General features: G+C 36.7%; 3 protein-coding genes, 6 long non-coding RNA genes, 1 other non-coding gene and 1 pseudogene across 27 annotated transcripts; 5 read left to right on the forward strand and 6 right to left on the reverse strand.

The window, feature by feature from the left end:
- Positions 1–66,473: 66,473 nt before the first annotated feature.
- Positions 66,474–459,433, forward strand: BMPR1B (bone morphogenetic protein receptor type 1B). Of its 16 annotated transcripts, none has more exons than XM_077882931.1 (13): positions 66,474–66,594; positions 300,795–300,893; positions 332,060–332,115; positions 415,165–415,324; positions 422,184–422,286; positions 422,812–422,914; positions 432,935–433,031; positions 434,077–434,215; positions 438,140–438,332; positions 439,120–439,417; positions 449,979–450,154; positions 453,784–453,914; positions 455,463–459,433. In XM_077882931.1, the coding sequence occupies exons 4-13, from the start codon at positions 415,182–415,184 to the stop codon at positions 455,586–455,588; spliced, it is 1,509 nt and encodes a 502-aa protein (XP_077739057.1). In that variant the 5' UTR covers positions 66,474–66,594; positions 300,795–300,893; positions 332,060–332,115; positions 415,165–415,181; the 3' UTR covers positions 455,589–459,433. The 16 variants fall into 16 exon arrangements, with proteins under 16 accessions (XP_077739057.1, XP_077739045.1, XP_077739048.1 ...); XM_077882922.1 differs by lacking the exon at positions 66,474–66,594 and adding an exon at positions 300,503–300,638; XM_077882928.1 differs by lacking the exon at positions 66,474–66,594 and adding an exon at positions 300,503–300,638 and having other exon boundaries at positions 422,189–422,286.
- LOC144304369 (uncharacterized) lies at positions 218,003–242,990 on the reverse strand. The gene is made up of 4 exons (XR_013371263.1): positions 242,743–242,990; positions 219,470–219,513; positions 218,617–218,716; positions 218,003–218,086 (listed from the first exon to the last, which is right to left on the reverse strand). It is a non-coding gene; the product is annotated as an uncharacterized LOC144304369 (long non-coding RNA).
- Positions 278,813–282,083, reverse strand: LOC144304153 (uncharacterized). The gene is made up of 3 exons (XR_013371108.1): positions 281,827–282,083; positions 280,136–280,599; positions 278,813–279,778 (listed from the first exon to the last, which is right to left on the reverse strand). It is a non-coding gene; the product is annotated as an uncharacterized LOC144304153 (long non-coding RNA).
- LOC144304370 (uncharacterized) lies at positions 312,825–333,535 on the reverse strand. Its single transcript, XR_013371264.1, has 3 exons — positions 333,454–333,535; positions 323,787–323,856; positions 312,825–313,073 (listed from the first exon to the last, which is right to left on the reverse strand). It is a non-coding gene; the product is annotated as an uncharacterized LOC144304370 (long non-coding RNA).
- A 3,223-nt stretch (positions 459,434–462,656) lies between the features above and the next one.
- On the reverse strand, positions 462,657–814,104 carry UNC5C (unc-5 netrin receptor C). 3 transcript variants are annotated; one of them, XM_077882934.1, is made up of 17 exons: positions 813,589–814,104; positions 614,071–614,292; positions 586,581–586,724; positions 565,555–565,658; positions 536,742–536,922; positions 532,944–533,111; positions 530,198–530,362; positions 513,122–513,178; positions 510,935–511,126; positions 509,897–510,241; positions 506,965–507,052; positions 497,344–497,512; positions 494,055–494,288; positions 479,044–479,193; positions 476,515–476,679; positions 470,141–470,319; positions 462,657–469,341 (listed from the first exon to the last, which is right to left on the reverse strand). In XM_077882934.1, the coding sequence occupies exons 1-17, from the start codon at positions 813,710–813,712 to the stop codon at positions 469,176–469,178; spliced, it is 2,853 nt and encodes a 950-aa protein (XP_077739060.1). In that variant the 5' UTR covers positions 813,713–814,104; the 3' UTR covers positions 462,657–469,175. The 3 variants fall into 3 exon arrangements, with proteins under 3 accessions (XP_077739060.1, XP_077739061.1, XP_077739062.1); XM_077882935.1 differs by lacking the exon at positions 513,122–513,178; XM_077882936.1 differs by lacking the exons at positions 565,555–565,658; positions 586,581–586,724; positions 614,071–614,292; positions 813,589–814,104 and adding an exon at positions 541,627–541,766.
- On the forward strand, positions 573,962–619,256 carry LOC144304372 (uncharacterized). Its single transcript, XR_013371265.1, has 8 exons — positions 573,962–574,073; positions 583,918–584,070; positions 590,242–590,465; positions 591,527–592,735; positions 594,826–594,884; positions 595,001–597,645; positions 617,502–617,606; positions 618,386–619,256. It is a non-coding gene; the product is annotated as an uncharacterized LOC144304372 (long non-coding RNA).
- Positions 625,174–625,318, reverse strand: LOC144304405 (U4 spliceosomal RNA). Its single transcript, XR_013371319.1, has one exon. It is a non-coding gene; the product is annotated as a U4 spliceosomal RNA (small nuclear RNA).
- Positions 659,550–660,459, forward strand: LOC144304158 (nuclear transport factor 2 pseudogene; annotated as a pseudogene).
- On the forward strand, positions 674,514–676,133 carry LOC144304275 (uncharacterized). The gene is made up of 3 exons (XR_013371197.1): positions 674,514–674,595; positions 675,737–675,778; positions 676,074–676,133. It is a non-coding gene; the product is annotated as an uncharacterized LOC144304275 (long non-coding RNA).
- Positions 814,105–846,799: 32,695 nt separating the features above from the next.
- On the reverse strand, positions 846,800–860,480 carry LOC144304373 (uncharacterized). The gene is made up of 4 exons (XR_013371266.1): positions 860,413–860,480; positions 855,718–855,959; positions 854,911–855,034; positions 846,800–847,551 (listed from the first exon to the last, which is right to left on the reverse strand). It is a non-coding gene; the product is annotated as an uncharacterized LOC144304373 (long non-coding RNA).
- A 154,846-nt stretch (positions 860,481–1,015,326) lies between these two features.
- Positions 1,015,327–1,022,517, forward strand: PDHA2 (pyruvate dehydrogenase E1 subunit alpha 2). Its single transcript, XM_077882334.1, is given in 9 exon segments — positions 1,015,327–1,015,338; positions 1,021,445–1,021,585; positions 1,021,587–1,021,731; positions 1,021,734–1,021,773; positions 1,021,775–1,021,857; positions 1,021,860–1,021,904; positions 1,021,907–1,022,032; positions 1,022,035–1,022,408; positions 1,022,410–1,022,517. Coding segments are annotated over 9 exon segments (1,074 nt in total).
- The last annotated feature ends 130,916 nt before the right edge of the window (positions 1,022,518–1,153,433 follow it).

Below are 1,153,433 nucleotides of genomic sequence, written 5' to 3' on the forward strand. Positions count from 1 at the left end.
GGCCCGGGGCCCCAGAGGCCAGGAGGCCTGGAAGCCCGGAGACCCAAAGACCTGGGGGCTAGGAGGCCCGGAGACCAAAGACCCGGAGACCTGGAGGCCTGGAGGCCAGGAGGCCAGGAGGCCAGGAGACCCGGAGGCCAGGAGGTCCAGAGACCCAAAGACCCGGAGGCCCAGAGGCCAGGAGGCCAGGAGACCTGGAGACCCAGAGACCCGGAGACGGGGAGGCCAGGAGGCCCGGAGGCCTGGAGACCCACCAGCCTGAACCTGCCTCACAGAGGCATGTGCTGAAGACCCCAGTTTCCGACGCAGTTAACCCCAGTGGATGCCCACGGACGCGCTGGTGGAGGGAAGGTGAAGGGAACCTGGAGCACGCCGGGGGGCCGCGGGACCCAGATGCAGGCTGGGGAGACCTCAGGGGCGGCCAGCGCTGCGCGGGCCCAGGAGGAAGAGGGGGCGACCGGGAGGGAAGTGGGGCGCAGATCTGGACCACGAGGGACCTTGTGGACAGCGGCGTCGAGGATTCTAGACGTTATCCTGGGGCGAAGGGAAACCACGGGCCGGCTTGAGGCAGAACCGCCCTCTCTCAGGCTTCCTTTCAGAAACCTTGTCCTCTAAAAGAACGAGCCTGTGTTCATGCAGTCGTGTTTTCGTGATTTTTGAATCTGCTTTTGCTTCGCAGTCACATTGTGTAAGATCTTGCCTGGCTTTTAAGAATTTCAAACCATCCTCAAAAACATGTTCTAACCTTCCACCAAAGTTTCAGTGTCTATATCCATTCATAGCCCCACGATGACTGAAGCAGCTATTATCAGAGATACCCATCGACCACTGAAAACTAGGGCTTTGGTAGAGGGATGCCCAACATCCTAAGTTTGGGAGGACCCAACAACTGGGGTCTTCACAATCCACAATATCTTGACACCTCTTTACATCTCATATTTTAGGGTTCATACCAAATTACACTGGACTCTGTGGATTCAATCAACACTTGCTAAGTATATGTGTTTCTAGGCATTGAATCAGGTTCCAAATTAAGAGCCAATAGTCCTTTTGGGACATTGTGTTAGTTTCCTACTTCAGCTATAACAAAGGATCACAAACTGAGGGGTTCAAAATGATGTGATTTCATTATCTTTCGGTTTTGGATACCAGAAGTTACTATACTGGGACTTATAATAAAAAAACACAGAATTGTTCTTCAAATGTTTCTAGGCGTAGAGCTCTTGGAATTTCCTGAGGAGAGGAACAGAAGTGTCTTTTGTCATGCCCCTAAAGATGAGGGGTGGCTGCCAGGGGGATTAACCAAGTGATTGGAGGGTTGGACATTTCAGTCCTGTCCTTACCCCAAACTCTGAGGAGCGGGGAGGGGCTGGAGAATGAGTTCAGTGACCAATAGCCAATGATTCGATCAATTATCCCTCTGTAATGAAGCCTTCATAAAACCCCACCAAGGATGGGATTTAGAGGGCTTCTGGGTTGGTGCATATGTGAAGATTTGGGGAGAGCGTTATGCCCAGAATATGGAAGCTCCTCCTTCTTTCCCCATACCTTACTCTACCCATATCTTCCAGCTGGCTGTTCCTGGATTGTCTGAGGTAGATCCTTTTATTAAAAGCCTTGTAACCCAGTAAGTAAACTTTTTCTGAGTTCTGTGCACCTCTCTAGTAAAGAAACTGAACTCAAGGAGGGAGATCATTGGAATCTCTGATATGTAGCCAAGAAATCAGAAGCACACATGACATCCTGGACTTGCAATTGGCATTGTGAAATAGGTAAGGGGGCTGGCTTTGTAGGATTATGGAACCTTTAGCCTGTGGAACTTGTCACTATCTCCAGGTCAGAATTGAGTTCAATGGTAGGGGACTCAGCTGGTATTGAATTGCTTAGCGGTGTGGAAAACACACGCGTGCATACAGATGCCAGAATTTAAATTGGTACCACAATTATAGAAGTCCAAATGGATCTTGGCTAAAAGCAAGGGTTTAGCAGAGTCGTATTATACTTTGGAAGCTCTAGGGAAGCATTTCCTTCCTGCCTTTTGCAGCTTCTGGAGGCTGCAAGCTTCCTTGGCTCTTGGCCCCTGCCAACAATCAAATCACTGTGACCTCACTTCCATCCATGCACCCCTCACTCTGCTGCCTCCCGTCTCTTGTGCATAGGGGTCATTGTGATTACACTGGGTCCACCTTCCTAACCTAGGATAATCTCTCTATCTCAAGATCCTCATTTTAATCACACCTTCAAAGCCTCCCGTAGATACCACCTGAGGATTAGGATGTAGATATCTTTAGGGGCCATCATCTGCCTATCTCAGCTGCCAGATGGTGTTTCTACTCATTTAGTTTGGAAAAAATGGTACAGGTTTTGGACACAAAGCAGACCTAATTCCAGTTCATATCTGCCACTTACTAGAACTACAGCCTTTGGAAGGTTACTTAACGTCTCACCCTCAGTTTCCTCATCTGCCAAATGGAAAAGCTATAACCTTCCTGCATAGTCATGACCTCTGTAGGCAACGGCCCATATCACCACGTGCACTGGGTAACACAGCAATGGTGGCTGTGCTCGCCACGAACTCTTCCCCTTGAGCAGCTGTCCCTCACAGCACACCATTTTCTTTGAATTGGCGGGATTTTCAGAGGTCTACCATGGTGCATCACTATTTTCTTAAAGGTTTCTGTTAACCTGAAATCGCATAGTTTTCACAAAAGGAAGTTATAAAATGCTTAATGAAAGTAAATTCATAATTAGTAAGTGAGAGCATACACATTTTCAAAAACATTTTTTAATTGCTACAGAATTTTATTTAACTTGGGGACTGGGTGTACCCTTGGAAATACTTAAAAAGTATGTTGCTCCAATTTCAATGAGTTCAAGGATCTCATCAGCCTTGGGTGCTTGGGGTTTTTAGTGGAATCTACTTTCCTCTCTCCTTGAGCCTTGGCAGAAATTGCTTCGGGACCCTTACTAGTAGTCATCATGATATATTTAGGGCTAGCATTGTAAATTAGACCGCATACACCTTATTCTCCTCTCTAAAACTAAATTCCCATAGAATAAGACTCATTTCCTGCTGCTTTTTTCCCAACTGACTTTTGAATAATCAATTTCCCATAAATTCAAAATGAGATGCCAATTTGCCATAAAAATTTTAAAAAGATCCTTCACAGCCGCCTGAACTTGCCGTAGGGCTAGGTTCTATTATATCCTTTCATTTCCTTTCTCCTCCTTATTGAGAGGTAGTCTGCCTCCCGTAGCAAGAGCTCTGCTTACTGACGACTGGCACTGAGTGTCTCAACACACTTAGGTCTGTGTGCCTCTTTTGAAAAACCTGAATAGGAAAAAAATCTGAAAATGATAAATGCAATTTACCCTTACCTTAACCCCTCAGCATACATGCTCATAGTCTCTGTCTGTCTCCCTGTCCGTCTGTCTGTCTCTCTCTCTCTCTCTCACACACACACACACATTCACAGGAATGTATGAAGAATTCCTTGCAGCCCAGTGCAGAAGTGAACTGCCAGGACAAAAGGATTAATGCCTTTGAGGCCATTCATTCCTAGAAGCTCGGAGCTTTGGACAAGCTTACACACCTTTGCCATAAGAACTACAATGGAGTAATGAAGCTATTGCTAACAACCATGGCCAGAAATTTACATCCAATGATTGTTGGTCATTCATTCATTCACTGAACTCAATAGGTATCAAGTTCAATAGATATTGTTAAATGACCAGAGTTTTCACCCATGAGAAGTAAATGTTAAACACTATGATCACACAATAATGTAGCTTATGAATTTGACAGAATAGATGGTTCCTGAAATATGATGAGAGTTAGATTTTCACACTTAAGTTGTTAATGCCCTATAGGATTTAATCATTTTAATTCTCCTTGCAGTAAATCTTTGTGTATAACCACTATGTTCTAAAACAATAATTGGAGTATTGACACAAGGATACACAAAGAGATTGATGGAAACAAATAGAAGGTCTAGATTCAAATCCAAGAACATATGAAACTTTGATCTATATCAAAGTGGCTTAGCTGATCAGCTGGAGAAAACCATCGTTTCAATACATGGTTGCCTATAGAAGGGGAAAATTGGATTTATACTTCATACACAAAAATTTATTTCAAGTGTATAAAGATGGAAATGTGAAAAGTAAACCTTCAAAAGCACTAGAATAAAATATAGGATGATTTTTTTTTTTAATTTCGCTAAGGTAGCAAAGAGTTTTAAAATATCACACAAAAGAAAATATTGATAAATTTTTTTCATTAAAATATGAAACCTAGGAAAAAATATAAGAACTATGTTGGTCAAAGACCATTTAAAAAAAAATAAAAAGATAAGCCACAGTCTGAGTGAAGATGTTTGCAAAGCTTACGTCAACAAATCAATCAGAAAAAAAAATATATTTTATACAGAGTAGGTATGTAATAGAAAAGCAACATGCATATGATACTATAAAAACACAATTTTAGGGGCTAAATATTTTTAAAAGAGGTTATGGGTGTTAAAGGCCTACATAAATTGACTTATATATGAATAAAGTGAGAAATAAATCTTGGTCCACTGCACATGAAATAAGAAGATTTTAAAATTGTGGTTATGAGAAGCATTTTATAATAGAGATTTAATTCAAATTTATTACATAGAAAAAATCACAAATTAATTCTAATGGTTGCTACTACCTGCTACTTGTTTTGTCTACATAAGCTTCAATTATTTCTATTGACTCAAGGCTCCCTCATCTTTTCCTTCCTGTTGATTTCTTTCTTTCTTTCTTTCTTTCTTTCTTTCTTTCTTTCTTTCTTTCTTTCTTTCTTTCTTCTTTCTTTCTTTCTTCCTTCCTTCCTTCCTTCCTTCCTTCCTTCCTTCCTTCCTTCCTTCCTTCCTTTCTTTCTTTCTTTCTTTCTTTCTTTCTTTCTTTCTTTCTTCTTTCTTTCTTTCTCTATATATGTTTTATTTATTCATTCACAAGAGACAGAGAGAGAGAGAGAGAGAGACAGAGACACAAGCAGAGGTAGAAGCAGGCTCCATGCAGGGAGCCTAATGTGGGACTCGATCCCAGGACTCCAGGATCATGCCCTGGGCCAAAGGCAGGTGCTAAACTGCTGACCCACTCGGGGATCCCCTGTTGATTTCTGAATATAAGATTGAACAAAGCTGATTTAGGGTTCTCAAAATCACAATTTTACCATTAAGCACTATAATAGCTGTTTTTAATCACTTTCTATGTGCTTAGCTTTGTGCTAAGAATTTCATATGGATGATCCTTTTTATTTCTTACAAACCTATGAGATAGGTACTGGTTTTAACAACCCTACTTTACTGATGGAAAAACCAAACCCAGAAACTATGAAATTTGCTTGCAATTAAACATCTAGTAAGTCTTATTTTTTAAACAAGTTTAGTCTAGAAAATATCAACTCCCATCATTGCATTCTCTGACATCTTGAAATGAAGGAAGTACGAATAGCTAACTGTTGCCTTCCCCATAAGTTTGTTGGCTTGATTTGACTTATCCTCCTTGCAAAACTGCTGATGGGCCTTGAGACACATTGAATTTCTGATTTTAAAAAAATTAAGAAAAATTTGTAAAAGTCATGCTTTCTAATTTCAGATGACTAATTACTAATAATTAACAGATGAGCTCTCTCAGAAAATTCATGTTTCAGAATACTCAAGTTGACTGCAAAAAAGAGCAAAGGATAATGGCTTACCCTACTCTTCCCTGATATCCTCCCATGGGTGATCAAATTGACTCTTTTAACACTGGGCATTTTAAAGAGGAAGAGAGGCTCATTTAATGAGAGGAAGAAGAAAGAAGTTCCAAGTACCTTCCATCCTCCACGTAATCTCCCCTGAACGGAGGCTCAGCTCACATACCCCAAGTTGTGGCATGTATTCCTAAATTATCGAGTTTAGTTCCTACTGGTTGAAAAAGTAATCACGGCCTTAAGGCCTGCCTGTCCTCCCTTTGACTCAATGCCCTCTGTTTCACAGAAGCCTCACTCTGCCCCGGGGATCCCCCGAAACTTCCCACTATCCAGCCACCCACAGGACTGACATACAGGGTATTCCCAATCTTTGATCCTGAGCTACCATCAACATCCACTCAGATCAGTTGGTGCCCGTGAGTTGTTAAATATATGGTTAGCACCCTTGCCTCTCCCATCCTTGATCTTATATCCCCTACATTTGGTGATTGATTCAAAGGAGTAAACTGCAGGTTTGAATTAGGAATTAATGACTATATAAATAAATATATGTGCAGAGTTCTCATATATTGCTACTGTAAAATCACCAAGGTTTCCTTTATCATTAATGTTCCCGTTCCCCATTGTTCGATCTCCATTTACTAACGCAATTCACAGTGGCTTCCTTTTCATTTCCCTATTTCTTCCTATGACCCACTCAGAAGCAGGATCTTTATTACTAGCTCAACTGATTTACTTGGAAAGACACAATTTGCTAATGTACACAAAGTTATATCTCTGTACTATACCCAGACAATAATTCTTTCACGACTTTTGTAAGATGATCATAGACCGTGTTGTTAGGGAAATTCCTTAGTTCCCCATCCTCATCTCTTATGGTGTAATCATTTTTTAAAAAATAAGACATCTCCACAGTAAAACATCTCTAACCAAAGGAGTGGCATTCTAGGATGACGGGCTACCTGGTATAGACAAAACTACTGATTGAAGGTTTCAATAGGCTCCAATGGCCCCCAGTTTCACAAGTGAATGAAAATGCTCACTCACTGTGATACTTAACTTTATGTGTCAGTTAGGCTAGGCTATGGTGCCCTGTTTGACAAAAAAATAGTCCACATATTTCTGTGAAGGTATTTATTAGATGTGATTAACAGTTACATCAGTTGACTTTGTCTTCATGTTATAGACAGACCTCATCCAATCAATTGAAGGCCATAAAAGAAAATCCTGGGGTCTCCTGTTGAGGAAGGATTTCTACCTCTAGCCGACCTTCTGACTTGAGTCTGCATCAGCAATAGCCAGAGTTTCCAGCCTACTAGGCTGCCTTGTAGATTTGAGACTTGCCAGCCCCCCCAAAATTGTGTGAGCCAGTTCCTTGAAATACATCTCTCTCTCTCCCTCTTATATGTCCTACTAGTTCTATTTTTCTGGAGAACCCTGATGACTAATAAACTTATCCACAGCGAAATTTTTTATTAGAGATAGGTTTGCTTTTTAAAAAGTAATGTCCATTTTGTGAAGTGTGAGGAATAGAATTTCAAGAATATCAAGCAGATTTCAGTTCTTATGATGTAAGATGACTTTTCCCTGTCTCAGATGGCCAGGACTAAACCTATTCAGCAGCACGAAAAAGCTTAAGTTTGGGGGACAGCCCACCAACATTGTATACTGAGAACTCTCTTCAAGTAGCAAGAAACTTTGCTGTATATGTTTTTGGTAGTCATTGAGTGGACCCAATCCCTCCCTCCTCATTGGCTCCCAGATAAAAATCACCTCAGGATATTGGTTTCAAGACTTCTAGGTTTCAGTCCCCAAATACTCCTGGGGCCATTGGTAAAGCATTCTGCTTAAGCTCATTTAATGATTAAGCTTCTTTCCTGGACTTAGTGGATCTGAGAGTGGTAGATGGAGGCCAACCACTTACACTGAAGTGTATTTCTGTCACTTCCCTTCTCATGTTCACATTACTGTGCTTCGTCAATACCCAAGTCAAGACAACCCAGTCTATGAACATAGACTACCTCTCCATTTATTTAGGCTCTTTAAAAGCCTTTCCATAAGGTTTTATAGATTTTCAGATAAAGTCCTTATATAGATTGTATTATATATACATTTCCATAACTCTTTAAAATTACATTTTCTTACCTTTTTTTTTTTTTTTTTTTTGCTAGTGAAAAAGAACAAGATGATTAGAGTGTTATTCTTTTTCTGTTGCAATAGTTTGTGTAAGGTAGGGTGATTTCTTTATTAAATGTTTGGTAGGTATTTCTGGTTAATCCATCTCCACCTAGAGGTTTAACTATTTTTCATATTTTTTTGCAAAAATTTTTGATGATTTGATTTCTTAGCATTATAGAATATTTTAGGTAGCTTATTTTCTCCTGAGTAAATTTTGTGGGTTACATTTTTCCATAAATGCATTCATTTCATATATATTTTTAGGTTATTGGCATACAGTTGTTTTTAGTATCCTTTAATTTGTTTTTGCAGCCTATGTGGTAATATTTCATTTTCATTTATCATAGTTTATAAATTGCATCCTCTCTCACTTCTATTGATCAAAACCTCATCAGAGGTATGTCAATATCAATTTTTAAAGAACAAATTTTTGTCTTTGTTGCATCTATTGTATACTTTTCTATTTCATTGATTTTTGCTTTTGTTTTTGTCTCTGTGGCTCCTTTTGGATTTACATAACTTTGTTTTCTAACTTCTGGAGATGTGTATTTATCTCATTAATTTTTAGCTCTTATTTTTTGTAATACATATATATTGGAAAAAAATATATACATATATATTTGAAGCTCCATATTTCCTTGTTTTTTTTTGGGGGGGGTCTTGTTTTTGATCTATCTGTGTCTAACTTCAAAATTTCAAAGTGTTTTAATGATTTTGCCATTCAAGATACCTTCTTTTCCTTGTGAATTTGGTTTTGTGTTTTGTTTTGTTTTGTTTTTTAGATTCCAGATATAAGTGAGGTCATGGTCGTATGGTATTTATCTTTCTCCCCCTGACTTAATTCACTTAGTATAATGCCCTCAAGATCTGTTCATGTGGTCACAAGTAAGAGTTTCCTTCCATACACACACACACCCATATGTACACACACACATATCTCCATTCATTTATCAGTGGACACTTAGGTTGTTTCCATGTCTTGGCTATTGTAAGTAATAATGCAATAAACATGGGGATGCAGGTATCTTTTCAAGTTAGTATTTTTGTTGCTTTTAGATACATAACCAGAAGTGGGATTGCTAGCTCATGTGGTAGTTTTATTTTTAATTTTTTAAAGGAATCTCCATAAAGCTTTTCATATAGGCTGCACTATTTTACATTTCCACATTCCACAAGGTTCCCTTTTCACCACATCCTTGTCACTGTTTTATCTCTTTGGTGATAACCATACTAACAGGTATGAGATGATAGCTCATTGTGGTTTTTGAGTTGCATATCCTTGATGATTAGTGATGTTGAACACCTTCTCATGTACCCATTAGCCATCTATATTTCTTCTTTGGAAACATGTCTACTCCATTTCTCTGCCCATTTTTAAATTGGATTTTTCTGCTATTGAATTATGAGTTCTTTATATATTTTGGGTATTAACTCCTTATCAGATATGCAAATACTTCTTCAATTTTGTATGTTCCCTTTTCATTATGTTGATGGTTTCTTTGTCCATACAGCAGTTTTTTTCGTTTGATACGGTCCCACTTTCTTGTTCTACTTTTGTTGCCTTTGCTTCTGGTGTCACCTAAAAAAAATCATTGCCAAGACTAATGTCAAAGAGTTTATTCCTATGCTTTCTTCTGAAAGTTTTGTAGTGTCAAGTCTTATGCTCAGGTTTTTAACACATTTTGAGTTGATTTTTGTGTATCATGTAACATAGTGGTTCAGGTCCAGTTTCATTCTTTTGCGTGTAGCTATTCAGTTTTTCCAACACCATTTATTGAAGACATTGTCCTTTTTCCATTGAATTCTTGGTTCTTTTACTGTAAATTGATTGACTGTATATGCATGGGTTTACTTCTGTGTTTTCTATCCTGTTCCACTGATCTGTGTGTCTGTTTTCTGCCAATACTATATTGTTTGAATTACTATTGTTTTGTAATATAATTTGAAACCAGGAAGCATGATACTTCCTGTTCATCTCAAGATTGCTTTGGCTATTTGGGGTCTTTTGCAGTCCTCTTCAAATTTTAGGATTGTTCTCTTTCTGTAAAAAATGCCAGTGGAATTTTGATAGGGATTGCATTGAATCTGTAGATTGCTTTGGGCTGTATGGATCTTTTAACAGTACTCTTCCAATCCATGAGTATGGAATATCTTTCCATCTGTGTCATCTTGAATTTCTTTTATCAATGTCTTATAGTTTTCACCGTACAGATCTTTTACTTCTTTGGTTAAACTTATTCCTGGGTATTCTTTTTTTTTTTTTTAGAAAAGATGCTTTTTTTTATTTTAATTTTTATTTATTTATGATAGTCACAGAGAGAGAGAGACAGAGACACAGGCAGAGGGAGAAGCAGGCTCCATGCACTGGGAGCCTGATGTGGGATTCGATCCCGGGTCTCCAGGATCACGCCCTGGGCCAAAGGCAGACGCCAAACCGCTGTGCCACCCAGGGATCCCTATTTCTGGGTATTCTTAATGCAGTTGTGAATGCAATTAATTTCTCTTTCTGCTTGTTTGTTATCAGTATAAAGAAATGCAACTGATTTTTATGTAATGGTTTTTATATCCTGCAACTTTACTGAATTCATTTATTCTAACAGGTTTTCGGTGGAGTCCTTAGGGTTTTCTGTATATATTTGATATATATATATATCAAATAGAGACAGTTTTGCTTCTTCCTTTCTGATTTGGATGCTTTTATTTATATGTCTAAATGCTCTAGTTAGGACTTCAAACACTTTGTTGAATAAAAGTAGCAAGGGTGGGCATCCTCATTTTGACCCTGATCTTAGAGGAAAAGCTGAAAGCTTTTCAGCATTGAGTATGATATTAGCTATGGGCTTTCAAGATACTTCCTAATTTGATTTATTCTTTGACTCTTGAAGACATTTTCTTTAGGGGAATCCCTGGGTGGCTCAGCGGCTTAGCGCCTGCCTTCGACCCAGGACATGATCCTGGAGTCCTGGGATCGAGTCCCGCATCGGGCTCCCCACATGGAACCTGTTTCTCCCTCTGCCTGTGTCTCTGCCTCTCTCTCTCTCACTCTCTCTCTCTCTCTCTCTCTCTCTCTGTCTCTCCTCAATAAATAAGAATTCTACTTCTAAATGATTTATTTTCAAACATTGTAGAATTTAATTATCTTTGTGCTATTTATTTCTAGCTTAATTGCTAGAATTTATGGTTTGAGAACATACCCTATATGATTTCAATTCATTAAAATTTGTTGAGACTTGTCTTATGGCCAAGATATACTTAGCATTTGTAAATGTGCCATGTATCCTTGAAAAAGATATACATTCTACAAGTTCTTAATATATACATCTATCTGACCTCCACCAGGTCAAATTTGTTAATCAGGTTGCATAATCTCTCTTAATCTTCAATTTTTGATCATTTATTCTGTCAAATTACTCATAAAACTGTCATTTTGACTTTATTTTTCCTTTTAATTCTGTCATTTTGCTTTATGTGTTTTGAAGCTATGAGGTATCCATAAATTAAAACTACTCTATTTTCCCAGTGAGTTAAATATTTTGTCTTTATTAAATTATTGTCTCTATTTCTAATAATGCTTCTTCCTTTTTTTTTTCTTCTTTTTTTCTTTTTTCTTAATGCATTGTACAGTTACATCATCCTGGGAACACTGCAAATATAGAGCCACCTTAATTCCCTATACAATCCAGGTGGTGTGAACTTGGACTGCAAATCCAGACAATGGCTGGTTTACCTGTGGTTCAACTTTATTCCAAAGATGTGGCCCATTCGTACCCTAGCTTGTTGTGGGGAGGATTTCCTATGAACAATTCTCTATTCTGTGTGGACTCAGGTCTCCCTTCGTCTGGTAAGGCCATTAAAGAAACATTGGTAGATGGGAAACTCTTAAAGGAAGAGGCATTACCCATATACCCAAAACTATATAGAGGTCGAAGTGCTATTTAACTTGTGAATTTTATTTGGAAGTAGTTGGAAGAATAGCAGACGAAAACAAAGAATACGGTGCTGTTTCCTAACTATAGCTACACAATCTTTTAATACAAATATTTTGTGTTGCTAGCATGTGGTGAGCTCAGGATTCAAATTCAGACAACCTGACTCCAGAGCTTATATAAGTTGGGTAGATACAAAGGAAAGTTAATTGAAGTAATTGAAGCAAGGCTTCTCCCTCCTGCCGGTAGGTCATGGCTATATTTCTACATAGCATGTGCCCATTCTGAGAATGCTGGTTAGAAAATCAAGATTCTACATCTGTCCTAACAATAAAGCTCTCCTTAATTGAATTCTCTTTTTTGAAATTCAAGTCTGATTAAAACAACTCACAAATATTAGAGAAATCTTTCATATTGTCAGTAAACATTTGAACAAATGACATGTTCTTTTTAACATTACATAAGCGTATCACAAATTAACATTTTGATTCACAAAGTACAATCATATTCCATATAACATGCTATATTTGAAAGTGATTTCATTTTCTTTGCCTCACTAAGAACACAATATGTGTTCCCTTTCTAACTTTGTCTAAAGCAAATAAACTTTGCATCGTATTCTTAGGTTTATATTTTCTTAGGCTTCTGTTAAGGAAGATTTTTCCTAATTCTTAATTTTTTCCTGAATTAAAACATCCTATCTTCAACCTTCATCTTCTTGCAACTATTATTTTGCTTATGGTGCACAATAGTAAAAGTAGGTATAATGTTTAGAATACTAAATACATTTATTTTCTCATCTATAAGCCATTTTTACAATTTTTCAGTAAGTTTGTCCTTTAGAATTTTCCCATTTAATTTTGGGAACTTCGGTACTATTGACTCCTGATCTAATGCTTACAAGAGAATATTTAATAGGTTGATGGCAGTTTTATTGCCCCTTAAACATTTAATAGGCTTGCCGCATAATTTCTCAATTTCTTATTTGTTTACTTTTTTACATTTTTGGTATAAAATTGAAAACTTATGGTATTGAATTTTATGACATTGGCACAATTCTTCCTGCACGTTGTAGCTTATACTTCCACTATACTCTTATGTCTAGGGGCTAAAATATGAACTTAACAGTGCAAAACAGCCTTGATCCATAAAGTTTTTTTTTTTTTTTGATCCATAAAGTTTATATTTAGATCACTATTACAAATTAAACTTTTTTTTATTAAATTAATAAGATCATAGATTCCTTTTATTTGTCAAATATATTGTCAGATATATATTACAAATACATTGGCAAAATCTGAAACTACATTTTATTGTAATTTTTTAAAGTTCAGCATCAGTTTGATCAACTTTGTTTTACTTGCCTAAGTATGTTCTAATGGAAATGGCACCAGGATGGAAGTCAGGAAATTCAAATTCTAGTCATAACACTGCCGTTCGTTTAGTTGCTCTGTGATCCTGAGCCTCAGTTTGGACGAGGTCGGAGATTTCCAAATTTTTTAAGGCTAACAGTCTAATCAAAATCTTACAAAATGAAAATCAGAACACCATCTGGAAAAGAGTGGAATACATTATTTTTATTTAGTTAACTCACAATTCTAGAATACATAGTTTTCTTGAATCCTTATGAAACTGGAGAAAGATTTTTTTTCAATCATTTGAGATAATTAGTTTGCTTCTCATGGGTATTTAATTTACAAGCACAAAAACTATAAGCTTAGGAAGTAACTTTAACTTTCGAAGATAGACTGATGAAACCTTTCTATAACTCTGGGTAATACTATATTAACAGTTTAGTAAACGTTTTTAAAGAGGCAATGTTCAAATGTTCATACTTTAAATGAGAATAATCCTGAGTGGTGATACTGGAAAAAAGCTTTTAATCTGGTTTCTACAATTTACATAAAGTGAGAAAACACAAGTATTTTCTTAAATTCCATACATGAGAAAGTTCATTAGTGTCTCTTCTTTTGTCCTTTGGGAAATGCTCTGGAGCAACCTAACTGCATATCACAGTTGACTTCAGACAAACCATTTCATGCCTAAGTCCAAACCTACTGTTAAGAGACAGAATGACATTCTGGGATGTTACATGTGAATGTCCACTTTATCTTTCTGTTCTCATTCTCTGAACTTTAGTTGTGAACAGCACTCACTCATGTCACCGGGTATTTCCTTTTTGGCACACTAGCCCTAGCCTCAACCCTTGCCCCTGCAGCCACTCCCAGCAGGAAGTCCACAGCTCCCTCAACCCCAGGGCAAGTTGCCTGGGAGATCTATTCAGGATTTTACTACTAAGCCTCTGTACTCACCTCTCTTGTTCTCAATTTTGTAGCAAAACTTCTGAGGTTTTGGTGTCTACTCCGTTGCATTGGACGTTTCAGGCCTACTTTTGTTCCTTGCTTTGTTTTGAGCAATGCTCTGTAGATCCAACCCTTGGCTCAGGCTCCACTTGCCCAGGCCTCCTGACCACTATCTTGCCCTTGATCTGACCCTGCAGAAGCAGCTCCATACCTGCCCTGGCAGCTCCCTACCCAGGAAGGGAGTCCCCATGGAAGTCCAGTGTCCCACTGAATCACACCACTTATAGTTATGGCATTTTTTTAATTGAATGAGTTCTCTTTTTTTGGCATATTTTTTTGTTGGAGTTTGATTTGCCAGCATATATAATATAATACCCAGTGCTCATCCCGTCACCCCATCCCTCTGCCTACCTCCCCTCCACCACCCCTTGTTCATTTCCCAGAGTTAGGAGTCTCTCATGTTCTGTCTCCCTCTCTGATTTTTCCCACTCAGTTCCCCTCCTTTCCCCTATAATCCCTTTCACTATTTCTTATATTCCCCGAATGAGTGAAACCATATAATGACTGTCCTTCTCTGATTGACTTACATCACTCAGCATAATACCCAAAGATATAGATGCAGTGAAATGATGGGACACCTACACCCCGATGTTTATAGCAGCAATGTCCACAATAGCCAAACTGTGGAAGGAGCCTCGGTGTCCATCGAAAGATGAATGGATAAAGAAGATGTGGTCTGTGTATACAATGGAATATTACTCAGCCGTTAGAAACAATGAATGCCCACCTTTTGCTTCAAAGTTGAATTCTAAATGAAATGAATTCTAAATGAAAAGCAGTTTATATTTTCAAGTCCTTTTATACTGGTTTAGGCTAGAATTCTCTTAGTCTAAAGAAGAATGGAAGAATCCCGCTCAAGATTATTTCCTTTTTTTCCCTGCTGGTGTCCAAGTCCACTAAGATGCTGTAAAAGCTTGCTTTACCATAACCATTTGATACAAGTCCTCTTCAGATGAATCTGACCAATGCTTGGATAATAGTTTGGGACATGATTTTATGTATATACTGAACTAATTAGTGCTTAATATTTTTATTATTGATGCCTTCATTCTTACAATTGTAAGTTAGGAAGGGTCTTTGACTTCTGTAGGTGGGCAAATATCTGAACATATCAGAATAACTATTTCTTAATTTATTCTTTCATTGTTGAATGAAACACTCATGAAGCATTTATGCTTTATAAGATCCCATTAGAGGAAAGTTTGTAATCTAATGAACAGCTCAAAATAATACAAGTTCATACAAATATATTTCTTCTTTTGTATTCATTAAATATGTATTCATTCTCATGTGGTTATCATGCATGCTTCTATTTATATTCTTGTAGTAAGGACAAAATCCTTTTTAAATATACTGTTTTTACTAAATTGTGAAAGACGTTTTATGGTCTAATTCCACATAAAAGCTTCAATTCTGACACTGTAAAATATGGTATTATTCCTAAAATCCTAAACATTCTTGCCTGTGAGCTGAAAATTAAGAATCAGGATCCAGTCAAGTCCTTTCAATTGCTTTTGGAACAGGTGCTGGGGCAAAGCTGTGAAAACAGAAAGCTGAACGCCAAGAATTCCCATGGCCTTCAAGAGTGGAACAGACAAAACCAAAGGGTGGTCCAATGTTCATTGCCAAATGACATAGCTCGCTCTAATCACTGTATATTTTGAAAGCAAATGCGCTGGAATAACGAAACTTTTTTTCCTTTATTTTTACATTTTGAAAAATAGGAACTATGACAGTTGTGAACATTTTCTGTGTTGGAAAGAGCAATGACTGGGAGGGCTCTGAAGCTACGCTTTCTTGTCCGGAATGCCAAAGAAAGGCACAGGTCCCTGTTTCTCATAGTCCTGAGGCTCCTGGGCCTCAGTAGCCTGAGAGTCCTTGCAGCCAGGAGTATTTCTGGGAGAACCTGGAAGGGCGTCTTGCTGTGCTCCCACACAGCGCTCTCCCATGTCTGTATCATATAGGTCACATGGGTGTGGCCCCTCAGGTGCCCCAACCCTGTGGACAGCCCCCCACTCCCAGCCCTGGCCCCAGGTGCTAATAGAGCCCTCCAAGTCTCAATGCGACAGGGGCTCAGTGCTTGGGAACTTCCAGGCTTTATTTGCTTCTCTGACCTGTCAGCACCTTTCGGACTCCATTTCTTTATTTGAACACAGGGTAAATCACAGAGCCAGGTAAATGTATATAAATGTACTTTTAAAAGTAGAAATTGAGGTATGAAGGTATTTTAATTTGTGAACTGCCGGTTGATGAGATGTGCTTAGAAGTTTGAGGGAGGGTTAGGAGAAAGAGGAGGGGAGTCTCATGAGCACAGGACCGGTATTAAAGAAAGCTAAGAGAGGGTAAGACTAAAACAAAAGAGAAAATAAAGGGGAAGAAAGGTAGACAAGAAGTCAGAAATGTGAGGTGAGCTCCAGTGCCATCTTTCTACATGTTGTCTGGGTACAAACAACAAAACTAGGGTAAGGGAAGGCAATAGCAGTGAGGGGCTAGGAGTGTGAGGCTGGGAGCGAGGGGTGAGGATCTGTAAGGGCTGCGCAGACAGCAGACATGTTAGGAAGTCCTAAAACAGGAGTCTATCTTTTTGCTTCCCCTTGCATGGACAGGTATTTAATCGGGTCTACTGGTTTTATAATGCTTGAAGTCTTAGATTTAAAAAAAAAATACACCTCTGACAATCTTGAAAAAATCATTTATTGAAAAGACAATGAACAGCCAACAAACATCTAAGGAAAAACTGAAGGCTCAGGTCTTGTTGCAAGAAGGACTGGAGAGACGCTTCAGGGCACCAATAGAGGCGACCCTGTAGGACACTGGCCCTGCGCAGGCTCTTCTTCCTTCCATTTTAGAATACATGGAAAAGAAGAAATAGACCAGAGATCTTACTTGCAGGAATTTCATTATTACTTTTAACTTTTTATTTTGAAATAATTTAGACTTACAGGAAAGTTATTCAATTAGTATAGTCAGTTTCTATCTACCCTTCACTCTGCTTCCCCCATGTGAGCATCTGCTGTAACCAGGGTGCAGTTTCCAAGAGCAAGAAACTGTCATGAGTACAATATTATAAACCAAACTGCAGACCTTCTCTGGGTTTCACAAGTTTTCCCCTTAATGTGCTTTATTTCTCCCCCACATTGCACACACTGTCATGTTTCCTCCGGCTCCGCCACTCGGCCACGTTTTTTTCAGTCCTTTCTGGTCTTTTGTGACCATGACACTTTTGAAGAATAATGGTCAACTATTTTGTAGAATGCCTCCCAATTTTCTAGGATGAGCTTGAAGTTATGCTCTGCTGGCAAGTCATGTCGTGCCTTGTGGGTGCATCGCGTCAGTTTATGTAACATCAGCGCATCTTCTTACTGGTGATGTTGACTTTGCTCATTTGGTTAATGTGGCGTCGGCCAGGCTTCTCCATTATAAAGTTAGAGTTTTTCTCCTGGTTATTAAAAACCTATCTTGTGAGGAGATACTTTCAGACAAGGCAAATATGCTGTTTTTCATTGCGTGTTTGCTCACTAAATTGGATATCCATCGACGTTTCTTGCTTTAAAACAATGTTTGCCTATGCTGATTTTCTATTTGTCTCCTTCCTTCTCCATTTACTAAGAAGTCCATAATTTCTTAATCAATACTTGGACCTGGAGAGTGATATTCAGGAAAATATTTTTACTAAAAACAACTTGGTAACGGAAATCCAGGCTGAATTACTGAGGCTTCCTACAGTTAATTGCTCCCAATTAGTGTCTAATCTACTAATTTACTGAACGCCTCCAACTGCTTTAGCCTTATGAGATTTCATTTAAAAAATCATATAGAAGCTGGAAAAATTACAAAACTATTTTGTGACAATTAAAAGACTTACAGAGCCAGTGTAATTTGGTAAATGAGATAAAAACCACAGAATTAGAAAACTGTTATAACTGAAGGAATCCTGATTAAATCAGATGATGCTTGTTTAAATAGCTAAGTGTTCAGAATGGTTGACATGGTGTTGGCAAAAAAATTTTAAATAAAAGAAATGGGTCCCTTTAATAAACCAGAGAGTGCCAAACGTAGGATTGTTGCAGAAAGGATTGGCTCCTTAAGAAATCATTTGCCACCATTTTGATAAAAGCACAAAGTGCACAGAGGCTCTGAGCTCTAGCCTCTAAGTGAGGAACAGCCCTGGGGGAGAAAAATTAAGAGCCTAGAGTAACCAGGAGGTGTTAAGGAGGCAATAAAACCTTTTCCTCTGCATGGCAGCCAGCAACTAGCTGAAAGAGAAGGTGCCAGGGGCCATGAAAAGGCCCAATAACTTGAACCTGTGGCATTATTTCAGATCACAAAGTTTAGTTGGTATAACTGATAAACACTGTACTTAAAATGAAGAAAATATTCCTGATTTATAGGGTCATGGGGAAAACGAAATAAAAGAAAGCATACTTCGTGATGGCTGGTATCCAGTAAACAGTGAATCAATAGTATTCATTTTCACAACAAACATCCATTGAGTTTTCATGGAGTTTTACACTTCACCATTTTGGGCCTTAGTTTTTTATACTCATAAAAGCAATTACACTAATGACTTCTGAAGTGCCTTTTAACCGAAATGCTATGACTGCATTGCTACAGGCGGGGAATTTAAAACACAAAACTGCACACTGAATTTTTATAAAGCCTGGCCCGGCTGCCTTCACTTACTTACTAAATACTGGCTATGTAACAGGCACTACGCTAAAGGCTAGAAATTTGGGAAGTGGGGTCGGGTAAGATTTTATTTTTAAGCAAATCTCTACACACAATGTGGGGCTCGAACTCACAACCCTGAGATCAAGAGTCACACGCTCCAGTGACTGAGCCAGCCAGGAACCCCAAGCCTAGAAGTTTTTAAGAAACCAAATATATAGCACTCGTTCCTGGGCTTACTTCAGCCTTATATTCTATTTTGACAGATGACCAGGTAAACAAACGATTAATATGTAATATGGTGGAGTAGGGGGAAAGAGGGGTAGTTCTCTATGCATAGTAAAGGCTGCCCTCAGAGAAGTGAAGATACGAGACCTGGCCCAAGAAGAGTGAGAAGAAACCTACCTAGCAGAGAATAGCACATAGCAGGTAGAAGAGTTGGTTTGAACAAAGGCTTGGAAGCATGCATGTACGTGGTGATTTAGGAATGAGCATTATACTTTAGTGTGTGGAGAGGAAAGTGGTTGAAAATGAGTCAAGTAAAGTTGAAACAAGACTAGAGTTTGACCTTTGTAGGCAACAAGAAGCCATTGAATATTTGTAAGTAAAATAGTCACATGATAGATCAAAGTTTTACAAAATATTTGTTACCTAGGTAGAAAATTAAAATGAAATTAATGGGGAATGACCAGAGGTTGAGAAAACAGTCTAAAAGACACTCAAATGATTTAGGTAAGAAGCGATGATTTCAACTAGAGCAAGAGCCATAGGAATAGAGGGATTCTATAAATATTCTGGAACTACGGTAGCCTCTAGGGTTTCACATCTATAATATGGCTATCAAAGTATTTATACTAACCTCCTTGCTGGAAAGCACTACAAAATGCTTATGCACGTGTATAATGTTTCTTTAAGCATAGACATGCTGAAAAAATGGTAAGGAAATATCAGGCCAAAATCCACCTAAAAGACAGTAAGCAGAAAGGTAAGCAGAGCTGTTATGCTGAAGCTCGCTTAATTTATCAAGGCTCTGTGCAGTTGCGAAGGGCAGAAGACGCAGCCCTTCTAAGGTAAAGCCAGGCCGTCAAACAAATAAATTCCGAATATTCCTGGGATCTCAAAAGGTCATGCCGTGTGTGTAAGGATGTACGAGTAAAGTAATAACAAGCTCATTCTGCTCCTTCCATTCCTCCAGCCTCAGGAGATTGTGAGACTTGCCTAGAAAGTTATTGAGCAAAGCAGGATATAGGGGAAAAACAATAAAGCGATCCCTGAGAAGCTGCGACCACAAGCCTTGTTCTAAAAGAATTTTATAGGCAAAATCCACACCTTATGGGAGGTCCCCAAAAGTTCAAGCCTTGATTTTAACCTGAAGCATTCCAGGACTGGTACTACCCCTGTAGACCTGCAGGAGTACATGCTGGCTCCCTATAGAGCACCTTCACCTACAGCCCACGCCTCACAGATTTCCCACATTGAATTTTTCAAGGAAAAAAAGTAGTTCACAGTCAAAGAAAATCAAGTACACAGGAAACAAGGTACCATGGGCAGAAACCCGAAACAACAGGCCACAGAAACAGACTTATACACATTTGAAATGTTCATTTGAGATTCCTATTTAGTATAAATTTTTACGTATAAATTTATGTTTAAAACAAGTTCTATCTGTGAAAAAGACAAACTTGAAAATGCCTGCACAGAACAAAAACTGTTTTTTAAATATCTTCGCAGTTTTTTAAATGAACCAAACAGAGCTAAACAAATTATAACCAAAACTAAAAACTCAGTAGACAGTTGTAACTGCAAGCACAGTTGAGGTCATAATTAGCAAAGTAGAGGTGAAGGAGGGCCCTGGGAAGAAGCAGAATTTGCTCAGATCCAGGACAAGGGTATTTCAGGCAGAGGGGTTGGACTAGAAGAGCAACCTGAGGAGGGAAGAAGCTTTCGTGTTAGAGGACAGAAAGAAGGCCCAGGCACTGGAGCATAGTAAAGGGGAGGAAGCAAGTGGTAGAAGCCCAAGGAGGAAGAGGCAAATGCATAAAGACTTTGTGTGTCCAGCGGGCCTCCTGCTCTATGGAGAGGGATATTATAAACAACGCGATGGAAACCACTGGAGAAGAGATTTTAAGACAGAGTCTGAATTGCATTTTAAGAATGGCATTCTGACTATATTTGTGGGTAGATTGGATTATAAGGGGATGATAGAGGAAACAGGAAGACCATTTAGAATTCTATTGCAATTCTATTCTCTCCAGGAGAGAGGAGGGCAGTACTGATTAAAGTAGAAGGTAAATATTTGAATATGTAGTTGATGGCAGAGAAGTGGGAGACACTTCTCTATAGGAGTCTCATATTTCTGCATGTCTTGCAGAAAGAGTCACTGGTGCTTTTTGTTTGGAGCTACCTTTTCTAAACTATATTCCTCTATATAGGGAAAAATCTTGGAGAACAGAGATAGTGTCTTCCTCTGGAGCAAAGGACAGGCATGCTTATAATAAGCCATTATAGGAGATTTCTTCTTCTGGAAAGCAACCCACCATGTATGCAAGTGTTATCTGGGCCTCGTTGCAGGGCTCTATAGGAACTGCAGCTTGGTATAAGAAAATACTAATATTGGGACACCTGGGTGGCTCAGTGGTTGAGCATTTGCCTTTGGCTTTGGTTGTCAGCCCGGGGTCCTGGGATTGAGTCCCACATTGGGCTCCCGGCAGGGAGTTTGCTTCTCCCCCTGCTATGTCTCTGCCTCTCTCTCTCTGTGTCTCTCATGAATAAATAAATAAAGTATTTTTTTTAAAAAGGAAAGAATATGCTAATATTCCAGCTATAGTTATTGAGTAATAAACTCCTCGGTCTTTAACACAAAATTCTCATGTCTTTTGCCGGCATCCATGACGCTGAGGCAGGCTAACTAGGTAGCTTGCAAGTAGAGCAAAGTATTAGACCCTTCACAGTTTCTGGCAAGAGGTTTAGACCTACCGATGAACTATGAAGTGGACAGGACTCCAATAAGAAGTTGAGATCTTGCAAGAGGTGAATTCCCAGTAACCAAGAACTCGAGACAGGGTATTCTTGGAAGTTTATATAAGACATGGCTAGCCATAAGGAGAAATCAGACCCTGCTCAGGGGTATAAGGACGAAATTTTATCCTAGGGAAGATGACTGAGAAGATTAAGATAGGACTTCAGTACTAGGAATGTGCTGAAATATTACATAGGGTATCAGGTGTTACTTAAAGAAGGATCATGAGAAAACCCCAGTTACATAGACTAAAGCAGGCAGGGGAAGGAAAACCCACACAAGGAAACCCAGACCTAGAAATAAATGTAGGAATATGTGATGCTGAACTATTACAGTAAAACACTAGACAAAGAGGTTAACATATTTTTTTGTAATTTGATTTGGCAAAACCTAAAAGTGGAGAGCCAAAGGAACCCAATTGGCACGCTAAGGGCAGAAAGTGGCCTGGAGCTCTGGAAGAGGGACACTGGCCCTGCTTCGGGTAAAAAAGGGAAGCACCTCAATATTTAGCTTCATCAGAGGGGAAGGAAGAATATGGCTAGTGTTGTTTAAGTATTTACTACCTGCTTCAAATCCGCGTTGATATTAGAATTAAGGGTGTGAAATGGGCATATCATTTGGGGGAGGGCTAAGGAAGCCAGGGGTGTTGGAGGTCACACAAGAGTCAGAAAAGTCCTGCTTTGGTGATTCCATTCTGTTAGGTAAATGCCTTCACATTTCTTAGCATTGCATTCCACACATCTCCCGAATTCGCTTCTCATTTCTACCTTTCATGTGTTGTAAATGCTTGATAGATACAAAGACCACGTCCTAAGCCCTTTTGGACTGTTTCTAAGACCTCTTTCCCTTATAAAACCATATTTGTTGGTTTTGTTAGGCATCTTTCAACAAGAAGTAACAGAATACCCAACTAGCTGTGGCTTAAATAGTAAATACATTTGATTATTTCACACAACAGGAAAAGTGAAGGTAGGCAGTTACAGTTTTCATGACAAGGTGACTATATCCCCAAACACCCGGGTTCTTTCTCCCTTCCTATCCTACCACCTTTTTGTCATGGCAACAATTTGTCTGTCCCTGTTCTTCATCCAGCTCAAAGCAGGATGAGAGTGTGGCAGTTGAAGGCCTTTGCCTTATAAGGCTCAGTCTTTTCACCTGAGAAGAAAACCAGATTTCTAGAAGCAGTGAGCTATCTCTAACATCCCTTTGACTAGAACTGGGTCCATCCAATTTGCCAAAACTGGGCCACATGCCTACCCCAGACCACTCAGTAAGAAAAGGAAAGGGATTGCCATTACCATAACTGACCTAGGCCAACATGTCTCTAACGTCACTGCACATTGAAATCACCCTGGGAGGCTTATATACTGATTCCTAAGTCTCCCTTCCAGAGATTCTGATGAAATTGTTCTGGAGTATGGCCTGTCATCAGATTTAAGTTTCCCAGGTGATAGGAAATGTGTAGCTGAGGTTGACAACTATTACCTAAAGCACCAGTCATGATCTCTTAAGAAAGGGCCTAAATTCATGAGGTTGGGGGATCCCAGCTGCCAAATGAATGAAACTGGGGTAAGAAAATGGCTGCTGGTGGCCTCAGATTCACTTTTTTTTTTCCAACCTAGCCAACCCAATGAAAGAAAAGTTTTATTTGCCAATATTTCCAGGAAAAGTCCCAAACTAGGTCCCATGGACCTGTCTTTGGGTCTGTGACATCTTTGAACCAATCATTATGGCCAAAGGGATAGAAAACACTAATGGACCAATCTTGGGTAATATGCAGGAAAGGAAACACCAGTGGAACCAAGTAGACTGCAAGTGGAAAAGGGAAAGAGATTATTTCCTACAGGAATATAAAGCTGCTATTATTTAAAACGCAGAGAGGAAAACAAACTAGAGATGTACTAGTCCTCAATACATATTTATTGAATGAATGAAAAAAAGAATATCAATTCCTCTTGTCTACTCCTCAGTGAGAAGAGGGAATAATTTGTATACATCACTCATTCCATAAGAGTTCCACTCTTCACTGGAGCTCTATTCATTCTTGGGACACGTATCTTTCAAATATAATTTAGCTTCTCTTCATGTGTTAGCTGATTATTTCTAGTCCCAAGCAATGTACTTTCTCCCACTAAACAGATAACGAGGTCAGCTGTAGGTCGAAGGTACATACATTTAGTAGCATATACAATTAAATATTTTTGCCCAAGTTCACTTGTGACTGTGCCATGACTGTTCAATCATGACTGCGCCAATTGTGCGTCTACAGTTGTCAAGTATTTAGTATCAAAGAATAGCATATTAGGTTTTGGTAAGCAAAAGTACTTTTACCTGAAAGTTATTTCAAACTAAACCAAAGTATGACTTTATTGCTGACAGTTTTTTAAAAAACCAAGTAGGTCCTGTGGTGGCTTATCATTCTGCTTTTTTAGTCCCTTTGAGCATTAGCATAGCATGGAGTTCCAGCCTCCGCAAGTGCCATAGGAAAATCAGAGGACATATGATGAATAGTTAGAAAGAAAGAAATGTTAGGAGCCCAGAAGTGATTCACTCAATCTGTGTCTCGACTCTGACTCTCCACTGAAGGATGAACCATTAGCTTCAGGGGAATTGCTCTGCCTGCTGAGTTGTTTCAAGGGTTTTCCAAAGGATATTAACCATTTTCTTTTTTAAAAAAGATTGTATTTATTTATTCATGAGAGACACAGAGAGAGAGAGGCAGAGACAGAGGCAGAGGGAGAAGCGGGCTCCGTGCAGGGAGCCCAATGCGGGGACTTGACCCAGGACCTGGGGATCATGACCTGAGTTGAAGGCAGATGCTCAACAGCTGAGCCACCCTGGTGCCCTATTAACCATTTTCATAGCAGCAGCTTACATGAGGGGGGCAATGAGACGTGTCTTAAGAATCCCCAGGGAGAACAGAGAAGAAAATTTGGTCTTCTCAAACAGCGCTTGTGTGACTCTCAACCCAAGCCAGAGTAGGGAGAGAGAAATGATGAGCTTTGTGTTTTTGTTTGCTGGTTGTTTTTTCGTGCCTGATTTTAGTTTAATAGAACGTGTTCTTGCTCGTTTGCATTGGTCAATTAACTCAGAGAAAACGGCAAACGAATCGAGGGTTTCATTGTCTTGTTTCATTCCCAATACCTTGAAAGGAAGGATTCCCTAGGGTCAAAGTTTCAGTACTTTCCAGGGGTATTTGTGGGAGCCATGGAGATGTGACAGGTGGTAGGAGAAGCAGGCAATCATGTGGGGATGGTTAAACAACAATATGTAAAAGCACAGGGATTGAATTAGGTCTTCAGTCCCTGACATTCTAAAATATAAGCAGTTAATTCCAACCAAGTACATCTTACGCATAATCCTTTGACTTTATGTGTACGTGTGAGAACTTCATTCTTACATATGGTACTTTTATTTTTTATTGGAAATTTAATAAAGATAAAAGTGCACAAGGATATATTGTTTCACATTTTTACCACTGAGGATTAACAAATCTTCACAAATTTCCTTCTTTTTTTCATTCCGATTTTTCTTCCTTCATTTTCGTCACTCTTTCGTTTTTAAAAGAAATGATTCAAAAGTCATGATAAAGAGCTCAAATGGTACAGAAAAGTACAAAAGTGAAAGTGAGAAATCCAAACCCCATCCCAGAAACACCTATCACCAACATTAGGGGAGTATCAGTTGCAATATCTTCCTACCCATGCGGATATATACAAGTCCCTTAATAAAACTGGAATCATACGGAAGATGCTGTTTTTTAACATAACAGCATTTTATTTTACTTGAATGTGAAGAAAAAAAGAAAAGCTGAAGTGGAAGAGAATGAACTGTTCAATACACACACACCTCAGGAGATCCTATTTTCTAAACTATGCTAACTCTGAAAAGTAACTTGCAAATAACTTTTTAAAGGTTGACATGGTCATGATTTTTTCAGACTTTTTAAATAGTAGGAACTGATCCTTGGTTATGAAAGATGGAACATAAGCATCCCATAGGACCTCTTTTTCTCTCCTTCACATTCTGATTTTTGTTGTGTATTATTTTTATATTGCCTGGATTTATAATATTAATATGCCTATTTTTTAACACCTATTTTTATATATTCTATGTTTACATGTACCTAGTACTATACTTTCTTATCATAACTTTCTTATTTCTATATTCTCTGTTTTGAATCAACTCTTACAAGGCTGATTCCATTGTCAAGTACTTTTTTTTCAGGAGGGCGCATATGGCTGTATGCTTAAGTTCGTGTCTCTACCTTCGAGAATCCTGCCCCCTGCATTTGTATTTGAACATCTTGACCGGCTGTAATAATTATGTCACGCTTTTCTCTTCCTCAGAACTTGCCAAGCGTTGCTTTGTTGACTTGTAACATTTAACTTTGCTGTAAATTAGACTGAGTCTAGACTGATTTTTCTGAGAAGATTTGTGTGTTGGGGTGGGGAGGGGGGGTGAGGCTGGTTTGTAACCTGAAGCTCCATAACTTAACTGGGGTGTGGATCGGGCTAAAGATTTCTGTATCAGACTTTCCTGAAGTACAGTCTGTCTCTGGCAAATATCTTTTCCCCCCCTTTATTTTGGAGAAATTTTCTTGTATTATATTACCATTGAATAGATGTTCTATTCTTTTCCTGGGGCCTGCTTCAGAGACCTGAATCATCCTTATTTGGAAACTGTCTTCATTTCCCTAAGATATTAAATCTGTTTCATTTTAGCTGCTGTTTCTTTTCATCTCACTTTGTTATGTAATCCCATCCTTAAGCTCTTTTTTTATTACTGTTCTGATATTCTTATTAAGGTAGACAATGCAAAGTGCTTGGGAGGAATCTGCTGTGTTTTGGGGTGGTGTGTGTGTATGTGTGTGTGCTTGAATCTTGTGTTTTGAATTTCTTTCTGGGGCACCTAGCTGGCTCAGTTGGAAAAGCGTGCAACTCTTGATCTTGTGTCATGAGTTTGAGCCCCATGTTGGGTGCAGAGAGTACTTAAATAAACTTAAAAAAGAAATGCTATGTGAATATTTTTTTCTGGCTGAGTGGTTTTGTTTTGTTTTTTTTCCTTTTGGGTGGTTTGTTCCTTTCCTTTTCCTTCATTGTGGTGTTGTTTTGGTTTTTTTTCTTCCCTTTTCACTTTTGCATGTTGCAGAGTTACTGTGCTGTTTCTTTTTGTATTGTTCATGCCTCAGTGTGCTCTATTCTATTTGCTCTGATAATGCATGAGTAACTTCCTACCTATTTCCACAGTATCCGAGGACGTTTTTTTTTCACATCCCATCTAAGCTTGAGGTTCTATATGTTCTCATCCTTTTCTACTGTACCCAAAAGGGAGGGTGGAGAGGAGAGAAGTGTGGGGGCTCTGTTAGATGACCCGAGGTCCTGAAATTTTATTACATCTTCTATACAAAGAATTCACTCCAACTCATCAGGACTCAATACCATTCACATTGAAGAGTACTTCTGCACTTTAAATTGTTTTCGGTTTCGTTCCTCCTTTTCAGCCTTTTTCCACTTTTCCACTGTCCCTTAGTCAGGAGAGGAATTAGAGAACAAAACCAACTCAATTTCCTTTCTTCCATATTTGGAAGTTTTTGCAAGAATTCTCAGATTTTTGTGAACCTACCATCATGATTTCTGGAAAGCTGCGGGCTGGATTCTGAGCCAAGCTATATCCTTTATCATTGCTTCATTCCAAAATCAGCTGTTTCTTGTTGCAATAGATTATGCCTCTTCCCTTATTTGGTGGTTTGATGAATTTTTCTTTTTGTTGACTTTTTACATTTCTCTTAAACTACAAAGGCAGATGGAGTATGAACTCCTGAACCACACTGCCTGGCTTCAAGTCTCTGCCACTTGCTTGCTCTGAGACTTGGGGTCAGATGTTTGCTTTAGTGTGTTAGTTTCCCAGACTGTCAAGTACCTTTCTGAAATGGTTGTGATTCAGTTTAATCAGTTAATATTGTAGTCAAGCTTGTAGAACAGTTTCTGGCTTATGGCAAATGTGTAATGAATGTCAGATAATCTTTTTATTTGTATTATGGCTAACTTTGTTGAGTACTCAAGCAGTGGGAAATTCTTTTCAATGTACCACCTTAGACCAGAAGTTTCTGATTCTATTCTTTGGGTCAATACTTCTGACTTCTTAAATCTCTGATACAGGGATGCCTGGGTGGCTCAGTGGTTGAGTGTCTGCCTTTGGCTCAGGTTGTGATCCTGGGGTCCCGGGATCGAGTCCTATATCAGACTCCCCACAGGGAGCCTATTTCTCCCTCTGCCTACATCTCTGCCTCTCTGTCTTTCATGAATAAATAAATAAAATCTTTTTTTTAAAAATCCCTGATACACATGTAGCTTGACTGAATTACTCAATGAGGTTACTCAGAGATCATACCAATTGGTCCAGATTTTTTTATCTATAAACTCAAATCTTATAAATATGCCCATTTTTTCTCTTTATCTTGGCCTTTTCTTAAAAACTTTGTCAAATTTCAGGAGTGAAGAAATCTATGACTTTTGGAGTTTATTAAACACTTAACAATATCTGAGGTGTGATGGGCACCAATCAATGTTTGGTGAATAAAGATATGTAAGAATTGCTCCACAGTGGGGTGTTTTATGCTCTTTTAAGTGTCATCTGAGACTCCTTGCCATTTTTTATGTATTGTGCATAATGAAAAGAACCAGTTTAACTAGTCATCTAGACATCATCTTTCATTGTTGCATAAGTTAACATGATATATTTAAAAATATTTATTTTGGCTCTATATTTCAAAATACCTGACCTCTGCCAATGGTTCCTAAATAGTAGGCCCTGCAAATGTGCCACAAACCATTTATACATAGGCAGTAATATCGATTTCTCCTAGCAGCTGGGCCAAGTCTTAGAAGCTAAAACAACCTGCTCTCTGGCCTTCACTGATTAGCACAGCAAGAATGAACATTTTCTGTATATGCCATGATATTGAATAATTTAGGAAGAATGAATCTATGCGAAGAGGTAAATTATGGTGAAGAGTAGGACCCCCTAAATGGGCCCATGCACCATCATCCTAGAAGACAAATGATGGGTTTCAAAAGGTCCACAAAGCCCCTAAAACTATGTGCCAAGTTTGTGAGTATTTGAGGCAAGGCTCTATAATGTCTACAAAAGCCTCAAAAACAGTGTTTTCTAAAGTGCAATTTCAGATTAGGAATCATCCTAAAAGGGTGTTATTAACACTATGGGTTCCCAGGACACATCTTCCTGAATATTAAATTGTTTATTTTTTAAAAGATTTTATTTATTTATTCATGAGAGACACAGAGAAAGGCAGAGACACGGGCAGAGGGAGAAGCAGGCTCCATACAGGGAGCCCGATGTGGGACTTGATCCTGGGACTCCAAGATCACACCCTGAGTTGAAGGCAGACACTCAACACTGAGCCACCCAGGCACCCCTGAATGTTAAATTCTTTAAAATGACCAAAGTAAAATCCTTTCCTTGTGTACAAAATATTTGAGTTTTTTTCTGTACATATGTTAATTATTTCTAAGGTAAGCTTAGAGGCAGTGCTTGTAGCAAAATTGGGAAGAATTTATGGTTAGTATTTGACAGTAATCTCTGAATATATTGATAATATAAAGACCTGACCAGAAGTTAATAAGATCTTATGCTTCACTGGTAAGTTTAAGTGAGGAAAGAAGATATAAATTTCCTTTTGTTCTTCACAAATTATATCACACATAGGGTGTGTTCCCTCTCAGAAACTTTGAATGAAAGTTATAGAAAGCTAATTTCATATCATACAAAGAATAATTTTCTCTCAAAGCTGCTTAATGATGGAACTGGTCATTTTGGAGAAGGGTAATTTTGCATCTCGCTGGAGGGGTTGAACATGAGGAGCAGATTCACTTCTAGGAAGACTGTAAAGGAGATCCAAATATCAGAAGTATTAGGATTCCACTGCTGCAATAATTTAACTTGCCCTTCCACCCTGATTGTTTTAAATGTCTTTATTTGATAAAAGTAACACCAGCTTATTGCAGAAAATTTGAAAAATATAGGCCAGCAGGGGAAAGAAAAGGATAAAACAACTTTAGTTCTATGCTACTCGTAGACTATGCTACTAGCATTTTATTTGAGTCTTCCAGACTTTTTTATAGACATATAAATATATAGAATTGTTTTACAAAATATAATTGTGCTGTGACTAATAGTCTATAAATTACCTTCTCATTTCATGTTAATAAAAATATCCAATGTTAGTAAATCTTACTTAGAATGTAATTTTAATGTCTCTTATTTCTTTTTTAAAAATATTTTATTTATTTATTCATGAGAGACACAGAGAGAGAGAGAGAGAGAGAGAGAGAGGCAGAGGAAGAAGCAGGCTCCATGCAGGGAGCCTGACGTGGGACTCGATCCCAGGTCTCCAGGATCACGCCCTGGGCCAAAGGCAGGCGCTAAACTGCTGAGCCACCCAGGGATCCCCAATGTCTCTTATTTCATCTTATGAGTAGTCCTATGATAATAGTCTAATCATTCTCTGATAGTAAATGTTTAAATTTTTTCATACTCATTATTACAGACTATATTGCTCTACATGTCCATGTAATTGAAGTTTTGTATATATCTGTATTGTCTATTGCTGCATTAACAAATTACTCCACACTTAATGGCTTTTAACAACAATAAATACTAATTAATCCTCATATTTTCTATAGGTCAAGGAATTAGAGGTATAGCTGGATGGTTTTGGCTGAAGATCTCACTTAGGTTGTAGTCAAGATGTCAGCCAGAGCTGTAGTAATGTGAAGTCTTTTATTATTATTAGTAGTAGTAGTAGTAATAGTAGTAGTATATGATACAGTATTAACTATAGTCACTACACTGTACATCAGAATTTATTCATCTTATAACTGAATTTTGTACTCTTTGACAAACATCTCCCTGTTTCCCCCACATTTCTAACCCCTGGTAACCACCATTCTAGTCTGTTTTTCTGAGTTTGGCTTTTTAGATTCCCCATATAAGTGTGATCATATGGTATTTGTCTTTCTCTGTTTGACCTCACTTAGCATAAGGCCTTAAAGTTCTCTCCATGCTGTCACACACGGCAAAATGTCTATCTTTCTCATAGTTAAATAATATTCCATTGTGTATGCATATGCTTTTTCTTTTTTTCAATTTTTTTAATTTATTTTTTTATTTGTTTTTATATTTTTAGCATATTCTTTTTCTTTACTCATTCATCCATCGATGGACATTGAAGTTGCTTCCATCTTGCTATTGTGAACTATGCTGCAACAAACATGGAAGGGCAGATATCTCTTTGTGATCCTTTGGATATGTATCCAGAAGTGGGATTGCTGGATCATATGGTAGCTCTATTTTTTTTTTAAAGATTTTATTTATTTATTCATGAGAGACACACACAGAGAGAGGGGCAGAGACATGGTCAGAGGGAGAAGCAGGCTCCATGCAGGGAGCCTGATGTGGGACTAGATCCTGGATCTCCAGGATCATGCCCTGGGCCAAAGGCAGGGCTAAACCGCCAAGCCACCCTGGCTGCCCTGGTAGCTCTATTTTTAACTTCTTGTCTTCCATAGCAGTTGCACCTATGGTGAGTTACATTCTCATCAACAGTGCACAAGCACTGCCTTTTTTTTTTTTTCCATTTATTTTTTTAACTTAAAAAAAATTATTTAAGTAATTTCTGTACCCAACATGGGGCTTGAACTCACAACACCAAGATCAAGAGTCACAACGCATACCTTTTCTCTACATCGTCACCAACACTTACTCCTCGTCTTTTTTTTTTTTTAAGATTTTTATTTATTTATTCATGAGACACACACACACACACAGAGAGAGAGAGAGAGAGAGAGAGAGAGGCAGAGACACAGGCAGAGAGAGAAGCAAGCCCCGCGCAGGGAGCCTGGTGTGGGAATCAATCCCAGGTCTCCAGGATCAGGCCCTGGGCCGAAGGCGGCGCTAAACCGCTGAGCCACCTGGGCTGCCCACTCATCTTTCGATGATAGCCATTTTAATAGGTGTGAGGTGGTATCTCATCATGGTTTTGATTTGCATTTCCCTAATGATCAGTAATGTTGAACACCTTTTTATGTAGCTGTTGGCCATTTATTTGTCTTCTTTAGAAGAATGTCTATTCAGATCCTCTGCCCTTTTTAAAATTAGATTGTTTGGTCTTTGCTATTGAGTTGTATGAATTCTTGATATGTTTTGGATATTAGCAGATACACGCCTGGAAAATATTTCCTGGCACTGGGAGGTTATTTTGTTGACTATTTACTTTGTGCAGAAGCTTTTCAGTTTAATATAGTCCCATTTGCTTCTTTTCTCTTTGTTGTCTTTGCTTTTGGTGATCAATCCAAAATAATCATCACCAAGACTGATGTCAAGAGCCTACACCCATGCTTTCCTCTAGGTTTATGGTTTCAGTTCTTATGTTAAACCCTTTAACCCAAGTTGAATTGACTGTTGTGTGTGGTGTCAGATAGGGGCCCAGTTACCTTTTTTTTTTTTTTTTTGCATGTGGCTGTCTAGTTTTCCCAACACCATTTATTGAAGAGTCACAATTTATTGTTAGAGGCTGAAGGCTTGACTTCAACGGCTTACTCTCATGGATGGCAAGTTTCAGTGTTGGAATTTGGCCATAGACCTCAGCTCCTCCTCATGCGGCCCCCTCTAAAGGCTTGAGTGTTCTTACAACATGACAGCTGCTTCCACCCAAGAGCGAGCCAGACAGAAGCTGTTCTTATGGTTTAGTCTTAGAATTCATATAGCAGTTCTTCTGCCACCTTGTTTGTTAAGAAGTGAGTCCTCACTAAATCTGGTTCACCTTTGAGGTGAGGAATTAGGTTCCATCCTTTGAAGGGAGGAGTGTTAAAAGTTTCTGTGGACACATTTGAAAAACCACCACAACTGACCTTAAAATAAATTCTTAAAGATAAGACTTGAAGGATCAAGGGATTTGGAACGTGTTCAGGCTTATATATATTCCTGATTTTCCGTTTAGGTACTTTACACTAATTTTACTCTCTCCAGCAGTATATGTGATTTTTATTTTCCTGAGCCCTATAAAACACCGAGCGTTTTCTACAAAGCAGGGCCACTGTTTTTTCAAAGGTTGCCTTTGTCAGAACTAGAAAAAGATGGCCCCATCTCTGAGAGGCACAGAACCCTTCCAATGTAACATGGCTGCTGGATTTCAGTTCAGCCTTGCCTCCAGGGCTGGGTGCACTTGCACAAGCCACAACCTGCACAATCACACTCCCTGGCCCTGTTGAGAGGGCTGGTTGTGTTTTGTTTTGTTCCCTGAACTAAACCGTAAATTTATCTTTTTCTTCTCATGAAAGCAGACCTGGTTTTTCTTCTCATTTGAACCATGAAAGAATGGCCCTGTCTAACTTTCAGTTTAAATTGCTTATGTATACCTGAGAATTAGAAACTTTACTTCCTCAGCTTTTCTGTACATGTTGTATTACATTGGGCTGGGTTTCTCATCCCTGCTTGTGTGTCTGTGACCATGCTCCTACATAAGGATAGGACTCTGTCACCATCTTATAACAAAACTGTCTGTAGAAGTGATTTTTCAGTTTGCTATGATGCAGGCAAGATTGTAAAATGCTAACCTGGAAAGTTAAGTATGTGCTTATAAGCATCAATTGCCCTTGACCATAATGACAGTTTCTGCCCCCCTCTCCCACCTCTGACCATTTTCATTCCCTGTAAGGGCAGATGTGATAAACCAAAAAACTGGCTATGAATCCTACACCTACTACAAGTTGCTGTTTGGATCCTGGCACTTACCTTTCATAAAACATAAAAGTATATTTATGTCAGTTTCCATGAAAATACATAGCCTATTTACATGTTTTCTACTAAAAATATTCATACTGTTTTTTATGCTGCCTAAATCAGGTCATAATTATCAGCCACAGTGATGTAACCCCTCTGTTCTTGTACAACATCAAGCATCGATTTCTCAGTTTTTTGCTGTTACTTTCAATTACCACTCATTTCTTGTCCGGTTAAGATTGCAAATTTTACCAGTTCATTAACTGGTAAAAGAAAGATTTTAAAGTTAGAGTTTTGGGAACGTTAATATAAATGTAGATGATACTGTTAAACAGTTTGATTGTTTTAAGTAATCTGATCACAATTGCTTTTTGTATTAAACTGACCATCCAGTATAATCATAAAGAGTAAAACTGTTTATGTGGTTCATATAGTTGAAGCCAGAAACATGGTTGCTGTTTTTCACCTCCAATATTTGGGCACAATATTATGATATTCATTTCTTCATTAAATCTATGTTGGTAGTAGGTGTTAAGAAACAAGAAGAGCTCAAATATACTGCCATGGGAATCATGGAAAACACAATTGAAATATTACTTAAAATGTAATTGCTTTTCCATCAGAAAATTTAAAATTGAGGGTTCACTCTTCCAGGTGTCAAATAAGCATTGAATTTTTTTTTTTAAAGGTGGCAGTGCCACTAATATATCAAAATATATTCTTCACATTAAGCCAAAAAAAAAATGACTTCCACTATCTCAAAAGTATACCAGCCCACTCATTAAAAATATATGGTTACCTCAAATAGATATATGAAGTCATTTTCATGAAGGTGAATAAGTTCTAATATGACTAAAACAGGAAGCCTACTAATGGTTAGAATCCATTCCGAAATAGTCCCATTTGATCATTAGATCAAGAGAATCTGTTTTAATTTTAGTGAAAATCTCAATTCTCATGATCATCTTTATTACTTTGTAAGAAATATTTTTGCGTCTAAAATGTCCCTGTCCTCAGTCGTACACCTGGACTTTACATCAGTTGAGAGAATGTGTGAGAAAAAGCTTTAAGTGGGCCAAGAGTTCTGCTTAAATCAATTTCTGGTAAAGTGCTTTCTCATTTATCACCTCTGAAAGGACATTTAACAAAGGCCCTCTGATGTAACTTTTGTCAGAGGACCAGGTAAACTGCTGCTTAAACATTAGCTTAGTCAAGAGACTGAGACTTGGGGAGGGAGGGGCAATTTTCAAACTTTAATCTATACGAGGAAATTCATTTATTTTGTTAAGTAGTGAGCTGCTTTTCCTTAAATAAAAATCTGTCACATAGAGCTTAACAGTTTCATGTCCAGGGTGAGAACCATGGTGTGAAGCAAGAACCAAGGGATTAAGATATTTAAAGGTTAAAAAAAAAATAGATGGGTGGATCACTGGAAATATCCTTTCCGATGCAAGAGGATGAAAGGTTTTATGTGTACTGTGAACCTGGAATATTTGGATCTTGTCGGGGATAGTTGACTTTGCTGGCAGAGTTTCCCGGGGTTTTTTTCTTCTTGTTTTTATGTTGTATTGATGTGTAGCACTGAGGTTGGACATCAAACCAAAGTGGAGATTTTACATATGTGGACAGTAAATGATTTCTATGAGGCATTTTCACAGGTTTAGTTATATTCATGCAAGTGATCAAAGTCCATGGGCAAAATAAGAACAGTTAAGTGGAGATGATGCTTTTTAAAATGATCTCGATATTTAGGGGGAGAGTTATTTTGAGGGCAAAATGTATCTTAATTAGTTCCTCCATTCTCAATACCACCTTTCTGGCAGTGACTTGTGGGTAGACCAAATTAGGGGTAGTCAATAAATTGGAACACAAAAGGAAGGATCATTCCTCCACAAAACCTGGCCACACGACCAATGTTTATGGGAACTTTTTTTTTTTTAATACCACTCGGAATTTGGGAGGAAAGAGAAAATATTTTCTGTTTTATCACTTACGCTGGATGTAGTCAGGAAAAAAGAGAGCACCCATGGGGATTGTAGTATTCCTGTTTAAATTAAAACTAGAGCAAGAAAAACCTGAATGTATATTTCTGTGTGTGATCAGTCCCCTCAACCCTTCAGAAGTGGCTGTTTTACAGAATGAGGGGAGCACAGGATGGGATGCCACGTAGAGGGAATTGAGGATTGCAGACAAAGTTCCAGGGTGAACCACATTGACTTTGTCTCACCTGGTGGTCTCTGGAAAGGAACATCTTATTTGAGCCAAAAAGTAAGTCTGTCATGTTCTCTACTCCAGCCCCCTTCTTGATTTCTGCCCATTGGAAACTGCTTGAGAGGCTCAAAATGGCAATGCTAATAATTACGCTAAGCTCCAGCCTACCCATCTTCTGAACAGGGCTGCCCGTGGGTCCCTCCCTGTAGGACCCTAAAGGTGAGGCCCAGCACAGCCTGATGGAGCACCGTTTCCGTAACTCCAATGTAAATGGCACTTGCTGGAACTGTGCTACAAGGTGCCTTTGCTTACACATCCCTTGGATATGAAAAAAAGAATGGTTCTGTGTTCCCTGGAGTCCATGATGTGCCCACAGCAAGTGTGCTCATGCTCTTTGTCCCTGTGCTCTGACTCCCTTGGACACCTGACCACTGAAAGGGCACGGCTTGCATCCTGTCCCTTCTGAAAACAGCTTCAGCTTCTGCCTACAGCCTCTCTGTGCACAAGGCCCATTCAAGGGCAGTGGGACTGAGGCATCATGAGGGTAGATCCCTGACCCCTTTCCTTGTTCTAACGCCATGTGCCCATAAAAAACCTTCACACAACTCTGAAGGCCCCTAACACATCAATTTATTAGGCAAGCTTGCAATGCTCAATTTCTTTCTTTTTTTTTTTAAGATTTCATTTATTATCTACTCATGAGAGACACAGAAAGAGAGACAGATACATAAAGGGAGAAGCAGGCTCCCTGCAGAGAGCCCATTGGGGGACTCAGTCCCGGGACCTGGGGATCACAACCTGAGCTAAAGGCAGCCACTCAACTGCTGAGCCACCCAGGCAGCATCCCTCATGTTCAATTTCTTATTTGAGACCAAGCTTGGACCCTTGCATTTAAAAAAAAAAAAAAAAAAAAGAATAAGTGACTAGATTTTGGTCTCTCTCTCTCTCTCTGTATGTGTGTGTGTGTGTATATATATATATATATATATATATATATATATATATATATAATCCTGTATCTATATATATATATATCAGGGTAGGTAGTATCTATATCTATATCTATCTATATATATATATATATAGAGAGAGAGAGAGAGAGAAGAGAGAGATCTATATCTATATATCTCAATTTAGTTATTAAACTTGGTGTGGTGTAAGAAGAATAAAGCCTATCTGTAGTTAGTTGCTGTAGTGGAGTTTGAACCTGAGTTCTCTCATTAATGTCTGTTGGAAAGATAATTATTCCTGTGTTTTCTATTTATTTAACCATCTCTGTATGATTGAATGGAAGAAGTTTTGAGTTTGCTATAGAATCCTAACAATTTTCTAACAAATAAGCCATTAAATGGACAATAGGAGACAACCACACATACTCTCTAGAGGAATTTTGGTAATTTCAGTGTTCTGTTTGGTTTGCTTTAAATGATGGATACCTACTGGTCTTTAGGGCATCTTTAGCATAAGTAATTCACCTCTCATTTTTAAACAAAACTTTGATTACCTCTAGGCCACAGGGAGAATTTTGTGGGGTTTTTGTTTTGTTGTTTAAGATTTTATTTTATTTATTTTTGTTAAAGTTTTTATTTATTTATTCATGAGAGACACAGAAAGAGAGACAGAGAGAGAGGCAGAGAGAGAAGCAGGCTCCATGCAGGGAGCCCAATGTGGGACTTGATCCTGGGTCTCCTGGACCAGGCCACAGGCCAAAGGCAGCACTAAACCACTGAGCCACCCAGGCTGCCCAAGATTTTATTTTTAAGTAATCTCTATGCCCAACACGGGACTCGAGTTTACAATCCTGACATCAAGAGTTGCAAGCTGCAGGGACTGAGCCAGCCAGGCGCCCCTGCGGTGTTTTTATTGGAGAGCGAATTAACAATTCAAAACACTCTTTTTCCAGGGGCTCCCTGACGGGAAGGAAGGACCAGAGCTTGTCGCCAGAATGCAGTGATCTATATGCACACAGGTATCCAGCCTGAGGTCTTGCATCCAGGAAGTCAGTGGAAGCAGGTTATGGAGGATATGAAGTATTTTGCTCTCTCATGTAGTCTCTCTTGTGAGCATAGTGGTTCTAACCAGTCTACCATTTCTTTAACGTCTCCCAGCTTACTGTGGAATACACTGAGTTGATTGAAAGCTTTTGATAGGTACTATTACTGAGAAGTCTAAACTCCTTAACCTGTTAACAAGGCCCCTAATAATATGACTTCAGCCTACCATTCCACTGTTTGTTTGAACCTCTTGGGCTGGATAGTCTATGGCTTGGCCAACATTGAGCTTAATGTTGTTGCTCACGTACATCAAACAGCACACTTCTGTGACATCGTGTCTGCCATTCCTTCTGTCTAGAACCATCTGCTTTCTCTTCTCCGTGTAAGATAATCTCATTAATCCTTAATAACTGGCAGTCTTTAGGGCTGTTTATGGATGATCCCTTTCTTCTGCTTTCAGGCACTTGGAGGATTGTTCTCCCTCCATCCTAGCTTAGAAATGAGGTCACATGACTTGCTTTTTCCAAAATGTGTGAGCCCATGTGCTGTGTATTGCACAAGAAATTCCATGGAAGAGATATTGAGAGGAATGAGCATTCTGGTGTTCCCTCCCCTGTTGCATATACCAGAAAAGCATGTATTAAGATGCAGTCTCTCATCTGATCACGGAGAGGCTGTGCTGAGCAGCAGTTCCCAGCTAACCGGAACTAGATAGCTAATGCAAGTAGGATAGTAACCTTTGTGTCTGTGTGGAATCAACAGAAATTTGGGGGGGAGTTAGTTTGTTACCATGGCTTAACTTCACCTACCCTGATAAACTAACATTTGAACTGGGTTCAATTCTTGTGTCTAGAACCTATTCTACACATCTCCTGCAAAGGCACATTAATCATAACTCCCCTGGTGCTTCCACAATGCTTTGCACATAACTTGGTTATTACATTTGCCACACTGCAGGTGGCTTTGTTTATGTGACAGTCATACTTTGAACACCCCAAGGGAAACACCATATCTTCATCTCGATTATTATCTTCTCTTGCTTTCCACCTTTTCCCATTTTCTAGCATACTGCTTGGCATATGGTTGATACTTAATGAGTATTTTTAAATGAGAAAAAGGATGGCAGGAAACCCACTTGCCTCTTATGATTAAAAGAGGGTCTTGAGTTTTTTTTTCTTTTAATAGCATTCAGAGAAAATAAACTCATCAAGTTATCAGCCCATGCATTTTTGTTGTTGTTCATTTAAAGTCAACAATAAGGGTGCCTCGGTGGCTTAGTTGGTTGAGCATCTGCCTTTGGCTCTGGCCATGATCCTGGTGTCCTGAAACTGAACCCTACACCAGGCTTCCTGCTCCACAGGGAGCCTGCTTCTCCTTCTCCCTCTGCTGCTCCCTCTGCTTTTGCTCTCTTGCTCCTTCTGTCAAATAAATGAATGAAATCTTAAAAAAAAAAAAAAAAGATAAAGTCAACAACATATTAAATTTAAATGTCTATTTTGTCCAAAAATAATTACAAAGTGTGAAATCAATCATTTTATTAATAATTTTTAAAGATCAGTACCAAACTCTGCATCTGATATAATCAAGTTATTTCTTACTTTACTCACATTAAGTTAATCATCAATATTATGATTGCATATGAATATTTCATTCAGCAAATATTTATTGACTGTCTAAACCAACTGGGGAACATAGAGATAAATAAAACACAATCCCTATCACCAACAATCTTAAAGCTTAATTGAACAGAGGTGTAAACAGGTAATTAAAATACAGTGCAATGCAGGCCATGATTGAGTTACACACAGGGCATTATATATAAACACAAAAGCATTAGTTCAGCATGAGGAATATAAATCAAGGGCAGCTCAGGTGGCTCAGCAGTTTAGTGCCGCTTTCAGTCTAGGGCCTGATCCTGGAGACCCAGGATAGAGTCCCACGTCAGGCTCCCTGCATGGAGCCTGCTTCTCCCTCTGCCTGTGTCTCTGCCTCTCTCTCTCTCTCTCTCTCTCTGTGTGTGTGTCTTTCATGAATAAATAAATAAAATCATTAAAAAAAAAAGAATATAAATCAGGAGAATGACATGTCTCATGCACATCCCAGGTACTTCACTCTGGTTGTAAGATGGCTATTTTATGTATGATGAGGGCCTGATCTTGTGCAATGGTCATAGAATAGAAAGGAGGTAAAATCGGAAGGTCTTAGTGATTGGATTGTTGGTAAGGAAGGGAAGAAACGGAGATGAGACCCATATGCTAGTTTGTTGATTGGATATATATGATAGTGCCTCTGATTAAGACCATAGAAAAAGCAATACATTTAGATAAGAATTAACAGAATGATTTGGATGTGTTGACTTTGAGACATAAGGAAGATATTCAGGAGTCTATAGAGATGTAGGTGGGATATCCTGTGTCTATAGCCTGCAGAAGTTTGAAGATATGAGCCTGAGTTTAAGAGATATCTATGCTGGAGATACAGATTTGAAGTTGTCAGCATGTAAAGAGTGGTAGAGGAAATTGGAGAAACTCAAACATACAACAGATGCATGGTTCTCATCAAAGGAGAAGGCAGATACTGCCTCAAAGGGGAATATTTTTAGTCATTATAATAATTGGAAATCCTGTTGGCATGTAGTGTCCTACAATGAAAGGAGAGTTCTACACAATATATAGCTATATTATTATGCATGACTTTTGACTATCCTGCTGGACACTGATGCATCTAGAAGCTTGTTCTAGGTCCAGAAACGGACTCCATTTTAAACAGAAGATTTTTTTATGGTTTCAATATGCATTGACCTTTTCCCCCCAGAAATAGAACTACCTGATAAATAATTGCGCTGTCTTACACTTGGGACTTTACCAAGAGTTGTTTACCATTTTAGAAACTCATACAGTTGATGACAACATCATTCATGATATTTGAATCACACAACTAGTATCAATCTATTGTAGTCATCACATCGGTAGTTAGAAACAGGGATTCAAGAATCTAATTACTGAACTATGTCTTAGTATAGTTGAATCAAAATATTTACATAGTGAAATATTTACTAACTTATTAAAAATTACTCTCTTCTTATATTACAACATTTTACTGAATATTTTGAACACATGTGTTGTGAATATACATTAGCAATTAATCTAACTTCAGGTTCCTAAATGGAGCATCGGATAATGTATGTTATAAGAATGGGCACTAGGGCTAAGAGAGTTGACAAGCTATCTCTAAATTTCAAAAAAGCCAACAAAGTACCATGCTTCTTTCTCAGTGGCAGCAGATATGAGATACGACAATTTGTCCTTTATTCATTAGTGGATTTCTCTGGATGCTGTAAAAAAAAAATGTCCCTGATGTTGCAGACTCCCAAACCTTCACTGGGATCATCTCCCATTCTCTGTAGCACGTGTATCATGCATGGCAGAGGCTTCTGTATCATCTTTAATGAAGGTTAGGAGTGCAGCAGAATCTGAGGGTTCAAAGTTCTTGAGTTCACCGACTGAGATGTTTCTATCCCAAGTCTCAGGGCTTTCCCTAACAGGGTGCTAAAATCAAGCTGCTTGTCACACTTGAGGATACAGCTTCTGGACTTCACTCTCTAAGTCTAAAGCCTGATCCTCATCTTTTTCTGCCCTCCAGCTGGAGGAGCTCAATCTTTTCACATGCTGTCATGGATGGTCTCTAATTCATATATTTGTTTATTTGTAAGATTTATTTATTTAAAAGAGAGAGAGTAGGGGGTTGTGCAGGGGCAGAGGGAGAGGGAGCAAGAGTCTTAAGCAGACTTCACCCTGAGTTTGGAGCCTGGTAGGGCTCAATCCCACGACCCTGAGATCATGACCTGAGTTGAAACCAAGAGTCCAATGCTTAACTGACTGAGCCACCCAGGCTCAGTAACTCATACTTTTATTTTTTATGTATTTAGTTTTTTTAGATTTATTTATTTATTTATTTATTTATTTATTTATTTATTCATGAGAGACACAGAGAGAGAGAGAGAGAGAGAGAGAGAGGCAGAGGCACAGGCTGAGGGAGAAGCAGGCTCCGTGCAGGGAGCCTGACGTGGGACTCGATACAGAGACTCCAGGATGAGGCCCTGGGCTGAAGGTGGCACTAAACCGCTGAGCCACCCCGGGTGCCCTAACTCATACTTTTAAATTGGTGACCAACCACCATAGTCTTCCTTGTTTTCCTAATGCATTGATAATACCCTAGCATAGCCATCTAATTCCATGATCTTGGGCAGCCCCGGTGGCTCAGAGGTTTAGCACCACCTTCAGCCCAGGGCCTCATCCTGGAGACCCAGGATCGAGTCCCACATCAGGTTCCCTGTGTGGAACCTGCTTCGCCCTCTGCCTGTGTCTCTGACTCTCTCTTGCTCTCTCTGTGTCTCTCATGAATAAATAAATAAATAAATAAATAAATAAATAAATAATCTTAAAAATTAATAATTCCATTATCCTTATAATCACTACCAACTACATACTTTGCAAATGCCGTAGATAACATTCCCTTCAGCCAACATCCTGCACTGTTCATGACACTGTTGAACAATTGCATTGCTACGCTATGCTTGGGGCTTTTGTATCCCACCTCTGGAATCATCCAGATATAGTGGAGGAAGCACGAGTTTTGAAGTCACACCTGTCTTCAAATTATGGTCTGAAATTTGCTAGCTGTGGGCCCCTAGACATGATATTTATTTATTTTTTTTAAAAATTTTTTTAAATTTTTATTTATTTATGATTGTCACAGAGAGAGAGAGAGAGGCGCAGAGACACAGGCAGAGGGAGAAGCAGGCTCCATGCACCGGGAGCCCGACGTGGGATTCGATCCCGGGTCTCCAGGATCGCGCCCTGGGCCAAAGGCAGGCGCCAAACCGCTGCGCCACCCAGGGATCCCTAGACATGATATTTAAACTTATATTTTAGCATTTTTATTGGTAAAATAGGCTAAGAATACTTTTAATGGCATTATCATAAAGATTGATGAATAGTTTATTGAGTTTTTACTATGTATTAGGTAGTCTTCTCAGTGATTCACATGTACCAACTCATTTACATGTACTAACCCTGTGAGGGAGGGATTATTACTAGCTATTTCACATAGAACAAAATGGAAATGCAAAGATGTTCAATACCTTGGCCCAGACTTTAAAGCCAATAAATTGGGGATTTGAACCCCACACAGTTGTCCCCACAACATTGGCCTTTAACTATTATTCTGGATTGCTTTGATTTCTTTAAGTAAAATATTTTATTAAAAGAACTTAGATATGGGGTGCTTGGATGGCTCAGCTGATTGGGCATCTGCCTTCGGCTCAGGTTATCATCTTGGGGTTCTGGGATGGAGCCCCACATCAGGCTTCCTGCTCAGTGGGGAGTCTGTATCTCCCTTTCCCTCCAACCCCCCTTCCACTTGTGCACTCTCGCTCTCCCTCTCTCTCAAATAAATAAATAAATCTTTAAAAATAATAAAAGAACTCAAGGATGTAGAGTGCCTACCACAAAGTAGGCATTCAATAAGTGCTAATTTCTTCTAGTTTCTTCTTGGCTGGATTTCTGGAATTGTCTTGTCTAGATTGGTCTTTGGACCCCATTCTCAAAGGCTTCATATAATATGTCATCATGAGCACTTGAGACCAGAGCCCATGTGTTTTATTCATGCACTGTATTCCCAAATTGTACTCATACTGTAACATAGATGTTCAAAAACATTTATTAAAAAATGAAAGAATAAATGACCATAACATGATTGTGATAATGGCAACACTACTATACATATTTGTCCAAAACTTACTGTATTATATATTTAAATAGGTAAATTTTATTGTATGTGAATTCTTCAATAAAGCTGTTTAAAAAATAGTTTCACCTTTTAGAGAAATGAAAAAGAAGCTCCCTATATTTAATCCCAATGGCATGCTGAGAGGACTTTTCTATCACTAGGAGGGGATTCTGGTAGTACAATTAGGTCCTCCATTGCAGAAAGATTAAGTTTCTGGTTCAACCAAGATAATATAACAACTTGGGTTTAGTGTTTCTTTAATTGACATATTGTTTCCTCTCTGTTGCTTCTGTTATTTTGAGAATACTTTGAGTAAATTTTAATATTAATTTTAAACATGATTTACAAAGTTTTCTAGGAAATTGAACTCCAATAGCACTTTTATATGGTCCACATCCACAAAGCACAATGGACAGGATACAGCAGAGTGTTTTATAATCCAAAGTAATCATACGCGGCAAACCCAATCGGGCATGTTCACACAGGAAGAAGTTCTGCATTAATGATATGAAGTCTGGAATACTCCTTTAGATAATACTCTTATTATCTTTTATTTTCTGAAGGTTGGGGACTGATTTCAATAAGTAAATGCGTATATTTATTTTCTTAAGTCGTCAAACCCTAAATGTTAATTTTATGTTATAGCTACAGATAATATCACTTAAAATCATGTCATTTGGTTTGGAAATACAAAAAGACCTATAGTTAAAATAATCAACTATGGGAATAAATTTTGAAAGTTTTGAATATGCAAGAGCACCTTAACTTGGTTTTCTAGAGTACTAATTCCTCTTGGTGTTTGAAATCTTGCTAATAATAAGATAAAACACTTTATTGGCTTTTTCCAGAAATTTATAGTAATAAGATTTTAGATATAACTCTGCTAAAATAATGTAGGCCAATAAATGATGTATCATGTACCAAATTATTGGTTTATTGGAATTGATTCTCAAGTTTGTTTTTAAGCAACAGAACTAAATACCTTGCATCTTTTTTTTTTTTTTTTTTTTTTTAGATTTTATTTATTTATTCATGAGAGACACAGAGAGAGAGAGGCAGAGACACAGGCAGAGGGAGAAGCAGGCTCCATGCAGGGAGCCCAATGTGGGACTCGATCCCAGGACCCCGGGATCACACCCCAGGCCGAAGGCGGTGCTAAACTGCTGAGCCACCCAGGCTGCCCGAATCTTTGTTTTTTTAGCCCTATTAGAGTGGCTAGCAATCAGTGAATGCCTGCACACTGACTGCAGGTGAACAAAATATGCTGTTCAGTGTTATATCAAGGCTAGCCATTAGGCCTGTTGAAGGCCACAAAGACAATTCTTCCAAATGAAGGTGAGAGTTATAGCCGGAAGAAGCTTTACAAATTTGCCTACCGAGTACAGGTAATAGAAAACGAGACTGAGGTCCAGAAAGGTTGTAGTGATTTGTTCAAAGTTATCTGGAAGAACCAGATCTGGAATTTAGAACTCCTACATTCTACTGCATTTCTCCTTCTAATACGTAGTACAGGTCCCATGGATTTTGAAGTCATCAGGTGAGCATTCACCTGTTCAACTGTGAGCACATACTTAATGCACTCCTATTGTGGAGTACAATTTTAAGAGTGTTGAGAACTCCTAAAAGCATTGAGAATAAAATAGTGAATGGTAAGTGTACCCTACTCTCATGAAACTTCGAGCAGGGGTCAATATAAATATGTAAACAGATCAATTATTAAATTTTACTTTATTATAAAATTATTATAGGAAATATTTTTGTCACCCATTCATTTAATTACTGTACATTCCAGGGACGATGCTAATATTCATATGCCTTGTTTAGTCTTCCCCAAACTCTCTAAGTACTATTATACCCACTTTTTTGTTTTATTTCAAGTTTTTATTTAAATTCTACTTAACATGTAGTGTAGATTAGTTTCAGGGATAGAATTTAGTGATTCATCACTTACATATAACAACCAGTGCTCATCCCAACAAGTCCCCTCCTTAATGCCTATCCCTCATCTAGCCCATCCCCTACCCATGTCCCTCCAGCAACCCTCAGTTTGTTCTACAGTTAAGAGTCTGGGGGGATCCCTGGGTGGCTCAGCGGTTCAGCACCTGCCTTCGGCCCAGGGCGTGATCCTGGAGACCCTGGATCGAGTCCCACTTTGGGCTCCCTGCATGGAGCCTGCTTCTCCATCTGCCTGTGTCTCTGCCTCTCTCTCTCTCTCTCTCTCTCTCTCATGAATAAATAAATAAAATATTTTAATAAAAGAAATGAATGGGTGACGGGCACTGAGGGGGGCACTTGACGGGATGAGCACTGGGTGTTATTCTGTATGTTGGTAAATTGAACACCAATAAAAAATAAATTTATTATAAAAAAAAGAGTCTGTTTTATGGTTTACTTCCTTCTCATTTCTAAAAATTGTTTCCTTTCCCCTATGTTCATCTATTTTGTTTCCTAAATTCCATATATGAGTGAAATCCTATGGTACTTGTCTTTCTCTGACTGATTCATGTTGCTTAGCATAATACACTCTGGTTCCATCCATGTCCTTGCAAATGGCAAGATTTTTAAGGGAGGGGCAGGAAGCTTCCTGAGGATGGGTAAATGGCCCAGGTCCTTCAGTGTCCTACCCAGAAGGTCCAAGCCTCAGGTCAGCATAAAGCACCTGAGTAGAGAAGAGGGCTGGTGGTCTCTGCCTCCAGTGTGAATATGCACTGAAGCCACCAATTGTCCTGTGCCTTCAATCCCGAGAGCCTGTGCTTCTGTCCTTTCTCCAGAGCAAATATGACCATTTTGGTTTACAGTGTAGTTTTTTGTTTGTTTTTGCAACGTAAGGAAAGAGCAGTTACCTATATAAGCGGTGGAGGGGAAGGAAACCCAGAGTGAGCCGACTCCCCCCAGGCTTCCTTGAGGCTGCAGCCCCTGGCCCACTACCCTAGATCACAGGGATTGTGGCCACTGCAGGTAAACATTGGGTGGGGCTCATTTTTTATTGCTTTCATAATTGCTTTCATAAAATCAAGCTTTCATAGATGTACAGGTTTACTTATGGATTCTTTCATTATGTTCCACGGGTCAGTTGGTCTACCCTTGCCTCAGTACGAGACAATAAAAGTTATTGTGACTCTATTAATATTACCTGGTGGACGAACCCCCATGCCCTGCTCCATTCTTCCACTTGTTCTTTTTTGTAGCAACATGGCCTTTTTCTAATTTATTCATATAAATTTAGAAATGGTATGTAAATTCCACATAACCTATAATATTTTAAGTTTTGATTAGATTTGTGTTTAATCTATAGGTCAGCTTGGGAGAAATTAACATCTTTATGATAACTGAAGCAATCCATGGTCATGGTATAATTTTAAAATCTTTTTTTTGGAAACTTTATAGTATATTTTGTAAAAATTTTCAAAGATTCATTTCTAGGTACTTTATTTCCCTGATGGTACTGTAACTGGCTTCTTTAAAAAATTACATTTCTGTTTGTTGCTGGCATATAGAAATATAATTGGCTTTTTTATATTTGCTTCGTATCCACCAGCCTCACTAGTTGAAAACTTCTAATAACTGATCTGAAGATTCTTTTGCAATTTTTAAATGTAGGTAATCATAGCATCTATGAATAACCACGTTTTTCTTTCTTTCCAACTCATTCTTTTTTTTTTTCTTTTCTTTTCTATTGCTTTATTCTGCTGGCTTGGACCTCTTAGAAGTATGCAAAAAAGTTTTGAATTTTAAAAATTAAAAATTTTTACCTCTCATGTAAATATCTAAAATTTAAAGTGTGATTACATGAAATCATTGAACTGTGATTTCTGATTTCTGAATCTGATTTCAGAATTATCCTATTAATTTGGCGGTCCCTATCTAAAGAGAATATGGTAAATAAAATTAGACATAGCTCAAAAACCACGTAAAGTCTCTTATGTTTTGCAAATTCAGAAAAGGTTGACATAATTTAAAATTCACTTCTAATAAAACTCATTTGACTAAAATATGTCTTTAATGTATTTTTAAAAATTAATATGCTCCTTGATTTGTCCTGTCCTTCCCTACTTCTGAGATTTTTCAATTCTGCTTCTGTTTTGTTCATCATTGACTTCTCCAGACTCTAGATGTATCTGGCACATAATAAACCTCTAAAAAATATTCATTAAATGGATAAAGTAGTGTATGCAAGAAGTCATTTTTGAGGCTGATAATTAGATGTTTGGCTTTGTGGCCTACATGAATGCCGTAGATGTATCCTACTACTTATATCTGTACAACTCAGATGAAGTCTCTGGGCCAACAGTTACCACCACCATCTTGGAGCTCATTAGAAATGCAGAATCTCCAGTTGCCTGGGTGGCTCAGTAGTTGAGCATCTGCCTTTCGCTCAGGTGGTGATCCAGGATCCTGGGATAGAGTCCCATATGGGGTGCCCACAGGGAGCCTGCTTCTCCCTCCGCCTATGTCTCTGCCTCTCTCTGTGTCTCTCATGAATAAATAAATAAAATCTTAAAAATACAAAAAAGGAAATGCGGAATCTCAAGAACTCAGAACTATTGAATTTGCATTTTAACAATACTCCTCAGATGGTATGTGTGCACATTTGTGTGGGAAGCCTTGCTCTCTGTGATGCCTATGGAGTTGCCTGACTTAGGATCTTTTCAAGAGTTTAAGGCTTTTTAGGCTGTACCCAATTGTAAAAGGCTTGGAAATCCTGCTGCATCCAGTCGCTCTGCACCCAATCTGTCATATAGGCTTAATGTCCTGGAAGTTAGGTAAAAGCTTTTGTTTCCCTGCTTAAAGGGCAAGGATTTTCTTTAGGAGCACTGTCAGTCCAGGATGTAGATGATCCTTTTAGAGAGGCCTGAAAACATTCCCTTCCTTTTTTCACCAAGGAAATGCTGGGGATATTTAGCAGACAGTGTGTTCAAACTCATCATGGTCTGGTTGATACCAATTCTTTGAAGTGAATTAATATTTGCATTAAGTGGTAAAATGTTGGCAATCTTTTCTGTGTGCTTGAAAATAATGTATATAGTATGTTTGTTGAGTGCAAAGTTCCATATATGCTCCGATCATACTTTCAAGTGGTCACACATTCCAGGAACAGTGAGGAGAAAAGTAAAAAGAGGGTTTCTCCAAACTTAGCTGCTTTTTTGAGGTCTCGCTAGCCTCACACAACACTTGCACTTATATCTCAGTGGCCAGGAATTAATCACATCTTACAGGAAGCTGGAAGATACAGGATTTGTCTGGGTGGTAGTATGCCCACTTAGGAATTGGAATTTTTATTTCTGAGGAAGAAAGAGGGATTAGACACTAATCAAGGCAACTAGTATGCTTGTTAAATGTAGTGCAGAAATTCCTCCCCTTGTTAACATGACGTTTATATCTCTATTACTTGCTAGCTAAAACTCGGCTCTTCAGGTAGACACTGGTTGTCCAACAATCTTCTCATGTAAATGCTGCTTTCTCTTCCAAGTGCCACCCACTGAGGTAGTGGAGGTATGACCTGAGTTGCTCTCATTTCCCAAATCTATTTCAAGACTACTCATTCATTAATTCTCCCTTTTATTCTAAGAGCTTTTTGACCACTTGAGCCATACACTGTTTAGCCACATCATACTTCCTCCCTGTCACTGTCAACTGCCAGTTTCTTAATCCCCTTGCTTTCTCCATTGAAAATTTGAATTTCTGAATCTTCCTCTCCACTCCCATCCTGAGCATCAAACCTTTTGACTTAGTGTTTACAACAAACAGTGTTTTTCACAGTGTGATCCCGAGTTTCTGTATTTCTCAGAGACAACTTTTCCAGGCAGTCCATGAAGTCAAAATTACTTTTGTAATACTTCTAAAGAAGTTACTTTCCCTTTTCACTATCATTCACTCACAAGTATGCAGTAGAGCTTTCCATAGGCTACATGATGTGTGATATTTCAACAGATTGAATGTAGAAGCAGATGAGACTCCAGCTGTTTCCTATTAGGACAGAGATTAGAGATTTATAAAAAGTAAATGATGGCACTTTAAAAAAAGATTTATTTATTTTTTTGAGAGAGAAATTGGGGGGGTGGGGGCAGAGAGAAAGAATCTCAAGCAGATTCCCTGCTGAACTCGATCCCATGACCCTGAGATCACGACCTGAGCCAGAACCAAGAGTCTGATTGCACCCAGGTGCCGCAATGATAGCACTTTAATTTCTAATTTTTTTTGTTTTAGAAAAATTATTTTTTCACAAGAATATGTTCTTTATGTTAATATGTAATGGTTTATTATTTGGAAATGAATTAATATACATATTTTGAATTAAAATCTCTAGTTTAAATTTCTTACCCATAAATACATGAACAAAATCTATTTAGGAACCTCAGAGTTTACGAGTGTAAAGGTTTCCTGAGACCAAAAGGCTTCAGAAATGCTGAGGGAGACAAAAACAAGAATCCAATATCTCAGCCTCTAGCTCTTTGCCTTTATGGAAAGCACATCTCCCTGTAGGTATAATGGATGAACAAAAGGCAACAATTCATGTCTGAACTCCATGTTAAACTGTCTATCATTAGCAACTTCCTTGTTTGTTTTATGCATATATATAAGTATATTATATTAATTATATTAATTATATTAAATATATATTATATATATAAAAATTTTAAAAATTTAGGGGTGCCTGCCTGTGTGGCTCAGTTGGTTAAGCATCTGACTTGGTTTCAGCTCAGGTCATGATTTCGAAGTTGTAGGATTGAGCCCCATGTCAGGCTCTGTGCTCAGTGGGAATCTACTTCAAATTCTCTCTCCCTCTCCCTCTCCTCCATGCTCTCTCTCTCTTTCTCAAATAAATAGATAAAATATTTAAAAAAACAATTAAAGTACAGGTGATACACAACATACCTTAGTTTCAGATGTATGACATAGTAATTCAGCAACTCTATATGTTATGCTATGCACGCCACAAATGTAGTTATTAAGGTACAGTACAGGCAATATAGTCAAAGGTATTGCAATAGCCTTGTATGGTGACAGATGGTAGCAACTCCTTCTTAATATTTCCAATTAGATATGTCATGGGCCCTTTAGGCTTATCATGTCAAAGCAAAATCTCATCACTTTCTCATCAAACAAGTTCTTCCTCCACTTTTACCATTTCAAAAAATGGTATCATGATTCACCCAATGTCTTAAGCTGGAAACATGAAAGTAATCCCTCATGACTTTCTTTCCTCTGTTCCCATATTAATAATTTACCAAGTTTCATAATTTGATAGATTGGTCATATATCTTGTTTTTTGGTGTTCACCTTTTTTCAGCTTGAAATTTTTATTTTAAATTAATTTATTTTTGATATATACTGTTGTGTAAGTTTAAGGTATATAGCAGGTTGATTGATTTATATATTGTGATGTGACTGCCCTTGTAGCATTAGCTAACAACTCATGTCACATAATTAGCATTTTTTTGTGGTGGGAATAATTAAGATCTAGTCTCTTAGCAGTTTGATGTTTATAATACAATATTGTTATCTATAATCACTGTGGGATACATGAGATCTTTAGGACTCTACTAGTTGCAAGTTTATACCCTATCTCTCCTGTTCCCTTCCCCCATCTCATTCCCTGGTAACCACCACCATTTTACTGTTTTCATGGATTTAGCTTTTTTAGATTCCACATATAAGTGATATTATACAGCAGAAATCTTACCATTTGTGACAACATGAATGGGGTTTGGTGATATTATGCTGGTAAATAAGCCAGAGAAAGACATTTCTAGTTTCTTAGTGGCTTTGGAATCTGTCCACTGACCTCCAATCCCAGTGTCACTACCTTAATTAAGACCACTAACATCTCAAACTCAGATTACTGTATAAGACCTCCAAGTGTCTCTTTGCAACCTTCAAATCTGTATTATAAATCTCACTCCAATTGAATGTTCTGAAACAAGTGTGGTCATGTCACTTCCTCATCAAAAATCTTTTACTGACTTTCGACTTACCTCAAAGGAAAGTATAAACTCCTTAAGATAACTATCATTTAGTGAGCATACGTTATTTCCTCAAGACAATTCCATAAAGCATATACTATTATACTGATATCATCCTTTTTAAAGATAAACTGAGGTGTGGAGAGGTTATATAACATGCCCAATGTATTAGGGAAACAGAGCCACTGTGAGTTACTAGATAAGGGATTTATTATGAGTATATATATGTGTGTGTGTGTGTGTGTGTGTGTGTGTATACAGTATTATATTTGAAAGGAAGATCATAAAGGAGAAACTGGGAGATCAGAGGAATCACTGGCTAGTCCATAAGAAAAGCCAAGCACATCTAGCTACCCAGGTGGGACTATAAGGGTGGCTGGCAGGTAAGTTTGTGGGAGGTACTATCCCTGTAAGTTTGTAGTCAAGCCATCTGGTGATGGTCCTAGGGCTGCTTTTGGTCAGAGGAAGCAAAGTTGAGGTGGAGAGGAGCTGGATGTGAACAAAGGAGAGTGAAGACAAGCTGATTCCCTCCAGGCACCTGTGGGTCTTTCCATCACTTTCCACCAAGGTGAACTTCAGAGAGTATGGATGCTGCTTTACTTCCACTGACTACACCTTATACAATTTCCTTATCTGGCTAATGCTAATAGAACAATCCAGGGAAAGAGAATATGAAATATGATTCTCAAGTTAACCAAGTTGCTACTAGAATGATTCAGCACACCTAAGACACAGCTTGTGAGTGCCCAAACTGGGATTTGAACCAAAGCAGACTGCCTCAGATTCTGTAAGAGCCAACTTTACAACCAACCTTCACGATTTGGTTTCTGATTACTTTGCTTACCTCTGCTTTCTCAGATATCTGTGCTGCACCCCCTACCTCAGCCATCCTGAACTCCCTCTAGTGCTCTGGCTCTGAGATGATCTTTCTGACATTCATACACGTGCACCAGAACGCTCAGCCTTTCCTTGCTCTTTGTCTGGCTAAGTGTTGTTTACCTTTTGGGTCTCAGCTAAGCTGTCACTGCCTCCAGAATGACTTCCTTATCCTCTAAATGCTGGTTTAAGTACTCCCTGTGTGATAGGATCTGATGTTTGATGCTATCTTAGAACTCAACACACACCCTCTATCAGGGCAGAAGCCTGTCTGTCTTGCTCACTGCTGTATAACTAACACCTAAGACAGTGGCTAATAAATCATAAATAACTGCAATGTTTAGTAACTTGTGCTGAATTAATGAGGCCAAAAATAATTGGGAAAAGCTGAACATTTAGATAATCAATTGAATATGTTCTTCACCTGGTAAATCAGGTGGACAAAGACCTTGTGAGAATTAACTTACTAACTTATTAAGAAATGAATGTTCTTCAGCTTCAGTTCATTAGGCATATTAATCACTCTTCTCTGTTCATCTTTTCAGGCATAGTTACTAAAGTAAATTTGTACCATGAAATTCTAGGTTATTCCTTTTGGTGTAAGTGACACCACAGTAAAAATGCAACTTCTTCAAAAGATTAAGAGGGGAAGCCAATAATAAAGGATGGGAATAAATTATCATTATTAGGGAATGAGGAAAACACTCTGACTTCCCTTAAAAATTTTTGCCGATTATCCTATTGGGCTTGACTATTGGCGGAGCTGCCTTTAACAGTTTTGCTTGCTCATGAGTTCTGATAAAGTCCAGGCAATGAAGTAATTATGGTGCTCATTCAGAAGGAGGCTGCATTCCAGATGTAGTGCATAGCAAGGTAGAGTTACTAATGTGTTTTCTATGAAAATACACTGGTTTCAATAGGAAAACCAAAGTGAAATAATATGCTGTACATTAAAGTGAATCCTAAATCTTATAAATCCCTTGGAGAAAAAAAAACATGGAGGAGGAAATTACATGAACTAGAATATGATCTAGGAAAAGATATGTAACGTATACTTAACGGGTGTATTGGCATGCCATAGGTGAGGGATATGAACTTTTTTTTAAATATAAAAAAAATCAATAATATCAACCACCTAAGGTAAACATGAGGAGATAATCCTTTGAGTTAATGGAGAAAGTTGTAAATGATTCGCATGTCATGAAGGTTTACTGATTTTAGCAGAACTGTTAGTTAATACATGCAACTAAAAGTGTTAATTAGTAAATTAACAAACCAGGATTCTGTTGACATTCCTTTATGATGAATAATTATTTGTTAGTACAAGATTTTCTTTCATCATGAGTGTCAACACATTCATGTATTGGTTGAGCCTGGATGAAAGACAAGATGTTTATAATATGCAAACAATTGTGGAAGTTCAAATGCAGAACTTTTTGTTTAAACAAATGATTATGGCTAAAGTAGGAGTGTAAACAGGGCCATAATTCATGACACATCAGTTCTTTTTCCTGCTGCAGTCATGAGTTTTTCACCTTCACAGTAACACCCATATGACTACAATGAAATAGGCCATGTCTAAAGGATTTGGTAAGACCTTGCTTTACAAGAAAACAAAAACAGGTAAGATGCTACAAAAGTCTTGGAATTGCTGTTTAATGAATTCCCTCTATTTATAGAGCCACATTGCTAAGCTATGGGGACGTCAGCTTTCTGAATCTCCTTTCACTTCCAAATCTGTTATATTTTTATTGACATATTCTAGTTCTACATGACATGATCACTCAGACAGAGGACCTAAATAATATTCTGGGAATTAATTTTAAAGAAATGGAAATCTGGACATCAGGCTGTTCCAACTGCTACAGTTAGATAGAAATGAATGCTGCTTTTTAACAACATAGCAGAATTTAGGAATCTTCAATTCAGAACTCAATTCACTCATGGGTGAACCGAGATTAAAGCCTTTAAACTGTTATTTATTAATTGGGAAGTAAAGTGATAATAGAATGGCTGGGAATGCTAAGGTACATCTCCTTTTGGGGTAGCAGGTGGTAAAGCTTGTAGGTACTTAGATTGCTAACCTTGGCAGCTCCCCATGAGCACCACACACATACACTATTCTATCACACTCCTAACAGGATGTCATCCTGGAAAGTGAAGGTCATTAAAATAACAGCAATAGCCACAAAAACAATATCTTGGTTGATACCTTGGACATTTATATATTAATTTTATGTATGTTATACGCTTACGAGTTTTCACAAGTTCTGTGCTCTAAACACAAAATTGTTAGATGGCTAAATGTAAAAATACAATTGTCAGTGATTTTGAAATTGAGTAGCAAATACAGTGACAATTCATGTGAAATATTCTGTTGAATGATTTGAAAATCATTCAAAGCCCTCACAGTCATTAACTTTTTGGTCAGTTGTCTCAATTGCTTTCTCCTCAAAAGAGTGATGGGGGTGACTGGGTGGCTCAATTGGTTGGGCATCTGCCTTCAACTCAGGTCATGGTCCTGCAGTCTTGGGATTGAGCCCCACATTGAACCCCGTATCAGTCTCCCTGCTCAGTGGGGAGTCTGCTTCTACCTCTCCTCCCTTCTCATGGCCTCTCTCGCTATCTCTTTCTTTCTCGCTCAAATAAATAAATAAAATCTTTAAAAAAAAAAGGAGTACAGTGATGTGGGCAGCATAAGGCAGCAACTTTATGATCAAATGTTCAAATGCAAAAGTTGTCTTTCTCCAAGTAGATTTCTCGCTGCCAAGAGAATATTCTTCATGTTGAATCAGTGTCCTTTGGCTTGCTAGCATGATTCAAAATACTGCCTCTGGTTTCTGTATAATGTACGCAGTAGACTATAGTCACCAATGTACCAGGCTTCTTAGCTTTGAAACCTCTCTCTCTTAACAGAGCTGAAACTTGGAATCTGAAGAATGATCTGCCCCTATTTCAGGACTCATGTAAGAGTATCAACATGATTTAATTTCATTAATTCCTTAATTCTGACATCTATCTATTTCTAATACATATAGGTCAGAAAAACATAGTATGAATCAAAATGGGATAAGAATCACATGATATAACTATTCATTAAACAGGTATTAATGTCAATTAATATGCTATAGAATGTGCTGAATGCTGGGGAAACAAAAAGGTGAATATGTAGTTTCAACCTAAAGAGGTTTTGCAGCAAGTAGAAGAGAAAGATTAAATAAAAGCTTAAAAGTCAATATAATTTCAATGCTTTAAGGGGCAGCCTGGGTGGCTCAGCGTTTTGGTGCCTGCCTTTGACCCAGGGAATGATCCTGGAGACCTGGGATCGGGTCCTGCGTCCAGCTCCCTGCACGGAGCCTGCTTCTCCCTCTGCCTGTGTCTCTGCCTCTCTCTCTGTGTCTCTCATGAATAAATAAGCAAGATCTTTTTTTAAAAAAATAATTACAAAGCTTTAAAACCTTCAATAGAAGAAAAAGGAGGGATGCCTGGGTGGCTCAGTTGTTCAGCGTCTGCCTTCGGCCCAGGTCGTGATCCCGGGGTTCTTGGATCCAGTCCCACACTGGGCTCCCTGCATGGAGCCTGCTTCTTCCTCTGCCTATTTCCTCACTCCTTGTTAATTCTGGAATTTCAGTCAAGCATAAAAATTTTATCTTTAACAGCAAGTGATTTTGAAAGTCCTCTGTGGTATCCTCTGTGAGTGATAGCTTTGTCATCAACATTTCAGTCTGTGGCATTATGTACATAGATAGTCACAACGAAATAACTTTAAGGCAGTGAAACAAATGGTACAGTATCTTTAATCATTATCTGTTTCTCGTTTTCTTTCACAAAAGAACAACTGTCTAAGGTAAGTTCATGGTTCAAGAAAGATCTATTACTAACAGTGGAAAGAACAAAATGATAAATTTGGTTAGAAGTACATAAGTTAATTCATGCATTCGCTTACACTTTTAACTGTAGGTAACATATGGTAGTATTCGGAAGATCTAGGAGGATGTTCTGATCAAGAATGTGAGCTGATATCCTGAGCTTAAGTGTCTACTCCATCATGTATTAGCTCTGTACTTTAGCAAGTTAATTTCTCAAATTTTGAGAAATCTTAATTTCTGAAAACCTCATATTTTTCATCTGTAAAATGATGATATTAATAGCATCCATGATTAAATTAGGCAACAAAGTAAATGCTCTGGTACCTGGTACATAATAAGCAATGAACAATTAGCAGCCATGAATTCTAGCATTTTATTGTTCTTACTTCAGTTCTCCCTAAATTTTATTAATTTGATCTATAATAGGAATGTGTGTGAGAAGAATCAATTAGTCCTTATTTTGCTTTATTAGTACTTGGTGGGTGAAACAGTAATGCTATAAAATAGAAATACAGAGTCACATTACGTTATTCATTCATTCCTCTAGGTTTATCAAATCCTTAGTAAGTGCCAGGTGACAGATTTTGTGTTTTTTGTCCTCAAGAAGCTTTCCTTTTTTTTTCTTTTTTTTAAGATTTTATTTATTTGTTTGTTTATTTATTTATTTATTTATTTATTTATTTATTTATGAGAGACACACAGAGAGAGGCAGAGACCTAGGCAGAGGGAGAAGCTGGCTCCTTGCAGGGAGACAATGTGGGACTCAATCCCAGGACCCTGGGATCACATGCCCAGAGCAGAAGGCAGAGGCTCAACCACTGAGCTACTCAGGTGCTCCTGTCCTCATGCTTTCATTTGCATCAGAAAACATCTTGAAATACTCTGTATTCAGATATGGATGCCCTGAAAATCTGACCAGTAATCTTAACAGTATACAATTGATGATCCTTTTCTACTGTTTAGACATGATAGCTGTTATAAATTGGATGTTTTTGTCTATTCCTTTCCCCCAAATTCAGACATTGAAATCCTAACCCCACAAGTGATAGTATCAAACATTTGGGCCTTTCCCAGATAATTCGGTCATGAATGGGATCAGCACCCTCATAAGGGGATGAAGTAATCAGAGGTTGCTTTTTCTGCCACCTGAGGAAAGAGTGAGCAGCCAGTCACCTGCAATCTAAAAGAGGGTGGTCACCAGAACTGGATCATGCTGGCACCCTGATCTCTGACTCCTAGCCTCTAGAATACAAGAAATAAATGTATTGCTTAAGCTACCCAGGCTATGCTATTTTTGTTAGAATAGCCTGCATGGATTAAGACAGTAGCCTTTTGAATTCCTGGCCAATTATGGAGCAATTTTACCTCTGAGACAGTGACTCCCATGCCTGATTGCACTTCTATCCTCGGGGCCCTCCCTAACCCATACCCAACAGAAATTACTATTCAGGTTGGTCTGGCCATTTTGTGCTAGGCTCTTGCTTGCCCTGACCTTATAGTAAATAAACTCGTGTGGCTTTTCCCTTCATTAAAAATTTTTCTTCTGTTTTTTTCTTTCTTTCTTATTATATATTTTAAACAAAACCCCATGTCTCCTACTACTTATATGTCGTATAGGAAGGATGTTAATTGTTGTTTCAAGAGACCTTTTTTGAATGGTTTATACAGTTGGGAATTTAGAGATGGTTCTAACTTAATTGTGAAGTTTTATACTTCTATCCTCCAACAGCAAAGATATATAGAGCACCTATTATGTGCTGGGGACTGTGTTATGTGTTAAGAATATAAAAATCATAAAATAGAGTGGCAATGCGGAAGTGTGGGAGGGAGTGACTAATATGCCTGGAGAAATGAAATATTTTATGAAAGAAAAGACATTTGACTAGGGCCTAGAAGATCAATGTTAGATGATGAAGGGATACTGGTCAGGGGGCCAGATGGCATACCAGCTAGGAGAAATTGTCAGGATGTTTGGCAAGCAGTCTGTTAGTCTGGAGTGTTTGGCAGATTGGCTGGAAAGGGATGTTGAAGCCAGATTATCGTGGGCCCCTAAGGTCCCACTGGGATGCATGGATTTATTTTGTAGGCAAATGAGAGCCTTAAAACTTTTAGGCAGATGAGTTATAATTAGATCTTCAGCATTTCATTTATTTTGACTTAACTATATAAATATCCAGCTCCATTTAATGAATAGGGTTACTTAACAAAAATCACAAATCTGATTTGTTAAACAATTCTGCTGGCAGCAGGAAAAAAATATATTTTCGAATGTAATTTCCTTAAATTTCCTCCTTGATATTTTGCTTCCTCATTCCCGCTTTTTGTTTGTTTGTTTGTTTGTTTGTTTGTTTTTTGTTACTTGGAGGACTTGTTTTCTCTTTTGGTTCTTTCCTCCTTAGACTTTAATTCTGTCCTTTCCTTTCCATTAATAGTAGTGTAAAATTTGCAAGATTTGTTGAATATTGCCAAGGAGTTCTGTGGCTTTCTCCTCCAGTATGCCTCAGAGATCATCAATTGGTATTTTGTACTATGGAAATTTATATAGCTTTCAATGTTCTAGTATGAATATTTTCTCTAGGCTTCAATACATACAATATTTTTATAATTAGAAACATCAACAAGGAATTCCTAAAATGTCTTTTTAGTTATAGTCAAAATTATTTCTAGCATGAACAGTGTCAAATCTTTATGGTTTACATAAGGCACAGTCTCTGAATTCATGGAACAGAAGTTACACTCCTTTTCTTCACTAGTTTAAAACAATTCTATAACTTAAGAACAGATGATGGGAAGAATAGGCTTTTAATAAGAGTCAAACCCATTTTTTCCCCAAATAGTTTAATTGAAGACTTGTTCTTCATGTGTTTTTGCTCTTTTAACTTTTCTGTTCCTTTTTCTAGTACAGAAAGAAATAGTTGCCATATATTTCTTCCCGAGGCCCACACTGTAAATATACTGAGGCAGGAAAACACAGAGAAGTTCCAAGGTTGGCAAATCATTTTAGAAGGAAAAAGTCATCAGGAACAAGAAACTCCAAAGAAACAGATGTAAGACTTGCTTTTTATAAGTTGTGTTGCAAAATTTTTTCCTAATTTTCCAGTTTTAGAAAATATGTAGGTGTATGGATCAGGACAGTTCAGAAAAAAAACGATGTGTGGACCTCAGAAATTTAGAAAAAATTTTAAATATTGAAGTGAAATGACATTGCCGTCAAATTCGATTTCAAAGGGATTAATTTATGTTACAACCTGGATAATTTGGCGGCATATAAATAGATAGATATTAATATCTGCTTAATATCTGGTTTTATTAAGAAAACTGGAACAATGTTGATGACACAAGAAAGCAAAAATCATTTTAGCATTTTTACTTCAGATTTATTTCATGGCTTGTTCCTGTTTCAGTTGAGGAATTCTGTTTTTCTTGAACTTTCGTATTGAACAAAATTAGTTTGTTATTGAACTAGAATCTGTGTTAGTTTTCCCTGTATACAGGGAAAGTTGTATTTATATAACTATTTATAGTCACAGTTGCTTTATATAAAATAGAGAACATTAGAAATAGAGTAGAAGTTTTAGGTTAAGAGTTTGGGAGTAATTTGATGTGTATTTTAGTTGTGAGATTATGACTGACATGTTATGGACCAGACTGAATTGCTAGACATATATTCATATTTGTTTATTAAATATATTTAATTATATATTAATATTTATGTTTAAATAAATTATATTAATGTTGATATTTCTGTTACTATTTTGAATTATTCACATTAGCTATGTTGAATGTAGATTCAGGAAGCAGATAGGGTAGAGATTTCTGGTCTGCCCTCCCACCCACTTGTAGGAATACCTTCCATAATAGTCAATCATTACCTCTGATTGAATATTTGTGATGGAAATCTCACGACTTTATGATCAATCCACTATATGACATGAAAAAATACGATTTTAAGCTAAACTCACTCATTTCTATCTAATAAAAGTGGTTGTATTTAAAAGAAAAAGTGGGTTGGGCAGAGTAATAAAAGACAGAAAAGTGATCTTTAGGAAGTTCACAACTTGGCAGAGGGCCTAGCCAAGGGTTTTAAATGCTGACCAGAGAGGGAAAGTTTAAAAGCCATGAACCCTATTGCTTCCCATGTACCTGGCATCACCAGATTTCCCCCAGCTGCCACCTTTCCAAGGAGCTCAGGAAACCACATAACAAAATAGAAAGGACTCAAGTATTCTGCCTTTTCATACTTTCTAGGATTAGGCTCAAATATTAGATTCAAAATCTTTTTTTTTTTTTTTAAAGATTTACTTATTTTAGGGAGACGAGAAGGGCAGAGGAAGAGGGAGAGAGAGAATCCTGAAGCAGGCTATACCCCAGGACCCTGAGATCATGACCTGAGCTGAAATCAAGAGTCAGCTTCTTCACTGACTTGGCTGCCCAGGCATCTATAGATTCAAAATATTAAGGTATTTTTCTCTAGTATCTGTTTGTTGGGTACTGAAAAATATTCTTACTACTACAGAGTAGTTCAGTACACTGGAAAAGGCTGAGGTCTATAGCCATACTGCCTAAGTTCATATCCTGCTGCTTCTACTTTGGTGCATGGCCTTGAAGATTTTAGCTAACTTCTCTGTTCTTCAGTCCTCATCCATAAAATGGGAAGAAAGTAGTACCTACTTTATTATGAGACCTCAGTATGTTAATATGTTCGAGGTACTTAGTAGTGTGCCTAGCACAAGGTGATTGATTGTTCAATATGGCTTTTATTATAGAAGCTACATATTTCACCAATACTTATATATTCTTATATTAACAAGTGAAGATTTAAATATTCCAATTGTTGAGAGATTTAATCTCTTTTTTTTGTGTGTATGCAGTCAATACATTAGCAGCGGGTCAAAAGACAGCCACAGCTATATGAATTGCGGAGAAAGAAAGATTGCTTGCTTCTGCTGAAATATTTCTTTAATCTGATTCCCCAAATACCTAAAAAATGAGACATTTTATTCTGTATTTAGAGAAAAGTGATTTAAAAGCACATGCCCTGGAATGCTACTTAACATAGTATACATTGATTTATGATAATATATTAATGGTTGTCAGATCCTTTATAGTTTTTTTTTTTTTTTAAGATTTTATTTATTTATTCATGAGAGACAGAGAGAGAGAGAGGGGCAGAGACACAGGCAGAGGGAGAAGCAGGCTCCATGCAGGGAGCCTGACGCAGGACTCGATCCCCAGTCTCCAGGATCATACCCTGGGCCAAAGGCCGTGCTAAGCTGCTGAGCCACATGGGCTGCCCAGATCCTTTATAGTTTTGAAAGAGGGGAGATGGAAAAGGGAACAATGTGAGAGCTAGGATACCAATGAAGAGGAAACAGTTGGAGAAGGGAAGCTGAAAGCACAGAAGCAAGCTCGCTGTGTTATTTTGTTTCTCAGGTCTGTTCTATTTAGCTGCATGTAAGTTCCCCAACTAGTTTGAATCCAGCAGAGCTGGGCAAATGTCTTCCTTAATGGGAGATAAGCCTGTGAATTCTTTGTGAGTCCTTGGCCTTTGCTGCCCTGGTGTTCTCTCCTCTCAGGAGAGAGTACCTGGAACTTTTACATGATTTACTTTTACAATTAGATGAAAAAAGAAAGTGTTTTTGTTCAAATTTGTCATTCTGTGAAACTGAAAACCCCTCTCCTCTTCCCCCATCCCATGGTCTCTCTTGCCTTTAAAAGCACCATCATCCTGGGCTGCGAATCAGCTTCTACTGACTGTCTGAACTGTCTTTTAAGTCAGCTATTGATCTTGGTAGCTATGTCACTATCTTGGTTCATATCTTCATTCTTTTTAATTTTTTTAAAAGGTATTATGTACTTGACAGAGGAAGAGGGAGGGAAAAGTAGATTCCCCACTGAGCAGGGATCCCAATGCAGGGCTGGATCCCAGGACTCAATCCCAGGACTCAATCCCAGGACTCAGATCATGACCTGAGCTGAAGACAGATGTTTAACCAACTGAGCCACCCAGCCACACCAGATCTTCACTTTTTGCATAACCGATTCCTAACTGGTTTCGTGCTTTCATTTCTCCCTCTCTAAGGTACCTGTAAACAATCTTCTGAAACTTCCATTCCAGTACTTAACTCTTTATTTTAAAAATCTCAAATGCGGGATCCCTGGTGGCGCAGCGGTTTGGCGCCTGCCTTTGGCCCAGGGCGTGATCCTGGAGACCCGGGATCGAATCCCACATCGGGCTCCCGGTGCATGGAGCCTGCTTCTCCCTCTGCCTGTGTCTCTGCCCCTCTCTCTCTCTCTCTGTAACTATCATAAATAAATAAAAAAAAAATTTAAAAAAAATCTCAAATGCTTCCCTGTCACCTAAAGAGGAAATATCTATTTCATTAACATTTCTGACTAAGGTCATTCTTGAACCCTTCTTAGTCTGAGAATCATCTGTTGTGCCTTCTCACAACTTGGGTAGCAGCACTGAGCTACCAGCTGTTCTCTAAATGCACTATTCTTTTTTTCATACTGTTGTTTCCTCTGCTTAAAATTCTTATTCTTTTTCCAATTGTCCTTTAATCTTTACAGATCTTTCAGGACCCTGACCACTCTGTGCAGTTTTTCCTGACATTCCCAGGTGGGATAGTTGCTTTTCCTGTGCTCTAGTAGTGTGTTCACGTATTGATTACCATGCTTCTCACTATATATATATATATATATATATATATATATATATATATATATATATGCGTGTGTGTGTGTTTCTTCTGAGAGTTTCAAGAAGGAACAGACAGGATCTAAATCTCAAACATCAGTGTGTGGCATGCCATAGGTATTCAGTAATGTTGGTTGCTGGAATGGCTTGTACCTCATATTCCCCATCCCTGACTATTTAAACACTACCTTCTAAGACCCACTTCAGTTTCCTTGATGGCACTCTCTCTGATTCTCTCACCCAGAGTGTTTTTTCTTAAATGAAAAACTAGAAATTTCTTTATTTCTGTTGATTTGGCATTGTTTTCATATCTTATAATTTAAAAAGTCTTTTTCAGGTCAACTGAAATGGAATTTGTGTCTTCACTATCCAGAGATGCTTGTATTCCCCAGATCACTGTCTTATGTCCAGTAGATGCTTAGAATTATTTGCTGAATAGAGTTAAGCCAAGGAAAGCCAATTCTGAGCACAGCTTCTGAAAAGATACATATGACCTGAACACTGTTTGCTCCCATAATGTTTGATTTATTTCACTCCCATTTGTGAGGACAGAAATTTTTTTTTTAAGATTTTATTTATTTATTCATGAGAGACAGAGAGAGAGAAGCAGAGACACAGGTAGAAGGAGAAGCAGGCTCCATGCAGGGAGCCCAATGTGGGACTCGATCCCGGGTCTCCACGATCACGCCCTGGGCCAAAGGCAGGCGCCAAACCACTGAGCCACCCAGGGATCCCCAAAGAGGACAGAAATTCTAAGAGAAAAAAATACCTTTGCCAAATAAAAGTCATCAGTAATTCACACAGTACAGGAGATTGATTAAATCAAATTGGTTTTCTGCTTAAATGTAGTTAATATCAGCATGGAGATGATAGGAAATAAGACAGAGAGGACCAGGAATAAAGGAATTTAGGGGCAGAGAGAACTTGAGGTGAGGAGGTTTCTACCTGGAGATTCTTGGGTACTAGGATGGTACTTGGAGGGACTAGGTTATGAAGGTTGGGTACAGAAGGCAAAATGATGCCAATGACAAATGCTGCCTGTTTTGAATATTTTCTAGTGTTAAACAGAACTTTCTTCTTCCAGTCTGGCACCAGGCCACCAGAAATCAGTTCAGTCACGGTAATATTATGGTTCAGGCACATTATGGGGCAAACACACTTTCTTGGGGATCCTAATATTTCTTTGGGGGAAGTGTGCCCACATTTCACAAGCACATCAACAAGTGCCTGGAGGGCCACCTGTTCTTCAGTGGGAGCTTTGCAACATAAATTTATACACAATTGAATTATTGATGAATTCAGAGGATTATATTTAATGTTTAACATGAAAAAAAAAGTAATGGGAATAATTTTAGAAAAGGGAGGAGTTGAAAGAAAAAGGGTGGCCAAGAATTAAATCAGGAATAGAGGCAGAGATGAAGAACATTGGAAAAAACCTAGGTCAGAGTGCAATTGCATTAAGTCATTTAAATCACACCTTCGGTGATTAGGGAGGAGTTATCAGTTTATTTAGAAAATGGATTAAAAAAAACAGTAATGAATTCTGAGAATAGGCAGCTGAAAGGCATCGGGAGGTTAAAAAAAAAAAAATCACAAGATATCCCCCTGGGAGATAGAGTTGGCAAAACAGCTGATTTTAAAAAGTTTTAACTCTTCTTTCCAAGTCTCCTGAAAGACTGCAGACTAGCTTAATTTATATTTACTTCCTTAGAAAATATTTCAACGCTGCAAATTTTAGCAAGGAGACCACAAAGAGGTTACATACTTTTCCAGAATAAACACTACTAATTGTAAAATTTCATCAAATATGAACGGAAGGCTTGCTTTATTTTTTCCAAAGGATTTACATTTATTATCTATCTATCTATCTATCTATCTATCTATCTATCTATCTATCTATCTATCTATTTAACCAGTTGCAAAACATTCGAGGAAAGGAACGGTTTCCTCTTCCGAGGAGATCCAGCTGTATGTTTCAGAGTTTCTAACCCCCCACCCAGACCAGCAGACACGCAGCCTGATGTGCATGTGTATCTTCTTCTTCCTCCTCCTTCTTCTTTTTTTTTTTTTTTTTTTTTTTTTTTTTTTTTTTTTTTTTTTACGAGGTGCGTCAGCATTTTATCAACTTCTCAGAAGTGGCAATGGCCCTGAGAGGTTCCGATCTACGGCCCCAGATTATCCTTGGGAGCTCGGCTCCCCACGTCCAGTAACTCCACGAATCCTCGGTCCTCTAACCTACCCCCCTTTTTTCTTGAGACTTGCCGCGTGCCCCGAGCAAGGGGGGGGCGGCCGCGGAAGGGCAGGGCGCGGGGTGGTGCGGGGCGCGCGGTGGTGTGGACGCGCGGGGCGGTGCGGGGCGGTGCGGGGTGCGGTGCGGGAGCGCGGAGTGGTGCGGGGCGCGCGGGGCGGTGCGGGGCGCGGGGTGATGTGGGCGCGCGGGGTGGTGCGGAGCGCGGTGCGGGTTGGTGCGCGGTGCGGGGCGGTGCGGGGCGCGGGGTGATGCGGGCGCACGGGGCGGTGCGGGGCGTGGGGGGTGGTGCGGGGCGCGCGGGGCGGTGCGGGGCGGTGCGGGGCGCGGGGTGATGCGGGCGCGCGGGGTGGTGCGGGGCGCGGTGCGGGTTGGTGCGGGCGGTGCGGGGCGCGGGGTGATGCAGGCGCGCGGGGTGGTGCGGGGCGCGGGGTGGTGCGGGGCGCGGGGGGTGATGCGGGCGCGCGGGGTGGTGCGGGGCGCGGGGGGCGGTGCGGGTCGCGCGGGGCGGTGCGGGGCGCGGGGTGATGCGGGGCGCGCGGGGCGGTGCGGGGCGCGGGGGGTGGTGCGGGGCGCGGGGTGGTGCGGGGCGCGGGGGGTGATGCGGGCGCGCGGGGTGGTGCGGGGCGCAGTGCGGGTTGGTGCGGGGCGCGGGGTGGTGCGGGGTGCGCGGTGGTGCGGGGCGCGCGGGGCGGTGCGGGGTGATGCGAGGCGCGCAGGGTGGTGCGGGGCGGTGCGGGGTGATGCGAGGCGCGCAGGGTGGTGCGGGGTGCGCGGTGGTGCGGGGCGCGCGGGGTGGTGCGGGGCGCGCGGGGTGGTGCGGGGTGCGCGGTGGTGCGGGGCGCGCGGGGTGGTGCGGAGCTCGGGCGCCGTCCAGGGCCGCGGAGGCGTGAAGCGCGGGCCCCGGGTCCGCTCCCCCGGGCCGCGCAGCTGGGGCGGCTCCAAGTGCGTCGCGGACTGTAATCCCTCCGCTAAGTACTTGGCTCTCAGTCTCCAATCACTAGTGGGAGCTGGAGAGGGCAAGTGAAAAAAAAAAAAAATCCAGAGGCAGCCGAGGAGCGAGGGAAAAAAAAAAAAAAAAAAAAGTCCCGCGGCGGCGGCGGCGGCGGCGGGGGCAGAGCGGCAGAGCGGCCGCGGCTGCCAGAGGTGGACGGTGCGGCCCGGCGCGGGGCGCGGAGTCGGCGCGGGGCCTGCGCGGGGCGCCCGGCGGAGCTGCGGGGACGGCGGCGCTCGGGACGCCGGGCCCGGAGCTCGGCGGCGGGTAAGGCGCGGGCGGGCGCGCGGGGCTCGGCGAGCGGGAGGCAGCGGAGCCGGCGGCGGTGCCCCGGGGCGGCTGCGGGGAGCGGGGAGCGGGGGGCGGGGGGCGGGGAGCGGGGGCTCCCGGGCTTTGTGCGCGAGGCGCGCGCGGCCGGAGCCGAGACCTCGTGCGGGGCGGCCGGCGGCTGCGGGCGGCACACGTGCTCGGGGCTCGGGCGGGACGCGCGCCGCGGCGGGGGCACCGGCGCCCCGAGGGATGCGGCGGGCGGGGGCGGGGGCGGGGGGACCCGCGGGCGCAGCCACCTGCCTCGGCAACCTCCGGGGACTCCGCGTGGCGGCGGGGAGAGCGCGCGGCGGGCGGCCCGGGGCTCGCACTTGGCCCCGCGTCGCCGCTGCTGCCCCTGCTAGTCTCCAGTGGCTTCGCCTCGACCTCCCCCGGTCTCCGTCTCCCGCTCCCCGTCCCCGTCCCGGTCCCCGTCGCCGTCCCCGTCTCCGTCTCCGTCCCCGTCCCGGTCCCCGTTTCCTCCACTTTCGCGGACTCTCACTTGCAGGCTCTGAGCGGCGCGGCTCCCTGTGTCTCCCTTTCTTCGCCCCCGCTCGCTCGCAGCGTGCATCAGTCGGCCCGTGGCCGTGTCTGTCGGGGCTCCGTCTTTCTGTCTGTCCCTTGCGGTGTTGAGGGTCTCAGGCCCGGAGAGGACCCTCCGAAGCCGCCCCCCTGCGGTGTCCTGCCCTTTCGAGCCGGACCACTCCCGCTGGCTTCTGGGTCCTTCGTGTTTGTTCTTCACGGAGCGAGAACTGCGTGGTTTCCTTGAGTTATTAGGAATTGCTCTTTTCTTAGTCACCTTTCCACCAAGGTGAGGTCAGTGACTGAGCAGCCCTAGAGGTGCCAGTGAAAGAAAACAGAAGAAGAGAGCTGCCTAATGGCCTCCAACACAGAAGGAGAACGAACCCAAACACCTAAACGTATCTGCAGTGAAGCAGAACCACCTGAGAAATGTTTCTGAATTGTGGAAACAAACACAAAAGCCTCCAATAATGAGAGGAGTCAGCTGCGAAGTATTTGAAAATAACTCAAAAGAGCATTTATGGAAATTTCTTGCTGCTCTAAACTGATGCCAACGAATATCTGTGTTTCTTACTGTATATTTTTAGGATCCTAGGGACAACTCGCCTAATTATAGTCTTGAGAAAATTATGAGAAATGTCCTTTGTCAACCGGGACATTTGTTTTTAAGAAAATATTCGGTCTTTGTACTCTTATGCCTCTTTACACTCCAGTGATCAAGAAGAATTATTTTTAACTGCAAAGAAAATAGGAAAGGATTTGTCAGTGATTTTAAAACATGAGACATTCCAGAGATCAATAATTTCTTTGGAAAACTTTCACTATAAGGACGTTTTGAAGGATATTACATCTTAGTGAAATATGCAAGTTATTACACACTTAGATCATTGTGTGATGCAAAAGAAGTTTGTGTTCTGTAAGCAAATCATAGTAGTGATGGTTTTTTTTTTTTTATGGGAAACATAGCTGGGAAATTAATTGCTCTGATTTTCACTGTTTTCTTTAGTCATGCATAATGTACCTTTGTTTTTAGCAAAACATGGCCTGGGGCTACAAAACTTGATACAGTGTGTTATTTGTCCAATCTCAAATACCATTTAGAAAACCACCTTTTCCTCTTGGTCACGAGATAGAAGTTGATATGATCTCATTACTCATGTGCTAGGGTCTCCTGATGAATTTTAATGGCACTGATTTGGGATTTTAAATCAAAATGTTAGCTTTTGGTGAGTTAAAATCCTGATTTATGTCACGTTAGTGAATCATCACTATTTATAGGGGCTTTGCCACCTTGTCTGCCAGGTGCTGCACAGTATTTAGCCCGGGCAGAGTTGTCTGAATTCTCTGTTAGATAATTGTCCCTGAGTGACGTGCTGCCTCTACTCATGACGTGTTCATATATGTCCCTCAGAATGTTCCAGTCATTAAATAATATTTATTAAGAGGAAATTGACTTAATTTTTTCCTCATAAACTTTGAAAAGTGTGTGAGATGGCCTGATAAAATATTTTTATTACAGTAAATGTTGATTTTATTATTGAAATGTGTAAGGTAATTTAGAATGTGATATCTTTTGGCATATATAGGACCCTCCAGTATTCAGCTCAGATTTATCATCCAAATCTAAAGTTCACTGTCACTCACTCCAACCTGGCAACGCGTTTCCTCCTTTTCACATGCCCCCTGGTTTCTGCTTCTCCGGCTTCCGTGCACACCTCTCTCTGTTTACCTCTCTGCTCTCTGGTTACTTGCTTGGCTTTCCCCACTGGGCTGTCTTTTCATTGAGGTAAGGTAGTGTCCCATTTCTTTCTTTCTCTGCCATTCCAGTTGCCCAGTGCAGTACTCTAGGATAGATAGTCAAAAAATTCTTGAGGGATGATTTGTCTGTAACTTGTGCTGCTGATTCTCTGTAGGTATAGTAGCTCAAGGGAAATACTACAGTGTAGTGTAAGAGAGCACGGACTGAGGGATGAAAGGGGCTTAGAGGGCATCTCCTCACACACATCCATATTAAAGATGCAGAGGATGAGGCCTAGACCATTTGAAAACCTTGTTCAGCAGTAGACAATGAGGCCACAGTCCTTTCCCCTGGACTCCTGCTTGCCTTCTTTTACTAGAAGTGGAGAAATCTATTAAGAGGAGCTAACAATTACTATCTAAACTCTGAAGATTTCTTCTCACGCTGACCCATAAAGTCATGCCTGAAACTTCCCATTTTGCAATAACTGGGAATCATTGGTTACACGTAGTCATGGGGCTCATGTTTGTCTTTTAGAGCACTGATTTCTAAGTGCATGTACACTAAGCATTGTTTGGCCGGGGGCTGTGTCATCTTGGGCAGCCTTTTTATTTCTACCTGAAAAGATTCAAATTCTCTGGATTAAATTTTCTCCTCTATAAATTTTTGTACATGTGTTGAATGGCGGGGGGGGGGGGCGGCACGGAAGAGGGGGGTGTGGAGGGAAAGAAGAAAGGAAGTTTGGACCAGATTAGGGGCGCTTTTTGAAGTTTTTCTTCAGAGACCACTGGTTTAACTCCCAGAACAACTGCATATTCATCTGTTTTACATATCAGACTTCCCTGTGAGCTTTTGTTTGAAAAAAGGATAACATGGTTTAGAAAAAAGTCTTCAAGACCACTTTTCCAATCTCCCTTGCAGTGACCACTTTTGCAATCTCCCTTGTTGAACTTCATAATCAAGATAATTTCTAGCTTTTAAATCCAGCTATCTGGAGGATGGTTGAGAAAGTTATTAGGATAGAAGCAGAAGCTGATTTTGCCTGAGAGATAACTAATTTCAGATTTTCATGTGCTAAATTTGATGTGATTGGCAGAAATTGAAGTAGCAGTGTTGGAATGCATAGAGGCACGTAGAATTCACAGGAAGGAGGGGACAGGGCTAGAAATAATGCATTTATTTATTTATTTATTTTTAAAGATTTTTAATTTATTTATTAGGAACAGAGAGAAAGAAACAGGCAGAGGGAGAAGCAGGCTCCATGCAGGGAGCCTGACGTGGGTCTCGATCCTGGGTCTCCAGTATCACGCCCTGGGCGGAAGGCGGCGCTAAACCCTAAGCCACCGGGGCTGCCCGAAATAATGCCTTTAAAAGACATTTCACTCTTAATAATTAAAATTGAAGAAAACTAAAACTTATCAAAGTCTGGAGGAGAAATGAAGTTTTGGGAGCGGGCAAGAGGGAAATTTTGTTACTTCTGAGTATTAAGTTCCTCTGTACTATTAAGATTTTTAAAAAGGGTATTATGTAACATACATCAGGCAGTAATCTGTTTTCATGATTTTCAGAGCATCTACTTTACTTGCCAGTGATCTGATGAATGAATTACATTCATTTTACTTAAATGTTTGAGTGCCTACTCTCTGCTTGGCATTATTATATACCTTAGGGACTCTGTATCATAAGAGACACAAGGTTCTTGCTATCCTAGAATTTGCATTCTAGACAGTGAAAGCAACTATGAACAAGCACATGAGTAAGATCATTTCCAGTAGTGAAGACTGACATTAGGAAAATACGACACGGTAGCGTGACAGCAAGTGGCTGGGGCTACTCTTCAAATGGGATGGTTGAAGAAGGTCTCTCTGAGGATGTCCCTGAATATCAAGAAAGCCGGCCCAGTGAAAATCTGAGAGCTCTTCCTGGCAGAGGGAACATCACAGCTATCTTCTAAAGCAGCAGCAAGTTGGGGACACGCTGATGATTGGATTCAGGCAAGTAGAGGAAATGGTAAGAATGAGGTCAGAGAGATAGCCAGGCCCATGGAATGAAGTATACATTTTATTCAGAGCATCTTATTAAACCACCTTGGAAGATTTTATACAGAGAAGTCAACAAATATGACTTAGCATGTCTGGAGTGTGAGCAAAAATGTCTGAAGTAAGATGATGAGGGAGACCATGAGAAGGATCTAGCTGATAGTTTGGTGGTTTGGCTAAGGGTGGAACCCAGAGAAATTGATCATTGTTCTTATTACTAAATAAGAGTCCCTGAGTTGAATCATTACCCGCCCTGCTCCGCATTAATCGACATTGCAGCAATCCACTGGCTCAGTAGTTGCTTTTCCTTTTACATTACAGACCTCAGTACTTCAGTTCTCCGGATGTCACCTTCTTACCTCCTCCAAATACCTCCTGGGCTACAAGCCTCTCCACTCGGGAGCTGCAACGTATCCTGAGAAGTGCCGAAGTGCCGTGGCAAGGTTCTTTAGGGTTCAGGGTGATCTTTGGACTACCCAGGGATGCTTGATGCTCTGAGCTAACATCACTTCATTTTATATACAATTTGCCTTCTGGTTACAAAAGAAAGGAAGCAAGTCAGAATTCCTCTACAAAGGTTTCAGTGGCATTTTTCTCTACCCTTCATCTTTGAAAATGACATGCTTTTTTAAGAATTTCATTGTGAAGTCTGCCTTGGTAGTTGTGGATCTCACCCATCCTTGTATCCCAATCCTTTGCAGAGAGCGAGTATCTAGCAGGCTTTCGTAAATATTTGTGGAATGCGGTTGCATGCAGCCTCGTAGAGGACCTATAGTTTTGGTTCAGCTGACTTTATTTCTCTTGTCTTGCAGCAAGTATGTGACTACATGTGCCTTCAGGTTTAGAAGATAGTAGCAAGTTTGGAAATGATTTTTACTGAAGGCTCTGTTTCTTTATTGGCTAAAGGGAGAAAGATACAATCCCGTCTATCTCTTCAGAACCTTTCTTGCCTGGCTGTCTTGAGATAAACATTTTAGTCATTTTTATAGCAGTTATAGAGACATGGACTTAAACAAGTACAGACACATCTGTCACTAGTTAATTTGTTGATTTATGACTCTAAAACGATTCCAAGGAAGTCTGTAATGATGGTGCCTTTGTCTAAATTAATATCTTGTTAGAAATCAGTGAGTTTTCTCTAACGAATATATTTTACTACCATCTATAAAAGATAGTAAATTCTCAGTTCTTCTGGGAATAAGCTACTATTCTGTGGTCCAATAAACGTTGAGCCAGAATAGTGCACATACTGGGGAATTATCCCCAAATCCTTCCTCTTTTACTGAATGTAGTGTTCTACTCAAGTGGGGTTGCAGACAGCTTGGCATCACCTTGCTTTTAACCTATCTAGCAGTTCTTTTCACTGTTTTACTCCTTTTCAATTAGTCAGGAGTCCCTTCTGTATCTGGGCGTCTTTTCTTCCTGTCTAACTTCATTTTGTTAAAACTTCCTGCATGATTCCCATTGCCTTCTATGTCACAAGTGTTCTGTTTGCCCCTCCAGATCCACTCTCAGCCCTTCTACCTTAGGCTCTCCCAGACAATACCTGGGTGAACTGCTTTGGTTTCCAGATGGCTTATGTCATTGGGGAGCCCCAGCAGGAGATTAAGGGGAGGGTGGGGAAGAGGGTATTAATTCTCTTGGCTTCTTCCCTGTTAGATCAACTTGGGCTGCCTGTGGCCCTGCGCTGAAAGGCACAGCTTCTCATTAGGTAGGCTTCCTTCCATCGTTCTGTCCTTCCAGTAATCTCTGGAAAAGCCCCTTTGCTTTTACTACTCTGATTTACTGCACTACCTTTCGAGGTTCTTTTACACTCCTGTCTATACCTTATTAAATTGTTTGCTTCTAAATGAATCGTCTTCAACTTATCAGAAGTTGTAACAGTTAAGGTCTCATTTTCTGTTGATTCAGCTTCTGAAAGCCTTGGCCATCCTTACCACTGTTGGACTTCTGCTTTTCACCCCAACTTTTATGCTTCTATTCTTGCCATGGTGGCATAGAAAACCTAAGATGTTATAAATAATTCTGTCAACAGATTTATTGGTTTAAACGCTTAAATTGACTGTCTTCTGTATACCTCCTATATATGTAATTTGATTGTTTAATTCACTCTTTTATTCATTCATTAATGCAGTGTATATTTACAGAGTCAGTATTTGGGGCCAGGCACTGTGCAAGGCATTGTGGCTACCCAAGGGCAGATGTTTATCCTTATTTGGGATGAAGATTGGAGGGGGCAGGAAATAAAAAACTAAACAATATTTACAAGTCAAGTTGGTGATTAGGATAAATAGGGCATAGTGGGAGAGAGTAATAGGAAGGATTCTCATTTGCTTGAGATCACAAGCACCTGAAAAGGGTGTTTCTAAGTGGCTTTTGTTGACCTGCATCTGTTATCCAGGCTCTTTATGTGGGAATTTTCAAAGCTTTTCCTAATGACACAAATAATAAATCTTGGTAGAAGTAGAAATTGCAGGTAAGCCTACAGTTGCCTTATGCCATTACCTAAAAGTAATATTTTAATATACATATATGTGCCCCTTAAGAATTTTCTTATGTATCTTTATGTATTTTTAAAATCTCTTTTTTTTTAAGATTTTATTTATTCATGAGAGATAGAAACAGAGAGAGAGAGAGAGTCAGAGACACAGGCAGAGGGAGAAGCAGGCTCCATGCAGGGAGCCCGATGCAGGACTCGATCCCGGGACTCTAGGATCACTCCCTGGGTTGAAGGCAGGTGCCAAACCGCTGAGCCACTCAAGGATCCCCCTGTATTTTTAAATGAAAGTAAGGTCATATAGATTGTTATTTGCATTTTTCACTTAACCATACAGCACCATTTTATATCAGTCTATTCATTTTATTTTTTTACAGATGTTATCTATTTATTCATGAGAGACACAAAGAGACAGGCAGAGACATAGGCAGAGGGAGAAGCAGGCTTCCTGTGGGGAGCCCGATGTGGGACTCGATCCCAGGACCGAGGAATCATGACCTGAGCCAAAGGCAGACGCTTAACCACTGAGCCACCCAGGTGTCCCAGTCTTTTCATCTTAAAACTAGAACATTTAATGTATATAACCTGATCATTAATGATCACTCTTATATTTATTAGGATTTTTAAAAAGTTAGATAGGCATGAAGAAAATGAACATGGCCAGTAATGCTGCCATATAAATAAACTTTGGAAATTATGAGTCTCTTGGAAGTTGAGAGTATAGAAATGACTTAAGTCGTGTGGATTTTTATTTCATCAAAACTCTTTTGAATTATATCTGATAAAACTAAATGACAACAGAGAGGAAAAAATTAAACTTCTTTTGTTTAACGATTATTTTATAGAGGTTTTTAGGCCTAACAGTGGTTTGTTAGTGAATGTCAGGTGTGTAACCCAAGAAGGATCCCCTGGGCATCAGCAAAGCCAACTGGTTAACTGTGGGGACTCTGAGGTTGACTGGTTTTGAATCTTGGCTCTGTCGCTTATTAGTTGTATGAACTAGCATTCCTCAGAACATACTTTGGGAAAAATTGATATAAATAATTGATGAAACATTTTACCAGTCTATTGTCTTCTGAAAGAAAGGGACCAATCTTGTCAGAATTTTTCCCTATAGGTGTCACACCTATTCTAGAGAAGGAACTGAGTTCTTGGGGTTTTTCTCTTCCCTTTGTTTCTTTTTAAAAGTAAAATGAGTATTTTTCTTATCCAGAGAAAGACTTTTTGCCAGCCCCTCTGGGGCTTATTGAGCTCAAAGTTTATGGTGTACAATATTTTCTAGAAAGCTACTTACTCTTATTTTTTTCTAGTAGTAAAGAATGTGTATTCGTGGATGTGAACTTGGGGAATACAGGAAACTGTAACAAAATAAAAATCACTCACTCTTCTACTACCCAGAAATAGTGGTTATCAATGGCCACTATTTCGGGTCTTTTCTTTCTATTACAAAATTGGGAGCATAATATAAGATTTTTTTTGTCTTGCCTTTCTTGTTTTCACTAGACTTTATTTACTTAATATTCTTAATCCAAGAAGTGTAGTGATTTCTGGCTTTCAGATGAGTGGTAATCTACATTTCAAAAGAGCTTCCTTTCTTCCTCCCCAAATTCTGTGGCCAGAGACAATATGAAAATAAAATAGTGTATCTAGAATGAGTTTCTCTCTCATTCGGAAATTGGAACCACCTGGTAAGCAGTTGGCAAGCCTTTTTAAAAGACCTGGAGTAGGTGACCTCAGGTTGCTTCATTTTTATGAGTCATTCCAGTGTTGTAGCCAGCAGCCAGATGGACGCAGAAGAATTCATGACCAGGCTGCTCTGGAGGCATTACTTACTCATCCTGAGTGACTGTGAGTGAAGTTATATAATCCTGAGATTACTAGGAAATGTTATCCAGGGAAACCCGAGTTATCCAAAATAGGTTTAGCTATGTAATTTTTAAATGATAAATCTGTTTCCTTCATTGCATGTTGGAGGTAGGGCTCTAATAATATACTAATACGGAGGACAAGCAGTGTCCCTCAGTGTTTTATCTTATAATTTTGAGTGGGAAATATATTGTATTTATATGATAGTATGTGAAGACTTGAGCACCTCTAAGTTTTAATCCTAAGTGATGGATTTATGCTGTAGTGCTTGAAATATATATGCTTAAGAAGTCCTTTTTCATTCAGAAAACTTTTCAACAATTTTGAATCCTCATCTCACTCAAGATTAAATCAGTCACTCTTTAAAACACTTATCTTTAATATCTTTAGCAAATGAAAATATTTAAACTCTTTTTTTAAAGAGGAAAACCATGCTACACTGTTTAATTGAATTAAATTAGCTTTTCATGGAAATTTACCTAGGAGCTGTTTCTGGAACCAATTTGGAAAATGATCTTTGTATTCTGTGGCATTTATGTCTGATTATGTTTTTCTTAGTAATTCTCAGTGGACCTGATTCACTCCTTGCTTCAGTCATCAAACCCTTGTGATTTTTGTAGGCAAATTAGGCATTTCCTACCCCATAATTATGCATATTTATAGAATAATGTATACTTCTTTAAATACAGATGGTGTAAGAAATTATTAATTCCATGACTTAAACTTATTTAAATTTTATCATTTTAGTATCCTATAGAGTATGTTAAGGCTAAGATAAGTCATATATAAATTAACTTCTGAAAAACATTTTGTAGAATTAAGTTTTGGCCCCTTCATCAATAAAAGCAGGTGCTGTTGTTTGTGAAAATGGCGGATGATCCAAAATTTCTTAAAAAAATATGTCATCTTGGGTCTCCTGGGTGGCTCAGTGGTTGAGCGTCTCCCTTTGGCTCGGGTCCTGAGGTTGAGGCCCACATCGGGCTTCCTGTATGGAGCCTGCTTCTCCCTCTATGTCTCTGCCTCTCTTCTTTGTGTCTCTCATGAATAAATAAATCTTTAAAAATATACTTATATTGCCTTGAAACCTACATTTCAGTCATATCAAAGATTTTGTGCACTACATTTTCTATATTCTCTTACTTTGTAAACTGTTGTTTTTGAAAGCTATGAAGAAATTGAAAACTGCTTAGAAAAATTCAAGTTTTCAAGTTTTTGTAAAATCTATTCTCGTGATCAATAGCATGGGAACATATTTTATATGCTTTGGTACAAGAACTATAACTTAATGCCTTTATTTCTTGTTACTTCATGTCTAAAGATATTCATATTTCTTGTTACTTCAGTTTAAAGATATCCAAAACATATTTAGCTTTTAAAAAAACTTCGCTCTGTCTGCCACAATCTGGATGTTAGAATTGCAGCTGTTTTGGGAATACATGAATGCTCATTTGTGTTCTTTTTACTCTCCACGCTTTTGTCTCTCTCTCTCCCCTTCATTTTTTCTGTCACTTTTGCACTTGATTTGAAAACATCATTTCTTTTGGATACTTTTTCTGGACCAGAGGGGTTAAAACATTGTCATTTCTAGGATTCTGAACTTGTAGAGTATTTCTAAGGTTCTTACTAGCTTTATATCTTTTGATTGATTGGAGTTTTGACTAAGTTAGCATAATTGAAATGATGATTTGATATTCTGTAGACATAATCTCAAAAAATACTTTAATAATATCATAGACTGATCATAACAGCAAGATAAATTTTTCTTTTGTTATGAAATCACTTAACTATAATTCCACTGAATATTTTTATGAAATGTCCTTGTTTTAAACAATTAAGCAATGCATTCTTATAGCTAAAACTAAAAATGGCCTAGGCGCCTGGGTGGCTCAGTCAGTTAAGCATCTCACTTTGGCTGAAGTTGTGATCTTGGGGTCCTGGGATAGAGCCCCCAAGTCAGCTCAGTGGGGAGTCTGCTTTTCCCTCTCTCCACTTGTGCTCACTCACTCTCTTTCAAATAAATAAATCTTAAAAATATTTTTAAAATGGCATGGACTTATATAAAATATATTGTAGATATTACTTGGATCTAGGCAATTTTTATTCCTTTATACAGTCTCTTTGGTATTCAAAACTCAATAATTGCATTTTATAGATTTTCTCCGAGTACTTTGTAGCTCCTATTTTATTTGAAATTTCATGTATTTATAATTGTGGTTTGAAAGCTATTATTATATATTAAATCTTTTTCCTGTAACTCTTCTAGTATGCAACTTGAATTATCATGAGGTTGTAACTTCCTTTTTCGGCTCATCTCTCTTAAACCTGGAAGGTGTAATGCAATTTAACAATAATATTTTATAACTGTAGTTTGTGAATAGCGTCTTTATTACAAATGGAATTATTAAATATTTATGCAATATGAATGAACTTGATGCTGTACATGTCAAAAGAGAATCAAACCTTGCTCTAAGGGGAAAGGATGTTTAAAATTAGAGATGCTACACTATCAAAAAATAAATGCAGAGCACAAATAGACTGCATATGGGAAAGACACAATGAAAAGCTGATGAGAATCTTAAGTGCCAAGGTGATTCAGTCTATTATTTTTTCTTTAGGCAATGCCATCAGGGGATGTGTTTAGGGAAGGCTGGGGTTGGTGTTCTGTGCTTTCAGGTTTAAGAGTCAGTCTTCTATTCTCCAAATACCTTACTTTTTCTCTATAAACTGCTCTTTTTTTGAAACGGATTAGAATTTTTTAGTTTAACTTCTTGGATTTATATTTTATTTCCCAACCAGATTGTGAATTCTTCTTGATGTATAGCAGCAGTTCTTTAGCTCTGTTTTGGCCTTGTTGATACTTCCCGTCATTGTATGGAGCCCATGAGTCTTGACATCTGTAATGTTTCCTTGTGGACTTCACCTTTTTAGGCTGACAGGATGTTCATCTTTCTTGTTTTTCTTAACAGGACTCTCTGGTCAACTTGATCATCGATTTTTATTTGCTTGGATTTTCCTTAGCTTCTGAATATGGTTTTTCTTTTTTTGGTGAAATTAGAGTTGTAATTTCTTCACGCAGCAACAGATATTTTTGGAGCACTAGGCTGTTTTAGACTGGAACTGCATGTAGTATTTCAAGTAAAGGTGAACTGTGGTTTTAAATAGGTTGAAAACTGTGTTTTTTGTTCTTGAGAAATGTTGGTGCCATTGTTAGGTTTGTTGGGATGTGGGAACACATTAATGTAGTGACTTTTAAGCTCCTTTCTATGATATCTAAGGCCCATTATCCTGAGAAGTACAGTCTGTTACTTCCTTCTCTACATGCATACCCCTATAGTTTTCCACTTTGACTCTTATTTGATGTTTTTCCCCTAGTAACTCATAAAGTTTTGGACATCTTATGGGTTATCCCATTGACTTGGCATTTCACGTACTGGAAAAAGGATCTTTTGCAGACCTGGAAAATTTAATCTACATTTCATCTTCTACATCACTTATAAAGATGTTAAATAAGACCATGTCCAGCACCTTCCCTATTTATAGTTTTCCTGCCAAAGCAGTGCCATTTTTTTTTTTTCACTGTCTTCATTTCCCCAGCAAGAAGTTCATGTAATCCTCTGGTGACACTTTTCTTTTTAATAACTTTTGTGGTAGTACCTCATCAAGGGGCTTTAAAAAAATAGATGGATTATATACACTGGTTTTTCCCTTGAGGGTCCACCCATCTTTTAATTTGCTGAGACTTGATTAGTCCTGAAAAAATTCAAAGCTAGTGCCACCCCCCATTGTTTGCTAAATTCTTCAGTGCTTTAGCATATGTAAACCTCACAATTTGAAAGACAGTGGATAAGATATAAGAGGTGAAACTTAGTATTAATGTGGGTGGTTGAAATGCAATTATATGTAAGCAAGCAAAAAAAGAGGTTACTGTGTTTATTTCTTCTGTTCCAGAGATAGTAGTGATTATCATCTCCATTTAGCAGGTGAAGGAATTTAAGGCACAGTAAAAAGTTCAGCAGGTGGTAGGACTTAATCTAGACTACTCTGTATCTCACCTGCGACTGTCTGATTCTAAATCCTTGCTTCAATGTTGAAGGCTTGTTAGAACCAGACGTTGTATTAGTTACTGATAATACAAAATGACTGGCACTCAGCTCTGGTGGCCTGAGTGAAACTCCTGAGGGAAGGAAGAAGCCTATGCATAACACTGTATGAGACAGTGATTACATGTGGAAGGTGCTGTGCGAGCATAGAGAAAGGTTGACTGTTAAAGAGTTTTCAAGATAGAGACATGTCTTCAGAGACTGATAAAGACAAAATATTGAAAAACATTTCGAATCCTAAATGGTATGATGTCTTTCCCCCCTTCCATATGGAACATTTCTATACGAAGAGAACTGACACTTTTTCAGAGCAAAGTTACTACCTCTTTAGTAACATTGATTTGATCCACATGTTCGTGTGGGGGGTGGGGAGGGGGGTGGGGAGGGAGGGCAAAGGAAATGGATAGAGGGTATTCAACATGGGTTAAATGTAATGACATATTTTAGTGATTTTGGGAAATCCAATACCTCAAATAATTTGCTAAGGATATAGAGGTACAAATGATGAAAAATCATTTAAAAATTATCAATTTATCTGAAATGATGTAATTAAATTTAAAACCTTATTTTGAAGGAGGCACCATAATGTATACCTAATAGTAAACTGGACTGTGGGGTTTGGCAAAAGTTCAGTTGTTGGGAGGGACCAGAAGGTATATACTAAAAACACAATAAAAACCTTCAAGGAGAGTTTGATATCGAAACTTGTGTAAATCCTTTCTTAAAATATTGAAATGGACTCTAGATCATCTTCTGTAAAGAGATACCACCTATATTTTCTCTTCCCTATTTTGATTTGTCAGCGTGTGGTAGAGTGAAACAAAATTCCTGCAGTGGTTCTCCAGGCTGGTGGTTCTCCACACTGGTTTGCAACCTGCCTAAGTGGATGTTATCTGTCAGCCAGTCACTTTGCTTTATATCTTCATGCACATCTTTTCTAGAAAGAATTATAAAACTTTCTTTGTTTGAAGCACAATACAGTATGTTTTGCTAGCAAAAATCCAATGGGGTATTTTGGCTATGGCCATGGAGTTTAGCTGAGGCAGTTTTTTTTTTTTTTTTTTTTTTTTTAAAGATTTTATTTATCTACTCATGAGAGACAGAGAGAGAAAGGCAGAGACACAGGCAGGGGAGAAGCAGGCTCCATGCAGGGAGCCCAATGTGGGATTCCTCCCGGGTCTCCAGGATCACGCCCTGGGCCAAAGGCAGGTGCTAAACCACTGAGCCACCCGGGCTGCCCTGAGGCATCTTTAGTGTCCAAAATAACCAGATTAAACATGTATTTTATGTGAAGCCAAAGTGCTATGAGGAGAGCAAAATCTAAAATCGATTTAGGCATTATAAGGAAAACAGTAAATTTAAAAATTTTAATATTACAAATACCAAATATGTCTTAACCCATTTTTCTAGTCCAGTGATCACCATTTGATTTTTCAAAGGAGTTTGGAGTATAAATATTACAAAACCATACTAAGCTATAGTATAATTTGTAACAAATAGAAAGCTTCCTTAGTGACTCCTTATATTCCAAAATACAATTTTCCCATTATGGAAAATTATATTTATGTTGAACATAAATAATCAGATATTTGCTTCACTAATGACTCAGATTATTTTAAAATCATGTTACTGGGTTTAACGACGCGACCTCTGTTCTGTGACCTTGTGTATTTCTGGAGGCTTGTTATGCATGTCAAGGGTATTTCCTTTTATTTGTTTTAATTTTACCTGCCATTTAAATCATTGAATGACCCTTTATAATTTTATTATGAAACCATATAATAAGGAAGGACTAGTTGATTATTTTTTCCTTTAACTTTCATAATCTCATATAATTCCAGTCTTCTTTGTGTTCTCATTTCTCAGGTCAAATAATTCTTGTTTCTCAATTTCTCATCACAGTAATGGATGAGATAGGCTAATATGTTTCAGTGCATTTATTGTTCTCATTTTAGCATTTTACATCTGTTCTCTCTTTCAGGGGAGGAAAGCAAGTAGTATGTTGAAAAGAGCACACGATTGGGAGGCAGGAAAGGCCATAATTAGTTTTGGAACCTTAGACTGATCACTTAAATAAAAGATTGGTCAAGCTCTGGAAGGTCTTCTGGCTCTGAAATGCTGTGATTCTATAACCCAAATGGGCAAATCTTATCATAGTTAATAATTGTAGTATGGCATTAGTCTCTTTAGATAAGGCACCGTAACTTGTATGTTTGTCTTTTTTTTTTTTTTCCCTTCTCAGGGGGTTTTTGGAATTTCAGGGAAAAAAGAGAATGTTCACAAATTAAGTCCCTTCCAAACATTATCACCTTTGAGATTTTATAGTTCTTTCCATGAGAGACTGGTTGATATTTAAAAATCATATATTTATACTGTGCACCATTTTACATGCTTCTATAAATCCTTTCCTTGGAGTTGCAAATAATTTTGACAACTAGGCGGTAATACTGCTGCAATCACTACTATACTGTTTTTTTTTTTTTTTTTTTTTAAATATTTTCTATGGGATGCCTGGGTGGCCCAGCGGCTAAGCACCTGCCTTTGGCCCAGGGCATGATCCTGGAGTCCCGGATCGAGTCCCCCACATCAGGTTCTCTGCATGGAGCCTGCTTCTCCCTCTGCCTGTTTCTGCCTCTCTCTCTCACTCTGTGTGTCTCTCATGAATAAATAAATAAAATCTTAAAAAAAAAAAAAAAGGTTGGATTCAGTTTCCTGCTTGGCTGTATTGGATCGTAAGGGCTAGTTTTACTAGAGATAAAATATGCAGAGCCTGCTAGCAATAGAAGTTAGTTTTTGGAACTGCAACTTTTCACTAATCAATGAGATGATTCCTGTGCTTTATTGGTTATCTTTGTTTCTGTGACTACCTGTCCTAAGTATTGTCTTTTAAAATGATTTTTAATGTAAATGTTGAAACTGAGCTACATTGAGATGTACAGTTTATGCTGATTCTATGAGAAGTTACTGCCCATTCTATTCCCAAAATATTCTTTTTTCATGCTGTTTTAGGATTGATTTAATGTTCAGATTCCTTTAGAACATTCAGGCAACTTGATATTATACTGTTTCAAGTTGGTTAGTACTTTCCCTTTAAGAACTATATTTTCATCAGCAGTCAACTTTATTATTTTTATATATGCCAAGGTTTCAGTGATATTTTCTAGATTATCCATAGCAAATTTTTAATCCCAGCATGCTTCTGTGTAACCTTTCCCTATACTATGCCAGCATGTATTGTAAGAATCTATACAAACAAGTGTATTACACTTATTCAGTTGTAAAATAAATTTGAGAGAACAAATAATCAGAGACTCTAAAAATTCATTCTGGAGCATTTGTTAATATAAAGCAGGAAGCTTCCACTGAAAACTGTAGAGTTGATTGTTTTCATGAAGTATTTGTTCTTATGAGAAAGGAAACAAGGAAAAAACTGAAATTCTTAAATGCTGTTTTCCATAGTAAATGAATTACGGTTCCTGATACTAAAATTTTGGAATCAGAAATGAGAATGAATATGCAACAGAGGAAGGCAAATCCCCTTTATATGGACTATATGGACTCTTTTTTTTTTTTTAAGAAGTTGGTTTGAAAAATATCTGATTACCTATATGCCCAACATGGATCACTTCATCTATCAATTTCTCATACTGATGTTATTCTTGTGCTTTCCTTTACTTTTGAAACCTAATTCATAGTTAATTTTAGAAAATAATTCTATTAATCCCATTCAACTGGACTCATTTTTTTCCATCTTTCTGCTTGCACCCTCTTCCTTTCATTTGCACCCTGCACTGTATCTGTTGGTAATAACTAATTCCCTGAATTGTTAATGTGATGAGCATCCTCCCCATTTTTACTGTACTGACTGCCAAAAACTGTGTTCTGTTCCTCTTTTCCCCTCATATTTCATAATATGGAATATAACACCCCAAAGTCTCATGGTTAGTGTCAATCGATTTCTCTATTTTTTATGATTCTAATCTTTATTTCTTTGTGATTGTGGAAAATACCACATTGGGAATATGTGAAAACCTTAGGATTAAAAAAATGTCATTTGTTGTATTTGTTTTAAAAATACATACTGGGACATGAAATAGGAAAAAAAAATTCTCTATTTTGATTGAAGCTAGTGTAGATGTTCTATGCTGAATTTTGGTGGTAGATCTCTGGGTTTGTATCCTAGCTCTCTCACTCAATGTCCTCTTCCGTAAAATGGGGATAGTAGGGGCACCTACTAAATAAGGATGTTGTGGGAAGTAAATGAAGTACCTGGAGCTGTACCTGGCATACAATAATTGTTCAGTAAGTGTTCATTCTTCTCCTATATTTTAGGGGCCTTTTAAGTGGCATTGGCACTCAGGCTTACTTTGTGAGATTTTTATTTATATGAGATTTTTCCACCAAAATAGAATGAAGAAATTTTACAGAGTTAATTGATCAGTATTTAAGAGAAAGCTTTCTTAAGGAGTGTTTCCAAATGCAAAATTTTTTAGGTCACAGATATTCATATTAAAATACAAGTGTCTAGCTAGAAACAAAAAGCTCTTAGAAACAAAGTTATTTCCTTCCTTTTTTATTCAATTTGGGATTCTTCCATTTCTATTTCAAATGCTTGCTTCTAAAAAAAAGTTTACGTAATAAAATAAGAGGATAAATTCTATGTTTTTATTAATTTGAATGATATTTTCCCTTGGATGAATTATGAAAAGTCTGGTTAAGTTTAGCATTAGTGGAGCTTGAAGAGATGTTAATATTAAGCAAGTGTTTAGTTGCATGACATGATCAGTTTACACTGATCCAGAACCTTAATTAAAGTTTTATTAAACTGTGTAAACCATGATCCAGTTTGGATTTGAAAGTAGATAGACATCTGTTTCAAATATTATTACTACAGTTAGAAATTAATAGCCTTTTTCTCTGAAAGTCTGCATGTTTCCTTTTTGAAACTTTTGTTTCTGTCTTCTCACTATTCCCTCTATAAACATTTTTTTGAGATGTTAAGGTTATTTTAAAAATCACATTCATAGTCTTTTTAGTATCTATACTAAAGAAAAGCAGGAAAGTGTTTGGAAGTATTTTATTGAAGAACAATAAAACAAGAGTCCTCTTTGTTTTTTGTTAAAAACAAATTTCTATGGTGATGCATTAGAAGCATTTAACATAGCTTTCTTGATATAGGACCTTTGTGCTCTTCTCCCTCCCTCTCTTGCTTTTGTTCTTTATGAAGTGAGAGCTCGTTCTAGCTGAATTTTGGTATCATTTTGCTCACTTAACTAGTAAGTATGAAGTGCCCTCATTTTCATTTTTTTCTTTCTTTGCTTCAGTGAGAAAATTCTTTAGCAGACACATATTTCAGCTAATTGTATATATGTTTTACCCTCAGTTCTGGAAAGAAATCTTGAAATCATATTTCACTCAGACAACATTTAATGTTATTTAAAGAAAGAACATCAGAATTTAATTTTCTATCAAACCATGTTCACTAAAATGGAAGGAAACAAAGCTTGTGATATCCCAAAGTTCAGAATTCATTCATTTACTATATTGCTGTGTCTTGGTTCTGCAAGAACTGATTATTATATGAATGCATGTTTGACAGAAACTTTGTAAAATATAGGAAGAGGTCAAAAAGGAACCTGTACTATTTGGAGTTCAGTTTTTACCATCTTAATATATTTTCTTTGATCTTTCTCATAGGTTTTTACATTAAAAAAACTGAGATTCCATCTTAACTTTATTTTTGCTTGCAATTATGCTATGGATATTTTCTCATGTTTTTAAATATTCTCCCAAATATTTTAATGACTAGAAAATATTCATTTATTTACTTCTAATTTTTCATCATAAATAATGCTACAATGCACATCTTTATGAATAGATATTTGAATATATGAATGCTTTTATTTTATATGTAATACCAAATTGCTTTCCAGTGAAGCTATTCTAATTTATAATCTTACCATCAGGATATTTATTTTACTCATACTTCTAGATATGTTAATGAATATTTTAATTATATCTCTGAAATCTCCACAAGTCTCAGAAAAAGTTAGGGGTCACCTGCGTGACTCAGTTGGTTAAGTGTCTGCCTCCAGCTTGGGTCATGATCTTGGAGTCCTGGGATGAAGTCCTACATCAGGCTCCCTGCTCAGTGGAGAGTCTGCTTCTTTCTCTCCCTCTCTGACCTTCTTCACTGATTTTGCTCTCTCTCTGTCTCAAATAAATAAATAAATGAAATCTTAAAAAAAAAAAAAAAAAAAAACAGGAAAGAAAAGAAAAAGTCAAAACAAAATGTGAAAGACCCAAACAGTAAAGTAGTTTTGGATATGTGCAAACAAGTTGTTTTTATTTTATTTATTTTATTTTATTTTTAAAAATATTTTATTTATTTATTTATTCATGAGAATACACAGAGAGGAGAGAGACAGAGAGAGAGAGAAAGAGAGAGAGAGAGAGAGGCAGAGACACAGGCAGAGGGAGAAGCAGGCTCCATGCAGGGAGCCTGACGTGGGACTCAATCCTGGGTCTCCAGGATCACGCCCTGGGCTGTAGGCGCCGCTAAACTGCTGAGCCACCCGGGCTGCCCAGGTTGTTTTTATTAAAAAAAAAAAAAAAGCACAGGTTTTTACTATGTATTGATACTGACCATTACTTTGGATACATAAGTTCAAAAAATTTATTTAAATCCAAATTAATTCCACTTATTTTTGTAATCATGTTTGAGTGCTAATTTGTAACTATAGGAATGACTTTAAGGAAAAAGCTATTAGTTCACACACAAAGTCAAAGGCAGTGGTTACCTCGGGAAAAAAATCTAATCCAAATTCTTATTTGATATACAAAATAAAATTTGAGGTTGTCTTGTGCTTTGTGGAAATACTTTCATGTTACATATTACAGTGGAGCTGTGGAAACTAAGTTGTCTGAATCCTGCTCTTTTCTTGCTTTAAAAAAAATGTTTGTTTTTAAATGAAACATTTCTTCTATATTAAAGAGCATAAACATTTATGTACATTTTAAGGAACATGACTGAATGCTTTTACATCTACTAGTCAGCTTTTGAGGGAGAGTAGTATCAATATCTTTTTAGCCTCCTTGAAATTATGACAAGAATGGAATGTTCTCCTCAATGACATTTTGTTCCTTTCCTTTCCATCTGAGTATACACTAACTTGAACTTTGTCTTTATTATTCATTTGTTTGTCAAAAAATAATTTTACCATATGCACTTGTATTTTTGAACACTGTATTTTTGAGCTTTATAATGATATTCTATAATTAGCATCCTATGTTTTTACTTTTCCTCTCTCAAATTTATGTTTCTAAGATATATCCTTGTTGTCTGAAGCTGCATTTCACTTATTTTTATTATGTTGTATTTTTCTGTTCATGAGTAGACCACAGTTTAGTTTCTCATTTACTTCTGAATGGTTGTTTCTAGATTTTTGCTATTATAAGGAATGATGTTATGAGTTTCTTGTGTTGTCTCTTGGTACACAGCTACAAGGTACTTGGTAATTGCTTGGTCACAGAAAAGGTGCATTTCAAATTTATGAGGTTGTGTCATATTGTTTTCCAAAGTAGGTGATACTCCCACCAGGAGCTTGTGCTATTGTGCCACCTCCTAATCAATGCTTGATACTGTTAATTTATTAAATGTTTATTAATATCCTTGTTTAACACAGTATCTTATTGGGATCATAATTTATATTTTGTTAATTGATAATGATGAGCATATTTTCATGCATTTTTTTGTCCGTTTGTTCCCTCCTTCCCACCCAACTGCCAGCCCTGTGACTTGCCTGTTGATGGCTTTTGCTGATTATCTGTTAACGTGGCTTGCGGTTTTCTTAGTGATTTGTACTGATTTTGTTGTTACTGTTTATTGTGAATACTAATACTTTAATCAATTAAATGAATTGCAAACATCTTCTGACTTGTAATTTGTTTTATCTTTGTATGGTAGCTTTTAATGACAGTTTTCAGTTTTAATGTGGTCAGCATAATCAGTTTTTTCCTGTATGGTTTCTATTTTTTTTTAGTCTTTTGTTTAAATCACCTTTGCCCACCCCAAGGTCATAATGATATTCTTTTACATCCTTAATTCATCTTCATTTGAATTTTGTTTGTGAGGTGTGAGTCCAATAAAATTTTATTTTCATGTGTTTAAACTATTACACATTCCAGAGTGGTTATCCATTTATGTCAGTTCTGTTATGTATACATCTAGAAGTGTATATATATGTGTGTGTGTGTGTGTGTGTATATATATATATAGTGTATATACATGAATATATATACACACAGAAGTGTATATAGTGTGTATATATATATATAAATATATATACATATATATTCATATTGTTATTTTCACTTTCTTGATGGTATCCTTGGGTGCAGAAGTCTTTTACTTTTTGATGATGTCCAATTTAACAATTTTTTTCTTTTGTTGTTTGTACTTTTTGGTGTCCTAGTAAGAGACTACTGCTTTATCCATCATCATAAGTATTTTACACCTATGTTTTCTTATTAGAGTTTGCACCTTCGTATTTGAAAGATAGTTTTGAAGGTTATAAGGTTCATGGTTTACATTTTTTTAAGAGCACATGACTGTTATCATTCCAGTGACTTTTGGCCTCCATTGTTTTTAATGAAAAGTTAATCTTACTGCAGTTTTCTTGTGTATGCTGGGTCATTCTTATTTATCTGCTTTCAAAATAGTCTTTGTCTTTAATTATTTTTACTATGATGTATCTGGGTGTAGACTTCCTTATGTGTATTTCACTTGGAATATGAGTCTTTTGATTATTGTTTTTAATTAGTTTAAGTGTTTTTCATCAAATTTGGTAAATTTTCAGTCAGCCTTTTTTTTTTTTTTTTAATTCCCTTTCTCTTTCCTCTCTTTTTGGAAGTCCTGTTATACATGGACTCAGTAGTGGCTAAATGGTGTCCCATATTTCTCTAAAGCTCTACTTATTTTTCATTTTAGACCTGTTTTTCAGGTTGTGTAAACCTTGCTGATCTTTTAGTTTGCTTACTCTTTCTTTGCCAGTTCAAGTCTGTTAAGCTCCTCTATTAAGTTTTCTGTAATAATTACTTATCTTCAGGACTTCCACTAAAAAAGTACTTTCACTTTATGGTACATTTATTCATCCCTGTTTGATAAGACACCGTTCTCATGCTGACCTTCTTTAAGTGTGATTTCTGTTAGTCTTTTGAGTATACTTATAATGGCTATTTTGAAAGTTTTATTTGCTAAATTATTATTTGTTAAATCTGACATCTGGACCCTCTTACAGTTTCTGGTGCCTACTTTTTTCCCCTATGTATGGGTCACTTTCCTGTTTCTTTGTATGCCCTATTTTTTTTTTTTTTTAATAACTGGACATTTTTGGTAATATATTGTAGCAACTTTAAAATCAGGTTCCTGTCTTCCCTTGGCACTTGTTTTTGTTGTCCTTTGATTATTTTTCTAGTGACTTGACAATTTTAATGATTTCCCCCTGTAATGTGAAGTCTCTGCTATCTATCCTCAGAAGGTGCAGCCTTAAGCATCATCCCTGCCATCCTGGGATTACAGTGGGTTTGGCAGGTCTTTCTTTACTGCTTCTTTCTTAGATTAATTTGTTTGCATCTGTTATTACACCTAGCTGTTAGGCTCTACTAATTATTTGATTGATTGATAATTCTGTTGTTTGTAATAGTGCTCTGAGCATAAATTTCTTCACAGCTTGATGTAATAAATTTCAGACTATTTTTTAGCTTTTTAGGGGTAGTTTTTGAGGACAGTGTTTGAGGTTTGTTCTGATTCTAGGAGGGCTTTTAGCTCTCTCTCTGGTTCTCTTTGGTAAACTAGTTGGCCAACAGCTTGACTTATATATCTCATGGAACTACCAGCCTCCTTTCAATTGCTTACCACCAAAATCTCTTTTGTTTTAAAAGGTCCTTAGGCTTGAACTTCCATACACTCTGTGGTTTTAGCTGAAGTTAGTCTGGTAAGAGTTTTGAAGCCCTGTTCTTCTGGACTCCTCCCCCTGGACAAAGTCTCTGAGCTACTGATCTGGAGTACAGGAGGGGACAGTGGCTCACTTTTCTTGGTGTGGCATCACTATTTTGCAAGCACGGTAATGGGTTTAGGTGATAACTCTTATTCTTCTCATCTTGTCTCTCCTGGTATGGAACCTTTGCACTGTGAGTGAGTTGGGGTGAGGGCCTTCAGAGCCCCAACATTCTTTGCCTGCCATGCTTAGTATAGAGCCCTCACCCTGTGGGTGAGGGCTGGTGGAGGAAAGAAGCACCAAGTTCTTACCTACTTTCACCATGGGAAGGGGAAATTTTCCCCTATTTTCATGGCCACATCCATATGGAGAGGAGCTTTCCTTGCAATGAGCTGGGGGTGGGGACAGAGGAGGTAAATTGTGGCTCAGGTGACATCGATTCTCAGTGTTCTTACCAAAACTTACTATGTTTTCTTTTACTTTTTAAAATATTTTATTCACTCATGAGAGACATACAGAGAGGCAGACATATAGGCAGAGGGAGAAGCAGGCTACCTGGGAAGAGCCTGATGTGGGACTCAGTCCCAGATCCTGGGATCACTCCCTGATCTGAAGGCAAATGCTCAACCACTGAGCCGCCCAGGTGTCCCTTTACTATGTTTTCTTGAATGAATGTTTCCTGATTTCCATTATTCCCTTTTGACAACTTCTGGAGACTTTAAATGGTTTTTAAAATTTAAAAATTTTAAAGTAATTTTCACTGGTTATAATTGTTTGACAGGGGAGTAGGTCTGCAGAGCTCCTTATGCTACTGTTATGGAAGTGGATTATTGTGACATCAGGTTTGTTTGTTTGTTTATTTATATTATTTTTAAAGATTTTGTTTATTTATTTAAATACCTTATTTATTCATGAGACAGAGAGAGCGCGCGCGCAAGTGAGGCAGAGACACAGGCAGAGGGAGAAGCAGGCTCCGTGTAGGGAGCCCAGCGTGGAACCCAATCCCGTGACTCTAGGATCACCCCCTGGGCCGAAGGCAGGTGCCAAACTGCTGAGCCACCCAGGGATCCCAAGATTTTATTTATTCATGAGAGATACAGAGAAAGAGAGAGGCAGAGACACAGGCAGAGGGAGAAGTAGGCTCCATGCAGGGAGCCTGACATGGGACTGGATCCCGGGTCTCTAGGATCACTCCCTGGGCTGAAGGCGGCGCTAAACTGCTGAGCCACCTGGGCTGCTCCCCCCCCCCCCCTTTTTAAAAAAGATTTTATTAGTTTTTATTTTTTTAATTTTCTATTGTCCATGAAAAATTTAGGTATCAAAGGTATACTAGCCTAATTGAGATGGATAATGTAACTTATTTCTGTGTTCTTGATCTTATTGGTATGGACTAAATATATCCCCCTGAAATTCCTATGTTGAAACCTCACCCCGTGGTGTGATGCTATTAGTAGAGTGAGGCCTTTGGGAGGTGATTAGGGTTAGATGAGGATGTGAGGGAAGAGCCCTTGTGAATGGGATTAGTGCCCTTAGAAACCTCATAAGAGAGCTTACTTCCTCTCTCTCTGCCATGTGAGACTATAATGAGGTTGATAGTTTATAGCCTGAAAGAGGACTTTTAACCAGAACTTGAGAGTGCTGGACTTCCAGCCTCCAGCACTGTGAGAGATAAATTTCTGTTGTTATTAAACCCCCCAGTCTATGGTACTTTGTTATACTAGTCTGAACAAAGATACTTGCATAAGATTAGAATCTTATGTTTCTTAAAAGTTTTATAGAACTGTATGAATCATCTGAACCTGTGAGATTAGTTTTAAACTACTGGTTATATTTGTAGTAGGAGTTTTTAGGTCTTCTATTTCACTTTGAGTCAGTTTTTCAAATTTATAGTTTTTTTTTCAGGAGTTTTCTGTTTTGTCTAAATTTTATTTTATATTATTATTATTATTACTTATTTATTCAGAGAGAGAGAGAGAGAGAGAGATCGAGCACAAGTGAGGGGGCATCAGCAAAGGGAGAAGCAGACTCTCCCCTGAGCAGGGAGCCCAATGTGGGGCTGGATCCCAGGACCCTTAGATCATGACCTGAGCGGAAGGCAGATACTTAACTGACTAAGCCACCCAAGTTACCCCAGTTTTGTCTAAATTTTAACGTATATTGGCATAAACCTTGTGCAGGCATACCTCAGAGATATTACAGGTTCTTTTCCAGACCATTGCAATAAAGCAGATATCATAGTAAAGCAAATCAGATGAAGTTTTTGGTTTCCCTGTGCACATAAATATCTATTTTCACTATACTGTGGCCTTTTAAGTGTAAAAGAGCCGTAAGTCTAAAAAATCAGTGCATATACCTTAATTAAAATATGTTGTTACTAACCACTGTCTGAGTTTTCAGTCATAATTATTGATCACAGAGCACTGTAACAAATATAATGAGAAAGTTTGAAATATTGTGAGATTTACCAGAATGTGACACAGACATGAAGTGAGCACATGTTGGAAAAATGACACTGATACATTTGCTTGATGCAGGTTTGCCACAAACCTTGATTATAAAAAAATGCACTGGGGACGCCTGGGTGACTCAGCGGTTGAGCACCTGCCTTTGGCCCAGGGTAATCCTGGAGTTCTGATTGAGTCCCACATCGGGCTCCCTGCATGGAGCCTGCTTCTCTCTCTCTCTCTCTCTCTCTCTCTCTCTTTCTCGTCTCTCGTGAATAAATAAATAAAATCTTAAAAAAAATAAGTATCGATTAATACATGGAACTGTTGAATCACTATATTATAAAAACAAATGCAGTGTCTTTGAAGCCCAATAAAGCAAGGTATGCCTGTGTTGGCTTTAGTCTCTTTCCTCAGATTCATGTGGTTCCACGAACACCTCAGACCTCAGCTGGCTTCCCTTCTTTGTTTTTAGAGTGATCACAGTAGCAGCTCATGTTATTCCCATGACTGTAAAGCTTGGGATATTTTCATCATAACCTCATCCGTGATGCCATAGGTCATCCTAGCCTCCTCTTCTGTGCCTTGGTGTAGACTCCATAAGATTTCTGGGGTGGGAGCCACAGGAAATCCAAGGCAAAGTCTAGGTGTACAGAGCTGCAGGCTTCCCCAGCAGCTGGTTAGGAAAGGGCAGATAACACAGGCTCGACACACAGGGGAATTATCATGCAGTGTAACAGACACTGACCAGTGAGTGATGGGAGAGAGGAAGAAAGTGGGAGGTAAAATACTTCCATTTGGCCTTTGGAGATATTTGAAGTGACATTCAGCCAACTGTGATTTCTTATATAGCTTTGGTCAGTTGGTTGACATATCACTTTATAGTCATTTTCCCTCGTGTCCTGTCTCATTTCTTCTTTACCCTCATTCTTCCTTTCCTCTACTCAAAAAATCATGGCGTGTACGCTTTGTCTTAAAATCTGATTTCTAGGGAACAGAAATAGAAGTAGGTTGTTGGAAGGGGGTTTACAGTTTGGTGGCTTACCTTTGGAAGGCTGTAAGGACTGCCGGTTGTGCGGGAGCTGACAAAGACCCCAGCAGACAGTGGCATCACAGGGACTACAGTTTTCAGCTATGACTGTATGGTGTGAAGAGTGTGCAAAAGGAAAAATATGTGGCTGCTGCATTTGACAGCCAGACATAGATAACTATAGGGATTTTGATGTTTTGGCAGCATTAGAGCCCTTGGAAAAGAAAATGATAGCCCCAGGACACTTGAAGTGAATTTAATGCATACTGTGAAAGCCAGAGGGCCTTTACAATCGGCTTAAGAGACTTCTTTAGGTTTTTTTTAAAGATTTTATTTATTCATGAGAGACACACAGAGAGAGGTAGAGACATAGGCAGGGGGAGAAGCAGGCTCAGGCTCCCTGTGGCAGAGCCCAATGTGGGACTTGATCCCTGGATCCCGGGATCACAACTTGAGCAAAGGCAGACACTCAGCCACTGAGGCACCCAGGCTTCCCTAAGAGACTCATTTCTATATGCATAGAGAATATTGTGTTGAAAACCAGGCTCAGGATATAATTATAAGGGTGGCAGGGCTACTAAGTAAGATAAATTTATAATGTTGATAAGTTACCTATGTCAAACTCAGGACTTTAGATAGAGACTAAGTAGGACTCTGATAGACCAGGGACAGAGACATTGGGTGGATGTGCTGATAGTATCAAATCCTCAAAGTTTTCCATATTTCTTAGGGGGAAATATCCCTCCCTTTGTTGGAGTCTGTGCAGTGACCTTACCTGAAGTTAATGCTTCATAAATCGATGCCTTTGCTTCTCAAAGATCTGTCTAGACTACTCTTCATTACTTCCAGGTTAGTCCGAGTAGGGTCTCAGCACAACTGTGGGATTATGATCCCTATTCCAAGAAAGAATATACTGTATGTCAAAATAATCACAAAATAGTGTGTACTTTCAGGGATCATGTGAACATTTGTGGGAGTAGGTCTTGAGGATGTTAAATGATGGCAGGACATGGAATATAAGGCACTATTGGGTGAAAATTCATTATTCTATGGGCACTTAACTGTGACATGGGAGTAAGTGTTCCCAACTAGGACCTGTGGAAATGTCAGAATTTCCTTGGCATGTGATTGAAGAAGGGGTTAGAAGTCTTAGTGTGCAGGAATTTTAGTAAAGATTTGCTTTGTAAAACTTAGGAACTCACCGTTTATATTCTCTAGGACAGTCCCTTCACCAAGGCAGCAAGGGATGCATCGTTCAACTTTCTACTGATTGCTTAATCTGCTCTAAGTAGAGTTACAAACTGAACTCTTGAAATGGCACTGTCCAGACAGCCATTGGTGGCAGATGGATTATCAAGGACACCTTCAAAATCGGAAAAAGTAGCACATTGTTCTTCACAGAATTTATTTATACACACACATGCATACCAGATAGAGGTTTTTTATTTCGCTGCCTGCAGAGACTTGCCAATATCATCACCATCTGAGTGTTCAATCCACTGACTAAGTGCCTGTTAAATCAGCATGATATCCCTTCCTACATTTCTTTGGGCAAAGAGACCTATTTTATACTTGAGCCCAGGTTCACAGGATTCATTGATCTTACCATGTTCTCTAACACCCAAAAGCTTCTGGATAGAAGGATGGAATGGCCTGTGGAATGGAGGAAGGCAGTAACTTGTGGACAGCTCTGGGGTAGGATATACTGTATACGGTGCTGATTTGATAGTGCTGAGTTGGTAACAGAGAAAATAATCTGCAAACGAAGGAATGGAAATTAGATTTTCCTTTTACTATCAGTCACAATGACCTACCTGCAGACTTTATGTCTTCTGTACCTACAGTTTGGGGCTCTGCTGGATAATAGGTTTTGATTCCTGGAGGACGGAATGAGGAACGCTTTTGCTAGAGGACACAATAAGAATTTCATTGACTGGAAGCTGAGACTACCACCTGTTAACTTTGGGCTTATGACAGTGTACTCGTGGGCATAAGAAGAATTATCGGCTAGACTGGTCAACTTTGAACACAAAGGGATATTAAAATTACTACTACATAGTTGGTACAGGGAGGGAACCCTAAGCCTAGGGAATACTCTGGATGATCATTTGGTGTTACCATGCCCTGTGGTAACTGTAAATGGACAAGTTAAACAGCCTCAGCCTCAAAAAGCAAGGCACTATAGGCCCAAGCACCTTGGGAATAAATGTGTGGGTCACCCAGACTACTCTGAGCACTGGTCAGGGGTGAAGAGAAACTAAAATGGGAGGTGGAGGAGGGATGATAAATATAACCTTACAAAACCAGCTGCAAATGGCATAGACTATAACCTTGTTTATTAAGAACTCTTCTTCTGTGATTGCAAGTCACTACATGAAGAATTGGACTTGTGTGTCTTCTGTTGAAGGAGAGGTAATGACAGCCCTCTTCTCATATGAGATCTGCTGTATCTTAAGAGTACAAGTCACCTGAGTGACAGAAGGGGGTCAGGATTGTACTAAGTCCAATTTACGTGCCTTCCACGTCTTCTGGGTCCCACCTGTTCATGTGTCAGCAGCTTGCTCTTCCCCTTCTGCAGAGCAGTCCCAAGATCTCTCCTGTCATAACCGTGGTGGCCTGCCTCTGCCTTTCTCATTTCCGTCTCAGCCACCTCTGAGAAGACGGGCCTGATTATGCCCTCCTCCATCACTCCCAATGGGGCAAGAGTGCTGAGGTGCCACCTGACTGCAGAGGCTGTGACTGCCAGGGAAACTGTTCAGAGGGGCCAGGAAGCACATTCTGGAAGTGAGATCACACCCTGCGGGGGGTGGAGGACATAAATGGCCCCAAAGAAAGATGGGAGGTAGGAAGGAACCAAACAATTGCTCATCTTTCTTTCCTTCAGCAGATGGTTCTAAGATGCAGTGGTCCCATCAGCCTTTCTATGTTGGGAAGGATGAATATGAATTCAACAGGTAACAGGCGGGAGGAGAAATCCTTGCTGTTCGAAATAGAGGACGGCAGTCTGTGTGGCATTATTAAGATGGGAAAAGGCATCCGTGACTAAGGAACTGAAATTGGGCTTTAATCTGAAGCCAAGAAATTCCATCATGAGTCAAGTATCTAAATCTCATTGTGCTTGTCATGTGGTATCTCTGTTAGAGGTATTGTTTGCTTTTCAGTCTTGGCTACATTAGAGAGTTGAATTTTTCTAACTAAACATGACTTTAATTGAGATGTTAATGTAAAAATATAACTTTAGATAGTTATATACAAATTTTGAAGCAGAATTGGTTAAGAAAGTATATCTAAGGATACACAACTATCTACGAGTGGATTTTTTTTTTAACCATTCATAAAGTCACTTTTTTTTTAACCATTTCGAAAATTACTGTCTCAAAGCAGTAGGATTGTTCACAGAGTCACAAAAATGGGAGAGTATGGTAACTAATTTCTGATGGAAAGATAAATAGGAATTTTACTGAAACATTAAAAAAAAGACCAGGGTGCCTGGGTGGCTCAGTGGTTGAGCATCACCTTTGGCTCAGGGTGTGATCCTGGGGTCCTGGGATCGAGTCCCATAACAGCTCCTCACAGCAAGCCTACTTCTCTTTCTGCGTATGTCTCTGCCTCTCTCTGTGTCTCTCATGAATAAATAAACAAAATCTTTTAAAAAAATGTTAAAAAAACCAATTTGGATCTTGAGTAACATTTAAAAGAAGAAAAAAAGCTATGGTACATCTAAGTTTACTAAAACAGTTGTGGAGTTAGATGACAATAAGAACTCTAAGATGTATTAGCCTCAGATTTCTTTTAAAGATTTTATTTATTTATTTGACAGAGCAAGAGAATGCGCACAAGTAGGGGGAGTGGCAGACAGAGGGAGAGGGAGAAGCAGGTTCAGGGAGCCTGATGTGGGACTCAATCCCAGGGTCCTGGGACCATGACCTGAGCTGAAGGTGGATGCTTCACCACTTAACCACCACCCAGGTGCCCTAGCCTCAGGTTTTCTATTTAAATTTTTTGTTTAGTGATTCATGTTGCACTCATGGAACTGGTGATATTACTTCACATTTTTGAAGATGGGCAGTAAATTGTCAGGCTAAGTTTACATGAGTTCTTAAACATGTGATCTTCTGCACACATGACATGTAGTTAGTAGTACTTAGGTGAAGTCATGTTGGTAAGAGTAGGTTGGATCCTATTCTATTGAATAGTAAGTTTGCTAAAATTGGAGATTTATGACTGATATTTGTGGCATCATTGTTGTGTTTCTGAATACACTGGACAACTAGAATCAATATATGTTGAAGAAATCCATTTTCTGAGCTTTCTGATTATATACAAATAGGAAATAATTCAAGCCTTTGAGAAGGGTTTTAAATGTTTTAGGTTGAGTAAAGATCAGGACTGAATGGAATAAGGGATGTTATTTAAACACATCTCTTGATTGCTCTTTAACCTCATTAAAGATAGACTTTAAGGTGATAGAAATTTTCCCAGAAGAGTGTATTCTTTCTGTGCTTTTAGTTCTGATGTTGTCCATGTGTCATTATTGGTGAGTTTCTAGTGATTTAGTAGTTACAATAATTATTTTCCTATACTTCTTAAAATTGTGATGTGTACCCTAAGAAGTAATTATAAAATACAACCTCCAAAGTTATTTTTGCTTTTCATTGATCTTTAACCTGTAATTGTGGTAAGATTTTATAAGATTTACCTATTTATTAAATATTAAATGTAATATAGAATTATATAAATAGTTTGGTCTTAGTTGGAGTACTTAAGAGTTCAAGAGATACATATGTAAGAAATACAACTTAGTTGAAACCATTATTTCTCTACTTCTAGAATGTTTACTTTAAAAGTGCCAAGGGAAAATTTTCAGAAATGTATATATTCCTGAAGTATCTATTCTGTAACCTGAAGTGCTGTGATTGTGTTATACAGAAGAAATGACACAACAGTATTAAATATGAATTCATTCCCAAATATGCTGGGAATAACTGAGACAAAAATCGTGACTGAGTTTTTGGGCTTGGTGACTAATGGTGAAGTGAAGTCACATCAGTCTGGAGCGGACTGTGCAGTATTTCCCAAATTTGCTTAGTATCAACTCTTTCCTGGGTGGGGGAAGGAGGGCTTGTGTACTTTAAAACACGTTTTCAGGTCCTTTCTGAAGATATTCTAATTGAGTTGGGATGAGTTCTGCAAATTTGTATTTTTAACCAGCACCCTAAATGGTCTTTTATTATTGAGCAGGTTTGGCAAACACTCACAAGTGTTACAGAGTTAGGCTCGCAAATAGTGTCTGTTGACAGCAGTTGGCACACAAAGAGCAGTACTTCTGCTGTTTGAGGACTGTTTGCCATGTTAGTGGATAAATTTCTAATACTGGTGGTGAGAAATAACTCTAGCCATATGATTGCATCGTTCCTTCATCAGAATAGCTGGTATTTATTGTTTAAGATAGGGCAGACATTGTTTATCACATACAGCATTTGTGATGAATTGCTATGTCTTAACTAATTTGAGCTCATTTCAGAGATGAAGAAATCAAGACTGACAGCTGTGACTTAACTAGGGCCCAGTTGAGTGGGTAGGGGAGTACAATTTAAACCCTGAGGGGGATCCCTGGGTGGCGCAGCGGTTTGGCGCCTGCCTTTGGCCCAGGGCGCGATCCTGGAGACCCGGGATCGAATCCCACGTCGGGCTCCTGGTGCATGAAGCCTGCTTCTCCCTCTGCCTACGTCTCTGCCTCTCTCTCTCTCTCTCTCTCTCTCTCTCTGTGTGACTATCATAAATAAATAAAAATTAAAAAAAAAACAAAAAACCCTGGTAGTCCATTGCCAAAATTAGTATTCTTAACCAACGTCTAGGTATGTTGTATGCTTCAGTTCCCTCTTCCTTTGATAAAAATTCACAATTCCAAGATCCTCAACTCCAGCATCCCTGTAATAAGAAAGCAATTCTGGTAAGAATCACTGTTGGCTATTGGGAATTTTGTAAGGGGACTATTGCCATTCCCAGTGAACTAGGTCCCACAGCTATCAAGAAATACTTTTAGTATATAGACAGATGCAAGTAGCCTGACATGGTGCTAGAGTATCCCCTATTCTTGGTTATAAGTCTCCAAATAACAGCTGAGAGTTGCACATAAAACCACCACATCACCACCACCCCCAAAAAGAATCCAGTGTCCAGCCTCCCACATACACATTTTCTTGAAGTCAGGCAGCAGAGTCCTTCACATGTGTTTTTACTTACTGACAGACCTTTGGCAGGTTTAGGTGCCTCAGTCGTAAGTGATAACTTTTGCAGTGACATCTGCCTGTCAGAGAGTGGAGAGTGGAGAGTTTAATCTGGGTGCTGATAATCTGAGGTGTTGACTCGGGGGGAGGGTGAGAGCTGCAGAGTTTAGATTACTCTTGGAGTCCTCATAAGGATAATGACTAAAGGTTTCTCTTCTCCCCCTCCTACTCACTCTTCTTGTTTTAAAGAGGCATACTGTATAAACTTGTGGAATCACTGTGTTGTACACTTGAAACTAATGTAATGTGTGTGTCGAGGATACTAAAAAACAAAACAAAACAAAAAACTGATTGATTCACCTTAGTTATGAGAATCCGTTCACTCATGTAGCTCTTCCAGAAAGAAGCATCAAGAGAGGAAGAGAGAAGATAGGCTGTATCCTCAGTAAGATATTTGGCTATTGTGAATCACTGTGGTTTTCATCTAAAGTTTCCATCAAGTATCACAGGCATGTTTTAGTGTAGTTTCTCAGACCACTCCTGTAAAGCTTTTTTTCCAGTCCAGTTTGAAACAAAAGAAAAGCAATGGCTAGCACTCATAATACACTTCTAGAATGTAATATTTCAGTGCAGCCTCCCCTTCATTCATACTGAGTGAGAACTTGTTCTTCGCTGTTCTCTTCATGGCTGCAGAGATCTTATCTTTGAGGTGCCATGCTGAATAGAATTGACAGTGACTACATTGAATAGTATATATGACCAACTGTTTGTCTCCAAGGGGAGACGACTTTGGGGTATTCCTTCAGACTTTTTAGACAGAGGGGAAATTGAAAGCCAAATAAAAAAAAAAGAATTTTGTGTTATTTAAAATGACTGTGTGTTTTTAAATGCATGATTTATTTTCCTCTGCTTTATTGAGTCCATTTGATTCAATGGGTGTCGACTTTTCTAAGTGGAATTAAATTAGAATACTGTAATATTTGTCCTTGGAATAGGTATTTCTGTTCAGGTAGAATGTGAGGATGACCTCAACTTTCTCTTGTCATTTGCCTTTTTGTTGTTTTCAGTAAAAGGTGTTTTTACATTGCTGTGTCTGCAGAAAGAAATTCCAGACTATTTTCAGCATCTTGTTGGCTACATTAAGTCAGGAATTGCTCTTTTACCCTGGTTTACACATTTATAATCACAGATACCATTTGTGTAGGAAGAGCTTTGGGATCCAGGTGTGAGGTTTTTTTTTTTTTTAAGATTTTTAAAATTTATTCATGACAGACATACAGAAAGAGAGAGAGAGAGAGAGAGGCAGGGACACAGAGGAGGGAGAAGCAGGCTCCATGCAGGGAGCCCTATGTGGGACTTGATCCTGGATCAGGCCCTGGGCTGAAGTGGCGCTAAACCACCCAGGCTGCCCCACAGATGTGAGGTTTTATAGGAGTTTAGAGTTTATGTTTGAAGAGTATGTGGAAGATGACTTATTGTATGCCATATCAGGGATTAGGGAATAGCCTGAGTATAAAAGTTTAAGGATTGTTTAGGCATTTTCTTATAGTGGGAAACAAAATTATTTTAAGGTCTTCTAGTTTTATTATTTTCTTTGGTCAGCAAATGGCCTTTTATTTTTTAACTTTTTTTTAAAGATTTCATTTATTTATTCATGAGAGACACACAGAGAGAGAGGCAGAGATATAGGCAGAGGGAGAAGCAGGCTCCCTGTGGGGAGCCTGATGCAGGACTCAATCCCAGGATTGTAGGATCACCACTTGAGCCAAAGGCAGATGCTCAACCACTGTGCCACCCAGCCACCGAGCAAATGTCCTTTTAGTAAAACAAGACCAGAACTATTAAGCATGGAATAGGAATCCCACACTTTTCCTTTTTTTTTTTTTTATTAAGATTTTTTATTTATTTATGATAGTCACACAGAGAGAGCGAGAGAGAGAGGCAGAGACACAGGCAGAGGGAGAAGCAGGCTCCATGCACCGGGAGCCCGACGTGGGATTCGATCCCGGGTCTCCAGGATCGCGCCCTGGGCCAAAGGCAGGCACTAAACCGCTGCGCCACCCAGGGATCCCAGAATCCCACACTTTTCTAGAATATATGCAAGTAGCTGTGAAGGAGGCCAGCATGCTTGGATTGTGGGGCTTGCCCCTGCTCTGTGTTACCTGTGTGACCGCAGGCCAGTTCTCAGCTCTAAAGTGGAACTCTCATATCATGGACACTGTTTTCTAATTGAGCTGTTTGAGGTTCAGCAGAAGCTGCCTTTTTCAAGTATAAAGCAATCACCTAAAATTAATTGGTAGTATTTACTACTGTTTTGTCTTTTGATATATCAAAGTATATTTGATATCTCAAGTCTGTATCCTTGAGGAACTTCTAATTTGTATGAATAGCATTTTATAGAAAACAAATATTTATAGTGTAAAATAGGACATAACCAAATGCAGTTCTTCTTTAGCAGTTTCTATGTTTTATAAGGAGATCAGGAGAAGGAAAGATACATGTAGGTAGATTAGTCAGAAGAGGCTTGCAGGAGAAGAGGAGGTTTGAGCTGGTTGTCTAAGTGTGGATAGGGTAGAGAGTGGTCCATGGTACCAGGAAGGGATGAAGTAGGCAAGCTGATCAACTTGATTTCATTCAAGTGCCATGGTATTGAAAGTTGTCTGCCTTCATATGTCATCTAGAGTCCTACATAGTGGATCCCTATGGCATCTCAGGGACTCACTTTACTACTTTGCACATAACAGTTCGTTTGCGTGGAATTCTTTCTCCCATATCCTTCACTCCCCAATCCAGTGTCCTATATCTCCTGACTGATGAAGTATCATTATCCTGGTGCCCCTGCTGCTCAGTTAAACCTGCTCTCTTCTGCCTTTCCACAGTGCCTTCCAGAGGACTTCATTGCTTATGACCCTTAGCATTAGCTACTGTTAGATATGGTGTCATGTGGCTTAAATGTATCATTTCATTTTGTCATTATAACAGCTTCATAAGTTAGGTAGAACTATTATTATTCCTATTTTATAAATAATCATACAAGTCCTTGAGACTCTGGAAATTCAAATAATTTGTCCAAGGATCTCAAGCTAACAAATACTGGGTCTTAAATCAAGCCTATGTACCTTTTCTTCCCACTGATGGAGAATTGGGGGATAATTTTTTTTTTTTTAAGCAGGCCAAAGTGTGGAGCTCAACACAGGGCTTGAACTCATAACCCTGAAATCAAGACTTGAGCTGAGATCAAGAGTCGGACAGCTTAACTGACTGAGCCACCCAGGTGCCCCTATAAGATAATTTTTAAATTCTTGATTGTAAGGGTGCCTGGGTGGCTCAGTTGGTTAAGTGTCTGCCTTTTGCTCAGGTCATGATCCTGGGATCTAGCTGGCTTCAGGTTCCCTGATCAGTAGGAAATCTGCTTCTTCCTCTCCCTCTACCCCTCACACCACTTGTTTGCACTCTTTCTTTCAAATGAATAAAATCTTAAAAAAAAAAATTCTTGATTTTAAGAAGTTTTTGCATATAAATATAGAGAAAAAATGAGCCAAAATAGTTTGGATACTTATATATTTTTTTCCATTCTGGATTTTGCTTATAAAATGGACTTTATGATTAAAAGAGATACATGATACATTGAGATGATTGAGAGTTAATTACAACCGACTTGAGTTTTCAAGTGTTTTCTCTTTTCACTGCATGAAATTTTATACTTTTTAAGTCCAAAGAACTCTTTATTCTGGTTATAGGATTCCATTAGTTCATGTTTTACAAATGAATTAATATATACCTATACTAAGGCAGATAGATTGTTTAAAAGTGATTCTGTTTATTTCTAGCTGGGAGGAATATGTTCCCTGGGGGCATGGGACATTTTGTATATGGTTGTGGCATAGTACTTGCCTACTATAATTGTACTGAGAGACAGGTGCTGTGGACATTGCTTTTACTGGCTGTTTGACTTTTTGCTTTTTCAGATCTTTAGTTCTGGCTGAACCTCCAGTATTTGTGTTGAGGTTTGTCTGGCTTAGGGCTATGACAGAAGGACTGTTCCCCTTGGCAGTAGAGCTTGTGAGAGGCTTGGGGGGCTCCAGGAGTTAGGTGAGCCATGTCTCTCTGGGAAACTCTTCAGTATTATGTTTTTTTGTTTGTTTGTTTGTTTTTGAGATCTTTGTCATCCCAGGAGTTCAGGCATCTAACCTAGAATTATCCTTGTCCAAGGAGGTCAGTGAAAAGAGAGTTGAGTGAGGTAAAAATAAAGACTTTGTGGTAAATGTAGAATTTGAGCTGAACTTTGAGGGATGGTAGGAGTTAATTAGATGTGTTGCACAGAACACATAAACACTTAGAACTGACACCATATTGAGGGTCTTAGGGCGAGTTTTGACAGGTTTAGATTCCTCTAATGTTCATGGTATCATAAAATTCACTTCTTTTTTATTTTTAAAGATATATTTATTTTTGGGGATGCCTGGGTGGCTCCGTGGTTAAGTGCCTGCCTTTGGCCCAGGGTGTGATCCTGGAGTCCTAGGATTGAGTCTCCATATTGGGCCTCCTGCATGGAGCCTGCTTCTCTCTCTGCCTGTGTCTCTGCCTCTCCTGCCTCTCTCTTTCTGTGTCTCTCATGAATAAAATAAAAATCTTAAAAAAATAAAGATATATTAATTTTAGAGAAAGAGAGAGCTGGAAGAGGGGCAAATGGAGGGGGAGAGACAGAGAATCTTAAGCAGACTGTATGCTGAGCATGTAGCCCAGTGTGGGGCTCAATCTCACCACCCTGAGATCACGACCTGAGCTGAAATCAAGAGTTGGACACTTAACCAACTGATCTACCTAGGTGTCCCCCAAAATTTACTTCTGTTGCAACTTGGTTGTATGGAGAAATAAGTACTTTTTGTAAGATTGATCTGGATTGTCTAGTTTGGCTCATATACTCATTGCTTAAGAGGGGCAAAAACTATTAAGATAATCTAGATTAAAAGTAGTTTGAGTCTATAATTTGAAGTCTCCTTGGGTAATAGTACTTCTCTTCAGGAAACATTGCTCATCTTTCAGATCTTTCACCACTTTTCCAAGATGGTAGAGATCTTTGAGATGTATAGGTGGCAGAGCAGAGTTCTTGACCTTGTATCCATTGTCCACTGCCTTTATCTCTGGGGCAACATCTCTGCTTCCCTACTTGCTTAATGTCCTAAGGCCTCTGATGCTCATGATTATAACTGATAACTCGTGGTCCATTTCTTTTTCTTTTTCTTTTTTTTTTCTTTTTCTTTTTCTTTTTCTTTTCTTTTTCTCTTTTCCTTTTTCTTTTTCCTTTTCTTTTTTTCCTTTTCCTTTTCCTTTTCCTTTTTTTAAACTGAGTAGTCCCTGGCTAACTCCAGACTTCTGCTGGGCTCTTGCTGGACCATGAAACTTTTGGAGGTCTGAATGTGACATCCATTTGGTCATGTCCTGAGAAGTCCACCCTGTAGACCTTTTTCCAGAAATACCTCAGTTTATGGCAGTGATCTCCATCTGAGAAGGTTCTTACCCAGATTCTTAGCTAGCCTGATCCTGGTCTGCCCCACACAATAATTTAGTGCATTCAGGAAAGCTAAACCTCTATGACTCCCTTGCCTGCCTGTAAACTGTAGTATACTTTGAAATGGCTCCACCCCAGGTGGAGTATCCCATGACTCTCACTCAAATGAAGAAATGAGCTTGTGATCAGAGTGGGCTTGATGTTTGTTGGAAGTGGTAAAAAGTGACTCAGAATATTGACCCAGATTTGGTCTTAAACCTTAAAACAGATTTTCCAAAGTGTATACCCTGGGGTTGGTTAATAACATATTTAAAATGATTCCTTCCAAAAGGGATGAATGGCTAACAGGATAATGGCCATTTGGAGAGTTATAATAAATATTAGCTTATTTTTTTCTTTTTTAAAGATTTTACTTATTCATGAGAGAGAGAGAGAGAGAGAGAGAGAGAGAGAGGCAGAGACACAGGCAGAGGGAGAAGCAGGCTCCATTCAGGGAGCCTGACGTGGGACTCGATCCCGGGACTCCAGGATCACATCCTGGGCTGAAGGCAGGGACTAAACCGCTGAGCCACCCAGGGATCCCCCAAATACTAGCTTATTAAAGGTTCTGAAAAGTCCTGCATAAAAAATACCTTAAAGTAAAGGGGAGAGTATGCTTATCGTGATGAGCACTGAATAATGTATAGAATTGTTGAATCTCGCTGTATTGTACACCAAAGGTAACATAAAACTGCATAATAATTATACTAGAATTAAAGGTATCTTAAATTTTAACCATGAGGTGTAAACAATGTTAAATACCTACCAGTGGAAAACACTGTTTTCTTAGTGGAAAACAGTTTTAGCCATTGCTGACCTAAATATAGGGCGGGATTGTAGTCATGCTGGTTAGAGCCTAAAACTGAAGAGAAATCAGAGATTCAAATGGCTGTTCATATAACTTGCTTTGTAATGGCTTTTTTTTTTTTTTTTTGCCAAGGACCATTACTGGGAGAGCTGCTAATAATCAAGGTATTTTTCAAGGTAAAGATATAGTTTCAATCTGTTCATCTAGTATTTACTTTGAACTGAACTCCAGGTAGAAATCATTTTCTTTGGAGCTTTTTTAAAATTATTATTAAAGATTTTATTTGTTTATTCATGAGAGGCACAGAGAGAGAGAGAGGCAGAAACACAGGCAGAGGGAGAAGCAGACTCCATGCAGGGAGCCGGATGTGGGACTCGATCCCAGGTCTCCAGGATCACACCCTGGGTTGAAGGCCGCACTAAACCGCTGAGCCACCTGGGCTGCCCTGAAGCTTTTTTTAAGTAAAGTGATTTATATGATGTGGTAACTATTTTGTAAACACATATGCCTAAGCAGTGAGTCTTTTGTTAGATTCAATTAGTTTTCTCTTATGATTTTCTCTTATGATTCTCTATGATTATGAGACTGTTTCACTTGGCTGTAGGGAAACATTCACTTGGGATCTTGTCTGCATTAGTTTTCTGCAAAGAGCATAATATTAATATTTATGTTTACAAAGTCCTGTAATTCATGATAGAAATATCCATGATATACACTTGGCTGAATATACCAACTAATAGTATTTTTAAGCATTTTCTGTAATCTGCAAAATGGAGAAATCAACATGTGTCTGTTAAGAATAGATTGACTTAGAATTATAGAATTAAAGGCACACAGAGCGCCGGTCTCCCCGGGCCCGGGGGCGCTGGGCCGCCACCGCCCGCAGGTCGGGCGAAAAAAAAAAAATAAAGGCACACAGAATTTTGGAGCTGCAAGACACTAAGCCAGTTTCTCTGTGTACTATATATTGAGGTAGAAAAGTGATGCTCCAAGGAACCTTAAGATTCCTAGTGAGCACTAAAATATATTATCTTTGTTGGTAAGCTGAATGATAATTTAACATTTAGGTAACTTTATTTTCAGATAAAATATTACACTTAAAGAATTGGATTACTTTTAGGGTCTTAAAACCAAATACACATTATGGTTGTTAAATCTCCCATTGTCTTTTGTATTTTATTTACTGCAAGTAAGTATATTTGCAGAAATTTATAAATATGTGAAGGAATAGACTTGAATTTTAATTTATTTTGAAAATGAGACTGTTTTGATCATAAACGAAAGATGTAACTCTTACAGAAGATTTGTATTCCTCAATTGGAATGGTTTGTATTCATGAGCCACAGTGGAATGAATTTATAATGTAGTTTTAAATTAGATTTAAGCTGTTGTTGGATTTTAAATAGAGAAGTCACAGATTAATTATATTGTTCTGATGGGGGTAGGAGAATTATTATGGGGAGTAGTGTGAAAAGTGGGAAAGCAATGAGGAGGTACGTGGAGATTCTGGCAAAACCTGGCTTTTAACCTAAAATGTCCTGGCAATGAATAAATCTCTTATATTTTGTCCTAAATTTTTATTCTTTATTTTGAAATTTCCATATCCTAACACATAGTAGCAGCTGAGAAGTTATATATAGAATGAATGAAAAAAGTGAATGAATAAAAATAGAACTAGAAAATTATAGCCAATAATAGTGTAATAGATTTTCCATATAATTAAGACACTCAGTTTCCTTACAATACATTTATCTGATCTATTCATTATATATGAATGGATTATATTCATTATTATAATTATATATGTTGGAATCCATTATAAGTCAACAAATATTTTCCCAAGCAACACATTTTTTCATGTTTATAACCTTTTAAAATATTTAAAAAAAATTTTACTTCCAGTATAGTTAACATACAGTGTTGCATCAGTTTCAGGTGTATGATATAGTGATTTTGCAATTCTATACATTCCTCAGTGCTCATCACGATAAATGTACTCTTAAACCCCTCCATTTATTTCACCCATGCCCGTACACGCCTCCTCTCTGGTAACCATCAGTTTAGTCTCTATAGAGTCTGTTTTTCTTGGTTTGTCTCTGTTCTCCTTTGTTTGTTTGATTTCTTAAACTCCACATATGAGTGAAATCATATGGTATGTGTCTTTCTCTGACTGACTTACATCATTTAGCATTATACCCCCTAGATCCAAATGCATTTTCTTGCCTCCTTTGTCAAAGATTAATTGACCACATAATCATGGGTTTATTTCTGGGCTCTCCTGTTCAGTTGACTTATTTGTCTGTTTTTGTGCCAGTATCATACTGTTTTAATAATTATAGCTTTGTAATATATCTTGATATCTGGGATTATAATACCTGCAGTTTCATTTTTCCTTTCTAGGATTGCTCTGGCTATTCAGGGTCTTTTGTGGTTCCATACAAATTTTAGGATTATTTGTTCTAGTTCTGTGAAAACTGCTGTTGATATTTTGACAGGGATTGCATTAAATCAGTAGATTGCTTTGGGCAGTATGGGTGTTTTAACAACATTTGTTCTTCCAAGCCATTAGCATGTAATATCTTTTCATTCATTTGTTCATCTTCAATTTCTTTCATCAGTGTTTTATGGTCTTCAGAGTATAGGCCTTTTACCTCCTTGGTTAAGTTTATTCCTAGGTATTTTGTTATTTTTGGTGCAATTGTAAATGAGATATTTTTTCTTAATTTCTCTTTTAGCTGCTTCATTATTAGCATTTAGAAATGGAACTGATTTCTGTATACTGATTTTATATCCTGCAACCTTACTGAATTCATTTATCAGTTCTAGTAGTTTTTTTGGTGAAGTCCTTACGATTTTCTCTATATTGTATTATGTCATCTTTAAATAGTGAAAATTTTACTTCTTGCTCCAATTCAGATGCCTTTTATTTCTTTTTCTTGCCTGATTGCTGTGACTAGGACTTCTATTTTTTTTTTAATTTCTGTAAAAATTTATAGTCAATGAAGGGTAACATCAGGATCTGAATCTAGATATCTCTGGCTCCATGTTTCATTCACTTAACTACTATATCACCAAGATTTGAAAATAAAGTATGCCTGAATTAAGATCTATATTATCTCTTATGGAAAGTAGTAAATGCAATGTTCAAAGTGACCAGCAAATGCCTTTCTTTTTTTTTTTATAAATTTATTTTTTATTGGTGTTCAGTTTGCCAACATATAGAATAACACCCAGTGCTCATCCCATCAAGTGCCTCCCTCAGTGCCCCGTCACCCAGTCACCCCCACCCCCTGCCCACCTCACCTTATACCACCCCTAGTTCATTTCCCAGAGTTAGGAGTCTCTCATGTTCTGTCTCCCTTTCTGATATTTCCCACTTTATTCCCTTTCACTACTTTTTATATTTCCCAAATGAATGAGACCATATAATGTTTGTCCTTCTCCAATTGACTTATTTCACTCAGCATAATACCCTCCAGTTCCATCCATATTGAAGCAAATGGTGGGTATTTGTCGTTTCTAATGGCTGAGTAATATTCCATTGTATACATAAACCACATCTTCTTTATCCATTCATCTTTCGATGGACACCGAGGCTCCTTCCAGTTTGTCTATTGTGGACATTGCTGCTAGAAACATCGGGGTGCAGGTGTCCCGGCGTTTCATTGCATCTGTATCTTTGGGGTAAATCCCCAGCAGTGCAATTGCTGGGTTGTAGGGCAGATATATTTTTAACTCTGAGGAACCTCCACCCAGTTTTCCAGAGTGGCTGCACCAGTTCACATTCCCACCAACAGTGCAGGAGGGTTCCCCTTTCTCCACATCCTCTCCAACATTTGTGGTTTCCTGCCTTGTTAATTTTCTCCATTCTCACTGGTGTGAGGTGGTATCTCATTGTGGTTTTGATTTGTATTTCCCTGATGGCCAGTGATGTGGAGCATTTTCTCATGGGCATGTTGGCCATGTCTATGTCTTCCTCTGTGAGATTTCTCTTCATGTCTTTTGCCCATTTCATGATTGGATAGTTTGTTTCTTTGGTGTTGAGTTTAATAAGTTCTTTATAGATCTTGGAAACTAGCCCTTTATCTGATATGTCATTTGCAAATATCTTCTCCCATTCTGTAGGTTGTCTTTGAGTTTTGTTGACTGTATCCTTTGCTGTGCAAAAGCTTCTTATCTTGATGAAGTCAAGATGAACTATCAATAGTTCAAGTCAATGAACTATCAATAGTTCATTTTTGCTTTTGTTTCTCTTGCCTTCATGGATGTATCTTGCAAGAAGTTACTGTGGCCAAGTTCAAAAAGCATACACTAAGATAAACTCAAAATGGATGAAAGATCTAAATGTGAGACAAGATTCCATCAAAATCGTAGAGGAGAACACAGGCAACACCCTTTTTGGACTAGGATTTCTACTACCATGTTGAGTAAGAGTGGTGAGAGTGGACAGTCTTGTTCCTGATTTTAGGTGAAAAGCTCTGTTTTTCACCATTGAGTACAATGTTAGCTATGGGTTTTTCATTTATGGCCTTTATTATATTGAGGTATGTTCCCTCTTAACCTCCTTTATTGAGGATTTTTATCATGAATGGTTGTTATACTTTGTCATATGCTTTTTCTTTGTCTATTGAAATGATCATGAGTTTTTTTATCCTTTCTCTTGTTGATGTGATATATCATGTTGATTGTTCTACAAATATTCAACCATCCCTGCATCCCAGGAATAAATCCACTTGATCGTGGTGAATGATTTTTTAAAAAATATATTGTTAGGTTCAGTTTGCTGGTATTTTTTTTGGAGGATTTTTTGCATCTGTATTCATTATAGATACTTGCCTGCTGTTTCCTTTTTCTTAGAATCATTTCCTGGTTTTAATATCAAGGTAATGCTAGCCTCATACAGTGAATTTCTAAGCTTTCCTTCCTTTTCTGTTTCTCCGAGCAATACATTTTTTGAGGTGACTTTTAAGTGCAGTTCAATTTAGCTTTATTCAAGAAAACCAATCTCATATAAATGAAATATTCTTCTTCTTGTGGCAAGTTGATCTTAAGAGAATATATGTAAAACCCAAACTCAGGCTAAGTTATGGCATTTTTAACAATATTCAGTGAATTCAGTCAGTGTTGACAGTGAGTTTGTATAAGTCAGATCCAGATTTAACATTTTTCTTCCTCATAACTGAGAGGCTGAACAGAATTATTTGGTTCATTCATTTGCTTTGACTCTAGTCTCCATTGTTTGTAGCAAACTATTAGCTGTTGGACTTTAAACTAGTTATGTAAGCTTATAGAGATTTTGTTTATTTATATAATGTTATATCCTGCTGGTATATAATCTTTTGCTCAGCCAGTCCAATACTGTTAGATAATTACTTTAGTTGCAACTTTTTCTTAGTGGTAATGTTGACATGAGCTGTTTTGGCATATGACTTCTTATATGGTCATGATTTTGCTTTAGACTAGTTACTAAAGGTAGAATTTTAATAATCCAAAGAAATATATACATTATAAGGTTCTAGAGAGAGATTTCCAAAATTACTCTCTGAAAGGCTTGTGCTTATTTTTGTTGACACTGGCACTGTGTGAGAGCTCCAGTTTGACTCCACCATTTAAGATTGACCTTATGGGGTACCTGGGTGGCTCAGTGGTTGAGCATCTGCCTTTGGCTTGATCCCGGGGTCCTGGGATAAAGTCCTGCATTGGGCTTCCTGCAGGGAGCCTACTTCTCCCCCTGCCTATGTCTCTGCCTCTCTCTCTTTCTCTTATGAGTAAGTAAAATCTTAAAAAAATTACCTGTATTTTCAAAAGTTTTGCTAATTTGATAATTTTTAAAACCTAAAAGTTTTATATTTCTTTGATTAATATTTTGATACTTTGATTATGAATGCATTTGACCACTGACTTTTTTTTGTTCATTTTACTTTTTATACATCTGAATCGCATTTTAGAGTAGCAGTACTCTACAGGCTCATGAGAAAAGTTTAATAAACGTTTGTTGCTTGAATATTGTATATAGGTAGAACATTATATAAAACTATCCCTGCTAAACACTTTCCGGTTTCCCCTCTACAACATTATAATTTTAAAAAACTACACACGTTTGCATGTAATGAGGTTACTATTACTCTGAGAAATGTGTAGCCCGTCAGTTCTTTCATAATGTATAAGCCTCAGATGATATCACTTTCAAGTCTATAAGGATCATGCTAACTGTTAAGTCAGAGTGCAGACAGCAAATACCTAGTACAGCTGTTTTCTTCTCTAGTACTAAATATTCTTGAGTGATTCCTTCCATTCACATATTTCCTCTCCCTTTTGTGTACATACTGTGTAGTTCCTCCCTGCTACTTGTAGGAAAGGGAAATAATATTTTTCATGAATAATTTTATCCTTCTCTCTCTAAAATAAATTTGTATTACTTTTCAGAAATCTGGCCACAAATCTGAAGGACTCAAGAATACCAGTGGAAATGAGTTTTTACATAAAGCTAAATAGCCATCTGGTCATTGCCAATATCCAAGATTTGAGGCAAAAGTACAGAAAGAGAGGGAGAGGGGCACTTGGGTGGCTCAGTTAATTAAGTGTCTGCCTTCTATCCAGGTCATGATCCAAAGGGTCTTGGGATCAAGTCACATGTTGGGCTCCTTGCTCACCAGGGAGCCTGCTTCTCCCTCTCCCTCTGCCCTTCCCTCCACCCCTCATGTACCTGTGCATGCTCTCTTCTCTCTCTCTCTTCCCCCTTCTCCCTCCTTCTCTCTCTTAAATAAAAATCTTTAAAAAAAAGAGACTCAGGTAGCAGTTGTTTATTTTGCTATAGAGTTTGAGCTTTTTAAAAAAATATTTTATTTATTAGCATGAGTGGAGGAGAGAGGGGGGGAGGGAGAGAGAGAAACAGACTCCCCGCTGAGCATGGGGCTCCATCTCAGGACCCTGAAATCGTGAACTGAGCTGAAAGCAGAGGCTTAACCAGCTGAGCCATCCAGGCACCCCTAGAACATGAATTTTTGAAGTATGTGTGTCAATCTATCTCTCGGTTATTTTGCAGTTGTCTAAAACCACAGAGGAACAGGTGAATTTATAGTTTTTTTGACCCCCAAACAGTTTGGCAATGGACTAAGATCCACATAGCAGTCTTTTCTAACTTCTGTGCTTTAAAATAAAACTCAAGGAATAAGGAGAGAGAATTATGTAGGCTCTTGCTATCTATTGATTCTCAAGAAATCTAGCTTTTTGAGCCATGTTGCCTTGTGGTTCTACATGTTGGCATTTATTTGCTTCCAAGCCAAAGTACTTTTACTGTTTTGTGTTAAAGAACTGTTACAATTTGTTCAACGGTTGTTGGGCATATATTGTCTTTAATGAGTACCATATTAACTTGATTATACTCAGAATGCTAAGCAATACATGGAAATTTGAAAAACATGTTAACTTACAATACTATATATATATGTATATAGCCAAATATTGCCAGTAGTTGAATAAGTCATTTTGTTACTGTCTCTTGGAGTGGTGTCCTCCACTGATTCCTGAATCCTAGTTCCAGGATTAGAAAATCAGTGCAAGAGGAGAAGGTATAAATTTGGTGTGTGAATGGGAACTAGCAGTAAATTTTGTCGTTTGTTGTCCCAAGGTCAGGAATATAGCAAGATTGGGATGTAAACCTACATCAAACATTTCATCACAGAGACAAAACAAATACAATTTGATACATATTTTATATGGGATGTAGAGCCAAATTAAAAAGGCTATTCTCAAAATATGTATAATATACTTCATACCTAAATCTCTTCTATGAAGATAAGACCCAAACCGTGTTTCTTGAAGCTGTTGATTACAGGTAAAGCCAGAAAAGAAATATACCAAGTATGTAATCTTACTGGGTGCATTGTGTCCTTTTTACCCTTGTGTGTTGTGAGTGGCTACCTGAGTGCCAGTCACATAGTAGGGTAGTTAATTCATGCTAATTGAATGAGTTTGGCATGATTCTTTTAAAGTAGAGATCACATTATACATATATTAATATATAAAATTATATTAAATTTATAAATTGTATATAAATTATGTTTTATATATTTATATACTTTACATACTTATATATAAAGCAGGGATCAAATGTCTCATGTATAATATGTAATTTATATATGTGAAATCCTTTTAGAGTGGACAAAATAGTATTGAGACTATTGGAAAGATTGTGGTTACAAGGAAAAATCAGATGTTTATATGATTCTCTATGAAATGAGAAAAAGCATAATAAAGATGAGTGGGTACATTAAAGTTCTCAAATTGTTAATTTTCAGACTCAATGAGTATATTTAAATAATGCTAACTCCTGCATAACAAGGATATCTCAAAATGTTAGTGCTTAGCCATTAGAAGACATGTAAGTTGTTCTTGCTTACATAAGTCCAAAACAGGTTTTCTGACCAATGGCTGCCTCTTTGGTTAGTGTTTCAAGGACCCATGCTAATTTCATTTATGACTCCATCATTTTCCATGTATGGCTTCCATAGTGCCTCCGTGTACCAAGCCAACAGAAGGGGAAGATCAGGGAAATTATTGCACATGGAGGATCTCATGGGTGAGGCCCAGAATTGCTGCACATACTTTTGTTTACATCCCATTGGTTAGAAGCCATGGATAGGTCCTCACCTAATTGCACAGGATGAGGAATACTCTAGCTAGATCATGTTAGATTACAGATAATTACCTGCAACCCTGTGTTCTTAAATCACTGTTTTTGAAATTTGTGAATAAAATGACTCCAATATGATTACTGTACTCCATTCCAGGCTGATTAAGAGAATTGATAGCTTTTTAAAAAATCAAGCTTTTACTGAATGTTGGAGTATAAAATTCCTAAATTCAAGAACTGCTAAGCTTCGATACCCTGGTCATGACAACTTTCTTCAGTGCCAAGGAGGGAACCTTTGAATCCAAATATTTTTTCTGTGTTAAAGGCCCACCCACAATAACATTCATTTGCAGAAGGAAATGATTTATTGCTCCCTCTGAATGAGTGCCAAAAAAAGTTTTTGACTGAAACATGGTGCCAGTGTTTCCATATAAACACAATTTTACCATATTCAGAGATGTGGAAATTTATTTTTTTCATAGAATTTTATGGGCTTTGAGATGTAAAGGGTCCTCATAGAGTCCTTGTGCAATTTGAAATCTTGAAAATATTTAATTTTTAAAATTCAAAATTTATGTTGTAGAAATGATGGAAACAGTATCTAAAGGACATTTAAAGTTTTTTTTCTTCCAGGTTATGTGTTCATAACCACAGTATTTGCTTGCTGGAAGATATTGTTTTGTATTTTCATTCATTAAACATTTATTGGGCACCAACTGTGTGCTGGTGAAGGACATAACACTTAGTCCTTAGTCTTGAGAATTTAAAGTCAGGGGAGAGAAGCTCTTAATCTATGAACTTTCATAGATAATCTAGTCTATTGTAGGGGAAATATTGAAAGAGGAAGAAATTAATATTTTTGAGGTGAGTTTGGAAAGTTTTCATAGAGAAGGTATCCTCTTGGCTTTGGATAATCAATTGGTATTTGCTTGGGATAGAAAGGAGGTAGAGCATTCAATACAAAGAACAGCAAGGGCAAATTGATGAAAGTTTTGAAAATTCATGACATAATTAGGACCCTAAAATTACTTCTGAATGTTATAAATGAGGCAATTTGGAGAGGGCTTGTGGGGTGTGTGACTTTCCCAATAAGTTGGGCTGGTATTAGAGATCATAATGAGGTTTTTGCTTTTTTTCTGTGGTATTTGGTTGGTATTTTAATTTGGGCAATAATACAATCAGATCTCTATTTTAGAAAGATAATATAATCAGATCTCTGTTATTTTGGGCAATAATATAATCAGATCCTTATTAGCTCTGCAAATGATGTGTTAATGTTAAAAAGACCAGAGGCAATGGAGGGAGGATGAGGGCAGTCATTGGGAGTGGAGAGCCCAACATGGTGAGATAGAATTGCCGAAAGCTTATCAACTTTTAGTTTCTGTAAGTGGGTTTTGATTGGTCATAAGAAATTGAAAAGGTAATGATAAGTAAAAATGAGTAGCATATTTAACCCAAACTTTAATAAACATTTGAAATCTATTTTATAGACTTTGCATCATATATGACATCCAGGGAAACAGAAGTATACAAGATGTTGAAGACGACCTTTATTACTTCTTCCTGGGATAAAATCTGATCATTTACTCTAAGACTTCCTCCCTTGCTTCATCTCACATAAGGATTTTAACCATTGTTCTAATTTTATTAACTTATTTGTTAATTACATAAATATTTAGGGAGCACCTGCATATGCTCAGAGATAATCTCGGTTGTGAAGATAAATTATAAAACTCCTACCTGCATAGGGCTTAACATTCTCTTAAGGGAGACAGATAATAGACCCAATAAACAAGAAAATCTGTACAATGGCATGTGATCATAATAGCTATCAAGAAAAATAAAACAGGGAAAGGGACCTGGTTATAGGTGAAGGGTCTCTTATTTACCCATAGTGGTCAAGGAGGGCCTCTCCGAGAAGGTAATGTGAGGAAACAACCTATCTGGATTCCTAGGGGAAGGACTTCCAAGTAGAGGGAGCAGCTGCTGCCAAGACTGAGCTAATAACCTAACCAACCAGGCCTACATGTGGAAAACACTGGGCATGGCAGTGTGGCTGGAGGAGTTTGACAAGGGAAGGAGATGAAGTCTGAGAGGGAGGTGGAGGCCACATCCCTGGAAACTTGTAGGTTCTCAGTGGGATTTTGGCATTTTCTCTGAATTAAACAGGATAGAGACTTTTTTTTTTTTTCGGATAGAGACTTTTTGAGTCGAGATGTGACATCATCTGCTTCTAAGTTTTAAAGGGATAGGACATAGGCTGTTGTGCTCACAGTAGACTGTAATGGGCCAAGGTGAGAGCCAGTGAGGAGCTATCTCGACAGTGCAGTTAAAAGAGAAAGCAATGGCTTAGACTGGGAATAGCAGAGCAGGGGATGAGAAGTCACATTTGGAGCATGCATGCTGGCAGATTACATATGTGGGATGAGGGAGAGGAGTCCAGGGAGACACCAGGATTTCTGGCCTTTACAACTGGAAGAATGGAGTTTGCATGATGTCAAGATGAGGTAAGCGAGAATGTGGGGTGGAAATATTAGAAGTTTAGTTTTGGAGATCTTTTAAGTTACTGTGTCTATCTATAATACGTGTAGGTGGAAATGCCAAGAAGGAACAGTTGGAAGTCTGATGTTCAGGATAGAAATATGGCTAGAATATGTTGTGGTTATATCTGCAGAAAAAATGGAGTCAAATTATTTATTTATTTGTTTTTAAAGATTTTATTTATTTATTCATGAGAGACACAGAGAAAGAGAGAGGCAGAGACACAGGCAGAGGGAGAAGCAGGCTCCACGCAGGGAGCCCGATATGGGACTTGATCCTGGAACTCCAGGATCACGCCCTGAGCCAAAGGCAGATGCCTAACCACTGAGCCACCCAGGTGTCCCAATAGAGTTCAATTTAAAACTGGTTGTAAATAACTCAAATATCATCCATTCATAAATATTTAAAAAGATTATAGCATTCAAAAATGACATGAAAAAATAGATTGTTTTTATAAAAATGTATTTTCTCAGTGACCTTTTTCTATTTTATTCGTATTATCTTAAAATTATTTTTGTCACAGATTTTCACTTTTATAAACCCAGAATTTGGTAAAGGAGAACCTAACAGATGGTTTATCTTTAATTTAGGTTCTGCAAGTAAGCTTTCCGAAATCCACAGCTTGCTACTGCCATACATAAACATTATGCTTACTAATTGTTTACCCATGTCCTTATTCTGCTTTCCAGTAATAAGAGTTTTTGACAGGATCGCCTAGTGAGTGCCAAAGAGCAGAATTGCTTAGTTGTTAAGAGTGTGGGATCTGGAACACATTTTGGCTCTATGGTTTATTAGCTGGCTGAACTTAGGCAAATTACTTGTTATCCCTTTGCCTTGTTTTCCTTATTAGTAAACTAGAGAGAATATAAGTAAAGGATTATTGTGAAGATTAAAGATGTTAATACATAGAAAATCCTTAGTGTGGGGCATATAGTAAGTACCTTAATGTTAGCTGTTAGTATCTACATTAATTAAATGATTACTATATGTCAAAATCTATACTGAGAATTTTCCATGTATTGTATAATTTTAAACTATATTTTCTGCACAGAGTATATTTACTGAACAAAATAATAGCATTAATGGGAAGATAAATTTTGAAAAATTCATAATTACTCTATCACCTCAAATTAATGAGGTCTCTTCATTTCTGTTTTACTTCATTTCAGGTTTGTCACCTTGCATACTTACCATATCCTTTTGTCAGTTTTATGTGTTGTAATATATGGTCAAAATGATACATTAAAAAAATGATACATATGGGGCAGCTGGTGGCTCAGCGGTTTAGCGCTGCCTTGGGCCCAGAGCGTGATCCTGGAGACCTGGGATCGAGTCCCACATCAGGCTCCCTGCATGGAGCCTTCTTCTCCCTCTGCCTGTGTCTCTGCCTCACTCTCTCTCTCTCTCTGTGTCTGTCATGAATAAATAAATAAAATCTTTTTAAAAAATGATACATTTGGATGTAACAAAATTACTTGGTTATATTTCTGTTGGTGGGTATTTGGACTATTATAAATACTGCTATTAAATAATTTGAATTTTGCACATTTTCCAGTAAATAGTTCTCCTTTATTTGACTTATTTCACTTAATTTTATGTGTTTCCTGAAGTTATATTCCTAAAAATGAAATTACTAGGAAAAGGAACATATGCTTTCTTGCTCTAGAAACATGTTGCTAAATTTCTTTCAAAACTGCATCATATCGTATTAATGATGCAGAGTCAGGATTGCTATTATTTTTTATTTTGCAAATTTTGTGGTTATTGGTAATATTTGCAAAGAAGGTTTGGCAATATTATTTTTCATTTTGCTAATTTGAGGGGGCATTGTGATAAAGAACATGGGTGCTGCAATTAGGCTGTGATTTGTAGGTTCAAATCCCAGAATCACACCTGACTAGATATGTGAACTTGAGAAAGTTACTTATCTATTCTAAGCATCGATTTACTGGTCTGTAAAGTGTGAATAATGCCTGCTTAATGTGCTTATTACAAAGAATAAGTTAGATGATACGTGGAAAAAGAGCATTTTATAAGGCTGTTAATATTACATCGAATTTTCTTCTTGTAGTACTTTTGACCACTGGCATGAACAGTTTAACAGTTTTAATGTTTGTTTGCATTTGTGTGTGTGTGTGTGTGTGTGTGTGTGTGTGTGTGCATGTGTGTATTGTCTTTTCAGAGGCCTTGGCCTGTCTTATCCTAAACCATTAGTATGCTTTTCATAGAACATAGTATATATTTTGACATTTTGTTGGTTCTTCTGGCATTGTATAATTTCTTTGGGGTATTGGTTTTCCTTTCTTTTACTTATATTTTATTTAAAAAGTAAATGTGTCATTGCAACTTCTTCTCTTATATCTGATAAGTAGTTCTAGTTGATGATAGATAGTATTTGTATAATTTGAACTGTTGAATATAGCTCTTCCTTCTGTTAGGAATTTGATATAAAATTAATACTCCTAAATTTCTGGCCGTTATCCTTTGCCTTCCCATTGTTTTTCCGTACCCAAGCTATTTTTTATGGAAATAAGATGATACGAAATGCCTCTCAATAAAAATCTAGCTCTTGCTTTGCAATACAGTCTGTCTTGTACAAAGTGAATTTTGTGGACGTTACAGTCCTGTAACTTAGAAGGCCCTGTTATCAAGGAAAACAAAGTGGTTCAGACTTACTCCATTCTTAAAGTCTTTAGTTGGAAAAGAGAAGTGTGAGTAATTTTCTTTCTCCGTGCGTGTCTGTGTAAAGATAGCAATTTCACACCCCTAAAGCCTTTTGTGAATTCCTGGCTGATTTGGAAGACAACAGTGTAATTCTGAGAAGAATGTACCACAAAATCCCTGGAAAATGTGTTTTCAGGTATTGAACTTTTCAGATATCATGTGTCACTTTTCTTTCACAGTTTCAGAAATTTCCTCTTTCCATTCTTTGATTTGTTCAGATTCTGGCTCCACTGTGTTTTCAGTTTGTGACCTTTGAGATATTAACTTCAAGGCCTCAATTTCTGTTCCTGGTCTGCAAAATGAGAATACTAATGTGTTCCTTGTAGGCAGGGCTGATAGTCATAAACTTTTTTTGCATTCAGCTGGTGTTCATTCTGATTGATCAGTGCCTAATTGGTTGATATTATTTGCAAAATGTCTCCACTTTCTAGGGTTACCATGAGGATGAGAGATTTTGTCTGTTGTATGCTCCAGGCACAGGAGGATGGTGATGGGAGATAGATACCCCTCAAGAGAAAGTATCAGGATCATATAGAAAAGTTCTCTAATGGATCCACCCCTTTCCCTCTTCCAATCACTTCCATGGGGGAGCTTCTCATACTAATGGGATGTGTTATATGCCCCAAATACATGAAGATGGAAAAGACTAGAAGCCATAATTCTGTAGGTGGCTTTTTAACTCTTCTCAGGATCACCTGAGAAACTTTGAAAATTAAGTCAGAAACTGAAGTGGGTCCCAAGGATTAGCTTTTTCAAAAGCCCTGCTGATGATTCTATTGTTAACCTGGGTTTGAGGAAAAATACTCCGGATTATTTTTCTGTAATAAAAGCAGTACTGCTCTTTGTATTCTCACTCTTTCTATTTATTAGGACTATTTTTAATAAAGATTTTATTTATTCATTTGACAGAGAGGGAGAGTGAGCACAAGCAGTTGGAGCAGAAGAGGAAGTAGGCTCTCCACTGAGCAGGAGCCCGATGTGGGGCTCAATCCAGGGACTTTGGGGACTCCAGGTTCATGACCTGAGCTGAAGGCAGTTGCTTAACTGGCTGAGACCCAGACACCCCTTATTAGGACTTTTATATACATATTCCTGTGGTCAGTACATTATAGTACCTTTGTCTTTTGTTTTTATTTATAGTCTTAATATTTTAGGTTAGCTTTCTAGGTCTCATTTATTCAACAAATAATAATATCTAATATTTACATACCTAAACTATGCCAGGCACAACTGTAAGTACCTTATATATTTAACTTATCTAATTCCCATGGCAACTACATAGGATAGGTACTGTTATCACCCCCATTTTACACATGAAGATCTGGATACACAAAGATGCTAAATATTTTTCCCAGTGTTTTACAGCTAGTTAGAGGGAGAACTGGATTTCACTGAACAAGTTAAGCTTTTAGCTTTCAGGTATAGTGTCTCTGTAGTTGAACACTTGCTATCCACCAGAGACATTCTATGTTCTCAGTACTAAGATTAAAGTAGTGAACAGAACAGATAGAAATCCTGTTCCTGGTGGAACATACAATCTAGTGGAAATTTAAGTGTGTTACTGATTTTAGTCAAGATTTTGTTTTAGCAAATTCTTTACCATTAAGCTGTTTCCCTCATCTTAAGTAGTTACTGATAATTGTATAGTTTTTGAAATAATTGAAATATGTAGTTGCAATACATGTAGCACAATTGAAAATATATGGTATCCTTACTTCAGGAAATGTTTTATTAATCTTGACTGATTTTTGAGGGGGGGGAATGAGTAAGTGGACATTTATAAAAAATAAAAACCCATACCCATTCTCTAGTCTTTAAGTCTGTTTAATTTTTTTCTAGTTTTCTCTTATAGAGTTAGCCTTGGGCTAGGGGGTAAAAATTTATACTTTGAACTTGCTGAGTTATCTCAGAGTAAGAGGCCTTAATGTATTTTTGCCTCTTTTTTCCCTCACGAGAGAATCTCAAGTATCCAGACTTTATCAACACTCATTCACCTTACAACTTCTCATGGTGGCATCTCATTCTCTCCAAGCCCTGTTAAATGGAGCAAGTGGCTGAAGAATGAAGTTAAGTTGAGCTAAAATATTATTGAATGGTAATGGTTTCAGGAGCTACCCATTTTTGATACCAGTTGCATTTTAGCAGGAGTTTCCATGTGAGCCACATAGAAGGAACAGTGTGGGAATCTCTGGCACTGGCACCGCCAAGGGAAGTATTTTTAGCCCTGGGGCCCTTTCATCACCCCCTCCAGTCATGCCACTTAAACAGCTGCTTATCCTGTGTGTGTGTAAACAAGTTCTCCCTCCTCCCCAAGGACCTAGACTTGAGACCCTTATTCGGTCCTTCACAAATATAGCTTTAGTTGTGACCTTTTATTCCAATCTGGATGCTCTTGAGATTTTCAAGTACATGCTGACAGAGATTTTATGGGAATATGTAAGTATCTGCTTCATGGTGAGAAACAAACCTTTTAACAAGGAGCTCACTCGGTACTGTTCCTATGGACACAGTTGGTAGTACCTTCACAGTGGAACAGAGTTCACCTGATGAAATTGTGTCTTTTGAAAGGTCGTCCTGAAAACATTTTATTCAGTTGCAGTTAGAAGAGGGCTTTTCTGCCAAAAGGAACAATTCCTGAAACAGTCTGTCATTCTGAGTTTTTATTCTCTCCTCCTCTTTCTCCTTAGCCCCATCCAGTTTGCCTCATGATTAGTGAGTAGCTAGACAAGTCTAAATTGCCTGGATTTCTTACCAGTCTTTACTACAGGAAAGACATCCTGTTCAGTATAGTTTTCCAGTACCTTCCACTGTGCAATCCATCAATACCTCACCTGTGGAGAGGTAAGGGAAGCAGGAAGGGAGTTTCCTGGGGTGGTAGACCTTGACTGTGGGGAATAGGAATTTTAACTCAGATGGTCCGATTCCAAAGTTTACAGTTCAACTTTATCAAAAAATCAAACTTCTATGACTCAACAATTCTGTACGTAACTCATTGTTCATTGTGATAGGTGTACTCTTAATCCCCTTCACCTATTTTACCCATCCCCTCCATCCACCTCCCTTCTGGTAACCATCTGTTTGTTCTCTATAGTTAAGAGCCCACTTTTTTGGTTTGTCCTCTTTTTGTCCTTTGTTCATTTGTTTTGGTTCTTAAATTACACATATTAATGATAGCATGGAGTATTTGTCTTTTTCTGACTTATTTCACTTAGAATTATGCCCCCTAGATCATATGTTGTTGCTAATGGCAATATTTCATTCTTTTCTATGGCCGAGTAATATTCCAGTGGTGTGTGTGTGTGTGTGTGTGTACACACATACACATCTTTATCTACCAAAAAATCAATTATTAAATGAAATAACCGCCACTGGATTATATACCATTCACAAAACCCTTTGTTTTTTGGGGGGAGCTTGATAGAGCTCATGACCTATGAATGACGACCAATTGATGTAACCTGATTGCTTTCTTTTTTTCTTTTTTTTTTTTTTTTTGATTGCTTTCTTTCCAGTGGAACTAAGCTCCTCAGGGGCAGGGAGAATGCTTTGTTTATTTTTCTCAAGACTCTGGAGACTATGCCATGAACAAATGTTTTAAATTGATACCTTATGATTAAAGTTTTTCTTGGGTGCCCTGGGTGGCTCAGTGGTTTGGCGCTGCCTTCGGCCCAGGGCATGATCCTGGAGACCCTGGATTGAGTCCCATGTAGGGCTCCCTGTATGGAGCCTGCTTCTCCCTCTGCCTGTGTCTGTGTCTCTTCTCTGCCTCTCTCTCTGTCTTAAATAAATAAATAAATAAATAAATAAATAAATAAATAAATAAATAAATAAATTTTTCTTACAAAGATACAGTAATGATTTGCATCCACCATAGAAGCCTTTTCCCTCAGTACTTGGACTGAGATCTAAAACTTTGGGAAGGATAGTAACTCACTCTTACGGAGCAATGGTACATAAGATTATTAACTCAGGTTGTAAAATAATAACAGAGTCACAAATCTAGTATATGTATTTTCAATTATTTTTTCTTTTCTTTTTTTTTTTTGTATTTTCAATTCTTACAGATGTTGATAAAATCACAGAGATACCTAAGTTATAGTCAGAAACTTTATAAACTAAAAGAGTTACATTTGAACAGGTTTGGAAAAGGAACCTGATTAATTCACTTTCAGCACTAACTTCAACCAAATAACATATGCTGCTAAAATTGGAGTTTTTAAAAAATGTGGTATTCACAAATAATTAGAATAATGGATTCTAAGAGAGATCATTAGAGTTCTTGACTGATTTTTTAACTCTTACCAGCTGTGACAGGGCAAGCCATTGCTATTCCTCAGATTTTGCCTAGAAGCTTTAAAAGAATCTGTTTATAAACTGGAACCAATACTTAAGTGTTACTGGATTAACACTTCAGAATTTCATGTTTACACATATATTTCACAACTCTCTTTAATATGCTTTAAAGCTGTCTGAGACTTATTTATGTGTTACACAGCTATAGTGGGTTCCATAATCTATAGCTACTTTCTTTTGAAATTAAATTTATTGCCATAGAAAATTGTGGCGAAAATAAAGCCAAAAGGTGTTGCAACCTACTAATTGAAAACATGTATTCTGTAACTAGTAAGCATTAGTAAGCACTTAAGAGGTAAGTCTTATTTAGCTTTTTTGAAGTTTAATAAAGGAAGATTTAAAAATATTAATAGCAATGTTTTCTCAGAATAATTCTAGCGAGAATATATACATATATATGACATAGTTTTTTTTTTTAAACTTAAAACAAATCTAAGCTCTAATCCCAAACAGAATTGATGGAAGAGTTGAGATTTGGCTGAAGATAATGTGAGAAGGGATTCCTTCCTGTAAGGATCTTAAAACAATAAAAATTAATAAGAATTCAGTAAATAGCAGCATACATAGCTGTTGGATGTCAAATATATAAAAAGTTTGAGTACTTGCTATTTGCTAGGCATTGTGCTAGGGTAGGCGTTTTGGATATAGGAATGAACAGGATATATGTGCTAAATTGTATGGATTTAATTATAAGTGTAATAAGGACAAGGCTCATAAATGTTTTCTTCTTATGGCCTGGGTGGAACTGTGTATCAGCAGCTAGTTAAAAAAAATAAAACAATTATAACTTGGTTGTTTTTGGCAGATTCATGTTGCATGCATCTGTTCAGGTGGTAGATAAGTGAATCTTCAACCCCCTGCCTCCCTCTTTCCAGTGATATTCCTTTCATTTTGCTGGTACAAAGCTCTGTGGTAGCACCTCTTTTATTGTGTGGTGATTGCGTATCTGTCTAAATTTTTACTGGACTGTGAGCTCCTGGAAAGCAGAGACCACTTTTATGTTTCCAGTCTACAGCTTCCCAGCACATTGAGCCTCTTTAACTGTGGTTGGATAGATGGGTAAATAAATAAGTTGGAAGGAAAGGAGGAAAGGGGAGAAGAGAGAGGAAAGAATAAGGAAGGAAACAGAAAGGGTAGAAGAGAATAAGAGGAAGTATAAGAATAGGAAATGGCTGGCTACTTCTCTCCCCTGCCCTCTTCAGATGAGACTAGCTGTGACTTTCTATCCCTGGGGCTGAGAGGACGGCATGATGGTAAGTAGCATTGGAGCTTGTTTTGGGCTGAGGTGAGTCTCAGACTTCTAGAAACATCACCTGCAATAGGTTTGTACCTAGATGACTAGTTTGAGTGCATTTGAGCAATGCAGTTGGGGGACCTGTTTGCCTTTACTTTGAATCTCCTGAACAGCAGCGTTGTCTCATCAGCTCCTGAGCCAGTGTGAAGGGATACTAATGCTTTTTTAGTGTAATGCTCTTCAGACCTGTATTCCTCCCTCAATGCTATGACGACTTCCCTGTCAGCTCCAGCTTTGAATGGTGATTGCATTTGAATGGGAAAGGATATTCTTAAAATGTGTGCTTTAGATAAAATTATATTTTTGCCTTCTAGTTCAAAGCATTTATGTCATAAAAAATTGTTCTCAAGTTAATTTTTGGTGTCAATGTTTGGCAAACATTTCCACCTGCAGCCACTGTTTATGCCATGCCACAGGCTTTCCTGTTAACCAGGTATTATTTGAAATCCTTCCTTCAAATATTTTGAAGTCATTTGTTATAGAGATTGTGGTGCCCTTTCTCACTCAACTCACATCCTAAATTCACCTCACTGAAGAGCAATATAAAATCTTAAAGAATTCTGGGACAAACTACTTTTCAAAATTTGGTTAGAACTAGAATGGAGTGGTCAAAGGGAAGGAGTCTTTTGCAGCCCAGGGGCTGGTGGGAGAATTGACATAATGGAAAATCAACTTTGGTTCCCTTCACGTCCCTGCTTCTCTCCTGATGGGCTGCTGGGTTCTGGGGTGGATGTGTGTGAGCTATAGGGAAAAGCTGGGGGCAGAGCTCTTTTTAGAACTATGCTTCGGAGAGCCAGTGGCTGGAAAGTGATTCTTAGAGGCAACAAGTAGAGGAGAAAGAAATAGTGATCACAAATTATGAAGAAAAAAATAAGACCTGAGTTTACATACTGAGAGCCCTTTACTACACAGCTCCGCCTCTCTTCACGGCAAAGTACTGGCCCTGCGTTGGTTTCTCACGATTGGTTTCTGCCACAGATTTGGAACAGAGAAAAGGTTAGATGTGCATATCTGAACAGGCTACAGAGTAGTGTACCCTGGTGTCCTTTTAGTTTTTAAAGTCTCATTTGCTGTTTAAATTTCTTTCAGAATTCTAGTGACATGAAATCAAATGTATAATTGAGCTATGAACCTAAGGATTTAATAGTTTAAACCATTTTTGTTTGGATTTTGATGCATTGATTTCACACATAATTAGCCTGATCCTTACCAGCACTTTCCCATGTATATATATTCAGGAGGAAGCTGAGGAAACCTTCCTCACTATAGTTTTTTCCTTCTTCTGAACTCCTCAGTTAGATTACTCCCTTCTTTGTAGTAGAGAGTAGCACTTACTTTTTATTTGCATTGTTAAAATTCTTTCTAGTTTTTGTTTTCTACAAAATTTTAGTTATTGAATATTGTAGATGTGAGTCCTTGACTCAGCTTAACTAATTTAAATTGGCATTTAATTGCATTGGTTTATCAGTTAGAATAATGTTGCATATCAACAAAATTTGATTTAAACTGACTTGAAAAAGAAAGGAATTTATAATAATCTCTCTCCTTCCTTCCCTCTCTCTCTCTTTTACCAACAAAAATGAGTTTATTTAGGAATTACAGGGAATTACAATCCAGGATAAGCAGGCTATGGCAAAATCCTAGGCAAGTCTCGAGTTCATGATCTCTGAAGTGGATGGATGTCCAGGTAGGATGGTGTCAGAGCTGAGTGATTCATATGGGAGGCTCAGTTACATCATCGCAGAGTTTTGTGGTGTTCATCTGTAGTCTCTGACGTTCTCTGTTGGCTTCATTCTCTGGCTGGTAGTACCTCACACAGCTTTAGATATAAGAAGTTTCCAGAAGAATAGATACTATCTTATGTTTCCTTCCTAGTATGGAGGAAACCTTTCCCAGAAGTCCCACAGTAGACTTGCCCTGTCTTCTCATTGTCAGGAATTAGGCCACTCGCCTATTCCTAAACCTTTATGGACAAGGGAAATGGATGATGACTGGTTTAGATTTATTCGTGTTGAAATCAGAGTGGCTACTATAATAGCTAAGTTTCTACTGTCTGTGTGCAAATGTCACAGTGCTTTGCCAAATATAGAAGCACTGGATTTCATTGCATATGAATGAAAATAGTTTTATGAGAAAAGAAAAACAAATGTCATAAAAACGTATTACATTTGTAGAGAATTAAAAAAAATACCACAACAAGGGGATTTTTTCTTGTTTTCTAAACTTTGAAGCCAGGCATGTGATAACATTTTTATTTGTTTCAGGCCTTTGCATTAAGGATATTATTTTTTCCCGTGTCATTAGTTACTGGGACAGGATTTAAAAGGATATTTTTGTTTATGTAAAAACAAGTTTTAAAAATAGCCACATGAAGAAATTGAAATAAAAAAAGAAAAAGAAAAAAATGAAATCATATTTTATTTCTTCTTTGCTAAATGAACTGTCAGAATGAACTCAATGTAGAACTTAGGTTTTGGAAGGTACATTGTGAAGCATAAATGAAATGTTAGTTAAATACTTACGGACTAACTAGAAGTCTTGCATTAGCTTTTTGGCTGCAGTCTACTGGTGGTAGAGTTTATAGCTTGGGAGGAATGTTAAGGTTAAACGAGGGTTGAAGGGATATTGCAGATGTTATTTCTCTGTCAAGTGCAGTCATTTGCACACCTGCAACACTGGGGTCTTCTTTCAACATGCATAAAAAGCTCACTAGGGGCCAGACTGCTTCCAGATTTACTTCCTGCCTACTTTGTTCTTTCCCACTGTGCTTTTCTGCTGTGTCCTTGTTCTCATTTGTTTGAACTGTTTTTGGAGGAAAAGTTGCTCTTATGGATTTCAGGTTTTCTTGTTATATAAAAATTATGGAATTATTGAGATTCCTATTAAAATATTTTTTTTCTTTTTCCATTTAGTTACTGTTACCATTAGTAAGGTGATTATAAAGGGAACCTAGTAAATGTATTCTTTGGGGGAATTGCCAATGAAGGAGGAACATCTGGAAAGTTCTGTACAATAATAAAAATGGAAACAGATGCATAATTGCTACCCTGACTTCTGTCAGAAGTCTCAGTTATTAGTAATTTAGGAAAAATTTTATTCTGCCTACCCACAAGGAAAGGTAAATATATACTCATAATATTGTTGAAACTGAGATGAATAGTTTTATTTAGTCTTAGAGATTTCAGTGAGAAATCTTATATTTCCAAGAGTAACAATTTTACTTATAAAATAGAGAAATTAAAATATAGTAACTTTGTTATGACTTGCCAAACAGATGTAAATTCTTTAACTAAAATAGTTTATGTGATTAAAAACGTGGTGTATTACTGTTTTGAAAATGATATAATTATAAAAATAAGCCCCAAATACTGAATTCTAAAGAAATCTCTGAGTTTTTTAGGAAGTAATTTTTCTAATATGAAATATGATCTAATTTGGCTCATTCAATGAATACTGTTCCTCAGGTGGCATTCTGTGTAATGGGTGTTCTCTTTAGCCCATCTCTAATCTGCTGTGTTTTCTCTGATTGAACTCATGGGTACTTGAGTAGCAAAAATACCTTCTTTTGTAGGGAAAGGGTTTTTAAGTGGTAGATCCTCTGTCCTTGATATTAGACATTATGATTATGATATATAAGATTTAGATTGCCCTTTGGAAATATAAAATGATCCTTTTATTTATTTATTTTTAAAGATTTTATTTATTTGAGAGAGAGAGCAGGAGCAGGAGGGAGGGGCTGAGGGAGAGGGAGAAGCAGACTCCCCGCTGAGCAGGGAGCCGACACCAGGCTCAATGCCAGGACCCTGGAATCAGGACCTGAGCTGAAAGCAGAAGATTAACCAAGAGAGCCACCCAGGTGCCCCAGTCCAATGGTTATGTCTAATGTAACTATAGTACAATATCAAGACCAGGAATGAGACATACAGTATATGTGTATAATTCTGTCATTTATATCACATGTGTAGACTGATGTACCACCACTGCAAGATGCAGAGCTATTCCATCACCACAGAGTTGTCCCTCCGGTTACTCCTTCATAGCCATATCTCCCCACCCCCCATCCCACCCCCCCAACCAGTAGTCTGCAATTTGGTCTTTCAAAACTGACTGCAAGTTTATTTTTTTCATTGCTGCATAGTAATCTGTGTGTGCATTATAGCTTTCATTTTTGTCTGTATATTCAACATTTATATAAACTTTCATATTTATCTTTGTGCAATTTTCAGAAAACTCAACATGATTTTGAGATTCATCCATTTTGATCATTGCTGCTCTTATAGCCTATAGTGATATTTTTAAACATTCAACTTGAGAATTCTTTAAAAATTTTATGTATTTATTTGAGACAGAGAAGGAGAGAGCAGGAGCAAGGGGAGGGGCAGAGGGAGAGGGAGAAGCAGGACCCTGGGATCATGACTTGAGCCAAAGGCAGACACTTAATTGAGCCACCCAGGTGCCCCATAAATGATTCTTTTAAATTAAAGTTTGTATAAAGGATTAAACTTTTTAAAACATATTATTTGTTTCTGTGCTGTTTTCAAATGACTGCCTCTTGGTCGCTGACAAGTTCGGTAAATACATGTGGAGCACCTCCAGAGTGCCAGGCACTGGGTTAGATACCATAGCTGACAAAAACCTTTTTCCTTATGGAGTTTACATTCTTTAAATCCTTGTAAATATTCACCAAGACCTTAATTTGGAATTGACTCTTTTCTGTCTTTATATTACCCTAGTAATTCCTTTTTCCAGTTCTCATGGTAGCTGGCAGTGCTTAGCTTCTAATAGAGCAGTCAGTATTTGGATGTATCTGTACTGTAAGGTGAAATATTTTTTTTTAAAGATTTTATTTATTTATTCATGAGAGACGAAGGCAGAGACATAGGCAGGGGGAATAGCAGGCTTCCCATGGATAGAGCCTGATGCGGGACTTGATCCCAGGACCCAGGGATCACGACCTGAGCCCAAGGCAGATGCTCAACCACTGGAGCCACCAAGGTGCCCAAGGTGAAAGATTTTAAATATGTATTTCACATGCAATTTTTGTGATTAAGAGGAGAAAGAGAAAAGTTGCTGGATAAAATGAACAGGGTGAGCATGAAAGTTACAGCAAGGTGGTGCAGTGTATGAGAGATGACTGGAACATTAGTCAAAAGACATGTCATCACTGAGTTCCATGAATTGGTGACTCACTTTGCTGCTCCTTTTCTCAGTAAGCCAACGGGGTAACAGAGTTAAATGCCTGCCGTATCAGCCTCACTCAAGGTGTTTATGAACACCAGATAAGATTGTGTGTGAGAGAATATTTTGACCTGAACAAACTTAGGTTCTTTTATTCCATTGTTATAAGCATTTCATTATTGTTTCATTAGCATTAGCATTTCATTATTGTTCAGATGTGAACAAATAAGGTGGATTTGTGGCTTTCAGTAATTAAAATTCCAAATGACACTAAATTATGCATTATTTTTAATTAATTGGATTATGGTTGGGGCATTGTGTGATCTTGGGTTTTACTTTACACCAAGAACTACAAAAGTAGCACCACAAGAAATGGTGTATATGGTTGGGTGAACTGTGCCTTATCTGAGGATGAGAAGGTGTTTTATTTGGACAGAAATCATACATGGTAAGTTGGATTATTTCCAAGGACAGAATTGTTTTCTGCTAAAATACATTTTAAGGAAACAGTTCTAAAGAGTCAAGTGTAGACTTTTCAGAGTGTATTCTACAGAGCATGGTAAGTTGTTAATGATCACTCTTTGATTAAGATTCCAGGGTTAAATAATTTTTTTTTGATAAACAATGCAAAGCTTAATTTACTGCAGATCGTTTCAGAGCTTTTATTTTTTATTCAGTTTTTTGTTTTTTAAAAATATTTTATTTATTTATTCATGAGAGACACAGAGAGGGAGGCAGAGACATAGAGGGAGAAGCAGGCTCCTCGCAAGGAGCCTGATGCGGGACTTGATCCCCGGACCGGGATCACACCCTGAGCCAAAGGCAGATGCTCAACCACTGAGCCACCCAGGCCATTTCAGAGTTTTTAATATGCTAATGTTTATAATGAAATCTTAAGAGGCATAAAGAATATGTAACATTTTCCAAAGGTATTTGAGAATGAATATTTTCCCTTCAGGAAGCATCTCTTAACAGCACACTAGGGCATTAGACCTTGTGTGATCCCAAGACCAGCAGTATCACCATCACCTGGGCCCCATCCCAAACCTGTGGAATTAGATTCTCTCAAGTTGGGGCCCAGCAGCCTGTAGTTTAACAAAACCTCCAGGTGATTTTGATGCAAGTTAGAACCACTGAACTGGGTTCCTGGAACATACTTTGGAAAATGGAGGCTAATGAACTTAAAATACTTACACTTTTAAAAGAAAGTTGCTGTTCTTTTCTGAGTTGTGACATTTAGGTCTCAAGTTTTCATGCAGGGGTGTGTGTGTGAGAAAGAGAGAGAGAGAGAGAGAGAGAGAGAAAGAGAAAGAGAAATCATCAAAATAAAAAGAAAGGAAATGCATTCTTGCCAGTAGAATAGGTGTGGTAAATGTAAAAGGTGTTGAAAGTTTATGATTCAGGATTTAGTAAAAGTGGAGTTGGATTAGCTTTAGATTATGTATCTGACTTTATATACCACACCCTGACTACTTTCGATTTTTATTTCTGTAAGTTGAAGGCAGTGCATACTTGCACATGGTGGGTTAGAAAGTGGAATTCCTCAGGATTTTGATTTTCATAAGGAACTATGCTTTTATTTTTTTTAAAGTATCCTATCTCTCCGAATTTATTCCAGCAGGTCATTTTATTCTTTATGATTTCCTTATGATTCTGATCTTAGCAAATTTTCACTAATTATGGGTTGCATAATAGGGGTTTGGTAGGCACTGTGCTAAGTGCTGGACATACGTAGGTAAATACAGTGCTGGTCATCATAGAGTTTATAACATGGGAAGGAAGAGGCAATGAAATAGATATTGCCTAAAGGAGTGAAGTGCTCTGGTAAAGAAGTCCAAGATGCTAAGGAAAAGGAGGAGCACATATTCTAGACTTTGGGAATTAGGGAAAGGTTTTCAGAGGAAATGTAGAATAAACTATTGTGATGTGATCCATGTAGTTTGTTATATTGCATGGTGATTAATTTGGAAAATAGTATAGGAATATTCTATTACAGTTCTAAATTTGGGAAGGAGAAATAGTACTCAGTTTGGAAGCATCTCTTTAAGTTGTGGGCAGTTCATCACATAGTATAAAATTCATGCATCTATCTTTTGTTTGTTGAATTGTAGAAAATACAAAGACCATAATTGTCCAAGTTAAATTAAGAATGTGATGTTGGAGCTATCCAAGCCTGTTCTGATAAGTAGTATGTCTAGGCTATTGTAACAAAATATTTCTGTTAAACAAATCTTGCATATTTTTGAGTTATGGTACATTTCTTTAGAAACAAATAATAAGTTATATATTTGGACATCTTTAACAGGGAGAATTCTAAATTTAGGGAAAATAATATTATAAATATTTATGACTTAAAACCTTTTTCAGAAATGTTAATGTGTAAAACCATGAGTGACTCTAGAATTCTACCCATATATCTGTTTACATTTACATGCTTCAATGTATCTTGTATTTGTGAATATAAGTTATGTCTCTTTTGATGAAGAAACTAGTCATACCATGTCATAAAATCTAGACTTAATTTTAAAATTCTAATTTTTAAAATATTTTTGAGTCACTAGTTTTCATTAATTGCCTATTAATTATCAGCATCTTAGGTAAGATTTGATTTTATGTAGTTTATAATTTTAGATTCCTCCTCCCTTTCCTTTTTTTGAGAGCGAGAGAGAGAGAGAGAGCACTTGGGTGGAGGGGGCATGGGCATGGAGGCACATGCATGCGTGGGTGGAGGGTGGAGGGGCAGAGGTAGAAGAATCTTAAGCAGACTTCATGCCCAGCACAGAGCCCAGTGTGGGGCTTGATCTCCTGACCCTGAGTTCATGACCTGAACTGAAATCAGTAGTCAGATGCTTGAGAGACTGAGCCACCAGGCACCCTTCCCTTTCCTTTTCAGAACTGTTTCAGGTACTGTTATTTCTGAGACCTCCTTTTGGAAAATTTACCTCTATATAGATATTGCCATAATATATGAAATAGTAGAGGTAGATGTTAATAATGGTAATTTAAGTATATATAACTCTTTTCTTTGGACTTACTGGCTGAAGGAAAATGATTATCTACTCCAGGCACTATTATTCCAGTTAAGTAGAATCTCTAAGGGTTGATAGAGGAAGGTTTATTTGCACCATGGAGCAGATGATTTATTTTTTTTATCAGGTTGGTCTCAAAAATAAACGAAGTATAAAAGTCATACTGTGTGGGTCAGATTCTACTGTGCACTTACACTGAGCCCATCACTTAACTTTCCTGTGTATTACAGAGGTTCCTCTTTAAATGTGGGTGTAAGTAGTGCCTGCTTCATATAGTTGTTATGAGGATTAAAAAAGCTAATTAATATGAAGTACTTAGAATAGTCCCTGGCATGTAGTAGATGATTAGTAAATATTAGTATTTATCATGTTTCACTTGAGCTTCAGTAACATTTCATTATTCTCAGGGTATAGAAAATATCCTTAACAAGGCCCATAAAACAGCCCTGTTATCTTTCCACTATCTATTCTCCATGCTTTTTTTTCCCCCTGAATCTTCCAAGCTCCTTACCATCTTTGGGGTATTTTGTACCTGCTTGTTCTCTTTCCTATAATGCTCTCTTCTTCACCTTCCTTTGGGCAACTGATTGTTTACTCATGCTTCAGATTTGAGCTCAAAAGGCACATCCTCCATACCCCAAACTACATGCTGCCCCCCGCCCCCCACCCTCATTATTAGCTGTGTTCCACACAGAATTTTACAGTTTATAATGATACAATTGAGTTTTGTTGTCTTTCCACTCCATAGCATGCTATAGATCCAGAACTATTTCTTGGTGCATAGGCGCAGGAAAAAATATTTGTGGAGTGTGTTTGTGTGAGGGAGTGAGTGAATTATGAATGAATAAATTGCCCTACTTACACTTGGGAACTATGCATACTTGGGTATTATAAACACACGTACCACATAATCCTGATACATGAGATTAGACATTTTTCATTTTCTTGAAAGTTGAGAAGGTCAATGCTTCACTGTATGCAAGTGCACTTGAGAACTACCTCTACAGAGTATAATATTTGGTGGTATTGATTAAATGAAAAACATTTTTTGATATTTCCAAATTGTGCAAAACACAGTAGAAGTATTAGACATGAAATATGCTAATCATAGTTTGAACATCACCAGTCATTTCCCATTATACTCGGGAATTAATTTTTTTATTTTTTTAAATATTTTATTTATTTATCCATGAGAGACAGAGAGAAAGAGAGAGAGAGAGGCAGAGACACAGGCAGAGGGAGAGGCAGGCTTCATGCAGGGAGCCCGATGTGGGACTCGATCCCCAGTCTCCAGGATCATACCCTGGGCCAAAGACGGCGCTAAACCACTGAGCCACCTGGGCTGCCCCATATACCTGGGAACTTAAATATCACCAGTTTGAACAACTCTCCTAGGCTGCTGTGGGACTGCAGGAAGCACTGTTGGGTCCCAGGGTGTGCGTCTACAGCTGATCACCCTGAGGCAGTTGCCTGCAGGAAGTCATTGAGAATCAGAAGCAGTTGGACACCAAGGCCCCTGCATGAGTCTTGCAAGTACAGATTTGTTTTAGAGGACAGTTCAGTTCCATTATGTTGTATTCATGATCTATATGGATGTTCCTTTTCTCCTGTCTGGTTTTTCCTTATACTTATCCTACTGTCTCCCTACTCTCAATATATATATATATTTTTTTTTTCTTTTTCTTGCCTTCATGCAACTTTGCACACTTGAGAACTTTTCTTTTTTCTTCCCTTTACCTCTTTGAAAAGCTAAGGGAGGTTTTTTTCCCCCTTTGAGACTCTTAAGATTTTTGTGTGACTCTCTGAAGACCTCTACAACTCTGACTTTGGCAGTGAAAACCTGATCAAAATTAAACCCATTTAAAGACATTAAACTTCTGTTTCACCTGGAGATTAAGGTTTAGTGTAGAACATGAAATTCTATAGTGTAGAACCTTATGAACCAGAACCAATAAAATGGCTCACCAGAATGGGTGTGTTTTATACTTTCCGGATCACTGATTATCCATTACAGAACATTCAGCATCAGCAGCACACATTAGCAACCCTTCTATGTCTTACCCAGAAAGGGAAGTGGCAGTGCTTACTATAGATATTTTGATAATAAAAAGAGCTCATCTCCACCTCCCACCCCGATTGAAACCAACAGGTCTTAAGAAGGAAGCTGTCATTAAAATCACAGAGGATTCTGTGCCATTTGTTAGCTTTTCTTTTATTTGAAAATATCCTTCAAAGTTAGGGAATAGCTTTTTCTCACCTGGATGAGGTGTTACCTATCTGACAACCATTCACTCTTTGTAGTTTCTACGCCTGTTTTGGAAGACATGTAGGTTTTATTGATTGTCTGAGTCCTGTTTGATTATGTAGACAGTTGTAAAGATTTTTCTATAGTGTTTTAATGTTCCGTAGAACAGTGGGGGTTATCTTTACAGCAGTTTTTAAAGATGTATGACATGCTTTGTGATACTTCTTTTGGCAGCAGTATGCACACAAGATGTTCAACTACAGAGTTAGTCCCTATGCATGCTAACACTTTGCCTGAAATTATTTTCTGAAGGAAATGACTCTAAAAAGTGGAATAATCTAGTAATATTAACAAGTTTTCAGAATTGCAATAAATTTGATCAGTTAGCAAAATATTTTACGTTGTTGTGATAATGTCTTTGGTGATAAGCAAATGTAGTCAGAAAGATCCAATAATATTATTTTAGATGCCAATTTACATTGAAAATATTTAAATGTTTTGTAAAACCCTATTTAAAGGTTTTATCTCCTAATACTTACTAATTGTTATTAAAAAGCGAGATTACCAACCACTTAAAAGCTATTATGTTTCCTATTGTTGGTAATTAATTGGGTAATAATTAGAACAGCTATAAATGAAATCATTTTTGGTAATTTTTTTTTTGGTATACATTTTTTCTTTTTAAAGATTTTATTTATTCATGAGAGACACAGAGAGAGAGGCAGAGACACAGGCAGAGGGAGAAGCAGGCCCTCTGCAGGGAGCCCGATGCAGGATTTGATCCCAGGACCCCGGGATCACGTCCTGAGCCAAAGGCAGACGTTCAACTGCTAAGCCACCCAGGTGTCCCAGAAACTTTGTTTTAAAAGAATTTTTAATTTACTGGATTTTTAGGTTTTTTAGTTACATGGTACAAAACTGAAAGCTGTGAAAGTAAGCTTTTCCTTGTTCCTGCCTCCCATCCACTCATATGTCCTTCCCAGAGACAGTTGCTGTGACCAGATTCTTGTTATTCATCCAGAGAGTGCGTGTATGTGTATGTATGTATAATATATATGTATATGCATACACATATGATACATAGCAGTATATATAGCATATAATATACAACATATATGTCTTTTAAATACAGATTAGAGTAGCTATACACACTGGTCTGTATCTTGCCTTCAATTGACAAAAGTATCAGGCATTCCAGATTAACACATAGAGAGCTGCATCATTCCTTTAAATGCTACATACCGTTCTTTTAAATGCACTGTGTGGATAGAAAGTGTTAGGTTTTTCCAGTCATTTGTTATTTATAAACATGTGTGCCTAGAACTGCAAGAACATTCCCTAGACCATAGAGAGTTTGTGCAGCACAGAGTTCGTGCCGATTTCCTTGCCCACCACAGTGTATGTGTGTCTGTTTCCTTAGCTGCTACTGGTGGGTGACTGCATTACCAAACTCTTAAACTTGTGTGAAGCTGGTAAAGAAAAAGTTCTATCTCTTTGACGTTTTACTTTGCACTTTTCTTACGAAAGTTCAGTATATTTTCATATACTTAAAAAGTACTTAGGTTTGATTTTTTGTGAAAGCTTCATTTTGTGTTGACTAGTTTCATTAGTTGTTGGTATTTGTTCTTGTTTATTGTTTAGGAGTTTATTATATTCAAGGGAAAAATAGCCCTTTATGGGGATTTGGAAATACTTATTCAGTTTGTATTTCAACTTGATATATGAGGGTTTTTTTAAGCATTTTTTTTAATGTTAGAAGAAGGTAATTCTTCCTAGAAGAAATATTTACCAAGAAGCATACCTAACATTTTTTTTTGCCATTTACTCTGTGCCAAGCACTTTTTAAAACCTTTTAATTTGTTTTCATAAATTCATTTAATCCTCAAAAAATAAAAATAAAAACCATAAGGAGTTGAGTACCCAAATTCTCTCCAGCTAAGTTGAACTTAGATAGTCTGATTCCAAGGCCTTCTTTCTTAACTACTGTACTGCCTAAAACTGTTTTTCTTAAAAAGTGAAAATGTAATGTTTCTGATAATTTTTTAAACAATCCTAATTCACAAAATTTTTTCTTCCTGAAGTGGGACACTGATACTTAGCAGGTGTCCATTTTAATTACCTTTTTTTACAAACAGAAATACTGATTTAATAGTCACTTCAAGGTAAAATGGACAATTATTTGTTCTTGTGGTTAGAAAAGCATTTTATACTAATATATATATATGTGTGTCTGTGTATATGTGTGTGTGTGTATATATATATATATATATATATATATATATATATATATTTAAAGATTTTATTTATTTATTCATGAGAGACAGAGAGAAGCAGAGGGATAAGCAGACTCCATGTAGGGAGCCCAATGTGGGACTTGATCCTGGGACTCCAGGATCACACCCTGGGCTGAAGAAGGTGCCCAACCACTGAGCCACCCAGGCATCCCAAGATTTATATATTTGATGAAAGAAATATTAGGCATGGAAAATGGATATCTGAAAAGGTGGTATTTATAAAGAGTACATTTTGATTTATCTTTTCCATCTGAAAAAAATTAGAATACTTATTTACTGTGATTGGGTTTTAGGTGAAGTCTGATAGACTAACAGGAATATTCAACACAGAGATGTGGAATCATGTTCTTATGAGGTTCCCAACTTCAGAGAGATGAGCAAAAGGCCAGAGGCTATTCAAATACCTTAGGTCTCTATTACTCTTTTCTGGATAAGTCTGTTACTGACCAAGACCCTCTGTGAAAAGTTGATTGTTTTCTGTCTTAAATGTAAAAAAAACTTTTTTTTTTTTTAAAGGCACTGCTTTTTTACATGCTTGAACTTAAGAAATTTTGCTGTCTTAAGAACAACAAACTTTGCTATAGTCAAATTTTACGCATCTGCAATAGAAATTAGTTAAGTTGTATGGTGAGTCACAGAGGCAGGTAGGAAAAGGCTTGGTGGATGAAGTGGTATCTGTATTAAATTTTGAAAGAGAAGGAAGCAGCATTACACAAATAGTAAGTTACACACAGAATTGGTGCATTAAGTGTCTGAGGGACTACTCTGGGATTTAGTGTGGTCAAAGGGAAGAGAAAACTCAGGAGTTGATATTGATTACCTCTGGGACAATGTTGTGAGGTAGAAACACAGTGTGGGTCATGTATATGATTCAAAACTATTAGTGGAACATTACAAAAGGTAAAAAAAGGTAAAAATATCAAAATCAAAACAAAAAAACACAGGCAAAGTTTATCTTATGCAAAGCAGAAAAATCGGATGGGCTTTGGAGCAGAGGTGATGTGATGGGGTTTTATTTATTTATTTTCAATTTGTGAAGGAAGAGACTTAAAAATGCTTTAAGCTGTAAGAAAAGATTTAGAAGAATAAAATAATTCAAAATATAGGCGACTAACTGAGAAAGGATATGTAGATAGATTGGTCTTGATTGGTGAAAAGGAGAACATTTCCTCTGAAACTAGGAGGAGGAGGAGTGGAGGGCAGATAAAGACTTGTGTCTTATTGGAAGTTTGGAAGCGTAGGAAAATTAACAATGCATTTTCAAGTATAGTTTTTCAGGAAGAAAAAGGAAACTTTAAAATATATTCATTTGTATACAATCTGGATATCTATTCACTTTTCCCCTTTTATTTTTATTTTTTTAAATAAATTAATTTTTAAAAAAGATTTTATTTATTTATTCATGAGAGACACATAGAGAGGCAGAGACATAGGCAGAGGCAGACGCAGGCACTCTGCAAGGAGCCTGATACGGGTCTCGATCCCAGGACCCCCAGACACCAGGATCACACCCTAAGCTGAAGGCAGACGCTCAACCACTGGGCCACCCAGGTGTCCCAACTTTTTTCCCCTTTCATAATAACATTTTTCATACTGAAGAAGTGGCCTAGAATTCTGATATTCATAGTATATAGATGCCAAAGAAAGCAGTGCAACTTTATTTAAAATTTGTTGGGGTGATTTGGGACTGACAATGCCATAGACAGGGTCTCAGAAGTTTAAGCTAATTCGTAAAGAAAAGGATGGACACAGATTGCTGGGAATTGTTAATGTCAAGCACAGAGGAGTAGTGAGGGAGACGAGAAAGAATCCTATGTGGGATGAGAAAGAGGCACTGACTTGAGTGATAGAAAAGATCAATGGGTAATAAAATCTCTGCTTTTCTGCTTTGTCAATGTTTTTTCAACTTTTTCACAAAAATGTTACATGTTATATAGAAAATGCATCTTAGACTCTCTTAAACAGTGGAAGAAATGTCCTGGCTCACAAAATAAAAAAAAAAAAAATTCAGGGACATCAACTTCAGACAAGGTTTGATCCAGAGGCCCAGGATGTCCTCGTGATCCCACTCTGTTTCCTAAGATACTCTGGACTCTGCCCTGCTCCACATTTGTACCATAGGCAGGTGGGATGTCCTCATTGCTTCACATCTTCATGCCATGTTGTCCAGAGCAACAGCTATATGCATTCATATAGCATTTTCACTCCTGAAAGTCTGGTGAGAATGCTAAGACTCACTCTGATTAGACTGCAAATAGATTGCACATTCCATCTCTGGTCCCAAGATTACATGTATCCCCATTGGAAATTAGGGCTTCTTGGGAAGTAGGAAAACAGACTGATGATACAATCTTGAGTTTCCATAGCACCAATGGGAAGGGAGAGTTAACACATACCCCTGGGGCCTTGGACAAGTAGCCTGAAGCACAACTTTTAATGTCTCTTGTTTTATGTTGAATATTAATTATAATTTTATATTGCTTTCCATAATATGCTTTAGCATAAATCAAAATTCTCTTAAAATCCTTGAGTAAAAGGAATGATTCAAAGCTATTGTTTAACCTGTGTCCAAACATCCCTTGGTACCAGTAGGTACTTGTAAAGGATTCTTACATAATCCTAATTCAACACTCTTTAATGTAAACGCACATTTTATGTGTCAAGAGAACACTAAAAGATATTAAATACTGTATTCTCTATGTATTTTAAGCCAGGAAGGCGTCGTCCATTTTAAGGGTAAGTTTTCCACAATTCTTTTTTATGTACAACTGCATATATCCACTGGAATTAACTACTACTTGGATATTAATAACAATAGTAAAAATATTTGAGGATACATATTTTAAAAACATGCTTTGTATCCTGGGTCATTAAACTTAGTCTGTGAATGTGTTTAGTAGCTGTAATTGTGCTGCAGGACATTTTAAAAACCAGAATTGAACTCTTCACCCCAGTTTTCTCTGAGGTAATTATAGGATGAAAAATAACTAAGAAAAAAATCTATTTATCTTCATTAATGAAAGTGTCTCACAGTACCGTTCAATACCTTTTAAATTTAATGATATTTTCATTTTACACATGCACACACAACACACGCTTATCTGTTTTTAGTTACCCGTTTACTCTGATATCCAGATCTCCTACGAGACTTGGAGAATAAAGAGTAACTCTTAATTATTTTCAAGCAGGTCTTACTATGGAATGACACTTACTATGTGCCAGCCACTGTTTTAATGTTTAAGATACAATCATTTAATATTTCTATCAACCCCAAGGAAGTCAAATTCTAGTGTGATTAAATAATTTGCCCAGAGTTATCCATGCACTAGTGAAGAGTCAAGCAGGAGAACCCAGGCAGCCAGACTCTAGGGGCCCATGATCTTACCTCTAAAGTGTTAAGTTCTGGTTTTTCTATTAATTAAAAAGGAAACCTTTGCCAGGTAAATCTAGGGAAGTTTATTATGAAAGCAGTTTGTGGTGATACCATTCAGAGTATTTTCTAGTTTGAAAGTGAAGCCAATCCTGTGTTTGAGTTCTGGCATCAGAGCAGGCTGTTTCCTGGAAGCTCACATCTGTGCTGTACCTTTTGAAGTCATGCTTCACTGGGTCTTTGATGTGTTTCTTCTGTGCAGGTTGCTTTCAGGTGTCTAACTTCAAATGAATCGTAATGGTGCCATTTTTTTTTTTTTTTACCAATAAAAATAGAACCAGGATTCTTTTATTGTTGGTTATATTATACTGGATTGTTAGATAAGTTTATTTTAACTAATCAGAATATTGAATTATAAGTTTCATTTTTTGTTGTTGTTTTATGTGTCCATTCAGTGATAAATTAGAAACTTTTTTTTTTATAAATTTTTATTTATTTATGATAGTCTCACAGAGAGAGAGAGAGGCAGAGACACAGGCAGAGGGAGAAGCAGGCTCCATGCACCGGGAGCCCGACGTGGGATTTGATCCCGGGTCTTCCAGGATCGCGCCCTGGGCCAAAGGCAGGCGCCAAACCGCTGCGCCACCCAGGGATCCCGATAAATTAGAAACTTTTAAAATACGTTTTTGGAAACACCAGCTGCTATTCAAAAGAAGTCTGGTGAATAAATTTCAGTTTTGTTTTGGTAAGCAACTGGGTGGAAATTGCTCTTTGAGCCTCACTGAGATGCATAAAGCTACCTTCACCTTCTTTATTTTGGGTACTCACCTCATGCTTCTGTCAGTTCCATAATGCATTTCCAGTCATGTTGAATAGTGGAGAATGAGCTGGGATTGTAACCCTAAGACCAGAAACTTTGAAGAAATATTAAATATAAACTACATTTTTATTTTGAATCACCAATATGGTTTGAGTAATCATAAATTATTTGAATAAGTATTTGCATAATTTTATCATGGATTGTTTACTTTCACTCATCCTCCATTGTGGCTTTTTCTTACTTTTTCTTGCCACTCCACCCCAACCCAGCCTCCTGTTATGGTTATAGGAAACAGAAGCTAATCTTATGGAAAATAGGTTTATTGGGAGAATTCAGAGTGGCTTAAAGAAAGAATTTAACAACGGAGCTTTAGAATTGAAGCCAATTGCCAGTTGACCTGTGTCTAGACATTCTTCAAGGGGATGAGTTCTTTCTGGTCACATTCCCTGTTCAAGATTACAGTGTCTAGGAGAAAGTGTGGGAGGACCCAAGTTAGTTCCCCACTTGACCCCATTTCTGGGCCGAAGGGATGGGGTATACTGTGTAGAGGAGCTTGCCACAAAAGACTATGGAGATGAGATGTTGGCCAGTCTCCCTCTTTCTGTCCCCTCTGTCTCTCTCTCTCTGGATTCCCTGCACACTGCCAGACATAGGCAGTCTAATTTGATACAGGTTTTGCTCTGGGGAAGAAGGATGTGCTGAAAAAAGAAAGGAGTAATGGCTCTGGATTCCAAATCAATTTCATATTGATCGCTGGATAATTCTTAGTGAGACATGTTTTTCACTAATCAGGAGTGCAAATTGATAAGATTAATGTATGTGGCTGAGATAATAGTGGGCCAGAATTTAAAAGGCATGTATTTCCACCTATGTCCCTCTTCAGGGAAAATCAAGAGAGGAAAAAGAGGAAGAATTAGATTAGTAATTGTACTGTTCTTCTGGTTTAGCTTCTTGCAAGACTTCTCTGCTGTCACCAGTTAAAATATAGCAAAATAGAATGTTAACACTAAGGGACAAGAGAAAGAAAATTATTGCAGAATTTTGATAATTAGAATTTTGTAAAATCATATATCAGAGTAACATGTTTTTAGAGGAATTAAAATTATATAATTTAAGGAGTAGATGAGTAGAAAGTTATGAGGGAATATTTTTTCTAGGATTATATATATATATATATTTTTAAAATTCTTCCCTGAGTAGTTATATGGATTAACTGATACAGTTTATGTCTCCTGCCCTACTTAGTGCCTGGCACATGATAGTATAAGACAGATTTTGGTTCTGTTCCTTTCCTTTTAATTCGTGTATAGATTATCAAATCTTGGAGGACAGAGAATTGCTTCACTTAACTTTCTATCCTGTCCAATATTTGGCAGTAATTAAATACCTTGTGAATACTTACTAAGTACTTGTTTATCGATTTTTTATTGAAATATAATTAACATACAGTGTTATATTAGTTTCAGGTGTACAATATAATGATTCAGTAATTATGTACATTATTCAGTGCTCATCACTATAAGTCTACTCTTAATCCCGTCTATTTTACCCTCCACCACCCACCTCCCCTCTCACAACCACCAGTTTGCTTTCTGTATTTAAGAGTCTGTTTTTCTCTTTGCCTCTTTTTTCCTTTGTTTGCCCATTTACTTTGTTTCTTAAATCCTGTATATGAATGGAATAATATGGTATTTGTCTTTCTTTGACTGACTTACTTAACTTAGCATTATACTTTCTAGTTCTAATCCATTTTGTTGCAAATGAGATCTCATGTTTTTTATGGTTCATTAATATTTCATGTGTATTTACCACATCTTTATTCATATTACCACATTCATCTAATTGAGGGACCCTTGAGTAGCATGCTTCTGTATCTTGGCTGTTTAATATATTTAAATTTATATTTTTTTAATAATCTCAATTCAGTGTCAGAAAGTTGTTGAGTTTAAGGTGGTTCAGAGTAAATTGTCAGATTAGGAAAGGTGAGACTGAAAATAAATAGGAAATTCTTATTTTAAGAGAGGCCATTCCAAGACTTAGGGAGACTCCTATTTGTTTCAATCACAGTCTAAAGTTTATACTTTATATTCTCTATTTAAACTTTATAAAACCAATTTTTATTTAAAATTCTTCTTAGGTATAAGCAAAATGTTGGGATCTAGTCCATCTACATGAAATTGTAAGAAGAAATACTAGGTGAGTGCTTTATTATCTGGACTTAATGGAGGATCAGGATATAGGTAAAGAATTTGGAAGAATTATTTCCCTCTAGAATCTATGTTTAATCTTTGTTATTTTATGAAATATATAAGAAAGTATCTTGCAAATTCAGGGAAAGTAAGAATAAAAATATCAGTTTAATATAGTTGAGGTAAAAATATATATATAGTTGAAGTATTTGGTAAATAAATACAGTTCTAGTCTCTCTGTCCAAACAAATTCAGCTAGGAATTCAAAAAAAAGCAAAGCTAAATTTCAGTCAAATTCTTTCATTGAGTCTACGAAAGCCATTTTAAGAGGGAAATTAAGATTAATTGAACTGTATATAACAGTTCTTCATAATTAATCCCCCAAAGTACCCAATGGGGACATTTTTCAGTAATGGAAGTATTAAAAAGGGGGAAAATGTTATTTTAAGGAAATAATCACCACGGTGATTTTCATATATTGAGTGAGGTACATTTCATTTTTTACTGAGGGAAGAAGATCCTGACAGAGTGAAGAACAAGTGCAGATAACTCAAGGCAGCAATGTGACCAATGTGCTTGAACACCGGTGAGGAAGCCAGGGAGCCTGGAGTGGAATGATCCAAGGGGAGGATCCTGAGAGGGCATTCAGAGAGGTAACAGATCATGTTCAGACTTGTAGGCATTCTTAAGGACTTTAGCTTGTATTTTTAGTGATATGGAAAGTCATTGGAATGTTTTAATCAAATAAGTAACATGAGCTGTCATTGGCTTTAAAAAGATCCTTCTGGCTGCTGCATTGAGAGTAATGTTAGGACAAAAGATGGGAAAAGAGAGAGACTCATGGAATCTACTGCAGCAATCCCAGGTGAGCCAGGGTGGCAGGGGTGGAGCTGATGAGAAGTAAATTCAGAATTTACTATGTAAGGAAGAACTAAAAGAATTTGAAAAGAATTTGAACTGTACATGGGAGATAAATGGAGAGATGTCAAGAACAAGTGCAAAGACTTTCCCAGATTGAGGAATAAAATTCCTTTTATGGGGCTGAAGGAGACTGAAATGTGCAAGTGTGGGTAAAATCAGAAGTTCGTTTTTGGGCTTATTGAGATATCAATTAAAATGGATATGTGAGGTGGGAGTTCAGGGAAAAGGCCTGATTGGAGATCGAAATTTCGAATTTCGTTAGCATGTAGATACTGCCTAAAACCACTAGACTGAAGGAGACATTTAGAAATTAAGTACAGATAGAAAAGAATCTTAAAGACTGATCCTAGAGCACTCTGATGTTTAGAAGTTGAGGAGATGAAGAGGAACCAGCAAAGGGGGATGGGAAGGAATGAGGTAGAAGAGCATTCAGGAAATCTTGTGTATCCAGGCAGCCATGTGATGAAAATATTTCAAGGAGAAGGAACTGATAACCTTATTAAATCTTATTTAAAGTTCAGCAACAGGGGAGGGGGATGGTCAACTGTTGACCTTGATGAAGCAGGCTGGAGTTGATGGAAAGCCTGAAGGGTTGCAATTGCAGGTGGCAAGTGTAGACAGTTCTCTTGAGGGAAAAATGAGCTGAGAAATAGGAGCTGAGGTATTTGGAGTAGGAAATGAGGCCAAGAGAAGTTTTTGTTTTTGATTTTTTTTTTTTAATGAAAGCAATTCAAGCATGGGAATGATCTTGTGGAGAGATACAAAGTGGGGGACAAGATGGGGTGGGATGGGGAACTGCTGTAGTGCTGTTGCTGAGTTAGCCAGACAAGATAGGATCCGGTGCGGAGATGGAACTGTAGGGTGGGGGAGAGGGGTCTTACACAGGTGCCAGTTAGGAGGAAGGGCAGAATGTATGGGCACAGGTGGAGGTGGGCAATTTGGTGTGGCAAGATAAAGTCAGAGGGGTTTTTTGAGTGTGTGTTTTTTACTTTTATATATTTAGTTATTTAGTTTCTCGCTGGTGAAAGGAAGGGCTGGAGGGAGAACGAGAAGCAAAGTAGAAGGTCTTTGGTCAGTGGATTTTTACAACAGCTGTTGCCTGTCCTGGGGTATATTGTGTTTGTTCTCTTTCTGTTTGTCCCAGCCTTTCAGTCAAAACCTATAGCACATAAAGACTGGCTGCTGGCTCGCTGCTTCTCCTTCCTCTTGGTTCTTGTTGCCCTTCCTTCAGTCTCCCACAGCACCATGAACACGAGGGCTCTTGTGTGCAGCCAAGTTGGATCAAAGAGTTGAGGCAGTGGAGGGAGATGACAACATAATCCTTCCTGCTTTTATTTTTTCCCTCATGCTTCAGAGTGTTTGTTCTTTGTTTCTTGTGCCATGGATCCCTTTAGCAGACCAGGGAAGTCTATGGACAGCCTCCTCAAGATTATTTTTAAATTAAAAAAAAAAAAGCCTGTAGTATTACAGAAGATAGCTTTAAAAATATAACACACTTGTAATATAATATGTGAATCTTTATTGTGCATTAAATGAACTCCAGTGGCTGGTCATCTGACTTCCTTAATTTCAAAGTAGATAGTAATGTAAACAGTATTTTGAGAGATCTGTTAATAGCAGAGATATGATATAAAAATGCTGAGATTTCTGCTAGTGACAAGATTACTGGTATTGGCACTATGATTTGTTGCCTACCTTTATCCTGAAAGGAAATGCTAAATTTCCTTTTGCCTAAGGTATATAAACACAGAGATGAAATCTTTTCCCCCATCCAAGTTTGATCCTGCATTCTGTGTATGCGCCCTTTGCAGGCCTGTGGTCTTCAGGTTAATCACCCCTGGCTCAGAGGACATAATGCTCTTCTTCTGTTCAAGGCTGAACCCACCATCAAGGATCCATTAAGGATCTAGCTCTCTCCAAACAGATATCCCGGATTGCTTTTGCATCCTGATCTCTTTTTCTATTCATGTTTTTTTTTTTTTTCCCTTTTTCCCTTGGAATGTACTTTCCTGTATCTTTCATTTCCCATATGGGCAATAAATAGCCTTACTTCCTGGGGTGGGGCCAGCCCAGTGACTGGCATATGCTCTTTAAATGTTAACTGCTTGTGGAAGGTATTAACTAAATATTTATTAAATAAATAAAAAGATACTTCTGTTTCTAATAGAAATTCACAAACTTTGTATTAGCAAGTATTACAACAGTCTTCCTGCTGGTAAAAGGATGATCCTCATAGGACTAATGAACATCATGCAAGCCCCTTTGGTAAATGGAGTAGAGTAAGTAACTTCATCTGGCAGTCTGTGGAAAAGTTAACATCCTCATACACAGATATGCTAGATTTCCATATTTTTATAATTTTGACAAGGACAGTTCAGATTGACTCTTGGTCAAAACCAGTTCATTAGTCTCCATGAAAGTCTGATAAGGGAGATTATTTATTTATTCATTTTAAAGATTTTATTTATTCATGAGAGACACAATGAAAGGCAGAGACATTGGCAGAGGGACTCAATTTTGGGACCCCGGGATCACTACCTGTGCCAAAGGCAGATGTTCAACCACTGAGCCATCCAGGTGCCCCCTTATAAAGAAGATAATTTAAAATTATTTATAACTTGCTGAACTTGAGGATTTATAAATATGGTTAACCTAACTTTAAGTTGCATGTTTAAAAATATAATTCTGGTTTGAATTTGTATTAAACTTATGTGGACACAAGGTATTTTATTTATTTTTTATTTTTTAAAAGATCTATTTATTTGAGAGAGAGAGAGGACGAGTGAGCACAGGGGGGCAGAGGGGAGGGGCAGAGGGAGAAGAAGACTCCTTATTGAGCAGGGAGCCCACTCCCAATCCTAGGACCCCAGGATCATGACCTGAACTAAAGGCAGATGCTTAACCGATTGAACTACCCAGGTGTTCCATATGGGGTATTTTAGATTAAAAGGATAGAATTCAGTGACAATAGAATTTAGTTTTGGGGAAGTATTCAATATTAGTATTAAAACATGTTTTTATACTTAATATGAATTTATTGAACATGTTGTTTTTACTTAATATGAATTTACTTTTATTCTATCATAATTAACTAAATTAATTGATTTTCCTCATGCAGTAACTAATATTCTCTGAGTGCATACCTCTAATTTATGACTATTCATCATATTTTATCTTATGTTCTTTTATTTTATTTTTTTAAAGATTATATTTATATATTTATCCATGAGAGACACACACACACACACACACACACACACAGAGAGAGGCAGAGACACAGGCAGAGGGAGAAGCAGGCTTCATGCAGGGAGCCTGACGTGGGACTTGATCCCGGGTCTCCAGGATCATACCCTGGGCTGAAGGTGGCGCTAAACCACTCAGCCACCCGGGCTGCCCCTTTTATTTTCTTTTAATTGATTAGTCATTACCTGAATTTTTATATGTGTATTTAAACAAACATAAATGAGTCAATTGAAGTAATGTAAAACAGTCACATTAGTGCTTGGCATATAATCACTGTACAATAAAATAAGGAGCCACAAATATACATGTGCACAAACATTTATTTTCTCCAACTAGATTATAAACTTTGTGTTAACTTTGTGAACATGCGATCTTGTTTGTTTTGTACATCTTCTTCTCTCCAGGGCCTAGCACAGTGTCTGGCCCATAGTAGGTTGTCAATAAATATTCGTTGCACAATATAAGCCCATAAAGGGCATAAAGGGCAGTGGGTCATAGAGGTTGGGGACAGAGATGGAGAAAGTAGAGATTATTTCAGGAACTTGTGCAAAGAGTGAACACATTTCCCCTTCTTACCTATCATATTCAGTGAAATTAGCATTTCTTACAAATACAAAAGAGTATGGTTATTGCAGAGGAAGAAGTGTGGGGAGGTACAGTGTTCAGCCCAGACACATTGGCATGGCATGGTTCTTTTTGGCCATCTTCTATTCTTACTGAATGTATATAGGCCATATTGGTTGGGCAGCATTTTGAATATCCTCTGTGGTCATCAGTGAATATTTGGAAAAAAGTTATTCAGTTAAGCTATATAGACAAAAATATTTGTGTACACACAAATATATATATATATATATATATAAACCTTATTATGTGTAGTTTTAAGCAGTGGTAGAAATTTTAGCATATGTTCAATATAAAAACCATTTATATGTTAAAGAGCTTACATGAATTAGTAAGGTATGTCTTAATATTACTAAAAATAAGATACCTTAACATTTAAGATACTGCTTTTTCTAGTTCCAAATGGCAGTACATGCCAAATGGCAGTACATTGGTTTTATGATGTTTATGGGGTTGCCAGTTTAGTTGGTGATTAAAATATTTTACAGGGCCCTGAAAATCAGTAGTATTTCTTCTTGTAATGACAAGCAACCACATTAAAATTATCACATTCCACGTACCTTATTTTTTGATCATTGTTGTATTTGTCCTCCTTAAAAAAAAAAAAAGGGGGCAGAGCAGCTACTACACTATATAAAGGTAATTTTATACTTGCCAATTGATCTTCCCTTGGGGGCTACTGTAGTTTTTATAAATAGCTTGCTGACTTCGAAGAAACATAGTTCTGTTCTTAGGAACTCATCTGGAAAGGGCATTTCTTTGGGGATATGGAGACCATGTGTGGAATTTCAGCTACAGGGAAAATTCTCAGATTTAGACAAAGAAATATTGGGTGGTTTAAAATTGAGAGTCCATTTGTGAAAAATTGGTTTGCTTTTAATAGTCATATTTTGTTTTTAGAACTTAATATATTGCAGACTCATGGTCCCTAGTCTGGGGTTTTCAGACTCCTAGGGACCTGCAAATACAGATTGGTACTGCTGGTCATATTATCCTGGTCAAAAGTACTGATTTAAAGTAGTATACATTGATTTATTAAAAATGAGCAAGTGTTGTTTATTACTTAAAGGCAATTTGTTTAGTTTACTGAATTTTTCATAATGCGAAGTTCATGGAATAAAAGTAACAGAAAGTTCCCTTAGGAGAGATTCATGTCAATTTGAAGCCTGACCTATACAACTGTCATTTATGTAAGATTGTTAACTCCAGAGGTTTTTATTGATTGAATTAAGAAATTCAGTTGTAAATCTAAGAAATCAAATTATTTAACTGGATTTTACTTTAGTGAATATCAAAGTTTGGTGAACTACTTTTTATCCCACATTAAAGGATGATGAAAGATGCGAGTGGTTTTATGATATTTCTGTGATGACAATATTTGTGGGGCTGTGTGTCTTGTATATGATACCATCCTTAATGCAATGGATGTGTAATAGTGAATCCATATTTTTTAAAGTAACTTTTATTGTACTTGTATTAAGAGACACCCCAAATAAGCTTTGTTGTTTTCAGTGACAGTGTTACTTTTTATTTTTTTCCTTTCCACCCCAAACCACCACATTGGGTGGGGAGGTAAGGGGGGTCATGATTAGATCAGCGGCACATGCCACCATCAGACTTCACTCTGAATGTATATCATGCTCCACCCCTAATTTTTAAAAATTATTGTAAGAGCTCTAAAGCTGTTGCCTAAAGACTAAATTTTGTGTAAACTCATTATAAAACATTTTAAAACTTTAAAACATGAATAATTATGAAATTGTTGCCACAGTTTATGGTACAAATTAATTTTTAAAAAGCTTTGCTGGGCAGCCCCGGTGGCCCAGCAGTTTAGCGCCACTTTCGGTCCGGGGTATGATCCTGGAGACCTGGGATCGAGTCCCATGTCAGGCTGCCTGCATGGAGCCGGCTTCTCCCTCTGCTTGTGTCTCTGCCTCTCTCTCTCTGTGCCTCTCATGAATAAATAAATAAAATCTTAAAAAGATTTGCTTATCACATTATTAAATGGCTTAAGTATGCTGATAGATTCTCATTGTGGTGATTTACAGTCCTTTTCTTCAGGATGATGTTTAAAATAGCTAACCTACATTCTTCTTACTGCAGGTTCAAGTTAGTCTTTGCTATTCAATGTACAGTTGAAGCAAAGTAACTCTTTGAGTTACTTGCACTTCCTCTGGGCTGTCTTCCTATGTTTGAGGACATCTGTGAAAGTGTTCCTTCTAGTGCTCTCTTCTCTTCCTTGAAACCCCAGGCTGCCTCTTCTATAACAATCATTTATCCTGAAATGATTAAAAAACATTGTTATAGTCTACTGTAATCTTCTTGTAATAAAAAGGAGAAATTATATGAAAATGTGTTTTTTTTACAAAAGTCTTTAACAGGTACATTTTCAAAAATAACATGAATTTCAATATGGAAATACTTGGCGTGATTGGACCAGGAATAATGGAATACTTAGATTCTTGTACGTACGTGTGGCATCACTAGGAAGACACAGCTACAAATACAACTATAGGTTAAAAGAATTTGTATTACAGACTCAAAAATAAGTGGTCTTGAGATTGTGGGAGCTACTTTTCTTATTATGTTGAGTTATTTTTGACAAAGCTCTGAGCAAAACAAATCCCTTCACTTGATCTAGTTGTGTTCTTGAAAAATTTAGTGCACATTAAAATGTTTCCTTAAATACTGTGTGTTTATGTAAAATGGTATAAGGTTCTAGACTCAGAAAATTATGTTTTTCACTCTCATGAGTCTCTAGTCATTCAGAAGATATGAGAGACCGAAGGAAATTCTTTTTTGGGACTCTTATTTGAGTTGCAGTAAATGTAGCAAGCTTCTCAGCCCATGAACAGCAGTTAATACTCTGTAGTCATTGTACAAGCCAAAAATGTGATCACTTACTATTTTTTTTTAAAGGCCAGTCCTAAGTGATTTTCTTGACAACCTTTGCTCTAGGCTAAGCTTTTAAATTTGGAGCCTGTTTTCTGAAGCATCAGTAGTTTTTTGTATTTTTTTTTGTTTTTTTTTATTGTTTTTGTCCTCAGTTGTCTATCTAATTTTTCTTATACTTTAATGTAATTCATAAGTACAAGCGATTCATACTTGTTTCCCAGAATCTACCTAAGGTGTCTTGAATGGTGCAAGCTAAAGTAATCTAGATGTGAAAATAAATCTAATAAGCAAGTTACTAGTTGCTAGCAAAATCATTGTGGGTGACTACCAAAGACATCCTTTCATCTTCTGTAAGTGGAATCCCACTTCATGTAAAGATTGTTTTATTTTAGAATACGTGGGGGGCAATCATACCAAACATTTGTAGAGCACTTATCTAAACAGTGATGTTGCTTGCCTTACCTTTAATTTTTAGGTCAGCTAACCGTCTGATGAACCAGGCATTATTAATATCTTTATTTTACAACAGAGAAATGAGAGCAGTAGGGAGGTTAATTACCTTGCTCAGGGTAACACAACTATTAAGTAGAGCCTGGATTTTATCTCAGGTTTCTTTGACTTTATAGTAATTACTCTTCAGTTTCAGTGGTGTTCATGTGAATCTTTTCAAAGGTGGATCATCACTGTTAAAATGTGTCTACCATAGATGTTCAGAGAAGCTCGCTCTCCTTCTTTCTTTTCTAATAACATGTTTATCTGCAATTCCTCTTATTTTCCATTCTTTTGCATTAGCTACATGTATGCGATATAAAAGAACTATACACAGAAATTCTACTTCATGTTATTTAAGCATCAACATGGCAGTGGGAAATTGATGGGGCCAAGTACTTCAAACTTGCCAGTATCATGATGTTCATCAGTAGTTAAGCAAGTGAGCTTAGTTAGCCTGTGTGGTCTAGAGTGACAGAAAATAGGAAAACACTGCCATGTATTTAACAAAACTATATGAATAATAAAACCTGGAAAGCATAGGATAATGTTTATTTTTTTGTTAACCACTTTCAACTTCAAATAGTGGGGAAAGTCTGCTTTTTATTCTGGTGCCGTTACCAGTGAAGAAAAGGAGTTAGCATTTCTGCCCTGGTGATATTTGTGACTTCTAGGTAAACAGCGCCTTCTACTCTCCTGTATGCTGTTCTTTTCAGTGTTAATACATTTATTTAAAATAAAGTTACATTAATGGATCAAATGAGTTCTTGTAATTGACAGTGAAATAATCAGATTATAATTTATATTTAAAATTTAGAGAGGCTTCTCATTAAAAATAACATTTGGTTGCTGTTGCTGACAGCCTCTTCCAATTTTCTGCTAAGAGATTAATGAAGACCTAGAAAGAAAATCAAAGTAATGGGGAAAAAAGAGACTGATACTCAATTGCTAGAAATTTTGATACATTTCTTCCATTTACAAGGAACTGGACTAGGAAAAACAGGATTATCTGATGAAACAACTCAGTTATAAAGTAGGAAATGTAGCTTGCTTCTTTTGTAACATCATTTGTTTGCTCAGACACCAATGATCTTGAAACAAGGAAATGGGACAGCTCTCCATCTGCTGCAGCAGTACTGTTTTTCTGAGGAAGCTTTAGTATTACCACCACTTATGCCTCCATTCTCTTAGTGTTTCTGTTTGTCCAGCAGCTTTAAGAACATGGAGAACAGCAAGGGCATTAAAGATGAGGATAGTTGGAGCCACAGACCATTGCATCCTAAAAGGAAGATATCTCCCCAGGTAGAGTGCTCAAAGTGGGAATGGAGAACCGAATGGTAGGCATTTTAGACTTCTGGTGATTCTTTTTCAGGCCATCAGTATGTGAGGGCAAGGGTCCTTTGACATCTAGAAAGCAAGCTTTAAGTTAATGCCTGACCGCCTGAGAATCGGATTTTAACTCTTCATATCTATCTACAATCCTGCTACAGCGCTGAAAAGGGATTTTTTTATAACCATTCAAGAACGCAGTGAGTCAGGTCAAGCCTTCTGTTGGATGGTGGACACCATCACCATCATAGGAAGAGGCAACAGCAAACCTGAACAACTTCTGACTTGTTAACTAAGACAGTGCTTCAGGGTAAGGGGCTAGCATCCTGAAGATGCAAGAGAAAAGTACAATTTGGAGAGTATTTACAAAAACTAGAAGAACATTTAGAAAAATTTAACATAGCATATGGTTGAAGGTAGGATATTGGTGAACCTGCAGTGGAGAGCTGCAAGGAGAGAACTAACTCATTCATGTTTCTCTAAAGGTAAGGGGGGACAATTGCAGGAAACAGTAAAACCATGAAAGTGGGATTCAAGTCTTAGTGTAGGCAAGAAGGAAGAATTAATGATTTGAAAAACTGAATCAGTGATGAGAAGAACTTGAGAAACTTATATTTCAGAGAAAGATTAAGAAGTAAAAACAGTGAGATAAAAGATAATAAATATGGAGAGACAGAACTGAAGTCCAGGCTAGGAGAGAGATTAATACAAATGGCTGGTAAAAATATGAAAAAAAAATCATCCTTACTATTTTGCAAAGAAATGAAAGTAAAAATGAGTTTTCACTTAGGTCAATCAAATTAACAAATATTTGTTTTCAAATTAACAAATATTAAACCAGTGAAAACACCCTTTTGATACAAGCTCAGTGAAAAAGTGCTGTTTGAAATATATAGTCATTTAGTAATTTTTAGTAAAATTCTAGTAAACTATGAGATACTTAAATGTGGTGATAATTTATAGCCCTAAAATCATAGTTTTGAAACTATTAATGGTATGGAAATGTCCTGCTAGTATAACGTAGTTTCACTGTTTCCCAAACTGGAAGCTAATATATGAAAAAGGAAGATATATTTAGTGGGAGATAAGTTTGGGAAGCTGCTTGCTCCCCAAGTTTATGATGACTTGCTTCCCAAGTCTTTTATTATGAATTAAGTCATAATGAATGTTAGCACCTCAGCTCTGAGAAAGCTACAGTGGACATTTGTTCACTTTGCTTAAACCGTTTTTTTTTTTTTCTTTTTTTTTTTTGCTTAAACCGTTTTATACCATTTTAAATACCACAGAACATTGTTTTTAGTGGAATAGATATTAACATTATATTAATATCTTTTAGAATAATGTTATTTAAATACTAGTTTGGGAAACAATGTGTTAAAAGAAAAAAATTATACAAAATCAAACTAAATACACCAAATAATTTAAAATTATCTGAATAGGGGAATTGTTTTGTATTACCTGTAACTCCTAAATTTTTCTTTTCTCTCTCTCTCTCTCTCTCTTTTTTAAATATTTTATTTATTTGTTCGTGAGAGACACAGGGAGAGAGGCAAAGACACAGGCAGAGGGAGAAGTAGGCTCCATGCAGGGAGCCCGATGTGGGATTCGATCCCGGGACTCCAGTATCATGCCCTGAGCCAAAGGCAGACACTTAACTGCTGAGCCACCCAGGCATCCCTCTTAAATTTTTCTTCAACAGGAATTTCTTTGATAAGAATGCAGTACTTTTTAAAATAAGACTGTACAACAAATGTATTTAAAAAGAGATATTTGAATAACTGGCTATAAAATTTAAGTCATTAGAGGATATGACATAGAATCGTCCTCATGGAATTCATGTCATGATTATTTGCTGTTATAGAGTTTTAGATTACGCATTTGTTTTTAAATGTGTAGGGAGATATTTTGACCAAATATTTAATCATACACAGTTTGTTCCTCCTTAATTGTGAATGAGTTCCAGTAGACCAAAAATTAAGAGTTATCCTGAATCAAAATAGAGTGAAAATAGTTTTTTGTTCCTTTATTTTGTTTTAATCAAAGAACTGAATACAACCCTTATCTTACTTGTTATTAACCCCAGTCATATGAAAAATGGGATAGGGAGCTTAGTCACTGTGATGTTTGAGAGTATGCATGTGTGTAAGCCTGTATGCATGCACACACGTGTACGTGTGTCTAATCTTCCTCATTTTCTTCATTTTTAATACATCAAAGTGAAAGACACTGTAATCCTATCTCTTCAGAATCTTTCCTCCACCTCTTCTAAATCAACTTAAACTCTTCTAATTATTCACAGATGAGATTAAGTCCAAAAGAATTTTTGTTCATGTTATTGTTCTCTTCTTGTTTTTCTTTTAGAGATGACTACCTTTCTTTTTGCAGCTATGTTAATAGATAAGCATGCCCACATAGTTTGCTATTGCCATAATCATATTATTTTATTAATGCAAGAATTTTAGACTAACAGAGGCAAATCTGGAAGTGATTTAGATCATGGCCTTTTTGAAGAATTTGAATTGTGCCCCCATCAGACTGTCTAGGCCAAGTTACATTGGGAGGTGTGAGAAGTAAGCATCAAGAGGCTATACTTTGTTGGAATGGGTAGTGTTCACTGTGAATTTGAAAGAAATGCATATTTTAGTTAATTTTTTTTAAAGAGCTTTTAGTTTTCTCAGTTATTCAAGTTCATTTTTTTTTTTTTTTTTTGTGATTTAAACTGAAGACTACAGGATGCAATATTAACACCTGTCCCACAAGGGATGCTTTTATACGGAAGAGTCCATAAAACAGTCTTATTTTATGTACTGTAGTGTGCATAAGGGCACTCCCACATTAATTTGCTAGGTAAGACATGATTTCAGAATAACTTGCACACATTTATTTTTAGAACATTCAAAGATAGAAAGTACTGGAATCCTCATATGGTCAACTCCTGCATTCTTGATTTGGTGAACACTTTGATCAGTGTAGTGTGGCAGTTTTGCAGCCAAATCTCAAACCAGGTGGCATAAAGATGATGAACCTTAAAACAACTGGGTTCAGTGATGAGATTTTTTAAGAGTTAATATGCAGTAATAACTCAATACTAATACTTGAGAAACTTGTGAAAATAACAAAACATTTTCCAGTTATTTTGGCCCAGTCTGTGAGCAAATTAATTACTTAATTGTATATAAATAACTAAAGAGTGTTGTGGTTAGGATTTCAAATGTAAATCATTTCCATTTTATCATGAAAAATCCTTCTCTTCCTAGGTCTCCAGGAGCTCAGTTAATGATTTGTATTGTGACTAGGGTCTTTTTGGGGATTTTCATCTGTAACTAATTAGAACTTAATTTTTTGATTTGAAATTCCACCTCCTTGGTTAAACTTCCTAATTGGAATAAGAGAAGCATATTTTTCTGCCCCTATTCTCCTTTCACAAATGATTTCCTACAGCTTCCTAAACTGTGTGGAGGTACTTCTGATGAAGGGAGAAATTGAAGGTTAAAAGAGTTTAATTAATGAGGCTGTTATTTTATTTTGTATTCAGATTTTTTTCACTAAGGAGAAATCTTTGTTTTCTTTTGAGTAGGGTTGAAATAAAATCAGGTCTGAGAATTAGCTGATATATGCTACAAACTTGAAGAGCAACAATTGTGTATTTAAAAACAGAGATCCAAAAATATTAAGGTGATGAGCAAATGTTATTTCCAATATAGTTATCAGATGTTATAGAATGAGATGGACATAATTTCAGGGCAGCTCTTGAAGGCAAGAGCTTATTTATTTTTTTAATTCCTAGGTCTTAAATAGGAGGTTCACATAATAGGGTTTTTTTTAATACCAAGAAAATTTAAAAACAGGTACAAGTATTCAGTAGATGAATTGAATTTGTAACTATTGGTCTCTGAGGTCAGGCATATTCCTTTTTTTTTGTTTAAAGAAGTTATCTGCTACTTATGGATACTATTTTCTTCTCTCTTTTCTTTCTTTCTTTTTTTTTTTTTTCCAGTTTTCGTAGTAGTTTGTACTTCTTCCTGTTAAGCATTGAGATGATAGCAAATTCAGTTTTATGATAGTTTCAAACCAACTTTGGAGTTTGACAGACCTCGGATTCCATGATTCTAGGCATTTCTGCTGTCAGTCCATCCTATGAGAGTTTTTGGACCAAATCTACCTAAAAGTCCAGTTTCATATTTTTGTCTTTTTCATAGCTCCCATTCCATTTCATTCCATTCTGTTTTTTATTCCTTCACATACATGTATATGTTTTTCACTTCCGGCTTGAGACTTAGAGGTATTATGGCATAGTGATTATGGGAAAGGGTGCTACAAATAAACTGGATTCAAATCTCAATTCTATTCCTTACTAGCTGGATGATCTAGGGTAAGTTATTTAATCCCTCTGTGTCTCAGTTTCCTGATATATAAAATCAAGATAAGAATATAATTTACCTCTCAGAGCTGTTAGAAGATTAAATGTGCTAATATATATCAAATGCTTAGAATGATGTGTAGTGCAGAACTAAATTCTTGGTCAATTTTTGAAGGCTGATTTGAAACTTGATATTCTTTCATCTCAAAGTATTTTCTTTTTTTTTTCTTTTTTTTTTTTAAAGATTTTATTTATTTATTCATGATAGTTACACAGAGAGAGACAGAGAGGCAGAGACACAGGCAGAGGGAGAAGCAGGCTCCATGCACCGGGAGCCCGACGTGGGATTCGATCCTGGGTCTCCAGGATCGCGCCCCGGGGCAAAGGCAGGCGCCAAACCACTGCGCCACCCAGGGATCCCTCAAAGTATTTTCTAAGCCAATTTGGTGTTTGTATTTTGTTTGTATTTCACTTTAACCAAGGTTGAACCTTTCCTTTGATATGCCTCAACTATGCCCTATGAAGTTCTAGAACACTGTCCACACAGCTACCTGAGTTCCATCTATCTGGGAGGGTCCATGTCAAGCCTCCTATTTTTTATTACCAAAGTAAAGCCATGTGCCAGAACTCAACAAAACGCATATCACCAACCTAGATTACAGACTTTGTGAATATAGACAAATAGTTTTTTTTTATATTCTATAAATATTCTTGATTACACCACTGAGCATAAAAGTTATCCAGTGAACCCATGCTGATTGTAAAATTGTGGTTAATCTATTTTCTGAGAAATTTAGAAATGATATGCATCAATATGAGTGAACAGATTTACAGTTTCATTTGTGTATTAGGAATAATCAGAGGTTGTTTCACATTGTGTATTCACTGAATGTATTGTTTGGATAAAACAAGGTTATCGTAAACCGAGTGGCATCCAGGTAGGTAAATAGTTTGTATTTACTGCACATTAGACTTTGGTTGTGAGGAAACTATATGTAGTAGTAGCTAACTATACAGTGGTTAGTTACTATCTGTAATGCTTATGTACCACATAGTGCCTGTCTATCAGTACTTAATCTTGTCTGAAAATCCTTAAAAAAAATAAAATGACTTAGAAAATTATAAATTTTGGAACCATTTTTTTTTTTAACGTAAGATTTTAGTGTAGAGTTCTGTGTTCAGTAGAAATAGTACTTTTAGATAGTTTACCAATCTCTGGCTCTGGAGGATATTGTTTGGCAGTGGTCACCATGAGAAGTCAATTGGGACAGTGAAGTACACTGTTCTTGGGAATATGGAATGGTGAATAACAATATTAGGATTTTCTTTTCCACTAAAATTCTCTCTGAGATCTTCAGGCTATTCAAAGTGAAAGGTGAAGAAAATAATAGTACTCAGTATTTATTTTGCAGTTGCTATTTGGTTTCTAATTTAGGTTATGTATTTTCCTTTAATGTTTCATTTTGACATAATATATTTTAACATGGACTTTTCTTGTGGATAAACATTTTATGATATAATTTTTCTCAAGTTCTAGGAGACAATGTGGCTGTGTTTTATTTACTTGAATCATTTGTGATGAGAACCAGACTCAAACTTATTTCAGAAATATTGTTATACAACTGAAAGAGGCAGATATCTTTTTGAAACATTTATATATTTCAGAGTTGCTCCATAGTGCATTCCTGAAACCATATCTAAGTAATCATACAACATCTTCTAATGTTGGTAGGTATTTTATACTTGCCCATTGGAAATTATATTTCATTAAATAACTACGCAATAATGTGTGGTTGTTAGGCAGTATGAGATTCAGTAAATGGGTAGTTAGCACATAGTAACAAGGTTAATGGTAATGGAAGATGGTTTCAAATATACATGAAGAATTGTATATTTAAATTGTTCCTTTAATTATTGTAGATTTTAGTCAATATCCTATTGGTATTTATAAAATAAAGTAAAAAAGATAGTTGGTGAGATTATGTTCTCAGTTCTCAACATTTTAAGTGGGCAGAATTCAAGGAATATGTGTTGCAATAGCAATACTGCAAAGGAACAGTTGTCTGTGACTCCAGTGACTACTATTGTAATTACTGGAATCCAGTTTTCAGAAGATTCTCTGAATGGATTTCAACCTCTCCCGTTTTGCATATCCTGTAAGCAGTGCCAGGTGAGAGGATGTCAGAATAAAAATCAGAGTTAAGAAATCCAATTATTAAAAAAAAAAATCAACATCAAGGTACCATTTAGAGGTGTGGGGAGGAATAGAAGTAGAAGGAGAATTGGGAGATCATTTGTGTGTTAGGGTGACCTGAATCCTATAGGAGGAAGTACTATTTTTAAACCATGTAGTTTTGTTTTGTATTTATTTCTTTTCTTTTTTCTTAGGGAGAGAGAGAGAGAGAGAGAGAGAGAGAGAGGTGAAGGGGGGAGGGCAGAGAGAGAGAGAGAGAGAATCTTAAGCACACTGGGTATGGAGCCCAATGTGGGGCTTAATCTCATGACCCTGAGATGGTGACCTGAGCTGAAAGCAAGAGTGTGGTGCTTAACCAACTGAGCCATCCAGGTACCCCTGTTTTGTATATTCTTTAGAAATGGGTCCTTTAATAAGAATTAAGACTTATTAAAGGACTAAATTGCATTAAACAGGTAATTTCTTAGAATTTTTTATCTTTAAAATTTTTAAAAAGTCAAAAAAAAATTTGTGGGGGGGAGAGGGAGAAGGAGGGAGAGAGAGAGAGAGAGAGAGAGAGAGAGAGAGAGAATTAAGCCCAGTGTGGAGCCTGACATGGAGCTCGATCTTACAACCGCTGAGATGATGACCTGAGCCAAAATCAAGAGTCAGGCACTTAACTGAGTTTCCCAGGCTACTCTCTAGAATTTCTTCACAGTAGATGAGGGACTTATATTATCATTGCATTTGACAAAAGGGGTACAAGCTCAAGGTGCTTTTTTTTGTTTTAGAAATATTAGGACAGATCTTAAATGTCAACGAAAAGTCAAACTTGCCTGATTGCCTTTTAATGAAATTTATTTAAATCATACTTAAAATTGTAAATAAGATCAACATTCAAGAAATCAACTTACTGCCTTTTTCTAATTATGTAATTTTACATGATACATGAGAAAGTGTTTTTAATAGTTTGGTGGTATATCGAGGTTTGTTTTATAATTTACAAATGGCACACTTCAGTACAACATGGAATTTTAAGAATTTTCAGATTTTGTGAGTATATATGAGATCAGTTCAGAAAAATGTAGATTTTTATCTATTAAAACTAGTAGAAACATGTAGCATATAGTTCACAACAGGAATCTGCTCATGCTGTTTCTTAAAATCTTCCAGTGGCTTCCATTGCCTTGAGATGAAGTCCAGTATCTTTATCACAGAAGCCTCATCTTCTTCTTTGGGTTGCCGAGCTTCTGTTTGTTCGTAGTCTACTTCCACTCCCATTCCTGATAAGGATTATGTCACCGTTCATCTACTCATGCTCTCTGCATCAGCATATCCTTATAGCTTTTCAGAGGCTGACCATCCCCTGTTCTCTAATTGAGAGAATACATGTCATGAGAGTTCTCCACCATTTTCTGCCTCATACCAGCATCTACCTATATTCTCATATATTCATACTGCCTTCCCTCCTAAGTATAAGCCTCCTCTCTATACTGAAATAATGCTCTTGTTCAGTCACTTTCTATCTCCTTTCACTCTCCCCTTCCCTCTTTCTCTGTTAACTCCTTTTTTATAAACTCTTTTCCCTTAGCAAAACCCTTCTTTGAACCATTGTCAGCCTCTAACTCCTACTCTAACTCTCCTGAAAAGAACCTGTGTGTGTTCCTGACCACCCATTCATTGTTTATTTCACTGTCTGAAGCTGGAATTGCTTTTGCCAAATCACTAATGACTACTGATGTGCCAAATTCCCCTAGACACTTGTTTTAGGCCCTGGCATATTCCTTGTATCCAATGAAACTGACACTTTTCACTAATATTATCTTCTCCTCATCTTATTTATTTATATGGCTTCCCCTTTGCTAAGCTTTTACTGGCTCTTCCATATGCTTTGTAAATAAGTGTTCTCTGAGGTTCTGAGAAAGCACTTTATCTCTCCAGCATGATTTACTCTTTGGAGAGAAGCCCCATTCACCAGCGTGACTCAAAATATAGAGCAGGTCTCTCACCTTAAGTCTTGACCTTCATTAAAAGGCTTCAGTCTTCTGGGAAATGAACAAGGGATAGTGGAAGGGGAAGTGGGTGGGGGTTGGGGTGACTGGGTGATGGGCACTGAGGGGGGCACTTGGTGGGATGACCACGGAGTAATATGCTATATGTTGGCAAATTGAACTCCAATAAAAAAATTTTTTAAAGAAGGCTTCAATCTTTCTATGTATTCCATATTACCTCAAACTCAATATGCCTGATTTTGAACTCATGATTGGTCCCATAAAATTTAGCCCTTTAATGTTATTTATTACCTATAAGTGACATTCCTATACATGACATCAGTAGATACACAAACACTGAAAGCAGGAATCTATGAACAAATTTTTAATCCTTGCTGCCTGTAGTATCTTAATCTTGAGTCTTTGTCTTTTCTTTATTCTTCCATCTTATGATCTTGGTTAAATACCATCTCAGTTTTCACCTAGAACAGTCTTTATTTAGTCACACTGCCTGCTTCTTAGGTTTTGGTTATCTATGTTTTGTTATTTTTTTCGTCTGTTTTTAATTTTTTTTAACTTAAAACTTTTTTAGTGTTCTGATGCATGAATTTTTTTTTTGTTGTTTTGGAGCAAATTGAAAATACTTGTTTGTGAACCCTTCAGAAAACAGAATTTTTCATAACTTTCAAAAAGTGATCAACACATTGCTCACTACATGTTTATGGTTTAGGTATAATTATTGTGTTTTTGAAGATTAGTTGTAGCTGCACATTGAGATCATAATTTAACAGGATTATGATCTAACAGGATCATATTTCCTTTGAAGGAACCAAGAATCCTTTGTTTTCAGTGTTGAAGGATAAGCATGACTTTAACAGTCGTATCAGAGAGAAAAGCCATTCTAGGCAGAAGGAAGACAAAAAACCCCCAGTGCTTAATGCCATGAAAAGAAGCAGGGTAAAAATATTCTTGGAACATGAGAATAGTGTTTGAATTTATGGGAATGCACCTGACTTATTTTTAATCAGAAGTATTGGATCAGAAGATGGGTATTTATGTTCAACTAGTGACTTTATAATTTATTTAGGCAAATATTTCATCTTAGGGATTCCCAATTTGGTAGACTGGACATGATGGATTGAACGCTGCACTTTAGTTTCTTCTATAATTTCTAATTTCTTGTTAGCACTGCTTATTTACGTAATAGTAGGAGTTTCCACGGAGTAATTATTTGAAAGTTAAATGTTAGGGCACTTTGAGAACAGATGCAAAGACTATATCTTAATTTCCTTAAAACCCCCTTTAAATTAAATTTAAAAAGCTGTGATTTGTCTAAGTTAATTTCTTACCATCTTAACACACATACACAAAGTTGCGATGATAATTTGTGAATTTCATTTTTTTCCTGTAATGTAAAAGATAAAACCTATATGGCTTTTCTTTTAAAGTCTAGATTCATTATTCATATATTGTATGAAAACAATTTTACACTTTTTTTCTTCAAATCTTTTTCCTTTATATAACCAAGCACCAGAAGAAAGTCAAACTTTTCCTGTGATGCTAAAATTTCTTCCAGATCACATGTTGAAGTACCCTTTCCTTTTTTCTTTGAGGCCTTTCTTAAATGATCAAATGTAGACTTTTAAGTATATATGGCCAGCTCTTTAATCTGAACTACTTTGTCTAAATTTATGCTATTCAGATAGCATGTATCTTCAGTGTTCAGCTTTGCATCTGGGCTATGCTTTAACCAGGTAGTATCTATTTTTCTTATTTTTTTAGTTTTGACTGAAATTAGAGGTGTGTTCCATCTGTATTGTGTGGGTTCAAAAGACCTGTTTGAATTCAAAATACTCACTTTTACTCATTATAAAATAAAATGTGACTGCATTCCTAAGTACAAAAACTTTTTCTAACTGGTGACACTTTAACTTGTTATTTTCCTTGACATCATATAAGCACTTCTTTTAAAAGTTAAGTTTTTATAAAATGGTAAATGTTTTATATATGCTTGGCCTTTATTTTTTCTAAAGATTCAAAGCTGAATGAATGGTTGTAAAGAACAGTGGTACCTCATTCCTCTTTGAGTTCTGGTCAATATTTGTGTAATGCATAACTCATATGTTTGAACAAATTATCAGTAGCACTTTCAAGTGATACTCAGCAAGCCTTAAGTGATATTCAGCAAGCCTTATGGATGATAGAGCTGACAATATGCATTTGTGTTAAAAGAGTTACCTTACTTATAGAAGCTGCAGAGAAATTTAGATTTTAAGGAAAGGAAATTTATCTTCTTGTCCTTCACAGCCTTTTAAAATTCTATTTTTATAAACTATGACCAGTCTTAACTAAGTTTTTCTTTTAAACCTTTGGATAAAAATTCATGTTATGTGGGTTCCTTTGTGAACTTAGTGCCGTATTTGGGCTTGTTTTTGTGATTTTCTTCTACTAAACTTGGAACGCAGTCTTGAAGAATAGGTTTTTGGCTCTCAAGGGCCATCATAGTCACACACTAGTTCTTAATCACTGTGTCTGTGTAGTGTCTTGTTGATGTAGCTCTCAGTGTATTGACTTCCTTTTCTGTTTCCAGCCAAGATTTTTGAAATGTTTCAACCAAACAAAAAAACTACAATTTTACCACTTGTGATAGAGAACATCTTTACTTGGTTATGCTATTTGCTGTGTGATGATTATAGAATTACTGTTATAATAGAAACTGTCAGCTTTAAGTTCTGTGCATGTTTTGGATTAATAGCATCCTTAGGTTTTTTTTTTTTTTTTTCTTCTCATCTAGTCCTCTGGTTTGTTTTGTTATACCTTAGAGAATGGAGAATTGGGAAGAAAAAGAAATGATGTAATGTTTCATCATTTAATTAAACTTTCTGGAGTATGTGAGAGTAAATTTAACTTTTTGTTGCAATGAGACTTCTGCATTATCTTTGCATTTGATATTGTTCCGGCAAAAATTATCCACACAGTGAGTTGATAATTGCTCCAACATAACTGAAAGTCTTGCTTTGGATTCTGACTTTACTCTGGGAGGTTTTTCTCTAAAACTGAGATGATACAAAGAAGATTAACATGACTTAGTTTGGGATTTCCCATGTCAGCACTGGATGATGTCTTGTGGTAGGCTCCTGAAGAACAATTATGGACAGTGGAAATAGCCTCACATGAGGGGATAAATAACCACCTTTCTCAAGTAGACTCTGGTTTACAAGGACACTTATCTGTAAATAATGATGGTTGTGTGTGTGTGTGTGTATGTATGTGACAGGTGTATGTCATGTGCTGCATGTGCATTATCTTATTTAACTATTATAGTACATGTGAGCTAGGCATTATTATACTCATTTAGCAAGCGAGGATACCAAGGGTTGGAGAAGTTTAGCAGCTTTCCCAAGATCATACAGCCAGTAAATACAGAGCTGGCATTCATCCCCAGGGTCTGTTTGACTCTAAGACTTGGCTTGTCACTGCTCTCCATTGTGTTCCATGTAAAGTACCTTGTGCTTATTGTGAAGATTAAGTAAGCTAATGTGTATATCTTTGTAAAGCTATTATTCTTGATGTAGTAAAATATGGATATATTTGGGACTTGGAACTGTTAATCCTTTTTTGCTATTTTAAGGATTGATATTTACTTCATAATTTTATATATAAATATTTTCATCTTCAAGATTATTTTGTCTATGTCCTGTTTGATTTATGAAGTGTCTATGTATATACTTCATATAAATTTCATGTATATATACTTCATATAAATATTTGTATATGTACACTTCATATTGATATATATATGTATATACTTCATATAAATATTCATATATAGATAGATACACTTCTAAAAGAGAAGCGAATCTATGATGTTTTCCCCTCTGTACTCCATGGATTATTTTTGTTCTGAAAAGTAAATGAATAGCCTTAGCTCAAAATCTTCCTTTTAATATTTTCTGGACTTTAGGATTTAATAATTTATTGCATTATTCAATTATGATTTCATGCTGGAGAATAGGATCTTTAACTTTCCACTGTTGAAAAAAAATCATACAAGGTAAACATATTGACTGCTTCAGTAAAGATATTGAATAGTAAAAAATAAACAACTTAGTTTACTATAAACACAAGCTGTTTTGAGTGTTGGCATTACTGAAATACTATAAGGCCTTCTTTAGTTTTGTATGCATTGCTGAAATACTCTAAGGTTTGATTCTGGAATGCTTGAAAAACTTTAAGTTGCAAGAAGAAAACCAATGAGTACTTACTCATGTTGTAACATTTTTCTGTAATTTCCCTCAATTTTGGGGGTTGTCCTCTGGTACCTTTTATTCAGGTTAGGGATAGATTTTAAGTACTCTTGATTCCAAGTAATTTGTTTAATTGTCTTAATGCTATCTTTATAATGACTTTAAGCTGTGGCATTCTGTGAGCGAGTGCCCAGGGGCTGGATAATTGACATTCAGGCAGTGAGGTCTGCTTTCTCTTACTGGCCTCTTGGCAGCCTCTGTGACCTCACAAGGGCGCTTAAAAAAAATCTTCTAACCTTCAGTAGCTTTGAAGACAAAGCTCTAGATTACAGTTTGGGAATTCAAAAATGATAATTTAAGTAAAACTAAATGTAAATATTTGTAGACAGAGCCTTCAGGTTTAAACTGTAAATATCTTCTAAAAGTATAATTTTTTTCAAAATTATTTTTTAAACCTAGACTCAGTATAGTATGAAAAGTCCCTATCAGTATCATGTATTTAGGAATGGTTAAAAATATTTGTTTGAAATATAAATTTTGAAATTCTGTTTTTTTATTAAAGTAGAAGTATGTGAAATTATTTGCCTTTCTTTTCAAATGAGAATAGAAATTTCTCCTTTGTCTTTCATAATTAGTATGATTTTATGAATCTACTGCTTTTTTATATTTAGGATTTGTTTTTTATTTATAGTTTCAAGTGTTTTGTATAACCTCATGTAAATACTCAGCAATAAATGATCATCATTTGTTGCCCAGTTATTTATATATGCCTCTGTGAGCATAAAACTGAACTTTGGATGGAAGTTATAAGAGAATTCTTCCTAAAATGTTTGGGGTGAAAAAATTGTATCGATATAATTCAAAGGTAATAATTTATAGCACTCATAATTCAAAGGACTCAGAAATGTAAGTCCATACTAGCTTTGAAAGGTTTTCTAGGATATGTCTTCATTTATGGGAATGAATATCTCAAATGATTGGTTACCTATGGGGTCCAGGTATGCATATACTATATCTAGAAAGAATCTATCTGAATTTTATTTGCCTTAAGCCAGACTTATCTGGTGAGCATCGAGCAATCTTGTAAGTTGTTCCTTGATGACATTCTCTCACCTCTGCTCTGTCTGGCCAGAGCTTTGTTTTTCTGTCCCCTCAGAGACTCTACTCTCCCTTGAGTACTGACCACCTTATCAGACGGTCCTCAGTCTACTTTTCTAGTTTCATCTGGGCCACTCTTACTTGCCTTTTCACGTGAATTTTTGCTATTCTCCTCCAAATACCTTTGAATAGGTTGGGTCTTCTACCTGGACTTTCCTTTCTTCTCCTTTTCTGAAACTTAACCTTACTCTAAGACTATGAATTCTGACTTCATATCCTGATACATGTCACTTACTGCATATGCCTTGTTGCCTTAAAAAATTATGATAAAAAACACAACATAAAATTTACCATTGTAGCCATTTTAGGTGTATAGTTCAGTAGTGTTAAGTTTATGTACATTTTTATGGATCAGGTTGTCACAACTTTGTCATCTTTGCACAACTGACAATGTGCTTATTAAATAATTCTCATCTCTACTCCATCCAGTAACTGGTAACTACCATTCAAGTGTATGAATCTGACTACTTTAGATACCTCATATAAGTGGAATCATTCAAGATTTGTCTTTTTTTAAAAGATTTTATTTATTTGAGAGAGAGCACACATGGGTATGAATGGGGGAGGGGCAAAGGGAGAGGGTGCAGCAGACTCCCCACTGAACAGGGAGCCTGACTTGGGGCTTGATCCCAGGACCCCAAGATCATGACCTGAGCCAAAGGCAGACACTTAACCAACTGAGCCTCTCAGGTACTCCAGGATTTGTCTTTTTGTGACTGGCTAATGTTACTTTGTATAATATCTTCAAAGTTTTTCTATTTTGGAGCATGTGATAGCATTTCGTTCTTTTTTAAGGTTGAAAAATATTCCGTTGTAGGCACATACTGCATTTTGTTTATCCCTTCATTTGTCTGTGGGCATTTGGTTGGCTCTCACCTCATGGCTATTGTGGAAAATGCTGCTATGAACATGGGTGTGCAGATATTTCTTTGAGATCCTGCTCTCAATTCTTTTAATATATACCCAAAAGTGGGATTGCTGGATCATATATGGTAAGTCTATTTTTAATATTTTGAGAAACTGCCGTACTATTTTTCTATAGTGGTTGTACCATTTTATATTTCTACCAGCATTATACAGGTGTTAAAATGTCTTCACATCCTAACATTTATTGTCTGTTTTTTTTTAATTGAGGTATAACTGATATATTGCATTGTATTTGTTTCAGGTGTACAACATGATTTGATATTTGTATACATTGTGAAATGATCACAGTAAATCTGGTTACCTTCCATTGCCATACAAAGTGACAGAATTTTTTTTTCTTCTTTTTTGGGTGGTGTCCTTGTCCGGTTTTAGTACTAGGGTAATGCTAGTCTTATAACATGAGTTTGGAAGCATTCCTTCCTCTTCTTTTTAGGGGAAGAGTTTGAGAAAGATAGGTTTTAAATCTTTGAATGTTTGTTAGAATTCACCAGTGAATTGTCTGGTCCTGGACTTTTGTATGTTGAGAGGTTGGGAGGTTTTTGATTACTGGTTCAGTCTCCTTACTATTCTCTATACATTTAGTTCCACTCTGATCTTTGTGATTTCTTTCTGTTTACTAACTTTTGACTTCATTTGGTCTTTTTCTAGTTCCTTGGGTAGAAAGTTAGATTGTTTATTTGAGATGTTTGTTTCTTTTTTTTTTAATTTTTTTATTTATTTATGATAGTCACACACAGAGAGAGGCAGAGACATAGGCAGAGGGAGAAGCAGGCTCCATGCTCCAGGAGCCCAACATGGGATTCGATCCCGGGTCTCCAGGATCACGCCCTGGGCCAAAGGCAGGCGCCAAACCGCTGCGCCACCGAGGGATCCCAAGATGTTTGTTTCTTGATATAAGCTTGTATTGCTATTAACTTCCTTCTCAGAAATGTTTTTGCTGTCTCCCATATATTTTGGTATATTTTCATTTTCATCTGTCTCAATGTATTTTTTAATTCCTTCTTTGATTTCTTTGTTGACTCTGGTTGTTCAGTAGTATGTTGTTTAATTGCCACATATTTGTGATTTTTCATTTTTCTTCTTGTAATTGATTTCTAGTTTCACAGCACTGTGGTTGGAAAAGATGCTTGGTATAATTTCAGTCTTCTTAAATTTATTAAGACTCGTTTTGTTGCCTAATGTAATCTGTCTTGGAGACTATTCCATGTACACTTGAGAAGAATATGTATTCTATTGCTTTTGGTTGGAATGTTCTGTATGTATAAAGTTCATCTGGTCTGTTGTGTTGTTTAAGGCCAATGTTTCCTTATTAATTTTCTGTCTAGAGGATTTATTCAATGATTTAAGTGGGTGTTTACTCCTTACTTTTGTTGTTTACCTGTCAGTTTTTTCCTTTAGGTATGTTAATATTTGCTTTATATATTTAGGTACTCCTATGTTGGGTGAATAAATGTTTACAAATGTTATATTCTCTTAAGGGATTAACCCCTTTATCATTAACTAATGCTCTTTGTCTTTCATTATACTCTTTATCTTAAAGTCTGTTTTGTCTGACGTAAGGTATCCCAGCTTTCTTTTGATTTCCATTTGCATGAAGCATTATTTTTCAGTCATTTTGCTTTTAATCTATGTGTGTCCTTACCTCTGAAATGAGTCTTTTATAGGCAGCATATAGATGGTTTTGAAAAATTTAAAAAGAATTTTAATTTAAATTCAGTTCATTAACATATAATCTATTATTGGTTTCAAGAGGTGGAGGTCAGTGATTCATCAATCTTACAAAACACTTTGTGCTCATTGTATCATGTGCCCTCCTTAATGTCTATCACTCAGTTACTTCATTCCCTTACCTCTCTCCCCTCCAGCAACCCTCAGTTTGTTTCCTATGATTAAGAGTTTCTTATGGTTTGTCTCCCTCTTTGATTTTGTCTTGATTTATTTTTTTCCTCTCTTCCCCTATGATCCTGTTTTGTTTCTTAAATTCCACAAATGAATGAGATCATAATTGTCTTTCTCTGATTGACTTAGTTCGCATAGCATAATACCCTCTAGTTCATTCACATTGTTGCAAATGGCAAGATTTCATTTTTTGACGGCTGAGTAGTATTCCATTGTGTGTGTGTATCTATCTATCTATCTATCTATCATCTATCTATCACATCTTTATCTGTCCATGTCAATGGACATCTGGGCACTTACCATAGTTTAGCAGCAATGTCCACAATAGCCATAAGCAATGGGGTGCAGGTGCCCCTTCAGATCACTACATTTATCTTTGGGGTAAATTCCCAGTAGTGCAATTGCTGTGTCATAGGGTAGCTCTATTTTCAACTTTTTGGGGAACCTCCATACTGTTCTCCAGAGTGACTGCACCAGCTTGCATTCCCACCAACAGTGTAAGAGGGTTCCCGTTTCTCCTCACCCTCACCAACATCTGTCATTTCCTGTCTTATTAATTTTAGCCATTCTGACTGGGGTTAGGTGGTATCTCATGGTGGTTTTTATTTGTATTTCCCTGATGCTGAGTGATGTTGAGCATTTTTTCATGTGTCTGTTGGCCAATTGTATGTCTTCCTTGGAGAAATATCTGTTCATGTCTTCTGCCCATTTCTTGATTGGATTATTTGTTCTTTGGGTGTTGAATTGGATAAATTCTTTATAGATTATAGATACTAGCCCTTTATCTGATATATCATTTGCAAATATCTTCTCCCATTCTGTCGGTTGTCTTTTGGTTTTATTGACTGTTTCCTTTGCTGTGCAAAAGCTTTTTATCTTGATGAAGTCCTTGTAGTTCATTTTTGCCTTGGTTTCCCTTGCCTTTGGAGACATGGCTAGCCAGAAGTTGCTGTGGCCATGATCAGATTGCTACCTATGTTCTGCTCTAGGATATTGATGGATTCTTGTCTCACATTTAGGTCTTTCATACATGTTGAGTCTATTTTTGTGTATGGTGTAAGGAAGTGGTCCAGTTTCATTCTTCTGTATGTGACTGTCCAATTTTCCCAACACCGTTTGTTGAAGAGACTGTCCTTTTTCCATTGGATATTTTTTCCTGCTTTGTCGAAGATTACTTGACCATAGAGTTGAGAGTCTATTTCTGGGTTTTCTCTTCTGTCCCATTGATCTTTGTGTCTGTTTTTGTGCCAGTACCATACTGTCTTGATGATTACAGCTTTGTAATATAGCTTGAAGTCCAGAATTGTGATGCCAGCAGCTTTGATTTTCTTAGATGGGTCTTTTTTTTTTTAATTTTATTTTAATCCATTCAGCCACTGAATGGGCTAAGAATTTAGTCCATTTACATTTAATGTGATTATTGATAGGTATGCACTTATTGCTATTTGTTAAAAGTTTTCTGGTTGTTTTGTAGTTTCTGTTCCTTTCTTCTCTTGCTCTCTTCCTTTGTGGTTTAGTGACTTTCTTTAGTGTTATGTTTAGATCCCTTTCTCCTTGTCTTTTATACTATCTACTTTAAGTTTTTGCATAGTGGTTACCATGAGGCTTACATATAATAGCTATTTATATAGCTGTCTATTTTAAGTTGATAGCAACTTATGTTTGAATGCACTCTAAAACTGCATTTTTACTCCCACTCCACCACATTTTATGTTTTTGATGTCATATTTTACATTTTTTGATTTTGTATATTCCTTAACTGACCTTTGAAATTATAATTATTCTTACTACTTTCATCTTTAAACCTTCATGCTGGCTTTATAAGTGATTAGTCTACCTATATCATATATTTACCTTTACTAGTGAGGTTTGTACTTTCATATGTTTTCTTGTTACTAATTAGTGTCCTTTTTTCCAGCTTAAATAAATCCCTATAACACTTTTTGTAAGGCTAGTTTAGTGGGATGAGCTTTATCTTTTCTTCTTTTGGAAAACACTTTATCTCTCCTTTAAATCTGAATGATAACTTTATCAGGTAGAGAATTTTTGTTCGGAAATTTTTTCCTTTTGGTACTTTGAACATACCATGCCACTTTCTTCTGGCCAGTAAAGTTTCTGATAAAAAATCTTCTAGTAGTCTTATCAGGCTTCCCTTATATATAACAGGTTTTTCTCTTGTGGCTTTTAGAATTCTTTCTGTAACCTTTGACATTTTAATTATATTGTGTCTTGGACCCCTATAATGCAAATGTTATTCTATTTAATTTTGTTCCATAGGTCCCTTAGGATAGCTTCACTTTCTAATTCTTTTTCTTTTTCTTGCTCTGTCTTGGTGAGTTCTACTGCCTTGTCTTCTAGATCACTGATCCTTTTCTCTGCTTCATCCAGTCTGCTGTGTAATGCCTGTAGTGTGTTTTATTTCAGTTACTGTATTCTTTAGCTCCTTGATTTTGGTCTGATATTTCCTTATACTTTCTATTGCTTAAAATTCTCACATTCATCTATTCTCTCCACGCCTCTTGCCCCGTTTGGTGAGCATCTTTTATGATCATTAGTCTGAACTTCTAATTGGGCAGCTTACTTATGTCTGTTTTGTTAAGGTTTTCTTCTAAGGTTTTATCTTGTTCTTTTGTTTGGAACATATTTCTCTGTTTCCTCATTTTGCTTGACCCTCTGTGTTTGCTTTTATGTATTAAGTGAAATTCTCCCTTTCTTGAAAGAGTTGCCTTGTATAGAAGATGAATGTTATCATTTCACCTTGCCCTAACTTTAGATGGTGGTTATTTATTCTTCATAGGTTCCAATTGTTGAGGGTGTGCCAAGACCTGCCAGTTTTCCAAAGGGCAGGGTCTCAATCAGCACCTACTTGTAGGTCGATTAGAAACCAGACCCTTAGGCAGCAGCTTTTAAAGTGTGCAAATACATATAGTCTTATGGGGCCACCATTATGAACCCTGCTATCTTCCAGAACAGGTGATCTGGAAGTGTCTCCTGAGCAACAGCTGGAAATGTCAGGGCTCCGGATGAGTGTATAAGCTCCTTTCTCCCAGAAAGTGTTTAAGCTGCTTTCTGGGAGATACTGATGAGGTATAGTGAGACCAAGGGAGAATGCAGATTGTGTCCCTTGGCCTACTTTCCCTGAGAATGTCTTCACAGTCTATAAATGAATGGCAAAACTGAGGCCTGCCTCTCAGGCTGAAGTTCCAGGACAAGTAAATAGTCCTTTTTCACAGATAGACTGGGGATATGTTTCAGCTGGCATCTGTGCACTGCCCTGGGGTGATAGCTTGTGAAGAATTGTCTCTGTGATTGTTACTGTCCCAGGGAACCCAGGAACACAAGCCCTCCTGGCCACTAGGGCCAGGTAATCAAGGACTGTCCCCTATATGGACTGTGTGTGCCTGCTGGCTTTAGCAAGGCAGAGGAAGAACACTAGGTGGAAATGTACCTGCTAGTTTAACAGGGCAATGAAAGAGTACAGGGACTATTTGTGCCTCCCAGCACTAACAAGGTAGAGGGAGAGAGCAAAAATGGCACCCACCAGTGCCTCCATCTTTACAGAGATGCCCAAGAGGCCTGTTCCCCTTTGGAAGATACTTTAAGATTAGCAAATGATCGTCCTGCAGCTATGATCTAGGTGACTTTTAAACTGCCGCTTTTATGCTGGGGCCCAGGTTAAGTGAGTCTTTTTGTGAGCCCTGTGAGAGCAGTATCTCAGTTCACTACAGCCTTCTGGACAAAAGCCTCCGTGTTGGTTTTCAAAGAGAGACATTTTGGGGGCTGGAGTCCCCAGTGAAGTCTCAAGGGGTGGGATGCCTGATGTGGAGCACAAACACCTTGCTCCTTGGGGAGAAGCTCTGAATATGTGATATTCTTCCTACTTGTGGGTTGCTATGCTGCTGTTGGGGTTTTTGGTGAGACTATATATCTGCTTCTCCTAGCTTTCTCCGTGTGACCCTTTTATTATTTGTTTTGAAGGAGCTGTTCAGCTATTTTTAGGTCTTTTTCAGAGGGAATTTTTCCATATAGAGCTATATTAGTGTGTCTACAGGAAGCGGTGAGTTCAGGATCTTCCTGTGCCTCCACCTTGGGACACTCCCCACTTTAATAGCAGCGACCCTAATGGGTATGAGGTGATCTATCATTGTAATTTCAACTTGCATTTCCCTAATGACTAGTGATGTTGAACATCTTTTCATTTGCTTGTGGCCTTTTTTATTATCTTGGGAGAAATATCTATTCAAGTCTTTTATCCATCTTTTAATTGGGTTTTTTTTTTTCATTGTTGATGTGTAGGAGGGCTTTTTAAAAATATTCTGAATATTAAACTCTTACCAAATAAATAATCTGCAAATATCTTTTCCTTTTTCACTGTGCCTTTATGCTCTGTTGATTGTGTTGTATCCTGTGCAAAGTATGTTTAGGTTTAGTATGGTTCCATTTGTTTTTGTGTGTTTTTGCTGCCTGTGCTTTTGGTATCATATCAACAAATTCATTGCCAAATCCACTGTCATGAAGCTTTACCCCTGTATTTTCTTTGAGCAATTTTGGTTTAAATCTTACTTTTAAGTCTTTAATCCATTTTGAGTTAATTTTTGTGTAAAGTGGAAGTTCCACTTCATCCTTTCCCATGCAGATGTCCTGTTTCCCCAGCTGAAGAGATTGACATTTTTTTTTTTTTATTGAATAGCATTGGATCCTTTGTCAAAGATCCTTTGACCACATATCTGAAGGTTTATTTCTCAGCTCATTATTCCGTTCTATTAGTTGATATGTCTTTTTTGCCTATAAAACACTAAAAAAAAAAGATTTTCTATATTCATGAGAGACACACACACACAGAGAGGCAGAGACATAGGCAGAGAGAGAAGCAGGCTCTATGTGGGGAGCCTGACATGGGACTTGATTCCAGGACCCCAGGACCACGACTGGAGCCAAAGGCAGATGCTTAACCACTGAGCCACCCAAGTATACCCCCGTTAAAAAAAACAAAACAAAACAAAACAAAAAAACAACTGTAGCTTTGTAATATGTTTTGAAATCAGGAAGTGTGAGACTGAATTTTTTTTTTTTTCTTTTTCAGGATTGTTTTGGCTGTGTTACTGTCTTTTAAAAATCTATACTGGGCAAAGCTTATTGATGTTTGTGTCTCCTGGACTTAATTGCAAATATCTGGTGCACAATATTAATTTAGAAAATACTTGTCGAATAAGTACCAGGTGCTAACGAAAAGCGCCACTGGAGCTCCTGGAAAATGCTAGTTGAATTACTGCTGTAAGCCACTTTTGCACTGAATTTGTTTGAGTTGGTCTCTTAAAGTGACAAGCAAATACAGTTGACCCTTGAAAAATGTGGTGTTTAGGGATGCTGACCTTCTGCACAGTTGAAAATCTATATAATTATTAATTCTCCAAAAACTTAACTATTCATAGCCTACTGTTGACTGAGGAGTTTCACTGATAGTCTATTAACACATATTTTGTGTTTTATATTTATTACATACTGTCTTCTTATGATAAGCTAGGGGAAAAATGTTAAGAAAATCTTTGGGAAGAAAAAGTACATTTGTAATATTATACTGTATTTGACAAAAAAAAAATCCACATATAAGTGAACCCATACAATTCAAACTTGTTTGTTCAAAGATCAAGTGTATCCATTATCGAGATATTCTGGGATAGTTGATCCTACACAGTCTATATTCTATCTGTGTTGGAATTAAAGGAAAATAGCTGAATAATTAAAAGGAATTTTCATTACCAAATAAGCAAGTGAAGAAAACTGGGTTTCAACTATGTCAGAAAACTTGTCATAATAAAAATACATGCAATTAGAGATTTTTCTCTAAGAATATAAATAAAGATTCCTTAAAGAGGATAAAACATACTCTGGTATGGTATGAGTTAAGATGCCTAAATTAGTTTAACACAGGCTTTTCTTTGGTGAATTAAAAGAAAATAGTGATCTAGATTCTAAAAAATAAGAACATAGCATAATTTTAAGGCCTTTCTTAATAAAAGATGTGCTCTCAACATTAATGAAAACCCTGCTGAATGAAAGGAAATATGAATATTTAGTAGGTTTTTGCTGTCTATGAATTCAGTTCTTTAAGCAAGGAGAATGTTGCATATTTTAAATCATTTTAACATAAATAGATAAGTTAATGAATGAATAACTGTTCAACTTTCTTCAGATTGCTTACCTATCGTGCTCCTTGTCATTAGTTGTCAAACCCAGATCATCAGTGTTGTAAAATGATTTCAAATTCCTGAAATTAAGATTGGTTCTTGTTAAACATATTCTTATGATATGGTCATAGATATTGCTGTAGAAATTCTCTGGAGACCTGATTATTTTTCTTCTAGTGTCTGTCAGTGGGTTGTAAGCAATTCTGTCCCTAGAGAGTCAAGACAGATTATCATTTGGGACTAAGGCATGTAGTTTCTCTGAAGACAATGCTGATGGTGAGAGCTGTCACTCTGGCAGATTACCCAAATTAAAAGGTTTTCTGGGCTCAAGCATGCAGTCCTCAGTCTAACAGTTTTATCAGTGCTGCTGTCCTTTTGATTTACTGTCACAAACCGAACTTTTACCTCCATGCTTTGATGAGTTTAGGTTTATAGGAAAATGACTGGAAGAGACTGGGGGCCCTGATCAAAGCCATGTTCTCTTACTCCCCTCAATTTTAGGTAAGGTTATATTAGTTTCTCACAAAGTTCATTTTTTCCTGGATTCTCTTTTGAGGGAGAAGGAGAAAAAAAGATAGCATCTTATGGTTTAGATATTTTGTACTTGATTTTAAGGCTTTCACAAATTAGATATACTATTTGTGTTCTTTGACAGTCATGAGGGACCCACTCTTTAGAAAAAGAGATATAGGAGGATACAAAAGAAAGGAAATAATAAATATTTTACTTTTTGGAAGTTGTAATATTGGATGATCTATTCTAAATTGAAATTAATTAATTAATTAATTTTTGATTTTATTTATTTATTCATGAGATAGAGAGAGAGAGAGAGAGACAAGCAGAGGAAGAAGCAGGCTCCACACAGGGAGCCTGACGCAGGACCTGATCTGGGGTCTCCAGGATCACGCCCTGGGCTGAAGGTGGTGCTAAACCACTGAGCCACCTGGGCTGCCCTAAATTGAAATTTAGACAGTAGGCACTCAGTATTTATTTGTTCAATGAACAGTATATGTTTAATGTAAATTAGACCTTGAAGATGATCTAATCTACTTTATTAATCACTCTGAGGTTAACATTTATCATAGAGTATCAGGCATTTTTGAAACACCCTAACTTTTTACAGGTGAGGGGGTTGAAGCACAGAGGGAAGTTCAATAACAGGATAAAACATGTTTATCAATTCATCTGCTACCAGTTCCTTTTCAAATTTCCTGTGTACAAAGTGTATGTTTCTAGGTGAATTAGTCTCATGTAAGCATTTCAGGCAAGACTGCCTACTATATTTAAGTGTTTCAGTTTGATATTCTTTCTAGTCATGTGACTTATGTGGATTGTGCCATTAATTAATGCTTTTTGTATGTGATTTGAATGCTCTTAAAATTGCAATAACTTTAAAACATAGAGTTAGTAAAAAGTAAGTCAACTAATTTCATATTTCAAATTTCAGACTATTAAAATATTCTATTTTATGAATCCAAATCTGGGTCTCTTGATTTTGGCTTAAATGTAATTATATTCTAATAAAATTCTATGGGACCTTTCTATAAGAAATGGATTTTATTTTGCTTCGGGATTATAGGAATCTTATTACACTAATTCTGGCAGTCAAGGCACTTTGTCAACTTCATTTATATATTAATGTGTTTGTTTGTCTAATGTTATCTGATAACATTAGAATGGAAAATATTGTTTTATTTTTGACCTTCTTTGATCACTCAGGCGTTATGCTTCTAGTCATCTTTCTTGTTCTGTGTCTCTCTTGTTTACATGTGTTAGCTGAAAAAAATGTATTTCATACCTGATTAAGGTCTAATTGTAGTTTATACAAATTTTACTAGAATAGTATATTGGTGATGTAAATACTCACAAAGGGCTATGAAAATCTGATTATTTTTCTTTGTTTTTTAGAAAAGAAACCTGGTTAGAAAAATATTAGACGTGAAAATCTAGTTTATATATTTACTCTGAAAAATCTGTGGCTATTTTTTTTTCATAAAATTTTTGCTTTAAATAATATCCTCAGACTACAAGCCTACTTAGAGTTAATATTTGCTTCTTTTTGAAAAAATATCAAATTTTGTATATTGCCTGTAATTCTATTATATAGAATATTGTATTTTCTCATGTTTATAAGCTAAGAACTCCAAAGTTAGGGTTTTGAGATGCTGTATACACTTTTTTTCCCCCAATTATGTTATGTGTTATCATTGGCTCTGCATTTGAATTGGTAAAAGATTACTCGCATTTTTTTCACTTTTCTCAAGCCAATAGGTTAAAACAAAGAGCAACTCAGTTTTTCTCCCTTTGTTGACAGGGTGGAATTCAACTAACTCTTTCTTAGATGTGAAAGGAAGGGAAGGTCATTTCATGCTTCATTAATAAAAGTAAGGTCATAGTAATTATTAAAGAGTTTGGGATGTTTGTTAGGGATCATTTTTGCTTTCTGACATTCTGACTTTGTGGTATGCTGAAGTCAGCAGGAAGATAATATATTTTATACCATGAATGGAACATACAATTGTTCCTTTAATTATCAGTAAAACACATAAGATAAGGAAAGTGGTATAAATCAACATGACAAAGTAGATGTGGATTTGTTGTATAATGAGAAAGTAACCTGTCCCTTTCATTTGAAATGTTGGCTTACACGCTTTGTCTTTTCATCAAACATTCACACCTTGGGTAATAACCTTTCCTCAAATATGGCTGATACTATCATGATAACATTTTTCAGGTTAATACAAACTACATTACAAAATTATGCTGTTTTCCAGCAAATCCAATCCATTATACTTTTGGACTTGATAGTTCTAGTTGGCTTCACTCATTTGAGAGGACAAATGTGAAACAGGTGGTGTGGACTTCACAGGCCTCACCTCTGAGTAGATTGCCATAGACCTTGGTGACTGTTTACTTGGAAACTTCTTTTTTTTTTTTAATTTTTTTTTAAATTTTTTAATTTATGATAGAGAGAGAGAGAGAGAGAGAGAGAGAGGCAGAGACACAGGCAGAGGGAGAAGCAGGCTCCATGCACCGGGAGCCCGATGTGGGACTCGATCCCGGGTCTCCAGGACCGCGCCAAAGGCAGGCGCCAAACCTCTGCGCCACCCAGGGATCCCCCTTGGAAACTCTTCTAAATTAGTTTGTCCCTGCATGTAGCTACTTCATAAAGTGTGCTACAGTGTTCAGGCACTGTTACAAATGCTCCCGTACATTCAGTATATGCTTTACAGTAATTCTTTGAGGACTATTTTGTTAATATTCCCATTTTATAGATGATAAAACTGATCAGTGGAAGGTTAAGAAAGCTGTCCAAGATTATATGGCTAGTAGATAGTAGAACTGGTATTAAATCCTGACCCTGTGATCTTTACTACTATACTATACTGAAGACCTATAACACTATCTGAACAATTATTGTATAGCAGACCCTAGGTTATCACACTTCAACTCACAGCTCTAGCTACAAAATCATATTGGTGGCCAGATCCTGCCTTTATGTAAAAATTTATATTTCATAAATATCTCATAATTCTTGGCAACCTTTTCAGTCAAAAGCAAATATATAAAGATTATTTCCATGGGAATACGAGTGTAATGACTCTCCTCCAATTTAGTGTCTACAGTTCTATTCATATTTGTAAAGATCTAAGTTGTTGTAGTAAAAGGTAAAGATAATATTCAGTGAGAATATAATTATCACCTTTTGATTAATGACTGATCACATGTCTTTGTTTTCTTTTAAAAAATTGGAAAATATTTGCATCATTACTTCATGTTTCCTAGAATATTTGCTCAGGTTACAAGATTAGTGGCAAATTCTATGAGGGGAAATCACTGCGTATTTCTTTGAAAGTGAAATATTTAGGAACATGAATTAAATAGTTGTTGGAGTGATAACATTCATTTTCACAACATGACTGATTATAGAGTTAGGAAATATTGGTCAGAAAATCTTCTGAGTGGAGAATATAGGAGGCCAAAGAGATCTGAAAACCTGCACATAGGGCTTTGTCATTTTCAAGAGTGTTTTACATTATACTTCTATTTAAAGGTTCAAGGATGCCAGGAATTGTTTGTTATGTTTTTATAGTTTTCTATAAAATGATACTCTACCAAAGGTATACTCCCTTCTTTCTGTTCTTTCTATAACCAAAGGACATCCACCTGGTTTCACTAACTGAATGATAGACCTAGTACAGGGAGGAAATAGGCCTCCAAAATCTTTCACACCACTCACCAACTACACCTATGGTGAAGAAACACTTCTCCAATGTGAGACAAAGTGTTAGATGAAGAAAAAGAACAGTTAAATGTGAATTAACAACTCTTATGGATCTAGATGTCAGAGAATTTACTAGTCAATGTAAAAAAGTGCTTAATTTGTTCTTTTTAGTTAGAGAATAAGTGATATCTTAATGCAACTTGGAAAGAGGATAAGAATTTTTCACCAGGTACCAGAGAGAGATTGAGCCAGTTTATTTTCCATAAGAAGAAAATAAGAAAAAGTTAGATCAGAAAGAGTTGATTGTTCTGGGTGAACACCGCAGGATAAACTGGTTCATAATAACAATGGAAAGATGTTCTGTATTTTTCTTATATTTTTTTAAATAACGAATTGTTGATATAATAAAAGTTAAACTTCTTAATGTGTTTGATGTTATCAAAATTTTTAATTATTTAAATCATTACTAAATATCTCAGTAAAGTTTTCAGAAAGCTACTTATTTCATATTTATATGATTATGTTGCTTGAAAATTATCATTTAAAAAATAATAACAATTGTAAGTATGAATGTAGAAATAATGCAGTTGAGAAGTATTGTTATCACTTGTTTTTTGGGCTATCAATACAACTTCAGTTCCCTTGGTTAAATTTTCAACATGGTTAAGTCTAAGGGCATACATAATTGCCCTTGTACTTCACACCCTATATTGACGTGGGTATCTGGAGTCATGGGAGTTTCCTCATGGGGAGAGAGAGAGTGGGGAAGGAAGTCAGAAACCAGTCTCCATCTGGTGGCTGTCTCTTTCCAAAGGATAGTATCAGGGGCCTCGGGCAGGACCTCACAAATCTGCAGTACCAGAGTGAAGTGTTTGGAAAAGATTTCATCCATTTTTTGATTTGTGGTCACAATTGTTGATGGATTCAGATTTCAAACCCAAAGGAGAGGGGTCTTTTACCAGAGCGTGGGATGAGATCAGCTGAACTAGTCAGATGGACCAGCTTCAAGGTTAGCATTTCTTGTTAGTCAGTGAACCAGAATAAATTAGAAAAGCAGGCAGAAAGAACCACAGCCTGTGAAGGAGGTCCTCGTAATTCTAGCAGGGAAGGTGCCTATAGGCATCTTGCCCTAGAAATAAAATATAGAATTAATCTAGATCTAACACCACAGTAGGGAAGGTTTCTAACCATGTCTAGCTCTGTAAAAATATGCCAGAACAGTGAGAATGGCTTAGCCTGTGAATTGAAGTTACTATTATTTTTTAAGATTTTATTTATTTATTTGAGAGAGAGAGAGAGAAACAGAGAGAACATGAATGGTGGGGAGGTTGCAGAGTGAGAGGGAGAAGCCAACTTCCTGCTGAACAGGGAGCCCAATGACACAGGGGTCCATCTCAGGACCCTGAGATCATGAGCTGAGCTGAAGGCAGATGCTTAACCAACTCAGGCACTCCTATAAATTGAAGTTTTAACTACATTCATAAAAATGGTGAGATCAACAAAAGTAGAAACTGAACTGTAGATATATTTCCAGAGATACCAACTATCTGACCTATTGAATTTCATATATTTTCTGAAAATATAATGTTTAATTGGACAATTAAAACAATTTTATTAAAGAAAAACAATCCATGCTTATTGTAGAGTTAGCAGAAGGTAAAAAGAATTCTGCTACCTCACTGTTAGCATTTTTATATTCCTCCTGCTCCTTTCTGTATTTCAGATGGAATCATATTGCCTTTATTTGAATGGCCTTCTAAAACACCATTTTAATGGCTATATAATCTTTCTGTGGTATTATTTCAGATTATGTCTCTACAAAATATTCCTGACAATAAAATAAGTAGATCAAGAAATGGGATCATTCTTTTTAGGGTTCTTGAAATATATCACAAAATATTCTCCCAGAATACTGTATGATTTATATTTGTTTTAAATGAGGTGTATGAGAGGACGGCTTTCACAGAGTATTAGGATTATGAAAATCTTTGCTAATTAGAGGGAAATTTGTATTTCATTGTTCTAATGTAATATTCCTTGATCCCTTCTGGGGTTCTACTTTTTTTTTTTACTTCCAATATATTTATTAGACATTTATATTTTATCTTTTGTGAGTTTTCTATTCACATGTTTGCATATTTAAAAAAAATTTTGGGACACCTGGGTGGCTCAGCAGTTGAGTGTCCGCCTTCCGCCCAGGGCATGATCCTGGAGATCCAGGATCGAGTTCCATGTCGGGCTCCCTGCATGGAGCCTGCTTCTCCCTCTGCCTGTGTCTCTGCCTCTCTCTGTCTCTCTCTGTGTCTCTTGAATAATAAATAAAATCTTTAAAATATATATTAAATTTTTTTTGAATTATTTATTTATTTATTTATTATTTTTTTAAGAGAGGGAGAGAGAGTAGGGGCACATAAAGGGAGAGAGAGAATCTTAGGCAGGATCCCATGCTGTTGAAGTATGTGTATTTTTCATTTACTCAAAAATAGAATTTTTCTAGAAGGAAAACTCTTTAAAATAGATGAACTCTATCAATGATGAGTTCTCATTGAATAGCTGGCAGAATTTCAGAGGCTACTTTTTAAATCTTGGTTATCTCTATATAGGCATACCTGGTTTTATTGCATTTTGTAGGTATTACGTTTTTACAAATTGAGGGTTTGTGGCAATCCTGTGTGGAGCAAGTCAGTCAGTGGCATTTTTCCAATAGCATTTTCTCACTTTGTGTCTAGGTCATATTTTGGTAATTCTTAAAATATTTTCGACATTTTCACTATTTGCTATGGTGATCTGTGATTGGTGATCTTTGTTGTTACTATTGTCATTGTATTGGGATGCCATGAGCTACATCCATTTAAGATTGTGAACTTAATTCTATATATGTCATGTGTGTTCTCTCTATCCCATCCCTCAGCCATTTCCTATCTCTCGCCCTCCTCTTGGGTCTTCCTATTCCCTGAGACACAGCAACATACAAATTAGGCCAATTAATAACCCTACAAAGGCTTCTAAGTGTTTGAGTGAAAGGAAGAGTCACATGTCTCTCACTTGAAATCAAAAGCAAAATGATTAAGCTTAGTGAGGAAGGCATTTCAAAGACCAAGATAGGCTGAAAAAACTAAGCGTCCTGCCTCAAAGTTAGTCAAGTTGTGAATGCAAAGATAAAGTGCTTGGAAGAAATTAAAAATGCTACTCCAGTGAACACACAAATAGAAAGCAAAACAGCCTTATTGCTGACATATGGAGAAAGTTTTGGTGGGTTGAATAGAAGGTAAAACCAGCCCCAACATTCCCTTAAAAACTAAGGCCTAATCCAGGGCAGCATCCTAACTTCCCTCAATTCTCTGAAGACTGGGAGAGGTCAGGAAGAAATGAAAAGTTGGAAACTTGGAAGCTAACAGGTTGGTTTATGAGGCTTAAGGAAAGGAGTCATTTCCGTAACATCAGAGTACAAGGTGAAGCAGCAAGTGCTGATGTAGAAGCTTCAGCAAGTTATCTTGAAGATCTAGCTGAGATAATTCATGATGGTGGCTACACTTAATAGATTTTCTGTTAAAAAAAACAGCTTTCTATTGGGAGAAGGTACCATATAGGACTTTCATAGATAGAGAGAAGTCAGTGCCTGGCTTCAAAGCTTCATAGGACATGCTGACCCTTGTTAAGGACTAATGCAGCTGATGACTTCAAGTTGAAGCCATTGTGCATTTACCATTCTGAAAATTTTAGGGCCCTTCAGAATTCTATTTAATCTACTCTACCTGTGCTCTAGAAATGGAACAACAAAGCCCAATGATGGCACATGTGTTTACAACATAGTTTACTGAATATTTTAAGCCTACTGAGACCTATTGCTCAGAAAAAAGATTCCTTTCAAAATATTACTGCTCATTGATAATCTAACTAACTGGTTGTTCAAGAGCTCTGATGGAAGTGTACAATTAGATGAATATAATTTTCATATCTCCTAGCACAATCTCCATTCTGCAACCCATGGATCAAGGAAGGAGTCATTTTGACTTTCAAGTCTTAGTATTTAAGAAGTGCATCTGATAAGGCTATAGCTGTCATAGGTAGTGATTCCTTTGATAGATCTGAGCAAAGCCCAGAGCTTTATCTGGAAGAGATTTACCCTTCTAGGTGTCATTATGAAATTTCATGATTCATGAGAAGAGGTAAAACTATCAACACTAAGAGGAGTTTGGAAAAAGCTTATTGTAACCCTCATGAATGATTCGGGGGTGGGGCGAGAGGTTCAATACATGAGTGAAAAAAGGAACTACAGATGCCGTAGAAATAGCAAGAGAACTAGGATTAGAAATGGGACCTGAAGATGTGACTGAATTGCTGCAGTCTCATGACAGACTCGAATAGATGAAAAGTTGCTTTTTATGGTTGAGAACAGAAAGTAGTTTTCTTGAGATAGAACCTAGTCCTGGTAAAGATGCCATGAAGATTGTTGAAAGATAACAAAGGATTTACTGTATTACATAAATGTAATTGATAAAGCAACATCAGGGTTTGAGAGGATTGATCACAATTTTGAAAGAAATTCTGTGGGTAAAATGCTGTCAATAGCATTACATGCTACAGCGAAATTGTTCATGAAAGGAAGGGTCATTCGATGCACCACACTTTGTTGTCATCTTATCTTAAGAAACTTCCATAGTCACCCCAGCCTTCAGCAACCACCACTCTAATTAGTCAGCTTCTATCAACAACATCAAGGCAAGACCCTCTACCTTGCAAAAAGATTACAATTCACTGAAAGCTCAGATGATGGCTGACATTTTTTAGCAATAAAATATTTTGACTAAGATGTACATTTTTTAGAAATAATGCTGTTGCACACTTGATTACATTATTGTGTAAACATAGCTTTTTTATAGTCTATGAAAACAATACATTCATTTGACTTGCTTTAATGCGGTGGTCTGGAATGGAATCTGCAAAATCTCTGCCTGTAAATTCAAGATAGAATAGCTAATTTGCCCTCAGTATAATGAATCAAAATGATACTTCAATGAAGGTAGAAAACCACCTTTTTTTCTTTCAGAGGCTTGTGGGTGAAAAAGATGCAACACCTGAATTTGGCAATGAAAGCAGTTGGGTTCCAGTTGTACTCTTAGGCAAATATTTTCATCTCTCTCAGCCTCTTTCTCTTTAGCAGTAAAATAAGGCCATTGTTTTCACCTCAGCAATGGCTAAGATCCCTTCCAGCTCTAAAAATAATCTTTATAAAATAGACTGACATACCCTGGAGTAGTTTGTAAGGGCAATGAAAGACTCTGAAGGGTAAGAAAGTGTCTCAGCTTTGCCTGTGCATCTGACCAAATTTGTGAGGCTCTGAAAAATTCTGTTCCCTTCCCTAAAAGGTTATAGTTCAATACTCTGGATATTGCAGACTCAGGACTGTATATTTTTAAGAAGTTGTCATATGAAGCCATTGGATAGTCAGTTTTGAAACTACTGGCATGAGAAAGGGTCTTGTATTCCTGTCTCTTACTGTTCTTTCTCTGTGAAGGATTGAGGAGGAGGATATCCTTCCATGGATTGTTTAATTTTTTAAAATATTTTTGTTATAGAGGAAATTTTCTTAATAGCATGCAGAGGGAAGTATGATAGTCTTTTGTGTCTTTTCTATTCCAGGAAGCAAGAACTATTCTATCATCAGATACATGCTTTCATATGAGAACACATATAGCTCTGCCTTATCTTGGAAGTAAGAAACATTATTGTCTTCATCAGAGTTTGAGGGTAGAGAATAAGAGTTGAGATATAAGAGTTAGCTGGAGCTTTGCCATGTTGCCTTTCCCCTTTGTTGTTGTTTGTCACAGTTTGCTTTCTACATGTTAGTTTGTACACACTTAGCATACGTTATTTCATTTCATGTCAATAACTCTTTAAAGAAGGGGAGATATTTTAATATATTATTTTTACAGATGGTGAAGATCGGAATCAGAGACTTTATTTACCTGGTCCAGGATAACTTTGCAAGAATCAGTATAAATTTGAATTTAGGTCATTTTGACTCAGAGTACTTTTAAAACATACAATGTCTATGGTTTTCAGATCTCAAGCATCATGGGTTAGAAGTAAAATGAACTGTTTTTTGTAAGGCACTCTTATCAGATAAAATTATAAGAATTCATAGTTTTAAAATGTCATCATTTTTGCTCTGATTTGATTGGCAGTGCAGATTGAATGGATAGCTCCTCACCTTCAGATTTGCTTACAGGTGGAATCAGAACTGACACCAGGCAAAATTATGAGACACAGTGTCCTCTTTCTTTTTTTTCTTTGAACTATTTGCCCTCCCTCCCATCCCTCCTTCCTCCCTCTATTCCTCCTCCCCTCTTTCTCTCTTTCTCTTCCCCCTCTTCCGTCCTCTTGTTCCTCTTTTCTCCTCTTAGCCTTCCTCTTCCCTCCTTTCTCCTTCTCTTCTTCTAGGTCCTTTGGGTTTTTTGTCAGCACCCAGGTCTCAGTACAGGATTCTGTCTACTGCTCTGCCCTTCCAGGAAATGTCTCATAGAGACATTGAAAAACTTAGAAAAAGGACTTAGAAAAGTAACTGAGTTCTAGTTTATCTCTCTCACCGAAGAAGAAGGCAACTATGTCAGCTGTATTCCAGTCCAGAGCCCACTCTTTTATAAGGTAATTGTGAATCTGAGGTAGCTTTTTGGGAGATAGTGTCTATGAATTCTGAAACTATATACCAAATTTGTCTGTATCTTTTCTGGTCCATAACTTCATCAGAGTCTCCAAGGAGTCTGCGCTCAAAACAAGACAGAACAAAGTATTTGCATTCCATCAGGTTGACATTCTGGATATTCTTATCTCATATCTTCTATCTCTGCTACTAATCAAATATTACTGTGATTACTCATTCCCCAAGGGTTTCTTATTCATACATGCTCATTTATTTGTTTACACCCTTCCTCTATTTTCACAAAGTATTTGGGATTGTTCATGTAAAACATCAACATATTAATAACTTAATTTGATTTTTATCCAAGGGAAATGCATTTCCTAATGTAATATACATAATATATTCCTTAATTCACCTCATAAGCATTTCACTTAATATATTTAAAAATGGTTTCCAGATGTAGGATTCTTCATTCAAGTCAGTATATATATATGAAATACAGAAAATTTAAGGTATAGAATATAGAATGCCTGTTCACGCTGTATTTATTTTATTTCTAAATTGCTTTTGGTTCATTGTCATGATTGTGCCAAGTTTTAATTTGTTACTATTTTTCTAATCCAGAGGTTAAAAACTTGAATACCTTGAAGGTTGATGGGAGTTGGGGGTAAGACAATAGGGATTAGAAAGAACAATGGCAAAATCAAAAGTAATGGCCCTGCTATTGTATTTACATTCACGTTGTAGGTAAAAAACACTGATAAACACATATAGGCAAGGACAGATGTATGTGTTCCCTGTTCTACTCTCTTTGTAGGAATAACTGTGTGTCAATAAATTGGATACTTTTGCATTTAAACTATGGTGGGAGAAAGCAAGTGATTTTTTAGTCATAATTGAGAAGCATGTGTTTTTTGATCCAGATCTCTTTTCTTCATTGAGCCGAGAGTTCCATAAATGGATGGACTGTTGAATCCCCAGAATCTATAAGGATATTTGTCATATGGTAGGTGTGTTGTAGGTAGGTAGTGTTGAAAACACATTCAGCAGTTTCACCTTATAATGTTTCGCCATATAATTATTCCTCAAGTTTGTGCACTGCTGGCCTTTATACCCAGACCTAGGGTACTGTCTTTCCTAAACCAATGCAATAATTTAAACCTAAAAGATTTTTTCTGATTCTAGTCTTGTCCATGTCTGTCTACTGGTCACAATGAAGCCAGAGTGATCCTTCAAGGATTCAAAACTAGTGATCTAACTCTCCCAATTGAAAGCCTTTAGTAGATTTCCAGTGCGGTTGAGTAGTCTTAACTAGCTATTTACCATGCTCACTTCATATGAAAAACTGACCTCAAAACAGGTAAGAATTGTGTCCAATCCAGGAGGTCACAGAAATTTTATATAACCTTAGTCAGGTGTAACAGAATTTTTAGACACTAATAATTTCTTATGAAATATCAACCTCAAACTTAAGTTTTATATGTACAGATCGTGGCTTGTCAATGGCAAAAACGGTTCCGATTCTTCTCTTTTCCTTGATTTTATGTCCTCTACAATGTGACTTTACAGTTCTTCCTGTGAAGAAGGTAGAATCTTTCCCTACCTCATGAACCTGGGCTGGTCTTGTGATTTGCCTTAGATAATAGAATGTGGCAGAAGTATGGGTGTTCCAGTTCTCAGACTAAGCCTCAAGAGCCCTTGCTTGCTTCTGTTCTCTTTTGGAACCCTGCCACCAAGAGAGCAGGACCTCACCTGGTGGTAGATGAGCAGGCATGTGGAACACAGCCAGATTGTTAAATTTGAGGTCAATCATTCTAGACCAGACATCAGTCAGCTGACCCTGAAACATGTAAGAGAGCCCTGAGAGGAGACAAGCAGAGCCACCTAACCAACCTGTCCATGATGACACATGCTTGAGTGAGTCTAGTAGAGACTTGAAGAACCTCCCAGCAGACCTATAGACTCATGAGCGATAATTAATGTTTGGGGCCACTGAGTTTTAGGGTAGTTTGTTTTTGTAGTGATAACTATACACAGAGATATCAGTGCCTTTTCTATCCAGTGACTGAAAAGAAGACTCAATAAAAAGAAATAAATTGAAAACATTGCATTGTTTTTAAAGAAAATCATTATTGATGTTTAGAAGAATCTGACAAGCACATCTACCTGTTCTCAAGAATTTGCATAAAATGGTGGAATTTGAGCATTTTTCTATTCTGTTTTTTTATTTTAACCATAAGAAGGGAATACAGAGTATCTTTGTTTTTTAACTGGAGCTGTTGGCGCTAACAAATTTATTACCAGAGAAGAAACTTGTATAGAGAAATATGCCAAAATGTCTGTTCTAAAGTTTTTGAAGGAAATGTTAAATTTATATAGAAAAGGAATACTTACTTCCACTTCTGACACTATGGCAGGATAAAAACTTTGGAAAATCAGGATTTTTAAAATATATAGAAAGCACAAACTAACATTAGGTATAATTTTTAAATGTGTTGCTGAGCTGGCAAGATACAAAGGGAAATCTTGAGAGGCCAAAAAAAAAGAAAACATGAATCCAGAAACATAATAGAGCTCTGTATCTGACAGCCCTGGTGACCCAACTCTGGAAGAAGAAATAACACTTTAAGATGAAAAAGCATTACTACAGATAAAACAGGGACACTACATTTATGTAAAAGAGTCAAATATTCTGAAAGATACAGTAATTCCTAAGTTGTGTGTACCTAAATGGATGGCTTAATTTTTTTAAGACTGAAGTTAACTGAGCAGCAGGTAGAAGTTGACAGATGCCACTATTCAGAAAGAGATTTGAATGTCATACTCTTAGTTATTGATTGACCAAAGCAAGTCCCAAATCAGTGAGCCTATAAGAGTATAAGAGAGTGGATCCACACAAATACTACATTTAAATATAATGGTGCTTGGGGCGCTTGGGTGGCTTAATCAGTAAAGCATCTGGCTCTCGATATCAGCTTAGGTCTTGAACTTAGGATCCTGAGTCCATGTCCCACATGAGGCTCCATCCTGGGCATGGAGCCTACTTAAGAAAAAATATGGGGATCCCTGGGTGGCGCAGCGGTTTAGCGCCTGCCTTTGGCCCAGGGCGTGATCCTGGAGACCCGGGATCGAATCCCACGTCAGGCTCCCGGTGCATGGAGCCTGCTTCTCCCTCTGCCTGTGTCTCTGCCTCTCTCTCTCTCTGTGTGACTATCATAAATAAATAAATAAATAAAATTAAAAAAAAAAACTTAAAAAAAATCTATTAAAAAAAAAGAAAAAATATGTAATGGATGTATGCCATATACAGCACAACAAAGTTGTTGAATCCATATTCTTTTCAAAGTCATTGAAAATGTTTTGAAAATGACCATCGACCTTCCAGGTAGCCAAGCACAAGGGAGGGTAGTGTGGTAAAATAGCCTGCCCAAATTTCCTCCCCAAATGATTTAAATTCACAACTATTCAATCTCTTTGCAGAAGTATACCTTCAATATTACTTGAAGGCAGCGGATGCTGAGATTGTAAAGTAACTATGAGCCTGACAGCCCTGCACACTGCTGTTCCTCTTCTGTCGTGCTCATGCTGCAGGCTTGCAGTGTACAAATGGAGACTGAGTAAAATAGCAGGGAGGAAGAAAGGTGTTGGTTTGGACCATGAGGAATAGTTAGAGAGACCATCGCCACAGAGATTAAATAGAGCCCAAATTAAAGAACACTAAAAAAGAAATTGGGCAGATCAGAGGAAGACTGCAGGAAAATGATTTTAGAATATTATTTAAAGGCCACATCAATAGTTTGATGGGACAGGCTTCCAAATGCATAGCTTCTCAGGGAGGAAAAAGTAAACAGAAAAGAAGCGTCCTTTGGTGGGGTACCTGGGTGGCCCAATTGGTTAAGCATCTGACTCTTGATTTTGACTCAGGTCATGATCTCAGGGTCATGAGATTGAGCCCCACATTGGGCTCTATGCTTGGTATAGAGCCTGCTTGATATTCTCTTTCTCCCTCTACCACTGCCCCTCCCTCTTCTCTCCCTAAAAAAAAAAAGAAAAGAAAAAAAAAAAGAAAAAAAGAATCCTTTGGCAATTAGTTGGTGATGGAGAAAAGAAAGTAAAAGGGTAAATTTGGGGTTCGAGAAAACAAAATTCACAGTCTTGGAGGATTCAGCACTTTCCCCCATCACCAAGTCAAGTAAATAAATAACTAAGCAAAACACCTCAAGTACCTGAACTTTGCCAGACTGACAGAAAAGAGCACCAGAAAATATTCCAGTATCAGAAAGTGAACAAAAGGAAAATAAAATCTATACAGATCTATTGAAGAAGTCAGGAAACTTTCACATAAATCAATAATAAAATCAGGTAGACTACTACCCCTGTTCTGAAAAACAATCAGGAAGCAGAAAAAACAGTCTACCTTGCAAACAGAATTAAATGTATTTAGCAAGTATTTAAGTATATGAAAGCCTACCTTTAATCAGAAATTTAAGAACTATAAACAGAAATGGAAAAAAAAACAAAGAAAAATGAAAAATAGTGTATGTATTAAACTTAGGAAATAAATGGAAGAAGATGACAAAGTTATGTCAAAAATAAAGATAAATTGCAAGGTACCCAAGGGAAAATGGACTCAAGTGAAAGTTAATAAGAGGCATCAGAGCAACACAGGGAAAAATGTCAAGAGAATACAAATGACAAAGCAGCAAAGTGGATCAGAGAGGACGTAGTGAAAGTGGAAGACAGGCAATGAAAGAAAATTATTTGCATTGTCGGCTCAAGAAGAAAAACAAAAAATGTACAGAACCAATATTTAAAACTGTAATCCAGGAAAACCTCCCAGAAATAGAAAATGACCTGAATTTTTGCACATTAAAAATATGTTACATGGGAAAATTAACGCTGGACAATCTGTTCTGAAACTTAGTTTCAAAGATGAGGATAGAATTCTCAGGGCCAGTAGGCAAAAATAACAAGTCTACAAAGGCAAAATAATTAGGCTGGCATCAGACTTTTTGAAACCAACATATGAAGAAAACAAGGCCGCCATGGAACAGTTTTTATTGTGATAGTAAACTAACTGAAAGCGTTAATCAAGAATTTTATAGCCAAACCATCCTTCAAATTTCAAGGCTTTAGAAAAGCAGTGGGGAGTTTTGTATGCATTTGCTCTTTCTGAGGAATCTACTGGAGGATGAACTGTATTCACTCAAGGGATGATTAGGAAAGCTTGAGCAAGAGGACTGAGTGATTATTTTAAAATAAGTATACTTGTAAGACTTAAACAGAGGTAAGGTGAGATATCACAGCTAAAAAAGATTAGAAGAAAGGAAAAGAGGATGCTAGGAAAAGCTCTTTTTCTTGTGGACAATAGGTGATATTAAAGGATAGTGAAAAAACCCTGCCTATCATTAACAGGGTAAACAAAAAACAAAACTTAAGGACATTCATATTGTATAAGTGCAGAGGTAACCAGCATAACAAAAATATAGTGCTTCATAAATACTATCCCCAAATATTTTAAAATAAAAGAGCAAGCAACATATATGATGAAATATATAATTACCTAAGATTATAATAGAATCGAGACCAAATATATCAGCCACAGCGATAGATGTGAGTGGGGTTAACTCAGTTAAAAAAAAAAAAAAAGACTTTCATTTTGGCATCTTAAAACTCAACAATATACTATTTTATTAGAGAAACACCTAAAACACCTAAAACAAAGTGATTTCAAAAGGCCAAAAATAAAGAGTGGACAAAAGTACATCAAGAATAGAGGCATAGAAAGAGAGCAGGTCTCTTGATAACAAATGAAGCAGAATTCAAGACTCACTGTATATTAGGTATCACAAAGAACACTTTTCAGTGCTAACAGCCACAATCCACAACAAAGTATTTTCCAAATAAACCAGCAATAGCCTTTATGAAACAAAACCTACAAAAGATGCAGGAAGACAGAATCTCTTGCTCATAGGTGACTTCAATATACTCCACTCAGCAAGAGACAGATAAAGTAGACAAAAGATTACTTAGTAGAAGATAGAAGATCTAAACAACATGATCAGTGTGAGACTCATGGAGGTGTATACACACACGCACGCACACACACACATCTATAACATATAAACCGTACACACTGACAGTAGAGATGACACATTCTTTTCAGGTGCCTGTCACACATTCATAAAAATTGTTCACCTATCAGATAACATCAGGTGCTTTCATAAAATAGAAATATGGCAAATAGCATTTCCTGTTCACTATGCATTAAAACTAGAATTTCCTAACAAAACCAAAAACACATTAAGCTTTGAAGAAAATGGAAATGTTCAGTTTGCGGAGAGAAGGCCAAGTATGTATGCATAAGGTTTGTAGATTGATGGTGGGGCAGGGGGTGAATCTTCATGGCTGTTTGAGGAGAGAGTGTAGTTGGGTTAAAAAAGAAAACTATTACATTAGAAGGAATAAAAATTTTATTTTACCAGTCCTAATGTTACATTCAACAAACTGAATTTCTATTTTTCCAACTATGTGCCAAACACTGGATGTTTGGAGGTGAAACTCTTCCTTGAAGAAACTCCCAATGGAGGTGGGTAATTATGATCATTATTACAGTGGCAGAACTGAAGTACTCTGGGAAAATGATTGCCATCTAAATTAATATTTTTACAGTTTTTTGCTTGTAAGGAGCTGGGTGTTCATAGCAGGAAGGAAGCCCTCCAGACCCTGTGCTGTTTTTCTTCTAGTTCTTGTGGCTTGGGTGATGCAAATCCTGTTTTACAGACTGTACAGTAAACATTCAGCACAATTAAAACCCACCTAATGAGTTTCATTGGTCCTGTTTTTGTAGTTTATAATTCTTTATTATATTATTATTTATACTTTATAATAATCCTTTAAATAAAGGAGAGATTGGAACCTAACTTCATAAAGTTGGGTGAAGACCTTCACCTGAGCATATCTTTTCTAGATGCTTTCTACATTGGGATCCCTTCTTTGATTCATTTTGGGTGGTCAGTTAAGTCCTGTTTTTGTCGATCAAGAGTAACTTCCACTTCTTTTAATTACATGAATAAGACTTGTTTATTTTAGATCACTTAGAAAGTATAGGAGACAAAAAGAAGAAAATAAATATTTCCATTAATTCTATCACCCAGATGAGCCCTTTTCATACTTTGGTCTATATATTCTTCTTGTTCTTTCTCTTCTTCCCATCTTGCCAGCCCGCCTTAGCTCCTTTCTTGCCTGCTCCTCTTTCATTTGCACTCTGTATATGTGTATAATTAAAAATATTTTGGGGCACCTGAGTGACTCAGTGGTTGAGTGTCTGCCTTTGGCTCGGGGTGTGATCCCGGGGTTTTGGGATCGAGTTCCGCCTGCATCCCAGTGAGGAGCCTGCTTCTCCCTCTGCCTGTGTCTCTGCCTCTCTCTCTCTCTCTGTGTGTGTCTCTCATGAATAAATAAATAAAATATTTTTAAAAAATTATGTATGTCACTACTTTTCTTTGGCAAAATGTGATGGCGATGCCAGAAGTGATATAAATTGTGGTTGGGAGGATTGAGGAAAGGCCTTCTTGGAAATGTGGTTTCTGAGCTGGGCCACGTGAAAGCATTTTTGACAGGCAAAAATGGGGAAGAAGGTGATGCCAGGTAAAGTTCTCTTACTAAAGGCCCAGGAGCAGGAAAACATAGGCTTTATTTGGCTGATGCAAGTAGTTGTGACTATATGATTGTTCGTTGTGGTAACAGCATTAAGTAACAGTAATGATGTTACATGCTTTTTTATGGACCAGCACTGTTCTAAGCATCTTGTAAACATTTAATTTTCCACATTACGTGCAGTAGGTGCTATTATTAATCATGTTACAGATGAAGAAACTAAAACATAGATTAGTGGTGAGTGGTACCAAAACTGTGAGGAAGCTGGGATCAAGACTGAGGAGGGCTGACTATAAGTTTGTGTCCCTAAGTACCGTGAGAGTGACCCAGTATTTCCAGGCTAGTCCCAATTTCAAATGTTTTGTTGTAAGTTTATTTATGTGAGGTTGAATTGTCCTATTGGGTTTTATTTTTAGAAAAGCTATTTATGACAGATCTTTAAGGAAACCACTGACTCCAATGTTTTTGACACTGAAAACTCAACATTTTACTAGTATTAAAACATTTTAAATTTTATCATACACAGTACAAAATTGAAATAGGATTAGTTTTTAAAACGTACAGGCTTCAGGAGCCTTATTTTTCTTATTTCAAGTGTATATTGGCACCTCAGTGAATGAGAAAAATTTATAATGAAGGCCTTTTATTATGTCAGTACCAGAAGTACTTGCGTAGGATCCAAGGGAGACCTCCCTTCTAATGAATTTTTATTGTAAATAGTACAATGCTAATGTTTTTGATGTGTTATCCCAAAGGGAACTTAACAGAGTTTTAATAAGGATATTTTATCCCTTGCCTTCCTGTATTTTTTTTAAGATTTTATTTATTCATGAGAGACACAGAGAGAGAGAGAGAGAGAGAGAGGGAGGCAGAGACTTAGACAGAGGGAGAAGCAGGCTTCCTATGGGGAGCCTAACGTAGGACTCGATCCCAGGACTGAGATCACGACCTGAGTCAGAACTCAACCACTGAGTCACCCAGGCACTCTTCCTTCCTATATTTTTATCTTAATTTGACTGTGGTTAGATTTTTTAAAATGATGTATCATTATATATCTAGAATTTATCAAGTATCCTTTTAAAAAACATTTTATTTATTATTTGAGAGAGTGAGGGAGAAGGAGGGCATCTTAAGCAGATTCCAAGCTGAGTGGAGAACCTGACGTGGGGCTCAGTCTCATAACCCCGAGATCATGACCTGAGCCAAAGTCGAGAGACTGATGCTTAACCAACTGATCTACTCAGATGCTCCAGGAATTGATCAGATATCTTATATGTGATAGACATTTTCTGATCCAAACATGTCTAAGCCTTAAGACAATTCTTCATTATCTCCATTTCCCGGATGAAGAAACTGAGACTCTGATTAGTAAGATGAAAACACTGATTTCAGTTATGACTGAAGTTCAGGTTCGTGCAGCTCCATAGCCTGTCATACATGTTCTGCTCTGCAGCGAGAGAGTTCTGGTTCTTTCTGTGCAAAAGTGGTTATTGAGAAACAAGAGGCTTTACTCTGTTCTGAAAGGAACATTGTTGGACGGTCCTGCACCTCTTCCGCTGGTTTTTTCAGTGCTGCTACTGTCCTTCAGAGAGCTTTCCCATACAGAATAACCATAATTTGCCATAGCCTTTGGGTTCCAAAATGGGAAACCCGAGTAGGAGCCACAGTCTTCCTGTAAGCAACAGATGGTTACTGTTTAAATGAGGGTAAACTCTGGATCTCATCTGTGAAGTGATTTTAGTTTTTTTGTGGGGTGGGTGGGTTTAGAGGGTTAGTCAAGGGAACAAGCTGGTAACAGGATTGAGGAGGAGGAGGAGGAGGAGGAAGTAAACAAACCAAATTTGTCTGTAGCCTTTTCACTCTTAGATGCTCTTTAATCACAGTCTTGTGGCAGGTTGTATTTTTCTGCCCCCTCCTCCACCCCGAGCAGACGGGGAGGAATGAAGGGAGGACATGGCAGGCTGTTGAAATCTGTAGTGTGTTGGCATCCAGCAAGTGAGTTTTGCTGTGGGGTAAGTCCTGTGGCTTGTTTTCTGCCTTCGTGAATAGAGCCTTTCCATCTTTGCCAAGCCTGCAGTTAATGCAGTCAAGGGATTTATTATGAAATGTACTAAATCTTGGCATGGAGCTAATTGCATATAACAAGAAGCGTGCTAGAGGCTTGGACCTGAGAAGTGACACATGCAAAAAGCATTCTCTTTCTGATGCTGCTGAAAGAGGTTTTGTGTAGGGGAATGTCTGCATGTCTGCGCTTATTGCTAATGAGGTAACCCCTCACCCAAAGCATATTTCTGAGTTACTTGTTAAAATAAATGCAGAGTTCTCTCTTTCTCTCTTTCTCTCTGTATGAACAATTAGCAGTTGAAGAATGAATATTTATTAACCCCAACTCCGCTTCTGAAACTCTTAGTATATCATAAAAAGCACATCTATGGCAGTTTAGATTTCCTAATTATGACCCAGAATAATTCTTAGGAAAAGGTATAAAAGGCAACCAGAGAAGCTGTAATAGCTCTGTCTGCCATAACAAGATATCATAGAGTTGGTGGCTTAAACAACAGAAATTTCTTTTCTCCTAGTTCTGGAGATTGGAAGTCTGAGATCAGGGTGTCAGCATGGTTAATCTCTTGAGAGCTTTCTTTCTAGCCTGCAAATGGCTGATTTTTTACTATATCCTAATTTTGGTGGTTGAGGTGGGCAGCAAGCACGGAAGATGGAAGGAAAGGGGGTGAGAGAATTCTCTGGTGCCTCTTCTTATGAGTATGAATCCTATCATAAGGGCCCGGCCCCTTGCTTATCTTATGACCTCATCTATACATAATTATCTACCCAAAGCTCTGTCTCCAAATACTATCACATGAGGGTTAGGGGTTATATATGAGTATATATATATGAGTAAATATATGAGTTTGGGGGAGGGGGCATATTTCAGTCCATGGCAAAAGTGTTTAAAGGAAAAGACAAATATTGTATCTTTTTAAGCCCAGTGTAGTTCTTTAAAGCTTTACTTATTTTAAATTCAGTTTAAAAGTAATACTTGAATACTTGAGAAGTAAAAATTGTCTATTTTCTAATCCTTTTCTATTTTCATGAAGTTTTGTTGTATGGATTTTCTTTTTATTGGGATATTTATATTTCTCACAACACCCTAGTATATGCATTGTGTGTAGTGGGTGCTTAATAATTGGCACATTAAAAAGTTAAATACTTTTAGCATTTTCCCATGGCACATACCCCTCATATCTTAATTTTCTGGAATGTGCAAAGATAAACCAGTAAAAGCTGGGTATACATGTAAATATACAAAGAAAAACCAACAAAACCATTGCATCCTCTTTTGAATATTATGAAAAACATTTTCTGCCGATAATTTTCTTCCCTTTTGGTAACAGAAACTAGTTAACAAGATACATTTAGAAAATAAATGTTAGGTTTTATTCATATCTTCCTAGACTATAGTAATTTTTGTGTGCATGGAAAGCTAAGACCCTGATACTTAAAAAGTAAAAGAAGAGAGAATGATTGTAAAGGCTTCTGTCACATGGCTACACTAATCTTTTAGGTAGTAGTGGTTTTTGAAGTGGCAGTAATCCCAAGTTTAAAACAAAACAGTAGTGGCCACACATTTCAGGCCTGGCGCAGCAAAAAGGAAGTGTTGGAATGAAAGTGTTTGTACCATGTAGGGGGGAAAAGGTAACATTCAAAAATAGAACAGCAAAGAGATCATTTGTATGATCCTTATAACACTGCAAATTCATTAATATCTAGGGCTTACCAGATCAGTTTGAATTTTTATCAAGTGCCAGGAGTTGGCATTGATCAGGGTGATAAAAACCTGATGATTTACAGAGAGGGAATGGTTTGTTTGCTTGTTCATTCATTCATTCAACATTGATTTACTGAGGTTCTCCTGTGTTTGAGGCACCATGCCAAGTACTGTGACAGAGGATAGACAAATCATGGATAGCTTTTACCCTTGAGTACTTAATTTTGTATTTACTTAACTAATATGAAATTGAGTCCCTCCTACATATATAGTACTGTCCTGCCTCTTGGGACTGGAAAAACACACATCATTAAGAATGGTCCTTTTCAAAAAAGCTTGTGTCTCATCTAGGGAAATACACATAAACACATAATTGCTCTTAGTTATTAAGTTTAATAACTTGAGGTTTGGAGCCAGGTCTAAATAGAGGTTAACATTCAAGAGGAACATATGGCTTTCTGAACCATTCACTAAGTCTGGTATGTGTTGTCCCAGTAGTTCAAGAACTTGCTGCCCATAGGTGGTCTGAGAAACAGCAGACATGTGTCTACCTGAGAGAGATTACCAGAAACGCAGACTCTCAGGCTCTACCCCAGACATGCTGAATCTGAATTTACATTTTTTTTTAAAGATTTTATTTTTTGATTTGAGACAGAAAGAGAGAGCAAAGCTAGGGAAGGGGCAAAGAGAGAGGGAGAAGCAGACTCTTTGCTGAGCAGGGAGCCCCATGTGACACTCGATCCCAGGATCCTGGGGATCCATGGGACCCCAGGACAATGACCTGAGCCAAAGGCAGACACCTAGTCTACTTAGTCACCTAGGTACCCCTGAGCTTACATTTTTAATAAGCTGTCTACATGACTCATTCACCTATTGAAGTTTGAGAATCTTCAGTACACAGTTTGGCTCATATTCATAATTATGTGAGATGAAATTTTATCTAATCTCAAAACTGAGTGCCTTGATTTGCCTGTGCATTTTTTTGAACAAGCGTTTATTGAACACAAGGGTTTACTGAATGTATACCAGGTACTGCACTGGGAGCTGAGGACGAAAAAAGAAAGTAATTTTTAACCACAGTTAATAGTTAAATAAATTATATGACCTATTAAAGAAGTAATTATATAAGTAGAGAGCAAGGAAACCTTAGATAAGACATGATGTCTGAATTGGATCTTAAAAGATACGCAAGAATGTGTTCAAGAGGGATCCTTGGCAAGCATTATATGTTCTCATTCATTTGGGGAATATAAATAATAGTGAAAGGGAATATAAGGGAAGGGAGAAGAAATGTGTGGGAAATATCAGAAAGGGAGACAGAACGTAAAGACTCCTAACTCTGGGAAACGAACTAGGGGTGGTAGAAGGGGAGGAGGGCGGGGGGTGGGAGTGAATGGGTGACGGGCACTGGGTGTTATTCTGTATGTTAGTAAATTGAACACCAATAAAAAATAAATTAAAAAAAAAAAAAAAAAGAGGGATCCTTGGGTGGCGCAGTGGTTTAGTGCCTGCCTTTGCCCCGGGGTGCGATCCTGGAGACCAGGTATCGAATCCCACGTCGGGCTCCCGGTGCATGGAGCCTGCTTCTCCCTCTGCCTATGTCTCTGCCTCTCTCTCTCTCTGTGTGACTATCATAAATAAATAAAAATTATAAAATAACTTAAATCTTTAAAAAAAAAAAGAATGTGTTCAAGAGGAGAGAGAGATTCTTCTCTCAGATTTCATTTATCTGTTGACTTTGAATAGGTGAATTACTAGAGATAGGTTTTTGAAAGTCTTTAAAAAATTTTAGGTAAACTTATAAGTCCAGGTTTGTGTATTTTGGTGTGTTTTGTCAATGGGATGAGTGTACAAAGTTTCTTAAGGAGATGTGATATAATGAGTCTTGGAGTTCAGTGTGAGTAATTTTATATTCTGAGCCTCAGTTTTTAAATCTGCGAAGTGGGAATACCAGTTCTGCAAGATTTTGGTGAAGGTTACAACACAAAAAAATTAGCACTGTGGAGTCTGATACATTGTAAGTATTAATCATGATAAAAACAGTTTATTTTTTTCTTGACATGTTATTTATGTTATCAAAAGGAAAATACAATAGTGTGATGTGTTCAAAATAAAAACATCCTCTATAAGAAGTAATCATCTTTTTTTATCATCTAAGACAGGAAAAGATTAAGAAGTGAGAAGGTAATGAGTCATAATGTCCAAAAACCGAAAAAAATATTTTCACCTTCTCAAAAAGGACACTTGCAAACTTCACATTCTTTGGCTTTGAACTCTGTGCTTTGGTGTTTATAATCAATCCCAGCACAGACTTTCTCTGTCTATAGTGCTGGGCCATTTCAGTCCTTAATAAGCTTTACTCTGATGCTTTTAAAATATTTGAATAGTAAATTTGTGTGAAGTGTACTCTTCACCACGTTGTGTATGGGCTTCTCACGAAGAAATACATGCATATGTTCTTAGAGAAAATATGACTTCTTTTCTTCTTTTTTTTTTTTTTTTATTTCACAAATTTGGGAAACACATTTAAGAACCAAGCTAATAAAGAGCAGCTGAGACTTTCTCACATACACAGAAATTGAAATTGGCTTTCTCTAATTGGTGAGAAAGAGTTGTTCTTTATTTAGTGCTCACGAACTGGGTTCACTTACTGTTCTTTAGCTGGAGTCTCACATGACTTCAGGCAAAATTTCTTGGTGCCTTTCCATTCCTATAAAATGGCCATCTGAGAACCACCAGTGGAAGGCAAAATGTAAATGGAAGGTATTAATCTGAAGACAGGCGAGGTGGGGGAGAGAGCCTATTGCTGTGTGGCATAGTCAAGAATGGATAAGAACGTAAAGTGGGCTGAGGTACAACATTTGAGTCTCTCAGTGAAATGTGCTACTCAAGGTAAACAGTCCATTTTTGTTGTCTTTGGCAGTTCTTGAGAACCTTGTCATGTTAATGTAGTTATTGAAATTGAATTTGGAAATTGTACTGTTACTCTCATATTTCACTTTAAAACAGTGCTGCTAACTCCCACCTTGAAAGGGCTCACATATATCTCATAAGCAGAGCACTGCTAATATTTTAGTAACCCCACAAGAAGGATAGTGAAATGAAATACTGTAAAAGCACAACTGACCTGCATTTTCTTTCCCCAGCTTGCTTGCAATGAGATGCCTAATGTAAAAATAACCCACTACCGAGTTCTCTTTACAAATGTGCAAATGGCACTCATTGTGTGTCAGAGATCACCCTGGGTCTCTGTGACCTTGGCAACATTTCAGGGATTACATTTTCACATGGATCAACTGTTTTTGAATAGTTTCTCCAATGTATTGGCACAGACCAGCTTTTTTTAAACAGTAAGCATTTATACCCCTTTTCCTACCTCACCAAACATAGCCAGTATGGCCTTTACAGAAGAGAGAGGAGGAGAGAGAAACTTTAACATTTATGTAGAAATTTCCACATAGTCTCAGGGCAATGTTGTGATACCTGATTTTGGTTTACGTTTGTTCCTTTTTTTAATTTAAAGGATTGGCTCCTTAAGAATTTCTTTTTGAGAATAGCTTATATCGCTTATTGCCCCCCAAGAGAACAGTCTAAGAGATATTTATAAAACAAGGCGTGTATTTTCCTTGACATATCTTTTTATCATTTTTCTAATAGGAAGGAGTTGTTGTTTTGACTTTTGGTTATTTGAAATTATTCGAAGAAGGCAAACTTGTCCTATTTCTTTAAACTGGGAAATCTGAGGCACTGACTACTGAAAGAGGCTGCTAGGTCTTGCTTTTTTTTGTACTTACACATCTTAGCATACTTCTTCAAATGGCTGTTTAAAAAAGTGAGTCTTTTGATCATTAGTAGATCTTAAAAATTTTGTTAAATCCATTATAAAACTGATTTCACAAACTCTTGGTTCTCTAAGGATTAGGCAGAACAGTTATTTTCTCAGTGCCACAATATAGAAGAATAATAATTAAAAATGGTTAATATTGATGACCTAAGTCCTTTAAGATTTGGACAGATTTGGTAGTATCATGTCCAGTTTTTCATGTAAACAAGCATCACAAAATTCTTTTCTTCTCTTGGTTTTACAGTTGTATAGCTGGTCCAAAGTTGAAATGTGTTTGTTCTTGAAAGAAAAATATCCCTCATAGCTTAGATTAATGGTGCTTCAAGACATGTTTATTCAAAGATGGCAGCAAAGAGGTGAGTAGGCTAAATGCTCTACATTAGAGATCATTGTGTCATACACAACAGATGTAGCCAGTGGACTGTTTATGTAGCTGCTTTCAATTTTTCTTTGATTTATAATCTATGAGAAAATTAAAATGCATGTCTCTTTTTTTTTTAACAAGAATAGTGAGATTTTAGAGAAACATTGTTAATTCTAAAAATCAATTTGTGAAGAAGGTTTAGCCTGGTGTATTTCAGCTTTGATTTTAGATTATATATTCAGGTTCTTTCAAGAGGTGTTGCATCAGGCAGCTGGACCAAGCAAGGGAAATTATCTTCAGTTTGGTATCTTAGAGGCAATCCTTTGGTTAAATCTGAACATAGGGCACTTCAAAGTAATCATTAAAAATTATCCTGGTATTTATGAGGTATATGACTTTTGTCTTTCCTGAAGAGTATCAAAAATATCATTTATATATATACACACACACACACACACACACACACATTTAAGTTTTAAATAAAGCAATCAGAATTTCCCCTAAACTTTTATATTTCTTTTGTGTTCAGTTACTAAAAATCATCATTTGAACATTCTAAAATAGGTAAAAGTAACATCATATACTTTACTTAATGCTAAAATGTAAGGTTTCTGTAGAGTTTCTCAAGAGTGCTTCTGGTTGGCATTTGAGTAGAATTCCAATGGTCACCTAAATGTATTTTTCAGCGCGTGTTTTGTGACCACTCTTACTAGTATGAGTTTTTACATGTAACTAGCAATCTTTTAAGAAGGTTAACAGTAAAGATGTTCTGCTTCTAGAGATTTTTTATTTAATGATGTAGTCCTGGTTAAAAGCTCTTTGGAGATTTGTAAAAAATGTATCTTACACTAAAAGATGAAAACAAATAATACCTATCTTTAGAGCTTTGAAAAAAATGTTTATCCTCTTGTTATATTGAAGTTGATCTAACTTTTCAAATTAGTGACATGTATATCTGTGCATGTATATACGGCACATGAGTGTAATATTCTTGACCGTGAAATCTAGACTTGATAAACAAAACATCTGTTCCAGTACAGAAAGAGAAAAGTTTGGGAATGTAGTTTTTTTAATTGACATTTGATAGTTGGTTTTATGTAATTAATTGATCTTTTGATGCTCTGAGTTTTCTGTATCTAAAAGTTCAAAATTAGCTCTAATTTGAGCATGATTTATTTATTTTTTACCAATTAATTATGATTATCATTTCTTTATATTCTACCGTTAGGAATTTATTAAGCTCAAAACTACTTTAAAAAAAGCCTCTGTAGAGGGTATTTATGAATATAAAATGCCTATGAATTGATTCTACCATCTAAATGAGAGTATAAAGATTTTGAAAAAAACCCCATAAGTATGTAACTATAATACACTTTCTGGCATACTTAGGTTATGTTGTTTTCATAGTTTTGCAGGAGTTATTTTTTCATTTGTTCAATAAGTGAAATTATAGCTATAAACAAATACTTGGCAAAAAATGTTGACTTTTAGAATATGAGAATATATTATGAAATGGTTAAGCACCAAAGCTAAGACATTATTGTATGGGGATGTTTGGACCAGAAAATTAATATCAACTATATACTGAATCAAAAATAACTGAAATGAAGAGATGGCACTGATTTGAACAATCAGGTAACTCTTGTGTATTTTTTTGTGTGTAGTAGGCAATATTTATAAAAGTCTGATTTGTTTATACTTTGGCTTACTCATGAATCTGAAAAGGTAATAGGGGAACCTGAGATATTTTATCTGATAAGATTTCCATAGTTAAGTATCAGCTAGTCAGAACAGGTTTTGAGGCCTCAACTTGTTTTTTTAAAGCTTTCTGGTAAGAAGAACTGTCCACTCCCCACAGCTAAGCCTGCCTCTGCTGCTGCACCATCATGGAGTTGGGGATTCAGCCCAGTGTGAAAGGGCATGACGTGCCTGTTGTCCCAGCTCTTCCTGCTTATGTAGGACGACCTTGAGTGGACTTAAAAACTTGTGCTTCCAGTGTAAATAAGTGATAGTAATATCTTTTCCAGCATGACTCACAGAGATTCAGAGTCATTGTAGATGATGTGATACATTTGAAGGCGTTTGGGAGTTTTGGCTGGTAAAATATTATTCTTATGTCTTCTAAACATTCAGAAAACTGGAACATTTGTACCTGCCAACTATCCCTTTTTCAGCATCCCCACCTTCAAAGTGTCTTGTGTGTTTTAGTAAAAATCGAAAGAAGGAAAAAAGTCAGCTATAATCCTGTATATTCTTTCTGGTCTTTTTTTCTATGCATTTTAAGTAGGAAAAGGAATAAAGTGCATACTGTTTTGTATGTTGCTTTATACATGTATTATTATATGTTTTTTTTTCAAATTCTTTTTGATTGTTATTTTGGATGGATGTACACGATATTCAGCTAAAGTGTTACGTTGTGGTTTATATAACTCTTCTTCTATATTTGGATATTTATTTATTTATTTATTTATTTATTTATTTATTTATATTTTAAAGATTTTATTTATTCATGAGAGACAGAGAGAAGCAGACACATCGGCAGAGGGAGAAGCAGGCTTCCTGCGGCGAGCCTGATGCAAGGCTCAATCCCAGGACTGGGATCACAGCCTGAGCCAAAGGCAGATGCTTAGCTACTGAGCCATACAGGTGCCCCTACATTTGGATATTTGGATTACTTCTAATTTTTTACATTATGGAGAAATGCTATAAGGAATATCTTATCTATAAAATTTTATCTGATTTTGGTATGTGTTCTTAATTCTCATTCTTAGCAGCGCAGTTCTTGAATCTAGGGGTAAGACTACTTTAACATTTCTCATAATTACTGAGAAATTTTTTTTTGGAAGACTTTAAATATAGATTAAAGTTGCCTCCCTGGACTAGGCTTCCTCTTGGGTTACACACTTGAAAACATTCGTTCTTTTTTAGGTCTAGTTCTTTCAAACCCCTTTCTAGATTCTTCCTAAGCACAGTTGAAGAGAATCTCTCATTTTCCCCAAGTGGTGGAGGACCCCTTATCCCTGTTTTATTAATTAATTTATTTTTTTTACTTTTTTATTTTATTAATTTAAGTAGAAAATTCAATATATTACCCTAATATGATAGCAAATGTAGTTTTTTTTTTAAAGATTTAATTTATTTATTCATTATAGTCACACAGAGAGAGACAGAGAGGCAGAGACACAGGTAGAGGGAGAAGCAGGCTCCATGCAGAGAGCCTGACGTGGGATTCGATTCCGGGTCTCCAGGATCGCGCCCCGGGACAAAGGCAGGCGCCAAACCACTGCGCCACCCAGGGATCCCGCAAATTTAGTTGTATAGGTTCCTGAGACTGCTGTAGTAAATTACCACTTAAAACAAGAAATTTATTTTCTCAAAGTTCTGGAGACCAGACATCCAAAATCAGTATCCTAAGTTGAAATCAAGGTATCAAGCAGGGCCACATTTCCTCCAGATGTTCTAGGAGAGAATCTTTTATTTGCTCTTCCATCTTCCAGTGTCTGCCAGCATTCCTTGATTTGTGGCTGCAGCACTCTGATCTCTGCTTCCATGGTCACATTACCTCCTCTTTTTCTGTATGTGTGAAGTCTCCCTCTCCCTCTGTCTTATAATGACTCTTGTGATGGCATTTAGGGTCTACCTGGCTAATCTGGGATAATCTCCCTGTCGCAAGATCCTTAATATAATCATATCTGCAAAGATCTTACCATGTAAGGTAACAATCACAGGTTCTGGGTAATAGGACCTGATACTTTGTGGGGGGTGGGAAGAAGGCACTATTTAGGCCTCTATGGTAATTTGTTACTAAGATAGGTAAGGTATTTCGAGTAATTATTAAGGCTTTTCTTTAAGTCTTATATATTGTTTAGAGCAAAGCATCTGATACCACTGGAAATGACATAGTTGAATATGAAGTGTGAATATGAATGTAATGTCGTGAAGAGCTCTAGTAGTGTTCTATCTTAGTATTATGTGACCTATGAGGAAAGGTGGTATATTTATATTTATTGGGATAAAACAAAAGACCTGATATTTTATGACTGAGATTCAGCACACTTTTTATTTGAAATGGGAGATTTCCTAATAAAAATTTATGAAAAATTGGAAAAGTTTATTATTGCCACCATCAAAGTTAATACAGGTATTAAAACTTTTCCTTTTGAAATCGGAATTTTTGTATTGGAATTAAATTGGGTGGTTTTTTTTGTTTTTTTGTTTTTTTTTTCCCCATCAGTACCTTTGACATCAACTAAATTTTTCTGTTTATGGTACAGTTAAAGTTTCAGGTATATATTTTTGATGATCCATAGCAGGCACAGAGCTTGTTATTCAAATTGCTACTGTACAGTTCCAGAAAATAGCAGGTTGTCACTTCTAGACTCCAAGTATGTGAGAGAAGCTCAGGGAGAGTGGGAGAAAAGGCAAGGGTGAGAAATAACCTGCCAGTTCTAATCTTTAGAACCTTTGCATAAACAAGATTGGAATGAAAACAGTGTTTTTTTTTTTTTTAATTTGGAAACCTGTAACATATCCAATCATAACATTCCATGCTGAGTGCATGTACACTTTTAGAAAGACACCACACTGTAATGTACTAGGTCCCCAAATCTGCTTCAGTACTGGCTTTGTGTATAACTTAAACTTCAGACGTCAATAGGCTAGATGGTGTATTTTTATATTGCATCCAGTAAAATGGAAAGAAAAGGTAAAATAGCCAGCAAAATATAGTCAGCATAGCAATAGTAAGTTTTAAGAACATTCTACATGTTGATCAGAATGTTGGGTCCTATATTTGTAGTACAGAATCATAAAAGCACAATTTAAGTTTTCATATATATATACAGAGATATTTAGATATTTTCAGTGCTTGGTATCAGCTAAATATAATGAATATGTGCTAAAAATGAGGGCAGAGTTCTGAGAAAAAAAAAGTTTACAACAAAAAAAGCAATCTAAAATAAGCTCAACATCCTTAACCTGATTATTTTGTTCAAGAATGCAACTAGCAATAGTTGAGATAGCAAAGAAGCTATTTGTAATATTTGAATAGTGGAAGTATTAACTGATAAGTTGATTGCTTCCTAGGAGATAGAAACAATTTTATTATATTGTTATGGTAAATTTTGGAATCAGGTTTAAAAAAGAGAGTGAATGCTTCTAGGCAATTCAAAACATGCTCCTGGTCCACATCTCTGGAATCTGAAAGATAATTTAGAAAGAAAGAAAGAAACAAAAAAACAAAACACAACAACAATGAAACAGAATACCTAAAGTGGCCTTAAAAATATGTTCTAAGACTGTCACCACGCCTCCACTCACCCACCCCTTGATCCTATCCTGCACACTTCCACATGAAAAGAAGAATGAAATCTTACAACACCAAGGGGCTCAGAGCTTGGAAATCCTTGGGCTGAAGGCCAGTTAGGTATACTTTGCTATCAGTGTCTTTGTGGAGTGGTCAGGCTCATTATAGCTTAAAACTCACAGGAATATTCTCTTCTTCCTAGATGCATTGGGCATAGAAAAGATCCAGTGTTTTTTAAATTGAGTGTGTGGCAGTTATGACATCAATTTAATGGGTCTCAAGTAAACAATAGTTAACTCAAGTTAAAATAGAAAATATCAATGCTTCACATGTAAGGATAAGCATTTTTTTTTTTTTTGGGATAAGCAGTTTTGTGGATTTTGTATTTGTATTCTGCAACATAATGCATAGGTCTTCTAATAAACTGTTCTTGGATCTCTCTCATTTGTGGGGATGGAGTGTGTAATAAACCATCAGACTTTTGTGTTCAGATATTGGGAAGGGTAGAGCCTGGATGGCAGCTTATTACTTCTCACAGATAAATAGAATGGGAGCAGATACAAAATCTTCTGAAGGTGGTACACTGTAGTTGACACGAGTAGGAGATTTTCTTTGTATTCTTGACCAGTTTCTTCTGAAATTATGGACTCAGTCAACTCAGAAAGTTGTCTATAATCTAGGAAGTAGAATTTAAAACAGCAATGGAATGGCACTTTATACTGTCAAATTGACAAAAAATAGTATCTGATATTTCTAACATTGGCCTGAGTGTGGCAAGAGAAGAATTATTTTCTATTACGTTGGAAAACAATTTGACATATCTTAGTAAAGTTGAAGATGTGTGTATCCTCTGACCCAGCACTTGCATGACTATGGCCTACTCTGGAGGAAAGAGCTTTCCTGCCTGCGCACAAGAACATTTGTGCCAGGGTGTTCATTGTACCATTCAGATGAACAGATAGATTGATTGATATAGGTAGACTTTGGTCTCGATCTAGCTATATACATACATATAATATAGATGATATATGATCTCTGCTTTATTTGGTTCAGTTTTAACAATGGAATGGTTAAGAGGGTAACCTGAAATTCTTTGTTTTTTTTTTTTTTCTCAATCCACTCTCTGCAAACTGTATGTGCATGCACATGAGTGTGTAAAGAAAACAACCTGAGCACTCCCTTGTTGAGGAACAAATAACTGAGATTTATTTATACTGTATATACTTTATAGCAACTGGAATGAATGAGTTAGATCTTCCTGTACCAATGGGATACATCCAACAAAAAATGCAGGCAAGCAAGCAGGCGAGCTAGCTGAGCTGGCCCATAGAGAAAATAGAAGAAAAGCAAACTACAAAGAATTTGTATAGTTAAATGCTATTAAACTTTGACCCACAAAATACAATAGTTATCTATTATATCCAGGCATCCATACCTATTAAAATAAAAAACCTTAATGGGGGATCCCTGGGTGGCTCAGCGGTTTGGCGCCTGCCTTTGGCCCAGGCGCGATCCTGGGGTCCCGGGATCAAGTCCCGCGTTGGGCTCCCGGCATGGAGCCTGCTTCTCCCTCTCCTGTATCTCTGCCGCTCTTTCTCTCTATGTCTATCATAAATAAATAAATAAATAAATCTTAAAAAAAAAAAACCTAAATGGAAAGACTACTCTGAAGATTATCTGTGGAGAGAAAAGGGTGGTGGTGGTACTTAGGGGGTGTTTTAGCTATTATCTATATATAACATTCTATTTCTGGAAAAAAAAGATTCTTCTGAAGCAAAAAGTACAGAATGTTAATATTTGATAAATGTGGCTAGTAAGCACATGAATGTTATACATTTTCTCAACTTTTCTCTTTGAAATTTTAACTTAAAATGTCTATCTTATCTTTAAAAAGTAGAATCCTTTAATCTTTGAGTTGTAGATTAATTTGTTGGAATTTTTTATCTCTTTGAATACATTCACTTGTAATTTAACATATTGAAGAAAATGTAAACTGTTTATATCTCAGTGGTCTCATTTGGTGATCTTTGCTCTCCTAGGCTTCATTTCAGTGAAGAAATGGTTAAGAGCAATGAAAATGCTTTGGTTTTCTGTTCTCGTTTATTCTCAAATCAGTCTTTTCAAATTGTTTAATACAATCTCTGCCTTTCTCGTATGTTCACTATTACGGAAGCTCTGAGAGGGCTGGGATTTTGATATTTGGCTCTCAGGCATCTAGAGTTTAATGTCTGGCACACAGTAGGGTTCGGTAATAATTGGTGCATGAATGAATAAAAGGATAAATAATCTCTGGGTGTGTGAATGCTTTTTCACTGCCTGTTAGTTTATGCATGTGACATGACTGGTGAAAATTATATGCCAAGTGAATTTACTGTAAAAGACATTGTGAGATACTTCTATACTAATTTTTCTTTACTTGCCTCCTAGAACTTAGTCGTTTCTTTCTCAGGGTCAACGTGTCAGCTACCCTTCTGTGAAAGATAAGAACCAAATTACTCCCACCCTTACTCCTTTATTATACCTTTTACCCCTTTTTTATGTACCTCTTTAATATCTTTATTTCTTTTTTATGCCTTTCTGATTAAATCTCAGTTAAGCTTAGTATCCATCTGGACACAGTAGGATGTTTGTTTATACTTGTATCTCTAATGTGTCATATGATTTCCACTTTCTGTGTATTTCCTGTTCTTGCTCTTCTATTATCATGTTTTGAATAGTCTCAACAATGTGTACTGCCTTATTTTAATTTGAAAAAATTAAAATGACATATTATTTCCATAGAAAATTATATTCCTATAAAGTTGTAGATTGCTCACTCTTTTTTTAAACGTAGTTTATTTAAAATGTACCTGGGATCCAGTGTTTTTAAAAGAATTCAGTTTGAATTTTATGAAACAAATGCTTATTTAGTGTTACGGGTTGAGTTGTATCCCCCCAAATTCTTATTTTCAAGCACTCACTCCTAGTCCTCAGAATGTGATTATTTTTGGAGATAAGGTCTTTAAAGTGATGTTTAAGTTAAAATAGTCATAAGGGTGATGCTTAATTCAATATGACTATCCTTCTAAGAAGAGATTAAGACACGTATAGAAGGAATACCACGTGAAGACACAGGGAAAAGACATCCATCTGCAAGCCAAGGAGAGAGACCTTGGAAGAAATCAGCTTTGGGGGGGCTCAGCGGTTTAGTGCCACCTTCGGCTCAGGGCGTGATCCTGGAGGTCCGAGATTGAGTCCTGCATCGGGCTCCCTGCATGGAGCCTGCTTCTCCCTCTGCCTATGCCTCTGTTTCTCTCTCTCTCTTTGTCTCTCATAAGTAAATAAATAAAATCTTTAAAAAAAAAAAAGAAATCAGCTTTGGGGCTCCTGGATGGCTCAGTCCTTAAGCGTTAAGTGTCCGCCTTGGGCTCAGTTCATGATCTCAGAGTCCTGGGATTAAACCCCATGTCAGGCTCCCTGCTCTGATGGGGAGCCTACTTCTCCCTTTCCCTCTGTCCCTCCCCCCTGCTTGTTCCTGACCCTCTTTATGTCCAATAAATAAAATCATTAAAAAAATACAGTCATTAAAAAAAAAGGAGAAATTAACTCTGCCAACACCTTGATTTTGGGCTTGGAGCATTTAGATTGTGAGAGAATAAATTTCTGTTGTTGAAGCTACCCAGTCTGTAGGGTTTGTTACGGCAGAAAACTTGAAAAATAATACACTTGGTAAAATGCAGAAATACATGAACATTTACCTTTTATTTCGTAAACCTAAACTTTAATACATAAAACCTGCCTTATGTATCTTAGGCAAATATGGAATCCTATATTAAGGAAGTTAAAGAATGTCATATTTGTATTCTGTACAATACTTTGTTTACATAGTTCTTTATACTTTAAATAAATGTCATACAGCATCTCATTAGATAGTAATCTGATATTAGTGACCTGCTTTAAAATATATTTCAGTGCATGGCAATATTTCAGTATATATGTGGCCATATCACTTAGAATACGCTGTTCAATTATAATTAGTGCCTATAATAGTGACTTTGCATGACTAGTACCTTTCAGGCACTTTGCCTCCTCAGATTTCATGTTAATTTTATTCCCATATTCTAGGAAGTGGTAAACAATGTATATTAACAATGTAGCAAACAGGAATGCAGGCTATCAAATTAGCTCAGATTTCTCATTCCTTGCTTCAGTTAACTGGTAAATAATATTCACTGCACCGGGTTTGTAGTAAGTAGTTATGCTGGTTTCAGCTTAGCCACCCTAAGTGTTTTGTGAATTGCTAGTGAGAGAAATCAGAGATTATAAAATTTTGATCAGTGGTGAGCATTCCTTTACTTCTAAAATGGAAGATGTGATCATCATTACTTTCTCTGTTAGCAGGCATGGAGGTCAGTTCATGATTTTTAAGATAGATTATGAAACTTCAATATGAAAAAGATTGGTTGTGAACCTGGTCACTTTAGCATTGGTTTGATTTTACTATACAACGTGGCAAATAACAAGAAAAGCCAGCTCAGATTATTATATTGCTCTGTTACTTGTTTTTCCTTCATCATCCTTCAGAATTCTCTGTGTCTGCTTCAAATGCCACAAGAAAATATTTTATCTTGTATAAAATAGTCTACCCTCAGCTTGGGGCACATTTTTTTTTTTTTTAATAACTCTGAGCTTGGAAGTCTTGGAATCTTTAATCCCTATTTTCAGAAGACACCATAAGATTTATTTTCAATAAGTAATTTTAAAATAGACTTCTTCACTTACCTGGTATAGTATTTGTGAATTCCTTTACAAACATTTTTCAAAGATGGGACATTTTTTCCTTTGGTTTAAGATGGTCATGATGGTTAGTGTCACGGATTTCTTGCCTAACCTAGTATCATGAGTTAATTTAAATCAATTTTCTCATATTTACTCATTAAATAGCAAGTTATGCTTTATTTTTCATTGGACAGCTTTAGATAGACATAGCAAATTTCCCACTTTTAATCCTATTTGGAATACACAGACTTTATATCATTTAGCATTACTTCTGTATTCAGGCCACTAGATTACTAATGCAGAACAGTTAATAGTTTAAAAACTTGAGTTCTTAAAATAAGTTTAAAGCTTAAAGGCAACTCTGAATAACTACAGGTATTGTTTATATCAATTTATCAGTGAAAATTAACTATATTTTCTCTTGACTTGGATTTTATGAAAAGCAGGTCTCTTCTAGCTAATCAGATCTTATATTTACATAGCCTTCCTTCAATATTCCACTTTTAATTACCTCCATTATATATGTACCCAAAAGGTAGTTGGTGTGATCCTGTTGCACATTCTGTCTTCCTTTGCATTCCTGGCGGCTGAGATGCCAAGGGCTCCCTGCACAACATGCCTACATATGCTTGGCTGCTACAGCTTATTACCTGTGGGCCAAATTTATCACAGTCTGGCATGGGCATGTGGGCAGGACAGTAATGTCTCTCTGATTTTCTTTGTGTTTGTTTACATTCCTGTCATGATGAAAAATTTGGATTTTTTTATATTTACTAAGAGAATGATGATATGTTTTACAATTTAAGTAGTAGAGTTTAATTTTTTTCTCTATCCATCACTGTTTTTTCATTTATGTTATTTCCCTTTGGGAAAGCAGTAAGCTACAAAGGAATACTTAATGTATGGTAAAATTAACAAAGTAATTTTGGTGATTTCAGCTAAGTATTTCACAGTTCAGATTTGTTTTTGACAAGGAAACTTAGTTTCTGCTCAGCCAAGATTTTTCTGTTCTGAATAGTGTTTGGATGTAATTCACTTTATCTCCAGTGACCATACTTTTTCCTGGCAGCTAAAGCTGAGTAACCCTTCAGGTTGATATTTTCTTCCTGTAGATATTTTGATAAATCAATCAGTTTTGAGTCAAGTCTAGTTGATTTGGGAACCCACATGGGTAAATGCCTTGAAAATGCCTCTGGGGACCAAAGTAAAACTGAAACTTTTTTTTCCTTTGGTTTTGCTTGATATTTGTTATTTTTGTTATGTCAAAAAAAAAAAAAAAAAACAGTTCAAACACCACTGTATTTCAGACCAGGCATTTGCGTTTTATATGGGCAAAAATCACATAAAATACTCACACTAGAGGGGCAACAGCCAAAAGCAAAAACATTTCATGACTCACAATTAGTATTCCTGACTGTTCATCCAAGAAAGACACATCTTTTCATTTTACATCTCCCTGGTCTGGATCTATTAATGTTGAATTCAACACTTGAGGACAATCATATATCTTTTATTTTCAGTTTTTAGAGAATAGCTCACATTTTGGCCTCTTCATACAACCAAGATCTTGTGTTGTGATTTAGTCAATTTATGGGTTTTACAGAACAACTTTTGAATTCTAATCTCTGCCAGGATTATCCCAGCTGTAAGCAAGTAGATATCTGAGTGTTTTACCTGTTGTCACCTATGAGTACCTCTTGGCATAATGTTCACATCATAGCCCTTACTTTCCAATCAGTATCTCTGGGGTGTGTGATAGAATTAATCACATAGGGAGGTTTTTCAGAATGCACATTCCTGTGTCCTTCCCTAGATGCCTTGCTTTGGAATGTTGGAGGTGGTAGCTGGGCATGTGCCATCTGGAAAACCTCTCAGTGTATTGTGATATATTCCCATGGTGTAGAGACTTTCCTATGCCATGTGACTATACTGGAAACGCTGAGTGTGTGCCACTGGCAGTACTCCAGGGAAACCTCACCTGACAACCTTGAACCAGAGACAAGAAGATATTTTTAGTAAAAATTGCATCTTCTAGACTGAATCAGATTTGATAGTATATTGGAATCCCCAAATTTTGTAAGGGTAAATCTAACATACTACTTAGTGTGGCTTGTATTTTATTTTATTTTTTATTTTTACTTATTTATTTTTTAAGATTTTATTTATTTATTCATGAGACACAGAGAGAGAGAGAGAGGCAGAGACATAGGCAGAGGGAGAAGCAGGCTCCATGCGGGGAGCCCAATGTGGGACTCGATCCTGGGTCTCCAGGATCACACCCCGGGCTGATGGCAGCACTAAACCGTTAAGCCACCGGGGCTGCGCATGGCTTGTATTTTAAACACTACATTTGAATTTGGCTTTTTGGTCACTTTTTAACTCATGCAACAGCATTATTTCAATCTTCTTCTTAAAATATTATTATCTTCTGTTCTCTGATGCTCTTCCCTCACTGTTATCTTTCTGCTATCAGCATCTTAGGCTCTCTTGCTTGCCTTCTCATCCTAAAACTCTATAATATTTGTTCAGATCAACCTCCTTTTTTTCCACCCTACACCATTATCTATAATGATCTCAGCCTTTCTCAAGGCTCTTTGTACCATCTGTTATGGCAATGATCCCCAAATTTTATCTTCAGCTTTAATTTTATTGTAAGTAGTAATTCGTTTCAATAGTTCAGTCTTGAGTGAAGGATAGGCTGGCTGATGGCTATCTGCAGATGAAGACAGGACTTTTCATCACATTCAGTGGTGCCTTATTAATGCATTCATGTCAGATATTTTCTCTAAAAGAATTATGAAAAACCCATATTTGTTTTATCAATTTCTCCATGTTTACAGTTCTCATCTTCTCGTAATTTTATTCTATTGGTTTTCTAGGACTGCTTCTAAGAAATTACCACTACATTGGTAGCTTAAACAGCAAAATGGACTTTCTCATAGTTCTGGACACTGGAAGTCTGAAATCAAGATGCTGGTAGGGCCATGCTCCTTCTGAAGGCCTAGGAAAAGAATCCTTCATTGTCTTTTCCTAGCTTCTGGCAGTCCTTGGCATTCTTTGGTTTGTAGTGGCTGCACTCCAGTCTCTGCTTCCACCTACATGTGGCCTTTTTCTCTTGACTCTCTCTGTGTCCTCTCTTCCTCTTATAAAGATACACACTGCTGGATTTAGGCCCATGTTATCCACTGTGCCCTCATTTAATTATTTCTGCAAAAGACTGTATTTCTAATGTTCTGAGTGGACATGAAGTTTTGGGAAAAAATTTGGACACTAACCCACTCACTGTAGGCTTATCCATACCAAATATCCAACACAAGAGGCAGCTGTCACATAGAGCTGAGGGCAAAATCTAGAAAATGACTGCCAGACTCTGCCACTTAAGTGTGTGTGGCTTTGAGCAAGGTACTCACTTGCTCTGTGCTCAGCTTCTTCATGGATGAGATAATAGTGCTTGCCTCATGAAACTGTTGTAAAGATTAAAATATTTAACATATGGAAGGTGTCCAGAATAACAACTAACACGTTTGAGCAATAACTGCATCAAGTCTTCCTGTGTTAATAGGCCTTGAAGGTGCTTCCCAGAAAACTTACTCTGAGCTTCACTCCTCCTTCTCCCTCCTCATCTTACATAGTATTTAGTTGTTTCTCCTTCTCACTGTAATGGTTTGTGAGGTGTTGCAAGAGGGAGACAATAGAGCAGACAGCCTTCGCACGCCTTCAGGGTCAGTGGTGGCTCAGCCCATTCGGAAGGCCCTGCACGGCTGAATGGCTAGAGATTGAGGGGCCCGTTGTGTCTCCAGGTGCCTGTGGTTGCAGGGGATCCCTGGAATGTTAATTAATTTTCATATTTCCCCTTAAGTTGTTTCTGTAGCTGGAACAAAGCATTTCTGAGCTGGGTCCCAAAGAGGCATTCTCATTCACTAACACCTTCTCATAGGAAACCATACTTGAGGCTTTCTTGTCAGTTTTAAGAGCCTATAAAAGGCATTGTAGGTTCACAAAGCTTGTTTAAAATCTACTTTTAAGCAGGTTTGGTGACATATTCACACTAAAGATTCTGGGGTTACTCTAGACCTTGTGCCTTAAAGGCAGAGATAGGTTTATAGCAACCAAGAGACTCTGATATAAGGGAAGGTACTCTCATCTTTCCTCTTGAGAACCTTCTGGCCTCAATAGAAGTGATTTCACTTCAAAACATGCTTTATTTCATATTATTCTCTGCAGTACTTTTTCTGTAAAATTATTTTTTTTTAATATTTAGTTATTCATGAGACAGAGAGAGAGGCAGAGACATAGGCAGAGGGAGAAGCAGGCTCCCTGTGGGGAGCTTGAAGAGGGACTTGATCCCAGGATCCTGGTGTCACGACCTGAGCCAAAGGAGGATGCTCAATCTCTGAGCCACCCAGGTGTCCCTTTTCTCTAAAACTAAACATACCAGGTATCTCAGGTGGTAGCAGTGCCCTGAGCTTACATTGGGACTCCAGGTACATTGGGACTCTGAAGTAAATTCAAGTCCTTTGAACTCTTTTCTGCCATTAGAGACCAGTGGCAAAAAAGGACACATAATCATGCCAAGTAATTTATATATGTAAACATGAGTACTCAACATAATTTGTAAATGTATGTAGTTTAGATGTAATTGCTAATTTCTACTGAAATTAGAGAATTTAAAATTTTAAATAATTTAGCTATAAAATTTACTGATGAAGAAAACTTATTAAACTGACTCATCTAGTACTTACAACAATCATGTATGCTGTTCCCTGCTTTTTACCTCATTGACTTGTTTTTGGATATGTGATACATACTAATTTATTCAAAACAGACTAGTTTCTTTGTATAGTGGAATGAGCTGAGAAAAGCATTCATTCATTCATCAGTGTTTATTTAGAGTGCAAATTTCACTGACTTGGTGCCCGCCTCTGAGATTCAAATTTTTCCTTAGTGAATCTAGAAGAGAGAATTGATATATAAACCATTAAATTACAATATAGTGTGAAAAGGACAAGAGATGGCAATGATTAACTCTATCTAGGAATGAGGGTGGGGAGAAGTTTGCCAAGAGGAGGTTACACCTGAGCTGTGTTTTGAAACATGAAGCTTATTGGCTAATATGAACAAAGAATGTGCCATTCTTTGTAAAATCTCATGGTGTGTTTAAGAACTATAGGCAATTTGTTTTTGCCAGATTTTACAATGTATGGTTCAGTTTCTAGTAGCTGTGGTCTTTGGTGTAGTTTGTAGAAATGCAGAAAATTTTATTGACCTCATGATATTTACCAAAGCATTTGTAGAGATAATACAATATTAAATTATTTAATACTTGCACAAGTGAATGTAGATTAAGCCTGATAACTGATATCCCAATATGAGAGATTTGAAAGGTACTAGGTAATACTATAGTCATAGCATTTTCATCCTCCCTTTAGTCCTCCCTGTATATCTACATAATAACATATTACCATGAAATGGTGGCTTACCATAACAGTAACTCTTGATCTTGAGCAGTGGTAGGAGGGTATGTCCACATGGAGGGGTTTATTTGCCAAGATCAGTCTGGTTTTTGTAATAGATGAATCTCTAAAGACAAATGGATTAACACTCTAGATATTTATTTCTTGCCTAAATACAGAATGAGTTTTTGACTGGTAATAAGGTAGTGGGTGGGAGGTTAGGCAGGAGGGAGTGCGCTTGGCTCCTTATAGTTGCTCGGGGATCTAGGCCAACAGATGCTTAAACCTTTTCAGCATGTGGCTTCCAAAATTGCATTGGGGGTTCTCCAGCCAAATGCCATATAGGAGAAGTGAGAATGTTGAGGAACTCTATCAGATTTTAATTTACCTGGGACGTCTGGGTGGCTCAGTGGTTGAGCACCTGCCTTTGGCTCACGGCGTGGTCCCCAGGTCTGAGATCAGGTCCCGCATCAGGCTCCCTGCATGGAGCCTGCTTCCCCCTCTGCCTATGTCTCTGCCTCTTTCTTTCTGTGTCTCTCATGAATAAATAAAATCTTAAAAAAAAGATTTTAATTTACCTAAGCCCAGAAGTGACATATATGTCACTCTGCTTATGTTCCCTTAATGAGAATCAGGCATAGGGCCCTGCCAAAATGCCACAGGAGTAAGGGGAATGTGGTCACCTGCTGGACCACTGCTTCTTGACAACTCAGTGCTATTGAAGATAACGACACATCTTTGGTAGATGACTAGAGGTCTCCACAGCGAGGATGTATTAAAATTTCTAAGGAGAGTAAAAGGGTTTGAGAAAAATTTCTAGCTTGAGAATGCCCTGCAGGTGATTCTGGGATGTCCTATAAAAGCATTTTTCTTTTCTTACCTTATTCCAGTATCAGCCAGACATATTCCAATGCACATAAGGATCTGAAATTTAGGGAGGTAAAGTCTTAGAATTGAATGTTAAGTTTTGATCTAGTATTTCATGCACATCATTCTGATTTAGTACATGCTTTATTTTTCATTATGTACATGCTTTAGTTATTTACTTTTTTTCCAGCCAATTTTCAAAGCCAGTTTTCCTTAAAATTGTTCAGAATTTTTGTAAGTCTTGGAAAAAAATACTTTTAAATGCATTCAAGAATATATATGGCTTTTGGGAGAGGTGCAAATCCTTGGGTTCATGAGGATTTGATTTAATTTTTTTTTACTTGAACATAATTTTAGTTACAGCTAGTAAAGATCCCATTAGGTAATAATTTCCAATGTATTATATAGCTCATAAGCAGAGATTGTGCTTTCTATCTCCATTTCAACAACAGATGCTGTGACCTACATTATTAAGTTATAAACTTACTTATCTCAGAGGCAGTAATGATTCTTTTAAGATTACTAACAACAGCAGTAACAAAAAACTCTTGGAATGAGATGCAGAATTTCTGTCACTGCCAATAATTTTTTATTTTGAAAAAGTCATTTCCTTTTGTTAACCCTTATGAGAATTGGGACTACAGCAGTCAATGAGATTCATAGTAGGACAGGTTTGAATCACAAATTTCCAGTACTCTTAGAATCGTATGTAAACTTTGCTTTCTTAAGAGGTTATGTTAGAGTGGTAAAGAGATGTGCCAAATAATAGGTGGTGTTTAGAAGGTAATTTCTGGTCACCATTCTGTTGTCTTATGTTCATTCTCACTAATTAGTTCATTCCGTGTGTGTGTGTGTGTGTGTGTGTGTGTGTGTGAGAGAGAGAGAGAGAGAGAGAGAGAGATAGAGAACCGGAAACTATGTTTCAGGTTCTGTGATAGGTGGTAGATGGTGGGTACAAAATGCTCTCATGGAGTTTATGTTTTAGTGTAGCACTTTTCAATAGAATTTTTTTGTGATTTTGGAAGCATATATCTTTATTGTTCAGTGTGGTAGCCACTGGGCACATGTGGCTACTGAATATTTGAAATGCAGCTAGTGTAACTGAGGAACTGAATCCTTAATTTTACTTAATTACAATTAGGTTTATATAGCTGCATGTGCTGGCTACTGGCTGTCTTATTGGACAGTGCAAATTTAGTGGAAGATATATATTATTCAAATAATCACACCACAAAATGTAAAATTGCAGTACTAATAAGTGGTATGAAGGAGACATGTATGATGCTTTCAGAGATGTGGAGGTTTATTTGATTTATAGAGGTGGGTCATTAAAGGGTTGAGTTTGAGTGATAGAGATGGAGAGAAGCAGACAAATTTGAAGGATGAGTAGGGTATGAAATGGACAGGATCTGGTGATTGGAAAAATGGGAGGAAGGTAGGTAGTTTCAAAATGATTTCTAGATTTCTTGCTTATACAACAACTGAAGATATGGAACTTATTCATTAAGAGAGAGAGTGCTGAAAAAGGGCCAGATTTGTGGGTGAAGCAAATGAGCTTGGTTTTATAATATTGGGTTGAATATATAGGCTTGAAACACAGAATTTTCATTTGGGTCGGATTGTATATACTTGGTAATTGAAACTATGAGCTTGATGATAGATAAGTAAGCATTCAGGGAAGAAGGATGATGAATTCTGAGAGAATTGAAGAGTTTATGAACTCGAGGTTCCAATGAACTAAGAATTGTCTTCCTGGATACTGTTGAATAGTAAGTAGGCTTGGAGGAGAGAAGTTGATGGTTTCTTTAAGATGTTTGAATAAGTGATTCTTGAGAAAAACATTTGGAATTGATGATAATATTCAAGATCTGCCAGTAGAAATACATTTGGGGAATATAAACAATAGTGAAAGGGAATAAAGAGAAAAGGAGAAAAAATGAGTGGGAAATATCAGAAAGGGAGACAGAACATGAGAGATTCCTATCTCTGGGAAATGAACCTAGGGGTGGTAGAAAGGGAGGTGGGCAGGGGGTGGGGGTGACTGGGTGACGGGCACTGAGGGGGGCACTTGATGGGATGAGCACTGGGTGTTATTCTATATGTTGGCAAATTGAACACCAATAAAAAATAAATTTATATATAAAAAAAAAGAAATGGATGATCCAAACAAGAGGTGGTGGTCATGGGGAATAAGGGAAAAAGAGACCATACAGATTAAAGTGAAAACATATTTAATCCCATTTTGACTAAAAAGCTGTCTAAAAAACTTATTAGAATTGTAAGGTGTTAACATGTACCTCATAATGTACATATATTTAAGTAGTAATACATTACACTATAGGAAATGCATTTGTTATGGCACATAATAGAGCTAATGATTATATAATATCTCTTAGGGAAGTTTTGATAATTTAAATTGGAAAGTTTGCTGTTGAAGGTGACTTCAGAATGATTAGAGATAATTTACTCCAAATTTAAAAAATTTATGTGACCTCCTTAATATTAGCAGGTACCGATAATAAAAAGCCTTTAATTTGCATTTGTAGCTTTGAAGGTATTATTGTATATTAAGTCACCTGTCCATGCTTTGAAATCTTTAAAACTGAGTATTTGGATCATCCATCTTTCATTGGCATTGACTGTTTTTAGCTGCCCTTTCCTTTTTCCCTTCCATTTTATAATTAATTAAAACCACAACCTGGAAAGAACATGAATTATTTGAATTCTACTTTGGAAAAAAACCACTGAAGTTTTAATACCTTCAGGGAAATTGATAGTTATCAAAACCATTTTGAATCACTATTTCTGAACCAATTCTCACCTCTTCCCCCCCCCCCCCCCATCCTTGCAAAAAATACACTGAACTTGATCTTTCTAGTTTGGACTAAGTTGTAAAATATAACTAAAATTATTTTTTAAATAATTTGAGTATAATTTTACAGATTGACAAATGTTAGATCTTCTCTTGACTCTAAATAAATATTTTTGAAATCAAGGCACATTTAATTAACATTATAAACATTAGTATAAAGAAATGATGTAAATGAAAGTATAAAGGAAAATACCAACTTTCAGTTATAACCTTATTTGATTATTTCTGTTACTTCATAGTTGCCACTTGTTTGTATATATGCACATTTTATCATCTTATCAACTCCATAAATAATAACAAAAGGATTTTTTCCATTAAAATTATTGTTTTTTTAAAGGTTTTATTTATTCATAAGAGACACACAGAGAGAGGCAGAGACATAGGGAGAGGGAGAAGCAGACTCCCTGTAGGAGGCCTGAAATGGGACTCGATCTCAGCACCCCAGGATCACGACCTGAGCCAAAGGCAGATGCTCAACCAGTGAGCCACCCAGGCGTCCCTCAATTAAAATTATTCTAGAATGAAAGATACTCTTCTTTAGTTTTTCTCAGATTTGTGTTAGGAAATTCTGTTAAAATTGTATAAATATATATATCTCATAGTGTTTTAGTAAGAAAGCAAATGCTTTATTCTTATGTGTAGGCTCATCTTAAATGGTGGATGTAGCAAGGGGATAGTTTTATTCAGTATTATTCATAAGAAATGCAACTTGTATCTTTAACATATTTAAACTTGACATGAGCTTACTCTTTGAGGAGTATCTGGCTATTAAGAATATGTCCTTGCCAGTTAGTAGTATTTTAGCTTCTTCTGGATTAGGCCACTTCTGGTTGACTTATTCTTTTTGGTGTAAAATACTCAATATTTTATTTTCTCTTAACCTTTCCCTTGTTACTCAGTAAATGGCATCTCTACCTGTCACGCAGGATTTACTTCTGTGACAATGATTCCATTCAGTATTCTCTCCTTTGTTGTGAGTTCTCTGCTATTGGGAGCCTGATTTGATTTAAATCTATACATATGTCTGTTGAGGGGTGGCAGGTCTTCTGGGTAGACATGTAGGTATGTACCACTAAAGCAATTCAGGAAATGAATTCTTAATTTTTTTGAATTCTTAATTTTATCTCCTGTTTACTTTTAGTTTTGTAAAGCAGCCCTTTATCCTCATCGTAGGCCTCTGCCAGCCTACCGACTCTCTCAGCTGGATGGTGTACCTCTCTTTAGGATCTGTGGGAAGTTCTGAATCCCTGCAAGCCATGCCCAACCCATGGATACCCAGAAGCACTGTCTTAGGTATATGTAACTAGCACCACCCTCTTCGAAGCTGCATAAATATTTCCACGTCTTGTAGAGTATGGAGTTGAACTGAGCATCGGTCTTCTCCTAGGGCAATTACTTTCACACTGTGATGCTACGAAATATAAGAAATGAATTTAAAACTGGTACATCACGATAGCAAAAGTTTCACAAACCAGCACTTACACTTGCTACTTGAGACATAACTTACTCTTTTCTAAATTATTCTAATAAATTTTTAAAAATGCTACTTGTAACGTGGCTAATGGATTTGTGACCTACGAATAGGTGTTCATCTGGTGTTTAATAAAACATTTTGGAGGCCTGCAGCCTTCTTCAGGTTATGTATGAGATGTGAGTCTCTAGGGAAGATTGCCGTATAACTAACTGGATGTTTTAATTGACATTTCTTTACTTACCCATTACCAGCACCCCCACCCAAAGGCTTAGGCCAGATAGTCTGATTTTTGTGAGAATCACTTAAATATGATCTTCTTACTCTTCATCCATCTTTCCTTCCCATACTCTCCTGTGGCCAAAAGGGACAGCCTCCTTCCTTCTGTATGCTGGGGATGTCCCATGTATCATATGCTGAGCCATTTCTGTATTTTGATTAAATCCTATGATTCTGTCATCCAGCCCTTGATATGGGAATGGAGATTAACAGTGTACAAATAGCTTACTTTAATTTTCTAAAAATGTGACCCCCAAGACCATGATTAGGATCATGTTATTATCCTAGGAGATACTTTGAGTCATTTTTTTTCTCCCGTGGAAAAAGTTGGTGAATAAAAGTGGGGACAGTACTGTTATTTTGTTGTCATATTCTTTATTCTTTGGAAGTAATTGTCTTTGAATTGTTTATGAATATTAATGATTCTTTAAACTCTGTACTGGATTATTGTGACACTGGTGGAAAAAGTATGTTCTTGCAAATTTTCACTGTTCTTGAGTTCAGAATTTCTGGAAGATTCTTCAGACACAATTTTATGTGAGTTTTAAAAACAGATGTGATAGACTTATGTATCCTCTAACTGAAAGTTTGTACCTCCTGACTCCCTTGTCCCACACCCATTTCCTTGCCTCTGGCAATCACCAATATATTTTCTGCATCTGTTAGTTTGGATATTATAAGTCTGGGATACAATGTACAGCATAGTGACTATATTTAATGATATTTTACATTTGATAGTTGATGAGAGAATAGATATATTTTTTAAGATTTTTATTATTTATTCATGATAGACATAGAAAGAGAGAGGCAGAGACACAGGCAGAGAGAGAAGCAGGCTCCATGCAGGGAGCTCGATGCGAGACTCGATCCTGGACTGCGCCCTGAGCCAAAGGCAGGTGCTAAACCACTGAGCCACCCAGGGATCCCCGAGAGAATAGATCTTAAAAGTTCTTATGAGAAGAAAGAAGTTTGTAACAATCTGGTGGTTGATGATAGACATTTTGCAATATATACATATATTAAATCATGTTGTATATCTAAAGCTAATACACTGTATGTCAGTTATATCTCCATTAAAAATAGAATCATAAAACAAAACAAAAATTGGATGTGGTGTTTGCAAATGACATATCAAATAAAGGACCAATATCCAAGATTTATAAAGAACTTATCAAACTCAACACCCAAAGAACAAACAATCCAATCAAGAAATGGGCAGAAGACATGAACATACATTCCTCCAAAGGAGACCCACACATGGCCAACAAGCACATGAAAAAGTGCTCCACATCAGTTGTCATCAGGGAAATACAAATCAAAATCACAATAAGATACAACTTTATATTAGTGAGAATGGCTAAAATCAAGACAAGAAACTACAAATGTTAGCAAGGATATGGAGAAAGGGAAACCCTTTTGCACGGTTGTTGAGAATGCAAGCTGGACAGCCACTCTGGAAAACAGGGTGGAGGTTCCTCAAGAAGTTAAAAATCAAACTACCCTATGACCCAGGAATTGCACTACTTGGATATTTAACCCAAAGATACAGATGTAGTGAAACGACAGGACACCTGCACCCCAATGTTCATAGCAGCAATGTTCACAGTAGCCAAACTGTGGAAGGAGCCATGATGTCCTTCGACAGATGAATGGATAAAGAAGATGTGGCATGTATACACAACGGAATACTACTCAGCCATTAGAAAGGCTGAATACCATTTACATGGATGTGGATGGAACTGAAGGTATTATGCTGAGTGAAATAAGTCAATCAGAGAAAGACAATTATCATTCTTTCATATATAGAATATAAGAATTACGGGCAGCCCCGGTGGTGTAGCGGTTTAGCGCCGCCTGCAGCCCGGGGTGTGATCCTGGAGACCCAGGATCGAGTCCCACATCGGGCTTCCTGCGGGGAGCCTGCTTCTCCCTCTGCCTGTGTCTCTGCCTCTCTCTTCGCTCTCTCTGAATGAATAAATAAATAAATCTTAAAAAAAAAAAAAAAGAATTAGTGAAAGGCACCATAAGGAAAAGGGGGGAACTGAGTGGGGAAAAATTAGGAAGACAAACCATAAGTGACTCCTGACTCTGAAAAACAAACAAAGGGTTGCAGAAGAGGAGGTGGGTGGGGGGTTGGGGTAACTGGGTGACAGGCAATAAGGAGGTCATGTGATGTGATGAGCACTGGGTGCTATATGTTGGCAAATTGAATTTAAATTTAAAAAATTGGACATGGGTACAGTGAAGAAAGAGGAAAAAAGCTGTTAGTTGTGTTTTCTATATTAGTTAAAAGGCATTCTGACAAATTCTTCTAAATGTAACAATAAACTCCTTTTTCTAAAGAGTAGTTTCAACTTCTTTTATAAATGTAAAATATGACCTAGAGTTTTAAAGGTTTTTTTTATTGCTTTTTGATTATTTTTATTGAAATACTTATTGTCTCTTGTTAAATAACTACATTAATTATATAGCTAGGGCCTAGCTTCTCAACCGTTTCCAGAAGAAGCCCCCAGTTTCCATTAAAGAGTTTTATGGAGGCTCCCCACATGTCAAATTTCACAGAGCTGGCTGCATTGGCTTTTTATGAAGGACTTGGATGCAATGCCAAGGCCTCCCACTAATTGTTTTATGGGCTCAGTGTGGGATTTGCATCCCTGACTGAGGAAGCCCCATGTTAAAGGACTGTGGGAGTGAGGAGTTGTCAAACATACCCAGAAAGAGCAGTAAAAAAAAATTCTGGTTAACTGTACTGTTGTTGCCAAGGAGCATAAGCAGAACACAAAACATGCCAAATGCTGACTGATTTTAAACAGTGACCCCTATTTCAGAGAATACTCACTTCATTACATTTTTGGGAGAAAAACAAATCACAAATAGCTCCATAATTAATTTGAGTGCCCATTTCCGTTTGACACTAGTAAATTAGTGTTTTCCAAGAGTGAAAATAAAACAACCAACTTTTATGTGTTCTTTGAGAGGAGATAACTTATCATGGTTATCTGTGAACATTTAGTTTTGGAGTAATGTGTTCAGACTTATGTGCTTTAATATCTTTTTTCCTCTAGAGGGGTTAAGTAATTGTGTTTTACCCCTGTTAACCATTAATTTGCATATATCTACACCAAAAAAAGTTACTTCTAAATTTTAAAGAATTGTAGTGGCAGAACTGAAACTCTTACTTCTTCACCAGGCCCTGACATTGTTTTTCTTAGTCTCAAGCAATCTGCTTGGCATTCTGAACCTGTCTTTCCTCTAGAGGATGAAACAAGATATTTTTGAAGTACAGTATGACCTCAGAGAGTGCTGTTAGCTTGTTTAATGTTGACATGTGAACAGAATTATTAGAGCCACACTTCAATAGGCCTAGAGTAGAAATACAGTATTGTGTAGGAAGATAAGTATTACCTGTCTCCTTGCTGGTTGATAGTGTTAAAACTAAATGATATATTGAGATTTTTATGAATTTTGAAATATCTTTTGGAAGTTGGTGAAGGAAAAAAATAGGTAGAGCTCATTTTTAGTAACCAAAATATACTCATCTTAAAAAAAGAGATTCTTGTATTTCAAATAAATAATCTTGGATTAGGAATTCTTTATGATTTATATTCTTTATTGTTTATAAAGAATTGTAAGCATGTTTCTTATATGTATCTCTAACATAGATACTTCTTGTGTGCATGTGTTGGTGTGTGATATTTATATGCTCTTCTGTCTTACTATTAATATAGTAGCACTGTGTAATATATAGAGCAAACCACAAGTAAAACATTATGTATATTAAGAGCAAAATTCACTTCTGCAAAATACAAAAAATAATTTCAGTAGTCTGTCGATAGTCTTATTTTAATACAACTGTTATTTTTGTTTTTTCAAAGTTGGTGATAAGATTGCAAATCTAAAGCAGAGTGGAATCTTAATGGTAATTTCCTCATCATTGTGACTCCAAGACATTATCTCAACTTTACTACCTGATTATCTTTCCATGTAAAATAATCTGTCAGCCCACTATTACTTTGTGAAAAATTATTCCTTAAAACCAGATTTTGTCTCTGGATGGCTCCTTGGTATGTCTTTTTAATTTAATTATTTATTTATTTATTTATTTATTTATTTGGTAGTCTTTATTTTGAATAAGAATCAACTTAATACTAATGATCTATAAAACCAACCTCACTATTATAAATGTTAAGCTATGCTTGCAACTTCCTCTCATAAGCTCAAAGTTGTCATTTGTTATTTAGACACCAAATTATGCACTCGTTTAGCCATTGCCAGCATTTCTTCTTTAGGTTGTACTAAAAATTTCCCTTTATTTTGAGTTCTGAAGGGCCAATTGCATAGAGTACTTGTCACTGCTTCTGTGGTGCCATTGGATCCTTTCATTCCAATGGAGCTCACATCAAAAGTGCTGTTTCATTAACTGCTTTTCCAGTGTGCATCTCAACTACTTATAACCATGCAAGATATCCCTGTGTATAAATCCATTTTACACAACTTTTCCTCATCAGACACTTTAGTTATAATTATTCTGTTGATTATCCTTCTCTGCGTTTATTAGGTATGTGTTGGTAAAAATTTAAAATGAAAAACAAAAAACACAAATTTGCCTACTCAGTATTAGAATACATAATAGTGTTCTGAGTTATTTTAAACTAATACTTGTATTTAGCACATATTTAATATTTTCTCCATTTCAAGTGTACTTCATAGTTTTTATCTGAATCTTTTAGCATTTGCATTGTTATTCCTATTTGCAGATGAGAATATTAGGTCTTAGAAGAGTTAAGAAATTATCCCATTATACTAGCAATGAAATTGAATTAATAATTAAAAATAACTTCCAACAAATAAAAGCTCAGGACAGATGGCTTCACAGGTTAATTCTGCCAAACATTTAAAAAAAGTTAATACATTTTTTTTTTTTCAAACTATTCCAAAAAAGAGAAGATGAAGGAAAGCTTCCAAATTTATTCTGTAAGGGCAGCATTACCTTCATTCTAAACCCAGATAAAAATGCTAGGAAAAAATGTATAACTATAAGCCAGTATCTCTGTTGACAATAGATGTAAAAATCCTCAACAAAATATTAGCAAACCAAATTCAATAATATATTAAAAAATCATTGGCCACAGGAAGTCAGATTTATTCTGGGGGTGAAAGCGTGGTTCAGTATTGGCAAATCAAATAACATGATGCATACCATTGACAAAAAAAGGGTAAGAAACATATGATCATCTCAATAGATGCAGAAAAACCATTTGACAAAGTATAAATCCATTCATGTTAAAAAAAAATCTCAACAAAGTAGATTTAGAGGGAGCATACTTCAACAAAATAAAGGCTATATATGAAAAACCCATAGCTAATATAATGGTGAAAAACTGAAGTCCTAACCCCAGTATTCGGACAAGAAAAAGAAGTAAAAGACATCCAGATTGGTAAAGAAGAAATAAAACATTCACTATGTGCAGATGACATAATTCTATATATAGAAAACTCTTAGGACTCTACTAAAAATCTATTAGAACTTATAAATGAATTCAATAATCTCACAGGATACAAAGTTAATATACAGAAATTTGTGCAATTCTGTACACTAACAAGTCGCAGAAAGAGAAATTAGGAAAATAATTCCATTTACAGGTGTACCAAAGATAATAAAATGCCTAGGAGTAAATTTAACCAAGGAGGTAGGTGAAAGACCTGTATCTGAAACTCTAAATCATTGATGAAAGAAATTGGAGATGACACTAACATGGAAAGATATTCCATGCTAATGAATTGGAAGAACCAATATTGTCAAAAATGACCATACTTTCTAAGGTAATCTGCAGATTTGATGCAATCCCTATCAAAATACCAACAACATTTTTTGCAGAACTGAAACAAATAATCCTAAAATTTGTATGGAACCACAAAAGACTGAATAGCTAAAGCATTCTTGAGAAAGAAGAACAAAGCTGGATGTGTCACAATCCCAGATTTCAGGATATACTCCAAATGTGTAGTAATCAAAACATTATGGCACTGGTACGAAAATAGTACCATAAATCAGTGGAACATAATAGCTCAGAAATAAACTTACTCATATATGGTTAGTAGTCTATGACGAGGTAAGAATACACAATGGAAAAAAGTCTCTTCAACAAATTGGATTGGGAAAACCAGACAGCTACATGCAAAATAATGAAACTGGGCCACTTTCTTATACAATATACAAAAATAAAGCCAAAATGGATTAAGGGCCTAAATGTGAGACCCAAAATCATAAGATTCCTAGAAGAAAACATAGGCAATAATTTCGTTGGCATTGGGCATAGAAACATTTTTCTAGACTTGTCTCCTCAGGCAAGGGAGACAAGGAAAATTTGGCTATTGGAACTATACCAAGATAAAAAACTTTTGCACAACAAAAAAAGCCATCAGCAAATCCAAAAGGCAACTTACTAAATGGAAGAAGATATTTTCAAATGATATATTTGACAAAGGGTTAACCAATATGTATAAAGAACCTATACAAGTCAACAATGAAAAAAATCTGTATAAAAAATGGGAAGAGGACCTGAAAAGACATTTTTTCAAAGAAGACCTACAAATGACCAACAGACACATGAAAAGATGCTCAGCATTATTAATCATCAGGGAAATGCAAACCAAAATCACAATGAAATATCTCCTTCTACTTATGAGAATGGCTAACAACAACAACAAAGACAAGAAATAACAAGTGTTGGCAAGGATATGAAGAAAAAGGAATCCTCACGCACTCTTGATGGGAATGCAAATTGGTGCAGCCACTGTGGAAAAAAGTATGATGATTCCTTAGAATATTAAAAATAGAAATACCATAGGATCCAATAATTCCACTACTGGGTATTTACCCAAAGAAAATGAAAACACTAATTCGAAAAGATATATTCCCTCTCTGTTTACTACAACATTATTTACCTAGCCAAGATGTCGAAGCAACCCAAGTGTCCATTCATAGGTGAATGGGTAAAGAAGATCTGGTAGTTATATACAATGGACTATTACTCAGCCACAAAAAAAGAATGAGACCCTGTCATTTGTAACAACGTGGATGGACCTAGAAGGTATAATGCTAAGTGAAATAAGTCAGCTTGAGAAAGATAGATATCATATTATTTCACTCATATGGAATTTAAGAAACAAAACAAAAAAGACATACATAAACTTTTAAGTATAGAGAACAAACTGGTGGTTGCCAAAAGGAAGGTGGGTAAGGGGATGAGTGAAGTAAATAAGATTATACTTACCTTGATGAATACTGAGTAATGTATAGAATTATTAAATCTTTATATTGTACACCTGAAACTAATATAACACTGTATATTAATTATACTTCAATTAGTAATTGGCTAGTATTGAAAAAATAAAATAATATCAAGGGAACTATTTTTTTTAAGATTTTATTTATTTATTCATGAGAGACAGGAGAGGCAGAGACATAGAGGAAGAAGCAAGCTCCCTGTGGGGAGCTTCATGCAGGACTTGATCCCAGGACCCCAGGATAATGACTTGAGCCAAAGGCAGATGCCCAACCACTGAGCAATCCAGGTGCCCCTGAAAGAACTATTTTGTAGTTACATAGCAAGTAAGCAGAATTGGGATATGAATACAGTAGGTTTACATACTCTGAATTTTTATGTTTATGAAAGGAAGTATTGAACCAGGAGGGATTGTTTAGACATTCCAATTCACCTTTTGGTAATTGGCAACTACTAATAGTAGTTGTACAGTAATTGTTGAATGGATTCCAAAGCCCTCAATTCAAGTCCTGGCATTTCCATGGGTTACTGACAAATAATTGAAACTTCTTGGACTTAGGTTTTCAAATAGAAAAATAATTTTGGGGTTCCTGGGTTGCTCAATTTGTGGTGTCAAACTTGTGATTTTGGCTCAGGTTGTGATCTTGGGGTGGTGAGATCTAGCCCTATGTTTGGGCTCCATGCTTGGTAGGGAGCCTGTTTGAGATTCTCTCCTCTCCCTCTGCCAAAACCCATGCCCACACTCACTCTCAAATCTTTAAAAAAAATAAAAGAAAAAGAATCAATTTAGGTGTTGGAAAAACTGGATGTCTATATGTGGAAGAATGAAATTGGATCCTTATCTTACACCATACTCAAAAACCAATTCAAGATGGATTAAAGACTTAAAACCCTGAAACTTTGAAACTCCTAGAAGAAAACATAGAGGAAATCTTCATAGGATTAATCTTGACAGTGATTTCATGGATGTGATACCAAATGCATAGGCAGCCAAAAAACAAAAATAAATAAGTGAGTCTACATCAAACTGAAAGCTTTCTGCCCAGCCAGGGAAACAGCAGAGGTAAAAGGTAATTTATAGGATGGGAAAAAATATGTGTAAGCTATATATCTGGTAAGAGTTAATCTCCAGTGTATAAAAATGTCTGCAGCTCAATATTAAAAAGCCTAGTAACCCAATAAAAAAATGAGTTAAGGAGGATCACTGGGTGGCTCAGCAGTTTAGCGCCTGCCTTCCGCCCAGGGCATGGTCCTGGAGTCCTGGAGTCCTGGGATCAAGTCCCACATTGGGCTCCCTGCATGGAGCCTGCTTCTCCCTCTGCCTGTGTCTCTGCCTCTCTCTCTCTCTCTCTGTGTCTCTCATGAGTAAATAAATAAAATCTTAAAAAAAAAAAACGAACTAAGGACTTGAATTGACATTTCTCTAAAGAAGACATACAGATGGCCCAACAGGTATATGAAAAAATGCTCAATGTTATTAGTCATCAGGGAAATGCAAATCGAAGCCACAGTGAGTTGTCATTTTAAACCTGTCAGGATGAATATTATATATAATATATAATATATATTATATATAATATAAAGACAATGATGATGACGACAGTGTTGGCAAAGATGTGGAAAAATTGGAAGCTTTGCATACTGTTGGTGGGAATGCAAAACCCTGCAGCTGCTATGGAAAACCATATGGAATCTTCTCAAAAATTAAAAATAGAACTACCACATGATCCAGCATCTGACCTCTGAATTGAAGCGAGGATCTCAAAGAGATAATTAGCACTCTCATGTTCATTGCAGCAGTACTTGTAATTACCAAGATGTGGGAACAACCCAAATATCTATCAATAGGTGAAAAGATAAAGAAAATGTGGCTTATACATACAATGGAATACTATTCAGCCCTAAAAAGCAAGGCAGTTCTGCAGCATGTGACACCATAGATGAACCCTGAGGACATTATACTAAGTGAAATAAGCCACTCACAAAAAGTTGAATACTGCATGATTCCACTTACATGGGATATCTGAAATAGCCAAATTCATAGAATGAAAGAATGGAATGGTGGCTTCCAGGGCTTGAGTAAAGGGCAGTGGGGAGTTACCAATCATCAGGCATAAAGTTTCAGTTAAACAAGGTGAATAAGCCATAGAGATCTGCTGTACAACATTGTGCCTGTAGGCAGCAATACGGTAGTGTATACTTAAAATTTAAGAGGGTAGGTCTTACGTTAACTGTTTTTACCACAATAACCTGCATTTAAAAAGAAAAAGAGAGGGCACCTGGGTGGCTCAGTGGTTGAATGTCTGCCTTTGGCTCAGGTCCTGATTCTGGAGTCCTGGGGTCAAGTCCTTCATTAGGCTCCCTGCAGGGAGACTGCTTCTCCCTTTGCCTATATCTCTGCCTCTCTCTCTGTGTCTCTCATGAAAAGTAAATAAAATCTTAAAAAAAAATATGAACAAGAGTGTAACACATTTAGGTTGACTATTGTTTCAGATCCAGAGTTGTTTGTTCAAATGAAGTCTTTTTCCAGAAGCTATTTTTATAGATTAGATAAAATCAGACATGTTCTTCTTAGAGATGTAACATGGGAAGAGGGTGGCTATAAAACTTCCTTGGCTCATGAGGCACCTGGGGTCTTGGTTGGTTGAGCCCCCAGACTCTTGATCTCAGGTCAGATCTTGATCTCAGGGTCGTGAGTTCAAGCCCTGCATTGGGCTCCACACTGGAGTTTGGAGCCTGCGTTAAAAAAAAACACAAAAACTCCCTTTGCTCTATTTGTGCCTGCCCTGGGCAGTTTGAAATGCACTAGACTAGATGATCTTTCAACTCAAAGATAATTTGGGTTCTGAATTTCTTTTTAAATGATTTTATTTATTTATGAGAGAGCACAAGCAGGTGCACAAGCACACGTGCACAGGATTGGCAGTGGGGGAGGGGCAAAGGGAGAGGGACAAACAGACCCCCCCCCCCCCCCACTGAGCAGAAAGCCCAATGCCACTGCAGGGGGCTGGATTCCAGGACCCCAAGATCATGATATGAGTGGAAGTTAGATGCTTAACTGACTTGAGCCATCCTTAGGCTCTAAATCTCCTTGACCATGATCTTCTAAAAGGTCTGGTTCACACTTTGGGTCTTGAGAAAATAGTATGGAGCTAAAAAACATGAGGAATAAACTACTCACAAGGGTGCTGCCATTAACACTCAGTTGTTTCCATATAATGTAGGATCCACTTTAAGGATATTACTTCTTCACTAGCATATATCATTCGGGGGACTCTCATTTTTGGAAGAAATTTCTCTTCCTTCTGAAAATGATTTTCCTTTTCTACTCTGCACTTAGGCTTTTAGAACACTTGACATATCTGCATTACTCCTATTTGGAATGGTAGGTAGTTAATTGTTACTTCTGGGATAAGCAAGGAAAGTTGGATTATAAAATTCCAGAAATCACCCTATCATCTGAACTATATCAATTAATAATGTATAATGACTTCTTGTTCTTGTAATTCTAGGCAAAAATTCCTGTACTCATAAATTGGAGAAAAGTAATAATTTCTTTGTTTTACATATTGCTTCTCAACATGATGAAATTTGGATGAGGCGGGGGGAAGTCTAAGAGCCTATTGGGGGATCTGTGCCTCTACCACCTTTATTTGGAATAGGGGCACTTTGTGGCATTTTGCTTCTTTTTATGGTAAATATATTTTTGTTTTGCATACCATGATTTCTTGGAACACGGACTATAAAACAGGGCAGAGGCAAAAGTCTGAGATACAGAATCAGAATGTGTCTCAGACTTGGTTGGTGGGGTGGAGTATTTGGCTTCATTTGCCACTTCTGACAGCGGGTGGTTTCCTTCTGAGTATCTGTGAATTTCCAGGGAAGCTAACTCCACTTCCTGTATGTAGCTCCAATCAAGACAATCAGTGTATTTCATCCTTCTGGCTGTAGTGCTATGTACCGGTTGGGCATGTGACCTAAGCCAATTTAATCGAAGTGAATCACAGAGCTGTGGGCGAGCAGTTTTGAACAACTGTGCTTTCTTTCTTGGTGATCTTGAGCAAGGGGAATATTTAGCCTCAATAATTGTGCCCCTTGTTTTGGAATAATGAGTTAAAATGGTGGCATGGAGAAATGGGTCTTTGGTTATTTTATTGAACCACTGGATCAAGCCTGACTTGAAGATTTTACTACTTCTTAACTTTTCAGTTATGGGAGCAGGTCTCCTTCCTGTGTAAGTTAGTTTGAATAAGCCATTGCCAGTGAATGAGTTTTGCCTGGTCAAAACCTTTGGTACTTTTACTTGGACCTTCCTAATTTAGTTTACTTTCCTAGAACTAAAATCTCCTGCCTGCTTACACCTTAGTTTCCTAACCTATAAAATGAAGAGTTACATCAGATGATAGAGTATCTGTTGGATAACTTTTTCTGCTTCCAGGAATGTAACTCATGTCTTATATCAGAAATTTGTTGACCCCCTTCTTCCTACTTAGCAAGATTTATCCTGCTACCATCCAGACTTTAGGAATGTGGATCTTCTAATACTATACATAGAACAGCATAAATGGCATGTATTTAGTCAGTTTCATAGTTGGATAACCTCTTTCCTTTTTCACCGCAGAAACATTTTTTTTTTTTTTTTTTTTTACAGATGGTAGGTTTTGGGAGAGAGATGGAATAAGACTGATGAAGACTGATTATTTTCTTACCAATTTTCCCATTAAAACCTATAAGAAATAACACATGAGTACAGGGAAGCTAATATATTGATGATGCCAAAGATAAGTAGTCTGTCACAATATAAACCAGTTAATTTTGTTGTTTTTAAAATAACATATTGGCTTCTTAACCTTAGCCAGCTATCGACTGTCAGTAGTTAAAATAATTATTTGAGAACAGTTTCACAGGTCAGTTCAAATCTTTGACTTAGTGTCAGAAAAACAACTTCGAGCAGATGCCTTAAAGATATGCTATGTCCATATCAAATTCACATGTAAGGACAAACACAGAAGTGCTTTAAAACATGGACTTGGTACTGGGAAGATTTTAATGGGAGTTTGGATGTTCATAAGGTCTTTAACCATCTATTCAAGAAAATAAGCTAAAGAACCAAGTAGATTTTGCAAGCTGAATGGGTGCTGATGGTAGGTGGTTATAGGTATGGTGGTGGTGAGAAATAACTTTTACTGGATTGCGCCAAACAGTGACAGGCAGCAGTCAGGGCTTTATAAGAATTCAGTGAATGGTAATTTGCAGCAATCCAATTTCATGTAGCAAAGATTACCTGCAAAGCACAAATTTCTCTCTTTTCTTTTCTTTTCTTTTCTTTTCTTTTCTTTTCTTTTCTTTCTTTCTTTCTTTCTTTCTTTCTTTCTTTCTTTCTTTCTTTCTTTCTTTTTCTTCTTTTCTTTTCTTTTCTTCTTTTCTTTCTTTTCTTTTTCTTTTTTTTACAACAGCTTTGATATGTGTGACTCAATGATGAATGACTTTGTGAAATACTATTTATAAAAAAATAAGTGTGCTCCCCTAGATTGCATTGCAGGACATTTAATGCTTTTTTTTTTTTCTTTCCTTGAACAGATGTTTTACAGATTTTGCAAATTTTTCTGTCAAACTCTTCTTGGTCTTCTCTGTAAAGAAAAATTACATGATTACATTTAGGTCTTACTATATTGCTCTAATTTTTCTGTTATGCATGCTAGTGAGACTTTAGCAATAAGTTTTTCTGCATTCTGAAGTATTAAATACAAGATATTTAAATTTTATAATTTTTATTTAAGGCCAACCATAATATTAGCCTAGAGGAGTTTACCCTGGAGTTCAGATGCATCTGCCATTTTGAATGGATGCTCTGGGGACCTGTCTTATTTTGTTTCTCTCAAGAACACCTTGTTAAATTTGGTGATCATGTCCAAAGTCAGCAATGCATGCTGAGTTTCATGAGTTATTTGGCTATACCTTGGGTTGCATTTTTTTTTAAAGCAGTCACTATTTTCATTGAATCTTATAGTGTTATATTGATTTATAGTTTGTGTGTGTATGTGTGTGTGTTGTGGCTACATTTGCTTTTTGCAGTTAAAGAATAGTTTAAAATAGTACCTTTCAGTGGTGTTCATAAGGTGAAAATCTAGTAGATAAAATTCAGAAAACAGATGACCTCAAATTAACTTATGTGTTGGCTTTGAAAAAATGTTTAATTTAAAGCATTTCATTTTATTTTCAAACTTAAAAGGGTAATTTTCCCTGTGGTAGAATAATAGGAGTTATTTTTAAAAAGAAATTTCCTGTCTCAAAGTTGGTCTAATATTTACTTTCTTTGCTTGAAAGTTATTTGCATGTAATCCATTCACTTAAAGTTCTTAAGTTTCACTGACAGTAACTGGTAAACTTGGATGATCAGCACCCAATCAACCCGAGTCACAGGCTTCATACATAGAAAAAGGACAGTAAGAGCTCCAGTGGACAGACTGATTTATTCATTTCTTGTGGGTCACTAATGAATTAATTTGTCTTCAGATCTTCATTAATGCATTAATATTCATGATTAAATTCAGCAAATACTATCAATGTTATTATGATAGATCATTAGGTGCCTCTAACTGAGAAAAAATTGTGGAACATTTCTTGTTTCTCAGGGCACCAGTGGTTTACTAATGATGTAACACAGAAACAAAAATAAATAATATTCAAGATGTATTTATAAACTGTGCAAGATACAGGCTTTCAGTGAGGGCTGGTGGAATGGCTGGGTCAGAGGTGGATGGGAAAAAATAAAATAATTATAAAGGATTTGATGTTTGAGATTATTTTTGAAGCAACAGGCAGCCTTTTTGGTGCGAGGAGATGGGTGCATTATTGAGTTGGCAGAAATGGCATGAGTAAAGACAGGGAGGTAAGATGATAGGAAATGGAGAAGCGAAGTTTCAGAATAGTAAGCCTTAAACAGGTTGCGTGTGAAGAAAACTGCCCTTTAATGGGTCCTAAATGCCAGTGGTTAGAATTCTACTTAGAAGGAAGTGGAATGCATCTGGGTGTTGTGCATATAGTAAAGGACTGAGCTACATTGTGCCAGAAGTAATGGAAAGAAAGACACAAGTTGCTGGCACGCTGACTACGTGGAATCCATTGTATTTGGCAACCATTTATATAACCAGGATGAGGGAGACTGGCATTAAGGATGACTCCAAAGTCTTGAGGCTGTGTGTCTCTGGAATATTGATTATTTTATTAACAGAAATTGAGAAGTCAGAAGAGGGAGCTATTTGTGGAGAGAAAATACAGGAATTGGATGAGAGGGGCTTCAGGTGTACATTGTTTCCATGGCCTGAGGAGGAAAATGTCTCATCTGATGATTAAACGTGGTATATGTGTAGATGTATTTGCAAGTCATTCATTATAATTGGTATGTAAAGTTCTTTACTGAGTTTCTTAGATTTAGAGTCAATATGCAAAAACCTGTATTATGCAAGATGGGAGACCAATTACATTTTAATCTTGGTAAACTAAAAACAGTTCAAAGAGTTGAGATCACAATGTAATTTCTGATTGATTCTTCTGAGACAATAGTGGGTGGTTCTACCTCTTGTGTTGTCATGCAAATGGAGTGAAAGGCCTGAACTGTTTTCCAGAAGTTTCCCTCCTCTCCCCACAAGGACAGAGGAAAATATTGTCCGGCTAGATGCTGTGTAAATAAACAACTGCCTACCTTTTTTGCCTTAGATGTTAAAACATGTTTAGGAAGATGTATAAAAATAGCTCTTCACTTTTGCTTTTTGTTCTTTGGTTCATACCAGATATTTTACCCGCTTATGTCTTTTTAAACATATTTATGTACCAGTGTTCTTTTCAAATGATAATATGCAATTCTGTAATTTTTATAAGCCGCTAGAATTAGTGAAAATATTTAATATTTTAATATTTAATATTTTAATATTTAAAAATATTAATATTTAATGGGTGATACAAAGACAGAACTCATAAGTTTTTCCTGTGCCACAATTAATAATATTAATAATTATTTAATAATAATCAATTATTGAACAATAAGTCACACAAAATCTGTGGCATGATCTAGTCTGATATTGTATTTGTATTTTATAAGGTTTATATTTGATGTATTTTCTAAATATTTTAGATAGGTATAAAGATTTTATTTATTCCCTTTAGATTCATTAAAAAAACAAAATGATTTGTGACACAACTCAATGAATGATTTTTATAACATACACACTTAAAACCAACCAAAGCCAGTTCTGCCTAATAATTTCAGCTTCCTTCGACTGAGGACCATGAAACTCGGCTAACATAATGGTTTAACAGATTCCTAAATGCTTTACTACAGTGAGTGTCCCAGAGTACTTACCTTACTTCTCATGGAGGTTTCAGTTGTAGTCAAAGCCATCATTAAACATTTATTTAGTATTTCTTTGGCATATTTAGTACTGTGGCATATTTAAAAACTTGGACAGGATGACATGCAGTAGACAAAAGTAAATTAGGAACAGTTGGAATGTTTAATATGTGCTGGGAGCTCTGTTAGAACTATTTTCTCAGTATCACATCATGTTTGCTCCTCAATAACTTCTGTATCACTTTGTTATCATCTCACTACTGAAACTGGTCTTGCAGAGGTCATGAATTAGCTCGTTTGCACAAAATCTACTTGCCTCTTTTTAGTACTTTTGCTGTCTCTCAGGATCATTTGACAGGTGGGTGTTCCCTTCTCAGAACTGTTCTTTTCACTCTCCCAACCAACTTCTTTCCTCCTGTGCTGCTGCTTTGCAGTTTCTTCTGCAGGTTTCTCTACTTTCTCTGTCTCCCCTGTGGATGCTCTGAGGAGTTGAGTCTGAGGCATCCTTCTCTGGCTGTCTCCTGGATCATTGTATCCAGTTCATGACTTCATTGACAAGTACTGAAATACTGATGGTTGTCATAGCTAGTATCCCCCCCAACAGGGGATACTCCTCACAGGTACCAGGTCTCTCTTCACACCCTCTTGTGTGATTTCTGCACATTTCCACTTGGAATGTAAACAGAAGCTCTAAGTTTGACACGCCCCAGGTCCTAAACAAAACACATCTTTCCTTCCCTACCAGATTTGCATCTCTTTCTGTGTTCTCTATATTAGTAAACTTCACAATTATTCTCCATTGCCAGAACTAGAAACTGAGGAATTGTCCATGATTTATCTTGACTGCTATCTGTTTTCTCAACTCAGTTTTTAAATCCTGCCAGTGCTTTCTCCTTAATACTTCTCCAGCATGTTCACCATTCTTTTTTTCTTTAAAGATTTTATTTATTTACTTGAGAGAGAGAGAGGGAGCAGGGAGGAGTAGAGGGAGAGGCAGAGAATCGCAAGCAGATTCTGCGCTGAGTACAGGTCCATCCCAGGACCCTGAAATCATAATCTGAGCCAAAATCAGGAGTCGGGAGCTTGACCAACTGAGCTTCCCAGGAGCTCCAAGTATGTTCACCGTTCTTTATTTTGATTACTACAGCCTTAGTTTAGGACCTGAATCACTGTAAGATCTCTTAACTGGTCTCTCTGCAACTGGTTTTGCTCCTTCTATTCCAGGCTCTGTTTATAGTCAAAGTGACTTTTTCAAAATTCATTTTTTAAATGGTTCCTCAGAATAAAGTACAAAATCCTTAGTATGGTATATGAGACTCTTGAATATATGGTACTGCTTAAATCCTCAGATCTTATATTTCATCATATGTTTTGTGATGAATTCCCAGTGGTCTTTAAAACCTAGCTGAAGCTTCCATAGAATGCAGCTCTGCCCTTTGCTCTGTTCTTCTAGGTGAGCCCTGTTACTTCTTTGTGTTCCTTGGCCCACTGCATTGAACTCCAAGGCAATGCATTGCAATAATTTGTTTTCTCATTCTTTGTTATTTTACTTTAAATATTTATGGATAAGGAGCTGTGATATTTTTCCATATATACTTTTAAGGTTACTCCTAAGTATTTAGCATCTAGCTAGCATACAGTGGGAATGCTGAAGTAATTAATGAGTAACCAAACCAAGATCAATAAAACCTACATTCTACTCTCAAGTGGGTCACTGTTTGGTGAGAAGATTTACAAGTACCAATAATTTTAAAAAGCCATCAACAAACAATAACAATATGGTATAGTATGAGCTATTAAAATTCATGTTTTCAAGTAGGAAGTGATTAAATGGTAGTATCTCAAGGGACTGTCTCTTGAGGATATATAATAGAATTACAGAGAAGTTTTCATGGCATTTAATTGTGTTTCTTTGAAATGAAGTCTTACTGTAACACTTAAGGCACTCAGAGTACTTTAAAAAACATTTTTATTGACTCTTTAAAACTTTACCCTGTCTTTTGTTTTGTCAGTTTTATGAGGACTCAACAAAAGTGAGGCAGGATGTATTAAATTTCTGGACATCTATTTGGCTAGCAAGGAGGCATAAGGATCATTGCATATATTTTTCTTTCCCTTCCGAAAGTACTGCAGTTTCTATTATCTAATAGGATTTCACATGAATTCTGGCCCCTGCTTTATGCTTCCTAATTAATTCACTAATTACCAGAAATATAATGATTTTTTCTCTAAAACAATTTAAGAGGATTTAATATGTTTTTTAATAACTCGGGCCTATTACTTTTATGAACACTCAGATTTTAAAAGCCATTGTGACATAATTTTCCTTATAATAATGGAGCAAAATATTGTTGAAAAAAATTAGTGATGCTTCTGACTTTGAATGTTAAAAATGACTGCATATCAGAGACTTTTATATTGCTTGGAAGAGTCAACACTATGAATATTAACTCTGTGATTACAAGGGCAGGTTCTATTTAATTTGTGTTCGAATCATGTTTCTTGGGGTTCTAGGATACTGAAGGTTGTCTAAAGAGCTCTATGGGGAAGCTGAGGAGTAGCTGGATAGGCTGTTGGGGAAGCTCTGCAGCCCTTTCTTGCATCTTCCACACTTCTCTCACATCAGCTGCTTTCATCTGTTAACTGTTGGAGTATTTTTGAAAGGATATCATTTAAGGGGGAAGGTATTTCTTTTTTTTTTAAGATTTTATTTATTTATTCATGAGAGACACAGAGAGAGAGAGAGAGGCAGAGACACAGGGAGAGGGAAAAGCAGGCTCCGCAGGGAGCCTGATGCAGGACTTGATCCCGGGACTCCAGGATCATGTCCTGAGCCAAAGGCAGATACTCAACCACTGAACCACCCAGGCATCCCAAGGGGGAAGATCTTTCTAAACTACCTTGAAAACCATTGGTTCATTTGAAGCAGATATTCAAGGAAGTCATCTTGTTGACGAGAAAACCCACGAAAATAGAAAATGTATGACATTTCTTTCAATAACTGCTCTTTCCATGGGTTACTTACGGTGACATCCTCAAAGGCATTGGGGGAGGGCTGTACATATAAAAGTGCTGGACAAGCAGAGTGTTCTCTCTCATCTGTTTTCCATCAAAGACTTCCAGTTACCACATGGTATTTCCATTGTGTGGTCATTAGAACCTGTGAATTGGGGCCTGACTTGGGCTGGGGGGAGGGTGAGGTGGAAATTTGGGGGATGGTGGGAAACAGAATTGTAATGCTTCTTAAGAGCAGGGAAAAGGTTGCTGATTTTGCCAGTGTCATGGTGTTCGCATCATAATGCTAAGTACTTTCATGCCAGGAAACTGAAGGATCAGGTCAGAGTTTTATAGATTTTGGCCAAAGTCTGTTCCAAGGGAAAAGTAAATGTTTAAAGGTGTTGACCGTTGACCTAACTTACTCTTTCATTCTTTTGGTCCCTATTTCTCTCCCCTGCCCCAAATAGGGTTATCCTAGGTGCGAAATCCAGGTCACTACCATAGTAACCACACAAACAGAGTACAAAGGAGTGCTATTTGCTTGATTTTGTGGTAGTGGAAGGAAAACTGCCCATGAAGATACTTATAGGTGGCATAGACAATGGTACAAAAACATGTCTGTAAGAGATGGATTGGAATGGACTTTGCCCATAAAACAATGTGTGTCATAAAGAAGCAGAACCTAGGGAGTAACTGCATCTTTTTAAACGCTTTAAAAAGTTGGCAGTGTTGATTCAAAATGCTGTTTTAAAAACTTTCAAAATGACATTTTTGGGGGAAACTGTAACTGTCAATTTGAAGGATGGGATTCTTTTCAGCAGAGCTTATAAAAATATCCATTGCCATATGTGAAGCAGGTTAGGGCAGTTTATCATAAATAGATGAGTTTGTCAAATGCATACATACACACCCTGTTTTTGGCCTCAGAGGAGAAATTCCAGGGCCATCAATAAAGAAATATGGTGTATTTTCACAACACGTTCTGTAGATTAGTAGACATTTTATTAATACTCGTATTAGAAGAAAACAGTTTAAAAACAGATTAAATAGATCTAGGGCAAAAAGAGTTTTGTAGGTTATCATGATTTGCTGGAGTTGGTTAGGGTTGGGGGGGTCGGTCTTAGCAACTGGCTGATGGGAGCATCACTCACAAGGGTCTGACTCCTCCTTTCTTCTGCTGGTCATTATACAAGGAGCATTACCTCCAATAGTGAAAACCTCATTTGGCTCAAACTATTATAGTAGCTACAAAAAGCTTAATTTCTAGCTACAAAAGCTTAATTTCTAGTTGGAAAAGCAGTATGTGTTCACAATTATTTTTTTTAAAGATTTTGTTTATTTATTCATGAGAGACACAGAGCAAATCAGAGACATAGGCAGAGGAAGAAGTAGGCTCTCCATGGGGAGCCTGATGCGAGACTTGATCCCAGGACCTGGGGATCACGACCTGAGCTGAAGACAGATGCTCAACCACTGAGCCACCCAGGCATCCCATAATGGTGTTTAGTTCTTTAATCCAAAAATAACCTCTGTGGACACTTTGGTGTATATCTTTTCTTTTTTTTTTTTTGTATGATAGACAAATTTATATAAAAAATGTGTTTATGATATATTTTTATATAATGCATACACACATATAAATTGTAATCAAACTATTCAATAGTTTTATAACTGCATTTTTATTTCATCCATTTAACAATTCTTCATTGTGTGCCTGACAAAATCTAGGAATTTTCTATCCTGTTATATATGCCTTGAAAGCGTGACATTTAATGATGTAATATTCCATTACATCATAACTTATTTAACTATCTCCTTATTGGACGTTTATGTTGTTGCCATTTTTTGCTATTATAATTAATATTAAATTGTTAGCTTTTTACCTATGTTTCTTTCTCCTTTTTTTAAAGATTTTATTTCTTTATGAGAGACATAGAGAGGCAGAGACATAGGCAGAGAGAGAAGCAGGTTCTGTGCAGGAAGCCCAATGTGGGACTTGGATCCCAGGACTCCAGAATCAAATCCTGAGCCGAAGGCAGATGTTCAACTACTGAGCCACCTAGGCATCCCTACCTCTCTATTTATTTTCTTTTTCGGTGTATCTGATTATTTACTGAAGAAAAAGTCCAAGAAACATAATTGTATTTTAATATTCCTCAATTTAGGGGTGCATAGGTGGCTTAGTTGGTTAGGTCATGGGATCGAGTCCCACTTATCCCTCCCTCTCTGCCTCTGCCCTTCCCCTTGCTCATATTCTCTTCTATCTCAAATAAATAAATAAAATCTTTTTAAAAAATTCCTCAATTCAGTGGCACTGTGTTTGGGGGAAAATAGTGATGAACTTAAGTTTGTATAGAGCCCAAACAATAGGATATTCAGGAGAACCCGTAAGACATAGTCACTGTGATTGCCTTTTCATGAATCTGGCATTCTGGGTGAATTTTAAATGGCCTAGACTTTAATGTCACTTCAGTGTAGGTATATCAAGGTTCTAACCTCGTGCAGTTGCCAATGTGTAGGACACATTGTTATGACAGATAATATCGTTGTAAACTAAGTTATTCATTTCTCATTACTGTTCTTAGAGATATCTGAGACAAGCTCAACACCTGATACATATGCCTAAAACAGCTTTCAGAGCCTCAGATCTTACACATTTCTGGGTCATTGATGCTATAAAAACATTCCACTGTGCCATGACCCTACTGAACAAAAGAAAAAGAAAAATTTCAGAGAAAAGGAAATTCCTACACAGTACATAGGGATTCTGTTGGTCTGTTCAAAATCCATGATGAATGGATTTTGCTTTTACCGAATTTAAAACTCCATATGATATGTGACCCTTTTAAATGCACCTTGCAGTAGCTAATGGTTATGAGGTAAAGAAAACCGTAGTTTTCCTTCTTTTCTCACCCCCTCCTTTTCCATATGTGTGCCCATGCACACGCGTGGTTCTGTGTGTTTTCAAATATGGGATTTGGCTCATTTAAATCATTTGTAGCATCCACACGTATTTATTCGTGTTTAATCTTCCCGTGAAATGCTCTGGAGATTCGTCATATGAAATCATTGGTTTCTCTTTAGTGCTAAGTCATAGCAAATTATCATCTTTGTAGGTTGATTTTGTAGAGTGTTAAATGCTATTTAAGTTTCCCTAGATATGAAGCCATTTATTTTTCTCCTAATCACTTAAAATAGCAAGAACTAATCAACTAGAGTTTTTCTCCTTTTTATGAATACACCAATCTACTCCTGACTCACGTGCATGTTTCTGCCTTTAGGTCAGTGGGAACTTTTCCCAGCGTGTTTTCTTTTTCCCTTTCATTCCTAATTTCTCTCAGGAACAAATGGCCGCATAGTTAGGCATTAGAAACTTGTTGGTGAAGGTGCTAACCTAAACATTAGTGCCAGGATCCGACGGAGACTTAATAGACTAATTAATTTGTCTCCTGCACCCCTGACCTGGGAATTATGCACAATGGGCTATACTTATGGAATCACGAGTCTGGATCCAAAGTAGAGAAAATGCAAGTTTTGTGTGCTTTATACGTCAACATGCAATTAGTACAGGGTTCTTTTAGAAAATACATTTTGAAAATGGAACATTATTCTATTTATTGCATGTTTTGCAAATAGGATATTGCAAGATTCTGCATACCTTTTTGTTCAGTTTTTTTCTTTCACATTTTATAGTAGTACTAAACAAAACCTCACAATTATTTGATCCAAATATGCTGCTGACCTTCAGAGGAGCCCGATTATATATAGAAGACCATAGTTTCTGTATCATCTATTCTAATGTAGTATGTTCTCATAACAACCACAGTGACTCTTAGAAGAAAATATGAACTTGAAGCTTGAATGACATTTTAAGGGGTGTTTGCATTATGAATTCCTGACTATGGTAGTCATTCCCCTTTCAGTAAGAAGATTAGTTTTATTTCCTGTTATATTTCTTTTCATGCTTCTCCTTCATTTTAAGGACAATTTAAATATATTTCAAGAGCAGTTAACATTTGACTATCAGTGAATTCATGGCACTGGATGGAAGCTGAATTGAGTCAGTTCATATTTGCTCGTCAGGGTATGGGTTATGCATCTCTCTGGATCTTGTGAGCTCACAGAGGTACCAAATAAACTCTTTCCTGTTAGGATTGTATTTAGAACAGAGTTTTAATATTTTGGCAGTTTGTGGCTTTGAAAGCATTCACCGGACCACCAAATGTCAGTTGAGCACATGGCAGGCGGTCTTCTGGGCACTGCTGATGAATTGGTGAATGAGACTGAGGACTTCTGGCTTTGCTGAGGCTTCTAGTCCAGTAGCAGAAGTTATACACAAGGCAAACACAAACGATAATAAGGAGACAAGGCTCCTTGTTATGCACACAGTAGAACAGGGTGAGAGGATAGAGAACCAGTGGAATGCGTGTGAGATGCAATATTAGCCAGAGTATTTAGAGAATGGCCTTCAGGGAGGCTGTCTTAACAGCTGAGCACTAAATGGTGAGATGGCAGCCTGTGGGTAGATGCTGTTCTCATTCACTTATTGGCAGTCATTACCCTGAAGGGGAATGCAAGATTTCTTACTCTTCTCAGTATAGGCATAATGTGTGGACACAGCAGATCCTCAGAGGATATTACCAGGATGAACAAAATAAATGGATATTGGCATATGATTTAAGAGGAAAATGCATTCCCCTTCTAAGGCTATGTTGCTTCTAGTAGTGGAGTGAAAGATTTAGGTTTTATGTGCTTTTTTCTGTTGTTAAAATGTAATGTGAGCCTCACGTTGCATTTTTTTTTCTTGTATATATTTATTCTTTTATTTTACAAATACCAAAGTGGTCAAGTGAGTGAATGTATCTGAAGTGGATAAATCAAATCCACTTGTCTAAATCATCAAAAGCATTGTATGCTACAAATATCAGCAGCATATTTATCTGATTGGTATTCTAAAGCAAGTCAGATTTGCCATGATAGTATAACTCATAGAAATTAAATCATTGATATTAAGGGAAAAAGCCATGAAATTATTTTGTGTGTCAAGTTACATTGAGGCAATTCACCATATGTCTAACCAGGTCACATAAAGGTTAGTTGAAGTGTTAAAGCAGTAATTTGAATTCCTGGAGGGGGTGGAGGGGGCAGTGCTAGGAAGGCATGAAGTCAAATGGCATAGAGGCCAAATAGAAAGAACTGAATGCAGACTTTATTTAATTCCTTCAAGTGAATTTTATTTGTACCCATTTTCAAAAGAAAACCCGATGAACAGGTATGTTTACAGCCCCTTCACTTTGACAGGTTGGGGGTGGGCAGGGGAGATGGAATTCTGTTATCTCTGAACACATAGTGTTTGAAAGACATTCCAAGATCAGTAGGTAGATAAACATGGTTTCCAGTTTAGGTTTTAAAATATTAATCATGACCTGTTTCTTCTTGTTTATACATTGAGAACTGCAGTTTTAAAGATAGAAGAAATATTTAATTTATTCCTGAACTAAGAATGGATTTGACTTTCAGTAAAGATTCATATTAAGTGAGTGTTGATGTCACTCAGTCCTGTTGTTGGTCTTTGTCTCTTCTCATTCAGTTTGTTTTCATCTATACCTATGCTTTCAATTGTCATGATTCCACTGTCTACATCCCTTAGCTCATATCCTCATCATTCCCCAGTTACAGTCTAAAATAGCTTCCTAACATCTGTCCATTTTTTTTCTGCTTTCCAGGCTATCATTTCATTAGTGGAAGGGATATCCGATCCTACCATTCTCTCTTCAATATCCCCCAATACCTCCAGGATTATGTCCTGTGGCTTATTGGGCCCTTCAGACGTCATCAAGTTCTTGCCTGCCATCCAGATTTGTCACCAGTCACTACCCTTTCTCCCCCCACACTTATGGCCTATGACTTTTCTATAGCTCCTCAGTTCATCTACTTGCTCATTCATTTAGTAATCCATTCCTTTGTACTTGCCATTCCCTCATTCGTGAATGCCATTCCTACTTCTTCTCTTGTTTGATAGGCAAATTTGTGTCTATCTTTGTGATTCTATTTAAAGGAAGTACTTCTTTTTCTGTGATACTTTCCCTGGCAGAGTTAGGTACTTCCTTTCTGTTCTTCCATAATGCTTCGACTGCATCTCTGGTTTGAGTCTCAGTTTACACCTAAAATGTTATTATGACTCTCTTGTAATGCTCTGTAAACCTATCATACACAGGTAATGTCTTCTGTTTTCCTGTTATCCCCAGCCCTCAGCACATTAACTGGTAGAAATTAAATTGTCATGAATAAGTTGATACCTGTTCAGTGTTTTAGCACTATGCTATTTATAGTAGGAAACAATTATAAAAATATGCTTAGTTCCTGTCCTCAGGTTGTAGTTTTATTTGGTGGACAAAGACTTAATAAATACATTAAAGAATTAGGGAACACAAGATAAAGCATAGTATACAAATGAATTACTTACATTTTTAAAGTTTCATATTTACATTTACACATACACACATACAAATCATGGGTGGGCAAAGGGCAAAATGGAGTTTAAGTTACAAGGTAGGCTTCGTGAACCAGATGAATTTCACAGGGCAGTGAGTGAGCTAAGGCTTGAAATGACACCATGGTCTGAGGCATGAGCAGTGTTGTGGCTATTGGATTGGTGAGTCCTACTCCTGTCCATGTTTTGCCTTTTTTTTTTTTTTAAGAAGTGTTTAATTTATATAGGTTTAGTATAAAGGCAGATGATAATTTTTGTTTATAAAGGGCCAAATATCAAATAGAAATGAGAACAAGGAATGAAAGCTGAGATGGATACTGGGTATGTGTTAGAAAGAGACAAATCCATACACAGTGACATCTACACTGAATAATTAAATCTTAAGTACAGATGCCCTTGTATAAAGTGAGATGATTGATGGTTAGAAGAATCTTACTATGAGAGTAAGAGAAGACCTCTCTTTGGCCTTGAAACAGTAGCTGTAAACAGTATGTATTGGGATCAAAGATAGCATGGCTAATATACCATTCACCCTCATGAGGGAAATGAAAAGAAAATCAGAAATAAAAACAAAACCAAACAAACCCAGATTCATTAGCTTTCAGATCAACAATAAGAAAAGATTTAGGGGATCCCCGGGTGTTTCAGTGATTTAGTGCCTGTCTTCGGCCCCGGGTGTGATCCTGGAGTCCCGGGATCGAGTCCCACGTCGGGCTCCCTGTATGGAGCCTGCTTCTCCCTCTGCCTTTGCTTTTCTCTCTCTCAATCTCTCTCTCGAATAAATAAATAAAATCTTTTTTTAAAAAAAAGAAAAGATTTAAATTGAATTGGGCAGTACCATTTGATAGAAGAGAAAAAGCAGTGGGAATGTGCAGAAGCATTTAATTGGTATGTCGACAGAGGCCGAGATCCATAGCTAAAATATGCAGCTCTATATTTCTCCCTTGCATATCAGTTCCCTACGTTCACTGAAGATAATTCTGACCTCTTCTAGGATAGGTGAGGCAGAAAGAGAACGTAGGGAACTAATAGTCATGTCAGTCCCCTCAGGTCTTGAGATCCCGAGCTGGTTAGCTTTTCTGAACTTTCCATAGTCATTTTATGTGTGTTCTACAGATGATGTCCAGAGTTTTTAGCTGTAATAGCAGGAGACATAGGAAGAAATACTTATATTCCATCTTGGTCCAAAATCACTTAGCTTTTTAAAAGTCCCTATCGGGTCCTTAGAATTTACGCTTGGAGCATGGGGAGTTGATAGCTTTTCAAATTCAGGGAGATAATAGCTTCAAAATACTGTAGATTCTGAGACACCAAAGAAAATAATAGTAATAGTCACTACATTTTTCATGTACCAAACCCTCTTTAAAAGGATGTTATAATTTCAGCAGTACTCAGTTTCTGTGACAACCCTCTGTAGAAAGAAACCAGTGCAAAGAAAGGTTAGTGAGCTTTGCCCAAGACCCCAGACACCTGATTCTATAATCCGAACCTTCAGTCACTCACTGTGTCCCTTCTGCCACTTGACAAATACAATGTTTTTTAGGGCTTTGACATTGCACATTGGGAATCAGCAACTTTTCAGCATTTCAAGGAAAGGAAATTGGTGATGGATCTGAATGTTTGAAGTGATAGATCCTTAAGAGAATTCAGTATGTGAGCCAAAAAGAGCTACAACTAGAAATCTAAATTTTTCCCACATTGGTTTTTTTGTTTGTTTGTTTGTTTTTTACTCTAGAATTAATTTTACAGCTTCTGTAATTACAGAGTAACCCAACACCAGGGTAATAACTAAACTCTTCTAAATCTAATAGTTCTTGACATTATGGTGGTCTGTGATGTTATTAGGTTGTCATGAAAACTTAAAAACTATAATTTGAAAGTGGGCTTCAGTGCCCATTGTACTTGCATATTTGGAAATTTTCCTAGACTAAATGCAGTATGAGTTTGTGTTTGATTTTGTCAAGTTTATAAAATTCATAAACCTTGTTACTTAAAGTCAGGTCCAAAGCAAACCAGCAACTAAAATTTGATATGTAGTTGTAGTTTTCTTATTTTCTCTTAATTCCTTGATAGAAATAATTATGTAGAAGTGGCATATCACTAACACAATTTGGTAATATGTAGGAAAAAAATATCATTTGTTATTTTAGAGATTTTAGGTTAGTGATTATATTTTCTGATTTTCATAGTTTGATGTAACTTTTTCCAAATATTACCTAGCAAAATGTCTTGTTTTGGTTTGACACATTTTAAAGCCAAAGCCATTTTAGGATATCTTTGCCTTAGTTGAAGGAAGCCAACAATCATGAAAGTACCTGGCGAATTTCAACAGTATCTGAGTCAGTCAGTAGGGTCAGTGCTTTAACTTGAATTATTTGTTTTGAATCAGATACTATTACAAATTAATCTAATACTAACCACCCTCCCTTTTTTTTTTGGTCTAGGAACTAGGCCAACAATACTAATACATTTGGGTGTTATGATGATGATGTAAAAATCAAACATTTATGAAATAACAAGACAAGAATTGTTCGAGATACAATAAGACACTGGGTCTGGTTAATTTTTCCAATCTGATTTTTTATAAGTTCAGACTTTTGCAATATTGCTTATGGGATTTTTAACTTGTCCTAGTCCCTGAGGATAAAGAATGCTATAGTGTTGCTAGTGCTTTAACTTCTTAGACTTTTTTTTTTTAAGATCTTATTTATTCATGAGAGAGAGAGAGAGAGAGAGAGAGATTGAGAGGCAGAGACACAGGCAGAGGGAGAAGCAGGCTCCATGCAGGGAGCCCGACATGGGACTCAATCCCAGGTCTCCAGGATCATGCCCTGGGCTGAGGGCAGCGCTAAACCGCTGAGCCACTGGGCTGCCCCACTTTCTACATTTTAATTGTAAAACTTGCACTGTGGTTTCCCTATAGGTTATAAAAGAAAAAAAAAGGGGGGGGGGCTGGTTACTTACTTTGAGTAATACTTGGTAGTTTACAATAGTGAAGCCAAAATTATTATTTTTTGGTAGATATTTTCCAATTTTAATTATATAAAATCTATTTAGACATTTAAAAAGATGAAATAGTAAAAGTTAGCAGGTGGTGTGGGCAACATAAAAAGAAAAGAGCAGCATTTCATAGGACTTCTCACATTATCTGTGAGATTGTTGAATTGATAATGATTCATTTTGAGGGCATATTCAGTGGGTTGCTCTGCATTTTCAAGAAGAAAAATAAAAAGCTAATCTAGTTCTAGTCTGTTGCCTTTTCATTAAAGTGTATCAGTAAACTTAAAATTGTTGATGTGGAAAAGTCTGCAGTGAAAGTTATATGAATAGTCCCTTGCCTCTGTTGTTGTGTGTTCAAACATCACTCATCCATTTTCAACAGCTGTGCCCAGAACGTTTCAAAAGATTTAGAATCTATTTCCACCCTTACCTCGTTTTGTGGCTATTTACTGTAAGAGGGGTTCTCCGATTACATAGGTCCTAGGCACAGGCAGAAGACCAGAAGACAGAAAGGTGAGTCTAATTAGAGATCTATCTGCATGTGGTCATCGCTTCAGAAGAAGCAAGAAGTGGGAGGACTGGGATTGTTTTGTGTGTAGCACTGATGCTGATAAATGGATTTTTCTTTCAGTCTTGTATATTTTGGCATGTGTATTTACGTTGTGGCAAGAAAATTTAAAAGACATCAGAATATTTTTTATTTTCACAGCTGTATGAAGATACAGTGTAAGAGCTTGAATGCTCAGAAATTTAAGAGCTTTGTGGTCTTATTCAAGGGAGGAAAAGATCTCTAGACTTTGCCTGTTCATTGAAGAAGTAAAAAATATGTAAGGTCTTTCCTAGCTGTAAAATTATCTGGCTAATGATCATAAATGACTAATTGGGAATGTGTAGGACATTTCATGAATATACCACACTTGTACCAAGATATTAACAAACTTAGAACTTCTGCATATTTATGTGCCTCATGCTACTGAGATTAAACTATTTTTTGTTTACTTATTATCAATCTACCAAATAAATAAATCTCAATAGGCAGCAAATTAAACAGAGCCATTTCCCATACTGATAAGTAGGGTTTGCCTTCAGCTATAAATAATTCTGGTTGAAATATCTCATTTTCAAACTCTGGTTATATGTAACTGATACTATGTTTAAATGTCATCGTATAGCTGATATCAGATTTAACTATTGCTGTCACTCTGTGGTGTACCATGATTGGACTGAATTCTAGCTTCAGAGCACAATTTTAAATATAGGCAGGTATTAAGAAATGTTGCCTTAAAGTTGCAGGCATAGGATACAGTATATCCTTGCAGATAGAACCATCATCTTTATAATATTGAGAACATATTTGCATTCTGTGGGCAAGATAGGACAGGTCACAAGCTACAGAAATATTTTTGTTTGCATTGACATGGTACTGTATGATAGAGTTGCCATGATCGAAGGTCTTGCAGTGTCCTCAGTCATCAAACCGTCTACTCCTAAATTCTGACTTTTCCCTTCTATAAGAAAATTTAAACAACCAGATATCTACATCCCAAAGATTTTCCCAGTAGATGCAGCCCGGCATGGTGGTGAGAAAAGCTGATCCTGGAGCCAGTCAGCCTGGATGTGAATTCTTGTTCTTCATACACTTCCTGTGTGACATTGGCTGAATTACTTGTCTGTTGTTTGTCCATGTCTTCACCTCTAAGTGAAGATAGTAAGAGTACTTACTACATAGGTTTGTTTAAAGGTTAGATGAATTAATATGTGGATGGCGCTTAGGACAGGGCCCTGCACTGAGCAAAGATGGCATAGCCGTCATCCTTGGACCTTGGTTCTCCCGTATCTGATGACTGCAGGTTGAGAGATGCTACTGGACAGTCGAGCTTTTGTCATATTTTCCCCGGGCTCTCATTTTAAAGTGAAGGAACCTGAAACTGAGTCCTATTAAATGACCAGTTCAAGATGAAACAACTGCTGAATGGCAGATTTGGGACTAGAATTTAGGTCTTTTTCAGGGTCCTGCATCTGCTCTGCTTTCTTCTGAAGAGTATTCAAATGGGGAACCTGGGTGGCTCAGTCAGTTACTTGTCTGCCTTTGGCTCAGGTTGTGATCTCAGGGTCTTAGGATCAAGCCCCTGTGTTGGGCTCTCTGCTCAATGAAGAGTCTGCGTCTCTCTCTCCCTCTCCCCTTCCCCCCACTCATACTCTCCCCCTCCCTCTCAAAGAAATAAATCTTTTCTTAAAAAAAAGAGTATCCAAATAATTTTAATAGTTGCAATTTACATATATGATGTTCAGAATTTCTCTTTCATTTGGAATTTCACTGAGATAGTTAAAATCCTGCAAATGTATGGAGTAGAAACTTTAATAATCATGTATTTCTTTTTTTTCTTAAAGATTTTATTTATTTATTTATTTATTTATTTATTTATTTATTTATTTAAAGATTTTTATTCTTGAGAGACAGAGAGAGAGAGGCAGAGACACAGGCAGAGGGAGGAGCAGACTCCTCCACGCAGGAAGTCCGATATGGGACTCGATCCCGGGATTCCAGGATCACACCCGAGGCTGAAGGCAGGCGCTAAACCGCTGAGCCACCCGGGCTGCCCTGATTTTATTTATTCATTTAATATTGAGAGAGAGAGAGTGAGCAGACGGAGAAGGACAAGCAGACTCTACACTAAGCAGGAAGCTGGATCTGGGGCTTAATCCTAGGACCTTGAGATCATGACTTAAGCCGAAAACAAGAGTCACATGCTTAAACGACTGAACCACCCAGGTGCCCCAGTATTCTTACATTTCTAAAATCTCCTTAAAATTTTTTGGGAAATTCTTGGGAAATAGTTTGTATGTTTTGTTATACAAGATCACCAGAATAAGGAAACCAGACTCCTATTGCATATCTGCATACATGTGAAACACCCTAATGTTCTGTGCCCTAACAAGTGATAGCAATTTCTTAATAAGCTCTGAAAATTAGTAAGGCATTATTGCTTTACATTTTTCTGGAGACCAGGATTCAATCCATCATGCTTTCTATGCCAGGGTGTATGATAACTGAAGAGAAATTGTGAAATTTGCTTAGATGACCTCATATGGTTTCCTTCAAGGGCCTTATGATTAATATCACCAGTTTTGCAAAGCCTTGTGGTTCACAGTGGAGTATCGGACAGTGAGATGGTGATGTTTGTACTTTTTGGGTAGTCACAGGGGTAAGTGATGTTTCCTGAAAGCAGAAGTAAATTACCTACCCTCAGTGATTATTTTGTCTTAATGAACTTTTTGCCTTATTGTACTACTACCATAATGTTTATGGTGCAACCTGTGTACCTGCATTGACTGGACAGATTGAATGGCTTGGCTGTCTGGACACGTAATAGATTCCAGCCTTTTTCCGTGACATCATTATTATAACAGGCTTCTTTGAGAATATGAACAGCAGCTGTGCAGTTTTGTGAGTTTTACATTATGAACCATAACAGCCTTTTCAGCTCTGTACAAGTGATAGGGCAGCTCGATGCTTAACAAATGAAGCCAAACTCTGAGCTGTGAAACTGTTAACAGATCTAGTAATGACATGGGCCCCATGTATGGAACATTTCATAACACAACAGGGGAAAACTGAGGTGACTGTCATTTAGCACATTGGCTAAAATATTTTTCTTTACTTCTTGTTCAATATAACTTCACAGACTCAGTACGGAATTGAAACTTGTGTCAGTAGATGTAGCATATTTTCAGTTCAATTTATTTTGAAACTTTATCAGATTTTCTGTCACATAAGCATTCTATCTTCCAGTCTTTAAATAGAAAAGTAAGGATTCTTGGTCCTTGAAGATCAAAAATAAAAATTCTTATTCTTATCTAATGGTAAGAATCTAATGTTAATATGATGGGGAAAATATCTCTGATTAAACATCTGTGGATTTTTTATGTGTAGGAAAATAGATATATCTATTTCTAATCTGCAAAATAATAAAGCAAAAATAAATCATTTTAGCAGAGAAGTTTACTTAAAACCTACCTGAAAAATTTTTTACATTCTATACCTTGTCAGACTTTTTCTTTGGTAATAATTTATTATTGTGATTTGTAGGGACAAAGTACATGCCTTCCATGTGTCTGTTTTCTGTAGTTAAAAAAAAAAAAGCAGCTTTGAAATAATGTCTTTTCCTGGGATATTGAAAATTCTACAGAGTATTTTTAGTAAAAGAGATATAAATTCCTGAGATGGAAACATTTTTAGGAGAATGTACTTTATAATTCTCTATTTAATTATAAATCTAGATTCAGAGTAACAGTGTCTCACAAATATACATATGCAATCCTTGCTGAACATAGTATTGCCATGGAATATTAGTGAGTATATTATTGAGTTTTGGCTTAAACTAGAGCAACAAACTTTAAGTTCGTTTATTGTTGCTGTTGTCACTACTTTTTTTCTTTTGAGTGAGGATTAGTTGCTTCTTGTCTAGCAATGTAAGAACATATAAATGTTTCCTTTTCTTTTTTTTTAGATTCCTAGTGAAAAAAAAAAGAATATTGTGGCTTTTAAAAATATCAAATCTTGAATCTGTCAGGAAATATTAATTCTAAGCTTCTATCAGTTTTGCCATTGTTTTTGTATCTCACTTAGTTTAAAGTGAAGGTTTTTATGGGTGAGGCATCTCATACATAGTGAAAAAAATGGTTGTGGGGAAAGCTCCTATAATATGGTTTGTTACAGAAGGTACTGGAGCAAATTTGAAATAAGCTACATGTAACTTATTTTTCAGTGGCAAGAATTGAACCTATGGTATGTATTATTAAGAATAGCCTAAAATTATGGATTATGGATGATTTATAAATTAACAGGTTTACTTCATTCACTAAATTACTTTATCTAGCCCACGTAAAAAAGCCAACATTAAATAAATAGGTTTTTCCCTTTCAAGCGCTAATTTTGAAATTGAAACTCATAGTTTATATCCCAATATTCAAAAGGGCAAATTTAGGGGAAAGACCTGAGTTATTACAGAAAAGAAGTGGGGTCATAATTCTTATGATTAACTTTAGATTGAGGACTGTCACTCAGAGATGAGAGATTTAATGCTATGTATATTGAGTAAGTCCAGAAAGAAATTCCAAACACAGCCATTTTGTGAACTCCTTAAATAAGTGATATACTTCAGTTAAAAATTTTAGCTATAACTGATAGATTGGCTTAACACTGCTTACACACTTATCTTGTAGTGAAGGTAGCTTTAACAAATTAGGCAAGAAAACAATTTGCTAGTGCAAGATTGCTTAGAAGTACTGATATAGAATAAGCCCATCTTAAAAAAACGGTCACGGTTCTTCCCAGATGCCTGCTACTTTGAGCTGATTAGGGACTATCCTTCATGTATTAGTATTTTCCCTTTGACATTGTAAAGTCCTTGAGGGCTAGAGCATTTCTTTACTTGTAGCTCTCTATGATTGGGAGCAGAGTGGGTGTGTTTAATATAAAAGTGTTAACTGAAGGAATGCACTTGCTAGACAATCAAGGTTTTGAAGTCAGATTACATACCTTTGTGTGATAGGACCAACTGGACAAGTAGCCAAAGGTGGTATAGTAAAACTTAATTTTCTGGCCTGTATTGGCTCTTTTAACACTAGTCCTCCTTCTTCCTTCTCCTTCCTTCCTTCTTCCTCCCCCCCCCCCTTTTTTTCTGAAATATTTTATTTATTTGTTCATGAGAGACACACACAAAGAGAGGCAGAGACATGGCAGAGGGAGAAGCAGGCTCCATGCAGGGAGCCCGATGTGGGACTCGATCCCTGGACTCCAAGATCATGCCTTGAGCCAAAGGCAGACACCCAACCGCTGAGCCACCCGGGCATCTCTCTCTCTCTCTCTCTCTCTTTCTCTCTCTCTCTCTCTCTCTCTTTTTTCTTTTCTTTTCTTTTTCTTTTCTTTTCTTTTCTTTTCTTTCTTTTCTTTTCTTTCTTTTCCCTCCCTCCCTCCCTCCCTCCCTCCCTCCCTCCCTCCCTCCCTCTCTCTCTCTCTCTCTCTCTCTCTTTCTTTCTTTCTTTCTTTCTTTCTTTCTTTCTTTCTCTTTTTTTTTTTTAAGATCTACTTATTTATTTGAGGGACAGCAAGAGAGCGAGTGTGGGCAGGGAAGGGGTGGGGTGCGGGAAGGAGAATTCTCAAGCAGACTCCCTGCTGAATGTGGAGCCTGCTGTGGGGCTCAATCATCCCAGAACCCTGAGATCACGACCTGAGCTGAAATCAAGAGTTGATTGCTCAACTGATTGAGCTACCCAGGCACCCCAGCACCAATCCTTGCAATTTCATTCTGTTCCTAGAAAGAGGCCTCCTCCAACCTGCTTCTCTCTAGCTATTCATGGCCTTTTCCTGAAACATACTCTTCACAGGCTTTGCTTTATTCTTCTAATACTTAAAATTCAGATTATACTACTGCAGCTATTACTACTACTCATTACTACGGCTAGCACTTATTACTAAATCCTGCACATGTGCAGATTCTTTAAGTCTCACAGTCCTATGAGATAGGCATTTTGCATGTAGGAACAAGTAACAAGTCTAGTGACGCACACCAGATGGGGTAGAGACAGGATGTTCACCCAGGGCTTTCTGCTCCCAGCCTCTTGCTGCTCATGGTTTGTTTCCCTCACCAAATCAGGGACTTGCACTTCTTCCACTGTAGCTCTATACCTTCAGTTCAGACCCTCCTATACTGCCTCAGTCCACATAAAGAACTAGTTTCCACAGTAACAGCACCAGCATCACTCTTAAAGGTCCTTGAGAACGTGCATGTTGTACAGCATGAAGGAGACTGAAATGAGGAGTGTGGAAGTGAGGCCAGAGCAATGCTAGAGTGCAAGGGGACATTCACCATTCCCTCAGTCTCTGACCAAATGTTCTCAGATTTCCAAGTCAAGTATTGTATTTACACACAAAACCAGTTTTTCTGCCTGAAACTAAAAGAGGGAGTAGGGCTTTTGAGGTATTCAGTCCTTCTCACTTAGAAGGTAAAAGCAAAAAGGAAAAGAACGAGGAGCGTGAAGAGATGTGGCTCTGTAGTTCCTTTCCTTGAGAAGCTCCCATCCTTTATTTTAAGAGTTCAAAGGTCCGTATAGCCCGAGTTCTTTCTTAGCTAACTCTGTGGCATTGGGAAACTTGTAGAACTTTCTGAGCTTAAATTACATCATTTGTAAATTGGAGATTTACAGAATCCAGGCTGCACAACAGAATCTCCTGGGTCTCCCCCCGCCCCCCCGCCTTCTTTCTTTTCTTCCTTCTGCATGTGTCTGGTTTTCAGCCCAGCTTTGCTAACTCAAGCCCCTGTCCAGGCTTGTGTAGAGATAGGGAATGAGATGAGTGGGGAGGTCATGCAGTACACCTTGCTAAGGATGCAGGCATCGCTTTGTAGCCAGTAGGGATGCAGTAAAAATTGTCCAGCAGTTTATTAGTGTTCTCTGACAACAGTGAACGAACATAGGCAAAAGGTATGCCATCAAACAGGTAATTAAACCTGTCTTTATTTTCTTAAGATTAAGTGTACTTGTAAATAAATTGTATTCTGAAAAGAATGAAAGCTGAAGTCCCACAAGAGACTAGCCTTTCTTTTCAAGGATGGATTTATATTTCTCATTTGTCTGCAAATGAAAATTCATTCGTTCAGGAATGTGAATTGTGTGCCAGGTACAAATTATGCTACTTCCTCAGAGAAAATAATTTAATTTTACTGAGGTGCTGCCTCTATGTAGGATAACTGTAATAGGTTATTTTGAATAAGGCAAAGAAGGCTAGTTACTTTAGGATCTTTTAATCGACAGAAAAGAAGTATGCACTAATTATCTGTCTCTCATTTTTACATTCCTGATATATTGGCATTTAAAAAGAACTGTAATGCTTCTAAAAATCAAAATTATACTAACATTTTAAAAGAGAAACATTTGGTTTCATTATCAAGTGCAGAAGAATGTGCCACAGACTGCTTAATATCACTTTTGCAGTTTTTTGGTCTAGTCTCCCAGTTCCTGCTGTGTGTGAATATTTGGAACAGGTTGCATTTCTTTTCCAGAAATCTTATTATGGGGAACAAACAAGTCTCATTTAGACTGTGGTTTTAGTGTTTGCCATTACATTCCTTTCCTCATTGCTAAAATATTAGTTGGGATTCCCATTATGGAACATATTTTTACAGTAAGGTAGAGGCATCTGAAGCTAGTTCAGCTTTTACTAGCAGGTGATAGAAAAGAGTGCCTGCTGTAGACTTTCAGTTAATTGCATTTTATAAGAACCAGAGATCACTGGGGTAAACCTACTCAGATTTGTGACATTTTTACTGAATTGATGGGTACTTACATGTTTGAGATCGGATGGTTTAGTGGAAAGAAAAACTGTTTTGGATTTGTAATCATGTCTCCAGCCTTACAAATTGCCAGACCTGGGATCCCTGGGTGGCACAGTGGTTTAGCGCCTGCCTTTGGCCCAGGGCGCGATCCTGGAGACCCGGGATCGAATCCCACGTCGGGCTCCTGGTGCATGGAGCCTGGTTCTCCCTCTGCCTATGTGTCTGCCTCTCTCTCTCTCTCTCTCTCTGTGTGTGACTATCATAAATAAATAAACAAATTAATTAGTTAATTAATTCATTACCAGACCTTCCCCTTAACAATTTCCTTAAGTAAAATTCTTAACCAAGACTCAATTTTTTCATCTACAAAATGGATGTATTAATTCCTATCTGATGGAGTTACAGAGGAGAAAGTGACTTCTGACAAATAAATATCAGATTTAATACTGAGTCTTAATGTTACTTTCCCCCTCAAAGTTTCCAGCCTATATAGAGGAGCGTTTGAATAAGCAAGTGTATCTGTCACATGTGCTTATTATGAAGCCAAAAAGTTCTTGTAGGTTTTGTTTATTATGACTATTTTTAAAGAGCAGTTTTAGGTTCACAGTGAAATTGAAGGAAAAATACAGAGTTTTCCTATATACACCTGCTCCCACACATGTATAGCAAGCACCTGCATTATCAGCACCACCAACAGAGTGGTATGTTTGTTATAGTTGATGAATCTACACTGACACATTGTAATTGCCAAAGTCCATAGTTCACATGAGAGTTTATTCTTGGTGTTGTACATTCTATGGGTTTGGGACAAATATATAATGGCACATAATTATCATTACGGTATCGTAATACATATGATATTACATCCTTGTAATAGTCTATTGGTAGGCTTAGCTCTTTGAAATAGTGTTCTATATGCTCTGCTTATCAGTAACATTCGGTGGCTTTTTCTGCCTTCCAGAGCATGGAGATTAGTTGGGAAATGAAGTAAGATGAACCAAATGCCTTCATCCTTTCTCTTTATTTTTTCTCATATCAAATCAAACTGCTTTATTCCTTGCATCTCAGAACAAATCTTGTTTATTACTGTATCTTGACTTTGCTGATTCCATGCCCAAGTGAAAAGAGACTATGTCTCATATTTTGACTGTACAGACTGTGCAGTTTGGACTCAGTTACTAAACTTTCTACCTATACAGTGCAGATCACATGGCTGCCACATATGGCTTCTCAGACTGTCTGCTGCACAACTCCAGGTACTCTGTTCATATGGTTACAATATGTAGATTGTATGTCTTCCTTTACAGGATTATTATGAGAATTACATGATCTCCTAAGAAAGTGTAGTTTAACATAATGATAAAGAGTATGGACTTGACAGCCCAAGTTCCTGGAATTGTAACTCAGCCCTTCCACTTCTTAGCTATATGATCTTGCACAAATCATTCAAATTTTACCAAGTCTTACATTCCTTATCATTAAAACAGAAATAACAGTGTTGGCCTCATAGGGATATTTGAAAATCAAACGTGTCAATATTTATAAGACACTTAGAATAGTTCCCAGCATGTGCTGAACGCCCAATCTGTGTTAGCTATGTTTCTTATTGTATGAAAGTTATTTACTGTGGTGTTGATACTCTTTGGTGGTTTTTAATCATTATGTAAGGCTTATTCTTCACACTTGTGGTCTTTTTCCATTAGGACTTTCCTAACTTCCTTTATCCTTATTCTTCCTTAGAATTTCATACAGAAGAAATTACATTAGGTATGATTTAGCTTGGAACTTTTGCTGCTTGATAGTGTGCATATTGCTCTTTCCAATCTAAGTGGAAGATACCTGAGGGCCAGGACCCTGACCTGTGTGTTTAAGGTGTTTTCAGCTTTTCTGCCATGCCTGTGACTGGTGTCAGCTGAAGGTCATCTGTTGTCCATCCTCTTCTCAGAAGTAAGTTGCTCTCCTCAGAGCTTGTGGCTTGAGAAGAAAGACAGAAGAACTGGTGTACTCATCATGTCCTCTTTGTTATAGCAGATGAACATACACAACAGTGAACAGTGGAAAATGTAATTAAATTTTAGGGTGTATGGTCAGACTAACAGAAGGCAGCAGGAGTGGAGAAGAGAGCCATGTCGGTAAGGGCTAGGTTAGGGAGAAGAGGCTTTCCGTGGGTGTAGCATCATTGGGGTTGTCCATGAGTCTGTAAAGCTGGACTGGGCCCTCAGACAATGCTGATAATATTAATGCTTATGGTAATATAAAGAGCTTCAGTTAATATTAATCCTAAGAGCAACCACTAACACAGCACGCTATGCTGGGCATTGCTCTTCAAGGTGTTTTACGTGTGTTAGTTACCACATTTAATTCTTAGAGTCAGTCTGTAAGGCAGGAGCTACTCTTATCCCCATGTTAAAAATAAGGAATTTGATGTTGCCAGTAGATTTTATTTAATTGTGATCAAGGTTACAACTTTTTACTTTACTTCACAGTCAATGAAAGCCTTTACAATTCCTCAAGATCCAATATTTTGCAATTACATTCCATCATATTTTCTTTAATTCTGCCTTATAATCTTTCTTTTTAAATAAAAGTTACTTTTACGATAGTCCCCTCCTCATAAAGACAAAATTATCAACAACAACATAAACAGATAAAAGGCTTTCATGTTTTGGAATGTGGGGTAGCTTATTTTATAATTTTATAGCTACTTCTATAATTTAGGTCAGGACATTAGATTTTAATAGTTTCTTATTTGTCTAATTAAAAACAACTGGTAAAGATCATCATCTCCAGTGAAAAAAAGAACAGAGTATTGACTTTGCAAAATATTTATGGTAGTGGAGTTCTGGATTTAATTTTTAGCTACTTGGGTGCCAGTAACAGACTAGAATTTGTTTCTTAGCAACTTTGATAGACTTACTGTGCTCTTGTCAAACTTTATAACATAAATGGTAGATCATTGGCAAATCTCATCAGTAGTTTTTTGGCAACCCTTTGAGGGAAATAGACTTCGATTTTTATTCTGTTGTTTAAAGGAAAAAATATTTAAATTAATTTTTTCACTCATCAAAGAAACTCTCTTTCAATTTGATTTGTTTGTAGCTACCTCTTTTTCTAATACAGTGTAGGCTGTATTCCTTGTGACATCAAAGAAAATCACTTGGTTTCTAATATAAATACAAATTATTTAAAAGGTGGATAAAGATGAACAGACTTGACTGTGTCAAGTCTTTAAAATTGTGGATTACTGTGTTGATGCACATAGCATTCAGTGATTACTATTGGTTTATTCATTTGCCAAGTTAATAGATAAATAATCAGTAGGGCAAGTGTTGTTGAGTCCTCTAATTGGGGCCATATTTCATGTGGATATTTACCTATCCTTCTTTCTTCTCGTTCACAGATCTTGCTGTGGATTAGTGTTAACAATCTTGTGTTTGAGCATGGCTGTGAAACTTGATGCCTCACCTAGGCGGCCTGCCTTCTATGGCGGTATATGAGGTGTGATTAAAAAGTGTGAGACTGGTTTCCACTTTATGGACACACTGTGCACATGGAATCGGCCTCTGTTGGTTTTTTTTCCCCCTTTTGCAATGTGTGTGTGGGAAAACCCATATAGGAATTCTTTTTGGCTCTTCCTATCTGTCTTTTTTTTTCTACAGGATGTTTGAAATGAACTCTAGTACTGTCCTGCTAAGCTTAAGCTTCCTGTTTCATTTGTTCTCCCTTCCCCCCATTGTTTGCACTGAAACTTTATATGAGAAATATCTTTGGTTGGCCTACCTTTCCTATATTTCTGTAGCTCATCGCAGAGATGATTCATGAAGATCTTGTGATCATTTTTTACTCAAGTCTAGGAGGTGATCTATAACTTCAATTAGTGAATTAATCAACTCTAATTTCAGAGGCATAGGTGTGAAAAACATACCTATAGTGACGGTAAAATGTTAACTATTGTAAGACTTTTTTTCAAGTATGTTAAAATGCAAAGAAAAAAAAAAAGGCTGGTTTCTGCATCATTAAATATTGGATCCTGGCTACTGTGGGTTATCACTCACATTTGATATGAAGTAATAAGTATATCATGGACGGAGCTAAGATCTGTGTGCCAGAATCCATTCTTTGAGCACTTCTGAAAACAGCTCTTTTAAATAGGCCATTATTAATTATGGAACTCAACTATTAACATGTGTTCTTAAGATATGTATGAAAGAAAAAGAAAAAGAAAAGAAAAAAAGCTTTTGACTTCACAGTCCAATTCATTATCCATCAGCGTTCTACAGAAAAAGTAGTACTAGAAGTAAGAATGTTATCTTTGGATCATTCACACATGGTCAGTAAAACATGGTGTTTAATATCACGAGCCTTGGAGGAAAGTAGGCCTAGGCTCAAGTTTGTGCTAGGGTCTACTTTGAGACTTTGAGCAAATTACTTCATTTCTTTCAGTTTTGTCAGATAATAACCACACTTTCCACATAAAGCTGTGCTGATGATTAAATTATTAATATAAGGAAGACACTTTACACCATGTCTGGGCGTATGGAAGATATATTAGTTTGCTAGGGCTGCCATAACAACATAACACAGACTGGGTGGGTTAAAAACAGAAATTGATTTTCTCACAGCTTTGGAGGCTGAAAATCCAAGATCAAGGTGTGGCAGGGAGAGGTTTATGTGAGGTCTCTTTCCCAGGCTTGCAAATGGCCACCCTTGTGCTTCTGCTTCACATGGTCATCCCTTCATGGGCGTGCATCCTTGATGTCTGTCTCTGACTGTGTGCTAACATCTTTTGTAAGAACAGCAGTCATATTGGATTAGAGACCACCCTAACAGCATTCTTTTAACTTAGTTACCTCTTTAAAGGCCCTATCTCTAAAAATAGTTACATTCTGAGGTCCTTAGGGCTTCGATATACTAACTTGTGGGCGAATGCAATTCATACTATAACAGCAGGTCCACATGTTAATTGTTATTCAGAAATGTTTATTGCTTATATAAGGATTCTCAGGTGGTATGTGGTGTCAAAATGAGCAATGCTAGTATAGTGAAATAAGAGGACGTGGCTTAGGTTGGCATGGTTAGGATAGGTCACATGAGAACATTAGAGTTTTAACTGGACGGTGAGGATGGTAGTACGAGTTTAAGCAGAGTCAGGTGTTATAATGTTTAAAATATTGAGTTTGGAATGAACTTGGTTCATTGTGGTTGGAAAAATCAGAGAAAGCTGATTTTGCAGGAAAAAAGCTTCACATTGGAAGTCATGAGAGGTTAAGTGCCTATAAGATAAGGAGAGAACAGATTTTAGAGTTGCTTGAAAACAAGACTGTGATTTTTTAACTCATATTAAATAGTATTGAACTGGAGAGTGACATGAAAAAATCTTAGGACGGTCATAAACAATTTTTTACTCTACAAGTTTCTGTATATTTTTAATGTGAAAAGTAAGCATATATTCACATATTACTCATGTACTTAAAATAAATACCTTTACAAAAAGCATTTAAAACAATCTTGTAAGCAGTCCATGATAGTGGTTAGGCAGGTAGCCTTCTCATAAGTCATGGGGAGCATCCTGAAACAATGTGTTCGAGTGCTTCTCCCTTGCCCAGTCCCTGTGAGAACAATGTGAAGTACTAGGACCCTTCTCAGAACAATCCGGTTGGACTCATGGTAATCCCTGAGAGAGTCGATAAGCGTTTTACAGAAACTCGTGAAAGTTGAATATTGCTTTGGATTATTAAAATATTTCTTACATCTCACATTTCTTTTAAATATTTTTACCATTATTATTGTCTGAGCCACATTGGCTATCTTTATAAGGATAGCATTCTTTCTTGAAATGTAATATAAAATTTCATTACAAAATATGTAGTTGGGTTCCATTTCATAAAGTTAATTTAGTTCACAGAGCTTTGGAAATACTTTGGCTAGTGAAGTTTTTGATCTTTGATTAAAATGTCAGGTAATAAAAATATTGAGTTGAGATATATCTGAAGTAAAATCTAGGGTAGAGAGTATGACTTTATTTGCAACTTGGAAAGTTTTGTGCATTATTTATCATTTTTGAAATCCCCTTAAGAGTGAAAAATAGGAGCTCGTGGGTGGCTCAGTCAGCTGAGCATATGACTCTTGACAGGGTTGTTAGATGGAGCCTGCATCAGGCTCCGTGCACAGTGGGAAGTCTGCTTGAGATTCCCCCTCTCCCTCTGCCCCTTCTGTTTGCTCTTGTGTGCATACACATGCCCTCTCTCTGTAAAATTTTTTTAAAAGAGTAAAAAATAAAAATGTCAATATGCAGATTATGTAAAAATTAATTTTCAAAGATTTAAATGTTAACTGAATTTTCTGTATGTTTTCAGTGTTGAAGTAGAAGCTTAGCAGCTTTTGAATTATTGTTTAAATTGAGAGTGTCAGCACATGTTGATTTGGATGATCCTAAGGACCGAGCCCTCTGAGCTTGTTAGAATTATCTGGGTTGCTGAATTTTTATCTCTTTTGCTAATATTAAGGGCCAGAAATGAATATTTTTTGTTTTGTTTTATGATGGCAGTTTGAGTCATGAATCATCTTTTAAGGAAAGCTAAGTTATATCTAAATGAAAGGAAATATTATATTTACATTAGCAGCTCTAAGTGAAATATCTCATGATAGCTATAGTATTGACTCTTACCTTAAACATAACTTATAAATCTCCTGTATATTAGATTCTGTAAGGGATCTTTATTTTTGGACATTGTTTTTCCTACTCTTCACGTCAATGAACCATTTTCAGGGACAAACCAGAGTTAAGTGGGATCAGTCTCTTATATATGCAAGTGTTTTCAGAATAGGTGAGTAGGTTCTAATGTTAGAACATAACAAGAGAAAACTATTTGGCATTCTAAGGCAAATTAGGTCTAAGGGTCTGCTTTAATTTTAAAAACAAAGCTGTACTGTTTCTATCCAGAAAACCAAATATCTTGGAGTTTAACATGGAAAATGTTTATAGTGTTGTATAGTTTTATTACTTCAGACAGAAGGAAAACAGTTTATTGAGTAGCTTTCAGCCAATAAGAAATTTTATACAGGCCAACAATCAAGAGGTGAACAAAAAATACTTTCTGGCTTAGGGAGAATGAATGAAAAGGACTTAAGATATTTAGCCATTCATTTCGAAACAAGTGTGATCTCTTTTGGCTTTTAGATGATAGTGCAGAGCTAGCCAAGTAGAAAGGTTTTGTGAGTTACAGAATTGTCCTTAAAGTGAAGGGCCATGCCCTCTTTTACTCCTCTTCCCTGTTTGCTGGAATGGACATTTGGTGGCTGGAACTCTAGCAGATATCTTGAATCACATGTGGAGGATGGTAAAAAAAAATGGTATAGAAGGTGACCAGGTCTTTTAGAATTGTGAAATTGCCATACCAAACCTGTTTGTTACCTGGATATCTTCTGTACAACAGAGAAATACACTTCTGTCATATTTTTTAAAAGATTTTATTTATTGATTGATGAGAGACACACACAGAGAGGCAGAGACACAGGCAGAGGGAGAAGCAGGCTCCCCATGGGGAGCAAGACTTGATCCCAGGACCCTGGGATCACGACCTGGGCCAAAGGCAGATGCTCAACCACTGAGTCACCCAGGTGCCTCTATACTTCTGTCTTATTTAAGGGACTATTATTTTAAGTTTTCTGTCTCTCATGGGTGAACATACTCAGGACTGATACACTGTCCCCAATTGTATCCTGGAGTCAGTAAACTATGGTCTATAGGCCAGATTGAGCCTACTACCTGTTACATAAGTAAAGTTTCATTGGAACATAGATATCCCCATTTATTTACATATTGTTAATGATAGGTGGTGGCTGCTCTCCTACTACAGTGACAGAGCTGGGTAGCCGTGTTAGAGACCATGTCGCCCACAAAGCCTAAGATATTTATGATCCAACCCTTTATAGGAAAAAGTTACTGATCTCTTATCTAGGCTATTAATCACTTGGCTGCATTTGTTTTCCTGTGCGAGCGTCTCTTTTATTTTTCCTTTTTACTGTATTTGTGTGGGTCCTTTATCAGGCTGTGCATTTGCACTTTATACCTGAACTACTTTAGCTGTCTTACTGTAAGCTTCCTTAAATCATTTGTAAGGTAATCACTTAACCATCGAATCCAATACACTAGCTTTCTTTTTTTTTTTTTTTTTTTTTATGATAGTCACATAGAGGAGAGAGAGAGAGAGAGAGAGAGAGGCAGAGACATAGGCAGAGGGAGAAGCAGGCTCCATGCACCGGGAGCCTGACGTGGGATTCGATCCCGGGTCTCCAGGATCGCGCCCTGGGCCAAAGGCAGGCGCCAAACCGCTGCGCCACCCAGGGATCCCTACACTAGCTTTCTTAAACATAGTTCGCATTATGTCACTCCTCTGATCAAAAACTTTCAGTGACTTCCTATTTCCTATAGCATCAGGTCATAATATTTTTGTGGGTCTTTTATGGTTCTTTATATTCTTGCCCTACGGTAGCATGCCAACATTATTTCCTATTCATTTATTAATTATTTTCACATAACTTTTAAAATGCCAACATGTGCTAGGAAACCAAAGACAAATCCACAGTTCTAGCTATCTTTTTTTTTTTTTTTTTTTTTTTTTTTTTAGTTCTAGCTATCTTTTGCTTGTAAAATAGTAGTACCTTCTGACTGTTTTTTGCCACTAGTCTTCACCATTCTGGTCTTTCTTCCACATTGCTTTCTGGGTGAGTTTTCTGATCATGTCACACTCCTGATTACAACTTCCATTGACTCCACATTACCTCTGTGGCAGGCTATGCAGGTTAAATCTCAATTTGTAACATGGTGTACAAGGGCCTGGTCTGATTTGGCACCTGCATATATGTGTAACTCCATTTCTTCTTTGAGACAGCCACCTTTTACTTTATCTTTGAGGGCTTGCCATTTTTTAATTTCTTCGCAGTTTTGGATTCCTTTTGCACATACAGTGTCTCTGTCTGAAATATTCTTTTTTCCTCCCCCTTTACTGCAATACCGTGTCCTTATTAGCACTTCCTAGATGAAGCATGAGTCCCACCTTCATTGTGAGGTGTCCCTGCCCCCTCCTGCTGAGTTCATCATTGCCTTTACTGTGATACCATTGAACTCTATGTGTGCTTATTATTGACCACTCATATTTGCAGGAGTTGCTGGTTCACACTGTCACCTCTACTCTATTAGACAGCGAATCCCTAGACTGAGGTTTCCTGGTCATATGTTCTTGAATCTTATAACTTTCTCTCATGCCAGTTATCGTAGTTGTGTTCTGTATTCGTTTTTGTTATTTGATTAATGTCCTAGTTCACCACCACCTGACCCCAGGCCAGACTTGCAGTTCTTTGCTTCCCATTGAATTTCTCAACGTATAGCTAAGTACCTGGCACGCAACATACAATCAGTATTTGATTGTTGAGTAAGTAAATTAATTTGTTGAGAGCAAAGGCTTTTTTTTTTCTTTTATGTTTGTGCTGTGTCATGTAGCATAGAACTAGGCAGTGTCAACTAATCACTAATGAAGCTTTGAAGAGTGAATTTTTTTTTTTAACACAGAAAGGTTCTTTTCTTCACATAAATCTTATCAGAAGTCCAATATATAAAAGAAATAAAAGCAGACCTGCCATGTCTGAATACCCCTCCTTTCATTCCCCACCGGGCTCTTGAAACTTCCCAGAATCCCTGGGCGCAGCCTTACTGTTAGACAATGGATGGGAAAGCACTGTTAGGGTGGAAATAGCATCTGCCATCCTGGCAAGTAAGCAGTGTTTTTCCTCAGGCCCTGACTGTAGCTGTGGGACTGGGCAAACCATTTTCTTTGAAATGAGAGTTTTGTCCTAGTGTTCTTCCAGCTATATAAGTATATTTGAGAATTTCAGGTTTTTCTAGTCCTTGGTTCTCAAATATATGTTTGCTGGTTAGAGTATTCTTGCCTCTGCCTTCCCAAATGCTAAATTTATCTCAAGACCATGCAACTTCCATCTCCTCTCAGAAGTCTTCAGCTACTTGTTTGCCTTTTTGCACCTTCCACATTCACTGTCCACAGCGTAGAAACTAGAACTAACACAGAGTTTTCCCAATACAGAGTTTCTATGCAAGAGTATATTTTAGCAAATAGACTGGCCAATTATCCGTTTTTCTTATCTTAAACAACCTAATATTTTCAAAATATCAAGGCACATTTTTTTAAGTTATTTACCTTCCGACATTGTATGCATTTCATTGAAACACTGAGTAGTGTGTTTTCATTGATCAGTCACTTCAATTAGCTTTACCTGCTTAATTGCCAAGACCTTAACTTATATTTCTGTGTACCTCCTATCATTTACTATCTACTCTTTCATTGACTGATCATTGAAAAAAGAAACACCTGCTTAGTCATTCAAGTTAGGAGAAAATGTGCTTTACGTTTATTTGGTGAGAATATAACTTAAATGAAATTATATTTACTTACAGGAGGAGGAGAATCCATTAAAGTCCTCTCTATCCATTTCTTATTAGATAACAGAACAAAACAGAATATCTGCTTTTGCAATCAGATCTGAATCACCTTAAAGCCTATTTGACTTTAGACTGCTATTTTTAAATAGGGAATGCCTACCTTCTCAGGGTTGTTATGAAGACTGATTGAACTACTATATGTCAAAAGCCTATGCATAGTAGGCACTCCACCAAGATGAACTCTTTATGGTGTTTCTCATCACTGGAGAAATCAGAGATGAGCTAGCTCTCTGTGGCCAAAGAAAGTCTTGGTGTTCAAAGAGAGTCCATGCAAATCCATTTATTTTCTGGCCTGGGTTATTATGTAAGACGTTTTAAGTTGAGGTTACAAGATATTTTTTGTTTTTTTCTTCAGGCTAATTTTCTCCTAGTTTAAAAATACTGAAAGAAACTGGATAAAATAAGGAGAATTAGTAACTTTGATTAAACCTGTGTAAATTTTGTGGGATTGATTTTTTTTTCCTTCTGAATTTATTTGGTGGTACACTGAAGAAATGCTCTTCTTGGTGAATATGTTTCAAAGAAAATATGCTTTGATTTAGACTGAAACAGTTAATTGTGTGTTTGTGTTATGTTTACATATATGCAGAGGAGCATTGATACGATAAACACATCTTTAGGCACTCAGCACTTCTGAAGGTATTTAAAGCAACAACCTGGTGTTCCAACAAGGGAACATTTGTGGAATTGGAAAAGACAAAGAAACATTGGAAAGCAAGTTCACTGGCACACAGGGAAAGCATTAGGCAGCCAACACTCAGAGAGAATGGAACCAGGACCACACAGTTATAGAAAAAAGATTTTGAATCTCTCAACACAAAGTCTTGGCTTTGGACTCCCTAAGTTTAAATATTGACATTTGAAATGGGATGAAAGTTGATATATGCCATGTTGGAATATCTTTCTCACCACATGTTAAGTGGCAATAACACAACCTTGTTGGATAACTAGTACTGTGTTGTTTCTGATTTACAGCCATGGTAATTTTTCTTGTTATAGGCATACATTGCATGAGAACACATGTTAAAGCTAAAATTAGCTTCAAACTTACCTAAGTAAAAGTGAATTCTTCTCATATAACCAACTAATAAATATTTAGATTTCAAAATGGTGTTTAAATATATAGACTTAATTACCTTTCTCAGAGAAATTATCAAAAGAATAAAAAAATAAGCACAGAAACAAAAATAGCATCAGGAGTAATTACAATGAGTGATAGTTCAGTTTTAGAGGAAAATGTAACACTTAAACGCCCATGAAGGAAGCATAGTGTAAAAGTTTTGCTATAAGAAAAACAGGCATGTGTCTGCTATTCAAAGGACAAAGAATATGCTATAAAGAAAAAATAAAACTTTAGAATTGGTCATAGTTTTTTTTTTTTTCAATGAGCAATCCATTATACAGTGAATATTCTTTAAGCTGTGAACTCTTTTTACTGAGCTATATGGAAAATCTCCTAGTAACTGGGTAATTCCAGCACCTTTACTTGACTCGGTATATATGGCATAAATGTTCTCAAGAGAGTTTGACTTAATTGTCATGCCCTAGAATCTTTTTTGCATTTTATTAGCTTTAAAGTACACATAAGAGTCAAAGACTTAAGTTTGTTGCCTAAATTCATATTATATACAATCATTGGAAAGTATTTTATATGGTAGGTTTTATATTAGAAAGTTTTCATGAAGACAATTTAGCTGTATCCTAAGTGATGGTGTGAGGGTGATAAAGAACAGATTCTGGAAGTTCCATGAAGAAAATGAGGGCCCTTGGAAATATGTTAGTTTGTAATTGAAACATTTATTTTACCTTGGGAGGTGTCATAGAGAGGCAGAAAAACCAAGTAGGTGAAATATTCTTATACAATACTGATAAGTAGGAAGGAGATAGGAATCTGTGACAAAATATCTCAAAGTTGAGATGTATTCAAGTTTTGTAAGTTGACAGAAAAATAAAACTATGGAATTAAGGGATAATTTCCCCTGATATTTTTGACTAAGAGCAAATATTCTTAGGCCTTTCGTCCACTCTTCAACTCTGTTACGTAGACATATAAACACCTTTAACATCTATCTTACGCACAGTAATTAATGGTATTTGAACTGAAAAAGCTGCATAGGCCCAGAACCATTCAGAAAGTAGTAGGGACTGTTAAAAATTCAACCTTATTGTTACAGATTATGTCTATCAATCACATTTACTGGAAAGTGACTTTCTGTAACTGCATTCCATTTTCTTATTTTTGTTATAGAACAGATAACTTTCATTTTTAAGTGTTTTTATCTATGTCAAAGAGATTTTTTAAACTGATAAAATAGTAAGAACATTCAAAATTCTCATTGTAGTACTACTGTAAGAGCTCAAAATAATTCAGATCCAGAAATTTGTTATAGAACATGAGCCATCACACATAATGCAAGAATGACCATATTCTTTGTCATACTTTGGGAAGAGTGTCTCCTCTCCAAAAGGTAGTGATAATAAAATTTTAGTAGTTTAATTAATTTTCCCACTAGCTATGCCAGTATAAGCTATGCTTGTTACTTTATATTCAAGGAGACTGTTTCTTTTTCTTTTTGGACTTTCCTAGCTTTTCTCTAGGCATCATTACTTAGTAATATTTGTATGGTTTATTATGCTTTATTTGTTTAGAAATGAAGAGGTAGATAGAGACCAAAGTGATTACAAACCTTGTTAGTAATGGTGGCTCCACCTGTCTCACATCTCCCTCACTTCCCATGGCAAGATCTCTGCACCTCCAATGAGGAGGAATATTATAATGCTAAGCTCTGAAAAAAAAAATGCTAAGCTCTGGGACACAGTAATTAATTAAAAAAAAATAAGATCAGGTTTTAAAAAGCTGGGTTTTTTTGGATGAAAAAGTAGAAATATTGTATTGAGTTCTGGGCAAAATACATTTATTTAGAAACTAGATATCCTACTTTATCAAATAGAAGAATGTCACTGAGAAAATTTGAACTGCCTGTTTAGACACTGAAATGCTAGTATGGGGGAATATTTGAGGGGCGGCAGCCTGAATTATATTCTTTTAGTTTTAGCATTAATGCTAAAGTTTTATGCTAACACTTGAAGGCAGCTTTTCTTGTTGGGCAGGTGGCAGGCCTGCAGCTTGTGTACCTCTGGTGTTTGAGGTGCCCCCAGGCCCCCGCCTGTGTGAAGTCAGTGAAAAAAAAATTGAAAGATTTTATTAATTTATTTGAGAGAGAGAGAGAGAGAGAGAGAAAGAACATGAGCAGGGGGTGGAAGTGTGAGTGAGCATTAGAGGGAGAGGGACAAACAGGCTCCTTACTAAGCAGGGAGCCCTATGTGGAGCTCAATCCCAGGACCCTGGCATCATGACCTGAACTGAAGGCAGACGCTCAATTGACTAAGCCACCCAGCCTCCCCTGTCTGTGAGAATTTAACATCTCTCCTGATTAGTGAGTTTTACCTCTGGCACATTCTATTCTTGTCCCTTTGTTTTATATTCCCAACTAGTTAGGTCTTCGCTGAATTCTTGGGGTCCATCTCTTTCCTGTACCCTGAAACTGGGGTTTCTGCTGCCAGGTTTCCCACATGTTCTACCTTTTTCCCAGCTTTACTGTATGACTTGCTTGTGGATTATCCAGCAGTTGTTCTGGGCAGTCATGTTTCATCTGGCCCTCCCAGGTGTCCTTCACTGGTTATCTTTCATCAGTCCCTGCGACTGTGTTCTGACCCTGAGAAGCTTGATTAGAAGGCCACAATTCCCAGGCTACTGTTCATTCTGTTCAAAGCCTAAAGGCCTTTGTTTTAACATTGGGTGATATTCTCAGAAAACTCCTAACCCATCATAAAGCCTATTTTCTTTTTTTTTTTAATATTTTGGCCTAACAAAGTCCTGATTATTTTTAAAACATCCTATTTGCATTTGGTAGCCTATGTTGTTGCTGGAATAATAGGATCAACAGAGCAGAAATCTTCCTTTTCTGTTTTAGTTTTCTCCTTAGTACTTACTACTAATGTATGATATATTTCACTTTTGTATCTTTATTATTTGTTTTCCCCACCAGAATATAAGCACCATATGGGCAGGGAATTTTGTCTGCTTTGTCCTCTCTGTATCTTCAGATCTTATAATAGTGTTTGGTACCCAATATATACTCAATAAATATTCATAGATTAAAATTCTGACTTTGTCAAATAATTGTCTTTAAGTTTAGAATTCTGTCAAGGAGTTCGTGGTCACTGTGTTTTGATTGCTTTGTGGTTCCTTACACGTAAAAAGAATATGATACCTTCATGAGTTTTTAAATATTTATTATACTTTTAAATGTTTCAATATTTACTTAAGAATTAAAATTACAGATTAACTTTTTAGTTACTTGCATGTCAGGATTATATTTTTGTTGTATATGTAGGTTTATTTTTTTATAGTCCTTTAAATTCAGGTGGGTTTTGTTGTTGTTTTCTTGTTGTTGAGCTTGTAAACCCATTGAAATAAACCATCCTTATCAAGTTATCCAAAGACACACTGTCTTAACACATTTTACAGTTGTGCAATTTGGGCTATCTCATAGTGTCATTCCACAGTGCTTGCTATACAACGTGATGGTGTGGCACATCATGTAAATGATGTTCTATATTTATGAAACACTGTAGTTAGGTTTTGACGTTTTGGTAGTTTTTGAGAATCATTGCTAGAGTAATTTGTTCCCATTTGAACCACAAAGGCTGAAAAACCTTCATAAGAACACTTCATAGTCTTCCTTCATATGCTTCATACAACTCAGTTTCCCTAACAGGATAACATTTAGGAGGGGCTTTGCTATTACTCATTATTGAACTAGAGGGAGTGATTAATCACCCCATGGTGATTTCAACATGGTACTTTTGACATCATTTGTAACAGAAATCTATCCATTTGCAGTTGGACAGTTAGAACCAGCTCAATTGCAGAGATTCAGAGTTTTAGAACTTAACAGGTGAGGTTGCTGAGCGAGTTGGTTCTCTGAGAGCTTCTGGATTATGGGGCCCTGATGCTGAGAGTATAGACAGATTTGAACATCAATTCAGGTGTTTCCTGAGGTGTGACCTGCCCTGTATGGTATGTTTTGCATCTTTTGAATAAAAGTAAGGTGCTGTCCGGAGGCCTAGTCAAGTTTTTGATAACATAATAGAATTGTATGTTAAATAAGTATTTGTGAGAATATAGGTATATCCCATAGTAGGGAGGCAAGGGACTTGAAAAAGTTGTCAGAGAAAATATGTAGAGTTGTCAGGTTTTGGAGAAACTATTTGGTGTCTCTGATTGACTTTGTGGAAAGTCACCAAACTTCTCTGAGCCTTAGTTTGAGTATTTGCAAGGTTAGAGAACTGGGCCATGGAATATGATAAATAAAAAGAACCATTTTCCTTTTGGGAATGAATGTGTTTTATTTAGAAAGTTTGTTTGAGGGCAGCCCTGGTGGCGCAGCGGTTTAGCGCCGCCTGCAGCCCAGGGCGTGATCCTGGAGACCCTGGATCGAGTCCCACGTCAGGCTCTCTGCATGGAGCCTGCTTCTCCCTCTGCCTCTCTCTCTCTCTCTCTCTGTCTCTATGAATAAATAAATAAAGTCTTTAAAAAAAAAGAATGTTTGATTTAAGTAAAAAAAAAATGAGTGTCAGTTGGTTAGACTAGAGTGATCACATAGGTGTTTAAATTCAACATGAATTAGTCACTACTAAAATCTAAATCTTACCAAGGTAGTTTATTATTCTACTTGTCAATTTAAGGGAAAACAATTTAGCCCTGTCCTCTGTCACCTAAGTCCGTTAACTGCAGTGTTAAGTTTCATATGACAATTAAAACATGATGGATAAGCATGTACTATTCTAATTTAATTCAGAGATGCCTCAATGGCAGGCAACAGTTTCATATCTATTTTGTTTCTTGGTCTAATTGAGTGTGGCACCACAAAGGTCAGATTTCATTACTGTTTCTCTCTTGTTGCTTATGTATCAACAGACTTATTACTTTCAATATTTAATGTTACAGAATATTCTGGATTGTTTAATCCAACAAAGTCCAAGTTTTAAAAGCATCTAATAACTTTTTATGTAAATTCTAATAATGAGGCTAACATAAATTTTATTAGCAATAAAATATAACCTAATTAAAAGCACTTGCTGCCATAAAATTGTAAGCCAGGACACAATTAATCTCTTCTAAAACCCTATAATTTTAAACTATTATAGGTAGGTTTTGCACCTAAGATAGTTCATGTGCTAGACAAAGTTCTATAAATAAAAGAAACAGAATATAATCTTATCTTCGAATATAAAGACATAGTAGAAAAAGCCAAATCCTGGAGTCAGACATAGGCAGATTTCAATTCTACTTATAAGTGCATTTGGATTTGTAACTTTACATTATTTAGTTTTACCATTTAGAAAATGGAGATCATGCTGACCTTGAAGTATTTAAATATTAGAAGTAGTATAGTAAGAGCATTTTCACAGAACCAGGTCATAGTAGCTGCTAAATAAATATCAATGTCATAATAATGGCTGATAGCCACTGCACTTTGATGATTATTCAGAATTTGCTTACTCAATTCAAAATTCAGTCTTTGAATGTGCGACACTTATGATAGACTTCTAAAAATTCCTAACCAAAAAGCATTTAAGATTGACATTTTAAACTGCAGCCATACATCCAAATTGCTCTCTAGAATGTTTATATTAATTCATATTTACAATCAGCAGTTTGATTTTCTCTCCACACCCTTGCAAGTATTGAGTTTTATCAGAACTCACACTGATTTACTTAGCTGGAAATTCTCACTGTTGTTTTAAGTTACATTTGTTTCATCCCTAGTGAAGTTAAATTATTTTCATGGCTGTGGTTTTTTTCTAGGAGTTCTGTCTACATGATTTTGCCTATTACTGTTTTCCTTAACAAGTTGTATGTGTTCTAAGTATATTAGGGCTATTAGAGCTGAATTCATTATATATATATATTTAAATACTGTCTTAACCTAAATATTTATCCTTCATTTTATTTACTAAGAAATTTTAGCATGCAATTTCTATAGAAGGATCATTTCAGATATCTTTTTTCCACTTTGAATCTTTTTTCAACAGCCTTTATCGACATTAGTCCTTTTTAGATGATTTTTCAGGGCTCCCCATTTTCTGATCATGCCATCCCTCATCTCTTTTTCAATTCTGATCTCAAATCCTGATGTGATCAGATAGACCTACCCACTATCTGCAACTGCAGATTCCATTTATGTTCCTATCATGATATCCTCACTGTGTCTTAGGTGGTGGTGTTGTTTTGCATATCTTCTGTGAAGCTTAAGCAAGGCTCTGTATCTAATACTATATCATAGTTTAGTGCTTGGTTATTTTATTTTACTTTTATTTTTTTATTTTTTAAAGATTTTATTTATTCATGAGAGACACAGAAGGAGAGGCAGAGACATAGACAGAGGGAGAAGCAGGCTCCCCGCAGGGAGCCCGATGCAGGATTCCATCCTAGGATCCCAGGATCATGCCCTGAGCCAAAGGCAGACACTCACCACTGAGACACCCAGGTGCCCATGGTTATTTTATTTTATAATTTTTGGGATTTTTGCTAATTAGATCAGTCTCCTCAGCTGCATTAAATCTTGCTTCAGAATAGGATTCATGGTTTATACTTTTGTGTGTCTCAAAATCTCTTAGCATAGGCAGGGAACACACTAAGCACTTAGTAAGCACCTGTTAATTTATTTAACTGCAGACAGTCGCCTCCTTCTTCCACATCATGCTTCCCCAAACACACATTTATTTTTACCTATTGACAGAGCAGCTAAGAGAAATGAACTACAAAAGATTTGGAACAGATGTTTTAGAGTTTGATGCATTCTGTTTTCTTAGTTGTGTGCTCTGATTCAAAAAGATCCCATAAAACATCAAAAAAGATGTTTCACTAACTCTGAAAAACCAGTAGAATGCACAGCGAGGAAGCTTCAAGATTGTTATTTAAGGTGTCCTAGAGGGTGTTGGGGCAGCTGTAGGCTCTAAGGTCTCCTCGGCATGTGGGCTTTGGCAGAGAGCCAGGTGAGTTAGGAGTCACATGTATCCCCTGGCCAACATTGAAAATAGGTCCCAGAATATTGGTTTGTTGTGAAGAAGTGCAGAGCTAACTCTGTCCAAGAAATATCCTCTAGGCTTCTCTGAGATTCAGGTCCTTTTTGGAGACTTGGGTAGTTTGGTGACTGAATCTGAGCATTTTTTAATTTGCTTTTATTTAATACCTCGAGGTTATAATCTGACCTCTTTTTGGTTTTGTTTAATGATTTCACCTAAAGACTATGTTTTTTTAAAAAAAATTGTTTTTCTTTGTAAAGTTTGATCAGAATATCTATTCCTTCAGTAATAATTCATACTTTTCATTATTATTACCTCTCGTTGTATGATCATTTCCATCCACCGTAGCTTCAAACTACAACTATTATCTCATGTTTTTTATAGATCAGCAATTTGTATAAGGTGTGGTTCTTTACTTCTGACTCAGGTCCTCTTATGCAGTTGCAGTCAGAAAATGACTGGGGTTGGGATGGTGGGCAGCTGAAGCAACTGAGAGCCAGTCCAGCATGTCTTTCTTCTCATGTAATCTTAGGGCTTGTCCATGAGGTCCATCTAAATAGGCAAATTCAGGCTTCACGTTATGGTAGCTTCAAGGCAGTTACTTTGCTGTCACGATAGCTGAATGCTTTAAGAGCAAATGGTAAAGAGAACAAACTGATGGTTACCAGAAGGAAGCAAAGGGAAGTGAGGGGATGGGCAAAATGGGTGAAGGGGAATGGGAGGTACAGACTTCCAGTTATGGAATGAATAAGTCATGGGGATGAAAGGCATGGCATAGGGGACATAGCCAGTGGTATCGTAACAGCATTGTATGGTGGTAGATGATTGCTACCTTGTGGTGAACATAGCATAATATATAAACTTATAGAACCACTATGTTGTATACCTGAAGCCAGTGTAACACTTGTGTCAATTATACTTCAATATAAAAATAGATTTTTAAAAAAGAGTATTAGAGTGAGCAGTGTGAGAGCTCCATTACCTTTCATGCCCCAGTCACTAAGTCATGTAGCTTCACGTATGCTGTAGTCAAAAATTCAAAGTGAAAGCATGTGAATCCCATGCTTGCTGGCGGGAATGTCAGTTACATTATGAGAAGAACATGGTGGGATGGGAGATGTTATTGTGGTTATTTTTGGAGAATAATCTGCCTCTCTCCATCCTTTGACCACAACAGTTACAGCTCTCAGACTTGTAAAATAGGCTTATTCTTGCCCTTAAAGCCCTTGAGTCTCATTTCATTCCTGCATTAGCTTGAAGTCCAGGTTCTTGTCTTCTTAGTCAAGTCCAGGTACAGATGAGGCTCCTTAGGTAAGATTTCTTGAATATTGAAAACACATGAATCAGAGGTCCTTCTGAAAAGCTTTGAACTAAAAAGTTACCTGTCCTTCACTCACCCAACATTGAATGGTGTGACAAAGCACAGGAAAATTCTATAGATCCTTCCTGTTCAGAAAAGGAGACATGAGAGGCTATTACAAAACAAATCTGAAACCTACATTGTCCTACCACCATTTGCTTAATTAGGGCTCAGTCTGTTCCCTGGGAATTGTTCTTTGTGACCCTTGGCTCCTGCCACTGTATTCTTATTTCTATCTTTTGAATCATCATTCTCCAACCCCTCCCCCGCCCCGAATAGAAACCCAAACCCATGTCCTATATTTATAGCTGACAAGTTTTCTCAGCCTTCTTTGTGTGCTTGCAAGTTTGGGAGTCCAAAGGCCACCTTTTATTTTGAATTGTCTTTGTTTCCTTTTAGTTCAAGATCATGAAATTTTTAAGAATCTTTAGATCTTCTTATGTATCAATTTATAATCCACCTTTTTAGCAAAAGCCGCACTCACAAAATTTAAGGGATAATCCTTCCTTTTATTAGAGGTTCTCTGTGAGTTTGCAGTAGGATAAACACCCTAGTGATTCCTTGTGTCCTGTTGTTCATCAGGGAAAGTTGGCTGCACGTGCTCGGAAGATCCACTTTACTATTCCTGGGGTGTTAATGAAGAATACTTCTAATCACACACTTACCCCTTTTATGTGGACCAGATCTTCCTGACTACACCTGCATTCTGTCTTTCCCTGAGGCTTGCTCTTATTTTGACTCCTATGCTTTCTGAAGCAATCAGGAATGAAAAATAGCTTTCTTTTCAAACCCAGCAAATCCTATCTCTTTCTAGTCCCTCTAAATTTTGCTGAAAACTGAACAGTTTATTTTTTAAGCCCCCTTTCTCTGAGTACATTTCATTGTAAGTAGCAAAAGGAAAGCAGATGCTCCTTTCAGTATTCTGTTTGGAAATCTCCTTAGCTAGATCTTTGGAAATCGTTAGATTTTCTGTTTTGCACATCATGGTGGGCAATAGTATTCCTAAAAGTTCTGTAGCTATATAACAAGAGTGTCCTTTTCTCTGTCTTCCCCAAACAAAACCCTTATTTCTCTGGAGCTGTCACAAACCAACTCTTGTAGGCCCATTGGTCTTCCACTGACAGTCTCCTTCAGGCATCCCATCCTTGGTCAGGTCCAAAGACCAATACTCTATGTTTGGGCTTATTTAATTTTTTATTATACCACTAAACTTCTGCTATCAAAGTGTGTTCCAGTTATCTGCGGTTTTCTAACAAATAACTGTATAACTTGGTGACTTAGAATGGCAAAAACAATGGTGTTACATTTCTTACCTGGTATCTGTGGGTCAGGATCTGGGGCAGAGCTCACCTAGGTGGTTCTGGCACAGAGTCTCTCATAGATTTTCGGTCAGATGGTGTCTGGAGCTGGAAAGGTGGGAGGCTGATGCAGCCAGGAGCTGTCCAGGCTTCTCCCTCTTAATGTGGTCTTGAGGCCCCTCTGTTTCACCACATGGGATAAATTTGGGCTTTTTTACAGCATCGTGTCCTCTGCATGGTCAGACTGCTCATGTGGCTGCCAAAGACTTCAAGAATGCAGGTTCTTATGAGTAAGGTGGGAATTGAGTCATTTTATCCCCTGACCTTGAAGCACATAGTGTTACTTGCACCATAGTCATAAGCTTAACCAGATTTAAGAGAAAAGAATTTCGACTTCACCTGTCAGAGGGATATAAGAAGAGCATTTGTAGTGGGAGATATTGCTGTGGCCATTTTGGGACAATAAAATCTACCATGCTTCTTTGTAGCCAGTCTTTCTGGGTTAATTCTAAAGTCATAAAATAAAGATATACGTGTTGTTAGGGATGTCATAAGACATTTTATGTGTAAAAAAAAAAAAAAGAAAAACCACTTGAATTTAAAACATCCTTGATTTTAATCTTCCAATTTTACTATTTAAACTAATTCAGTGAATTTCTAATTATAGCATTTAATGGGATTCTAAATTTGATGTTTTTCTCTTGGCTAAGCCAAAATTATGGTTGTGGGTGGTACATGTTTTAAGTTATATCAAGTTCTCAGACACGCCGAATTTATGAATGGTAATAGTTTTAACTGGCCAGATATTGAAACCTTGTGTTTTTGTAAGGAAGGAGGAAAAAATGTTCTATAAAAATGAAGAGAAATCCCATCTCTTCCTAAGATCTAGCTCGGCATAAGTACTGACAGATTTTCCCAGTGATTCTTAAAATTAATCTTTTAAAATATCAAGAACCATATGGTTGGACTTCATGACTGTGAGAAGCGAAGTCTTCATTAAAGGTGACGAATGCACAGCTGCCAGCATCTCCTGTCTTCTTGGCCACAGCTGCTTGGTTTGTCCTTTGTCACTACGTAAGTGAACCATGTGTGCTTTGGAGAAATTTTGACTCTTTTGGATATTTTGTCTGCATAGGCTGGACCCTGCTCACTGCATCTTACTACTTCGGCTTCTCCTCAGCTTTCAGCAGTAACACTGTCTGGCTAGTTTTTGTGGGAGAGCCCTCAGGCACGCAGCAGCCCATGGAAGCCAGTGATCAGAAAGCTGCTGCCTGTGTGAAACACGACTGTATCTTCACAGGGCTGTCAAGGACCAGGCTCCATTCAGACCTCTTAAAAGGGTCAAAGGTGATATAAAATGAATGGAAAATACCAGAATGAATCATCACAGTTCATTGCAATTATTGTACCGAAGAGAACACATCACTTTGTAGCAATCAGTCTGGCCCACTGCCTATGAAAATTCATCCATCCCAACATTGAAGGCAGTGTTACTTAGTGAATTATTAACCATAGTTTGAAAAATCTTTTAAAATATATGCAAAGTGTGACTATAAGTTCAAACACAGGATTGCTTATTCCATGTCCTAGTCATAATTGTGTCTCAACAGGTTACCCTCAGGGAAATTTCTCTGCAGTCCAGCATGATTTCCAGCAAGCAGCCGAGTGAAATTAGCAGTAGGTTTTGTTCATTTAATTACAACCTGATTTTTAAGACTATTGAATTGTCTTTGAAACGAAGGAAGTTAGATCATTAAGCAATGGTAAACCTATAAAAGTAACAATGACAAAATAATTTGAAAACTGGAACATAAAGCAACATAAGTAACATGAGGTGAGTAGAAAATTGGAATGTCAGATTTTGATAAAAATATTTCAGATGATTTCAGTTTACTACATTTAGTGTCTTAATTGTACTATGAAAGGTACTAACAGTTTATTTAGTGTGTTTATTCATGAAAATTGAACTTGTCATTCACTTTATGTAGGAATTAAAATGTCATATTTACTTGTTCTTTATGCCCTTGCTCTGCTTCTCTCTGGAATGGATCTCTCTATACCTCTTATCCTAGATTACCTGTTAAGATATAATTCCACTACCACCTTTCCTCCTCAGTGACTGAGTTACTTATATCTCTTTATCACTTATGCATAGAGTAATGTGTTTGCATTGCTTTTATTAGTATATATTACAGCTTTTGCCTGCGTGCTACTTGGAGGGAGGAGTTGTGTCTTATTTACTTCTTATGTTATCCGTGCCTGGCATATTGTGAATATTCAAAATTGTTTACTGAAGGAACAAGTAATTGAGTGGATTTATGGTCCTATTTTATTTTTCATTTGAGTTTGCAGTCTTTAATAATTGAATCCTCTTTCTCACTGATCCACCCTTCTTGTTTGGAACATAATGACACCTCTTATTTCACATTTTCACCTGTTTTTCACTTCTCCTTATTTGACCAGGGAGGGAGAGAATGGTGGTCAGGGCTTGGAAGTGGTCATGAGTATTGTGGACGATCATACCAGCACCACGCTGCTTTAATGTTTTATCTTCAACCTTGGAGGGTTGATAAGTCTTCATTATTAATTCATTAATTAGATATTTATTGACCACCACAAAGAAATGTTTTGTGAATATGCAGAAATGCATAAAATACAGCTCCTGATTTTCAATTATGGTATTGTCTACTATAAAAAAAACAGGTATGGTGATATAAGTTGGGATTGCTGGGGGTTTTCATAAAAGTACAGAAAGAATGCAAAGGCTCTTTTGAGACAGAAAGATTTCTCCTTGGCTGCCTTTATCAGGTAGAGCTGTCTGAAGAAAAGTTTGAGTAGAAGTTGTCATACCTTTTAACTTACATGCTGTGGATTCCATGACAAAAAGAATGCAGAAAATTTGTCTACTACCCTGGAATTTTTTTAGAGAAAAATTGGAGGTAGTATATTTATATATACAATTTTTTTTTTACTTATGCAATTTTGATAAAATTTTGTTTTGGGTAGGTAAAGTAAAGGAATATCCTAAATTTATCTTATATGAAGTGGTTGAATTTTTAAGTAAAATTCCTTTAGGTAGTTAGCCTGTATTATGTTAATTGAAGCTGGAGGAAATGCTGAATCACTGGAAGTCTTAGGACTGTTGCACCACATGATAGTTCAAGCAGTTGTTAGTTGATTGGTTTGCTTCCCTGGAATGTGATGAGGACTTGATTACTTTTGCTTTTCTTATAATTTAATTTAGGCTATTTAGTTTATGCACAGTTATTAGCTGTTAAAGAATAAGAATTTAACCCGATACTAAGAGTTTGGGAAATAAAAAAAATTACTACCATTAGGAGCTTTGTTTTCTACTAAGTGCAGTCCAGCAAAAGGTATTCTGGTGTGTTTATTTGAACAATATAAATGCTGTCTGTACCTGATAAATGTTAGAGCCTCAGGTTGCAGGAGTGCTAGTAAATCAACCCCATTTCTCCTCAAAAATTATTTCCTAGTGCAGCTCTGGAAGGTGAACTCTTACAGAATTGCATGCCACAAAATGATGTACCATTTACAGCAGATTGGATCAAGTATTCATGTGACTCACATTAGAGGAATCCCATGGTCAGTGTTACAGATAATCAAAAAGAATGATGTAAGCAAAATTCAGATACTGTCTCAAATGTTTGTGTGTTTGTTTTCCTTTCAAGAGATAAAAAGTTATTCACAAAATACAAGAAAATGTATTCTAGTATTTACAAGAGGGTACATAAATACATTAGGCATTTCCAAAATAACTAATTTTCACCTAAATTTAATTTTTAAAGGGAAGCATTTCAATACTTGTTTATTTTTTCTGTTTTTTTTTTAAAAAAAGAAATTGTATTTATTTATTGCAGAGAGAGAGAATAAACAGGGTGAAGGAACATAGGGAGAGGGAGAAGCAGACTCCCTGCTGAGTAGAGGCTGGAAGACATGCGGCTCAATCCCAGGCTTTTGGGATCATGACCTGAACCCAAGGCAGAGGCTTAATCAACTGAGCTACCTAGGCGCCCCCATTTTTGGTTGTTTGTAAGAAGAATTTGCTTTAGAAATTAACATATATCTAAAGTGTATTGCTTTTTTTAAGCAAGTATCTAGATTGAAATTAAACAATTTGAGTACGTGATAGAAATTTCAGATGAAATTTTAATGTTTCGATGGCTGTTTATGTAATTGGACTAAAATTTAAATTCCTCAGGGCCTAAATTAGTGCTTCTTAATCTGGGCTGCATATCAGAATCACATGGAGGATTTTAAGGCATACCTACTTCGGCTCCCACTCCAGTGATTCTAGTTTAATGGGTCTGGGATATGGCAGTGTATCTGGATTTTTAAAAGCATCCCAGGTAATTCCAGTGTGCAGCACATTTTAAGAATCACTAGTCTAAAACACCACATCATTCATTCACTGTCTAATTATTTGGCTTTTATGTGTATCTCCTTTCCTTTTTATTTTTTCGTCAGTTGAATCCCAATGATTCTTTTTACTTAAGGAACTTTTTATTAGCAGTTCCTTCTGCTTGGAATACTTTTCCTTCAGATCTTTACAGGGCTGTCTCCTTCTCATCATTCAGGCCTCAGCTTAAAGGATTCTGCTTCAGGCAAGACTTTTCTTAATCCTCTTGTCTAAAGCATTCTTTTTTCCCAGTATTATCATATTATTCTATTTTACTTTTATAATTGCTTTTTTTTTTTTTTTCTGAGATGATACTGTATTCCTTTGTTAGATTTTTTTTCCCCCTCCACTACAATATAAAGTCTATGAGGGCATGTCTGGCATACCTGCTTCACCATCATATTCCTAGCACTTAAAACCAAACCTGCCATATAGCAATTGCTTAATAAATATTTCTTTAATAAATGACTAAAAATGTTGATAGAGAAATTATTGTGGGAATATACAAAATTATATATATTTTTTCCTCTCTTAAAAAGCCTCTCAAAACATGGAATCACATTTAAAAAATTAGAATAAAGCCATAGGATGAAATAAGTTGAAAATGTTAACAGGCAGAGAAGAACTAAGCGTAGCAATGTGGCACTTCTAGTACCGAGGGCTTAAGAGTGGAGGTATTAATATGGGAGTAGTTACCACCATTTGAGCCCTCACTCCATGGCCATACATTGGGTCTTACCATCATTCCAAATGCCATTTTTTAAAAAAAATCTTCCTTTATTTTCTGGTTAACCTATTTTGAGAACTCAGATATCACTTCTTCCTCCAAAGGCCTTCCCTGAGCTCAGTCTTTAGGCAGAGTTACCTTTTCTGTGCTCAGTTTGTTTGTATTACAGTCATTTCCATTTATTAACAGTCTTGTCTCCCTTACCATCATCTAGTCTCCCAGGGATGGTGTCTGTGGTGCCAATCCCATAACAGGTACTCAGCAACTCTTCTGAATGAAAGCATAAATAAATATGAAATGTTGCACAAGAACCATTAGAACTGCTAATTAAAATTATAAAATGGATTGGTCAGGAATATAAGTAAGTCAAAGTAGTCTTTAATAGAATAAAGCAATAAATAAGGTATTCTAAAGCCAACTGGGGGGTGTGATGTTATGCACACTTAGGATATTAAGAAAACATTGTTGGTGCCAATAAGTCTGAGCACTGGCTTCCAACTGATATGTGGCTTGTCATCTGAACAAGGTTTTCATCACTCACTTGGGACTTTTTATACATTATTTACCATTTTCGATAAACTTCTTTTCAACAGCTGCTATTCGGATGGATGCATTTTCTGGTAACACCTGATACACATTTTAAAACACGCTTTTAATTGGTATTGATTGCCAGTAAACCCAATGATAACTTTCATCAGTGTACTTTGACCTTTGTTGTTCTGCCCAAAAGAAAATGCAGCAATCTTTGCGCATATGAATATTTCAGATTCTCTATCTAGAGGCCCTGGTACTTCCATGAGTCCTGCTGTCATAATTTTAGTACTTAAATACTAAAGATATCGCTCTTTCAGGTAGTATCCTGTTCAGATCTCTACAGCACTGCTATTCATAGTTTTACTTGAGAGCAAGATTAGCAGATCTTTGGAAAGGACAGTCATGCAGTTGAAGTGAACATATTTTCATTGATGTGGAATTGTGTATTGCCTCATTTTCTGTCACAAAGGTGATAAAAAAGAGAAAGGGGAGTGAATACCCAGGACAGAAATGATGATTAGGTCCCCCCAACTCATCCTGGAATGCATAGTGTATCACTCCTTTACTGCCAGCAGCCTGGGAACTGGTGTGTACTTTTCCCTTGTATTGTTAGCACTCAGAAGTTGAAACCAAGAAATTTGTCCTATTTCTGCGAAGGAGATAGCAAGCAAGGAGAGCAGGGAATCTTAATACTAGAGTCAGTGCATGCAAAGGAATTTTCCTTTTAATTCAAATCTGTGTTCCCATGTAGCTAGATCCAGTACTGTACTGGTGCTATTGCTACTCCATAGACATTTAGAGAATGTCACTGCACGAAAAGACACAGAAGTGAGGAAGTGCAACCCATAGCATTCCCAGTGAGCATATGGTCTGATGTGTTAGGAGAATGTAATAGGGGATTTGTGTTGTGGGCAAAGGAGAAATGAAACCAAAAGGGTAAGGTCAGGTCGAGATGGCAGAGAGGACCATAGTAGTCCGTGCTGAGAAGTTCAAATCCTCTGTTGTTGGCAAGAGTGGGTGTTGACTTTTTCTTTGTAGTAGCAGTGCAGAGGGTTGGTAGAAGAGAAATAAGAGTGGTGACCGGAGCCCAGCTTTCAGTATTTGAGGTTATATAAAAGTTAAATCTGAATTTTGGTAGGAACAGACAGAAGGGCAAAGAGGGGACAGATGAGAGAGATTTCAAAGACAGGTTCTTGAGTTTTAGTAACTAAATTGCAATTGGGGGAGAGCAGAAGTGAAACTGGGATTTTTTATTTTGGATGACTAAGTAATGGTACTCTCATAACCGAAGTACTGGTTGTATGTGTATGCACGTGCATGCCATTATCAACAAAAATATTTATGCCCCAAACTGGAAGGCTTCAATGTTTCCTCTAGGAATTAATATTTTTTCCACAAGAAAATAATTTCTACTAAGATATGGTCCCTCTGGTATAATTGAAAGATATAGTACTAAGGGCCAAGGATTTAATGTGAAAAGACCTGAATTCAGTTTCTGTCTACATTTCTTTCAAGCTTTGACTGGTTGGGCTCTTCCTTTACATACTTTGCACTTAGCTTCCTTATATGTAAAGTGGGTATACCTTCTTACTGGATCATCCTAATGAACAAATGAGATGGCATATGAAAACACTTACTAGAGATCTGAAGTGCTATATAAAAGTGAGTTGTTAAATTTGTACTTACCATTAAGAGATTGACAGTAAGAGAGGTTTTTACTTCATCAGCATGGATCCCTTGATCCTGAGGATATGTTTTGACATTCCTGTACTTTCCTTGATGCTCTCTGCTGGGTTCCTTAAGCATCAAGTATGAGTGGTAGTTTGTATATGCTTTTCTAAGCACAAATATTTTGCAAAACAGAACAAAAATCTAAGCAGGTTGATGACTAAATTGACGTACTGTTAGTTAACATTATTTCATCTTTTTATTGGATGATGAAAAAAGTATAAAGATATTCTTAATTCTTATATTTCCTACTTTTACCACCCACTTATCCTTAGCATGGTTCCAGCTCTAGTCTTAGTCAGCATAGGTGAAATACTTGGAATGAAGCAAATCAGAGGAAGGGGAAAAATCACCTCAAAGTGTACTCTTTTGTAGTTTTTACTGACTCCAAAATAGTCTAATGAAACTAATGCTGACGAAAACTAGAAAGATTGCTTTAGTCCATCTCAAAGTATGATTTAATTCTCTCTTAGAAATGTATATGACAATATGCAGATTGACCAAAATTCAGAAGTTAAATGTAAGATTTTTTTTTTCATTTTTAGTCTTTCTTTCCCCCTGCTTTACTCCTTAGTTATTTTTGATACCACATTTCAAGGAAATTTCAGGTCCTGTCAGGCAGTACAGCCAATAGAAGCAGCCACGTTTTATATGTGACTCAAACTAGAGTAGTGGATATCTCATTCATCTCTTGTTTAATTAGTTTGCTTTATTGTTTTCTTTCTACATTCTCTTACTCTTTTTTTTGTGTGTGAAATATATTTTGGTTAGAAAAAAATATGGTCTTAAAATGAGTAGTTATATTCCTTAGTTTCAAAATTTATATCCTTCATATGAAAGCAGATTCATCATAGAGCAATAAAATAAACCAGTGTTGTTTTTCTTTTCCTTTATGGATGATCAGACTTAATGTGCATGCCTATTTTCAGTTCCTGTTAAATTTAATCATTTAGTGATATCTTTATGAGCTACTGCTATACGATTAATGAATAGCAAAGAAAGTCAACTTAATAGTGCTAGAGAAGTAGTTTCCTCTCCCATTGACTTGGCTTTTTCTGACTCCTTCCTGGCTGGTATTTTTCCCTTTCTGTCCTATGGGATATATGGCATTAGCTTATTTTAGGGGACACCCATCGTTCTTGACTCAGCTGACTGAGATCCCTCTGGTGTGGGTGATTTCAGGACCACCTTAATGACCCCTCCTTCCCTGGAGAGGACACTTAGTACTTTCCTGAGATTCCATTTCCACTGTCCAACAAAATATATTGTAATTTTTTTCCAGTAAGAAGTGTTCCATTACATTAATATCGCATTGATGATTATGGTATTTGTATGAATGAAGAGATCATCTACATCTTTATGGTGAAAAATAATTGTTCAAATGTGGGATAATCTGTCATTTGGATAATAGAACAATTTAGAGATTAATACAATTAAAAATTCTCATCATCATGAAGATTGTTACTGACACATAGGCTTAATTTAGTTTCTGTTTTGGAGTGATAGAAAAATTTGAATTAGTGTGTATTAATTCTTCAAGAAAAATATGTTAAAGATATGATTTTAAGAACTTTACACTATTTAAAAGTAGAATGATTGAAATTATATTACAAATATTATGTTAAAAAACACTTCTGAGATTGTCCTTATAAGACTATATATGTAGTTTGAAGAGAAAAACAAATACTCATACATATCTATGAACTCAGCAATTATTAAGAAGCATGAAACAGCATTAGTATGGTTTTGATATATGTCCAGTTAACAACAATGCTGGCATAAAAATAGGTTGATCTCTCTGATGCTTTTCAACTTTTTATTATTACCTTATTTTATTAAATATAATTGAATTTTATTATTAATCCTAGTTATATGTGTTCTAAGCACTGTGGGTCTCAAAATGATTTCTTTTTATAAATGATAAAATGTTTTAGGGATCCCTGGGTGGCGCAGCGGTTTGGCGCCTGCCTTTGGCCCAGGGCACGATCCTGGAGACCCGGGATCAGATCCCACGTCGGGCTCTCGGTGCATGGAGCCTGCTTCTCCCTCTGCTTGTGTCTCTGCCTCTCTCTCTCTCTTTCTCTCTTTGTGTGTGACTATCATAAATAAAAATAAAATAAAATAAAATAAAATGTTTTAGTTTATTTTGGTGTTAGTTGGTATAATATCAGATGAAAGCTAAAGAGGACATGCTTTCTCCGCTATGGTTTTTTGTTCAGTATTCTTTTCAGTTTATATACAACATTGTTCTAGTTGAACAAATGAACTATTTATTAATTGTGCGTCAATACTTCTCAAAACTAATAATGGATAAATACTTAAATTGGCAGCAGTAAAAGTTAGTAGATTTGTATATGACTTTCCTGTTGGGTTGAGGGGGCCTAAAGTATTTATTACTTGGAAACAAAGAATCTTAGCGTTCAAGGTAAGTGACTTTGTATGTGATAGGACTCATAGTAAGCCTGTAAAGGAGGAAACAGTCCACTATTAGCTACTAACTAGGCACATTGTAGAGTCATTCACCTTTCTTCTCAGTCATTTACATTGAAAGACCCATATTCCCTCAGGTCTTTTTGAAAAATGTCTAGGAACTGGGATTACTAATATTTTCCTTATAGCCATTTGTCCTTGAGTATCTCATTCTTTATGATGTTGGATAAATTTGTAGTATTCATATCTGATTATGTTTATCAACACAACTATTTTTTAAATTTATTTATTTATTCATGAGAGACACAGAGAGAGAGAGAGGCAGAGACACAGGCAGAGGAAGATGCAGGCTTCTCACAGAGAGCCCAATGCAGGACTCGATCCCAGGACCCCAGGATCATGCCCTGAGCCGAAGACAGATTTTCAGCCACTGAGTCACCCAGGCATCCTCTCAGTGCAAACTTTTAAGTCATTGGCTACTTAATCATTTTTTTTTTTTTTTTTACTTTTTTCACCTTTGTCTTCAAAGAAGCATTAAATTAAAGCATTAATATTATTGGATTATAAGCCCAGTTTCCTAATATTGATCTGTTGGAGTACTTTATTATTGCTAAACTAAAGATATTAATGTAGGTATTTGTCATAATAACAGAGGATTAGCACATCTTCTTTGTAATTGCATTTGTAAAAAAGTTTCTTTTTTGTATACTAAAAATTCTATTGGACTGGATAGGAATTTAAATTAAGTTAGTTTGAAAACTGAAAGGATATACCAATCAAGTATTTCTAATTACTAATCCTTCATTTGTTTATTAGCTTATACATTTACTTCTCTAACAAGTGAGTTGTTATGCCTATGCCAGATCCAGCTTTGCTGCGCTCTTGAAAATACGTTTTAAGCTTTACTTGGTCCTAGTGTTTTCTGAAATTATACTTACTGGAAGTGAAGAGTAAATAGCCAAAAGGCCAATAAGCACATGAAAAGATGCTCAGCATTAGTAGTCTTTAGGGAAATACAAATTAAAACCACAATGAGATTCTGCTTTATATTTACAAGTATTAATATAATAAAAAAGGCAGATAATTACAGGTGTTCATAAGGATGCAGAATAATTGGAACCTCATACATTGCTGGTGGGGATAAAAAATGATACAGCCACTTTGGAAAATAGTTTGACAGTTCTTTAAAATGTTAGACATGAAATTACAATATTACTTAGCAATCTCACTTCTAGATATTCATCTGAGAGTAATGAAAACACATGTTCATGCAAAAGTGTATGCATGAAAGTTCATAGTATTATTCATAATAACTCATAAGTGGAAACAATGCAAATGTTCACCGACTGATGAATGGGTAAATAAAATGTGGTGTGTCTCTACAGTGAAATATTCAGTCACACAAAGAGAATGAAGTTATTTATATCCAATAGAACAGGTACTAATCTTACTTTATTTTTATTTATTTTTTAATTTTTTAAGTAGGCTCCACACCCAGCACAAAGTCCCACAAGTACTAATTTTAAACTCATTTTATTGATGAGGAAACTAAGGTTGTATATAACTTACAGCGTAACTTGAGAAAGATAAAAACTCAAGTCAGCTTGACTTCAGAACACTCAACTTTTACACTGTAATGAATCATCATTTGTTTATGTTCAGTCATTACCCTCTTGTTTCTTTACCTTTTCTTCATGGTCAGAGTTTTGAAAGAGAGCTTCTATTCCATGTCTCAATTCACTTGCTGGCCTCCCACCTCCAGTGGAAACAGCTCAGCCACCAGTGCTCTCTATTTTCTTTCTAATGCCTGTTTTGCCGAAGTATAATTCATATACCATAAAATTCACCCTTTTAAAATGTATTGTTCAGAGATCTTTAGTATCCAAGTGCTTTCTAAATGATGTATATAACGGGCTCTTTTCAGTCCCTTTCATATTTGATCTTCCATGGCATTTGACATTGTCAACCCCTCCTTCCTACTACTACATCCTCACTCACCCTTATTCTCATTTACTCATTGTTTGTTTATATTCATCATTGTTTTACAAACTTCATGGGTTTCTCTTCCTTGACCCACCTTTTATTTATTTTTATTTTTTATTTTTTTAAAGATTGTATTTATTCATGAAAGACCCAGAGAGAGAGGCAGAGATATAGGCAGAGGGAGAAGCAGGCTCCCTGTGGGGAGCTCAGTGCAGGACTTCATCCTTGGACCTGGGGATCATGCCTTGAGCTGAAGGCACTCAACCCAGGCCTTCCCCTTGACCCACCTTTTAAATGTTGGTTTGGGGTTCTTACTATTTTTTTTACTTCAGGAACAATGTATGTTGATATATGGCTCACAGACTGTGTTTCGGTTATTTATACAGTACATTTATTGTGGATTTATTATGTATGAGACTCATTTTATGCACATGAAATCTGGGTTGTCACTGATTGAACCTCAATTCTAATGGAAGAGATAAGCAATAATAAAAAATAAAGAAGGAAGTTTGCAATTTTAAATAGTATGAGGATGGTCGGCTTCACTGAGAAGTTGCCATTTGAACAGCAGCTTGAAGGAGGTGAACCAGTTAGCCATGAAGCTGTCTGCAAGAAGAACATACTAGAGTGGGAACAGCAAATAGGAGGATACCAGGGGCAAACTTGTCAAGCACATTTAAGGAGATCAAGTGGGTACAGCCGTGAAAATGAAGGAGACTGTAGTTGATGTCAGAGAGAGAATGAAGAGCAGATCAGATCGGGTTTTATGAATCATTGTAAGAACTTGGGCTTCAGGGACCTCTGGGTGGCTCAGTCTGTTAAGTGTCTGTCTTTGGCTCAGATCATGAACTCAGGGTCCTGGAATCAAGCCCCACATTGGGCTCCCTGCTCAGCAGGGAGTCTGTTTCTCCCTATCTCTCTGGCTCTTGTGTGCACACATGTTCTCTCTCTCTCTCTCTCAAATAAATAAATAAATTCTTAAAAAAAGTAAAAAAAGAACTTGGGCTTTTACTCTCTTTTGAGTAGAAGATAAATATTATCTGTAGGCTCCACAGCCAGCGTAGAGCCCAGTGCAGGGCTTCAACTCATGACCCTAAGATCAAGACAGGAGCTGAGATTAAGAGCCGGACATCCAACCAATTGAACCACCCACTCACCCCTATTATCTGATATTTTTAAATGACTGCTTTGGCTTCTGTGTTGAGAACAGGCTAATGGTAAAAGTTTAAAGCAGGAAAACAAGACTAGAAGGCTATTGAATTGATACTGTTTTCATCTCTCCTGTATTATAGATTAGTATATTAAGTGCTTACTGACCATGTTCACTTGGCTGTACCACAGTTCATCATGTTCAAAGACTAAATGAATCTTTACTTCCCAGCTTCCTTTTCCAGTTGTTCTTTCTTTCTATAATCTCTTAGCAAAGATCCATCTACCCAAGGGAGGAGCCACCCTTGACTCGTTTAAGGCTTGACTTTTTTTTAGAGTGGTGTAAGGTTTAAAGCAAAATGGAAAGAACAGAGATATTCCATATATCCTCTACCTCCATGCATGTATAACCTTGTCCACTATCAATGGTCCCTTGTTATAGTTAATGAGCTTACATTGATATATTGTAATTACCAGAGTCCATAGTTTATAGATCAGTCTTGGTGTTAAGACATTCTGGTGGCTTGAACATGTGTATAATTACATGTATCCACCATTATAAAAACATAGAGTATTTTTTCTGCCTGAAAAATTCTTTGTGCTCCACTTTTTCATCCCTCCACCACACCTCCTGCCCCAACACATACAGATCTTTTTTACTATCTCCATATTTTGGCCCTTTCCAGAATGTCATATAGGTAGAAATATATAGCATGTAGCCTTTTCAGATTAGCTTCTTTCACTTAGTTATGTGCATTTAAGGTTAGTAGCTCATTTCTTTTTAGCACTGAATCAATCATGTTCCCTTATCTGGATGTACTACAGTTTCTATCTACTCAACTTGTTTTTTTCCAAGTTTTGGCAATTATGAATAAAGCTCCAAAAACATCCTGTGAAGATTTTTGTGCTTACATACGTTTTTCAACTCCTATGGATAAATACCAAGGAGTAGGCTTGCTAGGTCTTATGGTAAGAATATGTTTAGCTTCATAAGAAACCACAAAACCCTCTTCCAAAGTAACTGTACCATTTTACATTCTCACCAGCAGTGGATGAAAGTTTCTTTTGTTTTACATCCTTATTAACATTTGGTGTTGTCAGTGTTCCAGATTTTGGGCATTCTAATAGATGTATAGCGACATCTCACTGTTTTAATTTGCATTTTCCTGTTGACATATGATGTGGAGCACCTTTTTCATATGCTTGTTTGCAATCTATGTATCTTCTTCAGTGAGATATCTATTTAGGTCTTTGGCCCATTTTATTTTTATTTATTTTTTATTTATTTATTTTTTATTTATTTTTTTTTCTTTGGCCCATTTTAAAATTAGGTTTATTTTCTTACTGGTGAATTGTAGGAGTTCTTGTAAATTTTGATTAACAGTCCTTTATTAGATGTGTCTTTTACAAATATTTTCTCCTAGCCAATGGCTTATCTTCTCATTCTCTTGAAATTGTCTTCTGCAGAGTTTTTAGTTTTAACAGAGTCTAGTTTGTCAAGTGTTTTTTTCATGGATTATACCTTTGGTGTTATATCTGTAAGTTACTGCCATACCCAAGGTAATCTAGATTTTCTCCTATGTTACTTTTCATGGGTTTTATAATTTGTATCTACATTTAGGTCTGAGTTAACTTTTGTGATGAGTATACGGTCTTTGGGTCTTTGTTTTGATTCTTTTTTTGCGTATGGATGTGCAATTGTTCTAGCACCATTTGCTGAAAAGACTATCTTTGCTGTATTATGTATATTGCCTTTGTCCTCCTGTCAAAGATGAGTAGATTATATTTCTGTGAGTCTGTTTCTGGGTTGCTATTTTCTTCCAATGATCTGTTTGTTCTTTCTCCAACATCACATTGTCTTGATTGTTGTAGTTTTCTAGTAAGTCTTGATATCAGGTAGTGTCAGCCCTCCTACTTTGTTCTCCTTCAATGTCAGTGTTGACTATTCTGGGTTTTTTTGCCTCTCTGTATAAACTTTAGTATCAGATTGTCCATATCCACAAAATAACGTCCTGACTGGAATTGCACTGAATCCTTAGATAAAGTTGGGAAGAACGGACACTTTGTCAATATTGACTCTTTGTACATTTGATTCTTCATGTGTTCCTTACCCTTCAGTGAAATTAAAGATAAAACCCTTTAAGTTCTTCTTAATAACACATAACAATTATTTTAATTTTGTTCACTGATTTCACAGATCACTTTATTAATTTCCTCTTTTTGCTACCCTTTAATACTCAATATTCTAGCAGTTCCTGGGGAGAAGTACAGCATAGATTATTTCATTCCTTTCTGACTTTCTGAAGGCACTGCTTAGGCTACTCCCTTGCCTGACTTGGGCAGCCTCTACCCAGTCTTATTTAGTGATGGATAGGAAGCCAGTGTGTGCTACTGTAGTCCAGTCAGATTTGAGCTGAATCCCAGATCTGTTAGTTAGATGACTTCAGACAATCCTCCTGAAAGCCCCATTTTCTTTTTCTTAAAAAAAGGTGAAAGCATACCCATCTTTTTCTGTTGTTTTTAGTGTTAAAGTTAATATTTTTAAAGCCCCTAATAGATGGTAATTGCTCAATAAATAATAATAATACTTTCTCGAGAACACATGCTTTCAGGAAGACAAGGGAAGAGATTTGCCTGGTCCTTAGTTTTTATTAGGGCTTTGTCTTTGTGTTGTACAGTTTTATGGGTTTTGCCAAATCCATAACAATAGATGCATGGCATCTACTGTTACATATCATACAGAGTAGTGCTTTGAAATCACCTATGCTTCATCTACTCATCTCCCACCCCACCCCAAACTTCTGGTGACCACTGATCTTTTATTTTTTTATTTTATTTAATTAGTTTTTTTTTTTTACCACTGATCTTTTAATTATCTATATAGTTTTTGCCTTGTCCAGCTGTCATATAATTGGAATCACACAGTATATTGCTTTTTCAGACTGGTTTCTTTCACTTAGTATTTGAATGGATGCTTTTAATGGAGTCGTTGTCCAGATTTTCAACTTCTACATAAACTCTTTATTAATATTAATCTGGCTAAGAGCAATGGTTTATTCATAACAATCTTCCTCTCACTTTACGAAAGAAAGGCACACTTTTATCTATCCCAAATCTTACTATGGGACGTTGCCCCGGGGTCATAGAAGACTTAACAATTTAAAAATTTCAACTAATGCCTTAAATTTTTGTTGCGGAGAAATATGATAAAGAATTATAAAATATTTTACATAGAAATTATATGAGGACGTGAGATTGCAATAAAGGTCAAGAAAATAAAAGAGTAATGTAGAATTTTCAGCTGTTAGAGAGTTTATTGGGGACCTGGGTGGCTCAGTCAGTTAAGCATCTGACTCTTAATTTGAGCTTAGGTCATGATCTCAGGGTTATGAGACTGAGCCCCAGGTTGTGCTCTGCACTCTGTGGGAGTCAACTTGAGATTCTCTTTCCCTCTGCCCCTCTATACTCTCAATCTCAAAAAAAATAAGTTTCTTAATTTATTACTTAAACAGATAATAGTTGGGACCCCTGGGTGGCTCAGTGGTTGAGCATCTGCCTTCAGCTCAGGGTGTGATCCCGGGATCCTGGGATCAAGTTCCCCATGAGGCTCCCCACCGCTTCTCCCTCTGCCTATGTCTCTGTCTCTCTCTCTCTGTGTCTCTCATGAATAAATAAAATCTTTAAAAATAATAGTTTTATTAAATTACTATAGACTTAGATTCCATTGAATATTCTTATAAGTTTCACTTTAAAATGTCTGTATTTCAATAGGGTAGAAATTAAATTCTCTACACATACCTAGTTTACCACAAATGAAAAATTATCCATGTTAACTTGCTAATGTGTGAGTGGTTCCATAATTTAAAAGCCTCTTAAGTGTCTGTAAGCAAAAAATAGTTGAAGACTGCTAGCATGATGTATAAAACCCATGTTTTTTAAACCTGGTATATAAAACCTTTCATCACTTTTATCCTTCTAGTCCTTTAAAAAAAAAAAAAAGTAACCATTTCCTGCTGCACATTGTATGCTCCAGCAAGAAAACTCCTTGAAGTTCTGTATCATGCCTTTTTCTGCCTCTTGGACTTTACTGTGTTATTCTTTCCAGTCTTTGACTCACTGCCTCAAACCCTTGCTATAATATGCAGAAGTCTTGATTGAGGAATTCCCCATGGAACCCCTACTTCATATTGGATGCGATGCCTATGCTCCAGTACTCCTTACCTCTCTCTACTAGTCTTCGTCATCCCACAAACAGTTTGGTCATTAGCTTGTTTTTCTCTGCTATTGGACTGTAAGGTCTCTGAGAGTAGGAACTATGCTTTATCTTTGCCTCCTCAGCAGTTAGCTGAATACCTCTCCTGGGAATAAGTTAACTTATTGGGCAAATATTAATTATTGAATGAAACAAAGTGGATTTCAATTGCTAGAGATTTATGGGATGCCTGGGTGGCTCAGTGGTTGATCGTCTGCCTTTGGCTCCTGGTGTGATCCTGGGGTCCTGTGACTGAATCCTACATCAGGCTCCCCAGAGGGAGCCTGTTTTTCCCTCTGCCTATGTCTCTACCTTCCTGTGTCTCTCATGAATAAATGAATAAAATCTTTCAAAAAATTGTTAGAAAGTTAATTCTTGTGCATAACTTTTTTTTGGGAGTCAAACTGTAAAGGGCTACTTTTGTTTTATGCTATTTTTCTGGCTGTAACGTTTGCCCTTACTGATAAGGCTTTCAGTAAAATTTTACATGAAGATAGGATTTTGAATGTAAAAATGAGTTTAATAATCACTCTTGTAGTAGAAGGAGAGCAGATTGTGAGCAATAAGGCAAAGACTCTAGGTTTGACTCTACTGGAAACTTGCCATGTGACCATGGATAAGTTAAGTTAGCAGGGGGGGAGGGGAGGGTGTCGGTTTTCTTATCTGTAAAATGAGTAAGTGACCAGATTATTTCTAAGGTTTTCTTTACTCTTGATTTACTATCAAGAAACAAACTTTCAGTAAGACAAACATACAATTATTCTAGCAAGAAGAATAGAAAATACGGACTTGATTTATTTTCTAATCATTCCTACTGTGGAATTATGTGTGCTATATGTAGATAATGCTGACCTTGTTCATATCACCTGCAGGCTATATAGCATCATGGCTTAGATTTTATCCTTAATCTAAAAAAATAGAGTAAAATAATTCAATTGGTTATGATTGAAAATTTAGAAGTAGTTAATATGTTGAGTCATATAATTTTCAGATTATATTTTAGCCTCTTTCACCAAATATATAATTTGATTTGATTAATACACTTTTCAGTGCATTTCTGACATTCTGGAAATGAAGGTACCTGTGTTGAAACATTTCTTTGTAACCAATTACCCAGTTACTACAGCCTCATTCCGTGAGAAGCAATATTTAAAACAATTATAAAAATGCTTGCCTCTGTGTTTGGTCATTCATAAGATGTAGTAATTCGGTTTTATAAAGCTTGATTGAATGACATTTAGGTATAGCTTATATGAAGGGCTTGAAGTGATGTTGTTTGGCCAAAACAAAGCCAAATGTTTCCTGTCTTGTCTTTCACTTCACCCAGCCACCCCCTCCCCCTTTTCTTCACCTGCTTGAGAAAAAAAACGGTTTCTTCAGACAAACCTCATAATTGCCCTTCTGTGCCTGATTTGGGCCTCAGGAAAGGCCCATAGCATCTGTAAAGCTGGCAGCAAAATGGTATTTCCAGGCAGGCACAGGGTTGCTGGGTAGCGAGCCAATCCACAGCTTTGTCTGAGCAGCTGAGAACTTCGCCGGAGTCTTACCAGGGTGTTCAGTAACACAGACCTATGCCATGAGCAAGTAAAGCACTGAGCAAGTGTCAGGTCAATATTTATAGACCACTACGTAGCTGCCTCGCAGAGAGAGAAAGCGGGAGAGAGACACGCACGCAGAGGGCAAGGGAAGGCGGACTACAGTGTGCAGTGGGGAGAACGTTCGTTTCCAACATTTATTCTTAAAAAATCCTTCTTCACTGTCAGGTTCACACTTCTGCTGAATCATAACCATTCGCCGCTGAGCTATGACAAGAGAGGAAACAAAAAGTTAGAGGAGCGGAGCACGCATGCCGTAGTGAGAAGGTAAGTAAGCAGCCAGCTCGGTCTCCTGGCTCTTGCTCTTCCTCGTCAACTCCTCTCCCTGTTGGCTGCTCTGCGTGCGGCAGTGAGCAAAGGGCTGTGCGGCACGTTACAGCTAACCAGGAGGGGCTGCCTGCTGCTTCAGACTGTTCTGGGTGGCACTGCGATTTTGTGGACTGCCCTGAAGGATGTTGTGCCCGTCCAGATCATGCTGAAATACGTGCAGGGTGGAAAAGGTGCTCCCCCACTGATCTCATGTGTCCTCTCAGCAAGTTTCTGTTTCTTGGTTCTGTCAAACTTGAAGTCTTCTGATTGGTAAATTCTGTTTGCTTTCGTATCAGCATTAAGACAGGACTGTATTTGTGAGTTTATAGCAGTCAGTGGTCCAGAAATGGAATAAGGGAAAAATTCAGATGTACGTGTGACGATGCAGTAGCCTTGTCAGTGCGTAAGCTGGGAATGTGCACAGCACGGGGTCTTGTTCAAAGCAAGCCCACGTCGTTTTGACAGTGCATGAAAGTGGATCAAGGACCAGCTTTGGGAACGGAGAGAACAGAGTGATGAGAAGCCAGAACAGTCTCTTGAATCCAAGATGCACATCAGCGTTGAGGAGAATTTATCTGTTCAAGCAACTTGCTAGTTGGTTCTGTACAGAAAGCAATTCCCTACTAATGTCAGTGAATTAACATGTCCTGCTTCATGGTCCGTAGTTTGTTTTCGTTTCGTCACCTTCAGCACTTGGACACCTTTCTCTGTGGGTTCACAGTGCTGTGGGATGTTAATTTATTTGCTATTGTTAGGTATATTTCAGATTAATGTTAAAAGCAGTGGTGCTAAAAAAAAAAAAAAAACAGTGGTGCTGAAGGGGACAGAAATAGTTTTCTATTATTTTCTGATTTTGAACACCCACGCAATTTATAAACTAAGGTGGTTTCTGTCCACTGCACATGGCACGGAAGGTAAATATGTTGCTTTGCTGGAAGTATGGCAGTAAGTAGGTGAAGCTTATCTACTGACAGTGAAAGCTTCCCTGTTGCTGTTTTTTAAATTACAGGACCATAAGCATTAGCATGATACTTAAAATTTTTACGTTGAGTTATAGGTGCTGATTATAGCTCCGAAGGGTTTCTGTATTACAGATTTAAGTTAAAAACAAAGATAATACTAAATTGTCTTGCAGAGCTTGAACTGTAGGCCTAAAGAGATACAAGGAAGAGCTGATACTCTGGCACAGATTTTGTGTTAGGGCTAATATTCAGGAACCAGCTCATTTTAAGATAGAATAAACCACATCCAAAATGGCAGGTGGAGTAGGTCTAAATGTAGAGTAATTATATTAAGATGAGGCCAGTCATTCTAGAATATCACTTTTATTGAATCCTGTATAATTTCCAAATAATGCAAGATGTTTCAAAATTAGTTCTGTTAATTCAGAAATACTTTGAGGGTAATCTCACGTAAATTTAGACTATATTTTGATGTTCATATAATGCTTATTTTAGCCTCTGAATCAAGCTTTGTTTTGTCCTTTTTTAAGTTCTACCTCCCAGTTTCTTAATGGGTTTGATTTAGATTTTGGACAACAATATGTTTATTCTGAAAATGCAGCCATGATTGATCTAGACTGGATATTTCTCAGTTAAATTTTCTTTGCTACTGCCTTTGGGTAATATCTTATCAAGATTATAATTTCAGTTCTTTATTCAATATCTTTTATTCACTTTATGTGTTGCATAAACACATGATAGTACTTTCTTACACTTTTTTTTTTTTTACTGGTTTTATTTTTATTCCTTTTGGTATCTTTTTTCTGAAGTACCCTGTGGAAACTTGGGGCAGAAAGCAGACCAAATAAAATTAGTACAATAAAAAGAAACTAAAGAAAGTTGATCCCTTTAACCAAGAAAACAAAGGGAAAATTGGGAGATTGGTTGACAGTGTCTAACATGGAATGTATTTTGGTTGAAGGCTGGTTGAGCATTTTAAGACTTGAGATTACGTCTCAGTATTACTCAATATTATCTTTGGCTTTCAAGTCAATCCTGATAGTGGTTATTTATCACATTTGTAAACAACATTTTATATAAAGGCATATTATAAAGAAAGAACGTAAGACTTTTTGTATCATGTGTTAACTGTCTGTTGAAGTAAGATGAATGAATTTAGCTTGAAATTCTAATATTAACCTCCTATACTACCAATCCATCTACTATATTACCCTTAGGTGGGTCAGTCTCCCACCCTCGTGAACTCTCTTTGCTTTCCTGCTAAAACTCTCTCATCCCTGGCTCTCTGTTGCTCATAGATAAAGGTCAGTCTTTTTGGCACAGTGAGTATCTTCTTGATCGAGCTGCTACTTTTGTTCTGTGTTGCTCTTCTGCTCTTCCTTCTGGGTTGTTTTCTACACCTCTCTTGCTTACTCATGAGAATATTCCCCTTCCCTCTGTTTCACGCTCCAGAAATATTGAACATCCTGTATTTCTCAAAACAATCTGTGCAGTTTTACTCCTTTCTGTAGTTATTTATGTTGCTTCTATTCTGAAAACTTTCCTGATCTTTGCCTTTTAGCCTCAGTGAAGGCATCCCTTCTAGGCACCCTGCTGGTCCACTGTCAGGTTCTCTGGTTTGGCCTCCTGCATCGACCTCTGTCACAGCACTTCCCAAAGTCTTATATAATATTTTTGCTTCTTTTTTCCATGTGAAATTGTAAGCTACTGTAGCCAGGTTTTAAAATTCATTCTTTGATGTTCCTCCAAGATCCAGCATTCAATAGATAACAGAAGAACTTGAACTAAAGAAATGCTTTATTGTATTTATTTGAAACCCACTTTTCTTTATAGAATTTTTATCTTCATACATTTCAGAACTTTGATTAATTGCATTGAAGGAAAGCCCCTTAAATAAATGGTAAAGGCTTTTGAAAGAATAGCAATACTTTAAAAAGTTATTTTGTTTCTCTGACTACCACCAATCACAGTAGCGTGCGTATAGGTGTTTATCCCTGCAGGCAGATAGCTGTTGAACCCATAAAGTTATATATGAATAATAAAGTTCAAAATTTTATTGGTTAGCACATACGAATTCAGGATATACAGCTCAAAATTGTTTAATTTGATGAAATCTATTGACAAAGTCAGCTAGTTGCTGCTCTCACATGGACTCCTCTGATAAATTAAATGATGCCCCAGCAAACTGAAGAGTGTTACGCTTTTCAAAAGGCCCAGAGAGAATATTTGGAGAGTCTGGGTCCATCTTCATGTATCCTAGAAAATTGTAGAGTGGAATGGCTCCCAATGTGACTGATGAAGGTATACTTCCTAATTTTATCTTCTGTTATAGAGATAGAGATTTAAGGAAATAATAGAAAATCATGGCTTAAAAATTTTCAAAACCGGAGGGCAGTATTCCATTTAAGTCAGAAGAATTAGCTCCTCAAAATAGAAATGTTGAAAGAAAAGGATGTCAATGTTTAAAAAAGTAGTTGAGAAATGACAGCAGTTTCTTTTACTTTTGATACTCAACAAAAATAAAATTTATTTTGTCCTTACGTTTTATTTCCCTACCATACACGGAATACTTCTTTGTGCATGAAATGTTTTGTATATCAGAAATAAATGTAAAGCTTTATGCACAACAGAGCAATTTACAACTTTTCTTATTTTGATTTTTACTTCTTAGTATATTCAACTAGCAGTTTGAAATCTTATAAACCTCTCCCCACTCTCTTGTTTGTTTAACCTTGGATTGTATCTATCGTAGGAATGAAAATAAGTTTGATATTTTCATTGGAACATTTGAAAGACTTTTAATTGTTTGAAATGAACCATAATTCAATCTGGAACTTCTCTTCAGATATATGTTGCCCACATACCTATCCTATAGTCAAATAGGTATGGGAGAAGATAATTCAAGGATTATGGTTATAAATTATATGTCTCACTGGTATATCAGATAATCACAGTATTGTAAAACTGAAAGGGTAGGGCTGTGTATGTGTTTGTTTTTTGTTTTTTTGGTCATGGACACCAAAATGTACTTAGTTCCCATCAGCCAGTAATGAGAGAAACCCAAGCTTGCCTCAGTATTAAAAGATTATGGCAAAACAAGGGTGCCTGGGTGGCTCAGTTGGTTAAGCATCTGCCTTCAGCTCAGGTCATGATCCCAGGGTCCTGGGATTGAGTCCTGCATCTGGCTCCCTGCCCTGCAGGGAGTCGGCTTCTCCCTTTGCCCCTCCCCCCCATTCTCTCATGCTTGCTTGCTCTCAAGCAAATACATAAAAATCTTTAAAAAAAAATAAAGATTGTGGCAAAACAAGCCAATAGAAGCAAAAAATATCCGCACCCCATTAAAGATATTGAACAAGTTTGTGGTTGGAGTGAGGTGTAAAAGATTTTGCCAGTATATTAGTGTCTTATTTTATTATTATTAGCAGATTTTTCTATAGATATGTGTAGCATAGAATTCATAGTTTTCCAGTCAGTTTTATTATAGCTATACATGGCATGGAATTCATAGAACATGAGAGCAGAAGAATAAATTCATCGTGGGAGTTGAACCTTATTCTCCTTTATCTATTTCATTTTATAGATTTGGGTGAATGTGGTACAAAGAAGCAGTGTAACTTGTCAAACATCAGCTTTTAAAGTGTCTAGTTAAGATTTTGATTAAAAAGAAAAAAAGAAATGTGCAATTGTAAGGCCAGTATTTTATCACTGTGGCTCTTCCAGTCTGCTTGTAATTGCTCTATTTTATTCTGTATATTATATCTAAAGCCTAAGTTGTCATATCTCTGTATTTTGTATTATATTAGACTCCTTTGCATTGTTGTATAAGTTCTGAAAGTTTAAGCTAATAATTATTGGTGGGATATAGTACTATTCCATATGGAAATATATATATATATATATATCCATAGCTTTTATATGTGTGTGGGGGCATTTTATAATTATTATTATTTTTAAAGATCTTATTTATTTGAGAGACAGATAGGGCATGAACAGGGTGAAGGGGCAGAGGGAGAGGGAGAAGCAGACTCCTCACTGTGCAGAGAGCCCAACTTGGGGTTCAATCCCAGGACCCTGGGACCTGACCTGGGCTGAAGGCAGATGCTTAACCAACTGAGCCACCTGGGTGCCCCATATTTTAAATGATAGATATCCTTTCTAGCTTTCCTGATTTTCCCCATTGTCTGTACCACCAGATTTAAGCCCCATAATTACTCTCCTTTTCAGTACAACATAGCGGATGATCCTGAAAGAAAAGACAGAAACTTCAAAAACTAATTTTTATACTTTGATTATATCTGAAGGATTCTAATAGGAAATATATGGTTATATTTTTTTAACTTTGTTTTTAAGTTATTTATTCTAAATTACAGTTGGGAAAGTCTTGATTAAAACAAAATAACTTGGGATGGCTGGGTGGCTCAGTCGGTTAAGTGTCTGACTCTTGATTTTGGCTCAGTTTTTGATCTCCAGATCCTGAGATCCAGTCCCACTTAAGACTTCAGATTCTCACTCTCCCTGTCCCTTTATCCCTCTCCCTCCCTAACAAACAAACAAAACAAATAAACAAACTCCCAAAGAACCAGATGTGATTTTCCACATTATATTGACTTTTATCTAGAGCTCTTTAAAAAATATAAACAGAGACACCTGAGTGGCTCAGTGATTGAGTGTCTGCCTTTGGCTTAGGTCGTGATCCCGGGTTCCTGGGATCCAGTCTCACATCGAGCTCCCTGCAAGGAGCCTGCCTCTCTCTCTGCCTATATCTCTGCCTCTCTGTGTCTCTCATGAATAAATAAATAAAATATTTTTTAAAATAAATAAAAACCATAAACTATAAAGGGCAGGGTGGGGCAAGCAAGCTGTTTTGTTTGCACCATCTTTCAGTAATATTTTACTCCTCTATTCCTGTCCTCTGCACTTCCAAAGAAATCAGGGCTTATTGCATCCTTCCAGTCTTATTCATATTAAGGTCTCTGGAAAAAATCACTTTATACTTAACATTGTAAGAGCTCTTGAGCAAATAGTTGAAGGTTGTTCCAATCCTCAGTATATGATTTCTCTTTTCACTTCCTTCATAGCAAAAAGAAGTGACCATCTCTACCCACCACCCCAATCTGAAAAAAGTCTGATTACCCTTTGATGAACATTTCCCAGTAGATGCTTTGTATTTCAAATATATATTACGTGTCTTTTCAAACTCTTGCCTGCTATAAGAGATTTATGACTTTTAAATCTTTTCTAAAATGAAAAAATGATATTTAAATTTTTACTTCTAATTACTAGTGAACTTGAATCTGAAGGAATTATTCATTATTAACATCTTATTCTTTATCATTGCTCTATTTATATACTTATTTTTTTTCAGAGGCTGTATTTCTCTTATTGGTTTAGAAGAGTTCTTTTAAAAAAAGAGAATCTTGATTCCTTAAAGTTCTATTAGTCATAACTGTTTTCATAAGCTTTTGTTACTTTTTGATTTTCTTTTATATGTTTTGAAATCTCTTTATTAAATCTAATCAATATTTTCTCCATCTTTTTTGAAACTTAAAAAAGTCTTTCCAGAAATAGGAAAAATATTTTTCTAGATTTTATGGTCTAATTTATTTAACTGTTAATGCTATTATTCACAAGGAATTTAATAAATGAGTATTTCAGATTTTTGGTTGAATCATTATTCCCCTTTCCTACTTTTTTTTTTTTTAAGATTTTATTTATTTATTCATGAGAGACACAGAAGGAGAAAGAGGCAGAGGCAGGCTCCATGCAGGGAGACACAGGCAGAGGGAGAAGACATACAGGCAGAGGGAGAAGCAGGCTCCATGCAGGGAACCTAACGCGGGACTCGATCCTGGGTCTCCAGGATCACACCCTGGGCCGAAGGTGGCACTAAACCCCTGGGCCACTGGGGCTGCCCCCTTTCCCACTTTTTATGAAGTCACCTTAATCTTGTGTTTTTGTGGTACAAATTTAAATCTTTATATTACCTCTTAATTTATATTGCATTTGAAATTTTATCTCCATGGAACAAAAGTTCATGTTTTTTAAAAACATTTTCTTTGAGTATAGTTGACATTATTTAATATTTAATATTTAAATATTTAACATTTAAATTTAATATTGTTACATTAGTTTCAGGTGTATAGAGTGATTCAGATTCTCTATGCTTTATGCTATACTCATCAGAAATGTAGCTACCATATGTCACCATACAACACTATTACATTATCATTGACTGTGTTCCCTATGCTGTGCCTTTTATCTTTTATTCCCGTGATTTATTCACTCCATAACAGGAAGCCTATATCTATACTCCACTCTCCTTCATCCATTTTGCCCGTCCCTCAATCCCCTTCCCTCTAGTAGCCACCAGTTTGTCCTCTGTATTTATAGGTCTGATTCTGCTTTTTGTTTTATTCATTTTGTTTTTTAAATTCCACATATGAATGAAATCATACGTTTTTGTCTTTCTCAGTCTGAGGAAGTATTCTAAATATTCAATTAGCATAATATGCTAAGTACTCACTTAGTATTATACTCTATAGATCCATCCGTATTATTGCAAATGATAAGATTTCATTCTTTTTATGGCTAATATTCCATTGTATGTATATACATGTACATATGTATATACATACATACGTACACACACACACACCACCTCTTCTTTACCCATTCATATATTGATGAACATTCAGCAGCTTTCATAATTTAGCTATTTTAAATAATGCTGCAATAAACATAGGGGTGCATATATCTTTCCAAATTACTGTTTTTGCATTCTTTGGGTAACTTTTCAATAATGGAATTACTGGATCATATAGTAATTCTGTTTTTAATTTTTTGAGTAACTCTCATACTTCCATAGTGCCTCCACCAGTTTTCATTCCCACCAACAATACACATGGGTTCCTTTTTCTCTACATTCTTGCCAACACTGGTTATTTCTTGTCTTTCTGATTTTAGCCATTCTGACAGATGTAAAGTTGTGTCTCATTGTGGTTTTGATTTACATTTCCCTGATGAGTGATGTTGAGCATGTCTCCACATGTCTGTTGGTCATCTGTATGTCTTCTTTGGAGAAATATCTGTTCTTCTGCCCATTTTTAATTGGATTATATATATATATATTTTGGTGTTGAGTTCTTTATATATTTTGGGTACTAACCCTTTATATCCTATTTTAAATAATGCTGCAGTAAATATATGGAAATATATATCTTTTCAAATTAGTGTTTTTGTTTTCTTTGGGTAAATACCTAGTATTGGAATTACTGGATCATAGGTATGTCTATTTTAAATTTTTTGAAGAGCCTTCATACTGTCTTCCACAGTGGCTGCACCAATTTACATGCCCGCCAAAACTGCATGAGGATTCCTTTTGTTAAATGTGATTTAAGCATTGGAACATGTTAGAATATTGTAGATTTAACTCCCTGCAATTATTGTAGACAAGAGGCTTTAAGTGTATTTCTTATATTAAAAAAGACCTAATAATAATATGATTCTGTGTGAGAAATTGCGCATTAATAATAGTTCCCATTTACCAAGGGTTTCTAGATATATATCTGGCATTCTACCAAGAAATTTAACTAAAACAATTTCATTTAATCCTTTTAACATACCTTTGGATGACTTCTTTTGATTACTTCTTTAGCATAAAGAAACTGAGACCCCAAAATGTAATGTAGCTTGATAAACCTCACCTAGCTAATAAGTGATAGGGTCATGATAAACTCAGCTCTGGCCAGAATTTATCTTTTAAGAAAGCATTATCAAATAGAGAAATTATGCTTCTTTGCCATGAGTGGTAATATAGGTGAGTCTGTAAGGGTCAGGTACCAAGAACCTTCCCACCTTGTATCCATTTGTGGAAAAATGAGCCCAGGAACAGTGATTTTCAAAGTATAGAGACAAGTCAATAAAAGCAGTGATATAAAAACCTTTTATTATTTGGGATTAGCATTGAAGATACCAAAATCATAGAATGGACAGAAATAATCTTATATTTTCAACTCAGTTCAGAAGCAGCTAAAAAAGCCTTTTGACTTCTTCACATTCTAGTACTCCAATTGGTTTTATCATTTTCTTCCATTGCAAGCCAGTTTATACTTCAACTCTCTGCCCTATGCATAAGACGTAGCATCATTCCCTCCCTCACATACCTGGTTTTGACCTTAGCAGGCAAATTGACAAGGAGTTGTCGATTCAGCAGAAAGTGACTGTTCCATTGAGGTCTTGTTTCTTAAACTGTAAGTTTCATTGATGAGAGAAATGAGTCTTCCTACCCGGCATCTTTTGCTATCATCTCTATTTTAAGTTACTCTGGTAAGAGACTTATAGCTGTTGCTTGGTAAATACCAAAAACTTTGGTATTTAAAGCAGGAAAGCAAATTCTAGATATTTTGACATCATTAGAACTTAATACTTGTACACTAAATTGTTACCTGGAATGATATAAAAAAGGATAGCTTAATTTGCTATGGATGGACAGACATCATAAAATCGGTTCGTGTTTGTATATGTATGTGTCTGTCAATCCATATATAATAGTTTATTTATTTTTTTCCATATATAATAGTTTATACAAAGACATCATTTACAATGTGAATTATTTGTTATACATTTGGCCACTGTGAAGTAACTTGTTTTGTTTTCCTCTTTAAGTCAAGGCAAACCATTTGCCCAAAGATAATATAGCATTTTTTTTCTCACCTTGGGTCACCCTGCCCTTTGTTGGTACATTGGTATGTCTGTGGTTAAGATTTACACTAAAGTTCATTGGGGTTTTGTTTTATAGCCCTGTCTGGGAACACTCAAAAGTAAACTAACTTTTTAGTTAATAAGCAGATTGTTATTGTGTTATTGCTTGGAAAAATATTATTATTTTTTTTGCTTGGAAAATTATGCATGAGTTAGTATCTGTGTTAATGAATTGTCTTAAAAATTTTAAATTGGTCATTCATAGCATCCCTCCTTTTTTCAGTCTTTTGTTTTCTGCTTTACTATAAAGATGATTAGAACTGCACATTCTAGCTGGGACATAATTCCATATATAATTTCATACATTTTAAGTCACCAGGTAAATATTTACTCTTCTTTTATGTAAAATTGACTTCACTGACAGTCACTCTTTTTCATTTCTTTCTATAGTAATTTCAACTTAATCAGTAAATTAATATACATTATTCACAGTGGTAGTTTAACTTACTAACCTTGAAATTTATTTGTGTTTATTGTCAGAGGCCTGTTGGCAAATCAAACTTGACAATAATAGAGAAGGAAAGCATGGTGACCTAGGACATACTGTTCTACTGAAGTGATCTACAGTTCTTTGAATGTGTCGATTTTTTTGTTTATTTGTTTTAAATTAGCCAACATACAATGCATATAGTCTTGGGTTACTTATTAATACTCTACATGTAATCTTGTAAAATTATTATTGGTACAAATAGACAATTATTTAGAATGATTTTTTTTCTTGTGCTGTTATAGTCTAAAGCAGACTGGTACAGTTCCCAAAGCACAATGTGAGCTTAAAATATGTCTGCTGAAACTATGTGTTCTGAAATAAGGAAGCTGTATTGTCATTTTGAAGCTGTTCTTACACTGCATGGTTCCCCTAATAGAAAAGAAATGTGATATTTATATTAACCTGATTCCAGTTTCTTAATAGTCTGAACTGCATATGATTTGCCCAGAGGTTGAGAATTGATTTTTAAAATTTTGGTTAGATTTTAATGAGATGTTTTCGGTGATAAATATGTTTTATTAACTATATATTATCAGTGTTATGTATTAATGGTTTTAAAGACAGAGGGCATATTTCAGATCAAACATTGGTTCACAGACCCGTAAGGCACGCAGAACACATATATGGCCAATTGTCCTTTGTGCTTTATCTCATACTTACTGTAAGGTTTCTCATTTCTACATGTAGGGCAGTTCAAAAAATAGGCTTACCTGGGATGACCTGGTGGCCAGCACAGAATTACCATCCAGCCAGGATTCAAGCAGACTCTCAGTCCTCTCTTTATTTTCCTCCTTGTCTACCCCCTTCCACTTCACTCCTTATTACCATCTTCCTGCTCCTGCTCTCTCATCTTCTGCCTCCCCTTCCTGCATTTCCTGGTTATTTTTTTTTATCATGTTCATAAATGTCTGTTGCATCTCAACCAGTTATCTATCATACCAAGTTATTCCTGATTTTTTTAACTTCAATATTTTCTTTATATGTGGTCTTCCATCTATTACTTAATTATGTCAGGAAAGTCTTTTGTGCGACTTGAAGAAAAGCTTTCCGATTTTAACAAATATTAATTACTGGGAAGTAAGAGAAACTTGTATCATAAAGTGCAGTTACTATGTTTTAAAATTTCTGTGAAGTCATTTTTTTCTCTCATAATTAATGATAACTTGGTCAGCATTGTATGTTGGATATTTGTAATCTGATAACAATCATTTTTAACCTTTATAATAACTCTGTGAGATGGTTTTTTATCATTCCTACTTTAAAGAGGAGGAAATGGAAATTTAGGGAGGTTAAATAATCATGCCTAAGATCACACAGTTTGAAAAGTAGATGTGTGATTGAAACCAGCTCTTTCTGAGCCTAAAAATTTTATAGCATAGTGTATGACTTTCTTTTAAAATAAGTACTTTCAGTTTTCTACTCCTACAAATTTCTGAAAGTTTGAGAAGTAGCACACCAGTGATAGCTGCTCCCCAATGTAACAGCAGCCCAGACCACAGAGCACAGCAATGCCATTCCCTATGAAGAAGACAAGGCTCTGTTAATATTTACAAACCAAAGAGTAAATCTTAATTTTAGTTTATCATTCTTATCTCATTTAGTTTTTTACTTTCATAACTTTATCAAAATTTCTTTATGTGAAGACATAACAAAACAAATACATAGAAAAGTATCTTCTTCCAAATAAGTCCAGGTGATACTCTGAAGTGTTTCTGAGGCAGGTTAAGTCTTCATCTGTAATCTATACACTCTTTGATTTCAGTTAGACTGTAACAGACTTTGTCATTAGTTATAAATCACACTGGGATGGCATGAAGTTTTAGATCACACTCATAAAAACAGTTTTCATATTGTTTGGAGATGAGTTGCTTGTAGATTAACTTCTTACCTTTGTCTTGCTCTGCTTTTCAGGAACTTTATTAGATACTATGTGAAGAAGGAAAATGGCATTTAAACAAATTTCATTTAATCTACTTAAAGATCTTGTTTTTTTTAAAGGAAATATGGAATACATGAAAACTATGGATAAAATTGATGTTTAGAATTATCTGTTGATTTTTTTCCCTAACAATCCTAGCCCCATATTTGTAAGATAATTTAAAGTTATTATAGATTTTAACTGTTGTTTGTAAAATATTATACATTTTAAAAACATTTCTACACTCAGTGTTTCTTTTAACCCTTTGCTCTGAAGCAAGGATATGCATTTTATGAATGGAGAGATTAATAAGAGAGGGTGGGATGAAGATCCCAGACTGAAAAGCCAAATATTTTGACCAGATCAGAGTAATTTTTAAACTTGATTAGTTTATAACATATGAAAATGTAAAGAAATAAATATATAATAATGTGATAACTCATCCAAGATACTAGCAGAAATAATGAATAGCAGGTGCAAGTCATTTAAGGAAAAAAAATATGAGAGTGTTACTATTGAGAAAATGTTATGAGTTTAATTTAGTTGTTTCTGAGACTGAGAAAAGAATTTAATATGATTTTAGTGGCAGAACACCTGTAGTGAGCTTGTGGAATTAGGTGGGAGTCTAGTTGAGAACCACTGAATTATCACAAAAAAATTCTTAATCAGTATATAGGGTAATAGTAATATTTTCCTAAAGGTTTTCATAAGCTGTGTTGGTATGTCAATAAAGAGTTTATAAGGAACACAGGCCAGTTTAAATAAACTACTGAATGTTGTCTCACACTATATGGGGTAAAGTGATGACAGCATGACTATGGAGAGTTATGTAAACTATGAAACAGTCATAAAAATTTGAATGGAGTGAATTTATCAAATTGGTTTTCTTTTCCCTGAGCTCTCGTTCTTTTATTTCTTCTCTTTCTCATCTGTAATGATATACTGTAGGCTTCGGCTTCTTAATGTATCCATCCATTGCAAACTCCACCAGCCTATGGGTCCTTTCTCCTTTTGAGTCCCAGTGAGCTGTGAATTCACACTGCCAACATAATTTGTGATAAGCTATCCATATGGAAAATTAAAAAGATCCCTAGTCCCCTCATACTAAAAACAAACAAATTCCATGTGGAAGAAAGACTCAACTATGAAAAATAATACTTTAAAATACTTAGAAAATAATATATTTATTATTTTAGGATAAGACAGTTCTTTCTTCAACTAGGTATAAACAGAGAAAACCATTAAAAAAGATTAATAAATTCAACAACATTAAAACAAAAAAAGTTGTGTTAATCCAAGGATACTATAAAGGTAAGAAAGGCTGAAAATTGGTTTAGTGTATAGAACATATTAAAGATCCTATGAATCAAGAAGAGAAGTAAACTCAGCCAGTATAAACATGAGCAGGAATTAAAAGGAAAATCCAAATAGTCAATAAATGTGAAAACTTGTTGAGCCTCATTAATAATTAGAGAAATGTAAATTAAAACTAGAGTAATACACTGTTGTATACCCACTGTGTTGTTAAAAATATGTCTGAAATATACCAAATGTTGGTGTGGATATGAAGCAGCAGGAATTCTCATACACAGTTAATGGGAATGTAAATTGCTACAATAAATTGGTAAGTTGGAATTGAACCAAGAATACTCTTGCTCAACCGTTCCAGCCCTAGAAGCATATCCTATAGAAAGTCTTGCTTGTATGCCTCAGCAAATAGGTACAAGATTTTGTATTGTAGCCTTATATGTAATAGCAATACAAACAAATAGCATTATAGCAAAAACATAGAAACAAAATCTGGAAACAACTGAAAGAATTCAGAATGAGTAATTTAGGAAATAGATGTATACAGTGGAATTACCATAATAATGAAAATGAACGTATCTCAGCTACTTGTATAAATCCCCAAATCATAATGTTGAATGAAGAAAGCAAGTCACAGAAAGCCACAATGAACATGATTCCAATCACACAAACTTTGATTAGGAGCAAAACTAGAATATTTCTGTGGAATCATTATCTAAGTGATCAAACTATAAGGAAAACCAAAGAGAAAGATTAAAACAGAATTGAGGGTGTTGATTTGACCTAGTAGGAAGAAGGGAGTTGGGTTCAGGGGGAAGCCTAGGGAGCCTGGTTATATAAGTGAATGATCATTAAAAATATTAAAAGTATCATTATTGACAATTATATATATTATTATTTTTCATTTCATGTGCTATACCTTCTATCCCTGTGACTTATTCATTCCTTAAGTGGGAGCCTGTATTTCCCACTCCCCTTCAGCTATTTGTCCCTTTCCTTCCCTTCCCTCTGGCAACTGTCAGTTCTCTGTATTTATAGATCAATTTCTGTTTGTTTAGATCACACATTTAAGTGAAATCATATTGTATTTGTCTTTCTATGACTTATTTTACTCAATTAAAATAGTACCTCTAATTTCACACATATTGTCACAAATGGCAAATTCTTTTTCTTGTTTATGGCTGAATAATATTCCATCGCATATATAAGCCACATTTTCTTTATCCATTCACCTATCTATGGATATTTGGGTTGTTTTCATATCTTGGTTATCGTAAACAATGCTGTAATAAACATAGGAATGCATGTATATTTTTGAATTAGTGTTTTCATTTTCTTTGGTTTAAGTACCCAGTAGTGGAATTACTGGATTCTGTGGTAGTTTGGTCTTTCATTTTTTGAGGAAACTCCATACCTTCTTCTACAGAGGCTGCACCAGTTTGCATTCCCACCAACAGTGCACATGGGTTCCTTTTTCTCTTGCCAGCACTGGTTATTTCTTGTTTTTCTGACTTTGGCTATCCTCACAGGTAGAAGGCAATGCCTCATTGTGGTTTTGATTTGAATTTCTCTGATGATGAGTGATGTTGAGCAACTCTTCATGTGTGTTTTAGCCATCTGCACATCTTCTTTGGAAAAAATGTTGATTCAGGTCCTCTGCCCATTTTTTAATCTGATTGTTTGGGGTATGTGTGTCTATATGTATGTATATTAGCATTAAGTTGTTCAAGTTCTGTTTTTTTTTTTTTACAAGTTCTTTATATGTTTTGAATATTAACCCATTATCAGGTATATTGTTTGCAAATATCTTCTCCCATTCAGTAGGTTGCCTTCTTGTTTTGTTTGTTTCTTTCACTGAGCAAAAGCTTTTTATTTTGGAATAGTCCCAGTGGTTTATTTTTGCTTTTGTCTACCTTGCCTGAGGAGACATATCACTGACAGGACTTTGAATCCCCCTCTCAGGTTTCTTTTTTCCTATAAGTATTACTGGAATTCCTCAGGGGTTCCCACATTTGTTTACACACAGAACAGGCTGCCTCTAAGTCAACACTCTGGCGTTCTCCATGGCTGCCTTTTCTAAATCAAGGCTCCAGTACCACCACCATATTCACAGTCCTCCCGCTGCCTGCTGACGTAGGCTCCCTCAGTTGGGAGGTGATGCTACTATGTATCATTGTGTTCTAGATATTTTTGCCACCACTGTTGATAAAGGAGATCCATCCCCAGCTACTGGTATGTTTTCCTCTCCAGACTGATTGCTTGTTTTAGACACACCAATCCACTTTAATGCTTGCACCGTCACTGTGTACTACACTCTTCTGCAAATTGAGAAGAGGAATAGCTGCTTTCCTGTTCTTAATTATTAATTGCTCTTGTTCTGAGGACCTACAGCATTTTCACATAGGCCCTAAGCTGTTACAGGTCTTAAGGAATCATGTTTTCTGGTTTACTTCTATTCTTGTGGTATACACATGCCACTGGGGTAGATGGATTACTGAGGGTTGCATTCACAGGGATCAAGTTATAACCAGAAGCATTATTCTCCTCTGAATCTTTGGTCTTATTGCCAAGTCTAACTCCCCACCTCATTCTTTCCCTACCAACACATTCTCAGAGGTCCCAAAAATTTCCTTTAAGAATTCTGCAGTTCTGTTGTAGCTTCAGCACTGAGAGCAGTTGATCAATCAGTTATTCTCCATCTCTTCCTCTCCCCACTCTCCTTCTCTCTCTCATACACAGATATACTACAGCTCTAGATTCTCAGACATTCAGATAGGCTTACATATAACAGGACTCTTACTGTGGATTAGGTTTGCATTATTTCTGAGGTGGTTCTTGAAGCCCCAGACAAATCTGTGGTTTACTCTATAGCTGGAGAGAATTGGTGGCCCTAACATATGTATAGCCACTTGTGTCAGCATCCAAATTCTGGATCTTAATAAGAACTATAAGAAAGAAGCAGCAAGGAAAAGTATACTGTATACATTATTGCATTTAAATTTCATTAAAATGAATGAGGTAGTTTTTATCTCCATTGTATGGATGATTAAATGGTGACCTTGATTATATAAATAACCAAAATACAAGTAGATGATGAAAAGTGGAGTTCTGTTGCAAAATAGGGTCACCTAATTTGAAAGCCTATGCTCTTAATCACTAAATTAGATGCAGTGTTTCTTAACACAAATAAACTTCACTACCTTTTTTATAATGTGATTTCAGAAACTTTTAGCAGCTTTTTATTCTGAATATATCACCGAACTGTTTGTTAATTTTTTTTCTGTAAGAATATAATAATTTCTTTGAAAATGATGGCTTTGTGATATCATTAATTTTAATGGGAAATGTATAATTTGATGATACTCTGTTGAATTTAGTGATACTATATACTTAAGAATCCATCCTCTAAAAATTGGATATCCTGTCTACTAAACTGGAATCCTTAGAGGCTATAGTTATTTCCCTGACCAGTAAAGTCTCTTTAGTTAGCATTTGATTACTTTGTCATTAAGAAGAACGTTAAGATTTCATGAAATATTATGATTAAGTGTAATATTTTAATACCTTCTCCCCCTGAATTGTACATGGTAAATGCTTCTGGATAATAACTAGTTTTATTTTTAAGCTTAGATTATTTTGTAGAATAATTTGGGAAAGAATGAGAGTGTTCAAAATTCAACAAGAAGAAACATGAATCTTTATTGTCACATTGTAATAGAAAAATGAAATCACATTAATGTTTATCCACAGTAGAAAAGATAAATAAGTATATACATAAATAGCTGAATAGTTATATAGTTAAATGAATGCATTTAAATAAATTCGAGCTGTGTTTATCAACATGGATTAATCGTTAAAACATTGAACACAGCAAGTAAGTTAGTGATGGATACATGAGTTTATAATATTTATAGATGTGTAGGGGCATCTGGGTGGCTCAGTCAGTTAAGTGTCCAGCTCTTGATTTTGGCTCAAATCATGATCTCAGGATCATGAAATAGAGCCTTGCACTAGGCTTTGTACTCAGTGTGGAGTCTTCTGGAGATTTTCTCTGTCCCTCTCCCCCTACCCTGGTCACGTTCACACTCACACACATACTCTCTCTCTCTCTCTCTCTCTCAAATATATAAATAAAATGTTAAAAAGAAAATGTGTAAACATTCTACAAAATGGTATAAGTGATTTATGGGAACACACACATCAAAATACGACTGACAATGATAAAGAGCACAATCAAGGTAGTGATTATCTGTAAAAGGAGGAGGAGGGTGTATGAGATTGGGATTGATGCACAGGAGTTGTATCTGTAATGTATCCTTCCTTAATTGTGATGATATCTTTGTGGTGCTAATTATAAGATCTCTATCCTTTTGGCATTACTAAAAAGCCTGAGCAAAAAAAATTTTGACATTGGGATAGCGTGTAAAAATCAATATGCTCCTCAAATAAATAACTTCATTTTCTTATTTTGTAAAAAAATAATAATAATAAAAAGCTGAAAGAAGGAAGACAAAAAATTCTTTCTTTTTTAAACATTTTATTTATTTGTTCATGAGAAATATAGAGGGAGAAGCAGAGGCATAGACAGAGGGAGTAGCAGGCTCCCTGCAGGGAGCCTGATGCTGGACTTGATCCCAGGACCCTGGGATCACAACCAGAGCCAAAGGCAGACGCTCAACCACTGAGCCACCCAGGTGCCCCTTCCCTTTCTATTACACTCCATTATGTTGCTGCACACTCACAAATGGCTTCTTAAATGTCATGTTTTCTCAGTTCCCTGAAGCCAACCTCACTGTATTATTAGCTTTTTGGAGAAGGAGAAATTCTACTGTATTTAAAAAAAAATATATATATATATATATGCATTACAATGATATTTGTGCACTTTAAGATTCTAGTATGTGTAATGCATTAATGTTACATATGTGTATGAATATAAATTGAGAAAGAATAAATGTTCTTTTCCCAAACTATTGCTGGAGCAGTTGCTACCTACTCAATAAAACTTGAATTTGCAACAAACCTTCATACTTCAGTGGAACCAGGCACATTTTTCTTAGTCTACATTAAGCTAGGATGGGTTTATAAAAAAGTGACTTGTCAGCCACTGCACTATTTGATTGAAAACTGTCTAGGTTGCTGTATTACCAACATATGTATTTCGTTATGTGTCAGATTTTTCCTCTGTGACCTGATTACTTGAATACCCCCAAACAATCCAGCTTTTGTATGAGAACATAATGTTGTACCTGCAGTTTCAGCTGCATTTTCTTTCATTCTAAGGTGAATATTCTTTCACATATTACTATTTATCTTATAATGCATATTCATATGTTTAATGCAGTAGAATCTTTTTTTCTAAAAGAAGGCGTATAGTATATTGAAGTTGACTTCATGGAAATAAAAAAATATGATATTTAAGAAGCATTTGTGGAGTATGTGACAGGTTCAAGCATCAGTTTCAAAATAATCTCATTCTCTACTTTGATAATCTATCTGAGGGAGGCTTAGTAGTTTGCTGAGAGCTGAAGAGGATAGGCTCTGACGTTAGAGAGCCTGAGCTCTGAGCCTGCCTTCACCTCCAAGGAACTATATGAACTTTTAACAAATTTGTTAACCTTCTGGCCTTTAATTTCATCATTTGTAAAATGGGATTTTTCACTTAAGAGGAGTCGCTCTGTCAGTGTGGAGAATGGCTAAACAGGAGCTGGGAAACTAGGGAAACTAGGCACAGCCCTCATGTACTCAGGCAGATGGAGACCTAATAAACTGAAGACAGAGGCAAAGGGCTGGAAGATAGGGAAACAAATTTTAAAACTTAAAAAATGTAAGTCAAACAGTTTGAGAGCCAGAGAGAAGGAATCCTGATGGATATTTTCATGTCTGGCTTGGCCAATTGGATGGACACTGGTACAGTTGTTAAGATAGAAATATAGGAAGAGCCCACTTTAGAGGAGGGATGGCTACTTTATATTTACATCTCCACGTGTAAGTGTAGCTATATCCGACCGAGAATACTATACTCATTGTCTTTCCTGCTGCTGTTAACTCTGTAGCTGTCGCTCTGTGGCTGTCACTACTGAATACTGTTGACATATGTTCCAGGGGTTGGCTGTTCATTGGTGTGTTTTCTGCTCCTGCTGGATAGATCCTTGCTTTCCTTGAAGTGGTATACTTTCTGTTCCATCCTTCGTATCCAATATATTAGAACCAGTTCTCTCAAATAACTAACTCCATTGTCTAGGACCTGATTATGATTATTTTCCCCTTTCTTTTTACTGTCTTGGTATCCTTTGCTCTCAGAATCATCTCAGTTTATGTATTTAAAAAAAAATCCAATAATGTGGAATTTCAAAGAGAATGGATTTGGGAGTCTCAGTTTCATGGAAACTATGTGGTCCATATGAAGATCTGTCCTGGGGGCACTTGGGTGGGTCAGTGGTTGAACATCTGCCTTTGGCTCAGAGCATGATCCCGGGGTTTTGGGATCCGAGTCCTACATCAGGCTCTCTGCAGGGAACCTGCTTCTCCCTCAGCCTATGTCTCTGCCTGTCTCTCTGTGTCTCTCATGAATAAATAAATAAAATATTAAAAAAAAGATGTTTGGCTTTTTTCTTAGACCAGCTCTAATCTACAGAGAATTGGAATAATCTTCATTAGGCAACCAAGAGTTCTATAACACTTAATTCAGAGCAATATTATATCCTTATCTTATGTCTTATAGTAAGAAAACCACTCAAATGTTCTTTAATAACTAATGAAGATTTGTTTCAGGTAAGTTTTGGTGTCCACATAGATCAAAGATGTGTTAGGCTTATAACGTACTATGTGATCAAGTACTAGAATCACCCTTATCAAGCATCAGAGTGTACTATATATGTTTAATTTCTCAAATTCTGGATATATGCTTTCCATATTTTAGGAATTACATTTGGATGCAAGTAACAGAAACTAGAAATAATGAAGTTCAGAAATGGGCAGTCTAGGGAGGGTATGGCCATTCCATAGACATCAGGGATCTAGTCTCTTTCTAATTTTCTGCCCCACTAACCTAGCATGTGACTTCATCTTCAAAGACACATTAGTGGCTTTTAGTAGCTATTGTTCTAGCTGTCATGTCCAATTTCGAGGCTGCAGGTGAAAGGTGGAGGTGAGAGACATCATATGAACAAATCTCCTAGTCAGGTCAGGTACTTTCTTGTAAGAAGCAATTCAAGCTGTCTCATCTCTGGTTATATCTCATGGCTAGCTTTTCATCAAATGACCACACCATGGTCATTTAGCTACATATATTGCTGCCCTGAGAAACCAGGATTGTGTTGCCATGGAATAAGGGAAGAATGGGTAATGGGTGAGGAGTAGCCTTCTTTGCCTTATATATTATACTTAAGATGGTAGAAGTATTTCATAAATAAGTAGAATAATAGACAGTGCTCTTTGGTCAAAAATTTTAGGTGCAAGTGCCCCATTCAGAAATGTCCCTGATAGAAACCTTTAATGTTTGAAAATGAAAAAAAATTATATTTTGTTATTCATAACACATTAAGTTAAAACGGATGGCTCCATGAAGAAATTTGAGTGATTATTCCCAGGAATATGTTAGACAATTGAAGAACTTAAGGGGTGAACTAAAGAAGTCTGTTTCTGGATATACAGATCTATCTAGAACCTTAGGTCTATCATAGGAAAAATATATGTTTTAAGCAAAAAAAAGACTAAGACAGTAATTTGACTAAGGTCACAAGTGAATAAACTGTGAATTATTTCAATAATTTACAATGTTATAAAAAATTGGTTCTTGATATATTTGATTCATTCCTTGTTGTAAGCATAACTACTTGGCCCAGCCTTTAGATACTTTGATATGACTGTACCTATGCTGCTTCTAATTAATATTGATTTTGAATTAATATAAGCATGGAAAAGTTATTTTTGGTGCTTTTCCAGCTGTGTAAATATCCTTATTGCATAAACAGACTAAATTTAATCACAGAATTTACTATGCTGGCAGGATTTACAACTTCATTGTGGACCCAATGTCTTAAACATCTGTCCTTCATTTACTATATCTTAAATGTAAACTTTTATAACACAGGCCAAATTTTAAGTATTTACACAAAGACACCCTAATATAATAGTACTTGGAAGAAGAAGGAACAAAATTTCTGAGAAATGAGTTTAAAAAGTAGCACAGTTTGGGTTACTCATGAAGTCTCTCTCCCATAAAAACAAATAGGAACCTCCCAGAAATAAGAAAGCATTTTTAAAAGATCTTATTTATGTATTTATTTGAGACAGATAGTGAGAGAGAGCAAGAGTGGGGAGGAGAGGGAGAAGCAGGCTCCCCATGGGCAGGGAGCCCAATGTCGGGTTCAATGCCAGGACCCTGGGTCATGACCTGAGATGAAACCAGACACTTAACTGACTGAGCCACTGAGGCACCCCACGAAAGCATTTTTAAAAGAGCTTCTGGAAGATTAAACTGTATAATAAGATTGAAAATGTTGAAATCATTTTTTTTTTTAAGGAAGAGAGTTGTTTTTAAAAGTGTCTTTGTCTTTATGTAACATTTTCATTAAATAACTAGTTCTTACTGACAAAAATATTGTGTGGCCTTTAAGGTGGATTGGGAGGATGTACAAAATAGAGAAACAGATTTAGTAAATATGACTTTCAAAAGTTATTTTTCCCACCAGACAATGACTCTATATCTGTCCAATTTGATTATGTAAAAGTTGTAGTATTTTATTTTTATAGTTAATTCTTTAGTTTGGGCCCTGCAAGGCTAGTTCCTCGTGTATTTCCTCCAACTGATTTAATTTCAGATAAAATTATTTTTATCTGATTTTCCTTTGAGAAACTACGGATATTTGCTTCCTTGGCTGACTTACAGGTACGGGTGAGTACTAAAGGACCCACATGAATAAGCCTTACATGTGAGAGCCCACCCCATGCAGAGATGCCTCCCAGGCTAGTATTTGTGTTCTGGAAAAGGTTGACTTGCATGGGAAAACAGGTATTGAGACTGCTGTGCTTGTCGGGATTTACATATTTCTTCCCCTTATATACATTGGAGCAAACAATGTTATGAAAGATAAAGAAAATTAGTAAATTTCTGTAACAATATTATTGATACATGAGGATAAAAGAAAATTGTAAAGAAATGATGAATTAGAAAAATATTGTGTGAAGTATTTGACCTACATGGTATATAGTTGTTTCTTTTACCTGTTATTTTATTTACAAAATTAGCATTGTATTGTGCTGTTTATATATTTGCTTTAGGTATGTATGCATTATCTTTCTTGATGAGATTATAGTTTTTCTCTGGAAACTACTATTTCTCTTTTGGGATGTCCTGTAGCATCTAGAGTCATGTTAGACACTTATAAACCTAAAAGAAAGATCTTTACCTGGATTTGGGTGGCAAGTTTGATTAGTAGTGATACTTCATACAGTGTTTTGAGGATTATGAGGCTGTATCTGTGTAGAAAAAAATATAGTGATAAATTAGGTCAGGGACTCTGTTTTATATATTGCTTAGAGTGGTACTTGACAGGTTGTAAGTACTAAATAAATATTTGTTCAATGAATGAGTAAATCACTCTGCTATAGTTGAGAGATCAAGTACGATGGCAGTGTATTTTGCTATTTGCTATTCCGTTACTAAATTAACTTTAAAATCCCTTTTAATTTTAGAATCTGTGATTAGTATAAATATTTGTAAATTCAGCAAATATTGTATTGGCATCCTAATTCAAAAGCTGAACTATCTTATAATTGTAGGATCTACCCAAGAAATGTAGAGTCAAGCCTGTTAAAAATAAGTAACTTAATAAAGACAGGGTTCAATTACCATGATTTAAGAAACAATGAAAAAAAAAAACTTTGATTTAATTTCAGTTTTTTAGAGTTGAAAGTTCATTAACCAGGCTGTGGAAAAAGGCTTGGGAATGATTAAATCCTGTTTTATAGAGGGTAAGGTCATACTGGACCATTTATCATTATGACATCAAAATTCTAAAATGGACTTTATGCTTCTTTAATCTCAATCTTTTATACATAAAGTAAATTCCTGGAAAATAAGTGATTAGAATTTTAGATTTTTTTTTTTTTTTTTTTTGCTACCAGGGTTAATTAATACTCAGATCGCTTGATTTCATATTGATGCCTCTTTGAAATGTTAGTATGTCCCAATGAGGTTTTCCCTGAAATACTAGTTTGGGGAAATACTCTGCCAAGAACAAATGGTTCTGTACCCCATGTAGTGTCCTCCGAAAGAGCATGAAGTGGGAGGTGAGGTGGGGGCGAGAGGATGTTGATTTGTTCTAGTGGGCTTCTTAATACTTGAGTAGGGGCAGCCAGAATAGTGGCCCTCAAATAATAGTGCAAGGACCCCTGGGAGATCTCTTAGAAACTTTTAGGACATTTTCACATACATAACTATTTTGATACATTTTAAGACATTATTTGTCGTTTCCGCTGGGCTGACTTACTTTTTTATTTGCTCTAGTGGTTCAAAAGTAATGGTAGGAAAACTGTGCTAGTACCTTAGCACCAACCAGGATAGTGGCAACAGGCATACTAGTCACCATTGTGTTCTTCATTGTCACACACTTGAAGAAGAAAAGTGAATATTTAACTTAAAAATGCCCTTTATAAAATAGTAAAAATTACCCATTTATTAAATCTCTCAACCCTTAAGTACAAGCTTTTTTAATATTCTGTGTGAGGAAATGGAAGTGTGCTTCATCCTTGTGTTGCACACTGAAAGGCAGTGGTTTCACTCAAGGAATTGATGCTAAACCAGTTTCTTTTTAATGGACATTCATCTTTAATTGAAAAAGTGACTGACAAAATAAGACAATTTAGACAAACTATGACAATTTGGTGGATACATTTTTGAAAATGAAGTGGGCCTATTAAGGAAAATAATTGACAGTATTTGTGCTGGTGATAAAATATGAGCTTTTAAGTAAAAATTCAAATAAAAATTTAAATTTTGGAGAATTTGTAATTGCTGCCATGAGGCTTGAGAGTATCCAAATATTTAAAAGCTTTTTTGATGATATTGGCATGAATATTAGCAGATGTAACTTTTTATGTCATCATCTAAGGAAATGTGTTAATATTTGCAAATTCTGTATGAGTCCAAGAACTGATATTTATATTTTCCAAATGATTAATGCATGATGTTATACAATTATGTATGGATAAAAGATCTATTCAAAGTACAAGGTAGTAGAGTGTACTTTAGTGTAACAGAATATAAATATTTCATTGTTATGGTTCAGATTCTACTTTACAACTAAATTTTAAGATACTACCTCATATTGAGTTTTGGTGTAGTACTAACGGAGGCTAATAACCACATTATCTGAAAAGGCTAGTAAAGTATTTCCCCCTTTTTCATTTCCTCTCTGTGGGAGAGAGGATTGTCTTCACATACTTCAATCAAAACAATGTATGACAACATATTAAATCCAGAGGTAGAGTTAAGAATCTTACTATCTTGTAAGCCAGATACTTCTCACTAAATTATTTTTATTTGAAGACACATGATTACTTTTTATGAAAGCTATGCTTATGTTTATAGTGACATATAGTAGATTTATTAATATTATTTTAAAATGAATTAATATTTTATAAGCTTCATTTTCAATTTTTAATAAGGTAAAAAAACAACAAAGCAGACAGAAAAAAAATAAATGTTCCTTAGGTCCTTAATACTTTTTGAGAAGGTAAAGGAATCCTGAGAACAAAATGTTTAATGCCACTTCTCTCAACTCTAGGTTAGAATAGGTGCCTCTCTGCCTAACTTTAGAGTGTTATCCCTTAACATATTAACATTTTCTCAATAGAATTGTTGTCATTTCATTTTTTCACTTACTGATACAGTCAACAAATAATTATTGTGTCCGTTCTGTTTAAATTAACCTAATACGCTGTTAACTAATTGCTCTTGGCCACCTTTTGGGCCTAGGACTCTACAGTCTGATTCTTTGGGAAAAGAGTTCTAGGGTCACAATTACACAGAGTGTGATCTAAAAGGAGGGGTTGTGAGGTCCAGAGAGGCCTATCCTGTTGTCCTGTTGGTACTATGGATTCCTTCTAGTGTGTGGGGCATGCAGCCAAAAAGACTAGAGCTGGTACCATTTCTTTTTTATTTATTTTTATTTATTATTATTATTATTATTATTATTTTTTTTTTGCTGGTATGTTTCAAGTACAGTCCTCAAGACAGTAATGTTGGTTTGTCCATAACTAAGGGTAATGGTGGTGTGGGCCATATAATGTTTGTGTTAGAACTTCCAGATGTGTGTCTTAAAACTGCAAATTTTTAGACTGCATCCCAGACCTAATGAATAGAGAGCAGTATGGTGCACAGGTAGGTGTTAGCGGTGTTGCCAGTCACAGGTAATTTTTTTTTAACGATTTATTTATTTATGATAGACATAGAGAGAGAGAAAGGCAGAGACACAGGAGGAGGGAGAGGCAGGCTCCATGCCGGGAGCCCGATGTGGGACTCGATCCCGGGACTCCAGGATTGCGCCCTGGGCCAAAGGCAGGCGCTAAACTGCTGAGCCACCCAGAGATTCCCCACAGGTAATGTTTTGAAGGTGTTTTGGGGGCAGACATTTGAGTTTCTGCTTAGCATCAATATTTCATTGTGGCTATTTTTTAAAAAAAAAAAAACTTTCTGTAAACATTTGATCTAATTTAATTCTCTCAGCAAGTCTTGGAGGTTGATATTCCCATGTTTCAGAATATATTCTGTGAGTGCCTGAGTGGCTCAGTGGTTGAGTGCCTGCCTTGGGCCAGGTTGTGGTCCTGGGCTTCTGGGATCAAGTCCTGTGTGGGCCTCCCTGTGGGGAGCCTGCTTCTCCCTTTGCTGGTGTCTCTGCCTCTCTCTCTTTGTGTCTCATAAATAAATGAAATGAATAAATAGAAATCTAAAAAAAAAGTCGCAAAAATATCAGAATGTATTCTGTAATTTGAGTCTTGAAATGGTCAGGTTTCAAAGTTTTATTCATCAGTATTTGCAAATAGTATTCTTAAAGATTAGATGTACTTATGTCTACATCAAAGGGAAAAATATTGTGGTGAAATGGATGAGCAAATATAGAAGGCTTCTATGAGGAGAAATCTTTTCTAAATTTTGAAGAAAATCCTATCTTTTCAATAAAATGAATTTATATTAAAACAAATTTTATTCTACAAGTTAAACTGGAATACTCAATGATGAAGTATAAAATAGTTATTAAAATGCGTGTTAGTAACTTTACATGCAGCAATGTAATAATGTTTGCAGTTTAGTTTTGATAATTTGCATTTGCATGCTTTTCTCAAAAATAATTTTAGATTTCTAGAATAATAATACTGTCTACAGAGAAGTTACAGATCAAGATGGGAATTGTATAGAAACACCTATATTGTTTTTGGAAAGTATTGTCTAAAAAGAGTGAATGGTTAAATTTAAAAGTTACTAATAATTGTTCCATAAAACCAATAATGAAGTCATTTACTCTACTCACTTAAAAAAAAAAAATGTGGTCTCAGACCTGTAAAGTGCTATTTAGTAGCAGGGATGGGAGGGTGGTGCTAGTTACTGCTAACCATACAGTACTCTAGTTGTTTCCCACAGTTAGCATTAACTACCACAGATTTGTAATTTATAATGTGAAAGTATTTTAGTCACTGGGATTACCTGGATTATTGAGTATTTTGCATCTCTATGAAATACTGAATGGCCACTTGTTCATGGAATCAGATGAACTTTTTGGGCAGCTGCCTTGGGAATTATTTCATACAACTGAAATGTCTTCCTAATGACACTGTTGTTTTCTTTTAAAAAGAAATAGCCTAGGATTCAATTTTGGCTTGCATAGACAAATCAACATAGTATGGTTAAGAAACGGGGCACGAACTGGAAGAGTTAATCTTTAAATTCAGCTTGAGCTGTGTTTACTGATCCTTTTCTGCTTCTTGTTAATTGGCACCTCAAACTCCATACTAATTAATGGGAGAGCAAGGGGCAGGTGGCGCCGTTTTATTTTGATAATCCTTGTCAGCAATGTCTGTGTAATCTTTTTGTTTAATTATAATGAATGTGCATTTGGGGTGCATGAACTTTCAACAGTTTTTTCACTGAAAGTTCACTGGTCAAGGACAGTTTTGCAACTGTTTCAGACAGTTTGAGACACTACTACATAATACATACAAAGACAGTTTTAGTTAGCATTTTAGTTGTTAATTCACACCGATGGAAGTCACTAATAGAGGTGCTATGTGCCTCTTTAAAACTAGACAGGTATAACTCTATCCAGAGAAATTTAAAAAATCTGCGCTTCTTTTAATTGTGTTTGGAGTAAGGGTAAAAATTTTTGTTTAAATAAGGACATTTAATGTTAAGAGTACTTAATGGATGAAAATATTAGAGTAATGTTTTCTCTGGAAAGAAGAGCCTAGGCAGGAAGTCAAAATAAATGGACCTGATTTACTTAAGAATTTGCAAGTTTTAGCTGTGAAATGACTAGATAAATGATTCTGTTGGAAAGTAGGTACCTATTAGAAAATGTGTATTTTGCTCATTTCCATTTTAAAAAGACTGTTTTTACTGTTTTTGCTTTCAAGTGTAAGATGGGTTTAGGTAAAATAAATTCAGGATGGTTTTGAAATTTGGGGACAAGTCTTAAAATTGTGTTCCAAGCAACGTATTACTTATTTGGGGGAAGTGGGAGAAAAGGAGGAGGAAGAAGTCAGAAAACACCTCCTTGGCTGTTAATACCTTGAAACTTAGTGGAAAGGAAATAACACCCAATTTATACGAACTCCAATGTAAACAAACAGGAGCTATGATAGGAAATAGCACTAGGGCCAATTTATAAGACTTGGTCCATGTTCATTTTTCAGATAAAACTTCCTGTACTTACTCCTTGCCATTTTGGGCTAGACCAAAACCAAAATAAATTTTCCTCAAACAGTGTAAGGAAACATTTTAATTGGGTGATATTTTCGGAAAATCAGAAATAGTTATTTCCACTATTGGTACCTTGATAAAATTTAATATGTTATTTAAAAATGTAAATTTTTATGAACTTGGATGTTAATTATATACCTATAGTTTAATAATAATGTTTTGATTATAATATTTCTGTACCTAAGCAGAGAATCCTGACAATTTAAATTTACAATTAAAATGAAAACCCAAATCTGTGGTCCTCACTTAAATCTGTGGTTCTCAACCTCGAGGAAGGGGACATATAGCAATGTCCACTGATGTATTTGATCTTTACCCTTGGGAGGAGGTGCTACTGGCATCTAAGTGAGAGGACATGAATGGATGCTGGTAAACATGCTAAAATGCACAGAGCAGTCCCATACAAAAAGAATTATTTGGCCCAAAGTGGGCCAAATATTGCTGGAAAGTGAGAAACTTGCCCTACCTATGTGATGCCTTCTGCTGGTAAAATATAATAATGGTAAATACTGATTTATTTATAATCACTGGATTGTAAAAATACTGGGAACTTCCTGAAGAAACACTAGAATTAAAGAACGATCATATGTCAGTATGTAAGTCATGGGGTATATGGGATTAACAAATATGTAACACATTTCTAATTTTATTTTGTTCTTTCCCTTTCAAATAATAAATTATTTCTATTTGAAATAATAAGAATTTGAGCAGCCTGGGTGGCTCGGCGGTTTAAGCGCCTGCCTTTGGCCCAGGGCATGATCCTGGAGTCCCGGGATTGAGTCCCACATCGGCTCCCTACATGGGCCCTGCTTCCTCTGCATGTGTCTCTGCCTCTCTGTGTGTGTGTCTATCATGAATAAATAAATAAAATCTTAAAAAAGACAAAAAAATAATAATTATTAGAATACTAAGTGATTCACTAAGTAAGAATACTAAATGATTCACTATGAGAGGGGATGGTTAATAAACTAAATGGCTAATGAAAATGTAATCATTTTGCAATACGTACATATATAAAAGTGTTATGTTGTACACCTTAAACTAATACAACATTATGTTGATTTTATCTCAGTAAAACAGAGGACAAAAGTGACTCATGGGGGAATAGTCTGAAATATCAGGAGACAGAGCAGTTACAAATTCTTTGTAGGTTTTTCTCTCAGTATTCACAATATATATTCAAAATAGAAGAAAGTGCAGTACTTACTTGACCTGAGAAGAATGCTTTGTGGGCTGTTCAGGTAATAGTTGCCATATTGCATGCTGTTGTGCTTATGAAGCCTATGACTCCCTTCATGTGGAATAGCTATTTGTTAGAAATTCTTTTTTTTTTGTTGTTTTTTGTTTTTAGAAATTCTTGAAAAGATTTTACCTAGCAGCTAAATTCAGGCCTCAGTTCATCTAATTTGAAAAGCTTTTCCTCATCTTTTCTTCCTATGTGATTTTTGTTACCCACGATCAGTAGAAAAAAATTTCAAACCAGGCACTTATTATAAAAATAATAACTTGATTCCAAATTAAATAGTTTAAGTTTCATCTGCTCATTATTTTTATTTTATGAGATTAATACAACTAAGTGTTTGCTGAGTAGTATATACCAAATGCCCATTCTTGGTTCTGCAATTCTTCATTTGTCTACCAAAAGTTGTTCTCAGTTCTTGTCGACTTCCTTATAGGACAGATATACTATGTAAAAATTTAAAGTTATATAATATCTTTTTAAAAAGATTTTTAAAAATTTATTCATGAGACACACAGAGAGGCAGAGACATAGGCAGAGGGAGAAGCAGGCTCCATACAGGGAGCCCGACGTGGGACTCGATCCTGGGTCTCCAGGATCACTTTCTGAGCTGAAGGCAGATATGCTTAACCACTAAGCCACCCAGGTGTCCCAAGTTATATAATATATATGCTGGATATCTAAATGATGGAGCATAAAAATGTTTCTGAAACCACCACAGTACCTAAGAAATTTAGCATTAAACATTGTTAGTGCTGTTTGAATAGTGGCTGAAATAGACATGTTTGCATTTTGAATTGGTCTTTTCTCAGATATTATTGGTAAATCATGTTATTTTGAAAGAGCTTGGTGGAAAATATGTATATCAGAAGTCAGAAAGATTTCAGTTAACATATATATCCCCCCAAAATAGCCTTCTAAATAAATGAAAAATAACTTGTTTGAAACACACTTCAGTAATTTTTTTTCTTTCTTTTTTTAATGTCTTATTCCCTGGGAGAGAAGAAATGGGACAGGCACTGAGACCCACAGTGCTGTAAGGAACTTGCTGGATGGCAGGAGGCTTTGTCCACAGAAACATGAAGGCTCATTCAGCTCCGTCACTGCAGTATATTTTATAAGGAAATCTGTGTCTAAAAATAGATGCTGAATATAACTTCTCTTGGAGCCCAGGGCCATATGGTTGTTAAAGGGCCACTTTGTTTTATTGGAAAGAAAATATGAAAACTCCCCATTTGGAGGCAAGTCTAAGTAGTGGCTGTTAGAAAATGTCTTTTTGTGCACTGTTATTAGTAGGTAAATGTTTCAAAACAGATGTATTTTCTAAGCACATTGATTAAGAAACTACCTCAATCGGCATTTCTCATATTTTATCATGGTGTACTTCTTTTTTTTTTTTCTGAATGATAGAAGCAATTATATATCATCATTGACCAACTTGTTTTTGTTCCTATGAATTTTGACAGATGTTTAATATTTGAAACAAAATATGAAATCGAAGAAAATTGTACTGAAGTTCCAGGTGAGCTTTGCTATTTATTCTTTAGAAAGTCACATGATGTGCCTTGTCCAGAGTTTATGTTCTATTCTGTGACAAGAAAACATATTTATTTCTGTGATGTTTATAAGCACATGTACCTACACAGTCCATTTATTTATTTTTTTTAAAAAATATTTTATATTACTTATATATAGAGAGGGAATGTGTGAGCAGGGAGAGGGAGAGAGAGTATTTCAGGCAGACTCCAGGCTGAGTGTGGAGCTTGATCTCAACACCCTGAGATGGACACTACTCTGTTAGCTGGTCATAGTCTGAGGTTATAATTGAGGAAAACGTCAAAGCTTTCTTTACTTCCACGAGCACAGTATATCTTTATAGTAAAATTGCCACTAACTTTATTCTCCTTAATGTGAGAGTATTTCCTATTTCCAACAAAAAGCCCATAGGGCTCAAAATAAATGAAACCTAACATGTTTCCAGTTTAAGCAGACACACACACACACACACACACACACACACACAAAATTTCCTCCGTACTCTCTTCTCTTTCCTCTGCTTTCTCCTAGACAGCACATGCCTGCCAGCAAAACTTCTAATATGGTAAAATGTTTTAAATTTATATGTTCTTTCCAACTCTTATGTCAGAGACTCTTGAACTTACTTCAGATCTAGAGGCAATGATGGCAAGCCTTCAACACTTACTTCTTTTAAAATGTGTTTATATGCATTTGTGTAATACATTTTCGGGTTCCCTGGCTTTGAAACATATGCCACAAATGAAACAGACCTCTCACACAAGATGTATTTTAATATATGCATGTTTATACACATTAATGAGAAGTATATTTACAACAGGTTCTAATGTAAGGACTTTCATTTTGTGCAATGTCTTACAAGGTTACAAGCTTTCACATATGATATATCGTTTATTCAGTGTGACGATATTGTGAGGCATAGGGGGATTTCCATTTTATAGCAAGAACTGATGCTAAGCAGAATTAATTGGAGTAGAGCCGGAATCTGTGATCCTTAGTTCAAGGCACTTTCCCTCAGACCATACTAAAAATTCTATTTTAAAACCCAGCAAGATGACACTTCTTATTAATAGTACTGTTGAATTGAGAATTGCTGAATCTGCCTATAATTTCGCCCCTGAGACCAGCACTCTTAGCTACTTGAATAATCATGATTTTAGTAGCTAATATTTTCGAGTCTGTATTTGCATACTGCATATTCTTTGTGTAATTAAGGAGTAATAATTTATCTGATCTTGCTTTTGGAAAACATTGTCTCTGTTGATGAGAGATTGTTGATCTTGACAAGAAAAGATATTTCATACATTTCAGATGAAACTTTTACCTGCCGGGTGAATGTCTCAGCCTTTCACGGTTTTCCCCTGCTCTCTAGGGTCCTACTGACTATCTCCTCCTTCCCAGGTCAGATAATCCAACTTATTCATTCCATAAATATCAATTGTGCCAGATGTGTTCTAGGCATAGTTATATAAATGCTTTGGACATTGCAGGTGAACATGACAAAATACTTGCTTTCAAAGTGCTGACATTCAAAAGGAGATAGACAACAGATATATCAATTACATAAACAAAGATTATCAAACCAGATAGAGATGAATGATCCGAAGAAAATAAAATGAGTTAGAAGAGTTGGGAATTACTTTTCTTAGAATGCTCATGGAATGGAAATCTAAATACTGGGAATAAGGAACAAGTAGAATGATCATGAAAGGAAATCAGTGGTGTGTTTGAGGGATAGACAGAAAACTAGTATTCAGGGCACATTTTGGAAAAGGGGGAAAGTGCTAGGCAGTGAGGTCAAAGAAGAGCAGAGGCCAAATTATGTAGGCCACAGTAGTGAGTGTGGTTTTGTTTATAATTGAAGATTTTAATCAGGGAAGTAATAATGTGATTTATAATCACATGTGTAGTACCCATCTAGGGGATGCCACTTTGGTTGCCCATTAGAGAACTCAGTTTGCTGCAGGACATAGGAGAATCAATGAATTAAAGAGAAAACTGCTCCACAATTTTCTACAAGAAACGTAATAGCAATTTGGTCTAGAGTTTTTGCAGTGGTAGTGTGAAAGTGGTTCAATATGGGATCTATTTTAGATATAGCACTTTCAGGTCTTGTTATAATGAATTGGATGTGAGACCTGAGAGAAAAAGGAAGAAAGGCTTAATTATTTGTGAACTGAAAATATTTTTTTGTAAAGAGTGGAAATGGTTAATGGCTTGTCTGGCTGGCTTGCTTTCATTCATTGATTCATTTGTTCACTTTTGTGGAAATGTGAATTATTTTGATACACTCAGCATTTTGCACATGAATTGGTTCCAGAAGTTGTTTCTTCAGTCAGTTCAAATATACTTAATCAGAAGGTGAGGAGGAGGTTAATGGGATGAATTTCAGAGTGGTTTTTTTTTTTTTTTTAATTTCAAAGTGATGTTCAGAAACACTATCTTCATTTGGAATAATTTTTTGCATATCTGTTGTAGAACTGTAATCAAAGTCTCAGGTCACTGGAATGGTTTTTTAATATCTTTGTTTACCGTGGTTTATCAAGAGAAAGTAAACATGGTTCAAATATGTGCTATGAATTTGAAAGACTTAATATAGTCTTAACCTATGTTAAGATAGCAGATATAATTGTTAAACATTTGTTTAGTTTTCATTAAAACTAGCATGGATTTATGATTGCATTTCTATGTGCCTTCTATAGTCATGTATGATACACCTTAGCTCATTTTATAGAACATAACTACATATTGCATGGAGGTTAATATGTGAACCTTTTAATTCATAACACTTTTGTCACATATATAATCTATTTGATTCTGTAATCTTAATCAGGAATTCAGACCTAAATTATAATATTAGGAACAGTCCTAGTATTACAGAAAGGTATAGAACACAATTGTGAAGCTATACCTTTATATAAAGTGATAAAATTAACTTAGTGTCCATACTGACTTTGTACACTTTCAGCATCATTTCTTACCATTTCTTATTCCATATTTTATATCTTATGTTCTCAGTTCTGTTATTAGTGTTTTTCATTTTCCTGGCAAAATTTTCCTTTACTGTTCATGTGATTTTTAGATAACAGTAGGAGTTTTTCCCATAATGTCTGTATTATTTTAGAGAAAAATGGTAATTATCTGGATTATTCTGAATCTTGTTTGTCTAAAATCTGGTAAAGTGTGCTATAGTTGTATATATAAAAGTGTACTTTTTAAAAAAATACAGAAGTCAGATTTTTCTTAACTAAATTTTTAGAACTGTCCATAGTCCAGGTTATTGCTTCTTTCTCTGTGGCCAATTAAAAAAAGAAGAGTTCTCTTTTAGGGTCAGAAGATTAGCTTGTTTTGTTTATAAAACATGATAGAAAGAAATACTTATTTCTAAGACTAGAAAAACCTATCTTCCAATTGGCTTTTTTTTTTTTTACATTTTACTTTATTAAGAAATCAAATAAAAAATAAAGTGAGAAGTAGAAATACTAATTGATTCATGAATTAATTTATTAGAATCCAAAGTGCTAAATCACTAATCTGAAGTTATCTGACTGAAACACGGAGGTGAAGAAAACAAAATTTCTCATAACCAAATCCTACCTGCTCTTTCCTCAGTATGTGATTCTGAAGGGGGAAACCCAGCTTGCTTTATTATTCATATTTCCTTTTGAACTGGATGATAAATGCTGAACCATCATGGCAAGCCTATTCTGAAGATGTCCAGAGTAACAATAAACCCTTTGTGATGAAAATAGCACAGTGTAGCTATTTGCCAAACTAAAAATCATGAACTTACTTATGATCTATATTCCAGGGTGTTGCACATCAGCAGTTGTCAGTTTTATGTATTGGGGGAAACAGGAGTTAAAATAATTGTCGTAAGTAGAATATACATATTTGCACTTTGTTTTGTACTTTAATCCCCAGACCACTCAGATAATTAAATTGGTAATGAGATGCTTGCTTTTATGCGCATTTACACGTATATTGTCTGATAGGTTCTATACTTTTTATTAGGGGTGCTAATAATTAATGATCATTTATCTGTGTATTACTTTTTACCTGACGGTACTTTCTACTGTGTCAAAGATTGTCCTACGGAAATAAACTTTGCACCGTTGGAGAACCACCAGAGTAAAGGAAGGCACACTGTTATTCAAATGAACTAATTTAAGATCATTTCTTCAGCACAGAGGCAACAGGAAGGCAGGACCAGAAGCATCTACCCCAGGAGGTTATATATAGGATGATTGGAGACATTCCCAAAGACAATGAGGCACTAGCGTTTGTTTAAGAGAAAGGCTATTTCACTCTGAGAGCTCATGCTGGAATTAACTGGTGTCATTTTGAAGGAGGGTTTTGCTAATTGGCATCTCCCAATTGTATATAATGCCAACACCTTTTCTATTAATTATTTGCCATAAACATAGCTCAGTGAAGCAAAACTCCCTGCAAACTATAAAGATTTAAGAGGAACTGTTGCAATTTAATTCGTTTCCAAAAGCCCTATGTGAACTGTAACAGTTGGTTGGTATTATTTGTATAATGTTTTGTCATTTGATGTTGGAAGCATTATGTTCATGTATTGTGGTGATGGCCTGCTGAGTAATTGCAAGGTTCATTATACTACCAAGACTGTCAAGGGGCATTTATGGATATTCATGTGCAGTGAACCCTTGAACTTGAACTGGTCATTCTTGTCTCCCATGGCTGGAATTGTGTTTACTCCAAATGGCAGGAGAAACTTTAATTATGAAACCGTAAAAGAGGCAAAATTACCTAAGTTTTAAAATGCTAAATGGACTATTAAAAAATGTACCTGCAGTTTTTCCCCCTCTACTGTAAGAATGTTATCTGCACTCTCAAGGAAACTCATCATAATTCTAAGTTTTAAGAATTTTTAAATTTTTTTGGTGGTTTGGTAGTAAATCTGTGCTTCTAAAATTATGTGTTTTTATGTAAAAAGATACTAGATATCCATTATTTCTACTTTAGGAAATCCATTGATAGACCAAATATTAATTAAAAAATGAACATATTCATTCATATGAAGTTAAAAATGTTCAAGCATTGTGCATTGATTTGAAAACTGTTGAATATATGAAGTAAATTTAAGAAGCAAACTTCAGGAAGTAGGCAGATACCTATTTATGAATATGTAACTATGAGTTAGTGTTAAAGTATTTATCACAATAATTGTAATGATCTCTTTATGAGTATCCTTCCCCTAGACTTTAATGTTCTTGAGAATAGAAGCGTTTTCTTAAAATATCCTGTCTCATAGTGCTCAGTGCATTGTGCTTGTTCAGTGAGATTTTGTTGAACTGAATTGAAGAGAGCTGAGGCAAAGATGGCATATTAGACAGGGTTGTAATTTGAAATAGAGAGTTATGACTGGAGCATAGAGTACTTGGAGATTGGTGGCAAGAAATGAAATTAGAAAAAAGAGAAGATGCTTCTGTTCCCAAGTGCTTGGGTTGTACACAGAAAATACTATACAGCAGTTACAGGATTTTAAGCAGCTAATCACATGACAGCCATGCAGAGGATGGGAATAGGGTAGAAATAAGAAACAAACTCTGGTTCCCCCACACTGGGATATAGTATCCTTGAAGCCTGGGTTGGACAAAGATTTTGTTTGTTTTAAAGCAAAACAAAATTCTTACATGAAATTTTAATTGTGAGAAAATACAACATAACTATTTCAATCATTTTAAAGTGCTACAGTTCAGTAGTTTTAAGTACATTCACATTGTTGGCCAACCAATCTCTAGAACTCCTTATGTTTGCAAAGTTGACATTTTTAGTCTGCTGAGACAGCTGTCACAATACAATAGACTGAGTGGTTTAAACAATGGTCATTTATTTCTCAGAGTTCATGAGACCAGAAAGTCCAAGATCCAGGTGCCAGAAGATTTGGTTTCTGGTGAGGGCCCTCTTTCTAACTGGTAGACAGCTTGCCTTCTTGTGTCCTTGCATGGCAGAGGAGAAAGAGAACATAAGAGCTACCCCAGGTCTCTCTTCCTCTTCTTTTAAGGACAATAATCCCATTATGGAGGCCACACTTTTATGACCTCATGACCTCATCTAAAACTAAGTATCTTTGGGAGTTAATGGCTCCAACACAGGAATGTCATAACAATATTTATCTTTTTGTTACTGTCTTATTTCACTTAGCATAATGTCTTTAAGATTCAACCATGTTGGACAGCCCACGTGGCTCAGTGGTTTAGCGCCGCCTTCAGCCCAGGGCCTGATCCTGGAGACCTGGGATCAAGTCCCATGTTGGGCTCCCTGCATGGAGCCTGCTTCTCCCTCTGCCTGTGTCTCTGCCCCCACTCCACCCCCTCTCTGTGTATCTCATGAATAAATTAATAAAATCTTTTAAAAAAAAGATTCATCCATTTTTAGTATTTATCAGAATTTCCTTTTTTAATGCTGAATAATATTTCATTGTATGTTACCACATTTTGTTTATCCATTCATCTGTTGAAGAATATTTGAGTTGCTTTCAGCTTTTGGTTATTGTGAATAATGTTGCTATGCACATGAATGTGTGTGTGTGTGTGTGTGTGTGTGTGTGTGTGTATATATATATATATAAATGTTTTTTCAAAACCCTGCTCTCAATTCATTTGAATATATACTAGGAAATAGAATTGCTGGATTATTTAGTTACTCTGTTTTTAATTTTTTGAGGAGCTTTCCTATTGTTTTTCATAGCAGCTGTATCATTTTACATTCCCACCAATGGTACATACAGATTTCTGTTTCTCCACAACCTTGCCAATACTTATTTTGATAATAGCCATTCTCTTGGGTGTGAGATGGTATCTCATTGTTGTTTTGATTTGCATTTTCCTAGAGATAAGTGATTTTGAGCATCTTTTCATGTGCTTATTGGTCTTTTATATATATCTTCTTGGAAAAAATGTCTGTTCACATCCTTTGTCTATTTCTTAATTGGGTTGCCTCTTATTTTTGTAGTTGTTGAGTTGAAGTCATTCTTTATATATTCTGGATAATCCCTTATTAGATATATGATTTGCATATTTTCTACCATTTCATAGATTGAAATGTTATTGATTGAGTCCTTTGAACAGAGGTTTTAACTTTTGATGTAGTCCAGTTTATCTCCTTTTTATAAAATTTCTGTGCTTTTGATATCATATCCAAGAAATTATTACAAAATGCAATGACATGAAGCTTTTCCCGAAAGTTTTTTTTGTTTGTTTGTTTTGTTTTATTTTGTTTTTGGTAAGAGTTTCATAGTTTTAATTCATTTCAACTGTTACATTTAGGTTTTTGATCCATTTTGAGTTAACATCCATTGTGTATGTTGTAAGGTAAGAGTCATTTTGTGTGTGTGTGTGTGTGTGTGTGTGTGTATTTTATTTTTTGTTTTTGCATGTGAATATCCAGTTTTCCCAACACCATTTGTTGAAAAGACTATCTTTTTTCCATTGAATGGTCTTGGCAACCTTGTTGGTGTTTTGTGTGCACTGCTGGAGCAAAGAAAAAAGGGAGGCCTTTAGTGCATAAAAATGAGGGAATGACCTACAAAAATCCTGGAGAAACTTTTTAAAAGATTTTATTTATTTATTAGAGCATGCACAAGAGAGAGCATAAGTAGGGGGAAGAGGCAGAGGGTACAGGAGAAACAGACTTCCCGCTGAGCAGAGAGCCCGATGGGGGGCTCTATCCCAATATCCCAAGATCATGACATGAGCCAAAGGCAGATGCTTAACTGACTGAGCCACCCATGCATCCCTTGCAGAATCTTCTAAATAAATGAGTCATGGAGGCCATTCTAGGAATAGAGTGGTGGAACCTTGTTAGATTAAGAGTACAAAAGGAGGAATTTAGAGTAGCTCCCTCAGCCAGAAAGAACACACATACAATGTTTTGTTTGTTTTTGAAAAGTATCTGAAACAGACAAGGAGGCAAATGTTAAAAGCATGGACAAAGATAAATGACAGGCACTTCACCCCCAGGAAATAAAACATGTAGTGAAGAAGACAGCATGCATAAATAATTATAATACAGAGTAAAGGGATAAATGTATTAGAAGTAATACTGATAAAATGCTGTGGACATTTAGAGGAGAAAACAGTTACTTCTTCAGAGAGGACCAGTTGGGTCTTGCTGGATATAGTCATCCAAATTTCTCCTTTGAAAGCAACAGAAACCAACCATGATTAATTTACACAGAAAACACAGTTATTAAGAGGGTATTTGCTAGTTCATAGACTCTCCAGGAGGATATGGGAACCAGGTCTGGAAGAGACACAGCCTAAAATAATACTTAGAATTCCACCTCAAAATTTATCTTGTAATAAGGGTTACATTGTTACCATTGTCACCACATCTGATTGTAGACACTTACTTAAACTGTTCCCATCAGCCCTAGATATGAATGTTGCCACTAGAACGGCTGAAAGGGTGACTGACTTGTTTTAGCTTCCGTTTTGTAGAATTCTGCCTCAAGTGGAAAATGGTAATCTACAGGTGGCTGCAAAATATTGCAATATTCACAGATCTGAGAAAGGTAAAATTTGCACTGCTGTAGGAGAATTGTAATATTTAGACAAGCAATGGCAATTGGAAATATGGGGTAGAGATTCAGAAAAAGATTTAGCCTGGTAGTCAGTGATATTAGCTAAGGCCCTGACATTATAAGGGGACATGTTTGAAGAAGAGATCATTGGGAAAGAATTCTGATCATCTATATTCGTGTAACACAAGAGGAAGAAACTTGGATGGATAGGCCTTTATCATGAAAACTAGAGGAAAAACTTCTGATGAGTGTCTAGTAAATTGTGTTTGTTCAGTTTCCTTCTAACTGAATGAAGCTTTTAAGAAGGGAAGTGGTTGCAGTGCTCAGCGTTGCTTAGGAATACAATGAGTGAAGACATAGAAAAATTCTTTGCATTTGTTGACCTTTGAAAGAAGAATTTCATTAGAATGCTGGGGGTAGAATTCAGAGAACAGAGATTTACAAGGAAAACATAATTGGAATGGAATTACAATAATTGGTGGCATCAAGGTCAGTTACTTTAGGAAAAGAAAGATAGGACTTGTCAAAGGAACTACTTTACAAAAAAAGATTTATTGAGCACCTACTACATAGTAAGTGTTTGAAGTGCTTGGAGTACATAAGTGAACAGAATGGACAGAGATCAGTGTCCTTGGGATCTTTATGTTCCAGAGGAGTGTGAGAGGTATCAGATAGTTAACAATAAACATAGCAAATAAGTACATTATATAGTGATTAGAAGGTGATAAATGCTGTGGGGGAAAAAAAGGTAAAGCAAAGTAAGAAAATTGATTGGGTTTGTTGATCTTTGCAAGAAGAATCTCAGAATGGTGGGAAATAGAGGTCTAGTAGGGTCAGGTAGGGATTTGGGTGCTTGTACTGGTATATTTACCTAGCAGCCTAGCAGCAGGCGAGGCTTCACTGAGCTGAGATTTGAGGAAGTCTTGAAGAAAATGCTGGAGGAAGCTAAGTAGATATCTAAGGGAAGAATGTTTAGGCAGAGGAACAGGAGCTACAAAGCTCTGGCAGGAACATGTATGGTGTGTTTGACGAACAGGATGAGGAACCGAGAGAACAGTAGGAAAACAACCCAATGAGATCATTGGAAGCTAGCTCTAAAATAGGACCTTGTAAACTACCATAAGGAATTAGAGAGACATGGTAAAGCATGTACTCTAGGATTGATAGCTCTTTGATATTTTCTGTAGATTACTGGCATGAGGTAATCTACAGCTTCTTATACAATTCAGAAAAACTTCAAGCTTACTTTGCATAGGCTGTTTCTATTTAAACAACTTCAGAAAGAGATAATGTCAAAACCCAGACAAAGGGATGATGCCCTATAACTAATATAAAGTAAGGCGGGATTCTTTATTGAAGGAAAAGAAGGTAAACTATGATGAATAATTTTATAGGGTTTTTTTTTTTTTTTTGGCCTAAATTCCTAGAGTGAACTAAACATTTGTTGTCAATTTCTGATGATATACATATCATTTTAATAAAAAAGATTGAAAATCTTTTTTAAACAAGTGTTTCTAAAAGAGTGCTTCTTCTGAACTTCCTTTTCTTTTCTTTTTTTTTTTTTTTTTTACACATCCTTTAATAAAGGTGCTAATGAGATGTATTGAGGACTTTGAAGTGCTTCCACTGTAAACTTTCTCAGGAGACCTCAGGGTAGAAATTATGGTGACTATTTAAATCCAATTGATCATCTTAATGGGCTTTAAATCATCTTGATAAATATAAGTTTTGTAATTTCGGTTAAGGTTGAATTTGAATGTTTCGTTTGGCATAATCCTTAAGATAACTCACTGCTTGCTTAAATTTTTCACTTTTCAGGTGGGTATTTGGTAGTAATAGACGTAACCACAAAGAGGGATGACTATAAGAATAGATCTATACAGCAAGATGATCAGATAAAAGAATGCCAAAGTAACTAAGGCTTATATATTAGACTAGAAGAGTATTACAGTTTCATAATTGTGTATTAATACATCACTGGTTTTATCTAATATGATCACTACAGCTCATCTTCTTTACTTCCATAGTTTAAGCATCTTCTGTCGTGCCAGTCACATTCAGTATCCTCTGATTTAGCTCATGTAAGGCTCTAGTTAAAGCATCAAAAGAAAAGGTTTCAGTAAGAATAAAGTCTGATTTCGGGATCCCTGGGTGGCGCAGCGGTTTGTCCCTGCCTTTGGCCCAGGGCGCGATCCTGGAGACCCGGGATCGAATCCCACATCGGGCTCCCAGTGCATGGAGCCTGCTTCTCCCTCTGCCTGTGTCTCTGATTAAGTAAAGTCCATACATGGAGTTTCATTTTTTATTTATTTTTGCAAACTAGTTGTTTGAATGTTAAAACCAATCCTTTGTCTTGTGAAAACCCTGCATGTGTAGAGTCTACTAGAAAAGTCCTTTGTGAGATTATCAAAAACTGTTGCTTCTCATAAAAAAATTTAAAACATTAAGCAGCTGTGCTTTATATCTGGAGACAGGTGAAGGAAGATAAGGGAAATATATACACACACACACACATATATAAACACAGTATGTTTTAGGCATCTTTTTGGTATCAACCATCTGTCATTAAGAAAGTATTTCAAAATACACAATTGACTTCTGGCCGGTAGAAGAAAGGAAAAGGTCTAACATCTCATGAATCTGAACTGAAAATCACGGGATTATTTTTTATTTAATTAAAAATACTTTGCAAGCGCATAGAGTTTAGATATCACTTTAAATAAAAAATTGGCTTTCCGTAATCTCTGTGTTTCTTCTAGCATCAATTTTTTTAAAAAACTACTAAGAGCTAAGTCTACTCAGAAATCATATACTGGCAGCATTATTATTGAGGTTCTCTAATGGAAAAGCTAGAATACACTAAATCAAAACAAAACTTCTCTGTTATGAATGCCTTTTCTTCTATTTTACAAAACTTTTTCTTGGGACACACGGTTGAATGTCTGCCTTGAGCTCAGGGTGTGATCCTGGAGACCTGGGATCGAGTCCCACATCGGGCTCCCTGCAAAGAGTCTGCTTCCCCCTCTGCCTGTGTTTCTGCCTCTCTGTGTGTCTGTCATGAATAAATAAATAAAATCTTTAAACAAAACAAAACTTTTTCTTGTTTGATTCCTCCTGTATATAGTTACGATATTCTCCAAAGAGTGTGAAATGCATTTTTAAAAATTTAAATTCAATTAGCCAACTATATAGTACATGATTAGTTTCAGACATAGGGTTCTGTGATTCATCGGTGCATATAACACCCAGTGCTCATCACATCGGGTGCCCTCCTTAATGCCGGTCACCCTGTTACCGCATCTCCCACCTACCTCCCCTCCAGCAACCCTCAGTTTGTTTCCTATGGAAATAAGAGTCTCTTATGGTTTGTCTCCCTCTCTGATTTCTTCCCATTCAGTTTTCCTTGCCTTCCTCTATGAGCCTCTAAACTGTTTCTTATAACCACATATGAGACTGTGTGATAATTTTCTTTCTCTGATTGACTTAGGAAAATGGATTTTCTAAGAGCTGTCTTCATATGGTTTGCCCACTTAAGCATAGGCTATTCAAGTGTTTAAATAGGAACTATACTTTAACTCCTTTTATATTTCTTTTATGTGTATACTAATGCGCACCTTCCTTATTTCTAAAGTATACTCAGATGGAGTTATAAGGAAACATGTGAGAAAAATAAAATTTTATTGATATTATAATTTGCTTAAAATTTATTTTTCAATTTACCTATTAATATCATTTCAAGTTGGATTTGGGTGAATTTAGTACATGAATTTAGTACAATTGACTCTAGGATAAAGTAAGAATAATGGTAATCCTCTTCAAGAAATTAATTTTGATATAAAACTGTGTTCAGGTTTTTATAATGGCTAGCATGAAATTCAAATAGGTACTAGAGGTTTTGATTTTCTGCTCAGGGATGCTTTAGCACTAGTTTGATAAAGAAGAAAACATCCTTTAACTACCTTTGAAATAGAGCTTTAGGTGAGTCAGGTTAGTAGCTTCAGTGGTTCATGATTTTCATAGTGTGTAACTTTAATTCTGAGGAGTTCCGGGCCCAATATAATACAAGAAGGGTATATCTGTCGTTATTTAAATGAACAACAAAAACCCCTTTCTTTTTTAAATATTTCTTTATTCATGAGAGACACACAGAAGAGGCAGAGACATAGGCAGAGCGAGAAGCAGGCTCCCTGCGGGGAACCCGATACGGGACTGGATCCCTGGACCCAGGATCATGCCCTGAGCTGAAGGCACATGCTCAACTGCTGAGCCACCCAGGTGTCCCCCAAAACCCCTTTCTCATGTAGTTGCTTGCAAGTGGGGCAAAGTAGATCTTTTCCAACTGCCTTCTCACAGTGTATAGAAAACATCTTTAGTGAAAACAGACTCATCTGATGAGGGGAGGACCACATCACGTGGTTCTGGTGACTTTGCTTATCCACTTTTTCTGAGGCTGCAGAGTTGCCACCCTGTAACTCCTAAGGCACAGGCCTGCTCATGGAAAATAAAACCTCCTTCCCTAATTCCAAGGCATCTCACTCACCCTTAGTTGCTTGGCTTGTAAAATATGCTCGATAATATATGCATTGAAGGGCTGCTGGGTGAGTTAAAAAGAATATCTGCAAGATGCTAATCTAAATTAATGATAATATACCTCTTTTACTTATGATTATCATTGTTCCTAACAAATGCTCTAAAGGAGAAGTCCATCTCTCATTGGATCTGAAACCACTGACCTATGAGTACATTGCTGTGGCTTCCAGAGTGTCTGGTGTCCCCTCCTCTGAATCAATAGGTTTAGAACTCAAGCTATCTGACCCCTCTTCTGCTCCAACCTTCAGAATTTCTAGCTGTTATGTTCCTTGAACAAATTTCATCAGCCCCCAGAGTCTCTGAGGCCTCCATCTACTAAGTGAACTATTTCTGCCCTAGTTATTTCTTGCAGAGCAAAACCATGGGTCCCTGACTAGTGAAGTGTTGGTGTGTCTCATCCTATCAAGCCTTAACCAGTTCCAGACCTTGTTGCTTCAGGCACATGCAGTATTTCCATCTGTAAACAGGAGTGATATCACTGACCATACAGGTAGGTAGTGAGGATAAATGAGGTAATATATATTAGGTACATTGCATAGTACCTAACAAAGAGTAAAAACTCGCCAAGTGTAGGGATCATCATTATCATCATTTTATATTCTTATCTAGAAATAATTCTGTTAGTCTTCCTTGAGTCCTTGCTTGCCAACCCCTGCTAAGACATTTTTTTTCTCCCGTTCAGGTTTAGTTTCTGGTCTGAGATAATCGTATTGATCAGGTGATGGATTACTCTATAGTGATTAATGTAAAGAATAATCTCACATTTTATGTACCACCTGGCTCCATATTACCAAATACGGTACAAGTCCGATCTTATTAGCCTTTAGTTGAATAATACTGAAACCAGATAATACACTGGATAGAATTCTGTCTGTATGGGGTTTAGGAGTCGTGGAGTGGTCTGGAGGTTTGTGTTATTTTGTTTTTATTTTAATTGTAGAACTTACAGATTCGCTGAGTTAATTTTCATTGGTAGTTTAATCATGCAAATTGCTTTTAGTTCTCTTCCCATTCTTTAATGTTCATTGCTTTTTGTATCTAGTCTTCTTAGTTTGTATCCAGGCTGTGCATAGCCTGGTTATATTCATGGTCTGACATGAGCTTTTAAAAAGAACTCTGCAATTATTAAGTGAATGATATTGTCATAGATTTTAAGGTATCATCCTATTATAGAATTCCATGAAGCATTTTGCTTTGATGGGTTTGGTTGTGCTGATGATCAAATCATACTCTCTGAGTACACAGTGTTACAGTGTTTTAGGAGAATACAGTTTGGGACACATTTGTTATTTTTCAAAAGCCATCTGAAATCCCATTAATGAGTTGTGGGGAGTAGCACTGGTAAAAGACCAACATTGAAAGCCTGTATCAGAAGATATTGTCATGTCTATCACACAATATTAAGGCTCCAGCCTGTTAATAATGACAATATTTGTATTAGGTGGAAAATGGTTTGTGTTATTAGTGCTTAAATTATATTGAGGTGTGTTCAGAGTATTTCATAACAAGTGTGTTTCCTTTACTATTTTTATAAATGCCTCAAAAAAAGGTACCTTTTATGTATGGCTGCTCTAAAAAATTTATAATTTTAGTTTTTGAGACATATCCTTAATGAACATGATTTCAAAAATAAAAAAGAAAAAATAGCAATCAGCTAAGCGCCATCATGACCTGGTTGGTTTATCGTAAAAGTCTTGACATTTTAAAGCTGGAGCTGTCCCTTTATATTTGTGTGTGAATTTTTTTGTTGCTAGTGGTAACTATAGAGAATTTTTTTTCCAACAGCACCCTTTAAATAACAATGGTCTCCCCAAATATGCTGTGGCATAGCTTTAAACTTTATTAAGTCTGTCTCAGACTCCCCTTCCTCTCCCTGAGTAAATGGAAGAAAAGTTTGGCAGGCTTCATGCTGTGCACTTGATTGATGTCCAGAACATCTGAAGGACTTTTGTGTCCTGCCTACTCTCTGTGAGTGCATAATGTGTGAATACTTAAAGCAGGTCAGCCCTTATCACATGTAATCTAGGCCTGAAAGCAGATCAACAGTGACAGTCATATCCCGTAAGTAAGAACACAAATCATCCTCTACATGCTTTCGACAAGTTGTGGGATATTCTTTTTCTCTCTTTTTACCCCTTCCCACTCACGGGGAACCTTGGCAGAGCAATGAAAGCAGAGAGGAGACGTGCTCAGAATAATGTGTCACTTGTTGGAGGGAGGAAGGGATTGTTTATTTGTAATGATGTGCTGCTCTTTCACTGTGCAGCTGAAGGGAGCTTCGGGTTGTTAATGACCAGTGATGTGGAAGGCTGCAAATGAGACTGGGGTGGGAAGGTGGGAGGCAGCCTGAAAGCCGCCGAAGTTGTGGTCTTTGCAAACTCCAGAGTCAGGAGAAACATTTTTGTACACGCGAGTTCTATTGTTCGTGTTTTCCCCCATAATGGAGTAACTTTTTATGTCATTGTTTAAGCGTATAGCTGAAAATCAGAGTCAGAGGGTGGATTAGCCAGTGCAACTCGGAGTGCACTTTTCTCAATTTGGTACAACTAGTATGAAAGTTTAAAACAAATATTTTAGGGCAAAACTCAATAGAATGGTAGGGACCATACTATAGCTTGCAAAAGGAAGGAGGGAGTAACTGTTGTCTCTGTGTGCCTGTGTGTTTGAACGGAAGTTTAATTAACTGTTGCTCCAAACAGTCTTAGCAGGGATATTGAAACCATAAAGAAAATAACACTCGCTTTGATGATTGTTCTCATCAAAAATTATAAGGATATTGTTAGATATCTTAGATAGGGAGGACTGTCCTTACCATCATAGCATTGAAAACTTTACTGGTTTCTTTTGAAATGTAATCAGCTGGAGAAGTTGCTGTAGTCCATTCATATAATGGAAGATCAGCTGTGCAGATACCTCCTCGAGAAATGAAGGCAGGGCTTCCCACAGAATCCCATTATGAGACATGAGGTCTTTCCCACCTTCTCCCCTCTACTTTTCCAGCCTGATGTCTCTGTTCTCCAGGCACAGCCAGGTTCCCACGTTCTCAGCAAACACCGTTCTTTGGCTTACTCGTGAGTCTCTGTGTTCTCTGTTCTTTTGCTTAGGATCCCTTTGCCCTCCTTTCACCCAGTGAATTCCTGCTTATCTTTGAAGACCTAGTTGCCATGCCTCTCCCCTGCAGGTCCAGCCGCCACCCGCAGTCAGAAGACATCTCTGTCCACTGTACTTTCTGTGTTCCTGCCGTTCTCCAGGCAGTGGCTGTCCTGCATTGTCATTATTGAATTGTATATTTGTCCTCAGCTAACAGAATCAGTTGTGTTCTGAAGGCAGAGACTGTCTCTTAAGAAATGTTCTCCTATCCCATTTACTAGATACAGTTTCCCCAATTCAGCTTAGAAACTTCGCATATACGTACAATGAATAGATTTGGGGAGTTTCTATGTGAAAATAAGTTCTCAAATTGAAATAGTTGAAACAGTAATGTCTTATACCCCTGCTTCAATTAGATGAATATTCAGTGAATTAAATAAAAGTAAACTGGTTAAAAATTTCCCTTTACAGGTGTAATTTGAATTTTTGAAACCCTATTTAACATAAGACACATTTTACACTTCGTTTTCCTGACCACATGTGATAGGAACAATTTGATAAATGTTACATTAAAGAGCGTTATTGTTAACAAGGGAATTTTTTTTTTTAACAAGGAAATTTTTTGTCAGGGGGTGGGGAGTGATTAGTGGGAGATTTTTGGAAATTGACCATTTTCTGATATCTGCCTATGCTCTGGGCACCATATTCAGTAATTAATACTCAATTACTTGTCTAATCTATATAACAGTCTTAGGTAGTGATCAAGTGTAGAACAAAGTCTACACCATTTGTCCGAAGTTGTACAGATAGCGCAGCTTGGCTCTCTCTTTCATGGCATAGGCTCCATAAATCTAGAATGAGTGGGTCTGTTGAAGAATTCTAGTTGACAGGTAGCAGTGCACATCCTACTCATATGGGCAGTACTAGCTGTAGTCCTCCTCTTCTCTTTCCTTGCCCTTTTCTCATGTGTGTATTTTCAAATTTGTCACCTTTCTGTTAATATTCTCTTAGAGCTTTCTTTGAAGCCTCCGTAGGTGTGTACTCTATGGTGAGTGGGTTCAGTCATATGCAAAGCCAGATTGTTTTGCTAAGCCAGATTTCTGATCTACATTATGAGAGTTTTGTTACATCTTTTGAGCCTCATTGTCTAGAACTTAAATGCATTTTATAGAGCATCTCTTTCGTGGTTGGCACCCAGCATATATTAAACAATAAAAGGCAAAGTAGAGGGAATTCATAGGAATACATTTTGAATTTCTTAGTATTATAAATGAAAGAAATCCGTATTAACCAATAAATTTGACTAAGTAGGCACCTCCCCCATCATGCTCCTAATTTTCGCTTCTCCTTATCTAGTTAGAAGTTCAGGTTCAGAGACTCATCCTATATGCTGAAATTCTAGATTTTTTTTTTAATTTATCGAGCCAGTCAGTGTTCAGAAGCCTTTAGTTATTTATGTAATATACAGTCTAAACTCTGTAATCTATGTTCTGAGTCCTGCACAGTCTGGTTCCACTCTGTCTAGGTTTCTCTCCAGCCATTTACTAATAGGAGCTGTCTGCTCCAGTCAGATTTTTCTTCTCATGCTATTACACAAATGAAATATTTAATCCTTCCTCTAATCCCTGCTCGTATAATTTCTTCCTTTCCATCTCCTCGATTGCTGTATAAATTCAATTCTTATTTCAGTGTCCAGCTCTCCCTTCAGTTTTTGGCTCAGTCTAATCCATCCCTTACTGTGATTTTCCGTCTTTATTCCATTTGAGGACACTTCATCTTAAAACGTTACATTTTTCACAGTTCTCTGTTATAGATAACTGCTTTTTCTGTGGCATGGTAAATGTCTTGAGTACATTTATTTCAGAGAGCCCATAGTATAAAATTAGAAATGGTTGCTGATATGAATTGCTTTGAACTGAATTAGGATTCTAGGGAGAGAGCACCAGCTCTCTCTTTGGGCTTTGAGCCATTTATGGATGCTCATATTGGGGAAATGCGAGCTGTGGGAGCTGTCCCACATTTCAGCCATTCACTCCTCCCAAAGCTCAAGGCTGGGTTCCAAATTGGCAGTGGAACCATGTTGTGATGTGGCTCTGAGCCGAATATAGAAGGTTTGAACAAGAGATTCAGTTGCTTGATTTTTTTTTTTGTCGTCTTTTCCCACATATGACCCTTGCTCCTGATCACTATTGTTCATTTTAATACGCCTCAGTCTCCCTTCTTAGCTCAAAGGGATGTGGATAAATGATACTGAAGTGATACCACCCCCGACTTACAGTTTTCTGACAAGTTGTATGGCTTCTGTGAAATGCAAAATGTTTGTTTCTTAAGTTTGAATATATTCCAGAATTTCATACATGGTTAAAAAATACTGCATTTCTTTTACATTTTATTTCATGAAAATGTGAATTGAGGGTATTGGGTTGATAGTATAGTATTTGTAAATTCACAAAAAAGTAAATTGTTGGTATTCCTAACTAGAGAGTAGATTTGAATGGCACCTAGTAGGGCAGTGCTGGGAGGTGCTGGTGTTTGTAGAGGGGTGGGGGTCTCTCAAAAATGAGATGATGGCAGAGATTTTTTTCCAAGAAAAGAATTCTTAAAATATCAAGTAAATGCATTCTGATGGTATCTGAGATATAAGCATTGAAATAGGTCTCTGTTTTCATAAACATAAATCCTTTATCATGACTGATGGACTTAATAACTACTTCTGTTTGTATCTATGGTGGCATTGTAGTTTCTATACATACTGTCAATTCATTTATATTTCTTGCTGTTCTTTTAGTATTGACATTTCCCAGAGTCAAAGAAAACAAATAGCCCTCAAAAAAGTTCTTTAGTCTTGAAAAAAGGTCACTCAATATCATTGAAAGTGGAATCTTACAAGCTTTTTCATGGTTTATGTTGAGGCACAATTACAGTTAGAATCTTAAAACATCGGGCAGCCCGGGTGGCTCAGCGGTTTAGCGCCACCTTCAGCCCAGGGCCTGATCCTGGAGACCTGGGATCGAGTCCCTCGAGGGGCTCCCTGCATAGAGCCTGCTTCTCCCTCTGCCTGTGTCTCTGCCTCTGTGTGTGTGTGTGTGTGTGTGTGTCTCATGAATAAATAAATAAAATCTTTAGAAAAAAAAATAAAATGTTTAAAAAAAGTCTTAAAACATTTAATAACTTACGTTAATGAGATGGTTGGGCTCACGGTACTTTTTCTACATAAGAAATTTCAAACCATAGTCATTTAAGATGAGTTGATTAATGAGTAGCTTAACTGAAATACTTCAACTTGAAAGTTTCATTAAAGATCCTCTTTACACAAGACCCCTTTTTCCTGTCCGTGTACTTGGTTCAAAGGCATTTGCTCCATTATCTAAATGGTGATGTGAGCAAGGTGTCATAACGAGACACTTCAATGCATCGCAACATTTCGAGCATTTTATCAAAGAAAACATTTTTATTTTGCTTCTTTCTACAATCTCAAACAATCGTTCTTAGCAAGAGAAGGAAAAAAAAAAAAAGGCCTTGACAAAAGAAATAAGCTGTTTCATGACAGCGATGTACAGATGCCTGTGGCTTTGCGGTCCTTTCAGAGCTGCCGGAGAGATCTGGGGGGGCTCTGGGGGGGCCGGGGCAGAGCGAATCCTCCCGCAGGTACTGGCCCTTGTGTGGGCAGCTGGGTCAGGCTCCTTTCTTAAGAAAATACTCCAGCGCAGGGTCCTCACCGCCCTTTGTTGTCCTCCCCACGAGGTGATCCGCTGAAGGCTCTGTGGTGACAGAACCAGTTTGTAACAGGCTTGTCTTTCGCGGTGCTGTCTCAGGCTCGCTGGCAGGCTTGCCGGAAGCTCGGACAGGAGTGGCAGCAGAGGAGTCCCCGTGAAAGGAGAGGCCAGAAACAGGCGGGTCACATTTACTGCTCTCCTGCGCAATGGGTTGGCTGGAAGAACTACACTGGCAGCTTCACATTTCCTTGCTCATTCTTCTGTCTATGCACACGAGGGGTAAGAAGATCAGTGCCCCCTGGTACCGTGCTGACAGGGGCCTGCGTTAATGTCAGCTCTTGTGGCTTTTATCACAGAAGGGAGAGTTCAGGGCAGAAGTGCAGTGGCTAAACATTTCCAGTCCCCCTCCTCCAACTGCTCTGTCATTTTACTACTTTTTCAATTTGGTCAAAAGCTTTCTAGTTAGTATATGAGGATAATTTGAAAGGAATTCAAAGTTTCTGTTTTCTCTAGTAATTAAGAATTAAATCCAATCTGGTTTGGAGCTGTGAATATGAAGTTGGTTGTCACCATACTGAGACAGTTTTGTATGTGAAGAATTTACGAGAATCATTCTAATAAACTTTGTTTTGATCATTTGTATTTGAATACTGCTAGGTTTTTATAGGTTAGCTAATTAACTTTGAAGTTCGTTGCAACTTTTATGCAGATGCCTTGAGTAAACCTCTAGCTTTGCAATAGCAATAATTATAAATTGTGAATATGTCAGATGTTTATCCACATTTGAAAACGGGAGCCGGCTTAGTGATCATTTTGTCCAGAATGATTCCTGTATCAAGTTGACGAAAGGATGGCAGTTTTCAAAAGTTACTTAAAACTTTTAAATAAAAGAGTGATCGTAAAAGCAGGTAAACTAGTTCAAAATAGAGGAAAGATAACATAGTGAAACAACTTAGGAAGTGACTCTTAGTGATTTGCAATGAGGGAGCTGTTTGTTGGGAATAAGGAGAAAGCGGCTATATAAAATTAAACCGAGTGACAAAGGGAATATGTATGAGATGGAAATGCATTTATAGTTCAGCTTCATCTCCTTGAGAATGCATTTTATAGAACTAGTTTGGCAATACTATTTATTTGGGAAGTGTATGTTGTCAATTGGCATGTACTTTTGATTGGCATTTATAGGACTCATATTTTCATAATCCATATATTCCATGGCACTATTAAAATATTTTATATATATATAAAAATATATTTTATATATATATATATATATATATATATATATAAATATATTGTGTCTTGACTCTATGAAAAAAAAAAAGCTTTTAATTGCTGGCATGGATAAGGGTAGCCAAAAGGAGTTTTATGTGCTGCTGTGAAGGAACAATAGGTAATTCATTTACTTGATTTGCTAATTTATTTTCCAAAAATTTTTATAATGATATGATACCTTCTAGAAGAGAATAGAAAAGCCTCAGGGAAACTGTTTCTTAAGAATGTTCTGGGAAGCTCAAAGAATGATACGTGTGAGGTGAAATTCTTATTCCTCTCTTCATACTACTATTTCTTGATTGCCTGAAGCTAATTTTTCACTGTCTTTTCGGATTTTCCTTGAAAAATATGAATACCTGAATCTATTATTTGGTTTATGTCAATAAAAAGCAGAGGCCATATGTTTCACACCAAATTTTTGAATCATAGATGGTTGGCTTAGAGTATACCTTAGAGTCTACCTTTGAGTAGTAGAACTGTCTCACTTTTCTGGAGAGAAGGTTGAAGTCCAGGGATATTCCTTGCCTACCTCTAGGTAACATAGTCTTTTAAATTATCTGTCCAGGGCTCTTTCGTGTGTGTGTGTGTGTGTGTGTTTCTTTCTACTGATTTATTCTATAGCAACATGGTTCAGAGTATTAAATCTGGACACGGGACGCCTGGGTGCTTAGCGATTGAGCATCTGCCTTCAGCTCAGGGCATGATCCTGGGGTCCTCAGATCAAGTCCCACATTAGGCTCCCCAGAGGGAGCCTGCTTCTCCCTCTGCCTGTGTCTCTGCCTCTCTCTCTCTTTGTGCCTCCCATGAATAAATAAAATCTAAAAAAAAAAAAAAATCTGGACACAAAACATCTGTATTTGCATCTTAGCTCTACCACTTTTTAGATGTAGATTCAAATGAGGTACCTTATTAGAACCTTGATTTTCTCACCTGTAAAATAGGGATAATAATAATACTTACCATAGGGTCGATTTGGTTACTAAATGGGTAAGTACACGTAAAGCACTTAGAACAGTGTCTGTAATACATAGTATTTCCTGAGCATTTGTTTTTATTTATATTATTATTGATAGTTTATGCAGGAATGGGGGACATCCAAGCTGGAAATGTACATTGAGGCATGATTTTAAAAGAATCTGATAACACCTTCATGTGATTAACATACTAAATCCCAATGTATATTCCCAGCTTTGTCACAAATGAACTTTTAAATTTTTTTAAAAGTATTTTCTCTACCTGTAACAGTTTCACAAAAAATAAGCCTTATGATTTTTATGATTTTGCCCCAATGAAGACAAAGTGCTACAGACAGGGACTATTAGTTTCATCAAGACTAAGCAACTTTGACTATCAAGGTTATTATTCATTGATAATTTGTAATGCTTTATGATCATTAATTCTGCATGCACTTCAGTGAGAATGATGATCACAAACAAAATACAGAAAAATGAAGAGGTCCAAATTCTTAAGTGAATGGCAAAGCCACGAGTATTTATTCTGAGACCTTAAATCCTTCTTAAAAATAAATATATTTCAAATTTATTTTTAAGATTTTTTATTTATTTATTAATGGGAGACACAGAGAAGAGAGAGGGGGCAGAGACACAGGCAGAGGGAGAAGCAGGCTCCATGCAGGGAGCCCGATGTGGGACTCGATCCCAGGTCTCCAGGATCACGCCCTGGGCTGAAGGCAGGCACTAAACCGCTAAGCCACCCAGGGATCCCCAGTAAATATATTTCAAAATGACACCTTGAGACATTTGGAGAACCTGAGCATCTGGCAAATAAAAATATTTTGTTAATTAAACATATGGAAACCTAAAAGTTTTATATGGAAGGAATGTGTACAACACTCCAGTTCTACCATAAATGGGACAAAGCTCTGTAGAGTCACAGTAAGTGGAAAGGAGAATTCTTCTTACTTGGAACAGAATAGCTAGGGTGGCCTGTGCTGGGTGACTCACCAGCCTAAATCTTATCATTGCTTAAATCTTATCTTGAATGTTTTACTTGAGGAGACACAGGCTTAAGAAAAAGAGAGACAAGGTAGTCTTGGTAGAAGATTTGAATTTTGTGTTTTTTATATCGGCACATTGTTACTGTTTCAGAAATGTTTTTTTAAGAGTTGGAATCATGAAATGTAGAATTGCCTTTTTCTGAAAGTGAAAATATGACCTGTAGTGGTGAAAATCTGCAGTATTCAATTCTTGAAATGTTTCATTTTGAGGATTGAGCTATTTATGCTACCCTGCCCCTTTATTTTCAAAACATAGTAGAAAATCTCAGGCAGTCATAGTGAAGTAGTGCAATATGTAAACAGTATTAAAGTATCATTTTGATCACCACTGTTCTTCTTAAGTTCTGCCAAACGAATTTAGTGAGGTTATAAACGTGATCAGCTGACAGACCTAAAAACTAAAGGACTCTTTGTGTTTATTGTTCTAACACATTGGTGGCAACAGTGAGCCTTTTCTGACATGGATGGGCCTCATGTTCTGGCATTTAAAAGGGTGAGATTTTTATTTAGCTTCCTGTTAAGTATATATGTGAACATTTCTACAGTCCCCTTGCCCGCCCAGTAAAATCATAGTAATAGATTATTACACCAATCAGATTAAAATAAAAATTGGCAGCCAACTTTTTGTCTTTAGGAGCAATTCTAAGTCTTAATGAATTATAGAAAAAAAAAAAAAGGTGAGATAGGAAATAGTAATCGGCTGTTTTAGGATACAAGAAAATCCCCAAACCTAATGAACAAAAACAAGTCCCAGTCTTCATGGCTCCTACAGTTTTATAGAACCCAGATTTTACATTCTGCTCTTCATTGCCAGGTCATATTCCGTAGGTTTCCTACTATAATATTTGTGTTTGATCATGTTGGCACTAATTTAAAATTTTAAAAAAATCTATGTTATTAAATATTTTAACTAAAATAAGGCAAATAAGGAATATAGTAACAGGAGGATAACAGGCATGGGCTGCAAATGTGTGGTTTCAAAATTAGAATGGTAATTTTGCTATAGGGCATCAATTTTTGGTAATATTTTTAAGTGAAAAATGATCCTTGTTACCATATGGCAAAATACAGTGAAAATCTGAACTGTTAGACCAACACAGCTGTTAAATGCATAAATGTGGTTCTGTGTTTAAAATGTTTTCTACTACAGCTATTATGTGGCACTTCCAACAATTAATCTCAGGCTATTAATCGGCAGTAACTGCAAGTTGTGGTGAACATCACAGATGTAAGAAATTTGATCTCTGTGGTAATTTACCTGGGAGGAAAGTGACTGAACTATAGTTCTCAACTTAAATTCTTCAGAGTATATTGGATAATAGACATTCACACAACTGTTGAGAGCAAACTCAAATCATTTGGCTTTACCCTTGCTGTGGGAAGTTATATTCCATAATGGTGGCAACCGTATATGTAGGCTGTGTGTTTGTGTGTATCTGTGCATACATAATTTTTAATTTTGAAATTACAAATATGTGAAGGCTTCTGGAAGAATAATAGTATTAGATCAGAGTAATTCAAATTAGGGTGTTTTTGTTTTGTCTTTTTTTGGGGGGGGGCTCTGGAAACCAATTGAATCTGAAATGACAGTTTTTTCCAAACTAACATTTTACAGATCTTTTATTGACTTAGAACTGCCAGGAACAAATTATGAGTATGTTTTTTGTCCCCTAATTTTTTAAGGATTTTCTCCATGTCCTGTATGAATTCTAAAATAAGGTATGTTAACTGATTAAGATAATTTTCCTATAATTTATTGACAATATACTTTGTCTTTTTTAAGGATTTTCTCCATGTCCTGTATGAATTCTAAAATAATCATAATAATAATTAAATAATAATAATAATTTAATAATTAATACTTCTAAAATAATCATACAGGACATGGAGAAAATCCTTTAAAAAGACAAAGTATATTGTCAATAAATTATAAGAAAATTATCTTAATCAGTTAAATTGCCTGTCGAGCTTTCTTTTGCGACATTTTAGGTTCAGATGACTCTTAGAGTCTTGATTATTATACTTTTTTCTGCCTGTAAAGTAGTTACTTTCTGGATTTTGTTTTTGTGAAAATGTTAATATTAAAGTCTCTAATGATGATTTTGTGACTGTGTACTCAGAATAACCTTGTTTTTAGACCCCACCATTTTTCTTTTAACATTGGAGAGGCTGTGGCTTTTGGATTAACTGATTTCTCTCTGCTTGATATCATCTCTCACATTCCTTAAGTAATTAATTAACTTTTCATATAAACCACATTATTAGTATTGATAGTTTGGTCATAAAGAATGAAACCTTAAGTAGAGAAAGAAGTTGAGTAGAGATACAGAGAAAAGCTGAAGAAAACATAGGCCTCATGTGACCCAGAGGCCAGGGAGGTCTGAACTTCTACTCCCGCTGTGTCTGTGAGGGGCCTCATGGACATTCCCTTCTTCATTCCTCTATGTGAGTCTCTTTCCTTTTTTCTGTTTAGAATTCTTTAATGGAGACTTCTTGCATTTAGGGTGAAATCCAGAACTTTAAGTTTCTGGTAAGGCATGGTTCAAGAGGACCCAAGCTCCTAACTCATCTCCTTAGTACATTGACCATCAGCCCCAAGGATGAAAGCACTGTCTCAAATCATCCAAACTTTTTATCTCCTTGGGTGTTTCACATACACTGTTTGGAGAGTTTGAGAAGTTCTTTGCTTCTCTACTCTGCTTATCTGTTTGCTTAAATGTCATTAAGTTTTCCTTAACAATCCAAATTAAACGAGAGCCCCTTGATATAATCCCTCATTGTGAGTTTTATTTTTCTTTTATAGTACGTATCATTATACATGTCACTCTCCTGCTTAAAGTTCTGCTTCTTAGAGGAAAAAGCTATGCCCATTTTATTTTATTGCTTGGCATATAGAGAAGACTACCTCCCTAGCCATACTCATTAGTCTGCATTCCCTGTTATTTCAAGACCTTTTTTGCTTAGCTCTATAGATTTAATTGATAAATGTTTTGCTGTCTCTTATTTTGAATTTTTTTGGAGAGAGAATTTGATTGGCTGCTGACCCTTACAGTAGTCCTATGAAACCCAGCTGGGATGTGTGTCATCACGCAATACCAACATGGCCACTCAACAACAGACACTGTGGGCAGGAGAAGTGTTTCTGGAAGAAGTTTTAGATCAGATTGACAATAAAAAAGCATCTAATATAGCTGCTATTTTCATTTGTAATAGTGACATGAATATTTCTCATATTCTTTTGTTTACAAATGAATTTCTCTTGGCTACTAAGTGAGTTTTTAGCTGTATGTTTAGAAAAATTATAAAAAACACTTTAATAGTTTTATATGAACTTTGATATCCAGGAAGTGTTACTACCAAAAGTAATGGTAATATTTCTGTAGTTTCTATAGAATTATTTTAGCAGTTAATGAAATGGTGTGAAAATTATTTTTTGCTTTATAAAAAAATAATGTGGAAGATTCAAGATAGCGAGGTGGTGGCAAAAATAATATGTAAAACAAGTAGTGTAATCACATGGAAAGTTTGTTCTGTCAGATTGTTACATATTATTTTTACTCATTTATTGAAAAGGTAGCTGTAAACTTTGTCTCGCAAAGAACCTCTTGTAAATTTTGCATTATGATCCCTAAACAGACCACAAGTTTTATGCCAGCAGTATACATTGTACATTTGTTCAGATTCTGGGAATTTAATGTCTGAAACTATGCTTTTGAGCCTTTCTGGAGTCTAGAGGAAAATTGATGTACACATCTAATTCATGAGGTTTTTCAAACGTCACAAGTACATGCAGAAGACTGGCTTCAGTTCATAGTTTTTTGGTTTATAATATACTATAGTACCTAATGTCCCGTATTCACCTTGGTATCTTCACAATTTTAATGGGAGGTTTACATAAAAGGGAACAGTGACTTACATCACTTTTGCATCATCTGTGGAACTTCTGTGGTATGGGAAATGCACTGATAAGATATCAGCCAAGTGTGAAGCAATTTAACATAACAAGAAATCTTACATTTTCTTTCTGGCCTTTTATGTTTTCCTTCAAATATAAGCTATGCCAAGGCCAGTAGCAGTGGAGCCTCAGAAAATCTGAGGCCAGGTTTGTTTTGCAAACTCTGCATGAAATTATCCTTCTGTTGCTGTGTTTATAGAAATATTCATGACCAAACTATGTCTTTACTAAAGCAGTTAGCTTTATTTTGAGTTTTCTCTAAAGGACAACGAAGACAATATTTTTCTCACATATGAAAAAATAGTAACGTGCCAATTATAACTGCCTATCATTTTAATGATTATGTACTTTCTTATGAGGCTAAATCCCAACCAAATGTTTGTCTTGGCTAGAGTTGAGATGCGCCATTGAGTATTGTTTTCACATTCCATTACAAAGTCTTTTTATGTTTCTATTAAAAAAAAAAAAAAAGGTCAGTGTCGTAAAAGTAATATACTGTATTTACTCATGAACCATTAGCTCATTTGAGTGAGGGAATGTGCAGCAGCTCATTGGGGGAATATTTGAGTGACTCTCCGAGTTTAATGTGGGCTCTGAAGCTATAGAGACCTGTGTAGTGATCTGGAAACAACAATGACAGAGCGTTCCAGGTGACATGGTAACAGAAGAAGGGTGGAGGCCACTTAATTGAAGCTGCTAAATAAATTGCCTTTTTACCTCCATGTATATACATAGCCACACACACATGTTTCTTATATGGATGTTTTCACAGGATTATTACAGTTTATTGCAATCAGAGATTTCACTAAATATTTCCTACTTAATTTCCCAAGTCCTGAGTTGAAAGCATGTCCAAATTGGGGAGTGGGTCTCAAGGAAAAGAAAGGATGCTCATGCTCACTCATGTGTTTTCACAGATATGTAGCATTCTCTCAGTGGGCATTTCTGGAGATTGTGTTTGGCATGGATTTTATGAATATATTCTAACGATTTATCCATAACATGCATTTTAGTAGCTATTATGAATATTATTAATCTCCCCTACTTAACCTCTTGCATTGAAAAATATAACTTTCTTTTTTTGCTTCATAGACCTAATGACAAACATCTTGCAAATTAGATTTTCATATATTTCATCTCTTTCTTATGCTCAATTTAATCTATCAAAGCCACACATTGTAGAAGACATCTGGTATTGAGCTTAAGCAGCTGGGTTTCATTTGTAAAGGTTTTGAGCAAATTTTGGTGCTTGCCAACAATAATATAGCAGTTGCCCAGTGTGTTTTCTTTGTGGCAGCTTGGTGCAGTGGGGTAGAAGAGACCTGAATTCAGGATCAGGTGCTATTCAACCTCTTTCTGGATTTCCGAATGCAGGTGTTTGGGTGAGCACTGGCTGAAGGCTTGTTAAGGAGGAATCAACCAGTGAGCAACATGCAGTCATCATTTGAGAAGCAAGGAGTCTGCAGTTTTCCTCACAGCATGGTTCACTGTATTAGGAAATACAGAATCCCTAAGTCATTTTTAAACGCAGTTCCCTATACCCCATCCCAAATCTACTAAGCCAGCTATTTCAGAACTTAACCCAGAAAGCTGCAATTGATTAAGCTACCCCAAGGGGTTTGATACACACTGGATTGGAGTTAATAGATTTTAGTTCATTCTTTACCTGCACATAGAACCTCTAAAGTCCCTTTTCTGACCAAAAGAAGAATCTGTTTTATTAACATGATTTTAAAAAGAATGGTCAGAATCTGTTTCAAAAGTGGCTTAACCACTATCCAGTTTCGATGTTTTTCATGAAATATTATATTACTGACATTGTTTAATAAGCAGGTGTTCTAGCATTATTAAAATTTTGCTCCTAATGATGAAGAAGGGATAGTAAGTCTTCACTTAGAATGATCCAAGTATGAACTGAAGGGTTTCTGGGAGAGTGAAACAGAAATGAGAATCCCAAATTTCCTATTTCTTTCTCAGATACATTAATTAACTTCTGTCTCCAAAAGAGTCACTGGACACCTACCTGATAGGTTCCTGGAAATCCTTTTAAAGTTTGGCTCTGTTAATTATCCCCAGAAAGCTCACCCTGTTGTTGTTTGGATGCTCCTGAGCCCTGTACCCATCTCGAACTAAATTCAACCTGTTATCTCCAGTGAAAATAGTTTATCTTCATGGCCATATAGTGGTTTGGAGACTATGCTGAACATAAACTAAGTCATAAGTCTCTTCTTTGCTTCTGCTGAAAAAGTTCCATACCAGAATTCTTAAAACCATAGTTTTTAGTATTCTTCTTTTGCTGGTTCTTAGTTCAGAATTGAGTTTTCCCGACAGACACTTTTGAGTTCCAGGGCAATATGGAAACAGCCAGGGAATGTGTGGTCGATGTGAGAATTGCCTCTTTTGGAAGCTAATAGGTAGTGACGGTCTGTTGTTAAAATGTCATTAACTGGAAATGTACTTTTTTACCTTATCTTGCTTTGGAAATTAGCACTCAAGATAGACACTTTAGAGAGCTCCTGCCTTCTCTCAGGGACTTGATTTAAAATAAACACACACACACACACACACACACACACACACTCCCGCTTAATGTTAGGCAAGCAGCACCCCAGCAAATACAACATTGAAAGAAGGTAAGAGAAGGGGTGATCTAAACGCTGCAGATTGTCTCATTCCATGATCCATGTCATGCATGGGCTACATCTGCAGCTTTTTAAAGTTTCTGGAGGAAGCTCAGCAATGCAGCTGTCTCTAATGTACTGTGAACCTTGAAAAGGAATTTCCTTTCAAGTAAGAACGGAAGTAGTTTGTGTGTGGGATGGTGGAGCTGAAGGTTTCCTTTAACAGAAAATAAAGTGCCATTATATAAACAAATATCTGCATAACCTAAAGTAAACCCGGCAGAAATATATGATACAGGCACCTACATTTTAAAAAGGCCTAGTTAATTTTAACAATCTCCTTGTGTTTTCTCATTTTCACAAATGAGGGCAGTGAGGCACACAGTTGTGAGATTACTTATCTTTTTCTAGAGGCAGAACCAGAATTTGGGATTCCAGGTGTAGTTCTTGTTCTTTTGGGAATGATGTTTAAATTTGATTTAGGATTGCTATTCAGGCTGAATGTTTAGAAAGTTGAAACAAAGTCTTTGCCCCATGAACATTTTATTTAAGAAACAGATTCTAAAAACAGACACCACTGCCATCATGAATAAATATTTCAGTGTATGTATAAAATTCAGAACTGATAACCTCCGCTTTGGTTTTCTTATTTACTCCAAGACATACTAGTATGTAAAAAGTACTCTATTTTCAGCCACAGTTAGGCTGTCCTAATTTACCGTTTATGGAACTGCAAATTATACAGTTGTGTGCCACAGACCTTACCATCTGAGGTGAGAAGAAGACAAAGTTAGGAATGTATTTGAGTTGTTTTAGAAAAAAAAAAAAATTGCATCCTGCATTGAAAAATGGAGCATCCCTTTCATTTTCCTTTTCCCAAGATTTCCTGCAAATGTTAAGCTAGAGATTACTTGTAAAATATCCTGAGTAGCTATTAGTGCAAACAAGAAATGTGATCTGCAGCTTTACACCTTGAGAGTGAGTGCTAACACCTCTACAGATTTATTTCTTAATACTAAAATTACAAGGTTATATTGTTCCTTTCCATTGTAGGATGTCATTTGTACAGGGATCCTTTAGATTTACACATTTGGTTTTATGTTTTTGGGCAGTTGTAGAATGTTTTAGAGTAATTGATGAACTGTCTTTACCAGGTAAAATTTCTGTATTGTTTATCCTAAATTTTCTACCTCTCCATTGATTATTCCTTCAATATCATGAATCCAGACTGCGTTTTTGTTTTGTTTTGTTTTTTGCAAATGGAATGAGAATATTTGGTCATTTGTCCTGTGGCTTTGTTTTGATTCTTGTATTTGCTTCTTAAGGGGTTTTAAAGATCTACTGAGGATTTCCTATCACCCATTTGTACTTTCAAGATACTTGAGCAAAATTACGTTCCAAAAGTTCTATAATGTTTGTCCTTAGTCTAAATTCTTTGTTTCTTATTCCTGTGGTTTTCAATGAATATTACCTTATTATATACAAAATAATCAGAAGTGTTTAGGGGTAAAGACAGTGGCATTCTTACCGTTATCTTAAATGCTAATAATCTAATAGACAATCACGTACTTCATTTGTGATTTTATTTTATTTATTTTTTTAAAAAATTTTTATTTATTCATGAGACAGACAGACACACACACACACACACACACAGAAAGAGAGAGAGAGAGAGGCACAGAGACACAGGCAGAGGGAGAAGCAGGCTCCATGCAGGGAGCCTGACATGGAACTCGATTCCGGGTCTCCAGGTTTAGGCCCTGGGCTGAAGGCGGCGCTAAACCGCTGAGCCACCCAGGCTGCCCTATTTGTGATTTTATGATACACAAATCCAAGAATACAGATGTCAGCATTCTTATCGTTTAATTTGTGAATGTCTGCATTTGTAGATGTTAAACACAGAACAAAGTAGAAGGAATTCTTGCTCTTCTAGATATGAAAACTTGCTATGGTTCTACAGTTTTAGGGCTATAGTAATTAAGATAGTGTGGTATGGCCTAGGGTCCACATAGCTGATGCAACATAACAGAGAGTCACGCATCTAAGGAAACGACGTATGTCAAAAGGCACATGGGAGGTCAATGGACAAAGATGGGGTATATGAAAACCTTAGCTCATACCACATATAAAAGTCAGCCCCAATAAATCAGAAAGCTCAATGTAAAATTCAAAAATGGAAAATGTGTAAAAGAAAATATTAGCTGTTCCACGTGTTGTTTGAAACACTTCACATATATTAACTCATTTGAGACACGTGAGACGTGCTTGCATTATCCCGTCCTATAAAGAAGGAAGCAGATTCAGACAAGTGAAATGCCTTGTTTCAGTCTACAAAGTTCATTCGTGGTAGAGTTCTGATTCAAATCAAGACAGCCTGGTTCTTGTGTCCATTCCATTTGCAACTATATAAAACAGCATCTCTTAGAGGAAAATATTTGTGTAATCTAAAGATAAAAAAGATTCTAAAAACATAGAACATAAAGAAAATATTTTAGAATTTCTTAGTAAAATTAGTTCAACAAAGTAAATCAACAAGCAGAAGGACATCTCACACACTGGGAAAGTGTATTGCGAGACATGTAACTGAGAAATACTGTCAGTTTTATGTAAAAAATCTTAAAAATGAGAAGAATACAAAAAAAAATTGGCAGAAGATATAAACAAGTCATCCACAAAGAAGATGGAAACATACATAGAGAAAGGAGCTCAAAGAATAGAGAAATGCAAGTTAAAATAACATGAACTAGCAGGTTACAGTCAACTGGCAAAATAATTGACAGTCTGAGATTATCAGTGTTCGGCAAGAATGTGAAGAAATGAGAACCTTCATCATTATTAATTGGAGCATACTTTCTATCATATTGAAGAATGAAATATCATTGATTGATCTAGATAGTAGTTCCATAGAAATATTCATACGATTAAGCAGTAGTTTAAGATGTGACAGCAAAAGCATAAGCAACAATAAAAAATAATAAAATTGATATCATCAATTAAAAAATTGTGCTTCAAAGTACATGATCCAAAAAGTAAAAAAAAAAAAAAAAGAGCCCATGGAATGGCAGAATACATTTGTGGATCATGGATCTGATAATAGACTTGAGTCCAGATTATGTGAAGAACTCTTACAAATTAATAGGAAAAAGATAATTAGCTCCACTTAAAAATGGGCAAAGATCTGGACAGATGTTTCTTCAAAGAATATATACAAGTAATCAATAATCACATGAAAAGAAGCTAAATATCACTAGCTATCAGAGAAATTCAAGCCCAAACCACATAGGATACTACTTCCATTCAGGTGAGTGTAATCCAAAAGATAATAACAGGTGTTGAATATGTGGAGAAATTAGAGCCCTCACAGACTACTTCTGGGATGTGAAATGGTGTAGCCACTTTAGAAAACAGTCTGGCACCTCCTCAAAATGTTAAATATTTAGTGGCCCTGTGACCCAGAAATTAACACTCCTACGTGTCTCTCCTAAATGAAATGAGAACCTAGTGTCCACAAAGAACTCATATGCAGGTGTTCATAACGGCATCGTTGATAATGGCCAAAAAATCAGAACAGCCCAACTGTCCATAAGCTGATGAATGGATAGAGAGAATGGTATTTATCTGCAGAATAGAATATTACTCACAATAAAAACAAATGAAGAACTGATGTATGCTGTAACATGAATAAACTTTGAAAACATTATGCCAAATGAAAGAAGCCAGAAGCAAAGGTCATATATTGTATTTTTCCATTTATATTTAAAGTCCAGAATATGTAAGATAGAAGGCCCATTGGTAGCCATGAATTACCTGGAGTGGGGGGCTGGGGATTAGAATGGGGAGTGATTGCTAATGGGCATGGTGCTTATTTAGTCAGTAAGAAAAATGTTCTAAAATTAGATTATGATATGGTTGTACAATTTTGCACAGAGACTAAAAAGCATTGAATTGAACATGTTACATGGGTGAATTTTTTGGTAGGTGGATTATATTTCTAAAAAAGCTCCTCAAATACTCATAGGAGTGATAAGGAGCAAAATTAGGAGAGCAGGGCCTAAGAGAGAAGGGGCTGGTACTCATTTGGCTTTCTTCTATCATATTTTATTCCTTAGTGATAAAAAAAAATCTGTCAGGATTTTATGAAAGTTAGTTGTAATAACCCAGTATTCTCTAACTTTTTTTGTATGTTTGTGGAATTTTGTATAATGGAAGAGATAATCAGAATCAAAATTGAGTACATATCCACTCTACCCTCGTTTAGCTAGAAAGCATAATGGGTTTTCCCTTTTCCCTAATAATGAAAAGACTTTGGCTCCAGAAAATACTCTCTACAAATGAAATGTTGAATTAGGGCTCCTATACTGACTGTTGTTTGCTTTTCCTGGCATCAATTATAATATATTATCTCTAAAATCTGAATTTTAGTGAGGCAGCTTTGTCATTTTATTAGTTGGCTTATGAGAAAAATTCTTTGTGATTAAGAGGTACCATTCGTTCTGGTTGAATCAGATCATTTTTCCTTTGCTAAAAATGTAGCAGAGTAGCCCACCTGCAACCCTGCTTGCTCAATTAAGGGGAAAAGTTATCTTCTTGGGACAGCTGCTGTTCATAATTCTGAGTCTGGGCCTTGTGGGAATCTATTCGTTTGCTTATGAACCTTTATCATGAACTTTCCCTATGAGATTAAAAGATTGTCTTGGGGGAAAGAGAGCATGCCTGTAGTCCAGGAGGCCTCATGCCTGAATCAGAGGTGACCATTACTTTTCTACTTGTTAATGTAGCAGAAATTCCTTTCCTGTCATGGGGTTAGAGTGGTTGGGAAATTGCCCACACTGACAAGCCCTTCTCAGATAGGAGGAACTCATAGTCATAACAAAAACATTTTCCCAGAATATTGTTTCATGCTTCTCCCACTCAGGGCCATGACCATCATTAGGGCGGGGAAAAAGACCTCAGGACCTTGAGGTTTGTACATCAGAGTGTTAATAACAAGTGATGTTAGAGCTAGTTCAGGGTAAGTTGGACTATAGTTGGGGCAGCATTCAAACACAGTTGAAATACAGTTGCCCTGTAGAGTGCAGGTTAAGGAAAAGTTCTTTCTTCTTTAGAGCCCATAAATGTAAGGGCGATTGGAATAGTTTAAACAAAATCAAAGGGTGAGAAGTTTGTGTGGGGAAGGGGAAATTAGCCCACCAAAACCAAATTGTGACTGGGTAGTGGTTTTCACATTCTGGTCCCTGCTTTAGCATTACGTGGGAACCTATTGGAAATGTAAATTTTGGGGTCCTACCCTGGATATACTGAATCATAAAGCTCAGGGGATGGATCCAGAAATCTGTGTTTCCACAAGCTTTCCAGGTTGTGTGGCTAAAGTTTGAGAACCACTGGACTAAATTGTGTTGCTTTTCAATGCCAGGTAGGTAAACTTGAACTTTCTTCCACCTGCAGTAGAGACTCCTGGATGATTGGTGAGCAGAGTTACGGAAGGGTGAGCGTTTTAGTTAGGTGGTACAGTCTTTTACCTTACTTTTCTAGTAAAGGGATTTTAGTTTAGGAAAGTATAAAAATGCCACACTGTTTGGTGATCTCTCATTTAATCCACATATTTCAAGGGTATATTGGTTTCTACTTTCTTATACCTTAATATGAAGGTTGTTTAATGACTTAATAGAACTTGGAAGTTTCAGACAAGTGATTTTTATTCACTGAGAATCACAGAATGATGCTCTCTCTTGTATGCCAGTATCTTCCCTAAACTTAGAACATTCTGCGGATCTAATAGGACCTAGGGTACTCTTAAATCCCGAAGATATTATCCAAATAATTTCAGAAAATGGCTGAGGGCATTCCCTGGGTCACTTTACTGTGTAATTCTTTCCCAAGTATGTTTTGCATTTTAAGTGTTTTCATTTTTTCTCTTAATCTCGTTATGTATCAGTAACACATGATGTGTTGGCATCTTCTGGAATAACACATTTGTTCCAAGTGAGAAGGACTAGGTTTAGAAAATCTAGTCGGCCAAGAAGTTTACCCATCAGAAACCTATATTGAATCTAAAACTAATGTGCTCACATTTTCCATCAGAATTAAAATGGAGTGAAGCCAAGAAGGTACTATGAGAAGTTTGCTGGTCTCTACCCATTGTTTGAATAGCATTAACTAAATATATCATTTAGTCCTGTAGATAATAGACACGTTGAAAAAGAACTTTTACCTGTATGTCTGACATGGGGCCAACCACATAAAATCAGATTATACCTCTCCTCCTTAAGAGTCATTAAGATTTAAGATTGTCTAGAAGAAGTTTCTTTTACTTTCAGATGGTATTAGGTTTAAATGGAAAATTGGTATTAAAATGCAATAGGCATTTTTACTCTTTAGCAACTTAATCCTAAAATATATCCTAGAACATATTCGACTTAGGTCTTGTCTAGGAGTTAGCTAACTGGGAAAAAGCAGTAGCCTTTTTGATATGAATCAGAAAAACTGATTTTAATTGTTGACCTGCTACTAAATATGATGTGACTTTGGACATAACTTTCATTATTGTTTCAGAGGATGAGGTGGTATATTAAAATATTGAAATAGTTAATACGGAAAGATGGTTTGAGGCATGGATATTATATCTTTATTTTTTATTTTATTTTATTTTTCTTAAGATTATTTATTTATTTATTTATTTATTTATTCATTCATTCATTCATAGAGACAGAGAGAGAGAGAGGCAGAGACACAGGCAGAGGGAGAAGCAGGCATCATACAGAGAGCCCAACGTGGGACTCTATCCAGGATCTCCAGGATCATGCCCTGGGCTGCAGGTGGTGCTAAACCGCTGCGCCACCGGGGCTGCCCAGATATTATATCTTTAAAATGAACATATAATGACTTGGAGAAGCCATTAACTTATTTCTCATATGTCATACTCAGTACATTGCACACTCAGTATCTTCCAGTGTTGTCATGTGCTCTGTGAGCTCATGGATATGTTCTCTGGTCACATTCTGGAGGGGAGACAGACAAATTCAGAGAATACTTTGGGAACAGATAGATGACTGAAAGGAGGTAGCAACTGAGTCGGCAACTAAAGGTTAATAAGGAGTAATCTGGTTAAGGAAAGGCAGTAAGCACCTTCCAGACAGAGAGACCCAAGATGACCCAAATCCCAGAGACAGAAGGAGGACATGGCGCAGCTGGAGGACAGCCGAGTTTAGTGTTGAGTGCAGAGTTGGAGGTGAGGGGCAGTGAGTGGCTACTTTGAAATTGTAAGCAGGGGACAGAAGATGAGGGTGTGTGTGGACAGACTAAGAAGCACGTACTTCTTCCAGTGTACATCTGTGACTGGTTTTGAAGGAGGAAGTCACATCATCACATGTCCCATTGTCTTCCCTTTCAGTCAATGGCAGTTCCATCCTTATGGTCAATTAACACAAGACCTTTGGTATTGTCCTTAGCTTTCCTTTATCTCTCACATGAAACATGCAGTCCATGTGACAGTTATTTTAATAACATCTGTGTTGTGCACCCCCTGGACCGCTTGAGAATCCTCTTGGGACTACCCCTCATCCTGCTCCAGTTGCAGCAGCCAGTTCCACGAAGGCATTGCCCTGCTCTCTCAAGGTGGATCTGGATACTGTCTTACGTCTCAGCCTCTTGCCTTGCAGCCTCTTTGATATAGCATGTGAGACAGTGGTAGCAGCCATTCTGCACAACTGGCAAGGACGGGGCAGATAGCTGCCATGGGGGGGCCAGAGTGACCAATGAAGGGATAGGAGTTGAGAGAGAAGCACTTCTTTGTTCCCCAGGATGGATACAGTGAAACTCATGTCAGAATACTCTTTGAGGGGGTGAACTACATGACTCATCCTCAAACTGCCGTTTGTTTGTTTGTTTTTTTCCTTCCCTGTTTCATAGTCCAGGTCATGTATGCCTGCTTCCTGGGATGACATTCCCAAATAAATACTTCTGTGAACACAGTTGTCTGAGGCTTTACTTTTCCTGGGAAACTAAGGTGGTAACGGTACCGTCAGAATCTGTCTTCAGTCAGACCACTGTCCAATCACCTCCACTATACCAGCCATCAAACCACAATCAGTACTTGTCTTAATCAATACAGCCATTTTCTAACTGGCTTGCTACTTCTATTTTTTCCCTTTGTGGTCTGTTCTTGGGACAGCAGGTAGAGTAAGAGTTTCCCCCAACAAGAAGTCTTCCTCTCAGATCTGCCCTCATTTCCTCTCTGGCCTCACTTGCCACTAGTGTTCTCAGTGCTGGATAAGCTGGCACCTGTTGTTCCTCAAGGACTCGGGGTGCACTCCTACCTCTGGGCTCTTGCTTGCTCTTTCCTCTGTTTGGAGCACTCTTGCACCATAGCTCACTCTCTGTACCTTTCCCTTCTCAAAAATTACTTCTGCAGTGACGAAATGCTGACCATCCACTTAAAAATAACAACGCACTCCCAGCATATTCTGCCCCTTTTCCCTGCCTTATTTCTCTCCGTAGCACCTAGCACAATTGATATGCTTTCAGGTTTGTTTTGCTTACTCTCTCTTTTCCTCTGGTAACTATAAGTTTTGTTGGGGCAGGGGATTGTATTGGTTTCTTTCTACTGCTCCATCCTTGGGCCTACCACAGAACCTCGATACAACTACTGTGTTAAGTGAATGAATGCATATTTTAGAAAATGTAATTTTGGGGGCACCTGGGCGGATCAGTCAGTTAAGCATCTACCTTTGGCTCAGATCATGATCCCAGAGTCCTGGGATGGAGTCTTACTTCAGGCTTCCTGCTCAGCGGGGAGTCTGTTTTTCCCTCTGTCTTCCACTTGTGTTCTCTCTTTCTCTCTCTCTCTCTCTGTTAAACAAATAAAAATCTTTAAAAAATAAAATTCTGGCTGTAAAGATGGTTGAAGGAAAGTAGGATAGGGAACAGAGATGAGGAGCTTATTGCAGACAGCCAGGTAAGAAATGATGAGGGCCATGTTTGTCTTCTTTTAACAGTATCAGTGGAGAGTTAAGGAAATATTACAGAAAAATTAGAAGAGTAAAATGACTGTGTTGTTGATGGATTGGGTTTGGTGGATAAGAGAGAGGGAAGCCTCAAGGCAGAGTCTTGGGTTTTTGGTTTTAGCAGTTGGAAGGATGGTGATTCTATTCATCAGAGAGATGCTGAAGGGGGAGCAGATAGGGTGATAGTGTAAGAGGCTTCAGGAAGGAGGAAGGAGAACTTCAGATTTAAGTACATTGAGTTTGGTGTATCAGCAAGACTGCTTTGCATGAAATGATAGAGACCCAGGAGTCTGGTGACTGCAGACTAAAGCTCAGCAAAGGAGACTTGGGGTAACTAGAGCTTAGTAAGAGAGTTGTACCTTGAGGTAGTGACCTCACAAAAATCAAACATGGAAAAAATCATATATTACTGTGTTCCCATATGAGCAGAGGAGTTCTTAACTGTTGTCACGATGTTTTTTCTTGACTATTTTGGAAAAAATTAGAGAAAACCTTGGAAAAAGAGAGGAAAAAACCCTCTTTGATTCATTTTTGTTGGCACATTTCAAAAGAAGGAAAAAGGCATTTATCTTAGGATGAAGTGTCTGAGTACCTCTGGAGTACAAAGAATTTACCTTTAGCTTGTCCTGGCCAGCCTCAAACTCTGTATTTTACTTTCACAGCCATCTTCTTTTATTGCAAACATGTTGAAGTACTTTTTTCCCCCTTTATTCACCGGAAATGAGTAAGTTCTTTAGTAAAACATCCAGAATACATGTAATAAAAAAATGTCTAGTTGTTTCAAGTAAGATTTCTGGTATATGTTTGTCTATTTAGTAATATAAATTTTAAGTGGGTATACTCTTCACCGACATTTTTCACGTATTTTGAAGCTTAGAGTTTTGCCAATAGTTTTTATACCTCTGGTGATTTTTGTTACCTTATTTAGTAGAGAGTTGAGTGTTTTGAACTCATCTTCAACCTAGAAGTTTATTAAACAATTTGATTTCCCAATGGGCCAACACTGTTGGAAAAGATTACTATATAGAAACCTCTAGGCCAGTAGATGATAAGAGATGGGAAAGATACTGCCCACGGAAATTTATAGAAATGAAAACAAAATCATGTTGTCTGATCTGTGATCATCCCATAGTTGGTGAATGCACCTCAGCTTTGGATGAAATCTTGTTATTTGAATTTAATCCTTGCTATTTAATCTCATGTTGACACTTTGCATTACACTGATAAGATGTTAATGATCTCATAGTCTTAGCTTGCATTGGATACTCACCAGAGTATCCAATTGGATACTCACAGAGACATTAGGGGTTCCCCTGCCTGAGTTGCTGTCATTGAGCATGGATTCTGAATGCATACATGAGCTCTAAACTATGTTGCTGACAGTGAGATTATAATTCTTCATTAGCTGGAAGAAATTGTGAGAACCACAATTTGAGGACCTAAGATTACTTCATATTTAATTAAAAGAACCTTCTATATTTACTTAAAAGAAGCCTGGGTATTTAAAGAATCGTTGAAAACTAATAATAACTGTATTAGGGCTCTCTATAGACATAGGACCAAGTCCCAAGATGTGTACTTGGCAAGCTGGAGACCCAGTAGAGCCAGTGGTGTAGTTCCCATCTAAAGGCTGGGCAGGCTTGAGATCTGGAAAGAGCTGATGTTTCACTTTGAGTTTGCATGCAGGAAAAACCTGTCTCAGCCCAAAGACAGGAAGAATTCTTTTTTGTTGGGGGTGGGGGGGAGTCAATTCCTTTGTCCTATTTAGGTCTTCAACTAATTGGGTGAGGCCCATTCCCATAAGAGAGGGCAATCTGCTTCATACAGTCTGTCAATGTAAATGTTAAGCTTATCCCAAAACACCCTCATGGAAATACTAGTATAATGTTTGACCAAATATCTGGGCACTCTGTGACCCTGTCAAGTTGGCACATAAAATTAAGCATCACAATAATTTTATTTTTAAAAGATTTTACTTATTTATTCATGAGAGACACAGGGAGAGAGGCAGAGACACAGGCAGAGGGAGAAACAGGCTTCCTGTGGGGAACCCGATGCAGGACTCAATCCCAGGACCCCCAGGATCACTCCCTGAGCTGAAGGCAGACACTCACCCATTAAGCCACCCAGGCATCCCAACCATCGCAATAATTTATTTTAAATCTATTCAAATTCATTTTATAAATAAGCATTTTAAGCATAGCTTTGTGGATTCAGCATAAGGTAAGAAGTTTTGAGTATCTAAAATAGAATATAGGAGGCAGATGATCCTTAATAAGACCAAAAAAAAAGTATTATAAAATCAAAAAAAAAAAAAAGTTTTTTCAGTGTTTACATTCTTCACCAAGACATTTTTCATGTATATTGAAGCAAACTGCATGGGACTAAAATTAAGTTTCTTATTCTGAACTTTGAATTATTAGACATTAAGAAAAGCATATACTTGCTTTTTCTCTTTTATTCCTTTTTTTTATCTGTTTATATCACAATATGTATTCATCATTAAGGTGGTAGTATAATCATAAAGTAATGAACCAATATAAACTTAATCTATTAAAAGCAATCATCTGGTAGATGTCACAAAAATATTCTCTCTTGTTTGCTTCTGAGTTGCATTGTTATATTTTTCTATTATAATTGTGAGCTGTTTTGTGCTGTTTCTGAATTCAGGCACTATAATATGTTTCTGTTTCCTGGACATGGAAGGTTAACAAAGTTTTGATTTTATTTTTTTATTTGAAAAGGCATGAGCATCCTTATAAACAAAATTATTTAGCCACAGAGTGTAGCTTATTAGATAGATTCTTACAGGCAGGTAAGGACTCTTTCCTACCTGCACCAAATCCTACCCAGATTTCAGGGAGTTAGAAATACAAGGCAATTGGGAAACCATTTTAAGATTTGATAAGTGTATTTGTATTATTTTGACATTGTAGGGTCAAGTACAAAACAAAAATCTGATTTTTTTTAATTAAAAACTTAAAAAAACATTTAAATAATTAAGTAATTCTGAATTTGGCTTATATTGGATATTATAAGAACTATGGAATCCATTAAATAAACATTCTAATTTTCTCAATATTGTTTTATTTTCTCCAAATGTGACTCTTGTGTCTCTTATTTATGGTTGTAAGATAATGACAAAGTCATGCCTTTCATAATACATAGACAACATGGAGAGACCTTTCCAGAAAGCTATGTGTATCTCTCCTGGTTGAGGACATAAAAATACTAACAGAAAAGGGGAAAAATTGTTGCTGTACCTCTGGAAATAGCAGACATATTTTTTCTTCTTTTTATAGGTACTTTTTTAGCCTGCTTCAGTGAATCAGATGTGGTGGGTTTTGGAGAGATTTGTTCTCTGTGAGTTAATATTTGACTTGCCAAGCTGTTTGTATTTCCCAAGCTGACCTTGGGAACTCTGGCATTGCCATGATACCTGGTGGTCATCTCCCTGCTTTGGCACCAATGAAGTATTTGAGGCTGTGGCTTTATCAGGAGGAATCTGTGGATAATATCCCTGATTACTGTGTAGGATTGATGTAAAATACAACATTTCAGCAAATGCTTTCTTTGAAGACTCACATCCAATGTGAAAATCTCCTTTTTTTTTTTTTTTTTTTTTTTTAATGAAGAAGGTTTGTGGCACTTTCATAATAGCTGGGCCTGCCCTGTTGATTTAGATCAAAATCATTTCCTCCCATCATCATAGCCATTTTACTGTTCAGTGGTGCAGAAGGCAGCGTGAAGAGTTGGTGAAATGTTTTGGATCATTCAGAAGTGGATGAATGATAAAAATGGAAATATCTCCAACAGAGGTGAAGCCCTGGAGAACCTCTTATAAAAGCAAAAATAAAAGTATTTCTACACTAAGAATTTTTTTTTTAAGTTTTCTAATGATGTGAACTATTTGGATAAACATCTAATAAAAAACCGAATGTTTACAGTTCCACTTACTCTTTCTGCATGCACATTCCACTTTGGAGTCTTAACTGTTTTTTCTTTTAGCTTTTAGGAAAAGGAAACACAACTTCTCTTGATGTTTAATGAATATTTATGAGGTCCTTTGACAATCAAGGACTCATTAATATTCACTTTAGAAGAAAAGAGTTAAAAACATTTTTAAGGCCAAAGCAGAATGTGGTGGCAATGAGAAACTCCCATCTCTCATTGTTGTGAACTGTCAAGTCAGAAACAGTCTGCAAAGGAGCTCAGATTAAAAAAAAGAAAAAAAGATTCTAGGTAGTAGTTTGAAAATAATAGACTTCCTTGATTTTTTGCACATTGACTTTTGTATTGACTGTTGTCTTGGTGAGTGATTTTTGGCTTGTTTTTTCTGAAGATACTTGGAAACTCTGCTTTTATATGTCACATAATGTGTAGAACAGGTTCTGGAGTCAGACTTTGCGTGTTTAAATTTCAGTTTCAACTCTTGTTAACTTTATGACCTCGAGCAAGTTTTCAGTGCCTCAGTTTCTGCATAGTAATTTGGGGGTGGGGGTGGGGCGGGAAATGGTGCTGCAGGACTCATTAGCTTGTTAGACAAAGCACCTGAGTCAATGCATGAAAAACACTTAGAATGGTGCCTGGCACAGCGGTTTTCTTGGACTTGAGAAATCTTTCCTTTCAATTTACACTTCTTTGGCCCTTGTTTTAGGGCCTTTGGAAAGGTCTTTGTTTCCCTCTGGCTGAGGTGTGGTACAAAGGAATAGTTAGTGAATGAATCCTCATGTCTGATGGGTAGAGTAGTATTTTAGCTTTCTTTTTTACTTCAAGTTTTCTCCATTCTTTATTCCCAGCACCCCAACGCTCTATGTTGGGCCACGTCCAACATAGCTTCCACTTATCTTGGACCGCAGCTATTCTCCTGGTCCCGATATGACCCACAGAGTATAAGAATGCCTAAATAATGGGTTGCCTGGGCGGCTCAGCAGCTGAGTGCCTGCCTTCAGCCCAGGGCATGATCCTAGGGTCCTGGGGTCCACGGGATCAAGTCCCATGTCGGGCTCCCTGCATGGAGCCTGCTTCTCCCTCTGCCTGTGTCTCTGCCTTTCTCTCTCTCTCTCTCTGTCTCTCATTAATATATAAATAAAATCTTAAAAAAAAATGTCTAAATATATATTCACTCACTTTCAAAAGTGCAGTCTTTCTTGAATGAGAAATCCCTCAATTTAACAAGGTTTTTGAAGCGAGAGCTGTCAGGCAATTTTTGCTGTTACTCCATATAAATCATTGTTATTTGGTAATATAGAAATAAGGAAATATATGGTCATGAAATCAAATAGTGGCCGCGAAAGTTACCTGCCTGCTCATCATGATTTTATATATGAAATAGAAGTATGTGTTGAGATGAGCAGAGAAGTATTAAAGAATCAATCCACCTATTTCTCTTTCTGTGAGGCTTAACACTTGCAGATGTAAGCACTGACCTGGAAGCCAAACCCTGGTACTTCTACTGATAAACATATTCCTCTAAAGAACATCTCACTTATTCTTAAGTAATTTACCATCCTACTTTGCTTACTATAGGTCATAAGATTAAATTTGTCTTTGTGAACTGCTGAGTTGCTGCTAGTTATCTCAAAACTTATCTTTAAGTCAAGCCTCATAAATTTAATAATAATTAGTCATAGTTACCACTGGAATTTTTACTGCTTTTCACCATCTGCTTTTCTCAGTATATGCAGTGTGTTAGATTTATTTCACAGTAATTGAGTAAACTTTCACTTCTAATAATTACTTTCTGTGGAAAAGCGATTGATATATTTATGATTTTTGAGAAGATGATGGTAATCTTCTATGATTTATTCTTCAGTTTTTTAGATGCATCATAGGGAGGCTTTATTTCCACTTGTTATATGTGCACAATACAGTATTAGTAATGACCTTGATATTGGATTATAATCCTTTTACCATTTAATAACTGTTGTGTATTTGGGTATTTCCTCCTAGTTTTGATTGTTCTTAAATTTGTCTTTTTAATTCTTAACCATCCAGTCCTCATTTTGGAGTGCAAATTCTAGCTTAGAGAGCACAATTAATTATTTCTATATTTTCCAAGGAGACACTCAGTACTCAGTACTGATGAGTCTGCTGCTTGCTGTATGCCATAATAAGGCTCTTGTCTCCTGGCTCAGCATATTCTGTAGGTTGCTTCTCTGATCCAGCCACTCTCACAACCCCAATGTCCATTTGCTTTCTAGTTGTCGACACTAGGACCTAAGGGGTCAGTGTTGTTAAATTTTCTAATGCAAAGAGAGAAAGAAGAAGAGACACAGATGTTGAACTATGAATGTCTTGTAACTGTAAAGTAAGCTTAATTGTTTTGTGCAAATAGCAGAATGTTTGGAAGCATTCAGAAAGGTTTCCTAAGTTGTGTACAGAAAGGGAAATGTTCAGTGAATGGGCTTATCTCTTCCCAAGAGTCTTACCCTTAATTTATTACCCTCATTTCATTTTATATGTAGTAAAACTTCAGGATGAACTGATGCTTTGCATGGAGAGATGAGCTTCTTTCATGTTCTGCAGGAATCCATTCTGACTTTATTAGCCATGTACTCTAGAAAGGTCTTATAGTTAGCTTGTCTTTTAGTCCATTATTATAATGGTTATATTTGCTCATATAAGCTACTTAGAAAAGTTAGAAAGTAAGATAGTTTTTTTAAAAATGCAATTTTTTACTTACAAAATGTGTTTCAAAGATTTGTGAAAACTAAGATCAGAGTTGGATAAAAAATGAGCCAGTTAGCATCACATAATGAAATTCTTGGTCACAAGTTTCAGCCGATAGTAATATAGAAATTGTTCATACTTAAATGGGACAAATTCTGCTTAAGGAACTGTTGTAACCATTTTATATATATGAATGAACAAATACTGTTATTATCCTCATTTTACAAATGAGGAAATGGAGATTCTTGGGGATAAATTGTCTGAGGTCACACAATCATTTAAATTAATAGTCATTTGAGTGACTTATAAGTAAATTATACTACTTGTTGGTGATAGTTGATAGGCCCAGAGTATATGTGCAACTATTATCCTAGATAGAATAAAATATATAACATGGTGAATCTCCATGGAAACATCAGAAAAATGTGTATATATTCCTGATTGGGTAATGTAATATAGATGGTGAAGGCAAATGACATTGTTACAGGCAGAAAGAATATTATGAGCTAAGGCTTGGGAATATGAAAAACATGGTGAACATGGTTAGAGTAAGATATGGACAGAGAGTAGACCATGAGAGGAGCTAAGGCTGGGAAGATAGGTTGGGTCAATTCATGAAGAACCTTGAATGCCTTCCTAACAACTTTAGAACTATTAGAGCTTTTGCTTACTTTGTTTTAGCTTTTTGGTTTTGCAAATTCGTGCATGTGTGTTGTTATTTTTAGAAGGCAGAAGCGGTGCCAATAATGGATTATAGAAGTGGGAGAGAGATCAGAGAGTACTAAGGTAGTACTGATTAGAGACAGATATAAAGGAGATAGAAAGGAGGGGCTCCAGCCAATAGCTCCTACTTTGCCATAAGGGAGCATGGCAGACTTAGAAAAACCTGTTCTTGCTGCTGGGGGAAAAAAATCAAAGCAATTCATACCTGCTGGTGGTGATGAGAAGTAATCCGCCTCCTCCTCCTCCTCTTCCTCATTATTATTGTTGTTGTTGTTAGTTGTTGTAATTTTTATTAAGTGATTTGGATAAAGCAGTTATGTGGAGTAGTGAAAATCTCAGCTCAGCCTTAAGACCTTAATTCTGAGCCTCAGTCATGTAAAATGGGAATAATTGTACCTGCCTTGCTGGGCTCTGATAAGAATTACATGAAAACAGGTGAAAGCTCTTGGAACACTATTTCACTTTTAGTAAGTACTCAGTAAATAGAAGTTGTATTTCTTTCATTTGTCAGTTATTTCAACCATTATTTATTTGTGTGAAGCTTACAAAGCACGTGATGATAGCCTTTGTAGCCAGAGAAGGGTTAATTGACAAGCCATTTTCTACAATTTTTAGACGTCTTCATGCATTTTAAAGTGAGTGTCCATATTACATATATATTCTTTTAACTCTTTTCCTACTAAAAGACAGGAAATTAGAGTCCAGTGAAGTTATATAACTGGCTTTACATGATTATATATCAATGGAAGAATTGAGGTAAATGATTAAAAATAGGCCCATTTTAAAACTTCATTAACACTTTATGTGGATATTATAGAATGCTTGTGTGTATAATTTCTGGATCTAATACACACATATATGTTCATGTAAGTATCTTGCAAAGTTTAAGATGTTATGAGGGTATAGGATATTGCTGGAAAGTAGTAGCTAATATTTCCTAGCAGTTAGTGATAACATGTAAAGTGGATTGAATACAGCATACAAGGCATGCTATTTTAAAGATACATTTATGGAAAGTGCTTTGAAGGTAAAGTTGATATGACATATTAAACAACCCAAAATATGAATAAATAATATTGGTCTAATTTGCATGATACATAGTGTTCTGTAGTGTCGTTTCCTTGAACAGTGCCACATTTATTTATCAGTACCAGCAGGAGCCATGATAATGAAATTTCCACATGTCTTTTCTTCTAAATAGTGAAATTATTTCATAAAACAAATTACAAAGTGGCTAAAATTGACCAAAAATTGGCAATATGAATTAGTAGAAGTAGTTATTACCAGTGATGAATACCAGTAGCTCTATCATACTCTAGAAAACTAGATTTGTGTATGTATATTTCTTAACTAATGTTTAAATTGGTGGATTCTGGTAGTGGCTTCATACCTTATGTAGTTAGAGAAAGGTGTATACTTCTCTGTGTTACAAACCTCACAATCTTTACACAAGTTTGAAGCCTGAATTTCTGTAAAATGAAGTGAACTAACATTTATTTTGGGGGCATTTACTCTGTCTCACTCCCTGGGCCTTTTGTGCTAAGTGCTTTATGTAGTACTTCACTTAATCTTAGCATCAGCCATGTGAGAAGTAGACATTATTATGCCTCTTTTCAAGATGGAAAAATGGAGGTCTAGAGAAACTAATGTATTTGCCCAAAGGCATACAGCTAATTAGTCAAGCTGGGCATTGTCTCCAGCCATGTGCTCTCTTCTGTAAATGCTGTCTGGATTACATTGAAATTAGAGACATTGTTCAGAACCTTCCTCTCAAGTCCATGTTCCAGTGTTACACTCATTAACCTAAAATATAATGTAGTTGAATTGGCCCACTCAATATCTGTGTTTGAGTTGAAAATTTTATGGCTAGGGAACAAAAGGAATGTCAGAAAAACTCAGCTGAATTTTTGCATTTTTAAAAAACATTTATTTATTTATTCATGAGAGACACAGAGAGAGAGGCAAAGACACGGGCTGAGGGAGAAGCAGACTCCCCAGAGGGAGCCTGATGCAGGACCCTGTCCCAGACCCCAGGATAAAGACCCGAGCCGAAGGCAGGCACCCAACTGCTGAGCCACCCAGGTGTCCCTGCATTTTGTTTTAAATTTTATTTTTTTAAAGATTTTATTTATGTATTTCTTTGAGAGAGAGAGTGGGCATGAGCTGGGGGGTGTGGAGGGGTGGCTCAGAGGGAGAAGCAGACTCCCGGATGAGCAAGGAGCCCAGTGCAGGGCTCTATCCCAGGACTGCAGAATCTTGACTTGAGCCGAAGGCAGCCACTTAACTGACTGAGTCACCCAGGCACCTCTGTTTTCAATTTTAGAAAGGGGAGATTTTACCAAATAACAATCACGATAGAACACACACACACCTGAGATAACATCATTAGTAGAAATATGTGTGAGATAATCGTGTTTATATATTCTCTCATATTAGATGACCCTTGAAACTTCTGTGATACAGTATTTGTTTTACACACCTAATTAACAGAATTTATTGCATGCCTGCGAGGAGCCTCACGCTATACTAGCTGGTGAGGATGTTGTGGTTAACCAATGAGATATAACTTATTCTTGTGCAATTTATATTCTGGATGAAATATTCTAAATATTTCACCTGTGTGTGAAATAATAGCACATATAAGACATCATATTGGAAAGATACTTTTGGAGTTTTTCCATATAATATTTGTAGGTAGGGGGAAAAAGCTCTGCTAAGCTATTTCTTCTTTAAGACCTTTATATGATATAATATCTCTGACTTTTCTTAATTCAGAATTGGCTTTTTCTGCAGCATGAAGGAAAAACTGATCGTGTTTGGAGATCAAGACTTAAACTAAGTTAAAATCAAGGCATAAACGTAGTGAAAGTTAGAAAATGTGTTTCCTTCTAGTCAACCTTTCAGTGTTTGCATATGAAAAAGAAAAAAAAAAACCTACACAGCAGAAACAGAAAAGACTGCCTGGGATAGCTGAGAACCAAAAATCAAAGCAAACAAACAAAAATCAACCAAGACTAATTAGTGCCACATTTGGAAAATGCTTTTTCTCTTTTTAATTACTTTTCTGAGAACATGAACCTTCTGTATCTGTTTGTTTTACTCCGATTCTAATGAATTGTTTCTTCTGAAGAGTTTGTCAACATTTCATAACTGGCAGCATTTAAGTGGCACTAGGTCAATTAAGGTTCTGTACTTTAATTGTGCCATTTAGAGACCAATTAAAAGCATTAAAGCATACATTTGCATTAATAATTGCTTTCACAGGTATTTGATATACATAATACTTTTGTGAGCAACCTAGTGTCCATGTGAAAAGCTCTCTAGATCTCAAAAGGATTCAGTGATTACATGTTCTAATTTTTTCTTTTAAAAATCATCTTATCGGGGATCCCTGGGTGGCGCAGCGGTTTGGCGCCTGCCTTTGGCCCAGGGCGCGATCCTGGAGACCTGGGATCGAATCCCACGTCGGGCTCCTGGTGCATGGAGCCTGCTTCTCCCTCTGCCTGTGTCTCTGCCTCTCTCTCTCTCTCTCTCTCTCTCTGTGACTATCAGAAATAAATAAAAATTAAAAAAAATAAAAATCATCTTATACCACCATCCTTAAAATCTCCTAATTTATCTTTATCTCCTAATCTCCTAATTTACATATATATGTCATCCAGTACTATGTATATATATATAGTTGGTCATTCAGTACAGCTGTTCTCGAAGTATGATTTGCAAGCATAACAATATGTGTATACATTATAATAATATATTTTCAATATATTATATATATTGAAATATATATATTTCAATATAATATATTACAAAAGAAATAGTGAATAGAACTGCTGGTAGAATCTAAGCATAAATCAACACAAGGCACCGGACTATATTCTTATATTCTTCATTGCCAAGTACTCATCGTAAAAATGAGCCCCCAAACCATCCAGCCAATGAAACACCAAGCCAGCCAACCAAATAAACAGCCACTCAGCCAACCAAACACCAAAGAAAGAAAGCTAGCTTCATCTAATATCCTGAATGAAGTAGTAAAAATTATTAATTTTATTAAGTTCCAACCTTTGAGTAAATGTCTTTTTAATATTCGGTGTGACAAAATGAGGCATATATAATGAAATTCTTCAGCATATTGAAGATTAATGATTACTTTGAGACTTTTTTCACGAAACAATTTTTTACTGGGAAGGACAAACTATGATTATTTAGATGTATTTGCAGACCTGTTCTCAGAAATGAATTAAATGAGTCTTATGTTAATTCAAGGAAAACAAATGACAGTATTTATTCCTAACAATAAAACTCAAACTTTCAAAGAAAAATTAGGATCTTGGAAAGCTTGCATCTACAGAACTGATCTCCCTAGCTGGGTGAATCAAGATTTTTTCATCAGTCAGTGCCCATGTTTCATATTCATGTATGTGTAAAAAATCCATTCAAAGTATGCAAATATATGAGTTAAATTCCATTATATATCTATCTCTCTATATATCTACTACACATAGCTGCTAATGAAAACAAAAACAAATGAGAAAGACAGAAGGTTATGGTAAGGCCATAACCTATAACTACCGGCTGATATTCATTGCTTCTGTTGGTAACAAAATTACCAATATATTTTTTTCAGGCCAAGGAACTCAGTACATGTTAGCAATTTAGCTGGAGTGATTTAAAAAGGATGAAAGAGGGGAGACTTAGTACCATGTTCAAGCAAAAAGAACTGGAGGTGTTTGGACCAGGAAAGTGCTTATGACAGTCAAGGTCAGATAACCCATCTTCACCAAGCAGACGGATAAGATTTCAGGATAACACTCATGTTTTTGGTAATTTTTAAAGAGGAAGATATAGTACTATACTGTGCGTGCTGATGCTTCCTCTCTTCACCTACAACCAACCCAAAGATACCTTATGGAGAATGGAATTGAGGTTTGGTACCATCACTCTTGTTATGTTTATTCCTTTCTGCCTTTCTTCATAATTTGTTCCCATTTTATTATTACTAAGTAGAATTTAAAACAAGCTTAATCAATGGAGTTATTAGTATTCTGTGTCAGCATAAAATTCAGCCTTTACTTAAATACAGTTTATGTAAATAGTAAGCTCAAGGAAATGAAAGTTATTTCCAGAATACTCTGTTAGTTTTAATTTTGGAAATTCATGACTGCTGTTCAGTTTTGGCTGTTTATCCTGTTGTTGCCTCCCTTTCCCTAATATGGCATAGTCTCCTTTTAGTCTACTCAAATCCCTTTCTCTGTAGACTCAGGAATACAGACTAGACTCACAAGCATAAATAAATTTTATGTATGTAATATTCCCTCAATATGTAAATGTAAGTGTCAACCTTAAAATCTGCCCGAAATTAGGTGGGTAAAATCAGGAATATCCATATTTACATACAAATCCAGTATGTAAAGATCTATGTACTCAGTTGTGAATGGTTTCCTGTGTGGATAGCCAGGCAGGCTTGGATTTATTTTTATTCCTCATATCCATGACTAGTTATGACCTTGGGCAATGGGAGGTCATATGTCCTTTTCCCAGATTCTTTATCAGGCAAGGATAGAGTTGGAAATAGGTAGAGGTATAACATGTTTGCATATTTTGGCCACCAGAGCAACCAACCAGAGCTTCTTGCTGCACATGATTCTTTTCTTTAGAAATACCTGTTATCATTCTCTTGCTCATCCAGGGAATGCAGTCATGGGAAAAGTAGTCACTGTGTGGCACTGCTATACTATGGTATTGACTCAGGGTCATTTGCTTCACACTAAATTTCTAACCTAGACAAGTGTGCTTTGGCTGAGTCTTTTCTAGAGATCTAATTCATTCATCGGTATTCCTCACACAAACATGTCCAGAGAACCTGTGTTTACTATTTAAGCCTTATTGGTAAATCATCACTGTGCTGTTTTTTTAAACAAACCAGTTTGGACATTCTGGAGACTTCCAAGTCTGTAGCATAGCTAAGGTTATAGAAATCATGATTCTTAACACCTGTGTGGAGTCTAATTATCCTGTTACACTTGAGACTTGTCCTAGTATAAGAGTTGGTGCTTGGTTACATGTTTTGTATATAAGTTACTACGTTTTGATATAAAGGCACACGATAAACATGTCAAGTTTTCCTTTCGAGGTTTTTTTTTTCCCCCTTTCTTTACAGTATACTCATTTTTCTTTTTGTCCTGAGACCTTTCTTCAGCTGGATTGATCTCAGCTGGGAAATCTACTCTTTGCTCATAACCTGGAAAGGAACGTATGAAGGCAAACCATTTTCCATGAGAGACTATGGTTCTGGCCGTGCACCTGGGTGTGTGAGAAGAGATGAGGTCCAGCAAATAGTGGGGTAGCTCCCCTGATGAGACAAGCAAGGATGAAAGCTCATAAGCATTGAGGGGGACTTGTTGAGTGGAGGGGGTGAAACAGGGACATTTCACACCTGGTGTTTCCTATCTTTCCGGTGGGCATGGGAAAGAAGAAAGGAGACGTCTGGGTCTTTAAGAATATTGAACTTTTTGAAAAGCCATTGGGGGTTGGGAGACAAAAAATGAGAAAGGAAATCAGAAAAGGATCTCAGGTCAAAAAGCATATCCTGCACATATACGCAGTAAACAGAGCCCTGCTCCTGTTGCCCCGTGCATTATGGAATATCACTGGTGAAGGCCTCTGTGTTTGCTGCTCCTAAGAGAGTAAAGCTGAGAAACTTGACATAGATAGATATGAAAGATGTAAATAAATCTCTAAGCCGCTACCCATGCTACAGCCGAAGGTGAGTGCCACGGTGCACCCTGCAGAGCAAGATCTCTTGTTCAGGGCGGGAGCCTTTAGGCACTTGGTGGTAGGCTGAGAAGAAGAAGAAAGAAAAAAAATGTTTTAAATGTTTTGGGTTTTTGATCCTTAGCTGAGGGGGTTATTCAGTAGTGAGACATGTTTGAGGTTTGGAAAATACTAGGAACGTTTGGCAGGAAGAGACCGGTTTGGGGGCAATAATTTGTACTTGTGGTCCTCACTATGGATGTGTGTGTGTGTGTGTGTGTGTCTGTGTGTGTGTGTGTGAGAGAGAGAGAGAGAGAGAGAGAGAAAGAGAGAGATGAGGAAGGGTTATATAAATACTAAATCTTTTGAATGTTAATATGATTGACAGTGAATTATTAAAATCGAAATTGATGTGATTATTCTGAAGCATTAATAAATGTAATCAGAAATCTGTGACTATTGGATCATTTTACAGGTAGGCAGAATTTTTCCAGTCTTGACTGGAACCTAGTCATTTAATGGCGAGAATATTCTTCTGATCACTTCTTTTTTTAAAATTAAGAATGTGTCATGCTTAAGTTCCTGTTTGTGTTTAAGAGAGGTTTTGAATGACTAGGCACATGATTTTTTTTAGCAAAAGCACTGGTAGTTTCAGATGTGAAATACCACTGCCATCTTTCTGTTTCAGGCTTGTTACAGCCACAGTGAAAGTATAGCATGGTTTTCCCAAGGCCCAGTGGCCACCCATGTGAGCTAGTTATTCTTAAGCATTTGTCACTGATATCCTAAAATTTATGTTTTTTGCAGGTTGTCATAGTTTTCATGATACGACAAAAACTTATGTGTGTTGATGTTGAATATTTTATTGTCACTGAACCCGTTGTATTGTGAGTGAAAATAGAACAGAAGAAGTGACATTGGAGAAAAGATTAAAGGTTTCCTAAGAGGTGGTGGAAAGTTTGCTGTTGCTAGCAGAGATGCTTTTGAACAATACTGCTAAGGAATAGATCTAATGAGATTTGGGATGTTTTTTAAAATTAGTCAGCATTAGTGTAATCTTCCTTCAAGGAGCGTTGGTAATGCCCACAAGAATGTGTTGGTGGAGGGATCAGATTCCAGGCTAACCTTCAGTGGCTTTCAGTAGTTGACATAACACACACCTGTGTGTTCTCTTCCCTGACCTCAGAATTGTTTTGAAAAGCTTCTGACATCTGGGAGTGTGAAAAAGAGCAGATTTTGATTTGTTTTCTGACAAGTAGGAAAAATAAGTTCTAAATGCAGTCTTTTACCTGTGTAGTGTACGGTACTTGGAGTAAGGGCCTTGATTTATCTTCAGTCCTGGTCAGCTTAGAATCCAGGGTTCCATGATAGAGAAATGTTTTTCTTGAAGCATTTCAACATGCTGGAGGTAGAAATGTGTATATATATTTACGTAAAGATGTAAATAAATGAAAAATAGCACTGAGGTTGTGTTTCTTTTTCTCAGGAAGAGTCATTTAGAAATTACCTCTCCAAATAGTTAAATTGTTTGTGAGTAGGAATAGTGCTGACAAAGAAAACTGACTCGTTCATCTTTACCTTTTTTATAGTGATAGGTAAAGCTCTCCTTGATAAACATACATTTGCTCAATTTTTACCATGAATGCTGTCACTTAAGGGAAAATCTCTATTGAGTATCAGTAAATTTACTTTGAACTTGAACCACACTGCAGTAACTGTTAACTGAATCAATTGGCCTTTTTAAATATATGATATATATATTTTTATATTTATAGTATAAAATCAAATGGGATCCTAGATTGATTCTTATTAAATTCACAGAGTTTTCTTCTCAAAATTAAGCTTCACTTGGTTTGGCCTCAGCAGCTTATTTCTTGCAATCTATTTAATTGAGTAGCTTCTGCTGTTTATCCTAAAATGCAGATAAATGGCTTTCAGCACACTGTTTATAGTTTAATAGTTCCTGAAGTGAGTCAACATTATCTGCTAGCGTCTACATGTCATAACTAATGATCTTTCTGCTTAGACTTTCTTGCTAGTGAGGAGACACCAAACTCAACAAAGGCTAGAGACTCGCACAGTTGGGGGTGGGGGTGGGTGGATTGTTTGGGATGGCGCCTATTGGAAGAGGCTTTCTTTCCCCCTTATTGGTATGAAATTGGAAGAGCAGTGTTACCTTTACCACAATTTTAGCGTGTACGAAAGCTGTGACAAAGTGCTGTATTCCAAAGGCTGGGGTGAAACTATTGTAGGAAGTAGCTGTTAGAGGGATTTGTTTTTTTTTTTTTTTTTTTCAGATCCTCTATCTAACTAATAATTAGCACAAGTTTAATACTTTTCCGGTCAGGCTATTTCATTTGATGATAGAGAATAGGAGTCACCAGCGCTTTTTCATATTACTATCAAGTAGCTACTGTGATTTTAGTGATGAAAGCAAATATTTTTTGTCAGGGAAGATGGAAAGTAAATAAATAACCTTAATTGTTAAGTAATCATTTATTGTAAGTAGGGTCTATTCATTCTGAAAGATCGCCATGCTCTTTCCTTAGGGAAAAGACAAAACAAAACAATGAACCAGTATAAGACTTTGTGCCTAGTGAGGATCCACAGGCCTGATGACCATAATTGTTAGAGTTGAAAAGTTTTACCAATCTCGAACTCATTGAATAATAAGAAGTCTTGCCTCCTCGACTGAATTATTTTCTGTGTTTTCAGATGAAGAATAGGACATTCTGTTGGTAAACACAGAGACTAGTTTCTTAATAGTTGAAATACCAACTCTTACATTTTGGTAAAATGTTTTGGTTGATCTCATATACTCTTTGTGAATGTGGGCAACTTTCTAACTAAACTATCTAATTAAGAGAGCCACTGTTCTTTGCTCCTACCATACTAGTTTCACTAGTCTTGGGGAGCATTTTGGTAATTTAAATAGAACATGAGAAGTACAGATTTCTTACCTTCTTATACTGACTCTAAACTTTAAGATCATATACCCAACTTGTCAAAGTATTTCAGTGCAGAGATGTAACACACACGGATACATCTCCCTTATGTTGATGTGATTTAAAATACAGAAACATCTGAAGGAAGGGTTTATGAGAGGTAATTATTTTTCATGTAGCATCCTTGGATTCACGTTGTTTATTCTTTTTTTGGTTGTTTGTGTGCCATGAGACTCCGTACTGATAACTATTTGAAGGAGGAGGAAGGAAACATTTTGGCCTTAGAATATAATGTGTGGGTATGTACATTTTTAGCATAAATGAGGAGATACAAATTGGGTAAAGAAATACAAAGGAAGAAAATTTAAAGATAAGGTCAGTTAGGCTTTTCAAAGTCTGGGCCACTGAGTCTACTAGGCTTTATACAATTAAAAATCAAAAATAATAAAATCGCTTTTAGAGAATGTTTTGAAAACTGAAGCCATTTGTTTATCAAAAGAGGGACAGCTTGAGCAGTATCAGGCCAGAATGTTCCGATGTGTGCCATACTCAGATTTAAGATAACACAATCATTATAATAACATAGCCTCAGTTCAAATCTTTCCTCAGTGTTTCTGCCCAAAAGTCAACAAGATTGTCCTTTGGCAACCTCATTCCTATAAATCAAAGCAGAGCAGATGGTGGTTCAAAATCTCAGCGTTATTTTAATGGCCAATTAAGTATAATTTTAGAAGAAAAAAATTTTTCATCTTAAAATATCAAAAGTCTGTATGTTCCTAGTCATGTACATACCCAGGACCAAATTCAAACATCTTGTTTTATTTCGGATGCACAAACTGAATTATGGGAATAGTTAGGAGAAGGTTAATATGACATGTTATGGCATAACTCCTCAATTTTGGTCCTTCAGCTGGCCTCAGAGTGTTACTTGGACCTCTAAAGGCACTGTTATCTCTAACCCCAAATTCTGAATCTAAATTATATGACTTGTCAAATTCTGATTAGAGAGGATGTTTTTATGGACACAGGAATTTTTTTTTATTCTATTGTTCCTAACTCCATATATCATATGGAATTTTTCTAATATTTTTTTGTAAACTGCTGGGCTTAGTAGGTAATTAGTATGTCTCAATGGAAAAAATAAAATATTAAACATTTTCTTTAATGTATGTACTTAAATTTTATTTACATTTTGAAATGGATATATTTTCTTCATCTCTTTTTTGTGTTTATACATGAATTTTTTGTTTTTATTTTTTAACCATCTGCTATTAAAAAGGATATCTGTTTTCTTTGGTAAGGTTTTAGATTATTTATTTAAAATGGCACAGATACTAGCCTGGGGGCCAGATGGTTTTGTGTTTATATAGAGTGTAAAAGGAAACGGAGTCCAGGCCTTGGTGTGAGTGAATGGTCAGCAGCCCTTTTATGACTAAAGAATGAGAACAACAACTGAAAGTATTCTATTCCACCGTCCGCTCCTAGATTTTACAGCTCCTGAGCATAGTGGCCATTTTTTCTTCATCTCTGTGAAATCACTGTGCCATGTAGACACCCTTGTGAATGATACATATGTCTTAAATAATTTGGACTTGCTAGTAATTTTATGCTGGGTAAAATAAATATTTTATGCTGGCTTAGCCATACATGACAAATAGGTTAGTTATGTCTCAAATACAGATTTTATATAAAAAATTTCAGTAAGTCAAATGATATGGTGAATTTAATAAAAAAGAAACAATTAATGGCAATCATTGGGTTTTTAGTTTTCCCAACATTTTGAGAGGTTCCAAATTATAAGAGGAGTTTGACTTTGAGGTTTGGTAAATGTCTTTAGAGAAAGATTTCAAAATGTTTATGTGGCCAATCAGTTTGTGAAGTTTTGCTTATTTTAAAATAAACTTAAGAATTGCACCTTAAAAAAAAGAATTGCACATTTAAGTCCCATTCTGAATGTCAGAAGAGTAACATCAAAAATAGATTTCTAGATATTTAAATATCCTATTTTTTCTGCTTGCTTATAATCAGAGGCAGCTTCTAGCCATCTGGAAATGATATATAATACACTGTGGTCAGTGACTTTTTTTCTTTTCTTTCTTTTTATTTATTTTTTTGATTCTAAGGTTTCCTTTCTCTTTTACCTTTCCACTGTCATATGCCATGTATCCTGAACATAGCTCAATGCCTGACTGGAATAATCTCTCTTGCCAGCTTATAATCAAAGGGAGGACTGAAAAAACAGCTGAGCTGTATTAGGCAACCACAGTCTGGACTGCATTTCTTAACTGCTGAATAACACATCACAGGTGCAGGATTAGTGCTGCCTATGGTGCTGGTCTTTTTAGTGGAAACCCCTAGCAATTCTGTTCCTCCTCATGTCTCATCCTAGAGAACCTGGCAACGATCTATCAAGCGTACAGAAATCAAAAGTGAGTAATGGGAGAAGCTTTATATCTTAGAGTCTGTTTTTGCCCTCCAGAAAGTGTCTGCAGGACCAGTTAAGCCAATTCTGGCACACACAAAAAAAATGATAGAACTTAATCTTTCTTGGCGTAGAGGATGGAATAGAGTAGTTCAGGAGGTTCAAAAATTTTATGCACAAAAATCACATGTCAGGAAAATACAATTTAGCTTAGCTGCCCCAGGAGTGTATGATTTAGGTTACTTTTGAACCACTAAAACTTTTACATACATTTTGTGCTGTGTCTGTTGGAGTGGGTGTGTGTGTTTACCCTTACACGTTTTCCAGCACTGGCGTGGTTAGAATCAGTGTGGCTGTGTGAAGTCCTTGTGCTGTAATTTAATTGTTCATAGTTTTTGACATCAGGAATTCTTCTGCTCTGACACGTAACTCTAAATTTGTAGGTTGTAAAAGTCAAGGTTGCTTTCTTCCAGATGGAGTTTTTAAAAAGTGCAAAAATATGCTAAAAGTATTAATTATTCAGCTAAATATTAGCACAGATGAATGTTTTGAAAATATAGTTCCTGAGTCACTTACTTTTGATCAAGGAGGTCATAGATTACTTTTACAAGGTAAAGTATATACTCAGAAATGAAGACCAGTGTATTTTAGTAATTCTTGTCAGTTTTGATATCGATCTTAGAGGACGTTGTTATGAAGCATAACATAAATGTAAGCAAAGCAATGTATATAGTACTGAAGTTTTTGAACAGTTGTTTCTTTACAGTTTTACTCTTAAAACTATGAGGGCTTTTTAGTGTTCAGATTTTTAGTACATTTTGTTGTTGGTTACCATGACTCCATATTGTTCCACCTGAGATAAATCTTTAAAGTTATTGGTGATGACAGTAGTTGATAATAGTGTATTCTAAGTTAAGATTTAAAAAGAATATGTATGGTCTATACGTTTTATGCCTCACTCAAATATTTAAACATTTGAAATAGTGATGTATTTGTAGGTCAATATGTATCTTCACTCAGGTGTCCTTTAACGAGGATCCAATTCGAGGTTACAGAAAGGATTAGAAGCAAAGAGATTCTAAATGCTTTCCAGGTTTCTCCTTTGGGGAAAAAGAAGAGGATGAACATTGTGATGTGGTTTTTGCTCTGTCTGCCTTCATGGTCACTTTTCTCCTTTACGGGTAGGAGTCTGTTCAAAGTAGTTTTACACATCGAGCTGTCTTGGAGTGCAAGTTTTGGTGTGGTGGCAAGTTAAGCATCTACTGTGATTAGCCTCAGAATTCTGTGAAGCAGAGCATTGGTAGGATTCACTGAATAAAACCATAACTCCTGGTGTGGAAATCTGCCAAGTCCAAGTTGATTCTCTTCCCTGAATGTCACAGGGACTGTGATTCAGTTTCTTTGCCAACAATATGTATTTAAACAGAGATAAAGTAAAGAGATACTTTTAATTCTTAAACTATCCTATCACCTCTGATGTTATTTTATTGATAGAGTTTTTTTTGATGTTAGATTATTTTTAAACGTAGTCGTTACTTATCTAGTTCATTACTTCTTATATTGATACTTTAATTAAGATACCTTTAACCATGTTGTATTTTTGAGTATTTTCAAAGGTTTTTAATTTATTTGAATATTTTGTTTGCATTTCTCTAAATTCAAAAGCATATTAAGAGCCGAGGGAAAAGCCGGCTGCTGCTTTACCTTTAAAGAGTATACATGTGGGGGCACCTGGGTGGTTCAGTGGTTGAGCGTCTGCCTTTGGCTCAGGTCTGGATCTGGGGGTCCTGGGATCCAGTCCCACATCAGGCTCCCTGCCGTGAGCCTGCTTCTCCCTTTGCCTATGTCTCTGCCTCTCTCACTTTGTGTCTTTCATGAATAAATAAATGAAATCTAAAAAAAAAAAATAGTATACATGTGATGTCCAAAGAACTATATTCAGTCATAATCACTTACTGTATTTCCTCAGGCTCGTAACTCTACCTTAGTTACATACAAAACAAATAAATGTAAATGTATATGTTGTCTGTTCACATTTATGTAATATTTCATCCTTTCATGATTTGCTCCAGTCATAATCTAGCATCCCATAAAGTAAAAATACTTGAATGATTGAAGCTTTCACTTTTTATCCAGATGTTTTGGGATCTCTTGGCAGGGTTTTTATGACGTAAAATGTTGAAAACATGATTATCCTATAGGGTCTGAGTGATGTGGTAATGTGGATGTGTGAGTGTGGTGAAAAGAGAAACAATTGCCAGTAAATGTTTCCATAAATATTTTTCCATAAAAGCCTTAGTTTCTGTAGAGAGCCAACACATCTCTAACATTTTTAAACTAATGTGTTTTCTTTAACCTGCTCAATAGTGTCAACAATAAACCACTGAAATGAAAATCTGCCAGTATCCCAGGTTTTTTGTGCTTATGTTTTCTGTTAAAGATAGTGGTTCATTACTGCCACCCATAGTAATCTTCCCTCCTGTGCACTCCTACCTAGGACTGACTTATATTTGACAATTATATGTGGCATCATGACATCTATTTGATTGTTTTCATATAGTGCTTTTTGGTGTTCCATATGTAGTTGATTTGTCTCACTATGTTCCACGTGTAGTTGATTTGTCTCACAAGCAAGATTGTTATTTTATTGGGGGCACTTCCAGTGCTCTGGACCATTGTGTTATTTGGATGGAATTGACTTAATGATTATTTGCTAAATAAAATAATGCACAACAAGAAAAAAAAAATAGTTAACAGTGTATTAGTTGGCCTTGCACAAACTTGCAATGTTTCTTGAAAACCCCAAGCTCTGTATTTTATAGACTTTTTGCTCACAATGATGAATCTAGAAAGAAAGAGAAACTAAAAGTAAGTAAAATGAAGCAAAAGAAAGGGGAATCGAAGAGGAACGGAGTGAGGATGAAAGGATGGGGAGAGAAGAAACAGAAAAATAGAAAATGTAGGAGATGAAGGAGTAAGGGAAAGGAATGAAAAAAATTGAGGTAGTGAAAGAAAAATCACAAAAATTGAATAGTAAGCTTAAGCAGCACAGCAAATAACAGTGATTAGCAAGTATCACTCTTTCTACTTGCAAGGAACCATGGCAGGTCTTTGCTTGGAGTAATATTTCCTTCAGGTCTCACATCAAATCAGTGAGTGCTGCCACTCCCTGCATCTTGTGTAGGGAAGGTGAAGTGATTTGCAGAGGACACAGAGCAGGGGAAAACTGAGCTGAGGCTTGAACGATTTTGACTGCTTTTTCCTGTATCTTGGTCAAGTCTGAGTCCGCTGCTTGTTGACCATACCTGATACTGATTTCTCATCTGACATTTCATCCCCCTCCATAGCATGGCCAGGAACTTACCACAGAATCTTAACCTCTGTCCCTCTCTCATCTGACTTCTGAGACTCTTGAAGGAGAAAGATTCATGAGGTTCAAGAGACAGTCTACTCTTCCTCTAAATAATGTGATTTCACTTTGGCATTTTGAATCTGAATTTTATTTGTATTTTGTTACTTTTTAAGAATTTAGGCAAATATCCCAACTTTTTATTAATGATTGGGTTCCATTTTGTTCATATATATTTTTTCTAAGTTATTGTTGTAGACAACGTAGAAAATTTATCTGAAAATGGTTTGTATAACAAAAGAGGGTTGGTTAGGCAATGAAAATTGAGGTTGGATCTTTGAACTCAATAAACTTATTAAACAGAAATTAAATGACTGAACTGAGTTAAAAAATTCAAGGTTTAAATAAAAATTAGTTATCTATTTAAACACATTATTTAGGATCACCAGAAGTTATTTTAAAGATTAATATTGTTTTAAAGCTCTGATTCAAATTTCATACCTATGTATCATAAACTTTTAACCAATGTATTTGAACCAGTTGTGTTTGAGAAAGGGAATGGGCATTGATTCACATTATTTATTATCATAACAACACGGATAGGAATAGGATAGATCATTGCCAAAGCACTGCTCACCAGTTCAGTACTTCCAAATGTTTTCTTCATTAATCTTTTTATCCAAGGTATTTAAAGTACTAACTTGGGTGATAGGAATCTCAAATTTTTTTCTTGCTCCTGCCTACCCTCTGCTGAAGATGGAGTAAAACAGTGATGACTTTTAAAATTTTGTTAATTTTTGAGATATTCAGAGAGCTAAAACAAAAGTAAAAAAGAAAATGAGGAAAGGAGAAAGATTACTAGTAGATCCTGTGGCACAAATTAATATGTCAATTTTCAAGGAATTTTGGGGAGTCAAATCCAATTCTCTGTGTTACAATTTAAGTTTCCTTGATTATCTCTAGTGTTTATAAAGACTGTGTTTTAATGTGACATTGGATTTTGATATTCTCTTCACTATGACATATGAAACAGTATTTTATATCACAAACTTGAAATGTTTTATTTAGGGTATTTTTGAAGTGGTAAGAATACTACTGAGAAAAAAATTAAATAGACCTAAAATACACACAGGATATAATGGATGAATATGGAAGTTAAAATTTATCTGTTGGGGAGTTGTACTATTGTAAATTCTTTTTGTTTTTTTTTTTACATTTACTTTTGTATTAGGTTTTCTGATTTTTTATAAAAATCTTATTTTGTTTTTTGGTAAAAATCATGAGGAAGAATACACAATAATATAAAACAATATGGAAATATTTTTAAATGATTGAATATTAAGCATATACTTCAAAAAATGAGTTATATATGGTGATTATACCAAGCTACCAGCTAATAATTGTCCACTGATTCCAAATAAGGACTTAAAAAAAAAAAAAACTCTTTATAACACTGCTTCATTTCCTAAATTATGCAAGAAGAGATATCATTGAAAACATGGATATAACTATATGCAAACATATGAAATAGGTGAAAACATGTATATAACTATAACCTATATCCAAATAAAGATATTCAAAATATTCAAGAAAAATGACTTCCTATTTAAATTTGGTAATTGAATGGAAGTCACATACTATTGCATAATGATCATTAGATTATTTCATGAAGTTTGATTAATTTACCTGAAAATCTATAAATCTGTCTTCTTAGATCTGAAAATTGTAAGGAATATAAATACAATTTTGTTGTGAATTTTTTAAATGATAAATTTATTTTTTATTGGTGTTCAATTTGCCAACATACAGAATAACACCCAGTGCTCATCCCATCAAGTGCCCCCCTCAGTGCCCATCACCCATTCACCCCCACCCTCCGCCCTCCTCCCCTTCCACCACCCCTAGTTCATTTCCCAGAGTTAGGAGTCTTTATGTTCTGTCTCCCTTTCTGATATTTCCTACCCATTTCTTCTTCCTTCCCTTATATTCCCTTTCACTATTATTTATATTCCCCCAAATGAATGAGAACATATAATGTTTGTCCTTCTCTGATTGACTTATTTCACTCAGCATAATACCCTCCAGTTCCATCCACGTTGAAGCAAATGGTGGGTATTTGTCGTTTCTAATGGCTGAAGAATATTCCATTGTATACATAAACCACATCTTCTTTATCCATTCATCTTTCTTTTTTTTTTTTTTAGATTTTTTTTAATTATTTATATATTTATTCATGAGAGACAGAGAGAGAGAGAGAGAGAGGCAGAGACACAGGCAGAGGCAGAAGCAGGCCCCATGCAGGGAGCCCGATGTGGGACTCGATCCTGGGTCTCCAGGATCAGGCCCTGGGCTGAAGGCGGTGCTAAACCGCTGAGCCACCTGGGCTGCCCCTCCATTCATCTTTCGATGGACACCGAGGCTCCTTCCACAGTTTGGCTATTGTAGACATTGCTGCTATAAACATCGGGTGCAGGTGTCCCGGCGTTTCATTGCATCTGTATTTTTGGGGTAAATCCCCAGCAGTGCAATTGCTGGGTCATAGGGCAGGTCTATTTTTAACTCTTTGAGGAACCTCCACACAGTTTTCCAGAGTGGCTGCACCAGTTCACATTCCCACCAACAGCGTAAGAGGGTTCCCTTTTCTCCGCATCCTCTCCAACATTTGTGGTTTCCTGCCTTGTTAATGTTCCCCATTCTCACTGGTGTGAGGTGGTATCTCATTGTGGTTTTGATTTGTATTTCCTTGATGGCCAGTGATGCGGAGCATTTTCTCATGCGTGTGTTGGCCATGTCTATGTCTTCCTCTCTGAGATTTCTCTTCATGTCTTTTGCCCATTTCATGACTGGATTGTTTGTTTCTTTGCTGTTGAGTTTAATAAGTTCTTTATAGATCTTGGAAACTAGTCCTTTATCTGATATGTCATTTGCAAATATCTTCTCCCACTCTGTAGGTTGTCTTTTAGTTTTGTTGACTGTATCCTTTGCTGTGCAAAAGCTTCTTATCTTGATGAAGTCCCAATAGTTCATTTTTGCTTTGTTTCTTTTGCCTTCGTGGATGTATCTTGCAAGAAGTTACTGTGGCTGAGTTCAAAAAGGGTGTTGCCTGTGTTCTCCTCTAGGATTTTGATGGAATCTTGTCTCACATTTAGATCTTTCATCCATTTTGAGTTTATCTTTGTGTATGGTGCAAGAGAGTGGTCTAGTTTCATTCTTCTGCACATGGATGTCCAGTTTTCCCAGCACCATTTATTGAAGAGACTGTCTTTCTTCCAGTGGAGAGTCTTTCTTCCTTTATCGAATATTAGTTGACCATAAAGTTCAGGGTCCACTTCTGGATTCTCTGTTCTGTTCCATTGATCTATGTGTCTGTTTTTGTGCCAGTACCACACTGTCTTGATGACCACAGCTTTGTAGTACAACCTGAAATCTGGCATTGTGATGCCCCCAGCTATGGTTTTCTTTTTTAAAATTCCCCTGGCTATTCGGGGTCTTTTCTGATTCCACACAAATCTTAAAATAATTTGTTCCAACTCTCTGAAGAAAGACCACAGTATTTTGATAGGGATTGCATTAACCGTGTAAATTGCCCTGGGTAACATTGACATTTTCACAATATTAATTCTGCCAATCCATGAGCATGGAATATTTTTCCATCTCTTTGTGTCTTCCTCAATTTCTTTCAGAAGTGTTCTATAATTTTTAGGGTGTAGATCCTTTACCTCTTTGGTTAGGTTTATTCCTAGGTATCTTATGCTTTGGGGTGCAATTGTAAATGGGATTGACTCCTTAATTTCTCTTTCTTCAGTCTCATTGTTAGTGTATAGAAATGCCACTGATTTCTGGGCATTGATTTTGTATCCTGCCACTCTGCCAAATTGCTGTATGAGTTCTAGCAATCTTGGGGTGGAGGCTTTTGGGTTTTCTATGTAGAGTATCATGTCATCGGCGAAGAGGGAGAGTTTGACTTCTTCTTTGCCAATTTGAATGCCCTTAATGTCTTTTTGTTACCTGATTGCTGAGGCTAGGACTTCCAGCACTATGTTGAATAGCAGTGGTGAGAGTGGACATCCCTGTCTTGTTCCTGATCTTAGGGGAAAGGCTCTCAGTGCTTGCTTCCCCATTGAGAATGATAGTTGCTGTGGGCTTTTCGTAGATGGCTTTTAAGATGTCAAGGAAAGTTCCCTCTATCCCTACACTCTGAAGAGTTTTGATCAGGAATGGATGCTGTATTTTGTCAAATGCTTTCTCTGCATCTAATGAGAGGTTCATATGGTTATTGGTTTTTCTCTTGCTGATATGATGAATCACATTGATTGTTTTATGAGTGTTGAACCAGCCTTGTGTCCCGGGAATAAATCCTACTTGGTCATGGTGAATAATTTTCTTAATGTACTGTTGGATCCTATTGGCTAGTATCTTGTTGAGAATTTTTGCATCCATGTTCATCAGGGATATTGGTCTATAATTCTCCTTTTTGGTGGGGTCTTTGTCTGGTTTTGGAATTAAGGTGATGCTGGCCTCATAGAACAAATTTGGAAGTACTCCATCTCTTTCTATCTTTCCAAACAGCTTTAGTAGAATAGGTATGGTTTCTTCTTTAAACGTTTGATAGAATTCCCCAGGGAAGCCATCTGGCCTTGGACTTTTGTGTATTAGGAGGTTTTTGATGACTGCTTCAATTTCCTCCCTGGTTATTGGCCTGTTCAGGTTTTCTATTTCTTCCTGTTCCAGTTTTGGTAGTTTGTGGCTTTCCAGGAATGCATCCATTTCTTCTAGATTGCCTAATTTATTGGCGTATAGCTGTTCATAATGTGTTTTTAAAATCGTTTGTATTTCCTTGGTGTTGGTAGTAATCTCTCCTTTCTCATTCATGATTGTATTAATTTGAGTCTTCTCTCTCTTCTTTATAATAAGGCTGGCTAATGGTTTATCTATCTTATTAATTCTTCCAAAGAACCAACTCCTGGTTTTGTTGATCTGTTCCACAGTTCTTCTGGTCTCGATTTCGTTGAGTTCTGCTCAAATCTTTATTAACTCCCTTCTTCTGCTGGGTGTAGGATCTATTTGCTGTTTTTTCTCTAGCTCCTTTATGTGTTAGGTTAGCTTTTGTATTTGAGTTCTTTCCAGTTTTTGCATGGATGCTTGTATTGCGATGTATTTCCCCCGCAGGACTGCTTTTGCTGCATCCCAAAGATTTTGAACGGTTGTATCTTCATTCTCATTAGTTTCCATGAATCTTTTTAATTCTTCCTTAATTTCCTGGTTGACCCTTTCATCTTTTAGCAGGATGGTCCTTAACCTCCACGTGTTTGAGGTCCTTCCAAACTTCTGGTTGTGATTTAGTTCTAATTTCAAGGCATTATGGTCTGAGAATATGCAGGGGACGATCCCAATCTTTTGGTCTCGGTTCAGACCCGATTTGTGACCCAGTATGTGGTCTATTCTGGAGAAAGTTCCATGTGCACTTGAGAAGAATGTGTATTCAGTTGAGTTTGGATGTAAAGTTCTGTAGATATCTGTGAAATCCATCTGGTCCAGTGTATCATTTAAAGCTATCGTTTCTTTGGAGATGTTGTGTTTAGAAGACCTATCGAGTGTAGAAAGCGCTAGATTGAAGTCACCAAGTATAAGTGTATTATTATCTAAGTATGCCTTAACTTTGGTTATTAATTAATTCATATATTTGGCAGCTCCACATTCGGGGCATATATATTGAGGATTGTTAAGTCCTCTTATTGGATAGATCCTTTAAGTATGAGATAGTGTCCCTCTTTATCTCTCACTACAGTCTTCGGGGTAAATTTTACTTTATCTGATATTGGAATGGCTACCCCTGCTTTTTTTTGAGGACCATTTGAATGGTAAATGGTTCTCCAACCTTTTATTTTCAGGCTGTAGGTGTCCTTATGTCTAAAATGAGTCTCTTGTAGGCAACAAATAGATGGGTCCTGCTTTTTTATCCAGTCTAAAACCCTGCGCCTTTTCATGGGGTCATTAAGCCCGTTTACATTCAGAGTTACTATTGAAAGATATGAGTTTAGCGTCATCATGATATCTATTCAGTCCCTGTTTTTGTGGATTGTTCCACTGGACTTCTTCTTAAAGGGGAATTTTAAGAGTCCCCCTTACAATTTCTTGCAGAGCTGGTTTGGAGGTCACATATTCTTTCAGTTCCTGCCTGTCTTGGAAGCTCTTTATCTCTCCTTCCATTTTGAATGAGAGCCTTGCTGGATAAAGTATTCTTGGTTGCATGTTCTTCTCATTTAGGACCCTGAATATATCCTGCCAGCCCTTTCTGGCCTGCCAGGTCTCTGTGGAGAGGTCTGCCATTACCCTAATACTCCTCCCCATAAAAGTTAGGGATTTCTTGTCTCTTGCTGCTTTAAGGAGCTTCTCTTTATCTTTGGAATTTGCAAGCTTCACTATTAAATGTCGAGGTGTTGAATGGTTTTTACTGATTTTAGGGGGGGATCTCTCTATCTCCTGGATCTGAATGCCTGCTTCCCTTCCCAGATTAGGAAAGTTTTCAGCTATGATTTGTTCAAATATTTATTCTGGCCCTCTGTCCCTTTCAGCGCCCTTGGGAGCCCCAATTAAATGTAGGTTTTTCTTCCTCAGGCTGTCATTTATTTCACTTAATCTATCTTCATGGTCTTTTAATTGTTTATCTCTTTTTTCCTCAGTTTCCCTCTTTGCCATCAACTTGTCTTCTATGTCACTCACTCGTTCTTCCACCTTGTTAACCTTCATCGGTAGGATTTATAGTTTGGATTGCATCTCATTCAATTGATTTTTAATTTCTGCCTGATTGGATCTAAATTCTGTAGTCATGAAGTCTCTTGAGTCCTTAATGCTTTTTTCTAGAGCCACCAGTAGCTGTATAATAGTGCTTCTGAATTGGCTTTCTGACATTGACTTGTAATCCAGATTTTGTAACTCTGTGGGAGAGAGGACTGTTTCTGATTCTTTCTTTTGAGGTGAGGTTTTCCTTCTAGTCATTTTGCTCAGTGCAGAGTGGCCAAAAACAAGTTGTATTGGGAAAAGGAGAAAAAGAGATGAGAGAAAGAAGGAAAGAAAAGAGAAAAAGAAAAAAAGGAAGAAAAAAGAGAAAAAAAAAGAGAAGAAAAAGAGAGAAAGAAAGAAAAAGAAAGAAAGAAAGAAAGAAAGAAAGAAAGAAAGAAAGAAAAAAAGAAAGAAAGAAAGAAAAAAAAGGGGGTGGGGGAAGCAAACAGAAATCAAAAAGAAAAAATAAAACACGGGGGAGTATCTTCTGATTGTGTATACAGTAAGTCCCTTGACTTCCCCTGGAACTTGTCCGTCTCTCTGGTCTTCTGGGGGAGGGGCCTGTTGTGCTGATTTCCAGGTGTTAGCACTTGGGGGAGCTGCTCTGCCCCTGCCTGGTGCAGGGCTCAGTGGGGGTTGTTTACCCCGTGAGGCCCCAGGAAACAACCACAGTGGCCGAGGCCAGCTCTGGAGCCCTGGAGTCAGCCCCCGCAGTAGCTCCAGAGCTCTCCGTCTGCAGGGCCTGGAGGCTCCGGGGCGGGGCCGCTGATCTGCTCAGCTCGGGGCAGGAGCGTCCTCGCTGTCCTGGGCCCTCCCGGCCTCTGCCTGTCCCGGAGGGAGGCCGGATCCTGGGCTGTGTCCCAGCGCCCTGTGCTCCGGGGCCTGCGCTGTTGGATTAGCGCTCCTGCCCCACAGCCCCCTCCGCGGAGCCGCTCAGAGCCCCCCCGAGCTCCTCCTGCCCCGCAGCCCCCTCCGCGGAGCCGCCCCCGAGCCCCCCGAGCTGCTTCCGCCCCGCAGCCCCCTCCGCGGAGCCGCCCCCGAGCCCCCCGAGCTGCTCCAGGTCCCGCCGTGCGCGCTGCAGCCCTTAGGGAGCTCGGCGCACTCTCCCGGGGGCAGGTGTCTGTTAGTGTCCCCGGGAGCCCGAGGGCATCCCCGCCCTCCTGGGTCCTGCTCCACCTCCCCGCGAGCCCCTCTCCGCCCGGGAAGGTTGGTGCAGCTCCTGCTCCTCCGGGACGGGGCTCTCCTGTCCTGGGGACCCTCGCCCTGGCCTCAGCCCGGCTCCTCGCGGGGCCCCTCCCCCTTGGAGGCCTTTGTTTCTTTATTTCTTTTTTCCCGTCTTCCTACCTTGATAGAGGCGCGAATTCTTCTCACTGTAGCATTCCAGCTGTTCTCTCTTTATTTTTTTTTAAATTTTTATTTATTATTTATGATAGTCACAGAGAGAGAGAGAGAGAGGCGCAGAGACACAGGCAGAGGGAGAAGCAGGCTCCATGCACCGGGAGCCCGATGTGGGATTCGATCCCGGGTCTCCAGGATCACGCCCTGGGCCAAAGGCAGGCGCCAAACCGCTGCGCCACCCAGGGATCCCTGTTCTCTCTTTAAATCTCAGGCCGAATTCATAGATTTTCAGGATGAGTTGAAGGTTATATGCGCCTATATGCGCCTGTGAGCCTTTGCCCTCCTCCCCTTTCCTAAACTCCAGCAGCAGCTTTTCAGATGGGAAAGGATACTCTCCATATTCAACGTGGTCCCACAACTTTTTTGGTGAGGCGACCTTGTTGTGATTTTTTAAGAACACACAAACGTGCAAAAATATATCTTGAAGTCATCTTGTGGTTCATTTGCTCCCTAAAAATCTTATGGTCCTCTGAAAGAAATGAATTTGAATTTTATGTTGGCCTCCACAGCCCTATTTTTTTATTATCTTGGTAATTTCAATAGTTAACTACTTCAGTTAACTATAATGTAACCAGCTGTGTCAAGCAGACAGCATTTGAAGTGTTTGGATTCACACTGTTAAGCTAAATATTGGTATTAGAGAGACAGAACAAGGAAAGGGGAGAGTAGGAGGGAGGAAGGAAAGTGAAAAATGGAATGATCTTCCAAAGAGTGATTTATTTAGTGAAGTATTCTAAGAAATTTTTTGAAGTGAGGCTTTTCCCATTTTTCCCCTTACATTTTTCTGTGAGGTTTATTTATAATTCTGTTACTAAATATTAAAAAAACCATATTTGGCTGGAAGCTATTGGTAAGAAATAATTACTTTTGTTGAAATTTCATTCAACTTAAGCAGAAGCCATTAACTATTTAGCTTTCCTTAGTAGAAAAAAGTTTTTACAGATTTAACCTGTTGGTTTAGAAAATATGACATACTAAGTTATACTTAATGTTTCTTTAATGGCTAGTTATCTTTCAATTGCTTTCAATGATGATCTTTTACATAAAATTTAATGCAAATTGAGTAAAGAGGATCTGATTAATAAAGATCTTACATTATTTGAATGAACTGACTAATCAAACTTTATTGTATCTTGATGTCTGCCTTTTTTCCATTTCAAATGGAGGGAAATATAATAAATATAAAGAAATGTAAAAAATACAATTTGATAATTATCTTAATCAGACATCTAATATTTGGGATAAATCTCCATGATTGCTATTATGTTGTTTATCTGGATGTTCACATTTATCATAAATATATATCTTTGGGGGATCTCTGGGTGGCTCAATGGTTTGATGCCTGCCTTTGGCCCAGGGCGCGATCCTGGAGTCCCGGGATGGAGTCCCACATCGGGCTCCTGGTATGGAGCCTGCTTCTCCCTCTGCCTGTATCTCTGCCTCTCTCTCTCTCTCTCTCTCTCTCCCTCTCTCTCTCTATCATGAATAAATAAATAAAATCTCTCTATATATATCTTTGTCTTTTCTTCTAATTCTTATTTCAGCATCATATTCTGGCTAAATTCATGTTTCTATAAAATCATTATTCTTTGTTTATTTATGTAATTATACTTTTTATGCCTTACTTGGATGTGTTCTGTTTTGTTTTTGTTCCAAAATGCCTGGCTTATGTTTGTGAGGCTGGATTGATTTTGCACAAATCGAATATGGTTTTATATGAAAGTTACTTTTTAAAAATAAATCCCTTTTCATAATTGTAACAGTAGATATAACGGTCCAATTTCTGATTGTCCCTTTTTCTCATATGGGAACTAGCTATTAAGAAGATCTTAATCAGTGATTAAAAACCTCCCAACCAACGGAAGTCCATGACTAGATGTCTTCACTGGTGAATTCTACCAAACAATCAAAGAAGAGTTAATACCAATTCTTCTCAATCTCTTCCAAAAAACAGAAGGGAGGGAACACATTCAAACTCATTTTATGAGGCCAGTAGTACCCTGATACTAAACTCAAGCAAGGATACCACAAGAAAAGAAAATTATGAGCCAATATCCCTAATGAACACAGATGCAAAAACCCTTAGCAAAATATTTGCAAACTGAATGCAGCAATACATTAAAAGGATCATTCACCATGATCAAATGGAATTTATTCCAGGGATACAAGGATGACTCAGTATCAACAAATTAATCAATGCGATACACCACATTAATAAAAGGAAGAATAAAAATCAAATGACCAAATAAATAGATACAGAAAAAGCACTTTAAAAATCAACATCAAAAAATAAATAAAAATCAACATCCATTTATGGTAAAACAAAACAAAACAAAAAACTCTTGATAAAGAAGGTATAAAGGGAACTCACCTCAAAATAATAAAAACCATATGTGAGAAGCCCACAGCTAACATTATATTTAGTACTGAAAAGCTGATAGCTTTTCTCCTAAGATCAGGAATAAGACAAGGATGTCCACTCTCACCGCTTTCATTCAACATAGTATTGGAAATCCTAGCCAGAGCAATTAGTTAAGAAAAAGAAATAAAAGAGATTCAAATTGAAAAGGAATAAGTAAAGATGTCACAGTTTACAGATGACATTATATAGAGAACACTAAGAACTCAACCAAAAAACATTAGAACAGTAAAGTTGCAGGATATAAAATCAATTTGTAAAAACCTGTTGCATTTCTGTACACTAGTAATGAAATATCAAAAAGAAAAATTAAAAAAAAATAGTCTCATTTACAAGTTCATCAAAAAAACAAAATACCTAGGAATAAATTTAACCAAAGAGATGAAAGATCTGTACACTAAAAACTAAAAGACACTGGATGAAAGAATTGGCACAAATAAATGGAAAAATATTTCATGCTCACAGGTTGGAGGAATTAATATTGTTAAAATGTGCATACTACCCCCAAAGCAATCTACAGATTCAGTGCAATCCCCATCAAAATTCTAGTAGCATATTTCATAGAAATATAGAACATACATTTCTAAAATTTTTATGGAACCACAAAAGACACCAATTTCTCAATTTTGAGAAAGAAGAACAAGCTGGAGGCATCATGCTCCCTGATTTCAAACTACAGTTGACCGTTTAACAATGTGAGGCTTAGGGGTGCTGATTACCCATGCAGTCTAAAGTTTGTTTATGACTTTTTACTCTCCCTAAACTAATAGCCTATTGTTGACTGAAAGCCTTACTGATAACATAAACAGTTGATAAATCCATGTTTGTATGTTATATGTATTACATACTGTATTCTTACAATAAAGTAAGTTAGAGAAAAGAAAATTTTTAAAAAATCACAAGGGGGTCCCCTGAGTGGCTCAGTTGGTTAAGTATCTGCTTTCAGCTCAGGTCATGATCCCAAGAGCTGAGGATCTAGCCCTGCACAGGCTCCCTGCTCTGCTCTGTGGGGAGCCTGCTTCCCCCTCTTCCTCTGCCTGCTGCTCCTGCTGCTTGTGCTCTCTCTCTTCGTCAAATAAATAAACCTTAAAAAAAAAAACATAAAGAAGAGAAATTACACTTATAGTACTGTACTATAGTTATCAAAAAACCTACCTATAAAATCTGCATAGTTCACACCAGTGTTGTTCAAGGGTCAGGTATCTATTACAAAACTATAGTAATCAAAACAGTATGGTATTGGCATAAAAACAGGCACATAGATCAATAGAACCGAGAACCTCAAAATAAACCCATGTATACATGGTCAGTGAACTTATGACAAAGGAACCGAGAATATACAAGTAGGAAAGGACAGTTTCTTCAATTAATGGTGTTGGGACAAATGGACCACTGTCTTACACAATACACGAAAATTAACTCAAAATGGATTCAAACCTTGATCTTAAGACCTGTAACCATAAAACTCCTAGAAGAAAACATAGGCATTGGCTCCCTGATTTTAGTCTTGGTGATAATTTTTTTTTAAAAAAATCAAAGGCAATTAAAAGCAAAGGCAATTAAAGCAAAAGATAAGTTGGACTATATCAAACTGAAAAGCTTCTGCACACAAAAGGAAATCACTGACAAAACAAAAAAGGCAACCTGCTAAGTGGAAGAAAATACTTGCAAATCATGTATCTGATAAAGGATTAATATCCAGAATATATAAAGAACTCATACAACTCAATGTAAAAACAAAATTTAATTAAAAAATGGGTGGAGGCTCTGAATTGATACTTCTCCAAAGAAGACATATAGATGCCAAACAGGTATATGAAAAGATTCTCAACATTATTAATCATCAGGGAGATGCAACTCAAAATGATATTTTACATCACACCTGTTAGAATGGTTGTTATCAAAGAAATAAACAATGTATAAATGCTGGCAAAGATGTGGGGAGAAGGCAACCCCTGTGTCCTATTGTTGAGAATCTGAGTTGGTACAACTACTATGGAAAACAATATGGAGTTTCCTCAAAAAATTTACAAAAAGAACTACCATATGATCCAGCAATTTCACTTCTGGATATTACCCAAAGAAAATGAAAATACTTAACTTGAAAATATATATGCACCCCTATCTTCATTGGTGCACTATTTACAATAACCAAAATATGGAAACAACCTAAGTGTCCACATAGTTCACACCAGTGTTGTTCAAGGGTCAGCTATCTATTACAAAACTATAGTAATCAAGATTTCCTTCTTTCTATGACTGAATAATATTTCAGTGCATATGTATATATCACATTTATATACCACAGTGATATATACATATGCACTGAAATATTATTCAGCCGTAAAAAGAAGGAAGTTTTGCCATTTGTGGCAGCACTGATGGACCTTGAGGCCATTATGTTAAGAGAAATAAGACAAAGAAAGAAAAATACCAGACTATCTCACTTATATGTGGAAGCTTACAAAACAATACAAAACAAAAAAGTCAAGCTCATTGATAAAACAGATTGGTGGTTGCTAGAGGTAGAGGGTGGGGTGGGTGAAATGAGTGAAGGGAGTCAAAGGTACGAACTTCCACTTATAGAATAAATAAATCATGGGAATTTAATGTGCAACTTAGCAACCGTATAATACTGTAGTACAGTTAATATGTATTACAGTTAATAATGCCATATTGCGTATTTGAAAATTGCCGAGAGATCTTAAAGATTCTCATCATAAGAAACGGAACAACATATGGTGATGGATGTTAATTAGACTTATTGTGAAGATCTTTTGCAATATATACACATATAAAATCATCACATTATATACCTGGAACTTAGACAATTCTGAATGTCAGTTATACCTCAATAAGAAAATGATCTTTGAATTTTACTTTTTAACAGTGTGCTTAGATTTTTAAGGTGAGTCTAATAAGGTTTAATCATTCTGCTGCTGCTACTTCTCTTCCCTCTTGTCTTCTATTAACCTCCAAATTATCACTCAATTATTTTACCTCGTGATTGGAAATATTAATTGTGTGATAATGAATTTCATTTCGCAAGGAGTTAAACACTTATAGATTAATTGACTGCTGAGTAGCAATCGCACACTTTTACATAAATTACTCTCTTGATTTGATTATTTTGGCAAAAGCAAGTGAAGAACTCCTCACTTGTCTCATTTGCATTTAACCATTCATTTATTTAATAATGCTAATTAAAGAAATCATTTTATCATCTCACCACTTTTACCTGTTCAGGTTACATTGTATGAATACAACCTTATGTGCTTATTCAGGATTTTATCTGTTAATTCACTTTATAGTAATGGTATCTCTATTATGAGCTAGCAATATTTTTTCCTCCTTTTTTTTGTTCTTGAGGAATGGTTTTCTGGTAAAGTGACATAAATTCTCACTGTGTGTTAGTGTTAAGTATTTTAGAAAGATTATGCAGCACCATTTCATCTTTACAATTTTTATAGAAAGTATGTTATTTTTAAAGATTTTATTTATTTATTTGAGAGAGAGATAGAGATAGTGACAGAGATAGAGCACAAGCCAGGAGAGGGAGAAGCAGGCTCCCTGCTGAGCTGGGAACCTGATGTAAGGCTCCATCCCAGGACCCTGATCATGACCTGAGCTGAAGGCCAGTGCTTAATCAACTGAATCACCCAGCTGCCCCAAAAGTATGGTTTTTAACAGATTTGTCCAGGTTTGAGAGCCAGGAGTTTACTATAAAACTTGCTTGGAGCTAATAGACTCAGGTATCTTTCCATACTAATAGCTGAAGTAGTTACTTAGAACAATAGATCGTTGATAACTTGCAATATAGACTGAGGAATATGTGCACATAAGCATATAAAAATGATAGACCGTAGTGGATTTAGTGTTACTACCAAGCCAGTGTTTACTGGTTCAGTGGTATATCTCATACTGAAGATTATCTAAGGAAGTTTCTTCTTCCTTGCTGGATTTTCATTCTTCTTCCTTGCTGGAGTTTCTTCTTCCTTGCTGGTTTTTCCTTGTTCGCTGATGTTCTTTATTCTACATCAGGATATGAGACCAATTAATTTGCTTTGTTGAACTGAGAAGCAATTGGCAGATGAATTTAAATTGCTCCATCTACTATTCATTGATCCATGCTGATGTGAAAACACAAATCATGGTCCTTTTGAATGCAAGCTATGAGAAATTTTGTGATGCAAAATATGGAAATTTCATGATGCAAAATTCAATAGTCCTTACAGAGATAATTAAATTTTCCACAAGAATTAGGACCTTCATACATTTTGTCAATATCCATATGGATGTGAATTCTTCATTTTTATCACATATGCAGTCTACAGTGGACTTATCATCTGAGATATATTATTTCCAAATCTGCTAATTTTTGTTTTAATATAAAGAGGCTGGCTTATTTTTCCTTAAAGCATCTTCCCACCCTCTCCTGTTTAGTAATGAGTACATTACTGTTTAGTAATGAATACATTGTTCCTTTTTAGGATTTGGCATTTTTCTCCATATCTCTGAACAGATAATTGTTTGGCTACCTCTTGATTGTTCAATTTTAGGCATGACCTTTGACTTTCCACTTTTGAAGCTTTACTACTCTCTCTCCTACTATATATATATATAGAGAGAGAGAGAGAGAGAGAGATATGTTTCCTTAGATTCCTTTGTTTCCATCACAAATTAATTTCCAAACTGTCAATCAGTTTAAATTTAAAATACTCCGAGTTATTGTATTAATTTAAAAATTTCAGACCTTTGTCTCCCAGAATTTTTTGACTTGTTGTTCAGTCAGGCCTGGCTATTCCTTCAGTCCAGTCATAGTTACCATCTTACTATCCACTCTCAGTATCTTGAGAGTGCTTCACCTTTCTCTTGGGTTGGATTTCCCATAGAAGAAACCCATTTTTTCTTTCTTATTTACACTTTCATTTGGGCAGAGCATCTCTGCCAGTAACTTCCTGAGAATGTTATTGTATGAGGTAAAATTTTGAGACCTTACGGATCTTCAGTTTTTTTTTTTTCATATCCTCATATTTGATTTATAATTTGCACAGGTATTGATTTCTGGACTTGAAACACTTTTCCCTCAGAATTTTGAAGACATTACTCTATTTTATTCTAATTTCCAGTTTTGTTGTAGAAAATTCAATACTACACTTAATTTTAATCTTTTATTTTTATCTTTATATATTTAAATATATGATATATAAGATCTCCCTTTGTCTCTAATGTTGTAAAATTTCACAACATACTTTGGTGTAGGTCTATTTGTAAACTCTGGATCCTTTCAAACTAGAAAATTATGATTTTCAATTATGGGGATTGTACACTATTTATTTATTTGATGATTTTCTCCCCTGTATTTTCTCAAGTCTCTCTAGAGATATTATTGTTCAGGTTTTAAAATTTCCTAGATTGACACTCTAATTTACTGAACTCTTCCACCCCTGTGTTTTGGCCTACACTGTGGGAGATTTCCAAATGTTTATCTCAGCTCACCTGTTGAGTTGTTTATTCATGCAATCATATTTTTAGAGTTCCTTATTTGTTATTCCCTTTTTGTAGAAACGTGTTCTTATTTTATGGGTGTATTTTTTTGAGAAAAATGACAGTATAATTCATACTTTTTTAAAGTTTTTTTTTTTTTTTTCCATTGTATGTTTCTCCCAAATGGCTTTCTTTTGTCTGTTGGTTTTATTCTCAATATTTGATGTTTGAGGCTTTCCTCATATATCTCATGACCCTGAATTAGTGGCTTGGGCACAAGAGAATGGATTGCTATCAAAGCTGATTGGAAGCTTGTTGGGTAGATCTTGTCACCAATGGACCTTACTATAAGATAATATTGCAGGGCTGTTTCACTGAGAAACTTCCAATATCCCTGTCTTTAGGTATTTTGTTTGTTCTTGACCTAGTCAAATTCCTGAGTATTATGGAAGAGATAAGCCAGGCTGCATCGAGTTTTGGAAGCCATGTAGAGGGAGAGGACAGGAGTCAACAGCCAGTGTAAATGATCACTGAATGTTTGCAGTAAGGAGGTACCCTCGCCCTCCCCTGTGCTTAGTTTTCTACAGTCCCTCACTTTGATGGTAAAACAGGAAAATAAGGAAGGCATCTCTGTGATATGCATAACAGATTTACTCTTCCAGTCTTATGTGGGGGGTGTGGGGGTAGGGAGGGTGGAGGTGATGTTACCAGCCTTTGGGAACGGGAGAGGGCAGCTGAACTCTACTTCTAAAAGCAACTTGTGGGAGGACTCTGGGGTCTTTTGGGAGTTAAGTTGTAAAATTATTTGGTTTCTTGGCTTTTCCCTAACTTTGGCTTATGAATCAGTATCTTTGGCTTTGTTAAATTAGTTACAGCTTTCCTTCTGCTTACCAGGTTTTTATTGCTCTTTTGTATTATAGGTTCGTTTTCTTAGCCTTTCCCCTGTTATTAGAGTAGGATTCATAATTAAAATACTTTGTAATCTACTCTTTCCAACAAGATACATATTTTAATATTTTTCGTGCCAATAAGTATACTTCCACATCAACATTTTAATGACTACATAGGAATCTCTTTTTAGAGATCTGATTTATCCCCTGTTGTAAACGTGAGTTGTTATAAGCAGGATTGCAAAGAGCCCCCTTCTACCTAAAATTTGTGTCAGTCTTTCAATAAATTTAAAATGTGAGAAAATTATGAATCTTTTATTAAAATGTTTTCTTTTATTCCTGATAGTATGAAGATGTTTCCTTTTCTTTCTTTTTTTTTTTTTTCCTTTTCTAATATAGACCTTTCAGTATAAACATTCCAGTGTAAAATTTCCCCCCCAGATGGGAAATCCTATGTATGTTTCGTTCATACTACATACTGAGGCTGGACTAGAAACAGGAAAGGCACCCAATACATATTTTCTAATGAGACATATGCATTATAAATGAATTTTAATTATTTTATTTTAAAACTTCAAAGAGAAGGGGTCTCCTATGAAGGAAGCAGGATGTAATAAGTTTAAAATATTTTATTTTCATAATTTTTTAGTTATTTTGAGGTTACTCAGGTCATAAAGTTAGTAGGAATGAGAACTAAATTTAAAAAGAAGGAAGCCAGCATGGCAGGGCAATGTATAGGCTTGCCAACACCCACCACACCTAGATAGCAAGCAGGGCTGAGGCATGTATGCTGGTGAACTTGTAACAAATGACTTTAAATATAAGATACCAACATATAATGCATTTATTTTGGAATTTAAGGATAAACCTCCTATTATATAGAGATGATTTACATCTATTGCGATGAATTATGTGGTTGGATTAAATAAATATTATTTGCTTAATCTAGTCCTGGGTTTCTTAAAGTGGAGTCTGCACATGATCTGTCTCAGAATCACATGGAATCTTGAATATTCACTTTCCTTGGCTCGCCTAAGACCTATGGAATCAGAATCACTGTGAGTGGCCCGGGATTCTGCATATAACCAACTCTGCATATGCACATTACAATCTACCTGTCTTCTCTAGACTAAAATAGAAGAAACTGTTTGAGAAAGTCAAGTACACGTATAATATAAATTTGAAAAATCTAATGAATTTAGAATTAGTGATTAGGGAAATTCTGGTAAATTGATTTATTATATTTTATTGCTTTCTCATTCAATTATTACTCTCTAAGAATTCAACTAATTAGCTTACCATACAGAAAGTCAGGAAAAAATATAACTTTTTTTAAACTTCTCATTCTCTGATATGACCAGTGGCTAGAGGCATTAATTTGTGGTTTAAGAAATTAACACATGCAGACTTGTATACAACTGTTGAGTATTTTGCATCTCTGGCTTAGAATTTCAACTTTTTAACCCAACATATTTTAGATAATATTTTCTTTAAAATTGGTTTTAATTACAGACAAGCTCGATGTGTTGTGAAAATTTAAATCAAACATTGCTCGGATTAACAATTTATGCAAGAACATAGCAGTATGTGAGCTCTTGCCACAAAGCCTGAAACATAATAGGTATCAGTGAATGCATATCCTTGTCTCTCTAGCATCATTACTTTCCAAAAGTGGTGGTAAAGAGGGAAAATATTAAAACCATCTCAGTGATAGGGTCACCCTATAGGAATGAAATGTCTTACTATTTAAAAAGTAAAAATATTAGATCTTTCCAATAATATTAGGTAGCATATATACCAAGTATTACTCGTAACATGTAAATCCTAGCTGTTGACATGAGGAAAGGTGCTTATAATTATCTCCACTTTAATAGTAAGTGAAGCACAATGAGATTATTTATAAAGTTATCCAGGATCAACTAAGTGGTAAATAGTAAAGCCTAATTTTGAACTCAGAAAATCTGTCTTTAGAGATCACATCTACTATGATGTCTCCCATCAAAGATGTAGAACTATCACTACTATAATAGGAAGGCACTTTGCATGTAAAAGCTGATGAGGAATATGTATCATTTGATATATCTTAGTGATAACTAAGTTTTCATCTTCCTATTAAGTTTTGCATGTTAAATATTTCTAATAATTTATTTAAAAATACATGATACAGCTTCTTTGCAAGTGTTCTGGTTTGCCACCAGAACACAGGTGTGAAAACTACCACTTAACCTAAACCAAAATGGGAAAGGAAAAGACTCACATCAACATCGTCGTCATTGGACACATAGATATGGGCAAGTCTACCACTACTGGCCATCTGACCTACAAATGTGGTGGGGTCTACAAAAGAACTATCGAAACATTTGAGAAGGAGGCTGCTAAGATGGGAAAAGGCTCCTTCAAGTATGCCTGGGTCTTGGATGAACTGAAAGCTGAACGTGAACGTGGTATCACCATTGATATCTCCCTGTGGAAATTTGAGACCAGCAAGTATTACGTGCCCCAGGACACAGAGACTTTATCAAAAACATGATTACAGGCACATCTCAGGCTGACTGTGCTGTCCTGATTGTTGCTGCTGGTGTTGGTAAATTTGAAGTGGGTATCTCCAAGAATGGGCAGACCCATGAGCATGCCCTTCTGGCTTATGCACTGGGTATAAAACAACTAATTGTTGGTGTTAACAAAATGGATTCCACTGAACCACCCTACAGCCAGAAGAGATACGAGGAAATCGTTAAGGAAGTCAGCACCTACATTAAGAAAATTGGCTACAACCCCGACACAGTAGCATTTGTGCCAATTTCTGGTTAGAATGGTGACAACGTGCTGGAGCCAAGAGCTAACGTGCCTTGGTTCAAGGGATGAAAAGTCACCCGTAAAGATGGGAATGCCTGTGGAACCACACTGCTTGAAGCTCTGGATCGCAGTCTGCCACCAACTTGTCCAACTGATAAGCCCTTGTGTCTGTCTTTCCAGGACGTCTACAAAATTGGTGGTATTGGTACTGTCCCAGTGGGTCGAGTGGAGACTGATGTTCTTAAGCCTGGCATGGTGGTCACCTCTGCTCCGGTCAGTGTTACAACTGAAGTCTGTTGAAATGCACATGAGTGAGGCTCTTCCTGGAGACAATGTGGGCTTCAGTGTCTAGAAGTATCTGTCAAAGATGTTCGTCGTGGCAATATGGCTGGTGACAGCAAAAATGACACACTAATGGAAGCAGCTGGCTTCACGGCTCAGGTGATTATCCTGAACCATCCAGGCCAGGTCAGTGCTGATATGCACCTGTGCTGGATTGTTACACAGCTCACATTGCTTGCAAGTTTGCTGAGCTGAAGGAGAAGATAGATCGTCATTCTGGAAAAAAGCTGGAAGATGGTCCCAAGTTCTTGAAATCTGGGGATGCTGCCATTGTTGATATGGTTCCTGGCAAACCTATGTGTGTTGCGAGCTTCTCTGACTATCCTCCTCTGGGACGTTTTGCTGTTGGTGACAGGAGACAGACGGTTACTGTGGGCGTCATCAAAGCAGTGGACAAGAAGGCAGCTGGAGCTGGCAAAGTCACCAAGTCTGCCCAGAAAGCTCAGAAGGCTAAATGAATATTATCCCCAATACCTGCCACCTCAGTCTTAATCAGTAATGGAAGAATGGTCTCAGAACTGTTGTGTCAATTGGCCATTTAAGTTTAATAGTAAAAGACTGGTTAATGATAACAATGCATTGTAAAACCTGCAGAAGGAAAGGAGAATGTTTTGTGGACCTTTTGTGTGTGTGTGTGTGTGTGTGTGTGTGCATGTGTGGCAGTTTTAAGTTACTAGTTTTTGAAATCAGTACTTTTTAATGGAAACAACTTGACCAAAAATCTGTCACAGAATTTTGAGACCCATTAAAACGAAAGTTTTTTAAGTAAAGAGACTGGTAGGAAGAAAGCCCTAGGACCCAAACAATCTGGATTTAAATGCTAGCTTCATGATTTATTAGATCACTTAAACTTTGAGTCTTAATTTTCTCATCTGCAAATAGGAATGATATTTACTCATACCATTACCATACAGAGTAGAGATGATCTATGTACTAGTGCTCATTGAACTCATTGCACTGAGTCAAATACAACTATTATAATTTAATGTATAGGTTGTTACCCTGAAATGGTTATGAGAATTTCTCTATTTTATGTGAGACATATATTATATGATTATAATAATTATATAAGTATAATTTCTAATATCAAAATCATTAAAATATCTGTTTTATGTTTAAATCTTTAAGTATCATAAATACTTAATATTTTGTTTAATCTCCTCATTCTTTGGATAGAAGACTTTGGCTGGACTCTCCCACAGATCCTTAAACTCTTACTTTTCTTCTTTTCAGCAAACTTACTTGATAACATGCTTTTGCGAAGTTCAGGAAAATTAAATGTGGGCACCAAGAAAGAGGATGGTGAGAGTACAGTCCCCACCCCTCGTCCAAAGATCTTGCGTTGCAAATGCCACCACCATTGTCCAGAAGACTCAGTCAACAACATTTGCAGGTTGGTCATAAATGTTTTAACAAAAGGTTTTAACCTAGGTTTAACAAAAAGTCATACTTTTTTGACTACAAAATTGTAGGCTGATGTTACCCAAGAACACATTTTGAGGAATAGTGCCTAACTCCTTAACTCTCAGAGCTGTACCTGTGCTTAGAAAAATATTAAATTGCATTTTGGCCTGAAATGGCATTCTGAGATTCTTCTTCCTTTCTGCAAATATATCACATATGCACATCAACATAGAACACAGGTTCCGAGGGATCCCTGGGTGGCGCAGCGGTTTGGCGCCTGCTTTTGGCCCAGGGCGCGATCCTGGAGACCCGGGATCGAGTCCCACGTCGGGCTCCCGGCGCATGGAGCCTGCTTCTCCCTCTGCCTGTGTCTCTGCCTCTCTCTCTCTCTCTCTGTGACTATCATAAATAAATAAAAATTAAAAAAATATATAAAAAAAAAAAAAAAAAAAAAAAAGAACACAGGTTCCGAGCTTGGGACAAGTGTCAAGGACAAAACTATTTTTTTTTTTCCCTAAAAGACCCTATCCCCAAAATAAATTCAACAGCAGAGGGTGTCAAATGTGTGAGGATTTTTATTAGTTTTAACCATTCATCCTGTCATTGGTGGTCAATATTTTAGAAAGAACACCTGAGTTGTTAGGAATATTCATTGACTCTGGGAAGCAGTGTAGTGATAGAGCTTATGTGAGCCCACCAGATGGTAGGAGAGACATTGTCAGAGTACTAGAGAATAAACTCCTTAGTGAATAATCATATTTGTATCAAAACTTTATTTGGAACTGGACTATTTACCTCTTTCTTTCTAATGCATCTTAATGCAGCTACATCCATTTTGCTAGGCACTCTAGCCTATATTTACACTCCTCATGAAACAGTGGCTAAAGAGGCATAGCCTAATAAGGCCAGTGTGCCCAGGGAGACATAGCAGAGTAACCAGACAAGTGCAGATCTCAAGAGTTAAGATGTCAGAAAAGCAGTATGTCTTTCAAGAAATAGGCCCAAATGGGAACATGGGCTGCTAGGTTTGAAGTCCATGCAGAATATCTGAGCAATAATTTAGGGCCTATTTACCCAGGAAGGAGCATAAAGCTGAGCTGAATGCTTTTTTTTTTTCTTCTTCCTGAGAAAGAAGGCATATCCTGTGATATGTAGCTCAAGAAATATATATTAACTGAACGATAGGGGGGAATGTTAGGTATATTCATAAATACATATCTCCTTTTTTTTTAAACATCAAAGGATTTTTAAAAAAATTTTTTTTAATTTTTATTTATTTATGATAGTCACAGAGAGAGAGAGAGAGGCAGAGACATAGGCAGAGGGAGAAGCAGGCTCCATGCACCGGGAGCCCGACGTGGGATTCGGTCCCAGGTCTCCAGGATCGTGCCCTGGGCCAAAGGCCTGCGCCAAACCGCTGCACCACCCAGGGATCCCTACATATCTCCTTTAATCAGCAAAACAACTGAGCATGGTAGGGCATGCTTATTTCTTATCATTAGACATAAGGAATTTAGGGCCCAGGGAAGTCCAGTAACTTGGCTCTTATATGGAGAACAAAGTTGGGATCACGGAGTCTTGTGCCATGGTAAAATGATTCCAGAGCTCAGATGGTATTTACTGGGAAATACCACCTGTTTGTAGTAAATGGTAAAAGTATCAGGAAAATGTCAAAGTTTTCTGAAAAATATAAAATTATCAGGAAGAAACATATTAGGTGGATATTTTACTATTTTGCCTGAGTCTGTAGTAATTAAGAATAAATCTGTGTGTGTCATTGGAGCTATAGTTCTGGTGATCACATGTGAAAACTTTGCAAAATTATCCCAACTTTAAATATTCTGTCCTATTTTCCTTATAGGACATTGGAGTGTCCTAAGTTGATTTGGAAGAAAGTGTTCAGACAGGGTTAACTGCAGGACAGATTCTTTGCGTGGGAAGGAGAAGTTTGGCATATTCAAAGAAGACTGGTTTTCCTAAAGTGCAGGGAGCAGGTGGAGGTGTGGCTATAGTTGAGCCTGGAGCTAGGAAAGATTATACATGGCCTGGCCGGCTTTATTAAGAATGTTCGTCTTATTTCTGGAAGCATTGGGAGGCCAGTGACGGGGATTTGTTTAAGCAGGAGTAGCAGTGGTATTAATGTGGATTTAGGAAAGACAGTTCATGTAAGAGAACATGATCTTGGACTAGGGTGGTGCTGGTGCAAGAGGGAAGTGAATGTGTTGGGGAATTATTTAGAAGGAAAGTTTTATTTTGATGAACTGGCTTCACAAATTGCTTGATGTACATTTAGATGCACAGTATAGGCTTTTAATGAAAGAAGACAGAGAGAAGTAATTAAGTTCCAATCTGGACATACTGAGTTTAAGGTTTTTTTTTTTTTTTTTAAGATTTTATTTATTTATTCATGAGAGACACAGAGACAGAGAGGCAGAGACGCAGGCAGAGGGAGAAGTAGACTCCATGCAGGGAGCTGGACATGGGACTGGATCCAGGATCTCCAGGATCACACCCTGGGCTGAAGGTGGCACTAAACCGCTGAGCCACCCCGGCTGCCCAAGTTTAAGGTTTTTGACCCCCCACAAATGGAGATACCAAAGAGTAGGCCATGGGATATGGATTTGCAGCTGAGATGAGTTTGGGGGAAGAGTCTAGAGTGAGCAGAAGATGAGTCAGTTTTTGCTGTGAAATAAATGGTGTCAAAATCACAGTGACTTACAGCTAAAGACATTCATATTTTCATTCCTAGGCCTGCAAATGGGCTGCAGCTGTGCTGGGCCCTGCTGGATTGGGTGGGCTTGGCATTGGACTGTTTGCTTGAGTTTAGGCCTGTTCCACATGTTTGTCAACCCTTCTTAGAGTAGAAGCTATCCAGGGCTTCTCACTTGACTGTGAGGGAGCAGCATCTTAAAACTTGTATTTGTGGGATGTCCCCTAACATTCCATTTTCCAAATCAAGTGATTTGGTACCAAGTCAAGCTCAACTTCAGAGAGAAGCCATGGCTAGAGTGGTGCATGAAAAATTGAGTATAGTAATAAAATAATCCAATAGACCAGAGTAGGACTGAGCCTTGAGACATTTAATGCTTGGGTCAAGGAGGCTCTTCCCAGAAGATCCAGAATGAACATAGAACAGTGAGTATGGTATCATTGAAACCAAGTTTACAGAGGGAGGAAGTAAGGTCAGCTGTGTTAGAAGCTGTTAGAGGTCAAGTAGGGTAAGAACCAAAACACAGCAGTCAGATTTATTGACCTTGATAACTGTAGTTAAGAAATATTTATTCCAAAGTCCTTAATTCTTGACCATCAGCCAACCCTTGAAATGGCTCTCAAAGGAGCGAATATTCACTCTTGAGTAAAATGAACATCTTTTTTGCTAACAAGATGTTAACTCCAGTTGAGTCTCCTAGGAGCTGAGGTCAGTTGCGTGAATCACAGGGGCTACTTTGTTCCTGGGCCTAAGACCTAGAATAAATTCAGTCCTCCATTACTATAAGCCCATGATCTACTTTTTGACTTCCAAAAATCAGTACCTGTCATGCTGTCTCTGGTGAAACACATACACACACCCCCAACACCCAATCAGCTGCACTGATACTTTTCTAAAGCACGATAAAAATGAATTACTAGAGAATAGATTTAAAAATACTTGCAAATTGCATACTTATTTTTTTTCTATTTTTCTATTATAGAGATTCAGCAGAGCTAAATTTATTGTTCTACAAGTTTCCATTTCTGTATTAATTCCTCACAGACCAGTAGGGAGCAGTTTGCTGACCTGCAGAGGAACACACTTGGAATGATGTTGCATTCAGTCTCTTGCACCCCTAGGTAGAACAGTTCTGAAGACCAGGGTATGCTTTGTTGAGGCTTAGATAAGGGCTCGTCTGGGCTGTGTGGCCTGAGGTCTCATAATAGGTAGTGCTTAGCCAATCTGAGTTGGCCAGTCTCTGGTTCATTACCACTCTCATATTCCTGGACAGAATAGTCTAAAAAAGTGGCCGGAATCAGGACTTAAAAGAGATTCTCAAATCCCACCTGATAATTCAGAAAACATGTATTAGAGTGTTTTTAAGCTTTTCATAAGTAGCGTTGATCACATCACTAGTCAACACTAAGGCCAGACTCAGTCTTGGCCTTGATTCCTATCAGGTGCAGGTATGTCTGCTTCCAAAACCCATGCCGTTTCCCGTGCCTCGTGGCATACATGTTAGAGAATGTAGTGAAAATATGCTGAATAAACTATTAGAAACTTTTTTAATATCCACAACTCAAAGGAAGGGGTGAAGCCATTATTTTATCTCTCTCAAGGTAATATATATCTTCTAAATATCTTTCTAGCTGTTACTTTACATTGTGAATCCTTCCCATTCCAATTTCAGATTTATTCCTAGGACCTTAGACTATCACTGCATACCTGAACGCTGCAAAATCTCCTGTAATGACTCTTCATGTGACTTTCACCATGCCATGTGTTTTGTGAAGCTTATAAATTATTTTTGTTTTGTTGGGGTGCCAGGGTGGCTCAGTTGGTTAAGCTTCTGCCTTTGCCTCAGGTCATGATCCCGGGGTCCTGGGACACCCCCTCCACCCCTCCAGGAGAGCCAGCTTCTCCTTCTCCCTTTGCCCCTCCCCCTTGCTCATGCTCGCTCTCTTTCTCCCTCTCTCTCTCTCATGTATAAATAAAATCCTTAAAAAATAGTATTTTGCTTTGTTGCAGATAATATGCACTTGAAATGATTCTCTAACCTTTCTGCTTGTCCTCCAGCTACATATTTGATTTCTGTCTGAATTGATGACTTATGGGACATTGACTTTTCTCCAGGGCTTCTCTCCTCCTGCATACCCTCTTTGTATTTTTAGCTCTACCCTCTTTGCAGACAAGGGAGTGTTTTTTTAAGGCTTGAATTTACTCTCCCTGATTTCTTTATATTTCCCAGGACATTGTCAGAAACACTTGCCAACAGCTTAACCAGCTTTTCTTATTCTCTTTTTTGATCCTTATGAGTGTCTTTCCATACATTCAGATTTTGAGTAAGAGGAACTCATAAATAAGGAGAAATTAATCTTTTTAGAGTTAACATACTGTATCACTTTTTCTAGCCCCATGAATTCCTAATGTCAGAAAATCAAGGTGACTTTCTTTCTGATAATTCCTGAATTTTACTTTTGATGAGACATAGAAGTTATACATATATATGTTCTAAATGGGAAGGAAAGGAATTTTAAAAAATCACATGGGTATTGTTTGCTCATATTGTTTAAATTTCTAAGGGACAGCTTTTTTATTTATTGCCTTCAGTGTTTACGTGCTTTAGATTTCCACAGCAATTTCCGTAAATTGGCTAAAAAGCCCCAAAGAATTCAGAGCAAGGGCTGTTCAGAGGCAGTCTTTCTTCCATGACAATATTCATGCATTTGACCTTAGTCTATCAAAGAGATTTATCATTGGCCCTTCCTAGTCATTCATTAATATATTTGAACGTTGCTGGTGTAGTTCTTATAAACTGAGGTATTTTGGATCACTTGAGGTTATAAACTGAGTAAACCATTCTAAGGGTGTTGGTGATAACTGGAGGGCTAATGTGTGGTAGAATGGTGCTGCCATTGATACAGAGAGACAAACCCACAAATCATGGCTAATGCCATGCTCAGAGCTTTCTTCCCCTGACCTTTTAGGGCTACGTTGCCATATCTGTCTTGGATGCTGAGCAAGCATGTGTATGAGAAGATGATGGAGATACGATTTAGTACTTTATTTCTTAGCACTTGCAGTAGTGGTTGGTGACTTATTAGGAATCTGCTGGCATTCATCACCCTAACTTGTGAAGACAGTAAAGACTGTTTATAAATAGTTCAGTATGTCAGAGTTCTTGTTTTCCAGCTTTGGCCCCAGGCGAGGATAGTGCAAAGCGTGGGGATGAATAAAGCAATAGGTCCTAGACTCAAGGCCTAATTATCTTACTGTTTGTTATGCCACCATATACATATTTATTAGACCCCCTAACTTTAGTTTCCTCATTTGGAAAATAGAAATAATATCACTTTCTTTTCATTGTTGTTGAGAGGGTTAAATGAGATCAAATAAGTAAATTTTTTAAATCTGGAAAACCATATGGAAATTTAGAGTTTTGTTTCTTTGCTTTCCATGATCTTGTTAAAACCCCCTTTTTCTGTTGTTCATCCTCACCCCACCCCCAGTGTAAGCCCTGGCTTCTTACCAAAGCTTGATGTTTCCATATGACAGACCAGCCCCAAAGCAGAGGGACCAAAGATAGAACATTAGCTCACTTATTCTGTGCTGATCCAGGCTCCTACCTGTCTTTCTTTTGGTCTGTCAGTAAGAGGTTTATTTCATTTGGAGCAAATAGAACCAGCATAAATGTTTACCTGGATGGGGTCAAACCCCTGCCGGGCCTCTTATTTGCTGTAAGGCCCTTGAAAAATTGCTCAGAGTTCTCTAAACCTCATTTGAAGATGAGAATAATACTGTCTTCCTCACAGAGTCATTTTTCTGGATTTGGGGAGGTGATGCCTACGGAGGACCAAAGCAAGTGTTTAGTCATTGGTATATATGGTTATTAATGGCATATGTTATATGGAAACTTTGGCTTCTTCTTTCTCAACAAGTTTCTAGACTGAGAAGATATTACCAAATATTTTATAGTCTACATCAAATTTCATAAAAGGATGTTTTGGAATGCTCTTAGCAGATTGTAACCTGTAAAGATCATCAACTTTCTCCTTGTATGTAATAAAACAAATGGTAAACATGTTCCTTTCCTCGTAGACACACACACACACACACACACACACACACACACTTACTTTGCCTGTTTGGTCTTTAGCACAGATGGATATTGTTTCACAATGATTGAAGAAGATGATTCTGGGATGCCTGTGGTCACTTCTGGATGTCTAGGACTAGAAGGCTCAGATTTTCAGTGCCGGGTAAGGAAGAGAACTTGATTCTACTTTGTAACCTTTCATTACTAGCTCTCAAGCAGTCAGGTTTCAAGTTAGATAAAACAATTGCTTTTCTTCACTAGCCTATTTTTAGTAAGTTGGAGAATGATTCGAAAATTCTCTTAGTGGGCCAACTCTGCCTTCAGTTCAAAATCAACTATTTTTCTATTTGCTGTTAACTTCTTGATTAGTGACTCACTAGATGATCTTGCTCAGATTCCAGTTAAATTAATTGCATTAATCCAAGCCTTACTCCTCAGTTTATAATTATGTTTCCTGGTTATTAAAATGTAATAGTGGTTTTGTTGAACTGCAAAAGCTGCAGTAAGATAATACATGGACATTGAAGAGACATTTCCTAATAGAAGGTGGTATTTTCAGGATGTTTGAGGAAAATTATCAGAATTTTAAGTGAGTTCTATACATAGAGTTAGATCTCTGAAAAGTTTTAGATTATGTGACTTTGAAATTTAGGGGAATCTGCTAATATCAGTTTGGGTTTAACTTTAGGATACCCCCATTCCTCATCAAAGAAGATCAATTGAGTGCTGCACAGAACGGAATGAATGTAATAAAGATCTACACCCTACATTGCCTCCACTGAAAAATAGAGGTAAGGAGAGGGAAGCTTGGGGGCTGGAAGCATTTTAGGCACAAAGAAAATAAAAACTAGAATTGCTCTGTGTTTTCTAAATGAATGTACCTGTATCATTTTCCACTGCTGGGGCAGGGGACCGAGGCAAAGTGACATGATTCAAAGACATGGGCAAATAAGTAGTTCTTGGAAAAGTAGTCATCTGTGGCTTCATGCTTGAGAATCTTATTTCTTTAACTTCTCCCCTCTTCTCTGTAAAAACTAGAGGTCCTAGAGCTTTGTAGTAGGCTTCAGGAGCAGAGAGGAGGGAGACAGTGTCTTATGCTTGCCTCTAAGTGTCACTCAGAAGTTGTACTTCACTCAAAAAATGCCATTCGGCTAACATGCATTTAAAAAAAAAAAAAAAAAAGGACTGAGTTGGATTATTTGCCAGATGCATTTCCTTTTGTCTGGGCTAGAGCAACTGCATTTTAGTCAAATCATATATCAATATACTGATAGAAGGAGGAAGATCTCTAGAGAATTTAATTTCAAAACTTATGCATTTAAGTGTTGCTCACTGAAAAAGACAAGTATTGCAACCTGAAAGACTTTTTGTTAAACACCGCTCCCATGTTTCCTTTCTTCTCCTTGGCTCTCTCCAAGAGATAAATGACTAGAATTGTCACAGAGTCCTGAGGCCTAAGTCTTATATAAGTGGTTTACAATGATTTCTCATGATTGATTTTACTTCTTGAGAAAATCCTCCTAACAAGGTATCTCTTGGTTTTGATGATAATATGTTATAGTACTTGTTTCTGCTGAAGCCTATAAAGCATTAAAGGATTGATTCATAATAATTCACATAAAACATTCAGTTTTTTAAATATATTGCCAGTCAGCATAGTAGGTGTTAGGGATACAGAAATAGATGCAGAAAATTCCTGCTCTCAAGACATGTACACTGGGATGTGAGAAATATGTAAATAATTAAATTATATTCAGTCAGGAATAAGTTAGGGACACCTGGGTGGCTCAGTCGGTTGAGTATCTGCCTTTGGCTTGGGTCATGATCCCAGGGTCCTGGGATTGAGCCCTGCATCAGGCTCCCCTCTCAGCAGGGAGTCTGCTTCTTTCTCTCTCCCTGCTTGTGCGGTCTCTCTTTCTATCTCTCTGTCAAATAAATAAATAAAATCTTTAAAAGAAAGGAGTATCTTAGTAGAGTTAGATTGTAAAATACAGTAAGGACATAAATGGGTGAGTGGTTTACTCTGCCTGGGGTGGGAGATGTCAAAAAAGCTTCATAGAAGTGACACTTGAACAAGACTTTAAGAATGAACAGGAGTTCCCTAAGGGGGTAAGACAGGAATACAAATTTTTAAAAATTATAATGGCTGGCATAAGCCAAGCATTATGTTCAGTGTCACATTAGTTAACCCATTTGAGTCCTGCAACAATCCTAAGAGGTACTTAGAATTATTTCTTGTTTAAAGATGAAGAATTGCAGCACAGGGCAACTACTTAATTCTCTCAGAGTTGCACAGTCTCTTAGTAGCAGTGACTAAACAGAGGCAGTAGTAAATGTGAGAGGTTTAGTAAATGCTTGAGAAGCATTTGCAAAATATAGGTGTAGCAAACAGCATGGCTGGTTGGAGAAAATCTCATAATTGTTGTCTAAAACTTCATTATTTAAAGTAGGTCTGTAGATCAGCTCATTAGTATCACTTGGAACTCATTATAAATTTGGAATCTCAGGGTGCCTGGCTGCTTCAGTTAGTTAGGTGTCTGGCTCTGCATTTTGGTCAGGTCATGATCTCAGGGTTTGAGATGGAGCCTGGTATGGGACTCTGTGCTGAGAGTGGAGCCTGCTTGAGATCCTCCCCCTTCCTTCCCCTCTGTCCTTGCCCCTCAACTCACACTCAAATAAGTGAAATGAATGAATGAATGAATTAATTAATTAATTAATTAATTAATTAATTTAATTAATGTGGAATCTCTGGCCCCACTCCCAGACTACTAAACTTACTTTTAAAGACTATTCCTCAGTGATTTGTATGCACATTAAAGTTTGGGTAATACTTTTGGTAGAAAAAAGACAGTATCTATATGTGGATATAGGTAGTGGCCCTTGTGTCTCACCGTGTGAGTTTGATAACACCTTGTTAGAGAAGTGTGCTGGTGTCAAACTGCTGTAAAGTTGTAAACGTTTACTTTCTGGTTTTGTGGGTATTTCCTTGTGAACCAGTTGCAGAAAGTTGGCGGTCTGTTGACACTATTTTGAATAGCACTAGTATAGGGGCTTATGTATTGGGAATGGGGGAGGGAGGAGGGTGAGAAATGACTGGAAACGAAAACAGAAGTGCTAGATTTTAGGATCTCTTCCCTCGAGGAGAAAAGGTTGTTCACATGAAAATGAAGGTGCTGTGTCCTAGAAGTTGCAGTAAGGTTTAGGAAAGTTCTGACTCTTCCTTTTGCAGAAAGGGCTGCAGTGTGAGTATTGTCCTGTAGATGGAGCCAGACTCTAGTTAGCACTATAGTGCTAGTGAGGCAGATAAGGGAATGTTCTCTGAGGAGGTTGAGAAAGTAGGGACTTTTAAAAATAGTAGAATAAGTCTCTAGAGAACTGAGTGAAAGGATTTTGAATAGAAAGGCAGCAGCATAATCCTTGTTTTAGAGCAGTATGGGAAGGAGGATGCAGGAATGGCTGGTACATAATACTGAAAATTATACAAGATAGTAGACTTGGGTGGAATTTAGTGGCATTAAAGTTTACTGCTTTGAACTTTGAAAATCCCATGTAGGACCTAGGTGAGTTCTTTGTATATTCCACCTCACCCTTCCGATGCAGTCATTTTGGGGTCCAATAAAAGTCACTGCTGGCTGCAGTCTGAGAGTACTGGCATTTTATAACATAGCTCTACCATAAAGCTGTGACCTTTTCTTTTTCTTTTTTTCTTCCCCTTTAACCTTCACCAGATACACTGAGATGACCAGTGGTTTAAAAAAAGAATGGGATGGGACAAAGTTCTGGGTGGACGCATCCCCTGGGTCCTGCAGACTCATTTCTTAATGGGAAGGGGCATGGTTGGAGGGACCCTCTAAAATTGAGAGCCGAGGCTGATTGGCCAAAGACCATGGAAATCATCTTCATACTTGTAATATTTGCTAATGAGAATGGGGTGCTTATTTACTATGGCTCTTTTCTGAGTACTTAACATATGCAAATTTACTGAATCTTCATAACCTGATAAGGAAGGCATTGTGATTACTATCCCCATTCACAGATAGGGAAGCTGAGGAACAGTGAGTTAAGTACTGTGTGAAGGTTACCCTTACTAAAGTATGTAGTAGAGAGAGGAAATGGGCCAATGGTGTCATCTTATGGCATCTTCTGCAGAGAGCTCTGAATAACATTCTCAAAAAAAAAAAAAAAATTTTTTTCACCTATGTAAGAGTTAGGAAATTCTAAATAATGGTTATAGCACCCAGTAATCAATAAGCAGAATTACCTTAAAGCCTTCTGTTTATTATATTTGATTTGCTTTATTTAATTTGTTAAATTAGCATTTTTTTTATTCTTAGAATATGGTATTAGAGAGTTACTACCTCACTCCTGTGTGCTGGCACGTGCTGGCTCATTCTTCCTCTCCCTTACTTCTAAATTAATATTTACTAAGTCCCACTTGTCTTCAAATTTTAGCTGCATCAGAATTCACCTGGAGGGCTTGTGAAAATACAGATTACTGGCCCAACCCAGAGTTTGATTCAGTATATCTGAGTGGACCCCAGTAATTTGCATTTCCAGGAGTTCCCAGGTGTTGCTAATACTGTTGGTACAGAAACCACACTTCGAGACTCCTTTTACTAGACCTTGCCTAGTAGATTATTATGTATTGTTACAGCAGATTTGTTATAAATCTGTATGTTAGATTATGAGAAAGCAGAGATTATGTAGAGACTCTGTTATCAAAAGACTAAAAGGCCGAGATATCCAAATCACCATTTTTGTTGTTGCTGTTGCTTATATAATTGCTCTTCCAAAAAAGTTAAATGATGAACCTTATCTCAAAACATCGGTATTACTAGGTGCTACATAATAAGTAGGTGAGGTTTCATTATTAGAGATTAGAGAAGTACTGAGGGTAGGGGTAAAAGCCTACAAATAAACTGTCCTTATTAAAAGCAAACAAAATCCTTTCTACTAATCTGGAGTTTTCTCAGACTCTTTTTTTTTTTTTTTAAATTTAGGTACATTTAGCAGGAAATTAGGGATACACAGTCACATGCAACAAGTATTTATCAGCATTTATTTATGTCCTTGAAATTTTATTTGTCATCTTTTGTGTTGAAAAAGATGAAGGGTGGCCAGAATACAGTTTAACTTCTTTTATGAATACTGGTCTTTTGCTTATTCCCTTTCAGCACCAGAAATGCAGAACACCCTAGGATAACATTCTTCCTCTTGAAGGAGAAAATCAGGAGAGCTATTAGATCAAATGCAGCACTTTCACATAAACAGTAAAATATGATCTGGGAAGCCCTGTAACATTGCAGCTGGTGCTAAGAGTAGGAAGCGATGTCTGTTTTGTTGGAGAGGCTTATCTGGTGAGGTAGCAGTGCCTTGGAGTCTGGCTCCCTGCCTGCAGGATTGGAGATCAGGGCACCAGAGCGTTGGAGGAATAATGTATATCTGGACTCTCAGCATCAGATGGTTTCACCAAGATACTGTGAGTAAAATGCTCTCCTCAAATTGTGTGTAGGCAGGAGAAATTGATGAGATTCCCCTCTCCCTTCCAATTACTTGTTATGGTTACTTATTTTTGTTTAATTTTTTTTAAAATGAGCACTTAAAGAAGTGACTGGTGTTGAGATGAACAGAAGCTGTTGCTTTAGTCTCTAGTTTTAAAATCAAATTTATAGGATTTTTTGAAATAGATATGTTTATGTGTTAAAATAAATGTATCAGAAGCAGCATTCTGTTTTGAAATATGGTAATCTCAATGTAGTTTAAGTCAAATTTTATAGTACAGAATTTCCAAAGTTAAATTTTATCTTATTCTCCTACTCAGTTAAGAAATATATCTGGAGCAGTTTATAGATTTGCTTTAAAATGCTATTCCTGGGCAGCCCTGGTGGCTCAGTGGTTTAGCGCCGCCTTCAGCCCAGGGTGTGATCCTGGAGACCCGGGATCGAATCCCGTGTCGGGCTCCCTGCATGGAGCCTGCTTCTCCCTCTGCCTGTGTCTCTGCCTCTCTCTCTCTCTCTCTGTGTGTCTCTCATGAATAAATAAATAAAATCTTAAAAACAAAAAAAAGAAACCATTGGTGATTCTTCCTTGTTTCTAAGAGTGAACCAGGCTTCCCTGGAGGGTTCTCTGTTCTACTTCCTTGAGCAGTTGGAGTGACAGCGCAGGTAAAAATCTGCTGCCCTGGGGAGAACTGTGTGCTCTGTTCTTTTCCTGATAGGAATCTGGAAGTGTTCGCTTTCCAAGAGTGGCAGTGACTTGAATGTTTACATTGTTAATGTTCTGAGCACAGGTAATGGCAGATTAAAACATGACCAGCATGACCAACAGAAACAAAAGGTTTATTGATAAGGATCACCTATTCATAACAGAAGACAGCAGGCAGTAGATGAGGCTGCAGGGAATAGGGCTATTGGGGCAAAGAAAAGGAAAATAGGAGGTAATGCTAGCCTTAGGGAAAAAAAAAGTGCTTGATGGTTAAGGAAAGAATCCCTTAGATCCTTTCTAGTCTCATTGCTCTCATAAATCATAAATCTAATAAGATGGGAAATATAGATATATAAATTCAGAATATATTCTGCACTTAAATGGAAAGTAAAAGACAGTGAGGCTGAGAGTTTTAGTACAATTAATCACTTGAATGAAAAAGTTTGGGGCATCTGGGGGGCTCAGTTGGTTAAGCACCTGCCATTGGCTCGGTTCATAATCTCAGGTCCTGGGATGGAGTCCTGCATCACGCTCCCTGCTCAGTGGGGAATTTGCTTCTCCCTCTCTCTCTGCCCCTCCCTCTGCTCATGCGCGCTCTCTCTCTCTCTCTCTCTCTTTCACTTTCACTCTCTCTCAAATAAAAAAAAAATCTTAAAAAAAGTGTTCTGCATGCAAATTCTGATAATACATTGTACTTAAGTAGTTAGTTCTTCTAGTTTTAATTGAGTATCCAGCATTCTCTTCATTTTTTTGCAGACTAGGCTTTTTACTTTGTTATCCTTAACATTGGAAACACATTTTATACTAAATTTCCAGCAACAGTATTTGTACACCTGCATAGGTATAAACATAGTGAATTATGCTCTCACTGGCAGAGGTATTGTGCTCACCTGGGGTTTATTACATATAGCCTGATGGAGGGAAATTTTGCTCAACAAATCATTATGTAAAAATCTTGGCCTCTTTAATTTTAAGAGTTTACAAATTATTTTCAAGATTTCCTAAGCAATACTTTTCAGACAATGCATGTACTACATTATATGATTTCTGTGGGTATTAAAGCCTGAATAGTTTTTGGACCTGTCCTGTAGTGTGTGAGGTTCCTGAACTTTTTATCTGGACCATTGGCAACATTTCTCAAGTTGTTAACATAAAATTGTTTTTTGGGGAGCCTGGCTGGCTCAGTCGGTTAAGCATCTGCCTTTGGCTTAGGTCATGATCCCAGGGTCTCTGGTAGCAAGCCTGCTTCTCCTTCTCCCTCTGCCTGCCACTCATCCTGCTTGTACTTTCTCTCTCCCTCTTTGTCAAATCAGTTAATAAAATCTTAAAAAAAAAAAAAAAAAAACCCAAACAGCTGCTTTTCTTCAGTGGTCTCTTATTTAGTCTTTTCAGATGCAGACTACTTCCATTAATATTTTGCAAGTAATATAATTCATAAATAGTTATACATATGTTTTAGGCTGATGAGCAAATTATCACATTAATCATAACAGAATTTGGACAAGAAATTAATATAAAGATCTGTGGATTTTAATTTATAACAAAAAATCCAAATATTTCTAAGTTAGATATTCTTTCAGTTTATGTGTTCATGTTAATTTCCTCATTTCAATAATTTTATTACCATTTGTGAAACAGTCTTTGTTCTTAGGAAGTGCATTGTGAAGTGTTTATGGGTAAGGACATTATGTCTGTAACTTCAAATGATCTACAAATTGTACATTTAAATAAATAGAAATAGGAATGCAAATATATATACATGTATATATATAGGTTTTTTTTTAAGATTTAATTTATTTGTTCATGAGAGACACAGAGAGAGAGAGAGAGAGGCACAGACACAGGCAGAGGGAGAAGCAGGCTCCATGCAGGGAGCCCGATGCGGGACTCAATCCCGGGTCTCCAGGATCACACCCTGGGCTGAAGGCGGCGCTAAACCGCTGAGCCACCTGGGCTGCCATATATATACATATACATATACATATACATATACATATACATATACATATACTCACACGCGCGCGTGCATATATACATGTGTATATGTATGTGTGTGTATGTATATATATACACACATGCACGTGCGTGCACGCACACATATGTATGGACAGACATACAGACACCCATACTGAGAGAGCAAGATAATTATAAAGCAAATATGGTAAAATTTTAAAAATTTTAAAAATGTGAGATCTCTGTGAAGGGCACATTAGATTTCTTTATTCCGACAGGTTTTCTGTAAGACTGAAATTATTTGACAATAATTAAAACATATGCTTACATTGATGGTGAAATTGTAATCTTTTTTTTTAAGTTTTTTTTTAATTTTTATTTATTTACGATAGTCACAGAGAGAGAGAGAGAGAGAGAGAGAGGCAGAGACATAGGCAAAGGGAGAAGCAGGCTCCATGCACCGGGAGCCTGATGTGGGATTCAATCCCGGGTCTCCAGGATCGCGCCCTGAGCCAAAGGCAGGCGCTAAACCGCTGCGCCACCCAGGAATCCCTGTCGTAATCTTTTTTAAAGGATATTTTGACAAAATGTATGAAAAGCCTTAAAATATATATTTTTTGACCTAATAGTTCTAGGAATCTAGATTAAGGAAATAATCATTGACGTATGCAGTGATGTATGTGCAAGAATGTTCACAGAATTTTATATTTCGGCAAAGATATGTTATAGAAAAATCTTTACGGTCTTCCAAATAAGATTATCAGAAGATTAACTTTCTAATTAGGATGTGTCTGTATATACTATGTGGTCTTTAAAACTCACATTGTGGGAAAACAATTTATTGTTTTGGAAAATATTCACGATATCATCAATGAAAGTAATCTAGTTATAAAGCAACAGTGTTTTTTTTCCAAGGTTTTTATTGAGGTAAAATATACATAACCTAAAATTTACCATCTTAGCCACTTTTAAGTGTCTCGTCCAGTCATATTAAATATGTTGATAATGTTGTATAACCATCACCCTCATCTATCTCCATAGCTCTGTTCATCTTTCAAGACTGTAACTCTATATCCATTAAACATTAATTTCCCACATCTCCTGGCAACCATCATTCTACTTTTTGTCTTTATGATTTTGACTAAGTATATCATAGACATGGAATCATACACAATATTTGTCTTTTTATTCCTGGATTTATTCACTTGGTATAATGTTCTCAGATTCATCATGTTGTAGCATATGTCAGAATTTCCTTCCTTTTTAAGGTTGAATGGTATTCCATGTATGCATGTATGTACCACAAAGTGCTTACCCATTCATCTTTCAATGGTTAGTTGGGATTCCTTTGTTTTAGCCTTTGTGAATAGTATATGGCCATCTTGTGAAATACTTTGCTCATAAACTTTTTTCCCTATTTATTGAAATGATACTGCAAAGGCATATGTTAAAATGTTAGTAGTAATTTTCCCAAGAAGCGAGATGGTGGCAATTTTATTTATTTCATTACTTGGTGATTTTTAGTTTTTATTCATAGAATATATAATACTTTTGAGTGAAAAAAATGTTACATTGAGTAGGATACGGCCCCCAGCCAAAATGTCTAGGTAGCCATACAGTTAAAAGTGTACAGCCCAGTTGGAAAACTTGTTCATAGTAACCAAAGTCATAAATTACAATAATACCTTTAAAAATTAAATAACAGTAATCACTTTCTCAAGGGTATATGGTGCCCATAATAAGAACACTGCTAATTCTGTTACTACATAAGTGCACCTGGTTTTAGGTCAGTTTTCTCAAAATGTTTCAGAGAGTCCTTACATATAAATCACCTGGGATGATTGTAAAAAATAAAATACTTGGAATAAAAATCTCTGAGGCTGAATTCAGCAAATATGCATTTGTATAAAGCTTTCCAGATTACTTTTATTTATATGAGGTTTGAGAAATCACACTGTAAGTAAATCTGATTTGTCAAGAACTGGAGTTAAAACAACATGAATAATATTTAATAATTTGTTTTATAAGAGGATCACACAATAATTCTTTGAGTAGAACATACCCATTCTTTTAAAATATGCAATTTTTGGATGGAAAAGTTAGCTATGTGGTTCTAAAAGGCATCTTTGTTTAAAGTGGTACACATCCATATATTCTGTATTTGACAACATTTGAGGAATCCTCTTCTTTTGTATCCATCATAAGATGACTGTGTGTTTTATGTACAAAAATATAGATTAGTTTTTATCCAAACTCATGATATGGAACACTTCAGAAACCACATGAGAAAAACCCTGTAAACCCAGCTGGATCTGAAATAAAGAGGAATTACCTCCTTATGTTTTCAGGGCATTGATCCATTTACATTTGTTCACACTCTGTAGTTTCATTCTGTATCAAGCCTGTGCCTTCCGGAGAGGAAGAAATGAGTGCCTAGATGAATTATGATTTACACTAGTTGAACTTACGTAGTTTTAATTATGTGTATATATTTACTGTGCAATATACAGTATTGCTCTTATCTGTGGGCAGATTAAAAGGACCCGGGGCATCTTGCATATGGGGCTTGGCCAACACTTTTAGGAAAGAGTTGCTTCCTAACTTTTAAGTGAAAATATCCTCCATATTATGGCTCCTTTTCTTTTTAATTTCAGATTTTGTTGACGGACCTATACATCACAAGGCCTTACTTATATCTGTAACTGTCTGTAGTTTGCTATTGGTCCTTATTATTTTATTCTGTTACTTCAGGTAAGTTTCCAACATGTAGATGTAGAATTTTGAGTTTAAAGTATCATCGTCATACTGTTCCACCTGTTGACGTTTTTCACCATAGCTTTCTTTGACTTCTTTAAATCTTAGATTTCCCTGATAGTATCAGTTACTATTGATAAATATTTGTTTCAATGAAACTGTTAATAGATAGCTATCTCATTTCTGCTTCAGACATCAAAGTCACCCAGGTAAATTTTCACCCTTAGGGAATTTAGGGTAATTAGGGAATTTGGGAACCAGTTGTTACTCAAGATTTGATTCTGAGTGAAGAAATGGCCATGTTGAACAAAGAGTCACTCTAGTAATCCTTTATTTCCTAAGCTAACAATTCCCCTAATATGAAAAATTTTAAACATAATTTGTAGGTTAGTTATTCAGATAAAATAAGCTTAGCTCTTGAAGTTAAGTGACAAATTATTTTCGTTCACGGAAGAACTTATTTTTTACTCTGTGAAATATCAAGGACATTTAAATTTTTATCTTTTGCCTTTTGTAACACTCATTTATGATACTGTTCTGCAAATAGGAATTGATTCAAGTAAACTCATTTCTAATTGGAGGCATAATAATTGACAAAACGTTTCTTAAGTTTAAATTTATTTAATTTATCTGCATTATTGCTGTATGCCTTACTTGAGATGGGAGAGTTGGCTGTTATAATCTTTTGTAAACCCCAGATTTTCATCTTTAATTAGGAACTTTAAAGGGGAAAATTTTAGGAAAGGGGTATTGAATCTATATAGAAGTATTCTTGGAACCCTGCTGGGAGATAGGCAACTAAAGGGAGAAGAGGAATTTTAGATGGTTGAGACCAAGTAAAAACACGTAGTTTACTTAAAAAATAGGTTAGCAAAATAATTATGATTTGTATTTTCGAAATCATAACTAAGGGTAATAAATACTAAAAATTTATCTTCTTTTATGCTAAAATGAAATCTGCTGTGAATACTTTTATCTGCAGTGTTTTACGCCAATTGTTGCAACTCAGTATCTTAAATTATCTTCCTCTGTGCATCTTTAGGTATAAAAGACAAGAAAGCCGACCTCGGTACAGCATTGGGTTAGAACAGGACGAAACATACATTCCTCCTGGAGAATCCCTGAGAGACTTAATTGAGCAGTCTCAAAGCTCAGGAAGTGGATCAGGCCTCCCTCTGCTGGTACGAGAAGAGCATATCTTGAATTTAAAGGAAATGCCTTCTGAGAAATGTCAATAACTACAGGGTTTCATTTTACTGAAACAGATAGGGTAGCGGACAGAGAGAAGCTCTACATAGTCAGTTAGACATCAGATCTTAGATGCAGGACTTCCTGATAACATTTTGACATATTGGGGGTAAGGTGATTGTTTTTTAATGTAAGTATATGGTTACAATCCAGACCCTTAGACATTCTGATAAGGAGCAGATTAGAAAATATTAAACATGGGACCATCTTCCCTCTGTTTTCAGTAAGGATAGCATTACTGAACTTTGGCCTGGCTTTTGAAGGCAAAAGTATTACAACCAATTGGGATCTGAGTATTTCTACAGGGGAAGAAGACTGCATTTCAGCTGGAGGGCTTATATTTCAGGGCAAAGTTCTGGCTTTTCCATTCCTGAGAGGTTTAATTTTCTGATGACCAACCCTGCCAACATTGAAGAAAACATATAATGCATCCAAGGCTCTTGTTTTAATGAAAAAAACATTTGATTCCTTTATAGACCATATAAAAAGATTGTTGGGATGGAAAATAACAATTTTAATAAGAAATATTTTCCTAACAAACTCTTAGGATTGATTTTCTTAATCTTTATTGTCTGGTTCTGACTTTGGATATCATATTTACTTATTGTTTGGGGGATATTTTATTTTATTGAGAGCCAGTGAGCATGAACAGAACAGAGGGAGAGACAGAGGGAGAGGGAGAAGCCGACTTCCCACTGAACAGGGAGCCTGATGCCAGGCTCAGTCCCAGGATCCAGGGATCATGACTTGAGACGAAGGCAGATGCTTAACTGACTGAGCCAACCAGGCGCCCTAGTGATCTTTTATTTTAGTACTATAAGTGTGTGTTTGTTTTTAAATCTCAAGTCAAAAATTGTAAGTTTTTTGAGATATGAAAGCTATATATCTATATAACGTATAAAAGTATATATTTAAATGTATACAACTTGAAGAGTTTGGGGGATTAGTATATATCCATGAAACCATAATCACAATTTATGGCATAGGTATATCTATAACCTCCAAAAGTTTCCTCCTGCCCTCTTTATTTATTTTTTGTTATTTTTAAATTTCATGTGTAAGAACACATAAGATACAATCTTCTCAGTCCAATTTTAAGAATATAGTACACTGCTGTTCATTGTAAGCACTGTCCTGTGCAGTAGATCTCTAGGACTTATTCATCTTGCATAACTGAAACATTGTTCTCTCTGATTAATACGTCCTTTCCAGGTGATAGGCTGGACAGAAAACAAGTAGTGAGGTGGTCATTATAAGCAAACGGATACTAGTTAGGATGTAGATTTTTTTAATGTAAAGTTTTTATTATCAAATTTTTTATTCTTAAAATGTAATGTGTAGCAGGTATAGTTCTCATATTTAAAAATCTGTATTATATATATTTTTTTAAAAAGGAAAGTACAAATATTAAAATCTCTTTTAGTATTAAAGAATCAGATGTTTATGCTCTCGGAACTGAAACCTATTTGTTTGCCAGTGTTTTCTCCTTAGATGTTGTAATAAATCTCGAAACAAAAATACACTCTAAATTTCTGAATATAATTTAGTGACACTTTTTATCTTTGAGATAAGTTCCTATCCTTTCAAGCATTGCCAGTTCCATTAATACATTCATTAAATTATAAGAAGATATATTATCGTTAGAAAAGAAGTGAACACAAAAGTGTTTATGTTAGGAAATGTTCCATAGATTTACATAAGCAATGCTTTATAACATATGTAAATTAAATATAAAATTTCTGTAATATGTGTGGGAAGTTTCCTCTCAAGTCAGTAAGTTAAGTACTAGGAGATTTGGCTCTCCACTGCTTAGTGTTTCTGATGCTTCTGTCCCCCCATTTGGACATGGAAATATACTGACCATTGCTTTGTATGCTCAGTATATTTTGTTTGACTCCTAAATTGTTCCTTATTTCCTTCAGACTGAGTGGCTTAATTGCATGTCAGCAATGCTTTGATTTTTCAATCCTTCTTTTAGAAAATAACATTAAAAAAGAAAAGATTTTATCTTTTACGAAAAAGCTTTCTGTCTGATATTGGTGCTGTTAATGGTTCTGGCAATGGTGAGCATTACCTCTTGAATTAATAAAATCATCCATTATGCAAACATGGAATCCACCCTAGCTGGTAGACCTCTGTGGTAGGCATAATAATGGCCCTCCAAAATACCGTAATCCCCAGAATCTGCTATTTTACATGGCAAAAGGGACCTAAGGGTTGCTGATCAGCTCACCTTGGTATGAAATTATTGGGGGTTATCTGGGTGGACTTGGTGTAATTAATTAGATGGTCCTTACAAGTGTAAAAACAGAAAGACTTCAACTTTATTTGATGCAAAGTGTATGTCTATGAGGAGGACATTCCAGTTTTCCAATCAGAACTCTTGTTCTATGCTAGGTTCTTTATATGTGCCTCCCAAATGATGTCAGTTGTCATCAATATTTAGCCATTTCAGTCATGCAGTCCTTCAGATTTTTTAGTGTGAGTGCAGATGAGCTGCAGATCAAAACCCATAGGCCACACCTCCCCTATTTTCTCTCCCTTTGTTCTGCTGCTCTCTCTCTCATTCTTCAGAGCGCTCTTCCAGCTGAACTTTCTCTCCAGATCCAATCTGCTGTTTTTCCACTACCTGTCCATTGTACATTTTTGACTGTGACAAGTACCTGTTCCACTACATAGTGTAATTTTCAACAATTTCTTGCCGCTTTTTTCTTTTCATTGTATCTTCTATTTCTTTACACATTTCATATAATGTCTCTTGTCATTCTCTGACAATTCTGGCATCTGTAATCTGAAGGGGTTCAATCTACTCAGGTTGTCTTTCTTAGCTCTCATTTATAAAGGCTGTTTCCTTTTGGTTTAAGGGATTTATTCTGTGGGATCTTCCTTGCCTCTCTGCCTTCCTGCTGCCCCTCCGTTTCCTGCCTGCCCCTTCCCTCCTTGCCTTGGAGAATTTTCCTGTATTTCTTTTTGAGGCCAATCATTCATTACAGTTTTTTCTTTCTTGTATTTTACCATGATCAAGTTGTGTGGCGGCAAGAGTTCCTCCAAATCTAGGTGCTGGCTGCAATGGTGGAATGAAAAGTATTCTGCAAATGATTTTCTCAGGAGAGGATTTGTACTTGTTTTTGCTGGGAGCCATGGTGTGCTACCAACCTTGGGCAAATTTAGTGTCTTTCAGTGGTCCCAGCTTCATGCTGAAGCCTACGTTCGGTTCTTAACTTTTAAAGAGGTCAAGGTTTAGATTCCGGATCCCAGCGCTGGTGTTCATCCTCACCAGAGGACAGCCTGGCTTTTGTGTGTGCCTAATGCTTACTGTTCCCTGCTCTGGTCCCAGCTCTTCTCTCCCTTCCTCTCCCCGCCCTCCTCCCTCCATCCTCCCCTTCGGACTTGGAGACTTCCTTTATTTCTTTGCCTGTCCAGCAATGCACTACGATTTGGTTTCATTGTATTTTATCCACAATCAAGTATACAGTGGATGAGTCCCATCGGAGTGGCCAGTATTCCATTGCAGTGGTGGAAGTGAAAAGTATTCTCTTCTGCCAATTACTGTGAACCCCTTCAGGGTTCTTTTTTTTTTTTTTTCCTTTGTGAAAATGATAATAGGTAGAACGAAATATTCAGTGTGGAAGCAATAATTCAGACCTTCAGAACCCACAATCAGTCTCCAATCCATTTAAAAGGGACAGCATAAATGAATAGCCAAACGCCAATAACTTGTCTATATAAAGAAAAACTATCAGCTAAATTTATTTTGCATGCAGTAACTGGTTCTTCTCTGGAGGAAGAAAAAAAAAAAGATTAAACAAATCTGTAGTGCTGTGAATACACTAACCGTGTGTTTTGGGATTTAACAGGTCCAAAGGACTATAGCTAAGCAGATTCAGATGGTGAAACAGATTGGAAAAGGTCGCTATGGGGAAGTTTGGATGGGGAAGTGGCGTGGCGAAAAGGTAGCTGTGAAAGTGTTCTTCACCACAGAGGAAGCCAGCTGGTTCCGAGAGACAGAAATATATCAGACAGTGTTGATGAGGCATGAAAACATTCTGGGTGAGTCGGTATGGCAGTGTTCAGGGTTCCCTCGCACTCCCCTCATTTCTGTTCACATCTGCCTATTAACTCATCTGTCTGGACCTGTTATGAAATATATAGACGTTTTCTCCTTGGCCAGAGCCCAGGAACGTCACAGGTTTCTAATGGGAGGCCTCACAGGAGGAATGACTAGCACTTCTGTGAATGAGTAGTGGGCTGGAAATGGAATACTCTCAAAACATTTTTTTTTCTTCAGGGACAGGAAATGCAAATGTTTAACACCAGCATTTCTTATGGTTTCTTAGGGATTTGAAGGAGCACACGTTTAAATGTTGTGAAAAGTTCTAGAAGTTTTATCTGCAGGGTTTATATATATTCCGAGTGTATATATTGAGAATTGAGTTTTTAAAAAATTTTCTCAAGTTAGCAGTGATGTAGCTGGATCATTCAAGTGGAAACAGCCTGTGCCCCGACTCAAGACCCTGCTTTTTAACAGTGTCTTATGTGTAACTACAATGCCCTGAGCTATTTACCGTTACTTTAAAAATAACTTACATATCAACTACTAACTAGAGAGGGATCATGTTTTCAGGTACAGACTCTTAATGTTTCTCTACCTCTACTGTTTTTATTGCCTCTGATTGGTTTTAATAATTTAATGCCGTCATAGGCATAATCATAAAGCTGAGTGGAATGGTAAACAAAGATACCTATGGCAAAGAATGATATTTGGGAATATGAATTATTCTTGATAGTATTCCGAGCATACCTGGCTTCAAACCTTTTTGTCTTTTCTTCCTTTTAGGGTTCATTGCTGCAGATATCAAAGGGACAGGGTCATGGACCCAGTTGTACCTAATCACAGACTATCATGAAAATGGTTCCCTCTATGATTATCTGAAGTCCACCACCCTAGATACAAAATCGATGCTGAAGTTAGCCTATTCTTCTGTCAGTGGCTTATGTCATTTACACACAGAAATCTTTAGCACCCAAGGCAAACCAGCAATTGCCCACCGAGATCTGAAAAGTAAGAACATCCTGGTGAAGAAAAATGGAACTTGTTGTATAGCTGACCTGGGCCTGGCTGTTAAATTTATTAGGTTAGTATCAAAATGAATAAATATACTTTTTATGATCCTTTTCTGTCACTTTTTATAGATTGTACATTCTGGGATACAGCGCTTTTAGGGTATTTAGGAGAGGAGGAGTTTTATTAATTTTGGTATTTCTTGGGAGGGAAAAAGAAGGAACATTTATTTGAAGAAACATGTATTTGTGTCCTGTTATCTCTCTGCTCATTGGTGACCTGGCTTCCAGATGGAGTTTGCATTAGGTTTGCCTCGAGTCTGGGATGATTTGGTCAGCAGTCTGCATAGCATTTGTTAAGTAGGAACAAGTCTTAGCAAAGATCTACATGTTATGTAGTGATAAAGACCATGCTTTTTTATATGATGTAAAAAAAAGATAATTTGCATACATATTCTGTGAGAAAGGTTAGAAACTAACAAACAGAACATACTCGGCGTTCAGCACTACTATACTGTGACTTACACAGTGAATATAACACCTGGTTACTTACACTAGCACGTGTCACAAGACAGTGGTTTCTGCCACAGGCGGAGGAGGAATGCCCAGTAGGTGGGACTCTATTTTGCCCACCTTCCCTCTAATCAGAGCGGCCCTGTTTTATCTTGCAGATGACTTAATTAGAAGAAATGATTCCTTTGCTTTGAAGACAAAACAAAATGAGTTTGCTATTACTGGAGTAGAGGGATTGTCATATAACTACCTTTTAAAAAACTCAGTCTAGGCTTAGCCTTTATTAAGTTGTTGGATCCTCTTGTGGATTCCCCCCCCGCCACCCTACCCCCCAAAGAAGACTTGATAGAATGTAGAGAACAGCACAAAGGAAAAGCCATGGAGATGATTAAACGTTTGGGAAACAAAACTCATGAGAAAGAACTAACAGTTTGATAATTTTACCCAGAAGTGAAGACGGAGGTGTGATTTAATAATAGGTCCCAAATATAGGAAGGTATCCACCAATTAGAAGATGGTAAATTTAGATGTTCTCATCTTTAAAATCAAATGCTTTGGACTGTAGATTTGAGTTAGAAATAAGAACCTCCTGCCAATAAGATGAATAAATCCTTTCTCTCTTCTGAATTCTGCAACCTTTTCCAAGTCTCCTCTACAAAAAAAAAGAAAAAAAAACATTCCCATGATGCTTCTCAAATTATCAGCCTCTCTTGTATCTTCCCCTGTGAAATTTCTTGAGAGTTAGGAAGAGTAATCCTCTTTCACAATGGATCACGTAATTCATAATTATCTTGTGATGTTGTGTCTTCTGCTCCCTTCTCTCCTGAGCTTCTTTTTTGAGGGATACCATTGGTCTTTGTCACCAGAAGCCTTTCTTATTGTCATTCTACTGCCCACAGGGCACAGGCCTTTCTTCCTGCTGTTTCCTTGATGTCCCTTTATTCCAGGTTCACTTTCTTTCTCTGTGGGTTCTGTTCTCTGTGTACCTCTCACATATTTCCCCACTGCTGGATTTCCTGCTGTGTCTGCTTTTTCTTTCTAGTTCCCAGTTTTGGTCCATCCATTCTAAAATGTGAGGAGCCTGACATTTCTTTTGTTCCTTCAGTTTTTGGTTTGCTCAGTTGAATGAATTCTGTCTCTGTGATAGTGACATTCCCATTTGAACTGGGTCCAGCTTGAGTCTTCTACTGTTTTCCTAGATTCTGGAGTAAAGCATTTTGTATATACTTACTTGCTTTTATATTTATATATATATATATATATTTAATTTTTATTTATTTATGATAGTCACACACACACACACAGAGAGAGAGAGAGAGAGAGGCAGAGACACAGGCAGAGGGAGAAGCAGGCTCCATGCACCAGGAGCCCGACGTGGGATTCGATCCCGGGTCTCTAGGATCGCGCCCTGGGCCAAAAGCAGGCGCCAAACCACTGCGCCACCCAGGGATCCCTTACTTGCTCTTTTATATTTACTTCCTCTTTGTCTTTCTTAATTTTTTTTTCTACATGCTGCTGCCAGATTTATCTTCTTGAAACATTACTTTTGGATAGCATAATAATTTCATAGTTTCCTGTGGCTTTGGGTTCAAATGTAGTTTATATTCTAAACATTTTATACTTTCTCACACCTTGAGGTCATTTTTAAAGATTTTATTTATTTATTAGAGAGAGAGCGCGCGGGCGAACACATGAGCAAGGGGGAGGGGTAGAAGGAGAGGGAGAAGCAGACTCCCTGCTAAGCAGGGAGCCCAACGCCAGGCTCCATCTCAGAACCCTGGGATCATGACCTGAGCCAAAGGCAGATGCTTAACCAATTGAGCCACCCAGGCGCCCCTCTTGAGGTGTTTTTAACATGCTTTTAACTTTACCTGAACACCCAGCAGCTCTTCTGTTGAGGTAATTACTGCTTATCTCCACAGATTATTCCTTTGGAATACCTCTTACTGTCCCCTTCCAAGTCTGACTTTCAGTTAGCCTTCAGCCCTCCCATGTGACCTGGTGCGTACCGTCATGACACATTTTTCACACTCTCATGCAGTAATCAGTGACTACTTACTTATCTGTTATTCCTAATTAAGACTGAGCTTCCATGAAGGTAGATACCATGTTTTTGTTTTTGCAAATTTACATCCCTCATGCCTTTCCTTGGTGCCCATTACTTAGGTGTTGCTCCAAAATTTTGTGTAATGGACAGATGAATGATTCTCTGTGAACTACAGGATGAAAAAAAAAAAGCATTTTTTTCTTAGCTCCAGAGGTCCCACACACTCTGGATTAAATCCACCTTCCCGGTCTTATATCCTGTAAGCCCTCCAACTTGTATGCTTTCTTTCACAAAACCTGTGAAAGTAGTACCTGTGTTTTCTCCATATGTACTCCTTGTTTGCTACCATCTTGTATTTGATCGCACAGTCTCTAGTTTGGAATGCCCTTGCTTTCCCATGTACCCTATTCTAGTCTCAAAGCTGCCTTTAAGTTCCTTAGCCCATCCCCCAGCTAGGAATAATACCATCTTCTCTGGTAGAGATTTCCTGGCCCTTATCTGCCTGATATAGGTATTTAGTGCAAGCCTCCTCCTGCCTCCTCATCATTGGGCATCCTGAGAGCAGGATCCATTCCAGATTAATTAATGTATTTCCCATTTGACATGACATAGCAAATGATCCATTATAGGTATTTCAACATTGTTTCAAATCAATACATCTTGGCAGTATCAAAGTAATTGAGAACTTCTTCTCTATAGACTTTAAAAAAATAAGAAAGTCAGTGTTGTATTCCTGAAACTCAGCTCTGCTTAATATAAGGAGAATGAACTAAACAACCTCTCAGATTTCATGCAAACCCTGATTCTAGCAAGTGGAGGGGAATTTTTAAGGGATAACTCAAAGATCTATTTGGAATATATTGACTCATTCATCAAGAGAGGAAAGCTTGAGGATACTGGTTCGGATATGAAACCGTGGCTGGTGGAGGCACAAATCTCAAATGGCTAAAGAGTAGCTGTGGGGCCACTTAGTATTCTGGGCCTCATTTCCTTCCATTAAATGGAGGTTGCCTTTGATAATTTCAGAGGCCTTTTTCACATTTTATTTTCTGTGTTTCAAAGGAACTTTGCTCTTCTCAATATTTGAGCCTGACTTTTAAACCTTGCTTTTTATGTTTCTTTGGTTTTCACTCTTTTCCCGATTTTCCTATTTGGGGGCATGTGCACTCACAGAGATAGTTAGAGATCATATTACAAGTGGGGTCAGAACTAACCCAGTGTGGAGTTCTCAGACTTCATAAGTGGACTTCCTGTGAGAATTGAATCTCTACCATGGTCTCTACACGGTAAGTGTTCTCTCAGGCTTTTAAGTAATTTCTGGGAGGTTCCCAGGGAAGTTGAGAGCCACAGAGAGAGTGGACTACACTTCAGAGATTTTCTCCTCATATGATTTTTTTTTTATCCTGTATTCATTTTTTCATACACTCTCTCAAAAGTGATGTAAGTGCTAGTGTATTTCCTGCCCATCAGAGATTTAATCCAGGTGATGTCGCGGCAGACAGCACCATAACCCCAAATCTCTTTCAGGAGGAGAAAACAGTGACACGTGAAATGCCTTAAAGGAAAACTTACAGATCTTTTCACTTTTTACTTTGGAAAATCAAGCAACTTCTCTGGTTCTTGAGCATCAGAATCATATATTTTCTTAGGGGGAATGAAGCTGTGGTTTAGGGCTTCTAAGGTATTACATTTTAAGTAGAGAAATGACAACGGACACTGATCTGTAGCCCAGATCTCCCAGCTGATGATTGTCAGTTGTCCAGATGCAGAGGCCGTAGGGTGGCGCAGCCCAGAGGGCACCACGTTTCCCCAGCGGCTTTCTCAGACCCTTCCCACTAGCCCTGCTGCCCATGGGTGTACTTAATGGTATTTTTTAAAATAGCAATATGTCTAAAGCTCACTATGACTCTGAGAAGTAAGCGAATTAGTGACAGGGTCAGCTACCTTCAGTCAGGATTTCTGCAGCCAAATGCACCTTCTTTAGTTGGAGGGGTCTGTTTCTCAGAAATCAGAGAAGCATCGAGTCCTTCGGAAAGTGCATCAGAGAACGCTCCCCAGTGGTCAGCATCTGACTGGGCCCAGTCAAGCGCAGCAGATCAGCCCCACAGCTACTTAGCAGCTGCTCCGGGAAACGCCGGGGCATGTGGCAGCCCCTTCTCCTGGAGGCTCTCGTCCCCCCAGGAGGAGGTTCAGTGGTCTCTGGGAGGTGTCACGCGGAGTTGATGCCAGAGATCAGTTGCGAGCTTGGAGCAAGCCAGGGGCAAACCAGTGGCAAACCAGTGGCTTCCTTCTCCTGTCTTCTGTCCCCCTCCCTTCTTTCATTGTTCTTTAAAATTCTGTTCTTGGGTAGCCCCGGTGGCTCAGTGGTTTAGCGCCGCCTTCAGCCCAGGGCCTGATCCTGGAGACCTGGGATCGAGTCCCACGTCAGGCTCCCTGCATGGGGCCTGCTTCTCCCTCTGCCTGTGTCTCTGCCTCTCTCTCTCTCTCTCTCTCTCTGTGTCATAAATAAAATAAAAATAAATCTTAAAAAAAATAAAATTCCGTTGTTTTTTTTTTTTTTTAAAAGCTCTTTAGATTATTAAAGGTGACCGATGTTTGCTTCTCCTCCTTCTCTATTACCTTTTTCTCTCCCTTCTTCTGCTCTCCCCCTCCGGCTCTGTCCGAGCCGCTCACCGCCACGGAGGCCACCACGGAGGCCACCACGCGACACGCGAGCTCCGGGGCTCCGCGTGGCCGCCCGCTGCAGGGAGCTCCCGGGGCCTCCGCTCCCCGCTGCTGGGACGGTGGGCAGGCGCCGTGCTGAGCCCCGGGCTTCTTCCTTTACCTCGTACTTCGGGAAAGAATCCCTGCTATGCCGTAGTAGTTCCGAGGTTTAGGTAGCGTGAGCAAATGTAGCTCCAAACAGAGTCAAGGCAAGTGTAGTCTGTTTTTAAAAATGCGCTTTATTCTACTCGGCCACCAAGATAAAAGTCCTCTGCGCCGCCTCTCCTGCTCTGGCCCAGCTCTGGAGCCTCTGTGGCTCCTGCCCGAGGCTCTGCCTCCAGCCTTTCCGTATTCCAAGAGCTCGTGGTCCCTCTGTTGGCCACACCTTACCTCCTGAGATGCACAGCGCCCCTCGGCCCCGGGGCCAGGCCCCGGGGGACACTGCAGGGAGCCCCCCCGGAGTGTCTCTGGACAGTAGGGCCAATGAAGATGCTCACCGCGGGCCCAGGGTCTGAGCCGCATCAGGGATGAAACTGCTCTCCCAGCAGGTCCTGATCCTTCAGTTTTGTATCGGTTCATTTCCTTCTCCCCTTCTCTTCTCCGGCTGTCATTGTCTCACGCGTGACATCTGTCTTCTTCGCTGCCCCCCGCCCCCCGCCCGCCTAAAGCAGTCGCCTTGAGGCCTCTCACTCACTTTGTGTTCCTGTTTGATGAGAAGAGCCACTAACGTGGGTGGCGTGTATCCACTTGAAGGCCCTTTGTCCATTGCTGTAGATCTCATGCCACCCTGCTGGCATTTTCTGTATCATCCCATTGTCATCCGAGTGACTTGGGTCAGAAATACGAGGTTTGTTTGCATGTCTCCTTATGTAATCATCGCTGAGGGCACTCTGCATTTTGAGATTCAAATAAAATTACTTTATCACCCCTAATCCTACTTAATACAGTAGGGAACTCAGTGTCACTGACTGCATATCAGGGAATCCTAAGGAGCTGTTTTCCTCTCTGCTTCACGTCTTCAATATATGATGTACCTCTTCCCACGTGGTATAGTTGTTGATTCTTTTCTTCCCCAAACACCGTTAACACAAGGTTGAAGAGAGCTTTACTCAGGTAGATGTAGTCATAAAATTCATGCTACCAGCACATTTTCCTGATTTTTGTTTCCTGCAGGAGCTTAACATCTTGTCATGGCCCTAGGCCAGAAGGGAAAACCCTTTTTTTTTTTCCCCAATTGACTTGTCCCTTTACCCCCAATCTCCCAAATTACTGCTTTTTTTTTAACTCAGAAAATTATAGGTATTTTTATTTAATCCTGTCCCAGCCCACTGTCCCTAAAGTTTATAAAGAAAAATACCCATTAATGTAAGAATCTAAAACATTTTTTTTTCCCTGGGGAGGAATTTGACTGACATCCCTTAATTTAGTTTATGTTGTTCAAATTATATATTTATGTTTTTCTAATTCTACTGATGTCTTTATCACACTCACATTACTCACAGTAACTCACAGAACTCTCATTGACAGGGACAAAAGCCGTATCAGATCTAGTGGAAGTATTAATTATATAAGTATAAGTAGGTAAAAATACTACCCCTGGAATTTGCTAAATCCAGTTTTTCAGTCTTGAGCCCTTTGCATCCAATATTTCCAACCCTTATCCAAGGGAGGGAAGGAGAGAGAGATGTTTTCTCTATGGTCAGTGTGCCACCCATGTTTTTGATGTAGTGTTTTCAGTTCTCCTTGGTAGAAACCAATCTTCTCTATACTTTTGTCCACTTTCTTTAGATGTCTCTTGCTCTTAGAGCCTTAGGCCACCAATCTATCCCTTAGCCTTTGAAATGTGCATTTTTCTTGTTCCTGTTCCTGCTGGGTTCTTCTGTATAATAATATTTTTAATTAAAATATATTATATATACATAAAAGTATAAAAAATAATAAGGCACTCATGTAACAGTTATAATGTGAGCAAAGTTAACAATTTGCTTTATTTTTATCTGGTCTTTTTGTTGTTGTTGAAGAAATATGATGTTGAGGATAGCCTTTTGCCTTCTCCTCCCTATTTTATTCCCCTTTATCCCTCCCAGAAGTAACCAGCATCCTGAAGTTGATATTTATCTTTGCTCTATGTGATTTTATGGTTTGATTGCATGTTTGTGTAGCCACTGCAGCAGAGAGGGTTATTTTGTGCATTTGGAGTTCATTTTCTGACTCTGCCCTCCTTGTGCAATCTTGGTCTTATAAACCTTGTTTCTTACTCTCTGGTCCCTTCATGGAAAAGAAAGCAAGGGAAAGCTGAAGGCGCCCTGACCTTTCCTGCTTCCTTCTTCCTCCTTGACCCTTTCCTTTGGTGACTTTATACCCTATTCTTACATGCTCTGCACCATCGGGCTCTACTTACAGCCTCTTTTTTCTTCCTTTATTCTCGGTGCCCCAGTGTTCAATATCTCCGGCTTCTATTTTTGCTCTTGGAGATTAACAGGCTCAGTTTTTCTCTGCCCTAATTTGGAAACAGGTAAGATAATGTTACTGAAAACCTGAGAGAGAAATGCAGTTTAATTACTTTCCAGTATAGAAACACTCCTGAGAGAAGAGGAGATGGAATGAGCTATATGTCTTGGAGAATCTGACCCTTTCTAGTATCAGATATGAATCACTTATAATTAGCATTTGTCATCTAAATGTAGTGCTGAAGGCATTTGCCATTAGGGTAATAGCAATCTTTTACACAATCAATTTGCTTAACAAAATTCTATTTAACCTCTTAGATACTGGCAATATCTCATTTTATGGTCTGTATGCAACAGAGATTTTTGTATTTCTCCTCCACACATTCATAGCAAAGTTTGCTGTAAACAGATCTTTTCTTTCTTTCACATAAAGTATTTTATTTACTTACCATGTGAGATGGATTGGGATGGCACTCCTCAGGCCTGTAACGAATGATCATAGCAGATATTCAGGGCTCAAGGAGTTTACACTTTTGGTGGGAAGACATATTTATTCAGATCCTCTGGGGTGAGGATATTTATTCACATACTACTAGGGAAACACTGAGGGTAAGGAGAGGAAGGTAGAGGAGGGATAGCGGTACCAAACTTCCATGGCCTATATAAGGAACTACTTTGGGGGAATGTGATAGACCAACTAAATTCTTGATTGTATGTTTGTCCAGTGTTTGAGGGAATGAGAGTTTAGAGATGAATTCTATCTAGTTTGGCCATCACAAATCTGAATTTTGTCTTCAGGTAACAATTACATTTCTGTTTCCAACAGATGTTTCCATGTCACACATTTTATTAGCCCTACCTGACCTTCTAAATCCAAATAAAGCACAAACGAGCTAAGAATAAGAATGGGACAGAATCACCTAAAATCTTTATCAGGTGTGATCAGAGTATATCTTTGGCCTAAATACACTCTTTAGGGCGCATGCTGATACTATTCTTGGTTTCCTTTCCCAGTCCATGTTCTGGAATATAACTTAGGTCCTCTACCAGTTTCTTTCCATTTGCAAGCCCCATGTTTGTTTCTTGGCATGGAACCCAGAATTCTCTACCCAGGCCTGCCATTGTCTTTTTCTAATGCTTCAGTTGTAAATAATAACACATGAAATACCTTACTCTGTGCTCACAGAAGAAGTGTCATTATAATGAAAAGTGGAATTTTTGTGGCATCTTTTAAACCTGATAGTTTCCATTTTATCATTAAGCTGCCTCTTGGCTCACTTTCTTCCCTTATCATTTCCTATTTAGGTATGCAAATGACATTTTTCTATTGTATTGTACTGGTAAATACTACGAATTCACATTTTTCTAGAAAATGAGCCTCTCAGAGCCCAGAACATTAGGCCTACATTTACAGATTAAGGCTTATTTATCAATTTATTTTCATTTTTAAAAATTTATACTTTCAAGTTTTAGTAAAAAATAAATAAATAAATAAATAAATAAATAAATAAATAAATAAATAAAACAGACTTCTTCAGAGTAGTTGGTCCTGGAGGATCCTGAGGGGCCTAATAAGAATACTGGTGTCCCGTCTGTTTCTAGATTGAGGGTTTTAGCTGCAAATGAATTTAAAATGGTTCTAAGAATGAAGCGTTCGATCTTTTAGTAAATGTTAGCAGTTTGAAGATCTGCAGAGAGACAGCTTGCCATCCTTTAAATTTTCCCAAGTGACACTACATCTCTTATGCTTCAGAAACTAGAAATTGAGGCAATAAGATCAAACACAGAGATTCTGTTCAAAAGCCAGTAGTGTTTAGGAAAGTTTGGTATTGTCTGTGACACAGCCTGATAAATGTGCTATCTGATATATTTTCCCTTCTTCGTGGAGGGGAAATAACATGTAAATGCTTGAGAGTCCAGGGAGTGTGATGCAAAGAAAAAACATTCTTAGGAATCAGGAGCTAGCGAGGTTCTTCCATAGTTCCCCACAAACTTTGGTTAATAATGACTTTTTGTCCCTTTTCTGTTTGATAGTTTCTTCATCAAAACTGGGACTTACTGCTCTTTGTAGTACCACTAGCTTCTCTTGTGGTAATTCTAGTGAAACCTCCAATAGAGGCTCCACGTTGTGCTGGCAGCAATTTTACACACAGCATCTTGTTTAATTGTCAACCTATTAAGCGACAGTAGCTCCACTACATCAGCATCTCTGGGCAGATCTCTGGTTGCAGCTGCCTGTGCAGAGGCATGGCTCCCCAGGGGCCACACTGCACATTGAGGCCCTCCCGTCACGGACATTCTCCCAGGAGATGGGGAATAATAAATGGATCATGTTCTGAAACTTTCATGTAGCTGCTGGGATTATTTTCAGTTATTCCCTTTGTCCTCTTATTAAATAATACATGTTATGTGGTGGATGAAATGGTGCTCAGAGAAAGCTTTGTTATAGATCCTACTTATTGAAATAAAACATTTTCCTCTCTTTGTTGGCCCTCTTTTCCCCCATTGTTTGAACTTGCTCATACATCAAAAAAACCCTGCAACACTTGATTTAAAAAATACCATCTTAAACAAACCACCTTGGCATGTCCTCATGCCAGTTTTAAGAGCCAAGCTATTGAAATGTGAAGGGGAAGAAGGTGTTTCATAGACATTTAATAGGTACCTAGCAATGATTTAGAGTTTACGATTGATCCAGTGTCAATGCAGCCTTGTATGTTGCAGAGTCCCTTTGCCCTCTTCCCTGGGTTTTTACCCGTGCATACGTAATGTAACTGTTGGCAAGAGATATTTTGCAGGGAAATGTTATTCCCTGAAAAGATATCCCTTCCTCCCTTTACCTAAAACCCTGGCTCGGAAATCACTTCGATTTGTCGTGTGTTGAACCTTTTCATTGCCTATAGTGCTTTGCTTTTTCCTCAGTGATACAAATGAAGTTGACATACCACCCAACACCCGAGTTGGCACCAAACGCTATATGCCTCCGGAAGTGTTGGATGAGAGCTTAAACAGAAATCACTTTCAGTCTTACATTATGGCCGACATGTATAGTTTTGGACTCATCCTCTGGGAGGTCGCTAGGAGATGTGTATCCGGAGGTAAGTAACCATGATATTGTGGGATCTACTACAGATCCTTGCTTCCTGATCAGAAATCAGTGTCCACAACATCAGATTTTCTTTTATTTTCTACCTTATTTCTGTTGATGCAATCACAGTCCTCCCAGGAAACAGTATTTAACAACTTAGAATTATCTTTGCTTCCTTCTGGCTGCTTCTCACCAACCTGCTGGGCCCTATCCCCAGCTCTGATGCCCCACTCACTGTGGCTTCCTCTCTGCAGATTAAGATAGAGCCAGAATTGTGGGGTGAGATACCCATTCTTTACCCTCTGCTCCACTTGACTTTCTGTATTTCTTCTTCACAAGTAGTTTGAAACATCAGGTGTTTTTTTTTTTTTTTCAAAAGGAAATGAAAGCATCAAGAATATTACCACTGGTCATGATAATTTTCTTGCAAACAAGGATTTCCTAGTAAGACTACATCAGAAGATATTAAATATTCAGAGGCATTATTATTGCTCATAGTATTTGTTTACTGCTGCATCATCTGTCTTTAAATAGATGCCAACAGTTTTTAGGTGAGAAGCTGAATCTTAGGCCTTCAGCGTCAAGTACTCTGTTTATGGTTATGCTCATGGCAGTGCTTGGCTAGAACCCACACTGCTGCTGCTGCTGCTGTTTATCATGGCCAGTTTAAACTCACTTTTGTGAAATATTGAGCTTGCCCAAGGTTCTGAAAGCTTAGCGACTGCATTCTTGGACCTGCCATTTATTATCCATGAACCTCTGACAAGTTACTCAGCTTTGTTCTAATTCTTAAGGAGGTGGATTAAAGAGAATTAAAACTTCCTGGTACATAAATAGCATTCAGTATATCTTAGCTCTTACTTAAAATTTTCATTGTGGTTGGTAGAGGCTTAACTTATATTTAGATTCATACTTATATAGGGAGGAGAGACAGTTAATCAACAGGAATTTATACTCAGATCATGCTGCAATGACACAATGCCTTCTAATCACTTGGGGAACTCTGAGCCTATTCTAAGCTTAATTTAAAATAGAACACATTTCCTCTAAAGTGAGAGAACTCCAAAAGGAAAGTTAACATGAGAAATGTTTCCTAACCAGATAGCGAATAAATCTTCCATCATCTATGAAGAAGAAAAGAGCTAACCAAGATATAAATTAACTAATTGTGCCTTGTTTCATGTTTTGTCAAGAGGGAATGAGCCTAGTTTTGAATAATATGCTCACTTACACTCATGATAAGTGTATAGCAGTTGAAGGAGTAGTGGAGTGCAAGATTACTTTTCTGATTATGTTTTCCTGAACACCTAAAGCAAATAGGGCCACAAGATACCTATATTTGGAAAGCCTGCAGGTCAGAATACAGGAGAAATGATTCTTCACTCAAAAACAAGCCAACCTCAGACACACACACACACACACACACACACACAGACAGGATTTGAGAGGTACTAAGGTGTTGCCTTATCTCCTTATGAGATTGGTATGTGTTTGTCAGAGATGTTAGAGTCCCAGCTCTGCCCCATACCAACTGTATGGCCTTGGACAAGTGAGTGAATCCCTCAGAACCAGGTTTTCTCATCTGGATAACATGGATAATAATGCTGTCTCAGAAACATGTTTATAAGAATTTAGTAAGATAAGTTGTACAGTACACTTACCGCCTTGCCTGGTATGTACCAGGCTCCTAACAAGCAAGTGTGGTTTCTCTTTCCAGAAAGGCAAAACACACAAAATTCTATTCTCCAACATATTCCTTTATGAAGATGTTGGAAGTTTTGGGCTTGTCTTTCTAGTCTAGGTACTTTTGGATGAAGTAGTTACATCTGGATGTAGATCTTCTAAACTTTGAGGGAAAAAAAAAAAAAAAGGATTCCTGAGGTTTCAGACAACAATTAAATGGCAGCCACTATGGGAATTTTGATAACTTAATGCATAATAAGGAGAAAGAAGTAAGGTCTATAGTTTAGTGATAGATTTTGATTAATTCAGAACTTTATGTGATTGGCTCTGTGTCTGTTGTAATGTATACACCCACCCCACCATGATATATCAATTTAGCCAGGTAATGGCACCAACAGTAGGCACTGAGGAAAATATGAGAGGAATAAATTAGACATGGTCCTTGCTCTCCAGGTGTCTCCAGAGCTGTTGTCTTGAGAATTAGAAAGGGAGGAAGAACTCAAATGAAGTGAGCATCCCCCATGGGTTAGGCCCTGTGCCTTTAGTATCTCCTATAGAATCGGTACACAATGGAAGGAACTATTAACATAGATACATATAATTATGCCCTGTGGTCTCATGAGAGACAGAACAATGGTGAGTGGGAATGGTCTGAAGAAACTTTTCAGCCTTCTGGTCCTTTATATATGGGATTGAGTTTGCAAGAAAGGGTGTAATATAGACTCCAGATTTTGTCAGAGTAAACCCCAGCGAATTTAATGATGTGCTGGATAAAATCTGCCAACTTGGTAGTATCATCTTGTTCAGATAAGAAGCAATAACATTTCTATAATAGATGATTTTGGATAGGGAAGAAAGGTGCTCCAGAGAGATTGTTCAGAGTGGCATTCTATTAGGACAGATGCTGCTTATAATTATTGTGAGGAGTAAATCAGATAGGGTTGCAAAGAAGATCTAAGCAGGCTACTTTTCCAAAGGACAAAAGGAATAAGGTAGAATAGATACTAGGGAAAATGAGATGGAGTTTGTCATGATAAGGGCCATTTTCCTAAGATGACATAGACTTGTATCTCAACCTTTCTTTCAACAATACCTATTTTTTTGGGGTGGGGGGGATGCCTGTGTGGCTTAGCTGTTGAGCGTCTGCCTTCGGCTCAGGGTGTGACCTGGGGTCCCGGGATCGAGTCCCACATTGGGCACCCTGCATGGAACCTGCTTCTCCCTCTGCCTGTGTCTCTGCCTCTCTGTGTCTCTCATGATTAAATAAATAAAATCTTTTTTTAAAAAAAAAAACTAGTTTTTCTAATAATAATGTATTATTTGTAGAAAGTTTGGTGAAATACAGAAAATTTAATGAAGAAAATGGTAAAAGTCAGACAGCTCTTGCACCTAAAAAAATCATAGTTAATATTTTTAGGTGTGTAAAATTTTAAAAATTTTAAATGTGGAAAGATGCATTCTTATGATTAAGCAGGAAAAAATATAAATCTCACATTTTGTTCAAGTAGGATACACTGCCAAATTTATTATGAGATTCATAATCTCATATTGCAGTAATAGAAACAGTCACATATTATGCAGTATGAGTTTGGGATGTGTCTGCCAAATTTGCATTGAGATTTAATGTAGATTTTTTTTTAAAATTTGGCATACAACACGTTTTATAAAATTGGAAATAAATTTGAGATACTTGTTTTACTTAGCTTTGGGAAATTAGAAAAAAGGTTTGAAAACCTATAATAATATGTTTCATCAGGTTTTCTATTTATATTTTTAATTAGATTAAGTGACATTTGGGCATATTTTTTTTTCAAGACTTTATTTTGCAGTTTCCTAGCCTGAGCTTGAGTACTGATAGAACTTTTCTTTGAGAATAGTTTGTGTATTAGACTTTTATTTCCACCTCACAGAAAATATCGATAGTAATAATAATTTAAAAACAACCCCTATTTTCAGGTATAGTCGAAGAATACCAGCTTCCCTATCATGACCTAGTGCCCAGTGATCCTTCTTATGAGGACATGAGAGAGATCGTTTGCATCAAAAAGCTACGTCCCTCGTTCCCCAACCGATGGAGTAGTGATGAGGTAAGCTTTGACCTAACCATGTGGCTATGGCCAATTTCTAAACAGACTTTATGCTCTTTGCCAAGATTCCAGATATTCATTACAGTAATCCTCCTCCTTTGTTTTGATGGTGGTGGTAATGGAGCTTCCCTGCAGTCGTTGATATGATGCTAAGTGTAATATGTTAATTTGTCTCTTCCTTTTTTCCAATTTGAGTTTGCTACTTCTAAAGTATATTGGGTGGGTTACCACTTAGCCTGTACAATAGGTAACACTGTTTCATTTATTTGTGATGTCCTGACGTTTGCATAAAGGATATTATTTCTCTGTGTGTGTCTTTAAAGCATCGTGAATTTTCTCCATGACAGAGCAGCATCCAACATTCTCTCATTTCGATGAGAGAAAAGATAGGCATCTGCAGAATCCAGTTTTCTTTACATAGAAGGGAGAGAGGTATAGTTGAGCTGCCTGACTGTGCCATGGATCTTTGTGAATAGGGATGATGGGATGTGCTTTGAAGAAATCCATATTCAGCCTGGCTCTAAGGGTACAGAGGTGAAACCTAAACTGAAAAGGGGCTGTTCAGAAGGAAGAAATGAGTTGGGGCGGGGGGCTTACCTTTCTTGTCTCATCTCCACCTCCGCATCCTGCCCGTCCATCCTCCAAGCTTGCAAACTCACCAAGTCCTGGAGGGCTCTGGCACGCTGGGACATTCAGAGATGAATTTGAAGCGTCCCAGGATAAAAAACAAACCCCCCAAAACCCACCTCATCAAACATGTGCCAGAGCCAATGCAAACAAGTGGAAAGAGCACCGTTGATAAGCTAATTCTTTAATGTTAAATGCATTTAAAAATAACCTTTGGTTCATTGGTTTTGTGTCTCGTTAACTGAAATGCTAAATAATGCATATGTTTTTCCAATGAGCTATGCAGAAAACTTTGTGAGATGCTGGAATTATATTATTTTGAAGGTGGTTATGGGCATTGGTATTACTCAGAATCCCTTCACTGAGGATTTCTAATGAAGTGAAATTGTGCTCTTCCACAGGAAGACCAATAATTGATGTAGCACAGGAGAACACAGGAGAAAGTTTTAGCGAGGCTGTGCACAGGTCATTAATCTTGTTAAATGGTACCGTGCGATGCTATTATTGTAGAAGACAGCTGTGATTTAGGAATAACCATGTTTGTTTGAATAGTATGGAATTAGATAAAAGATTTAAGCTTATCAAATGTTATAAACAATGTAGGAGTGTGGAGTGGAATACAGACTCCCTGGGTATTTTTGTATTTGTTTAATACCGACTTCAAAGACACTCTTCTGCAATCAGCAAAAGCCACCTGCTTGCTACTGTCATAAGGAAGACATGAAAATCTGTTTTAGTCATTTAGGATTTGCATTAAAAAAGAATTTTTATGGAATTTTATCTGCATGGTTTTAGGAGTCTCTTTTAAAAATATATTCGAACTTCAGAGATCCCATGCTAGCAAGCCATGTATCTCCAGCAGCAACCGTGTAGATAATCCATTTCTCTAGTGTAACTCTGTTTTCCATTCCCTTCCCACAGTGTCTGAGGCAGATGGGAAAACTCATGATGGAATGCTGGGCTCACAATCCTGCATCAAGACTGACAGCCCTGCGTGTTAAGAAAACACTAGCCAAGATGTCCGAGTCCCAGGACATTAAACTCTAATGTGAGGGGAAGAAACACGCATCTCTGGAGAAAGCCAGTAGATACTCTCCTGTTTGTGGGAAGAGCAAAAGATGTTCCAGAAGCATCCACAGTATAAGCCTTGAATACCATCCTGCTTCCTAGTGGGTTCAGCCTCACCTCTCAGGGAGCAGCCTGGACAAAGAGAAGTTTCCAGAGACACGTTCTCATCGTGTCTGTCTGTAGGAGGGAGGAAACGCTTGGGTAACTTGTTCGTGATACATGATGCATGTTGCTTTCTAAGAAAGCCCTGTATTTTGGGATTGCCTTTTTTTTTTTTTTCCAAAAGATACTTTAATTTTGCCAAAATAGAACAAATAATGTAGATGTTTTAAGGTTTATACTATTATAGTTTAAATGATGACAACAAAAGTTCTTTCCAGAAATTCTGCTGGAAGGTAAATTTTAAAATATCTTTTTCCATTAGTAAAATTTTGTTGCACTCTGCAAACCAAAAGACAGTCTGTGAAGTTGGAGCACACAGAGTGGAACTCATCTGAGAGTCTCCCCGCTTCTGCCTCCCCAGACCACTTTGGCCAGCCCTGCATTTAGGGGCCGCCACAGCAATGTGAATGCACCTGGGTACAAATACCACCTGTCTGGGATCACATTTTGGGATTCCTTCAGGTAACCTTTTGTAGCTTCAGACGATATGGAACAAATGAAGGTTTTATGTGACTCTGTTAGAAGTAGTAAGTGTCGATGGTATTCTTCAGAACCACTTTGTGTTTCTGATTCTTTTAAGGCATTTCTGTCATGGTGAAATTCTTTCCTTTTCATTAAACACAGACAAAGGTGTTTTTATGTGCGGAGAATTGACCCATGCATGTTTTTGATCTCTCAAATGAAAGGATCAATAGTAAATAAAATTGCCATCAGTTGTGTTGAAAACAAGGCCCTTTAAAATAGAGATCATTTGCTCCTGTGTCGTAAGAAAAATGGCAGTAGGATAGAGGATGAGGTTAGGGGTGCAAATGGCCTGTTTCTTATATATGCAGAAGAGCCAGTCTCAGAAGCACTGAGGAGAAGGTATGCATACCTTATTTTGTATAGATAAGGACAGTTTCTTTTGGTAATTGTCTGTCTCTTTTGTGTCTGAGTGAAGAGGAGAGAAAGCATGCCAGGTTAATTTAACTAAATTTTAATTTGAAAATATAAGTATAACCTCCAGGTGGGACAGCAGAAGGAGCTAGTGGAGGCCACAAAATCTTATGGCTGCTGTGATTTATTATTCTAAAATAGATATGGATGGAGCATGTACATCTTAAATGATAATTTCACATCTTAGAGGAGTGCTGACTCAATTTAGTTTATTCTCGTGATGTTCAGTTCACTTTTTAATTTATTTATTTTTTTCTTCTCTGTGGCACTTGTGCAAAACATCTCCTCACCTACCCAATTCTGTGGGGTTTTAACTTTGAGAAACGTGAGTCAAATCATTGACAGAGCCAATATTCCTTAGCAACAGGAACATAAAGCTCAAGACTGTGCACACCCCTCTCAACTGTATTCATTATATTTCCTTACTTTATTTCTTCTGTTTCTTAGTAATTCTGTAGTGTTTAGGAAGAATTGGGAAGTACTTCTCCTTGGTCTTTTTAAAAACGACGTTCCTTCCAGAATACTCCAGGGGGCGGTGTTTTATAACACATTTTCACCACTTGGTGCCTGAAGGATGAAGGGGTTTTGAAAATATGACAGCTGAAAAATGAGAAAATATTCTCCTTACTTCTGAAGGAGGCTTGCAGCTGGTGGCTTGTTCATCCTGAAAACATCTTAGAGCACAGAGTGGCTGTGAGCTGTGTGCACGGTTTGGGAGAACAGAAGGAGAACCGATGTTGTCCATTCTAAGCATTTACTTCCTAGTGCTTCATAGCTGTATTTTTTGTTTGTAACAAGGAAAGATTTTTCTCAACCCTTGAAAAAGGAACAAAATACCTGTTTTTCAAAGATCAAAAACAGCTGTTTTCAAATATACCTGTAATCAGAACACTGCAGATTTTTCTTAACCCTTGAAAAGGAACAAAATTTCTGTTTTTCAAAGATCAAAAACAGGTGTTTCCAAATATACACGTAATCAAATCACCTGAAAAGCAGTGTAAACAAACGTTCATTTCCCTTGTGTCCAATGGTATTCTCTGTGATAGCTTAGCAGGGAATATGTGTGTAGAACTACGTGTGATAATCACCTGAGCCATGGACAGAAGTTTCAGTGCCTCTAATTAGATAATCTACAAACAAATAAGTAAACATAGACACCAGTTAAGTGGGAACGTGTTTGTGTTCCTTGGTTTTCCCTAAATTTAAGAGAGGTTGGGCTTGCTTACCACTTTGATAAAAATTTGTGTTCTTTTTAGTAAATTTTTATGTAGAGATAACTTCAAATCAGAATATCTTGTGGGGAGGTGATGATTTGAAAATAAACTAGAGTTTTAGAGAGGTGTTGGTTCCAATGAAGGAAGAATGGGAAGAAATTAAAATAGTGTCCAAATTTCTTCTATATTTTTAGTTGTTTTGGAAAAAATCTATAGCTTACTTTCTAATTCTCAATCTGATTTACCATGAACATTTAAAAATAATTCTTGAGATATTAAAAAAGATCCACCTAGTTATTAGTCTTTCAATGAGGTAGAAATTTATTTATGAGTAGAGTTTTCTCTGTATTTTACCCAAATCCTCCTTACATAAGGAATACTAAACTGCTTTTAAAAGATACGACCTACTCACTTCCAAATAATCCTTGTCGGTTTTTAAATTTTTAGTAGCTCAGAAGTGAATTTTAATTTTTTGTTTTGTCTTTCAATAGGATAAGGGGGAACCTGGAAGTTAATGTAGTCAATGGCTTCCTTTCAGGACTATTTCCAAGACTTAAGATTTTCTCCTAATCACTCCCTCCCGTTCAAGGGAATCCGAGAATATCAGTCGTCAGCTAATATAAGTTGTGTCTGCTAAGATGTTCAGGTCTATAGTTTATGTATGTGTGTATATATTATATAAGTATATATGTATATATAAATATTATGTTCAGTTTGGGGTCTGGCACAACTCCATTATGTGGATTAGAGATAAACTATTATGGATGATAAAGTACTAAATGAAACATAATATTTATTTATGAAAGTGTGTAGTTGGTTAAGTCACAAGTGACAGTGCTATGAACCTTGTGTATGAGGAGACAGGCCTCTGACCTCCCACACAGCACCGTTCAGAGGTCACTCGTGACCGTTCTTTTTATTCTTAAAACATAAAGCTTCTTAGAAAACATGCCGAGATTTTATTTACAGGGAACCCTTCGACACATTTCGATTGTTGTGTGGTCAGGTATAGGAAATACTCAATAATGACAGAATTTCATGCTCCTAAGAGTCATGCATATTCATTCAAAGTGACGGTGCTTTATGTTGTTGGTCTGTTCTGGTTCTTCTGTTTGTGAGCGGAAAGGCACTGAAAGGAGCCTAATTTTTAAACTTGAATAGTCCTGGAGTTGTATCTCCATAGAAAACCCAGTCACATAGCAGTGGGAATGAAAGAAGTGGTATCAGAAGTGATTTAATTTAGCAATTATGATTCCTCTTGTAAAACAAAACAAAAAACAATGCCATATTTTTTTGGAGAAAAATTGGCAATATATAAGGGGTTTTGTTGTCTTGTCTGTTTCAAAAGAAGATTCATTTGTGTTCTTTTGGGGAACCAGTGCCTTATTGAATTTGTATATACTGTAATTATTCAGGACTAGGGAACAAACAATTGTATTTGTTACAAATTGTATATGGCTTTGTTTTAACATTCCCCGAAATAAAACGGTTTCTTTCTCCCCCTGGAAAGAACATGTCTGTTATCTTATAGTAGCGCCTTTCTCCCCGTCATTGAAAATTTCCCATTTGTAACCAGCAGGAAGGCAGCCATGAAAGGGAGCGGTACAGGTAAGTTTGTATGTTTGGTGGTGGGAGAGCAAGAGAAATAGCCTGGTGGCTTCTCATTTCGCTGTAGTTAGGAGGCACAGCTGTCTTGAGAGTGAGAGGAAAGGCAGGGAAGTCAGTGGTCTGAGAGAAGGGACACAGAGGGTTGTGGGTGGTGCCGAGGGCCTGGTTCGCTGATGAGACCAACTGTGTGGCCAAGAGTATGGCCTGTGTGGAGCCCGTGTGGAGCCTCTCTCATCCCCTCAGTTGTGTGACAGTAGGCCAATGTACGCCTCTCAAAGACTCCATTTATGTCCCTAGATGGTGAGAATAATGTCAACATCTGAGGCATGGAGCGCCTCTGAAGACAAAATAATCCATGCATCCCGCATGAAGTCAGCACTCCGCTGCTCCTAAAGATTAGCTCTTAGTACAAAGTCATAGGGCCACCTTTCTGTCAGCTCCCAAAATGTAGGCATCAAGACCGCCCCAGATGGATTCATTCAGGGTTGAGGGTTTTCAGGCCTGTGCAGCAATGGATCACGCAAAACACGGCTCACCATCATCTGGGAGATGGCCGACGTAGCCCAGAGTCGGGTAGGGATTGAAGTGGAGGCAGCTGGTGGGTTGAAAGAAACCGGGTCTAAGCACAAAGAGCCCTGCTGGGGTTGACTGAGAAGGGGGCTGTAGCCCACATCACGCTTTGGGGGTGGGGGTGGAGCAGGGAGGCTCAGGACAGGCGGGAGGGTGTGATCCCAGGAGGGAGGATTTCGGTAATGGATGAGATTATCCGTAATGGAAGAGGAACACAGAAGTCAGGGCTGGGGATCCATCTTTGTGGATCCTGGAGGTCCCAAGGAGGGTGGGATCCTAAAGAAAGGAACATGGCACGGCCAAGTTCTCTAGGGCTGCGGGGGAAATGGGGCAGTCTGTGAGGGCAGAGTAGAGACTGGGGCCCAGCAGGCCTGATGGGCCAAAACGCAAAGCAGTGGGTTCCATGCAAGGCCAGCGGTCTGTAAGCAGCAGGACGGTAGGAGAAAGACCCCGACTCTCCTCCCAGCTGTGAAGTGTGTGGGTACGGAGGACTGAGGCTATGCTGTTGCCCTGGAAACGGTGTCAAGAGAAAGCCCTCTGCCAAGGGTGAGGGGAAGTGTTAGGTGATCTCTTCATGGAGTGTGAATCTTGGAAGGCAGGGTAAAAAGTTAAGTTGCGAGGAGATCTGTTGGAGACTGGATCAGGAAAGAGGAAACCCAGAATTGTTTGGGCACAGAGAGCCTAGAAAGGCTTGCATCTTAGTTCCCGGGGACTCAGGAGTTGTCATGTGATTGGCTGTGTTTAGCCAGTTGCGCTTGTGCCAAGATAACTCAACCCAGCACTGGGATTCAGATCAACTTGGCTCACATTCCATGGTTTTCACTTTCTCACTTCTGTGGAAGTACACAGTCTGAGCACCATTTTCTCCCCTGAAACGGGATAAAAATACCCATCACATAGGGCTCTTAGGGGGAACAAATGAGACGAGTATGTGAAGGCCCCACTCCAAGCACGCTGCAGGTGCCCCTAAATATTGCTTTTCCCTACTGATAATAGTTCAACAGGGTATAAAGCTAGCGATGGTTGGAAGAAGTCACACTTTGCTGCAAGCACACTTCTTCTACCCTCCCTACGCCCCAGTTCTGTACGCTGTGGGCGTTCATAGGACTTCAAGGCAGATGGATAATACATCCCAGCTGAGGAGAACAGTCTTCTCTTGACACAGGTCATTTTCTAAGGTTTTTATTTTTTTTTCTAGTCACAACAGCGACATACAGATGACCCCATTCTCAGAAGGACTTTTGTTTCTGGAAAGTCATATCTACTCTAGGTTCTCATAATAATTCAGCTGCAGAGACCTCTGGGACTGAGGAACATTCTCTGCCTGGTGCCCCTATGATGGCAGAGAAGGCCCCACACAGCAGGAGGCCAGGCCTCAGAGCTCCCTAGTGACCCTGACCCAGGTAGGGTCTCAGTGCCCGCACTGACCTGTTTGGAAACTCTTCTAGGTTTGACTTTCCCAACAGAGATCCCAGCTACCAAAGCTCCAAAGTAGGGGTCAGTGGGTAGTAGGGGGGAGTCTGTGCCACCCCGTGCTCTTTATGAAGTACTGTTTGGTTCTTCAATTATATTTTCATCTTTTTTGATGAAGTTGAATTCTCTAGCCACAGGATCTGGTTTACGTATTGTCACCATTTCCCTAGGACTGACAAACATTTGTGACCCTCACTTTAAGTCCGTCTGGAGTCACCTTCTCCCAGCCCTCAGGAGGGGGCGGTTTCTCAGCGTTGATATGATTGCCACCCACTCCTGTGGTCACACCTGAGCAGGGGTGGGCAGGTTGCGGTCCATCCAAGGGCACTTCTCCAAGTAGTTGTCTCACTGAGGGAAGGGCCACCTTAAATTCTGCTTGGGTTTTGCAGTCCCTCTCCGCTGCACACTCAGGGCCTTCTGCTTGCTCAACCTCCAGGAGTGACCAGGGGTCCTGTGCCAAGCTGAGCATGTGTGTGGTGGCATTTGCTATAGCTCTGGGCCTGCAGGGTTACTGGGCTCACCTTTCATTTCCTCCCTATCAGTGCAGTGCTTTGCAAACTTCATTTAAAAGCCAATCTCTCAGGGGGAGGGCCTCATATTCTTTTTATCCACAAGCTCCCAGGGGCCTTCTGATGCAGCTGTTCCGAGACTCTGGTTCTCCCCACTGACTGCTCATCACTATCACCTGGGGGCATTAAATGCTCGTAACAACCACACCCTGGATCTAGAAAATCAGAATCTCTGGGCCTGGGAGTCAGGCACTAATAGTTTCTAAGGCTACTTCCAGTGTGCAAAGAGGCTTGAGAAGCTCCCATTCTAGACTCCGGTCCCTAGGGGAGGTTGTGATTTCCAGCCTTGCAGAATCCAAGAGCTTTTTTTGCGCTACTGAAGAGACACAGGGTGACTCTTCACACAGAGGAGTGTTGGTATAAAGAAACAGGAGGGGGGCCCAGGTGGCTCAGTTGGTTAGGTGTCCAACTCTATCTCAGCTGAGGTCTTGATTTCAGGGTTGCGAGTTCAAGCCCCGAGTTGGGCTCCACACTGGGCATAGAAAAGAGAGAAACAAAGGAGGCAACACTCTCTGTTGCTTATAAATATAATTTATTACCTGTTTAAAAATTCTTTCTTACATTTTGTACATGTTGGCTGACAGAATAAATGCAGGCAATTTACAAACCGAGGGACTGCAGGAAAAAATGGGGAGAGGCAGCAGGGAGAGAGAAGAGGCACACCCAGAGCTAGCATCCCTCACCTCCACCACACAGCGGCATGGCGGATGGGATGCCCGGAGAGCACTCCTCCGCCAGGAAATTTCTTGAAAAGGAATTGCATAGAAGATACAGCAAGAGGGAACTCCACAACAAAAGAAGTGTTCCGTATCTGAAAAGCCAAAGTTGTGTTGTCGTGTTTCAAAAAAGAAAAAAAGTGACAAAGCACAAAATCTCAATCTGACATTTCTGCAGTTGAACTGTTCCAAAGGGAACAGCAGGTGGATGACACAGGCTCTTCGACACCGACGCCTGGGGATCTCTCTCTGGCAAACATTACCTTGTCTTCTTGAGAAGGAGCAAAGAGGAAGGTCACCAACTTGCTACAGCTCAACATTAAACTCGGTGGACACATCCAACACTGACATCCAACACACACACACACGCACACACACACACAGTGATGATATTCCCTGCAATTGGGCTGAAATGCATTCTGTCTAGGGGGCAAGGGCTCCACCACCAATGGCAGGTCTAGGGAAGAGCGAAGGGGAGAATGCAAATCACTCACTCAACTTGTTCTGACTGCCATCCTCTTTTCACCCTAGGCCAGGAGGGGTACACATTTGAACTCATACCCCTATGATGGCATCACGTGAGACTTTAAGAATACAAAAAGGCAAAGGCATTTTCCACTGGCTTTTGATTTCTTGCTTTTTAAAGCTGTTCTAAGACAGGTTTGTTTTAACATGTAGAAGATAGCTCAGGTTGTGATTCCTGGATGTGGCCTCACCATACTGCTGAGGTTCACAGGTCAAGGGCTCATGGACTCCTAGGCTACTGCTCAGCGATCACCTGCCTACGGTTCACATTCTGCACTCCAGAAATGAGGGTTCCCCCCCTCCAGGTCAGTGCCATCAAGTTCAACAGCAGCTCTGATAGTGTCAATTCCAATAGATCTTTGGAATTGAAGGATGGCACATAGAATTTGAAGATATTTATAAGGGACCCCGAAGTCTCATGGTCTTCAGCAACTTATAGTTTCGCCGAGGCACAAATCTGAAATGGCAAGTGAAGAGGCTGGTATACAGCAGCAAACTCTTTGGCTGGTGGGCAGCTGACTGTATTTTGGGGCAGCTTCCTTGTTTAGTTCTCAATGACTGGTTGGCCACAGCTCTTGTGATGTTGTGCAGAGATTCCCAATTTGTGATTCTGGAAGAACTCTTCAATACCCGAGAGTCTCAGAACACAGCCAGCTGGGAAACGGCCTCTTAGGGTTGCATGGTTCTGGTCCCTTGTAGAGTTCCTGTTGGTTTGTACTGGTGATGCCTCCCTCAACCACTCTAAAATAGGTCTAGGGGCATATATTACATTTGGTTGAGTGGAGATCATTAATATCCCACCAAAAATTGATACAGGGAGGAGACAAGCCTACTAGAAAAGTGGGGAACCGTGAACTCTTTTGAAGACAGATTTTTTTTTTTTTTTTTTTTTTTTTTTTTTTTTTTTTTTTTTTAGAGGCTGGATTTCTGACAATGGGAGTGATCACAGGGCCAATTACTCTGATGGGTCGGGAAGTAAATTGTCAGTCCTAGCTCGCAGGGAAAATGTATCCAGTGACCTACAATGTCATCTACCTGCTTTTCAAAAATAGCAGGTTTCAGGCATGAATTCTGGAAATACCTATGACTCCATTTGGCTAACTTGACCTGTAGGGTCACAGGTCTACATTAACATTGGTTGCAATGTATTTATTCCCCTTATGCCTTATTCCATAAAAAAAAAAAAAATCATTACAGATGCAAGGGAAATCTTTCAAAGTGATAATTACAGCCAGAGATTATACAAATAGGTTTCTTAGGGTAGAGAAACAGCACTTCATTGCACAGAGGCAAAGATCTAAGGATTTTAGTCAACATTAGCTCAGTAAGGTTAAAAAAAAAAAAAACTCACAAAAACAAAAACCCAGAGTGTAATAGTTGGTCCCATGAGGCACTCGGAAGGTAAAAAAAGTTTTATTACCTTGAGATAATTAATAATAAAAATATTTGCCTTATCGGATCTATAAAATCTAATGCTCATTGACCACTATCATCTTTACAAATAATTGGCTTTTAGCAACAATATTCTGAATCACAAAAGCTCGTCTATTCTCAAAGAAGATGGATAAAACCTAGTTTCATTTCAGCTGTTTGCATGGTCATCCTTTCCCTCATTGGCCTTGGACTTGCACTGAGGTCTCTGTGTGAAACGGGTAACTTGTCCAGAGCAACTGCTCAGCAAAAGCTAAAGCTCACATTCAACTTGAAGACTGAAAATTCAACATGTAAACTTTTTCTACTTTCTTTACACTCGTTTTGCAGGTCCTTACATAGTTTTTATTTGCTTGGCCCCATGGGGACAGACCTTATACTGGCAAAGGCTTGTGAATTCTGGGAAGTTAGTGATCACCTTTACTGGCTCCCTTCCTCACACGCTGCTGACAAAAATGGACCAAAAGCATAGCTGCTGTGGCCCTGACAGTGATACGCATGGGGATACATAAGATGAGAGCCTTGTTTGCTCCTCTCCAGAAGTAAAATGGATTCCACCATCTGAATGCTTACTTTGAAGGTATCTAACTTATAGGAGAAATAGCTTTAAAAAAAATCACAAAATGTCTAATTTCAAGAGTGTCCTAAACTCAGACTCCATGACTTCTTCCTAAAGAATGGCTCTACTGTTTGAAAGTTGAGAGAGTAAAATCTCTAAAATAATTGCATACATGAAAATGGGCAATGGTCATACAGTTTAATATTGGATACCTGACCCAAAATGTTGCCCTGCCTTGGAAGAGCTTATATTGATCATGTGAGGATGGGGATTTTTCCTTTTAGTGGAGGTGAGTATCCAGGTTCGTGTCCACACAGTTTGTGAAAAGGCTGTTAGCTGTTATATGTTTGTCATCACCGTGAGTCCAGTCACCAATTCTGAATCTAATGTCTATTCCTTCCAGATCACTCTAAGGAAAACTGAGTGAATGTGGTGAGAAGAAAATGAAAATATGATGAAACCTCTGCCCTTAGACAGGCAAACTCAGAAGAAAGGAAGCTTCTTTCTAGTCCTGGATTAGTAATTACAATTCTTGCTTCCTTAGATACAGTTCTCTCACTTGCATCTATAAAACATTTCAAAGTGAATGCTGTCTTACATTTCCAAAAATAAATATTAGAGAACTAAAAGTAAGAAGACTGAAAACATATAGAGCCCAATCAAAAATGTAAATGTTCAAAATGACAACTCTTCAGAAAGTGTTTTATACAGATACTTATGTATTTCTATCATTTCTATTACCAAAAACCAACTTGAGACCTATTGTGTGTGAAGGAGTTGATAACATACTCGCCTCAGTGTAATTTTGCTATGGGTAATTTAAGTAAAAAATTGTGACAATAAGAAAATGTATATTTGAGGTGAAAATTTACCCACATCTATCTGTCATAAAGTCCTGTTGACTCTTTAGCTATTAATTCCCTTTGTTAAACAACTTTTAGTAAATTGTTAAACTCAGGGTAGATTTTGTTGGGCACCACTAGATGGCACCATGCACAAGTGATAGGTGGTTTTCCACTCCCCCACCCTCCCCTCCCATCCAAATGAAGTAAGCATGTCCTTCCCCATAAGCTATATAGAAGCCCTAGGAATCAAAGGTGGGACATGTCACAAAGAATGATGAAGTGGCTCTCTGTGAAATGAACTGTTGGGTCTGGACCTTCTAAGTTTGAGAGCAATCTAACAGCTATTATTTTCCTCCAAAGGAGAAGGAAATCAGAATTCGTAGTGAAAATTATTTGACATAAAGGATGTGTTGTATGTAAGGGAGTTGCCATTCACCTGATGGGGAGCATAACAGGTTCCATGACAGATGAGTACCTCACTTATAAGGAATTAACCACTCTTCCCTTTTCACCAGGCATGGAAGTTCCTTTGAGCATCCTTCAGATTTCTAATTCTTGATTTCCATAGATGACAGCTCCCAAACCAGTAATGATAAGCAATCTTGAGAAATTATTTCAAACTGAAGTAATGAACAAGCGCTCTCTTTCCTCCTCCTCCTCTTAAAAATATCTATTTAAAAATCTTTTTATGTAGAATACAGTGTTACTATCTTTTGGTCAAATATGCATCGGTACAAACATCATCACCAAATTGTTTATTACTGCAATCTCTTCCTTTAACATTAGTGTAACATATATTTATGGTGCAGGCGTGGCCTGAGAGAGAGAGGTTATGGAATATACGCCTAATAGAGAAGATAAGGAACAAAAGGGGTGACAGAAGAGGCTCCATACCAAAGTATCAGTAGTTCCTCAATGATGAAGATGGAGGAGTCTTGGGAAAATCAAGAAGTCACCAAAACAGAAGAGAAAACATATGTGTAAAGAAGGAAAAAATATAAAATGATTTCTAATTCAACTGCGGTCAGCAACCTGTAACCCTCCAGCTCAAAAGTCAACCACAGCCATGTTTTGAAGGTTCTGATTCATCCACATGGGTGCTTGTTGTTCAGTTGTGGTTTGGCTACTGGGCTACCCTTTATTTATAAAATAATAAAGGCTACCCTTTATTTCTCACTTGCTGAATGATTTAAGTCCCCAGGTTAAAACAAAGAGCCGGTGACAGTTCTAAGGAAATGCTGTAGTTTACACAAAGTAGTCTTTGGACTACTTCCTAGTTAATTTTTTTTTTTTTGATTTAAAAAAGTTTGATTAAGACAATAACAGAACATAATTTGCCATCAGTCAGGAAGGCAAGTGGTTCCAAGAGAAAAAAGAAAATGAACATAAAGGGATGCTGTCTCTTGACAAGCAGCACAAAGACAAGGCTTGAAAGCCTGACAAACAGGTTACAGGTTAGAATCGTCCTCTTTCAAGCTGAGACTGTTTAGAAGGCTATTGTAGCCTGGGCAAGAGACTAGTGGACTCTTTAAATGATCCAGATCAGAGTCCGTGGTGGTCCTCGGATTGATGAATGAGACTGGAGACATCACAGTAGAAGTCCAGCATTTTAGGACCCAGAGAATACCCACTACCTCCACCCCCTCTATTTGACACGTGAGAGAACTGAGGTTCAGGGAGGCTAGAGAACTTTCCCGGGGTAACACACCTAGACAATAACAAACCCAGAGTGAGAACTGGTTTTCCAGTTGCCAGTTCAGAGGCTGTTCCTCTGAGCACACTGCCCCAGGGGGAGTCAGTGTGCGGTCACAGAACACCAATATTAATAATAGTTTGTGAACTTTAGTAGAGAACGCTTCCCACAACAAGACTTGGAGGAAAAAGACCTTGCCAGAGCCAGCTTAAAGAAGAGACTGACAAAGCCAGCAAGCATTGACTTCGTTTCTGGGGCAGAGGAATACAAGAAAGAGAGAAGGTCAAGGAAGCAAAGCCTGTTTCATTAAATTGGTGACCACACCCACCTGATTATGTCAGAAGGTGAGGAAGGTCTAGTCAATATCTAAATACTAACAGCACTGCTAAGAAAAACAGAATTTAAAAGAAAATCCTTTTACTAGAATACTTGTAAATACTCATCAATAATAATAATAATGATAATAACGATACCTTAATAAAAAAAAAAACTTCAAATTGCATCTTATAAACACACATGTGGTGAAGAAATGCTTGTTTGTGTGGCTGAACATGAATCACTGTCTTCCCTGCAATGCTACAGCTTTATTCCCAGAGGGTGCCCATCGCACCCTCAACGAGTAAGGAATCTTCCTTCTTTCTCCTTTAGGCTTAGATTCTCCACTTCCCTGATACAAACAGTAACACTGGTTCTACAAGTTCTAGAAACAGAACACCGATGGGAGGATTATCTGAGACACTTGATGCACACAATTTGTAGCAAAAGTCTGTGATTTCTCAGTAAATTACTAATCTGAAATAGACACAACAAACCGTCCACAGCTTCAACTTCAAATGATTTAAACAAAAATAGAACGAGCCATGGACAGTGTCTGCATCCCTGTCCAATTTGATGTAAACAACGTTTGTAGAAATTGGGTTTGTTAAGAAAGTTTATCCATATACCTGGATAGCAATAAAAAGCGTTTCCTAGGAAACTGTAAGATCCTGTACCACACAGCATACAGCCCAACTAAGAGGAAAATTAGGTTGATTTCTAAATTCAAGGTACAAATTTACACAATTGTTCTTAACTCCTGTGATGATGTCCGAGTGTAGTGGGCATGTGTGTCACCAGTTGGGTCTGCTTTCTCTCTCCTGCTTGCAGTCTTGCCTGTGAAACTCATCGGTCTAGGTCTACTCTGGATTTCCTTCTCAATGGCCATGCCCTGGTCGGCCACAGACCCCCTGTGCATTCCCATCTTGCGTTTCCAGTCCCAGCATGGGTCAATACTGCCCTTCTGCTGCTAAAGACACTACTGTTTCGTGTCTTCCCATTTCTTCCAGGACAGCCGCCAGCACGCTCAAGTTTCCATCTGGGAAGTTCTGTGCTTCCCAGAGATCCAGGATTACACCAGTTGGACTGGATTTGGTGGCAAAGTAATTCAAGTACCTGTAATTGGGAACGGGAAAGTGTGCTGAGTGGTGAGATTTACAGATCTGTTTTCTCTGCAGTTTGTACTAAACCCTTCTGTGTCTCCATTTGTCTTTTTAAAGTATCTGGTCCCCCAGGAGAAGCTGTGGTTTACAGTGAGCCGTCCTAAAGAACTAGCACACACTTAATTAGATCAGCCCCGGACAGGAGATGCGATGCTTAACTTTGTTAACCTCAACTCTGAGTAAGATAATTTAAGAGATGAGATGTCTATGGGTCATATCCTAAACAGGAAGTCAAGACACTTATGTTTTCTTTCCAGCTCAGGCTCTGATCATCTTTGACAGGTCATGCCATGTCCTGTGCTCGGTAGTGATGGCAAGAGTCCACAAAGAGGAGGCTCTTGAGCTGTCCTTATAACTCGGTATCAATGCGGTGATTAGCATGTTAATTAACCATCCAGCATCAGGTCTTGCTGGGCAGGAGATGAGGAAAGACAATTACTCTAAGTGAATGGATATATAATTTAGGGGGATTTAGCCCATCAGCTTTGCAAAGTGGATCACAAAAGTCGATCGATACTTACCTTGTGAGATAAGCCCAGAATATCTATTCTCAACAATGTGTTTGCAAGACCAGGGTGCAAGATCCAAAAAAAAAGAAGCTTCATACAGGTTTGCAGAATGAAAAGTAAGTGGATGGATAGGAAAACCAAACCAAACTAAACCAAACACGAATGCTGCCCTAAATCTAACAGTTACCAGCCTCGGAGCTGTATGTCTAATGGAAACCAGTCCTGAAGCCTGGCCATACCCACCTGTCCAGGTTCAGCTTATGGGCCAGCATCCTCCAGTCGTGACCTCTCGTCTGTGGAGCGTCCAGGCTGCTACAGAGCTTCTGCCGGATAGGGGGAGGGATGCTAAAAGCACCGGGTCCCGTCATGGTGGTGATGGTGCTCGCTGGGTCCAACAGAGGCAGGTCGATGCCAGTAGGTTCCTGTAGTTCAGGCATAGAAACAACACAGCATTATTTCCAAAGACAAAAGCCATCTCTATTGAACCATACAATGCCTTGCTTTGAGCAATAAGAAGAAAATGAGTGCTATTCCTCTTGGTAAGAAGGCCTTCGCCCAGGCCGAAAGTGGTGACCTGGTTGAGAAGAAAAAGTGCGTTCTGTGCTGAGTTTGCATAGCCTTGGATGGACAGGTTTCGCTATGGACCGGGTGAGGCGGAAGCTCTGGTGTGATACGGTAACAGCTTTTCTCTCATCCTTTTCAGGATGAAAGAGGAGAGAGGACTATCAATACTCCTAAAGGTTTAGATTTCGAGAGGGGAGAAATGTTCAAAAGGGCAGTTCTTTGAGAATGAACAGATCTGAGATTAGAGAAGGCTGGAAGTTCAGAGTTTCTAGAAACTGTCTGACCCAGAGGGGAATGCCCTGGGCAAATGCCCAAGTAAATTCTCTCTCTAACCTCTGCAGAAGAAGAGTCAGTTCTGCTTTTGTTGAATCAGATGGAACACAGCTCTCCTCCAAATGGTATCAAATTAAGACTAATTTTTTTAAAGAAAATGATGAACACAGTAGATTGCCTTAGGGCAAGCGCTAATGGCATCCTCCGATTGCTGTACACCCTTATTTTTGTTAAATCTAATTTTAGGAGAGAAAACCATAAATTGGCTCTTAAAATAGTTTCAGCTCATAAAACAGCACAAATGCAAAATCTGAATTTCATCTGCAGGAGAACCTCTAATCATTTTCTGATCACTTCTGCCGGTTGGAAAAGCAAAAGCAAATGTTGTCTGGGAACTCTTAAAGCAATAAAAGAAAATCTACTTTATCTACTTTAAATGTCATCTTCCCTCCTCCCCTCTCTCTCTCGTTCTCTTTCAAAGCAGGTAACTCTTTGGTATACATAAGTAGTTGCTGCAGGATAAACTAGCCACATACATTTTGAATCATCATGAAGTCTCTGGTGTCGTGCAGAGGGCTGAGCTCAGGGGGGGTCAGTGCCACCACTGCCCAGAGCCCCCCAAATCTGGTTGCTCCTGTGCCGTAGGCATCACCGCTGTCTGTGTCCCCAGCATGCTCTGTATCCTGGGGCCAGCTGCCAACTCTCACTGCTAGGCCTGTGCAATCCCACCGCATAGGGGCCATCAGGACTTGGAGGGCACATTAGAGCAAAACAAATTCTTTGCCATAATACACACGGTGGTGTTGGCTGTCATCACGGTATCTGGCCTCAAAACCCCCAAACTGGCAAACTGAGACTCTGAGGATCCCATTTGCTCCTCTGTGTTAGCTCCAGCACATACCAGGTAAAGGACTGGTGGGAATGAAACACATTAGTAGTAAACGGGAGTTGGAGTCCCTGAATGGGGAAGCGGCCTACAGATCTTTCCCCAAACCTGGCGGAGCTCCTTCCAAAGGACCCTGAGAAGAGAGGGCTTCTGACCTCACAGGCACAGGGCTTAAACTAAAGGGACCAGAAGAGTGACCTGGGGGCAGGTGGTGGTGTTTATCAACGGATTTATGTTGGGGATTTCTGAACCAAAGCCCTTCAGCACTTGTATTAGGGGGGAAAAAGTATGCAAGGGGTTGAGTAGGTGGCGGTGAGGAGAAATCACATGGTATTTCCACAACTTAGTGCCATCACCCAGGCTGAGATGCTTCTTCCTGTGTGGACAGTAAAAACAGGGCCTAGAAGGAAAGCCACCATATCCCCAAATGTGACCATCCCTTGCTGGCAAGGAAGGTTGAGTTTGCACTTTGAGGGTTCTGTTTTGTGTAGCTGTGACTTTGTTCCCCAGAGACTCTTCTTGTTCGTGACCACAACATCTCCTTATGGCTTACCTGTGGTCTCAGTCTGTCAGACGAATTCTTCCTGAAGTGCCACACTGATGTTTCTCCTTCTCTCTCTCCCTCTCTCTCATTAAGAACCGTTAAATGCTCCTCCGACCACACAGAGTCCTCACTTTTACTCAGGCATGAGGGATATCTGCACCGCCTGCCTCATCGGCTGGTGGGAGGCTCCAGAGGTGATGCCTGTGTAGTACGGAGCCAGGCCTGATGTAGAGGGGCGGCTCCCTCCTCCCCCCACTGCTTGGCAATCAGATCCATCCCTTCCTCGGGTTGCCTGCACAGGACTCAAACTCGTCTCAGACTGTTCCAAGCGCCTTTTATTTAAGGCCATACCTCTGATTGTTCTTTTTCCCTTAATCTCTCTTGGGCAAACCCTTCAAAGTCTGGACCAAAGACGTGTCCTCATGCCTCCCCTGAGCAAAGCCACCCAAAGCCACCAACCTGGGACCTCTGGCAGCACTTTTCCCGGCCCACACATTCTGCCCTAGGCACGCTGGCCTTACTTATATGCTACTTCTTTTGATTCCTATGATTTCTTGAAGATTAAAGTATTGTTGTCATCCTCAGAATTCCTATGATATCAGCCCAGTGCCCTGCACAGAGAAGCTCCTCAATTCATATTTGTTGAAATGAGAGAAAATATTTTTCCTGCTATAGAAAGAGTCTGAAGCCGTCTCCTGACAGAAGCCCAGCGGTGTGTTGAGCTTCTTTCCAAGTAAATGTGACTAATAATATGGCTCTTTTCACTGTCAAATCCTGAAATGAAGGCAGGCATGCCACTCGGGAAGGTCTGCCACATATTCACGTTGCCGTCCTTTTCCTAGTGAGTTAAAACCTTCACCACTTTCACGTGACCCTCCGAGGCCCGAGTCACCAGCCTTGGCTACTGGGCCTATTTATTTCTCTGTGGATGAAATAGGCCCAAGAGGGCATAATTTCTTGTCTCTCTTATCAGACGGCCAACAACAGGCTTAGAGGTAAAAGAAAAATAGACATTTCCATTTCATCTAACAATTTCAGTTGCTATTCCTTCTGCCTTCACTTCCAGGTAGGAGTAGGGTTTACTCTCACAGAACACTTATTGCAATAATCGTTTACAATACCGGTACCATCTGTCTCTGATGCCATGATTCCCTCAGTTAAACATATGATTTTTCAACATTAGCCAAACAGCTGCTGTGGGCGACAGCACACGTTTTCGGCGCCCTGTGGGAGAACCAACTTTCCGCTCCCGTAGCCTGACTCTTCTTCTGGAAGTCACCGCCAAAGAGCTAGATTTTCCTAACGGTTGTTTAAACAGGTAACAGAAAACTGAAGAGTAAGTAGATGGGGTGAGTACAGCAGAGTGGTGTTACCTTGCACATTTTAAATATTCTTCTTCATGCACAAAATGTGTACAGAACGCGGTCGTAAGGTCTAGCAAATGTGGGAAACTATAATCATGACTATTATCCGGGAATCTATTCATAAAGCAGAGGACTCAGACTGCCTCCCAAAGTTCCACCTTTTCCTGGGTTCAAAGCTGTGAACTGAGGCAAGGTGTGATGAACCAAACCGGGAAGATAAGCTGCCTTCTTTACTCTGGGAACTAGTATTTATTCATTTACTTATTGAGATTTATTTTTCACTCCTTTATTTTTTCTAGTGGCTGACTGAGGTTTTATGATTTTGATAGAAAGGGAATCTAAAGTTTGATGACAGATGCCACAGATGGTCCAGGCAGAGTTTACTCAAGAACTCCGGAATCCTAACGGCATCAATGGAGCAGTACTGACCACCAGCAGCTGAGCATGTGCCAGGAGCCAAGTTCTGTTCAGGGCACCTACTAACATTCACTCGTCCGTCTCTCATGACACACCCCAGGGTTCATTTTACCCATGAGGAACCTGAGGCGGGAGGGGTGAGGTGATAGTTCATGTCCCAGTGGAACTGTCCATTTGGGAATTTCCTACCATGGGTCTCTGTGTAGAGCTGAAACTAAGTAGAAGGCCTGAAGAGACTTTAAATTTCCTCCTCTTCTCTACACTGATTTTTCCCTGGATGTTGATGGGTAATTTCCCTGTTACTATTCCCCGCATATCCCTCTTTAAAAAAAATAAAGAAAAGTAAAACCTTTCATTATTTACATTTGGGCATGCATTCGGGCCCCTACTTTTACTCCTTCAGACATTTTCATTCGTAGACTCCTTCTCTGTGAGACTAAAGGCTTTGTCTCTTGTTAAGCAGTCTCTGGCCAGAGCACCCAGCGAGGAACAACTGGCCAACCCCTGACATCCCCGCGGTCTATGTCAAGCACAGCCTGGTCTCCCTGGGCGGCAACAGGTCCTTCTTGACTGGAGGGGCCAAGGGCCACGGCTTTATAAATGACTGCTGGTGAGTGCCTTGAGTGGTGGGCAATTGGGGAGGGGGCAGTGCATTCCTGGCAAGTCAGCTCATTCTCATTCTCGGAAGACAGCACTTTGGAACTGCAACCCCAGCCCACCTGCCAGCTAGCCCTGTGACCCTAGGAAGGAGGCCTGTGCAGGAGAAAGAAACCACAAATGGCCTCTTTTCTCTGTCTGGTTATGCTTTATCAGTCACAATATACCCCTACCCGGAGCTTTTGATGGGGATCCAGGTCTCAGAGCTCTCCAGAATCAATTGTTCAGAGCTGAGCCTTGCCCCTCTACGTCAGTACCCAGCCCCACATGTCCCCAGTTCCCCTCTGTGGGCTGCACGCACCCGCATTCAGATGCTAACCACAGCGGTGGGGCTCAGTGACCCAGAAGTAAAAGCAGCAGAGTGCCCCCTAATCCCCAAAGTCATCTGACTCCAGCCATTTCTGCCCTTCCCTCAGCGACATGTGTTCCTCTGCCACAGACGCACCAGAGGCTGGCCTCTCTGCCACCAAGTTGCAAAAGAACTCATCTTTCCTCTACGTTGGCACAAGGACGAAAGTCCTTCAGTTGTGATGGCACTTTGCAAAACTGTCTGGGCTCTGCGATGGGCGGGGGGTGGGGGGGAGGCCCTGGCTGGGGGCGGGGGCTGGGGCTGGGGCTGGGGCTGGGGCCTGGGTGTTAACCGGGGACCGGACAGCTCCCTTTCACTCGGGCCTCGCCTCACCCAGCTTTCATCACACAGCGAACGGTCGGTCACACTGAACAGAAAGCAGGCATCAAAGGAGCAGCCGTCCTCGCCCCCCTCCAAAATCCCGCAGCCTTTGTTGTCACTGGAGCTGGGGGGTTATTGAACTTTGCAGACCTGCTGGGCTTGGAGAGTGAAAACACCCTCCGGAGCCAGCAGGGGTGGTGCCGTGCGCCTGGGAGACAGGGCCTGCGCCTGGGGCCTGAGGCCGGCGGTTGCCATGGCGCCCTGACACCGAGATCCTGCCTTATGAATGTCACCGGGGTCTGTGACTAAAGTTGTTTAGGAGGCGAAAGTCTCATGGAACCGCAGCAGGACGTGGTGGCCGTGGCTGGGCTGGGCTGGGCTGGGCGGCTGTGGGAAAGAGGGCTGGGCCCGGAGCCCTGTGCTGGGGGACACGTGGGGCGCAGCCACACGGGGCGGGGGGCATCTCACTCGTCACCCTGGTGTCACCGTGGTGAGACCGCGAGGGGGAAGTCGCCTTCGAACTCATCGACTGTCCTGCCGTAGTTTTGAAATAGGACAGTCCTGGGCTCTGGTGGCGCAGCCAGTGGCTGGAGCTGGGCTCGGCCAGGCCCCGGGAAGCGCTGCCTTCTGACCATTTGGCTCCCTTCCCTTTGTTCCTCCCTGTGGAGGGGCTCCCCTGTTCCCAAGGAGGACTGGGGGGGGGGACCGGGCACCCCGAGGCTGCTCGGGGCGAGCCACGCCGCGTACGCGCCACTTACAGTCTACCTGACGCCTGAAGTTCGGGTCTGCTGTAAAAAGTTACAACGTGACCTTAGATTCATGTCATAAAATACAAAAGACTTACTCTTCAAAAAGGATTTCCTATTATATTCTTCTATATAGCCAGCTCCCTGAATTCACTAAAAATATTATCCTATTAATAAATAGGACCCATCTAAGCGTTTCAGGACTTCCTACATGGCCTCTGCTGAGACACCTTTACCCTCCCCGCCCCCTCCCACCCCTTCCCAAGGTCAGTCTCTCTCCTGGTTTCTTTTTTCTTTTCTTTTTTAAAAGATTTGATTTATTTATTGAGAGACACAGAGTCACAGGCAGAGTTGGAGAAGCAGGCTCCGTGCAGGGAGCCCAACGTGGGACTCGATCCCGGGTCTCCAGGGTCACGCCCCCGACCGAGGGCGGTGCCAAACCGCCAAGCCACCGGGGCTGCCCTCTCTCCTGGTTTCCGAGGCAGGAGCTTCTTACCTCTGACACGGTGCAGTGTAGCTGGAAGATCTGCCCTTCTCCTTCCACCTGTCGCACGCAGAGTTTGCAAACCAGCTCCACTGTGTTCAGGCTAAATCTTTCCAGGGTGAACGTGCAGTGGAGGTTTCTCTGCGACCCACTCCAGATATGATAAAAAGGAATTTCCTAGAGGATATAACAATGTAAACCACAATGAAGGACTAACGCTGAAAACAACTCTCAGATACCACACTGCCAAGTACTTTTCTTAGGAGTACTTTTCTTAGTATTATTCTATTAATACTCATGACAGCCTAGCATGGGGACATCCCAACCTACTTTTTGAGAAAGCCAAGGCCTGCCTGGAGAGGTTATAAACCACCACCACCACCACCCCCACCACCACCCCAAATCTCACAGCTAGTAAGTGGTGGAGCTGAGATATGAACCCAGGGAGTCAGCCTCCGGTGTCTCTATAGCTAACCAGTCTGCCACTTCTCTATCGTTTACAACAGAAGCCATTGTATGCGATTTTTCAAAAGTTTAGCAAATTCCCAAAATAAAACCTACACACTCCAGTCATTGCTCATTAAAAGGAATCCCTGCCGTGGTGTTCTGGAGAAAAGCAAAAGTCTAAAGGGTAAAGCACTGATCCAGCTCCCTTTCATGCCTGTACGCTCCCTTTGCACAGGACAGGGGAAAGCCAAAACCCACTGCAAGCGGGTAACCGTGGGCCCGATTAGCTGCCGCAGAAAATCCTTGGCCTAAAAAGCACCAAGCCTCTAATGAGCCCATCCCAGAATCTTGTTTCCATAAAGTAAAGTAAAGGAAAAAAAAGAGGAAGGAAGGAAGGAAGGGAGGAAGGGAGGGAGGGAGGGAGGGAGGGAGGGAGGGAGGGAGAAAGAAAGAAGAAAGAAAGAAAGAAAGAAAGAAAGAAAGAAAGAAAGAAAGAAAGAAAGAAAGAAAGAAAGAAAGAAAGAAAGAAAAAGAAAGAAAGAAGAAAGAAAGAAAGAAAGAAAGAAAGAAAGAAAGAAAGAAAGAAAGAAAAAAGAAAGGAAGGAAGGAAGAAAGAAAAAGAAAGAAAAGAAAGGAAGAAAGAAGAAAGAAAGAAAGAGAAAAGAAAGGAAGAAAGAAAGAAAAGAAAGAAAGGAAGAAAGAAAGAAAGAAAGAAAGAAAGAAAGAAAGAAAGAAAGAAAGAAAGAAAGAAAGAAAGAAAGAGAAACTACTATCGTAGTTAAGAACAGAGGCGGCTCTGGAGCTGAATTCAGTACAAATGAGAACATCCTTCCCTCGCTTATGTGGTGCTGTGGGGTAAGTTAACCTTCCCAGGCCTCACTTTCCTTATCTGTGAAAAAGTAAGCAAAAGAGCACCTAATCATGACCTGCTGGGGTTAATCAAACCCGATGAGATAAATCAAAGTGCACGGGTATCTGGCAGATGGTAACAATTCAGCCAGGCGTGGCTTGAACTAATATCAGATTATCATTGTTATCAAAATAGTATTTTCCTTTATGATTGCACAAAGGATACTGTTCATAAAAGGGTAAGATTTGTGGGGTTTTGTGGTGATTGCAAAATAAGGGAGAGAAGAAAGCAAAGGAAGAGATTTAATAGCAAAGTCAAAAGCCTGATCCCTCTACCAAGTGCTGAGTTATACAGAAGAGTCTGGTAGGCACCCCCTTGTGAAAGCTCCAGGGTGTTAGTTAGCAAGCTAAGAAATTTGTTTCCTACAATTTATGTGTAAGTACTAGACATACAAGACTAAGAATGAGCTGGAAAAAAATCCTCCTTCACTCTTAGTAATGTTCACTGACTTATACCAGGAAGTCACAACCAGTGGAGCTGCAGTGCTGGGTATAGGATCGGATTTGCATGCAGGTAGAGAGGGCTATGAAGCTTATCTAAGTGTGGACTGCATCTCTTGGGACTGGGTACAAGGTTGGAGATCCTATCCCACAGCCTCCTGGGAGGTCAGGCTCAGAGAGGTTGGGGGTCAGGGTGACAACCCCTGGAAACACCTCTGCTTTTCCCATGTGTCCATGCAGTGATACTTTGGAGCAGTGTTTTTATGCTGTTATCTAATAAAATCCTGATCAAATTTTATTTTTAGGTACTATTTCAATGTCCAAACTGGTGTTCCTTCCAAGTTTTCAATGTAAAGATACCTTCCTAGCAAGGCTGAGGTCTAATTTGTGTCACATGTGGGGTAACGCCGTTCTTCTGTTTTTCCTTATGAAAACATTTTTGAGGTTGTTTTTCTTTTATCAATTCAGTGTTAGCATTTATTCTGAAAATGAAATGGACTCGGAGGTCCTTTTACTAAAAATTAAAAAATAACAGTGCAATTATTTGAAGGAGAATTAAGAAAAAAAATACTATCAAATATTCTAGAGTATTTTTCAGAAATCCTAAATAGCTCTACACCATTTTGGAGAAACAAGTACTGATCCAGAATTAATTTCAAGGAAAGGAATATCTTATGTCTAAATAATTTTAGATTTCTTTTTTGGAACTGTCTCCAACCCTTTGGTTCAGCTTGGGAACCTTACCTGATACTTTGCCAGCAATTTACTTTTCCAGAGGGAATGGGTGATATCATGAATCGACAAGCGCAAGTTGTGGGTGCTGCCTTTAAAATGAAGAGCCTTAGGTTCTTCTAGGAGCTGTCCTCCCATCTGTCTCTCAAGCTGCAATACTTCCTACAATGACATGCCCAAAGTCAAAAGTAAATTACTGAATCGTATTACTTCCTCTGGCTGGCTTTCTCATCAAATGAGTACGTTTCCTCACCATACCTCCCCCATACCACAACTAACTCGTGCAGACTCCCACTTCTGCAGCCTGGAGACCCTCCAACTGAAGGGTCTGCCAGTTTGTGCGTGACTCAATCCTCCTGACCGTTAACTCTCTTTCAGCAATCTACATCATAAGTTCTGAGGCAAATTCATACAGTCTGCATTTCCCCATGGGTAAGTGGAAGATTTAATCAAATCCTGGAAAATAACAATCAGGACCTCAAACAAGAAGAAATCCAAATGAAAGGAAAAAACAGGTAGAAATATAAACAATTAAAGTAAGTAGATTTTCAATGAACTTTTAGGGAAAAGGGCAAATCACCAGAAAACAAATCCATGTCTTGGACTTGGCAAAACCAGCCAACAAGTGAAGATTTGGAATGCATTTGGGGCATTTTTTCAACTTTTTGTAGTTTCTTTACCTACAGAAAGAATATGATTTTTGCATAAAATTATTCATTGTACAATTTTCCTAATTATCAAACACTAAAGTAAAATATACTCATTACATATCCCATTAGAGGAAAATCTACTGATGCAGATTAGGAGGGTTCATCAGCTCCAAATACTGAACTAAACAATTACTCAGATTAAATCTGGAAGAGAAGACTTCATTTCTCAAGAACTGTGGCTGATTAAAAATTGTGCTATGTAACTTTACTTATACTATAAAGATGTAACACGAAGACAAATTTTAAGTATACTTTCATTTCTCAAACAAGCTAATGGAAGTTAACGAAGCATTTCCAAGTATAGCCCCAATTATCCAAACAGCAGCAAACCATAAGTTATCAATGAACAAAACATGTGGATCTTCCTTTATTATCAGAACCATCCCTAGGCACTTTGCTCCTGTTATGCTTTAAAAGTTTTAGCGACACACATATGTAGGCAATCTGTGGCCGACCAGTCCCACTGCCTGCCTCCCTTCCTTCCTTCCTTCCTTCCTTCCTTCCTTCCTTCCTTCCTTCCTTCCTTCCCTCCTTCTTTCTGTTTTGAGGGTTCAGGAAAATAATGGATTTGATTAAAACAAAGGCAGAACACAATCTTCTTCTTTGGTGACATTTCAGTTGGAAGCATGGGGTTCCATAAAACAGGCACCCATCCAGGTCATTCCTGTACTAGGCTCCTACTGGAGTACCACGCGCAGATGGATCACAGTGGAGAACTGTGAGTATGGGAACCAGATTGCTGTCTACCCAGAAATACATCCGCTTTGCATTTGTTGAATGAATTCTAACCCACGCACATGTAGCCCAGTAAGTGCAGAGCTTACCAACATCATTGATTAGATGTAAACAGCTCATTTCGAGCTACTTCTTAGTGGTTCTTAGCATCCATCATATTTAAGTCAGGCTACTATTATGAATAATGAAGCTGCTGAAAGGTCCTATAAGGTGTAGGAGATATTAGCATGATGTGGAATATGGTCTCAGACACGGATTCCTCTAATTAGTGTTTAATGGACGAGATGAGGTAACAGCGCATTGGTGGAGAGACGGGCATGGTCCAGCTGCTTCAGAATATTTACATGGAGAGGATGCAACCTTGCTGGCTGATGAGTAGCTATTACTTGTGACAGGAGTCTGAACAGTCAGCCGATTCCCAACCAGTCAGTCAGCTACCAGGACACATATGTTGTTCCCTGGCTCTGCTGTGCCTACAGCTCAGCAGGCTCTGAGGGTCCCCAATAAGCCATACAGACCTACCCAACCCAGAGTTGCACATGTTCCTCGTGGAACACTTCACACTCCGTTCCTCGACAAGAATCTAGCCATGTGGAAATGAAGACGAATAAGAAAAGTGAGGGTTAATTGCAGTTTCTTCTGCTTCAGCAGCAAGGCATAATGAGCTTATGTTGATCATGTTCGGTGTCTAGTTAGCATAATAGAGAAAGCTGATGTTCCCAGTGAACCTGGCACCTGACAAATTCTAAAGCTAAAATGATGTTTGTTTATAAGCCATTAGAAGAAAAGAAACATAATTAGAAATCTTTGAGATTACAGTCATGCCAATCAATCAGTTCTAGCTTCTTTCCAGTACACCCTAATTACCTCATCAAGACGTCTAAAGAGCAATCGATAGTAATTATCTGATTACTATAGATCTTCATTATGTCCAAATTATCTCCCTGGGATGTCTAAAAGAAGATGCATTGTATTCTGGGAGGAAATTGTACCCAACAATATATAATCCACACCCCATTCCTACAATCAACATAGATTGCTAGAGGATATGGAGAACATTATCAGTTTTCTTGGCAGGGAGGACCAGTGAAAAAAACCTGAACTGCCTATTGGCCATGACCTTGAAGTCAAGAAATCTAATACCACATTTGAATGCAAAGTCTGGGTTGGAGTCAGCCCAAGAATAAGCCTCTGTCCTTGGTTTCTTAGGCATTGACCTCAAAAGGCATGATTGAGAGTTCTCACTGGTGGAGAATGATGGCTCTGGCGTGAGCCTTTTTTTTTTTTTTTTTTTTGAGAGAAAGTACAGAGTAAAATGCCATTTTATTTTATGTTATTTTACCTTTAAAGATTAAAGATTTGTTTATTTGATAGCAGGGGGCTGGTTAGAAAAGAGCAGAAGGAGAGAGAGAGAGAATCCCAAGCAGACTCCCCGCTGAGCCTGGAGCTGAGGTGGGGCTTGATCTCCATACCCTTGAGATCATGATCTGAGCTGAAACCAAGGTCAGACACTTAACCGACTGAGCCACCCAGGTGCCCCAGTAAAATGTCATTTTAAAAATAATAGAGCCAGAGAACACATCTCCATTTCCTTTTTTTTTTTTTTTAAGATTTTATTTATTTATTCATCAGAGACATAGAGAGAGAGAGAGAGAGAGGCAGAGACACAGGCAGAGGGAGAAGCAGGCTCCACGCAGGGAGCCCGATGTGGGACTTGATCCCGGGTCTCTGGAATCTGGCTCTGGGCTGAAGGCGGTGCTAAACCACTGAGCCACAAGGGCTGCCCCACATCTCCATATTCTTAAGCTATTTTTCCAGCAACGGGAATGATAAAAAAAAAATTTCTACACTAAGCTGGGGGAACCTAATTTTTTGTCCCCTTTGATTAGACATGAACCCTGGTGATAGAGAAACTGTCCATCAGCATGGACCCATGCTTAAAGAAGAGGTCCCTCTGGGGTGCCTGGGTGGTTCAGTCAGTTAAGTGACTGTTTTGGGCTCAGGTTGTGATCTTGGAATCCTGGGACGGAGCCCCTCATTGGGCTCCCTGCTCAGCTGGGAGTCTGCTTCTCCCTCTGCTGCTGTCCCTACCCCTGCTTGTGCTCTCTCATTTGCTCTTGCTCACTTTCTCTCTCAAATAAACAAATAAGACTTTTTTTTTTTTTTTTTTTTTTAAGCAGAGGTCCCTCTCCAAGCATACTGCATATGCCTATTGGTAAGAAAATTGAGCATGAATTCTATGCTTCTTTATAAATGATATACCAATATCAACACATCAGTAAGCTACTGTATTACATTATAAAGTACACATAAGGTTAAAAGTATGAGCTAAGATGAATCAACACAGAAGTATTATTATCTTTTTTGTCCCCAAAGTTCACTGAGTCTGGGCCGTGTGAGGGCCATTTTGGAGACCACTGGCTTTGGCAGGTGTCCTTTCACTGCTACTTCTGGGAGAAATCAGCCCTGGAATAAATGATTTGGTAAGAAGAACCCTAACCAAACTCAAATGTAATGCTCTCCCTGAGAAGTAGCAACTGATATCACATTCAGGATGTTCAACTTCAAGGAGACAGGACAAAATAAAGACAATGACCAAAGCACAAATTAAAAATATTAAAGTGAATTAAAGATATTGGAATCAATCAAGAAAGCAAATCCTGGAAACTGAAATCATCTAAAACTACAGGAGTCAGAGATGACTTGACACATAGAGCTTATCCCATACACAGGTTTGAACTTCATGTGTCTTCTTACACACTGATTTTTTTTCTGACAACTACAGGACACTACCACAAATGATTTTTTCTCTTCCTTAAAATTTTCTTAATAACATTTTCTTTTCTCTAGCTTATTTATGGATAGCATACAGTGCATAATGCATATAACATACAAAATGTGTTAATCAGCTATTTAATGCCATTGGTAAGACTTCTGGTCAACAGTAGGCTATTGGTAGTTAAGTTTTTGGGAAGTCAAAAGTTATATGCAGATTTTCAACTGTGTGCAGGGGTTGGTGCCCATAACTCCCATATTGTTCAAGGGTCACCTATATAAATTTTACGTCAGAAGAGAGAAGAAGCCAGCCCATTTGATACACTGGTCAGGCTTGTGTTCCATATTGCTATGTTTTTAACTGTTATAACTTCAGATATGTTACAGCAGATCCTACTGAAAAATATGCTGTAACTTATATTTCAAAAAGCTTGATTTTCTGAATTCCTTCTGCATGAAATCATTTTATTATACATAGGATACACAGAAGGAAGAGGACATAAAAATAACAAATGTATGAATCAATAAGATATAGCTTTACAGTTAAATGCTTTCCTCTCCTTAATCTTCCTGAGAGTATTCATTCAACATCAGTAAAACATCCATGCCCTGCGGAACCATGTCAGGCTCTGGGGCACACAGACGAGTCCCCAAACCCGCTGCACAGCACTCAAGGAGGGGAGATCACCATGTAAACACATAACCCCAAAACTGTGCTCAGCTCTCACCCAGCTTTCAGACACCTGCTTTTGGACCACACAGTTAGGATATTTCATGCACCTTAAGACAGAATAAGAACAAACGTTTTTTTAAGGTCAAAAGATGTAGTCAGACTTCAGAAAAGATAAGGTGACCTTGGAAAGAAATGCCACAATAGGAATTAGGATCGTGGAGGCTCTTTGTTCTCAGAAACAGAAACACCACCTTCCTTTGCAAAGGTTGTCCTCTCTCTCGGTGGCACTCCCACCTAGGGCCTTGTTTTGGTTCTAGGTGACTCTCCCTTTGGCTTTAATGAGCTTGCTCTGCTTCAACGAGAAGGGGTCACTTTCGGCCTTCCTTTGTCACTCCTATCTCCACCCTGCAACTTAACGTTGGGAAGACCCTCTCAGGAGTCACTTATTGGCAGAGGTATCCCTAGCTCCCCTTTCTGTGGCAACACACCCAAGATCCCAGGGGTAAAGTCCCCAGGAGCAGGCCCTGCGCGTGTGAGTCTAGGGCCCGGCGGGGTCTGAGCGATCCTCAGATGGCTGCTTGCCCTGCTCGCTGGCTGCCCAGCACAGGTTCTCGGGTGGCCCTGAGTGAGGGCTCTATTGATTTGGGAGGCCTGAGAGGGATCGCTCGAAAGGCAGGGACAAGAGATTCCACAGTAGAAACAAGCGGCTTTCACAATAACCAATTAAACCAAGACATTATCCATGCCCAGCCATTAGTGTGGGCCACTTAAGAGCCACAATAAATCTTAGCTGTTTTAAAGGCCTGTGCATACGTACACAGGGAGTCCCTCTGGCCTGTACCCAGAACTCTCCCAGGCTCTTAGCCCAGAGGATCAGCTGTCATCAAGGCGTCACAGGACAAGGCAAGAGGGAGGAGCCTTACAGCTCCCACACTCTGGTTTTCCTCACCCCAGAATTTTTCATGCTGCTTTATTGCTGGGGTTGACCGCATCTGCCTCCAGGCCACGTGTCAGTCTCATAGCTAGTGCGCGGGGGAGCCCCAGGCAACACAGCTGCACGCACTGAGCCACTTGAAGCGCAAGTTTACGGATGTGAGACGTCTCTGCCTGGGGGGCGCTTTGTGCCAGGAACTGTGTGAGGTGCTGGGGCCCTGGCTCTGTTCTCCGGGCCCTGAGCTCACCCTACTCCTGCTCCAGAACCGGTTTCCTCTCTTACTGAGGCTCTGAACCGTATGGCCTCCTTTGCTGGAGGCACGTGTTTTCGCTTCCCCTTCCTCCAGAAGCCGTCATCCTGCTTGTGGGTTATCTAGCCTTTAGCCTTCCCTCGGCCCCACACCCCACTCTCTCCTTTTCCTCACTGCCCTCTTAGCACTTCTTTTTTTCTTAATAGAAATCTTATCAGCTGGAGAAAGGAGGAAACAAATGGTTAAACTTGAATCTCATATAATGCATTAAAATTTCTTCTGGAAGAGAAGGCTGGAAGGAGGTTAAATCAAGGCTTTGTTTTATGTTGTCTGGCTTCATTCTCTGTATTGTGTGGATGTGATCTGTCTGCGCACTCTCTCTTCTTGATGGAAATGGAAAGGCCTGATTGGGCTATACTCAGCTGCCTAGGGGCCTAGGGCCGGCCCTGGGATCCCAAGCAGGTGGGCCTCGCACTCCGGAGGTTTTCCACCCAGGGACAGATGGGCAGGGAGGCACCCCGCTCCATGCTCTGTTCCCAGTGTTGGACCAAGCACCGGAGACTGAGTTGGGCAGCTCAGGCCCCGTGCCCCACCTTTTCCACACTTCCATCATCTGGGCCAGGGGTCTCAAGGCCACATTCAGCCTCCACTTGGGCCTCACAAACACCAACCCTCAAGGGTGTCTTGGTTTTAAAAAAAATCACATCTCCATTCAGATTTTATAGAACCTTGTCTTGCTCCTGTTAATTCTTTAAGTCTGTGTTGAGACCTGCCCTTGTCATGGGGAATGAGAAATTTCTCTTTTCGCCACGGAGGCCTTCTGTCGCTCTCACAGCTGTGGGCCTGCATGCCTCCCAAACAGAGGCCACAGAGAGTGGCTGTCCTTCTCTGCTGGTCCCTGCCAGCGCTTCAGCCAAGCTGCTCTCCGTTCCACTGCGCTGATTCCTCCTCTGGCCTGTGGCCTCTGGCTGCAGGGCCCGGGGGTGGGGGGGTGCACATCCAACTGTGGGCCACCTCTCCCACCTGCTCGGGTCACCGCCGCTGGCTTTGCTACCTCTTCCTCCTGAGCTCACACCGGGGTGCTGTGCTCTCCCCCCTGAGTGTGCCTGCCATGCCTCGTCCTCACGATAACACGGCCGGACTCTGGTGACCATGTGCAAACACTCCCCGTCAAGTCACTTCATTTCCAGGGCTCTGCCTGCTGCTCCCACAGCTGCCACTGCCACAGATGCTCGGTCAGAGCTGCCACGTCTAGCCTGCCCAGTCAGGGCACTCTGTGACACTTTTAAAGCAAAATGCCAAAGGGTGGCATTTGAAGAAGTGGCAGTGTCACTTGTCCACCTCTGGGCATATTTCTAAGGAGAAGATGATCCCTCACATCTTTGGAATTAGAAATAGGACATTTTAGTTTGTTCTAAAACTTCTGAAATTATCTTTTATTTCTTTTTGTCACTGAATATGCCATTTTAAAATTTCCACATTAGTTTCTATTTTTGCCATAAGAATTCACCTTGAGCTTAATGACTTTATACAACACAAATTTATTACCTTGAGGTTGTGTAGATCAAAAGTGTGACCTCAGTCCCACTGAGCTAAAGTCAAGGTGTTCTTAGGGCTGCCTTCCTTTTTGGAGAATTTGCTTTTTTGTCTTTTCCAAAACCTTCCAGAGGCTGACATTCTGGGACTCAGAGTCCCTTTCCTCCATCTTCAAAATCACAATGGTACATCTTTCTGGTCTCTCCTCCATGGCTATGGCTCCCTGGGACTATAGATAGCTAAGACAAATTCTTCACTTTCAAGCACCATGTAATTAGATTAGATCCACCCAGAAAATCCAGGATAATCTCTTCATGTCAAGGTCCATACGCCTCATCATATTTGCAAAGTCCCTTCTGTCATGTGAGGTAACACATTTACAGGTTCTGAACATTTTGTAAAGAGAGATCTTTGGGGGCCTCTATACTGTGTACCAGCACTTTTATTTTTTCCTCTCTTTTCTTTCTCTCTCTCAAAAAAAATAAATTCAACAAGGCAGGTCATTTCCAAAATACAGGGTAGGGCAGGGCCAAGTCTCATGAGAGGATAATAAAGATTCAGTAAATCTAGACTCACCAAAAAGATCCGTGTCCCTAAATGGCTGACCAACTAGCCTGCCTACAGTCCTGAAACCCACCTCACAAATTAGAGTACAATTAGATTTAATATCATCATTGAGGCATTACCTTCACAATGCCGTTATATCTAAATGCCCATCTAGGGATAATGAACATCATCAAGCCCCTGTTTAGTGCTAGGAAATGTAATAACTTTGATCTCCTTGAATCTTCTCAGTGTCCCTGATGTAGATCAAGTGACTGTTAGTCAAAGAGGTCAAGTTCAATGACCAGAGCCACAAACCTGAGGAGCTGCAGGACCAATTGAGTTAGCCAGCCTAACTCTAGTTCCCCTACCACACCACACCACACTTCCTTCCATACACGCAGCAGAATGATAAGAAAAACACATTTGCATCCTTTTATGCATTTTTTGGTGTCATTTAATACTTGTGTTACATGTACACATAGATTAACTTAACTGAAGAGACCAGCGTCCTGAAAGTATAAAACATGGGTCAAGCTAGCTTTGAGGTTGTTTGAGGGAACTGAAAGAAAACCTAAGGCTAACGGGGCCAGTTTAAAAGAGGGCCAGCCTTCATAAGCCCAGAAGAGGCAGGCTTGAAGTGCTCTGGGTTCTGCAGGGTCACAGCTGCCATGGAGGGGGGCGTCAGAAGGCCAGTGGAAGGCATCAGGTGGCACGATGAAAACAAAAGCTTCTCCAGGCTACCTCTGCCTGTCTACAGCTGCAGCCAAGAGGCTGAGTATCACACAACTCTCGAGTAGACCTCCCACTTCCTCTCATTTTCAGCATTTCTTTCATTTTCTCTTATTTTCCACATAATCTGATCTTTCACGGAGTTTCTATACTAGACCGCAGCCTGAATTAGGGTATGTGAAAGCTGAAGAAATCCAAAGAACACTCTGCTCCATGCCAAATGACTACATGAAGAGAGCCAGCTTATGTTAATTTACATATTCAGTTCATATCGCATATACATTTGTCAGAAATTCAATAAACATCACATGCTGCCCATAATGTATGCAAATAACTCTTCTTTTAGGTTATGCATCTCAGGGTTTACTATAAACCTCTTTATTACAAAAGGAAAAATCTCAGAAATTGTACCCTCAGGATAGTGGGACAGAGATGCCTTATTTCCATGTTGATGTATGTTTCTCTCTGAGTGTTTTAAAACTTACCCAAATATAATCTTGCTCTCTATTCATTTCTGGTCTTTTTATAGGAAGACTTAAATCTTTGCAAATAATGAGAGGGAAACGCCAATATTATCACTTTAATCACCCAAAGAGGAGGGAAACAGAGACACTGTGATCATTGACGGACCTAAATCTTTATGACAGAACCTCGCTATGTGAGCACAGGATTGCTTCTAAAGGGTTTTTTGTAATTCTTCCATCTTTATTCCTCCACATGAGCTCACCCTGCATATCGCTCCCACTGGTCTCTCGAGCACATGCACATGCACGGGAGAAAAACCCACCCCAAAGGTGGCTGAGAACCTCTTATCTCCTAGCAGCCTTGGCTTTTATATTGGCACTCACCTCTGGCATTCTAATTCTCAGCAATGCTTCCAAATTGTGAAACACAGCTTTTAAGTTTCAGGGACCGTTTTCGCCTGCAGGCTTAACAAAACCGAGGGAAGGTGTCACCAGGGCTGCTGCCCTCAAAGAGCTGGGTGCGGAGATGAAAGGATGCATCAGTGCCTCCTTGACACCAACTCATGTGGTGGTCTCCTTTTTTTTTTCCTCCCCATCCATATGGACAGTATAAGCACATAAGATAAAAAGCAGGAATTAATATTCTCAATATGTTCACTTCCAGACACTGGGCCAGATTTTTCTAGTTAGCTCTCCATGTTGTGTAGTTCTGAAACTCTGAGGAGGAGCACTCCGCTGGGCTCCCTCTCTGCCCCAGTCTAACATTCTGGGAGGGTTTCTGTAATTCCAAAGGAATCCTCAGGACGCAGTGGTAACTATAAGAAAATATCAAGCCTGAGGAGACCCACTTTGGGTCACCAATTGCTGCACTGGAGATGGAGGGGGTAGATGACTGAGCTGGATTCAAGTGCAAACAAGGAAGCAGAGCTCCTTTTCATCAGAGCCCAGGCCAGATGAGGAGAGGCTGAAATAAAAGGTTCAAAGAGTAAAGGACAGGCTCTACGGGAGTGTCCTCTGAGTGGTGCAGTAGGAGTCAGGTCATTGCAAAGCATGAAGGGGCTGCTGTGTAGTCAGGGACCTGGAAGAAGCCTCTGTGAGATCTGAGGAGAGCCAAGAAGGGATCAAAAGGAGTGCAGAGAAACAGGGGAGGCACAGCTCAGGGCAGCCACCTGGGGAGTAGGATACACTCAAGCAGAAATTTATGGTTGAGTGTGTGTGGGTGGCTCAGTGGTTGAGCGTCTGCTTTTGGCTCAGGTCATGATCCTGGGGTCCCGGGATTGAGTCCCGTATGCCTGCTTCTCCTCCCTCTGCCTGTGTCTCTGCCTCTCTCTGTGTCTCTCATAAATAAATAAAAAATATATTTTAAAAAAAATTATGGTTGTCAGAGCAACACCACAATCTGGAAGTAAAACCAGAGGGCTTGTTCAGTGCCAGTCATCTTCAGCTGTGGAAATTAGAGAAACCCTCAGCAGCTCCAGCTGGCAAGAGATTTAGACTGCAAGTGAGTTCCCTGGAGATTTGGGGGAGCGCAGAGGAGGGTTCGTGGACCAGGACACCAGAGAAGATTGAAGGAGGTCTTCCTTAAGATCCAACCGTGGCCTGCCTTTGTGTGTGAGATGGAAGGTCAGATGTGGTCAGAAATCAGGAGCTTCTGAGGTAGGGATCTTGGCAGGTGGAGATGCTAATGAGGGTGAAATCCAGAGCAAGTTTACCCTGGCAGATAGATGATGGGGGATGATGTGAAGGTCACCAGAATAACTTTGGGCAAAGAACTGTAATGAGCGTTGTCTTTGAATTTGAAAGGATGATAGGAATAAGAGGAGTGGAAAGAAAGACCATGAGGCAGGTACTGCTAGGCTAGGGGTAGGTACTAGGAGATTCTGGGCTCTGGATCTGAAATAGATAGTGAATAACAGAATATCAGAATAAGAACAGCGGTAGAAAAAGCCAGCCCTCCAAGAAAACAATGCCCTGGAAGCAGTCAGAGGTATGAGAAGTACTGGAACTCATCCTCTCAGCCTTATGCTCACTTAGAGGGAGGGTGGTATTCCCCGCAGGGATTCTGAGGGATGCCGTGTCACATGGAAGATCCAGTTGCAGTTAATGTGAGCTGTGAAGGAGGCGGAGAGAGTAGTTCAAGGATTAGGAAAGTTTGTCCTCGGTAAGATGAAAGTTCCAAAAAAATCAGTGAAAGTGTTTAGGATAACAGTATTTTTTTTTAAAGATTTTATTTATTTATTCATGAGAGACACAGAGAGAGGCAGAGACATAGGCAGAGGGAGAAGCAGGCTCCCTGCAGGGAGCCCGATGCGGGACTTGATCCCAGGACCCCGGGATCACATCCTGAGCCAAAGGCAGAGCCTCAACTGCTAAGCCACCCAGGCGTCCCTGGATAACAGTTCTTAATTTTCTTTTATTCTGCACAACAGAATAACCTAGGGAATGGTAAAAGAAAAACCCGTGGCCCAATGTCTGAAAGTGAACATATCGAGAATATTCCTGCTTTTTATCATAACCAATATCCACACCAATTAGATCAGAACCGTTGGGTTGGGACTGCAGAGTAAGTCTTTGTTAAAGCTCCCCAACTGACTCCCACGTGCATGGGATGGAGAACTGCTAACCTGGGAAGAGTGTGCGCAGGGAGCTGGTGGGCCTGCAGGAGGAAGAGGTGTTTGGAGGGGAGGATTTATGGACGATGATGGGAAGCAGAGAGATGGCAGAGAGACTGGTGGGGAGCGCTGGAAGGCGGGTGCCAGAGGCAGAATTCAGGTAAAGGGCCTGTCTGCAAAGCAGCCCCAAGGTTCTGATTCAAGCGTGGGTGTTAGGCAGCGTCGCTGGGACTGAACTAATTGTCTCTTCAGTGTGTTGGATAGACCATTTACCTATAACTAGGATTTTGGTATTTCTACATTATTAAAAGGCCATGAGGTGCAAGAAAGCCTTATCCATTATTCATATTTGTTTCAAGCTAAGTGCTGGATCCCCAGATGCTGAGAATTTATAAATGTCTATTTGGGAAATCACTGACCGTGATTCAAACTGCTCTTGGGTTGTTTCTGCTGCTCAAATCTGTTTGTCGATCTTTCCCAGCGTTGACCATTTGCATTTCCTCTCACTAATTAAAAAAATTAAAATTATTTTAATGAATTATTACCGTTTTGGGCAGATTTGTGTGTTTCTGGTGGGAAGAAAGATCAAGTGTGCCCAAGTATAAGAACTATCTGTGTGAATATAAAATACATGTATCAAACATTTTAAATATGATGTAGATCTTCCATAGTATGCTTTTTACAATGATTTTTCTTGGAACGGTTAAAAGATTTGCCTTAATCAGATCCCATGGCTCCACTACAAATACGGTTTTCCCTATGCAGAAATTAAGCCTAGGATGATTTCTTTTCTGACAGTGCCTTAGAAGTAGCACATCTGCAAGGAATATAAAAGAAATAACCATAAGCTTTACACTTACAGCTGTGTGTTCACATCATTTATTCAACATCAGAAACTCTTACAAGGTCAACCATCAAAAATATATCCTGTGTCTCATCCCCTCCATGGACTTAACCTGAGACACTCTGTTTTCATGACCTAGAACTACTTTCTGGATGGAAACTCCAGAAGGAAATACTTTGATATGTAGAAAAAAATTCTTCCCTTGGCTACCCTGACACATTTTCCTTCCGCTTCTCTTCCTCCTCTGGGTGCTCTTCCTTCTATAGCTCCTGACTGCCCTTCCTCAACCCCTGCAATGGCAGGGCACCTCTAGGTCTCTATGTTCTAGGGTGCGGCTCTTCCAGCAACCCACATTACCAGTGGAGTCTAGACTGCAGCCAGTTCCCAGGCGTGAAGCCTGCTTTCTCTACTCAATAGTTTGTGACCTAGAAAAAATTACCTAATTTTTCTGTGCCCTAAACTGAACATCTCAAAAGTGGAATTAATGGTATTTTACAGGGTTGCTGTAAGGATTAAATGAGCTAATAAACATTTCGAATCATGCTCAGCACATAGGAAGTTCTCACTAATGCTTTTTTCTTTTCTTTTTTTTTAAAGATTTATTTATTTATTCCCGAGAGATATAGAGAGAAAGGCAGAGACACAGGCAGAGGGAGAAGCAGGCTCTCCGCAGATAGCCCGATGTGGGACTCGGTCCCAGAACCTGGGATCACGTCCTGGGCCGAAGGCAGACGCTCAACTGCTGAACCACCCAGGTGTCCCTATGCTTGTTATTTTTGACAACGTTGCTTATCTTATCCCTCTGCTCTCCCTTGATATTGTCCCTGATCACAAGGGTGACAAATATCAGTATTATATAATTGGTTCCTGAGTCTCGACTTTAGGATCTGCTCTTTTCCGGAAAGCGACACCCATATTTCTAACTATCCCTGGGACATCTTTGTCCTGATGTCTAAGTCATACCTCTACTTTGATGTTCCAAAAGCAAAGTCACCACAAAGCTATCTGCCCTCTAAGTGTTACTGTTATTTAGAGGCACACTTGCTCTTCTGCTCCACCCATCCAGTGTTGGCCACCAGGTCCCATGGGAGTTATACTACAGGACCTTCCGCACCTCATTCCCTTCTCACTTCTCCACCATCAGCCCAGATCTTTCCTTGATTCTTCACGCTTCTCTTCTTGACTCTATCTTTCCACTGATGTCAGACTAATATGTCCAATGGATATTTCTAATCATGTTTTGGGTTGGTTTAAATTTCTCCACTGGCTTTCCAGTAACTCAAGAACCTGAATCTCAACTCCTCTCTCTGGCAGTTGAGGTCCATCACAATAAAACTCTTATATATCTTTCTAGGGTTTCGGAAATAATATGCTTGTGTGGAGTCTGTACTGTTCCCTCTGTGTTTCTTCACGCTGTTCACTTCACCTAGAAATTCTGTATTTTTTCCCATTATGCTGGTCAAACTCTACCTTTCATTTGGACTAATTTCAAATGTTAGCTCCTTTTCAGATGTCCTCAAAATAATATTATGCCCCCCACACTGAACTCCCTCCCACAGAACTTTCCATTAATTGATGGCGTTTATCGGACTCTGACTTCTCTCTTATTCCTTGGCATATTTCTTTTATTCCTCCTTCTAGATCATAACGTCTTCAAAGGCACTTACTATATCTTTTAAAGCTTCAAATGGGATAAAATGAATCACAATAATAGCACCAGGAATTAAGCTCATTTATTCTGCAAAGCAGCAGCCTGTTGTCAAATGCTAACCCTCTTCCTCACAGTCCTCGTAAAAAGAATGGGAAAGCATATAAATGAAGTGGCACACAAGAGGGACATACAGCGTGAGCAATTACGCCAATTCCTTTTATAGGAAGCACACAGCTGAGATAAACATGGAAGCAGATTATTTACCATCCACATCTCGTTGCCAAGTTCTTCCACTTCTTCTAAATTTTTCATTAAAGGAAATCAAGGAAGGTAAACAAAAGTAGCCCTTGGGAGGAATCAGCACAACGGAAACAACTCATTTATCAGCATGGCCTCAGAGAAATGTCTAATTTTTTTTTTTTAACTGCCTCTTTTGGGGCCAGACACTGGGTCATGCATTTGGGTGCACAAACATACACATCTTCTCTGGGTGTGCACCGCCACGCCAAATCTTGGCTTCGGTGTGCAAAGGTCAAGCAGGAGATGTGGACAGGAGCTGCTTACCTTCAGGGCATCCTGGGTGTCATCCAGACAGTAGACTCGAACACTGTACTCCAGAGAGGAGCAGCAAAGTGGCCCGAAGATGGCCAGCTTCAGGCGCTTTGCAGCAGCTTTGGTGGTGGACTGCCCAACCAGGGCATAGGTACTGAGGTTCTCTGTGAGGAGGTGGCAAGCCTCTGCGTCCAGCTGAATGTAGCAGGGGGTGGTGAAGTTTTCCTCCCCAACCACTACCACATCCTGAAAGACAAGAAGGAAGAGGCGGTGGTTGAGTCACTGTGGATTTTGTTGGCCGCCATGATGGGGGCCAGGTAGATGGAGCAGGACCTCTTCTGCTAAATGTTGATCATCCTTTTTTCTCTTTCTTTCTTTCTTTCTTTCTTTCTTTCTTTCTTTCTTTCTTTCTTTCTTTTTGTTTCTTTCTCTTTCTTCTTTCTTTTTTTTCTTCTTTCTTTCTTTTTTTCCCTTCCTCAGGCTTTATTTTACCTCTATTTCCATTCTTAATCATTCTCTCCCTTACTTCCCCTTGCCTTCATACTGCTAATATTTGTTTTTAGATGTCCTCTAGCACTTTTTTGATCTAGGAATCTACATTACTGGAATCGACATAAAATTCCACAAGAAATTCATGAATTATCCTCTTAATTTCAGTGTACCTGAGCTTATTACCCATTTATTCGAATTTAATGTTTTAATCTCTAAGTTTCTGATTGGATTTAAGAGTACTATTTTATTTCAATGTCATTAGAGAGTAGTAAGTTTTTCCTTAAAAATGTAGGGGTTTGAAAAGACTTAGAGAAATTAAGGATTTATGCAATACCATTCTACTGTGCTCCTCCAAACTCACCTGCCAATGACTTTCCAAAGCAATACATTGCTTTTTCTCAATATTCTGGGCTGCTGGACTCTACAGAAAGTACAATATGACAAACTCGATGCCTCTAAGATACTCTTCTCTGGTTAAACAGCCTAACCTTCCAACTTTTGAAGATACTTAGCAAGAAATAAAAATAAATGGGAGTGATGAATATTTTTAAAATGGTTACTAACTCAACTAAGTTTTGAATTATCTGAATGACTCAGGCCACAGAAGAAAGTCATATGAAAGACCAATTGTAGGACCCATAAACCAAGGATCAAAATTCCACATGCCTCTCCGGGTATCCAGGTAATAAGAATGTGTGAAGCAGGTAGGGCAGAAGACAATAGGGCATGGGGGAGACTGGGGTGAAGTGGAAACACAAACTTGTTTAAAGAGCTCAGTCTCCCCTGTGCTCTGCCCATCGCAGCCATGCAGAAATGCTGGTCCTTGTATTTTTCAAGAGAAGCTGGAAGTTCAAATTTTTTATGTGAAATTTGCCAACTTTTAATTAATCCAAATTTAAAAGCAAACTCCACGTGGTAGAAATAAAATACATGTGTGGGCCTGACTCTGCCTCCACATTAGGCTGCTTATACTCTCTACAGAGGCAGGAACTACATCTGCTTTGATTCCCACCATAGCTCAGTGGGCCTGGTTCATGGTGAGCAAATGGCTATTTGTAAAAAAAAAAAAAAAAAAAAAAAAAAAGAATGAATGTGTCATCATAAATTGAGTCTCTGGGACTGAACAAACATATGAAAGAAAGTGCCACTTGGGTGGTTGTTAATTAGGTAGGCCTTGTGACATCATCTGAGCGATAGTATGAGGGGGGGTTTAACGCCATCCACGAAATCATTTCTTCAACTGTGCCTGTACTATCAAGAGAGAAAGAAACTCAATACCTTCAGGTTTATTTTAGCCCCAAAGGCACCTGAAAAGAAGTGCTTTTTTTTTTTCTCTTTTTCTCCAGCAGGGTGATGACAAGCCTCAAAAATCCCATGAAGCATGTTACAGAAAGCCTCCAGTAAGACATAGTTGAGAACAGAGATGCACCATGTCCCTGCCACAGGTGTAAGTATATTCTTAAGCACTGCCCTCTTCTACTTTTCTCATCTCTTTATTTCATTTTATTGTTGTTTGTTAGTGTTATTATTACTGAAGTCCAGAAATAGGGCATTAGGGAATTAAGCAGAGTTTTGTGGAAACAATTTAGAATCACTCTGAGATTAAGATTTTGGGACTTTTTTGAGATAAATCATCTCAAGCTTAAATGGACTGGAAGTCATAACTAGTTAAGTCTGGTCATAACTCAACATAAAGTATACACCTAGACTTCAGTCCTGGACTTTTGGTGCTCTGGCAAGGAGTGATCCCCACATGTGGCCATCCTTCCTGTCCTTAGGAAGGAAATTACAGTAAACCCAGGGATACCCTTCTAACTCTCATACTCCTCTTTCTTGTAATATTAAATAATTGAATCTTCTTGTATATTTTTTCCTCAAAATTTCTTTCCTAAAAGAAAAATAACTATAAGTAATTACAAAGTTGATAATATATGGATTAGATACTTTATAATGATTACACAAAAATACAGAAGTAGCTTTCAAAACTATTTTAGTCTATATAATTTATATATAAATTATATGTGTCTATAATTTAGACATTTTTGATAGACATATTCCTGAAATATGCTTTTTGAGAATATTCTAAAATGTAATGTTTAATTTGGCTTTTTCCTACTTACACAATAGATAACTGTCTTTTCAAGGGATGACAATGAAAATACACAAGCTGTTCTTTTAGTTACTAGGTAAAACTTACATGGTAAATCTAACAAACAAATTCATTTCTACATAACTTCCAGTGCTAACTGCAGAGTTCTGATGTAGAGAATGAGATCTGTTTGAGGCACTATCCTTAAGTTATGATGGCAACAGCCACAGAGAGCTAAGACATCAAAGGTGTTCTTCATTCTAGTGGAGCTTAGGAGATGCACCCTTTCTGTTTTCCCAAGTACAGTTCAGAAGAACTATACGTGTCTACAATGCCTACCATTTTCTAACCCAGGTGCAATGTTTCTCTCCCTGCAAATTAAAAAAAAAAAATAGATAGAAGTTTCCCATCCTAAGACACAGTATGTATGTTCCAAATGGGGCTTGTGTAAGACTCTCAAATGTTCTTTCCCTAGGAGTTGGCTAATGCTTGACCATCATTCTCACTGTGCCTACCCATCAGTAGATAAATCACTCAGAAACTAGTCTCTCTCCCTCCCTCCTCTCTTCTCATCACTCTCTCCTTCTCTCTTTCTCCTTTTGAGTGCAAGCTAAAATTCCATGCATGTTCTGCTTTCAAAATAAAAGCCTTCCCATAATTATTCCAGTTTATCTGCATGAATTGCTCTTATGTTCTGTCTTTATCCCAAGGGAAGCTCACCTCCCACTGTCCCTGTGCTGCTTGGTTCTTGAGCTGTATCTTCCAGTCTTCGGTATTGGGATCTGCGCAGTGATGCATAGTGAGGATGACCGGGCGAGTCAGCAGGGCTCCTGGAGGTCCACAACTCACCACAGGAGTCAAGAGTGTCTGAGTGTCTTCCATGGGTGGCCTAGGAGAAGAGCAGAGATTGGCATCAGTGACATTTCCATAGCATCCATTTACTATGTTCTCATTGTGATTTTAGATCTGAAGTTGTACAAATTGTTTCTTCCTGGGAGTTTTTTTGTGTGTGTGTGTGTGGTTTTTTTGTTTGTTTGTTTTGTTTTGTTTTGTTTTTGTTATTTGGGGTTGGGGAGTGGAGAGGCAGAATTAAATGGGAAGACATGTCCTTTATACCAAGACTTTATTTAATTTTCAAGACTGGAGAGATTTATAACAGTGAATCACCAGTACCTCTTTGATCCCCTTCTCCCAGATACAGGTCTACGTTTGGTAATTTCCTCTGAATTCACGAACCAATACTTTTAGGATGGAACAAGAAGGAACAGAGTCCTTATGAGGTTACATACCATATTTTCTGATAATACTTGGCCTTGTTCTCACAGAGTTTCAAATATTTTTTATTTTTATTTTTTTTAGGACCTGACTTGAGAAATACTTCAAAAAAATCACTTCAGAGTAAAGACACCCTAGAGCTAAACTTCTTCCAAATGACTTTCAGGAATAATTCAGGCTAGTGGAGGAGATTCATTCTTTCAAGTATGACCAGACAGACTATAGAACTATGTTCTATAGTTCTAGAATTCAAAATGGAATCTCCCTACTTGTATGCTTCATATGCAGGATCTGGGTGGAAAGAATCTCAAAAATCTAAATTCTTTATTTCCATAATTTTTTAAATTGTCTTAAGACCTTCTCTAATAAGACTGTAATCAACGAACAAAAGGAAAAATTAACCCAAGGTATCAGTTGATATGTAAGCAATAGTCCCAAAGTATTGAGTGGATTGCCCAAAATTGTACAACAAGTGCCAGTCCTGGGACTAAAGCCAATGCCTTCTCAACAACAATACTCAAAACTACTCTGTCAGAACATTGTGGCTAAGAAATCAAGAACTCAGAGTTTCAAAGGAGGCAGGGCTTTGGGGTTCAACAAACACCACCATCCCTCCAAAGTAGAGACCTCTCTACAATATGCTACATATGAATAGTGCTTTAGACACATCCAAATTGTACTCCACTACTACTGAGGGTCCCCTCATCTAGTATCAATTTGAATTTACAAAACGTTCTTAGGGTAAACACAATCTGTCTTCCTGTCACTTCTCTCCACGTATCTTTGGCCTGCTTTCTCCCCACTTTGCCATGAGAGTCTTTCAAATGTTTAGTGATTGTTATGATGCCTCTAAAGTCTTATTTCAGACTAAATATCCTCAGTTTTTGAACTTCAACTAGAAAAGCATGGTTTCCAGGTCTCTCCCTATATTTGTATCTTCGCTCTCATACATATGTCTGTTAGTGTTCCAATGTTTTCACTGAAGTGAGGCATCTGGAGATGAATATTATAGTCAAATAGGCAGCATAGCAGGACTACTATTTTCCTTCCTTGGAATATGTCGATGAATCAATGCTTTACAAAATTGTTGCCTTAGATTATTTTCAGTCAAGTATTTATAAATATTATTGCACACTTGAGTTACACAGGAAGATGGAGATGATACGGTTAAGCGTCTCCTTTATAAAATGAGGCACTGAAGCCCCAAGAAGGCTAAGTAATTTGTTAAGGCTAACCACTCTGTGTATTCCTAACATGAAAGGCTCTTAAGCTAAATCTCTATAGTTTTGTGGTTGCAGTGATGGCTTTTGAACCTATGTCCAGAAATTTATATTTAGCTATTTAATTTCACCTTAACAGTTTCAGAGAAAATTTCAGGTCATCTATTTCTTATTGATGTCTTTCCTCCAAATATTGGCCAACTCTTCCGGTCTTTTATCCTCCATAAATCTGATATGCCTGCCATTTATATTCTGGTTCCAATCATAGATAACACTATAGTATAAGAATAGAGCAAAGACCTTTTCAAAGATACTACTTGAAACCTCTCTCTAGCCTCACATCAAATTAGAATTTATTGGTTTAGCCAAATATAAAATATAAAATATACATTGTTACATTGTCCAGTTCATATCTTTCCATTTCATTCACACAGGTATTACAATAGACATATCAAATTCCTTTATAATTGTGATGGCCACTTGAAAAGGATTTTCCTCTAGGATTTTTTTAATCTATGGTTAATACATTAAATACTAAATAATTTAGAAGTTAGCTTATAGCTATGGCTTACCCTAATTTAACACTCAGTGAAGATGGCAGCTGTTTTTATATATATGTGTGTGTGTGTATATATATATATATATATATATCATAAATATTTGTGATATACATGTGATATACACACACACACACAGTGTTGGAAGACAATTCTCCATGGATCTTTCATGTTTCTGCTTGTCTTTTCAAGACACTTGTAGAGCAATCACCTTGGAAGATAAAGATACTGCTTATCTTTGGAGCAAATTGTAAACATGTCTACTTCCCATTATAAAAATACAGGTTCTCTAAGCTCAGAGGTCCTTCCTGGAATGCAACCACTGAGTGTGTAGATGTCATCTGACCCCTTCTGCATCGCCCTTTGAAACTGGGGTTTTAGGAATTGACACTAAAACGAGAAAACTCTTGATAGTGCTATTGCTGTGAGTAAAAAACTGTTCCGTCTCTTGTGTCATCTATCAGCATCCACAAAACTGTGGCAACCACAGTAAGGTCACATCTTAGTCCTTAGCTCTTGACAATTACTATCCTTCATTCTAAGAATTCAATTAAATTTTGACATATTTTCTCCTTAATAAAACTTGGTTATCACTGCTTCCTCTCCTTCGAAAATTTCACCAAGATCTTACCAACCTAGGGCTTTTCTTTCTTCCTATTCGGAAAATAAAAGTTTTTATCTCCTTTTAGTCTTGACTGTTTTCCATCCTCAATGAGTAACAACAAAGTTTTATTAAATCCAAAGTTATCAAAGTACTTGGAAAGGTACTTTGGGAAATAATAAGGTTGTTGGCAGCTTGAGAAGTCTTTACCATCCCCTTTATCCCTTCGTTTTCATTTCCTCTTAATCCAGTTTTTCTTCCTTCCCTCCACTCTGAAATTCATTCTCTTAGTACATGATTAAGTTTTGGTTTCATTGTGGTGTAGTCAATATTATACTATCTGTTCTAAGCAGTAGCCTTCTTCTTGCTATTTCTACTTTTCCTACCATGGGGCAGGGGGAGCAAAAAGCAGTGGCTACATTTTCGTGAGCACTACTCTTACCTTTTAGTTACAAGTGTACTTTGATAAGTGAGCATTAAACTTTTAAGGAAGGAGATTTAAGTGGAATCCATTTCAAGTGGTCCTTGCAATATAGTTGGAGATTGGAAACATCTGTCTCTCATTCTGCTGTTAACAGCCGGCGCTTGAGGCAGAAAGAGGAGGGGTTCTTCTCACCACTGAGTTGGAACAGAAAGGAGAAGCCTCCCTGCTGGGTTGGGGAGCTGTCAGACCTGTACTCTCCAAGCACACCCCTGGCATGCAATATTGATGGGCACCATTTTTGGAGGAGGGATAGTGAGAGAAGGAAGGGGCAGTAGGTGTCAAAAGAATTTATTAACCCAGTGAGGTGCAAGAATGTAATGAATAGGGGAAGTGGTGAAGTGGAATTCGTAATGGGGAATGAAAAACAAAGGAGAAATAATGATAAGAATCTTTTTGTTTGCAAGATGAAAGAAGGAGTGTTGAAATCAGAAACATGTCTAAGCATATCTGGAAGGCATGACTTAGGGAAGATCAAGATTTAACCATGTAAAACCAAAGGTCAGAGCATTTAGTTCCACATCTCCTTTCTTTACATGAACAAGGGACATGAAAATATACAGGACAAAACTAGCAGAAAATACGTATAAATAAATCTGACTCATGTTTTTGCAGAGGGCTCCACTCCTGTAGGACTCACGTGTTACCTGAGATATTTCAGCAAACATTCTCTAAATATTAACTGCAGATGACATGGAAATGAACACAAAGCAAAAATTAGCTGCAGAAGCAGCAATTAAGTAGAAGGTTGGTAATGAACAATAAAGTTTTCACGGCTTTTCAAAGTCCAGTGAGGATAATATGGTAAATGCTGGATGGATTCTGAAGCCTCCGGGACAAAGTCCCTCAGAGAGGAGTTTGAGTTTCCTGTCAGAGAGATTTTCTCATCCTTTGCCTGCTGTTGTCAGTGAGGATAACTTCTACACAGAAGTGCCTAATTTACAAAACTTTCACAAAAGCAATTGCATTTGCTGCTCACGGCACACCTGTAAGGGAGTTAGGGTAAGTCTTTATATTACTTCTTTTTCCAGGAGAGGAAACTGAAATCTAGAGATATTAACACACTTGCCTACAGCCTCAAAACTAGTAACAGGCAAAGCTAGATTTCAAGCACAAATGATTTGGTTTCTCTGACACAGCCGTGTATTTTGGTTTGCTTATCTGGGTTTAGGACCTTGAGACTTTGGGGGGGTCTATTTGCTAGAGCAAGCTTAAAATTACTTCTTGAAGAGCATATGTCTCCAGCCACCTCTGTGTGGAGACAAGATGCCTTCTATTAACATACATGTCTTTTGTCAGGTCCCTCAGGATGACAATCCCACCCGAGGCTCAGCTGCCTTTTGAAGCACACGGTTTCACATATAACTGGCAACTTGAAATATTTGCACTCTAGGTATCTGACAGGGAATATCTAACTCACTTGCTATCAAAAGCTCAATTGAGCAAAAAAAAATATTTATGGAAGCAAGTCACTCTGAAGGGCGTGCCACCATTGCCCTAGACAAGCTGGAATCTATCCCTGGATTAGGCCAGAACAGTTAAGTATTGTCCTTGACTGAATTGCTGAATCGTTGTGGAATTATTTTACTGAATTTATATCATCTACTTACATTGAGGGACACTAACAGAAGGAGCCCTATGAAAACTCATTGCTGTGTTTATTTTAAGGATGTTGTTCACTGTATTAACAAGAAATGTTTCTTTATGTAGAACGAAAGGAGAAATAATTGAACTTCTTTTGGGCATATTTTTCCTCATAGACACATGGATTTTGTAACTTAACCACGCTTCTTAAAAGCTTTGGAATAGCAAATTCATACCTATTACCAAGGAATATACTGGGAATTATACCAAATGTTTTACACTTTAATTGCCCACCTAACTTGGTTATCTTTTCAAAATTTATTTTTTCTTATTTTTTTCATCCACTTATTTATAATTTTTAACTCCCATTATAGAGACTATGTTTTCATAAATCACCTTGAATCATTTCTTTATAAGTAGGATTGCAGTGTATGAACACTGTGGACAACAGTGAGAGAATAAGATATAAATATACCTGGACTCCACTCTCTTCCCCCTATCTGTAGCTGTTTTACAGCTGTAGGTTGAAATAATGACTTGAAGACTCAAAAGGGGAATATCAGTGAGTTTCACTGGGAAATAATAATGTCAACTACTATTTTACCCAGTTCCAAAAATGTGTTAAGATAAATTAAAACTTTCTGCTATATGATTATTTACATAAGAGAATTTTGGTCCACTATCCTAACATACTGTTTTATTATTTATATTCAGTACCTTTATACAATAGTTTCCATTGCCTCACCACTAACTCACACCTTGAACCCTTCTTAACTGGGATTGTATCCTCTGAAAAAAACCCTAGAGGCCACCAATGTCCTTCAGTTGACAAATCCAATGATTTTTTTTTGTGTTATTCTCTTTGTTTACATATTAATTTTAATAAGACCCATGTCAACCACTTCACCATCTTGAAACTCTCTTTACCTTTGATTTTTTTTCTCTATTATAGTTACAATCATTCATTCTTTCATTCAAAAATAATTCATTGAGGAGCTGCTCAGTATTAAGCACCATGCCAGATGCAAACTCTATTTATCTGCCTCATCTTTATGTGTTCTATTCAGCTTGGTTCATCACACCCAAACCTTAAATAGGAATATTTCCCAAAGCTCTTTTTCTTGTTCTCTTCTTTCTGCCTCTGCATTTTTTTCCCCTCACAGGATCCGCTCACTGGTGACTCTCCAACTGCATGGCCATCATGGATCCCATATCCTTACCCACACACACCGCCCACATCTAGATTACAATTTGTCCTTCCCCCTTGAACCAGCTGCATTCACAATTTTCCCAGTGCCCAATGCTTGGTTCCTACATGTACACATTGTGTTTTGTTACTCTTCTGCAACACTTCTAACTGGTGGTGAAATCTTTTTTTTTTTTTTTCTCCTGAAATATATTTCACTTTTCATCCTCTGGACTCAGGCCTGGTTTCCTCCCCTCTCTTCTCACATCTAGTTTATTGCTGCAGCCCAACCAAGCAGCCAACCTCTGAGGAGTCTTCTTGTTCCCTCCACCAACTCATCCAGCCTACCTTCTTCACCAGTTCAATCTTTAAAATGCACTGCTATTTTTGTATTACTCGGCCCCTCACAGACATTTCATGGCTCCCCACGGTTTACCAAAAGAGTTCTATTTACCTTTATATTTGGAATGTCTAAGTTGATTTTTCTGGCCTTTTGAGAAAACTGCTAAGCAGGGACAGAATACAAAGAAAGGGAAAATTAACATTAACATTCAGATTCTTCTTCAATAAGAAATGACAAAGAGCAAAATTTCAGTCTGAGTCAGACTCATTTTTTTAAACTGCTACTGAAAACAAGGCAAAAAGGTCCACATTAGTGCCATTAATCAGGGAAATTGTATCCATAGGGACAACAGAGGCTTTGCGGCCTCTCCTGAGATCTGTAAAGCAGGAGAGGTAGAAATCATGAGCAAGGCCTTGCAGCTTTGCTCCCTTGTCAGAGACAGCTTGTCCCATCTCTGCAGCTCATTTAGGCTGCTCATCTGCCATCCAGGGCTTTCTCAGAGCACGTTCAGTAACGATAAGGCCCCCTTGTCACATCTACTCTGCCACATATAATTAAGTTCACTCCTCCCTTTAGACAGTTCACATCAGCAGATGACCAGCTGGATGCCATCCAGCTGGAAAAACACCCAGTTTGGGATGCAATAAAGGGAATCGGAGAGAAAGAAAATGGAGTAGAAGGATCAAAACTGTCCTCTAAATGACATGAAGTAACATTTGTATCTTCTGATGTCTTCGCCATGTCTTCTTTGGAAGTTCTATCTCGGATCATGTGAGGATAGAAAGAGTCCTCAGTGAGCAGCAGAAAGAAACTGTGTTCAAGAATGCACTAGAGTAAGAAGCAGAGGCTAAAAAAAAAAGCAGAGGCTCAGTGTGCCTTGGCGCTATCTACCAAGGAGGAATGGCTCATGAGGGAGCAGCAGAGGAGCTTCACGGCAAGACCACCTGGCTGTGAATTTGGCCTCCCCTCAGTTGTTGTTAACTGTGAAGAGTCAGCTATGTGACTTGTTCTCCCCGCCCCAGCACTAGTTTTTGGATCTTTAAATTGGGACTCATCATGACTCACGGAGTTGTAGTGAAGAATATATAAAATTAAAAGGGTGAATAAATGGTACTATGCCTTCTATTATTAATACATCCTAAAACACGATCCTGTCATTGTGTTTTTATAAGAAAAACACATCTAGCTCACAGCAGAAAATAAGCGAGGAGAGGAATTTCTCATTATTTGACACAGATATCTTCTTGTGTTTGGTCCTTGTTTCGTGGCCTCTTGTGCATATTTTCTTTTGAGATCTTGGGGTTTCCCTAGCTTCAGTTTTATAAACGGAACTTCTCTGATGCCCAGAGTTCAACAGAGTAATTCCCCTTGAACCTAACTTCAGGTGGGGGCGTGGTGGGGGATGATGAGAAGTGGTTTAGAATTTCCTTTTCTTTAGAGTCAAAGGCAGAGGAAACTCAAAGCGAGAGTGTCCAGCTTTATCAATTTTTTGTTTCCTCTTTCTTTCCTCTAAAATGCACAGTTATTCTGGCCAGGGTACTGGCTATGCCATGGGAAGGAAGAGCATCACACTTTGCAGCCCCAGCAGGCCCCTGAAGCTGCCCCTTAAGGTGTGATGGTGGTGATCGGCTGGACATTAAGAGACACAACACCTCCTCACTTCTCAGCATAAAGCGCAAGCCAATACTCATTTCTGATTAAGCAAAAGGTCCATGTTGGCCAAGGCCTTGAGAGAGGGACATACTTGGCTAAGCTTGCCTTTGGATAAGAAGAAGAAGAAGATAGCATATACAGGGATCTTTGAGTTTGCTGATCTTATTTCTCCTGCTGCAAAGAAGGGCACGCTGAGGGCCTGTGAATGTTACTTTGCACTGAGAATGGAAAAAATGAATATTTGATGTGAGTAAACATGAGTCTTTTAGTAATTTTCTGTTGCTCAAATTCAAGGCATGGATAATGCTCAAGGAACTCTGGTTTTCTTAGCCAGGCTAAGTCTGTGTAGGTGGAAGTACACCACCTGAGGGGGGAAAAAAAGTTCTAGGTCCTCCAGATAATAAATGCCAATATCTCCACCTGAGAGCATGATAAAAGAGCTTTTCGCCTTTTGAAGAACAAGACTAAAAATGGATGTTTTTCTGAGGATGAGAGAGGGAAGACAGAAAGTATAATGCATTATAATGATAACCTAGTTCGACATTTGTCACTCACGCTTTGTATTTGGAGCTCAGGGCTGAAGAGCCGATGCCTTTCCCCTTGGGAAAAACAATGATAATTACACGTAAGGATCTTCATTTCAACAATGTCTTTTATTTTAAGATCTCAGTGTACTTCAGAAGCATTAATCAGTCAGGCCTTTAAAGCACTATTTAATACACACGTTTATGTGGGAACTAACCAAGAGAGACCGTTGTTAGACATGGTAGAGGCCAGACTGAAAAACGAAATTTAGGACTTCTAAACTCCTCTTGTTATTCTTACTTAAAATCACTTCATCTTTATGATTATGACACACTTAAAACAAAGCCGCAAGATTCAATCTAGTTTTAATCAATCCTAGATCCACATAGAGAGGTTTGATATGGAATTTATAAGGGCTAAATGTAAGATGGGAAGTTGATAACACGCTAAGGGGAGTCACCAAAAGAAGAAGCTGTGAGAATCAAGTGCTAGGCTGACATGGGGAAGGCAGGTCAGAGGTTAAGGAGTTGGCTAATCTCTGTGACCTTTGACCCTATAATAGGAACGGGCTGGATTCCTGAGCCAGGCCACATGAAGCTGACATCTCGGTGTCTATATGCACGTATTTCTCTAGATCTATGGATCACAACCCTGGCCAGTTTTCCAGCTGTAATGGCCACATGTCCACTTGAGAAAAGATCTCTGGCCCTTGGCCCATACTCAAGATCTGCCAAAGTGTCTGAAGCTTCAAAGATAAAGAGAAGCTGACCTTTTATAGGTCTAGGAGGGGAAAAAAAGGTATGCTGGAAGCAGGGCACTCAAGACAAAAATATGTTGGGTTTATTCTTTCTATTGCACAATTCTCCTCCAGGTCAGACATTGATAAAGTCAAGCGCACCAGAAAAAGCATATTTACCTCATATTTTCTTTCCTGTGTACAGTCACATACATTTCGTAGACTCTCCCTTGGGGAATGGCCCCAGCGGGAATCAGCAAGCTTACTCCTGAATAGCAAAAGAGAAAAGCAGTCACATAAGACCTATGAATCAAAAGAAAACTTCACAGAATGCCTTTGAAGCACGTGAAAGGGAATGAGGAGATTTTGTGGCCATGTAGCCACAAGCCTGCTTTTTCTCTAAAGACATGTAAATATTCAGAGCGGCCCTGCTCTCCTTCCTTATCGGCCTTATTTTTTACCACAGCTTTCTCTGAACTGTTATGGAATTACTCAAAGGAATGATGTAATTTTTTAAACTCTCGTTTTATTTAAGGAACAGACAGATGGTTCCACTGTTGTTTTCCTTGTAAAATGAGGGAAAAACCAATAACTGCTCTTAAAATTTCAAACAGCTGTAATGATGCATCATTTCTAATTTAAGAAAAAAAAATCCCCACAAAATTCAAAGTCAGAGAAAATGCTAACCTCCACGATATCAAAAAACCATTTATTTTTTTTATTTTCTGAATATCTGGTTAGCATCAGTGTTTTTCCGTAACAGAGTAATAATTGGTGAAGAGCTTCTTTCATCGTACATAACTCTAGAAAATGAACAGACAACTGCTAGCTTTTAGTCATAGCAGAACAAGCAGGTTTTTACATAGCTGCTAACTGATACCATGTTGTAGGACTAGGGGATCAAGCTTTGTCCTAAATTATCTGGGCCTAGAACAGGGCTTCCCAATTGGAGCTTGTATCAGAATCCCCTGCAGGGTTTGCTAAAACACAGATCATGGGAGTTTCTGACTCAGGGGCCCACAAAATTTGTACTGCTAGTGGTCGCCAGCGGACACCAGTGGTGGTGGTCTGTGGACCCCCTCTAAGAAGTGACTTGCAACACAGCAGCATTGTCTCCAAGAATAATGCAAAGTGGGTGGCAACTTGAAGACACTTGCCTCCATGATTTTATCCCAATAAATGTGGTTTATCTTCAGCTCGATAAAAATTTATGGAGCTCCACTGTGAGTACAGTGTTTGGCAGAACTGTGAATGCCAAGAAGTAAGATAATGTTCCTGTCTTTGAGTAGCTTATAACTTAATTAGCAAGGAAATGGAATATGACAAATGAGCACAGGGCAATAAGGAAACTTGCCCGACTGTGTTGGAAAGTCTCAAGAATAAAGAATGGAGAGTTAAGGAGGAATAGTTACTCAAAGGCCTTTGTGTAGCTGGTTGCAAATAGTGAATCATGGCCTTGAGAAGAAAAGTAACATAAGAGCCGTGGTGCCGTGGGAAGCGGAATGTCACCCTCGGGTACAGAATGGTTTGCTGAGGCACAGAGTGAAGCAGGAAGGCCACACATGAGCCTACCAACTCTTGGTAGTTTTATGTTTTCTAATGGGAACAATAAAATGTACCTTTTTGTTATAGGAATGAAATAAAATTATGAATGTCAAGTAAGAGTAAGGCCTGACACAGATTAGGTAACTTCTTATAAAACACTGTGTGTAAATCACTATGCCTCGTACATAGAAACTGTTTAATACATGCTACCTCCCTCCTTTCCACTTCAGAAAGCTTTATAATAATTCATATGTGAAAAAGTGACAGGTGTAGAAATGGGAGGCAGAGGTAAAATCCAGTGAATCTCATGAAAAAAAAAAAAAAAAAAGCCCTGTCTTGAGGATAATATCGTGTTTAAGCAGTAAATGCCCCATAGAGTATATTTTGATCTATTCATTTGATAGACTTTAAAAATAGATTTTAAGTCATGGTTTTAAAGAGCATACAATAGCATGAGAATTAAAGAGAAAAAGGTGAAAAAAAAGCATATATAATGTATGATTTCAGCTATGTAAAATGTAGAGATAAAAAGAAAAATGATACTCCATGAAGGATTTTAATTCATTAAATATACTTTTAAAGGGATGGTGTGACAAACTGGCAAGGCATTGAAATGGGGGTCTGAATAAGAGAAAGAATCAAAGACAAGTTCATATTCAGATCTGCAGACCCATTGGTTCTGTATATTACGCGGCTGTATGGCTATTTATACATTATCTCATTTTCTTATGCTACATGAGGACTTTAGGTCAATCGAATTGTTTCTTATTGCTGTATTTGCAAAATACTCAGTCTTGTCCAAAAGAGCTAAGGTAGATTCACAGAGGAATCCATTAACCCTCTTACAACCAATAGGGGCAAACTCATTAGTGATTAGTGAATATCAAACTTTAATCAAACATTATCAGTTACTAACTTAAACTCACCACGTAAGACCTTTATGAGACTTACCTTTTCGAAGCAGATAACTAAATGACAAGCTGAAAATTCAATTATATTACAAATATATACTAGACATAATATGGCTGGGATTCCAGACAGATGTATCAGAAGTGGGACTCAGTACCTTACAAATACCTTGAGGTTGAAGACTGTGTCATAAAGAGTTAAGTTAATAAATGAAGATTTGATGTCTACCATAGTGTCCTCTGATCTAAAAATTAGCATTCTGAAGTATTGCTTCCTACAGTAAATTGGAAGTGAACCAACTAATATGTTTTCTAATTAATTTGTCCTTTTAAAGTCTGATGACAACAGTGAGCACTTCTGGCTGGCTGTTGCCTTCTGAAGCTCTATTAAAAAGAAGGTCAATGACAGTTCTAAATTACACCTTGGCAGAAAGTTGTGAGTATAATATTTCTAGAGGAAGCGCTTTCAGAGTCAGTTGGAGAAAGATGAATGGTTTCGCTGATTTTGTCTGAAGTAATGCTGATTTACATCAAAAATGGATTTGGGTTAGATTAGGCTACAACTAACTTTTCAGGCCTAATGAAAACCAACAAATAAAAAAGATTTGTGTACCAAAATACGTTTTCATGATCCAGAGATTTAAGCCTCTAGGAATTACCTGAATTAGGAACAATAAGGTGACCCCCGAGAGAGTTGAATGTGCCAAATGCGGTACAGGATGGGTCAGTCTGCCTTGCGAGACTCTGATTCTTCACATGCAGGGCCTCGTTTTCTAACAAGGATTGGGTCATCTGAGGAGACAGCTTTGATGCAAATTCAGAGAGGTCATCCTGGGGGGTGACTGCACCCGAGGTGTTATATACTTTGATTTTCAGGTTGGGCAGTGGATCCAGAATCGGAGAGTTAGTCATTGGGATTTTGTCTGAGACATCATGCAAAGCATACACCGGTCCTCTGTACATGGCTGCAGCCGATGTGAGGTCTGGCGGTACCACCAGGAGATCTAAGTGAGAAAGAGAAAGGAAGGCCATTTGCATTCTCCATTTGGGCAATCGATTAGTCAGGCTCCCCCTGATGCTTTTGGAGCCAAAAACAAATGAACTCAGTGAATATTAGAAATGTATAGACTTTAAGATCCTGTTGAAAACAGGGCAATTAGATTTCTGTGACCCATTGTATTACTGGCTACCAAAAAGACAAGTCCATTCTATATTTTGCTTTGTAGTCTACTCATTGTCCCTAAGGTATTTAGCTATTTCAAGAAACTGGATTCAAAGATAGTCATTCCCACTCAGTGACTTAGGGAATAGTTTCCCTTGTCTATACTGGATTTGAGTCATCGATCTATATACCACTATATTCATATTAATGCAAACTGTCTTGTCAAAAGGCAAAAAGAAAAAAAAGAAGAAAAATTCATTTGACCAATCTGTGTACACTTCTAAAGTGAAAATTTAAAAGTATGACACAGAAACCAGTTAAGAAAAAAAAAAAAAAGATTTGTGCACCTTGCCACTTCTAGTTTGTTATATGAATGAAATAAACAGAATAATGAATAAAATAGACCCGAATCTGTGTCTTCATGGAGCTTATGTTCCAGCTGAGCTACATGACCTGAATGTCACTGATTTTGACACCACACAGGGATGTTGCTGACATGCATAAATCACAGGTGTGAAGAGCAATGTGAACTGACCTTGTCTTGCTGCCTTGATGTTCACAGGCTGAAAGCCTCCATTGAGTGCCGAAGAATCAATAATATCAGACTCAAAGTCGCGATGATTCTTGCGATACACAAACAGGGCCACAACTACAGAAATGGCCAGGCAAACTATCACAGCTATCACAATTCCAACATACAGAGCAACATCATCTGAGTCGGGAGCAGCTGGGGAGGACAAGGAAACATTGGACCAACTGCTTAGAGAAATTTCCCACAGTACACATCCATATCACTGTAATTTTTTCAGACATTTATTGCCTCTTTTTATAGGTTAATTTCAAATCTATTTCAAACGCTATATAAAACAACTGTGGCCTTTCAGTGGAAAATTATCTCTGATTTCTTTTCCTTTCTCACTCTGCATCTATTCACCCACTAATCTATCTTAAATTGGGCAGCATAACAGATCATTTATTAGAAGGCATAAAAAAGAAACTAGAACTGAAATCATCACAACCCACAGGGGAAAAAAAAGTTCATTACTAACTTCAGGTGAAAAAGTTTGGAAGGCTGCTTTGAATTCACTGATAGTTCTCTAAAAACAAACATAAATACTCTGTTAGAAATATCTGGCATGTTCTGAATCTGTATATTTATTGAACCAGAATATTTTCCTAAGTCATTTCAAGTCATAAAATTACTTTCCATAGCACTCTTCTTGCTTTACCCTAAATCAAGGAAGGGGTGGGTGGGAATGGTATACCTAAGTAAGCAAAACAAATATCAGAAGCAAACATGTTGGATTTGAAAGGTGTGCTTTCAGAAGGCTCAGATCTGGGAAGCAGAGGTCAATGCCGATAACTCCAGGCTTTTGATACAGATTCAGTATTACCTCGGAGAACCGTGAGTGTCTCACGGTCCCTGGTTAGAGATTTACATTTGAGCTCCTCGTTATGGAGTCAAATATGTCCATACGGTGCACTGGGTAAGATAAAGGCCTGGTTCAGTGATCAGAAAGGTCACACTACCCCAGAAGGTAATTAAGCATTTGACCAACACAGTGTGCAGTCAGCTGGAGGTCTGTTTCTGGTTAAGGCGAGAGGAAAATTCTTGTAAATGTTGCATGTTGCCTTGGTGGCAGAGAGCATGCTTCGATCCAACTGCAAAAGGTGACAGAAGTTGATAATTGAAACAAAACGAACGAAATGAAACCTTTCCAGAACTCCATAGACACCTGGAAGTCCCTGTTTTTTTGGTATTTTGTGACCCACAAACATTTTCAGCAAAGTTAACTGAAGCTTTTCCACTCACTGTGAAAGAGGTGATTAAACTGGTATTTCAGCCTTTTTATGCTCTATTCTACAGACACATGCATTTGGGGGAAAAGGAATTTTGAGGTATATAAGTCCCCGGCCTCCTAAAAGTTAAGGAGCTATGCCTCTTTCCTAAGACTCATGGCCACATAGGGAAATGACTCATCATTTAGATCGCCAGTGGTTCACCCAAACTCTTGGGTCATGGTTTCTTTGACACATTGACAGGATAAAGGATTTTCCTATCGGAAATCGCCCCCTTTCTTTCGGCATTTTGTGTTTAAATGCACTGTACGTGAGGGAATTTTTTTTTTTTTTTTTGACTATTACCTTTCCCAGAGTTTCCAGAATATCAGCTTCCCATCAACCAAGTCTGACAGCTCTTTTCAGACTATCAGTGACAGCCCAAACACTCTAGGTTTTGTGAGCACTGTTTCCTGAGTGCCGACTGCACTTTGTGGCCTGGTAGTATTTGAGACCCTGAGGCAGCATTCTGAACCCCAGTCAGACTATTAGCCCTAAATCCTTAAGGTTTTACTTTCCCAGGCTATAATTACCCAATCTTCCTGTTTCCTAACTCAACAGGCCTGCATTTTCTCAGCCCTTTACTTTTTAGCATTTGAACCCAGCCCTTGATTAGATCAGCATATTTCATGATATGGTTTGTCAGCTATTGGGACTGAAGCTCTGAATGGCAGACTGATAGATTTTAAAGCTGGCAGAGGCTTAAAATGACCCTCCTTTCTTCTCCTCAGCAGCGAAAATCTAATTTGTTTTTCATGTTAGAATATATTAGGCGCCTATTTCCTGTGTGCACATCTGTGATCCAAAGAAAGGTAAGCTTGAATTGGGGGGCAGTAACGTTAAATGATTATACAGCAACATAAAAACCAAACATCAAACTTACAAGAAAATCCATATTCATTCTGGGTTCTCTGTTCAGTTGAAATAGGATAAAGGAAACCTTGAAAAGAACAAAAAATGAAACAAAAATGGGAACAAAATCAAATTAATGAGGGAAACAAAATAAGAAGCATGAGAAATGGTTTAATTAAAAGAAAAGGAAAAGAAACCTGTGGTTCTTTAAAATTCTGGTTCAGTACAGAATTATGATTTCGCATCTCCTGTCTGCTCTGGAGCCTCACCAAGAATTAATAAGTAGGCAGATTGAATTTCAGAGCAAAACTGGTCTCGAGTCACTAACTTTGGAGTGCTTAAAGTCTTTCTTTTATTGAGCATAAACTCTAATGGATCTAATTTATTTCAGACATCAAGGGTCATTAGCATAAGGAAAATCTTTTTTCCTTATCCCTGCCATATGCTTTAATTCCCAGGACATATTCAGCAAGGCTCTAAGCAGTTTTTTTCTTTTTTATTTAATCATAACAGCTTGCTCTTGGTCTAATAGAACTAAAGAAGACCTGTCATCATTGGTCAAAGGTTAAATACCCACTTACTGAGCAGAGCAGAGACCACCCTTCCTCCCTGCATCTCAAATCCACGTTTTGGATTTTTGGTTGTTACTTGTCCCTCCATTTAATAGGAATCCAATAGGTTTTGCCCAGGGACTGAGCAGTTTGTCAATGCAATGGAAACTGGATGCTTTTTATTTGAAATCATTCAAAAATCAATAGGGCCTAGAGGTTATAAGGTTGTTTATTTTGGGGCTTCAGAGGAACAGTGTGAAATGAGAAAAATAAAAACCTCATCTCAACAATAAATGCAGAGATAACACTAGTAGTTTTCTTTCTTTTTAATATATTGCAAGGTAGGAAATACGATGGGGATGATGATGATGATGATGATGATGATGATGATGATGATAAAAATAACATCAAGAAGAAGACTGGGAGAAGACATTTAACAACATGGAATACAAATTTTTTGAAAAGAAAAATCCATAGAAAATTTAAAAGTGTAACTTCTAATTAGCATCCCCAGTTTTCTACTATTTAATATTCTGCAACATACAAATTGATCCAATGATACAGTACCATTTGGATTAATCACATTAAGATGAATAAAAAGCATATGAATTAAACTTTCCTAGTAATACACAAGGGCAAAAAAATGTAGAGAATCTGCAAGAATTACAATCAATTGGTTCAAAATTAAAGGTCCGTAATGCTCTAATACTGAAGGTAACTCCAAATCGTGCCTCAGGTAGATCTTCTGTAGTTTGCAGAACATTCAGTTCTTACAAGCTATTTACCTATTTTTGGGAACTAATTCTGGAGAAACATGCAGTGCTACCTTAATGAAAGAGAGGTTTGCTGTAGCACAGACAAGTTTGCTCTGAATTAATTTTTAATGCTTTATTTTAGAGCAATGATTGCAACCTCCTACTCAGTTTTATAAATATTATATTCCTTATTCCAGTTGTCTAAGTCCATGTATTAGGTTTGATTTTCATTTTTAAACACTTCTGTCTGGTAATAACCTTTTTCCATTTGTATTCTGTGAACTCAATAAAAGGACATCTGGGACATATAAAGGCACGGGAAGAAAGGTTATTTATTTTCAAACCCAAAGATGTAAAATCATACAAGTTCACTGCTAGCAGAGAAGATGAGGTAGCTGATGTCGCCACTCTGCTAGGGAAGCTGTTAAATAGAAGGATGTCAAAAGATTCATTTCTTGGGGCACCTGAGTGACTCAGTGGTTGAGCCTCTGCCTTTGGCTCAGGGAGTGATCCCGGGGTCCTGGGATCGAGTCCCACATCAGGCTCCCCATGGGGAGCCTTCTTCTCCTCTGCCTCTCTCTCTGTGTCTCTCATGAATAAATAAAATCTTAAAAAAAGATTCATTGCTTGCAGGTTAGAAAGCCTGGAAACCAGTGTAAAATAGGATATTTGGGGATGGTCTGATGTTTACTCTGAGGATTTTTGATAAGAATCAGCATGGGCCTGCTTGAGTAAGCAAAAGAGTTATGTCTTACAGAGGGAGAAGACGCCCTCCAGAGAGATACAACATGGTCAGAAATTCTTCCCTGCCAGGCACTTCTGGGCATGCCTTGGCTTTTAACTCTGTTTCCCAACAGAATCCTTGTTCTTGACAGGCAGACCAAGGAATAGTGAAAAGGAACATTATAATTTGAATTTTAATCTCAACTTTCCAATATCTATGTAGATCTGCATAACTCAATAAATATTTTGGTGAGTGATGGTATTCATCTGAGACTTCTGTTTCATTCTAGGCAAGAACTGGAATTCATTCACTCATTCACTCATTCTTCTAACAAATATTCCTAAGCCCTATTATATACTGGGTTCTATTCCAGGTATGGGGTATGAAGACAAAAAAGATGGGAAAACCCCCTGCTTTTGCTCTAGTTGAACAGAAAATAAACAAGTAAACATAGTAAATAAGATCATCCAGATGTTGAAAAATTTCTTTTGAAGAATAGAACAGAAGAATGCAATGTGATGGGAGATAAAGGGATGACCAACTTAGGAAATCAGGGAGGAATTTTCTTTTGAAATAGGATCTGAGGGGCACCCGGTGGCTCAGTCGGTTAAGTGTGGGACTCTTGATTTTGGCTCAGGGGCTGATCTCAGGGTCATAAGCTCAAGCCCTGTGTCCAACTCGGAGTTCTGCCCCTCCCCTTGTTCTCTCTCTGTCTCTCTCTCTAAAATAAATAAATAAGCCTTTAAAAAATGGGATTTGAAGGCACCTGGATGGCTCAGTGGTTCAGTGTCTGCTATCAGCTCAGGCTGTGATCCTGGGGTCCTGGGGTTGAGTCTGCATTGGGCTCCCTGTAGGGAGCCTGCTTCTCCCTCTGCCTATATCTCTGCCTCTCTCGGTGTCTCTCATGAATAAATAAATAAAATCTTTAAAGAAAAAAAAAAAAGAGATTTGAGCTGGAGCTTGAACAATGAGAAAAAGTCAGCCAAACTGAGATCAGGAGGGAACAATGGTCCACAAGAAGGGCAGTAAATGCAGAAGCCAGGACAAAAATGGAGTGGTGGGAAGGAGGTGAGTAAAAGGAAGAGGAAGGAGGCTGGCTCTGAGGAGTGAGGAACAGCCAGATGCAGGCCTGGTGGGCCATGATGGAGCATTCTGATTTTATCCTAAATGAAAGAAAAATCCTGTGATCAAATGTAATTTTGAAAAGATTGCTTCTTTTTTTTTTTTTTTCTCCACAGTGGAGAGCAAAGGGAACAGAGTGACAGGGTTTTTATGGATGGTTTCTATGACACATGGCTTGGGAGATGTCTATCAAAAGGTGTATGAATATAGTTGATGAAGTGCTTGCATTTGAGGTTGTTCTAAAATAAAAGAAATATTTTTTAGAAAACGAAAGTCTCACTATTATTCCTCATAGCCAATGAGGACCAATCCAGCCAAACTGTTATTTCCCTACATGGGGAAATTTAAAACAGACTGAGTATTAAGTATACTTCACTAATGGTTCAACACCCTAATTTACTCTGTTATGGAAACACTGATAAAGAGTTTTGGAAGGCAACTCTATAAAACTTTTTCCATCCTTTTCAAAACACTTCTGCAGCTACAGAACTAAAACATCACTTAGGAGGCTGGGAATCAGAAAAGAAGGGGATTACTGTTCCATCCCCTAAATGAGGGGAACACAGAATCACTTTTTAGAGTTCGTTTTTACGCTCCTCCATCTGATCCATCTCTCACAGAACCACAGGGGACATTTTCTTCAGCTAATGAGGTGACCCTGCTGAGAGCCGTCCTAGCAATAATGAAAAATAACATCTCCGGCCGAACACAGTGCAAAATAATTGTTTTTCTGTGTCCCAATCAACAGCCCAGCTTATAAGTTAGGGATTTCAGTTAACTTTCTTACTACTCGAAAGGAAGGCCATCAAAAAAAGGCACCAGGGCTGTTGGGAAGGCAGTGAAACTGAGCTTTCCGTTCTTCAGTTTGAATCCTAGCCCTGCTGCTTTCTTAACTGTGAGAGCTTGGTCAAACTGCTTCACTTTTCTACATATCAGTGTTCTAATCTGTGTAAGGGAACATAAGTCTTCACTCCCATAGAGTTGTGGAAAGGATAAGTGAGATTTGTAAAGGGCTGGTACACTGCACTGCAAGCAATCGATGAATGACAACTCTATCAATATCATTATGATGCACATTGTGAGCACGCTGAGACTCTCTTCTTAAGAGATTTTATTTGTAGAGTCAAGTCAGACCATTATTTAATGAGTGACCTTAGGAAATTTGTTTGAATTTCAGGTTCCTTAGTTATTACAGAGACAAAGAGCCCAGTTTTTCTGAGAAACCATGATCAATGCACTCTTTTTAAAATACTGTATACTCTTTCACGCTTTCCTCTGGAAGAGTTTATGGCCTTTGTGGCTTCTGGCAACAACATAGTGGCATGCTTCAGAATCAACTTGCCAGGGCCAGAGTGCAACTTGATGCTAAAACAGTTTCACAACCAGAGGTGGTGTCACTTCTAAAGGGGGAATTTGGAATTGGGGCAGGGGAGGTGTTTTTGGGTTGTCATAATGATTAGGGAGTTGTTTGTGGTACTTAGTGAGGGCCAAAGATACTGAATGTACTGCAATGGCAAGAACAATCTAATGGAAGGACTGTCTGGAACAAAACGTACCTCCATGGGTAACAACTTCCAAAATCATCTCTCTTGGACTGCTCCTGGACTGCTAGAAGGAGCAAAGGCACAGGGCTCATGGAAAGATGCAAGACTTGCCCCTTGGTCGTGGGAACCTCAATAAATGCATTTAAGGGAAGCCAGTTCCAGAGAAAGCAGTGCTTCTGCTATGGGAAATGCTCATGCTCTATGACCCCCTTTTGTAATTTTTAAGAGTAAATGTAATTTTAAAGAACATGTATTTTTTCAGGGGCTCCTGGGTGGCTCAGTCAGTTAAGTGTCTGCCTTCAGCTCAGGTCATGAACCGGGGGTCCTGGGATCGAGCCACTGGCTGAGCCCCACATTGGGTTCCCAACTCAATGGGGAGCCTGCTTCTCCCTCTCCCCGCCTGCTTTTGCTCTCTCTCTCTCTCTTGCAATCTCTTTCTCTCTCTCTCTCAAATAAATAAATAAAATCATTTTAAGAAAAGAATAAAGAACATTTATTTTTCGGGATCCCTGGGTGGCACAGCGGTTTAGCGCCTGCCTTTGGCCCAGGGCGCGATCCTGGAGACCCAGGATCGAATCCCACATCGGGCTCCTGGTGCATGGAGCCTGCTTCTCCCTCTGCCTGTGTCTCTGCCTCTCTCTCTGTGTGTGTGACTATCATAAATAAATAAAAATTAAAAAAAAATAAAGCTTAAAAAAAAAAAGAACATTTATTTTTCAATGGAGAGATTTTCCTGATCTGGGAGAAAAGGGATTGGAGGAAATCTGATTGTGGAGAGCAACTTTAACCAAAGACCTAAAGTGTTTGAAAACTGAAGCAAGAATAGGGTGTCTTAAAGACTTAGTGAAATGCTCCTTATGCTAGAAAACATCTCACAATTGCTCAAAGCGTCATTTTTTAGAGGCTACCTAATCCAATCTTTTTCACATGAGGAAACTGAGTCCCAAAGGTGAGAAGTGACGTTTTGAAATAACCCAAAGTGTTGAGATTAAAATTTGGTTTCTGCCCTCATATCAATTAAGACAACAGTGTACGAGTTTTGCATTGTCCAACTCGGGGTGGCCCCATTCACAGCTGTGTGGGCTGTGGATATGGATTGTTAATATAACAATTTTCCAGTTGATGGTGGTAAAGTGACTAGGGGAAGGAGTGTCTTTTTTCTAATTTTGCAAGGTCATCCTCTAGACTGGAGGTGGGGTTGCCCATATTTTTCAGCTGACGTTCCACTATCATAAAAGATGAGAGCCCACACCCATGTATCTTAAAAAGGAAAGCAAACTCACCTTGGTTTTATACTGTAGCAACATCAAGTTATCCTTAAGTACATGGCTCATAATTGTGCAATAACATGCCTACACATAGTCTATTTGGTGGGCTTATATTTGGGAAATCTCAGAAACAAAGCCAGAAACTATACATAAGTCTTCATGTCTCCAGTAAACAGCAATGGCTTTGATTTTTCTAGTCTTGTAAAAAATTTTCTTTTCATATGGAATAGATAATAGACAATAGCCAAAATGATCATCATGAACTTAGAATTAGTTGTTTTAAGAAAGAGAATACAAATTGCTTTTGTGCAATAAGTAATATTTTAAAAGAAAAAATTATCCAGCAACTACGTTAGTGTGAGAAATGCCAAAAACTGAGCATCACCGGACAGGTTTAAATTCCTCAAAATCAAGTCTATGCCCTTCCTAACTTACAAACTCCTGGGAGTTAAAACAGATCATTGATTAGAATTTCCTATTCTAACTCTTTTCTGTTTGCAGACTAAGGAGTCAGAGCATAGAATTGCAAAGGGACTTGCCTAACATCATCAAGCCAGTGAACCAGCAAGGCAAGGGTCAGAACCCAGTTCTCTGGCTACAGACTCAACAATATATGTAGGTACTGTGTAGGCATTAATTAGCAAATTTAAATGAGGAGAGACAAGGATATAGTAGAAAAGGGCTTGATATGTTCATGGCTTAATTTGCAATTCAGTTATTGAATGAGTTAATGCTAATTAAGCTATAAAACACCTCTTCATTGCAAACGCGATCATTGATATTCATGAGAAGGCTAAAATAAGAGAGATTTTCATGCTTAAAGGAAACAACTTCCAAACAGCATCTTTTGTTTCAAGTATGGGGCAAGCAAAGAGGTACACTGAACTCGGGTTTCTACTCTGATGTAACTGGAGAACCGTGCTGGAATGATGTAGTTGTTCGTGGATGATAATCCCACTATATTTGGTGCAATAATTACACTAAATAAATATCCAAAGGAGAAACATCATTCCTTCAAAAAAGACACCAATGGGGGGAAAATGGAATAGACACCCATAATTGCAGGGACACTACACATCAGAAGAAAATCATATTTTAGAGCAATAAAAGCTGACAACCACTTGCTTCCAGCATCCAAGACACCGCATGGAGACTAACTACACCACGAGCCAGATTTGGGTTCTTAATGTTGGCTCCTGTGCTAACTTGTGGGCTGTTTTGATTCTATGCCTCTATTTCCTTCTTTGCAAGATAATTTTTATTAGACAATTAGCAAATATTCAATTTATAAGGTTATTTTTGGTGTATTTTGAGTTTAGTTATATTTAAACAAGTCATTTTGCTTTAGGTAGGCCAGTGGATCACAGTAGATTAGAATCAAAAGCAACTTATGCTGGGGCTTAAGGTTGGTACAGGAGATGGAAAGTGAATAAAATTAAAAATTAATTCTGACATTTCTTTAAGTTAAAACATATATGATACAGTAATTTTTTTAATGGATCAATAATTTTTATGCCTTTCAAAGTTTGAGAACCCCCGAGGCAGATTTAAGAAACACCTACAAGGAAACTTTAGATGTACATATCTGGGAATTAAAACAGTCTTCAGATTTAGACAAATATCTAGACGGAAAGGAGATGGGTGGAGTTTTATAAGGTGTTCCTGCTTGCATTCAGGGTTTACTCAATATATTACAATACAGAGCTGCTTCTATGACCTTAATACATGTATATAGATTTTATGATACCATGAGGATTAAATAAATTAGAAGATTAATTTGTATCTTATATGGGGGCTAGTACGTAAGTCATAAATATGATATAACTCAATTATAGTTTATAAGAACATTAAGTGTGTTCTATAAAAGTGCAAGTTTTCAAATCATCAAGTTTCTGGTTAGTTTTAGCATATTTATGGCATCTGAAGTATACCAAACCACTTCCTTAGATCTGTCTTTATTTTGATGATCCTAGCATTAGAAAAATCCCCATTCCCTATGGATTTTCCCCTCTCTTTGACCTGGATGCTTGATCTTTCTTTTTGCCAGTGGCTTTACAGACTGCTAAAATATATGATTTTTCTCACATTTCTTCAATGCAAATGTTCTTATTAAAAATCTCAAGGACCATTCAAAATAAACATGTCCAGATTTTGTTTTTTTCCTTTAAGGCTGGTTCTTATCTAGCAAGCCCATCAGGACTGCACTAATGATGTCAAAGGTCAGGTCTGTCAAAGACACTCATGGTCATTTATTATAATTTACCACTCTTCTGAGGGTTTATTTATTGACAGGGGCTTAAGGAATTCCAAATAAATGAATACATAAATCCTAGGACATGACAACAAAAATTGAAAAGAACATTTGCTTATCACTGATGTCAGTTACCTAAATTGCCACCGTACTACCCCCCCCCCCCCCAGCCTCACAGGACAGTGGGCCTCCCTTCAAGAAACTCATCCACAGCCCTGTTTCTGTGGTAACAACCACACCCTTCTGAAAACGAACAGCAGGATGTAAAAGCCTTATCTTGTGACTCACAGTAGATGAAGAAACGTCTAAAATTCCACCCAACAGTTGAGTAAAATCAAACCTGCAATCGGCTGCCCAAGTGTTTCTAATGCAATAGGCTCTATCCTCATCAATGCTCCTGAAGAATAATAAACTATCCAATTCAAAGGCAATGATGTTATAATTCATGGTGGTGAAGATATCTGACAGAAGAAGTAAAATGAGGAAGAGTCTGGAAGCAGAAGCTGATTTGTAGTATAACATTACCCTATCTGCTGGATTTTTAGGCAAAAGGAATACTTAAGCAAAAGCCCTGGCCCGGCACCGACGTGACCTTGGAAGAACCTAGGCTTTGCTGTGGTTGTCAAAGCTGGCACCCTTCTGGATTTCCCTGGAGTTTCCTTTCTGTCCTAGAAGCTGAAGACCTTGCACTTGTCCTCTCACACTGATTTGTTTGGGGCACCATAGGTGTTCAGCAGGTTTCCGTGGGCTAAACTTTCTAACCACATCCCTGCTTTCAAAAACAGGAAAATGTCTTACCAGAAGGGAAAAAGGCTAAAGCAAACCGCACTTACTATACCGGAGATGCAGAGCACTGTGTAGGGCAGCCAGTCCGCGTTCAGAATATTTATTTGCCAGCTGGGACTCCACGCATATCAAGGATGATACAAACACAGCTATGACATCAGCCTCTTCCAAACTGTAGATAAAAGCACTCACTGTCTGACACTCACAATTACGCTTTCCTATCAAATTGCTGTGTTGACAAGAATCTCACTGGAAACTGACTGGCACCTTCTCAAATGCCTACCACGGCAGCTATAAACACATCATTCTCAAGTCAAGAAGAGACTACTTGTAAGGTAAATTATTTCCCCACATTAAATGCACCTAGGATTCCAGGGGTCCTGGTATGCAGTGTGTCCACACCACAATTTACACAGAGTTGTGCCACTTCCTCTGTATGTGAGAATTAATGGAAGAGCTATGTGACGTGCAAATTTTTTAATGTGAGGAGAGTGCTAAATTTGCAGACTGCATAACATTTTAATTTCCCAAAGTCAGGAAGTTCACTGATGCAGACACAATTCCAGGCAGTTCTTATTTGTAAATTGTTATTTTTAATTTGTCTACTGTGGCATAAACCATCTTCAGCAAGAAGTAATTCTAAATTCAGATTTGAACTGTAACATATCCCTGTGTGGGACTCTAATCTTCGAATAGGATTAAACACTAAAGTGCACAGCAATAGCTGCAGTCATGTAATAATCTGAGTATACTCATAAATACATATAAAACACCACTTTTGGGCCAGGCTGCATATGTAGTTTTGGATTGCTGTTTTCTAGAAGAAGAGCTCAGTATGGATTAAGCCAACCACAGCAAAATAGATCTTACCAGAAATTCATCACAGAGATGATAAAAGTTAAAAGGTTTAGGTCTTGGTAATATTGTATTTCAACATAAAAAGTAAACATAGTTATTGGCTTAGCATTTTTGGAGGTTTTCAAGTGCTTTTTTCTTTGTCTATATCTCTCTCTGTGTCCATTGTTCTCTCAATAACTCCCCCGCCCCCACCCCCGGCTTCTCTCTCTCTCTATGCCTGGAACCATTTTATGGAAATCCAATTTCAAAACTGTATTGTAGAAACAAGGACTGCTTTTATATAATTTTAGAAACGATATAAAGAAGCCTAAATGGTCAGACAGCATAATGCATAATGGATCTTCCAATACTGCCTTCTGAATAATATACACTATTCTGTAGTATTATTAAGTAAAAATGAGGAAATCTGTTAAATTTCTCATATTAGGCATGTGTTTTTAGTTATGTTCGATAGTGAAAAACACTCCAAGTCGTGTACCCTTTCTTGTTCGATGCAATCTATACCATTTAGCATACCTAAAGTCTCCAGTTCTTTAATTTATTTTTTAAAATTAACAATGTGCTCATAAACTAAAAAGGTCCAACTTCTTTCTGGGACAAAAATTGACTCTGATGTCTTCCTTAATAATACATTCTAGTGAATTTTTTGAAGTTCTTAATTTGAATGTAGGGTCTCCAATGTAGGAACTACTTTTTCAGGCCAATGAGTGTATATCCAATGTAACATATACATGATATATGTTATACTTCAGTATCAACTAATGTGTATGGATGGCCTAAAAAATTTAGTGGAGCTTCTGAAATTGCTTAAAGACCATGACCTTGTTTCACAAATGAAATTACACAGTATCACATAATGAATCCAATTCATCAAACAGTTTAAGAATAAGCATGCTTGCAAGGACAGAGTGATATGTATATAATAGGCAACTGGGAAATAATGCAAAACTATAACTCAGTTCCAAATCCCCATGTCTTCGAAATCCTCTTATATCTACCCTTGACTTACTGGCTGTAAGCAACTCTTTCCACCCAGGGTTTTATGCAACTAGGGTTTTTGCAAATGTTTTATGCAAATACTATTTTGGTAATCGAATTTGAATCAAATCTAATTTGAATCAATGGGACCAATTTTCCAGGACAAGTCAGTGTTATTGCTATATCTCAAATCCCAAGATTCTTGTTTCCAGGATCATACAGTTGTTCTAGCCAATCTTCAACATTTTTTTTTTTAGAAAGTCATTTACAATTATAAGCATAATGAAAAGCCAAGTATAAAGAACATGGTGAATAAAAAGCATACTGAAAAAGAAAGAAATTACTTGCAAACTTCCTAGCCAAAAATAAATGCATACATTTTATTCATCTTTCTCCTAAGATTACTTTTACATAGTTGTGACTAAATGTATGTGTAAACCCATATTCTGATTTTCCTTTTTTTTTTTAATTTTTTTTTTAATTTTTATTTATTTATGATAGTCACAGAGAGAGAGAGAGAGAGGCAGAGACACAGGCAGAGGGAGAAGCAGGCTCCATGCACCGGGAGCCCGACGTGGGATTCGATCCCGGGTCTCCAGGATCGCGCCCTGGGCCAAAGGCAGGCGCTAAACCACTGCGCCACCCAGGGATCCCTATATTCTGATTTTCCATGTTAAACCATCATAAACATTTTAGTGGCTATATGATATTCCACCTTATGTAACTGCCATATTGTTACTTAACCACTGCTCTAATGCTGGACTTTCAGGTTTTTCATTTTTTATAATAAATTACAAAGAATGTAGAGCATATTTGGCATATATCTTCTCAGGCATTTATATTAATTTCTTAAAATTTATTCATTCGAGTAGGATTACTGGACCAAAGGGAATAAACAATTTTAAAGCCCTTAACTTAGATTGTCAAATTGCTTCCCCAATCAATCATAAAAATTTGTATTCCCATTAGCAAAATACGAGACACTTCACTTTGCACATTTGCTAACATTTAGCATTATTATGACTTTAAAATATCCAATAATCTTGTAAGAAACCCTTGAAGACTTTCGATTAAAATTTCATTTGGCCCTGGGGAAACATACATATTTTCAAAGGTGTCTTAAACACAAAACTGAGAGTGTGGCAAATGACTTAGAAAAGTTTTGATTAATTCCTCAATAGAAAATTGAATATTCTTAGACTATAGAGTCTAAGAAAAACAAAAACCTAAATTAAAACTACGAGTATGATTGGTTTAATCTCAGATATGTGTTACTTAGGCATAATGGGAGATGAAACTGAATTAATAATGTCCTAATTAGATAGTCAATGCTATTAACTGGACATTTTGAAATAAAGTTTGAAGTATACTTTAAGTTCTACTTCTTAGCCTTCAATCTTTCTCTATAATTATGGATTTAAGTATGTCTCTTCTAAAGAGTATAAAATGGGATTTTCTACTACAATTTTGAACTCCTTTAACAGGTAAATTTAACTGATTTACATTATTACTCCCCACATATGATGATCCATGGTATATGCCATCTTAAGAATTGTTTTCATTTATCATGGGTTTTTGTTGTTTCTTTTCTGCCCTTAAAAATCTTACTCTGAATTTATACAACCATCTTTTATGTGTGTAGTCAGTCTTAATATTTTAATTGGTAAACTTGCCTCAAGAGAATTTAATGCAAATAGTGTTATTTATTTTTTTTTACTGAACACTATGCATAAATTAGAAAATTTTAACTCAGAACACACTTTCCCATATGCTGTGAAGGTCATCTATAATTTAGTTCCATCTTATTTTCATTTCATTTTATGCCTCTTCATTGGCCTCTCTCTCTTTTTTTAAGAATCAATTTTTATTTTATATTTTTAGTAGTTTACTCTGTAAGAGTTTGAATTGTAAGCCCTATTTTTGATTGTCTGACAATCTTTTAAATTTTGCTCTCTTGGGATCCCTGGGTGGCGCAGCGGTTTGGCGCCTGCCTTTGGCCCAGGGCGCGATCCTGGAGACCCGGGATCGAATCCCACATCGGGCTCTCGGTGCATGGAGCCTGCTTCTCCCTCTGCCTATGTCTCTGTCTCTCTCTCTCTGTGACTATCATAAATAAATAAAAATTAAAAAAAAATCTCTTTAAAAAAATAAATAAATTTTGCTCTCTTGAGCAAATCTGTATTTTCTCATTCTATTCTACATTATGCTTTAACCTCCCTCTTACATAATCACTTACTTCATCTTTCTTTCCTGTGTTCTGAGAAGTTTTATGGGATCTACATTCCAGGTTACTAATTTTCCCTTCAGCTTTATCCAAAGTTGTCTCTGATTTGATTTTTAACCTCCCACTGAGTTTTAACTTTTAATTGTTTACCTTCCTAGGCATTCCATTTGATTTCTCTCCAAATCTGTCTGTCCTTTTTATAATAGTCTATTCTTGCATTTGTGCTTATATGCATTTTATAGTTTGTCTTTTTACTTTTATTTACTGTATAGTCCCACTCAGATTGCTGAATCCATGTTATGTGAGTGCTAACTAACCCACTTACTGTGCTGTGCACTCTCTCTTGCAGTAGACTGTTCCCTTGGGTGATGTGAGATATTGTAATCTCATTTCCAGGAGTCGGAAATTTTTGTCATAGATCAATGAACTTAGGTTGTGGAAAGAACTCAGGAGAATGGCTTATTGTTTGCTTCTTTTGGTACCCTTGAAGTTTCACCAATTAGGTTAATTACATATATTTTTGTTTTTTTATTTCATTAGTACTATATCTTAGATTCCATAGCAGATCTGGGTGTAGGACTGTGGTTTTATTATAGATTTTATTTAAGTGAAGATTTCATTTTGATTTTCTCTGCCATGAATCTTCCTGTGGCTTCCCTGGGTCGGTGAACAAAAATGTTCTAGTTGTTTTTCACAGCGGGAGCAGCAATTTATGAGATCCAGCTTTATTTACAGCTCTAGATTTTAACTCTTGGCCTCAGGCTTTGCAAATTCTGGGTCTCTGCCTCTGTGCCAAAACAAAAACTCTAACTTCCAATCCCCAGGAGCTACATCATGGCCAATACTCCTCTGGATTAGTCTGGTATCCTTTCTAGTTTTGAGTCCATACTTTATCTTCAGGATTTGAGGATTTCTCTATCTTTCCTTCAAACTTGACTCGTTTTCTCTCTCTCTCAGACACACACACACACACACACACACACATATATATATATACACACTCCATATATGTGTGTATATGTCTTTTAAGTTTTAATATCTTACCCAATATTTCTACCTGTTTTGAGTCAGAATTATTTGTATTGAGGGAGGTGTTAAGGAAGAAATGTGCCTGAATACGACTGCTTTGGACACATTACTTGAATAAGCCTTGACAGTAATATCTTCTACATATTTCATACTGTATTGCTCTTAAGTATCAATTTGCCTTTTAAAATCTACAGCACTACATTATTTAGATTTCTGAATTTGACTGACCTGAATTTCTCCTACCTGGCAATATGTCTACATTTATATCACAATCATTTGTATAAAATTTCAACTATGAATACAATTTCAGGGATATTGTATACTTGGTTCAATGGTAACTAGCTTTGTTTTGGGATAAACATTGCAATATTAATGAAAGACTATTAATGCATCAAAGACACTAATTCTCCTAAAGTAAATAAATGTTAAATGATAATCCCTAATTGTCAATTGCAACTTTCTGGTTATTTACTAACTCCATTCCATTTCTTAATATAGACCACATCCATCTTGCAAAGTTGGGTACTTTCACTATTAGAAGGCCTTTGTTTTCCAAAATAAGGACGAAGAGTGGTACTATTTCTTTGTAAAACTTTGGTGCAATGCTATGCAAGAAAGACCCAGCTTACTGGTGAGTAGAAACTGTAACTTTCACTGTAAAATACTATAATTACACAGTGCACCACTATCTATCTCTGTGGTTTTTATCACTGAGGAAATCAATAGTACAGGTCACAATTTTCTGTTGCATGAGAGTAGACCTAGGAGGGCAGATGAAAGAGTTCACTGACTTAGTATGGGATCTTATGATAGTAAATCAGAATTGTAAAAGGAAATAGCTTTTGAACTAACTGGTTTTAATCCAAACACTCAAATGTTGCAGTCTAACAAGAGACTTTTTTTTTAAAGATTTTTTTTTTAAGATTTTTAAATTTATTTATTCATAGAGACACAGAGAGAGAGAGAGAGGCAGAGACACAGGCAGAGGGAGAAGCAGGCACCATGCAGAGAGCCTGACGTGGGACTCGATCCAGGGTCTCCAGGATCACACCCTAGGCTGCAGGCGGCGCTAAACCGCCGCACCACCAGGGCTGCCCTAACAAGAGACTTAATAAAAAAATAAACAGAAAAAAAACAACAAAACTCTCTGTTGTAGCCTTGTACCCCTTCCCGATTTATACAACTACTTCGTGACATCATTACTGGCAAATATCCAATCATAAGAAAAATTCTATTAGTGACATAAGAAACAAACTAGATGCTAAGGGGATGCTATGTCATGGAAGTCTTAATTTGAGTATTTCATGTTTGTATTTGACAAATGTCTTAATTTAGTATATGTCATTTTGTGTGACCAATTAAAGGCCCTAAGTTCCATCTTGCAGCATTGTAGTTCTTGTTAAATAGGTTGCTTTGGGAACTTTAAAATATGCACAATAGAAGCAGGAGGTTTTAAATTACCCAAAGTTGAAATACAGTATTGAGAGAGGGAGAAAGAGAGAGAGATGAGGGGCGGGGGGGGGGGGGGGGGGGGGTTGGGGGGGGAGAGAGAGAGAGAGAGAGAGAGAGACTTCAAATATTGCTACCTTTTGACCACATGAATCAATTTGGTCACCACTAAAAGAAGAATATTAAATTATAAAAACATTTAAAAAATAATAACTTGGTGCATGCTATGTTTTTATTTTAATCCTCAACCCAAACTCATGCCTACGGGAACAAATCCTGTATCTCTGGATTAATGGTTAGGAAAACAGCTATATTCTTTTCATTCTTGCATTTCTAATACAAACTTGGTGAGATACACAGTAGCAGTCTGAAAATCATAACCAGAAGCTGTGCTTTACACTCAGCAGCAGTCAGTTCTCAAAGAATGCAACATACTGTGGACAGAAAAATAAGAAGCCTGTTGGATTTTTATTCTGTCAGCAAGTATAATTACTTATTTTTATTTTAAGGAAGGTTTCTTTTTAAAGGTCCTTATGTGTATAGACACTGGAAGGTAAACAGAATTTCATAAATGTGGTGAAAGTAAAATATTTTATTTTTAGGTGACAAATATAAATAATTCTACACAAATATATGTAGTTGCTTGTGTTCTGCAAGCAATTCGTAATATGTTATAATAAATGGCAACATCTGGCCACTATTAGTGAAGATCCAAAGATAGCACATTGTTTGATCCATTCATATGAATAGGTGTGATATCAGAATAATTTTTACTACCTTAATCCATGGTCACATAAGGTGGTAAATTTTGTATACTTAAGGACTCCTCAATTAAAGGGGTAAAAGTTTGCGAGTATGGAAATCAAACTACCATCTCATTAAGAAAAGCTAAGAAAAAAAGTCATGAAAAATGGGGAATATTTAGCCTATACTTCCATTATATTCCTGAGCCAATCTTCTACACCCACTTTTAAAATTTTTGTTTAAAAAATAAAATAAAATAAAATAAAATTTTTGTTTTATTAACATCATTTCCTTTAAACAAACATTAACACAAATCTAGCATTTTCAAGGGTTTGTGGAGGTGCTCCCGTTAAGCATTTGCTATAAATTGGTCAATCTTCTGCAGGACCATTTCCTGTTCCTTATATGTATCTTACATTCATGGACATTGGTTCAGTAATGGCCACAAATTAAGAATAAATAGCCTACTTTTCGAAGTCATATGATTCTACTATGAGTTGAGGGTGCCCTTTTATGCAATCTAATAAAACTAAGTAATGATTCCCTGGTCTGGAAAGAGTGACAGTTTCCCCATGGATATGACTAAATCACTCTTTGCTTATGAGAAAGCAATACTGCATATGTCATTTGTTAACTGGGCAGTTATTATTCTTTCTGATTCCTGGGAGATTAGTTCTTTCAATTCTGAGACAGAGCTATTACACTGGCATATTACTACATTTTTAATTGTTGTTCAGAATTCTTTATCTCTAATATTTCCATGAAATTCAAATGGTTAAACCTTAGGCCTCGCACCTATTTTTTGTTTGCCCAAATTGACTTACTCTGCATGCAAAGCCCATCAGTGCAGTTCTTGGATTGCAAGACGAGGCCATCACAGTCCTTGCCTCCATTCTTGGGGGCGGGCGCCGTGCACTCCCTCCTGCGCCAGTGTGTGCACTCGGTCCCACAGGTAGACCACTTGCTCCATGAAGTCCACCTGCCATCCACTGCCACACACACACACATACACACAAAAACCAGCATAAGGTCAGAGGGAGAAACAGCTACTTGATGGGAGAAGGGAGTAGAGATCAAGTATACATAAAACAAAACAGAAAACAGAAGAAAATGCCTCATCAAGGAGTACTGCAGTCATAACCCTGCAGGAAGTGAGTGTGCTCTATGTACATCATCAAGGCTCCATGAACTTTTCTTAGTGGGTGTATGTGACTGTTTCCTTACTGACTAGTGACTGCCAAGGAATCACTCAAAGGGAGACAGAGAAACCAAAGTTGTCCACCAGGAGCTGGTGAGGACCAGGAGGCACATAAAGTAGATCACAATGATGCCCTTTTTTTCTGTTACAAAGGGAAGCTTTTGGATTTTGCATTGAAAATTAGGGGACCTCTTTATGGATCCAAGATTTCTTTATGCGTTAAGTGTTATGTGGACAGCGCAAGTAAACCTATGTGGTGATATGGAGAAGAGGTTGGTACAATGGGGAAGAAATCTGTCTATCCACTCACTGATGCATGCATGCATGCATGCATCCATCCATCCATCCATATCTATCATTTATCTATCTGTCTATCCATCCATTCATTCATCTATTCATCCATGTCTTAAATACTTTTTATTTTATTTTTTTACTCAAGCTGCTTGATTCTGTTGAGACCTTTTGCAATGCTTTGTTGAAATGACTGTATTATTTTTCATTGTTATTTGATAATCCTATTCCATTATTTGATTATATATATTTTTATTTTTATTTTACAAATAATATTTACGCAGATTCCTAATTTTTTGCTGTGATTCAGTCATTTAGAATTGACTTACTTTCTTACTAAGTTTTGTTGCTGGCTTGTCAGTAATCTCAATGATACTGAACTGATATATGTACAATATATATTAAAAACACACAAGCTAAAAAAAATACATTAAATCTCACTTAAGTCATGCTTAAAATGCATCCTCTAAAAATTCTTACATAAATAGGACAAGAATATTAAAAAAGTAGTTAAGTAAAAAAAAATGTCCTGAAATACATGATTAATTATGATTATCTAGAATTCAATATAAAACAATGCCAAACATCATTTATTGAACATCTAATATACATAATATTTTACACTTCCATATTCATAGAAATTATATCAATTTTAGTAGTCTACATAGTTGGGAAATCTATATGATTTCATATTCAAATTATTGTGTAAATATATTAGGTATAATATGTATGGAGATATAAACATGCCCATATGAAAAAAATGATGACAGTATTAATATTTCAATCATTTAGAGTTGGCTATTGAAACAACTCCCAGCTATTTGGAGAAAAGACATTTACTTTGACCTAGATCATCCCAACATGCACACACACACACACATGCGTGCACACACACACACACGTGTGTGCACAGACACACACACTTCTATTTCAACTCAAAATGCTCAATGTATTTTTAATTGTGGAAGTCAACACTTAGATAAAATATAGGAGAGTACAGGGTAAAATACTGAACTTCCAAATCTAGGTAAGTGTCAAAATTTATTACATAAAATCTCTCAAAGGATTCAGTGTGGGATACTGTTTCGATATTTGAAAATGGACACTTGGCAATATAAAATATAGATTGTATTTTTCTCTTCCAGCTCATTCCTACACCCTTCTCTGAGAAAATGTGTATTAGAGGATGAATAAGACAAAACAAAGGCTAAATAAAAGAAAGTAAGGAGGCTGAAATCATAAAAAAATAAAATACAAATGAATGCATAATGAAATTGACAACATAACAGCTACCCCAATGGAATGCACTAAATATATGGATTATTTCAAAATAATTTTAGCTTAACTTTTTAATATATTATATAGTTAAGCATTTTAGTTGGTTTTAGTTTTAGTTTTGGCAAATATTACCTTTAATTTGCCTAGGGTAAGAGCTAGTGACAATATGAGACAGCACGAAAAGATGCTCAGCGGCAGGAGGATGCAATCTCGCTATAGGTACCACTGCAAATAACTCACAAAAATATGTGTCCAACATGTACAGATAATAAAGGGCTGATTGTATTGTCATTTCAAAATCCATTAGGCCATGTGTCACAAAGCTTTGCCTTCCTTTTAATTCTTTACAAATGTTTTATTTGCCCTCACCCAGAAACTGACACCAAATAACAAATATAAGTCTAAAACATTTTCTAAGTTTTAATTCCAATAATTTCCATGACTCTCTGAAGATCAAGGGTTGTTATTCCTAAAATGTGTGGCTTTCCATGCTGCCTAAATCTCTTGAATTATAGAATTTATAATCTTGGCTCCAGCAGTTTTGTTGACTAATAGATAGGGATTATGTTCGAAGTGTTTAATCTCCCGTTTTACTCTATTGTGCATGTTTGGGTAATAAAGTTAAGTACTGTTTGATGCGGGGTAATACTTGACTTCTCAGCAATGTAAGCATTGAATGGTATGATGGATAATAATAATGTTTATCATACATTCAGGTCAAGAATAAGGCTTTTTTTAAATCCTCTAAAATGTACTCCTAGAATGGGAGGACACATTTGGAACGAGAACACTGTTTTTTTTACCTGGGCATAAGGTGGTACAGGTTATTTTCTGCACACTCTGGCCTTCACAGAAGGCACCACCATTGAGTGGTGCTGGGTTGGTGCAGGTCCTTGTGCGTTTCTGATACCCTCGTCCACAGCGGCTATTACACACAGACCACTCTGTCCAGGTGGACCAGCCACCATTGACTGGAAGGAGGTAAATATAAAATGTGGATTAAATGTGTGTTCATGCACACACAGACACACAAACCATACACAACACATAAAGAAAAACTCACCTGCTAAATAACCATCAAAAAAATCTAAAATTTCAAAGCCTGAAGAGAGCTAGGGCATCATTTCATTCCAAATATTATTAAAGAGCAGAAGAATCTAAGCATAGAGATAAATAAAATGAATTACCCAGATTTACTCACCTACTCAGAAAAGTAAATAGAACTGTGTTCTATTTCTCTTGGTTAGTGTTCTTTAAAAATATATATATTCCCCTTACCTAGTCAAGCTCCAAAAATTGTTTTTGACAGCTTATCTCAAATAATAAATGTTTACATCATTATGCCAAGACTGCAGGTGGATCTGAAGCATGAGAACTGAATGAAATCATGTAGCTTTTTCATAATAGCAGATGACCAATTAGTTTTCTTTAGCACATGTAAACTTCACAACCTTTTAAGGACTTTTAGTCAGTTTCATTAACTAATCCAGTGAACCTGGTTAAAAAATAAGGTCTTAATATTGCTAGATTTTAAACTAATTGAGCAGCTATTTGACTAAATTGGCAAGTTGTTTCTGTGATTGAATGGACATTCATGCTGTATGTAAAGGCTAGCTATGGTGTTTGATGGAGAGTTCAGTATAGGTATGATCATAAAATCTACATTCTAACACCATGTTCACTATTTACCTCTGGACATCTCCCTCTAGAAAATACTCTGATATATTTTAGTACTTAAATAATGTGAGTTTAGATTAAATTATTGTTAATGAAGCACTTTCTAACAAAAATTATTTGCTGGTAGTTAAAACCTGACACAACTAAAATAAGTGTCTGTCTCTTGATCATAAATGGGAGTGCTAGACATTCAGGCAGCACCTTATAGGGGAAGTGTTTATATGGTGTACTTCATACAGCTGACATCTCCTCTTCTAGAAACTCATGCAATGGGAAATCATCGTTAATGTGTTATACATATAGACACAGACAAGACATTGCAGAGTTATTTTCTGTAAAAAAGATATACAATTGTAAACAACTGTAATATTCAACAATAGGAAAGTGGTAAAGTAAATGCATGTTCATATGATTGACATGTAGGCAGCCATTAAAAACGGTGCTACAGAAGTCTATTTTTTATTTTTAAAAATTTTTTAAAGATTTTATTTATTTATTTATGAGACACACAGAGAGAGAGAGAGAGAGAGAGAGGCAGAGACACAGGCAGAGGGAGAAGCAGGCTTCATGCAGGGACTCAATCCCGGAACTCCAGGATCAGGCCCTGGGCCGAAGGCAGGCACCAACCGCTGAGCCACCCAGGGATTTCCCTACAGAAGTCTATTTAATAATATATGAGTATTTCAACATTACATTTTAAGTAAAAAATATATTTATACCCCTTATTTTAAAATCTTATCTGTGCATAGAAAATGCCAGTCTTATGTATATCAATCTTTTTGAAAGCTATTTCTGGATGACAAGATGACAGGATTATGGACATCTTCTTCTTTGACCTTTTCTGTGTTTCCAAAATTTTCTATACCAGATACATTTTTGCAATCTAAAAACGATACTAACAAAAATAAATATACACAACAGACTTAAAAATGAAATATTCATTAGATGTATATGTTTTGCTGTGGACTTCTGCTGAGCCTCATCTCTGAGTCTTGGACATCTTACTTTATGGGGCCATGAAAAGGACAGCTGGTTGATAGGTTGAGTTTCAGTTAGTGTTCCAAAGAGCAACTTAACCTGCTCAGCTTTACAAAACCAAATGTCACAAAAAAAACAAAACAAACAAACAAAAAAAAACACCAAAAAAACACCCAAATGTCATGGAATTGTCAGTATAAACTGCTTACTAGCACACTGACAAGCCAATATTTGGGATTACAGTACACGTGTACTGCTCTGGTAGATTTTAACAAGAAATGAATAAACACAAACTTCTAAAGAAAAAAAAGGAATGTGAAAGTCCTAGACTTACTTTCTCATTCGACAGAGGAGACACGGGATCCTAGCATGCAGTCAAGTGACCAACTGAAGGTCAATTGGTGGTAGAACCAGTCCTAGAGCAAAGACTCCTGTCCACTAGTCCAATGCTGTTTTTTGAACTCAAAATGCTGAAGTTCCTTGTGTTTGATTCTTTCAAAAAACAATGTTCAGCTTCTATTTATAGATATTGAAAGCATTCTATCCATTAGGAAAAGAGATTTGCATGTATAGAGGCTGTCATTAGTTACCTATGATTCCTATGGGCTGTGCTGTGCTGTTTCTTTTCTGCACTTCAAATGCTGTTAATCAAGTCCTTCAGCCAGTTTAGAAAGACAAAAAGAGGGATCATTTCATTGTGGCTGAAGAGAGGCAACTGCTTACAATTTAACAGAGCCATTATCCTGATGAGGAAATTAAGCCTCAGAGTATTCAGAGGATTAAAATATAGTATGTACCTGTCTTGTAATGAAAATGAGAGATTTAAAGCGTCACAATATTCAGCCTTTGGAACATCTTGGCGGCTCCTGTTTCTCATAACTCCTTAGGGCATGAGGAACACCACCAGATCTGCAGGAAGTCCCACGAGCCAGATACTTGCCCGTGGCTGCCCCTCCTTCACAGAGTCGCCCCAAGGCCCCAAGGCCCCAAGGCCCCTGGAATGTCCTTTAACACTAACACAGCTGTGAAAAGCTTCCTTAAGTTCTAAGTGGGTGGTGTGACACGGGCATATCATTTAAGGGGTGGCAGACCTTCAAAATACTTCCCAGGGTTGTTGGGTTACCTCTGACACGATAAGTCATCAAGAATATGAGGACCTCCTCAATGTCCACCACTGTGAGAAATACATCCATAGAGTGGGCTCAGTCGGTAACGGAGCTTACCGCACCGCCTGGGAAATGAAACTACCTGTAGAATGAAACCTGTCGAATGAATGGAAGACACCTGAGCACGAGAGCGTGCAGAGAAATAAAAGCATCACGCGCTACTGCCAATGTGAGTGTGGAATTGCTGAGTATTTCTGGAGAAAGGCTAGGCCCAGTCAGAGATGAGCTGGGCTATAGGCCAGAGAGAGGAAGGGATGCTTCCAGAAGAAATCATTCTGTTGGACCTTGCCACACGGTTAGGATGAGGACCACGGCGATAGCAGGGCTTGCAGTCACTCGAAGTACCCCTGATGGAGCGTGTGAGCAAATTCTAGGAAGTCAGCGTTGCTCTGATGTGTTCGGGGAACAGGTCAGCTCCAGTTTTCCTGAGTGAGTAGGAGCAGGCTACCTCGGCATCACCATCATCCACTGCTCTGGATGGGTGGTCCAGGGTACGCAGAGGAGAGGAGGGCTTGGAGAGGCAGCACGTCGGCCGGCTCCGGTGCAGGCCTCAGGCCGATTTCCTTCATCTTCCCGTAAGAGGACTGGCCAAGGGCTAGGAACGTCCAAGTCTCGTCTTTCTAGGAGTATCAGGGAAGCAGGTAAACCTCCCTGTCGAAGCCAGAAGTTGGGAGAGAGGGGCGATGGGGACCAAAAAGGGGCCTCTCCTGGCTATTTTAAATTAAAATGAGAAACAGTAATTTGACATGAACTAGATTGAGACCCGGACAGCTCACTCACCGTAGACTATGACGGTTGCAGTCGTGCTTTTCCTCTTGGCAACGATGTTTTTGGCAACACAAGTATAGTTTGCGGTGTCTGAGAGGCGGGCCTGCTTTATGATGAGGTTATGATCAATAGTGATATAAAAATTCCGATCTTCAACAGGATCAATTATGTCTTCATTTTTCAACCATTCCACCTAAAGGTGCACAAGAGAAATGGATAAATCCCCAGTACGGGTCCCTCCAAGGCTGTCTGTCCTAACTTGGGTTTCGTAATCCGTATAACATCGTTTCACGCTCTGATCTTGGGCAAACCTGGAGGAAGTAACTTTCTGAGGTCATGGTAAGTATCACTCACCTGCCAAACATGCTGATTTGTGTCTGTACTCCATTATTCTCGAATGTCAATGAACCAATTGGGAAATACAGTGTTCAAATTGTTTTCACTTCGCCCTGCGGGCAGGAACGGGGAACGCGCGCTGCCAAGTTCAGAACCCAATCAAAAATAATAGGCTAAGCATTTCAAACTGAACTCGAACCTTTTGCTGTTGGATTTGTTTACTCTTGGCAACTTACTGCTTTTCACAAAAGAATGTAAGGACTATTAAAAAAGCTCAAAAGGCATCTTAGACATCATGTAGCTCTAATAAACCAACATTTGGATGATTTATGTGTAACCTTGCTGAAACATATGGATTAAATTTCCCCCCAAATGCACTTATGTTAAAATGTAGCAAACACATATTTGGAGATGCATTTAAGCCAAAATACTTGACGAAAAAAAGGTTTTCTACCAACGTTCAATATAATCCAAATAGCATATACATCATATTCAAAGCTCTCTTTCTGTGTATCACTAGCATCAAATCTGTGACTCGTGGTTTGCTTCTGAGGAACCTGAGCTAAGACGTGACTGTTCAAAACTACTGAACCATTTTTTCCATGCAAATAACATCAATTTAGCGACAGCAATGTTATCCTAAGAGATTGAAAGGAGGGAGATATATCTGTATAAACTGTCTTTATGGATGGTAAACTATTTCTTAGTCTATAAATTGCTGCTGCTCCTTTTTTTCCTAGGCACTGGTTTTCCCATAAAGCAAAACAACATTGATATTTGCCTCACTTAAACTTTTCTTTTGCAGTGATGGGATAATGGATACAAGTAATCTTTAGCACTAGAGAGTCAATAGTGTTGCCATTTTCAAAATCTTAAGGAGTTTCTCAGGCACCACAAGAGGGCTGGAAATTAATCTCTAAATCTTGTCAGTGGGTTTGACGTTGTACTGCTCTAAATTACATCCAACATAGGGACTCTAAAATAATGCTCCTCTAATCCTTAGAAGAGAGGCCAGAATTTAAAGGGAAAAACAAAAACCAACAACAATCCTGAAATAAACGTATGAGGATGTAGATAAGAGCAAGTATTTGTAGTGATATAAATTTTGAAATGGCAAAACATTCCTGGTATTTACACTATGGTAGTGAGAAACAGAATGGAATCTACCTAAGACAGTGCAGTTTTAAAACGTGCATTTTGTTTCCAAATACAGACAACACCTTCAGTCAGGGCCATGCCGGGATATACCTGATCAGATGGTCATAATCTATTGAACTAGATTTTCTTAAAACTTGGCCATATGTGTATGGTAGTATGATCTCACTAGAAGGGCAAGAGGGAAGGTAGCAAAATTCATACTGCTACAAACTATATTAATAATCATTAAATATCTTCGATGATAATTGAAAGCAGACATTGATTTTCAAAAATATTTTATTTATTTATTAATGAGAGACATAAGAGAGAGAGAGGCAGAGACATAGGCAGAGAGAGAAGCAGGTTCCCTGTGAGGAACATGGTGTGGGACTCAATCCCAGGACCCTGGGAACACACCCTGAGACTAAGGCAGATGCTCAGCCACTGAGCCAACCCAAGGGTCCCCAGGCATCAATTTTTAAATCTAATCTTTACCTGGGCATATCTATGCCATTCTCAAGAAAGCTTTCCACTTATAGCAAGAACTGTTGGGCTCCCCCGAGTTGGTCTTGGATTTACTGTGTGCGTGTGTGTGTGTGTGTGTGTGTGCGCGTGTGCGCATGTGCATACTCTTATTGCTGTTCTTTCAAGGACCCATAATTGTTACTCTTTCTTTGAAATATGGGTCTCAGACTCCTGGACTTTACTCAGAAATGCCTACAAGTTCACAGCATCCCTGCCCCACAACCTCCTGCTTAGCCATTGCCTCATGAGTGTGGAAATATGCTTTGTGTCCAGTTGGGATCAGAATCTGAGCTGCTCCTCTCCAGAGTTTCGCTGCAGGATTAGGCTAAAGCTATCTCTTTGAGGTGTCACCTAAATGTACACACCTACTGGGCTTCTCATTTTCTGTCCAGCGTGCTCCACTCACCTATGAGGTTCTCTCCCCTATGAATGCTTCCATAAAACAAAACAAAACAAAGCAAAGCAAAGCAAAGCAAAACAAAACAAAACAAAACCTCTTGCTTTCAAATCTTGGCCTCATGGTTTGCCTCTGGAGAATCTGGCCTAATTCATGACTGTTGAAAACTATAGTTTCTTCTATTGAAATCACATTGGTTAACAACAGTGATGTTAACCTGATCAGAAGTGACATAAAGACATCCCAAGGGATATTGCAAACCGCTTGTTTATTTGAAAGTCTATTACATGGAAAAAAAGAACAATCTGCATGACTGGCAAGACCTAAAAAGACCTACATGATTATTGGGTAAACCATCTTTACTTTCAAATACGCTGCTCCACATTTTTCTCAAGTCTCTTGCCAGCACTGGAGCAGTGACTATGACCTGGGTTTTGAGGGCCTCTGAAGAACCCAGAAGTACTGAGAAGGCCCCCAGGGTCCTATGGGGGGCACTGCCCTCCTCCCCAACTCTGACTTTAACCAGAGAAGCTCTGCTTTGACCTGTTTTCCATTCTGGGCTCACCTGCAATGCCTTTATTTAAAGAAACAGAGGGTTCGCTACCACTAGAAATAGCTCTGGATTGAAGAGATGAGCCATGGGCTCCTCCGCTTCTGATAACTCCCTTACCACTGTCCCCTCCGTGCCAGTACTCCCAGCTGCCACAACGTCCTGCTTGGAGACCACATCTCTGCAAGAAGCTCGGGTCATCATCACTCACCTCCTGCACTAGAATCCTCATACTGCTCTGTGCACCCCCATCTCCCACCCTGCGAGTCTCCACACCCTTCCAAGCTGTTTTGGAATGCAGCAGCAAAATACTCCAAAATTTCAAACTCTTTTTAAATTGTTTTCTTCATTTTTTTTCCTTTAACTTAAACCCAGCTCTTCATGATGCTACTGTGTTTTTTCTGGAGTTGTCTCCAGAGACCAGTGGTGGAGGTCTGATTTCCCAAATTCAACATACACTGAGACTGGGGTTTGGTAAGTGTCCTCCTTGTTCTGCTTTGCCTATTCTAGACCCTTCTCTCCAAACAGCTTTGTCTTGAATCTCATGCCTTCAGATTGTCACCCACTTCCTATATTTTTTTGTAGTCATCTACAGACTTCTGGACTCACAGTCATTTTATCCAGCACATTTTCTGTCATGATTTCTAATGATTTTAATAACCACAAACATGACACTTTCAACATTTTGGCCTCTCAGTTACACGACACTCCTTCCTGCCATGAACTTGGTCTGTAAGATACTCACACTTAAAGGCCAAAGACTTTCAATCCTGACCTCACTGTAGAATTATTTGGACAATCATAATATATCAATTCTACACCGAATCCAGAGAAATTAAATCTAACCCAGAGAAACACTGATCCACTGGTCAACACTGGTCTAGCACCTGTATTTTTTAAACTCCTCAAGGGATTGGGAAGTACCACTCTAGGTGATTGTCTTTCAAATGAGATCCCTGGACAAGAGGCATCTATGTCACCTGGGATCCTGAAAGAAAGACAGAATCTCAGGTCTCCCCATCTAGACTTACTGGATCAAAATGTGCATCTGAACCAGGGATGTATATGCATGATCAAGTTGCAGAACCGCCTGTCTAACTCTTGTCCTTAGCAGTCATTGCAACCCCTCTGAAACTCCATTTCAGTTTTCATCTCTTTCTACTCTTCTCCATCTTTCTGGCTTACTCCCTCTAGGACCCCTACTTTGACAACCTTTCACTAGGACCTACATATTTATTATGCTTCCCAATCTCCTCTCTTACCCCTCTCACGTTCCCTCTTCTCTTTTTTTACCACTTTTCAGTTGCCATGTCCAACTTCTCAACTTACAGCCTCAGCTCCCCCATCCCTCTCCTTCCTTAAAACACTCACTTGGCCACTCTTCCTCGACACCACCTTCAGAGACTTGCAGGCGAGCGTGGCTGTGCCCAGCCATGTTGAGTAGGCTTATCTTAAACTCATGATAACAGAACGCAAATGGGCCCTGAATGCTGCCAAAAAATCGTACTATATTTTCATCATCTGTTCACGGTCCCATCCTCCCAGACAGCTATTTCACACCTTCTCCACTCTCCTTAAACACTACCTCCCTCTCTATCCTCACTTTCAGCGGATGACCACGACTTCTACTTCACTGAAAAAAGTGACAATCACGAGACATCTTCCACAACTCCCACTACCCACCTCCCCATCCGTATTCCACATCCTCTGTCTGGTTGCTGGGTCAGCTCTTCATGCTCCCACCTGTCACCTCTCATTTGGATTCTCCATCCCATTCCCTCGTGCCTGGTCAAGGGCGAGCCCCAGCAAGTCTCCTCTCTGTCTCTTAAATCATTCATATTCTCTCCACACGAATCATTTCCAACAGCATATAGACACAGAAGTACTTTTCACAACTTAAAGCCCTCCCCACTCATTTCTGCCTATAATCACCTCCACATTTCTTTGCTCACCTTGCAAAATGCCTTGGGATACTTGTTTATTTTCACTCTCTCCATTTCTTGTCCTCTTCATCTCTCCTGAATCTATTCTAATGCACGTTCACCTCCACCCTTTGACCCACCTGTACTCTCTTTTCAAAGTCACCAATCAGTTTCACTTTGTTAGATGTACTGGTGAGGTGTTAATACTTAACTCATATGACTCAGCAGCAGGTTCCACCAGCTGGTTTCTCCCTCCTCCTCACTTGCTTTCTTGGTCAGGGCATTTGCTTTTGTCTTATTTCACTCCATCCCCCACAACTTCCTGGAGCAAAAGTCTGTTCCCCTCTGGAGGCTCTGTCCCTGCACCTTTTCTTTCTTTTTTTTTTTTTTTTTTCCATTTTCTATCTATAGTCACTTCTGTGGTGAGCTCATCCAGCCTCAAGCAGAGGTCTTCTACACTAAATTTATCTCCAGTCTAGACCCCGCCCCTGAACTCCAGACTCATATATCCAACTGCCTTCTTTTGACACCACTGGGGTGTCTAAGAAGGACCTCTTGAACTGCACCTCCCATAGCCTTGCCCATCTTAGTTAATGCCAACTCTATCCTTCCATTTCTTTGGACAAAAACCTCCGACTTGGCCTTGACTCCTCTCTATCCCTCTCTTTGGGCAGTGGAAATCAGAGCAGCATCTTGGGATCTGACCACTTCTTGTCCTCTCACTACCCCCTTTTCCGGTTCAAGCCACCATAATTTCCCTCTCAGATTATTGCAGCAACTTCCTGTCTTATCTTTGCTTTTCCCCTTGGCGATCAACAGTCTATTCTCAACACAATAGAATGGTCCTTAAATTCTAAGTTAGATCATGCTGCACCTCATCTCTGACCCTCCAGTGGCTCCCTATCTTGCTTTGTGTCAAAACCAAAGTCCTTACAAGGACTCACAAGGCCCAGCATCACCAGGATTCCTGACCTCCCTGAGATCACCTTGTTTACTTTTTCTCTTCTCTCATCTCTTTAGCATGCTAGTCTCTCTGGTGGTCCCAATCAGTGGTGCCCTTCCTTTGGGGATTTTGAGTCTGCTGGTGAATTTGCCCTTCCCTAAATATCTGCATAATTTTCTCCTTTCCCTTCTTAAAGTCTTGAGATGTCACCTTCTTAGTGAGTCATTTCCTGATTTACCTTTTAACATTGTAACATCTCTCTCTGCCTATACTCCCAATATCTCACCCTCTTTTCTTTATTTTCAGCATGGCACTTCTCATCATCCCATATAGACTATATTTTACTTAGTAGTTGTCTCCTCCACCAGAATTTAAGCTCCACAAATTTTGACCTATGTTTTGATCAATGTCACATTCCTGTGGCCTTATGCTGGCATATAATAGGTGCTTAATTAGTATTTACTGAATGTATGAACAAAAACAAGACATGTAGTGAGATCAAGTTTGTTATATACATTTTTAGACCTCTATAAAGTTGGTGCTTTAACTGGAAAAATTAATATTAAATATATTAAGCGAGAGCCATTTTAAACTTCCCTTCTCACTAAGTTCTATTGGAGATTAAGCACACAAATCTCTACTGCCTGAAGTGAAATCCTAGGAGTTGGCCTGGCCTCCAAATGGACTCACTGGAGAAATCGTAAGGTAGAAGACCACCTCTAGAATTATACTAGGAGACCCCCAATGTCTCATTATCATTTATAAATCTAAAGTGTCATGTGGCCAGCATGTTTTAACTAAAGCATCTTTGAAAGTGGCATACCCATCTAACCCATATTATAGCTGTATGTCTGTTGGAGAGGTAAGAGGTGTTTGAGTAATAATTGCAGACCTTCATCTGGTAAACACAGAACCTAGATGATCATGGTAAATCTGGGCTGAAAATATAGCTTTCCAAGAACTTTAATTTTTAATAAACAAAGAGGCAGGCACCTTGCTTTTTCCAATTCCATCCTACAAACACTGAGTACCTACATGTGAGGCATGGTGTCAAGTTCTGGCGGAGAAAGGGACAAATCAGGTAAGTGCTTGTCATGTGTGAGAATAATTCTGTTTATCATATAAGAGGTTGTCTAAATCAGCAAAGGAAATCAATATAAATCTTTGTAAATATATCTTTTTATTTAAAAAATACAGCCTTTTCATGCAGTGTCTCCGGAACCCAAGAGCAGCAGATAGAGTGACATTCTTCCATTTGAAGTAATTTCACAGTGAATCTCCTTACATAAACTGTATGTGAAATCCCAAGAAACAACAGAATCTTTTGTTGTGTTAGAATTTTATTGCATTGAGTAGTAATTAATTATACTGCTGCAATGCTCCTTATTTGTAAGGAACCCTGGTTAATCAGGAGTAAGTACTTTGGTCTGGCCTCTGAATTCTGTTCCATTTTGCTCATTTCAATGCTTCTTGCTGATTTCACCCTGAGATGTGGCTTCCTCCTATCCCTCCCATTTAGCAAACCATCTGATTTATACATGGGAGAAGACTTTCTGAGTTAAAAGTTATTTTTAGCTATGTATAAAACATTCAAGAAGAGAAAAATAGGTTGTAGTTCAGAAAACAATAAAAGGCTTTGCCCATAAAGCATAACTTGTTGTCAGGGCTGCAGTGAGACAAAGTAGTGTTTCTGTCCTTGTGACTCAGTAACTGCAGTCTTTTCAATAATTTAGGGCACATTTGAAATAATTGACTCAAGTGTTTACAAAGAAATAGGAATTTATTAACAGGCAATGAAAATAGTTACGGGGCAATGTTAGGATGCCCAATCTGCATATTCTGTTGTCAAGTCTGCTGTTGATTAATCCCACCATGTGCAACTGAAAATCTTACTTTAAGAAGCTGGTTCCCAAAGTGCCAGCTGAGAGGACTGCTCTCCCATCAGTCTGCCTGGGTTCAAAATCGAATTCTGTTACCTCTGTATTTCTCTGGGGTAAGTTCCTTATTCTCCCTGCCTCACGGTTCTCATTTATAAAAGGAGGTTAATCCTCAAATGCATGCCATAAGGTTTGTAAAGATCAAATGAGTTAATGCACAAATCACATACAGTGCTGGACACACAGTAAACATTCTTAAATTATTAATATTAATTAAGGATATACTTAAAGGAGATAGGACAAAACCCAAGATACTCTAAAAAACAGCAGAGAAAGGGTGTTAACTTAAAAACAAAAAGGAAGGATCCCTGGGTGGCTCAGTGGTTTGGCACCTGCCTTCAGCCCAGGGCGTGATCCTGGGGACCTGGGATCTTGTCCCACATCAGGCTCCCTGCATGGAGCCTGCTTCTCCCTCTGCCTGTGTCTCTGCCTCTCTCTCTCTCTGTGTGTCTCTCATGAATAAATAAAATCTTAAAAAACAAAACAAAACAAAAAGGAAAGTATCTTGGTATCTGAATTTCTTTCATTTTCTCTGACATTTTTTATTGAGACAGTCAACTCACCACTAGATTACAACTCTTCAGATTGTACTAGAAATATATAAATGATTAAGTATTAAATTGGCCAAGCTAGTTTGTATGCTAAACCTAAATACATATTTCCACTTAAACTTTGTGAATCCATAAGTCTAAAGATGTCATTAACATGCATGTGCTTTAGAGAAAGTATCACGTGGTATTTTAATTAGTGTGTATAAATATTATTTTCTAATTCTTCTAAGTTATAAGCAAATCATCACACTAGATCAATTTTTAAAAGTATAAGTAGAATAGATTTTTAATAAAAGAAATTTTAGCAAGATTGAGAAATAGTCATTACTGTACTTAATAATAAGGCATAAATAAGAGGCAATTTATATATTACTGTTACTATTACTTTTACCTAGAGCCAGACCATCCACAGTATTATACTTTAGACCATCCACAGTATTATACTTTTGATTTTACCTGAGTTTCCCAGCTGTGTTTTCTTCCTACTTCAAGTTAGTCATCAGCACTTGTTCTTTTTACTTTTAACATTCAAAATGTCTGTCATGTGTTTTTAAGTCATAATTACAGCTCAATATAGCACATTATGTACAGAAGAAAGAAAAGGAATAGCTTAACAGGGACTTCATGAAATTGGCTTTAATTTCACTCTGGGATGAGAAGTAGCCACTTGGTGAGGTTACGTGTTTTTTTTCTGTTAAACATTATTATTCTTTTCTAAAAAAATATTTTATTTACTTATTTTAGAGAGTGTGTGCACAAGTGGGGAGAAGGGCATATAGAAAGGGAGAGAATCTCAAGCAGACTCTCCAATGAGTGCAGAGCCCCATGCAGGGCTCGATCCCACCACTTCAAGATCATGACCGTAGAGTCGGATGCCTAACTGACTGAGCCACCCAGGTGCCCCTAAATATTAATATTGCAAAAAATAAAACAGATTCTTAAAGAGTCTAAGGAATAAATGATTCTTCAAGCACACACTTATTTTCCATTAACAACTTGACCCCTCACAACATGAAAATAATTTTACATTCATCACTTGATGAAATATATTTTTTTGGACACACTCTTATTTCTTTCTCAGTATCCTGTTATGTCCAATCTATCCTCAGTCTCTCCCTCTTCTTTTCAGTAATGAATCATTTCTGAGTTTTACTATCTGGATCTACATAGCCCCCAAATTTGTGTATGCACTTAGAAATTCCAAGCTACCTATTTGTGTGTGTGTGTGGGGGGGGGGGAGGTAGAGGAGTGGTAAATAGATAAAATAGTCATCTTTGTTCTTATAATGACATCATTCTATACCCTACCTCCTCCTCCAGACAATGGCATCCATGTCATTGGATTTAGCACATTTAGCTGGATCCCCAAGACAGGGAACTTCCTTCTAGCATCTCTGCTCTCATTATGATCCTAAGTTCAGGAGTGACTTATCCTGAGTTCTCTTCTCTGCTTCTCTTTTTCTTCACACAGAGAAAATTCTGGGGCAGCTGGACCAGTCGAATAGGAAAGGAAAGGTAGATACCATGGCGCATGCTGTGGCTATGGGACAACTGCCATCCTCTTAGGGTGGCGGATGTGTTCTGGAGGGGGAGGAGGTGCCCTGTGGTCCCTAATGTGAATCATAACCTCATTTAAGAAAGAGTTCAAAAGTAGAACGTTTTCCCTGCCCTTGAAATTGGGAGGACAGGGAAGGGGATGAGAAGGATGAAATGCGTTGGTGAGGAGTGAAAAAAAAGAAAGCAATGAGCTTGTATGGAGTGTTTCAGGTGCCAAGCCAGGTTCTTTAGATACATAATCTTTATTTCTCACAGTTGCTCTGTGGGGGAGGTATATATAGACTCATTTTTTCCAGATAAGGAGAATTAAGTTCAGATTGAGGAACCAGTGCACCCTTATAAAGCTCATGAAGGAGCGTAGATCTGGATGCTGGACTGTCTGAGCCTGGGGCTCTTGTTCACCCACTAAGCAAGAACTGTGAGGAAGTAACCACAAAACTACAGACAGGAGCATCCACAGAGTGGTCTCCAGATCATGTGCTGGTAGCTAAGAGAAGCTGGGATAACAGAAGCAGGTTAGGTACTCTGGGACATGGATCCGTGTTGGCCTCTAACCTCCAGCCAGAGCTCTGTAGGGAAGCAGTGTGATCATAGGAAAGAGCCATCAGCCCCAACCTCTGTTATCACCACCACCCTGCTCACTCTTACAGGACCAACACAGGTTCACTTTCAGAGCCAGCATGATGACTGGGTATACTTTGATTTCAGGGGCATCAGGAAAGAATCCTTGCTTTTGAAAGATGCACCCAAAATTTTTGGCAGTGACTTGAAATCTCTTTAGGAGGGGTGGGTTTTTAATCCCACCCTTACAGGATTTTCTTTGCATGCAAATGACCTGAGAAATAACATCCTGATCTGCTTAGATCACCTTATAAGGTATTATAAAACTGGACATACAAATGACTAAGGGAAAACCCCTTTCAGTTTAGATAAAAAAGATTTTGAAGGCACGTGGATTTCAAACTGGAATTCAAGTAACCAGCAATATGCAAAAATTTTAAGGGGTACACAAACAAAAACATATTTAAGGGAATCTGTGTTTATATCTTTAACTTCTATATGCACTTCACCCTAAAGCTAATTGCCTTGAAAACTTGCCCTCTACTTTTCAAAATGAAGGCATCTATTGCATCCTGGTCTTACCAAGATATATTGTATGAGGGTGTAAAAGCTTCCAGCATGGCACAAGGCAGATGTGAACTAACTGGGAAGATTAGTGTGGTATTTGAAAGAGTAAGGGACTATAATGACAGGGTGACAAACTCTTTTGCAAATCTGGTCATTTCACTCTGGATGTTCATCAAAATTGAAGGAGGGCTTAATATGCCACTAATGGGTCACTTACCATAATATACAATAATAGAACACCGTCTGATTTAGTGTCTCTACTAGTTTAAAAGACTTTCATAAATTAAAAATTTAACAAATGAAAGCAACATCTAGTGAAAAATGAAAAATACCTAAAATATTTTTAATATGCATATTTTTTACCTAACAGCATTCCATCAAATTCTATCCTTAAAAAAACCTTCTATGTGCACATATCCATATGCTATGACTCACCTATGTTAAATCTAACTGAACACTCTGTAGTTTGTTATTTTCTTTAGGCAACGTGCTCCGTGGCAAGGAGGCTGAGCAACGTGAGATAGTTCTGTAAAGAGCAATCTTCATATTGTGAGACCTTGTTCCACATTCAATCAAGAAAAGACAAACACAAATAAGGTCATCTTATGCTAGTGAAAAATGTCAGGAAATGGGAAATAGAGCAAGTTTCTGCAGGAGGCATTTGCCCTCCTTGCAAAACCATTCCCACCTCCGCCTTGCAGAATCTTGCACTCAGAAGCTGCACTCACTGCTCATTTTTTCCACCTCTTTGACTTTTTGAGGTCCCAGGTCATCAACATAGTACTTGATATTTTGGGGATCTTCCTTAATCTAAGCAAGTGACATATGTCTTTTCATTGTTGTTTGTTTTTTAACAGACCAAATAAGGTCAAACAATATAAACTCCTCTCAAAGCTCTTCCTTTCTGGGCCACCTGGGTGGCTCAGTCAGGTAAGTGTCTGCCTTCGGCTCAGATCATGATCCTAGGGTCCTGAGATCGAGCCCTGCATCAGACTCCTGGCTTGGCAGAGTCGGCTTCTCCTTCTGCCTCTCCCCCTTCTCATGCTTTCTCTCATTCTCTCTCAAATAATAAATAAAATCTTTTTTTAAAAAAGCTGTTCCTTCTTCTGAGTGTCAGATCATCCACAAATATGCACATGTCTCCTACCTACCCTAAAAATCAGCCAACAAGGAAATCAGCCTGTGACACCCCTGCTCTTCTCAGCCATGCTTCCACCTTCTCTCTCCCTGGGTGGCTAAACTGTCCTCATCTATTCATCTGCTCACTAATCCTTCAATCTAGTGCTGTCTGGATTCACTCTCCCCACTCAAACTGCACCTTCAAGAGGTGACCAGTGGCCCCCCTTCACTGCCCCATCCAACAATCCAAGAGCATCGTCTTTCTCTCTGGCACTCTCAGGCCACGTAAGTAACTGTTCTTTCTCAAACCTCTTTCCCTGGTTTCTTTGTTTCATCCACCATAGTTCACATAGTCCTCCATAGAGCTCTCTCTTTCATTTTCTGTCCTTTTCATTTTATAGCAGTGGTTCTCAACTTTGTGCAGCAGAGTCACCCAGGGAGGTGTTAAGACCTGCTCCTGCCTGAGCACCCCCTGCAGAGGTTCTGATGGAAAGGGGCTTATGAAGGGGACAGGCACTGGTGTTTTTTTTTTTTTTAAGATTTTATTTATTTATTTATTCATGAGAGACACAGAGACAGAGGCAGAGTCATAGGCAGAGGGAGAAACGGGCTCAACTGAGGGGAGCCTCATGCTGGACTCGATCCCAGGAACCTGAGCCCAGGGCAGGTGCTCAACCACTGAGCCACCCAGGTGCCCCTACAGTGGTGTTTTTAAAAGTTCCTCAGGGAATGTTAATGCCAGCTGGGTTTGCAAACAACTGGCCTATCTGCACCACTGATCTCATTCACTCTCATGGCTGTTCACTCAAAAATCATGAACTCCAGTCCCAATTTTCATTCAGCTCCATTCATATTTTCAATTACTTTCTTTATAACTCCATCTGAAAGCTCAACGAATATGAAAAGCAGAATATGTGCCAAATTGATCTCAGTATCTCCGCAGGTCATTCCTTTCTCTATAAACTTGGTCCTCCTGGTGTTCTGTTTAATTATGGGGTCTTATCCTCCCAATCTTAAACTCGGAGCTCCCAGGAATCCTCATGGCTTTCTTCAAAAACCACTCTATTCAGTTATGGATGGTACCGAAAATGTTTTTCAAACCTGGCCCCTCTTTTCTACCCTTAATCTCAAGTACTGTGATATTACTTTAATTCCAACAATTCTTACTTAAAAATAAATCTTGGGACGCCTGTGTGGCTCAGCGGCTGAGTGGCTGCCTTCGGCTCAGGGTGTGGTCCCCGGTTGGGATCGAATCCCGCATCGGGCTTCCTGAGGGAGCCTACTTCTCCCTCTGCCTATGTCTCTGCCCCTCTTTCTGTGTCTCTCGTGAATAAATAAATAAAATCTTTAAAAAAAATCTTTAAAACAATAGCTTCCATTAAAATTATCTCCCTTGTGTCACTGTTTCTAGGGTAAAATCCAGACTTCATATGAAATCTTACAAGCTGTCCTCAGTTACTGCACTAGCTTCACCTTGATCACTTAATACTACTCTCCAGACATTGAGAACTTCCTGAAGCTTCCTTAGCATGTGATCATCACTAACACGGCCACTCACTGCATTTCCTATCACTCTACCCAGAGTGCCTTTCTCCTCTTTTTCTCCTGAGACAATTCTACTTGTTCTTCAATATTCACCTTAAGAGACATTTTTGTTCTGAAGCCCCTTTTGTCTGTTTTATGTGCAGCTGAAGCAATCTTATCAAACCATTTATCATACTGTACTGTAGTGATTTATGCAAAGTTTGTGCCTGGGAGTTCTTGAGAGCATGATTACTCATATGTTTATGATACATTTTGAACATCTCTGAATATATATGTTTAGTTTCATGTTCACAGTATCTAACATAGCACCCTGGCAGAGATGTTCAAAATATTATTTATTATTTATCCAGTGTATATTTGCTGAGTATCTACTATGTGACCTCACTATTCTTGGGCTGTATCAATAAACCAAACAGACAAAATCTGCTCTCTAAGCAATTCCCAAGAAAGAAGGCAATGTATAAGCAATATAAATATATTGGATAAGTTCAATGGTCCTTAGGGCTGGGAAAAAAGAATCAGTGCTATACAGTGTTTTAGATCAGGAGTCAGAAAACATTTTCTGTGAAGAGTCATATAACTCGTATTTTAGGCTTTGTGGGCTAAGGTCTCTCAACTGTAGGTACAGACAATATGTAAATAAATGAACATGGTTGTGCTCCAATAAAAACTTAATTTACAAAAACAAGTGGTGGGCCATATTTGGCCTACAGGCTATAGTTGGCTGATTCTTGTTTTAGATGACAGGGACCACCTCTCTGCAGAACTGACTAAGCTCTAGAACATGAATATTTTGAAAGGGCCTATCATACTTAGCCAGAGTATTCCAGGTACAGGGAAGAGCAATGACAAAAGTCATTGTTTGAGAAGCAGAAATAAAGCCTTCCTGGCTGAAGTGTGGTGAAAGAATGAATGAATGAAGGAACATATGAACAGAGGCATGAATCAGTGCCCCTGTAGAAAATAAAACTACTACTATAAAGTGGCAAGTTTATGCAAGGAAGCATTCCTTTAATTGAGATTTGTAACCACAATCAGAGAGAAGAAATAAGGACATGACTGCATACGAAAATAAAAGTCATTAGGACCTACTTAAAATTAGTTCACTCATTGAGTATCCATTTAATAGCTACTATGCAGTGAGGATAATTGCAGATGCTAGAAATTAGTCAAAATGTTTAATAATTATAACTCCTAAAGTTTCAGACAATCACAATGTTGGATTCTATTGATTTTTAGCAATGCATATATTTTGATTTCTAGAAGCTGAAATACGACTTCTAAGTACTGAGAAGTATTGCTTATCACAGACCTAAGAGCAGTACTGTCATAAAGAAGCAAACAAAAAATGTGACTTGGGAATATATATATAAAACATACCAATTACTTTCATTTTAGGAAAATATTTTGGAAAAAAATTCTTGAACATCACCAAAGGAAATGTACTTAAAAATCATTGAGGGACACCTGAGTGGCTCAGAGGTTGAGCATCTGCCTTCCACTCAAGGCGTGATCCTGGAGTCCCAGGATCATGTCCCACATCAGGCTCCCGTGAAGGAGCCTGCCTCTCCCTCTGCCTATGTCTCTGCTTCTCTCTCTTTCTCTCATGAATAAATAAATAAAATCTTTAAAAAAATAATTGAGGTATTCTAAAAAGAAAGGGCCAGATGTTGAGTTTAATTTTTCTTTTACATTCTAAAATTTTCACTTTCTTCTGAAGTATCTGTAGATAATAACAACAACACAAATCAACATGCTTATTCTACATTTGGAAAATTGATGGGATGATCTAACACTTTTTAAATAAATGACATTTCCCCAAAAGACATCTTTGTCTGGATATTATCTGATTAGCTCATGAAAATCAAATAAGGCTACACACAATTTGTGTCATTTTAACAAACTAAATTTCCAAAACATACAGCCAAAAAAAAATTTGTTGTTGTTATAGGAAAAAATTCGGACTTTGGAGTTGCCAGACTTGGCTCTGTAGCCAGGTCCTCCCACTAGCTATGCTGGCAGCCTTGTGCAGGCTGGAAAGTCCCAGAAACATGATGCTCATGCATATAGATGGAAGGACCATCCCTCCCAGTGTCGTAGGAGGATTTAATGAAATATGTAAGGGAAAGCAGCTGGAATCAGGAGACAGGGAATAAGTCAAATTTAACTGCTTCTTCTCTGAGTTTACCCCAAACAGCTACATCTGCATAAATGTATTTTAAATATTGATGATTCACTATTCTTTAGTGCCTCTATTAAGAAGTACATATCTTCATATTCATGATACTAATCAGGGAAAAAAAAACGGGGAAAAGTCTAGATCTTCTTCAGATCTTTCAATTTTCTACTGCATTAGGGCTATTGGTATTAGTTTATGAGTCTTCATTCATACAATTCTCCTAGTGAAGAAAGTTTCCCCTTATTTACAGCCTCAATCCCTTCTAGTGTATGTACCAGGAGAGAGGTCATATTTCTAGCCTTCCTATACGAGATATTGGTTCCCAGCTCTTCTAGAAGGATAAAATGTTTAGAAATCCCTCCAACAGTTGGGTCTTTCAGTTCTATTGATGCCTTCAGTCTGGCAGAGAGTTCTCAAAACACTAACATAATTTTACTAATGAAGATGAGTGATTCCCAATTTGATTATAAGTTTTAGGACTGGAGCATATTGACCCCATATTCTGTGTTCCCAGAAAAGATGTATAAAACTGCCGTCCCTTCCTTTGTGTAGTGTGATTTAAGGATCAACTTTTTTTTTATGGCTCCTAGATGCATGGTTTTATAGCTTTACTGTTACTGATATTTTATAAAATTCAGAACTATTGGCTATATAAGTGCAGTCAGGGAAAAAAAAAGGTTTTGCAACAAAACATGGAAATCATTTGTCAATGGCTGGGGTTTGCACAATCTTTTCTGAACAGCCATTTCAGCATTCAACAATCTCATGTTTCAACTTTCCCAGCTAAAAACTGTATTTTTCAGTTTAAATTTAATCTTTGATTTATGTCATCAGCAAGAAGACAGAGAAAAGTGGACTACCATTCTTAATGGATTATCCATTTATAGCTCATAATTAAATATGGGATAAATCATAATCTCCAACTTAATCTTGACTTCTCACATTCATTTTCTCACCTTTATTCGCTCCCATCTCCTCTTTCTAATTAAGTAGCATAAAGGCTAAACTACCTATGACAAAGCCCAAAACTTCTAATGCTAAAAGTGGGGGACTTGGGGTACACCTGGGTGGCTCAGTGGTTGATCATGTCTTCCTTCGGCTCAGGTCGTGATCCCTGGGTCCTGGGATCGAGGCCCGCATCAGGCTCCCTTTGGGAGCCTGCTTCTCCCTCTGCCTAATGTCTTTGCCTTTCTCTCTGTTGTCTTTCATGAATAAATAAATAAAATCTTTTTAAAAAGGTAGGGAACTCATTTACACAAAATAATTATTTTCCAAACATTATTTATCTTTAGTAATTTGTTGCATGGTTTGCTACTAAAATTGTGTAAAGTATAACTATGTTCATATCTTACTTTTAAAAAAACACAAATATTTGGGCAAAATGATACAATAAAAATAAATCAACAACCATGTCCTCCTCCTTGTTGCCTCATCCCTTCCAATTCCTTGAGCAAAAAGAACATATCCCAGGATGATGCATGTATCAGGGGCTTTTCAGGAATGCCTGGCACTGACTAGTATTAGCATTCATAACTATTTACAAATATAGTAAATGTTTCCTCTCAGTCGTTTCTGCATTTTGTTTAAGCAAATCAGTGCCACAGTAAGAAAAAATAATTTACAATCTAAATTCCATACTTATTTTCTGACTGTTTTTTTTTTGACTAACTGTTTTTAAAAGAACAATGGAGACAATAAATTTGAAACCACAATAATATAGACCTTATGACAATGATCATATTTTACCATTTGATGATAAAAGTACACAGCTGAATATTATTAAATATTAAGAACATAAGCCATATTTGCTAGAGTATATATACTTTACACTAAACAAAAAGCTTTATGTAAAAGAATGTGTAGAATATGCTCTGACTACCTTCAGGAAGACTAATGTGTTGGTTTCCTAGTCTCATCTCTATACTGCCAGAATTAACACAAGGGAGAGGCATCACCTGTATTAGGAAATAATTTGGCTAAGCTCCATCTCTGTAAAATGACGCCATGAATGGACCACAAATCCCAATAAAACAACAGAAACAAAATAAATTTTTCCAATAATCAGAAAGCTCCATAGTTAAAGTACATGGAGACACATAAGCAGAAATTATAACAAATTATAAATCTGATGGTGACTTCATATCTTTACAGCACCTTCAACATAATCGTATAGGTTGAGTTTTGTGATTTCTTTCAGTTTAATCTTTCATATCAATAAAGCTGGGTCCTTTGTGAGAATTTTAAACAGTTCTACCTAAGAACTTGTTTCTTTTTGTAGTTCAGGGTAAATGACATACCTGCATTTTACCGATAGACTATGAAATTAAAAAAAAAAGGAAGGAAAGAAAGAAAAATTAAATTCTTTTTTTTTCAAGATTTATTTTTTATTTATTTTTTTATTTTCTTTTTTATTTATGATAGTCACACACAGAGAGAGAGAGAGGCAGAGACACAGGCAGAGGGAGAAGCAGGCTCCAAGCACCGGGAGCCCGACGTGGGATTCGATCCCGGGTCTTCAGGATCGCACCCTGGGCCAAAGGCAGGCGCCAAACTCTGCGCCACCCAGGGATCCCCAAAAATTAAATTCTTTACAGAGATCTTTTTGGAGATAGCTGGACTTTGGTCATAAAATTGCTAACAATGAGGTGCTCAGCCTCCTCCCAAGAAGCTATGCACTCTTTGCCCTTTAGATACATGAACTTGTTAACAATGTGATTGGTTAAGGAGTTGTCTAATCATATATGTCAATAATAAAGAACAAAGCACCTTGCAGTTTTCTTTCCTATTCTATTCCCCTGTGAAAGACAGATGTGTTGTGTCTAATTATTCACTGATTGGTATCGGGAGAAACATTAACATAATTGGCACATTTGTTCTAATTAACAGAGAGAAACTGCCACATGCCACCCAACATGAAAAGTGAGTCCAGCAACCATTAGCTAGAAAAACCCACAGCCATCAGAAAAGGTCACTCTGTTGAACTCAAACTGGAGCCCCTCATCTGAACACTGAGATTGAGGATGACACAAGAAAGTTGAGAAGAGTGTGTATACCTAAAAGAATGGAGATTCAGCCTAGAGTTGTTGGATGCAGGTATATTAATCAAACAAATGGAAAAAGCAATTATGGTGTGATTATCAAATGCACACTGAGCCAAGCCAAGCTTCTAGAAGGAGCATTAGTTGGAAGCTGGGAGTCTGCCAAGTTTTACTGACCAGTTTAGAAGTGACAAGTTTGAAGGTTTTCCTGTATTTGTGTGTTTTAATCCTGCCCTTTAGATCAGCGGTTCCAAACCTTGCTGGATTTTAGAATCACTTGGGAAGCTATTAAAAATTTTGATAGCCAGGCTGCACATCCTACCAATTCCCGGATGATCCCAATGCACATTCTTGATTGAGAACCAGTACTGCACGCAGACTGGTTCTAATGTTCTTGCTAAAATGTCAATTTCGGAGCACCTGCGTGGCTCAGTCAGTTAAGTGTATGCCTTTGACTCAGGTCATGATCCTGGGGTCCTGGGATTGAGTCCTGTATTGGGCTCCTTGCTCAGCAGGGAGCCTGCTTCTCCACCCCCTCCCTGTCTCTCATGAATAAATAAATAAAATATTAAAAAAAATAAAATGTGGATTTTGATAAATGGCCTGGGGTTGGGGCTTGAAATTCTGCCTTTCTATGAAGTTCCCAGGAAGTCATGCCAATACAGATAATCTGTGCATCATGTTTTGAATAGTAAGGTTTGACAACTCTAAACGATGTCCATAGCTATTAGCCTTACGGAGACTTTTACCACATAGGGTTTGGCTGCAATTGCTTCAGAGTTTGAAATCCCAGAATTATTTTCTTTTGGTTCTCACAGTGGCAACAGTTTCTCACCATCTCTTGTATGACTAAGAAAGCCTCCATTATAGGATGCAAACAAATGTTCTTTACCCATAAAAGTTGTGGATAAAAATGCCTTAAAATACAAGAAGCAAAAGGCCATTAAAAAAAGTGTACACAAAGACAAGATTTTCTCCCTCCATCCCTCACCACCCCCATAGCTATTGTGCAGATATTGTTTCAGATGTTCTCTATTGTTAAGAATAAAGGCTACTTTGTTTATGCATCCATTTGCTTGTCAGATTCACAATAAAATAAGACACTTATTCACTTCTGTGTGACTACTGTCCAAAATACTTTGTACATTTCAATAGGTTTGTAGAAAGTAAGTTTTTTATGCTTTAAAAAAGTGTTTGTCTTCAAGCATGTTGAAATTGTATCTTTAGACAATTGTAAAAAAAAAAAAAGAGAGAGAGAGAGAAAAGCAAGTGGAAAATGTAGTGACATTTTGCTCAGTTGTAACTTCTGCAAAGAAGAGGAATTTGCTAAGAATGGAATTTGTTTTCCTATTGAGGAAACACTCCCTTAATTGCACATATGTCTGGCTCGTTGCTTTTGAGAGCTGAACGTACACAGACCATACTGCGGAGGCAAACTTGTCTTGAAATCTGAAAACTTCCATTCCTAAAGCCTAAGTTCAACTATGAGAAGATAAAAGGACACTGACCTAATGAACTATTAAATTAACTAAGAGTGACAACCTCCAAAAATGGTTGAAGTAGAATGACTATATCTAATATCTTACATGGGAGCGAAACGGCACTGAAATGTTCTTAAAATGCTAATTTTTTCAGGGCAAGGCAACCATAAATTGACTAGTTGATGGCTAGTTCTTAACAAGTCTTTATCACAAATCTGCCTTTCAGAATAAGGAACTCTCAGCATTTTTTCTTATTTCCCAATAAGTGGGACTCTTGCTAAGTCTGGCCACCTTTAGAAAATACTGGCTTTCTGCTCTCCAGGACTGGCATTTCTCACCCCCAGTGAGTTTACAGTAAATAGTGCTCTAGGCATATGGGGAGAATCACTGAAAGAAATTCCAAAGCAAGCGAACTTATTGAAGAAACATATACTTTTCTCAAGAAATGAGGGTCATGGAAATAGAAGGCCTTGTTGCCCTGTGATTAAAGACACATTCTAGGTCATTGCCTGTTGCTGAAGCACCACTGAGAGAGAGATGTCTTTGAAAACAGCTGAGGCCTGCTGATCACTGCTTTTAGGTCATCAAAGGAAAGCTCACTCTAGTGGGTCTGCTTTCACATGGAAGACCTAAATATTTTCTAGCTTTTATTCAGTCAATAAAATCAAATTTAAAAATCACGTTCAGAAGTTTTTACTCCTGGGCCACCTGGGTGGTTGAGTGGTTTGAGCATCTGCCTTCAGCTCAGATCCTGATCCCCGGGGTCCTGGGATCCAGTCCTGCATCAGGCTCCCCACAGGGAGCCAGCCTCTCCCTCTACCTATGTCTCTGTCTCTGTCTCTCTGTGTCTCTCATGAATAAATAAATAAAATCTTAAAAAAAATTTTTTTTACTCCCACAGAAATTAAAATCTAACCTTTATTTCTTCATCTCTCTCCATTTCTTTACTTCTACCCTAGACAAGTAACCATTTTCTCTTGTTTGGGTTAAGGCAAGATCCCCTAAATGGGTCCCTGCCTCCATTCTTACACCACTCAAATCTATTTTCCACACAGCACTAAGAATGATCTTTGAAAGACATATATAGCACAGCATGATGATGCCATACTTAAAATCTCCAGTGGTTTTTCACGCATTCAGAGCCAAATAAGTCCAAACAACTTACCATGTCTGTAAGCCCACAAACTCATCCTCCTGCCTCTGAGTGAAGGTCTCCCCGGCCTTCCTCATGGCTTCACTGTGTCTCTGAGCCACTGGCTTCTTTTGAAATCTATAGCCACATCAACTCCTTCAGAGGGTATTTTGCTTCCCCTGCCTGGAACTTCCTGACTCAAATACTTTCAAGACTGGCTCTTTCCTGCCATTCAGACTTCAAGTCAAATAGTGCCTCCACAGACAGATTCTCTTTGACTTTAAAGTGACTTCCGCTCCCCATCAACCATCAACCTCTCAAAATCACCTTGTCTTACTTTAACTTGCAATTATCTGACAATATCTTAGTCATTTATTTCTATTCCTGTTTAGTCATTTCTTTGTTTTTAACCCTTTAGGGACTTTGGCTGGCTTGTATCTCCTGAAACTAGAAAGTATCCAGCACATAGTTGAGTAGACAGTAAATATTTCTTGAGTAAAGGAATTCATGATTAAAAAATAAAAAGTGCATGTTGTACTATAGCTCAAAGGAACCACAAGTCAAGACACAAATCTCTTCTAAGTTCAGGAAAGGTTTATAATTTCTTACTTTTTTTTTTTTTTTAATTTATGTTGGCATCATTTAACTTCACCATTATTTTTTTTTAAGATTTTATTTATTTATTCATGAGAGACAGAGGCAGAGACACAGGCAGAGGGAGAAGCAGGCTCCATGCAGGGAGCCCGATGTGGGACTTGATCCCAGATCCCCGGGATCCCACCCTGAGCCAAAGGTAGATGCTCAACCGCTGAGCCACCCAGGCATCCTGACTTCACTATTATTTTTACTTGATTTACATTATTTGGGTTATGGTGATTATTTGGGCTTATGGTGATCTCTGTGTATAACTATTAGAGGCAGATACTGGAAGAAAAACATGAGGTGACGTTGACAACTGTTGACTGAACCAATGCAAAGCTTGCAGGCTGACTACTAGTTAGGGAACCTAATACTTGTGCAAAACTGTTCGCAAGGCTGATAATCCGCTTGTAATAAAAACTCCTTCTTGTTGCTAACACACATGCTAGGACACAACTCCAACAGATATTACTGGGAACTGAAAGCAGTATCTCTCCCCAAATTTGTATTCAAACTCTTCTCTTTAAACCTCTTTCGCCGGCAAAGAATACAAAGCACAGCTTGGAAGACAATGCACCTGCATGGAAATGCATCAACATGAAGTTCCAATTATGAAGGAATGACAGTGAAACACACACTCCTCTCATGAAACAAAATGTTCAGTGGCCATATTAATAATCAATTAGATGGAGTGCCACCTGATGCTGCACATTTGGCGGAGCCTCCAGCTGCCAGCAGCTTTTTGCCCTGGCAGTATTAGCTTAAAAAAAAATCCGTTCCCTGTTTATCAAGACTAAACTCAGCAAAATAATCTATTCTTTTGCACTTCAACCCATATTTTCCCACTTGCTAATTAGAGATGCAAATGTTGATAAATAAGACGACGGTTTCTAAGCACAATTGGGTCAATAAGTTGAACATTGTGCCCTGTTCCTCCAATTAAACTCCTATGAGAAATAGCTCAATTATAATTAGAGAAGCAATTATCCCCTTGTTAAAGGTGATACAAATCACAGGTTTTAGTGAAAAATTCAGTTTTGCTCCTTCTGCCATGCCAACAAATCTTGTATCCATTGATGTTTTGATCCCAATACTCTTCAAAAGAGATAATCTGATGAAATAAAGTATCTCTGAGTATATTTCTGGCTCCCCATGTGACAGCAACATTTTCTAGGCATAAACTCAGATGAGCAAAGAGGGATTCATTTTATGGAGTGCTACTATTATACCACTGGAGCAACCCCGCACCCATTCATGAGTGTATTAATATTCTGGCTTGTTTAGGGAGATGAGGAGGCTTGTCTATTGAAAGGGAGGCAGATGCCTTTCCAAAAAAAGTAAGAATAACATTGTATTTTGGGCTTGATCCTAGCAAAAATGTTATTAAGATAGTGGGTAATAGTTTCTGGTAGTTGTTTTTCTTCCTCTCATCTAGTCCACTCTTAATTTTATATGAGTATTATGAACATGCCCTGTATTCCTTGAACTAAAATAATTCCCAACAGGCTCTCCCCTCATTTTTTTTCTCCTGATCCTAGCAGGTTGGTACTTTGCTCTCAGGCTTCACACTAGTGGAACCTCTCACCTCACACTGAGTTCTCTCAATAGGACTGCATCTTCAGGGGTGACACGCATCCTTTTTCTGGAAAGTTCCATCTCCATTTCCTGAAATGAGCTATAGCCAATAGGGACTCTTTCCTTTATTTAATTAAATATAGTTAAAGAATCTACTGAATAGATTCCATCTGCTGGTATTTGAGATAAAACATGAACAAAACCCCTTTCTCTACTTATATCTTCACAGTTTAGGCAGGCAGAGGAGTCAACAGATACATTTCAACACAAGCAGTAATTGAGACTATATAAAATCATTGTATATTGGGGCCAGCTACACTGGATCATCTATACCAGGTATTAAATTCTGAAATAATTCTGCATGTGGCGTGAAGTCACTGAGTGCTTCCCCCTATCCTTGCCAATACTCGATGGCTCCCTAGGCCACCCTCTGATTCAGCAGCTAGAGTTTATACTTGATCCAGCACTAGGCCTTGATCCAGCCCTGTGCTAAAGAAGTTGTGTGGTTGTTAAATACCTTAAATAAAGAAAATAAGTATAAAGAAAGAGCTCTCGGCAAGGAGACCAGAGGAGGGAGCGCCAAGCATAGGCCCCTGTGCTTTATCCTGGGGTGCCCACAGCATAATTTTTTTTTTTTTTTATCCAATAAGTATTAAGGTGAGTTTTCAGTCAAAAAGGTGACCACATAGAGAGATGGGAGTATGCAAAATCTGAATCAGCCTCTTCCTCCTCTGAACCTTTGTCACTCTCTTTCTGTTGGTCCTGAAAAGTAGAACTACCAATAACAGCCTCAACCCAAATGTCCTATCTGAAATAAAATACGCAGTTTCCTCCAATGTCTTGGAACCCTGATGATGAAGCGGACAACAGTAACTTTAAATTTTTAAATTTATTTATGAGATAGAGAGACAGAGAGAGAGAGAGAGAGAGAAGCAGAGACACAGGCAGAGGGAGAAGCAGGCTCCATGCAGGGAGCCTGACATGGGACTCGATCCCAGATCTCCAGGATCATGCCCTGTGCTGAAGGCAGGCACTAAACCGCTGAGCCACCCAGGCTGCCCCCAGTAACTTTATTTATTTATTTATTTATTTTCCCCAGTAACTTTAAAAATCAGAAAAAAAGACAGCAGCATGGTTTGCTGTACGTATTTACATTAACAAGTCATTAATAAAGTATATGTTTACTTATGGGGCACCAGGGTGGCTCAGTCGGTTGAGCAACAGACTCTTAGTTTTTGCACAGGTCATGATTTAAGGTTCTGGGATCGAGCCCCACATCAACTCCACACTTAACAGGGAGTCTGCTTGAGATTCTTTGCCTCTTTTTCTCTTTGTTCCTCTCCTGAGCTTCAGTGCATGTGCGTGCGTGTGTGCTCTCTCTAAAAACTAAATCTTTAAAAAAAAACATTTACATAAATAAGGGCCTTTCCTTGTTGAAAGCTTACAATATTTCTTCATTTGTAGCATTTATGGACTCTAACCAAAGCCCTGGCTAGAGGATACAGGAGGGCATTTTGGTGATTCTTTTTTTTTTTTTTTTTTTTAAGATTTTATTTACTTATTAATAAGAGACAGAGAGAGAAGCAGAGACATAGGCAGAGGGAGAAGCAGGCTCCCTGCAGGAAGCCTGATATGGGGCTTGATCCCAGCATTCCAGGATCACGCCCTGAGCCGAAGGCAGATACTCAACCACTGAGCCATCCAGGCATCCGCATTTTGGTGAATCTTCATAGAACAGAAGCTTCATCTCTGCATGCCCCATAGCACCAGTACAGGTACAATGTGCTCAGTTATTATTCTGAATTCAAGAGGTTGAATTCAGTCTTTTGTGAATCAGTGGGTGATAATATAGTAATAGTAGAAAAATGTCTGATGTTTCTTGAGCTTTCTACATGTTCTAAGTGATTCACATGTACCATCTCATTTAAACTCTAAAACTACACCCTGGGTAGATACTATTATTATTATCTCCATTTTATAATTCAGGAAACACACATATAGAGGACTGAAATACCTTGTCCAAAGTCAAAAAGTTAAAAATAGTGATGCTTGTGTTTACACCTAGAGTTCTGTAAGGAAATTAGTTTAACATTCTATGGTGACTAAAGCCAAAATAGGGGGTAATATTAAATGTTACTTATGACTTCAGACATGTTTCTGCCATTATTTGTATAAAGAAGATACCAATGTAATTTAAAATTAGTAGAATTCTTTAGAAATTTATTGACTTGTATGGGAAGGAAAAAAATAATTACCACCTCGTATTCTGCAAATAATGTACCTGACTACTTCTTTAATGGAGCTAGACACATACTTATAAAACAAAGATCGACTAAATTGATCAGCCATGTATTCATTGAGCATTTATCATTGGAGTTTTTCAGAATCGTTTGCCTTGGATGCAAAAGAAGCACAACTCCTTGCCAGTAAGGCCTGATACCTTAAAGACTGATTTTATATTATGGTAAAGCACAAGAGTGGATCTGTAAGCTCAATATTTCATTCTATGCTAGACTTATGTGTTCAATTCTTCTAAAAATTTAAATATTAAGTAATGAATGCATTTATCATAAAATTAAAATAATCTTATAATCTTTTAATTTGCTAGGTTACATTTCATTATTTTCTTTTTTCATTTATCTGCCCTTCTTAAGCAAGTGACCATTGAACTGTGTTACATTAAAGTATTTTTTTTAAAGATTTTATTTATCGGAAACCCTGGGTGGTGCAGCAGTTTAGCGCCTGCCTTTGGCCCAGGGCGCGATCCTGGAGACCTGGGATCGAATCCTACGTCGGGCTCCCGGTGCATGGAGCCTGCTTCTCCCTCTGCCTATGTCTCTGCCTCTCTCTCTCTCTCTCTGTGTGACTATCATAAGTAAATAAAAAAAAAAGATTTTATTTATTTATTCATGACAGACAGAGAGAGAGAGAGGCAGAGGCAGAAGCAGGCTCTATGCAGGGAGCCTGACGTGGGACCCGATCCCGGGTCTCCAAGATCACACCCTAGATTGAAGGCGGCACTAAACCACTAGGCCACCGGGGCTGCCCACATTAAGGTATTTATTAGCTTTCTGATCTGAGTGATTCTAAGGGTATTGAATAGAATCTACCTAGGAGTTTATTAGCCTGCTCTTGAGTGTGGCTGTTTGATGTGTCTTCTGACTTCAAAAAAAGAAAAGAAAAAGAATCACATTAAATATAGTTCTTTGAATGTCAAATGGGTATATGATTTTTGAGCTTGCCAAGTGTTAATTGGTCTCCTCCCCACTGATGATACAAATAAAATTCACCGCCAATTAGTTTTCAGTCATGAATCTTTACTGCTTGACAAAGTGAACCACTTTGTTGGAGAGACGAAAAAAATGAAAAGATTACTAGGATCTTGTCACTGAAAGTCTTTGCAAGGATCAGCAATCTGTAAGAAGCGTTGGGTAAAAATGAGGTTTTTGATACCCGTGTCACTCAGAATATATTTTGGTCTCTAAGGTGGTGTAATGGAGATTTGCATTAGAATTTTTAAAAATACAACTAAGGAGACAGATGCACTATTATAATACATGAAATGAAATACTGAATAGAGAAGACTTGCCTCCTTTCATCACACTAAATCATATTACATATCAGTGCTGGAAGATAAAGTTTTGATGCAGTTGGATGAAACATCTATAATCATGCAAAGTCTCTGATCCAATGCTAGAAGTACCACAGAATGCCAGTTACTAGGCAAAAAATAGTTCTCTTCTTTCAAAGTAAAACAGTAAGTTTCATTAGGAGCGCTACTTTGAGTCTTTGCACTGGCACATGGAGCTATATAAATGGCTGTGAGAGAAAAAACGCACTTGTTTTCTAAAAGCCTTGCCTAAATTTCTAATTCATTTAGTATTAATAATAATTTGAAAAGAGCAACCAGATGTTTAATTTTGTTGTCAAGAGACCAGCTAACTGAGCTGGCTCCCACATTTGCTTCAAATTTTAAAAGATTGAAAAATTATGAGAAATCTAATAATAAGTGTCCTAATAACTAAGAAACATTTTTTGAACAATGTTGTGTCAATAACATTATTTTGCAATTTCATAGACAGGGAGGATTCAGGGCTTATTTAAAAAAAATCAGCAGGCCCATATGCAGGCCCAAATTGTGACAACTAAAAAAAAAAATGCTTCCTTCTGTACATGCAATAAAGAGTAAAAATTCCAAAGGACTAAATAACAAAGACGGAGGTTAACAAGGACCAACAATTCAGCAGTGATGCATGTCACTCGTCAAATTGAAGTATTTCTGGGTCCATAGAATACCAGATTAGCTAGGGCAATAGTGTTGGATGCCTATTAGTATGTCAACTAATAATCATAAAAGGTAACACTTTTGAGAGTTTAGAGTTATTTGTTAACAAAGGAAAGACACCATATTAGAGGATTTTCCTCAACAAGTATGCTTTATTAAGGGGAATGGCTCAAGGAGGGCATGGCACTCTTTTGTGTTCATGCCAGTTCACAGACAGGCATTTTCAAAGGATACTGTATTGTTTGGTGCTAATGAAAAACGTGGTATGGTATATATCTGATTTGTGACACTTCATTAACAATCAATGTGCTTTGTTTTAGCAAAAACAAAAAATAAAAATGTAGAGCTCGATGGAAAGCTCATGGTAGGAAACTAATTGACACTTGTTATTTCTCAAGCATGTTTTTATTCATAGTGTGTAGATATGACCTTTAGATTACATCATGGAACAGAAAATATATATTTGGGGTGCACAGGTTCAAAGACACACACACACATTTTTGCATATTATCAAGAACAATAATAAAATTGATAGTACATTATTAAGTCTTATCACCTATCTATACGATAAGTGCCAGATAAAATAAAGCAGCGTTTCTGATTTCTTGAAAGAAAATGACAATATTAAACCAAACTGCCTGTGGCTTCGTCCAGTGGGGCATTCTAATTGACTCCCAAGTCATTAATCAGTTCTCAATCAATCTATTTTGCCAGCAGCAGGCAGTTAGGACTCCATTACCAACCATTCATCATGCCATATCCTAATTCACTGCACCATTAGCCATGGATTAGGCCTCTGTTAGAATAACTAAGTGCCAATTGCTAAATGCAAAGAATTTTTGTTACTCACTTCAGCCACTGGGATCCCTTCAGGTGGTCGACACTGCAGCAAGACTTCCTGTTCCAAGGATACTTCCTTTCCCAGGGGTTCCTGCTCAAATGTCTTCCTTAGATCTGGAAAGCAGAGGTAATAAAATATATGATGAAATCAATAATTAACATTTATCCATTTATAGAAAATGCTATAAAAATGTTCCAGTCTACTATTTTATGTATCTTTTTAACCACACACCGTCAGTGATATGGGAGAGCGTGGAGTCTCACAGAGTCGAAGAATGAATCTCATGGACAAAGTGAGTGAGCAAAGTGGTAGAAGTTTATTATGCAGTTACAGAGAAAGCTCTCAGAAGTGAAAGAAGTCTTGACAGGGTTGCCACTGAGGGCTTTTAGTAGCAGTCTTTTATTGAGAACCTAGCCAGGGAGCCCACGGCCTAGAGATTTTTGTGCAGTCTTGGTTAGAGCAGGGACTATTGATAACACCTTAATGACACATTTCTTTGTGGTCTGGTAAGTTTTTGTGATTAATTAGTAGCCATTAAAGGGAGATACTCCCTAACATTTTGGAGCCAGGTTTATTATTTTTCTCTGTTTTTACTGTCTTATCTCTGTTTTCTTGGGATGGGTAGGAGCCTGACTCTGAGCCTTTCAGTGTCCTTGGGGTTTATGGGAGCCCACAGATTTCTGGGAGCCTGACTCTAGGCCTTTCCCTTATCTTTCCCTGCCTAGCCCCATCTGCCCCTAACTCATTCCTACATTTATTAGTACTGTGTTGTAATCTAGGTTATTATATTCTGAGTGTTGAAAAATATGAAATTCAGAGGCTATTAGCTGCTTCTACATTAATCTTCAATGGAATACTTCAGAGAATCCCATTTTAACAAACAGGAAAACTGATCAATTGCATTTCCTTAGTATTTCTTGAAAACCAATTATGGTGATTACTTTTATCAAAAGAGCCCCTTTATCATGATACTTAAACACACAGAGTCTGTTATGTACATAATTATTTTTTTCTTTCTTCATAATAGATATTATTAAAGTTGTAATAACCCTGGGATCTTTTGATCAATAACTCAAAAGGAAGCTTTTGTATCAGAGTCAGAAACAGAATGCTGTAATCCTGAAAGAATGAATTTAACCTCTTGAGACTGTCTCAAACAGGAAGTAAGAAAAAGAGTAACTATGTGGATGAGTTTAGAAATACCTCAATATGTAATTATGTAGCCATTCTTCAATTAGAAGATTAAATGGTCATTTTTGCCCAAATATACCAACTACTTAATTACATATTTATATAGCTATAGTGGCTAAAATAATTATATGCAGTAGCCTTTTAAAAATTGTTATAGGTGGACACAAACATATTAGAAATTAGTTTGTAATTTTAAACACCAAAGTTAATAAATGATTCAGCCATAGGGCTTTGAAGCAATATTAATAAAAAAAAAACAGACAAAAAACATACCAAATATTTTATTTCATACATGTACAGTTTCAGCTTCTTCCAATGAAAAGTTATTGGCATTTTATCTGGTTGATTTTGATTATAAATTAATGCTAAACCTTTTATGCTGGGGCCCTGATAAAGACTTAAAAATCTAAAAGTACCATTTCAGCTTATTGAACTATGGATGGAAGCCCAAAGACTCTGGAGGTATGTTCCCTAATGTCTTTCAAGGAGCTATCAGAAAGCACCATCTGGAAGGACGGACTGAGAAAAAAATCCACTGTTACATACTTGCCATTTGTTGAATTTTGTGGCATAAGAAAAGAGCTTCAAGAGCTTAGAGGTTGTGAGTAAATTATGGATCTGTGTGATTCGAGGTAAGACAAGAGACTCTTCACATGGTGATGGAATTTGTGTCAGAAGGCCACTTTTAATTTGATTATCACAAACTTGAGTATATTGCAGAAATAAGCACTTAAAATCCACAAAGTTACTAGAACTCATAAGTTGTCAAAACCACGTCCTTATATTACATATAAGAAATATAGCTATAAAATTACTCAGAGCCCAGGATGCCTGGGTGGCTCAGCGGTTGAGTGTCTGCCTTCATTCAGCTCAGGGCATGATCCTGGGATCTGGGATCGAGTCCTACATCAGGCTCTCCTTGCAGGGAGCTTGCTTCTCCCTCTGCCTATGTCTCTGTCTCTCTCTGTCTCTCATAAATAGATAAATAAAATATTTTAAAAACATTACTCAGAGCCCTACAGCAAAATAATCAATGTTACATGAGAACCTGCTGAACCTGGATTTGCACATATTTTGCTATTACACACAATGCTTTCTCCACACATCTTTTCACTAATCTGTGATCCTTCCAACACAAACATTAAAAACTTTTCTATTCTTTCTCCTCTTATACAGAAGCTTCTCTTTTGTTTTGGATCTGCATTAAGATAAAATTTTGGCAAAATGCCAAATACTAATAATGAACTAATAGCAATAATAAACAAGTTTTACAGGATAAAATGTTCTTGACAAGATATACCTTGTTTGTAAGAGATCATTCTGTAAAACTCCCATCTGGTGTAGGGTAGGATGAAGAGACAATAATTAGAATTAATTCTCAAATTAAAGAAACTACTGACTCACTCCTGGTTAAATTCAATGGCATATCAGAAAGTGAGGTTAAGAATAAGAATGAAGCATGTATGTATCCAAATAGCTAAGACACATTCTTTTAATATTTATTAATTACATACTTTTGTTGTCACTTGATTAGGTACTTAAGGTGACGATATGTAGGATAAAGACTCAAAATGAGAAAAGTAAGTTGAAGTCCTCTTGTGAAGCACCTTTTCTCCATGCTAAGGAATGGCAAACACTCAAAACTTTTAAGCAAAGGAAGGAGATCAGATGTCACATTGCCCTCTTAGGATAGATGGATTGAGGTGCTGCTAAAGAGACAGAAGGTTGTTAGGGACCCATCTGAGTAGACTAGGAAGGATGACGGGGTCCTGAACTAAGCTAGTGATAGTGAGGAGGAGAAAGCAATAGGAGGGAGAGGAGGAGGCAGATTCTAGGAAAAAAAAAGATCATACATGTGGGAAGAGCCAGGTATTTGGAAAGTGCCAGGGAGCAAGAAAAACAGTACATACTTAGTAATTCTATTGCAATTGTTAGGATGGTATGGATCATCACTAGGTGACACAGTACTGAATCAGGCAGGAAAGTGAAGGGAAAGATAGCAATGTGTTTTGGTATAGGTTCAGTTCAGTGTGTCTGTAGGATATTCAAATGGACAGTGCAATAAATCCAGATCATTATTTCTCAACCACAGTCCTACTGACACTGACTGGATACTTCTCTGTTGTGAGGTTTTCCTGTGCATAGTAAGATACTTAGCAGCATACTTGGACTTCATCCACTCAAAGCCAAAAGCACTCCTCCCAGCCCTGGTGAAATAAATGCCTCCAGACGATTTCTAATGTCCCCTGTGGGCAAAATCCACCCCAAGTTGAGAACCACTGGCCTAGAACTTAGAAAAGAACATCCTCATAGGAAATTTGTGCTTCGTTGTCTAGCAGATGGCAGAAGCATGGGAAATAGATTATATCACCAGAAGAAAGACTGTGTTCAACAAATAGGACACCAACATTCGAGAGAAAAGGCTGCCAGCAAAATGACATGTTGTGAATGAAGAAGTAAGAGAGGAACCAAACAGACATGTGTCAGAGGAGCTAAGAGGAGAATCAAATTTTAAGAAGTTGGGAGGCCAATAGGACAAACACAGGCAAAGACTCAGAGAGGTAAAGAAGGAATTGGTTTGGGAAATTTAGATGTGGAGGGTGAGTGGAAGCCAAGCTGTGATGAGGGGTGCACAGGAATTGGGAATATGACCATCATGAGAACCTACTGCTCTTTGCAAAATTTTATGGCGACAGAAGTCAGTGGCACCATGAAGGGGCAATGGGTTTGGATACAGCATGCTATAATTCTTAGGATATAGTGTAGTTTTTGGCATGGGTTTCAAATTCCTGCCATATGAAGGCACATCATATGAGGATCCTTGTTTCCTAGCTGAGAATGGTGACCACACATCAGAGGCATGCACTTCAAGAGACAGGTTTAACTGAACCATCATTGAATGGCTTATAATTATTTCATTTTAATGGTTTGACTTTAAACTCCATATAAATTTTATGTAATTTCTAAAATGATCTCACATTTAACCCCCCACAAGGCAATACTTCTTCCTGAAAAATCCTTTTCATTTCTGCCGTAAGACCTCTTTTCTAGCTTTCAGGTTGTGTAATGAGCATAGAATATATTGTTGCTGTCCAGCAAGGCAGCTGCTCATTTCAGTATGTCTCCACTTTACTCTGCAAGGGGAGGGTGGGTAACATTTTAAGAATATCCTTTATCGTTTGCAGAGATGTGATAGAAGGCAGGCCGGATGCCTTGCAGGCAGAGAGAACACAAGGGTGACGAATGAATAAGCATGAAAAACGGACACTTGTCAGCTAGGAATTAGATGTAAAACAGAACGGTTCAGAATAATGTGGGGATTCCTGTCAGGAAAAGAGATGGATTTCTGCCCTTGGAAGACCTTTAGGATTCTACATTTCTGTTTTCTTTCCATTAGTTCTAAGGCTGATACTAAAATAAGTATAAAGTCCTTTCATTATAACCTAGATTACTTTTGCAAAGTCAACTTGGCCTACCTCTGATTTAGTCGTTGATTCCAGCAATTAAAAGAAAACCAGCTTTGTCATATGCAGGCATTCTGAGAGATGTTTATTTAAGAACATGAATATTGGCTTACTAAATCCATACAGCAGAATCCAATTAGCAGATGTAGAATCAGACTTGAAACTATATGGATTTCTATTTACCAGTTACACAGTAATCAAAGGAAGCCTTTCAGAACACCTACATGCATGGGCACACACGATATCTCACTTTTTATTGTAGAATTTTGATGCTTTCAATGAATTTTTCCCACATTAATACTACTGCAAATTATTTATGATGTGGAATATACTATTTATGGCCTTCTACAAACATGAACTTCACTTTTTGACAGGGTGGTAAACAGAAGAGAAGGCTGCCTGGGAGTCTGAAGACTATTCCCTTCACTTTCTTCATTTGTGAAATGAAAATAAATGTCTAGATGCTTTCAAGGGTCTCTTTTGCTACACAGAAGGGCCAACGACTGATAGACGAACATTTTAAATACGTGTTTGAGGGGAAAAAAAGGTTTTCCTGTGTTGAATATATTATTTCTTAGTTGTGATGGATCTTTAAGGAGCTATACCAATTGGATCAGTGTCTAAGAGAAATAATAGAATAATTCATTTTTAAGTAGCAGAGGAGTTGATGAATCTTTGAGGAGAATAAACAGCTTAAAATTTTCCCTGCAGGACAACTTTTATGGAATGTTTGGACACTTGGATATATAGGCAGAGGTAAAAGTTAGAAAACAGGGATAACGATGGGTTCCAGAAGCTTTGGTATTAAAAATATCAGAAAATTCATTATAGAAATCCTAGGAAGAATCACAAAAGCAGACTAAAATTAAAACTTGGCTGATTGTAAATGCATTGAGATTAACTTTGAGGAACTAATTTTCTGTCTCCATGGAGAGATGGGGAGAGAAATGTCTACCCAAAGCAGTGTGTAAGAAAGCCCCATCATGTCAATGTGGATATTTATAAAAGGGGCAGAAAATCATGTCTCCATCCCTTGAGCAAGTCTGATATTATTTGAAAAGAATGAGTGTGGCCTATGGCGGGAATGTTGGGGCTGCACAGGCCACAGTTTGGTGTATAATGCATCATACTCCCGTCCAAGCACCTGTAAGCCCTACTCATGATTATGGACCAACCCCCCCGCCTAAAAATGCCAGCCAAAGATCTCCCTATTGTGCCTGAACAGGCAGGTTGCTGATATTATTTTCTTTGAAAAAGATAATGAGTATGTTCTTACTCTAAGTTTTAAAAAATGATTTATATTTATTAAAATGTTTATTTCATCTACAATGCTACTTCATTGTACCAAAAGATTTATTAGAACACAATATTTTTTAAAAGATGAAATCTTGGCACCATGATAGACTGACTCTATGAAGTCAAGAATTCTCCGGTGGTTATACTTCAATAGGCTATTCTTGTAGGAATGAAAATCCTCCACAGAATAATAAGATAAATGACACATTATATTATTAATGGTGGTTGTTTTTTTGTTTTTAGACCTCATAGGGTTTGGTGAATATTAAAAGAGATCTTGGATCTGAAAAGGTTTTGAAAGATTATAAAGCATAAAACATGTAATAAATTATTATAATGATTTCTGTTATTAATACTAAGAGAGCTCTGGAATGAAAGATGATTGCTCATATGAGTAAATTTTCAGCCTGTTATTCTCTTACATACTTTGGCCATATGGTATATCATCTACAGTATCTAATATTCCTTCTTGTTCTTTTGGAATTGAAGGTTTTATTGCTATATTTTTCAAACTGTGTGTCATGACCTCTTAAAGGGTTATAAAATCAATTTAGTGGATTCAAAAGCAACACTAAAAAATATGAAATGGAATGAAGAGAAAATGCCAAGAGGTACCATACATAGTATTGTGTGTGCATATATATGTGTGTGTTATCTTTACACAGACATATAAATATATATACATACATAAATAATATTTATACATACACAAACACACATATCTGTGTGCATTTCTATGAGTAAGAAGTGAACTATGATAAAAGTATATATTTTTATGGTAGTTCACTGTGAAAATCTGAAAGTTCTGAGAGGCAAGGTAAACACTGTAGCTAAGAGCAGGGTCTTTGCATAGAGAAAATTGGGTTCAGGTTTGACTCTACTATTTGACTGGCTGTGTGACCTTGGGCACACTGTTTAACTTCTTGCCTTCGTTTCTTCAGCTGAAAAATGGGCATAATAATAGTAACTATTTTATAGAGTTATATCAGAAGAGTACTTTTAAACCCTAACACCATGCATGGAATATGTGCCCTAAACATAGTACTCCGCCACCTCACCTTTCCTCACCTCATTAGTAAATTTATCATACTATACAGATATTAGATATCGTCATTACTAGTCAAAATAAACATAATCAAATGAAACAAAACAATTATGAATGTGGGAGGGCTAATTATTTAAGAGGGTGCTTCACAAAGAGAAATCTAGGGACTATCATGCTGTGCTTGATAAAAATGCAGGTTTCATATTCAGGTTGGGCCCTGGGAATCTACACTTTTAAAAGGTCTCACACGTATGTTTTATGCACAGTGCTTAAATCTGAGAACCACCTAATGACTGACTGCTTGATTATTTATGGAACACCCATGGTATACATGGCACTGGGCTAGACACCACAGACAGTAGGAGGGAGTCTTTGGGAGGCCGTGGGAATCAAGCAAATCTGCTTGTGAGCTGGTTTTTACCACCTAGTTTTTAATGGTCCCTACACTGGTATTTCCAGAGTGTCAGTAGTGGAAAGTTTTTGTACAGGCTGACAGATGACAGTGTCTAGCACAGTGACTGAAATTTCACATGTATCCAGGAACCATGCAGGAAACATAAATGATAGAAAATTATGCACAATAATTTTTTTCCCTTGAAACATGATGCCCACCTGAGCTACCTTTCATTTCTAAATTTTAATTGAGACAAGGATACAAAAGCAATTCACTTTTTTTACTCTTACTACTCAGCAATATGCTGTATGTTGTCATATAGGAATGCAGACTCCATGGCCTGCAGATCCCACCTTTGATTGCTTAACAGAAGCTGGTAATGTGAACTGTTACGTGATTTTATTTTCTTTTTTCTAATCATGTAGGTTGTTAGTTGCTTAAAACTTTATCAAGATTTCTTGTGTGGGCCGACATTTTGAGGGCCAAAGCAAGAAGCCTGTGGATTGCCATTTTGAGATGTTGGTCTAGCAAAATCAGTGCTAAGTGTGTCAAAGTTATCTTAACATTTCTTGTGGCCTCTCTCTCACCTCAGAGACAGCCCTTCGGATTTCTCTCCATAGCTCTTCTCTCTTCTGACTCTGAGAAGCTTAACCAAGAAAGACATCTTGGTGGGCAAAACAGTTTCTGTTAGTAGGATTGCATATATAACATTTCCTGAATTCATATTTTATAATTATTAATTTATGTTCCTTTGCCTACTTTCAGAAAGAATGTTGGGCAATAAATGTTAGGATTTCAGAATATTAAGTAAGTGGAAATGATGCCATTTTAAATAAATGGAAACTATTAGCACATGAGTCAGGAGAACCAAAAGTTTTCTTGATGGCTGGAAAGATACTTTGTCATTATTTCTGTAATTTTGGATGATTCCATAGGATAAATATGTACCCACATTCTTTCCTGAATCAATGTCTTTATTGCTATGGTTGCCATGTAAACAAAACCCTGAAGTTCTTTCAGGTAAGAGGGAACCTGTCTGGAGTGGTTATGGTTTCTTCTTAGCTCTTGTTCTTTAGAATGGGAGTAGCAAATATTCAGCGCCACCGCCCTTCCCTTACAGTGTATGTGTCCCAAACTAGTAAGTCATTAAATTCTTTTCTATGGAGTTTGAATTAAAGTTTACTTGGCCTCCCCAGCACAGAACTCTGGGAGACTATAACTAAACAGAAGGTAGCATTCAAGATATGATGCATTTGCCTAGAGTTCATGGCACAGAACTTTCTGATATGGGGTGTGTTTGCATAGTTACGACCATCTTTCTATAGGATATTATATCACTGCTAAGTTTCACTTAAAAAAAATAAAGTAATTAATCCCAGACAATTGAATGCTATTTTTTTTTTATTTTAAAAATTCTGTAGGGTCAAATACATCTCAGTGCTTAGTTATTAGTATGTAAGAGATCTTTAATAAATGCTAAATTAGAATCAATTTCCAAAATAATCTGGCAAGTCCCTTTACTGACAGTCTGGGAACAATTTCTCTTATGGTAACAGCGACATCCATAGCTTTCAAAAATATCGCTTATAAAACTCTTTGAAATTGCACAGGTCAGCCCCCTTCCTTTTTTTTAAAATAATAATTTATTTTTTATTGGAGTTCAATTTGCCAACATACAGAATAACACCCAGTGCTCATCCCATCAAGTGCCCCCCTCAGTGCCCGTCACCCATTCACCCCCACCCCCCCCCGCCCTCCTCCTCTTCCACCACCCCTAGTTCATTTCCCAGTTAGGAGTCTTCATGTTCTGTCTCCCTTTCTGATATTTCCTACCCATTTCTTCTCCCTTCCCTTCTATTCCCTTTCACTATTATTTATATTCCCCAAATTAATGAGACCATATAATGTTTGTCCTTCTCCGATTGACTTATTTCACTCAGCATAATTCCCTCCAGTTCCATCCTCGTCGAAGCAAATGGTGGGTATTTGTCATTTCTAATGTCAGCCCCCTTCCTTTACAGATAATGCATCTAATCTAAAACCCTGGAGGGTTAACTTACTTGTTCAAGTTCACTAGCTATTAGACATTACATGGGTCTGTTGAAGGAGGAGTCCTACGTAGTGGTGGTATTTGTTTCTAGAAATTAACACAAAGTTACTGAAATTACTACCAGAAATTTATTTTCCCATAGTCTGGAAGCCAGCAATTTTACTGGGTCATAATCAAGGGATCAGTAAGGCTTACTTCCTCCAAAAATTCTCTGGGAGAATCCATAGCTTGCCTCTTCCAGATTTTAGTGGCTGCCAGCATTCCTTGGCTTGTAGCTACATCTCTTCAATCTCTGCTTCTCCAGCCCCATGGCCTCCTCCTTTTCTATTTGTGTCAAATCTCCCTCTTTCTCTTATATGGACATTTGTGATGGTCACCTAGATAATCTCAAATCATTAAGCACATCTGCAAAAGGTCCTTTTCCCCTGTAAGATAAGATTTATAGGTTCCAAGGGTTAGGACCCTGATGCCTTTGGGATCATCATGCAGTCTACCACAGTGGTTATGAGTGTGAAGCCTGGATCTACCCACTTGATTTTAAACCTGGTCCTGTACTTATAGAGGGTTTTATGTGTTTGTTTCCTCTTCCCTAAAATGAGAATAATTACAGTAATTATTGCATAGGGTTATTGTAAAGATCAAATAAAGGAATACACATAAAAACCCTTAAGAAGACAATGCTGCTACCTTAAAAGCCATCTGTAAATATCTTCATTCAGATACCCAATTCGTTGAGCCCCTAATCAGTGTAGCTGTGGAATGCTAACAGAGTTCCTGGTTATACTAATATTTAATTAAATAAATATGTTACTTCACTTATTTACTTATTTCTATTAAGAGGCCACGCTCCAAGTATCAGAATTAAGCTTCCTGCCTCCCAAATTGAGCTGGTCTTGATCTAGGGAATTTCTGTACTTAGAAGACATTCATGTTGCACTTAACTGCCATGCTTTCTGACCATCCTCTGTACTTTCTGACTTGGGCCTGTCTTTGCATTGAGCAAATACAGCTGCCTTCCTGTGATTCACATTTTCATACTTCCAAATCTTCAATTAATTCTTTCACAGGTTCAATGAACAGAGAGGTGCTGAACATTTTTTAATGTTTTTTAAAGATTTGTTTTAATGTATTTTCAAAGTACTCTCCTGGTGCATAAAATAATTCTATGACTACATATGGTCATAATACTTGTGTTTTTAGAAGGAAAAGAAGTATCTTTCTTCCAATAATGACAAAAGGTGCTAATTATGTTGTCATAATAGAGTACCACTTATGCTTAAATCACAAACTCTGGCTGTTAATGGGAAACAACTGCTGTGAACTGACCAGTACAGCAAATTTTGAGAGGACTAGATTAGTCTTCTGAGCTTTGGGTACTTATTAAAAGTAAAAAATGCCTACTTCAAGGCTATGGAACCCTAAAAAGTTTGCCATGGTTTTCTTTTTTCAGGAATAGATTATCTTACCTTGGCTGGAACTTTTTAAAAAATCCTGGTCTTTTTTTTTTTTTTTTTTTTTTTTAATATTCAGCAACTCTTACAGTGATTGTTAAATGTAAAGGACACAATGTATACACAATGTTGGATGGGGTTCTCTTTTTTACCTGCCTTTTCTTCTCAAATATTGTAAAAGACAAAATAAAACAAACAAAACCCAACCAACCAAACAGCAAAATAAACTACATGAAGTTTCCCCTATAATTAGGTTGAAAAATCAAGAATTGTCACAAGTTTGTTTAAAACTCAGATTTACCATTTCCTAAAGAAGTGACTCAGCCAATTTACCTAAGTTCCCTGTTCCTAAGAAGCTCCCTGCTTCTGCTTCAATTTGCAAAATAAGGATAATATCAGAACCTACCTCATAGGATTGTTGGGGGCTTATATTGGAGTTTTATTTTGTAACCTCTTTCTACATTTTATTTTATTTTTTATTTTTTAAAGATTTTATTTATTCATGAGAGACACACAGAGAGAAAGGCAGAGACACACACACACAGAGGCAGAGACACAAGCAGAGGGAGAAGCAGGCTCCATGCAGGGAGCCCGATGTGGGACTCGATCCCAGGACTCCAGGACCACGGTCTGGGCTGAAGGCAGGCACTAAACCACTGCGCCATCCAGGGATCCCCTCTTTCTACATTTTAAAAAAAGTAATGTTTTTGAGCACTCTTAGGAATTTACAATGAACACTTCCATAATACCATAGTTCACATACGGGGATAGACATTGGAATGATCTTTAAAGAAATTAGCAGAAGGGTTAACTTGGCAATGTTTTCAGTTTGACCCAGGGTTGGCTATCCCTTATTGGACTGAGGTCATTTAAACAGAAAAATCCTGAGTGAACAAAGTCCCCGCAGAAGGGAAACACATTTAAGCCATTCCTTCTTTTTTTCTTGGCTTTGGGGCATTTATAGGACAAACATATTTGTATTCAGTTTTGCTAAAGGGTTTTTTTTTAAATAAATATTTTAGAGCTAGAACTCCAAATGACATCCATTACAGAGAAGAGGAAGAAAAAAAAAAAAAAACCCGTACAAATCACTCTTTTATATTCATACTGCATCTTTAGTTTTAGAAAAAAATGATTGTATGCCATCACAATATTTTTAAGGTATGTCTTAGGGATAAATAATAAGAAACATGCCAACTTTATGGATGAGGAACCTGACATATCAAAAAGTTAAGGCTCTTTTCTGACTACAAAGGAATGAATGCAATGATTGCAGACAAGGTGGTTTGTTTTTTGTTTTTTCAAATAAGCAGTTTAGCCATAAACTTCCCTTTTCATACAGCATAAAACATTACTTTAATGACACATTTTAGTTCAGTGGGTACCCAGCCCTGCCTATAACACATAGTTAGCTGATTTTTCCCAAAATATAACTTATGAGACAGTGTTCTATCAATTGGTTGTCTACCTCTCAGAATAAACATGAGCTATAAATGTCGATGGATTTGTGGGAACTCTACGAATCTTAGGAACTTCTGTCCAAATGCAATAGAAAATATGCTTGGAAAAATATGGATTGATGCAATCAGATATGTGTTACTGCACATATCTGATTGATGCAATCAGATATGTGTTTTAATCTTGAAATAGGAACCAGGTGATGAACTATTTAATATAACAATTGAGATTTATATGAAACAAGAAGAAATTTATTGCTAAAGGTTGCTGTCTTATTATCTAAAAAAACCTCTAAATTGTGCAGTTAATCTTATCTGGTCTCTGTAACTTATAATTGGCTTACTAGGGGCTTAAATGGTTGCACAAGGAATTGAACCACAGCTCAGAAATGCATGTTAGTGAACAGGCCACTTATTCTGGTGTGCTGGTAAACCTGCAGAATTCTACCAAGATATTTGGTATAAGGCTGCCAGATTCTGTCATAGTATAACCTCAATCTTTCAGAATGCCTGGTTAAAGAAATGTATTATTTGGCCAAATCATTATAATTGAGTATAATTTAATCTTGTTTTCTGAGTAGACAGGTGGGGATTGGAAAAGAAAAATAAAAGGCCATGGGCAATGACTTCTAAATACAACAATTCACAAGATTACGTATATTTAGTGGAAGATATTACTGCCTCACAACAGAAATACTCATTAATTAATTCCTTTAAAAGACTCACTGAGTTCCTAAACTGTGTCAGGCATCACTGTAGACATTTTGGGTTCATCAGTGAATGAATCAAAGAAAAATCTTTGCCCACATGGAACCCACTTTCCAAGTGGGGGAGATAGACCTCTATCCATGAACAAAATAAATACACAAATCTATGATAGCTGAGAAGCTGATAAGTGCTATGAAGAAAATAAAGAAGTGCAAAAATGTAATGGAGGTGTGAAGTGGAGGAGCACGGAAGGTAATCATTTCATTCTACCTGATGTCCTTGAATTACCTGGGTGACAAAACATTTTTACTAAAAGAACATATCATTAGCATTGAATAGCATCATCACTTTGTCCTATTATATGCTTTCAGTTTAATTCAATTTCATCCCATTTATTTATGTCTTCAGTTACTTAGCACCAACCATGTGCAAAGCACCACTTTTAGGCACTGGGGGCCTCCCCACAATAAAGAAAATCAAGTGCCTGACCTTGTAAAGCTTATGTGCTGGTGGTAGAGATAGTCAACATAAAAAGAAACAAATAATGATGAAGAGAAATGCTCTCAAGAAAAACTAAAGCAGGTTTGGGGTTAAGACAGTGACACAGTGGGGGTCAGTGGGCTTTTGGTAAATCGGTGAGGGTTGACCCCTCTGAAGAGGTGACAGACATCTCAGCAGAAATCCGAATGAAAAAAAAAAATGAGTCACATGTAAGAGCTGGGGAAGAATAATCTGGATGGGAAGGAACAGGTGTTGCAAATAGCCTGTATTTCAAATAAGTGTACTGTATTCTGGAAACAAGGAAACTTGTGTGGTGGGAGCAGACCAAGCAAGGAGACAGGCAGGAACCTGAGGCCTTCTGTTACTTCTGCACCAAATCACAGTGAGCTGATAACATTATGCCTGTGGAAAATAAGATAATGTTGAGAACTACCACCTGACGTAAAAATCATTGTCATCACTCCTCCTGTCTGTACTCAGAGTGTTGTTAAAAGCATGGTCCCTCTTGCTGGTCATACCAGCTTCTCCATATACCAACTGTGAACTCAGGCAAGATTTTTCATCTCCCTTTGTTCTCAGTTTTCCCATCTGTAAAATAGTGATTATTACAGTGGTCATATAGAATTGTTGCGAGGATTGAATGAGCTAATCCATGTAAGTGTTGGTCAAAGGGTATAAATTTCCAATTACTAAATGAGTAAGTTCTGGGGATATTTTTCTGCAGCATGGTGACTACAATTAATTACACTGTATTATGTGCTTGCAATTTGCTGACAGAGTAGATGTTAAGTGTTTTCACTAAAAGAAAACAAAGGTAACTATGTGAGGTGAGAAATAAAATGACTGAAACAGTGCCACCATTCTAATCATTATTCTAGAGCCAATCTGTCCAGGACTAGCCACATGGGCCTATCGAACAACTGATATGTGGCTAGTCTTCACAGAGAAGTATTATACATGTAAACACAGCAGATCTCAAAGATAATCATGAGAAAAAAGAATATAAAGTATTTCTTTTTTTAAAGATTTTATTTATTTATTCATGAGAGACACAGAGAGAGAGGCAGAGACATAGGCAGAGGGAGAAGCAGGCTCCCCATGGGGAACCCAATGTGGGACTCGATCCCAGGACCCTGGGACCATCCCTCAAACCAAAGGCAGAGGCTCAACCACTGAGCCACCCAGGTACCCCAAGAATATAAAATATTTCATTAACACTTGTTTATATTTGTTACTGGGATGATAGTTGAGATATAATGGACTAAAAAATATGTTACCAAGATCAATTTTGCCTATTTCTTTTTACTTTTATAAGGTTGGCTACTAGAAAAGTTTAAATGACACATGTGTCTAGTATTATATGTCTTTGCACATCGCTCTTCCGGATAGTATGCTAGGCACTACAGATTCACAAATATGGACAAGGTTTGGTCCAAAACCACACGTGGTCACAAGGTGGCTATGATCCCAGGGAAAAGAACAAGTGAGCAATGAGAAACGAGCATAGAGGGCCACCTTGATCCTTCTTCATTCTTCCCAGGAACTATCATATTCCAATCGGTAGCCAGTGGCCTTTGTGATTTATGGGTTTGCACATAGAATAAAGAAAAAATCCTTTGGAACTATCCTGCTATTCCCAGGAAGATGGATTCTCTATGCACATAAATCCACTATGACTCTTGAATTGTCAGAGAAGGGTGACCATATGGAGTGCTCTTCCATCCTCAGGCATGGGGGAATATTACAATCTAATTGTATGTGAATTTGGCAGAGAATTTCATCCTCTAGAGTCAAGAGCAAAGCCGGGGACATGAAGTTGTAAAAAAGAAGAGACTTTTAAGTTTTTAATGTTAACTCAGTATAGATCAGTATCAAAATGCACAAATAGCATTTAAATCCTATCTGTTGTTATGAACGCCTATGATCGTTCACTGAGCATCTGTTTTGTGTCTGGCCCTATGTCATATGCTTTACAAGTTTATCCAATTTAATCTTAAAATAGCCCTATCATTTGCATTTCATGGTTGATGAAACTAGGGCTCAGAGGGGTTAAGTCACGTCACCAAGGTCATATTAGTAAGTCATGACTGGGATTTGAACATAAGTCAACCTGGCTCTAAAACTTATGCTTCTATCATTCCACTGTGCTATCCCTCCCCACGAATAACAACAGCCACATCACCAACAATCACAACATCAAAACAGCAGCCTTAATAAAAACTAAGACATTTCCCCAAGAATGACAGTGTGTGCAAATATTTTGCCTAAATTATATTCCTATCTTAACACTAAGAATTTCCCCATTGACTTTATAACGAGGATACTAGAAGAAACAACCCAATGAAACTGGTAGCCATATTACCATAAAGGCTCTACTTTGGAAAGTCGTCATAGTGTCTACCTGAGGTCTCTCTCAGGAGAAACTCCCCTTTCTGCAATGGAAGCCACAGCACCCATGCAGGTCACTCACACTGCCTTCTAGGAAATGAGTATGATTCTAGAGCAGCCATGTCACGTTCTCAGCCCATACCTAGCTAAATTCTTTTTTTTTTATGATTTTATTTATTTATTCATGAGAGACACAGAAAGAAAGGTAGAGACATAAGCAGAGGGAGAAGCAGGCTCTCTGTGGGGAGTCTGATGTGGGACTCGATTCCAGGACCCCAGGATCACAACCTGAACCAAAAGCAGACGCTCAGCCACTGAACCACCCAGGTGCTCTGCCTGGCTAAATTCTAACCTCCATATTTCCTTTTTTTCCCTTCTGCCTAAATAAGTATGTGTCACATACTTATTTTTATTTTTCCTATAGTCTGAATAAATGAAATATTATAAGCAAATAAATAGCAATATTCATTCCTGTCTTATAAACTTCTGAAAATAGAACTTTTTAGTGAAAGAACAATGATCCTCTCCATCGTACATGTGAGTCTAAGTCTAATTAGGTGAGAGGTAACCGCATTTATTTAAACTTAGCATCATAGTTATCTTTGCCTGAGAAAAATTCAAATTTTAATTGCAGTTTATGTGATGGCCATCTGTCAAATATTACTGAGCAAAGCCCCACTTGCTCACTTGAAACAGGGCAAACTAGAAAATCTGAAAGCTTCATGCAATATTAGCAAAAACTCACTTGGTAGAAATCAGCTTTAACAAAGAGAACTGAAATTTAACCCTTTTTTAAAGCGTGATATAAATCTATACGACTACATCTTTTCATGTTGGATGGCCTCTGGCCACACACATAGGAGTTCACTAAAGAATGGAAGTATAGGCAAAATGTTCTTCAGTCTTTTTGCATGAAAATGGAAAGGTGCTATGGGCAAATGAATATCTTACTAAAAGAATTTGTTTTTTTGTTATTTGAAAATGTCAAATTATGTTTAGCAAAGTTTATATAACTCATTGCAAAGAAAGGGTTCTAATATGTATTTAATTTTTATGTGGAGAACAGGGACATATATACAGTGTGTGTGCATATACATATGTATATACACACATACACATACTGTACCATATATATGCTATTATTTATATATATTTGTGCTTATATATGAAATTGGCACAATAAGAGATTCATCATTTGGAACTAAGCAGTCCTTAAACCTTAGCTTTTAGGCAAGCCAATTTAGTATGGAATATAAATTGGCAATTTAAAATATTCATTATAATTGATATTAATGAATGCAGAGCAATGAAAGATAAAGATTAGTCTTACATCATTGTACCTCTTTTGATTATAATTAGAAGCTAACGTTGAATTCATTTAACTATCTGACCAAAACAATTAGTTTCTTGTTTCTTTGACAAATGTTTGAAAATATCTTTTAGCTTCATAATTAATAAAATAAAGTCTTCAAGATTTGTGGTAGATGATTATATGAATGTCGAGATATGTCCCTGAGATCTCTTTTCAGGACTGATCCCACGTGTTGGGAGTGTTGCCTATGAGAGAGCTCTGTGCCTCTCTCCCGGAACTGCCATTAGTTGAGGAGAGCTCACTTGACCCAGGTCACGTAAACTGGTAGGGGTTTAAAACAAGGGCCGACATCCACTGACTAGTCTATGTGGAGGAACAAAGGCCCACGCATGACCTATATCTCCAGGTGGGACAATTTTGAAGGGCCATTCAAGCTCCAGAGCTCCCTTGGGGCCATTCTTTGCTGGACCTACCCTGCAGCTCAATTTTTCCTCTGGCCCAATCCTATGGCCTGCATTCTTCAAGGGGTATTGTTCCTAAGGGTGCTCCTCAACACGTTGCCTGCATGCATGTCCCCAGTCTCAGAGTCTATTCCATGGAGAATCCACAGAAGACAAAGAGAAAATCTCCTTAGATATGCTCTGAGAGGAAAGATAATATATAGCATTTTAATAAACTTCACCAGGAATTTTTATAACAGTTTTATTTCAACAAAATTTATTAAATATCTATGATGTTCTCGGCATTGTGCTAAGCACAAAGGATATAAAGTTAAGCAAAATTGAATTAAGCAATATTGATTTCAAAGAACTTGCTGGCATGAAACATAGACGTTAGAACAAGTGAATATAATTCAATTGAGACAAGCCCTATTTTAAGAGAATGGACACACTGCTCTGGAAGGGTTGAGAAAGGGATGCCTATCTTTCTGGATACCCATTAGACAGGAATGACTTCACTAAGGACATTTGAAACAAATTCTTCAAAAAGCTCAAGACTCTTGAAATCACTTTCTTCTTTTTCTTTCACATGTCACATCCAATCTTTCAACAAAAGCTATCATGTTCACCTTTAAATGTGCAATAGTCCCCCCTTATCTGCTGGTTTGCTTTCAGCAGTCTCAGTGAGCACCAGTCAACTAAGATCCAGAAGCAGATGATCCTCCTGACCTACCATCAGAAGGCCAAGAGTGACTAATGCTACATCACAACGCCTGTGTCATTCATCTCATCATGGAGGCATTTTATCACATCATCACGAGAAGAATTGTGAGTATAGCACGATTAAGATATTTTGAGAGAAAAACCACATGCACTAACTTTTATTACAGTATATTGTTTCAATTGTTGTATTTTAATCATTCTTGTTGTTAATCTCTTACTGTGCCTAATTTATGAATTACACATTATCATAGGTTTGTATAGAAACGACATAGTGTATATATAGGGGTTGGTACTGTCTGCGGTTTCAGGCATCCACTGGGGGGCTTGGCATGTATCTCCCACAGACAAGGGGAACTGCTGGATGTAGGAGCCACACTGCACCAGCTTTGCTGCTTCTAATCTATGCAAGTCTAACATCTCTCACAGATACAGCCTCCTAACTGGGCTTTGTGCTTCTACTCTTGATCTATTTTCAACACAATTTGTGATTCTGCTAACACAGAAGTCAGATCATGAACTGCTCTGCTGAAAACATTCCAAAGTTCTCTTCTAAGAACCAAAGCTGTTACATCTACAGTGTCCTGGGCCATCCACAGAGGAGGGCTAGCACACTCCTGCCCCAGGGTATTGGTATTTGTGGCATTTGCTCCCTCTGCCTGATTCCCCTTGCCCCTCCTTCAGGTTTCTTCAGTTGTCAACATCCTCCAAGGAATTCCCTGACCACACTCCCTCAGCACAACATACCGTCTTTTCCTGCTTTCCTTTTCTTTGTAGTGCTTACCATCTGCTGTGTTCATGAATATTATTTATTTTATTTAGAGTTTGCCCTTGCTCACCTGCACATAACTCCACAAGGGCAGGGATCATTACATGTTTTGTTTTTGGCTCCCTACCCAATACCTACAACAGTCCCATAGAGTAAATGCTTACTAAATATTGTCAAATAAATGAATGTCTACAAATAATGAAGAGAAGTCATAAAAGGGTGAAACCCTCAAGTGTGAACAATAGCCAGAAAGCATAGAAATCAAAGTATTTCTAATCTAGTGTGATGGAAAGGGAAACATTTTTTTGTGGTTGGAGCTGGAAACGTAGGTTGAATATGTTTGAATATGTTTTACATATTCATGAAATATTGTTGTCATGGGCTGAACTGTTCACATGTTGAAGTCCCAACCCTCAGGACCTCAGAATGTGACTTTATTTGGAGATAGGGCCTTTTAAGAGGTGAGGAAGTTAAAATGAGGCTATTAGGGTGGCTTTAATTCAATGTGACTGGTGTCTTTACAAAAAGAGAAATTTAGTCCTGGCCAGTTACAGAGGGAAGGCTGTATAAAGACAGGAGAAATCAACCATCTACAGGCCCAGGAGAGAGGCTTTCGGAGGAGCCAGTACTGCTGGTACCTTGACCTCAGACTTGTAGTCTTCAGAACTGTAAACAAAGAGATTTTTACTGGTTAAGCTGCCCAGTCCATGGTACTTTGTAGGCCAGCCCTAGAAAACTTGTATGATGGCATATGGCACCATAGGGAATTTTAACTTTTTCTCACAAACCACTGTAACATTTTAGCAAGGAGGGAGGGAATCTGTGCAGGGATCTGAGTTTCAGAAAGACTGTGTTTGTGGTAATATGGAGAATAGACTAGAAAAGGGAAACAAGCAGAGCCATGGAGACTTCTTGGAGGGTGTCTGCAGCAGCTGTGATCTAGATCAAGCAGAAGAAAGGAAGGGAAGAGGTGAGTACAGAATTGGGAGAAGCCTCAGAGCCAAGACTGTTGAGACTCAATGATATGTGATAGGTGAGTGATACTGACATCCACCACAAATAATTTAATAAAATGAAGACATACAAAAGAGTTCAAACCATATAATTTACATGGATTTCAGGGGTCTCAGACTGGAGAACATATCTCAATATGGAATGTCATGCTGCTCAAGATGTGAATAGCACTCATTGAGCAAAGGAGCCTGTGAAAAGAGCTGCAGGCCACATCTCTTCTTAGGGATAGTACGCATTAGCATATTTAAAAATCAAAATCTGAATATTTTTCAATGAATAAACCTATTTAACTTATCCCCAAAAAATATTTCCCACACTTATTTGATATTAGAACCCATTTTTTGTGTGTGTGTGTGAGGCACTTCTTACCCTCTCCCTAAACATGAATACTCTAGAAATTAACACAATGATGGAAAATAGTGGTGTATTTTGATGCACTTGACTGGTTCCAAAAATAAATAAGGAAGCTTTGTATGGGCAATTTCTATATCTAACAGTAAAACTAATCAACACTGGTCTAACACATTGGCAGAATAAGCTCATAAAGGAATAGAGTCAGGGTTCCTGTAGCCTAATTCTTCCCAGATGAAAAAAAGAAACCTCAGGATCTTTTGAAAGAATCACTAATTCTTTCACATCCTTAGAGGGGAAACTGTCAACACCTTGAAATACAAAATGATGTTCCGGTGAAGGGGAAAGTGTAGCTCAAATGCATAAATCTGGGAGTTGTGACCAGGGTTCTTTGTATCTAGAGCAGTGATGGTCTCAATTTTCTCACATTCCAAGATGCACTGGTGGAATGTGCATCCCGTGGTGTCCAAGCACAATGACTCACATGCGATGCGCACATAGGCCTTCCTGCTCTTTGTTGTGCCTGCCGAACTCCAGGCCACACACTGACACCAGTAATCTTCGGGCCCAAAGAGTTCTTCCACTTGCTGGCGTGAAATCTCAATGCTTACTTCCCGGACAATGAGACCTGCCAAGGGAAAGAGAGGTTTAAGTCAGGAGAAGTCCTAACAAAATATAAAACATCAAACCATATATTTCCCCCTAGTGATCCTTCTTGATGCCATAGATCAACATTCCAAATATTGTCTTCATCCACTTGTGATTTTCTTCTCATTCCAGTTATTTGTCTCCCAACTTTTTCTTTTCCTTATTTGCTATTTCAAATCTTCTGCTTTCATCAGAAGATAAAAGTGGAGTAGATCACTGCACAAAATTACACTTTTTGCCAAATAGTCTGACAAATATCCACTAAGTTATCTTCCTGGGTATATTAAAACCCGAACATAAATTTCACATCTGCTAAGGACTGTACCCCAATTAAACAGGTCATTGGTAAGATATCCGTGTGTTGTACATAACCTTACAATGGTTAAATCTTCCTAACTCTTCACATTAAATGACAGAGAATAACCCAAAACTATAATTATAAGAATATAAATTATAAATATATATTGGTTTATGTATATAAATGTATATCACATTTATTATAGTATCATCTGGTACCATGAAGCTATATACAGTTTTACAACACTTTACATAGTTTTACAATAACTGAGTCTTCCTAATTCTTCATAAGAAATGAGAATGACCTAAAACTATAATCATAAGTATATAAATCATAAATATATATAACATATAAGATTTTATTATAATATGACCTAGTACTTTATGAATATGTGGTGATTATTTAAAACTAAGTTATTTTAATAGTTGTATGTTAGTTATTAAGGCATACTATTTTCTTTAAAAAAAATCCTAGTCTCAATTAACAAATCCCTGGTATTCTACTCAAAGACTGTATGACTTTAAAGTTTTCATGCATAATATTTTGAAAGCCCAAATGTTTCTCTTTAATTGTAATGTAACTAAAATCCTGTTAAAGTGGCTTCCAGCTAAAATGCTCAAATAATTGGATTTTATTTTACAGCATTGTGTAATCCTAAATAACAAAAATTGAATTAAGAATCTGGGATTATCATTTCAGGAGTATTTATCTTGATATATCAAAGTGTATTTCATTTATTTCAAGCAAGAGTCGTTCTGCAATGTGCCTCTTTGCACTGAGCAAGAAGGATCATCTGAACAATGTATGTGGGCAACTGCCAATTTTCCTGCACACTCTTTCAAAATGCAATGCTTATTGAGAGAACTAACAGGGGCACAGTTAGGGATAAATATAATAAGCACAGTAAGAAAGATGAAATATATTGCTTTGTAGTTTTTATTCATGTATTTATTCATTCATTCATTGAACAAATATTTATTCAATATCAGTTACGGAAAAGATATTACCCTAGGGACTAGTGAATCTCTGATGAGTAGAATAGTCATTACCCTCAATGAACTTATATTGTGAAGAGGGTACATATTAACTGCAGATTATACCATTATTATTTAATTATAATTGAGTTCAATGCTGCTAAGGAGAAGTATAGAGAAAAGGAGAGGGAATAACAAGGGATCCAACTTAGTATGGAGGATCCAACATGAGTTAAGTTGGTTAAATTATATAGGAGAGGGGCAGAACATATGGGAAGAAGCAGGAAAGAGAATGAGGAGATTGGAACCCAGAAGACAGTTGAGCACCAAACACAGAGATAGTGGCATGAAATGAAGCTGGAGACGAAAAAGATCAGTCAATACACAGTCTTGTAGGCCAGTGGTTCTCAAAGTGTGGCCCTGGAGCAGTTTCATCAGCATTCAATAGGAACTTGCTGGAAATGAAAATTCTTTGGTCCCACTTCAGACTCAAATTGAGTAAGAAATTTTGAGGGTTGGGCCCAGTGATTTGTGGTTTAAAACACTCAAAGAGTTTAGATGCATGCTATAGTTTGAGAACCTGTTGCATACCATGTTTAGAATTTGGGATTTCTTCCTGAAAGTCATGGCTATCATTAAAGTGTTTAAAGCAAGTAAATGACATAATCAAATGAAAATTATATATATAATTATATATATTATAATTATGATATTATAATAATATTAATAATAATTAATGATATATATTATATATATAACCATATATATGATACAGAGTTATCTAGTTAGTTCCTAGAAGGTATGATCTCTTAAACTCTTTGACCATGACTTCTTGGTATAGATGACATGAAGGTATCACCTAAAGACTCTAAAAAAGAGTATTCCAGAACTTACTCTAAAACCGAGAACATGGAACAACTGGCTGGCATACTGGTTGAGCATCTGCCTTCGGGCCAAGGCATGATCCTGGAATCCTGGGATCAAGTCCCACATCCTGCATGGAGCCTGCTTCTCTCTCTGCCTATGTCTCTGCCTCTCTCTCTATGTGTCTCTCATGAATAAATAAAAAAATAAAATCTAAAAAAAATTGAAACTGAGAACATGCTCAAATGGGTAAAAGTCCTCAGGGAAATTAATAAATATTCAATAGAGGTAGACACTCTCCCACTGGGGAAATAAGCAGTATTTTCTATCATGAACTGAAGAGGACTTGAGACACAGAAACACCTAAACCCTTAGATTCCCCTCAAGGCTCCCTGATCTGAAAAGAAGCCCAGGGAAGTAAATTTTATAAGCCCAAGGCAGGGCAAGATGCTAATGGGGCACTCTATGGCCAAAAGTTTACTAAATGTATTTAAAGTGATTTTAAAGTTTTGAAAATTAGCAAGCCTTCTATGCTTATACAGTGACCATTTAGAAAGAATTTTCAAGTAACTGGCAGAGCTAAATCCCTCACCCCTCTATGAAAAGATTAGTATTTTAATCAGTGTCCAAATAACAAAACAATCTCCATAGCAGAAATCCCAACTTATTAACAAAAAACCATTACTTACTTTCTACTTTTCTAGTCCCTACTCAAGTCCTCTCATTTTCCCATCATACTGTGACTATTCCCATTTTCTGATATCTAGAAGTTCAGGGAAAGATGGAGCACAGCTTTCCCCCTCACTTCCCACCTTTTATTTTATTCCACTTTCTGGCATTTAATACTTTTGTCTGTTTTACTTGTTTATAACTTCTATCTTCATGCAGAAATTTAGTTACTAGAAACAAAACCCTTCCTTTAAAAGTTGCTGCAGTAAATTTACAGTCACCAAAGGGCTGATAAACCTGCAGTGTGTATTTCCTCCAAACTATAATGGCTTTTTCCAAAATGCAGGGCAGCAACAAACGGGCTCAGGATATTAAAACCATACACAAATATTTTTGTGTCCCAAGATGATAACTTCAGGTTTTATTCCTCATCCTCTCCTCCCCCAACTTTTTACTTAAAGCAATTACAGGAAACCTAATTAAATGCTAGGGTAACTACACTAGGGCCACTGGATCCTTCAGGCCAAATAGGCTCACGGATGTTTCTACTGACCACAAATCTGAGGCTTTTGAAGAAGCCACAGACCGACCCTCCTGCTACAGGGATTATTCATAGTATGAATGTTCTGAATTGTGTGGCTCAGGCTCTCTGGGGGTGCAGGAGTCAAGCACACACTGATTTTTGTCTTCAGCTTCATAGATGGCCCATTCAGGAGGAGAGGAATGAATTAGTTGTGTACAGTTGTCCTGCCACATGCCTAAAGTTTACATTCCAACTTCTGGTCAACAACACTAGAACAGGAAAGAACTAAAGCAGCAAGTCTCTAAACACTTAACAGCTCAGAATGCCCTACAATCAGCTGCATTATTCAAGCTATGAGGAACTTTGTTATGTACCATCTTTTCATTACTGCAGGTAAGTTCATTACCTATGACACTCTGCTCATCAAACCAGAGGCTAGTGGTTTGACTAAAAGTAGGTAATATTATTTCTCTTTGAAAGTAAAATTTTAAATCTGCTTGAAGTCCTGAGATGGAAAAAGCAAGCTGCCTTGAAATTTGTAATGCCATCAGCATTACTTCCAAGGAGGGCTGGGCTGCTTTGAAGAACATTTGGGAACTTGAAATTGGTTTCAGGTTACTCAAGGGTGGGGAGAAACGCTTCGTTCTACAGATTTGCTCAAATACAAATGTGTATTTTCCATCATGTCTGATAAGATCAAAGATTTTCCATCATCATTCTTCCTTTAATAGCAGCATCTCAAGGATGCATGCTGTTTGAAGTTTGCAGTGATCTGCTTTTATAATAGGATTCATTGTGGTTTGGGAGCCAGAGTGCAGGCAAGTAATTAGCATGCTGTATCAAGAAGTCTTATAATGAATATGAATATGCACTTGCTAATAGGGAGTTTCAAATGATTTTAGAAATCCAGATGCAAATGCAACCCTCTGATTGGATCTTTGTTAAGGCTATACATGCGTATGGCAATAAAATCTGGTAAAATATTTTCCTTATCTTTAGCAAAATTTTAATTTTATAATAGTGTTCAGGCACCACAATAGTTTTTTCTAGAGATTATGATAAAGTGATCACAAATACATGATGAATACTATTGAATAACTATTTAAAATGATATGTATATTTCCCCAGAAAAAATAATCTATAGTACTGCCAACAAACATTAAGAGTTCACTAATGTCAAAAATTATGTCAAGTTCCAGAAACATAAAGATGGACAAAATCTCATTTCCAACATTGTGCTCTTCATTTATCCCATTTATTAAGTGATATTCCAAAATCATGCATCATCTCGAAAGATTTTTTGAAATGTGGTCATCAAATTCTCACCTTCTGATACCCCATGTATATTTCACCAAAAAGCATCGTGACTTCAAATTAGACATGGGTGTTATGTATGCCTGAGTTGTATTTCTCATTCTTCTTAATTACTTTATCTTTCATATGACAATGGGAAGGTTTGAGACATCATGTTGTGTAGACCTACCAATTTGGTTCTCTCCAACACTCTCCCAACACTCTCCCTTGGGAAAAGAGCTGCAGAGGTCACTACCAAATCTCATTATAGTGCATTCGCAGGACAGAGGTTGGTGGGAAGTGTATGGAGCTTCAGGTAAGGATGATCTGGGATATATTGTAACACTTTATTGAATTAGCGTGGTCTCTTTCTCATGCTTTATTCCATAGCTTAATCTTATTAGTTTTCACTAATATGATCTCAAGTATTGTACATATCAGTTCTAGATGTCTTAATATAAATTAAATTACACAAAATATCAGCATAATTTAAAAGGATGTAATACCCCCAAAAAACCCCTGACAATTATTTCAGCTGCTCACAAAATAATCAATATAGTAACCTGAAAGGCAGAACTGTACAATCAAGATATGATTTTATGTTACATGAAGTCATCTGACAATCTTTAAGCTATATCAGGAAAAGACATGCAAACACATAATTCATCAAGTTTTCTCTGAAATGTTTTTCTTAGATTTTTAATATAATATTTAATATATAAACAGGCCATCTAAAATTATTTTGTTTAATTGAAAATTGCAACTTACTGGTATATTAAATTGTATTATAAGTATAATTTTGTTAAAGTTACATTTATTATCTTTGTAGTCAAGATGAATTTACCTAAAAGTCAAAGAATAACATGGCTGGGACTGAATGGTTCAAAGTTGTTGCCTGGAAGTATTTCATACCTAGGCCATTGACTTGACTTCCTTTTTTACATGATAATTTCTAGTGACTTGGGTTCTGTTTGGCATTCTGTGCCCAGTGAGGATCTGTGTTTTATTATGTTTTTGTTTTGTCTAGAACTGAGAAGAAAATATTTGTTGGATTGTGTATCTGGAGTGGGAATACTCCTAGTGCTTTTTAGAAAGCTATATGAGAACCACAGATAAAGGCAGTTTTTCCTCCTTAAAACTTGAAATGTTAATTGCAAGATGATATTACAATAGTTATAATTGATACTCTGACAACACTAATACTGTTTTCCTATCCTTTGCAGAAGTGTCAGGTTTTAGATGCTATTACAGGAGAACCAGTCCTCCTACTTTTGATTTGACTTTCCAACCACCACCAAACTTAGAGCTGCAAATATTAATGACAATTGGAGTGGAGAGTCTGCAAAATGCTCTTTCTTACATACAGAGTGGTAATGAGTCAATAGATTAATTCTACAGGGGGATCCTTGGGTGGCTCAGTGGTTTAGCGCTTGCCTTTGGCCCAGGGTGTGATCCTGGGGCCCCGGGACTGAGTCCCATATCGGGCTCCCTGCCTGGAGCCTGCTTCTCCCTCTGCCTGTGTCTCTACCTCTCTCTCTCTCTCTCTGTGTCTCTCATGAATAAATAAATAAAATCTTAAAAAAATAGATTAATTCTACCAGTTGTGCCCCATCATTATTTCCCATTCTTAAGTTTAGTGATTAAAAAACCTGTTGAATGTCTGTTCCAAGAAGTCTTTGTGAGACCAAAATGGGAGCTAAAATCTTTCTGTATTTAACTTCTGCTGTGTGTGTCAATGTTCCCTGGAATATAAAAAAGTGATCTTGTAAAATATGATGGCAATTTAATTTGGAAGGGCACAAAGCATATCCATTGACATAGCAAATACATTACTCATCTAAATATTTTTCAAAAAACGTGAAGCTCATTACATAAATATTTGAATATACATTCCAACATCTTTCTTTAAAGTATAATTATTAACAATTATCTAAATCATAACTACACACATTACTTCCTGTTTTTATTTCATGTAATACATTGATAACTTCAGTAGAAATAATTTTTAACAACATTTAAAAAAAGATCCTGCCCATAAGGGTTGCGGAGAATACTGTATTCCTGAGTATCGATCTAACCGTGAACTGGTGAATTACAGACCTTATTATTTACCCTTATTATTACCAGTCACTCATTTAATAGTTATTTACAGGGGATCCCTGGGTGGCGCAGCAGTTTAGCGCCTGCCTTTGGCCCAGGGCACGATCCTGGAGACCCGGGATCGAATCCCACGTCGGGCTCCCGGTGCATGGAGCCTGCTTCTCCCTTTGCCTGTGTCTCTGCCTCTCTCTCTCTCTCTCTCTCTCTCTCTGTGTGACTATCATAAATAAATAAAAATTTTAAAAAATAGTTATTTACACAGACTCTGCCATGTGCCATGCACTGTTCTGTGTGCTGGGGGACAGTGGTAAAGAAGGCACATAAGGCCTCTGTCCTTCACGATGCATTGTGGAGACAGTCCTTGAGCACTTATTTTATGTGCTGCCATTTCCAAGGCAGCCAGAGGATCCATCCATCCATCCTTCCTTTCTTCCTTCCTTCCTTCCTTCCTTCCTTCCTTCCTTCCTTCCTTCCTTTCTTTTTTTAAGATTTTATTTATTTATTCATGACAGGCACAGAGAGAGAGAGAGAGGCAGAGACACAGGCAGAGGGAGAACCAGGCTCCATGCAGGGAGCCTGATGTGGGACTCGATCTCGGGTCTCCAGGATCACGCCCTGGGCTGAAGGTGGCGCTAAACCGCTGAGCCACCTGGGCTGCCCCAGAGGATCCTTTCTTTAGAAGTTTACTGTCTAATACTGAAAACAAATAGAAGTGTACTGAGTAAAGTGACTCTGTCACATGCATTGCACATGTGTCAGGACAGTGACTGGCACACATATTTGTCCAGTTAATGTATGTTAACTGAATGAATGGTTTACACCTATACAGCTATAATATTAAGTAGTGTTAAAAATTCCAGATATAAGTAAATTGAATTGTAACTCAGGGGTACAAGTAACTAGAATTTATTGAATATCCACCACATGTCTCAGGTCATTTGCATAATAATCTTTGGAAATGGGTATTATTATACCTGTACTGTAGGTAAAGAGTGGAAGTCATGATTTAAACAATTTTCCTGTAGCCAATGATGGGCGAAATCAGGATTGAGATCCATTATGTAACTGAACCCTATGATCTCGTTCCTTTCCTTATACTGATATTCCTTAAACTGTGTCTCAACAAAGTGTTCTTGGGGCTCCTGGATGGTTAAGTCATTTAAGAGTCTGCTTTCCACTCAAGTCCTGATCCTGTGGTCCTGGGATCATAGGCTCCCTGCTCTCCCTCACCCTCTGCTCCTCCCACCCCGCTCACACTTCATGCTCTCTCTCTGTCAAGTGAATAAATAAAAATATTTTTTAAAAAGGTATTCTTTGGTCAAATAATTGGGGATTTCTGTTTAATATATCTTCCTCTTAGAAACACAGAATGCTAATCAGCATATTGAAGACACTGGTCAGAAGTTCTGCCATTAAAAAGTATGTTTAATTTGGACTGCCATGATTTCCCCCAAATTTATCGAACCATATAACCCTACAGTCAACATAAAGACAGAGCCCCATCTCATCAAGTCTTTCAATATGGTTTTGTTTAGCATCTTCCATCTGTTGGCTAACTGAATACAAGTATCTACTGTTGGAAAATTCTGAAAATCCCATGAAGAAAGCTATCGTGAAACAGCTTCAGATGCAGAGATCACAGTAAACCTGGGGAAATGGAATTTTTGAGTTTGATGCGGAAGCATGGTTTGGGTTTAAAGACTTAGAGAGGAATCAAAGACACTTCAGGAGGATAGAATAGCACAAAGCCAAAGGGCAGAGATGAAAAAGCATGGAGCACTACAGGGGAGAATAGTCTACATGAATGGAGTAAAGAAATCCGACCATGGAATTAGATACAAGAGAGACTCACGAAGAGCCTTGAATGGCAGCTGGAAAAGTTTGTTCTGTGGAGTGGGAAACCTGGAAGAATGGTAAATTGGTAAAATTACATTTTTTCAATGACCTATGCTTTAGGAAACCTAATATGTCTCAACTAGTAAACAAGACTAATCTGATTTACTTCTAATGGAATTTTAATAGTTTTAATTTTAATTATTACAAAAACTGTTCTCAGATCTGTGATCTTACATCTAGTCACTGTGTGATGGTGTGTGATGGTGGAAACCAGAACATATATCTAAGATTATAACTACTCATGCTGTTGGGCTTTCATTTTGTACTTATCTCATATGTTTTAGAAACAAATATTAAGAGCAATCATCTCTGGAGAGACTGCCACTTATTAACAGTTCATATGCAGTATACTGGGGACAGCTACTTCCTTGTTTTAAAAGCAATATATTTCATTCTCTCAAGGAAAATTTTAAATCAAACTATAAAGGCTCATTTAAAAAAAATCAACTCATCCAGGACAATTGTTACAACTGGGTGATTAGACAAATATCCACCAAATACACAACAACCTCGCAATTTACTTAGATAAGAAAATAAATTCTTGTCCTATATTTACTGACTTTTGGAAAGTCCCAAATTCACCAAACCTTGGTTTCCCAAGTTATAAAATAAAGATGAGAACTTTTCTATATTGTTGGTTTGTGAGACCACAACCATATTCTATTCACAAAATTACCAATGGAGGTACTAACAGAGATTCAGGAGAGGGGAGGAGCACTGTGTTTGGAAATTATACTAGGCACACACCCAAATGAGAAAGACATGGCTAGTTTTGGAACTTTTCAGCAGAGTTGGGAAAGTCAGGTCTGGATGACGACCTTCTTTTATACCGAGTATGTCTCTTTTCTCTTCTGTTGATTCTATGTTACAAATATTTAATTTTTGATAAGTCTAAGGCTATAGGTATAATTTCAGAGGACAATATTGATCCAGATTTGACAATAAAACCCCATTTTTAATAGATTCTTGGCTATTAACTTAATGGAGAGTATAATCTTTAGGGAAAGATCTGGTTCAAATTCTGGTTTTCCCAGTGACTAGATGTATGACCTTGGGAAAGTTCCTTTACCTGACTAAATGTCATTTTCCTCAATAAGAAAATGGGAATTTAAAATTCCTAATTCATTGGGTTCTCTCAAGGATTAAATGATACATGTAAAGCTCTTTGCAGAGTAAACCCTTACTATGAGCTAACAAGATTTCAAAAGCTAGAATAGTTTATACTATACTTTTACTAAATAACTCCCCTCATTTCAGAGGCTTTATAAAATAGTCAATTCTTCCATCACAACAGTCTCTAGGACAGCTGTCCTTCGGGAAATTTCTTAGTGATCCAGCCGTGATCTATGTTGGATCTATATTCCCTCAACCATGGCTACTGAGCCAGGAGAAAAGAGCACAGAGAACACACACCTGCTCTTAAAAGCTTTTGCTGGGGGCGGGGGAGGGGGGCAATGTAACTTTCACTCATAGCTCATTGGCTAGAAGGAATCACCTGGCCCTGCTGAACCAGGAGAATGCCAGGACTTGTAGCACTTCCCTCTGCCCAGAAAGGACAAGGGAACTGGATAATAATATTATACATCATAACTGAGAAAGCTACTCCAATACAAAAAAAGAACAAGATATTGCATTTTTAGGAAATCACACTGTCACTGAAATATTAAGAATTATCAAGGCAAATGGAATTTAAATAATTCTTTCTGTGGTATGAAAGCCTTCACTGACAGAGAGGGAGCTAAATGTAGATAAATTAGATTACTAAACCAAAAGGAAGAAAACTTGATTTTGGGTCCTGGCTTGGCTATTGTGATGAGTAACTTTGGGTGGGGCATTAAATTTCTCATTTTCTTAAACTTTAAATCAGTAAAAATAGTCCTTTCCCAGTGTACATCACTGTTATGAGGTTAAAATAAATCTTGGAGAGAAAGTACTTTTAGAGACAGACTTAGTGGCAAGGACTGCCAGCTCCTTACATCTTCCTGGGAAGGCAATCCAACCACATTTTCTAGCTTCCTTTGTCTTAGAAGTGGCCACAAAAGCAATTCTGGTCAATACAATGGTATTGGAAGGTCCTTGTACCTCTTCTTGGCCAAGCTGGTGAAGAAGCTTGTAGGTCTCCTCCTTGCTGTCTTTCCCTCTCTGCTGGCTGGATGCAGAAGAGGATGGAGGCCAGAAAGGACGACAGACCACTAGAAGAAAGGAGTCCGGGTCCGTATCTGATCGACGGAAATGGAGCTGCCCTACACCCAAGGACACCTTCCTGGAACTGGCATGTAAACAGGTGTACCATTTTGGGCTATTCTATATTTGGTGGGGCCTGTTACTGTGGCTTGGGATAATGCAGACTTAAATGATATAGACTATGAATAATATGCCTGGCACACAGTGGGTTTTTCTAAATGACTATTAGATAAATAGAGGACAAGAATACTGTTTAATCCCACAATGCTTTGAGAATTTTTATTTTTGTTTTTGTTTTGTTTTTTACTGTGATTCAGTGCTTGGCTTCAAATTATTAAAAACATTTTTTTTTTATTTGGCAACATCTTGTTAACTACACAGAAAATTTCCATTAATTCTGAGAGTTTTAAAATATCTGAATGTGTGATTTTAATATTATGCTCAAAATGCTATAAAACAGAGCTATTTGCTTATTATATAACAAATATATTATTTACAAATGGTATGCTTGTAGTCTTTTTCAAAATATCACTTCCGACATAAATGTTGAAGAAACAAATTGATGTGAAATGCTATAATGTTTAATTACCAGTATCATTTCTTTACAAGCAATCTTTATTTTGGTGTTTTCATAAGAGCTAGAAAAACTTAAACTTGAATAACAGAGGAGTGGAACCTGATTCTGAATATTATGTGTGACTTGTAATATATTCAGGTCCATTCTGTAGTAGCATCACAAAGAAAGAGAAATAAGGAAAAATGATTGTTTCCTACTACGAGCTCCAATTCACCGAAAGAGATATTTATGTAACTATATAATACTGCCAGCTGAACAAAGAGCTTCAGTCATGTATCTTCTCATATCTCCAGGCGGAGTTTCCTTCTCCTTTTCTTCTTTTACAACTGTGTTTCCTTCAAAGGGTCCATACCCTACTGGGTAAACAATCTCCATGGGAGAATAGGAAAGCTAGCTATTTAATATGTACAGTGTAGCATCAGGAGGTGTGGAATCACAGTAAATAATATTTTGTGATGATACTAACACTAATAAAGATGATGACATCTTCATGATTAGCTATGTTTTAATAAAAGGAAACTAATGGGTAGTACAACCCAGTATGAAGATACATACAACATGCTGACAAACAAAACTGGGTTTCAGGAGAAAATGCAGGTCTTATATAGAGTATACATTATGCACCTAAATTCACTGTGCATGTTTATATGCATATCATTCATTTAGTGTTTTCCTTTTACCTACAGGTTGGAATGCATTTGCTTCATACTCCATTATAAGCCCATTTAGTCACATTTCTGTCAGATCCCACTTGCATATTCAGTGTTGAATAAATCAGTGGTTAATAAAAGTCCTTGAAAACGTGTTTAGAGATAAATAATGAACTGCTGTATCTGATCATAAGTGTACATTTTTACTCTCAGAATCCTAAAAAGAAGATAGCCTGACCTATCACATAAATATATGGGATAAGAGAAATAACTATAGAGCAATCATGTAAAAGGAGCCTGGTTTATTCTTATTAAATAGATACACTACAGACCAAAAAAAGAAATGTTATCCTAACTGTTCAAAAAATTCCACTGCAAAGGAAATACCAAATGAGGATAGGGAGTCAACCTTTTCATCATGAGTGCTTTTTGTCATATCTCCACGGGCTTGGGGCGCGGGCCCAGCCCCACAGCGTGCAGAACCGCAGGATGCTCAGAATGCCTGCCCTACCGCGCCGCCCCCTTGAAGGAGCTGCGCCAGCTGACCACAGGCACGCTTTCAATTTACGGCAAGATGGTCTGGCAGGCAGACTGGGAGGACAGCAGAGATGGAAATACAGATCAAGTACAGATAAAAATATATCCACCTTGAAAAATACAAACAAGACTTTTTGGTAACAATGTACAGGGAAGCATCTATTGAAAAATGAGAAGAATACAATTGCTTCTTTCTCATTAATAATTTTCACAATCAAAAAAAATAATTTGCACAATCCCCTTTAGATACCACCCCATCCTCACTCCATAATCCAACATCTGTAGACATACTAATCTATACTTACTTAAATAATATAGATTTATTTCCCCTGCACATATAAGTGTCAACCCATCCCTTCTCAAAGCTTCTTGCTACTCAGCAGGTTTCAAATTTGTTTTTATTATCTATTATGTGGGTGATCTTTTAGCAATACTTTGAAGTACCTTTCCTATTAAAAGTGAAGAGGGATTTGGTGTCCTAAGAAGAGACATAATGACAGCTTATGGCTATTATTTCACATGTTCCTGACTATGAGACCATTCTTTTTGCTTTTAAAAAAAGAAAACATATGCCAAAGTACAAAAAAACAACCCCCCCCCAAAAAACCCTGAAAAACAAAAATAAAATTTAGAAGGAAAAAGGGACCACCTAAAGCCTCACTAAAGGTTCATGTTTTACATAAAGCTGCAGTTGGGACTTTACAAAGGAAATCTCTGCACTTTTTATTTCTGGTTCAGAGGATTTACATGCTCTTTCTAATGATCTGGGCCTTCAGTACTGGGTAATGTCTCCCAGTCCCCAGCTTAGCACTCATGCAAAATTGAAGCACTTTGGAGGCAGTTTAGTAGCTGCAGATGAATCTCAATGTGCAGGAAAAGGCATAATGGCTGTTTAGCACTTGCTAGGAGAAGCCGAGGAAATCAGGGGGAAAAATCTATTGAACTTAAGCCATCTGGGAAGCCAACTGAGAGCGACTGCATTAACAACGTGTTTACATTCCCATTGTGTTGCTAGGCCAAGCAAAAGTGTGTGTGTGTGTGTGTGTGTGTGTGTATACGCACACGCGTGCACAAAAGAGTGTGCACAGAGGAAATAAAGTGAAACTCTTTTGATTATACTGATTATTTTCGTTTGGTTTTGGCAATAGTACCAGGAAAAATTTTTTTTGAGAAACGTGGCTATGAGAATTTTCAGGTCTCCACGAGACAGGGTGACTGTTGGAGTGTAGGAGTTGGAAGGATGCTACGGGCATGAAGAAAATGAGCGATAAGCAGAAGCTTAGCTGTGCAGGGCTTTTCCTGTATCTGGCCGTCAGTACAATACAACAGATTGGGGGAGGCTGCAGAAAGCTGGTAAAGAACAACTAGGGAGTGCTTTCGTTGCCGGTTACATTTATAGTTAACTCAGAAATACTGGCCAAATGAGGGAAAATAGCCAGGTAAATTCCGTGACTGTTGGCTCCTACTCACTGTCTCCATCACCAGGACACTTTTTTCTGCATGGTATTTAATCAACTATTTTTAGAGCACTTTTAGGTTCCCAACAAAAGTGAGAGGAAGATACAGATTTGCCCTATACATTCTGCTTCCACACAAGGAGAGCCTCCTTTATTGTTAACATCCTCCACCAGAGTGGTACACTTTTTTTTACAACTGATGAGCCTCCACTGACACATTATTATCACCCCCGAATCCATAGTTTACATTCAGGTTCACTCTCAATATTGTACATTCTACAGATTTGGACAAATGAAAGGACATATCCACCTTTATAGCCTCATGCAGAGTAGTTTCACTAACCTAAAAATTCCCTGTGCTCTATCTATTCATTGCTCTCCTCCCCTACCTCTTGGCAACCACCGATTTTTTAACCATTCAATAGTTTTGCCTTTTGCACAATGTCATATAGTCAGAATCATACAGTAGACAGCCTTTCAGATTGGCTTCTTTCACTTATTAAAATGCATTTAAGCCTCCTCCATATCTTTTTATGACATGATAGATAATTTCTTTAAAGTACTAAATAATATTGCATTGTCTGAAATTGTTACAGTTTACTAATCCATTCACCCACTGAAGGACATCTTAGCTGTTTCCAAATTTTGGCAATTATCAACAGAACTGTGTAAACATCTGTGTTTTTGTGTGGGTGTATGTTTTCAACCATCCTGGGTAAATATCAAGGAGTGTGATGGCTGTGCCATGTGGTAAGAGTATGTTTAGATTTGGTTAAAAAATGCCTAATTGTCTTCCAAGCAGCTATATTATTTTGCATTCCGACCAACAAAAAATGAGAGTTCCTGTTGCTCCAAATCCTTGTCAACATCTGATGTTGTCACTGTTCTGGGTTTTGGCCCTTCTAATCGATGAGAGTGGTATCTCATAGTCATTTCCATTTGCATTTCTCTGATGACATGCAATGTCCATTTGCATGTCTGTGATGACATATGCTCACTGCAATTCTTCATGAGATGTCTATTAAAGTTTGTTGTGCTTTTGAACTGTAGCTCCCCAAAACATATGCCCACATCTGAATCCCTAGCAAAGGAAAATGCTACCTTTCTTGGCTAAAAGTCTTTGTAGATTAATAAAGTCAAAGATCTTGAGATCCTGAATTACTCCAGGTGGGCCCCAATTCAGTGACAAGTGTTCTTGTAAGAGACACACAAAGAAGACAGACATCGAATGAAAGTGATGTGAGGAAAGAGGCAGAGATTAGAGTGATGGAGCCACAAGCCCAGGAATGCTGGGCAGCCACTGGAAGCTGGAAGAGACAAGGAACAGACCTTCCTCTAGAGTGCCTCAGGAGGAGGGTGCTTCTCTGCTGCATTTCAGACATCCAGCCTCAAAACTGTAAGAGAATAAATTTCTGTTGTTTTAAGCCCCAGAGCATGCAGTAATTTATTGTGGCAGCCCTAGGAAACTAATACAGTGACTAAGGGCATTTACTGTCTATCTTCAAGGAATGGACTCAAGAATCTGACAGAGCAAAAAGGTGAGGAAAGGCTATCTGCCATGCAGTGTTGTTCTGGTTTCACAAATGCCCCATGGAATGGGTGTGGGGAGGTAGGTAGCCTTTTAGTCACTAACGTCATTTCATACAGAGGGCATCGTTGTCTAGGATCATCGAGGCTGTAGCTATAAAAAGAGGCATGTCATTCATTCCCTGCCCTTCCTGGAATTGCCTTGTACAGAACATTCCCCTGGGTTTTTGTAGCTAAATTTTAATTCACTCAAGCTCTAGAGTTCCCCCCCTCTTCCCTCAGGAGGCTGCTATCCCTCAGTCTGAGAAGTTTAATAGGCAGAGACAGGCGAAAGGAAATTGCAGAAAGCAGGGGCTCTCTACCGTGTAACTCTATACTACGGAACTATCAAGGGGTTTTGTGAATTTATTCTCAAGATGAGAGGAGAACACAAGCAAATGGTAAAGCGGACTCTATTCTCTCTCTTTTCCCTCGCCTCTTTTGCCCCTTTCAGACTGTGATCTCTTTAAGTGCATTAGGTCTCAGTTGTATCTCTATTTACAGCACCAAGAAAAGTATCTAGGGCATGGTTTTTGAATAGAACATGTGTTTCTGTACCCACTCTATGCTGTGCTTTCACAGCACTGTCTGCTCTTGCCCCACTTCAACCTGGTTGTACTTTAGTATTGCTACAGAGCTGAAAATTAGTGAACAGACAGAAAAAGAATAAGCTATGCCCTGCTCCCAATTAAATCCTCTCTGGGGTGGAGGCCAGGACATAGGTGTTTCCAAAAATCCCTCCCTGGAGATTGTCAAATGCAGCCAGGGTTGACAGCTAGCATCCTAATCATTCCTTGTGACTCTTGCCTTCATATTCTTGGAGATTTCTCCCAAAACAGATTTTTAAGATCTGGTTAAACCCTTGATGAAATTAGGAATGAGTCCAAGACTTCCCTAACCTGAATTGTTTTTCATTACTAGATATTATGCTTCCTACATGCTGTGCTTGCTTGTTTGCCAGACCCTGGTATTTTGCTAATTGTGGCTTTCATGTTATACATGCTGATTTTGTTATCTCCAAATAGTGCTTTCCAGAGGAACTGGAAAGGGTGGTTATTTCAACAGGCATCCCCAAGGTGGCCCTGATAATGCCTAGCTAAGGGATGACTCTAGATTGATGGATTGATGATATTTAGGAGAGAAGACCAAAAGGCTCATGGTGAGGAATGCCACCCCCCCTTTACGTTGTAGCATTAGCTCCTTCGTGGATTGTGGCATTTTTTTAACCAAAAAAAAAATTCTGCTGTGAATTTGAAGATATAAAAAAAGTGCTGGGATGAGGAGAGAAAAAAAACAGCATCAGAATTTTGAGCCAATTATTGAGAGAATATTGGATAGTGATATTTAGTAATACAGAGATGCGGCTAGAACAGATTACAATGTGCAGCATTCCAGAATAAGAAGTGCAAACAGGGGATCCCTGGGTGGCTCAGAGGTTTAGCGCCTGCCTTTGGCCCAGGGTGCAATCCTGGAGTCCCGGGATCGAGTCCTGCGTCGGGCTCCCGGCATGGAGCTTGCTTCTCCCTCCTCCTGTGTCTCTGCCTCTATCTCTCTCTCGCTCTCTGTCTATCATCAATCAATCAATCTTTAAAAAGAAAAAAAAAGAAGGGCAAACAACTTGGGTCATTATCTCATAATTATCAGCCAGGCTTACTCATATTAGCACAATAGGTACCAACACCAAAAAAAAGCATATTTTAATTTTGAGAGAAAGCCATGCTTTTTATAAGCTAATCCTCTCTTTTAATCTAAAATGGTTTCTTAAACTTCCTTAAACAAGGTGCTTAATTCATTTCATGTAGCAATCCAGAACTCTGTGGTGTATGTTCCTTCCTCTGAAGATAAAGAGTAAGAGACTCTCCTTAAACTCCTCACAAATTATAGCCAAAGGTTAGATTAAAAATATACTTTGGCTTTTAACACTTGTGCTATTCTCACTTTGAAGTGGGCATATTAAAACTCTAGGCCACAGCACATGCATGGTTGCTGGGCACCTGGCAAAATTGCTATAGCAACACAATCACTGGTTTCACTCCTGCAATGCCCTGTTTGGGTAGCAAGTAATCGAGATGAAGAATGGTCCTTGGACTCCTGTTTCTTATTGTAGCCTCTGTGTGGGCTTGGGGACGGGTAGTATTTGATTTAGTTCTTTCTAAACTGGGGAAAATACACGCATACACAAACACACACACATATGCATATCTATATCTATATATTGCATTAATATTTATAAATTGTATTAATCAATGATTTCACCTTCGCTGTGGGAAGACAAAGGAGCAATGCATTAGAAGTAAGTGTTAATCGACAGAAGACAATTCCTTTGCTCTCGTTACATTAAAAACTCTCGCTGAATATAATTTTTGAAAATTTCTGTTTTCCTCTAATGAAATGACAGCTCACTAAAACTGAACTGAAGGGGTGATGTTTTCTTGCCTCTACTTTGCAATCATGTTCTGGGCCATATCTGTTCAATAAATACATGCTATCAAAATGACATAGTCCACAAATATGGCATAGCCAGGGTATGTGAAGTACATGCAGTGTCTACAGTACTGATATATGCAAATATTGGAATAGTCAAAAAATGAACAAACGGCATTAAGAACTTCTCAAAAACAATAGATTAGAAACAAAAGCAACCCAAATAGGTAGTCTAACATTTTTCCAGTATTCACTTCTGTTTGTAAGCTAAGGAAAGAAGGGAAACAAAACCCAGGTTTCTACACAGTGAGAGAGCCCGAATCACTCAGGCAGCTGAGATTCATCTTCATGCTAGACTGGAGTGAAAGTAACAACTAAAATCTACATTCTGGAACTCTGACCCAAGCATGTATTTGTCACTGCAGCTGAGATTATGTTGGCCATGTTAACTCAGGTGTTTAAAGACTTAAAGTCAATGTGAAATAGGGACCAATAAATTGTGAACACTAACAAATGAAGAATAAGAAAAAAGTATGTATTTCAGGGTGATTGATATTCTGTTATCTCTTGCCAAGGTATCCCACTGACTCAGTGGAAAAGCCTTCATATCCTACATGGATCCTTATCAATTTTTCTATTTTTATTTTGGGGCCAGCCTTACACTGAAAAAAAAAGTTCTGAGTTTCTGGTATTGAAATAAGTACCTCTGGGAAAGAAATCAAATAAATAATTGGTTTATATCCCAGCATCATTTATCTTCATTGACAGACAAATATACTACAGATATAGGGCTCTATTCTTGTAGAAGCAGTAGTCCTACTGACTTAATAGAAAAATTATGGAGTGAAGTTCAAATAGAGCTTCCAAATTTTATGCATAATTTCCTAACATTTATTTATTTTTTAAATAATAAATTTATTTTTTATTGGTGTTCAATTTGCCAACATACAGAATAACACCCAGTGCTCATTTAAACAAAGTTCATATAAATTCCTTTTGAAAATGTTCACTCTGTTAATGAGAATAGAGTCTGAAGTAACTATTTTACATAGAGAATGATTGGTATGTATGTACTTAATACGTAAAATAACTCTTCTTATAGAAGATTATGCTGTCTTATCTATTCCTCAAACCACCTATTCATGAAATATCCTAAATAAAAACATCATCAGTATGTTTCACTAAATTTAAGTTACTCAAATTTAGTAGGATGAATAGCTATAATCCCACAAATCTCCTGTGCTTAAAGCCTTGTGTTGTAAAATTCAGAAAAAACAGAACTTCCCAAAACAGAAGCCATATGATATCATTCCAATGTAGTTGAAGAGACAAATATGAATACACACATACATATAGTTACATATGTATACTATGTACATATATATTATCACATATATATTTTATATGCATATATTATGTATATGTGTATATCAAATATATATTATCTATTTTTATATATGAATATAATTCCATAAATAACATGGCATTTTAAGAAACTGCCATTTTTTACCTTGAAAATGGTTGAATGAATCTCTAACGGTGGGATCCCTGGGTGGCTCAGCAGTTCAGCGTCTGCCTTTGGCCCAGGGCGTGATCCTGGAGTCCCAGGATCGAGTCCGACGTCAGGCTCCCTGCTTGGAGCCTGCTTCTCCCTCTCCCCATGTCTCTGCCTCTCTTTCTGTGTCTCTCATGAATAAATAAATAAAATCTTAAAAAAAATCTCTAATGGTTTAACTTAATATACATAAACAATTCACACTTATGAGTATAATAAAAATGGAAGTACAAATAAGAGAAATGTAGAAATGTAGACATGTTACATATCACTTGAGTTTTTATAGAAGGATTCATCCACAATATTGCATTTGAGATGCTTCTTTAAGCATGAGTAGGATTTTGACAAAAGTAGGAAAGGCAAAGTATGGGGTAAAGGAACTAGAATGGAACTAGAATAGTGAAAAAGACAGATATAGGGGCACCTGGGTGGCTCAGTGGTTGAGGATCGCTCAGGGTGTGATCCCAGAGTCTTGGGATTGAATCCCTGCATCAGGCTCCCATGGGGAGCCTGCTTCTCCATCTCCCTATGTCTCTGCCTTTCTCTGTGTGTCTCTCATGAATAAATAAAATACTTTTAAAAAGACATAATCCTTGATTTTCGGGAACTTACTCTTGAGCTTATAATGTTAGATGGAAGAGGAGAGGTAATTTGAGAAAGGAAACTTAACTGTCCCTCTCAAATATCTAACATTAGTAAACCCAGGAAGTAAGCAGACTTGTTTTCTAAATTTCCATTTGACCTAAATAGGACAGGTACATCAAGATAATGGAAAGCTATTGAACACCAATAAAAAATAAAAAAAAAAAGATAATGGAAAGCTGATTAAACTCAATTTAATGAATAGCATGCCAGTAATGCAGAGTGTAAATGACTGCCAAAATCTCACAACTTAGTTTCTATGATTCCAAGACATCAAAATGTAAAGAAAAGAATGTTCACATTCATTTTAATACAACTTAAATAAATCCCATCTAGTTTCCCTTTGAAAATGTATGAGCAGCTTCTCCTAAATCACATCCTGGTATGACATTAACGTCTCATGATATTTTAATAGAAGTTCTGTGAAAAGGAGTTCAGTTGCCAAATACGATGAGGTTAAAAAAGTTTTCCAATGCAGAGCTTTCCTGGGTCTTTTACAGGAAAATATACTTTATACTGTCTCCAAAAGGAGTATATAATTATTATAGTGTTTCCTAATGTATTTGACCACAACGTTTTTTGTTTCTTTTGTTTTTGTTTCCCCAATAGCACTTACAAGACAATGGTGCTTCACTCAACACAGTTCAAGAGGAAAAACTAAATTTGCCCAATGTCTAGGACATATGGTAGAAAAGAAACTATTAGAAGAAGGTTAGCAAGTTTGATTGGGAACTGACTATACTGAAGTTTTTGAGTATATGATCAATGAAGTTGATCTTTATTCCATGGACACAGGAAAACCATTATGTATGTTAAGAAATGGCATGATATAATTACTTGGATCTCTGCTTTAGGCCCACAACTATCTAGAGAATGGTTTGTTGGGGAAAAAGGCTGAAACCAAGAAGGTGTTGGAGGCTACCTAAATCATCTAAGAGGCATATGATAAAGGAGGCCTATATATATCAAGGGGATAACAGTAAGAATTAAGAACAGAAGGATGTTTTGCAAGAGAATTCTGAGAACTGGCAGTAGCTGATAATCACTTTGGCTGTTGGAGTAATGGATGAAGCTGACGTTTCTATTTTTGGTGACAGGATGGAGAGAAGAGGTATCTGAAATAGGCAGACAAGAGGAGGAAGAAAAATTCAATTGTGCCACTCTTGCAACAAACGGGGACCTAAGTGAAGACACCATATTGCAAAAGCTCCTTTTGGAGTAAAGGCAAATTCACTTAAATTTGTGCCCCATTATAGCTTCTCTTAATGAGTCTTTTTTTTTTTTCTTTTTTCATGTTAAGGCTCACTCATTTGTTAATCAGCAAAATATTAAAGAGCTTCAAGAAGAAAAAGAATCAAATCCTAAGCACTAGTTCAAGGTATTCCAGAGTGAGAAAGGGCTCAGATACAGAAAATCTGACACAGGAAGGCAGGTGAAAGCATGAAAGATAAATATTTAGCTGACATTCTGAACCAGATTTTCTTTTCTCAAGAAAAGGGAAACATGTATCCATATATCTCTTTTAGACAAGCTGTAATGTGTTCAGTAGTTACGGCAGAATTTAGGGAGATGTTACCCGGTACAGGGGCAAGGGCAAAGGTTTGGAATCAGAAAGCACTGGGTTCATACCCCTGCTCTGCCACCTTCTAGTTATGTGATTTGGGGCACATTAGTTTACTTTGCTGAGCCTCAGCACTTTCATTTACAAAAGGAAAACTCCAGAGATTATCTCATAAGACTGTCATGATAACTATATTACATAATACGTGTAAGGCATTCGGTACAAATATTGGAACTTTTTATTGTGGTTGAGTTGGTCCTACAGATAATATTTTGCTAATGTGAGAATAATTAAAGAAGAGAAGGGGAAAAAAATCTCTGGGAATATTAAAATTTCAAACTGACCTAGGTTTTGTAAACTCCCCGTTTGAATTTTTTTTTTTTTTTTTTTTTGGTAGAGGAGAAATATTTGCCTTTCAGTGCTAGATCTTAGGTACCATGGAAACAGGGGTTGAAAAGACTTCAAGTAAATAGAAAGCAAGCAGCCACGCCTGAGTTTTTCTTAAAATGCAACCATACAATTTTGAGCAGATCAAGATTTCTGTGGAATTCTGAAAGAACATCGATACTTATTACTATATTACCAAATAAGAGCTTTTGGCTATTGACATTTTCAAAACCATTGAATATATACTGCTTTCCCCTTTTCTGTTTCTTCTACTACATATTTGCAAGAAATGCAAATGGGGTATAAATGATAGAAGGCAAACATTAACAGTAATATATGATCTTTAATCACTACATTTTATCAACAGTGGTGTAGCTTGGCTCAGTGAGTACAAAGCATTGTTTGCTCGGTATTTCAGAACTACTTAACACCTTCATAATTTAAAAGGAAGAATTTTGTGAGGTGGAAGAGAAATTCTGTTCTTTTTTCTGGTTTTATTGTTTTGCAGTTTTTCATTGTGAAGCTACCTTTGAGGAGGATTTTAGAGAAAGTAGTTGATTTTTTCAATGTATCTGATTGCCGCTGAACATGCTTCCAAATATTATTATTCTAAGGCAGAGTATCTATGAAAAAAGACCTCATTTGCAGTGACTTCTCTCTCTCCTGCTTTATCTGAGAACCAATTTGATTTTTTAAATGTCAAGAAATTTGTCTGATTTGTAATATATTTCAAGACTTGATGCATTTAACCTTTCTTGCTGTTAAGAACCACTAAATCCCCAATAAGACTATAGTCAGACTACTAAGTGAAGAGTTGAGAACCAAAGTTGCAAGTGAATCCAACCTCAGGGGGAAAAAAAAAATCTCCAAAACCAAGTACTTCAGTTTAAATTCCATGTATAATGCTTCTGAACTCATGGGAAAGCAGAGAGCTCTAATATAAGAAGCCCACAAATTTCCCACCAACACTTTTTCAGATTGGAGATTTATGATAACTGGTAAAGAGATGCAATACAATGGTTTGGCCTTTTTTTTTTCCAGGTTTCATTATTTATTATGAAAATAACACATTCACAGGACTGGGTAAAAAACTAAACTTATTATGAAAGAAATCTCCTATCAACCCATATTTTGAGCTGTCAACTGCCTATTGCATATTTCTCCAAAACATCCCAATGCCTACAAAAATATATGTGCATCCTTTACATAATGAGGACATATTACATGCAGTGTTCTGTACTCTTGTTTTCACTTCGAATTTTATGTGAGAGATTTTTCTACAGCCTCACATATGGAGAAACCTCATTATTGTAAAAAGCATCACAATAATCCATGTCGGGACAACAGTCCTCAATATGTCTCTGCAATAAAGGTGCAATGAACAACCTTGCAGTTTAGTCTTTGTGCTCATTTGGAATCTTCTTTTTAGATCCTAAGTTTGTAATTACTGAGTGAAAGGGTGTATGCATTTAAATATTGGTAGGTATTTCCAAATTGGCCTTCAAAAAGTTTGTACCAATTTATAATCTCCTCAACAAAGAATGAGCTAGTCCCTATCCCATTCCTTTACCAACACTCTTTACTGTTTTGATCTTGACATCTTAGATGCTTATTTACCAATTTGCATTTCTTTTCCTGTGTCTTCATGTTCAACCTCTGCTCAGTTTTCCATTCAGTTGCTGATCTTTTTCTTAAATATACTTTAAGAACTAGTAATACATAAATCAGTCCTTGGATTAATGTATGTCCACAGATATGTTCCTGTGTGTATTTGTCCCTTGGTTTTGTGGTTTACTTGCTTTGGATATTCAAATTTGAGAATGCTTTCTTATAAGACTTCTTAATTTTGTCTTAATTAAAAAGACTTTGCCCACCACTGAAACCAACCAACCAATCAATTTACAAATCTCCAAAATTTTCTTCTACTGATGTTAGTGATGATGATGGTGGTGGTGGTGATACTAATGATAATGACATTAAACCCTAACATCAAGAATTTATTTTATTCTAACAAATGAGATAAAATCCAAGCTTTATGTATTTCTTCATTAGTTCATTCATTCACTCATCCATTCATTTAATTTCCAACTGCCTTAAACCTTATGGACTGAAAAACCATCTTAACACATTGTAAGTTAACTGAGTATTTCCTGGTCCCTATTTTAATCCATTAATCTGTATGTCTTATTCTCTGCTCAGATCAAACTCTTCACTTCTTTAGTTTTACAATATATTTATAAAGATCTGGAGTTCCCTCATTATACTTTTATTTCAGAAATCTTCTAGCTATTTTCACAAATTACTTTTCATACAATGTTGGTGACTTGCGGATTCATTTATAAACAGTAAATATATATATTTTAAGATTTTATTTATTTATTCATGAAAGACACAAGGAGAGAGGCAGAGACATAGGCAGAGGGAGAAGCAGACTCCCTGCAAGGAGCCCGATGTAGAACTCAATCCCAGAACCCCATGATCACAACCTGAACCGAAGGCAGACGCTCAACCACTGAGCCACTCAGGTGCCCCTATAAACAGCAAATATTTAAAAAATATTGTCTTTCTACCCAAGAACAAGATAAGTTTTCCACTTATCTTCCTTGCATTTTTCTTACTCTGAGTAGCATTTATTTAATGTTTTTCTTTCTAAAATTCTCCAAATTTCTTGTTAACTTTATACATACATATTTTCTTTTACATTGTTATTGTAAATGATATCTTTTATTCCATTATACTCTGACTGGCTACCTATAAAAGAAAAGTTGATGGGTCATATGAATCTTTTTTTCAGACACTTTTCTATATTCTCTTGACTTTTTTTTCAATTTTTAAAATTTAAAAATGTGTTTTTCCTAGGGGCACCTGAGTGGCTCAGTCAGCTAAGCATCTGCCTTTGACTCGGGTCATGATCCCAGGGTCCTGGGCTTGGAATTGAGCCCATTGGAATCCTTGCTCCATGGGTAGTCTGCTTCTGCCTCTCCCTTGGCCTGCCGCTCCCTCTGCTTTTGCTCTCTCTCTGCCAAATAAGTAAATAAAATCTTAAAAAAATAAAAATTCACTTTTTTCAGATATACAAAATCACATTATTGGTCAAAAATGATCATTTTCCACTTTTTAAAACAATTTTTATATTTTTTCAGTTATTCGTCTTGCCTAATTGCACAGGCTAGTATGTTAAGAACATAACAGTTAGTATTGATATCTGAGGGCATCTCTATCTTTTTTCTAACTTGAAAGGTAATACATTTGTCTGGATGCTGGTTTTCTTTGAAAGTTTTGGATGAACATGAAAGACAGCAAAAAGGTATATTACATTCCACTCCATCCATGAACCTGAGGAGCTCTGTACAAGTGTTGAAGCTCCCAATTCCATCCTTAGCTCTTATCTGTCCCACCCTGAATCTGAATAAAAACATGCCAGATATTTCCATTTATGGCTGCTTTTACAAGGTATTTTTAATAACTGATATATGCAATATTAATTTTATGTGGAAATAAAAAATATAGTATTTTAAGAAGGGAGATTTCTTACTAAAATATATATATTCACACACGCATACATATATATATGACCAACATAGCATGAAGCTGGCAGAGGAGCTCAATGTCAGAGCAGTTTTGGTTTTACTTCTCATCCTTCTGTATAGACATTTTCATTAATTTATAAAGACAAGCTTAAATATGTTTGTGACTTTCATCTTAGCTTTTGAGATGCTTTCTTTTTTCCTCTTACCATTAAAACTTGTGTGTTTGAAATCTTTACAAGTAAATGAGCTGAAACAAATAATACTAATTCACTTGAGGTTAGGTAGACATCTGGTGGAGTTATTTTCTGAGTAATTAGAACGAGAGGTGAGACAATTCCCCAAAGTAAGCTACTGTACAGTTGGGTACCTAGTTATTTCTACAGCCATCAGATTGCATGCAGTGAGCATATTGATTCACAAATTGACAAACAATTATGTAGAGCTGCCACCTGATTTTCTAAGACCATTTGTGTTATATCAGTATATGCTTCACATGCTTTCCTAAAAGATGCCTTTTCTCTGTCTTCTCACAGTCTGTTCCATTTCTTTATGTCCCATCACCTCAATATGAGGTTTTTATTAGTGCTTTGTGTTGTTAGAGATAGGGACCACAGATCTCCCTCAAGAGCTGGTCCCTGCTTGTTCTTGGTTAATCTGACATTTGGATATAAATACAAATTATGATTTAGATTTTGGAAACATGTATCTATCTTGGTAGGTAGAGATATTTATGAAAGAAAATAAAGATATTTAAATGATTCCTATTTAGCTTGGAAATGTTGATTGGTGAAATCTGAATATTCAAATTATATGTCTTAATACTATGAGATCATAGATCTAGAATGGATCTGAAAATTCAAATTGTTCTTCTCCCTACTAGAGAGCATAAGCACTTAAACCACTATAAAATGATACACATCTTTCTAGTTTATAACTCTAGGAGATTCCACAACTATCTTAAGTCACCCATCATAAAGTAAAAAGATGCTCTTAAGAAAGTTTACTTTTTAGCTGATCTAATAAACTCTACTTTATCTTCTCTCTGCCTTTAGTATTTAAATGTTAGGGATAATTTTTACAGAGCAATAAAGTCAGGAGTTTTCACCAGGCCAGGAATAATGATAATCTAATCAAGACCCTCCCAGATGGTGGCTATACTCACCCCTTCACCTCTTCCTGGATCCCACACTCTCACTATTTTCAATCACTCTCAGTTTAACTTTAAGTAAGAGTTAGATAATTAGGATATATTTTTAGATATAAGTTAAAGTCACAGGATACTTTGAATTTGCAACGTTTACAAATAGTTTAAAAATATGTTCCAGGATATTTAGGCCTGACACCAGAAGTGACACTTGAGTGAAATTCGTCTTTTACTACAGCACTTGCCATTCACTCAGTCTATTCATTTTTTTCTTTTATCTTTTTAAGTATGAACTATGTCCATCAGGAATCAAGTCAAGATTTATTCATCCCATTTTACTTTGCACTGCATGGAATGAGATCACTAAATCTTACCTAAACTGAACCAAAACTTTTGCCGAAGGATAATAAATACTTTTATTCTCACAATTGAAAGAACTGTGTGACAACATGCCAAAGTAGTAAGTGAATCTTAAAAATGCAGTGGAAAACTCACCAGAGGTTTCATCTACTCTCTCGTCTACTATGTGATCCTTCTGATGAACCCATTCACTATTACACTTGAAGTAGATCTGGGTGGCAGGACTGGCTTTACAATACAGGTTCACAGGCTTATTCTTCACGATGTAAGCTTCTTCAGGCTCAATAAGAAAATGTGGTAGAGGTTCAGGTGGATCAGATGGAAAGGTTTCTGGGAGTTCATGAAAAAAGTCGTCGTCTGGCAAAACAAAAAGAAAGAGGAAAACATTCACATCATTGTAGCCACTTGCCATTTACTTGCTATTCATTTAAAAATAATGACTCATGGGTGGCCTGGGTGGGTAGCGCCGCCTTCAGTCCAGGGTGTGATCCTAGAGACCCGGGATCGAGTCCCGTGTCGGGCTTCCTGCATGGAGCCTGCTTCTCTCTCTGCCTGTGTCTCTGCCTCTGCCTCTCTCTCTTTCTGTGTGTCTCTCATGAATAAATAAATAAAATCTTTAAAAATAATGAATAAATAAATAAAATCTTTAAAAACAGTGACTCACAAATAATCTAATTAAGGATTTGTGTGGCCACTATGCACTGGCAGTACATTAGGTCTATGGACTGATTGCTCAATTAATATTTTGGTTGTTATTCTCATTTTTACACATGGCAAAACTCAACATCAGAGAAGATGAATATGTTGCCCTGAGCATGCATATAGTAAATAGCAGAACTGAAATCAAAACCCAGGTTTGTCTCACTCAAAAACTGTGATCTTCCCAATATAGTACTATACCTCCCACTACACAGTTTTCCTCTTGAGAGCTGACAAAAGCAAAAACAATTTCATTAGAAACATCTGTTTGAAAAATATAAGGCTCATAGGTAAACATTAAGTTCTTTGCAAGAAGCTGAGAAGGAACATGAGGAACAAGAAATTAATGATCTTTAGGTACAGATTCAAATCTATCTTTATTTTCAAAAGATGCCATTGCATGACATATTCATTCCATCAAAATGAATATTTACTAAGCTCAGAATTATTTTCAGCACTGCAAATATAGATAATAATATTATCAGTCAATAGTAGATTGATAGTAGAGCCTCGAGTCTACCAATGATGTTTGGTCTTGTTTGGAAACTACACCTCAAATACCAAGTGTATGATATGACTAGTCAAACCTATTCTCATTAGAATATTACTGAGCATTATCATGAAGAACAATAGTCAATAATCTTGTTTTTTATAGCACTGAAAATCATCAAATATATTGCTTCCACTCTCCTGTTTCAAAACCACTGAATAAACAAAACTCCAAAACCACTTGAGATATTTGTACACTTCGTGGTATGTTTTTCATAATGTGGGTTCTTTATGATTCCAAATAGAAACAGAAAATTTAAAAAGTGCACAGAAAATCCTACTATCATATTTCACAAAAGTCAAGGTAAAAAGGCTTTCCGATACACTGAAATTAAGTGAGACCAGATAATTTTCTTCCATGACAGATAGTGGAGAGCAAAACTATTATTCATTCTGTAAGTTGATTAAGTACCCCAGCCTAATATGTAATGTTAAAGGGGTGAGGTCACAATTAAAAGTTTTTACAAGTTCTTTAAAAGTATACACATTCAGTAGCAAATGCATGATACAGTATGGGTAAAGACTGGTTGGGCATATATTACCATAGAACTCATTTCATCACTCATTTAGTTGCCCTGTTTGGGGATATGGCCATTAGTAAAATGGACATTGGTCTGCTAAGAAACCTGGCCTGGCACTTTTTCCATCTAGCTCATAGGATAGTTGTGGAAGAGGACCCAAGTTTGATTTTTGCCAATATGTTCTGCAGTACAAATTCGCTTGCTTGCATCACAGACACAGCTAGCTAGCTTTCAAAGCTCTCCACAATTATAAATTTCTGACACTGGGATGTAAATGATGCTTCCCGCAGCTGGCTTTATCACTTCCTTAATTTGCTTGCTTCTGGCAGGGCATCATTTCTGCTTTTTCCATTGTTGAACATCAAGGATCCAAACTGTCAGCTAACTAAAGAATAACCTTGTTTCCATCAACTTCGGCCTCTTTAATCAATATGCAGGAACACTCAAAACAGAAAGGCAAAGGAACGGGGAAGTAAGGTATCGACAGATCCATCAACATAAAGTTGAGGTCTTGAAGGCCTTATTCACTTTTTGTTATTTTTTCCTCCAATGCACTTATTGTTATATGTGATAATAGATATCAGACTCAAATTCAGTAAAATGTTAGTTGTTTTTTGTTACTATTACTCAAGGAGGCAGAGGGTTGATTCAATTTTTTAAAATACTGCTGTATATTTATGCATATAGAAAGGTGTATGTATTTTGTAACAATGTATTTATTTAAGTTTGTAAGATATCAAAAGCTTTCCTTTCAGTCATCATTTCAGAAAGTGAGATTTTTTTTTAGAAGGAATTATGATTGTAAAATATCACGTTCCTGTATACTACTTTACCTGTAGCCAAATACTTATGTATTCACATCCTACAGAAAGTCAGGCACTAAAAATTGATTACTCTTCCTTGCCAAAAGCATGTACTCCTTCCTTCTGATTATTTTACTGTAAACTACTGGGGAGACTAATGGAAGTTGGGAAAGTCACACATATGTTTTCAACTCAAAAAGGGTTCCGTTAAGTGCTGCAAAAAATAGTAATAATTTAATAATGTATTTAAAAGAAGTAGGGCAGCCCTGGTGGCTCAGCGGTTTAGCGCTGCCTTTAGCCCAAGGTGTGATCCTGGAGACCCGGGATGGAGTCCCACATCGGGCTCCCTGCATGGAGCCTGCTTCTCCCTCTGCTGTGTCTCTGCCTCTCTCTCTTTCTCTCTCTCTCTCTCTCTCTGTATCTCTCATGACTAAATAAATAAAATCTTTTAAAAAAGAGATGTATGGACAAACTAATTTTGTATTTAATTGTGAGTTTTTACTTTACTATCAGTGAAAAGAAATAATTCTGTCTTGGTTTGAAGTTTCATAAAATTTTTGATTTTTCAAGGTGTTTGTTAAATAACACTTACTATGCAACTTATTAAGGAATGGTTTCCATCATTTGAAACATTTTCATCATGTGGTAAATCCAGTGTTTCTTTTACATATTATTCCAGTTTTTGCATAAACTCCATCTTTTAAGTTTGATCTGGGGAGATGCCTTAACCAATGACAACATATTAGTTTCCTACTATTTCTTATAATACACATACAGTGTTTAAGTCTATGCCTAGATAAAATAACATTAGGCAATATGGCACATTACTTCTAATACTCAATTCAGGGGATGGGAATGATAAAGATAATTTTCAAGACCCTGAGACAGTAAGATAAGTATAATGGGGTAATTTGACAAAATGGGAATGGAATGTTTATCAGTGGGATAATGATTATCCTAGCTCTGCTTGGAAATTCTTCTTCATTTCCAACAGGTGGCCTGGATACCATGCCCAACCATGTCAAATGGCCTAAACAATATCCCCCACCATGCGGTCAAGTATGCTAAGACAATATTTTCTTTGCTCTAGACAGCAATGGTAAGTATCAGCATTAATTTCAGAAATTGTCTTTTCATGGAATTTCATCTTAATTTTTTTTCTAGAGTATGTTTTGAAAATCAAGCAAGTCGTTTCTCTTCAATCAAAATTATAAAGGAAAACTTATGAGTATTTAAATATCCAACATGGTTACAGCCATATGTATTTAACAGGGGAAATTATTATCTCCAAATATCATGTATTTAACAAGGAAAAAATGATCATCTGCAAATGAGCATCTACAAATACCTCTTCATGAATGCTTAGCTCCTCTGCACTATGTATACATTTGCCTTGCACACATATGGAGGGATCTACTTTTCAGTTTTAGTAACAAGTTTTATGCAACTATTACCAATTGTTAAATATTTCTGGCTTTTGAAAAACAATGCTAGAATGAAAGCTGTTTTGAAGGCAGGAATTATTGTAATTTTCATTTTTATTTTACATTAAGTCTGCCACAGTGCCAGGCACATTGTAGGAAGGTCAATAACAATCTTATAAAAGCATGAATATTACACAAATGGCAACTGTGATCATTCAGAAAGTGTTCACAAGATATTTTAGAGTTCATAGTACCTCATATGAATTTACAAATACCAGAGGTTGTAACAGTAGTAAGGTCTACAAACTTGACAGGATACAAAATTTGTGTGGCCTAATGCAGAGTGAAAATTTGGGGATTCTCATTGTATTAAGAATTCTGAAACAGTGACAGATGAACATTTTATTTTTATTTTTATTTATTTTATTTTATTTTTTATTTTTATTTTTTTCAGATGAACTTTAAATGAAGAGTCCTGTGTGACAGCACAGGTCACGTATCCACAAAATTGATCCTGTCTAAAATGTCAGTTAACCAAACATTCTACTTCACGGAAAAATCTGAGAATTAAAATTATGTAGTGGATGTTTGTTTTAGAACTTACTTGCTATTCCCCAGCTTCTTATGGTGATTAGATGTCTTCCAAATGAATCATGGCTTTCCAGAGAAAAACTCAGTCTTCAAATAGGTCTCTAAGGAAGTGTGTTTGCAATGGTGTGCAAGGGACAGTGTGCAATTTTATTTGTTCACGGCTTTCCCTTTGGATGTACTCCAGTGCCCATTCATGTGTCTAATCGAAAACAAGTAAAATCCCCACCACACTGAAACTAAATCTTTCAGGGCACTAGAAGACTCTTTAATACATGGATAATACAGTTTGAGATTTTGAAGTTCAATACATGGAGATAACAAGGTTTGAGATTCTACCTTGAGTTGATAGACTATTTACTGAGATCATCTGCTAGCGTAGAATTCATTTTACTATCCAAATAAACCGGCTTTCTGACACTATTAAGGACATGCTACAAAACTTGAAGCTATAAAAGAACAATTCGTTTTTTTTCAGCAGGGAGATCAGTGAGTGCATCCTATTACTACTTTATCTCTTAATATAAATAACCAGAGATCCCTGAAATCTTCAGAGAGATAATGGGAACTCAATTTGTGAACAGCAACTTCAGACAATGAACTTATTTCTGGCAACATACCATTTATCCCAAATTATTATATGTTGTATAAAGGCAAACCCCAGATGCCGATATGGATGCACTATGCTAGCTGGGTCATATGACTTGATTAATAAAATCGCTAAACAAGTGTCCTGCATGGAGTTCATTTAAATTAACAAAGTAAATTTTCCAAAGTTGGTTTTATTCTGTACATTGAATTCACTATTAACTTAAAAGTATAATTGCCTTTTCAATTTAGATGTAACATTATTATTCATTTCACCTTTCTGTAACACCTGACTTAATTTTCTACTTTCTATCATTACCCAATATTGATATTGCCATTTTTATCTTATTATGAGATAAATCTCAATATTTCCTTTTCTGTTAAATAGCCTTTGCTTTTCCATTTATATACAAGAAGAGAAAGCTTTGTAACATGTATTATTTTTATAGACTTTCATTCCACCTAAATCTTGACAGGAAAATATTATGCTATGAACATCAATCTAGGAGGCTTAGGTTGCTGGTTTTATTGCTATGTATCAAGCCTTAATTTTCATCAACTTAATACATAAGTTTCTATATTTCTGAATCATAAGACTTAAACTATTATTGCTTATATCATAAAATATAGGACTATTATCTCTTTGTCTGAGACCTGAAGCGTATTCTTCTGAAATGGAATTTACTTCCAAATGATTCAAGAGCAATTTAAAATGAATGACTGCAAAGCTAATTTTATCTGCATTTGGCTGCCCATCCATCAGAGAGATAATTCATGATATATTACAACAAAAGGCAGCTGAAATTAACTATTTGAATGAGACTCTAGCTTATTTTTAACATTTTGATTAAAATATCCTTTGGAAGACAAAGACTATGGTCTATATTTCAAGCAACAATTTAATGGATTCATCATTTAAATTTAAGTAGCTGAATACATAATGCCTTAAATGTATTACACAATTTGGAGGTACTGCATGATTCCAACTCCAAAACAAAAAAAAAACTTTTTTTTTCTTCTTTTAAAGAAATACTTTAAAAATCATGCTAGACATGATTAATGGTGACATGGAGTCAACATGCTATTTGGAGATGCACTTACTTGTGAAAGAGAGGCACCTTCTCTGCCCCAGTTTAAGCCTTTATGATCCCTGAATTTTACTAATATAAAGTCTTCCTAAATGTTTTGCTACCTACAGTCTTTACCTCTGCTACATGGTCTATACCATGCTCTTAGAAAATGTTTTCAGGGGATCCCTGGATGGCTCGGCGGTTTGGCGCCTGCCTTTGGCCCAAGGCGTGATCCTGGAGTCCCGGGATCCAGTCCCACATCGGGCTCCCGGCATGGAGCCTGCTTCTCCCTCTGCCTGTGTCTCTGCCTCTCTCTCTCTCTCTGTGTCTATCATAAATAAATAAATAAATATTTAAAAAAAACAAAATGTTTTCAAAAATACACTTACTCCCTTTCTCAATTAATTTAATAAAAACAATGTAAAGCATGATGGTAAGTTATTTTTGCTCATCAGATTAGCTAAAATATATTGTATGGTTGATGAGGAGTAGGGGAAATGTGCCTCTGCATATATTGGCTATAGTATAAACTGGCACCATGGTAGAGAAAAATGGACAATATAAGAAAAATTAAATCTCTGCACACCTCCAAATAGTTTATCCCATTTCTTGGAATGTATCTTACAGACATAATGGCATTTATAGGTGTGTGTGTATGTGTGTGTGTATATACGTGTATGTGTATGTATATGCATATATATGGATATGTGTATGGATATGTATCTATATACATTATGATGAATATATCCATATACATTATGGATATACATTATATATGTATATATAATAGACATTGTACATATATACATAGGTACACAAATATTTTACTGCAGCACTGTTTATTAAAAAATAAATGAAAAATTTCAACAGAAGTCAGCTGGAATTAACTATTTGAATGAGAACAACTAAAAATCAACTGAGGGATGGTTAGGTAATTATGATATGTCCCACTCTTTTGCCAATAAAAATAAGGAGCAGATTTGTATGTATTAAATTAGAAGGGCAATCATTAGTCATCTAAGCAAATAAAGAAGTTTTTGACCAATCTGCATAGAATGATGCCACTTTTTAGAAAGAAAGAAGAGAAGAGAAGAGAAGAGAAGAGAAGAGAAGAGAAGAGAAGAGAGAGGAGAGGAGAGGAGAGGAGAGGAGAGGAGAGGAGAGGAGAGGAGAGGAGAGGAGAGGAGAGAAGAGGAGAAGAGGAGAAGAGGAGAAGAGAAGAGAAAGAAGAGAAGGGAAGGGAAGGGAAGGGAAGGGAAGGGAAGGGAAGGGAAGGGAAGGGAAGAGAAGAGAAGAGAAGAGAAGAGAAGAGAAGAGAAGAGAAGAGAAGAGAAGAAGAGAGAAGAAGAGAGAAGAAGAGAAGAGAAGAGAAGGTGGGTGGGAGGGAGGGAGGAAGAAAGAAAGAAAGAATATGCAACACCTAGGTGAGTATTTGAATAACCCGGTAACGGCCTTGCCAAGGCGGCAAATCAAACTAGCCATCACACTTCCCACAACATTGCCACCCTGTTTTGTAACTCTTACTCAATTTTCAGTTATCAGACATCCTTTCTTCTGAAGGCCTCCGCACCTCCAAATCCTGGACTTCAGTCCCTTATATCATCTCCCACTGCTCTCTACTCTCCTTGTTTATTATTTCTTCCCCACTAAAAGGCAAGTTCAGAGCTTTAGGAACAGTGCTTATCTTGATTCATTTCTGCATAACCAATACCTAGTCCAGTACCTGGCATGGACTTCAAGGTTTTCTTTTCTTTTTTCCTTTCCATTTGAATTATTGTTCCTAATTAAGTTCCTATATGATAAGATAGAAGTATATAGGAATTAGTCTAGCAACAGAAATAATGAGAAGAAATCCTTACTCAAAATATAATAGAAATATATATACCTAGAAGGTGGTCCCATCCCCACATTAAAAAATTATACGGATCCCATCCTCACATTAAAAAATTATATATATCTTCTATGCAAGTATTAATGTCATATATCATGACATGTAACAACAGCCTTTGACTAAATATATTCTCTCACTAAGTAAGCAAAGTTGAATCTAAAACATTTGTGTGTGGAAAATATGATGCATCTAATTACTGTGTCTCCTCAACCTCCCGGCCTCATTTGACACTTGACTTCATTGTACTACTCACTCCTTTTTGAAACTTTCTCCTCTCTTGGGAACTGTGCATTAGCAATAGATTGCTTCTTATCCTGTATCTTTGACCTTTCTCTATGTTTTGTGCTGTTTGAGTACAGTCAGTCTTACCGAGGTTCTCTCCTTTAGTTTCTCCCTTGGGCATCCCATCCACAACTTTGGCTTTAATTATCGGATCATGTCACACACACCATCTTCCACTCCATCCCTTGCTTCTTAAAATCTGTGATGCCTTTGCATTGACCAAGAATGAAATCAGATTCCTTACCAAGGCCAATGAGGACCCAACTGATCTGACTGCTGCTGGCCTTTATGTCTCATTTCCTACCCTCATGTCCTTTTCACCACTCTGAAGACAGACAGTATTTGTATCTTTGAACACATCAAAATCAGTCCTACCCTAGGGCATTTGTAGAAGCTCTTCATTCCTCTAGAAAATATCTCTCTTCTTCTTGCCATTTAGGCTTCAGCTCAACACGTCTCCTGCACAAGGAGATTCCTGGTTACCCAATCTCAATCTCTTGATGTGTTTCTTCAAGAACACATCATTCTATTTGATTTCTCTTTATCATCTATCACTCTCAAATCAGCTTGTTTGCTAAGTTAGTTGCCTCTTTTCTTTTTCCCTCCCACAAAACTCAAAGCTTTATGGGATTGGAATACTTTATTTTGTTCAACACTATCCTTAGCATCAACATCAGATGAATATCTTCCTTCTAAAACTAGCTTCTCTTTCTGACTAAACTCCTTTTTTTCTGATTGTAATATCATTCTCACAGTCAGATGCTTGGAGTACTGCCTCCCCGTCAGGTCCAATTCATCTACGTGTACAAAGAATATCAACTCCATATTGTCTCTCTCACCATCAAACTCTATTCTCCTTTTCATTGCCACTGCTTAAAGTGAAGTCCATACCACTTGTAAATGGATTATTACAAGAGTTACACTACTGACTTGCTTTGCTGCAGACTTGCTCCTGACTTTCTTTCTCAATTCCAGCTATCCCATATCTAAATGGAAGGCGGAATCATAACAACTTCTGCTGGAAACTTTGTGTTCAACAGAACAAGGCCAAAAATTTACTCAGTTTTCAGTTCATTTACCACCATTCCACCAAAGCTAAAGTTGGTGATTCTATATTCCACACTAAGGTAGCTTTGTAAATGTTTTCCCACATGCATATGTTGCTGTGCACATGATGTCTTATTTCATATTGACTCTTCACTGCCTATCTCAATGCCATTGAAAATCTACTTCTAATCCTCCCAGAGATAACTGTTTCTTATTGTTCAATTGTCAAAATCCTTTAATGCAATTTGAGAGTCCCAGTCATTTTTATATTCCTTACTGTTGTCCAGCTGCATCATATATCTAGTAGCTTCTAAAATTTTTCCTCAATTGAAGTGAACACATCTAAAATTGATTATTAGCTACAAGAACTATGAAAAATATGAATTACTTCTCCATAGTAAAGTATTATGATAATTCAAATTATCTTGAATATATGTCTATATATTTACACTTATCAAAAAAATCTATATTTTTTTAACTTCGATGGGAATTTTCTTTTTTTTAAAGATTTTTCTTATTTATTTATTAATAGAGACACACAGAGAGAGAGAGAGCAGAGACACAGTCAGAGGGAGAAGTGGGCTCTATACAGGGAGCCCGAGGCAGGACTCCATCATCCCAGGTCTCCAGGATCACGCCCCGGACCACAGGTGGCGCTAAACCGCTGCGCCACTGGGGCTGCCCCTTGATGGAAATTTTCAAGTATGTGAAAAATGACAGAATGAAAAAACTAAACATCCATAACCCAGCTTCCAGGAATTTCAAAATCCACATGTAAAGGAAACTGAACATATCTGAGTGCTAGGAAGAAACAGCAAAGGAGACAAATGTCACCAGATTAAGAAAAAAAAATAAATTAAAAATGTTGGAAACTATGAAAATAAAATCTATGGCAATATGCATACAATGTTCAGCCATAAAATTAAGACTTAAAAATAATATTGATCTGTAATGAGAACACACAATTTAGTTTTTAGAATGTAACCATTAAAAAACTATAATCTCAGATTCCACATGCTATTAGAAACTCTTAGTGTCTTTGGAATGAAGAAATTATCCCTTAAATCTAGTGAAATAATTATTAATACACCCGAAATATATAGTACTCCATATATCCATAATGGATTTCATGAATATAGGAAACTTTAAAGTTATAAAATCTTGATCTTTCCTAGGATTCCCCCAAGCTACACAAATAAGAGTTGTCTGACTTTTTCCTTTTTCTCATTTCCAACATAAAAACAATCAACAATCCTACTAGTTTTATGGCCTACAAGTTTCTTGAATCTGCTTCTTTTTCTCTGATTCCACTGCCATCATCATTTCTTGCCAGAACACTTTCAAAGCCTCATAGTCGGTATCCTTTGCTTCTTGACTAAAGCAAGATCTAAGCCACTTCTCTGCTTAAAATCCCAAACCTCATTTCCTATAAGATAAATGCAAACTCATCAATATGATATAAAAGCTCCTCCATGATCTAACGTGTGCCTACCGTCCCACCTTCCTTTCTTACCACTCCATTCCTTGACCTCTCTACATTCCAGCAATACATACCATCTACTGTCCTCTGGACACAACATGCAGTTTCTACACTTTCTCTTCACTGACCCTCCTCTCCTTTTTTACCGCCACCTCTTCAGCTTCTAAGCTCCAGCTCAGGCATCATTTCTTCCAGGAAGTTTTCTCTGCCATTCCTGCCTCTGCCAGCCTAGAGCCTATTTCTCCCCTAGTCCTACATTCATATTTGTTAGGGCCTTACAAATACTTCTAACACTGCATTTTATAATAGTTTTATAGCGAACTAACTGGCTCATATTCATCTTTGAATAGTTGGTGCTTATTATAGGGAAAAGTTTTCAATTAGCAATAATCACGCCTCAGATAAACCACATTGGTTACAATACCACCACTGTGCAAATCCTGGTACTTGTTATAATTTTTGGAACTGAATATATACTTTCTGAATAAATGGGTGCAGGGCTTTCTGTGTCTAGGTGAGAACACAGACTTTGTGTTCTCATAACTATGAATTGGGTAATTGCTATGAAAATAGACTTTGGGATCCCACAGACTTGGATTTGAGTCTCAGCACCACTTTTTACTATGTGTATGACTTTTGAGATTTCACCTAATCTCAGTTTCCATGTCTATAAAATGGGTAGGCAAAACAATGTGGTGATAGTGTGTGGGGTACATGAAATAAGGCAATAGGAATGGTTCAGCAGGGAGCTGACCACAGATAGATCTTCACATATGATAACTATTTGTATTGTTTTTTGTTATACTGCTGTTGTGGATATTGAGCTACTCTCATTTTCCTAAATACACTCGAACACTTCTAATCTTCCAGAAGTATCCTTTCTGGCCTGTGCCTTTACCAAGCCTGTTCCTACTCTTCTTTCCAAGTTCATTGTAAGTTTTAACCCCTCCATGAAGTTATTCAAGACTCGTTCAGCATGGGTTTGTTGCCTTCTCTCTGTATTAACATTGCACAATATGACTTGCTATTTCATTGCATTTCACTTGACCTTTTCTGCACTCCACTACACAGAGAGTCTATTTATTTTTATTTTTATTTTATTTTATTTTTTTAAATTTTTATTTATTTATGATAGTCATCACACACACACACAGAGAGAGAGAGAGAGAGAGAGGCAGAGACATAGGCAGAGGGAGAAGCAGGCTCCATGCACCGGGAGCCCGACGTGGGATTCGATCCCGGGTCTCCAAGATCGCGCCCTGGGCCAAAGGCAGGCGCTAAACCGCTGTGCCACCCAGGGATCCCCAGAGAGTCTATTTAAATACAGTTACGTGGGCAGCCTGAGTGGCTCAGCGGTTTAGCACTGCCTTCAGCCCAGGGCATGATCCTGGAGTCCCGGGATCAAGTCCCACATCGGGCTCCCTGCATGGAGCTTGCTTCTCCCTCTGCCTGTGTCTCTGCCTCTCTTTCTCTCTCTGTGTGTCTCTCATGAATAAATAAAAATAAAAAATAAATAAAATAAAATAATAAATAAAGTGACGTGTAATCAATTCATGAATCTGTAGCACCCAGCCATATTTGGTACATGGCAGGACCAAAACATGGCATTTGTTGAGTAAACTGATGAAAAGATAGATAAATCCCTAATACTGTAAGTTTCTAGATTTTTTTTCAAATGCAGAAGTGAATACTCTTCATTTTCCTACTTTGTGAAAAATAAAACTTTAGTTGTTGTATTACTGTCCTCTTAAGAGTCCTCATTCTTGGGCAGTCCCGGTGGCGCAGCGGTTTAGCGCTGCCTACAGCCCAGGGTGTGATCCTGGGGACCCGGGATCGAATCCCACATCGGGCTCCCTGCATGGAGTCTGCTTCTCCCTCCGCCTGCCTCTGCTTTTCTCTCTCTCTCTCTCTCTCTTTCTATCATGAATAAATAAATAAAATCTTAAAAAAATAAAAATTTGGGCAAAATTTATAAACAAAATTCAGACTGTACTTTCTCATTAATAATATCCCATTATGCCAACACCATGCACCTTACCACTTCTCAAAATAGGTTTGCTTTCAGGGACTGATTTAGAGGAGTCAGCAAGAGGTGGTAAAAGGAACACGGCTGTGAGTTGGGACCTCGGTGCTGGTCCTGGTCACTTTCCCAATGATCCACTGCTTTTTAAAGTGTAGCTAGGCAGACAGGTTGATAAGTAAGTCTGTGTGAACAAAAATCCATGGTGTGAGTACACCATACACATAAAGAGCAGAGATTTGAAAATGTGAGAGCTCTCTAGAAGTCCTCTAGTCAAGAAGTCTATGCTTCCATCATGACTGTGCTTGGGACTGTGGGAGAGGGGCCAGGAATTTGATGGTGGGGAGAAATACTCAGAGAATTGTTTTATTTCTTTGTGCTCTGTCTCCCTGCCTGGATGGCTGTATGAGAACTGGGGGGTGGGGACACCATGGGTGAGTACTGATTATGGCTGTAGAGAAGTCATTTGTTGCATAGTTAAATATCTACATAGAATTTTGGTTCAACTGTCTCATTTTATAGAAGAGGAAGCTGAGGCCCAGACAGTCTGAGTGACTTGTCTGATATTTCATGACTATTATGTGGCAGGAGTAGACATCCCACACCAATCTCAAGATTTCATGGCTCTGGTATGTATTTTCTGATTATGTAAGTTCTGTAGCACCATTTCAATACTCCCTTCTAATTCACCTGATAATTTATTTTATCTTCTTATTTTTGAGCTACCCCATAGACTATTGCCTTTTTGATGTTATTATTTATAAAAATTGCACATTTTAAATTTTATTTGTTCTAGTTGCTAAAATTCTATAATAAAGAAACAGAAATGGAAATTCACTCCTCAAGCTTCCTCCCACTCCCCAATTCTACCAACTGTGTTTTGTTCTGGACCTTTCTCTATGTGGTTATTTATGTATGTGCAAATATGTGTGGATACAGATATAGGAATAAAATATAAAAGGAAATATGTATGCATATATTTTGTGCTGACTACCGCTTTTCATAGTAAATTCTCTGGCTCACTTGATCCATCACTTGCCAAAGTTGGTGTTATCATATGCCTACTATGTTCCAATCACTGTCCTACAATGTTTAGGATAAGCTAACATCCAATGTTAAAAATAGAAACATTAACAACTAACAACCCCTGCACATTTATGGTTTTAATAATGTTTGCATGACACCAAAATTTCTGCACATGTTTAAAACAGGAACAAACAAGCATCACAATCTTTATTAATATCATTGTTATCTTTAGTTCTGGTTATTGAATTCTGGATCCATGTGTGGGTCTTTTTAAAAATTATATGTGACATAAATTCACATGAGATATAAATTCACATTTCATGACTTTGCCGCAAATGATTAATTCACTTATTGTGCGAGGGTACTGTTTATGAACCAATATCCCCACTTTTTATAGCTTTTGATGGAGCAAATGGCATTCTTCCAAAATTTACTGTTTTGAAAGAGCATATACCCAGTATACTATAGAAGACAGGGTATGAATCACCTCCAGCAAGGTACAGGGTTGGTTAATGTTTCACATTTTCACCTCCACTGCCACTGGAAATCACAATACTTGACACTGGGTTACAAAATTATTAAACTTTAAAGTAGCAACACTTCCTTCTCCATGTGAGACCTCACTTCTCCTTGACACTTTACTCCTAAAATCCCCTTAGGCTCCTGGCCTTTTCTCTCTGCCTCTAACCCCCGTAACTAATTAAATCTGGACAAGTCTTCGGTGAAAATAGTTTTCCTTCAAAGTTATTCATTCAAAGTTCCCCTTAAGGCATTCTTTGTCACTTTAGCCTAGCCTGCCATCTTTACATGCAGTTGAAAGAGGTAAGCTATTTTTATAAAATAAAAACTCTTTCACGACCTAGGTCTACCTTGATGTTTCAGATAAAGACTACGACTACATCTTGAAATATGACAAATGCTTCAACACTGTTAGAAGTTTACAAGTAAACAACAAATTCCAAAGACTCTGGTCTCATTTAAAGACAGCTAAACTAAAAAAAAAAAAAAAAAAGAAAAGTACTATTATATTTGGAAGTACTTTTGTTGGGGTCTATAAATGAATTCTTTGACAAAAATGGAAAAGGATTAACCAACTAGTGTAGCTGAACTTATTCCCAATAAGTTTGTTTTTCGAATTATGTCAGTCCTCAGAGTTAAGCAGCACTATTAATAATGTTACGTATTTAGAAGAAAACAAAAACGAAGATCAAAGGAAATAAGGAGATAAAACTGGAAATACAGCACTACTAAGGTATTTTCTCTGCTAAGATCAAATTAAAACTTGTCACGTTGCCAATTTAAACCTTCTTCTACATTTTAAAATTAACAGGAAATATTACTTTTTATTTTATTTAAAAATGTAAAGATCAGCCACATACCATCTGCTGTTGATCCAGGGTACTCAAACTCTAGGGCAAAAGATTGAATGAGATTTAATGATGGGCTCCACCATTACTTGCTCAAAGCCAGAGACTCAGTCTAAGAAGATGTGAAGGAGGTTTTATTTATGAAACTATTTTAAAAATTATTTAATGATATCATATTGCCATCTCATTTTTTATCTACCCTATGGATGCAACTTTTATAATAAAGTTCTTATGCTTTTCTTTCTTAAAATTTTTTTGTTCATGAGAGACACACAGAGAGAGGCAGAGACATAAGCAGAGGGAGAAGCAGGCTCCCTGCAAGGAACCCGATGTAAAACATGATCCCAGGACCCCAGGATGACAACCTGAGCCAAAGGCAGATCCTCAAGCACTGAGCCACCCAGGTGCCCCTCCTTATATTTTTCATGGACCAAAACTTGGGTTTTGAAAGTTTGAGTGTGTTTCCCAAGACCATCCATCTGATAAATGGAAAAGCTGGGAAAGGAATCTAGGTACTACTGGTTTGGTAAGACTGTGCTTTTTAAGTGATGCTGCCTTGAATAATGTGAAAGCTTTGATTTACCAAATCACTGTCCATGATTCTCTTATGGTACTGTTAGTGACAACATCAAGACAACTACAAAAATAACAAATACTTCTAAAGCACTTACAAAGGCCAGGTACCCCACTAAGTACTTTAGATTTATTCCTTCCTATAGGTCTCACGCACCATGGGTAATGCTGTTATCTCCATCACTGTGAAGATGGAAAAGCAAAAGTCAACTAGCTTGTCCAAAGTTCACACAGCCCCCAAGTAGCAGTAATTTCCTTTGACTAACATTCAAAACAGACTTAGAGAATCATCTGATGAAGAAGGATGAAGAATCATCTGATGAAGAAGCTCTGTGAAGCTTCTCAGGGAGAACCAACATCAATTTAGTACTTAAAGGTCAAAATGGGAACTATATAAATGCTACCTTTTAATATAATTGTACACACGCTGCATCTTTTAAGAGATTAAATGATATGTTCTTATTGCTTTTTTATTTGGTTTGCTTTCTAATTTATTCAACCCACATATTCATAATAACTGGTTTAAATCACCTGGAAAAGCTACTGTCCAAGTTAAAGGAAACAGACTTAGCAGATCATTGTCCACCATATGGAGAGGAATAATAAAACACAATAGGCATAAAATATGTGTGAGCAATTTGGAAATTGCTAACTGCAACACCGAATGAGATATTAGCACTGTTAAAATTATTGTCAAATAAGTAATAACAAATTAAGACAATGTGTAAAAAGATGTAAGGAAAATACTGAAAGATAACTAGTGCAACTCCACTGCAAAATGCAATAACTTCTAGCTTTTATTCTTGAGCCAGAAATAACTTCAGTTGCATTTTGTCCCCCTATAAAGTGCTTCTACAGAGTATCTATAATATAAATAATGACTAAGAATGAATGTAAACTGAGGCCAAGGAGGGTTATTTGTGGAAAGGTAGGACAGAGCTGAGGGGCACTGAGGAGCTATAGCTCTGTCTTTTCTTGTTACAGGAGATGGATTTCTTTGAACCGTATCCATTTTCTTTTCTCCAAGGCCTCTGTTTTATCAAACCTCCAAAAAAGAAATAAGAGTTGACAATCTTTACAAATATAAAGGAGGCAAACGATTTGTGGAAAGGAAGAATAACAAGGTTTCCTCGTGTTAAGGAGGTGTTTTATCAGAAATGCACTCATGCCTGGAAAATCTCAGTCTTTGAGCACATGTGGTTATTTTCAGGAAGGCATATTCTCTCTGTCTTCCACTTCAGTAAACTGGGGAGTGAAAAACCATTCTGAGAATGCAGCCAGTTCATTGACATTAGCAGCATATCGTTTTCCCAAACTTTGAGCGAGCAATGGATTGATTTCAGGGTTCACAGTGGGGCAGGGCAAGACAGCACGGCTCACATAGCTTTTGGAAACAATATAAATTCATAGAGCTATTTCAAGGTTTCATGAAGATGTGATAAACTACTGGATTGGGTTACAGGTTTCCTCCTGCAGGGACTATTTTATCCACTCCTCTTAGATAAGTCAGGCTGATTTGTTGTTTTCATGCTCTGTTTTTCTTTAAATCTACTTAAATAAGCACGTTGATTTCAAGGCAGACCCGTAACTCCCTCTTCCTCTGTACGGGTTCAACTCAAGTTCTTGTGAAATCATTATCCTTTTCCAACCTTCCGGACTGAATGCTACAAAAAGTGAATCAAAAAGTACATAAACCTAAACTGACATAAATGTGGTCATCAACAATACATTGTTTTGTGCAAATGTGGATGCAGAATCATACAGTATTTATGAAAATGTCTCCAAGGTAACGTGGGCTGTGGTCAGATCTCCTGCCCGCGATTCTCTAGAACACACGCACGTCCTTCAGGCCAAAGTGCCTAAACCAGAACCACACCAGATCACAGAAAATAAAATCCTCTAAATAGTCAGGAGAACAGAGAAACGAGGAAGCTATCTGAACTTGGTTGTTTCTCTTGAAATCACTGCCCATACTTAAGGAAAACCTTCCACTCATAAGATCTGTCAGGAAAATTAAGTCGCCTTTTCCATAAATTGGGAAATCAAGTTGAATTTCAAGGAAAAAAAGACTCATGCTTCCAGGATTTTGTATTCTCAGAGTATGATGCTATGGATCTGAAAAGAAGTTCTGACTACTGATTACCTATTAACCTGATACGTTACAGGAAGGACTGCATAAGTGATCGTATGCACTATCCTGGATTCAGTACCAGCAGACCCACATCATCAAGACAATATCATCTCTGAGCCTTAGTTTCATCACCTGTTAAATGGAAGATACTGTCGTGGAAACACGTTTTTCTTTGCTCATCATTCATTTCCTCTTGTCTTGTGACAGAAACATCTCCTACACTCTCAGGCCATATGGTTCCCATTCACTTCCCCTCCAGCCCATCAAAGATTCCAATCCTGAGACCACTATTACTGGTCCCAGGTAAGCACATGGCCAAGTATCATGGAAGTGGAATCTGGGATTTTGCTGTACAGAAAGGAGATGATCACTGAAAGGACCATCTGCCAGTATGGCACTGCTAGTGGCCATCTTGAAGTGGGAAGGAAAAAGCAAACCTGAGTGAAGCCACACAGAGGAAGGCAGCACGCGAGAGACGTAGCAGGTATGTCCTGAGATCATCTTTCGGGACAGTGGATCTGGACTGAAGTTAGATGGATCTGACTCTGGGATGTCTGTTATGTGAACACTAAATTCAGTTTTTTCTTTCAACATTAAGCCATGTTTGATTTGGTCTTCTTTCACTTCGCTCCGGAAGATTCTTAACTATTACAGTGTGAAGACTGAGCTGACCTACCAATAAGAATAATACTTGTAAAAAGTTCTTAGGTTAAAAAAAAAAAAAAAAAGTTCCTATGTATTTAAACACAAAAGCTAAAATTCTTTACAAAATATATTTACGAAGTATATTTTACAAAATATATTTTCACTTTTATTTGACTAAATGAAGAAGCTTAAAACAAGTTTCCCAGGCCATGGGCCCTCTGCCACAATTTGACAACATGAAAAACTAGAAAATACAACTAGTTCTGGAGGAGTTCATCGGCAAGTAGAGAGACACAAACAGGTATTAAGTGATAGCAGACTACTGTGAAAACAGGTAAAAACCTGTGGACTATGTATAAAATGCAGAGCTATGTCACACAACTCTAGAGAGCGCCACTCACATCACACAGCTTATGTAAATGTCATCCTCTGTAGTAATACACAGAAACCCTAGCTCAACTGTACCTCCGTCAGCTGGCACACTGGGGCCAGCCCAACACTTGCACCAACAACCATTTTCAATATTCATAATAGTCCTTGGCTGTTGCATTTTTAAATGAACTGATGATTGGCCACTATATTTGAGTTTTTAAAGAGAGTTTGTGATAGACAGCTGGCACCGCAGGTTTACCATTACACAAACCAGATGCAAATCTCACTGGTCTTCCTTGGCTATGCTATCATTTGTTAGCGATCAGCTGGCAGGGGCACCACTACATCAAGCATCTGTAAACATAAAATGTTGCATCTCAGAACTACAAAGGTCTCTGGGCAGTGGGAGATTCATTGAACATCAGATTAATTATTTGGCAAAACCAGTGGAGCTTTTATGACTCAAAGGTCGTTTACAACAACATACTTTCACGCTGTTGCCTCAGCGATAATACTTCATTTTAAGTGGAAAAATCAAACTATAAGTAAATTAGTATCCAAATTAATACAACAGCTGCATGTTTTGATAGTGATTAATATGCACTGAATAAAAGAGGTTTTGCTTTTCTTGTTCTCTGTTACAAAAAAGAGAAAAAAAAATAGTCTTTTGATATAATGCCCCCTCTGAAGCAGTGCCAAAGTAGTTCATTGTTTAGTTAAAATACCACCAACAACAACAACCACCACCATAAATCTGAGAGACCTTCAGGGAGATGCTGCTTTTCTTTTCTGGGGGAAATAACAGTGACAGCTTCCCTGGCCACTCTAAGTAAGCTTGCCTGATGCCTCAGTCCTGGAGTCCTCTCCTTCACAGGACAAGACAGCCTCACCCCCTGGGTATGGGCTGATTGCTTTACTTTATTTAGCTATTGAAGCTCATTCTTCTGACCAAACTCTTTCAGTAAGGGCTGTGATGCCAAGTCCATACACATGCACATCCGTATATATCAACATATTAAGACCTGCCTCTAACTTGGCTGCATGTTCAAAATGACCCATCTCGGGGAATCCCTGGGTGGCCCGGTGGTTTGGCGCCTGCTTTCGGCCTGGGGCGTGGTGGTCCTGGGGTCCTGGGATCGGGTCCCGCATCGGGCTCACTGCGTGGGGCCTACTTCTCCCTCTGCCTGTGTCTCTGTCTCTCTCTCTCCTCTGTGTCTTTCATGAATAAATGAATTTAAAAAAAAATCTAAAAAAAAAAAAAAAAAAACAAAATGACCCATCTGACTTTCTGCTGCAGGCCTAAACTTCCTGAAGTACCCTCTGGCCTGCAAGTCACAAAATACCAAGTGTCTGGAGGCTGAAAGGTTTGGCTCTCAGCTGAGCTGGCAAAGTACAATTGTGCTTACCTGGCTCTTATTAATTTGCTGATGTTCAGAGGTGTGGATACTTTCGAGAGTTATACTGCATTATTGATATAGGGGCATAATTTAAGTCTCAGTATGATTCAGTATGTAGTGCAGTGAGGCAGTTTCAAGTACGTCTATCAAGTATTTCATGTTTTAATTCCCTCGGATGATTGCTTTTCTTAACCTAGAGACACTATGACTGTATTTGCAGCTCTGGTTTAGCTGCTGAAAGGCTTAGAACCAAATTTGTGGTGCCCTGTAAAGACCATGTTATTCTACATGCTGGCTTTACAGAGAAGGAGTGGAGCCCAGTGACATAGAGCCTAGGCTTGGAAGCCAGGTGGCAGGTTTCAAACGTGGGTTCTGCCTCCTTCTTATCTTTGTGACTTGGGACGTGTATCTTAGTGCTTTTTCTTCCTCTGGAAGCTGTTCCAACAACTGCTACTTTGAGGGATTAAATGGGTTTCTACATGAAAAGTGTTTACAACAGTGCCTGGCGTTGAGTACACACTGAATAGACATGACAGCATTATCATAAGTTCGTTATCATCATTGCTTTGATAATTTTCCTGCCCTATCAACTTCCTCAGTGATTTATTCATCGTGGCTTATGTATTTTTCTAAGCATTGCCAAATTCTATATCAAGCACACCACGGTATAAACCAAACAATTAATATATGTATAATTTATTCTTCTAATTTTCTAGCAAAAATAGTACCCCATTTTGCTTTTATAACCACATCCTCATTGAAAATTTTATTTTATAATACCATTTAAAGATTTTATTCCCTAATGCCACTTTTAATGGCTCATACCATATTTAAAAGTGTTCTTCTCAATACTCAAATATATGCTGGAATGCCAAGTGATCTTTTCAAACAGATCAATTTCTAACATACACAGACTTAAAACTACACATACCCTAAATATCAATGCCTATGAAAAGTTATTCAGAATAAACAACATAAAAGGCAAGTGGGATAACAAGACCCAGGCTGCCTGGGATAACTGGTCGTTTCTAGAGATCTGAGCTCTGGCACTCATCTACAGAGCAATAGCTTCCTTGTTATCCAGGATTTAACTTTTAACTTTTATCCAAGTAACTCTTCCCTGGAATCTCTCTAATCTAAAGTCCGAGAAGCAGGGTATATATATATATACCCACATTGTAAGTGATAACAGAAATATTTGTTTTATTTGAAAAGAAATAAAAGTGCTCGCTTCGGCAGCACATATACTGAAAAGAAATAAAATTGGGTTCTGCAGAATATCATGGAGCAAAGGTATTACAAACCTGCTATCTGGTCCTGTCACAAAATAGACCTGGAATTACCTACTTTTCAAAAGAGAAAGGACGAGTTTATAACTTTTAAGAAATGAAGTCAAGGTAAGCATTGTTTTAAATTAAGAAAATAAATGATGTTGAAAACACTAATCAACTTTCAGATTACATCTGACCCAAAATTTGTTATAAGAGATGACTCATTATCTCCTTTTATCTTAAACCTCTTGAGGAATCTAAACTGAGTGCCCAACCAAAGACAACATAATTAAAATCCTAGTTCCCTATCCCCTGATTCTTTTAAGTCTTGCAAAATTGCTTTATAGTCTAAAATCTCCCACTGAAATAAAAAATAAAATGCTAAATCAGTCATACAATTCATTGAAAATGTAACAAGAAGCTAATACTGGTATGACCTTTGTTAATATAAAATGCTAGACAGAAACCTAATTATAAAATAATTTGCAAAGGACTTCCATATTAATACCCTCCGTGATCATCTGACTAAGTCTAGTTGAACCTAACTATGTAGTTTTAATTATTAAACTTATCTTTGTCACATTAAACAGCCGGGCTGAGCACTGAGTTTGTTATTTTGAAATAATAATAACTTTTCTGTGTGGGGCAGTTTATGCCAAAACATTTCTATTTGTGTGCAAGTATAATTTGCAATGATATCAGGTCTATAACCAGCTGAAGAAAGCAGAGAAAAGTTACAAGACTTCAAAGGAATTCAGGAAGTTAAGTTCATATTAATGTCTTTCATTTGACTAGTCATTTAAAGTTCAGAAAACCTATCTCATGTATCTTCACTGAGACCTTGCAGATTAGGCAGGAAAGATTTTATTAATCTCCGTTTTACATACAGTAAGACTGAGGCTCAGAAAACTGAATGACATATCCCCAAATTATACCTTGACCAATGGTAGGTCAGAACTAGAAACTGGGGTTCTTACTTCTATCCTTTTTAACACTGTACCTTGTGCCACTTTATTTGAATTTAGATGGTAGATTTTTTTAACATTCTACAAATTAAATATCTATACTTATCTTTTAAATTTTTATCTCCTCTCCTCACAAACCTTATTGGTTCCTCCTGGAATATATTAGGATTAAGTTTTCCTGATTATTTCCAGATGTTTGAACATTATTTTTTATTATACTAATTTATCTTTCTTTGTTCTGATTTTAAATTTTTCAGATAGGTTAATCTGGGTGATTCATGTAGATTTCAGTTGTTTCAGGAAAATAGATTATATGGCCTATCATATTTATAGCTCGTTGTAGGTGTTTAAGAAATTCTTTTTGAATTGACCAGCTTCTGTCTAAGGAGAACTTTTTAGATTATGTTAGAATAGAATACAAATAGTATATTCAGAAAATTATTTTACATTATCATCTCAGAAATGGCTGACAAATTCATTCTGATGAAAGACAGATATGGTTCAGTGAATAGATGCTTTCACAGAAACATTAGAGCCCATGAAAATAACCCAGACACAGTCTAAATTAGCTTCTGGTGTGCTGACAGCCTGTTCAGCATAGTATATGAATACCCCTTTCATGATTTAAAAACATTTTGACGTCTAAGATAACATTAAATCTAGTTACCTGAGATGTATGAAATTATAATGTATCATAACTGAGTAGTTCAATTGAACAGTGAGGTATTTGGAAAAGCAAATTCAATAAGATAATAAGTCTATGTTTTTCTCCCTATACCCATGGAATCTAAGTAGAATAACTTGTGTTTTTATAGTATCTTTTTTATAAAACTGTCAATTTCAAAACTCTTTACAAATTATAGACTTACTACATTTTAGGTCACTTTATGGCATTGGTAAGAATTATGAATTGACTTAAAATACAAATACATGAAATAAAAAAAAAAAACAGGCAAGAACATTTCATAGAGCAATCCGTTGAAAAGCAGCCCAGTTCTGATGACTGCTAATGTTTATTTATGATGCACTTTATTAAACCCTTTGACTTTTCCAAGGGCCACCTGTAAACCAGTTATGATTTGTAGGTCTTAGGAATGTGTTCAATTCTCAGCCATTATTCTCTAAACCAGGTGTCTGAGACATTTCCAAAGCCCAGATAAGTGTAAGGATCTAAGCCAGAACTACCCAACACAAATATAATGCAAACCACCTAGGCAATTTAAAATCTTCTAGTAGCCACATTACAAGTAAAAAGAAACAAATGGGATTAAATTTAACAACGTATTTTATCTAACCCAATATGTTAAAAATGTTGTCACTATAACATACACTCAACATAAAAATTTACTGATATTCCACATTCTATTTTTTTGTACTAAGCCTATGAAATCCAATGTATTTATTTATAATTTAGTGATCTTAAACTAAAAGCTAAATTTGCACTGGAATTACTTGATTTGAATTTGGTTTTTATAAAATGTATATATAGTTCAATAGCTATGGGTAAAGTCAAGCTTCCAAAACATTTCATATGTATTTAAATATTTTCTAGTAACTGACTCAAGTATCAGTTTTAAATGTAAATTAATGAATGTTAAATGAAATGAGGAATTCAATTCTTCAGTTGTACTAGCAATATTATAAGTCCTTGATCATTCAGTGTAGCTGGGGTTATGTATTAAATAGCAAAAATCTAAATAGATTAAACAAAACAAAGTTTCAACTGGAGCAGCAGGTGTAAGAGGAAATGAGGATGGTACTGTAGAGAAAGAAAACAAGTAGAATGGTAAGTATATATAAGGCTGTTTTTTGTAAGTCTGATTTTTTAAAAAAGTCCTTCCAAGAGTATTATGTCATTTTTTTGATTTCCAGAATAGTCTTGACATTTGTTTATTTGCAGGCTACAAGATGATACAGGACACAGCTTTAAGGTTAGGATAGAGCTAATGAGCATCCATTTGAAATCCTTTCTATCAGTAAGAAAGGTTTAGTCTAGAATTGAACATGCATTGGCCACTAGCCACATATGGCTACTGAGCACTTAACACATGGCTAAATCGAACTGAGATGTGGTGTAATTGTAAAATCCACATTGGATTTTAAAGACCTCATACAAAGAAGGGTAAAATGTCTCATTAAAACGTTTTAAGACTTAACACATGTTCTGATAATTCTACTTTGGATATACTAGATTATACGATTATTAAAGTTAATTTTACTTGTTTCTTTTTATTTTTTCTTTTCATTTATTTGTTTTTTTAAAGATATTTATTTATTTATTTATTTATTTATTTATTTATTTATTTATGAGAGAGAGAGAGCACACAAGTGGGGGGTGGGGCTGAAGGAGAGAGAGACACAGATTGCCTGCTGAGCAGGGAACTTGACACAGGGCTCCATTCCAGGACCAGGAGATCATGACCTGAAACAGGAGCTGAAGGTAGACACTCAACCATTAGAGCTACCTAGGTACCCTGTTTTTATTTTTTAACATAGCTACTAAAAATTTAAAATTTCATATGTGGTCAGATTTGTTTGTTTGTTTGTTTGTTTGTTTGTTTGTTTTATTTGGACAACACTATATAGAAAGAGAGCTTGCATTTGCTTGCATCAGAGTTGATGAGACTGCAATTGCTTGGTTTTTGGTTTACCCTGAGCATGTGATTTCTGGTTTTCAGAGTTCCTCTTTACCAATATGCTGCCAAGAAAAAGCTGCATATTCTTGGCCACACTGGGGCTTATGACCTGGTTTTCTGTCGCTGGCTTTTGCAAGCAAAGTTAGGGTGGACTCCAGGGCCTCCATGAAAAGGAGGGTTTAACTGTTCTCATTTTCAGCTAATTGCTGTTTTGTTCTGTTAACCTTCTTTTGCTCACTTATGTTTGGCAGCTTGATTTGTGCTTTTCATTCTTCAGGAGTTGCAAAAGTAGCAAACTACACCGCCCATTGTGGGTGACTGCATGCAATTACTGCACGCAGTTTTACATTTTTATCACAGTAGGACAAAGGCATTATAAGAAAAGCACTACATGAATAATTATATGAATAAAATAATCACCAGGTAGCTCAAAAAAGTATGTAATTCAAAAGAACAAGCAGTTCAATGTGGGCATTCATTTTATGACTAGGCAGGCAGTCTGTGGAAGGAAAGCTATAGTTTTGTCTCAGTCTTTACACTATCTGTGTAATTATCATATATGGCATGGCTCTGAGGTCGTGAAGGATATTGAAAAGGTGTTGCACTTCTGCTACTGTCTGTTCTGTCCGCTACACTCTCCATAGCAAAAAGGAAAGAAAATGAGCCTCCATGATGTTAAACCAAGAGATGCTACTTGGATCCGTGTTGCTTAGGTTGTTTGCACACGTACTACAGGGGCATCTGAAACTTCGGTTTGGTGAACCTATAAAGTGGCGTTGTTCTATCAGTTTTCTCAGGAACCTTCACTGTGTAAGTAACACAGTCATATCTGGCCTCAACACTTCATCTTAGCACATGGCACTGTCACCAATTCCTTGTGCAAAAGACACAGAGAGTGCTCATTTTGCTGAGGTAGTAACACCAAATCTGATGCTCACTGTCCTTGTGAACTTTTCCTGACACCTCCACTGATATAGAAAGTCTGCTTTCACCCTGTAAACTCCCTGTATTTGGCCCTTGGGAAAAAAAAAAGTGCTTGTAGCTCTAGGGCTCTAATGCAGCATGCTCTTGCATGGCTCATATAAGGAGGGACAGGCCTCTATATTGCCTTGTAACACTGTAGTAATATAATGTGCCTTGAAGGATTCCTCGAAGAGAGCCATTGGTATATGAAATAATGAAACTTCATTAAAACATACCATTTAATAACACCATTTACAAGCACAGACTTTCAACTGGAAACATAAAAGGACTGAGTTATACAAAATGGTTGCCTCCTGGACGTCCATCAAGTTCAGCACTTCCTTTTATAGGGTTAATAAGGGGGACACCTGGGTGGCTTAGTGGTTGAGCATCTGCCTTCAGCTCAGGGCATGGTCCTGGAGTCCCAGGATTGAGTCCCATATCGGGCTCCCTTCATGGAGCCTGCTTCTCCCTCTGCCTATGTATCTGCCTCTCTCTCATGAATAAATAAATAAAATCTTTAAAAAATAAAAAAATAAAGGGTGAATAAGGTTGCTTATATGTCTGAAAAAGGGAAAATAGCTAATACAACTCACCTTTCTAAATGTTCATCTTGCTGATAGATTGAGAAGTGGAATGGCAGTTTATGTAAACGTTGACTTTAGCACCTCATGTGAGTATCTATATTTCATATTCATATATCAACACATTCTCTAGTTTTAAGGAATAATTCTTTTTCTAATTACTAATTCCTGTAAATTTCAAGAAGAACCAAGCTAGGATATTTAATTACATAGTCTCTGCCTTTTTCTCTCAGAATTATTTACCTGAAGTCTCAATTATAAATAGAAGAGTCATATTCTTGGGAACAAAATGCCAAAGGCACAGTATTTTGATAGACTTGTTTTTCTAATAAAAATTTAACAAGTGTTGGTAGAGGTGGACAGAAAAAGAAGGAATACACTCAGGGGACTGACTATGCCTAACATTTGTCAATTAATTTATGGTTTCAATAATATAGAGTTGACATCTTTACATATTTGACATTCATTCTTTGTTGTTATGGCCAATATCTGCTAACTCTCATTCATTTAGTTGTCATTCTTCTCTCCAAAAGAATTTCAGAGACTCTGAATTTTAAATAACATTCCTTTCTTGAGAGCCTACTGTGTTCAGGTTCAGTATTTAGCACTTAATCAACATGCCTCCTCAAAGTGTTCAATAACCAGCTCAAGTATGAGCTTGACGGATAGATGAGGAAACCAAGAATAAGCGAGGGCATTTTCCCCAAGGTCACATAACTTTTATGTGGCTCTACAGAAAACAATGCTGTTTCGCCTGACACCAGAGCCTGAGGCTTTCCATAAAGCTACACCACCATCATGAAAGGAGTTATTTAACAATAAATATGAAATTTTAGAGTTATGTTACTAGTGGACAGAATATTAATTTAGGAATTCTGCCTGTGAAAGTCCTCACAATGGTTTCCTGGTGATAGAAAATGATGTGAAATCTCTCTGGTGATTAACAAAAGTCTATTTCTCAGTCTTCCTTTCCAGAATTTACAAGATAAAGAATCAGATGATTCCAAGAGTGATCTAAGGTTTTAATGTCCTACCTACTATCACTAAACCTAACATTGCTCATTTCTATTACTCACTTTGCTAAGCTAACAGACTGTCTTTATGTTGGAAAAGATGCACCTGAGTTAAAGTTGGGTGACTTACCGACTAGCATTACTGTGACAATTATCCATGAGTGACTGCTGAGGCTGGATTTTCCAACTTGGTGATAATATGATTTTTTTTTTTAATTGCTTGAGATAGTGTCTCAATTAAAACTAGGATTGATTTTGGTGAGCTGAAATTTTTAGACTAAATAATGTTTACAGTAACTGTTTATCAATAAACAACTAAGTCTTTAATCTCTAAGTCCTTGGCATTACCCTGTGTTTAAATAATGTTCTAAATGTAGGTAGACCAAGAAAAGAACCAATATAGCAGCTACCACACGGTTTCAGTCATATAGAGCACAATAGTTATACATTTTAGTAGCATTTAATAAAGCAACAAAATTTTTATTCATAACTTACTCTCCAACTGTTAACACTAATTTTAAGCAATTTGCAAATAGGTTATCCTAATTATGCAACAGAACAATTTTCGAATCAGTCAGGCAAGAAATGGCATATGGCTGACATTAACTTTACCATCCCTTCAATCTTCTGATAACAAACTGAAATACAACTCAGTGAATAATCTTCTATTTAAATGTTGAATTCTCCAAGTTTATAGCCCTCTAAAGGAAATGTTGTCATTCTCCTAGTAATTCATAATTCAGTATGTATATGCCTCTATGTATGTATATGTATATATATGTTTTTTCTATAATAAATAAATTACCTATTACATGTATATATATTTCTCTGCTACATTCTTCAGGTAACATGAGAGGGCACTACAAGGAGAAAAAGCAAGTTTTATTTAACATTATTAAGTTAAAATGAGGGAAAGAGTGAATTTTTGTAGTTTACCTCTCTGTCTCAGTTACTGATTTGAACAGATCATGGATGAGCTAGAAAAGAAGACATTTAAAAAAGTTTCACAATGAAAGAATGTTAAATGCTCGGAACTGTGAAAGGGATCCTAGATGGAAAACTTAAGATTTCATCCATGTTTGAGCATAGTATAGACTGTATATAACAGGCTATCAATGAAAATTATTGAAAAGGTTGGAAAAGAAATGCTATTTCTTTAATCAAATCAAAGACTTGAAATCTGAATTAACACTTCAATTCTTGTGATTGATATAGGATAGTTGACTTCTTTTCCTTTTCTTTCCCTGCATAGTCTTATTCTCTTCTCTGACTTTAGTTCCTAACTTATAAATCTGTATCTCTAGACCTTTATGGGTCAAGAGCAAGTTGCCATCTTGCTAGATGCCTTCACATAAATGTATACAAGTTGCATCTCCAAATTCAACATGTCCAAGATGGAGAGAAGGGAGGGTGTTAAGAAAGTTGACATTTTTATACACTTACCATAAGCGAAGTCATTTATATCCATACTAGTTTTATCTGAGGACCACCATTTGGATTGTCATCCTGTGTTCCTTAGCTCAAATACAGAAAATTAAGTATAACTTTTCACTTAAATTAGAAACCTAGGAATCAAGTTTAATTCTTCCCTCTGCCTTACTTCTCACAACCACTTCACTTTCAAGTTATACCAGCTGTACCTCTGACATGTTTATGAATCCTATCCTATTTTTCTTTTCTACCACTTTTAGTAGGATCCTCATGAGCCTCACCCAGAACTACCTATCTGTTCTTGCCAAGAAAAAAAACACCATATTACTTGCATTTGCTTACTTGTTTCTCTAAAATGCAATCTCATCATATTTCAACTTTCCCCAATTCTATCCATGTTTCTCCTTTAACACTGGCAGTAAAGTTAATCATCTTTTATCTATCTTCAAAGGCTTTATAATATAGCTCTGGTCTACTTTTCCAGCCTCATCTGACATCTCCCTACCCTACTTTGAACATACAGGACTTTATTCTTGGCTTTAATCCTTAATTCTTGGCCTCTCATTATTATCTTTAATTTTCAGCGAATTTACCTGTGCAACCTTCCCTCCCCATCTAACATTTCCAGTTCCTCTTACTCTTCCTGTTCCTCTTACACATGCCCCCCCTACAACATCTCTCCCTTCCAACATTTACTCCTTTCTCTATTTACTGTTAGTTTCTACCTCACTGGAATTATGCCCCCACCAAAACAGGGATTTTTGTCTATTTTGCCCATCTATGTATTTATCATTGAAAATGACTAAAAACAGTTTCTAAACCTAGTGAGTATTCACTAAATATCCGCTGAATGGAAGAGTAAATTCCCTGAAAGACATTGTTCTTTCTATCTTCTGTTTTCAAGGCATCCATGTCCCTTGCCCAAGTATATATCCATTAGCTGGCAAAAATCTCACCTACTCATAAACTCATAGTTCTAATATTACCTTCTTTTTGAGAGTTTTCCTGATTCCTTAGGTATATTAATCATTACTCATTCCATGACTCGATAGCACTTAACGTAGTCTAATTTGGGTTATGGTTTGCTGTCTGTATTATTAAAATGAGAGCAATGTATCTTCTCATCCATCCTGCCTTGCAAACAACAGAAGCTTAATACAGGTTCAGTAAACTGATTGTTTAAACAAAGCTGTAGATGAAACATAAACTAAGGAAATAAAATACAAGTTTGTCAACTGGAGTTCTATTAAGGTTACTATTTTAGTTGGAAAACATCAAAAACAAAGGGAGACAAAGTGCAATTTCTTAAGCCTGTATTGACTCTTTAGGCAAAAGAACTAGGAGAGATTGAATGACTGGTATTAAGCCAAGAACAGGAACTTTGGAGACTCATTATCATCTAATACCTTTAGAACAGCTGACATTAATTTTGGATACACCTAAGAAGACGAATGCTATCTATATAAGCAAGACTTCTAAAGCATTAAAATAGTCCTTAGTGTTTTTTTTTTTTTTTCACTCCCTTTGTCTATCACAGCTTAGCTTAAAAGATCTAACAAAATCACAGCAGAGGAATTTGCTTCAGGCTATAGTGAATTCTGTGTGCTTGAAGACACTACATGGTGTGTCAAATGTTAATTAGACAATGAAATAAACCAGAGTTGGCATGAGAAAATAGCCAAGCATTGATTTTCTTTTCACTTTCTATTTATTAAAATGCTATAGAGCAAACAGATAAACTTTCTTGGCTCAATATTTATAACCAATTTCCTTGTTTTAACAGGGAAATGGGAGTGCCTTCAGAGGTGAATTGAAAGCCTGTCTGTTTTCAGTAATGCTTTGGTTAAGCAGCTTTTTCCTGGTACAATAGGTTCCTCACTATAATGCCATTTGGTAAGTTTTTTTGCATGGGTTATATCTTGACAGACATGATATCATAAAAATAACTAAGAACTGTAAAAAGTGAGAAAATCCAGACTACATTAAAAAATATGCAAACACACTGCATAAGACAGACTTGTCATTATGCTTCAACATTTGCTGAGCCTACAGTTAAAAGAAAGAAAAATACTTAAGGTTTTTTTTATGGTGAAATCAAATGGGATTGGGATTAGACATGGGAAAATCAAGTCTTTTCGTTATTCTAAAGAATATGGAAGCTGCAGCATAATCTGTAAATTCAGAGACCTGTGTCTGCATCCACATTGCTTGACTTCACTATTTAATGCCTGTGTGAATTTGGGCAGATTACTTAACTTCTCTGTTCCTCTCTTTTTTCATTTGGGAATTGGGGATAATTTTATTGCCAAATTCAAAGCATCGTGATGTAGGTTAGGTGTGTTAATACGTATAAAGCACAGAGAACACAGAGACTATATAGCATTTGTTAAATAAAATAGCTATTCATAAAAGGAAGTAAATTCAAAACCTCACAGGATACAGCATACAATTGAGAAGCAGTAAATCAAATGGGTATTTAATTGTCATTTTCACCCAGCATAACATATGTTCTCTTCCAAATAAAACATGAAAATGCAATAACCCTTACTAACCTTTGACAACTTATTTATAAACACCATGTTCTGCATTTCTTGGGAAAGGTTTTCAAGGTATGCATCTTTCTGGTTTCTAGATTATAATGCAACCAGCACTAGAGCCTGGATAATCACACTGTTTTTAATCAATTACCTCTTCAATGCAATGCCTCCTGAACCATTTCCTAGAACATGTAACAACTGTATCATATAATTGTGTAAAACCCAAGATACACATGCCTGTTGTTTAATGCTAATTTCCTTGAGCTTTCTAAGAAGAATTGCTATTGACTACTTTCATTAGGAAACTATTGACCCTCCTCCAGTGGAGCATCCTGAGAAGAAATTCACTAAATATGCCTCGTATTTCATCTCTTGAATATCAAGGTGCAATCGGCATGCTGAAGGATATGGTTTATTTAATCCAAAATTAAAATTTTATAGGCTACATTACCTAAAGTAAATTGCTTAATACATTTAGAAGAACAGGGGCTTTCTAAGTGTTTGGCTTCCTGTACTTGAGGCCTAAATTGGGTGAACCCCTACAGACACAAGTACAGTAGTCTCCATATTTCAGATGTCAAATCCGGTCCTCCCTCCTCAACCACATACACAAAACAGTTTTCACAGGGGGAAAGATTTGCTGTTTCAGGTACCATTGATTCCAAAGAGATTTCTTCATCTTTCCTCTCCCTTTGTTAGTCTACAAAATTGAGAAATAATCAAAACTATTTTATAAGATTAAACAGCCTGATTTTCAATTTATTCAGCCTTGTTTGGGTATTACTCCGTCTTTATTTAAAGTAGTCATGCTATATTTAAAAATAGATTAGAGGCACCTTATAACAAAAACAGATATAAAACACAGCACTTAAAGCTGGAACTAATGTGTGGCTGGTGGTTCATGAACACGAGGGAGACTTTCTCACTTGGCTTCTAAGCAAAGTATTCAGAAATCATCCTACAGTACTCAGAGGATGTAAATATAATAAAAGAGTACAATCTAGATGTCTGTACAGTTGAGTGGAAGAGATGGCGCCAGACTCTAGGCCCTCTGGAAGACATACTACCACATGAGAGGACAGGGCAGATAAGGGGCTAGTAGGATTCCCCCAGCACTCATTTCAGCTAGAAGTTGCTAAGAGCTGGTGTCTACAAAACTAGATATAACCCTAGTTTTGAAGCCTTAGTTCAATTATCTCCCACATCATTCTCTGCTACTAATAATGTACAAGGAACCATGATCTCTTGTCTTGTCCTACAATAATATCCTCAAAGCTCTCCCTATGTTGACTTGAAACTCTTAAACATGACCATCCTCCAACATCAGAGTAATATTTTAAAAATATAAATGGACACATGGCACAATACTTCTGACCATCCCCTTTTGGTTTTTACCATGGCCTAGAATGCCTTATATCTACACGACCTGACACTAGCTTCCCATCCTTCCTACCACGGTCTCCTTCTTCACTCTGCTCCAGCTACTCAGACTTTTTGGTGTTCCTTTGAACACCTGCCAACAATCTCTGGCTTCAGGATCATTCGTGGTTCCTGATGGAACTTGATAGGGCATTTCTCCTTCCACTCTGCTGTCTCAACACATTCAGGACCCCTCTCTACAGTCACTTCTCCCAGAAGTATGTTGTCTCCGTATTTGCTACTTCATTCCTTTGTGGCCTTTTCTTTCACCCAATATTATGGCACATGTTGATTTGTTAATATGTTTTTTATCTAATTCTTCTTCCATCTATCCTAAAAGTGTTTATTTCCCTGCTATCCATAGCACTAACACAATGATAGGCACATGTAGGTACTCAACAAATGACTACTGAGTAAGTGAATGGACCTCCAGTTTCTAGGAAAGAAACAGTTTAGCTGATTGTCTATAGGATAAGGAATGAAAGATACTGACTGCTTTTACAAATGCAGATGAAGAGTGGAATACTTCCATTAATTCCTCTTTGGCTATTAAAAAGGTTAGGTTTCTGTTAGGTTTCAAAATAAGGAAGCAAGAGTAAATACGTTTCTTCTGGTTTGTTTAGTAATTCCAAATATAATGAAGCTGTTTTGATGACAATCTCTAATCAAATCACCATAGACGAGATCTGATCTTTGGCTGGTCTCCAACTATCTTTGTTTGGTAAATCTGAAGAGTAGGTTTGAATTAGCCCTTCAATTATATTATAAGCAGGTTTACATCCCAATACAAATTTGAAGAATGTACACACTAATGTCAAGATAAGAGAAAGAGAATGTCAAAGCAGCATCTCTCAGGACTGATCTTAATGAGTTAGGAAACTAATCCAAGAAAACAAAGGAAAGTAATACTTCAATACAGATCTTCTCCCAACAGTTGTAGGACACAGAACAAGAGCACAAATGGAAGCCCACATACTATATGTCTAAATACAAGGTTATACATCAAGCTAACAAAATATTCAATAAAATATTTTTTATCCTCTAATCTTGACAAATACACCATCCTGGGATTTACTATATGGCTAAATTCTACATTATCATTCTTTATGGGTCCTGACTTCCATGTTGAGGCCCATGGAGGCCTGTGAGGAGCAGATGTATTCTCTTTCCACCCCCGGATCCCTTAGTTGCTATGGGCAGCTTTGCAGGCACCCACGCAGCCATCCTTATACACCTGCAGAAGCTCTGTCCATAAGCCTTACAAAAAGTTGCCTTTTGGCCACTCCTTAGACCTAGGACTTCACACACTGACAGGAAGGCTTGCCTTTGAGAGGACAGACCCAGGGACATGATATATGCATGCATTAGAATCAAGCAAGAGCTATTTTGAGAATACTAAAGTTCTGGGTACCCACAGCAAACCTGGACTGGGAAGTGGATGAGGAAGCATGTAGAAGACCCACAGTAGGGACCCTGTAGAGTGCAAGACCCAGAACAGCAAGCCTCTAAAGCAAGCTTATGGGTGGTATGGTCAGTGCCAGTCAGGGTCTTTCTACAAAATAGGAAAAGAAGGAAGTAGAGAAGTATGGAAATCAAACACATACTACATGGGTCATATAAAGTAAATAGAGCTCAGAAAAAAATCACATTATGTCTTGGGAGCTTAATTATAATAATAGATTGAACTATGGTATTAAATATTTAAATCAGCACTTCAAGCAATAAAGAGTAGAAACGACATGGCAAATAACATGGACTGGAGTAACATACCCTGAAAATACTTGACAGAGACTCAGAAGTGAATGTTTTATCCTATTTGTCTTTCCTTGACCTACCTTGTCTAGTGGCTTGCCGCATAGTTGACCCTCAATTAACATTTGGGTAAGAAATGGATGAACAAATAAAAAATTAAATTAAAAAATATGAGAGAAGCTGACAGACATAGAAAGCAAATAATCAGTGTTCTGAATCAACGTAAAAATAAATTGGAATTGGTTATTAAGGACATAATTGAAGAAAATATTTTAAAACGTAGTCAAAATTAATACAAAGAAAACATTATCAAAGTACCTTCTCTTAAGGTTACCTAATCTCAGAGAAAAAGAAATTTTCTACACTGCCATACAGGGTGAAAAAAACAAGAGATTATTTAAAATGAAGCCATTATTGAGAAATGTATAAATAGGGATCCCTGGGTGGCGCAGCGGTTTGGCGCCTGCCTTTGGCTCAGGGCGCAATCCTGGAGACCCGGGATCGAATCCCACGTCGGGCTCCCGGTGCATGGAGCCTGCTTCTCCCTCTGCCTGTGTCTCTGCCTCTCTCTCTCTCTCTCTCTCTATGTGACTATCATAAATAAATAAATAAATAAATAAATAAATAAATAAATAATAAATAAATAAATAAATAAAAAGAAATGTATAAATATCTTTCCTTCAGTGAAGAAGAAAACAGAATGTTACAACAGTGGGAATGCAAAAGTGATTGTTATAAAGAAAATATGTTAATACAGCATGCTTATCTGAAAAACAATCAAAACATCATTTAATTTGAGCCAAAAAATATTTGAAAACTTTTAACACTCACTCCTAATAAAATCACCAAACATAAGATGAGGAAGACAATTTTCTAATATAAAGTATCTATTTTACAATGAAAAGCAATGTTCTCAATGGCAAACTCCTTGAGTCCCTTTAAAACCAGCAACAAAATAAGAGTGCTCACTCTTTAATATTGTCTTATGTTATATAATTTTTAATAACTATAATATACTACTTAATATTTCTTATGTAAGATGTTTAAAATAAAGGCAATAAACATAAAATATTTTATTCATTAAGTCATTTTTATTAATGCCCTTGAGATTTAGATATATCTTTTTCTTAATTTGCCTTTGAGATGTAGATACATGTCATAAATATGTGCACACACATATAATTTTTCAGAAAAACATGTCTGCTCTGCATCTTGTATTGTTGGCCTATAAGGTGATTCATATTTTTTACTCTATGAAACAGGTTATCTGATATTAGAGAATAAAGGAAAACAGATTATAAACACAGAAGTTGTTCCTATGTTCTATAGGAAAAAGTAAACATGTTGATGTACCAATATTTATGTTTAAAACAGGGCCAGCTTAAAAACCAGTAATCTATTATATGTTTAGAAGTTTTCTTTTTGAAAAAATAAAAGAGTTTTTACATTTTTTATTATGATAACTAAGTGATGAGTGAATCATTCTGAATCAAATTATAGTCCTTGACAGTAGATTAAACTTAAAACTAAACCTAAAGTTATTGTAGGCTGCAACTACTTGATCTGCTTTTCCAAATTTTTCCTTTTTCCTTGATGATAGAGTATTTCCAAGTTACTTCTCAAATAAATTAATGTTATTGTCTACAATACACCATAATCCATTCTTGTATTGCTAGAAATTCAAATTTGATAAGCATTTTTCTTGAAACTGCAGTTTCTTTTTACAAATTAAAAGACGAGTCAGCATAGCCCGAGGGTGTCCATGATGCCCCTAGACAAAAGTTTTGGTTATCTGTCTCTTCACTGGTCTTTTAGGCTAAATCCAGTGAGGGGCTAACACCACTCCTCAGTCAGGCCTCAGCCCTGCAGGATTGTTCAACATTATACAGAATTTGCATAAGCAAATCATCATTTGTAATATTCAGGGAACTTAATCAGTTGCTTGATTATATTTTGGAATGTAACGGCACCCAGAGAAAAGTCAAATGGCTAAGACAAAACATAAGTAAGAAGGCTTTTTTTGTGTGTGTGTGGGGAGAAAGCTGTCTTTAATATTCTTATTTTAAAATCACACTTTTCAATTTTCTGCTTTATAATGAACTACAGCCAATTACTTCCCATCAACACTGATAAAAAGAGCTGTCCAACTGTTCAACATTTGCTCTACTAATTGAATGATCAATTATTCAAATAAATGATTCTCCCTATTAAGCTCCAAGAAAAGTCTTGGTTGTTGCACCAGCCCCAGATATAATATAATGTGGAGCAACAAAGAGACCAAATCCAGATAGGATTCTGAATTGTTAAGAGAAAATCCCTCTAATTGGGCTAAGATTTATGGTACTAGAAACTGCTTTGGCATCTCATGGATTCTGATTTTTTCTGAGACTGCTAATCTCACCTTCTGTTTTGCTGATTAATTCATTGGCAAGTATCACTATGTTCCTTAAGAACATGCACTTTGTTAGGTAATGGATTTTAATGATTAGTCTAAATGCACTCCTTCTTTGCCAGCAAAGAAGGACTTCTCCCTAAGTTATCTCAGCCCCAAGAGGACTCTACGGGGAGTGGGGGGTCGGGCAGTGGCAGGGGAATTCTCAGCTGAGAGACGGCAGATGTGTTCTGCATTCATGCCCTACATTTAGGTGGATTAATAATAGCTGAAGGTCATTCTGTGGATTTGCTCTTTTAAAGACAAAATAACTTTTAAAAGACTCAGACTGCCTGGGTAAGCAGACACTAGCCATAGTGTTCACAGTATTCAGAAGGATTCCTTCTCAATAAGTGACAAGCTTTAAAGATACAGACATGCATCCAAGCAAGGAGTGCTTACATCAATGGGGGTGATTTTCACTGCCCCAAACCAATAACTACTTTCACACACAGAGTCACACAGTACTTTCACCCATGTCTAAAAGCCAACTAGTTCAGAGAAACACAAGATTTGGTAGCTTATAGAGTAAGTGGCTAACTTCATTGGTAGGTCTCCTTCTTCCCCAAATTAAGAATATGCTGACAGGAATGAAAATTATATGTTTTTTTTTCCCTTTCAGTTTTATTGAGCTATAATTGACATATAGCTATATATATTTAAAGCATACAGCATAATGACTTGAGAGGAAATACAGCTTTTAGAAGTCAGATTAGTTTGCAACTGAATCATCTAAAAAGTGTATGGTAAATGCAAAGTATACCCCACTTTCAGAACAGGAGCTAAGAATCAGATTCTCAGAGATACAATCTATTAATGGGAGGAACATCTACTAACCTGGGCAGAATTTTATCTCAAATGAGGCTAGATTAAAGTATGGATACAAGCCCATGTAACTGTAACTATTTTTATGATATCCTAAGGCTATTATATGGGTGATGATCATTTCAGGAGCTAAAAAAGCCACATTTTTGGATGTACAAACATACATCGTTTACATAAATTCTAGTCAGTAATAGCTTCCTGCAGAGAGTTGAGGAGAGATCATTGAAATATGAGCATTAGAGTCAAGACTAAGTCCCAGAGTCCGTCAGTGACTGGCACACCACAGGTCTCCGACAGCTATTTACTGAATGACTGAATGACTCCAGGTAGCATTGACTACTTCCAACTTCATTCCATTGATCTCCCATAGGAAATTTGAGAGCAAGCATGCAATTTAAAAATCTTAAATTAGATTAAAAACCACAATTTGTAAAATTTTACATTATTGACTTCCTATAGCTAACAAACATGATGATTTGGAGTTATTTAAGATGTCTTAGAAATAGGCGACTTTGTATTGTATTTCTAGAGAAAACTTTAAATTTTCTTCATAAAACTTAGAATGTTCACCTAATATTTTACTAGTGTTTTGTTTTAAGACTTCCAGTTGGCCACATGATTATGTTCCTGGTTTACGAACTTTATAATCATGACTTGTTTTGAAAGTAGGAATAAATACTCATACTGAGGGTAATTTATTGGTTCTGATACACATAATTTAAAAACTATTGGTGAATAGAGGAAAAAGGGTAACTGGGGCAAGGGGTAGAAAGACAATAAAGAAATATAGTCTGATCAATAATAAATAGGATACTAAGAAACACCCTAGAGACTCTATGCCTCCAATTTCACTTAAGTCTTAACATACTTTACATTTCAAATCATATCTCACAGAACAAGTGATAGGATTACACTGCTAAATCCATAAGCATTGATTTTTGTCTCAGTCACAGATGCATGCTGTGCACTATTGGAAAATTTGCTAAAATAGGTTTGCGCTGCAGAGTGACTAGCATGTAGTGAACACTATTTCTATAAACTTGCTGAAGTCTTTAATAAGCAATCATCTAAGCTTTAGAAACATAAACAACATTAAATTACACAGAATCCTCTGAACCTGCACATGGATCTTTCGCGATTCTCTCGTTTTTCATTGTTGTGGAGGCCTTCCTATTCCCTAAGCGGAGTATCCTGCTTTCTAAAAATCACAGCACACATGTGTGAGCTTTCAAAGTGTTTTTAGGAAATATCCCCAGTGGACTCTGGAGAGCTTGCCTTCCGGTCAGAGAAAGAAGAAGCGCTCAAATGGGCTATTATTTTCACTGATAGGTTGACCCCATTCCTTGTGGAATTTTGGATTTAGTTTCACATGATTTAGTTTCACATGGTGGTAGATCAGTGCTCAGTAGCTGTGAGAATAACAACCACTTGGCACTCCTGAGGCAGGATAAGGAATCTTGGGAGAGGACAGGCCTAAGATAAGGAGGTGAAAGATGGCAGTGCTGCCTCATGCCTTTGTTGGTTCTTGTCAACTACTCCTGGGGAAGGGCTGTTAGAGACTGTGCTAGGAAATGGAAAAGGGCCACAAATAGTCCCTGGAAGACTTGTGGCTTGATGATGCAAAAATGCTAGGTATTTTAGCATTTGTTGCTTTTATCACATTGCTCATTCACCATTAGAAACTAGTTTTCTGAAACATCCTTTTTAAATTGTTATGACAATTTTCTTTGTTCTATATTTTCATGCCCTCTACCTTGACTTAACTCTTTTTGATGGAGAGAATCCTATTTGGTCCCATTTTCTCATGCTCCAATTTTTGTTCTAGCTAGATTATCATATCTAGTTTATTTCCATGTACTTTAAATAGATCTTTAAAAATATTTTGATTTTAATGTTTAAAATAACATAGAAGATTGAATTTTTAAAAAAATAAAAATCAAAGTTATCAATCAGCATTTTAGGTCTCATTAACATGGCCAAATTTGGATAGAATGTAAATAACACAGAAGAACACTTAACATCACTAGTATAATTGCAAGTACAAATTACTGTTTTTCCTGATGTCTAAGGCTTCTATATTTCTTAAGTGACCATCATTAACATAACTTCTTAAAATTAGTCATTTGTTAAAAAAAAAAAAAAAATTAGTCATTTGTTTAAAAGATAAAACCTTGAAAACCAAATCTCCTGATTTTCTGTGATGCTAGTTTTCTCACCTTTTTTTTTCCTATGGTGACAAATAACTCCCTTTTGTGAATATCCTGGAGTAAAACCACACTATTTATTCAGAATTCATTAAATGATCATCTCTAATTTCTATGATTAAGCATTTAGCTTCAGATTTTGCATGTAGCTAATAGCACTGAGCCCACTTTAATTAACTTAACCTCATTAAAGAAAAGCGCTCTCTCCTGGGGACCACGTGACAAGTGAAATGTGAAAGTTCATATTTTGTTCAATTTTACTATACCGATTTAAAACCTTCATTTTAATGAATACTTGTTAAGTATGCAATGTGTACTAAAGAGGATTTTTCCTCAGTATAGAAGAAAAGGAAATAAGATTTAAACATTTTTAAATTCTAATACCTAACAATATTAGTTTATAAAAAGGTTATTAATGAGCTTTTTATTTACAAGTCATACATTTCTGAAAAAATTTACTGCGCTATCATCAAACCACAAGAACAATGTGAATTTCTTACAGGCACAGCATAAGATGTATGCTTTGCTTCTGAGTATGAACACGCATCATTATTGAACATCCATAGTGATTCTAAGAGGGCCACTTTGAAGATCTTCATCATGAAACTGGACATGTTGATTGTATATTTCTGTGAAATTATTCATGAAGGTGCTTGACGTTCGCTGTGAAAGAAAAGTATTGTCTGTGTGTGGGTGCCATGGCACTAAAAGAAAATGGAAATAGAAGGAGTGTAAACAACTATCTCTATTCTTCTATCTTCTTAATTCATTTTTCAAATAATCATGTCTTCTCTAGTTTTCCCCCAAAAGGAAAACACTACCGCCACCTATGCCTATCTTTGAGACAATAACTGAGCAGTGCTAACTTTAACAAAAATTATTAAATTTTGAGTATGTCTAAAGCTCAGATTTTAGAATGTCAAATTAAAACATATAATTTAATTATTTGGTACATCACTTCTAAAGTTTGAGTGTTTTATTAATAATGAGGATTTGGAAATATTGCATAGAATATTGCATATACACTTACCAATGACCTAAATGACATCCTCAGTGACTAGATTTAAAAAAAAAAAAAAAAAAAAAAAGCCCAAACCCTGCTAAAGCATTAAATGAAAATTATCGATGGACAAGGCTACTAAGATATTCAGACAATAGGCTGGCACTGTGTCAGTTTACAATGACTGGCTGCTGACCACAGTACTGGAATGTAGATAAGAGTGCACGTGTGTGAGGGTCAGCTGGTCAGTGACAGCTGTGACTAGCAGGAAAGAGCAAAGCCCAAAGCTAGGATTTCTATAGCAGCCACCTGCATGCTCAGCAGCCCCAGATGAACCTGAGTGAGAACCTGGTGTCCAGGTTTCCCAGCCACACTGCAGATAACACCAGTGAGTTGGTTCAGGTCACATGGGGCCTGTTTCAAAGTAGTATCTAGACTTGGTAAGCATAAGGTCCTCTTTACCCATGTCATCATCCCTGACCTTCACGAACACAGGTTTGTGGGACCTGAAGCTTAAAGAACTTGCGAGGCCATATTAAGAATAATAATCCAAAATCATGTATAAAAACTTAGATGCAAAGTATATATTTTATTTAAAATGAGAAAAGAAGTCATACAAAATTAAAAATCTGCGAAAAGACAAATATGACAAATATTACAAAATTCAGAAAAGTAACATTTATCTTCTTCTTAGCTGCCTGTCACACTTTAATGATGCTTTTTTTCCCCTTTTGCATTTGTTTTGCTTCCCACTCTTTATGGCTTTTCCATATGACAAAGGTCTTGCATTTAATGCATATTACTCTGACTTGTCTCATTTCCCAGAGTTATTCTAAAGTTCTATAATTGCAAGCTTGCCGTCCATTGCCATGTAGGTCTTTGAAACATTTTTAATGTTGCTTCTCTTTCACTTCTTACTCCTAAGCACAGATGCTTGGCTCTGCTTTGGATGGCACGCTGGCACTAGTCTGGTCAGTGCATCTGTTAGAGTGAATCACTCTTCCTCTGGTCACACTACCCAGCGGATATGACAATGGGTTTGGTGTCATGGCCACCATTGGCTTCTCCCTGTCATAGCTTTGCTATTTCTCTTGGCTCCATGGTCATGGGCATCTCTGATCTTTCCTTATAGCAACTTGTGATATGGGATAGGAATCTTGAATCTGAAATCTTTTTTTTTTTTAAGCAGAAAAAAACAGGTGATAATTTAGAGTATGGGAAATAACTCTGAGTCCTTTGCTTAAACTGAAAAAAATAAAAATAAAAAAATAAAAAGTTCACATTCAAAGCAGTGCTTTCCTAACTTGGGAATTTTAAGCATCTTCATTTCTTTTTAATGTTTTAACACTTCCTGGCCCACTATATAAGATACACTTCCATACAGAAACATAATGTGCATGTTCTCTAAAGATCCTTTCTCTTTGAAGTCACAAACATCATCTTCCATATCTGATTACTTCTAGTACACTGCATGAGAGAAAAATGTTCAACTATCCTGGGTCATTTTCTATAAATCAATCTTTTGGGAACAGATTGCACCTTAGCTTTTAATGACACTTATTAATATATTATATTAATATATTAGCACACTGGCATTCAAAAGGAATTCATAAGGCATAGACCTAATTTGGATAAGTACATAGAGTATAGAGTCCCCAGGTGGAGTAATCTCCTATCTGCCTATGTCCCCTTTTGGCAATGGAATAAATAGCCTTGCCATCATTTGATTCTAAATTGATTCTCCTACTTAGCCACTGCTTTATCAATGCTTGGCTGAATGTAAAGCTGGGAGTGAGCAACTTCCTCAGGGTGCCCTGCTTTTGATGGGTTAGCTGTCAAACGCTCCATTGTCCAAATTACACTGCTACTGTAGATTTCCTGCTAAGAAACAATTTACTGTAGCATAGAGCTATCAGTCTTGCGGGTTGTGTTAGTTTTGGGGGATCAAAATCTGATTAACTTACTGCAGACACACAGCAGTTCCTACTGTTGCTTTCCCCAAATTTCCATTTACTGTGTTGTTAGCAGGACATGATAATAGAGGCCCTCTACAGAAGCATTGCTAGAATAAACAGTAAGCAATGCTGCCAAAGCCACATGCAATATCAAGGCTAAAGATAAGCATGAAAATAACAAATAAAAAAAGAGAAGAGATGAAGAAAAAGAAGCTAAATCATCAATATGTTCTCATATTTTTCTTCTTCCAAGAAAGAAGAAAACGTAAATTATCTGGAATATATTATCTAACATAACATAATGGAAGTATATTAAAATATATTAGAGTATATTAAAAGTAACATATATAATATATACCTATTATATATTCATTACTTTTAGCCAGACATCTTTTCCAAACTGATAAACAGTTATAAAGGGATAAGCACTCCAGTGGTATGTGCGTGGATTTTCCTTATTTTATTATGTTGTTGTTAAATACATAAGCATCATGAGATGTTACAAACAAATCTCTTTTGGTGATTTAATGTTTTCTTCTTTTAAAAAACTATTCCCATAATAGTCATCCTCAAGATTTCTGTTTGGGAATGTTAAGACTCAATTATCGCTTTATTGATTCAATACAACAACTTAATGATGAGTCTGTTTACCTTTTCTACTAGCTTATTTATATAAATACCAAACAACAGCATACCAAGGAGATTTCTGTGATGAGCAAAATGCCAGGCTCTCTACTTCTTATTCAATAGGAGGGAGTTGAGTATTAGACTTAATTTAATCATTGCATTCAAGACAGGACCAAACATCAGTTCTAATATTGCATTTGTGATAATATTGGCATCCATATTTGCTAACTTAATTGAAGCACTACAACTAGCTTTAATATAAACTTCCAAATTTTAATAAGCTGAGACACGGACATTCTCATTACACCAGCAAATAAGTGCACATGTCACCTTTTCATCTTCACAAGAAGGCCCACTCATTTTCTCTTCCCATCAGGATACTCAGATTTGTCTGTCGTCTTTCACTCAAAAAAGTATTCTACTTTAGTACACTAAACACTTTTGTGAATAGCATTAACTGATTTACTCCATAAAGGGCCTTTTGCTAGATTAGTAACAGAGTGTGAAAAAATGATTTGCTCTAAAAGAAAGTAACTAGAACAGTTCCTTTCAAAACCAAATATTTTATATATATATAAGTATAACTACTTGTATACATCTCAAATATATATACAACATATATATGCACATGTGGAAATATCTATAGTTGATATCTATGTATTTTTCAATAGGCTTTAAATGAAAGCTTGACGGTGGTAGGGCTAAGAAGAGAACTGGTTGTTGTCCTAACTTTAAGCTCATCTTCTGCCTGCTTTTCAACCTCATGTAGGAATATTTCTTGAGTAACTATTATATACTGGGTTCTGTGTTTGGTCTTGCAAATACATTGTGCATATAAATAGTCTTTATCCTTAAAGAATTCACAGTGTAATAGAAAAACTGAAAAATGATTACAAATACAGGAATAATAGACAGAAGTATAAAGCAAAGAGAACACATTGTGCCTGCAAGGGAAGAGGTTAGAGGAGAGTATATTTTAGCAAAATCTTTAAAGAAGACCTGGTTAGGTGGGCAAGTAGGCAAAAGGCACTTTATACGCTTGCCATGTTACAGAAGTAGGGCTCAACAGAGCAGTTATGAAGAAGCATAGCAAGTCTGGTAGAGCTAGAACACAAGTCGCAAGTAACTGAGTGTGGATAAGGCTGGAGTGAGAGTAAGGGCCCGACAGGTAGAAACAAACTTGAATGAATCCTGGCAAGAAGCCATTAAAGAATTTTTCAGGAAAGAGTAACAGGTCCCAATTTCCATTTAAAAATAATTACTCCAGTAGCTGTGTGGAAAAAGAATTCGAAAAGGTGGAAGACAGAAAAGTGGATGAGTAGGCAGGAGATAATTGCAAAGCTGGTGATATTATGGAGACTGTACTAAGACTGTGGTTTTGGTAAAGATGAGAAGCAAAATTTAAAAGATCGGTTGAGAAGACAAGGTCTTTGGTTGGATAGGAGTTGAGGGATACGTTAAGAATGAAGCATCTGACTTGGCTGACTGGTGCAACCAATACATTAAGAGTACGTAAGAAAAGGGCCGCCGCCACCGCTGCCACCATCGTGCCAGCCCCTCGGGTCTCAATGAGGCCGGGTGACACTCCAGAATGGGAGACAAGCCAATTTGGGAGCAGATTGGATCCAGCTTCATTCAGCATTACTACCAGTTATTTGATAACGACAGAACCCAACTAGGCGCAATTTATATTGATGCATCATGCCTTACGTGGGAAGGACAGCAGTTCCAGGGGAAAGCTGCCATTGTGGAGAAGTTGTCTAGCCTTCCGTTCCAGAAAATCCAGCACAGCATCACGGCACAGGACCATCAGCCCATGCCAGACAGCTGCATCATCAGCATGGTAGTGGGCCAGCCCAAGGCTGATGAAGACCCCATCATGGGGTTCCACCAGATGTTCCTATGAAGGAACATCAATGATGCTTGGGTTTGCACCAATGACATGTTCAGGCTTGCCCTGCACAACTTCGGCTGACCTCTTCCCAGCCAGGCACTCATGCTGTTTCCTCCACCCTCCTCTTCCTGATAACTATTCACACTCCTCCAGATGCTCCAAATATCATATACAAATGAGCAGGGCTGCGGTGGGAGCAGGCGCAGTGCGCTGCTACTACCGAGAGTGCGCTGCTACTACCGAGGTATTGTGCATGATGTTTGGATGCTAGAATAGTTGCATCTGACAGGAGAAGTTTGTGTTGTACCAGCCCATGCCTTGGAAAGACTTAAGTAATGCAAAAGGTTGTCTTTTTTTTTTTTTTTTTAATCTACTGACAAGTTGCTCTAGTAACCCAAAGAAGTGAAGGAGAAAGCAGCTGCCTCACTGCCCAGATATTGACCGCCCAGATATTGATTTGTTTGGATGTTTCAATGGCTCATGATATAATAAAACCACAAAAATTTTCTTAACAGTTAAAAAAAAAAAAGAGTATGTAAGAAAAGGACACAGTGTAAAATGGGAGAGAAGAGAGATGGGTTCCTTCACGTTATATCTGAACCCAGATGGAGGACTGGAGCCCTTTTGGAATCGGTGGTGGGAGATCTTCCAGAGTGAGGTGAAATGTCTTCAACCACTGCAGTAAATATGGATTCCCTGTTTCTGTCATCTATTCCCTTTGTGCTTTGTAATTAAAGAAAAAAAAATCTTTCATACTCATAAAGACCTCATTTTCTTTCAAACATGCTTTGAAAATACAAGTGTGCTATTTATGATTTTACCCTATTATACAGATATGTTGAATTGTTCATATTATAAAAAATTGCAGATTATAATTTGTAAAAAGAGAACATTCAATGTTATACTCCTCAATTTCATTTTATTCTTGCAAAGAATTTATATTTTCATTGAAATTCATTTTGATCATCACTAAATAAGAACTAAAGCCAAAGGATTTTCAATGCTGTTTCATAGAACTATAAAACATAGAAAGAAGGTTTTTAATAGCACAGTGTATTATTTTAGGGTTCTACAATTGAAAGTGTCAGAACTTTCCATTGCTATTGATAGCAATGGATTGAGTTGATGGTTCTGATATTAAAATGAGGAACAAAAATGTCCTTATTAATTTTCGTATTACAACAAAATTATTATTTCTGCTGATGGCTATACACATTTTTTCTCCAGTGTTGGCCAGTGGCTAAAGGTCCAGTCCCATGATAACAGCTTCCAGTAGGCAACCTACCTGAATGTCCTCCTTGGACCTTAAATTATGCATGTTAAGCAATGCACCTCCCCAATTTTGTTTTCTACTTATTTTTTTGAGCTCTGGTATGTCCAGAATTCTTTTATTTGGCTATATTTCAGTAACAAGCTGAGGAAAAAAAAAATCAGGCTCTAATAGGATGACTATTGTTGCAAAACGGAAACCTAGAAGTTGCTCAGGGGCTGAATTACCATTGTAGTTCTAATTTTTTTTTTTTTAATTTATTTATGATAGTCACACAGAGAGAGAGAGAGAGAGGCAGAGACATAGGCAGAGGGAGAAGCAGGCTCCATGCACCGGGAGCCCGATGTGGGATTCGATCCCGGGTCTCCAGGATCGCACCCTGGGCCAAAGGCAGGCGCCAAACCGCTGCGCCACCCAGGGATCCCTACCATTGTAGTTCAAATACAAAATTGAAACATCAAAAACCTCAGTCCTCTTCAAACAACATCTAACATTCACTCTATATAATGCTCTGATAACTGTGTCACTGTTATTGCTGGTGACTCTTCCTATATAATTTCTTTAATGTTTGTCCCATGTATTTCTTCAACCACTCCTCTGCCCCAGCTCACTCTCATATTATTACAACCAATTGGTAGGGGGTCTCTGACATCACTATTATGCCTCGATACAGTTTCTGCATATACAGTTGACTAAGCATTCACATGTCCACATTTTTTCAGTCTTATCTCACTCTTTACTACAACACTGATTTTTTTCAAATATTTCTTTCTTGGGGATCCCTGGGTGGCTCAGCGGTTTAGCACCTGCCTTCGGCCCAGTGCGTAATCCTGGAGTCCCGGGATTGAGTCCCACGTTGCGCTCTCTGCATGGAGCCTGCTTCTCCCTCTGCCTGTGTCTCTGCTTCTCTCTCTCTCTCTGTATCTCTCATGAATAAATAAATAAAATCTTTAAAAAATATATTTCTTTCTTCTGAGCACACTCAGCACAGCTGCATAGTTTGGACATCCGTGCCTTTGATTTTTCTGAAGCCCTCTGTACTTCTTTATGTACTGCCTGCTTATCCTTTGAGATGTAGATGATTTTTCAGTCCCTCAAAGCTGATGTTATCCCTAACACATACAGATAAATTTCTGCAGAGCTATGATTTGCTAGTCTGTCTTGAAGACAAAAATGTTGACAGCTGGAGACACCATGGCCACATCCCTGCCTTGTTGGGAAGGACAGATCCTGGACCTATTCTCACTTTCCACCAAAAAGGCCTTTGTCTTGTGCTCTTCTTACGCTTAATTTAATGTGGTAAAGTATTTTTTTTCCTCTATAAGGATCTTTTTTTTTTTTTTAAATCTTTTTTTAATTTTTTTTTTATTTTTTATTTATGATAGGCATACAGTGAGAGAGAGAGAGGCAGAGACACAGGCAGAGGGAGAAGCAGGCTCCATGCACCGGGAGCCTGACGTGGGATTCGATCCCGGGTCTCCATGATCGCGCCCTGGGCCAAAGGCAGGCGCTAAACCGCTGCGCCACCCAGGGATCCCGTCTCTATAAGGATCTTAATGGATATTCACATGGGTTTTAATCCAAGATTAGAAGCCCATACAAGATGTCAACAAAATATAAGGTATTAGGCATGTCCAAGGCTTAGACAAGTATGGCAATGCTTAAACTAATATAAACTCTGGTCTTCTACATACACTTCTCTTTTACTCCTCACACAAATAAATTGCGAGATTTAAAGAATGTATATTCAAATCTGGAAGAAAAAATATATTCTAGCTCATAAAGAAAGCATATTTTTAAATGTTTTCATGTTTTATGTGAACCTGTGTCCTATTTGTTTGAATTCAATATATTTAAGAATAAATAACCATACCTCAACTTAAATATCCTGACATTTCTAATTTTGCGCCAATTTCTCACGCAGTTTTACTTTTAAATGTGAAAAAGTAAGTGCTCTGAAATTCCATCCACATGCAGAGCTAACAACTTAATATTAATGGTTTTAAAAATAATGTCATATTTCTAAAATCCTGTGTCTCTGACATGGCTGACCCAACTATGAACCTGTGACTAGTTTTCATAAAGAGCAAAGTAATATTTTTTTTTCTTTTTGCCTGTGATAATGCATCTCAAACATCAGTTCAATGTTGGTTTTTACTTAGCTGACAAAGACCCTCGTCCTAAAATATTTTTACTTACAATAACCTGATTATTGCAAGGAGTTTGCTGTTTAGGAAACTACCTAAATGACTGACTGCTTCCCAAAAGTATGCTAAAGATTTCCAAGCCATCTTTCCAAGGCATTTAGGTAGATAAGTAAAGCCCGTAAGATCTCTGTTCAAGAGATGGATAGTTCTACATTTGTTCCAGAGGGATATTTTTCATATTCAATGAGTAGGCACATTTGCTTTAATACTGAAAATTACCTACCAGAGATGATCTATTTTTACACAAACACTATGAACATTACACAAGCCACATTAATAATAATAATACAGAAAAGGGCTCCGAGAAATAGGAGTCCAGGAATATGAAGAATAATGTAAATTTAAAAACAACCAATGACAACAATAATAGGACAGCGAAAAAGTACAATAATTTACCAATCTGGCACTACATAAACCAGCAAATGTACTTTATGATGTTTATCTTTGCTATAATTTTCAGAACATAAAACCATACCTTGATTGCAAGTCTGATCTATTATTCACAGAATCGTTTTAGAGAATTTGTTTATAAAGTCTTATTTCAAAACAGATGCAAATTAGTCATGTTGGAACAGGTAGGAAAAACACAGTTCTCACACAACTGATGAACAATTCCTTTTGCTTCTTTTTTTTTTTTTTTTAATTTTTATTTATTTACTTATGATAGTCACAGAGAGAGAGAGAGAGAGGCAGAGACACAGGCAGAGGGAGAAGCAGGCTCCATGCATCAGGAGCCTGATATGGGATTCGATCCCGGGTCTCCAGGATCACGCCCTGGGCCAAAGGCAGGCGCCAAACCGCTGCGCCACCCAGGGATCCCTCCTTTTGCTTCTTGACAGAAAAACCCTGCATACTAACTAAAACTAAAAGAAACAGAGGCGCCTGTGTGGCTCAGTCAGAAGAGCACATGAGTCCTGATCTCGGACTTAAGTTTGAACCCCCAGGCTGGGTATAGAGCTTTCTAAAAAACATAAATAAACTTAAAAAAAAAAAAAAAGAAAGAAACAGTAAAGAAAAAAATGAAACTGGAGGTGAGGCCTCTGACTTTCTGTTGCTCAGGTTTATACACTTTGATTTTACTTCACCATAGTCATTTGCTGTTTCTCTTAACTTTTGGAGGTGGGATTAAAGTGTGACAATGCCTATAGTTCTAAGAGTCTTGCATAAGAATAATTCATATTCTTATGAATTATTATGAAGAGCACTTACTCTGTGTCAGGCATAGGGCTGAGGATATACTCTCACTTAATTCTTTAACATCCCGACTAAGTAGTCCTATTTCTATCTCCATTCTAGAATGAAGAAACTGAGATTTGAAGAGGTGAAGTAATTTTGCATAAATTCACATAATTTATAAGTGGTGAAATAATTATGTAAATACAGCCAGTCTGACTCCTGAACCATGCTTTCAATTTCTTTGCTATATTATCTCTCTATATGGCCACAGGACCTTTGTTTTTTGTGGGGTTTTTTTTTTTTTTTGAGTTAGTGGTATTAAATAAGCATACATGTTAGATAAATAAGTATTTTCTAGAATCTGTCAGTTAAGAATCCATTGTGCAATGAACATTTTTTCCTAAAAAATTCTTGCCAGGTAAAAGAAATGTTGCAAAAAGCTGCCTTAAGCATATTCCACAAATCTCCCAGTTGGCAATTTGATAGGCCGGTTATTATTCAAACACACTTGTCCTTAACCATACTAGAGCAATCAAGTGAAACAAAGCAGGTTACACTGAAAGTACTTAGAAAGCTGTGCACAGGGTTATACAAACCCAGAAAGCATCCAAAACTGCTGGAAAGGAAATCTGGTCAATTCAAATACTAACCATCACAGTTAAGGCAATTTCCCAACATTTATCTTCCCATCAGTCTTTATAATGGATGTTTTACTATTCAGTTTGAAAAGAAAAATCTAAGTATTTACTACAGAAGGTATGTGAAAGATGTTTACATAACAAAATAAAGAGTTAGTCAATAAAATAAGATAAAACAGATTGTTAGACTGATTTTTGCCTCCCTTTTCTCCTACATACAGAGGGGTAAGCTAAAACATGAGCATTGCACAGATTTCTAGAACTGTTCTATTCTACAAGATAGCCACTAGCCACAAGTGGCTTTCAGGCACTTCAAATCTGGCTAGCTTTACAACTGAAGTGAATTTTAAATTTGTATTTTTATTAATTTAAATTTAAAATTGATTGATACTCAATTTAGTGACTGGAAAATTTTTAAGTATCTTTGGTGTAATTCAGGTAGATAAATTTGCTTTTTCAAATGCAAATTCTATGAAATCAAATACAGATCATGTATTTCCAATTAAAATTTAGCATCTGAGTTGAGATGTGCTGTGAATATAAAATACACACTAGATTTCAAAAACATTAAAAAAGAGAACATTAAATACCTCATTGATTGTTTTTAAATATTGATTACATGTTTAAATGATATTTTAGAAGTATTGAGTTGAAAATAATGTTAAGATTAATTTTACCTTTTTACTTTTTAAAAGTGTAATTATAAGAAAATTTAAAATTACATACACAATGCCCATTATAGCTCTATTGGATATTATTCTAGATAGTTCTATTGTTTTAGGCTTTTAAGCTCATTGCTTGTCTTGAAAATAGTTTAAAAGTATGCCCCAAACCTTATGAAAATGACATTATTTCTTAATCATAATCTCCATTCTCATTGTTGGACAAGAAGGATTCTAAATCTTTACCTGTTGGACAGTAAAAAATTCTGATTCTTAATTAAGTAGACTCAGCAAAAGATAAATCACTCAAATAAAAAGGAAACAGAGATTTTTGGGGGGTGCCTTACTTATCCCATTTCTCCAGACACCACTGGTGGGTTAAAACCAGGATTTGAAAAATGACTACCTGAAAACTCTCCAGGTGACTTTCGCAAGGTACATTTCTAAAAGGTTCCGAAACAGACACACTCCCTAGAACTTCTAAACAAGGGATTTGGTAACTAAAGAAATCTACGGCATTCTCATTCTTGACTTCTACATTTTCAAAAGAGAGAAAGTTAGTATCCTATGCTTCTTAATGATCCCAATGGTGTTTATCCTTTGGGCTACCCTCTAAAGGTAAATACATCCAAACCAAACAAACACGCAAGTAAACAAATAAGATGGCTCAGGGTATCCATAGATCTGAATAGAGGGCCAAGCCCTTTGTGACAGAAAGCAAAGGTCACCACCTCCTTGGGCCTGTTTCCTTATTTTCCAAATGGAAACAGGGAGATTCATGATATCCAAAGGCTTCTTCTAGCTTTAAAAGTTGGTGATTCTAAATGGATTCTTGGAAGCTAACTCTCACAGAATACTTTTCCATTTTTCACAGCACCTTGCATATTTAATTCACAACCAGCTGGTGACAAGCTTCTTAACCCTCTTTAAACAAGGAGAAATCTTAGATGAAAGAGGCTAACTGACCTCCAAACTGACACAGTTTTAGAAACTTGGTAGCCTGGGACTACAACTAATCTAAATTATTTTCCCATGTATTATACTGATTGTCATTTTCTGACAGTTGCAGAAATTATGCTGAACAATTTTCATATATTAAATCATTTATAAAAGATGGGCTAGACAGATAACTGTCATTTCTTTCTAATAGATCTAGCACTCTTTCTTTGTCTTTCACTGTCAATACCACCTATTTTAAATGTAAACTCTTAGAAGTCAGTGAGAATATCTATGAAAGATAGACAAAATGTATTTACTAGATAGTGTCTTAACCATCTTGATGACAAATCTCTCAACTTTTTTCAACTACGATGTTGTACAAATCATGAAATGAGCCATGTTATTTTTGTGGGGAAAAGGTATTTTTGGAGAGGTATTCATAATACTTTTTAATGTACGTTGAAAAATAAATTAGGTTATTTATTTATTTATTTATTTTACAGAAAGAGATCTTTGAAGCCTAAAAGAACTAAATAGCTTACAAATTTATTCAATTTTCACCCAAGGACCCCCTCCTCCCAGAAAGTTGGTTCATTATTGAGTAATTAATAGTTATTTCTTCTGTGAGTCAGTAAACAAAAATTATATAACAGACAACATTTTGGGGCTAAGAGAAAGTATTCCAGTTAAAAATGATTGGTCATTAATTAGTCTAAAAATGTTAGGACTTCTTGGCATCACTTAAAGAATCAGCAGAGCAATTTTTTAAGAGAGTGTGAATTATATAAACACTTTACTAATAGACCACTATAGAAATCTTGTCACGGTAAAATGATTTAAAGTGTCACAAGATGGAAAATAAGAGAATTTTCATTTATCAGATGCTTTATAAACAAATTCAGCCAATTATATATTACTAGTTCATAAGGACAGGACTGAGGCCATATTGATTTAACTGTGACTATCTAAAAGTAAAAATCTCCCAGGAGACTATAAATAGGGTATATACATCATACATTCCCTCAGGGAAATTCCTTCAGATCAGCATGCACAGTATTAGGCGTCCACAAATCCACCCTTTAACCTGGCAACAAAAGAGAAAAGAAACAGTAGGGATTTCTACCCTTGGGGAAACATAGTAGCCATTGGCTTAGATTTATTGTACTCTGCTCTGCCATGTGTCACTTCATGATACAGTGCAATGTGGGAGTAGGAGAGATGGAAGAGTTAGATGGTTCAGCGCGAATGTCAAAGTTGTATCTGTGGACTGCAATGTTACCTTCCCCACCAGTGTAATAGGAGTTATTATTGTAGAGAGATCATAGGGTGAAACATAACATGTTGAGTGAATGTGAGTAATTCGAATTTTCCAAGATGGAACTTTTGTGACCAGATCATACCAGTTGGCTGTGGAGCACGACTGGAGGAATCAATGGTAAATATTAAGAAAGGAGGTAAGAAACTCCTCCTGTTAAAATATAACACACACGCTAGGTGGGCTGTACTGATAATCCACAGCACACTTACTGTACCTTAAAGTTATCCTGGAGTATCTTCTGAATTAGAATCATTCCAACTGGCACTCTGGACTTGATTAGGAAGTTCTATTGAGAACCATTAACATTTCCAAATATTTTTTTTCTTCTAAATATTGAACAAGGATATTATTTCTGCAGTTTAATTACCAAGCTCCCACCTCTGAAATATGGATATGGGTGTAATTTTACCAGGTTTATGCAGAGAATATTTAGCATGTTGATATTTCCTTCCTGTGATCATTTATTCATTTGAATTAAAAACCTAAAGCAGGCATTTTTCTGATATTTTATTATAGCCAGCCGTTCCGTAAGCTACAGAGTTGCCTGTTTTAAAAAACAGAATTCAGGGACACCTGGGTGGCTCAGGAACTGAGCGCCTGCCTTCAGCTCAGGGTGTGGTCCTGGGGTCCTGGGATCGTGTCCCACATCGGGCTCCCCTCATGGAGCCTGCTTCTCCCTCTGCCTGTGTCTCTGCCTCTTAGCTTTCTCTCTCTCTCTCTCTCTGTGTGTGTGTGTCTCATGAATAAATAATATTAAAAAAATAAACACAGAATTCAAAAAGCAATTCCTATATAACCTGTTTTTTCCAAAATAGCTTACTATATGTTTCTGCTCTAGGCATCAACCCTGGAAGACAATTTTGAATGTAAATCAGATTAAAATTATGATAATGGTACTCATTTTTGAAAACCTCTTCTCTGATAGTTTTATTAAGAAACAGAAAAACAAATGAAGATATCTGGCTGGGTAGCTAAGGACATCTTATCTACAAACCTGAACTGAATACTGTGAATGCATTGCCTTTAGTGGTGCTTTAGATGTGCAGAAGTGCATACTGATACTATAAAATAAATCTACTATTTTCTGCAGTATTGCTACTCCATTTGTATTATTTTAAGACTTGGCTAAGCTTGACTTCTGTACCCAGCTGCTTTCTAGCTATCTAACTGAAACTCCTTTCCACTCCTGAAGCTTCATGAATAATTTGTGAAGGCAACTTCAATCCCACTAAAGCAATTTCTGAAAGGCAGTAATGAAATCCCACAAATGGGAAACTAACTCTACTATTCACCCCTCCTTACACTATGGATAAAATGTCTCTAGTTGGGAAATCTCCTCCTGGTAGAGCAGGGATTGATCTTTACCTACCCTTACTGCCAAAGGATGAAAACAGTCATGTTAAAATAAATAAGTAATGTAAGCAAACAGAATTCCTTTAGCAGCAAAAACTATACACTATAGGTGATGATAGGTGAGATAGGTGATGATTTAGGCCTGGAAAGTTTGTTGGTGGGACAAGTACCTCCGAAATAGATTTCTTTATATAAATCAAAGGGGATGACAAAATATACAATCATAATTTTGAAAAGGTATTTGCTTGTATATATATATTTTTTCTCATCTCTCATTTTCTGAGAAAATTTGTATTCCTTTGTTAGTGTTATCCTACTGTTTCTAGATAGTATGCTCTGCAGCAAGACACTGGTTCCAAAGCAATTCAGTAGCACAAGCAGCACTAGAAGAATTGATGAAAAAAAAAATGGAATAAAAACGAGAGAAAACCTCGCTCTCTTCTATTACTGACACCTAAGACAACAGGCTGTGAAAATGGTTTCATTAAAAAATAACAAGCTCATGCTCACCAGGGGATAGATCAGGGCAAACTGAATAAAAAATTCCTCAATCATTGCTCAAGTAGGTCAACTAGAATTAATGCAAAGGGCAAAGATTCACAGTGAGCTCACTCTTTCCCACCAGTCTGCTTCTTTAGCCCTCTTTCCTGGCCAAGAGGTAAATGGTTTGGAGGGACCCTCCATGATGGGCAGGTCTTTTGGCCAGGCCTTTCTTTGGACCCATATAAAAGTGGCCCCTTGACTCTTAACTATAGAGAACAAACAGATGGTTACCAGAGGGGAGGTGGATGGGGCAATGAGTACATTGGTGAAGGAGATTAAGAGCTCACTTATCATAATGAGCACTGAGTAATATATAGAATTGCTGAATTGCTATATTGTACACCTGAAACTAATATAACACTGTCTATTAACTATACCAGAATTAAAAAAAAATAAAAGGTGGCCCCTTGTCCTGGAAACTACTAGTGTGAACACTGCAAGTTATCTACACCAAAATGCTAACAGACTGCTAATTAGATCCAAAGTTATTTGCCTTTTAGCAATGTACTTCCATTATTTTTTTATGTTTTTACCTTACTTTTACAATAGAGCCATTTTTAAAAAAGATTTTATTTATTCATGAGAGACACAGAGAGTGGCAGAGACACAGGCAGAGGGAGAAGCAGGCTCCATGAGGGGAGCCCAATGTGGGACTCGATTCCAGGACCCTAGGATCATGCCCTGAGCCAAAGGCAGATGTTCAACTACTAAGCCACCCAGATGCCCTCCAAAAGAGCCATTAATTCAGCTGGATGATTAAATGCTGGCCTCCATCACAATAAAGTTATTTTTTTCTTCTGCATAGATTATAATAAAGGACAATTAATTTTATTCTTATATATAAAACCATACCCTTTATTTTAAAAACTCAGAACAAAGCTCAAGAAGAATTAGTCCAGGTTAAACCTATAGAGCTCAAAGTCTTAGCATCCTCTAAGACCTAAGGGTATAGCTATCCCAAAGCAGTTCTTTTCTCTTTCATCAGCATTATAAAGCTAAAGAACTCTCTTCTTAAATAAAATGCTGTGTGCTTGTCCAAAGAAAATACAGTTCTCATTGGACTGACTGAGGGTTTTACAGTCCTGAGTTTTGTTATTCAAAGCATCTCACCTCCTCCCATGCAAAGCAGATCAGAAGTTTCCTGAGGGCCTAGGGATTTACCATAAAGATCTACTGCTTCCATGCAAGACTAACAAGATAATTTGTAAGGCCAAGGGATCATAAAACATGGAATTTCTTTGTTCAAAAAATATTAAAAATTTCAATACAGTGGCAGCAGTGCATTAAACTAAACATGGGGCCTCCTAAGGGCCACAAGGCTTCCTGGTGCATAGCTGGGAACCCCTGCCTCTGCCTGCCACTGAGCTGGAAGGAGCATGCGGGAAGCTTTTGGAGCAGGAAGTTCTCTGACTTCATCATGAAGCAACGTCTATGTTTTTTTTTGATAATCGGTCACTGTGGCATGAGACATAGGAAATAACATCCAGACTATTATAGACAGATAACTGATAACCAGGGCAAGGAATTTCAACTTTGGATAAACCCACATGATATTAATATTGAAGTCTGTGCCTCTAGGACCTTGGGAAGCTTCAGAAAAGCTATCTACTGCATAGAAAACATGTGCTGACCTTACAGTTACCACAACACTTGGATTCAGGTGTTCATTAACTGGTTATGTGATTTTGTGTAAGATACTCCATGGATCTCCTTTTTTCTCACTTGTAAAGCAAAGGTGTTGCATACGTGATTCTGAGGGCCCCTAGAATATTTACTAAGTCTAAGAGATGAGAAAAAAGAGAAATGACCTATATTTTATTTTCTTAAAGTGGGTAACATCTCTACTTTTAATGGGCAGTTAAATTTTATAGAAGGATGATGATGATGATGATGATGATGATGATGCTATATGCTAAGCTCTGTTTAACTATCTTACCTGTTATATTTAGCTAATTTAGTTTACATTTAGCTCACCTAATTTTTTTTAAGATTTTTTATTTATTTATTCATGAGAGACAGAGAGAGAGAGAGAGAGGCAGAGACACAGGCAGAGGGAGATGTAGGCTTCATGCAAGGAGCCCAATGTGGACTAGATCCCGGGACTGGGATCATGCCCTGAGCCAAAGGCAGATGCTCAACCGCTGAGCCACCCAGGCATCCCACATTTAGCTCATCTAATTTTCATAAACACTTTATGAAGTAGATACTATAATTATGTCTATTATATAGGTAAGGGAGTTGAGACCCAAAGGGCTTAAAGACACTGATATTTACTAAGCTTCTACCATGTACTAGGCTTTATGGTGGAGCCCATGGGATCAATGCACTCAGGCCCCAAGCACAGAAGCCAGGGTCCTGAGCACTAGAGAATGGGCAAGAGAAAAAAGAAAGGGACAAAGTCTTGTATTGTTATCTGGGTGCCCCAAAGAGGGGTAGAATATAGAATGGAAAAGCTAGGGGTTTGATAAAGGGAAGAATTATCCTGAACATAAAATAGGTTCCATTCATATTTCTAAGAAATACAAATGCTTTACACAAAGTGAGAAAGTCTAACCAATTCCAAGGTTAATAAAATGATGCATTTAAACCATTGTCAACTTGTTATATATTTTCAACTAAGCAAGTATGGGTATGAGAACCCACATTTGTTTTTCTTCCTCCAAATGATTTTTAACTAGTAATATTAGAGAAAAGTGAATAAGAAAACAGGCCCCTACAGGAGTTAGTTAATTATGCACTAGACAAAGAACCTTTCTTTATATCCCTATTTTTATTAGATAGTATGAACAATTAGTTTTCAAATAAATATCAAATATATCCTTCCCAAATAGAAAAAAAAGTAAATTGGGCAGGAAGCACTATGCATAGAGATTTAAGTAGCTTTTTTGATATATTATGTCTGTGTCATTAGTTGCCTTAAACATAAATGTACCCTATGGGGCTAGTATCATCCTAAAAACTCAGCTCCTTGGGAAAATGCCCATATACGGACATTATTTCTGAGTTTTTACTGCCTTTCAAAATTTTAGACATAGACTTCAGGGAATAAAGCACATTTAAATTAGCTGTGCAAAGCAGACTAGATCATCCCATTGCACAACATCGAGACAACTACCAAAAACATTTCTTAAAACTCTCATCTATATTTCAGAGCAGCAGTATTATTAATTGTCTGTATTCTGCTCCATCTTCATAATTCAATGTGTCCACTTCTACATCTGTTTCCTAAAATTGGCATCTTTATTGTACCCTTGGGACACAATTTCCCAATAAGAACTAGCCAAATGTAGCTTTTTTTTTTCTTCCTATGTAAAAATGCTACAGTGAATAATATACATCTTTGCTCTCAAAGGGCAGGAAGAAAATTTGTGTCACTGACCATATGCAAATTGAAACAAAGAGTTTCATGGCTATAATCAAAACCATTTACCTGAGTCATCAAAATGACTTGGGTAATCAGAAGAAATTATTTCCCCAGAATTTTAATGAAAGGTATCCTGTACTTCTGAGTAATTGGATCCATTCTGGATTTTACTCAAGTTGCATCCAAGAAATCATCATCCCCCATAGTGACACCAGTCCTGCCCAATTCTGGTGGCCATACTCTGCTAACTGTCTACCAAATTAGTGAGAATAATAGCTGTAATTCAGAAGTCTAACTTCATTTAATCACTCATTATTCATTCATTCAGCAATTATCTGAGTGTCAGCTAAGCACCAGGCAATCAGTAATACTCTACCATAGCACAGAATTCTCCCTGTTGAGTGTCTGTATCACCCTAACTATTGTTGTTGACTTGGTAGAACTGTCCAACTGAAAATAAAAGCTTGCATTTTAATTACTAGTTTAGACAAAGCAATAAATACACACCTTCTGTTTCTTGTTTCTGTTGCATGTTATGTATTTTTAAAAGACAATCGGGTATTGATTTTCAACCACAAGTAAACAAGGCATCTGGACTTTGTCTTAATGAGATAAAGTTTAGTCTGTGCTTTCTCTGTGGGATGGGTTTTGCTATTTAATTGGTAGCAAAAATCTTCAGCAGTGTGTCCTTTTTCTGCAAACAGTGAATTCTATGTGGGAACGAGGTTGCTGCAGGAGGCTTTCAGATATAAATAGAGTTTTAGAACTAATTAGATAAAAATCACAGGAAAAATACTATTACTTGAGCAGAAACTGGAAACATTATTTTACTCTAAATTCCCTGAATAGCACAGGAAAAAAAATATAGCGCTTACCTGGAATCTTCCAAAATAAGGCCAATTTACTTTTAACATGCTATTTATATCAAAGGTCTTTCTAACATCTTAGACAAAGTTAGGATAACAAACATGAAAAGAAGTATGTTACTTGCATTACTATGTTCCGAAAATAAAAATGTAATCATTAAAAAATAAGAAAAATAAAGTAACACAAGACACAGAAATTACCATGCCAAAAACAATAGTCTAAAAATGTTAACTGAGACATGTTAAGTACAAATTACTTTGATTTAAGCAGGACCTTCCCCAGAGACTACCAACGCAACATTGTCAACAACTTCACAAAAAAAGTACTGTACTGCATATAGCAGGTAAGAACCCTTTAAAGTTACTGAGGATAAAAAAAAGTGCAAAATATTTTTTGCTCCCTTAGTGTTTTCTTTTTTTTTTTTTAATTTTATTTATTTATTCATGAGACACACACAGAGTGAAAGAGAGACAGACACAGGCAGAGGGAGAAGCAGGCTCCATGCAGGGAGCCCAATGTGGGACTCGATCCTGGGTCTCCAGGATCAGGCCCTGGGCTAAAGGCAGCGCTAAACCCTGAGCCACCCGGGCTGCCCCTCCCTTAGTGTTTTCAAATCAGATCTTGCCACTTCCCTGCTGAAACCCCCTCCGTGGATTCCCACCACATTTAGGATAAATGTAAAATCCTCAACGTGGCCTATAGCTCTGTTCCACCTCTCCATCTTCATCTGTCCACACTGCATCTCTTATAGGTATACCAGACTTCTTCCAGTCTCTCAGACAGACTTAGTCTTTCCTGCCACAGGTCCTTTGAACTTAAATTCTCCCCACCTAAAGTTCCCTTTCTTCCCTCTCAGATAGTTACTAGGCATTCTGTAGGTGGTCAAATAACATTTCTTTAGGGAAGCATGCCATGTCAAATCTGGAGTACATTTTTGTTGCCATCTTCTCTAACACCCAAGTGGGGCTCCCTCATTTATCTTTTTTCTTAACCTTGCTCCTTTTCTTAACCCTGCTCCTTATAGTAATTAAAAACCGTAATTATATATGGGAGTAGGATTTTTGTCTTTTTTTAAAAAAGATTTTACTTATTTATTTACTCATGAAAGACACACAGAGAGAGAGGTAGAGACATAGGCAGAGGGAGAGGCTGGCTCCGTGTGGGGAGCTTGATGGGAGACTCAATCCCAGGACCATCAGTCTGTCTTCAATATATTAGCCTTCCCTATTAGAGTATCTGTTCCACAACTATAGGGATGGTTGTCTCCACTGTTCATCTCTAACATGATGCCTCCATGTATTCGCATATATTTCCTAAAATAAAAGTTGACTTTTCAATCATTGGTCTTGGTTCCTAATATTGCTACAGACAAAAGTAACTGATCTTTTACATATAAATAAACTGTAATAGACAAAACAGTTATAGTACACATACCCTAAAGGGATACCAGTTGAATTATATCCTTGTGTAATCTTTTCTTTCAGGAGAGAAGAAATCTGTGACTTGCTTCTAACAAACAGCATATGGTAAAGGGGATGGAATGTCACACTCTGATTAGGTTACCTTATGTAACACTCTGTCTTAGCAGACACTCTGTCCATGAGTTCTGATGAAGCAGGCTGCCATGGTCTAAGAGGGGCATATGGCAAGTAGCTATAGGAAGATGAGAGGAACTCAGGGCAGACTTCACCAGAAGCAGCAAGAAAATGTGACCCTTAGTGCTATAGCCATAAGGAAATGAATTATTCCAATCACCTGCGGGAGCCAAGAAGTGAATCTTCCTCCCCTTCCCCCACCTCCCTATTCCCTCACTCCCCACAGTGACCCCATGGAGTCCCAATAAGAACACACGCCTTCACTGCAGCCTGGTGAGACCCTGAGCAGAAAATCCAGGTAAGGGGTGCCTGGGTAGATCAGTGGGTTAAGCATCTGCCTTCAGCTCAAGTCATGACCCCAGAGTCCTGTGATCAAGCCCCACGGTGGGGAGGGGGGCTCCCTTTCCAGCTGGGAGTCTGCTTCTCTCTCTCCCTCTGCTCCTCCCCCTGCTTATGCTCTCTCTCTCTCTTTCAAATAAATAAAATCTTAAAGAGAGAGAGAGAGAATCCAGGTAAACTTTGCTTTGACTCCTTACTTGCAGAAATTGTGAGATCATACATGGGTGCTTTTTGAAGCTGCTAATTATGTGGTAATTTGTTATATAGCAATTGAAAACCAATCCAGCTGCCAAACTGGATCACCTCCAAAGCCAAATTACCATCAAATGCCTTTTTCTTCTTTTTTACTCTGATTTCATCAACTGAGTTTTGGATGGTAGGGTGTTTTCTTTTTTTTTTTTAAGAGATGATTTTCTCAAATAAATAAATAAATAAATAAATAAATAAATCATTTTCCCTGCCTGCCTTGAGATAGAATCTTAGAAGTATTTTTCTTTTCTTTTCAACATACTTAAAGAATTTAAATTTGTTCATGAACTAAGTGCCAATCATGCACACTGCAGGATACATAATCTAGAGTACATTTTGGGGGGGACATATTGAAGCTAATGGATGAAACATAAAATCCAATAATATAATACAGACCAGATAATAATACAAAGAACTCAATATACACATTCAGTGCCTCTTCATGATATTTTTATTCTAGCCTCATCCCTAAGAGGCTGGGTCAGAGCCACTGCTGGGACCAGGGACAGAATAGGCAGCAAGAGCCCAAGAAAAGTGGGGCTGATTACATCTGGGCATGTACAGTGTCTGTTACACTCCTCTCCCATATGAGGCCAGGAACAATATTTTGCTCACCTATGTATTCCCTAGATGCATGGCTGACATTCAAAAAATACTGATTTTTAATTGAAAGCCCAGAAGATATCAGAATACAATGGTGCAGGTCAAGGATCGCTTCTTGAAGGTAGTCTTATATTGGTTTTTGAAGATGTAGACAGCAATTATTAGCAGAGGATAGAGGAAATCTCTTCTTTCTGTAATTTCAGGTACAAGTTGTCTAGTTTTTTCCTAAAGCCTGTTTCTAAAAATATATCATTTATAGTTTTATTCATTTTGCGAGTTGTCATGCTACTAATGCAACATCTTCATTTAATTTTATTTCTACATACTTGTAATTTTGTTCCAGAATATTTTCTAATCTATACTATTAGGCCACTTAAAAAGATTATCTATGTCTCACTAGGCTGGTTATAATTTTTAAATGACTCCTATCCCTGTATAACATCCGGCAGATGTGCATTTCCAGGTTTCTCTCCTCTGCCTGGGCCTGCTATTCTAGCGCATTGAAGGCCTTGACACAGAAGAAAGAGCTCTGAGCATGGACAAAGAAGACCTATGTTTAAGTCTGAGCCCTATGATCAAGCACACTTCTCTGAGGGACTTATTTTGTATAATAGGCATAATCATTCTCCATTTGTTTATATTTTGAAGAGCTGCTTAACCTTTAGGGGAATAAAAGTACATGCAAATGGTTCCTTCTGTTTCTGATCACACAAGACCAATAGGGGAAAGGAATAAACAGATAATCTCAGAAGGTTTTAAAGGGTTATAGTACCTAAGTATTCCAGGGTGATTGTGAGGACAAAGATAATATACACAAATGATCTGCAAGCTATCAAAACCCTCTCTCACCATAGAACTATAATACAACAAATATTTACTATTTCATGACTATACCCTATGCTTTCCTCCTCTGCAGTTCATTTAGGCTACTTCTCTAGACTATTAACTCCACTTAGCTGAATCTTTTTAAATTTATTTGAAATTCTGGTGGTTTTTTTTTTTTTTTTTTTTTGGCAGCAATGTCTCTAGACTTCCTTAGACTAAAGAGATTACTCCTTTCTCCTAAAGTTAAAAAAAAATCTGATGTCTCTTTGAGACATTTCTTCTGTGGTCCGGACATTGATCTAAACTTTGGGTCATTTACTTTTTTCATGTATTAGATACCAGTTCTTTAAAATACAATGTAAGGCATTTAATATAACTTTTCAATTTGGTGAGTATAAATTTTTTCTATGCACAGGAAGATGTCAAGAACTTCACACTTGGAGGAAGAAAGAGGGACCCGGAGAGTGTGCCAGTAAGTCCTAAGTGGAACAGGAGTAAAGGCAATCGGCTTTACAGATGAAAGAAGGGCAAAAGATTGCATCTGGTTGGGAGAGTCGGGCTTCTCAGAATAAGGCCTTGAAATCAGCCTGGCGGTATTAGTAAACTTTCCAAAGACAAAGACTAGGATAGGAGTCAGCTGGGAGGAGAACACCTGGGGAAACAGCCCAGGCACAAATGTGTTGACAGCGCGACACCGAGCATGTTCTGGCACACGTCAGCTTAGCTGAAATACAACCCCTGTGAGGGAACTGGGGCTCACACTTGGGAAGAAGCTCAGTGTGGAGATAAAGAGAAGGCATTTAATTTGACAGACTGTGGGAAGCCATCGAAAGCTTCTGTGCAGCGAAGTCAATAGCGCACAATAAATATGCACTAAGATTTTTTTTTTTTAAATTTCTACAACCTTGCAAAAACCTTGTTCCCTTTCCCCCTAGCATTCACATTCCCCCCCTGGCAAATGTTTTATTTATTTATTTATTTATTTATTTATTTATTTATTTATTTATTTATTTATTTATTTTTGGTAAATGTTTTAGATATAATGCATAACACTTTATTATGGAAACAAAGTTAATATACATTTTCCATATGCATAGTCAGCTGCAAATCAATCTATTGCCCAAGTTCCTTTCTTCTAGTCCAAGTCAATCGCCTTCCATTTCTCTTGATCCTCTTAGCACTGTACTATTCTTCTCCTCTTTGCTGCTCTATGGATCCCAGGTTTCAATGATTTGCTTTAGGTCATAATTAAAAAAGAAAACACTGGCATTTTTCTTCAGTAGTATTTCTTGACTCATCTTTTAAAGTTCTTTCTTGTAATCAATAGGAGGATATTTCCAAAGAAGCCAGCATGGCTCACAGAAGGATTACTTTCCAGACATAGAAAGCTACCTTGGGGGAAGGAAACTACTTAGCCTCCTCTGTGGCAAGTACATTAGACATATATAACACAATAATTAAATTGATGAAGAGTCAATAGACTCTAAAGGACTGGGAAGAAAAAAAACAGCACATAAACGTTCCCCTTCTCCAATTTTAAGAATAGCTTTTATTTTACATCTCCAACTAGAAAAAAAACAAATTAAGAATGCAACTGTTTACAATTGTGAAGTAATTTACAATGTCTGCTACTCTCTATAATGTTTCTCCTGAAAGGGGTCTGATTACACCCCATATTTTATTTAGATCCAACCACTAAAAAGAAAATATATATATTTTTGGACAAAGTTGCCCAGTGTATGTCCCAGAAAAAAATTAGTAGCACTGAGTTATTTTTATTAGCTGCTGGTATTGATGAAACAAGACACATGATTCTTCAGGTACCCACTTGGCTAAGCCTTATTTCATTTCTGACATGTGTTAGATGTAAATAATTTCAGCATTCAGGCATGACATTCAGTTCTTCTTTCAATCACAAGTTTGAGAAAATCATATCACAAGACCATAATATATTATTTGAAGAGAATCATAGTGGATCTGAGGGTCCAGTCCATGGTCCAAGGGTCCAAGTAGTTATTTGCCTTTAACTACTCAGCTATATGATAATGAGCCTCGTAAGTTTTCTGGGACACTTTAGTTTTCTCATTTATTAAATGAGGGTTTAGCAGTGGGCATTTGTCTTTATGTTCGCTAAGGGTACTACCAGCTCTAAAATTCTATGAAGCAAAGTTAGTCTAGTCTTTAATAATTCCTCTGTTCCTTAGTGGGATGCTGCTGAAGGCTATCATTAGCAACTTTAAAATTTTCCACTACCCCCCAACTGCATCAATCCCCAAACAATATATATACTGAAATCTCAAGATTTAAGAAATATGAGGGGTTTAATAGTAAGATATCTGGTCTAGGTTCTCATTTTAGGCAGAGAAGTTAGATGATTTCCCCATATGATGCATTTGGTGTGGGGTAGGTTCACGCCTCCTGTGTTCTGGCCCTGTGCCAGCGTTTGCTAAACCTCATTTGCATGTGCTCTATGTTCACGATTTGATATATTTGCTCTCTGTTTATTATTTGTGAATTTTTTACTGAAATTCATTTATGTTTTTATTTAAGTGTATTTATTACAAGAGGAATCTATCATCACAGTAAATGGAAACTAGTATCAACTGCCATCGAGAGAAGGTTACCATAATATATGTATAAGGAACATGGAGCAATGCTTCATCATTTAGTTAGATACTTTTGCTTACCATCGGTTTGGGGCCTAAGGCAGATCCTCTTTGTTAAAAATGTGAATTACCAAAAAAAAAAAAAAAAAAAAAAAATTAAAAAAAATGTGAATTACCAAGAATTAGAGTAACCAGCCAACTAGCAAAAAACTGACTCTACGGGATCCCTGGGTGGCGCAGCGGTTTGGCGCCTGCCTTTGGCCCAGGGCGCGATCCTGGAGACCCGGGATCGAATCCCACGTCGGGCTTCCGGTGCATGGAGCCTGCTTCTCCCTCTGCCTGTGTCTCTGCCTCTCTCTCTCTCTCTCACTGTGTGCCTATCATAAATAAATAAAAAATTAAAAAAAAATTTAAAAAAAAAAAAAACTGACTCTTAGCTTAATTGGATGGGTTCCGAAAATCAAAAACATCTTTACTTTCATGCTAGACTGATTGAGGTGTGATTCCAAGATTACTTGCCTTCCCAGTATCTTAACTTCCAACTCTATGCCCACATGAACAATTTGCTAGCTCTACTTCCCAGTTCTCTGCTTTCTAACGCTCTGCTGCCTACCAGTAAGAATACATCATGCACAACAATGTTAGGTTGGGCCAAGAACTTGCCCACCTCCAGTTACACTGCTGCATTATCGAGCATGAGCTTCTTGGAGATAATGAATACCATGATCCCCAAAACTGTTCATGCTTTTCAAAGACCATGAATTCAACTGAAAAGTTATTGTTTGATTCCATTTAGGGCCAGCCCTGATTTCATTCTCTAAAGTGAAACTTGACAACTCTAGTTCAAGCAAGGCTTATACATGATGCAACTAGAACACGCTTGATTCGTAGTCCCAATTTTCAGAATGTGGCCTCCTCAAAAATAGGTTATTCAAAATAATAGGTCATAACCTCTGACTTCTTTTACTCTTAGTCCTTTAAGCCACCCTATTTCATTAACAAAGTTTATTCATTCCTCATTTCCATGTTTAACTTTCGGAGTAGAATTTATAAAGCGACCCAAAAATTGAGAAATCAAGGGATATGCTCCTAGAAAATGAAAGTAAAATTCAAACCTTAATGCTCAAAATTGTTAGTCAAAGCAATTTATATATTGTTCAAAAGCTGTTTCACTCCAAACTATATTTTGGACAATTTCATTATTTAAAAAAATATACCCATTCAAAAAAGTAAACATTTGCTTTTAAAATAAAAGTAATTCAATGTTTAAAGGTGGCAAATTTGACAAAAATGATGTTAAATGGGCATTTCTTAGGGGTTTTATGAAGGAGGTGCAACTTGTTTATCTGTAAATGACTGTGCCTTGCTCCTGAAACTCCTAATTTCAATAAAGAAAGAGAGAAGCAAAAAGCACCCAAGAACAAAGAGAATGGGAGAGTAGACAAAAGGAGATGAAGATTGTAAAGAAAGAAATGAAATATGGAAATAAGATGATGAATTATTAAAAGCTACAGCTTTAGATAATAAAGTTCTCACCCAGAATTCTCTATGCAAAACAGTATCAACTGACTATTTGAAGAGAATAAAGATATTTTCAGATATTCAAAGGGCACTAAAATTGCATCTTACATACGTTAATGTTTTTAGGAAGATACTAAAGGGTGGGTTTCACCAACTCTGTGGGATAAAGCATACAAGAGGATGTGAGGTACTTTCCAGAGGCAGAGTACCTGGCAAGAATGAGAGGGGAGGGGAGCATATGAGGTGAGAAAAGGAGTTATAATAGAGCTAAACTGCAATTTGCAATAGTTTTAAGTCAATCATAGATGGCTAAAGATGTTATGAAATAACAGAATAAACAATTTAGGAATAAATATGTAAAAACGAAAGAAACGATTAAAAGAGGCAAAGATGATTGGCTCAAGGGTCTGAGAGGAATGGATAGGAATCATTTAACTTTTAAAAATGTCACATTTGACTATTACTATAACAATGTGTTACATATTTAATTAATCCGCAAATTAAAATAAATGCCTCTACATTGTTAAATGAATTGTTAAACACATTTATTGTTAAATAAACTGTTAATTTCTGTAAATGTCTCAAGGCAGATATTTTATACCACTGAATGCAAAACTGTAGCAAGAGTGTTTATTTCAGTCATAGAATATTCATATTCTTCTAAATATGCATAGTCTTCTAATCTCTGTTTTAAATGGTTTACAGTGTTTTTGAGGCTTCTGAAGAATACAAATGGTTCCTGTTGTCTGGGAAATATTCTGTATACAAGATACCAAGGATTTTCACCTGTAATCTTCGTTCCCTGTTCTTTACCACACAAATGTATTCAGCCTGTTTTCATTAATGCTTTTGCCATTGGAGTGACTCACTCTCATTTGAAAAATATTAAAGACAGGATGAACTGTAAGAACTTTTCTGAATTGCTGATTTTTTATATGTTAGGATTCTAAAGGAAATCTTGCCTCTCTCAATGGCAAACCATTTGTTACCAAACATAAAAAGAAGCACAGTCAATATTATTTGAAATACACTAATTTAACACCGAACTGTTTAATAAAAAGGGGAATCAAGCTTGGCTATTTAACACAGTGAAACATTAATGCTTAGCACACTGAGATATTTCTTACACAAAAAATTGTCCCAAAATGTCTCTCTGAGATTCCATGATATATAAAGGTATATATACAAGGAGAAGAAAAAGAAACATTTTCAGCTACTTCGAATATGAGAAAGAAGTAATCTGCTTTTATGACATTTAAGTAGGCTACATCGTACAACCTCCCCAAAGATTAGAAGATTGAGGGTAATAATCCCTATCTCCTTTTTGCGCCCACATTCACATCACTTAGAGAAATGAACACAGACTAAAGCAGTTGATACCAGCAGTTTCTTGGGACATTCATCCCTGGAAAAGGCAGGTGAAGTGGGTAGTTTGACAAATTACTTTTCAAAACAACTGAATTGTATTCTAGATTACTAGAATTCTTTTGCTAATACTTGCATCTTTACGTAGTTTGAAATGCTTTGCAAGAATTTACCCAAATGTTAGATTAGTTCAACCTTACACAATCATTAAGAGATTAAATGACAGATGTTATTACCCTCATTCCAATAACAAGGAAACAGACTCAAAAAAGTTAAGTGCCTTCTCTATTCTGTGTGGTTTTCGAAAGAGGAGAAAACAGGTCTCCTCTCCTCTCCTCTCCCCTCTCTCCCTCCCCTCCCATCCCTTCTCCTTTCCTTTCCCTGTCTCTCTCTTTCTTTCTATCTTTTTTCTTTCATTTTTCAGTCCATCAATGATTCCCAACCTGCTGGTCTCAAAATACCTAAGGGATTCAGAATAATTTCAAAGTGTCTAAATCCTCAGGTTCAAATGCAAACCTGGCATTATCTTCAGAAGAATCAATAATGTGTCTTACGTTACCTGTATACGTCTATTTTTCGAATGTGCACCCGTGTCACAAATAAAACGTACATTTGTGTAAAAGCTTTTTTGCTGAATTCACAATAGCCTTTTACCTTTGTGTATTCTCAAGTCAATGGAAATTCAAAGTACAACTACTTATTCCATGGAGCCGGTCGAACCTGTATGAATAAAGTCAGAAAGCTCCCTTGCTTTCACCATGCTCTCCGAGACACCCTCCCTGATCAGCCAAACTAAACTAAGCACCCACTCCACCCACTCTTTTCCATCTTGATCCCATTTCCCCAAATATCATGGCATTCCTCACACTCGCAAGCATTGCCTTTATCTTTTGACTTGTGCCGGAGTCAGCTCTGACCCACGCCCTACTTGTCACAAGAGGGTGTGGCCCCTGGGGACAGAGACAGGGTCCCTCTTATATACTGTGGTGTGTACCCAGTGTTGGCCTGGAAAAAAGAGGGGTGTCACCCAGCTCTGGGGACTTCATATGGAAGGGATGTTTCTTCACCCAGCTGACTGGTGGCTCTACGCTGTGAAAGCAGATGATCTCAGCATAAGTTAAAAACGAAACAAAAACCAAACCAAAACAAAACAAAAAACAACTCTGTCAGTGAAAACGGTGACTGCTGTCGATGGGTTTGGGGTATTTAGAACATCATGTCAGTTCCTTACGTATGTTTTGTATTTGCTTCCTCATTTGTAAGAAGAGTACTGTCACCTCTACTTTGCAGATGACACAACTGATTCTCAGAGGAGGCAGGCACTGGACGCTGTACCACACCAACAGGTGCCGATGTACCTCTTGATCATGCACGCATGTGCCTAAAATCTGTCCTAATCTATTGGGTTGTATTGTCCCTGGTATCACTCCAAACACAGGATAGCCCATACTAGGTCACAGCCTCATTAATAAAAACCAAGAAGACCAATAGATTCCAACCAAGGGGCTACCTGTGCTCTCTGACGTTTGTGCATTCATTAAAAGCTTGGCCCCTTCTTTCAGATTCAACAGATGTTTCAGCATTAACTAAAATCCCCATTATATTTTCAACTCCTGGAGGAGGGGAAGGGAGAGGGAAGAGAGGCGAGATGTTGACAAAGGGAAGTCTGTGATCCTGAATCAGCCTCAGAGCTCAAGCACAGGCAGAAGGATGCTGACACCTCCCAGAGCACATGAAAGAGCCACTTTGTTAGTAAAGGGGGGACAGTGTTAGGGGACACAACGTTTAGCTAGAAGAAAGTCAAGCCTCAGGCAGAAATCAGGGCAATTATTGAACAAATCTGGGGGCATCGCATTCACTCTGAACACTAAAGAGATGATGGCCTTCTGCTCAGAGGCAAATGACAGCATTCAAATGTGTGTCCCACCCGAATGCAGCCCCCACCCCCTTTACCCAGTGTGAAGAATCAAAGGGAGTTCTCAGTTCAGCCAGGCTCTGCCTCAGGGTTGACAAATGTGAGATCAGCCCCTCCTCATCACCACCTGGTTCCCTCTGGACCATCTAATGGTTCAGAGGGCAGAGGAATAATGCAATTTGTCAGGAAAGGGACAAATGCGGCAATAACAATGTCCACGTAAACTGAGCAAATGCTTGGTTTAATTGTCTCTACAAGTCAACCTTGCAGGAGTTCAGCTGGGAAAACTGATGATCCAAAAGAAATTATTTTCTTATCTTTTATTGAAAATTTCAAGGAAAACACATGCCACAGCCCCTCGGGATAAGCCAGAGAATTGCTGGACAGGGAAGATGGATGTCTTCCAATGTCCTGACACATCTAACTTTAAGATATTGAGGATACTATCATAACTTTCTGCCTTAAATGTCTTTATTAGAGAAACAAGATTTATGCTTTTGGTCTAGGGGGCAAAAAAAACTTGGATGTCCATAAAGGGCCCTGTGTCAGTCATTCAGCCTATCTGATTAGGGGCACATAGGGCAGAATTTTAAAGAGAACGTTCTCTTCCTTTGGGTGGCCAGTTTTCTCTTCCTTGCAATTTACTTTTATACATTCCCTGGAGCTTTCTGGGACATTACAGTTTTTGTTTGGTTCTGTTAAAAGTTCTTGCAGGAAATAGTAACACTCTAGATTCCTGAATTTTCAAAAATTAATCACACGTAATCAGGCTCCCTCATAACCACCCATAAATCTGCACACTAGAGGAAAAATACACCTATTTTGAATAATTCACATAAAGCACACAAACTTATATTACACTGAAGGCAATCAGGCAAATGAAAAAGTCACAATTAAATTGGATCTCCATCTCTTCTCTTTATTCATAAGTTTTAAATTCCCCTAGCCGGCTAATCTATGTCTAAGAGAATACAACTGGTTATTAAGTAGGACCTTTTCTGATGGCTGTCAGCAGGGCAATCATGGATCCTAGAGTAGTCATTATTCTCCCTCCAATTGGTCCCCTCCTGCTTGCATACTTACCCCTGCCTTCCTTAAGGGCCTTGCCATCCCTTGCTTGACAACTGCAAGACACTCCTAACCAGCTTCTCCTGGCCTCTTGTCCCCAGTCCCTCTCATCAGTTCTCCATAATGCTCTGGCATGTTTTTCTCCAAACCACAATACTAATCATATCTTAATTGTTTCCTCATTGCCTTCAGGATATAGATTCCAGCAGTTCAGATTAACATAAGGTTAATCTGCATGAGCTTCTTCAGTCTCATCTCTTATTGTTACCCTTCTGTCTCCCAACATCCATCCATCTTCCTTCCTTCCTTTCTTTCTTTCTTTCTTCTTTCTTCTTTCTTTCTTTCTTTCTTTCTTTCTTTCTTTCTTTCTTTCTTTCTCTTTCTTTTTCTTTCTTCTTTCTTTCTTTCTTTCTTTCTCTTTCTTTCTTTCTCTTTTTTTCTTTCTTTCTTTCTTTCTTTCTTTCTTTCTTTCTTTCTTTCTTTTCTTTTTCTTTCTTTTTCTTTCTTTCGTATTTTAATTTAAATTCAATTTGCCAACATATAACTTCCATCACATCATGTACCCTCCTTTATGCTTGTCACCCAGTTACCCCATTCCCCCTACCCACCTCTTCTCCAGCAACCCTCAGTTTGTTTCTCAGAATTAAGAGTCTCTCATGGTTCGTCTTCCTCTCTAATTTTTTTCCATTAGGTTTGCCCTCCTTCTGTTATGGTCCCTTTCACTATTTCTTTTATCCCACATATGAGTGAAGGCATAGGATAATTGTTTTTCTCCAGTTGGCTTACTTCACTCAGCATATACCTCCAATTCCATCGATGTCGATATAAATGGTAAGATTTCATCCTTTCTGATGGCTGAAAAATATTCCATTGCATGTATAAACCACATCTTCTTTATCCATTCATCTGTTGAAGGACATCTCAGCTCTTTCCATAGTTTGACTATTGTGGACATTGCTGCTATAGTGGACATTGCTCTGCTACTGGAGTGCAGGTGTCTCATCATTTCACTACACTTGTATCTCTAGGGAATACCCAGTAGTGCAATTGTTGGGTCATAGGGTAGCTCTAACTTCTTGAGGAACTTCCACACTGTTTTCCAGAGTGGCTGCACCAGCTTGCATTCCCACCAATAGTGCAAGAGAAAGGTTCCCCTTTCTACACATCCTCACCAACATTTGTTGTTTCCTGCCTTATAATTAATAGCCATTCTCGCGGTGTAAAGTGGTATCTCACTGCAGTTTTTTTTTTTTAATTTTTTTATTTATTTATGATAGTCACAGAGAGAGAGAGAGAGGCAGAGACATAGGCAGAGGGAGAAGCAGGCTCCATGCACCGGGAGCCCGATGTGGGATTCGATCCCGGGTCTCCAGGATCACGCCCTGGGCCAAAGGCAGGCGCCAAACTGCTGCACCACCCAGGGATCCCCTCACTGCAGTTTTGATTTGTATTTCCTTGATCACAAATAATGGGGAAAACTTTTTTCATGTGCCTGTCAGCCTCATGTTTAAGTCATGTCAAGTGACTTGCAATTCTTCACATGTACTGTGCTGTCTTAAGCCTCTATATTCATACATACTTACCCTCTTCAAAAACTGTCCTTCTCAATCTTCTTCAGTAGGTTAACATCACTTTATATAGAATTCAACTCAGCTGTCTCATCAGGGGGTCTCACTGGGATCCGCTTTTCATTCCTCACACTTCACTGTCATCGTAGGTTAGCTTTCCCTAACCCCTTTTCTGGACTATAAGCTCCTTGAAGGAACTGCCTTTTATCTTGATGCTGTTTTTCAAATAGCACGAGTTGTTCCTGGCGTGCATTAGAAGACACTTGACAAATGTTTGTTGGATAAATGAATAGAATAAAAGTAAACTGAGTTGGAAGTCACCGTATTTGATATAATATGAGAAACAAAGGGAAATCAAATATCTTCACACACACGTAAAAGTACCGATACCTGAAATCTACCACTCATGGTTTATTCCGTAAATGATTTATTACTTTATTTCTGAGAGTCTATTAAAATGTAAATACTCATGTGAGAGTTAGCACAATGAGTCACCAACTCCTGACCTTGAAGAGGTGTTTAGGTCCCCCACTGTCACTAGAGAGAACTGAGGGCATAAGCCTGCAAAATATAAGAGGTAAGAAAACAGGGAGATAGCAAAAGGGTAAGGCCAGGTTGCACTGGGAGGAGAGTGGAGGAACAAAAGTAAATGTACCCACTTCATAAGTTTCCTTGGCACCAACTCTTGCCTTTCATCTATATGGCCTGGGTTCTCCCTGCTGCTTCTACTAATGGGAAATGAACATAAGTGAATGAACAAATTTTCTATCATGAGTACAACATATCTTGGTAGAGAATGGAAGAATCTCATGTGACCCTCTGCTAAGCCCACTACCCTTTTTCACATACTCAGTTCCCCAAACTGATATCCCAATGCCCTTTGCCATACTGGAGCCTCCTGGTCTTACACTTCCTTGACTTTTTGGAGTTATTACTTAAATATACCTGAGCATATCCCATCCAGTTTTTTTGTATGGCCTCTCCTACATTTCCAATATCTCTCATAGCACCACTTATACTACCCAAATGGGCTTTTGATTATGCCCTTTATTTCCCTGCCTACCTTGTCAGCCCTTCTTTCTCAAGGGCCACCCATGGTGGTGCCTGGCCTCCAACATTTTCCCACACAGGTTTCCACTCCTTCCCAGAATTGCTATTCATGAACCTCATCATTCAGATCAGATCTAACATCTAATTATTCTGATTATACCACATTTGTGTGGAGGGTCTTATTACCTTTCCACTTTATTGAAGACAATGTGATCCAGAATAATTACAACTGAATGTATTCTCCCAACGGAGGGGGACTGAGGTTTTAAAGCTATACAGTTTGGTGAAAGTGTTTTCTAGCACTGTCATAGACCTCATTTTCGCTCTTACAACAATGATAATTTCGGCATTAAAAACATATTTCTTCCAGAGAGTTGAAACCTTTCCCTCATAGCCTACTTATGAGTCTACGCAACAGGCAAGGAAACAGAAAATCATAAATCCCCTGACCCCCAGTTGTTTTACTACACAGCTCCCCACTGCAAATCTTGCAAATGTACAGGTGTTCGATGAACTGCAGGATGGCTCCCTGGTTGTCTTTTCAATACAAGAGACACAACTTGCAAATGGGCAGGATGAGTTCTCACTTTCAGAAGAAAGTTGTTTTCTAATTTGTACTCAGACCCAAATATACTGTCAAATTTCTCTTTACCTTACTAAATAGTGGAGGCACATTAGACAAATGCCAATTTCTTTTGATTAGATCTACGAATCATCGCAAAGAGCACACCAAATTAACTTACATAAGAGCTCATATGGTTGGTAAGAATACTGAGATTAAGGAAAAATTATTTTATCAGTTCAAATTTCCTGTTTGGGTTTACACATTTTTTTTTTCTTCTTCAGAATATAGGCCTTTTCGGAGAGGAAAAGTTATCAAAAAAAAAAAAAAAAAAAAAAGATAAGATGAAACAATGGAGGGTCATACAAAGAAATCAGGCAACTATCCAAAGGTCTACCCTGACTTCAAAGTTGACTCTATGTTCCCAACACTTCCATGACTGCTCATGAGTTTCCCAATATACAAGTTTTGTACAGAACTCAACCAGCTTTGCTGTGAGGACTGTCAGCAATGATTGGAATTCTGTGAGACAAAGGTAAGTCTTATTTGAATTTACTGGCAGACGATGACAAAAAGAAGAATATAAAGAAAATAACTATAACCACTCTGGAAAACAGTATGGAGTTTCCCCAAGAAGTCAAAGATAGAGCTACTGTAAGACCCAGTAATTGCACTACTAGGTATTTACCTCAAAGATATAAATGTAGTGATCTGAAAGGGCATCTGCACCCCAATGTTCACAGCACCAATGTCCACAATAGCCAAACTGTGGAAGGAGCCACAAAGGCCTTCAACAGATGAATGGATAAAGAAGCTGTGGTATATATATATATATATATATATATATATATATATAGAAATATTACTGTGTATATATATATATATATATAATGAAATATTACTCAGCCATCAGAAAGGATGAATACTTACCATTTATATCAACACGGATGGAACTGGAGAGTATTATGCTGAGCAAATTAAATCAAACAGAGAAAGACAATTATCTTATGGTTGAGTGAAAACTCATATGTGGAATATAAGAAACAGCACAGAGGATCATATGGGAAGGGAGGGAAAATAAAGGGGAAATCATCAGAAAAGGAGAAAAATCATGAGAGACTCTTAACTACAGGAAACAAACAGGGTTGCTGGAGGGTAGGTGGGTGGGGCAATGGGGTAATTGGGTGATGGGTATTTAGTAAGGGATGTGATGTGATGAGTACTGGATATTATACACAACTGATAAATTACTGAACACTACTTCTGAAACTAATGATGTACTTATATGTCAGCTAATTGAATTTAAATAAAAAATTTAAAAAAGAAAATACATCGTAACGAAGGTGCTTAGATCCAACTATTTTTGTATTAAACATGAATGTAGATCTTATTACTGTATAACCATGTGATTATGCTTTTGAGATGTCAGGTTTTTTTCTTTAACCCTGAGTCTCTATTCATTCCATTCTAATAAAATAAATAATTAACATGTGAAAGATAATTTAATATGCCTCTGTATGAGAACATGAATGCCTATAACCTTATCTACATGATGTACATGGGCAGGTAGAAATTCCTGACCTAATATTTTAAGGTAATTTTTTTCAGATTCAGTAATATGCCTTTGAACTTAAACACATTTTCTTCAAGGCGGATATATAGTGCAGTGAGGAGAAAAAATGATCTGGATAATTATGCTGAAAATATAAAGAAAAAGAATTTTGGAGATTATTGTGACCTTTCTTTTGCAAGTGGGAAATAAAATAAAGACCAAATCTTCCGTACAATAATATTTACTCATCATATTAAATTCATATAACGTTAAGCCTCTCCCTTGATTATAAATCCATTTGAGCCCTGGCCACCACAGCCAAGAATTTCTCTCTTTTCTTATCTTTCTGTTACTTTAGCCTGAGCTGTGACAGATTCCATTAACTCTTAAAGGTTGTGCCAGAAGCACAAATATAAAGGAATCAAGCAAAGAATTGTTTTAAAACACTGGGAATGCAGAAGTTTTATTAATATTTGTCTCAAGTTGGTCTACCTGTCTTCACAACCCTACTCCTTTTTCAAATCACAACTTTTTAGTTCCAAGTTTCTAAGTACATTAAGGCCATGATCCTCAAATAACTTGGCAGAAGGAATCACTGAAATTGTTAAACCTGTAGCTTCTAGACTTAACTTGACTTTCAGAAGCCAAATCTCAGATGGGGGCTGAGATCACAGATGACTTATAACAAACACCCTGAGTTTCCCCTAAAACACAGATTTCTAAGAAGACCAAGCATGCAAAGAACAGCAAGTCAATGAAAAACAGAATAAATATGCCAAACTGATTATCCATTGATTGAGTTGATATTTACTGAGGGTCTCTTCTGTGCAGATCACTTTCCTAGTCCCCCAGCATTATTTACACACCATGTGTAAGGTCAATTGCCTGGTTTTAATAAGTTCAGTGCCTCATTTTTCTTAAGGCAAAGCAGATTATTTTAAGAAGGCAGCTTTTTACATATATCATAACTTATTTCCAAAACACCCTTGATGATTAACAACTTCGACCAGTGTCCATTATAAGCAATCAAAAAGTATGGGGAAAAAAGGGTGGGTTTATTGCTTGAGGTCCTAACTCTGGGAAATGAACTAGGGGTGGTGGAAGGGGAGGTGGGCGGGGGGTGGGGGTGACTGGGTGACGGGCACTGAGGTAGGCACTTGATGGGATGAGCACTGGGTGTTATTCTATATGTTGGCAAATTGGACACCAATAAAAAATAAATTTATATAAAAAAAAGAAGTGTAGGTGCTACAAGGCAACCCTGTGCAATGCTCTCATTCTGAAAAGAGACACTTTTTTTTAAAAGATTTTATTTATTTATTCATGAGAGACACAGACTGAGAGGCAGAGACACAGGCAGAGGGAGAAGCAGGCTCCTTGCAGGGAGCCCGATGTGGGACTCGATCCTGGATCCTGGGATCACAACCTGCACCAAAGCAGGTGCCCAACTGTTGAGCCACCCAGGTATCCCAAAAAGAGATGCTTTGAGCTCACTTTTCAAGTGATTCGGAAAGCCCTTTAAAATTCTGGCTTCTTCCTCCAGTAATAACTGAAAGATAATAATGTCCCCTATTCCTTCCCAATCCCCAACTTCAACTTCATCAGACTATGTAAAAACGTTCCTGGAACAGACATGTGAAGATTAAAATAGGATAAATCAAGTGAGGTAGAGGGGTTTTTGGAATAAATTTATTTGTGAATGTCCAGAGGGCAGAAATAGAATGGAAATTAGGAAGATTGAAGTCAATGTAAGGAAGAACCTCTAAACACTTATTTTATGGAATGGACTGGCTCATCAGCAGACACACAGGAACCATCAGTCAGACGTGTTTCTGTGGGCAGCACACAAATGAAATGTTTTGAAAGATTATAGGCTGTGAGTTTTTAGAGTAAGGGAGTGCTTGAAATGGTGGTGGGAACTGTATCTGCCCTAAGGAATTAGAAAGTTAATTTAAGAAAAGTCCACTCATCAGTCCACCCTTGAACTGCATCTGTCTTCAAGAACCAAGTGCAACACCAAATAATTAGAGATTATCTTGGGGACAATGATTTAAGCAAACAAAAAATGAGTGGATAAGGGTGCAGCTATGTGGAAATTCCCTGTGGCCATGTATAAGTGCTATCCAATTCTCTGGCTCTAGAGGATAGAAGGAAAATGCGTGAAAATTAAAGAGAGATACAATTTGATTCAGGATAAAGATTACTTCTTTATTCATGAGAGACACAGAGAGAGAAGCAGAGACATAGGCAGAGAGAGAAGCAGGTTCCCTGCAGAGAGCCTGATGCAGGACTCGATCCCGGGACCCCAGGATCATGCCCTGAGCCAAAGGCAGATGTTTAACCACTGAGGCACCCAGGTATCCCTGGATTCAGAATAATGGGATTTGTCTAGCAATAGGAACCTTAGGGTCCAGTCTGCTTACACATGCTTAGATCAACATTTCAAAACTGTGCTTTCACTTTCAAAACTTCTAGACATTAGTATCAAAATGTCCACATGCCATGTCTAAGGCACAGAGCAACAGAGCAAAATAGCGGACATAATTGGACAGTTTTTGCTCCTTGAAAAAGTGAGCATTGATAGTGTGTGCAATGTAAAGCTGTTTGAAAGGACCCAGCGCCCAGTGGAGTGCCTGGGTACACCTAGCAGAGTGCCTGCCACAAGGTAGACACTCAACAGAGTTGTATGGAGCACACTTATTAGAACTACATGAGTGTTATGTTAGCTCAAACTCCTGTTCTGGGAACTTTAAAAAGAGTATTTAATCTACTGTTTCATTCATTTCTTTGAAAAGCCCTATGATGTAGATTCTATGATACCTCTCTTACTGGTGACAAACTGAAGCCAAGCAACTTGTCCAAGGTGAGTGTTAGAAACAAGAATTAAACCCAAGTCTGTTTAATGCCAGAAATCATGCACTTACCCACTGTTAAGTCTGAGCTGAGTGATCTGCATACACTTCTTCTGCTCTGGTATATTGTTCATTATACATTTCAGAATGAGCCCCATCAGGACCTCTGTAGTATGAAGAAACTAGAGCTCTAATGGCACACAGAAAAAGAAACTGCTTATGGAAATGACATTCCAGGTGGAGATTTAATACATCTTTTTTCCATAAATTAGCACTGTAAGTCCTGAATGTGCATAAAGTTGAATCATTTGTTTTAAATGTGTCTCCCCCCAATACACAGCTCTTTGACCTATATCCTGCTATTTCCATTATTAATAAACTCCTAATGTTTGACATTATGCACTTGTTGCATAGTGATTTTCACATTTAGTGAGCAGAAAAAATCATCCTCTTGATGACCATTTTGTAATTCTCCCTCAAAACGCTTCCTTGGGATGTTGTTCAGATTGATTAAAACTAATTTAGAGGAAAGAGGAGGAGAGCATCCTCAGTTCCTAAGCTAATTAGCATTATATAAAGTCTCTATAATTGACATAACATTTCTTAGTTGCATTTCATCGTTCATATGGTGATTATTCACGAACTAAAGCCAAGGAAGGAAGGAAATGGGGGCAGCGTAAAGGGAACAAGTAGGTGAATATGCATACCTAGGACTGAGTGTATGCTTCTGGCATTATGCCAAGTTCAAAAAAAAAAAAAAAAAAAGGTAGCTACCATTTTGTTCCAGCCATGCCAGTTATTTCTTCTCCCCTCCTCTGTCATTAAGCAAAATTAAAACAACTATATATGAGCACGAAATGCAAAGTGAATGAGAGAGTCCTTAAAAATCCAAGCATGCACTAAAATTTTATGTAAATAATTCTGCATATAGTGAACATGTTGGAATAAGCAATACCTGTTTTGTCTTCTGTAACACCAATTGCAAAAGATTAGAGATATAAATTCAGACATACCCTAAGTAAATAACCATGGCTTATCTATGAAGTTAGCTCAAGGCTTTACAAGTTTGTATCTTTAGCTTTATCTCCTCAAGAATTATAATCTTCTACTTAGCCTAGTATTTCACTTTACTTGATTTAAATGCATCTCTCTCCTCCAAACTTCTTAGAATGTTTCCAAATTCTAGAATCTCACAAAATGGACTTATATTCTTGTGATGGGGTCAACTCTTGGGAAAAATTAAAAGCAGCTGAAATGTGTCTTCCTGTGCTTTCTGGCCTGCAACTTTATTCCTGCTTCCAGGCCGCTTCTCCATCTGGTGGCTTCTTCTCCCAAAGAGAATGATTTACTGATATTTAGTGATCATGTAAAGTGATGAGAAATTTTATTATTACTCCTTCTTTGTTGTGAAGAAGAGGTAATTTAGGAATAAGCACGAAGTCAGCAGAGAACTGTGTTCTGAATGGGCTGCATCCTCCAAAATCATCTGAATAGTCTATTCCTCCAGTTAGGTGACAGAGTAGTGAGGACACAACCCACTTGTCCATGATTGTAGACTGACTGTCTTATAGCGTCAGTCTTACTGCAGTGAACGATTTACATGTTGCAAAAACAACTGTGTCTTCCTCTGAAATATTAGTCTGGGATGACTGTCCTCTGTCAGAATTCAATTCTAAAACTCTACAAGTGTGACTAGAAATGTCACAACAAGAGATTTTCACTTTGATTTGTTGACAGCTTTTGAAATGAAGAAGAGTTTTATGTGCTCTTTTAAGCATTTTTTAGAATAAACCTAGTGGGGAATTTCAAGAAACACAAAACACAAAAGAAATGAAAAGAAAATGCATCACAAATAATCATGCCATGATCCAAAGTGTCTAACTCAAAAAGCATAGCAGGCTGCTGGATGTGAAGTATACCTAGTAACTTGAGGCCTCTCTTCTACTACAATAGGAATATTCCTTACTGGACAAGCACTAGCTGCCTATGGCGCTGACTCCTGACTATTTATAAAGAGAAAAAGCAGTATCAAATAATGCCAGCATTATGGAGAAAGAGTGGTTCAGTTCAGATTTCCTCTAACAAGAAGAAATTTAACTTTCTATAGAAAGATGAGCAATGTTGCAGAACAGTCCCTGCTCCTCAGGATCACAGGCCAATACCAGGTGAATATCTGAGACTGACTCCTCCTTCCCCAACCCCTGCCTCCTATGACTTCAGAATGTTTTATGGCCACTCCCTTTCTGTACTATTGCCTTTAGTTTATTTGGGGAGTGTCCTCTCTTTAGGTGAGATAAAATAATCTTGGTATTTCGGACATCCTTTAATTTTTTTTTTTTTTCTCATGGAGAGCTACTGGGGACTGAGATAATATAAACAAAATATAGACTTCCTTAAAGTCAAAAAGCTGACAGCTGAAACATAAAGATATCAAATTTGTGAAAAATGATTGATGGTGATATAGTAAACTATATCCCAGTGGTTTATTGGTTGGTTTCTAAATATTCCCTCAAGCTCATCCAGTTTTCTATCAGGGAAATTCAGATGACAAAGTAACCTCGCTATTATGTAAACATACAGAAAGAGAAAGTAATTCTTAATTTCTTACAATGATGAAAATCACTAAGAACTCAAATAATTATCTAAAAACCTAGTATTTTACTCCATTTGCCTTTTTTACCATAGGTTCTTTATGATAATAGGAATTTCTTACTTATTAAACTATTTTATCAGTGATCAGAATGAAATCATAATGGATCTTAAAGCCTGAGACTCTCCTTTGAGCAAAGGTGGATACTAAAAAGAGGAGGTTGTATTCCCTCCAACTCCAGGGAGAATATGCTATGGTTCTCTGCAGCCTAATGTAGCTGGCTGCCAGCAAAAGATTTCTGGTAAATGCTATTTATGCCCACTCAATTAAAGTAAACGGATATTTATTGAGCGCCACTGCACATAAGACAGAGTGTTGTAATAATGTGGTAATGCAGTCATCACCTTACTACCCTGTAGACCCTTAAACTTTTCTTCGTTCAGATCTCTGCACCCAGGGAATTCATTCCTTGAATGATGCTTTTCTGGTATATGTTGAACATTTATGAAATACTAACTACTTGATGCTATATTGGATATACTGGATAATATAAAAATCCCAGAGGATTCCTGTCCTCTAGAAATTAATTTCTAAAATATAAACTCAGATCAATCCAAAAGTTCCTATAGAAATGAGGATTATGGATCTTATTTACAAGAGGTTATAAATAAAAAGGACTCGATATGCAACACAATATTTCCATAATTTCTGATGATCTTTTTATGAAGAAATGGCATTTTCAACATTTCTGCTTGAGAAGTCCTGAGAATAATTAGAAATAACCAAATGTAAAAAAAAGCCTTAGTAAGCAGATAGAATTTATTCATTTATTCTGTACTTACTGTGAATCTAAAAAAAAATATGGATCAGTTTAAATGAAGAGTCTTATTTGAGAAGTATTATATATCTATACTTTCCAAAATATGATGAAACCTCACTAAACAGGTACCAAGACAACATCTGTAGGCTCCAATTCCAGTCATTCTTTGTTGTTACATATATTAGAGAAGCCTGATATAAAATTCAGGCAGACTTTAGTCTATTTGGTAAGCAATTTCATTGAGAATGCAAGATGTATTTGTATCAAAGGGGGCAAATAACAACAAAAATCAATATTTTCATAAGTCTAGAAAGTCAACAAATTTAATTTGTTCTACCTACCAGCACTTGCATACTTTTATCTTTTAAGGGCAGAAGATTGATAAACACTTCCCAATAAAACTTAATGCAACTATATTTTATTGATGCATATGCAAAAGTATACAAAATATTTTTTAGAGTTTCAAATTGCTTTAAGCTCATTTACATGTTCATTTTGTTTTCCTTTCCTTTAAATAAATGAGTATCCTGGGAAACGAACTAGGGGTGGTAGAAAGGGAGGTGGGCAGAGGGTGGGGGTGATTGGGTGACGGGCACTGAGGGGGCACTTGATGGGATGAGCACTGGGTGTTATTCTACATGTTGGCAAATTGAACACCAATAAAAAATAAATTTATAATAAATAAATATATATATATATATCTTTTATTTTTCATTTTTTTAAACTTTTTATTTGGGCAGCCCGGGTGGCTCAGAGGTTTAGCGCCGCCGTCAGCCCAGGGCCTGATCCTGGGGTCCGGGGATCGAGTCCCCAGGCTCCCTGCATGGAGCCTGCTTCTCCCTCTACCTGTGTTTCTGCCTCTCTCTCTCTCTCCCTCTGTGTGTCTCATGAATAAATAAATAAAATCTTTAAAAAAAATTTATTTATTTATTCATGAGAGACACAGAGAGAAAGGTAGAGACATAGGCAGAGGGAGAAGCAGGCTCCCTGTGGGAAGCCTGAGACGGGACTCCATACCAGGACCTTGGGATCATGCCCTGGGCTGAAGCCAGGTGCTCAACTACTGAGCCACCCAGGTGTCCCAAAAGAGTCTCTTAGATTTTGTTACAAAGAACTGCAATACTAAAAGAATTCAAAGGTCCTGTAAATATAGTAGAAAACACTCTAATATTTCAGGGAGACATCTATATACTGTTATTTAGAGCAATATGGAGAAGATACATAGACCCAAAGAAAGACCAGAAAAGGGAAATTTAAATAATTCAGGTCACGTTTTTAGAAGAGCTTAAATGAAGAAAATTCTCCACAAGGGAAGAACAAAACTACTTAGATGAAATTCTACAAAATTATATAACTAGCACTTAGATTAGCAAGCTAAATCCCAAGATTTAATTCTAGGTCTACCACCTATTGGATGATGAGATGTGGGGCCAGTTCTCTGAAAGATTAATTATTCTCAATCTCTATAATGTTCTGGCTCAGTCTTTTCACTCCATCTAGGTAAATGTAAGCAACACTTTTCCTTCTCTCATTTATTGGGCATGTATTTCCCACTCATTGCTATCGAAACAAAACACTCTAATCTCCAAAACTTCCCCATGATCTTTTTGGAACAGACTTACTTGACTCCACTTACCCTAAAAGTCTCTTTACTATCAAATGCCACTTTATAACTGTAATGTATTCTTCATAAAGATAGAGACCTCATCAACTGTGAACAGTAATATCTGAAATCAACAGCTCTGCAGACGGGTGGAATAAGACAGAACAGTGGAGACTTCCACAAGCCTCCCTTTCTTTGTCACTCATCTCCTCCCTCGTGTCTGAAGTTTACCTATTTTCAACAAAGTAAGGGAAGTACAAATAAATTAAATGCAACATACTTATGGGCATCTGTTTCAATGCTTAGTATCATTTCAGATACTATGGTAGATCAAAAAAATGTTCTTTTGGTTTCTCCTCTTATGTAATATATCCATTACTTGATATTTGACCCAACGTAAGAATCAGAAAGTTAAAACTGAAATTACCTCATACTCACTTCTACTGCACATTCTCTTTTTCACACACACACACAGAGGGTCAATTGTTAACATAATAGTTTTCACGAGAATATGAAATATAATGGTGTTTGGCACACAAATGTTTATGAATAGTTTAAGGTAAAGTAACTCTTTTTATTGTGTCTTCTAAAGTTGTCATTAAGCTAATTACGCTTTATGGAAAAGTCCCGATTATATCCCCTATAATGGATTTTATGGTTTCTTCTACTGAAATCCTTCTTCTCTGCTTTATTATGTAGGATTTGGCTGCCTTTTCCTTTACTTCCAAGACAGGAAATCAAGTTGATAATGTCGTATGGATCATAACAAGTTCATCTATTTGTACTAGTGGAAGATCTGTGGTAACAGCAAGGGCCAACTGAGCACCACATGTCAGATGTGCTGACTGGTCCCAAGACAGCAGGCAACATGCAACAAAAAAGAGAAGTTCAAGACCTCACTGACGACGACAAGCTGCAGCAACAGCTTCCCAGCTGAGTGACATGAAGCCCATAATGGAAACAGTACTCGTTGAGGTAGCACACATGAAAGATTAATTTCCTGGATTGTCTGCATTTGCATAGTAATAATAAGTTCATCTTCTTGGCTTGTTCTGGCCTCAATTAGCAATTCTATTGTCATACCTGAGATTTGGGGAAGGAAGGAAAAGAGAAGGCAGTAGAAAATGTCCCTCTGGAAACAGCAATGCTAATGGAGCTTATCACTACCATCATTAATTTAATCAAAACCTTGAGGCAGAGGGCTAGAGCAATCTGTTAAGAAAACATTTTCTAAAATGAGAGTGCTTCCCATTTCAATTAGGGTCTTGATTTTTTTCTCTCTCTTTGAGACAGGTTTTTTCTCTATCTTTTGTCCCCCGACCCCACCCCCATTCCTGCCACTGATTAGATATGCACTGGAGCTGTATTTTTACTAAGAAATGTCTTCTTGGGAATCAACAATTTTGCAACAACATCCCTCTCCCCTAACCTTCTTAACCGGTTCCTTTTGTTTTAATGACATCTCAATTAGTTCAGACCCACTGTGCCAGAGATAAAGTTCTTGTATCTCATTGAGAGAATACTCTAGAGAAAATGGAGTTTGCTTTAACCGTGTGCATGTTAATATGCTATTCTCTTTAATTAGTTTTACAGATAATGGCTGCGGGTGGATAAACTGCTGTACTTCTATGTGTGTTTAACACATATGTGTGGTTAGGTGTGTTTTCTTTCTCAGATACAAAACCACTACCAACAAAAAGCCTAGGAGGGAGTCACTGAGATTAAGATTCTTGAAAATGAAATCCCAAACATGATTACAGGCATTGTGCTTATACATAATACAGAAATATCAATTTACAATTGCAGAATTCTAAATTTTCCAACCTCAGGAACATTATTATTAAATAGACATAAAGTGGTGGTGGTCTGACCTCAGTGGATCTTCCCTATTACCCTCCAAGGAGTAACATTTACAAATGCAGACAAGTCCTACTGGAATGATCAAGCTTTCCATATGAAAGAATTATATTTTCTGCTAAAGAGAATTTCCTGAGCTGAAAGTCATGCAAATATCTCAACAGAAATATCTCTCTGGGGATTGGAGGAAACAAAACTGCATTTTGGACTTCTGTGACGCTAAAGACAGACTACATGAATACCCCCTCTACCTGTGTGCACTGGCAGCTTATCCAAGTGGTTGTTTTTATAAGGCAGGAGGTACCAAGATGACTGCTATTGGCTTACCTTTCCCAATATAGTTATACTTTACAATTTTAAACAGCTATAAGTAACATGGAATTATGAGGTCATGAAATTGCATGTAAGGGATTCCATCTATGAACCACTACAAGGTTTGAAAAAGCTGGGGATCCCTGGGTGGCGCAGCGGTTTAGCTAGCGCCTGCCTTTGGCCCAGGGCGTGATCCTGGAGACCTGGGATCGAATCCCCAAGTCGGGCTCCCGGGGCATGGAGCCTGCCTGTGTCTCTGCCTCTCTCTCTCTCTCTCTCTCTCTCTGTGTGACTATCATAAATAAATAAATAATAATTAAAAAAAAAAAGAAAAGAAAAAGCTTTCACAAAATATACTCACAAGACATAAAAGACTGTTTTATATTGTTCTTTTCCATTCAAACAAATACATTTGAGTTTTCTTCTGTCTTCATTTTCAGCATGCAATATGTTTGGAAATTGGGGAAGATAAATGAGAAACAAAAGATATTTTACAAAGCAGATATATTTCAAAAATGTTTTAGGGACACATGCCCTTTAAAATGGAGAGTAGACATCCAAAAGTATAAGTAATTTCCAACTTTTTTCTTTAAAACGTGAAAACTCCTACCCTTGGTCAGGGTCAGGAGCCCAGACAGCTGCTGTGCACCTTCAGGAAACCAGAGAAAGTCCCAGGAGGCAGGGAAGGATGGACACCTGTCCCAACCATGCACGCTTTGAATGGTGTAAACTGTTAATGCGTGTTCAGAGCAGAATGTCAACAGTAACTTAATGCACGGAAAGCTTGTAAAGACTTTCATCATGTAAAGAATGTATGTAAATTAAAGTTTTACATAGTGAAAACTCTGTGTCCATTCCTGAATGCCTGAGAAAGGTGTAATGTATACATGTGAGCTTATTGGTATGATTAAGAGCTAGGCTCTAGTAATTTTAAAGCAAACACTCCCTCACACCTCTATAGTCTTCTAAAGTTGAAGACATCCATGACAGTAAAGCAAGCATTTCTATATAGTCATTGTAGAATGAACAGACTTATGTTCATAGTCTAAGCTAGAAGGTCTTAACACAGTTAACTAACTGTACAACAAAACTAATCAGTTTCCACCATCATTAAATATTAAGTAAAAAGGCCAGCATTAATTCACATGTAAAAAACCATCATCCCTTACATAAAAGAAAAGTTATAAGGTCTTTCCTTTTTGCTCTCTCTGATTCATGAATTTTTTTTTTTAAGATTTTATTTATTATTTATTTGAGAGAGCACTAGGGGAAAGACGGAGAGGGAGAAGTAGGCTCTCCACTGAACAGGAAGCCTTGACTCAGGGCTCAATTCCAAGGACCCTTGGGATCATGAACCTGAGTCAATGGCAGACATTTAACCCATTGAGCCACCCAGGTACCCCATGATTCATGAAATTCTTAATAAATCACATTGGGGGATGAAAAACCTGGTGAGTGACTTCTGCAGATACTAAGATATGATTAAAATAAAGAAGTAAATAAAGGAAAATAGCCCTTACCATACCTCTCCCCCACTCACCCCGTGCATATATGCCTATCCATAGAAGCCAAAGTTAAAATACCCGAATTTGGGCAGCCTGGTGGCTCAGTGGTTTAGCGCTGTCATCAGCCCAGGGTGTGATCCTGGAGACCCCGGATCGAGTCCCACATCAGGTTCCCTGCATGGAGCCTGCTTCTCCCTCTCCTTCTCTCTCTCTCTCTGTCTCTCATAAATAAATAAACTAAAAAATAAAATAAAATACCCAAATTATCATATATAGATACTTTTTTTAATATGTGAAGAACAGGTAATACTGATTTTCTACATACGTCAGGATTTCTGGTGACTGCATTATACTATGTGAAAGTGCTCAGTCCTCCCAGCAAGCTCTTCAGTATAATCCTTTTACTTTTACATATCAGGAGACTGAGGCAAAGAGAATTACAGAAACCAGAAGTGGTTGGACTGGGATTCAAAGAAACATACTTTCAACCAGGAACTATTAAATCTCTATTGAAAGGTAGAAGAATGGGAATAGGGTTCAGAAAATTTTAATGAGCTACATTCTTGTCCATTATAATAACTTGCTGAATCCCATTTTTTCGCTTGTTTTTTCCTTTTTTTTTTTTTTTTCCTTAAAAAAATGTCTATATAACCTGAGGTCTTAGATTTCTATGTCACTTTTCATTTCCAATCTACATAACTTTCAAACTGTAACCCTTCCCCACCCACTGGAAGTTTAGTGTTGAAAGTGCATTTGAGATCTCCAAATGCAGGCTCCCTCCTCCCATTAAAGAAATCCATTTTACTGTATCTCTGATTTACAGTGATTTTTCTACATACAGTCTTCCATTGAAGGGCATGGCTCATAGGTTATGAGATATTCTTAGATGTTTAACTGTTAGAAATATCTTCATTTCATCAACTTTACCTACCCATATGGTCTAAATATTAACCCACTTCTTTTCTTTTTTGTATTCTTTGCCTTTTATGTAACTTTCTACAGACATAAAGAAAATAGGATTAATTTATAAAGTTTGGAAAAATATAAGAATACCACAAAAAACTTAAAAACCTAAAATTCATTCACCTGAAAAATCTACTGAAAAGGATTTCTTAGTAGTTATTTTAATATATATTTCAACCATAAAAATTAAACTATGATCTATTGATCTGTTTGTTTTTGTTTTTTTTTAGGTAGGCTCTAGGCCCAGCATGGGCCAAACTCATGACCCCAAGACCAAGAATCACATGCTCTATCTACTGAGTCGGCCTGGCACCCCAATCTAGTGATCTTTTACTCAAAAATAATAATATAATGTGAATATTTATCCATGTCATTAACTATTCTTGGTAGAATATAATTTTTAAAGTGTCTTCAGTTTCTTTTTATTTTCAATTTTTTATTATAACTTTTAAGAAGTTTTGAATAATTTATATATTCCTTCTCATAACTATCAACATTTCTTCTATGGTTTCTTCATTTGATATCATCCATTTCAACATCAAAAGAAGTTAAATATTTGCTTCTTTTTTGTGTAAATTTTATTTTTTTAATATTTCTATTATCTCTTTAATCCTTCTGTCCTTTATTCTCACATATATTTTTATGGTTTAAGGAACTATCAATTTTCTGGAGCCTCACAAACGATATTCTTCTACATAAGAAGAATGTGATCATGCCTATCATTCTCTTCCAACCTAATCACAAGTCTTTTCAATGTTAAATATGATCAACTCTCTTTTCAAAGGTTTGAGAAGTGGTCTCCTCTGTATATTCTCAAATTGGCAATTTTGTTTGGAAGTGTGATGTTCACAACTGGGCATAATTTTATTTAGTTTTTATTTTTTAATGTGCAATCACTGTCCATGCATCTTAGGGCAGGAAATTATAACTCCATAAATGCAGCTAAGATTAAATGGGGTTGTTGGCTACCACATCATAACCTTGGCATGTATTCAATTGGTACTTAACAAAAATCTCCCAGATCTTTTTTACATGAACCACTGCTGTCAAGCCCTATTTTCTGAAAATGCTGGCCATTAATCTACAAGGCTTTCATCTACATAGCAGTATATATGCATTTGATATACATTGTGCTTTCAAATGGTGATTGTGCTTCTGATTTAAATGCAATTACCCAGAAACAGAAGGGGGACTCAATGACTGCCTTTGATAAGAAGTGATAATGTGGAGTGTAGGATGCTGGGGTCCCTATCCAGCCATCTTTCCTCCTCAACACACTGACTCGCTGCTGCGTAGGGAACCCGGTGGCCATATACTGAGCAATGCCTCCATTTAAAACACATACTTATGGTATGATAATAGGGATTTCAAGGAATCCCTTTAAGGATACCAAGAAACAAATTTAAAACTCCCCAGAATAAAAGAGGAGTTTCAGGCACCAAAAGAACTGAGCAGACCAATTTTTTTTTTTTTTTGCAAAGCCCTTTGTGATCTTCTTAAGCCTATCTATTCAGAGTAAAGGTCAAGTGGGCAAACCCAGCAATTCTATTTTCCCACAAAGCTGCTACAGTTTTCTGTCCCCTGACAGCCCCATCACTAGGAGTCTATTATCTTCCATTCTGTTTCCAGCACCACCCAGATCCTTAACTGGAAACCCACTAAACAGCTCCTTTCTTTCAGGGGTTGACTTTCAGCTTCTTGTAATGGTTCATGTTATACATCTAAAAGCTTTCTTCCTTTGCTCTGTTTGTTTAAGGAGGGCAATCTGAGAAAGCAGAGCCCACCCTTAGCAAGCCTTTCACTGCTGTGTAGACCAAATGCAAGCAAATTTGCTAATGAAGGCCTCTTCTAGTTCATTAGGGGGCACTTGAAAAGTAGCATTTAGATGTCTGAAACAATCCATAAAGATTGTCTTCAGAATTTGATCTCTACTTGAAGGAGCACTTTGCATTTTCCTTTATATAAGTTAGTGATTGTTTAAAAACCAAACAAACAAAACCTAACTGGAGTTTATGGTCTTCTCATACAGACTCCTGTATGGTCCTGTCTGCATTCTACAGAGTATTCAAGGGAGTAAAAGACTTTTCTTGCCCCAGTACGTGTTTAGAGTGGTAGCTGTTTACTTGTTCAAGTTTTAATTCAGATCAAAAAATGAAACACGAGGAAATAAAATCTAGCTGTGTTGACAGCTACTTGGCAGATAAAAAATATCAAATCCTCCCATTTTTGAAGTTAAATGGAGACAAAGGAAAGGGGAACAAAATGCTTCCTGGCAGGCTCTAAGCTTTCCATTTAAAGGTGTCTGTACACTGATGTGATCAGAGCAGGGCCAAAGAAGTCACATTCCCAGCAGAGAAGTCAACACATCTAGTTAAAGCTCAAGTTAGTTTACTTACATTTCATTGCATGTTTTCTTGTCATTTCTTGACTGGCAATTCTCAACACATAAGCACACATTTAAATACACACATATCCTTAACCAGAAAGAGAAAATAAGTAGGAGTAACTTAATAAAAAATAAATGGCCAAAAGACAGGAATATAAGATTTCTTTAGTCTAAAGATCAATGTGTACCATAACATTAATTTATGGAGCAGGATTGTGATATTTACTTATTTATTTACATGTCATAATAAATTATACTAAAAAGGAATGATTTAAAAAATACTTGGCTTAGGGCACCTTGGTGGTATGGTCAGTTAAGCATCTGACTTTGGTTTTGGCTCAGGTCATGAGCTCAGGGTAGTGAGATCCTTGCTGAGTACAAAGTCTGCTTGTCTCTCTCCCTCTGCTCCCCCCAACCCCAGCTATCTCTCTCTCTTCCCTCTCAGGCAAATAAACAAATAAATAAAAGCTTTAAAAAAATGCTTGGTTTGCCTTCAGTTACCAAGTAGAAAAGAAATACAGGGATCCCTGGGTGGCGCAGCGGTTTAGCGCCTGCCTTTGGCCCAGGGCGCGATCCTGGAGACCCGGGATCGAATCCCACATCGGGCTCCCGGTGCATGGAGCCTGCTTCTCCCTCTGCCTTTGTCTCTGGCGCTCTCTCTCTCTCTGTCTCTCAGTCTTTCATGAATAAATAAATAAATAAAATCTTAAAAAAAAAATTGTTTAAAAAAAAAAAAAAAAAGAAAAGAAATACACCTAAAACTACAAACTACAGGACCCAAACAGCAGAAGTTTAGACAGTTTTTTTCCTTTTATCTTTGTTACGTGGCATTCTTTTACCACAACATGACTATTCTCTTCCTACTATTTATGAGCCAAAGTCAATGACGAGAACAGTTTGAATTATTAGTAGCAGATATCATCAAATAAAATATATTCAAAAAGCCATTCCTTGTGCAAGTTATATTATGACCTGTTATTTCTGTAGTTTCCACCCTTTCAGGGGTAATGGCAATTGCATCAAAAGCAGGTCTTAGGATGACAATTGATCCAAAGTTACATGGAGCCCAAGAACATGAAAGAGCACAGGAGTGGTGCTAAGGGCAAAGAGCTTACAGGAGTCTTACTCGTGCCTTACAGGATGTTGCCCTAAATCTTTAACCTGACTACAAAGTCTCTGTACTCTGATCTCAACTGCCTTCTCCAACCTCATCTTTATAGCATGTCTCCTCAACCACCTACATGACATTCTTATCCAGATAGATCTATCTGTGGACCTCAGAAAGCATCATTTTCCCTCTAGTCCCCAAATGTTTGAATTGAATTTACTTTTACCTAAAATGTCCTCATCCTCCCATCACCATTTTTCCCAACTGCCTGACTTGGTAACTCCCACTCAACCTTTAGCACTCAGTTTGAATCCCAGTGCTACCACCTTGTCAATTTGGTTTCCTTTCCTGTGCAGTTTCATAGAATCTCTTGCTCAACTCCATTACATTCTGCAGTGGTGATAAAGAGCAAAGTATTTCAAAATATGTCCCAGGTTCACATGCATTAGGATCTCCTCTGAGAATTCTTAAAACACAAATTTCTGGGTCCCATCATGGTCCTACTGAATCAAAATCTCTGGTAATGGAGCTGAGAAATCTTTAAATGTGTTTCCCAGGCAAAACCTATCCATATCTTAGCTTCAGAACCATAAGGGAAGGAAATTTATTATTTCAAAGACTGAAAGCAGAGATTGAGGGTACTTTTGCTTTTTAAATAGTATCAAGAGATAAGTGCCTTGGTGGCTCAGATCATTAAGTGTCCAACTCTTGATCTTGGTGCAGATCTTCATCTCATGATCACGTTTGACCCTAACGTTGGGTCCTATGTTGGGCTCCATGCTGGGCATAGAGTCTACTAAAAAAAAAAAAAAAAAAAAAAAAAAAAAAAAAACATCAAGAGAATAGGGAGTAAAACATAATGATATTTTTAAAATGGAATATAGCCTTTGCATGGTGGTAGAACCATCTACATGCCTGAAAGTCACAATTTCTTAGCTGATTTTTTTCCCTTTTCTAGTCTAGAAAAATGAAATCTTGCCCTATACATATTCTGTTTCTTCCTACAAGGCATAGAATAATGACTTCTTTTAAAAAGACAGGAGCAAAAATGTGTGTGTGTGTGTGTGTGTGTGTATTCAGAAAAGTACTTTTAAAAAAGGCATTTTAATTAACCCCAATTTAGTACACAATGATGAAACACAGTGAACTTAATACACTCCTGACCCATAGCTTTTTAGTGATAATGATGGTGATAAATGAGTCTGCACTCTCTAGTCTAGAAATACTTGCCACAGGCATGATTTCTCAGTAACTTGCTTCCCTCACTTCTCACTGCCCCATATCAAGTAATAATGATGTTAAACACAAGAACAGAAAACCAAAGGAACCAACTGAAAGAGATGTAAAAGGTAATGAATAAATGAGGTGGTGCAGCTCTGGAGACATTTTTTAAAACTCAAATTCCAACGAATATAGTTTGGAAATTGGAATGACCCTCAAGGTTGGTTCTTCAATGAGTATCCATGTTTCCTGAACAATTTTGGTGTTGTTTCTCAGGTTTTAATTAGCAGTGGTGCCACCCTAAGAGGATTCTCAGCAATTTCTCGTAGACTCCGGGCCATTTACTCTCATTATGAAAGTCTGCTTTCCTCGTTTCTGCCTTATCATTGATCTTAGCACAGTTCCTAATGCCAACAATCATCTAATTATTTTCTATGTAACATGGAGAATAAAAATAAGTTCCTCTGTAAAAATCCTATGATGTATTTTATTTTTTAATGTCTGCTGGCTTTTCAGAAAAAGGGAAATAACCATATAGTTTTCTGAATGCTAAACTATTTCTTTATGTGAGTCAAAAACATTGATTTTGGCACATTGCCTACACCAAGAAAATCAGTGCTTTGAAGGCAATGAGTGACTGACTACTTACACAGAGCTTGTTATAATCTCTCACCCCCTACCTTCCTGGAAAAGCAGAATTCACAGTGGTTGGTCAGAACCCTGTTTGGGGCTGGAATAGGCCAAGATCACTCAGAAGTTTCTAGAGCCAATTAAATACCCCTGATTTACTGATTTAATAAAGAAACTCTGTCTTCTGACCTCAGAGGGTCAATAAGAATAAACATCAATAAAAGAGAAATGTTTTCATTGAAAACATAGGGAGACCAAGCACAAGCTTTCTAATGTGATTCTGTGATGCACTAATTTATCAGTGAAATGGGCATGGTGGGTTACAACTCATCAAGGAAGAGAGATCTCTGTCCCACAGCCTTCAGACTATGCTACTTAAATTTTTATTGTTCAGTTACAAGCCAAACTACTGAGTAGACTGAGACTCCTGGGCATTTTTAGTTAATTTTCAAAGAAAGAACAGTTCTTTCTTTTATCTTAAAGTCAACCTTGAATGTGAAAAAAAAATTAAATAGCATAATTTATTTATAGCTGATCACACCAATAGACATGAGTGTGTTGACTGCCTTTCTGCTGCATTGATAGGTGGACTGTGGAGGATTGAGGAGTTCTTGTCTCACATATTTGTCTTTATACTAACTTCTGATGAAGCACCTTATCAGAAGAATTGATAGTCTAAGTGATGTAAAACCATGCAAATAATCTGCTATGTCATTAAAGCTATGGGGCTATACCTACTTGCATAAAAGCAGGTACCAGTTCCATTAAAATAAAAATTCATAGAAGAATAATCAAATGGAAATGTGCTAGAATAATCCTGCCTTTTGGTTGTGTGATTTTGCATGATTATTATATCTTTCCTTATTATCATTAACATTAGCATTTTCTTCTTTTTTCAAAGTTTTATTATGAATATTAATACAAACATATGGCAAAGGTGAAGGAATTTTACAGTGAGCATCTATGGATCTGCCACGTACATCTTATTAGTAACTTTACTTCTTTAATCACATTCCTATATATCTATCCATTCCTCCAACTGTCTACCAATTGATCAATCAATCAATCAATCACTTTTTGGATGCATCTGAAAATAAATTATAGATCCGAGTACACTTTCCCCTAAATATTTAAGGATGACCATTAACCATTAACCAGAGTTACCTATTTAGTTTAGTTTAGTTTTCATTTAAATTCAATTTACCAACATATAGTATAATACTCAGTGCTCATCCCACATCACATTGTTTAGGGTTTTTTTCTAATGTGAGATTTACACAAATTAGAATTGATAAATATGAAGTTCAAATTCACTAAATTTTGACAAATGCACACAACTCATCCTGACTGAAATCTGAACCTTCTACCAAGCATGGTCTGGCTCCAGCCCGTTTCTCTAACTGCCTCTCCAGTGCCTCGTGCCTGGCTCACTCATCTCCAGATGAACCAGCCTTCTTTCTTGTTCTCACACAACTGAGCCCCTGTTGCCCTCAAAGTCCAAGCACAGATTCATCCTTTTCTTCCTGCCCCTCCCCGTATTTCAATTGTCACTTTTCAATATCATCTCCTTAAAAATGTCCTTACTGCTTGCTCTTGTGGATTAGGACTTCCCAGTCATGCTCTGTAATCATTTTTTTTTTAAGATTTTATTTATGTATTCATGAGAGACACACAGAGAGAGGCACAGACATAGGTAGAAGGAGAAGTAGGCTCCTTGTGGGAAGCCCGATGCAGGACTTGATTCTAGGGCCCTGGGATCATGACCTGAGCCAAAGGCAGACTCTCAATCACTGAGCCACCCAGGTGCCCCTGCCCTGTAATCATTCTTACCAAATCATGAATCATACTTTATGTTTCCTTTAGGTAATGTGTGTGTACTTCACTAGATTCTGAGCTCCTGATGGCCGGGACTCTATATTTCTAATTCACTATGCCATCTAACACAGTGCAACTTAGCAGGGATACAGCAGGAAACTCCTGACTGACTGACTGACTGAATGAATATTCTCTGTGTGCTGCTTTCTTAGGTACTACTTGTTCATTCTATCATAACATGCCATATTATTTCTTAGCCCTTTTGTATGTTTATCTTTTATCTCTTCTTGTAAACTGTAAGCTTTTGAGTTCTAATTCTTATTCACTCATTCATGTGTGTTACTAAGCACCAACTCTACCTGAGACATAATGAAACACTGGGGCATGTAATAGGAAATGAGACAGAGACATTTCTGTCCTCACCCCACAACAGGAAACAGAAAACCAAGAAATATCATGTAGCCTGAAAAGTGCTTTGGGAATACAAAAGAGACACCTAACTTGGATCAGAAGGGCAGGAGAGACCTACCACTGGAAGTAGGCTCTGAATTAAGGCTTGGAGTAGATCTTAGTCTTAGCACATTTCCCTTTCACACTAAAATTCAAGACCACCTTCTCTCTTATCTGTGAACTCCCTTCACTTTTATCAACGTGGACTGTGGAGCACTTTTTCCTACTTGGAGAAAGAGCTAGTAATAATAAGGTGTCAGAGTGACTCTCACTTGGTTTCTGGCAAGTAAAATCCAGGACAAGTTCAAAGCTATGACTATATTATCTTTCTCCCCAATGGTCTCCTTCTTGAATATCCCACAGTGACTATGAAGTTTCAGCTCAAAGGACTTATTATTTTTCTACTCTGTGCACTGGAGTCCAGCCCCAGAATATGAAAGCACATTTCAAGAGCCACAGAAGCACTGAATTTTGTCAAAGCCCATTCCTTTATAATATTTGTTAACTTTTCTCAGGGTCCAGGAACACATCACAGCAGATTTTTGTCCTGCAGAAAAACACAACAGGAAATAGTATAGCTTGAATACATTTTTGCATGTCCCACATTTTCACGTACTCCTTTAAATTCATTCATTTATTAAATGAACACAGAATTGCATGTTTGTTTGTCCTGACTGGCTTGGTAAACACAAATTCTAGAAATAGAAAACAAGAAAGCTGACAGGAGAGACTGTTAAATGCTACATGAATACTCAGCAGTCTTACAGATTCTGATAACCCTCTAGGTAAGATTTTATTTCTCTCTTTTTTTTTTTTAATTTTTATTTATTTATTATAGTCACACAGAGAGAGAGAAGCAGAGACACAGGCAGAGGGAGAAGCAGGCTCCATGCACCGGGAGCCCGATGTGGGATTCGATCCTGGGTCTCCAGGATCACGCCCCGGGCCAAAGGCAGGCGCTAAACCGCTGCGCCACCCAGGGATCCCAAGATTTTATTTCTCAATGCAAAACAAATTCTAGTGAATGAATCAAGTTGGACAGAGGGGCTGAAGTTCACTTTTGCGTAACAGTAGATGGAAAGATCAAAATGCTGCATATGGAATTGTACTACTGTGAATGACAAAATTGAACAGTCCCCTCTTTTTACCATGGTTCTCATCATCTTCAATTACAAAGTCAGTGTGCTCATTTTTCAAATGCACAGTGAGTTCCACTCTTGTTTTCAAAACGCGAATTCCCAACAGGGAATAATTTGAGCATGACATAAATTTCCCATTTGATTATACATTGTTTTGTATATGAGAAACAAATTTGTTTCTCAGATGATGAACACGGAAAACTGTACCTGACTGAACCACGCTACATAGGAATACACAAAATTCCATATGTGTGTCCATGCATGTGCATGGACACACACACGCACACACACACACACACACACACACACACACACACACAAACCTCACACATCTATCAGCTATTTCGGTTTACCATATGTGTTTCAATCCACATCTGGTGGTCCAGCTTCCCATCTGATTTCAGGTAACTCTCCTTCCACCTCCTCACAACAACTTTCAAGCGCTACTCCTTTGTAAATAAACGTCAGGTCTCTTCCACAGTAAAATACATATTTATTGCAGCATTTACGTATTTCTTAACCATTTAATGTTTAAAACTATGCTATTATTTTTATTAGGTTTCCATTTTTATCTGTGTGCATGCCTAATTCAAATGTTGAGACCCAACCCTATTTTCCCATAAATACTTGTGATTTTTATCTCATGATTTTGCATAGTGGGATGAGTTTTAGGATCAGATATGTTGTACTGTAGCAGAAACTATTGTACAGTTACCCATTGCTAAGGGTAATTTTGATGAATTACCTCTCCATAATTTAAAAGGGCCCTATGACATTAAGTGCAAATTTAACTTAAAATAATTTTTATTCTAATAATTTCCTGTGATTATCAATTTATGGAGTTGATAATAACTAGGGATATAAGAAATTATAATTTGTTTGATGTCAACATTTCCAAAGAGTAAACTAACTCGAGCAATCATTAACTACCAGATTAAAAATAATAACCCATAATCTGTTTCTCCGAAGTGGAGAAAATGTCCCTCTATTACATAATAGTATCTTCAAAAAGTCCATGGATTATTTTCTTGGAGATAGACTATTTAACTTTTTTGAAGCTAGGAAAGATTCCTCTCTATAAGAGAGTGAGAAGAAAACCACAATCATGAAATTAAAGAATTGCAACCACAGTGATTTTTCAACTGTTACACTGAATAATGCAAAGATATTCAATTAACTACAGAGACTGCTATGGATGAATGATCTAGCTCTTGTTCTGGCATTTTTGGGTCAGCCATCTTACTAAAAATCTGAAGATGGCTTACTGAGGACAAAGGTCCTAGGTCTTCTCTGTTAACTAACTCTGGAAACAACTTAAGAGTTAAAAGAACACTTTCAAACTGCTAGTATAACAGAATATTTTACCAATATATCTTAGATTATTGCTAACTGCTGTATAACCAATAGAACTATAGAAAGAGTTAGTAAACCAATAAGGAAGGGTGTGGTGCTGCTGCCCCCATGACATTGTGCTCTATTTTTCCAGAACATAGTCAATATTATGATTTTGGAAATAATGATCTTTAATGCAATTTCATGGCTTATGTACTTTCTAGTGTCTACTTTCTATGAAAGATGTATCATGGGATTTTCATAATGCTTCACTGAAGGCAAGAAACATTTTTTGAAGTGTTCATAAACTCTGAATAAACTGTCTTTAATCAGACTTAGATTTCTGCTTGCCTTTTTCTTTCTTGCAAAAAAAAAAATAGAGACTTAATATAAAACAGCAGGTCTGCAACTTTCTCACTAAGGAAATAAAGGAAAAAAACCTGACAGAGCAAATCCAAACCAATTAAGCAGAACAGAAACCATTTTAAAGTGAATAAAAGCATCGCTGAACATCAAATATAGGTCTAATATTGATGTGAATAAATTATGCAGCTCTAATTGTGAAATTTACATAAGTGTATCATGTCAATTCTAATACATTCATTATATTTTATTAAAAATAGTATTAAAATCACATTTAGGTGGTTCTGAACACTGGAACTGGTGGTTTTACATTATCATAGTTATTTTGGTATAATGTGAAAGTTTTAAGGATTCAAAAATGCAAGAGATTTTAAATTATTAGGGTCAAATTTTTTTATTTATTGAAAATTCACAAATCACAATATTATGTAAGTGAAGAGCTCAAAGCCTGTCTTTATGCTGTGGCATAGTGTATTAGGAAACTGTAGAACAGGGGAAAAAAATCTAGAACTTTATAAGAAGTGTTAAATAATTTACTATAAAGGGTATATCCCTTTTCTCCCATGTAGATATGATTTAAAAAACTATAAAACAAACTACTGAAAAGTTTTGATTAGCATAGATCACTATATTTCATAGCAAATAGAGTAGATAATAAAGACCAGTACAAAGGAGAGCTATAAATAGCTTTCTTGCAACACTGCAAATCATTAGCAAACATACTACTGAATCACTAGAATGATACACCATTAATGATAAGGTCTCATGTGATACCGTATGATTCTGTAATAAAAGCAAAAGCCCATCTAAAAAAACTTTGCTAAATTGTTTTGCAGTGTCAAAAGAAATAAAATACAGTGTCAGCATCCTTATCAGAGCCTGGGACTTCATTGTGATTAATTTCACAATTTAGCTGTAGTTTATTTAGGTGTAGAGATAAAGGCAGAGCTGCCAGTAAACTTTGCACATTTATGCTTCCAACTTCATTAATAATCTGTATGGATTTACTTTTCTATCACTGTAACAAAATCTATTATAAGAGAAACTTTGCAGCAAAGGAACTCCATTTACAGACATTGGGACTGTTCTAGTAGATCAAAAGTATAAAGAAGTCTATCAACATGACCAAATATCAAGTTTGTTCTTCCAGAGATCACTCTATTTTTAACAAGACATTTCTCATAAAGATAGTCCTAGACCTGAACTTGAGATTCTACAACCACTTCAAAGTAATAAAAGTGAAAATCAAAAACTGTATCTCTTCTTCCTCTAGTAAAACAAAGCTCCCAAACAATCACATATCACCATTTAAATGTGAAGACTAGAAGAGTGAATTTTAACTTTTCACTGATAAATGATGATAGCAAAAATGCAGTTTCCCCTCAAACATACTTAAAAACATAGGTATGTTCTTATTATCTGCATTTTGCGTCTGATGAATCTAAGCACACAGTATCTCAGGTGTGCTGGAATAGAAATGATTACCCTGTGCATAGCTTCCTGAATAGCTGCTGTTATTAATGGGCTTATTTTAAAATTTACAAATAGTGGCACTGGTCTCTAAAGATACTCAGTTTTCTCAAAATGAGCTACAGATATTTTTTCCTTCTCATGTTATACAGAGGGAAGTAAATCAGCAGTAAACTGAGACCTGTAGTGCTAGGGTCATCTCTAAATGTCCTTCCTTTTCCTGATGTGAAGAGGTAGCTAGATTTTTAATCCCTAAATTCTTAAATTTCAGGTCTCCGTCTCCTTCTGCCTGTCATATAGCAGGTAAAATGACACCTCTGATGCATATCCAAGTTCACAGACCACCATCAGCTTATTTTTCTTTTATAGGCCCTTGCGATAAGCAGTCCATTATATATAGTCTTCTTCATCAAGGCTGGCCCCAACAAATACAGATAAATAATGAAACATTCTAAGCTTCTAGAATGTAAAAGATTTATAAGCATGGCTGGCAAGAATGATGTGAAGAAGGGTTTAGAAGCCATTAGAACTGTAAACTTTAAAGGAAAAGTCTGAGTCATTTAGCGAAAAGAAGAGTGTTAACATGAGCTTTTGTTTTCTTTTTTCCTCGTCTCTCTGTTTTAAGACAAAGTTTATTTAACAACACAAGAACAACCCCTTAGTTACCTGATATGATTAGTGTCATACATAATGCATCTGACAGGTGAAAGATAAATACTTTCAGAAATAAAGTAATTTTTATTTGAACTATTTTGGTAGAAAAACTTGGGAAAAAACTATTGCATATTTCCTTAATGTGGTATACTGAAAATATACTTAAACCTCTTTGCTTTTTTTAAGCCTGTTCCTCAAAATGTATTCTATGGAACACTGGTTTCAGAAATGGGATGCTAATGGTATTTCAGAAAACAAAAGTGTTCTGAGGCCAAATAGATTTAGGAGATGTGGATATCAATGTGGATTTTCCTAAAACAATGAACATTCTCATTTTGACTGGCTAATTGAGTGGGAAGCATAAACCCGTTATGTCAGAGTGTGGAGTGACCCCATAAGTACCAAGAAATGGAATGTCAATCTTTCTCTTATATCTCATGGCATTACTTCTTTACCAACTCCTTAGTAGAGGTTGAAATGTTGGAAAGGGAGATAGAAGGAGACAGTGTGCAAGAAGAGAGGCCAAGCCAAGGGCATACATTCCCATAATACTGATTGATTGTCTTCTCTCATCATATTTTTCTCCTGTATCCCAGCTCTCTGTGGCCACAATCTGGCCAACTGTTGCTGCTTGTTTTCGACTGGTCATTTTGTCATTCTAATCTCTGTTTGGCAAGATAGCTAGCTAGCTACCCTCAGCTATTTTTGCTATTATTACTACACAGGCATTTTAAAATCACAGATCAATTCACTGCTGTTCTACATGGATAGAGATGTCAGAAAGATACGTAATGGGGTAAAGGGAGGTACCAAATAATTTTCAGTGGGAAATGACTTATATGTGTGCTTATAGGCTTTTTAATTTTTTCCCCATGAATTAGAACTAGAGATGAGCATGGAAATATAAAAGAGATAGCTCAGGTAAATTTAATCACACCTGAAAAAAGTACTTTGCTCTCTAAATGTGAGAAATTCAAACAAGACCACTTTTTTTTTTTTTTTAAATAACCTTCATTAAGTTAGTAGGGATAATTCATATCACTTACCATTTTTTAAGTGATCATTAACCTATTGATTTTAACATTTTGAAAAGTATTTTAACAGAACACAGTAAATGACAAAAGAAGTCATGGTTTCTTGTGTTTGCTAAGCAATAAAGAGGTGAGAAGTAAGTCCCATATAAAAATGTTAAATGACAGTGACTCCAAGTAAGAACATAATTTCTGCCAAACAACAATAACAACAGAAGCTTTGGGATATTTTAGGTTTTCTGTTTTGTCGTGAGGGTGCTTGTGTTTCATATTACATCTGACTGATGAGTGGACAAAACACACTCTTGTATTAGTGAACTCTGTAACCCTAGAATACATAGAAAAATAAAAAGTGGAGTATGTTATAATTTCTTCTATTACTCAATATTCTCCTAATTGTTTCAAATATTGGTATGATTTTAATTGACATATAAATAATTCATTAAGTAAGTATGAGCAGAAGGCTCTACTGATATCTTTACAGTAAAAAGATAATAGTGCATCTATAGTGAAACTCACTTGCATACAATTTAAGGTATTATATATAGGCTTTGAAATGGCAGCAAAGGTAACAGTTAAAAAGAGAAAATTAGAATTCCTAAGACTTTAGACTAAAAAGATTAAACAAAGCAAAACAAACAAAAAAGAGGAAGAAGCAGCAGCAGCAGCAGCATGGGAAAGATTGCTGGAGTGCTGGAAAAACATTTCACCATGCCTCAGTGAACTTTTGAAAGGAGTTCAGTGAAATGAAATTTAAAAAGTGCTCATCAGCAAACAGCTGTAACATGGTTTTCTTTAATAAACTTAACACTTAGTGCTTACATCACCATTTTCATCTTCAAGGTACTTTACAAACATTAAGTAATTTTTTAGCACTCCTGGGAATTAATAATGAGATTTTACATTTATGGAGTCACTCATTTGAAGAATTTAAGAGATTCTTAACTTCACAAATGTTAAATTCAAGCCATATTCAACTGATTTTAAAAAAGAGAAGAGGTACAGAAACACTAAGAAAAACTGGTATGGCCATTGGAAATAGACTTGCTATAACATTAGCATTTAGAATTCCTGATATCTGCATTTGATTTTTGGCCACACAAAAGCATTCCTTCATGGAGGTAGTTTAAATTCAAGAGTGTTTGAGATACTGGTTCAAAAATGGATACAGAAGGGTTCATTTCAATTTAAAGCCACCAGACTTCATTTTTGCATTTCATTTCTATGCACTTCCTGAGCGGTCAAATATGGCCATCTCATTATTACCTGGCTTAATGAAAGGAAGCAATGGCACTGCTAAATCAAGACATAATAGAAAAATCATTCATAATGGACTTCAAATGAATTTATTACTTTCCTTGCAGTAAATTTAACTTTTAAAATTGTATGTTGCAAAGATAATACTGAAATTGTTTTACATTAAATTAATAGAGAAGCAGAACTCCTTAGTTAGTGGTAAGAGATCTATCCAAAGTGTGTTTTTTCTCTTAAATCAATATTCAACTAATAAAGACATTTCTAAGTTACTTTGGCCAGGTGTTATTTACTTAATATGTCACTACTCAATATTAGTTTATCCTATATAACTGCAAACCAATGTTTTAAAGATCTTGTAATAATAGGTATAATTGGGGATGCCTGGGTGGCTCAGTAGTCAAGCATCTGCTTTCAGCTCAGGGTGTGATCCTGGTGTCCCAGGATCAAGTCTCGCATCGCACTCCCTGCATGAAGCCTGCTTCTCCCTCTGCCTATGTCTCTGCCTCTCTGTGTGTGTGTCTCTCATGAATAAAGAAATACAATCCTAAAAACTAAAGAAAAATAGGGGTATTTGTTGATATATATATATATATATATATATATATACATATATATATATATATAAATTATTGCACTTAGTGATCACAGAAAAAAATAGTGTTAACACAGTTTTATGGATGAAGTAACTGATGTGCAATCATGTAATTTACCTAACTAGAATGATTTATCTAGTGATTTAATGAATGGTATTGAAACCAGTTTGTTCAGGAGCATGGGCTCTTTTTTAAAAAAAAAAAAATGTTTATTTATTCATGAGAGACAGAGAGAGAGAGAGGTAGAGACACAGGCAGAGGGAGAAGCAGGCTCCAGGCAGGGAGACTGACATGGGACTCGATCCTGGGTCTCCAGGATCAGGCCTTGGGCTGAAGGCGGTGCTAAACCGCTGAGCCACCCAGGCTGCCCAGGAGCATGGGCTCTTAAACACTGTTTCAAAATAAGTCATTTACTTGAAGCAGTGAATTCAATTTAAATTTTAGTTTAAATTTGAGACAAGCAACCAAATTCCAAGGGTTAACCTTGTTAACATGGAGTTCCACACTGAAAACTGTGGTTAGATGGAGGCTTGCTGCTTATTAACCTCATTTCCCTTATTCACCATGCCATCTTGGGAAGCCCACTGTGGACCTCAGCAATCCCATTTATGCAATGGGGATACTTGCCTAACAACAGGTAGTCATAATGGACTGCCTTATGAAATCCTTTAGAAAGCAGTACAATTAGCCAAGAGGACATTACCCATGCCATAGGTTTAAGGAGAATGGTCCTCAGAACTGGAATAGTGGACTCATAATTCTTCCCTCCACTCACTGCTGGAACTCAGAGTCTCGTTCCGCTCTCAATGTGTGTTAAGGGGCTTATCATCACTCTGCAAATCCAAGGTTTTGCTCCATTAAAAAACTAACTGAAATCTTATATTGAAGCAGTCTTCAATTATATTTAGAGATGTAGAGAGAGGCATATAAATAGCCACTCTTGGTAGATTTATTCTAATGGAACCTTCACTGCAGGGTTTAGTAACGGTGGAGGTAACTAAACTGACAGCTGTGAGGTAGAGCCTTGGGTGCGTCATTCCGGAAGGGAAGGAGAGAGTGAATCCAATTTAAAAAATGACAAAGCTGTCACCTCACTCAACTTATTTTCATTATTAGTTGCCTTTTGCTTTTCTATTTTTGCAAAGGAGAAGGTTTAGAGACAATTCATATACCATGCATATCTCAAATTTCAGAGAAGTTTTTACAAACTAAATTACTAAGGTTTATGTTCTCCCTCCCTGCTTGTAAGTATGGATCATTTTCATCCTCACTTTTCTCTGCTTATTTCCATAAGCTCCCCCTCCTCCTTGTCTTAGGTACATTAATTATAGGGATGAATCTTTTTTTTTCTCTTTTAGGTGAATAACAGTCTAAAAAGAAGGGGAACAGCTGAATGAAGTTTAGGCTTTCGTTCTACTCCATCTGGAATCAAATGGGGCTTTTCTCTATCATCTGGTGATATCAACAGTCAGAATGTAGGGTTTTATTTTGTTTCATTTTGTTGTTAATAGTACCCTGTGACAGGCTCAGAACATCAAGTATACAAATTCAGTAAGATGATACTCTTAGTAATGCTGCTTTATATCATCTAATCAAGCAATCACTCTAAATATTTATTGGTTTGGCAATAATATATCTAAGACAAGCTTGGCAATTTTGTAGCTAAGATAAGCTTTAAAACATTATAAAACAGTATATAATAAGGCAATAAATGAGTTTTCTGAGCAATCTGAGAAACAGGTATAAATAAATAATAAAATAAACCTCTTTTTTAAATATTTATGTATTTTGGAGAGAGAAATAGAGTTTGTGCAAGTGGGGGGAGGAGCAGAGGAAGACAATGCAGGCAGACTCTCTGCTGAGCACAGAGCCTGACCTGGGCTAGATCTCACAACCCCTGAGATCACAACCTGAGCCCAAACCAAGAGTTGGACACTTAACTGAATAAGCCACCCAGACACCTCAAGAATACAATCTTGAAGAGGGAGGAAGTAAATCTAAAATTATGTAGTGCAGGATGGGGATGTTCGATGCTGGTATGGAACACAGGGCACATTTGGGATGTGAGTCCATCTTTACCATTAAGATAATACCAAAGAAATTACTTAATCAGGAGTATCAAGTTTCTGGAAAATAATAAAAGAGCCTGCAAAAAAAAAGGGGGGGGGTGGTTTTTAGAAAAGTAGATTTTATAAAGTATCTAGAACGAAAGAAAGATGCACTTCTCATGAGAACACCTAAAAAAGATGCCCACATTCAGAGCCTATCTGTTCTTAGGTAACCAACAATTTAACTAGTTATTTACTTTAATTTACTATGATGCAATAGATAAAATATAGTAAATAAGAAGAGGGCAAACTAGCAAATTGTGAAGGCAGAAGAAAAAATCTACAAAATACTAGATGAAAATCCAAAAATCATTGGCTGAATCCATTCAGAGAAAATCAGCAGCCCATATGGTAACATACTCTGAGGGACTACGTAGTATAATAATACAAATTCTTGTATAGAGCAGTTACTTAAAACGCAATAAGCTATGCTCATAATGGATGACTGTTTAAGAAAATCTTACATGATGCTTAATATTAGAAGTCAGAGTAACTCTAGAATTACTGAATTAAAAAATCAGTATGACATGTCTTTCATGATATTTTGTACAACAGTTCAAAACACTTACCATATGACCTGGCAACCCACTCTTAGACATTACCTGAGAGAAATGAAAATTTATGTTCTCACGAAAACCCGTACATAAATGCTTATTGTGATTTTATTCATAATTACCAAAACTTGTAGGCAACCTTCAACTTGTGAGTGGATAAACAAACCATGCTACATCCACACAATGGAATACTACTTAGGAATGAAAGGAATTAACTATTGACACATACAAAAGCATGGCTGAATCTCAAATAATTAAGCTACATGAAAGAAACCAGAGAAAGAAGTTACATATTTTATACTTATATAACATTCTGGAAAAGGTAAAACAATAGGCGCAGGAAATAGCTACGCGTTGCCAGAAGCTGGGAGCAAGGAAAGTAACTGACAAAAAATGGATATGAAGATGTATTTTGGATGTGAAGAAAATGTTCAATGACATGCTGGCCGGAAGTGGCAGATCCAGGTTTAAATTTAGGCCTGCCTAATTCCAGATCCACTGACAATGATAAATGTTATTTATCTTAACTGTGTTGGCTATACAACTGTGGTGGTCATATAACTGAATGTATTTGTCAAACCTCATAGAACTGTAAACTAAAAAGGGTAATTTTGATTCTACATAAATTATACTACAATCTTTTAAAACATTAGCTCATTTTCCAGTCAGCTACATAGACTGGGAGAAACTTACCATAATTTGTACTTATTTGTTTCCATTTGACCCAGTTAAGAATGGACTCTACGCAAAAATTATTTTTTAAATATATTCATAATACCTTGAACCATGAAACAAGATAAAAAGGTTAGCTCCTCTCTAGCATGTTGCAAATGTTGTATTTTATCTAGAAAAAAAATTGCTTAGATTAGTCTGAATCCAGCTTGGCCAGTAATAGCTGAATAGTTAGAAATTAGATTAGAAGACAGATAGACAGAAAACAGATAGATAGTCACATAAAATTCAGTATCCAACTACTATGCCAGATTCTTAAAGATGAATATCTGAATTAAACTCTAGTGAGATTTCAAAGGCCCTCAGAAATAATAATAGTTACTATTTTTTTAAAGATTATTTATTTATTTATTCATGAGAGACACAGAGAGAGACAGAGAAAGGCGGAGGCACATGCAGAGGGAGCAGCAGGCTCCATGTAGGGAGCCTGACATGGGACTGGATCCTGGGTCTCCAGGATCACACCCTGGGCTGAGGGTGCCACTAAACCGCTGAGTCACCCAGGCTGCCCTAATAGTTACTATTTACTGAGTATTTACAATATATCACACATTTTGGAGAGCTACTTACAGATTTAAAGCCTGAAAACTCCCGTATTAGGTAGGCGATCTATTTGTAGACAAGGAAAGCTATATTAGAAAATTTAACCACTTGCCCAACGACACACAGCTAGTTACAGTGGTGGGACTGAGATTAGAATTCAAGTCTGCCTAACTCTAGATTCATTAAGACACAATGATAGAAAATTAAAGTCTACCACAAGGCAGACTATAAAGAATATTGCCAGAGAGGTAAAAGCATCTGTAGGTAAAAGGATCTTCCAGGAAGAAGGGACTTAGGCCTAGCCCCTTCTAGTGTAGATACAACTTTGATAAATTAAGATGGAAAGAATGACTTTGCCAGGAGAGGAGGCAATCACTTTTAGGCTAGCATTCTTCTAGATAATGTAGAGTTGCGAGTGTAATTTCTCCTATGGTCAGGATTTTCTCTAAATTAAAAAGGAGCCCTAAGCCTGATTTCTTGAGACTGTATTATGACTTCTATGGGAAGAAGACTAAACTGGGGTTGCAGCTCCATATGCAACCCTTGAAAATCTCGTCACCAAAGGCAAACCACACCACCTGATAGGGACTTAGTTCCCTCACTGGTGAAAGAAGTACAATGACATTATCTATCCTACCTACCGCTTGAGAAAAACAAATTAAATTACATATAGGAATTAAATTTCAAAGTCCAATACTAATATTTAATGGAGCTATCTAAGCAAAGACTATCAAAACTATCTCCATACCCAGCATTCCTGGCCTGGCTTTACCAGATACACAGTACAAAGAACAGCTCTAACTCAATGTGGAGTTGAAAGGAAGTGGTGGCAACAGATACAGATACATCACTAGTGTTCACAATGTTCAACAGTGTGAGAAAGTGTGAAGCAATGGGATTTTCTACATATTTCCTTTGATAAATTACAACTACCAACAATGTCTGCAGATTTCTAACATAGAAATATGGTGTGAGATAACACCTGGGAAATACACTTTTACATAGAAAAGCTGTTGAATTGGCATTTTATCATTTTATGGTTTAGATTGTTTAAGAAGAAAGTTGAAAGACATTTTAAACACTGACTCTTTAGACCTCGTAGGGCCCAGAGGGAGCAACTCTATCTGGTAACAAAAGGAATAACCCCTGTGACCTGGCCCACTTCTGAATAGCAAATCAGTTAAGCCCCCACCTTGATGAAGTTTTCATCTCTGGAATTCTATTTATTTACCTTGTAGTTCCCCAAAAGCAAAGACAGAAGCATTGCCCTTTTACCAGCACCAGGATGGTCATGAAACCATCACTTAAATTGTCTATGTAGCTATTTTAATTGTCATATCTAGAATTAAAGTAATTCCTTTTTTCATTCAACACATTTGTTGAGATCCTATGAATTTCCAGGAACTGGAATAGATTGGAGGGTAACAGTGAGACAAGCATATTTCTCCTCCTAAACTTGAAAAGCCCCCCAAACTAATGAAGTATAGGGAACATATGTAAAAGTCCCTAAAATTTGGCTTGACACATTAATACTTAATGGTATTAACTAATATTGATTTCATACAGTATGAAGACTATATTTTGAATCATGAAAGTATTAGACAGCTATAATCCAAGAAGTTAGTTAGGCATTTCTGACAGGGTGTTTGCAGCATTTAGAATTCTCCTTAAATCTCAATCTGGAAGTCCTGTTACTTTGATCTTGCCAGCGGCAACTGAATCAAATGACACATCTAAATAAATGGATCTACAGAGACCTTATTCAAAATGGCAGGCATTGCTGATTTAAATGAAGCTTGAAATCCACCATAGCAACCTGAAATTTCCCCTTCTTACATCTGAGTAAAGTGATGTTCATTTCCAGAAAAAGAAACATTGATGGAAACAATGTCATTTCTGAAAAGCAACTGAAAAAAAACGACCAACCAACGAACCAACCAACCACCAGGCTTAACTCATAATCTCTGAATCCCTCAAAATGTAAAACTGAGACATATTGATGAGGCAATAATGATACAGTAATGTCACTAATGTATACTAATGTTAAAGTAAAGAATTAGACATTCTTTTTTTTAAGATTTTATTTATTATTCATGAAAGACAGACAGAGAGAGAGAGAGAGAGAGAGAGAGAGAGGCAGAGACCTAGGCTAAGGGAGAAGCAGGTTCCAGGCAGGGACCCCGATGTGGGACTTGATCAGGATCATGCCCTGGGCCGAAAGCAGGCGCTCAACCACTGAGCCACCCAGGCATCCCAGAAATTCTTGATACTATAAATATACATCAAGAAAATACACACAGGACTTAACATCTGCTAACTTTCAATAATATTTAGTCTTTTATTATTAAGAAAAGATCTTACTACTTTTGTCTGAAATAAGATGGATGACAAGTAACAAAATACTTATAAAAAAGGCACTGTTTCATTTCTCATCTTGGTCAAGCCAGAAAGTAACTACATTTTTCAAAAAAGAATTCTTTCAACAAGCAACTCATTAGTGCTATCATAAGCATTGCAATATATAGAGGTAAATGTTAAATAGAACTATTTCAGAAGCTGTATTTATTTTCCATCATGTTAAAAAGAACATTTTTAAAAATTTTGACAGAGAATCATGTTTTCAAAATCAATGTGACAATGATAGCTCTTGAAACAGTATTCTAAATTATAACTCAGAAAAATATTTGTTGAGGGGAAAATAAGAAAAAGCAACCCCCAAATTTGGTGATAATATCTTTAGGCAAATATGTGTGATTCTTTAGACATGGCACATCAGTTAAAACACAGTGGTAATGTATATGGTGCATTATTTTAAAACTGGCAGTTCTAAAACTTTGCTTCAATACTGGATATACTTTGTTTCAATATTCTAATTTCTCATCTACAAGTATCTTTTCCCTCTAAACCTCTAGTAAGAATTACTGGTTAACACAAAAATGAATGTGCTGTAATACTTTCTTTGAAATCCTGCAGTCAACTCTTTGCATATAACTTTCTAATAGAAAAAAAAAAATCCCACATACTTCATTTTCCCTAAAGAGCAGCATGAGATTTCCAATCCTCTGCTTGAACACATAAAATATTAAGAGCCAATTTTCAGCTGCACCTCTGTCACTTCCATTATCATTCTACACGTCCAGAGGTGATAATGGACTCTGTAAATTGCAGTCTTTCTCCATCCCAGACAACTGAGGGTTTCACCAGGGGACAGTACCACACAAAGGGTGGCCCAGATGTATGTTAATGGCACTGAGCAGTGAGCCGCAGACACCCCCATACAAGATAATGTGATGTGTTACCCAGAGGAGATTCAAGATGAACTGAAAACAATTTCCTCAGGAATTCAGTACAATCAACAATAACCTGTTCTTGGTCACAAATCAAGTGTGTAGCACTATCTTCACAGAATCTTGGAGACAGAAGATTAAAATATTCTCCTAACATCCCACCTGTAAGGGAATTGCCTGTCTAAACCAACACAGAATGAAGGCTCATGGACACTGACATTTAAAGAATTATAGAAAAGACTGTTATTTCCCATTAACTTTTTTCAGGCATACCAAACAGATTTGCCAGTATTAACAGAATATCTTTCAACATGAAGTGAAAAAAGAAAAAAAGATGAGATGAAGGAAAATGTTCATCTTATTCATTGCTGAAATGATACCCACCACTCTCTGTGGTGGGCAATTTGTCTATTAGAAGCAAGCTGTCTTGTAGGAAACTGAATGGGATTGACACTGGGTTTTTTAAATGATTAGGTTGCCCACCATGACGTGCAAAATAAAAAATCAAATTTTAGGGGAAATATACAGGAGGAAGCGACTTGGTTACAGTTTTGCTTCCCTTTCCATAGGCACTATTCTAACATGACTTACCCTAGTATTGGGCAAGTATTCACTGAACCCTTCCAACTGAGCACTGATGCTTTGGGCAAGGAAGTGGGGTTAGGGGTGGAAGATAGATTGTGCCAAAAGAAAAGAATGTCTAGACAAAGAAAAGGGACAAAATAAAATTAGGTTGCTTTGCTCAGATAATTAAATGTAGCTCATTCACAGATCAGACACTAACACACACACATATAATATAATTGCATGTGTAGAAATGTGTACATATACATATTTCATATGCTAGTAAGCATAAATGTTGGATAAATTAAGGTAAGGTCAATTTCAATTCTATAAATACACTTTGGGGGCCATTTCTATGTTCTTCAAAGTAAATTCAGGAAAGGCATAGCTCAAAAATGACACACACGCACAAGCACACAGAAAGGAGAAGAAAATAAATGAAGCAGGAAGAAAGAAGAAAAAGAATCCAGTAAAATTATTTCCCTATTTATTAAAATAATATCCATAGTCTGCACTTCTTCTCTTCTCCCTTCCCCCTCCCTCAACAAACAGCAAGCACTCAATGTTATGATAGCACTGTGCTAAGCACTAAGACTATAGTGATGGCAGCCTTCAAGAGAAGACAAACAGCAAGCAGATCATACAAGACAGTGTGGAACGTGCTATAGGAGAGGTAAGAGAGGGTTTCTTCTGATGACACTTTGCCACCTTGTTAGAGTTTTCAGGACTTGTTCTTAGATTTTATATCCTTGCCTTCCATATCTTTTTGTACAAGAAAAATGGGAGAAAAAAAAAAAGAAAAACGGGAGAGAAAATCAATGCATAAACAGAATCTTAAATTTACACATATTTATCATTAAAAGCACTGGAATCCACAATAAGCAAAACCATCATCACCAGCATGTAAATGATTCAGGGGAGTGGGAAGGAGAGAATGGAGAGCTATTTTTTTAAGGGTGCAGAGCCTTCTTCTAGTGCAATGAAAAGTTTTGGAACTAGAGACACATTGTGAAGGCACTACAAGCCACCACATTATATAGCTTAAAATGGTTAATTGTATACAATGCAAACTTCACCTCAATTAAAAAAAGAAAACAATTCAAATATTTCATTTGAAAATTTGCGGTACTGTTTGAAATAGGTATTGTAAAGTATCACAAAAACGTACAGGATCAATCGGTCTCTTGTCTCTTTTTCTCTTTCTTACTCTCTATATACAGAAAAATGTATGATTCTCTTTGAAAAAATGAGAAAATTTTGAACTAATTGGATAACTATAGCAAAAGTTGATGTCTTTGAGATACTTTTTCAAGTTCATAAGATTATAATAATATAGTAGCATAACAGGAGGTAGGATGATTACATATGCCAGTCTTCTCAGAAAGTTTCTTCCCTATGAATTTTTAATGATGCAAGTAATTTTTCAAGGTCATTAAGAGAGCAAGCAGTTATTCAGACATTAAATTTGTTCATAGTTTCTTGGCAGCTGTGTAAGAAAACAAGCAAGTGGGATTTGTGGAGGAGGAAAAATGAAGTGCTGAAGAAGAGATGAATTAGAAGTACTATGTAATTAGCTGCACGTATATTTGACTGACTTTTTAACCTTTTTAACTCCTACATCTAGGAGTTCTTGAACATAGAATGGGACTTAGAATTAATCATCTTCTGGTTGCAACTATCATTAATAACATATACATATATTTTTAAATGTCCACATCTGTAAAATTTATTTTCTAATGATTTCCACATTATTAGTTTCCAAATATCTGCTAAACATTTATATGCAATTCTGTGATTAAGTCTATGGAAAGGACATTAAGAAATATACATTTATCAATACTTGTAGACCAGAATGAGATATTCCTTAAAAATCTGGAAATAGCAAGAAATTACACTGCCTTTTTAATGTTAGACTATAAAATGGAAATGCAATGGAACAAGAAAGGGGTAGCAAAATGTATATATGTATTAAAAAGAGTGTCTCGATCCCTGCAGAAGGCAAAGGACCATTAATCATTCAGGGGATTACACAGATAGGGGAGTCACAGAGGTCAATATTCAAAATACCTTTTAAACATCTTCCAGGAGAGTATGAACTTTGGGTAATAAACTTCAAGAATTTCTTCCCATTGGCAAAGTCATGTCTAGGCTGGAGATAGATGCAGGGGTCTATTTTGTTCCCTTTCCAGTAGCAAAACCTTCTCCCTTGCATTTGGTGTCCATCTATAATGGCCCAAAGCCATATGATTTATCTCACTGTCCTTGACCTGATTGCAAACAACATGTATTACTTATTGTTCCATACACATTTGCCTACAAAGAGAAAATGCTTGTGGCATACAGACCATGATATTCTTGTCCTTGAGATATTAGTGCTTACTGTACATGAATAACTTGGCATTCCATATGATTTGATTTCCTATGTATATGGACTATGAGAGATAATGTACCACCATGTCCATGGAAGTATTCCACTCCATGTAATGATTATGTTTTTCATTTTGAATTGGAATTTTGGTTTGATATCTCAATACCCTCATGAGAGATGACTGAAGCCACTGAGGTCTGAAATCACAGTGTGAGGGCCAGGCCCTCGATGTTAGTTTATTTGCTAAAAGAATGACCACTGTCCCTATGAGGCTTTGCAGGTGACAGTTGTGGGCTTTGTCCCTGCAGAACAACATACAGCACAACAGCCTCTTCTATTATTGAGTGACTGCACATACAGATACCCTTTCCCCTCAATTTTAATTGCTGTATGATGGTAATGATTATAACAAGGTAATTAAACATTAATTTAGAATATAATATGGAAGTTTTGGGAGGTTTTTTAAAGTGTGGGCATGGATTTATTGCTGTCTTGTTTCTTATTTAATGCAGAGTCAATGTTTTTTGACTAATGGTAAGTTGTCCAAAATTCAACATTTTTAAACACTCAAACAGTAAAATATGTGGAAAGAAGCCCTCAAATGTTAACTCCTCTAAGTTCTATCTGGTAGAACAACTCGAGATAGGGGCTACTGGGTTGGTCATCTTGATTTATGAGGAGAACTGCTATCTTCACGCAGGCAACAGGAGAGTCTCAAATGTCAGCAAACTCTTAGATACTGGGGAGAGCATGCTTGCCACCTGCAGAAATGCCTGGGGAGACCTAAGATGACTTCCATTATGAAAATCCTTTCAGGATACCTAGGTGGCTCAGCGGTTGAGCATCTGCCTTCGGCTGATGGCATAATCCCAGGATCCGGGATCGAGTCTTGCATCGGGCTCCTTGTGGGAAGCCTGCTTCTCCCTCTGCTTGTGTCTCTGCCTCTCTCCCTCTGTGTCTCTCATGAATAAATAAATAAAATCTTTTAAAAAATCCTTCCTTTCACCTCAGGCGGAAAGAGACGCATATTGCTGAGAGTGACAAGAAGCCCCTGAGTGGAATGGAAGGGACTACAATGACCAAGGCCATATGGAGTAGACCACCACCAGCTATCTAAGAGAGATGAAAATTACAGAATTAAAGAGAAAATCTACTCAAGTTAAAATAAATTACAATGTAAGTTAATTTTACAAGTAAAGCCTCGAGGTATTGCAAAGGTGTCCAAGTAGGACAAGAACATTGCAGGAAAGTCAGTTGTATGGATAGAGAGCTCAATGAGTTGAAGAAACTTAACCACAGCAATAGTAGAAACAGACTAACTCAACTGTCATACATCTGTGCATTAACATGGATTGTGTCATTAGAGTTTTGGATACAAAAGATTAATTTGGTTCTGATGTTCAAAACAAACCCTTAAAGTACATGGCTTTTTTCATCTTGATTTATGATAGAAGACAGTGCCTGATGGAAAAAAAAATCTTGGAACCAAGACATGTTAAGGAAATTATAAATATCCAAAGACTTATCCAAAATTTGGACATTAGAAATCCCACGTTAGTTGAAGGAGGTGAAGTTCTGTACCTATGTACAAAGAGGAAGGTTTCCTTTTAAAAATATAATTACAAATTCTGTTACATTTAATGGTCATAACATATTCATTGATAAGATATTTAAACAAATTCTATAAAAGATTATATCCCTTCTATACATAGAGGATACAGATTTATTTGTCTAGAAAATTAAAAGCAAATGAGAGTATTTTCTAAGTCCACAAGTACTTAAAACCAAAAATATTTAATATGAGTAACATAAGGAATAAAATATTATGTTCATCTCTGACTTTAATGTTCCCAGAAAACACTATGCCTTTTACACACATGATACCATTGAGTGAATTCCAAATCTGTTGACATAATTTAAAAATGCCTTCACTTACATGTTTACATACACATTTAAAAATAATATGTCATGCTTCTTGGTGTTTTTTGAGTTCATTCATTCTGAATTCAGAAGCATTAGGAATACACTCATTTTGTTATTTCCCTTCAGACCTGTTACATGAATTGTAAATAAATATTTTTTAAGTAGAGAAAGGAACTATTTTCCAAATAGAGCACATATTTGCAATATACTCTTTGATAAAATGTATTTCTTAAAATAAACAAACATGATTGAGGGAACTTTCTCTTACCTCTTTATCTATCTGCTGTCAAAGAATTGTGGTGACCATATCAAACATTCTTTTTTTTTCCCCAAAGATTTATTTATTCATTTAATAGAGATATGGAGGAGGGGCGGGGTGAAGCAGATTCCCCACTGCACAAGGAGCCTGATGTCGGGCTGGAGCTCAGGACCCTGACCTCATGACCTGAGCTGAAACCAAGAATTGGACACTTTACCAACTGAGCCACCCAGGAGCCCAAACCATATCAAACATTATTACCCACTTCTGTCACATTTTATTTGTCTGAAAAGGCACAAGTGAAAACACTCGAAGAAACTAACAAAACAACAGCACACAGCTCAAAGGCTTCTGGTCTGCACTCACATTTCCTATTTGTGCACTTAACACTCTTACTATTTCAGCACGTGGTATTAAGATAAAACTGATATTTTTATCTACTTAATTCTGAATCTTTAGTCACAAACTTTGGAGAGAAAGAGAGAAATTGGAATTTACACCGAGACAGAGATTGACTTTGTAAGAATGGACAGCCAGCAAGAAAATGGGGACATCAGTCCTACAAACCAAGAAGCTGAGTTCTGCCAATAACCAAAGACCGTGGATGTGGGCGTGAACCCCAGATGGCGTTACATTACAGCTCACACCTTGACTTCAGCCTGAGGAGACTGAACAGAGAAACTTGCTTACCTACTTTCAGAGTTCTGTCCTACAGAACTCAGAAATGTGAATGGCTTTCTTTATGGTGCTAAACTAGGAGAGTTTATCCTTAGAAGTGAGTCCAAAACCTCCAGCTAAGATCAATTTGTTTGCTTCATAAGGAATAGGAGGAAAAAAGTGAATAGCATATATGACACAGCATCTGGTGTCTAAGAATATTTACTTATGATAAAGATATCTTTGTGTTTTTTTTAAAGATTTATTTATTTATTCATGAGAGACACACAGAGAGAGAGGCAGAGACACAGGTGGAGGAAGAAGCAGGCTCTCTGCAGGGAGCCTGATGCAGGACTCGATCCTGGACCCTGGGATCAGGCCCTGAGCCAAAGGCAGATGCTCAACCACTGAGCCACCCAGGCATCCCTGTCTTTGTGTTTTTATTCACATTTTCTTTATGTTTGTTTCTGCCTGAACATGTTGGGGGGTATATTTTACCCCCTCAGTTATAATTTTTTTATGACATTATTTCAATAGACCTGACAAGAAATGAAGCTCCAAACTGCCCATTATTAATCTAGGCCATTTTTTTCAGAAGTTTAAGAGTTTCAAACCTTTTTTTTTTTTTTTAATTTATTTATTCATGAGAGACACAGAGAGAAGCAGAGATAAAGGCAGAGGGAGAAGCAGGCTCCCTGTGGGGAGTCCAATGTGGGACTCCATCCCAGGACCCTGGGATCACACCCTGAGCCAAAGGCAGACGCTCAACCACTGAGGCACCCAGGAGTTTCAAACTTTTGAACAAAAATGGAATCTAGTATGAACAGGCCTGCCTCATAATATTACATTTGAAAATGTTACCATAATATTTATTATATTAAAGATTACATTTCTGCTTCTATCTTGGCCGTGAAATAGAGGCCATTGAAATAAAAAGATGGTTGATAGGATGTTTTATATCACATCTCTCTGCCAATTGCATTTTTTGCTGGATGTGACTTTTTCAGTCAGGTGAAAAATAACATGAAAACAGAATTTTCCACCATTTCCTTTACATATCTGTTTTTCTTTTTACAGAAGCTAACATACAGTTTCAGTCTGCCTTTTCCATTTCTTCCTTTTGCTTTCTAAAATTACAAAATTTTTCTGTTTCCCTCTCCACCTCAAGATATACAGCCCCTTACGAGAGCTAACTGAAGACAGGAAAAACTGCAGTGAGAGTGCTTCTAATACTTTTAAAGTTAAAACTCTCATTTTTTCAGGGTAGGATGATTACAAAAATGTACCTTCTTTGTCACGAGGTAATTTTGATTTAAATGAATAAGTGAATAATAATGATTTGATTTTTATTGAGTTCTTACGATATAGTTTTAGACATGTTAATGCTTTGAATCCTCATAATGATTTAGTAAGAGCTACGATTACTATTATATAACAGAATACTGAAGTTCACAGTGGCCCCCAAATGTAAATGATATAGTGGGAATTTATACCATCAATTTAACTTTTATCCCAAGATTTTATCTATTAATATAGAAGTAAATGAATTCTAAAACTACAATTTCCTTTGGCTTGCTCTAAAAAAATTTCTGAGTTCTCCTGTAATTCCAGAAAAGCTATGTGGACATTCCTAGCACTTTTTTATTAATATTCCAGCAAACCACATAAGAGTTTTCCTGGGTTGTTACTCACTACCTCTATTTTAAGAAAAAACAAAGTTAAAACGAAACCTGTGTCCCATTTCAAAGTTTTTCGTCAATTGAGGGCAAAAGTACTACATAGATTCAGTATTTCTCCTGTCCCTCCCAACTCTTCAATTTCCTTTCAAATCCCTACTCTTTTCCTATATTTAAATAGTAAAATACACCTGGAATTCAATTCAAGTGCTTTCACAGGCATTGTAATTGTTGTTTTCTTTAAGAACTGACTTTGGTTTGTATATAAAATTAAAAATAAATAAATAAAGTCATACAAAGTCATTCAGTAGACCGACAGTGTATCATTCCAGTATCAGTGTATTAAAAGTCCTTAAAGGCCCATTAAAGTATCAGACTATCCTGGCTCCCAACCTTCCGTTGTCTCATTTTGGCTCAATAGTCATTATGCACATGTAATTGACTGAGCATACATCAGACCCATAAGTCACAATGTAAATGGACAAAATACAATAAATGTATACAAATAGACTATAATTACAACCCAGTTCAATGCAATGGATTTGATAAACTTCCTCATAAATTGTAAATATTCTAACAACCACAGTTTTATCAATGATAATAGAATTGGAGGCAGAGCAGTTAATGTGGGCTCCAAGTCCTTCTGAAGTAAATGAGGGACCTGAATGTGGCATTAACTCATATCATATTGCAATGATGGTGGACCATGTGATCCCAGGATGGCCTGAAAGAATTCCCCTTAAGAACTCTTAATAAGAAAAGCAATCATTTATTGTGATAGTACTCATTGCAATACAGGATGGTGAACACATTCATTTTTTTAAGCAACACTGTTCTAAATTTTGCATGCAATTAGCATTCTTAGAAATATCTAAGTATTTTTTCAATAATTTTCTACAGATGGAACATATTTATTACTTATTTGTGGGTTTGGAATTCATATGACTATAATTCATATAACATTAAGCACTTTACCAATTATTTTAAATTGCAATTTAAGTTATTTTTCACAACAGCCGATGAGTCAAAAAATACTAAAACAGGTATTACATTCAGATTTAATTGTTTCTTGTGAAAGTGAATTTTTCTTTGGTTCAAATATAAGAAAACTAGATTTTTTAAAAAAGATTTTATTTATTTATTCATGAGAGACACAGGAGAAGCAGGCTCCATGCAAGGAGCCCGATAGGGAACTCGATCCCAGGACTCCGGGACCACACCCCCAGCCGAAGGCAGATGTTCGACCACTGAGCCACCCAGGCATCCCAAGAAAACTGTATTTTTTAAAGAGGAGGAAGAGTAACAAGTTACCAGAGAACCTCCTATCAGGACTGTCTGGGAGTAACTATATCTTACAAGCCTGCTTCGAAAACTGTCTGTATGGATGGTATCAAAATTTAAATACTTTTATAAAGTATAAAGTGTGCTTTGCATTATTTCCTTGTGATAAACTTGCTTTTTGAAGAGTTCTGCTTATACGTATGGATAGATAAATATTAAATTTAAAATAATTATAGTTTTATATTGTAATAGTAAGCATTTATATAGAGAATATATATTTATAAACATATATCAACAAATATATAAACATATCTTTATATATTAATATTTAATAACATAAAAATACCCTGTCTTTGTGGAATAAGTTAAACAGCAAATGTGACTGTTTCTCTTTTGGCCAACTTGGTGTCAACAGCTTTTGGATCTTAATTATAGCTACAAATAATGTAACTGTGACGGCAGTTATATCCCATCATATTCATGGGTCTACCCACACTCAATGGGAGAGGAATCTTCAGGTGCTCACACGAGGAGGAATTATTCCTGTGGCCACCTTAGAATTCTCCCTACCTTTCATGTGGATGAAAGATGCTTGTTATTTACAAAAACTACAGGCAGCATATTTCCCACATAGGCACAATGGACGGTTTTAAATATTTCAGATATTTTCTTTTTTTTTTTTTTTAAGGATTTTATTTATTTATTAATGAGAGACACAGAAAGAGAGAGAGAGGCAGAGACACAGGCAGAGGGAGAAGCAGGCTCCCTGCAGGGAGCCCGATGTGGGACTTGATCCCAGGACTCCAGGACACACCCTGGGCGGAAGGCAGGAGCTTAACCGCTGATCCACCCAGGCGTCCCCAGATACCTGCTAATATTTTGGAATATCTCATTCTGAAAAGCCATTCTATTGTTACAGAAAATATTCATAATTCTTAACTTTAAATTATTGACAGTAATAACTATTCTACTTAGTTAACTACTCTTTGATGATATAAACAGGTCCTCTGTTTATTGTTTCAGAAAGACGTGAAGGGAAAATTTCTTAATGCAAAGCATCTCTTTTTCCAAGGACAGCATAAGGCATGAATTTATAATAACTCACATACAATTAGACTCACTCTTCCTGTAAAGTTAAGATGCAGTATATTCCTTTTCCAATACACAGCAGAAGGCAAGAATGAGCTGAAGTGATGTCAAAAGAGGAAACACAGAGAAAGAAGTCATTGCCCTCTTGGTGATTAAAATACTGTATCATAAACACATTATAAACAAATGTAGGTATAAAAGTGTTCTCCTAAGGAAAATTACAAACTGTTGGCTCATTCAAATCACAATTAAAGAGGGAAAGTGGGATTCACATTAATCTAAACACCACTTCAGTTTCTCTTAGATACATTATCTCAAGGTGATAAATGGGATGGACAGTTTCTGGCCAGTTGAGTTAGTTTCTGTCATATTATCCCGAGTCTGTTTCTATAAAAGAAGAAATCACTAGCAACTCTGGGTCTTTATTGGGTAGATTCACATTCAGCTTGCTGTGGTGCAGCTCAAATGCGATGCTTTTCTCCTCCCTTGTGTGACCCCACACTGCCACGGATGAGGACTTCAATCCAAGGGGACCCAGGCAGAGAATCCTGACCATGCCTGCAGTTCTGCACTCAAGATATCTTTTCCTATGCGCAAACATAGCCGAATAAGAGGAAACTTTACTTCTTTTGATTTTCTCATTTTCTTCTTGTGGTTATATGACTGGCAGTTGGAACTATTTATTGACTTTGTACCTGTTTACTGAGTCCCACAATCCTTTCCTCAGTCAATTCAATAGAGCTTTGGGGTTTTTTAGGCAAGGGAATAGAGGTAAAAAAAAAAAAAAAAAAGATATGCTGTAAGACCATAAAGAGAACCGTATTCAAAAATAGCTGTTGGGGCGCCTGGGTGGCTCAGTCGGTGAAGCATCTGCCTTGGGCTCAGGTCATGGTCCCAGAGTCCTGGAATGGAGTCCTGTGATGGGCTTCCTGCTCTGGGGAGAGTCTGCTCCTCCCTCTCCCTCTGTTCCTCCCCTTACCCCTCCCCTGCTCATGCTCCCTCTCTTTTAAATAAATTTTTTTAAAAAATAGCTGTTGCCATTTTTTAACTGTTACTGGATGAGCAAAGCACTTCCCCAATACTCATTTTTCCCTCCCACTCTACATAAACACCTTCTGTTTGACATGTATGTGTATACTGATTATACCAAAGTGGACACAAAGTAAATAATTGTAAATTTAGACAACATAAAATGGAAATATGGAACATTCAAATCAGTCACAGGATAACAGTACAATGTACACTATGGATTTATTTATAAATTCAAGGAATATTCATTGAGTGATAAATATGTTCCAGGTACTATATTAGGCATTAGGGATCAAATCAGAAGACCCACTCCCTGCTCAAAAAGGCCCTTGTTAGTCTAAAAGCATTGTAGTGGAGAACAGTCATGTTAACCTTGAATATAAAAATGAAATCCTCAAGAGTAATTCCTAGTTCCAGGGTAAGTTTCTGTAATATAGAAACACACAGGAGGTAATTCTGTCTCTTAAGGGAAAGTCAGAGAAAGCTTTCTGGATGAAATGAGAAGAGTTAACATCTGCAGTATTTTAAACCTTTCCCCCCCAAAAAACTTACAATTATTAACATGTACCCTGGGTTTATGTGGCAAGTTAAAAGAAATACTTATACAGAGGATTTTCTTCCAACGTATCCAAATAATTAATGAACGGCCCTCCTCTTGTTGACAGGTATATTCAAGAAATCCAAGCATCTATGTAAGCGTACTCTTTGATTTTCCAGACTGCTTGATCAAGGTAGATAGTCAAATCACATACTGTGAAGTCCCCACACACTCAGGCACTTGAACGTGAAATAACACACAGTTGGTAAATAGTTAAGGGTCATGAAGGGGTGAAGGCCTTAAGGCTGTTCTGCTAGTCTTCAAATCTTTGAGGGTGGCAGTGTCTTTGATCTGTCTGCCTTTTAAACAAGGAAACCCGGAAATATCTCAGATGATCATTTGATGTGTTTCTGGCGGGGCAGGTAGTCCTCCAGCTGCCACCCTCGAACATGCTGTGCTCCTACAGGCTAAACTCTGGGCTTTTATTTTGGAGAAAAACCAGGCTTCCAGTGGCATAGAGGCTAAAGAATAGGGCTGATGGAAAAGGTCAGCGGTGGGAATGGCTACCAGACTGTGGGATCAAACTGCCACCTTTGCGCGGGGACAGATGGTCACAGAGACTGTGGAGCAGCTAAATGTGTAGAAGCACTGCTAATAAGTGAGAACAAGAGGCTTCTGTTGCCAAGAGGAATGGTGCTCTGGAAGAAGCAGGGTCAGGAGAGGTCTTATCACGGGAAGACACCAGGCTCTCCTGATTTCAAAGCCAAGAAGCCCTACTGCGGTGAACGTAGAATAAGGCATTAGCAGAGGCTGGAGTTTCGACAACAAAGCAAGAGGCGTGGGGTATCTGGGTGGCTTAGTCGCTTAAGTGTCTACCTCGGGTCATGATCCACGAGTCCCGGGATTGAACCCGGCATCGGGCTCTCTGCTCAGCGGGGAGTCTGCTTCTCCTTCTGCCCCTCACCCTGCTCATGTTCTGTCTCTGTCTCTCAAACTAATTAATTAATTAAAAACAAACAAATAAACAACCATAAGGCAGAAGGATGCATGCGCCCAGTCTAAGGGGAAGCAGGAAAGTGAAGCATGGAACAAAGGATAGAGCTGCAAGCCCATAACAGTGCTGAAAACCCTCCAAGTAAAAACTGAGTAAATTGCATTAGGTACATGATTTCTGAGACAAAGAAGCCTATGACTATGGCCATATCACCCTGAATGCTTCTGATCTTGGAAGCTGAGCAGGGTTGGTCTTGGTTAATGCGTGGATGGAAGACCGCCTGGGAATACTGCGTGCTGTGCTTTACTTGGGGCCCTTGGGTGGCTCAGTGGTTGAGCATCTGCCTTTGGCTCAGGGCGTGGTCCCCAGATCCTGAGATCGAGTCTCACATCAGCTTCCCCATAGGGAGCCTGATTCTCCCTCTGCCTATATCTCTGCCTCTCTCTCTGTGTCTCTCATGAATAAATAAAATCTTAAAAAAATAAAAACAAAAAACAAAGAAGCTTATGAAAATGGAGGATATTGTAACTCAGAGTACTGCCAGTGCACATCTTTGCATATGCCTGATAGCAACTTTTACACACATTTAACTATTAATTCATTTACTCAGCAGACCTATGTTGACTCTATTTCAAACCACAGTGTTGGTTGCTCCAAACACAAAGATGAATAAGAAACAAGTCCTGCCAGATGAGGACAACTGAGGGAAAAAGATATGTGAACAAAATGGAGGCTTCTGTCCTAAGCATTTTTAAACTCTACAACTATATTATTAAATTATTAATATTCGGTTAATAATAAATTAAGGAGCATTTTAATAAAGTGATCGCTAATCCTTACTGTAAACAAGCCTTCTCAGGAAGTGCAAGATGAAATGTATTACTATAAATACTTTCATGTAAGCTGAAAATACGAGCTTACATAGAGAGCGATATACTTATGATCGACAAGTTGTTATCATTTTTATCAAATCGCCAAAGTGTTGGCTATATGGTTGGCAAGAAATATCTCATTTTAGTGACCCAATCAAATCCAGTCGGAAGTTATTAATAGTGAACCACAACCTATGGCTCATCTGAAAAGCTCTGTATTGGTTTACTTTTAAGGAAAAATATTTGGTGAGTCTAAGTGGACCTGCTAGAGGAGGAGCTGGAACAAGGGGTATCAGCGGCAGGCTGGATAATAATGAATTAGTTCCTATGGAAATGAAATTGTTACTGCTCGTTTTTGTCATATACAATTGATTCATGTGCTGCATCTGGCATTTTAATCTTAGCATTTGAGAGCCATTCCATCTTTCTTTAAGACACGAGAATTAGTCAAAGACAGGTAAAAAGGACAAGTATTGAGCACGGCATCATTAAGAAGAGTCTGATTAGAGAAGTTTCTTTCCAAGCCTTAGAAATTATTATTGGACAGGATTCTGGATGGTATGTGAAAGGATTTTTTAAGTTACGAAAGTAAGAGGATCTAAGATCGTGCTATTTTAAATCACATGTGTTTATGCATTATCCACAAGAAAGTAAAATTAAATATTGGGTATGTTTCACTAATAATACTTTCCAATGTTGAAGACACATTTCTCTTTTTTTTTAAGATTATTTATTTATTTATTCATAGAGACACAGGGAGAGAGAGAGGCAGAGACACAGGCAGAGGGAGAAGCAGGCTCCTTGCAGAGAGTGTGACATGGGACTCGATCCAGGGTCTCCAGGATCACACCCTAGGCTGCAGGCAACGCTAAACCACTGTGCAACTGGGGCTGCCCTGAAGACACATTTCTTAATTATAAATAATTCACATCATTTTGTACTTGAAATAATTTACGGGAATTATTTGAATTTGTCTTATACGTGACTGTCTTATTTTCTTACCATAAGCATGAAAAAAATTCCAAATGGGCTTGGTTTCAACTTGAGTCTATTGAGTCTATTGAAGGTGTCTTCCTACCTATCTTGTGTATAAGTTGTAAAACTAAAAAAATAAATTAAATTAAATTTAAATTAAAAAATTTAAAGTAAATAAATAAAAGAATCATTTTCAGAACTCAGAAAATTCCCTAGTTTCCTGAGTGAGGTTAAGTGTTGCACTTCAACCTTAGGCAAAGTAAGTAAACCTGAAGAGTCTTAATATTAAATTTAAATACTATAATCGGGAGTTAAATAATGAAAAAGAAATTCTTTCAGAGCTTTTCACAGTGAGATAATCCAGGCTGAGAGTACGTCCCCAGTGATAGTGAGAGCCAAGTGACTGCATGACATCCTACCATGAAGGCACACTGTTACAAATGAAAACTGTATGGGTCAGCAGCAGGCTATGTTAAGTAAACAATAAAACATTTAAAACGAACAGCCATAAAGACTTAGGAGCATCAATGAGTAGAAGTGGATGAATTATTTTGAAGAGAGTCCTGATATCAACCATTTCTGTCAGGGGATAGCTTCTCATGCCAAACTGCAGTCCATAACTTCCACCTCCCAAAAAATGAAGGAATGACTCTTCAGGTTTAATTGAACTGTCATATCAACAAACTTTAAAGTAGATAATGATCCAAATTCTCTGATGTGATAGCAGAAGATTAGAATATCTGGTCTCTGAAGCACCTTGGAATTCTAAAGGTATATGAATCATTGTGTGGGGTTCAAAAAGAAAGCTCTGGCTCCTCTGTATGTACTGTCTTTTCTTCCACGTAAGAAGGAAGCCAAATAGTCTTTTTCCTACTCCCATCCTTTCTGAACAGATTCAGTGGTTCTTTAAGGTATATCTGCACCATCCTTTTGGGTAACATGTGGGGTGGCTAAAAATGAATAAAGAATATTCAGTAGCATATTTTAGGATCTACAGGAATTTATATCCTAGAAATTAGAAAACCTAAAGGTGACAAATAAATATAAATGGATCCAAAGCACCAAGGATTAAAAAAAAAAAAAAAGCAATAGTTTTGATTTGTACATTTTATTTCCTTTCTAATTTCAGAACCAGAATTACAAAGGAGTGATTTCATGTTGCAGGGCATGTGTAGATTTTCCTCCTCTTTGCACCTCTTCACAAATAGTTAGGGCTTCTCTTTACCATATTTTGACTGTAAAAATGAACTTCCCCATATTTCATCCTACCTTTTCCTAAGTGCCAAAAAGTTAATAATCTAAACTGGGTTATTCCCGTGGGCCTATATCTGGGCAACAGCTATAAGTGTATGTTTCAAAAATAGATTTTTCCATATAAACTGAAAACTTCAGCTGAGAGACAAGGAGAAATATATTGAAGATTTCCAAGTAAGTATAACTATGTCTAAATGGAATTTTTAAAAGGGGAAGTTAAAGTTATGACATCCTTAGCTTAGTGAATATTTTTTCCCCAGTGAAGAGTTTAATTAATTCATTTAATAAACATTCACAGAGTACCCATGTGAAGCTGAACATTACCCTAGTGCTGGGATCCTGCCTTGAACAAAACAGGCAAAAGTCATGGCTTTTATGGAGTTTAAAATCTAAGTAAAGGTTGACGATAAAGTATGTAGTAATAGGTAATCAACATATCATATACTCCCAAACTACACATAAGCTGGGTAGTAATTAGGAGATAAACTAAGACACCTATAACTTTTATAACTAATCTTCAAAATTAAAAATAATAAACTCATTTAATTCTATTTTTCCCTAGGTAAAATTATTGGAAGTGGAGCAAGAAGAACAAACATTGATAGTGAAACTTTAAACGTTTAGGAAGGGATCCCTGGGTGGCGCAGTGGTTTGGCGCCTGCCTTTGGCCAAGAGTTCGATCCTGGAGACCCCGGATCAAATCCCACGTCGGGCTCCCGGTGCATGGAGCCTGCTTCTCCCTCTGCTGATGTCTCTGCCTCTCTCTCTCTGTGACTATCATAAATAAATAAAAATTAAAAAAAAAAAAAGTTTAGGAAACATAGCCCAGCCTTTGGAGACACTGATTAATTAATTCTACGGTTTTCAGCACCTACTAGTATTTGCCAGAATCTATGTTTGAGTTGAACTACCGATACAAGGGTAAATAAGGTAAAAGAAAACAAAAGCAAAAAACCCTCAACCCTCAAAGGAAACTCATACTATTATACTTGTAAAAACCATGAAAAAAAAAAAAAAAACGATGAAAAAATCTCATTGTGTTAATTTCAGTGACTAGAGATATTTTGTCTTAACAAGCCTGGTTGTTTTAAGACATGTCCTCAAGGTCGTTGGTGCCACTTCTTAACTGCATTTTAACTGAGCGTGGACTGGATCTAGTGACTCCCTTCTAATGCACAGAATAAGGTGGACGGGAAGATGTGGCACCTTAGAGAGGTGGGCTGTAAAGGGCAGTATGGTTCCCACTTCTCCTCTTGGTCTCTGTGGGATCACTTGCTCTGTGGAGACCAGCTGTCATGTGAGGATACTCAAGTCGTGATGAACAAGTACTCAAAACAAAGTAAGGCTATTTCATAATAGGTTTTGATGACTCAGTTATTTATCAAATTTTATGCTTAACAAACATTTATTACTACAGTAGGAAAATATGCAACATTCCGGTTTGCTAAATATTTTAAGAAGGTGCTGAAGAAAACGTATTTCCAGCAAGTCTAAATTATCCTTATGGTCTATTTGCTTAGCAAGGCATAAATTACTAATTATTCTGTTTAAATTGCAAGGACCTGCACTGTTAAAAAAGAAAAAAGAAAAAACAAGTATGAAATATTTAATCTTTCAACAGGATAGATTAATAGTGCTGAAAAAGTTCTAGCTAGCTATTTTGAGTGTCCGGAAACCCTACAATTTTTTTAACCCTATCAAAGATAAGATACAAAGATGAAAACCGTTATGCAAATAAAATAAACCCAAATTAGAAAGTTTAAAAATGTCCTTCATTCAACTACTTAAATTTAAATATAAGAAAAATGATGGAAACTTTAAACTGATTATTTCTAGAAGGGCCAAGAGTAGAAGAGGGACACACAGTAAGCCAGTAGTGAGGAGGTTGGAATTAAAAGCAGGAAAAAAAAAAAAAAAAGATTTTCCTTGGAAATGGTGATTTTAGTTTAAAATTGGATGACTAAAAATAATACAAATACAACTATAAATAAATAAAAGTCTCAAGTGTCTGTTAAATCTAAAATAAAAACCCTCTAGCTCTGCAAAAAACAGGAGTCATAGAGCATATTTTGCATATTCTTTATTTCCTTAAGAATTGGAATACATGTCATTATTTACAAAACTATTCAAAATTTCCAAAGCCCTTGGATTTTGAAAGCATGCATATACATCAAAATATCTGCTAAGGGACTATCAAAGAAAACTTAATAAATAGACCAAAATGTAAAATATTTTGTATCTTCCGTTTAATAGCTTTGCTGTAATAGTCTGTTATAAATGTGTTATTTAAAGAAAAAGATATTTTCCACGCTAACATATTTTAATTAGTCAGTAAAAGTGTAAATTAAATTCCTCTGATGGAGTGAAAAGCCTTTCATTTCGCATTTCCATCATGAGTTCTACTTTTCCAATTAAAATATACAAAATATTCTTATATGAAGTAAGTTCTAAAGTATTTATCTGCCTTTTTTGCCAAAATCCTTCAGATAGGAGGATCATGAGGAATAAATGACTATTCATGTTTCAACTATATTACTTTTAAGCCACGATGCAAAGCAAAGTTGTGTTTTTTAGGTAATAGTTTTGTCTTATCATTCTCCGTCTATTTAAATATCATATGTCTCTAAGTAAGGACATGGAAACTAAAGAATGGAAATCCAAAATGAATGGTTCATTTTATCCTTTGGAGCATCATTTCACTGCAGCCTCTTCCCTGTGTGGAGCCCCATGATACACATATAAATTCACCTTTCAATCATTTGTGTGGGTTAATGACACTGAGTAATAGCACATTAGCGAAGTGCCATTCTAGACACCAGCCAGGCATGCCAAACAGACAATCTGACAATCGTTTCAGATTCATTTTCCACGAACAGAAACACTGTTCAGGCTTATTAACTGGCAAATCTGCATAAGGCAGAGCATAGAGCACAGAGCCTCCATTAAAAGAAGCAATCTATCTCATTAATGTAATTTACAAGGATATTTGGCCCATTCTATTGTTGTAAAATCTAAAAAAAAAAAAAATACGTTCCTGTTCAACAAAGCTGTCATTTATTTATAGCAAATTCTTATCATGTCCCCTATGCTTCACTGAAATAAAAAGATCATAAATTGCTTAATAACGAAACTGTTACTCAACTATCATATATTTTGCTGCCATCAAAACAGAGCATTTGGAATTTAACCCTTAGTATGTTCCTGGAAATACAATCTGATGATAAGGCTCACTCGATAGTAATTAGTTCCAAATCCCCTGTTTTTGTGTTTTGACTTTCTACTCACAAGTTACCTTAAAACTTCCCCTTGGAACATGAGATCAGAGACCTCTTGTGCGGCAAGTATCTGCAACCCGATTTTAATAAAGATACACTTGCCTAAGATTTCTGCTCTATCTCCATCTATGTGGGCATGGAGTCATGTTTACTTTTACATCTGTGAATGGAAAGTTCATCTGTGAATATTGAAGTTCTCATTATATAGCTGAGCAATGTATTCCTTTTTGTCTCTTGAGAGCTTGCTTCTTTGTACTCTGTAGACAATGTGTTGTATCCTTCTCTCTTTGCTGGGAAATTTCCCTGCATTTATCTTTGGGTTTTGTAATAAGAGCAAATTCCATTTAGGATCCATCTGTCTTTAACAATGGTTTAATTTTCTTTCATGTTCTCCTGATAAACGTGTAACTTTACATTAAATCGAGGTGACCCATTGTTAAGTATTCATTTTCAAAAGAAGCTTTCAAAAGATGAAGTCTTATTGAGATAGTCATATACAGATAGATTTTCAAAGGCAGTGATCTATGCTGAAATTACTTAAGAAATATTAAATCTACACTCCTCTTTGTCATATTCCAAGTCTACTATTATTTGCATTGAGAACTTCTACATGGGGAAGACAGTAGCCATAAAAGACTTAATTATGAGAGAGGGGTCAGGATAGTCTCAGAATGGCAGAACTCTGGAAGGGAAATATTTGTTTGGGTAATAGTTCCCACCTGACAATCTGTTTCTTTTCAAGGTCTAACTCTCTTACATAGATCACAAGGTTTTTCAACCCTGGTAGGGTACAATCACACCACCCATTTTTCCTCACCTTCAATTTTCTCTGTGTTGAAGACAGTGATATTCCTTGCTTATATCACCTAAACCTTCACTGATAAATTCTTCCTTCAATGGTTCTGTACTTGATATTTTCTTTTCATTCAGAAACCGTTAGTGTTATTATTTTTTTTCCACCTTGTTTCTATGGCAAAAAAAAAAAAAAATGTGCTTGCATTCCTTAGAGTTGATTTGCCTTCTGTGACTAGCCCTTTGCCACAAAGGTGAGATGCAATCAAACTGGACTTCACACACACACACACACACACACACACACACACACTTTGTTCATACATATAGTTAAAAGAAAGACATGGATGGAACAAATGGAAAGAAACTGAAGCCAGAAATGTAAAAACAGAAATATATGCTAAACACAAGGATAAAATAAAAGTGTATCATAAGAAAATACTGGGAAAATACAGGGATTCTAATGTAGAGCTCATAAATTTAACAAACTGAACCCATCTGCCCATCCAGCACCAAACCAAGAAAGAAAACTTTACCAGAGTTACAGAAGCTCCCTTGTGCTATTTCCCAGGCACCATGCACCACTCCCCAAGGGTAACTGCTATTCTGACTTCTAATTCTAATGTCACAGATTAGTTTGTCCTGGTTTTGAACATTTCATGTTTGCCTTATAATATCTTGATATTTAATAAATGTCGGTATATCTATATCACCAAGCACATTCCTGATGAAGGCGTTTCCACCTTTTCATCTTCGCCACAGCCTGCTTTGCACTTTAACATACAGCTCCCTCTGGGAGTCATCTTGGGCTTCTACATCCTGCTCTGGGCACTGGTAGCTGAGGTCAAATGTCTCCTCCACTTTCCTGAAGATGAAGACATAATCTAATTTTAAATTAAGAAGTGTCTTTATATTCATTGTGTCCTCTGAAAACTGACTCAAAGATGATGAAGAACCCTATGTAGGAACCCCATGAAGAATCCACGATTGAAGGAAACACATGAGAACACGGGCTCTGAATCAGAGACCCATTTGGGGTCTTGCTTTAGTCATTCTCACATCTCTCTCTCTCTCTCTTTTTTTTTAAAGACTTTATTTATTTGAGAGCAAGAGAGAGAAAGCAAGATCGAGAATGAGTGAGAGAGATAGAGCATGAACTCAGGGTGAGGGGCAGAGCGAGAAGGAGATTCCCCACTGAGTGGGAAGCCTGATATAGGACTCGATCTCATGACTCTGGCAACATGACCTGAGCCCAAGACAGGCGCTTAACTGACTGAGCTCCCAAGGTGCCCCTAGTCATTCCTACATCTTGACTTCAATCTTCCAATCTATAAAGAGAAAGTGTTACTGACATCCAGTTTGAAGTGTTGCTGAGGAAACTTAGTGATGGTATCTAGGAAACACACAATAGGGGTGCTGATGAATCTCTTCTTGCTAGGCCTTTTCTCTTGACTTCTAACCTGTGACATTCAGGAAAAATATATATATGTATATTATATATAAACATATGTATAAAATATATATTATAAATTTATATTTCTAAATATGTATAAATAAATAAAAATAAATACAGCATCTTGCTCCTAGGAAACCTCCATGGTCAGTATCAACTTTTTATGTGATTATCTTTTTAATTATTTTAATTCTCTCATTGTCTCATTTGTTTTGTTTGCCCTTTCACTTTTATTGGTACCAAAATATTTCAAAAAAATATAGTCAGAATGTACCCAGAGTAAAATATATTTTGCATGATAAAGGTAACTAAGTTCACTGTCTCCTTAAACTCATAAAAGTATTTTGAAAATCAGTTCTTCCATACTAAAGCAAACAGCTACCAACTGGGGATACCTAGAACTTCTTGTTAGCTATCTTGTGTCAGCTTTTCTTAACTTTTAGCAAAATAAATTTTTAAAAAAATTTTATCCATCTTGCTTAATGCTTGCTTAACTATCACCAACTTCTTCATTCACTTAGGCAGCAAGATCTCTAATAATAAGGTCCCCGGTATATTTCTCAGAGGAATAAAAAGGGTCTTCAAAAGTTCACATAATTATGCCAGGTACACACTTTTTCCCTGCATTACTATATACTATCAAGTACTGGCCAACATTCCTAGTCAGGTAGGCAACTACTTCTGAACGAAGACCATGTGAGGCACTGTCATAACTTATTAATACTCAGTAACTTGAGTCAGTGTGTCCAACTTTTTACTTCAAATATATCATTCCATCTAACTCCACTTCTTGGTCTGGCCTTTTAAACACATCCTTTCTAGAATTAAAGAACTTCCCTCTGGGCTCCTTGCAGATTGCTCCAGTAATGAGCCCTATTTTCAGCTGTTAGTCATGCTCTCTTTCTTCAGATCTCTGATACATGGATTAGCTTCTCAGTAAATATTTCTGTTTGAAAGCTGCTGGTCTCCACTCTTTGTAAAGTCTTAAAAGGTCTGGCATCCACCAGCTCCACAGGATACTTTGCAGTTGTAAAAAGGAATGTCACAGTTTGGAGATGACAGACAGTGAGCGATTTTCTTTTCCCTTGAAGATGATGATAGACTGCAGTGAAACATTACACAAATTACCAAGTGAAATATAACTTTTTATACAACTGGGGATGTCATTAGTTTTGTCAGAGGGCATTTCCTTTAACTTTACCATCTTTTCTAAATTTAAAAACAAATTCACATTTTGATAGAGTTTCTAAAATGATTTCTGCATAGGCTGTTAAGAACCATCCATCTCACATTAACCAAAATACGAAAAAAATTATATATGAAATGAAAATTGCACAGGCTGAAAGTAGCTGATATTATGAGAAGGACTGAGTTTTAGAACCAGGCCCTTCCTTGCTCTGGGAATTCGGGCAACTTTCTCACATCCTCGTTCATAAAATAAGAACAGTAAGACTTCATGACAACAATTTGTCATGAAGATTCAAGAATGGCTTATTTATCCTTTGCTTTACATGTATAAATATTATTTGTTACTAAATTGGGAACTTAAAACTCTCATGACTTGTGTGTCATTCTTGATTTTAAATTTTCTATCCCATTATCTGTCTGTGTACATTCCTTCTTGTCACGCATCTCTATTTTTGGGTAAAAAAAACTGTGATCACTGTTCTTGTGTGGCCTCTATGATATGGGGTTTTAGACAACTGGATACATCCTTTAATGTGTTATTAGAGATCATGCCACAAACAAGAGCTATGTTTTGTATTTATGTATGGGACAGTTACCCTTAAAATGAATGACAGCTAAGCCCTATAGTCAAGGCACAGGACAAAGAAATTAAGGTTTTGCTGAGATACTCCTCAGGCTTGCTCTCCTAATGCAACTCCATAAGGTTGGAGCAAACTCCTTTAAGCAAACTGCTTTCTAATTCCTGAAGTTGTCATGCAACACTAGAGTTTTAATTATATTTCAGCAGGGAATAGAATACAAGCCCAATCTGAACTCAGAGGTGATACATTTTGAGTATCCCTGATTTGTCCAACCATCACAGCGTAGAGAATGTTAGGAAACAGTCAATCACTGTTGGACTTTGTGAAATAATAGAAGAGATCAGAAACTTAACCAACATATCCCATGGGGACAGCTGAAAGACCCAGAAATTGGCATTTATTTGACAAAGTGCAGACATTACAAAATAAGGAGGTAGATGGGGCCTCCAGACAATATCAGGCAGCACAAGACACTTCCTAACCAGAAGGCAACTCACCATAAAGGGCTGCCCACATCAATTCTGGTTTATGGAATCAGGGGTTTTCAATGCTGGCTGCCCTTCAGAATCACCTGGGGGGCTTTGACCAAACACAGATGCTAGGCTCCATCCCAATGAATCCAGATTCAATTGTTCTGGACAGCAGCCCTAGGATGAGTATGTTTGAAAGCTCCCCTAGCTGATAGGAATGTGCTGTCACGATTGAGATCTTACAGTGTAAACCACAGCAGAGGATAGAATCTGTGTTATCATTTGAGTGGACTGTATATTCCCCTCAGTCACCTAAATGAGTAGTTAAAACAACATAAGTTGTTTAGAACTTAACTACAAGACCCAACGGAAGGTGTGAAATGCCAAATCAACTATGTTTAACAGAGATAAAAGTCCACATATTTGTAAGGGTTGATTTAGCTCACAAGGGATCCAAGAAAGTGAATGTATTTTTCATCCAGAAGCCCTCCCCCACTCAAAAAAAAAAAAAAAGTAACTTACTTTTCACAGGTGTAATGGTTAATTTTATGTGTCAACTTGATTGGGCCAGGAGTGCCGTTAGTCAGCTAAATATTATTCTGAGTTTGTCTTGGAGGGTATTTCTGGATGAGATTAACATTTGAACAGTAAACTGAGTAAAGCAGATTACCTTTCTCCATACCAAGGGCCTCATCCAATCTTTTGAAGGCCTGAATAGAAACAAAAAGGCTGAATAAGGGGGATCCCTGGGTGGCTCAGTGGTTTGGCGCCTGCCTTTGGCCCAGGGCATGATCTCCCTCTGCCTGTGTCTCTGCCTCTCTCTCTCTCTCTCTTTCTCTATGTCTATCATAAATAAATCAATAAAATCTAAAAAAAAAAAAAAAAAAAAGGCTGAACAAGGGAGAGTTCACCCTCTCTGCTTATCTTCCAGCTGGGACATCAGGCTCTTCTCTTGCCTTCACTCGGACTTGGACTGGAACTTATACCACTGACTTTTCTGCTTTTCAAACCTTCAGATTCATACCAGTATATTACTATCAGCTCTTCTGGGTCTCCAGCTTTGCTGATTGCAGTTCTGGGAACTTCTCAGTCTCCATAATCATGTGAGGCAAATCTTTATAATAAACATCGTATATATATGTATATAGGTATATATGTGTGTGTGTGTGTGTGTATATATATATATATATATATATATATATATATATATGTCCTATTTCTCTGAAGAACTCTGATATACAGTGGGGCTTTGGTTGATTATTTCTGAAATAACTTACTCCTGTAGGAAACAGTTGCCTAAAAACACTAGTTTCCATGTCCTCAGAAATGAGCAATAGATGCTATCATTTGCATGCACATATGATGGACTCTGGCTGCACATTTTCTCAAAGACCACCCCCTGTCATTTTTCTACCATTGCACACAGCCTGCTTGTTATTCCTTGGATGAAAAAAAGGGGGAGGGGAATGTTAAGATGACCACAATGGAATTCACTGGAACAGCAGCAGGAGTTCTAGCAGTTCCCACAAACCAACCCATCACTACCTTATTTTCAAGACCTCCCGCTAATAGTAAATGCCTGGGCTTTGGTTCTGGTATATTAGACTGTCCACTGGCAAAGAACTCAAGTTCCATTCAGGCATAATAAATCATCAGTCTCACACTAGCAAATAATTCACCCAGACTCCCTTCTGTCTTCCCTTCTTTGACAGTTCATCTCCTGTCAAGTGAACTAAAAAAGGTATTAATATTCTTCATTTTGCAACTATTAAAGTCAGATCACCACTTTTCACATTATGTTATTAACTCTTTCTCTTTATTTTACAAATACCCACTCTTTCACTCGACCAATAGAAACATGCATAAATATGGGTATTTTTCTCTGCTCATTGTGTTGGTAAGGCAACTACCCACTAGAAATCTTAAAACATAGTTATAATTTTAAGTTGTTAGCATATGACTTTAGTATAAAGAAATGGTAGCCCTATAAGCTTTTCTCACTTCAACAATCAGATACAGTCTTATTCTAAGAATGAATAAAATAAAATAAAATAAGAAGTAGACTCACTTATGGTTCTATATTCTATTTTTCAATTCAATGTGAGTCAGAAGCCACCCTACCCAATCAACACAAATCAGACTTCTGCTGACCTATAGGTTTCCTCTCCTTGACACAATTTGTTAATAAAGTAATTGTACCCTGGGTTTGGCTGCAATCTCTCATTTTGACTGTTTTCAACCTGGACCTCATTAAACATGGGGCAATTCGTTGTCTGACTAATTTTAATGACACTCTCAGAAACAAGGGGGAAAAAAAGAAAGGAAAATGAAAAGAGAACATAGTTCTCGAAGAATAATACACAGCAAACAAGTTAACTATATAGTGGAAAATGAGAATCCTAATACAGTTCTTAGGGCATCATGTTCATTCATTCACTCATGTTTTAACATGTCAGCACCATTCTAGGCATTCGGGTTAAAATGATAGGATAAACAGTCCTTGTCCTTTTGCAGTTTACATTCTAGTAAGAGGAGATCATAAATTGACAAAACCAATAACCAGGTATATTTATTAGTATATTAAAGAATGGCAAGTACCATGGAGAACAATAAAACAGAGTGATAAAGAAGCATCTCTAGTAAAGAGACATTCAATGATTTCCAGAAGAGAAGGAACATGATCAAACATATTATGGCGATCATATCTGCTGCTTTGTTGAGACTCTTGTAGCAAGGAAGGGTGTGAATGTTCTAAACTAATATGAGAGATACCATTAGTGCTCAGCAGTTTCTGGTTCCCCTTTTTCTGAATACAAAGGGACCTATTTCCCAGCCCTGCTGTAGGTAGGAAGGACCATAGGACTGGTGTTGAAGGATGAAATACGAGCAGTAGTGATATGCGTCACTTCCATGCTAAGGCTTCAGGATTCTTCAGTCTCTCTCCTTCCCCTGCTATTTGGCTAGCGACATTGTGAAGGATACAGCCTCTGGCAGCCTGGATCTCGGAGTGACTCTCAGAAGTTCCCTCCAGACCCCTTAATCTTGCCAACATAAAGTAGACATTTGTGAACAAGACACACCAATTTTTTTGGTGTTAAGCCACTGAGGTTTGAAGAATTGAGAGTTACTGCTCAGAAGCCTATTCTGTTGTGATGAAATCAACTATTTAGGAGATTATTAGTGTAACTCAGTCAGGTATGACAACAGCATGGATCAAGGTGAAAGGAGTGGAGGTGAGCCTCTGGATAAAATTGGAAGGTAGGGCAGCCCTGGTGGCGCAGCGGTTTAGCACCGCCTGCAGCCTAGGGTGTGATCCTGGAGACCCGGGATCGAGTCCCACGTCGGGCTCCCTGCATGGGTCCTGCTTCTCCCTCTGCCTGGGTCTCTATGAATAAATAAATAAAATCTTAAAAAAAAAAATCTGAAGGTAAAACCAAACCATTTAGCAAATTCTTGTTATCTATATAATAAAGTTACTTTTAAACCTCAAAACACTTTGTAAACTTTTGCCCTTGGTTATAAATTGTTTAACAACTGACAAATATAATCCATCATTGGGCTGATGTAACATGTAGCATAATCACTATAACTGGTCTCAAAACGGATGCAGTGTGAATATCTGATATTTACTTTCTGCCTTCCTGTCTTTAGCATGATCACATGTTTTGAGAAAATATGTAAATTTCTATGATGGAACATGGTATGTTATTAATTATATGTTTTGCCAACAATTCCCGATAAAAAGACATATTATCAAAAGAAAGTTCACTGCACTGTCAACTGCATTGGGAATTACTAGGAATTATGCTAAGACAGAATATGGCAATGTCTATTACAGTGATACTAAATGACGTGTGCTTAAAATTGTACCTAAGAGGAGCAGCTCGGGTGGCTCAGTGATTTAGCGCCACATTCAGCCCAGGGCGTGGTCCTGGAGACCCGGGATCGAGTCCCACATCGGGCTCCCTGCATGGAGCCTGCTACGCCCTCTGCTTGTGTCTCTGCCTCTCTCTCTCTTTCTCTCTCTGTCTCTCATGAATAGATAAATTAAATCTTTAAAAAGAAAAAAATTGTACCTAAGGTAAAGATATGCATAAAATTAAATACCATAAGCTATTTATTAACAAATATGTAGTAAGAAAACAATGATGTTTGAGAACCTGTCTCGGCAGTTGCATCATGATGAAATTTAAAAATTACTGATTTTTCTAAGATCAAAATCTATAGTCCCAAGTAATCCATTTTGTAGTGTTTTCAAAAACACCATGCATAAGGACACTCGTATGTCCCAAAGTAAATTAACAGTCATAGTATTATGTAATATAGAATACCTCCTCACCACTCAGTGAAGTACTTCATATTTGCTCTGTGTATTTCACAACATAAGTACTTGAAAATTGAACAATTATCATATTGGTGATCATAATGCGGCCCTAAATTAATATAGCCCAGATATGCAATATACCTTGATTTTAATTATTCTCAAATGGGAAGAGTAAAGGATATATTACTTTGATCAAAGCTTGTCATTTTCTCCTACAATTTATTGTGACAGTAAATCTCAGCTGTGATTTTGAGAGCATTCAGGGAATCAGGTAGGGTTCTATAAACTATATTTCTGCTATACCCAGATAGTCACTTTTATGAGTAATACTAGTAACAGAATAATCACAGGTTCAACAATGCATTTGATCATACAATCTTCCAATATCTCCTCCATTTAAGAATATTGTGATATTAAGAGAATGTTAGATAACATTAGATCATTTTATAAATATATGTTGGAAATGAATTAAAAATATTTTTCTAACATCATGTTATTTAAGGGGCAACTTTTTGCTGAAACATTTTCACTGATTTAATCAGCATTAACTTAAAAAAAATCAGGCCTACCTTATTAGTTTCTGATATGTTCAAGTTCAATACGTCAAAGATGCATAAAAATTAAATGTATAATTTCAGAATTTACAGCCATTACAGGAGCTTTTATTATTTTAACCTTAATGCACAAAATATTCCTGAATATAGTGTATACTCACCACTGACAGTATCTCCTTTGTCTAAGTTTTAAACTGTAAGTATCATTTTCTAGGCTGTCATTTCCTAACCTATAAAATACAAGCATTCATCATCCACAGTCCCTTTTGCTCTAACATTCTTTGACTCTAAGTCATCGTCATGTCAATACTCTTTGGCATCTCTTCTTCACATTCCTACTACCACTGCCTTCACTCAGGCTCTCATCATCCTATACTTGAACAGCACAGTGATCTCCCAAGTATACAGTGTTCTAAGCTCCAGTCTGGATTCATCCCCTCCAGCCTCCACATTTGCCTTCAGAGTTATCATTCTCAAAGCTGATCCTTTCAGTTATTCCTCGGCTTAAAAATTCTTTAACGTATTTCTTCTTCCAGATCCTGGAAGAATCCGGATGGATCCCACCATCTGATTTGGATGTTCCTCCAGCATGACCCTGGCCCCTCGGAGCATTTCTGTTACATAGAATTTATTGCAATGTACTATGATGATTGATTTATTGCCCTATTTCCCTCTAGGCTCCTTGAAAGTAAGTAAAGCATTTGATATGGGATCCTTTGTACTTAGTACATTGCTTTATACTTAATGATGAGCAGTGTATGCTTGCTGAATAAACAAAGGAGTGAATGAACAGGCATCTCTAATACCTGAATGTAAGGTTTCATTAAAGTACTGAGGTAGCATATTCTCCAAGACTATAAATATTTATTCCCATTTGAAAATATGCCCATAAATCTCTAGTACATATTTTGCCACAAGAGATACAAAAGGGAAATGCTATATAAACACTAACCTCTGTGGTATACTTTTTAATATTCATACATAAAATCACTCAAAGTAAAACATTGCCTTTTGCCTAATTTATTCTATTTAGACAAAGAAACCAGACTGTTAGATTTATGACATGGTTAAACGTGCTATGTATTGATTTACACTATTACAAATACTTACATTCCACCAAAGTTTTTCATTTTAAGAAAGAAACTACAAATGTTAAGTGATATATTAGAAAACTCCCTCCTACCACATCCTAGTTATTTTAAATGGAATCTAAATTTGGGGTCTAAATTAAGAGAATATATTTAAGTTCCACACAGCATAATTTAGAACAGGAAGTTTCCCTGGTAACCACATATAAGTTGGCAAGCAGCAAAAGAAACTATAGCCTTAGGTTCCTTGTTAAAAAAAGAAAAAAAATAGGAAGTATACTTTATGACCTTGAATTCGTTGTTGCTTAACTCCTTCCTCCTGGGCTATGGCATAATTTTAGATTTGTCTTTTTCATTTAAGTCAACTGTTTTCCAGTGGGTTGAAGAGAATTTTAGTAAATCCCATCCCATTTTCTTCAAAACTTTTCAGATGTTTTATATTAGGACTAACAATAGTGATGACCTTTCTTTTTTCTTTGGTTAATTCACCAGTCCAATCAATAAAGCAATCTTTAGCCTCCTTCAGTCAAACTACAATGAGCCCAAATGACTTTACACTCTATTCTGGAAATATTCTGGAAATAACCATTAAATCGTTAGCAAGAATGTTGATGTTAAACTTACTTCTTAAATGTAATTTCTGTAAACATAAATAAAGAAATTTGAAAACAATGTAGTATTAAAGGCAACATACTACAACTATTATTCATGACATTATTATTCATGGTAACAATTAAACAAAAATAAAACATTCTAAAGGGAATCTTGCATTAATTTACTTCATATAAATACAAGAAAAGAAACAGACAGATGGATTGCACTTTATACACTCCCTACCAGCAATAATCCAGGTCTTCCAAAATTTGTTTTAACAGATTTTTAAAGTTTTTCTTAAAAAACAGTGCACTACTTTCATAGTTTCTAAAAGTTAGTTCTTTGTTAAGGGGCACACCTAACATATTTTTAAGTACTTTAGTGTCAGTTCTTTGGTATCTGTGATTCATAGCAACTGATACTCTAATTATTATATATGATTTAAGGAGAAAAATGCATGTACAGGCAAATTCTACCATTTACAACAGGAACTCATAACACAAATTAATGGTAGCACATGCCCCTTAGTGGTTAATATAACATTTACAAAAGCTTTTTGTTAACTGTAGCAATATTCTGAAACTTCAGGGCCATCTGGAAATAATTCTATTCACAGTCTTGGGAGAAGGCAAGAGTTGTTAGCACAGAATATTTCAAATATTTAGATAACTTTAGATGACCATAATGTTGGAGAAAGTAGTAGCTCATTCTCACGTGGATATGCATGCTCTCCAGCTTTCAAAGGTATCCTCAGAAAAGGAAGGATCAGTTAGAGAAATGAAAATTTGATTAACCATGCAGTTTGGCAGATACTTATTTATTCTCTGCCAGGTTAAACTGAGTTATGCACAAAGGAGATGATGGCCTAACAATGTAATAAAAATGAAAGAATTCCGGGCAAAAAAAAAAGGAAGGAAGGGAGGGACAGGAGGAATAATAAGAAATAAACTTTTCAGGACCTAAGAAATTATAATAGAGGATGCAAAAGAGATGCCTGCTAAGAAAGCAATAGGTCATTGAATTTCTGGTGACAGGACATTTCAAGCTGAAGAATCAAAAGCTCTATGATGGAAAATGCACTGGCATTTTGAAGGAACAGAATGAAGGCAAGAGATGGTGAAGTACACAGTGAGAAAACAAATAGTGGGGGTGAGATGCAGAAGATGAATTTTGGGGTGAAGAAAGGAGGAGAAATACGGTTTCACATTAGTCAAAAGAAATAGTTTGAGAAGATGGAAAGGATTGCCTTGGTCAAATTCAACTAGAGCAAGTTACCAATGATCCTTACAGAAGTAACTAAAAAGAAAAGGCATTAAAAATGTGATAATGCCAAAATTTTGAACTTTTCAAGATATTTCTGGCAATAAACCTCCTAAAGTTCATAGCAAAATAAGCATTCAACCCACATTTTATTGTTTATCTGAAATGCTGATCCCATTGTGAAATTTTAATTAATATATAAAAGGAGCCCCTACATTAACTTATTCTAATCATTATAAAACAATTAACATTTTGACTAACTCAGATTCTGCATATCTTTGTCTACAAAAGTAAGCATAATTAACACTTGTATTAGATTCATTATCTGTGTTTTAGTGAGTGATCTTATTGTTTCAATAAAACCTTGCTGAAAAGTCAGCATAACCATAAATATAAGCAGAAAAGAACTCATCTCTCAATAATCTTCCTACTAAAGGGAAAATTTCGTTTCTGAATACACTTATCCATTAGTCATATTCATTAAGAGAACATCTAGATAATTCATTAAGTCTCTGAAGTTCTTAACTTGTGCTAAAGGATAAATAACAAAACACTTTAAAAGGTAAAATAAAAAAAAATAAATAAATAAAATAAAAGGTAAAATATTCTTTAAAAACAAAATGTTTTAAATCGAACACCTACTGAATTATTACATATCCAGGCACGTCTCATTTCATTGCATGAGATCAATTATAGAAAATAATGTATTTTTTTGTAATTTGTATATGTTTTTTATTTCTCCCACTAGATGAAAAGATCATCATGGTAGCAACTGGGTTTATTTAATTCCCCAATGCCTAATTCATGGAATAAAGGAGGAACCTAATGCATATTTGGTGAATGAACAAATGAAAGGGTGGGTGGTAACACAAAAGTTAGATAGGGGAATATACAAATTACCTCCTTTCTAAGGTTTTAATATTGGCAAATAAAACATTTTTCAAAGACTGCCCCCCAAAACGTATGTATCTATGTATGTATGTATATGCATGTATAGGTGTGGGGGGGCTCGGTGTGTAGGTGTATGAGTGGGTTTGGTAGTCATTTGCATGAGACACGGAAGGAAATGTGAACATGTAAATTACCTAAGTGGAGACTGACAAAATAATCACAGGCATAAATGGCAAATCTCTTCCATTTAGTACTGCATTGCCTTTTTAAAGAAAGAAAAGGGACAGGATTTTGTAGAAGTGATCATATTCACTCACTAATAGAAAAAGAATGAGAATTTAGGGTAAGATACAGAGTTAGGCAAAGAGGCCAATTATATGCTATTATAATGAACATTTTAAGGATCTACCTATGGAAAACTGCCTACCTGTAAATGGACAAGTTGGCAAAATGTCATCCTATTTATGGAACAACTCATTCTGTTTATCGTGGAGCTGTGATAGAGAGAGAAGACCACTGGATAGGTATAAAGAATATGTATCCAAATTCTGATTCATTCACTAATTAGTGAACCTGTTTACCAGCTGTAGGGTTAGAAATGACAATTACCACATAAGATTGTTCCAGAGATCAATGAGGTCTTTTATCTTAAAGTACTCTACGAGTCACAAATATTCAAATGTGTTAATATGCTGTTCAAATAAGATGATTTTATTTCTGCATTTTGTTTTATCCTTTTTTTTTACTAAGACATTCCTGAGATATTTACAAATTTGTTCTACTCTCAAACAGAAATTGCCATTTGAATATCAATATGTGTCCAAACACTGAAATAGGATTTTCCCTGGCATTGTTTAGAGAACATCATGATTAGTCAGAAAATTTTGGCATATAGCAATAGGTACCCTTAAGATAAAGAAAATATGTCAAAACCCTTAACATTAGTACATTAGTGTTATCTTATTACTATTTATTGTGCAAAATTTTATAGGATTCTAGGTTTCTATCTGTGTATGTGAAGGAGAGTGTGTAGTTGTGAGAAAGAGAAAGGAAATGGATGGTGGATATAAATATCTAATATAATATGGGCTATAATTCCTATGCTGTTTAAATAGGAATGCATAGGAGGTTTTTTTGGATGAATTGTACTTTTATGCTTAGCCACACTAATTTAATAAAGTACTCTTTTCTTGCATTATCTGAATAGCCAAGATTATGATAGTTCAAGACTCTTTAAATGTGTTTGTTTCTATCTATTTATTGCTGATTTTTTAAAAATTAAACTAACGCTACAGCACTTTGTTGTATAGTTTAAAAAGTTGTTTATGGGATCCCTGGGTGGCGCAGCAGTTTGGCGCCTGCCTTTAGCCCAGGGCGCGATCCTGGAGACCGGGGATCAAATCCCACATCGGGCTCCCGGTGCATGGAGCCTGCTTCTCCCTCTGCCTGTGTCTCTGCCTTTCTCTCTCTCTCTCTCTCTCTCTCTCTGTGACTATCATAAATAAATAAAAATTTTAAAAAAAGTTGTTTATACTTCCTGTTAAATTTTATAAAATATTTATTTATTTATGTGTATGAGAGAGTACAAAAGAGAGTGAGGGGGGGAGGACAAAGAGAGGAGTGGGAGAGAATCTAAAGCAGATTTTCCACTGGGCAGAGCCTGACTTGGGGCTCATCCAACAACCCTGAGATGAAGACCTGAGCTAAAATCAAGAGCCAGGAGGTTCAATTGACTGCACCACCCAGGCACCCTGCTGTCAAATTTAATATGTACTCAATTCAGCGGAAACATCCATAGTTACTCAGCTATCTTCTTCCAGCATCACAAACTTGAATTATCTGCCCTTTATTTTCATGATACTCTCTCTCGGGATATATACCAGATGGCTTAAAAATTTTGTCTTTATGTTTCCTTGCACATTAAACACTTTTAACCCTGTTGAAGATTCAAAAATACATTTTATTCAATGTAGAAAAAAAATCTAAAATTTAATCATTTATCTATTTCACACACACACACACACACACACACACACACACAGAGTACCTAAATTTCACCTTTAATGGAGATTAGGTTACTAGCAGAATGGCCTGTGGCAAAGCCTACTATTTCTCTAACATAAATTCATTACCTAATAAGATCAACAGAGTAAGTTTTTACAAATTCAAAATTTAGTTTAACAGGACAAACTTTTCAACTGATTGAGGTATGATTTTTTATGTTCATTTTAACTCATTCTTGTCTATGTATTAAAGCAGTTTTCTAAGGACTCCTCTTTGGTAATATTCGGCTAGTGAGTCATATTTTCAGTAGTGAATAAGTACATTTATTTTATTTAATTTTTTAATTTTTTTCATTTATTTTAAATTAATAAATAACTCTGATTTTGACCACTTTTCAATTAGAGAATAGCTCAAAAATCATTATACAAATTCCATTATATGTTTGGATATATGTCATAGAGGAATTAAGTGCATTTGATATACGGGGGTGGTGCAGCTTTATATTAACCAACATTGTTAGGAAGTAATATAAGCTTAATCTCAAATTAAAATAAAGATAATAATTGCAATATAAGTTCAAGTAAATGTGAAAGACCATGGGATGGAGTTGTTAGGGATGAGATATGTCCAGAACTAGAATCTCAGACTGTGTAAGGGAGTTAAAAAGTAGGTGTAAGGAATTCCAAATCAAGACCAAGGATATACCTTTGAAGGAGTTAACCATAAGACCTCTTTGGAAAACTGAATACAATAATCCAGTTGTAATCCAATATTTATGGTTGGAAACCTGGTAGGAAATATAAGTTAGAAACTGGCTGTTAAACACTGAATTTCAAACTAAGGTGTTATCATGTACACTATTTTTAAAGAGAGTTTTCTAAATATCTTTATCCAGCAATGCATTTCTTTTAGTCAGTAGATGGAAACAATAGATGGTGAACTTTGTTAAACTTTAACAATTTTTTTTTAATCTGTGAAAAAAAATCAATAGTACCACAAAAGGTGAAAAACACACTGCTGGGTTTTCAATAAATCTTTCTTTTAAATTTTTAAATTGTGCTTAGCTATTCATTTGCAACTATGTGCTATAGGACAAAAGTTGTCTAGGTTTATAAGGCATCCAGTAACTGGGTCAACATTTTAAAATGTTGACATAAGCTAGCTGCACATTCCTGCTTATTTCAGATAGCTTTGTAAAGCATTGATTTGTTAACCCAAAGTTAGAGATGGCTGGCTGAACAACAATATTCCAACCAAAAGACCAATCGTAGGATTAATAAACAATCTGAAGGGAAATGACAGTAAATCTCCATTACTATCCCCAGTTATATTATATTTCAATTGCAATGCCATTTTTTTAGTTTTAAAAAACTGAATCTGCCAAAAAATGCCAAATATGTAGTACATTTTATGATTAAATCAAAACTGTGATATCAAAACTCAATAAAGAGATATAAAATTAGGAGTCAGTTAGCTCACTCCAGGGTTTTTAAAAATGTTCCCCAGATTAGAAAGGGCAAAAAAAGAAAAATCAGTTATATTATCGGTGAGTGAAAAATAAAAAAAGACTGGCTGACCATGTAGTTAAATCATTGGCATAAGGAGTGGTGCTAACTATTTGGTGAATGTAGAAGCACAAATCAAATGATATTTGAATCCATATACATTTCAAAAAAGAGCAAAGCATTTATAATTTAATGACAATGTCAAGGGGGAGTCTGTATGTTCATATATTCAACCAGCATAGTAAGAATGGCATCTGTGACTGATTCAAAGATTTCAGAAACTTTGAAAACATTACTTACTGATGAAATTTTTCAGCCATTAAGAATTAGACCAAAGAAGTCCCATAATTTGCTTAGGGCTTTAGAGATTCCTTCAGATCTTGTTGCCATTCCCCCTTAAGTATAACTGACCAAATTCAATGCTTTTATCAAAGATAATGTATGGAATGCCCCTCAAAGATATATCTCTGTTTAGTAACACCTTCCCACATTTAATGAAATTCTCAAAATTGGAGATGCAAAATTTAGATGCATGAAAGAACATTTGGTGGAGGAAGGAGGGTATCTTCTATTTCTAAGGGCAATGTTAAAATTAAAACTCTTTAAATCTTAGCTAACATTAAAACATTCTAAAATCCAATTTAAAATGAAGATGTTCACATAACATATTTACTTATATGCTGTCAAAGCGTAGAATTGATACAATTTTTAAGTCAGTATCTATTATGAATGTCTTCATTAATGTTAGCATCTGGAAGTAATTCATTATTACCTTTCTTAAAATTTGATTGGAAAAATTAATTGAGGAAAACTTGACTTCATTATAAATTGGAATATTTTATGTTAATATAGAGATATTTGGATATTGGATGTATGTAGGATGTTTCTCCAAATATAATGAAAGTGACCCAGTAATGTATACTTGCACATATCATTTATGCAGGCATTTCTAAGTATTTTTAATGAAAAGTCAGCTAATCATTAAGCTAGAAAGAGTTTTTCTATTTTCCCCCAATGTCCCATATCCATTTGCATTTTCCTTATTTCAGAGGAGAAATTATTCCTCTCAATTTTTTCTTTCTTTTTTTTTCTTTTTTTTCAATTTTTTCTTTCTGAATAAAATCTTATTTTATAAGCCTAAGTGAAAGGAAAACTGTTAACACATTTCCCATTCCCCTTTCCTAGGGACGTTCTTAACAGTAGGGTATTCTTTTTATCATCTGTAACCTTTGCTAAATTAAGACAGACAGTTTGTACCAGTATAAACATCAGGTTCTGTTGGTCTATCCAGGTTGCCCCAAAATTGACAAAACTGTTGTCTCTAACACCAGAAGGGAAGAGTTTGTCAATTTCTTTTTTTTTTTTTGAGTGGTTTTTTTTTTTTTTTTTTTTGAGTTTGTCAATTTCAAGGTGAGATTAAGCACGGCTCTTCCTTTGGCATTGATGGAACCACTGAGGAAAAAAGGGTGGATGTTACATGGAGTTGAGATCGATATATTTATAATAAAGAGAGAATAATTGATACATACTTATCATAAAGGGCTCATTAGCTTCACATATACTACTGCTCTGGATCAGCCCAACCATCTCAGTAAATTAGGACACTGGTTTTAATCTGTATCTTATGGACAGAGAGCTGAGGCTCCAGTAGATTAAATGGCTACCCAAGTTCAAACAACTATTACATGACACATCTAGGATTTAAAATCCAGAATTTTGGATTTTATTTTTATAAAATAAAATTTTATAATTCTATAAATTATGAATTTGGTGGAAATCTCTTTGTTGACCACAGCATAAAGGGCCAAAAAGGAGAAGAAGCTTTAATCTAAACTTCAAATAAATCCATGACAGAGGATCCAGATTCCAGGCAACACTCTATACATAAGAAATTAGAAATTACTCAGGAACATAATACTAATAACAACACTTTTCATTTGTATAGGACATTACACTTTTCAAGGCATTTTACATATGTTATCCCATTTAAATTACACATAAGAGCAATTCAATAAATTCTAGTTAATTCTTTTTAATGGGAATGACTACAACTAGAAAACTGAAAATCAAAACTCTAGGAGATTATACTATTCTGAAGAAAAATAGTATAGGCCATTCTGCATAAATCCTTACTCATCAATTTAGCAGCAGAGTGGCATTCATACTACTTCTATATTTTAGCTCTTTCCTGATCTTCCAAACCTCAGTAATTAGGATTTGATCAAAAGTGCCCAATGGCTTTGTTTCTGTTTTCTTTCAAACTAGTAAATGACCCAGATTGGCCAAGAAGAGGTATTTTAGCATCTGGTAAGAAATGAAAAGTGTTGACTGTATTCTGAACTGTACAGTATCTGAATATTATGGTGTGTTAAGTATGTGAAAAATACAGAATGAGAGAAATAATTATAGGTTGTTTTTATTTTAATTAGGAAATTATCAACTGCCTATCTTTAGTCCATTTGTAAGCTTTCAAATATTTTATAGTACGCTACTAACAAAAGAATCATTTTCAGCCCAATTTGGGTTTAAAATAGAGATATTATTCATACCCAGGAGAGCCCTAATTTGATCAAATGACATAAATATTGGGCACTAAATGACAACAAACATTGAGAACACGTACAAGAAATAATATTGAAAAATATATTTTATAATATAAATTCATTTTGATACAATCATGTAAGGCATTTATGAAAAATTATATTCATTAATTCTATACTTATTCCACAAACTGTGTATTATTAATGGGCTTTAAGAAGGACCCTTCAGCACCAAAAAAAAAAAAAAAAAAAAAAAAAAAAGAAGGACCCTTCTTTATTCAACAATCATTCACTGGGCGCTTATTTTGTGAACACTATGGGCCGATCACTATGCTGGATCCTGGAGGCCATACTCATGTGGACATCACTATGGTTTCCTAGAGTTGTAAATAAATTGTAAGACTTAATGTAATAAGAATGAACTCATGGCACCAAAGGCACACATGTAGCACAAATAATAATTAATATTCCCCACACTCATTATCATTCAACCATTTGATTCATTTATTATTTAAAGATAGTATTTATGAGTAATATAATTACAATGATGTTGTGGAAAGTTCAGAAAGAACAGCAAAGGAAAAAATTATAGCTATTTTCATCTTCTATGCTTTTTCTTAGTCTTTTAAAATATTTTATTGCATTCTACATTTTTTACACCCCCCTTAAGCATTTTCATATAATCTCAAATAATTTTATAATAAGCTTTTAAGTAGTACATGATATTCTATTCCATGAGCAGATGAATCAATCATGGCCTACATAATCAATCCAAAAGCCACAATCTTTCAAATCTTACAGACCTGGGCCAACATTTAGATAACTGCTCCACCACCATCTTACTAGCCACCACCATCTTATCTGTGACGTGAGAATGATAATGTACACCTTTCAGGCTTTTCAACCATCAGAGACTATTAACTTATAAAGCACCTATAACAGATACTAAAACTCAACAGAGAACTACAAAACAGTAGCTATTGCTTATTATTCTTTGAATATTGTAGAATTATATCACAATATTTTGAATTATTCCTTTTAGAATATTTTCTTCAGTTCCACCCACAACTGTACCTATGACTTATGATGATCCCTGAATTTATTTTCTAACCTCAAATCAGGAATATGTTACAGTAGTTATTTTGGCAAAAGGAAAAATTAGTCAGGGAGCCATTAGCAAAGAAGGGAAAGACTTGCTTATTTTTAAGGTCAGCTAGGTGACAAGTACTACATAAGAAGAAAAGCATTCTATTCTAATAATATCAAAGTGAGATACTATTTGCCAAAGTGGTCTAGAAATTTAAATATGTACATAAATGTGAGCTAATACTATCATTTAATTATAGGACTTTTTTATTCACTGATTGGTTGTAGCTCAAACTTTGAGCCGATCTCTTTTTTTTTTTTTTTTTTTTTTTTTTTTTGAGCCGATCTCTTCTATGTGTGTGTGGGGTGGTGGGGAAGAAACAGTGTAAAATCCCTTCTGTTGTTATCAGATATTCCTTCCAAAACATTTTCAAATTGGGAAATATATTTTTTGGAAGTAATATATCATTTTAACTGAGTGCAGATTTTACCTTTAAATGTTTTATTTTGGAGTTGATTTATATGAAATGTTATGTAAAACTTCATAAAGCCTCTTAGGTGGGGCAAGACATGGAGAACTATTTAACTCCTGATACTTTGCTACATTTTGCTGCAGTAAATATACTGTCCTATTTAAGTAAAAATGCATTTCTTTATGTTTAGAGAAGAACAAAAATACAAATTTACAACACTCTATGAGTATAGTGTGCTGACAATGAAACGTCTTTCCCCTCATGGAAATCAAGGAAAGGAAAGTTTATCAAGGACCAGGTGAAATGCACTTGGGTGAAGAAAATATTTTCAGGCATACAGCTTTAAAATATACTTCTTGTTCTAGGTCAGATTCCGTTTTTTATGTTATTTCTAACTGGAAAAATAAATAAATTCCTGTGATTCTCAGAGTTCAAGGTGGGAGGAATATTCTCATACGATAGGTGGAGGTTATAAAGTCAGCTTGACCCTCTTGGGCAACTGAGGACCTTGCCACTGTCCCCTTCAGGAATGTTTTGAAGGCCAACAAACCACTCCACCGCTGTCTTCTCTTTAGAAATAATTCCCACAGACTATGGACGAAGGCTGGATGTGGCTTTCAGTTTCATTATGGTTTCTTGAGAGTGTTCTTAGGTCCTTGCTTCTGCACAAGTGGCCTATGCCTCTGTGGGAAATCCTAGTGATCTCTGGCAGAGCTTGCAAGAGCAGGCAGCATGAGGGTTTTCTTCCCTGGAAACCAAACTCCTGTGCACTTCTCATGCAATCAGTCAGGAAGGAAAGGTCAACAGACAGCTTTCAAATAACTGATTCACTTAACTTCTGACAGTGATCTGGGGCAGAGAAGTGAAGCTGTGGGGAGATGAAGGCAGGAGCACCACACTCAATCACAGGAAACCTAAACTCCTTTAAGTCTTATAAAGAGACTAAACACATTCCAGTGGGCTCCCTCCCCTCAGCCACAGACATTCGCCAAAGCCATTAGGTCAGTCTACACTGATGTCTAGTTAGAAGCTGGTGGTATGTGTGCACATGTATGGAACGTGGAAGCACTGAGGAGGAAGAAACAAGAGTAAAAGGACGGTCTTTCACTGTGATTAACAGGACAAGACAGGGCCGAGTTCCAGAAAGGTTAACTGGCTACATCCTAGGCCATTAAGTGCAGACCTGGATTTCAGAAAACAGAAGGCATATGAGGATGAATCATCCTTTGAACACTTAACACACCTTTAGTGTCTAACTCATTAGTAGCTGAAGCACTCTAACAGTAGTCTGTCAAGCCAGCTGATGTGGAGACTTAATATAAATGATAAAACCTTTGGAGATTTATTCTGTCTTTGGAGCAGTCAATCCTTTAAAACCCAGTTCATGGGAGTGCTGTAATATTTTCTTTTTAGTAGAAAATAAATTTAATTTCCATTTTGGTTTCATTCTTAGCACCCTGTCATTCCACAAAGAATATTTGTGAGAGGTTCTCCAGTTGCAAAAGAGTTAGAAGTTCCTACAAACCCTACCCCATTCATTTAGTTTCCTCCCAGACCATAAATTTCATGATGACAGGACCCCTAAGTGCTTCACTTTCCAGGATAGCCCTAGTGCATATAGCGCAATAAGTGGCTAATAGGAGGCCCTAAATAAAGAAGCTGCTTAATGAATAGATGAGTACCCAAGAAACTATGCCCATCACAGCCCCATTAAAGTGTTGTTGCTGTTGTTTTTTCCCTAAACTTTCTATACTTATTTCATTGGTCATGTTTCTATGGGTTACTTTTGATTTGGCATAGAAATAATGTAATGAGTACCCTTGATCCAAGGTTCCTCAGCTGGATAAACAACAACTTGCTCTTATTTTGATTAAGGAGAGCCATTACATGTTTTTCCTCAAGCTATTAGTCTACTAGGAACATGCCGTAATTTATAAGCCCTATCAAAACTTTCCCTTTAATGAAATGAATAGGAAATTAATGCAGTCAGGCAGAAAGCTCTTTTAGCTAATAGTGTTTAGCACTTTCTTCTTTGAAATACTAGAGAGCAATTTTCATTTACTGGATATTTAAGGAGGGAAAATTCAGTCCCACGGATATCACCTAGATTGAGTTTATGTACAAGTGTGGTATATTCCCTCCCTTGGGCAAGCCATGTGCTATAACATGGGAAAACAAATTTTCCAGCTTTCTAACATTAACAGCTATTATAAATGGTATCACATGACCACTGGCAAATAAACTCTTAGAATAATACTATTTCCAATGTGTTAATAAATATTTGTAGAATTTAGGTATCATACTCATAGGCACTAAAAGAGTTGTGATTCTGATTGTGTCTTGATGCAGGTATAAATTCATGGACTTATTTTAGTTCTTGGAAAGCGTTTGGCGTTTGAAGTATCAAAATAGGTGACAATACAATTAGATTTTAGTTTTTAAAGATATATATGTTGCTAGTCCTCTGTTCTGCACAGGCCTCTTTTTAAAAGAAGGGCTGGCTAGAGGCATATTTTACTGGCTCAGAACTCTGAGAACCAGACCATTATTCAGAGCTTTTATTGTCAGCAACTAGTATCAATCATTCCATAAATACAGAATTTACATATAATTTTACTATTTAAGAAAAGCTGAAAGGAGTTTGCTTTCCAAGAGGGCTACCATCCCCATTTGCAATGTACTTTTTATTACCAATTGGCTTAAACCCTTTCATAGCAGAAAGTAATTTCTGGCCTATCAAATAGTAGTATTATTACACACTAAAGAGTGTGGAGAGCTCAATTATTGTTGTGAAATTAATAAATTCCTTGAAACATATATAGCTGAAATAAAATAAGTTTGAAGTGAAATAGCTTTCAAGATAACAAGCTATAGCTTGTACAAATATTAAAAAGGCAAATCAGAACCCAGAGAATATGCACAGGATCAAGGATCGTTTTGCCTACTATAAGTCCTATTTTCAGGATTCATCTTTGAGGCAGTTTTGAATTTCACATCTGATTCCACCTTTGAAAATATTCTCACAGTGATGAATGACCTCTTCCATGTAAAACAGGTTTTGGAATCTATGTATATTTACCAAAGCTGCTTCCCTTTTATGCTGGAAATGTTTATTTCTTTACTGGAAGCCTATAGTGATGCAGCCACAGACAAATGCTACTGTAAAAAGAAAGAGATTTTCCCTCAATTTATAAAAAAAATACTACAAACGAATCTTTTTCTTACACTGATAAATCATGCTTCGAAGAAGTGGCATTATTTTTTAATTCCAAAAATGTAGTTCATTAGTTTGAAGAATACTTATATTTTGAAATTCTTACCATGGTGTTATAGTCATACCATGTCACAAATTTTGACATAAATTAATGAGCATTTACATTTGATACTTTACCTACCCAAATACTACTCCTCCTAGTTTGGTTGTTTTATTACACTGGATTTCAATCAGCCCTGATCACCCTGTAAAAACTTTGCATTTGAACTTTGTTAGAAATGTAACAAAAATAATACTCATATAAACGTTTTCTAAAACTTATATATAATTATAGTTACATGGCCTAACTACAGAACAGTTACATGACAAAACCTAATGTTGAACACAGGCTTGACAACCTGCGGATAGGCACTCAGTATATATCCATCACCATTTTTATCATTATTAACGATATAAGCGGACATTTAGATTGTATGAAATTCTTACTAAAGTTGTTCCCTTAAACTTCCTTTCAGGACAAAACATCGATTTTAGTCAATTTATTTTGAATATAGTGATAGACAATATTACCAGAATATTTCATAATTTCTGCCCTGCCAAGACTTCCACACATCTCCCATCTCAGATTTGCAAATAATGTTATCTGAGATTATGATTAGCTTCACCTCCCCTCTGTCTTAAAAGAAAAAAAAATTTTGACTTTTATTAATATTTCCAAGATATAGGCCATATCTTAACTTCCTACTGAGGAAAAAAAGTTTAATTCATATGTCTTCAGTTATCTTCAAATTCGTAAATTATTGGATAATATATCTAATTTTTCCCTTTCTTAACATTAATAGGCTGACATTCATTTTGATTCTTATTATAATTTACTGCCTGTTAGAGTTATCTGACATAATTCTTCTCCTAACACAATAAGTTCAGTTTCTTTTTTCTAATATTATTTGGCTGCTTTTGGACACAAACCTTCTAAAAGTTATTGAAGAACAGAAGCCAAAAGAAATAAAAATGTCAGCAAATTTATTAAGAGGTACTAAAATAATAGAACAGTAGCCATATGACTTATGTACTTTTTATTTCTGCTTTTTATGCAGAATATGCAAAACCATCTAACAAATTTTTTTCAAAAAAGCATAAAATAGCATCCTCTGCCCCCCCTTGCCACCACCCCTCTAAATTCTTTAGTGTTGTCAGACATTTAACACTGCTTCTTTCCTCTCCCATTTCATTCTGCTTATGCTTAGTGGAAACTCTTCACTGGTATCCTCAATGTAACAAGGCAACCTTAGTTTCAGACACCTGTGGCATTTTCTTCTTTTTCCCTCAGTCCCTAATTATCGCTTCATATCAACCTAAGAGGAACTTCATATTAACGTCATTAATCAATCACCACTATCTAATATTGCTAAGTATCCTGAAAATTTATTTCCTACAGTTTTTACCATGTGTGATCTTATCTTAACTCTGGTCACATTATAAAGTAAAACAAGACTTCTGTTATTGAAGTCTCAATGACATGTTCTATGGAATAATGAGCTTTCAAAGGATGGTTATAAAAATGGCACTTCCTGGTTCTCAGCTCCTGAGAAAGGTTCTCCTTTTTCCTCTGCCTTTATACACTTGGGCTTCATCCCTTTTCTTACTATAAATAGGATTCCTCTCTGAGCAAATTTACCTACCACTTGGTTCCAAATATAGCACAAAATAAACTGAACCTTTAACATTTCTTTCACCTCCTCTCTTTAAATCCCCAGTTGTCCATTTGGGGCACCCATCATTTCCTCTTGACCCTAAGACTATGGCCAATATATATGAAGAATATATACATTTATGTGATGTATGTGAATCATATCTTTGTGAACCTAAGTTCTTAGTAGTATGCTTGTAAACACTAGGATGAAGTATAATCATGACCATGATATGGAATAATTCAGTGAAAAAATAATTTAGGGAGTATTTCATTCCTGATTTTGTCTATTACTTAAACATGAATAGATTTTTTTTTTAAATGGGAGAAAAGCATACTTCTCTTCCAGTCTATAAAACATAGTAACAAAACTGAACTGCGATTTCAAAAAAAGATGCTGACAGTAGAACAGGGAGCGAAAAATCAATCTTTCTGCCAAAATCTAATTAACAGCTCTTTTAAAAATGTGTTTTTTTGCAAAGATATTATATATGCATGTATGTGTGCAATATCCCACTTATATGAATCACTACCTAATATCTTTGCCTTATGACATCATACATTCCAGTTTAAATTTGGGGTGGTCTTTTTTTTACTTCTTTACAATTATTTCCAGTAATTCCTATCTTCTTTGAGTTATTCAAATTCAACTAGCCTAAAACACAGAGGTTTTACCTATTTATCCAAATATTCCTGACACTCTCTTAAAAAATAAAAACAATGCTAGATATGGCAGGAAATCAAAGAAAAAAAATCAACAAATGTTCACTTCGTAATTTCAGATTTTTGCTTTCTGCTTCAATTGGCCCATCGTTAGAATTTTATTTTAATTATTCATTAACACAGAACAATTTATCGATTAAAAACAGTAGCAAATGAACAACGTAAGGCCCCCAAAGTGTTACCACCCTGGTACAGGTCAATAGAACTAGGCAAACAAGAGGCCAATTCAAGAGTTCCTGCCCAATTTCCTTCCACAGCCAGGTCTTTATGAGCAAGCAGTCATGGAAAAGATCCTAGAAAAATAAACTGTGGAAACATTTCAGCAACTTAATTGAGATTTTGCAAGGCTCTCAAAGCCTGCATTGTTATAGCCCACTCGCATCAAAGACCATGATTCAGCTTTAGAAATGGTGCTATTCAAACCCTGCCGTATTAGCCATATATCTCAGGAATTTACTTCCTAATTATGCAGTATGCCTTATAAACACTTTTTTTTGTTGTTCTGTCATTGGGTGACATAATATTTTAAGCAAGTAAAGCAAATTGGTTTAATCATTATTATAAAAAGTTCTTCCTCAACACATGTCAGATTTAGATTTTGGGAACACACCGCATTTGTATTCTAGAAACTTCAGTGATCTACAAATGAATTTATCACTTACTGTACTACTAGGGAGGAAATACGTGTCTGCATAACCTTATACCTAAAAGTGAACTTCGGGCCTTAAATTTGAAAGGGGATGTCAGAGAGCAGTACCATAGTTTCTGCAAAGAGTGAGAGACTATGCCTTCTGAAAAGCAGACGTACTAAAGTCTCAGCTTTGATTTAGTCTCTGTCTCTAAGGAAGTCCAAGAGTGGATTTAAAGAACATAGGGACTAAATTAATTTCAAGGATGAAGAAGAGGAAGTCTAAAGTACCTTTTTCAGGGGAGGGCTAACCAGGAGAATAGGGTATGTGTTAATTTGTATACTTGTCCTTTCTCCTAATATCTGGCAAAAGAAAAGGATGAAGAACATGATTCTCTTATACTTCATCTAATTTTTATTTTCATTGAAAATTCATCCTAATCTTCAAAAGTGGCCAAACTTATTTTTGTGACCTTCCCAGGAAATATATTCAAAGTATACAAGATTCTGTTACAGGAAAACAATCAAAAATAATTTGGAAGTAAAATTATTCAATAGTTGCAGGGTATTCGACTCTGGGGCAAGAAGTTCAGGGCAACCGTGCTAGAAGAGTATCTGTACTCAGGATGCTGTTTTTATCTGTCTCAGATGAGTAATTATCATAAGTTACTACATTTGACTGACCTCCAATAGTACGGCACATTCCAGTCAAAATATGTCACCAAACCACCAACACTGCATGGTCGTTTTTGCCCCTAGGTGATAGTGATGTTAACCATAATACCCAATAGTAATTTATCCTGTCACACATTTTAAAGCTGCTATTTTGAATGGTTTTCGATGTAATAATATATTACGTGTTACTTTACATTAAAAAAAAAAAATCCAGCATGCTGAGTAAGGCTAATTGCTGCAGAGGGTAAGAAGACTTAGCAAAATGACTATGTAGGGGAAAAAAAAAAAAAAACACGACTATGTACTCAGCCTAAACATACAGCAACCCTAGGAAAAATTAATCAAAAGCCACATCATCAATCTGAATTTTTTAAATAACTGTACTGTATTAATGAGAAGAATGAAATAAAATGCTTATTTATGTATATGGCAATGATAATATCCAAGATACACGTGATTTTCTTACATAATTATAGTCTTCTAATGCCTTTACTCTTCGATTTTGAGGGTATTTTATCAAATGTAATACAAGCAAGGTATAATATAAGTGACTTAAACAAGAAATGGTAAGTGTATACACAAATCACACATATACACTAGATGATCAGAAACTGCACTCTGAACAGAGAATCATTATAATTTTATTTTGAGGTCCATGGTAGGCACTTAATAAATATTTGACAACTTAATAAATCAGATGTATTTTGAAGTTTTTATTCTCATGAATTTGAAATTATCAAACATCAAAAATACTGGAGAATAATCTTTTTCATTTCTTCTTTAATATCATGTCATACTGAGCAAATAGATTGACAGATACAAAGGAAAGTGATTATCTATTTAAGCTAACTAAAGAAAATGAGCTAATGATACACCAATAGATAATGAGGATAGATAAAGGACAGCTGGTAACTCTGGAATGACTGAGATCCTTCTAATGACAGCCAAACGGAGCAACACAATGAAATGACTTAGCCCTTCCCCCTCTCATCCTCCTAGTTCTTTCCTTTTTTTTTTTTTTTTTTTTTTTGGTCCTCTTTAACAATGTTGGTCATCGAACATCCTTTGCTATGTAGCCTCTATCATATTTGTTTTCTACAAATTCTTAATTTCCTGCTCTGATTTTTCTTTTTTCACAGACAGGCAACACTAATCATAACCCAAGACCCCTTCCTCTAAACTCAGCATTTCCTATCTCATACGTGGCCTTAAAAAATCATACCTTCTCCTGATCTCCACTCTCACGATGGTGCTGATGACTCTAATTCTCTCTGTGTAGCCATTTCTCCTTCCTAATAAGCAAACACATAATTCTAGGATGCAGACATCATTCCCAGTTAAAAGTCTTCACAATCCAGGCTCATCATGTTGCCCTACGAAAGTTTCTTCTGTATCAGTTCCTCAGTTTTGTCAATGGTATCATAGACTTTCCCATCCTCTGGTTCAAAATGCCACAACTGGCTATAACTGACACAGGGACTCCTTCACTTCCCTGGATCAATGTGAATCTATCAATTAAGCCGAAATCTTTAACATTAATGTTTCCTTCTTAGAATCTCTAAATTTTACCCCTTCCTGTCCATTCCCACTACCATCACATTCCCTTACTGTTAAAGATGTTAGGATGTCACACTTGGTTTGCTTCAGGAACCTCCTGACCAACCAATCTTTCTTTCAGTCTCTTTCTCCTTGAATCAGTCCTTCAAATGATTCCAGTTAATCTCCCTAGACAATGCTGCCTTTTCCCATAGAACAGAGTTTAAGGGCAAACGTTCTGGAAACACACTTGTGAATAAATGCATGCCAGCTCCAACTTTCACCAGGTTACCAGTCTTGTAAAAGTTACCATTTTGTTGCCTTATTTCTTACCTATGACATACGGTTTGTTGAGAGAAATAAATGGGTTAACAGAAGTAAAGCACCTAGAATAAGTTCCTAAGACATGTGATCTATATGGTGGCCCCTGTTAATTAGTGCCATTATCATCTCCCTCATTAAAAACTTTTAACAGTTCCCTATATACTATGTGAAAGGACCCCAAACTCTGACCTTGGCAGTTAGGTACTGTCCAGTCTGATCCATTATTAATGGCCCAGATTAAATGGATAATCTTTGCTAATATGAGTTCTCTAATCCAGTCAGGATGAAATAAAACATACTTTGAAATTATGTTTTCTTTCTTGCTGTGACTCATGGTGTTCCTCTCTTCCCTTACTGTGTTTCTTTTTCTGTCCACCTTTACCATGCCACTCATTCTTCAATGTTCCCAAAGAGGATGGACCAGATAGAATTTCTTGTGGCTCAAAGTTGCTAAAAAAAAAAAAAAAAAAAAAAAAGGCTCCTTAAATGTGGAGAGAGCTTTGTATTATAACCCAACTTGGGGATTAAAATGTACATTAATATTTAATGGGCTCTGAGAAGTCCTATGGTAACAACTTTTTTAAACACAGTGTCCCAAATTTTACTTGAAAGTTAAACATCTTTTTCCTTCTAGAAATTATTAGAAATCTGGACTTGAAAATTCAAGAGTCAGGAATAGAACTGAAATCTTTTAATTTTTAAACTGTCATATAGCCACAATATCTTACTATTACCCTAGATTTCAAAAGTGAGTTCAAGTAGATCCTGGAGAAGTAAGAGTGTAGAAAACTTAATTTTTAATCAAGTGAAAGAATCAGCATATGAAATCCTTGGAATAACAACAATAAAAAATGTTTAATAACATCAAATTAAGTTTACTTTAGACTTAATGACACTATATTAGTTAAAAACTTTGGAAGCCCAGAGACAGATATTTCTAAAAGCCTTTTTTTTTTTAGTAAACATAAAAATATCTACCCACGTTTTTCTGTGTAATTATAGTGTTGTATCTGATGGCAGTTAGTCAAAGAAGTATAATCCAATGTTGATTAGAGTTTTTATTTTTGGCTTGCTTATCCATGGATTGATTTCTTACAGACTCTTAGTCTATAATACCATGCTCTTTTCCAGACATTTCAGCCTTCGACTCCTAATTTCTAGGCTCTGCCTTATAGCTAGAAAAATTCCATCTTTTTTTTTTAATACAAACTACAAACCGAAGCAAAGAAAGGAAAGACGCTGAAATATCAGATACAAATAAGAGAAACAGATTTAATAAAAATCTGAAGATTGGCATCCAGCCTTTTATAATAACTGATAAAATCACTGCTGCTTATAAAAATGTATGTAACTTGTTAACTTAATTAAAAAATAATTGCAACCATGTAGGCTAGAAACTATTATGAGACAGATAGTTGATAAGAAAAAAACACATTCCTCAAAATGTAAGTTTTTATCAATGTTCATTTTTTTAAATTCTCATTTAGGTTACTAGAATAGCAAGCCATTTGTTTCCCAAATAATTATTTGCATAATAGTAACCAAAAATGAACAATAGATATAAGAAAAAAAACTAAGTAAATATTAATCAGCTACACTAGTATCTAAATTGTCCCTTGTTTTTTAAGTAGCTGTAATCAGAATATTCCAAAAAACAGTATGTTTGCATTTGATGTCTGGAATTACTATGCTCTATTAGACAGATTTGGTTTTCCACCTATGAAATACTCGATTCTTACAAGACCACCTAAACTCTACCTATATTTTATTAAAGGTATAACAAATTTGAAGTATACCTGCCAATTATATTTTAAGAATAATATCAAGTTTAAGATACCATTGTCACACATTAAAGATCTGCATCTTACTGAAGGGTAAAGTTTTGTTTTTGGTTTCCCAAATTCTCCCCGACATGTTTCACTGCAAAAGTTTTAATTTGGATAAGGGAAAACTCCATTAGACATATATTTATTAAAAATGAAAATCCCCCATCATCCATTTATAGTACTTTATATTACCAAGTATATGTTCATCTCTTAAAAGCTAGGTTGAAATTTTCTTTTTCTATTCCATTGAAACAGACCACTAGAGGGCAAGCAACACTCTGATCTCAGTTATAAAAAAGTAAATGGATACAGCTCCTTAAAATAACTAGCTATATCCAATGTTCGTTCTTAACTCTCCTTTACTCTTTCCTTCCTTTATTCTTTCATTCAGCACCTATTTCTTCCAGTGCTTGCTATGTGCCAGGCACAGAATCCAATATAAAATCAACCAAATATATCTCACTCTGTCTCTTTCTCTACCCTTGGGTCTCTTTCTCCATCTACACATATGCACATATATTTGAAAAATTGTTTTTATACATTCCTTCAGTTTTTCTTTCATACTTTCTTATCTTTAAAATTGTATCATAAATATAGTGTGCTATAGCAAAATCAGACATCCAGACTTTATCAGACAAGTTGTAGTGCAATAGCTTAAACATCTCCAATACTGAAAATCAAAGAGCAGCTTTGGATATAAAGTATATCAATAAATAAACTCTATGGTTTGTAGAATGTTCTACAACCCTGTCCAAAATTTGACTCAGCATTTTCCTAACTCAGTTTCTCTCTTCCTTTGTTAGATGGTTCAGCATTGTTATACAAAGAGAAAAGTGGTAGAACAGTTGTCCAAGACAATTAAAGTCTTCTTGAAGTCCCCATTAGCCAGTGCCCTGAGAAACCAGCTGAATGATTTCATAATTTCTGTTGAATATAAAAGGACACTGATACCCTGGGGATATTGATCCAGAAAGACAGAAAGAATAGCTGGGAAGCTCTTTCAGTGATACAGAAGTTAATGATTTTGTGATTCACCCAAGAGAAAACCCTTACAACCCTTGATAATTGCAAGACAGAGAGTGCCACTGCTGACCTCGTCAAATTAGCAGAAGCTATGAGTTTCATGGCAGATGCCAAATCCAAATGCCACAAAAGCGAGTTTAGCAGTGCTCACATATTTTTAATTGTGTTTGTATGTGTGTGTTTTCTCTAACAAGATATTGCTTTTAATCATTGTTAATCTCAGGGTCAAAATGTTTTGTAACCTCAACACTTTGGTGGTCGCAGGCTAGACATACCAGGCACACTCTGCCAAACAAGCAGGGAAAATAGAAACTGCTTCTCTTCCACGTGTCAAAAATAAGGCACACGGAACTAATGTTACAAGTGCTAAATGTTCATTTTAATTAAGTTACATAGGAGAAGGGAAAAAAAAAAACCCTCATGATATAGAAATTGATAGAGAATTATTTAAACAACAGGGAACAATCTATATCTGTTTAACTAGTGGTTTGTTCACCTAATATTTATACTGATTCATTCCTTCAGAAGGTTATTTACAGAGCTCCTATTCAGGCTCTCTGGATACAGCAATAACCTGATCTGCCCTCATGTCTACATGCTAGAGAGAGAAACTGCACTGTGCCTGCTGGATGCAATGATACAAAGTTGGGCAAAGGGTCCCTTTCTTTGAAGGGTTTCCTCTCAGATGTACAAGGACACCAGGATCCAGACACCATGCAAGAGGAAAATTGATAAAAATCGAAAATATGTACCAGTGCACCAAGTGGTTGAAGAGGATGGCAATACAGGTGGAATATGGAAATAAAAATGGGGCTGGACAAACTTTCAAGCCAGAGCCAAAAGAATGCCAACTAAGCATGACTACAGGAATTGCAGGATTTTCAGAGCTCAAAGGAATCTCAGAGATCATTTGGTAGAACGCTGGTACCAGGCAGTACCTACAGCTTTTTCAAGTACTTGCTAAATTAACTAATCTCCTCTCTTTGCAAATGGGGAAACAGAGACCCAGGAAGGTATGGATCCTGTCATTTCTGACAGAGCATTTACTGATTTGGAGAATTGTGACTTTAGATGAGGAGGTTACAGGCTTTTATTTGGAAGGATCAGGCACTACTGGAGTTTTGCTATCCACTGTGCACTTTTTTTTCTTTGCAAAAGGCAAAGAGATATTTAATGTCCAAAAAAGGGAGACTGGAAAAGGTGGCAGGACCCCAATGTGAAGGGCCTAGCATGCCTCTTGCTCACAGGTAACTGTGACATAATATGGTTGGTGATAAGGGATCATTTAAAAATTTTAAGCAGAGAGACAAACTTGAACTTGATAAGAGAACACATGAAAAAAATGAAAAACTGTAAAAAAATATGAAAAATTCATTACTTTTGCATTTACTATGCACAAAAAATATACTTCTGATGAAGGTATACAGGATGGATTGGCGTCAGGCAGTTCTTCCTCCACTTATATAAATCAGGATATAAACAGAGAAACTGGATAGACTATTTTCAAACAAGCATGGAAAATTTATCATTCACAGACAGCAACTATCTATCCTCTCCCCTCAAAACTGTAAAGTAAAGAAAAGTGGGCATGGTTCTAGAAAGAGTTCATGTAAAAGTAAGGCAATGAGAGTACTTCACCTTAGATGCTCCAAATCCATGGGCATTCAAATCCTCCCCAAAAGAAAACTTTCATAGAAATAACTGAATGATATAAGTACAATTAAATAGATACCTGTTTACATATAACAATAAAATCTAAAACTGACCATTTTTCACACTTCAATAGGGTCCAAAGATTCTCTACCTGAATTATATTTGTTTTGTTAATGACTATGATAAATAGGATTTTCAACTTTTTCATGTCAGGTTTGTGGAAACACACTCAGGGATTCGCTACTACCACTAGAAAGTAATTTTTGTTTTTAAAAATTAGGTTAACTTGTAAGAAATTTTAAAAAGCCATTTTGGGGGTAATAAAAATCATTTCTCTGAAGGGTTGATGCAGGAATATAGTCAATATTTTTAAGGACATAAAAATCCTTGACTAATTAATTTACCTTACAGATGTTGTGTGTATAGGTTCTTCACCCTCAGCAAAGGTGTCCCTTCAGAAAACAAAACAAAACAAAAAACAAAACAAAAAAACTATTTTCTTGATAAAGGTTAGCATCATGCCTCCACAAGTGGCTTGACAAACCTAGTTCTTGTCATGGTGCTAAATATGTAAATCACGCTGAATGACCGAGGCTAAAAGCAAAGTGACAGTTGACTGTGACTGCCATTAACCATGGATCACATCCCAGCATGTAATGCAATTATATGGCAGGAAACAACTAATGTGGCCTGTCTCTGGTGGGAGAAGGGCGAAAATATTGAATTTTTCTCTGTAATCTATTTACATCTTGCAAAGGGGGCATTAGTCAGATTGAGGTTCAGAATGCCAGGCGCACACAGGTCCAGGGTGCTAAGTGGTGCCTCCATTCATAATGTGATAAGAAGGCAACAGTTAGTGCAACAAATACATTATGATCCCACTGAATCAGAGGGGCAGTTTTCTCTCATAAATTCCCCTTTCTGGTACACCATCTCAGGATATAGGCATCTTTTAGATATTGAAAGATCTGCCAGCACTAAGTATCAGGACCAGTTCTCCTCTTTCCTCACAAGTAGACAAATTATGTTGAATTTTAATAGTAATTCATGTTAATTTTCTCATAAAGTTCAAAGTTAATATATATGATCAAGACTCATGAACAAAAACTATGAAACTGTACATCTCCTAAAATACTTTATTTTTATGCTGAATATATTAGATCACACCAAATTTAAGGCAGAACAGGCAATGTTGGGTGGGGGGTACTAAGGCAACAGCTTTAGAACAGCTTAGCAAATCCCTCTGGAATATTCTGGGAGTTTGAAAATTCAAGCCTAATACGTTTTTCTTGGATGCTCATGTATTGCCAATCATCATGACAAACCACTTAAACTTGTTCCTCCCTGTTTCTCAAAGCAGCTTTCTGAGAGTAACCCTTTTGGCAGTCTCAGTACCTCTTCCCTCATTTCTCCATGGTCTCTCTCACCAGATAGTACTTTTTTTAATTGTTCAAAAATTAACTCAAGACAAAATCTGTTATAGATAAGTTTGATTAGCTAAGAAGCAACTCAGCTAACAAAATATGAATTTATGTTTAAAGGGAATTTATATTGAGAGAATAAAAGAACTGTATTCCTAAATAAGTACAAACACAAATTAAATCCAGACACTTAAAAAAATATGCATGACCTTATTATGATTTTCCAAAGTTTTTAGTTCCACCGGCCCTTGCAGTAGATGGGAGTTCTTTTTATGCTGGGTTAATTCTTAGAGAGTCTTCCAGGTGTCGGATAACCTCCTCTAAGAAGGCTTCCTTGACAATTTCCACAAGTTATCATATGTTTCTATAATTAACTGTACCTTTCCTTTAAGGCACTCACCACAATTGCAATTAAATCCATTTATGTATCATTCTTCTTTGTTTATCCCTTAAACTAGTCTATCTGTTCCTTGAGGGCAAGAACTACACATCAGTTTTATTTACACTAAATCTTTAGGTATAAGAAAGGTACCAGGATGGGGCACCTGGGTGGCTCAGTTTGTTAAGCATCTGCCTTTGGCTCAGATCATGATCCCAAATTCCTGGGATCAAGCCCCAAGTTCAGTTTCCTGCTCAGCAGGGAGCCTTGCTTCTCCTTCTCCGTCCAACCCCCTCCCCACTCATTCTCTTTCTTTCTCTCTCAAATAAATAAATAAAATCTTTACACAATATATTTTAAAAATGTGCCAGGTGAACAGTAAGGATTTAATAATCACTTATAGAATGAATAAATATATGAAAGGTGAATTACTCCTTGATACCTTCCCATTTTAATAATACACTATCTTAAATGTATCTAATTTTCTATTTCTGAAGCAAACAATTCCTACATGTAAACTGTATTGTTCTAACAATTTTTTGAGGTATTCCTTCAACCTGAGTAGAAAGAATGAAAGATAATTTATAATATATCGATGATAAGTCCATTGCTTTACATAAGTAAAAGGAAAAACTAACAATGATTTAAAAATAGCATCAAAATATATCATTTCTTATGCAATATCTATTCTAGTACAGATGCAATTAATTTACTATAATTCAATCCCTAATGATAGTGCATTCATAGAACAGACTGCTTCCACATATATTGTCTCAGTAAATTATCACAAAGGTTTTAGGCTAAGGTGTTATTGTTTCTATTTTACAGATGAGCAAGCTGAGGCTCATAGGTTAAGGGTCCTGCCCAAGTTTAAACATTTGTAGGTGATACTGACAGAATGGAATCTGTACAGACTTATATTCTGAATAAAATCCCAATGACAGAATTCTAAGGGTATGCCATAGCTTACCTCTTAAAATAAGATATTTGTGCTTAGTGTCTTAGGTTTGAGCCAAAGTTTTTGTTAGCCGAATAAAAGTGATAATTGAAAGCATCTACAATTTTCCTTTATGATAGAGAAATAAATGAATGTTAAGCATGAATAATGCAGTTAAGTAGCTCTAATCATCTACTATGCATAGCTGATAACAGATGTTCAACATAGATCTAAGGGGGAAAATAAGCCACATAACACATCTAATAGGATTTTTTTATAAATAACGCACCTTAGAAAGAAGGTCAATTTTCACTCAAAAAAAAAAATCAATTTCAGCAATTCTTACTTTTAGAGAGCACATTTTCCTATTCTACAGCTATGTGGTGACTTCAGCCAAGTAAAACTTGGCAGTCTAAACAGTATATATAGATGTTGCAAAATTTTTATAAACATTAACCAAGCAATCTGTAAATTATGTGGTCTTGTGCATGTATCCACATTAATTCTGGAAGTACATGTATGTATACATGTTACATTTTATATTACAATTTCTAAACCATGTCTACATAGGACAACTCAAGGAAAAACTGAAATAACTGTAACTACACATATGCTTTTGCTGGATCACCCATGCAGAAAAATCTTCCACATTTTTTTTCAGTATTATAGTGGTAAAATTCACTTACATTTTCAAATCTAATCCTTAAAAGTAATTGTTATAGTCATTTAATTTAGAATTAAAATAAAACATAATTAAAATGAGACATATTTGATACTTGACTAAAATACGACATCTTGAATTAACCCCAAAACATAGCTCCTCACAAAAAATTCTTGAATGTGAATCCTGGACTGGACGTTCTAAATATTAAGCAAATGAAAACAAATACTAACAGGATTAGAATATTCTATAGTTAGGAATATCCTTCCTTCATTCAACCAAAACATACTGAGTGCTGAGTATGTGACAAAGAGTAAAAACACACATGGCCCTCGGTTTTAGTGATGAGAATTCTAGAACTTGGGCCAGTATTCCAGATTATAGAGATCAAATGCTCCCCCCTCTTTTTTTTTCCAAGACCATTGGCTGGTGGATACTGAAAGTTTGGAGGCAAATATGTATGAAGACCCGGTGGTGATCAGCTCCCCTGTTCAGAGTAGGCATGTGGGTCCTTGGAGTGGAGGGAGTGATGGATTTGCAGAATCCCTCGCTGCTCCCAAAACCTTCCCAAGTACTGCGTCTAAGTCCTGTGGTCCTGTAATCAAAGTAAGATGCTCATCAGCCTGGATAATCGTTGTTACTTCAATGCCTGCATCTGGTGTTTATCATCTTGGAGAGCCAAGCAACAGAAGGCTTCATTTCAACCATGCATTTTAAAAATCTCTTCTTGGAATGACACTCCCTATGTGCCCTAAAGGACCTAAAGTGCATGCCAAGTTACTATGTTCCCCGTGGTACATACACATGGATAGCACTATGGAAAGAGAACTGAAGTGCCCAGGATAGGGGTTTGGAGGCAGGATGAAGTCACAGAAGAGCATAAGAAAGGGAAGGATGTATTCACAACTCAGTCACTTACCCATGAGCTTTCTTTTCTGCAAATTGGAAGCTAACATTCACTTCTCCTTACTCAAAGACTAATTATGAAGGTTAAATGCAACAACATATCAATGTCTTTATTTTTAATTGGAGAATTTGATACAACTATTAATAATAAAAGTAGGAAAGTGTTATTCACATGTAAGATACTATTTATTATCTTCTTCCTTATACCTAACTCAGAAAATTCTTGCTTCCTCCAAATATAATGGTTACTTCTTTGAAAGTCATTCACTTCTATTTTAACCTATGAATTAGGGGTCTCTAAGCCACCTGTGACCTTCTGTTGAAGTCATACTTGCTACATATAAATGTTTGTTTACCTGAGATAGGGTAGTTAGAACACACTATAAAGAGTGCAAAGAAGGTGGTTCAGCCATATCATAAACACACACACACCCTGAAAACACTGAAACAATGCAGACACGTGATACAAAGCAAAAAAGGATAGCCATGACAAAGTGCTCCTAAAAATATCATGATAAAGACAATTCTGAAAATGAAACTATTAACTCAGTACCACGGGGATACACTCTTCCAGGTTGGGATTATTCTATTTCTATCCCTGTACTGTAAAAGGAAAATATTTTATGGTCATGAGAAGTTGGAATTGAGGAACAGTAGAAAAAAAAAGAAAGGATACCATTAAGAAGAGACATCTGGTCATTTTGGCATGATCATATTTCTGTTACAGAGTGCAAATACATTCTTTATGAGAATGTGCCATTGATCACATACTCTGCATTTTAGCAGTGTTTCTAAACATACTGTAAATTATGTTAAGTAACTCATTGAGTCTCTGATTTAGCTTTTTTTCCCTCAAGCTGAAAGATAATGTTTGCTCCAAAAAAGAATAAGCCAGTAGGCAAATCACATTTATAAACTCTGCAAGTGATGTGAGTGACGTTAAAACATCTGGGAGATGTTAGAGACTGCATTAACTCTAATCATGGATCACATTATGGCAGGGTTTTTTTCTTTTTTCCCCTAATGAGGAGAAAAGACTAAGATAGTGAATGTGTTACTCAACATAACCCTGCAGTCCTTGTCCCAGAGCTGATAAAGTACCAGAGGGAAGGCCTTGCCCCCACCAGATTTCCAGAACTAAGGCTACACAATCTCCTTTATGTTTGGTTTACGTGTCACTGGTGACAGTGTCTGAAAAAACAAGGCCCATTTCTCACTCCAAATAAATCACAGGCTATCCAGACCCCAATATTTACATTGAACAAGAAGATGATCCCTTCCTCTTTCTTCCAGCAACACTCCATTTGTTAATTGACTAACCCAAGGAAGAGGTCACCAGAGACAATACTCCATATGTAGTGATAAGATTTAAACTCTGCAAACTATAACATACATGGGAAAACCCAATTTAGTGCTTATTCTACAAAATATAATTAAAATCTTTCTAAAATATTGACCTTAAATATGTATATTTATAGAGAAAACTATATGAAGATCCAACACCAGGTATATAAATATGGAGAAAGGCCTAGTACATTAACTCTGACTGCAATAGCTCACCTTGGAAGAGCTTTGTCATATTCAATATGCAGCATGATCACTTCATGTTAAAATGTCCTTTTAACCATTTAGTATTTAAGAATTATATTTCTATTTCATTTATAGGAAAGCAGTCAAATATCAATTTTGTGTGTGGTTTACTTGATAACTGAGTCAAAGGATAAATGAGGAAAGTACAACTATCCCTTTGATAAAGAGGTTGCTTGCCTAAGATGTAAGTCCCTATAAGTAAACTTCTGTAATTTTTTAAAGGAGGTATGAATGAGGCACTAGTGAGAAATATAATTTAATATTTAAAAATATACTTGCAACAGAAAAAATATTGACTTGGGTGGCTTAGTGTCAGAGAATTGGAGAGATTGGTTGATAGTATTATTTCCAAAACTTCATTTGAAATTCATTTGAAAGCTGAGAAAGAGACAGAGAGAGAGAGAATTTGATTAGAGAAACAGTTCCTATTTTCTAGGAATCACACTTTGGGAAATGCTTCAAAGTTAAATCAACATTTGGGAAATGCTGCTTCAGGACACAGAGGAAAAGGAGTTAAAGAAAATTTTATGATGATGCTTGAGTTCATTGTTAAGCTGCAAGCAGCTGGTTAAGAAAAAAAAAATTCTCAGAGTGGTAATTGACACCTGAACCCACTCAGAAGTGGAAATGGTCACATGGATTTAGAACAAGGACAGCATGGGTTTGAATCCCCCAGAGAAGTAAGAATCCATTTGGAGTGAGAAATCAGAGATCTCCCTTCAGGCCATCACACCACCCTATTATTCCAGGGTGATTAAATGATTCCTTTCCTTTATAGACCAGAGAACAGACTTAAGATTATTGCATCATCACTAGCATCCACCATTACTTACATCCAATGACCCAAAATATTGCTGCACTTACTAATTCAGGAAACTTCAACAGAAAAACAAACATAAATACTCCCCCATCAACTTCCTTTTTTTTTTTTTTTTTAACAGCCTTTCCTCCAAGTGTTGACTGCGGCAGTATTTTGACTGGAACTCACAGGAGTGAAGAATAATCAACTTACCTACTTAACTGCCTCACACCAAATATTTTCTTATGTCAATACATGCGATAGAATTAGCTGTGGGGGCATTCATTAAATATTTTAATTGTCCAGAATGCATAAGGGAACAGAAAGAGACTTTTTATGAATTCCCATTTATTCCACTGTCTGCCCTAGTTACCTTCAAACCTAAATTGCAAACATAGCTGAAGGTATTTTTGTCTTGCATAGTTGTGAATGCCTGCATCTTTAATAGAAAGGATTTATAAAGAAGTTTTGGAACATGCTGACTTCATAATGAAGAAGCTCTACTCCCAGAGGAGTCATTAACCCAGACATCGCTAGTGCCCAAACCACCGTAAATCATACAAAACTCTTCTTTAAGCAATGCCAAGATGGATTCTTAGCCTTTCAAGTAAGCTGAAGTACACAGGGATCTCTATCAACCCCTCAAAATGTTCAGATGAAGAAACTGAGGCCCCAGAAAGGTAAAATGACTTCCCCTAACATCACAGAGTTCCTCAGGTCTCTAAATAACCCAAACTAGAAAGAGATCTTTAGATCTCATTTCACATCACACCATCACCACATACAAAATAAGAAACACATTTGTAGATGTAGCACTGTTTTGCTGTGTCACTTCTCTAAGATACCTGCATTAATACAAGACAAAAAGAGTTATGGGAGTTATCTCAAGATTCAAACCTAAATAAAGAGTAAAATTCAAGTCTTACTTTTCTCATTTCATATGATTGACTGATTCACTGTATTCGTGGAGGTTATATTAATTACTCTTACAAACTCCAAAATCCAGAATGGTGAAAATATGATAGAAGTTTACAACTGAATTCTGATATAAATACTTTGATCTGAAATGATATTCATTATCTTTTTGGATAAATGACTAAAAATGGAACAACCTGAAACATTTCTTGGGTCACCATGGAAGCTGCATTTAAAACACTTTTTTTCAGAAAAATTTTGATGCATATGCTCCTTTTAAAATTTTTTTTAAAGATTGTATTTATTTATTCATGAGAGACAGAGAGAGAGGGACGCAGGAGAGACAGGCTTCCCACGGAGCAGTGAGCCTGATGTGGGACTCAATCTCAGGACCCTGGGATCATGACCTGAGCCAAAGGCAGATGCTCAACCTACTGAGCCACTCAGGAGACTCAATAGACATTTTTTAAAAGATTTAATTTATTTATTTGAGAGAGAGATTGAGCAAGAGAGAGCATTAGCGGGGGCAGGGGCGAAGGGAAAGGGAGAAGCAGATTCCCCCTCGGAGCAGGGAGCCTGACCAGGCTCTATCCCAGGACCCTGAGATTATGACCTGAGCCGAAGGCAGACACTTAACCGACTGAGCCACCCAGGCGCCCCAGAAATAGTCATATTTTGTAAAGTTCCTATCCATTTTTATATATCAGAATACCAGGGAAAACAAAATGAGTAAAATTATGAAAAAGCAAACATAATTTTCTATTTAATTTTATCATTCAAGTTGGTCTTGGCATGGTGAATGAAAAAACTGGCAGTTACAAATTGTATAATTCAATTTAATGAATATCAAACTGAAAATAAATGTCAAAAATGTGCATTTTTTTCCTCAGGAAATAAATGACCAAATTCCTTCCAGTAATTTGTTTCTGGATTAATTGAATATTATATACTAAATCAATTTTCCCAGATCATCTACAAATATGTCATGTCCCTAGCTGAGCAGTTTCATGTGAAAAAAAGTATTATTTAAGCATTTCATGAAGGTATAGTTTTAATATTTAATTTCTAGATACTAAGTTATATGTAAAACGATGTTTGGAAAATACCTTTTCTATAAAGGAACTGACACCAAATCCCCCCTAAAAACCCCTCAATTGTTATATATTGGTACCCACCCCCGTAAATGACCAGGGGCTTTAAATTATCATTTTTAAAGTGCAATGCTAATATTTCTTTCAAAAACAACAGTTAAGGCTGGATGAAAGCCATTCCAAAAGGTTAGAGAGAGAGAGAGAGAGAGCAAAAGCCTCCTCATGTTATGAGGAGGGAGGAAGGTAGGGTGATAGAGATCGAGTGTGGGTAAAGGAGAAGGGAGAGAGAAAGAGAGGCTTTATCAATATTCTAACAATTTAATATTTATGGAGAAGTTGTTAATATGAAAGACCACATACTAAAAAATATAATTTTTTTCACTCCATGGAGAATAGAAAATGTCCTGTATTTTCAATTAGTTTTTTAAAGTTCAGAGTTGAGAGTCAACTTCCAAACCCTCAGTGGATCCTGTTATCACCATTAACCTTCAGTACAAAAGGGTATTACAATCCCCAGCAGGATTCTTAAAATCACTATGGTGTTTTGATCTTAACGTCTCCTTTCTTTTCCTCCTAATAGTGAATTTGTATCTGCATTAGAGACTTCGGGGAGAATATCTTGTATTCTTAGCCATATGTTCTCATGATCTATTCAAAGACCCCAAAGTCCTCTATAGTTTCTGGTTTGGAAAACCCCCCAGGGACCAGAGCAAATAGCAAGAAATTAAAGGGTCCCCAACTTGTAGACTCATTTCCTAGCAAATTATAGTGTATTTCAACAACACTGACAGGTACTCCAACGTCCGTCTTTGCTTGGATTCCTTCAAACATGAGAGTTCAACATCCAGATTCAGATCCCATGCAAGTGATAGAAGCAGATAGGGCAGAGAAAGAGCTAAGCAAAATAGCGTGCTCTCAGCTATAGTCAGGCTTCAGCCTCTTAGGAAACATGAACTGCCCCCCAGTTTTGTTCCCACCTTGAAGAAACCTACCAGGCAAGCAGCTCCTGGTTCAGCCAAGGGCAATTCTTTGGAAAGAGCGGAAGCTGCGAACCTTTAACCACCAACATCACAGCAGCTGAGGGATGCATGTACCGGTCCAGGAAAGGAGATCAAGACAGGGAACCCAAGAGCATCCACTGTGGTGCCCCACCTCTCACTTGACATAACTGATCATCACCACATGTGGCGGAAACAGATGCAGGACAGATGAATAGTTATGATTGCAGCTGGAATCAAGTATGGCTGTGCAATAGATTGGGCTATATTTTGTGAAAGAATGCATGGCTACACTACAGAGAGAGAGGCAGAGAATAATAATAAAAATCTAAGAAATTTATTTTTAAAGATGATCCCACTTAGTTTCACTAAACTGACAAAGATGCTCCTGTATTCAAATTTGAAGAAACAAAATGATAACAAAGTAATTAACTTTAATAATTGCAGCTAAAAAAGATGTACTATTAAAAAATCAAACTCAGAGTCAATTAAGAGCTCCGGTTCCAAAAACAGAATATATGGAATTGAAACAATGCTACCTTTAGGAATAAATGTCAAAAGTATCAGTCTTCTAATAAGGTTTTTTTTAAGCCTTAATTTAATCCCTATTGCCGGTAAACGAATAATTTATTGATTTATTTTTTCCAGAAGAAAAATGAGAAGAAATATATGTCAACTCAGCTAGGAGTCAAATAAACAAGCAGTTAAAAATTCATTATACCACAAATCTGACTTAAATTGTAGAAATTAAAAAAAAAATTCTAGAAATTCCCACACTCCATGTTTAAAATAATTATTAGTTTATACACTTGGCTTTATCATGCTTCATGCAACATTACCCTGAATCTTCAGAGTACATAGTGCTTTTTACATAGTGGCAATTCAATACATGTTTGAAAGCTGAACTGCAATGGACTTTGGAAAACTCTTATTAAAGATTCACCATTACTTCGACCAGTGATGGCTGGACTGAAGGAAGTGAGGGTAAGATTAAAAGTTACAGATCAGAAGGGTCTAGGCTTCGATCCTAGCTCTGCAATTTAGCTGTTGGGACTTCGGCAAATTATTTCAAACAAGCAGATCCTCAGTTTCCTTATCTTCAGTACTTCTCTGGGTTGTTGAGAGGATTAAAGGAGATAATGCATAACCCTTGCCTTGCATGCTTTAAGCACCAGCACCTATTGTTGCAGTTAGGGAGTGGACAGCTGATGGCAACTGAAGTGGTGGTTGTACTCTGGCAGGCAGCTGGCAAATATCCACTTGCATTCAAGTTTCCGTTGGCCTGCTCTGCCTGAGAAATTTCAAAGAAAAATTGAGATTTCTGGCTTTTTTTTTTTTTTTTTTACACATTGGAAGTTCTTACTATATCAAGCCCATCTTCCCACAGTAAGGAGCTGGAGTCTTCTATGTCAGGCAGGACATGTGTTCTGTTGCCATAGTCCCCAGGCTTATGTGTCACCTTCCACTCAGCCTACGTTGTTACATCCTCTCGCTGGTCGCAGTAGGCACTGGGGCTAGTGACTCTTGGGTTTGTCAAGGAAGAGTAAGACTCAGAGGCATGAAATATAAATCTGTATGGGGGCAGCTGAAGACACCGTGCTGCGTGCATGGTGGAAAGCAGCTGGATCTGGGAGCCAGGGGACATGAGTTGTTGTCCCAGTTCTGCATTAACACCTGTGTGAACTCCGGGCTCTATAGGGATCTGTTTCCTCATCTGTAAAATATATGTTCTGGGTAGGTTACATTTCTGAACACCAGGCAAGGCAGTTCCCCATCTGGGTTTCAGCTTCTCATATGTTCTTTTTTTAAAAAATTATGCCAAATTAGTGGGTCACTGAAGCCTGGCGGAATTAGAGAGAGCCCTCTCTCCACATGCCCCTGTCAGAAAGAGAAACATTGCACACAGAGTTGATGGAATACATTTGGAAGCTCAAATGCCAAAAGGAAGTATAATATACATAATAGTAGCAATTTTGAGAATGCCCTCCCTTGTGTTGCTGGCCTTGTGCATTAGTTCTAACTGAGTAAATAGAACTAATTGTTTCCCCAAGTTTATTCCTGCTAAAATACCCATGCAGGTTCAAGTACTATAGTAAATTAGATCTGCTTTATTCTTCTTAGGCAAAATTCCAACCTTATCCTCTTATAACTTTGCAGAACTACATTTTGAAACTCAATAGCTACGTGTTAATCATTATTTGTTCTTTTTGTGTTTTTTTGTTCAGGAAAATTTTAAGAAAATGACCTTTGTAAAGCCCCCAAGATAAAAACTAGTGAAATACACGCAGCTCAAAAGGTCTTACCAAAATTCTCACCCCAAATAAGCACTTTTTAAAAAATAACCATATGTAATTCTCCTATCAGTGAGCAAAGACCACTTATAATAACAAAGACATATGCAGCAAATATATCTTGCCAATGTCCAAAATACTTGTTTGGAAAGATTACTCCTTTTCAGTCCAAAATTCCATTTCAATTCTTCCAGTTGAATTTCTATATGCTTCGAAGTAGAAACCAGCTAAGACAAGTAATCATCAACTTACAGAAGGTTACTGTCAAGATTTTTCGTATTTTGTGTTCTGTTGTTGAGTAACTATAGAGCTACCGCAAATGAATATGTTGATAGAGTCTCTCAAAGGAGATGACCATTTGGTGACAATTCTCAGTAGGAAAAATGACAGCTAGTAAGAATGGGAGAAAACAGGGCCTGGCAAATGTATTCTAAGATTTTATTTTATTTTATTTTATTTTATTTTATTTTATTTTATTTTATTTTATTTTATTGTATTGTATTGTATTGTATTCTAAGATTTTAAAAACAAGTCTTAACTTCCACCACTTTAAAAAAAGAATTAATGTTTTATTGGAAGTAGACTGCTTTATTTCCTATAATACCTTTAATAAGAAATGCAAATTGGTTTCATGAAAGAAAGTGCACAGGTAAAGGACATGCTGTTATTTGACAGGGCAACAAAGTAGCTGTTCTGGTTACTCAACTATTCTCTTCAACTTCACCAGAGGATAATTACTTTTCAAAGACATAAAGTATATTTAATTCTAAAACCACTGTGAATATGAACTAACTTTTCTTCCTAGTGATTTAAAAGGTATTGCAGGATCTTGCAGTCCTCCTGGTTCAGTGATTATTCATCCCATTTCCTCAGGACAAACACAGTTTATGCTTGTTGTCCAGGAACACTTCTTAATAGCTTTTCCATTCACTCACAAAAATGACCTAATTTAGGCAATAATTATGCGGCCTCCCTATCTCTGAGTTACTATAATGCATTCTTCTACTCAACACACTACAGATAGAAGGGCTAGTAGGTACAATGATAAGATTGAATCTGATTTAAAAAGTGCTTAAAAAAAAAGGAGTTGATGGTACAGTATATAAATAATATATACTATATAAAAATAAAATATATAATAATGTATACAGTATAAATTATATACTGTACACGCATTTTAGACAAGATATACTTTAAATTTGGGCTTGTTAATGAAAAAGAGTTTAATGAACGGTCAGAAACAGGTTAAAATAAACCAGTAAATGATACTAGAAGAAATGTATTAATTACATTATCTATGAAGTTTTAAACTTGTGTGTTAAAATCCAAATCAAAGACCAAACTATGTAAATAATCAACGCTGAAGAACAAAGTTCCAAACATTGTATGATGAAGTAATTCGAGTTAAAAAAAAAGTTGACAATGAGCTTGAACTGTGCTTCTCATTTTCCAAAGTTGAATATTTTCACAATATTTCAATTGTCTTGGCTTCTCTGAAACTACATACATGGATTAGAAAATGATCCTGAGATAGTTATATGACCAACATTATAAACTCACAATAAAATACACAAGAATAATTATTTGCATCAATTCCTTCATGAATAAGTCACTGAGAGCTCATCTGTAGGTTTTTGGGTTTCTTTTTTAAGAAGATGTAGTACTGAAAAAACTAGTAACAGGAACAATAACATGTCTTTGATACAATATCATAGCTTTTTAGGTTAAAATTTCAAATCAAATAGCAATGTAAAAAAATCAATTAAAACTCTACAAACCCAAATAAATAAAATCAAATGGCAAAAACTGACTAAACTCAACTCTAGCAATGTTGATCAATTTTAATTTCAAATATTTTGATAACTAATCATGAAAAACACATAACACATTCATATATAAAATACATCAATATTTTTGAAATTTTATACCACTTAGGACTTTTCATATTTTTCCTGCCTTTGGCATTGTTTTATTCTGCTTAATAAATTGTATTTACTGAGAAATAATTAACTGATTGTCAATCGCCAAGAAAATAATTATGCATAGGGGTTCTGACCAGTGTTATCAAATTGAGTTAATAAATTTAAGTCAAAGAAGGACCCTTGTTTCTTATTTCTTAAGCTGTGCAACCTTATGTGTTTTAAATACTGGAGTAGCTCTCACTCTCCAAATCTTTTTCCATGGTCTTCAAGTTGGCATTCTACAGAGATAGCAATCTCAATATATATTTTTGTGTATATACATTTAACATAGTAAAACATATATATTATATTATAGTAAGCATTATTTTCATATATTTTAGGAAAAATAAATTGTGTGTATTTTCATAGACAAAATTAGAGGGTCAAATGAGAAGCATAGCATTTGCTAAAAATTAAGAAAATATGAGAATATTTGAGAAAATATGTGATTTTCCTATCAATTTAAAATATGATGTTTCCTTATACGTATTTTAATCCAATCAGTTTAGGAACTTTAATAAGATCCTATCACATGCATGCTGTGATACTATACTGCAGAATCACTTTACATTCTTCTCACACATTCTTCCCACCTTTTTGTTTTCACATTTCTAAAACTGGAATATACCAGAGCTTCAGAAATATTCTCTGGCATCGCGTATACTGTTGACCCTAGTCACGCTCTTCAACTCTCCAAAGGACAAAAGCCACATGAAAACGTTAAAAAGCCTTTATCAAAGGGAGAACTACAGAGTAAGAATAGGTCAGCTCTAAAACTTACTATGCTATCAAATTTTAAAACAATATCTGTCAATGATCTAACTACAGTTTCAAACTTATTTGTGAAAGATGTTAAACAAAACATTCTTAATGTTTTGAATTTAAAGTCTAAGTTTCATTAATGTTCATATAAATCCCCCTTTCAGTTTAAAGTCACCTGATGAATTTTAGTTAATTATAAAAGTTTCTACAATTGTCTTTGACGTAGTTCTAAACTTTGTTTCTGCTGAATTCTATTTTCTCACCCAGAGAGGTTCATTAGACAGGTCTCCTTCCCACCCCACATAGCATTTACAGAGAAGGGGAAAGATCTAACATAGCGATTCTCTACCTTGGAGCACTGACATCATTTCATAAACATCAGAGCACCAAGGAGACCATTACTCAATATCCAAACAAGTTTTGAAACATGTAAAACTGTATTTTAAAAGAGACAACAAACGTACCCAACTTGACAAACTCAAACGTTGTTGCTGAGAGATGTGGTAATGTCTGGCCTGAAGTAGCTTAGCTACAGACGATGTAATAAAATAGCTAAATTTGGATTGGAGACTCATTTTGCACTGTAAAAATGTAATGCAGCCTAAAAGAACAAAGGCAAAGAGATTTCGAGAAAATCAGAGACCAGCTCTCTGTAACTCCTCATTTCAAGGCAAAGACAAGTGCTGTTAATAGGAGAAGCCGAAGGGAAGACCTCTCAAAACTGAAAAGGGAAGAAAATGGGAAGGGGGAAAAGAGAATAGAATCTTGCGCAGCTGTAAAACAACATTTTCAGTGGCCTCTAAGTTAAGTGAGAGCAGCACTTTAAAGGGAATGAGAGACATTGTTTTATTCCTGTCTCAAAATTAGCTAAATCAATCCCAGGAGAAAGTTCTAGCACCAAAGCACATTTATCTCCTCTTACCTCTTTCAAAATCTGTTATGTCAATTTTCCAACTTGCAGTTTTACATATTTTATCTGTGGCATTTAATCTTCTTAACAGGATTTGAAGTTTCTTAAAGACAGGTACCATACATTATGTTGTTGTATCCCATCTATGCCTATGGGATATAGCAATCATTACTTCCCAGACTGAATTCTTCTCAGCTGTACTGCATTTTTTTTCCTCCATAAAAAGGCTAAACGGAACCGTGATTTGAGAGAATATACTTCATGTTAAAATAGAAATATATTCTAACTTCCAACTCTACCAGTTGTTGTTAAATCTTTCTCTCCATGTAAATTTTAAATCTCACTAGTGAGAATGCAGGCAACTATGTGGATGCATCCTTACACCTATGTCGGGCCTAGTTTAATTTACATGACAACCTGAAGAAAACTCCAAGTAAGTCAAAATGTGCAGATAAATTACAAATCATAAAATACCGCCCCCTTTTGTTTTATCCATCTGTTTTTCAGTAAATCTTGAATCTCTCTTCCATACTCAATGTCCACTTTGAACCTCACAAACTCACGTATATATTTTTAGATGGAGTCATCTTAAACGTAGCGCATCAAATGTGACTTACCGTTTATTTCAGTTTAGTTACAGAGATCTCTCCCTTAGCATTTTTGAGGGCTGGTCTGTCCTGGTAAATTTCCAGAATAAATCTTAGGTGTTCTCTTTAAGTAGGGCAGGATCTTGACATACAACTACTAAGGAAAGCTAAAGGCACTTCTGGCAAGGGCAGTGAATGACTGACTTATCCACTTGTTTTTATAGTGATAAATATATGGTTACATTGGGCAAGAAAACAAATATTCCCTCAAATATGTGCTAAGCACATGTGAGAATGAATGGGGTTATGAGATATATCATGATTTCTCCCTCCATTAGAAGGTGCTTAGTTCCATGAGGTTCATTCACTCCTGCTACAACAACAAAAACCCAGCCAGAGTGTTTGCTTACTTGGAAAGAAAGAAAAAGAAAATTCTCAACTTAAAAATGTAAAGCACTACGACAGCAATTCTATTTTGTTGGGTTTCTTTAGTCTATCCATGCCTCCCATAAGAGAATATCCTGAAGCTAGTATCAACTATCGTTTAAGGGGTACCTGGGTGGCTTAGTGGTTGAGTGTCTACCTTCGGCTCCAGTTCTAAGCCAGGGTGGCAGGATCTAGTCCAACATCAGGCTCACGAGTGGGAGCCTGCTTCTCCCTCTGCCTATGTCTCTGCCTCTCTTTCTGTGTCTCTTATGAATAAGTAAAAATTTAAAAAAATATTTTTTTATTTAAAAATAAACCATAGTTTAAGATGGAAGAAAATACTGAAATAATAGTGCACTATCAAAACAGCTTCATTACGTGCATTTCTTAAAGGGGAGCTGGTATTACAAATCTACACCTAATTTTTTTTTATAGCTTGATTACAAGATTTTATTGTATATATTTTATTGAATGGGTCATTATTCTAAGTACCACTTAGAAAGGATGATGGTATTTTATTTCTTTTAGAAAAAGGTGCAAACTAAAAAATGTTATCACTGAAACGTGAAATGTTGTATATCAATTAACAAATGTCTACTAAATTAGTATATAGTAAACTAGTAAAATCTTTAAATTATTTGAAAATTTGAGATTCCATGGAGTTTTTTTGGTTTTTTATTCTTCAATTTACACGTCACAATGGGGAAGACTGCTAACTTATTTAATTGAAATAAAAATTATTGGTCATATATCTTTGTGAATTTAATGATTTAATGTCCTGTGAAACCATAAAATTTTATTTAAAAAAAAACTAACTTTTCATTCATCATGTAATAAATTGTAATAAGTATCTGCTACTTATTAGAAAACAGAGCAAGAGCAAAGCTTTTGTTTATACCACAGTCATTCTAATAACCAAAAAATGTCTAATGTTAAATCATCCCTTTTCTAAAGATGGAGACTTGTTTACATTCATATCTGGATAGTATTTCACCATATAAAAGAAGATAATGTGCACAGATGAAATTTAATTCATTTTCTTTTGTTTCCAAAATAATGTTCTTATAAGACTGCTCTTGAGCCAGTTTTTATTTAGATGTTGTTTGGTTTAAATTGACAGTCTTTAAGTCTTTCCTAAAGTCATATTTGCCTCTTTAAACATCTCTGTGGCATTCCATTATGGGCACCTGCTGCTGATAATTACAGGTCTGTCTCCTAACCACTTCCTCTGCTTTATGTCAAGGCAAGGTTCAGGCTGCTTGATTACAAACAACTACCAGTTAAAGACCATTGCACAGCTCTCTGCGGTAATCATTCAGGACAAGTTTGGTCTGTGTTTACCAAAGTCTTAACGAAAAAGCAGCAGTTACTTGTTATAATTTCCTCTTTGCTGGCAATGTAACATAATCGATAGCATATTTTGGTCGCCTTAAAAGTGCCTACGAGAATATCTGATTCAGTAATGCTTTATATAATGATACATTTCACTATACTATTTTCTAGTCTAAAAACCCAAATAAAAAGCCAAAGATAATAAGCTGTGGTCCCACCAAAAGAACGGTGAGATAATAGTCAATTACAGGAAACAACTAGGTTTAATATGCATTCCAAAACAGCCTTTTTTTAAATCTGAGCCACTTGACCCCTCTCCCTCCACAAACTCTACCCACCACCTCATACTCACACTATCATACAGCTTTGTCTGAACATGTGTCCCCCACCTCAAACTCATAGATTGAAATCCTAACTCCCAAAGATGATAGTATTGAGACGTAGAGCCTTGGAAAGATACTGTTATGAGAGTGGAGTCTTAACAAATGGGACTAGTGTTCTTTATTTTTTTAACATTTTATTTATTTGAGAGAAAGAGAGCATGAACAAGTGCAGAGGGAAGGGCAGAGGGAGAAGGAGAGGGACAAGCAGACTCCCTGCTAAGCATGGAATCCCATGTGGGACTTGAATCCCAAGACCCTGAGATCATGACCTAAGCCAAAGTCACATGCTTAACTAACTAAGCCTTCCAGGCACCCCAGGATTAGTGTTCTTATAAAAGAGATCCTCAGAGACCCCTCACCCCTTCCACCATGTGAGGACACATGGAGAAGATGGCCATCCATGAACCAGGAAGTGGGTCCTTAGCCACATGACCATGATTGTGACTTGATCATGGATTCTCAGCCTCCAGAACTGTGAGAAATAAATTTCTGTTTTAGTCACCCAGTCTGTGGATTTTTTTTTTTTTTTGTAGCACATATCGATTTTCTTAAACAACCCTCGTTAATCCCACAACAGAACTTCTTAAGACAGTTTAATGTTCAGAAAACTATAGTTCTGAGAAGCTTGTGTTTATCAAAAAACAAACAACAAAAAACGGGTACAACCCAGAAGAAGGGGTTATAAAAAAGTCTCACCTTTTTAGTGGTTGTAATTTTTTCCCCTGGAAATCTTTCAAGGAAACTACTACAAACCAAATATTACATACGGCAAAACAAAACAGAAACAAATTAACAGTTTAATCAATCATTAAAAACATCCTATGCTGCTTTGTTAGGTTCTTTAAATGGAATAGGATCCTATAGATACAAGAGGTTTTTGTAATTACGTAGGGACTAAACCAAACTGTTGATTCCAGAATTCTTATTATTTTCCCTTTAAGAAGCTGGATGTTTCCTATAGCACTGCACTTGAGAAAAGTGAGGAAGAAAAGTTAGTGTTTAAAAATAAAAGTGTTAAACTTTGCTTTTGGTCAAAGAAAATGACAGGAATTGGTGTTCTACACGTCTATTTAAAGTATTTCCTGTGTGCATATCATTTTGGTGCAGTGAATGAGTTACCCTGTTTATTTAGTTAATGCATGTATTATCTGTTAGATAAATTTGTTAAAGGTATTATCTATTGTTAGATCTATTTGTTAAAGGTGTACAACTGAATTATTTTGGGTTATGAATGTTTGGATTATGTTTTTCCTATCAAATTTGACACATCTTGATGAAAAAGGATTTTATGTTTTGTCTTATTTTAATTTTACAATGAAACATTTTAAGGAATATAAAACAAAAGCACAAAAGGGATTATTTAATGTCTGTGAACTAAAAAATATATATAATACTGAATTTGTTTGGACCTGAAAGTATTTTCTATGTCCATAATTTTTTTTTTTCAAAATAGGGTTGTTACTTAAGCAACTCTCATTTTTAAAATACATGCTGAAAAACTTTTTCAAACAGAACTGTTTTGTGAATTTTGTTCTTTTTCCCTCCTTGTAAATCATAAATAATACATGTATACCATTGAGAAACTACATAATTCAGCTACAGTTGGTTCATGAACTAATCCATAAGAAATATACTTTATTAAATGCAGCATTTAACATAATTAGTAAATGTCTGTCACAACATATATATTTAATAATTTGATATCTAATTAATTTCTCTTTTTTGCCTGTATTATAATAAGACCCTGGCAAATATAAGAACTTTGACCTTGCTTAGAAATTTGTTTAATAAAAAAAAAAAGAAATTTGTTTAATAAATTTTGCTTCTATCTTAAGATCAGTAAATGCTTTGGTGTGTTAAAGTTACTGATATAAGTAAAGAAGTTGAATTGTTTCTATTCCTCTAGAAAGAATTTAAATGTTAGCAAAAAAGTAAAGAATCTGCTATTTTTCTTTCCTAGCCTTTTTATCCATATTTGTCTTTACAAGTAAAGTTAATTCTAGTGGAGGAAAATATGAACTGATTTTTTCACTGAAGTTTAATACCAATTTTTAAAAATATTTTATTTATTTAGTTATTTGAGCGAGAGTGAGTCAGGGTGGGGGGAGAAGCAGAAGGAGAGGGACAGGGGACTCCATGCTAAGTGCAGAGCAATAGAGCCAGAGGGAGAGCTTGCTCCCATTACCCTGAGATCATGACCTGAGCCGAAATCAAGAGTCAGATGCTTAACCCACTGAGCCACCCAGCACCTCTCAATACTAGCTTCAGTGGAATATATTCTAAATTCAGAATTTGGCACCAAAAAGTAGGTTAACTTGATTGTCCATAAAACTGAAATAAACATATGGTGACTTTCCAAAAAGGTTTACTGATCCATTAAATTTTCACAGCTGAGGATAAAAATGTGATTTTAAAATTTACCAATTTCTTGTAAGAATTCTACCTGTGACAGTATGTTTTTGTTGGCTCATCTGGCATTTTCCCACCTGATGGTATTCCCAACACCCAATCCTCTCTCTTCGTGATATATTCAATGATTTTCATTGTAGTGCCAAATGAAAATCATTGTATAGTATAGACATATATAATGACAATACAAGAGCCACAGCAACAACAATTGCTAATGTACATTAAATGCTTATCTGGTCCTACACACTGGGCTCAATTACTCACTTTTAATAACTCTGTTAACGCTCACAATTCTATGTGGAAATAACTATCATTATTCTGATATTCTACTTGCCAGTGTGGAGAGAAACGAAGAAATTTTTAACTTGGATGCAATTTTCAAGCTTAGAGTTTTGCACTTTGCTCCCCCTTTACCATGAGATTTACATAAAAGCTGCTATTACTATTTCCCTAGCCCAGTTACCACATGAATACTCTCAGCTGTAGACATTAATAGTTTTTCAATGATTAATGTCTTCTGTTAGGAGATTACTGGGTCCACACATATGCATACATCTAATATGTTTTTAAGTTCCTGACAATCAAGAAAAGGAAATGTAAAACTACAAAACAGAAGAAAGAGAGAAAGCTAAAACCATTCACCATTCTAAACAGTCATGAAAATCACATTAAAGAATAGGCATCAGCAAAGACAATTTAAAAAAAAAAGTTTTCCAAGCATAAATAAATGCAATTTAGCACCAAACCATACTATATATGGTATACACTCAAATTTTTTAATGTAATTCTTCATACAAACAAACAAACAAAACCCCCATACATTTGTACAGGTACCCAAGAAAGCAACAGTGTATTAACATTGCAGGGTTGCAGGGTAATTTTTCCAAAAAACTATTCCACATTCTAATGTAATAATTGTCTTATTTCAATCAGTCTAGGATCATTTTATTTCCAACATAATTTAATTTCATAATACTGGTTCATAGAAGTGTGCAAACTTTTTGTGTGGCCATATTTGAATATGGCCTGTATCCTTTGTCATCTTGAAATAGAAGTAAGTTTTATGCAATAGAAAAAGAAAAACAGGGGCACCTGGATGGTTCAGCAGCTAAGCCCCCACCTTTGGCTCTCCGGTCATAATCCTGGGTTCCTGGGATCGAGTCCCACATTACAGGGAGCCTGCTTCTCCCTCTGCCTATGTCTCTGCCTCTCTCTGTTTCTCATTAATAAATAAATAAAATCTTTAAAATAATACTTAAAATTGTCACTTTTAGCAGATGCTGTAGTCTGAAAAAATAAAGTGAGTTTAGAGTTAAAAAGCAGGGATCCCTGGGTGGCTCAGCAGTTCAGCGTCTGCCTTTGGTTCAGGTTGTGATCCCGGAGTCCCAGGATCGAGTCCCATGTTAGGCTCCCTGCATGGAGCCTGCTTCTCCCTCTGCCTGTGTCTCTGCCTCTCTCTCTGTGTCTCTCATGAATAAATAAATAAAATCTTTTTAAAAAATTAAAATAAGAGACAGTTAAAACGAATTAAAAAGCAAACCTCTCTGGTTGAACTGAGGCATATATCCATCTGCTATTAATGTTCAAGTCACACTCTAAAGATGAGATTAGTCAGCAAGTCCCCCATGCAATATGGGAGTAAATGGGATTTTGGTTAGGAATTTAATTGCGTAAACTGCCCATGTAATAAGCTTCCAAATCATTCAGAATAAGTTTTTACAAATGGCCTGAACTGAGTTAAAAAGAATATGTCTTGATTTTATTAAGAAATGCTTGTATGAAAATCTGAATAAAAAGGAGATCTCTGCCACCCCAGTAGGATTAAACAGCAGTCCTTCTCTTCCTTTTTGTCTTTTGTTTCCTTTCTTTTCATTGCCAAGCAATGCAGGTTTATGTGAGCTGTTATTTTTTATCATATAAAGAAAAATTGATTTTAAAAAAATAAAATAAATGGTCATGTGATACCTCAAGTTTGACTAAAATTTATAAATAAACGGCACAGGGTAGACTTAAATAGATTTATGAATAAATTCTCAAATTTATAAATAAATTGATAAATAATTCTGAGCCCTAAAAGTGTGATAAGAATCCATATGACCATGTGAAAATATACGCAAAGCTTATGCCAAGTGATTGGGGTTATAAGCTTTAGCAGGGCTCCCCACTGTTGCCTGTGCAGTGAATGGTCTGATAATGGAGGGTCGGCATGGAGGTTCTTGGAATACTTTATAGTTGTGTAAGCACGACAACCACTGATAATTACTGACCTGTTCTGAACTCACATGCCAGATTACTAAGCAACTCTCACACTTTGTCTCCACAATGGCCTTATAGTTACAGTTGCTGTCTTTGAGAATTCTTTAAGATGATTTATTAAAGATTCTTGGATTCTCATACAATTTGCAGCAAAACGTCTTATCTTTCAGATGATCAGATGGAGACGAGAAAATATCCCAAAGATGGAAACAATGGGAGGGGAAGGTGTAAAATGGACATTTTTAGCTTTTGATTTCTTTGCAGGAAACATCAGAGTGCTTTTAAAAATGGTACCATGGTCATTACCTTAAAATATTAACACAAATGAAATTATACCTCTATTTTCACTTTTTCTCCTCTTCTCTCTTCTCAGTCACCTGTGTCTCCCCTACCCTCATTTACACACATCCCAGTGCCTAAAGAGGGGCCTTTCTGTTGTTTCCAAGTGCACTGAAAAATTAAACACTGAGGTTAATAGTAATAAAAAAAAATCACATCACTCAAAATGAGTATCTCAAAGTAGTGCATGTTATTATGTGCTTCCAAGGAAACAACTCTTTCTGGATGTCAGCTTCAGCTTCTCCATATGATTTTTCTCAGACTTCCTTTTAAAACCATCACTACCATTTATGATCTTCTTGTTATATAGACTGTTACTTTTGTTTCATCACAGAGCTCTGCCTGTTTATTAGCAGCCCTGCCACTGCTATCAGATGACATTTGTTTTACTTAATGTATGTAGTTTTAGAAAAAAATTACAGAACTGTTCTTACTGCATTATATGAAAAAATTCCAATGTACATTTAGCTGACACTGCATCAGCTGCTATTTAAACTGGGCTTAGCTAATGGACTTTTAATGTCAGAGGGGTTACGTGCAGTTACTGGCTATTAGCAGAAATGGCTCCTTTCTATAAAAATCACTTTTCCTCAAGTGTGTTGTTTGAACATTCCTTTCCCTAATTTAGTGACTGTCACTGAATGCAAAACAAACTCAAGGACTCTGGAATCTGCTGTTATCTTTAAGGCCCTCTTTTGAACCTTGCAGATCAGCATTAAGCAGGCAACCACCCTCATTAGCATTTAGACTTGTAATCACAAAATTTTGTGAGGCATTATTACTGATCTTGCCATTCTTAGCAAAGCCCTACATACTTTGTTATGAGAACCCCACATCATCCGACAATGTATGACACGTATGATAAGAGAACATACAAGACAATATTCTGAACCATAGCATGTATTTGCATCTTTTAAAATTCTAGTTCAGAAACACCAAGTGATATGAAAATGTATGGCAATAATTAATATGTATTCACATGTTGATGTATCATATAAATATTTATATATTAATCTGCATTTAATACAATATGGAATATAAAAAGCAAGGAAGTATAATTGCTTCCTCTATATGGAATGAAATTCTGTATATTCTCTCATTAGTAACAACCTTTCACCCCCCTCAATTAACTTTATCTTTGTTCATTTAAATAAATTTTTCAATGGATGTAATGGAGATATCTAGAAAGATGTGCAACATCTAAGGAAGTCCAAGAAAACCAAATATTCTGCAGTCTGAAAACATAACTCCATATTTGATTAAGAAGTTCAAACAAATCATCCCTGAATTCAGGAAAGAACCACACAGCTGATCTCTCTTCGATCAGCTCACAAAAGAGGACACCTCAGAAGGGTGCTTATTAGGGAAATAGCTCTTCCAGAGAGTACCTGGACAGGGATGGAGGATTTTACGCATTCATGCATGCAAGTTATTGTTTTCTCTTGATCAACAAATCATAGTCCACTGGGCAAGAAACAATGAGAATTTTGCCCCAGGTTGGAACAAGACAGGGAAAGCGGGGATGCCTTAGTTTCTGTCACTTGGAAGACAGGAGAAAACTTGTTTCTACAGATAAGCCACTGGACACTACACTAATGACTTAGCGCCTAGCAGAGAGAGAGGAACTTTTTGCAGAAAGGTAGAATATAAATTTTTAGTTAGAAAGAAGTGATGAAATTTGATTCCCTGTTCAATGACTACCTTTATGAATTTGTTTTATAAGTTAAGTTTTATTTTAATTTTTTGATAGGTTCTCTTTGCTTTCTAAGGATATTGCCAAGGCTGTTCGAAAAAGCTCTCCTAAAACAAAAATAGTTACACATATACACATACACACACAATTTGTGCCAGCATATATATGCTCACAGGGAATTAGTGAACTGTATATGTCTATTCCTTGTAACTCTTCATTTCATCAAGACTCTGCCTGAAAATACCCCCTAGGAAATAATTCTATAGACATTTAATTAAATAAAAAAATGACATGTATCTTTCACATTTATCATCATTTCTAAAAATCCAATGAACTGATTATCCTCACCTCTACTGGGAAAACATATCTATTGTTAAAACTTTTCCTAGCCATCCTTCTTATTTTTTTATTATAATAAGTAAACTATAATTTCCTTCACTGTGGTCCTTCTAATTCTACATAAATATATGCATCTGCATGTAAATCTAAACAGAAATAAATATTTAAAAAAAAAGAAATAAATATTTTGATCAATATGTAAATAAAGACATACATGATACTTTTATAAATACACTATAATTATATGAAAGAAAAAATTCCACTTAAGCAAATTCTTCTGTGGAAGGACCATCCTTAAGAACTCCTATATAATTCTAAAAGTGCTACTGGATTTCTTATGTACATTAGATTAAAAATACAATGTTCGTATTCTTACTAATGACAATATTTAACAGAGTAGTTCAGGAAATGAGTGCATTTTATAATGATGACTGAAGGATTAGTTATACATTCTATTATTAGTGAAATAGACTGTCAGACACCTTATATCAGTATACCACTAATTAAGTCTAGATTTTTCAAACAAGCACATCAGGCTCAAACAGGTCCAAATAAAATCCAAACATAATTTTTTCCAAGTATACACCTTTCAAGTACTTTCCAAGTTCTTCTGCTATGTTAACTGAAATAGGTGCAGATCAACACTCTTATTCAGATGAAAGTTGCAAGTCAGAGGGCTTGTTGAATAATATTATGATGAAATACTGATTTAAGGTCTCTATTCCAGATAGTAAAAATAATAAATCATTTGAACCTGCTTGTTTTTCCTCAGCTTCTGAGAGCAGTAACTGAAATGAACTTCTGTTTTCCACCACACTGCATGCTCTGTCGGTAATGGCTGTGGTAGCCTGGCAAGGAAATGTCTTAGGCTCTTTCAATCATTGAATTTGATCCCTAATACATTTTAAAGCTTATATTCTTTCATCATCATATGGAGATCTAGAAGGAAGAAGGAAAGTTGCTAAAGAAAACAACAGGCATAATTACTGTTTTATTTAGGATGACTTCAAGATTGCTGCTTGCTAAACATGAGCACTTCCACTGGGTGGCTATGATGTGGATATTTGGCAAACTCTTTATTCAGTGGAAGATAAAATATATCATTTTCCCCTTATCAAAAGCTAAATTAAAATGTCAACGGACTTCACACAGACATAATGCTCAAAGTGAAAGGACCATTATTTACTCTATCTTCCCAATCATAAACTTTCTGTTGTGGTAATAATTTGGTTACTTGCTTGATATGGGTCAGATGTAATACAGGGCTCTGAAAATCACATATAATAAAAGAGCAAGTGCTTTGTCACTGATGACAGTTTTTAGTTCCTGCGAGAGAGAGTACCACCTGTTAAAGAGAGTACTCTTTGATCTAGTTGCAGAAAGGATTTCTTTTAGGTTCCTGAATTCTAAAAAGATAGGAGAGTGATTTAAAATACTCACTTTATTACAAGGACAAACAAACTTGCAAATTCAGAGATGAGAATTGTCCAAAATTGCTCCCTTTAATTTTACACATGAACGTAATTCATTATTTCTTGTAGTTATAAGTGGGTATTATCGCATCACACATCTATCACGTTGCACTAAATTTCCATGGTCTAAGAGAATATATATTATGAATTAATTTAAAGTTATTACATTTCTATGCAAATGGCATACTTTACTTCCATGCTATTCTTTTTTATTTTATATTACTATACATGCTCATTTTTTTGAATTTTTAAAAACACCTGCATTTCCATTAGTGGACGTATTTGCCCTTATAACTGGGTTGCAGATGTAGTTTAATATGCCAGCACTAATCTGTTTTTTTATTGGAAAGGAATGCTCATATATAAGGTTTTTCTTCTGAACAGAAAAAAAAAAGACAAAAAAAAATATAGTTGAGTTCAGGCAGTTCATGATTAAATAATCAATTAAGACCAACTAAAACTGAGAAATGTTAGCATTCATCAATAAACTTGTTAAATGTGCTGAGGGAGTCTCTGTTGTTTAACATCCTTAGTTAGAAGAGAAGGTAATACATGTTTATCTACATGAGGCATTTTTATGGTTTTCATAATTGCTGAGAAATGAAACTAGCCACAGGATCCAAACGACAGTGATTAATGAAGGTAAAAACTCCTATCTTCACAACATTTTAAAATAAGACTGGCTACTCTGGAGTTAAATTTGATTAGTCAATATCATCTATTAACATGATTATTTTGAGCCTTCATATTTAGAATGAGAACTCTAACAGGCACACCGATAAAATGAAGTCTCACCTGGATCCCCTCACTTTCATATTCCCCTACCACGCTGCATGGAGATAAGGGTTGTTATTTAATTAAAAGAGGGTATTCCCCAAACATTTGGGTTTTCAGATATTAGACTTCACTTTTGCCACACAAAGCACTTTTGCTCCCTGCTCATTGCTAGTAAAAGGTATAATGACATTAAGGACAAATATCTACATATTTGGCACTTTCAAAGCTATAGCTCATTTTCCAAATTATAACTTCAATTTAATTACCGTTACCATAACTTTAACACTATAAATTCCATGTGGAAGACAGGATGTTTTAGGTACCTCTAAAATCTGGAGACATTCTCTGTGTATTTCAAGACCTCATTATATAATCCTATGGTAGCAATTTTTGTGGGGGCAGGAAGGCTTAAGATGAGAAACCACATTACAACTTCAACCCAATTCTTTTTACAAACCTGAAATTACAGAACCATATTGTCTAACATTTTGTTTATAAAGAATCAGAATATTGTCAACATAATATATTAGGTTTTCAAGAAAAGGAAAAAATTCTTCTGAGAGCTCCAATCAGGTACAGAGAATAAAAAAAGTTTACTATATCTGATCTTGTTCCCTCACAAAATTATTATCACAAAATGTTTGTATTAAAATCTCCATAAATGAGGAGATGACAAATATTTAAAATAAGAAAACTAGAAATTATTCAATTATTGGATTTATTAAGACCTAGAAAAAAAGGAGAGAGTAGTATTTTAATATTGCTAAAGGCAAACTTAGTTCACTTCAAAGAAGTCACATAAAAAATGGCACGGAGTTTCTGTAAGTCTCTGCTTTAATTTAATATCCTTGAACTAAGCAATACTGGGATAATACTCGAGGTCTCAGTTTCATGTAGCCCTCCTCCACAAATACATAAGCAACACCAAACCCCCCCCAAAAAAATAGGAAATCAAAGAAGAGTCCATACATAATTCTAAGAAGTTAGGATAACAAAGAAAGCAAGTGAGAAATCTGGGGACCTTTAAGTGTAGAACATGCAATCAAAAATTAAAAGCAGAATGAAAATACTATGGGGAAAAAGATCCGTCTTCACTCTAAGTAACATTAAATACCCCACAAATCTCTAGTGTTATCATAAACGTTAGCCAGAAAATAACATTCCCTCTAAATATGAAAAAATAGCAATAAGCCTTAAACAACACGAAGTAATTCAATGTGAAAGTTTCAAAATATGTTATCTACATAATCCATGTTGTTCTAAATTATGATACTAACATCTTCTATTGCAAATTTAATTCAAACATATGAAAAGTCCTGGTGAATCTGTATGCCTTCAAGTCAACCTATTTTTCTATTTTTCCTTATGTTTCTTTGTGTTGTTTTATATACATTCTATTATGTTCTTTAGACTATACACCTTTGCCCATTTTTTTTTAAAGGAAAACTATTGACATTTGCATAAAGGGTTGATTTTCCCTAAATCCCTATCTGAAAGCCTGGGACTTGATTTTTTCCCACAAAGTGTTTATGGATTTATGAAAAGTTATCTTTTAATATTCATTGTAAAGATAGAAAGCCAAGGGTAGAGCTTGCAGCCAGGATTTAACCAGCAGTGACTCAACATGGCATTTTTAGAACTGGCATTAGGTTAATTTTCCCAGAGAGAGTAGAAAGGAAGAAATAGGGTTATGAAGCTAGAGAGCTTCCCCCAGACTGTTCAAAGAACCATTGCACGTCATTGTCCAGGAGTTTGCAGTCATCTATTTTGGAACAACTCCTCAGACAGCTTCATTTGTTGCTTTTGGGGAAGCAGAGTCTACAGCAATCCCCAGTCTGAGTTCAAAATTATTGACTTTAGTTTTTTTTTTTTTTTAAACTTCTAGATTTCTTTGCCAGCGGTTTACAGAGTTAGAAGCCAAATAATAATGTTTACTTTCTGTGGGCCAGGCACTGCTCTAAACAATTTACGTGTATTAACTCATTCAATCATAATAGGACTTATAGTATATATTCTCTTCACTTTCTGTGGAAACTGAGGCATGGCTGAAGCTAAATGTGCCACCCATGGCCACACAACTAGGAGGTGGCAGAAGCAGGATTAGGAGACACTGATAAACACTAAGCCAACCAAAAGAGTGGGCACTTACCATTAACAACCCTTAGCTTGTGCCTCCCCAAAGCCAGACCAAATATATATATTAAATCTAAGTAAGATTTAATATAAGTAAGACAGTTGCAATGCAAACTTAGCATTAGAACACTCCACTTCAAGCCAAATTGCCATCCTTAAGTTCTTCTGCATAGAAATTTTAGAATTCCTACCACCACTTCCAGGGGGACCCTAGCCTGACCTATGTTCTCTGTCTTTGATACTCAAATTCAGAAAATACTATACCTATGTTCACTGCAGAAAGTGAATTATAATTATATGCTTTTACATCTGTCTTCCTTGCGGGCTGAAACCGTCTCTTTCAACACTGTGTCCCTAACAAATAGCACACAGTCTGGGACATAATAAGTGCACAACAATTGTTTGAGAATTTTACTTATATTGGGACGCCTGGGTGGCTCAGCAGTTTAGTGCCTGCCTTCAGCCCAGGGCGTGATCCTGGAGTCCCGGGATCGAGTCCCACGTCGGGCTCCCTGCATGGAGCCTGCTTCTCCCTCTGCCTGTGTCTCTGCCTCTCTCTCTCTCAAGAATAAATAAATAAAATCTTTTAAAAAAAGGAATTTTACTTATAACATCACACACTATCCAAATGAACTAATGGGTTTCTAATTTGTGGGGGATACGTGAACAAGGGGATTTGTGGCGATTTGTTTTTAGCTGCTACAAATACAAAAGTCAAACTAAAAATAAATAAATAAATAAAAGATGTAGCTTAAAATTGCAAGGCAAGGCTCTGGCTCAATCCCCACCCCCACTAGTTTCCCCTATTATCTTCCTTAAGTGGTTGCAGCCTGTAATTGTAATGTTTCTTCTGAGAGTGACTCCCTCTGCTGCTCCAGCAAAGCCATGACCTAAATCAGAAAAGTGCTAAACGCAGTTCAGGCCTAATAGAGCACACTCTGGCTGCTGGCACTAATTGGAGAAGGTAGCATACATTGGAGAACAGTTATTTTTAAGTCTCAACAATCATTCCAAATAAGCTAGGAGGGCTTTCTGGTAGAGCTCACACCTCCTTTATGTTTTTAGGGGGGTTGCTTAAAAAAAGATCATTATGAATTTTGATCAGGACATCAAGCTTCCAGACTAAAATGATACTTGAAGAACTTGTCTTGTTGAATGCTGAATCCCCAGTATCCAGAATACAGAAGACGAATCAGTGAATGTTAAAAATCTGATAGTTCTTTATTCTTTGCAAGTATCTGAAAAGTTTATCCTCTGAAGCGTTTTAAGCATTCCTTAAGCTAAAATATGTGAAATTATTGAAATTATTTTTTCTAAACAAAAGTGAACTAACCTAGTTTTCCTTATCACAAATTTCAAATGTGATTTTATGAATTTACCCTACTCCTCAAATGGAGGAATTCCATGATATAATTATAATGAAATACAGTTATCCTTCATGCCAATTGTCTATTCGTACCACAGCAATATTCACAAATGTGTGAAAGTAATTTCTACTCTACTGTAGGAAGAAGTATAACATTTGTTTTAAAATATATAGAGAGACACACACAGACACACAGACACACATTAACGTATGATAAAAGTAAATATTCCCAATATGATTATAGTCTTCACTAATTTTCTGTCCTGACTTTGGTGATGTTAACACTCATAACACTAGTTGGTGCTAGATAAGCATACTATCAGTGCTGTGTAATCCAGAAATAAATGCTTTTCTAAAACAGGAGGGCACTAACTCTGAGACACACTAATCAAATACTCTCTCTCTGTCTCTGTCTCTGTCTCTGTCTGTCTCTCTCTCTTTACCTAGTAAAATCTTTCATTCTTGGAAGTCAGAAACAACACAAATTCCCTGGAGCTAGGAGTTTCCAGCAATTCTGAATGAAATAATTAAGGCATAGCCAGAAAGGAGAAAGTTGTTGCCTTAAAGCCTGGAGAATCTCCCAAGGACCTGAATAAAATGACTGCTGTCTTCATATAAACTACAATTACACAACCCAGTACACTCACAAATAATGCCTGTTATGGATTTTTTTTTTAAATCTTAAACATCTGTTGTTTTTGGGCTACCACTGAAGACATACATATTTTCTAAAACTGCTAATTTTTCTAGTACTTCTCTAACAACAGAATAAATCTCCTCCACATTGTCAAGTACTTAAATTAACTTTCTCATCTTAATTGCAAACGTAGTTTCATTCATAAAAATAGTTCATTTCCATCTTTAAGTGTTCAACACATGGAAATCCTACCTTAAGCGAGCAATAGTATCTTTTATTTCCCTACTGTGCTAGTCCAAAGAGAGAAGAGAAAGGAGAAGGCATTAGAAGGAAAAGGAGGTCTGAACACCAGACTGATGTAAAAGTGTGATTCTGAGAGGAAAGTGTACTAGTGGTTCAGTAGTAAACCGACTGGGAAATGGTTAGAGGGAAGATGATAATAGCCGAGTGTGGGGCTTTCTACATTTGTAATACCCAACAGATAACACAGTCGAAGAGCTGGTGTCCTGAAACATGGAAGATAACAAAGCTAAAAGCCGTAGTATAGTGTTTTCAAGACCACAAGATCCAAACACACAATAATAACTAAACAAACTAAATGGAGAAGAACACCACTGAAATGCACATTCCCGACAGGATAGGTTTTATTTTTTCCATGTAAGATTACAGGAGTAGGTTCCATCCCCAATCTTTGGATTGCCTGGTCTATAGGAAAAGTGCAACCGGCACACACGGTCCGTCGTCCGTCTTGAGCCTATTCTCTTTTAACCAATCCTTCCTTCTTTCAATATTAATCCACTTACAATCTCCTGTTTGATTATCTTTATTGATTTTTTCCCCCCTCAAACCCGTCTTTTTAATTTGGCTATAGTAAGCTCTAGGAGTGAATCCTATGGCTCTTTTTTTGGCATCTTTGGGGACTTGAACCCGTCCTTTTCCCAAGCAGTTCTCTGACCGCCCAGTCCTCCTCCGACCCACCCCCACCTGAACCCCACCCCTAGGCCGGATCCTTTGTGCGCCCAATAACAGTAGGCGATTCCCACCGGGAGTCACGCGATTGCTCTCACCACTATTCATCAGGTTGTTCACTTAAACTTCCAAACGCTCCTCTCTAAGCACCCTTGGCTGCAACCCAGAGAACTTCTTACCATTTTCAGGAAATCTAAAGGTTCATAGGATTCCTCTGTAAAACGGACAGACAGATGAGCTCGGGAAGTGTGCATAAGAAAATCAGGGCACAACCTCGGGGATGGGAGGCATCTGGTGAGAAGGGAAGGAAGGATTTATGAGCGCGGCTACTCAGCTGGGCAGCAGGAGAATTTACTCCCGAAGTAGCCATCGCTAATTCACAAAGCCTCGCTCATCACTTACCTCCTCCCCGGGACCACACTCGCTAGCGCGGGGCGCCCCCCCCCCCACCGCCGGGGCCCTCTCCCCCCACCCCGCGCCTGGCCCGAGCGGGGCGCACGCTGTCCTCCACCTCCTGCGTCGGGGCATCGCGGGGGCACCGCGAAGCTACCGCCGCACCTCCTCTGCTCTCCAAATTTGGGAAGTGCACCCGAGAGGACGGGATCCCCGAATTACCTCCGAAGGCTGCAGACGCTCCCTTTACCCCCCAACCTAGGAAAAACAGCTGCCTTCCCTGGCCCAGCGACCACCACTGAAATGGGCGATTAGACCGAGGTGGGCGATCGGCTTGGCCGGATGGCGGGGGGCCCAGGTGACCCGAAACAGACCCCGGAGGGGGCAGCGTGGGCTCTTCCCCGTCCTTCTCCCTTCCATTCGCTTCCTGAGCTCGGAAGGCTGGAAGCGGCCGCTACCACTCCAAACTCGGGGTACAAGGCAATCAGCCCCCGTGCTTCCCCTCCCTCCTTATCCACCCTGCACTCCTGACCGCCCTCCTCTCAACCCCTGTTCTGCACCCCCCGCCCCCCGCCCCGGGCCCCGTCGCTGGTTTTAAAGCTCGGACGCGTTAAATTAAAATGTCAGAGTTACAAACTGGCCCGTCACCCGGGAGGGTTTCGTATTTGGTTTGAACAACCAGTCCGTTTCCCCAGAGCTCCGGGGCTTCAAGTTTCTCCGCGGCCCGGCGGGAGGAAGACTCCGAAAGGGTCGGAGTGTGGGGGCGCGCACGCCCGGGGCCTGCCGCAGGCTGGGCGGCGGGTCCGGGCGCTCGGTGCGTCTCCACAGCGCCCCAAGCAGCAGCACAGTGGCACCGGCGCGGGTAGGTCCTCGGCGGTAATGGACACATGTCCTTAGCTGAGCGCCCTTGCGCGGCTCGGCGTGCGCAGAGACGCCCCGCGGATCCCGCGACCCCAGATGTGGCTCAGCGCGGGGAGCCCCCGCGCACCAGGGCGCACCTAGGGCAGGCCACGCCGCCGCCCGCCCCGAGGGGCTCTCCAACCAAACCTCTCTGTGCACGACATGCAACAACGTGTGAGTGCGGAGCAGAGAGTGCAAAAGACACCCGGGGCGCCCACAAGCCCAGAGGCGGGTATGTGTCCACACCCCGTGTGTCCCCCGGTCCATCCGTGCCCATCGCGGAAGACGGATTAAAAAGAGCAACCAAAGCTTCTGGACTAGTTGGGAAAGTGGAACGGGAACTGATTTCCAGCGGAGAGCAACGAGGCGAATTAAGGAAGCCGGGAGAACTGGGGAGGAGAGGAGGGAGGAGGGACGGGGAGGCGAAGGGAGGTGGCCGCGCAGCTCGGCGGACTCCCCTACCTTGAGCGGCCGAGCCGGTGCCGCTGGCACTGAGCAGGGCCAGGGCAGGTAGCACGAGCATCTGCAGCACGTATCCCAGTCCCAGTCCGCAGCGGGCCGCTGTCGCCCGCAGACCTTTCCTCATCGTCGACAGAGGTGTGCCGGGCGGAACCACTCGGGGAGACGCGCCAGGAGCGCAGAGCCCCGCTGGGCAGCCGCCGAATCCGTGCACCCACGAAGCAGCCCGAAGAAATAATGATGACCGAGAGCCACACGCCACTTTCTCCAAGGGCAGGAGCCAAGAGGGGGTGGAGAGGAGACGCCGAGGAGGAGTTTGGCGGCCCCTCCGTGCCCCTGCCTTCTAACTGGCGGCTCGGGGAGCGGCTGCTCTGCCCCCACTTGGGAAGTCCGGGAGGCGCCAGGCGGCCCCCTCGCCGCTCCCCCAGCAGCAGGAACAGCCGCAGCTCCGCCGCGCGCCGAGCCCGGACTGCTCTCCGGGTCCCCTCTTCAGTGCCGAACGCACACAGGCAAGGGGGGGCGGGGGAGGCGGCGGAGGGAGAGGCAGCGAGAAGTGGGGGGAGGTGGGGGCGGAGGGAGGGAGTTGGGTACCGCGGAGCTTTCCGGCCTCCAACCTCAGAGCGCTCACGCCCGCGGCCAGGCGTCGGGGCGGCCGCGGCGGGGCGGCCGGGGAGGGTCACCTCGGAGCGCCGGGGCGCACGGGGGCGCGGGGGCGCTCGCCGAGGGGGCGTGGAGGGCGCAGCCCAACTCCGCCGGGGGCCCAGCGGCGGCGGGAGCGCGCCCGCCCGCGTTATGTAAGCGAGGATTGGAGGGAGATGCGCGCCCAGCGCCGGAGGTGGAGACCGGGCGGGAGAAGCCCGAGGGCAGAGGCGGCTGCGGACGGAGGGAGCGCGCGGGCCTCCCGCGGGGCGCCAGGCTCGGACTCCGCGAGCGCAGCGGGCGCGCCCCGAGTCTGTGGGCTGAGCCCGCCGGAGCTCAGCCTGCAGCCTGCCAGCCTCTCGGCGGCGCCAGCAAAGCCTGAGCCAGACTCCCCGCGACTGGACTTGCTCCACGGCTTGGGCTCTTGCGATTGATTAAGCTGGGTGCGGGCTCGAGTGGAAGTCCTGCGTGGGAGGGAAGAAGGCGAGAAGCGTTTGCAGTGCCCCCGCCGCAATCCCGGGGTTGTCAGCGCCGCCCAGACTGCTCTGTGTTCTGGGTGCCCATGACTTCTCCGTAGTGGAACAGAAACTAAAAAAGCTAAGGAAAACTCATTCTTCAAAAGAGCTGCATTTGCGTGCATCCTGGTGGCTGGCAAGGCTGAGTATATAAAGGGTGGCGAGAGGATACCTGGCACTGGAACTCCCAGAAACAATGCGCAACAAAATAACAGCATTTGTAGACATTCACCTAAAGTGATGGTGGAAACTATAACATGTTTTCCAAATTCCGAAAGGTGTGAGTAAGGGCTCAAACTGCTATGAATTTTTTACCTTTTTTTTTTTTAATTTTTTAAGGAAAAGATAGTTAATCTGGATAGCTGGGTTATGGATCTCTGCTGTAATGATGAAGGAGGAACATAGGAATGGGTGGATAAGATGACAGGCTAGACAAAAGGAAAAGTGGATGGATTAAAAAGGCCGATACACATTGGCAGTCCAACATTCTGGGAAGAGGAAGAAGAAAACCACTTCCTAAGCTTAGAACATTTCTAAACTAGTAATAAATAATAGATCTGGGAAAATTTAAGCTGTTGGTGCCAAGGGGGCAATGTGTAAACACACACACACGGGCAGGAGGCTTGTGATCTTACTCTTTTACCCTGGACAGGTCAGGTAAACTGCATGTCTCAGTTTCTACATCTGTGAAATATTTCATTAGATGGCTTTAAAGTTCTTTTCAGTGCTAGCATTCAATGATTCTGCCTGCCAAGCTCCGTCTGAACCTCTAACCAATAAGACCTGTCTCGGATGACTCCAATAGATCCGAAAAGGTCATACTTGGCAAAGACATTGACAAATCTGGCCATTTCTTTTTCCTGTGGAGGCGCTGCCTGTCATGCTAAAAATTCTTCTTTACCCTCTTCGCTTTCCCTTACCCATACACAGATATCATGATCTTTTGGTAAAAGGATAACTTCTGCCTCCAGACTGAGTTCAGTTTTCTCAGCATTTCTTATGACAAGGTGACAGATATTGAACCATAAACCTAGGTGACTCAGTTTCTTAATCTGTAAGATAGGTCTAGTACCAGTAACCATCTTATAGGGCTCTGTGAGAAATGAGTGAAAGACATGTGAAGTGCCTGACACAAAATTGTTAGCTGCTATTCTTGCCATTGATGAGTTTCATCAGCTGCATGATGTCTAGATGAGTGCTGTCCAACAGAACTTTCTGCAATAAGGAACATATTCATATTTATGCTCTAAAATGGTAGTCATTAGACATGTGCGGCTGTTGAACACTTGCAATGTGGCTAGAAGGGATTGGCTATTTTAATGTAATTAATTAATTTTATTTTAACAGGCACACAGCTAGTGGAGACTATGATGGACAGTGCAGCTAGGCACCTCATACCGTCATTTATTTCGAGGATTATATCACCATAAGGATTTATGATTATATTTCATATTTGTTTGGCAATTTTTCCAGGAAGCAGAGCCGCTTAATTCCTAAGAAATCCTCACATATGCTCTATCATAGTAGCAACACTCAAAAGTTATTTTGTTTATTCATTTACAATTTTAATGTTTATCTTTTCTAGCTAGAATTTCACTCTTTTTTTTTTTTAAGGCAGAGACTTTGCCTGGTTCATCATTTCATCCCCAGCTCTCAAGATAGAACCCAATATATAGTTGGTGCTCAGTCAATATAGGTTGATTGATTGTCAAAAAGTCTCAGTAGGAAAGAATCCTCAAAGTCTAGTTAGTTAAATACAATTAAACCGTTACATCATCTTGTTTGGGATATTGAAGTACCCAAAGACAGGTATTACATGAAATTAATTCCTTGAAAGAAAAGAGGAAGAGAAGAGAAGGAAAAAGTAGTTCAATACTGAAATTCAGCCTAAAGAGGGCAGGAGAATGGTTTGCGAAATGGTGTGTAGAAATGAGGTGGAAAACAGAAGAGAGAGTGAGAACACAGGAACAAGGGCAGGAAAAGTATCAGCAAATGGATCCGCTTTATCAAGCAGGATAGTTTCCTACAATCCATGGTTGCAGACAGAACTTACCTTGTGTACCAACATTCTGCTTGGTTTCTGCTGTTGTTTTTTTTTTTTTCTTTATGAACTAGATAATGAAGTGCTGCATAGGCTTCTAAGCTAGGATTATTAACTTACTTCACTTAGAGATAGGCTCAAATGTCTCTGCTTAGAGAGACCTTCTCTGGCCAACAACCTAAAATAACATATACCCCTTAAGCCTCAATTGCATTCATGTGCTTTGATTTTCCATCTAACATTTCTTTTATATAAACCTGTATATGTACTTGTAGATATATGTCTACATATGTGTAAGTGTATATGCAGTATACATATGTGTGTCTATGTGTATGCCTGGGTTTATGTGTTTGTGTATATGTATGTATGTATGCTCTCCAATAGAATGAAGGCTCCTCAAAGGGAGGGATTTTTTTCCTAATGCTTTCACCACCCTGTATCCAGAACTTAGAAAACTGCCTGGCACATAATAGGTGGTCAATAAACACTTATTGGATATCGAATGGAAGAACGAGAACCAATGAATTTTTAAAACTGAGTGAAGTCGTTGATTGAAGCAAAATCTCAAATTACGAACAGGCTTTGCTAGTTGTTGAATAAAATCAAGTTTGGGCAAATTTTCACCAAAAATGAATTTAAATATGACTTTTTCAGGGTTGGAGTACTGCAGGTGTTTGAGGTACAAACATAAAATTCATCTCATTTTAAAAAATAAAAATCTTCATTTAAATCCATGAACAAGGGCTTCCTTTTTCTAGCTGCAATGAGTGGAGAATTAACTCTGGGATAATAAATCCCAGTGACAGGTGCTAATGGGAATTAAACATGCAAATCCCTTGCATATCCCTCCAGAAATCTACACCAAGAAAGTATGCTATTTAGCACGCAGACTGCTTGGTTATATTATTTACTCTAAACCAGTGTGTAAAAAGTTCTCAGCTTAAGGCTTAGGACCTAAAAAACAACGGAAAATGTATTTTAATTATAGAAATATTTTCTTTCATTTTATCTCTCTAATGTGCAATTCCCCACATTTTGTATTTTTATGTATTTTAAAAAACGAATAATCATACCAGAAATATTATTAATCGGCAACAAAGGAAAAAGATTTTAGTGAGTAAGTATAAGATGGTGATGAGAAAACTTCCTAACTAGGATTTGGAAAAATTACTCAGGTAAAATTACTGATGACATCAACTAAAAGGAGCCAGATGGTCCAGATTCAATTGATTCAATCCTCCTTCTCTGCCTCAGCCTACAGAAAGGAATTTGATTGCCATAAACCCATACACTCTGGGACTTTATACTTTGTTAATTGTATTAAATAAGACCCTTTTGTTTGCAAGTGATAGAAACCCAACTTAAACCAGCTTAAGTACGAAGGAGAAGTCATTGTTTTACATAATTTAAAAGCCATGGATAATATTAATAGTGACTAACACTTATTCATCAAACATTGTGTGTCAGATTCAATTCTAAACTCTTGTATGTGTGCTATCTCATTTAACTCTCAAAATGAGGATTAAATTAAAGTAATACAGCCAAGGGCGCCTGGGTGGCTAAGGCTGTTGAGCCAGGTCGTGATCTCTGGGTCATGACCTCAGGGTTGTGGGACGAGCCCTGCAACAGGTTCCATGCTCAGTGCAGAGTCTGCTTGTGATTCTCTCTCCCCTCTCCCTCTGCCCCTCCTCTCTCCCAAATAAATAAATAAACCTTAAAAAATAAAATAAATAAAGTAATTCAGGGATATCTCAGAGATATTGTGAGTTTGGTTCCAGACCACTGCTATTAAGTAAATATCTAAATAAAATGAGTTGAATGAATGTTTTGGTTTCCCAGTGCATATAAAAGTTATGTCTACACCCTACTGTAGTCTATTATGTGTTCAATAGTGTGTCTAAAAAAGCAATGTATGTACCTTAATTTGAAAAATACTTTACTGCTAAAAAATGCTAACCATTATCTAAGCCTTTGATAAGTCAAAATCGCCTATCACAGATCACCATAACAAGTATAATAATAATAATGAAAAATTTGAAATATTGCAAGAATTCCCCAAATGTGACACAGAGACATGAAATGAGCAAATGCTTTTGGAAAAATGGTGCCAATAGACTTGCTTGATAAAGGATCGCCACAAATCTTCAAATAGTAAAAGAAAAAAAATGCAACACCTGCAAAGCATGATAAAGTGAAGAACAATAACACGATGTATAGTTGTATTACTATTTCCATTTTATATATGAAGAAAGAGAGTGGTTACATAATTTTGCTCAGCAGACTATCAATCCAGTAGAGTTTATTTTCTGAACTTTGAGAAGTGTATAGCACTGAGATAGCATCTTCTCCTCAAGGAGTTTATAGTTGGGGTGTAGAGATAGCATTTACAAGAAAGAAATAAAGCTAAAGATAACATGAAACACAGAGAAGGGAGAAAGGAAAGAGAAAGGAGGGAATAAAGATACAAGGAACAAAAGAAGGAAGGAAGAAGAGTAAAACAAGAGAATCTAAGAAAAAAATAAGAGAAGTAAAGAAAGTCCAATGTGATTTCTGTTTTTGTGTAGTATACTGTAATTGCTATAAGAAGGAGAAAACAATGAGCAGCTCAATAAAAATTATATGGAAAATAATGTGATATGTAATTTAATAGAAGATTGGTAGGGATAGATATTATAATTATTGCTTACTAGAGCTTTTCAAATACCTCATTTTATTTTAAATTTATCTTCCAAATTGGACCATAGTGGTTTCTCTTGTGTTACAGATTGAAGAAATAAAGATGCTTTACAGAATGGTAGGAAGGTTGTGAATCAGGAAACATGGATTTGGGATCCCTGGGTGGTGCAGCGGTTTGGCGCCTGCCTTTGGCCCAGGGCGCGATCCTGGAGACCCGGGATCGAATCCCACATCAGGCTCCCGGTGCATGGAGCCTGCTTCTCCCTCTGCCTATGTCTCTGCCTTTCTCTCTCTCTCTCTGTGACTATCATAAATAAATAAAAATTAAAAAAAAAAAAAAAGGAAACATGGATTTAAGTCTCTACTTATTTAACATGTTTGCTCTGATAGTCCTGTAGCTTCTTTGTACTTTAATTTCTTCCTTATATAAAATGGGAACAATATGAACACATAAAGTTGCCCTGAAGATGAGATGCATGTAATGGTACTTTGTAATGTTTCTATGGACATTATTATGATATGTCCGATATTGTCCATGGTACTTAATTTGCATAATAATTTAAAGAATAGCATCAGTGATGTGGCTTTCTATACATGAGTAATACTACCCTCGTGTAAAGTTGGAGCTGTTCTCACTATCACGCTCCCTTTTGCCCACATTACCTGTTCAATTACTAAATCCATACAATTTTACTACTTAAAGGTCTCCAGTACCTATTCCTTTACTTCCAGCCCCACAGACACACAATATATTGGCAAGTTCCCCATGGTCTTTCCTAATTATTTCCTTACTAGCCAGTCTGCCCTCATACTCCAATCCATGCTCTCTACACACTCCAAATGACCTTCCAAAATGCAAATATTGTCATTTTACTGTCCTAAAAATCTATTTATTAATTCCTCATTGTCTTAGGCCTTCTTTCCCAAAGTCCATTATGGGGAACTTCTGGAGTAAACATAGTTGCTAGCTTGCAAATATTATTTCTTATTCTTTACTCCTTGCCTGTTTATACAATTGACTTTTGCCTTTGCCATCCTTCTCACCATAAGTGAGGTGGATTTACCTGCCTCACCAATCATGGCTTAGCCATGAGACTGATTTTTGCCAGTGAATGTGGGCAGAAGTTATAGTGTACCAGTTCCTTTCATTGCATACTTTTGCTTTTTTCATGTGCTCCTGCTACTAGTCATGAGAAGAACATTTCCTAGGAAGCCATTGGTTCAAGGTGCCTAACAGACTCATGGAGAGATGTGCAACCTAGAGCCTGGTGCCTGCTTAACGGAGTTATAGCAGACTCAATGACACATGAACAAGAGAAAAAAAAATGCTTGTTTTTTTCAGCTACTGTGATCTGGGGAGATTTTTTTATGCAGCATTATAACAGCAAGAAATGTCTGATATGTATAGTGTAAGAAATCATGTCCTCGGATAAAGTCCAAGATAAATCAGATGATAACCTCCCCTGTAATGCTAATAAGCTAGTAGAAAATAAAACAGACCAGAGAACTACATAGAGTCTGAGAAGCACAGCGGGAGAGGTATGGCTACATGGCTGTTGGAAATAAGAAGAAAGGGCACTTACTTTAAATTGAAATGATCAGCAGAGTCTTAAATGATATTACATTAGGCCTGGACCTTGAAGGGTAAATAGAATTTATGTTTGCTGAGTTGTAAAAGATGTTATTCCAGGAAGAAGAAACAACTGTGGCAAAAACAGGAAAAAAAAGTAGAACATGTTATGTCAAGTACTGAGAAACTTATTTTGGAGCACAGATAGCAGTAGAGCATTATACTTAATGCTATTACTAATTATAATTTTTAAAAATTCTGTCAACATTTTGATCTCTCTCTCTCTCTCTCTCTCTATATATATATATATATCCATATATTCATTTAATAATACTATACATGAAGTAGGTATTTTTATTAACTTATTTTAAGTACAAGTAAGGAAATCATGGCTTAGTAGAGTTAAGTAATTTGCCTAGCTAAATTAGTGTCAGATTGGGATCTAAATAAAAATTTAAGTAGACGCAGGCAAATACTGCAGGGTAAATTTGGAAAGGAAGATAGGACTAATTTTTGAAGGGCTCTTCATGGTTTGCTATGTGGACTAGTCTACATTATGGGTATACCAGAATGTTACCAAAGGACATTAGGCAATGAGATGATATCATGGCAATGTCTTTCATGAATGTGTAAAATGGGTTAAAGTAGGAAGAATAATCACAAAATTTATTCCAATAATAAAGATAGGAAGCACTGAAAGCCTGAATATCACTAGTAGTAGACAGGTAGCAAATGAAGAGCATATACACAGAATGTTTAATTGGGATGGTGGTTCCTAATTCCAGAACAGAGGATGAAAAATTCATATCATTAAATATTCATATAATATAATTAAAAATAAACTATGTAACCCTGAAAAACCACATGCAACAGTAAACTACCTTCAACTTAATTAAAGGCATTAATGAATTAGAAATAAGATTTAAAGGGTGAGAGGGACACATTAATTTCTTAGGACTACTTGTGTTCACTAGAACTTGCAATGATTTGTTCAAGCAATATTGTAATGATTCACCAACATTTTGATTATATACCCATATTTATTTTTCCACAGTCCCCAATAATGTGTCTGGCACAGAAAAGGTTATCAGCAAACATTTGAAAAACAAATAAATAACATTGAATAAACTCTTATAAGATATAATCTAAATTAGCTGCTACATATTAGAAATCTTTTGCTTTCTATTTTTTCCTGAATTTAGCTATAAGTTCATTGTTAGAAATGTGTAGTGCTTGTTTTATAGAAACAGGTCATAATTATGGTGCTGGATCCAGCCTAGAAAATCCTATTAATCATGTATAATTATAAGGAAAATAATGATTTACCGAAAGTATATAATTCAATAAAAATTCAAACAATTTGCAATTAAATCAAGAAAAATAAGTGGTATCTGGACTTATGGTATAAATAAAGGAGAAAGGGGGAGAAAATGTAAAATATTATAGAGATTTCTAAGTTACTCTCATGATATTTCTAAACTGCCAACCATTCATTCTACTTCATATCTAATTTCAATTGGAAACAGGAAGATTTTATTTTCTTTAACACAGATTTGCATAGTGCTAACTAACTTTGTCTTTTTTTTTTTAAGATTTTATTTATTTATTCATGAAGACACAGAGAAAGAGGCAGAGGCATAGGCAGAGGGAGAAGTAGGCTCCTCACAGGGAGCCCAATGCTGGACTAGATCCCTGATCCGCAGATCACACCCTGAGCTGAAGGCAGACGCTTAACCACTGAGTCACCCAGGCATCCCAATAGCCATGTCTTAATCATGATTGTTTTTTGTTTTGTTAATATATTGAACTGAAAGGAACAAAGAAGATAGAAAAGGAAATACATTTTTTTTCTGATAAAATAGAGGAAAATAAATAAAAAATATAGGGGAAGAAAGGATTAAAACAATTTGAGTGAGAATATTCCAGAAGTATTTTAAACAGAACCCTGTGAAACACAAGTTAACAAGAAGGAGATGAAGTTAATAGTAAGGTAGTAACAATGGTTTAGATTATCATGGATGTGGTCCACCAGATGGTCCCAGGGGCCAGAATAGCCTGTAACATCAGTGGGCAACCAAACACCACTTATGAGAATATTACAAGTCAAGTACTCTTAAGAATAAAGTCTTTACAATTATTGGCCTGCTTGTTCATGTGTTCCTTATGTAGACTTTGAGCTTCCCAGAAGGATTTTACTCTACTGACTTATTTGAATCATCAGCATTACCTACCCCAATGCCTAACTCTTGGAGGACCCTAAGAGTGGTTGCAAAATGAAAAAAATAAACAAATGAGTAAATGATATAATAGATGTACGTGTATTTTAACTTAATCGATGCTATATTTTATTGTATTTTACTATTTTATTTCTTGTCAAGACCAGGAAAAATCACTAGATGATTGTTAGTTTCAAGGTAAATTTTACTTTACATTTCTGACACAAGTGAGGTCAAAGAGGAGGACCTCATCCTCCATCTACTGTTTTTCTTTGTTTCTTTGTTTTTGTTTTGTCTGCTGACATGCTTTTTCAAAATACAAGGAGACCATTTACAGGCAATGGTTTACTTTTCATTTTACTGACCGCTTAATCCAAAGGCTAATAGGAGGAGTCTATTGAAGAAATTTGTGATTGTAGAAGATAGGGCCAAATAACTTGAAAAAAAAAAAAAAACCTACTTAAATACCTGAGAAGGCTGAAATCTCCCAGGAATATTTAAAATAAGTTATCTGAGGAGGGGTGTTGGCCTCTAAAGACTGGTGTTGGAATCTCAGCTCTGCCTCCATCTTATGGATGGCCAACTTCAGTTCTCCCAAGAACTGAATCTTTTGCTTGGCACAGCCTATTACCTGGGAAATTAGTATCTTCAAGTTTCTTTGCATTGCTCAAGATCTTTACACTACCTGAAATATCCTTTCTTACAAGTAAACTAACCATTCTTTAAAGTCCAGTTCAAATGCTAATCCAGGTGGAAAGCATTCCTTGAACCCTATAGTTGGAAGTGCTCAGCCTTTCTCTGATGTCTACATTTTTTTAAAGATTTTTATTTATTTATTCATAAGAGACACACACAGAGAGAGACAGAGAGACAGAGAGAGACAGACAGAGACATAGGCATTGGGAGAAGCAGGTTCTCTGTGGGGAGCCCAATGTGGGACTCGGTCCCAGGACCATAGAATCATGCCCTGAGCTGAAGGCAGACGCTCAACCACTGAGCCACCCAGGTGTCCCTGTCCAAATGTTTTTATATAACCTTCTGTTGATATCTCTACAAATGTATAGTTTCTTCCTATAAATTTATGTAGCATATATGATTTGATTTTGGATCTGAGACACCTTGGATTCTTTAACAACAGCTAACTTGTTGGTTGACATAGAATGAGTCGATAATATTTTTAAAATGTATTAATGACTGTTTTCTTTTGCCTTTCAATGAACACAATAGACTTCCTAGTCATCTCAAGGCATTCACCCAACAAGGGAAGAAGGAAAAGGTGACAGAAGTGGGCATATCTACAGTTAAGGGAGAAAGTACATAAGAAAAAGAATGCATATTAAGTTTTTGAACTCAAAGATGGAATTTCTATGTCTGTAGCCAAACAATGATTTTGAAAAGTGGATTCTGTACTGCAGAGAAGATGTCATTTCTAATTAAGACAGAGGCCATTAAACTTGGTGATTTACAAGATATAATATGAGGAAGTGAAAAAATCCACAAGACCAACTCTCACTTTGTCTATCTCCAGTTATTGTGGCAAAAAATCCAAAAAACTAAAAACAAAACAAAACAAACAAACACAAATTTGGAAGAGGAAGGAATAGAAAGAAGCCAGATATTTTTTTTCTTTCACTTTCCATGAGGTCTACTCATGAGGGAGGAGAATATAGAAACCCTATGGGTTAAGAGTAGGAGATAGCACTATCATCTTACGTCAACATAATGTGCCTCAGTGGAAAAATATTTAAAAAGAGAAACTGCATTCTGAAGGCAATTTTGTGTGAGGGAGATGTTCAGATTCCCTTAATGAAAAAGGATGCACAGTGTAGCACTGGTTTGAAAAATACAGTGAATTCAATGATACCCACTCTGGGAGGCCATAGGCAATGTTTGGAAATCACTGTATTCCACAGGGCTAGCATGACTTGACATGATGATGAACCACCGAGCATCAGTGGACCTTGACAGTTATCAAGTGTCTCAGAGCACATGTTGTATCTTGAAGTGCAGGGGTTCTAATTTCTTCTCTTGCCCTCATTAACTTTGTGACCTTAGAAAATTTCCTAAGAATTTCATCAGTATTCTTACCCATAAATCGGGATACTAATAGTACCTATCTTACAGTGTCATTGTAAGGGGTGAACAAATTAATTCACATAAAGCACTAATAACCATGTGTGGAATTGAGTAAACATTAATATTAGCTACATTAAAAATTATTATTATATTTCAGCTAATAAACATCTATCCATCAAAGAAGTTTCAGTGTAGTCATTTCACAGATATAAATACTTGTATACCAAATATCTTTCTAACATTTTGAATATTTTAATTCCATAAATACTATGATGTGTTGTCTCCATTCATATGCATACTTTTACTTTCAAAAATGAAACAATGTAATTTATGAATATTTAGCTTAAAAGCTCAACATATTCCATATTCCAGAAATTTGGCAAAAGCATCCTAGAATAAAATGCTTCAATTATGTGATTATAACATAAAAATGTGAGCAGCGTGTGTGTTTATGTTTGTACCTTATGTTCACAAAGTCAAGATAACGCTTGCAGCAAAGGAGTCCTCAAAGGTCAGTTCTGTGGAGAATAGAACAATATCTACAAATTTTCACAAGATTTTTTAAAGGGAAAAAATACACTCCAGGGAATGTGACACAGTTGTCATAGAAATTTAAGGAACGGGTAATGTGTGTATCATAAAAATGGCCTTTAGTGCTCCTTACGGTATAAAGTAGTTGTTACTCACCCACCATGCTTTTCTAATAGTAGTTGATTTGAGCTGAGTCTGCAACACCTTTTACTTCTACAAATGTTTGCATCTATGAAAATCTCACCGAATGAAGCTTAAGTTTACAAAAAATTCCCAGAACAGAGCTTACTGACCTATATGAGTATTTAAAGTAGTAATTTTCATCTCATTAGTACAAAGGACTAACCAAGTGAATATATCACTCAGAAAATATAGACATATCCATTTTTTAACATGTCAGCATTCAGTTGAAAGACTGTCATTGATGTATGTTTCAGCAGCCCCACCCCATCCTACCCTTCTATACATGTTAGAGGCTCATGTGCAGAAACCTGCCCTTTTGGAGATAAAAATGCCTATTTGTAAGTGAACAGATGGTGTTGCTCAAGTTCAGAGACACATCTTAGGCAGAATCTCAGGGGGAGGAGGGGCTGCCGGTGGGGGGGAAGGCTGGTGTAGTTTGAAAAGGCTTCCTGGGTGATTCTGATAGCCTCCCACCTCGCCCCCACTGTGCAGCACTGATTTAAAGCTTAAAGATACATAAATGTCATGTTAACGTTGATTTGAGCTACAGAGTAAGAAATGAACTCTTTTCATTTTCTGGTAGAAACTTGTCTGATTGCATTTCTTTGCGTTTTATGTCATAATTCTCAAAGCCTGAATCTCCCAACAATATCTTAAAATTGACTCATTTTAAAACTTCTGATTAGTGCAAATACTACATTATTTCCATTTGTGTGATGGTGCTAAATAGTGAGTCCCGCATGGTCATTCAAAGAGCATTTCTATTTTGGGTAGGTTTCCATATATAGAGGTCACAATAAAAACACATCACACATTTGTGGCATTGTAAGGTAAGCAAGGACATTCAAAGGTACTAGTGGAACCATTAAAATAAAGTTTGAGGTTTAGAATAACTAAAATAATTATAGCTAAAATCACCTTTGGAAAAGCTTTAAGTCAATCATGAAAAATACTATATGTTTTAAGTATACGAATTTGCTCAGTAATTCTTATACATGCTAAAATTTAAGATTTTCTTGTGAAACTCCTAAGGGAAAGGAGGAAAAAAGCTACGTGTAGATACCTGAGCATTTTAACTATTATGACCTTCAGGTGGTTCTTGAATCCAAAGAAATGACAGATGCCAAGAAGTGCCAGAAAATTGCCTTGGTTTCCATCTAGGGGTAAAAACCTTTATTACACCTGAAACCTTTATTACACAGCTGCCTCTGTGCCCCTGGAAGGACTAAAGGTCCGGTCCTTGGGAAGGTAGAAGGCTAACTCCACTTCCTTTGGTTAGATTATGTTGAAATAAGATAAAGTTGGAATGCCTAAAGAGAAGAAATTGTCAGAATTGGATGAGTAGGCTACTGAAAAGGTTGTGCTTGAAGTTGTGGTTTGATAAGGCAATGGATCCCGGAGCCCTTCTTGTCCAGTTCTAAGCTCAACCTGTTTCCTGGACAGGGATCATATATAAAGAGCAAAAAGGATGGAGTAACTGAGAACCATACCAGAATCCATGAGAGTCCTGGGCAATGGAAAATCTAGCTTAACTCTGAGGGCAGGCCTGCCAAAAGGCCAAATGTCACTTGTCTAACAATGATCTCTGTATTTTGTATTTACCTTCTGAGACAACCTGCCCTGATTTCAAGGTTACTAGTTGGTGTGTGGTGTTGGTGTAGTGGTGGTGAGTTGTGTGTGTGTGTATAGAGGGTATGTTGACCAGCTCATTTTTCTGGGATTCAGGTCACATACTTCTCTGTCACTAGTTTCCAATAGAACACATACATGAATACATGCATGAATGTGCACACACCCACCCCACCCCACCCCAACACACACATATTCTTCGCAGCCTGGGACTCCCAATTCCCTTCTTACATTTTTCATCTATTATACTGGGTCCTCTACTGCCCATTTTTCTTACTAGTTCAGTCTTTTCCTTTCCACGTTCCCCCTTCCTCCTCACCACCTCCCCAAACTATCTTTTTAAAGAGCCAAAGCATGACTGAGTTTTCAATAGTGATTATGAGTATTGAGTATACCCAAGGGAACATAATTTTACAAATAATGAAACTAAGCTCCAGAATGTCAAATTACCCTGTCCAAATCAGGACTGTTTAATGATGGGCGCAATACCAATACCTATGTCTTCTAATTTCTGGTAATATTGGAAAAATTCTGGGATAGGAAAAATATTATATAAGTTCTACTTTTGATATTTACTATCTGGACTTTGGGCAAGTTGCCTAACTCAACTAAGTAAACTTCGGTTTCCTCATCTTTGAATAGAGAATGATAAAACCTGAATCAATAGAGTTGCTATGAAGCACCATTATGTAGATGGATTTAAGATGACCTATATAATGCGTAGAATATGGTAAGTGAACAATAAATCTGATTTTCCTACCAAACTTAATGTTTTTTTTTTCTTTTATGTCACATGATCTTGCAATATCTCTTTCAGTTCACTCTCTTCTGCAGAATTATTCTGTTTTGGTATTGTGTCACTGACTTCTCATTCAAGTGTCTATGCTCAGAATTCAGAAGCTGAAGGAAACTCTTCCAAATCAGTTAGTGACATGTAGAATGATAAGAGCAGTTTCCTTCCTATCTGCCCTGGTTTGTCTGAAGTCTAGCAGATGGGATATCATACACCAGCAGGCCTTGCAGAGTTCTGTCCATCTGAATGCTGAACCCAGAGCTGCAGCAGCTCCCTCTCCTGCAAGTGTTGGGACTCTCTGAACTTCCTGCAGGACTTGACCTTTGCCTCTAGCAACGTAATGGCAGTTCTGTCATTCTCTGGCCATTGATAGAAAACATAGAACTTAAGAGGCAGTTGGTGAATATTTATAAAATGGAGAAAGTCATACATGATTGCATGAATATACAAGTCCTTGCTTCCCTGTCTGAGCAGGATGGTGAGCAGCGGTTTCTGTGTAGGAATCAGTGTCTTACATCTGCTGATCCACTTTTCCGTCCTTCTGCGTAAAACTTTGAAACAGCAGGCTCTCGGAACATGTAAGAACCAGCTCCCTCTCCAGCCGCTTCTCATTCTGTTTACCTCACAGAAAGGCCAAGACACTGAGGTCTAGTCAGTTCTCTATAAGGACTCTGTTAAATTTAAAGGCAGAAGAGAGAGAGACATTTTCGGGACATTTCCTGCTCCCAGCCTCCACATATAGCTCGAGACCACTTGATCTTGGAGTTTTTTCCTCAGGCTACCATCTATATCCTCTCATAGACTTAACATTTTGACCTAGGATAGACAGAAGCCTATTTCCCTCAAAACAGCTGAGACCAGATGACATTTCAAAAGCAGCTTTGCTTCCTTTTTAAGGAAGTACAAAATATAATACAAAGAGCAGATAAATAGTCATGTTTCAAAATTGTTGGTTTCTAATCCCTTCTGGATGGTGCTGCTTTGACTTTGTTTAACTCCATGCCCTCCCAGGTCTCTGAGAGTCACTGGATGCCATTTTTTTTTTCCTCCTGACATGTATGAGGACACCCGGACATCTCTTTCCCTTCAAGGTCAAATACAGAATGCTGCAACCCAACTTCTTTATACCATCTAACTCTATACAAACCTGCAGTCCCCAAACTATGCCTTCTATAGTTAATGGCTAGACTGCCGAGGGTAAAGCAATGTATGTATGACCTCATTCTCCTTTTTTTAGGTGGTCTGTTTAACCTAGTCCTGCATGCTTTTCTGATTTACTTCTTATGATTTACCTTTTTACTTCATAGGAGCAGAAGTGAACTTGTTAATGTCCATTTGTTATGGGGTTTTCTGTTAAATTGTTATTTATCTGCTAAATCAGTTTATTATAGTCTCTGAGATAATCACTAACCCCTGGTGGGCGGAGGCATGGGGAGAGAGAGTCACTCCCTTCCATGGCCATATTATTATTGGCATATGTATGCCCACTTCATTAGTGTGAAGATACTAAGGATAGCTTTCATGATTCTGAGCTATATATCCCCAGATGCTAGCACAGTTCCTGCCACAGTAGGATCCCCTTCCCAAAAAATATTACAGTACTTGATTTATTTTTTTTTCAGTATTTGATTTATACAATGGCCTACACTTAGACTAATCTTGACATCCAGCCATTTGAGACCTGCACACATGTAGTAACAGAAAGATTACATGCTCCAACTCTTCCTATCTCTTTGCGTAGTTCTTTTTTAGATCACCTGGATATGGTGTTAGCACTGGCCTTTCAACTGTCATGTCCTTTCCTTATAAAGACTACAGTTCTGGTGTCGGACCCCTTCTTTGATCACGAAGATTTTTCATATTAGACGTACTAGTCAATGCTATCTATATTTTATCAGTTCTGATTTTTGCCAGACCTCCCATTTCTATAATCTTCCAAGATAAATCTTGAGTTCTAAGACTGTATTTCTACATATTACTCAGGGATAAAAATGATGATTTGGCTGAAGAAAGAGGAACAGATAACACAGGATGACATTGAGAAGAAATGGTTGGCCTTTTCTTTAAAAAGGGTGTGGCAGGACAACTTATAAAAATAGACCAACTCAATGAAAAGGATAACAGCCTTGTAGATGAAAGATATTTCAGGCCCCACAGGTACCTTACAATTCACCACTACAACTTCTTGCCCCCTTGTTTCAGACATGTTCCATAACCAGCTACCTGAAGAGGGCACCCACCACCATCTCCATTCTGCATCCCACTCCCCACCACCAGACTTCTATATCTTGCCTAAATGAAAACTGCATGAAGGTGGAGATCTTTCTTACTCTCCACTGATTCCATAGTGCCTCTCACAGGGCCTGACACATAATAGACATCTAGTAACTACTTTAATGACTAAATGAAAAAAAGTGTTACTTCTTAAGAATCTGGAATTTAAAATTCCCAATTTGTTCTTTGTCTATCTTGAATTAAATATTTAGAATTCCTAAATATCAGGATATTAACAATAATTATTAAATATCAGGATATTAACAATAATTTGATATTTCCTTTCTTTTTTTAAAAAAAGATTTTATTTATTTACTTGAGAGAGAAAGATAGAGAAAGAGAGAGAGCATGAGTTGGAGGGAGGGGCAGAGGGAGAGGGAGAAGCAGACTCCCTACTGAGCAGGGAGCCCCATGCAGGGATAGATCGCAGGACCCTGAGATCATGACCTGAATCAAAGGCAGATGCTTAACTGGCTGAGCCACCCAGACACCCCTGGTATTTTCTTTCAATACAAAAATTATTAGAGTCAAATAGCAGCTTCCCTTGGTGAACACTATTTTTAGAAATATCTGATTTGAAGAAGAATATTTTAGGATGTGACTGAATTTTGATAACAGATATCAAACAGAAGATAAGCCAAAGAAAAAAATCTTACTGTAATTGTTGTGATAAGGACCATATTAGAGTGAGAACTGCCCTCAGGGAAATTATATACTTGGACAATAGCAGCCTTAGTGGAATACATTTAGCAGAGTACATACCGGTAGCTTAAATGCTGATATAAATGGAGTGTTGCACTCCACACATTAATCATCCATGCTTGAGTGTCTGCTTAAGTGGATGCTGCCCAATATTTAAAATGCTATATTCAAATATATTATTGTTCAAATTGATGAAAATAAAAAAGTTCTAACATTGTAATTAGTATCGAGAGGTGAGACATTCTAATTTATTTAATAAAATTAATATTTTGATTCTTTGATTTTGGTAATAAAGATATTTTCAAAGCAGAGAGAATAGAAAAGTATATACTTTAAAAGAAATTAAAATCAAGACAGATGATAAATCATCTATATGCCTTACATTAGCACTGTCCATGTGAAGACAAATTAAATCCTAAGGCAGAGAAGAATGCATATACACATAGAGATACATAAACTCCCATGATAGATGACATAAGGCTGGAAGACTATTACAGTACTTTCCAAAAAAGAAAATGGATAAATTCTGCATATTTCATTTTGGTAAGCTTATATCAATCCATAGAAAAATTCTAGGTCATATAATTTGTGAGCTTTTTTTTAAGTTAAGTTTCACTAGTAGCTAGCTAGCATGAGTATTTAAGAAAACTTTACATTAAATAACATCTTTTTCTTTTTGGACAGCTGTTTTCTAGATTAGCTCCAGGGTCTATTTTTCTCTGATATGGGTTTGGATAAGATGTTAAAATGTGACCTGTATAATAACTAAATGGAACAACTATGATCAGTGTTATTAGTAAAACAAAATCAACTCAACCAATGTTGTTAATCTCCGAGTGATTGCAGAAATGGATCCTTCTGATATGGAATGATAAGGATCTGTGTTTAGGGATGAGATAGTTGGATGGAATTTTGCCTTAAAATATATAGAATACTTCTCCAGAATGTTAGTTCTGGTTAAAATCATTTGAGGCAGAGAGTCCTCAAGATGGTATGGCTCACATTACCATCCTGCCTAGTTACACTACTCTCCAGAACAATTACTCTCCAGAACAGAGGAATTGAAAATTCAGAACAGCTGGGTGGAAAGTTTGGGTACCAGTGAGTGGCATAAGGATCTTTTTCTCTATACTTTTGCCTCTTCTTCCACATGAGAACATCTTGAACGTTAAAATGTTGATTGACATTAAATGTCTCAGACATGAAAGACATTAATAGCAATAGCTATTAATATTTCTCAAGATTGTTTAAGAATGGATTATTTTGCTGGTGGAATGCTAGGCTATATCAAGGTCTTCAAACTTTCATAGGTAACAAAAATAAAGATTAGCTTAAATAAGCATACCTGTATCTAATCTGGTTTCCTTTGCCACTTTTTTTTTTTTTAACAAATGTCTTTCTCTACTTCATGAAATAAAGTTATACTTCTCTTCAATTCTGTGTTGCAGCCACTGTTGAATCGTCTTAGTGTAGAAGCCCCACTCCCAGCACAAAATAAAATGACACTGACAAATTCTGGTGTTTGTATAGAGGAAATAAATGAATCTAATAACAGTACTAAATCCATTTGCAAACCATATGGTTTCTAATTCTTTGCTTTCAACAAAATTGAAAGAGTACTTAATTGATTTGCTATTTGATGATAGATCAAATAGATTAGAATTGATAGTGAACCCTATCTTATTCTAGCAATAAATAATGTTCATCTCTGCATACACAAATTAATTAGAGAATAAAACTGCATTCATCTCATTAAGAGATGCATTTCTAATAGAAATTTGCTCTTCATGTATAATAATTATTACAAAACATGTAATATATTCCATGTTGTATTATTCCTGCTTACACTACAAACAATTGTAACTCAATCTAAAATAAAATTTTTAACACTTAAAAGCCTTGTGATCACAGAAAATTTTTTAAATTTAGTTTTAATTTACATACTATTTTATTGTAGAGAAGTATAATGTGAGATTAATAAAAATCTAAACTTAATAATTTATTACACCTTAATAAAAATTTTCTAGGTAAATAGAACAGATATATTAGTTCAAGAGAAAAATTATGATGTTAAATTTTTGATTGTTGACATCTTTTCATATATTTTTAAAACATGAATGAAAGCAAGTATAAAATTGCTATGATGTTTGGATTCTACTTGTTACATTTTAAAATTACAAAAGGCTTTTCTTTAATTTCAATAATTGCAACATGTTAGAAAATATATAAATTGCATTATTTAAGTTTTTAGGAAGAAATTAAACATCAAGAAAATATTGTGTGAAGGAGTATCTAGGCTTTCAGAATTCCTAGTACTTAAGTATTAAGGCTAAAGTTTGAATGCTGTTGGACTAGTTCTGGTGTATTTCAAAGCAGAGATGTGGATGCTTCTGATATACAATAAAAGAAAAATTTATGGAACTAATAAAAATTACAACCCAGAAATGACGATTAATATAAATGGATGGAACTTCAAGTGATCATCTGGTCCAGTTTTTAGGTGACTGTGCAGATGGTACACTTTCTCTTGAATTTTATGAGCTGAGACTTATTTATTGTACAAACTAATAATTGGTCTACCACATGGACTTGTTATGTGGAAAGAACCTGCTGTGCATATGAATCTGAATTTAATTACATTCAGTATTTATCTATTGAAAAACTAATAACTGCTCAGCCTATAGGAAAATGAATAAAGAAGAAATATAATTACCTAAATGTGTTTCAGTTCAAAAAATATATGCACCTATGAAAACATATATATATTATATACTTATATATGGTATTTTATATTATTGCATGTTATTATTATAGTACATGTATATTATTAAACATTATTATTAGTTATTATTAAATTATATAATACATTCATACAATAGAAGTTAAATTTCTTGTTAGTATATTACATATATATATATATATATATATATATATATATATAGTAGGTACTCAGTAAAAATTGTTGATGTAAAATAAATACTAATTTCAAGATATATTATGACATATATTTTCCCTATGCAGGTTCAGTTGTTCTGTTTATCCCTATCAGTTCCTTTCAAAAATTCATCTATTTTTTTTGTATATTTTTTTATTGAAGTTCAATTTGCCAACATATAGTATAACATCCAGTGCTCATCCCGTCAAGTGCCCCCCTCAGTGACCATCATGCCTGCGCCCACTTCCCCTTCCAATACCCCTTGTTCATTTCCCAGAGTTAGGAGTCTCTCATGTTTTGTCACCCTCTCTGATTTTTTCCACTCAGTTCCCCTCCTTTCCCTTATAATCTCTTTCACTATTTCTTATATTCCCCATATGAGTGAAACCATATAATGACTGTCCTTCTCCGATTGACTTACTTCCCTCAGCATAATACCCTCCAGGTCCATCCACGTCGAAGCAAATGGTGGGTATTCATCATTTCTAATGGCTGAGTAATATTCCATTGTATATATAGACCACATCTTCTTTATCCATTCATCTTTCGATGGACACCAAGGCTCCTTCCACAGTTTGGCTATTGTGGACATTGCTGCTAGAAACATTGGGGTGCAGTGTCTCAGCTTTTCACTACATCTATATCTTTGGGGTAAATCCCCAGTAGTGCAATTGCTAGGTTGTAGGGTAGCTCTCTTTTTAACTCTTTGAGGAACCTCCACACGGTTTTCCAGAGTGGCTGTACCAGTTCACATTCCCACCAACAGTACAAGAGGGTTCCCTTTTCTCCACATCCTCTCCAACATTTGTTTCCTGCCTTGTTAATTTTCCCCATTTTCACTGGTGTGAGGTGGTATCTCATTGTGGTTTTGATTTGTATTTCCCTGATGGCAAGTGATGAGGAGCATTTTCTCATGTGGATGTATGTCTTCTTTGATGAAATTTCTGTTCATGTCTTTTGCCCATTTCATGATTGGATTGTTTGTTTCTTTGCTGTTGAGTTTCATAAGTTCTTTATAGATCTTGGAAACTAGCCATTTATCTGATAGGTCATTTGCAAATATCTTCTCCCATTCAGTAGGTTGTCTTTTAGCTTTGTTGACTGTTTCTTTTGCTGTGCAGAAACTTTTTATCTTGATTAAGTCCCAATAGTTCCTTTTTTGCTTTTGTTTCCCTTGCCTTCATAGATGTATCTTGCAAGAAGTTGCTGTGGCCAAGTTCAAAAACAGTGTTGCCTAGGTTATCCTCTAGAAGTTTTTTTAAAGATTTTATTTATTTATTCATCAGACACACACACACACACACACACACACACACACACACACAGAGGCAGAGACACAGGCAGAGGGAGAAGCAGTCTCCATGCAGGGAGCCTGATGTGGGACTCAATCCCTGATCCCGGGATCACACACTGAACTGAAAGCAGGCACTAAAATGCTGAGCCACCCAGGGATCCCCTCCTCTAGGATTTTAATGCATTCTTGTCTCACATTTAGACCTTTCATCCATTTTGAGTTTATCTTTGTGTATGGTATAAGAGAATGGTCTAGTTTCATTTCTCTGCACGTTGCTGTCCAATTTTCCCAGCAGCATTTATTGAAGAGACTGTCATTCTTCCAGGGGATAGTGTTTTCTGCTTTGTCAAATATTAGTTGACCATAAAGTTAAGGGCCCATTTCTGGGTCCTATATTCTGTTCCATTGATCTATGTGTCTGTTTTTGTGCCAGTACCTCACTGTCTTGATAATCACAGCTTTGTAGTACAACTTGAAATCCAGCATTGTGATGCCCCTGGCTTTGGTTTTCTTTTGGAATATTCCCCTGGCTATTCAAGGTCTTTTCTGATTGCACACAAATCTTAAGATTATTTGTTCCAACCCTCTGAAGAAAGTTCATGGTATTTTGATAGGGATTGCATTGAATGTGTAAATTGCCTTGGGTAACATTGACATTTTCACAATATTAATTCTTCTAATCCATGAGCATGGAATATTTTTCCATCTCTTTGTGTCTTCCTCAATTTCTTTCAGAAGTGTTCTGTAGTTTTTAGGGTATATATCCTTTACCTCTTTGGTTAGGTTTATTCCTAGGTATCTTATGCTTTTGGGTACAATTGTAAATGGGATTGATTCCTTGATTTCTCTTTCTTCAGTCTTAGTGTATAGAAATACCACTGATTTCTGGGCATTGATTTTGTATCCTGCCACATTGCTGAATTGCTATATGACTTCTAGCAATCTTGGGGTGGAGTCTTTTGGGTTTTCTATTTACAGTATCATGTCATCTGCAAAGAGGGAGAGTTTGACTTCCTCTTTGCCAATTTGAATGCCTTTTATTTCTTGTTGTCTGATTGCAGAGGCTAGGACTTCTAGTTCTATGTTGAATAGCAGTGGTGAGAGTGGACATCCCTGTTGTGTTCTTGATCTTAGGGGAAAGGCTTTCAGTGTTTCCCCACTGAGAATGATATTTGCAGTGGGCTTTCATAGATGGCTTTTGAGATGCTGAGGAATGTTCCCTCTATCCCTACACTCTGAAGAGTTTTGATCAGAGTGTATCAAAATTTGCTGTATTTTGTCAAATTCTTTCTCGGTATCTTGAGAGAATTATATGGTTCTTGTTTTTTCTCTTGTTGATGTGATCTATCACGTGATTGTTTTACGAGTGTTGAACCAGCCTTGCATCCCAGGGATAGATCCCACTTGGTCATGGTGAATAATCTTCCTTCTTGAAGTATTGTTGGATCCTATTGGCTAGTATCTTGTTGAGAATTTTTGCATCATCAGGGATATTGGTCTATAATTCTCCTATTTGGTGGGGTCTTTATCTGGTTTTGGAATTAAGGTGATGCTGGCCTCATAAAATGAATTTGGGAGTATTCCATCCCTTTCTATCTTTGGAACAGCTTTAGTAACATAGGCATTGTTTCTTCTTCAAATGTTTGATAGAGTTCCCCTGGGAAACCATCTGACCCTGGACTTTTGTGTCTTGGGAGGTTTATGATGGATGACTGCTTCGATTTCCTCCCTGGTTATTGGCCTGTTCAGGTTTTCTATTTTTTCCTGTTCCAGTTTTAGTAATTTGTGGTTTTCCAGGAATGCATCCATTTCTTCTAGATTGCCTAATTTATTGGTGTATAACTCTCATAATACATTTTTAAAATCTTTTGTATTTCCTTGGTATTGGTTGTGATCTTTTTCATTTGTGATTTTATTGAGTCTTTTTTCTTTTTAATAAGGCTGCCTAATGGTTTATCATCTTATTAATTCTTTCAAAGAACCAACTCCTCAGATCAACAGTTTTGTTCATCTGTTCTACAGTTCTTTTGTTCTCTATTTCATTGAGTTCTGCTTGAGTCTTTATTAACTCTCTTCTACTTGGTGTAAGTTTTATTTGCTGTTCTTTCTCCAGTTCCTTTAGGTGCGAAGTTAGCTTGTGTATTTGAGTTTTTTCCAATTTTTTGAGGGAGGCTTGTATTGTGATGTATTTCCCTCCTAGGATTGCTTTTGCTGTATCCCAAAGATTGTGTATGGCTGTATCTTCATTTTCATTAGTTTCCATGAATCTTTTTAATTCTTCTCTAATTTCCTGGTTGACCCATTCATCTTTTAACAGGATGCTCTTTAACCTCCATGTGTTTGAGTTTCTTCCAAATTTCTTCTTGTGATTGAGTTCTAGTTTCAAAGCACTGTGGTCTGAAAATATGCAGGAGACAATCCCAATCCTTTGGTATAGGATGAGACCTGATTTGTGACCCAGTATGTGGTCTATTCTGGAGAAAGTTCCTTGTGCACTTGAGAAGAATGTGTATTCAGTTGCGTTCAGATGCAAAGTTCTGTATGTATCTGTGAAATCCGTCTGGTCCAGTGTATCATTTAAAGCTCTTGTGTCTTTGATGATCTTGTGCTCAGAATATCTGTCATTTGCAGAAAGTGTCGTGTTGAAGTCTCCTACTATTAGTGTATTATCTAAGTATGTCTTTACTTTGGTTATTAATTGATTGATATACTTGGCAGCTCCCACATTAGGGGCATAAATATTCATGATTGTTAGGTTTTCTTGTTGGATAGATCCTTTAAGTATGTGGTGTCCCTCTTCATCTCTTACTACAGTCTTTGGGATAAACTTCAATTTATCTGATATGAGGATTGCTACCCCAGCTTTCTTTTGAGGACCATTTGAATGGTAAATTATTCTCCAACCTTTCATTTTTAGGCTGGAGGTATCCTTAGGTCTCAAATGAGTTTCTTGTAGACAGCAAATAGATGGGTCTTGCTTTTTTATCCAGTCCAATACTCTGCGTCTTTTGATGCAATCATTTAGCTCATTCACATTTTGAGTTACTCTTGAAAGATAGGAATTTAGTGTCATCGTCAACATGGGGATTCTTAGTGTGGCAATTGGTAAAGTTTTGTGATATCACTTTCCTATGGATCTCTTTCCATTTGAATCCAATGCCCCATGGACATAAGAAGAGTTCTTTACATAAAGTCTATGTAGCATGTCTGGGATCTGGTTCAGGAGCGTATAATACTGTCTCACAAATTCCTGCCGGACCAGCAGGGTACTAGGCTTCTTCATTGCTTTGGTCAATTCAACCTGCGCACCTGAGTGGGAGAGGAACAAGCTTTGCTCCACAGCATGGCAGAAGGAGAAATCCCCTCACACAACTGCATCCACTCATCTATTATTATAAGACTCAATAAGACAAGATGCAAAGTATACATTTCAAAATTAAAAATTTCTTAACATTTTATCAAATTATATTTATTATGCCAGTGTTTATATTTGTAGCACTAATTATCACTTAATAATAGATATTATAGTTTATAATGGATTCTGATTCAGTTAGATTCCCTAATTAACAACCTACTCAATTATCCCATAGTAATTAGACTTTAGTACATCAGATATAATGGCTAAAGCAAATTATTTATATCTGGGTTGAAAACTACAAGAAGATGAAAATGGCAGCTACCCTTAATAACTAGATATGATTTTGTTTTATGTGTCTAAAATAAATTTTTAGATTTTTACTGAAATGTCTTTAAAATGAGAGAAAATAGCCATACTAGTGTGGTTCATATTACTATCCTAATTAAAATTGACAAGGTTCTCAATTTGAAATTATTTTTCAGAAAACAGATGTGTATTCATGTGGATGGGCCATATTTTTTATAAAGAGGACTTGACTTAGAATTACAACATTATTTATGCTTCTATATAAAATAGACTAAAAGTATTTGAATTTAAATTAAGTGCATTGAGATCCTGCCTGGAAGTTAGAAATTTATAATTGCTGGTTTTTGTCAGTGGAAGTACAGTATGACAGGGATCATTTATTTTTCTGATCATCATGTTTTCACTGTGGAAAACTTGAGGTTCACGCTAGGTAGGAAACAGTCATGCACATAGAAGCACATGTTGTGACTGAGGAGATCCCAATTTAGAAACATCATTTATCCTAGTCAGTTTTAGATTTTTAAATTGTTTAAAGATGATAGTCAGATCATGGGAAACAATAAACCCATTGCACAGAATCATGGTCAAATCACAACTGTGGTATTGTATTGATCCTTTGCCTCATAAATTAAAAAAAAAATGTATGTTTGTGGATCTATACAATGTGGTGCTCCCCAAATGTGAGCATATGTTTTAGGAGCATAGGCATGCTAGCATGACACCAGCAGAAGGCATTTAAGATTGTAAAAAGTCTAGTAAGTGTGTCATGTGGAAGCAACTGAGTACTTGAGAGTAGACTCAAACCCATCTTTAAATATTCAAACAACTTTGAAATAATAAAGATCTTAGATTCTTCTTCTATATTGCTCCAGAATTCAGAACTAGGATTCGTTGTGGAAACAAAAAGATTTTTTTATCTTATCATAAAATTACTTTTAAAGCCTTCTTTGGCAATGGAATAAATTGCCTCATATGATCGTGGGTTACTCATGTTGGAGCTTCCTAAGGTAATCATCTTGTAGAAACATTGTAAGCCAGATTAAACCCTAGGATGTCTGTGTATTTAAGCTTTGCATAGTACTTTGAAATTTCTTTAAAATTTTTAAATTCAATGTTTTACACAGGGATTATTTAGCAAATCTCTCCTTACTTTTATATGGTGACAGTACAGTTTAAATTTTGAAAACACCTTCATTCATTCAATCAACAAATGCTTATTGAAAAAGTTACTTTGTGCCAGGTATGATCTTAAGTCCTGAGGTAGAGTGGAGAGGCAAACTAGACATAGTGTCAGCCTTATGGAAGTCAGAGATTAGTAGTAATTAGACATTACTCAGTAGTCACATAAACAAAAGGCAATTACAAACTTTGATAAGTGATGTGGAAAAAGTGCACAGTACTTTGTGGCCTTATGTAAAAGCTATAAGCTTCTTTCCATTTCACCCTTACCACCTACTATAGTACCTGTAATTCTGTTACCCAGAGTACTACATAGACTGCTAACTGGGTCCCATGCTACCTCTCATGCTACCCTCTAAACCTTTCCCAATCCATAAGTATAATTTCCTCAAAATGCAAATCAGACCATTCTTCCACCCTGCCTGAATCTCTGCAGTGGCTTCTGATTGCTCTAAAGATAAACATGATCATTAACAGCCTGAAAAAAATTTTGTACTATGACCCATACCTATCTCTAAGGCTATCTGAAATTGTTTTCCCCATTTTCTATATTCCACCCACTCTGGAGATTTTCAGACCAGGTTTCATTACTTTCTGCCACAGGGCCTTGGTACATGCTATTCTCTCTCCCTGCTAAGCTCTTCATCACTTCTCCTTCACCTAGATAAATCCATCAAACATAAACTCATATGTTGTCTTCTTGTACACAATCATCATTCACTCATTTACTCAACAAATATTTATTAAGCCCTTATTATGCACCAAGTATTATTCTAGTGTTTGGATTACATAAGCAAACAAAACAGTCAGACAGACTTGCCCTCAAGGGAGAATAAACAATGATTCCTTCTAATTTATACTCTACCTAAAAAATTAAGTCCTTATCGAGAAGCTTTAGAAGAGTCATTATTTCACTGGATATACAAGTGTATCCTTACAGATTTTTCAATGTTAAGGCTTTTAATAATTCCTAGAAATATAAGATTAGATAGAAGATTATATGAAAAATGGCCCTTTGACAAAAACACGTAGTACTTTATATTTACAATTTATAGATGTCTTATTTAATTTTATATCATATGATTTCATAACTTAGTTCATAGTATACTAGTACATATATATTTATATATGTAAATTTTATGCATTTGTTTATTATGTATGTATAGGGCACATGCATGTTATGTGTGGTAACATCAGTAGATTATGCACTATCCTCCATGGAAGATATAAACTAATATTTTATCTTGAAGACATTAATGAATTTGTTCAAAATTAGTTTTAATATTTTGGAAATTAAAATTAATATTATAGAGAATGGTAATAAAATTTACTTCTTTCAAAGCAGTGATCTTTCATTAATAACCAGTTAGTAAATATCAGAAAGCCTTTATTCATCACATTTTATTCAGTGTCAGACATGCAAGGAGGTTTTTACAAATTAGGAGACCTCCTTACTGGTCTGAAGAATTCATAGTCCACCTAGAGAGACAATATAAATGAAAAAATGTGAGCTAGTATATCCACAAAGTACAACAAAGTATAGTAAAGATTGAACATAAAAAAGAAAACACAGAAACTTTTCCTCACCCCAATTATTTTCAATATACTTCCTTATTCAGCAAATATAAGCAGTACATCCATGAATTTATGTTACATCAGATAAAATTCACTAGCTAGACTATGATTTCTGGCAAGAAATAACTGCTAACTAGTGTTTTGTACTACTCAAAAAAAAAAAAAAATGTAGAAGTAGCAACCTGAAAATCTTTAGGAAACTTCTGGGCTTGCTAGATTGCAATTATATTCTTATGACAAGACTATCTCAAGTTTGAAGGCACTCTAGGTTATGGATCTTAGGGGGAAAATAACAGCTTGGTGAGAGTTTCTCTTTTGCAGCTCACTGAGATTAGGAAAAGGGCAAAGGCAGCCGAACGCATTTATAGCTGCTTGGAAAGTTGCTGTGTCAGTGGAGGCAACTGCCAGATAGGATCTCACAGGAAATTGTAGCTCTGATGTCTTCTGTCAATCTGATTGTGGTGAGATCTGAGAATTTAGAGCAATGGATTGAGAAAATACCATGAAATGAAAGGACTATTGGTCTGGATAAAACTACAGTCAGTAAAAATGGAAAATAAACTTCTATATATTTAGCCTTTAGCAGCCTCAGAGACTTCAAATAACATTTTACCAAACTGCTTTTGAGTCCTTCAAGTTGCAATACTTTTCCTGTGGGTTACTTGATAGTTTAAAATCTGTTATGAGATAGTATGAAAGGGATATAGAATATATATATATATATATATATATATATATATATATATATATATATAAAATACAATATGTATAATTCTTTTTCTTAAATGCCACTTAATCCAATAAAATTTAGGCCAAGGGAACATACTAATTTAAGAAATTACTGTCAGTTTCCACTGCAGATGATATGGATAATTTCTGCAGCCTAAAAAAAGTTTTCTATTTGGTTTGGGATTGGCCAAAACAAACTTGTTTTCCCTGGCCTACATATTGCTTTCATAGGGCTTAATCCTATTAGTCAAAGAATCTAATGTTACTGTAGGTTTCAGGTGTTATTTATGCTAGATGGCTTCGTATGTAGGGCACATAGTTTAAAAGGGTGCACTCTGTAATATTAAATGATATGAAAAATGAATGCTGAGAACAGAATTTAAATTTGAAAAAACTAACATGCTGACAATTGACAAATGGCCCAATTAACATTACAGACATTGTACGAGGTAGAAAAATGAAAAGCAAATAAACAGAAATTTATTTTCGTTAAAAGCAAAGTTTAGAAAATTGTAAAAATTGGGTGTTTTTTTTTCTATTTCATGTAAGCGACAGGATTATTTTTCTAAATAGCTTACTTATGATTCTTTAAGGAGAGCACAGTATATGTGATTAACTGCCCAGTGATTTAGGTTATTGAAAATATTTCCTGTAAATTGGATATCTATGTCTTGATTCACTCCCTGCCATCAGAACAGTCTCTTAAGTCTCTGCGAGCAGAGGTATCTGGTTCATTGCTAAGGTCACAGTACAGGGACTGGACAAGTATGGGAACACAACAGAACATGGCCCCTCAAGATAGTTCTGTTGAACATACAGATAAAGGTCCTAACAAGAAAACGGATGAGGAAAAGCAAAATATGACTCTGAATATGGAAACATTCTGAACAGAACCCAGTGAAATAGAGTTCAGGATTATGAAAGCAGAGTTTTGCTAACATGTTACATGATCATGATTAGAAGAATTTATAATTCTCCCAAATAATTTCCTCCATGATCTCTGTAGAAAAAACAAGTAATAATAAAAAAATTCTTGAAAGATGAACTTAAAATCACTCATGTATCCTCAATGATAGGATTAGATAAAGGGAAATATATTTAGCACACCACTGCTGTTTGTTATTTTTGCAAGTTTTGTTTTGGAAAATTGCCCCTTGATTAGAAAAGTGACCAGGAGAAGACAGAAATGAAAAGGTAGGGAATCCACAGAAAACCACCACATAGCATAGTTGGAGCGTTTAATTTTTTCATTAAAATTTCTCACTAAAGACTAGTTTGTTCATTCGTTTGCCCTCCCTCCCTCCTTCCTCCTGCCTTCCTTCTCTCCTTCCCTCCCCTCCTCACTCCCTCCTCCCTTTCTCTTCTTCCTTACCTTCCTTTCTGTCAAACCTTAGGCAAATGGAAGCTATATAGAGGACTCAAACATCTGTTTTGAGATTCAAACAGGCTTAAGGGACTTTTTGGGGAGTGACTCACTTTAACAGATGCTAAAAATATGGGCCAGGAAAATATAGGAATTTAGAAATAAAGGAGACCCGGGATGCCTGGGTGGCTCAGCAGTTGAGTGCCTGCCTTCGGCCCAGGGCATGATTCTGGAGTCCTGGAATCGAGTCCCACATTGTGCTCCCTGCTTGGAGCCTGCTTCTCCCTCTGCCTATATCTCTGCCCCTCTCTCTCTGTCTCTCATGAATAAATAAATAAAATCTTTAAAAAAAATAAAAATAAAAATAAAGGAGACCCTGAAAGATACCATTCCTCTGTCTTCCTTCACTTGCTCACTCCCTTCAAAGCTTCTCTCTCACCACACTTTCTGAAGCATGTTAAATATCTTCCTTGATTTTCCACATTTTCTTGGTCTTTCAGCTACCTCCATTGAATAGAGAATCCTCTCGTTGCTTCAATAGGTTTATCCACATCTCTAAAAGGTATCAGAGCATCACCAAAAATCTCATGTTAATAAGACTAGTGTTAAGTTAGGAAATATTGCTTACTGTTTGCCACTTGTCTCAAAACCGTGTGCCTAAATTAATCCCTTAATTCATGAAGAACACTTTGTTCCAGCAAACAATAACAGACACTGTAGAAAACATCAGATCGTGTCTCAGCTTGTTGGCACTGGCTAGCTTTCCTGGAACTGCAGCCGTTGATTTCTTGAAATGACCTCCTGGCATGGGAAGATGAGGGTCAGTTCTCCTTCTGTCACTAAGGCTACTAAGGATTCTGAGTATAGAGGTGCCAACTCGTTTTAAAAACTAAAGTCACCACTGTTAAATCTGGCCTGGGTGCCAGATTCTTCAAAGCAGATTCATCTACAAAATCAATATGGACATACATTTGTTGCATTATTTCGTTACACACCTGTACCTCAAACATTTAACATCTTGTCAGGAAGAATATTTTGAGCTCTTAAACCTTAACCAAATGTAAAAGCAGGGACCCATAGAAAATTAAATCTCCAGTGAACCAGTAAGTCAAATTGTGTTATTTTTGTTACTGGTTATTCCAATGATTCCATGCAAAGAAAAGAAGCCAATAAAAATATTACTTAAAATGCAAATCGAATTTCAAAAAATGTGCTACTAAATAATACAAGTACTTTAGCAGAATCACTGACCATACAAAAACTTCAATTAAGTGGGATACCCTGATCGATTTAAATTTTTTAAAAAGGGGGGAATGGGAGAAGGGAAAGTAAAAGACTTACAGAAGAAAGCTTTAGGAAATATATTGATTTGAAGTAGTTCATTCCTGACAATTTCCAACCTTTTGTGAAATAGGTCATAGATCAGTTGTATGGTAATGAAGTGGTATTAATAAAGATGGTTTGAGAGTTAAAAGGGTAACATGAGTTGTGAAATCTGTCTAGTGCTAATATTGTCTTATAGGGGTCAAAATAGGTGAGAACCTAAAGAGCATTAATTTGTGAGACAAAACCATAGTAGGCTAGATAAATGCATATTTTTTTTTGCCTGGATCATTAATTCATGTTTAAATAATCCCAAATGCCAAAAGGACAAAGTATCTATCACCTGAATATTAGGCTTGATAAAATATCTCTATCAAAATAGACAATTTTTTGTATTACTAATGTTTATCTAGTATGGGCATGAACTGCATAGCGGCCATTAAAAAATAAGAGCAAAACAACAAACAAACAGGTATTACACCATGCTTTGTATAAAAATATTTACTAGGCTATATTTAATCAGACTTCATTCCATAGATTTGTCTAATTATTTGAATTGCATGAAACTTTTTTCCCTAATATTTTTTACTTACATAATATTGAAAAATATATCCTGGCAATCAGGTAGAAATTTGAGGAGCTCTTTAATGACCCAATTTAGCTGTATTATCAAATATTTTTATTATATAAAAATATTGTTAATGCCCCTCCCTCCATTCTAAAAATCCGAATTCAATTATTTAAACTTGCTAAGCCACTCTTATATTTCAGGTACTGTACTAACATATGTTTATGACATTTGTCAAATATATGCATAGATATATACACGTGAATACATTCAATGAAAATATCCTCAACTAATCAGATTTTTATCTATGTTGATTTTTCAGAAAATCATGGAAAAATTAATAGATACCAGAAAATTAGATATTCACACCCCTGTTTTAAGTTAAAAATAATATTTCTAATATAAGAACCAAGATCAATATATATTTAGTCCTATTTTCTACAACTCTTATTGGCACATACTTATTTTAATTAAATTTTACACCTGCTCTGAAGTTTTAGAATATTGAAATCTATCAAAATACCCTTTGCCTTAATAGTACAACAAATAGAGAGAAATTGTATTCCTATAGGTCATAATCCACATGAAAAAATATTGCAATATAATGAAAGGAGATAAGAATATTATACTATAAAACTGAACACCACTTAAAAAATAACAGTTTTGCTACTGTGGGTTGAAAGAAATGAGAAAAAGAATTTCCCTTTGTGCCCAATAAAGTCCACTTTTGCTTGGTGAAACAACATTAATATTTATTTTGATAAGAGCCAGATTTAATACGTAATTTTAGATGACGAACAATTTGTATTGAACGTGCTTTTTGGAGCAGCGTATTACACCTTTCAAAAGTAATTTCTTTTTCTATTTGGAGATGCTCAGGACTCTTGCAAAATTGAAGATACATAGAACAAACGATACAATTCTATGAGGCCCAAGCTCTACATTGTCACAGCGAACTGTAACAATCTTGCTCTTGATTGAAATAAAGATGTTAAAAGCTATCCATATCAGCCAATGTATTGTGAGCTTCACTCATACATAAAGCACTTTTCCTGGCACACATGAACACAGGGAAGTTCACTTGCCTTATTGCATGGGAAGGCACTGGCACGATGCCGTCTTTGGATTATCGAATCCTGTCATGCCTCTCCAGTGTATATTGTATGGAGAAACAATTAAGAAGCAGAATGTGAGTCTGGCAGAGAAAGATCATGAAATTACGTGATTATGAACTTTGTTTGCTAGTATTTTACCACACCAGTGACTCATAGAAAGAATTCACTAAGAAAAAGTGCATTGGAGAATATCCAGAAGTAAGTTTATATTTGCTTAGGAGCTCGAATTTCTTTGTTTCCCCATGAATTTAATTTTTTTTTTTTTTGGTCTCTTTTCCTTAGTAAGACCCATCGTATTGAAATCCAAGCTTAATAGTATGTCCTTTCAGGAAGTAAGAGGAGATCTGTTGGTCTGAGCTGTAAAGCTGGTTGTCTCCTAGAGAGAAGCACAGTGATCTGTGAGTACTGAGAGCAAGAACGTATAAGTAGGATAAAGCAAGCAGAGCATTTCTGTAACAGCTCTACAGAACCAAAATTATATAATGAATCATTAGGTTTTCTTGAGGATATCTAAATAAATGCTAGATTATGCTAATGTTGTTGTTGTTGTTTTAAATACAGATGTAAAAATTGACTTTTGAGGTAGAGACTTCATTTTGTTAAATTCACCCACATCATCTACTCATCCCCCATACCCAGCCCTACCTCCTAGACTCTGCTCCTCTGTCCCTCCAGAGCTTATTATTTTTATTGTTCATTTTAAACATCAATTCACCTTTAGGTCTCTCATAGAATTTTTTTTTCACACGTGCTTTGAGTCCTCTTTAAGAGTCAAGCACCATGATATGTACCTTATACAAGTTAATCTAATTACTCTCTCAGAAACACTGGGAGACTGATAATACCCCATTTCATAAATGAGGAAACTGGGACTTGGTGAGATTAGATCAGTTGCTTAAGTCCATGCTTCAGAAGTTGTTGAAACCAAGCATTAACCTCAAATGAGTCTGACTCTACAACTTCCACTGAAGTAGGAAAACTGAAAGGCCCCCATTTTAGAAAGACTCCATCTCTACTGATTTTTGGCCAGGCCCTATTTACTCATGTTCCATGTTTTAGCTCTTGATAAGTTATGTTCCTACTTCAAGATGGGAAGCAAGAAAATTAATCATTCTCTGAGTTGTGTCCTAGGCCCCAAACATCTGTTAACACCTAAGAAATGCCAGATCCCAAACATGTTGCAGGACATTTGCTTCAAACAAACCTCAAATGATAATGACAACAACCCTGCCTTCAGTAATTTATGGCATAACACCTATTGTTCTCATGACACTCCCCTTTGATTGGATGCTACTATGGATTCCTGAAGAAACATGTACCCTAGATCCTTTTCCAATATAAACCCCCAGCTGCAAGCAACAATAAGACTCATTCTCCTTTCCTTCCTGAGTCTCCCAGATGCTCCATCTGCTATCCCTGTCTGTTACTCACCCTGTTAATGAACTCATTTTAACTTTTTCGGGCTCACATTTGAATTCCATCCTGTGTGAGACCAAGGACCCTCTTGGCTGGTCCTGTGGAGCCCTCCTCTGGGTTCTTGGACTCAGCCTGCCTGCCTCACTACCAGTACACACATTTCCAAAATTTAATTTTCCAAACTTCATCCAAGAGAAATTCATGTTACTTCATGGCCGCGTTCAGATTAGGCACTTGTTTAGTCCAGAAGTACTCTGTAAGTGCCTTGAGTAAACTCTCTGTGGGAGATGAAATGAAATATCATGGAAATATCAGATTGAAGTCCTGCTTGTGCAAGTTACTTAAAGTCTCTGTGTTTGTTTGCTCATCAATATGAGGATAATTCTCTTCACCTCATGGGTCATCATGAAGACTGTGTGGTATCCCATGTAATAGTATCTGGTACATGTTAGGACAAGATTTTTAAATGAATTACACTCTGTAGGAAAGAAAACTGGATAGAGTTGAAAATCTAATTGGAGATGCATAAAGACCAACAAAAAAAATTATTTCAAGATGTGCCTGGGTGCTCAGTTGGTTAAGCATCTGCCTTTGGCTCAGGTCATGATCCTAGGATCCTGGGATCCAGTCCCACATCAGCCTCCTTACTCAGTGGGGAGCCTGTTTCTTCCTTTCCCTCTGCCTGCCACTCCCCCTGCTTGTGCTCTCTCTCTCTCTGTCAAATAAGTAAATAAAATCTTCAAAAAAAAAATTAAAATGATTTCAGGACAACCGTAATGAATGTTAAAAATTCTGCAGGGAAATGTATTCATATTCCTAAATGACTAAAAATAACAAAGTAATAAAGGGAAGACAAGGTATGCATGGAAAGATTTCTGGGAACAGGTGTGTTGCAATATGTCAAAGTGATAAGTTGTGCTTGAGATTGAGAGTTTTGTTTTGTTTTGTTTTTTTCAGGTTTCAGAGCACGTTTTAAAGCTGTGCACACTCAAACATGAAAGCTATCTTCAGAAACAGAGTCCTCGGTCATGCTGTCGGTGTTCCTGAAGTCCATCCTGAAGGCGTGGGCGGGTCCAGGCACAGCAGGGGCTCACAGAGAAGGTGACAGCACCGGCCAACACCAGAGGGGACCAAGAAGAGGTGTGAGGGATGTTAAAGAGGAACTGAAGTCTTAATTGGAATAGAACATTGAGGTGTTTCTATTTCATCAATCCTCCAAATGAAATGATGGCTAATATTTGTTTAATGCTTTCTAGATGAAGACGCTGAGCTAAGAACTTTGTGCTAATTCAGTCCCCACAGCAACTATACAAGGGAGGTGCCACCCTTGGTTCTTTTCCCCAGGTGAGGAAACTGAGGCACGGGGATGCTGATTGCATCACCCAGGTTACACAGCTAGTGGGCAGCAGATCCAGGATACCAAATCCAGGATTTCCAACCCAGTCTGGTTCCAGAGCCTAACGCACTTCTAAAAAGGCACTCGGCGCGTGCTGGGGACATGACAGGGTATAACCATTGAAGGTTGTGCTGAGGAACATGGCTGAACATTAGAAAAAAGAAGCTGGATCAGCCCGGGGGGCTCAGTGATTTAGCGCCGCCTGCAGCCCAGGGCGTGATCCTGGAGACCCGGGATCGAGTCCCGCATCAGGCTCCCTGCGTGGAGCCTGCTTCTCCCTCTGCCTCTCTCTCTCTCTCTCTCTCTCTCTCTCTCATGAATAAATAAATAAAATCTTTAAAAAAAAAAGCTGGTGTGACTTGTTATGTCAATTGAGGGTCAAGCTCAAATGTTTCCTATTTAATTCTTAATCAGAAGATCTGAAACCTGCCTTTGAGATGTAAACTGTGTAGGGATTGCCTTGGAATTTTGCTGCAGAAACGGATAAACAAATTGGATTAAATGACTAAATCCTGCCTCAAAAACAAACAATCCCACAGAACAGTGCAGAGATAAGGAGATGAGCAAGAAGTGCAAATCACAGTATGAAAGTCCCAACTGACCGGAGCCAGGATAAAGTTTGGGGAGGAATTTAGAGAGGAGCAAGATTCCCCCCTAAGATTTAGTAAAGAGATGCCAATAAGAAGCTTGGGCAAAATAGAAAGGTAAAGTGGAAAGGTACAGAAGGAAGGCATCATCTTGAAAACCTTAAGTTTTCAGTTTGAGTAGCAGGTGAAATAGGAGGGCAATCAATATTAAGCAAAATTAAAAAGGTGGAAAAATTAATGTGAAATGGAGCAGATTTATTTTTCATAACATTGAGATAGAGGCAAATTTTAACTCATCTATGAAACACATTTTCTTTCTGGACAGCTTTTAAATCAGATTTAACCATTGCCAAACACAAATTTTAATGAATTGCTTGTTGATAGTGCGAGTCATAACAATGCTCCAAAGAGTATAAGAGACACAGTTTATTTGCAGTGAAAAAAATAAGGCTCTAGAGTGACAATTATCACATACAAGTTGTGTATGTATGTGTATGTATACATGTATTATGCTATATACATATATATGTATATACATTATATATAATACAGTGACCAACTTATCATCTCTAACGAAAGTGGAAGCAGAAAAATTACAAGAGAGATATAAAAGACTAAATCTGGATGTTATACAGAGCTACTTCTCTATATGTATATTATTAGAGATGGAATCTGTATCTGGCTGGAATATTTTAATACATTTCAGGGGGAGCAATTTGTTGTATTCTTTTTGTTAAGTTTTGTATTTCTGGTTTCATTGACTTTCCTTTTGTCACCACCTCATATCCACAGCATAGAAAACCTGCTCCACAGGGCTTGAGTTTACAGAACTCAAGAGGTTCCCTAAATTCATGTAAATGAGTTATCTAAGCCTTTGACCTTTGAGAAGTCTTAGGTTTTCTGTCTCCACTCTGTGGTGGCCTTGCTTGGCAGAAAGTAGACAAGTGGCAAGGAGATGCTAACGCTCACAGAATCCATTGCAGAAATCCTCATGGAATTACTTCTTCAGATTCACGTTTGTGATCAGTGCCCAATTCCTGTCTGAGAATCAAAAGGTTGTCATAAAATTCATGTTTTATTGCCTCCTCTTTTTACATCATGTAATTCCCAAACGGTATCACCAAGCCCTACTCAATGCTTTCAGTGGAATCAAGGTAAGCAGATAGCTAAGTGAATCCTTCAGGTCCTCTCTCTCTCTGGTTAACAAAAATTGTCTTGGATTGAATTCTATTTAGTTTCCCAAACCAAGATCTAGTTTGTATTTTGGTTGTAGGATTGGATTTTCTCTTTGGATGATTGTCTTTTTTGTACGCATAATGTTAAGTGAACTGATATTAAAGGATGAGAGCTGTAGCTAGGTTGGTAGAGAAATGCCCAGGGCATTGGAGGTCAACTTGTGCACAGAGCCAACATCAATCTGAACAATCATTCATCTTTCTGGTCAGCTCTACCAGGGCTGTTCTCCCTAAAACTCTTAACTTAAGAGACATGGACATTGCCAGAGATCTGCAAGTTATTACTGCTTAAAACTATGCTGAATTGTATCAGAGACTGAAGTAAAGTGGTGTCATTATTAAAAGATCCTCATGTTTCCTACTAGTTATGTATCATGTTCCTACCTTAAAATTACTAGACTATACTACACCTATAATACTTTTAAGGGCACTTCTTAATTTTATTTCTCTTATACTCACCAATCCTAATTTGGAGGATAAATGTTGACCAATCTAGATGGTAAAATGCACAATGAAATGTTAGCATCATAGAAACAGGGATTTTGTGTCTGCTCGTTTGCTGTAGTATTGCTGATAGAACATTATATGACATTTAGCAGAAAAGCAATAAAACTTGTCATACAGATGAAGATTTTGCTTTGATTAAAATGCCAACCCTTTTTTAAGATTTTATTTATTTATTCATGAGAGATACACAGACAGAGGCAGAGACATAGGCAGAGGAGAAACAGACTCCTTGCAGGGAGCCTGACATGGGACTTGATCCCAGGACCCCGGGATCACACCCTGAGCCAAAGGCAGACGCTCAACCACTGAGCCACCCAGATGTCCAAAATGCCAACTTTTGATTAAAAACATTGAAAATTAGGTATGCAGAAAATCCATATACATGCGTCTGTGTGCGTGTGTGTGTATGAACATATCTCTTCTGATAAACTCAACATATTCCTAAACACAGCAATGACTATGTAACAATTTTTCTTTATAGATTTATAATAACTATATTATTATTTTAATCCCCAATATATCATTGTATTGCCAAGGGGTTACTCAAGACTGGATTCATGGTTTGTTACTGTTTTCTTTTTAGTTTGTATGTCTGAGAACAAGAAGAATGTTCTACTCTTTTCCTGCCTCCAAATCTGGTTTCAAAAATCCCCCTGGAAGACCTGGTTAATTTTAGTGGAGGATAGTACGGAGAAGAAAGAGCAGGGTAAAGGCGAAATAAAATCTGGGAATATCTAGCACCTTGAGACACAACACATCGGTGAGTTTTAGGTATCACCCACTTAGGCCTAACGGACCATCTCTTTTGTATTAGTAATTCTGTTATTGACTTTTTGAGGATTAATAGGATTTATAAATCACGAGTAGAGCCTTAGTGGGAATAATGTGGTGAAAATACTTTCTGCTTTTTCTTGTTCCTTCTTCTCTTTTTCTTGACCTTCAGTTATACATCTGGGAAGTGGCCCAGAAAGTTTTCACGATCTTTCCTGTCAACCCCACTGGAGTCAACTTCCAGCTCTCTGAAAAGAGGAAGAAACTCCCAATCTGATCCCCAGCTATAAGGACCTAAAGCCCCAGATTGATTAAAGAACCCCTACTTTTTTGCACCTGGGTCATTTTATTAACTGTGTTAGCATTGTCTTTCTTCCTTCTTTTTTTCATGGGTTGTTTAGAGATGCTTATTTCTCTATCTTAAAAGCCTTATATCTTTTAGCATCACTATGAAACTGCTCCCTTCCTATTCTTTTCCTTGTAAGATCCTTTCAATTTTTCTTATGGCTGCATCTGTGCCATTTTTTCCCTAAATAGTATAAACGTGTGTGGTTTGATTATAGAGTCAAAAAAAAAAAAAAAGATTTTCTGCTTATTTCTAAAGGATTAAATCTTAGTAGGAAAAGTGGATCTTAAGCAAACTTTGTTTTATCTCAAGTTAAGCCAATTTTTCCAGATGAGTGACAAAAATATTTGAGCTATTAAGGTTTTCTCAATGACATTTGCATCTAACCTTGGTTTCTTAGAGACATGTAGAGGACAAAATTAAAGGCAGATTAAGAATTTCTGTGAAAAAAAAAATATGTCCAGAGCTAAAAATAGAAACACTCATCCAGAAAATTCACATGAAACAACAACCATATAACCTTTAAATGTCACCCAGTACCACAAAAAATAAAATTGTCAAATTCCTAATTGTATTATACACTTATTTGTACTACAGTTTCATAATTCCATTACAAGGAACTCCAGCTCAGATTCTAAGGTATAATTTCTTCCTCCCTTTCTTCCTTTCTTCCTTCCTTCTTTCATTTCTGCCTTCCTTCTGGCTTCCTTCCCTCCTTGCCTCTTTCTTTCATTTTTCCCATCTTTCCTAGATGCTCAGAGCAAATTATACGACAGGCATTGGATATTTTAACAGGAGCATCCAGCTTTTTCTTTTCCATGTAGTGAAAAAGCCACATTAGTACTTGAGACTTTGTGTTCAGTATTAGTTAGTTATACAGAACACAGAGCTGAATCACATTCTCACCTCAGAAAAGTTTACTTCAGAATCATCAGGCAAGAAACTCTAAACTAAGTAGTAATATATTCTCAGTTCTTTATGCTATATGCTTTTGCAACCTTTAAGAATACAATAAATTCTAAAAATTACTTTATATTTGGCATTCTCTAAAAGAGGAAAATAGATGTTCCTTTTCCCTTTTCTTTCAGATTAAGAGATAATGTCTTCAGGGAAAAAAATCCAAAGGCAAAAATCTTTCACTTAATAACTCATTGAAGGCACATGGCCTTTTTAATATACTTGTCTTTTTATCTGTGGTTGACATCCACCCCACTGGGTCACTAGGGCCTGCTTTTGATGCTAACAAAGTTCTTCCATGAAACGGAAATGGAAACTATTCCTCAAGAGCAAAGAGGAATGCCCCATCCCCCAAATAACACAAGGAAAAATTTTTTACTGACATATTAAAAGGGTTATTTCCCCCAATATACACAAAAGAGAACACATGCATTAATGTAAACAACAACAACAAAAAAACCCTTCAAACCAGAGAGAAAATTATATGTTACGTAGGAAAAAAGCATGTGAGTTAACTCACTTCAGTTTAAATATGCAAAGATGATCAGATATTTCTCCAACAAATCTGAACACCAAGCATCCTCAAGTTCTGTGCTTTTTACTAGCATTTGGAAGATTTCATTGTTAAATGTATATCCTTGGTCCTGGCAAAAGGAAGAAATGGAGAACAAACACGGGTGAGCACTTGGAGGCCCAGCCAGACCACATCATTGTTACAAACCACACGCTAGTAGGACAAGGGCTTTCACAAATTTAACAAGGGAACTCTCTGTTTCCAAAAGAAAGCTTCTCTTTATTTTGTTAACTCTGCAGTTTCTGAATACTGACTGATCTCCTAAATACTTTTTCAAGCAAACCACAGGGACTCTCAACGAGAGTTTATTTTATCCTGAAGAAACAGCTTTTGCAAAAGAGATTAAACACATGCAATTTTATAAAACACGATTTAGGAAAAAAAAAAAAAAAGTTAAACTTAGAATTGCTGTAGGTACCTGAATGTGAGATCCAGTACAGAAGTGAAGCATGGAAGTCCTGTTATCTGTTCATCCCTCTAGTGAGTTCTGGCCTTAGGAGACAAATTCTATGGCCCTGTGGGTCAGACTCCCTGATTTCTTCTAAGAGCTGATAGGATGGTTACCCCATTTTGCACTTCTCTAATGGAGCTGTGACTGTTACTTGAAAATTGCCTGAACTGGAGCCACACAAACTAAAATTCATTGAATTAATCCTACCTGCACTTTATAATGATGTAACTTTACTTCTTTCATTTGTCTTTCTCACCCTTCTTATTAATTTAACATTTTAATTATCTTCATCAATTACTTACTGGAATATTCTTGGAGGGACTTGTTCTGAGTATTTTCCAGCTTGGGCTTTTGCTGGGCCAAATGAGTTTGCTTTCTGGTAAAGTTCTGGAAAGGGACTAGCATCAGCCATCTCATTTTCATCTGCTGGCTTCAGTGCTTGTAATAATCTGAAAGGTGTGAGAACGCTCCATGCCCTTAAATCAGATTCAATGGCATGTATGTTTTGTATTTGGTCCAATGGCGTTTGTCCACCACCTGCTCCCTGAGCGATAAAAGAGTGGGGTGGGCGAGATGGAGGAGAACCGAGGTTATAGCAAATTTGTCATAATTATTTTCCAATGCTATCTGAGGATTCTTGGGGTTGCTTCCATAGTTTCCTCAGCCTTGGCAAGCATAAACTCAAAATGACAGTGATAACAAATGTAGAGCTATTTAAAAAAAAATCACTGGAAGTCAGTAAAATCACAAATACAGTTGAATTTTACCTACTATTATTCATTACTAGGTGGCTGTTGATAGTTTGGCAAAGTCTGGAAAAGCAATAAGTTCATGTAAAGTTCATATGTTGTATATATTCCAGAAAAATTATTTTCTTGCCTTTATCTTAATGAAATTTAAAGTAAAATAATCAAATTTAAATTAGTTTTTGTAAGCTATTGCTACTATGATTTATATTATTAGTAGTTCATGCTAAATAACTACATGTAGCTCAAACAAAAATTTCATTTCTACCAAAAAATGTTTGATCTTGACTTGAGATCATCAGTGTATTTCCTTTACTCTGCTAATGAATTTTATCTTTCCTAAATTAAATCTAAGAGTAGTAATAAAATTTAGCCAGCATTCCCTAATGTGTCTGAGAGTCATTGGGAGGTCAAATAAGATACATGTTTCATTAAGTTCTTCCATCTAAAGGTAGATCCAGAAAATATTATATAATCTTAAATTGTTGCAAACATGTTTAGTGCTATTGGCACAACTAAGACCATGTTCCCTTTGAGAAAATTTCAAACTATAAGCCATGTTTGGCATAGAGACAGTATCCATTCTAGTTTATAGGTACTTTCTTTTGACTGGTTACACAATTGTCTTTAAAATCAAAGCTTAAAAGTGAAAAAATATTTTCTCAGTTTATTTCATCGAAAACCTATCCTTTTTCATCAGTTAGAAAACCAGTGGGAATGTCTTCAAGTTTTACTTCTATCTTTTTATCTGGGACTTTACTATCTACTGGTAAATACTAGTTGTTCAACATTATTTTTTTCCTTTACCAACTAATTGAACTGTGTGCTATTCCTTTTCTATTTTAGGTATGATATACTCTCTCACTTTCATGCCCTTTGCATTAATAATAGCATTCTGAATTATTTCTTCTAGATAGTAATCATTTGTTTTAATATTTTTAGCTGTCTTCATATTTGGTTTTTCTTCCATTATATTTCTCAGTCATTTTCCAGTGTTTCTAAAAATACTGTACTATCACCACAAAAGCATTATTGTGTTTAGCTAAATTTTGAAGAAATATTAGGAATCTTTTAAGAACAGCATTGCCCCGTTCTATATGAGCCATTAATTACCGGTCTGTGTTGAATGCTATTGATTTCTTACTGATTATTCATGCTTTTTTGCCCTGGTTTTGGTAACTGCTTGTATTCGTGTTTCTGTGCTAGTGAGATTTCCTGTTTTATTCATTTATTTGTCAGTTTAAATGTTTCCAATCATAGATGAATCCAAAAATTGATCTTCCAAATGGCTGTGAGAAAAGTAATAGTAAAAACAAAATATTTTGCTTTTGAATTTAGAATAGGAAAACCTAGTTCTCTGGAAGTAGAGAGTAATGGGGAGCTATTGTTTATTAGGTGAAGAGTTTAAGTTTGGGGTGATGAAAAAGTTTTGCAGATGGATGGTGATGATGGTTGCACAATAATGTGAATGTTTTTTAATGCCATTGAGATATCCATCTCAAATATATGAAGTGGTAGATATTATGAGTTTTTTACTTCAGTTTTCAAAAATCTCATTTCTACAGTTTCTTTCTTCATTTGAAATAATTTTGGTGTAAAGTTAAATCTAAGTACTCTGCCAGGATAAGGGAAAGGAAAATTGTGATAATAAATTTGAAAAGGATTATGCTTTGTTAGAAATATTATCATGTATTCTCAGAATGAATGTGATTACTGTTTTCCAGAATTATTATCCAATAGATATAGCAAATGATAAAAAATACACTTTTGTTTTTTCTTGACTAATTTACCAACTTCATTAACATAATTTTTTTCATATTCTTACAGGCAATCTAGAGTTGCATTTGTAGGTTCTGAATCATAAATTCGGTATGAGTAATTCTCTTTATCATTGTTCTGATCATTAATTATGTCATCCAGTAAATAATATAATATGTCTGATTTCATTTGACCTATTCAAGTTGAAAATTAAATGATAAGTAAGAAATTTTTATAATTTTATAATTCTTATTTTTATTATTTTGATTTAGTATCTAACTATCATTAAATATTTAGTAATAGGGATCCCTGGGTGGCGCAGCGGTTTAGTGCCTGCCTTTGGCCCAGGGCGCGATCCTGGAGACCCGGGATTGAATCCCACGTCGGGCTCCCGGTGCATGGAGCCTGCTTCTCCCTCTGCCTATGTCTCTGCCTCTCTCTCTCTCTCACTGTGTGGCTATCATAAATAAATAAAATAAAATAAAAAAATTATAAAAAAAATATTTAGTAATATTTCCTTTGTGGATTTCCATACATCATATTTGACAGACGTATACTCATTTTTATTGTTAGCATTTAAAAAAATTTAAGTGGATCAACTTTGAAAATTTTCTGTTTTTCTCCTTTTAACATCTTTATTTGTTGAGCTCAATTTACATACTCTCTATTTCTTTTTTTTTTTTAAGTATTTTATTTATTTATTCATGAGAGACACAGAGAAAGAGAGAGGCAGAGACACAGGCAGAGGGAGAAGCAGGCTCCATGCAGGGAGCCCGATGCGGGACTCATTCCTGGGACTCTAGGATCACACCCTGGGCAGAAGCCAGATGCTAAACCACTAAGCCACCCAGGGATCCCCCAAACCCTCTATTTCTATCATGATCCTGACTTGTAATCAAGTCACAATGATCTAAGGGTTTAAAAATAAAACATAATTGCATGTAAAGAGTTCAAAATTGAATATATTTTGTCAAAAATGTAAATTAACATAAAATGTCAAAAAAAAAAGTAAAATTTTATTCCACATAACTATGTGTTGGTTATTCAGTTACTATCTCAATAGTATTTGATTGTAGCAATTGGGAGATAGTATCCTGAAACAATGGAGTCCTATCCTAGAAGATCCAGTTTATGCTTGAACCAGTGACTAATTTATTATGCTATTTACTTCTTTTTTTAAAATTTTTTAATTTATTTATGATAGTCACACACACAGAGAGAGAGAGAGGCAGAGATATAGGCAGAGGGAGAAGCAGGCTCCATGCACCGGGAGCCCAATGTGGGATTCAATCCCGGGTCTCCAGGATCGCGCTCTGGGCCAAAGGCAGGCACTAAACCGCTGCGCCACCCAGGGATACCTATTTACTTCTTTAGCCAGAATAATGAGTCTTGGAATCAAAGGTACATGAGGAAATGGCTCTTCTCATTAAATCCTACAACACACTCACAGAATTTCTTAACTTCCATTCCTTGCAATGTGGAATTATGTCAGTTTGGAGCTCTTACTTTCCAAAAAGAGAGATGCCTACACCAGGGGCCATGACAAGAGGTCCATTGAATTGGACTGTTATGTAGCCATTCTGTACTTTCCATGGCTTGGAATCAATAGGAAAAAAAATGTAGGTAGATGTCACTCTAGTGGTTGTGGTAATGATCAAGAAGAATTTGGCAGCCTCCTTTATTATAAGGGCATGGTAGACTGTGCCAGTGCCAGGAACCCTGTGAATTCCCTGAAATACCTTTTATTATTTCCACGTCAAATAGTAAAAGTAAATGAAAAATTATTCTAAGGGGAAAAAAAAAGAGGTAGAAACACTGATTATTCAGATTCAAAGAACCCCAACAAGCCAAGGTTTTGGCTTGGAGCAAAAGTAATATACAATGGATGGTGAAAGAAAGGGAACTGTGACCTAATTATTGAAATGAAGGATTTAAACTCCAGGCATGTTACCCCACAATTTTCATGTGTGCATGTCATCTCATTGTTTTATATAAGGCTGGTTGGTAGTTTAGGCTGGTTTAATTTTGCAGTTTAGTCTTTAAGTTAGAGAATATTCCGGTAGCAATGTGACTTTTTAAAGAAGATATTAATAATTCCCAGTGATGGAAGCTATTGTCACAGAGTACACCATAGTACATACACAGAAAAACAATAACTGTTCACATATATGTCTTACCCTTTAGAGGAAAGTCATGGTTTTGTTTAAGGAAGGGATGTGTTTAGTAGGCCAAAGGAAGGTTGTTAATGTTACGTGGGAGTTCAAATCTATGCAGAAAATAAATGAGTAGTCGAGGGGCATGAACTGTGTAGGTTACTAAGTTTTTGGTTCTGTTTCAACAACACCTTTGCCTATACTAAAATGTTATACTGAGACTAGGACTTGGCAAACCCAATTTCTTCTTTCCAGCCATCTCCCTGTCAGTCTTTTCTGGTTGGGGGAAGTAGTGGAAGACTGGAAAGCAAGAGGAAGGAGAAAGGTTAGACTTCCTTACGGTTTTACTTCCTCTTCCTGTCACAGTCTCTCTGGCAATGATTTTGCATCCTGGCAGTTTTCTCTTTGTTGTTGCTAATGTTATTTGCTTCACATTCCAGAATTAACCTGTAGAACCAAACTAAGATGGATTCACTTGTGGCAGTGACAAAGGGGAGCTGGTCAATGCCGACACACAAAGGAAATTTAACCTAACCCTGCAAGAATGTACAGCTCTTCTAAAAAATCAGAGAACACAAGCCAATCCCCAAATGCCAAGTCTGTTCAAACCATCTTTGAACATATTTATTTTCCTGACTTAGCTATCATGACCCAAACAAGAAAAAGGACTCCTAGGCAACCAATTAGCTTCCAAAAAAAAAAAAAAAAAAAAAGCCCAATAACTTCCCTATTTATTCCATAAAAATATCTGTCAGCAACTCGGAACTCATTGCTTCCATAGCCTTGAGCTACGAGCTTGCTGGTGAAAGTCTTGAGATACACTTAGCATTATGCTTTGTTTTATTCAGTATGTAGTGTTTACCTGGGACCCAAAGACATCATAAGTCATCTTTAGTATTATTAGATACTTTAGTGCTTGCTAGATATTATTTTTAAGACTTCATAATCGTTTAAAACTCTTTTCTTGGCCTTTATTTGATTTCCCCCCTTTATTTGCCAAACATCAATTCTCTTTCCTAAAATCTTCCTTTCTTTTTGAATTTTACTCTTTTCTCTCTCCCAAAGGATTTTATTTTTTCACATTTCCATGACATAACCAATGCTAAGGTAGCTGTCTTTTGAGGTCCCTTTCATCCTGGTCTTTCAGTTCTCTCTTGTTGACCCATCTTTTTTTCAGAGGAGCATATGACTAATTTGCAGTTTTCACAGTTCCAAAGCTCACTTTGCAATACACTTGGTACATATTTACTGGGATCTGTTTCTTCCTCAAGGATCTCTATTTCAATTGATCAATTGGCTCTATGAGTCGCAGCCTTTGAAAACCTCAAGTACAATCATATTCTTTTTGATACTGGTCTTAAGTAGAGTAGATAATTTTAAGCATACACCAGGAGCCCCTTGGTCCTTGTCACTGTGAAGAAGAGTTAAAAGTCTACTACTCAAATTATGAAAACTTGGGTTGACAGCTGTCATTAGATCACAGTTGCTTGTTTGCTCCACCCAATGAATCTGTCCTCAGTTCAAGCTTGCTGTGCCCTGTGGCCTCTGAAGATAATGCCAATAAATAAGAACACTTCTATTCTCTTTATTCCACATTATGGAGGTCTTTTGAAACAAAAAGTAAACAGGATTCCCTGATTCTCAAATACCCAATATAAAAAAAGTGGCCAAAATATGGTCCTGAAGTTTTTCTGTATAACTGAGTCTCTTCTCTATTCTGCAGACTAAATGTCCCAGAAGGGAATACGGTATGATTAGTAAAATCTTGTCACTTTACAGTGTTTTCTGTCCTCAGCATTCCCATGTGTTTATTGTGAAGTAATACTGCATGTCAGAACTCTCTGATCCCTATACTCTCATAGTCCTAGAATTCTTTTCCATAAAAATGTTTCTTATATTAAAATATTTAAGAGAATATAATATAATTTGTTTTCAAATCTTAATATATTATCCTCGTTCTCATTGTATACTAACTCCAAAATTAATACCTATTCATCATGAATCCTCGGATATGTCTCCATTTCATATTCTGGGCTAGTCAAGTAGAATTAAGATGCATTAATTAATAAGAAGACCATACTAGGTTAAATACATTAGGAAACAATAATATAAAACTGAGCACACATTAGACTAAAGCAAACACACATAGTTTCCAGGCATTTCACCAAAGTCATTTTTTTTCCAGTGTGATTCAGACCTTAATGAAATAGAAACCAAAGGAAATTTTAGCATCTTTATTTATACACTAGGCCACTGAAATAGAATCTATCAACATCCCCCTCAGAGTTTTTATTTAAAAAACAATATTTGAGGTAGCTCAGTCAGTTAAGTGACCAACTCTTGGTTTCTAATCTTGAGTCACAATCTCAGGGTCATGAGATGGAGCCCCACATTGGGTTCTGCATTTAGCCTGGGGTCTGCTTGAAGTTCTCTCCCTCTCCCTTTGCCTCCCCCTCCCATTTGCACACATGCTCTCTCTCTCTCTCGCTCACTCACTTGCTAATAAATAAATAAATAAATAAATAAATAAATAATAAATAAAATCTTAAAAAACACACAGTATTTGAACTTCTGTTTCCCCTGACCTTTTGTGTAGTCATATATTTTCTTTGTTATTTGATAAGTCAATTGATTAAATAAGCCTGATGATTCTGAAGCCATCTTAAAATCTTCACAGAATAACAAAGTATAATTTTTAACATTTTGTTGATAAAACACCATTCACATGTGTAACAGACTGTAACGTATCACTCTATTCTCAAGGTGGATGCAACAGTCAAGTTCTTTGTACAGGAACTTAAGGGACATGGAACATGGATCATTTGAAAATGTAATTTCCCCTTTCATCAATATCTCCCAATACAGCTGAACATCACTGATATTGTTGTCACTCTCTTGGTGCATCTCACATTTTTTTAAAGTAACAATTGGAATTGCCATTAAAGTATCAAATATTGAAACAAAAGTTGCCTTGAGTTCAGACTTGATATTCAGACATATGACAAGGATAATAGTACCTCCACCTTAGAAGTAACAGGTAACACATTCTCTCATTGATAGTAGTAAACCCTAAGGAGAAGCTACCTATTCTATCCAAATCACCAATATATTGAAAAGTATGCTGCTGTGGCTCAAAATCAAATTTTGATTTGAGCCACAAATTCTGTGGCTTAAGTAGATGCTTGCTTCACACTGGTGACCTTAACCCAATAATTTGAGCATAATAATTAATTATTAAAACTTAAATATTAATTAATTAAAACCCAAAACTGAAGCACTCATTTATTCCAGACATTGGAGATGACATGACTACAACTGAAATTTAGGAAGTTAATCTGTTAAGAAAGGTATGTAAAAGTCAACATATAGGAACTGTATTCATTTGTATCAGGAAATGAATACAGGTAGTTTTCTCTTCAGGGCCTAAATTATTCGCTCAAAGTTAGTTAAACAGAAGACTGTTAAAACTTTCATATTCTAAAAAAAAAAAAAAAAACAAAAAAAAACTTTCATATTCTAGAGCAACAGTTCCTCTGTTATTGTTATGTATCATCAACTACATGCATGTCATGCATCTTAAAGAAACGTAACTTTTCCGCACCTTTTTAAGTTGTAGTAAGGACTTTGACATTGAATTTTAGTATTTGATATATTAAAGTGCTTAAAAATTTTTTTTTGTAATGCAATGTAAACCTGGGGTTTAGAATAGCATCTTTACTAATTATTCATTTTATAATGTCGAGTAAGTAAAAATTTCTCTCTTTACTTCCTCTCTTATAAATTCAGGAACCAATATCAGCATCAGAAAATTGGCTAATGATTAAACAAGATAATAAGAGCAGAGGTACTGGTATATAGTAATAACTCAATGAGTGGTAGCTATTAACTCTGTAAGTATTTTTGCTGTATCAACAGAGTTTTTCTAGACAGGAAAATTAAATAAAAGCAAACAAACAACACCAACAGAATGTCAGTTGTATTTCAACATGTACTAAACTAAAGTCAAAAGACATGAGTGCTTGTTTTGTCTCCAACAAGAGCTTTCAGGTTCACTCAATGACTAAAAATCAACTGAAGTGGAATTTTTATTTTATTTCCTCATTTATAAAATGGAATATTTGAGTTCCTAACTCAGATGTGAGGATATCCAGCTAACATGTGTGAAGTTATGTTGAAAGTATCAACATCTGTCATATTTCGCCTCAAGTAGGAAAATTACTGAAGCTGATATGAAACCAGTTCTATTATCAGCGTTTTAAGATTATGAAATGGTGTATACACAGAGGGGGACATACTGTAACATATTTAAATTTTAAATCACAATAATAAATTATGTGAGCACCGAACCCCCCAAATAGAGCATTACTCCTGCAACTTCCTGTGTGCCCATCTCCACTCTCCAGGCTTGTAGCTGGAGAACAGAGGTAGCACGATTTTGATTTTATGCTTATCATTTTGTGCATGTGTTTATTGCCACAAATAACATACTATTTATATTGTTAAGATTTTATTTGTTTATTCATGAGAGACAATGAGAGAGAGGCAGAGACATAGGCAGAGGGAGAAGCAGGCTCCTCTCAGGGAGCCTGACATGGGACTCGATCCCAGGACCCTGGGATCACACCCTGAACCAAATGCAAATGCTCAACCACTGAGCCACTGAAGGGTCCCAATAATATATCCTTTAAATGCATAGAAACGATATCATCTCATGAGCAATTTTCAGTGACTTAAAAATGACTTTATTATGATTATTTTCCATACTATGAAATTCATATTTAAATTGTACAATTCAATGATTTTTAGTAGTCAGAATTATGCAACCATCAACACAATATAATTTTACAACATTTTAATCACTCCCTCAAGAAACCCTATACCCATAAGCAGGTACTCCTTACACCTCCTCAGAGCCCCTAGTCCTATGCAATCACTAGTCTATATTCTGTGTGACTTGGTTTTTACTACTCATCATCATGCTTCTGAAATTTATACATTTTGATGCAAGTAACATTACTTTATTGTCATTGCTAGTTTTCTTTTTGTGTGCTTAATCTGTCAGCCACTGGGTGAGGTCTACTTAAATCTCTACCTGTAATGGTTGGTTTTTCAATTCTGAAGCCATAATATTAAAGACATACACATTTAAAATCATTATATTCCTAGTGATTTGAGAGTTTTATTTTTATATATTGATCAATATCTCCTGAGGTACTTTTTACCCTAAGTTGTCTTTTATTTGATATTAATATAGCTATATTAACTTCTTTCTGACTAGTGTTTGCATGTATATCTTTTTCTATACTTTTATTTAGGACCTATGTGTCTCTTATAAAGAACATATTTGCTGGTGTTTACCAGATTTTGAAAAGGATACTTTTTTAAAGAACTTGAGAGTAGAGACTTAATCAATTTATAGGTGTATACATATGACTATGTATGGATTTATGCATATTTATCTTTGGTTTTAGTATGGTCTATGTTAACTTAAATGGTCAATAGCAAACATGATAAAAAGGCTTTATTCTTTTGGGTGTTCTTTATTCTTTACTTTTGAGGATTGATGTAGTAGCCTTTGCTGAGAAAACTTTCATATCTCAGCAAAGCAGGTGTCTGATCAGGAGGGACCTAATGGTATTAGTTTAGTTAATTCACTTCCCAATTTAATCTCAAAATGGAAGTCCTGAATATAACTGTTTCACAAACTGGAAGCAACACAATTTCTAGTGCTTTACTATAAACCCTGAAACAGAATTAATGACACAATTTTAAGCTGTATAGGCTACTTTTTAGAGGCAAAAATTTGTGAGTGCTGGAAGCCAAGTGTATGTATTAATAATACAAACACTTATGTTTGTAAATGCTATTTTAAGCTACTGTTTCCAGACTTCTGAGCAAAATTCAGTTTGTTTAAACAAAAATGGAAGTTTCAGAAAGCAAGTTGGAATATCTACTCTTAAATAAACTTAATTAAGAATCATTTTCCAAGGAAATGAATCTAAATTATATCACTGAGGAAAAATTACTACAGATAAAAACATATTCTGGAGTCAGACAGATCTGGGTTAGAGCCTGGAGACATTCTTTCAGGTTTTTTGGCATTGTTGCCTTCTTCTTAATGTCTGTAAAACGGGGACTGTAATGATACTTATAAGTTTTGTATTATTGTTTTTTGAAAAAATGTATTCTTTAATTATTACCTTATTAATAAATGTATGGAATATTAACTGTATACCAAGTACACCCCTAAATGATTGTCTTGACTTATTGGATTTAATCTCATACAAATTTATGGGTATATACCTTCATTACCTTGTGATTCAGATCTGGAAACAGCAGGGACTGGAACCCTAGCCTCTCTAATTTCTTCAATGTTATGCAATGTTATCTCATAATACGAGGCTATATCCCAGTTTTCTTCCTGCCCCCAGAAACTCTTTCAAATAGCTTCTCTTTTACCTGCTAATTACAGACATTTCCTAAAATCCTTGTCCCTAATCCTTTTACTCTAGTCTTGTGATCTCCTCTACATCTCTGTCTTCAGGTTCATCTTTATTGATTCTTAAATTTCTATCTTCAGTCTTGGGGGCCCTCCTTATAATTTGGATTTAGTTTTATTTTCAAATACTTATTGAGTAGAATCATCCTAATGTCTTTACATTTCAAACTCATTATGTCAGAACCTTAACTCCTCATCTTACCTTACAAAATGACTCACTCTTTCATCTGGCTAGAATATTGTTATTTTTGAAACAACTTGAATTTGAAGTCTAAGAAGTGTTTTTTACTTATTCTTCTTTGTGGTTAAATATTCAGCCAGTTGTAAGCCCTCCTTTATAGCCACCTCTGGTTCATTTCCCACTTCTCTTCCACTTTTTAGATCTGTCTATTCTGGCTCATAACACCATTATCTGGCCCATCCTGGGCAGCTCTTGACTGATCTCCCTCCTGATCGCATCTGTATAAAAACCTCCAGATGGATTTTCCTAAAGCCAATCTCTGATCATTCAGATAAAATTACAAAACAACAAAAGCAACCCACTAGAACTATGGAATTCAATTACCTGCTGCATGTACATCAATATTTTAAGAGGCCTCTTCTAAACTGTCAAGATCATTCAGAATTGGATGTGGGCTACTCCTTTCCTTTGAGGCTAGTCTTCTACAGGATATTTTTTTTTTAAGTAGACTACTCTGATGTAATAGTAAAATAGTATTTTAGTAATAGTAAAGTAGTAAACTAGACTATTTTTATTTCTTAATCATATCTTGTTCTTTTAAAAATGTCACATGATTTGGAATTCTGCTCACCGTCTCTCTGCCTTTCTCTATTACCTAGTACCACTCACCTAACACAATATATTACCTCCCTTCTAACATGCCCTTTATGAGATATAATATAGTCCACTTAATTTGTTTTGTGTGGACAAGTTTTATCTCACCTATTAAATTGTGATAGAGAAAGAGAACACTTAATGAGAACTCCTATGGAACAGGCACAGTATATTCTCAAGAGCTATGGGTGGTAGCATTCATCTTATTTACAGACATAGGGGCCCAGGAAGATCTAATATCCATTGGTGTTCTGAATTCCACTTTGAAAAAATTCTGGTTAATTTTCATCGCCATGCCAAGTTTCTGTGTATTCAAGGAAGAATGATACCTTAGGTCTTGACATGACGCACTTGTTTTTCATTTGACTTTTTATAACAGAGACATTTGCTGTGGTGATATTGAACAATAACTGAAAATTTACCTGTTTGACTTTGTTCTAATTTTTGTCAGTACTACTAAGGAATGACTTCTTGCCCTTACATATAACAGCTCTAAATTCAATGAGGAAGATATTTACAGTTCTGTAAATATCACTTTGGCATTTTACATTTTGTATGAGAGAGATTTTTACACTGCAGTTCATAGCACAGTTTGAGGTTTCTAAATGCCAGCAAGAGACATTGAAAACACCAAGTTTTGAATTCAACATTGAGAAATGTGCAGAACTTTTAGGGGTTGCTGTGAAGAGGGAAGATGGTATTTGGTGATAGAACACAGAATTCCGACTTATTTATGTATTGGTTCACAGGAGAAAGGATGGGATATTATTTGAATAAGAGAGGGAGGGGTGGCTCTATACTTTACTTCTTTTATGTTCTACTTACATTATCACCTGAAGCATTAAAAGGTGGATGGAAATCAAAATAGAGACCCCTTGGAAATGACAATTTCTATATATCTTGGTATTTGTGAAGAATGGAGTTATCCATTGCAGATGTAAATATTTTGGAGGTAGATCGCACCAGTCTATTTCATAATCTAGAAAGAACAATAAATATAGAAAAAATACATTTTTGTAACAAACATTTAGATGCTCAGCATGGCTTAAGATTTTTCTCAAATTACGATCACAGTATAATCAGTCTTGTTGACATATTAGTGATAAATACATTATACAAATGGCTTTTATCTATCACATAGAGATAATTTTTGTGCTATTTTTAGAATATAAGTGGCAGTAGTTATGGCAGCTTTAAGCAGGCACGGGCTGCTGATGTTGGCATGGAAATGTTGATAATTAAAGTTTCAGCATAGTAGAAGGTTTATTGTTCCTACCATCATTGTGGAAAAAGTTAAATGATTTACTTTTAACTGTAATTGTTTCTCCAGCTATTCTTTATTGTTTTCCCTGAACAGTGTATTATATGATCCAAAACCACAAAATAAAACAAACAAAAACTCTGTTTAACTGGCTGTTGCTGACATTTTGCCTTTTCTCAGAAAGTAGGCTTGATTAGAAACAACTGAAAGGTATTTTTGGTGAGCATGCTGACCTAGAATAAATATATCTCACTAAGTTAATAATTTTATATTTTATAGTTGGCTTTAAGAAGAAACAACCAGGATGATATTTGTCTTCATTACATACATATGAAAAAAATTTTTTTTAAGTTTGCTCTTGAACTAATAGATAGTCACAATGTGGAATTTGAATGAGATGATTTATCACAGTGTATTCTCATAGATGGTGAACTGGTTTTAAAACAAGAAAACCTCACAGAAAGTCAAAGGCTTTCTTTTTTGAGACTATTAGGTTAGTTGGCAAGCTTTAGTGTTGGAAATTTGTATCATGGGTTCTCTTCCCACTCTTTAGTTTTTCCCTGGGTTATTCAATTTTTAACCCTGGCTTCAACTATCACCTACATAATGATTTTCTTAAAAATCCAACTAAGATTTTAAAACATGCTCTATCTTAAGCTCCAAACTGCTCTAATTACTGCACTATGTCAATTATCTCTTGCTTGTAATGGATTATCCCCAAACTTAACAGTATAGAACAGCAGACATATTTTACCTCATGTTTTCTGTAGGTCAGGAATCTGGGCCCAGCATAGCTGGGTCTTGTGGTCCAGGGTCTCTCACAGGGTTGAAATCCAGGTGTAAGCCTTGACTATTGTCTCATCCAAAGGTTCAGCTGATGGAGGATTTGTTTGTAAGAGCATTGTCATGATTACTTGTATGATTCATTTCCTTGCAAGCTATTGGCCTGAGGCCTCTCTCTGTTTCTTGCCCCATAAGCCTTTCCACTGGTCAGCTCACAATTTGGCAGGTGGCTTCCTTCAGAGTGGGGGAGTGAAAGGAGGGGAAGCAAGAAGCCAGTCTTTTTGCAACCTAATCTTAGAAATGTCAACCCATCACTTTTGCCATATTCTCTTCATTAGAAGTGAGTCATTTGGTCCAGTTCCTCTCTAGCAAAAGGGTTGCCGAAGGCAATAAACACAGGGAATTGAACCACTGGGGCCATCTTAGAGGTAGCTTACCATATAACCAACTGAAAACTTCCTTTCAGTATTTCCTAGGCACTTGAAACTCAGTCTATCCAGAACTAAGTCCACTGATATTGCATCCAAACCTGCTTCTCCCTCTGTGATCTCTATCAAGAATAGGGCTCACAGATTGTAATCTATACAGTTTGTTCCTGTATTTTATATGCATGTTTATTCAAGCTAAAAATTTTTTTTTTTTACTATTAATATTATCTGAAAGTCTATTCTATGTAAGCTTATATACTAGTCATTACTAGTTGAGAGATCCTGGAGCCAGAGTGCATTGGGAAACAACACAGTCTGGGTGTATAATTCTAGGAGACTTCATGTTTAATGAATTTGTATCCGAAAGATCAAATATCTTTACTCTTTTACTATCTGGCCTGTCCTTTTTCACAAATATATGGCCCGATCATGTCTGGCCTCCTTGCCGATGTTTTTACTATCATGTCAGGTGCAAGCTGTGTGTCCTCACATTTAATGCCCTATTGTCCTTCCACTTGGTGAGGCTGTATAGAACTTGTCTGTCAGGGGCACCTGGGTGGCTCAGTGGTTGAGCATCTGCCTTTGGCTCAGGGTGTGATCCTGGGGTCCCAGGATCCAGTCCCACACTGGGCACCCCTCGAGGAGCCTGCTTCTCCCTCTGCCTATGTCTCTGTCTTTCATGAATAAATAAATAAAATCTTAAAAAAGAAAAAAAAAAACTTGTCTGTCCAGCACACTGCTGTGGAATTTCAATGAGGACTATGAGCCAAGACGAGTGCATCCAATTTGCATTAAGTTCTTCTCTCAACTCTAGCTCTTATATTTTCAAATTATAAGAATCAGAATCTCTACTTGCTTCCTTGTGTTCTTAAGCAAAAGAGACATGACATCTTTTGGACCCAAATGCATCCTATATAGTAGCTATTTCTCATTATTTTCTTTTTTTGGAGGGGTGTGGATATGGGTATATTTCCAAGTGCTGAGTCCTATTTTTTACTTTATTGATAATTTCCTTTGGGATCTTAAATGAGTTGGAGGTGAGGTAAATTAGAAATCTAGGTTCAACTGGATATTCCACAGAGTACTTTTAAAAATCTCTTTCTTGCCTTGCCAATAAAATTTTATTCAATTATATAATCTATTCTATCATAGACTTACTAACATCTTGAAAATTTTTCCTGCCAAAAATGATTATCTGCAAGTTTCTCCTTCAAACATTTATTTGTCTTCCCAAATAACTTTAGTTGATTAGTGAGAACTAATGTCGCCTTGATTTCAATAGATTGCATTTCTGATAATAGTGCTATGCCTATAACTTTCTTGCCATGGTGATAAAGTTAATTTAATTGCATGTGTTTGGTTGCTTTTTCTGGAAGCTTTCTGAGAGCTGGGGCACATCTTGGCAAGCCTCTTGTTTCTGAAAGTTACTACTTAAATGATCAAGGTTTTATGAATATTAATCATGTTTTATACCACACATACTATGATTTTTCCAATACTTTATGTGGAGATGAAGTTTTTATGATTTACTTATATCTCGTTCATCAACTAAAGTAAAAGAACCAGTGTCTCTATCTACTCTCCCTTATTCTTGTCTTTTAAAAGATTATTTAAGATTGGAATACTCAGTAAATTTTTTTCAATAAATGCCAAAACAGAGTTTATGGACTCTTTGCTATTTCCTTGTCATTCTTTAGAATAAATTTGGCACCATAAACATGATGGCCCCAGTGATCCCAGCTTTATATTTATTTGGAGAATATTTTTCTCACAAACTATATGCCACATGGTAAGTAGCAACTAGGGGCATCTAAATGTTCACATACATCTTGCTATGCTTTATTGTTTGTAAAATTTTCTTTAGATGGTCAGAGTGACTCTTCATTTTTCCCCAAATAAATGCTTAACAGGTTCTTTCTTTCTTTCTTTCTTTCTTTCTTTCTTTCTTTCTTTCTTTCTTCTTTCTTTCTTTCCTTTCTTTCTTTCTTTCTTTTTCTTTCTTTCTTCTTTTTCTTTTTTTTTGATTCTCTTTTCTAAAATTGAGTAAACACTGTGGATATCAATTACATCAAGATTTTCACTTGCTGCCAACTATTTCAAACATTGATTTTGCTTTTATGCCTCTAGTATATGCTAGAAGCATTTGTCTATATTTTCTGGTTTGGCATTTCTGCCATTTCCTATACTTGTCGGCTGTCTGAGCCATTTCGTGGATTACTTTGCTGTCCCCATTTTTCTCAAGTACATCGTCAACTTACAATAGACACTCTTTGCAAGGCTAGTGTCAACCTGAGTGTTTTTTGCTGTTCTGCAGCCATTCTTTACCACATTGTATATAAAAATATGAAAATTATTTTTCAAAACATTGTATATTTTAGTGCCAACAGAGTGGTTACATTTTTATTCATATTCTCTCTATTCCTTTAATGAGTACCTCCGTTTATTATAGGAACATTTCTGTGGGCTAAATTTCAAATGTGTTCTTAGCACTTCCAGGCAATAGTCACTGTATTTCTCAGTCAATTCACTCTCATATAGCTGATGACTTTGCTTTTTATCTCACTGATCATATGCAAGCAACGAGAAGAAAGTTTATCTTTCCACCACCAAATTGACCACATATACATGTCTATCTGTGTACTCTATCTCCTTCCTGCTACAAGACATTCAATAGTTTTACCATTTTTGAGGATATGGTACTTATGTGTTCGATCCTATTCATATTCATTTTCTTCTATTAAAGGACTTTTGCTTCTGTAAATATGTGACCTCTTCCTTGCATCATCACATTTTTCCCATTAAGGGATTATTCTCATTAACATGCAAACACAATATAATATTTTAATCTAAAACAAACAATATACACACGATGATAGAGGGATAATTACTAGTCATTTTTCAATAATTCAAGTTTTACTTCAGTCAGACATATTGAAATTAAACCTGATTCTGACACATATGCATTAGCAATGTCTCACGTAATCTCACGGCACCAACTTTTTTCTATGCACCAGATACCCAAGTTGCAAATGGAAGCCTTGCCTTGTTATAAGGTAGATATCAAGTTGACTCAAAACACATTTATATTAATTCTTAGATTATCATCACAAAGATACTATATTTAAAATTTAAAGATTTCCTAAATTCCTGAACTTAAAACTAGAGTTTGGGAAACATTTTTTTTAAAGATTGTATTTATTTATTCATGAGAGACACACACAGAGAGAGAGAGAGGCAGAGACATAGGCAGAGGGAGAAGCAGGCACCTCGCAGGGAGACTGATGTGGGACTCCATCCCAGGACTCCAGGATCATGCCCTGGGCGGAAGGAAGTCACTCAACCACAGAACCACCCAGGCATCCTGGGGAAACATCTTTAATATAAAAAGAGGGTGGGGGTTAACTCTGAAGCTTGGTCAGTAATAAATTTGCATTTATTTGCCCTGAGTGTCTTTTGAGCTTTTCTTCCTCGTGGAATTGGAGAAAGAGGACTGATCATGGATTTGCATATTTAGGTTCTAGCTTAATTTATTTATATATTTCTATCATCAATGTTCAGTATTAAAATGATCTTTTTATATATTTTAGGTTGTGATCGTTACTAAAAATATAATATAATCCTTTAAATAGAATCAACTTTATGATCACTCAACTGAGTGCAGGGATTAGTATGGTACAATAGATAAAGCAGAGAAGACAAAATAGAGTACTAGAGTCAGGAGACTGAGCACATCCAGGCCTTGTGCCTTCTGCCAACTTGTTTTCCTCCTCTGTAGATTGACAGTAGTGGATTAGATGATCCATATGGTCTCTTCGGCTCTGAAACTCAAGGGGATATTTTTGGGGGGGGGGCCAGAAATAATTAAAACTAACCTTTTTTGAGCTCTTCCTAGTTACATTTCAAGAGTCTATTATCAATTCTTAATATGGATTATATAATTTAATCCTCACAATAGCCATTTGAATTTTTGTGCCATCACTATCACAGATAAAGACACTGACACTTGAAAGGCTAATTAAAGTGCCCAAAGGCTTTTGATTTGTAATTGGTGGAACTGAGATTTAAACCCAGGCCATTTGACACAAAAGCTGAGGAGCTCTTAACCACCTCACAAGACTGCCTCTGTGAAAGAATGGGCAAATTTGTACAGTGAACTATAATCTAAGTAGAATGAAATATTCCTTAATGAAGATCTGTGGTGGAATTAAGTTTTGAAATTTTATTAACCTGGTAATTTCCTCAGTCTCTCTCCTTCTGCTCCTAAGAGGCAAGCATTGTTTTAAGGCAATGATTACAATGACTACAAAGAACAAAGAGTTGTATCTTTGGCTTTCAAATATCTAAATTGACTTTTAAAACTTATAACAAGGTAATTAGACTTTTGAGCTGGGCATTTGTGATATGTAAGAGGCAAGGTTTTTGAATTTCAAATGGTTAAGCTCCTAGGAGTATTGAAATGAAGTTCATATTCTTAGTGGATTTTAAAGGGCAGATATGGAGAACAAGCTTATTCCTCACTCAGGAATTAGATAAAGTAGCCTTGACAGGGAAGAAAAGTCTGATAGCAAGCAAGAGAGTTAGAATAAGGATCTATGACCTATTTTCCTGGTCTGAACATCTTGAGGGGGTGAGCGTGTGGTAGAAGCCCCAGGTAATTCTACAGAATTGAATGTGGAAATGTGGGCTGATTTTTTTTGGCTGGAACCTTAGGTGTTGTCAGCTTCTCAGAAGGTCCTCATGGAATGGAAGTATCGATGAAATGGATATCTAGAGTGAATATGGCTCCACAGAAAACTAGAGGGTCTGAGGCAAATGTAACACATTTTCTGAGCCTGTGTTACTGGGAAAGAACTCTGCATTTTTCCAGTGTTGTCACAGAGTCTGTGGAAATTAGGATTTTAATTCTGAAGTAGACTCAGTCTAAGGATAAGGAGAATGCGGGATAAAAGGGCATTAACCAGAGGGACCAGGATAGATGGGTGGTGATAATCAGATGTTAGGAGGAATACAAAAGTACCAGTCTCTATGGTGGAGGTTGTAGGATAACAAATCACTGACTTCCCAATTACATGTAAATATCCTAGGAAATGAAATATTTCCCATCAGAGAAAAAAGAAAGAGGTGTAGAATCTTGAACCAACTGAGAACATTTTGGTAACTGAGTTAAATTTATTATGTTTCAGAAAACGGGAAAAAAATGGAGTTGATTAAATTAAGTCTTCTGTCGTTATGGATAAGAAGAACTTGAAATAGAAATGAGTTTAGTTTGGAAGGTACAAAATAGTTAAATATCTCTTGCATATCCAGATAAGTAGACTAGTAGCATTATAATAAAGAAAGAAGACTGTATTGAGGAATTAAGGGACACTTGTCAGAGGAGTAGGGTTCTGAATTGGACCTTGAAATGTGAGTAGCATTAAGCTAAAAATACAAGAGAGAGACGGGTAAAAACTGTACACCCGCTGCAGATGATATGAACAAAGAGGTCACATAGTTGTGAAAATTACTGATGTATTGAGGGACCAGTGTGATTGGGCATAGGGATTTTGGAAGTTATAGTAGGATATATAACAAAAAAAAAGTAGATCAGTGGTTAATCGTAAATGGAAAAGAATGCTATTCTTCGGAGTTTGGATGTTTTCAGACCTTAGACAATAAGAGGCTGTGGAAGGGTTTTGAGTAGGGAAGAGATGTACATTACAGGCATTTTCATTAGTTACTCTTATAAGCCTCTATGCCTGTTTATCCAACTTCCTACCTGACATTCACCCTTGCATGTCTCACAGACAGGTAAAACTAAATCAGTTGAAGGGTAAATTTTGGACTTACTATCAAATATTCTCTTTTTGTTTCTCTATTCCAGGAAATGGTACTTTCTGTCCCCTAGGTTTTCTAGCTATAATACCCTTGTTCCAATAATCCTTTTATATTTAATCTTATTTTTTCTTTTTGCCAATAGTTCTAGCAAAACAGATTTGAATTATGCACACTTCTCTCCATCTTGCCCGCCACCACTTATAGTCCAAGTCACCAACAGCCCCATTCCTCTGATTCCTGGAATTTATTCTTCTCATCTTCCACTCTTATCTTCTCCAATTCACTCTTCCCACTATAGCAAAAATAATATTTCTAATACAAAAAAGGGACTCCTGGGTGGCTCAGCAGTTGAACGTCTGCCTTTGGCTCAGGGCTGGAGTCCCGGGATTGAGTCCCACATCAGGCTTCCTGCAAGAAGCCTGCTTCTCTCTCTCCCTGTGTCTCTGCCTCTCTCTCTCTTAATCTTAAAAAATAAATAAAATCTTAAAAAAATAAAATAAACAAAAGGAAGTTCATGTTCCATCCACTTAATTCTTTTGATCACTCCTCATTACCCTTAGAACAAAATCTCAAATCAACAATAACAACAAATGCCCTTTGCAAGACTTTCTAATGACATCTCTTGCCTCTCCTTACCTTTAATCTTCAGCCATACTGACTTTCTTCCAGTTCTTGAAAGGAATTAAATTCTTTCCTGGGGATCCCTGGGTGGCACAGCGATTTAGCGCCTGCCTTTGGCTCAGAGCGTGATCCTGGAGACCCGGGATTGAATCCCACATCGGGCTCCCGGTGCATGGAGCCTGCTCCTCCCCCTGCCTGTGTCTCTGCCTCTCTCTCCCTCTCTCTCTCTCTGTGACTATCATAAAAAAAAAAAAAAAAATTCTTTCCTGGATGATGGTATTTTCACTTCTTCTCCAACTCTTTCTAGTAATTTTGCACATCCTTTGGTTTCAATTAATATCATATCTAGGGAATTCTGCTTTGAATCCCAATCTAAATCAAAACTTTGTTTTGACTCTAATCACATCATTTCCTTTTTTACACCACAATTTTAAATTATATATTCATTTTTTTATTATATGTTTACTAATTAGCTTCCTTGCTAGACTATAAGCCCCATTATCATATCTGTTCTGTTCTTTGACCAATCACCAGCTCCTAGCCCAGTGACTGACATACACAGTAGATTCTTCTTAAATTTGTTGGATAAATTAATAAAAGAATGACAATCAATGATATGAAAGTCAGATTTCAAGTTTGAGGAAAGAGAATCTGTTTAAAAACTTAGTAATAAAAAATAATGAAAGTTGAAAATTAATGCAAATGTAATGACATTTGAAATGAAATATAAATGACAAATGAAAATACAAATGACAGAAAAACAAAAGATAGAGATGTATCACTTTCATATCCTAAGATAGGTGCCTCCGGACTAGTATAGCTCACTCATCAGATTCCTAGATGCCATAAATTTTACTGCCCTGCTTTCCTAAGAATGGCACTCTCTGAACTAAAGTGGCCACACAAATTCTACCAATAGGTCTGCATTCCCAGGCAGTAGAGAAATAGAATGGGAGGCAAAAAGCATGCTCCTTCTCTTTAAAAAGATTTTCTAGGAATCCCACAAAACACTGCTCTGTATATCTTGTTGGCCAAATATTAAGTGGTCATAGCTAGCTTCAAGGGGGCTAAGAACATAGTTTCTCAGTGACATTTGATGTTCTATTACCAAGAAAAAAGGATAGAATGCCTGTGGATTTAGATGATTAGCAGTCTTTGCCATATGGTAGTTACATGAAAATAGGGGGAGTAGAACAATTTTGTGTCACCTTTTAGAAGTCCTGAGCATTCAGTTCTGATTAGATGAGCTCTACTATATCCCATTTCATGAGTGGAAAAAAATGACGTCAGTGAGAATGAATATCTGTATCTTCATACTTTCTTACTTCCCATCACCCTGATAATATAAGGTTCATTTTGGTTAACAAACGGTTTCACTTATGCTGATACTTTCAACAAACTTCATTTCAACTGAAACTCTGTGAGGAATTCAAAAAACATCCTTAAAATGCTTAAGCAGTTTGCACAGTGTAAATATTTAAGACAAATATATCCAAATATATAAATACTGACTGTCTCATCTTTCTCGTAGATAAATCCAAACATATCAATGGGGGCAGTGAAAAGTCAGCTAACTTTGTTCAGATGTTGTTTTGCATATCCCTAGATGCAATGGAAAACACTCTGGGGATTTTTTTTTCCTTTTTGCTAATCCTTTTTACCATTGTATAATGTTTCAAAATTTGGAGATATAATCCTGCTAATAGAAAGATGTGTCCAAGTAAAATCTCATCTTCAGAAATGTGTTTTGCTCACAAAACAGATTTTTAAAGTATTAAAGAAAGAGGAAATACAAAAATACCAGCTTTGTGTTTCATTATACCATGTTTCAATTAAATAGCATTCTGTTCTTACAAAGTATCTGTACAATGTGTGGAAGTTCACCTTTTGATCATGTCTCTTGTTTTTCCTTTTGGCCAGATTTGGAACTTTCTGTTTAGTAATAGCTTCTCATCTCAGATAGGAGCTTTAGTCAAAATTCTATCACAATGGAGTACAGTAACATCTTAATGCGATGCCCACTCACAGTCATAACACCATGGTAACAATAACTGTACACCAAATAATGATAAATTATGTAGTATTTATAGAAGTGTAGGCAGACCTGGGTACTTGACACACATTATCTAACTTAAGATAATTTTAACTGTGATCATGTTCACATCTCATTGATGAAGAAACTAAATTCAAAGATATTAAGTATTATTTCCAAATATATAAAGCTCACAGAATCAAACCAAGTCTGTGTGGCTCAGGTCCTATGTTACCCTGTTCTAGATTATGTGCATCTCTGCCTGCAGTCTTCTTAATCTCGATGGGCATTTGTCTTGATGAACATCACATTTTTTTTAGAAACCTGGGAGACATAACTAAAGACATCTGGCTAATTTGTTTGCTTGTAGGGGTAGAGTGAGTCCACAATTATATCAGTCCTTATCAAAAATTCTTCATGTGGTGGTCCATTGACCCAAGTGAGTTCAAGATATACTTCAAAGTGTAAGCATCCTAAAATTTTATACATTTCCTTTGAGAGGATGTTCATAGCTTTTATGAGATTTTTACAAGGGTCTGTAATTTCTAAACACCCAAAACTCTGGAAAAAAACAACAAATGTTCATGGTTGTCGAACATGACAAACAAGTAAGAAATGTATATATATTTGTTTTAAATATAACATTGCTCTTTTAAAGAAGCCTGAGCAGGTGACTGGGTGAGACTTGTTGAGGTATATCCATTACTTTAAATCACTATAAGAGAAAGGTCAAGCCAATATTCACGAGAACCCCTTTGCTCCATTGGAAGTTATAGGGCATATTGTAAGAACACAGGACCAGAAATGTGAAGACTAAATTCTAGTTAGACTCAGATTTTTCCATCTCTGACTTGAGGTAAGTTTCTTAATAATCCTTTTCCTCAGTTTTCTCATCAGTTAAAAAAGGAATTGCAATGATGGTCTAAACCTTGTCTAGCTAATGGGGCAGATGAAATAATACTTAGAGCAAACACAATTTTTAACAGTGAATTGAAGCTGTGAACTTCTCTATTTCCTTCCGGGTTTTATGATAGGGGAGGTAAATCGCTCGAGCAACCTGGGACTTCAATTCTTCTTAGGAAAGAGAATACTTTCTTCCTGCTTCCCAGAAGTGGTGTTTTAACAATAACAACCAAGTGATATTCAACGGTTATTTCTTCAGTGAAGCTTGCCTATCTGAAATAGCATCGAATTCATTAATTCACCAAAGACCCAGATGCTTAAACTAGATGATTGAACTAGATACTTGAACTAGGTGCTTAAACTAGAAATGGAATTAGAATAGTGAACTAGGTGCATGAATTGAGTTATTAAGTTCAATAGTTAAATGAATTAAATCATTAATTCAATAGTTTGCATAATTCAACAGTTTATTCTTCCCTGTGATCCATCCTTCACTACCTGATGTAATGTTACCTATCCATTTGTTTCTTTGTCTGTTGTTTCCCTGCTGCACCACAACGAAAAATCTATGAAGCCTTGGACTTTGTTTTGGAATATGCAGTAGCCAGTATGGTGCTTGGAACATAGAAGGTAAAACAAATATTATGGTATAAATATTGGGTGATTTACATGCACAAAATGCTTTGATAAGATCGAGGCAAAATATTACAACTCTCTGACTCTTTTATTTATTACTTTTTCTTCTGATTCTTTCCTTCATTCCCAGTTCTTGATGAATTACCTCTTACTTTCTTATTACTTCTGCCACAAATCTCCTGCATCTCTGTTGGGGCTGGTCATGTCACTGCTGCAAACATGACACATGAGCCAGAACTGCATGATGACAATGGCTCACTCTTTGGCTGTCAAAGATGTGGGGTCAGTCATGTGGGGACATCCTGATTCTACCACTTACTAGCAGTGTCTTCTGGGAAAACTTGATTAACGTTTTTAAGCTTTAGTATTTTCTAATCTGTAAAATATTGTTTGAATATAGAGTAAAGCAAGAGACAAAGAAAAATAAGAAACGGAATCATCCAATGCATCTTGACTGGACAGTGGGGGCAAGGGAATCTTAAAAAAAAAAATAGTGATCACAGTGATAACCTCGATGACAATTAGGAAAAGGAGTGGGTTTTGAAGAATTGACATGGATTTTGGTGAGATTTAAGATTCAGCAGCAGCTTTTGTAACTGAAAAAAGCTGTCCTATCCATCAGTGACTGCACTAATTACCTCTTCTGTGGTTGTTCTTACTATTTGGACTTTAACAAATGCCCTAAATATGTGTGTGTTTTGGGGGAACATTTGACTACATTCTGAAGCACATCAGGAGCTCCTATGTGGGCAGAGACACAGATTGTTGGGGCCATCTGGGCCTGTGGACTTTAAGTAGCGTAGCATACTAAGAAACCTTTTCAGAGTATTTCTTCCATCCAAAAACTCCTACTTGGTGCACATTCCTCCTTCAAACCACAGCACATAAGTCATTTCATGCTGAGTGCTCTAAACTTTCTCCATAGGAAGGTAAAATCTGAGGATATGTGGGATAATTTGGGAGGAAATCAAATTATTACAGATGCTATGCTAGTAAACAACTCCGATGAGGACAGAAAGTCCTGGTCAGTTGTGTGCCAAGGTGGAGTCAACTTCTCACTTTTGAATACTAATTAAACATGTTTTATGGAAGTCTTTTGGGTTGATGGGTCCTCAATATTGGCTGGGGGTGTCTGAAATGGTAGAATTGAAAAGAGTCAGGGAAATGTCACTGGTATTGGATGAGTCTAGGAATGTAATATTCCCGCATGAGTTGTAATGTGAAGCCCATTTTACCACATAGACTCTACAGATATTAACAGAACTGATGGCAAAAGTAAATGATCTTTCCTTTTTACTTTTGATCTATTTTTATATGTATACATCTTGGTATGTACAGATGGGTCTTTTTTTTTTTTTTTTTAAGAGACACAGAGAGAGAGGCAGAGACATAGGCAGAGGGAGAAGCAGATTCCCTTTGGGGAGCCTGATGTGGGACTCTATCCCAGAACCCGAAGATCACGACCTGAGTCAAAGGCAGACGCTTGACCACTAAGCCACCGAGGCACCCCCACATGGGTCTGGATTTGGTTTATCTTCATGTAAAAAACAAATTAAGGGAGTTATATATTTAATTTGTTTGCTGAGGCAAAAAAAGAACGGTGCATTTACCTGCATACATATTCGTACCTGTGTAGGGAATTTGCATCCAAATGACAGTAAAATTGCAATTGGTTTGTATTGCCATAATATAAGTCTATGACATTTTTGTGACAGAGTAATGGGAAAAGACTGCAAAATCTGTTGACCTATGCGAGTGTGCCAGTTACTATGGATACCTTGCCATATTTCCTCAGCAGTCACCAATTGTATTTGCTAATGGATTCTGACTCTAAGCACGGGCAACTTTGGTTTCTCAGTTTTCTGTAGGGCTAGATTAAGTGCCTGGTTATTAACATTTCCAGGAATATACCTTAGCCAGTGATAGACAGGAGTGTCCTGGTCCCTTGGGTGGGAGGACTGTGCAACTTACTTTATGGGGTTTCTTCAAGAATTCCCCCATAGGATTGCGGCCTAGCTGTGCATCACATCATGATAATCTACTGATTGACACACTCTGTATAAACCTCCTTTCCTACTTCACTCTTTCGTCTCAGTGTTAATACTTCCTGGGATCACTGCTCAAATAAACTATCTCACTCAAATCATTATTTTCTGCTGTTTTCCTGGGAAGAACCTAACCTAAACCAGGAAGTCAGGAAAGGATACAGAAACATTGTGGTTACTGGATAATCTGAGAGACCATAAGGGATGATCAGAGAGAGTAAGTTATGGATTAGGGTAGATTATATTCACTTGTTCACATATACATCTGTTTACTATTCATTCACTCCTCATCTACTTGGTGAGAGCCTGTACAGTGCCCATAACTAAGGTAGACTTGTAATGAGGGATAATAGTTGGCTTCCATTTGGGGGGAGCTAACAGTTAATGAAATATCAGGCCTTTTTTAAAAAATTTATTTATTCATGAGAGACAGACAGAGAGAGAGAGAGAGAGGCTGAGACACAGGCAGAAGGAGAAGCAGGATCCATGCAGGGAGCCCAACATGAGATTCGATCCCAGGTCTTCAGGATCACGCCCTGGGCCAAAGGTGGTGCTAAACGGCTAAGCCGCCAGGGGCGGTCCATTATATCAGGCTTTTCAAAGGCTGAGACTATTCCACATTTTTTTCTTCCTGTGCTAGGAACCAAGCCCTAAATTGACAGCATAGAATAAGGAAGATTTGCTAATACCTCATTTATAAGAGAAAAAAAAAGTCTTAAAAATAAGCCCAGGGCAGAGCTAAAACAGGGCCCTGCCTGCAGGGACTACCATTTTTGTTTCATATGCAAAGGGAAATTGTTGCCATAAGGACTCTCTACACCCAGCTCAGAAGGATGTCATTAGCGAATTCTTTTTTTGTGTGTGGATTCCCTGGGTTTAAGATACTCCATAAGTACAAGGCGTTATGTTCTCAACTCTTACTATATTTTTTTTCTTAAAAATCACAGTTTTTGTTTAAAGTGGCATGTAGGAGGGTTTTAGAAAACACATTTTATTCCCACTCTCTTGTTCTGTTCCCTCAGTACCATCTGGTACAAGGGAGGGCCTCACTAATTGACACTAATGACTGGGAGATCCATTGCAAATTACTGAATTTTTTAGATTAACAAACATGATTAGAAAAATCAAGGAGTCTGCACTGAACTAATATACTTTATTGATAACTAAGAAAAAAATTTAAACACATTATTAGAACTTAATCTTTTAATATAAATAGATACTTTATAGGGGTTGACTGTGCCATTGAGGAACACTGGAACATAATGTTCTGGGAAAGAAATTAGCTGCAATTTAAAAAGAAAATATCCTCATACTTGATGCTTTTTCTGAACTCTACCCATATCCACACTACACATGAACTAGACCTAGGATAGTTTCATCCCACAATCTTAGAGGTCATCCAGGACCATTTGTTCTAATGCAGGAAATGCACAGAGATTATTTGTGAATGTGTGTCTCTCTTTATGTTGTGTCTTATTGCATCTCTATGTTGTGTCTTATTGCTTTATAATAACACTGCTTATGTTAATGGAAATTTTGTGGTTTGTAAACATTTTAAATGTCAGCTGGTGAGGCTCCTAATGTTTATTATTCTCAATTCCCATTCCTGTGCTATCCTTGCTCTTTATCGGGCAACAAAATCTTTCCCTTCCTCCTACACACCAGTGTAAATAGTTTAACACACACAATCCATATATGCATACAACTTTCCTAGGCCCAGCTGTGTGTGAGTTCTGCATCCTTCAGGAATTCAATCATCAAGAGGGGTGATGGGAAGAGAAAGGGAGGGAGGGGGAGAGAGAGTGAATGGAGAAGAAACAGTCATAGCCTAGATAATTTAGAGACTTCTCTTCTAGCTCTTAAGTACTGTCCTGTAAAATGCTGTGTATTGTATCAGCTTCTTTTCAAATAACTCTTGAGATCTAGTATGGAATTTTGATGTCTAGAGATTGTTTCTCTAACCTATCTACTTTTCTGATCACAAAACTGGCAAAAACCAGTAGGATGAGTATGCCCAGCAGAGGTGGTCAAGGGGAAGCCCCAGCTTCCCTCTCTTGTGAGACCCACATTAGGAAGCATCCTGGCTTACAAGTTAAGGCTTCTGGAACCAGAGACAGGAGGAGTAAAGGATGGACCTCTGACTGACTGTGTGATGAACTTCAGAGAAATAATGTCATCTTATGCTTTATAAAAACCCAAAATTTTATTTAAGCCTTTACTTTTTTTTCTTTGTCTAGTTTCCTCTAATACAAGCTCTTAATCCATGCTTCTTTCTCCAAAATAAGTGATCTTTACAAATTCAAATTCAAAAAGTATAAAAGCAAGTATAAAATTTACTTGGTTCTGATATGTTTGCGAATCAATGAAAAAATCTATGAAATTTATTACAAGAAGGAAATTAAGAAAGAATGCAAATGCATAACACAATTTTCTTTTACATTTCTTACTTAATATTTTGTAATCAAATTCTCTTAAATTTTTTTTATTTAAATTCAATTTAGTTAACATATAATGTATTATTAGTTTCAGGGGTAGAATTTTGTGTTTCATCAGTTGCATACAATATCCAGTGCTCATCACATTATGTGTCCTCCTTAATGCTCATCACCCCAGTACCACATCTCCCCACTCATTTCCCCTCCAGCAACCCTGGGTTTGTTTCCTGGAGTTAAGAGGCTCTTATGGTTGATCTCCCTGTCTGTTTTCATCCTATTTTATTTTTCCTTGCCTTCCCCTATGATCTTTTGTTCTGTTTCTTCAAGTTCTGCTGAAGTTTCTCATTTCTTACTAAGTTGGAAAAGATTAGAAGAGATTATCTTAGTCTTAGATATTAGGTGGTTTAGCTTTTTTCCCCCTTCACTATAATTCTTTAGAGTACTTTCTCTAATGTTGTACTCTCTTTTCTGCTGTTTTAAACACTGTCAATATTTTTGTTTGAAGGTTGATTTGCAATAAGAATGTCATGAAACTTGAGACTCCTAAAATAATTTTAAATCATGAAATGTAACTGAGTCAGTCACTGAGTGGGCTGTACTTATGATAACTAAAATTTAATAAATCTTTCTGGCAGATATGGATGTTTAGATTTATTAAAATTAATCCAGAGAAATTTTTTTGATAAAAAGGCATCATTCATTCATGCTCTCTAAGAGCAAACGAAATAGAACAAAATGTAATAATTTTTGAGCACTTAGTATGTACAAAGATCTGCAACAGTGGGAAAAAAGATCAATCTGCATATGAATGGCTAGAATAATGATTTTTTTCTATAGTTTTCTAGCACAAAATGTATCCACTTCACGGCATGCTTTTTTTTTTTTTTTTAAGTTTATGTTGGTTCATTTAACTGAAAGAATTGGGAAAAAACACAATACAAAAGAGGGGTTAATTGCCTATGCTTGAATCTGAAATGCTTGACAGCCTTTGGTAGCACTAAACTGAATAGAAAACACACTAAGAGTTGGGGAATACAGACTTTAAAAACTATAGTGGATGAGGATGTGTGTCATTTTCTCAGGAAAGAAAAAAGAATCACTGGTGTGCCAACCAATAAAAGGGGGTGAAAAGACATGGAGAAAAACCTTAATCTCTCTTACGGCAGAAAATATTTTCTTGCTGTGAATAGATAAATTGGTAAAGGAGGAACTGATGTTGAGTGTTGTCTGGTGCTCCTGTCTGCCTTTGCTGCAGTTGAAAAGCAGTCATTGCTAAGAACTTGAGAGCTATTCCTCTCAGCAGTCACCATAATGTTTACCCTCAGGGATTTAGTCCCAATAACTTCAGCAACCAAATTGGCTAAAAGACATTTTGTCTCAAAAGGTCTCTGTCATGTTCAAAAAGAGCAAATCATCTTTAATCTACTGTTTAAATTGAAAGGAAAGACAGTAGACATTAACCTGAGGTCTCCACTCCAGTCTCATTGCACAATTGCATTAAAATGCCCTGGTTCAGATGACAGTCTATAACAACACTCTGCCACTGCTTTCAAATATTAACCATTCTTTGCAGACCTGGATGTTGGTACACAAGTGAAGACACATCAAAACAAATGCAGGTGATAATCGGGATATTCCACTAGAGCCTTGGAAAATGTTCTAAGCAATGGGGGGAAATATTGGGACCAGGAAAGGACTTTAGTAATCGTACAGTCAGACTCCTTAATACTCATGCAACACACATCTCCTTCGTCTCAGATTCTCTAATGTAAGTATATATTATTCCCATTTCAAAGATAAAAACACCGAGACCCATATTTTTTGTTATAACTTGATGCATTGATATTCTTAGTAAAATAGAATCAGAATTGAAGAGACAATGAAATAAATCATCAAGAAATACACAGAAAAAATTAATTTCTGAGCCAGGCTAATAACTTTGAGCTCTTCAGCCTCAGGTTTTTGTTTAATCTATCATATCCTACTATGTCTTTCTTTTAATTATCCATGAATTCTTCTAAAAGAACTGTGTTCTAGTTCAAGATATTAGCTAGAGTAGTGTTTCTGAAACTGTATGGACCTAAAACAGGGTCATGGTCCCAGGCATATGGTCCCAGTGTATTCAGTGATGAAGGGTGTGGGTTATTTGTGGGGTGCTGTGATGTTCACTGCAATCATGATCAGCTTACCGACTTGTCCCAGCAGCTTCTAGTATTTATAATATCTGCCACTTAGACTGTAGCTGTATGTTCAGCATCATCCAAGAGTCTCAAATAAATCACTCCTTAGACAAAAGCAGATAAAGTGTCCTAAGGGAAGAAGTACATGCTTAACAGCAAGTCATTTTAAACCTTGAGACTTCCCTGGCATTGAGCCGCTGTTCCTAATGATTAGTGTCTAAACTTCAGTCACTTGTGGTATAGAAGGAAGAACAGGGGTTGGAGTTTCAGTTAAGTGATTATACTTGACAATTTTCTTAATCTCTCTGAGACTTATTTGTTTTATAGGTAAAAACACTTTTTATAAAACCCAGTGTACAAAGTTGCTTTGAGGACTTCATATTACAATGCACCTGACACAGTCCCTGATAGAGTGACACTCACTAAATGTTTGTTGTTTATTGCCTTCTCTTCTTATTTGCAATGACCATATCTGAATCTGAACATGCACGTGGTGGTGGCAGAGACTGTGATTTCTTTCAGGCAGTATCCATAGCTCCTAGCCAAATGCCTAGAACATGGCAGGAGAGCAGGAGAGGAAATGCCTCCTGTCATAACAGCCTTCCCTTGTTCCCAGTGCTCTCCGCACAGGGACCCATCCCTGTTCCCTTACTTATTTCAAACTCCTTTCCACATCATTTTACACATGCTCTTTTCTTTTCTAGAATGCTGGGCCCACAGCTCTTTGTTTGGTGGCCCTCTTCCTGCCATTTGGATGCCAGCTTAATGGTCTACCTCGCTGATGAAGGCTTCTCAGTTACGTTTATATATAAATAGCTTTCTTCTAAATGAGGAGTCTGTTCCAGGCCCAGATCCTTTGTGTGATCTTTCAGGCCCAACCAACCACAGACAATTATAAAACACTATCTGTCAGGCTCCATGAAGTGGAGGCAGGGGATTACCTTCTGTACACTACAGCCAGAGTATTGCAATTTTTTCTAGAGGGAGTTGCTGTCAAGACTTAGTACCCATCCCCACTCCATGGCCAATTATGCTCATGCTTTCATACACACCTCTGTATTTCTAGCCCAGGCTCCTCCATTTGGAGCCCTCCTTATTGGGGACCTTGGCTGAGGCACATATGCTTTGACTCAGTGCCTTTCTCCTCTTAGTCCTCCTTCTTCCTCCTCTCAGTCCATGGACCCATAAAGAGAAAGGAGCCTTTTCTATGAGGCCCCTTTTTGGTGGGATGATTCTTCCATATGACCCTTACCCTATGCTGTTCTGTGGGGAAAAAAAGTCAACAGGGGTGAGCTGGTACTTCTTTTTGCCTTTTGCTTACACTGTTACAGTAAATGAATAAAGTCTTGATTGTTACTCTCTCAATGAGTTTGGCTCATTGTCCTAATTGACCATCTATATAAAGATGGTGAACTTGTTTGTTTGGTGGTCTTGTTTATTGCCTCCATTTCTTTTTTAAAAGATTTTATTTATTTATTCATGAGAGAGAGAGAGAGAGAGAGAGAGAGAGAGAGAGGCAGAGACACAGGCAGAGGAAGAAGCAGGCCCCATGCAGGGAGCCCGATGTGGTCTCCAGGATCACACCCTGGGCCGAAGGCAGGCACTAAACTGCTGAGCCACCCAGGGATCCCCTATTGCCTCCATTTCTGATTTGAATGCAGGCTACATGATTCAAGCTACGTGAAATTCAAGTTACATGACCTTACCTGCTCTATCTATTGCTATATCTACAGTACCTAGAAAAGTATCCGCATACACTAGGTCTTGAATAAAAATATGAACACTAAAGAAATGGCAACTACCTACTTGGTAAACTACTTCACCTGGGCTCTTCTTAGTAGGCAAATCTGTGTACACCATGCTTTTCACAAGGATAGAAATAAGATTCAAGCCTTTTAATACCAATTCTTAGGTCTTCATTTTTTAGATGTAAGATCTATATTATACCATATTCATATGTTACCTGCCTAGATCTTCATCCACTGCCTCTGGCAAGACCACTTGAAATAACATTCCCTATAACTTATGGTCTATACTTAGGATTTCTATTGCCTTGTCTGCTAATGATTGCTAGTTGGTTAGGACATTCCTCAATTGCTTGCTAATTGTGTCCCTTATAAATACCCTATCTGTATAGGACTTTCTTCTCTCATGTCTTAGGAATCCTATACTTGACTCATTTCATTTGTTAGAAAAAGATATTAAACTCTAAAACAGAGTCAGCAAATTATGGGCAATGGGCCAAATCCAGCATGTGACCTATTTTGTATACTTCTGGGACTAAGAATGGATTTCACTTTTTTTTTTTTTTAAAGGGAGAGAGAGACAGCAGGGGGGAGGAACAGAGGGAGAGAGGGAATCTTATGCAGAGGTAGAGAGAGAATCTTATGCAGGCTCCATCTCAGAACCCTGAGATCATGACCTGAGCTGACATCAGGAGTTGGACGCTTAACCAACTAACCAACTGAGCCACTCAAGGAACCTCGAGTTTCACATTTCTGAAAGGATTATTAAAAAAAAAAAAAAAAAAAAAAAAAGGAATGTAGGATAAAGATAGTATATGGCCAGCCTACAATATTTACTATCTGGCCCTTTGCAGGAAAAGATCAATGAACCATGCTCTAAAATACATCGAGCCAGCTGCAGAGATGCTGACACCACCAATCCACTTGCTATCAGCCAAAAGGCTGCACTATAAGGGCAGGTAACCTTCAAAGAAGGCTATTTCTCTAATTATAGGTGGCATTAGCACTACTGTCCTGGCTTCTGTATCAGGGATTCAATTTTTTTAAAGTGGTTTCTGTATATAAATCTTGGGGTCAAGTTTTATTTGCCACTTCACAAATATAAGCAAACCATACTATGCATTATATCTGTTCTAATCAGAGTAGACAGTTTGAGACTTTCTTTAGACATGATAGTACAGTGCTTAGTCACAAGCTCTTTGCACCTTAGGCCCTGGTGTCAATTATTCACAGCAGATTACTAGGGAGTTTATAAAAGATCATTAATAAAACAGAGAGTTTCTAAATTCATGGAGGCAAATAGGAGAAGAGTGGGCCAAAGTGGGAAGCTAAGAGAATTATAAAACCAAGAAAACCAAGTTGCCAAGACACATTCATCAGAAATATAAAACTGTGTAGACCTCCACTAAATTTTCAGATGTTGTGGTAAAAATACCTGAAAAAGGAGTTGACTGCCTTTTAGAGACTATAGAAATATCCTTTGGCTGCAAAAAGTAGTCACTTTCTATGTAACAAACATTCATTGAACATCTATTGTTTACCAGACATTGTTCTAGATCACGGAAATGAAATGGTGTGGGACCCAGGAAATCTAACAAAAATCCCCTACCCCTGGACAAGCAGAGCAGGACTAACTCCATTTTGTGCTACACCTGCCATCTCATGTAAAACCCCCCACACGACCTGCCTATTGTTTAAGGCACTCCCTCACCCTAGTTTAGCTATTAAGCACACCCTTATCAGAAACTAGCACACACACACACACACACACACACACACACACACAAAAAAAAAAAGAAAGAAAGAAAGAAAGAAAGAAAGAAAGAAAGAAAGAAAGAAAGAAACTAGCACGCATAGGAATGCGGGGCCTCTGACCTTTAACCACCAAGGAATGAAAACCTCTCTTTTGCCCACCAAACCTGCATGCCAATTCTAACCAGAATGATAGGCTAGTTCAAATGGTCACTATAGGGTGAATCGTGATTCAATTGGCCACCTGTGTATGGACCGACATGACTGTGCAACTTTCTATGTGTGTTACAATCTCATTAGCCACTGGCCCCTATAACACTGCTGTGCTTCTTAGTCTCGGGGTCCAAGTCCCTGCTCTGCTGTGTGGAGTATACTTGGACCCAAGCTCGAGCTTGTAAATAAACCCTCATGTACTTGCATGGTGTCGGCTCCTTGGTGGTTTCTCAGATTCGCAATCTTGGGCACAACAATGGTGAACAAAATAATGTTTTAATCTTGTCCCACTCTTTTAGCATGGGACACTGGCATATGTCATTTGGCAGAAAGAGTTGTGAAGGTAAGCCAAACAGAATAAGGGAGAAGGAAGAGTCAAGGTGGGAGTGTTGCTTTTTTACCTAGAGAGATTAAGAAAAGCCTGGCTGATTAGATGACAGGAGAGCAGAGAGAAGAAGGAAGTAGAAAGAAGTGTGAGAGTCGTTATTGAGACAAGCAATCCGTGCAGAAGAAACTGCAAAAGCCAAGACACTAAGATGGGAAGGTTTATCTCTTCAAAAGAATAGAAAAGGGGTCAATGCCACTGAGTAGAGGAAGAGGAGAGTGGAGAAGGCAAGGTCAGAGAGGAGGCAGGGAACAAAATATGGAGGACCTTCTTGTCTTTTATTCTGATTGAGATAGGAAGTGATTGGGGGCTTTTAGCATAAGAAGGAAATGATCTAATTTAGACTTGAAAAGGATGGTTGATTATCTCTATGGAGAAAAGATCTAGGAGACCAGGATTTTAGCTAGAAAGCCATTTCAGCAATCCCAGAAATGATAAAGGTCAGGCCCAGAGTGGTGGCAGTCAAGCCAATAAGGAATGATTAGGAACAGACTATATTTTGAAGCTATAGCTCATATGTTTTTTTAATGGATTGGATGCAAGGTAGGAAAGAAGAAAAGGGTCAACAATGGCATCAGAGATTTAGTCCAGAACAAATGGAATGATAAAGTTGACATTCGCTGAGATGGGAAAAATGTGGAAGAAGCAGGTTTGGTGGAGTAAATCAAAAGTTTGGTTCAGAAAAAAAAAAAGTTTGCTTCAGGACTTGCTAATTTTGAGATACATACTGGATACGTAAGTGGAATTTTGGAGGACATAGATGACTATACAAGTCAGAGGCAGGTCTAGGCTGGAGATATATATTTGGGGTTGTCATTTTATAGTTTATACCTAATGGAATGAAATGGAATGAGTTCCCCCAGGGACTCAGTATCTTTAGAGAAGAGTAGATGTCTGAGATCCCACCTTTGGGTTGTAGATGTACAGGATGTAGAGACAGAACAGCCCATAAGGTGACCACTAAGGGAGATGTGGGTGTCATAGTCTGGGTAAAAAGAACAGTATGGTCAATTGTGTCAAGTACTGTTAATATAGAGTAAAATGAACATTGGACTTAGCAATGTAGTGGCCATCAGTCACCTTTGGTGGAGGAGGTAGTGAGTTTAAGTAAGAGTGAGAGAAGAGAGTATGGAGCCAATTACTCTTTTGAGTAAATTAATCTTCTAAATTTTAAAAAAAAGATTTTCATTTACTTATTGATGAGGGACGCACAGAGAGAGAGGCAGAGACAGGCAGAGGAAGAAGCAGGCTCCATGCAAGGAGCCGGATGAGGGACTCGAACCCTAGAATCTGGGATCACGCCCTGAGCCAAAGGCAGGCACTCAACCATTGAGCCACTCAGGCATCCCCTGAGTAAATAACTCTTTAAAAAAAAAATTATGATAAAGTAGCTTAAGAGTACTTGGCTAGCAACTAGAAGGAAATATCTTCAAGGGAAAGACATTCCAGTATTTGGATGCTAATGGGAATGAGTATTAAAGGAAGTATTTTAAAAAGTGGAAGAGAAAAGGGACAGTGGCTGGAATGGTGTCTTTGAGTGCATAGGAGAGAGATGGGAGGGACTGGTCTTTGAGAGGTGCATGGAGAGTGCCTCCATGATAACAGGATAAATATAGCTGGACTATGAAATGTGGTGGTAAGAGTGGGTGGAAACTCTTCTGAAGGCTTCTGTTTTCTCAGTAAAATAGGAACCAAGGTTATCAACCTAGAAAGATGATGGGAAAGAAAATACCGCAGGCTCAAAGAATGATTGTGGCAAGAACGTGCACTAGGTAAAATCCAGGTCAGGAGCAGAAGCCAGGTCAGAAATGAGGCCATGGTAGCTGCTTATGCCAGAGTTCCATAAGCAGTATGGATAGAGCAGAAGCCCATAGGTGTTACACCTGTTATGAGGGGTCAGACCACCATTAAGTTTCATATGCAGGTGATGTTACAGAATGAACTAGGCTGGGCAGTTATGAACACTTATATGCAACCTCAATTCTCCATTTAATAGTAAAAAATGGCACCTATGCCAGTTTTGAAAGGCCTCAGTAATCCTTCAGAACTGGATGGATTAATGAGTGAAGAAGCATATACAAAACACATAACAGGGGATCCCTGGGTGGCACAGAGGTTTGGTGTCTGCCTTTGGCCCAGGGCGTGATCCTGGAGACCTGGGATCGAATCCCACGTCGGGCTCTCAGTGCATGGAGCCTGCTTCTTCCTCTGCCTGTGTCTCTGCCTCTCTCTCTCTCTCTCTCTCTGTTGTGTGACTATCATAAATAAATAAAAATTAAAAAAAAACACATAACATTTATTGAGGAGTGAAAATGGAACCTTAAATAAACTAATATGAAACAACAACAACAACATACTAGCTATTGTAAATAATGTTGCAATAAACATAGGGGTGCACATAAAAAGAAAAAGATTGTTGAGTTTTTAACCCTCCCAAAACATGGAAGTCTCTCAAATTCATTGTCTTTTTCATTATGGGGAAGGAACATGGGCGTATGGCAGCAGTGTGAAGAGTACTGGGAAAAACATGTAGGTGGTGAGTAATTGATTACCTTTCAAGCCTTACATTTCCTGTATTAATCTAATGGAACAACAAATCCTGTAAAGCAAAATAATTTGGGGTGACAAATAACGATCTTAGCACTTCCATGAATCTTCTTCCTTTAATTGGTTGTATAGTTAATCTCTCTAGACCCAGTCTAGTCATCTCTTTGGGACTCACGTTTATAATTTGCCCAGGGTTTTGCAAAATTAATTTCCAAATTGTAATTCCAAACAATTTCCAAAATTATATTCTGGAAAATATATCAAATGAGTCTTGGTTAACAACACCATCTCATTGTTGATTGGTTTGGTTATTTTCTGAAGACATGGATATAGAAATTAAATGTATGCTTACTTTTATTTTTGAATATTTTGTAGGACTTATTTATCATCATTGTGACTTTATATTTAAAGTGAAACAACTTGCGAATTGGAAGAGCATGTGTTACAATGACTCCTTCAAGTAAATTTTGTGAATAAGAAGGAGTTTTTAAAATGCTAGAGTTTCTCCTGTATTATGTTTTAAATTTGCACTCTTTATGACCTTTTTATTTCGTTTACAATCATGTTAAAATGAGACTTTTTCTCTTGTAACATTTTTAAGTAGTAGAAAAGCCTTCATACTCAGTGGGCTCTAAAGATCAATCTGTAACATTTAATAGCTATATTGCAAATACAAAAGGCATATTCTCATCAAACTCTTGATATAAAATTTCCCTGCATTTTATAGCTTATTATTTTATTTTCTTACTACCCAGTAAGAATGTTGTTCAAGGTTAGACTTTTGTATTCCACGGTTCTATATTCAACATGTTGATATTTGGATTAGATAGGCATTGTTAAATGGCTAGTAACATACGATTTAATCAAGAGGAGTCCAGATGCCTGGATGGCTCAGCGGTTAGGCTCTGCTTTCGCCTCAGGGCGTGAGCCTGGAGTTCAGGGATCTAGGCTCACATCCGGCTCCCCGAGGAGAGCCTGCTTCTCCCTCTGCCTATGTCTCTGCCTCTCTCTCTCTATGTCTCTCATGAATAAATAAATAAATTCTTAAAGAAAAATAATCAGGAGGAGTCATTAGTTCACAATTGATCTTGATGCACACCAAAATTAACAAATGCTTCCAATGAAGTTTTATCTTCAAAAATTACAATGGATACGTTAGAAATCTATTTGCTGCTGCCCACCATAAAACTGTTTTGTATAGGGAGAATTCTTGGACTGGTGCACCTTGTATATATTACTTAACCAACCAGACCCTCAGTTTCTTCCTCTGTATGTTAAGGGGATAAATGAGATGATTTTGTAATCTAAGGTTTCCTGATTCTAAGATCCCAGAGATTGATGCGAAGTCACTTTAAATCTGCACATTTAAAAGAGAGATAGCTAATTTAAGAGGTGTTTACTAGGTAAACAAGACCAACCTTTCCTATCCAATCAAACATTTCTTAGATTTGTTATTTATTCTTCTCTTTTCATTGCCACTACTTTATTTGTGAAACTAAGCATCTGGACTTTTGAATTGGCTTCCAGGTTGGTTTTTGTGATGTCTATTCTGCATTCCAAGAACAGGTTGCTAATTCATTCATTCATTCATTCATTCATTCAACAAATACTTATTAAATATCTAGGATGTTTGTCCCAAGCACTATTTTGCCTTGGTAGTTACAGAGATGAACAAAACAGAGAAAAAAAAACTTTACTTCATGGAGCTTAGAGTCTAGTGACGAAAGAAAGACAATAATAAACCAGTAAAATACAAGTGAATAGTGATAAGCAGAATGAGGAAAATAATCAGGGTTGAAATTTAGGGAAAACTGGTAGGGTGAAGGTATAATTGTAGACAGGATGATCACAAAAGTCCCATTGATAAAATGACTTTTTAACTGAGACTGGCCAAGCATTTATTTTGAGTAGCAAATTTCATGAGTGTCAGAAAATATCACCAGAAGACTTTTTTAAGAGAAGGAAAAATCTAGAAACACACACTCAAAATTCAAGGAGATTAAAGCAAGTAGAGGAGATGAAAAAATAAAGCAGGCAGTAAATAGAAGAGGTGTCTAGGATAGAATGCCAAAAATACGAGTCTTGGTTCATTGTCTATCACTTTCCGGTTATGTAGTCTGGGAGAATTACTTAACATTGCTAAACTTGAGTGTGTTCATCTATAAAATTGAGATTATAACCCACACCTGTGTCCTCAATGTGCTTGTACATTTGTTTGTTTGTTTGTTTTTTATAGACTTAATGTAGTAGCCAGCATAAGATGAGTTGGCTTGATATGTGTTCAATGATTAAATAAAAGAGTAATAAATTATTTTCTAAGAAGTGGCTTTCGTGTTGCAGTTCTATCCATTGTACATAAACAGAGTTTTTTTCATGGTAAACCTTGGTTAAGCCTTTTAAATGTATGCTTCTTATTTGAATTATCTGAGCTATAAAATAATTTGAGCACTGTAGCAACAGTGAATTGAAAACAAAACCAATCTTATTAACAACACTGATTAAAATGTTAAATCTTTGCTCTGTAAATATAAGTTTCTATGAAGGAAAATAAATGTTAACATTAAATCTGCAGTTATTTTTGTTAACCTCAAGGCTCCCTAGGCAGTGAGAAAGAGTGTTATTTTACAGAATGAATGAGTCTATTTCCTTGTGCTACAGGAAGGTTTTAATTTTGATGACAATGAAAGGCATCCCTAGAATCTAGGTAACAGCTACTTACATAGTGGATTGGAATTTGCAATTCAAACCATTTTTAAATACAGTATATTCAGCTGTGCCTCCTTCTATGCTGAAATTGGGTTAATCAAAAATATCAATCAAATTCATACTACAAAAGAGGTAGTATGAAAAGAACACAATATAAGTACTCAAGATATGGGATCCCTGGGTGGCACAGCAGTTTGGCACCTGCCTTTGGCCCAGGGCGCGATCCTGGAGACCCGGGATCGAATCCCACATCGGGCTCCCGGTGCATGGAGCCTGCTTCTGCCTGTGTCTCTGCCTCTCTCTCTCTCTCTGTGTGACTATCATAAATAAATTAAAAAAAAAATAAGTACTCAAGATATTTATTTTGTTACTCGGCCATGTAGGACATTTGTAGGACAAATATGGAGACCCATTATACAGTATCATACAGGCAAAATGATGTTACTTTTTATCTGACACTCTCAGATCTTTTAGTATATTTAAATTAAATTAAGAGCCAAGTTTAGGATTGTATAAAAAGCCACAATTCTTCCATTACATTTCTATACCTAGTCTATTTCAAAAATGGTAAACTGGATACAAATAAAGCTAGGAAAATTGTTTTTGATGCATCTTAGCTTTTGCATCAAAAAATATTGAGATAAGCACTTAAGGCAAATAGTTGTCTTTCAAGTTATAGTAGCTTTTTTTTCCCTCACAAATTCCATCAGCTTTTGAAGAGGAGTGAGTCATTCATTTGAAAACAGAGGTCATATTAGAAAAAAAGACAGTACATGCATGACTAACAAAATCCTTTCATTCATGAGAAAAGTTTTATTTAAATTTCAAATCAGTAGTGAACCTTAACCAAACACTTTTGGACCAGGAAAGAAAATGAACTCTGTATTTCTATGGAGATAGTTTGTGAAGCATAACATATGATAGATCTTATCTTTTTTATGACCTTGCTTACCACTTGAAGGTGCCATAGGTCATGAAAACATACAGCAAAACTTATAATGTTTAATTCACTTTATTAGTACTCATCTTTCTATATGGTGCCAAATAAATAATCTGTGAAGCTAGTCATAACAATTTCATTACCTTAAACAAACTCTTGTATTACATACTGGGAAATACTTTTTTGATGGTTAAAAACAAGCTTTAAATAGCAGTTTTTAGCAAACAAATGTAAACTATATCGAATCACAGAAATTACTATTTTTTGTTTTCAAGCATGGGGCAGAGCTAATGGCTCTTTAATGCTTTATATCCAGCATCTTTATTTGTAAGATTAGCTAACCATCTTTGATTTTTTTTAATATATATTATACAACTGGTTTGGGGAAATGCTTGTAAAAATACATTCTACAAAACTAAAGTTAGTAGATCATTTGGGAAATAAAAAGAAACATGTTATAAGAAATGGAGGTTATTGAAATTTTCCATCTGAATGTGACTGAATTAAGCTCTGCAGACAAAATTTGACATTGTAGGAAAAGCAAAAAAAAAAAAGATGGTTATTTTAATATTTTCAAGTTCTGGGTATTAAGCATTTTATGAATCAGATAATTAAATTTTTCACTTGCTATCAAATGACTGGTATTGTATATGGCTTGCTATCTTTGAAAAACTTATGCTGAGGGCACTAACTATGTGGTTTGAGCAACATGTTTTCATTTGGATTATATCAAATCCATGTAACTACCAACCTTTTTTTTTATAAATTTATTTTTTATTGGTGTTCAATTTGCCAACATATAGAATAACACCCAGTGCTCATCCCATCAAGTGCCCCCCCTGAGTGCCCATCACCCAGTCACCCCCACCCCCCACCCACCTCCCCTTCCACCACCCCTAGTTCGTTTCCCAGAGTTAGGAGTCTCTCATGTTCTGTCTCCCTCCCTGATATTTCCCACTCATTTTTTCTCCTTTCCCCTTTATTCCCTTTCACTATTTTTCATATTCCCCAAATGAATGAGACCATATAATGTTTGTCCTTCTTCGATTGACTTATTTCACTCAGCATAAAACCCTTCAGTTCCATCCACGTCGAAGCAAATGGTGGGTATTTGTCGTTTCTAATGGCTGAGGAATATTCCATTGTATACATAAACCACATCTTCTTTATCCATTCATCTTTCGATGGACACCGAGGCTCCTTCCACAGTTTGGCTATTGTGGACATTGCTGCTAGAAACATCGGGGTGCAGGTGTCCCGGCGTTTCATTGCAACTATCAACCTTCTAATAACAAATACAACATATCATGGAGAATAATAAAATATGACTTGTTGGAAGTGTTTTGGAGGCAGAAAGCCATACATAGCACACATTTTCCACAAACACTTTCTGAACCAGAATAGGGCAGATGGAAACAGAATTACATCAACTATTGATACAGTGAATATAGGAAGACTTAGCTTATATTTGAAGGCAAGAGGACTTCTTAATATTTAACTCCAAAGTAGGTGGAGTTCTTCCCATAGAAATTTCTTACAGGAGCAGAATGGAATGAAAATATTCTTGATATGAGTTTGTTCCCCTGTAAGAAAGAGAAACAAAGGGATGGAGTTATACATACTCGGTTTCTCCTTCCATGCTCACTAGTTAGAAAATATTTATACCTGAGATGGAGTTAGACTACAAATAGGACAAGAATATTAGCCAATGAAGGCTCCCTCCACATGCAAGGAAATGCCAGTAGTAGATAAATAGGCTAACCCTTGCTCTGCTTAAACAGCTCTTGAATATGGGATAATGGAGCCAAATAAGGAATGGTGCAAGGTAAACAATGACTCTGTGGCCAAAATTGCCATTTTAATCAATATTTATCAAGTAATTGACATGAGCAAAAGATTATACTTTATACGGGTATTTGCAAAGAGGTTGAGCTCAATAAATAATTGTTTGATTAATAAAAGAATGAAATAAACGTTGCAACTGAACATAAAAATCAAAGTCAAAAGTTGATTGAGCTAATTGGTACTGATTCCAATTATCTTTGCTTAGGGGTTGGAAAAAGGAAAAAAAAAAAAAAAAAAAAAAGCAATATTCAGAGCTCTAGTTTGCCCTGTCATGTGTTTCATATCTTTATTTCTTTTGTGGTAGATGGCAAAAAAATGGCCTCCATTCTTCCCTGCTTCTGTATCCAGTCTTTGTCACCTAACTTTGAAGTGTTCTGAGATTGATCATATGGCTTGTTTGGGTCAATAGGATATAGCAAATATCACCAAACAGAAGCTGGAAAAGTGCTTGAGTGAACAAGCTTTATCTCTCTCTTGCATTGCTGCCATCATCATGCCTAGTCTACAACATGCCAGAGTCTAAGAAATATCTGGTAGAGTCAAATTATTTCAGTTGTCTCATCTGAGGCCTGCCTAAGTAAGTCCAATGCCAATACAGTGAGTGCAGTATAATTCAGCAGATCCAAATAGAAAGCAATCCAGGAACTTGGGCATTGAAAATTGATTTTTGTTTGCCACTGAAGATGTGTGTGTGTGTGTGTGTGTGTGTGTGTGTTTTAAAGAAAATATTTATTTGAGAGACAGAGAAGGAGAGAGGTAGGGGTAGGGAGGGGAAGAGGGAGAGGAAAGAAAGAATACTAAGCAGACGTGCCCTGCTGAACATGGAGCCCTGAGTAGGGCTGTGACCAGAGATCATGGACCTGAGCCGAAATCAGAAGTCAGACACTGAACCAACTGAGCCACTCAGGCGCCCATTGCAGTTCTTTTTATACAGCATTATAGCTGTATAATGGTTTAGCTTCTTTCCATTCTCTTTCTCTTCCTCTCTTTCTCTATCATTCATTCTATCTTCCTTTCTTCAATTGTAAATCAAAATTTATTCATCATGTGCTGTATGCTAAGCACTATGCACAGTGCTGGAGATACAAGGATAATAAGGCATTAACCCAATCCCTTTATCTTTATCTCTACAATCCTTGTCAATTTTCTCTATACAATCCAAGCTCTCTTATGACTATCAAAGTCAGTAGGCTATAAAATTAAGTGACTATCTGTAGCCAAGTATAATTTCGTTAATTGTTGAATTCAAAGCCCTTTGAGTATCTAAATAATAATAGACAGTGCTTAGTCATTACTTTTATTGTTGGCTCTAGCCTCATTTCCTAAAGCCTGGGCATAAAGCCATGTGCAAATCTGTAAGGTTGTTGGTGTCTGAAGTGCTTGGAAAGAAAACAGATTGAGTGGAAGATACTTTAATCATAGGAGTTGCCAGAAAGGAAATACATACTAATGTGGAACTATATGAGATATGAGAGTATAACTATCTACACTAAATGTCATACTTTTAATGGCCTCATAGAAAAAATCTAAAACATGTAGATTCATATTTTAATTAAAATCTTTTATTTTAAAGACTCTAAATATAATACAAATACATACAAAATATAGTGATATATAATACATTACTTATATATAAAACATATATATTTACTAAAAAAGAAGATAATTTAATGCCATATGCCTATTAACTCAGACTCAACAATGATCAATTTAAGGACAATTTTGTTTCACCTATATCCATGTTTTTCTTTCCAGATTTCATTTCGAAGCAAACTCCAGTGAGCATATAATTTTGTCTATAAGTAGTCAGTATATACATCTAAAAGATAAAAGTCTTAAAAAACAGTAATACCATTACACACTAAAAAATAATACTTCTTAATATTAGTAAGCTCCACAGTCTGTATTCAAATATTGCCAGTTATTTCATAAGTGTTCAAAGCAAAAGCCAAAAAGCTTCCACACATTGTAATTGGTAGATATATTTTCATGTCTCTCAATTGTAAATGATTAATTCTTTTTCCCTTGTAATTTATATCTTGAAGAAACAGTCATTACTTGAATTCATGACAGTTTGATTTTTTTTTAAAGATTTTATTTATTTATTCATGAGAGACATAAAGAGAGAGTCAGAGACATAGGCAGAGGGAGAAGCAGGCTCCCTGCAGGGATCTCAGTGTGGGACTAGATCCCAGGACTCCGGGATCATGACCTGAACCAAAGACAAAGGTCAGCCACCCAGGTGCCCCAACAGTTTGAATTTTGACGTGGAGTTATATAACATATTTCTCTGACTCTTGTATTTCCTGAAACAGAGAAGTTAGATTTATGGGCTTGATCATATTTAGGTTAGATTTTCTTGCAAAAATACTTTAGAGTAGTCTTGTCTATTTCCATCAAGAAGCACTGATGCTTCTCTACAATGTACTAATTATCTAAATCCATCAATTCATTACAGACAGCAAAATTGTGATACTCTAATTATATCTATTTCACTTGTTGACAGCCTAGAACATAATTATAAGGAGAAACTTCTCAAAACATATTTGGTTACCCTGGGATTCAGTTGGTAAGTTGGTACAGGAAAAGTTTGATTAATTCTTCATTCTGTATTAGCCAGTTTTTGAAATAATGAATTGGTAACTTTGCACCTTCTATAGGTGAACAATAACTTTTCTGTCTCTTCTATCTTTATCTTGTTTCTTATTTTTTTTAAAAGAACCTTAATGACCCATGGATTTAATCATATTTGATGTATTTTAATTCATTGGTCAGTGGGAGATCCTTCAAATTGACTATGGAGTAATTTTATTAAAAAAATCAGTAGTCTTCAATGGTTTCTGGTTGGAAAAATATTACAGACTCATCTTGTATATCTTCTTCCCTGGAACTGGAATCAGACACTTCTGCAAGGTGCCCCTGACACCTTCATATGGGAAATTATATCAGCGACTATAGTCCAAGCACTGGTGGAATCATGCAACCAAGTTCATCAAGTTTTAGACCTTTTCAATGGGATAGTGAACAAATGCCTGCATAATACTTAATACCTTCATTCAGACTCTTTGAATTAAAATTTAGCACTAATTGAATTAGAACTGTATACATAACCTCATTGATTGTGTGTCTACATCTTCTATCAAACAGTGGTAAAAATCTACTTTTCCAATAACTCCAATATAATTATACTTTGGCTTTAATCTACAATACACACCTACCATAATCATTACTATCAGAAAAAAACACTGTCAGCACCACCACCAATAATTTGATCACCTGAAAAAAATTTGAAACTATTTTTGTCAGCTTTTTGGTGTTTAGGATATATGTGACTTAGGAATGTATACAGCCAAATTTATGTTTAGTCATTTGAAATAGTTCCTCTCTTTGGTTATGCCAGAAATGGACTAAGGAATTAGAATATATAAATATTTAAAATTTAGCCTTAGATATCAAGATACTTTTTTGTCATTTGAACTTTCCATCATAATTATTTAAATTATATTCATTATTTTAAAGTCAAATTCACAAATGAGATGAAGTAATTGGTTTCCAAAATGGCCCTTAAACATCTTTGGCTTCTGGTATTTGTGCTCTTGTATAGTTCCCTAAGGTTAATCAGTATGACCAATAATATACTTTGAAAGTGATGATGTGTGACTTCTAAGGATAGGTCATAAAAGACATTGTGGCTTTGGCCTTCATCTTTTGAATCACTCATGGGGAGAAACCCGCTACCATATCGAATGCATTTCTCAATACTTTGTTAAAGGGTGCATCCTTTGGGCCCTCTCAAAGAATGAGGTGTTTGGTGTGCAGTTGCACATAATATATCTACTTCCACATGTGTCTTTTTAAGCCTTCTGATTCCTCCTTCCATGTTATACTAAGGAAAATCAACTTTGTTGAATATAGGCTACTCTCAAATCTACGTTTTAGTGTAAAACAGTTTGCTAGAGCTGCTTTTATCACCTGAGCCACCATGTTAAATCCAGTCTGTGATAAAATGTGCATCTGTATCAATCAGTTGGCATGATCAAAAATTATACTCTGTCTTCTGTGGTTTAACACTCTTAGAGTCATTATCATCTACGTATATTTCCCCAAGTTTCTGGTGATATAAATTAACTAAATATTGTAATTACTATGAAGGATAAACTATCTTCTTAGTTAGACTTCACTCTTGTTTCCTTCAGCCTAGTAAATCTAATGAAATATGTTTAGAGGCGGTAACAGATGGTTTGAGTGGATCTTGAAATGCACAACATTTCTCTATATGTTACTGCCTCAGGTAAGGTTGTTACATGGTCTTCAAGCAAAGAGAACTAGTTTCCTCAGATATGGGAAGAGGTAAAGAAGACTTAGAAAAACTAAGGGATTCAGGATGCTTTATTCAAGTTCACCCATGTATTTCCATTCCAAATCACAGTGTCCCAATCCTTCCCAATCAGTGCTCTAACTTTCAGATAGAAATCTGTATGTTTGGGGAACCAGGGTGGCTCAGTTGCTTAAATGGCTGCTTTCTTTTCAGGTCATGATTCCAAGGTCCTGGGATCGAGCCCCAGTCAGGCTCCCTGCTCAGTGGGGTGTCTGCTTGTCCCTCTCCCTCTGCCCCTCCCTGCTGCTTGTGCTCTCTCTGTTGCTTGCACTCTTTCTCTCAAATAAATAAAATCTTAAAAAAAAAAAGGAGAAATCTGTAAGCTCAATTTATACTGTACCTTTTCATTTGCACAATTAAGTGTTGGGTCTTATACTCAGCAGGCTTGACTGTGACTACAAGGAATGAGTGATTTCATTAGGTCTGCACATATACTTAGATATGTTTATTCAAGTATATACATACATGTATGCCTATGGATATACTTATATATCACATTCTATGCATACCTATATATGTATAGGAGATATATATGTATATATATTAAATATTTTATTCATTTATTCATGAGAGACACAGAGAGAGAGAGGCAGAGACATAGGCAGAGGGAGAAGCAGGCTCCATGTAGAAAGCCCGACGTGGGACTTGATGCCAGGACTCCAGGATCAGGCCCTGGGCTGAAGGCAGCGCTAAACCACTGAGCCACCCAGGCTGCCCAAGGATATATATTTATATATACATTTATATACATATATTCATTCATATATGTATTACACATATATATTTATATAAAATAAGTTTTATTATTATATGGCTACTATCCTTTTATTTTTTATATTTGTTAAAGATTTTATTTTTTATTATTTATTCACGAGACACAGAGAGAGACAGGCAGAGACACAGGCAGAGAGAGAAGCAGGCTCCATGCAGGGAGCCTGATGCAGGACTTGATCCCTGGACTCCAGGATCACACCCTGGGTCGAAGGCAGATGCTCAACCATTGAGCCACCCAGGCATCCCTGGCTACTATCCTTTTAATGAGACATTGGGCTCTGGGAACCCTGAATTTTTAGAATGGCATATAAAGAAAGAGTGAACTTTGAAATATGCATCACTAATAATAATAATAATAATAATAATAATAATAAACTTTAAAATGAAAAAAATAAGATAAATACTTCATATACATTGTCTCTCAGAATTGTCAATAGTATAATCCCCAGATTAAATAAAGTGAGGCTCAGAGAGGTGAAGATTTTGTCCATAGACACACAGGAAAGAAAGGACAAAGCAAAGATTCAAACAATGTTTATACTACTTCAAAGCTTTGTCCCTTTTTTCTGTGTAGCTCTGCTCAATTCAGGATTAAACAGGAAATATTTTTAAGTACATTTTTTATCCCATGTGAAGAACCCACATCTTTCCCACTTTAATGAGAGCAGGTTGAGGAACCTCTGAAGTGGGCTGACTGGACTCAGCTCATTCTGTCTGTGTGGAGAAATCTAGACATCTGCGTGGTGAATAAGAGAAGTGAATAAAAAAATGTGGTAAAAGCAGAGAACTGACCTTGCATTTCTGTAAATTTAAGTGGCTGGTGTGCTTATACTCCTTTTTAATTACTAAAATGTAATTCTCTGGGCAAAGGTTGCCAGATTATGCCATGCCAAAATGGGGCCTTTCAAAGAACAAGTAATTGATGTTGACTTGCAAAACCTTGCAACAGGCATAAAGCTTCCAAATGCAATCATGAGCAGAAACATAAAGAACCTACTGATGAGTGACTTTTCCATTCTTGGTGTGATTGATTATGGGAGTCACAATTGATGTGGGAGTGATCACTAAATGGAATAGCCCCAAGGAAAAAGTCCTTTGTCCAAGAAGATGAGTCTAGGAAGAGGGTATGGTACTGAAAAGATGAATTATGGTTTGGATTAGGAAGTGATAAATGAGATCCTTCTATTGATATTCAGTGGAATCCAGTGGCTATTTGAGATGGCTAGGGGATGTAACTGCTTCAGGAGATAGCTTGGTAAGATAAGTTTTTATAGTACTTTGGCTGACATGACTTTTCTGTATCTCCTTTGGAGTAGTGCATTTACTACAATTTCTTAAAGATGTGGTGTCATCTGTATAACACAGTTTTGTTCTTTCAGTCTGTCCTGAATTCATCATCCCAGGATTACATATTGACTATTTCTGAAGAAGAAAATAAATATTAATATTTCAGAAATTATTTATGTGGAATTGTGAAATAATAATCCATACCTGATATTTGTTTTTTTTTTATGGTGTAAATGTAAAATTTTACCAAGTCCACCTACTGCAAAAATATTCTTTTAATGGAATGATGACTACTTTCGGTTTTTGCTTATGAAATTTGTTAAGTGTATAGACTATCATCATGTCCTGTTCTCCTCCATACTCCCTGCTGCCCCACTATTGCCCATGGTCCTCAGACCTGGGGTGTAGAGTTTTATTCCTGGTCTGCTATTTCTGCTTCCCTCAGCTGCAAGAGGTTTGCTTGTCTGTCACATTTAGTAGACACTGAGGGACTGCCCAACTCTGGAAACAAGGCAGCTCCCTTTGCTTCTTCTTGAGGTTTAAGCTAAAATTGTTGAAATGACCTTGCCCTCTTTATTCACAACTCCCTATTGGCTTCTGAGTGCGATGAAAACTGTCAGAAGAGATCTTAGCCTTACACCATTCCTCCCATGATTGTCTTTCCTTTTTCTCTCTTTTGTCACTTTTCTTCCTGTAGTCCAACTACTTCAGTCACACACATGACCCTCCTGAAATGTCCTGCTGAATTTCCTGACTTTGCTTCAGCTATTAATTGAAGTATCAGGACTTCAAAAAACAAACAAACATGTATTTTCCTCTCTTATTATCATTCTCATGTATTGCATGGTGGGATACTTTCATCTTTTTATCTGGGTTAGACCAAATTAAAATAAAAGGATGAGCTAACTGCTAGACATTGTTGTCAATTTAAGGAAAAGAAAGAAAATCTAAATGCATGCAGACCCTTGTGCCATACACGTTTATTAGAAAGTGTGCACATGCATGTGCATACACAAATGAGGGGGTGGCACAGAGGAAGAGAGAGAGAGAATCTTAAGCAGGCTTCAGGCCCAGCATGGAACCTGAGGCAGGGCTGAATCCCACAACCCTCAGGTATTAACCTGAGCCAAAATCAACAGTCAGATGCTTAACTGATTGAGCCACTCAGGCACCGCAGGAAATAGACATAATGTTTTGGCAATATGTGTGTGTATGTGTGCCTTTGGGCTAATGTTTAACTTTTTGTCCTTCAGTTATACCAACATTAAAATGGGGATGATAACATCACACCAACGTTGGTTAGTACATGAATTAGATAATGCCTTTCAAGTTTCCATAGTTCTTTAGAGAAAGATATTGTCAATTGGTTCAACTCATTTGTAAATGAACAAAAATATAAAAATTAAGAATTTTACTCTTTTTTTAAGATTTTATTTATTTATTCATGAGAGATCCAGAGAGAGAGAGAGAGAGAATCAGAGACACAGGCAGAGGGAGAAGCAGGCTCCATGCAGGGACCCTGATGAGGGACTCGATCCTGGGTCTCCAGGATCACACCCTGGGCTGAAGGCGGCGCTAAACCACTGAGCCACTGGGGCTGCCCACACTCTTTTAATTTATATTATAAAACTCCAAGTATATTGGCATTTTTTGTTAGCACTGTACATAGGACTCTCAACTCCACTCAGGTTTAAATCTAAGACAAAGCATTTATTATATAACAGAGGCAAGAGTTTCGTGATGAAAAAGTAAGTTAATGTAAAATAAAATTATTTACATTTTTTAATGTTATGTGATTAAAGGCATAAAACATTTGGTAAAAATTAAAGAAAGAAGATATACCAGTATTAATCTTTTTACTATAGCCTGCCATTATGTCTCTACAGGCTCTTTTCTTAAATGTTTCACATTCAAAATTTTAAAGGCCAATTTAGTTGGAAGAAATTCAACCACAATTTTCTCAAGAGAGTTGTTTTCCTCTAAATTGTAACTCTTACCTTTTATTGGACCACTAATTCTGTCTGGTATCTATTGAAAGTGCTCTTTCAATACCTAGGTCTTTACTTCTATCTAGGTAATGCTGAATGTCAATCACTTGTCTTCATCGTATAAAAACTAAAATCAAGTCTGGGTGGCTCATTGCAGAAACATTATTTACTAAAGGACTGAAGTAACTCACTGAACCTTTGGGTGAAGGTGAGAGAATTAGGCTTGGGGGCTATGCAATCCAGAACAATGCCCAAACACACCACAGAACCTTGTTGCCCATCCAGGGCTTGTATCTCCAACAGTGGAAGGTATTGCAGGCAACTTGACTTCTGTTGCTTTTGGAAACTAGACCCAGTTGATATTATCTTTGCCAAGACGTTCTGAGGCCTCAGGGGATAAGCATCATGGGCCAGGAAAGTGAGTGGTTAGAGTCAGTAGGCTGAGTCCATCAGTGCTGGGATAGCAAAAGAAGCTGAAGAGGCATCTTCTTTGCTCACTGATTAGTCAATTCCACGTAAGCTCTTGCCTAGTAGGGGCTGGGAAATCATAAGGAATAACACAAAGAAATAGTTTGTGAATTTGACAGTTTCTGAGAAGCCTGAAGATGACCATGGCTAAGTTAGAATTTTATAAGAGTTTTTTTCTAGAAGTATTTGACATTATTAGAAAAAGCTGTAGAGCTGTTTTGGGAAAATGAACTAGAGACAATGAAAGAATAGTGATACCACCCATAGAGCTATAACAGAAAATGGGAAATCCTAAGGTAAAGAAGGTAGGAAAAAGCCTATAAAGTAGTAATAAGAAAATCATGTTTAAAGTGGAATTAAAAATGACTTAATCCTTGAAGAAAAATGATAATGAGGCAATATTTGAGATAGGTGTGTGTGTGTGTGTGTGTGTGTGTGTGTGTGCGTGTGTGTGGTCTCAAGAATGAAGTAATGAGTTGCAACCTGTATTATTAGCTCAGGATGCCATAACAAAATAGCACAGACTAGGTGGCCTAAACAACAGAAATTTATTTCTACTATTTCTGGAGACTAGATGTCCTAGATTAAGGTCTAGCATGGCTCAGTTTCTGGTGAGAGTTCCTTAACTGGCTTGCAGACAGCTGCCTTCTTGCTGGATCTTCATATGGCCATTCCTCTAAATATGCACAAAGAGAGAGAGGGACATAGAATGCTCAGGAGTCTCTTCTTATAAGAATGCTAATCCCATTGGATCGGGCCTCTACCTCTATGACCTCATTTCATTTCACTTACCTCCTTCTAGGCCTTATTTCCAAATATAGTCACTTTGGGAGTTAAGGCTTCAACATTTGAATTTTGAGAAAATACAATTTCATTCATAGCAAACAGTAATTATATTGTATGTAATAGTGTTGATATTTTACGATGTCAAGGATTTTATGGCTAAGCCTTTTTAACCCAAACACATCATTTGAAATATGCTGAAGCAATATCTATCTATCTATCTATCTATCTATCTATCTATCTATCATCTATCTATCTAAATATATGTATATAATGATATATAAATATATATCCATGATCAGATACTTAGTATCTTTGGTTTAAATTCATAGTATTTATTCAACATCCATTATTTATTATAGCCACAAGCTATGCAGTTTTTGTACACACTCATTTAATGCACATAATAAACTAGTGCCACTCTATAAATTGAAGTGGGATTGAAAATTGTCTTTGGGAAACCACTTCCACTCATGGGAACACAATGAGTAAGATGTAATAAAATATGACTTCATTTTATTTTATTTTATTTTATTTTTTGTCCCAGGGATTTATTGAAAACTCTAAACCAAAGAATTTGATTATTCATTGGGTTGCTATTATATTAGTTTGGGACTTAAAGGACTAGAGTAACACTTTTTTAAAAATTTTTTTATTTATTTATGATAGTCACACAGAGAGAGAGAGACAGAGAGAGACAGAGACATAGGCAGAGGGAGAAGCAGGCTCCATGCACCAGGAGCCCGACGTGGGACTCGATCCCCTGTCTCAAGGATCGCGCCCTGGGTCAAAGGCAGGCGCTAAACCGCGCCACCCAGGGATCCCCTAGAGTAACACTTTGAATTTTTGGATAACTAAATTTCTCAGAAGCTCTGGAAAGGACTACTTGTTAGGACTTGCCAACTATCTTTAATTTACAGAACTTCATACTTATTTATACACAGGAGAATCTTTTTTTTTTATTAGAGTTCAATTTGCCAACATATAGCATAACACCCAATGCTCATCCCATCAAGTGTCCCCCTCATTGTCCATCACCCAGTCACCCCCACCCCCAGCCCACCTCCCTTTCCAACACCCCTTGTTCTTTTCCTAGAGTTAGGAGTTTTTCATGTTCTTACACAGGAGAATCTTAAGAGAATATTTGCTTTTGGTTGCCATGATAAACCATTCCATTCTGAAGGTGGAGTAGCAGTAGGGAAACTTATTCACTAATCTTATAATTTTTAGCACACTGCTCAAAACCCAATACTTGTTGAACACAGGAGGGGTTATGGTAGTAATTACGAGAACTGTAACTACACAATTGTTTAGTCTGGTCAGGCTCTAGATTTAAAGTGCCTTTGATGTAGTGTCTTAGGTTATTTTAAAACTCCAAATCTACATTAATATGGCAAAGAAGCATTATGCAGTATTAAAAATAAAAAGACAAATATGAAAACAAAAATCCATGCTATATTGATCAGAAATTGCAAACAAGAGCATTCCTTATAATGATGTCAGTCTTAGTGTACAAATCTGTCTTCTTCTGAGATAGCACTTATATATTTCAAATTGTAATGATCTCACAGCATTTCTTCCCTCCTCCCACCTAGTCTGGAATGTACAATCTGAAGTAAGTTTCATTTGTTTGATAATATTTTAGGTAATATATATTATTTAGATATCCTCAAAGGTTGATAGATAATTCTTATTTGCTTATGGCTAGTTGTTGAGTTGATTGTATATATTGATTTCCTTGAGATAACACTTGCTTTTCCCTATTTAGAGCAGAAAAGCCCCATTGTACAATTTGCTTCATGATGGGATTTATTTGCTTATTTTATGGGCATGTTTATTACTGAACAGTCTTTGAACTAGAGCAGGTGTTGCCCATCATCATGATGTATGATGAACATACTTAATATGGTGGATAGAGATAGACAAACTAAGTTTAAAGAGTCATGAATATGGATTTGATAGTGTTGACTAAACAAGAACTTTCTACCAGGCCTTGAAAACTACAGATTTATAGTTTTGCAAAATGATGAATATCACTGATGGTAATTTTAAGCAAAACTGACATTTTTTAATTGGAAAGGGTTTTCGGAATAGTAAAGTGAAACTTTTTTTTCTACTCTTTTTATCATTAGTATTTTATCTTTATTTTAAAGAATCAAAATTAATGGTTTATTTGGCTTCTCATTTAGATAGCTAAGTGATAATCGTGTTATATATAATATTTGCAATGAAAAAAGGGAAGATTTTAATAAAATATGAACCTGTCAATATTCCTGATTATGCTGAGCAATAAAGAGAGGCTTTTTGGTTCTATTACTAAGGTACACAATCAATTGGTAGATAATAAAATTAAATAAGTAGTAGTTGAATTGTAAATATATTTCATCTCTATTAAAGTTTACATTAACATTATTTTTTACTTATAATATTTATTAAACTTATTAAAAACTGTACATTGTAGGAGACTCAACATAGATCTAAAGAAGTTTAGTTTTGGTGTGTTTCAGTAACTTAAAAGGTTTTCTCAATATTTATCCTAGCAGTGTGATTAAGATTTTAGAATAAACCCCTAAAATTGAAGTATTTGTGTGTCATTCTTCCATGATAGTAATACCTATTTTTTGTTGAGGTATTTGTTAACCAAAACAATAGTTCCCAGGGATGTCCATACCCTAATCTTTGGGATTTTCGAGTATGTTACATTACTTGGCAAAGGAAAATTAAAGTCACAGATGGAATTACAGTTGTTAATCATCTGATCTTAAAATAGGGAGCTTTTCCTAGACTATTTGACTGTGTCCAGTGTAATCACAAAGATTTTTAAATATGGAGAGAGAGCTAAAAGAGGAGGCCAAAGTGATTCCTCTTAAGAAGGACTTGACTCACCCTTTCTGATTTTGAAGGTGGAGAAAGGGGCCACCAGCTAAAAAATTTAGGTAGCCTCTAAAACCTGGAAAATGTAGGAAACAGATTATCCTCAGAGCCTTAAGAAAGCAACACAGCTGACAGCCAGGAGTCACTCTCATTCCTAGAGCCTACCCTTTCATATCAAGACAACTTAATTCTTCAATGTCAGGATGAGAATCTTTCCAGTAGGTTATATAAATGTCATTTATAAAGTAACCAAGTCATAGAAGTGATTATCCCCTTATCTTCTAAGCCCTGCCTATATTCAGGAGGAACATATACAGGGTAAATGCAGCATGGGACAGAAATCTTGAGGCCATTTTGTAACTCAGTCTACCACACTGTAGGTGTCTCTATCTCTCCCCACAGGCACACAAGCACACACACACACACACACACACACACACTTGTTTTATCAATGTAGACATACCAGCTTCTTATAATATTTTTTCAATTTTTTTTTTTTTTACAAATTCAGTCCTAATATTTCTGTTTTAACTACAAGATCCCGTGTGATTCATGAAAATACCATGAAGAAAATAAAGACCATTCCTCTCTCAGCATCCTTTCTTTTAGGACATCCAATTGTATACTCACCATTACCAAAACCATGTGATTATTGACACTAACATTTCAGCTCATCGCTTTTAATGTTTATTTACATGAATTTTTTTTTAATCTATGAGAGTTAAGTAAAAATTAATGCATAGCTCCACATTACTGGTGACAGAAAAAACTGTAACTGAAAATCTTCTCACTGATCTAGTACTTTATATTCCCAATGCATCAAGTGATTAATTAAATCCTAACACTCTTATGAAGGAGATTCGGAATTTTTATAAATGAGAAAAATTACAGCAAAGGTCTTAAATCAAGTCTTTATCATTGTTGAGAAATGCATGCCTCACAAATTAAAGATTTCTTACAGGGAAAATTGCTAAAAATTTGTCACTAAAAGATAAATAATATTATGAAATATATTTCTTAGTAAATTTCTAAAATATGTGATAATCTTATGTGTAAAAAGAAGTTAGAGAATATGTAAAATATTGCACATAAACGTGTGTGCATGAAATTTTTAAGTGCAATTAGAAAATATAAATGAACTCTAGAGGCACTAATTCTGTGCATATGTGATAGACTCCTCTCCTCAGTGCCTAACCCTGTTTTCTGGTCCAACTATAATAACTACAGGTGAAAAGTAAACCTCTTTAATACACTATTTTTGTTAATGCAACTTAAATTTTAAAATAATATATAAGAGCAAAAAATATGTGTTAATGTATTATGTTGAAATTTTAAAGAATAAATTGTAGTTGGAACGCATCTGAGCATTTTTTCTAGAAGGACTGCCCTAGCTATCTATTGACGAATTCTTCTCCTGGTCCTAGTTCTTTTCCTAGATGGAATCGAGGGCCAGTTGCCAGGCTTATCTAGTCATTTTCAGATAAATAAATATTCCCCAAATATTAGCTAATATTTTCAGTGACAGTAATATTCAATATTTTTAACCTCATTCAAAATACTAGGTACTTTCTCTTTCCCAACTTGTATGAAAGGCAACTGCAGGAGGAGAAAGGGGTGCTCCCTGCTCTGTCCTTGACTCATGTCTTTGTCCCTCCTTCTTCCGCTTGTCAATCACAATGTCTGACCCTAGCGGGGAGTGGGAGAGATGAGGAAGAAATGACAGGAGTCAGACACTCTCCTATTTGACTAATACTGTTCAGAGCTAAAATATACTCATTGTGCAAGGAGATGTTTACAAATCTTCCCTCACCAGATACTTTCGTGGTTCCTTTTGGAGACTGCTTTGCATGACCCTTCTGCCTATTAGGCGTCTTCACATGCAGGTCCCTTGGCCAGATTATGGCTTCTCCTTGCTTTCTTTTTCTTTCTGGTTTTCAGTGTTTTACGGCTGCATGAGCTCCCCCTCACTGCTAGGATTACATTGCCGCTCTGGGTGGCCATCCTGGGCAAGATCAGTGCAAGTCAACCAGGCTGTCTCTCACATGAGACCCACATCTTGTTCCCCAGAAATACTTTGTCAAGATGATCTTGGGAAACAGGTAGATGCTAGTGCAAAAAGCACCTCTTCTTTCCTTAGCAGATTAGCTTATGAGGGAATGACTCATCCTCACATTTCTCAAACTCATTCAGACATCTTTGTCCACCCTGTACACCATCTGCAGGCAAGAAATACTAAGCTCCTTGACTAGTTTTCTCATTTTACTCTCTCTTTAGTTCAGGCAAAGGGAGAATTTCATTCATTTTCCTTCCCTGTGGAGGAGAGTGGATGGTTGCCATGCACAGAAGCACACCAAACACTCTAACCAACTCTTGAAATTTTCTACTTCCCCTTTTGATGTGAATGAGAGGGTTGAAAACAATGGATTTTCCACGGCCTCCTTTTGTAAATTCCACACACAGTGATCTCACACTTCATTTTGGAATGGAGCGTCTCTTCTCTTGATCCTTGGCAGAAAATAAATTAAAATATTGTTATTTGCTAGCTTTAAAAATGAACAAATATTTGTGTGCCTTAGTTAAATGTATAGTTTTCTTAATCTTGTGACTCAATTGCGTATCATGCTTTATTCGATTAGGTTCTAAGTACTTTCCATCCTTAGTACATGTTATTTGAAAACTTGATTTTAATGGCTAATATTTAATAGCACATGGTATACTATCAATTATTCAATAATTTTCCATTATTGACATCCATGTAAAATCTGATTTTTAGTATTATATTTTACAGTGTAATGAGCAGGTTTTTGTCAATTTTCCCTTCTAAAAGGGTATAACAATTTCTATTCTCACCAGTACCGTTTAAAGCAAGTTCACTTTTGATAACCTTGACCACATTTTTTTCAATTTAATATGTCAAAATGGTATTTCATTGATTTTTTTCCATTTGCACTTATTTAAGTGAAATTGAAATGCTTTTGCATGATTGGTGGTCTTTTTTCTTATTTGTTATGCTCTATCTCTTCATAGATGGGTTCATCTTACTGTTACTTTTATATTTATATTTACTTTTAACATATACAGAAATTATAATTTCTGTTTGTAATCCTTTTCTATTTGCCTAATTATCTTTTACTTCTTTTGGTTTGAGAAAGCTCTCTGTATTTCCTATCTTTTTATCCTTGCTTGTCTTAAGCTATAGACTGCAGTTGTGCTTTTAGAAGTTATCCCAATATAAAATCTTTACCAAAAGTTTTTTTAAACAAGACCTATATTTAGTCAGGAACTTTTTCTCCTGAATAAGGCACCTAATTTAGCATAATTTACATGCCTCATAAATAGTCTTTTATCACATTCTTCTGAAACTACACTCTCCTAAAATTTTGTTCCAAGAGTTATTTAAATACATCAGAAGTTTGGACAAAAGTGTGTGGTTTACTGGATTCTGCATTTCAAAGTTGTGTTACTGATGGGCATCTTCTAGTAGTTATTCAAGAAAGAATGTGAATGTCAAGCCCTTTAGATTAGGATTGCCCAAGAAAAATACAACACAAACCACAAATGGAAGCCACATATGTAATTTTAAATTTGTAGTAGCCACACTAAAAAAAAGGGGGGGGGGGGGATGAAATTAATCTCAATTTTAAAAACATTTTATTTAATCCAATATATCCAAATATTATCATCTCAACATATAGCTAACAAAAATGTTAATAGAATCTAATACACTTTTTGTAGTAGACCTTTAAAATCTAAGGTATGTTTTATACTTGTAGCACATCTCCACTCAGAGTAGATTTTAAGTGCTTGATAGCTACAGATGACCAGTGTGTTTATTGGACAGAGCAGGTGTAAGTCTTTAAAATACTTTAATTTTAAATATTCAAAGTGAGAACAGCCTCTTATATATATCCCTATTTTTATATTCTACTAAAAAAAGAATATTCTATTGTTCTTTTTCCCTCTCTGATGTTCTAAGTTTCTCACTATTATTTCCTTTCTGGTGGAAGAACTTCCATGAGCTGTACAGTGAGTTGGTGTGTTGGCAACAAATTATCTTAGTTATATTCATCTTAAAATGTCTTTATTTCCCCTTCATTCCTGAGGTATATAGAAATTTGTTCTGAGTTGAAGTTCTTTCCTTTCAGCATTTGAAAACTGTCCTGCCAATTCCTTCTGGCCTTCATGGTTTTAGACGAGAAGTCCACTGTCATTTGATCTGTTGTTCCTTTGTAAGTAATGTGTCATATTGTACTAGCTGTTTTCAAGGTTATTTTTCTCTATCTTTAGTTTTGAGAAATCAGATTATGATGTCTCTTGGTGTGGTTTTCTAGTTTTTAAAATTTATTACTCTTCTTGAATATGAAAGTTTGTACCTCTTGCCAAATTCAGGAAATTTTTAGTTATTCAAATATTTTCTGAGGCTGACATTTTTCTCTTCTTCTGAAACTTTAACAACATAAGTTTTAGATCTACTTTATTGTCTACATGTCCCTGAAGCTTTGCTCATATTTTTGTTTACAATCTATTTTCTTACTGTTGCTCAGATTGGGTGATTTTTATTGACTGATCTTCAAATTTATTGGCTCTTTCTTCTGTCATCTCTCTTCTGCTAGAGAGCATAGCCAATGAAATTTTTATTTTGATTTTTGTGTTTTTTCCGACCTCAATCTATAATTTCCATTTGGTTCTTGTTTTTCTACTTTCTGCTGTTTTGTTGAAATTTTCTATCCTTTCTCCTTGTTTCAATAGTGTTTGTCATTGCTCGTTGAAGTATTTTTAGGTAGTTGCTTTGAAATTCTTGTCAAATGATTCTGATAACTGATTTGCCTTGAGATTGCTATCTGTTAATTATCTTTTCATATTCCAGTTGTGATTTTCCTGGTAATTTAAATGCTAAGTGATTTTCCAATATACCCTGGACATTTGGAGTATTATGGTATTAGACTCTGGGTCACATTTAAATGTTCTGTTTTATGAGGCAGTCACCTTGTTTAGGGTCAGCATACAAGTTCTTTTTTTTTTTTTTTTAAGATTTTATGTATTTATTCATGAGAAACACATAGAGAGAGGCAGAGGACATAGGCAGAGGAAGAAGCAGACTTCCGGTGGGGAGCCTGATGTGGGACTCAATCCCAGGACCCCGGGATCATGACCTGAGCCGAAGAGGGATGATCAACCACTGAGCCACCCAAGTTCCATCAGCATGCAAGTTCTGGTCTACTTTTGTGGTTCCAATGGTAATCTAGTTTTCCATCTTTGCAGTGCTAATCTGCTGTACTTCGTGTGGTACTCAGAGGTTAGTCAGAAAATGTCAGTGCTTTTCTAAACAGTTGTCCAACTCTCAAATATTTTTTTAAGCTTAAATCTGGTCAGTTTTTCATATGGGTTACTCAGAGGTCAGCCTAGGACTTCATATATAGGTTTAAAGAATCCCTTTCACTAGCTCTCTGTCTCTGTCTCTGTCTGTCTCTCTCTCTCTCAGAACTCTAGTTGGGATGGGAGGGATTTCCTCCTACCCTTTGGTTTACACTGATACAAGCATGAATGGGGTAGTGTAATGCCTCTTGCTAAGGCTGGGCAGGGTTGCAAGCGCAGGCTCTCCACTTGGCCTCTGATGACAGTGCAAGTGGTGGTGGTGGGGAATTAGGAGAGAAAGGAGAGGTGGTGATGGTGAGGTGGTGAGGGCATGTTCTTTCTTGTGGTGTTGGCTAAAGAAAGTTACTATTCTTCCTGATTCTTTGGCTAGAGAGGGTGGTCTTTTCTCAGACTTTTTTTTTTTTTTTAATCTTTGTCTGCCGAGTGAAAGTGTCAATCTTTGAGTGGCCTCCCATAACAACAAGCACGAAAGCACGTTATTTCTTTAACCTTCAGTCTGTAATACAGGAAAAGCAAAAAAATAACCCAGAGAACCCACTGTTGGGCCACTTCTCAAATCTCAAGATATGCCTTCTTCTTCTCACCTTTTTAATTCCCTTCTTATGATATTCGTTGTATTATGTCCAAAGTTTTACTTGAACTTAGTGTAGGAAGTGGAATAAAGGAGTCTATTCCATTTTGTCTGGAACTGAAACTCTTTTTGTTCAAATCAAATTTACCTTCAATGATGTTACCAATGCCTCTTATAACTGATTTCAAAACAGTTTACAAATATATTATTTGCAAATGTCATATTTTCATTCAGTATACATATTTATTTAAAAAGACCTGTGCTCTAATATCTAATCAAGGTAAAGAATCTTAGTTGACATAAAATAATTATCCTTCCCAGTAAAACTCTGTTTTATCAATTTGGTAACTGTTCTTCCCAGATAAAGAGTGATTTTCATTTAATTAGTTTTCCTACTCAATAACATTTAAAGTCTTAATATTAAAAATAAGATTCAAAACTTGAAAATAATTCATTATAATATTTAATCTTTCAAATACTTTAACAATTTGAAAGAAACAACAAAGATTATTCAGGGCTTATGCTGTTAAGAAGATCTAATGATGTTTACTCATGTTCTACTAGAGTTAATATTACATGTTGAATGAACGGATTTGTTTATGAAGAAGAGCTTATGCCTGGTCCTGCAAGCATTTTCACACTGTTACAAAGATATTTAAAACATTTTGAGCATATATCCATGAAGCACTTACATGTCTTTATGATTTCTGTATGTCTTTAAAAATTGCACATAAAATTAAAAAAGGTATAATACAATTTCATGTATTAAAGATGTCGCCTAATACTTTATTATGTAGACTTTTGAAAGGTATTTCATGCATGGCAGTTGCCTCTGGTAATCCATATGAATATATATTTTTAATTTATAGTATTATTTAATACAGATACTGTTACATTCTTGAAAGAGCTGTTCCAGGTATTCACATAACTATAGATTTTAAATATAAAAATGTATTTAAGCAATTCAATCTTTTGTAATCATATTATATATCAGAAGAAATATTCTCATTACATTTTTTTGTGTACACAAATTGTCCAATGTAATATTTCAAACACATACATTTTCAATTAATACATTAATATTATGTTCTACATAATTTGAAATTCCTGGAGGAAAAGGAAATACATACTCTCGCACCTAAAATACTCTTCAGTGATTCAAGGACCATGTGTGGGCCAAGAGTGCCTAGCAATAATGAGGTGGGACATAGATCAAAGCCAGGCCTTGGTAACCTTAGAAGTTGCAGTACAGGGAGCATCTGCCTCAACTTAGAAAACATCAGTACCTCAAAAATGATTCCTAAAATCATGTCTATAAGAACTACAGCTGTTGGGACACCTGGGTGGCTCAGTGGTTGAGCGTTTGCCTTTGGCTCAGGGTGTGATTCCAGTCCCAGGATCAAGTCCCACATCGGGCTCCCTGTGAGGAACCTGCTTCTCCCTATGTTGTATCTCTGCCTTTTTCTCTCTGTGTCTCTCATGAATAAATAAATAAAATCTTTAAAAAAAAAGAATAATAAAAAAAAGAACTATAGCTGTTCATTGTCCAGGAATAAGCAAATGAACTTTTAGAGTCTATCATTGATAAACTCTAGATTTTAAGTCATTTGTTTGAGTGCCTATAGAGTATCATCCTTTAGAATTGTTGTGGAATGCCATTTAATTTTACCTTTGATTCATGTTTAGCCACACCTCTAGTGATATTGCATGGGATATTTCAGTATGTAGATGACATAAAACTCCCTACTTCTCAACAATAGAGATTTCATTTATATTTTTTCCTTGTGAATCCTGTGTTTGAAGATATTTTCTCTAGCAAGCACCAGATAAATTTGCAGACATTTATTTATTAAACAAATAACGTTAATCACCCACCATAAATCAAGCACTATTCTAAGTCCTGTAGACACAGTTCTTTTCCTAGAGCTAAAAATAATTCCCCATTTCATGGTAATCAAAGACAAAGCAAATTTCTGAGTTTCTGATTATTGAATATAAACCAAGCCTAGTATACTGACTTTATATAACGGTAGGGAAAAGCAAAATATCTTGATGATACGCTTTTATTCTTTAGCTTGTATATCTTATGTTGCAAAATTTTGAAAGTAGCCCAATGACCTTTCATTAGCAACTCCAGATATCTAATGGAATAAAGTATCCCTTTGAGGCAATTGCCTCGTAGCTTGAAACTCTGCTGATTTTAAACAGCTATATCACTTGACAAAAGTTTATCTTGATCTGTTCTCTGCTCTATTTGGTTAGTTGTATAGTTGCTGTATTTGGCTGAGCCCTCCTGGGAATGTAACTGGACGAAAGCACTACAACTCTAAAATTGCTTGTGTTAATATTTGTATTATATTTTCCCTATCTATTTTTCATTGTATTGTGGATTTTTAAGTACTATTTCTGTTTCTTACAATTTTAAATAAAATCTAGTCTACAAACGGATTCTGTGCATGATACTATTGTAGCGAAGATTCTCAAGGAACAGACGGTATGTGGTGTGTGTGTGTGTGTGTGTGTGTGTGTATTAAAGGTATTTGACAAAACTCCATCTTTATTCTGAACATTTCCATAGAAAGTATTGTTTGTTTAAGCCCTCTTGACTGAGATTTATGTCACTGTCATGCAAAATTCATTAATAAAAAAGTGTTATATATAATAAAAAAGTAGTGGCCTTCAAAATCATATAGCCCATCCTCCATTTTCAATTTTTTTTCAAAATCTTATATCTTTATTCCTATTTCATCTATATTTTTATTATATCTTTGCAATGAAGAAATAGATTTTGATGAACCTTTTACCATATATTATTTGAATGGTATGTGGGAGGTTGAATTTTGGGAGCCCCCAGTGACACATAACCCTTAATAGTTATGTCCTTGTGAGTGGCCTCCCATAACAACTCCAGGCATGGCCATGTGACTATCTTTGGCCAATGCAGCACTAACATTAGGCATTAATCTGTCCTCTTGGAATATTCTTATTGGATTCCAGATACCAAGATATATGAGGAATGCCAAGTAGCCATATGGAGTGATCCGCATGTAGAACAGGAGCTCTTGGCTGACAGTCTCAGCTGTCAACTATGCAAATGAAACCATTTGGACCTCTTATTTTGCCCAGGGGCCTACCTGATACCACATTGTAGGGGAGGAAAAATTCTCTCCTGAACAAGTGACTGGAGCAGAAAGCTTTTATACCATTTGACAGAGAAACAATACATTTGTGAAGAAATGAAAAGACAAAGGGTTTTGTGTTAGGGACAGTAAATTCTGAGGTAATAACTAGGGGATGTATGGTATGACAGGGGGTGTAAAACTAGTGAAAGATCAGAGATATTTTAGCAAATTTGTTTGTACAGACCCATTTCAGTGTCAACTCCAAGTGCCTAGTCATAAGGATATTCTTTTCTTCCTGGTAAAGAAAAGGCACTTTTCAATGGGAAATTTTATGGCCTATTTTAACCAAAAAAGGGGGAGGTCAGTTTCTCTTTATTGGAAGTGTCTTCAACTCAAAATAATCAGTATCCCGAAGTGGCATATTTCAAGGTGGTATATCTTGAACTCCTTCAACATGAATCAGAGGCAATTGATTGTCAACCCACCAACTCATAGATTCATGACTAATAATAAATTTCTGTTAGTTCAACCTACTGAGTTTTAGAGCAGTTTGCTACATATCAGTAGTAACCAAAACATGGTATTTCCCAGTTTTTTTTCCATAGCTAGATTTTGGTTCCTCAGAGCATTTATGCCATGGCGACCAAGCCCACAGCTGTATTTCAAAATGTAATCTGTGCTTTAGGGGAAAAAAAAAAAAAATGAAAGAGAAATGGCTTATTCCCTAAAGGTAAATTTATAATCTAGAAAGAAACCTATGGCATATGTAACTAAATTTGAGGTTGAAAGTGATATTTCCTGAGATTTTCAGAGGTAAAGTACCATGATGGTTGAACAATGAGTGAAAGTGTCACAGGTTGCCACGTGTGATGGCCATAAAAATATACCAATTAGATATCCTGCTGAGAGAATAGTTGACCTTGTGTTCCAGCAGCTGATCCCCTGAGCCCCGCACTGTGTTGGAGCCAGAGTGATCTTTCCATTGGCTCTTGCCAGTGAATGACTGAACGTGATGGGGGACTTAATTCTAGCCCATTCTTTTGAGATGTGCAAATCCTCAACAGGAATGGCTTGGCTGAAACTTTCACTGAACTGTGTTGTAGTAAGATTCTCTTCCTATGTAATTCCTTCTACCTTGCCTTCATGTGTTTCAGTTTTGCATGTCTTTGCCTTCTTCTTTCTCATCTTTAGCTTTCACAGGCTCCTTAAAAAAAAATCTTGCTTATCTAATTGCATCTTGCAGTGCGTTTCTCAGAGGGACAGAACTAACACACCGTGTTTTTGGGCCTTTAAAAAATAGAATTCAAACATTCTGAAGAGGAATGGAATTCAAAGTAATAGAAATAATGAAAAGAATCTTGAAAGAGGGAAAACTTGATGACTCATATGAGGAACAAAATTTGATAAAAGCAAGATAAATAGGAAGAGGGATCAAAGGAGTAAGACGAGAAGAGTAGGTTGTGGTCTTAAATACAATGAGAAACAGTTTGGACTTTGGAATAGATAAAGGGCAGGCATGGGAGGATTTTCCACAAGGTGCGACATGACCCGAGCTGTGCATGAGGAACAGTAATCTGCAGCAGGTTGAATTAAGGAGATAGCAAATGCAGAGTATGAATTAGATTGCAGTCTCCTGTTTCTTCCGGTCAAGTCAGAAGTCAAATAAGAAGCCCAATCTTGTCAACCAATGGAAAAATTGGCACAGCCTTGGCATAAGGGATAATGATAACACCCTTATATGTGTACAATGCTTTGGAGTCTATAAAGAGCCTTTTATATAGATTAAATTTTGTTATCATAAATTTAGGGAGTTATTTTTTATCTCCATTTTGCTCTGAGGAAAGTAAACCTCAGAGCCTGGGAAAAATAATGTAATTTAGTTACAGCGCAGAGTTTGTAGCTAGTAAGGCCATGACTTAACACCAAATCTTCTAATTCCAGGTCTAGGCTCTTCAGGGTCACACCAAGTTTTAAACCCATGAAAGACATGGAGTAAAATAAGTCAGTGAATAAACAGAGAAATTAGAACTTATGGGAAAAGTTATTGTTGGAGATGGGTCTTTTGGACCTGTGTCTAAAGAGAAGCTAGGGAAAGCTGTAGGAATTGATGAGACTATTAACGAAGAGAAGTTAGAAGAGTAGACAGAAAGTTCACATGAACATTCTAGTTCAGTGCTTAAGAAACTGGACGAGGATCTATAACAGGGAAAGAACAACTAATGCTCATTTAACAAATATTTATTGAGTATCTACTATTTATCAGCCTGGAATAAAGAGTAAGAAAACTAGACAAAATTGCCTCCATCAAGAAGCTTATGTCCAGAGATGTTAAAGAAACAGGCTGAATGGGGGATGCCTGGGTGGCTCAGCGGTTTAGCGCCTACCTTTGGCCCAGGTTGTGATCCTACGTCAGGCTCCCTGCATGGGGCCTGCTTCTCCCGCTGCCTGTGTCTCTGCCTCTCTCTCTGTGTGTCTCTTGTGAATAAGTAAATAAAATATTAAAAAAAAAAAAGAAAGAAAGAAACAGGCTGAAAATTTTTAACAGACATTAATAAGGGAGGTCGGTTTGACTATCTAGTACTTATGACCACACATTACATATAGTCACAGGGAGGGACTTATGCCTTCACGTCATTGTAAAATGAAGTTGCATCTCTTATTATTGCTATTATGCTGAATTCAATTTATAGGCATAAAAACTACTTTTGTGTTCTTGATTGGAAAATGTGGAAGCAATTTACCTTTGATGAGTTAATGTATAATACCTGGTATCTATATTCTTATAAAAGTTCACAGCTTTTGGGAGCTCACAAAAAAACTGTATCTATCTACTAGGATATATGGAATTTGTCTTGGTGTAGTTTTGATGTTTTGAAGACCTACAATCCTAAAGCAGACTTTTTTTTTTTTATTAAAAGATAATGAATATGGTTGCTGTATTTTATAGAATGCTGTTTCTTGGACCTGTTTCTATGTTCTGCTTTCCATCTTACCCAGACATATTTTCAGAATCAAACATATATGAGCAAAATTATTTAAAACATCTTCATAAGTAACTATCTTTATGAGAAATGGTTTACTGAGATTTAGATCCTCGAGATATATTCTATTTTCCCCTCTTTAATTTTTTTGAACAATTACAGTTTTGGATATGCTCTCTAGATTCTGGGGAATCAAATAAGAAAATGTATTCTTTAGAATTACTGAATTTCTAAATTGTTTATATTTATGATTTCGAATATAAATGGTATACAACTGTGTAACACACATACATATTGACATACACACCTACATGTGATGTGCATACAGGCATATTCCTATCTCACAATAAAGCTGAGTGTGCAATCAGTATTTTCTGTTCGTTAAAGTAAATCACATGCACACACACACATACACACAAATGCCCTCTGTACCAATCTGAAATTATGGCTTCAAATAGTAAATCCTATAAAAACCTTAATTGCAGGGGCATTAATGGGAACTTCTATAATGCTAAGAAACTGTCCACTCGATAATGCCTCTCCAGAGAGACTTGCTGACTACACACCTACTTCAGGAAGTAAAAGCAGAACTTGTGCTTCATTTCATCCCTTCAACCTTAAAACTGCCTAGAGTCCTCACTCTTCTCCTTTTGATATATCTCTCCTATGAATGACAAGTATATCCACGAGATAATAAAATGTGTTAAAATAGTCTGCTTGGCAGTGTTTTTGCTGATGTATTAATTCATTTCCTTTCATGTGCTATATCACCATCATGTCTAACCAGATTTTATGAGAGGGCTTACTGAAGTGAAAATCAAGCCAATGAATCGTTTAATATGAACTAATGAAAACCAGATAGAAAAGGCTTTAGTAACTGGAACTTTAATTGTCAAGCAGATGTAAATTCTGAGCGCTACTAAGTGAAGGAAAGGACAGTAATGAAGAAATTGGGATCATTTTGTGATAATTGGTTTAATTAAATAGTCATGTAAACAGTGATGTCCTGGATGAAACCACTCAAATAGGAAGGGGGAGATGTTTTCTTCAAGGTAGGAGAAGAACTTTGAAGGAGAAGAGTACACCATTATGTTTACTCATCTTTGCCTCAGTTTGAGAGAAAATCATTATATTAGCATGTCCTAGCTGTTCACACAAAGTTCACTATGCTCAGAGAAATCCGCAAGGAAATTTACAATGAAAAAAAAAATAGAAATGAAATATTTCAAAACTCCTGCTGTCTGTTTAAAGGACTGATATGATCAATTTATGGGTTGCCGTGTGATTAGCTTTGTGATGAGTAAAGAAGCACTATCAAGACAGCTATACTTAGAGTGCGTAGGTCGTTCCTGGATGTTAAAAAAGTATGTTTCTTGTGTAAAGTAGTTATTGTCTACAATAAAGGAGACCAGTGGGTGTTAAAACCATGAGGTGAAAGGGTTTTAGGGAGTAGGATGCTACAGTCTCATTCAACAGATAATTTACTAAATACAAAGACACAATTTTATTTGGATGATATCTATAGATAAAAGCCTCAAAGAGTAACCAAATTTAGCATCATAACTGATTATACTTCTTGACATGGTGCAATAACAAGTATAAAACATCACTTAGGTAATATTTGTGCCAAAATATTTAAACTGAATTTAATCATGAAGAAGCAAGAAGATAAAACCAGAATTAAGAGTACTCTATAAACAATTGGCCTGGATGCTAACCCAGAAACCAAAGAACCAAAACAAAACAAAGCAAAACAAAAAGCCACACAATGTCATAAAAGGCAAAACAGAATAAAAGAAGAAGCAAAAAATAAATAAATAAATAAAAGGAGAAGGCACTGTTCTAACTTGAAAGAAATAACAAAGGCAATGACTGCTTCTACTTGGATAGGGAAAAAAGAAAAGCAAAGATGAAATACATCTTTTGGGGAAAAGGGAAAAGTATAGAGTGTTTTGTGTAGTACTGCATGAATGTTAATTTTTCTAGTATGATAATGGTATTGTAATGTAGGTGATTGTCTTATTAGGGTTTTTATGCTGAAGTAGGAATAAATGTCATAATGCCTGCAACTTTCCATCAAATGGTTCATCACCAGAAGAAAAAAAGGAGAGATAAAGCAAATGTGGCAAGATGTGTACAGTTTAATAAGCCTATAGAGTATATAAACCTTAATTATATTAATATTTCAAATATTCTGTAGATTTATTATCTTCGAAATAAAAAAAAATTGGAAGGGTTGGCACGACACATGGCTTTTTTAGTTAGAGATAAGTGTATTTGGGGCCTGCTGAATAGGTATACACTCAGAAGTACTTAAATCCCCTTACCTCCTCGTATTATTAAACTCTGCTTTCTGAGTAGTTGTATACAGATAAAATAGATAAATCAAAAAAAAATAGATAAATCAAAGTGGGAATTATTTTCTGAGAAGTCATAACCCAAATTTCTATTGAAATAAAAGACTCAATGATATCAATTGTTTTTGCTCCTGATCACAACTAGGAATTATATTTAGTGTTCTTAAATTATATAGATGAAAAAATATTAAAGGGGTTAGTTATTTATATCTCTGTAATTTTGATCAAGAAAATTTTATCTTTGCACATTTTAGAGAATGTTGAAATAAAAAGAAATCCTTATTCCTAAAAAGACACATTAACATGCATTTTCTTATAGAACATTTAAACAAAGATGAATAAATGAGTCATTTAGTTATTTTGTTCATAGCATTTATTTGACTCACTCTGTTTACTAATTTGATTTCCCTTATTGTTGCAAATAGATACATTTAGATGTTTGTCAAAAATCATGCATAAAAATGATGTAAAGAGTATGTAACCTCTCCTCCTTTTTTATAGGCAAGTCTTTTCAATGTAACTCCTTAGTACATTTTTAAATTTTTGTGCTTACACACCCAACCCGTGAAACAGTATTCATGAACATAGAATTGCAAATATCCATTAAGCTGTTTCTGAAAATAGTGAAGTGCCTAAGTGTGGAAGTGGCTTTTAATATGAGTCTGATTACATGATCTTTGTGCTTTATTAATCTAGCTCATTATCATGTGTGATCTAGGAGAATCTCAGGAATGTAAGGATGGTGTAATGTAAAGAAATGGATATCCTCCCTTGCTAGTGTTCTAGTCTGGGCACAATCATCTCTCACCTGGCAAATTGCTATTACTGTCTAACTGGGTTCCCTTCATCCCTTTTGCACTTTTCAATCCCCTCCTACCATAATGATTCTGTTAAAACTAGTTCAGAGCGTGTTGTTCATTTACATAAAATCCCCCCATGTCTTTTTATCTATTTCACAGTGAAAGCTGAAGCTTCTACAAGGCAGACCATCTGAGCCCTGGTTAGCTCCCTGACTTGACATCCTACCACTCTCCTTCTTTCTCATTCTTCTTCAGTCATTCTGTGCCACCTTAGTGCTTTCTGAACATACTGGAACACTTTTGCTTCAGGTCTTATGCACTTCTTATTTTCTCTGTCTGAAGCATTCTTCTCCAAGATATCCCCATGGCTCATTCTCTTTTTTTCTGGCCATTATTAAATGTCAATTTTCTTCATGACCCCTCATGCTGGGTTATGGGTTGAATAGTGTCCTCTGGGGGGAAAAATATGTGGATGTCCTAATACCCAGTAACTCAGAAAGTGATCTAATTTGGGAATAGGATCATTATAGATGGAATTAGTTGAGATGAGGTCATACTGGAGTAGATTGGACACCTAATCCAATATGCCTGGGGTCCTTATAGGGAAACCATGTGGGGTGCCTGGATGCCTCAGTCAGTTAAGTGCCTGCCTTCAGCTTAGGTACTGATCCCGAGGTCCTAGGATCGAGGTCCTTCTCACAGGCTTCATCAGGCTCCCTGCTCAGCAGGAGAGTCTGCTTCTCCTTCTCCCTCTGCCCGGCTCTTGTCTTTCTTTCACTCACTCTTTCTCTCAAATAAATAAAATCTTTAAAAAAAAGGGGGTGGGGGTGGGAGGGAAGGGCTTCATGTGAACACAGAGACGCACAAAGAGAACACCACGTGACCATGAAGGTGCAGCTGGAGCTATGCAGGTACAAGCCCAGGAATGCCCACAATTGCTGCCAACCCACCAGAAGCTAAGAAGAGTCAAGGAAAGTTTCCCTCACAGGTTTCAGAAGGAATATGACCCTGATGACACCTTGATTTCAGACTTCTAGTCTCCAGAACTGTGAGACAAGCAATTTCTGTTTTAAGCCGTCTGGTTTGTGGCGCTTTGTTACAGCATCCTTAGGAAACAAATAGAGCTTCCCTATTTGAAATTGCAATTCTTGGAATGCCCTGTCCCCTTAACCTGACTTATTTTTCACCTTAACACTTGGCATTATCTAATTTACCATATTCTACTTATTTATTTTGTATATATTTTTTTGCCTTACTACTCACAAACCCCGCCGTAAATGCCTGCAGCCGTGAGGCTAGGAGTTTTTCCTGTTTTCTTCCTTGCTCTCTCCTCAGCATTTGAAATAGTTCCTGATGTTGTACAGATTCTCAAAAAATATCTCTTGGACTGAAGCAATGAACATATGAATGAATGAGGGAATGAACCAGGTAATTTGTTTAATCTCCATGGGGAAGAGTAAGGGGTGTTTCAAAATGACATGAGTGTTTTGGAAAATTGTTCCACTTACTGTATAAAATATTATAAGTGGAAAGAAGTGTTTCCTCTTATAAAATATTACACAGCAATTAAATGTAATTTTTGAAGCATTTAAATGACATGAGAAATTCTTACTATTCTATGAAAAATGTAGTTTATAAAATACTTTCTGCAATATAATCAGAGCTGTAAAACAGACACTTGAATAAAGAATAGACTAGGGGAAATAGTTTGCATTTCTAAGGATGGTATTTTTACTTAGTGACACTGTGATTATTTTGTTTTTATTTTATTATTCCAGAATTACTCTGTTATGAAATTAGGCAATTATAATTGACATTTAAAAAGGTTTATTTCAAAAAGATTTTATTTATTTAGACAGACAGAGAGAGAGAGAGTGATCAGGGGAAGGGGTAGAGGGAGAGAGAGAGAGAGAAGCAGACTCCCTGGTGCGGGGCTCTACATGGGGCTCATTATCAGGACCCTGAGATCATGACCTGAACTGAAATCAAGAGTAGGGCACTTACCCAAGTGAACTGCCCAAGTGCCCCTTAAAAATGCTTTTCTTTAACCTCAGTTAGCCTCATGACTCCCTATAACTTTGCATAATATCAGGAAAGAATCCAGGAGTGTTATGATAATTCCATGATGGACTTTCAAAACCATGCCACAGAACTAAGCCACCAAAGTTGCCACTGCTTCTGCCACTTTCAGTAAGTTTAAAACAGAAGTTCCCATGTCTGCTCAGAGCCTTGCTACCTTCCCCTCTCCATTGCTTCATCCAAAAGATAATGAAGTTAGAACCACAACTCTAGGGGATCCCTGGGTGGTGCAGCGGTTTGGCGCCTGCCTTTGGCCCAGGGCATGATCCTGGAGACCTGGGATCGAATCCCACGTTGGGCTCCCTGCATGGAGCCTGCTTCTCCCTCTGCCTGTGTCTCTGCCTCTCTCTCTCTCTGTGTGACTATCATAAATAAATAAATAAAAATTAAAAAAAAAGAACCACAACTCTAGCCATATTTGAATTAAAGTGTCCAGTGTGTGATCTGACTGGCAGTACACAAATTATATTCAGGTTCCCAACTGCAAGGGAGACTGGGGAATGTTGTTTTAAATTCCACTGCCTCTGTGTTTTAGAAGCTAATTGGAATGCATGGTGATTGACTATTAGATGAAAAATAACTTCTCATAATGGGGAAGATGTTTATTGTACTCTTGCTTCTAATGGTATCACCAGGGAGAATGTGATATCCAATATGTGGGGAATAGTAAAATAGAAAATAAGGCATGGTTAGGAACTACTCTGGTTAGAAACTTTCTTCAGCTCTTTGGTTCATGATGAGTGGGAAATGTTTTCCCTGTCATCAATATTGTGAAGGACATCCAAGTTGCTTTCAGAGAATATCCAAGAGTAGAATTTAATGAAATTGAAGCAGACATTCTTGTTGGCTACTTTCATTGGTTGTGGCCAACTTTTTAGACTTTCAATTTTTCTGAATGCAAATTTTTTCCTTCCCCCTCATGAAGATGAAACTAAGCCAAATGTATACATTTGGTTGGAGAGGGACTTAATCATTAGAGAGTTTTTTTTGTTTTTTTTTGTTTTTTTTTTTAAGGAGCTTTTAGGCTGTAATACAAGAGGAGTGAAGCCCTTAGACTAACAGAAATCAAACTTATGATAAATTGATCTAGGCCTTCATTATAGATGGAGGAAAACCATGATTTGCTGGTTTGGGGTAGATTGCTGCAGATGGAGTAGATAGCCTTACAATATTCTGCCCATAGAAATGTTAAGGAACATTTGTAATTTATGAACTCAGAAGGAAGACAGAGGTAAACCAAAGTAACTATATTCTACTTCTTCCCTTCCTACCTTACCTCATTTGTCCTCAATATTCTTTTTCTCTTGACAATGTAACTAGCTGGCAGACTGGCCAAGAATAGGCTACTGTTAGTATGTTCAAAGATAGTGTAACACTGGAATTTCATTTATTTCATTCTTGATTTTGCCATCTTTATTCGTTAGTTGAATGTTGATTAGGCCTCTTGGGCAGCCTATCAATGAGAAAAATCAGAAAATATTGGCAACTTATTGCAACTAAATTCAACATGAAATATAAATTTCTACCATGCAAGAGTGAGTGGTGATTTTATGATATGAAGGACTACCTTTATTTTAAGAAGGTGCTCCATGAAAAAGGAAAGACCTCAAGGGTTAATAAGAGGTTTGAACTTTATGATGCAGGGAGTGATAGGACCCAAGTTATAGTTTAGGAAGAGGAGAAAGGTGACTGCAGCTTGAGTAACCTTGTTACCCAGGGCTTGGTTCCCAAAAAGTACTGCACAGTGCCCTGCTCTGACTTTCCCAAAGAATACAGCGGGAGATGGAAAGAATAACAAACAGACTGGTATCTTGAACCACTTTGTTTTCTATTTGATACTCTCTCTTTATTCTTTTCTTCTGCTTTCACAGTTCTTCACTGCATCCTGCCTCTTATCACTCAGCCAGCCGTCTGCCTTATGTATCAGTGCCATGAAATGCACTGATAAGGCTCTCCCGGGCTTTTGCTCTGGGTTTCCCTCCAGACTCAAATTTTTAACTTTCTCTCCGGACAAGAAGAATCCTGGAGTAACTCTATTTAGCAACAATTTTCCATAGGTCTTTCCTGTTTCTGTATGTCTTGTGAATACTGCACTGCTTGCCTTTTGTTTTGGGCTTTTTGCATAGATTTGTACAGTAAGTCTCCTCGGATGCTATAGATCTTGTCTTCCTCCAAAGCAAAGGGAAAAGCAGGCAGGTTTAGTGTCCACCACATAAATGCAGGCTTCCTGAGCTCAGGATTCCACTCATGTAATGCAGTTCACATTTGGAGGTACCCATCTAGGCCTTTCTGTGTCACCTTACAGAACTCGGGCAAAAAGAATCCAGGAAAATATGATGCTGCTCATGCTGTTTTCTGCGCTGTGAGTAGTGCAGCGCTTTATCTGACCCAGGAAGCTGGTATCTTTTCCAGCATCCTTGACAATGGTAGGCTATTTTTTTTAGCTTGCAAGTAATATGAATTCTCATACTGCTCATTGCTTTATTCTTCCTGTCTCAGACTTTATTTTAGCAGTTTTATTGAGACATAATTCACCATTATATAATATACAGTTCAAAGTTTTTATTGTATCCATAGACTTGTATAACCATCAACACAATCTAATTTTAGAACATTTTTATCACCTCGATAGGAAATTCTGTGTCCTTTAGATATTACCATGCAATCTTCCTATCCCCTTGTTCCAATCTAATTTTTGTCCCTCTGTGTGTTTCTGTTGCGGATATTTAATATAAGCTGAATCATAAATATATATCTATATACATATATATGTTTTTAAGATTCATGGATGCTGTGGTGTTTATCAATACTTCAGTCTCTCATATGGCCAAATGATATTCTGTTGTATGGATACACTAACTTTGTTTATCTATTCTTTTGTTGATGGATGTTTGAGTTGTTTCATTTTTTGGCTACTATTAATAATGTCGAACATTTATGTACAAAGTTTTGCATGAGAGTATGCTTTCATTTCCCTTGGGAAGATACCTAGGCATGGAACTGCTGTGGCATATGGTAATTCTATGCTTCACATTTTGAGGAGCTGCTGGCAAATTTTCCAAAACAGCTGCATGGCTTTGCGTTTCTACCAGCAAGATACAAGGGTTCAAATTTCTCCATATTCTCTCCAACACTTGTTATTTCGATTCAAAAACATATATATTATAGCCCTTCTTGTGTGTGAAATGGTTTTGATTTATTTTTGCCTCAATGGCGAAGGATATTGAACATCTTTTCATCTTCTTACTGGTCATTTTAATATCTTTGAAGAACTGTCTATTCAAAACTTTTGTCCAGTTTAATTGGGTTATTTGCCTTTTATTATTAAATTATATATTTCTAGCTCTGAGTCCTTACAAGCTATATAATTCGCAAATATTTTCTTCCATTCTAAGGCTTGTCTTTTGACTCTCTTCGTGTTCTGAGGAGCTCCAAAGCTTTAATTTTAATTAAGTCTAGTTTATTTTTTATTTTGTTACTTATTATTTGGATATCATATTGAAGAAGATTGTGTCTTGCACAAAGTAACAGGGATTTATTTCTGTTATTCCAGACTCATTTTTTACTTCTTACATTTATATCTATGATCCATGTTTGTTTCTATTAACTTTTTTAGCCACTTTAGCTTTCCTATGATAGCTGTTTTCATGATATTTTTTATCTTTTATTTCTGGCCCATTTGTAACTTTAAATCTAAAGTGTGTTGCCTCTACAGCATATAGTTGGATCTTGTTTTTTCTTAATTGTCTGACAATCTTTCTTTTGATTGGATTAATTCATTTGCATTTAGTGTTATCACTAATAAAATTGAATTTATGTTTACCATTTTGCTCTTTTCTATATCTTGTGTGTGTTTTGCTTCTCTGTTTGTACTTTACTGCTTTGCATTAAGTATTTTGTAGTATAGCATTTTAATTCCTCTAATGATTTCTTTTAACCTGCATTACTTGGAGTTATTTTCTTAGTGGTGTCTCTAAGGTTTACCATATGTATCTTTACTCATCAGAATCTACTTTAGATTAACACTAACTTAATTCCAGTGAGATATAGAAATATTACTCCTATATAGTTCTATTTCTTCCTTTCCCTTCTTGCGTTATGATAGTTACAACCCCCTAAATGCATTGATATAATTATTTATATATATATATATAATTGCATGTCTTTCAGAGGAGCTGATAGAAGAAAAGAGAACAAGTAAATATTTAAAGATCTGTTGCATTTACTTTATTACTATTTACCAATTTTGGTTCTCCTCATTTTCCTGTGGATTCAAGTGGTCATCTGGTGTCATGTCCTCACTTTGATAATATTTCTTTCTATCCCCATTTTTGTGCTAGTTTTGTCAAGTATTACATTTCTGTATTCATAGATACCACAAAAATTGTATGCATATTGTTTTATACAATTACTTTTAAAATCAGTTAAGAGAAGCAAGGAGACTATGCACATATACTGGTTTTTATGATTACATAATTACCTTTATTAGCGCTTTTAATTTTTCATGCAGATTTGAATTACTCTCTGGAATTGCTTTCTTTCAGACAACAGTATACTTTTAGTTTTTCTTTTAAGAAAAGCCTACTGGCAACAAATTCTCTCCATTTCTGTTTATCTGAGAAAGTCTTTGTTTTGCCATCTGTTTTGAAAGACAGTTTACTAGATATAAGATCTCCAATTCATAGGTTTCCCTCTCCTCTCAAGCTTTTTGAATACATCATCCTACAGCCTTGTGGTCTCCATTATTTTGATTAGTTAGCTATTGATAGTATTGGGTTTCTTTTGGAGGTAACGAACAATTTTTTTCTTGCTCCTCACAAGATTTTCTCTTTGTCTTTGGCCTTCAACATTTTTAACCTGATGTGTCTGGGTGTAGATCAATTCGTGTTTATCCTACTTGGAATTCATTGAGCTTCTTGGATATGTGGAATGTTTTTCATCAAATCTGGGAAGTTTTTAGCAGTTATTCCTTTTCTTCCTTCTTCTCCACCTCTCCTCCTGGTACTCTAATTATGTGTATGTGAGCATGCTTAATGGTGTCTCACATTTTCTGAAGCTCTGTTCCCTTTTAATTTCTTATTCTCTCTGTTCTTCAAATTGAATAATCTCTATTGATCTATCTTCAAATTCACTGATTCTTTCTTCTGCCAGCTCCAATCTACTTTTGAATCCCTATAATGAATTTTTATTTCTGTTATAATTTGAAATTCCAGAATTTCCATTTGTTCCCTTTTTAATAGTTTCAATCTTTTTATTAATACTCTCTATTTGAAGAAACATTGTCATCAGGCTTCCATAATGTCTTTAAACATGACTTCCTTTACTTTTTGAACTATGTGCTTTGAAGTCGTCTGTTAAGTCCACCTACTGGGCCTCTTCACAGGTAGTTTCTATTACTTGCTATTTCTGCTTTTCATATGGGTCATACTTTCCTGTTCTTTGCATATCTTGCAATTATTCTTGTTGAAAACTGGGTGCTATATTGTAGTAACTGTGGATAATTGTCACCCTCTCCATTCAGAGACTTGTTTGTATTCTTTTTTAAAAATTTTATTTAGTTATTTAGTTGGGCTGTTTCAGTGGAGTCTATCTTCCCTATAGTGTGCAGCCTCTGATGTTATCCCTCAGAAGCAACAGTAGTGGACATATAACCAATATCTTTGGGATTACAGTGATTTCCAATACTCTCTTTGACTGTCTGTCTCTCTGACATCTCTGTTAAGCCTCTGTTGATACCATATCTGGCTGTTAGTGTCCACTAATTGCCTGCTGGTAATGATGATGATAATTGCTGACTGCATGCCCATTGTTCTTCCTATGCATAGACTAGGACTCACAGTGACTTATAGTTGTTTCTGGCTCTAGGAGCAATAGTGAAGCTTTTATTTATGAGCCTTTATTTCATGGTATATTTATTTACTTTTAAAACTTATTGACTGCTCTTCTGAAAGTTTAAGATTCAGTGAGGGGAGAATTTCCACATAAACTAAGGCAATTTTGCTCTCCAGTACAGAAAGCTTTCAAGAATATATATTAGAAACTCTACTAGCTATACCTGGTCTTTGTAGGAACACATTTTAGTCATAGAAGTGCAATTTGATAACAGCTAAGGAAATGTCATTTTAGCACTAAGTTACTATAAGCACCACTTGGTCTGCTGAAGAAGTACTCTCTGGAGAAAAATTTGCCATTTTACCTGTACTGAATACTTAATCTTTTTAAAAAGTACACTGTGCATTTATTCAAGATTAATTTAAAGTAATGATTGCAATGCACTCAGACTTTCTCTCTGTATGAAAGAGTTTGAAATTTGTCTTTTTTTCCCTCAAGAATGATTGTCCTACATAATTACCAGTTTTTTGCTGAACTTTTTCTGTCACAGGTAGAAAATAACACTTTGGATGTTTTAAGTTCTTCCACTGAAAGATTATAGATGAATAAACCCTATGCATGTGTCATATTACATGCATTTAATGGTTCCTCAGAGTACACATAGTTATTTTATTCTGACATATTCCCTGTCTATTATTGTCATTATTATCATTATTATTATATTAACAGCCTTGAAAATACTCTTGCTCTTTGTTGAGCATTAAATGAACTAGTTTGAGTGTGCTAGTAGAAGTTCTAACAACAACAACAACAAAAAGTAGCCATTTTCTGCAAAACATTTTAATTATCAGAAGAAAACTTACTTTCCAAAGAGGAAAACATATTCTTGTAACAATTATGAAATGATAAAAATTTATCAAATTACTGAAATTTGACTTTTAGCTAGGTGTAGTAAATAGTCTGAGGTACATTGGGATATATTCTGAAGAAAGCATATATGGAACCATCTATGTCAAATTAGCATTGAGAATGTGTTTAACATGTAACATATTTCTGAGGTCTTTTAGTGGGATTCTGCTGTTCTTTACACAAGAGTCTGTTTTCCTGCTTAGGTACAAACACTCACAACAGTAGAAACATAATAAATCCTTTCCTATTCTAGTGGCAATGAAAATAAAGAAGGCTCATTATGATAAATAATAGAGGAAACATTTTTATTTTTCAGAAAAACTAATGTTGCAGTTGAATAAGAACCAACAAAATCAATTATTTCCTCATAGAGATCTGTTTTTCTTTCCCGTGGTACTAAAACACTTCCACGATATGTCCATTGCCTAAGCTGGGATTCTAAATATCATTCACATTTTTCTCATACCCCTCACATGTATTCAATCAGTTATGAAAGCTGTCAGTTCTACATTTTTAATACTCTCATATCTCTATCTTCTTTCTCTCCTGTCACTGTGTTGGCTCCAGCACAACTGTCTCTCACCTCACTTAGCATCATGGCCCCTTTCTCTGATCGCCCTGCTTCTGGATTCTCTGCGCGAATCGTTTGCTGCAGGGACGTTTAGAAAACATCCATATCATTTCCTGGCATTAGAGCAGTCCATGGTTTCCTGCTCCCTGCGGGATTCACACACAATTCCTTAGCGTGACATGCAAAGCCCATCATGACCCAGACCAATCCTTCCTTTCTACTAGTTCCATCACAGCTTCTTCTCCCCTCTTTACCATTATTCTTCAGTCTATGAATCATTTCCAGCTTTCTGATTTCACCATGTTTTTTTCTTTTCTTTTCTTTCCCTTCCCACCTGCCTTCCCTCCTTCCATCTCTCTGCTTCTCTCTGTTTCTGCCTCTCTCTTTTCTTTCTCCCTTGGGAAAGTTGTATCTCTCTGACAATCATGGCTCTTGTTTTCAGTCCTCGTCTGCCTAATTCTTAGATTAACATGTACCCTGCAGCTATCCCACCAGCTTTCACCAAAGTATTTTACTGTTCATACCTAAAGTGGTATTTCTGAAACACCAATTTCACTCCCCAAAGTTATGGAATGCACTCCTCAATTATGGTAGCTTTCTGTGAGTTTACCATTTTGAAGGCTTACTGAATCCATTGTTATTGCTGGTCAGGTCTGTTTCAAACACATGATTCCAAACTTCAGGGCTAGGATTGTGTTTTGCAAATGTTATCATCAATCATTCTAATTCAATACCCGAAACATAGTTGGGGCACCATACATGTTTATTAAGCATGCTGCTTTTTAATATATTTTACTGTTGGAAAAAAATAAGTTAACTCTTTCAGAAGAAATCACAAGTTGTTGAAGAAATCACAAAATAAAATTTCAATAAATATGACTATATAAAAATCAATAGTCCTTGATATAGAGCTCCTATAAAGAAAACACATAAGCACACAAGTGTGGAAAACAGAATTGAAATAAAAGCAACAAATACTTACAGAATTTATGTTTGTAGATGCAGAACTGTGATGGCTCGACTTCGATGACATTAAAGGTTGTCAAAGTTCTCCATTATTTCTGGTGGAATATTAACCATTGCTCTTAGCCTTAAGTATTCATGTGAGTTGTTTGTGTTTGTTGTCATTTGTTCTTTCAGTGGAAAGTTTAGAGGGATTCTAGAGAATCAGCAATCAAAGGTAATTTTATTTTTCTATTTTTTTTTAAGATTTTATTTATTTAATCATGAGAGGCACAGAGAGAGAGAGAGGCAGAGACACGGGCAGAGAGAGAAGCAGGGCCCATGCAGGGAGCCCGATGTGGGACTTGATCCTATGACTCCAGGATCATGCCCTGGGCTGAAGGCAGACGCTTAACTGCTGAACCACCCAGGCATCCCCCAAAGGTAATTTTAAATAGCAGGAGCTGATACTGCTTTCTTATTTTTGTTTAATTGTCCTCATGGGTCCATGTCTAATCTCAGAACATGACAATTACCAGATTATGATATAGTTAGTGCTTTTCTTCTCCATCAGAACTGTGAGCTCATTGAGAGAATATGTTTCATTAATCTTTTTATGTTTTGTGTCTGGCCCAGAGACTGGGGTTTACAAGCTATTCCAAGGTGTTTTGAGTGAATGAATGGAATTTCTGGTTTGCTGAAATAATGTGATGATTTATAGTATGCTTGCAAACTTTGATTATGGAAAAAGAAAGACAATACAACACTTAGCCTTTTGTTCTGTTTTGTCTGTTTCAGATGATTAAGCCCTAAGGAAAAAGGTCAGGGATGAGTCAGCAATTTACATATAGTAGGCCACCTGCAACCCCCTCTAAACAGGATTGCCTCATTAAATGACCTGTATTCATTTTTAAAAGTGAGCCATAAATCACTTTTAGCGTATCAAATTTCCACCAAACATCCAACTTACTGTACATTATCAACTAAAATTCTATCATAATTCATATCAAATTAGAAATTGCTAGCCCCTGAATGCTTCTTCATCAAGTTGATCTATTTGCAAGATTTTGGCTCTTAGGTTGACATTTGGATTGTGTTGTAGTGAAAATTGTATCATGGCAAGACCCTTATTAGGTTGGCTAACCATTTAGAGATATTTCCACAGGATTTGAATACTTTGAAAGATATAAGACAATGTTTTATATTCGGTTTTATGATAATCTACGGAATTTATGATGTTGAGATATCTGCTACAATAAGGTAGTTCCATCAGAGTGTTACCTGTTATTTCCTAAGCATATGAGAAACCTAATCCTGTGATTGATCAGTAGCGGTGTTTTAAGTTGAATTGTGTCCATCCACCCCCAAAAGATGTGTTGGAATACTAACATGCAGCATCTCAGCTTGTGACTTCATTTGGAATAGGGTCTTTCCAAAGGTAACCAACTCAGTATGAGATCATTAGGGTGTGCTCTATTCCAATGAGACTAGTATCCATTGAAAAGGGCAAATTGGGACAGACATGTGCACAGAAGAATGTTGTGTGAAGATGAAGACAAATGGGGTGATGTATCTGTAAACTGAACAATACCAAAGACTACCTGCAAAGCACCAGAAACAGGGATAGAGGCAAGGAACAGATTCTCCTTCACAACCCTCAGAAGGCAACAACCCTGCCAGCACCCTGATCTTGGATTTCTAGCTTCCATAACTGTGAGACAGTAAATTTCTGTTGTTTAAGTTGGTGTTACTTAGTTACAGCAGGCCTTGGTAATAAATTAAAAAAAAAAAAGTCCCAAGTAATAAATGGCACATATCATTTGTTTTTAGATGGAGTCTGCATTCATTCAGGACTTCTGAGAAACAGATGTCAAGAAGGGATTAAGTGTGCAAGGTGCTTTAGTAGAAGTGCCTGTTTGAAAGAAAAGAAGGTAGGAGATAGGTAAGCAGGGACATCTGGGTAAGGTTAGCAGAGCCATATGACTGCCGTGTAAATCTGATACTGAATGAAAGGAAGATGGAAAGATGATGGATGGATGTTTCCTAGATTGCCTTGCAGTTTGGCAAAGCCATTGTGGTGTCTTTGAGTCAAAGTCAGCTGTCAGAGATATGTTGGGTTTTCTAGGAACAGGTTAGCCTTATTATCCCTTAGTAGCCCTATAAAATTCTTTTACTAATTATGAGTAGCTAAGGGAGGATGTGCTCAGCTTAAATGCAGTGATGGATTTCTAAATGCAGTCTGAGGTCCTCAGATAATGCCACTCCATGAAGGGGGTAGTCTGGGATGCACACCCTCATGGACCCAAGAGATGCTGTTCAGATGACTCAAGAACAAGGGCACATGCAGGGAGCCCGATGTGGGACTCGATCCTATACAGAATTCAATCCTTGAAAGAAAATTGAATGTAAATATCTGTATAAGAATAGAAAAAATCCAACCACCTAGAACAGAGGTTAAGGCAGACTAGGTGGTGAAAATGAATCAATCTTGCTGTGTAAAAACTCAGCACAAAAGCAGCTTTATTGGTCACAAGGCAGTTTAGTGATAAGAAACTTGAGAGTATGGGTGAAGAGATTGCTCTTCTCTGTTTCATATAGGTAATGAAAGACACAAGTGACAGTAACTCCAGAATCCTAAATGTGTGGCTTCCAGATTTTCCCAGGGTAGGGGCTGAGTTCACCAGCACAGTAGCTAGAAGAGGAGAAACATGGAGATGTGTGCATATGGGAGATTTTTATGGTCAAGGCCTTGAAATGGTACATGTTTGTTCCATACTCTTTCCATTAGCTAAAACTCAGTCACTTGGCTCACCCCATTTGCAAAGTAGGCTGGCAAATATACTTGAGCTCTGTTCCCAGGAAAAAAGGAGCATGAATCCTGGTGTACATCGAGGCTTCTCTACCATACTTGGAAATGATCAAATTTCCTGGTATGTATGCATCCAAGGATGTATTTTGGCTTAAAGTACAAAGAATTCATGGTCTATCTGCAATTCTCAGTTTTTATCCAGCTGTTTGACATTTTGCAAGTGCATATAATAGTCATTTGCTAATGCTTTTAGGATTAAAGGTATCTACAATATTTGGATACATGCTACTATAATGTAAAGTAAATAAATTAAGCATATACTAAGGGGATTATTACAATTTCATGTTTCATAACTGAATAATTTCCCCCCAGTTTTTACAAACAAAAAATGCAATTAAGTGTTCTAGAATTAGACCTACAGATGGTCCAAATGAAAATGTATGGAGATGGATAAATCCGACATGTTGAATCAGTCCTATAAATAAATTTCTCTTCAGTTTTGTGTTACAGGTTTCTGAGATCGTATTTTCAGGCTCATCTTTTTTTGGGATTATCTGTATTCTGGTTGTGTATATGCATTCATAGGCTTGTAATAAGAACGTTACAGGAACTTAGAGGAGTATGAGTTATATTTTTAGTAGCAAAGCAGTAAAACAATAATTAGGAATAAATAAGGACTAATCATCTGTGATAGTTAATGTTTCTAGAAAAACAATATTAACCAAATCTAGATAAGCATCCGAGTCCACAATGTGACTTGCTATCTTCTTTTCCCAAATTCCTGCTTTTCATGGTGATTATTCTGCCACCAGTGGACAGCCCCACCTTTCCCTGGAGTGTGCTGAACCCAGGCTGAAGGAAAGCTTCGCAGGTATCGCCGTGACCCATATTGTCAGGCAGACCTAGATTGGAAGGGCAACTGTACTACTAATTAGATATATGTCCTTGGAAAATTTACAGGTTCCTCAAATTCTCTAAACCTTAATTTCTTTTTGTATGAAACAGTAATGATGATGTCTCCTCATACATTTGCTGTAGGGAATAAGTGAGATAATCTTTGCATAGTGGTTATCACACACCTGACATATGATTACTGTTCCATCATGTTAGTTATCACTGTTATTTATACACACACACAGAAACACACATACCCCTCCTACTCCACAAGTTAGTGGTGTTCAGAAAGCAGTTCTTAGCTTAGGTGGAAATGTTTGAAAAATCCTTTGATGGGAGCAGCCTGGGTGGCTCAGCGGTTTGGTGCTGCCTTCAGCCCAGGGTGTGATCCTGGAGACCCAGGATCGAGTCCCATGTCAGGCTCCTTGCATGGAGCCTGCTTCTCCCTCTGCCTGTGTCTCTGCCTCTCTCTCTGTCTCTCTGTCTCTCTCTGTCTCTGTCTCTCATGAATAAATAAATAAATCTTAAAAAAAAAATCCTTTGACAATGTAGTATTTCATCAACATTATCAAATTCCAGTCCCTAAGTAACGATAGCAAGTTGATCCTTCTGTTTAGTTTGGGGTGAGGGGTAGCGGTTGGGAGGGCTTAGATTTCACAAGGGCTTCCTAGGTTTTTGTCCTAAAACCTTCTAAAACTCGGCTTGTTCCTCACTCTCCACCTTCAGTTTTGTGAAACTGTTTCTGGAGTTGAGACTGAGTCCATGCTCCTCTCCTCCTACCATACCAATGGTTCCAACAATACATCTTACTCCTTGCCAGTAAACCAAATTTGCACCTCCTTGAGGACTGCCCATGGACTGCACTTATAGAGTCCAACTTTTGAAACTGCTCTTTGATTTTAGATCCTCCTCTGGCTTGCCTGCCCTGCCCTTAGTGCACCTGTCATCACCTGAGTGTCTTCCACACAACCTAGCCTTCCTTCACTTTTTCATGAGAGGCATGAGTTTCAAAGTTGATTATTTGTATCTGTTGTAAGTGATGTTATTTTATTATCATGAGCATTATTTTTCCCAAGGTAATATGTTGTTTTTAAAATCCATATATCAGATTTGGTAACATGTCATGTGTAAGAAAAATGGATAGGATAAATGATGACAAATTCATACCTTTTTTTAGCCCAGGTTTTAATGGTTATGGTAAATAGTAATAGATTATATTCTAATTTTGATATAATTTTTGATGAAAATTTGAGTTGGAAAAACCAAGATGCCATGCAATTTTCCATTTAGGGTCCCCCCCCCAAATGTCATATCTATATCTATCTATATCATCTATATCTATATATATTAAGACCACATTGTCCTTTTATACAGTAAATTTATTTTAACATCACTTCACTTTGAAACTACTCACATTTAAATTTGAGGAAGAAATGCTGCCTAATGCCAAGACTTTTTTTTTTTTTTTGGAGCATATGAGTACTAATTCTTTTATCTGATCACTCATTTTTTCATTTCACTACCCTGTGCCAAGATATTATATTAGGTGTTGGTTTTTCAAGAAAGAATAACAGAAACTGTCCATATTTTCAGAGAGCATATACTTTTGCAGCCCATGAAACTAAAATAATTTTCTTTAAGTAGAACATATTTCATTTGTGAGATCGTTCATTCTTTCATTAATTCTTGAGCATCTATCTATGCTACATACACTATTTCTTGGGCTGGTGGAATACAGTAGCCAATAAGAAAATCAACTCTTACTATTTTTTAAACCCACTCTAGACAAAATCCAATTGTTCCCCTATATGCAGTGGAATTCAGAATATACATTAACTCTTACACCTCTTATAGGGCATTAGAAAGATGGGAGCAGGCCCAAGTCTTCCACTGATTTTTCCACTATGGTGTACCTTACAACTCTCCTTCCTCTATATCGTCACCATTCTTCTATTTCCTGGGACTTAGGATGTAATGGCAAAACAAAGCTTTATTCCACTCAGTTCCTCTCCAGCCATTTTGGTATTGTGGAACAGTGAACTCAGTGAAGCAAATGCCTGCTTCTTCTTCTTCTTCTGGAAATGCTATTATAGCACAGCAAAAACTTGAATGGAAGTCCTGCCAGGATCTAGAAAAATCTAATCTCCCAGATGATACAGGAAGTCCTGCCAGTGTCTAGAAAAATCTCATCTCCTGGATTGTCATTTTAAACATATGAAGTGACAATAATCTTCTTTGAACTGCTTTCTAAGTATTAAGAAAATAAAAAAAATTGTTAAATGTCACTGGTTATTTTGTAATCCTAGGTAACTCATTATACTTAAGTAACTGGGAACACTAATCTCAAAGACTATAATACTAATCCCAGTTCTTATAAGAATTGTTTAGGGTGTCAACAATTAGGACCTAGATGCTCCTAAAATGGACTTTGTTTGAAAAGGATCAGTGCAGAATCATGCAAATGGAGAATGCTGTGTTGTTAGAAATTTAATGATGTCAAAAACTAAGAGACACAGCTCTAACTATTTAAAAACTTTTCTTCACAACTGGAAGCATTTCTCCATATAATTCCAAATCTATGAAAGTTTGTATTTTAGCTAACAAATGACTTAGATTTTCAACCTACCACATTAATTTTCTATAAAATTCACAATAGAGAAAAAGAGCAAAATTCTGACATTAATTGATTTTTTTGAGGGGGTAGAATTTCACCCTTGCAATAATAAATTATATTTTAAATAAATTTGACCTTAGTGATTTCACATGTTAGATTATGACATAGAAATGCTATATTATTTTTTCAACTCTGGTCTTACTACAAGTTAAGCATGTGCATTTTTATACTAATGATGAGGTTATTATGTACATATTTTCCTCCATTCAACTACAAATTGATATGCAGCAGTTCTAATGACAAATAATATAGAATCTGACTCACAATTCTTTTCTTTCTTTCTTTCTTTCTTTCTTTCTTTCTTTCTTTCTTTCTTCTTCTTTCTTCTCTCTTGGAGACAACTGTTATCATATATTATAATTGTTCTCTAATAATTCATATTTGTTAAAAAGATATAATATTAAATAAGGATGACTTTTTGGCTCATCCTTTTCAATTTATCAGTTACAACTCATTGTTAGATCAAGATGAAAGCTGGACCTCATTCCTGACATAGATTTGGGGAGTGAGTGACATGACATCTTTGTTAAATATTTCATCTCTTATGCTGTGTTTCTACCATGGGAAACAGAGCTTTCAGCTTGAAGTATGTGAATAGTAGAGGAAAGTAATAATTCAGATTAAGCCCTAAATAAAATCTCAAGTTGAGTGTAGCACTCAGCACAGAAATAGTCCCATTAGCTTCTGCATAGGCTACTCCCTAGACTACATGTACAGTAGGGTATTATCTGACTCCTTGACTCTAGGCTACTTTTCTTTAAATTAGAGTGAGCAGCTACTGCTGTTTTTAGGACTTTTTAAAGAGAAATTACAAAAAGTACCATTCTTTTTATAACTACTTCAAGAGAAACAAATGAAAGACAACAAAACTCTTTAGGGCAGTGACTTAAATTAACTATGCTGGACAGACCTTAGTGATATTCAAAAAATAGACAAGAGAAGGGATTAAATCTCTTTTTAAATTCAGCAAGGAAAAAAAAAAACTCAAAATATTCTATATTCATAATATGTTTCTCTGGAAACACTAATCCCAAGAAAAGTGCTTCTTGCCTGGGCTATTAATTTTCCAATTATAAAATGAGTTAAGAAAGAGGAAATTATATGCATACATACATATATACATAATTATATATACGCCATATAGATGTATACAGTAGTCCTTCCCCTATCTGTGAGGGATATGTTCCAAGACCCACACTGGATATCTAAACTATAGATAGTACTGAACCCTATTATATACTATTTTTTTTCTTATACATACATACATACCTATGATAAAGTTTAATTTATAAATTAGTAGGCACAGTAAGAGATTAACAACGATAACTAATAATAGAACAATTTTAACAATATAGTGTGATAAAACTTATGTGAATGCAGTCTCTCTCTTTCTCTCTTAAATATATTATACCATACTCACCCTTCTTCTGAAATATATTATACCATACTCACCCTTTTTCTTCTGATGGTGTGAGGTGATAACATGCCTCTGGGATGAGAGGAAGTGAGGCGAACGACAGGCATTGTGATGTTGTCTTAGGCTGAGTCACGTTTTCACTATATGTCAGAAGGAGGATCATCTGTTTCCAGTTTGGTGACTGACCTCAGGTATCTGAAACCACAGAAAGTGAAATGGTAGATAAGGGATGACTACTACATACATATATTATACATTCACACTTTCATACATCCTTGGATTTGTCATGATTTTCTTTGTGTTTTACTAATAGTACTGCAGTGAAATTTTAGCAACAGCAGCAGCATGGAGATAACCATTAAGTCATCCAATGTATTCCCTTGCTGAAGAGAAGTTGGTCTCTACAGAGTATTTTCCAGTCTTTTGCCACTTTATGGTTAAATCATTCAGCCACAAGGACTTTATGGATTTCCTTTGAAAGAGTATTTCATAGGCTGGCATCTTGATGCAAAGAAATTTCCAAGATTTTCAACCTGAATTTTCTTTAACTCAATTTTACGTTGCTGTTCCTAGTCCTGCTTTGTCTCTACTGCCTTAAAATCATTTTTTAAGATGATCATTACCCTCATATCTGTCAGGAGAGACTGTAATTATAAGAGCATCCTAGCAGATCCTATTCTGCTTCGTGTATCTACCACATTGTTTGCATGGTTTCACTTTAAAACACCCTGCTTGCTGGTTAGTCATGCTCTGTGAGTTGGGTAAACTATTCTCATAATTACAAACAATTGTTAGTCAAATAATTTGTTCTTGTTGCATTTTAAAAGTAAGCTTTATTTGGGGAATTTTTCAGCTCTTAATGTTCAGAAATCCCCATATAGTTCAGTGGTTCCAGGTTCCTAAGGGTGGGAGCCAACTCTTATCCAGATCTCTAACCCTTACCTTATGTAGCAAATATGGAAAAGAGGTTCTTTGTGAAACAGTTGTTGAATTAAATCAAAACCTTGTCTTCTTAGGTTGAGCTTCTATTGAAAATATAGCATTTGCAGTCAGAATTTCAAAGATCAAATATATTCATTCCTGAAAAACTGGCCCTTCTCTTACATTCCAGTTAGATTGTCTCCCATATCAGGTATGATTTCATGGCTTGCTCTATAGGATATTACCTTAATAATTTATGTTTATGAATGCTATTTCAGCATTATTTTTTCCTATATTGATGCTCATTGGAAGGTTTTGATACAGTCTTCAGCAGTGCACATAAAAAGGGAAGTCAAGGATAAAATTGGGGGTCATAGTAAACTATAATATAAGCCCACTGGGGAAAAAACAAGTACAGTCATATAAGGTCTCTTTCTAGCTTTTTTTTCTTTCAATTCATAAGTGAAAGATTATACATTTAGTTGAACTAAATATTATATTTAAGGTTTCATGTAAAATGGAATGGGGCTATATAATTTTCAGAAAATATCTTGTAAACAAGATATTTTTTATAATTGAAATATATTCCCCCACTGCATTAGCTGAGATTGTTAGAGATTTGTTTTAATTCTGTGATTTTCTTCACTGTTCTGGGAGAACTCTTCAACATCTATCTGGGCATAGTTACAAGTTCTTTGTGGATATTGACACAGGCTATTTTTACTATTACGGTTATCAGTATACTTAATAATAAATTTCTATTACAAGTTTGTTGTCTCATTTGGATAAATCTCCAGTTTGCAGGCTCACAAAACCTTCAAAATCTTAGACAATAACGTTCATAAAGTCCTTGTAGATACTGACATGACACCACACTATGAGCATCCATGATAGCACTAAATAATACATATGCATTGGACTCTTATACAGGCTTCTCTTTACTTGCTGCTTTGGATTCTCCATGATTCTGATGCAAGACCAGGTACTTTTAACAGCTTTCAAAAAAATTTTTTTCAGCAAGCATTTAAAAATAAAAATTTGTAATCTTAACCAAAAATGTGTGAGGTTGCTAGAGGGACAAGATAATGCTGTACGCAAAATTACACTAACAGATTTTCACTTAATATTTGTTCTTGGCCATGCCAAGAGTTTTTGGATCCTCAAATAACACCAAGTCTTAACTATATTTCTTGCAGGCTTTCTTTGGGATTTCAAATTCCTCTTTATTACACAGGGAAATGTTTTGATTGTTCTACCATTTGAGTGAGCCCGTGGGATGGTACCTTTCTACCGTAAGTGTTTAAGTTGGTGTTTTTCCCCAAGAAATTATTTCCAGAAAGGAATTCTTTGAATTGTATCTTCTCAATATCGCTACACATAAAGTAAGTAAAATCTGAGATAAGAGTAAAATTTAGTTTAACAAGGCTTTGATGGGATACTATGCAAGGCACTGAAAGAATTATCCGCATACTTAGTGGCTTAAGAAAATTTTTATTATCTCAGAGTTCCTGTGAATCAGGAATCTAGGCATGGGGTAGCTGGGTCCTCCCATTTAGGGTTTCTAGCAAAGCTGTGATCAAGGTGTTGACTAATTTTGCAGTTATCTCAAAGTTCAACTAAGCAGGTTATGCTGCATCAAAGTGATCAAGACAAAGATAGAGAGGGTTATTAGGAAGTCACAGCCTTTTATAACCTAATCTTAAAAATGACATCCCACATTTTTGCCATATTCCATTCTTTAGAATTTAGTTCGTAGTCTACATTCCTAAGGTGATTACACGAGAGCATGAGAACCAGAAGGCAGGAGCTATTGCATGCTGTTTGAGAAGGGTGTCTACCAGTATTGAGAAAATAGTAGCTGAAAACCTGATATGAAATATAAATCACTATTTATAACAATGAGTTTAATTCATCATCATCTTTGTTGTATATAATACCTACTGAAAGTTGAATACTGCTGTTGCAATTTGAATACCTAAGTCACCACTGCTTCCCCATACTAAGGACTAATGTTCTCATTCCTCCATCTGCTGGCAGCGTTGGCTGACATCTCTCAACTTGTCCTTAGAAATCAGCTTCAGCTGAAGACAGCTGCATTGCCAAAGGTGACTGACTCCCTTTTTGGGGATAACATACATCTAATGACCCATCAATGTTGCATTATTTTTTTCTCTTTTTTAGAGAGAGAGCAGGGGTGGGAGGAAGCAGAGGGAGAGGGAGAGAGAATCTGAAGCAGGCTCCATGCCCAGAACAGAGCAGATGTTGGGGGCCGGGGGCAGGGTGTTGATCCTACAACTTGGAGATCATGACCTGAGCCAAAACCAAGAGTCAGACGATTAACAACTGAGCCACCCCCGGCACCCCCAATGTTGCTTTTAAAGGCCTATCTCCCTTGCCTCAGTGTTGAACAGCTCTCAAAGCTCATTCCAGCTTTAGGGCTTCTCTTAAGATCAGCTGAAATCATTGTTGTTGTTTTTTGTTGTTTTCAGATTTACTTATTTATTTATGAGAGACACAGAGAGAGAGAGAGGCAGAGACATAGGCAGAGGAAGAAGCAGGTTCTTCTCAGGAGCGCCATGCGAGAGACTTGATCCCAGATCCCAGGAGCATGCCCTGAGCTGAAGGCAGAAACTCAACTTCTGAGCCACCCAGGAATCCCTGAGATCATTGTTGTAACTGTACAGCAATACAACTCCTCCATCTACCCAGTCTGCTTACTTCAGCCCTACAAGTAATGATTCCTATAGCACTCCCCAGTAAACCTTTTGCATTCAAATCTGTGAATCATAGTCTATTTCCTAAGGAAATTCAACCTGCAACAACTATACTTTTAGCTTTCTGTATAAGGGGAAAATGGCTAACTCATAAATACTGAAATATTAATATAGACTCTGTAGATATTTTGTATATTTATAACCCTTTTGAAAAGGATGTTGAAATGCATCTCTAAGAATCTCAAGTCAAGAAGTCAGAAATTTGCCCTATGTTCCCCTAGAGAATTTAGGGTTTAAGATCATGCTCTTGATTTTCACTAACAATTGATGTAACACATAGCCATTTTCACCTAACTACAAAAGCTATTATAATAGATCTAGTTAATTATATTCTTTCTGTCCCTTATAAATAAAACTTTGGTGGTAAAATCTTCACCCAGGATTAGAAGTGAATAGGTTTATTTTCTTGTATATTGCTTTGGTTCACACTTCTAATCCAGATCATGGGGCAAATTTGTAGTTTTCTGTGGGAAATCATCAGGGGAAAAAAAAAACACAAAACATCAAATCCTTAATACTAAATATGAAGTTAAGGCTATCACACTTTATATCAATTACAATATTCTTCAAAATACGGTTACTCTATACCATACTTTCCTTACTTTATTAAGATGGAATTCACCAAATTTTAGTGTAACTTGTACAATTAGGATGACAAGAGATCGAAAAGGGTCTAGGAAATGTCCTTAAGCAAGATTAAAAGGAAATCTCAAAACATGGTAACTGTTGGGATTTGCAATTTTATTATGAATTTCCCCAGGACTTCTTGTTCTCTGATTCATTTCTTTACTCTTCAGCCACTTTGCTCTGATCTCATGGGAGGAAGGCTGGCCTCTGGATATTGTGTTTTCCAGTCCCCTGGGTCTATTGACTTGTAGGAAAAGACTGGAGGAGCCTGAGAAGGGAGAAATCTGGTACCTCTCTCCCTCTCTCTCTGCTTTAGTAGTGTCCTCAGCAGAAGCTGCTCTGTGGCTCCAGCTCCTGCTCTCTTTCCTCCTGGCTGAGATAAGGCGGCCCTGCCGGCTTCTTTTGGCTTCCCAGGCTGCCAGTGATAGCTACTCTCTGCTGTTGCTAGTACTTGGTTTGTTTCCCCACCCACTTTGGCTTTCCAGTTCTTTTCTATTACCTGTGCAGTAAAGTTGATTTTAATTTCCATCTGATTTAAATATATAGAATGATTTATGATTGCACCTGGATGGCCACAGCTACCTGAGCTATATGCCTGTTGGTTGCAGCAAAAAATCCCAGACAGATCCCAAAAGCCTTTTTAACATTAAGGGAAAAATAATTAGTCCTCAAAGTAACCTAATGTGATGTTATTATTCACATTTTCCAGAAAAGAAAAGTGGGCTGAGCAAGGATAGGTAATTTGCATAGGACCACATATCGAATGTATAGCTTACCTGAGGAGTGTGGCTTCTAAGTCAGACAACCTGCTTGGAATGCTGAGTCCACCTCATATTAGCCGAGGAAATTACTTAACTAACCCATGCTACATTTTTTCATCTATAGAAGAGGGATTTTAGTCATACCAACCTCAAAAAAGTGTTGTGAAGATTAAATAAATGAATCAATGTTAAAGGGGTTAGAGCAGTTACTGGCATATAGTACATGCTCAATAAAGGCTAGCCATTATTATTAGCCATGTGGCTTCAGTATTATTTTTAATTACTTTGGAAACACAAACCAAGTTACGATGACTGCTCCTAGGATTTATGGCTCAGTGTTTACATTTTGAAAAGAAACATTTACAAATGCATGACATGACATCATGTTGAATGATAATTTCTAATTTAGTTAAAAATCTAGTCCTCTATCCCTGATTATCAGAACAGTTTAGGAAAGCAAGATTGATTTCTTTTGTGGAATAGTCGAGAATTCCACAGTGGCCTAAGGCTCCAAATGATCGCAAACCATCATCTTGCAATTAAAATGGCCAGAGCTGACCTGCTCTTTATTAAACATTAATCTTTGGCTTCTTCTGAATGCACCAGTGAGTTCAAGGTCTGGATATGTATGACTCATGCTAGCTCTGTGCCATTAAGCTGTTTTATAGGAGAAAACTATTCTTCATTGCATTGAGCCTGACACTCGAGATTCTTTTTATAATTTGAAAATTGGCAGTTCAGAGTATATTTAAATGAAAAATGCTAGCTATTGTAACCATCATTTGCTGATAGAAACAATGCCTTCACAATTGAAATAACCGTACAGAAAACACTGTGGCCTGAAACTACCATGGACATATATTAATATTTTATATATAATATTATTAGCACATTCTGTTTTACAATACTTTTTATATTCAGTATTTGTTCTTGGTAACTTTCTCAACAGTATACAAATTATATGAGTAACTTAAATTACACTGTTTATTTGCAATCATGTGAAAGAAAAAACAAGCAAATGCATATTTTGTAAACAAGAATTTTCTGCTAATTATCATTACAATTGTGTATTTTACAATGTCTTTGAGACATGAGTGTATCTCTAAGCAATACAAAAATAAGTGCAAGTGAAATAATTAATCTGAGTAGGTGGATAGATAATTGTACCAAATATTAGTTTTTGTTTTTTACTTAATACTCATATGCTTTTACCATCTGCAAAAATCTAATTGCTTTCTACAGAAATTTCCCCTAATTTCTTCCACTCTATATCATTTACATGACTACAAAGGCTAACTTACGGCAATCTTAGTTATTTAGACTATTGAATAAATATTTAGGAGATTTTGAAATTAACTTGGTAACTGGGCTCTCCATTACCGATGGATATTAATTTTAAATTTTGGGGTAGATATAAGGTGTTTTTACATTATGATATTTTAGTTTCTTAATTGAATCTTAACATATAAATAGATATATATAGTACTTTCCTTTTTTATTATTTTTGCAAATGACTAAAATTATACTGAAAACACTTGGACCAGAGTTGTTGTCCTTTATGCGTGTTTTTCTCAAGCAATTGTGGGAAAACAGAACTGTTTACTGATGTCATTTAAATCCAGGAAGCTTCTTTATTAGTGATAATCTGTTATAAAATATGAATAATACCCAGTCTTTTTATGACGCAGATACTCAAAGGGATATCGAAATCTAATGTCAATTTCAAATTAAATCTAGATTTTTAAGTTAGCTTCTTTGAAAAGAAATATAATGCTCATCTAATTATAATGTTCATCTAACCTTCACATATTCTAGGTTTTTAAACTAAATGTACAAGCAAACATGATTTATAGTGGAATAGAAAGATGTACACTAAGTTTACACTAAGGATTTCTAAGGATGAAATTTATGAGGACAAAGAGGGTTGAAGGAAACGTTTTAAAAAAATATTTTCTTCAAAATTTGAAATGTACAAAGGAAGGAAATACTCTTCAGTAATTCAAAATAAAGCATAAATATTTTGTGCAAATATTTTCATTCATCACATACATGGGTTAACATGACAGCCTCACTAAAATCAGTGTAACATTATGACAAACCTAAATGCTTTATGTGATATAAACCAACAGATATTCCCCTACTGCTTTTCTTACACCAATCATTCTATTTGAAGAGGTAACCCATCAATGATGAAATTCCTTTTTTTTAGAGAGATTTTATTTATTTGAGAGAGAATGAATGGGGGGAGGAGCAGGGGATATGACCCCAGGATATGGGACTGGATCCCAGGACCCTGAGATCATGACCTTCAGGCAGACACTTAACTGACTGAGACAACCAGGTACCTATGAAATCACTTTTAAACTAACAGGAAAGAAACTTGAGTTGAATCTAACCTCTTTACTGGACAAGTGGGGAAGAAACCCAAAACTGAAGTGAAGAGGGACCAAATAGCTTTTCTAGTAGTGTTTGATATACACCAAAAGTCTGTTTTTATCAACTGAAGATAGAACAGTTCAGTCATGCAAATCACCTATCATTATGAAATTCTTACAATTACATGAAGACTCTTGAAACTTCTACTATGGATTTTGAGATCTAGATAGAAATGGGTTCACTTTCAGCCTTTGTCCATCAAGTTATTAAGTCTTGGGCAAGAATCTGAAATTCTAGATACTTCATATACTAAATATATAATTTATCTATAAAAAAATCACTAAGCATGTGAAAATTAGAAGTTGGGAAGCAAAGTGCCAGCAGTGCCTAGTTGTGGCCCAATAATTGATAATCCAGGAAAATCTGCTGTTTGAATAAGGATAGAAAAGATCATAAGATATGGAAGCTACTTGGTTTATTTTATATTTCTCTACATTTCATGAATTGTTTTCTAGACATATATTGGACTACTCTCATCTTATACATCTACCTCAGACATCATGTTTACATTTACATTTCTAAATCTTCCCAAATTTGGCGGTTCCCCCTTCATTGAATCTTTATTTTGCCATTGTTGGTAATACATGCAGAGTATATGCATGAGTTGGAACTGTGTATTCAGGATTTAACTTTCTTTAATAATAGCTGCTAAAACCCACATCTATTTATGATCATTGCCCCCATTAGAACCACATACTCTATAACAATACCAAAACAAAACTCTCTTGGTTTTAAAAATGATTACAGTTATGCTTTATTATTAATAATAGTAATAACTATTGAGCATGAAATAATAAACTTGGGAGCTAACTCATATCCTGCAGTTCTGTATAAATTCTACTTTATTAGTTCTAAATATAAAGTATAGGAAAAAAATGCCATGAAGGAAATATGAGGATAATCCTACCCTGACAGCTTCCTTGCTGTGCTTGTTTCTAGCTCAAAGAGACTTAATCAGTTTGCCGAGTAGAATTCACAGCAGTAGCTCTAGAATCTAATAACATACATGATGCATACCATAGATATATGCAACATATTAAGGAACAGAATTTGTAGAACATCTGTGCTGGGTATTTTGTCATATAGTGTCTTTGTGAAGGCATGGTGAAGGTAGTATAGCTTTTCCTGAATCCTTCAGTGACTTATATCTTGAGGTGTAATGGTGACATGATAGACATTCTTGAGGGCCTCGGCAGCAGCCACAGGCTTTACTATGGCACTTGCAGCAATCCAACTAGGCCATACGCAATTTTAGCTAAAGCCTAATAACAATGATAATAGTTAATATTTTTTACATTATTATGAAGTAAAGACTGTGCTAAACTAGGCAAATTGTCTTATATACTTGAATATATACTTGAATTGTCTTATATACAAGAAATAGGGCATATTAATATTACATTTTACAAAAGAATAAAGAGATTATTATTAACTTAACAAAAAGTCTATAGCTAGAATTGGCAAAACAGGATGTTTATTTATTACCGAATCCCAAGATCTTGGACTGTGCTGCTTCTCACCCAATCTGTCTTAACTTATTGTTATTATTTGTATAAGCCAGGTGATAGGAAAAATGGGAACTGTGCATTACAGTTAATCTTCAGTGTGAGATATCCCTTATGAAGTTGGTTCCTGTCTGTTCTGAAGCCTAACTACTAAAAAGTTCAATTATTTAGAGTACTGTTAAGACTTATTTATTAATTTCTGTGTCTGAGGCTTCTGTCTAAAGCATTTTCAGACTTGGAAAATGTTTTAAATTTTCTAAGATTTTGGGATATGATGAAATGTGATTTTTTTTTGTAGCAAGACTACACTATAATTTTCTCCACATGTGTGAACTAAAGACATAAAAGATGCAGATAGAATAGAAATCAAAGGAGCACTAGAGTAGAAAAGCTAGTGGCAAGCAAAAATTCAGCTCCAGTAAATGAATGGCTGATCCATCAGTCCTTTCCTTTGAAGTTTTGATCTAAAAGAACAACAACAAAAAGAAGCTGAGAAAGAAAAAAATAAACTTGTTCCACAAAAGTAAAACTAAATCTAAGTTAGGAAATTTCATCATTTTTTTTAAGCATCCCAAAGTAGCCAACTTCAGGATGAAGTACAGTTAAACAATAGGACTTCTATATTCTTAAATGAGAATGGAAGGAAATCATTTTTAAAATAGGCCAATTTCAAAGGAAGTGTCCCTTGTGATTCACTCATGACACCAATCTGATTGGATGCTCGGATCATTAACGCAGTCCAGGGCAAACTCATTTGACATTTTCTTCAGAAATACAGAGAGATATTTAGAATTATTTAAAAACAACCTCATTTAAAAATCTTGGGTTTGTCTTGGTTGTATGAAAAATGTTAATCACATTCATTTGGAGAAATGTGGTAATATGATACATATAAATGGAATTATGTTTACTGAATTGCATGAATGATTGAGAGAGGCAAAAACTTATAAACCATCTGGGGATTTAATAAAGTAGCAAAGGAAAAATAATCATAGCCACTCCATTTATTTAGTAAATATTTACTGACCTCTATGATTGGCAATATGAGGGTAGCTTAAAAAAGAGAGTAAACCCAGAGTTTTGAAGGATAAATAGGAGTCTTCTAGAAATATGAGGATATATCATTGGGGCCTCTGGGTACTTCAGTCAGTTAAGCACCCTACTCTTAATTTCAGCTCAGATCAGATCTCAGGGTCATGATATTGAGTCCCACATAGGGCCCTGCACTTAGGACAGTGTCTGCTTGAGAGTCTCTCTCTCTTTATGCCTCCCACTGCTTGAGTGCTCTCTCTCTCTCTCTAAAATAAGCAAATAAAATCTTAAAAAAATATGAGTGTATATTAGAATTCTAGACAAAGGAAAGAAGAGAGAAAGAAGGTGGAGAAATAGTACAGGGTTCAACTATTACGTGAGAATCTTGAATTACCCACAATATAATCACTTGGAGGGTTTGTTTGAAATGAAGTTTCTGTACCTTGTCCCATGCCAAGTCAATCACAATCAGTGATAGCAGAGAGCAAGAATTTGCATTTTTAATAGGCACACTTAGGCTCTTTTTATAAACATTAAGGTTTGAACATTGTTGCTGTAGATAATAGAAGAATCTAGCCTCAAGCAACAGAACTGCACAATCTATTTTACATTTACAAAGAATATGCTGATGGCCTACAAGTATTAAGAGAGAATTAAAATGGAAGGAAATGGAAGGAAAGAGACCTGTTAAAGACTGATGCATTGATCTTTACCTCTTTTTCTCTTTTCGGTCTACTTTTATCAGGCTTTTGTTCCTAAACTCTCTGGTCAAGGTTACCAAGGATTTTCAGCTTTCCAAATTGCTACTTCACAAACTACATCTCAACAGCATGTGAAAAAAAAAAGATCACCCCTGTAAAACATTGAATATTCCCAGCTCTCAAGAAATCACCTATCATTTTATTAATATGCTATACCACATTGATTGATTTGTGGATGTTGAGAACCATTCTTGCAAACCTGGAATAAATCCCACTTGGTCATGGTATATAATCTCTTCAATGTATTATTGAATTCAGTTTGCTAATATTTTGTTCAAGATTTTGCATCCTTATTCATCAAGCATCATGGCCTGTAATTTTCTTTCTTATGGCAGGCATCCTGTCTGGTTTTGGTATCAGGGTAATAACATCGGCTTCTTAAAATGAACTTGGAAGTGACCCGTCCTATCTATTTTTTTTTTTTTTGGAAAAGTTTGAGATAGATTGGTATTAATTCTTCTTTAAATATTTGGTAGAATCATCAGTGAAACATCTGGTTCTGAGCTTTTGTTTGTTGGGAGGTTTTTGATTACTGATTCAATTTTACTAGTAATTGGTCTGTTCAGATTTTCTGTTATTTCGTGATTCAGTCTTAAGAGGTGGTATGTTTCTAGTAATTAATCCATATCTTCAGGTTGTGCGACTTGTTGGCAAATAATTGTTCATAATAGTCTCTTATGATCCCTTGCATTTCTGTACTATCACTTCATAATGTCTCTTCTTTCGTTTCTGATTTTATTATTATGAGTCCTCTGGTTTTTTTCTTTCACTTTTTTATATCGCATTAACAAAATGAAGGATAAAATCATAAAATCGTCTCAGTACATGAAAAAAAAGCATTTGACAAAATGCAACATTTATTCATGATAAAAACTCTCAACAAAGTGGAGATAGAATGTACCTCAAAATAATAAAATCCATATATGACAAGCCCACAGCCAACACCATAATCAATGCTTAGAAGCTGAAAGCTTTTCCTCTAAGATCAGGAATAAGACAAAGATGCCTTTTCTCACCATTTTTATTCAGCATAGTATTGGAAATCCTAGCCAGAACAGTTAGGCAAAAAACATAAATAAAAGGCATTCAAATTAGAACAAAAGAAGTAAACTCACGACTTGCAGAAGATATGATACTATCTAACCCAATCTACAAATTCAATGCAATTCCTATCAAAATTCCAATGACATTTTTCACAGAAATTTTTAAAAAATCTTAAAATTTGTATGAAACCACCAAAGACCCTTAACAGACAATGCCATCTTGAGATAAAAGAAAAAGACATCACTCATTTTGACTTCAAACTATATCACAAAGCTATAGTAATCAAAGCAGTATAGTATTGGCATAAAATCAGGCACATCGATTAATGAAACAGAAGAGAGAGCCCAGAAATAAACTCATACATATATGGTCAATTAATTTATGACAGAAGAGCCAAGAACACACAAAGAAAGGACAGTCTTTGCAATAAATGATGCTGGGAATACTGGATAACTACATACAAAATAATGAAACTGGACCATAATCTCATACCATACAATCAAAATAACTAAAATAGATTAAAGACTTGAATGTAAGACCTGTAGCTATAAAACTCTTAGGAGAAAACACAGGCACTAAGCTCCTTGCTATCAGTCTTGGTGATGACATTTTTGGATTTGACACAGAAGTAAAGGCAACAAAAACAAAAATAAACAAGTGGGACTACATCAAACTGAAATCTTTCACACAACAAAGAAAACCATCAACAAAAAGAAAAGGTAATGTACAAAATGGAAGAAAATATTTGCAGATTATGTATCTGATGAGGAATTAATATCCAAGATATATAAAGAACTCATGCAATTAAATAACAAAATCCAAGCAATCCCATTAAATAATGATCAGAGGATATGAATAGATGTTTTTTCAAAGAAGCCATACAGATGGCCAATAGATTTATGAAAAAATCCTCTACATCACTAATGATCAAGGAATTGCAAATAAAAACCACAATGAGATATCACATTAAAACTGTCAGATTGGCCATTACCAAAAAGACGAGAATTGGCAAGGATGTGGAGAAAAGGGAATTCTTGTGCAGTTGGTAGGAATATAAACTGGTGCAGCCACTATGGAAAACAGTATGGAGGTTCTTCAAAAGATTAAAAATAGAATTATCATATGATCGAGTAATTCCACTTCAGGGTATTTACCCAAAGAAAACAAAAACACTAATTTGAAAAGATACATGCATCTCCATGTTAGCTGCAGTATTACTTATAATAGCCAACATATGGAAAAAAACTGTCTATTGACAAATGAATGGATAAAAATATGATAAATGTATACAATGGAATGTTATTCAGCCATAAAAAAGAATGAAATCTTGCCATTTGTGACCACATGAATGGCTCTTGAGGGCATTGAGTAAAATGTCTAGAGGGGATTTAAAATGTTTATGTTTAAAAAGGGACTCCCTATTTCATGGCTGATCCATCAATAAGCCCACTGGAACTTTCCTTAAAGTATATGCAGAATCTGACATCTTTTCACCAATTCCATGGCTATCATTTTAGTTCACATTGCCAGCATCACCTATTGCCTAAACGATCACAGTAGTCATTTAACTGATCTCCCTACCTCTACTCTTGTCCCATATGGTAAATTTTCTATTGTGATCCTGAGTGATCTTTAGGAATATAGAGCAGAAAATGCAACTCTGGTGTTCAAAATCTTCCAGTGGCTAGCATACTTAAAATAAAACCCAAAGATTTACCAAAGCTCTCAGGATCTCCTATATCTCTTGCAATACCCTCTATACTTTTATAGAGTGGTCTACTTAATGTTTAACATATCAAGTTTGCTTTTCTTCAGAAGCTGGCATTTATGGTTTCCTCTAGCTGGATGATCTTCTCCCAGATGACCGGCTTGTCTTCTTTATTTTATTCTGGTCTCTGTTTTATATATAACTTCCTTTGAATATCCTCTCATGACCACCTTACTTAAACAATTTTCTTTCCATGTTACTCTATATTCTCCTACCATATTTTTATTTCAGTCACAGCATTATCACTACTTAACACTGTATCATTTAGAAATTTACTAGTTTTTCTTCTTCCTTTTCCATAGGAATATAGACTCCATAGGAGTAAGTTCATTTTATTCATTTTTTAATTTTTATTTTTTATTTAATATTTTTTTGAAGTTCGATTTGTCAGCATATAGTATGACACCCAGTGCTCATCCCGTCAAGTATTCTTTTTTTTTTAATCCCCTGTGCTTGGAACAGCATAGTATGTAGAGGCAGACAAAGAATATTTATTTACTGAGTGAATCTTTCATATGTGAAATGTTGAAGCTTTAGCAATGGGATTTGTAAATAAGGATGGTGAGAAAAGATAAAAGGATAATTTTGCTTTGTGAAATTAGAAGTTATTCTAACTAATATTACAGTATAATATGAACTAGAAAATAAATAGAAAGCATATGAAAATGTCAGCATTTCTATTACGAAAGTGACAATATAAAAAATAAAAGGATTAATTTACATAAAAGAATGGATATAATCAATAGCTCTGGTTGTGAAGGATACTCAAAAAGTGAAGTTGCTATGGAGGAAGAGGAAGAAAATGGGCAGGGATGATTTGCACAGATGTTTTAAGCATAAAGCTTGACATTAAAGATCATAAAAATCTGGAAAAAGTGTAAATAATCAGACTAAACCATGCGTAGGAGATTAGGGAAAATTGGAAGGTAAAAAATAAGGGTGGAAAAATGATCTTCTTCCAGGTTATTTGTAGCCTTGAAGACCATACCTAGGCTGTTAGGGATTAATTTTAAATAAGGAAGAGGAAGACTGAAGTATTTTAGCTGGGAAGTGATGTCTGTTGCTTTTATAAATGCAGAACTGAATAGTTTTGGGGAATCACAAATAAGCAGTATCTCACCTCCAACCACAATGGCTGAAATGGAACAGATAATACCTCTCCTTGTTCTTTGGCATCCAAGTTAAGGACATGTGGCTTAGCCAATTGCACGCTTCTGTCAGGGATTTTGATTCCTGAGGGACAGTCAAATGTTATTCATGGTGATGGTGGAAAAATCAAGAGTCCATGGTAATGGTGTCTAGTGTCTGTGCATTGCAATAGCTGTTCAGTGTACCGACCACAGCATTATTAGTCCTTTGAGCTTTAAAAAATATTTTGAGATTTATGAATAGAGAGAGAGAGAGAGAATTTTGCAGCTTTCAGAGAAGTCATAGATCCATACCAGAAGAGAATTATGGAAGGAAATATATGATGTCTAAAGATCAAAAGATAAATTTTGTGAAGCTTTAAAATTTTCTAAAACTTGCTAATGAAGTTTTAAACCTTTGGAAAAATTGCTTATATGTGAAGGTGATGTTAAATGCTATCCAAGTGGTTACAACAATGGAATTTCCTAAATCTGAACACCAAATTTTATTATTTTCATGGTGGTAAACTTATTTTTAACAAATGTTCATCAGATCAGAAGAGTGTAGATGGTTCAATACCACGGACCTGTTAGATAAAATTTTGATTGTCTAAATTGATTAAATTATTTGGAATATTAGTATATTTATACTTCATATTATATAAAAATAAAACTTGTGTGAAGGGTTCATCTCTTCAAGATAATTAATTTTTCAGTTTATCTGTAGTCAGGTGGTTCACAATGAATGCTCAGGAAAAGTTAAATGAACTCAAATACAGTCCATTGTGGGACTGGGCCCCATCACAATAGTGTAGGTATAAAGTGGCCTGTAAGGGATCTCTGTGTAGAATTATCTTTGATTAATACAATGGTAAGATTGAATAGTTTTGAATTTAACTTTTCTGAGTAATGCTATGATATTTTTAATGATGATACTGGTAGAGCACAGAACTTTTATCAAAGTTTTGTCTATTATTTTTTATTATTTCTTTTCTGTGTTGATGCTAGCCTTAAATAGCAACTGATCTTATTGGCCTAATTAATTTGAAATATACTCTCAGAATTTTAAATATCATAGATGAGCTTGTTTGCTTACAAGCATGATGGTGTCCTGTATATTAACCCACCCATACAATATTTTGGACATCTTCTATGTGTATTGAATTGAAAACAATTTCATTAGCATCAGTGGAAAATTATTTGGCAGGAATAGAATTATATGATACTATTAACACCATACAAAGACTGTAAAAGCAAGACATCTTCTCTCATTTGGACATTTTTATGTATTATTTATAGCTTAACCACTATGGGTAGTTCATAGCAAGCTTTTATCAAAAGGGACTAAAAACATTTAGAAGTAAAATTCTAGAGGTAAAGAAAACGGAAATTTCAATTCAATTGTTGGAAGCAATAGTAGACATTATTTTCATATAAAAGGTAGTGTGCAGGAAGCAGTTCTCTTCTGAGTAACCTACTGTATTCATGATTTAGCAGAATCAGTTACTTTGCAATTGATTTTGACTATAGCTTGTATTTGAACTTTAGGCACTGTGATCTCAAGATTTTACATAATGGCACATATGAATCACTCAGGGCTGCTGCAAAAATATGCACGGGGTGCTCAGTAATGATTCACTTTGCATTAAATAAACACTCTTCGAGGCAGGCTTCATGAAAGGGTCCAACCCTGACCTTAAGATATGAGAGCATTTTTCATAAAATACAAGGACTGAGGAAAATTCAACATCTTGTACAGAAGCTCATTAACCAAATGGCTTATATAAGCACACAGCAACAGGACTCACTAGGCATTGGTGCGCCAAACTGAAAGTTTGATAGTGGAACATGTTACACATAATTAAATATGGATCCTTTCTAATCAATAGTGAGGGCGTAATTACTTTTCTCAAGGTTAGTTAGGCAGGGTTGTTTGAGGGGACAGAAGCCAGAGTGAAGAGACTCAAGAACACAAACTAGAGGATTATGCATTTTGGAGCCACGGTGTGCTATTAGGTGTTTTGGCACACTTGAAAACCAGACAGCAATGTTACCAGTAGTCTCATTAGGGAACTATTAGACAAGGTCAAGAAGGCCTATGAGAACCAATGAATACATTTAAGAGATGTCTCCCTGCTTCACCAAGTTGCTCAATAGTAGCTCCCAGATTTTCATGTCTTCAATAAACCATCTTACATGAGCATCTCCTTAAAGTATTGCTCAATCCTGCCTTATAAAGAATGTCATCATTCCTCTATGGAAAAGATCAGTGATGAATTAATGAATGCTTCTAATACTGATGAAATCCAACTGTTCCAACCACTGACTATAATTCAAGAAGGAAAGAAATATGTACTTAAGTATGTGTAGGTGTTTGTAAATATGTCTTCCTCAAACCACATCCCTGTGAGGGAGAAAAAATGAAGAGAAGGAGTACAACAGCTTAGTCCCATCAAGTGTGTGGGCTAGCTAGCATTTTTAGAAATGTTGCTAAATATTGTATCTTTCCTTCCTCCCCCTTCCTTCCCTTCTTCATCCCAAAGACTTGTTGAGTACTGTATGAGCCAAGCATTGAAGAGAGGAGATAAACAATTGATTTGAAAGATGTAAATGATAATTGTGGTGATAAGGCCAATAACGAGGGTCTGCCAAGTGTCAAGAGATGTCTAAGGCTCTGTGTTATACAACAGAGAAAGGACGGCTGGAGCTCTTAGTCATGTGAGACTCAGACTATCTGCATATTTCACTTTAGATAGAACAACTCACGAAAGGATTTCATATTTATTCCGGGAACAAATCATGTGAATTGGTGTTTATAGAAGGATAATACTTTCCCAAAAATATTTTTTCCAAACATATGTGATAAAGTTCTTATTTCAGAGAGATTTTTTTTCCAGGAAACTTAAAGGATTCTTAAAATAGTCTAAAATTCTAACAAATACATCCCTTAAAACACTCACTTTTCTTACTTTTATTTCCAAAACTTAAATTTGTTCCTTTCAGAGGCCTGGAAAAACAAATCATTACTTTTATATAAATAAATATTATCATATTTAGTAACTGTTACGAAGTGACCAAATTTTGATCTTCAGTATATATATATATATATATATATATATATATATATATATATATATATACTGAGTGTGTGTGTGTGTATGTGTATATACACATATATATAAACATAAGCTTTGATACTAGATAAAGCCTGAGAAATCATTTGCGTATTTTTTACTGCCCTTCATTTATTTATATTTTGAATATAAATCACCAATACCAAAATCTTCCTCTCTACCACTAGATTTTTCTAAAGTGTATCCATTAAACTTTATTTTTTTTTAAGATTTATTTATTTATTCATTCAGAGAGAGCGAGAGAGAGGCAGAGACACAGGCAGAGGGAGAAGCAGGCTCCATGCAGGGAGCCCGATGTGGGACTCGATCCCAGGTCTCCAGGATCACACCCCGGGCTGCAGGCGGCGCTAAACCGCTGCTCCACCGGGGCTGCCCTCCATTAAACTTTAAAATGAATAGTTTGTTATAGGATTAGAGAGGATATTTAGCAGTTTTTAATAATAAATATCTTTTATAATATGATTTTTGATAGCCTTATGTGATAATGTTGTGGTCTATATACCTTATAGTACTTTTACAAGACACCATTGGTCCTTTGCTAGCAGAACTTCATTCCATTTTTTTATTTTCAGGCATCTATCAGAGATCTCAGGGAGGAGGATATGAGTCCTTTGCCTAGCCTAGGGTTGAGAATTCAGTCAATCAAATACATATGCAGAGAGAAAGAAAAACAGACAGACAAAGAGGCAGAGAGAGAGATTTATAGAATTCATGTAATTGTAGGATGGCAGGTTCAAAATATGTAGGGCAGGTTGGTAGGCTAGAAAATCAGATAGGAGATGATGGTCTTATGGTAGAATTTCCTTTTCTCAGGGAAATGTCAGTTTTTACTCTAAAGGTCCTCAACTGATTAGATAAGTCCCACCCACATAATCAAGGGTAATCTTCATTTGAAGGATTGTAAATGATTAATGTATTGCAGATATTAACTACATGCACAAAATACCTTCCTAGTGATACCTAGATTAGTACTTGATTAACAAGTAAGTACTATAGCCTAGACAAATTAATACAAAACTAACCATCATAGTTGCTTGACATTTTAATAATTCGAAAAATCTAGATCAGGGGTCTGGTGACTAGTATCCCTCACTAGAGTCAATAGTGTAGAAATTTAGGGCCTGTCCTCCCAGAATTTCCCAGAATTTAACCTATTTATAAACACTGAAGCCCTCAATTGGGGATGGATTTAATCCCTTTGCAAGACAATCCTGCAATTTAGCCAAGTATATTTTGTAAATCTTCCCCCAGACCTTCACTAGAAAGGCCGTTGATTAAGGTAACGGTTTATTGGAGGAAAGAAAACACCTAGACCTTCCGAATTTAGTATAAATGCAGTGCTGAGGTGGTGCTAATTTCTGAAGGTCCAAAACTCTACCATAATTTATAGTGGATTATGGTAATATGTTGATAAATGGAGTCTTGACCCACATTTGCTGTAAAAAATGGTCAAATGGTCAAATGGTCAAATGGGTACAGCAGACCTAAAAATATTTTGTCATTGTTTTTTTTTTCCTAGTTTGCTATGTATAATACTCAAAACAGATCATTTAACAAGATCTCTACATTGGTTTCCTACATAAGAAGTAATGATTATAATGGAAGGAAGAGCCAAGAACAAGTACCTGGAGCTACCTCCTCTCACCAATGCATCAAATTAGTAAACTAGTATTAATGCTGCTCCCTAAGGGGAATTTTAGAGATAATTTCACCATTAAAACTTTGAAGATACAGAAGTGGTGATTCCTATGATATTACTTCTTAATGTATCTGACCTATGAAAATGCTAGATGAGTTTTCCAGAAAGACTGAATAATCACAAACTTAATCAGATTGTGATGACAATTTCAACTGCAAAGTAACATTTTTTTGGGGGAGAAAATTAACTCAGTTTCTGATACCTGCTATATAACAACAGGGCACATATTTTTTCTCAATTTCATCTTATAAAGACAATTAACTAGTGTACCTTTACCCAGAGGTGGCAGCAATATCCTGAAATCTGTCACGGTAGAGTCTTTGGGAATCTTGATGATCTCAGTAACCCAGAACATCACACTAGTCCTTACATTAATGACATTATGCTAATTAGTCCAGAAATTACTAAGTATCCTAGATGCCTTAGAAGGATTCATGCATGAGAGGGCATGAAAGATAAATTCCAAAATAGTTCAGGGGTGATGTCAATCAGGGGTCTCCAGAGCAACTGATGGACAGAATACATATACAGAGAGAGATACATTTTAAGAAATTGGCTCACCTGGATGTCTGGTCATTTTTTGTTGATTCCTTTTAGTCAATCCCTTTAAATATTGCCTCACTGGAGCCTTTTCCAGTTAAACCATCTGAGTGGAAATCTGTGTCCTACAAGACCCTTACTGATATACTCTCAGGTCCAGAGAGCGTATATTTATACATCTTTGCCTCAGCCAGACCTAACACTGAAGTGGGTATTTCTAAGGTAGTCAGTATTTGTTGACTGATGATTATCATAAAAATCACCATTTATTGGACTTCAACTATGTAGCAGAAATTATGCTGGACATTTACATTTATTTCACTTTAGTCTTTGTATTAATCCTAAAAGGGATTACAGCCAAGAAAAGAGAGATTCAAAGAGGTCACTTGGGTGAGGTGAAATAGCTAGTAAGTGATGGCATAGGAATTTGTACCTAGATCTGTCTGTTATGCTCTGTCACCATGCATAATAAACAAAAATTCATTTTCTTGAACTTAATTCTGAGGTGAATATAAATAAACAAAAAATTTCATTATTTCCTGCATGACATACTCAACAGGTATACAAAAAACTCTAATTCCATTATTATTTTTTTAAAATATATCATCCTTCCTTTGGTTCTAATTTGCCACATGTCTTGCTATTTGCTATTTGCTATTTGCTATATCACAAGATTTGATATATTGTTCCCAAGTTAGCACCACTAATTCACTGAGATAGAACAAGTAGCATTTAGCATCACTCACCTCTCTAGTATATTTGCTTCAGAGAAGGAATTTGTTCTATATTAAAAGACATATATTCTATTTCTTTATAGATCTCTTAGAATTTTTAAACATCACACTAAAAATAGAGAAAGAGCCAATGTGATTTTTAAAATTTGGTGATATTGTTGGTCCTCCACTTGGCTATAAAGAATCTGATGAAGAATCAGACCTATTTTTTCTGGTTTAATGTGGGAAATCTAGTATTATGACTCAAAAAACTTTCCAAGCCTCTCATTGACTGTTATGTTTATTTATATTATACTAAAAATTGTTAGGTATACAGAGTCTTAAAAAACTATTTCATAGCTCTTGTCTTGTCACATGATGCAATAGATGGTCATGAATGGAAATGGAATAAAATCATCAAACTATTATCTCATTTCCTAAAAAGCAATGTGACAGTGTGGGGATCAGGCCCATATCTTGTAATTTTTTTTGATACCCTACCCAAGAGGGCCAAATAAGGTAACTGACAGCAAAACACTCATTCTCTCCAGAAGATCATGACTCATACTTCTACCTGGGATGGTAGATTAAATTATATCCTAAAGGACAGTCAGTTTTGGATTGAGTGCCCAGAATCAGTAAGCTTGTTTGATCAGAGGACCCAATCAATAAGTGAATAGCCATGCTTTGCTTCATTTAAAATTAATCTAAATCTATTCTTTTTCCATTTTATATAATGTTGCCACTTTATTTTTCAAGAAAGAAGCTCCATTCCCATGTGCAGTTTCTTCTTTCCATGAGCAAAAATTTCAAATGAATCATTTAACTTTTTTTTAAAGATTTACTACATTGTAATTTCCAGTAATATAACAAATAAGAATTTAATTTGACAGAGTAATGTCAATGAATGTAAGTGACTTGTTCAAAGTTAGGGAGCAATTTAGAAACAAAAACAAGGAGATTGCAGAAAATAAGGAAAGTTTCAGAAAATAAAAGGCTAATGACTTATTGAAGGATTGAGGGAGCTGATCTAAAAGAACTCCTAATAGCCAAGGTAAGATAACTCGAGCAACAAAATAAAAAACATACTGTTGTATTATATCCTGAAGTAAAGAATAAGCATCCATAAAAATAATACCTATACTAATAAATTATTAAGCAAAGAAATAGAGAAGAGATAGATCTATACAGAAGAATTTCAAATAATTTAACTAGATTGTTTACCCATTTCATGGAAAAGGATTAACATTCCATCCCTCCATTTCCTGCTCCAGGATGGACCCTGGTTAGGGACTTGCTTCCAAAGAAGACAGTATGAAAACAGTTGGGAAGCAGAATAATTTTAAGCTGGCAAACACTAACTTGACCAGGTGATCAAGGTGAATGTCATGAGTGAAAGTTATGAATTGTTGATAGGATATGGTAAGAATGGCACTTCACTTCTGTGGTCTTCCTCTCAAGAATATATAATCCCATTCTAAAAATGAGAAAAATATCAGACAGACCCAAACTGAGGAATTCTTCAAAGTATCTGACTGATTATACTTAAAACTGTCAAGATATCAAAAGCAAAGAAAACATGACAAACTGTCACACATCAGAAGAAAAATGATGACTAAATATAATATGGTATCCTGAATAGGGTCCTGGAATAGATAAAGGACTGGAGGAAAAGACTAGTGAATCCCAAATAAAGTGTGGAATTTAGGTAAGAGTTATTTGCCAAAGTTGACTCTCGGCTCTTAGTTAAGACAAATGTTTCATATTCGTATAATATGTTAACCTTAGAAGTAACTGAGTGAGAACATGGGAACTCTCCATGCTACCTTTGGAACTTTTCTGGTAAATATGAAACTAATCTAAAGTAAAACCTTTATGAGAAAAATCAGAAAAAAAATATCAAGAAGATTACTAAAGGTCTCTGCAGTCCTAACCAAACTTTAGTTATAAAAGATTTTTTGATTTTTTTCCCTTAAAATTGCTGCTGAGTAAACTCTTTACAAGTTTCAAGTTTCTATTGTTCAGCATGTTCTAGAATTAGAAAAGGGTGTTATAGCATGGAGTGAGATAACACTCAGCACATTACCTTGTATAAAGTAAATCCTCAATAAGTATTTATCAATTGATTAAGATTGCAAATTTTTTTCACCGTGATTTAAGGTACTTATTACTTTGTTCTGTTTCTTATATAATAAGTAGATGAGCATAAGTGAGAGGCCTTTTAAAATATGGAAATACTAATTTCCAAAAAACTTTACTAGTGAGAATGAATAAATAATGTAGTAGGTTAGTCATCCAAGAAAGTAACTCATCCTGTGAAATGGTCTTTTAGTTTATCCTGGAGGAGATTTGAGAAAGGTTCACCTAATCAGTGTGTTTGGAGAGTTGACACGGGAGTACATAACTAGAATGGAATTGGTATGAAAGAAAAATAGGTAGATCAATGACATTAACATTCCTGAAGATAGTATAATTAGCCAAAGCATGAAGAGAGGGGACTCTGAGAAGAATAATTTGTCAGCATTTCCCTAGCACTTTCCATGGATGCCTCAGGCTATTATGGCTTGATGTCATTAACGATTAGGTTCATTCAACTAACTCTCCTTGCTCTGATTAATTTTATTTCCTATGTAGATTTTTTTAGTGGAAAGAGAATACTCTAGGGTGCTTTGCTGGTTATAGTTCTCATGGTACATTTGCAGATTTGCATTCTGGTCTACTCACTAGTTTCCTGGGCATTGAGTTAACCTAGTTTTCTCGTTTTTGCCAAATTTGTGTAATATTATCACCTACCTGAATAGTCTTGAAATTAAAATAAGTGATAAAATGCATAATCCTAAATTAGTAAAATGCCTGTATAAGTACCTATTCATTCCTAAGATGTGTTGTTGATATTATTATTGTCATTGCTATTGTTATTGAATCATTCTCTATCTCCATCCTGAATTTGGGCCATTCTGACAAAATTAAATTCTTTAACCTGAAAATCTGAGAAACAGACATCAAATGATTACCATCCAATGGAATGCAACCTTACTTGGCATGCCTATCCAGCTTGTTGGCTTTCCCTTGAACCTCTATCTCTGCTTTCCCTTCTAACACCAACACCTGAGGATCAGATGCTCTTTACGTACTCATAAAATCTAAGAGCAGGTAGACAGGCAACTTTAGAGGGATCTGTTAATTCATCATTGAAATGAGGCACCTCTGGAGTGGAACATAAAAGTTATTTAGCCAGCAGGTTTAGCAGCTGTGATAAATGGTGTGTGTGATTTAAATTTGAGTAGAATTGTGTTTAATTGAAAATTTGGCCACTACATGAAACTTTCACTAAAAAGATTAGTGCGACATTGAAGGGCTGCCAAGGGTGCCAAGAATGAAGAAGAAAGCCACATAGGTTAATATTTCATGAAGCAATCAGTATTTTATAAAGGAGAGTTCTAGAAAATATGTTCCAGCACCATTTTCAACAGAATCACCTGGGGCATGTATTAAACTGCAGCCTCATTGGCCTCCAAGAAATTCTAATGGATCTGAATCTCCCTAGGGGAAATCCAGGATTTGTGGCTTTTTTTTTTTGTTTTTTGTTTTTGTTTTGTTTTGGTTTTTTTATTGGATTTGTGGCTTTTGTAAGGTTTGTAGGTGTTTCTTATATACCAGAGTCTGAGAACCTGGTTTTGTTTCATTCTTCAAGAATGAACACTGTTACCAACGTGAGGACAGATTTTATACCTATTGTTCCTGCCTTTCCAGGAGGTCTCGAATTTAAAACTTAGGTAAGAATGGGGACAATATGATGTCCAAGTACTGTGCTTTGTTAATGAATATTTATAGTAAAATATTTTATTTTTTAAAGATTTTATTTGTTTATTCATGAGAGATACAGGGAGAGAGAGGCAGAGACACAGGCAGAGGGAGAAGTAGGCTCCATGCAGGGAGCCCGACATGGGACTCGATCCCAGGTCTCCAGGATCATGCCCTGGGCCGAAGGCAGACAATCGCTGAGCCACCCAGGCATCTCTATAGTAAAATATTTTAGAATGTGTTTCATAAACTAAAAATCATGCATTTTAAATAAGAAGTGTTTTCGTTACAAAAGCCTTTATTCAGAAAGTTGATTCGATTTGCAAACAAACAACTAAGCAAGGTTCTGCTTCTAGAGGCACAGCAATTCTACCAAGCCTGATTATTCTTTGTTTATCTTTGTCAGAGTCCTTCTGTATTTGAGGTTATTTTTCTGTGAATACACATTCTACTGAATATGTATCAGAATCAAGCTCATCAAACTTAATCTCATTCATAGCAATCTTCATGTGATTAATTTTCACAGGTATGGACTTGACAACAGATTTGCTTTGTTCAGTGTCCACTATTTGCAAACCATGTGATATTTCTATGAATCCTGATATGAGTCGGTGCTTTCAACTTCCGAAAAATGTATCCTGAGGAAAAATAAAACAGACTGGTTTCTTGGCAATTAAATGTTCATTCTAACACCAGTTCAATGGAACCAATCACAACAATAAGCCAGTGAAACAAGCATGAAGATGATTTCTGTCCTGCCACACTGAAGGGATAGTCTAACTTTGAGTCAGAGAAGCCTAGCTTATCACCTGTATGACTCTGAATACACTTTCTGAGCTTTCTGGAACCTCAGATTGCATACCTATAAGGTTGGCCAATCAAATAAGATAACAATATTTGTAAAATGCCTGGCACATAATATGCTAAGAGAACAGTGGCTAAAAGGAAAATAAAAAGGAATCTACAATAGTGGAAAATGGATGGGAGGGCAGGCTGCAATTTGTGGGGCTTTGCTTCATACACACAACGCAGAACTCCTCGTCTGAGCCTGGACATCTGACTCCCAGGGAGTACTGCTACCATTACACTATAAAAAATAAGAAGAAAGGAAAAAAAGCCGTTTTGTGGCACAGCTAGAACTCTTGAGTAATTTCATGATTTTTGAATTGTAAAATGAATAAGAATGTTATTTACTTCAAGGAACCTTTATATTGTACCATGGTTGGATGAATCTAGAATTCTTAATAAAGGCACTTTATGGTGAGAAATATCCCTTCATGCAGCTGACCTTAGATTTCCTGTGTTACTTTTTTATTCTTTGACTTCACATTTCCTGTCTCTCCCTTTATACATAATGAATAAAAAATGTTCCTACATTTTATATTATTGTGCACATAATTATTTCTTATTAACATTTCATTTTCACAAAAGGAGAACAAAATGCCATTTTCCATGAAGAAAAGGAAGAACTAAGGATTTTAATGCCTTAAAAATCTTTATAGCTATTAGAATCATTACTGTGCTTTCTCAGAAATACTCCATTTTAAGGGAAAGGGTTTTTAACCTTTTTCTGATTACACAGTGGTAACAGTTCCCTAATGAAATATGTTAATGAAACTTAATTGATGACTTTAGTTGTTGCCAAATAAGGATAAGTGAAAGGTAATTTATTCATGACATTGAACTGGTGTCTTTTACAATACTTTTTGAAAAATCTATGTACTCCCTGTACTTTGAATTCAAATAACAAGATATTAGAAAACCCACTCAAAAGAGGTGTGCAGTTTTTGGAAAGAATTTTAACATTTTAGAAATAGGAAGAAGGCCTTTGATTTGGTAACTAACATACATATAAATTAGAATGTAAGTCATTTTCAGTGTGGAAATGCTTGTTGATCCATATTTCAATACGGGCCCATAAAGTTAGTTAAAATGAGAACAGAAGAAAGGAACTGAAATTGTGGGAATCTGACAAAAAAAAAATATTCTGGAACTTAGCCAACGTTTTTCTATGCAACGTATAGAACATTTTCCTTAGCAACAAAGTTCTTACCAACATAGAATCTGAGAGTGCCTGACTATACAATCATTAATATTTAGTTGGCATTACTACCTAAAAGCTCTGCAGTTCTGTGAATTGTTTATTTATGAGCAATGCTCATTTTTAAATTTGAGAATTAACATCTATTTTTGTGAATCTCTGTAAGTTCTCTTTATATATTTAAAGTTTTAATTTTTATCATTCAAAACTATTACAAATGTTTTCCCAAGTTTGTCATTTACCACTTAAAGTAGTTTTGATACTTTAAAATTCAAAAAGTGCAGTCTTAAAATATATTTAAATTTTCTCTTTGGTAAATAAATGAATTATAAATGTAAGTTATATTAGGGCACAGGTTTGTCTTGAATTGTGCTTTATCTTTAACATGTGCATAGCGTGTAGGAAATTCTAAGTATTTTTAAATGAATGAATATTTTCATGTTTAATATGTTTGGTTATTAATAATTTTGTCAAAAATGGAAATCTAGGGAAAATCAACTATGACTTATCATGACTATTGTCATGAGATAGCTTATTATAGTGGATTTCCATACATACTTATAGGGCTGAATTCAGTGAAAAAAAAATCTATCCAAATAAAAACATAATGTCTTCTCCAAATTCTTATCTCAAGAAATTTATTTTTTCACTAACTACTATCTATTCATGCTAATCATGAAAGCTTCATTGATTTACCAGTGAGGATTATTTGGAGGCAAATTTTGATTGTCTCAGACAAAAAAAAAATTCTGGAACTGCATCAAGATCATACAAAAGAAATGAACTTGAAGTTGCAGAACTGGGACTGAAAGATAATTAGTAACCAAGATTGCTCAAGAAATTACATGGACACAATAAAATTATGTTCAGGGTGGGGTTAAAACTCCTGAGGAGTATCTCTGCTGAGAGTGAAAAATAGATTCTAACTCTCCCTTTGTCTCTTTGTCATGTCACTAAACTAACATTTAAAGATGAAAATACAAACATCTGATTGGCCAAATCTAGGTCACACATTTCACCTTAATATTCAAAGAACAGCAAGAACAAGAATTTCCCTTTGCCTTGTCCAGTTTCTACAGAACAGTAGCAGTCCCATAAGACTGTGGAATGGGGCATTCACTGAACTAGGGGTTACTGAAAGACAAAACATGACAATATCCTATAGAAATTGAAATGTTCAGCAAAACAAGTACCGTTTTCCTTTATAGCTTACCATTTGGAGGAAGAAAAACTAACATCTGTGTAAATACAGTATTAAAACTCTCATAAGTACAATTATAGAGCATGGTACAATATTATGGTTTTTCTCAAGTGACAGAAATCCAGCTCATCCTAATTCATGACATAAAGGAATTTATGTCTGGGCTACATCTGATGGGTTTAGATATAGTCTCAAACAGTGTTTTATGTGTTGGCTCCCCAGTCTCCATTTCTAGGTTCTAATTTCTCTAGTATTGGGTTCATTTTTAGACAGCCACTTCCCCACAGGGTAGGAAAGCCAATTCTCCAGAAGCCCCAGTGAAATAAAATCTTTATTTCTCCAATGCCGTTTATCTTTAATGAAAGATCTTAGAAAGAATAAACAACGGTCATTGAGAAACAACATTGAGTGAAAGTTTTCCTCACTGAAGAAATATTGAAAAAAGTCCAACTTCAATGTTCATAGTTTTTATTAAAGCTTGATAGTCAGGTTGAGGACTTCCAGGGTGTTTGTGTGAGGAGCTCCACAGAGTTTCTTCCTGAAAAACAATATTAAAATTTGATAAGGCTTTTAAAACAACCATTTCAAGACTCTAAATGTTGATCAAATGTGTACCAAAAGAAATGGAGAAGCATTCAAGATAAATAAATGAGTCATGGCAAGCACAATGAGTCTGTGGCCCGTTAGCTTGGGGATGCTCACTCTCCATTTTAGATCTGTGGTATTCCAGTTCTATCAAGACAGCAAAGACAATGAAGATCAGTATCCTTAATGCTGGAAAGAGATGACTTGATTGAGAGAACAGAAAAAAAAAAACTTAACCCTTGTGTATGTGGCCAAAACCAATTTTTATTTCAGTGGCAACATTTATAAAAAGCTAACATTATAGATACTTGATTGTGCCACTGGCTGAGGCGTGTAATAGAGCAGCATATAGTGCAGAAATTTAACAATGGAATGCAAAGAATACAAGTTGTAGAAGGACTTGAGATGCTCTTACATATCCTTGGTCTTTAGGAAGGCTACACACATGCTCCGGAGAGATCGAAATTGGCAAATTTGAAGGTAAACCAACAGAAGTTATTAAATCTGAGTAAAGAAAGAAAAATAAATAAAAATTCTCAGAGACTTTTATTCTCAGAAACCACTAACTGAACCAACATACATGTAATGAGAGTCCCAGCATGAGAAAGAATCATGCAAATATTTGAAGAAATATTAGCTGAAACTATTCCAAATTTGATGAAAAACATTAATTCAAACATTCAAGAAACACAATGTACCTCTATGTAAGATAACACAGAGATTCATACTTAGATATATCATAGTTGCACTTTTGAAAGACAAAGACAAAATTAAATTCTTGAAATCAGCAAGAGAAAAATGCCTTTTTATACACAAAGTAATCACAATAAGATTATTGCTGACTTCTTATCAGAAATAATAGATGCTAGAAAGGAGTGGGATGATATATTCAAAGGGCTAAAGAAAAAAGTACCAACCAAGAATTCATTTAGCAAAAACTATCCTGCAAAAGCTGAAGGCAAGTTAAAGATATTCTTGGATAAACAGCCTGAGAGAATTTGTTGCTAGCAGATTTGCTTTATAAGAAATACCAAATGAGTTCTTTTAAGTGAAAAGAAAATGGCTTTAAATGGTGACTCAAATCCATGCAAAGAAATAAAGACCTCTTCTATAATTTTTTACATTGGTAAGTACAAAAAGAATATAATAATTTGTTATTTTTCCTTCTCTTAACTGAATTAAAAGATACCTCCACAAGGCAATGATTATAAAACTGAATTGCTGGGCTTGTACTATAACATATAAAGATGGAACATATATAACAATGACTATCCAAAGAAAAGGGGAAGGAAATGGAACTATATTGGAGTAAAGTTTCTATATTTTGCTATAATTTTAAATGTATTTTTAGAAGGCATGAAAAGAGGCACAGAGTAACAAATGACATAAGATATACTGAAACCAAAATGCAAAATGGAGGACATATATCCAACCTTATCAATAATTACATTAAGTAAACAGATTAAATATTTCAACCAAAAGGCCTTAATTGTCAATTCTGTATAGAAAAAGGGATCTCAATATATACTGTCTACAAAAGGCATAATTTAAATCAAAAGACACAAATAGGCTGATTGTAAAATGATTGAGAATGATAAGCTACTTAAATTACAATGGTATGAGGGACGCCTGGGTAGCTCAGGGGTTGAGTGTCTGCCTTTCGCTCAGGCCGTGATCCCGGGATCTGGGATTGAGTCCCACATCGGGCTTCCTGCATGGAGCTTGCTTGCCCCTCTGCCTATGTCTCTGCTTCTCTCTGTGTGTCTCTCATGAATAAATAAATAAACTCTTAAAAAAATCTATAATGGTATGAGACTTGGAGTGGCTATGGTAGCATTATACAAAATAGACTTTAAGGAAAAAACATTTTTAGAGATAAAAAGATCATAAAAATATATAACAAACACATTCATACCTATAAACAGAGCCCTGATATACATGAAACAAAGGTGAATCATAAATTTACCATATGACCTGACCTGTCAATTCCATTGTTAAGTATCTACCTGAATGAAAGGAAATATGTAGCTACCAACAGCTTGTATGCAAATTTTTATGGTAGCATTATCAATCATTGCCCAAAGTAGAAAGAATGTGAGGTCCATCAAAAGATGAATAGATAAACCAGGATAGTATATCCATGCAGAGGAATGCAATAAAAAGGAGTTGACTACTAATACATGCTACTACATGGATAAATCTCATATACGTGGTGCTAATGAAAGGAAGCAAGAATCAAAAGCTCACATGTATTAATACATTTATATGAGCTGTCTAATAAAGGGCAAATCCACAGAGACAAATAAAAAAGTAATTGTTGCCTGTGACTAGGATTGAGAATGGGGTTAATTCCAAATGGTCATTAGGGATCATTTTGGGCTGATGGAAATGTAGTAAATCTGAATCATGGTCATGACTGCACGACTCTAAGTTTCAAAAAAGCCCATTGTATTATACATTTAAATTGGGCAAATTTTATAGCATGTAAATGATACTTCAGTGAAGCTCTGAAAAACAAAAGCGTGAATATTACATAGTGGCTCAGAGTGTCCATGTAAAGTCTTGAACTTCTATGTTATTGTAATGTTCAGTGACTTAAAAAGTATGCTCTATGCTCCATGTGGTGGAGACTGGAAAGATTCTCTCTAACCTGTTTTCTCTTCCTGCTAACACAAAAGAAAAAAAAAAAAAAAAAACAACTATCTTTCCCAGTTTCCCATGTGAGCAGCTCTGGCCAATGAAATTTAGATAGAAGATAACAAATCCATTTTCTGGCTTGGAAATAAGCTTTCTGCCCTATCTTCTTGACCTCATCATTATGAATAAACAAAAGTGACTTTGACATGGTAAAGACACACAATGAGAAGACTCACAAATCTGAGAATGCTCAACCTGTATAAAGGTCTATACATAAGTAAGAGATACTAATTTTTATAATGTTAGGTCATTGATATTCAGGGTTTTTGTTACCATAGCTTAGTCCAACTTGCCCTAATATGTTGCATTTGTTATTCTACAGGATAGCTATTATCCAAGCCTCTACTCTGATCACTATTCATTATTTATCTTTCTTTCCCAAGACAATTTCCCATAATCCACTTTTATTTATTGTTTTTTTATCAAAGTGTATGAATGGTCAAAAAAAAAAAGAAAGCATGTTTGTCATTATTTCATCATTTCATGATTAGGCATTGACACAGTTGTATATTGATACTTGCTAGGGTAGAGGATGATGAGATTATCATTATACATTTTCCAATCCTTGACCATGCCTAAGAAAATGATTTCTATCAGTTCTGTCTTTCCTTCTCAACAAATATGGACTGTAGTACCTATGTGTGATTTGGAACTGTAAGGAAAAATACTTTAATTTTTAAAAATATAATGAAAATCACAATCTGAAGCAGAAGTTTATAAGCAAGAAGATAGGTTAATATGTGTTTGTGTGGGAGTTACCTAGAATGAAGCCAACCAGCCTCAGAAACTAGATAATGATGTTCGGGGGATAACAGGAGTGATTCCAAGTATATTGAGGTCACGTAATTTAATGAGGTTTTGAAAGAAGTAATTGGGAGGAATGGGAAAGAAAATACTAAGGATAACTCCCAATCATCAAATCTGGCATAAAGGACCAGAGAGCATATCAGAAGACAGACATCTGGAGCAAAGCCATAACCTGTCTACATTCTGGGTATATGGAAATTGGGTGAATTTGGAAAGTGAAGTTTATGAGTCAATTCAATGTTCCAAGTAATTGAATCTTCTTTGTGCCATATTAATCTTCATGATTAATATGTTGTCATATTTTGATTTTTTTTAGCTTTGAAATTTAAAGAACTCCAGTATTTCACAATGATAGCAAGCTTTTTTTTCCCTACTAGCTCTTTATTTTGATGTTCCCATTGCTCCCATGAGCACAGGCTCTAGCCAGACTTCCTGAACCCAAATCTTGTCCTTGGCTCACTTCTGCATTTGTGTATTTATGTGGTGTAGACTCTAGGATTCATTTCTCATCCTTTAACCTCTTGTAACTTGATCTCTAGCCATGTTTATTCTAAATCAGAGTAGAAATCCTATTTTATTTGACTTTGCATCTCTGGAACCTAGCACCTAAATACAGCCACACAAAAGATAAATTCTTAGAGGTTCTTGGATTAATTTTTCATCAGAATTTAAAAAGGGAAAGTGTCCAGGTTAAGACACTATAACTCTTCTGAATGTCTAAAATCTTAGGAACTAAGGTAGGACCTGGGAATAGGAGGTCCAAAAATTTAAATTGTGCAGTATTTTACAAATCAAGAGGGATGATTTTCATTCCTATTAAAGGAAGAGCAACACTGCTGTATTTGAGTGGCATCCGAAAAGTAGTATAGTCTAGAAAGTAGGAATGCAGTTCCACAGTTAAAGGCCTAGGGAATGAGAACTGTCATATTTATGATGTAATGTGTATTGCATATTTTTGCAATTTGGTGAAACAAAAGACTATCCTTTGATTGATGAGTTGCAGGTAGTACAGCTTGGATGTCCTAAGCCTAGCAAAATAATGACAACATAAAACTTGAGCTTGCTTCAATTTATCTCTTTTTGGACAGGTCTGTCCCTGGTTTTCTGTAAACTGATCAGCTCAGAAGAAGCAAAGAAACAACTAATATCCCTGAAATATTTTAAGTTTCTGGCAGACAAAATACTATTTTATTCTGTTCCTCATATGATCTAAGAAAAGTGATAAAAGGTGTTTGACAAATATGTGTTGACGTCATTTCTTGAGTTTAGTAAGCACAATGCAAAGCAAAGTGGGAGATTAGAATTAGCACAGGACACACTCTTTCATCCTAAAAGCTTTTAATCTTGCTAAGAAGACAGGAATTTAGAAGCCTTTGTTGAGAACCAGAGGAGTCTTGGTTCTATTTAAAACTTTCTAAATGACCCTAAACTGTGAACATAATGATCTTATATATGTGTTTTACTGTAGCAAGTGGTTGGTTTCTTCTTAAAAGCCATGATAAAATATTTATGACTTTTAATATTTATATATTAGTCCACAGGTTGAAAAATGAGACTAGAGGCCACCTGCAAAGACTGATAATTTTCCATTATTAGAATTCTTAGTTCTAATCAATATCTATGCTGTATGTTATCTCACTATCGATTTGTCTTGTTTGTTTGTTTTATATTATCAATATTCTTAAAAGAACTTCCTGTATAGCCCACTCAATTTTTCTATCATTTAGCATCTAAAGTAAGAAGAAAATTCATAATATGCTTTATTTCAATTTAGAAATATGAAATATTTTTATCACAAGATTAAGCATATGGTTAATGTTTATGTACTAGAAATACAGCTTATTTTATGAACAAGGTGAAATTAACAATTTAACTTAATTTTTCAGATAAGATTCTGTATGTTTGTGTGTGTTCTCCATGTAAGTTTAATACCGTTAAAGCAGAAAATTTATATGTCACTTGTTAAATCTTGTGAATATAGTTTGTATATATCATACTCTATAAAGGCAATATCTAGCTGTTGAATAGATGAGTAGGTATTAATCATCTGAAGAGACCTTTGGTTTAGGCAAAATTGTCACCAAGCCCAAAAAGAACTTTACCAATTTCTATCTTTCCCTTCACTCCTCTGTGTTGAGTCTGCAAGATCTCTAGTAATCTCAGGAGAAACAGGACATTTCCAGTGACTTACAAAGCAGATTTCTGTCATTGAATTTCTAAGAAAATTAGCCCAATTGTAAGTCTGGGCAATAACTTGTGGACTAGCAGAAGGCACTCTGGAGCAGAAAGAAAGTAAAAAAGAAAGATCAGAAGAAACAGGGAACGAGTCCTACTGCCTTGTGGTCACAGGGAAAGGAGAAAGGAAAAGATGTTAGTTGGCCTCACTCTTCTCACTGGGTGAAGTGGTTTGGGCAATTTGGCTTTAGATATCTACTTAGCTAACAAAACATATAGTATCTATTGTGCTCCACGACCACAAAGCACTCTTTGTGGAGAATATAGTAATAAGCTGTCCCATTGTGCTGGAAACAAAGTTCAGAACAATTTACAAGCATTTCTTACTCTGTAATCTAAACCACCCAGTCAGGGTTAGGGGTTAAGGGTGAGGAACAATTACCTAATTCCTCAAGAACCATATTTCAAATCAAAAGGGCTTATTCAGATTATTTTAATTTGTTTTACTTCAAAAATTTATTAGTGTAGCTACAATGTGGAAAACAAAGCTTTGGTAATGTTCCTTTGATAACTGACCAGTCATAACATGAATAAAATATATAAAGAATTAGCTGTTTGCCACTGATCTGAATTGTTACATGGCTGTTCTTTTTAGGTGAAAAATCAGTGAACACATGGTGTTTAATGACTATTGTGAAGCACAGCTCTAAGTGACTCCTGAGTGGAGACAAGTTCAGTAGTTTTCAACATGCTCTGTTGTCCATTCCTTCCTGAGAATCTCTACTTTTCTGCTTCTGCAAGCAATCTTTCAGCTGATGTGTTTTATGAAGACCTGATGTTTGTTTGGCCTACACTGAAGAAGTAAATTTAACATGATATAAATACAAAGACATTTTAACAGTTATTTTAAGCAAAAAGAATCCCTCCAACAAACTAAATTCTCTACTCTTTAATAAATGAAACCTTCAAAAGATATAACTTCTTTCTTAATGTAGAGATTAGCATTTAGTTTTCCCTTTAAAAGTAGGATATCTTCTGCTTATACTGTCTTTGAACATTGATTTAATATAAATATTTGAGGAGTTGCTACCAAACTTGCTGATGACAGTAAATACTTCAAAGAGAGTTTGTTTTCCTCTTTTTGAGAAAAGAAATCTTATTTCATGCATTTTATGTCTTCATTTTATTTCACCCCACCCACTCCTCGATGAAGAGGATCTGATACCAAGAAAAACATCTGGCATGTATATTTATTGGAGATACACAGATCTTTACTTTGTATTTTGCATACAAAGTTATTCTATTTGTCCTTCCAAATTCACTCATATGTTTGTAAAGGGGCACACATAGTATATGTCAGCTAAATTCTGAGGTTGAGGCCAAAAATCTGCTATTATATATGACACATGCAGAAATGTATCTAGCCCAAACTTGAGATTAGTAATCAGTAGTAAAATTTTCATCAGCACAGAATATCCTGCTTTCAAAGGTAACATAAATCTTCATGCTAGAAAGAAAATTTGACCTAAGCAGATATAAATTTATAAAAGGTTGAGGTTTCTTATTGAAGAAGCTGTTCTAAAGCTTAGAGAGAAAAAATAAGAGTGCTGTTATTAGGTATAAATATTTTCAGAAAAAAATCAGAATTAATTCTAGTACTTTGGACATGTCATTCCTAGATGTGATCAAGTAATTTTAAAAAACATTAATTTTAACTAATAATAAAACTGGAAGTAGAAATTAAGGTAAGAGCAATAAGCTGCTTAAATTTGAGAAAATATGGAGATCACTAAATGCTTTAATAGATAAACAAAAATCAAAGTACTTGTTGATAGAGGAGATGATATATGTGATGGCTGTGCCACTCTTCTGAGTTTACCCAAGTGGGAATTAATCTGACATTTTATATGAACTAATTCAGATTAACAAGTTATATTTATCCTTTTGTAATTGTGCTTAAAACATTTATAATTATTGTTTATGTCTCATAATTTTTTTAAAAAGATTTTATTTATTTACTCATGAGAGATAGAGAGAGAGGCAGAGACCCAGGCAGAGGGAGAAGCAGGCTCCATGCAGGGAGCCTGATGTGGGACTCGATACCAGGTCTCCAAGATCAGCCCCTTATCCAAAGGCAAACGCTCAACCACTGAGCCACCCAAGCATCCCTATGTATCATAATTTTTAATATTCATAAAAATATTTATAAATAAGTAGCTATTACCTTTAGATCAAAGATGAGAAACTTAATGAGGGATTCAATACAAAATCTCTGCCAAAATTAAGCTAGGCTAAGGTATGAATAAGTGCGATGATGATATATGATACCCATTTTATGGATGATAGAAGGTTTCTCTGGGGATAAATTAATATCATATTATGGGCAAGAGCATTTATATTAGAACCACAGATTATCTATTCAATTTCCTCTAGTCTTGGAATTAAAAATTAATGGTATTATCATTCTGATAACATTGTTAAAATAAAACCATGTTTTGGGGATTTACCACTTTTAACTCTAATGCCACAGTTTTGTTACCATGTAGCTTTTGCTTTGGCTTTGCTCCACTATTATGGAGTATAATTATTATTGCTACTTTATTCTGACCAATTTTTTATGTACTCAATATTTTGCTTAATCTCTGCTAAGATATCATGGCATAGGGATTATGATCATTTCACAAATGAGGAAACGTAAGTTCTGAAATTCAACCAACATGGTCAAGATTCCAAGACTGGTCAACAAGCTATCCATTTGATCCCAAAGTCACAGGGATCTCATTACAATCATGAAGAGAATCAGGTTGCGGTAGGAATGTGTTAGCAAAGAATTAATGTTTTATCACATCCCATAAACAAAATTAATTGAGATCTTAATAGTAGAGATTTTTTTTTTAATGCCCCTATTGATTTTTGCTTAGAAGGTACCTGGGTGGCTCAGTCGCTTAAGTGACTCATTCCAGGTCATGATTCAGGGTCCTGGGATCCAGCCCTGAGTAGGGCTCGATGCTCAGGTGGGAGTCTGTTCCTCCCTCTCCTTTGGCCCCTCCACTTGCTCATGCTCTCTCTCTTAAATAAATAAAACTTCTTAAAAAAGAAATTTTTTGCTTAGAACTGAATGGAATAAATAGAAATTTACTACTAAAAAAAGACCAACTTTACCCAAAGAATTTCATATTCAACATCATATGAATGAGTTTCATATGAAATTCTCCATGCTGATAATCAAAGGAATTCACTATGGAAAAGAATAATGCGTAAGGAAGAGAAGGAGGAGCATCTCATGTTTAGAGCCCACTGGGAGCTTCAGAAATGTGAAACAATGACTTCAAGTGTCAGATAATTCCCCCCATTCTTCAGTTGGTTTTATTGGGTCAATATTCATGTCTCTAATTGTATAAGCCCCAGTTTCTCACAAGTAAGAATCTGTGTGGGAATTAAAAATTATATTCAAGTTGGAAATATTATCACAATCTTGTCCTAGCACTGAGCACTACACATGGGCTTTTTGTAAAGGAAAACTCATTTTATTGTATTACATCAGCGTAAGATCTGTGTAAACCCAATAGAAATTGATTCCGGTTTGGATTTAATATCAATGTCTTAATTTTGCTTTGCAATTTACAACTCACTAAGGGTCCCTATGTATATTATCTCACTTGAGTTTTCATAGGCAATGTCATTTCCACTTTACAGGAAAAGACAGTGTTGTTAAAAGTTTGCCAAGAATTTGTCTTTAGTGGCAGAACTCATGAGTTTTAGAAATGAGAGATTTAACCAATACTTTTTTTAATGTTTAACTTCAAATAGTTCTTTCTACTCCATAATGCTAAGTCACTTTAGTGATGACATGATCTTTAATGAGATTCCTCTGATGGTGGTTTGTTTGCTCAGTGAAAGTTAATGTTCATTCATTCTTGAATTTAATTGTTCAGTAAAACATATTGAGATTTTTTTATACCAAGTACTGTGCTAGTTCTAACAAAGGAGGAAGTGCATAATTTGGGGAGAAATGAGTGAATAGTGGATGAGAAACTTTGTGGTAGAAGAAAATCCTTTGGTAGCTAATATCAACAAATAATTTACAAATAAAGATGTGAGAAATAATTGACATGAGTCCATTTAGCACTTTAAACCTGAATTTTGTGACAGATAAAATTTCATATTTTTTTCTAAAAGGAGAATAAATCCTTTAACTCAAAACAAACAAAAACAAAACAAAGCAAAAACAAAAGGAGAATAAATCCTTTAACTCAAAACAAACAAAAACAAAACAAACAAAACATATTTAACCAATATGTTAAACCAGAATTGTTCTGCTTGAAGGGGTGAGGAGAGTCTTGACTACTTGGCTTTCCCTTTTTACCTAGAGTTTTCCCTGGGATTCATGCTCAGAACTCTGGAGAAAACCCCTACTTTCTGCCAACCATGCATATATGATGTGTTTCTATATGCCTTTATATATTCTCTAATATCTTTGTTGGTGAGGGTTTAGGTCTGTTTTCAACAAAAGTTAGTAGCTAGGAGAGGAGGAGAATAACTGATCTGAGTTTTGACTCTTCTTTGAGCTTGATGAACTTGTTTGGCAATTTCTACATTCAATCAGTATAAGAAAATCATGATTAATGCAGAATGTTGCATTTAATACACATAAGTGGGAAAATGTTGACTTCTGCTGACCATTTACAAATGACTAGAAGAAAGAAAAATCAATGAAGAAATGAGGGATATATTTCACCCTGAGTTTGCTTTCATTATTTCACTCATCTGCTTTACTCTCAGTCTTCATGTTCTTTGAATAGTCACCTCTACCCTAAATAATTAATATCTTTCTTACCTACCTTTATCTCTTCATCCTAGCCTCCCAACCAAACATAGCTTCTGCCTGAAAGTATCCAATGAGCATCAATCCTACCCCACTTAATCTTCAATGTTATATGTCTTTTTACTACTGCTTTTCTGTCTCTACTAGCTCTCATTTATTGAACACATATTATATTCCCAATTCAAGGCTAAACCCTTCATAGTCATTTGGATGCAATCTTCCCAACACTTCTTTGGAATAAGTCAGATTAGAACAGGGTACTTAAGCTTTTAGACTTTCATGACACCTAGTAGCGAATGAAGTACAGAGCTGGGATTAAGACTCAAATCCAATTGACTGTAAATTTCCGGCAGAGAGTATTGATTGCTTCCTATTTTCTGATTTCTTCTTCTATTAGTGGAGGCTTCATATGAGCAGCTATATAGCAGCTTTCTTTGCTGCAAGAACAAGCCATAGACCCGTTACCACTTAGGGGACATGGCAGCACAACTTCTGTGCCATGACCACAAAGAGGAAGTGCTCTCCTCTATTGTTTTCTGTCTTGCCATGGGTTGGAATATGATTATGAAGGAGGGAGCCTTCACAGCCCACTTGGCCTCAAGATCAAGGCTGGCAGGTTTAGGATGTAGAGCACTAAGTAGGAAGATCACTGTATCTTCAGCATCAAGTTGCTGGGGATGTAATCTTAGACCACTCACCTAGACTTATGAACTCTCTATTTTGGTGTCTCTCTCTTTTTTTTTTCTTAAGATTTTATTTATGTATTCATGAGAGACACAGAGAGAGGGAGAGAGGCAGAGACACAGGCAGAGGGAGAAGCAGGCTCCATGCAGGGAGCCCGACGTGGGACTCGATCCCAGGGCCCCAGGATCACGCCCTGAACTGAAGGCGGCCCTAAACCGCTGAGCCACCCGGGCTGCCTATTTTGGTGTTTCTTACTATAGTCCAACATTTATCCAGAATAACACAGAGGTCCATGCTCTAAGACTCATTTAGAAAGTTAAAAAAGCAGTATGAAACAGACAGCATTTAGTAGTCACCTTTAAAGGATCACAGAATGGTTTGAGCATGTTTAGAGAGTTTTATGCAAAGAGAAAAGGAAGAAAAATAACCCAAACATGGGGACATTTGTGATTACCAAGAGTAATGGCTTTTAGGGTGGTACTAGCAGTTTTAGTCTCAACAGGTGAGGAAGGGTTTAAGAAGCAATATGAAACATCCAAAGCAATTTTGATTCAAGGGGTGAAGGTGGAGTAGAGAGTATGAAGAGACTGGAGACAATCTGCCTAGAAATCAGAAGCAATTGGGAATAGTCAGAATGTAGTTTCAGAAATGGGATTAGGTGTGAAAAATCAGAAAATATTCTATACAGCACATTTTCTTTGAATCTGTTACATTGCTTCTGGGTTTATCACAATACAATTTATTTGTATTCCATTTAGATGTAGTAAATTTTTAATGAATCTAGTGACTACATTGTTCTTTATTTTCTTACCTATTAATAATTTGGTTAATTATTTCCTTTTTACATAAATATTAATAACTTTCTGCTTTCAATAGCTTAAAACTATCATATTTCTAATGAAACTCACTCTTCAATATTTAGCACTTTATTGTGCTTAAAATGCAACTATCTTCCATTAAAATTGATTATATTTGAGGGAGATTTATTATTTTGAAATCTCAAATAAGAAAATATTAAAAGTAACACACATTTAGTATCACCTACAATCAAGGAGAATCATACATTTTAATTTATGAGTTTTCTAATCCTATATCAGACATGATTCACCACCATTAAATGTACTCAAGAATCAAAAACATGATTGGAGTCTAACTGTAAAATACCTTAAAACTTGCTTTTGGAGGAAAGGGAATCATACAAAGGGGGGAAAAAAGCAAATTGTTATTATAGGCCATAGATTATACTACAAGGGTATAGGTAGACTGGGCATTCACTGAGGAGAAAGAATTTATTCATTAATAATAATTCACAGAATGAAATTTTGCTTCTTAAAGATTTCTGCTATGGTACTCTATGCTGTTTCCCTTATCATTTAAATAAAATATATATGAAACACAGTAACTCATAGTTATTTGGATTCTAAATAATTTTGAAGGGATGATATGTTACTGGAAACTATAATAATTTGGAGAGGTAAATGTGGTTGAATAGAATGCATAATTTAATTCAAATTGCTACCTTCCACTTGCTTTGTTTCTTTACTTTTGCCCTCAAATATTTAGAAGGAATGAATTTTAATGAAAATCCTTCAAAGTCTTCCCAACTTATTCAATATAATAACTAGTCATTATAAAAGATAGATTCTAGGCACAGTCTGGCTAAGGAGGGAAAGATCTTTCTGGTATAGGATCAATGGACCATATGCAGTGGGGTAGCAAATTTCATTTTCTAAAAATGACTGCATCAATATATAGCCCATCCCACATCCTATTTTTTTTTTCAATGTGGTCTAAAGGCTCCTCTCCTCAGAGGTAGAGTCTATGGTCTCTCTCTATGAAATGAGGCAGGCCTTTCAAACTTCCTCAATGAATAGAATGAAGCAGAAGTGATGCTACTGACTTCTGAGGCTATATCTTAAAAGGAAACACAGTTCCCATCTAGCTTTGCCTCCTTCCTGAGACATTTGCTACTATGTTGTGAAGCAGCAGAGGCCACATGGAGAGTCCACAGGTAGGCATTCTGGCTGACTGCACCAAATTGTCCTCCTGCTGAGAGCCAACAGCAACTATCAGGCAAGTGAGTGAATTGGAAATTTTAGATGATTCCACTCTCCGGGCTTTGAGTCTTCAGCAGATACTCCAGGCATCATGTTCAAAAGAAATAATGAGAGATAGTAACTGATTTCTATTGTTGCAAACCATCAAAAGTGTGGAATAATTGGTAAATGGCAACAGGTAGCTAATGCATGTGGTAACTGGGCAGCCAGGACTATCAGTCATGGCTACCAATAGATTTTGAGGACACTTTGATTTTATCTGGTTTCAGAATGGCATTGATGACTCCATTCTGATAGTGCACAAACAATGGATTTCTTAAAAGGTGTAGCTTCTTGAACAAGCAAGCAAACTAAGAAACTAAGCAAAGTAATCCTTAGATTGCTTGAAATACATGCAAGAGTTACTAAACCTAAAATGATTTTGAGCTTATTATTATGAAGTACAGTGAATGTTTTTGGAAAAATGTCAGATATCATTATATGTTCAATATAAGATTCTCCTTTAAGTTCAATAATTTCACTGAACACATCATCTGATTTTTTACTTTGATATGTTTATATGTATTAGCCTTCAAAAATCTCTTTCGGAAATATGCAATCATACTGAACAAATTTGTTTTTCTCTAATTATTTTTCTAATTATTTCCATAATATGAGTTTGTACATCTCGTTTTGAGATGAATTAAATCCTGTTGCAGGTACCAGATGGACAGAAGTGGTAGGTACAGTTCTGTTTTTAGGCTGAGAACAGATGTCGCACTGGGGGTGTGAATCACTCTCCTCCACACAGTCCTGTCTCTGAACATCCTGTGCAACTGTTCTGCTCTGGGGGATTCCCCACTGTAGCTTTTCACTGGGACTTCGAGGATAGACATCTATTTTAGCATTTAAGGACTTCTGATCCCCCAGGTACTAACATTAGGCCTCTGATTCATTTTTACATATGTTTATCTGCTCAAGGGCTGAGGAATAAGGGGCTGGTTTCCCTATATGCATTTTCTTTCCCCAATTGTGATAGGGGAATTTGAATTAAAGAATCTCTGGTCTCAACCTGTTGAAATCCTCCTTTCTTTTTTACCATGGGACACAAAATGTGTTATATATTTTCTAATGAGACATATATATTTTATCTCACTGAATGTTAAAGATATTTTTTAAAAGTAAAGAATGTGTTTTTGATGGCTTAAAATAGTAATACCACTGGTGGGGTGGTGACTAATTAATCTTTCCATTTTATAGATTCAAATTCTAGCATTTAACATACAAATTCCAACATTTAATACATTAATACTATTTTTTTCTTCTATTATCTGACAGATGGTGAACTGCCTTCTAAGGTGCATGGGTCCAGTGAACTGCTGATCTTTACTTATCTTCCAGGGGGGTGTGAATTTGCACCTGAATTGAACTTTTAAGATCAATAATAGAGAGGAAGAACCACTGCAACTAATACCTTTTTCCGCTCACAAAGTATTCAGCCTTGCTTCTTTAGAAATGTTTAATAAATATTTAAAGAAAACCACTTTCAAGGCATGTCAAATTATTAGCCTTTCTCAGGTATCCATATCCTTAGTCTTCTTCTGTGGACTTCTGACAATATGTTTTGCTCTTGTAAATACTACCACTGATCCTACTTCTTTTTTATTTTTTTATTTTTTTTATAATAAATTTATTTTTTATGGGTGTTCAATTTGCCAACATGCAGAATAACACCCAGCGCTCATCCCGTCAAGTGCCTCCCCTTAGTGCCCGTCACCCATTCACCCCCACCCCCCGCCCTCCTCCCCTTCTACCACCCCTAGTTCGTTTCCCAGAGTTAGGAGTCTTTATGTTCTGTCTCCCTTTCTGATATTTCCCACACATTTCTTCTTCCTTCCCTTATATTCCCTTTCACTATTATTTATATTCCCCAAATGAATGAGAACATATAATGTTTGTCTTTCTCCGATTGACTTACTTCACTCAGCATAATACCCTCCAGTTCCATCCACGTTGAAGCAAATGGTAGGTATTTGTCATTTCTAACGGCTGAGTAATATTCCATTGTATACATAAACCACATCTTCTTTATCCATTCATCTTTCGATGGACACCGAGGCTCCTTCCTCAGTTTGGCTTTTGTGGCCATTGCTGCTATAAACATCGGGGTGCAGGTGTCCCGGCGTTTCACTGCATCTGTATCTTTGGGGTAAATCCCCAGCAGTGCAATTGCTGGGTCGTAGGGCAGGCTTATTTTTAACTCTTTGAGGAACCTCCACACAGTCTTCCAGAGTGGCTGCACCAGTTCACATTCCCACCAACAGTGTAAGAGGGTTCCCTTTTCTCCGCATCCTCTCCAACATTTGTGGTTTCCTGCCTTGTTAATTTTCCCCATTCTCACTGGTGTGAGGTGGTATCTCATTGTGGTTTTGATTTGTATTTCCCTGATGGCAAGTGATGCGGAGCATTTTTTCATGTGCGTGTTGGCCATGTCTATGTCTTCCTCTGTGAGATTTCTGTTCATGTCTTTTGTCCAATTCATGATTGGATTGTTTGTTTCTTTGGTGATCCTACTTCTTGAAATCATCTTAAATTATTAATAGTAGTAGGTGGGACATAAATTATAAATTAATAATATTACAATATTACATCAATATTACTTCTTCTGTTTGTTTTATTTATAGAAATTAGACTATCATTAAGGTCAATCCATCAACTCCTCTTTCATCAAGACCTTCAAAACTCTTTATATTGTGATTAAAATTAGTAATTAAAATTACTCAAAGAAAAGTATTAAGTTAAAAAAATCTCCAGAAAAGTTGATTGTTTCCTTACCTTTCCTGCTGTGCCTGGAACTTTCCTTAAAATGCATAAATGTTGATAACTTTTAACAGAGTTTTTAAAGATATTCGTGCTTGTTATGGGTTGAGGCATAAAATGTCCTTGGAGTCTAGGGCAGAATATGCTTGATATAGTATTTATTTTCCTTCCAGAGTTAAGGAGATTGTGAAATTGAAATTGCAGCAATAGTGGATGTAGAATATGAATAAAATTGTTAACTGGCCCCTTTCTGATCTGTGTGCCAAGAATTACTAATTATTTAGTCAGATGTCAGAAGGCTTGGTTACCTAATATATGGTGTTCAGATCAGGGCCTAGAGGATGGTCGTGATCACTAAGACAGAATCAAATGATAAGAATCTATTGATCAAGGCTGCAAAAATCACTGGTAAACATCTAATATTATAAGTACTCTGTCAGTGTTTCCGGTGAAGTGTCTAAACACAGGATAGTGGTCATAGGTTTCTTTCATTATCTAGCTAGTATTAGAGTAATCCCACTTGCTATTTGCATTTTTGGTGAAATAATTTTGATATTTTAACTTTGTTTTGCCCTGTTTTCTTCTTTGCATTTGATCTTCTTTCTCTTCCATGTAATTTTCTTTTCTTTTCATTAAAATTGGCTTGGAAAGAGAAGACCATTTAGATACACTCTGTAGCTGTCAATCAGTAGGCCCAGAAAGTTCCTAAATGATACTAGCTGATTCAGCACATTAGCTTGTTGGAGTTATCTGCATGGCAGAAATGTCAGTATATTGTTTCCAAGCTGGGCTTCTACATGCACAGAGTAACAGAGCATGTCCCTGCTTCTTTTATCTTCCTCAGGAGAGCAACCAAGTGGTATAATCAATTCTTCCAGCCTTTGTATTATTTCACCTGATGTTTACTTTGTGCATTGCTTTGAGATTTGCCCTTATTTTACATCTTTCAAATCTATTTGCCTTTTCTTTGTATCTGTTAAGGAAATACGATTATCTTAGTGCAAGGTCACCATGGATTTCATTAAACAGTCATAATACTTTTCTTTTTTCAGCATCCACAAAGCAGTGAGAAGTTGTCCTAATTACTGAAAGATTGTCAGGCTCTGGATATACAAAGAATAACCTTCTCTGTATCAAGTGCTAAGGGAATTGAAACTGTGCAGATGGCTTTGACGTGGTAACTTTACTGGTCACTGACATATATTATTGTACCTAGGAGAGATCAAGCACAAGCTTGACATCTTTTGTGCTCTGAATATCAAAATCAAGGAAGTGCAGATTTGGTCTTTAATGGATGAAAATAAGTCTGTTTCTTTAGAGAATTCAAAAGCAAAAACTATTTCTCAGATTATCACAAATGACCAAGGTGGCTTTTTCCACTGGGTTTGCTTTATATGTTTCCAAGGCATTTAATGAACAAAATCAGGATACTGTTTCTAGGTGTTAAAGGTCACACAGGGAAACTCCAGGCCCTTTCTTTATATTACTATTTTTTAGCAGTCGATACCAGCCACCTGGAGGAATGGCCACTCCTAGACCATGGCTTCTTTTGCAGTGACATTTGCTCAATAATTCTTTTTTTCATGGCAATAATTGAAAAGAATCAAAATGGTGTGAAGAAGTAAATGTCATATTCCCACAATGCAATATAAATGGAATTCATAAAGGCTCAGTGACTCACAAGACAGGTTAATTAAAGCTTCCATGTGGCACATGGAAGTTAGCACAAAATTTGTTTGATCACATTATTTTTATGACTGCATAGAATGAATCCTTTGTTAGAATGCCTTGCAGAGACTGTGATCCAGTAGTAGATATAATCGATGTTATTGCTACTTACTTTCTTTTGGATTTTTAAAATCCGTTTCCCATTATCAGTCAATAATGTTATAAAGATTGGATTTTAAGATAAAAAGTTAAGTGTTGCAAAAAGGCAACACAATCCCGCAATTAGAAATAGCTCTAATTGTACCAGGAATGGCATGTGAGTTCCACTACATAAATGAAAGAAAAAGCAGATGGTACTGGGAAGGGAAAACATATTGTGGACTTGGAAAGACATAATGTCTGTTAAGTATGATGATTGTTAATTTCTTTTCCTGGGGCACCTCGATGGCTCAGTTGGTTAAGTGTCTGCCTTAGGCTCAGGTCATGATCTCAGGGTTCTGGGATTGAGCCTGCTTTGGGCTCCCTGCTCAGTGGGAAGCCCGCTTCTCTCTCTCCCTCTGCTGCTCCCCCTGCTTGAGCTCTCTTTCTCTGTGTCAAATAAATACATAAAATCTTTAAAAAATAAATTTTTTATCCTTACAAGCTTCTGTGGGCCCTAACAACATATACCCTGTTACTTGGAATTAACATTTCTGCTTTCCTAGGACTAAGGAAAAAACTTCAATAAACAATAAATAGCTCTAAAACAGAAATAGCATTTGGAAGAAGCTGGGACCAACTTTTACCACTGGGCCAGCAAAGCACCTACTAGTGGCTACTAGCTGCTTCTGGTCAGAGTTTCACCTGTGAACTCTCCGACAGCTCAAAGGCAAGGACCTGGAAGGGGAAGGGTGGTCCTCTTGAGCCCCCCTGAGCATTGTGGGTACTTATCTGTATACCATAGATGGGAGCAACACACTTCCCTTGTCCTCCCAAAACAAGCAAATAAAATGAAAGCAACATCAAACATTGGAAATAGTGATTATAGAAGAAAAGAATTTGGGGACTTTCAGTTGTTTCAAAGAAAATTTATTTTGAGTCTTGGTAAAGGATAATGCAAGAACTTATTTCATTACAATCAAAACCATGAACAATGTCCAATTTTAAAACTTTTTCTGGCACATGGTCACACAAAACAACGATGACTCGTCTATATGCATTGTTGCCGCTTCTGGAACCAAAATCAGCAGCCCTGCCATCCAAAGACTAAAGCAGAGCACCTTCCAGAGGAGAGAGAAAGACATTTCTGTTTAGAGTAAGCCATTACTCTTTTGCATTTTTCTATTACTCCCAAATGGGAACAGTCTCAGCATTTGTGGTGGGATCATCAGAGACAACGGGAAGGCTGAGTAAAGTACTTCAGATCTTTTTTTTTTTTTTTTTAAAGATTTTATTTATTTATTCATGAGAGACACAGAGACATAGGCAGAGAGAGAATCAGGCTCCACGCAGGGAACCTGATGTAGGACTCGATCCCGGTACTCTAGGGTCACACCCTAGGCCGAAGGCAGGCATTCAACCGCTGAGCCACCCAGGTGTCCCAAGTACTGCAAATCTAATCAGAAGCTGAGGTCTGATTCTGACTCTGCTTATTGCCAAGTATACATCTTTGGGCAATTCACTTTTTAGTTGTTCCACGTTTAATGTGAGGTGGCATTTCTTACCTGGCTGACTAAGGAGTAAATGAGATAGTGAAATCTTTGGAATCAACACATCTGTTCGCACAAAATGATCAACTATCATCTAGTGGACAAACCAACAGCTGACAATAACTATGTACATGTAATAAGGAAAAAGAAAACTCTTGGATTTTATCTGAACATTTCTGATGAGTATATTTTAGAGTTCTTTTTATGAAATAAAATTAGTCTACCTTCTACTTTCTTAGAATCTTGCTTTAGGTAGAATCTCAATCTCTCAGGACCTCAATATTAACATGAATTTCTTTGATCATTTAACTTAGCCTTGCACTCAGCTAACCACTCTGATTTCAGATCTCTTTGCTAGCATAAGAATTTATAGATTTATTTAAGATCCCAATATAATAAAGGCAAAAAGTTTGTCACTATAATTCAATAGGAAGATTACTATAAGGACAGTTATTTGATTATATGTAATAAATAATAACAAAACTGAAACTACATTTGATAGAAACTTTAGAGTATTTAGTCAATAAATGTATACAAGTAGAGTATATATCTCTTTACCTTAAAGTTTCTGGAAAATTTAGCATTCTCTTAAAATACCTAAAAAAATAAAGTTCCATAATATTAAAATAAAAAAAAACATAAAAAATCCTTACAGTTTGGGTTACATACAAACTGAGATGCCTATGGCCATATCAACTTTTCCCAGTGCTTAGCTTCTAGATCTAGATGTTGTATCCCACTACTTGTTAATATAATTTTATAATATGTATGTATCGGGCAGCCTGGATGGCTCAGCGGTTTAGCGCCGCCTTCAGCCCAGGGCCTGATCCTGGAGACCTGGGATCGAGTCCCATGTCGGGCTCCCTGCATGGAGCCTACTTCTCCCTCTGCCTATGTCTCTGCCTCTCTCTCTCTCTCTCTCTCTCTGTCTCTATGAATAAATAAATAAAATCTTAAAAAAAAGATTTATAATATGTATGTATCCCATATTGTTTTAAATAAAAATGTCAATAAAGTTTATATGTTTAATAACTCTTTGACAAGACAGAGCTTATGTTTTCATTGTTTACTGAATTGGTCATTTGTTTCTAAGAAAACATTAAAACTGGAGATTTCAAAAGTACGTTGCCTGTCCCCCATAAATTTAAAATAATCATAAAATCGCGTCCTACCACATAGCAAATATTATGCCTTGGGCATAATATGCAAATTGATTTCTAATACTTTTTTGTATTACTTTGAAGGTATTTTTTTAAGATTTTATTTATTTCTTTGATAGAGAATGAGAGAGAGAGAGAGAGAGAGAGAGAGTGCGCACAAGCAGGGGGAGCAGCAGGCAGAGGGAGAGGTTGAAGCAGACTCCCGCTGAGCAGGAAGCCTGATGTGGTACTTGACCCAGGACCATGGGATCATGATCTGAACCAAAGGCAGACGTTTAACTGACTGAGCCACCGAGGCAACCTTACCTTGAACTTAAAAAATTTGTATTGTTCAAGGAATAACATAAGAAAAATATTCTAAACTGAATTATTTCATGGGAGACACAATTAATATTGAAGAGGTTTTATAAGACTTAGCAAGTTAATGTTTCTAAACTACTATAGGTCAGAAAATATGTTACACAGATTAGATACCACAAATTATTATTTCTCATATATTAAACTTATATTGGTTAGTATCAGTGACTTCTAAAAAGACTACAAAAGTTCTATTTAAATTGTAATCCTTGGGCAGCCCAGGTGGCTCAGCGGTTTAGTGCTGCCTTCAGCCCAGGGCATGATCCTGGAGACCCAGGATCAAGTCCCACGTCAGGCTCCCTGCATGGAGACTGCTTCTCCCTCTGCCTGTGTCTCTGCCTCTCTCTCTCTCTGTGTGTGTGTGTCTCTCATGAATACATAAATAAAATCTTTAAAAAATTGTAATTCTTAATTATTACCAACCATTAGCTTATAGTTTAAGCATAACAAAGAAACCCGAGACAGATTAGAGAGGACAGCATCTCTGATAATTTTTTAGATCACACTTTTTCCCTTGGAAGGCATTTTGCTTTGGTTAGATATTCTTAATCTGTTGGTAAGGACCCTGAAAACAGGAAAAGATATATTCATTTCAAAATACTGGCATTGTCGCTTTCTACAATCTCTACACGGAAACAAACATGCCTAGAAATCATCAATACTGACTGTAAAATAATGTTAAATTACTCACCTGCCCACTTTCCTTTTATTCTTCCTTTTCTGCCATTCTCTTAAATTTTGTCTGATTTTAAACCACCATGTTTTAACTCATTTAATCTTATGTGAACTGGCTTCTGCCCTAACCATTCTATTATTTTTTTTCTTTTGGAAAGCATAATTTTCTAGTGACCAAATCACTAGACCAAATCCAATCCTTTTTCTCACTTTTTTATGCTCAGAATATAATGTTGTATGTGGGATTGGTTATGGTCACTTATTTCTTTCAACATATACTCTTTAGGATTTGCTATAATTTAAGCATGGTGTCCAAAGGGAGCAATGGCATTAGAGCATCAGGCAAATCATGGGCTTCTCAGTTACTCTGGATTTCTATTTTCATGATCACAGTTCTGTGTACTTGTTAGATAAATATTTATGGAGTCCCCATTTTGTGCCAAGGGACTCAATGCTAGTGGCATAGCAATGTACATTCAAAATCTATTTGTTGAAGTGGATTCTTGAGTACTCAAGCCATAATTAAATCATTCATTCATTCAAAAGTATAATTTATAATACATACAGTGTGTATCAGGCACTAGTTTAGGCGCTGGTGATACAGTAGTGAAGGAAAAACAAGTCCCTGCCTTATAGAGCGTATATACTCCTGGGAAACAACAGACAATAAAATAAATGAGTGATATAATATGACTGGGGTTATAAGTTAAATGAGAAATATCAAACTAGGATAAGGTTTAGAAGATGAGAGAAAGATGCGTTTTTATCAGGGTGATTGGGGAAGGACTGTTTAAAAGAGGTGTTTTTGGAGAAGAATTTGATGGAAATGGGTTAGTGAAGCATGTGAATACATGAGGAAGTCCATTTCTAGCAGAGGGAATATGAAGTGGGATGTCTTGGGGTGGGGATTAGTTTTGTGTGTTTCACATTCAGGAATGCCAGTGAACTCAGAGGGGAGTGAGGAAGAAAGGAGATTAGAGTTAGAGCCAGGCAAACAGGCTCATCTGGAACCTGTAGATCATGGCATGAATTTTATTCTAATTATAGTGGGAAGCCACTGGAGAGTTTTAAGGATTCTTTTAATTGCTATGCAGAAAATAGACCATAGTGGAATGAGAAAGGATGCAGAGGGACCAGTGAGAATTTAAGATACTAACTGGTCCAAGGAAGATATGAAGGTGGCTTAGGTAGGGCAGTTGCTAAAATTTTATAAGAGGTCTTATTCAGAATATATTTAAATGGTAGATATTACATACATGGCTGGTGATTTAGGGGGTAGAGTCACATATGAAAGATACAACACAGTTATGACTTCAGGGATTTTCACCCAAGTGAGTGGAGAAAACTGTGGAGGGCCAGATTTGCTGACTATACTTGCCAAAGTGAAAAAGACTGAGAACAAACAGGCTGAGGCAGGAAAATCAAGAGTTTGGGTTTGCTCACGTTAAAGTTGTGAGGGCTACTAGACCTCTCAGTGCAGCCATCAAGTGGGTTGTTGGCTATATTGATCTGGAGCACAGACTGCTAGAAATCTACATTTGAGGCTCATTAGTCACAGGCCTGCCTGAAATCAAATGAAATGAGTATTCTTAAAGAAGAAAAATCCAAATTGAGTTTGAGGCCTGCTGATATTTAGAGGTCAGCAATAGCAGGAAGGGTAAGCAAAATAAAATGAAATCATGAAGCAGGAACAAATGCAGGAATGTAGTGTCTGGGACCTCTAGAAAGTAGTTCCAGGAGGACTCGATCATCAACTCTATCAAGGCTATAGAAAAGTTGAGTAAGTCTTGAGAATTGTTCTTTGGGTTTGGCAATGTGGAGGTCACTGGCAATCTTATTGGAGATGTTTTCAGAGAAATATGGATAATTGAAAGAGTTGGGTGGGTTTAAGAGAGAATTAGAACTAAGAAAGCAGAAGTAGCTCCTATAGATAGCTCTACTGAAGATTTTTTCTTTTTTTAATATAAATTTTAGTTATCTAACATATGGTGTAATTTGGGTTTTTGGAGTAGAATTCAGTGATTCATCACTTATGTACAACACCCAATGCTCATCACAAGTACCTCTTTAATGTCCATCATCCGTCTAGCCCATCCCCCCACCCACTTCCTTTCATCAACCCTCACTTTGTTCCTTATCATTAAGTCTCATAAGGTTTGTTTCCCTTTGTTTTTTTTTCTTTTCCTTTCCCATATGTTCATTTGTTTTCATTAAGTCCACATATGAGTGAAATCATATGGTATTTGTCTTTCTCTGACTGATTTATTTCACTAAGGATAATACAGTCCAACTCCATCCATGTCATAAATGGGAAGATTTCAGTCTTCTTGATGGCTGAGTGATATTCCATTTTATGTATATACCACATCTCGGGTCTTTATCCATTCATCAGTTGATGGACATTTGGGGTCTCTCCATAGTATAGCTTTTGTAGATTAATGCTGCTGTAACTATCAGGGTGCATGTATCCCATCAAATTCATATTTTTGTATCCTTTGAGTAAATACTTAGCAGTGCAATTGCTGGATCTTAGGGTAATTCTGTTTTTAAATTTTTGAGAAACTTCCATACTGTTCTCCAGAGTGGCTGTGCTAGCTTGCATTTCCACACTTTCTCCGCATCCTCACTAATACCTGTTGTTCTTCTATTAAGTGGATCCTAGAAATGGGTGGCTAGCTAGCAAAGAATGTTGGGCAAAAGGAAAAATTGTTGTTGTTTTATAAAACAAGTGGTAGGATATTTGTATGCTCTGAGAAATATTCTGGAGAGAAGGAAATACTAGGATGAAAGAAAGCAGATGTAAGTACATGACAATGGTGGTATTGCACAATGGTGGGAAAAGCACAATATTCAAATCCCAGAGTGTTGGAGTTCAGAATATGATTGGAGGTCAATTTGTGTACCTCCCTCCAAAGACTCCTCTGCCCTAGAGTAAGTTTCTATCTACTACTGTACAATGAATCAGCCCCAAACTTAATGACTTAAAACAACAATGGTTATTTACTATCTCATAAAGTTGGAATATACAGGCCAGAAATTCACAAGAAGCTGGATTGGGCAACTCTGGTTCAAGGTCTTCATGATGTGTAGTCAAATGTCAACTGGATCTTTAGTCATCTGAAGGCTTGACTGAGTTTGTAGGATCATTTCTAAGGGGGCTCTCTTACATGGCTGGCAAGCTGGTCCTGAAAACATAAATCCTTTTCATGTGGGCCTCTCCATGGGTTTCTTGGGTGCTCTACTACATGGTGGCTGGATTCACCTGGAGCAAGTCATCTAAAATATCAAACCCAAAGCTTCAATGCCTTTATGACCCAGCCTTGAATATTACCATAACATCTACCATATTTCATTGACTACACAGGTTAGGCTTGATTCAGTGTGAGGGGGGATTACATAAGGACATAAACACCGGTGATGAGGATCGTTAATGGCCATCTTAGCAGCTATCTTTGGACTTTTAACTTTTCATTATCCTCACCTGTCAAATGTGGAGATTTCACCATATGAGCTCAAGTTCCCTTCTAATTCTAAAACTTCATGATTTTATCTTTCAGCTGGACATATGGTTCTCAAAGTAAGCATCTGAGGGAGAGGGGGTTGAGTCAGCTGGTATCTTCTGTTTCCCACCCTCCTACTAATTTCTATTCCTTTCAATAATTCTTTTTTTGGAAAGTAGGGTATATGATGGCCCTGCATATTCTGAAATGCAATAAGTAGCTTTTTGAATAGTAAAATGCTCATCAGCTGGTTCATAAAGTAGACTGAACCATGTTTAAAAACAAAACAACCAATTCTACCGAAACAAAAATTCTCCTGCTGTTTTTAAGTTGATTTATTGAATCCTATCAGGAAACACAGCCTAAAGAATCCTCTAGGAATGATATTAGAATACTGAAAAAGAAAGTTTGTCCCAGTTAAACAATCACAATCATGGGTACTCTAAGGGAGGTACATAAGGCTTTGGATTAAGAACTGGATTTGAAATCTGGCTGTGTCTTAACTAAGCAGCTGCTTTTTAGCAACCAGGTAATCTCTATAAACCTATTTCCTCATATGTAAACAGGGATGATAATTACTACTTCACAGAAGAATGAACTCTATTAACCATGTGAAGTGACTATGACCATATCTAATACATGATAGATATTGTATGTACTTTTATATTTATATATTATTTTATATATTATATATATATTTATATATATTTATATATATATTTATATATATATATATTATATATTTTCATATCCTAACCTAAATGTTCTTTCCTCATCTCATTAAGTACTGGGGATGATAACCACCAAAACAAGTATATTTACAATATATGAAATTAAGGAAAATTTTGCAAAATGAACTTAAAATATCCACTTTATCAGATATGTAAGCTCAAATCAGTATGGGTAAATAAGTTTTCTTTCCTGATTCATAGCTCATCATTTGACATTCATTCCTTCATGTAACCAGTGACTAGATCACTGAATGCCTTCTCTCTAGTTTCCCTCTGAGACGGGAGTGGCTAGAGTGGTATGATAGAGTGTATAATTAAATAGATAAAATATTTAATGTTCTCCTTGCAAGAGAATTATGCTTCTCTACCTGATAAATTTAAGTGCATCCATGTAAAAACTTCTTTTTCTTCTTCTTCTTCCTTCTCCTCCTCCTCCCCTTCCTCCTCTTCTTCTCCTCCTCCTCCTCCTTCTTCTTCTTCTTCTTCTTCTTCTTCTTCTTCTTCTTCTTCTTCTTCTTCTTCTTTCTTCTTTTTCTTCTTCTTCTTCTTCTTCTTCTTCTTCTTCTTCTTCTTCTTCTTCTTCTTCTTCTTCTTCTTTTTTCTTCTTCTTCTCCTTCTTTTGTTTTTGTCAGATACATACGACTCATGGGTACAATGCTACCTTCCTAGTTCCCTCTGCCACTGAAGCTGTCAGTGTTCCAGATAATGGTTGAATTGTCAGCCCACAGAGTGAAGACAATGGCAATGCAGAGTAAAGCCCTAGCCAATGATTATAAAACAGAAGCAAGGTAAAAACCGTTTTTGCTTTAAGCCACTGAGATGTGAGAATTTTTTAAAAATTCTCTCATAGCTGATAGACATGCTATGTTCAACAGTATTTATGAATGAGACTTTTTCTAATTTTGTACCATAGTGCCAATTTAAGAGGCCAATTGAGACAAAGCAACTTGTAGAGAACTTCAAAGGCATTAACTAGAACCTGCTTCATAGTTTTGAGTCATATATCCACTAGGAGAATCTTAAAGATTGTTTTATAGAAGGATGATTCTTTGATGAATAAAGGGATTTATTTGGAGACAGCATTTACATTCTGTGCTTTCCTACTTGATCTCACACAATTTGGGGGGAAGAGGTAGAGGTGCAACTACTTTCTAGTGCTAATTCTAATTAGAGAGCTTCAAGACACTGGAGAACCTTGAAATATATTCTTTGAACTTAGGAGATGCAGAAGTTTGAAGCCTGAAGCTTGTCTGTGAGAGTTGGATTGTGATCTGACCTTTGCCCTGGAAATTAAGGGGACAAGAAAAATACTGTTTGTTGGCTAAGTGAAGAGAGTACCATTTTATCGGGATCTGCTGGTCTGAAGTCCTACAGTTTGTGTCAGCGAGAGCTGCATTTGTATTTCCGGGGCACTAGAATGAGTCACCAGGAAGAGAAAAGTGTTGAAAGGACATGGCCAAGATTAAAGGAACTGTTGGAGAAAGGGGCTCAACACGAAAACTGTTAAGATCCTCTGAATGTAGGGGCACCTGGGTGGCTCAGTGGTTGAGTGTCTGCCTTTGGCTCAGGTCATGATTCTGAGGTCCTGGGCTCAAGTCCTGCATCAGGCTCCCTGCAGGGAGTCTACTTCTCCCTCTGCCTCTCTCTTTGTGTCTTTCATGAGTGAATGGATGGGATCTTAAAAAAAAAAATCACTTGAATATAGCTCTTAAAACAGAGTCAGCTTTTAGTCATCAGCATGGTCAGAGTGCAGAATTATTCTATTAAATAAGAACTGTTCTGACCTTTATTCTTCTCCTTTCTTCATATTTCTGACCTTAGGTTAACAGCTGCTAGTTCACTGATGGGAGAGGAGACGAGGAAGAGAGGGTCTGGCAAAAAACCATGCCTTACCTTCCCACTATGGGACAGGAGCAGGGATGAGTTAAGATTATATGATTGTACAGACTGGACCCTCAACATTGATCATAGTGTGTTCTGAATGCACTGAATGAGTGAGACTGAAATTTGACCAGTGTCCTATTTACCCAGCCCTCTCCCATGTGATCAAAGGGGCACTTTTTCTAATTTTCATCACAGATGTGATATTGGCTAACAGAGAGCCTGGAGAGAAGATTAATGGTAAACTAAGGTCAATTTTTGGATGCATATCTTGAAATGTACATAATAATTTCCAAATTGAGACACTGTTCTTGACTTATCATGAGGGCATGGTCTGTAAGTAAGCAAAAAGTTAATTTGACATGCTGGAATTGTCATCAGAAGGTAGGGGAAGATTATCACCATTGAATATAAAAGGAAATTGGAAGAAAAAAATGAAATGCAATTTTGTTGGCATCTGTGTTTCATACTAGCTCAATGTATTGTTTACATATATAAACATGGAAAAAGAAAGTAATAGAGTGCTGAGTGAGAGAGAGAGCATAACTGAACAAGATAGACTCCTCTGTACAATTTACTCTTTCCATATCTTCTCCCCTCCATCCACCACAGAGGGCTTTTTAGAACAAAGATTATTGACGTGATACTGTCAGAGGTAGGTGATAAATATGAATTTAGGAAAAGCTGTTTGCAGTTTTTGTTGATTTTGGTGGTGCTCTCTTTTGTTGTGTTTTTTGTTCATTTGCTTGTTTTTTGAGGGGTAGTATACTAGTTTTCTTGCATTTACCCCAATCTGAAGAACGTAGGAATCCCTGTGTAATGTTAGATTGGAACCATAAATTTATCACTCCAGCCTTATTTCAAGGGACTGCAAGGTGCTGGAATTATGACACAGAGGCCAGAGTAGAGGAGTAATTAAAGGAAGAAGAATGGAGACTAAGGGAAAATTTTTTCCAGGCACCCATTCTAGTTGGATTCAGTCCAGATCCTACCAACCTATTAGGTTCAGTAACAAATTTCTATGCACCATACTCTGGGTGGTACTTACTTTGTAAGTTTGGCTGGGATCACTGACTGGTAGACTGTTATTTCTGATAATGGGCAGAAGCTCCATATTCTTCTAGAAGTTTTTGAAATCTAAATTTATATCTGTATAAGTACAGATATACAGACATACAGATATATAAGGATAGATATAAACAATGTGAGAGATATATAAATGTAGGTGGAGATACACACATAGATATTTCTGTCATCTATTATTTTTTTATTTATATTTTCTCTACTAAGTAAAGCAGTGTTCTCTTCAGTTCTGTTCACCATTGCATTTGTAAACATGCTGCCCTATGAAATGGAGCGTATCTTAATAAAATTTAGTAGTTAGGGTTGCCATCAGCTAAGTTGGCCTCTCAGTTTCTATGGACCCATGCTTATTTATCAAACATCCCAAGGAAGATTCTAAGCTTTATCACGTCCAGTGTTTTATGAGTTGAACTTTGTGGTAGGAGAAAAACAATAACAATATGTGTACTAGGCATGTGAAGAAGTGAAAGGCTTCAGATTAGTGATGGGAGGAGATTCTGAGGAAGCTTCTGGGAGCGGAAAGGAGGAAAGATGGACATGAATTCGGAAGGGAAGTTATTACTTTAATGCTACATTGACCAGCTCTGGAGTTGAAATTATGCATATTTCAGTAGGTTCAACTTCTGGTTATAGATGGAGAACCCCTATTCCTGTGTCCTGTTACTCAGCACTTTTAGCTAGTCACTCATCTCTTACTAAAAATTCAGGTGGCTGACAAAGACGGAGCCAGTGAACCCTTAGCCAATAGTCTGATACACTTTCATCAGAGGAACACACTAGGAAATTAACTAGGAACACACATGGGTCAGTGGTGGAGGGCCTATCTCACCTGTAGTTTTGGATTTGGCATAGGTTTGAGGGTATCAGCGACCCAAATAATGGCTAATAAGGCAGAGAGAGCAGAAAAAAAATAAGGCAGAGCAGCCTGGGAGTCACCCAGGCTACATCATTAACTACGGTATCCAACATGAGGGGGCAAGAAAAGGTGAATGGTGGAACTCTGTGATGGAGATCCCTGAACAACAATATCTCACACTTAAACATCAAGCAGCAGGTACTTTTTTTTTCATCCTAGAAATTCTATTCCTGTTCAAAGCACACCTGGAGGCCTTGACTATGGGTTCCAGAAATAATTCCTAGAGAAAAACTGGGGCAGTAGTTAGGTTATGAAAACCATAGTCCAAAAGCCTAAGCCTAACCTTTCTAGGAAGCCTCTTGTCCTAGCAAGGGACTTGAAATACAAATCAGTGAATGGGAAGAAACCTACTCCTCTAGTCAAGTCCTCATTACTGAGAAGATGGGATAAGAAAAAAAGGCTGCTGCATCTGGGGTTTGGAGCAGCTTGGGCTTGTGAGATAAATTCCCCAAACCATCAACTCTCTAATGCCCAAGCATGAATGTGGTTATTTCTGAAAATTGAGAAGGACAGAAGTAGCAACAGACTGATGAATATAGACAAGAGCTTTCTTTTTCCTTTATCCTTCATCAGGCGGCTGAGGGACACTACAGGAATGAGCTCCTGATGAGTACCAGGCATTTTGAAGTCAGACATGAGTATTCTCTTAGAAGCTACCTATATTCCAAATTCTAGTTTTCCATATTAAAAATGTTTAAGCTTATGTTTTCAAAAAGTTTCTTTCAGTAATACAGCTTATTTGGTCCTCGTTAAAATGTTGAACAAACATATAACAACAACAACAAATCAAACAGTGCAACATCCATTTCAGTCCAATACTCTGAATCTCCCACTCTTAGAGAACTGAATGTGCCTTTAAACCTGGAAAATATGTTCTCTACTATTTAACCTAAATGCCACTATAATTATAACCATCTCAAACTTTTTCCTATAATTCTTTCTGAAGATATATAATTAAAATAAAGTGGTAATCTAAACAATGAAAATAAAATGGAAACCAGCAATTACACAGTCAAACTTTGCTCATGTTAGAACAGAATGAAGAAAGGCATTATTTAATTAAAATACCAAATGCCACAATTCATGTGGGAAACCAAGCATACCATGAGTACAGAAGGTAGAAGATGGTGCTAAAGACAAAACCACATGTCTAATACTTGACATTGTGTATAAACGTGAATTATACCACAATGAAATAATCCTATTCTCTGTGGTGGCCATAAAGACTATATTTCATATGCATCATTTTTAAAATCTAGCATGGGGAAGACAAATGTTGCCTGCAGCTGAGTAGCACCTTCTTTAGCTGGACATAAGCTCCTTGGTATACTGGTCTAATCCACACCATTAAACACCCACTAGTTTTGGTCTTATAATGAGCTCTTTTGAGCATTTGAGACTACAAAACCTGATTGCAACCCCTGACTTAAATTTTTTTCAAATCTCCTTCACCCAAATCAAGAGCAGCAATATTGAGAAAAAAATAAGTCTATAAGGAAAACAGTTACTTTCAATCCTGTTAACAACAGTTACTTACAGGAATAATCCCTGAAAGTTTGCATATTAAATAAACATAATGCCAGCACTTAGTTTAAAAATGCTCTTGAGAGGGGCCTAGGTGGCTCAATCTGTTAAGCATCTGCCTTTGGCTCAGGTATGTAGTCCCACATCAGGCTCCCTTCTCAGTGGGGAGCCTGCTTCTCCCTCTCCATCTGACCCTCCTCTCTGCTTGTGCTCTCTCTCTCTCTCTGTCTCAAAAAAATAAATAAAATATTGTTTTTAAAAATAAAAATGCTAGTGAGGTTTTAGCTAGACTTATTAGCAGGCAAACTATTTGATGTTATTGTTATTGTAAGTGAGTTTGATGAATCCTAACTTCCTGATTTTCCACGGGGAAGTGTGACCAAATTTTTGGCAATTTGTAGTAGTTAGTGTTTATTTAATTAGTAAATAGAATATATACAGTTTCTAAAATTGCCATATTTGTACCATAAAATGAAGAATTCATGTATACTATTGACCTTTAAACAGCACAGGTTTGAACTGAGCAGGTCCACTCACATGTAGATTTTTAAAAAATAAATATGGTACTGTACATGTATTTTCTCTTATGATTTTCTTAATTACATATTCTTGCTCAAGCTTACTTTATTTAAGACTACAGTGTATAATACATATAGTATATGGGTTAATAGACTGTTTATGTTATCAATAAGGCTTCTGGTCAATGGTAGGCTATTTGCACTTAAGTTTTCAGGGAGTCAAACATTATATGGAGATTTTTGACCATGAGGAGGATCGGCACCCCTATCACCTGCATTGTTCAAGAGTCAACTGTATATGAATATAAGGAGTAAATATGAGCAATCATATTAGTATATCAGTGAGGATACCTGTGACTAATACGAAAGCATATTATTATTATAGAGATAAATGTAACTAGCCTGCTTTATTATAAATATATATATTTTTCCATGTTTAAGGGTCACAACAAATATACATATGTTATATAACATTGTATTATAAAATATATACAAATTTATATTTGCAGATTTAAGGGTCAGAAAAATCTAATATATTTATGCCACATATATCCATATATATGAAATATATATTGTTCATAAAGTATTTTAAAAGATTGGAATTGAAGACACAGATTGTATTACACTTCTCAACATGTTAAGCATTTAAATACACATATAATATACTAGGCATTGTGTAGAATAAAACAAAACTGCGGAAACAAGATCACTGGCCCCTGGAATGGTAACTTTGGTTGTAAATACAAGATGCTCTTTTAAGAACATGTGACTGTGGTCATCCTGGTCCTCCTTAGTGATACCCTCCTCTTCTTCAGTTTGTAAAACAAAGCAAAATATTCTCCTGCCCTTCTCCTCCTTTACAGTTTGGTTTTTTTGGTTGTGTTTACCTTCTTTTCAGGATGCCCTTTCTTTTATTGCCCTTTTAATATTGGTTATCCCAGTTTTCTAGCCTCAATTTTCTTCTCTTTCTTATGGCATAGACTTTTAATAAGCAGTCATTTTCCCTATAGCGCCAATGCTCACAGTGTTAAACTCTTGTCTATATTTCCAGCTTGACTCATTGTCAGGTCCATGCTATTACAACTCACATCAGTATTTCCAGCTCAAATCTTTCTCCTGAGACATCATGCCCCACTGGACAGTCTAAACTGCTTCACAACATTTCAGACTTAGCATATCTAAAATCAAGTTCTTAATTTCACTGACCTTACAGCACTCTCAGGAAGGCAATGCATGGAATTGAATGGAAGCATTCCTCAGATAAAACTATAATTACTTATATTCTTCATGGGTCTTATTTGCTGCTGGTTTAAAAAATCTAGTTAGCGGGGACAGCCTTAGGTATTTCCTCTGCAATTTAAAAACTATCTTAAAATAAAAATTCCAAAATACATGTTTTGTAAAGTTTTTATGTGCTATGTAATTACTATGGAGAAAGCATATGTTAGGAATTAAAATATTTTATGTTAAGTTTAGTCCCTAAATTTACTGCAAAATTATATGTTTGGTTTTCTAGAAACTGATATAATGAATACTGAAGGCTATGTCAGGTATTTATTTGAAAGTACTTTTATATGCTTTGGGAAATTCTTTATTCTATCTAATCACATAAAAGGATGAACTCTAAGACTCCAAGAATATTACAGACAATTAGAATGAATTTAGTTAAATGGAGGAAAAAAATTAACCTTGAGCTTGCTGCGGTATACCAGATATACTGAAATTATAGTCTCCCCATTGAACATAATGACTTCATTCTATAAGCAGCATTAACTAGGACTTTTCTATATTCATTGTATAAAGGTGTATATTGTTACTTGGTTAATCACCATCTCTTGTCTTAAAAATAAAATGGATTTTTCCATCATTAAATGCTTTAAGAAAGGAATGTGCAATGTCCAGTCTATTTCTTCACATTTTTTGAAGTAATTATATTTTTTATGATTTTTTTCCCCTTTTGTCAGCACTTGTGTTCTTTTATAAAAAAGGACCTGTCCTGAGGGTAGGAGTGTGGAAATGCACAATTAAAGTAAGTCTTTATTACTTTATTCTTTGTTAATTAACTGAACACCTTCATCAGCAGATCTATCAAGCTTTCTTTCCTGAAGTTTTAAAGACTAAGCAATGTGAGAGCGAGGCTCTTGTGCAGTATGTGTGGTATGGAAGAATTGGATTTATTTTCATCTTAAATGCAATAGCATGGTGTGGAAATCAATGAGGAGTGAAGCCATGGGTAATTAAAAGATGCTTTGTTTTCTTTGTTTTCATTTATATGAAATGCCTTTATTCTATTTGGGGAAAAAAAGGAAGAAAAAAAAAAAGAAATCTCCCAAAACAAACACATAAGCAAAAATCCATACATATACATAAAAGACAAAAGCTATGGGAATTAGAAAGGTGCTCTGGTTAGTGCAATGAGTATAAGCTGAAAATGAGCTTATTACAAATGAGAGTCCTGCAATAAAATGGTTGACTTTAAAACAGAAATCTCAACACACTATTTCCTTATTAAAATACCATAATGTTTTGCACTAAGACGACTTAGGTCCCTGCATGCCTCACCAGCCTCCTCTGCCAACGCTTCTCCCACTTTCCAAACTCCAAACTTGAAGGTGTTTTTTGAATTCTTTGATACATCATGCTGCTCCTGGCCTTAGGGCCATGCAACATGCTATTCCCTCTGCTTGGAAAACAATTTCTTCCCATCTCCACAAATCCAACTTTTATTAATGTTTCAGAAATCAGAGTGGAATTTTTCACCTCTGAGGATTCTTCTGGAACACCTGGAGTAGTAATTAGCAAATGAGGGAGGTGCCACCACTTAGAAACCATTTAAGAACATGTGGAAGCATTTTTTTTTTGGAAGCATTTTTTTTTTTTTTATAATAATAGTGATCACTGGACTGAATGGTGCCGCCTTTTAGTGCTTAGGGATTAGGATCCTAAAGGATCCACAGTGTAAGTTCAGTTTTGCACCTTGAAATATTGTTCCTCTCAAAAAGTGAATAGTGTCCCCATTGAGAAATATAGATTGAGAGAATAGATCAAGTCTTTATTAAAATTTCTATTAGCTTTCTGATCTCTACATTTATTGAAATTTTAAATAAATAATTTTATTAATTATTTAATATCAGGCTCAACAAAATTATTTGGGCAAGCATCAGGGATCTTTATTCCTGATGTGTACTTCTAACCCTGTCATTCAGCATTTGGAATGCTCCTTGATTCATTCCACCTCATGGGAGAGACAGTGCTTATTAGATTTGGCAGTTTGGAAAATATAACTTAGGGATTCTGTTCAGTTTATTTCCTCCCTTGGCAATGGGCTGCCCACAATTCTGCTTTTTCTTGTGTGAAAATTCATAGTATCACTTGTGTCTTGGTGGCTAAGTCTGCTTAATTGTAGAGCACAGTCAGCAAGCCCATTTACTTTTCTTACTAAACTACATCTTCCACATTTAATATAATAAAAATGACATTTGGCCTCCATCTGGTACCTTTTCAAATTCTCAATTTGTCAATCGCCCTATGAAAATCCATCGTTTCAGTTTTAGGCCCAGAAAACTTATTTTTTAAAGGTTTTATTTATATGAGAGAGAGAGAGAGAGAGTTTGAGAATGAGCATGAGCATGAGGGAGGGATAGAAGCAGGTTCCCCACTGAACAGGGAACCCAATGCAGGGCTCCATACCAAGACCCTGGAATCATGACCTGAGCTGAAAGCAACCACTGAACAACGGAGCCACCCAGGCATCTCCATGCCCAGACTACTTATTAAGAAAGAAATCAGAGGGATCAAAATTTTAGGGAGGAAAATATAAGCAAATAGAACCTAAACAAGGCTTCTTTTGTGGCCACACCTTTGGGTATAAATGGTGTTTTCATCTGGGTTGTTTTTGGTCATGCAGTTAGATTTCAACTGCTGCAGCCTGAACAAGATGCAGTCAGCCAGCCACATGATCTTGCATAGGGGTCCTTGGGCACTGGCCAATGGGCAGACATAGGCAGCCTGGCAAGTAGAACTCAGGTCATGTGGCGCTCAGCAAAGGAAAGACCCCAGCAAGACTTCAAAAACCAGCCAAAGCGTGAGCCTCAGCAAAACAGCTCTCTGCTCATAATCTATGTGACTTCAGGCTTTAAGGTGTTATAAGCAGAGCTTTTCTTTAGCAGGCACAAGCGAGGCAAAATTACATTTGTTACAAAGTCTGTCCAGTCATGGGTCTCTTAAACCCCAAAGGAAAGAGTTATGCTTTCTATTTTTAAACTCAAAGATAGCTGAGCTCTTTGTGTATTGAAGAGACTTAAGGGTCTCTAGACTTAAGTTATTAGAGACAGGTTTAGGTAAGCAGCGTTAGGTCAGCTGCCCAAAATTGTATTCAAATTTAGGACAAAGAAAGAAAATCTGGAGGAACAGTTCTTAATTTCAAGTCACTTAATCCATTGAATCAAGAATGGAAATTATTTAAATAATTTCTGAATGTGGTTCAAGATGATTTGGCAATCATAACTTGGCCTGCTGGCTTTGCCTGTTGTGCTCCAATAAAACGTTCCCCAAAACTTATGGAGGTAAAAAAATGGAGAGATGGGCAAAGGCAGCAAGAATATGAGTCTGTGAAACTGTTCTCCCCAATTCCAGAGGCCCAGAGTGTCAACAGCAACTTCAGTCCAGAGAGTTAGTGGCAGCAACAATTGGGCATTGGGCTAAATTGCTGATTCATAGCAATGAATGGTGGTAGCCGTGTCACTAGACAGATCTCACCATGAATGCCACACAAAGTGTTAGGGACTCAAAATTGAAAGGAAATGGACACTAAAAGATTTTGGAAGATATTGACTTAGAAAGAAAAGCATAAAGGTAAGACTAGCTAATTGTGTCATGTACCAGTTTGAAATTGCTCAAGAAGGACTCGCTGGGAGAGGATATGGTAGATATGGGAGACTACACCCCCCCACACCGCCCCAAGAGGTCACATGTGCAGCGCTAAACTTCAGCTCTAGCTAGAGGTTGCTCCTAACTTAGTTGAAGTTCACAGGTCTTAAGTGTGTAGAAGTTAAGTGTGTAGCTTTCTGAAGAGTCTAGACCCGAACACTTTCCTTCACTTACACTCCCTTTCTTAGATGCTCCTGAAGTGCTTCTGTATTTTTAGCCACAACTGAGGAAAAGGTTTTTCACGTTGTCATCATATTTGTTTAAGCTTTTATTATTTTTATTTTTTATTTTATTTATTTATTTATTTATTTATTTATTTATTTATTTATTTATTTTGTTTAAGCTTTTATTAGGAGAGTTTCTTATTGCTTTCTTTCAATTTCATTGCTTTCTTTCAATTTCATTCAGATTTCATTCAAAATCTCTGATAAGATATGTGCGATAGGTGACTGGACATCATTTGGGATGAGTGAAACTTTATCCCTAGTAGCACTGTAGCCTCTAGTGTTATTTAATTTATTCTGTGACAAACTTATAGTCATCTATGCTGAAATCCATTCTCTGCTGCTGCTGCTGCTGCTTCTTCTTTAAGAAGAATTGCATCCTCTATTTTATTTATGTGCCTAATGGGAAGACTGTATTTTCCAGGTTTCCTACCCTTCATTAAATATGGCCTTGTTACTACTTAATAGTATACACTAATATAATAATGAAATATAAGCAGAAAAAAGTGAAATTTCAAAGAAAATTTCTTCAAAGATGTTTGGCATGTACACTTCACCTATTTTTTTTCTTTTGTTCTCTCTATATTGCTCCCTGAAAAGCAGATGTGATGGTTGGAAACCTAGCAGCCATCTTGAAATATAAAAATGAAGGCTAGGGGAACACCTGGGTGGTTCAGCGGTTGGACCTTCGGCTCAGGTCATGATCCTGGGATCAGGGATCGAGTCCTGCATCGGGCTCCCTGCGAAGAGCCTACTTCTCTCTCTGTCTATGTCTCTGTCTCTCTCTCAGTCTGTGTTTCTCATGAATAAATAAATAAATCTTAAAAAAAAAATGAAGGCTAAGGATAGGGATACAGAGAATTGGAAGGAGCCTGGGTTCCTGACGTGTCTTCTACTTGAGGGAATATAGGTTTTTATATGCAAGAGTATTAGGGTTCTCCAGAGAAGTAGAACCAATAGGATGGATGGATATAGATATAGCTATGGGTATGAATATCAATATAGATAGATAGATAGATGATAGATAGATAGATAGATAGATAGATAGATAGATAGATAGATATGGTTACAGGTAGGTATAGATGTAGACAATGGGTCACATAGTTCTGGGAACTGAGAAGTCCCACAGTCTACCATCTGATAACTGAAGAATCAGGAAAGTTGGTATTAATTCAGTCTGAGTACAAAGCTTGAGAACTAGACCAAAAACTCTGAAACCCTGATTGAGAACCACTAAACAATGCTGATAAGTAGAGGTGGGGTCTAATGATAACATATGTGTCACTTTTTAGTTTTCATAAGTTATATACTCCTTCCCTTGCCTTAAGTGACACAAATAAATGCTTATGTTAATGCTCCACATGGTTAAACATTCCATCTTTTAGCAAACAGTAATGATTGGGAGGCAAATGATGGGATATTCTGCTCAGAATGAAGACTTTATAGCTCTGTTGGTTTCACAAATAGTTCTCCTACCCTCCCTTCTCCCCTTCCTCCCCCTCTCCACTCCGTCCTCTCCCCTTCCCTTCCTCTCCTTCTTACTTCCCTCCTCTTCCCTCTTTTTTGTTTGTTGTTTCCCCATGAGCTGCTTTTCAAGCTAGTTTAGGAGAAAAAGAAATGCATTTCTTACCCTGAATTTGTTATTCTGGCTCCACCATCCAGGTAGATGGACAATAATAAAATAGCCTCCAAATGCAGTGTTTCTTTTTCTTTTCTGAAGCTCCTGCCCCTCAGCCAGGATGCTTAGATTATGATTGAATTGCCCACTTAAAAGCCACAAGGGATCCTCTTGATGGACTGGGAATTGATTCAAAGATGTAAATCTTTGATTCTATTATATAGTAGAATGAACAAAGTTTGAGAGACACAATTTTACATGTGATTAAGGGCTATTAACTACTAACTTCCTGATTAAGTTATTTGTAGTTGCTAAAAAATTTCATATTCATAATACAAAATTAGGGCACGGTTTACTGCAGGCCCTGATTTAGCATATTGACAAAGTCTGAAGTGCCCCTGATGTCCAATAGTTGATATTCTCCCCTTTTATTTACAAATTACTCTTGTTTTAGCATCATCCTTATTTTTGTTTATGGTCGGTTGTTGTTTTACTTTATTGTCAATGATATGAAGCCATCTGTATTTTCACATGTTGGGCCTCAAATCTTCCGTCATTTCGAATTTGAGGTAATTGTGTGCTATGGTTCACCACAAATTAACAATATTGAATTGCTAAAGCAAATGTATATACAATTTCCCTTAAAAATGTATCAGATATGCTTCCTTTTCATTCATAAAGGACTGCATATTAACTTGTTATCTTTTAACAACTTTTAGCAATGGCAGATAAATGTAGTAACCTTTCAGGAATGGATAAGATTTGAGCTTAAAGGGCATTGAGCATAATGCAAAGTACCATTTAGAATCTCACTGTCTTCTTTTAAAAAGTGAATGATTGTCTCACCTGCATTCCTTCCTAATATTACCTCTGCTTTGTTTTTTTTTATTATTTTACAGAAAGTGCAATTTCATGGAATAAATAAGAGACAAAGATCTTTTCTTTGATACGGTTACTTCTTGAACTGTTAAATACCTGAATTTCATTATTTTGACTCAGTTGGGAACATTTGTAACATACATTTTTGTTTATAACAGATCATTTATTCTCAAAGAATTGCCTAATCCTTTTTAATAATCATTGGTAAAATATTAGAAGCTTTAGTATTAGACAAATCTAGATTTGAGTTCAGTTTCTATCACTTTCTGACATTTGGTTCCTGGAAACATTTACTATTTTTTTAAGATTTTATTTACTTATGAAAGAAGGAGAGAGAGAAACAAAAACAAAAACAGAAACAAAAACAAAACAAAAGAAAAAAAAAGAAGGAGAGAGAGTGCATGAGTGCACGCATGAGGAGGGAGGGGCAGAGGGAGAAGGAGAAACAGACTCACCACTGAACAGGGACCCAATGTGGAGAGTGGGAGGGAATTTCAGGACCCGAGGATCATGACCTGAACCAAAGGCAGACAAGACACTTAACTCACTGAGCTACTCAGGCACCCTGGAAATATTTATTATTAAAGCCTTAGTTTTCTCATCAGTAAAATAAGAAATGCACTCTTGTTTATGCCATTGAATTGATATGATAGTTAAGTGAAGTATCATTTGCAATATACTCAGCAAAGTGCCTGGAACATAACAAGAAGTCAATAAATAATTGTCTATTAAAGCCACCCTCATTTAAGATGAGAAGCAACTTACAAACAATGAATGGAATTCACAAGGAAAGCCACGTAATGTCCGTGTGTCAAATTCAGAATAAGCTGGGAGATACATATTTTTGGATGGCAAAACTAAATATTATAAAGATAGAGTTCTCTCCAATTTAACTATGTGTTTAATGGACTTCTAATCTTAATTACAATTTACTTTAAAATTTTATATAATTACTCTGATCTTCATATGCAATAGTATGCAGGCTATAAAATCTAGAAGGATTTTGGAAAAGAAAGACACCTGGGTGGCTCAGCGGTTGAGCATCTGCCTTTGGCTCAGATCATAATCCTGGGTCTAGGAATCAAGTCCCACATCGGGCTTCTTCTCTTCAGGGAGCCTGCTTCTCACTCTACCTATGTCTCTGCCTCTCTCTGTGTGTCTCTCATAAATAAATAAATAAAATCTTAAAAAAAAAGGAAAGGAAATGTAATAAGAAAGGGCTTGGTCTATCAAATATGTAGTTATTTTTGCTCTAATAATTAAACCGGGGAAATGTTAGCATATGAATCAACTGACGGATAATAAAACTAAAAAGCCTAGAAACAAGATTTTTAGCTTATGGAGATGTAGATATCTATAGATCTATCTATATAGATACATATAGATATAAATATAGATAAACAAATATAGATAGATAGATAGATAGATAGATAGATATAAAATCAGCATCCCAAAATAACAAAAGTACAGAGTATACAATACATGACTGTGGAAGAATTGAGTGGACAAAATAGAGTTATAATATCACCTCTTTGTAGTATCCAGTAATTTCTGGTTATCTCAAAGACTAAATACAAAAGTATAAAACAATAAATAGTTATTCATAGTATATGAGCACATGACTATCTGCAAAGAGTGGAACCATAACAGAAGAGACTGATACATTGAATACATTACATTTGTGTTAGGGGCACCTGGGTGGCTCAGTGGTTAACCTTTGGCTCAGGTCATGATCCCAGAGTCCTGGGATCAAGTCCTGCAACAGGCTCCCTATAGGGAGCCTGTTTTTCTCTCTCTGCCTATGTCTCTACCTCTCTCTCTATCATTAATAAATAAATAAAATTAAAAAAAAAATAAATATGTTTGCATTAAAAACGTTGTAAATTAAATTCTGAGAAACAGTACTCCCCTTCTGTATGGAATATAGCACAAACTCAGTCAGAATATAAGAAGTATTCAGTCTTAGGAAAACATTTTAATTATGGCACATCCATATAGTGGGGAATTTTTGGCAGCCATTCAAATCATCTTTTAAATAGCTTTTGATTATTTTAATAATAATTTTATATGATACCAAGAAAAAGAGCTCGGTAAAAATTCATAATATATCCTAATTATATTAGAAATAAAAAATAAAGGGAAATACATTAAAATTTAACAGCAATTATTGTAGGGTGATTTAAATATTTTTTGCTTTTCTGCATTTAGAGTGTAGAATTTTTAAAAAATATTTCATAGTCAAAGTATATATTGAATTTATAAACCCAGAATGGGTTTCTAATGATAAAAATAATTGAGAAGGAAGAAATTTTTATTCAAAGGGGTAAATGGCAAGAAGTCTTTTTTAGACTCTTTCAGGCTTAAATAACCACAGAGCTTTAAAATATTCTTTTTCCCTGGTAGATTAGAGAGAATGAAGGGAATTTAATGTTGAAAATATAGTTGGCAGTTCCCTACTGGTGAGAATTAAACCAATAAATCACATGAGACTCTGTGGGTAATCATTTAAGCTGGCAAGAATAGAGCACATAGTATTAAACTTTAGACCCACATTTACTTTTTTGGGTCATGGTTGACATATCAGGAAATGAAGTTTGGGGTATAAGCAACATAAGAACATGACCCCCCCCCCAAAGTTAGGGTAAGATAATATCTGTGGAGAAACACTTATGTTATGTGGTGGAGAGTTCCAAAGATTGATAATACAAAGTTGTCATTACATTTAGCCAAGTCCTTGATGTGAGAAATTTCAGTTCATTGTTGATGACACAGATTGTAGAAGCATATGGAAGCAATTAGAGAAAAGTAAATGGAGACCGTGGAGACGGGCTGCCTGTTTGTGGAGCTTGACTAGATAAAAGGAACACTCTAGGATGAGATCTAAAAGAGACAATGGCCACTCAGGTATCTTCTTTCAGAGTTAAGGAAATATGAGCATGAAAGAGGGCCAAAGGAGAAGACAGAACTGCTGATTCTCTGGTGGGGGGCAACACACAAGTGAGAGGGTATCTCATTATGGGCAAACAGCAGGTTGTGTGGCAAGGGCTGAGGAGTTAGATTTCCAGATAAGATGAGAACTCCTCCTCTATTGAAATTAGTGGGAAGCAAGCTCTGATAAATATAAAACTTCACCAGAAGATAGGCAGCTGGGTTGCAGGGAGCAGTGTAGTATGTGTAAGACAAGGAACACTGGATCAGAAGGTGAGACTGGCTCTCCATGACCTAGATGTATGACCTGAGGATATATCCAATGTTTACACGGATCATTAACCACATTGGATCTGCTTCTCCTCAAGTCAATGGAGATATGATACATTTCATAAAATTTTCCAAATTTTCCATATGGAAAATTTCCATAAAATATGGAAAATCTCTTTAAAAATTATAATGCATTCTTGTAAATAGATGATAATTTTATTGGGCCAGATGAGGGCAGATAAAGGTTAAGAGTTTTTGGAGAAACTCATCATAAACTCCAGTATGATGCTCATGGCCTAAGAGAATGGAAGCAGCATAGCCAGCTGGTGGCCCTGATAGGAGCTTATTAAATTCCTCTATAATCCAGCAATAATCTTGCTTTCTGAATATGGTGCTTTTGATGAGTGCCTCACATGTTTGAGCCTAAAATCTCTTCTTGCGTCCTATCTTCGTTTACCGATATGGTTGATGTTTATTGGGCCTCTTATTTAAAAACCTCTCTGAGGCTTCTCCCATGGTGGCCTGTTAGATTTACAGTATTGGGTACTATGGAAATATCTTAGACTCTAGATACACAGTGGGTCCGTGGGAACAGAAAGATTCTCACGCACAGAAAGCTCCATAAAACATCTACAGCATTGTCTTAGGTTGCTTGGAGAAACGCCATTCATATTCATAACGTATTGCATAATTATGAGATCCTGATTTTCATATTTCCCAGTGTGCCTTTTCAGCTCTGCTGTATTACCAAATTAAAGAAGACAACACAACTTTACAAAATTAGAGTGTTCTGTTTTGAATGTTGTAGTTTGACAGTACTCTATTTTTAATTTGTTCATCATTGATCCTAATAAAGACAAACTGTCATTGTAACCATTGCCTGGATTGCAATACATTAGTTTTATTGCCTCTATAACAGCTGCTCATGTGTCGCTTCTTCTGTCATTCAATGATGATGTGTCCTTTTCTGTGCCCAGTGCCAGAAAATCTGGGAAAGCTCATAGCACAGCACTTCCATATGAACTGGATTAAGTTGAGGAAAATCTAATTGAATGTCATCATTGCATCTCTACAACTTAGTACACAAAGGGGACATACAGAAGGAAAGCACTTGATTATATGTGCAGCAAAAGTGAAGAATAAATATTACACTTTTTTTTTACTGGCTTTGTAATTTTTCCCTTCCACCTAAACTCTCTATGCCTCACTTTCTTCACACAGATAATTGAGAATGCTAGAAACTGCCTTCCTTACCTGGTTCTATGAGGATCATATGAACACACTTTGTATCTCCAGCAAAGATCTGCAAGGATATCACCTACCAGTGTAGTATATACAACAGTGCCTTGAATCTCAAATTAATGCATATGATAGCTTAAAATTTCACCTTCATTTTTCAAAAGGTATTATTTTGCCAAGGGAATTGTGCTTTATATCTGTACATATTTGCAAGGAACTCTGGAGAGTGAGCCATGGACTCTACGAGGATCTAGGTTTAGGATGTAATAGGCAGCACTGTGCCCACACTTAGATAGGAATAGGGCAAAGAAAACTGATGACGTGGCCAGCAGGAGGTTGTTAAAGTGGGGTGCAAGATTTGCCTTCTTTCTCAGACTGCTCTTTTTCCCAATGATTTGCCTGTAATGGCTAAATGTGCTGCTCAAACTTCCTTCTAGGGGGCAGCAGTGCCCTGGAATTTTGCCAATATTCCTTTGTCTCTCTAAACCTAGTTCAGTGACTCAGGTCTTCAAAGAAGTAAGGTGAAGAGAAAAAAATATGCTAACTTTGTTACTGCATACCGGTACTAGAAAAAGGTAAGAGTTTACCCAAAGTTGTTGGGAAGAAGGGTTGTTGGAGGTCATTTATAAAGAAAACATCAAATATGGTACAGTTAAGAGATACTAATCTATTATGAAAAACTATACAGAGGAGAGAAGCCCTCATTTCATTATTGGATATACAGTTTATTTTCACTATCACACTTAATATATACTTTATTGCTATTAAAATTAAGGTTATTAGGGAAAATTTATGTTATTTAAAGATTAACAATTTGGGACATGAGTTTTTAATTATTTGAGAATTGAAATCTTCAGAACAAAACACTTTCCCAGAAAGCATAAATGACACTTTTTGGAAGAAATGCAGATAGACCTACCTCTGACTTAGGCTTTGTTGAATCTGTTTTGATTTATTAGAAATATGTTTTGAATTGATGATTTTTATTCTGAATGCAGATTATGCTGAGCAGAAATGAGTCCACAACTTTTGACACCTTTATTCATCCTTTACTGGTTGAGACATGAAGCCATACTAAATCTTAACACCGAGTTATACATGAATTTTTATTTCTATCTGACTTGGCCATATTCAATTACAGCTTTAATTATCGGAAGCTTATTAAAAGTTTGAAAAGTTTTATAGTTTTGTGTTATGATCCCTTTTATCATTTTCTGCTAGACCCTGGTCTCAAAGTTTTAGGATAGAGGGTTATGTGCTAAGAGCATGACGACTCACGTGATTTTGCTTGTCCAGCAGGAGAAAGATGGTGGCTTTATTAGTTGCTACTAAAAATTAACCCATAATATCTTTCCTTTTCTAACACCATCATTATCTGGGTGGAATGAAGAGCACTCTCACTTCACATCTTGTTTTTAATCAAATGTTCTTGTCATGATAATTTGTCCTGAATTTTATTTAACAATACTTCAGAATTTTCATGGGGGTGAGAAGAAAAAAAATATATATATTGGTTGCCCAGGGCTCTGAACTATTCTGAAATAATCATGCTTATTATAACATTAAATAGGAACTTTGCTTGATTGCAGAATATATGGTACTGACATTTTCCCTTTTCTCCAAGGGAGATAAAGTAATAGATCAAATGGGAAAAATTCTTCTCCAAGTTATATATAAGTCTTAATTTTTTCACCAAGTTCTTGCTCATCACTCTTAATTACCAAATCTTAGAGCTAAGAAAAAAATGCACTGCTATTAATCATATCATGAGACTTGATATTATTTATCTAGAACATATTCACTTTTTAACAGTTTTCTTCACTTAACATTTGGCAAAAAAGAGCAATTATTGCTGGAAGAATTCAAATATCTTCAAATCACTGTTTATTTATTTATTTTTTTTTACATTTCCTTGTTACTTATTAAAAAATATTTTACATACTATTGATGCAAAGGGGTGACACTTTTAAGATAGATTCAGAAATGCTCCTGGAGTATCAACCATTAGACATGAAATGTGAAATTCTGTCATACTGATGTGAATGACTGCTACTATAATCATTGGCTTCAATTTTATTAGGTTTTTATTAATTAAATGTAAAGTCGACCATTGGCCTTATAAAAGTGCTCATCTGTTTTCCTTTAATTTCAAATAGATTAGAAGTAAGATTTGGCGTTAATTAAAACTTAGAATTTATGGAGATTTTAATTGCGAACAGCATTTCAGTGGTGAGCATGTAGATGACTATTAGTTCTGTTTGGTAATAAACATGGTATTGAACAATGACAGGATGAAAAATAAATTATGTGAAGAAAAGTATACCACTCTCGGCTCTGTCATCCATGCAGCGCCTGAAATCCTGTGTAGCTGAGGGCAGATAAGAGGAGAAGCTCAGCAGCTCAGGAGCTCCTTGGTGAATATTCAACTTTTACACTGCTGTCTGGAAATTCCACTTTTATTTAAAAAATGTGGATGGGTTTAGGAACATGACAAATAAAAATGCAAAAAAAAAATCATTAGAATTAATCTGTTTAGGGGAAATACTTGGATATCATATTCTATAAATATGATTGCATCTGTCTTTAAGTTGAATCTAGGTTAATATAGGTTAACTCTATATGATGTCCAAGAGGCCCCTGGATTTTCATATTTTATTATGTATTATCTTGACCACAGCCTGTTGGCTAAACAAACAAACAAACAAGCAAAAAAAGGGCTATCTTCTGTAGTGACCTGTGGCACAGGTATTTTCCAGTTAGCATCTTTGCATGTTCTCCTTTGGCATGAGTCGGGTTTAGCCTCGTCACACTGGGCTTTTAAGGGGAGCTCTATCTTTGCAGCCCAGACTACCTAGGACAAGATTAAATTGGCACACTTTACTGGATAGCTCTTGTGTTCCTGGCGGTGCTAGCCTGGCTGATACCTCTGAGAGAAGGCTCAGCTGTCACTCAGTGACCCATTAACACCACTGTTCCATCCTGCAGTGTCATTTTTCTCATTCTCATGGAGATAATGCTCCCTGGAGATGTCCAATACCTGAAGGAATGAAAGAGAACAGCGGAGAGAGGCTAACTATCAAAGAGAGAGCAAATAACACAGCAAGACCATGAATTCCAACAGCAGAATTTTAAGTTGAGCAAAAAGAGGAGGCCCATTATGATGGCTGGACTGGGAAGGTGGGGGAGGATCAAGTTTTAAGAGATACTGTAACTTTTTAACAAGCTCTACTTCCTGCCAGAGTGTCAAAAGAAGTGTTCAAAATAACACCTGCAAGGATACCTAGAGAAGCCAGCTGCTTTGGACATGTCATAGGGAAATTTGGGTAAGGATTTATTTACAAACACGGATTTTGCATTTTATTTGTGTCTTTATTTATAAACAGGCAGTGGATATAAAACAGAGGATGCATTGAGGTAAATTGCTTAGTAGTCTAAATAGAACCAGATCCCTGGATATGACTGTGGCTTATTAGGGTACAAAAATCACCTTCCTAGTAAAAACACAAAAAAGGAAAATGATATGTGATCTCTGTAACCCTAGACCTTCAATTTCTTTTGTCCTATGACACCGGTAACTGAACTGTTACCGGTGACTTAAGCAAACTCTATAGGTCTCTTTCAGTCCAAATTGTATATTATATAGAGAGTCACCTTACACAGTTACACTTTCTAATGATTACTATAAAAAAGTACTATAAGAAAATGCTTCTCCATATCCTGGACTAAGACTGAATCAATTTAGGTCGATATAAAAGCCACCTGCATCTTGATGTTTTCTGTGGAAACCCAGAAGACCTGGGTTGAAGGCCTGACAAGGTAAAAACAGGAAAAAAAAAAAAGCAAATTAGAAAATCAGAATAAAAATGGACATGATTCAGGATTATTATAAGATGAGGAAAAGTGCCACATCAAAAACTTGGTGGTGGTTACCCACAATCTGCATCTCAACCCTACTTCCACACTTTCCACACCAAGCAAAGCTTATTACTGGGTTTAGACTGTCATTCTATGGTTGGGGTTTAGGTATCATCAACTGCCTCCCCCAGACCCTCCCCTCAGGTGACACAAGCACTAGAAACCATAGAATAAATGTGCCATATTCTTTTGGAACACCAACTTCTCTTTTAGAAGTGTGTGTTTTTAAAGTCAAGTATGTAAATCATGAATAATTTGCATCTTTCTTTTTACATTAAGATAAATATGGTATATTATGGAGTAGGATACAATGTTCATACATATTCTACGAACTTTTTTTAAAGACTTTAAAGAAACACTGGTAAGACTATCTTGGGCCCAACCTGTCAGAACCTTCGTGTGTCTTGGGGGACCCCCCCCCTTCCATTGATCCAGGGTCAGGATGTGGTGCTGTGGTGTTTAGCAGGGAGAAGGGACTCTCGTTATTAGGTTTTAGCAATGACTAGGGCACTGCTTAGAATCGGGGTGTTGTACGGTCAGGTGGCGACCTTGCACAATGTGGTTGGAAGGCCCGGGGCTGGCCACCCGGTGATGGGGCGCGGGGGCGCGGCCTGTGTCGCCAGCGCGGTCACGGTGGCGCTGCTGGGCGCTGGCGCAGAGGGAGGCCCCGGAGGGAGGCCGCGAGGGCAGCGGGACCCCTGGGCGCCTGAGGGTGCTGGTGGCACCCTGTAACTCTGCACACGATGCTACGTTTGCAATTAAGAAGTGCGATCTTTATCGATTAGAGGGGTCCCCCCCCCCCCCCCCCCGGCCTGGTGACAACCGTGCTCACCCGGGAGGATGGGCTCAGATGCTACCGGGCGGTGCAGTTAGTTGTTCGCATCGCCCGGACCTGAAGGCGGATCAGCTGTATCCGTGGATTCGGTCACTTGTGCGACGGTCAGGAAGGTGTCGCGTGGGCCTGGAGGCCGGGATCAGCCCCACCGGTCGTCAGCACCTCCTGTCGGGCTCAGGGCTCGAGCTCCCCTCGTGGAATCTCCGTGCGACCGGTTCTCGCAGAGCTGACCCGGCGGGCGGGGGCGGAGCTCGAGCGAAAGGGGGCGCGATGCACACGCGGGTCTGCCGGGACCTCCTAGGGCGGCGACCCCGGTTGCCCTGGGAGCTGGCGTCGCGCAGGCCTGGAGGTACTGGGGGAGCCAAGACGTCTGTGGGCCGCTCCGCGGCGATGGCGCTGCCAATCAGGGATGCGCACGGCTGTCGCCAGGGCCCCGGGACCGACGGTGGGGGGAGGGGATGTCCTGTGAGCTCGGGAGGCCGCTAAGTTTGCAGCGGCCGACACCCCATCCGAAAAGGGGCCCGTAGGGATGGAGCTGCAGGCCTGCCCTTAGCGCGGACACAGCCTGAGCCACCCTGGGACCGCGCCCCGAAGACGTGGAGAGCAGCGAGCCCATTAGGCTGCTCGAGGACGGGAGGGCAAACAGCTCGCCAGCACCGAAGCGGCGAGGCGAATCGATGTGGAAGTGAGACAGGAAATTGAGGATGCCGCCCAGTTTGCTGTATCTGATCCTGAACCGCCTTCGGAAGAATGAGGTCATCACATCTCCCGCGGTAATCCACCTTTCGGAAGTTCGTGGTGCAGATCCGTGGATCAAGTTTAAGTCCCTCACTCTAAGGGAGGCTGTCATGGATTTATTTGCAGCCCCTCAAAGGAACGTTCCTGGTCCGCTTTAAGAAGCCCGTGTGCCCAATTTTGTTAAGCAGGAATAAAACCCGCTAATCCAGAATTGTAAAGGTGTACCAAAATAAATTGAGATGATTAAGAGATTACTAGAAAGGATTAAAAGAGATCATTGAAAAATGTGCATTCAGTTACAAGGCATACCACATTGCATTGTACGTGGCTGCTTTAAAAGAACAGTACAGTTAATCTTTTAGTGTTATTAGAAGGTAAACTGAGGCGAGTTAAACTTTTTTTTTTTTTTTCTTCAAGAGTATGTCTGAGCATACATTACATGGATTGGAATCAGGCAAGGCCAAACCAAAGATGATTTTTTTTTTTTTTTCTTTTCCAAAGATGATTAGGAGTGCTTCATCAACAGGAGCTAGAGGAGGCTTTTTCATAGAGAAGCAAAGCAAGGAAATTATCTTGTTGGCTATAACTTAAGCTGTTGCTGGGAGAGCCTACCTAGCTGTTTGTGATGGCTTATTTTTAAATTTCATTTTCTCAGTTTGAGTGCATTGACTCTGACTTAGGTTTTTGTTTATTTACGTAGGATACCAAGGCATTACAGCCACCTCAGGCTGATGGCCTCCTTATTTAATTAAACAATGTGAATACCTTAAAGATTATTTTAAAGTTATATAAGTCTAAATTAGGAAAAATAGAAAAGGTCGTTTAGCCTTTCCTGTTACTTGCTCTAATAGTTCTGTTTGATTTAGCTTTATATTTGCAAATACTCTTATTTAAAGGAAAAATAGTTCTTTGGTTCCTTCTCCACCCTGACAGGCATTTCTGTGTAAAGTCAGTATCCTGAGGTAAGAAAAGTTTCAACCACATGAACCTATCAGGCTCCCTACTGCTTATGCCACTTACTACAGTCTACTTGAATTAGCCAATAACATGGCCTACTGTGACTGCGTGCCTCTACCCACATACGTATGCATATTCAATATTGATGCTGAGGCCAGCTGACACAATTTCCATGAAATAGGATATAGATATGGGACAAGAACATTTTTTCATGTTGTACTTTAGTGCAATGCTTTCAGTATACCAACTTAGGAAAATAAGTTAAAATCTATGGCAAAACTGCATTTTGCTTTAAACTTCAAGTTAAAGCTACTTTTATTTTTCAATCCATTTATCCAATCAGGTGTTTCATATTTTAGAGAACTATCCTGGTGAATTTCAGACTGGAAAATGAACAGATATGGTGACATGAAAAAGAGATAAACCAAAAAAAAAAAAAAAAAGAGATAAACCAAGGAGGGGATATTAATAAAAATTCAGTCTTTGCTTCAGCAGCACATATACTAAAATTAATAAAAAGTTGAAAGTAAAAACTGCCTTGGCTAGAACTGAACATTCACAAATAACTTTTCTCAAAGGAAAATCTAACTTGGATCATACAGGTTTGGTTTTCTCTACAGTCAGTACAATGTCAATTAGCAAGATATGACTTTGTGAAAACATTTTTACTTGGTTACATTTGACTAATGGTCAAAAATCCTATTGAATATGATCGGTATATCTTGTTTCGCTGAGATAGGCTTACCGAAATCAGATATTAGACTTTGTTATCTAAGAAATAGTTTATAGAAAACATCAAAAGAATCAGCTATTAATAGTTAAAACCTGTCCAAAAGATATGCATCGTGATGGATGTTAAGTAGACTTATTGTGGTGATCATTTCATATATACATATCTCCAATCATTGTACACTTGAAATTAGTATGCTATATATCAATTATATCTCAATGTGCAAAGAACCTAACATCTTTTTTTTACTGTACAACATCTACTTCTACGAATAAAAACTAGAAAAAATATTAAAATAAAATAAAAATAAAAGCCAGATCCTAAGAACTCTAAAGGAAAGCCAAAACCTTAAGTATATGAATATATGTACACTTTTGTGCAGGCTTAATCTCCATGCCTTATACCCCCAAAAGGTTTAAACAAGTATGATAACCTCAGCATTTTAAATTCAGAAGGAAGGGATGAGAGTTGGTTGTTTATAAATCAAGAATATTACTAGCCAATGTATTTTGTGTATGCAGTGTTAGTTTAAAAGTACCTTGATTGGATCCCTTCCATTAAAAACAAAAAAGTATTTCATAATGCCATCAAAATAATCACACATTTTGTAAGACAAATAATTCTTTTACTTTTTTATTTATTTTAATATAGTTGCATTTCCATAAACTTGCAAGTGGAAGATAAGATCTTCAAAGCTAATTCTCTTATATGCTACACAGAAATTTTTAAGGTTTGCTTATACTATGGATTATTTTAATACCAGTAAAAATTGAGATACAAATAATTGATTAGAAATGAGTCCATCATAAAGCCAAGCTACACAGATAATTAATTTGAGGAAAAAAATCCAGTCTTGCTATATTAAAATTACAAAGTACATTTGTCACAATATACATTATCAAACTCCATTAAAGCAAGGAGTTTTCAATGTTTTCCATAGTAAAAAAAATGTCCAGGCTTCTGTGTGTACATTCAGCAAGTTTAAGCCTATCACAGCACACAATTATGTAATGATGCAAAAAAAAAAAAAAAAGAACAAGACATCCCTTAGTTTTTTTCAGTTACGTCACACTAAATTAATAGCAATTACTTATAAAACTATAAATTAGAGCAGAAAGAAATGCAGCAGCTGGATTCTATTTCCTATCTGTAATACCATGCAACTCAATCTATTTTATCCACCTATTACAAGACCTAATAAGCTGTGATGATCATAATAAAAATTTCACTGTTGCAACAATGCTAGAATATCTGAGAGGAGAATTTCTAATACCTTCGTCTTTATGATACCCTATAAAGGTAAAGGATTGTGTACATATCTGTGGAGTGGAATGAGAAAGGAAGTAGGTTAAGAAAAGTATATGAAGGGAATATTTAGACATATAAGGATTGCATTTATTTAGACATTTGATATTCCTGCCAATCTAGTGTACAAAAAATAGAGCAGATATTAGTGAAACTTACTCTGATAATTTGTGAGGAAGCTAGTTTTTAAAAATTGAAATATAAGTTACATACCATAAAATCCATCTTTTAAAATTGGTTTTTAGCATGTTCACAAAGTTGTGTAACCATTACCACTACCTGATTCCAGAATATTTTCATTACCCAAAGAAAGAGCCCATACCCATTATCAGTTACTCCCCATTTCCCTATCTCTTCATTGATTGGAAAGTACTAATCTATTTTTGGTCTCTGGACTTGGGTATTCTTCACATTTTTTTAAAGATTTTATTTATTTATTCATGATAGACATAGAGAGAGAGAGAGGCAGAGACACAGGCAGAAGCAGGCTCCACGCTGGGATCCCGACGCGGACTCGATTCCGGGACCCCAGGATCCCACCCTGGGCCAAAGGCAGGCACCAAACCGCTGAGCCACCCAGGAATTCCCTATTCTTCACATTTTATATAAATCATAAAATATGTGCTCTTTTGTGTTTATCTGCTTTCACTGAGCCTAAGGTTTTCCCAATGTTGTTGTAGCATATATCACTTCTCTTTCATGACTGACCAACATTCCATTTTATTGATCCATTCATCTGTTGATGGACATTTGGATTTTTTCCACTTTTTGGTTGTTATGAATAATAAAAGCTAATGTTGATGAAAAAAAGTTCAGTCTTTTCCTTACAGTAGAAATTTTAAAAGTATTAGGCCAAGGCAATGCAACAGAATCCTTATGCTAGAATCTCAATTAGATAAAATAATTTAAAGATATCTTAAAATATTTTCAGCTCAAATATTTACCAACTTCTATAATCTAATTGGATTTTAATTTGATAGACTAATTTTTAGAACAATTTTAGAATGACAGAAAAATTGAGAACAACATACTAAATTCCCATATGCTTTACACCCAGTTTCCCCTATTAGTAGCATCTCATAGTACTTTATGGTAAGGGAAGGGTTATCACAATAGGCCTAGGTGTCTCAAAACCTTCACATCCCAGAGAAAGGCCTGTCTTCACACTCCTGGGAGATAACTTCTGAACTCCTAGAACATTCTACTTAGTAAGAATGTTTCTGTATGCCCAAGGCCGTGGGACATGCTATATCAGTTTGTCCAGATAAGTTTATCTTAATAATGTGTCCCCATGTTACTCCTTTGAGAGGAGATAACTGGAAGCTTGTGCCTAGTTTCTCTTAGAATTTTATCCATGTGCTTTTTTCCCTTTGCTGATTTAGATTTGTATTTTTCCCCTGTAATAAGTAATAACCAGAAGTATAACCAAAAATCAAGTTTCTTGGGATCCCTGGGTGGCGCAGTGGTTTGGCGCCTGCCTTTGGCCCAGGGCATGATCCTGGAGACCCGGGATCGAATCCCACATCGGGCTCCCGGTGCATGGAGCCTGCTTCTCCCTCTGCCTGTGTCTCTGCCTCTCTCTCTCTGTGACTATCATAAATAAATAAAAATTAAAAAAAAAAATCAAGTTTCTTAGTTATACATAATAAAAACCTATATATATATATATACATTATATACATGTATATATATATATATATATATATATATATATATATATGTAGTCCCAGAAATAATAGATTGCTTGTTTAGGAACATATAGCTATTGATCATAACTATTCTTCTTTTTGCTAGACTGTTTTGGAGTACAAGACAATATGCTTAGCATTTTACATATAATATCTCAATGTTTATAATATCCACATAATATAGGCTTTTTAATCTTCACTTAGAGAAGAGGAAATTAAAAGTCAGCTTAAATAAATTACTCAAGATTTCACAATTTATAGTGGAGATAGGATTAAAAACCAAGCAACAAAATCCATATTTTGAAAGTACATTTTTGACTGCTTTTTAATCATTGCTTCTAATAATACTTAACCATGCAACAGATTTAAAAAAGTGTATTAATGAGTGAATGAATGGAATTAAACTAGACCAAAGGATTTTACCAATTACTTTAATCTCTGAGTTCAGATTTTTAGATTTAGTGTAGAAATACAGAAAGAAAATCCAGGGAGAAACAGATATAGAGAATAGGAAGTAGGGCAGATTAAAAAAAGTCACACGGAGCACCTGGGTGGCTCAGTTTATTAGGCACTGGACTGTTGGTTTTAGCTCAGGTCATGATCTCAGGGTTGTAAGATCAAGCCCTGCATTGGGCTATGCACTGAAGGTGCACTCAAGATTCCCTCTCTCTAAAAAAAAAAAAAAAAAAAAAAATCCTTTCTCTTCCTCTCTCTTTCCCCCCTCTCGCTGCTTGAGGGTACACTTTCACCTTCTCTCTAAAAAAAAGATAATCACAAATTCTGTGATACTCCTTTATATTCCATCAAGTAGTGGGATCTGTTCCTTCCTCCAGGATACATGACTACAGAGGTTCACAATTTAAAAGTAGCAAGGGGAGGGGAGATGAGTCTCCAGTAAAAATAAAAAAAGCCTAGGGGTGAAATTAAAACTGTCCAACCTATATTTTCCCACCATCTATCTGTAGCTGGTTTTGAGATGAACTAAAGTAACTGCAACATTAGGGTTTGAGGATTTTATAGTAAAACGTCAACCATAGGTCAAGAAACACACTGAAGACTATAGTTTCTATTTCACTGCCTGAGGCTTGTCTTGAGTCCAGATGGAAGTTTTCTGTTGATTGGTGAGTATCAGGCCTTGATGAGTCAAAGCCAGCACTTGAAATGCCAAAGTAGTATGTAAGCAAGTTTTTGGGAGTTCAAAGCTATTCATGTCTCATCTACTTGAGTAGTAGAGAGGAATCCGAGCAGCTGAGGGCTCAGGATTACAGAACCTGAGATGCAAACCTGGAATGAAGGCAGGACCTGGGCCAAATCAGTAGTTATAGACACGGAGGGAGACAGAAAATAAAAGAGATGCCAGGGGAATGAGGTGGAAATATGTAACAGACAAGGACAATGAAACTAGAAGCAGTAGGTGTACATACTGGTGAACTTTGTATTATCATGGAAAGTAATATCTATTGGATGAATTGAATTGGTAGCATTTCATGTACCCACAGGCCCTTTGAGATCGAATGCTTCTTTTCCAGTATCACTGAGTCTTAAATCAGCCCTGCCTTTATGTGACATGGAAATAAATTAGAGGCTGGGCTTTGGAGTCATTTAAATCTAGGTTCAAATCATGGCCCTGCCATCTATGAAAGATGGTACCTCGAGAAAGTGACTTAGTTCTGTATCTCCACTTCCTCTGTAATATGGCTGACCCATATGACTGTTGTAAAGGTTAAATGAAGAAGAAGAAGTGAAGTAACATCTAACTTAGTTCCAGGTATAACCAAGATGATCTATAAATAAACATTTCTGATTGATAGGAAGAGAGAATTGCTCACCGGGAAAAAGGACAAAAATTTTGAAGGGATTATCTCATCTGAAAGCGATAAAAAGGGTCTTCAATTTTATGTAGGTAGTTAGGTATAAAGATTGCAATGCAAGCGGCATGTGGAATATATTTTCACAAATTCAGCCAGTCTTTGTTTTCTCGTGAGCTTCTCTTAAGTTCTTCTCAGGCACCATTTGATACAAGAGGCAGTTAGGAAGTGCTACCAAGTTTGGATAGAAGATGATGTGGGTAGTAATGAAAACCGGCAGTTTGCAAGCCCAATTGTGTTGAGGATTGGGGTCTTTGGATCTACTAACTACACTAAAGCATGTAGATATTGTGCAGATACTACTTTGGTAGATTTAGGGCTGGGGAGTAGGATTTTTCCATTCTATTATATTATAGATGACTGGGTATTCTCATACTAGCCATTCCTTCAAAATTAGCTCCACTCTTTTTATTGTAGATTCCTTTAAATGCTCCAAAATATTAATAACAACAAAGATCTGATCAGGCTTGAAACAAAAATATCCAGCCCAAACTCTCCATTCAATCAGTATTATAATTTTTTCTCATTGACTTCATTCATGTCTATTTGATCCATGAGGCGGATTTATACAGCAAAGAGCAAAGAAGAGAGGTCTCCGTATTGGAATTTGAGAAAGAGAGATGGAAATTTCCTGCCAAGTTTATGCACAGAAAAGAATACAATCAAATTAGGAAACACTGGAGAGCAACAGAGACAGTTCATACAATACTTTCCTTTTGACAGGCTAATAAATACTCAAGCTGAATAATTTACCAAAAGAAAAAGGGCCCACTCAAACCTCATGACCTTTTGAACAATGAGCAAGAGTTCAATTATCCACAAATGTTCTAGTAGAAGGCAGCTTTCCAGGCTGCAGTGTTATTTCAGCAGTCATACATTAGAATTAGTAGAGGGAGAATATTGCCTTTGTAGTTTCTCCGTCCTGCTATAGTTTTTGCTACCTTCTTTAAAAAAACCTACTGCTACATGAAGTAGCACTTTGCCAAAAAAGAAGAAAAAATAGTAGGATGAAACAATTATTTTAATGTTTCTGGCAAGTGTGAGCTATTAGATTTCATTGGAACACTTTATCTGCACATTACTAGAGTGATATTGTCACTTTAGAAAGTATATAATTTGCTTCCATTAGAGGCTGAGAGTCACTTGCCAACAGGGCCCAGAGAATTTCTCCATGGTCGTCCACGTGGGCTGCAGTGTTGCAGAGTGAGCAGCTCATCACTTCCTTAAGATACACTAAGGTTCCAAGAATCGGAGAGCTATTTCTGCCACTGATATCTTGTAAAATCCTACAGCTTCCCTTAGACAAAAGGCTAAAGTCATATGAAATATCATGTTTTGCAACCCAACTACTGGAGCCTACTAGAATTATGAAAGCCCATTATGAACTTAGTCCTTGTGGGGGAGACATATTTACTATGGATTGAAATTTAACATCAAAAAGCCTTTCTCAGTTCTCACTTTTTAAAAATTAATCTGTTAACCCTTTATGTGTTTCTTGTATCTTTTTTGAATTGCTAAGATTGGAGCCAAGATCCTTTACAAAAGTAAAACTCTGACAGGTCTAAAGATTGTAGAAAGACAGCTTCAGTATTTTGACAGTGAGTGATTTCTTATTTGTGCACTGAATTGTGCTAAGAGAGGAAAAAGAACTCTAATGAGTCACCTAAATTCTCAAACATTTTTCACTACTCTGTAAAAAAGGGGAGTATCACACTTAGCTTGTGGTACTGTCTTGAGGATTGGAAATAGGATGCATGAAGTCCTTAGTGCTTGGCACACATTAGGTGCTCCAAACTGTAGTTATGTTTTCTCTTCTTCTCCTGTTTATTATTAAGGCTTGACTTACCTCACATATCCTTACAGAAAAACACTCCTGTCTCTTCCCTTTCACAAATGTCATTTGGATTTTGAATCTTTCATTTTAAAAGCTTAGTCATGATTTTTATTCAGTGATTCCAGAAACTCACTAAGCATTGCTCTTATTGAATTACACAGGTCATCAGTGGACAATTTAAATGTCACCTGGTCTATAAATTGAGTTTACTGCATATGTAGTGTAGGCTTGAGTTGCTGAGTGTGCCTTGCGTACTCTCATTATCCAGACTATTTATCCACTTTGAACTGTCCTATCTTCTAAAAACCTTATCACATTCTCTTTTGTCAAGTTTTAGCGTGACGCATAACACTTGTCATAAAGATGCTATTAGTATGTTACCTTTCAAATCTCTAAAATGCGATGAACCTTACATATATGAGCTAATTTAGAAAAAGTTGTCATATGTAAAATAAGCTTTACATGTGCGTAAGTTTTCCTTTGAGAATAAATTTGCTCTCTTTATTTCTTAATAAGCAGTGTTTTTAGTGTTAATCAAACATATTTAGAAGCAGGTGGCAACATTCTGTCAAGTTAGAGGAGCAGCAGTACAAACACTCTATTTATTAACATTATTCATAAAGTTTCTATTGTAAACAGCACTAAACTACTTACTATTCACCATAAGGGTATACAAAGTGCACTGGAGCTTCAAAATCAATGACATGTTGCCCTCTGCCCAATGCTGCTCTTTGGCAAAGAGAGAAGAAGCCGTTTCTCAAACTCAGCATGCCATTTTTTAATTCACACTTAAATTTCCACTTGAGGAAGCAAGCCAAAACAAACTAGTCCTCCCTGGGATGCACCCTGTGAAGAAGTGCCCTCCCAACTTTAATAATTATCTGAGAAGAGTCTTTCTCCCACTCCCCTTTTCCATCTGAATAGGAGCTGCTTATTAGGACCTACTTGTTTTCTATTCTTCTATTTGCATAATGCACAGATGTCAATCTGCTGGCTCTATTCTTTCCCACAGAATTAGATTCTTTGTCTGCTGAGTAAGTTGTTTTCTCTTCGCAGCTACAATTAGGGATACAATATATAAAAGTTGTAAGATTAAACAACTATCAGTGTTTATTGATTTTTTAAACAACTATCCGCATTTAGATTGAAAGATATTTTTAGTTAATCATATCTTGATTCAAGCCCGCTTCTTCTTTTGCAAATTTAACTTATGGGCATGCCTGCAAACCAGTATGTGTATTTAGGGAAATCTCTATTTAAACATAGGATAGCTTGAGGATATGTAAACAGCAATTATTGTGCCATACCATCTTTTAAAGCACACTACTGTAAATGGAAATACATCATTATTTAGTTACCAGAGCTTGGTAATAAAAATTAGAAACTATGGTTTTACATCTACCACAAGTAACTTTTCAGTGATTACATGGATATTCAGTAAGATTTTTTTTCTTCTCTATCTGATGTTCTAAGCAATTCAACTTAATTCTTCAAATACCAAGTCTATTTTATATCATTAATTTATTTGGCATTTTCTTTACCTACATTTCTAAGAAGATATTTTTCAGAAGAGAATGGCACACAAGGCTATATAGTACTATGAGTGAAAGAGACACATGTTTGAATCACACACAGTTCCAAAGACACCCAAATGTAAATATGTTGTGCAGATATAGTAGAATTGGAGGAAAATACTTTTTCTTTAAAAAGACTTTATTTATTTATTCATGAGAGACACAGAGAGAGGCACAGGCAGGAGAAGCAGGCTCCATGCAGTGAGCCTGATGTGGGACTCCATTCCAGGTCTCCAGAATCATGCCCTGGGCTGAAGGCTGATGCTTAATTGCTGAGCCACCAATACATCCTGAGAAAAATATTTCTAATCAGGATATTCACCTAAAAAACAGTATTTTAGGAAGCAAAATAATTTAGAAAGCAAGACATCTATAACATCTAGTGCAATTTGATTCACGAATATTTCACTCCAATGAGATTTAAATTTTCCTCTGTTCTTTCAATTTAGGCTATATTTGGTGTAGATTTGTTCACCCAGCAGTTGATGATTAGTTTTTGAACGTGAAGGGCAGGCAAAATTCATTGCATTTGTTCATCTTTATAACAATTTTGGATGAGGCTTCTTGGAAATGTAAGTCAACGTTTACAGCCATAAGTCATAGCATGGTCTTGTAAATATAGTTAAATAATAGTGACCATAAATTCTTAAGTAAGAACAGGTTGGTTTTTTGTTTTTGTTTTTGTTTTTGTTTTTTTGTTTGTTTTTTGCCATGATTTAGAAGCTGTTTAATTCATTTTTAAAAATAATTTTTAATGACTCAAAAATTTGACTTGAGTTGCTATCTAAAAACAACAACAACAACAACACAGAGTCTCTGGTGGTGAACACACGCCATCACTTTTAGGATTCTCATTTTTCTTGAAGGTGGCAGATATATACAAGATGCAAGCTAGTCACAATGTTGTATCATCTTTCTATTTTTTTATATATGTTAATATTTTATACATCAAATAATACAGAAGTCTGGGTTTATAAGACTCTGTTATAATTGGGGAGTTGGAATAGCTGTGCCTCATCAAGAAAATTCTCTTGATTTCTGTCCTATGCCTGATCAGTTATGATTTCCATGACCTTCCAAGGTCTTAAATCAAACATTTCTAAGGTCATCTAGAAGATATATAGTATTCAAACCAGGATATCTAATATAATTGTAGTCACAGAGTTTAAAAAATGTAGTATACTTGACTATATCCAATTTCTGCTTTCCTTAACTATGAAAAAAATTAATTTAATTATAAGAAATATGTAAGAACCAGGGAATCCCTGGGTGGCTCAATGGTTTGGCGCCTGCCTTTGGCCCAGGGCACGATCCTGGAGTCCTGGGATCGAGTCCCATGTCGGGCTCCCGGCGTGGAGCCTGCTTCTCCCTCCTCCTGTGTCTCCACCTCTCTCTCTCTCTCTCTCTCTCTCATAAATAAATAAATATATATATATATATATATATATATATATATATATATACCAAACATAACAAACTTGCTTATTATACTCTGCACAGAACGCATGGGAGTAAATAAAGCAAATATATAGTTTTACAAAAAGAGGGAGAAAACTGGATTTACAAACTGGATTAGAGAAAGAGAAAATGAAAAGTTACTCTTAGGTAAAACATTCTTTCTCTACCTTACTTTCCCTAAAGAGTTCCATAGAAGAACTGAGAATAGACAATTTTCTTCTTTTACTGGTAAAGATGAATATTGTTTAAAGATGGAAGGGGGAGGGGATCCCTGGGTGGCTCAGTGGTTTGGTGACTGCCTTTGGCCCAGGGCATGATCCTGGAGTCCCGGGATCGAGTCCCGCATCGGGCTCTCTGTGTGGTGCCTGCTTCTCCTTCTGCCTGTGTCTCTGCCTCTCTCTCTCTTTCTCTATCATAAATAAATAAATAAAATCTTTAAAATAAATTAAAAAAAAAAAGATGGAAGGGAGAATCAAGCCCAAGACTATTTTATTTTAATCATCATTAGTATGTAGTAGTACCAGAGGCAACTTAACAAGCCACATACTAGAAAATCATATATGGAAACTCCTATTGCCTTGACATAAGGATTTTTGAACAATAAAATTATGATTGGTACCAGATGTTTTTGATTTAAATTAGACTTCCCTTCATAATGAATAAATGATTGAATAAGCAAACAAATAAAAAGAATAGAGAAAACTTCCATGCAGAAAAAGTGCAAATAATCTGAGACATTCTGCCCTCAGGTAGGTGGGGCATAAGTTACAGTTCCTTAAATGTAGGTTATGCATAGTGACTTCTTTCAAAAGTGTAGAGGGTGGAAATAAGGTATATAGTAACTCAATAATGAAGAGAAATGACAAATATTACCTAATTCAAGTGATCAAGGTCAACATCTACAATGATAAATCATGTTGAAATGATGTGATGGAAATGGCACTTTAACTCCATGGTCTACTTCCCAAAGCATGTAACCCTAGTCTAATCGTGAGAAAGACATTAAATACCTATTGAAGGATGTTACACAAAATGTCTGATTAGTACTCTTCAAACCTATTAAGATAATCCAAAACAAGGAATTTTCGGAACCTGCCAAGTGTAGATTATAGAAACAGGATGGCTAATGGTATGATATCCTCAATGGGATCCAGGAACAGAAACTGAACATAAAAACTAAGGAAATCTGAATAAACATAAGTTAATAATGTTTCAATATGATTCGTTAATTGTGAGCAAGGTAATGCAAGATGTTAACAATAATACTAATATGTCAGTATTGATTTATTATTTGTGTACCATATCAATGGAAGATACTAACAATAAGGGAAATTGGGTGTGATGTATATGGAAACTTTCTATACTATCTTTGCATTTTTTTTTCTATAAATCTAAGACTATCTGAACTATGAAGCTTATTAAAAATTACCAAAGGAATTCTAAAATAACTTTTTATATATTTTTTAATTGGAGTTCGATTGGCCAACATATAGTATAACACCCAGTGCTCATCCCATCATAGAATAATTTTAAAAATAAATTGATTACTACATTTAGAAAGTAAACTTTCTTGTACTTGTCAAAAAAATAAAATAAAAACTTTCTTATAGAACTTCAAATCCAAAAATATGTTTTGGTATTTATTCATTAATCCAGTGTTTAATTAATATGACCCAGTATTTATTTATGACACTACACTTTACATCATTTTAGGCATTAAGATAGAGGCAATATCAACAAATTCATAAAGACTACTATAAAGGTGAAGAAGAAAATGCCAGCTAACTAGAATTTTAGGATATTAAATGGCTTTAAGATATTGAAAGTTAATTAAAGCTTTATATAAATTACTGTTTATTAATGCCCAAATCACTATTTATATCCTATCTATTTTAGGAAGGAATTACTTTAACTTTGGATGTAATGACAAGTAAATATGACCTTTTGTATGGATAGTTGATTCAAACTAATTACAACTTATTGCCTAATCTGATTTCACTTCTGTATTTGATTTCACACAACAGTATGAATTTTGAATAAAGAAAAATATTAAACATTCAAAATGTTTAAACTTACATTTACTCTGCAAGATAAAATGTTACCATTTCAGTCCAAGTATCAATATTGTGGGAAGTGCATTTTTTCCTTAAATGCACGTTTAATTATCTTAAATACTTTGGTCCAATTAGCTCCATAGTAGTCCATGCTGCCACATTAATAAATACATCAAAGTGTGCAATTATCACTCATGTGTGTTCAGCTGATGAATTTACTAAATTGGGTATTTTATTTTTATAAGAATTTTTTTAATAAGAATTTTATATTCATAACACAGCATGGAATTTCTTAATGTAAATTAACAGGAGAGATTTTTAAAATAATCTCAGTGAAAACTAAGATGAAACTTAACTTTTTAAAAGAAGCTGAAAAAAAATAAAAAATAAAAGAAGCTGAATAAATTACAGTCTAAAAAGGCAAATAGCGTTAATATTGACAGCCAATTTATCCATGATCAGATCATAAACACAGAGGAATATTGAGCATGGGAATATTAGAGAAATTTGAAACAAATAATTACAGGTAATTAATTGAAAATTCTGTAAAAGCACTTATCATATCTGCTTAAATATAAAACTCTAGCTCCAGATCCTGGAACAAAATAGGTATCCATATAATTTTTTTGTATACATCTCTTGATAAAGAAAAGAATCTGAGTTGCAGTATCTTATTTGCAGTCCTGATCTGAGATAGGAGCAGAGCAGCCTGACATTTACAATAGTTCAGTGGCAATTACAGCACAGTTAATATATCAATTTAATTAAATTTCTATAGTGATTCATGACATAAAATATCAAAATAAGTTAACTTGCACAGAAATAGACAAAAGATCAATGCGATGGGCAGAGATACAATGAATTAAATTAAAGTATAATTGCCATCTACTGAAAAGATTGTGTACATAAGTAAGTTTTTTTGTAAAGCAATCTCTTAGAAAGACATCATTTAAAATAGATAAAATAGATCCCAGAAAGCTCTACTAATTCCTAAAGTCAGCTTTAAAGCGATATCTAAATTATTTTTATCTTATTCTTTTTTTTTTTAAGATTTGATTTATTTATTCATGAGAGACACACACAGAGAGAGAGAGGCAGAAACATAAGCAGAGGGAGAAACAGGCTCCATACAAGGAGCCTGATGTGGGGCTCTATCTTGGGACTCCTGGATCACGCTCTGAGCCAAAGGCAGACGTTCCACCACTGAGCCACCTAGGTGTCGCATTTTTATCTTATTCTTAAAACAGAAATCAAAGTACTATGTTTGCACTAAGTAAAAATAAACTGATTTATGTCAACAAATTGAAAGTCTTACAAAGTATAGTATGAATTTTGCATTTTGTTTATTTTTTTAAAGATTTTATTTATTCATGTAAGAAACAGAGAAAGAGATGAGAGGGAGAGGGAGAGACACAGGCAGAGGGAGAGGTAGGCTCCATGCAGGAAGCCCAATGTGGGACTTGATCCCAGGACTCCAGGATTACTCCATGGGCTGAAGGCAGGCTTTAAACCCACTGAGCCACCCAGGGATCCCCTAAATTTTGCATTTTAAAATGTGATTTTTCCACTAACTTTACAGTGTTTTTAAATAAATTTACATTACTGAAACATCTGTATGACATAAAATAAATGCTTTATGTCAAACGAAGAATCTGTGTGTCAAAGAGAGGAGAGAAAGCAACCCAGCTGGGTGAGTTGATCAAATTCTCCATCTTCTCACTACCACTCTGAAGCAAGTATGATCACGGAGTTCTACAGCTATTTGGAAGGAAAGCTGATGGCCTTCCTGCTGATAAAAGCAATAGGGTCTTCAATAATTAAACTAAGAAAGAAAGGAAATTCTATTCCCTTATAGTATCCCAAGCTGATGAAACGGGTCTTATTGGTTATAATAAAAATGCTGGAGAATTAATAATATGTGCTTTTATTTGTGCCTGCTTTATAAATAATCTTCTTAAAATATTTTTTCCTTGTGGAACTGGACATCTTTATAAAGAAGAATGAGTTGAATTGAATCTTCTAATTCTACATTTTATAGTTCTATGATGCTAGATTTACCTAGCTCATTTCCTGTGCTAGTAATCTTAATTTAGTTACTGATGGAGTAATTATTAATTTATGAAGTATTTTAGCTCATTGAAACAAGCAAAATAAAAAAAAAAAAGAAACAAGCAAAATATGATAGTGTGTGTTGTAAATTAGAGTGTGAATAAGCTCTGAAATCTTCCAGCAAGTAAAATTAATTAATTAATTAATTAATCAGTAGCTTTGTGTGGACATGTGCTACAGAAATTGGATTACCGAATGTCCCAAGGAAGTTTGAGATGCCAACTTCAATATTGATCTACTATCTTGAAAAATTCCATTGGTAATGTTAAAAGAGAATCATGGACACTAGAAAAAGAGAACAAGTATGTAGATAAAATAGAGTCCTATATGCCTAACAGTACTGCTTAGTCATTTTTCAGTTAAAATTAGGTTCATTTATGAGTAACAGAAAATCTCAAATTGTGGTAGCTTTTCCAAGATAGAAATTTTTTCACTCTCACAAAGTTATTGGCAGACTATGAGTAATAGGATGGCTCTATTATCCATAGGGACCTAAATTCCTTCTGTGTTCTACCATCTGTAATGTGTGACTTCACTTTGTTTTGCAAAATATCTATTCCAGTTCTAGATATCACATCCATTTTCCAGTCTTCACAGGAGTTGCGTTACCATCTTGCTTACATTCAACGGGTCATATGTAGCTGAAGTTAAAAACTTGCAAATAATATATCTTTGACAGCTCATTTGCCCAGCTTAAATTCATGGGATCTATTACTGAGAAGAAAATGACAATAGATATTGGGAGACAACTGGTAGCCTCTGCCACTAGTCTACCCTTTGGCACAATGTCCCTAAAAATGTAATATGTTCACTTCCCATCCTAAGGTATCATCTGATCATAGTTATAAACCAAAAGAGAAGATATCTTCTCCTAATATAGAACTGCAGAGTTGGATTAGAATAAACTCATTTAAACAATTCCATTGAGAAAAGAAAAGAATGTGAAATATCAAGAGGTTACTAGTTCACTAATAATTTTGTGTACTCAAGACGATTTTTTATTAGTAGATTTTCAAAGTGAGCAGTTCTCAGACTTTTTGGTATAAGGACCCCTTTTCATTTTTAGAAGTTATAGAGGAAACTAACATGTTTTTTAAAATATAGGATATGTGTATCAATAGTTGCTACTCTAAAAATTAAAACTGAGAAATTTTCAAAAAATACTCAGACATTTGCAAAATATTTATCAATTAATTTATTTAAAATAATACCCAACTGGATGCATGTTAACATATTTTATAAAAAATAAATATATATATATTTAAAGATTTTATTTATTTATTCATGAGAGACACAGAGAGAGAAGCAGAGACACAGGCAGAGGGAGAAGCAGGCTCCATGCAGGGAGCCTGATGTGGGACTCCGCCCTGAGTCTCCAGGATCACGCCCTGGGCTGACCGTGGCGCTAAACCAGTGAGCCACCCGGGTTGCCCCATAAAAAATAAGTATATTTTCCAATACAAAAAATATTTCCAGTAAATATATTTTCCAAAACAAAAAAAAAATAGTGAGAAGAGTGGCATCATTTAAATATTTGCAAATCTTTTTAACATCTGACTTAATAGAAGACAGTTGAGCTCTGACATCTGCTTCAGCATTTGATGTAATGTTGGTGAAGTGGATAAAGAAAATTTTGTTTCTCATACATGGGAAATTGGAAAAGAGAGGAATATTTTAGTAGCCTTTACAGAAAATTGTGGATATTCTTTTTTGATGGTACATCAAAATTTGCCAAATGGAACTTTCTTGAAGATTAGTTGCAATGGGTAATCTGAAACCAAGTTAAATTTACATACTGTTGCATTAAAACCTATTTTGTATTTCGCATTTTGAATGGTCCTTTTACTCATGCATGGATCATTTTGAAAATATGATTTCCCTAAGTTGTTAAGGATTTTTTAAGTGTTGGCACATTTTGTTATATAATATGAAAAAGAAATCATGTTTGTTAATATCACCCTAGAAAATTCTTTTGAGTATTGAGAATCTGTCAAATTCGGTGATGCATATAAGTTTTGGAAATTCAAATTTTTGCTTGAAAGTTCAGATTTTATCACTGGCAATGAGTAGTGCCAGGTCAGTTGTTTTCTTTGAAGTCACAGAATCACTTTGTTCATCTTAGAAAATGTATCTCCCAAATATTCAGATCTGAATAACCATAGTTTGTCTGTCAATCACTTTTTATAGTGAAGATAATGTTCCATGGAATAGATGCTAGTTCAACTAATAGAAGAGTTTTTCCCTCAAGAGAATCATCATACTTCAGTGGGCAACACAAGTGCCTAATGAGTACTTTATAGTTCATCATGTAAAATATTATAATCATCATATGCTCAGGTAAAGTTTTAATAAAGTCAATAATTTTTACTGCTTCATCAGGATATTGTGCTTGAAACTACTATATGTGCGTGATGGAGAAAAATAATGACTACTAATGTAATTTGTTGCCATTGCCTTTATTCAGACTCAAGTGATAATAGTTTTGCCCATATTTGCCTTTTAAAATTCAATGCAAATGTTTATACAGTGAAATGTTAATACAGGCAAATGATGTCTTAGTATTATGATGAAAAGCATCTTGGCCTCACAAATCCCCCTGAAAAGATCTTGGGGACCTCCAACCACACACTGAAAATCACTTTGTGAGGTTAAAGAGTGTGCACATTTAAACTATGGATGCTTCCGGTTTGTACAGTTATTATTCCCACCTAAGTTTTTGGTGTGACTGGTTTGTCATTCTGACCGATATTGGTATTATTAAAAGTGTAAATCTATGTCTGAGAAGCTAAGAAGAGTTCATTGTCACCTTAATTTCTTTTTACCATTAGTGAGGTTCAGAATATTTCCATATATTTATTGGTTAATCTGATGCTGCTGCAGGAATAGATGGACAGTTCCATGGGATAGAATAACCAGTTTGGAAAATGACCTAAATTCATTTGGGAATTTAATTTACAATCGAGGTTGTGTTCCCTTAATAGGTAATCGGTTGGGAATGGGGCAGAAACTTTAATAAGTGGCATTGGGATTTGGATAACTGGCTATTTGAAAAAAGGTTGATCTATAATTTACATTTTACATCAAAAGTCTGGATGGATGAAAGATCGAATGTTTTTAAAAATTCAATTCATAAAGTAGAAGAAAAGACAGGGTAACATCTGTTGATTTATAACACAGGAAAACCAGGCAAATTAAAGAAAATAAATGATATTTTGACTATATAAAATTATTTAAATTTCTAAATGGCAAAAGAGCACAAAATAGATAAGAGGAATAGTAAAATGGGAAATAAATATATTGAACACATAACACAAAGAATAAATTCTACTTTTTGTATATTATTAATAATATAGTTATACTATTACTAATAATAGTATATTTCTAATAATTCTACTTTTATTAAACGCTATTATAAATGTGTAAGAAAAAAAATAAACAGCTTCTTGGAAAAATAGGCAGAAGATTTGAATGTAAGATATTGAAGTAGATCACAGAAACAATTTTACAGCTATTGTATCCTAAGAGTATTTGAAGTCAAATTTTCCAGCTCTCTCATTATAGATGAGAAAACTGAAGTCTAGAGAGGCATAGATAAAAGTTAAATTTCTTTATTCTCCATTAGATGCTTTAACAACTATAAGTTATTTGTTCCCTTGTTTCTACTAACTAAATTACTCAAATTTGATTTTTTTCGATTGCATATGAATTTAAATATATATCACCCTGCAACTACTCCATGAAAATGCGAATGCATAGAATGACCTTTAGCTATTCGCAACTGATGTATTTTTTAAAAATAGATGAACATTATTCTATTGAAATCAACACCATCTGCTCTTATTGTATGGGACTAGATGTAGTGGTTAAGGACTCAGACTCTCAAGCTCCAATTGGGATCCTGCCTTTGTAATATACTGAGTGACCTAAACAACTTAATGAAACTCTGTATGCTTCAGTTTCTGATTTATATATCATCCTAGTTATAAATTTATATTTATAAAGAGCTTATGATAATTCATGACATATAGTAAATTCACAATAAATGTTAGCTAACATTTTCATCATTATTTATAGGTGGGAGGAAACTTTGAGTGACCATTAACAGATTTTCTCTTTCGTGTATTTTTGCATTGTGAATTAGAGAAACATGTCTATCTTGACTTGTTATCACCACAAAATGATGTGAATACAGAATTGATTTCTGTAAAAGTCTGTAACTCAGTTATTTTCATAATATATTAAGTAACATGATGAATGAATCCAGGTGTATATTGACAGTAAGAGGTTGGAAAAAGGATTTGGGGTCATTTAATGTAATGGAAATTGAATGAATTTATTATTTTAATCTTTTGCATGAGGAAGAACTTACAGAACCTAGTCCTAAAGCTGACTCAAGAGTGAAGAAAGAGAGAGAAAATGACACAAGCAGGGGATATAAATCAGCTGATTTCAAATTCAAATTATAAATACATGTCCTCCTGTTTGTCCTGCTTATGTTTCTCATTGTAAGACCACTTTCAACTTGTCCTTGCTGTTCGTTGAAAACTCTTCTGGAAACACTACAAAAGCTGAAGGAATTTATCATAAAGCGAGATATGCAGTATTCAAATATAGCCTGGAAACTAAATTGAACTGCAAATCATCTATGCATACTAAGGCCAGTGCTTGCCCATTCTTAATGGATCACTGGTGGCTTATCACAATGTCTTAAAGACCCAATACTGAACTTAGATAATGATTCTCAGGAGGTGAAAAGGGCTTTCATTTTTCAGATTTTCTTTCCTTTGTCCTTTATGGTCCTGAACTCAATCAAATTGTCAGACGGCTACCTCCTATCACAAGGATGATGGAAATGGGAATTTGGGTCTATTTATTTCTGAAAAGAAAGAACCATGGATATGCAAAGCTCACCACTCAGCATTTTACCAACATGTAATACACAAAAGAAATCAGAATTTTCTCACGTGAAATTCTTCTGTAAAATGCCAAATACCAAATGGACTTTCTTCTTAACTCAAATCGTTTTTGTCATTGTCTATTTCTTAGTGGCATGTTTTCGGAATTTGTTTGTTCTCCTTGCAAAGACTTACTAAAAAATTACTCCTCTGAGTTTTTACATAGCATTTTTCTTCTTTTGGGGGAGATTGTTTTTTTAAACAACGTTACTGAGATAAAACTCTTATAACATAAAATGAAGCAATTTAAAGTTACTAGTTCACTGATTTTTAGTACATTTACAGACTTGTGCAATGATCAATACAATTTAATGTTAGGGAATTTTCTTCATGCCCCCTCCTTCCCATTCTGCTCCCTCCATTCCATTCCACTTATTAATCTAACTTTTATTCTTAGCCCGGCCTTCAACCTGAAGCTCCAGACAACAAATAATCCACTCTCTATCTGTAGATTTGACTACTTTGGACACTTTGTAGAAATGTAACCATATAATGTGTCATCTCTTGTGACTGGATTCTTTCAATTAGGGTAATATTTTCAAGACTCAACCATGTATAGCACTCATCAGTCATTAATTTCTTTTTATTTGCTGAATAATATTCCATTGTATGGATATACCACATATCATTTATCCATTCCCCAATAGATAATTATGTTTTCTTGTTTTTTGCAATTTGGGGCTATCACGAATAATGCTGCTAGGTAGGAAAATTCATGTACTAGTTTTTATGAGTATATACACTTTTAGTTCTCCTGGATATATGTCTAGGAGTAGAATGGCAAGGTTACATTGTATCCATGGTTAATCTTTTGAGAAACTGCCAGAGTGTTTTCAAAGGTGGTCTGACCATTTTACATTTCCATCAGTATTGTAAAAGTTTTCCATTTCTCTAAATTCTCACCAATACTTATTCCCTGAGTCTGTGACTATAGCCATACAAGTAGGTGTGAAATCCTTTCTTATTTGTAAATTTGATTTGGATCTGTAACTAATGATATTGGGGATCTTTTCATGTGCTTTTGGCTATTTCTTTACCTTTTCTGGAGAATTGTTTGTTGAAATGTGTTTCAGTTGGACTTTTTCTTATTGAGTTGTGAATTCTTTATATACTCCTAATACAAGTTCCTTGTCATATATATGATTTACAGATATTTTCTCCCACTCTGTTAGTTGTTTTCTCACCTTCTTGATGGTGGCCTTTGAAGCTCAAAATTTTTAATTTTGATGATATTCAATTTATCTTTTTCATTTGTCACTTTTGCTTTTGATGCTGTATCTAAGAATGTTTTACCCAACTTAAGATCATAAAGATTTATCCTTATGCTTTTTTTTCTAATAATTCTATAGTTTTAACTTTTCCATTCAGCTGTTACATTTAGCTCTAATTTTTGGTGTATTTGGTCATTATTTTGCCATGTGTATATCCAATATTCACAGAATTATTTGTTGAAAAGAATATTCCTTAGCAATTAAATTGTCTTCTAAAACTTGCTGAGAATTAATTAGCCAAAAATGTGAGGGTTCATTTCTGAACTCTCAATTCTATTCCATTTATCTATATACCTATCGTCATGCCATGACAATACTGTCTTGCTTACTGTAGTTTGTAGTAACTTTAAAAATTGAGAAGTATAAACCTTCTTTCTAACTCTTTTTCTTTTGAAAAATTATTGTGGCTATTTTGGAATTCTTACATTTCTATATGGATTTTAGGATGAGCCCGTCAATTTCTGAAAAAAAAAAGGCAATTAAAGTTCAATACAAATTCCAGTGAATGTGTAGATCAATTCAGGAGTACTGTTATGTAAACAATATTAAGTCTTCTGATTCATGAACATGTGATATCTTTCCACTTAAATTACTCATTTTTAAAATAATATTTTGTTGTTATCAGTATCCATACTTCACTTCTTTAATTAAGTTTATAATTTTGTTAGTTTTGATATTTTGTAAATGGAATGGTTTTCTTGATTTTAAATTGTTTATTGCTACTATGTAGAAATATAATTGGCTCTTACATATTGGTCTCATACCCTGCCATGTTGCTGTACTTATTTGTCTTATATTTTTTAGTGGGTTTCCTAGGATTCTTTATATATAAGATCATGACATTTGTAAATACAGATAGTTTTTCTTTCTTATTTTGATCTTAATCTTTTATATTTCTTTCCTATTTACGTTTGTTAGAAACTCCAGTACAAGGCTGAATAGAACTCGGAAGGGTAGACATTCTTGTCTTGTTCCTGATCTTAGGGGAAAGCATTCATTTTTCTTCATTAGGAATGATATTACATATAGGATGTCATGCATTCCCTTTATCAAGTCAAGGAAATTCCTTCGCAATATTTTTGTAGAGCAGGTCTTCCAGTAACAAATTACCCCCCCACTTTTATAAAATATATCGGTATGTCTTAAGTTCCCATTTATTTTTGAAGGAGAATTTAGCTGAATATAAAATTCTTAGTAGACCGTCACCCTTTTGGAGTTGTCATCTCACTGTCTTGTGACCTCTATGATTTCTGATGAGAAGTCATTTATTTTTCTTATTGAGGATCCCTTCCAAATGATAAAGTTGTTTCACTGTTTTCAAGATATTTTTGTCATTGATTTCCATCAACTTGACTCTGATATGTCTATTTTTTAGGTTTCTGAGTTTATTCTACTTGAAGTTTGTTGACTTCTTGGTCATGTAGGTTAATATCTTTTGTAAAATTTCAAGTTTTCAGATATTTTTTTCAAATATTCTTTTTATCCCTTTCCCTCTCTTCTCTCCTCTGGAACTTCCATTATTTTTATGTTGGTACACTTGATGGTGTGTCAGTATTCTCTGAGGTTCCATTCACTTTCTTTATCCTTTTTCCATTCTGCTCCTCAAAATAGATTATATCTACTGACCTGTCCTCAAGGTTATTCTTTCTTCTGTCAGCTTAAATCTCTTGTTGAAATAGTTGTGCAGTTCCATTTCAATTATTGATTTTTTCAACTCCATTATTTGTATTTTAATAATTTCTATTTCTTTATTGATATTTTTTGTTTTATGAGACATCAATGTCTTTAAATTCATTGAATGCTTTAGATATGTAGTCATTTAGACATGTAGTCAGGTATCAAGGCTCCTACTCTCAAGATTTGTTGTTACTGCTTAGATTTTTGAGGTTATTATTGTTTTTCTTGCATCTTCTTGTTTGTTATCTCCTTGGACTCCTTCTATATCTGTATTCCTGGCAGTGTGGCACTGAGCACTTTGAAAACAACAACAACAACAACAACAACAACAACAACAATTAAATTTTGCTTCCCAGGGGTCACCTCAAGATCAGAATAATTTAAATGTCAGCAATGATCCACGAGAAAATTTCCTTAAATTAAATTACACACTATTTTCCTCCTTTTCCAAGGGAACATATATGTGTGAGAAGGCACATCCTAACATCAGGCAGTTTACAAGATATCCATGGCCTTTACTCCTTGATTCTGCAGAGTTTTAAGGTCAGTCGTATGTGAATGACTACTACCTTTGCCTTTCCTGTGTCTGTCCTGTGCTTGGGCATAGCCTTTGAGAGCCTCATAAATATTATGGAGCATTTTAAAGTTCTCTGTTGTCATCTGGTTCTCCAGGATTTCTTTTTAACCACTCCCCTCCATTCCCCTCTTCCAGGCTTTCTCTTTTTCTTTTGCTCCAACTGAACCTTAGCCTTAGTCAGCTATGATGTTGCCAGCATATTGTTGTTTTGGTAATGCTGTAGGGGTCCATCTTTTTCCACTAGGCTGAGTTCTGAGACAAATCAAATGTCTACAACATCCAAGGCATAGCGATTTTTCAGAGAGCTTCAATTTCAAACAAAATATTGACCGTGCTCTGGAGATGGTACTTTTAAGGGAGCTCCAGAAGAGGTCAAACCTCTCTGATATTTGCAAAACTACTGACTTTTGAATACCACATCACTGATCTGGGGAGAGAATGGGAATGGGACTAGCCTCAAGCAAAAAAATATCACAGATCATGCTGCCTTACAGGGGTTTAGTACCTACTCTTGAGTAGATGATGTTCAGTTTCTTCTGTAGTTTTGGTTAATTTTCAAAGTTATGAAATTGTTGATTTTAGTTATTTTGTACTCATTTTCATTGTTTCCATAGGAAAGCAAGGTCACAGAGGTCCTCATTCCATGATTTCAGAAATCTATGTACATTATATATTTTTAGAAAAGAAGTACACTGTAATCTTATTTATTTTCTCCTGTTAGCTTTACTTCTACTTGTTCATTATCTATCTGCTTAATATCTTCATTTTCAAATAAAATTTATACTTATCAGGCTCATTCTATTTTGAAGTTTATTTAGACTCTTCCTCTTCCTGGTAAAATACCTATTTTGAAAGTGTAAGAGATATAAATATCATTGCATATTTTTTATTTTGCTATTTTTATACTTGACTTTCACATATTTTATGATTGTATTAGTTATTTAAGTGACTTTTATTATTTTTATAGAAGTAACATAAATATTATTATTTTTTTCAAATGTTCTTGTCTTTCAAATAGTACTTGATTATATATTTGGTTTTATGTAAAAAAATGGATTCTATGAAATTGTTCTCTTGTTAGTCTTTGCAAGTATGAATTCCAGATATAATAAGAGCTACATATATTAAATTATAAAAGTACATTTATGTAAATTCCCTAATATAGGATAGCATGGTTCAATTTTCCTATGGTAAATTTACTACAATAAATTTACATTACATCCTTTATTTATATCATATTCTTTGCATAAAATCAGTGGGTGAATCATATCTTGGAGAACACTTCTCAATTAATTATGCAGCAATAAAGTCCTCAATATATATTATCATTTACAATTGTAATTTGCTAGATGATACAGATGAGATGTAGCAATGAGAAACATAATTGCCTTTTTAATGCTGTGGTAGGTACACTATGGTCATTAATTATCAACTTGACTAATTATTATTGGTTGCAATTAATCTTTGCTCTAATAATTATTGCTGATGAATATACATGTCTTACCCTCCTTAACTTTTGCAATGACATGCAGATGATACATATGATGCATATGATGCATATATATATATATATATATATATATATATATATATATAATCTGAACTACAAATTGCCTAAAACAGAGTTAAATAATTTGATATGGTGAATATGACTCTGATATCAGATAGAATTTAATCAAAAGAATATGATATAGGGCAGCCCCAGTGGCTCAGTGGTTTAGCACTGCCTTCAACCCAGGGCGTGATCCTGGAGACCCAGGATCGAGTCCCACGTCAGGTCCCTGCATGGAGCCTGCTCCTTCCTCTGCCTGTGTCTCTGCTTCTCTCTCTCTCTCTGTGTCTTTCATGAATAAATAAATAAAATCTTTTTTAAAAAACCATATGATATAGTGATTTTTTTCAGTTATTTAAGTTACCACCATTTCACCCTCCCATCAGGTATGTTTCCTCGTATTTCATATACAACTGCAAAGCTTCTGGCAACGTTAAATAGGGGAGTTGTTAAATAGTGTGCGTCTATAAATGAGTGAGTATAATCTTAGCATCAGATATAAGGAAGAAAAAGTAAGTCATGAAATGATGACTCTTAAAACTCCTCAGAGCAGAATTACCAGACTCACATTTACATATCCTTTCCTATGACCAATAACATTTAAAAAAGGATACATCTATATATCTTACATTTTCACATAAGAATAGTGTATGGTATCCAGTGGATGCTCAATGAGTATTTGTAGAGTAGATAATTGAATAATGAAGTGAACTAACTTTCTGTTAACAAGAAGAAGTTGGTGTGGACAATCAGCTAACTTTTATGGAAGAGATCATTTGAAATATCTTCACAGAAATAACTTCCACTGTAATATTTACCATTCAAAGACTCTCAGAGGACTATGTTGACATCTGCTAAATCAGAAACAAAAAGAATTTGAAATTGATGATGTTGATTTTAAATAGGGTTGGTTTTTGGAGCAATAGATGCTTACACTTGCAATAAGACTTATCAGAAGGACTATGTCACATAGGGCATCTGGGGGGCTTAGTGGTTGAGCATCTTCCTTCGGTTCAGGTCATGATCCCTGGGTTCCGAGATGGAGATCCTCATCAGGCTACCTGGAGGGAGCCTGTTCTCCCTCTGCCTATGTCTCTACCTCTCTGTGTCTCTCATCGGTAAATAAATAAATAAATAAAAAGGATTGTGTCATAAAACCAGACTTCAATGAAGTATTGTTCTTAAGAAGTTGAAACAGTCCAGCTGATGTGGAAGTATTTTGCCATAGCAATTTTATTAAGTGTTTGTTCTAAATGTTTTTAAAAACAGATAGTTGTGTGTTAATTTAATCTCATTTATTTTGGAAGGATAATTTAAATATGTTTAACGGTTCAAAATGAGCTTCCAGTATTTACTACATAATAGTATGACTGCAGGAATCAAGAATTTTACTTGAAGTGGTTTGATTTAGAACTATTATTCTGGAAATAACTAAATTACATATGGTGTGTGTGTGTGTGTGTGTGTGTGTGTGTGTGTGTTGAATATTGAGCACCTACAAACAATATAGGAGAAATACATAAACATTGGTTTGTCTAAATAAAGCAATTGTTATAGCGCAGCCCCTTAGTTTTTCTTTAAATCAATAGTTTTTTGTTTTGTTTTGTTTTGTTTTTTTTGGAAAATGTCACTAAACAATGTAAAGAATGAAGTGATGGAAAGTACTATGATTAGGAACATAAGTTCTGTTTGGAGTCTTACCTCACTGTTTATTTTGAGTCATACTGCATGTTATTTAATCATTCTTAACCTAGTTTCATTATCTTTGAAACTGGTTATGAAAATAAAATTGTATCATGGTACTATTATGAAGATTTTATGTAAGTGAATGTCTTATTATGATTAAGCTTCATAAAGTTTTGAGAGAATTAAATGTAGGAAAATGACTTAGTATACCTAGCAAATAAATATTATCTACTAATTTTATAGTTATTATTACCAAGTAAATACAATTCCTATACTACAAAAACATTTTAAAATCCCAGGTGAAGACTAATATAAATCCTAGTACAGCTTTTTAGACAAAAGTATCTGAAAACCAAGAATAGCAGATTTATTGAATATTTTTTCCTCCAATAAACCATTAGGAAGTCTACAGAAGAGCATTTCTCTATTTTCTGAGATATTCTCTGTCCTATAGTGTGAGAAAGTATATAAGCAGAGGGATGGCTCATAGCCAGCCATTTTATTCCTCCTGTCATTCTGGAGAGAATTCCAATGTAGATTTCACATTGCATCATTGGTATGGGTGGTTTATTTGGTCTGACTCATTCTAATGGATCATTATCAATAACTTATTCCAATTGTGATGTCCTTCAACACTTGACCAAGAATAACTTTCCAGACTGGGCTAGCCTCTATAGTGGCGACAACATTTAAAATCTTTCTATTCTAGTCCTGCCCCCTAAGAAATCATGTTCTTCTTTTAGCTACACTGAATACAACTCATGACTTGGCAAGTGTTAAAGATTTATCTATTTATTAACATTTTACTCACAAGGATAAAACTCTTGAAATATTACATCTCATTTTCAAGAATGTCCTTGAGATGGAAAGCAGATATATTCTTTGTCACATTACATTTTTAGACCATGTAGTTCACTGTCATAAAGCAGTCACCAGAAAAGTTAAATGAAACTGCATTATGCAATAGATCTTTTCATATTTTAGATACATATACATTTATATAATAACTGATTATAAATTTTTATGGTAAGGTTAAGAACTCTGTGGAGTAACTGCTCAACTTTCAAGAAGGTAAACAATTTTTGGAATGGCCAGAATTTTATTTTTTGCTGATATATGGCAAAGTTTTCATGTCTATCTTTATGAATTGTTCTTTTGTTTATTATGGTTAACGATTAAGTGAAAAATATAGTAGAGTTTCTTGCCATTTCATTCTCTGACTCTTCAGCATGCATTTATGCAGGATAAAATTAAGCTGGGGAGATGTCAGGACATTGGTTAAGGAGTAGTATCAGTTTTCTAATCTGGTTGGCTCCAGAATATTTGCTAGCTACATTCAGTTGCTATTGTGAGGACTGTATTGGATGCTTATGTGGATTATAGCATGGAGGTTAAGATTGTAGAACTTGGAATTGACCAAAGTTGAGTTGGTGTTCAAGTTCCACTACTTAATAATCTTATTTTTTAGTCTTTTTATTTGTTACTAGGTAGTTGTAAAGGGGAAAAAAAAGATTATGTTTAGCACAAGATCTAGGACAAAAGAGGATTTAGAAGATGAAAACTATTATAAATACTTCCCCTTATGATTGTTACTTTTATGTGTCAGCCTGACTAAGCTATAGGATGCTTCAATAGTGGTTAAGACATTATTACTAGGTGTCCCTCTGAGGGTGTTTCCAGAAGAGATTAACATTTGATTCAGTAGACTGAGTAAAGAAGATCCTTCTCACCAACCAGGGTGAACATCATCTATCTAACCCATTGAGGTTCTGAATGGAATAAAAAAGATATTGAAGGGTGAATTTGCTTTCTGTTTGACCCAAGACATCTATCTCCTCTTGCTGTGGGTGATCTGTGATCCTGGCTTCTGGGCCTTTGGACTCAGACTGAGACTTACACCATCAGCTCCTCTGGTTCTCAGACTTTTCGACTTGGAGTGCTTTACACCACCAGCTTTCCAAGTTCTCTAGCTCACAGACAGCTGATCATGGTATTTCCTGGCCTCCATAATCATGTATAAAAATCTCCTTTTGGGGATCCCTGGGTGGCTCAGCGGTTCGGTGCCTGCCTTTGGCCCCGGGGTATGATCCTGAAGTCCTGGGATCCAGTCCCGGCTCGGGCTCCTGGCATGGAGCCTGCTTCTCTGAGCCTGTGTCTCTGCCTCTCTTTCTCTCTGTGTCTCTCATGAATAAATAAATAAAATCTTAAAAAAAACCAAAACAACAACAACAAAAAACTCCTCTTATCTCTCTCTATATGTCCTATTGGTTTTGTTTCTCTAGAGAATTTTGGCCAATTACCCCTCAAATTATATAATTTCTTCGATAAATGATTATGGTTCTCTAAGAAACTAATTTATCTATTTCTTTTCCTCTTTTTAAATTTAGTTTGCAGGTTGAGAAACATCTTGCCCACAAGGATAAGCTGTATAAGCATACTTTGACTATATTAATGCTTCTTTTTATTTGTTATTTTTCAGATTCTTTGCAGCCTTAGGTGAGTTGCTTCCCTTAGTTGCAAGGATTCATTCAGTCAGTCAATTCACATTGAACACACACTGCATTAGTTATTACAGTAGGAGCTAGGATGAAAAAAAAGCATATGATAAATAGAAGCCTTCATAAAAGTTGCATTTTAGTGACAGAGAGACCTTCAAACAGGCATATGGCCTTGCCATATGATAAATACCCTAATGGGAGGAGTACATGTTGCTATGGGAGCCTATGGTTGGTTTTAGAAAAATATGGTTTTAAATACAGACTTATATGACGAGTAGGAGTTAACCAAGAAGAATGTGAGGGGAGAATTATTCCACACAGAAGAAATAGAATATGCAAAAATCTAGAATATAATATATTGGTGTGTTTAAGAAACTGAATGAGGTCTTTTATTTTTGATACAATGCATAGTGGAATTTCAAACATAGCAAGAAATGAGGCTGGAAGAGTAGTCCAAGGCAAGGTCATGAGTGGCTTTTCATAAAATTTTGAGTAATTTTTACTTTATCCTAATAGAAAAGGGAAGCCTCTAAAGGTTATCAACTGGGGTAATGAATGATCATGATACACTTTAGGAAGTGTAATTTGGGGGCAGAGGGAACTGAGAGAAGGAAGTCAAGACTAAGGGAGAGTAATGTAGGAGGTTACTATAGTAATTCAGGTAGAAGGGCATGGACATGTAGAACAAAATAATGGTAAAAGGAATGAGGAGAAGCAAATGGACTTGCTAGATATCTACAAACTGCACTCATCAAATTTCACAAAATTTTGGATGATCTGTAATAACAATAACCATAAATGCCAGTTAGATGGCATTTATATTCCTATATTATTCTAAGTGTTTTTGCTTATATTAAACCATTTAATGTTCACAGAAGTATCTGTACTGTTATAATCTTTATTTCAGATAATCAAACAGCATTGAAAAAATTAAGTAACTTGTCCAAATTCACATAACTAGTGAGTGGAAAAGACAGGAATTAAACCCAGGCATTCTGGTTCTGGACTTTAAGCTATTCAGCATGAGGCTATTCCGCTTTTCCAAATGACACTAATTGACACTGATTTTGCATTCATAAAGCAGGTACTATGTCAAATGCATTATAGGCATTGTTTCATCTATACTGTTGCAATTGACAAAAGCAAAGATAGGTAAAGGAAGAGAAAAATTGAATTTCTTGTCTTGTTACAAAGACAAGAAAACCAGTAGATAAGCACAAATTGGAATAATGAATTTAATTTTTTAAGATTTTTAAATTTATTTATTCAAAAGACACAGAGAGAAGGGCAGAGACACAGGCAGAGGGAGAAACATGCTCCCCGGGGGGATCCTGATGCAGGACTCGATCCCAGGACCCCAGGACCACAACCTGAGTCAAAGGTAGATGCTCAACCACTAAGCCACCCAGGTGCCCCTGAATTTAATTTTAATCATGTCTATTTTGAGCTGTTTCTGTGTCATATAGAGAGTCTAGTAGGTGGTTGATATCTATGACTAAAGCATGGTGAGTTATTTGGGCTGGGGATGAAGATTTCTATATGCATCAGTATATGGATTTAACAGAGACATATATGTGTGCAGATAGAGAATTTTACAGAAAAAAAAAGGCGTAGTGAAGAACAAAGAAAAATATTAACTTTAAACTCTGGGTAGAGAGAGGGGTGACTGGAAAGCAGAATAAGGAATGGTCAGAGTAGAAAAAAAATTAAAAAATGTGAAGTTGGAGAAGAGAAGAGTACTTTTCAGAATGAGAAAGTTGTCAAATTAAAATACTAAAAAAAAAAAAAAAAAAAAAAAAAAAAGCCTAAAAATGCTAAGGCCTTAAAGATGTCTGTTTGATATAATAATAAAAAAGAAGCCTGGTGACCTTAGTATAGTAAGTTTCAGTGGTGCAGTAGAGGCAGAGCCAGGTTTTAACAGCATAATGCACACCTGAAATTTCCTGCAGCTCAGCAAGCATTTAATGAAGATGTGAGTGATAGTGTCTTCGTTTGTATGCCTTTCCCAATCCTCCAAGATACTCTCTTGCAGCCACCTACTCCTGGACTACACCCCCGCCCCCGCCCACCACCACGACTACTAAATTGTCTAGACACTTGAGGTGGTGGAAAGCTACTCTCTAATTCCTATTAAAGAACCCTTCTCTCCAATAAGCCCCTCACATGAGATAGGGTTGGACAATGCTTACTCTTTTGTTGCCTTGATATATCTACGAGCCACTTTAGAATATGCACACACCTATCCTCCATTTTCTCAGCTTATGGCCTAAGTCAGAGACAATGTTGGAAGTAATGAATGATGGCCTTCAAAATTAAAGGCATCACTTTGATAGATGATAGATAGACAGATATAGATAGATGATAGATAGATAGATAGATAGATAGATAGATAGATAGATAGATAGAAAGATAGATGATAGATAGATAGATGATAGATAGGTGATAGAAAATAATTGAAGACATTTTTTACTCTATACCTTGTTAGTGATTTCACTTATGCACAGAGTGAATGGATTAATAATAAATGAAAGAACAGGGAGAGATTATAGCCTGCCCTGTAATAGCATTAAATTTTGTGGATGGTGAGGTTTTGAATGAGTCTTCTCAGGGTTTGAAGAATTGATGACAGTTGACTTGATATCAGACCATACCCCAGATACTGACTTGGAGATGAATAGACACATCTCCGAGGTCATCATGAAGTGGAACTCCTCTCCCACTTCCCTCTAATATTTTTAAAACACTGAATTTGATTCTACACTGTAATCTCGATAACATGAAATGAATAAAATATGTCCCTTGGTGGATATCTCATTCTAAGTGAAATCACCTTTTCTCAATTGGAAAAAGAATGGCTAGAAAAACTTACTAGCTATAAAACTGCCAAACTTCAAAGTTTGCAAAATAAAGCAAAGTTTAAAATGATACTATATTTTCACTCAAAGAATGTATCATGGCTTTTTTCTCCATCCCATGCAGAGTATTATAAAATAATATCTTTTTAAAGTATAATTTCAATGTCTTTTCATCATTCTGTTTTGCAAATCTATTACAATTTAAGAAATCCAAAATTGTTGGACATCTACTTGTTTTTAAATTGTGTATTATTATAAAAACTGCCTTAATAAACATCTTTATAAAATTTTCACATACCGTAGTTATTTTTAGCATAATTTTTAGAAATAGAATTTATCACTAAATATATGTGCCCATTATAAGGGTTTTGATACATATCATCCAAATACACTATAGAAATATATCAATTTACAATTGATTATAAGAGAGTGACATTTCCTCATACTTTTTCCGTTGAATTCTTTTAAATCTTCTCCAACTATTACATGAAAAATGGTACTGCATTTGTTTGATTCTTTGAAGATTAAATATGATTTTCCTATGCTTACCATTTGCATTTGAAAACAAATATGTTAATATATTTTACCTACTGGAATATCCATGCTTTTTCTTTATTTGTATTACTATATAAAATGGTACTATTTTATCTCTCATAAGCGCTATAGTTTTGACATCTGATACTCACTTTAGTTATGCTTTGATATTGTGATTTTTATGTAGCAAATTCCATCAAGCTGTCACTTGATGATTTCTGCCTGTGCTAAGTATGAGTAGGTTTAGATAAAAGGGAGATAGACAAGAAGAATGTATTAGAAGAGATGGGAAAGAAAGAGAAGCATGTGGAATAAAGTGTATATAAAATATTTGAGAATGGAAATTCAAAGGATTAGACATTATCCCCCTTTTTAGAGTTCTCAAAATCTTCCTTATTGAAATCTCACTTAGGAAAGGACCAGTTATTACAATATTTGCTTAAAATTAAACAATATCCAAAGTGTTACAAATGAGTTATGATTTCCCCTATGATAACCATATTAAATAAATGATTTAACTATGTTTTGTTTTAGTTTGGTTGTAAAAGTAGCTACTCTTTTAATTGTTTACTTTATACTCAACATAATTTTCAAGGGATAAGACTATGAGATATTGTGTTTCATTTTAAATGCATGGATGTTTTCATTTTTATTTTTTTTATTTTTTTAAAGATTTTATTTATTTATTCATGAGAAACACACACAGAGAGAGAGGCAGAGACACAGGCAGAGGGAGAAGCAGGCTCCTTGCAGGCCGGGACCCCAGCTCACACCCTGAGCTGAAGGCAGACGCTGCTCAACTGCTGAGCCACCCAGACGTCCCTGGTTTTTATTTTTCAACAGGCATTGTACTCTTATAATCAGAAAAAAAAATGATATCTTAATTCAAATTAAAAAGAAATAGGTATCTATTCTTAAAAACTTTGAGATGTGCCAACAAAATTTCATTATCAAGAAAAAAATGACAATGTACTACACAATATTTCTTCTCAAATTTAATGTGCACAAGAATCACCTGGGAACTTGATAAAATACAGACTCTCAAGAAATATATTTGAGGTGGGTCCTGAGATTATGTATTTTTTTTTTTTTTTTAAATTTTTATTTATTTATGATAGTCACAGAGAGAGAGAGAGAGGCAGAGACATAGGCAGAGGGAGGAGCAGGCTCCATGCACCGGGAGCCTGATGTGGGATTTGATCCCGGGTCTCCAGGATCGTGCCCTGGGCCAAAGGCAGGCGCCAAACCGCTACGCCACCCAGGGATCCCGAGATTATGTATTTTTAACAAGCTTCCAAGCAATGCTGATAAGATGGATCTACAGATTACAATTTGTATAGCAAGCATATACAGATAATTATTAATTTTAGCAGCAGATAGAACTAGATATGTTTCTGATGGAATTTGTGCATGGGAGTTTTGTTTTGCTCTGCTTATTGTTTTTTTAATCTGCCAAACTTTGACAATTAAATGAGATAGTGACTATAAAACTCTTAGCTGAATGCCTGGCAGTGGTAAGAATTATGTAGCCTGTAACATTAAAGTTAATTTGTACTGCCAAACAACAACAAAAACTTTATTTTTCAACAATAATTAAGCAGAAGAACCAAACAACAAAAAGGAGATGATTTAACTATTTACTAATTTACCATACTTTTTCTGAAAACAAAACTGGAAAAACCTTCCATAAAATTAGGATATTGATATTTTAACTTTTACCCACCCTTTCTTTCATGATTTTTCTAATTGGGTCCTGAGATGTTTAAATAAGTAATAATGTTCCTTGTGTAACCAAAATGCATTCTATTTTAGAAAACCGCCCCCCCCCCGCCCCCGCAGAGTAGCAGTGATAGTAAATTATGCAATAAAAGGGAACTTTAACTACAATACACAGTCTTGATGACCCTTTTTGTTCTTGAGATGAAGAAATATGCAAAAAGAAGCAAGAGGACTAATAGCCCCACTGATCCTGAGAGATTGTCAACACTTTCTGAAACAGAATATATTCCCTTGTGCTTGGCAAAGCTTCAAATGAGCAGCTAAATGTTGAGATAGATATCTGAACTGAACCTCTGAAATTTTGGAGGTTCACCTGTCATCCCTGAATGCATAATCAGATCATCTCTTTCTCTCTCTGCTTTCCCTCTGGCAAAATCTCCAGCATTAATTCCTGCCATTTTCTCATCTTTCAGCAGTTTTCCCTACTGTAGGCAAAGCAGCTGCAGCCCAATCAAGAGCTCATTTCCACTGAGAGTTCAGGGATATATGACACCCTACCCTATAGACCTAAAATCAAAATAGACTACCCATCTCCCTCCTCCTGGAAATAAAACAATCCTGCTATTCTTCTTGTGAAAATTAACATTTCTAAAAGTTTTCGCTTGGCAAGCAAAGCTTCTTGGCTTAGCTCTGTTAACATATTATTATCTTTCCCCTGTAGAGTTGTCAGGCATCCTGTTATAATAACACAGAGCTGATTCAGACTTTCTTCTGCTTATGACTCTGATTTTCCTTCCCTAATGATGGACAATAAAGTGAGGGAAAGGAAGGTTTCCAGTTTTTTGTTTTGTTTTTTTTTTTTTTGCTGTTTTTTTTTTGGTTTTCTTGTTGCTGTTTTTAATCAAAATCTCAAAAAGTACATGTATTCAGCAATTCTATCCTTGGACAAATTGATAAAGCATTCATAAGTTCAAAGTCAACTGGCTTCCTTCTAGGTATTAATCTTTATGGGTATTTTCATTGAGAAAATGCACTCAAGACTCCTCTCTCCTGCTGAGAACTCATTCTTCAGTGGCACAAATAGCATCTGGATAGCTTGATTCTTGTCTGCTGACTTAGAAATCGTAAAGTTCCTTGTTAATTCTGAACTAATTGTGCCATGTGAAAAATTTAGAGAGGTGATGAATCTAATACTAGCTTTCAAAGTGATTTTATAAGTCAATTACCAAATTCATAAATTTTTCTACAGCAAAACATATATATATATATATATATATATATATATATATATATATATATTCAACTCTCTTTGAACATCTCATAGAAAGGGACTGTTGATAAAATGACGAATATTTGAACATATTGAAATGCAGGTGTTCTGGGGCCATGGTATTTTCATTGCCTTTGCAAATGGTTAGAGTCCTCAAGGGCAGGGTCTTTGCTCAGCCCTGCATCTCGGCACTGAGCCTAGTAGATATAATTCATTCAATATTCACTTTTTTTCATGAAATAATTACAGTGGAGAGTTAGAAAGGCCTTACAATAGGTACAAGGCAATGAGAGGAGGAGGGAGACAGCTATAGCAGTTCTGTGAGACAGCTAAATCAGTGATAAGAAACATCAGCTTCCTCATGGTGGTAATAACTCTAGCCACACATGTTCTCTTACTCAAGAGCACTCTCTTCAGTCACTTTGCAGAAGTCTGGTAATTTTAATGCAGGCTGGTCTTTACGGACATGACTTGAGTCAGATGTTCATTCCTGGCCAGAAAGAAGGTTTATGTCCTGGTTCCAATTGGGTTTTCAACACATGTCCCACCTGAGGAACAGTGGATGGAGTCCTCCCTGGACCACAAGGGTGGAGAATGGAGAGAAATAGATTCTCTCCCCACAATGTTTTGAGTGTTATTACTGGAAGTGGGATGACTACATACGGGGAGTTCAGACACACATGTATTCGCACACTCACACCCAAGTGTCTACTACAATTAGTTACTAGGATCGATTGATGTTTAACCTCAGGTTCTTTTCAACCAAGATAGAGATTGTGTGATATGCTGAAGAGAAGTTGGATCAAGAGAAAGAAAACTTCAATGCTTATTAGGTTCTACCTGAATTTTGGTTGCCTAACCTATGATTTGAAGAGAGTATCTTATCTGTCTAAAAACAGTGAGCCTATTGGGATCCCTGGTGGCTCACTGGTTTAGTGCCTGCCTTCAGCCTAGGGCATGATCCTGAGGTCCCGGGATTGAGTCCCACATCAGGCTTCTGCATGAGGCCTGCTTCTCCCTCTGCCTCTGTCTCTGCCTCTCTCTCTCCGTGTCTCTCATGAATAAATACATAAAATATTTTTTTTACAAAACAAAACAGTGATATTATTTGATTTTAAGAAGGGGGGATCCCTGGGTGGCTCAGCGGTTTAGCACCTGCATTTCGCCCAGGGCGTGATCCTGGAGTCCTGGGATTGAGTCCTGTGTTGGGCTCCCTGCGTGGAGCCTGCTTCTTCTGCCTCTGTCTCTGCCTCTCTCTCCCTCTCTCTGTGTATCTCATGAATAAATAAATAAAAAATCTTAAAAAAAAAAAAAAAAAGAAAGAAGGAGCATGTGATAGGGGCATCTGGGTGGCTCCGTCAGCTAAGCATCTGACTCTTAGTTTTGGCTCAGGTCATGAACTCGGGACCATGGGATGAAGCCCCGCATAGGTGTGGAGTCTGCTTGGGATTCTCTCTCTCTATGCCCCTCCTCTGCTTGCTCTCTCTCTTTCTCTCTCAAAAAAAAAAAAAAAAAAGAAAGAAAGAAGAGGAGAGAAAGAAGAAAGAAAGAAGAAAGAAAGAAAGAAAGAAAGAAAGAAAGAAAGAAAGAAAGAAAAAAAGAAAAAGAAAAAAAGTGACAGATCCAAACTATAAAATTCTATGTATCTGATTTCTTATACTTAGATTTCCTGTGTTAGTATCCCCCCAGTTATATTAAAAATAAGGAAATTAATTACTGTTTACTATTCCTAACATTGTGCTAATCATTTCATATGAATAATCTTATTTAATCCTTAGAGAAATCTTATATAAGAATATATTTAATAGGTTATTTTAACTGCAATTTATTTTTAAAAATACCACCTAGAACTAACATAAATGATAAAGATATTTATTGTTTGAAGGGGCAGAATTTAAACAGCTAGAGTGTGGTCAGGTGTGTTATGAACAGGGCTCCAGAGATTTCTTATTTTGCTTCTCTCTGGCTCAGCTTTATCTTCAAGCTAACCCTCATGGTTGCAGGATAATTGCCACCAGCCATTCAGACAATATCCATATATTTTTATTTCCAAAGGAGATAGAAAACATCCTCCCTTCTCCAACCATGAAATACATTTTTCCTTTTATTTTAAGCCAGACAACTTGCATTATGTGCCCAACACTGGGTTTAAAGTATCCCCAGAAGAATGCCATGTGTTGATAAAAGAGAGTATATAGCAGGAGCCCTTAAATCAATTACTGGGTTAGATACATCCGAATTCACTTCTGGAGATGGAGGTAGAATCGTCTTCCCCTGAGTAGCATGGGCTGCTTGCAGAGGTGGCAGGACCTGAACAAAATCAGTAAGAAGGGTTTGAAAACTGTGGCAACGAATGTTTCGAATGGGACACTTTGAGAATGACAAATGCCAAATCAGATAGAACACTGTCATAGCACACATAAACTGCATGTATCCCTTGCAAACCAGGATGTAGGATTACCTCCTGTACTAAGTCAACAAAAAACATTTTATACTATAGGAATGATTATTAGCATAGCCATTTTGTAGGCAAGACACAAAGTTTAGAATGGTCGAGTATATGTTCAAAATTACTCAAGTAATTTTAGTATTAGTAAAGTAGTAATCCAGGGTTAAAATTCGTAAGTAGTAATCTGGGGTTAAAATTATCACAAGTATTTTCCTACTCATTTCTAGATTACCCGGTAACCACAGAGCATTTTATTTATGTTCTATTCTCAGGACTGTAGGTAAGTGGCACTTTTCATGTGACATGTTTCTCAACTGGATATACTTTACTTATATTTACTTACTTTTACACTCATACTACTATGCTAATTAGCATAACTACTTCTAATATGCAATAAATTAATCCGTATAATAATCCTTTCCACTTAGAAAAGGAATACAGCTCAAGGGGAGATTAACAAAAATAAACTAACCTATGGGTTGGTGGTGTCATAAATAGCAGCACTTTGATAATACACCACACCTCAGCCATTGGCCATATTGGCACACTGTCTAGCAAAATGGATCAAATATGAATTAACAAGCGTATATGCCCTGAAATGATATGCATACTAAGTAAGTCCTAATAAAATGTTTACCTTAGAAATCCAATTAAGGCTGAATTTGTACTCCTCCAAATGGGTCAGCCATATCTTCTTTCCTATGGGATATAAGAATGTGTTTTGAGATCCAGAGTGTAATTACTAGACTGCTTCCTTAGTAGATGTTGGCAAACCAGATTTTAGAATTTCCTTCCAAATATTTACTCTCAAATTTGTGCCTATAGAACAGCGTTTCTTACCAGATACAAATAGTAAAATCTCTATAGTCCAGAGAGATTTCTAAACATTTCAGTACATTTCCAATTCTACCCTGAACCTGAAAACTGTTATTTGAAAACACTTTAGAGTGTAACCAGTATTTCTCCAAATACTATGGATGTCTCTTAGGTCAGCTTTTTATACGAGCCATTGAACACACAACAAATGAAGATGCCCCTTACCACTGCAGTACATGTGTTGTATTACAAGTGATATATTGCAAAGAGGGCATCTCCCACTTGAAACTCCAAATATACCCTAAAGCTGTATAAATAATATGAAATAAAGCTCTACTTTCAAACCAACTTCCTGCAATAGTACTGTTGCCAATCGGTGTTACTTTTTAATTATCCCTGAAGCTTTATGTAGAATGATATGAATTTTTTTAGATATTGGTGTACAGCCATCATGACATAATTTACGTGTCTGTTACAGAAGAGGGAGAGAGAGTGATAAAGAAGGATGGAGGGAGGGATTATGGAGTGAGTAAAGGAGGAGAGAAGGAAGGAAAGAAGGAAGGGAAAAAAGGAAAAAAAAATCACGGAAGTGTATATGTTAGGTGGAAGTCCTACTGCTGACCATGCTGTTTAGAAACATTATGTTCACGCGGTCTACTTTATCAGCTTGTAACTGGTCTCTGGATCCTTTTTTTTTTTTTTTTTTAAAGATTTTATTTATTTATTTGAGAGAGATAGAGAATGAAAGAGAGCATAAGCCAGGGGGAGGGTCTGAGGGAGAGGGAGAAACACACTCCCTGTGTGAGCAGAGAGTCCAACGTGGGCTTGATCCCAGGCTTCCAGGATCATGACCTGAGCCAAAAGCAGACACCCAAGTGACTGAGGCACCCCGTCACCCCTGGCTCTCACACTTGATCCTCTGCTAATCATCCTTTCCATGCAACTGTTTTGTAAAGTATAAATTAAATCATAACTCTGTCTCTGCTATTATACTTCGACTTCAGTGTTTAGGTCACATGGCTGACAAAGGCCCTCACCTACCTGTTTGACCTTGTCCCCACTGGAACCCCACCCCTGCACTGTGCCAACTCACTCTCGCATTTACTGTGCTCCACATAATTTGGTTTTCATGTTGTCCATTAGTCAGCCATTACTATGTATATTACCATACCAGGTCTCTGACATCTGCTGATCACTTTTTTGTTGTTTGTTCTGTTTCTCTTTCCAATAGTAATTCTTAAATCTTTGTGATCTTTATGCCACTCTCCTCATATCCAGGTTTCAACTTAAATTTTACCCTTTCAGAGACACTGCCCCTGCCAGCACAAGGCAGTCAATGCCTCCCAAGTTAGTCTCCAGCATACAACTCCATTCTATCTTCTCTGCAGCACTTCCCAGTTATTAAAATAGTCTTATCTATGCTTGTACAATATTAATTCCCACCCATGCAAATGTAATCACCTTCATGGTAAGAACCTATTCCACCTCAGTTCTAAGATACTGCATGGCACTAAATAAGTCTTATGAAATACCATTTGACTGACTATTGGTTTGCCATCCACTTGTCACTTGATAATTATGGATAGTATTGCACAGTATATCCTATTAGTTCTTTTTTTAGGCAATCAACATGCTTATAGATGGGTTTGTGTCTTTGCTTTTAATAATACAGGACTCTGTCACTATATTTAACTGATACATGATATGAATACACTATACATTATTTAACCATTCTATTTTTGGTGAATATTTAGTCAGTTTCCAATAGTTGTATGCTATAAAGAATTTATGCCCTAAGTAATATTGATAACATACTTTGTTTTAGTCATTATGCTAAGTATTGGCAATAATCAGTGAACAAACAAAAACATCTACCTTCATGGAGTTTATACTCTTATGAAGAGAAATCTGTAACAAATATTAAATTTTACAAATAAGTAAATTTTAAAGTATATAAGAAGGAAATCAGTGCTATGAAGAAATAAAACAAATTAAAAGGACAATGAGCATTTGATTCTCACAATTAAAAGTCATGCTTACCCAATTTTTTTTTACCTTTAGTTTAGTGTCCATTTACAGAAAAAATAATAATAAATGAAGGAGCCTTTAGTTCTCCAGAATCTTCTAGGGAAAGACTACCACAATGCTTTAGAGTGATTGCTGACAAATCTATTATTTTGTTTTCTTTTGTTTTAGTTTTACTCTGGACACTTTTAGGATTTTCTTTTCTTTGGAGTTACACATTTTATTAGGCTATTTTTAGTTTTGTGGGTTTTTTTTTTTTTTTTTTTTTTTAGTGTTCTCGTTTGACTCTCTTCTGAAGACTCTGTTTGTTTTCCCAGCTCAGAGACTTTGTTTTTTTTCCCCATTATCCTTTATTTTAGTCCTTCTATTATCCATGCTTTGTCCAGTTGTGCAACTGCTGGAAATCTTAGACAAACTTTGAAACTCTGGGCTGTATTCTCTACCTCTCCATGTTTATCATCGTTTGTCTTTTCAGCCCATGTTTTGAAAAGGCTCTTAGTTTAATCTTTTGGCTCACTTATTTCATCTGCCATATGTCCTTCTGCTATTTCATCCATATATTGAATAAATCATATAATTTCTTTTATAATATAAAAATAATAAATACCTAAAATAAAGTACAAGTTAAATTAATATATAACCTAATAAAATTAAAAAGTCAAGGGAGGAAAAGGAGGGGCAAAAATAGGAAAATACAGAGTCAAAATTTACTCATGGTAGATAAACAATAAATTCTCAAGATAGAGAGACTTAAATGTCTTCTATATGCACTCACTGCCTCTGCCACCGTGGACAAGCCATAGGTCCTAGTGCAGCTAAAACCCTATGTGCCCTCCTTGGTTAACATGAATTAAAGATTACTGCATAATAAACATAAAATAATTAATTATTTAAAAAGAATCACAATAAAGCTGCTGTGGGGCAGGAATTCAAGCAGCTGGGCTGGGTAGTGTGTCTTGAGGGTTTCTCATGAGGTTGCAGTGTCACTTGTAGCTGCAATCCTCTGAGGGCTGACTGGATCTTGAGGGTCTGTTCTCAAGATAGTTTAGCCTTGTGACTGTCAAGCTGGTGCTGGCAAGTTAGTTTTCCACCAGGTTGTACTCTCTACAAGACTGTTTGAGTGTCCTCATAATTTAGTTGCTAACTTACCCATATCGGTACTCCAAAGGTCCAATGCAGAAGTTATAATGCCCGTATATCTAGAGGGTCAGATGCTGCCTCTTCTGCTGAATTGTGTAGAACACACAGGCCAGCCCCTCAATGTAAGAGGGATTATCTAAGGGGTTTTAAAATATTGGGATGCCTGGTGGCTCAGTGGTTGGGCCTCTGCCTTTGGCTCAGGGTGTGATCTCAGGGTCCGGGGAATGGAGTCCTTCCTTGTGGGAGCTTGCTTCTTTCTCTGACTCTCTGTGTGCCTCTCATGAATAAATAAATAAAATTTTTAAAAATATAAAATAAAATATTGGGAACCTCTTTAAGAGAGTGAAAGGAAGAAGCATGCAAAACCCATTGAGATCTGTTCAAAACTGGCATACAATCCATTTTATTGAATTTGGTCGGTTAAACCAGATCACAAGGCCAATCCAGATATAAATTGTGAGGTAATAGAGTCCACATCATTATGGAAGGACCTTCAAAAACACATTACAAGGGATGTGAATGTCAGAAAGGGAATAATTATGGCCCCCTTTTTTTGACAAAAACCTACCAGAATTTCCTACATAAATTAAATGTAAACAAATAAAAAAAAACACTTATGGTAATTCAGCTAATAAAAGTTTTATGAGAAGTGAAAGAGAAGAGAGATCCAGTTGTTAGTTTATACAACTGTCCTAGGTTTCTCTTGTGTGAAATAATTTGTGCTCTTTGATGCATTTTTATTTTTCAATCCTAAAGTTTTCAATAAATTGAGCTTTCATTCTCTTCCTCACAATTCTGCTGTAATTCCCAATTTGCCTCTTTCTGAAATTTAAGTCCCTGATCATAGATTTTATGGTCTTTCACAAACTTGAAAATTGACAGTTCATCACCTCCCAGTGGCCACTTAATCAACATATTGTCATGTTAGTGCTTTGAAGGTCACAGAAAAATAAAACACATTATTGAAGCATCAATCCAACATGAATGTCAGCCCTCCTCCCTGATATATAATAAATCTCAAGCTTCCACTGTCCATGCCCTCTGCCAGTTAATGTAAACACACATACACATACTCCCTTATATGTGTCTTTTTTCTATGAATTTATGAATTTTAGCCATTTGTATTTACATTTTATCTTTTTCTTTTGTTTAATTTCCAATTATTCAAGGGGTATGGCTGAGTTTTCAACTCCTCAAAATGGATCAAAATGGACTTTCAATATAAGTTCCCCAATAAATGTAAATTGATTTAAGATCAGCCTACATCTCTGGTAATTAAGATGACAAGATTGAAGTATTAGAAAAATGGACAAGTTACTAAAAATATGACCACCACTGTGTTTAGCACTCTGTCTTTATTCAACAGACTATCATAGAGACAGTTTCACTATTTAAGTGAACCAGGCTGATTCTTGTCATTTGGATTCATGGAAAGAATTTCAGAATAGAAATTTAAATAATTTAAAATTTTGATCATCATACTTGGTAAACAGACTAAGATTTTTTTTTCTACTCAAATCTTCTTGAATGATAAATACATACACCTGGAAAGAACCTTCCTGATCATCTAGTCCAGGATTGATGAACATTTTCTTAAAGGGACAGACAGTAAAACTTTGTGTTTGCAGTCTATGAGATCTGTTTCACAACTACTCAAAATGCAATCAAATAATGCAGCGTGAATAGTTTTAGACCATACATAAATTAATGAATGTGGATTTGTTTCAATAAAACTTTATTTACCAAAACAGGTGGCTCATCCAAAGCTCTTAATTTGCCAATTTATGACCTGGTCCAACATTTTCATGTTTCAAGTGAGGAAAATGTGTCATAAAATAGCAAAATGAATTGCCCAAGTTTACACAGTACTTATAAAAGAAGCAGAAATAGAATATAGGTCTTTTGGACCCCTACCCAGTACAATTGTCAAAATGAAATGCCAGGGACGTTTGGGTGGCTCAGCGGTTGAGTGTCTGCCTTTGGCCCAGGGCGTGATCCTGGAGTTCTGGGATTGAGTCCCACATCGGGTTCTCTGCATGGAGCCTGCTTCTCTCTCTGCCTATGTATGTGGTTCTCTCTGTGTGTCTCTCATGAATAAATAAATAAAATCTTAAAAAAAAATTGAAATGCCAAAATTTGTAGATTGAAAAATAAATGTACATAGTGTATGAATGTACATGTGTGTGTATGTACATGTGTGCTCACCCAGCAGTGGCAGTGGCAGCAGTAATAATAATAATAGAAGTAGTAGTAATAGAACAAGTAGCAGTCATGGTGGAAGAGGTAATGATAGGTGACATCTAGTGAAGGCAAACCTTTGGAGAATAACATAAAAGTCTAACTATGCAAACTAAAAAGAATTGTCCTTGAGTGGTGGCTTTTTTGGCGACATACTGTAACTTGTCTCCTGAGATTAATATAAATATTAGCTTTTTTATGCTGGTTTAACTGGTATTATTTTGGGAAGTACCAATTTGTTCTGCACACTAAATTGACAGAGTGAATGGCATTTGAAGAGCTTACATAGCTGCCAATGAATTAGTCCTAAACACTTGGAAAAGTGAATATGATTTTCTCAGAATAATTGTTGGGATTAAAATTCTCTTAGGTCTAGACACCATAAAGGGAAAAACAATCAATCAAACAAACAAAATCTGCTTGACAGAGTAAATACATTAGTCAAAGATGAGGAGCTGAGAATCAAATACCTACTGCTGGTAAAACAAAAGGAAGAATGTTGATGATCATTTAAAATTGGTGAGTATGAGATGTGATTTTTCCAGAGTTGTATAATTTGATCAAATTTTGCTACATAATAATTTATGTTTTAGTTATTTGATGAATGTATTTATGCACAGAAAGTGCATAGTAGTATTTCCCACATTTCTTCTCAGTTTTCTAGTAGAAACTATGTCATATACACGACGCTGATTTTCCATGAACAAGTTATAATTAGATACAATTATCCTAACCAATATCTTGGCATCAGATAAATCATATATTTGCTCAGAAATGTTATAAATTTATTGGATTTATAAACATCCTAATAATTTACTGAGTGAAATTACACACCAAATACTATAAAATGGGTACAGGTTCAATGAGCACATACTGGCTATAAATGGCTATAAATTTAAAGTTGGGATAATAGCCCCAAAATACACAACTTGACTACATTGTATGGTTAACCATAAACTATAAACTATCATGCTTATTATAAATGGCATTAAACATTTAATCAACAATTCTATTTGTCCTCATAGAACTTAGAAAAAACCTCATTGGAAAATTACTTGTTAGAAGTGTATTCCTCCAAATAGACTTGGTATTTTCTTTGTTCTTAATTTATACCTAATTGTTGAAGTAGACGTTTCATAATATTTTCAGCAATTTCATGCTTTCATCACTGTTCCTGTCAAATATAATACTTTTCCATGAAAATATGTTTTTAAATATCAGAACTAATCCAATTTATATCCTTTTTTCCTTTGCTACCTCTTCATTTTATGCAACACTGCTCAACCTCATTCTAATAGAAGGCCCCAGTGAACAATAAGTGCTACAAAGCTTTGGTTGGTTGAGCTATCAGAAAACTTCACTCTTAAGCTACAAAAGCAAAGATCAAGTCATCATCAAGGGATTTTAAAACTTGAAAATAAATCTTAGAAATTGCTAATAGAGGAATAATATTATATTGTCATAGGACTGCAGCACTGCTTTAAAATTTAGTATTAGAGAAAAAGGTAGATGAAAAATCCATATATTTGAGGGATGGATGTTAGTCATTAAGTGTACTCTTTGAATACCTATTAAAATCAAATCATCTTAACTCTAGGGAACAAACTGATGGTTACCAGAGGAGACATGAGTGGGAGATGGGTGAAACAGGTAAAAGGGATTAAGAGTACATTTATCATGATGAGCACTGACTAATGTACAGAATTATTCAATCACTATATTGTACACCTGAAATGAATTTAACACTGTATGTTAACAATTCTGAAATGAAAATAAAAAACTTAATGGAAACAAACAAACAAATCTAATATATATTTTTTAAAACCATTAATCTTCATGAAAATTAAATAGTTGGGATTTCTGGACCACACAGAGTGTATAGACCTACTTCTAACTCTCCTGCTAAGCACAGCTATAAATCCTGGAAATAATGTAACTAAACTCTGAAAGGCAATAAGAAAGTAAACCAATTTCAGACCCCAGGATTGGAGGATTAACACAGTAGTGTGGATTTTATGTTCCTCTCACCCAACAGAAGAAGACCACCCAAACTCAGCATATACCAGTTTCTATCCAGTAATGGAAGGCAGCCACATAGGTTCATTTCTCTTCTGAGATCAAATGGAAGCCCCTCTGAGAATATCAGGCAAGCTTGAAATCACCGAAAGGAGGATCAATAAGTAACCTCACCAACCAAAAGCAACCAGGGCAAGTGCTTTATTTCCCACTAGACTGAGATTCCCCTCCCTCTCCAAGAGACACTGGAACAGTGGGCAGACCCAGCAAGAGAGTCTCAGTCACCACAAGTGACTTGGTCTGGGAAGCCTCATTGATCCTGAGATATTACATTTTTCCCTCGTAGGCAAAAGAAACCAGCAGAACAAGCAAGAGGACCACCTTATAGCAAGCAGTCCTTTCTGGGAGGAGTTTTTACCTGATTATTTCTCCCCATCTGGGGGAATTAGGTCAGGTAGGAAAAAAATGGGCAAGAAAGGTTGCTATGAACTAATCACGTATGCCCACCCAGAATTCATATATTAAATCCTTAATCCTCAATGGGATAATATTTGGAAATGGAACATTTGGGAGGTAATTGATTAAATGAAGTCATGAAGGCCGGGCCCTCAGGGTGAGACTGGTGTCTTTATGAGGAATAAGAGACCAGAGCTCTCTCTGTGTGTCCTATGAGGATCCAGAAACAAAGCAATCATCTAGTAGCCAGGAAGAAGGCCCTTATCAAGAATCCAACTATGCTGGCACTAATTGTAAGACATTCAACCTCTATAACTGTAACAAACTGAAGGACAATTGTTTAAGTCGACAAGTTTATGATATTCTGTTATAGTAATGAGACTTGAATAAGACAAAGGATCTAACCACAGTAATGAACCAAGGGGGAGAAACCTATACTGATACTGAAATATTGTATCTAGTGGGCAGAATCAGCAAAGCAAGATAGATCAAGTAACAACCAGCTGCCAGATTTAGGAACACTCTCTTACACTGTAGGCCTATGAGTCCCCTTATCTTCCCAGAGAACCTGGGCCATGAGTAGGAAGATCCCGTTTTTATTCTTCTACACTGTGAGACACCCAGCAACTGGGCTGAGACCAGTGAGAATCTTTGCATCACCAAGTAAGCCAACAGACCAAAATATCACCATGAGGGCTCTGAAATTTAATTTACCATTGGAACCACAGTTCAAAAGAGTAGGCCAAAACTTAAACAAGGTGACTGTCTATTTTTTTTTTATAAATTTTTATTTATTTATGATAGTCACACAGAGAGAGAGAGAGAGAGAGAGAGGAAGAGACACAGGCAGAGGGAGAAGCAGGCTCCATGCACCGGGAGCCCGATGTGGGATTCGATCCCGGGTCTCCAGGATCGCGCCCTGGGCCAAAGGCAGGCGCCAAACCGCTGCGCCACCCAGGGATCCCAGGTGACTGTCTATTAAAAAAAAAAAAATAGAACCCAGAATTTTCTAACATAATAGGCAAAATTTCCAGGATAAAACAAAATTACCTGTTACCTCAGGAAATACGACAATCACAACTTACATAAGAAAAGACTATCTACTGATGCAAACACTAAGATGAATCAGATGTTCAAATTATCTGATAAGGATTTTCAGCCAGTCATAATTAACTCTGCTTCAATATTCAGTGGTAAATTATCTTGAAACAAAAGACAAGATAGAAAATCTCAGCAATAAAAGAGAACTTATAAAAAAAAGAACAAATGGAAATTAAAGCAATTAAAATATTAAAACAAACGGGCAAACAAAAACCTCACTGGACAGGCTCAATAGTAGAGTGGAAATGAAAGAGATTAGAAATAATGAACTGAGGATAGGTCATAGAATTCACCTGATCTGGAAAACAGAGAGAAAATAAACTGAAAAAGTTGAGCAAAGCCTCAGGAACCCGTGGGACAATAACAAAAGATCTAGCATTCATATCTTCAGAGTCCCAGAAGGGGAAGAGAAAGACAGTGAAACTAGGAGTACTTGAAAAAATAAAGACTAAAAATTTCCCAAATCTGGCAAAAGATGCAAACCTGAGATATAAGAAGCTGAGCAAACTCCAGCAGAATAAACCCAACAAAATCCATGTCAAGACACATTATAAGTAAACTTTTGAAAAATACATATAGAACTTATGAAAGTGGAGCACCTATCTGGCTCTGTTGGTACAGCCTGAGACTCTTGATCTTAAGGTTGTGAGTTTTATCCCCATGTTGGGTGTAGAGATGACAAAACAAAACAAAACAAAACCAACTCCAGAAAGCAACCAGAAAGTCATGTAGCATTAACTACACAGGAATACCAATTTGAATGATAATAGATTTCTCATCTGAAATCCTGGAGGCTTAAAGAAAGTGGCAAAATATTTTTTAAGTCCTGAAAGAAAAAAATTGTTAACTGCAAATTCTATAGGTGGTAAAATTGTTCTTCAGAAAAGAAATAAAGACATTCTCAGACAAGAATAACTAAAAGAATTAATCATTAGCAAACCTTCCCTTATGGTTAGCTAACGGAAGTTCTTCAAGGAAAAATAAAACGACAAAAGAAAGGATTTGGAGCATTAAGAAGGAAGAAGGATCAATGTAAAGAGTAGAAATATGGGTACATACAATAGATGAAGTTTATAAATAATATTTGATAATTGAAACCAAAATTATAATACTATCTTATAAGTCAAAATATTAATATTTAAAACTGGGACAAAAATCATGCTTATGGAAGAGAGGCTTCCACCCTTCACCAAAACTGGTTAAACACTGATGCCACTAGATTAAGGTAAAGTGTGTGTGTGTGTGTATGTGTGTGTTTGGTAATGCCTAGAGGAACCACAATGAAAACCATCCATAGACTACACAAAGGGATACACTTAAAAACACTACAATACATCAAGATAGAATTTGTAAAAATGTTGAAGTAACTTACAGCAAGGCAAGAAAGGAGAAACAAAGGAAAACAAATGAGAACCAAACAAACAGAGGAAACAAACAGAAAACAAATAATAAAATGGCAGCCTTAAGCACCAAACATCAATAATTACTTTAAATATAAATGCTTAAAATACACCAATCTAAACATGGAAATTGGCAGAATGGATGAAGAAAACACAACACAAAATATTCTGCTTATAAGAATTCTTCAAATTTGGCATAGTTAAATAGAAAGTAAGAGAATGAAAAAAGATGTATGACATAAGCATTAATTAACAAAAGGCAGTAGTAGATATATTAATATCTGATAAAGTAGACTTTAGAGCAAGGGGAATTATTTGAGATAAATATGAACATTTCATAATGAAAAATAACCAATCTTCTAAAAAGAAATATTAATCCTAAATGTCTATCCATCAAATTACTGAGCTTGAAAATACATGAAGCCAATTGATGAAAGAACTGAAAGGAAAAACAGACAAATCCACAGTTATGGTTAGGAACTTCCATACCTGTCAAGAAGCAACAGATAAAATTACTGGACAGAAAATTAGTAAGAGAATAGAAGATCTGAACAACGTAATCAACAGAATCTAATTCACATTTGTAGAACAATCCATCTAAAGTGCATTAAACTTTTTTTTATGCATCCATAGAATATTCACCAAGACATAATATTCTGGGCCACAAAACAAACCTCAAAAATGTTTCAAAAATTGCAATCATACAGAGCAAAATGATATAAAATTAGAAATCAATAACAGGAAGAAAATAGGAAAGTCTTTGGATACATGGAAATTAACTCACTTCTAGCTAATATACTCAAAGACTGGAAATTAACTCACTTCTAATATATTCAAAGACTCGGGCAATTAAAAATATATATAAATGAACAAAAACAAATTTATCAATATGTGTAAGATGCAACTAAAGCAGTGATAAAGGGAAATTTTATAGCACAAAATATTTACATGGGAAAATTTTAAAGATCCCAAATCAATAACTTAAGTCCTTACTTTAAAAATCTAGAAAAAGAATAAGAAAGCCAAAGTAAATGGAAGAAAGAAAACAAAAAAGATACTGATTTCTTATTAGTATATAAAAAATTTATAAATAAGAAAACAGAAAAGGAAGGAAGGAAAGAAAGAGAAAGAGAAAGAAAGAGAAAGAAGAAAGGAAAGAAAGAAAGAAAGAAAGAAGGAAAGGGAGAAAAAATAGATAAACAGTAAAAAGAAGGTCATCGGGGGAAAACATTTTTTTCTCTCAGTAAAATTGATAAACTTCTAACAACACAGACAAAAATGAAGAGAGAAGACACAAATCATCAATTATCAGGAATGAAGCAAACCCTGTAGCCCATTAAAGTGATAATAAGGTAATACTACAAACGATTTTTTCTTATAATTTTGAAAACCTAAGAGAAATGGAACTAGTTCTTGAAAATGTCCAACTATTAGAATTCAACCAAGATAAAACACGTAATCTCAATAGCCCTACAACCATTAAAATAACTAATCTCATAATTTAATTCCCCCCAAAAATATCCAAACCCATATGATTTGCCTGTAGAGTTCTATCAAACATTAATAAAAAAAATTACCACCAATTCCACAGAATCTCCTTAAGAAATCAGAATAGTAGAGAATGTTTTCCAAGTCATTTTGTGAAGTATTTTCCTAATAACAAAATCAAATGGTTCAAAAGAAGTCCCACACACTAATATCTCAAGTAAACTTAAGTATAAAAATTTCCAACAAAATATTAGCAAACTGAGTTCAATAATATAAGAAAAGAATTATAAGCCATAACCAAGTGGGACTTATTCCATTTATGTAAGTCTGACTGAACTTTCAAAAAAAATAAATTTAATGTATCATATGAATGAATTGAAGAAGAAAAACATAATTATATCAATTGAGGCAGGAAAGTATTTGACATAATACAACAGCCATACCTGAAAAATACTCTCAGCTAGTTAGGAACAGGGGAGCACTTCCTCAATTTGCTAAAGAGCATCTTTAAAAAGTTATGGGTGAGTTGCCTGGGTGGCTCAGCAGTTGAGCATCTGCCTTAGGCTCAGGGCATGATCCTGGGCCCAGGGATCGAGTCCCACATCGGGCTCCCCACAGGGAGCCTGCTTCTCCCTCTTCCTATGTCTCTGCCTCTCCCTCTGTGTCTCTCATGAACAAATAAACAAATAAATCTTTTTTAAAAATAAAAAAATTTAAAGCTGTGGGTAACATCATATACAATGATGAAAGACTGAATGTTTTCCCTATAAGACTGGGTATAAAGCAAAAATGTCTGCTCTCATCATTCTATGTATTACTGGAGGTTTTAATCACTGAAATAAGGTAAGATTAAAATATGAAAGTCGTACAGAAACGTTGGAAACAAAGAAATAAAATTGTCTTAATTTACAGATGACTTGCTTGTACACAGAGTAATAGAAATCTAAAAATATAGTCCTAGAACTTATTAGTGAATGCAGCAAGATCGACAAAAACAATCATAATACTATATGCTAACAATGAAGATTAAACAGAATTTAAAAACAATACAATTTAACATTGCTCCAGAGAAAATGGAATACTTATTTACATACTTATCAGAATTTGTATGTTACGTATTATCTAGATGCTAAAAATTATAAAATGGTTATGAAAGAAATCAAGTACTTCAATTAATTGAAAGATGTAGCATGCTCATAGATTGGATGACTCATTACAGTAAAAATATAACTTCTCCCAGTTTGATCTATAGATTGAAGGCAATTCCTAGGGGGGGGGAAATGGAGCAAGTTTTTTGTATATATATATATATATATATATCCCAGGCTCCTGGCGAAGTTGTAGGTTCTAACAATGAGAAACAGCCCTACAAGTAATATCTCATTCAGTTTATTTTTTATTTTTTATTTTTTTAAAGATTTTATTTATTCATGAGAGAGAGAGAGAGGCAGAGACACAGGCAGAGGGAGAAGCAGGCTCCATGCAGGGAACCCGACGTGGGACTCAATCCTGGGTCTCCAGGATCACGCCCTGGGCTGAAGGCAGCGCTAAACCGATGAGCCACCTGGGCTGACCCCTCACACAATTTAGAAAAAAAATCCAGTCTAGCCCCTTCTGGTACGGAGTATTGTGCTTTACTCTTCTATTGCTGTATTTGTGGCTTTGAATCTACCAGCAAAGAAAATTTCTTGAATCATATGAAAGAACATGAGGGTGAGATCGTAAACATCATCCAAAAAAAAAAAAAAAAAAAAAAGACCACAACACTGCTTTAAACACAAATTAAATTGAATAATTACTTGAAGAGGAACACTGTAGAAGAGAGATCCTTTAAAGCAAGGTTTCACCTTTGCACTATCAAAGAATTTACTAGACACAGAAGAAGTAGTTGGTGTGGTGTTTGGGTTTTGTTTTGGGGGGTTTTTTGAAGAAGAAAAGCATGTGATTTTGGAACCAAATTTGCAGTGTAATAAAAAAATTCCAAAAAATTTCCAAAATAAAAAATTCAAATACATACACACATGCACATTATAAAATGTGTACAGAAAGCCACAGGTTTTAGAATAGTTAAAATAATCTTGACCAAAAATTATAATAGGATTAGTGTCTTAAAAGAGACCCCAGTAGGGGCACCTGGGTGGCTCAGTGGTTGAGCATCTGCCTTTGGCTCAGGTCGTGATCTTGGGCTCCTGGGATCCAGTCCCACATCAGGCTCCCCGCAGGGAGCCTGCTTCTCCCTCTGCCTCTGTCTGCCTCTCTCTCTGTCTCTCATGAATAAATAAATAAAATCTTTAAAAAAAGAAAAGAAGTTCAGGTTCTTTTTGATGAAAAACTATGTTTAGAAACCCAGATCCAGGCATCTAAGTGTGCTAAGTTCTGCTTTATTGTTTCTGGACCCTCTTAGCAGACAGAGCTGTGAAAATATGAATATGTACTTACACAATGATGTATAAATATTAAGTCTATGTATCTATATATTTATATATGTCAACACCTATATCTACTTTGTTCAAGCCTAGAATATGCAGAAATCAGTTTCAAAATTGCCAACTCCTATCATTGCAGAAAGCGAGTTTACCAATCATAATTTAATTTTTAAGAGTATTTGTTAAGTAAAATTACATAGAGTGAAATGTACAAATTAAAAGTTTGTATATAAGTTCATGAGTTTAATCAAATGCATCGACTTGTATAATACTTTATCAAGATACAGAATTTCCTATTAGCCAGAGAACTTACTTATCCCTTTCCCAGATATTCTTATCTCAAAGGCAACTGTTTTCTGATTTTTTTTAAACCATTGATTAAGTATAGCTGATATAGAATTTCATATCAATAAACTCATATGTAGGTACTCTCTCATTTCTAGCTTCCTTAGCTCAGTATAATGATTCTGAGGTTTGTGAACATTTTTGTGTGTATCAATAATTTTTTTTTTCATTTTTGCTTCTGGTTTGCTGAATAGTATTCCATTGTATGGATGTACCATTTTTTATTTTAACCATCATGTCCTGATGAAAATTTGGGTTATTTCCAAATTTGAGCTGTTACAGATAAAATTACTGTGAACATTCCTAAACATTCACTTCTCTTTTGTAAATACATAGAACTGAAATTAGCAGGCTAAAGTTTAGGTTCACCCTCACTTTTGTAAGAAACTGACACAATCTTCTTTTCCCAAAGTACTTGAGAATGTTATATATTTACCAGCAGTTTATGAGAGTTCCGGTTATTCCATATCTTTTCCAACACTTGTCAATCTTTTCAGTGTTAACCATTGTCATGAGTGCAAAGAAGTATATTATACTGGTTTTAATTTGCATTCCTCTAATTAGGAATGATTAGATTATTGTTTGATGTGCTTTTTGGCCATTTATATGTCTTCTTATATAAAGTGTTCAAAATCTTGCCCTTTTGTCTTGGGCTGTTTGTTCTTTTATTATTGAGTTTTATGATTCCTTACATATGCTTAACAGAAGTCCTTTATCAGATACAGATTTTGCAAATACTGTCTGCTACACTGCCCATTTACCTAATAAATAGTATATTTGTTGAGAAGAATGTTTAGATTTAATGAATTATATTTTATATATTGTTTTTTCTTTCTCTCTTTCTTTCTTTCTTTCTTTCTTTCTTTCTTTCTTTCTTTCTCTCTCTCTCTCTCTCTCTCTCTTTCTTTCTTTCTTTCTTTCTTTCTCTTGATGAAGAGAGAGCATGTGAGCAGGGGGAGGGGCAGATGAAGAGAGAGAGAGAGAGAGAGAATCTTAAGCAGACTGCTCAGCATACAGTCTGACTTGGAACTCGATCTCAAGACCTTTTGATCTTGACCTGAGCCAAAATCAAGAGTCGGACACTTAACTGACTGAGCCACCCCAGCTGCCCTGTATATTTTTTTTAATTATTTATTTCAGAGTTTTATTAAATATGTATTTGTCTACACCATATTAAGTTTCTTCTAGAAACCTTATATTTTTAGACATTTTTTAGGGCTATCTGTGCTCTCCAATTAACTTTTGCATGTGGTTTAAGCTAGGAATCAAGATTTATTTCTTTTCATACATTGCCCGGTTTTTCAACACCACTTTTCCCATTGAATTTTATTGGCATCTTTTACGATCAATTGACTATACAAATGTGGTTTTATTTCTATACTACTCCATTGATCTATAAATATATTTTTCATGTGTACCCACTCACCACACAGTTACCACCTGTTTTACAAATTACAGCTAAAATCTTTGAGTCCCTTGTCTGCATTTCCTATCACTAAGCTTTCATTTTCCACTCACTTCTTATCTCTCTGCAGAAAGACATGTAAACAACTTGACATGGGACGAGGGGTTGACTGAGGCAGTCAGTAAGCAAAGCAGGAAGAAAGAGGGCAGTGGAGGGAAAGGTTCTATGTCTGCTTTTACCATTTGGCTGGAAGATGATGAATGAGGGCCAATAAGTTAAAAAAAAAAAAAAAGATGAATAGTTGTGGATTACATGAAAGACTCTGCCTAAGAGCACTGCTTGCCTGGATGAGCAGGACTGGACAGAAGAAGCAGCAGCTCTGGGAAAGTCCTGGGAAACAACCAGATAGCATCCCCTGCACCAGGAAGCTCACTGTATAGTAAGCAGCACATTTCCCCACCTCCTGGGTCATAAAGAAATGCTAAAGCAGCTTCCAGGACAAAAGATGTTTTATAGTCAAGGAATACTCACCAGCTAAGTAAACAAGCTTGTAACTTCTTCCCTTTAATCTCTCCTCCCCTTTCTCTGACCTTAACGAGAAAGTGGGAGTGGTGGAGAATGAAATACAGACTTCATACTTCTACACTGCTGGCCATTGAGACACTAATCATTTCAGAGGTGAGGAGCAGGAAAATTTTGTAGTGTGGTTTTGAAATTAAACTTTTGTTTAGATGAGTTTCAACTTCTGAACACCCTGAAAATGAAATAGTTGATTCTTCCAAGAGGTAAAAATTACTAAAACTCTGTGGAATCAGCCCAAGTTGTGTCTGAATCAAGAAAAGAAGATTGAATGAATCATGTTAAAGACATTTGTAAGAGAGAAAAAAAAAATAGCCTCTTGACTGCACACTAATGAGTTCAGCCAACTCAACCAAACTGCTTATACTCATGTTAAATATATGGAGCCATTCTCTTGCAAATATTCTTTACACAAATTACTTTGTTTTAGAAGTATGCCAAAGCCTTCCAAATACATCTCATACAACAAAATGCAAAATAAGGTATTTCCTGTCAAATATAACTTGCAGGAACGTCAAATACATTAATCCATCAACAAAGAGGTGTCACACATTCATTCATCTAAATATATATTGAGTACTGCAAATAGGCACTCGGCTATAAATATGGGTCTAGAAAGTGTTACATTTCATGTTTCATAATAAGCCTTAATGCCCTTACCACAGAAAAATGAAAATGTTTGAGCATTTTCCATCTTTAAACAGTGTGTTTGTTGTTTAGGCAGATAAAGATGATTAAAGTACTCTTGCTAACATCACCGGTAGAGTAAGGTGAGAAAGTGGGCTGACAACTCTGCTTAAAAATGGAATATGATTGATTTACAATGAGAAGTACAGATAAAGTACCTTGGATTTAAAACAAAGGATCACGTGCAAATGGGAAGCATTTCAGGCGTAGGGAATTAACAAAAATATGATGTTAGATTAATATCACAATACTGATCATGGAATCGGTATTTAACAATTTCCCAGGCTCACCCCCAGCCTGTATGTCCTACATTCTAGCATCAGAATAGCAGTTCCATGTACAAAGTCCTTCTGGAAGGCTCTGCCCTGCCCTCTGTATCACCTATCTTCATAAATGCCCTCATGTGGGGATCTATCGTTTCCTTTAGAGAGAGAGGAGGAAATTAAGATGGTCCCTTTTTCCCCCTTTTTTAAAATTCTAAGACGCTTTGATCACACATTCTCTCTACCACCATTCCCTTCAATCCTTTGTGCATTCTTCTTTCAACATAGTTTCAAATGTCTTAGTAGTAGAAAGGACAGAAGATCTAAAGCAGATGTCTGAGATCTGTGTTCTGGGTCTGCTCCTTACTCTCATATTAGTTACTTATCTCTGAGTGTCATTTACTTTCCACGTGGAACTTCTTTAACACTTGTTGTGAATATAAAATAAGTTTATTAAAATAAGTTATAGGCTACGATGTACATGTATAAATATTCTAAAGCATTCAGAATTAAATTGCTCATCTCTCTACAGCACATTGCTTCTAGGTGTATTTTAGTGCTTTCTGCTATCACTGTTTTTGTCTCTTTCTCCCCCATTAGGTAATGAATTCCTAAAAAGAAAGACTTGTTCTTATTCATCTTTGTAGGCCAATCCATGCATGGCTCACAGTGGATGCAAGATTCACTAAGGAATATCTGAAGTTAGGGGAATAAGGCTAAGGCTAGTTCCATCACAGCAATATTAATTAGAAGCCTAAAATAAATGTGAATGTAAATTTTTACAATAACTTACACATTGTACCGACATAGGAGTAGTAATGAAGCTGGTGATAAGGATATTTAAAATCCTTAGTAAAATACTGGAGCCAGTATTATAATGTATCTGATCTTTTAAATAAATTAGATTAAAAGGTTGTGTGAAAAGGTAAAGCATGAATTTTCTTCCTCCTATACCAAGAGACTGGGCTTCTAATAGGGGATTGAATGACCGTAGCAGTTTAATCAATTTCTTTGTGATGTTTTCTTCATCTAAAATGGTGGTAAAACCTTCTTTGATCCATTTCATAAAATGTTAAAGATTAAAAAAAAAAAAGTAATACATACGAAAAGCTTGGAGTTTTTTTGTTTTTTGTTTTTTTAAGAAAGGCCTTCTAATTTCCACTCCCATGCTCTTTCCACATCTGTGACATTTGAGTTATTGTTTTAATTTGTGTTTCCTTGAGGGCAGTGGCCCATGGGTGATCCTGACAGAGGAAATTTGTTTTCTGCATGGTTTCTCTTTGGTTTGGGTGAAGTTGCTAAGCTGGGTGCTGGCCCTCCCACCACTGTGCCTCTGTCCCGCTTAAGAAGACCTGTGCTTCTGGGGGATCGGAGTTTGCTGGCTGTCTTATGGATGAAGAATGGCTGGCCCTTTTGGAACCCCTCCTCTAGATGCTGTCCTTTGCACTCCCTCATGCTGCCGTGGTGGCTGGCACTGCCAGTGCCCTGGTGCGGCAGCTTCTCCCAATGCTTCTCCTACACTAATAACTGCACAATGGAGGTGTTCACCTCACTGGAGCAGCTTTACCCTCCCGTTTCCCAGGGTTGAAGGACAAACCATTAGGCCTTACCTTCCTGGTCCTGCCCAGTCAAAGAACAAGCAGGAATTCCCTCTAGGAGGTCATCCTGCCTGCCTGTTTTCTGCATACTTCCACTGCTTATTAACTTTGCTTATTAACATTGCTTGAATCCTATCTATCTAATCAATAATCAAAGGAATTCCAAAAGGATTTTGCTCTGTCAGTACCCTCGACCTGGTTCTTGCTTATCTTGTTCTGTTGGTCTCCTCCTTGATCCTCCAAACTCATTGTGTTCCTGGGATCTAGAATCACCCCGGTACTTCCGGTGAGGACTGGCCATCCCTGGGAAGGTGCTGTGTGACTCAGCCTGGGCGTCCTTCTACACCAGTGTGGAAGCCAGGGGAAAGCCCACATTTCTGGCACTTTGATAGCTCTTTGAGCCTCTTCAAGCTTCCCTCTTTCGTACTGTTTATGGAATGGGTGAGAGGCACAGGGCACGCTATCAAGGGTTTGTCCTCAAGCCTCCCTCTCCTCCCCATAAACAAGTCTTGACATATAAAAAACAGAAAACTCCTGCTTGAGTTTCATTTCTTTGCAGCATGTTGGGAAAGACTGCCCTTGCGATAGCATGCACTATATTTACACACTAAGTACTTCAGAACCTGTCCAGATGCTCCACGTGTCCCTTAACAAGCTGACTGGAACCTTTCTTGTGTTTGCAAGGCTAAAAACTCACCTGGGACCTTGCCATGTCCAGACTTACAATAAACATGATCAACTTCTTTTGTGGTAGTTTGTTCTCCTATATACCAGTTTGAATAAGCCCTTCAAGACTGTATCAAAAATTTACTCAATTAAGCAAGGCTTCTTTCTTTCATTTTTGTTACTTCAAAGAATATGTAAGAAAGGATATTTTTAAATCTTTTATATTGTTACAAATACAAAGCAAACTTCAAGACTATGGAAAGAATCTGGCTGCTTAGCAATTGTAGCTGTGGTCATACAACTAGAAATTCTACATATGGATGGAATTTTTTTTTTTTTTTTTGTAGAAACAAGTCTTCTAATTTCTCTTGGCCTTGCCCTCTGGCAGTGCTTTTAGAAGAATTAATGAGATATGGCATGGAATTCATTCTGTGCTCCTTAGAGAAATGCTATACAAATTTAAGGTAACAGTATGAGGAGTCATTATATTAAGAGGCAGGTCATTATTTGAAGGATTGGGAAATTTAACTTTAACTCATAGAGATTGGAATGTTTGAGGAAATTTTGGAATGACTGGTGTCCAATTATAAATGAAATAATCATTGTTGCCAATGTCCTTGGAAAGAATCATCAAACAATTGTCCTTGCTCTGAGTTAAGTATCTTCTAAACCTAATCATAGTCATTTTCCCCCAGGAGAAAATATAAAATAGTTTGCTTTAGGCACTAGTGAAACATTTCCATTGAGAGCTTTTAGTTTACTTTACAATTCACAGAGGTGTTTTACTACAATGTACAGTCCACAACTCATTTAACTAGTTTTTCAGTGTCATAAACCTAAGGTTATGGTGGGTTAATTTTCCCCTTTGTCCACCTGATCTGCTGACTTTTTTTTTTCCCCCTTAAAACTGACAGCAAGATGACTGATTACAGCCAACTACAAGGCCTCTTTTCAAATGCATGACCTTTTCTGGAATTGAGTTAGAAATTCAGAGGACATGAAGAAATCACTGTAAATTAATAAAGGAAAATAGTTCAACACCCACTGACCAGTTGAGCAAATCACCATCATTTTCACTTTCTCCTAGAAATTATTTGCAACGGATCTTCTTTCAATTACAGAGAAAATTAACTACCTCACAAGAACAAAATTAAGAAGTACAGTGCAATGAGCTGGGAAGGCCTTTATGAATGGTATGGCAACCTGATGAGTGACAATTTCACATTTAATTACAGTGGTCTATAATTTATAAGTCTCCCTCTCTTTCACATTATTCCATATTGGTAGGGTTTCCAGCTGAGGAAGTTATATGCTGGGAGAAAGCTCTGCCTAAGGCAATTTTATCACATCTTAGCGGCAAAGACATAGACAAAGGCCCTGTAACAAGTGGCAGTGGCTTTTACATTGCTCCGGGTAGACATGTGTCTTAGAGCAGATTTTTAAACTAGAGCTCCATGCCAGTGGTTTTGATTACATGCCCTTCCTCAGGATGGTCTTCCGTCTGGCAAGTAAGGCAGAAAGAACTAAGTGGAGAGTATTTCCTCCCTTCTCCTCCACTCATACTGAATAGTATGGTCCAACGCATTACCGCTGGGACAAGTTTGAATTTTGGTGTAGTAGGAGAACCAGAGGACACTGCAGGAAATTAGCTTTCAGAGGTATGATTTGCAGGACTAGACAGGATCTGTGGGATTCCCTGTAGGAATGGTAATGCACCTGATAGGCACACCGTCTCTATTTTGTGTTCCAGACTATTCCAACCATTGTGAAGAATCTAAGGGAATCAAATTTCTCTTATCTTCTGGAATAGCTTGAGTACTTCGGGCACATATTTTTAAAGTGTCCTTTAACAAAGAGTAGTAACACTGGGGAAGGGACATGTGCAGGTGTTTGTTAAAAGTGTCACAGCCTCTCTGCCTCCATCCCTCACACCACCCACTGTTTTTACCTTCAACTTCATCAGAATTTTTTTATTCTTGAAATAGAAAAGTACACCTCACAATTCAAGACAGGTAGCACAGTGAGAACAACCTTTTAAAAATTAGTGAATTTATTTTAAAATATCATAACTTTTAATAAGCTATAACCCTAAATATATTTTAATTCAATTGAAAAAAAAACTGCCTTTGAAGACAAAGGCCAGCATAATATGTAATGAAACACTGGACACATTAAAAGTCAGGAAAACCATAAAATGCCCAATATCAACATCATTATTTAACATTGTACAAGAACTCCTGGAACTGCAAGACATTGCAACTAGCAAAGATAAAGAAATAGTATATAATACATAAGAAAAGATAAGGAAAACCTCATTTTGTACAGGTTACATAATTGTAAGAATTGTTTTTTTTCAATGGAAACATCTTTCAAGAGGTTTGAGCCTTGCATTATCTATTCTGGGGGGTTTCACAATGCCCACACAAAAAGGGTCAAGTACTATGAGTGATACAGGGTCCTGGGACTTTGAGGAGTTCATTTTAATTCATTTAGGGAAATGGGCCTGAAAATTCTTCCCTGGAGGTCAGCAAGATGGCTTTCTAGGTATGAAGTCACTGTGCCAGTGTCTGCCTACCACCCTGGTGCTAACTACTCAACATATTTTCTCTAATCCATGTCAGGCACTAGGCATTCCACCTCACTCTCCTCTCTGGTCCCAGTCATCTTCTCTTTGTTCCCCAAACAGACCCGTCTCTTTCCCGCTTGGAGCTTTTGTATACTCTTTCTACTACCTGGTAACCTAGTGCTCTCTCCCACCCTTCCCTTAATTAAATTTGTCATCTTTAAACTCACAACCCTGATGTTACTCCCTCAAGGAACCCTAAATCCTTGAGACCAGATGAGGTACTTCAGGTAAGATATTTATACCATTATGTAGTTCTCCTTCATAACAATTATTTGAATTGGAATTACAGTGTAATTAGCTGCCCAGTATCTGTCTCCTTTCCTCCCTACTCTCTCCATCTTTATGAGTTCATGATTAGTAATGACTGCCATTGAAAACCCAGACCTTGCCCATCACCTGTATTACCACAGGCATATTTGGTGAATGAATGATTTCCATTGCCAGAGATGTCTTTTTTTTTTTTTTTTTTTTTTTTAGGAAGCTATTCTTCCCCCAAAAGAAAACAACAAAAAATTGCTCTTCTTATTGACTTCTTTCTCTACAGTTGAAAAGTAACCTTGACTCGTACAAAGAACTCTGCTTTCCCAAAACAAGCTTCTAGATTTTTGAAGACAGTTTTTATGCTCCTTGTATATTCTCTTCATACTGAACATCATTCACTTATTCATGAGGAAAGGATTTATCAGACATCTGCTCAGGCTGTCTATGTATTTTAGGGTTTTCCTCACTCCTCATATGGCACCATGGTTTCCAGGCCTTTCATCTTAATGCCAATGTGGAGAGGTCTTCAGAACACAGTGTTTCTACTTCTTATCCTTCAGGCTGTTTTCTAGTACTCCTGTTTTGTTTTGTCTTTTTCTTTTCTTTAGTCTACATGTTATCTCATTTCTGTAACTAGAGAAACACTCTCTTCAATATACTTCTTGATCTATCTCAGTATTCCCCAAATTTGAGTCTGTTTCCCCAGTGGATATCTGATGTTTATTAGTGGGCAGATGGTGGTTCAATTGCAAGAATTATGTAAATTATGGATTTGAAATAGAGCATAAAACAAACACATTAATACTTAGAAATATTTTCCCATAAGTTTTACTCCCAAAGGAAAGCAAAAACCATTGGAAGCTCTAATATAATATAAAATTCAAGGTATTTTCTTTCAAAATAAATATTATGAAAAAAACTATCCTTTTTACCTAAAGAGAAAAAAGGTAAGAACTAGAATAGGGAAGTCATTCTACCTCTAACATAGATAAAATCAGTAAAAAGCTTGAAAAATCAGTAAGAAATGTGCAGAACCAATGTCAAATAAGCTTTCAATGGATTATAAAACTAAACAACAACAATAGCAACAACAAAAACCAAAAAAAAAAAAAAAAAAAAAAACCCAAACATAATGAACAAAACATGATAACAAAGTAAAAATTAAAATGATAGACTGTTAAAAGGTCTAAGTTGATTTCAAAATTTGAGAGTTGATTTTGGGCAAAATTGAGCTGAAACCTACCTTTGGTTTGGTTCCATTAGTAAAGCAAATAGCCTTTAGTAAGATTTAAAAATTAATATCTAAAACTTCGTGGAATTTGCTTTCCCACAAAAATGTGTACTTCTTGATCTTTGTGACTCTGTGCCCCCAAGGTTGCATCAAAACCATTGGTTTCAAAGTAAAGTCTTTCCTAAAGACAAAGTAACTTAGAGGATAGGCCCAGACTAGACATCAGCTCAGAATAGCAGTGCTGAAAGATAAAATTTCTACCTTCCTTAGTCTTTATTTATTTATTTTTAAAAATCTTGGGATATCTTGAGGAGACTCTTAGAGAAACAAACAACAGGAAGTACTTGTCTTAGGGGATGCTGAAAAGTTAACACACAAAGCAGTGTGCTACATGACTTATGTCCCCATCCTGACTTAAAGCAGAGAGCATGCTCAGTGAGAGGTATTCATCAAGGATACATTTTTGAGGATCTCTGCTCGAGCAGTGAGGAGGAAGCCTATCCAGTATGCAGGGGGAATAGGAAAGAAGAAAAAAAGAATAAGAAGTCACAGTGTCTTTAAGGGACTACTCATTTTTTTTTTTTCTTTTGATGATCTGAACAACCTATTTTTCTGAATTCTCCTTTCAATTTCATTTTAAGTGTAGGGCTTTTTCCATGGTTCAGAATGGGATTTTGGATATGTCCTATAGCTTTCTGATCTATTGTACTTAAAGGCTTTTCTCAGTTTAGTAAATACATTAAAATGTCAGTAATAAATTTTTCCCTCTTTGTACTCTAATCCCCATTCTTTTATAGACTGGAAATGAGAAATCACTGCTGCTTATATTACCTGTACCAACTGGGTAATTTACCATTTACTTTTACATGTGAGTGTCCTTAATTTCCGATTTATTTATTTATTTATTTATTTATTTATTTATTTAGTATTCAGTTTTTTGAAAGAGAAGTACAGAGAAATTTATTAGTTCAATATTGATTTTATAATCACTTTACCAAAAGATGATGCTAACAGGTTCATGGGTTAGGCAAGATATATGAAGGTGGTCTTCATGGAAAAAAAATTATGCAAATGATGATTAAGATCAAATCTTGGTTTAAAGATATTCTCTGCTACCAGAAGTAGGAATTTTGTGTGGAGGACTGATAAGGAGGAAAGGAAGGAAGAGTCTTTGTAAGCCCCAGGATCACAAGTAGAAAAAACAATGTAGAGTGGAGGAGGCCAATTCCAGAATAGCTCAAATCTGGAGAGTCCCTAAAGGCTCACTCTCAGTATCTTATCTATTGTCATCTTTGTTTTTATGGGTTTCCTATTGTGTTTTGTTTGCTGTGAATTTGCATTGCAAAATCTTTAACTTTTTGCCTCTTGAACAAAAGATTTCTGCTGGGGAAGGGATGCCAGTACTGGCACCTTATAATCCTAGTTGGCCCACTCTCTGATCCAGAGGCAATATCCCACAGAACAGCCCAGGTTCAGCCAGATTTGAGTACAAAGGAGCTAGGATTCACTGAAAACCTCTTACCCTCATAAAGTGCTGGCCCCAACTCCAGGGATAGTATCCACCTCACATTCTCTCTAGAAGGATCTCAAATATTAAATGAGTTGTCTGTCAAACTTGTTTTGGCAGTAGAACCATTTTTTTTGTTCTTATTCAGAACCTCATCTCTATGAGTGATGAGTTGGATGAAGGATTTTGGCAGGGGTGGGGGGAGTGGGGGGAGGCAAGGTCTGCTGTTAGGCTAAACTGCTCAACTCTTGTTCTGAGGAAGGAGAGATATGTTCAGCTGAAGAAAAAACTGAATCCCTCAGAACAATAGGAGGGATTTTTATTTTATGAGATCTTTGGAGTGCAGACAAGGAGACAAAAATGAGGCACTTAGGGGGGGAGAAGTATTTGGGGGAGGTGAAGTCTTTGGATCCCCTCAGCTCAAACTGGGGTGGAACATCATGACAGTTCTTCATTGGTAAATATAAACAATTAAGAGAAACTCACTACTTATTTGAGAAATATCAGCATTTGGAGCAAATGGCTCCCAATGAAACAATAAAATTAGAAGGGAGTTTTTTAAGATCTCATTAGCATTTTCAATGAAACTGAGGCATTAATAGAAAGGAGCCTGTAATAAAAATGCAAAACTGTAGAGAAGATAGGCCCTGAATACTAAAAAACTCCACAAAATCTTCAAAATATGATTTTTGAAAATGAACAAATCTCAAGAGAGAAACAGAGTTCAAAAAAAAATGGTTAGAGTTGAACACATGACATTTTAAATTAGATGAATAAATAGGGAGTTTCTTCAAGAAGGTAGCAGAAATTATAAAAGAGAAATAAATTATAAATGACATGAATATATATGAGATCCAATAATCTTAAAATAAAAGGTGCAGATTGAAAAATGGTAGCAGCGTAGTTTCATAAAATGAGAGATAATAAAACTTTCCCATTCTAAGGAATGACTTGGGATTCCTCACATAGCAAAGATTTCCTTTCAAAGATAACTGTAAGTTCATGCTCATTTATTCATTAATTCATTCATTCATGTAACAAATGGTTTAACAAACATTTACTGGAAAATAATGCTTAAAGTCAGTAGGCTTATAACATTTTAAAATACATAGCTCTTGCTTCAAAAAAAACTGATAGCATTGTGAGGCTCCCCCATAACTATACATGTGAAAGTGTGTAGCTCAGAGGTGAGCATCTAGCTCAATAAACATTCATTTCCTTCTATATTTTTTATCATACCCCATAGATCTTTTTTTATATTGCAGTTTTAAAAAGAAGCATATTTTGTCCTTTGTGATTCTGAGAGCTAATTTTTATATGATCAATGTTTATCTGCAATGTGTGGTAACATCATACCTTATTTCGCAGTAAGGAGTTTTATACCATTTTCTTTCTTCAACATATGAACATGTTTCTATTTGAAATACATTTATATTGAAAAACTTTTTTATTAATTAAAAATTCAATATCCATCCTCAATGATCACGATATTTTAAAATGTATTTTAAATAATTTTATTTAAATCATATGGGAGCTAGAATTGCAATAGCAGCTCAGGGGTGTGTGTGTGTGTGTGTGTGTGTGTGTTTGTGTGTGTATTCCTTCATTTAGAAGTAATGCTCTATTACTTCTCCCTAAAATTACTTGATTTGTGTACCTCCATCTGTTTTGTCATGATACCCTTTTCCTTAGTAAAGTTCCCAGTGCTTAGTAATTAGTGTAGGCAGATCTCAACTATGAATGTTGATTGCCTGACTGGATGATATGTCTGTATGACTGACCTATGCTAATTAACATTGTGCAAGGGACAATTCATTTTGAGGTAAACATTTTCATATGTCATTATCAATGCCCTTCAATAGTGGATTCTTCTCTGAAAATTTTCAGTTAAACCATTTTCAGTATTTAGTTAGCATTTCAGAAATTTGTACAAGATGTCAAAAATGAAGAGGAAACGAATAACTAAGTAACTTCTACCTAGGCAATACCTCTACCCGCTACAGGTTTGTACTGTAAAATTGATATTGTATACATATAAACTTTTTAATATACATTTGAAAATAGCTATATCCATGTTTGAATAAGGGCTTCAAAATATCTCTAGAAGTGCCTCCAAATTGATAAGCATATATTTTAATTACTGAAAGTGTTGTCATTCCATTTTATTTATTTTTTTAAACACATAGAAGTTTTTGCTTATGAAAATATAGATTCTCTTAAAGAGGTGACTATCCCAGACTGGAGCAGAATTATAAGCAATATAATATACATGTGAAGTACTGCATATTTTAAGCAGTGTAACTGAAGGAAAAGTTGGGATCTTCCAGGATATGGTGACAGCTGTCAAATGGAACTAACATATCAGTGATGTCATTCTGAAAAGAGGACATGATGATTAAGGCTGAAGGTGGGAGGAGGATGTTGATAGGTACAGAAATAGAACTTCTTAGCTGATCTTGAACACTGAATGTATAAGATAGTGAAGTAAATTTTAATAATTTTAACATATGATAAATAAGTTAGCCATAATTATAATAATTTAGAATTTGTTATATATTAATAGTCTTTTAGGAAAGAGATTGAAATGAATGGCTCAATTTGTAAGTGGGGAAAACATGACCATATCACTAATCTGTCAAAGTAAAATTCTGACAGAACTACTTATCAAAGAAGGTAAAATAATGTTGAGGTCAAGTATGAATTTCAAGGTAAAATGATTTGTTTTCAAATCCTGACTCCTCCACACAGAATTGCAATCTTTGGAATATTACTTACCTCTCTTTCAACCTCTATATTCTCACAGGTAAAATTGAAATACTGAAAGGCTCTATCTCAAATGATTATAAGAATTGAAAATTAGTATTTTGAGAGTTTTGAATCTGTACTTGGCATATGTGTCTACATAAAATTTGTTACAGGAAAAAAAATGTCTATATAGGAATGATGTGGGGACATCCACCAAAACTAAACTATCTTAGGGAGATTGTGATAAAACATAAAATCTAAAATGAATCATAACTCATACTATTAATTTCACTAAGTCAAGATGCTTAGAGAGGCTGTGGAAAATAGTGCTGAGAAGTATTATCTTTGTAATCAGCCCAATTTGGGATTAAATTTAATCTCTCATTCTTTAATATTTGTGAAACAATGAGAAAAATAAATATTCATTTTAATCTTCCACTTCTTAATCTGTAAAATAAGTTTGATATTTTTGTAAGACTGTTGTATAAACAGGTACTTTATGTAACACATTTTAGTGTTTGGTATATTCTCTTAAGCCCTCAATTATTCTTGAGACATGACTGTCTAAGTTATTTTGAACCCACCCTACTGTTGTTCCCAAGATTGCGAATCTGAGAAACCACCAAGGAGCCGACACTGATGCAAGCACACGAGGGCTTATTAGCAAGCTGGAGCTTGGGTCCAAGTATATCAACACAGTGGAGCAGGGACTTGGACCCCAAGTGAGTTACAGCTGGGTTTTTTATAGGCTGGTCTAGGGGATTTTCAGAAGGGGTGGAGGAATTTCTCAAGTTCTGTTTACATTCTGATATGGGGCTTTCAAGGGCATTGAGCTCTGTTCTCATTTTAATATGGGAATTTCTACCACAGGCGTGGGCTCTGTTGTCTTTCTGATATGGGATTCTCTGCCCAGGGCAATTCTGAGCTCTGCTGTCTTTCTGATATGGGATTCCCTGCCAAGGACATTGAGGACATTCTGCAGTTTCTCCCTTCAAGTTCAGCTCTTATTCACAGGGGCCTAAGATGGCTGTACTTGTGCTAATGCTAAACTTTAGGTGGGATGGCCTTAATTTTTCTCCGCCTCCACACCTACTACATTAAATAGTTGAAAACTCTGGAGAGAATATATTATTACAAATCTATTTGAGGATATTGGAAAGCTTCTAGTGTTAATAAAAATTATTTTAATACTTGCTAAAAAAGATAAAGATATTTCAAGACTATTGTAATAGGGGTTAAGATCATTACAATAGGGAAAAGAGATTGAACTCAATTCTAAATGCAAGACAAGTGGGGATTTATAGTCAACAGACAGACTTGGGTGGGGGGAGGTCAATGGAAAAGAAATTATTATAAGGAGACATTATGTGAAGGAAGATTCTTGCTAAACGGACCTGACAGGATTCTTGCTAATGTCAGAGTAAGGATTTATACATTGAATGTGAGGGATGAAGAATTTAATTAGATGTCAAAAGTGATCAGATGTCAAGGATAGGAATTGACTTAGAAGAATTCTTTGCTAAGACTGGCTTTGGCAGGCTGGGAAGGATTATGGCCTAGTTGAAAAGAAGATTCAGAGAAGCTAGTTTAAAGTTTGGTGAAGGACTCTGTTATCAGACAATAGGAATCTGTTCATCAAAGATGCAGAAAAGGAAAAAAAGCTAAGAGAAGTAGGCTTACCATTTAATGCCATGTCTCTGTTGAAGACATTACCAATAAAGCAAAACTTGGGGTGACAGCGTGAAATGTTGAACAGAGACTCCAGCAGACTCATGGGAATGATTTGACAAGAACTGAAGTTCAAAGTCCTCCAATTTCAATCTCAAGAATGAAGAAAACTTGCAAATATTTCAGATTTTCTTGGGACCTCTTGGAATGATATTTAGGAGTAAGTATAAACTGGAATAGACTATCCTTTACCAGAATTGATATGTAGTCTTTAAAAACATTAATTTCTGATTGGATTTGGTGATATGTCCCTATTCCTAAAGTAGAAAGAATCCTATCTTTGAAAGGTAAAATCAAAGACTTCCAGTTTCATATCTAACATCTTATAGGGAAAACTGCCATATTGAAATCTGGAAATACAGGAGAATACAAAGAATCACTGCCAAGATCTGCTTTATAAGATCTAGAAGAGAAGTAGGAGGATCCATACATTGATAGGAACACTTACATGGTAACTTTGATGCATTGCTGGGGTTTAGGGAAGAAAAGTGTGAGAGTAGGAAACTATCTGGGGGAATCATAGGGTTGAGGGTGCCCAATATTTTCATAGATTTTACCTCCAGGAATCCCACAAAATTCTCTTGGAGAGGAGCTAAGAAAAAAATCTCCTGGAGGTTCTAGCAGGAGGATAAGGAATGTAAACATTTTACTTATAATGTTCTTTATAACAAAAGCCTCAGATCCAGGGGGAAAAGACTTTTATCAGTTCTTATCTCACCTAAATGGGAAGGCATTTATCACTTCCTAGCCATCTCTGGTTTTCTTGCATCATATAAATGGCTGGGTGGAGCATAAAATACTTGTTGAGGCCCTGCATCACAAGTACTTTAAAAGACAGATATAATCTTAAGATTAGAAAATGCTTCCCCTCCCCCACACTTTATCACCATATCAACAGGGTCCCAGTATAATAGTAGGGAATTATAGCTGAAAGAGCTGCAAAGTGCAGGCTTCATTTAAGGAATAAGGAGATAAAGAGACAAAAACAGGGACACCTGAAAAATGTTAGAGTCTTGGGTGCCTAGAGCTAGAGTTGAATGAAAAAATCTCAACTCATAGATTACCATAGAATCTCACAATAAAGGACTTTTGCCTAAATTCCTAAGACCTGATAACAGAAAATCACAAGGAATCCTAAGAAATAAGAAAAACAAAAACAAAAACAAAAACAAAAACAAAAACACAGCCTGAAAAGACAAATAAGCAGATATTGCACAGATGTTGGAATTATTGGACAGGGAATTTAAAATAACAATATTTTAAAGACTATGTTAAAGGTAATGAATTAACCTTAATAAATGTGTTAAGATTATATAAGTTAAGGGAAAACCAGTTGACATGCATGAGAGATGGTTAATGTAAACAGAGGTAGAAACTCTAAGAAAGAATCACAACAAATGCTAGAAATGAAAAAAATAGTATGACAGAAATGAAGGATTCCTGTGATGGGTACATCAAGCAGCCTGGCACAGCCAAGGAAAGAATCAATGAGCTTGGAAACCTGTTGGTAGAAACTTCCCAAAGAGAAATGCAAAGAGAAAATAAATATATATATATATATATATATATATATATATATATATATATATATATTTTAAAGGAGAAGAGGGTTAAGACTTCATCAATTCTTTTCTGGGGGACACAATTCAACCCATAACACTTGGTTATAAAGTACTTGCATTGCACATAAGTGGTATAGTGACATTTGAAAATAAATCTAGATCAGTTATAAATGTGTATTGTAAATTCTAAGGCAACTACTAAAAACATTGTGAAAAGTATAACTGAGTAGTTAAAAGAAGAGAGATACTAATCATATAAAATGCTCATCTAAAACTAGGAAAGGGAGCACCTGGGTGGCTCAGTGGTTGAGTGTCTGCCTTTTACTTGGGTCGTGATCCTGGGTTCCTGGGATCGAGTCCCACATCAGGCTTTCCACAGGGGAGGAAGAAAGGAAGGAAGAAAAAAAGAGAAGAACACAAGAAAAGAAAACAAGAAAAAAAAAAGAGCAACAGGTAGAAAGCAGTTGCAGACATAATAGATACCAATCCAACTATATCAATGATCATGTTAAATGTGAATGATCTAAAAACACCAATTAAAAGATAAAGATTGTCAGAAGAGGGGAAAAAAACCCAAGACCAACTATATGTAATCTATAAGAAACTACTTTAAATATGAACAATTAAATAAGTGAAAAGATATACTATGTTAACACAGATTGAAAGAAAGCTGGCGTAGTTATATTAATCATAGTCAAGGCAGACTTTAAACAAGGATAATTATCAGGGATAAGGGGGACTTCAGGTAATGATAAAGCAGTCAATTTCCCAAGAAGACATAAAAATCATTGCTGTGCATGTCCTTAACAATACAGTGACAAAATACGTGAGGCAAAAACTGATAGAATTACAAGGAGAAATTGACAAACCATATTATAGTTAGAGACTTCAACACTTCTCTATCAGTAATTGCTAGATCAAGGAGGTAGAAAATCAGTAAGGATACAGTTTACCTGACCAGCACTATCAATCAATTTGATCTAATTAACATTATAGACTATTCCATCCAACAAGAGCAGAATACACATTCTTCTCAAGATCACATGGGGCACTTTACAAGATGGACCACATTCTGGCCCATAAATAATTTAGTAAATTAGAAATTATAGTAATCATACGTGTATGGTCTCAGAGCACAATGGAATTAAATTAGAAATTAATAAGAGAAAGATAGCTGGAAAATTCCCAAATATTTAGAGACTAACACATTTATACATAACACTTTGATCAAAGAAACCTCAATGGAAATTAAAAAGTATTTTGACTAAATGAAAATAAAAATACAATTTGTCAAAATTTGTAAAATGCATTAAATGATGCTTGGAGGGATATGTATAACACTAAATGAATATTTTAGAAGAGAAGAAGAATCTAAATTCAATAACCTAAACTTTTATCTTTGGAAAACAAAGAACAGATAGAAAGGTAAAGATAAAGCAAGCAGGGGAAAAGAAGAAGAAAAAAAATAATAACAGAACAGAAATCAATGCAATTGAAGTCAGGAAAGTAACAGAAAAGTAACCAAACTACAAGTTTCTTTGAAGGGATTGATAAAATTGGTAAACCTGAAGCAAACAAAAACCCTATATCAAAGTAGAAGGTGAGTTTTGGTTTTGAAATTAGGACCCAGACAAAAGTATCCAATATCAATCATTCCTAATGATGATTTTAGCTGGAGATCCACGTCAGTACAATAAGGCAAGGTAAATAAGTAAAGGAATGGAAAAAGAATAAAGTGTCATTTTTTATAGATAATGATTTTAATGTAGAATCAATCATTAAAATGGATAGATATACTTAGCATACTCAGTGAATACAAGGTCTTTATACAAAAATTAACTATTTCTACATACTTACACGAACAACCACAAAATGAATAAAAATATACCATTTACAGTAGCTTTTCAGTCATCAAAGATATACTCTATTTAGATGGAAGTCTACTCCTATTAAATGTTCTCTCAAAGAACACCATTTGGGATATTGTGGAATTTTTCCAAAGGTTACAATTGTACAATCTTGGCACCTTCAGTCATCTAGGTCTTAATTGAGGCATCTTTCTCAAATCTTTAAGACCTTTAAATTTCCATTTCACATCTGAGTTCTGTGTTTCTGGCATTTTTTAACCTGTGAGCAGTGACTGCTGCCAACACCTCTTGTGGATTGTTTGAGCTTTTGTTTCTCAAGGCTAGCCTTGAAACAGTATCACTGGGGAAACTGTGCAAACATACCCCACTCTCTGGCTTTGGACCCAGACATGGAAATATTTGAAAAGCTTTCCATAGGTTTCTAAGGTACCACTAGGGTTGAGAATTGCTTGCTTAGGCCTATAAAACACTTTTCAACTATCATTGCATGTTCAAATCACCTGGAGAGCTTTTTAAAAAAAAATACTGATGACTAAGTCCTGCCCTAAATTAATTAAATCACAATCTCTGGGGTATGCCTATGATAGCACTGGTTTTAAAAGTTCTCCAGGTAATTCCCGTGTGCTGTCAGGGTACAAACCTATTCATATAAAAGCTGCCTCTTTCGGGAAGTATTGTCACTCATCATCACATTTGTCTCAGTTGGAGAATCATCCTCTCCATGTCCTCAACTGAGACCGTTTATGTTCTTGGAACATCTCTAGCAGAGACCCATACTATTTGCTGTTTGTTCCTCAAGACACTGGCTTTCCACACATTTTGAACATACTACTTATTGATTATATTTCTTTCTTCTATTTCTTTTCCTGAAGTAGTGTGATATATTTTTCCATTTCACTGTTCTATTTCTATATAACTTTTAAAAAGACTCAATAGCTTCAAACTTCTTAAAACTTCCAATACAGTTCTCTAAATTTTGCTCTGTATTCTTGTTTAGTGAAAAAAAAAGGATGCCATGAAGTTTTGAGTCTGATAAAAGCATTTATGATTTAATGAAATCTTGTGCTTCTTCTTTTGGAATTGAATAATGGAATATGACAGGACATATTCTGCAAACAGAAATATTTGACCCAGGGCTGGATGGAATCTGTCCTCACCTTCTCTGGCTCTCCTGTCGTTTGTCTCATCTTTCCTATACCATGCTTTAAGGTCTTAATTACAGAGATACTTAAGGTGCAATAAATATCTATATCCTCACTTTACTAAGGTCACCTTACTTTGGAACTCTAATAATAATAATAATAATAATTTGTTGTTGTTGTTGTTGTAGTTTTTCTTCCCCACTGATCTTCCTGGTCTTCCCATTTAAAATTTTTCCAGGTGTTCTGCAACCACTCTGTAGAAACAAATTTGTATGAAGTAGTTCCCCAACTGCTCTTATTCTAAATTCTTTTTGTGTCTAAGGCTACCTATGAATACTCTCTTAGATCCTGGCACACTCTGGAGGATTATTTCTGATTTAGATTCTCTTCTGTTGGATACTTCTGTTTCCCTATCAATTTTACTAATTTAAAAGCAGGGAAACACCCCTCCCCCTTTGGATATCTTATTTTAAGAGAAGCTACCTTGGATGTATCTTTTCTTTTTCCATTTGTCTATCTTGGCCTTCAAGATATAATTTTTTTTTTTCATAACTATCTAGTTTTTATCCTTGTAATGTTTCTTCAAGGAACTTTCCCTCCTTACCTTGAGCTGAATAACTCCGTCTTCCCTTATATAGTTTCATCCTTTTACCATTTGGTCTGAAAGCAAAGCTGCATTTTACCATCTTTTTGAAAAATATTTTTTAGACAAACTCACAGAAAAATTGACCATAAGGTACACAGAATTCCCATATGTCCCCTGTTCCCACACATAGATAGCCTCTCCCATTATCAACCCCCCCACCCCATGAGAGTACCTACATTTGTTACAATTGATGGACCTACATTAACACATCATTATTTCCTAGAGTCCATAGCTTGCATTAGGATTTACTCTTGGTATTTTATATTCTATGGGTTTGGATGACTTTATAATGACATGTATCCACACCTTTATAGTGTTATACAGAGTAGTCTCATTGCCCTAATAATCTTCTGTGCTCTGCCTATTTATTCATTCTTCCCCACTAGCTCCTGACAACCACTGATATTTTTTTACCATCTCTATAGTTTTACCTTTTCTAAAATGTATTATACATTTTAATATATATTAAATTATACAGTTTTAGCTTTTCAGATTGGCTGCTTTCACTTAGCAATATACATTTAAGTTTCTTCCATGTCTTTTCATGGCTTTAGAGCTCATTTATTTCTAGTGCTGAGTAATATTCCAAAATCTGAATGTAGCACAGTTTATCCATTTGCCTGCTGAAAGGCATCTTAGTTGCTTCCAACTTTTGACAATTATGAATAAAGCTATAAACATTCATGTGCAGGTTATTTTTGGACATATGTTTTCAATTCTTTTGGGAAATATCAAGGAGTATGGTTGTTGCATCTTATTGTAAGGGCATGTAAAGTGGTTTTATAAGAAATTGCCAAAGTGTCTTCCAAAGTGGCCATACTGTTCTGCATTCCCACCAGCAATAAATGAGTGTTCTTGTTGCTCTGCATCCTCAGCAGCATTTGTTGTCAGGATTCTGGATTTTGGCCATTCAGATAGGTGTATAGTTTTATTTCATTGCACATTTTCTTATTTTTTTAGAGATTTTATTTATTTATTCATGAGAGACACAGAGAGAGAGAGAAAGAGAGAGAGAGGCAGAGACACAGGCAGAGGGAGAAGCAGGCTCCATGCAGGGAGCCCAATGTGGGACTCAATCCTGGGACTTGATCCTGGGACCCCAGGATCATGTCCCGGCCTGAAAGCAGGTGCTAAATAAACTGCTGAGCCACCCAGGCGTCCTACACATTTTCAATACTGTCTATTGTTTATTTTATTTTATTTTTTATTACAAGTGCAGGTTCAACTTCTCAAAGTATTTCAAGAAAAGGCTTTTGAATTGCCTTTTTTGTCTTTGTATCTGCAATAATTTAAATGAGTTGATTTTCTGCTCTAAGCAGAAAAGGCATTTTTTATTTCTAACATAGTCTCGTTTTACTTCGTGTTGATTTATACAATCTACTCTATTGCTGTGAGAGAATCAAATAAAATCTATAGTTAGAGCATATGTAATGTAGTCATCCTGAGCCAAGTTTGGAACATGTAGAGCAAACAATCTTGAAAAGATCATAAAAAGTCACTTTTCTCAGCTTTCTCCTTTGGAACTTAATACAATTTAGAACATAGAAGGAAAAATAACATGCTTGGGGACAGCCAATATCAGGCTGAGGGCTCAGGAAGAACAGAAAATTGGAATTTGCTAAGTCTCAGCACACTTGAATAAGGCTAACTAGCTCACTTAAACCAGCCTCTAGCTAGTAGAACAAGGTAGTTTTATCAGTGAAAGAAGTCTCAGAAAATCTAGAATTTAATGTGATATTGCTACAACACAGAAGTTAGTACTGAACTATGATAATCAGTGGATCAAGTCAGGGTTTTCAACTTTAAAAACAAAACATAGTGAAGTAGTACTTAAAATCTTCCTAGATAGTAGTTAGTAGCCAAGTCAAAAAATCATCCTCATAGAACAACTAAAACTGCTGAAATCTACTTAGTTTCAATTAGAGTTTAGGTGTTATTGTGTTTCCCAAAATCCACTTTTTAACCAAATCTCAGTTTGAAACACAATGTAACAGATCCTTCCATTTTCCTGATATGAAATTGCTTCCATATTCCTTACTTTCTGCTTCTTGTGGGAACAAACCTTCCCTTTTGGAATGTAAGGCACAAAGGAAGGAAGAATGCATGCTGTCTAATGTCTAAGAGGAAGAGGCCAAAGTGACCGCGCTAGATGGTCCGTGTCCTTTCTCAAACTCACTTCTTCCCAAGAATGAGGAAGGAAAGACTGATTAGACATTTTACCATAATAATGGGATCCCTTTTCGGGAAGCCCTGGTGGTTCAGTGGTTGAACATCTGCCTTCTGCTGGCTCAGGGCTTGGTCCTCTGGACTGGGATCAAGTCCCACATGCGGCTCTCTGTGAGGAGCCTGCTTCTCTCTCTGCCTGTGTCTCTGCCTCTTTCTGTGTGTCTCTCATGAATAAATAAATAAATCTTAAAAAAAATACTGAAACTCCTTTACAGAGAGCATAGGCAAGAATAGAGAAGGAACATTTGTTGTCTGCATTATGCTCCTCCTTCCAAAAGACTAAACAAAGCATGTTAAGAAGGAAAGGACAACATAGAAGTTTCCTAGGAATCTTGCTTCACATGCTCACTGATTGAATTGGCAGGTTGAACAGTTTCTACTAAGAGATTTTGACCAAAAAAGAAAACTAAATTGAACATAAGCAAGTAGATAAATCTGTGACTAGTTCATATCTGGGAGAACCTGTTTCTCTAAAAATTATAGGCTAGTTTTTGTGCTAAGGTGAAGGATGCTTCTCCCAGGATTAGAAAGCTCAGTTAATACCTAAGAGAACTGGGTGGGCCTAACAGGAAGGAATATGGTTTCTAGGCTAAGATTGTATGGGGGAGAGAAAAACAATGGAGAATCTCCAGAAAAATTTATACATTTTTTTAAGTGTATGATAACCAGAGAACTTTGTCCACAGACAGGGTTCTTTTTCAGGGAGTATGTGTGTGTGTGTGTGTGTGTTTATTTGCTTTTCTGCTCATTTGCCTCCATTTTCTCACTGATTCACTAACATTTGAGAAACCCTACTGTGTTTACTGTGTGGGTGCTGAGGACACCAGTTTTTCCATATTATCTCTTTACATTTATCTTATACTCAGTATGCACCTGAATTTTGTTGAGGTTTTATTGTTTTATATAGGTAAGCATTTTTAAAAGATTTTATTTATTTATTTTAGAGAGAGAAAGAGAGTATGAGCAGAGGGAGGAGCAGAGGGACAAGGACAAACAGACTCTGTACTGAACTTAGAGCCTGACTTGAGGCTCAGTCTCACAACCCTGAGATCATGACCTGAGCCCAAATCAAAGGTTGGATGCTCAACCGATTGAGCCACTCAACTTCCTTTTGTTGCTTTATATTTTAATCAGTTTAAACAGGAAAGAAAAATGATGATTTGTTTAAGAGGACTCAATAAGCTGAAAAGATATGATTGGGTATTAATTATTAGACTGTCAGTTTCCACTGAGGTAAAGCAATGAAAAAGAAAGTTTGACTACAAAGGCACAAGAGAAGATATTCAAGGCAAATGTAAACAAAATGTAAGCAGAAATGACACTACTAAGACATAACAGAATTCAAGGATAATACCATTAAACAGAACAGAGCTTTTTATTATATAATGATAAAAGATGCAAACTGAGAATAATTCACTAATATGCACTGAGAATATGCACTAATCAACATGCCAGACAGGTCTACAAACTCCTAAGAACCCAGAAGAGATTGTATGAAAATTTCATAGTGGGCGATAATAATATAATGTCTGTTTTAGAATTTGACAGATCAAATTAATAGAAAGGCAGATTAATAATATAATCAATAATTTTGTTTTGATAGATATATATAGATATTTAAATTCTAGAAAGAGGATTTGCTTTTGTTTTGGGGATGTTTAATAGAATTTTATCATATTGTCAGAAACAATCTTATAAACCAAAAGAGATTATTTTTATGAAATGCTATAGAGTACATATGGAATAAAATGGATTTTTCTCATAAAATAAACAGAAATTGCTGGAAGTAAAGAAACAATGAGAGAATAATAACCATGAAAAGGAAAAATAAAAAGAAGCAGGACTTTAAAGTTACATTCTATTTAAATCTTAAAAACAATACTCCATATACTATTGAATCCAAGTTATAGAAAAATATGGAAAACTCCTTAATTCATGTTAAAATCCCTAGACAACCTTAATACCAAAGTCTGATAGAGTGCAACACTCTTAATAGAGATAGAGAAAATACTCTTTTTCAGAATTAGAGCAAAGCAAATTGAGAAATGTATTAAGAAAACTAACACACAATGAACAAGTATGAAATTGCAAGAATGGTTCACCACTATGGAGAATATCAGAATAACTCAAGACATCGATGTGTCAATGAAGAAAAAATATATGATTGGATCAATAGATGCTCAGAAGACATTAGTGAAATTCAACAACCATTTCTAATTGCAACACAAAGTAGGAAAAGAAGAAGACTACTTAAAATGATAAAGATTTCATTTTTTTTTTTTTAAAGATTCATTTATTTATTCATGACACAGAGAGAGGCAGAGACATAGGCAGAGGGAGAAGTGGGCTCCCTGAGAGGAGCCCAATGTGGGACTCGATCCTGGATCCTGGGATCACGACCTGAGCTGAAGGCAGATGATCAATCGCTGAGCCACCCAGGCATCCCAATAAAGATTTTCTAACAAAAATCAAGAACAAATATAGTAAATTGTAAAATGCTAAAACTTCTCTTAAAGTTAGGAACTAGACAGAAACACCCTTATGACTAATATTATTTAGCATTACAGTGGAGGTCTTATTTAATAAGATAATATAAAAATAAAAAAAGAATAAATATTAGATAGACAATATTATTTTGGCTCCAAATTGTATAACTACCCCAAAGAGACTCTATTAAAATATTTTAGAATTAGAAAAACTATGTGTCCTTTATAAAAATATACACACACAATGTTCTATAGCTCTTTTCTATATTGTGTTACTCAATTGGAAATGGAAACATAAAAAATATCCATTCACAATAGTTTTGAAAAATATTTGAATTAAGTTAACTAAAAATAACATAGACATTATAAATTGTCACAGCAGTAAATAAATAGAATTTCCACAATAAGGGAATAAAACATAACTCTAGAAAGGTGATGTCTTAAAGTTGTGAAACCCTCGTAAATTGACATATAATTAATGTTCCAGGCAGTACCCTGCTATTTAATCCAGGTTATAGAAAAATATGGAAAACTCCTTAGCTCATGTTAGAATCCCTAGACAAACTTACTGATGACAATACTGACTGCATATTGTTCATGTTTATTCGGTGACCTCTCTTGGGGCTGTGTTCTGGATTCCTTGGAGATTAATATACATACTTAAGAATTCCCTACTAGGGCTGGGATGGAGGGAGGCACGTTTTGGCCTTCTATGAATCTGTTAGAGATAACACAGTTTTTCCCCTTCTTGATGCACAGGTGGTGCCAGGATCAAGTTAGAGGTTAGATCAAATTAAAGGTGGAGGCAAGCCCTTTGAGTGCATGCAAACCTTTTGATCTCACTACAGTGTTCTTCTGTGGGTCCCCTCGCTCTATGAAATTTGTGGACTAAGGTCTATAAAATCTGTGGACTAAGGTCTGGATTTTGTGGAGAAGAACTATGCAGCTGCCATGAATAGTCCTTTGCCTGATCCCCCTGTCAGTAAGTTACCCTGAATAAAATTCTGTAAACTGTATGGATTAGCCTGCTTCATTTTCTGGTCTCAAAGTGCCGTCTCAGGTTGAAGAATATTTTTCTATTTCTCCTCCACCTTTTAATAGTGTATCTAATCTACTACAACAACCAAGAATAGTTTGAAAAAAGTATAGTGAGGACTATTTACAAAATACTGTAAATTGCCATATAGCTACTCTATTAACACATAGTCTATTAGAACAAGATAGCTTCCATTAGTAGATCCAACACTCTATGGGAACTAAGGAATTCATTTTAATTTGGTGGGAATGAGTGATTTTTGGTTACAACAGTGTGAGACTTTGTGTCTACACCGAAGAAAAAGGAAGAATATATAAGATATAAGCAGGGAATATTCAAATCACATGGTTTTGCTGAAAACCTAACAAATATTTCTATTAGAAATTGAAAAAACATAAGGGAGAGATAAGGATGAAAGTAGATAGGACTCTGGTTCAAGGGCAAAAGCCAGCAAAGGTAGCTCAAAATTCTGTTGCATAAAGTATGAAATCAAAACTGCCCACTGAGAAAGAAGACTGGAATTGGGCTTATTGCTTGAAACTTATACTTGGAACACAGATTTAAAAAGTTGGAGTTAAAGTTAATGTGTATTTGCATGCTGTAGGTTCTAGGGAGCATACACACTTCATGGTGTGGAGGTACAACATCGTAAGTGAAAATAATGAGTAGATCTGTGGTCTCTCCACTGTCAAGACAAGAAGAAACTGATGGATTGGAGATCCCAGGGGAGTTAGTGGAGGTAAATGGCTAAACTAACTTTGTCAAATAATTCCCAGAGTGCATGAATAAAATAATAATGATTTTGAAATATTTGTTTAGCTAGAGAAAGGCAGAATGCGATTTGTAGAGAACAACACAAAACAATGGACAACCAACCAAAAAAGCCAGAAATAAATGACTATTGTTAGGTATGAAAATAGAATATTTTATAACTCCTGAAAATTAAAAATATATAAACATTTAAAAAAATTTAAAGAATTTAAATATTGGGCAGCCCCGGTGGCTCAGTGGTTTAGCGCTGCCTTCAGCCCAGGGTGTGATTCCAGAGACCGAGGATCGTGTCCCGCATCCGGCTCCCTGCATGGAGCCTGCTTCTCCCTCTGCCTGTGTCTCTGCCTCTCTCTCTCTCTCTCTCTGTGTGTGTGTGTGTGTGTGTGTGCCTCTCATGAATAAATAAATAAAATCTTTAAAAAAATTAAAATATTAAAAAAATCTCTACTAGATGAAATAAGCTCAAATTTGGACATAGTTGATAAGAAAATTATTTAATAACTGTCCTGGTGTAAATGACTTGCTTGATGGAAGAAAACAAATATATAGACCTTCTTTCTACCACATATTAGTATAAATTTCAAATGCACTGGAGTTTTATAATTTTGGTTAAAATATCTAAGAAATTGAGGCACCTGGGTGGCTCAGTGGTTGAGCGTCTGCCTTTGGCTCAGGACTCCGAGGATCGAGTCCCACATCAGGCTCCTTGCATGGAAACTGCTTCTCCTGTCTCTGCCTCTCTCTGTGTCTCTCATGAATAAATAAATAAAATCTTTAAAATAAAATGAAATAAAATATCTAAGAAATTTTTTTTAAGTATTGGGAAAAAATTTGACATATATATATATATATATATATGTAGTCTTCTAGTCTTCTAGTATAAAAAGATGCAACACTGAAAACATATAGGCTGTAAGGAAATTTTATATATATCTAGAAATACAATAAATAATGTCCCATATTGAAAACTACATAAAGTAAAAATGCAAAGAAACTATTTCTAACACTTATATACATATAGATTCTACAAACTGATAAGTAAAAAGCAAATAAAATATAAGAGTGGGCAAAAATACGAACAGAAAAAAGAAAGCCAGATGGGCAAAAAAACTATTTCTTGACTGGCAGTCAGGAAAATGCAAATTATGACTACAATGAGAACATTTTTTCCTAGACCAGATTGGTGAATATAAAAAAGTTGATATCCAATATTGGAGAGTGTGATGGGTATTATGTGGTCTCATAGATTGCTGGCAAAAACATGAGTGGTTACAACAGAAATAGAGCAGCGATGTCATCTAGTAATGTCCGTACAATTTGAAATAACTTTTAACTTTATTTTGGTAATCTATTCTATAGGAATAAATATATTGGTTTATAAGGATTTAGCACTATTTGTTGTGAAAACAAATTGAAATACTGTATTTTGTAAATGTCCTGGTGAAAAAGAATGCCAATTACTTCTAAGTCATGTTAATATTCTCTGCAAGGGTAATGAGAGAATGAAAGTTGTTAACTAGAAGTTACTTGCTAAGTTTGGAAAGGAGAAAGCCCAAGTGGTGGTTTATATAGAGGCTATAATGACCTGTACTAGAAGGGTAGACATAATTGAATGACAGCCTGAACATCTAAGTGTGAGAGTTGCAGATCTCCAAGATAGTTGAACTCTCAGCCAAAGCAAGTCTCTATGCCAAGGTCAGGACCCTGGAAGAGAAAACCTAAAATCCTGAATACAGGAATGGAAACATATGGAAGGATGCACATGAGGATGTTGATTCTGCAGTCCCTGCAGATCCTCAGGCCTGCAGAGGTGGCCCACATTTCCCTAGTAAGAGCTAGCATACCCACTTGGTGTGGAGGTAGAACATTGTAAGTGAAAATAATGAGTAGATCTGTGGTCTCTCCACTGTCAAGACAAGTGCTGCAGAAAGCTTCTCCCTTACAAAGCAGCAAATGATCCCACCAGAATCTTCCTACCTCTTTTCCCCAGTGGTCAGTGCAAGAAGAAGTTGCTGTCTCTTGTTCATTTCCAAGATCTGAGCCAATTTTCAGATTCAGAAGCTACTAATTGAAGAACTGGTTCTCTATGAGGACAGACCCTGAAACGCATGGCAAATATATATTGTCATTATTCACCCACCCTTATGAAATGACCTATGGTCATACTTTGGCTATTGTGCGTTAGGTATGGGGAATAAGCAAACATTTTGAATATTATTAGACATGGTCTAATGGTCTGAGTCAACACTGATACTTCAAGACCCAAAACCTTCTCATAGTCCTTGTGATAGAGTGGGAAGTTATAGGGGTCAGGTAATAACAGGGTCCTGGCTAAAATCTTATTCCCAGTGGGCCCAAATACCCAAGATACATTGGATGACCAATGTCCCAGTCACTGAGTGCATAATTGGCAGTTGGAATAACTCCCAAATTGGGTTCTTGGTCTGTGAAATAGCACAGTAGTGGAGAAAATATAGTGGTAAGGGTCAAATGGAAATTTCTGTAACTGACCTACCTACAAGATAGTAAATCAAAACCAATACTATATCTCTAGAGAAATGGTGGAGATTAGTGTTACCATTAAAGACGTAAAAGATAGGTCGTTGACTTTTTCTTTTTTTTTTTTTTTTGAATTTTTCATATCTGTTTAATTCTGACTTCTGTAGAAATCAGAGGAATCCAGGAGAATGACTACAGATCACACTGCAGATATATCCAGCAAGCAGCCCCATCACAGCTACTGTGTCAGACATGGTATTACTCCTAGAGTGAATTAATAAGACCTCAGGCACATGGTATGCAGTAATTCAGTAATTTTATTTCATCCCAATTAGAAAAGAGGATTAAAAACAGTTTGCATTCACATGGGAAGGCAAAAACATTCTTTAAAATTTTACATCAGAGTTACATTAACTTGTCTGCCCTATGCTATTATATAGTACAATGAGATCTGGACCACCTGGACATCCCATAGAATGACACTCTGGTCCATTACATTGACAACATCCTGCTGACTGGACAGGACAAGTAAGAGGTGGCTACTATAGTGGAATCATTAATAAGATACACGTGGTCAAGAGGGTTAGACATTAAGTCCTATATAGATATAGTGATTGGCCAATTCAGTGAATTTTTTAGAGCCCTGTGGTCATAGGCATACTGGAAAATCTCCTCCAAGGTAGCAAATGGCTCATTTCCCATATCTCACTACAAAGAAAGTAGCATTTTTTTGTTAGGCCAACTTGGGCTCCCTAGGGACCATATCCCATACCTATATACTTATATTGCAGGTGACATGGAGGGATGCCAGCTCTGAAATGGGCCTAGAGCAGGAAAGTGTAAAGCAGTAGATCCAGGCTGGGTACAATAAGCCCTGCTGCTTGGACATTATCTTCTATCAAACTATCCCTATGGTGTTGGAGTTGTTAGTAGGAGGACATGATACAGTATGGAATTTATGGCAAGCTTCAGTAATGATATATTTCCCTGGAAATCACAGGAAGGCCTTGCCATCAGCAAGAGAGGATTACACTCCCTTTAAGAAATGTCCTGTTATGCAATTCTGGTTGAGATGAAATCCTTGACCATAAGATACCAAGTTATGCATCTAGAACCACCTGTTTTGGATTAGGTTCAGTCAGACAAGCCAAGTCATAACTTAGGCCCTATTTCCTTCCACATAAACATTTTCTTTTCTTTTTTTTTTAAAGATTTTATTTATTTATTCATGAGAGACACACCGAGAGAGGCAGAGACATAGGCAGAGGGAGAAACAGACTCCCTGCTGGGACCCTGATGTGGGACTCCATCAGAGGACTCCGGGATAATGACCTGAGCTGAAGGCAGACACTCAACCATTGAGCCACACAGGTGCCCCACACATAAGCATTTTTTAATGAAAATTCTGAGGTTTTCATCTTATCTTAGTATCTGCTTCTCATAAGACCTAGACTAACACCTACTTTATTCTACTTCATTCACCTTTTTCCAAATATTTACTGAGAAATTATCAAATTGCAGAAGGTAGCTCTCTAGAACATAAACTCCATGGAGATAGGGACTCATGTCTGTCTCTCTGCTTCTAAAACAGTGCCTGGCTTCTATAGGCACCTAACAGGTAGGTGTTCAATGAATGAAAGTGTCACATGGGGTAATAAAATAAAGAACGGGAAGGTTTCAAACTCACATATATTTTCAGACTAAGCAGTAGATTATTAGAGTGTTGGACAGTAAGGAGCAGAAGGGGGTGAGTAGAAGTGGAAATGCTCCACCTTAAAACATTTAGGTGGAATATTGAATGTTCTAATAACACTTCACTGACCAATTAAAACAAGACTAGTAGTTAAATCTAGTGAATGGACTGCTGGTTGTAACCTCTGAATAGTGTAAAGTAAAAAGTGATTCCTTATGATAATAACCTGCAAGATGATGAGGTTCCCAGAGGGAAATACAAAGGCAAATGATAACACGCAGGACAAAATTAGCCAGCAATTACTGAAAATCTTATAGCCAGGGTCCAACAAAAAGTAGCATGTTTCCATTTGACTCAAGGAGATAAGATTAAAAAGACAAAACATGTGCCTACAAAATAACATGAGAATAATTGTGATGTTTGACATAAAGAAAAAATAAAACAGCATAGGGTCAAATGTATGCACTAGATGTGTCTGATTTACATGGTGACTAGAAAATTGTACCACTTAAGTTTGGAAAACAAATTGCTGTTCTGTATGATTCATAAAAGCCTGAATCTAGGGGCTGAAGAAGTAGAGTTCCAAGTTATAAAATTTAATTATTTTTCTATTGTGCTTGGGAGGGCACCAATTCAAAATAGGAATTTTAGAAGCATCTCATATATTTAAAAACAATTATCTTGGCACCTCTAAGATACCTTTAGTTTCACTATTAGAAATTGGGTACATGATGTCCAGCCACCTCTCTGCAGGAGAAGCCAGTAGTGATTTGGGCACCATTCTTTGTGAAGTGTAAACTTTCTTAAAAATGCTTACAAATGTCTTATAAAAAGCCAGCTACACAGAAAGTCCAATTCTGACATAAATTCTCCCTCAAAGTCTGAGACAACTCACTCTCATTGTCCAGTTTTTGACAATAACATCTTTGTAAAAACAAAGCAAAACAAAAAACTTTTAAGAAAGTGAAGAGGTGATGAGGAAGGTAAGGAATATTATTTTTTTTAAATCTATGAAGAAACTAACCTGATTTAATGGTCCTTAAGCAATACTTATTTCTCTATAAGATAAAGAGTTTTGCCTTTCTTCACCAGATTACAAACCCAGGCAGAGAAAAGAAAAGGAGTGAAAAGAAACCTGCAACGTGTTTCATTCAAATATATGAGAAGATAACGAAAATACATTAGTGATTATGGAGAGAGGAAATAAAAGATCTCAAAAGTTCTTATGGATCCAGTGCAGCAAGAAATGAAGACCCTTGAGGCAACTGGGTGGCTCAGTGGTTGAGCATCTGCCTTTGGCTCAGGTCATGATCCTGGGGTCCTGGGTTCGAGTCCCACATCAGGATCCTGGTGAGGAGCCTGTTTCTCTCTCTGCCTGTGTCTCTGTCTCTCTCTCTCTCTCTGTGTGTGTGTCTCTCAAGAATAAATAAGATCTTAAAAAAAAAAAAAGAAACGAAGACCCTTGTTTTCACAAATGCCCCCAAAATAGGGCATGAAAAATGAAACTTGCTTTTGTACTTTAAAATGCATGACAAATGCTGATTAAATTCACCCTGAGAGCATGTCAATTCGAAAAGGGGATTATAAATGTACATGCCACCGGGTGCTCTCTGTTGCAAGGGGGTGGGGGTAGCATGTGTCCATCTAAATAGTGTGTTATCCTGGCACATTTAGAACAAGAGCGAAACTGGATGAAAAGTGGAATAACATTGGCCTTCTGGAGGGTTAAGGAGGCTGTCCCTGCAGCAGGTTGGCAATTTGTCACATCAGCTCCTTCATGAACTATCAACCTCATTACCGTGGTTCACTGCACAGTCGGCCCTTGGGAGTCTAATACTAATAGCATGTAGAGGGTGATGAGGCTTGTGGTCTCAACTACTTCATTATCGATTCACTTAAAAACATACCACCTACGTATTCGAATAAAATAGAGAAGTAGAAACACCAAAACATCTAAAATCAATTGGAAGCAGGGCAGAAAAAAAAAACAAAAACAAAAGCAAAAAAGACAAGAAAGGGATGTAGGCAGTAATAGCATCACTAAAGCAAGTCGTCTTGGGAAGATAGAGGGTGAAGAATTTTGTGTGACAGCTACCATTTGTTTATTCTGTTGTGTGAAGCCATGTATCAGCCAGGAACAGCTATAACTGTACATTAAGTAGGACTACCAAAAGAAATAAGTCTTGGGGAAATTTTTAAGACACTGCAAAAACACAGGGAGCTAGGGCATTTGAAGGACATATATTTAATCAGCAAAAACAAACAAACAAACAAACAAAAAAACTGAGATTTCTTTCAACTACTTTACCCAGAAAAGAACAAAATGGTTCATTTCCAAAGCTCCAAGATGACAAGGAATGTGTGAGAATATATTGACAATTAGTAAATATGAAATAATTTCCTTTTGTTTCGATTCCCCATATCAAACACTTAATAGAGAACCCATCTATGTAAAAACAACTCACATGTTACAAATGACAGTCTGGTCACTTGAAATTCTCTCTGTGTCTAGCATCAATAATTGTTTTACTATATTGTTTGCTTTAAGCTTTGAAAAAACAAATGTATACATACACTTACATACATATATATATATATTAGAATGCTGTTTCCTCTGTATTGTATGTTTATGGATTTACTGATAAAAAATATCCAGGTAAAAAACTGAAGTATCAAAAAGATTAATATACACTGAAAACATATTTTAACTGCTTGCTGGCTTTATCCTGTACTGTCCAATACAGTAGCCACTAGCTTCATGAGGTTATTTAACCTTAACTTCAAATGAATTGAAACTAAGTAAAAGTTAAAATTTGCTTTCTAAGCCACACCAGCTGCATTTGAATGGCCAATGCGTATGACCTGTGGCACCTGCATTGGATAGTGCAGAAACAGAACATTTCTCTTAAGTACCAAGTACTACTGGATGACAGTGCTTTAGAACATAAAACTTCTATTTCCTTCAATAAAGCCTCAAGTAATAGATCTGAAAAGACATCCAAAGTAGATTAAAACACAGAGCACATTTGAATTTTCATAAAGTTACATGTTTTTTCTGGCATCAGTCACTCACTGTATTTTCGACACCATCATCTAAAAATATTTTGCATTTAACACATATATTTAAATTCCTCTTGGTGAACATTTGTAAAATGACTAAAATATGGTTCTCAGATTTGATCATGCAAATGTTCTTTTTTACATGGAAATGTGTATTGAGGCAGCTACATTTTTTGGTAGAAGTAGGGAACCTTTTCTTGTAATTGCAATTATAAATAGTTTTATTACTAGTCATCACACTTATGATTTTAAATAAAGCAGGATGGAATTTCTAGCTGTAAAGCGCCAGCTGCCGAAGAATCATTAGATTTTTGATAGTTTAAGGTATACACAAAAAAAAGTCTGAAAGTGGTTTTAAGCAGAACCATTCTAAATTTAGAAAGTCAATTAAAATGGGTCCTAGCATGGAGCTTTATAACACATCCCTATTTCTAAGGTCATTTTTATGGAAGAACAAACTAGTGAGATAAAGTGGGCATGAGGCCCCACACCAGGATAGAAAGCTAATCTCTTCTGATGTTCTTAAAGATTTCTGTAACTTTTCTTTTCTATAGGCTTTTTGTCGCGTGGAGTGTGCGTGCATGCATGCCTGCACGTGTGTTTTAAGATAAGGCAAACCCATATTTCAGGAATAAAAGGAATGGAAGTTTTGAAACAGTGTGAAAAGTGGTTCAGCATAGCTGGAGGCTACCTGAAATCTTAGGAGGATTTGGATAAAAATATTTCTAGCTCGGTTTGACAGAATTCTGAAGATGGAAATTGCATCAGAACTTTTGAACCTGAGGCTTTGTTCCCTCTGACTGTCCCCTTTGGGGCTGCAATAGGCTTAACGAAAAAGTATTCACTGCATCCAAAGTAGCTGGTTTCTGTATGTCGCATATTATTCTCAGCCATGATTACTACTGCTCGTGATTTCTTGGGGTCTCTTTTCCTTGAATATTCCTTAGGTTGAAATACCCTCATTTCCCTTTCTATCATCACTGTCGAAAGAGATCTAGAAGACCTGCTATATATGGTTACAGCTTCACAGTGCTCCATTTCCTCTATTGTTCCCTATTACTTTCAAGCTGAAAAATAAAGTGTTTAGGTTAGCATTCCTGGTTTTCTCCAATCTTTGTTCAAGTTCATGATTCTCCCATATTCATCCTCTGCTTCAGTCAGACTAGTCTAATAATTTCTTCTCTCATGTCCTGACCTTTTCCAAACACCACTATCCCATTAGAAAGACTCTCTAGAATATTCCCCATTCTCAAAATAACACATCATCCTTAAAAAAATCCATAAAACTGTCACGACTTCTTATCATCTAATTGACACTCTTTTTTCAGTTCTCAGAGGAATATATAACCCAATGTTTAAGAAGATTCTAGGTCAGGGGTGCCTGGGTAGCTCAGTCAGTTAAGCGCCTGCCTTTGGATCAGATCATGATATCACGGTTCTAGGACTGAGACCTGCATGGAGCTCCCTGCTCAGCGGGGAGTCTGCTTCTCCCTCTATCTCTCCCCACTGCTTGTGAGCTCTCTCTCTCTCAAATAAGTAAGGAAAATCTTAAAAAAAAAAAAAAAAAAAAAAAGAAAAGATTCTAGCTCAGACTGCCCACAGTCTTAACTAACCTGGGTTAGACCTTAGTTTAATGACTTGAGCAAGTACATCAACATTTTTAGGGCCTCAGATTTATCATATACATAATTCCAAACTCTACCTCCAAAAATAATTAGCACATAATGAACACTAAATAAGTATTAATATTATAATTGTTTGGTATTTTTATTAGACTCATTTTGGCAGGTTTCATTGCCTAACCAAATAAAGTAGAAACTACTTGAAAGCAATGATCTGTTTTTTTTTGTTTTTTTTTTTTTTTGTTTTTTTGGTATTAGAGGGTTCATTTTTCCCCCCTCAGAACACCAAATGCAGTATTAAGCACCCTTTAGCTACTGATGATTAATTGTAATCAATGAGTATATTTCAAAGTATATTATATACTTTAAAAATCTTTTAATTATGGAGCTCTAAAACAATAAGGAAAATATAATTCACTTCCAAATTTCAAAAGAATATGTCTTGTATCTGTGGTAGCAAATCAGAGCCTGACAAGTTATATAACAACTTTAAGAGCAATAAAAGCAAAAATGTCTAAAAGTTGAGTCCAAGAGTCATTTTTATAATAAGAAAAGGAATGATGCTTGCTAATGCTTTGTCTAATTAAATACAATATGAAATAGAAGCAGAGATACAGTTTTGTTCAAGGAGGTAGAATTCTGATTATTTATTGACAAGATAATTTTTAATTGAAATCTTCAAAGAATTGAGTTAATAGAAGAATTGAATAAAGCGGCTAGATATAAGATAAATACGTCTAAACTATTGGTTTTTCATGTACTGCCAATAACCAATTAGAAAGTATAATAGGATATAATAGGAGAGAAAAAGAGAATAGGGTATGTAGTATGCATCAGAAGTTGTTTTAATCTACTGAAATTATAACTTTCTATTTCTATAATAAAAATAGAAATTTGTGAATTATATCATTACCATATTTTATTTCATAAGATAAAATAATGGTGGTCTTAGAAAAAGGAAGGTAAACATTGATCATTGAGATTGGTAGTAATAGTTGACTGTAACTTTAGCACTTTCTCCATGATCCAAAATATAATTCCCCAACAAGCTCAGAGTGATTCTTTATATCATGGGGATAGTCAATTTTGTTTAAAATAATTAAAAACTCATTTTTTATGCACTATTTCTCTGTGCACATTATGAAATACATACATTTTTTAATACTATCACTTCCTTACATGCATTCATCTCAATGTATCTGTAGTGTTCGTAATGGATTTTTTCCTTGTAAAAACAAGAAAGCTTTTTTTTTTTTAAAGATTTTATTTATTTATTCATGAAAGACACACACACACAGAGAGGCAGAGACAGAGGCAGAAGGAGAAGCAGGCTCCATGCAGGAAGCCGGATGCGGGACCGATCTCGGGACTCCAGGGTCACACCCTGGGTGGAAGGCAGATGCTGAACTGCTGAGCCACCCAGGCATCCCCAAAACAAGCTTTTGAGCTGTTATTTATCTGTTATGTCCAACTCCATCTTCTATACTCTTCCTGTGATGGCTGGGGGCTGGGTCACTACAAAGTCTTCTTTCTCAGCTCCCTTTTCAGTTGATTTCCGGTTAGAAGTGGGTGGGGGAGGATAGGCTGTAAATTGAAGTTGGAAAGATATATTCTGGATTCTGTCAGTACCTCTTCTGCAGCAAAGGACAACTATGACTCAAACCTCCAACAGTTTTGGCACCCCTAGCCATGACCACCCAGGCATATGAAAATTAGCTAGCTGTCCATGTTGGTAATTCAAGCACCAGTTGCACACCACCTAATTGTTTAAACTCATGTCTCAGAAAAATTACAAACTACTTTAGTCCATTGACTTTTGTGATCACCTGCATAATCAAAATAGATCTGCTGAAATGCCAAGCATTTCAATAAAAGTTTGAATTATGAATGCTGTTTCCTTCCATTTTTGTGATACTAATTTAGTCTATTAAACTAATATTCCTAATAGATGTTTAAATTGTCATACAAAAAACTCAATTAAAACTTGTATAACAAGAAATATATTTCCAGCAAGATTCTAAAATGTAAATGCCTTTGAATTCGATGCAAAATATCAGAAGCAGCAAATAGCCATATACATACAATTATTTACATATTTATAAGTAAAGAATAGACTTGTGAATTTCCACAGAATTTCAGCTGTATGTCAACTTTTCTTCTTGAGACCCGAATTGATCTCTATTTTGTATTTTGCCCAAAACTAGGGACCTCACCAATCTTTCTTACATTCACCTCTTCCCTTCTTAATTTACCTCAAACACATTTCTTCCAAATGTATCCTTTCTCTCTTTATGGGATTTTGATAATAATACATGATTCACAGTAACTTAAAGGATTTCATATATGTTGTACTTTCCTTGGTTATATACAAAAGATAGAATTGTTCCACCTGTGAGAATACAGTTACTAAAATAAAAATGTTTTATGATCGTGTCTTTGATTAAGATAGATAAGAATGTACATAATTCAAAATAACAGATAATATGCCAAAACTTGTACATTTTTGTCTACAAGTAAATTTTCTATTTGTATTAATATATGAATGTATTTGTTGTTCTGCTAATACAATTTTTTTTCAAAAATAAAAAGAGTAAAAATAACATCGTGAAAAACCAATTTAGAAGGAACTGGAAAGTTATTTTGCTTAACTCATTTTTATCTTCCATTTCGCAATGCAGATGGAGAAATTATGTTGTATTTTTAACCTGAAGACTCACATTAGCATTTGCATTTTTCCGGCATTTCCTTGGGGAGTAGAGAATTTACTGGGGAGCAAGGCAAAAATGGGAGAAAAAGAAATAGAGTCCCTTCAATGTCCTCCTTTTTGTGTCTTCTACCACGAGGGCTTTCACTTAGAATAAGACTAAAATGAATCTTTAAGGAAAAACAAAACAAAACAAAATTCTCAGTCTTTATGATTTTAAGACTTTGCTTAGAATTCTGCATTAAAAATGGATTATCTATTTATGTATAATTTAAATATAGCTGCAATTTCAATCTTATTTCACTTCATATTGATCAAAGCCAATCGGGGTAAATGTAGAAGAACTGAGTACAGTTTTGATAGTGATAAATAAGATTGTCCTCACCACATCGAAATGTTGAAGCATAATACGATTTTTGGAGGTCTGTAATATTAGTTTTTATCTGTGTTTCAAGCTTGTGGATGTTCCCAAATGAATAGCCTATTATTAACTACACAAAGGGGACCATTCCATTTGACCCCTGAGGTGATCAGTCAGAGCCTCAAGTGGGAGAGTTCATTACCTGGAGGTTGGCATGAATAATGATGAATGCTATTAGTCATCATAAAATTTTTCAACAGCTTTCAAAATTCTAGCCACAGCATTTGATTCAGTGACCTCCTATGACAATTAACCCCGCAGGCTAACTGTGTACCATGTAATGAAAGATTTTTTCATTTATTCTATATTAATATGCCACTAATTCCATATACACTAGGGGACTATATACACACACACACACACACACACACACACATATATATATACATAGTTATATAAATATATAAAATGTAAACTGTTAAATCTATTCAAATGTTTTCTGGATATTAAACCTTGAAAGAAAATAAAATAATAACATTGTCTCCTGAATCATCTTTTAATAGAAAGATTATTTTATTACTTATGGCTAGGACCAGGTTTCCTTAGTTTTCAAAAGAGATCGTACACTGACACATTATTTATATTACTCTAAGATTCCATTTCATGATATACAGCCCGACATAAAGTTAGAACAGTTATCTTTTTTACAATATACGAGCAAAAGGTTTGCAAACAAGTCATGATAGTGTGGACTATGTTTGGAAAATTTTCCAACCCTCCTCTCACTGTAGAGTATACTTCCTTTACCCACTGATGTTGGACTTCCCCATGTGACTTTAAAGAAACATCACTAGGGAACTAGGCTTTTTAGTTTTAGCTGCTTACTTCAGGATAAATTTCAATCATTTTTTTTTTTCTGGAAACAATAGGTTAGAATGATACCATTGATACATGAATTGTATTAAAAATATTTTACAGTTATGGGAGAGGAAATGAAAGAAGCAGGAACAGCAAAATAAGGTATATCTACCCTCTGTTAGACATTTTTGGCAGTTTAGATTTTTTCCAAGTTAATCCTTATATTGATTTTTTAAAATTCCTGATTACCTGATCAGAGTAATATATTATTTTCCAGATTCCTTGCAGTTAAAAACCACAACAACCAACATTGACTTTTCCTCCCGTTCAAATGACTGGCTCCTTTTCATCCTTTAGACCTCAGCTTATAACTGTTACTTGAAGGGGTCATCCGCAAATAATCAAGAGTAGGATCTGCACACTAATGTATCTTCTCTTATATTTTCCTTAAAGGATTTGTTTACCTATTAATTTTCTTGTTTAAATCTCATCTCTTCTTCTAGACCATGTGCCCTTTAAGAGCTGAGTAGTAGTGAGTCAACACTTAGGGTCTAGGGTAGTACCTGGAATCTCTTAAGGTATGAATGAAATTTTCTGACTGTTAAATATTAAATATTCTTTTTTAAAAATTTTTATTTATTTATGATAGTCACACACACACACACACACACACACAGAGGCAGAGACACAGGCAGAGGGAGAAGCAGGCTCCATGCAGGGAGCCCGATGTGGGACTCGATCCCGGGTCTCCAGGATCGCACCCTGGGCCAAAGGCAGGCGCTAAACCGTTGGGCCACCCAGGGATCCCTAAGTATTCTGAATAATACTTAAATATTTCTGAATCCACATATGAGGTGTGAGTTTGTGCCCTAGGCAGGAAGGAGCAGGTGGTGGGATCTGAAAGGTCTCTCATTAGGAGTACAGATGACACTACAGTTACTTTTACAGAGAGGCTCTATCTTGTTCTCTAAAGATCCACACAGGCCATGGCTATTCTCCTTCGTGCTTCGTAACAAGCCAACACAAGTCCCAAACCAGCGTCTCCATAGCGGATAGGGAGACAGACATTCCTCATATTTTGTAGACTTCTTTCAGAGCACTGGAACTTCCTCCCAGCTTGGGGCCTGTTTTAAACAGAAGTATTCTAACAGAGTAGCTGGGGAACGAAAGGGGCAAGGGCAACCCCGGTGCAGATGGTTAGCCACAGGAAGCCAGCCAGCTTTAAGCCACTCCTTCATGTTCAATGGCAGGAGGTACAGTTTGAACACTTTCTGTCACCATCACTTTATTATTAATAATATTATACCACAGTGTATTACAGCAGCCTGTTTCTCAAAATCCTTGATCTAATCTAAAAGTATAATTTACTTCTTTTGTCTGGAGGCCACTATTCCAGGCCTTCGAAGTATACTATAGATTCTGCTTCAGTTGACTGCAGTTATTTTCATTTGTCAGTGAGAAAATAACACTAGTCTACTCTATACAATTCATTCTCATATATGACCAATAAAATGATCGCAAGTTACTTGTCAAGGGTTAAAAAGGGAAATATGTACGATAACAACAATAATTTCCTTAGAGACCAACCAGTTTTATCACATAAGAGTGTAAAGAAACTCTAATTTTGTTTTTACTCTCCACTAGAACAACAAAAAAGTGCCTACATTAATTAGAACTATTTGAAATGTAATTAAGTATCCAACTGAAGTCATAGGAACAGAGCTTAGGAAATTTCACATTAGCATCATCAGGTTTAAGTCCTTTTGATATAAATAGAAATTCCTTTTTGTCAATATCTTACAACTTGCAGCAAAGTAGTCTTGGTTCATTTTTTTTAAGGTCTCACTGCTGCTCTTTCCAGAAATGTGTAATAGAATGATTCTATATCTTGCTTTTGAAGACATTGTCACTGGTGGAGTTACTTATGCTAACTCTCATATTGCTATCTGGTTTCTCTTTAGATGGGGCTTTAAAGGGATGTAGGTAAAAGAGGGACTTACTACTTTTATTAATCAAACTTCTCAGGAGGAAGAAGGTGAGAATATAATAATGGCTACTTCTGCCTTCCATGTGCACCTCTTTCATTCTTTCACTTATGCTAGTTTGAATGACCATTCTCTTAGTAATCCATTCCTTTGAACTTGTATGAAATGGCATTATTCTCAAGGAGAAGCTCGTGAGCCTCTACTCCATGACATTCTCTGCTTTGCCTGGATGCCCTTGGACAGCCGTTAGTTTATTTCACACTTTGCATTAGACTGATAAAGCATTTGTTTTATGTTCCCAAATGAGATTTCAGATCCTTTACGTGCCTCATATCATGTAACATGGTACTCTGTATATAATACACACTCAATAAATGCTTTTAAATCAAATTGAATGTTGTCTACTGCTTCACATTTGTCACAAAATGAAGACTTTATAGTGGTGATTATGACTCACTCAACCTTTATGATAAGAAAGAATTTGGAAGGTAAAGACACGATCTCTTATTGACCTTCTCTCCTTCTCACTCTTATAGGCAAAAAGTTTCCTTTACCTCTACCATTTTCCTCCCATTGTGACTTCTTAATACAGGCACAAAACTCTACAGTATACCTATATAAATTGATGTTTAAGTGAAATATAAAATTCTTTTTAAAGAAACAACTCTCAAGAGGATAGAGTATAATGTGGGGTTGGGAAAGAGCTTTGCTTTTTTTCTCATAGCAGCTTTAAGTAGATGTTTGTAGTGAGGGTTATTTATATATTCATAATGGGCTAAAAATAGCCTTGCATTTTCCATCTCTCATCTGTGTCAAAAGGGAGTCACCCAGACTTTTGAAATCCTTCTTTAGAAAATCAATTTTGAGAAAAGATTATTCTAATGTGCCATTTTTACAGCATATATGCCCTACATTTTTATCAAATAGGGATGAGAGGGATGATCCATCAGTGACCACAAATTGTGCTACCCTAAAGGCTAATGCTGCTCTTTAAAGTAAAGGTCTCTACAGTGACTGGAAGATGCAGCTCTAAACAAGGCAACACTTCCTAGCTTTGTAATCAGATTATATAACTTCCCCCAACCCTATCCCCAAATGTGGGGACCACTTTGGAAGTATTTAATCTGTCTGTTCATAGTTGTTCCAGGTCAGGTTACCTAGGAAACAGACTTTGAAAGGGCCATCAGCAAGCAGAAAGTTACTGAGGGGTTTTCTCAGGATTAGCACCTCTCCAGGGAGTGGAGGAAGCTGATGTGTACAGAAGGAGATATGAACTGAGTGCAGTCACAACAAAGGCCTGAGTGCAAAGCCAAGGGGAATTCTGGAGCTTAGATGCCTCTACAGAGGTATCATAAGTTGGTGCAAGGAGATCAGGCCTTTATATCCCTGTGCTGATTATCCACTGTTCTCTGGCTATCCCTGGACAGGGAGCACAAACCTGGGCAAAATGGCTTTCTTCAGACCAGGGCTGAGAGCTGTTAGCTCTTAATACTCCCAGTCATTGGGGGAATGAGTGCTTCAGTCCTCAAGGTAGAGAGCTGTGTAGTACACTGCACATCCATGACGATTATCTATAAAGGGAGAAACTTATAAAATAATAACATATTAATATAATAAATAATATGTTTATGTAATTACATATGTAAACATTTTCATACAATTATAAGAAGATTTTGTTTTTTGAGAGAAACTCTGAAAGTCATAAGTGATAAATGATCTCTATTATTAAACCAAAAGTATCCAAATAGAGAATCCTAGTCATTGATTTCAGAGTTGAAATAACACATTAATAATAATAGGACATATGATCTAATTTATATTTTCCTCAGTATTCTAAGTGTTCACATTATTGTTGATCTTGGATTGAGAACTAATCATTTTTCTATTTATGGAGTGATACTATTTAGAAAAACTCACCAGAAAGTTGCATGGGTAAATTCAATCAGTCCAAAATAATTTGTATTCTCATAACTATCATTTTAAAAGTGAAAATATTAATGATTTTTTAAAAAGTCAAATATAGATGGCTATCTGTTGCCTAAAAACTACTGGGAAGATAAATGAACGGGGTGGGGTGTGAAGAACTAATAAATTAAACAAAAATATGTATATGTATGTGTATCTGTATATAAGCAGATATGCATACATTTATATGTATACGTGTGTGTGTGTGTAAAAGTGGAAGGAATTTTGTCAAAATGTTCACTATAATAACAAAAATATCTCTGGCTAAAGACACCCTGATAATTTTTATTTTCTGTATCTTTTTCCATGAAATTACAAATGCATATACATGTACTCATATCTGTCTATCTATCTATCTATCTATCTATCTATCTATCTATCTATCTACCTACCTATCATCTATCTCTCCATCAAATAGATAATATCAAATGTATTCCTTGGTTCACATTACATAGGGAAAGCAAACAAAGAATCAAATTATTTTTCTTTTCTCTCAGCTTATATATACTGGAGCATGAAGTAGAAGGGACTCTGAACTGTTCTGTCAACTGGAGCCAAGGGAAAACAAAACAAATTCTTTACAAAAGGTAATAAGGATCACAATGTTTTCTTTTTAATAGCCTTTACAGTTTCTCTTGTGGAAGATGCCTGAATGACAAAGCTGAATGACTGAGTGAGGTATTAAAATAGCTTTCTCTCCCTCTAACCCCAATGAATAATCATTTGGTTTCAGGATTTTGCAGATATTGGCCTTACAGGGAATGGTTTCAGGTTTTATTTTTTCCATTTGAAACAATATTATTCCTTATTTACATTCTTTGAACCTCAGTTCAAATGTCTTTTTTTATTTACTCAGTTACATTTTGAACTATGAATTTTTTATTTGATTTTGCCTTTACTTATACAATCATCAAAACATTTATCCTAAGAGATGTGTTCAAGAACAGAATCTCCGAATAGTTCAGAAGTAGCTGAACTTTCCATTTTCTCTTTTCATATATTTTGTTGCTTGTCACCTGAGGAATTACTAAAAGGTGCTGTTGAATCTCCTATTTTCCTCTCACTCAGTGCTCCTTTACTTCTTTCACTGATAACACTTTACAGATTGGCTTTTTATATAGTGGGATATAGTCAACACTGATGCTCTTTCCGATCGATCAAACCAGCTTCCTTTGTTGCTTACTGGCGACAGGGTTAGTGATTTTGCTCACATCACTGTCAGACACAATATTATTGAAGTTTTTAAAAATGTATTTTCAACTATTTTTTAGACCAATTTAGAGATTGAGGGAGAGCTATAAATATGCAATCATTTTGCAAAACTTCCTGCCCTAAAGGATTAGACATTGAGGTGAGGCTTTCTTTTCCATTGCTTCAGGAAGTTACTTGACAATTCTGATGAATTCCTTGCCACAAATTTTGGTGGTTGTAATGCAGAAGGTTGGATGTCTCTTTGTAAATAAAGGAGCTCGGTTTGTGCTGAGACCCCAAACTTGAGATTTACCACCATCTGGTTGCTAGTCCTCAGCTTTTCAGGCCTAAGAATTCACCTTGTCTGCTTCCTAGATTTGATTAGAGGCTGTGATCTTTAGATTTACCAAGTTTCAGGAGAGTTACTGTATCTATTGTGAATGATGTGTCTTAATTTACAGTGAGGATTTTATCAAGTGGAAAAATGATTCATATCAGTTCAACACTAGGACTTTCTCCCTGTAGCATGCTAAATGTCAGTGGATTATTGGGTGATTCTAGAATCAGATCTCTGTAGTATATAAATTTAGAATTTTCAATGGTATCAGGTCAAGATAGCTTATCTATTTCCCAATGTTCCTGGTAAACATTTCCTCTCTCTTACATAGCTCTTGAAAGAATACTGTGCCTTTCTTCTATGACTTTCCATTTTCTATTCCTCTGTTAACTATCAGGATTTTTTTTTTTTTTCTAGTAGACACACGTTTTTGGTAGAAGTATTAAAGTCTTCATTAAGATACAGTCACCTTTTGGCCCCAATGCCTTGTGTTCATTTGCATTTTAACTTTTAGAGGATAAGATTCTACTCCAAATCCCAAGTGTCACCTTATTTTGTTTTCCCATGATCTCCTTAAGAGTGCCAATAATTTTTAGCTTGCTAGTTTTACTATGGTTTGTCAATGTTGGATACACATAGGAATCATTCGGGGAAAATTTTAAAATATAGATACCTGGAACTCATGCCATTCCAACTAGCTTTGAATCTCAAAGCGAATTGGGAAAGTACATTGAAAACATCTCCACAAGTAATTGTGATGAGCCAACATGGTTTAAAACCATCAGCTTATACCCTTGATCCAACTACTAAGGTGTAGGACTTTTTGCAAGGATGAGAAGAAATCTGCTACAGTTTCCAACCCCCTGCTATATTTGATAGATTTCCTCTCCTGATCTCAACTATTTCTATTTCTGTGAGTCCAAAGGAAAGTCCTATCACTGTTCCTTCTCTATCATACACTGAAATGTTCCAACAACAGTGCTGAAGAGTGCTGACTGTGGGGATGGTTTGGAATGCTAACAAGAGCTGACTTTTATCATGGGCTGATCACGTGCCAGTTACCTGCAACTGTAGGTTGCACCACAAATGAACCACAAACTTCTGCATTTGTTGTGTTTGTTGGTTTCATTTGGCAGTTGTGTTTTAAGTAATAGGTGTGTCTTAACTTCGTGAATTAAACACCTTACAAATAGATAATAGAATTAATTCAGAATTTTAAAAAATATTTAAAAGAAATGAGGAGAAAGGAAATTTAAAACTGGAGTGTGCTGCCTGTTAAGAATATGCATTTAAAATATTCATCCTTCTTTATAACCCTAGGTGGCAAGCATTATTTTCATCTCCATTTTGTAGTAAAGCTAATGGGAACACAGAGAGATCAAATAACTCTCCAGAGTGCTGGAGCTTGTAAATGATGAGCAGATTGGAATCCTTAGTGGAACTCCACAGGCTTCCTTTTTTTTTTTTTTTCTTTTTTAAGGAAAAAAAGGGAAAACAGGAAACATTTTATTCTTCCATTCTTCCAAACAAGGGACAGTACAATTCAACCACCATGCACATTCCTGGAAACACCTTATAATTCAAATATTAAGGAAAATAATTTATAATCACACCACATTATAAAAATCAAAATTAATTAACTACACAAAGTGAATATTAAATATTAACCTTTTCAGTTCAAATATACACAAAAGTTAGAGTAACAATATTTTTAAAATAGCATTGCATTTGTTATAATAAAGATAATGAAAATTTGAACGCTTTAATAAGTCATTACACTTGAAGGAGCATTATTTTTCAGTACTGGGTGTGTGTGGTATGTGTGAATGACTAGATCTTCCAGAAAGTGGTTAAATCAGTGGCTAAAAAGAACTAGGTCTTATGTTAGAACATTAATCATTGTTCTTTAATGTCTCCTTTAACTCAATAAGCATTCAAATTAAAACAGAGCAAAACAAAAATAAACATGAAACAAAACAGAAGACTTGGTTTCTTCTCTCCAGAAACATGGTTTATAGGTTATAAGGAAATAAATAAGGAAATTCATGACTATATTAGAGATTTATATACATTTATAGATAAATGCTGAGAAAGAGAGGTGACAAAGCTTTAAGGAAGAGAGTAATCCTGAGTAGCAATGACTGGAATAGAAATTTGGATTAGAGAGATAGAGGAGAGAGTATTTCATTGTAGGAAAGAATGCATGGTGATAGGTGGACAGCCATATGCAAATATTGACAAAAGGAAGCAGCTAAACCAGCTAGGTTTCTCCGGGGCAGGGTAGGAGATAAAAAATGGATTATTTCCTCCTTGTATGGAGTTTATACAGGGATTGTGGAGATATTTATTTAGGATTGTTAGGGAAGGCTCTCTTTTGGCATCCTAACACTTATGAGAATATCCATTCCTGGGAGGGCCCCAGGAAGCTGACTGGGAATGGGACAGTAGTGTACAGGTTTATTGGGAGTGCCCTCAGGATCAGTGCCTGATAGCCACCTGCGCAGCGAGACTTGAATTGTAAAGCTGACTCACTACAGGCCTTAGCCCATCCCAGGGAGGTCTGAGGCTGACATAACCCCTCACAGATGTCCCCAGGGTAGGATAAGGTGCTGGGCTTTCCTCTTCATGATGCAATATGCCTTTGGGTGAAGAAGTCAGCTTCAGTTTAGACAATTCCTCAGGGCAGTTGATGCCTTTTTGCCAGCAGCATTGAGAGCAGTTGGAAATGGATTTCCATTAATTTCTGAAGGGGGCCTGGGTGGTGCTCCACTGTGTTCAGACGTCACGCTGATAGATTAGTGGTCCTGAGTATCAGAATTAACTCTGTTGTAAAAAAACAAACAAACAAAACACAAACAAACAAAAACACCTGTAAGTCCACTAAATCAGAATCTCTCAAGCTGAGCCCAGATGAGTGAATTAAATAAAAATCTCCACAAGTAATTCTGTTGATTATCCAGGCTTAGGAATCACTGATCCAAAGGGCATAAATTACTCTCACAGAGTTTTGGAAATAACTGTGCTTTTCTTCCTTGGCTATTCAACAATCTCACACAGTATACACTACTCTTTAATGGTAGAAGAGAAAGATGAATGCAGAAATCACATTATGAATAGCTCTGGATTCAATGAAAGGGCACAGAGGCATTTTAAGTGTATTCCACATTACATAAGAACAAAAGGACTAAGAACAACAGGAAGCCCATTAAATTGCGATTGCGTTTAGAAGAAATGAAAGGTTACATTTAGACTATAATGGAATAGACATAAAACTGTGTTAATCTACAAAATCTTCAGAGAGATCTACCATGAGCTACCTGGGCAAACAGGTAATATGAATAAAGTCAATTTCTGATTTTGCGATATAAGATCTCCTTTACTATGGAAATAGCATGCTATCTATAGAATTTTAGTTCTAATACTTGAGGACAGACATTTAGCAGAAATGTACACATTAAAAACACGTGTAACAGGATATTTTGTCTGAATCTATTACTAGGAGGACTTATTGTTACTCTCTGCTCCAAATATTAGTCAGTATTTGATATTTACTGCTGCATGCTTTTTTCATCTCTAATATTTATTTGCCTCCAGAAATTTGTGTGTTATCCCTCCTGTCCTTGAACCCTTCCCCACTGAGTTTCAGTGACATGATGAATTTGATGGACTGGGGTAGATCTGGTTCAGACACGACTGCTGGGTGGAATAGGGCTCCCCTCTTTTCAAAAACAGTATGCAGCTTGTGCATGGGGTCGATTTAACTGACACCTGATTTGCTGGATAGAACACCAGGGGCCTGTTTTTTTAGACACAGCATGCAACTGGTAGGCATTCATCTTTGCCCTGAAAGCAGTGAGGCTTGCAAATGGAGGTAATGTGTGAACGTTTATCAATTTAGAAAAGCTGGACAATTGAACAGCCAAAACATTGGGGCCCTGCCTGTTGTCCGGTGGAATACCCATGACCAAGCATTATAAGAGAAGGAGGTAATATTTCTTTCACAACTTTGTGGAACATTTGTCATTTGGACCAGGAAGGAAATGGAGAGTTTCCAGTAACTGCAACAAAATTGGCACTGGGTTTCCAGCTCCTTTGGGTGGTAGGGATTTAGTCGAGCCTGACTGACTCCTCCAGTGACAGTATTTTGATACAGCTGAAATGAGTAGGAGGTTTTATGGTAAACAGGATTAGATCAAATCAAGGGAACTAGTGAGTTCTGAGCTTGACCTTGAGAGGCACCTCTGAGTTCCCATGAGAGAAGTTACAGGCAGCAAAAAGGAGGACAGATTCTTTGAGGAATACTCAGTAGGGAGCTTTGGTGCCATCAAGAGAAGACAATCTTTTGAAAAGACAGAATTTCTGTTTGTTAATTAACCACTGACATGTAGGATATTGATAAAAGTGACCTCATTTCTAGGAGCACCGTGATAAAATCTGCCCATAGTATTTGTATGAAGAATCATTATGCTTAGACAAGATGCTGAAATGCTCTTTAGAAAAGGCAAGTGATGCTGGAATTACATTATGGAATAAAGGATATGCAGATATTCTACTTCAGTTTCAAAACTCTCTTAAGAAATTACTTTGCCATCTTCCTAAGTGCCATAGTTTAGTGCTCGACATAATTAAGTAAACTCTTTCAATGTCTAGGAACTTTTTAAAATTGGTGACTTTAGGTCACAAGCAAGAAATAGAAATATACAGTTATTCTCCTCTGAATAACTATAGCAACTGTGTTCTTTCATTGAAGCCAGTATTTTAAGTCAGAAAATACAACAGTTGTTTTGGGCCTTTCCATGGCAGGGCATGGAAGGGGTTTTCTATTGTCTTAAATGTATGACTTGCCAACTGAGCTCTTTGGGTTCACCTGACACTTCAAAAAACAGAGTTCACACAGGAAGTTCTTCTCTTAAGACTTCTAGGAAGATTGGAGCCTGAGGATAGACAGCCATTCGTGCACAGAAACATAAACTTCTCTATTCTAGGAGAAGCACCAACCTACTGTCAGTTTTGAAGAGAATGCTATACTCTCTGGGAGAATATGGTCCACTGGGTCCAATTCCCAGATGGCTGCAACTCTGCAGTTCTCTTCTACTGCAATAACCAAAGAGTGAGGCTTTTTGCCAAAATAATATACAGTTTTATTCCCAATCTCTTTTTCTTCCTATAATAATATTAATCCTATATTCACTGGGATTCTTAAGGTACTATCGCAGACCAAAAGTATGCACCTTCCCAAAAAAGTGAGATGATTTAGCAGTTGTGAACTGTGCATGTGAGTGTGTGTGAGAGAGAGAGAGAATATGTGCATGTTTTGAAAGTACTCAGATTTTTTTATCTGAGCAAAATCATTTGACTATGACCATTTTAGAAATGATACACAGTAAAGGGAATTTGGTCACTTTTACTGTCTTTGTACCGATGTGGCTTATACCTTTTGACACCAGATACATTCATATGACATCCTTTGTCTCTCATTTAGCAAAAAGTGTCAGCTAAAATGCTCAGGAAAATAGTTTTGTGGGGTTTTCTTTGTGGGGGGGGGTGTTTTTGTTTTTTACAGTGTGAGGCGCCACATCTAGATGCTAGAGAATTTTCTGAAAAAATTTGGGCTCTCATAATAATGAAATTCTGTCCTGGCATCTCCATCATGCTGGGGTGGGTTGCTATGAACTCTTTAACTGAATTCTTAATCATTAGCACTCAATAAGCCAAACAAAATGTGAACTGAAATTAAATAGTATGATTTCAAAGGGCATTGTGAGGCTTGTCCTACTGAAGAACAGTTGCACCATAGCTGTATATGCTGTCTTTCCTTTGGATTTAATGTGATGTTTCCGACTGAGTCAATCCCTTGGAGTAGACAACAACTTCCAAGTTTTTGTATTTAGAATATCATCATTACAATCAACGTCTATTAATTGAGAATGAAGGAAGATCCTGAAGTTTTATTTTAGTTTTGCACCAGGTAGTACTTACATATCCATTCTTAGCTAATTGCCATTTTGAAAGTCACAGGGTGGCTGAGATGCAGGACTGCTAAATCACAGTGAGTAAGTGTGAGTGTAAGCAGCGCACATTATCATGTTAATTATTTATTTTTTTATGTTAATCATTTATTGTGGCACTTTGTTGTAACACATAAACTGAGGAGCAGCTGGTTGTCCAGTGTTTAAGCATGAACACTTAATAAAGGGATAGAGAAAGCTAGTGTACAATGAAGTCAAAGAATATAGCAGTTGCTAAAAGAGAAGAGAGACATCCAAGAGATAAAAGTAGTAATTATCTGAGTTTATGATGAATTTCTGGTTTCTGGCTCTGGTCTCTTCTCCAGCCTGGTAGCTCTTACTGCCCTTGGGCACTCTGCAATAATACTCTATCCTGGCAATTAATCTTTGTATTAGTTTGGAGCTAGTTTGAATTATTTCCTGTTACTTTAATCTAAGAAAAAGTCTAGATAAGGCAGCAAGAGGTACTAACTGGTAGATACCTGCAATTGTTAGGAGTGTATTACATCTAATACAATACGTAGTCTATAGGATATGCTGAATAGGTACAGAAAGATGATCTGGCTAGGTGGTGGCAATGAGACTGGAAAAGACAGAATGGAAACTAGGGATTTGTGATAAAAGAAAACCCAAAAGATCTGGCAAGTGATAACATATAAAAGAGAAGGATTGATGCCTGTGGTGAAGATTCTGGCTAGGAAGAGCTGACTCTAGAGGTAGATGACCCGTCACTTTTTTCTCAAGATAATCCTATTCCAATACATGTTGTGTTGTTCTCTTTTTTTTAAATCTAAAAGTACAATAACTAATGAAAAAAACACAGACCAAAATAACGAGTAATATAATATATAAAGCATTTGTAATTTTTAAATCTTTATCTCTTTCTTTGCATTTGATGAGAAAAGCGATCCCCCTCCCCCTTCTTTTATCCTTTGCTTTGTGAATACAGAGTAATGTTTTTAGGCATTAGAATGGAAGCTAAACAGTGCTTTCTTTAGAAAGATAATTTTTTTTCACTTTTTTAATGCACATCAATTTAGCCCTATACAATGCAGTTCAAAATGGGGTGTTTCTACTTCAGTGAAGGTGTTGGAAAGACAGTAAGTGTAAGGGATTTAGTTGTAAATAGCCTCAGACACAGCGAGTCATAGCTGAAGGACAGTGTATGCATTGATGTAGGATGGAAAGGACCATTAGTCACATACCCATCTTTTCAGTCACCTGGAGAACAATCCCCATTAGTAACATCATTTTTGAATAATAAGAAAAATGTATGTATGTCCTTGGAAATTCAATAAATAGTGAACCTTACCCCTGAGAAATTTGCAGGCACCTGAGAAAGTTAATTAACTCCTTTATACCTCACAGTTTATAGTATGTTTTTTACATTGCTAGAGTAGTATATTTAAATGTATCTTGGTGATCACAAAACACATACAGGCCCACAAGAAAAAACTGAGAGAGAAATATGTGAACATTACTTAGCACAGAGTCTGCACAAATAAGTTGCTGGTGATAAATTAATACAGGAAGAAACGTTACGTTTCCCCAACCCAGGCCTGAGTCGATGTATATGGTATAAGATGCATTGGAGCCCTGCATCGTGACAGCTAGGCTGACCTCTGGTGTGGCTTATCCCTGCGGATTCATGCCTGCAGGAGCCGAGACACACCAACTGTCGACCCTGCTGCATCTCAAGTTCAAGCTGCCCATGTCTCTTTTTTGGACCCAGGAACTCCTCCAATGCTGGCCCCATTGAAACTGGGCTCAATCTCAGCTGAGAAATGTGGAAGGACTCATGTCCCTAATGGTAACTCTTAAATGGGAGAGGGAGCTTGTGGAAAATTGTTTACCTGAAGGACAGAGGGAGCTCCTGTCCTTCAGGTAAACAATTAATACAGGTGTTCTGCCTGCATCCCCAGGTGATCCTGTCAGCCTTCAACCCAGCTAATGCCTCCTCACACTGGCTTTTTCCTGATCTCACCTTCCTTGTTTCCTCACTTCAAGTAAAATAACTGTATCCAAGTCCTTGTCACTGGCTCTGTTTTTATGGAATCCTAAATCAAGACAATAGGTCATTGTAAATTAGAAGGTTAAGAAAAATAATTCGTGAATACTACAATGAAACATTTATTTCACCTACGGAAATGGATATAAATCATTTTACACTATGCATTTATGGAAAGTTATACCTGAGTTAAGTTCTGCAAAACAAATCAGTCATTAGGAACTTTCTCAATTTCTGAAGATGTTTCTTCTATCACTTTATCTTTAAATTTATCTTATTCTTAGGTAGTTAATAATTTATATAAATCAATGCATCCTTTATTAAATACACTAAATGGGAGAAACTTGATTTGTAAGTGAATAAATTGTTTTAAAACAGGAATAATTCCCTTCTCATTTGGTAAGTGCTAATTTTGATATAAGAAATTACTTAACGTGGAAGCCACGCTTATTCTGCAAATATTGTACAGAGTGAAGACTTGAATTTTCATCTTGAAGTAAATCCTTTTTAATTTCTTAAGGAATATGTGAACTTTAAAAGGACAAAATGGAATTGCTTTTCATGAATTAATTTCACTACTATTAAGAATCTGTTATTATAGGGCTTATAAAACTGCCTAGCATACATTTTATGAGCTTCAATTGGTAGCATAAAATAAATTAATCTGAAGGGAAAAATCTACTTATATCAGACTTTGAAAACATAACAGTATTGGAAAAATGTAAAAGGCATTTTAAAATGTTACCTAATTGTTGAAAATAATTTTCTAAAATGAATCAGAAAATTAATTCAAAATCAAGGAGAATGGTAGGGTAAAAATAAAAAATTTTCAATTATTTACTCTTAAAAATATTCTGTTTGAATAGTATTTCTGGAAAACAATCACAATGAACATAAAATTTTTCTCTATGTATAAAAACTTAGTTTTAAAGAAAACCTTGAGTTATTAAGAGACACAGGAATCTATTAATTTGGAAATTTCTCTTATTTAGCCTTGAAAGTTTTTTTATAAAGTTCTGAAATTTTTACTGAGAATCATTATCAACAAATATGTTTATAATGTGCCAATAAAGAATAGAAAATGCAATTGGATGTTTACTTAGAAATACTTTATATTTATAAATCCAAAGTGATTATTACCTAAAAATAAAATGATTGTTTCAGGTAGAAGTAAGTAGTTACTGATGTGGGACTCCCAGCTTAGGAAATAATAGTATTTTTAAGTAACAGGTATTCATTACTCCAACTTTAAATCTTAGATTTTATGCTTAGTCTTCATCAGGGTGAAAAAAAATGCAGAGGGGATCCCTGGGTGGCGCAGCGGTTTGGCGCCTGCCTTTGGCCCAGGGCGCGATCCTGGAGACCCGGGATCGAATCCCACGTCGGGCACCTGGTGCATGGAGCCTGCTTCTCCCTCTGCCTATGTCTCTGCCTCTCTCTCTCTCTGTGTGACTATCCTAAATAAATTAATTAAAACCTTAAAAAAAAAAATGCAGACTCCTTTCTGATTAACAATTCATACATTTAATTATTGCTTTTATTTGGTCAGTTGGTCAACCACATATGAGTTTTGCTAACATGGTATCATTTTTTTGTATTCCTATACTGATGCCATCTACACATTCACCTAAATTGAGTGTAAAGATCTTTCATCAAAAGTGATTGTAAAAAATAAAAACATATCTATGTGATATATGCAGGAAAAACTTAAACATTCACAAAATCCTTTTGATCATCTGAGTTTTAAAAGAAATGATAACTTATATTTTACTCTATAATTTGACTATAGAATATAGGTTGTGTTCGTATATGTGGAGAGTGGATGTCAGCTAAACTTTTTCTTTATGGAGATATGAGAGGGAAGACATCCACCATGTAATAAAAATCTCCAAAATTTCAGAAAGCAAAGTTACTTCTAGAATCAAGGAGACCAAATTCAGGGTAGGGAGGTAGGAGAGCTCCACCTTTGGTACATGCAGTAAGAGGATGCATTATTTAGTAGGGAATTCACATGAAGTTCTAAAAACTAATTAAACAGGCCTGCATTTTCTTTACACAACGTGCCAGTGTTTTTAAATAATTTAAGTGACACAATGCAGTCATCCATTCCTACAAGTATTTTGTATTTCTCAGTTCAAAACAACTGCAGAATTATTATAGATTATCTCTCTCTCCCTATCTGAAATTATGTACTTAAAATGAGCCAAATTAGTACAGTGTTTATTGCCTATGGGAAATGGAAGTGGTGAAGCTTAAAAGCTGTCAGTAGTCATGTCAAAACTAGAGTGAGACTACTACAATTATTTGCCTACATGTACTTCTTTATACATTCATTTTGTGAATTCAAGAGAATTTTCAATCATCCAAGGACACAAGGGCAAAATTAAGTTTTATAAGATCCATGATTAAGAATTGTTATGGTTTCTAGTTTTTAAAATTTCTATTAGATATACCTGTATATCAATAAAGCAATAAAAATTTGCACAAACAGTAGTCATGAAATCAGGTAAAATAGACAATAAATATGATAGAATCATATTTCAAAGATATGATGATATGAAGTTTTATTATTAACTAAAGTATTATTATGAACATCCACAGAAAAAGAAAGTTTGTGAGTCATAAATCCTTAATAAAAAACATGCTAAAGCATTTACTTTAGCAACAAGGAAGTTGAAATCATAAGGAAGGAAAGAAAAGTAAGCATGCTGGAAACTCTAAGTACTAAATATAAAATTAATTAATTTCTGGAAGCAAAATATAGCAGACATACTGAACATTGAATAATAACATTGAAGATGGGACATCAAAAGGTAGAGTTACAATATTCTAAGGCTTTGGATTATTATGAAATACATTGGTATTAAGTAACTTTATTTGTTATTAGTTCTACATGTTAAAAGATATATAGGTTAAACTAATAGTTATCAGAACAAGCAGAGAATTTAAATGTTTAAATTTCAAATGAGTAGAAGCCAAAACAAATGGGAATATTGATAAAATTAATCAATATAATTGTATCCTAAATAAAGGAAAATATGTAAAAGAGAGACATGAAGAGACACTTATCAATAACAATAATAAATATAAATGAAATACACATATATTTAAAAGACAGGAATTACCATATTAGATAAACAACCACCACCACCAGACAAATCAGTTTCTATACTATTTGAAGACATGAAGCAAAAAGCATAGGAAAGCCTGAAAACAAAACATGGACAAAAAATACTAAGACCATACATACCTAAAGAAAGCTGGCTTAGATATATTATTATTAAGTTCAAGTTAAAGCAAAATCATTTATACAGATAAAAGTCACTACAAAATGACAATGAAAAAATCCACTGAGAAGAGTTAGCAAAGAAAACTCCAAGTAATCACATTAATACATAAGAATTTAGAAAGCAGCAACTGAGAGAGTTGAAAGGAAAACTTGAAAAATTAATAATCATTTATGTTAATAATTTTGACACATTTTCTCAGGAGCTAATTTATTTTTATTTTTAAATTTTTTTTCAGAGACTGATTTTTAAAAAGGATGCATATTTTCTCTTTTTTGGGTACACGTTATCTCACAAATGAAATGTTCACAAATATTAGCTGACACAGGTGTATTGGCCACAAGCTCCATTATGAATCACAAAATCACTTCAAATTGTTATGTACAACAGTTTCTCTGACCCTAATGCAGTTATAGAATAACTATAGTTCTATATATTATTGGGAAAAACACTTTAAAATAACTTATGAGTTATAGAACAAGTTAAGGGATATTTAAGATGATTTTGAATACTGTAATTTAAAATTTTTGTATAACTGCATGTGGTATGCAGATAAATTGTCCCTTAGAGGAATACTTATGGCTTTAGAGGATTCACTAATAAACAAGAAAAATGATAAATTGGGAAAACAATGAGGTAATTATTCAACTCATGAAGCTAGGATAATATAAGTTAAAATAGTGAGGAATATTTCACCCATAGTCATCTTCCATAGCTATTGTACTGGAAATTTGGAAATTGTGGAGTTGTTGTCATTGTTCATTGTAATATGCTTTTGGCATTTAGTGCCAATTGGTCAGTGATACAAATGTCCTGTGGTGTACTGGACAGTTCCATGTAATAAAGGATTCTCTAGCTCGAACTGACAAGAGCCTTTCCATTAAGAAACATTGTATAGTTATATTATTTGACTTTTTCTTAAGGAAACAAACATGACAATACTTCTGTTAATCTTGTCTGGTGCTTACATTGTTGTATGTTATTCTCTGTAACTTGATCTATTTTTTGAAACATAATTTTTCATTAATAATCTCAAGCACACTGAAGTGAAATGTTTACATTTGCATGGATAATAAATTAAATAACAGAATCCACACTGGAGGGGCACCTGGGTTGGCTCAGATGCTTAAGCATCTGCTTTCGGCTCAGGTAATGATCTCTGGGTTCTGGTCTCTAGCCCCACGTTGGGCTCCTGGCTCAGGCAGGGTGTCTGCTTCTCCCTCTCCTTTTGCCTCTGCCTCTCCCTGCTGCTCATGCTCACTGTCTCTCTGTCTTTTTGTCTCAAATGAACAAATAAAATCTTGAAAAAAAAAAAAAAGCACACTAGAATAAGCTCTTAAGTACAAATCTCTACTCTATGTATTGTATAATACTGTTTTGTGCTCGCTTCAGCAGCACATATATATTATACTGTTTCTTTCTTTTTCCACTAATTCTTTTTTTTTTCTCTTGCACTGAAATTTTGGACATTATTAGTTCATATATTTGAAAACTTTCTTAGTTTAACATTTTCATCTACAGGTTAAATTAACCAGATATCTTACTCTTTAATACTAAGGCTTTTTCCCCCTTGACACATTGATTATTTTTTTTTCTCCTCTTTGCCTTCTTAAAGTTCTAAATTTTGTAAAATCTTATTATAAGTCACAATGGTTATCTAGTTTTCCTCATGTCCTACCATGTGAACCAAATCTAAAGATACATTATACGTGCAAGGCAGTTTGCCAAGATGTTTTGTTGATGTTGAGGTGGAGCATATATAGAGATACAGAGTTTGTTTCTTAGGGACTTATGGTTTAATAGAATGGAAGATAAAGTTAATGTATCTAACTTTATCATATAGTATTAAAATAGTATTAAAATCTCATATATAAGATGTTTTATGTAGAGTATAGGAATGGGGAATCTTGAAATCAGGGAGAATTAACTCAGGGAAGAAATCTATTGGAAGAAACAGTTTGGGTTTTTGTTTTGTTTTTAAGTAGGAAAGTACAAGACATCGTATTTCAACATTTCTTCCAGATTATTGTTAGGAAAGTGACTCTAACCACATTGCAGAGGGCCCTGGTGATCATGGAAATGAGTACTTGGTTCTGTAGGTAAGAGAACCGATGAAAAGCTTTAACTTGGGTGGATGGGAAGTGCAGATGACATACTCAAACTTGCAATGTGGGGAGATTCATTTAAAAGTTATATATAAATGGTCATCATGGTCTTCTCTGATTCACTGTGCATCTCTGATGGCAGCACTAGCACATGACACACTGTTTCTGTTTATCTCTTATGCCATAGACACTCAAAATATATTGAATGGACAAAGGCAGACATTTACTTATCAAACATTCACTGAGTACCTACATGCAACAGAAGATTCCTCAGGTTTTAGAAATACAGTCAAATGGAGGCACCCATCTATTTGACCGAGTCCCCCTCTCTCTGCTGTCAATCTTGCTTGATGACATGTGTGTCCTCATGGACTTTAACTTGGTAGCACCAAGACCCTTCTGAAGCCAAACTATTTTTGTGCCTGTCTCTCTTTCTTTTTTAAAGATTTTATTTATTTATTTATTTATTTATTTATTTATTTAAAACCAGAGAGAGACAGAGGCAGAGAGAGAAGCTGGTTCCCTGCGGGGAGCCTGATACAGGACTCAATCCCAGGACCCAGGGACCACAACCTGAGACAAAGGCAGATGCTCAACCATTGAGCCACCCAGATGCCCCTGTGACTAGTCTCTTAACCTGTTGTCTTATCACCTGTTGCTCAGTGGTCCTTCTTTAGCCTATTACTAAAGAGCCTTGAGATCATCCTTCTTTGCTCAGGCCCAGTTTCTTATCAAATGAACCCTACTACTTCCCTAGGGAGATACATCTCTTTCCCCAACTCCATCATTTGTGTGATAGAACCTATTTATGTTTATAAACTAAACATAAACATAAGCATCATTTATAAGGTTATCAAGTGCTTAAGATTTAGAAAATACCTAAGGAGACCACATTTTTTAATCAAGGTGTTATATATATGTGTGTGTGTGTGTGTGTATACATGTAAATATATAGTATACTATATATAATATACAATATATAATGTACTATATATATTATATACACACACACACAAATAGTGAGACTGTAATCTTTATCAAACCTACCTAGCACCATTGAACAGAAAACCCATTTGTTTGACATCTGTTCACTTATAGTAGTAGTTCTGATGTTGGTGACTTTACAATTTTGAACTGCTGATTGATTTTTAGTAGAATGATTTATTTATAGAAAATAAAGGTACAGATCCAAAGCATTGCCTTTCTTCTCTTACTTTAGAAATTTTCTGCATTATCAGGTGGAAAAGTGACTTTACTATTGTTTTTGATAACTAGTTTTCTTCCCTATTGAAGCTTCTCAACAAATGTGACAAAAGACTAGAAACCAAGGTATCTCTAGAGATAGAAACCCAAGAGGAGCCCCATGACATTTTTCAAAATAAATGCAATGTGAATTAAAAAAAAAAGAAAAAGAAAAAGAAAAATATAAATAAGTTAAAGCATTCCTTTCTATTTTTGCCCATTCCTCTGCTTGATTGGTCAGGAATGATGATGTGATTCATCATCTTCACTTCAGCTATTGGGATTAAAACTTCCAGAAATGCTGGCAGGGTTGGGAGAACTCTTCCCCTTTGTCTTTTCTTAGACTCTGTCATGGGTAATTAACTGTGGTGGAAGGAGTGAACATGAAATTCTAAAGCAACATTCCTTTATACAAATTGTACTGATTTTTTTCCTTCCAGATGCCAAAACTGATAAAGTAAACCATCATCAATTTACAATGATAAGATTATGAAGAAGCATTATACATGTAACTAACATAAAATCATGCTTGCTCCAAAATAGCTGACTCCCTCAGGAACACTGCTTTTGGTTAGAACAAAGAAAGCACACTGGGACTCTGTCATATAGAAACAACCATCATGTTTTCTTTCTTTTTCTTTCTTTCTTTCTTTCTTTCTTTCTTTCTTTCTTTCTTTCTTTCTTTCTTTCTTTCTTTCTTTTCTTCTTTCTTTCTTTCTTTCTTTTTCTTTCTTTCTTTCTTTCTTTCTTTCTTTCTTTCTTTCTTTCTTTCTTCTCTTTCTTTCTTTCTTTCTTTTTCTTCTTTCTTTCTTTCTTTCTTTCTTTCTTTCTTTCTTTCTTTCTTCTTCTTTCTTTCTTCTCTCTTTCTTTTCTTTCTTCTTTCTTTCTTTTCTTTCTTCTTTTTTCTTCTTCTTCTTCTTCTTCTTCTTCTTCTTCTTCTTCTTCTTCTTCTTCTTCTTCTTCTTCCTTCTTCTTTTTCTAAAGAAGAGACAATGATATCACATATGCAAGGCTGTTATGATCTAAAATATTAAATCTCCAACTTTTCTTTTAGTTTACTATCCCCTGAGCTTGAATTTATGTCTTTGATCAGTATGAAAATGCCTGCTGTCATCCTGGGCAACATCAGCTTTAGCCTGGAGGCTCTTAAAAAGCCTGGATCAACTATTCAAGGGCATTTGAATTTCTAGCTCTCACTATCCAAAATTGGTGGAACACGGAGTGACCTACAGGTGGAGATAAAGCATGTAAAGTATTATATAACTTATCAGAGTGTTGTAAAAAAACTCAAATGATGAAGAGAGCAGCATGGTTCTTAGATAAAAAGGCAGAATATTGTAAAGAAAAGATATTTTCCTAAAATGAAGTATAAAGTGAAATACATTTTCTCTTATAATTTGACAAGACTCTTCTTAAGTTCTTCTTAAGGAAAAATTAAGAAAAAAATCAGAGAAAAAGTTTAAACATAGAATAATTGCAATCCAAGGCAATATCTATGAGTCACTAAAAAGTGATTAGGTTCAATCCCAAGCTGGAGCAGAATAAATAGAATGAAATGAAACAGAGACATAAAACAAACTTAATTCCATGAAATATCAAACAATAAAAAATAAATTCATTGATTAATAGATTTTTAAGAAAAATCACTGGTTTAATATTTTAAACAAATAAATTAAGATCACAATCAAACTGTGTCAAATTCGGTTTCAGCTGGTTTGACGTACTTAATGAATGCTAATACACTCTAGAAACTTAGGAAAAATACATATACACTTTCATATACATATACAGAGGGATGGTTATTCTTTGTCTGAAATTAGTGCTAGAAGACACAAAAGGAATACAGATATGTTAGAGTAAATGATCCTGTAAGAAACTGCATTATGGAAAATTAAATAAAAAGGCTAATTATAGATTTGCAGACATTATTAATAATAACTTTTAAAAGTTCAAGAGATATATAATTAATATTTTTATCACGAGAAAATTATACTAATGTATTAACATATAACTGAAAAAAGAAATAAATTTAAAACTAGTAAAATACAAAATGAAAAGTCAGAAAATCCTGTATTTTTATACTAAAAGTTACACATGAAAAATTTTAATGACAGCTTTTTTTTTAAGTAAGGCAGTTATTTAGAAAAGATAATATAAAATATTGAAGAAAGAGTGCCTGGATGGTGCAATTGGTTAAGCATCAGACTCTTGGTTTTGGCTCAGGGTGTGATCTCAGGGTGGTGGGATCAAGCCCAAAGTCAGGTTCATGCTTAGTGCAGAGTCTGCTTGAGATACTCTCTTTTCCTCTCCCCCTGTCCCTCTCACTCTCCCTTAAAATAAGTAAATAAGGCAGGCTGGATGGCTCAGCGGTTTAGCACTGCCTTCAGCCCAGGGCCTGATCCTGGAGACCCAGGGTCGAGTCCCACATCAGGCTCCCTGCATGGAGCCTGCTTCTCCCTCTGCCTGTGTCTCTGCCTCTCTCTCTCTCTCATGAATAAATAAATATTTTTAAAAAATCTTTAAAAAAATAAAACAAAATAAGTAAATAAATAAATCTTTAAAAAATAATAAAATATTGATGAGGTTGTAGTAAAAAATATGTTTTCTTTATTGCTGTCAGCATGTAACTTGAGACAAAATTTTAGGAAAAAATTTGACTACATTTTTCAAATTTGGTAAAAGTAATAATGCTTGAGTAATACAGTCTAGGAATCTTTTATAAAAAAGTAATCTAAATTTAAAAAGATATTTAGCTACAAACCTGTTATAACAAGTTACTTATGTTGCTGAATCTGAGAAAACACCAATTTATGTTTAAGTGAGATATTTAGCATGTAAAACTAGATTTATACACTGTTTAATAATACATATATGTCATATAAAAAGAAAACATTCAAATAGCATATATAATGTGCCTCAGCTATGTAAAGCATACATCTAATACATACAAAAGAGAAATAAACTCATATTTAAAAACATATTTTCTTATATGTATACATCATTCTTTTCTAAATTTTCAATAATGAGCACATAGTTCTCTCAAAATGGGAAAATACGATAATCTAAATGAGTAGCAGAGGAATGCAAATGGCTTATTTAATTGAAGTAAAAGTACCATACATATTTTTACAGATAAGAATATTGAATAAATTCAAATTTTCAATTCTTCATTAATTAATATTTTAACGATTACAATAAAAAACCATGAGTTTTCATACTGGATTAATTCACGTTTTCAATTCTTTACTATGTTTTATTGATTATAATTTAAAATTAGGGTTTTTTTTTTATTGCCACCTGCCCATATAATTCTAAATGTCACTTATATGACTATTCAGATGAGCATAGGAATATTGTTCAACATTTTAGAATCAGAACTCTATTGAATATTAAAACATAATTATAAAAGAAAAATTATTTAAAATTTCCATAAGCAGTAAGAGAGAATGAAGATTGATGGAATCCAGGAAGAGTACACGTTATGAATATTGTTTTTTTATATAACTATTTTCGCCTGGGTTCCCAACAACTTGAAATTGAGATTAAGGTTGAGGTTAACCCTTAGGAGGCTCAGTCTGAGGTTATTTAATAAAAGCAAGGGACAGGGGAACTAATTCAGAGAAGAAAGGGAAATAAATCATGAAAGATGATGCATTAATGTGCTGGCCACTACCTTCACTATTATTCTTTAAGACAGTCGATCGCTTGGCAGGTCTGTCTGCTTGGCCTCACCTCAGTGGACACCAGTACACAGAAATCTACCTTGTTGCTGTCCAGGATGAGGAATGAGGAAGGAGGCTCCTGTTTCCCAGTCATCAAATTTTTACCCCTGGGAGATGACAACTATAACCCTCCTGAAACACACACACATACACACACACTTCCAGGTTGTATTATTTGCCCCCTTTGGGGGTTGCTTGGGGAACTAAACCTGCCGTGCTATATATATAGTGTGGTGCATCATTCAAGTTCAGAAGGAAGGAACCAGAAACTGAAGGCAGCCTGAATGTGCTGTGGCAATTAAAGTTACAGCAAGGCTTCGTGACCCTAAGTGGAATATGTCAGCCACAGCAGTAGCTGTGGAGGAGCTGAGGAGGAGCTGGCAGGTGCAGGAAAAAGTGGTGCTAACGAAATCTGAGGAAGTGTGTGTAACCCATGTAATGGCTATCCCTCATGTGCCCAAGTGTGCTGTTAAAAACAAAAACTAAAGCTCAACAGTAAAAATTTAGTGATCCCTCATTTTTTTCCACTTAGTATCCTTTTCTCTCATTTACAGTAAACATTCTCAAAAGAATTACCCATAATCACCATGGCACTTCTAAAATCTCAATTTCCTCCCAGCTGTTACTTGGGGTTCTTATTAAATCAGTCTTTACAAATTTCCTTGGGAGTTCAGATGGTCGTTCCACCAGTCTTTTACTATCACATCCACCACCCCCCCCCCCCCCCCCCCCCCGGTTCTTACATTCCTCTTTTCCAGCTAGGATCCCTTCTTTAAAAACTTTCTGGCATCCCTTTCTGTTCTTAACTCACAAGCATTGTGCAAAACTCATCACTCTTTCATTTTTCTTTATTATGTTCAGTTTCCTAGCTTCATTGGTAATTTCCCGTTTTTCTCTAGCCCACCAGCTATTTTATCTCTGCTTTTTGGGTTCCTCTCCTCTGCTCCATTTCTGAATGCTGGCATGCTGCAGGGCTTTGTCCTAATGCACACAGTGAGAAGTCAGTACTATTTCTCTACGTGAACCAACTCTGTCTCCTGCCTGTCTCAACTTTGCTTGTGGCCATGTTGTTCACCCAAGCCACATACTGTTATTTTGGTTTCTCAGAAATGCCAAGAAATGGTCATTCTCAGGGTTGTGTCTTAGCTGGTCCTTTCTGGCTGGAAATATTTTCCCCCAGACCTTTAAATGATGACTTCCTATATTTTAGATCTAAATTTAAAGTATAATTAGAGAAGTCTTCTTTGACCACAAATCCCTACGATTCCCCAATTTCAACCACATTTTCCTATTTATTTTTCATCTTGGCATTTGAAAGAATCTTATTCCCTTTTTATTGTTTCATTAGAGTGGATTCTTTCTCTCCACACTGTAAAAGGATCTGTTGGGAACAGGGGCCTTATCCATCTTGCTCCCCACCATGTATGACGAAGCCATAACAATGTTAACCCACAGTAGGCATGCAATGGATAGCTTTGAATGAGTAACACTAAAACAACATCACTTTTACTGATCAAATAACCTAAAATTTTTTAAAAGTAAAATTAGGGCTGGATTAAAGGTGTAAATGTTGTATAAGGGTCATTCTTATACTTTGAAGGTGGATTCTGACTTGTTTTAAAAAAAAGTATCTTGGCAATACACAGCAAATACTTCAAAAATTATGCTCTCTAATTAAAAATACTAGTCAACTAACCACTGGCTAACTCTTAACAACATAGAAATTTGTCCCTATAACAGTAATATTTTTGTCTATGGGTAAAAATTACACATATAACGTACAATTATCTTGAGCTTGCTTTGTAATATCTTCACTTATGGTTTGGTGATATTTTTTATCATTCCAACTTATTGAGGTATAAGGTTGTATAAGGTTTTTATACACATATACATTGTGAAATAATTACCGCAATCAAGCTATTGACATGTCTATCACCTCACATACTTACCATTTTCTTCCTCTATGTGTGTGTGTGTGTGTGTGTGTGTGTGTGTGTGTGTGTGGTGAGAGCACTTAATATTTACCCTCTCAGCAAATTTCAAGAATGCAATGTTGCAAACTAAAGTCACATTGTTGTATACACTAGATGTCCAGAACTTAATCACCTTGCATAACTGAAGCTTTGTACCCCTTGACCAATATCTCCCTTTTTCTCTCCCACCAACCCCTGACAACAAACACTCTGTTCTCTGCTTCTATGTTTCACTATTTAGATTCTACACATAAGTGAAATCATGCAGTAATTGGCTTTCTATTTGACTTACTTCTTTTAGCACAAAGCCCTGCAGCTTCATGCATATTATCACAAATGGAGAATTTCCTTCTTTTTTTAAGGATGAATAGTGTTGTGTGTGTGTGTGTGTCCACCCGCACGTGTGCATGTGTGTGTATCACATTTTCTTTATCCACTCATCTGTCAAAGGACATTTAGATTGTTTTATATCTTGGCTATTGTGAATACTGCTCCATGAACATGGGAATGCACATTACCTCCTCAAGATCCTGATTTCATTTCCTTTGGATATGCAGTCAGAGTAGGATGGTTAGATAAATGTTAGTTCTATTTTTTAAATTGTTAGAAGAACTTCCATACTGTTTCCACAAATGGCTGTACCAATTCAAATTACACCAGCATTGTATAAGAATTCCCTTTGCTTTTGAATAATGTAATTCAGGTCCATTCTCCATTTAAAAAATCAGGTTATTTAAAAAATACATTTATTTATTTTTGCTATTTCAATTGTAACAATCATTTTAGGTTGTCATATAAACATAAAATATATAACTTGCTGGTATAGATTAGGAGGATATTACAGATCACTCCATAAGTAGGATGTTTACAAATATCTGAATCCATCAGACTGCCTAGGAAAGCACATTATGTAAACTGAATTTTTAATATGATAATTCCTTTTGTCCTTTTCCTAATGTGTGAGATGTGTATCTGCCTAAAACAGTCTATTTTCATTTTATCTTTCAACTTTCCTATTTAATAGGTTATAGTAAATATTACACACACACCCTAAAACTAAATAAATAGAATAAATTGAGATTTAATGAAATGCAAAAGGAAAATTCCCTTTGTAAACAATAAATTCTCACTAACCTACTGATAGACTAAATTATATAAGATGGCCATGAATATACATTATTCATGGGGGGAAAAAAGCCTCAGATACTTGTATGATTTAAGTGGTAAGTACTGTGTACACCAACACAGATATGCTGTGATGTTTTGGACAGGTTACATTATATTTCTTGTGTATATGCAGGTAATGCTGAAACAAAAAAAAAATGTTTATGAGAAACTTTGATCCTATAAAGCCCTACATTAGCATTTAATAAGTCCAAGAAAAGTATGAGGGGCTCAATTTGCTTTTAAATATAATCTATTAAAATACATTATAGCTTCTGTTACTTCCTAAATAATTTCTGTATAGATGCAGATTTGTAATTAGCAGCAGCATTTTATGTCTATTTATAGCAATTGAATTTACTGAAGTCATTTTCATGTAAGTTAAACTATTTATATTTAAATTAACTTGTATTTTTTAACAATTAGAAATACAAATTTAGCTCATAGCAGCAATATCAGGATCTGACTGCTGCGCTCTTCATTAGTTCATCCATTAATGTGTTGAAAAGTCTTTTATATGATTTATGCATTCTAAGAGTTTTCATCAATAATGGATTTTAATTTTTTGTTAAAATGTGCTTTACCCACATCTTTTTAAGTGCTCTTGATTTTTTTTCTTGAATTTGTTAGTATGGTGAAATATAATGCTATTTTAAAAAATTAGTCGCTCTTTGTTAATTTTCCTTTTTACCTTTTGATCTCCACCCATTTCTCCCACCCCCCAAAACTGCTAGTTTTAACGGTGAATATAGATGTATTCTTTTGATAAACCTTATTTCATCATATTATTTTTTAAATCATGTACTACTACATTCAGTTTGCTAATGCTCTAGTATTTTAGTGTTTACAGCCAAAATTGACACATACATTTACTCTAATGGACAGTTTTTGCTTAGTTATTGCAATGGACTGAATGTAACCCCCCCAAATTATATGGTGAAACATAATCCCCAGTGCAGTGGTGTTTGGTTATGAGGCCTTTATGAAGTGATTATATCATGAATGGGATTAGAGCCCTTATAAAAGGGACTCCAGAGAATTGCCTCAATCCTTCAATCATATGCAGTCACAATGAAAAGAAAGCAGTCAGTGAGGACATGTGCCCTCACCAGTCACTACACCTGTTGGCATCTTGATCTTGGACTTTCTAGACTACATACGTGTGAGAAATAATTTTCTGATCTTTATAAACCACCCACCCATAGTATTTTGCTATAGCAGCCTGAATGGACTAATAAGATAGTTCTAGTATTAAGGATATAGCATGTATGTCCTATGTATTTTCTTATTTATTCTCTAGAAGAATTTGTTCAAGACTGAATCACCTCTTCCCTGAATGTTTGTTCCGTTCTGTCTTGAAAACTGTCTGAGCAAAGATTTTTTTCTTTGTAGACAGATTTTAAACAAATTTAATGAGTACAGTTCTGTTTACTGTTCTAGTTTCTTCTTGAACCAATTTTATTATATTTTTCTATAAATTTGACCATTTAATTTAAATTTTAAGCAGTGTTGGTATAAAATTATTTGTAATATTCTCTTATTTTTTAAAAGTCTGCTACATTTGTAGTCACATCCCATATTTTAATGTCAATACTTTCTCATTTTCTTTTTATTTCTTTACAAAACATTTATTTTTCTAGAATTTATGCTTTCTCCCTCAATCATTTTATAAGTTATACATAATTTCTACAATTTTTATGTTCATTGTTCATTTTGATTTTTTTTCACATCTTAACTGGGATGCTTAACATATTAATTTACAGGCTGCTTCTTCTATTCTTATTTTAGCAAATAAGTAAGAATTTTTCAGTTGCATGTCATGTATTTTGGTATGTGATATTCATTATCATTCTGTGTCCAGTGTTTTCTAATTTCTGTTATGTTGACTGCATTAGTACACAAGATATATAGGTTTTTATAGGTTTGTGGGTTTTGAAATTATTAATGTCTCTTTTTATTGCATTTAATCAGACAGTGTGGTCTGTATAGCACCAAGACTTTGAAATATTCTGATTTTCTATGACCAGTTGTATGGTCATTTATCATAAATGTTCCATGTGAGTTTAATATAGATTGCTGGATGCATGTTCTAAGTAAGCCCATGTCATTAACTCTATAATTTGTGTTGTTCAAATATTCTATATCCCTATCCTTAAAGTCATTTGTGTTTGAATTTATCAACTTCTTTTATTCTGTTAATATTTCCAAGGTAGTAGTCAATTGTATACAGGTTAAAAACGGTCATTTTCCCCCAGTGGAGTATAAGCTCTCCCCTAGAAAGTTATCCACAAGGGCAGGGCACCTGGATGTCTCAGTTGGTTGAGTGCTGGACTCTTGATTTTGGCTCAGGTTACGATTTCAATGTCCTGTGCTCAGCACGGAGTCTGCTTAAGATGCTCTCCCTTTCCCTCTGCCCCTCTCCACCCCCTTGCTTGTGCACTCCCTCTCTTTCTAAAAAAAAATGGATAAATCTTTAAAAAAATTATCCACAAAGATACATTATGGATTTGTGTTTTCACTGTCCTATTTCCAATATCTGGAACTGTGCCTAGCTCCAGAAATATTTATTAACATCTTAGTGAATTAAATGTTTTATCATTTAAAAAGAACTTTTAAAAACACTAAAAGTGTTTTTCCCCCTTAAAATATATTTGTATTTTTGAATATATGGAACAAACATTTTTCTTGATTAGTAATGACTGATATTTCTATTTTCCATTCTTTTTTTCCTCTAAAATTTTAGTGTTAAGTATTGTTAATATCACATAGTTTGAAATATATAGCTGAAACTCTGCTAACTAAAGAATTAGTCTATTGAGATAACTCACCTACGTACATGTCTTACATGTCTTTATCTTTTGTGCTCTTTGCCTCATTTTTCTCTACTTATGTTTCTGCCTTTATTTTTTTTAATGTGGTTAATTTTCCCCTCTTCATCTACTTCCCTCCCCTATTGTTTCAGAAGTCATATACTTTAATTTTTTTAGTGACTGTCATAGGTATTTTACATGCACACCTATTATAACAGAGTCTAACGTTAAAGAGTATGCCTCCTGTCCTTATAAACTTAAAGGAAACTTACAGTATTTAAATTCTGTTTATTGCTTCAAATCAAAATGTTTGCAAGATATATTTTGGCATTTTGATTCAATATTTTTTAATCTGACCAATTAAATATTACTGTTATTATAAGTCAACATTTCTTTAGATTTTTTAAAAGATTTTATTAAAAAAAAAAAGATTTTATTTATTTATTCATGAAGGACACAGAGAGAGAGAGAGAGGCAGAGGCACAGGCAGAGGGAGAAGCAGACTCCTCACAGTGAGCCTGATGAGTGAATTGATCCCAGGACCCTGGGTCATGCCCTGAGCCAAAGGCAAGCGCTCAGTCTCTGAGCCACCCAGCTGTCCTTTCTTTAGGTTTTTAATTGTTATTCCTTCTCTCATAGCACATTTCTCTTAGTATTATTTTTTATTTTCCTAACATATGTCTTTTGGAATTTACTAAGTGAGGGTCTATTTATGGTAATTCTGTCAGTGTTTTCATTTGTTTTTCTTAAACCACCTTTATTTCACTCATTCTTCTAAGTTAGTTTCACTGGGTATAAAATTTGAAGTTAGGAACTTTCTTTGGGTATTTTAAAGAAATTATTCCATAGAATCCTGAATCAATTTTGCTTTTGAGAATCTACCATCAGTATAATTATTGTAAATTAATGTTAATTTTTGTTTTCTTTTTATTATTTTGAATATATTATTCATTGTTAGCTTCCTATGTGACAATGGATTAGTGCTGCATGAACCAACTACAGAAATTCTGAAACTGGGCAGCCCAGGTGGCTCAGCGGTTTAGCACCACCTTTGATCCAGGGTGTGGTCCTGAAGACCCAGGATCGAGTTCCACATTGGGCTACCTGCATGGGGCCTGCTTCTCCCTCTGTCTGTCTCTCTCTCTCTGTGTCTCTCATGGATAAATAAATAAAATCTTTAAGTTAAAAAAAAGAATTCTGAAACTCCAAGTTGTGTTCTACATCCCCAAAGAATTGCTTAAAATAACTAGAATATTATAGAATAAAAATTCATAGTGGCTTCTTCTTTGTAATGCATGTTTATAAACTAGACACAAGAATCATAGCCTTCAGGGATAGCTTGTCTCTCTATCTAGAAGGTGAAGATCTGATAGTTTTTATAGCTTTGTAACCATAAATGACCCTAGTACTAGACTCACCTAGATTTTAACCCTGGTCCACTACCCAAATGCTATTTCTGGACCTTTTCTATGATTCATGTCCCTTTCTCTGCTCCTCCTGGAATTGCTGTAGCTTCTTTTAGTTACTTGTACAACAGTAGTTCTAAGCCCTACTTGACTTCATGTCTCACAATATTGGCAAAATTCCTAGAATATCTATGGCCAATTTTCTGGTCTAGGCAGAAGCTGTGAAGAAATATGAGAAGATCTGATTATCCCTTGCTCCATCCAAAAAGACTCTAGACAATAACCTGGGTAAAACTAACTATTTGCAAATTTACATTGAATATTTAATGTAATATAAATCAGTTCTCTCAGTGCATACTATACTCCAAATTCGCACTTCTCATTTTAGTATTTGTATAAATATATTTCTTAAGTCTTTTGCTAAATACAAAGAATCACAAAGCTTCATGTCTGAGAAACATATGTGCTAAGTAAGTACCCTGAATCTAAGAGTTAGGAAGTCATGATGAATACATACTCTAATGCAATACTGAGTTAATTATTTTGATCTAAGTGCATTTCTAATTTGTACCTTTGGTATAATTCTAATTTAGAAGTTTCTCCAGTGTGACTATGAAAAAATCATGGGTCCCATTATGGCTCAATCTCTGCTCAATCTCACATTCAAAGAAACTATTGTTCAACTCCAGAAACCTATAGTATTTATTTTAAAATGTGCTTCACATAAAAAAAAAATATTTCTTAAAGGCTTTAATTTCTCTGGGAAGGTACCCTTTGTAAATAACATCTTTGAAGTGTGTAAAATTGATTCTATGGGGCATAAGTTTTGAGTGCCAAACAATGACTGATTAATACATTTTTGGATGAGAGGTTTTTCCTAATTTTGAAAATTTATGTATCTCCTTTTTAAGTATAGTAAGACATGGTGCCTTTTCAAGGAGATTAAAGCCTAGTGGAGGAAAGAAAACACAAACTAACAATAGTAATACTAATAAGCATATTTACTTGGCACAGTAGTTTTCAAGAATTCAGTAAATAAATTTCTAAATAGGCTTGGGAATGTGAACTTTTTCCTGGAAAAAAAAGATGTTTAAGCTAAGATTTAAAGGATAATAAAAAGATGATCTGATGGAAAACGGTGGAATAGTCTTTCCAGAGAGATAAAGCAGCCTGTGTAAAAACACAACAATTTGAAGTTGCATGGTATTCTTAAAATTGCAAATAGTAGTATGACCAAAAGAAGAGTGTCTGTAAGGAAGTGACAAGAGTGAGGTGGAATGATGAAGAGGGCAAATTCCCAAGAATTTCTATTTAATTGAGAAACTTAAACTTTACTCTTGACTAAATTAATCAATTTAAATTAAGAGAATGGTGTAATATTTGCATTTTAAAACAAAATCATTTCATTAGCATTATGAGCCATGAATACTGGGTATTGGAATGAGAACTATTGGGGCCAGGATGTCACTTATGGTATGAACTATAATGAGAATTTGCATCATAATATTAGAGATAGATGAGGGGGAGCTGATCTTCAGGAATAGGGCAAGGAAGGAATTCAGAATGATTCCAAAGCTTCTGTGCAAATATAAATAAGTTCCCCTATCAACAGCTGGACAAATACACATTCAAGTTTGAGGGGTCCTAAGATCATCACAGATCTTTCAAGCCATGATTTTAATCTCAATAATGGAGATATTTTGCAATGGTTTACCTCCCAGAACACAGAGCTACCTTCATGGCAGAATGAGACAGCAGTCTTCTCTAGGAGTTATCCTATCGTTCACTGGACTAAAATCTCCATAGCATCACTGGCATACTGCATCCTGCATTAAGCTATGGAAAAGCTGATGGTTTCTGGACCTGAATACATCTTGTATTCCACTCATGTTAACTCTTCAGTAATTGGCTCTTATATCACCCTGGGTCTGTAAGCACATGTTTGTAAGCACAAACATATCTGGGTTTGATTCATATCAAATTGTTTTTGCCACTTGGGTAGGAAAAACTTGAATAGTATTTGAAAATATTACCTTAAAGAAAAATCTATTTTTCTATATTATATAAAAACACTATTCTATTATGGTATATTCAAAGTTATAATAATCATTTTTATAAATGGAAGTATGCTGTTTGAGAAATAGTTGGGCTTGTGAATACTAAGGATGTCCTACATGCCGACTCTCCTGAACTTCAGAAATAGAGTGGCGAATTCCACCTAGCTCTGACAGAGACTGATTAACTGGTCACCATTTTTTAATCTTCCTGAAATACACTCAGACAATATTTCCCAGCTCCTTTGTAGTTGTATAAGACTGAGTGTTGTTTAATAGAAGGTAAGCAAAAGTGATCTTCAGTACTTCTAGGTCTGGTTCTATAGTAATTTCCCTTGAGGACTCAATACCCTTGACTTTCATATCAACTAAATGCAAAGGACTATAGTACTTCAGAACATGCTGGGGACACTTGATGAAATCAGTCTAGATCATGGAATGATTATTTATGTCCTTCACATATTAGGGACATTTGTTTACTAATTAAATTTTCAGGAAATAAATATCTATTGAATAAAAATCACAGAGATTTTAGAGTTTGTGCATTTCAGCATAATAAACAGAATTTTGCTCAAACCAAGTAATGTAAATTACCTACTGCTATGTGAGTTTCCTAAACAAGGAGTACCATTAAGACATGGATAGCCCTAAACAAAAGCCGTCTTTCTTTTCTAGAAGTTTCTGTAATGTGCAATAATTTGTCAAAAATTGTGAAGGGCTTGAAATTTTTGCCTTATTTGCAAGCTAACAAAATAGTCTGCCATATAATTTCATAGAGGGATCCCTGGGTAGCTCAGTGGTTGAGCATTTGGGCATGATCCCGGAGTCCTGGAATCGAGTCCTGCTTTGGGTTCCCCGTGGGGAGCCTGCTTCTCCCTCTGCCTGGGTCTCTGCTTCTCTCTATGTATCTCTCATGAATAAGTAAAATCTTTAATATATATATTTAATATATATTATAAATATATTAAATATATTATGATATATATTTATAAATATACAATATTAATATATTTTATATATAAATATATAATATATATAAATAATTTCATAGGTATTGGCAGAAGACACAGTACTCCTATGTCAGAAGAAAGGATCTTTTCTCTCAATTTATAGCAGGTAACATTACATTGGATCCTCTTGCCCTCAAGTCCCACGGAAATGATGCAGATATAGGCCAAGATGAATCTAGCACACAGTGAGTTTGTGTCAAAGCTGAGGAACCCTGAGCTTAGGTCTTTATGTCTTGATGTTGCTAGCAAACTGCTCAACTTTGCCCCAGAGGGAGTCATCATCCGTATTATTCCGTTCAGAATAAAATCCACCCTTTTTCCCAGGAGATGACACTGCACTGTCTTCCAAGGCTGTTGGCTATACAAACATCCTTTAAAAAATACAGTTTAGGAGAAAAGCTGATACCAGATGTACAGAAATATCATGGAGAATACTCTGTTGATATGTTTTAGATTCCGGGTTGGGTAACTAAAGAGCAAATCACAGAAAAATACAAAATGAAAGTGCAATTAGGAGATTTTGGAAGCCATTGATTCTGTTTCCTCCTTTTTAGGTTAAGGAGGAGACAGAAATTCAGAGGTTAACTGACTTGGCCAAAGCCACAGAGAATCAGTGAGAACCTGAATCTGTTCTTTATATCTTGCTCCTCAAAGAATCAGATCCAGATTACATATGCATGTATATCACTGATGTCAATTCATATACACATCAGGCTTAAATGTTGAGGTTTAAAAGCAGTACTCTGCAAGCAATGCTTACAACTGTCTTTGTTGAGAACCAGAAAATCTTTGCTCTCATCACAGTCCTGCCAATAAGGGTTTTATGAAGCCATTGTGATCGGGCCACCTTCAGGGACAATTAACTACTTCCTTCTCTTCTTTCAGAGTACATTGTTCATATCTCTATTATGTTAAACTGATGTATTTGATTATGAATTTTCTAAAGGCAAAACTATTTCTAAAAAAAATAAAAAACTACCTGAATAAGTTGAAAAGTACACATGAAAAAAATTAAAATGAAGATTGCTCTGGCGTGACTGCTGTATCCCAGCTGTTATATTATCTGCTTTCTAATATCTGGGCCGTGATTTATGCCATCTTTCAGTAATCATATTTAGTTGCCTAGCCAAAACCTGAATAAGATATCATTTCCATTTGTGTTCTGTTACTTTGAATTGTAGACCAAAGCTCCCAGAGATAATAACTAGTTGCTAGAAAATGTACCTTGCCTCTTCCATACCACATTAATGATACAATTGGTATAACTAACCACAGCCCTGCCATTATATTTCTGCAGTTGGTTTATGCTCCTTGACGAATGACATTGCTAAATTAGAAAAGCAGGGGGAAGAAAAGGTATTTTTCATGAATCCTGTGAAAATTATCGACCTGGGCAATATGGCTCAATAGTAAAGTTCAGATTTGATGTTGCCTTTTCGGCAGCTCTGACATAGCACTCCACAGCCATCTCCTACGCATTCACACTCACCTAAAAATGAAGATGATAGGGGCAAACAGAGACAAGAGTTTCAAGTTGGGGCTATGGGGCAGCCCTGGTGGCGCAGCGGTTTAGCACCCCCTTCAGCCCAGGGCCTGATCCTGGAGACCGGGATCGAGTCCCACATCAGGCTCCCTGCATGGAGCCTGCTTCTCCCTCTGCCTGTGTCTCTGCCTCTCTCTCTCTCTCTCTCTCTCTCTGTGTCTCTCATGAATAAATAAATAAAATCTTAAAAAATAAAAGTTGGGGCTATGGTTGCAATAAGTAACAAATTCTGCTTTCTCCAGATAATTACATTTTCAAAGACATCCACCCCCACTCCCCCCACACAATACATTAGTTTGTACCCACAGTTGCTTGTTCTCTAATTCTTCCTAATCACACCAGGAATAATTTTATCAGCCCATCATTAACTGATGATACATTACTGAGAATGAGATTTAAATGTGATATGAACCTATATTTTGAATACAAAGTATATTCTTAAAATTATGAAAAGTTGCTACCAAATTGGCAAGCTAGAGTTTGACTCAGTTATTTTTGTTTACGGAAGTTTTCACTATGAACCCAGTTTATTTGTATAATCAGAATAATCATAAATGTTATTTAGAAAATAATTTGGGACACAAGGGTGGTATACAAAACACTTCAACAGGGGCACGTGGGTGGCTCAGTGGTTGAGCATCTGCCTTTGGCTCAGGTCCTGATCCCAGGGTCCTGGGATGGAGTCCCGTATCAAGCTCCCTGCAGGGAGCCTGCTTCTCCCTCTGCCTATGTCTCTGCCTCTCTCCCTATGTCTCTCATGAATAAACAAATTTTAAAAAAGAAAAAAAAAAAAAACACTTCATCATCGTCTAAGTACATACACACTCTGGTTTCTTAGAAGCTATTAGTAATATCATAGTATGATCTCTGTAGATTCCCTTCCTGAACAGACTCCAGTCAGTCTCCTCTGAGTCCTCTTCTTAACTAGATCCTGACTTTTGGGCTTCTGTGTTCATTTGCAAGACCCAGTTTTAGCAAGAATTCTAAGTCGGCATCTAATGGAGTTCCTCATCCTCCAACATTCCCTGGGGGATCATTCTGGCCTATTTTCATCGAGATTCTGATTAGGTGGGTTAGGTAGAAATCTACCCTGATCCCCTGGCGTTTCTGGTTACTAATTTTCTGTGCACTCACCCCCATCCTGCTCTTTGGCTATAAATTCCCACTTTTCCTTGTAAGCAGAGGTGAGTCCTAGCTCTCTTCCCTATTATGAAATCCCGTTGTAACAGCCTCCTTGAATAAGTATCCCTTACTTTCTTTAACAAGTGTCATGAGAATACTTTCCTTATCAGCATACAGATTAAAGTCTATTTATTTATTTATTTATTTATTTATTTATTTATTTATTTTTGTCCCTTTTTAC

This window comes from Canis aureus, chromosome 33 (genome assembly GCF_053574225.1).
Source record: "Canis aureus isolate CA01 chromosome 33, VMU_Caureus_v.1.0, whole genome shotgun sequence".
Classification (NCBI taxonomy): domain Eukaryota; kingdom Metazoa; phylum Chordata; class Mammalia; order Carnivora; family Canidae; genus Canis; species Canis aureus.

What these genes read in the sequence shown, in the direction of transcription:
- BMPR1B (XM_077882916.1), top strand. Translation starts at nt 352,286, where the DNA reads ATGGGTTGGCTGGAAGAACTACACTGGCAGCTTCACATTTCCTTGCTC. An exon ending in GCCTCCACTGAAAAATAGAG is followed by an intron (nt 422,915 to 432,934) that starts GTAAGGAGAGGG and finishes TTTTAATTTCAG; the next exon opens with ATTTTGTTGACGGACCTATA. An exon ending in CTGGCTGTTAAATTTATTAG is followed by an intron (nt 439,418 to 449,978) that starts GTTAGTATCAAA and finishes CTTTTTCCTCAG; the next exon opens with TGATACAAATGAAGTTGACA.
- UNC5C (XM_077882934.1), bottom strand. Translation starts at nt 813,712, where the DNA reads ATGAGGAAAGGTCTGCGGGCGACAGCGGCCCGCTGCGGACTGGGACTG. An exon ending in CACAGGAAAGAAAATATGAG is followed by an intron (nt 497,513 to 506,964) that starts GTAAATATGCTT and finishes CTCTTCTCCTAG; the next exon opens with GCCACCCATGGAAGACACTC. An exon ending in TACACTGCACCGTGTCAGAG is followed by an intron (nt 470,320 to 476,514) that starts GTAAGAAGCTCC and finishes CCTGAACTACAG; the next exon opens with GAACCTACTGGCATCGACCT.